General features: G+C 64.0%; 92 protein-coding genes, 4 long non-coding RNA genes and 12 other non-coding genes across 222 annotated transcripts; 55 read left to right on the plus strand and 53 right to left on the minus strand.

Annotated features, from left to right (window-relative positions):
- Nucleotides 1-2,851: 2,851 nt before the first annotated feature.
- On the minus strand, nt 2,852-8,291 carry SSR4 (signal sequence receptor subunit 4). The gene is made up of 6 exons (XM_077789740.2): nt 8,214-8,291; nt 5,906-6,024; nt 5,758-5,832; nt 4,846-4,935; nt 3,805-3,870; nt 2,852-3,090 (listed from the first exon to the last, which is right to left on the minus strand). Exons 1-6 carry the CDS (start codon nt 8,272-8,274, stop codon nt 2,986-2,988), a joined length of 516 nt encoding a protein of 171 aa, XP_077645866.1. The 5' UTR covers nt 8,275-8,291; the 3' UTR covers nt 2,852-2,985.
- Nucleotides 8,292-8,574: 283 nt separating this feature from the next.
- IDH3G (isocitrate dehydrogenase (NAD(+)) 3 non-catalytic subunit gamma) lies at nt 8,575-23,479 on the plus strand. Of its 3 annotated transcripts, XM_085563554.1 has the most exons (13): nt 8,842-9,000; nt 9,630-9,686; nt 10,037-10,048; nt 11,041-11,138; nt 12,285-12,397; nt 13,380-13,440; nt 14,178-14,310; nt 17,151-17,284; nt 18,897-18,999; nt 19,104-19,250; nt 19,890-19,984; nt 20,897-20,957; nt 21,061-23,479. In XM_085563554.1, exons 1-13 carry the CDS (start codon nt 8,938-8,940, stop codon nt 21,139-21,141), a joined length of 1,158 nt encoding a protein of 385 aa, XP_085419680.1. In that variant the 5' UTR covers nt 8,842-8,937; the 3' UTR covers nt 21,142-23,479. The 3 variants fall into 3 exon arrangements, with proteins under 3 accessions (XP_085419681.1, XP_085419682.1, XP_085419680.1); XM_085563555.1 differs by lacking the exon at nt 10,037-10,048 and having other exon boundaries at nt 8,575-9,000; XM_085563556.1 differs by lacking the exons at nt 12,285-12,397; nt 13,380-13,440 and having other exon boundaries at nt 8,823-9,000.
- Nucleotides 23,477-39,654, minus strand: SRPK3 (SRSF protein kinase 3). 5 transcript variants are annotated; one of them, XM_085563502.1, is made up of 16 exons: nt 39,177-39,654; nt 37,839-37,896; nt 36,833-36,951; nt 36,633-36,741; nt 36,438-36,525; nt 36,276-36,363; nt 36,071-36,177; nt 35,105-35,264; nt 33,225-33,250; nt 31,360-31,474; nt 29,382-29,621; nt 28,266-28,366; nt 27,345-27,452; nt 26,500-26,569; nt 25,986-26,078; nt 23,477-23,695 (listed from the first exon to the last, which is right to left on the minus strand). In XM_085563502.1, the coding sequence occupies exons 1-16, from the start codon at nt 39,196-39,198 to the stop codon at nt 23,511-23,513; spliced, it is 1,689 nt and encodes a 562-aa protein (XP_085419628.1). In that variant the 5' UTR covers nt 39,199-39,654; the 3' UTR covers nt 23,477-23,510. The 5 variants fall into 5 exon arrangements, with proteins under 5 accessions (XP_085419628.1, XP_085419629.1, XP_085419626.1 ...); XM_085563503.1 differs by lacking the exons at nt 37,839-37,896; nt 39,177-39,654 and adding an exon at nt 37,499-37,752 and having other exon boundaries at nt 36,833-36,965; XM_085563499.1 differs by lacking the exon at nt 23,477-23,695 and having other exon boundaries at nt 25,071-26,078; nt 27,345-27,425.
- A 135-nt stretch (nt 39,655-39,789) lies between these two features.
- OTUD5 (OTU deubiquitinase 5) lies at nt 39,790-52,452 on the minus strand. The gene is made up of 9 exons (XM_077789733.2): nt 51,874-52,452; nt 50,089-50,182; nt 49,482-49,546; nt 48,505-48,661; nt 45,958-46,106; nt 45,230-45,415; nt 43,825-44,026; nt 42,214-42,327; nt 39,790-40,585 (listed from the first exon to the last, which is right to left on the minus strand). Exons 1-9 carry the CDS (start codon nt 52,435-52,437, stop codon nt 40,467-40,469), a joined length of 1,650 nt encoding a protein of 549 aa, XP_077645859.2. The 5' UTR covers nt 52,438-52,452; the 3' UTR covers nt 39,790-40,466.
- Nucleotides 52,453-53,498: 1,046 nt separating this feature from the next.
- EBP (EBP cholestenol delta-isomerase) lies at nt 53,499-58,238 on the minus strand. Its single transcript, XM_085563582.1, has 5 exons — nt 58,108-58,238; nt 57,627-57,936; nt 55,872-55,908; nt 55,656-55,786; nt 53,499-54,468 (listed from the first exon to the last, which is right to left on the minus strand). Exons 2-5 carry the CDS (start codon nt 57,904-57,906, stop codon nt 54,260-54,262), a joined length of 657 nt encoding a protein of 218 aa, XP_085419708.1. The 5' UTR covers nt 57,907-57,936; nt 58,108-58,238; the 3' UTR covers nt 53,499-54,259.
- Nucleotides 58,239-61,345: 3,107 nt separating this feature from the next.
- LOC146764785 (coiled-coil domain-containing protein 120-like) lies at nt 61,346-74,454 on the minus strand. The gene is given in 9 exon segments (XM_085563601.1): nt 61,346-61,823; nt 61,826-61,940; nt 64,014-64,112; nt 65,515-65,668; nt 66,151-66,192; nt 66,992-67,175; nt 70,428-70,535; nt 71,391-71,494; nt 74,026-74,454. Coding segments are annotated over 9 exon segments (1,239 nt in total). The 5' UTR covers nt 74,075-74,454; the 3' UTR covers nt 61,346-61,439.
- Nucleotides 74,455-76,428: 1,974 nt separating this feature from the next.
- LOC144247928 (transcription factor E3-like) lies at nt 76,429-90,437 on the plus strand. Its single transcript, XM_085563520.1, has 10 exons — nt 76,429-76,550; nt 79,395-79,568; nt 80,087-80,300; nt 82,161-82,466; nt 83,748-83,837; nt 85,106-85,205; nt 86,124-86,180; nt 86,899-86,974; nt 88,328-88,475; nt 89,543-90,437. Exons 1-10 carry the CDS (start codon nt 76,444-76,446, stop codon nt 89,840-89,842), a joined length of 1,572 nt encoding a protein of 523 aa, XP_085419646.1. The 5' UTR covers nt 76,429-76,443; the 3' UTR covers nt 89,843-90,437.
- A 50-nt stretch (nt 90,438-90,487) lies between these two features.
- Nucleotides 90,488-100,710, minus strand: LOC144247951 (RNA-binding protein 3-like). 9 transcript variants are annotated; one of them, XM_085563533.1, is made up of 7 exons: nt 100,618-100,691; nt 100,403-100,419; nt 99,777-99,947; nt 96,642-96,748; nt 95,041-95,146; nt 93,097-93,158; nt 90,488-91,881 (listed from the first exon to the last, which is right to left on the minus strand). In XM_085563533.1, the coding sequence occupies exons 3-7, from the start codon at nt 99,877-99,879 to the stop codon at nt 90,997-90,999; spliced, it is 1,263 nt and encodes a 420-aa protein (XP_085419659.1). In that variant the 5' UTR covers nt 99,880-99,947; nt 100,403-100,419; nt 100,618-100,691; the 3' UTR covers nt 90,488-90,996. The 9 variants fall into 9 exon arrangements, with proteins under 9 accessions (XP_085419659.1, XP_085419663.1, XP_085419658.1 ...); XM_085563537.1 differs by lacking the exon at nt 100,403-100,419 and adding an exon at nt 100,480-100,518 and having other exon boundaries at nt 100,618-100,674; XM_085563539.1 differs by lacking the exon at nt 100,403-100,419 and adding an exon at nt 93,859-93,940 and having other exon boundaries at nt 91,722-91,881; nt 100,590-100,683.
- A 473-nt stretch (nt 100,711-101,183) lies between these two features.
- On the minus strand, nt 101,184-125,992 carry CDK16 (cyclin dependent kinase 16). Its single transcript, XM_085563548.1, has 17 exons — nt 125,838-125,992; nt 124,830-124,937; nt 122,171-122,295; nt 120,582-120,683; nt 118,932-118,988; nt 116,996-117,110; nt 115,220-115,314; nt 114,319-114,381; nt 112,421-112,544; nt 110,714-110,834; nt 109,192-109,289; nt 107,943-108,048; nt 106,763-106,805; nt 106,105-106,195; nt 104,968-105,045; nt 104,012-104,059; nt 101,184-103,634 (listed from the first exon to the last, which is right to left on the minus strand). Exons 2-16 carry the CDS (start codon nt 124,930-124,932, stop codon nt 104,022-104,024), a joined length of 1,359 nt encoding a protein of 452 aa, XP_085419674.1. The 5' UTR covers nt 124,933-124,937; nt 125,838-125,992; the 3' UTR covers nt 101,184-103,634; nt 104,012-104,021.
- Nucleotides 125,993-126,690: 698 nt separating this feature from the next.
- On the minus strand, nt 126,691-132,595 carry UXT (ubiquitously expressed prefoldin like chaperone). Its single transcript, XM_077789742.2, has 6 exons — nt 132,516-132,595; nt 130,843-130,924; nt 130,085-130,149; nt 129,132-129,239; nt 128,013-128,076; nt 126,691-127,141 (listed from the first exon to the last, which is right to left on the minus strand). Exons 1-6 carry the CDS (start codon nt 132,584-132,586, stop codon nt 127,088-127,090), a joined length of 444 nt encoding a protein of 147 aa, XP_077645868.2. The 5' UTR covers nt 132,587-132,595; the 3' UTR covers nt 126,691-127,087.
- Nucleotides 132,596-132,658: 63 nt separating this feature from the next.
- LOC146764786 (uncharacterized) lies at nt 132,659-134,324 on the plus strand. The gene is made up of 2 exons (XR_014950516.1): nt 132,659-133,794; nt 133,929-134,324. It is a non-coding gene; the product is annotated as an uncharacterized LOC146764786 (long non-coding RNA).
- A 439-nt stretch (nt 134,325-134,763) lies between these two features.
- On the plus strand, nt 134,764-135,194 carry LOC146764787 (uncharacterized). Its single transcript, XR_014950514.1, has 2 exons — nt 134,764-134,990; nt 135,033-135,194. It is a non-coding gene; the product is annotated as an uncharacterized LOC146764787 (long non-coding RNA).
- SYN1 (synapsin I) lies at nt 135,152-145,383 on the minus strand. Its single transcript, XM_085563514.1, has 13 exons — nt 145,180-145,383; nt 144,186-144,243; nt 143,328-143,410; nt 142,025-142,178; nt 141,329-141,418; nt 140,252-140,314; nt 139,678-139,820; nt 138,979-139,047; nt 137,947-138,049; nt 136,819-136,956; nt 136,674-136,737; nt 135,395-136,271; nt 135,152-135,315 (listed from the first exon to the last, which is right to left on the minus strand). Exons 1-13 carry the CDS (start codon nt 145,347-145,349, stop codon nt 135,243-135,245), a joined length of 2,085 nt encoding a protein of 694 aa, XP_085419640.1. The 5' UTR covers nt 145,350-145,383; the 3' UTR covers nt 135,152-135,242.
- A 1,174-nt stretch (nt 145,384-146,557) lies between these two features.
- On the minus strand, nt 146,558-155,961 carry CFP (complement factor properdin). Of its 2 annotated transcripts, XM_085563543.1 has the most exons (10): nt 155,842-155,961; nt 154,949-155,108; nt 153,607-153,764; nt 152,691-152,867; nt 151,822-152,007; nt 150,753-150,926; nt 149,702-149,899; nt 148,366-148,477; nt 147,197-147,348; nt 146,558-146,668 (listed from the first exon to the last, which is right to left on the minus strand). In XM_085563543.1, exons 1-10 carry the CDS (start codon nt 155,906-155,908, stop codon nt 146,649-146,651), a joined length of 1,404 nt encoding a protein of 467 aa, XP_085419669.1. In that variant the 5' UTR covers nt 155,909-155,961; the 3' UTR covers nt 146,558-146,648. The 2 variants fall into 2 exon arrangements, with proteins under 2 accessions (XP_085419669.1, XP_085419670.1); XM_085563544.1 differs by lacking the exon at nt 149,702-149,899.
- A 76-nt stretch (nt 155,962-156,037) lies between these two features.
- RBM10 (RNA binding motif protein 10) lies at nt 156,038-187,388 on the minus strand. Of its 2 annotated transcripts, XM_085563479.1 has the most exons (24): nt 187,296-187,388; nt 186,410-186,437; nt 185,036-185,192; nt 184,115-184,309; nt 183,123-183,192; nt 180,244-180,317; nt 177,368-177,454; nt 175,870-175,930; nt 174,078-174,236; nt 173,043-173,203; nt 172,148-172,245; nt 170,890-170,989; nt 169,399-169,594; nt 168,278-168,423; nt 167,654-167,750; nt 166,604-166,695; nt 164,518-164,685; nt 163,367-163,513; nt 162,575-162,640; nt 160,850-161,044; nt 159,434-159,502; nt 158,431-158,534; nt 157,176-157,263; nt 156,038-156,225 (listed from the first exon to the last, which is right to left on the minus strand). In XM_085563479.1, the coding sequence occupies exons 2-24, from the start codon at nt 186,424-186,426 to the stop codon at nt 156,172-156,174; spliced, it is 2,601 nt and encodes an 866-aa protein (XP_085419605.1). In that variant the 5' UTR covers nt 186,427-186,437; nt 187,296-187,388; the 3' UTR covers nt 156,038-156,171. The 2 variants fall into 2 exon arrangements, with proteins under 2 accessions (XP_085419605.1, XP_085419606.1); XM_085563480.1 differs by lacking the exons at nt 184,115-184,309; nt 185,036-185,192; nt 186,410-186,437; nt 187,296-187,388 and adding an exon at nt 183,264-184,082 and having other exon boundaries at nt 183,123-183,233.
- Nucleotides 177,489-179,826, minus strand: LOC146764788 (uncharacterized). Its single transcript, XM_085563565.1, has 2 exons — nt 178,217-179,826; nt 177,489-178,159 (listed from the first exon to the last, which is right to left on the minus strand). The coding sequence occupies exons 1-2, from the start codon at nt 179,181-179,183 to the stop codon at nt 178,083-178,085; spliced, it is 1,044 nt and encodes a 347-aa protein (XP_085419691.1). The 5' UTR covers nt 179,184-179,826; the 3' UTR covers nt 177,489-178,082.
- Nucleotides 187,389-187,597: 209 nt separating the features above from the next.
- On the plus strand, nt 187,598-189,300 carry NDUFB11 (NADH:ubiquinone oxidoreductase subunit B11). Its single transcript, XM_021550490.4, has 3 exons — nt 187,598-187,782; nt 188,479-188,609; nt 189,128-189,300. The coding sequence occupies exons 1-3, from the start codon at nt 187,630-187,632 to the stop codon at nt 189,249-189,251; spliced, it is 408 nt and encodes a 135-aa protein (XP_021406165.3). The 5' UTR covers nt 187,598-187,629; the 3' UTR covers nt 189,252-189,300.
- Nucleotides 189,301-190,321: 1,021 nt separating this feature from the next.
- UBA1 (ubiquitin like modifier activating enzyme 1) lies at nt 190,322-212,144 on the plus strand. Its single transcript, XM_077789724.2, has 26 exons — nt 190,322-190,382; nt 192,388-192,498; nt 192,956-193,014; nt 193,952-194,120; nt 194,697-194,831; nt 195,628-195,734; nt 196,472-196,562; nt 197,707-197,839; nt 198,097-198,194; nt 198,619-198,765; nt 199,584-199,739; nt 200,825-200,935; nt 201,227-201,307; nt 201,792-201,947; nt 202,755-202,920; nt 204,284-204,480; nt 205,155-205,219; nt 206,189-206,384; nt 207,295-207,369; nt 207,810-207,999; nt 209,107-209,195; nt 209,284-209,376; nt 209,837-210,028; nt 210,617-210,718; nt 210,968-211,068; nt 211,844-212,144. Exons 2-26 carry the CDS (start codon nt 192,388-192,390, stop codon nt 211,977-211,979), a joined length of 3,156 nt encoding a protein of 1,051 aa, XP_077645850.1. The 5' UTR covers nt 190,322-190,382; the 3' UTR covers nt 211,980-212,144.
- A 624-nt stretch (nt 212,145-212,768) lies between these two features.
- On the minus strand, nt 212,769-215,892 carry VMA22 (vacuolar ATPase assembly factor VMA22). Of its 6 annotated transcripts, none has more exons than XM_085563572.1 (7): nt 215,255-215,274; nt 214,790-214,890; nt 214,174-214,277; nt 213,797-213,888; nt 213,385-213,513; nt 212,994-213,201; nt 212,769-212,914 (listed from the first exon to the last, which is right to left on the minus strand). In XM_085563572.1, the coding sequence occupies exons 2-6, from the start codon at nt 214,847-214,849 to the stop codon at nt 213,023-213,025; spliced, it is 564 nt and encodes a 187-aa protein (XP_085419698.1). In that variant the 5' UTR covers nt 214,850-214,890; nt 215,255-215,274; the 3' UTR covers nt 212,769-212,914; nt 212,994-213,022. The 6 variants fall into 6 exon arrangements, with proteins under 6 accessions (XP_085419698.1, XP_077645732.2, XP_085419695.1 ...); XM_077789606.2 differs by having other exon boundaries at nt 215,236-215,261; XM_085563569.1 differs by having other exon boundaries at nt 215,227-215,261.
- On the plus strand, nt 215,496-219,701 carry IMP4 (IMP U3 small nucleolar ribonucleoprotein 4). Its single transcript, XM_077789605.2, has 9 exons — nt 215,496-215,538; nt 215,905-216,013; nt 216,358-216,441; nt 216,944-217,053; nt 217,793-217,925; nt 218,512-218,666; nt 219,099-219,193; nt 219,269-219,339; nt 219,427-219,701. Exons 1-9 carry the CDS (start codon nt 215,536-215,538, stop codon nt 219,537-219,539), a joined length of 873 nt encoding a protein of 290 aa, XP_077645731.1. The 5' UTR covers nt 215,496-215,535; the 3' UTR covers nt 219,540-219,701.
- On the minus strand, nt 219,652-221,470 carry PTPN18 (protein tyrosine phosphatase non-receptor type 18). The gene is made up of 5 exons (XM_085563592.1): nt 220,732-221,470; nt 220,421-220,476; nt 220,134-220,345; nt 219,970-220,044; nt 219,652-219,847 (listed from the first exon to the last, which is right to left on the minus strand). The coding sequence occupies exons 1-5, from the start codon at nt 220,780-220,782 to the stop codon at nt 219,780-219,782; spliced, it is 462 nt and encodes a 153-aa protein (XP_085419718.1). The 5' UTR covers nt 220,783-221,470; the 3' UTR covers nt 219,652-219,779.
- Nucleotides 221,387-225,183, plus strand: MON1B (MON1 vesicular trafficking associated B). Of its 3 annotated transcripts, none has more exons than XM_085563497.1 (5): nt 221,387-221,535; nt 221,908-222,861; nt 223,298-224,120; nt 224,233-224,380; nt 224,982-225,183. In XM_085563497.1, the coding sequence occupies exons 2-5, from the start codon at nt 222,018-222,020 to the stop codon at nt 225,162-225,164; spliced, it is 1,998 nt and encodes a 665-aa protein (XP_085419623.1). In that variant the 5' UTR covers nt 221,387-221,535; nt 221,908-222,017; the 3' UTR covers nt 225,165-225,183. The 3 variants fall into 3 exon arrangements, with proteins under 3 accessions (XP_085419623.1, XP_085419624.1, XP_021406164.3); XM_085563498.1 differs by having other exon boundaries at nt 221,410-221,535; nt 222,007-222,861; XM_021550489.3 differs by having other exon boundaries at nt 221,465-221,535; nt 221,915-222,861.
- Nucleotides 225,184-225,300: 117 nt separating this feature from the next.
- On the plus strand, nt 225,301-230,998 carry LOC146764789 (uncharacterized). The gene is made up of 10 exons (XM_085563566.1): nt 225,301-227,745; nt 227,874-227,948; nt 228,282-228,329; nt 228,540-228,594; nt 228,680-228,769; nt 229,021-229,084; nt 229,212-229,278; nt 229,482-229,536; nt 229,622-229,711; nt 230,459-230,998. Exons 1-10 carry the CDS (start codon nt 227,328-227,330, stop codon nt 230,511-230,513), a joined length of 1,017 nt encoding a protein of 338 aa, XP_085419692.1. The 5' UTR covers nt 225,301-227,327; the 3' UTR covers nt 230,514-230,998.
- Nucleotides 230,999-231,036: 38 nt separating this feature from the next.
- CXXC1 (CXXC finger protein 1) lies at nt 231,037-241,379 on the plus strand. The gene is made up of 15 exons (XM_085563494.1): nt 231,037-231,189; nt 231,282-231,379; nt 232,035-232,135; nt 232,677-232,780; nt 233,428-233,583; nt 234,439-234,465; nt 234,929-235,078; nt 236,155-236,262; nt 236,927-237,111; nt 238,353-238,560; nt 239,093-239,203; nt 239,706-239,755; nt 240,006-240,102; nt 240,405-240,557; nt 241,111-241,379. The coding sequence occupies exons 1-15, from the start codon at nt 231,052-231,054 to the stop codon at nt 241,249-241,251; spliced, it is 1,827 nt and encodes a 608-aa protein (XP_085419620.1). The 5' UTR covers nt 231,037-231,051; the 3' UTR covers nt 241,252-241,379.
- Nucleotides 241,380-241,963: 584 nt separating this feature from the next.
- Nucleotides 241,964-252,931, plus strand: LOC110481731 (methyl-CpG-binding domain protein 1). 7 transcript variants are annotated; one of them, XM_085563505.1, is made up of 17 exons: nt 241,964-242,117; nt 243,169-243,290; nt 243,754-243,868; nt 244,174-244,484; nt 244,723-244,808; nt 245,200-245,240; nt 245,344-245,493; nt 247,449-247,583; nt 247,706-247,753; nt 247,858-247,914; nt 247,993-248,061; nt 248,910-249,074; nt 250,114-250,233; nt 250,306-250,386; nt 250,467-250,553; nt 250,649-250,744; nt 251,293-252,931. In XM_085563505.1, exons 1-17 carry the CDS (start codon nt 242,109-242,111, stop codon nt 251,734-251,736), a joined length of 2,136 nt encoding a protein of 711 aa, XP_085419631.1. In that variant the 5' UTR covers nt 241,964-242,108; the 3' UTR covers nt 251,737-252,931. The 7 variants fall into 7 exon arrangements, with proteins under 7 accessions (XP_085419631.1, XP_085419632.1, XP_085419630.1 ...); XM_085563506.1 differs by having other exon boundaries at nt 250,661-250,744; XM_085563507.1 differs by having other exon boundaries at nt 242,023-242,185.
- On the minus strand, nt 252,887-254,728 carry ABT1 (activator of basal transcription 1). Its single transcript, XM_085563574.1, has 4 exons — nt 254,685-254,728; nt 254,236-254,580; nt 253,807-253,985; nt 252,887-253,276 (listed from the first exon to the last, which is right to left on the minus strand). The coding sequence occupies exons 2-4, from the start codon at nt 254,573-254,575 to the stop codon at nt 252,983-252,985; spliced, it is 813 nt and encodes a 270-aa protein (XP_085419700.1). The 5' UTR covers nt 254,576-254,580; nt 254,685-254,728; the 3' UTR covers nt 252,887-252,982.
- Nucleotides 254,729-255,397: 669 nt separating this feature from the next.
- On the plus strand, nt 255,398-264,294 carry LOC110480573 (metabotropic glutamate receptor 6). The gene is made up of 10 exons (XM_077789642.2): nt 255,398-257,274; nt 258,355-258,571; nt 258,779-258,914; nt 259,220-259,374; nt 259,794-259,955; nt 260,756-260,953; nt 261,302-261,438; nt 261,890-262,433; nt 263,198-263,589; nt 264,020-264,294. The coding sequence occupies exons 1-10, from the start codon at nt 256,780-256,782 to the stop codon at nt 264,167-264,169; spliced, it is 2,586 nt and encodes an 861-aa protein (XP_077645768.2). The 5' UTR covers nt 255,398-256,779; the 3' UTR covers nt 264,170-264,294.
- On the minus strand, nt 264,290-269,124 carry ZWINT (ZW10 interacting kinetochore protein). 2 transcript variants are annotated; one of them, XM_085563564.1, is made up of 10 exons: nt 269,073-269,124; nt 268,591-268,675; nt 268,103-268,208; nt 267,360-267,517; nt 266,582-266,632; nt 266,131-266,213; nt 265,660-265,828; nt 265,301-265,410; nt 264,893-265,049; nt 264,290-264,427 (listed from the first exon to the last, which is right to left on the minus strand). In XM_085563564.1, exons 1-10 carry the CDS (start codon nt 269,099-269,101, stop codon nt 264,332-264,334), a joined length of 1,044 nt encoding a protein of 347 aa, XP_085419690.1. In that variant the 5' UTR covers nt 269,102-269,124; the 3' UTR covers nt 264,290-264,331. The 2 variants fall into 2 exon arrangements, with proteins under 2 accessions (XP_085419690.1, XP_085419689.1); XM_085563563.1 differs by having other exon boundaries at nt 268,591-269,124.
- Nucleotides 269,125-269,290: 166 nt separating this feature from the next.
- Nucleotides 269,291-271,915, minus strand: TSR2 (TSR2 ribosome maturation factor). The gene is made up of 5 exons (XM_085563587.1): nt 271,757-271,915; nt 271,466-271,556; nt 271,277-271,368; nt 270,480-270,716; nt 269,291-270,055 (listed from the first exon to the last, which is right to left on the minus strand). The coding sequence occupies exons 1-5, from the start codon at nt 271,835-271,837 to the stop codon at nt 269,984-269,986; spliced, it is 573 nt and encodes a 190-aa protein (XP_085419713.1). The 5' UTR covers nt 271,838-271,915; the 3' UTR covers nt 269,291-269,983.
- A 1,324-nt stretch (nt 271,916-273,239) lies between these two features.
- On the plus strand, nt 273,240-286,745 carry WNK3 (WNK lysine deficient protein kinase 3). Of its 2 annotated transcripts, XM_085563458.1 has the most exons (21): nt 273,240-273,440; nt 273,670-273,906; nt 275,176-275,348; nt 275,412-275,632; nt 275,695-275,852; nt 275,946-276,034; nt 276,123-276,342; nt 276,895-277,105; nt 277,630-277,760; nt 277,832-279,211; nt 279,290-279,406; nt 279,703-279,813; nt 279,890-279,917; nt 279,985-280,065; nt 280,202-280,791; nt 282,312-282,465; nt 282,796-282,842; nt 283,276-283,478; nt 283,789-284,000; nt 284,507-284,625; nt 285,172-286,745. In XM_085563458.1, exons 2-21 carry the CDS (start codon nt 273,772-273,774, stop codon nt 285,295-285,297), a joined length of 4,506 nt encoding a protein of 1,501 aa, XP_085419584.1. In that variant the 5' UTR covers nt 273,240-273,440; nt 273,670-273,771; the 3' UTR covers nt 285,298-286,745. The 2 variants fall into 2 exon arrangements, with proteins under 2 accessions (XP_085419584.1, XP_085419583.1); XM_085563457.1 differs by lacking the exon at nt 273,240-273,440 and having other exon boundaries at nt 273,583-273,906.
- Nucleotides 286,746-286,886: 141 nt separating this feature from the next.
- PHF8 (PHD finger protein 8) lies at nt 286,887-305,142 on the plus strand. 2 transcript variants are annotated; one of them, XM_085563478.1, is made up of 21 exons: nt 286,887-288,029; nt 288,683-288,768; nt 289,128-289,236; nt 289,979-290,139; nt 290,640-290,781; nt 291,215-291,401; nt 291,851-292,013; nt 292,899-292,986; nt 293,327-293,433; nt 294,165-294,256; nt 294,746-294,835; nt 295,160-295,327; nt 295,514-295,599; nt 295,932-296,083; nt 297,313-297,398; nt 297,892-298,004; nt 298,732-298,982; nt 299,621-299,716; nt 301,094-301,203; nt 302,760-303,138; nt 304,386-305,142. In XM_085563478.1, exons 1-21 carry the CDS (start codon nt 287,932-287,934, stop codon nt 304,472-304,474), a joined length of 2,853 nt encoding a protein of 950 aa, XP_085419604.1. In that variant the 5' UTR covers nt 286,887-287,931; the 3' UTR covers nt 304,475-305,142. The 2 variants fall into 2 exon arrangements, with proteins under 2 accessions (XP_085419604.1, XP_077645851.2); XM_077789725.2 differs by having other exon boundaries at nt 286,889-288,029; nt 296,004-296,083.
- A 258-nt stretch (nt 305,143-305,400) lies between these two features.
- HUWE1 (HECT, UBA and WWE domain containing E3 ubiquitin protein ligase 1) lies at nt 305,401-379,776 on the plus strand. 10 transcript variants are annotated; one of them, XM_085563434.1, is made up of 85 exons: nt 305,421-305,439; nt 305,487-305,518; nt 306,771-306,836; nt 307,543-307,614; nt 308,177-308,275; nt 309,615-309,821; nt 309,899-310,051; nt 310,143-310,205; nt 310,774-310,851; nt 310,945-310,992; nt 311,330-311,398; nt 311,479-311,578; nt 311,678-311,778; nt 312,483-312,633; nt 312,706-312,833; nt 312,908-313,048; nt 313,126-313,237; nt 313,329-313,448; nt 314,023-314,124; nt 314,206-314,286; nt 314,394-314,500; nt 316,855-317,032; nt 318,365-318,456; nt 318,546-318,757; nt 319,662-319,719; nt 319,810-319,986; nt 321,374-321,619; nt 322,416-322,549; nt 322,959-323,059; nt 323,507-323,713; nt 324,636-324,852; nt 325,771-325,893; nt 327,044-327,275; nt 328,060-328,287; nt 329,175-329,297; nt 330,061-330,156; nt 330,772-331,041; nt 332,314-332,466; nt 333,554-333,681; nt 333,772-333,853; nt 334,640-334,816; nt 335,736-335,862; nt 336,602-337,056; nt 337,911-338,106; nt 339,336-339,503; nt 341,633-341,775; nt 342,295-342,361; nt 343,357-343,565; nt 344,394-344,605; nt 345,823-346,002; nt 346,624-346,790; nt 347,625-347,770; nt 347,851-347,926; nt 349,027-349,125; nt 349,370-349,503; nt 350,084-350,255; nt 351,078-351,306; nt 353,648-353,826; nt 355,391-355,480; nt 356,293-356,441; nt 356,534-356,582; nt 357,353-357,568; nt 357,684-357,900; nt 358,010-358,143; nt 359,262-359,473; nt 360,176-360,464; nt 361,841-361,943; nt 362,549-363,116; nt 364,571-365,204; nt 365,775-365,881; nt 365,962-366,118; nt 366,482-366,614; nt 367,538-367,740; nt 367,810-367,937; nt 369,241-369,328; nt 369,991-370,158; nt 371,602-371,847; nt 372,877-372,994; nt 373,082-373,222; nt 374,029-374,316; nt 375,928-376,033; nt 377,070-377,187; nt 377,258-377,439; nt 378,429-378,619; nt 379,376-379,776. In XM_085563434.1, exons 4-85 carry the CDS (start codon nt 307,570-307,572, stop codon nt 379,476-379,478), a joined length of 13,236 nt encoding a protein of 4,411 aa, XP_085419560.1. In that variant the 5' UTR covers nt 305,421-305,439; nt 305,487-305,518; nt 306,771-306,836; nt 307,543-307,569; the 3' UTR covers nt 379,479-379,776. The 10 variants fall into 10 exon arrangements, with proteins under 10 accessions (XP_085419565.1, XP_085419558.1, XP_085419564.1 ...); XM_085563432.1 differs by having other exon boundaries at nt 305,404-305,518; XM_085563438.1 differs by having other exon boundaries at nt 305,404-305,518; nt 367,810-367,892.
- Nucleotides 379,777-380,194: 418 nt separating this feature from the next.
- GNL3L (G protein nucleolar 3 like) lies at nt 380,195-385,351 on the plus strand. The gene is made up of 15 exons (XM_085563531.1): nt 380,195-380,296; nt 380,380-380,417; nt 380,866-380,946; nt 381,251-381,331; nt 381,667-381,747; nt 381,819-381,945; nt 382,056-382,159; nt 382,234-382,378; nt 382,645-382,732; nt 383,202-383,379; nt 383,633-383,775; nt 384,636-384,766; nt 384,837-384,922; nt 384,993-385,167; nt 385,261-385,351. The coding sequence occupies exons 1-15, from the start codon at nt 380,197-380,199 to the stop codon at nt 385,311-385,313; spliced, it is 1,611 nt and encodes a 536-aa protein (XP_085419657.1). The 5' UTR covers nt 380,195-380,196; the 3' UTR covers nt 385,314-385,351.
- A 543-nt stretch (nt 385,352-385,894) lies between these two features.
- On the minus strand, nt 385,895-392,427 carry SLC3A2 (solute carrier family 3 member 2). 4 transcript variants are annotated; one of them, XM_077789729.2, is made up of 10 exons: nt 392,402-392,427; nt 391,501-391,948; nt 390,190-390,366; nt 389,711-389,805; nt 389,559-389,627; nt 389,365-389,429; nt 388,515-388,704; nt 387,421-387,558; nt 386,970-387,029; nt 385,895-386,516 (listed from the first exon to the last, which is right to left on the minus strand). In XM_077789729.2, the coding sequence occupies exons 2-10, from the start codon at nt 391,946-391,948 to the stop codon at nt 386,175-386,177; spliced, it is 1,584 nt and encodes a 527-aa protein (XP_077645855.2). In that variant the 5' UTR covers nt 392,402-392,427; the 3' UTR covers nt 385,895-386,174. The 4 variants fall into 4 exon arrangements, with proteins under 4 accessions (XP_077645855.2, XP_085419647.1, XP_085419649.1 ...); XM_085563521.1 differs by having other exon boundaries at nt 386,970-387,099; XM_085563523.1 differs by having other exon boundaries at nt 392,262-392,427.
- A 673-nt stretch (nt 392,428-393,100) lies between these two features.
- SART1 (spliceosome associated factor 1, recruiter of U4/U6.U5 tri-snRNP) lies at nt 393,101-413,020 on the plus strand. 2 transcript variants are annotated; one of them, XM_085563487.1, is made up of 20 exons: nt 393,108-393,439; nt 393,903-393,954; nt 394,034-394,089; nt 394,702-394,828; nt 395,603-395,708; nt 396,445-396,522; nt 396,611-396,710; nt 398,758-398,897; nt 400,573-400,767; nt 402,348-402,469; nt 403,267-403,415; nt 404,289-404,419; nt 405,217-405,381; nt 406,673-406,786; nt 408,004-408,091; nt 408,791-408,881; nt 410,003-410,138; nt 411,238-411,327; nt 411,906-412,027; nt 412,782-413,020. In XM_085563487.1, the coding sequence occupies exons 1-20, from the start codon at nt 393,130-393,132 to the stop codon at nt 412,798-412,800; spliced, it is 2,391 nt and encodes a 796-aa protein (XP_085419613.1). In that variant the 5' UTR covers nt 393,108-393,129; the 3' UTR covers nt 412,801-413,020. The 2 variants fall into 2 exon arrangements, with proteins under 2 accessions (XP_085419614.1, XP_085419613.1); XM_085563488.1 differs by lacking the exons at nt 410,003-410,138; nt 411,238-411,327; nt 411,906-412,027; nt 412,782-413,020 and adding an exon at nt 409,413-409,582 and having other exon boundaries at nt 393,101-393,439.
- A 2-nt stretch (nt 413,021-413,022) lies between these two features.
- EIF1AD (eukaryotic translation initiation factor 1A domain containing) lies at nt 413,023-418,548 on the minus strand. The gene is made up of 6 exons (XM_085563581.1): nt 418,458-418,548; nt 418,237-418,330; nt 417,363-417,471; nt 416,279-416,387; nt 414,837-414,881; nt 413,023-413,419 (listed from the first exon to the last, which is right to left on the minus strand). The coding sequence occupies exons 2-6, from the start codon at nt 418,321-418,323 to the stop codon at nt 413,089-413,091; spliced, it is 681 nt and encodes a 226-aa protein (XP_085419707.1). The 5' UTR covers nt 418,324-418,330; nt 418,458-418,548; the 3' UTR covers nt 413,023-413,088.
- Nucleotides 418,549-419,050: 502 nt separating this feature from the next.
- Nucleotides 419,051-440,671, plus strand: SF3B2 (splicing factor 3b subunit 2). 3 transcript variants are annotated; one of them, XM_085563482.1, is made up of 22 exons: nt 419,051-419,223; nt 420,202-420,248; nt 420,837-420,902; nt 421,498-421,698; nt 422,417-422,476; nt 422,585-422,702; nt 422,807-422,889; nt 423,627-423,732; nt 424,874-424,956; nt 426,302-426,508; nt 427,130-427,267; nt 428,507-428,587; nt 429,608-429,835; nt 431,196-431,345; nt 432,408-432,497; nt 433,561-433,668; nt 434,485-434,592; nt 435,679-435,821; nt 436,847-436,948; nt 437,722-437,821; nt 439,268-439,453; nt 440,349-440,671. In XM_085563482.1, the coding sequence occupies exons 1-22, from the start codon at nt 419,079-419,081 to the stop codon at nt 440,415-440,417; spliced, it is 2,619 nt and encodes an 872-aa protein (XP_085419608.1). In that variant the 5' UTR covers nt 419,051-419,078; the 3' UTR covers nt 440,418-440,671. The 3 variants fall into 3 exon arrangements, with proteins under 3 accessions (XP_085419608.1, XP_085419607.1, XP_085419609.1); XM_085563481.1 differs by having other exon boundaries at nt 419,053-419,223; nt 440,346-440,671; XM_085563483.1 differs by lacking the exon at nt 421,498-421,698 and having other exon boundaries at nt 419,055-419,223; nt 440,346-440,671.
- A 956-nt stretch (nt 440,672-441,627) lies between these two features.
- PACS1 (phosphofurin acidic cluster sorting protein 1) lies at nt 441,628-466,606 on the plus strand. Of its 2 annotated transcripts, XM_085563485.1 has the most exons (24): nt 441,628-441,824; nt 442,872-442,959; nt 444,537-444,626; nt 445,596-445,721; nt 446,822-446,960; nt 448,089-448,180; nt 448,264-448,326; nt 448,946-449,005; nt 450,235-450,395; nt 451,103-451,169; nt 451,309-451,371; nt 452,114-452,214; nt 453,135-453,267; nt 454,799-454,903; nt 455,794-455,900; nt 457,418-457,593; nt 458,184-458,294; nt 459,293-459,395; nt 460,306-460,348; nt 461,239-461,281; nt 462,148-462,283; nt 464,052-464,221; nt 465,735-465,839; nt 466,088-466,606. In XM_085563485.1, exons 1-24 carry the CDS (start codon nt 441,643-441,645, stop codon nt 466,201-466,203), a joined length of 2,580 nt encoding a protein of 859 aa, XP_085419611.1. In that variant the 5' UTR covers nt 441,628-441,642; the 3' UTR covers nt 466,204-466,606. The 2 variants fall into 2 exon arrangements, with proteins under 2 accessions (XP_085419611.1, XP_085419612.1); XM_085563486.1 differs by lacking the exon at nt 465,735-465,839.
- A 2,279-nt stretch (nt 466,607-468,885) lies between these two features.
- On the plus strand, nt 468,886-476,322 carry CNIH2 (cornichon family AMPA receptor auxiliary protein 2). Its single transcript, XM_085563591.1, has 6 exons — nt 468,886-469,165; nt 470,743-470,811; nt 471,558-471,605; nt 473,092-473,204; nt 475,004-475,147; nt 476,064-476,322. The coding sequence occupies exons 1-6, from the start codon at nt 469,085-469,087 to the stop codon at nt 476,089-476,091; spliced, it is 483 nt and encodes a 160-aa protein (XP_085419717.1). The 5' UTR covers nt 468,886-469,084; the 3' UTR covers nt 476,092-476,322.
- Nucleotides 476,323-476,739: 417 nt separating this feature from the next.
- Nucleotides 476,740-491,741, minus strand: LOC146764793 (uncharacterized). Its single transcript, XM_085563640.1, has 17 exons — nt 491,722-491,741; nt 491,558-491,625; nt 489,668-489,961; nt 489,477-489,523; nt 488,896-488,934; nt 487,940-488,012; nt 487,020-487,148; nt 486,058-486,164; nt 484,178-484,298; nt 483,227-483,400; nt 482,618-482,687; nt 481,323-481,487; nt 480,206-480,333; nt 479,087-479,221; nt 478,242-478,319; nt 477,006-477,169; nt 476,740-476,953 (listed from the first exon to the last, which is right to left on the minus strand). Exons 1-17 carry the CDS (start codon nt 491,739-491,741, stop codon nt 476,756-476,758), a joined length of 2,010 nt encoding a protein of 669 aa, XP_085419766.1. The 3' UTR covers nt 476,740-476,755.
- A 66-nt stretch (nt 491,742-491,807) lies between these two features.
- On the plus strand, nt 491,808-493,242 carry LOC146764794 (ubiquitin-like FUBI-ribosomal protein eS30 fusion protein). Of its 2 annotated transcripts, none has more exons than XM_085563583.1 (5): nt 491,808-491,997; nt 492,535-492,617; nt 492,704-492,848; nt 492,935-492,990; nt 493,083-493,242. In XM_085563583.1, the coding sequence occupies exons 1-5, from the start codon at nt 491,823-491,825 to the stop codon at nt 493,206-493,208; spliced, it is 585 nt and encodes a 194-aa protein (XP_085419709.1). In that variant the 5' UTR covers nt 491,808-491,822; the 3' UTR covers nt 493,209-493,242. The 2 variants fall into 2 exon arrangements, with proteins under 2 accessions (XP_085419709.1, XP_085419710.1); XM_085563584.1 differs by having other exon boundaries at nt 491,952-491,978.
- A 669-nt stretch (nt 493,243-493,911) lies between these two features.
- LOC146764795 (U2 spliceosomal RNA) lies at nt 493,912-494,102 on the minus strand. Its single transcript, XR_014950604.1, has one exon. It is a non-coding gene; the product is annotated as a U2 spliceosomal RNA (small nuclear RNA).
- Nucleotides 494,103-495,280: 1,178 nt separating this feature from the next.
- On the plus strand, nt 495,281-498,347 carry LOC146764796 (uncharacterized). Its single transcript, XR_014950515.1, has 2 exons — nt 495,281-496,363; nt 496,448-498,347. It is a non-coding gene; the product is annotated as an uncharacterized LOC146764796 (long non-coding RNA).
- Nucleotides 495,548-495,738, minus strand: LOC146764797 (U2 spliceosomal RNA). Its single transcript, XR_014950591.1, has one exon. It is a non-coding gene; the product is annotated as a U2 spliceosomal RNA (small nuclear RNA).
- On the minus strand, nt 497,184-497,374 carry LOC146764798 (U2 spliceosomal RNA). The gene has a single exon (XR_014950593.1). It is a non-coding gene; the product is annotated as a U2 spliceosomal RNA (small nuclear RNA).
- A 449-nt stretch (nt 498,348-498,796) lies between the features above and the next one.
- LOC146764799 (U2 spliceosomal RNA) lies at nt 498,797-498,987 on the minus strand. The gene has a single exon (XR_014950594.1). It is a non-coding gene; the product is annotated as a U2 spliceosomal RNA (small nuclear RNA).
- A 1,987-nt stretch (nt 498,988-500,974) lies between these two features.
- Nucleotides 500,975-507,797, plus strand: LOC146764800 (ubiquitin thioesterase OTUB1-like). The gene is made up of 7 exons (XM_085563573.1): nt 500,975-501,058; nt 501,355-501,416; nt 501,542-501,640; nt 504,298-504,416; nt 505,277-505,361; nt 506,348-506,542; nt 507,494-507,797. Exons 1-7 carry the CDS (start codon nt 500,998-501,000, stop codon nt 507,689-507,691), a joined length of 819 nt encoding a protein of 272 aa, XP_085419699.1. The 5' UTR covers nt 500,975-500,997; the 3' UTR covers nt 507,692-507,797.
- A 1,967-nt stretch (nt 507,798-509,764) lies between these two features.
- LOC146764801 (leucine-rich repeat transmembrane protein FLRT1-like) lies at nt 509,765-513,920 on the plus strand. The gene is made up of 3 exons (XM_085563528.1): nt 509,765-509,842; nt 510,852-510,950; nt 511,923-513,920. The coding sequence occupies exon 3, from the start codon at nt 511,938-511,940 to the stop codon at nt 513,765-513,767; it is 1,830 nt and encodes a 609-aa protein (XP_085419654.1). The 5' UTR covers nt 509,765-509,842; nt 510,852-510,950; nt 511,923-511,937; the 3' UTR covers nt 513,768-513,920.
- A 95-nt stretch (nt 513,921-514,015) lies between these two features.
- LOC146764802 (stress-induced-phosphoprotein 1-like) lies at nt 514,016-528,210 on the plus strand. Its single transcript, XM_085563641.1, is given in 16 exon segments — nt 514,016-514,090; nt 514,567-515,208; nt 516,844-517,053; nt 518,310-518,451; nt 519,313-519,454; nt 520,668-520,761; nt 520,763-520,828; nt 521,545-521,671; nt 521,755-521,857; nt 521,956-522,076; nt 522,158-522,254; nt 522,336-522,460; nt 524,102-524,138; nt 524,956-525,059; nt 526,188-526,360; nt 527,990-528,210. Coding segments are annotated over 16 exon segments (2,331 nt in total). The 3' UTR covers nt 528,063-528,210.
- Nucleotides 528,211-528,879: 669 nt separating this feature from the next.
- LOC146764803 (fermitin family homolog 3-like) lies at nt 528,880-544,885 on the minus strand. Its single transcript, XM_085563642.1, has 13 exons — nt 543,657-544,885; nt 541,715-541,948; nt 540,643-540,741; nt 540,417-540,555; nt 539,240-539,678; nt 537,232-537,336; nt 536,011-536,235; nt 535,231-535,759; nt 534,251-534,357; nt 533,314-533,538; nt 531,890-532,014; nt 530,458-530,599; nt 528,880-529,790 (listed from the first exon to the last, which is right to left on the minus strand). The coding sequence occupies exons 1-13, from the start codon at nt 543,976-543,978 to the stop codon at nt 529,629-529,631; spliced, it is 2,853 nt and encodes a 950-aa protein (XP_085419768.1). The 5' UTR covers nt 543,979-544,885; the 3' UTR covers nt 528,880-529,628.
- Nucleotides 544,886-544,953: 68 nt separating this feature from the next.
- Nucleotides 544,954-559,630, minus strand: LOC146764804 (signal-induced proliferation-associated protein 1-like). 2 transcript variants are annotated; one of them, XM_085563472.1, is made up of 16 exons: nt 559,506-559,630; nt 557,363-558,463; nt 556,999-557,120; nt 556,172-556,357; nt 554,654-554,828; nt 553,598-553,701; nt 552,696-552,853; nt 551,326-552,076; nt 549,919-550,190; nt 548,972-549,226; nt 548,014-548,083; nt 547,544-547,631; nt 546,809-546,892; nt 546,251-546,308; nt 546,053-546,125; nt 544,954-545,247 (listed from the first exon to the last, which is right to left on the minus strand). In XM_085563472.1, exons 2-16 carry the CDS (start codon nt 558,060-558,062, stop codon nt 545,068-545,070), a joined length of 3,276 nt encoding a protein of 1,091 aa, XP_085419598.1. In that variant the 5' UTR covers nt 558,063-558,463; nt 559,506-559,630; the 3' UTR covers nt 544,954-545,067. The 2 variants fall into 2 exon arrangements, 1 of the variants encoding a protein (XP_085419598.1); XR_014950497.1 differs by having other exon boundaries at nt 545,180-545,247; nt 546,809-546,881.
- A 256-nt stretch (nt 559,631-559,886) lies between these two features.
- Nucleotides 559,887-562,456, minus strand: LOC146764805 (pecanex-like protein 3). Of its 3 annotated transcripts, none has more exons than XM_085563577.1 (5): nt 562,170-562,456; nt 561,020-561,213; nt 560,838-560,900; nt 560,681-560,757; nt 559,887-560,545 (listed from the first exon to the last, which is right to left on the minus strand). In XM_085563577.1, the coding sequence occupies exons 1-5, from the start codon at nt 562,323-562,325 to the stop codon at nt 560,307-560,309; spliced, it is 729 nt and encodes a 242-aa protein (XP_085419703.1). In that variant the 5' UTR covers nt 562,326-562,456; the 3' UTR covers nt 559,887-560,306. The 3 variants fall into 3 exon arrangements, with proteins under 3 accessions (XP_085419703.1, XP_085419704.1, XP_085419705.1); XM_085563578.1 differs by having other exon boundaries at nt 560,681-560,720; nt 560,838-560,922; XM_085563579.1 differs by having other exon boundaries at nt 560,371-560,545; nt 560,838-560,922.
- A 1,704-nt stretch (nt 562,457-564,160) lies between these two features.
- Nucleotides 564,161-571,501, plus strand: LOC146764806 (mitogen-activated protein kinase kinase kinase 11-like). The gene is made up of 10 exons (XM_085563484.1): nt 564,161-564,866; nt 565,882-566,062; nt 566,277-566,425; nt 567,092-567,261; nt 567,901-568,132; nt 568,877-568,990; nt 569,096-569,162; nt 569,266-569,342; nt 569,427-570,218; nt 570,970-571,501. The coding sequence occupies exons 1-10, from the start codon at nt 564,191-564,193 to the stop codon at nt 571,095-571,097; spliced, it is 2,586 nt and encodes an 861-aa protein (XP_085419610.1). The 5' UTR covers nt 564,161-564,190; the 3' UTR covers nt 571,098-571,501.
- Nucleotides 571,502-572,122: 621 nt separating this feature from the next.
- Nucleotides 572,123-597,323, plus strand: LOC146764807 (latent-transforming growth factor beta-binding protein 3-like). Of its 4 annotated transcripts, none has more exons than XM_085563466.1 (26): nt 572,551-572,848; nt 574,175-574,543; nt 575,152-575,369; nt 576,324-576,429; nt 576,967-577,050; nt 578,415-578,537; nt 579,761-579,919; nt 580,622-580,798; nt 581,498-581,517; nt 581,770-581,848; nt 583,080-583,175; nt 584,090-584,215; nt 585,295-585,426; nt 586,359-586,487; nt 586,638-586,757; nt 587,431-587,553; nt 587,749-587,868; nt 588,674-588,802; nt 589,908-590,120; nt 590,318-590,401; nt 591,017-591,145; nt 592,232-592,369; nt 593,617-593,799; nt 594,747-594,827; nt 595,843-595,980; nt 596,480-597,322. In XM_085563466.1, the coding sequence occupies exons 1-26, from the start codon at nt 572,611-572,613 to the stop codon at nt 596,623-596,625; spliced, it is 3,660 nt and encodes a 1,219-aa protein (XP_085419592.1). In that variant the 5' UTR covers nt 572,551-572,610; the 3' UTR covers nt 596,626-597,322. The 4 variants fall into 4 exon arrangements, with proteins under 4 accessions (XP_085419595.1, XP_085419592.1, XP_085419593.1 ...); XM_085563467.1 differs by having other exon boundaries at nt 572,558-572,848; nt 589,908-590,075; nt 596,480-597,321; XM_085563468.1 differs by lacking the exon at nt 572,551-572,848 and adding an exon at nt 573,410-573,699 and having other exon boundaries at nt 596,480-597,323.
- A 660-nt stretch (nt 597,324-597,983) lies between these two features.
- LOC146764808 (menin-like) lies at nt 597,984-607,090 on the plus strand. The gene is made up of 10 exons (XM_085563524.1): nt 597,984-598,072; nt 599,306-599,754; nt 600,668-600,876; nt 601,507-601,635; nt 601,742-601,782; nt 601,900-601,987; nt 602,081-602,217; nt 602,680-602,794; nt 603,005-603,169; nt 604,103-607,090. Exons 1-10 carry the CDS (start codon nt 597,999-598,001, stop codon nt 604,553-604,555), a joined length of 1,860 nt encoding a protein of 619 aa, XP_085419650.1. The 5' UTR covers nt 597,984-597,998; the 3' UTR covers nt 604,556-607,090.
- Nucleotides 607,091-607,678: 588 nt separating this feature from the next.
- SF1 (splicing factor 1) lies at nt 607,679-621,233 on the plus strand. 2 transcript variants are annotated; one of them, XM_085563495.1, is made up of 13 exons: nt 607,679-608,173; nt 609,328-609,453; nt 611,643-611,718; nt 613,521-613,673; nt 613,779-613,868; nt 614,284-614,467; nt 614,546-614,661; nt 614,742-614,849; nt 615,305-615,479; nt 616,334-616,577; nt 617,718-617,777; nt 619,090-619,239; nt 619,720-621,233. In XM_085563495.1, exons 1-13 carry the CDS (start codon nt 607,702-607,704, stop codon nt 620,067-620,069), a joined length of 2,304 nt encoding a protein of 767 aa, XP_085419621.1. In that variant the 5' UTR covers nt 607,679-607,701; the 3' UTR covers nt 620,070-621,233. The 2 variants fall into 2 exon arrangements, with proteins under 2 accessions (XP_085419621.1, XP_085419622.1); XM_085563496.1 differs by having other exon boundaries at nt 607,680-608,173; nt 617,723-617,777.
- A 579-nt stretch (nt 621,234-621,812) lies between these two features.
- LOC146764810 (glycogen phosphorylase, muscle form) lies at nt 621,813-636,115 on the plus strand. Its single transcript, XM_085563473.1, has 20 exons — nt 621,813-622,608; nt 623,564-623,665; nt 623,892-623,970; nt 624,693-624,796; nt 625,011-625,142; nt 625,796-625,907; nt 626,161-626,243; nt 626,587-626,730; nt 626,806-626,898; nt 627,050-627,196; nt 627,860-628,023; nt 628,835-628,949; nt 629,480-629,581; nt 629,679-629,826; nt 630,842-630,900; nt 631,571-631,712; nt 632,674-632,881; nt 634,059-634,193; nt 634,411-634,477; nt 635,520-636,115. The coding sequence occupies exons 1-20, from the start codon at nt 622,366-622,368 to the stop codon at nt 635,670-635,672; spliced, it is 2,532 nt and encodes an 843-aa protein (XP_085419599.1). The 5' UTR covers nt 621,813-622,365; the 3' UTR covers nt 635,673-636,115.
- Nucleotides 636,116-636,366: 251 nt separating this feature from the next.
- LOC146764811 (RAS guanyl-releasing protein 2-like) lies at nt 636,367-647,837 on the plus strand. Its single transcript, XM_085563600.1, has 17 exons — nt 636,367-636,438; nt 637,302-637,389; nt 637,741-637,843; nt 638,273-638,338; nt 638,813-638,932; nt 639,455-639,671; nt 640,454-640,627; nt 641,736-641,852; nt 642,501-642,785; nt 643,547-643,624; nt 644,508-644,621; nt 644,997-645,112; nt 645,753-645,888; nt 646,024-646,060; nt 646,513-646,686; nt 646,782-646,840; nt 647,313-647,837. Exons 2-16 carry the CDS (start codon nt 637,317-637,319, stop codon nt 646,835-646,837), a joined length of 1,866 nt encoding a protein of 621 aa, XP_085419726.1. The 5' UTR covers nt 636,367-636,438; nt 637,302-637,316; the 3' UTR covers nt 646,838-646,840; nt 647,313-647,837.
- Nucleotides 647,838-648,324: 487 nt separating this feature from the next.
- On the plus strand, nt 648,325-697,318 carry LOC110484524 (neurexin-2). Of its 10 annotated transcripts, none has more exons than XM_085563446.1 (23): nt 648,325-648,427; nt 650,872-652,727; nt 655,906-655,926; nt 657,811-657,840; nt 658,853-658,918; nt 660,256-660,557; nt 662,980-663,024; nt 666,310-666,471; nt 667,305-667,746; nt 668,714-669,097; nt 670,167-670,367; nt 671,937-671,963; nt 672,996-673,115; nt 673,735-674,116; nt 675,094-675,284; nt 676,556-676,729; nt 677,590-677,709; nt 684,191-684,372; nt 685,457-685,628; nt 688,627-688,716; nt 691,185-691,504; nt 692,327-692,405; nt 696,102-697,318. In XM_085563446.1, the coding sequence occupies exons 2-23, from the start codon at nt 651,002-651,004 to the stop codon at nt 696,833-696,835; spliced, it is 5,970 nt and encodes a 1,989-aa protein (XP_085419572.1). In that variant the 5' UTR covers nt 648,325-648,427; nt 650,872-651,001; the 3' UTR covers nt 696,836-697,318. The 10 variants fall into 10 exon arrangements, with proteins under 10 accessions (XP_085419572.1, XP_085419580.1, XP_085419573.1 ...); XM_085563454.1 differs by having other exon boundaries at nt 696,507-697,318; XM_085563447.1 differs by having other exon boundaries at nt 662,980-663,003.
- Nucleotides 697,319-697,480: 162 nt separating this feature from the next.
- LOC116184769 (FERM domain-containing protein 8) lies at nt 697,481-709,082 on the plus strand. 2 transcript variants are annotated; one of them, XM_085563542.1, is made up of 10 exons: nt 697,481-697,660; nt 698,750-698,908; nt 699,338-699,439; nt 699,522-699,580; nt 699,709-699,875; nt 700,592-700,780; nt 701,582-701,705; nt 701,776-701,958; nt 702,603-702,804; nt 703,679-709,082. In XM_085563542.1, exons 1-10 carry the CDS (start codon nt 697,600-697,602, stop codon nt 703,804-703,806), a joined length of 1,374 nt encoding a protein of 457 aa, XP_085419668.1. In that variant the 5' UTR covers nt 697,481-697,599; the 3' UTR covers nt 703,807-709,082. The 2 variants fall into 2 exon arrangements, with proteins under 2 accessions (XP_085419668.1, XP_085419666.1); XM_085563540.1 differs by having other exon boundaries at nt 703,684-709,082.
- Nucleotides 709,083-711,956: 2,874 nt separating this feature from the next.
- SCYL1 (SCY1 like pseudokinase 1) lies at nt 711,957-719,379 on the plus strand. The gene is made up of 16 exons (XM_077789603.2): nt 711,957-712,885; nt 713,086-713,229; nt 713,428-713,550; nt 713,825-714,039; nt 714,138-714,228; nt 714,412-714,567; nt 714,979-715,137; nt 715,408-715,515; nt 715,752-715,865; nt 715,991-716,146; nt 716,599-716,787; nt 717,273-717,345; nt 717,591-717,776; nt 717,885-717,952; nt 718,024-718,213; nt 719,156-719,379. Exons 1-16 carry the CDS (start codon nt 712,748-712,750, stop codon nt 719,266-719,268), a joined length of 2,223 nt encoding a protein of 740 aa, XP_077645729.2. The 5' UTR covers nt 711,957-712,747; the 3' UTR covers nt 719,269-719,379.
- Nucleotides 719,380-719,561: 182 nt separating this feature from the next.
- LOC146764812 (tRNA 2'-phosphotransferase 1-like) lies at nt 719,562-723,590 on the plus strand. 2 transcript variants are annotated; one of them, XM_085563575.1, is made up of 7 exons: nt 719,562-719,694; nt 720,271-720,352; nt 720,988-721,145; nt 721,710-721,884; nt 722,498-722,554; nt 722,663-722,751; nt 723,407-723,590. In XM_085563575.1, the coding sequence occupies exons 1-7, from the start codon at nt 719,638-719,640 to the stop codon at nt 723,527-723,529; spliced, it is 741 nt and encodes a 246-aa protein (XP_085419701.1). In that variant the 5' UTR covers nt 719,562-719,637; the 3' UTR covers nt 723,530-723,590. The 2 variants fall into 2 exon arrangements, with proteins under 2 accessions (XP_085419701.1, XP_085419702.1); XM_085563576.1 differs by having other exon boundaries at nt 719,563-719,694; nt 722,663-722,773.
- A 93-nt stretch (nt 723,591-723,683) lies between these two features.
- LOC144247925 (uncharacterized) lies at nt 723,684-735,248 on the minus strand. The gene is made up of 13 exons (XM_085563643.1): nt 735,029-735,248; nt 733,144-733,201; nt 732,673-732,768; nt 732,071-732,124; nt 731,146-731,318; nt 729,782-730,171; nt 728,649-728,697; nt 727,290-728,549; nt 726,689-726,794; nt 725,652-725,751; nt 725,294-725,367; nt 724,123-724,237; nt 723,684-723,901 (listed from the first exon to the last, which is right to left on the minus strand). The coding sequence occupies exons 1-13, from the start codon at nt 735,130-735,132 to the stop codon at nt 723,814-723,816; spliced, it is 2,667 nt and encodes an 888-aa protein (XP_085419769.1). The 5' UTR covers nt 735,133-735,248; the 3' UTR covers nt 723,684-723,813.
- Nucleotides 735,249-736,150: 902 nt separating this feature from the next.
- Nucleotides 736,151-739,245, minus strand: LOC146764813 (protein ZNRD2-like). Its single transcript, XM_085563580.1, has 4 exons — nt 738,916-739,245; nt 738,554-738,666; nt 738,021-738,090; nt 736,151-737,557 (listed from the first exon to the last, which is right to left on the minus strand). Exons 1-4 carry the CDS (start codon nt 738,929-738,931, stop codon nt 737,034-737,036), a joined length of 723 nt encoding a protein of 240 aa, XP_085419706.1. The 5' UTR covers nt 738,932-739,245; the 3' UTR covers nt 736,151-737,033.
- Nucleotides 739,246-739,298: 53 nt separating this feature from the next.
- LOC146764814 (RNA-binding protein 4-like) lies at nt 739,299-744,893 on the minus strand. Of its 4 annotated transcripts, none has more exons than XR_014950508.1 (4): nt 742,019-742,430; nt 739,765-740,460; nt 739,622-739,684; nt 739,299-739,422 (listed from the first exon to the last, which is right to left on the minus strand). XR_014950508.1 is itself a non-coding variant. In XM_085563558.1 (4 exons), exons 1-3 carry the CDS (start codon nt 744,891-744,893, stop codon nt 739,766-739,768), a joined length of 1,410 nt encoding a protein of 469 aa, XP_085419684.1. In that variant the 3' UTR covers nt 739,299-739,695; nt 739,765. The 4 variants fall into 4 exon arrangements, 2 of the variants coding, with proteins under 2 accessions (XP_085419684.1, XP_085419683.1); XR_014950507.1 differs by having other exon boundaries at nt 739,622-739,695; XM_085563558.1 differs by adding an exon at nt 744,601-744,893 and having other exon boundaries at nt 739,299-739,695; nt 742,019-742,440.
- Nucleotides 744,894-747,504: 2,611 nt separating this feature from the next.
- Nucleotides 747,505-750,534, plus strand: LOC144247948 (copper chaperone for superoxide dismutase). The gene is made up of 8 exons (XM_077789722.2): nt 747,505-747,722; nt 748,362-748,434; nt 748,519-748,656; nt 749,249-749,429; nt 749,522-749,582; nt 749,938-750,015; nt 750,154-750,257; nt 750,348-750,534. Exons 1-8 carry the CDS (start codon nt 747,537-747,539, stop codon nt 750,499-750,501), a joined length of 975 nt encoding a protein of 324 aa, XP_077645848.2. The 5' UTR covers nt 747,505-747,536; the 3' UTR covers nt 750,502-750,534.
- A 211-nt stretch (nt 750,535-750,745) lies between these two features.
- On the plus strand, nt 750,746-755,691 carry LOC110478824 (RNA-binding protein 14). Its single transcript, XM_085563511.1, has 3 exons — nt 750,746-751,172; nt 753,185-754,808; nt 755,176-755,691. The coding sequence occupies exons 1-3, from the start codon at nt 750,827-750,829 to the stop codon at nt 755,381-755,383; spliced, it is 2,178 nt and encodes a 725-aa protein (XP_085419637.1). The 5' UTR covers nt 750,746-750,826; the 3' UTR covers nt 755,384-755,691.
- A 961-nt stretch (nt 755,692-756,652) lies between these two features.
- LOC146764815 (RNA-binding protein 4-like) lies at nt 756,653-761,247 on the minus strand. Of its 2 annotated transcripts, XM_085563560.1 has the most exons (4): nt 761,200-761,247; nt 759,348-759,769; nt 757,619-758,320; nt 756,653-757,158 (listed from the first exon to the last, which is right to left on the minus strand). In XM_085563560.1, the coding sequence occupies exons 2-3, from the start codon at nt 759,757-759,759 to the stop codon at nt 757,626-757,628; spliced, it is 1,107 nt and encodes a 368-aa protein (XP_085419686.1). In that variant the 5' UTR covers nt 759,760-759,769; nt 761,200-761,247; the 3' UTR covers nt 756,653-757,158; nt 757,619-757,625. The 2 variants fall into 2 exon arrangements, with proteins under 2 accessions (XP_085419686.1, XP_085419685.1); XM_085563559.1 differs by having other exon boundaries at nt 756,653-758,320.
- An 830-nt stretch (nt 761,248-762,077) lies between these two features.
- LOC110478830 (spectrin beta chain, non-erythrocytic 2) lies at nt 762,078-792,866 on the minus strand. The gene is made up of 36 exons (XM_085563644.1): nt 792,745-792,866; nt 791,289-791,506; nt 789,851-789,999; nt 788,904-789,077; nt 788,314-788,405; nt 787,815-787,895; nt 787,256-787,371; nt 786,848-786,960; nt 786,096-786,283; nt 785,358-785,475; nt 784,524-784,682; nt 783,847-784,149; nt 783,619-783,772; nt 781,933-783,190; nt 781,291-781,428; nt 779,931-780,687; nt 779,650-779,852; nt 779,338-779,428; nt 779,047-779,193; nt 778,324-778,587; nt 776,907-777,131; nt 775,953-776,042; nt 775,097-775,363; nt 774,213-774,343; nt 773,349-773,553; nt 772,109-772,483; nt 770,547-770,791; nt 769,419-769,557; nt 768,794-768,878; nt 767,905-768,101; nt 766,263-766,423; nt 766,038-766,116; nt 765,805-765,953; nt 764,271-764,444; nt 762,836-762,878; nt 762,078-762,444 (listed from the first exon to the last, which is right to left on the minus strand). The coding sequence occupies exons 1-36, from the start codon at nt 792,864-792,866 to the stop codon at nt 762,223-762,225; spliced, it is 7,632 nt and encodes a 2,543-aa protein (XP_085419770.1). The 3' UTR covers nt 762,078-762,222.
- Nucleotides 792,865-797,542, plus strand: TOP6BL (TOP6B like initiator of meiotic double strand breaks). The gene is made up of 12 exons (XM_085563645.1): nt 792,865-792,964; nt 793,572-793,625; nt 793,968-794,137; nt 794,481-794,561; nt 794,637-794,692; nt 795,250-795,412; nt 795,932-796,376; nt 796,810-796,931; nt 797,002-797,112; nt 797,191-797,272; nt 797,349-797,431; nt 797,513-797,542. The coding sequence occupies exons 1-12, from the start codon at nt 792,865-792,867 to the stop codon at nt 797,540-797,542; spliced, it is 1,497 nt and encodes a 498-aa protein (XP_085419771.1).
- Nucleotides 797,543-798,187: 645 nt separating this feature from the next.
- RCE1 (Ras converting CAAX endopeptidase 1) lies at nt 798,188-802,509 on the plus strand. Its single transcript, XM_077789633.2, has 8 exons — nt 798,188-798,385; nt 798,938-799,040; nt 799,136-799,219; nt 799,745-799,823; nt 800,347-800,514; nt 800,987-801,058; nt 801,353-801,415; nt 802,190-802,509. The coding sequence occupies exons 1-8, from the start codon at nt 798,222-798,224 to the stop codon at nt 802,399-802,401; spliced, it is 945 nt and encodes a 314-aa protein (XP_077645759.1). The 5' UTR covers nt 798,188-798,221; the 3' UTR covers nt 802,402-802,509.
- Nucleotides 802,510-803,607: 1,098 nt separating this feature from the next.
- On the minus strand, nt 803,608-805,967 carry LOC110478832 (zinc finger and BTB domain-containing protein 3). Its single transcript, XM_085563553.1, has 2 exons — nt 805,891-805,967; nt 803,608-805,095 (listed from the first exon to the last, which is right to left on the minus strand). The coding sequence occupies exons 1-2, from the start codon at nt 805,965-805,967 to the stop codon at nt 803,982-803,984; spliced, it is 1,191 nt and encodes a 396-aa protein (XP_085419679.1). The 3' UTR covers nt 803,608-803,981.
- A 516-nt stretch (nt 805,968-806,483) lies between these two features.
- Nucleotides 806,484-820,449, plus strand: LOC146764817 (neutral alpha-glucosidase AB-like). 2 transcript variants are annotated; one of them, XM_085563476.1, is made up of 25 exons: nt 806,484-806,512; nt 807,644-807,733; nt 807,821-807,929; nt 808,572-808,699; nt 809,293-809,472; nt 810,222-810,275; nt 810,754-810,838; nt 810,936-811,020; nt 811,111-811,207; nt 811,637-811,817; nt 812,305-812,458; nt 813,049-813,284; nt 813,547-813,673; nt 813,931-814,010; nt 814,468-814,611; nt 815,226-815,322; nt 815,425-815,526; nt 815,939-816,182; nt 816,604-816,668; nt 816,772-816,848; nt 816,928-817,002; nt 817,498-817,611; nt 818,005-818,117; nt 819,006-819,106; nt 819,592-820,449. In XM_085563476.1, the coding sequence occupies exons 1-25, from the start codon at nt 806,493-806,495 to the stop codon at nt 819,699-819,701; spliced, it is 2,868 nt and encodes a 955-aa protein (XP_085419602.1). In that variant the 5' UTR covers nt 806,484-806,492; the 3' UTR covers nt 819,702-820,449. The 2 variants fall into 2 exon arrangements, with proteins under 2 accessions (XP_085419602.1, XP_085419603.1); XM_085563477.1 differs by lacking the exon at nt 810,222-810,275.
- Nucleotides 820,450-820,942: 493 nt separating this feature from the next.
- Nucleotides 820,943-826,242, plus strand: LOC144247908 (galactosylgalactosylxylosylprotein 3-beta-glucuronosyltransferase 3). Its single transcript, XM_085563646.1, has 5 exons — nt 820,943-821,024; nt 821,314-821,398; nt 821,914-822,244; nt 824,487-824,777; nt 826,005-826,242. The coding sequence occupies exons 1-5, from the start codon at nt 820,943-820,945 to the stop codon at nt 826,101-826,103; spliced, it is 888 nt and encodes a 295-aa protein (XP_085419772.1). The 3' UTR covers nt 826,104-826,242.
- Nucleotides 826,243-826,737: 495 nt separating this feature from the next.
- On the plus strand, nt 826,738-845,532 carry LOC110478833 (echinoderm microtubule-associated protein-like 3). Its single transcript, XM_085563647.1, has 23 exons — nt 826,738-826,759; nt 827,104-827,277; nt 827,826-828,069; nt 828,913-829,014; nt 829,621-829,649; nt 830,913-830,939; nt 831,013-831,127; nt 831,918-832,067; nt 833,653-833,722; nt 834,926-835,036; nt 835,523-835,618; nt 836,118-836,252; nt 837,106-837,226; nt 838,381-838,532; nt 839,540-839,665; nt 839,748-839,879; nt 840,552-840,619; nt 841,801-841,889; nt 842,956-843,053; nt 843,153-843,240; nt 843,708-843,806; nt 844,354-844,484; nt 845,214-845,532. The coding sequence occupies exons 1-23, from the start codon at nt 826,738-826,740 to the stop codon at nt 845,352-845,354; spliced, it is 2,520 nt and encodes an 839-aa protein (XP_085419773.1). The 3' UTR covers nt 845,355-845,532.
- A 199-nt stretch (nt 845,533-845,731) lies between these two features.
- On the plus strand, nt 845,732-856,127 carry LOC146764818 (metastasis-associated protein MTA2). Of its 5 annotated transcripts, none has more exons than XM_085563516.1 (18): nt 845,732-845,990; nt 846,983-847,050; nt 847,146-847,239; nt 847,798-847,915; nt 848,024-848,087; nt 848,180-848,297; nt 848,380-848,482; nt 848,563-848,662; nt 849,616-849,804; nt 849,887-849,961; nt 850,580-850,635; nt 850,740-850,837; nt 851,234-851,373; nt 852,389-852,617; nt 853,270-853,359; nt 853,822-853,973; nt 854,695-854,843; nt 855,712-856,127. In XM_085563516.1, the coding sequence occupies exons 1-18, from the start codon at nt 845,963-845,965 to the stop codon at nt 855,884-855,886; spliced, it is 2,046 nt and encodes a 681-aa protein (XP_085419642.1). In that variant the 5' UTR covers nt 845,732-845,962; the 3' UTR covers nt 855,887-856,127. The 5 variants fall into 5 exon arrangements, with proteins under 5 accessions (XP_085419642.1, XP_085419641.1, XP_085419643.1 ...); XM_085563515.1 differs by having other exon boundaries at nt 845,739-845,990; nt 850,577-850,635; XM_085563517.1 differs by lacking the exon at nt 854,695-854,843 and having other exon boundaries at nt 845,741-845,990; nt 850,577-850,635; nt 853,822-853,896; nt 855,856-856,127.
- Nucleotides 856,112-863,455, plus strand: LOC146764819 (speckle targeted PIP5K1A-regulated poly(A) polymerase-like). Its single transcript, XM_085563465.1, has 9 exons — nt 856,112-856,478; nt 857,263-857,453; nt 857,647-857,847; nt 858,741-858,855; nt 859,054-860,191; nt 860,779-860,888; nt 861,160-861,282; nt 861,364-861,456; nt 861,936-863,455. The coding sequence occupies exons 1-9, from the start codon at nt 856,112-856,114 to the stop codon at nt 863,405-863,407; spliced, it is 3,810 nt and encodes a 1,269-aa protein (XP_085419591.1). The 3' UTR covers nt 863,408-863,455.
- Nucleotides 863,456-863,489: 34 nt separating this feature from the next.
- LOC146764820 (TAF6-like RNA polymerase II p300/CBP-associated factor-associated factor 65 kDa subunit 6L) lies at nt 863,490-868,761 on the minus strand. The gene is made up of 10 exons (XM_085563527.1): nt 868,417-868,761; nt 867,690-867,776; nt 867,016-867,166; nt 866,643-866,693; nt 866,457-866,551; nt 866,285-866,359; nt 865,783-866,003; nt 865,571-865,703; nt 864,850-864,978; nt 863,490-864,769 (listed from the first exon to the last, which is right to left on the minus strand). The coding sequence occupies exons 1-10, from the start codon at nt 868,561-868,563 to the stop codon at nt 864,029-864,031; spliced, it is 1,830 nt and encodes a 609-aa protein (XP_085419653.1). The 5' UTR covers nt 868,564-868,761; the 3' UTR covers nt 863,490-864,028.
- Nucleotides 868,760-874,405, plus strand: LOC110478862 (WD repeat-containing protein 74). 3 transcript variants are annotated; one of them, XM_085563545.1, is made up of 11 exons: nt 868,760-868,839; nt 869,345-869,451; nt 869,530-869,651; nt 870,098-870,161; nt 870,613-870,762; nt 871,324-871,425; nt 871,955-872,055; nt 872,351-872,406; nt 873,068-873,154; nt 873,652-873,708; nt 873,789-874,405. In XM_085563545.1, exons 1-11 carry the CDS (start codon nt 868,779-868,781, stop codon nt 874,082-874,084), a joined length of 1,203 nt encoding a protein of 400 aa, XP_085419671.1. In that variant the 5' UTR covers nt 868,760-868,778; the 3' UTR covers nt 874,085-874,405. The 3 variants fall into 3 exon arrangements, with proteins under 3 accessions (XP_085419671.1, XP_085419673.1, XP_085419672.1); XM_085563547.1 differs by having other exon boundaries at nt 873,015-873,154; nt 873,789-874,003; XM_085563546.1 differs by lacking the exon at nt 871,955-872,055 and having other exon boundaries at nt 873,015-873,154.
- Nucleotides 874,342-874,532, minus strand: LOC144247966 (U2 spliceosomal RNA). Its single transcript, XR_013341401.1, has one exon. It is a non-coding gene; the product is annotated as a U2 spliceosomal RNA (small nuclear RNA).
- Nucleotides 874,533-876,249: 1,717 nt separating this feature from the next.
- On the minus strand, nt 876,250-876,440 carry LOC144247971 (U2 spliceosomal RNA). The gene has a single exon (XR_013341406.1). It is a non-coding gene; the product is annotated as a U2 spliceosomal RNA (small nuclear RNA).
- Nucleotides 876,441-878,157: 1,717 nt separating this feature from the next.
- LOC146764821 (U2 spliceosomal RNA) lies at nt 878,158-878,348 on the minus strand. The gene has a single exon (XR_014950595.1). It is a non-coding gene; the product is annotated as a U2 spliceosomal RNA (small nuclear RNA).
- Nucleotides 878,349-880,068: 1,720 nt separating this feature from the next.
- Nucleotides 880,069-880,259, minus strand: LOC144247968 (U2 spliceosomal RNA). Its single transcript, XR_013341403.1, has one exon. It is a non-coding gene; the product is annotated as a U2 spliceosomal RNA (small nuclear RNA).
- Nucleotides 880,260-880,935: 676 nt separating this feature from the next.
- Nucleotides 880,936-884,549, minus strand: LOC144247946 (uncharacterized). 9 transcript variants are annotated; one of them, XR_014950511.1, is made up of 9 exons: nt 884,522-884,549; nt 884,145-884,178; nt 883,774-883,795; nt 883,199-883,249; nt 882,499-882,527; nt 882,124-882,233; nt 881,813-881,842; nt 881,337-881,626; nt 880,936-880,994 (listed from the first exon to the last, which is right to left on the minus strand). XR_014950511.1 is itself a non-coding variant. In XM_085563595.1 (9 exons), exons 3-9 carry the CDS (start codon nt 883,783-883,785, stop codon nt 880,964-880,966), a joined length of 285 nt encoding a protein of 94 aa, XP_085419721.1. In that variant the 5' UTR covers nt 883,786-883,795; nt 884,145-884,178; nt 884,522-884,549; the 3' UTR covers nt 880,936-880,963. The 9 variants fall into 9 exon arrangements, 6 of the variants coding, with proteins under 6 accessions (XP_085419721.1, XP_085419722.1, XP_085419724.1 ...); XM_085563595.1 differs by having other exon boundaries at nt 881,605-881,626; XM_085563596.1 differs by lacking the exon at nt 881,337-881,626.
- Nucleotides 881,117-881,184, minus strand: LOC116184687 (small nucleolar RNA SNORD31). Its single transcript, XR_004149422.3, has one exon. It is a non-coding gene; the product is annotated as a small nucleolar RNA SNORD31 (small nucleolar RNA).
- On the minus strand, nt 882,311-882,437 carry LOC116184689 (small nucleolar RNA SNORD22). Its single transcript, XR_004149424.1, has one exon. It is a non-coding gene; the product is annotated as a small nucleolar RNA SNORD22 (small nucleolar RNA).
- Nucleotides 883,387-883,454, minus strand: LOC116184688 (small nucleolar RNA SNORD31). Its single transcript, XR_004149423.1, has one exon. It is a non-coding gene; the product is annotated as a small nucleolar RNA SNORD31 (small nucleolar RNA).
- On the minus strand, nt 884,017-884,090 carry LOC116184686 (small nucleolar RNA SNORD26). Its single transcript, XR_004149421.1, has one exon. It is a non-coding gene; the product is annotated as a small nucleolar RNA SNORD26 (small nucleolar RNA).
- Nucleotides 884,550-885,123: 574 nt separating the features above from the next.
- Nucleotides 885,124-887,305, minus strand: LOC144247947 (ubiquitin-like FUBI-ribosomal protein eS30 fusion protein). Its single transcript, XM_077789699.2, has 5 exons — nt 887,243-887,305; nt 885,762-885,844; nt 885,531-885,675; nt 885,389-885,444; nt 885,124-885,296 (listed from the first exon to the last, which is right to left on the minus strand). Exons 2-5 carry the CDS (start codon nt 885,834-885,836, stop codon nt 885,171-885,173), a joined length of 402 nt encoding a protein of 133 aa, XP_077645825.1. The 5' UTR covers nt 885,837-885,844; nt 887,243-887,305; the 3' UTR covers nt 885,124-885,170.
- A 45-nt stretch (nt 887,306-887,350) lies between these two features.
- On the plus strand, nt 887,351-889,924 carry LOC110478837 (large ribosomal subunit protein mL49). Its single transcript, XM_077789700.2, has 4 exons — nt 887,351-887,440; nt 888,106-888,244; nt 888,997-889,118; nt 889,192-889,924. The coding sequence occupies exons 1-4, from the start codon at nt 887,375-887,377 to the stop codon at nt 889,336-889,338; spliced, it is 474 nt and encodes a 157-aa protein (XP_077645826.2). The 5' UTR covers nt 887,351-887,374; the 3' UTR covers nt 889,339-889,924.
- A 747-nt stretch (nt 889,925-890,671) lies between these two features.
- Nucleotides 890,672-901,995, minus strand: LOC110478838 (E3 ubiquitin-protein ligase synoviolin). Of its 2 annotated transcripts, none has more exons than XM_085563529.1 (16): nt 901,906-901,995; nt 901,064-901,204; nt 900,759-900,851; nt 899,988-900,140; nt 899,452-899,500; nt 898,845-898,948; nt 898,639-898,765; nt 897,847-897,946; nt 897,378-897,443; nt 896,538-896,654; nt 895,630-895,760; nt 894,850-894,990; nt 894,123-894,239; nt 893,518-893,704; nt 892,903-892,997; nt 890,672-892,642 (listed from the first exon to the last, which is right to left on the minus strand). In XM_085563529.1, exons 2-16 carry the CDS (start codon nt 901,193-901,195, stop codon nt 892,506-892,508), a joined length of 1,749 nt encoding a protein of 582 aa, XP_085419655.1. In that variant the 5' UTR covers nt 901,196-901,204; nt 901,906-901,995; the 3' UTR covers nt 890,672-892,505. The 2 variants fall into 2 exon arrangements, with proteins under 2 accessions (XP_085419655.1, XP_085419656.1); XM_085563530.1 differs by having other exon boundaries at nt 901,064-901,226; nt 901,906-901,948.
- Nucleotides 901,996-902,131: 136 nt separating this feature from the next.
- LOC110478863 (uncharacterized) lies at nt 902,132-904,818 on the plus strand. Its single transcript, XR_002466828.3, has 3 exons — nt 902,132-902,907; nt 903,179-903,222; nt 903,326-904,818. It is a non-coding gene; the product is annotated as an uncharacterized LOC110478863 (long non-coding RNA).
- A 751-nt stretch (nt 904,819-905,569) lies between these two features.
- LOC110478839 (calpain-1 catalytic subunit) lies at nt 905,570-914,339 on the plus strand. Of its 2 annotated transcripts, XM_077789621.2 has the most exons (23): nt 905,632-905,846; nt 906,175-906,300; nt 908,357-908,624; nt 908,706-908,775; nt 908,861-908,979; nt 909,415-909,548; nt 909,623-909,791; nt 909,873-909,956; nt 910,030-910,115; nt 910,188-910,262; nt 910,341-910,501; nt 910,572-910,750; nt 910,845-910,856; nt 910,966-911,177; nt 911,251-911,290; nt 911,368-911,433; nt 911,966-912,023; nt 912,110-912,174; nt 912,251-912,319; nt 912,807-912,885; nt 912,962-913,078; nt 913,788-913,846; nt 913,983-914,339. In XM_077789621.2, exons 3-23 carry the CDS (start codon nt 908,358-908,360, stop codon nt 914,007-914,009), a joined length of 2,148 nt encoding a protein of 715 aa, XP_077645747.1. In that variant the 5' UTR covers nt 905,632-905,846; nt 906,175-906,300; nt 908,357; the 3' UTR covers nt 914,010-914,339. The 2 variants fall into 2 exon arrangements, with proteins under 2 accessions (XP_085419639.1, XP_077645747.1); XM_085563513.1 differs by lacking the exon at nt 910,845-910,856 and having other exon boundaries at nt 905,570-905,846; nt 910,945-911,177.
- A 1,164-nt stretch (nt 914,340-915,503) lies between these two features.
- On the plus strand, nt 915,504-924,493 carry LOC110467587 (DNA polymerase alpha subunit B). 2 transcript variants are annotated; one of them, XM_085563475.1, is made up of 18 exons: nt 915,505-915,673; nt 916,728-916,855; nt 916,951-917,036; nt 917,248-917,302; nt 917,382-917,488; nt 917,848-918,035; nt 918,383-918,471; nt 918,603-918,758; nt 919,056-919,118; nt 919,207-919,249; nt 919,830-919,948; nt 920,423-920,461; nt 920,571-920,644; nt 920,747-920,855; nt 921,372-921,478; nt 921,755-921,814; nt 921,927-922,053; nt 922,823-924,493. In XM_085563475.1, exons 1-18 carry the CDS (start codon nt 915,568-915,570, stop codon nt 923,699-923,701), a joined length of 2,535 nt encoding a protein of 844 aa, XP_085419601.1. In that variant the 5' UTR covers nt 915,505-915,567; the 3' UTR covers nt 923,702-924,493. The 2 variants fall into 2 exon arrangements, with proteins under 2 accessions (XP_085419600.1, XP_085419601.1); XM_085563474.1 differs by having other exon boundaries at nt 915,504-915,673; nt 918,603-919,118.
- Nucleotides 924,494-927,115: 2,622 nt separating this feature from the next.
- Nucleotides 927,116-934,010, plus strand: LOC110478861 (cdc42 effector protein 2). Of its 3 annotated transcripts, none has more exons than XM_085563588.1 (3): nt 927,116-927,255; nt 931,008-931,326; nt 932,078-934,010. In XM_085563588.1, the coding sequence occupies exon 3, from the start codon at nt 932,121-932,123 to the stop codon at nt 932,664-932,666; it is 546 nt and encodes a 181-aa protein (XP_085419714.1). In that variant the 5' UTR covers nt 927,116-927,255; nt 931,008-931,326; nt 932,078-932,120; the 3' UTR covers nt 932,667-934,010. The 3 variants fall into 3 exon arrangements, with proteins under 3 accessions (XP_085419714.1, XP_085419715.1, XP_077645829.2); XM_085563589.1 differs by having other exon boundaries at nt 931,008-931,143; XM_077789703.2 differs by lacking the exon at nt 931,008-931,326.
- A 2,707-nt stretch (nt 934,011-936,717) lies between these two features.
- Nucleotides 936,718-953,498, plus strand: LOC110478852 (zinc finger protein ubi-d4). 11 transcript variants are annotated; one of them, XR_014950502.1, is made up of 14 exons: nt 936,718-936,877; nt 939,318-939,478; nt 940,628-940,735; nt 942,166-942,329; nt 944,388-944,480; nt 944,769-944,847; nt 945,355-945,396; nt 947,742-947,879; nt 947,957-948,085; nt 948,709-948,821; nt 949,971-950,052; nt 950,966-951,110; nt 951,148-951,181; nt 951,283-953,498. XR_014950502.1 is itself a non-coding variant. In XM_085563550.1 (13 exons), the coding sequence occupies exons 1-12, from the start codon at nt 936,846-936,848 to the stop codon at nt 951,040-951,042; spliced, it is 1,218 nt and encodes a 405-aa protein (XP_085419676.1). In that variant the 5' UTR covers nt 936,718-936,845; the 3' UTR covers nt 951,043-951,082; nt 951,161-953,498. The 11 variants fall into 11 exon arrangements, 4 of the variants coding, with proteins under 4 accessions (XP_085419676.1, XP_085419677.1, XP_085419675.1 ...); XR_014950503.1 differs by having other exon boundaries at nt 950,966-951,102; nt 951,161-951,181; XR_014950504.1 differs by having other exon boundaries at nt 950,966-951,102; nt 951,161-951,181; nt 951,353-953,498.
- On the minus strand, nt 951,636-964,060 carry LOC146764822 (solute carrier family 22 member 6-like). 4 transcript variants are annotated; one of them, XM_085563492.1, is made up of 11 exons: nt 963,338-964,060; nt 961,376-961,804; nt 960,907-961,010; nt 960,215-960,369; nt 959,411-959,579; nt 958,739-958,862; nt 957,923-958,032; nt 957,108-957,322; nt 956,289-956,397; nt 955,079-955,282; nt 951,636-954,249 (listed from the first exon to the last, which is right to left on the minus strand). In XM_085563492.1, exons 2-11 carry the CDS (start codon nt 961,763-961,765, stop codon nt 954,180-954,182), a joined length of 1,650 nt encoding a protein of 549 aa, XP_085419618.1. In that variant the 5' UTR covers nt 961,766-961,804; nt 963,338-964,060; the 3' UTR covers nt 951,636-954,179. The 4 variants fall into 4 exon arrangements, with proteins under 4 accessions (XP_085419618.1, XP_085419617.1, XP_085419616.1 ...); XM_085563491.1 differs by lacking the exon at nt 963,338-964,060 and adding an exon at nt 962,223-962,415; XM_085563490.1 differs by lacking the exons at nt 951,636-954,249; nt 955,079-955,282; nt 956,289-956,397; nt 963,338-964,060 and adding an exon at nt 962,223-962,415 and having other exon boundaries at nt 956,404-957,322.
- Nucleotides 964,061-964,794: 734 nt separating this feature from the next.
- LOC146764823 (solute carrier family 22 member 6-B-like) lies at nt 964,795-970,295 on the minus strand. The gene is made up of 9 exons (XM_085563623.1): nt 968,968-970,295; nt 968,447-968,547; nt 968,008-968,162; nt 967,405-967,573; nt 967,031-967,154; nt 966,604-966,719; nt 966,264-966,478; nt 965,936-966,044; nt 964,795-965,821 (listed from the first exon to the last, which is right to left on the minus strand). The coding sequence occupies exons 1-9, from the start codon at nt 969,331-969,333 to the stop codon at nt 965,440-965,442; spliced, it is 1,737 nt and encodes a 578-aa protein (XP_085419749.1). The 5' UTR covers nt 969,334-970,295; the 3' UTR covers nt 964,795-965,439.
- A 118-nt stretch (nt 970,296-970,413) lies between these two features.
- On the minus strand, nt 970,414-975,424 carry LOC146764824 (solute carrier family 22 member 6-A-like). The gene is made up of 10 exons (XM_085563622.1): nt 974,818-975,424; nt 974,162-974,265; nt 973,925-974,079; nt 973,499-973,667; nt 973,294-973,417; nt 973,099-973,214; nt 972,027-972,241; nt 971,704-971,812; nt 971,396-971,599; nt 970,414-970,650 (listed from the first exon to the last, which is right to left on the minus strand). Exons 1-10 carry the CDS (start codon nt 975,409-975,411, stop codon nt 970,569-970,571), a joined length of 1,872 nt encoding a protein of 623 aa, XP_085419748.1. The 5' UTR covers nt 975,412-975,424; the 3' UTR covers nt 970,414-970,568.
- Nucleotides 975,425-979,545: 4,121 nt separating this feature from the next.
- LOC146764825 (uncharacterized) lies at nt 979,546-983,788 on the minus strand. Its single transcript, XM_085564002.1, has 7 exons — nt 983,592-983,788; nt 983,147-983,219; nt 982,558-982,651; nt 981,681-981,800; nt 980,867-980,954; nt 980,349-980,428; nt 979,546-980,003 (listed from the first exon to the last, which is right to left on the minus strand). Exons 1-7 carry the CDS (start codon nt 983,631-983,633, stop codon nt 979,874-979,876), a joined length of 627 nt encoding a protein of 208 aa, XP_085420128.1. The 5' UTR covers nt 983,634-983,788; the 3' UTR covers nt 979,546-979,873.
- A 139-nt stretch (nt 983,789-983,927) lies between these two features.
- LOC146764826 (transcription factor p65-like) lies at nt 983,928-991,599 on the minus strand. The gene is given in 12 exon segments (XM_085563997.1): nt 983,928-984,872; nt 984,875-985,041; nt 985,356-985,442; nt 985,880-985,960; nt 986,867-987,079; nt 988,014-988,118; nt 988,416-988,544; nt 989,115-989,206; nt 989,992-990,140; nt 990,503-990,651; nt 990,755-990,805; nt 991,477-991,599. Coding segments are annotated over 12 exon segments (1,590 nt in total). The 5' UTR covers nt 991,487-991,599; the 3' UTR covers nt 983,928-984,515.
- A 65-nt stretch (nt 991,600-991,664) lies between these two features.
- Nucleotides 991,665-1,001,335, plus strand: LOC146764827 (histone acetyltransferase KAT5). 4 transcript variants are annotated; one of them, XM_085563998.1, is made up of 14 exons: nt 991,666-991,752; nt 991,903-991,969; nt 992,535-992,603; nt 993,033-993,169; nt 994,242-994,418; nt 995,249-995,329; nt 995,873-995,947; nt 996,848-997,096; nt 997,902-997,991; nt 998,067-998,207; nt 998,496-998,589; nt 998,831-998,990; nt 999,564-999,645; nt 1,000,292-1,001,335. In XM_085563998.1, the coding sequence occupies exons 1-14, from the start codon at nt 991,744-991,746 to the stop codon at nt 1,000,424-1,000,426; spliced, it is 1,566 nt and encodes a 521-aa protein (XP_085420124.1). In that variant the 5' UTR covers nt 991,666-991,743; the 3' UTR covers nt 1,000,427-1,001,335. The 4 variants fall into 4 exon arrangements, with proteins under 4 accessions (XP_085420127.1, XP_085420124.1, XP_085420126.1 ...); XM_085564001.1 differs by lacking the exon at nt 999,564-999,645 and having other exon boundaries at nt 991,665-991,752; XM_085564000.1 differs by lacking the exon at nt 994,242-994,418 and having other exon boundaries at nt 991,667-991,752.
- LOC116184684 (ribonuclease H2 subunit C) lies at nt 1,001,336-1,002,697 on the minus strand. The gene is made up of 4 exons (XM_085564003.1): nt 1,002,512-1,002,697; nt 1,002,034-1,002,140; nt 1,001,787-1,001,906; nt 1,001,336-1,001,477 (listed from the first exon to the last, which is right to left on the minus strand). The coding sequence occupies exons 1-4, from the start codon at nt 1,002,663-1,002,665 to the stop codon at nt 1,001,433-1,001,435; spliced, it is 426 nt and encodes a 141-aa protein (XP_085420129.1). The 5' UTR covers nt 1,002,666-1,002,697; the 3' UTR covers nt 1,001,336-1,001,432.
- A 2,377-nt stretch (nt 1,002,698-1,005,074) lies between these two features.
- On the plus strand, nt 1,005,075-1,009,310 carry LOC110478847 (putative transcription factor Ovo-like 1). The gene is made up of 4 exons (XM_085563648.1): nt 1,005,075-1,005,221; nt 1,006,486-1,006,820; nt 1,006,934-1,007,198; nt 1,008,697-1,009,310. The coding sequence occupies exons 1-4, from the start codon at nt 1,005,122-1,005,124 to the stop codon at nt 1,008,981-1,008,983; spliced, it is 987 nt and encodes a 328-aa protein (XP_085419774.1). The 5' UTR covers nt 1,005,075-1,005,121; the 3' UTR covers nt 1,008,984-1,009,310.
- Nucleotides 1,009,311-1,010,078: 768 nt separating this feature from the next.
- On the minus strand, nt 1,010,079-1,032,568 carry LOC110478848 (pyruvate carboxylase, mitochondrial). 5 transcript variants are annotated; one of them, XM_085563975.1, is made up of 22 exons: nt 1,032,463-1,032,567; nt 1,030,346-1,030,472; nt 1,029,253-1,029,437; nt 1,027,807-1,027,972; nt 1,026,957-1,027,102; nt 1,025,686-1,025,803; nt 1,025,019-1,025,170; nt 1,024,432-1,024,550; nt 1,024,045-1,024,072; nt 1,023,704-1,023,838; nt 1,022,636-1,022,818; nt 1,021,713-1,021,857; nt 1,021,067-1,021,156; nt 1,019,575-1,019,796; nt 1,018,592-1,018,748; nt 1,017,550-1,017,790; nt 1,016,843-1,017,092; nt 1,015,843-1,016,087; nt 1,014,599-1,014,778; nt 1,013,583-1,013,831; nt 1,012,361-1,012,501; nt 1,010,079-1,011,221 (listed from the first exon to the last, which is right to left on the minus strand). In XM_085563975.1, exons 2-22 carry the CDS (start codon nt 1,030,470-1,030,472, stop codon nt 1,010,973-1,010,975), a joined length of 3,528 nt encoding a protein of 1,175 aa, XP_085420101.1. In that variant the 5' UTR covers nt 1,032,463-1,032,567; the 3' UTR covers nt 1,010,079-1,010,972. The 5 variants fall into 5 exon arrangements, with proteins under 5 accessions (XP_085420101.1, XP_085420099.1, XP_085420100.1 ...); XM_085563973.1 differs by lacking the exon at nt 1,032,463-1,032,567 and adding an exon at nt 1,031,758-1,031,807; XM_085563974.1 differs by lacking the exon at nt 1,032,463-1,032,567 and adding an exon at nt 1,030,958-1,031,022.
- Nucleotides 1,032,569-1,032,745: 177 nt separating this feature from the next.
- On the plus strand, nt 1,032,746-1,040,481 carry LOC110478827 (uncharacterized). Its single transcript, XM_085563978.1, has 9 exons — nt 1,032,746-1,032,926; nt 1,033,940-1,034,011; nt 1,035,368-1,036,390; nt 1,037,204-1,037,414; nt 1,039,245-1,039,383; nt 1,039,469-1,039,538; nt 1,039,665-1,039,711; nt 1,039,826-1,039,884; nt 1,039,995-1,040,481. The coding sequence occupies exons 1-9, from the start codon at nt 1,032,800-1,032,802 to the stop codon at nt 1,040,038-1,040,040; spliced, it is 1,794 nt and encodes a 597-aa protein (XP_085420104.1). The 5' UTR covers nt 1,032,746-1,032,799; the 3' UTR covers nt 1,040,041-1,040,481.
- Nucleotides 1,040,482-1,041,076: 595 nt separating this feature from the next.
- ZFTA (zinc finger translocation associated) lies at nt 1,041,077-1,043,867 on the minus strand. The gene is made up of 3 exons (XM_077789627.2): nt 1,042,702-1,043,867; nt 1,041,526-1,041,729; nt 1,041,077-1,041,171 (listed from the first exon to the last, which is right to left on the minus strand). The coding sequence occupies exons 1-3, from the start codon at nt 1,043,237-1,043,239 to the stop codon at nt 1,041,077-1,041,079; spliced, it is 837 nt and encodes a 278-aa protein (XP_077645753.2). The 5' UTR covers nt 1,043,240-1,043,867.
- A 1,064-nt stretch (nt 1,043,868-1,044,931) lies between these two features.
- On the plus strand, nt 1,044,932-1,057,533 carry LOC110478850 (serine/threonine-protein kinase MARK2). 4 transcript variants are annotated; one of them, XM_085564011.1, is made up of 18 exons: nt 1,044,932-1,045,238; nt 1,049,658-1,049,831; nt 1,050,701-1,050,754; nt 1,050,862-1,050,910; nt 1,051,021-1,051,086; nt 1,051,165-1,051,235; nt 1,051,372-1,051,428; nt 1,051,673-1,051,909; nt 1,052,226-1,052,345; nt 1,052,599-1,052,698; nt 1,052,779-1,052,891; nt 1,053,435-1,053,651; nt 1,054,281-1,054,498; nt 1,054,785-1,054,882; nt 1,055,373-1,055,642; nt 1,056,328-1,056,354; nt 1,056,632-1,056,676; nt 1,057,075-1,057,533. In XM_085564011.1, exons 1-18 carry the CDS (start codon nt 1,045,182-1,045,184, stop codon nt 1,057,424-1,057,426), a joined length of 2,325 nt encoding a protein of 774 aa, XP_085420137.1. In that variant the 5' UTR covers nt 1,044,932-1,045,181; the 3' UTR covers nt 1,057,427-1,057,533. The 4 variants fall into 4 exon arrangements, with proteins under 4 accessions (XP_085420137.1, XP_077645836.1, XP_077645837.1 ...); XM_077789710.2 differs by having other exon boundaries at nt 1,044,935-1,045,238; nt 1,053,525-1,053,651; nt 1,057,075-1,057,532; XM_077789711.2 differs by lacking the exon at nt 1,056,328-1,056,354 and having other exon boundaries at nt 1,044,936-1,045,238; nt 1,053,525-1,053,651; nt 1,057,075-1,057,531.
- Nucleotides 1,057,534-1,059,309: the final 1,776 nt, after the last annotated feature.

The raw sequence follows: 1,059,309 nt of genomic DNA on the forward strand, positions 1-1,059,309 counted from the left end.
TGATTTGGGGGTGAGACCCCCGATTTGGCGGTGAGACCCCCGATTTAGGGATGAGACCCCCCGATTTGGGGGGGAGACCCCCGATTTGGGGGTGAGACCCCCCGATCTGGGGGTGAGACCCCCGATTTGGGGGGGTTTGGGTCGAGATTTGGGGGTGAGACCCCCGATTTGGGGATGAGACCCCCCCGATTTGGGAGGGTTTGGGTCGCGATTTGGGGGAGAGACCCCCGATTTGGGGGGTTTGGGTCGCGATTTGGGGGTGAGACCCCCCGATTTGGGAGGGTTTGGGCTGTGATTTGGGGGTGAGACCCCCGATTTGGGGATGAGACCCCCCGATTTGGGGGGGTTTGGGCTGTGATTTGGGGGTGAGACCCCCGATTTGGGGGTGAGACCCCCGATTTGGGAGGGTTTGGGTCGCGATTTGGGGGTGAGACCCCCCGATTTGGGGGTGAGACCCCCGATTTGGGGGGGTTTGGGTTGTGATTTGGGGGTGAGACCCCCCGATTTGGGGTTGAGACCCCCCGATTTGGGGGGGTTCAGATCGCAATTTGGGGGTGAGACCCCCCGATTTGGGGTTGAGACCCCCCGATTTGGGGGGGTTCGGGTCGAGATTTGGGGGTAAGACCCCTGATTTGGGGGGTTCGAGTTGTGATTTGGGGCTGAGACCCCCGATTTGGGGGTGCAAAGACCCCCGAGGGGAGATTTGGTGTCTCGATTCTGGGTTGAGACCCCCGATTTGGGGGTGAGACCCCAATTTGGGGGGGAAGGGACCCCCAAGGGGGGGTTTTGGGGGGTCACTTGGGGGGTGAGACCCCCAATTTAGGGGGGAAAGACCCCCAAAGGTCCCCCCAGGGGTTTTGGGGTCCCCATTTTGGGGTGAGACCCCCTGGTTTAGGGGACCAAGGGACCCCCCCAAACCTCCCCCATGGGGTTTTGGGATCTGGATTTGGGGAGGGGGAGAGAAAACCCCAAATGTTTGAGGACCCCCCCCCAAATACCTGGGACCACCCCCCAAAATTTATTTGGGTCACCTTAGAGTGGAAAAACCCCCAAAAATTGGAGGAGGGAGGGGAAATGACCCCCAAAAATTGGGGGGGTAGAGGAATGACCCCCAAAATTTGGAGGGGGGGGGGAAGAAATGATCCCCAAAAATTGGGGGGGAGGGGAAATAATCCCCAAAATTTGGGGGGGAGGGGAAATGACCCCCAAAATTTGAGGGAGCAGAACCCCCCCTCCCCAAATTCTCAATGTAGGGGGAATGGGATCTCCCCTCACCCCAAATTTTTGGGGATTTTTGGGGGACCCCCCCCCCGGTGTTTGGGGGGAGGGGAGGGTGGGGGAGGGGCGGGGTTTGGAGCTCTGCCCCTCCCCCTCCTCCCATTCCCGGCAATCCCGGCCTTGGAATTCCGGGAAATTCCCAAAAGTTCCCCAAAATTCTTGGAAAATTCTCCCCCCCACCCCTTCCCAAGGGCCCCCCCCCCCAAAAAATCCCCCCGGGACCCCCCAAACCACACCCACCTCGCGGTGACGTCACCGAGGGGCGGCTCTGACGTCATCAGGGCAGAAAAGCTCCGAAGAAGAGGAAAATCCCCCAAAATTTGGGGGGAATTTGGGGACAGACGCCCCCTCCGGACCCCCAATTTGGGGGGACACTTTTATTGGGGTACGGGGGGGGGATTTGGGGACCCCCCCCAGAACAAATCAACCCCAAACCCCCAAAATTTGGGATTTTGGGGTCTCTGTTCTGGCCCCACCCCCAAATTTGGGATTTTGGGGTCTCTGTTCTTTCCCCACCACCAAATTTGGGATTTTGGGGTCTCTGCTCTTTCCCCATCTCCCAAATTTGGGATTTTGGGGTCTCTGCTCTTTCCCCATCCCCCAAATTTGGGATTTTGGGGTCTCTGCTCTTTCCCCATCCCCAAATTTGGGATTTTGGGGTCTCTGCTCTTGCCCCATCCCCCAAATTTGGGATTTTGGGGTCTCTGCTCTGGCCCCACTCCCAAATTTGGGATTTTGGGGTCTCTGTTCTTTCCCCAACCCCAAATTTGGGATTTTGGGGTCTCTGCTCTTTCCCCATCTCCCAAATTTGGGATTTTGGGGTCTCTGTTCTGGCCCCACTCCCCAGATTTGGGATTTTGGGGTCTCTGCTCTTGCCCCAACCCCAAATTTGGGATTTCGGGGTCTCTGCTCTTTCCCCATCTCCCAAATTTGGGATTTTGGGGTCTCTGCTCTTTCGCCATCCCCCAAATTTGGGATTTTGGGGTCTCTGCTCTTTCCCCACCCCCAAATTTGGGGGTCACCCCTGGATTCCCTTTTGGGGCGCGAGAATTTGGGGTGAGGGTGGATTTGAGGGGGGGGTTGGGTTTTTTGGGGGTTTTTATGGGGGGGTGGGGCTGGTTTTGGGGTTTTTTGGGGTGGTTTTGGGTTTTTTAGGGGGGTGGGGCTATTTTTGGGGTTTTTTTTTTGGGTGGGGTTTTTTTGGCGTGGTTTTTGGGGTTGTTTTGGGATGGGTTTTTTGGCTGTAGGACAGGAGGAGTTTGGGGGTGTTTTTTGGGATTTTTTTAGTGGTTTTTGGGGTTCTTTTGGGATAAGACAGGAAGAGTTTTTTTGGGATGTGTGGGTTTTTGGGGTTGTTTTGGGATGGGTTTTTTGGCTGTAGGACAGGAGGAGTTTGGAGATGGTTTTTGGGGTTTTTTTAGGGTTTTTTTGGGGAGATAAGTAGGTTTTTGGAATGAGTTGTTTTTGCTGTAGAACAGAAAGGTTTTGGGGTGTTTTTTGGGGTTTTTTTAGGGTTTTTTAGGGGATAGATTGGTTTTTGGGATGAGTTATTTTTGCCGTAGAACACAAGAACTTTGGGGTGTTTTTTGGATTTTTATTAGGGTTTATTGAGGTTATGGGTTGGTTTTTGGGGTTGTTTGGGGATGTATTATTTTTGTTGTAAAACACAAAATATTTGGGGTTTTTTGGGGGTATTTTTAGGGTTTTTTAGGCCTGGATGCTGCTCTTGGTGCTGAAGGCCAGGTAATAAACCACGAGCCCGATGGCAGCCGCCACCACCTCCGTGGACACCCAGGGCCCGTTCCAGGCCCCCTGTGAGGAATTTGGGGTCACCAGAGCACCCCAAAAACCCCCCCGGGACACCCCAAAACCCCCAAACCCCGCAGGGCTCCGGGGCTCCCCAAAATCCCACCCGGGGATGGGAAATTCCCAAATTTCACCCCAAAAAAAAGGAAATCCTAAAGGCTCGGGGATGGATTCGCAAGGTTTGGGACACCCCAAAAATCCTGGATCCCCCCCCAAAAATCCTAATGGGGTACCCTAAAAATCCTGGAATAACCCAAAATCCCAGAGGGACCCCCCAAAATCTCAATGGGATCCCCCAAAAATCCTGAAATCCCCCAAAATCCCAGAGGGACACCCCCCCAAAAATCCTGAAATAACCCAAAATTCCAGTGGGACACCCCCCAAATCCCAATGTGAGTCCCCAAAAATCCTGGAATAACCCAAAATTCCAGAGGGACACCCCAAAAATCCTAACGGGATCCCCTAAAAGTCCTGGAAAACCCCAAAATTCCAGTGGGACCCCCCCCAAAATCCCCCCCGTCCCCCCAAAAAATCCTTGAGTGACCCCAAACTCACCTCTCACCGCCACCACCCCCACCCAGGACCCTTCAACAGCCCCAAATCCCCTCAAATTCCCCCCAAAACCCCACAGGGCCCCTCCAGCCCCCCCAAAGTGGGTGGGGGATCCCCCAAACACCCCAAAATTTGGGGGGGTCCCCCCAAAATCCCCCCCAAACCCACCCTGTGGTCGACGTTGACGGTGAAGAGCGGCCGGATCCGCGAGACGTCCTCGTTGTTCCGCTGGGCCTGGGGGCAGGGATCAATTTGGGGTCCCCCTCGGTTTTGGGGCTCAATTTGGGGTCCCCCCTCCCTTTTGGGGCTCAATTTGGGGTCCCCCCTCCCTTTTGGGGCTCAATTTGGGGTCCCCCCTCCCTTTTGGGGCTCAATTTGGGGTCCCCCCCTCCCTTTTGGGGCTCAATTTGGGGCTCCCTTCAGTTTTGGGCTCAATTTTGGGGTCCCCCCCTCTTTTTGGGGCTCGAGTTTGGGGCCCCCTTCAGTTCTGAGGCTGAATTTGGGGTGCCCCCTCCTTTTTGGAACTAAATTTCGGGTGCCCTTCTCATTTTTGGGGCTCAATTTGGGGTCCCCCCTCCTTTTTGGGACTCAATTTGGGGTGCCCTTCTCATTTTTTCGGGTTGAATTTTGGGGTCACCTCCTTATTTTGGGGTGCTGGGTGTGCTCCCACTAAATTTTGGAGCTGAGTTTGGGTTTCCTCGATTTCAGGTCTAAATTTGAGTTTTCTCCTCAGTTTTCTGGCTAAATTTCAGTTTCTGTTTCAATTTTGGGACTGAATTTGTGTTTTCCTCAATTTTGGGTTTATTCAGTTTCCTCCCCAAGTTTGCAGCTTTGTTTGGGGTCTCTCCTCAATTTTGGGGTTCTCTCCTCAATTTTGGGACTAAATTTCAGGTTCTCCTCAAGTTTGGGACTGAATTTGGGTTTTCCTCCTCAACTTTGGGGCTAAATTTGGGCTCGCTCCTCACTTTTGGGGCTGAATTTGTGTTTTTCCCTTCAATTTTGGGGATGAATTTGTGTTTTTCTCCTCAATTTTGGGCTGAAATTTGGGGTTTCCTCCTCAATTTTGAAGCTGAATTTTGATTTTCTCCTCGATTTTGGGGCTGAATTTGGGGTGCTGGGTGTCTCCTGCTCAGCCTCAGGGGGGAGGGGAGATCAGGGTGGGTTTTGGGGGGTCCTGGGAGCCCCCCAGATTTGGGGAGGGGTCCCCACCTTGCGCAGGGCGCTGTAGGACTCCTCGTCGAAGAACTTCACCTCGTAGGTGCCCGAGTGGGCCTGGCGGTGCTCCAGGCTCCAGGACACCTGGGGGGGAATTTGGGGGGGCTTTGGGACCACCAGGACCCCCCCCAAATTCACCCCGGAGCCCCAGAGCCTCCCCAAACTCACCTGAGATCCCCCAAATTCATCTGACCTCCCCCAAACTCACCTGAGGTCCCACAAACTCTCACCTGAGCCTCCCCAAACTCACCTGAGGTCCCACAAACTCACTTGAGCCCCCCCAAACTCACCTGAGGTCCCACAAACTCTCACCTGAGCCTCCCCAAACTCACCTGAGATCCCCCAAATTCACCTGAGGCCCCCTAAACCCACCTGAGCCCCCAAAAACAACCCCCAAACCCTCCCAGCTCCCCAAAATCCCCCCTTAACCCCTTCTTGAGACCCCCCCCCACTCACCTGAGCCCCCCAAATACCCACCCAGGAATCCCCTCACTCACCTGAGCCACTTAAACCCCCCCCCAGGTCCTCCCCACTCACCTGAACCCCCCAAAACAACCCCCAAATGCACCTGAGACCCCCAAAATCCCCTCTTAACCCCTATTGAGACCCCCCACACACTCACCTGAACCCCCCAAATACCCCCCAGGCACCCCCCCCACTCACCTGAGCCCCCCAAATACCCACCCAGGAATCCCCTCACTCACCTGAGCCACTTAACCCCCCCCCAGGTCCTCCCCACTCACCTGAGCCCCCCCAAAACAACCCCCAAATTCACTTGAGCACCCCAAAGCCACCCCAAATTCATCTGACCCCCCCACAACAACCCCCAAATGCACCCAAGCCCCCCAAAACAATCCCCAAACGCACCTAAGCCCCCCAAAACCACCCCAAATCCCCCGGGCTCACCTGGTACCTGCCCACGTCCTGCCCCCGGGTCACCGGGAACTGCTTCCCGTTCACGTCCGCGTACAGAGCCACGTTCTGCGGGGGAAGGGGCGCTCAGGGGGGGATTTTGGGGGGTCCCTCACCCCCCCCCAGCCCGCGGGGGTCCCACCTGGGCGCCGTTCTTGCAGACCAGGGAGATCTCCACCACGAACACGCTCTCGGAGGCGATGACGGCGTCCGAGGTGGTGTAGTAGGAGGGGGCGATGGTGGGCTCGGGGCACGGCTCGCCTGGGGAGGGGGAGGCTCAAATGGGATGGGGGACCCCTGGGGAACCCCCCCCTCAGCACCCATGGACCTCCCACCCCACCCCAGGGACCCCACCCCAAAAACCTCCCACCCACCCTAGGGACCCCACCCCAAAACCCCCCACCCACCCCAGGGACCCCAGTGACCCCACCCCAAAACCCCCCACCCCACCCCAGGGACCCCACCCCAAAACCCCCCACCCACCCCAGGGACCCCAGTGACCCCACCCCAAAACCCCCCACCCCACCCCAGGGACCCCACCCCAAAAACCTCCCACCCACCCCAGGGACCCCACCCCAAAACCCCCCACCCACCCCAGGGACCCCAGTGACCCCACCCCAAAACCCCCCACCCACCCTAGGGACCCCAGTGACCCCACCCCAAAACCCCCCACCCACCCTAGGGACCCCAGGGACCCCACCCCAAGGACACCCCACCCACCCCAGGGACCCCACCCCAAAACCCCCCACCCACCCCAGGGACCCCACCCCAAAACCCCCCACCCACCCTAGGGACCCCAGTGACCCCACCCCAAGGACACCCCACCCACCCTAGGGACCCCACCCCAAAACCCCCCACCCACCCCAGGGACCCCCAGAGCCTCGGGACCCCCATTAAAACACCCCCCTAAAGCTGTCCCAGAGCACCCCAGGGACCCCCACTCGCTTGAGCCCCCCCGTGGGAGCCAGGCTCACCCAAGCTGCCCAAGCCCCTCCCCAAATGCACCAACAGACCCCCCCAAGGGCCCGGGACCCCCATTCTGGGGGACCCCTAAAGGCAGCCCAGAGCTCCGAGACCCTCAGGGACCCCAATCCTCTCATGGGACCCCCAATCCTCTCATGGGACCCCCGATCCTCTCATGGGACCCCTGATCCTTCCCCTCATGGGACCCCCGATCCCCCTCATGGGACCCCAATCCTCTCACGGGACCCCCAATTCTTCTCCTCATGGGACCCCAATCCTCTCATGGGACCCCCGATTCTTCCCCTCATGGGACCCCCGATCCTCTCACGGGACCCCCGATCCTTCCCTCCATGGGAACCCCAATTCTTCTCCTCATGGGACCCCCAATCCCCCTCATGGGACCCCAATCCTCTCATGGGACCCCCGATTCTTCCCCCCATGGGACCCCCAATCCTTTCCCCCATGGGATCCCCGATCCCCCTCATGGGACCCTCGATCCTCTCATGGGACCCCCGATTCTTCCCTCCATGGGAACCCCAATTCTTCTCCTCATGGGACCCCAATCCTCTCACGGGACCCCCGATTCTTCCCCCCATGGGACCCCCAATCCTTCCCCTCATGGGACCCCCAATTCTTCTCCTGATGGGACCCCCGATCCTCTCACGGGACCCCCGATTCTTCCCCCCATGGGACCCCCAATTCTTCTCCTCACGGGACCCCCAATCCTTCCCCCCATGGGATCCCCAATCCCCCCCATGGGACCCCGGATCCTTCCTCTCATGGGACCCCTGATCCTTCCTCTCATGGGACCCCAATCCTCTCATGGGACCCCAATCCTCTCATGGGACCCCCAATTCTTCCCCTCATGGGAACCCCCGATCCTTTCCCCCATAGAATTCCCGGTTCCTTCATGGGACCCCAATCCTCTCATGGGACCCCCAATTCTTCCCCTCATGGGAACCCCCGATCCTTTCCCCCATAGAATTCCCGGTTCCTTCATGGGACCCCAATCCTCTCATGGGACCCCCAATCCCTCCCCTCATGGAACCCCTGATCCTTCCCCTCATGCGATCCCCAATATCCCCTCATGGGACCCCAGATCCCCCCATGGCACCCCCAATCCTTCCCCTCATGAAATCCCCTCAGGGAATCCCCGATCCTTTCCCTCATGGAATTCCCGATCCTCTCATGGGACCCCCAATACTTCTCCTCATGGGACCCCCGATCCTCCCCCTTGTGGAATCCCCAGTCCCCTCATGGGACCCCCAAACCTTCCCCTCATGGAACCCCAATCGTCCTTCATGGAACCCTCAACCCCCTCACGGCACCCGCTCTCCCCTCCATCCCCTCACAGCCCCGCAGGACCCGAACGCGGCGGGACCCGCCGGGCGCTCACAGCCCCCAGGACCGCTCAGAGCCCTGAGCACGGCCGGGTTCCCCTCACAAGCTCCCGCTCCCCCTCAGGGCGCGGCGGTTTTTGCCCCTACCCGCGGCCCCGGCCGCCGCCAGCAGCAGCAGCAGCAGCGGGAGCGCCCCGGCGCCCGCCATGACCGCCCGCGCGCCCCGACCGCCGGCCCCGCCCCCGGGAGGAGCAGCCAATCACCGCCGGCAGCGCCTGCGCGCTCACCAATCAGAACGCGGCGGGCGGGCACCCGCGCGCCCTCTGACCAATGAGGAGCGAGCGCACCGCCCGGCCCGCGCGCGACGTGGCTCGCGGCGGAGGCGGGGGCGGGGCCAAGAGGGAGCGGAGGCGTGGCTAAGACAGAGCGGGGGTGTGGTCATAAGCTGCGCATGCGCAATGCGACGCACGTGTGAGTAAAATGGCGGCCGGCCCGCCTGTGGTGAGGAAGGCGGGGCGGCGGCCACGCCCCAGCGCATGCGCGGTCTCGGCGTCGCCATAGCGACGGCGGAGGGGCGGCGGCCGCGGCCGTCCCCGCCCGTTGTCAGTGGGCGTTTGGTTCTTTCGCCCTCAAACGGAAGCGCGGATCAGGACAGGGCTCCGCGCTCGGTGCCGCCGTTCCGGGACTCTCCGCCTTTCCCGCCGTGAGGCGTCACCCAGCGCCGCTCCCAGGCACAAAATGGCCGCCGCGGTGTGAGGGTGTGAGAGCGGGCGGGGCGGGAACTCTCGCGGGATTTCGAGCTTATCGCCCTATCTCCTGGCGTGGGCGGCGCCGAGATCTCGCGAGAGCTCGTGCCGCCCGGAGGAGCATCATGGCGGCGGCGTTGACGGCCGTGCAACGGAGGGTGATGCGGGCCGCGCTACGGCCGCGCGCGGTGAGTGACCAATCAGAACCCGATCCGCCGTCTACCGGGCCCCGCCCCCGCCGGTTCCCGCCCGTTCCCGCCGGTTCCCGCCGGTTCCCGCCGCACCGGCGGCTTCTGATTGGCTGGAGCGCCGGCGGGGCCGGGCGGCCGCCAGGAGGGGCGGGACCTGGAAGCGCGGACCGGATTCTGATTGGTTACCCTGGGGGTGTGGCGCTGCTTCGCGAGTGCTGATTGGTTGGGACTCGCAGGGCGGGTGGGAGGAGCAGCGCTCCGCGTTGTGATTGGCTGGTATTTCTGGGAGGGGCGGTGCTTGGGATTGAACCATTGCGGGGTGGTGAAAGGGGGGGACGGGCGTGGCCAAAGGGGGTCCCGTGGGGGGTTTTGGGGGGCTCTGGGGGGGTTTCGGGGGGTCCCGGGCTGGGAATTCCCTCAGGAAAATCCCCGGGACCCCCCAAACCTCCCCCATGCGAAGTTTAATTAGTATTCTTTTAATTAATGAGGCGTTTCTGGAGCGGTCCTGAACCATTGTGGGGCGGGGGGGGGTCTCTGGTGCTGTTTTGGGGAGGGGGCTCTGAACCCTTTTTGGGGGGTTTTGGGTCTTTTTGGGGTCCCCCAATTTCGGGACCCCTCCCTTGCAGGTGTGGCTGCCTCAGGCCGGGATTTCCCACGCGGCTGAAAGGCTCCACCTCCCCCCCGTGAGTGCCACGCCCCCCCAAAAAAATCTCACCCCCCAAAAAATCCCACCCCCCCAAAAATCCCACCCCCCAAAAAATCCCACCCCCCAAAAAATCCCACCCCCCAAAAAATCCCACCCCCCCAAAAATCCCACCCCCCCAAAAAAATCCCACCCCCCAAAAAATCCCACCCCCCAAAAACCTCCACCCCCAAAAAATCCCACCCCCCAAAATACCCCTCCCCAAAATCCCCCCCAAAAAAATCCTACCCCCCAAAAAATCCCACCCCCCAAAAAATCCCACCCCCCAAATTTTGGGGGGGGGGTCCCCATTTTGGTCACGAATTTTTCCATTTTCTCCCCCCCCCACAGCAACGCAGCATCGTGAGTACCCCAAAAATCCTCGGGGGGGCCCCAAAATCTCCTGGGGGGGTCCCAAAAATAATGGGGAGGGGGAAAAGCAGAATTTGGGGGGCCCAAAAAATTCCTGGGGGGCCCCAAAAATCACCTGGGGGTCCCCAAAAAATTCCTGGGGGGCCCCAAAAATCCCTTGGGGGGATTTAAAATCACTGAGGAGTCCCAAAATGAGGGGGGGTCCCCAAAATCCTCTGTGGGGACCCTAAAAAAGTTCTGGGGGGGCCCCAAAAATCCCTTGGGGGGGCCCCAAAAATTTTCTTGGGGGTCCCAAAAATCACTGGGGGACCCCAAATCACTGGGGGGGCTCCAAAAATCACCAGGGGGTTTCCCAAAATTCTCTGGGGGTTTCCCAAAGTTTCCTGGGGTTTCCCAAAAATCACCGGAGGGTCCCAAAAAGAAATGGGGACCCCAAAAAAGAGTTGGGGGGGTCCCAAAAATCACCTGGGTGGGTCCCAAAAATCAACTGGGGGGTCCCAAAAATCACTGCGGGGTCCCAAAAATGACCTGGGGGGGTCCCAAAAATCAACTGGGGGGTCCCAAAAATCACTGCGGGGTCCCAAAAATGACCTGGGGGGCTCCCAAAAATCAACTGGGGGGTCCCAAAAATCACTGCGGGGTCCCAAAAATGACCTGGGGGGCTCCCAAAAATCAACTGGGGGGTCCCAAAAATCAACTGGGGGGTCCCAAAAATCACTGCGGGGTCCCAAAAATGACCTGGGGGGGTCCCAAAAATCACTAGGGGTCCCTAAAAATCACTGGGAGGGTCCCAAAAATCACCGGGGGGGGTCCCAAAAGGAAATCGGGACCCCAAAAAAGAGTTGGGGGGGGGGGTCTGAAAAATCACCTGGGGGGTCCCAAAAATGACCTGGGGGGGTCCCAAAACCCATCGGGATTGGGGAGATGGGGAAGGGGGAGGGGCGGGGGGGGTCGGGACCCCCAAAATTCGGGTGCCCCCCCAGCCCCCCCCCGCCAAGTACGGCGGGCGGCACACGGTGACGCTGATCCCCGGCGACGGCATCGGGCCCGAGCTGATGCTGCACGTCAAGGAGGTGTTCCGGTGAGGCCCCGCATGCAAATGAGGCGGGAGGGGCCTAATTAGTTCGTCAAGTATGCAAATGAAGCGGTGGGGTTGGGAGTTAACGGCCGAAATTGGGATGGAGTCACAAAAATGGGAGTTAAATGCGGGGATGGAGCCCTGGGAATTGAGTCTAAAAGGGAGGAATTGATCCTAAAATATGCAAATGAGGCAAGGAAAGTGTAATTGGCTCGTTAAGTATGGAAATGAGGTGGTGGAGTTGGGAATTAACACCCGAAATTGGGATGGAGCCCAAAAAAATGGGAGTTAAATGTGGGGATGGAGCCCCGGGAATTGGGGAATCGGGGCTTGAAATGGAGGAGTTGACCCTAAAATATGCAAATTAGGTGGGAGGGTTTGTAATTAGTTCGTTAAGTGTGGAAATGAAGCGGTGGAGTTGGGAATTAACACCCGAAATTGAAACGGGGTCACAAAAATGGGAATCAAGCGTGGGGATGGAGCCTCTGGAATTGGGGAATGGAGCCCAAAATGGAGGAATCGATCCTAAAATATGCAAATGAGGCAAGGAAAAAGTAATTAAGGGTTAAAGTCTAGGAATTAATTAGTGGAATTGGAAATTAACACCTGAAATTGAAATGAATCCATTAAAAAAAAGGGAATTAAGGGTGGGGATGGAGCCCTGGGAATTGGGAAATGGAGCCCAAAATGGTGGAACTAATCCTAAAATATGCAAATGAGGAAAAAAAAGGCAATCAGGCCTTGCAGTATGTAAATGAGCACGCAAAATTGGGAATTCGGTGCCATTTGGTGCCATTTCTGCATTATTTGATGCCACTTTGGTGCCATTTGGTGCCACTTTTGTGCCATTTTGGAGCTTTTTGATGCCATTTTGTCCAATTTTGGCCCATTTTGGTGCCATTTGGTGCCATTTTGGCCCATTTTGGTGCTGTTTTGTCCCGTTTTGGTGCCATTTTGGCCCATTTTGTTCCATTTTGGCCCATTTTGGTGCCGTTTTGTCCCGTTTTGGTGCCATTTTGTACCGTTTTGTACCATTTTGGTGCTGTTTTGGCCCATTTTGGTGCCGTTTTGGCCCATTTTGTCCCGTTTTGTACCATTTTGTCCCGTTTTGTACCGTTTTGTCCCGTTTCGGTGCCGTCCGTGCCTCAGGCACGCCTGCGTCCCCGTGGATTTCGAGGAGGTTCGGGTGAGCTCGGAGGCGCCCGAGGAGGACGTGCAGAACGCGATCACGGCCATCCGGCGCAACGGCGTGGCGCTCAAGGGTGGGCGGCGCCCCGATCCCCGAAACCCACCCCGAAACCCGGCCCAAAACCCCAAAACCCGGCCCAAAACCCCGAAACCCGGCCCAAAACCCCAAAACCCGGCCCAAAATCCCAAAACCCAGCCCAAAATCCCAAAACCCGGCCCAAAACCCCAAAACCCAGCCCCGATCCCCGAAACCCGGCCCAAAATCCCAAAACCCAGCCCAAAACCCCAAAACCTGGCCCAAACTGAGCCGAAATCCCCAAAACCCGGCCCAAAACCCCGAAACCCGGCCCAAAACTCGGCCCGAAACCCCAAAACCCCAAAACCCGGCCCAAATCCCCAAAACCTGGCCCAGACTGAGCCCAAATCCCCAAAACCCGGCCCAAAACCCCGAAACCCGGCCCAAAACCCCAAAACCCAGCCCAAAACCTCGAAACCCAGCCCAAAACCCGGCCCAGACAGAGCCTGAATCCCCAAAACCCGGCCCAAAACCCCGAAACCTGTCCCAAAACCCCAAAACCCGGCCCAAAACCCCAAATCCCGGCCCAAAACCCCAAAACCCGGCCCAGACTGAGCCTAAATCCCCAAAACCTGGCCCAAAACCCGTCCCAAATCCCCAAAACCCGGCCCAAATCCCCAAAACCCGGCCCAAATCCCCAAAACCCGGCCCAAATCCCCAAAACCCGGCCCAAATCCCCAAAACCCGGCCCAAATCCCCAAAACTCCACCCAAACTGAGCCCAAATCCCCAAATCTGATCCCAAATCCCTGAAATCTGTTCAAAATCCCCAAAATCAGATCCAAAATCTCCCCCAAATCTCCTCCAAATTCCCCAAAATCTCCCCCAAAATCCCCCCAAATCCCCAAAATCTCCTCCCCAAATCCCCTAAAATCCCCCAAATCCCCAGAATCTCCCCCAAAATCTCCCCCAATTCCCAAAAATCCCTCCCAAAATCCCGAAATTCTCCCCGATCCCCGCCCTGACCCCGTTTTCCCCCAGGGAACATCGAGACCAACCACAACCTCCCCCCCAGCCACAAATCCCGCAACAACCTCATCAGGTGGGCTGATTTGGGGCTGATTTGCATATTTTGGGGTCTGATTTGCATAATCTGTGAGCCGATTTGCATGTCTTGGGGCTTCGTTTGCAAGTTTTGGGGGTTTTTTCCATGTCTTGGGGCTTCATTTGCATGTCTTGGGGGTTAAATTCCATTTTGAGGGACATTTGCATGTTTTGGGTGTTGATTTGCATGTTTTGGGATTCATTTGCATATTTGGGGTTTCAGTTTGCATATTTGGGGTTCATTTGCTTGGTTTGGCTGTTATTTTTCACATTTGGGGGTTCATTTGCATGTTTTGGGGTTAATTTGCATGCTTTGGCTTTGATTTGCATGTTGGGGGTTCATTTGCATAGTTGGCTGTTGATTTGCATGTTTGGGGGTTCTTTGCCCATTTTAGGGATTTATTTGCCTTTTTTGGGGTCCATTTTTATGTTTTGGGGTTGATCTGCCTGTTCGAGAGATTCATTTGCATGTTTTGGGGTTAATTCACATGCTTGGGTCTTAATTTGCATGGTTTGGGGGTTAATTTCCATATTTAGGGTTCATTTCCCTATTTGGGGGGTTAATTGAGACATTTTGGGGTTTAATTTGCATTTTTGGGAGTCCATTTGAATATTTTGGGGACCGATTGCACATTTTAAGATTTTATTTCCACCTCTGAAGGTTCGCTTGGATATTTTTGGGGGATGATTTGCATATTTTGGGAGCTCATTTGCATATTTTTGGGGGGCTGCCAGGACCAGCCTGGATCTCTACGCCAACGTGATTCACTGCCGGAGCCTGCCCGGGGTGGAGACGCGGCACCGGGACATCGACATCCTCATCGTCAGGGAGAACACCGAGGGCGAGTACAGCTCCCTGGAGCACGAGGTGTGCCCCAAAAACACCCAAAATCACCCCAAAAAATGCCCCAAAAATAGCCCCAAAACATCCCCAAAAACCCCGCAAAAATATCCCAAAATATGCCCCAAAAATCCCCAAAAACATCCTCATTGTCAGGGAGAACACCGAGGGCGAGTACAACTCCCTGGAGCACGAGGTGCACCCCAAAAACACCCAAAATCACCCCAAAAAACATCCCAAAATATCCCCAAAATCACCCCAAAAATAGCCCCAAAATATCCCCAAAAACCCGCAAAAATATCCCAAAATATGCCCCAAAAATCCCCCAAAACATCCTCATCGTCAGGGAGAACACCGAGGGCGAGTACAGCTCCCTGGAGCACGAGGTGCGCCCCAAAACCACCCAAAATCACCCCAAAAAACATCCCAAAATATCCCAAAAAACCCCGCAAAAATATCCCAAAATATGCCCCAAAAATCCCCCAAAACATCGTCATCGTCAGGGAGAACACCGAGGGCGAGTACAGCTCCCTGGAGCACGAGGTGCGCCCCAAAAACACCCAAAATCACCCCAAAAATATCCCCAAAAATAGCCCCAAAATATCCCAAAAAAACCCGCAAAAATATCCCAAAATATGCCCCAAAAATCCCCCAAAACATCCTCATCGTCAGGGAGAACACCGAGGGCGAGTACAGCTCCCTGGAGCACGAGGTGCGCCCCAAAAACACCCAAAATCACCCCAAAAAATACCCCAAAATATCCCCAAAAACCCCACAAAAATATCCCAAAATATCCCAAAAATCCCCAAAAACATCATCGTCAGGGAGAACACCGAGGGTGAGTACAGCTCCCTGGAGCACGAGGTGTGCCCCAAAAACACCCAAAATCACCCCAAAAAACATCCCAAAAATATCCCCAAAATCACCCCAAAAATATTCCCAAAATATCCCCAAAAACCCCGCAAAAATATCCCAAAATATGCCCCAAAAATCCCCAAAAACATCGTCATCGTCAGGGAGAACACCGAGGGTGAGTACAGCTCCCTGGAGCACGAGGTGTGCCCCAAAAACACTCAAAATCACCCCAAAAAATACCCCAAAATATCCCCAAAAACCCCACAAAAATATCCCAAAATATCCCAAAAATCCCCAAAAACATCATCGTCAGGGAGAACACCGAGGGTGAGTACAGCTCCCTGGAGCACGAGGTGTGCCCCAAAAACACTCAAAATCACCCCAAAAAACATCCCAAAATATCCCAAAAACACCCCAAAAATACCCCCAAAAATATCCCAAACCCATCCCAAAAAACCCTGCAAAAACACCCCCAAAAATACCCCAAAAACATCCCAAAAAACCCTACAAAAACACCCCTAAAATACAAAAAAAAAAATCAAAAAAAAATGTTCCGTAACCACCCCAAAAAAACCTCAAAGACGCCCAAAAAATACCCCAGAAATACCCCAAAACCACCCAAATACAGCCCAAAAAATACCCCAACCCCCCCAAAATATCCCAAATTCCCCAAAAACCAGCTTGGGTGTGACGCCACGCCTGTGCCACACCCTGTTGGTGACACCCTGAGTGTGCCATGCCCCGTTGGTGACGCCCCACCCCTGCCACACCCGTGCCACACCCCATGGGTGCCACCCCACCCGTGCCACGCCCTGGGGGTGATGCCACACCCGTGCCACACCCTCCTGGTGATGCCACACCCGTGCCATACTCCTACAATGCCCTATTGGTGCCACCCCACCCGTGCCACACCCGTGCCACACCCTGGGGGTGATGCCACACCCGTGCCATACTCCTACAATGCCCTATTGGTGCCACCCCACCCGTGCCACACCCGTGCCACACCCTGTTGGTGACACCCCACCCGTGCCACACCCGTGCCACACCCTGTTGGTGACACCCCACCCGTGCCACACCCGTGCCACACCCTGTTGGTGACACCCCACCCCTGCCACACCCGTGCCACGCCCTGTTGGTGACACCCCACCCGTGCCACACCCGTGCCACGCCCTGTTGGTGACACCCCACCCCTGCCACACCCGTGCCACGCCCTGTTGGTGACACCCCACCCCTGCCACGCCTGTGCTGCACCCTGGGGTTGATGCCACACCCGTGCCACACCCCAGGGCTGATGCCACACCCGTGCCATGCCCTGTTGGTGACGTGTCATCCCTGCCACGCCCATGCCACACCCTGGGGTTGATGCACACCCATGCCACGCCCTGTTGGTGACACCCCACCCGTGCCCCACCCATGCCCCACTCATGCCAGACCCGTGCCACACCTGTGCCCCGCCTGTGCCCCGCCTGTGCCACACCCTGGGGTTGATGCACACCCATGCCACGCCCTGTTGGTGACACCCCACCCGTGCCACACCCGTGCCCCAGCCAAGCCCCACCTGTGCCACACCCTGGGGGTGATGCCACACCCGTGCCACGCCCTGTTGGTGACACCCCACCCGTGCCCCACCCATGCCCCACTCATGCCAGACCCGTGCCACACCTGTGCCCCGCCTGTGCCCCGCCTGTGCCACACCCTGGGGTTGATGCACACCCATGCCAGACCCTGTTGGTGACACCCCACCTGTGCCCCACCCATGCCCCAGCCATGCCCCAGCCATGCCACACCCGTGCCACACCCGTGCCCAACCTGTGCCCCACCCGTGCCCCACTCATGCCCGACCCGTGCCCCGCCCGTGTCACACCTGTGCCCCGGCCATGCCACACCCTGGGGTTGATGCACACCCATGCCACACCCTCTTGGTGCCACCCCGCCTGTGCCCCACCTGTGCCACACCCGTTCCCCACCCGTGCCCCACCCGTGCCTGACCCGTGCCCGGGGGTTGCCCGCAGAGCGTGGCGGGGGTGGTGGAGAGCCTGAAGATCATCACGGCCGGGCGCTCGCGCCGCATCGCCCACTACGCCTTCGGGCTGGCACGCGCCGCCGCCCGGCGCAGCGTCACCGCCGTGCACAAAGCCAACATCATGTACGGCACGGGGGGCACTGGGGGGTCCTGGGGGGGTCCTGGGGGGCATTCGGGGGTCCTGGGGGGTTTTGAGGGGTCCTGGGGGGCATTGGGGGGGTCCTGGGGGGTTTTGAGGGGTCCTGGGGGGTCCTGGTGGGCATTGGGGGAGTCCTGGTGGGTCCTGGTGGGCATTGGGGGGGTCCTGGTGGGCATTGGGGGGGTTCTGGGGGGTATTGGAGGGGCTTGGGGGATCCTGGTGGGGGTTTGGGGGGTCCTGGTGGGCATTGGGGGGGTCCTGGTGGGCGATGGGGGGGTTCTGGGGGGTATTGGAGGGGCTTGGGGGATCCTGGTGGGGGTTTGGGGGGTCCTGGTGGGCATTGGGGGGGTCCTGGTGGGCGATGGGGGGGTTCTGGGGGGTATTGGGGGGGTTTGGGGGGTCCTGGGGGGCATTGGGGGAGTCCTGGTGGGCATTGGGGGGGTTCTGCGGGGTATTGGAGGGGTTTGGGGGGTCCTGGTGGGGGTTTGGGGGGTCCTGGGGGGTGTTTGGGGGGTCCTGGGGGGTTCTGGGGGGCATTGGGGGGGTCCTGGGGGGCATTGGGGGGGTTTCAGGGGTCTTGGTGGGGGTTTGGGGGAGTCCTGGTGGGCATTGGGGGGGTCCTGGTGGGCACTGGGGGGGTCCTGGTGGGCACTGGGGAGGTTCTGGGGGGCATTGGGGGGTTAGGGGGGGTATTGGGGGGGTTTGGGGGGTCCTGGTGGGCACTGGGGGGGTCCTGGTGGGCACTGGGGAGGTTCTGGGGGGCATTGGGGGGTTAGGGGGGGTATTGGGGGGGTTTGGGGGGTCCTGGTGGGCATTGGGGGGGCCCTGGGGGGTCCTGGTGGGCATTGGGGGCTCCTGGTGGGGGTTTGGGGGGTCCTGGGGATGTTTGGGGGGTCCTTGTAAGGATTTGAGGGGGTTCTAGGGGTCCTGGTGGGGGTTTGGTGGGTCCTGGTGGGCATTGGGGGGGTTCTGGGGGGCATTGGGGGGTTCTGGGGGTCCTGGTGGGGGTTTGGGGGGTCCTGGTGGGCATTGGGTGGTGTTTGGGGGATCCTTGTAGGGGTTTGGGGAGTCCTGGGGGGGCTTAGGGGGTTTCTGGTGGGCATTAGGGGGCTCTTGGTGGGCACTGGGGGGTCCCGGTGGGGGTTTGGGGGTCCTGGTGGGCATTGGGGGGGTCCGGGGGGCCATTGGGGGGGTTCTGGGGGGTCCTGGTGGGGGTTTGGGGGGTCCTGGTGGGCATTGAGGGGGTTCTGGGGTGTCCTTGTAGGGCTTTGGGGGATCCTGGGGGCGCTTGGGGGGTTCTGGGGGGTCTGGGGGGTCCTGGTGGTCCTTGAGGAGTTTTTTTGGGGGGGTCTCACCCCTTCTGCCCCCCAGGAAATTGGGGGACAGGCTGTTCCTGCAGTTTGGGGGTTACCCTGTAGTTTTTGGGGATTATTCTGTATTTTTTGGGGATTATTCCGTATTTCTGGGGGGGTCTCACCCCCTTTACCCCCCCAGGAAATTGGGGGACGGGCTGTTCCTGCATTTTTTGGGGATTATTCCGTATTTTTTGGGGATTATTTCGTATTTTTGGGGGTCTCACCCCCTTTACCCCCCCAGGAAATTGGGGGACGGGCTGTTCCTGCAGTGCTGCCAGGAAGTGGCGGCCGAGTACCCCGAGATCACCTTCCGCAGCATGATCGTGGACAACACCACCATGCAGGTGTGACGCCCCAAAACCCCCCAAAAACCCCCCAAAAACCCCCCAAAACCACCCCCCAGAGCCCCTCCCAGTGCTCCCAGTAACCCCAGCACGGCCCGGCCCAGCTGGTGTCCCGGCCCCAGCAGTTTGACGTGATGGTGATGCCCAACCTCTACGGGAACATCGTCAACAACGTCTGCGCCGGGCTGGTGGGCGGCCCGGGGCTCGTGCCCGGCGCCAACTACGGCCACGACTACGCCGTCTTCGAGACCGTGGGTCTGGGGGGGAAATCGGGGGGTCTGGGGGGGTCTGGGAGGGGTTTGGGGGTCCTGGGAGGGGTTTGGGATATGGGGATGGGCACCACGGGGTCACTGGGAGCACTGGGGACACCCTGAGCCAGCTATGGCCACGACTGCGCCGTCTTCGAGACCGTGGGTCTGGGGGGGAAATCGGGGGGTCCTGGGGGGGTTTGGGGGTCCTCGGGGGTCCTGGGGTGGTCTGGGATATGGGGATGGGCACCATGGGGTCACTGGGAGCACTGGGTGGGACTGGGAGCACTGGGATGTTAATGGGGGGCACTGGGATGTTACTGGGGGATACTGGGAGCACTGGGGGGCACTGGGCTGTCACTGGGCTGTCACTGGGATGTCACTGGGCTGTCACTGGGCTGTCACTGGGCTGTCACCGGTGGGTCACTGGGATGTCACCGGTGGGTCACTGGGCTGTCACCGGTGGGTCACTGGGTTGTCACTGGGTTGTCACTGGGTTGTCACTGGGCTGTCACTGGGCTGTCACTGGGCTGTCACCGGTGGGTCACTGGGCTGTCACCGGTGGGTCACTGGGATGTCACTGGGATGTCACTGGGGGCGCGGGGCCGTCGCCGGGGGTCTCAGAGGCAGCGCCCCCCTCAGGCCACGCGGAACACGGGCAAGAGCATCGCCAACCGCAACATCGCCAACCCCACGGCGGCGCTGCTGGCGGCCTGCATGATGCTGGACCACCTCCGGTGGGCGGGGCCACTTCCGGGGGGAGGGGCTTACCGGGAGGGGCGGGGCTTAACGGGAGGGGCGGGGTTTAACTGGAGGGGCGGGGCTTAACTGCATGATGCTGGACCACCTCCGGTGGGCGGGGCTTACCGGGGGCGGGGTTTACAGGGGGCGGGGCTTACCGGGAGGGGCGGGGCTTAACGGGAGGGGCGGGGCTTAACGGGAGGGGCGGGGCTTACCGGGAGGGGCGGGGCTAACCGGGGGCGGGGCTAACCGGGAGGGGCGGGGCTTACCGGGAGGGGCGGGGCTTAACGGGAGGGGCGGGGCTTACCTATGGGGGCGGGGCTTACCTGCATGATGCTGGACCACCTCCGGTGGGCGGGGCTAACCTGCCGGGGGGCAGGGACACCTGGGTGGGGGTGTGGTGCAACTGGGTGTGGCACACCTGGAGTGGGCGGGGCTTACCTGGGTGTGGCACACCTGGAGTGGACAGCACTTACCTGGGTGAGGCACACCTGGAGGGAGCCGGGCTAATCTGGGTGTGGCACACCTGGAGTGGGCGGGGCTTACCTGGGTGTGGCACACCTGGAGGGGGCGGGGCTTACCTGGGTGTGGCACACCTGGAGGGGCGGGGCTTACCTGGGTGTACACACCTGGAGTGGGCGGGGCTTACCTGGGTGTACACACCTGGAGTGGGCGGGGCTCACCTGGGTAGGGCACACCTGAGAGAGGGTGGGGAACACCGGGGTGGGGTCCCCAAAAAGAGGTGAAGACTTAAAAGTGGGTGTGGCTTCCCCAGTGGGAGGGGCTAAGGTGGGTGTGGCCGAGAAGGGGCGTGGCCTCATCCAGGTGTGGGGCGGGCGCTCACCTGGCGGGGCCGGGTGGGCGTGGCTCGCTGATGTGGGCGTGGCCCGCGCTCGCCCCGCCCCCAGGCTGCACGGCCACGCCTCCACCATCCGCCAGGCCGTGCTGGCCTCGCTGGACGACCCCCGGGTAAGCCCCGCCCCCTGCCCCGCCCGAGGGGCGTGGTCACATTTGCATGTGGGTGGCCACGCCCCCTCCCGAGGGCGTGGCGCTGACGTGGCCACGCCCCCAGACGCACACGCCGGACATCGGGGGCCAGGGCACGACGTCGGGCGCCGTGCAGAGCATCATCGGGCACCTGCCGCGGGGCTGAGGGGGAAACTGCCCCCGGGGACCCCCAAACTGCCCCCGGGACCCCAAAACTGCCCCTGGACCCCCCAAACTGCCCCCGGACCCAGAAACTGCCCCCAGGGCACCCCCAAACTGCCCCCGGGGACCCCCAAACTGCCCCGGGACCCCCAGACTGCCCCCGGGGACCCCCAAACTGCCCCGGGACCCCCAAACTGCCCCCGGACCCCAAAACTGCCCCCGGATCCCAAAACTGCCCCTGGGGCACCCCCAAACTGCCCCTGGGGCACCCCCAAACTGCCCCGGGACCCCCCAAACTGCCCCCAGGGACCCCCAAACTGCTCCCGGGGCACCCCCAAACTGCCCCGGGACCCCCAGACTGCCCCTGGACCCCCCAAACTGCCCCCAGGGACCCCCAAACTGCCCCTGGACCCCCCAAACTGGCACCGGACCCCAAACTGCCCCTGGACCCCCCAAACTGCCCCCAGGGCACCCCCAAACTGCCCCCGGACCCCCCAAACTGCCCCCGGACCCCGAAACTGCCCCCAGGGCACCCCCAAACTGCCCCCTGAACCCCCCAAACTGCCCCCGGGGCACCCCCAAACTGCCCCTGGACCCCCCAAACTGCCCCCAGGGCACCCCCAAACTGCCCCCCTGACCCCAAAACTGCCCCCTGGACCCCCCAAACTGCCCCCGGACCCCGAAACTGCCCCCGGACCCCGAAACTGCCCCCGGACCCCTAAAACTGCCCCCAAGGACCCCCAAAACTGCCCCCAGGGATCCCCAGGACCCCCAAAACAGCCCCGGGACCTTCGAAACAGCCCCCAGCACACCCCCGGGACCCCCCAAAACACCCCCAGGAACATCCCCGGGAACACCGAAACACCTCCAGGACCACACAGCTGACACCCCCGGGACCCCCCGAAACACTCCCCGGACCCCCTAAAACACCCCCAGGACCACACAACACCTCCAGGACCACGATGCACCCCAAGGGACCCCAAACCAGCTCTGGGACCCCCCCAGCACCCCTCAGGACCACCCTGGAGCCCCCCAGGACCACGGGACACTCCAGGGTCCCACCAGGAGCACCCCAAACCCCCCACAGGACCCCAATAAACACACCAGGACCACTGGGAGCACCCCCAGGACCACGAGCAGCCCCCCAAACCCCCCACAGGACCACGAGGAGCCCCCCAAACCCCCCACAGGACCACCAGGCACCCCCCAAATTCCCCCACAGGACCACCAGGACCACCCTAACCCCCCACAAGACCAAAATAAACATCCCAGGACCACCAGGAAACCCCCCAGATCCTCCACAGGACCACCAAGAACCCCCAAACCCCCCCAGAGAAGCTCAATAAACACCGCAGGACCACCAGGAGCCCCCAAAGCCGCCACAAAATCCCAAATAAACACCCCAGGACCCCAATAAACACCCCAGGACCCCCCACAGAACCCCAATAAACACACCGGGAGCCCCCCAAACCCTCCACAGGACCACCAGGACCCCCCAAACTCCTTCCCCCAGACCCCCAATAAACACACCAGGACCCCCCCACAGAACCCAAATAAACACCTCAAATCCCCCACTAAACACCCCAGGACCCCCCAAACCTCCCAATAAGCACCCCAGACCCCCAACAAACACCCCAGACCCCCCAAATAAACACCCCAGAGCCCCAACAAACACCCCTGACCCCCTAAATAAACACCCCAGACCCCCAACAAACACCCCAGACCCCCAAATAAACACCCCTGGACCCCTCAAACCCCCCAATAAACATCCCAGGACCACCCACAGAACCCCAATAAACACCCCAAGCCCCCAAAAAACACCCCTGGACCCCCCAGACCCCCCAAATAAACACCCCAGGCCCCCCAATAAACACCCCAGGACCACCGGGAGCCCCAATAAACACCCCAGACCCCCAATAAACACCCGAAGACCCCCCAGGACCCCCAATAGACCCCCCAGGCCCCCCAATAAACACCCCAGACCCCCCCAGATCTCCCAAATAAGCACCCCAGGCCCCCCAATAAACACCCCAGGACCCCCCAGACCCCCCACAGAATCCCAATAAACACCCCAGGACCACCGGGAACCCCAATAAACATCCCAGGACCCCCCAGACCCCCCAATAAACACCCCAGCAGACCCCCCAGACCCCCCACAGAATCCCAATAAACACCCCAGGACCACTGGGAGCCCCAATAAACACCCCAGGACCCCCCAGACCCCCCACAGAATCCCAATAAACACCTGACAACCCCCAATAAACACCCCTGGACCCCTGAAACCCCCCAATAAACACCCCAGTAGACCCCCCCAGGACCCCCAATAAACACCCAGGCCGGGCGGTACCGTGGTTTATTGGGCGGGGGGCGGGGCTAGGGGCGGAGCCAGGGGTGCTGCAGGCACTGGCGGGCGGTGGCGCGGCGCGCGGGCTCGAAGGCCAGCATGGGCCGCAGGAAGCGGGCGAAGGCGGCCGCCGGCCCCCGCGGCCACTCGTACTTCTCCTGCAGCACCGCCCGCAGCCCCCAGGGCCGCAGGTGCCGGATGTGCCGCAGCTCACCTGCGGGAGGGCGGGTCAGGGCCAGGGACACGCCCAATCCCAACATGGCCCCGCCCCTTGTGGGGGTGTGGCCAGGACACGCCCAGTTCCAAAATGGCCCCGCCCCTTGTGAGGGTGTGGCCAGGACACGCCCTAATCCCAACATGGCCCCGCCCCTTATTAGGGTGTGGCCAGGACACGCCCAGTCCCAAAATGGCCCCGCCCTTTGTGAGGGTGTGGCCAGGACACGCCCAATTTCAAAATGGCCCCGCCCCTTATTAGGGTGTGGCCAGGACACGCCCTAATCCCAACATGGCCCCGCCTTTTGTGAGGGTGTGGCCAGGACACGCCCAGTCCCAACGTGGCCCCGCCCTATATTAGGGTGTGGTCAAGACACGCCCTAATCCCAACATGGCCCTGCCCTTTGTGAGGGTGTGGTCAAGACACGCCCTAATCCCAACATGGCCCTGCCCTTTGTGAGGGTGTGGTCAAGACACGCCCTAATCCCAACATGGCCCTGCCCTTTGTGAGGGTGTGGTCAAGACACGCCCTAATCCCAACATGGCCCTGCCCTTTGTGAGGGTGTGGTCAAGACACGCCCTAATCCCAACATGGCCCTGCCCTTTGTGAGGGTGTGGTCAAGACACGCCCAATCCCAACATGGCCACGCCCCTTATTAGGGTGTGGCCAGGACACGCCCAATTCCAACGTGGCCACGCCCATTGTGGGGGTGTGGCCAGGACATTCCCTAATCCCAGTGTAGCCCCGCCCCTTATTAGGGTGTGGCAAGGACACGCCCAATCCCGATGTGGCCCCGCCCCAATTAAGGGTGGGACAAGCACAATTCCCAATCCCGAAGTGCCCCGCCCCAATTAAGGGTGGGGCAAGGACAATTCCCAATCCCAACATGGCCCCGCCCCTTATGAGGGTGTGGCCAGGACACGCCCAATTTCAAAATTGCCCCGCCCCATATTGGGGTGTGGTCAAGACACGCCCTAATCCCAACGTGGCCCCGCCTTTTGTGAGGGTGTGGCAAGGACACGCCCAATTCCAACATGGCCCCGCCCATTGTGGGGGTGTGGCCAGAGCATTCCCTAATCCCAGTGTAGCCCCGCCCCTTATTAGGGTGTGGTCAGGACACGCCCAATCCCGATGTGGCCCCGCCCCAATTAAGGGTGGGACAAGGACAATTCCCAATCCCGAAGTGCCCCGCCCCAATTAAGGGTGGGGCAAGGACAATTCCCAAGCCCAACGTGGCCCCGCCCCAATTAAGGGTGGGACAAGCACAATTCCCAATCCCGAAGTGGTCCCGCCCCTTATAAAGGAATACTCAGGCCACGCCCCTCCCCTTGTGGGCGGGGCTACGAGGGGACAAACCCCGCCCCCGCCCCAAATCCCCACCCTGCTGGGGTCAAGCCCCGCCCCTTCCCCATGACCACACCCCCACGGGTGTGACACCGCCCCCACGCCCTCATTTGCATAACCCCACCCTGGACCACACCCACCACTTAAGGCGGCCACACCCATCCATGGCCACGCCCACGGGCCACACCCATCCCTGGCCACGCCCATTGGCCACACCCATCCCTGGCCACACCCACGGGCCCCACCCATCCCTGGCCACGCCCATTGGCCACACCCAGCCCTGGCCACGCCCATTGGCCACACCCAGCCCTGGCCACGCCCACGGGCCCCACCCACCCCTGAACACGCCCACGTGCCCCACCCATCCTTGGCCACACCCACGGGCCCCACCCATCCATGGCCACGCCCACGGGCCCCACCCATCCATGGCCACACCCACGGGCCCCACCCACCCCTGAACACGCCCACGGGCCCCACCCACCCCTGAACACGCCCACGGGCCCCACACACCCCTGACCACGCCCACGGGCCCCGCCCATACCTGGCCACGCCCATTGGCCACACCCATCCCTGGCCACACCCATGGGCCCCACCTGTCCCTGGCCACGCCCACGTGCCCCACCCATCCTTGGCCACGCCCACGGGCCCCACCCATCCATGGCGACGCCCTCTGGACCGGCCCATCCATGGCCACACCCATGGGCCCCACCATCCATGGCCACACCCACGGGCCCCACCCATCCATTACCACGCCCATTGGCTCCGCCCATTTCCGGCCACACCCAAGGGCCCCACCTGTCCCTGGCCACGCCCACGGGCCCCACCCATCCCTGGACACGCCCTCTGGACACGCCCATCCCTGGCCATGCCCATAGGCCACACCCATTTATTGCCACGCCCACGTGCCACGCCCATCCCTGGCCACGCCCACGGGCCCCGCCCTCACCTCTCCTGTTGAAGAACTCGCGGGAGTAGCGCCCCCCGAGGGCCACGTGCCGCGGGATCTCCCCCAGCAGCTCGATCACGTGCGCAATGTGGTCTGAGGGGGCGGGGCGACTCAGACACGCCCACTCTGGCCACGCCCACCGCCTTGGCCACGCCCATTCCTAAGGCCACGCCCATCCCAGAGAACACGCCCATCCCATAAACCACACCCATTCCAAACCACACCCATCCCATAAACCACACCCATTCCAAACCACACCCATCCCAGAGACCACACCCATCCCAGACCACACCCATCCCAAGCCACACCCATCCCAGAGACCACACCCATCAGAGACCACACCCATCAGAGACCACACCCATCACAGACCACACCCATCCCAAGCCACACCCATCCCAGAGACCACACCCATCTCTTAGGGCAGACCCACCCCCAAACCACACCCACCCCAAACCACACCCATCCCAGAGGCCCCGCCCATCCTGAGACCACACCCTCCCGAGGCCCCGCCCACCCTCGTCGCGGCTGTACTCCTCCCCGGAGTGCGGCTCGAACAGGTAATCGCCCGTGGCCAGCTCGAACGCCTGCGGGACAGGGACGGGGGTCCGGGGGGGCAGGAGACCCCCCCCGGGCCATGGGAGACCCCCCCACCCTGGGGCCAGGAGACCCCCCACCCTGGGGTCATGGAGAACCCCCCCCCCTGGGGCCAGGAGACCCCCACCATGGGGTCATGGAGACCCCCCCCCCTGGGGCCAGGAGACCCCCACCATGGGGTCATGGAGACCCCCCCCCCTGGGGCCAGGAGACCCCCCCCCCGGGGCCATGGAGACCCCCCCCTGGGGCTATGGAGACCCCCCCTGGGGCCAGGAGACCCCCCACCCTGGGGTCATGGAGACCCCCCCCACCCTGGGGTCATGGAGACCCCCCCACCCTGGGGCCAGGAGACCCCCCACCCTGGGGCTATGGAGACCCCCCCACCCTAGGGTCCATCACAGCCCCCTCCCCACCCCGGGGTCCATCACAGCCCCCTCCCCACCCCGGGGTCCCCAGCAGCCCCCTCCCCACCCCGGGGTCCATCAGAGCCCCCTCCCCACCCCGGGGTCCATCACAGCCCCCTCCCCACCCCGGGGTCCATCAGAGCCCCCTCCCCACCCCGGGGTCCATCAGAGCCCCCTCCCCACCCCGGGGTCCATCAGAGCCCCCTCCCCACCCCGGGGTCCATCAGAAGCCCCCTCCCCACCCCGGGGTCCATCAGAGCCCCCTCCCCACCCCGGGGTCCATCAGAAGCCCCCCCCTCACCCCGGGGTCCATCAGAAGCCCCCTCCCCACCCCGGGGTCCATCAGAAGCCCCCCCCTCACCATGCAGGCCGTGCTCCAGATGTCGGCGGGGGGGCCGTACCCCGCCCCCAGCAGCACCTCCAGGGCCCGGTACTGCCGGGTCTGGATGTCCTCGGTGAAGTGTTTGTGCTGGGGGGCAGCGGGGGTCACCCCCAGACCCACAGGAACACCCCCGGAGCCCCAAAACCTCATCCCCAGTGACCCCCCAGTCCCTCCCAGTCCCTCCCAGTCCCTCCCAGTCCTCCCAGTCCCCCCAGTCCCTCCCAGTCCCTCCCAGTTCCATCCCAGTCCTTCCCAGTTCCCCCAGTCCCTCCCAGTCCTTCCCAGTTCCCCCAGTCCCTCCCAGTCCCTCCCAGTTCCATCCCAGTCCTTCCCAGTTCCCCCAGTCCCTCCCAGTCCCTCCCAGTCCCTCCCAGTCCCCCCAGTCCCTCCCAGTCCCTCCCAGTCCTCCCAGTCCCCCCCAGTCCCTCCCAATCCCCCCAGTCCCCCCCAGTCCCTCCGAGTCCCTCCCAGTTCCATCCCAGTCCTTCCCAGTTCCCCCAGTCCCTCCCAGTCCCTCCCAGTTCCCTTCCAGTCCCTCCCAGTTCCCCCCAGTCCTTCCCAATCCCCCCAGTTCCCCCAGTCCCTCCCAGTTCCCCCCAGTTCCCCCAGTCCCTCCCAGTCCCTCCCAGTTCCCCCCAGTCCCTCCCAGTCCCCCCCAGTCCCTCCCAGTCCCTCCCAGTCCCTCCCAGTCCCTCCCAGTTCCCCCCAGTCCCTCCCAGTCCCTCCCAGTCCCTCCCAGTCCCCCCCAGTCCCTCCCAGTTCCCCCCAGTTCCCCCAGTCCCTCCCAGTCCCTCCCAGTTCCATCCCAGTCCCCCCCAGTCCCTCCCAGTCCCCCCCAGTCCCTCCCAGTTCCCTCCCAGTCCCTCCCAGTTCCATCCCAGTTCCCCCAGTCCCTCTCACCACCCAGCAGCCGTTTCCCAGGTCGGCGATTTTGATCCGCAGCCGTGGGGCAGCGCGGGGGTCCAGGGGGTTCTCCTGCCCCCCCGGCAGCCCCCCCTCACCTGGAGGGGGCACTGGGGGCGTTGGGGGCGCACCTGGGCACCCCAGTGCCCCCCGGTACCCCCCTGTGCCCCCCAGTGCCCCCCAGTGCCCCCCAGTACCCCCCTGTACCCCCCAGTGCCCCCCGGTACCCCCCTGTGCCCCCCAGTGCCCCCCGGTACCCCCCTGTGCCCCCCAGTAACCCCCAGTACCCCCCTGTGCCCCCCAGTGCCCCCCTGTGCCCCCCAGTACCCCCCAGTGCCCCCCAGTGCCCCCAAACCCCCAGTGGAGCCCCTATTTCCACCCCAACCTCAAACGGACCCTCCAGACCCCCCCCAAAACCCAAATCCACCCCAAATTGTCCCCTAGACACCCCCAAACCCCAAATCCACCCCAAATTCCCCCTCTAGACCCCCTCCAACCCCAATCCCACCCCAAATTCCCCCTCTAGACCCCCCCCCCAACCCAAATACTCCCCAAATTCCCCCCGAAGTCTCCCCTAGACCTCCCCCCAATCCCAAATTTCCCCCGTGGACCCCACAAACTCCAAATCCATCCCAAATTTCCCCCCCAGACCCCCCCCAACCCCAAATCCACCCCAAATTCCCCCCTAGACTCCCCCAACCCCAATTTTCCCCCCTGGACCCCCCATCCCCAAATCCACCCCAAATTTCCCCCCTAGACCCCCCCAACCCCAAATCCACCCCAAATTCCCCCCAGACCCCCCCAAACTCCAAATCCACCCCAAATTTCCCCCCCAGATCCCCCCAAACCCCAAATCCACCCCAAATTCCCCCCTAGACTCCCCCAACCCCAATTTTCCCCCCTGGACCCCCCATCCCCAAATCCACCCCAAATTCCCCCCAGACCCCCCAAACTCCAAATCCACCCCAAATTTCCCCCCCAGGCCCCCCCAAACCCCAAATCCACCCCAAATTCCCCCCAGACCCCCCCAAACTCCAAATCCACCCCAAATTTCCCCCCCAGACTCCCCCAAACCCACCCCAAACTGCCCCCCCCGGACCCCTCCCAACTGACCCAGGGGGTTGGGGAGCCCCTCGGAGCCCCCCGAAATGAGGGAGCCCGAGGTGGGGGTGAAGAGCGAGTCCGAGGCCGAGCTGGGGCTGGGGGGGCGCCGGGGGGGTCCCCGGGAGGCGCAGGAGCCCCCCGAAAATCCATCGCTGGAGCCGCCCCCCGCCGGCAGCGTGTGCACCCCCGAGGACGAGGCGCCGCTCGGGGGGCTCCCCCCACACTCCTCCGGGGGGTCCGGGGGGGTTTCTGCAAGAGGAAACAGAGCCTGAGACCCCCTCCCCACATCCCCAAAAACTCCCAGGTGGTCCCCAAAACCTCTCCCCAAATATGGCTGGAGCCTCAAGGCCTCATGGGGCTCCCCGAAACAGGACAAGAGACCCCAAAACTGTCCGCAGAGACCCTCAAATTGTTCTCGGGGGTCCTGCTCACCCTGGGGACCCCAAACTTACCCTGGGGACCCCAAACACACCCTGGGGACCCCAAAATATCTTTGGGGCTCCCCCCACCCCACCCTGAGGACCCCAAACTCACCCTGGGGACCCCAAACCCACCCTGGGGACCCCAGATTGTCTCCTCCACCCCACCCTGGGGACCCCAAACCCACCCTGGGGACCCCAGCCCCACCTCTCCCATACTCCCCCCCTCCCCCCGGATGTCACAAGACCCTGCCCTGGGGTCCCCCTTCTTCCCTTCCCCATGTCCTGGGACCCCCAAATGTCCCCCGAGACCCCTGAGCGGTGTCCCCACCTGTCCCCGGTGTCCCCCCCGATGTCCCCTGCAGTGACCGGTGCCACTGCCTGTCCCCGGTGTCCCCGCTGTCCCCAGTGTCCCCCCGGTGTCCCTGTGTGTCCCCCCGGTGTCCCTGCCTGTCCCCGGTGTCCCCCCGGTGTCCCTTCTTGTCCCCGGTGTCCCCCCGGTGTCCCTGCCTGTCCCCGGTGTCCCCCCGGTCCTCCCGCACTGACCGGTGTCACTCCCCCTGGTGTCCCTGCCTGTCCCCGCTTGTCCCCGGAGTCCCCCCGGTGTCCCTCCGGAGTCCCCCCGGAGTCCCCCCGGTGTCCCTCCGGAGTCCCCCCGGTGTCCCCCCGGTGTCCCCCCGGTGTCCCCCCGGTCCTCCCGCACTGACCGGTGTCGCTCCCCCTGGTGTCTCTACCTATCCCCGTTGTCCCCCCGTTGTCCCCCCGGTGTCCCTGCTTGTCCCCGGTGTCCGCCCGGTGTCCCCCCGTTGTACCCCCGGTGTCTCCGCCTATCCCCGTTGTCCCCCCGGTGTCCCTGCCTGTCCCCGGTGTCCCCCCGTTGTCCCCCCGGTGTCCCCGCCTGTCCCCGGTGTCCCTCCGGAGTCCCCCCGGTGCCCCAGCACTGACCGGTGTCCCCGCCTGTCCCCGGTGTCCCCCCGTTGTCCCCCCGGTGTCCCGGCACTGACCGGTGTCGCTCCCCCTGGTGTCCCCGCCTGTCCCCGGTGTCCCTCCGGTGTCCCCGCTGTCCCCGGAGTCCCCCCGTTGTCCCCCCGGTGTCCCCGCCTGTCCCCGGTGTCCCCTCCTGTCCCCCCGGTGTCCCGGCACTGACCGGTGTCGCTCCCCCCGGTGTCCCTGCCTATCCCCGTTGTCCCCTCGGTGTCCCCGCCTGTCCCCGGTGTCCCGGCACTGACCGGTGTCGCTCCCCCTGGTGTCCCTGCCTATCCCCGTTGTCCCCCCGGTGTCCCCGCCTGTCCCCAGTGTCCCCCCGGTGTCCCCCCGGTGTCCCCGCCTGTCCCCGGTGTCCCCCCGTTGTCTCCCCGGTGTCCCCGCCTGTCCCCGTTGTCCCCCCGGTGTCCCCGCCTGTCCCCGGAGTCCCCCCGTTGTCCCCCCGTTGTCCCCCCGGTGTCCCCGCCTGTCCCCGGTGTCCCCCCGTTGTCTCCCCGGTGTCGCTGCCTATCCCCGTTGTCCCCCCGGTGTCCCCCCGGTGTCCCTGCCTGTCCCCGGTGTCCCCCCGGTGTCCCGGCACTGACCGGTGTCGCTCCCCGCCGTGTCCCGCTCCAGCTCCCGCAGCCGCTCCGCCAGGAGCTGCCGCTGCCGCCGCTGCCGCCGCCGCCGCCGCCGCCGCTGGGCCCGGGACAGCCGCTCCTGGGGGAGAGGGGACGGATTTTGGGGAGATTTCCCCGGTTTTGGGGAGTCCCGGGATTGGGGAGTCCCGGGACAGCCGCTCCTGGGGGAGAGGGGACGGATTTTGGGGAGATTTCCCCGGTTTTGGGGAGTCCCGGGACAGCCGCTCCTGGGGGAGAGGGGACGGATTTTGGGGAGATTTCCCCGGTTTTGGGGAGTCCCGGGATTGGGGAGTCCCGGGACAGCCGCTCCTGGGGGAGAGGGGACGGATTTTGGGGAGATTTCCCCGGTTTTGGGGAGATTTCCCCGGTTTTGGGGAGTCCCGGGACAGCCGCTCCTGGGGGAGAGGGGACGGATTTTGGGGAGATTTCCCCGGTTTTGGGGAGATTTCCCCGGTTTTGGGGAGTCCCGGGATTGGGGAGTCCCGGGACAGCCGTTCCCGGGTGGGGGGGACGGATTTTGGGGAGATTTCCCCGGTTTTGGGGAGTCCCGGGACAGCCGTTCCCGGGTGGAGGGGACGGATTTTGGGGAGATTTCCCCGGTTTTGAGGGAATTCCCTCGGTTTGGGGGGAATGGACGGGGGCGGGGCCTTGATTTTGGGGGGTAAAGGGGAGACAGGTGTGCAAAAGCATGCGGGGCACACAGGTGAGCACACACAGGTGAGCATGCGCACACAGGTGTGCAATGACACACAGGTGTGCAATGACACACAGGTGAGCACACACAGGTGAGCACACACAGGTGAGCACACACACACAGGTGAGCACACACAGGTGAGCATGCGCACACAGGTGTGCAATGACACACAGGTGAGCACACACAGGTGAGCACACACACACAGGTGAGCACACACAGGTGTGCAATCACACAGGTGACCACACACACAGGTGATCACACACAGGTGAGAGCACACACAAGTGTGCAGTGACACACACACAGGTGAGTGCACACAGAGGTGAACACACACAGGTGTGCAGTCACACACAGGTGAGCACACAGATATGCAATGACATACACAGGTGAGCGCACACAGGTGAGCACACGCACACAGGTGTGCAATGACACACAGGTGAGCACACACAGGTGAGCACACACAGGTGAGCACACACAGGTGTGCAATCACACACACAGGTGTACAATCACACACACAGGTGTGCACACACACACAGGTGTACAATCACACACACAGGTGAGCACACACAGGTGTGCACACACACACACACAGGTGTACAATCACACACACAGGTGTACAATCACACACACACACAGGTGTGCAGACACACACACACACAGGTGTGCACACACACACAGGTGTGCACACACACACAGGTGTGCAGACACACACACACAGGTGTACAATCACACACACAGGTGTGCACACACACACACACAGGTGTACAATCACACACACAGGTGCACACACACACACACACACAGGTGTGCAATCACACACACAGGTGTGCAGACACACACACACAGGTGTGCAGACACACACACACAGGTGTGCACACACACACACACACAGGTGTACAATCACACACACAGGTGTGCACACACACACACACACAGGTGTACAATCACACACACAGCTGTGCAGACACACACACACACAGGTGTGCACACACACACACACAGGTGTACAATCACACACACAGGTGTGCAGACACACACACACAGCTGTGCAGACACACACAGGTGTACAATCACACACACAGGTGTGCAGACACACACAGGTGTACAATCACACACGCAGGTGTGCAGTGACACTCACAGGTTCCTCCTGCGGTGCCGAGCTCACTGTGGACAGACAGGAGTGGGGGAGGGTCAGCCCAGGTGTGGGGGAATTTGGGGGTCCCCAAATTCCTGGGGCACCCCCAGAGCAGTGGGGGGTTGGGTACACCTGTTCTTTTGGGGGATCAACAGGTACCCGCACACAGCATGGATTTTGGGGGTTACCTGCGCTCCAGGAGGAATTTCTGGGGGTTACCTGACCCCCAGGGGATGGATTTTGGGGTACCCACCCCCAGGGGATGGATTTTCGGATACCCTACTCCCCGGGATGGATTTTGGGGTACCCTACTCCCCGGGATGGATTTTAGGGATCCTGCCCCCCTCAGATGTGCATTTTGGGCTACCCTCCCCACCCCAGGTGTGAACTTGGGGTACCCTCCACCCCAGGTGTGAACTTGGGGTACCTGCCATGCGGGGGGTGCATTTTGGGGTACCCACCCCCAGGTGTAAATTTGGGGTACCCTCCCCCCATGAATTTGGAGTACCTGCCCCACGGGGGATGGATTTTGGGGGACCCTCCCCATGTATTTTGGGGTACCCCCCCAGGTGTGAATTTGGGGTACCCTCCCCCCAGTTGTGAATTTGGGGTACCCCCCCCCAGGTGTGAATTTGGGGTACCCTCGCCCCACGATTTGGGGTACCCTCCACCCACAGGTGTGAATTTGGGGTACCTGCCCCAGGTGTGAATTTGGGGTACCCAGCCCCAGGTGTGATTTTGGGGTACCCTCCCAGGTTGAATTTGGAGTACCCTCCCCCCATGAATTTGGGGTACCCACCCCCAGGTGTGAATTTAGGGTACCCTCCCCCGGGTGTGAATTTGGGGTCCCCACCCCCCCAGGTGTGAATTGGGGTACCCACCCCCAGGTGTGAATTGGGGTCCCCACCCCAGGTGTGATTTGGGGTCCCCCCGGTGTGAATTTGGGGTCCCCCAGGTGTGAATTGGGGTCCCCCCGGTGTGAGTTGGGGTACCCTCCACCCCCCGGTGTGAGTTGGGGTCCCCACCCCCCCAGGTGTGAATTGGGGGTCCCCCAGGTGTGAATTGGGGGTCCCCCCAGGTGTGATTTGGGGTCCCCCCGGTGTGAGTTGGGGTACCCCCCCCAGGTGTGAATTGGGGGTCCCCCAGGTGTGAATTGGGGTACCCCCCCCAGGTGTGAATTTGGGGTCCCCCCGGTGTGAGTTGGGGTACCCTCTACCCCCAGGTGTGATTTTGGGGTCCCCCCGGTGTGAGTTGGGGTCCCCCCGGTGTGAGTTGGGGTACCCTCCACCCCCAGGTGTGAATTTGGGGTACCCTCCACCCCCAGGTGTGAATTGGGGTCCCCCCAGGTGTGATTTTGGGGTCCCCCAGGTGTGAGTTGGGGTACCTGCCCCAGGTACCCCAGGTGTGAATTCACACCCCAGGTGTGAATTGGGGTACCCCCCCCAGGTGTGAATTTGGGGTCCCCCAGGTGTGAATTTGGGGTACCCTCCACCCCCAGGTGTGAATTGGGGTCCCCCCAGGTGTGAATTTGGGTCCCCCCAGGTGTGAATTTGGGGTCCCCCAGGTGTGAATTGGGGTACCCAGCCCCAGGTGTGAATTGGGGTACCCCCCCAGGTGTGAATTGGGGGTCCCCCAGGTGTGAATTTGGGGTCCCCCCAGGTGTGAATTGGGGTACCTGCCCCAGGTGTGAATTGGGGGTCCCCCAGGTGTGAATTGGGGGTCCCCCCAGGTGTGAATTTGGGGTCCCCCCGGTGTGAGTTGGGGTACCCTCTACCCCCAGGTGTGAATTTGGGGTCCCCCCAGGTGTGAATTTGGGTCCCCCCAGGTGTGATTTGGGGTCCCCCCGGTGTGATTTGGGGTCCCCCCGGTGTAATTTGGGGTACCTGCCCCGCGGGGCGCGCCGCCGCCCCGAGCCCAGCGCGCCGCCTGCGCCGCCAGGTGCCGCAGGTAGGGCTGGGGCGCGCAGAGCAGCACGTTCTCGGGCTTGATGTCCGTGTGGATGATCTTGCACTTGGTGTGCAGGTAATCCAGCCCCTCCAGCACCTGCGGCACCCCAACATCCGGGGGGGATCCCCAAAATCCGGGGGGGATCCCCAAGAGCCGGGGAAACCCCAACAGCCGGGGGGCACCCCAGATTTTGGGGGGTATCTCAATCGGGGAGGGATAACCCAATTTGGGGAGGGGGCTCTAAGAGAACCTCCTGAGGGCTCTGAGGGGATTTTGGGGAGGTGGGCATGAGGGGGGGATATGAGGATCTGGGGGCACCCCAAAATTTGGGGGGCGTCCCAATCGGGGAGGGATAACCCAGTTCTGGGCAGGGGCTCTGAGGGGATTTTGGGGAGCTGGGGGTGGCTGAGGGGGCAGAACAAGAGGATTTGGGGGTCTCTGTGCAGCACATTTGGGGTCCCAGGAGGGATCCGGGGGGATTTGGGGGTCTCTGGGCAGCACATTTGGGGTCCCAGGAGGGATCCAGGGGGATTTGGGGGTCTCTGTGCAGCACATTTGGGGTCCCAGGAGGGATTTGGGGGTCTCTGGGCAGCACATTTGGGGTCCCAGGAGGGATTTGGGGGTCTCTGTGCAGCACATTTGGGGTCCCAGGAGGGATTTGGGGGTCTCTGTGCAGCACATTTGGGGTCCCAGGAGGGATCCGGGGGGATTTGGGGGTCTCTGTGCAGCCCATTTGGGGTCCCAGGAGGGATTTGGGGGTCCCTGTGCAGCACATTTGGGGTCCCAGGGATCCAGGGGGATTTGGGGGTCACTGTGCAGCACATTTGGGGTCCCAGGAGGGATTTGGGGGTCTCTGTGCAGCACATTTGGGGTCCCAGGAGGGATTTGGGGACCCCCCTGACCTGCCGGACGATGCTCTTGACGCAGGGCAGGGGCAGCCCCTGGTAGTTGGATTTGATGATCCAGCGCAGCAGTTGGTGCCCCAGCACCTCCAGCACCATGCAGACATCTGGGGGGGCAGTCAAGGAGCCCCCAGACCCCTGGGACCCCCCTCCAGGGGTGCGAAACTCGGGGTACCCCCCCTCAGATCCCCCCCAAAAAGGATACGGACACCGTTGACCCCCGAAATTTTGAAGTCGTCGATGAGCTGCACGATGTTCTCCCGGTTGGGGTCGCTGGGGTCTGAATCCCGCACCTGGGGGGGGCACGGGGGGGGTCACGGGGGTGGATTTGGGGGTCCCCGATTTTGGGGGGGCCGGGGGCACTCACACATTTCAGCAGCTTGATCTCATCCAGGGCCGTCTCCGTGTATTGGGGGGCGCTTTTCACCACCTTCAGCGCCACGAAACGTTTCCTCCTGCCCGGGGAGGCCAAGAAAAAAAGCAGGGGACCCCCCCCCCCCAAAATTTCAGGGGAGCCCCCCATGAACCCCCCGGGAGCCCCCCGCGGTGTCCCCGCACTCACCGGAGGTCCCAGCAGAGCCACACGGTGGAGAAATGTCCCCAGCCCAGCTTGCGAACGACGTGGTAGCGCCCGTGGAAAAGGTCCCCGATCCGAACCGGGTAATACCCGCCTGGGGAGGGGGCGCGGGGGGGGCGAAATGTCACCCTGGGGTTTGGGGACCCCCCCCCAGAACACCCCCAAAAGGAGCGGGGTGTCCCCACCTTTGCAGTAATCGCGGGGGTCCTCCTGCTCCCCCTCGTCGGAGCCCAGCAGCGGCTCCGAGAGCGATGGCGGCGCCGGGGGGGGGTCTGGGGACACCGGGCCGGGGGGGCTGGGGGTCCTGGGGGGGGACACAGCAAAGCTGGGACCCCCCCCGTGGGTGGGCACCAACCCCCAGCTCCCAGCAGAGCCCGCCTCGAACCCCTCCCCAAAATCTGGAACCTTCGGGGGTCTCCTCTCTGCCACCCCCTCCCCAAAATCTGGAATTTTCAGGGGTCTCCTCTCTGCCACCCCCTCCCCAAAATCTGGAATTTTCAGGGGTTTCCTTTCTGCCACCCCCTCCCCAAAATCTGGTCCCTTTGGGGGTCTCCTCACTGCCCCCCATACCTGGTCCCTTTGGGGGTCTCCTCTCTCCCCCCTCCCCAAAATCCAGTCCCTTTGGGGGTCTCCTCTCTGCCCCAACCCCAAAAATTTGGAATTTTCAAGGATCTCCTCTCTCCCCCCTCCCCAAAATCAGACCCCTTGGGGGTCTCCTCTCTGCCCCCCATACCTGGTCCCTTTGGGGGTCTCCTCTCTCCCCCCTCCCCAAAATCTGGTCCCTTTGGGGGTCTCCTCTCTGTCCGCCCCCCCCCAAAATCCGGCCCCTTGGGGGTCTCCTCTCTGCCCCCCATACCTGGTCCCTTCGGGGGTCTCCCCCATGCTGGGGGGGTCCCAGGGTGGTCCCACAGCGGCCGAGGAGCCGGGAATGGTCCCGGGGGAGCGCTGGGAGGTCCCCGAGGCCCCCCCGAGCTGGGGGGGGGCAGGTGCGGGGCATTCTGGGCCATCAGCCCCCCAAAATAGAAATGACCTCAATGACCCCCGGCCCCGCGGGGCTAAAAATAGCCCTGGAGGGGGAGGGGCGGCTCGGAATGTCCCCCCCCCCCACCCCTAAAAGGGGCTCTGCTCGTGTGTCACCCCCCCCACCCCAAAATCCCAAAGGGTCGTGACCCCGCTGAGCCCCCTCCTCACCTTGGGGGTGCTTTGGGTTTTTTGTCCTTTTTGCGCTTTTTCCTTCTCCTGCCGGGATCTGGGAAGGGATTTGGGGGGTCACGGGGGGTCCTTGTCCTCCCACCCCCAGGGACCCCAAAATCCACCGTCCCCCAACTCTGAAAGGTGCCCTCAGGGACCCCCAAAATGCCTCGGGACCCCAAATTCCCCTCAGGGACCCCAAATTCCCCTCAGGGACCCCAAATTCCCCCTCAGGGACCCAAATTTCCCCTCAGGGACCCCAATTTCCCCTCATGGACACAAATTTCCCCTCAGGGACCCAAATTTCCCCTCATGGACCCAAATTTCCCCTCATGGACCCAAATTTCCCCTCATGGACCCAAATTTCCCCTCATGGACCCAAATTTCCCCTCAGGGACCCAAATTTCCCCTCAGGGACACAAATTTCCCCTCAGGGATCCCAAATTTCCCCTCATGGACCCAAATTTCTCCTCATGGACCCAAATTTCCCCTCAGGGATCCCAAATTTCCCCTCATGGAACCCAAATTTCCCCTCAGGGACCCCAAATTTCTCCTCATGGACCCAAATTTCCCCTCATGGACCCAAATTTCCCCTCGTGGAACCCAAATTTCCCCTCACACTCCTGCTGACAGCACACAGGACCCCAAATTTCCCCTCAGGGACCCAAATTTCCCCTCATGGAACCCAAATTTCCCCTCATGGACACAATTTTCCCCTCAGGGACCCAAATTTCCCCTCATGGACCCAAATTTCCCCTCATGGACACAATTTTCCCCTCACACTGCTGCTGACAGCACACAGGACCCCATTTTCCCCTCAGGACATCCCTCACAATCCCCGTTTTTCTCTCAGAATCCCCATTTTCCCCTCAAACCACATTTTCCCTCTCACAATCCCATTTCCCCCTCACAATCCCCATTTCTCCCCCCACAAACCCCACTTTTCCCCTCACAAAAACCACTTTCCCCCCTCCCAATCCCCATTTCTCCCCTCACAATCCCCATTTTCCCTCTCACAATCCCATTTCTCCCCTCACAAACCACTTTCCCCCCTCCCAATCCCCATTTTCCCCTCCCAATCCCCATTTCCCCCCTCCCAATCCCCATTTCCCCCCTCCCAATCCCCATTTTCCCTCCCAATCCCCATTTTCCCCTCCCAATCCCCATTTCCCCCCTCCCAATCCCCATTTTCCCCTCCCAATCCCCATTTCCCCCCTCCCAATCCCCATTTCCCCCCTCCCAATCCCCATTTCTCCCCTCCCAATCCCCATTTCTCCCCTCCCAATCCCCATTTTCCCCTCCCAATCCCCATTTTCCCCTCACAATCCCCACTTTTACCGGGCCCCCCGCGCAGCTCCATTCCCCGCGCTCGCCCCGCTCCGCGCGTGGCGCCCCCTGGCGGGCGGGGAAACCCCGCTGGCCCCGCCCACCGACCAATGAGAACCCGCCGTGAGCCGCTGGCCACGCCCCCTGACCACGCCCCGGGGTCGCCATGGAAACGCGGCCTAGTGCGACGCCACCGGGAGTTCCCGCGCCGCTCTGTCGCGACAGAACGAGACCCGAGCGCCCCGCCGCGGTTATCACGACATTCCCGGTGTCGCGACAGCACCCGCAAAGCCCCGACACCCCTCAAACCCCCGCCGGTATCGCTCGGGGCAGGCAGCGCTGCCGTTCCCCCCTTCCCGGCGCGCCCGAAGTGACTCCGCCCCCTTTCCCGCCCTCAGCGCTGATTGGCTGCCGCCACCACGGCGACGCGTCACCATGGCAACCGCGGGTCAACGCGGCCGGCCCCCAAACCGGGCCCGGGGTCCCCAAAACCGCGGCGGGACGCCCCCCCCCCAAAAAAACCGCAAATCCCACCCCCCCTCTGCCTTTCGCAGGGCTCCCCGAAGGGTCCGGCCTGTCCGGGGGAGGGGGCCGAGCCCCCCACGAACAGACGGGGCCAGGGGGCTGCTGGGCATCAGTTTAATACCGGGGTGCGGGGGGTGTGGGGGGGCAGCACCCCCGGCCCCCCATTCCCCCCTCGCCCCCCAGGTGCTGGTGGGGGGGCTGGATACTCGGGGGGTGGGGGAGGGGCGGAGTGAGGACCCCCCCTTCCCCCCTTTTATCCCCCCCTCCCCCCCCATTTCCCATCCCCCACACAGCAAACTCCCACGGTGGGGGGAGGGGGAAGACAGAGGAGACCCTTCCAAAAACCCCTCCCCCACCATTCCCCCAGCTCTTCCTTCCAGCTGGAATTGTGAGGAGGGGTCTTCTCCTTCTTCTTCATCATCATCATCATCATCTTCTTCATCTTCTCTCCCCACCCCTCCCCAAAACAAGCCGAGGTTCCTCCGCGGCGTCCAGCGCTGTGTCCCCCTCCCCCATCTCGGCCGAGGGGGGGCTTTGGCGTCACCCCCAAATCGAGCCCCCCCTCGGTGGGCACCCAGAGTCCCTTCGGTGGATTTTTTTGGGGGTGTTGGGGGTGTTTTTGGGTGGGGGGGGGGGGGGGTCGGCCGTGGTTTGGTTTGTTGGTTTGTTTTTTTTGTTGTTGTTGTGGTTTTTTTGTTGGTTTTTTTTTGGGTGGGGGAGGGTCTCTGGAGGGGGGGGTGGGGGGGTTTCGGGGGGTCGCAGTCCGGGGGTTCAATATCAACTCTTGTCGGCGGCGGGGTCTCTGTGGCGCGAGGTTTTCATGGTCTCCAGGTACTCCTGCTGCGACACCGCCAGCACCGACGCCAGGATCTCGTCATCCTCCCAGTCGTTCAGGCCTGGCAAGGGGGAAAAACCCAAAATTAAATTTAATTTAAGTCTAAATAATCCCACAAAATGATCGTGAGCGCCTAAAATTGTTCTAAATCTCCCCAAACCCGTAAAAATGACTATTAAACAACATGAAAAACAACTTAAAGCTATAAAAATGAACCTAAAACAACACAAACACCACCTTAAAGTCACAAAAATGACCCTAAAATAGCCTAAAAACAACCTTAAACCCAAAAAAACTACCCTAAATCCCCCAAAAACTGCTCTAAACCTACTAAAATGACCCTAAATCCCCCTAAAAAACACCTAACTTGACCCTAAAACAACCTAAAAACAACCTTAAATCCACAAAACTACCCTAAATCCCCCAAAAACCACCCTAAACCCACTAAAATGACCCTAAATCCCCCTAAAAAACATCTTAAACCCATAAAAATTACCCTAAAGCAACCCAAAAACCATCCTAAACCCACTAAAATGACGCTAAACAACCCAAAAACCACCTTAAACCCCCAAAAATGACCCTAAATCCCCCCAAAATGTCCAAAAATCCCCCCAAAATGCCCCTAAATCCCCCCAAAACACCCCTAAATCCCCCCAAAATGCCCTTAAATCCCCCCAAAACACCCTTCAACCTCCCCAAATCCCCCCGAAACTCCCATAAATCCCAAAAAACAGAGACAAAATGCCCAAAACGCCCCTAAACCCTCCCCAAAAGGCCCCGAAATCCTCCCTAATCCCCCCAAATCCCCCAAAACTCCCCAAATCCCCCACAAATCCCCCCAAAGCCCCCCCAAAACTCCCCAAATCCCCCACAAATCCCCCCAAAGCCCCCCCAAAACTCCCCAAATCCCCCCAAAACTCCCCAATTCCCCCCCAAATCCCCCCAAAGCCCCCGGCCCGGCTGACCGAAGGCGGTCGGGGACATCTGCTGCATGATGGCACCCCCCAAAATCCCCCCAAATCCCCCCAAAACTCCCCAAATCACCCCAAAACTCCCCAAAGCCCCCCCAAAACTCCCCAATTCCCCCCCAAATCCCCCCAAACCCCCCCAGAGCCCCCGGCCCGGCTGACCGAAGGCGGTCGGGGACATCTGCTGCATGATGGCACCCCCCAAAATCCCCCCAAATCTCCCCAAAATCCCCCCAAATCCCCCCAATTCCCCCCCAAATCCCCCCAAACCCCCCCAGAGCCCCCGGCCCAGCTGACCAAAGGCGGTCGGGGACATCTGCTGCATGATGGCACCCCCCAAAACTCCCTAAATCCCCCCAAACCCCCCCAAATTCCCCCCAAAGCCCCCCAAAACTCCCCAAATCCCCCCCAAATCCCCCCCAAATCCCCCCAAAGCCCCCCAGAGCCCCCGGCCCGGCTGACCGAAGGCGGTCGGGGACATCTGCTGCATGATGGCACCCCCCAAAATCCCCCCAAATCTCCCCAAAATCCCCCCAAATCCCCCCAATTCCCCCCCAAATCCCCCCAAACCCCCCCAGAGCCCCCGGCCCGGCTGACCGAAGGCGGTCGGGGACATCTGCTGCATGATGGCACCCCCCAAAATCCCCCCAAACCCCCCCAAAATCCCCCCAATTCCCCCCCAAATCCCCCCAAACCCCCCCAAAGCCCCGGCCCGGCTGACCGAAGGCGGTCGGGGACATCTGCTGCATGATGGCGCGGCACTCGAGCGCGGGGTACAGCGACACCAGCGGCGGCGTGGCCCGGCCCGCGCCCGCCCCGAGCTGGCTGCTGGTGCCTGGGTGGGTACTGGGGTCAGGGACGCCCCAAAATCCCCAAACACCCCAAAAATCCCCAAACCCCCCGAACCGGGGTCAGCGACACCCCAACTCCCCCCACCCCGAGCTGGCTGCTGGTGCCTGGGTGGGTACTGGGGTCAGGGACACCCCAAAATCCCCAAACACCCCAAAATCCCCAAACACCCCAAAATCCCCAAACACCCCGAACCGGGGTCAGGGACACCCCAACTCCCACCGCCCCGAGCTGGCTGCTGGTGCCTGGGTGGGTACTGGGGTCAGGGACACCCCAAAATCCCCAAACACCCCAAAAATCCCCAAACCCCCCGAACCGGAGTCAGGGACACCCCAAAATCCCCAAACACCCCGGACTGGGGTCAGGGACACCCCAAAATCCCCAAACCCCCCGAACTGGGGTCAGCGACACCCCAAATCCCCAAACACCCCAAAATCCCCAAACCCCCTGAACCAGGGTCAGTGACACCCCAACTCCCACCGCCCCGAGCTGGCTGCTGGTGCCTGGGTGGGTACTGGGGTCAGGGACGCCCCAAAATCCCCAAACACCCCAAAATCCCCAAACACCCCAAAATCCCCAAACACCCTGAACCAGGGTCAGCGACACCCCAACTCCCCCCACCCCGAGCTGGCTGCTGGTGCCTGGGTGGGCGTTGGGGTCAGGGACACCCCAAAATCCCAAAAATTCCCAAACCCCCCCAAAATGGGGTCAGCGACACCCCAAAACCCCAAACCCCCCCAACCTGGGTCAGCGACACCCCAAAAACCCATCCCACCAGTTCTCCCAGTTTGTTCCCCCAGTCCCCCCAATTTGCTCCCCCAGTGCTCCCAGTTTGCTCCCCCAGCACTCCCAGCGCTCCCAGTTTGTTCCCCCAGCGCTCCCAGTTTGCTCCCCCAGCACTCCCAGCGCTCCCAGTTTGTTCCCCCAGTGCTCCCAGTTTGTTCCCCCAGCGCTCCCAGTTTGCTCCCCAATGCTCCCAGTTTGTTCCCCCAGTGCTCCCAGTTTGCTCCCCCAGCACTCCCAGCACTCCCAGTTTGTTCCCCCAGCGCTCCCAGTGCCCCCAGTTTGTCCCCCCAGTGCTCCCAGTTTGCTCCCCCAGTGCTCCCAGTCCCCCCAGTTTGCTTCCCCAATGCCCCCAGTGCTCCCAGTTTGTTCCCCCAGTTCTCCCAGTTTGTTCCCCCAGTGCTCCCAGTCCCCCCAGTTTGTTCCCCCAGTGCTCCCAGTTTGTTCCCCTAGTTCTCTCAGTTTGTTCCCCCAGTGCCCCCAGTCACCCCAGTTTGCTCCCCCAGTGCCCCCAGCTTGTTCCCCCAGTGCTCCCAGCACTCCCAGTTTGCTCCCCCAGTGCTCCCAGTTTGCACCCCTAGTGCTTCCAGTTTGTTCCCCAGTGCTCCCAGTTTGTTCCCCAGCGCTCCCAGCGCTCCCAATTTGCTCCCCCAGCGCTCCCAGTTTGCTCCCAGCGCTCCCAGTTTGGTCCCAGTCCCACCTGGGGCGCAGGGCGAGGGCGGCTTTCCGGCCGGGGGGGCTCCGGGCGAGGGGGGCTTGGGGCCGGGGGTCTCGGGGTGCAGCCCGGGGTGCTCGGGGGAGGGCGCGGCGCTGCGGGGCCGCGGCGAGCGGCCGCTCCGCTCCTCGGGGCCGCCGGCCGCCGCCGCCGTGGCCGAGCTGCACGTGGCGCTGGCCTTGCGCGGCTGCGGGGACACCGGGGGACACCGAGTGACCACAGTGACCAGAGTGACCACGGAGTGAGCATGGAGTGAGCACACAGTGACCACAGAGTGACCACAGTGACCAGAGTGACCGGAGTGACCAGAGTGACCAGAGTGACCACGGAGTGAGCACAGAGTGACCAGAGTGACCACAGAGTGACCAGAGTGACCACAGAGTGACCAGAGTGACCAGAGTGACCAGAGTGACCAGAGTGAGCACAGAGTGAGGACAGAGTGAGCACAGAGTGACCAGAGTGACCACGGAGTGAGCATGGAGTGAGCACGGAGTGACCACAGTGACCAGAGTGACCACGGAGTGAGCACAGAGTGACCAGAGTGACCAGAGTGAGCACAGAGTGAGCACAGAGTGAGCACAGAGTGACCAGAGTGACCAGAGTGAGCACAGAGTGACCAGAGTGACCGGAGTGAGCACAGAGTGAGCACAGAGTGACCAGAGTGACCGGAGTGAGCACAGAGTGAGCACAGAGTGACCAGAGTGAGCACAGAGTGAGCACAGAGTGAGCACAGAGTGACCAGAGTGACCGGAGTGAGCACAGAGTGACCACAGAGTGACCAGAGTGAGCACAGGGGACACAGAGTGAGGGGAAACTGAGGGGACACCAAGGGTGACAGTCATGATGACACCGAGGGGACACCAAGGGTGACCCGGGCAGTGAGGCGACACTCATGGTGACACCGAGGGTGACACGGGCGGTGAAGGGACACTGAAAGTGACACCAAGGTGACACCAAGGGTGACCCAGGCAGTGAGGGGACACCGAGGTGACACCGAGGGTGACACGGGTGGTGAGGGGACACTGAGGGTGACACCGCGGTGACACCGAGGGTGACCCAGGCGGTGAGGGGACACTCATGGTGACACCGAGAGTGACACGGGTGGTGAGGGGACACTGAGGGTGACACCGCGGTGACACAGAGGGTGACCCAGGCGGTGAGGGGACACTGAGGGTGACACCGCGGTGACACCGAGGGTGACGCGGGTGGTGAAGGGACACCAAGGTGACACTGAGGGTGACATGGGTGGTGAGGGGACACCGCGGTGACACCGAGGGTGACGCGGGCGGTGAGGGGACACCAAGGTGACACCAAGGGTGACGCGGGCGGTGAGGGGACACCGCGGTGACACCGCGGTGACACCGAGGGTGACGCGGGCAGCAGCACCCACCTGCCGCGCCTGCTTCTCCTGGTCGCGCAGCCACTGCAGGTAGGACTCGCGGGCCACCTGCTCCTCGATGGCCTCGTTGGTGGCCTCCCAGTCGGTGGCACGCTTCTTGTCCTCCAGCATCTGCTGCTCGATCCACGACTCCTCCGACGTCTTGATGGCGCTCTTCATCAGGGACTGCTCCGCCAGCTGCCGGGGACACGGCGGTGGGGACGTGGGGACGTGGGGACAGCGGGGACAGTGGGGACAGCAGGGGGGATTGGGGACATTGGAGACATTGGGGACATTGGGGACACTGGGGGGATTGGGGACACTGGGGACAATGGGGACAGCGGGGGATTGGGGACACTGGGGGGATTGGGGACATTGGGGACATTGGGGGGGATTGAGGACATTGGGGACACTGGGGGGATTGGGGACAGTGGGGGGATTGGGGACAATTGGGGACATTGGGGACATTGGAGACATTGGGGGGATTGGGGACATTTGGGGGATTGGGGACAATTGGGGACATTGGGGACATTGGGGACATTGGGGACAAACTCGAGGTCCCACCCATCAAAGTCAGGGTCCCACCCCTCGAACTCAGGGTCCCACCTCCAAAACTGGGGGTCCCACCCCCCAAAGTGGGGGTCCCACCCCCCAAACTCAGGGTCTCGCCCCCCCAAATTCAGGCTCCCACCCCCCAAATTTGGTGTCCCACCCCCGAACTCGGGGTCCCCCCGCCGTACCCCCGGTTTGAAGGAGGGCAGCCCCAGCCCCACGCCGATGGTGGCCTTGTTGGGGTTCACCACGGAGTTGTAGTGGATGTTGCGGTGGTAGCTGACCCGGATGGGCTCGTCCTCGTTGTGCTGGATCCCGTGGAACGTGTTGATGGGCTCTGGGGACCCCGAAAATCCAGGTGGGACCCCGAGATCCGCGTGGGACCCCGAGATCCGCGTGGGACCCCAAAAATCCAGGTGGGACCCCAAGATCCACGTGGGACCCCAAAAATCCAGGTGGGACCCCGAGATCCACGTGGGACCCCAAAAATCCAGGTGGGACCCCAAGATCCAGATGTAAACCCAAAATCCATTTAGGATCCCCAAATTACAGATGGGATCCCCAACGTGTTGATGGGCTCTGGAGGACCCCAAAAATCCAGGTGGGACCCCGAGATCCAGATGGGACCCCAGAAATCCAAATGAGATCCTCAAAAACTGACTGGGATCTCCAACGTGCTGACGGGCTCTGAGGGACCCCAAAAATCCAGGTGGGACCTCGAGATCCACGTGAGACCCCAAGATCCAGATGGGATCCCTGAAATCCAGATGGAACCCCAAAATCCATATAGGATCCCCAAAATACAGATGGGATCCCCAACGTGCTGATGGGCTCTGGGGACCCCAAAAATCCAGGTGGGACCCCAAAAACCCAGAGGGGATCCCTGAGAAACACCCGGGATCTCCGAAAATCTAAACAGGATCCTCAAAAAAACACCCGAGATCCCAAAAAAACCCTCCGAGACCTCCAAAAAAGCAGCTGTGACCCCCAAAACGGCACCTGAGACCCCTCCCAGTTCCTCAGAGCCCCCTCCCCAGTGCTCCCAGTGCCTCCCCAGTGCTTCCAGTGCCTCAGGGACCCCTCCCCATCACTCCCAGTTCCTCAGAGCCCCCTCCCCAGTGCTCCCAGTCCCTCCCCAGCACTCCCAGTTCCTCAGAGACCCCTCCCCATCACTCCCAGTCCCTCAGAGACCCCTCCCCATCGCTCCCCCTCCCTCAGGACCCCTCCCCATCACTCCCAGTCCCTCCCTATCGCTCCCCGTCCCTCAGAGCCCCCTCCCCACTGCTCCCTGTCCCTCAGGGACCCCTCCCCACTGCTCCCAATTCCTCAGGGACCCCTCCCCAGCACTCCCAGTCCCTCAGGACCCCTCCCCATCACTCCCCGTCCCTCAGAGCCCCCTCCCCATCGCTCCCAGTCCCTCCCCATCACTCCCAGTCCCTCCCCATCACTCCCAGTTCCTCAGAGCCCCCTCCCCATCACTCCCAGTCCCTCCCCATCACTCCCAGTCCCTCAGAGCCCCCTCCCCCTCACTCCCAGTCCCACAGAGCCCCCTCCCCATCACTCCCAGTCCCTCAGAGACCCCTCCCCATCACTCCCAGTCCCTCAGAGCCCCCTCCCCATCGCTCCCAGTCCCTCCCCATCACTCCCAGTCCCTCCCCATCACTCCCAGTTCCTCAGAGCCCCCTCCCCATCACTCCCAGTCCCTCCCCATCACTCCCAGTTCCTCAGAGCCCCCTCCCCATCACTCCCAGACCCTCAGGACCCCTCCCCATCACTCCCAGTCCCTCCCCATCACTCCCAGTTCCTCAGAGCCCCCTCCCCATCACTCCCAGACCCTCAGAGACCCCTCCCCATCACTCCCAGTCCCTCAGAGCCCCCTCCCCACTGCTCCCAGTCCCTCCCCATCACTCCCAGTCCCTCAGAGCCCCCTCCCCACTGCTCCCAGTCCCTCCCCATCACTCCCAGTTCCTCAGAGCCCCCTCCCCATCACTCCCAGTCCCTCCCCATCACTCCCAGTTCCTCAGAGCCCCCTCCCCATCACTCCCAGTCCCTCCCCATCACTCCCAGTTCCTCAGAGCCCCCTCCCCATCACTCCCAGTCCCTCCCCATCACTCCCAGTCCCTCAGAGCCCCCTCCCCACTGCTCCCAGTCCCTCCCCATCACTCCCAGTCCCTCAGAGCCCCCTCCCCATCACTCCCAGTCCCTCAGGACCCCTCCCCATCACTCCCAGTCCCTCAGGACCCCTCCCCATCACTCCCAGTCCCTCAGAGCCCCCTCCCCATCACTCCCAGACCCTCAGAGCCCCCTCCCCACTGCTCCCAGTCCCTCCCCATCACTCCCAGTTCCTCAGAGCCCCCTCCCCATCACTCCCAGTCCCTCAGAGACCCCTCCCCATCACTCCCAGTCCCCCCCCATCACTTCCAGTCCCTCAGAGACCCCTCCCCATCACTCCCAGTCCCCCCCCATCACTTCCAGTCCCTCAGAGACCCCTCCCCATCACTCCCAGTCCCTCCCCATCACTCCCAGTTCCTCAGAGCCCCCTCCCCATCACTCCCAGTCCCCCCCCATCACTCCCAGTCCCTCAGAGCCCCCTCCCCATCGCTCCCCGTCCCTCAGGACCCCTCCCCATCACTCCCAGTCCCCCAGAGCCCCCTCCCCACTGCTCCCAGTCCCTCCCCATGGCTCCCCGTCCCTCAGGACCCCTCCCCGCCGCTCGCAGTGCCCCCGGCACGCACCGGTGCCGTACTGGTAGACCTCGACGGGCCGGTTGTACATCTCGGCCATGGCCTGCATCTCGATGTGGTTCCCGTGGCACGTGCTCTTGCGCTTGCGGTTGATGTAGGTGGTGAAATCCTCCGTGACGTAGTTGGAGAAGTAATCGGCGTTCTTCATCTGGGGACACGGACACGGGGGGGACGTTGGGGACACTGGGGACAGGTTGGGGACAGTGGGGACATTGGGGACATGGGGACATTGGGGACAGTGGGGACAGGCTGGGGACAGTGGGGACATTGGGGATGGTGGGGACACAGGGACAGTGGGGACATTGGGGACATGGGGACAGTGGGGACACGGACACGGGGGGGACATTGGGGACACAGGACAGCTGGGGACACTGGGAACACAGGGATGTTGGGGACATTGGGGACATGGGGACAGGCTGGGGACACAGGACAGGCTGGGGACAGTGGGGACAGGCTGAAGACATTGGGGACATTGGGGACAGCTGGGGACATGGGGACACTGGGGACAGACTGGGGACAGTGGGGACATGGGGACACTGGGGACACTGGGGACACTGGGATGGTGGGGACAGGCTGGGGACAGTGGGGACATGGGGACACTGGGGACAGGCTGGGGACAGTGGGGACACAGACATGAGGGGGACATTGGGGACACAGGGACAGGCTGGGGACACGGGGACGTTGGGGACAGTGGAGACACGGACATTTGGGACAGGCTGAGGAGGGACACACTGGGACAGCCCTGGGGACACTGGGGGAGGGAACAGCAGCCTGCTCCCCCCAGGGCTCTGAGCACCCTCCCAGTCCATCCCAGTTCCTCCCAGTCCATCCCAATTCCCTCCCAGTGCCATCCAGTGCCCACCACTGCCCTCCCCAGTCCCTCCCAGTTCCATCCCAGTTTCCCCCAGTCGATCCCAGTCCCTCCCAGTCCCCTCCCAGTCCCCTCCCAGTCCATCCCAGTTCCTCACCAGGTAGTCCATGCAGTGCTTCCTCACCACCTCGTGCATGTCCTGGTCTCCGTACACCTGATCGGCTGGGGGGACACACAGGTGACATTGGGGGGACACAGGTGACATTGGGGGGACAGGCAGGTGACATTGGGGGGACACACAGGTGACATTGGGGGGACACAGGTGACATTGGGGGGGATGGACAGGTGACATTGGGGGGACACACAGGTGACATTGGGGGGACACAGGTGACATTGGGGGGGATGGACAGGTGACATTGGGGGGACACACAGGTGACATTGGGGGGACACAGGTGACATTGGGGGGGATGGACAGGTGACATTGGGAGGACACAGGTGACATTGGAGGGGACGGACAAGTGACATTGGGGGGGACAGGCAGGTGACACTGGGGGGACACAGGTAACATTGGGGGGGACGGGCAGGGGGCATTGAGGGGACATGCAGATGACAGTTGGGGGTCTGTGGGGGATTTTTGGGGGGGATTTTTGGGGGATTTTTGAGGGGATTTTTGGGGGGGATTTTTGGGGGGGATTTTTGGGGGGGGTCTGTGGGGGATTTTTTGGGGGATTTTTGGGGGGATTCGGGGTGGTTTCGGGGCTCACCCACGGCTCGGAACAGGCAGGCCCCATCCTCCTTCATGCGCTTGATGATGAAGCCTTTCTTCTCCCGCAGCGCCTTCTCGAACCGGTGCTCCTGCTGGAGACACAGCCGGGCTCGGGGAGGTCCCGGGGGGCCCTCGGGACATTCGGGGGTCCCTCGGGGCATTTGGGGGGTCCCTGGGGGTCCTTCAGGTCATTGGGGGGGGGCACAGGATGAGGGGAGCTGAGGGAGCCACAGGGGATGAGGGGTGGGGGTCACAATGAGGAGAAAAAGGGTGAGTCCAGGGGGGGTTCCTGGGAATGGGGGGGTCCTTCAAGGACTTGGGGGGTCTGGGGGGGTCCCCCAAATCACCTGGGTGGGGGTACGAGATGGGGGGAGCTGAGGGAGCCACAGGGGATGAGGGCTGGGGGCCAAAAACGGGGGGTTCAGGGGGGTTCTTGGGGATGGGGGGGTCCTTTAAGGATTTGGGGGGTCCCCCGGGTTATTTGGGGGGGTATGAGAGGGGGAAACTGAGGCAGCCACAGGGGATGAGGGGTGGGGGTGCAATGGGGGGGTCCCGGGGGTGTCACCGAGAGGGGACACTGGGAATGGGGGGGGTGGGGGGGAAAACTTTGGGGGACAGGGAAGGGTCCCAAAGCAGGGGATGGGGCACCCAAAGCGGGGACAATTTGGGGACAATTTGGGGACAAACTGCGGCAAAACGGGGACGGCGACAACCCCGCACGGGGGGGGGGGGGGGCGGCAACGTCGGGGACACCGAACCCCGGCAGGACCCCCGGTGTCCTCCCGGTGTCCCCCCGACATCCCCTGATGTCACCCAGTGTCCCCCAGTCCTCCCCAGTGTCCCCCCAGTGTCCCTCGCTGTCCCCCCGGTATCTCCCGGTGTCCCCCCCGGCCCTCCCCCGCGTCCCGGTGTCCCCGCGGTGTCCCCTCGCTACTCCCGGTATCCCCCCCGGTATCCCCAGATGCCCCCGCGCTGTCCCCGCCGGTGCTCCCCGATGTCTCCCGGTGTCTCCCGGTGCTCCCTCGTGTCCCCCCGGTATCCCCGGTCCCCTCCCGTGTCACCCCCGGTCCTCCCCGGTGTCCCCGGATGCCCCCGCGCTGTCCCCTCGCTAATCCCGGTGTCTCCCCGGTGTCTCCCGCTGTCCCCCGGTGTCACCCCAGTCTTCCCCAGTGTCCCCCCGGTGTCCCCGCCGGTGTTCCCCGATGTCTCCCGGTGCTCCCTGATGTCCCCCGGTATCTCCTGCTGTCCCCTCGCTATTCCCGGTGTCCCCCCCGGTGTCTCCCGCTGTCCCTCGGTGTCCCCCCAGTCCTCCCCGCTGTCCCCCCGCTATTCCCGGTGTCCCCCCCGGTATCCCCGGTCCCCTCCCCTGTAGCCCGGTCCCTCCCCGGTGTCCCCGGATGCCCCCGCGCTGTCCCCTCGCTAATCCCGGTGTCCCCCCGCTGTCCCCCCAGTCCTCCCCGGTGTCCCCCCGGTATCTCCCGCTGTCCCCGGTGTCCCCCCGGTATCTCCCGCTGTCCCCCCGGTATCTCCCGCTGTTCCCCTGGTATCTCCCGCTGTCCCCCCGGTATCTCCCGCTGTCCCCGGTGTCCCCCCGGTATCTCCCGCTGTCCCCCCGGTATCTCCCGCTGTCCCCGGTGTCCCCCCAGTCCTCCCCGCTGTCCCCCCGGTATCTCCCGCTATCCCCCCGGTATCTCCCGCTATCCCCCCGGTATCTCCCGCTGTCCCCCCGGTATCTCCCGCTGTCCCCCCGCTGTCCCCGGTGTCCCCGCCGCTCTCCCCGCACCTGCTCGGCCGTGGCCGGGTCCATCTCCACCCTGCCGGCCTCGTACTCGTCCTCGCTGTTGTAGCCGCCGCCCGCCTCGTCGGGCCCGGGGCTGCCGCAGCCGGGGCCCAGCCCCAGGCCGAGCGCGATGCCGCCGGGGCCCGGTCCCGCGGGGCCGCCGCCGCTGGGCCCGGCCCCGCCGCGCCGCCGCCGCTTGCTGTGCCCGGGGCCGCCGCCGCCGCCGCCGCAGCCGCCGGGCCCGCGGGGCTCGGGCAGCCCCAGCGCCGCCGCCTCCAGCCCCAGCAGCGCCGCGGGGCCGTCGGCCGAGCCGGGCCCGCCGCTACCGGCGCCGCCGGGCCCCGCGGGCGGGGGGGACCCGGCGGCCGCGGCCCAGCCCCGCAGCGGCGGCGGCGGCGAGGCGCGAGGCCGCGGCCCCCCCACGCCGCCCGGACCGCCGGCTTCGCCGACGCCTCCGGGGCCTCGCTCGGGCCCCGCGTCCGCTCCGCGCTCGGGCCCCGCGTCCGGGCCGGAGTCGCCGTCGCCGTCGGGAGCCGGTACCGGCTTCTTCTTGGGGAGGATCGTCATGGCGGGGCGCGCATGGGGCGGGGGCGGGGGGCGGGCCGGGGGCGCGCGGCGCGGCGCGGGGCGCGGCGGGGCCGGGGCGCGGCGGCGGCGGCGGCGGCGGCGGGGCCGGGGCCGCCCCGGCGCTGAGGGGCCGCGGGCGCTGCGGCCGCCGGGGCCGTGTCAACATCAACAGCCGCCACCTCCGACCCCGCGCGCGCTTCCGCCTCGCCCGCGGCGCGCCGCGCCATTGGCTGCCGCGGGAGAAGGAGCGCTCCGATTGGTCCGCAGCCGGGAGGAAGTCCCGCCTTTCTTCTCCTCCGCCTCCGTGAGGGGAGGCGGGATGGGCGTTGCCATGGGGATGGAAGGGGAGAGCGCGGATTGGGCGAGGCGGGGAGGGACGGGCGGTGATTGGTTGGTTTTGGGGGAGGGAGGGGAGGGGGGAGGGAGGTGATTGGTTGGTGGAGGTGCCGGTTGAGCGGAGAGGGGAGGGGTGGATCGGTGTAAACGTGAGCGCTGATTGGGTGGCGGCACGTCAATCATCGCTGGGCGGGAGCAGCGAGGAGACGCCGAGCGTTGATTGGCGCGGGCTTAAACCCCGCCCACGTCGCCACCTTATTGGCTACAGCGAACGACCTAATTTCCTATTGGCTCAGGCGCGGCAGGGGCGGAGCCCAGCTGGGATCCCGCCCCTTTGAGGACCCCACTCATCTGTCAATCACCCACAAGCCCCGCCTCTTCCCCGCCCTCCCACGTGGTCCAACCCCCCAGGACCCCCCCCAGGAACCCCAAAAACTCACCAGAAACCCCCAAAACTCACCAGGACCCCTCAAAAACCCCCCAGGACCCCCAAAACCCCCCCAGAAACCGCCCAGGAACCCCAAAAACTCACCAGAAACCCCCAAAACTCACCAGGACCACCCAAAACCCCCCCAGGACTCCCCAAAAATCCTCAGTACTACCCAAAATCCATCAAGAGACCCCAAAAACCCTCCAGGTACCCCAAAAATGTGCCAGAACCCCCCCAAAGCCCCCCAAAACCCATCAGAACCCCCCAAAAAACCCCCCAAAAGCAGAGCCCGAGCTCCATTTCCAGCTCCTTTATTCAAACCCATCCCTGCCCCCCAGGAACGAGGGACATTCCCACGGCAGACCCCCAAAAACGAGGTGGGGATGCCCCAAATTTAGGTGGGGACCCCGAGAACAAAGCTGAGACCCCCAAAAACGAGGGGGAGGTCCCCGTGGGGAACACGGGGGCTCCGACCGCTCTCCCTGAGCTTTTTTGGGGGGGTCCCAAAATTCATCTCCAGGACCCTCCCGGTGCTGAACCTTCCCACGGGGGGGGTTCCCCGATGCTGAGGGGGGGGTCCCTCAGTCTGGGGGGGGGGTCTCAGTCGAGGTCTTTCAGTCTGGGGGGGTCTTTGGGGAGGGTCCTTCAATCTGGGGTGGTCTCTGGGGTGTCCCTCGTCCCCAGGGGTCTCTGGGGGGGGGGTCTCTCACCCCATGGGGGGGGTCAGGGGTCTCAGTGGGCCTTGTGGTGGGGTCCCTCACCCCATGGAGGGTTCCCTCATCCCTGGGTGGGGGTCCCTCACCCCTGGTGGGGGTCTCAGTGGCCTTGTGGCGGGGCCTGTTGTGGGGGGGGTCCCTCACCCCATGGAGGGTCCCTCACCCCTGGGTGGGGGTCTCAGTGGGCCTTTGTGGCGGGGCCGGTCATGGGGAGGTCCCTCACCCCATGGGGGGGTCCCTCACGCCTGGGTGGGGGTCTCAGTGGCCTTGTGGCGGGGCCCCTCACCCCATGGGGGTCCCTCACCCCTGGGTGGGGGTCCCTCACCCCTGGGTGGGGGTCTCAGTGGGCCTTGTGGCGGGGCCGGTCGTGGCCGCGCTGGGCCCGGGCCAGCTGCCGCCCGGCGTCCACGAGCAGCAGGCCGGGCACCAGCAGCCAGAGCCCGTTGAGCCCCACGAAGTAGCCCCAGAAGTAGAGGGGCCGCGGGTCGCTGTGCGCCCAGCCCGCCCGCGCCTCCGTGGCGAAGTACAGCACGTCCCCGTAGAGCTGGCCTGCGGCGGGGACAGGCAGGACATGGGGACAGGGACAGGGACAGGCAGGACATGGGGATGGGGACAGGGACAGAGGGACAGGGACAGGCAGGACATGGGGACAGGGACAGGCAGGGCATGGGGACAGGCAGGACATGGGCACAGGGACAGGCAGGGCATGGGGACAGGCAGGGCATGGGGACAGGGACAGTCAGGGCACGGGGACAGGGACAGGCAGGACATGGGGACAGGGACAGGCAGGACATGGGGACAGGGACAGGCAGGGCATGGGGACAGGGACAGGCAGGGCATGGGGACAGGCAGGACATGGGCACAGGGACAGGCAGGGCATGGGGACAGGCAGGGCATGGGGACAGGGACAGGCAGGACATGGGGACAGGGACAGGCAGGGCATGGGGACAGGCAGGGCATGGGGACAGGGACAGGCAGGACATGGGGATGGGGACAGGCAGGGCATGGGGACAGGGACAGGGACAGGCAGGACATGGGGACAGGGACAGGCAGGGCATGGGGACAGGGACAGGGACAGGGACAGGGACAGGCAGGGCATGGGGACAGGGACAGGGACAGGGACAGGGACAGGCAGGGCATGGGGACAGGGACAGGGACAGGCAGGACATGGGGACAGGGACAGGCAGGGCATGGGGACAGGCAGGGCATGGGGACAGTCAGGGCATGGGGACAGGGACAGTCAGGGCATGGGAACAGGGACAGGCAGGGGATGGGGACAGGGACAGCCAGGACATGGGGACAGGGACAGGCAGGGCATGGGGACAGGGACAGGCAGGGCATGGGGACAGGGACAGGCAGGGCATGGGGACAGCTTGAGGGGGACAGGAACAGGGAACGTCTGGGGGGACAGGGACAGGAGTCAGGGGACAGGGACAGGAGACAGGGACAGTCTGGGGGGACAGGGACAGGAGACAGGGGACAGCCTGGGGGGGATAGGGACAGTCTGAGGGGGACAGGGACAGTCTGGGGGGACAGGGACAGCCTGGGGGGACAGGGACAGGAGACAGGAGACAGGGGACAGTCTGGGGGGGACAGGGACAGCCTGGGGGGGACAGGGACAGGAGACAGGGGACAGGGGACAGTCTGAGGGGGACAGGGACAGCCTGGGGGGGACAGGGACAGCCTGGGGGGGACAGGGACAGCCTGAGGGGGACAGGGACGTGACCGCGCCGTACCCAGGGACACGACGAGCTGCAGCACGAAGCGCGCCGGGTGCTGCCGCAGCAGCGCCAGGAAGGTGAGGAAGCTGAGGGGACCCCAGGCCCAGGCTGTCACCGTCTCCATGGCCACCGTGAAGTCATCGCTCCTGCGGGGACACCCCGGGGTGGCGGGTCACCCGGGGACACCGGGGACGGGCCACCCCTCCCCGTGTCCCCGCGTCCCCAACTCACGTCATGTAGCGGCTGTCGGCCTTGGCGTATTCCTTCCCTGCCGATTTGGGGAGGGGTCACCGGGGTGGGGGGGGAAGGGGACCCCCACAGCCCCCAGGGGACACCCAGGACCCGGCTGTGCCCTGCCACCAGCCCAGGGACCCCTCAGACACCCCAGGGACCCCTCCCCACATATCCAGGGACCCCCTCAGATGCCCCCAGGACCCCTCCCCACATATCCAGGGACCCCTCAGATGCCCCAGGGACCCTTCCTCATGTACCCAGTCTCCCGCCAGTGCCTCCTGATGCCATTGGGACCCCTCCCCATGTGCCCAGGGACACCTTAAACACCCCAGGGACCCCTTTGCACATGCCCAGCGACCCCTTAGATACCCCAAAGACCCCTCCCCACACACCCAATCCCCCTCCAGTGCCCCCTGATGCCCTTGGAACCCCTCCCCACGTGCCCAGCGACCCATTAGACACCCCAGGGACCCCTCCCCACATTCCCAGGGACCTGCCAGTGCCTCCTGATGCCATTGGGACCCCTCCCCACATTCCCAGGGACCCCTTAGACACCCCAGGGACCCCTCCCCACATTCCCAGGGACCCGCCAGTGCCTCCTGATGACATTGGGACCCCTCCCCACGTAACCAGCAACCCCTTAGACGCCCCAGAGACCCCTCCCCACATACCCAATCCCCCTCCGGTGCCCTCTGATGCCATTGGGACCCCTCCCCACATTCCCAGGGACCCCTTAGACGCCCCAGAGACCCCTCCCCACACATCCAATCCCCCTCCAGTGCCCTCTGATGCCATTGGGACCCCTCCCCACGTGCCCAGCGACCCCTTAGACACTCCAGGGACCCCTCCCCACATTCCCAGGGACCCGCCAATGCCTCCTGATGCCCTTGGGACCCCTTCCCACATTCCCAGCGACCCCTTAGACGCCCCAGAGACCCCTCCCCACATACCCAATCCCCCTCCGGTGCCCTCTGATGCCATTGGGCCCCCTCCCCACATTCCCAGCAACCCCTTAGACACTCCAGGGACCCCTCCCCACATTCCCAGGGACCCGCCAGTGCCCCCTGATGCCCTTGGAACCCCTCCCCACGTGCCCAGCGACCCCTTAGACACTCCAGGGACCCCTCCCCACATTCCCAGGGACCCGCCAATGCCTCCTGATGCCATTGGGACCCCTCCCCACATTCCCAGGGACCCCTTAGACGCCCCAGAGACCCCTCCCCACATACCCAATCCCCCTCCGGTGCCCTCTGATGCCATTGGGACCCCTCCCCACATTCCCAGGGACCCCTTAGACGCCCCAGAGACCCCTCCCCACACATCCAATCCCCCTCCAGTGCCCCCTGATGCCCTTGGAACCCCTCCCCACGTGCCCAGCGACCCCTTAGACGCCCCAGAGACCCCTCCCCACATTCCCAGGGACCCGCCAATGCCTCCTGATGACAATGGGACCCCTCCCCACATTCCCAGGGACCCCTTAGACACCCCAGGGACCCCTCCCCACATTCCCAGGGACCCGCCAATGCCTCCTGATGCCCTTGGGACCCCTCCCCACATTCCCAGGGACCCCTTAGACGCCCCAGAGACCCCTCCCCACATACCCAATCCCCCTCCGGTGCCCTCTGATGCCATTGGGACCCCTCCCCACATTCCCAGGGACCCCTTAGACGCCCCAGAGACCCCTCCCCACACCCCCAATCCCCCTCCAGCGCCTCCCGCGACCCCTCCCCGAACCCCCCCGGCGGTGCTCACAGACGTCGGCCAGCAGGCCGGTGTCGGCGGGCAGCTGGCGGTGCCGGAGGCTGAAGTAGCCCTCCAGGACGCCGTGGATGGCGGCGCAGAGCAGGAACCAGCCCAGCGCCAGGCGGCGGGCGGGGCTGCGCCGGGCCCCGCCCAGCGCCCAGCCCAGCGCCAGCAGCGCCGCCGCCGCCGCCGCCACCGCGCCTGCGCACTGCCAGCCGGGCCGCGCGCCCGCCACGTAGCCCGGCAGCGCCAGCGCGCGCGGCCAATAGGGGTGCGCGCTCGTCTCCATGGCAACCGCGCCGCCGCCCTGCGGGAGCGCCTGAGGGGAAAGGCGGAAGTCGGCGCGGCCGGGCAAGGCCCGGCGAATGGCGAGCGGGGAAATGAGGAACGGCGGCAACGCCCGCGCCTCCCCCGGCACCGCGCCGGGCTTTCCCCGGCAGCCCCTGATCCCGCCGAGCCCCGGCCCCGCCGCCGCTCCGGCCGCGCTCACCTCGGCCCCGCTCGGCTCGGCCGCGCTCACCTCAGCCGCTCCCGCCGCCGCGCGCCGCGCCTCGCGCCGCCCCCGCGGCCAATAGCAGCGCGGCCGCCTCCAGGCCGGCCAATAGGAGAGCGCCCCGCCCGACTCTGCCCGCCGCTGATTGGCCGCGCTCGCCGCTGGGGAGATGTGGGGCCAGGGGGCGTGGCTTGGCGTGGTGGGCGTGGCCACGCACGAAGTGGGCGTGGCTTGAGCGCGGTCTATTGGGGGGCGCTAAAGGGGGACCCCCCCGAAATTAATTAGGGACCCCAAACAAAATGAATTATCCCCCCCCAAATTAATTAGGTACCCCCAAAAAACCCCACCCAAAATTAATTAGGCCCCCAAAATTAATTAGACCCCAAAGACTCCCCCCCAAAATTCTACAGGGGCCCCAAGGACCCCCCCCAAATTAATTAGGGACCCCAAAGACCCCAACCAAAATTAATTACCCCCCCCCAAATTAATTAGGGACCCCAAAGACCCCAACCAAAATTAATTACCCCCCCCAAATTAATTAGGGACCCCAAAGACCCCCCCCCCCAAAATTCTATAGGGGCTCCAAGGATCCCCCCCCCACATAATTAGGGACACCAAGGACCCCCCCCAATTAAGTAGGGACCCCAAGGAGCCCCCCAAAATTCTATAGGGGCACTAATGACCCCCCCCAAATTAATTAGGGACCCCAAGGAGGCCCCCAAAATTCTATAGGGGCACTAATGACCCCCCCAAATTAATTAGGGACCCCAAAGACCCCCCCAAATTACGCCCCCCCCTCAGCTGTAGAGGAACCATACGAATCCCCCCCCCATTTTATACAAGAGCCCCCCCCCCCAAATTTTTCAGCTTTTGGGGCACCCAGGACCCCCAAAATCGCCGAAATTCCCCCCAAAAAAAGAGGCGGAGGCGGGGGTGGCAGCAGGTCCCTGTATTGACCCCCCCCAGCCCCCCAAAAACCCCCAAACCCCCCCGGGACCCCCAAAAGCGGCGGCTCGCCAGGAGCGGCCGGGGGGGCGGGATTTTGGGGACCCCCCCTCCCCTCCCCCACCCTGGAATTTGGGACCCCTCCCCCACCCCGAAATGAAGTTGGGGACCCCCCCCACCCCCCAAAAAGGGTTGGGGGGTTTTTTTGGGGGGTCACACGAGGGTCCCGGGGGGCTGCGGCTCGGGGGGGGGAGGGGGAGGGGGGGGGGTGGTCCCGGGGGGGTCCCTGGGAGGGGGAAATTCCCAAAAAATTCCGAAAAAAGGGAAAAAAAAAAGAGGAAATCAAGGAGGAAAAGGGGGAAAAGAAAAAAAAGGGGGGGGAAAGGAGAAAATAAAGAAAAAAAAGGAGAAAATAAAGAGAAAAAAGGGAAAAAGGAGAAAATAAAGGGAAAAAAGGAGAAAATAAAAGGGAAAAGGGGAAAAAAGGAGAAAATAAAGAGGAAAAAGGGAAAAAGGAGAAAATAAAGGGAAAAAAGGAGAAAATAAAAGGAAAAAGGGGAAAAAAGGAGAAAATAAAGAGGAAAAAGGGAAAAAGGAGAAAATAAAGGGAAAAAAGGGGGGAAAGAAAATAAAGGGAAAAAAGGAGAAAATAAAAGGGAAAAAAAGAGAAAATAAAGGGAAAAAAGGAGAAAAGGAGAAAAATTAAGGGAAAAGGGGGGAAAATGAGAAAATAAAGGGAAAAAGGGGAAAAAAGGAGAAAATAAAGAGGAAAAAGGGAAAAAGGAGAAAATAAAGGGGAAAAGGGGAGAAAGAAAATAAAGGGAAAAAAGGAGAAAATAAAAGGGAAAAAAAGTGAAAATAAAGGGAAAAAAGGAGGAGAAAATAAAAATAGAGGGAAAAGGAGAAAATAATGGGGAAAAAGGGTGGAAAAGAGAAAATAAAGTAAAAATGGGAAAAAAATGAGAAAAAAAAAGGGAAAAAGGGGGGGGAAGATTAGAAAATGAAGGGAAAAAAAGGGGGGAAAAGGAGAAAAAAAGGGAAAAAAGAAAAATAATGAAAAAAAAGGGGGAAAAGGAGAAAAAAAGGGAAAAAAGAGAAAAACAGAGAAAAAAGAGAAAAGAGAAGAAGAAAAGTTAGGACCCCCCGAAGTGACCCCCCCGCTCCGTCCCTCCCCCCACCCAAATTTGGGGACCCCCCCCCAGCCCCCCCAAACCCAGCCCGGAAGGGAGAAAGGAGCAGAGGGACCCCAAAAATGGGGGGGAGCCCCAAAATTGGGGGGAGGGGGGAGGGGGGACCCCAAATTTTGGGGTTTGGGGGTCCCTGAAGGATGGAGGGGGGGGGGGTCCCTAAAATTGGGGAGGGTCCCCAAAATGGGGGGGCTGTGTTTGGACATTCAGACATGGGGGGGGGTCCCCAAAATAGGGAGAGGGGACACCTGGACATGAGGGGGGGGTCCCCAAAAGGGGGAGGGTCCCCAAAATGGGGGTGGGTGCCTAAAATGGGGGGAGGGTCCCCAAAACGGGGTGGGGGAGGGGCAGATTCACACCCAGAGCTTCCCAATTAACCCAGGGGGGTCCCCAATTACCATGGGGGGGTCCCCAACACCCCCGGGGAGCCCCCAAAACCTCGAGATACCCCGGTGGGGTCCCCAGTTACCCTGGGGGGGGTCCCCAATACCCCGAGCGGGGGGTCCCCAATACCCCAATTACCCTGGGTGGGGGTCCCCAATACCCCGAGGTACGCTGGGGGGGTCCCCAACACCCGAGGGGTGGTCCCCAATACTCCCGGGGGGGTCCCCAATATCCCGAGATACCTCAGGGGGGGTCCCCAACACCCGAGGGGTGGTCTCTATACTCCCGGGGGGGGTCCCCAATATCCTGGGTGGGGGTCCCCAATATCCCGAGATACTTCAGGGGGGGTCCCCAATATCCCGAGGGGGGGGTCCCCAACACCCCTGGGGGGGGTCCCCAATTACCCTGGGGGGGTTAGGGGTCCCCAATACCCCTCCCCAACACCCCGGGGGGTGGTCCCAACACCGCGGGGGGGGGGTCCCCAATATCTCGAGGGGGGGGTCCCCAATACCCCGAGATACCCCAGAGGGGGTCCCCAATACTCCCGGGGGGGGTCCCCAATATCCCGAGGGGGGGGTCCCCAACACCCCTGGGGGGGGGTCCCCAATTACCCTGAGTGGGGTGGGGGTCCCCAACACCCCGGGGGGGTCCCCAATATCCCGAGATACCCCAGGGGGGGTCCCCAACCCCCCGGCGGGTGGTCCCAATACTCCCGGGGGGGGTCCCCAATATCCCGAGGGGGGGGTCCCCAACACCCCTGGGGGGGTCCCCAACACCCCTGGGGGGGGTCCCCCCCTCCCCCCTCCCCCCCCCTCAGCAGCGCGGGCCGCCCCTCCCCCCGCCGTACCTGGCCGCCAGGGCCCCGGCGTAGCTGAGCGAGTGGGGGAGGGCGGGGGGCGGGGCGGGGGGCGGCTCCCGGCGGCGCTGGGGGAGGGGCGGTGGGGGAGGGCCGCGGGCGGGGGTCGCGGCGTGCCGCAGGTACCAGTGGCGCAGCCCCTCCAGCGCCAGCCACTTCTGGCTGCGCCGCTGCTCCGGCCAGCGGCCCGGGGGAGGGGCTGCCGAGCCCCCCGGCCCTCCCCCACCCTCCCCCCGCCCCCCCGGGGGGGGCTCGGGGCTGCGGGACCCTCCCCCCCCCGCCGCCCCTCCCCCGTAATCGATCAGCGCCTCCGAGCTGTTGCTGCGGCGGCTGCGGGGGGGGAGGGGCAGCGGGGGGGGGGAGGGCCGGGGGGGGGAGCACCCCCGAGCCCCCTCCCCAATTGCGAGTCCTGGCTGCCGGACCAGGGCCGGGGGGGCAGCCCCCGGGGGGCGTCGGGGCTGCGGGGAAAGCAGAGTTTTAATTCCAAAAAATATAAAAAATTGGGGCTTTAGGACGGGGAAACGGAAGGGAAAAAATAAAAAGGTTGGCCCGTCCCGAAAAATTAATATCCGATCAGATTTTGTTCCCTCCCCCGAAAAAATCCACTTTTTCACCCGTAATAAAACACTTTCACCCCCCAAAAAACCCCTAAAAACCTCCTTGTCTGCAAAACCCCTCGTTTTCCCACATAAGAAAGCCTTTTTCCCCAAAATCCCGTTTTTTCCCCCCAAATTCCCATTTTTTTCCCCAAAATCCCAGTTTTTTCCCAAATTCCCGTGTTTTTTCCCCAGATTTCCATTTCTCCCCCCGAATTCCCGGTTTTTCCCGAATTCCCGTTTTTCCCCCCGAATTCCCGGGTTTTTCCCCCCAAATTCCCGTTTTTTTCCCTTTTTTTTCCCGGTTTTCCCCAGGTTTTTCCTGGTTTTTTCCCGTTGTTTCCCGTTTTTTTCCCGGTTTTCCCTGTTTTTTTCCTGAATTCCCGGTTTTTCCCTGTTTTTTCCCGTTTCTTTCCCGTTTTTTCCCCATTTTTTCCCTAATACCAGTTTTCCCCCGTTTCTTTCCCGTTTTCCCCAGTGGTTCCCGTTTTTCCTGTTTCCCTGTTTCTTTCCTGTTTTCCCCATTTCTTTCCCGTTTTTCCCCGGTGTTTTCCCATTTCTTTCCCGTTTTCCCCGTTTTTCCCCGTTTTTTCCTGTTTTCCCCATTTCTTTCCCATTTTTCCCGTTTCTTTCCTGTTTCTTTCCCCGTTTTCCCCGTTTCCCCTGTTTTTCCCCCATTTTTTTCCCGTTTTTTCCCCGAATTCCCATTTTTCCCCCCGAATTCCCGTTTCCCCGTTTCTTTCCCGTTTTCCCCCCATTTTTTCCCCGTTTTTTCCCCGAATTCCCATTTTTTTTCCCGAATTCCCATTTTCCCCCATTTTTTCCCCGAATTCCCGTTTTTTCCCTGAATTCCCGTTTCCCCGTTTCTTTCCCGTTTTTCCCCGTTTTCCCCCCATTTTTTCCCCGTTTTTTCCCCGAATTCCCATTTTCCCCCCCGAATTCCCATTTTTCCCCCCGAATTCCCATTTCCCCGTTTCTTTCCCGTTTTTCCCCCATTTTTTCCCCGTTTTTTCCCCGAATTCCCATTTTTTTTTCCCGAATTCCCATTTCCCCCTGTTTTCCCCCCGAATTCCCATTTTTCCCCCCGAATTCCCATTTTTCCCCCCGAATTCCCGTTTTTCCCCCCGAATTCCCGTTTTTCCCCCCGAATTCCCATTTTTCCCCCCGAATTCCCATTTTTTTTTCCTGAATTCCCATTTCCCCCCGTTTTCCCCCATTTTTTTCCCATTTTTCCCCCGAATTCCCATTTTCCCCCCGAATTCCCATTTTTCCCCCCGAATTCCCATTTTCCCCCCAAATTCCCGTTTCCCCGTTTCTTTCCCGTTTTTCCCCGTTTTCCCCCCATTTTTTCCCCGTTTTCCCCCCATTTTTTCCCCATTTTTCCCCCCGAATTCCCATTTTTCCCCCCGAATTCCCATTTTTCCCCCCGAATTCCCATTTTTCCCCCCGAATTCCCATTTTTCCCCCCGAATTCCCATTTTTCCCCCCGAATTCCCATTTTTCCCCCCGAATTCCCATTTTTCCCCCCGAATTCCCGTTTTTCCCCCCGAATTCCCATTTTTCCCCCCGAATTCCCATTTTTCCCCCCGAATTCCCATTTTTTTTTCCTGAATTCCCATTTCCCCCCGTTTTCCCCCATTTTTTTCCCATTTTTCCCCCGAATTCCCATTTTCCCCCCGAATTCCCATTTTTCCCCCCGAATTCCCATTTTCCCCCCAAATTCCCGTTTCCCCGTTTCTTTCCCGTTTTTCCCCGTTTTCCCCCCATTTCCCCCCGTTTTCCCCCATTTTTTCCCCATTTTTCCCCCCGAATTCCCATTTTTCCCCCCGAATTCCCATTTTTCCCCCCGAATTCCCATTTTTCCCCCCGAATTCCCATTTTTCCCCCCGAATTCCCGTTATTTTCCCCCCAATTCCCGCTCCCCGTGCCCCTCACCGCTCGCGGGCCCCGCGGGGGCTCCGGCCCAGCACGGGCGTGGCCGGGACGCTGCGGCCCTCGAGGCTGGACGCGCTGCGGGGCAGGGTCCGCGCCGGGCTGGCAACGGCAAAAACGGGGAAAATCGGGAATTTGGGAATTGGGGAAATTGGGGGAAAATCGGGGGAGGGGGTTGGGGCGAAAAATCGGGGGGGTTGGGGGGGGAAATTAGGGGGATTTAGGGGAAAAAAGGGGATTTTTTTGGGGAAAAGTGGATTTTTGGCAGAGAAAAAGGGATTATTTTGGGAACAAATAAGGGAGTTTTGGGGGAAAAAGGGATTTTTGGGGGAAATCAGGGGTTTGGGGGAAAAGCAGAGGATTTTAGGGGGAAAAGGAGATTTTTGGCCAAGAAAAAAGGGGTTTTTTTTGGAACAAATAAGGGAGTTTGGGGTTCAGAAGAGGTTTTTTGGGGGATATCCCAATCAGGATTTCGGGGTTCCGAGGCCGGTTTTTGGGGGACGTTCCCAATCAGGATTTCGGGGTTCCAAGGGGGATTTTTGGGGGACGCTCCCAATCAGGATTTCGGGGTTCCGAAGCGGATTTTTTGGGGGATATCCCATGCAGGTTTTTGGGGTTCCAAAGCAGATTTTGGGGCTCCCATGCAGGATTTCGGGGTTCCAAAGTGGATTTTTTGGGGACGCTCCCATGCAGGATTTTGGGGGATATCCCAATCAGGATTTCGGGGTTCTGAAGGGGATTTTGGGGCTCCCAATCAGGATTTGGGGGTTCCAAAGCAGATTTCGGGGCTCCCAATCAGGATTTCGTGGTTCAGAGGCGGGATTTTTGGGGATGCTCCCATGCAGGTTTCTGGGGGACGTTCCCAATCAGGATTTGGGGGTTCCAAAGTGGATTTTGGGGCTCCCAATCAGGATTTGGGGGTTCCAAAGCAGATTTCGGGGCTCCCAATCAGGATTTGGGGGTTCCAAAGCAGATTTCGGGGCTCCCAATCAGGATTTGGGGGTTCCAAAGCAGATTTCGGGGCTCCCAATCAGGATTTCGCGGTTCCAAAGCAGATTTCGGGGCTCCCCATCAGTATTTCGTGGTTCCGAGGTGGATTTTGGGGCTCCCAATCAGGATTTGGGGGTTCCAAAGCAGATTTCGGGGCTCCCAGTCAGGATTTGGGGGTTCCAAAGCGGATTTCGGGGCTCCCCATCAGGATTTTGGGGTTCCAAAGCAGATTTCGGGGCTCCCCATCAGTATTTCGGGGTTCCGAGGCAGATTTTGGGGCTCCCAATCAGGATTTGGGGGTTCCAAAGCAGATTTCGGGGCTCCCCATCAGTATTTCGGGGTTCCAAAGCAGATTTCGGGGCTCCCAATCAGGATTTCGTGGTTCAGAGGTGGATTTCGGGGCTCCCAATCAGGATTTCGGGGTTCTGAAGGGGATTTCGGGGCTCCCAATCAGGATTTGGGGGTTCCGAGGCAGATTTCGGGGCTCCCCATCAGGATTTGGGGTCCCGCTCACCTGGCGGGCCCGGCCAGCGAGCTGCGGCGCCCGGGGGTCCCGTCGGGGCTCCAGGGGGGGAGGGGCCGCGGCCGCTCGGGGCTGCCCGAGCCCCCCCGGGGGGGGGAGGGGCGGCCGGGCCCGCCCGGGGGGGGCTTGGGGGGGGGCGGGGCTCCTGCGGAGAGGGGGGGGTGAGGTTTGGGGGGGCTCGGTGGCCAGGTAGCCCCCAGGGAGCCCCCCAGGTGTTCAGGTAGCCCCCTCGGGTCCTTGGTAGCCCACCCAGGTCACACAGGTGCCCAAGTAGCCCCCCAGGCACTCCGGTAGCCCCCCAGGTACCCAGGTAGCCCCCCCAGATGGCCAGGTAGCCCCCCCAGGTACTCTGGTAGCCCACCCAGGGTCACACAGGTACTCTGGTAGCCCCCCCAAGATGCCCAGGTAGCCCCCCAGGTTCTCCGGTAGCCCCCCAGGCACTCTGGTAGCCCCCCAGGTTCTTTGGTAGCCCCCCCAGATGTCCAGGTAGCCCCCCCAAATGTCCAGGTAGCCCCCCAGGCTCCCCGGTAGCCCCCCAGGTTCTCTGGTAGCCCCCCAAGCACTCTGGTAGCCCCCCAGGTTCTCTGGTAGCCCCCCAGGCTCCCCGGTAGCCCCCCGCCCCCTCACCGTTCTCCAGCGCGGGGAGGTCGCCCAGGGACCCGTTCTCATCTGGGGGGGCACGGGGGGGTCAGAGCTGCTGGGACCCCCAAACCTGCCCCTCCCCCGTACCCCGACCCCCCGTACCCCAACCCCCCCAGACCCCCAAATCCCCCCCAATCCCCCTGTGCCCCCCCAATCCCCCCCGATTCCCCCGTGCCCCCCAATATCCCCCAGCCCCCCAAATCCTTCAGGCCCCCAAATTCCCCCCAATCCCCCCAGACCCCCAATCCTCCCCGTCCCCCAATTCCCCCATGCCCCCCAATCTCCCCCAATCCCCAAATTCCACCCAATTCCGCCATGCCCCCCAAATCCCCCCCAGCCCCCAATCTCCCCCTGCACCCCAATCCCCCCCAGACCCCCCGTGCCCCCCAATCCTCCTCACCCTCCAATCTCCCCCAATCCCCCCAAATCCCCCTGTGCCCCCTAATCCCCCCAATCTCCCCCTGCACCCCAATCCCCCCAGACCCCCAATCCTCCCCACCGCCAAATTTCCCCATGCCCCCCCAATCTCCCCCAATCCCCCCGTGCCCCCCAATCCCCCCAGCCCCCCAAATTCCCCCCAATCCCCCTGTGCCCCCCAATCCCCCAAATCCCTCCAATCCCCCCGTGCCCCCCAATCCCCCCAGCCCCAAATTCCCCCCAATCCCCCCCATGCCCCCCAATCCCTCCAATCCCCTCAATTCCCCCGTGCCCCCCCGTGCCCCCCAATCCCCCCAATCCCCCCGTGCCCCCCAATCCCCTCAATTCCCCCGTGCCCCCCCGTGCCCCCCAAATCCCCCCATGCCCCCCAATCCCCCCGTGCCCTGACCGTGCCCAGGGGTCCCGAGCTGCGCCCGCAGCTGCCGCAGCCTCTGGGCGGCCTCGGCCTGGAGCCGCTGCCGGCGGCGCCGCTGCTCGGGCGGCAGCCCCGGCACCGCTGCCAGGCGGCGCGCGGCCTCCAGCACCTGCGCCTGCACCTGCACCTGCGCATGGGCCTGCACCTGTGCATGGGCCTGGGCATGGGCATGCGGCTGGGCATGCGGCTCGCGCCGGGCACGGCTCACCTGGCGCAGAAATGGGGAGAAACGGGGGGAAAATGGGTAAAAATGGGTAAAAATGGGGTGGGGATAAATGGGAGAGAGCCGGGCGGCCTCCAGCACCTGCGCCTGCACCTGGCCTGCACCTGCGCATGGGCCTGGGCATGGGCATGCGGCTGGGCATGCGCCTCGTGCCGGGCACGGCTCACCTGACGCAGAAATGGGGAGAAACGGGGGGAAAATGGGTGAAAATGGGGTAAAAATGGGGATAAATGGGAGAGAGCCAGGCAGTCTGCAGTGCCTGCACCTGCACCTGCACCTGCACCTGCGCATGGGCCTGGGCATGCGGCTGGGCATGCGGCTCGCGCCGGGCACGGCTCACCTGGCGCAGAAATGGGTAAAAATGGGGGGAAAATGGGTAAAAATGGGGATAAATGGGAGAGAGCCGGGCAGTCTGCAGTGCCTGCACCTGTGCATGGACCTGGGCATGCGGCTGGGCATGCGGCTGGGCATGCGGCTCGTGCCGGGCACGGCTCACCTGACGCAGAAATGGGTAAAAATGGGGGGAAAATGGGTAAAAATGGGGTAAAAATGGGGATAAATGGGAGAGAGCCAGGCGGCCTGCAGTGCCTGCACCTGCACCTGCACCTGCGCATGGGCCTGGGCCTGGGCATGCGGCTGGGCATGCGGCTGGGCATGCGGCTGGGCATGCGGCTCGCGCCGGGCACGGCTCACCTGGCACAGAAATGGGGAGAAATGGGGGGAAAATGGGTAAAAATGGGGATAAATGGGAGAGAGCCGGGCAGTCTGCAGTGCCTGCACCTGTGCATGGGCCTGCGCATGCGGCTGCAGTTGCGCCTGCGCCTGCACCCAGCACACCTGGGCACAGGAATGGGGGAAAATGGGGGGAAATAGGGAAAATGGGGGGAAAAGGGGAAAATGGGGGGAAAAGGGGAAAAATGGAGATAAATGTGGGGAAAAATGGGGAAAAATGGGGGGAAATGGGGAAAAACTTGGGATAAATGGGGGGAAAAGGGGAAAAATGGGGATAAATGGGGGGAAAAGGGGGAAAATGAGAGAAAAATGGGGAAAAGGGGAAATGGGGAAGGGCCGGGCGCTCTCCAGCAGCTGGACCGGGGAGAAATGGGAAAAGTGGGAAAAGGAGAACGGCGGGAAAGAGAAGGAATGGGGAATTTGGGAATGAAAAAATGGGAATTTGGGAATGGGGGAATGGGAATTGGGGAATGGGGGAATGGGAATTGGGGAATGGGGGAATGGGAATTGGGGAATGGAGGAATGGGAATTTGGGAATGAAAAAATGGGAATTTGGGAATGAGAGAATGGGAATTGGGAATGGGGGAATGGGAATTGGGGAATGAAAAAATGGGAATTTGGGAACGAAAAAATGGGAATTTGGGAATGGGGGAATGGGAATTTGGGAATGAAAAAATGGGAATTTGGGGATGGGGGAAATTGTGGGAATTTGGGAATCGGGGAATGGGAATTTGGAAAATTGAGAATGGGGAAATTGGGGAAATGAGAATTTGGGATTTAGGAATTTGGGAATGGGGGAAATGGGAGGGAAGGATGAAAATGGCAGAAATTGGGAGGATGGGGATGAAGGAAAGGGGGAATGGGGACAGGGTGGGGACACCTCGGGGTGGGGGGACACCTCGGGGACACCTTTGGACCCAGGGGACACCCAGGGGACACCCAGGGGACACCCAGGGGACACCCAGGGGACACCTCGGGGACACCTCGGGGACACCTTTGGACCCAGGGGACACCCAGGGGACACCTCGGGGACACCCAGGGGACACCCAGGGGACACCCAGGGGACACCCAGGGGACACCTTTGGGACACCCAGGGGACACCCAGGGACGTACCAGAGCGTGAGGGGACCCGCAGGACTTGGGGGTCCCCAGGTGACACACGGGGGGACGGGAGCCACCGACGGGGTACAGGGGCCACTGCGGGGACACGCGGGGGTGGGGACAGTGGGGACACCCTGGGGACACCCAGGGGACACCCAGGGGACACCCTGGGGGGGCTGGGGACACCAGGGACCACCCAAGGGACACCGTGGGGACACTCAGGATCACCCAGGGGATACCCTGGGACCACCCTGGGGACACCAGGGACCACCCAAGGGACACCCTGGGGACACTCAGGATCACCCAGGGGATACCCTGGGGACACCCAGGGGACACACGGGGGGAGTGGGGACACCGTGGGGGGCTGGGGACACCAGGGACCACCCTGGGGACACCGTGGGGACACTCAGGATCACCCAGGGGATACCCTGGGACCACCCTGGGGACATCAGGGGTCACCCAGGGGACACATGGGGGGAGTGGGGACACCAGGGACCACCCAAGGGACACCATGGGGACACTCAGGATCACCCAGAGGACACCCTGGGGACACCCAGGGGACATCAGGGGTCACCCAAGGGACACCCTGGGGACACTGTGGGGACACATGGGGGGAGTGGGGACACCAGGGACCACCCAAGGGACACCCTGGGGACACCCAGGGTGTGGGGCCACCATGGGGGAGCCAGGGGCCACCAGGGATCACCCAGGGACCACCTTGGGGACACTCAGGGACCACCCAGGGGACAACAGGGGACACCCAAGGGACACCCTGGGGTGACCAGGGATCACCCAGGGGACATCAGGGGACACTCAGTGGCCACCACTGGACACACAAGGACCACCAAGGGGACACCGTGGGGGGGCCGGGGACACCAGGGACCACCCAAGGGACACCCTGGGGTCACCAGGGATCACCCAGGGGCCACCAGGGACCACCCTGGGGACACCGTGGGGACACTCAGGGACACATGGGGACCACCCAGGGGACACTCAAGGGACACCCTGGGGACACTCAGTGGCCCACCAGGGTGTGGGGCCACCACGGGGGATCCAGGGGCCACCCTGGGGACACCCAGGGGACACCCAGGGGACACCCAGGGGACACCCAGGGGACACCAGGGACCACCCTGGGGACACCCTGGGGACACCCAGGGGACACCCAGGGGACACCCAGGGGACACCAGCGACTGGCGGCCACCACGGGGGTCCGGGGGCACCCCGAGGTGGGATTTGGAATAGCGACCTCCCCCCCCCCACCCAAAACTGGACATTTCAGCCACCCCCAAACCCCCCCAGCCCCCCCCCCCCCCCCAAATGTCCCCAAATGTCCCCAAAGGTCCCCAGACCCACCTCGGGGGGGGGTCCCCGCGGGGGGGCCCCCGAGCGGCGCCGGGGGGGGGGCTGGGGTCTCTCTCCGGGCTCCAGGGGGTACTCGGGGGGCAACTGCCCCGTCAGCTCCTGGGGGGGAGGGCAGTGGGGAGGGGTCCGGGGGGCTTGGGGGGTTTGGGGAGGGGTCCTGGGGGTTTGGGGAAGGGTCCTGGGGGGCTTGGGGGGTTTGGGGAGGGGTCCGGGGGGCTTGGGGGGTCCTGGGAGTATTTGGGGAGGGGTCCTGGGGGTTTGGGGAAGGGTCCTGGGGGGCTTGGGGGGTTTGGGGAGGGGTCCTGGGGGGTTTGGGGGGGCTGGGGGGTTTGGGGAGGGGTCCTGGGGGGTGGGGAGGGGTCCTCAGGATGGGGACAAGCCCAGGGGTCACTCAGGGTGGCCTGGGGTCATTTAGGGGTCACCCAGGGGTCCTGGGGGGTCACTCGGGGGTCACTCGGGGTCACCCAGAGCTGGGGTCAGGGGTCAGAGGTCATTGTGGATGGCCGGTGGGTGAGGGTCAGGGTTTGGGGGTCACTCAGAGGTCACTCCGGGGTCACCCAGGGGTCACCGGGGGTCACTCGGGGGTCACTGGGGGTCACCCAGGGGTCACCGGGGGTCACTCGGGGGTCACCCAGGGGTCACCCGGGGGTCACTCAGGCCATCCGTGGTGGGCAGCAGTCCCAGGGGTCACTCAGGGAGGGGGAGCGGGGTTTGGGGGTCACCCAGGGGTCAGTCGGGGGTCACCCAGGGGTCACTGGGGGTCACCTGGGGGTCACTCAGGGGTCACACGGGGGTCACTCGGGCCACTCATGGTGAGCAGGAATCCCAGGGGTCACTCAGGGAGGGGGAGCGGGGTTTGGGGGTCACCCAGGGGTCACCGGGGGTCACTGGGGGTCACCCAGGGGTCACTCAGGGGTCACTCGGGGGTCACCCAGGGGTCACGGGGTCACTCACGGCCTCCTGCAGGCAGAGGCGCCGCAGCTCCCGCAGGCGCAGCCCCAGCGCCTGGCGCAGCCCCCGCTGCCGCTCCCGCAGCTCCTGCAGCCGCCCCGGCACCGCTGGGGACAGGGACGGGACAGTGAGGGACAGGGATGGGACAGTGAGGGACAGGGATGGGACAGTGAGGGACAGGGACAGGGATGGGACAGCAGGGACAGGGACAGGGATGGGACAGCAGGGACAGCAGGGACAGGGACAGGACAGTGAGGGACGGGAATTGGGGACAGCAGGGACAGGGACAGGGACAGGGACAGGGACAGGGACAGGGACAGTGAGGGACGGGGACAGGGACAGTGAGGGACGGGAATTGGGGACAGCAGGGACAGGGATGGGACAGCAGGGACAGCAGGGACAGGGACGGGACAGTGAGGGATGGGGACAGGGACAGTGAGGGACGGGGACAGGGATTGGGGACAGGGACAGGGACAGGGATGGGACAGGGACAGGACAGGGACAGGGATGGGACAGTGACAGGGATTGGGGACAGCAGGGACAGGGATTTGGGACAGGGACAGGGACAGTGAGGGACGGGGACAGGGATTGGGGACAGGGACAAGGACAGGGACAGGGAGGGACAGGAACAGAGGGACAGTGACAGTGAGGGACACGGGGACAGGGACTGGGGACAGGGACAGGGACACAGGACACAGGGACAGTGACAGGGACGGGGACAGGGACAGAGATGGGACAGGGATTGGGGATAGGGACAGTGAGGGACAGGAACAGGAATGGGACAGGGACAGGGACACGGACAGGGACAGGGAGAGGGACACGGACAGTGAGGGACAGGGATTGGGGACAGCAGGGACAGGGACAGGGACAGGGATGGGACAGGGACAGTGAGGGACAGGGATGGGACAGGGACAGTGAGGGACAGGAACAGGAATGGGACAGGGACAGGGACACGGACAGGGAGAGGGACAGGGATTGGGGACAGGGACCGTGAGGGACAGGGATTGGGGACAGCAGGGACAGGGACAGGGATTGGGAATGGCAACAGGAACAGGGACAGGGACAGGGGACAGTGAGGGATAGGGACAGGGACAGGGACAGGAACGGGGACTGGGGACAGCAGGGACGGGGACAGGGACAGTGATGGACAGGGGACACAGCGGGGACAGGGAGGGACACGGACAGGGGAGAGGGACAGGGATGGGGACAGGGGACAAGACACGGTGACAAGGGACGGGGACAGGGGAAAGGGACATGGGGACAAGGATGGGGACAGGGACAGGGACAGGACACAGGGACATGGGGACAGTGACAGGGATGGGGAACAGGGACAGGACATGGGGACAAGGATGAGGACAGGGGACAGTGACAATGACAGGGATGGGGACAGGGACAGGGGATAGGGACAGGATACAAGGACACGGGGACAGGGACAGGACAGAGAACATGGGGACAGCGACAAGGGACACAGGGTCACAGTGACAGGGACAGGGACAGGACATGGGGACACGGGGACAGGGACAGTGACAGGGACAGGACACGGGGACGGGGATGGGGACAGGGACAGGGGACAGGGACAGGGACGGGGACAGTGACAGGACAGAGAGACACGACATGGGGACAGTGACAAGAGACACAGGGTCACAGGGACAGTGACAAGGACAGGGACAGTGACAGGACATGGGGACATGGGGACACGGGGACAGGGACAGTGACAGGACACAGTGACAAGGGACAGGGGACGGGGATGGGGACAGGGGACAGTGACAGGACATGGAGACAAGGATGAGGACAAGGATGGGGACAGGGGACAGGGGACAGGGACAGGATACAGTGACAAGGGACAGGGAACAGGGACATGGGAACAGTGACAGGAACAGGGACAGGACATGGGGACACGGGGACAGGGACAGGGACAGTGACAGGGACAGTGACAGGGACAGTGACAGGGACAGGACACGGGGACACGGGGACAGGGACAGGGACAGTGACAGTGACAAGGACAGTGACAGTGACAGGGACAGTGACACGGTGACAGTGACAGGGACAGGACACGGTGACAGTGGCAGTGACAGTGACAGTGACACGGTGACAGGGACAGTGACAGGGTGACAGTGACACGGTGACAGTGACAGTGACAGTGACACGGTGACAGGGACAGTGACAGGGTGACAGTGACAGTGACGGTGACAGTGACACGGTGACAGGGACAGTGACAGGGACAGTGACACGGTGACAGTGACACGGTGACAGTGACAGTGACAGTGACACGGTGACAGTGACACGGTGACAGTGACACGGTGACAGTGACGGTGACAGTGACAGTGACAGTGACAGTGACAGTGACAGTGACAATGACACGGTGACAGGGACAGTGACAGTGACACGGTGACAGTGACAGTGACGGTGACAGTGACACGGTGACAGGGACAGTGACAGTGACACGGTGACAGGGACAGTGACAGTGACACGGTGACAGTGACAGTGACGGTGACAGTGACACGGTGACAGGGACAGTGACACGGTGACAGTGGCAGTGACAGTGACACGGTGACAGTGACAGTGACAGTGACACAGTGACAGTGACGGTGACGGTGACAGTGACAGTGACACGGTGACAGGGACAGGGTCGCGGTACCTGCGGGGCCGTAGGTGCCGGGGGGGAGGATGTGACCCCTCACCTCCATCGCGGGCCCATGGGGGGCTGCGGGAGGGAGGAAACCGGGGTCAAAGGTCACGATTTGGGGGGTCAAAGGTCAGGATTTGGGGGGTCAGAGGTCAGGATTTGGGGGGTCCCATTTGGGGTCAAAGGTCAGGATTTGGGGGGGTCAAAGGTCAGGATTTGGGGTGTCCCCACCCCCGCCCCTCCCCCCGCACCCGGAGCGGACCCTGAACCCCAAAAACCCGGGGGGGGTCCCCAAAATGGAGCGGGGGGGCCACGGGGTCACCCCCACCCCAAAAAGGAGCCAGGGAACGCCCCCCACCCAAAAGGGACCCCCAAATCCGCGGGATCCCCCAAAAAAGGACCCAGAGGGACCCAGGGGTGCCCCCCCACCCCCAAAATCCCACCCAGGGGTGCCCGCACCTCCAAAAAAGCCCCCAGGGATGCCCCCCACCCCAAAATCCCACCCAGGGCTCTCCCCCACCCCAAAATCCCACCCAGGGCTGCCCCCCACCCCAAAATCCCACCCAGGGCTCTCCCCCACCCCAAAATCCCACCCAGGGGTGCCCCCCACCCCCAAAATCCCACCCAGGGCTCTCCCCCACCCCAAAATCCCACCCAGGGGTGCCCCCCACCCCCCAAAAAGTCCCGAGGGGTTCCCCCACCCCTAAAAATGAACCCGGGGGGGGTCCCGGGGTCTCCCTCACCCCAAAATCCCACCCAAGGGTGCCCCCCACCCCCCAAAATCCACCCAGGGCTCTCCCCCACCCCCCAAATCCCACCCGGGGTGCCCTCATCCCCCAAAATCCACCCAGGACTGTCCCCCACCCCAAAATCCCACCCAAGGGTGCCCCCACCCCCAAAATCTACCCAGGGGTGCCCCCACCTCCAAAAAAGCCCCCAGGGGTGCCCCCCACCCCCCAAATCCCACCCAGGGCTCTCCCCACCCCCCAAATCCCACCCAGGGGTGCCCCCCACCCCCCAAAATCCACCCAGGGCTCTCCCCCACCCCCCAAAATCCACCCAGGGCTCTCCCCCACCCCAAAATCCCACCCAAGGGTGCCCCCACCCCCAAAATCTACCCAGGGGTGCCCCCACCTCCAAAAAAGCCCCCAGGGGTGCCCCCCACCCCCCAAATCCCACCCAGGGGTGCCCCCACCCCCCAAATCCCACCCAGGGCTCTCCCCCACCCCCCAAATCCCACCCAGGGCTCTCCCCCACCCCCCAAATCCCACCCCGGCGCGGCCCCTCCCCCTCAGGGCCGTGTCCCCATTTTTTGGGGGGGGGTCCCCAACCCCTCCCCCACCCTTTACCTGTTCCGGGGGGGGGTCGCGGCCGGGCGGGTTTTTTGGGGGGGGGGCTCAGCCCCGCGCCCCCCCCGGGGGTCCCCGGCGGCCCCGGGGGTCGCGGGCGGGTTTTTTGGGGGGGGGTCTCCGGCGGCGGGGCCCGGCGGGAGCGCGGCCGGGAGTCGGGGTCCCCCCTGCGCCCCCCCCGCCCCGTGACGTCACTTCCCGCCCCGCCCCTCCCCCCACCCCCTCCCCTCCCCCCCCCGCGCTTCCTGCCCGCGCCCCGCGGCCCCGCCGGGACCCCCCCCCAAAAAACGGGACCCCCACCCCAAAAACGGGACCCCCACCCCAGCCCGGATACTCTGGGGGGATTCCCAAGCGACCCCTCCCCTTTTGAACCCTCCCCCCCCCCTCCCCCCCCCGTCCCGGAACTCCGCGAGGTTTGGGGGGGTTCGGGCCGCCCCTCCCCCACCCCGAACTGACTTGGGGACCCCCCGACCCCATAGGGACCCCCCGGGACCCCCCCTCACCCCATAGAGACCCCCCGGGACCCCCCCTCACCCCATAGAGACCCCCCGACCCCATAGAGACCCCCCGGGACCCCCCCTCACCCCATAGGGACCCCCCGGGACCCCCCCTCATCCCATAGGGACCCCCCCCACCCTATAGGGACCCCCCGGGACCCCCCCCACCCCATAGAGACCCCCTGGGACCCCCCTCACCCCATAGAGACCCCCCCGGCCCCATAGGGACCCCCCCGGGACCCCCCCCACCCCATAGGGACCCCCCCCACCCTATAGGGACCCCCCCGATCTTATAGGGACCCCCCCCACCCTATAGGGACGCCCCCCACCCCATTAAATCCTACAGGGCCCCCCCCCACCCCATAGGGACCCCCCCGATCTTATAGGGACCCCCCCCCACCCCATAGGGACCCCCCCCACCCTATAGGGACCCCCCCCACCCCATACGGACCCCCCCCACCCTATAGGGACGCCCCCCACCCCATTAAATCCCACAGGGACCCCCCCGGCCCTATAGCGACCCCCCCCCATTAACCCCTTCGGGACCCCCCCAGCCCCCCCAGTGCCGCCGTGGGGGGGGGGCGATGTCCGAGGGGGTCCCCGCGCCCCCCCCCGGGCCCCCCCCGGGCCCCCCCGCGGTTCTGCTGCTGCTGGAGGGGCCCGGGAGCCCCCAGACCCTGCGGCTGCTCAGGTCGGGGGGCGAGGGGGTCCCAATGGGGTGAGGGGGGTCCCAAGGGGGTGAGGGGGGGTCCCATAGGGGTGAGGGGGGTCACAATGGGGTTTGGGGGGGTCCCAAGGGGGTGAGGGGGGGTCCCAAGGGGGTTTGGGGGGGTCCCAAAGGGGGCGAGGGGGGTCACAATGGGTTTGGGGGGGTCACAATGGGGTTTTGGGGGGGTCACAAGGGGTTTGGGGGGGTCACAATGGGGTTTGGGGGGGTCACAATGGGGTTTGGGGGGGTCCCAAGGGGTTTTGGGGGGGTCCCACGGGGGTTTGGGGGGTCCTAAAGGGGTTTGGGGGATCCTAAAGGGGTTTGGGGGGGTCCCAAGGGGGTGAGGGGGGGTCCCAAAGGGGGGTTTGGGGGGTCCTAAAGGGGTTTGGGGGGTCCCAAAGGGGTTTGGGGGGGTCCTAAAGGGGTTTGGGGGGTCCTAAAGGGGTTTGGGGGGTCCCACAGGGGTGAGGGGGGTCACAAAGGGGTTTGGGGGGGTCCCAAAGGGGTTTGGGGGGGTCCTAAAGGGGTGAGGGGGGTCACAATGGGGTTTGGGGGGGTCACAAAGGGGATGAGGGGGGTCCCAAAGGGGTTTTGGGGGGGTCACAAGGGGTTTGGGGGGGTCACAAAGGGGTTTGGGGGGTCCTAAAGGGGTTTTGGGGGGGTCCCACGGGGGTAAGGGAGGGTCACAAAGGGGTTTGGGGGGGTCCCAAAGGGGGCGAGGGGGTCCTAAAGGGGTTTGGGGGGGTCCCACGGGGGTTTTGGGGGTCCCAAAGGGGTTTTGGGGGGGTCCCACGGGGGTGAGGGGGGTAACAATGGGGTGAGGGGGGGTCACAAGGGGTTTGGGGGTGTCACAAGGGGTTTGGGGGTTCGAAAGGGGTTTTGGGGGGGTCCCACAGGGGTTTTGGGGGTCCTAAAGGGGTTTTGGGGGTCCTAAAGGGGTTTGGGGGGTCCTAAAGGGGTTTTGGGGGGGGTCCCAAGGGGGTGAGGGGGGTCCCAAAGGAGTTTTGGGGTTCCCAAGGGGGTTTGGGGGGTCCCACGGGGGTGAGGGGGGTAACAATGGGGTGAGGGGGGGTCACAAGGGGGTTTGGGGGTTCACAAGGGGGTTTGGGGGGGTCCCAAAGGGGTGAGGGGGTCCTAAAGGGGTTTGGGGGGGTCACAAGGGGTTTGGGGGGGTCCCAATGGGGTTTGGGGGGTCCTAAAGGGGTGAGGGGGGTAACAATGGGGTGAGGGGGGGTCACAAGGGGTTTGGGGGGTCACAAAGGGGTTTGGGGGGTCCCAAAGGGGGCGAGGGGGTCCTAAAGGGGTTTGGGGGGGTCCCACGGGGGTGAGGGGGGTAACAATGGGGTGAGGGGGGGTCACAAGGGGTTTGGGGGTTCGAAAGGGGGTGAGGGGGGCCCCAAGGGGTTTTGGGGGGTCCCACGGGGGTAAGGGGCGGTCACAAGGGGTTTGGGGGGTCCCAATGGGGTTTCGGGGGTCCCAAGGGGTTTGGGGGTTCGAAAGGGGTTTTGGGGGGGTCCCAAAGGGGTTTCGGGGGTCCCAAAGGGTTTTGGGGGGGTCACAAGGGGGTTTGGGGGGGTCCCAAGGGGGTTTGGGGCAGTTTAGGGGAGTTTTGGGGGGGTCCCAATGGGGTTTGGGGGGTCCCAAGGGGATTTAGGCAGGTCCCAAAGGGGTTTGGGGGGTCTCAGAGGGATTTGGGGGGTCCCAAGGGGGTTAGGAGGGGCTGGGGGGAATTTGGAGTTTTTGGGGGGGGTCCCACAGGGATTGCGGAAGGTTTTGGGGGGGTTCCGAGGGGGTTGGGAGGGGCTGACGGGAATTTGGGGGTCTCTGGGTGAATTTGGGGGCCTCTGGGTGAATTTTTGGGGATCTCTGGGTGAACATTGGCGGTCTCTGTGTGAATTTTGGGGTCTCTGGGTGAATTTTGGGGGTCTCTGTGTGAACTTTGGGGTCTCTGGGTGAATTTTGGGGGTCTCTCTGTGAACTTTGGGGGTCTCTGGATAATTTGGGGGTCTCTGTGTGAATTTTGGGGTCTCTGGGTGAATTCTGGGGGTCTCTGGGTGAATTCTGGGGGTCTCTGGATGAACTTTGGGGGTCTCTGTGTGAATTTTGGGGTCTCTGGGTGAATTTTGGGGCCTCTGGGTGAATTTTGGGGGTCTCTGTGTGAACTTTGGGGTCTCTGGATGAACTTTGGGGTCTCTGGGTGAATTTTGGGGGTCTCTGGGTGAACTTTGGGGGTCTCTGGATGAACTTTGGGGTCTCTGGGTGAATTTTGGGGGTCTCTGGATAATTTGGGGGTCTCTGTGTGAATGTTGGGGGTCTCTGGGTTAATTTTGGGGGTCTCTGGGTGAACTTTGGGGTCCCTGGGTTATTCTGGGGTCTCTGTGTGAATTTTGGGGTCTCTGGATGAACTTTGGGGATCTCTGGGTTAATTTTGGGGGTCTCTGGATGAACTTTGGGGGTCTCTGGGTGAACTTTGGGGTCTCTGGGTGAACTTTGGGGTCCCTGGGTTATTCTGGGGTCTCTGGGTGAACTTTGGGGGTCTCTGTGTGAATTTTGGGGGTCTCTGTGTGAATTCTGGGGGTCTCTGGATGAACTTTGGGGGTCTCTGGGTGAATTTTGGGGGTCTCTGGGTGAGTTTTGGGGTCTCTGTGTGAATTTTGGGGTCTCTGGATGAACTTTGGGGATCTCTGGGTTAATTTTGGGGATCTCTGGGTTAATTTTGGGGGTCTCTGGGTGAACTTTGGGGTCTCTGGGTGAACTTTGGGGTCTCTGGATATTTGGGGGGGCTCGGGGGGGTCCCTGAGGCCGCTGCCCCCCGTGCCCCCCCAGCTCGGGGCTCCCCGAGTCCGGGATCGTGGCCGACATCGAGTGGGACCCCCCCGGGGGGGGCACCCCCGGTGAGGCCCCCCCGGGGGACCCCAACCCCGGGGACCCCCCCGGGACCCCCGCGGAGCCCCCCGGGCCCTTCTACAGCCTGAAGAGCCAGCCCCTGCCCCCCCCGAGGTACGGCACCCCAAATTATCCCAAAATTATCCCAAAATCCACCCCAAATTCACCCCAAATCATCCCAGCCAGCCCCTGCCCCCCCCGAGGTACGGCACCCCAAATTCACCCCAAATTATCCCAAAATCCACCCCAAAATTATCCCAAATTAACCCCAAATTCACCCCAAATCATCCCAGCCAGCCCCTGCCCCCCCCCGAGGTACGGCACCCCAAATTACCCCAAATTATCCCAAATTACCCCCAAATTACCCCAAATTATCCCAAATCCACCCCAAATTCACCCCAAATTATCCCAAATCACCCCAAAACCCCTTCAGGTTCCCCTTTCCCCCCCGTCCCCCGTTAACCCTTTCCTCCCCCCAGCTCTGTAACCCCCCCTGGGGCCATAGGGACCCCGTAAATCCCCCCCAAATCCCCCCAAATCCCCTCTAAACCCCCCAAATCCCCCCCAAATCCCCCCAAAACCCCTTCAGGTTCCCCTTTCCCCCCGTCCCCCGTTAACCCTTTCCCCCCCAGCTGCGGGGCGCCCCCCGGGGCTGCGGCCCCCTCCTCGCGGGTGCTGCTGCGGCAGCAGCTGATGCGGGCGCAGGCGCAGGAGCAGGAGCAGCGCGAGCGCCGGGGACCCCCCGGGACCCCCCCGGGACCCCCCGGGCCCTCCCCCGCCATCGCCGTGGGGGCGCCCCCGGGACCCCCCCGGCCACCCCCCCGTGTGCCCCCCGAGGTGCTCAAGGTGAGGGGCAGGAGGGCGGGGGGGGAAATTTGGGGTTTTGGGGCTGGGGGATTCTGGGGGGGAAATTTGGGGTTTTGGGGCTGGGGGATTCTGGGGGGGAAATTTGGGGTTTTCGGGCTGGGGGATTTTGGGAGGGAAATTTGGGGTTTGGGGGCTGGGGGATTCTGCGGGGAAATTTGGGGTTTTGGGGCTGGGGGATTCTGGGGGGGGGATTTGGGGTTTGGGGCTGGGGGATTTTGGGGGGGAAATTTGGGGTTTGGGGGCTGGGGGATTCTGGGGGGAAATTTGGGGTTTTGGGGCTGGGGGATTTTGAGGGGGATTTGGGGTTTTGGGGCAGGGGGATTTTGGGGGGAAATTTGGGGTTTTGGGGCAGGGGGATTGTGGAGCGGGGGGATTCTGGGGGGAAAATTTGGGGTTTTGGGGGGGGGGATTTGGGGTTTGGGGGCTGGGGGATTCTGGGGGGAAATTTGGGGTTTTGGGGCTGGGGGATTCTGGGGGGGGAATTTGGGGTTTTGGGGCTGGGGGATTTTGGAGCTGGGGGATTCTGAGGGGGAAATTTGGGGTTTTGGGGCTGGGGGATTTTGGAGCTGGGGGATTCTGGGGGGAAATTTGGGGTTTTGGGGCTGGGGGATTTTGGAGCTGGGGGATTTTGGGGGGGAAATTTGGGGTTTTGGGGCTGGGGGATTCTGAGGGGGAAATTTGGGGTTTTGGGGCTGGGGGTTCCAGGGCAGAGAGATTTTGGGGGACTCTTGGAGGAAATTTGGGATTTTGGGGCTGGGGGATTTTGGGGGGTCCAAGGAATTGTGGGGTCCAGGGCAGGGGGATTTTAGGGGGCTCTGGGGGGGGGTTTGGAATTTTGGGGCTGGGGGATTTGGGGGGGGTCTGAGGATTTGGGGGGGCCAGGGCAGGGGGATGTGAGGAGTTTTGGGGGGAATATTTGGGCTATTGGGGGAAGGGGATTTGCGGGGAATGGGGGTTCAGGATAGGGGGATTTGGGGATTTTTTGGGGTGGAAATTTGGGATTTTTGGGCTGGTAGATTTTGGACGGAGGGGTCTGAGGATTTGGGGGGGCCAGGGCAGGGGGATTTGGGATAATGGGGGAGGGATTTGGGGTAATGGGAGTGGGGAAATTTGGGATAACGGGGGAGGGGACATTTGGGGGGATTTGGGGAATTCTGGATGAGAAAATTTGGGATAATGGGGGAGGGGGATTTGGGGGGATTTGGGGAATTCTGGATGAGAAAATTTGGGATAATGGGGGAGGGGGATTTGGGGGGATTTGGGATAATGAGGGAGGGGGATTTGGGATAATGAGGGAGGGGGATTTGGGATAATGGGGGAGGGGGATTTGGGGGGATTTGGGATAATGAGGGAGGGGAATTTGGGATAATGGGGGAGGGGGATTTGGGATAATGGGGGAGGGGGATTTGGGGGGATTTGGGATAATGGGGGAGGGGGATTTGGGATAATGGGGGAGGGGGATTTGGGATAATGGGGGATTGGGTTTTGGGGGAATTTGGGATAATGGGGGAGGGGGATTTGGGATAATGGGGGAGGGGGATTTGGGGGGATTTGGGATAATGGGGGAGGGGGATTTTGGATAATGGGGGAGGGGGATTTGGGGGGATTTGGGATAATGAGGGAGGGGGATTTGGGGAATTTTGGATAATGGGGGAGGGGGATCTGGGGGGATTTGGGATAATGGGGGAGGGGGATTTGGGATAATGGGGGAGGGGGACCTGGGGGGCTTTGGGATGTTCCGGCAATTCCCGGGTGGAATTCCCGGGGCCGGCCGAGCCCTGGGTGGGGGAGGGGATTTTGGGGAGGGGTCCCAGGCTGCGCCCCCCCCCCCCCCCGCAGGTGCAGACCCACCTGGAGAACCCCACCCGGTACCACCTGCGGGCGGCGCAGCGGCAGCAGCTGCGGCAGTACCTGAGCCACGCCCGCGGGCGCGGCCGGCCCGCGACCCCCCCGGGACCCCCGCCCGCGACCCCCCCGGGACCCCCGCCCGGGACCCCCCCGGGACCCCCGCCCGGGACCCCCCCGGGACCCCCGCCCGCGACCCCCCCGGGACCCCCGCCCGGGACCCCCCCGGGACCCCCGCCCGCGACCCCCCCGGGACCCCCGCCCGCGACCCCCCCGGGGCGGCTGCACCACGAGAAGGAGGTGAGGGGGGGAGGGGAGGGGTTTGTGATGTCATCAAGGGGTTTGTGACGTCATAAAGGGGATTTGTGATGTCATCAGGGGGGGTCTGTGGGGTCAGAAAGGGGATTTGTGATGTCATCAAGGGGGTTTGTGATGTCATCAAGGGGGTCTGTGATGTCATCAAGGGGTTTGTGACGTCATCAAGGGGGTCAGTGGGGTCAGAAATGGGTCTGTGACATCATCAAAGGGGTCTGTGACGTCATAAAGGGGTTTGTGACGTCATCAAGGGGGGTCTGTGGGGTCAGAAAGGGGTCTGTGATGTCATCAAGGGGGTCTGTGATGTCATAAAGGGGTTTGTGACGTCATCAAGGGGGTGTCTGTGACGTCATAAAGGGGTCTGTGGGGTCAGAAATGGGGTTTGTGACATCATGAACGGAGTCTGTGATGTCATCAAGGGGCTTGTGACATCATAAGGGGGTTTGTGACATCATAAAGTGGTTTGTGACGTCATCAAGGGGGGTCTGTGAGGCCATAAAGGGGTCTGTGACGTCATCGAGGGGATCTGTGATGTCATAAAAGGGGTCTGTGATGTCATAGCGGGGTCTGTGATGTCATCAAGGGAGTCCGTGACATCATTAAGGGAGCTGTGATGTCCTATGGGGTCCATGACGTGATCAAGGGGGAGTTATGATGTCATAGTGATGATCTGTGATGTCATAAAGGGGTCTGTGACATCATAAAGGTGTCTATGGTGTCATAAAGGGGTTCTGTGATGTCATCAAAGGGGTCTGTGATGTCATAAAGGGGGCTGTGATGTCATAGTGATGGTCTGTGATGTCATATACAGATCCATGACATCATCAAGGGGGTTTGTGACATCATCAAGGGGGGTCTGTGACATCATCAAGGGGGTTGTGATGTCATCAGGAGGATCATGAGGTGATAAGAGGAGGGGATGACATCACAGATAGAGCTGGTGACGTCACCAGGAGCGAGAACAGGGCTGGTGATGTCATAACGGGACCTGTGACGTCACAGAGGGCTCTGTGACGTCACAAAGGGGTTTGTGACGTCACAAAAGGGGTCTGTGACATCACAAAAGGGACCTGTGACGTCACGAGGAGTTGCCGGTGTGATAAGGGGAGGCGATGACGTCACGGGCAGGAACAGGGGAGGTGATGACGTCACAAGGGGGAGGGGGGTTCAGTGATGTCACAACGAGCGCCCGGCCGCGATGACGTCACCCGGGGCGGTGATGACGTCACGGGGGCGCCGCCCTGACGCCGCCGATTGGCCGCGCAGATCGATGACGTCATCGATGAGATCATCAGCCTGGAGTCGAGCTACGAGGACCTGCTGGGCCTGGAGGGGCCCCTCCCCCTCCCCAGCACGGTGCGGCCCCTTTAAGAGAGGGGGCGGGGCCTGGGCAGCCACGCCCACCCTCCGGGGGCGGGGCTTGTTGCCATATAAGGGAATGTGGGCGTGGCGTTTCCTTATAAGGGAATGTGGGAGTGGCTTGTCCTTATAAGGGAATGTGGGCGTGGCCTTTCCTTATAAGGGAATGTGGGCGTGGCCTTCCTTATAAGTGAATGTAGGCGTGGCCTTTCCTTATAAGGGAACGTGGGCGTGGCCTTTCCTTATAAGGGAATGTGGGCGTGGCCTTCCTTATAAGGGAATGTGGGCGTGGCCTTATAAGGGAACGTGGGCGTGACCTTTCCTTATAAGGGAATGTGGGCGTGGCCTTTCCTTATAGGGGAACGTGGGCGTGGCCTTTCCTTATAAGGGAATGTGGGCGTGGCTTCTCCACATAAGGGAATGTGGGCGTGGCTTTAGGCGGGGCTCATTACCATATAAGGAGATGGGGTATGGCTCATTACCATATAAGGGCATGGGCGGGGCTTTAGGACATGGCTAATTACCACATAAGGACAAGTGGGCATGGCTCATTACCATATAAGGGCATGGGCAGAGCTTTAGGGCGGGGCTCATTACCATATAAGGAGATGGGGTACTGCTCATTACCATATAAGGGTATGGGACATGCTCATTACCATATAAGGGCATGGGCGGGGCTTTAGGCGAGGCTCATTACCATATAAGGAGATGGGGTATGGCTCATTACCATATAAGGGTATGGGCGGGGCTTTAGGACATGGCTAATTACCATATAAGGACAAATGAGCATGGCTCATTACCATGAAAGGGTATGGGCGGGGCTTTAGGGCATGGCTCATTACCATATAAGGACAAATGGGCGTGGCTCATTACCATAAAAGGGTATGGGCGGGGCTTTAGGCGGGGTTCATTACCATATAAGGAGATGGGGCGTGGCTCATTACCATATAAGGGTATGGGCGGAGCTTTAGGGCGTGGCTAATTACCATATAATGACAAGTGGGCGTGGCTCATTACCATATAATCCCTGGGGGCGTGGCTTTCCCTATAAGGCAAATCTTTTGTTGCCATATAAGGGCACAAGTGGGGGCGTGGCCTGTGCATATTTAATGAGTGGGGCTGCTAAGGGGGCGTGGCTTGTGGATAAGGGGGCGTGGCTTTTCCCAAACACTCCCGGGGGGTTTCTGGGCCGGGTGGGCGTGGCTTGCATAAAAATGGGCGTGTCCTGGGTGGGCGTGGCCGGCCTGACCCCGCCCCCTCCGCAGCTCCCGGCCCCGGGGCCCCTCCTGGGGGGGCTCAGCCCCGCCCGGGGCGGGAGCAGCTCCTGCCCGGCCGAGCTGCCGCGGGTCAAGGCCGAGCTCTCAGGTCTGGGGGTCCCGGGGGTCCTGGGGGCTGGGGAGGGGTCCTGGGGGCTCCCTGGGGGTCTTTTGGGGGGTCCCTGGGGGGTCCTGGGGGCCTCTGGGGGGTCCCTAGGGTGTGGGGAGGGGTCCCTGGGGGTCTCTGGGGGGTTCCTGGGGGGTGGGGAAGGGCTCTGGGGGTCTTTCGGGGGGTCTCTGGGGAGTCCTGGGGGCTGGGGAGGGGTCCTGGGGGTGTCCTGGGGGGATCCCTGGGGGTATTTTGGGGGGTCTCTGGGGAGTCCTGGGGGGTGGGGAGGGGTCCTGGGGGGGTCCTGGGGGGTGGGGAGGGGTCCTGGGGGGCTCTGGGGGGTTCCTGGGGGGTGGGGAAGGGCTCTGGGGGGCTCTGGGGGTCTTTCAGGGTGTCTCTGGGGAGTCCTGGGGGGTGGGGAGGGGTCCTGGGGGATCCCTGGGGGTATTTTGGGGGGTGCCTGGGGGGTCTCTGGGGGGTGGGGAGGGGGATGAAGGCTCCCTGGTTTTGGGGGGGTGGTCCTTGAGGGGTGGGAAGAGGTTCGGGGAGGGGTGACCACGGTGGGGAGGGGTCCCTGGGGGAGTTTGTGGGGGGGTTCAGAAGGGTTTTTGGGGGTCCCCATGGTGAAGAGGGGTCCCTTGGGGGATAAAATGGTGGGGAGGGGTCTCTCAGGGGGGTTTTGGGGGGATTCAGAAGGGTTTTTGGGGGTCCCCATGGTGAGGAGGGGTCCCTGGGGGGGATTTTGGGGGTCCCTGTGGTGGGGAGGGGTCCCTGGAGGATTAAAGGGGTTTGGTGGGGGTCGCTCTGGTGGTCTCGGGGTCCATCTGGGGCCGATTTTGGGGGGTTTTTGGGGGGGTAGGGGTTTGGGGAGGGGTCGATCATTTGAGGGGGGGTCTCTGACTGTGCCCCCCCCCCCAGAATCGGAGGCCAAGGCGCTGCTGAAGGAGCGGCAGAAAAAAGACAACCACAACCTGAGTGAGCTGGGGGGGCTTGGGGGGTCCTGGGGGGGTTTGGGGGGTCCTGGGGGGGTTTGGGGGGTCCTGGGGGGGGGTTTAGAGTGTCTTGGGTAAGGTTTGGGGGGTCCTGATGGGGAATTTGGGGGATCCTGGGGGGGTTTGGAGGGTCTTGGGAAGGGTTTGGGGTATCCTGGGGAGGTTTGGGGGGTCCTGGGGGAGCTTGGAGGGGAATTTGGGGTATCCTGGGGAGGTTTGGGGGGTCCTGGAGGAGCTTGGAGGGTCCTGGGAGGTCCTGGGGGGGTTTGGAGGGTCCTGGGAGGTCCTGGGGGGGAATTTGGGGGATCCTGGGGGGGTTTGGGGGGTCCTGGGGGAATCCAGGGAGGCTCCTGGGGAGATCTGAGCGATCTTGAGGGGACCGGGGGGTCCTTGGGGGGGGTCTTGGGGAGTCCCGGTGGGTTTTGGGGGTCCCCTGAGGCCGGGGGAGGAGTTCCAGGTGGGTCTTGGGGGAGTTTTGGGGGGTCCCCAGGGATTGGGGTGGTCCTGGGGGTGGTCCCATGGGAGCTCTGGGGGGTTTTGGGGGGTCCTGGGGCTCCTTAGGGGGTCCTTGGGGTGTCCTGGGAGGTTCTGAGGGGGTTTGGGGGGTCCTGGGGGTCCTTGGGGAGTTTCTGGGGGTCCCCAGGGGCTGGGGGAGGGGTTTTGGGGGGGTCCCGGGGGTCTCACGTGTCTCCCCCCCCCAGTCGAGCGGCGCCGGCGCTTCAACATCAACGACCGGATCAAGGAATTGGGGACCCTGATCCCCAAAAACAGCGACCCGTGAGCGGGAGGGTCCTGGAAGGGGAATGGGGCAGCCTGAGACCCCCCAGGAGGGTCCTGGAAGGAGAATGGGGCAGTCAGAGACCCCCGGGAGGGTCCTGGAAGGGGAATGGGGCAGTCAGAGACCCTCAGGGAGGGTCCTGGAAGGGGAATGGGGCAGTCAGAGACCCCCAGGAGGGTCCTGGAAGGGGAATGGGGCAGCCAGAGACCCCCGGGAGGGTCCTGGAAGGGGAATGGGATCCCCAGAGACCCCCGGGAGGGTCCTGGAAGGGGAATGGGGCAGTCAGAGACCCCCAGGAGGGTCCTGGAAGGGGAATGGGGCAGTCAGAGACCCTCAGGGAGGGTCCTGGAAGGGGAATGGGGCAGTCAGAGACCCCCAGGAGGGTCCTGGAAGGGGAATGGGGCAGTCAGAGACCCCCAGGGAGGGTCCTGGAAGGGGAATGGGGCAGTCAGAGACCCCCGGGGAGGGTCCTGGAAGGGGAATGGGGCAGCCTGAGACCCCCAGGGAGGGTCCTGGAAGGGGAATTCCCCCACGGCAGGTCCTAGAAGGGAAAATTTGCTAGCTAAGGACTCCCAAACAAGGTTCTGGAAGGGAAATTTGACATTTAGGGACCCCCAGGGTGGGGTCTGGAGGGGCTCAGGTGTCCAAGGACCCCCATGGCAGGTCCTGGAAGGGAAATTGGGCCGTTAGGGACCCCCAGGGAGGGTCCTGGAAGGGGAATTCCTCCAGGGAGGGTCCTGGAAGGGATTCAGGAGTGATCCTGGGGCATTCTGGGGTGGTCCCAGGCTGATCCTGGGGGTGTTTTTGGGGGACAATCCAGGGTGATCCGGGGGTGATCCCTGGGGAATTTTGGGGGCTGATCCCAGGTGATCCCGGTGACCCTGGGGCTATTTTGGGGGGGCTGATCCTGGGGTGATCCCGGGGCGATCCTGGGATTATTTTGGGGCTCATCCGGGGCTGATCCCAGGGTAATCCCGGGGTTATTTTGGGACTGATCCCAGGGCTGATCCCGGGATTATTTCGGGGTGATCTCGGGGTTATTTCGGGGCTGATCCCGGGATTATTTTGGGGCTGATCCAAGGCTGATCCCAGGGTTATTTCGGGGTGATCCCAGGGCTGATCCTGGGATTATTTCAGGGCTGATCCCGGGATTATTTCGGGCTGATCCCGGGGTGATCCCAAGGTTATTTCGGGGTGATCCAGGGCTGATCCCGGGATTATTTCGGGGCTGATCCCAGGGTTATTTCGGGGCTGATCCCAGAGTGATCCCGGGGTTATTTCGGGGTGATCCCGGGGTTATTTCGGGGTGATCCCAGGATTATTTCGGGGTGATCCGGGGCTGATCCCGGCAGGGAGATGCGCTGGAACAAGGGCACGATCCTGAAGGCGTCCGTGGATTACATCCGCAAGCTGCAGAAGGAGACGCAGCGAGCGCGGGAGCTGGAGCTGCAGCAGCAGCGCCTGGAGCAGCAGAACCGCAGCCTGCAGCTGCGCCTGCAGGTACGGGAACGGGAATTTGGGATTGGGAATGGGAATTTGGGAATTTGGGAATGGGAATGGGAATTTGGGATTGGGAATTTGGGATTGGGAGCAGCAGAACCGCAGCCTGCAGCTGCGCCTGCAGGTACGGGAACGGGAACTTGGGAATTTGGGATTTGGGAATGGGAATGGGAATTTGGGAATGGGAATTTGGGATTGGGAATTTGGGATTGGGAGCGGCAGAACCGCAGCCTGCAGCTGCGCCTGCAGGTACGGGAACGGGAATTTGGGATTGGGAATTTGGGATTGGGAATTTGGGAATGGGAACAGGAGCAGCAGAACCGCAGCCTGCAGCTGCGCCTGCAGGTACGGGAACGGGAATTTGGGAATTTGGGATCGGGAATTTGGGATTGGGAATTTGGGATTTGGAATTCTGGATCGGGATCGGCAGAACCGCAGCCTGCAGTTGTGCGTGCAGGCACAGAATTGGGAATGGGATTGGAATTGGGAATGTGACGTGGAAAGGCTGGACCGGGACTGGGAATGGGCGGGATTGGGGTTGGGAATGCGGAATTGGGGCTGGAAATGCCGGGAACCGGGAGGGAACGGGCGGGGCTGGGAATGTGGGAATGTGGGATCGGGGATTGGGAATGCGGAATTGGGATTTGGAATGGGCGGGGGCGGGGTTGGGAATGCGGAATCGGGGCTGGGATCGGGATTGGGAATGAGGGATCGGGGTTTGGAATGTGGGATCAGGGCTGGGAATGTGGGATCGGGGCTGGGATCGGGGTTGGGAATGTGGGATCGGGGCTGGGATCGGGATTGGGAATGAGGGATCGGGGTTTGGAATGTGGGATCGGGGCTGGGATCACGGATCTGTGGGGCTGGGTCGGAGCTGGGAGCCTCCCTGGGGGCAGAGCAGAATTTTTGGGAACATTTTGGCTTCGGGATGAGCTCTGGAGCGGGGCAGCGGAGGGGAACGCACAGAACCGGGGCCAGCAGAATCCAGGGACCATCGTGGTCGGAATATTTGGGATATCCAGATCACCGAGCCCCACCCCCCCCCCCCCCCAAAATTCCACCTCCAGGAACTGGAGCTCCAGGCCCAAATCCACGGGCTGCCCCTGACCCCCGCCGTGGCCGAGGGGGGCTGCGAGGAGCCCTCGGGGGGGGGTCCCCCGTTCCCCCCCGGGGGTCCCCCCACCCCCCAGTGCCTCCTGGAGCTGCCGCTGGAGCTGGGGGGGCCCGAGGGGACCCTGGAGGACATCCTGATGGACGAGGGCGGGGGGCTGTCCCCGCTCGGCCCCCCCGGCGCCCTGCTGGCCTCGCCGGGCCCCTCGCGGGCCTCCAGCCCCCGCAGCAGCCTCAGCATGGAGGACGAGCCCTGAGGCCGCCCTGGAAGGAGCCCAGCCCTGAGGGGGGGTTTTTTTAGGGACCCCTCCCCATCTTTTGGGGACCCCCTCCACCCTGAGGTGTTCTGGGTGGGCCCCACCAGGCGCCGTTTCCGTTTGAAGAGTCTTAAAGCGGGCAGGCGCTTTGCAGTGGAGGCCCCGCCCCTTTCAGCGGTGTTGCCCTTTTAAGGCGCCCCGTGCGGGACCCCTCTCTTAAAGGGGCTCGGCCGGGCGTGGCTCCTTGGGAGGGGGGGGCGGCCCCTCGATGTGTGTGGCCCCTTTAAGGCGCTGGCGCCGGGCCCCACCTGGGCGTGGCCCTTTGAAGGTGCCGCAGGAAGCCCCGCCCCTCCGTGAGGCCACGCCCTTTCCCCGGCTCACCCAATCAGGAGGCTCCTGGGGGCTGGGCCCTCAGTGAAGCCACGCCCCTTTTGCTGTCACTCATTTCCCCGCCCGCTACTAACGCCCAGACCACGCCCCCTTTTAGAGGCCACGCCCACCGGCCCCACTTAAAGGGCCACACCCGCATTTAACCCTCCCCTTACCCCCGATTTTGTACTGGACCCTCACCTGGGAAATAAAAGTTTGGTAACGACGGTGGCGTCGTGTCCCCACCCTGTCCCCGTGTCCCCATCCTGTCCCTGTGTCCCCATCCTGTCCCCGTGTCCCCACCCTGTCCCCGTGTCCCCATCCTGTCCCCGTGTCCCCATCCTGTCCCCATGTCCCCACCCTGTCCCCGTGTCCCCATCCTGTCCATGTGTCCCAATCCTGTCCCCGTGTCCCCATCCTGTCCCTGTGTCCCCATCCTGTCCATGTGTCCCCATCCTGTCCATGTGTCCCCATCCTGTCCCCGTGTCCCCATCCCTGTCCTCATGTCCCCATCCTTGTCCCTGTCCCCACCTTTGTCCCCCCATCCCATGTTCCCATTCCCGTCCCCATGTCCCAGTCCTTGTCCCCTTGTCCCTGTCCCCACATTTTTCTGTGTCCCCTTCCCTGTCCCCATCTCCATTCCTGTCCCCACCCCGTCTCCATCCTCCCCATGTCCCTGTCCCCATTCCTGTCCCTCTGTCCCTGTCCTCCTGTCCGTGTCCCCGTCCCCATCCCTGTCCCCTTGTCCCATCTCTCCATCCCCCCCATGTCCCCACCGCCACATCTCAAACCCCCCCATTGTCCCCATGTCCCCATTCCCGTCCCCATCCCAATCCTTGTCCCCTTGTCCCATCTCTCCGTCCCCATGTCCCCATCCCTGTCGCCATCCCTGTCCCCTTGTCCCATCTCTCCGTCCCCATCCCTGTCCCCTTGTCCCCATCCCTGTCCCAATCCTTGTCCTTGTCCCATCTCTCCGTCCCCTCCATGTCCCCATCCCTGTCCCAATCCTTGTCCTTGTCCCATCTCTCCATGTCCCCATCCCTGTCCCAATCCTTGTCCCCTTGTCCCATCTCTCCGTCCCCATGTCCCCATCCCTGTCCCCATCCCTGTCCCCTTGTCCCCATCTCTCCATCCCCTCCATGTCCCCATCCCTGTCCCCATCCCTGTCCCCGTGTCCCATCTCTCCGTCCCCATCCCTGTCCCAATCCCTGTCCCCATGTCCCCATCCCTGTCCCCATTCCTGTCCCCGTGTCCCATCTCTCCATCCCCATCCCTGTCCCCGTGTCCCCACCCGTCTCCATCCCCCCCATGTCCCCGTCCCCATCCCCCATCCCCGTCCTTCTGTCCCCATTCCTGTCCCTTTGTCCCCATCCCCCATCCCCGTCCTTCTGTCCCCATTCCTGTCCCTTTGTCCCCATCCCCCATTCCCACCCCCCCCCAAAATCTCCCCCATTTTCCCCTCCCCCTCCCCCAGGACCCCCCCAAAATCCAGCCGGGGGGGGGGGTGGGGTGGGGGGGTGTCTCTGTCCTTTAATGTCACACCCGGGGCTACAAACTCGGGGTCCCCTCCCCCCTTCCCCTCCCCCCACCGCACCCCGACCCCCCCTCGGCGTCCATCCGCGGCCCGGGGGGGGGAGGGGCCCCCCCAAAATCCAGCACGAGGCTCCGAGCTGGGGACGAGAAGGAGATCAGCGGGGGAGGGGCGCGGGGAGACCCCTCCCCCACCCCGAAAAACGGGGGTTGGGCCATTCCGGGACCCCCAAAACCCCCCCCCGAAATGGGGGAACCCAAAAATATCCCCCCAACCCCCCAAAATTTATCTGGGAGCGTCCTGGAACCCCCCCAAAGCGGCTTTGGAAGGGTCGGGACCCCCAAAATTTTTTTTTTGGGGGGGTGGGGGGTTGTCAAAAGTCACCCAAAAAGGGACAATTCCCACAGAAAACCCCAAAATCATTGGGAGTTTCCAAATTGGGAATTTTGGGGACTTGACAACCCGTAAAACCTTTAAAATCTGATGGGGGACCCCAAAATTACTGGGGAGACACAAAACTCCCCAAAATCCGATTTTGGGGGGGCACTAAAATCCCCCAAAATCCACTTGGGAGAGCTCAGGGAATTCTGCAAACCCCAAAAACGCTTTGAGGGATTTTTGAGAGATTTTGGGGTGTCCCTGGTCGCTTTTGGGGTTCCCCAATCACTTCTGGGGTATCTCAGGTCACTTTTGGGGTGTCTCTGGTTACTTTTGGGGTACCCTGCTCACTTTTGGGACACGTCAATTTACTTTTGGGGTGTCCCTGAGCCTTTTTGGGGTGCCCCCAGTCACTTCTGGGATATCCCCAGGTCAGTTTTGGGGTTCCCCAGGTCAGTTTTGGGGTTCCCCAGGTCAGTTTTGGGGTGCCCCTCGTTTGGGGGTTACCTCTGATTTTAGGGTGCCCCTGATCTGCGGGTGCCCCTGATTTTGGGGTGCCCCAGGGTCTATTTCTGGGCCCCCTGTGGTTTGGGGGTGCCCCAATTTTGGAGTGCTCTAATACTGGGGTGCCCCGGTTTGGGGGTCCCCCAGTTTCAGGATCCCCAGTTTTGGGGAGCCCCTCGTTTTGGAGATCCCCCCATTTTTGGGGTGCCCAGATTTTGGGATGACCTAGTTTTGGGGTGCCCCCGATTTGGGGGTGCCCCAGTTTTGGGTGCCCTGGTTTTGGGTGTCCTGTTTTTGGGGTCCCCCGTTTGAGGGGTCTCCAGATTATGGGGTGCCCAATTTTGAGGTGCCCCAGTTTTGGGATGCCCCAGATTTTGGGGTGCCCCGTTTTTGGGGTGCCCCGTTTTTGGGGTCCCCAGATTTTGGGGTGCCCCGTTTTTGGGGTGCCCCGTTTTTGGGGTACCATCCCTACCTCAGTTGTCGTAGTTGTCCCGGTACGAGGCCGAGGGGAAGCGCTCGCCGTAACCACCCTGCCTGGGGGGGCTTCAGTCAAAACCCCCCCAAAATCCCCCCAGAGCCCCCCAAAATCCCCCCCAGGCACCCCAAATCCCCCCCAGCACCCCCAGACCCCTCCCAGCACCCCAATATTCCCTCCAGACCCCCCCAAATCCCCCCCAGCATCCCCCAAATCCCCCCAGAGCCCCCCAAAATCTCCCTTAAATCCCCCCCAGACCCCTTCCAGCACCCCCAAATCCCACCCAGAGCCCCCCAAAATCCCCCCCGAGCCCCCCAAAATCCCCTCCAGAGCCCCCAGACCCCTCCCAGCCCCCCCAAATCCCCCTAAATCCACCCAACCCCTCTAAATCCACCCCGAATTCCCCAAATCTCTCCCCAACTCCCTCAAATCGCCCACCCCAGACCCCCAAATCCCTCCCCAGCCCCCACAAATCCCTCCAGACCCCCCAAAATCCCCCTCAGACCCCCCCAAATCCCCCCCCAGACCCCCCTAAACCCACCCTAAACTCCCCAAATCTCTCCCCAACTCCCTCAAATCCCCCCCAGGACCCCCAAATCCCCCCTCGGACCACCTAAATCCCCCTCAGACCCCCCCAAATCCCCCCCAGACCCCCCTAAGCCCACCCCAAACTCCCCAAATCTCTCCCCAACTCCCTCAAATCCCCCACCCCAGACCCCCAAATCCCCCCCAAATCCCCCCAGCCCCCGCCCCCCTCACCGGCCGCCGTAGTCCCGGCCCCCCCCGTAGCCCCCCGCGCTGCGCCCGTCGTAGCGGCCGCCGTAGCTGCGGTCGCCTCCTCCTGCGGGGAACCCCAAATTTGGGGGGGGTTCAGGATAAAAACCCCGTTAAAGCCCCTCCTGACCCCCCCCCAAACCCTCCCTGAACCCTCGAAACCCCAATCCCAAAATGTTTTCGCCCACCCGAAATCCCATCCCGGAGTTCAGAGCCGACCCCAACCCAAAATCCGAAATGTCCCTGAAATTTTTGAAGCTTCTTCCCCGCTCCGAAATGCCCAAATCTCCCCCAAAATCCCCCCACAAGAGACCCCCAAATCTTCCCAGCATCGTAAAGCCCCAGAAGTGCCCCTGGACCCCCCCCTCAAACCCCCAAGGACCCCAAAATCCCCACCCCAAAGCCCTGAGAACCCCAAAATGCCCAAAAGCCTCCACCCCCCACCCCAAAAAACCCCCGAACCCCCTCCCTAAACCCCTCACGACCCCTGAAACTCCCCAAACCCCCTCCTTAAAGACCCCCTAAACCCCAAAATCCCCATCCCACCCTCCCAAAGAACCCAAAAGCCCCTAAACCCCAAAAACCCCCACCCCAAATCCCAAACTTCCCAAATCCCAGAGCCCCCAAACCCCAGACACCCCAAACTCCAAAGACCCCAAAATCCCAATCCCTACCCCCAAAACCCAACTCCAAAACAACCTCCAAACCAAAAAGACTCCAAAATCCCCATCCCAAACCCAAACCCCAAGACCCCAAGCCCCAAACCCCCCAAAATCCCCATTCCACCCCCCCAAATGCCCAAATCTGAAACCCAAAGATCCCAAATCCCCCTTACCAAAGCCCAAAACCGCAAACCCCCAAACCCCAAACCCAAACCCCAAAGACCCCAAACCCCAAAATCCCCCTCCACAAACCCCAAACCCCCAAACCCAAATCCCCCTCCCCAAACCCCCAAACCCCAAGCACCCCAAACCCCCTCCCCAAACCCCCAAATCCCACTCCACAAACCCCAAACCCCCAAACCCCCCTCCCCAAACCCTAAGACCCCAAACCCCCCTCCCCCCAAACCCCCAAATCCCCCTCCCCAAACCCCAAACCCCCAAATCCCCCTCCCCAAATCCCCCTCCCCAAACCCCCTCCCCAAACCCCAAGCCCCCGGCCCCTCACCCCGGCCGTAGCCCCTGGCCCGGCCGCGGCCGCCCCCGAAGCCCCCCCGGGCCCCCCGGGGCGATTTCCCGGCGTGATCGACGCGGATCTGCCGCCCGTCCAGGCACTGCGGGACAGAGGGGACAGCGGGGACATGGAGGGGATTGGGGACACCGAGGGGACACTGGGGACAATGAGGGGATTGCGGACATTGAGGGGATTGGGGACATTGAGGACACCGAGGGGACATTGGGGACACTGAGGGGATTGGGGACACCGAGAGGACACTGGGGACACCGAGGGGACACTGGGGACAACGAGGGGACACTGGGGACACCGAGGGGACACTGGGGACAACGAGGGGACACTGGGGACAATGAGGGGATTGGGGACATTGGGGACACAGAGAGGACATTGGGGACACTGGGACATTGGGGACACTGAGGGGATTGGGGACATTGAGGGGATTGGGGACATTGGGGACATTGGGGATACCGAGGGGATTGGGGACACCGAGGGGACACTGGGGACAACGAGGGGATTGGGGACATTGGGGACACCGAGGGGACATTGGGGACATTGGGACATTGGGGACACCGAGGGGATTGGGGACACTGAGGGGATTGGGGACATTGGGACATTGGGGATACCGAGGGGACACTGGGGATACTGAGGGGATTGGGGACATCAAGGGGACATTGGGGACATTGGGGACACCGAGGGGATTGGGGACATTGAGGGGACATTGCGACGTTGGGGACACCTTGGGACATTGGGGACATTGAGAACACTGGGGACATTGAGGGGATTGGGGACATTGAGATGTGGGGACATTGGGGACATCGAGGGGACATTGGGGACACAGACGGGACACTGGGAATGTCAAGGGGACATCAGGACGTTGGGGACATCGAGGGGACATTGGGGACGTCCCGGGGACATCGGGGACACTGGAGACATTTGGGACACTGAGACTTTGGGGACGACGGGGACATTGGGGACATCAGGACGTTGGGGACACTGGGGGATGGCGGGGGACACTTTGGGGTCTCCTCGGTCCCCTCTGGGATCCCCCAGCCCCCACCCAGTGCCCCAAAGCCCCTCAGGTGTGCCCAGGTGTGCCCAGGTGTCTCCAGCTGTGCCCAGCTGTGCCCCAGGTGTTCTCAGACGTCCCCAAGGTGTCCCCAGGTGTGTTCCAGGTGTGCCCAGCTGTGCCCCAAGTATGACTCCAGGTGCCCCGGCTGTGCCCAGTTGTGCTTAGGTGTGCCCAGGTGTGTCCCAGCCGTGCCCAGGTGTGTTCAGGTGTAACTCCAGCTGTGCCCAGGTGTGCCCAGGTATGCCCAGCCATGCCCAGGTGTGTCCCAGCCGTGCTCAGCCATGCCCAGGTGTGTCCCAGGTGTGCCCAGGTGTGTTCAGGTGTAACTCCAGCTGTGCCCAGGTGTCCCAGGTGTGTCCCAGGTGTGTCCCAGCCATGCCCAGGTGTGTTCAGGTGTAACTCCAGCCGTGCCCAGGTGTGTCCCAGGTATGCCCAGGTGTGCCCAGGTGTGCCCAGGTGTGTTCAGGTGTAACTCCAGCTGTGCCCAGGTGTGCCCAGGTGTGCCCAGCCGTGCCCAGGTGCCCACCTCGCCGTTCATGGCCTGCATGGCGTCGCTGGCGTGCTCGGGGTTGCTGAAGGTGACGAAGCCGAAGCCGCGCGAGCGCTGGGTCTCCCTGTCCTTCACCACCACCACTGCGGGGAGGGGTCAGCGCGGGCACGGCACCCCAAAAGAATCCCCAAAGCACCCCAAAAACAGCCCGAAAACACCCCAAAAACAGCCCCCAAAATATCCCCAAAGCACCCCAAAAACAGCCCCAGAACATTCCCAAAACAGCCCAAAAAATATCCCCAAAAGTATCCCCAAAGCACCCCAAAACCAGCCCCAGAGCACCCCAAAAACAGCCCCCAAAAGAATCCCCAAAGCACCCCAAAAACAGCCCCAGAACACCCCAAAAACAGCCCCAAAAATATCCCCAAAGCACCCCAAAAACAGCCCCAGAGCACCCCAAAAACAGCCCCCAAAATATCCCCAAAAGAATCCCCAAAGCACCCCAAAAACAGCCCGAAAACACCCCAAACAGCCCCAAAAATATCCCCAAAAGAATCCCCAAAGCACCCCAAAAATATCCCCAAACAGCCCCAAAAATATCCCCAAAAGTATCCCCAAAGCACCCCAAAAACAGCCCCAGAACACCCCAAAAACAGCCCCCAAAATATCCCCAAAGCACCCCAAAAACAGCCCCAGAGCACCCCAAAAACAGCCCCCAAAATATCCCCAAAAGTATCCCCAAAGCACCCCAAAAACAGCCCGAAAACACCCCAAAGAGCCCCAAAAATATCCCCAAAAGAATCCCCAAAGCACCCCAAAAATATCCCCAAACAGCCCCAAAAATATCCCCAAAAGTATCCCCAAAGCACCCTAAAAACAGCACCAGAACACCCCAAAAACAGCCCCCAAAATATCCCCAAAAGAATCCCCAAAGCACCCCAAAAACAGCCCCAGAGCACCCCAAAAATATCCCCAAAACACCCCAAAAACAGCCCCAAAAATATCCCCAAAAGAATCCCCAAAGCACCCCAAAAACAGCCCCAGAACACCCCAAAAACAGCCCCGAAAATATCCCAAAGACAGCCCAAAAACACCCCAAACAGCCCCAAAAATATCCCCAAAAATATCCCCGAAGGACCCCAAAAATAACCCAAAAACAGCCCAAAAATATCCCCAAAACACCCCAAACAGCCCCAAAAATATCCGCAAAGCACCCCAAAAATATCCCCAAAAACAGCCCCAAAAACATCCCCAGAACAACCTAAAACAGCCCAAAAATATCTCCAGAATGTCCCAAAAACTGCCCCAAAACATCCCAAAAAAACCCCTAAAAAACTCCCAAAGGAAACCCCAGAAATCCCCAAAATATCCCCAAAAAATTCCGGGTGGTTTTGGGGTATTTCAGGGCAATTTTTGGATACTTTGGGATTTTTCGGGGTATTTTTGGGGTATTTTAGTTCATTTTTGGGAATATTTTGGGGACATTTCTGGGATATTTCGGGGTATTTTTTTGGGATATTTTAGGGTACGTTTGGGATATTTTTGGGATATTTTGGAGCACATTTAGGATTTTTTTGGGATATTTTTGGGATATTTTGGGATATTATAAGGATATTTGGGGGGATATTTTTGGGATATGTTTGGGATATTTTAAGGATATTTGGGGGGATATTTTTGGGATATTTTGGGGCACATCTGGGATGTTTTAGGATATTTTGGGATATTTTTCGGATATTTTTGGGGTGATTTTGGTGTATTTTTGGTTCTCACCCTCGGGGATGGGCCCAGGGGATATTTTGGGGCACATTTGGGATATTTTGGAATATTTTGGGATACATTGGGCCATGTTTGGGATATTTTGGGATATTTTAAGGTACATTTGGGATATTCCAGAGTACATTTGGGATATTTTGGGGCACATTTAGGATATTTTGGGGCACTTTTGGGATATTTTTGGAATATTTTGGGATACATTGGACCATGTTTGGGATATTTTGGGATATTTTAGGATAGATTTGGGAGATTTTGGGATATTTCGGGGTACCTTTGGGATATTTTGGGTATATTTGGGATATTTCGGGGTACATTTGGGATATTTTAGAATATTTTGGGATATGTTTGGGATATTTTAAGGATATTTTGGGATATGTTTGGGATATTTTAAGGATATTTTGGGTACATTTGGGATACTTTGGGGCACGTTTGGGATATTTTGGGTACATTTGGGGTATTTTGGGATATTTTGGGGCACATTTGGGATATTTTGGGTACATTTGGGATACTTTGGGAATGTTTTCAGGGTATTATGGGATGGCTCACCCTCGGAGATGGGCCCGAAGGAGCTGAAGTGCTGCCCCAGGGGGTATTTTGGGTATATTTGGGATATTTTGGGTACATTCGGGATATTTTGGGTACATTTGGGATATTTTGGGTACATTTGGGATATTTTGGGGTACATTTGGAATATTTTGGGGTACATTTGGGATACTTTGGGAATGTTTTCAGGGTATTATGGGATGTCTCACCCTCGGAGATGGGCCCGAAGGAGCTGAAGTGCTGCCCCAGGGGGTATTTTGGGTATATTTGGGATATTTTGGGTACATTCGGGATATTTTGGGTACATTTGGGATACTCTGGGATATTTTGGGAATGTTTTCAGGGTATTATGGGATGTCTCTCACCCTCGGAGATGGGCCCGAAGGAGCTGAAGTGCTGCTCCGGGGGGTATTTTGGGTACATTTGGGATATTTTGGGTACATTTGGGATACTTTGGGGCACATTTGGGATATTTTGGGGTACATTTGGAATATTTTGGGTACATTTGGGATATTTTGGGAATGTTTTCAGGGTATTATGGGATGTCTCTCACCCTCGGAGATGGGCCCGAAGGAGCTGAAGTGCTGCTCCAGGGGATATTTTGGGTACATTTGGGGTATTTTGGGTACATTTTGGATACATTTGGAATATTTTGGGTACATTTGGGATATCTGGGGAATGTTTTCAGGGTATTATGGGATGGCTCACCCTCGGAGATGGGCCCGAAGGAGCTGAAGTGCTGCCCCAGGGGATATTTTGGGTACATTTGGGATATTTTGGGGTACATTTGGAATATTTTGGGTACATTTGGGATATCTGGGGAATGTTTTCAGGGTATTATGGGATGTCTCTCACCCTCGGAGATGGGCCCGAAGGAGCTGAAGTGCTGCTCCAGGCCCTGCTCGTCCGTGTCGTAGTTGAGGCCCCCCACGAACAACTTCCCCTCCTCCGCCGCCATGCGTGGGGGGGCGGGGCTGGCCGTGACGTCATAGGGCGGGGCCCGGCCCCCTGCGCTGACGCAATGACCTGCCCGCGGCGCGGCCGTGACGTCACCACCCCGCCCGGTGACGTCACGCCGCCCCCCCGTGACATCACCCACGCGCCCTCCAGTGACGTCACACCCCCCCAATCTTGGGAGACCCCAACCCCGTGACGTCACCAGCTGCCCGCTGGCGTCACGCGGCGCCCCCCGGTGACGTCACGGCTCACGTGGTTCCGTCTTTCCCCGCTCCCCCAGCCCGGCCACGTGCGCGCGCCCCCGGCAGCGCCGCTCCCGCCGCCCCCGCGCGCATGCGCAGAACCCCGCGCGGGCCTGAGGGCGGCGAGGCGGGAAAAGGAGAAGGGGAAGGGGAGAGGAGGGGGAGGGGAGGAGAGCGGGGGAGAGCCCCGGGGGCAGCAGCGAGCGCCGCCCTCATCGCGACAGGAGCGAGAGCGGCGCGGGGAGTCGCGACAGGAGCGGCCGAGCCTCCCCCGAGCCTCACCCGAGCCTCACCCGAGCCTCACCCGAGCCTCCCCCGAGCCTCCCCCGAGCCTCCCCCGAGCCTCCCCCGAGCCTCACCCGAGCCTCCCCCGAGCCTCACCCGAGCCTCACCCGAGCCTCCCCCGAGCCTCCCCCGAGCCTCCCCCGAGCCTCACCCGAGCCTCCCCCGAGCCTCCCCCGAGCCTCACCCGAGCCTCCCCCGAGCCTCCCCCGAGCGGCGCCGGACGGGCCCGGACTGAGGCCGAGCGCGCCCCGCCCCGCCGCTTTTAACCGGCTCCGCCCCCCACGTGACCGCCCGCGCCGCCACGCCATTGGCTGCCCGCTCGGGCCGCGCCCCCTGTGGCGCGTGGAAGAGACCATTGAGGCGAGGGAGGGGGGGGGAACGCGCGTGGGGGGTCCCGGGATAGTTGGGGGTTTTCGGGGGAGGGTCCCGGGGATGTCCAGGGATATTCTGGGGTCCCGGGAGGGTCCCGGGACAGTTTTGGGGTCCCCGGGAGGGTCCCGGGACAGTTTTGGGGTCCCGGGACAGTTTTTGGGCCCCGGGGATATTTTGGGGTCCCGGGACAGTTGTGGGGTCTCGGGAGGGTCCCGGGACAGTTTTGGGGTCCCGGGACAGTTTTGGGGCCCCGGGGATATTTTGGGGCCCCGGGACAGTTTTGGGGTCCCGGGGAGGGTCCCGGGGATATTTTGGGGTCCCGGGGATATTTTGGGGTCCCGGGCCAGTTTTGGGGTCCCGGGGCAGTTTTGGGGTGCCGGTGCCGCGGGGCTCGCACTCGCTCACGTCCCCGGGGGAGCCTTTAATGGTTCGGTCCCGTTACAGCCGAAACGCCGCGGCCCCGCCCTTTCCCGTGACGTCACAAGAGGGGGCGTGGCTTACACCGCCCGCGCCCCGAGGTGGGCGGGGCCAGAGACCACGCCCCCGAAGAGAAGCCACGCCCCCACTGAGCGAGGCCACGCCCCCTCGGGCGGGGGAGGGGCGGCCCTGAGTGAGGGGGGGAGGGGGAGGAACCTCGGAGTAAAAGCGGAGTAAGGGGGGCGTGACCCCGGAGTAAAACCCCGCCCCGGAGGAGCCAGAGCGGGGAGAAGCGTCCATCGTGGGCGGGCTGGGAGTAACCCCCGAGTAAACCGTGAGGAACCCCAGAGTAAACTGTGAGGAACCCCAGAGTAAACTGTGAGGAACCCCAGAGTAAACTGTGAGGAGCCGCAAAGTAAACCGTGAGGAACCCCCGAGTAAACTGTGAGGAACCCCAGAGTAAACCGTGAGGAACCCCCGAGTAAACCGTGAGGAACCCCAGAGTAAACTGTAAGGAGCCGCAGAATAAACTGTGAGAAACCCCCAAGCAAACCGTGAGGAACCCCCGAGTAAACTGTGAGGAGCCGCAAAGTAAACCGTGAGGAACCCCAGAGTAAACTGTGAGGAACCACCGAGTAAACCATGAGGAACCCCCGAGCAAACCGTGAGGAACCGCAGAGTAGAACACCCACTTGGAGTAAAACGTGAGTAACTCTGGAGTGAAACCACCCTGGAGCAGAGCGTGAGTAACTCTGGAGCAGCGTCCGCCCCGCCGTGGGGCCGGGTGGTGTCGGAGTAAGTCACGAGTAACCTCAGAGTGCCGCGCCGAGCCCGGAGTCCGCAGTGAGTAACTCCTGAGTACGGAGCGCTCCCCTCCCGGCCGTGACCCCGAGCAGGGCCTGAGGAACCTCTGAGTAGCGGCGGCGCAGCGACCCTTGAGTAACGCCAAGATCCTGGGCAGGGCTGAGTAACCTCGGAGTAGGAGCCGAGTGTGAGGGCGAGTATCGGCGGAGTATCCGTGGAGCATCCTCGGAGGAGAACAGAGAGCGGAGGCCGAGTAACGCGGGAGCAGCGACTGAGCAGCCTCTGAGTAGCACGAGGAGGGGCTGAGTAGCGGCTGAGTAAAGCTGGAGCAGCGAAGGCGGCGGAGGCCCCACCCACGGGGCGTGGGGCCCGGGAAGGCCGGAGCAACCTCGGAGTAAGCGTCGAGCAGGGTAAGGCCACCACGGGGCGAGCGCGAGGAACCTGCGAGTACGGCCGGAGCAACCTGCGAGTACGGCCGGAGCAACCTGCGAGTACGGCGGGGCAGGCCGAGAGCGGTGGGACACCGGAGGAGAGCCGGGGCTGAGTAAGCTCTGAGTAAACTCCAAGTCAAGGCTGAGTAAGCTCTGAGTAAGCTCCGAGCAGGGGCGTAGTAAGCGCCGAGCAAAGGCCAGGAGGATCGAAGCACCTGGAGGTGGGTGTGAGTAAGGAGTGAGTAGAGCCGGAGGAAGGGGGAGTGAGCACGGCTGGAGTACGGAGCCGCCGAAGCCCGGAGTACGTCTGGAGTAAGCTGTGAGCAACGACTGAGGAGCTGCGGAGCCCGCGCTGACCGTGAGTAACCCCGGAGTAAAGCCCGGGCAGGAAGCGAGTCCTGAGCAGCCTCGGTGTAAAAGCTGAGGAGGCTCCGAGGAAGAACCGGGAGTAACTCGGGAGTAGCCGAGAGCGAGGAGAGGCCGAGCAGCCGCGGAGTAAGGCTGGAGTAGGGCAGGGCTGGGCCGGAGCCGCCTCGGAGGAAAGTCGGAGTAACCCCGGAGTAAACCGGGCCCGGCCTGGCCGAGGAAGCTCCCGGGAGACGCCGCAGCCCCGAGCACGCCGGGAGTAAAGCAGGAGTAACCTCCGAGTAAGCTCCCCTCGCCCACCCCCCCAATATAGACTCTGCTTTACAATATTGCCTTGAAAAAATAAAACTCGACGTAAACCCGGAGGGGGGGGAACCCCCCAAAAAAATGGGGGGGGACCCCAAAAATGGGGAGAGACCCCAAAAATGGGAAGACCCCAAAAATGAGGAGAGACCCCAAAATGGGGAGACCCCAAAAATGGGGAGACCCCAAAATGGGGAAACCCCAAAAATGGGGAGAGACCCCAAAAATGGGGAGAGACCCCAAAATGGGGAGACCCCAAAATGGGGAAACCCCAGAAATGGGGAGACCCCAAAAATGGGGGGACCCCAAAATGGGGAGACCCCAACCCCCCCCAGAACGGGGGTCCCGCGTGAACCCCCCAAAATCCAGCAGCAATTCCTCAGGGGGGGATTTTTTTGGGGGGGGGTCACCAGTCCAAGGACCCCCCCCCTCCCCTCCCCCCCCGCAGTTTTTGGGGTGTCCCCAAAGGTTCGGAGGATTTTGGGGTGACCCCAGGCCGGATTTTGGGGTCCTGGGGTGCAGCTGCGATCCCGGGGCTGTGGGGAGAGGAAAGAGTTAAAAGGGGACCCCAAAATGATCAAATCCCCCAACTCCACCCCAAAATTTATCCCTCCCTTTTTTTGGGGTTCCTCCCATGAATTTTGGGGGGGTCCGAACCCCGAATTTCAGGGGGGGGTTCCCCGGGTTTGGGGGATCCCAATTCCAGGGGGTTCTCCCGGGTTTTTATCCTTTTAATTTTGGGATTTTTGGGGCGTCAGCTCATTTTTGGGGTTTTGGGGGTCATCCTCCCAATTTTGGGGGGCTAATCATGAATTTTGGGGGAGCTGATCCCGGATTTTGGGAGTTGATCCCGGATTTTGGGAGTTGATCCCAAATTTTGGGGGCTGATCCCAAATTTTGGGGGGGGCCTCACCTGCTCAACATCAGAACTCGGTGTCGAGCACCCGGAAGGCGGAAGAACCTGCGGGGAAAAAAGGGGTCAGGAAACACCCAAAAAAACCCCAAAAAACCACAGAATCACCTCAAAAAAACCCAAAACCACCCCAAAAAAACCCCAAAATCACACTGAAAAATCACCAAAACTACCTCAAAAAAAAACCCCAAAATCACCCCAGAAAAAAACAGAAAAATCACCCAAAAGAACCACACCAAAACCACCTCCAAAATAGCCCAAAAGCACCTCAAAGAAACCCCAAAATCACCCCCAAAAAAACCCCAAAATCACCCAAAAAAAACCCCCAAAAAACCCCCAAAATCACCCAGAAAAATCCCCCAGAATCACCCCAAAAAACCCCCCAAATCACCCAGAAAAATCACCAAATCCACATCCAAAAAAACCCCAAAAAACCCAAAATCACCCCCAAAAGACCCTAAAATCACCACACTAAAAAACCCCAGGGTTCAACGTATGGATTTGGGTTTTATGGGTTTTTTTGGGATTCAGGGGTTTTTGGGGTTCAGAGGATTTTGGGATTTGGGATTTTGGGGCTCAGGGATCTTGGGGTTCGGATTTTGGGGCTCAGGGATTTTGGAGTTCGGATTTTCGGGTTTGCATTCTGAGGCTCAGGGATTTTGAGGCTCAGGATTTTTGAGGTTCAGGGGTTTTTGGGGTTCGGATTTTGGGATTTTGGATTTCGGGGCTCAGGGATTTTGGGGCTCAGGGATTTTTGGGGTTCGGATTTTGGGATTTGGGATTTCGGGGCTCAGGGATTTCGGGGCTCAGGATTTTTGGGGCTCAGGGATTTCGGGGCTCAGGGATTTTTGAGGTTCAGGGATTTCGGGGCTCAGGGATTTTTGAGGTTCAGGGATTTTGGGACTCAGGGATTTCGGGGCTCAGGGATTTTTGGGGTTCGGATTTTGGGGTGCCACCTGTGGGGGGCAGGGCCGCCGAGCGCAGCCCCGGCTCCTTCTGCAGCTGGATCTCCTTCAGGGCGAAGATGGACGTGGCTGGGGGGAGCGGAACCAGATCAGGGGGCGGGGCCAGCCCAGGCCACACCCCTAAACCCGCACCCCTGATTTGCATAGCCACACCCACCCGAGGTTAAACCCCAGCCATTCAGCCCCGCCCACAGCACAGATCCACCAATGGGAAAGCCCCATTCTGAGCCACGCCCACACTAAGCCACGCCCATACAAAGCCACGCCCACTCAGAGCCACGCCCACACTAAACCACGCCCACTCAAAGCCACGCCCACTCAAAGCCACGCCCTCAAAACGTCATTTAAGGTTCCAAGTGAGGCCCCGCCCCATTGCCACGCCCATGGACGCTCCGCCCCATTGCCACGCCCACATGAAGCCCCGCCCACATTGCCACGCCCATGCCAAGCCCCGCCCCAAATTCCCCATTCATGCAAATCTCCGTCCTCAGTGCCCCACTCCGCCAAGCCCCGCCCCAAATTCCCCACCCATGTGAAGCCCCGCCCCCAGTGCCACACCCACCTGAGGCCCCACCCAAATGCCACACCCACACAAAGCCCCGCCCCCATGTGAAACCCCGCCCCAATTCCCCACCCATGCCAAGCCCCGCCCCCAGTGCCCCACCCACACCAAACCCCACCCCAGTGCCCCACCCACGCCAAGCCCCACCCCCTATTCCCCACCCACGTGAAACCCCGCCCCAATTCCCCATCCATGCAAATCTCCAGTGCCCCTCCCACAACAAGCCCCACCCCCAATTCCCCACCTATGCAAATCTCCGCCCCCAATGCCCCACCCACACCAAGCCCCGCCCCCAATGCCACACCCACGTGAAACCCCGCCCCAATTCCCCACCTATGCAAATCTCCACCCCCAGTGCCCCACCCACACCAAGCCCCACCCCCAGTGCCCCATCATGCAAATCCCCACCCCCAGTGCCCCACCCATCTGAAACCCCGCCCCAATTCCCCACCCATGCAAATCTCCAGTGCCCCACCCACACCAAGCCCCGCCCCAATTCCCCACCCATGCAAATCTCCAGTGCCCCACCCAGCCCGGCCCCGCCCCCGGCCCCGCCCCTCACTCACTGTCGGGCAGGGCGCTGACGCGCGGCCCCAGGCAGCTGAAGAAGGCGTGTCCCATGGCCTCGGCCGCCGGCAGCCGCCGCCGCCCCTCGAACTGCCCCGCCCGTCAGCCACGCCCACCGTGGGACACGCCCACCGAGGGGCGTGGCCGCGCACAAACCCCGCCCACTCCCAACAAGGGGGCGTGGTCACACCCAAACCCCGCCCACTCCCAACAAGGGGGCGTGGTCACACCCAAACCCCGCCCGCTCCCAACAAGGGGGCGTGGTCACGCCCAAATCCCGCCTATCAAAGAGGCGTGGCCACAACAAACCGCGCCCAGAAAAGGGGCGTGGTCATGCATAAACCCCGCCCACAAGAAAAGGGGCGTGGCCACACCCAAACCCTGCCCAGCAAAGGAGCGTGGCCAATCACAAACCCCACTCAGCAAAGGGGCGTGGCCACATACAAACCCCGCCCTCCAGCCATCAAAGGGGCGTGGCCACATCCAAACCCCGCCCAGCAAAGGGGCGTGGTCACAACAAACCCCGCCCAGAAAAGGGGCGTGGCCACCCCACCCCCTCCCTAGGAGCCACCCCCCGTGGGGGAAGCCCCGCCCCCTTGGGGTGGGGTTTGGGTGTGGCCAAAGGGGCGGGGCCGGCAGAGGCCACGCCCACCTCACCTGCAGCAGCTGCCCCAGGAGGTCGGCGCCATCTTGGTCCAACCTGGGGGGACAGAGGGGCTCAGGGACCCCGAGACACCCGGGCACGGTGACACCCACGGGGCGCCCACGGGGCGGTGACACCCACAGGGGACAGTGACACCCATGGGACAGTGACACCCACGGGGCAGTGACACCCACGGGGCAGTGACACCCACAGGGGACAGTGACACCCTCAGGGCGGTGACACCCATGGGACAGTGACACCCACGGGGGACAGTGACACCCTCAGGGCGGTGACACCCACAGGGGACAGTGACACCCATGGGGCAGTGACACCCATGGGACAGTGCCACCCACAGGGCGGTGACACCCACAGGGGACAGTGCCACCCATGGGGCGGTGACACCCATGGGACAGTGACACCCACGGGGGACAGTGACACCCTCAGGGCGGTGCCACCCTCAGGGGACAGTGCCACCCATGGGACAGCGCCACCCACGGGACAGTGCCACCCTCACAGGACAGGTGTCACCAGTACAGGACAGGTGCCACCCCACAGGACACGTACCACCCCCCTGTGTCACCCCCATGGCCCAGGTGCCACCCCAAAGGACAGGTGCCCTCCTACAGGACAGGTGTCACCCCATATGCCACTACTATGGGACAGGTGCCACCCTCAGGTGACAGATGCCACACATGGGACACCCCATGGCACAGGTGGCACCTTATGTGCCACCGCTACGGGACAGGAGCCGCTCCATGTGCCACCCTGTGGGACAAGTGCCATTTTTTGGGACAGGTGCCACCCCACGGCACAGGTGGCACCCTCAGGGGACAGGTGCCACCCTACGTTCCACAACTACAGGACAGGTGCCACTCCCATGGCACAGGTGCCACCCCCATGTGCCACCACTATGGGACAGGTGCCACCCTCACAGGACAGGTGCCACCCCAGGTGCCACCCCACGGCACAGGTGCCACCACAAAGGACAGCTGCCATTCTTTGGGACAGGTGCCACCCTCAGGTGACAGATGCCACCCCAGGTACCACCCCACGGCACAGGTACCACCCCACGGCACAGGTGCCACCCTCACAGGACAGGTGCCACCCCAAAGGACAGGTGGCATTTTTTGGGACAGGTGCCACCCTCACGGGACAGATGCCACCCCCGGTGCCACCGCGGCGCCGTGCCCTCACCGCGGCGCGTGCTGCCGCAGCCCCTCGGGCGGGTACAGCGGGTACTGGTGCGCCCGGAACTCGGCGTTGGCACCGATGCCCGGCCACGTCTCCTCCGTCGGGGTCCCTGGGGGCACGGGGGGTCAGGGCCCGCGCCCCGAGATGGCCCCAAAAACCCAGAACTGTCCCAAAAACCCCAAATTTTCCTGGGTTTGACCCAAAAAATACCCAGATTTGCCCCAAAAAACCCAGATTTACCCCAAAAACCCAGAATTGCCCCAAAAAACCCAGATTTACCCCAAAAAAACCCGAATTTTTCCTGGGTTTGCCCAAAAAAACCCCAGATTTGCCCCAAAAAACCCCCAGATATGCCCCAAAAAACCCAGATTTGCCCCAAAAAACCCCAAATTTTCCTGGGTTTGCCCCAAAACCCCCAGATTTGCCCCAAAAAAAACAGAATTGTCCCCAAAACCCCAGAATTGTCCCAAAAAAACCCAGAAATTGTCCCCAAAAAACCCCAAATTTTCCTGCGTTTGCCCCAAAAAACCCCCAGATTTGCCCCCAAAACCCCAGAATTGTCCCAAAACCCCCAGAATTGTCCCCAAAAAAACCCAGATTTGCCCCAAAAAACCCCAAATTTTCCTGGGTTTGCCCCAAAAACCCCCAGATTTGCCCCAAAAAACCCAGAACTGTCCCAAAAAATCCAGAAATTGCCCCAAAAAACCCCAAATTTTCCTGGGATTGCCCCCAAAAAACCCCAGATTTGCCCCCAAAAAAACCCAGAATTGTCCCAAAAACCCCAGATTTGCCCCAAAACCCTCCAAATTTTTCTGGGTTTGCCCCAAAAAAACCCCAGATTTGCCCAAATTTTCTTGGATTTGCCCAAAATCCTGCCCAGATTTGCCCAAATCCCCTCCGAGATTTTCCCAATCTCCACCTGAATTTGCCCAAATCCCTCAGGATTTGCCCCAAACCCTCCCAAATTACCCCCAAATCCCCCCAGATTTCCCAAAACTCCCTGAATTTCCCCCAATCCCCCCTAGATTTCCCCAACCCCCCCCTGAATTTTCCCAAATCCCCCAGATTTTCTCCCAAATTTCCCCCAAACCCCCCCTGGATTTGCCACAAATCCCCACAAATTTCCCCCAAAACCCCCCGGATTTGCCCCAAATTTCTCCCAAATCCACCTGAATTTCCCCCAAAGCTCCTGAATTTTCCTCAAACCCCCCAAATTTTCCCAAATCCCCCCGGATTTCCCCCAAATCCCCACCCAGCAGGCGGAAGATGAAGTGCAGCTGCTCCTCCACCGTGGCCCCGGGGAACAGCGGCCGCCCCGTCACCATCTCCGAGAAGATGCAGCCGACCCCCCTGGCAGGAGAGACCCAAAAAACCCCAAAATTACCCCAAAATTACCTCAAAATTACCTCAAAATTATCCCAAAATTATACCCAAAATTACCCCCAAAATTGCCACCAAATTACCCCAAAATTACCTCAAAATTACCTCAAAATTACCTCAAAATTACCCCCAAAATTGCCACCAAATTACCCCAAAATTACCTCAAAATTACCTCAAAATTATGCCAAAATTATACCCAAAATTACCCCCAAAATTGCCACCAAATTATCCCCAAAATTACCTCAAAATTACCTGACAATTACCCCAAACTGACCCCCAAAATTACCCCAAAATTACCCCAGACTGACACCCCTGGCAGGAGAGACCCAAAAACCCCAAAATTACCCCCAAAATTACCCCAAAATTACCACCAAATTACCCCCAAAATAACCCCAAACTGACACCCCTGGCAGGAGAGACCCAAAAACCCCAAAATTATCCCAAAGTTACGCCCAAAATTACCCCAAAAAACACAAACTGATCCCAAAAATCCCAAAATTATCCCAGTGCCCCCCAATCCTTCCCAGTGCCCGTCCCAGTAAATCCCAGTAAATCCCAGTGCCCATTCCAGTCCATCCCAGTGCCCCTGGCAGTGCCCCCAGTGCTCCCAGTCCCATCCCAATGAATCCCAGTAAATCCCAGTCCCTCCCAGTGCCCATCCCAGTCCATCCCAGTGCCCCCAGTGCCCATCCCAGTGCCACCAGTGCCCGTCCCAGTCCACCCCAGTCCCTCCCAGTGCCCACCACATGTCCATCTGGGTGCTGTACTCGGTGGAGCCCAGCAGGATGTGCCCGTCCCAGTAAATCCCATTGAATCCCAGTGCCCCCAGTGCCCATCCCAGTGCCCCCAGTGCCCATTCCAGTCCATCCCAGTGCCCCCAGTGCCCATCCCAGTAAATCCCAGTGCCCCCAGTGCCCATCCCAGTAAATCCCAATGAATCCCAGTAAATCCCAGTAAATCCCAGTGCCCGTCCCAGTAAATCCCAGTCCCTCCCAGTAAATCCCAGTAAATCCCAGTGCCCCCAGTGCCCATTCCAGTCCCTCCCAGTGCCCCCAGTGTCCATCCCAGTAAATCCCAGTGCCCCCAGTGCCCATCCCAGTAAATCCCAGTAAATCCCAGTGCCCCCAGTGCCCATCCCAGTCCATCCCAGTGCCCCCAGTGCCCATCCCAGTAAATCCCAGTCCATCCCAGTCCCTCCCAGTCCCTCCCAGTGCCCACCACATGTCGATCTGGGTGCTGTACTCGGTGGAGCCCAGCAGGATGTGCCCGTCCCAGTAAATCCCATTGAATCCCAGTGCCCCCAGTGCCCATCCCAGTGCCCCCAGTGCCCATCCCAGTCCCTCCCAGTGCCCCCAGTGCCCATCCCAGTCCCTCCCAGTACTCCCAGTGCCCACCACATGTCGATCTGGGTGCTGTACTCGGTGGAGCCCAGCAGGATGTCGGGCGGGCGGTACCACAGCGTCACCACCTCGCTCGAGAACGTCTTGGTGGGGATGGACTTGGCCCGGGCCAGGCCTGGGGGGCACAGCGGGGTCAGGGGGCACCAAATGGGGCACCAAATGGGGCTGGGGGGCACCAAAGGGGGCATGAAATGGGGCTGGGGGGGCACAGCGGGGTCAGGGGGCACCAAATGGGGCACGAAATGGGGCTTGGGGGGCACAGAGGGGTCAGGGGGCACCAGATGGGGCTGGGGGGGCACCAAATGGGGCACGAAATGGGGCTGGGGGGCACAGCGGGGTCAGGGGGCACCAAATGGGGCACGAAATGGGGCTTGGGGGGCATTAAATGGGGCTGGAGGGCACCAAAGGGGGCATGAAATGGGGCTGGGGGGCACCAAATGAGACTGGGGGACAAAAAATGGGGCACGAAATGGGGCTGGGGGGGCACCAAATGGGGCACGAAATGGGGCTGGGGGGCACCAAATGGGGCACGAAATGGGGCTTGGGGGGCACAGAGGGGTCAGGGGGCACCAAATGGGGCTGGGGTGGCACCAAATGGGGCTGAGGGGGCATGAAATGGGGCTGGGGGGCACCAAATGGGGCTGGGGGGGCACCAAATGGGGCTGGGGGGGCAAAAAATGGGTTGAGGGTGGCACAAAATGGAGTCCTGGAGAGTTTAGTGGAGTTCTGAGGGGGTTTTTGGGGTCCCAGATGAGTTTTTGGGGTCCCAGATGAAGATTTTGGGGTCCCAGGTCAGGTTTTTGGAGTCCCAGGTGAGTTTTTGGGTTCCTGAGTGAGTTTATGGGGTCCCAGGTCAGGTTTTTGGGTTCCCGGGTGAGTTTTTGGGTTCCTGAGTAAGTTTTTGGGGTCCCAGGTGAGATTTTGGGGTCCCAGATGAGTTTCTGGGTTCCTGGGTGAGTTTTTGGAGTCCCAGGTGAGTTTTCGGGTTGCCCTGACCAAAGTCTGCCAGCTTGAGGTCCCCCCGGCGGCTGAGCAGGTCCTGGCGAGGTTTATGGTTTTTTTGGGGGTTTTATGGGTTTTTTGGGGGGGGGTGGGGGTTTTTGGGGTCCCGGGTCAAGTTTTTGGTGTCCCAGGTCAGGTTTTTGGGGTCCCAGGTGAGTTTTCGGGGTGCCCTGACCAAAGTCTGCCAGCCTGAGGTCCCCCCCGGCGGCTGAGCAGGTCCTGGCGAGGTTTATGGTTTTTGGGGAGGTTTTGGGGGGTTTTTTTGGGGGGTTGGGGGTTTTTGGGGTCCCGGGTCAGGTTTTTGGTGTCCCGGGTGAGTTTTCGGCGTGCCCTGACCAAAGTCTGCCAGCCTGAGGTCCCCCCGGCGGCTGAGCAGGTCCTGGCGAGGTTTATGGTTTTTGGGGAGGTTTTGGGGGGTTTTTTGAGGGGGTTGGGGGTTTTTGGGGTCCCGGGTCAGGTTTTTGGGGTCCCAGGTGAGTTTTCGGGTTCCCCTGACCGAAGTCTGCCAGCTTGAGGTCCCCCCAGTGGCTGAGCAGATCCTGGCGAGGTTTATGGTTTTTTTGGGGGGTTTTATGGGTTTTTTTTGGGGGGTTGGGGGTTTTTGGGGTCCCGGGTCAGGTTTTTGGGGTCCCGGGTCAGGTTTTTGGGGTCCCAGGTGAGTTTTTGGGGTCCCGGGTCAGGTTTTTGGGGTGCCCTGACCGAAGTCTGCCAGCTTGAGGTCCCCCCGGCGGCTGAGCAGGAGGTTCTGGGGTTTGAGGTCGCGGTGCAGAACTTTGTGGCGGTGGCAGAAGGCGAGACCCCGCAGGAGCTGGAACAGGAACAGCTGCGCCCCAAAAACGGGCTGGGGACACTCGGGGACACTCGGGGACACTCGGGGGACAGAGAGGGACACCAAGGGGACACACAGGGACACACAGGGACAGACAGAGGGACACACAGGGGACACACACGGACAGAGAGAGGAGCCTTGGGGACACCTGGGGACACCCAGGGACACTCGGGGACAGACAGGGACACCCAGGGGAGCCTTGGGGGCACCCAGGGGACCCTCAAGGACATGTGGGGACAGGCAGGGACACACAGAGGACAAACAGGGGACACCTGGGGACACCCAGGGACACCTGGGGACAGACAGGGGACACCCAGGGGAGCCTTGGGGACACCCAGGGACACCCAGGGACAGACAGGGGACACCCAGGGGAGCCTTGGGGACACCCAGGGACACCCAGGGACACCCGGGGACAGACAGGGGACACCCAGGGGAGCCTTGGGGACACCCAGGGACACCCAGGGACAGACAGGGGACACTCGGGGACAGACAGGGGACACCCAGGGGAGCCTTGGGGACACCCAAGGGACCCTCAAGGACATGTGGGGACAGGCAGGGACACACAGGGGACCCTTGGAGACACCTGGCGACACCCAGGGACACCCAGGGACACTCGGGGACAGACAGGGGACACCCAGGGGAGCCTTGGGGACACCCAGGGACAGGCAGGGACAGGCAGGGGACACTTGGAGACAGACAGGGACACCCAGGGGAGCCTCGGGGACACCCAAGGGACCCTCAGGGACATGTGGGGACAGGCAGGGACACACAGAGGACAAACAGGGGACACCTGGGGACACACAGGGACACCTGGGGACAGACAGGGGACACCCAGGGGAGCCTTGGGGACACCCAGGGACACCCAGGGACACTCGGGGACAGGCAGGGGACACTCGAGGACAGACAGGGGACACCCAGGGGAGCCTCGGGGACACCCAGGGGACCCTCAGGGACATGTGGGGACAGGCAGGGACAGACAGAGGGACACCCGGGGACAGACAGGGGAGAGGCAGGGACACCCAGGGGATCTTTAGGGACAGACAGGGACACACAGGGACAGGCAAAATTCCCCCAAAATATCCCCAAATCCCCCCAAAATTCCCCCAACCTTCACCCTGACTTTGTGCGTGCTGATGGCTTCAAAATCCCCCCAAAAAAAAAACCCCAAACTCCCCCAAAACTCCTCCAAAATACCCCAAAACCACCCTAAATCCCCCCAAAATTCCCCCAAAAAACCCCAAATCCCCTCAAAATTTCCCAAAATCCCCCAAAATTCCCCCAACCCCTCACCCTGACGTTGTGTGTGCTGATGGCTTCAAAATCCCCCCCCCAAAAAAATCCCAAAACTCCTCCAAAATACCCCCAAAATACCCCAAAACCACCCTAAATCCCCCCCAAATCCCCTGAAATAACCCCAAAATCCCCCCAGCCCTCACCCTGACGTTGTGCATGCTGATACCCCCAAAACCCCCCAAATCCCCCCCAAAATTCCCCCAAATCCCCCCCAAAACCCCCCAAAATTTCCCAAATTCCCCCAAACACCCCAAAATCCCCCAAAATCTCCCCAAAATCCCCCCAGCCCTCACCCTGACGTTGTGCGTGCTGATACCCCCAAAACCCCCCAAATCCCCCCCAAAATCCCCCCAAATCCCCCCCAAACCCCCCCAAAATTTCCCAAATTCCCCCAAACACCCCAAAATCCCCCAAAATCCCCCCAAATCCCCCCAAAATCCCCCCAAATCCCCCCAAAATTCCCCCAACCCCTCACCCTGACGTTGTGCATGCTGATGACGTTCCCACAATCATCCAGGTACTGCTTGAGGTCCCGGTCCTGGGGGAAAAAGCAGAAAATCCCAAATTTTGGGGGATTTTGGGGCACCCTGGGGGGGTTTGAGAGTCTCCAGAGGGAATTTTGGGGTGAATTTCAAAGTGATTTTGGGGTGAATTCGGGTGGATTTTTGGGGTGGTTCTGGGGGGAGTTCAAGATGAATTTCGGGGTGAATTTGAGGTGATTTTAGGGGGATTTTGGGATGGTTTGGGGTGGATTTTGGGGTGGATTTTGGAGTAAATTTGGGTGAATTTGGGGTGATTTAGGGGAGATTTTGGGGTAAATTTTGGAGTGAATTTGGGTGGATTTTGGAGTGATTTGGGGGTGAATTTCAGGGTGATTTTGGGGTGGATTTTGGGGTAAATTTGGGTGAATTTTGGGGTGGATTTAGGGGTGAATTTGGGGTGATTTAGGGGTAATTTGGGGGTGAAATCTGGGGGATTTGCAGGGATTTGGGGTGAATTTTGGGGTGATTTAGGGGTAATTTGGGAGTGAATTTTGGAGGACTTGCACAGGCTTGGGGGAATTTTGGGTTGAATTTTGGGGTGATTTAGGGGAGATTTTGGGTTGAATTTTGGGGTGATTTAGGGGAGATTTTGGGTTGAATTTTGGGGTGATTTAGGGGAGATTTTGGGTTTAATTTTGGGGTGATTTAGGGGAGATTTTGGGGTGGATTTGGGGGTAATTTTGTGGCAAATTTGGGGGGATTTGCGGGGATTTAGGGTGAATTTTGGAATGATTTAGGGCTTATTTTGTTGTGAATTTTGGGGTGATTCAGGGGAGATTTGGGGGCGACGTTGGGGTGAATTTTGGGGTGAATCTGGGGGGATTTGGGGCTCACCAGGTACTCGAAGACCAGCGTCAGGCACTGCGGCGTGTGCACGATGTCGTGCAGCGTCACCACGTTGGCGTGCTTGAGGTCCCGCAGGAGCGACACTGCGGGGACACGGGGACATTGGGGACACGGGGACATTGGGGGGATTGGGGACATTGGGGGGATTGGGGACACTGGGGACATCGGGGACATTGGGGACATTGGGGACATTGGTGACATCAGGGACATTGGGGGGATTGGGGACATTGGGGACATTGGGGACACTGGGGACACTGGGGGGATTGGGGACATTGGGGACATTGGGGACACTGGGGACATTGGGGACATTGGGGACATTGGGGACATCAGGGACATTGGGGACATTGAGGACATTGGGGGAATTTGGGACATTGGGGGGACTGGGGACACTGGGGACACTGGGGACATTGGGGACACACAGGGGACATTGGGGGGGACACGGGGACACGGGGACATTGGGGGGATTGGGGACATTGGGGGGGCACAGGGGACACGGGGACATTGGGGACATTGGGGACATTGGGGGGACACGGGGACATTGAGGAAACACAGGGAACATTGGGGACACTGGGGACATTGGGGGGGCACAGGGGACATTGGGGACACTGGGGACATTGGGGGGATTGGGGACATCGGGGACATTGAGGACATTGGGGGCACAGGTGACATTGGGGACCACCCCGACCCCTCCCCACCACAGCGACCCCCAGTGTCCCCAATGTGTCCCCAGTGTCCCCAGGCTGTCTTGGGTGTCCCCAGGGTGTCCCCAATGCCCCCCATGTGTCCCCACCCTCGCGGATGGCCGTGCAGGCTGTGTCCCCAGGGTGTCCCCAGTGTCCCCAGGGTGTCCCCAATGTCCCCAGGGTGTCCCCAGTGTCTCGCCAGTGTCCCCGAGGTCCCCCCCAATGTCTCCTCAATGTCCCAAATGTCCCCCCAAAGTCTCCAGGGTGTCCCGGGTGTCCCCAGGGTGTCCCACCCTCGCGGATGGCCGTGCAGGCTGTGTCCCCAGGGTGTCCCCAGGGTGTCCCCAAGGTGTCCCCAATGTCCCCAGGGTGTCCCTGTGTCCCACCCTCGCGGATGGCCGTGCAGGCTGTGTCCCCAGGGTGTCCCCAGGGTGTCCCCAAGGTGTCCCCAATGTCCCCAGGGTGTCCCTGTGTCCCACCCTCGCGGATGGCCGTGCAGGCTGTGTCCCCAGGGTGTCCCCAGGGTGTCCCCAAGGTGTCCCCAATGTCCCCAGGGTGTCCCCGTGTCCCACCCTCGCGGATGGCCGTGCAGGCTGTGTCCCCAGGGTGTCCCCAATGTCCCCAATGTCCCCAGGGTGTCCCACCCTCGCGGATGGCCGTGCAGGCTGTGTCCCCAGGGTGTCCCCAGTGTCCCCAGGGTGTCCCCAATGTCCCCAGGGTGTCCCACCCTCGCGGATGGCTGTGCAGGCTGTGTCCCCAGGGTGTCCCCAGGGTGTCCCCAGTGTCCCCAGGGTGTCCCCAATGTCCCCAGGGTGTCCCACCCTCGCGGATGGCCGTGCAGGCTGTGTCCCCAGGGTGTCCCCAGTGTCCCCAGGGTGTCCCCAATGTCCCCAGGGTGTCCCACCCTCGCGGATGGCTGTGCAGGCTGTGTCCCCAGGGTGTCCCCAGGGTGTCCCCAGTGTCCCCAGGGTGTCCCCAATGTCCCCAGGGTGTCCCACCCTCGCGGATGGCCGTGCAGGCTGTGTCCCCAGGGTGTCCCCAGTGTCCCCAAGGTGTCCCCAATGTCCCCAGGGTGTCCCACCCTCGCGGATGGCCGTGCAGGGCGCGCCCTCCTCGTGCTCCAGCCGGATTTCCTTCAGCGCCACCAGGTTCTCGGTCAGCTTGCTGCGGCCCTTGTACACCGTGGCGTACGTGCCCTGGGGACACAGTGGGGACATGGGGACATCAGCAGGGACATTGAGGACATGGGGACATCAGCAGGGACACTGTACACCGTGGCGTACGTGCCCTGGGGACAGGGGACATGGGGACATCATCAGGGACATGGGGACATCAGCAGGGACACTGTACACCGTGGCGTACGTGCCCTGGGGACAGGGGACATGGGGACATCAGCAGGGGACAGGGGACATGGGGACATCAGGGACACTGCACACCGTGGCGTACGTGCCCTGGGGACACATTGGGGACATTGGGGACATCAGCAGGGACATTGGGACATCAAAGACACTGTACACTGTGGCGTACGTGCCCTGGGGACAGGGGACATGGGGACATCAGCAGGGACATCGGGGACATGGGGACATCAGGGACACTGTACACCGTGGCGTACGTGCCCTGGGACATGGGGACATCATCAGGGGACGGGACATCAGGGACACTGTACACCATGGCACACGTGCCCTGGGGACACAGTGGGGACATTGGGGACATGGGGACACCAGCAGGGACATGGAGACATCAGCAGGGACATCGGGGACATGGGGACATCAGCAGGGACACTGTACACCATGGCATATGTGCCCTGGGGACACATTGGGGACATCAGCAGGGACATTGGGGACATGGGGACATCAGCAGGGACATGGGGACATGGGGACATCAGCAGGGACATCAGGGACACTGCACACTGTGGCGTACGTGCCCTGGGGACACAGTGGGGACACTGGGGACATGGGGACATCAGCAGGGGACATGGGGACATGAGGGACACTGCACACCATGGCATACGTGCCCTGGGGACACATTGGGGACATGGGGACATCAGCAGGGACATCGGGGACATGGGGACATCAGGGACACTGTACACCGTGGCATACGTGCCCTGGGGACACGATGGGGACATTGGGGACATCATCAGGGGACATTGGGGACATCAGCAGGGACACTGGGGACACTGCAGACGGTGGCGTACGTGCCCTGAGGACAGAGGGGACACGTTGGGGACATTGGGGACATCAGCAGGGACGTTATCAGGGACACCTGCACACCGTGGTGTAGTGCCCTGGGGGACACGGAGATAACACAGGTGACACGGGTGACACGGGTGACACGGGTGACACACAGGTGACACACGGGTGGCACACAGGTGACACAGGTGACACGGGTGACACAGATGACACAGGTGACACACAGGTGACACAGGTGGCACACAGGTGGCACACAGGTGGCACACAGGTGACACACAGGTGACACAGGTGACACACAGGTGACACACAGATGACACGGATGGCACACGGGTGACACACGGGTGACACAGGTGACACAGGCGGCACACAGGTGACACAGGTGGCACACAGGTGGCACACAGGTGACACAGGTGGCACACAGGTGACACAGGTGACACACAGATGACACGGATGGCACACAGGTGACACAGGTGACACAGGTGACACAGAGGTGACACAGGTGACACAGGTGACACGGGTGACACAGGTGGCACACGGGTGACACACGGGTGACACAGGTGACACACAGGTGACACAGGTGACACGGGTGACACAGGTGACACACAGGTGACACAGGTGACACACAGGTGACACAGGTGACACAGGTGGCACACAGGTGACACGGGTGACACACAGGTGGCACACAGGTGACACGGGTGACACAGGTGACACAGGTGACACACAGGTGACACAGGTGACACGGGTGACACACGGGTGACACACAGGTGACACACAGGTGACACAGGTGACACAGGTGACACAGGTGACACAGGTGGCCCCGGCCCTCACCTCTCCCAGTTTGTCCAGTTTCACGTAGGTCTCCAGTTTCCCGAAGCCGATCTCCGACTGCCGGGAGGGAGCGCGCTCAGGGGGGCTGGGACAGCCCCGCCCCCCTGTGCTGGCCTGGACTGGGCTGGACTGGTTTATACTGGGCTGTACTGGGCTGTGCTGGGCTGTACTGGTTTGTACTGGGCTGGACTGGGCTGTACTGCTTTATACTGGGCTGGACTGGGCTGTGCTGGGCTGTACTGGTTTGTACTGGTCTGTACTGGTTTATACTGGGCTAGACTGGTCTGTACTGGGCTGTGCTGGGCTGTACTGGGCTGTACTGGTTTATACTGGGCTGTGCTGGTCTGTACTGGGCTGCACTGGTTTATACTGGGCTGGACTGGGCTGTACTGGTTTATACTGCTCTGTACTGGGCTGTGCTGGGCTGTACTGGTTTATACTGGTCTGTACTGGGCTGTGCTGGGCTGGACTGGTCTGTACTGGTCTGTACTGGTTTATACTGGGCTGTACTGGGCTGTGCTGGGCTGTACTGGTTTATACTGCTCTGTACTGGGCTGTGCTGGGCTGTACTGGTTTGTACTGGTCTGTACTGGTTTATACTGGGCTGGACTGGTCTGTACTGGTCTGTACTGGTTTATACTGGGCTGTGCTGGTCTGTACTGGGCTGTACTGGTTTATACTGGTCTGGACTGGGCTGTGCTGGGCTGTACTGGTCTGTATTGGGCTGTACTGGTCTGTACTGGGCTGTGCTGGGGTGTACTGGTCTGTACTGGTTTATACTGGCCTGTACTGGTCCGTACTGGGCTGTGCTGGGCTGTACTGGGCTGTGCTGGCCTGTGCTGGTCTGTACTGGGCTGTACAGGTCTATACTGGTTTATACTGGTCTGTACTGTGCTGTACTGGTTTATACTGTGCTGTGCTGGGCTGTACTGGTTTATACTGGTCTGTACTGGTTTGTGCTGGTCTGTACTGTGCTGTGCTGGCCTGTGCTGGTTTATACTGGTCTGTAATGGTCTGCACTTGTCTATACTGGTCCCTACAGGCCTGTACCAGCCCATACTGGCCCACACTGTCCCATACAGTCCCACACTGTCCCATACTGGTCTATACTGGCCCATACTGGTCTATACTGGTCCATACTGGTCTATGCTGTCCCACACTGTCCCATACTGGTCTATACTGGTCCATACTGGTCTATGCTGTCCCACACTGTCCCATACTGGTCTATACTGGTCCATACTGGTCTATGCTGTCCCACACTGGCCCATACTGGTCTATACCAGCCCATACTGGTCTATACCGGCCCATACTGGTCTATACAGTCCCACACTGTCCCGCACCGGCCCATACTGGCCCATACTGGTCCGTACTGGTCCGTACTGGTCTATGCTGTCCCGCACCAGCCCATACTGGTCTATACCGGCCCATACTGGTCTATACTGGCCCATACTGGTCTATACTGGCCCATACTGGTCTATGCTGTCCCACACTGTCCCATACTGGTCTATACCGGCCCATACTGGTCTATGCTGTCCCACACCGGCCCATACTGGCCCATACTGGTCTATACAGTCCCACACTGTCCCACACCGGCCCACACCGGCCCATACTGGCCCCTACTGGTCCGTACTGGTCCGTACTGGTCCGTACCAGGGAGACGCGGCGCAGGCGGCGGCTCAGCGCCCCGGGCAGCCCCAGCGCCCCCTCGGGCAGGCGCGTGTCGGCCGGCAGGGACAGGCGCTTGGTGACGTCCTGGGGGCACAGGGCACCGCGGCGTCCCAGTGCTCCCAGTGCCCTCCCAGTGCTCCCAGTGCCCTCCCAGTTCAACCCAGTGCCATCCCAGTCCAGCCCTGTGCCCTCCCAGTGCCCTCCCAGTGCTCCCAGTGCCCTCCCAGTGCTCTCAGTGCCCTCCCAGTTCACACCAGTGCCCTCCCAGTGCCCTTCCAGTTCAGCCCTGTGCCCTCCCAGTGCTCCCAGTTCCTCCCAGTGACCTCCCAGTGCCCCCACTCCCCCCAAGTCTCCCCACTCCCCCCAGTGTGCCCAGTCCCCCAAGTCCCCCCCAGTCCCCCCCAGTCCCTCCCAGTCCCCCCAGTCCCCCCAGTTCCCCAGTCCCCCCAGTCCCCCCAGTCTCCCCCAGTCCCCCCAGTCTCCCCCAATCCTCCCAGTCCCTCCCAGTCCCCCAGTCTCCCCAGTTCCCCCCAGTCCCTCCCAGTCCCTCCCAGTCCCTCCCAGTCCCCCCAGTCCCCCCAGTTTGCCCAGTCCCCCCACTCCCCCAGTTCCCCCAGTTCCCCCAGTTCCCCCAGTCCCTCCCAGTCCCCCCAGTCCCCCCACTCCCCCAGTCTCCCCCAGTCCCCCCAGTCTCCCCCAATCCTCCCAGTCCCTCCCAGTCCCCCCAGTCCCCCCACTCCCCCCAGTCCCCCCAGTCCCCCCCAGTCCCTCCCAGTCCCCCCAGTCCCCCCCAGTCCCCCCAGTCCCTCCCAGTCCCTCCCAGTCCTCCCAGTCCCCCAGTCCCTCCCAGTCCCTCCCAGTCCCCCCAGTCCCCCCAGTTTGCCCAGTCCCCCCACTCCCCCAGTTCCCCCAGTCCCCCCAGTCCCTCCCAGTCCCCCCGTCCCCCCAGTCCTTCCCAGTCCTCCCAGTCCCCCAGTCCCCCCCAGTCCCTCCCAGTCCCCCCCAGTCCCTCCCAGTTCCCCCCAGTCCCCCCAGTTCCCCCCAGTCCCTCCCAGCCCCCCCAGTCCTTCCCAGTCCTCCCAGTTCCCCCAGTCCCCCCCAGTCCCTCCCAGTCCCCCCCAGTCCCTCCCAGTCCCTCCCAGTCCTCCCAGTCCCCCCCAGTCCCTCCCAGTCCCCCCCACTCCCCCCAGTTCCCCCAGTTCCCCCAGTCCCCCCAGTCCCCCCAGTTCCCCCCAGTCCCTCCCAGCCCCCCCAGTCCTTCCCAGTCCTCCCAGTCCCCCCAGTCCCTCCCAGTCCCCCCAGTCCCCCCCAGTCCCCCAAGTCCCCCCCAGTCCCTCCCAGTCCCCCCCAGTCCCTCCCAGTCCCTCCCAGTCCCTCCCAGTTCCCCCCAGTCCCCCCAGTTCCCCCCAGTCCCTCCCAGCCCCCCCAGTCCTTCCCAGTCCTCCCAGTTCCCCCAGTCCCTCCCAGTCCCTCCCAGTCCCCCCGTCCCCCCAGTCCCCCCAGTCCCTCCCAGTCCCCCCGTCCCCCCAGTCCCTCCCAGTGCCCCCAGTTTGCCCAGTCTGCGCTCCCACCTCGCAGGCGCCGTGCCGCGGGTGCTGCCGCAGCCTCACGGGTGACGCCACCTCCTCCGAGGACGTCCCCGAGGGGGGGTCGCTCTCCCCGTCCGACCCCATCCGGGCCTCGTCCCCCCCCGGCTCTGGGGGCACGGGGGGGTCAGGGGCCCCGACGCACCCAAAATGTCCCAAAAAACCGTGAAATAATCCAAAATATCCCAAAAGGACCCAAAAGAATCCAAAATACCCCAAAATAACCCAAAACGACGCAAAACAACCCAAAAGAATCCGTAATACCCCAAAATACCCCGAAATAATCCAAAATACCCCAAATGAATCCAAAATACCCCAAATGAATCCAAAATGTCCCAAAATAATCTGTAATACCCCAAAATACCCCAAAACCACCCCAAAACATCCCAAAATAACCTAAACCACCCCAAACACCCAAAACATCCCAAAATAACCCAAAACACCCCCAAAACTTCCCAAACCACCCCCAAAAATCCCCACAAACCCCCCCCCCAAAATCAAAGGACCCCCCCCCCCATGTCCCCAGTGTCCCCCCAAACCCCAGGGACCCCCCCAATGTCCCCAAATGTCCCCCCAAACCCCAGGGACGTCCCCAATGTTCCAAATGTCCCCCCCCGATGTCCCCAGTGTCCCCCCAAACCCCAGGGACCCCCCCAATGTCCCCAAATGTCCCTCCCAAAGTTCCCAAATGTCCCCCCCAAACTCCAGGGACCCCCCCAATGTCCCAAATGTCCCCCCCAATGTCCCCAAATGTCCTCCCTGATGTCCCCAAATGTCCCCCCCAAAGCCCAGGGACCCCCCCAATGTCCCAAATGTCCCCCCCCCGATGTCCCCAGTGTCCCCCCAAACCCCAGGGACCCCCCCAATGTCCCAAATGTCCCTCCCAAAGTTCCCAAATGTCCCCCCCAAACTCCAGGGACCCCCCCAATGTCCCCAAATGTCCTCCCTGATGTCCCCAGTGTCCCCCCAAACCCCAGGGACCCCCCCAATGTCCCCAAATGTCCCCCCCAAACTCCAGGGACCCCCCCAATGTCCCCAAATGTCCCCCCCGATGTCCCCAGTGTCCCCCCAAACCCCAGGGACCCCCCCACTGTCCCCAAATGTCCTCCCTGATGTCCCCAGTGTCCCCCCAAACCCCAGGGACCCCCCCAATGTCCCCAGTGTCCCCCCCAATGTCCCCAAATGTCCCTCCCAATGTCCCCAGTGTCCCCCCAAACCCCAGGGACCCCCCCAATGTCCCCAAATGTCCCCCCCAATGTCCCCAAATGTCCCCCCCAATGTCCCCAGTGTCCCCCCAAACCCCAGGGACCCCTCCCCACTGTCCCCCCGGTGTCCCCACACCGTGCCACCCCCCCCCAGTTTGGGGACACGGAGGTGACGCGGGGACAGCGCCCGGTTGGTGGCACCGGGGCCAGGTGGTGGCACCTGGGGGGGCAGCGGGGACAGGACACGGGGACAGATGGACGGACACGGGGGGGGGACAGGGACAGATGGACGGACACGGGGGGGGGACAGGAGGGGACCCCCGGGTCTTAAAGGGGCCGTGTCCTGCTGGGGGGGGTCTTAAAGGGACAGGCACCCCAAAATGTGCCCCCCCGACAGCCTCTTAAAGGGACAGGCACCCTCTTAAAGGGACAGGCACCCTCTTAAAGGGACAGGAGCCCTCTTAAAGGGACAGGAACCCTCTTAAAGGGACAGGAGCCCTCTTAAAGGGACAGGCACCCTCTTAAAGGGACAGGAGCCCTCTTAAAGGAACAAGAACCCCCTTAAAGGGACAGGCACCCTCTTAAAGGGACAGGAACCCCCTTAAAGGGACAGGCATCCTCTTATAGGGACAGGAACCCTCTTAAAGGGACAGGAACCCCAAAGTTGTCCCCCCCACACACACCTTCTTAAAGGGACAAGCACCCTCTTAAAGACACAGGCACCCTCTTAAAGGGCCAGGCACACTTTTAAAGACACAAGTACCCTCTTAAAGGGACAGGCACCCCAAAATGTACCCCCCTGCCAGTTTCTTAAAGGGACAGGCATCGTCTTAAAGGGACAGGCACCCCAAAATGTGCCAATCCTCCCAGCTTCTTAAAGGGACAGGCACACTCTTAAAGGGACAGGCAACCTCTTAAAAGGCCAGGCTCTCTGTAAGACAGCCAGGTACCTTCTTAAAGGGCCAGGCACCCTCTTAAAGGACCAGGTACCTTCTTAAAGGGCCAGGCACCTTCTAAAGGACCAGGTATCTTCTTAAAGGGACAGGCACACTTAATTTCCCTTTTGCTCCCCACCCCCAAGGCTCTTTCTTAAAGGGCCAGGCACCCTCTTAAAGGACCAGGTACCTTCTTAAAGGGCCAGGCACCCTCTTAAAGGACCAGGTACCTTCTTAAAGGGCCAGGCACCCTCTAAAGGACCAGGTATCTTCTTAAAGGGACAGGCACCCTCTTAAAGGACCAGGTACCTTCTTAAAGGGACAGGCACCCTTAATTTCTCTTTTCCTCCCCACCCCCAAGGCTCTTTCTTAAAGGGCCAGGCACCCTCTTAAAGGGCCAGGCACCCTCTTAAAGGGCCAGGCACCTCTCAATCTCCTTCCCATCCCTCCCAAAGCTTTTAAAGGGCCAGGCACCCCCAACCCTCTTAAAGGGCCAGCGCTCACCGCTGTCGCTGCCGTCGCGGGGCTCCCCCAGGCCCTTGTCGGGGGCGCGGCCGCCCCGCAGCGTCATGGACAGCTGCCGCTTGATCTTCTTCATCCGGTCCATGGCACCTGCGGGCACCGGGCACGGCTGGGCACGGCTGGGCACGGCCTGAACACCCGGGCACGGCCTGGATACCGGGGCACGGCTGGGCACAGCCTGAACACCTGGGCATGGCTGGGCACCTGGGCACAGCCTGAACACCTGGGCACGGCCTGGATACCGGGGCACGGCTGGGCACGGCTGGGCACGGCCTGAACACCCAGACATGGCTGGGCACAGCCTGAACACCTGGGCATGGCTCGGCACCTGGGCACAGCCTGAACACCCGAGCACAGCTGGGCACAGCCTGAACACCCGAGCACAACTGGGCACACCTGGGCACAGCCTGATTACCTAGGCACAGCTGGGCACGGCCTGAACACCTGGGCATGGCTGGGCACCTGGGGTCACTGCACACCTGAGTGCCCCGCACACCTGGGCACAGCCCAAACACAGCTGGGCACAGCCTGAACACCCAGGCAGGGCTGGGGAACTGGGCACAGACTGAACACCTGGACACAGCTGGGCACCTGGGCACAGCCTGAACACCTGGGCACGGCTGGGCACCTGGGCACAGCTGGGAACAGCCAGCACACCTGGATTTACCCTGAACACCTGGCACCCACCCTGCACACCCGGGCACACCTGGCACCCACCCTGCACACCTGGGCACAGCTGGGCACCCCCTCACACCTGGGCACAGCTGGGCACACCTGGAGCTACCCTGCACACCTGGGCACACCTGGGGCACCCCCTCACACCTGGGCACACCTGGGCACACCTGGGCACCCCCTCACACCTGGGCACACCTGGGCACACCTGGGCACCCCCCCCCCCCCCGCTGCCCTCCCGTCAGCCGCGGCCTCCGCGGGGGGATCCCGGGGGGTTCCCGGGGGCTCCCGGCCGCTCCCGGGGCTGGTTCCCGTTACCGGCTCAGCGGCGCGGAGCCTCCCAGAAATCCTCGGCCATGGCGGGGCCGGGCCCGACCCCGCGGGCGGCTCCGGTGGGGCCGGGCCGGGCCGGGCCGGGCGGGAGCGGCGGCGGCGGCGGCGGCGCAAGATGGCGGCGGGGGCGGCGCGGCGGTGACGTCACGCGAGGGGCGGGGCTAAGAGCGCGGTAACCACAGCGCGAGGGGCGGGGCTGCGCGCTGGGGGCGGGGCTAAGAACGCCGTGACGTCAGCGCGAGGGGCGGGGCTCCGCGCTGGGGGCGTGGCTAATGGCGCAGTGACGTCAGCGCAAAGGGCGGGAAAGGAGCGGTGGTGGCGGGGAGGGGTTAAAAAGGGGGCGGGGCTTACGAGGACACGCCCCCTAAGGGGCGGGGCTGTTCGGGACCCTCCCCCCCGCTGACCCTCCCGGATCACTCAGGAATTACTCCGGGGTTACTCCCAGTTCACTCATTACTCTGGGGTTACTCCCAGTTCACTCATTAATTACTCAGGTTACTCCCAGTTCACTCAGGAATTACTCTGGGGTTACTCTCAGTTCACTCATTACTCTGGGGTTACTCCCAGATCACTCATTAATTACTCCAGGGTTACTCCCAGCTCCCTCCTGTGCACCGCACATCCCCCACTGCAGCTGTACACACAGGTGTAAAAACCCTGCTTTACTCCAGCTTTACACACACGTCACTCCCAGGTGTAAAACCCTGATTTATTCCACCTTTACGCACAGGTTACTCCACGGTGTAAAAACTCCATTCGATTTGTGTTTTGCACACAATTCACTCCCAGGTGTACTAACTCCATTTTACTCCTGTTTCACACACACATCACTCCACGGTGTAAAAAACTCCATTTTATTCCGGTTTTACACATGTGTCACTCCCAGGTGTAAAAAGTCCGTTTTACTCCTGTTCTACACACAAGTCACTCCCTAGTGCAAAAATTCCATTTTACTCCCGTTTTACACACCCAGGTCACTCCCAGGTGTACAAACTCCGTTTTACTCCCATTTTACACCCAGGTCACTCCCGGTGTACAAACTCCGTTTTACTCCCGTTTTACACCCAGGTCACTCCACGGTGTAAATAACTCAATTTCACTCCCTTTTTACACACACAGGTCACTCCAAGGTGTACAAACTCCGTTTTACTCCCGTTTTACACCCAAGTTACTCCACGGTGTAAATAACTCCGTTTTACTCCGGTTTTACACCCCGGTCCCTCCCGGCGTCGCGCTCAGGGCTCCGAGGTCCCGGGGGGCTCCTGCAGCCCCTGCAGCTCCCGCAGGCCCTGGGGGAGGGGCAGAGCTGGGGGCGGGGCCTGGAGAGGGGGCGGGGCCTGGAGAGGGGGCGGGGCCTGGAGAAGGTGAGGGGGCTGGAGAGGGGCGGGGCCTGGAGAGGGGGCGGGGCCTGGAAAAGGGGAGGGGCCTGGAGAGGGGGCGGGGCCTAGGGAGGGGAGAGTGGCCCACAGGAGAGGGCGTGGCCATACAGGGAGGGGGTGTGGCCCGCGGGGAGGGGCGTGGCCAGTCAGGGGATGTGGTCGGTCAGGGGGCGTGGCCATGCAGGGAGGGGCGTGGCCTGAAAGAGAGGGGGCGTGACCCACAGGATGAGGTGTGGCCCACAGGAGGGGGCGGGGCCATACAGAAAGGGGGCGTGGCCATTCAGGGGCGTGGCCCACAGGAGGGGGAGTGGCCCACAGGAGGGGGAGTGGCCCACAGTGGGGGGCGTGGCCATACAGGAAGGGGCGTGGCTTACAGGAGGGGCGGGGCCATGGCGAGAGGGGGCGTGGCCCACAGTGGGGGCGTGGCCATACAGGAAGGGGCGTGTCTTACAGGAGGGGCAGGCCATGCAGGGAGGGAGCGTGGCCCACAGTGGGGGGCGTGGCCATACGGGAAGGGGCGTGGCCTATATGAGGGGGCGTGGCCCACCGGGAAGAGGCGTGGCCATGAGGTAGGGGGCGTGGCTTGCAAGAGGGGGCGTGGCCGTGCAGGGAAGGGGCGTGGCCATGCAGGGAGGGGCATGGCCATGAAGTAGGGGGTGTGGGTTGCAGGAGGGGGCATGGTCCGCAGAGAGGGGGCGTGGCCATACAGGAGGGGGCGTGGTTTGCAGGAGGGGGCGCGGCTTGCAGGAGGGGGCGTGGCCATTCAGGGGGGCGTGGTTACCTCCAGCACCAGGCGGATGTGGGCGCGGATCTTGGCCCCGTCGCGCGTCAGGGATTCGCTGAGCCTGCGGGGGGCGGGGCTTAGGTGGGAGGGGCTTGGGAAGGGTGGGGTCGCCCGAGTGGGTGTGGCCTGATGATTGACATGGCAAAACCACGCCCTTTCTATCATCAGGATGGGGACGTGCCTTCCTGTTGTGGGGTGGGCGTGGCCTGGGTGGCGTGGGCGTGTCCTGCGGGAGGCCACGCCTTTTTTGGCCACGGGGCGGGGAGGTGATTACCTTTTATAGTGTGGGCGTGGCCTAAGGGGGCGTGGTTTGCCCATCTGGGGCCACCTGTGAGCACAGGTGAGCGTAAGAGGGCGTGGCCTGGGTGGGCGTGGCCTAAGGGGGCGTGGGCATCTCCTCCCACCCCAAAATCCATGGGAATGGGGGGCGTGGCCTAAGTGGGCATGGTCAAAATGGGCGTGGGCCCCTTCCAACCCAAATACAACGGGATTGGGGCGTGGCGCTGGGTGGGCGTGGCCTCAATGGGTGTGGTCTCGATGGGCGTGGCCTAAAAAGGGGCGTGACCAAGGCGGAGTGACCAAGGCCCAACACCCAGCACCACGGGGCGTGGCCGGGGGCGTGGCCAAGGTCAGTGGGTGTGCCAGGGGGCGTGACCAGGGTCTGGGGGCGTGACCAGTGTCTGGGGGCGTGGCCAGGGTCTGGGGGCGTGGCCAGTGTCTGGGGGCGTGACCAGGGTCTGGGGGCGTGACCAGTGTCTGGGGGCGTGGCCAGGGTCTGGGGGCGTGGCCAGTGTCTGGGGGCGTGGCCAGGGTCTGGGGGCGTGACCAGTGTCTGGGGGCGTGGCCAGGGTCTGGGGGCGTGGCCAGTGTCTGGGGGCGTGGCCAGGGTCTGGGGGCGTGGCCAGGGTCTGGGGGCGTGGCCAGGGTCTGGGGGCGTGGCCAGGGTCTGGGGGTGTGGTCGGGGGCGTGGCCAGGGTCTGTGGGTGTGGCAGGGGGGCGTGACCAGGGTATGGGGGCGTGTCCAGGGTCTGGGGGCGTGGCCGGGGGCGTGTCCAGGGTCTGGGGGCGTGTCCAGGGTCTGGGGGCGTGGCCGGGGGCGTGGCCGGGCCGCCTCACCTCTGCAGGAGCGAGCTGCGGCGCTCCAGGTGCCGCAGGGCCTCGGGCAGCGTCAGCTCCACGAAGAAGCCGAAGCCCAGAGCCACGAAAACGCGCCGGGGGTCCGGGCTGGGGGGAAAAGGGGTCAGGGGGGCACCCCGAGGGGTTTTGGGGGGGTCCCAGGGGTGGTGGAGGCTCAAAGGAATCCAATTTTGGGGATTTAGGGGCTCCCTGGGGAGGGTTTGGGATCTCAGGGGGAACTCCGGGGGGAATTGGGAGTTTTCTTTAAAGGGGATCGGGGTCTCAAAGGTGCCCAGGTTGGGCCTGGGGAGTTCTGGGGGGACTCAGGGGAGTTTTGGGGTTCCTGCAGTGGATTTTGGGGGTCAGAGATGGTTTTCGGGGGTTCTGAGGAGGTTTTTGGGGGTCTGAAAAGGTTTTTGGGGGGGTCTGAAAAGGTTTTTGGGGGTCTGAGGAGACTTTTGGAGAGTCTGAGGAGACTTTTGGGGTGTCTGAGGAGGTTTTTGGGGGGTCTGAGGAGGTTTAGGGGGTCTGAGGAGGTTTTTTGCGCTCTGAAAAGGTTTTTGGGGGGGCTGAGGAGGTTTTTCAGTGTCTGAGGAAGTTTTCGGAGGGTCTGAGGAGGTTTTTGGGGGGGTCTGAGAAGGTTTTTTGGGAGTCTGAGAAGGTTTTTGGGGTTCTGAGGAGGTTTTTCGGGTTCTGAGCAGGTTTTTGGAGGGTCTGAGGTGTTTTTTTGGGGTTCTCAGGAGGTTTTTGGGAGTCTGAGGAGACTTTTGGGGTGTCTGAGGAAGTTTTTGGGGGGTCTGAGGAGGGTTTTGGGGGGTCTTAGAAGGTTTTTGGGGGTCTGAGGAGGTTTTCGGGGGTTCTGAGGATGTTTTTGGGGGTCTGAGGAGGTTTTTGGGGGTCTGAGGAGGTTTTTGGGGGTCCGAGGAGGTTTTCGGGGTGCCAGCCCCACTCACACTTCAGCACTGACGAAGAAATTGCAGCCGAGATCCACCTGGGTGTGCAGGGGGGCGTCAACGTCCTGGGGACCCCAAAACCCCCCGGGACCCCCGGGGTCACACAGAGAGCCCCAAACACGCCTGGAGAACCCCAAACACCCCCAGGGACCCCAAATCCCAACCCCCAAACACCACTGGGGACCCCAAATCTCCCCAGAGACCCCCAGTCCCTCCCTCACAAGACCCTCAATGACCCCTAAATCCCCCTGATACCGCCCTCAAGATCCCCCAATTCCCCCACAGGACCCCCAATAACCCCTAAATCCCCCCGATATTCCCCAATTCCCCCCAAGACCCCCAATAACCCCTAAATCCCCCCGATATTCCCCAATTCCCTCACAGGACCCCCCATAACCCCTAAATCCCCCCGATATCCCCCAATTCCCTCACAGGACCCTCAATAACCCCTAAATCCCCCCGATATTCCCGAATTCCCACACAGGACCCCCAATAACCCCTAAATCCCCCCGATATTCCCCAATTCCCCCAGAGGACCCCCCATAACCCCTAAATCCCCCCGATATTCCTCAATTCCCCCACAGGACCCCCAATAACCCCTAAATCCCCCCGATATTCCCCAGTTCCCCCCAAAACTCCCCACGAGGCTCCCAGAAATCCCCCGCACCCTCCCGGAAACACCCCGGTACCCCCCTAAAACCCCCTCCAAGCCCCCCAAATTCCCATCCAGGCCCCTCCCCAGGCCACGCCCCCCGCACCTGCAGGCGGGCGAGGGCGGCGCGCAGCTGCAGCACCTGCGCCTGCTGCTCGAAGACGGCGTCGCGCTGCTCCTGCACCCGCCTGCGGGGGGCGCTGCTCAGGGGGCGGGGCCTCGCCCGGGGGGCGGGGCCTCGCCGGGAGGAGGGGGCGTGGCCTCGCGGTGGGTGGGCGTGGCCGCGCCGCGAGGTTAATGGTGGGCGGGGGAGTGGGCGTGGTTTTTGTGAATGGGCGTGGTCATCATGTGGAGGGGTGTGGTCATGAATGGGCGTGGCTTCGTGGTGAATGGGTGGGGTTGATGGGGGTGTGGCCAAAAATGGGCGTGGCCTCAAAGCGAAAGGCAAAATTTATGCAAAGGCATGGCCATAAAATGGGCGTGGCCTCAAGCTGAATGGAAATTATTTATGCAAGGGCGTGATCGTAAAATGGTCGTGGCATAATTGTGAATGGGTAGGGCTGATGAGGGCGTGGCCCCAAAATGGGCGTGGCCTGGAGGTGAATGGCTGGGGTTGATGTGGGGGCATGGCCAAAAAATGGGCGTGGCCACAAAGCGAAAGACAAAATTTATGCCAAGGCGTGGTTATGAAATGGGCGGAGCCTCAAGGTGACTGATTGGGGTTGGTGTGGGGGCGTGGCCATAAAATGGGCGTGGCCTCAAGCTGAATGGAAATTATTCATGCAAGGGTGTGGCCATTAAATGGGCGTGGCATCATTGTGAATGGGTGGGGCTGATGAGGGCGTGGCCACAAAATGGGTGTGGCCTCAAGGTGACTGATTGGGGTTGATGTGAGGGCGTGGTCAAAAAATGGGCGTGGCCTAGAGGTGAATAGGTGGGGTTTATGCGGGGTGTGGATGTGAAATAGGCGTGGCCTCAAAAAAGGCGAGGATTTATGCAAGGGCGTGGCCATAAAATGGGCGTGGCCTCAAGCAGAATGGAAATTATTTATGCAAGGGCGTGGCCATAAAATGGGCGTGGCCTCAAGCTGAATTGAAATTATTTATGCAAGGGCGTGGCCATAAAATGGGCGTGGCCTCAAGCTGAGTGGAAATTATTTATGCAAGGGCGTGGCCATAAAGTGGGCGTGGCCTCAAGCTGAATTGAAATTATTTATGCAAGGGCGTGGCCATAAAATGGGCGTGGCCTCAAGCTGAATGGAAAATATTTATGCAAGGGCGTGGCCATAAAATGGGCGTGGCATCATCATGAATGGGTGGGGCTGATGAGGGTGTGGCCACGAAATGGGCGTGGCCTCACGGTGAATAAGTGGGGTTGACTTGCGGGCGTGGCTTCAGAATGGGCGTGGCCTCGAGGCGAAACGAAATCCCGCCCTGACCCTTAGATGGGCGTGGCCAGGGCGCGCGTGGGCGTGGCCAGGGCGCGCGCGGGCGTGGCCAGGGCGCGCGGGAAATCCGCAGTGCGGCGTTAATGGGGAGGGGGCGTGGCCAGGGCGCCGACCCCGCGGGGGGCGTGGCCGCGGAATGGGCGTGGCCGCGGAATGGGCGTGGCCGCGGCGCGCGGGTTTGATGAATGAGCGGGGTCGGGGCGGGGGGGGCGCGGCCGCAGCCCCGCGGTGATGTCGCGGTGATGTCGCGGTGATGTCGCGGCGATGTCGCGGCGATGTCGCGGCGGTGTCGCGGTGATGTCGCGGTGATGTCGCGACACGCCGCCTCCCACCTGAGGTCCCGCTGCAGGACGTCGCTGACGAACGCCTCGTAGCGCTGCGCCTTCCCCGCCGCCGCCGCCATGCCGCCTCTGACGGCGGCGCCGGAACTGCGTCACCGCCGCGCGCCGCCGGGCGCCCCCTGGCGGCCGGGAGGACCCGGGCTCCCCCCCGCCACCTACCCCAACCCCGCCCCTATGTCGCGACATGGCCGCCGCGCAATCGGCGGGAGAGCAGCCGGAGCGCCGCGACCTGTGCCCCCCACCCCAGCCCGAGCCTGCCCCGGGTGTGCCCCAGGTGTGCCCCGAGCCTGCCCCAGGTGTGCCCAGGTGTCCCCAGGTGTGCCCCAGGTGTGGCCCAGGTGTGCCCAAGTGTGGCCCAGGTGTGCCCCATGTGTGCTCAAGTGTGGCCCAGGTGTGCCCCAGGTGTGCCCAGCTGTCCTCAAGGGCACCCAGGTGAGCCCGGGTACCCCCAGGTGTGTCCAGGTGTGCCCCAGCTGTGCCCAGGTGTCCCAAAGTGTGCCCAGCTGTGTCCTCAGGCACCCACAGCTATGCCCCAGGTGTGCCCCACGTGTGCCCGGGTGTCCCCAGGTGTCCCCAGGTGTGCCCAGGTGTGCTCCAGGTGTGCCCAAGTGTGCCCCAGGTGTGCCCAGCACTCCCCAGGTGTCCCTGAGTGTCCCCAGATGTGCCCGGGTACCTCCAGGTGTGCCCAGGTGTGCCCCGGCACTCTCCAGGTGTGCCCAGCTATGTCTGAGGTGTCCCCAGGTGTGCCCAAGTGTGCCCAGGTGTGCCCCATTTGTGCCCCAAGTGTGACCCATGTGTGCCCAGGTGTGCCCCATATGTGTCCAAGTGTGCCCAGGTGTGTCCAGCTGTGCTCAGGTGTCCCGAAGTGTGCCCAGCTGTGTCCTCAGGCACCCACAGCTATGCCCCAGGTGTGCCCCACGTGTGCCCGGGTGTCCCCAGGTGTCCCCAGGTGTGCCCAGGTGTGCTCCAGGTGTGCCCAGCACTCCCCAGGTGTCCCCGAGTGTCCCCAGATGTGCCCGGGTACCCCCAGGTGTGCCCAGGTGTGCCCCAGCACTCTCCAGCTGTGCCCTCAGGTACCCCCAGGTGTGCCCAGGGTCGCCCTCAGGTGTGCCCGGGTGTCCCCAGGTGTGCCCAGGTGTGCTCCAGGTGTGCCCAGCACTCCCCAGGTGTCCCCGAGTGTCCCCAGATGTGCCCGGGTACCTCCAGGTGTGCCCAGGTGTGCCCCGGCACTCTCCAGGTGTGCCCCAGCTGTGCCCTCAGGCACCCCCAGGTGTGCCCAGGTGTGCCCCAGGTGTGCCCAGCACTCCCCAGGTGTCCCTGAGCGTCCCCAGATGTGCCCGGGTACCTCCAGGTGTGCCCAGGTGTGCCCCAGCACTCTCCAGCTGTGCCCTCAGGCATCCCCAGGTGTGCCCAGGGTTGCCCTCAGGTGTGTCTGAGGTATGCCCAGGTGTCCCCGAGTGTTCCCCAGCTGTGCCCCAGGTGTGCCCAGCACTCTCCAGATGTGCCCCAGGTGTGCCCAGCTATGTCTGAGGTGTCCCCAGGTGTGCCCAAGTGTGCCCAGCTGTGCCCCAGTGTGCCCAGGTGTGCCCAGGTGTGCCCCAGGGGCCTCCCCCACCCCATCTCCCCAAATTTTGGGGTCCCCCGGTCCCCCCCCACCGGAGCCACCCAGCGCCAGCAGCTCGGGGATTTATTGGCCCCGCCCACGCGGGCGGAAAGGGGCGGGGCTAAGCGGGGCGTGGCCTAGGGGGCGTGGCCAAGCGGGGGGCGGGGCTTACACACTCACGAGCACGCGCGGAGAGACCCCCCCTCAATTTGGGGGGGCGGGGGCAGGGGATTGGCAAACACAGAGCGGGGGGGGAGGGGATCCCCGGGGGATTTTGGGGGGTCCCCAGGGGGATTTGGGGGGTCCTGGGGGATTTCGGGGGGTCCTGGGGGGGATTTGGGGATCCCCAGGAGATTTTGGGGATCCCCGGGGGGATTTTGGGGATCCCCAGGGGGATTTTGGGGGATCCTGAGGGGATTTGGGGGGGTCCTGGGGGGGATTTTGGTATCCTGGGGGAATTTTGCGGGGTCCCTGGGGGATTTTGGGGGGTGCTGAGGGGATTTGAGGGGTCCCGGGGGGGATTTTGGGATCCTGGGTTGATTTGGGGGGGTCCCCGGGGGGATTTTGGGATCCTGGGTGGATTTGGGGGGGTCCTGAAAGGGATTTTGGGATCCTGGGTGGATTTGGGGGGGTTCCCGCGCGGATTTTGAGATCCTGGGTGGATTTGGGGGGTCCCGGGGGGATTTTGGGGGGTCCTGGGGGGATTTGGGGGGGGTGCTGAAGTCCTGGCACCCCCGGGAGGACTTTGAAGATCCCTGGGGGGATTTTGGGGGATCCTGGGCAGATTCTGAGGGATCCTGGGGGGAATTTGGGGATCCCTGGGGGGATTTTGGGGGGTCCTGAACACCAGGGGGTCCCCCCAGGTATTTTTGGGGTCCCCCGGGTGGGATTTTTGGGTTCCCAAGGTATTTTTGGGGTCCCCCCGGGTATTTCTGCAGTCCCCCCCAGGTATTATTGGGGTCCCCCCCGGTATTTTTGGGGTCCCCCCGGGTATTTTGGGGTCCCCCCGGTATTTTTGGGGTACCCCCCGGGTATTTCTGGTTCCCCCCGGGTATTTCTGGTTCCCCCCGGGTATTTTGGGGTCCCCCCGGTATTTTGGGGTCCCGGTGTCGGGGTCACTCGAAGAGGCTGGCGAAGCTCTGCCGCAGCGCCCGCAGGCTCTCGGGGGGGCCCTGCTCGGGGGCGGGGCTGCGGAATTTGGGGGTTCAGGGGGGGGAGGGGGCGTGGCCTCGCCCCTCGCCCCTCCCCCCCAGCCCCACCCACTTACCTGGGGGGAGGGGCCCCGCCCGGTTTGGGGGCCAGCGCCGGTTTGGGGGCGAGGGGCGGGGCCTGGGGGCGGGGCTGGCGGGTGGTGGGCGGGGCCTGGGGGCCGGGGGGGCGGGGCGAGGCGGGAGTGGGCGGGGCCTGGGGTCCGGGGGGGCGGGGCTGAGGAACTGAGGGGGAGCGCTGGAGGCGGGGATGGGGCGAGGTGGGCGGGGCTTGGGGGCGTGGCTGAGAGGAGGTGGGCGTGGCTTGAGGGCGGGGCTGCGAAGTGGGCGGGGCTTGTGGGCGGGGCTGAGGTGATGGCGGTCCTTGTGGGCGTGGCTGAGGGGAGGTGGGCGGGGCTTGGGGGCGGGGCTGGGGTGACGTCGCCATGCCCGGGGGGCGGGGCTGAGGGGCAGAGGTGGGCGGGGCTTGTGGGCGGGGCTGAGGGGACGCGGCTGGGCCGGGTGGGCGTGGCTGTGCGGTGGGCGGGGCTTGAGGGCGGGGCTGAGACGTGGGCGAGGTCGGTGGGCGGGGCTGCGGGCTGGGTGGGCGGGGCTGAGCTGCCGAGGCAGCCAGGGGTGGGCGTGGCTGGGCGGTGGGCGTGGCTTGTGGGCGTGGCTGAGAGGTGGGCGGGGCTTGTGGGCGGGGCTGCGCGGTGGGCGTGGCTTGTGGGCGTGGCTGCGCAGTGGGCGTGGCTTGTGGGCGTGGCTGCGCGGTGGGCGGGGCTTGCGGGTGTGGCTGTGGCGAGCCGGGCGGGGTTAGTGGGCGGGGCTGAGCAGGGCTGGGCGGGGTTTGTGGGCGGGGCTGGGCGGGGCGGGCCGAAGCTCCTCCCATTTGTGGGCGGGGCTGCCCCTGCGGCTGGGGGCGGGGCTGGGCGGGGCCGGACGGGGGCGGCGCACCTGGAAGGGAGAGAAACACCTGAGGGGGCGGGGCCTGAGGCAGGGACAGCCCCAATTTGGGGCAAAACCCCCAAATTTGGGGCGGGGCAGCCCTGGAAGGGCATCCCCGGGGAGGGAGGAGCTCCCCAAAATTTGCACGTCTGGGAGAATTTTTAGGAATGATTTTGACTTTTAGGATTTGGGGCAAACCTGGGGAGGATTTTTGGGGAACCCCCGATTTTCCCCCTTTTTAGTGGAAATTGTCACATTTTGAGCAAAAACAAATCCTGAACAATTCCAGGACGCAAATCCCCGAATTCTGGAGGCTCCCCCGGGTTTTTGACAGCTCCGAGGATTTTTTGGGGCGGGGGAGGGGAAGGAGGCCCCGCCCCTTTTTTTGGGGTGGGGGGCGGGGTCACTCACCCTGGGGCTGGGGTCTCTGCTGGGGGGGGGTCCCCGGCCGGGGGGTCCCCGATGTCGCCGACACCTGCAGGAAGGAGGGCGGGGCTCAATTTTGGGGAGGGGTCCGGGGGGCACGTGGAGGGGGGGGTGGGGGAGGGGCGGGTACCTGTGGGCGTGGCCGGGCGGGGGAGGGGCTGCGGGGGCGGGGCAGCTCCTCCCGCATCCGCTCCAGCACCAGCTCCACGATCTGCGCCTGGTCCTCGGCCGCGCCCGGGCCCAGCAGTGGCAGCCACGAGCCCAGCACCTGCGGGGGGCACGGCCGGGCGGGGCTCAGGTGTGCCACAGGTGCCCCAGGTGTGCCCCAGGTGAGCCCCAGGTGCCCGAAGTGTGCCACAGGTGAGCCCCAGGTGCGCCCCAGGTGTGCCCCAGGTGCCCAAAGTGTGCCCCAGGTGCCCGAAGTGTGCCACAGGTGAGCCCCAAGTGTGCCACAGGTGCCCCATGTGAGCCCCAGGTGAGCCCCAGGTGTGCCCCAGGTGCCCGAATTGTGCCCCTGGTGAGCCCCAGGTGTGCCCCAGGTGCCCAAAGTGTGCCGCAGGTGAGCCCCAGGTGCCCAAAGAGTGCCCCAGGTGAGCCCCAGGTGTGCCCCATGTGAGCCCCAGGTGCCCAAAGAGAGTGCCCCAGGTGTGCCCCAGGTGTGCCCCAGGTGCCCAAAGTGTGCCCCAGGTGTGCCCCAGGTGCCCAAAGTGTGCCCCAGATGTGCCCCAGGTGAGCCCCAGATGTGCCCCAGGTGCCCAAAGTGTGCCCCAGATGTGCCCCAGGTGCCCAATGTGTGCCCCAGGTGTGCCCCAGGTGAGCCCCAGATTGTGGCCAGATGCGCCCAGGTGTACCCAGGTGTGCCCCAGGTGTGTTCAAGCTGTGCCCAGGTGTGCCCAGGCATGCCCACGTGGCCCCCAGCTGTTCCCAGGTGTGTCCCCAGGTGTGCCCAGGTGAGCCCCAGCCGTGCCCAAATTTTCTCAGGGGTCCCCAGGTGTCCCCAGGTGAGCCCAGCTGCCCACAGGTGTGCCCCCGGTGAGCCCAGGTATGCCCCAGCTACACCTGGGCGCCCTCACCTGTCCCCAGGTGTGCCCAGGTGTTCTCCAGGTGCCCCCCAGCTGTGCCCAGGTGTGCCCAGAACACCCCAGGGGTGTCCCAGCTATACCCGGGTGTACCCAGGGGTGCTCCAGGTGTACCCAGCTCTGCCCCCAGCTGTGCCCAGGTGTGCCAGCTGTGCCCAGCTGTGCCCAGCTGTGCTCACCTGCACGATGTGCTCCTGCCCGTCGGGCTCCCGCAGCGCCTCCACCCCGCAGATGTCGACGCCCCCGAAGAGGCCGGCGCAGGCGTCCACCCACGCCCGGTGCCTGCGAAGGGAAGGGGCTTAGGCCACGCCCACCGCCAGGGCCACGCCCACCGCCAGGGCCACGCCCATCGCCAGGGCCACGCCCACCGCCAGGGCCACGCCCACCACCCTGGACACGCCCACCACCCTGGACACGCCCATCGACATGGCCACGCCCACCGACATGGCCACGCCCACCGACATGGTCACGCCCCGACATGGCCACGCCCCTCCCGTGGACACGCCCACCACCCTGGACACGCCCGTCACCCTGGACACGCCCACCACACTGGACACGCCAACCACCCTGGACACGCCCACCGACATGGCCACGCCCACCATCGTGGCCACGCCCATTCAACGGCCACGCCCATCTCCATAGCCACCCCCTCGTCGTGGCCACGCCCACCGCCCTGGCCACGCCCCTTTTCACCGGCTCCACCCTGTGCAAAGCCACGCCCCTTTCTAGATGGCCACGCCCACTAAAGCCCTGCTCCAACCACAAGGGGATCTCAGGGCCACGCCCCTTTTTGATGACCACGCCCCTTTTAGTGGCCAATCACCGTTTGTGGCCACGCCCCCTTTGATGGCCACGCCTTTTTGGTGGTCACGCCCCCTTTTGATGGCCACGCCCCTTTGATGGCCACGCCCCTTTTAGTGGCCAATCACCGTTTGTGGCCACGCCCCCTTTGATAGCCACGCCTTTTGGTGGTCACGCCCCCTTTTGATGGCCACGCCCCTTTTAGTGTCCAATCACCGTTTGCGGTCATGCCCCTTTGGTGGCCACGCCCCTTTTAGTGGCCAATCAACGTTTGCGGTCACGCCCCTTTGGTGGTCACGCCCCTTTTAGTGGCCAATCAACGTTTGCGGTCACGCCCCCTTTGGTGGCCACGCCCCTTTCCATGTAGCCCCGCCCCCGAGCCCCTCCCGGCCCCGCCCCCTCGCACTCACCTGGGGCTGAGCGCCACCGGCTCCACCTGCGGCCCCTCCCCCGCCGCGGCCCCGCCCCCCAGGGACCACCTGGGGGGAGCCGGGGTCAGCGGGGACCCCCAACCCCCCCGGGCCCCCCATGGCCCCGCCCCCCGCGCTGAGACCCCGCCCCAAAACGCGCCAGGCCCCTCCCCCAAACCCCGCCCAGGCCACGCCCACAGGTCCAAGCCCCGCCCCCAGAATGAATGCCACCAGTGCTCCCAGTGCCCCCGAATCCCTTCCCAGTTTGGCCCAGTTCCCTCCAACCACCTCCCAGTTCTTCCCAGTCCACCCCAGTTCCCCCCAATCCCTTCCCAGTCCGTCCCAGTTTGTACCAGTTCCCTCCCAGTCCCTCCCAGTTCGTCCCAGTCCTCTCAGTCCCTTCCCAGTCCACCCCAGTTCCCCCCAGTGACCCCCAATCCCTTCCCAGTCCGTCCCAGTTTGTACCAGTTCCCTCCCAGTCCCTCCCAGTTCGTCCCAGTCCTCTCAATCCCTTCCCAGTCCCCCCCAGTTCCCTCCCAGTGACCCCCAATCCCTTCCCAGTCCCCCATAATCCCTCCCCAGTCCCTCCCAGTTTGTCCCAGTTCCCTCCCAGTCCCCCCAATCTCCACCCAGTCCCTCCCAGTGACCCCCAATCCCCTCCCAGTCCCTCCCAGTCCCTCCCAGTGCCCCCAGTCTCACCGCAGGGCCCTGTACTGGTCCCCGATCCTCTGCACCCGCAGCCGCTCGGTGCCCACGGGGTCCCCGCCCAGCAGCGCCCCCGCCCGGGCCCCGCCCATGGCGGCCGCCACCGCGCCCAGCGCCTGCGGGGAGCCCACGCGCACCTGGACGGGGGCACAGGTGAGATTGAGGGGACAGGTGAGATTGAGGGGACAGGTGGGGACAGGTGAGATTGAGGGGACAGGTGAGATTGAGGGGACAGGTGAGATTGAGGGGACAGGTGAGATTGAGGGGACAGGTGAGAGACAGGTGAGAGACAGGCGAGATTGAGGGGACAGGTGGGGATAGGTGAGATTGAGGGGACAGGTGGGGACAGGAGATTGTGGGGACAGGTGGGGACAGGTGGGGACAGGTGAGATTGAGGGGACAGGTGAGGGACAGGTGAGATGGGGACAGGTGAGGGACAGGTGAGATTGAGGGGACAGGTGACATGAGGACAGGTGAGATGGGGACAGGTGAGGGACAGGTGAGACACATTGACCACACCCACTGAGCCACGCACCGAGCCACGCCCACAGAGGCCCCGCCCCCTCACCTGTCCCACCCCGGCGGGGGCGGGGCTGAGCGTCACCGTCATGGGGAAGGTGGGGGCGGTCAGCTGGGAACACCAGTGACACCAGTTAGGGACCAGTTAGAGACCAGTGACACCAGTTAGAGACCAGTGACACCAGTTAGGGACCAGTTAGAGACCAGTGACACCAGTTAGAGACCAGTTAGACACCAGTGACACCAGTTAGACACCAGTGACACCAGTTAGAGACCAGTGACACCAGTTAGAGACCAGTTAGGGACCAGTGACACCAGTTAGAGACCAGTGACACCAGTTAGAGACCAGTGACACCAGTTAGGGACCAGTTAGAGACCAGTGACACCAGTTAGAAACCAGTTAGAAACCAGTGACACCAGTTAGAGACCAGTTAGGGACCAGTGACACCGGTTAGAAACCAGTGACACCAGTTAGAAACCAGTTAGACACCAGTGACACCAGTTAGAGACCAGTGACACCAGTTAGAGACCAGTTAGACACCAGTGACACCAGTTAGAGACCAGTGACACCAGTTAGAGACCAGTTAGAGACCAGTGACACCAGTTAGAGACCAGTTAGGGACCAGTGACACCGGTTAGAAACCAGTGACACCAGTTAGAAACCAGTTAGACACCAGTGACACCAGTTAGAGACCAGTTAGAGACCAGTGACACCAGTTAGAGACCAGTGACACCAGTTAGAGACCAGTTAGAGACCAGTGACACCAGTTAGAGACCAGTGACACCAGTTAGAAACCAGTTAGACACCAGTGACACCAGTTAGAGACCAGTGACACCAGTTAGAGACCAGTGACACCAGTTAGAAACCAGTTAGACACCAGTGACACCAGTTAGAGACCAGTGACACCAGTTAGAGACCAGTTAGACACCAGTGACAACATTCCCAGTTCCCTCCCAGTCCCCCCCAGTCCCTCCCAGTCCCTCCCAGTTCCCCCCAGTCCCTCCCAGTTCCCTCCCAGTCCCTCCCAGTCCCTCCCAGTCCCTCCCAGTTCCCTCCCAGTCCCTCCCAGTCCCTCCCAGTCCCTCCCAGTTCCCCCCAGTCCCCCCAGTCCCCCCCAGTGCTCACCAGTCCCCGGGGCCGGTTGCAGAAGCGCTGGGGCACCAGTGGAAAGGCCTCATGGCCCAGTTCCCTCTGCAGCCGAGCCAACTGGGCAAACTGGGAGCACTGGGAAGGTCAAGGGTCGGCCAAGCGCCCTGCCCAGTGCTCCCAGTGCTCCCCAGTATCGCTCCCAGTCCCTCCCAGTCCCCCCAAATCCCCTCCCAGTCCCCCCCAGTCCCTCCCAGTCCCCCCCAAATCCCCTCCCAGTCCCCCCCAGTCCCTTCCAGTCCCCCCAAATCCCCTCCCAGTCCCCCCCAGTCCCTCCCAGTCCCCCCCAAATCCCCTCCCAGTCCCTCCCAGTCCCCCCCAAATCCCCTCCCAGTTCCCCCCAGTCCCTCCCAGTCCCCCCAAATCCCCTCCCAGTCCCCCCAAATCCCCTCCCAGTCCCCCCCAAATCCTCTCCCAGTCCCTCCCAGTCCCCCCCAAATCCCCTCCCAGTCCCCCCCAGTCCCTCCCAGTCCCCCCCAGTCCCTCCCAGTCCCTCCCAGTCCCCCCCAATCCCCTCCCAGTCCCTCCCAGTCCCCCCAAATCCTCTCCCAGTCCCCCCAAATCCCCTCCCAGTCCCCCCCAGTTCCCCCAAATCCCCTCCCAGTCCCTCCCAGTCCCCCCAAATCCCCTCCCAGTCCCTCCCAGTCCCTCCCAGTGCCCCCAGTGCCCCCGCACCAGGCAGGGCCCGTGGCTGAAGCCGTAGGCCGTGGGGAGGGGGTCGCTGCCCGGGACCCCCCCCAGGTGCAATCCCACCAGCAGCCGCCGGGGGGCGCCGCCCGCGCCGCCCTCGGGCTCCTCCCGCAGCAGCACAAAATCGGGGCGCACCTTCCTGGGGGGGGCCGGGGGGTCAGGGGGTCCCCAAAATTCCCCCGACACCCCCCCCGAAACCCCCACCTCAAAATTCAGCCCCTAAAGTTTAAATAATGATTAAAAATCCGTGCGAAAAATGAGGTTTTACCCCCAAAGTTTGGGTTTTTCAGCTTGGATTTGGGGGGTGAAATCATCTCCCACCGCACCCCAAAAATTCGGAATTTGTGCCCCCCAAAACCGACCCCACCCCCCCCCCAAAATTCCGCCCGCCTCCCCCACCTCAAAATCCAATCCCTAAAGTTGAAATAATGATTAAAAATCCGTGCGAAAAATGAGATTTTTTTTTTTCCCAAAAAATTTTGGTTTGTCAGCCTGAATTTAGGGGTGAAGTCCGTCCGCCCCCCCCCCCCAAAATTTGTGCCCCAAACCCCCAAATCTCTTCCTGCACCCCCAAAATGTGAGGCTGGCCCTGCTCCAAACGCCCCAAAATCCTCCTCAAGCCCCCCCAAATCTCCCTTTGAACCCCCAAAGTCACACCCCAGAACCCCAAAATTGAGCAGGGAACCCCAAAAACGAGAGGACAAGACCCAGCACCCCAAAATTAGGAGGGAACCCCAAATTCCGGCCCAAAAAGGAGGGGGAACCCCAAATTTCACCCCAAAATTCAGGAGGGGACCCCAAATTCTGCCCCAAAATAAAGAGGTAACCCCAAATTCTGCCCTAAATTGAGGAGCGAACCCCAAATTTCACCCCAAAATTCAGGAGGGGACCCCAAATTCCACCCCAAAAGGGAGAGAACCCCAAATTCAGCCCCAAATTGAGGGGGGAAGACCCAGCACCCCAATTTTACCCCCCCAAAATCAAGGAAATTACCCCAAATTCCACCCCAAAATAAGGGAGGAGACCCCAAAAAAAGGCGGAGGAACCCCAAATTCAATCCTAAATTGAGGAGAGGACCCCAAATTCTGCCCAAAAATTGAGGGGGGAACCCCAAAATTAACGAGGGAACCCCAAATTCCACCCCAAAAGAAAGGAGGAGACCCCAAATTCCACCCCAAAAGAAAGGAAAGGACCCCAAATTCAGCCCCAAAATTGAGAGGGGGCGCACCCAGCACCCCAAAATTCGGGAGGGGACCCCAAAAAAAGGGGGGGGACCCCAAAATCGTACCTGGAGCCCCCCCGGGGGGGGGCGATGGTGACGCTGAGGGCGCCGTGGGTGGAGGCGGCCAAGGAGAGCTCCGAGAACTGGGCCTGGGGGACCCCAAAATCCAGGGGGGGACACCCCAAAAACCGCCCGGGGCCCCCCAAAACCTCCCCGGGACCCCTCAGCCCCGCCCCAAAGCTGGAGCCCCGAGTCGGGTGGAAAAAAGAGATTTTTAGTCAAAATTCAAACGCGAGGAGGGAGGTTCAGAATTCCCTAAAATTTAAGAGGGCACCCCCAAAATTTTGGCTGTTCACCCCCAAAAATTTGTCCTGAACCTCCCGGATTGGTTGGAAGAGTTTGGGGGTTTAGGAAATCAAACCCCAAAAATCTCCAATGGACCCCAAAAATCTTTGAATTGAGGCCAGAAATGATTTTTTGGGGCAGCTCAAAGTTTCCCTCAAAGGACCCCAAAATTTCTCTCAGGGGACCCCAAAATTTCCCTCAGGGGACCCCAAATCCTCCCTAAACTTGAACCCCAAAACTGGGGAGGAGCAGGAGGTTCAGAGCACCCCAAAATTCGGGCCAGGCCCCAAAATCCAGGGAAATCCCAAATCCAGAACCCCCAAAATCTCCCAAAATCCCCCCAAAACCAACCCGAACCCCGAAACCGAGGGGGAACCCCAAAACCTGGGATGGACCCAAAGACCCCAAATTTTAGGGGTGACCCCAAAATTCGCACATCAAAATCAGTAGGAACCCCAAAATATTGAGAGACCCCAAATTTTTTATTTTTTGGGGGGTGTGGTCCCAATATTAGAGAGGGGAGGCCCCGAATTTTTAGGGGGGACCCCAAAATTCAAGGGGGGGGTCCCCAAAACTCACCTGCTCCACCCTCAGCTCCACGTCCCCGTGCACGGATTTGCCCTTGAAGGGTTTCACCCTGGGGGGGGGGACCCCAAAATTGGAGAGACCCCCCCAAAAAAAATTTCCATCCCCCACCCAAATTAAAGCTCCACATGTGGCCCCAAAAATCTGAGACCCCCCCCAAAAAATCTGACACCTCCCCTGCCCAAATATCTGAGACCCCCCCCAAAATTCGCCCCCTCCCCAGAGCCGGGGGGTCCCAAAGAAGATTTGGGGGTCCCAGGGTTGGGGGGGGGGAAATTTGGGGGGGGTCCCAGGATCGAAATTTGGGGGGGGGTCCCCATTATTGGGAATTAGAAGGGGGGGGGCCATGAGGATTTTGGGGAGTCCCATGAGGATTATGGGGGGGCCCATGATGGGGATTTGGGGGGGTCCCGAGGGGGATTTTGGGGGGGGGTCCCATAAGAATTTTGGGGGGAGTCCCACGAGGGGGATTTCGGGGGGTCCCAAGGTGAAGAGAATTTGGAGGGGGTCCCAGGATGGGATTTTGGGGGGGGTCCGGAGGGAGTTTTGGGGGGGGGGGTCCCACAAAGAGGATTTTGGGGGGGGGGGTCCCATGATTTTGGGGGGGATCCCACGAGGGTTTTTTTGGGGGGGGTCCCACGATGGGGGTTTTGGGGGGTCCCATAAGGATTTTGGGGGGGGTCCCACGAGGGTTTTTTTGGGGGGAGTCCCACGAGGGGGATTTTGGGGGGTCCCATAAGGATTTTGGGGGGGTCCCACGAGGGGGATTTTGGGGAGGGTCCCATGAGGATTTGGGGGGGTCCCATGATGGGGTTTTGGGGGGGGTCCATGAGGATTTGGGGGGGGTCCCACAAGGGGGATTTTGGGGGGGTCCCACGAGGGGGATTTTGGGGGGGGTCCCACGAGGGGAATTTTGGGGAGGGTCCCATGAGGATTTGAGGGGTCCCACGAGGGGGTTTGTGATTTTGGGGGGGGTCCCCGTACCTACCAGTCCGTGCCGGGGGGGGCGATCACGAGCAGCAGCGGCGCCGTGGGGGGAGGGGTCCGGGGGGGTCTCCCCGCCCCTCCCCCCACTGAGGGGGGGTCCCCCCCCATCCCCCCCATCCCCCCCCCCGCCAGGAAATTCCCGTCCGAGAGGCGGCGCCGCAGGAATTCCATCCCAAAATTTGGGGGGGGGGGCACCTGGGGGGGTCCTGAGGTCACCTGGGGGTCACTTTGGGGGTCCTGGGGGAATTTGGGGGGTCCTGAGGGGGGAGGGGGGGGTTCAGGGGCTGGGGAGGGGGGGCAGCGCTATGGGGGGGGGTGGGGAAAATCCCACAGGTGGGGGAGGGGGCTTGGGGGGGAGGGGTTTTTTGGGGAGGGGGTTTTTGGGGAGGGGGTTTTTGGGGGGAGGGGGTTTTTGGGGGGAGGGGGTTTTTGGGGAGGGGGTTTTTGGGGAGGGGGTTTTTGGGGGAGGGTTTTTTGGGGAGGGGATTTTTGGGGAGGGGGTTTTTGGGGAGGGGGTTTTTGGGGGGAGGGGGGTTTTGGGGAGGGGTTTTTTGGGGGGAGGGGGTTTTTGGGGGAAGGGGGTTTTTGGGGGGGAGGGGGTTTTTGGGGGGAGGGGGCCCCGGGAAACGCTGCTCTAATGGGGGGGGAGGCCCGGCCTTATAGGGGAGGGGGCTATAGGGGAAGGGGCTATAGGGGAGGGGACTCTGGGGAGGGGTCTGCCGGGGATGGGGAGGGGTCTCTGGGCTCTGGGGCTATAGGGGAAGGGTCTATAGGGGATGAAAATATAGGGGAGGGGTCTATAGGGGATGCGGATATAGGGGAGGGGTCTCTAAGGGATGGAGCTATAGGGGAGGGGTCTATGGGGATGCGGATATAGGGGAGGGGTCCCTGGGGAGGGGTCTCTGGGGTCTGGGGCTATAGGGGAGGGGTCCCTGGGGGATGCGGATATAGGGGAGGGGTCCCTGGGGAGGGGGCTCGGGCCGGAGCCGCTGCCGGGGGGTTCCCGGGGGGGGTCCCTGGGGACCCCTCCGGGCTGAGCCTCCCGGGGGATGCGCCCCAAAAAATCCTCCCCCAAAAAAATCCCCCCCGCCGGCTCCGGCCCCCCGAAACCCTCCCCCAAATGCCCCAAATGCCCAAAATGCCCAAAATGCCCCAAATCCTCCCCAAAATCCTCACCCGGGTGGCCCCGCCCCTCCCCCCGTCACCTCCGGCCCCGCCCCGCGGGGGGGCGTGGCTTGTGTGTGACGTCACCGCGGCCCCGCCCCCGGCTCTGCAGAAAGGGGCGGGGCCTGGAGGGGCGTGGCCCGTGACGTCATCGCGCTCCCCCCTCCCCCCGCGGGGTCCCCTCCCCTCCCCTCCCCCCCCACGCGCCGCAGCCGTTTCCATGCTGGGGTTTTATTGGGGGGAGGGGCCGGGGGGGTTTTGGGGTAAATCCGGGCGGGTTTGGGGTCCCGGGGGGGTCCCACGAGGTCACCGCGGGTCTCCTTCCCCTGGGGGGGGGAGGGGAGGTCACAAAGCGACCCCGCCCCTCCCCCAGCGTGGAACTCATCCTGCCCCTCCCCCCACCCGGGGTATCCCCCGCCCCTCCCCCCACGGCGGATTCCCTGCCCCTCCCCCACCCGGGGTATTCCCTTCCCCTCCCCCAGGGATTCCCTGCCCCTCCCCCTTCTGAGGGATTCCCTCTCCCCCTCTGGGGATTCCCTCTGCCCCTCCCCCCACCTGTGGTATTCCATGCCCCTCCCCCTTCTGAGGGATTCCCTCTCCCCCCAGGATTCCCCCTGCCCCTCCTCCCACAGGGGATTCCCTCTACCCCTCCCCCAGGGTATTCCCCGCCCCTCCCCCCCAGGGGATTCCCTCTGCCCCTCCCCCACCGTGGAACTCATCCTGCCCCTCCCCCCAGGGGATTCCCTCTGCCCCTCCCGCCCCTCCCCCCCAGGGGATTCCCCGCCCCTCCCCCACCCGGGGTATCCCCGCCCCTCCCCCACCCGGGGTATCCCCGCCCCTCCCCCTCCCCTCACCGTCCGGGGGGGGGCAGGGCCGGACGTTGCTGCAGTTCCGCGTCTCCTCCAGCAGGAGGCGCTGTCCCTGCAGGGGGGCGCAGAGCGGCCGCGCCGCCCCCCAGAACCAGACCCGGGAGCGGCCGGGGGAGCCCACGGTGGGCACGGTGGGGCTGGGGGCGGCACGGGGGTCCGGGCTGGCCGGCAGAGACCCCACAGACCCCACAGACCCCCCAGACCCCACAGAGACCCCACAGACCCCACGGAGACCCCCCAGACCCCACGGAGACCCCAGACCCCATAGAGACCCCCCAGAGACCCCACAGACCCCACAGACCCCACTGACCCCACTGAGACCCCACTGAGACCCCGCAGATCCCACAGACCCCATAGAGAGCCCCCAGACCCCACAGACCCCACGGAGACCCCCCAGACCCCACGGAGACCCCACGGAGACCCCTCAGACCCCACGGAGACCCCACGGAGACCCCAGAGAGACCCCCCAGACCCCACAGACCCCACGGAGACCCCCCAGACCCCCCAGACCCCACTGAGACCCCACGGAGACCCCAGACCCCACAGAGACCCCACAGACCCCACGGAGACCCCCCAGACCCCACGGAGACCCCAGAGACCCCACAGACCCCATAGAGACCCCACAGACCCCATAGAGACCCCACTGACCCCACTGAGACCCCACGGAGACCCCAGAGACCCCACAGAAACCCCACGGAGACCCCACAGAGACCCCACAGACCCCACGGAGACCCCACGGAGACCCCATAGAGCCACAGAGTCCCCCCAAATCCCATAGAGACCCCCCAGCCCCATAAACTCCCCCAGCCCCATAACCCTCCCAGCCCCACAGATCCCCCCCAGCCCCACAAGTGCCCCATAACCCTCCCCGGCCCCATAGATCCCTCAGCCCCACAGCTTCCCCAGCCCCACAGATCCCCCCCAGCCCCACAGATCCCCCCCAGACCCACAGATCCCCCCCAGCCCCATAACCCTCCCAGCCCCATAGATTCCCCCCGGCCCCATAGATCCCCCAGCCCCACAACTGCCCCATAACCCCCTGGCCCCATAGATCCCCCAGCCCCACAAGTGCCCCATAACCCCCTGGCCCCACAGATCCCCCCCAGCCCCACAAGTGCCCCATAACCCCCGGCCCCATAACCCGCGGCCCTCACGGGTACGGCGGCAGCTCGGGCCGGCACTCGCGGCTGCGGCTCCGTGTGGGGCTGGCCCCACAGGGGGGGGTGCAGAGCCCCCAGGGGCTCCAGTCCGACCAGTTCCCGGGCACTGGGGGGGCAGGGCAGCGTCACCCCCGCCCCACAGCGCCCCGAGGGGCTGGGGTGCCCCGGCGGGGTCTGTGGGGCAGCTGTGGGGCTTCAAACGGGATTTATGGGGCAGCTGTGGGGCTTCAAATGGGATCTATGGGGCAGCTGTGGGGCAGCTGTGGGGCTTCAAATGGGATCTATGGGCCAGCTGTGGGGCTTCAAGTGGGATTTATGGGGCAGCTGTGGGGCTTCAAGTGGGATTTATGGGGCAGCCGTGGGGAGGATGTGGGGACACTGTGGGACCCATGGAGAGGCTGTGGAGCCCATGGGGAGGATGTGGGGCCCGTGGGGCAGCTGTGGGGCAGGCGTGGGTGGCTCTGGGGCCCGTGGGGAGGATGTGGGGCAGACATGGGGCTCAGTGGGGCAGGCGTGAGTCCTATGGGGAGGCTGTGGGGTCAATAGGGAGGTTGTGGGTCCTGTGGGGCAGCCGTGGGGCCCGTGGGGAGGCTGTGGGGCAGCTGTGGGTCCCGCGGGGAGATTGTGGGTCCCGTGGGTGCCGTGGGGAGGCTGTGGGGTCAATGGGGCAGCCGTGGGTCCCATGGGGAGGTTGTGGGTGCCATGGGTGCCATGGGTCCCGTGGGTCCCATGGGGAGGTTGTGTGTCCCGTGGGTGCCGCGGGTCCCATGGGGAGGTTGTGGGGTCAATGGGGCAGCTGTGGGTCCCGTGGGGAGGTTTTGGGGCAGCTGTGGGTCCCGTGGGTCCCGTGGGTCCCGTGGGGCGGCCGTGGGTCCCGTGGGTCCCGTGGGTCCCATGGGTGCCGTGGGTGCCGCGGGTCCCATGGGGAGGTTGTGGGGCAGCTGTGGGTCCCGTGGGGAGGTTGTGGGTCCCATGGGTCCCGTGGGTCCCATGGGTCCCGTGGGTGCCGTGGGTCCCGTGGGGAGGTTGTGGGTCCCATGGGGAGGTTGTGGGTCCCGTGGGTCCCGTGGGTCCCGTGGGGAGGTTGTGGGTCCCATAGGGAGGTTGTGGGTGCCGTGGGTCCCGTGGGTGCCGTGGGTCCCATGGGTCCCGTGGGTCCCGTGGGGAGGTTGTGGGGCAGATGTGGGTCCCGTGGGGAGGTTGTGGGGTCAATGGGTCAGCTGTGGGTCCCGTGGGTCCCGTGGGTGCCGTGGGTCCCGTGGGGAGGTTGTGGGGTCAATGGGGCAGCTGTGGGTCCCGTGGGTCCCGTGGGTCCCGTGGGTGCACTCACGGGCGCAGTCCTGCACGCTGTAGCACGCGCGCAGCTCGATGCCGCCGCCCTGCGCCGTGGGGCAGGGGGGGCGCCCCGCGCCGCGCCCCACGCAGTCCCGCGTGCGCCGCTGCTGCCCCACGGCGCCGCGGCAGCGGATGTCGCCCCACGGCCGCGCGCAGCCGCTCCAGGGGCTCCAGGGACCCCAGAGCACCGGGGCTGCCGAGAGAGGAGCCCCGGGGTGGGGACACCGCGGACACCCCGGGACACCGGGGACAGCCAGGGGAGACCCGGGGAGACCCGGGGGAGACCCGGGGATAGCCAGGGGAGACCCAAGGGAGACCCAGGGGCCACCCAGGGGACACCCAGGGGAGACCCGGGGGAGACCCAGGGGAGCCTCGGGGACACCGGGGGACACTGGGGGACACCCAGGGGAGACCCAAGGGACACCGGGGACACCCCGGGGACACTCGGGGGACACTGGGGACACCGGGGAACACCAGGGACAGCCGGGGGACACTGGGGACAGCCAGGGAGACCCAAGGGAGACCCAGGGGACACCCAGGGGACACCCAGGGGAGACCCGGGGACAGCGAGGGGAGACCCAGGGGAGACCCGGGGAAGACCCGGGGGAGACCCGGGGGAGACCCGGGGGACACCCAGGGGACACCCAGGGGACACCAGGGACAGCCAGGGCAGACCCGGGGGAGACCCGGGGACACCCAGAGACACCGGGGACACCGGGGGACACCCAGGGGAGACCCAAGGGACACCGGGGACAGCCGGGGGACACCGGGGACAGCCAGAGACACCCAGGGGATACCCAGGGGAAACCCAAGGGCCCAAGGGACACCCAGGGGACACCCAGGGACAGACAGGGGATGCCCGGGGACACCGGGTACACCCAGGGGAGACCCAGGGGAGCCTTGGGGACACCCAGGGGACACCCAGGGGACACCCAAGAGACACCCAGGGGAGACCCAGGGGACACCCAGCCCACGCCCCTTTAAACCCCGCCCACATCCTCTTAAGCCCCTCCCCATCCCCACCCTTTAAGCCCCGCCCCCCTCACCTGGGCAGGGGTCCCGGGGCCCGCAGACCCCCCTGCGGCTCTCGGGCCCCTCGCAGCCCCTGCCCCCGAATTTTGGGGAGGGGGCGTCGCAGGCGCGGCGCTGCACGACCCCGCCCAGGCCGCAGGTGACCGCGCAGGGCGTGGCCGCCGACCACGCCCCCCACGCGCCGTCCACTGGGGGGGGAGGGGAGGGGAGGGGTCAGCGCGACCACCCCCCACCCCCCCAGGATGGGAATTGGGGGGTCCCGGCAGGGGTCTGGGGGGGCCTGGGGGGGTCCTGGGGGGGTCCCGAAGAGTCTCAGGGTTAGGGGAGTTCTGGGGGGGGGTCCCAGGGGGTTTTGGGGGGTCCTGGGTGGATCTGGGGGGGGGGGTCTGGAGGAGTTCTTGGGGGTCTCAGGGAGCTCTGGGGGTCTGGGGGAGTCCTGGGTGGGGGTCCCGGGGGTCTCGGGGGTGTCCCGGGGGGTTCCCGGGGGGGATCGCGGGGGTCTGGGGGAGTTTCTGGGGGGTCGCGGGGGGGTCGCGGGGGTCTCACGGAGTTCGGGGGGGTCCTAGGGGGGTCCCGGGGAGTTCCCAGGGGGTCTCAGGGGGATCCCGGGGGGGTTCCCGGGGGTCCCGGGGGGGTCCCGGGGGGTCCCAGGGGGTCTCAGAGGGGTCCCAGGGGGTTCCCAGGGGGTCCCGGGGGGTTCCGGGGGGTCTCAGGGAGTTCCGGGGGGGGGTCCCAGGGGGGTCTCAGGGGGTTCCCGGGGGTCTCAGGGAGTTCCGGGGAGGTTCCCGGGGGGTCCCGGGGGGGTTCCCGGGGGGGTCCCGGGGGGTCCCGGGGGTTCCCGGGGGTCCCAGGGAGTTCCCAGGGGGTCTCAGAGGGGTCCCGGGGGGGTCCCGGGGAGTCCCGGGGGTCCCGGGGGTCTCAGGGAGTTCCATGGGGGTTCCCGGGGGGGTCCCGGGGGATCGCGGGGAGTTCCCGGGGGTCTCAGGGAGTTCCGGGGAGGTTCCCGGGGTTCCCGGGGGTCCCGGGGGTCCCGGGAGTCTCAGGGAGTTCCGGGGGGGTTCCCGGGGGTGCCGGGGGTCTCACCGGGGCACGGCGGCAGCCCCGGGCAGGGCTGGCTCTCGGTGCCGCTGCCGGGGCACGGCGCCCCGGGCGGGTCCCGCGATGGCTCCGGGGAGTCGCAGAAGCGGCGGCGGCTCCGGCCCGGGCCCGACCCCCGGCAGGAGCTCGGGCAGGGCCCCCACGGCCCCCACGGGCCCCACGCGCCCGGCACTGCGGGGGGAGGGGGCAATGGCAGCCCTCCCCCACCGCCACCCCTCCCCCCTCCCCGGGACCCCCGGGCTCCCCTTCCGCCCCTCCCCCAAATCTCTCTTCACCCCCCCCCCCGCCCCTCCCCCACCTTGCCCCCTCCCAAATCTCTCATGGGGGGTCTTGGGGCTCCACCCCTCCCCCACCTCCACCCCTCCCCAGGACCCCCCAGGCTCCCCTTCCGCCCCTCCCCCACCTTATCCTACTCCACTCCCCCCCCTCCCCAAAATCTCCCTCTTCCCCCTCCCCTCCCCCCTCTCATCCACCCCTCCCTCACCTCCCACTGCCCCTCACCGGGACACGTCCCCGGTGTCCCCTCCCCCTCCCTCACCGGGTCCCCTCCCCCTCCCTCACCGGTGTCCCCTCCCCTCCCCGGGAGTGTCCCCGGTGTCCCCTCCCCTCCCCGGGACCCGTCCCCGGTGTCCCCTCCCCTCCCCGGGAGTATCCCCGGTGTCCCCTCCCCTCCCCGAGAGTGTCCCCGGTGTCCCCTCCCCCTCCCTCACCGGTGTCCCCTCCCCTCCCCGGGAGTGTCCCCGGTGTCCCCTCCCCTCCCCGGGACACGTCCCCGGTGTCCCTCCCCTCCCCGGGAGTGTCCCCGGTGTCCCTCCCCCTCCCCGGGACACGTCCCCGGTGTCCCCTCCCCTCACCGGGACACGTCGCGGGTGTCCCGCGGCACTCGCGGCTTTCCTCGCCGGCCCCGGGCCCGCAGGAGCCGCCGCACCGGGGGGCGGGGCTGGAGCAGCTCCGGTGGCGCCGCTGGGACCCCCCCCCGCAGGTGACCGAGCAGGGACCCCAGGGCGCCCAGGGGCTCCACCCGCCCGGGACTGCGGGGACAGCGCGGGGACACGTGTGTGACACGCGTGGCCCCAGACACCCTGCGGGGTCACCCCCGTGTCCTCAAACACCCCTGTGTCCCCAAATCCCCCTCTGTCCCCAAGTCCACAATGTCACCTCCTCGTCCCCAAAACCTCACCTTGTCCCCAAATCCCCCAGTGTCACCCTCTGTCCTCAATCCCACAGTGGCACTGTGTGTCCCCAATCCACAGTGTCCCCTCAATGTCCCCCCCATATCTCAATGTCCCTTCGATGTGCCCCAGTGTCCGTCTCATGTCCCCATGTCCCCTCAATGTCCCCACCATGTCCCAATGTCCCCTCCTTGTGTCCCCATGTCCCAATGTCCTCACCACGTGCCCCAATGTCCCTCTCACGTCCCCATGTCCCTGTGTCTCTTTGTCCCCATGTCCCCATGTCCCTGTGTCACCCACGTGTCCCAATGTCCCGCCCTTGTATCCCCACATCCCCCAATGTCTCCATGTCCCCCATGTCTCCTCGTGTCTCAATGTCCCCACCACGTGTCCCAATGTCCCTCTCATGTCCCCATGTCTCATGTCCCCGTGTCCCTGTCGTGTCCCCTCTGTGTCCCCTCTGTGTCCCCGTGTCCCCTCTGTGTCCCCCCTGTGTCCCCTCTGTGTCCCCGCCGTGTCCCCTCTGTGTCCCCCCTGTGTCCCCATGTCCCTGTGTCCCCGTGTCCCCGTGTCCCCGCCGTGTCCCGGTGTCACACACCGGGGCAGCAGCCGGTGTCGCAGGCCCGCAGCTGCCACTCGGAGCCGTCCCCGGGCTGTCCCCCGCCGAGGCGGCGGCTCCGTCCCCGCCGCTGCGTCCCCTCCCCGCACGTCACCGAGCAGCCGCCCCACGGCTCCCACGGGCCCCAGGCGCCCGCGCTGGGACAGGACAGGGACAGCGGCGTCACCGGGGTCACCCGGGGTCACCTGGGGTCACCAGGGTCACCAGGGTAACTCAGTGTCACCTGGGGTCACCCGGGTCACCCGGGTCACCTGGGGTCACTCAGTGTCACCTGGGGGTCACCTGGGTCACCTGGGGTCACTCAGTGTCACCTGGGGTCACTGGGGTCACCTGGGGTCACCCGGATCACCTGGGATCACTGGGGTCACCAGGGTAACTCAGTGTCACCTGGGGTCACTGGGGTCACCTGGGGTCACCTGGGGTCACTGGGGTCACCTGGGGTCACCTGGGGTCACCGGGGGGTCACCAGGGTCACCTGGGGTCACTGGGGCCACCCGGGATCACCCGGATCACCTGGAATCACCAGGGTCACCCGGGTCACTCAGTGTCACCTGGGGTCACTGGGGCCACCCAGGGTCACCCAGGGTCACCTGGGGTTACTCAGTGTCACCTGGGGTCACTAAAGCCACCTGGGGTTACCCGGATCACCTGGGGTCACTGGGGTCACCTGGGGTCACCCGGGGTCACCAGGGTCACTCAGTGTCACTTGGGGTCACTAAAGCCACCTGGGGTTACCCGGATCACCTGGGGTCACCTGGGGTCACAGGGGTCACCTGGGGTCACCCGGGTCACCTGGGGTCACTCAGTGTCACCTGGGGTCACTAAGTGTCACCTGGGGTCACCTGGGTCACCTGGTTCTCCCCTCCCAGTGCCCGCAGTTCCCCAGGGGTCACCGGGGTCACCTGAGGTCACTCAGTGTCACCAGGGTCAGCTGAGGTCACCTGGGGTCACTCGATGTCCCCCAGCCCCTCCCGGTGTCCCCAGGAGTGGGCGGGGCTAAAGAGGGCGGGGCAGGAGTGGGCGGGGCTTGTCGGGATGGGCGTGGCCACCGGGTTGGGCAAAGTGGGCGTGGCCTATTGTGGGCGTGGCTTAGCAGGTGGAGCGGGGCCTTGGGGGCGTGGCCGCAGGTGGGCGTGGCTTATCGTGGGCGTGGCTCATTGTGGGCGTGGGCGTGGCTTAGTGCAGGTGGGTGTGGCCATGGGGCAGGTGGGCGTGGCTTAGGTGAAGCTGACAATGGGTGTGACCAGGAGTGGGCGTGGCTTGGGTGGGCGTGGCTTGAGTGGGCGTGGCTTGAGTGGGCGTGGCAAGGGGCGTGTCTGACCGGCAGCTGCGGCAGTGGCCGTGTGGGCGGAGCCTGTAGCCGTAGGCGGGGTTTAGGCAGCAATCGGCCAATGGGAGCTGCTCCTCGCCCAGCGGCTCCGTGCAGGCCCCGCCCTCTTCGTTCTCCTCCAATCGCATGAAGCACCAGACGGGCGTGGCCGCTGGGGGCGGGGCCAGGGGTCACCAGTGCTCCCAGTATGGCCCGGTCCCCCCCAGTTCCCTCCCAGTCCCTCCCAGTCCCTCCCAGTCCCCCCCAGTCCCTGCCAGTCCCCTCCAGTCCCTCCCAGTTCCCTCCCAGTCCTCCCAGTCCCTCCCAGTTGCCTCCCAGTCCCTCCCAGTGCCCCCCAGTCCCCCCCAGTTCCTCCCAGTGCTCCCAGTTCCTCTTCCCCCAGTGGTCCCAGTGACCTTTAAGCCTCACTTTCCCCTCCCCCTCCCCGCTCCCAGTGCTCTCCCAGTTCCCCCAGTATCCCCAGCTCCACCCTCCCAGTATCCCCAGTATCCCCAGCTCCACCCTCCCAGCATCCCCAGTTCCTCCTGGCACCCTCCCAGTCCACCCAGTTCCCCCCTCCCAGTGCTCCCAGTTCCCTCCAGTGTCCCCTCCCAATTCCCCCCCCACTTGTCCCAGTACCCCACTCCCAGCGCCCCCAGTTCCCCCCCTCCCAGTTCCCCCCAGTTTCCCTCCCAGTGCTCCCAGTTCCCCCCAGCTCCCCTCCCAGTGCTCCCAGTTCCCCCCAGCTCCCCTCCCAGTGCTCCCAGTTCCCCTCCCAGTTCCCCCCAGTTCCCCTCCCAGTGTTCCCAGTTCCCCCCAGCTCCCCTCCCAGTGCTCCCAGTTTCCCTCCCAGTGCTCCCAGTTCCCCCCAGCTCCCCTCCCAGTGCTCCCAGTGCTCCCAGTACCGTCGTGTCCCGTCCCAGCGCCGAGCAGGGCCAGGCCCAGGCCCAGGAGCAGCCCCGGGGGCGCCATGGGGGAAGTGGGGGAGGGGCGGTGGGGGAGGGGCAGCCGGGGGGGGGTTCCCCACCCACAGGAAGGCCCGGGCGGCCCCTCCCCCCCCTCCCCTCCCCTCCCCCCCCTTCCCCAAGCCCAAATTCCGCTTTTTTCACCCATTTATTACAAAACCCGAATTCCAACAGCAAAACCGAGCGCTGGGGGGGGGTGGGGGGGTGGGGGAGGGGTTCCGGCCGCGGTGGGCGTGGCCTGGAGGGGCGTGGCCGGCGGTGGGCGTGGCCTCAGGGTCCCTCGCTGAACCGGGTCACGCCCCCGGGGCGGGGCCGGGCCGGGGCCTGCGGGGACAGTGATGACGTCACCGAGGGTCCCCAATGACGTCACCGAGGGCCACCGGGTGTCCCCAATGTCCCCCCCAGGTCTCCCCCTCTGCGTCACCTCAGCCCCGTTCCCTGGGACCCCCGCGATGTCCCCGTGTCCCCCCCGATGTCCCCAATCCCCCCGCGATGTCCCCTCGTGTCCCTGCTGTCCCCCACCCCCTGATGTCCCCTGGTGTCCCCGCCCCAGTCCTGGCTGTCCCCAGTGTCCCCCTGTCCCCTGGTTGTCCCCCTGTCCCTCGGCCTGTGCCCCTCTCCCCAGGGATGTCACCCCTGTCCCCGGAGATGTTCTCCTGCCCCATGACTGTCCCCCTGTCCCCTCTGTCCCCTCCATCTCCCCCTTCCCTCTCTGTCCCCCATCCCCCACTGTCCCTCTGTCCCCGTGTCACCACTGTCCCTGCTGTCCCCCCCGTCCCCCGTCCCCCTCAGTCCCCTCCCGTCCCCTGTCCCCTCTGCCCCTCTGTCCCCACGATGTCCCTCTGTCCCCCTGTCCCCCATCCCCCTGTCCCTCTGTCCCCCTGTCCCCCATCCCCCTGTCCCCCTGTCCCTCTGTCCCCGTCCCTCTGTCCCCCTGTCCCCGTCCCCCCGTCCCTCTGTCCCCTGTCCCTCTGTCCCCCTGTCCCTCTGTCCCCCTGTCCCTCTGTCCCCATGATGTCCTCTGTCCCCTGTCCCTCTGTCCCTGTCCCTCTGTCCCCTGTCCCCGTCCCCCCATCCCCCTGTCCCTCTGTCCCCTGTCCCTCTGTCCCTCTGTCCCCTCTGTCCCTCTGTTCCCTCTGTCCCCATGATGTCCCCCTGTCCCTCTGTCCCCTGTCCCCGTCCCCCCATCCCCCTGTCCCTCTGTCCCTCTGTCCCCTGTCCCTCTGTCCCTCTGTCCTCTGTCCCCTGTCCCCGTCCCCCCGTCCCTGTGTCACCTCTGGCCGCCGCCGGCCCAGCCCGCTGCCCTCCTTCCAGCCCATGGCCTGCAGCATGCGGCAGCCCAGGGCCGGCGCTTCGGCGTCCCTGCCACGGCACAGGGACAGGGGTCACGGGGGTCACGGGGTCACGGGGTCACGGGGTCACGGGGGGACAAGGGACAGGGACAGGGGTCACGGGGGGCACGGGGTCACGGGGGGACAGGGGTCACAGGGGTCACGGGAGTCACGGGGTCACGGGGGTCACGGGGGTCATAGGGGTCAGAGGGGACACGGGGTCACGGGGGGCACGGGGGTCACGGGGGGCACGGGGTCACGGGGTCACAGGGGTCACGGGGGGCACGGGGTCACGGGGGGCACGGGGTCACGGGGTCACAGGGGTCACGGGGGTCATGGGGTCATGGGGGTCACGGGGGTCATGGGGATCACAGGGGGACAGGGGACAGAGGGGTCACAGGGGGACAGGGGTCACAGGGGGACAGGGGTCACAGGGGTCAGAGCGGTCACAGGGGGTCACAGGGGTGACACGGGGTCACTCAGGGTCACTCGGGGTCACCCAGTGTCACACCCAGGGGGTGTCACCCACCGGGGTCACCATCACCCCCAGGTGTCACCCCCAGCCCCAAAGACCCCAACTCCAAACAGAGCCCCCCCGAACCCGGGTTCGAGGTGTCCCCCACCCCTTTTGGGGTCCCCATCCCCCATTTTTGGGGTCTCCATCCTGGATTTTGGGGTCCCCATCCACATTTTTGGATTTTCATCCCCATTTTTGGGGTCTCTGTCCCAGATTTTGGGGTCCCCATCCCCCATTTTTGGGGTCTCCATCCGGGATTTTGGGGTCCCCATCCCCATTTTTGGGTTTCCATCCCCATTTTTGGGGTCTCCATCCTGGATTTTGGGGTCCCCATCCCCATTTTTGGGGTCCCCATCCCCATTTTTGGGTTTCCATCCCCATTTTTGGGGTCTCCATCCTGGATTTTGGGGTCCCCATCCCCCATTTTTGGGGTCTCCATCCTGGATTTTGGAGTCCCAATCCCCATTTTTGGGTTTCCATCCCCATTTTTGGGGTCTCCATCCTGGATTTTGGGGTCCCCATCCCCATTTTTGGGGTCCCCATCCCCATTTTTGGGGTGTCCATCCTGGATTTTGGGGTCCCCATCCCCATTTTTGGGGTCCCCATCCCCATTTTTGGGGTGTCCACCCCCATTTTCGGGGTCCCCCCATATCCCCCCACTGCCGTTTTTGGGGTGCTCACCCGGGGGTCGCGGGGGGTCCCCCGAATTTGCGCCGTTTGGGCTCGGGGGGGTCGGGCCCCCCCTGCTTCTCGCGGCGCTCGGCGGCGCGGTCCCGGTACTTCATCTGGGGGGGCAGCGGGGTGACCCCCGGGGACCCCCCAAACCACAGGGACCCCCCAGGGACCCCCCAAACCACAGAGACACCCCCGGGACCCCCCAAACCACAGGGACTCCCCAGGGACCCCCCGGGACCCCCCAAACCACAGGGACACCCCCAGGGACCCCCCAAACCACAGGGACACCCCCAGGGACCCCCCGGGACCCCCCAAACCACAGGGACTCCCCAGGGACCCCCCCCGGGACCCCCCAAACCACAGGGACCCCCCAGGGACCCCCACCCAACCTCAGGGACCCCACCCCCAGCACCCAAGGGTGCCCCCCCAGCCCTCCCCCACCCCACGGGTGCACGGGGAACCCCCCTCCCCAGAAATGTCCCCCCACCAATGTCCCCTCACCCCTGGGTGTCCCCAACATCCCCAGTGTCCCCAGTGTCCCCTGGGTGTCCTTCAGGTGTCCTTGCTGTCCCCAGGGTGTCCCCAGTGTCCTCAGGGTGTCCCCAATGTCCCCAGTGTCCCCTGGGTGTCCCCAATGTCCCCTCAGCGGTTGTCCCCAAAGTCCCCAATGTCCCCAGTGTCCCCTCACCCCTGGGTGTCCCCAGTGTCCCCTGGGTGTCCCCAGTGTCCCCTCACCCCTGGGTGTCCCCAGTGTCCTCAGGGTGTCCCCAATGTCCCCAGTGTCCCCTGGGTGTCCCCAGTGTCCCCTCACCTCACTGTCCCCTCTCCCCTGGGTGTCCCCAGTGTCCCCAGTGTCCCCTGGATGTCCCCAGTGTCCCCTCACCCCTGGGTGTCCCCAATGTCCCCAGTGTCTCCTCACCTCACTGTCCCCTCACCCCTGGGTGTCCCCAGTGTCCCCTCACCCCTGGGTGTCCCCAGTGTCCCCTGGGTGTCCCCAGTGTCCCCTCACCTCGCTGTCCCCTCGCTCTCCTCCCTCGGTGGGGCCCAGGTGGCTCCGGCGCTGCAGCTCCAGGTTTTGCTGGGGACATTGGGGACATTGGGGACATTGGGGACATCATTGGGGACATTGGGGACATTTGGGACATTGGGGGACATTGGGGGACATTGGAGATATCGGGGTTTTGGGGACATTGGGGACATTGGGGACACTGGGGGTTTTGGGGACATTGTTGGGGACATTGGGGGACATTGGGGACATCACTGGGGACATTGGGGACATTGGGGGGACATCCTTGGGGACATTGGGGGACATTGGGGATATCGGGGTCTTGGGGACATTGGGGACATTGGGGACATCATTGGGGACATCATTGGGGACATTGGGGGTTTTGGGACATTGGGGACATTGGGGTGACCCCCCCGGTTTAGGGGACCCCAAAATCCCAGCGGGGTCACAGGGGAGGCGCCGGAGATTCGGGGAAGTTTTGGGGTCTGGGGCTGGTTTTGGGGCGTTTTTGGGATGAGTTTTGGGGTGTTTTTGGGATGGGTTTTGGGGTGTTTTTGGGCTGGTTTTGGGGTGTTTTTGGGATGGGTTTTGGGGTGTTTTTTGGGCCGGTTTCGGGGTGTTTTCATGGCTGGTTTCCTGTCGGTTTGGGGCTGTTTCTGGCCCGTTTTGGGGTGGTTTTGGGGTGTTTTAGTGGTTGGTTTCCTGTCGGTTTGGGGCTGTTTCTGGCCCATTATGGGGTGTTTTTGGGGTGTTTTTTGGGCCAGTTTCAGGGTGTTTTCATGGCTGGTTTCCTGTTGGTTTGGGGCTGTTTCTGGCCCATTTTGGGGTGTTTTTGGGGTGTTTTTTGGGCTGGTTTTGGGGTGTTTTCGTGGCTGGTTTCCCGTTGGTTTTGGGCTGTTTCTGGCCCGTTTTGGGGTGTTTTTGGGGTGTTTTAGTGGTTGGTTTCCCATCGGTTTGGGGCTGTTTCTGGCCCCTTTTGGGGGTGTTTTTTGGGCCGGTTTCAGGGTGTTTTGGTGGCTGATTTCCCGTCGGTTTGGGGCTGTTTCTGGCCCGTTTTGGGGTGTTTTTGGGGTGTTTTTTGGGCCGGTTTCGGGGTGTTTTGGTGGTTGGTTTCCCGCCGGTTTTGGGCTGTTTCTGGCCCGTTTTGGGGTGTTTTTGGGGTGTTTTTTGGGCTGGTTTCAGGGTGTTTTGGTGGCTGATTTCCCGTCGGTTTTGGGCTGTTTCTGGCCCGTTTTGGGGTGGTTTTGGGGTGTTTTAGTGGTTGGTTTCCTGTCGGTTTGGGGCTGTTTCTGGCCCGTTTTGGGGTGTTTTTGGGGTGTTTTTTGGGCCAGTTTCAGGGTGTTTTCATGGCTGGTTTCCCGTCGGTTTTGGGCTGTTTCTGGCCCGTTTTGGGGTGTTTTTGGGCCGGTTTTGGGGTACCTTGTGCAGCCCCGAGAGCTGCTGGTGGCGCAGCAGGGCCTCCCGGCTGGGGAACTGCCGCCGGCACAGCAGGCACGCCAGCTTGGCCCAGTCGGTCAGCGGCTCCTCGGGGACCCCCGGGGCGCCCCCGCGCTCCCCCTCCTCCTCACTCTCGCTCTCCCCGCTGTAGGCGGCCACCAAGCCCCGGGGGGGGCTCTGGGGGGAAAAAATGGGGAAAAAATGGGGGTTAGGGGGGGAAAATGGGGGGAAAATGGGGGTATTGGGGGAAAAAATGGGGAAAAATGGGGAAAAAATGGGGAAAAAAGGGGGTATTGGGGGGAAAAATAGGGAAAAAATGGGGGTATTGGGGGAAAAAATGGGGAAAAATGGGGTTTATGGGGGAAAATGGGGGGGAAATGGGTGTATTGGGGGGAAAAATGGGGGAAAAATGGGGGTTGGGGGGAAAATAGGGGGGAAAATGGGAGTATTGGGGGAAAAAATAGGGGTTTACAGGGAAGAAATGGAGGTTGGGGGAAAATGGGGGAAAAATGGGGGTATTGGGGGGGAAAATGGGAGTATTGGGGGAAAAAATGGGGGAAAAATGGGGGTTGGGGGGGAAAATGGGGGTTGGGGGGGGAAATGGGGGAAAAATGGGAGTATTGGGGGAAAAAATGGGGGTTTACAGGGAAAAAGTGGGCGTTGGGGGGGGAAAATGGGGAAAAAATGGGGGTTGGGGGGGAAATGAGGGAAAAATGGGGGTTAGGGGGGGAAAATAGGGGGGAAATGGGGGTATTGGGGGAAAAAATGGGGGAAAAATGGGGAAAAAATGGGGAAAAATGGGGGTATTGGGGGGAAAAATAGGGAAAAAATGGGGGTTGGGGGGAAAATAGGGGGGAAAATGGGAGTATTGGGGGAAAAAATAGGGGTTTACAGGGAAGAAATGGAGGTTGGGGGAAAATGGGGGGAAAAATGGGGGTATGGGGGGAAAAATGGGGGAAAAATGGGGGTTTATGGGGGAAAATGGGGGAAAAATAGGGGTATTGGGGGGAAATGGGGGGGAAATGGGGGTATTGGGGGGAAAAATGGGAGTAAAATGGGGGTTTATGGGGGAAAATGGGGGAAAAATAGGGGTATTGGGGGAAAAAATGGGTGTTGGAGGGGGTTTGGGGGGAAAAAATGGGGTTTGGAGGGGGGATTGAGGGGGAAAAATGGGGTTTGGGGGGAAAATGGGGTTTGGGGAAAAAATGGGGGTTGGGGGGATTGGGGGGGAAAATGGGGGTCAGGGGGAGTTTGGGGGGATTTGGGGATGGGAGTTGGGGGGCAGGGGAGATTTCAGGGGTTTGAGGGGGTCTCAGGTGTGTTTTTGGGGGGATCCCAGGTGTGTTTTGGGGTCCCAGGTGTGTTTTTGGGGTCTCAGGTGTGTTTTTGGGGGGTCCCAGGTGTGTTTTTGAGGTCTCAGGTGTATTTTTGGGGTCCCAGGTGTGTTTTTGGGGTCCCAGGTATGTTTTGGGGTCCCAGGTGTGTTTTTGGGGGGGTCCCAGGTGTGTTTTGGGGTCCCAGGTGTGTTTTTGGGGGGGTCCCAGGTGTGTTTTGGGGTCCCAGGTGTGTTTTTGGGGTCCCAGGTGTGTTTTTGGGGGGATCCCAGGTGTGTTTTGGGGTCCCAGGTGTGTTTTTGGGGTCCCAGGTGTGTTTTGGGGGGTCCCAGGTGTGTTTTGGGGTCCCAGGTGTGTTTTTGGGGGGTCTCACCAGCCTCTCGTCGCCCCCCAGCCGGGGCAGCTCCAGGGGGAGGTGCTGCCGCTCAGCCAAAGCGCCCTGGGGGGGTCAGGGGGGGTCACAGGGGGTCCCCAAAATCCTCAATGTCCCCCTCCCACATTGCCACCCCCCCCCCAGGCTCTCAGAACCCCCAAACCCCCCTGGACCCCCCAAATCCTCTCAAAACTCCCCAAAATGCCCCAAATTCACCTTTTTCTCAAAGATGGTGTAACTCTGACCACCCAAGCCCCCCCAAATTCCCCCAAATTCCCCCAAACCCCCCCACAAATTCACTTTTTTCTCCAGGATGGCGTTGCCAGCATCAGCTGTGACCACCCAAATCCCCCCAAACCCTCCCCAAATCCCCCCAATTCCCCCCCAGACCCCCCAAATTCACCTTTTTCTCCAGGACGGCGTAGTTCTGACCACCCAAACCCCCCCAAATTCCTCCCCAAACCCCCCCAGACCCCCCAAACTCACCCTTTTCTCCAGGATGGTGTAGCTCTGACCATCCAAACCCCCCCAAACCCCCCCAAATTCCCCCAAACCCCCCAAAACCCCCCAAACTCACCTTTTTCTCCAGGATGGAGTAGCTCTGACCACCCAAAACCCCCAAATTCCCCCAAAACCCCCCAAATTCACCTTTTTCTCCAGGATGGCGTAGCTCTGACCACCCAAACCCCCCCAAATTCCCCCAAATTCCCCCAAATTCACCTTTTTCTCCAGGATGGCGTAGCTCTGACCATACAAACCCCCCAAATTCCCCCCAAATTCCCCCAAATTCACCTTTTTCTCCAGGATGGCGTAGCCGGCGTCGGCCGCCGCCGCCTCGCGGCGCTCGTCCTCGCGGGGGGCCGGGGGGGGCCCGGCGCTGCGCCCGCTCTCGCGCTGCTTGTTGAGGCTGCGCGCCCAGCGCTCCATGTCCTTGGCAATCTGGGGGGCACGGCGGGCACGGGCTGGGGGCGCCCCGGGACGCCCAGGGACCCCCACGGGCACCCTAGGGATACCCAGGGACACCCCAGGGACACCCAGGGATCCCCACGGGCACCCTAGGGATACCCAGGGACCCCCCAGGGATGCCCAGGGACCCCCATGAGACACCCAGGGATCCCCAAGGGCACCCTAGGGATACCCAGGGACACCCCAGGGACACCCAGGGACCCCCCAAGGGCACCCTAGGGATACCCAGGGATCACCCCAGGTAACCTGGGACCCCCCCCGGAGCACCCAGGGACCCTCAAGGGCATCCCAGGGACACCCAGGGACCCCCCTGGGCACCCTAGGGATACCCAGGGATCCCCAGGGGAAACCAGGAACCCCCCCGGGAGCACCCAGAGGTACCCCGGGGTACCCCAGGGAGACCCTGGGACCTCCACGGGTAACCTGGGACCCCCTCAGGAGCACCCAGGGACCCCCCAAGGGCACCCCAGGGACACCCAGGGACCCCCACAGGTAACCTGGGACACCCAGGGATCCCCACGGGGGCACCCAGGGACCCCCAAGGGCATCCCAAGGACACCCAGGGACCCCTGGGGGTAACCAGGAACCCCCCCAGGAGCACCCAGGGAGCCCCAAGGGCACCCAGGGACCCCCGGAGACCCCCAGGAGCACCCAGAGCCCCCCCAGAACCCTGGGAGAAAACAGGGATGGGAGAAATGGGAGTTTTGGGGGAATTCTGGGGGTGTTTAGGAGATTTTGGGGGGGCTTTGAGGACTGTCTGTGGGGATTTGGGGGGGTGCAGAGCACCCAGAGACCCTCCAGACCCCCCAAAATGACCAGAGCACCCCCAGACCCCCACAAAGCACCCCCAGACCCCCCCCCCCTCATTTCTCAAGATTTCTCCCCCCCTAATTTTAGAACCCCCCCTCCATTTTTAGGATTCTCCCTCTGATTTTTTAGGGTTCCCCTCCCATTTTTTGGGGTCACCCCCCCCTCACCTGCTGGGCCGTTTTGGTTTTGTGCTTCTCCTTTTTGTCCTTGGGCTCTTTCGGGGTGCCGGGGGCGCCCGGGGGTCCCGGGGGGGGCTCGGCGGGGGGCGCGGCCACGTAGGTGCGGCGGTCGCCGTCCCAGTACAGGTACTGCCCCGCCCCGGCGTCGTAGTAGTACTGGGGGGGTTCGGGGGGTCAGCACCCCGAAAACCGCCCCAGGGAACCCCAAAAACCGCCCCAGGGAACCCCAAAAATCAACCCAGGGAACCCCAAAAGCCGCCCCAGGGAAACCCAAAAACCGCCCCAGGGAACCCCAAAAATCAACCCAGGGAACCCGAAAAACCGCCCCAGGGAAACCCAAAAACCGCCCCAGGGAACCCCAAAAATAAACCCAAGGAACCCCAAAAACCGCCCCAGGGAAATCCAAAAATCAACCCAAGGAACACCAAAAACCGCCCCAGGGAACCCCAAAAATCAACCCAGGGAACCCGAAAAACCGCCCCAGGGAACCCCAAAAATCAACCCAAGGAACACCAAAAACCGCCCCAGGGAACCCCAAAAACCGCCCCAGGGAAACCCAAAAACCGCCCCAGGGAACCCCAAAAACTGCCCCAGGGAACCCCAAAAATCAACCCAAGGAACACCAAAAATCAACCCATAGAACCCCAAAAACAGCCCCAGGGAAACCCAAAAACCGCCCCAGGGAACCCCAAAAATCAACCCAAGGAACCCCAAAAACCGCCCCAGGGAACCCCAAAAACCGCCCCAGGGAACCCCAAAAACCAGCAAAAGGAACACCAAAAATCAACCCAAGGAACCCCAAAAACCAACCCAAGGAACACCAAAAACCACCCCAGGGAACCCCAAAAATCAACCCTTGGAACCCCAAAAATCAACCCAAAGAACTCCAAAAATCAACCCACAGAACCCCAAAAATCAACCCAAAGAACTCCAAAAATCAACCCACAGAACCCCAAAAATCAACCCAGGGAACCCCAAAAACCGCCCCAGGGAACCCCAAAAACTGCCCCAGGGAACACCAAAAACCGCCCCAGGGAACCCCAAAAATCAACCCAAGGAACACCAGAAATCAACCCAAGGAACCCCAAAAACAGCCCCAGGTAACCCCAAAAACCGCCCCAGGGAACCCCAAAAATCAACCCAAGGAACCCCAAAAACCGCCCCAGGGAACCCCAAAAATCAACCCAAGGAACCCCAAAAAGCAACCCAAGGAACACCAAAATCTCCCCTTGGAATCCCAAAACCACCCCACGGAACCCCAAAATCGCTCCCCAAAAATTCCTCTTAAAACCCCAAAACTCATCCATTTGTACCCCAAAAATCACCCCTTGGAACCCCCAAAATCTCCCTTTTCTACCCCAAAAATCACCCCTCAGAACCCCCAAAATTGTCTCTTTCAAGCCCAAAAATCAACCTGTGGAACCCCCAAAATCAGCCCCTGGAACCCCAAAATTCCCAATTTGGAACCCCAAAAATCATCCCTTTGTACCCCAAAAATTCCCCCTCGGAACCCCCAAAATCTTCCCTTTTCACCTCAAAAAATCACCGTTTTTAACCCGTTTTTTTACAGTTTAAATCGGGATTTTTAAGGTTAAAATTTGACTGGAAAAGCTTAAAAACCTCTTGTGCACCCCAAAATTTCTCTTCGCACCCCAAAACCTCCCACTGACCCCACCCGAACCCCAAATCTGCTTTTTTACCCCCAAAACCTCCCACCCTTCAAACAGCATTTCCAGCCTTAGAATTCTATTTTTTTTTGCCCAAAATTCTCATTTTTTTGCCCAAAATTCCCATTTTTTCGCCCAAAATCCCCATTTTTTTCCCACCAAAACTTCACTTAAATCCCCCCAAATTTCACCCCGAGATTTTGGGGGACCCCAAATTCCTCCCCTCAATCCCACCAGACCCCCGCCCTAAATCTGGGCTTTTAACCCCTAAAACAGCATTTTTAGGTCGAAAAATCTCCATTTTTTCCCCCAAAATTTCCGTTTTTTCGACCGAAACTTGGCTTTTTTCACCCCAAATTTTTTGGGGGACCCCGAATTCCTCCCCCCAGCACCCCAAAACCCCAAACCTGGGAGTGGGGGTCGTAGTAGAGCCCCGTGAGGGGGTCGTAGTAGTACCCCGAGGTCTCGTCGTACTGGTACGTGGAGACGTCAGGCACGGCTGCAGGGGGCAAAGGAGAATTTTTGGGGTCCCCCCAAAATTTTTGGGCGTCCCCAAAATTTTTGGGGTCTCCGCTAGCATCTCCCGATCCCGGGGAATTCCAGGATACCCCAAAAATGCCCCAAGGGTTGGGGGGATTTGGGGTTCGGAGGGGTGGGATTGGCACGGGAAATGCCAAAATTCCCCCAAAATCCTCCCAAAATTCCTTTGGAACCCCCCAAATACACCGAGACCCCCCAAAATCCTCCCCAGGACCCCCCAAAATTCCCCCAAACCTCCCCAAAATGTCCTCCAGACCCCCAGGACCCCCCCAGGACCTCCCAAAATCCCCTCAAATCCCCCCAAAAACCCCCAGGAACCCCCCAAACCTCCCAGGACCCCCAAAATCCCCCAAATCTCCCCCAGGACCCCCCAAGCCCCCCCAGGACCCCCCAAATTCCCCCCTAGATCCCCCCAAAATCCCCCAAATTCCACCCCAGGACCCCCAAGCCCTGCCAGGACGCCCCAAAATCCCCCAAAATCCCCCAAATCCCCCCAGGACCCCCCAAAATCCCCCAAATCCCCCCAGGACCCCCCAAATTCCCCCCCAGAACCCTCCAAGCCCCTCCAGAGCCCCCCAAAATCCCCCCCAGGACCCCCAAGCCCTGCCAGGACCCCCCAAAATCCCCCAAAATCCCCCCCAGGACCCCCCAAAATCCCCCAAATTCCGCCCCAGAACCTCCCAAGCCCCTCCAGAGCCCCCCAAAATCCCCCCCAGGACCCCCAAGCCCTGCCAGGACCCCCCAAAATCCCCCAAATCCCCCCCAGGATCCCCCAAATCCCCCCAGGACCCCCCAAGCCCCCCCCCAGGACCCCCCAAATCCACCCCAGAACGCCCCAAGCACCTCCAGAACCACCCAAAATCCCCCCAAATCCCCCCCAGGACCCCCCAAATCCCCCCAGGACCCCCCAAACTCACGGTACTGCCCGTAGCTGTCCCCGCTGGGGGGGGCGGCCGGGGGGGGTCCCGCGGGGGCCGAATTTGGGGTCTCGGCCTTGAGGGGCCCCGGGTAGGTCTGGGGGAGGGGAGCACCCCAAAATCAACCCCCAGCCCCAAAACCCCCCCAACCCCCCCCCCCTTTTTTATGGGGTCCCCTTCTCATTTCAAGCTCCACCCCCCTCCAATTCACAGCCCCTCCCCCCCCTTCCCCCAATTTTGGGGTCTCCCCCCCCCTTAGGACCCCCCCATTGCCCACCCCAAATTTTGGGGTCCCCCCTCTCAATTTTATGATCCCTTTCCCTCCATTTTTTGGGGTCTTCTCCTCAGTTTTAGGACCCCTTCCCCAATTTTGTCTCTTTTTTCTTCCCCTCCTCCCAACCCAAAATTTTTGGGGTGCCCCCCCTCGCTTTTAGAACTCCACCCACCCTGATTTTTGGGGTCGCCCCTCAATTTTACGACCCCTCCCCTTAATTTTTTGGGGTGTTCCCCTTCGTTTTAAGACCCTTCCCCCAATTTTTTCTTCTTTTCCTTTCCCCCCCTCCCCCCAGTTTTTGGGGTCCCCCCCCAGTTTTTGGGGTCCCCCCCCAGTTTTTGGGGTCCCACCTGGCCGGGGGGTCCCGGGGGTGTCGCCGCGGGGGTCTCGGCGGTGGGGGAGGGGTAGGGGGCGGCGCCGGGGGGGGCGCGGGGGGGGAAGGGCCCCCCCCCTGCTGCCCCTCCCCCCGCGGGGTCCTGCGCCGGCTCCTCCGGGCCTGCAGGGGGCGCCCAACGTCACCGGGGGGGGACACACCTGGGGACACACCTGGGGACACACCTGGGGACACACCTGGGGACAGCTGGGACACCTGGGACACACCTGGGGACACACCTGGGGACAGCTGGGGACAGCTGGGACACACCTGGGGACAGCTGGGACACCTGGGGATACCTGGGACACACCTGGGGACAGCTGGGGACACCTGGGGACACCTGGGGACAGCTGGGACACACCTGGGGACACACCTGGGGACAGCTGGGGACACCTGGGGACACACCTGGGGACAGCTGGGACACACCTGGGGACAGCTGGGACACACCTGGGGACAGCTGGGGACAGCTGGGACACACCTGGGGACAGCTGGGGACACACCTGGGGACACACCTGGGGACAGCTGGGGACAGCTGGGGACACCTGGGGACACACCTGGGGACACACCTGGGGACAGCTGGGGACACCTGGGGACAGCTGGGACACCTGGGATGGGGGGGACACACCTGGGGACAGCTGGGGAGGGGAGGGTCACATCTGGGGAAAGGAGGGCCACAGTTGGGGGTGGAGAGGGTCACACCTGTCACACCTGAGGAGGGGAGAGTCACACCTGGGGAGGGGAGGGTCACACCTGGGGAGGGCGGGGTCACACCTGGGGAGGGCGGGGTCAAACCTGGGGAGGGCGGGATCACACCTGGGGAGGGCGGGGTCCCACCTGGGGAGGGTCCCACCTGGGGAGGGGGGGTCCCACCTGGGGAGGGCGGGGTCCCACCTGGGGAGGGGAGGGTCACACCTGGGGAGGGCGGGGTCACACCTGGGGAGGGGAGGGTCACACCTGGGGAGGGCGGGGTCACACCTGGGGAGGGGAGGGTCACACCTGGGGAGGGCGGGGTCCCACCTGGGATGGAGGGCGGGGTCCCACCTGTCCCACCTGGGGAGGGCGGGGTCCCACCTGGGATGGAGGGGGGGTCCCACTCACCGGGGGCGGGGCCGTCGGGCTTGGCGGGGGCGGGGCCGGGCGGGCCGGGGGGCGTGGCCGCGGCGCCCCGCAGGTGGGCGGGGCCGTAGGGGGCGGGGCCGGCCCCGGGGAACGGCTCCTCTGATTGGTAGAAGCCGCTGAAGTCGGCGCCGGGCTCCTCCCCCCCGGCCCAGGGCGGGTCCGCACCGGGTGCCGCCTGCGGGACGGAATGTTGCATTTAAATTGTCACAAAAAATTAAATTTTCTACGCTGAAATCTATAGAAACTCAATAAAATATTGCCTCTTTGCGAAATAATTACGTGCAACGTAAAAACGTACATTCTCATTTACATATGTATGCGTTTATACTGTTAAAAGTGAAGCGATTTTTACGCTTAATTTAAATTAAATTCAAGCAATCGAAATAATTTAAATAATTTAAAAGCTTCCCGTGAGATAGGAAAGATTAGCAATAAAGTTTGCGAGGTGTGCCCCTCACCTGTGACAGTGCCCACGTGTGCCCTCACCTGCATAGGAGTGCCCCTCCCCTGCCCAGGTGTGTCTTTCATCTCCCCAGGTGTGCCCCTCACCTGTGACAGTGCCCTCCCCCACCCAGGTGTGCCCTCACCTGCCCAGGTGTGCCCTCACCTGTGACAGTGCCCTCCCCCACCCAGGTGTGCCCTCACCCACCCAGGTGCGTCCGTCCCCTCACCAGGTGTGTCCTCCCCTGCCCAGGTGTGCCCTCACCTGTGACAGTGCCCAGGTGCCCAGCTGTGCCCTCACCTGTGACAGTGCCCGTGTTCCCAGCTGTGCCCTCACCTGTGACAGTGCCCGTGTTCCCAGCTGTGCCCTCCCATTCCCAGGTGTGCCCTGCCCTGCCCAGCTGTGCCCTGCCCCGCCCAGGTGTGCCCTCACCTGTGACAGTGCCCGTGTTCCCAGCTGTGCCCTCACCTGTGACAGTGACCGTGTTCCCAGGTGTGCCCTCACCTGTGACAGTGCCCGTGTTCCCAGGTGTGCCCTCACCTGTGACAGTGCCCATGTTCCCAGGTGTGCCCTCACCTGTGACAGTGCCCAGGTGCCCAGGTGTGCCCTCACCTGTGACAGTGCCCGTGTGCCCAGGTGTGCCCTCACCTGTGACAGTGCCCAGGTGCCCAGGTGTGCCCTCACCTGTGACAGTGCCCAGGTGTGCCCTCACCTGTGACAGTGCCCGTGTTCCCAGCTGTGCCCTCACCTGTGACAGTGCCCAGGTGTGCCCTCACCTGTGACAGTGCCCATGTTCCCAGGTGTGCCCTCACCTGTGACAGTGCCCAGGTGCCCAGGTGTGCCCTCACCTGTGACAGTGCCCGTGTGCCCAGGTGTGCCCTCACCTGTGACAGTGCCCGTGTGCCCAGGTGTGCCCTCACCTGTGACAGTGCCCAGGTGCCCAGCTGTGCCCTCACCTGTGACAGTGCCCGTGTTCCCAGGTGTGCCCTCACCTGTGACAGTGCCCAGGTGCCCAGGTGTGCCCTCACCTGTGACAGTGCCCACTGTGCCGCTGCGATGGCCGTGGAGGCGACGGAGGCGGCGCTGGCGCGGGGGGGCCCCTCCCCAGGCCCCGCCCCCTGCACGTCCCTGGGGGCGGAGCCTCGGCTCAGGGGCGGGGCCAAAGGGCAGCGGGGGTGGGGATTGGCCGGTAAGGGGGGGGCGGGGCTTGCGAGGGGGCGGGGCCTGTGGTGGGTGTGGCCCGTTGTGGGCGGGGCTTAAGGAACTGGGCGTGGCTTGAGTGAGCAGGAGCAGCCACAGGGCTGGGCTGGGGGCGGGGCCCGGGCCAGGGGGCGGGGCCATGTGTGGGGGCGGGGCCTGGGCCGGGGGGCGGGGCCATGTGTGTGGGCGGGGCCTGGGCCGGGGGGCGGGGCCTGTGCCAGGGGGCGGGGCTAAGGGGCGGGGCTTGTGCCAGGTGAGTGACTGTGCCAGGTCAAGGGTGAGGACAAGGGTGGGGACACACCTGGAGGGGGGTGGGGACTTTGCCCAGGTGTGGTGCCGCAGCTGGGTGTGATGCCCACCCCCAGGTGCGATGCCCACGCTCAGGTGAGGTGCCCACGCCCAGGTGAGGTGACCAGGTGCAGTGCCATGCCCAGATGCAATGCCCGCGCCCAGGTGCAATGACCACCCCCAGGTGCGGTGCCCACCCCCAGGTGCGATGCCCGTGCCCAGGTGCGATGCCCATGCCCAGGTGAGGTGCCATGCGCAGGTGAGGTGCCACGCCCAGGTGCGATGCCCATGCCCAGGTGAGGTGCCACGCGCAGGTGAGGTGCCACGCCCAGGTGAGGTGCCACCCCCAGGTGCAATGCCCATGCCCAGGTGAGGTGCCACGCGCAGGTGAGGTGCCACGCCCAGGTGAGGTGCCACCCCCAGGTGCAATGCCCACGCCCAGGTGCGATGCCCACCCCCAGGTGTGATGCCCACACCCAGGTGCAATGCCCATATGCAATGCCCACGCCCAGGTGCGCTGCCCACCCCCAGTTGAGGTGCCACGCCCAGGTGAGGTGCCACCCCCAGGTGCGATGCCCACGCCCAGGTGCGCTGCCCACACCCAGGTGTGGTGCCCATGCCCAGGTGCGATGCCCACCCCCAGGTGCAATACCCATGCCCAGGTGTGGTGCCCATGCCCAGGTGCGCTGCCCACCCCCAGGTGCGCTGCCCACGCCCAGGTGCAATGCCCACGCCCAGGTGCGATGCCCATGCCCAGGTGCGATCCCCACGCCCAGGTGCGCTGCCCACGCCCCTCACCTCTTGGAGCCCTTGGCGAACTCCACGTTGATGCTCTTGCCGTCGATGTGCAGCGGCGGGTGCAGCGCCTGCAGCATCTGCAGCAGCTGCGCCGCTTCCTGCGGGGGCACGGCAGCGGGGCGTGGCCGGGGCACCGGGCTCCAGGGGCTCCCAGTCCCTCCCAGTCCATCCCAGTTCCCCCCAGTCCCTCCCAGTCCATTCCCAGTTCCCTCCCAGTCCTTCCCAGTGCCCCCCCCAGTAATTCCCAGTCCCTCCCAGTCCATCCCAGTCCCCCCCAGTCCCTCCCAGTCCCCCCCAGTCCCTCCCAGTCCCTCCCAGTCCCCCCAGTTCCCCCCAGTCCCCCCCAGTGTCTCCCAGTCCCTCCCAGTCCCTCCCAGTCCTTCCCAGTCCCCCCAGTCCCTCCCCATCCCCCCCAGTCCCTCCCAGTCCCTCCCAGTCCATCCCAATCCATCCCAGTCCCTCCCAGTCCCTCCCAGTCCCCCCCAGTGCCCCCCAGTAATTCCCAGTCCCCCCCAGTCCTTCCCAGTTCCCTCCCAGTCCCCCCCAGTTCCCCCCCAGTCCCTCCCAGTCCCCCCAGTCCCCCCCAGTGCCCCCAGTCCCCCCCAGTCCCCCCCAGTAATTCCCAGTCCCCTCCCAGTCCCTCCCAGTCCCTCCCAGTCCCCCCCAGTCCCTCCCAGTTCCCTCCCAGTCCCCCCCAGTCCCTCCCAGTTCCCTCCCAGTCCCTCCCAGTCCCTCCCAGTCCCCCCAGTTCCCCCCCAGTTCCCCCCCAGTCCTTCCCAGTCCCTCCCAGTCCCCCCCAGTCCCTCCCAGTTCCCTCCCAGTCCCCCCAGTCCCCCCAGTCCCCCCAGTCCCCCCCAGTGCCCCCAGTGCCCCCAGTGCCCCCAGTGCCCCGTACCACGATGGTGCTGAGCTGCACGAAGGCGAAGCCGCGGTTCAGCTGCGTCTGCCGGTCTTTGATCACGCGCACGTTGGCGGCCGAGAGCGCCGCGAAGGGAGCGAGCGCCGCCAGGATGGACTCCAGGCTGCTCTGGGGGTGCAGGTTCCGCAGGATGATGGCTGGGGGCACAGCACGGGCACCTGGGCGCACCTGGGCGCACCTGGGCGCACCTGGGAGCACACCTGGGGGCACCTGGGAGCACCTGGGAGCACCTGGGCACACCTGGGGGCACCTGGGGGCACCTGGGCACACCTGGAGGCACCTGATGATACCTGGGAGCACACCTGGGCGCACCTGGGCACACCTGGGGGCACCTGGGGATACCTGGGGATACCTGGGGGCACACCTGGGCGCACCTGGGCACACCTGGGGATACCTGGGAGCACCTGGGAGCACACCTGGGGGCACCTGGGGGCACCTGGGAGCACCTGGGGATACCTGGGGATACCTGGGGACACCTGGGGATACCTGGCAGCACACCTGGGCACACCTGGGCACACCTGGGCACACCTGGGGGCACCTGGGGATACCTGGGAGCACACCTGGGAGCACACCTGGGAGCACCTGGGCACACCTGGGGATACCTCGGGATACCTGGGGGCACCTGGGGACACCTGGGCACACCTGGGGGCACCTGGGGATCTCTCAGGATATCTGGGGGCACACCTGGGGACACCTGGGCACACCTAGTGGCATCTCAGGATACCTGTGGGGCACCTAGGGGCACTTGGGCATACCTGGGGGTACATGGAAATACCTGGGGGCACCTGGGCACACCTGGGGGCACACCTGGGCACACCTGGAACTACCTGGGGGCACACCTGGGCACACCTGAATCCCTCCAAGTCCTCCCACAAGATCCTCTTCAGCCCCTCCCCCAACAACCCCCCCCCAGGACCCCCCAAATGCACCTCAAAATCTCCTAAAAAAAAAAATCCCCAAAATCCCCAAATCCACCCCAAAATGCCCCAAATTTCCCCCGGCCTCACTCACTGTCGTTGGCGTTGTCAGCTCCGGGCTCGGCGCCCCCCTGGGACCCCCCGGGGGGACCCCCAAGGGTGGGCCCGTAGGGTTGGGGGAGGGGCAGGAGCCCCCCTCCCCCCCCCGGCACCAGCTCCGGCCGGGGACCCCCCGGACCCCTCTGCTCGGCCTCTGCACCCCAAAAAACCCCAAAATTAGGGATTGAACCCAAAAAAACCCCTCTAAAATTAGAAATTTAACTCCCCAAAAAACCCTCCAAAATCGGGGATTGAACCCACAAAAAAACCTCTAAAATTAGAAATTGAGCTACCCAAAAAAAACCCCAAAATCGGGGATTGAACCCACAAAAAAACTCTAAAATTAGAAATTGAGCTACCCAAAAAAAACTCCAAAATCAGAGATTGAACCCACAAAAAAACCCTAAAATTAGAAATTGAGCTACCCAAAAAAACCCCAAAATCGGGGATTGAACCCACAAAAAAACCCTAAAATTAGAAATTTAACCCCCCAAAAAAACCCCAAAATTAGGGGTTGAACCCAAAAAAACCCTCTAAAATTAGAAATTGAGCTACCCAAAAAAACCTCCAAAATCGGGGATTGAACCCACAAAAAACCTCTAAAATTAGAAATTTAACTCCCCAAAAAACCCTCCAAAATCGGGGATTGAACCCACAAAAAAACTCTAAAATTAGAAATTGAGCTACCCAAAAAAAACCCCAAAATCGGGGATTGAACCCACAAAAAAACTCTAAAATTAGAAATTGAGCTACCCAAAAAAACCCAAAATCGGGGATTGAACCCACCAAAAAACCCTAAAATTAGAAATCTAACTCCCCAAAGAAAAACCCCAAAATCAGTGATTGAACCCAAAAAAACCCTCTAAAATAATAAATTGAGCTACCCAAAAAAAACTCCAAAATCAGGGATTGAACCCACAAAAAAACCTCTAAAATCATGAATTGAACCCCCCAAAAAACCCCTCCGAAATCGGGGATTGAACCCACAAAAAAACCCTAAAATTAGAAATTTAACCCCCCAAAAAAAAACCCCAAAATTAGGGATTGAACCCACAAAAAAATCCTAAAATCATAAATTGAGCTACCCCAAAAAAAACCAAAATCAGGGATGGAACCCCCAAATAACCCCAAAAAAACCCAAAAAACCCCAAAATCAGGGATGGAACCCCAAAAAAACCCAGAAAAATAAACCAAAAAAAACGAAGTCAGGGATTGAACCTAAAAAAAAACCCAGAAAAAAACCCAAAACACCCCCAAAATCAGGGATGGAACCCCCAAATAACCCAAAAAAACCCCAAAAAACCCCAAAATCAGGGATGGAACCCCCAAATAACCCAAAAAAATCCCCAAAAAACCCCAAAATCAGGGATGGAACCCCCAAATAACCCAAAAAAATCCCCAAAAAACCCCAAAATCAGGGATGGAACCCCCAAATAACCCAAAAAAATCCCCAAAAAACCCCAAAATCAGGGACGGAACCCCCAAATAACCCAAAAAAAACCCAAAAAACCCCAAAATCAGGGATGGAACCCCCAAATAACCCAAAAAAATCCCCAAAAAACCCCAAAATCAGGGATGGAACCCCCAAATAACCCAAAAAAATCCCCAAAAAACCCCAAAATCAGGGATTGAACCCCAAAACCAGGGGTACAGCCCCACATTCAGGGGATCCCCTGCGTATTAGAGAGCACCCCAATAATTTTGGGGAGTTTTGGGGCAGTGTAAGATGTTTCGGGGGGTTCCGCTCAAGTTTTTGGGGTAAAACCCCCGAATTTGGGGTCACTCACCGGCTTTGGGGACGCCACACTTGAAACATTTCTCCCGGCGCTTGAAGTTCTGCACCCCGCACTGGGAACCCCGAAATGTCACACCCCAAAATGTCACACCCCAAAATCTCAAACCCCAAAATCTTAAACCCCCAAACCATCACATCCCAAAATGTCACACCCCAAAAAGTCACACCCCAAAATGTCACACCCCAAAACTGCTGCACCCCAAAATGTCACACCCCAAAAAGTCACACCCCAAAATTGTCACACCCCAAAATGTCACACCCCAAAATTGTCACACCCCGAAATTGTCACACCCCAAAATGTCACACCCCGAAATTGTCACACCCCAAAATCTCAAACCCCAAAACTGCTGCACCCCAAAATCTCAAACCCCAAAATGTCACACCCCAAAATGTCACACCCCAAAACTGTCACATCCCAAAATGTCACACCCCAAAATGTCACACCCCAAAATGTCACACCCCAAAACTGCTGCACCCCAAAATCTCAAACCCCAAAATGTCACACCCCAAAATGTCACACCCCAAAATGTCACACCCCAAAATCTTAAACCCCCAAACCATCACATCCCAAAATGTCACACCCCAAAAACTGCTGCACCCCAAAATGTCACACCCCAAAAAGTCACAGCCCAAAATCTCAAACCCCAAAATCTCAAACCCCAAAATGTCACACCCCAAAATCTCACACCCCAAAATGCCACACCCCAAAACCACAGCACCCCCAAACCATCACACCCCCAAACCGCTCTGCACCCCACAAATCACAGCCCCCCAAAACTGCCCCACCCCAAACCCACCCCAGAGCCCCAAACCCACCCCAGAGCCCCTAAAGAACCTCTCAACCCCCCAAAACTCACCCCAAACTCCCCAGGATCCCCCCAAAATCCTTCCAGGACAACCCAAATTACCCCAGTGCCCCCCAGTGCCCCCCAGTACCCTCCCAGTGCCCCCCAGTACCCTCCCAGTGCCCCCCAGTGCCATCCCAGTGCCCTCCCAGTGCCTCCCAGTGCCCCCCAGTCCCTCCCAGTGCCCTCCCAGTGCCCTCCCAGTGCCCCCCCAGTGCCATCCCAGTCCCTCCCAGTGCCCCCCAGTCCCTTCCAGTACCCCCCCAGTGCCCTCCCTGTGCCCCCCAGTCCCTTCCAGTGCCCTCCCAGTGCCCTCCAGTGCCCTCCCAGTCCCTCCCATTGCCATCCCAGTCCCTCCCAGTACCCCCCCAGTGCCCTCCAGTGCCCTCCCAGTCCCTCCCAGTGCCCCCCAGTCCCTTCCAGTACCCCCCCAGTGCCCTCCCTGTGCCCCCCAGTGCCCCCCAGTCCCTTCCAGTGCCCTCCCAGTGCCCTCCCAGTGCCCCCCAGTCCCTCCCATTGCCATCCCAGTCCCTCCCAGTACCACCCCAGTATACCCTTCCAGTGCCCTCGAGTCCCTCCCAGTCCCTCCCAGTTCCCTCCCAGTGCCCCCCAGTGCCCCCCCCAGTGCCCCCCAGTGCCCCCCACCTTGGCACAGAGCCAGTCCTCGTTGATTTTGGGTTTGGGGTCGCTGTAGTGCAGGGACACGCGGTGCCCCAGCAGGGTCAGCCCGGCCTGGGGGGCACAGGGGGGGCACAGGGGGGTCAGGGGGGCCTTGGGGGGGGGCACAGGTGCCCCCCAGCCTGGCCCAGGGGGGCACGAGGGGGGGGCACCAGGCCTGGAATTGGGGGGCACCAAGGTTTGAGGTGGGGATGTCAGAGCTTGTCCTGGAGGGCATCGGGGCTGGAATTTGGGGGGCACCTGGGGGGCACCAGGATGGGAATTTGGGGGGCACTGGGACATGAATTTGGGGGGCACTTGGGGAGCACCAGGATGTGAATTTGGGGGGCACCTGGGGGGCACCAGGATGGGAATTTGGGGGGCACTGGGACGTGAATTTGGGGGGCACTTAGGGGGCACCAGGATGTGAATTTGGGGGGCACTGGGACGTGAATTTGGGGGGCACTTAGGGGGCACCAGGATGGGAATTTGGGGGGCACTGGGACGTGAATTTGGGGGGCACTTGGGGGGCACCAGGATGTGAATTTGGGGGGCACCTGGGGGGCACCAGGACGTGAACCAGGGTGGTACTAAGGCTGGAATTTGGGGGGCACCTGGGGGGCACCAGGATGCGAATTTGGGAGGCACTTGGGGGGCACCAGGATGGGAATCCGGGGGGCACCAGGGCTGGAATTTGGGAACATCAGGACTTGTTTTGAGGGGCACCAGGGGGGCACCAAAACATAAACTGGGGGCACCGGCGCTGGAATTTGGGGACACCTGGGGGGCACCAGGACAAGAATCTGGGGGGCACCAGGATGTGAATTTGGGGGGCACCTGGGGGGCACCAGGACAAGAATCTGGGGGGCACCAGGATGTGAATTTGGGGGGCACCTGGGGGGCACCAGGACAAGAATCTGGGGGGCACCAGGGCTGGAACTGGGGGGGCACCAAGGTTTGAGTTGGGGAGACCAGAGCTTGTCTCGAGGGGCACCAGGGTGGGAATTTGGGGACACCGGGACTCGTTCTGAGGGGCACCAGGGGGGCACAAACCCATAAATCTGTGGGGTACCGAGCTGGGCACCAGGACATGAAATGGGGGTACCAGGGCTGGAACCGGGGGGCACCAGGACATGAACCAGGGGGCACCAGGGGGGCACCAGAATGTGAATTTGGGGGGCACCAGGACATGAACCAGGGGGCACCAGGAGATGAATCTGGGGAGCACCAGGGTGGGAATTTGGGGGGCACCAGGCGGGCACCAGGGTGTGAATTTGGGGGGCACCAGGCGGGCACCAGGATGTGAATTTGGGGGGCACCAGGCGGGCACCAGGGTGTGAATTTGGGGGGCACCAGGATGTGAATTTGGGGGGCACCAGGCGGGCACCAGGATGTGAATTTGGGGGGCACCAGGCGGGCACCAGGATGTGAATTTGGGAGGCACCAGGGGGACACCAGGACTGGGATGAAGAGGGCACCGAGACGTGACTTTGGGGGGCACCAGGGTGTGAACCAGGGGGGCACCAGGGCTGGAACTGGGGGGCACCAGGAGGGCACCAGGAGGTGAATCTGGGGGGCACCAGGGTGGGAATTTGGGGGGCACCAGGACATGAACCAGGGGGGCACCAACACATGAACCGGGGGGCACCAGGATGTGAATTTGGGGGGCACCAGGGGGGCACCAGGACTGGGATGAAGAGGGCACCAAGACGTGACTTTGGGGGGCACCAGGGTGGGAATCTGGGGGGCACCAGGGGGGCACCAGGACATGAATTTGGGAGGAACCAGGGGGGCACCAAGACATGAACCAGGGGGGCACCAGGGGGGCACCGGGATGTGAATTTGGGGGTACCAGGGTATGAAATGGGGGGCACCAGGGGGGCACCAGGACTGGGATTTAGGGGGCACCAGGGTGGGAATTTGGGGGGCACCAGGACGTGAATTTGGGAGGAACCAGGGGGGCACCAGGGCGGCACCAAGACATGAACCAGGGGGGCACCAGGGGGGCACCGGGATGTGGATTTGGGGGCACCAGGGTGGGAATCTGGGGGGCACCAGAGCTCATCCCAGATGGCACCAGCAGCTCGTACTGGGAACACTGGGACACGCACCGGACCCCTGTGCCCATCCCCCAGTGCAGGGACATGGCCGCCACCAGTACGGACCAGTACGGACCAGTACAGACCAGTACAGACCAGTACGGACCAGTACGGACCGGTACAGCCCGGTACGGACCAGTACGGACCAGTACAGACCAGTACGGACCAGTACGGACCAGTACAGCCCGGTACGGACCAGTACGGACCAGTACGGACCAGTACAGCATAGTACAGACCAGTACAGCCCAGTACGGACCAGTACACACCAGTATACACCAAAAACCCCCTATAGCTCCTGCCCCTCCCCCACCCTTTGGCCCCTCCCCCACCCTCTGGCCCCTCCCCCTTTTCCTTTGCCCCTCCCCCACTTTCTGGCCCCTCCCCCTTTTCCTTTCCCCCCTGCCTGTAGCCCCTCCCCCTTTTTATTTGCCCCTCCCCATTTTCCTTTGCTCCTCCCCCACCTTTGGCCCCTCCCCCTTTTCACTTGCCCCTCCCCTTTCCCCTGGCCCCTCCCCCACCTGCTGGCCCCTCCCCCTTTTCCTTTGCCCCTCCCCCACCCCTGGCCCTTCCCCCTTTTCCTTTGCCCCTCCCCCACCCCTGGCCCCTCCCCCACGTGCTGGCCCCTCCCCCTTTTCCTTTGCCCCTCCCCCACGTGCTGGCCCCTCCCCTTTTTCCTTTGCCCCTCCCCCACCCCTGGCCCCTCCCCCACCCCTGGCCCCTCCCCCACCCCTGGCCCCTCCCCCTTTCCCCCGGCCCCTCCCCCACCTGGTTGGCCTCCATCCACCTGGCCGCCTCCTGCACGTGATGGAATTCCACGAAGGCGAATCCGCGGCTCTGACCTGGAACGGGCCACGGGGAGGGGGGGGGCACCCATGGGTGCTCTGGGACCTCCCCTGGGGTGGGCAGAATACCTGGGGACGCGCTGGGGTGGGGGCAGGACACCCATGGGTGGCGCTGGAACCCCCGGGGGACCCCCCAAGGTGAAGCCTATGGGTGCTCCTGGTGCCCCCTCTGGAGTCTGGGTGCCCCTCGAGGTGGGCGCAGCACCCCTGGGTGCTCCTGGGGACGGGTCTGGGGAAGGGTCTGGCACCCCTGGGTGCCCCCAAAGCTGGGCTCAGCACCCCTGGGTGCTCCTGGGGATGGGTCTGGCACCTCTGGGTGCCCCTTAGGCTGAAGATGGGGACAGGTCTGGTGTCCTTGGCTTTGGATCTGGCACCCCTGGGTGCCCCCAAAGCCAGGCTCAGCACCCCTGGGTGCTCCTAAAAAAAAGGACAAGCACCCCTGGGTGCTCCTGAGGAGATAAAAAAGCACCTCTGGGTGATGCCTAAGGACAAGAGTGGCACCCCTGGGTGCCCCTAAAATGGGATGAACAGCCCTGGGTGCCCCCTGAGTCTGGTGCAGCACCCCTGGGTGCTCCTGAGAAGGGGACAAGCACCCCTGGGTGCCCCTAAAGAGGAAACTGACACCCCTGGGTGCCCCTAGGGAGGGGATCAGCACCCCTGGGTGCTCCTGAGGAAGAGACAAACACCTCTGGGTGCCCTTAATGATGACATTGGCACCCCCGGGTGCCCCAAGGAAGGGCATGAGCACCCCTGGGTGCCCCCCAAGTCTGGTGCAGCACCCCTGGGTGCCCCTAGAGATGAGACTGGCACCCCTGGGTGCCCCTAGGGAGGGGACAAGAAGCCCTGGGTGTTCCTAAAGACACGATGAGCACCCCTGGGTGCTCCCTAAAGATGAACCTGGCACCCCTGGGTGCCCCTGGGGAAATGATGAGCACCCCTGGGTGCTCCTGCGGGGGGAACAGACACTCCTGGGTGCTCCTGGAGAGGGGACAGACACCCCTGGGTGTCCCTAGGGAGGGGACAGGCACCCCTGGGTGCCCCTGGGGAATGGTACCAGCACCCCTGGGTGCCCCTGGCAATGGGACCAGCACCCCTGGGTGCCCCCTAAGCCTGGCAGATACATCCCTGCCTGCCCCAGTGGAGGGGACCAGCACCCCTGGGTGCCCCCAGTTCCAGCACAGCACCCCTGGGTGCTCCTCGGAAGGGACTGGCACCTCTGGGTGCCCCTAAGGGTCGCATCAGCACCCCTGGGTGTCTTCAGGAAGAGAACAGACACCCCTGGCTGTCTCTGAGGAATGTGAGCAGCACCCCTGGGTGCTCCTAGAGATGACACTGGCACCCCTGGGTGCCCCTCGGGAGAGGATCAGCACCCCTGGGTGCTCCTAGAAAGGGGACAGGCACCCCTGGGTGCCCCTGGGGATGGGACCAGCACCCCTGGGTGCTCCTAGCGAGGGGACAGGCACCCCTGGGTGCCCCTGGGGATGGGACCAGCACCCCTGGGTGCTCCTGAGAAGAAGACAGGCACCCCTGGGTGCCCCTAAAAAGAATATCAGCACCCCTGGGTGCCCCTAGAAATGGGGCCAGCAGCCCTGGTACCCTCTGAGGTCCAGCACAGCACCTCTGGGTGCCCCCTAAACCTGCCAAAAGCACCCCTGGGTGCTCCTAAAGATGAGACGGACACCCCTGGGTGCCCCTAAAGATGGAACCAGAACCTGTGTGAGGTCATTGGAAGGGACAGACACCCCCAGGGAGGGGACAGGCACCCCTGGGTGCCCCTAGGGAGGGGACAGGCACCCCTGGGAGCCCCCTAAGCCTGGCAAAAGCACCCCTGGGTGCCCCTAGAACTGGGACCAGCACCCCTGGGTGCCCCCTGGCATGGGCAGGGATCCTCCCCCTCCAAGGGACCCGGATGTCAGGGTGCCCCCACCCTAAAGAGAGCCCAGGTGTGAGCAGGGGGGGCTCAGGTGAGCGAGGGGGGCTCAGGTGAGTGGGGGGGGGGGGCCCAGGTGAGCAGGGGGGCTCAGGTGAGCAGGGGGGGCTCAGGTGAGTGGGGGGGGCCCAGGTGAATAGGGGGGGCTCAGGTGAGCAAGGGGGGCTCAGGTGAGCAGGGGGGGGCCCAGGTGAGTGGGGGGAGCTCAGGTGAGCAGGGGGGGCTCAGGTGAGCAGGGGGGGCTCAGGTGAGCAGGGGGGGCTCAGGTGAGCAGGGGGGGCTCAGGTGAGCGGGGGGGGCTCAGGTGAGCGGGGGGGGCTCAGGTGAGCAGGGGGGCTCAGGTGAGCAAGGGAGGGGCTCAGGTGAGCAGGGGGGGCTCAGGTGAGCGGGGGGGGCTCAGGTGAGCGGGGGGGGCTCAGGTGAGCGGGGGGGGCTCAGGTGAGCAGGAGGGGCTCAGGTGAGCGGGGGGGGCTCAGGTGAGCGGGGGGGGCTCAGGTGAGCGGGGGGGGCTCAGGTGAGCAGGGGGGGCTCAGGTGAGCGGGGGGGGCTCAGGTGAGCGGGGGGGGCTCAGGTGAGCAGGAGGGGCTCAGGTGAGCGGGGGGGGCTCAGGTGAGCGAGGGGGGCCCAGGTGAGCAGGGGGGTCTCAGGTGAGCAAGGGGGGGGCTCAGGTGAGTGGGGGGGGGGCTCAGGTGAGCAGGAGGGGCTCAGGTGAGCAGGGGGGGCTCAGGTGAGCGAGGGGGGCCCAGGTGAGCAGGGGGGGCTCAGGTGAGTGGGGGGGGCTCAGGTGAGTGGGGGGGGCTCAGGTGAGCAGGGGGGGCTCAGGTGAGCAGGGGGGGCCCAGGTGAGCAGGGGGGGGCTCAGGTGAGACTCACCTGAGGATTTGTTGCGCATCAGCCGCACCTCACGGGGCTGCACCCCCTGCGCCTGCAGCTGTGCCCGGATCTGGGGGGACACGGGGACATGGGGACAAGGTGACACGTCACCTGGGACACGGGGACACGGGGACACGTCACCTGGGACACGGGGACACGGGGACACGGGGACGAGGTGACACATCACCTGGGACATGGGGACACAGAAACACGGGGACACGGGGACAAGGTGACACGTCACCTGGGACATGGGGACATGGGGACACGGGGACATGGGGACGAGGTGACACGTCACCTGGGACATGGGGACACGGGGACACGTCACCTGGGACACAAGGACATGGGGACACAGGGACATGGGGACACAGGGACAAAGTGACACGTCACCGTCACCTGGGACATGGGACAGTGCCTGGGGGGGACATGGGGCAATCATGGCAGGGGGCGGGGCCACAGGAAAGAGGGGTGGAGCCTGGTGAAAGGGGCGTGGCCAGCCCAGAGGGGCGTGGCCATTATGGCAGAGGGCGGGGCCAGCATGGAGGGGCGTGGCCTGGTGAATGGGGCGGGGCCAGGCAGGAGGGGCGTGGCCATCACAGCAGGGGCGTGGTTTGCCAAAAGGGGCGTGGCCAGCATGGAGGGGCGGGGCAATAACGGCAGGGGGCGGGGTCTATCAAAAGGGGCGTGGCCAGCCCGAAGGGGCGTGGCCTGGTAAAAGGGGCATATCCAATCCTGAGGGGCGGGGGGCTGGCAAAAGGGGCGGGGCCTGGGGAATGGGGCGTGGCCAGCCCCGAGGGGCGGGGCCTGGCGAAAGGGGCGTGTCCAGCCCGAGGGGCGGGGCCTGTCGAAAGGGGCGTGTCCAGCCCCGAGGGGCGGGGCCTGTCGAAAGGGGCGTGTCCAGCCCCGAGGGGCGGGGCCTGGCGAAAGGGGCGTGTCCAGCCCCGAGGGCGGGGCCTGGCGAAAGGGGCGGGGCCAGCCCCAGGGGCGGGGCTCACGTCGTTCTCGGTGGCCGCCTGCGGCAGCATGCGCAGCATGACGATGGTGCTGGCCCGCGGCTCCTCCTCGGCGCCCTCCCGGTAATCCTGGTCCCGGTAATCGCCGTCGGCGCCGAACGGCAGCGCCGGCGGCTCCCGGGGAGGCTCCCGCGCCGGCTCCCGCTTCCGCGGCGGCTCCGTGGTCTCGTAGGACGCCTGGCACAGGGGAGGGAGGGCGATGGTGAGAGCCCTGCTCACTGGAAATTTCGCTTTTTCTGTACTAATAAATACTTAGTTAAAGCTCCTTTCACTGAATGCTTCACTTTTTTTGTATTAACAAATACTAACTCCCAAAAACACAGTGTCTAATCTAAACCTGTAAAACAAACTACCACTATTAAATAGTAAAGTTAAAATTATATACGTAAAACTTAAATAAAACTCTGCAATATAGCACCGCAAAAACCTTTACCTTAACTGTTTTAAAATACAGTAATAAACGAGTAACTTTTAAAACAAAAGCTAATTTTTCTTCATCTTTTTGGCTCTTAAATAATGTTTTAATGTCAAACAAAAAAGTGCACATTGTAAACTACAATTAGCTAATTAAGGAGTTGAAATTTAAAAATTCAAGCATTCTTCCTTAATTACAAAGCTTATCTTAAAAACACCTTATGAAAATTCCTTTTATTACATTATGCTAGAATTACACGCGTTTTTGTGTATTTTATTATTTTAATCTTATTATTTTTGATTTGCTATGTGTTATATTTATGCACTTATTATGTTTTCCGTTCAATTCAGTAAAACATCGTTACGGTTACAAAACTATAACATAAGTAAACGCCAAGAAACATTTAAATCCCAACAAAAAGCGCCATCCCACGCATTTAACCGAAACTCTAACGCTAAAATAAAGCTCAGCAGGGTCCCAGCACCCACCTGGGGGGGGGTCCCGGCGGCGGGCGGCCCCTCGGGGGGTCCCCCGTAGCCACGGTAATCCATGTCGCGATAGTCGTGGTCCCGCTGGGCGCGGGAGCCGTCCTCGGAGGGGGCCGGGGCGCCCCCGTAACGCCCCGTGCGGTCCCCGCGGCCGCCCCTGCGAGGGGCGAGGTCAGCGCTGCTGCCCAGACCTCGGAGGGACCCCCCGAAGCCGCACCCCGAATCCTGGACGGCAAATCTGGACCCCAAATCCTGGACACCAAATCTGGACCCCAAATCCTGGACAGCAAATCTGAACCCTGAATCCTGGACAGCAAATCCTGACCCCGAATCCTGGACAGCAAATCTGAACCCCGAATCCTGGACGGCAAATCTGGACCCTGAATCCGCACCCCAAATCCTGGACAGCAAATCTGGACCCCAAATCGGCACCCTGAATCCTGGACACCAAATCTGAACCCCAAATCCTGGACAGCAAATCCTGACCCCGAATCCGCACCCCAAATCCTGGACATCAGATCTAGACCCCGAATCTGCACCCCGAATCCTGGACAGCAAATCTGGACCCCGAATCCTGGACAGCAAATCTGAACCCCAAATCCTGGACAGCAAATCTGGACCCCAAATCCTGGACAGCAAATCCTGACCCCAAATCCGCACCCCAAATCCTGGACACCAAATCTGGACCCCGAAGCTGCACCCCAAATCCTGAACACCAAATCTGGACCCCAAATCCTGGACAGCAAATCTGAACCCCGAAGCTGCACCCTAAATCCTGAGCAGCAAATCCGGACCCCAAATCCTGGACAGCAAATCCTGACCCCCGAATCCGCACCCCAAATCCTGGACCCCAAATCTGCAGAACAAATCGTGGACACCAAATCTGCACCTCAAATCTGGACCCCAAATCTCCAGAAAAAATCTTGAACCTCAAATTCTGGACCCCAAATCCTGGACCCCAAATCCTGGACACCAAATTCTGACCCCAAATATGTATAACAAATCCTGGATCCTAAATCTGGACACCAAATCCTGCACTCCAAATCCTGGACACCAAATCCTGCACCCCAAATCTGGACCCCTAATCCAGACCCCAAATACTGACCCAAATCTGCACAATGAATCCTGGACCCCCAATGGTTCCTTCCACCCTCTGGGGTCCCCAAAGTCCCCTCTGCCCTCAGGGGTCCCCAAATGTCCCCTCACCCCCCCCAGGGCATCCCCAAATACCCCCTGAGGTGCCCCCAAATGTCCCCTCCCTCCCCAGTGTCACCTCCCCAAAATATTCCATTTAATTTCCTTGGGAGTCCTCAAGAGCTGCCCAATGTTCCCCCCAGATCCCGAATTTTGGGGATCCCCAGGTTCCCCCCTCACCTGCGCTCGTACTCCATGGTGCCAGCACCTGGGAGGGCAGAAACTGGTTGGACTGGGAGGAACTGGGCGGTTACTGGGATGGACTGGGTTCAGTGGGAACAGAATGGAATGAACTGGGATGGACTGGGAGGAACTGGGCGGTTACTGGGATGGACTGGGATCAATGGGAACAGAACAGAATGAACTGGGATGGACTGGGAGGAACTGGGCGGTTACTGGGATGGACTGGGATCAATGGGAGCAGAATGGAATGAACTGGGATGGACTGGGAGGAACTGGGCGGTTACTGGGATGGACTGGGATCAATGGGAACAGAACAGAATGAACTGGGATGGACTGGGAGGAACTGGGCGGTTACTGGGATGGACTGGGATCAATGGGAACAGAACGGAATGAACTGGGATGGACTGGGAGGAACTGGGATGGACTGGGAGGAACGACTGGAAAATTTTGTGGCAAACTGGAAAGGCCAGAAGGGGAACAAGGGGGAAATGGAGATTGAACTGGGATGAACTGGGAGCCACTGGGACCTGTGCAGGGGAGCAGGAGCAGACACGACCACCCTCACACCCCGCCCTAATTAGCATAAAGCCACACCTAATTAAAACACAACCCACCACCCCTAATTAGCATGCAAACACTCCCTAATTAACATACAACGCGCCACCCCTAATTAGCATATAAATATACCCCTCAATTAACATGCAACGCACCACCCCCTAATTAGCATTAAAATACCAGCCCCGGGTCCCGCTCTCACACCCCCCTCCCTCACAAACGGCACCGGGAGTCCCGGTCAGCCCCGCCCCTCCCGGTCAGCCCCGCCCCTCCCCGCAGGCCCCTCCCGTCCCGGCCGGGCCCGTCCCGCCCCTCACGCCGTCCCGACCTTCCCGGGCGCCGCCACCGCCGCCGCTGCCCAGCGCCAAAATGGCGGCGCCGCTCCCGCTCGGCCGGGCCCGTCCCGCGCGCCCGCCCTCGCCGCGCTCCCATTGGTCGGTGCTCCCGCCACTCCGAAAACGCCGCGTTTTTATTGGTCCGCGCTGTAGAGGGGGCGGTGCAGCGCTACGACTGGCGCGGCCACGGCGAGGAAGTAGGCGGGCCAAAGGAGGTGCAGCGCTGTGATTGGCTGCGCCGCGCGGGGGCGGGACGGAGCGCCAATGCGAGGCGGCGATTGGCCGGATTGAGGGGGAGGAAGGGGCGAGGCGGAGCGGCGGGGGAAGATGGCGGCGCTGTGGCGGGCGCTGCGGGCGCTGCGGGCGCTGCCCGCCGGGGCTCGGGGCCGCTCGGCGGGATCGCCCGGGGCTGTGGCGCTGCCGCGGCCGCTCGGGGCCGAGGCGCACGAGGAGGAGCCGATGCTGGTGGCGCAGAGGAAGGTGAGAGGCCAAGGGCAAAGCGACAGCGGCGGGGCGGGGGTTGTGTGGGGACGGTGGGGGCGTGGTCAGGGGCGGGGCTTCTGTAAAGGAAAAATGGCGGATTTTGGAGAAGGCGTGGTTTAAAGGTTGTGGGCGGGACTTCGGTGGGCGGGGTGGTGTTGGGCGGGGCTTTGTGGGCGGAGCCTGTTTTGGGGCGGGGCTTCAGCGTGCTCAGGTGAATGCAGGGCTGTAAAGGGGCGTGGTCAGGGCTGTGGTGTGGGAGGGGGACACACCTGGGGGTCCAGGGGGAGGAGGTGGGACACACCATGGGGTGGGGTTTGGGTTCAGGTGGCTCCTCTGGCCCTGAGGAGGGGGTGGAACACACCTGGGGGTCCAGGGGGAGGAGGTGGGACACACCTTGGGGTCCAAGGGGAGGGGGTGGGACACACCTTGGGGTGGGGTTTGGGTTCAGGTGGCTCCTCTGGCCCTGAGGAGGGGGTGGAACACACCTGGGGGTCCAGGGGGAGGGGGTGGGACACACCTTGGGGTCCAAGGGGAGGGGGTGGGACACACCTTGGGGTGGGGTTTGGGTTCAGGTGGCTCCTCTGGCCCTGCGGAGGGGGTGGAACACACCTGGGGGTCCAGGGGGAGGGGGTGGGACACACCTGGGGGTGCCTGGGTGGGGCAGGGGGCTCACAGGACCCTCCCCCCACACAGAACCCCGACTATCATGGCTTCTCGGCCGACCCCGATGCCGACGTGCTGAACATGCGCGCCGCCTTCGTGGCCGGCATCTCCATCGCCATCGTCCTGGGCTCCGTCTTCGTGCATTACCTGCCCGACTATGGGTCTGTGATCGGGGGGTTCTCACCTGGGAAACCCCCCCACGGTGAAGAGGGGGAGAGGGGCAGCCCCAAGGGGAGATTGTGGGGAAGCTGTGGAGGGGCTCTTAACTAAATTTTTGGGGTTTTTTGGGGTGTCTTTGGGTGCTGGAGGGTCTCCTGAGAGTTCTGTAGGAGCTCGCAAGGGAATTTGGGGGCCCACAAGACCCCCCCTGTGCATCCTATGGGGATCTCCATTAATTTTTTGGGGGTCTGTAGGGCCCTGGGCAGCTCTGAGGGTGTGTATAGGAGCCCATGGTGGATCTGGGAGAGGATTTAGGGGGCTACAGAGCCCTGGGGGGGCTATAGGAGGCTGAGGGGGCTTAGTGTGGACTCTGGGGGGTCGTATGGGATCTATAGGGGTATCCCAGGGTCCATCCCAGGCCCCTTGAGGAGGGAGGAATTTGGACACCTGGCAGGGGCTTTGGGATGTCCCCATGGATCCCCAAGGTGTGGGGCTCACCTGTCCACCCCCTCCCCCACAGGCTGCAGAAGTGGGCGCGGCGCGAGGCCGAGATCCAGGTGCGGGAGCGGGAGCGCCGGGGGCTGCCCCTGCTCACCTCCAACTACTACGACCCCAAGCGCCTCCCCCTGCCCCCCCCGGAGTGACCCCAGACCCCGGTGTTGGTTTGTGAATAAAGTTCTGGATCCCCCCCGACTCCTGCGCCTTTTATTTTGGGGGGAAGAACAAGAAACTACATCTCCCATCGGCCCCTGCGGCCCAGTGACGTCACCAGGCAGCGACACCGCGGGATTTGTGCTCTGGTCCCGCGGCCATTTCCGCGTGCTCATCACACTGCATTTCCCAGAGGCCCTTTCGGCTCTCTGACGTCACCAGGCCGCGACACCATGCGGAAATGGCGCCCTGATCCCCATGGCCCCTCCCATGAGCCCCTGGAGCTCCCCACAGCCCCTGTGAGCCCCCCATGGCCCCCTACAGCCACCAAGCCCCGCATAAGCGGCCAGTGAGCCCCTCTGGGGCCCTGGAGACCCCCGAGGCTCCCCACGCTCCCCCTGGGCTGCACTAGACCCCCTTTGGTGCCCCATAGCCCGCTCAAATCCTCCCCAAGCCCCTGTGTGTAGCCGCCTGTGGCTCTGAGGGCCCCCGTTAGGTTTCTATAGGTTCCTGCGTTACCTCGGAGACCTTGATTTAAATTTTTTGCATACGGTTCCCCATAGTTGTGCAATTCGGCATGACACTACGTAAAGTCTTCCGCGGTTTCCTGTGGGCTCTTCAAGCGCTCCTACAAGCCTCTGATAGGCCCCTATAAGCCCCCACAAACCCCCTTTGTGTCCCTATAGCCCCCCACGGGCTCCTATGGCTCCCAGACCCCCCCGTACCCCCCATAGCCCCCCCCCACTCCGCCTTTCCAGCCCCTTGTCCCCTCTCGGCCGCCGTCGGGGCGGCGTGCGCCGCGCCGGGTCACGAGGCCCAGCAGGGGGCGTGGCCTTCCCCATCCGGGGCTCTGCGGCAGGAAAAGGGGCGTGGCCAGCCGGGGCGCGCCCGCCCAATCCTCGCGTCGGCTGAGGCGGGGAGGGAGGGGGCGGGCGGTGGCGGGAGGAGACAGCCAATGAGAGCGCGGCGCCGGGCGGCGCTGACCAATGGGAGAGCGCGGCGGGCGGGGCCTCTCGCGCGCAGGGAGGGGGCGGCGGGTGGCAGCGGCCGCGGCCGCCATCTTGTCGCGGAGGAGCCGAGCGGAGCGGGCGGGACCCGGCGGCGGGGCCTGGACAGCGACATTGGTGCGGGGCCGGCGGCGAGCCCGGGGCTCCTTGGGGGCTTCTCCGGCCTGGAGGGGTGCGGGGAGGCGGCCCCGGGGCCGGCCAGTGCGGCCCCGCCTTGGGGGAAGCCGCGCCGGGCCTGAGGGGGCCGTGGGGGGAGCTGTGAGGGGGAACCGCCCCCCCCACACACACACCGGGACCCTCAGGATGGGGAGCGCGGGCCGGGGCTGCGAGCCCCGCTCGGGGACCGCCGGGAATGGGGAACCCCCCCCGGGTGGGACCCCGGGGATGGGGAACCCCCCAGGAATGGGGAACCCCCGCAAGGGAGGCCCCGAGGGATCGCCCCGGGATGGGACCCCCGGGACCCCCGCGGGCTCCCCGGTGCTGGGAGCGCTCTCAGGTGGGGGGGGGCGGTGCTGTGCCTGGGTCTGGGGGGTGCTGGGGTGGTCTGATGTCCCCTAGTGCCACCTCGCTGTCCCCAAGTGTCCCTCCCCACCCTTCCGTGTGTCCCTCCATCCCTGCGTGTCGCCCTGTCCGTCCCAGGTGTCGCCGGGGCGGTGACAGCCAATGGGACAGCGCGGGGGTGTCGCACCTGGTGGCCCCGCCCTGACCCCATTCACCTGGTGTCACCCTCTGTGTCCCCACTGTCACCTGGTGTCACCCTCGGTGTCCCTGCTGTCACCTGGTGTCACCCTCTGTGTCCCCACTGTCACCTGGTGTCACCCTCTGTGTCCCCATTCTCACCTGGTGTCACTCTCTGTGTCCCCACTGTCACCTGGTGTCACCCTCGGTGTCCCCATTCTCACCTGGTGTCACCCTCGGTGTCCCTGCTGTCACCTGGTGTCACCCTCTGTGTCCCCACTGTCACCTGGTGTCACCCTCGGTGTCCCCGCTGTCACCTGGTGTCACCCTTGGTGTCCCTGCTGTCACCTGGTGTCACCCTCTGTGTCCCTGGTGTCACTCTCTGTGTCCCCATTGTCACCTGGTGTCACCCTGCATCACTCTCTCCATCCCTTCGTGTCCCTCAGTGCCACCTCCAGTGTCACCTGGTATCACTTCCACATCATCCCCTGTGCCTGGTGTCACCTCTTGTCACCAGTGTGTCACTGTGTCCTGCTCAGTGCCACCCTCTGTGTCACCCCGGCTGTCGGTGACCTCAGGTCACCACAGATGTCACCTCTCGCCCCCAGCATCACCCCATGTCTCTCCCAGTGTCCCAGCACTGTCCCCGTGTGACTGCCTGTCCCTTGTCCCTGTCCCTAAATGTCCAGCTGGCAGTCCCCAAATGTCCAGTTCCTTGCTGTCCCTGTCCCCAACTGTCCCCTGACCTGTCCCTGTCCCCAGCTGTCCCCTGACCTGTCCTTGTCCCCAGATGTCCAGCTTCCCTTTGCCCATGGATGTCCCTGTGTGTCCCCTGACCTGTCCTTGTCTCCTGGTGTCCTCAGCTGTCCCTTGACCTGTCCCTGTCCCCGTGCATCCCCTGACTGTCCCTGTCCCCAGCTGTCCCCTGACTGTCCCTGTCCCCAGATGTCCCCAGCTGTCCCCTGACCTGTCCGTGTCCCCAGCTGTCCCCTGACTGTCCCTGTCCCCAACTGTCCCCTGACCTGTCCGTATCCCCAGCTGTCCCCTGGCTGTCCCTGTCCCCAGCTGTCCCCTGACTGTCCCTGTCCCCAGCTGTCCCCTGACCTGTCCGTGTCCCCAGATGTCCCCTGACTGTCCCTGTCCCCAGATGTCCCCTGGCTGTCCCTGTCCCCAGATGTCCCCAGCTGTCCCCTGACTGTCCCTGTCCCTGTCCCCAGCTGTCCCCTGACTGTCCGTGTCCCCAGCTGTCCTCTGACTGTCCCTGTCCCCAGCTGTCCCCTGACTGTCCCTGTCCCCAGATGTCCCCAGCTGTCCCCTGGCTGTCCCTGTCCCCAGCTGTCCCTTGACCTGTCCGTGTCCCCAGCTGTCCCCTGACTGTCCCTGTCCCCAGCTGTCCCCTGACTGTCCCTGTCCCCAGCTGTCCCCTGACTGTCCCTGTCCCCAGATGTCCAGCTCCCCGCTGTCGAAGAAGCGCCGCGTCTCTGGGTCAGAGCCACCGACGGGCTCCAGCCGCGCCCCTGCCCCCGCCGTGTCCCCGAGCGTCACCCCCGCCAACGTGAGTGCCACCACCCCCTCCTGAGTGCCACCACCCCCTCGGGGACCCTGAGTGCCCATGGGGGCTTTGTCACCCTCTGGGGAGCCCGTGGTGTCATTGTCACCTCTGTGGTGCTCAGAGCTGCTGCTGGGGATGTGGTGTCTCCTGGGGGTGCCGTGTGTTTCTCGATGTCCCCTAACTCTGCTCAGAGTCATTTATTGTCCCTCTTGGCTTGTTTCTTTGTCCTGAGGGTGACATTTGTCCCCCAGGTCCCCAATGTCCCTTCAACAATGGGCAGTGTCACCCACAAGGTGTCACCTGCCCAATGTTGTCACCACAGAGTGACACCACAGCCCTGCCATCCCTGCTGTCACCCCCTGCCACCCCTTGGGGGTCCTGCTCGCTGTCCCAGGGTGTCACAGCACCGTTGTCACCCTCAGTGTCCCCGTGGTGACACCGCTGTCCCCTCTGTCCCCAGGGAATGGCGAAGAACGGGGCCGAGGCCGAGATCGATGAGGGGCTCTACTCCCGCCAGCTGTGAGTGATGGGGACACGGGGGGGACATTTTGGGGTCCCCAAGGGGGTTTGGGGTCCCCACGGACATGGGGGGCTCCCTGTGGAGTGGGGGAGTCCCCCATAGTTTGGGGGTTCCCCATGGATTTGGGGTTTTCTCATAGTTTGGGGTGTGCTCTGTGAGTTGTGGGGTCCCCATGGATTTGGGGTTTCCCCGTGGATTTGGGGTTTCTCCATAGTTTGGGGGGTCCCCATGGTTTTGGGGTTTCCCCGTGGATTTGGGGTTTCTCCATAGTTTCGGGGGTCCCCATGGTTTTGGGGTTTCCCCGTGGATTTGGGGTTTCTCCATAGTTTCGGGGGTCCCCATGGATTTGGGGTTTCCCCGTGGATTTGGGGTTTCTCCATAGTTTGGGGGGTCCCCATGGGTTTGGGGATGTGGCGTAATTAGGGTTTCCTTATACATTTGGGAATTTTATAAGTATGGGGATGCACTTGAATTCGGGGGGTTCTACAGCCTTGAGGGGGTTCCAATCGAAATTTTTGGGTTCCCATTCTTTGGGATCTCATGGAGATTTTTGAGTTTTCATTGAGGTCTTTGGGTTCCCGTTGAGATATTTGACTTTTCATTGATGTCTTTGGGATCCCATTGAGATTTTTGGGTTCCTGTTGAGTTCTTTAGCACTTCATTGAGGTTCTTTGGGCTTCCATTGGGTTTTTGGGGTCCCCATAAACTGAGGTTCCTTATGGATTTGGGGTTTTCCCATAAACTTGGGCTTCTTTATGGGTGTGATCTCATGGATTGAGATTTCCCCATAAATTCAGGATTTTTTATTATTTTAAGCAATTAAGCAGCACGTACTTAAACTGTGGGGGCATCTTACAACCTTTACAAGTTTCCCCTGCGAGCTTTGAGTTTTTTGGGGTTTCCCCTGATTTTTTTGGGGGGTTTTCTCCCTCCCAGGTACGTGCTGGGCCACGAGGCCATGAAGCGCATGCAGACCTCCAACGTGCTGGTGTCGGGGCTGCGGGGGCTGGGCGTGGAGGTGGCCAAGAACCTGGTGCTGGGGGGGGTCAAATCCGTCACGCTGCACGACCCCCACCCCGCAGCCTGGGCCGACCTGGCCTCCCAGGTGGGTCCTTGTGGGCTTTTTTGGGGTTTTTTTACCCCAAAATGTCGTTAATTGCCGCGTTCGGGGGCTTGAGTTTCTTCTGGGTGCGAGGGGATTTTGGAGGGAGGTTTATTTTGGGGTGATTTTGGGGTGTTTTGGAGGTGTTTGGGGTTGGTTTTGGAGGTGTTGGGAGTGTGTTGTGGGGAATTTGGGGTGTTTTGGGGATGTTTCTGGGGTCTTAGGGGGTTTTTTGAAGGGTGTTTTGGGATTTTTTAGAGGTTCCAGCCCCACCCCGAGCCCTCATTCCTCCCCTGTTCTGCTTGGGGGAAGAGGATGTGGGGTATTTGGGGATGTTTGGGGGAAGTTTTTGGGGGGTTTTTGGGATGTTTGGGGGATGTTTTTGGGGTTTTTTTTTTTGATATTGTGGGGCTGTTTTGGGGATGATTTGGGGTTGCTTTGGGGATGTTTTGGGGTTGCTTTGGAGTTGTTTATGGGGATGTTTTGGGGTTGCTTTGGGGTTGTTCATGGGGCTGCTTTGGGGGTGTTTTGGGGTTGTTTTGGGGTATTTTAGGGTTTCCTGACTCTCGTTCCCCCCAGTTCTACCTGCGGGAGGAGGACGTGGGGCGCAGCCGGGCCGAGGCCACACTGCCGCGCTTGGCCGAGCTCAACTCCTACGTGGCCGTGAGCAGCACCCGGGAGCCGCTGTCCCAGGAGCTGCTGGGCACATTCCAGGTAACCTGGCACAGGTGTGCCCACCTGGGCACAGGTGTAACCCCCTCAGACAGGTGTAACCCACTCAGGTGTGCCCACCTGGGCACGGGTGTAACCCCCTCAGACAGGTGTAAACCCCTCAGGTGTGCCCACCTGGGCACAGGTGTAACCCCCTCAGGCAGGTGTAACCCCCTCAGACAGGTGTGCCCGCCTGGGCACAGGTGTAACCCCCTCAGACAGGTGTAACCCCCTCAGGTGTGCCCACCTGGGCACAGGTGTAACCCCCTCAGACAGGTGTAACCCCCTCAGGTGTGCCCACCTGGGTACAGGTGTAACCCTCTCAGGCAGGTGTAACTCCCTCAGGTGTGCCTATCTAGGGACAGGTGTAACCTCAGACAGGTGTAACCCCCTCAGACAGGTGTGCCCGCCTGGGCACAGGTGTAACCCCCTCAGACAGGTGTGCCCACCTGGGGACTGCTGTAAACCTCAGGTGTGCCCCCTCAGGTGTAACCCACTCAGGTGTGCCCGCCTGGGCACAGGTGTAACCCCCTCAGACAGTTGTGCCCACCTGGGGACTGCTGTAACCCCCAGGTGTGCCCCCTCAGACAGGTTTAACCCCCTCAGGTGTGCCCCCTCAGACAGGTGTGCCCACCTGGGGGGGGTCAGATGTCCCAGGTAATCCAGGTAGGTGACCCAGCTGAGCCAAGGCGGGTGGCCCAGGTAGGTGGCCAAGCTGCCCTAGCTCAGGTGGCCTGGGTGACTCAGGTGGGTGCCCAGGTGAGTGCCCAGGTGAGTGCCCAGCTGCCCTGTCCCACAGGTGGTGGTGCTGACCAACTCCCCGCTGGAGGAGCAGCTCTGGGTGGGCGATTTCTGCCACAGCCACGGCATCAAGCTGGTGGTGGCCGACACACGCGGGCTCTTCGGGTGAGGGGCACCCCCAAACGGGGCCCTTTTGGGGTCCCTTTTGGGGTGGGATTTTTGGGGTGGATCCCTTTTGGGGTGGGTCCCATTTGGGAAGGGTCCTTTGGGGTGGGATTTTTGGGGTGGATCTCTTTTGGGGTGGATCCCTTTTGGGGTGGGTCCTTTTTGGGGTAGATCCCTTTTGGGGTGGATCCCTTTTGGGGTCCCTTTTGGGGTGGGATTTTTGGGATGCATCTCTTTTGGGGTGGGTCCCATTTGGGAAAGGTCCTTTGGGGTTGGATTTTTGGGGTAGGATTTTTGGGGTGGATCCCTTTTGGGGTGGGTCCCTTTTGGGGTGGGTCCTTTTTGGGGTTGGATTTTTGGGGTGGATCCCTTTTGGGAAGGGCCTTTTAGGGGGGAAATTTTGCCAGGATGGGTCCCTTTTGGGGTGGGATTTTTAGGAAGTTCCTTTTTGGCGTGGAGATTTTAGGGTGAATCCCTTTTGGGGTGGGGATTTTGTGGTGGATAACTTGGGATGGGGATTTTAGGGGAAACGTTTTATGGTAGATCACTTTTGAGGCAGGATTGTTAGGAGTTTCTTTTCAGGGGTGGAGTTTTAGAGTGGGAATTTTTGCATATATCCCTTTTAGAGAGGATTTTTAGGAAATTCTTTTCTGGGGTGGGACTTTTGGAGTGGGATTGTAGGGTGGGATTTTAGGCTGGACCCCTTTTGGGGTTCCATGCTGATCCCCCTCTCGCAGGCAGCTGTTCTGTGACTTTGGGGACGACATGGTGGTGACAGACCCCAACGGGGAGCAGCCCCTCAGTGCCATGGTGTCCATGGTCACCAAGGTACGGGGAGGGGACAGCCCCGAGCTGTCCCCTCATGGGTGTCCAGGGGGGTTTTGGGGTGTCCTGGGCCCCTCAGCAGCCCCTGTGTCCCTCTGGGGGGGGTTTCCTGTGTGCCCATGTCCCCAGGGCTGTCCTGGGGAGGTTCCTGTGTCCCTTCTGTGTCCCCCGGGCTGTCCTGGGGAGGTTCCTGTGTCCCCTCTCTGTCCCCTGACCATGCCCCGTGTCCCCAGGGCTGTCCTGGGAAGGTTCCTGTGTCCCCCCTGTGTCCCCTGACCATGCCCCGTGTCCCCAGGGCTGTCCTGGGGAGGTTCCTGTGTCCCACCCATGTTCCCTGACCATGGCCTTTGTCCCCAGGGCTGTCCTGGGGAGGTTCCTGTGTCCCCCCCGTGTCCCCTGACCGTGCCCCCTGTCCCCAGGGCTGTCCTGGGAAGGTTCCTGTGTCCCTTCTGTGTCCCCCGGGCTGTCCTGGGAAGGTTCCTGTGTCCCCCCCGTGTCCCCTGACCATACCCCGTGTCCCCAGGGCTGTCCTGGGAAGGTTCCTGTGTCCCCCCCATGTTCCCTGACCATGGCCTTTGTCCCTAGGGCTGACCTAGGGAGGTTCCTGTGTCCCACCCCATGTTCCCTGACCATGGCCTTTGTCCCTAGGGCTGTCCTGGGGAGGTTCCTGTGTCCCCTCTCTGTCCCCTGACCATGCCCCGTGTCCCCAGGGCTGTCCTGGGGAGGTTCCTGTGTCCCTTCTCTGTCCCCAGGGCTGTCCTGGGAAGGTTCCTGTGTCCCACCCCATGTCCCCTGACCATGCCCCGTGTCCCCAGGGCTGTCCTGGGAAGGTTCCTGTGTCCCTTCTGTGTCCCCAGGGCTGTCCTGGGAAGGTTCCTGTGTCCCCTCTCTGTCCCCTGACCATGCCCCCTGTCCCCAGGGCTGTGCTGGGGAGGTTCCTGTGTCCCCCCCATGTTCCCTGACCATGGCCTTTGTCCCTAGGGCTGTCCTGGGGAGGTTCCTGTGTCCCTTCTGTGTCCCCCGGGCTGTCCTGGGAAGGTTCCTGTGTCCCCCCCGTGTCCCCTGACCATGCCCCGTGTCCCCAGGGCTGTCCTGGGAAGGTTCCTGTGTCCCCTTTCTGTCCCCTGACCGTGCCCCCTGTCCCCAGGGCTGTCCTGGGGAGGTGACCTGCCTGGACGAGGCGCGCCATGGCTTCGAGACGGGCGACTTTGTCACCTTCACGGAGGTGGAGGGGATGGAGGAGCTGAACCGCTGCGGGCCGGTGGAAATCCGCGTGCTGGGTGAGCCCTGGCTTTGGGGGGCCCTCACCTGGGGCACTTTTGGGGTCTCTGAGGCACCTGGGGCTGCTCTGAGGGGTCTGTGAGGCACCTGGGGCCATTCCTGGGGTACCCCCCTCACTTGGGGCTGTTCCAGGGTGGTCTCTGAGGCACCTGGGGCCCTTTTTGGGCTGTTCCACACACCTGGGTCCCTTTTCTGGGCTCTCCCACACACCTGGGGCCCTTTTTGGGGTGCCCTGGTGACACCCCTGTGTCCCCAGGGCCCTACACGTTCAGCATCGGGGACACCAGTGGCTACGGGGACTACGTGCGGGGTGGCATCGTCACCCAGGTCAAGATGCCCAAGCACATCCACTTCGTGAGTGGCACTGGGACGGACTGGGGGGCACTGGGAGGGCACTGGGAGGGGCTTGGGCGTCACTGGGTTATACTGGGCTACACTGGGTTATACTGGTCTCTATTGAGTTATTCTGGGTTATAGTGGATTATACCAGGTTGTATTGGGTTATGTTAGTTTATGTGGGTTTATACTGGGTTATAGTAGGCTATACTGGGTTATACTGGGCTGTACTGGTTTGTTCTGGGTTGTACTAGTTTATGTTAGTTTATGCTAGGGTGTACTGGGTTATATGGAGCTGTACTGGTTTATACTGGGCTGTACAGGTTTATGCTGATTTGCACTGGGGTGCCCCCTCCAGAAATGGTTGTGGGACGTGCTTAGGGGGTGGTACTGGGCTGTACTGGTTTACACTGGGATGTCACCTGTCCCCATCCTGTCCCAGAAACGGTTGCGGGACGCGCTGGCCGAGCCCGAGATGATGGTGACGGATTTTGGGAAGGCCGAGAGGCCCTCGATGCTGCACTGGGCGTGGCAGGGCCTGCACCGCTTCCTGCGGCAGCACGGCCGCGCCCCGCGGCCCCGCCACCAGGTAGGGACAGCGGGGACACCGCGGGGACACCGCGGGGACAGCGGGGTACCGGGATGTTGGGGGTGTTGGAGGCCACCATGATCTGCCCCATCTTGGCCGCTCCCGTTGCCAGGTGGTGACGCTGGGGACATGGAGGGTGTTGGGGATGTGGAGACCACCATGACCTGTCCCAACACAATGTTTCTGGGGTCCTGGTGACACTGGGGACATGGAGGCCACCATGACCTGCCCCAGCATGATGTTCCCATGTCCTGGTCACACTGGGGACATGGAGGGTGTTGGGGACATGGAGGCCACCATGACCTGTCCCAACACAATGTTTCTGGGGTCCTGGTGACACTGGGGACATGGAGGGTGTTGGGGACATGGAGGCCACCATGACCTGCCCCATCGTGGCCACCCCTGGGTGGTGACACTGGGGACATGGAGGGTGTTGGGGACATGGAGGCCACCATGACCTGTCCCAACACAATGTTTCTGGGGTCCTGGTGACGCTGGGGACATGGAGGGTGTTGGGGACAGGGAGGTCACCACGGCCTCACAAGAATTTGGGGACATCAAAGGGGTTGGGGGTGGCTGGGGCTTGGAGGGACATGGGGGACATGGAGACACTGGGTCCTGCACCAGGAGGGACCCACCCCCACCATGGTCCCATTGTCTCTTAGGGACACTGGTGACATCATTTGGGGGTGTCAGAGACTCTGGAGTGGCTTTTGGGGATTCTGAGGCCATGGAGGCCACCAGGCCCTGCTCGTGGCCCCTCCCCACTGTCTCCAGCGCTGTCCCCAGCGCCGTGTCCCTGTCCTTGTCCCCGACAGGGTGACGCGGCCGAGGTGGTGGCCCTGACCAAGGAGGTGGCCGCGGGGGCCGAGCTGGACGAGGAGCTGGTGCGGGAATTGGCCTTCCAGGCCACCGGCGACCTGGCCCCGGTCAACGCCTTCATCGGCGGCCTGGCCGCGCAGGAGGTCATGAAGGTACCGTGTCCCCAAGGCCAGCTGGGGCCGCTGTCCCTGTGTGTCACAGCTGGAGTTGCTCATCTGGCCAGACTCGGTGTCTGTGTCCCCTGGTGGTGTCCCCTGGGGTCACTGCAGTGTCCTTGAGGTGGTCACTGGGGTTCCCCCGATGTCACTGCCTTGTCCTTGTCCTGTCCCTGGGTCCTTGTCCCTGACGTATTTCCAGGTTCCTGTCCCTCATGTCCCTGGGATGTCCCCAGCGTGTCTCCCACTGTCCTGTCCCTGATCCATCCCTTGGGATGTCCCTGACGTGTCCCTCAGGATTTCCATGTCCCTATCCCTGTCCCCAGGCTGTCCCTGTCCCTAGCTGTCCCTGACTGTCCCCATCCCTGACTGTCCCCAGGCTGTTTCTGGCTGTCCCTGACTGTCCCTGACTGTCCCCGGGCTGTCCCTGACTGTCCCCGTCCCTGGCTGTCCCCAGGCTGTCCCTGACTGTCCTCGGGCTGTCCCTGACTGTCCCCAGGCTGTCCCTGACTGTCCTCGGGCTGTCCCTGACTGTCCCCAGGCTGTCCCTAACTGTCCCCGGGTGTCCCCGTCCCTGACTATCCCTGGGCTGTCCCTGACTGTCCCCATCCCTGGCTGTCCCCAGGCTGTCCCTGACTGTCCCCAGGCTGTCCCTGTCCCTGACTGTCCCCAGGCTGTCTCTGACTGTCCCTGGGCTGTCCCTGACTGTTCCTGTTCCTGACTGTCCCCAGGCTGTCCCTGACTGTCCCTGGCTGTCCCTGACTGTCCCCATCCCTGACTGTCCCCATCCCTGACTGTCCCTGTCCCTGACTGTCCCTGTCCCTGACTGTCCCTGGCTGTCCCCATCCCTGACTGTCCCTGTCCCTGACTGTCCCTGTCCCTGACTGTCCCCAGGCTGTCCCTGACTGTCCCTGGCTGTCCCTGGCTGTCCCCATCCCTGACTGTCCCTGTCCCTGACTGTCCCTGTCCCTGACTGTCCCTGGGTGTCCCTGACTGTCCCCAGGCTGTCCCTGACTGTCCCCGGGCTGTCCCTGACTGTCCCCGGGTGTCCCTGACTGTCCCCGGGTGTCCCTGTCCCCCAGGCTGTGTCGGGGAAGTTCACGCCCATCACGCAGTGGCTTTACTTCGACGCGCTCGAGTGTCTGCCCGAGGAGAACCGCGACACGCTGCTGACCGAGGAGCAGTGCCGGCCGGTGAGGGGACACGGGGACACCTGGGGGGCTGGGGGACACCCCTGGGCGGTGTCACTTTGGGGGGTCATCAGTTGGAGGACACTGGTTAGGGGATCCCCACTGGTCACCCCGCTGCGGACAGCAGGTGCCTCACGGGGTGAGGGTGGCCACCAAGCACCCATGGGTGGTCATTCCATGAGGACACAGCCACGGCTGCTGTCACCCCTGAGTCCCCGTGGTGGCTCTGCAGCCCCGGGGGTGTCCCCTGGCAGGTGACACAGCCAGGTGACGCCGGTGTCGCATCGTCCCCAGCGCAACAGCCGCTACGACGGGCAGATCGCGGTGTTCGGGGCCGAGCTGCAGGCCAAGCTGGGCGCCCAGAAGTACTTCGTGGTCAGTGTCCCCATGTCCCCAGTGTCCTCACGCGTGGTCTCCATCATCCATGAGTTTCTTGTGTTGTCACCTGTTCCTCAAACGTCACCAAATTTCCCTTCAGAGATTTACAAGCGTCACCTCTCCCACCCGCACGTCCCCAACCATCCTGGGCCACCCTAAGTGTCCCCATGTGTCCCTTCTGTGTTCCCTGGTGTCCTCACACGTTTCACAATTGTTCCTTCAAGTCATCCGCATGTCCTCGATGTCCCTCGTGTCCCCAACACTGATCGAGTGTCCTCAGAGTGTCCCAAAGTCTCCCTTCACCCCAGTTCCTTGCCCACCACGTGTCCCCAACCCTCCTGGGGCCACCTCGTGCTGGGTCCCCACACATCCCCACGTGTCCCCAGCCCCACAGGCCACCTCGTGCTCTGTCCCCACGTGTCCCCACCCCTGTGAGCCACCTCGTGCTCTGTCCCCACGTGTCCCCACGTGTCCCCGGCAGGTGGGGGCGGGGGCCATTGGCTGCGAGCTGCTCAAGAACTTTGCGATGGTGGGACTGGGCTGCGGCCCCGAGGGCAGCGTCACCGTCACCGACATGGACACCATCGAGAAGTCCAACCTCAACCGCCAGTTCCTCTTCCGGCCGTGGGACGTCACGGTGAGGGCTCGGAGTGTCTGGAGCGTTGGCCAACGTTGGGTTGGCTACGCCAAGCTGGAGTGGGTGAAGTTGGGGGGACAATGAGGGGCAGAGCCAGTGGAGGTTGGGCAGCCACCCTTAAGATGCTGCCATTGAGTTGGCCAACGTCAAGGATTGAGCTTTGTGCTCACCATCAGCGGTTGAGTGTCATGCTCAACGTCGACACTTAAGTTTCTTGACCACTGTCAATGGTTGAGTTTCTTGCCCACCATCAGCGGTTGAATTTCATTCTCAACATCAACAGTTGAGTTTTTTGGCCAATGTCACCATTAGAGTTTCTCGGTCAACGTCAAGTTCTTGGCCAATGTTTCAGGTTGAGTTTTGTGCTCGTTAGCTTCTTGGCCAGCATCAACAATCAAGTTTCATGCTCGATATCAACTGTTGAGTTTCTTTGCCAGTGTCAGTGGTAGAATTTTTGGCTAACGTCAATGATTGAGTTTTGTGCTCAACAGTAACGATTGAGTTTCTTGGCCAACATCAACAATTGAGTTCTGTGCTCAACAGTAATGGTTAACTTTCTTGGCCAACACCAACAATTGAGTTCTGTGCTAAATGTCAGTGGTTGAGTTTCTTGGCCAATGCCAATGACTGGTTTTCCTGGTTCATATCAACGGTTGGCTTTTGCGCTCAGCGTCAACAGTTGAGTTTCTTGGCCAACACCCATGGTTGAGTTTTTGGGATGTGTCGCCGCATTAGGAAAGGGGCGTGGCCTCCAAGGGCGTGTCCCAAGGGGCGGGGCTCACAGCCCAGCTCTTCCCCCACCCACAGAAGCTGAAGTCGGAGCGGGCGGCGGCGGCGGCGCGGGAGATGAACCCGGCGCTGCGCGTCAGCAGCCGCACCGACCGCGTGGGCCCCGACACCGAGCGCGTCTACGACGACGACTTCTTCGAGGGGCTGGACGGCGTGGCCAACGCGCTGGACAACGTGGATGCGCGTGAGCACGGGGGGCTGGGGGCTGCAGGGACCTCGGGGGGCGCAGGAGTGACCCTTGGGGGGCTGTGGGGACCCTTCAGGGGCTGTGGGGACCCTTGGGGGGCTATGGGGACCCTTGGGGGGCTATGGGGACCCTTGGGGGGCTATGGGGACCCTTGGGGGGCTATAGGGACCCTTGCGGGGCTATGGGGACCCTTGGAGGGCTATGGAGATCCTTGGAGGGCTATGGGGATCCTTGGGGGCTATGGAGACCCTTGGGAGCTATAGGGACCCTTGGGGGGACATGGGGACCCTTGGGGGGCCATGGGGACCTTTGGGGGGCTATGGGGACCCTTGGGGGGCTATGGGGACCCTTCAGGGGCTGTGGGGACCCTTGGGGGGCTATAGGGACCCTTGGGGGGCCGTGGGGACCCTTGGGGGGCTATGGAGACCCTTGGGAGCTATGGGGACCCTTGGGGGGCTATGGGGACCCTTGGGGGGCTATGGGGACCCTTGGGAGCTATGGGGACCCTTGGGGGGCTATGGGGACCCTTGGGGGGCCATAGGGACCCTTGGGGGGCTATGGGGACCCTTGGGGGGCTATGGGGACCCTTGGGGGGCCGTGGGGACCCTTGGGGGGCTATGGGGACCCTTGGAGGGCTATGGGGACCCTTGGGGGGCCGTGGGGACCCTTGGGGGGCTATAGGGACCCTTGGGGGGCTATGGGGACCCTTGGGGGGCTGTGGGGACCCTTCGGGGGCTGTGGGGACCCTTGGGGGGCTATGGGGACCCTTGGGGGGCTATTGGGACCCTTGGGAGCTATGGGGACCCTTGGGGGGCTATGGGGACCCTTGGGGGGCTATTGGGACCCTTGGAGGGCTATGGAGACCCTTGGGGGGCTATAGGGACCCTTGGGGGGCTATGGGGACCCTTGGGGGGCTGTGGGGACCCTTGGCAGGGGCTGTGGGGATCCTTGGAGAGCTGCCCCATAGCCCCTGCTTGTGCCCCATATCTGTGGGTTCCACACAGCCCCTGGGGGTGCCCCATATTTGAGGGTACCCCATATCTGGGTTCCCCACAACCCCTGGGGTGCCCTCTATTCATAGGGTGCCCCATAACCCCCAAAGATCTTAGGCAGTGTGTACTGTGGGGTGTCCCATATCTGGGGGTGCCCCATCTGTACCCCCTGGGGTGCCCCACACCCCCTGGCCTGCCCCATAACTGCCCCCCACCCCCGGGCAGGGCTGTACACAGATGGGCACTGAGTTTATTCTAGGATTCCCTATATCCACTGCTCATGCTCCATATCTAGGGGTGCCCTACAGCCCTTGGGGGTGCCCCACACCCCCTGGCCTGCCCCATAACTGCCCCCCACCCCCGGGCAGGGCTGTACATGGACCGGCGCTGCGTTTATTACCGGAAGCCGCTGCTGGAGTCGGGCACGCTGGGCACCAAGGGCAACGTGCAGGTGGTGATCCCGTTCCTGAGTGAGTCCTACAGCTCCAGCCAGGACCCCCCCGAGAAGGCCATTCCCATCTGCACCCTCAAGAACTTCCCCAACGCCATCGAGCACACGCTGCAGGTGCGTCCAGGTGTGCCCAGGGGCACCTGGCGGGCATGGGGGGCACCCGGGGTGTCCGGCTGGAGCGTGCCCAGCTGGTGTTTTTGGGGGGTTCCAGATGGCTGGGTGGCACTTGAGGGGTCCTGGAGAGCACAGGGGTCCCGTTCGGAGGTATCTCAGACTCTGGGTTCCCTGCTTTGGGGGGTCCTGGATTTGGAGTTGTGGTCTGGGGGGTCCTGGACACCGGAGTCATTCTTTTGGGGGTCCTGGGTTCTGGTTTGGGGGTTCTGAACATTGGGGTTGTGATTTAGGGGGTGTTCTGGACACTGGGGTTCCATTTTGGGAGATCCCAGACTCTGTTCCCTGGTTTTGGGGGTCCTGCACACTAAAGTGCCCATTTTGGGGGGTCCTGGATACCAGGCTTTTGGTTTGGTGGGTCCTGGACATCAGGGTTCCATTTTGGGGAATCCCAGACACCAAGTTCCCTGTTTTGGGGTGTCCTGGGCACCGCAGTCCCTGTTTTGGGGTGTCCTGGGCACTGCAGTCCCTGTTCCGGGGTGTCCTGGGCACTGCAGTCCCTGTTCCGGGGTGTCCTGGGCACCGCAGTCCCTGTTTCGGGGTGTCCTGGGCACTGCAGTCCCTGTTTCGGGGTGCCCCTGGTGCCAGAACCCCCCAGTGACACCCCCTTGTCGCAGTGGGCGCGTGACGAGTTCGAGGGGCTCTTCAAGCAGCCGGCCGAGAACGTGAACCAGTACCTGATGTGAGTGTGGGGGACGGGAACCCCAAATCCCACTGGATACCCCCCCAGAGACCCCAAATTCCTAGAAAACACCCTACACCCTGTGAGCCTCCCATAACCCCTGTACCCCCCTAACCCCTGCACCCCGTTTCCCCCAGGGACCCCAAGTTCCTGGAGCACACCCTGCACCCTGTGATGCCCTATAACCCCTGTGACCCCCCTAACCCCCTGCACCCCATTTTCCCCCAGGGACCCCAAGTTCCTGGAGCGCACCCTGCACCCTGTGACCCCCCTAACCCCTGTGACCCCCATTTTCCCCCAGGCACCCCAAGTTCCTGTAGCACACCCTGCACCCTGTGACCCCCCTAACCCAGGCCTGCACCCCATTTTCCCCCAGGGACCCCAAGTTCCTGGAGCGCACCCTGCACCCTGTGACCCCCTCAAACCCCTGTGACCCCCCTAACCCCCTGCACCCCATTTTCCCCAGGGACCCCAAGTTCCTGGAGCGCACCCTGCGCCTGGCGGGCACCCCTGTGACCCCCCTAACCCCCTGCACCCCCTTTTCCCCCAGGGACCCCAAGTTCCTGGAGCACACCCTGCACCCTGTGACCCCCTCAAACCCCTGTGACCCCCCTAACCCAGGCCTGCACCCCGTTTCCCCCAGGGACCCCAAGTTCCTGGAGCACACCCTGCACCCTGTGACCCCCCCTAACCCCTGTGACCCCCCCTAACCCCTGTGACCCCCCTAAACCCCTGCACCCCATTTCCCCCAGGGACCCCAAGTTCCTGGAGCGCACCCTGTGACCCCCCTAACCCCTGCACCCTTTTCCCCCAGGGACCCCAAGTTCCTGGAGCGCACCCTGCACCCTGTGACCCCCCCTTAACCCCTGCACCCCGTTTCCCCCAGGGACCCCAAGTTCCTGGAGCGCACCCTGCGCCTGGCGGGCACCCCTGTGACCCCCCTAACCCCCTGCACCCCATTTTCCCCAGGGACCCCAAGTTCCTGGAGCGCACCCTGCGCCTGGCGGGCACGCAGCCGCTGGAGGTGCTGGAGGCCGTGCAGCGCAGCCTGGTCAGCGACCGGCCCCGCGCCTGGCCCGACTGCGTGGCCTGGGCCTGCCGGCACTGGCACCGCCAGTACAGCAACAACATCCGCCAGCTGCTGCACAACTTCCCCCCGGGACAGGTGGGAGACATTAATTAACACCCTATTTAATTAGTTAGCCCTGATTAATTATCCTATTAACACCATTAGTTACCTTATTTGCCCCCATTGCTTCATTTATCCCAACCTCGTTTACCCCAGCATCCACCAGCTGCTGCACAACTTCCCCCCAGGACAGGTGGGAGAGCTTAATTAACATGTTATTTAATTAATTATCTTCTTAGCCCTGATTTATTATCCTATTAACACCATTAGTTACTTTATTGGCCCTCATTGCTTTGTTTACCCCAAACTCATTTACCTCAATATCCAGCAGCTGCTGCACAACTTACCCCTGGGACAGATGGAAGAGCTTAATTAATTTGTTACTTAATTTGTTAGCCCTGATTAATTATCCTATTAACACCATTAGTTACTTTATTTGCCCTCATTACTTTATTTACCCCAACCAATATCTGCCAGCTGCTGCACAACTTACCCCTGGGACAGGTGGGCACCTGTTAATTACCTTGTTAACCTGGTTAATTACATTGTTAGCCCCAATTAATTGCTCCACTAACCCTGTTAGTTATCTAATTTACCCCAATCAATTACCTCATTTACCCCAACATCTGCCAGCTGCTGCACAACTTCTCCCCAGGAGAGGTGGGCACCACTATTAATTATCTCCTCAACACTCATTAATTATCTCCTTAACTCTCATTAATTACCTCCTAAACCCAAATTAATTGCCTTGTTAACACACATTACCTTGTTAACCCTATTATTTCATTTACCCCAACATTTGCCAAGACAGGTGGGCACCCCTTGATTATCTTGTTAATCTAATTAATACGTTGTCGACTTAAACAATTGGCTCAGTAACTCAAATTAATTACTCATTAAGCTCAATTAATGACCTTGCTAACCTGATTTTCTCTCTTCCCGCCAGAAAACAAACTCGGGGACCCTGTTCTGGTCGGGGCCCAAGCGCTGCCCCCACCCCCTCGTGTTCGACCCCGACAACGTGAGTGGGGTCACCTGGGGAGGGACATCACCTGTGTCACCTGGGGAGGGGACAGCACCTGTGTCACCTGGGGGCGGGACAGCACCTGTGTCACCTGGGGAGGGGACAGCACCTGGGGGAGGGACATCACCTGGGGAGGGGACAGCACTTGGGTCACCTGGGGCTGGGGGCATCACCTGTGTCACCTGGGATGGGGACAGCACTTGGGTCACCTGGGGAGGGGACAGCACTTGGGTCACCTGGGGAGGGGACAGCACCTGGGGGAGGGACATCACCTGGGTCACCTGAGGGAGGGGCTGTGCCCTGTAGGTGCCACCCCTGTCTCTCTGAGTGCCAACCCTCCCCCCGTGGGTGCCACCTGCCCCCCTTTGGGTGCCACCTGCCCCCCGTGGGTGCCACCCCCGCCCCTCTGAGTGCCACCTGCCCCCCGTGTCCCCCAGCCCCTGCACCTGGACTACGTGGTGGCGGCGGCGAACCTGTTTGCGCAGAGCTACGGCATCGCGGGCTCGCGGGACCGGGCGGCCGTGGCCGAGCTGCTGCGGCACGTGCGCGTGCCGCCCTTCGCGCCCAAGGCCGGCGTGCGCATCCACGTGTCCGACCAGGAGCTGCAGAGCGCCAGCGCCGCGCTGGGTACGGCACGGCGGGCACGGGAGAGGGGCTGGGGCACGGGGAGAGGGGCTGGGGAGACTGGGAGAGGGGCTGGGGCACTGGGAGAGGGGCTGGGGGTATTGGGAGAGGGGCTGGAAATTATTGTGGGGACTGGGAACACTGGGAGAGGGGCTGGGGACACTGGGAGAGGGGCTGGGGTATTGGGAGAGGGGCTGGGGGCACTGGGAGAGGGGCTGGGGCACTGGGAGAGGGGCTGGGGGCACTGGGAGAGGGGCTGGGGCATTGGGAGAGGGGCTGGGGGCACTGGGAGAGGGGCTGGGGGTATTGGGAGAGGGGCTGGGGTATTGGGAGAGGGGCTGGGGTATTGGGAGAGGGGCTGGGGGCACTGGGACAGGGGCTGGGGCACTGGGACAGGGGCTGGGGGCACTGGGAGAGGGGCTGGGGGCACTGGGAGAGGGGCTGGGGGCACGGGGAGAGGAGCTGGGGCACTGGGAGAGGGGCTGGGGCACTGGGAGAGGGGCTGGGGCACTGGGAGAGGGGCTGGGGTATTGGGAGAGGGGCTGGGGTATTGGGAGAGGGGCTGGGGACACTGGGAGAGGGGCTGGGGTATTGGGAGAGGGGCTGGGGGCACTGGGAGAGGGGCTGGGGGCACTGGGAGAGGGGCTGGGGCACTGGGAGAGGGGCTGGGGCACTGGGAGAGGGGCTGGGGTATTGGGAGAGGGGCTGGGAATTATTGTGGGGACTGGGAACACTGGGAGAGGGGCTGGGGACACTGGGAGAGGGGCTGGGGCACTGGGAGAGGGGCTGGGGTATTGGGAGAGGGGCTGGGGTATTGGGAGAGGGGCTGGGGACACTGGGAGAGGGGCTGGGGTATTGGGAGAGGGGCTGGGGGCACTGGGAGAGGGGCTGGGGGCACGGGGAGAGGAGCTGGGGCACTGGGAACACTGGGGGGCACTGGGAGAGGGGCTGAAATGCCACCCTGGGCACAGAGGGAGCACTGGGTGGGCTTTGAATGCCACTTTGGGTGAGGGGCTGGGGGTCCCACGGGTGCCAGGGGAGTCCCACGGGTGCCAGGGGGTGCAGGGGGGCGCGGGGGTCCCACGTGTGCCCCTCTCTCCCTCCCCACAGACGACGGGCGCCTGGAGGAGCTGAAGGCGTCGCTGCCCAGCCCCGAGGAGCTCCCGGGGTTCCGGATGTTCCCCATCGACTTCGAGAAGGTGGGTGCTGCTCTCTGCCCTCCTGGGTAACCCCCTGGGTGCCCCCAGCCCTCCTGGGTGCCCCCCATCCACCCCTGGCTGTCCCCAGGACGATGACACCAATTTCCACATGGATTTCATCGTGGCCGCCTCCAACCTGCGGGCGGAGAACTACGACATCCCCCCGGCCGACCGCCACAAGGTGGGCACCGGGCTGGGTGAGGGTCTGGGGGGACCTATGGGGTGTCAAGGGTGCTAATGGGATTTTGGGGCTGCTGGGAGAGGTTCTATGGGGTTTTTATGGGTGCTGGAGGTTGCTTGGGGTATTTCCGGGGTTATTGTGGGGTGCTATGGGGTTTTTATGGGTGTTGGGGGGTGTTTTGGGGTATTTCAGGGGTTATTGTGGGGTGCTATGGGGTTTTTATGGGTGTTGGGGGGTGTTTTGGGGTATTTCAGGGGTTATTGTGGGGTGCTATGGGGTTTTTATGGGTGTTGGGGGGTGTTTTGGGGTATTTCAGGGGTTATTCTGGGATGTGTGGGGCACACACAGAGCCCATATGGACCCCACAGTGGCCGTGGGGTTCTGGGGTGGGCTGTGAATCCCTCAGGCTGGTTCTTGGGGCCATCCCCCAAACCCTAAATCCCTTTTTTCTGTCCCCCAGAGCAAACTGATCGCGGGGAAGATCATCCCGGCCATCGCCACCACCACGGCGGCCGTGGTGGGCCTGGCGTGCCTGGAGCTCTTCAAGCTGGTGCAGGGGCACCGCCGGCTGAGCTCCTACAAAAACGCCTTCCTCAACCTGGCCCTGCCCTTCGTGGGCTTCTCCGAGCCCCTCGCGTGCCCCCGCAACAAGGTGGGCACCGCCAGGGCCGGGCGGGGTCACTGCGGGGTGGCCGGAGGGGGTTTGGGGTCATGGTGGGGCTGGGGGTCACTTCCAGAGGGGATTTGGGGTCACAGTGGGGCTGGGCTCTGTTCCCAGTGGGGATTTGGGGTCACAGTGGGACCAACCTTTGCTCCCAGCAGGGATTTGGGGTCACAGTGGGGCTGGGCTCTGTTCCCAGTGGGGATTTGGGGTCACAGTGGGGCTGGGCTCTGTTCCCAGTGAGGATTTGGGGTCGCAGTGAGGCTGGGCTCTGTTCCCAGTGAGGATTTGGGGTCACAGTGAGACCAGGCTTTGCTCCCAGAGGGAATTTGGGGTCACAGTGGGGCTGGGCTCTGTTCCCAGTGGGGATTTGGGGTCACAGTGGGGCTGGGCTCTGTTCCCAGTGAGGATTTGGGGTCACAGTGGGGCTGGGCTCTGTTCCCAGTGAGGATTTGGGGTCGCAGTGAGGCTGGGCTCTGTTCCCAGTGGGGATTTGGGGTCGCAGTGGGGCTGGGGGTCGCTCCCAAAGGGGATTTGGGATCCCCCCCCCAGCTCTGACCGTCCCCACCGTGTCCCCAGTACTACGAGGTGGAGTGGACGCTGTGGGACCGGTTCGAGGTGCAGGGGCTGCAGCCCGACGGGCAGGAGATGACCCTGCGCCAGTTCCTCGCCTACTTCAAGGTACTGGGAGGGACTGGGAGGGGAGCAGGGGACAACTGAGGCACCCCAACCAAGAGGAGAGTGCTGGGAACGGGGGAAAGGTCCAGCCCCTGTGGTGGCCGATGTCCCCAAACCCCACTGACCCCTGTGGTGGCCGATGTCCCCAAACCCCGCTGACCCCTGTGGTGGCTGATGTCCCCAAACCCCACTGACCCCTGTGGTGGCCGATGTCCCCCAGTCCCACTGACCCCTGTCCCCATGTCCCCACAGAAGGAGCACCGGCTGGAGATCACCATGCTGTCCCAGGGCGTGTCCATGCTCTACTCCTTCTTCATGCCGGCCGCCAAGCTGCGCGAGCGCCACGACCAACCGTAGGGACACAGGGGACACGGGGGACACGGGTGGGCTCCAGGGCAGGGACAGGACAGCAGGGTTGGAGGAAGGCACAGGGTCATGTCCTGGGGACAAGAACACGGCCCTGTGGTGGGAGGACGTGTTTCAGGGGTGGGGACAGGGTGTGGCTGTGTCCCCTTGTCCCTCAAGGATGACCTCTGCCACATGTCCCTGCCATGTCACCCTCTGATGACACAGACCATGCCACGTCTCCCTCCATGCACCCAGGATGACCCATGCCACATGTCCCTGCCGTGTCCCCTCTAAGAATGACCCATGCCACATGTCCCTGCCATGTCCCTCTATGTCCCCCTGTCCCCACAGGATGACAGAAATCACAGCTCATGTCCTGCCATGTCCCCCACTGTCCAAGATGACAGACTGTGCCCTATGCCCCTGCCATGTCCCCTATCCACACAGGATGACCATGTCCCTGCCACATTCCCTGTCCCCACACCATGACCATGTCCCTGCCACGTTCCCCATCCCCACAAGATGACCACGTCCCTGCCATGTCTCCCATCCCCACAAGATGACCATGTCCCTGCCATGTCTCCCATCCTCACAACATGACCATGTCCCTGCCATGTTCCCCGTCCCCACACGATGACCACATCCCTGCCATGTTCCCCATCCCCACAAGATGACCACGTCCCTGCCATGTTCCCCATCCCCACAAGATGACCACGTCCCTGCCATGTTCCCCATCCCCACAACATGACCACGTCCCTGCCATGTCCCCTGTCCCCCCAGGATGACAGAGATCGTGACGCGGGTGTCCAAGAAGAAGCTGGGCCGCCACGTCAAGGCGCTGGTGTTCGAGCTGTGCTGCAACGACGACAGCGACGCCGACATCGAGGTGCCCTACGTGCGCTACACCATCCGCTAGGGGGCGCCCGGCCCCGCCCCGCCCGGCCCCGCCCCCACGGGCCACGCCCCCCCACGCCCCGCCCCCTCCCATAGTCGTTGTTGTGTCGGCCCCGCCCCCTGGGTGGGGGCGGGGCCTGGGGGCGGGGCGAGGGCCCCGCCCAATAAATATAGACCTTGGCAAAAAGGGGGCGTGTCCGAGTCACGGGTGACAGCGGTGACAGCGGTGACAGTGCTCCCTGTGGTGGCAATGCTGTGGCTGGCATGTGACAGCGGTGACAATGTTCCCTATGGTGGCAATGACATGGCTGGCACATGACAGCGGTGACAGTGCTCCCTGTGGTGGCAATGACATGGCTGGCACGTGACAGCGGTGACAGTGCTCACTGTGGTGGCAATGACATGGCTGGCACGTGACAGCGGTGACAGTGCTCCCTGTGGTGGCACCAAGGTGGCACCAACTCCTGTGGTGGCAATGTCATGGCTGGCATATGACAGAGGTGACAGTGCTCCCTGTGGTGGCAATGGCATGGCTGGCACGTGACAGCGGTGACAGTGCTCCCTATGGTGGCACCAACTCCTGTGGTGGCAATGCCGTGGTTGGCATGTGACAGCGGTGACAGTGTTCCCTGTGGTGGCACCAAGGTGGCACCAACTCCTGTGGTGGCAATGCTGTGGCTGGCATGTGACAGCAGTGACAATGTTCCCTATGGTGGCAATGACATGGCTGGTATGTGGCAGTGGTGACAAATGAGCCCATGGTGGCACTGGCACAGCTGGCACCTGACAGCAGTGACAAATGACCCTGTGGTGGCACCAGGGTGGCTTTATTGGAGGTGGGGACATGGGGGGACCCCTCTTAGTCACGTGAGGGGCTCGGTGTCACCTGCAGAGTCCTCAGTGTCACCCACAGGCAGGTGCTGCTGTCCTCTGTGTCCCTGGTGGCAGCTGTGTCACCTGTAAAGGGTCAGCACAGCCCCGTGTCACCTGTGTCCCCATGGTGTCACCTGTGCTCCCGTGTGTCCCCGTGTGTCACCTGCAGATACGTCCTCGTTGTTCTCGGTGTCACGCAGTCACTGAGGTCACTGTGTCACCCTCGGTGTCCTTGCTGTCCCCAGGGGTTCCCGTGGGGCTCTGGCTGTCCCCGGCCAGGTGACGTTTCTGCCGCAGGAGTTGCCGGTACCGGGCGGCTGCAGCTTCCACGGTGGCCTGGAGCTCGGCCACCTCCACGGCCAGCGTCACCCCTGGGGACAGGGGGACATTGGGGGGACCGAGGAGGTCATGGGGGCTGTGACCTTTAGACCTCCCCAGTTTTGGGGACACTCCAGATTTGGGGTGTTCCCCCAATTCTTGGGCCACTCTGGGTTTGGGGACCTTTGGTGCTTTCTGGGGATCCCCCAGTTCCCCCCAGTCCCCCCCATCCTCACCCCTCTGGAAGCTGCCCTGGGCCTGCCGCAGAGTGGGGGGCACCAGGACCCCAAACCAGCCCAGGGGGTCTGTGGGGGGCCGGCTGGGGGCCCCCCCTTTCTCAGGGGCTCCCCGACGCTGACGCAGCCCTGGGGGAGAGACAAAGGTCAGAGGAACCCCCCACCAAAAACAACTGAGTAACCCCCACCAAACACCCACAGGACCCCTCAGAACTCCCCAGCACCCACAGGACCCCTCAGAACCGCACCCCCCCAGCACCCCAAATTCTCCCCCCAGCCCCCATGGGTGACATCCCCAGGACCTCCAATCTGTCCCCAGCACCCACTGGGGACCTGGGGACCCCAACACCCACAGGACCCCTCCCCAAGGGACCCCAGAACCCCCCCAGGGACCACCCAGCCCCCCTCTCACCGTCACCCCCCCCCTGCTGGGGGTCGGGGTCCTCGGGGTCCCCCCCTGTTCCTGGCACCTCCTCAAAGTGGGGGCGTCCCTCTGGGTCCTGCCTGGGGGTGACACAGTGGGGACAGTGTCACCACCGTGCCCTGGTGTCCCTTGGCCACCACAGGGACATCCCAAGCATCCCCAGTCACCCCCCACACTGGGGACATCAGTGTCACCCCTGTGTCACCTCCCCAAACTGGGGACACCCCAATGTCCTCATGTCCCTCCCTGTGTCTCTGTCCCCTCCCTGAATGTCCCCAATGTCCTCATATCCCTCCCTGTGTCCCTGCCACCCCCCACTGAGTGTCCCCCAATGTCCCAGTGTCCCTGTCCCCTCTGTCCCCCACCTGTGGCACACACGGACTCGGGGCACCATGGTGGCCCCATACTGCAGGGACGAGACGCGGTGACAGCCCAGGGAGTAACGGGCCTGAGCCAGGGACAGCCACCCCTGCGGGGACATCGGGGACATTGGGGACACAGCGGGGGGACATTCACCCCTGTGGGGTCATCGGGGACATTGGGGACACAGCGGGGGGACATTCACCCCTGTGGGGTCATCGGGGACGCTGGGGACACAGCGGGGGCACAGCCACCCCTGTGGGAACATCAGGGACATCGGGGTCACAGCAGGGGGACAGCCACCCCTTGAAGGGGACACAGGGACATGGCACTAGGGACAGTCACCCGGGGGGACACAGGTGCCACCCTGGCATGTCCCTTTGTGTCCCCACAGTGGGTGACATGTCCCCCACAGGATGTCCCAGGACGGGTGGTGTGTCCCCAGGCACGTCCCCACAGCAGGGAAGTGTCCCCAGCTGTGTCCCCATGGGGCTGGCACACCCCTGTGGCAGGTGGCACCTGCCCGGTGTGTCCCTGTGGCAGGTGGCACCTCCTCGCACGTGTCCCCACGAGGGGTGGCGTGTCCCCCTGTGTCCCTGCCGTGTTCCCGTGTCCCCTCACCTGCCGCAGGTGCTGCTCCAGCTGCTCCCGCCGCTGCTGCAGCAGCTCCAGCGCCTCCATCACCTCCAGCGCGGCCTCGTCCAGCGACAGCGACAGCGACCCTGCGGTTGTGGGGGGGGACACGGCTCAGGACCCCAACCAACACCCGGGGGGATACCTGCGGCTCCCCCAGACCCACCAGAACCGCTCCCCCCCGCCCGGGGACCGGCCCGGAGTCCCCGCGGTGCCACCCGCGTCCCCGGGACCCCCCAGGCCCTCACAGACCCCACCAAAACTCCCCCAGGGCCCCGGAAACCCGCTCACAAAACCCTCGGGATCCCTGAGACCCCCCCCAAAACGTTCCCGGTCTCCTGGAGACCCCCAGAAAAGCCCCCGAGACCCCCACCGAACATCCCCGGGACCCCCAGAGATCCCCAAACCCCGCGGAGCCCCCAGACCTCCCTCACCGTCCATCGCCGCCTTCACCGCGGCCTCAGGCCTGGCCCCGCCTCGTCCAATCGCAGCCCGCCCCGACACTTCTCGACCAATCAGCGAGCGCAGCACGCCGGAGGGCGGGGCCTGCGTGAGGCCCGGCACAGCAGCGGGGTGAAGCCCACCCGGCCGCCATCTCGAGTGAGGGCGCGGCGTTTTCCGCCCCTTTCCGGCAGCACCGCGCGCTCCCATTGGACCAGCAGCGCTCGACCAATGGGAAGCGGTGGTACTGGGAGGTGCCGGCGTGTGAGGAGCGGCGCGGAGCCATCGCGACCATGGTGAGGGGCGCGGGGTTGGGTCGGTGGTCCCGTGTCCCCCCATGTCCCCGCCTGTACCCCACCCTCATGGTGCCTCTGGCCTCCCTCCGTGTCCCCCATGCTCTCATTTCCATGCCCCTCACAACGAGCCCTCCCCCCTGCCCAGTGTCCCCATGTCCCCCCTCACGCGTCCCTCACTCCGTGTCCGCTGTCCCCTGATTCCCCCTGATGATGTCCCCGCTGTCCCCCGCTGTCCCCCATCCCTCGGTGCCGCCCCTCGGCTCCCCCGCCGTGCCCCCCACCCTCTCATGTCCCCCTCACCGGGCCCGTCCCCGCACCCCGCCGGTGTCCCCGCCGGTGTCACCTCCGCCTGTCCCCGCGTGGCAGCTGCGGCGCCAGGCCCGGGAGCGCCGGGAGTACCTGCAGCGCCGGGCCAGGGAGCAGCAGCAGCAGCGGCAGCGGGAGCGCAGGGAGAGCCTGCGGCGGGCGCTCGACGGTACCGGGGCACGGGGAGGGGGAACAGAGGGGCTGGGAGGGGGGCAAAGGGACCGGGGAGAATTTGGGGGGCTTACAGGGGGCTGGGGGGGAGTTAAGAAGAGATCCCGGGTGTGTGAAAAGGGGGCTGGGGGCGGCAGAGGAGATTTGGAGGAGGTGAGGAGAGTTTAGGGGGGATACAGAGGACTTTAAGGGGATTGGGGGATGTTTGGGGTTGTTAAAGAGGAGCTAAGAGGGGACATGGGGGTGCTGCAGGCCCGGGGGGTTATGTGGGGCTGGGGTATTGGAATGGGGAGGGTTGGGGGTCCTGTCTGAGCCCCCCCCGTTTCTCTCCCCCCTCCCCAGAGAATCGGCTGCTGCCCACAGAGCTGCGGCGCGAGGCGCTGGCCCTGCAGAAGGAGCTCGAGTTCGACTTCCAGGCACCGGGGGGTGAGAGGGACCCCCAAACTGGGGGAGAGGGACCCCCAAACTGGGGGAGAGGGACCCCCAAATCAGGATGGGAGGGTGGAGGGTGGGGACCCCCAAGTTGGAGGTGATTGGAATTTCCAAATGCAGGGGTGGGGGACAGGCAAGATTCTTAAATGGTGATCTAGACCCCAAAATGGGGAGAAGGGAATCTTGAGGCAGGAGGGAGGCAGCCCCAAAAAATACCTAAAAAAAGAGACTGATCTCATTTTTAGAAGTTTCCCCAAATTCCCTGTGGGTTTCTAAGTTTCCCACATAAGATTAAATTCACCGCCAAATGAGTGTGAGGTTGCACCAACACCCACAGTCTGGGCTGCACCCCAAATCTGAGCCTCGTTTTCCCAAAATGGCAATTAACCCCATGTCCCCCCAAAATCCCCCCGGAACCCCGACTCTGAACTGACCCCGATGACCCTGGGGTGGGTGTGGCCGCAGGGGGTGTGGCCTGACAAAGCCCCGCCCCCAGAGACAGGTGACAGCCAGGATGATGAGTACAGGTGGGCGGGGCTGGAGCCCCCCAAGGTGATGGTGACCACCTCCCGAGACCCCAGCGCCCGCCTGCGGCTCTTCGCCAAGGTGGGCATGGCCGGGTTTGGGTGTGGTCTGGGGGGGTGGGACTGGGTTTGGGTGTGGTCTGGGGTGGGTGGGGCTCTGTGGTGGGTGGGACTGGGTTTGGGTGGGGCTCTGTGGTGGGTGGAGCCAGGTTTGGGTGTGGTCTGGGGTGGGTGGGGCTCTGGGGTGGGTGGGGCCAGGTTTAGGTGTGGTCTGGGTGGGCGTGGTCATGTTTGGGTGTGGTCTGAGGTGGGTGGAGCTGGTTTTGGGTGTGGTCTGGGGTGGGTGGGGCCATGTTTGGGTGTTGTCTGGGGTGGGTGGGGCCAGGTTTGGGTGTGGTCTGGGGTGGGTGAGGCCAGGTTTGCGGTGAGTGGGGCTTTGGGCTGAGTTTGGGTGTGGCTCTGAGGTGGGCCAGGGGATGGGTGTGTCATTGTCACCCTGTGCTAGGGTGACAGACTTGGGGACATGTGAGGGTGATCTGGGGGACATGGGGGAGGTGATGTGGGGGACACTGGGATGTGATTTGGGGGGTACAGGGGGCAATGATTTTGGGGACATGGGGGAGGTGATGTGGGGGACACTGGGACGTGATTTGGGGGATACAGGGAGTAATGATTTGGGGGATTTGGGGGGTTATCTGGGGGACATGGGGGCAGTGATTTGGGGGACACATGGACGCTGTAATGGCACAAGCGGGGGGACGCTGGGTGAAGGGGTGACACGGGCAGGGCGTGGCTCAGTGTCCCCGTGTCCCCGTCCCCAGGAGCTGTGCCTGCTGCTGCCGGGGGCTCGCCGCATGAACCGGGGCCGTGCCGAGCTGGGCGCTCTGGTGGGCGCGTGCCGGGCCGCGGGGGTCACCGACCTGCTGGTGCTGCACGAGACCCGCGGGCGGCCCGGTCAGTGCCAGGCGGGGCTGCTGGAGGGGCTGGGGTCACCTTTTGGGGTTTCTGCTTGGAGGGGAGGGGCTGAGGGTGATGCCCTGGGAAGGCTGAGCTAGAGCAGAGTTAGACAAAATTAATTAATAAAGCAGGGATTTATTAAAAGGATCTCCGCAATGGATCCACCTTGGGCTGCACCCAAATGAACCAAAATGGTCACGAAATGGATAACCATTCACAGGGTCTTACACTTTTATTAGTTTTGGTCTATTTGTATATTTGCGCTAATTGTCCAATTTTAGCTTTAACCCATTAAGTCCCATCCTTCTTTTCCTCTCTCCAGCCCACATTGTTTATATTTTGGTACTGAGATTTGGATCATTGTCCTTGGTGCCCAGCTGGAGAAGGAATTGTTTTGTCTCCCTGCTCTGTGCAGAGAGCTCACCACCCCATAATACGCAGCCCAAACCCACACACTAAAGCAGCACAAAATGTGAAAAATAGAAAATCCAAAACCTGAGGTGTCAGGGGGGTGGGTGGGGCTAATCCCAAGGGGGTGTGGCCTGTTTTTGGGTGTGTCCTGACCAAGCCCCACACCCCCTAGACGGGCTGACCGTGTCCCACCTGCCCCACGGCCCCACTGCCCACTTCACCCTGAGCGGGGCCGTGCTGCGCCAGGAGGTCGGGGGGCTCGGGGGGGCCCCGCTGGCCGCCCCCCACCTGCTGCTGCTGCGCCTGGATTCCACCCTGGGAAAAAGGGTACGGCCGGGGGGGCGTGGGGAACGTGGGGGGGACAGGAGGGGACATGGGGGGCACACACCTGGGGGGATGGGAGGCATGGAGAATATGGGGGGACATGGGGGGCACACGCCTGGGGGGATGGGAGGCATGGAGAATACGGGGGACACACGCCTGGGGGGATGGGAGGCATGGAGAATATGGGGGGACATGGGGGGCACACACCTGGGGGGATGGGAGGCATGGAGAATATGGGGGGACATGGGGGGCACACGCCTGGGGGGATGGGAGGCATGGAGAATATGGGGGGGACATGGGGGGCACACACCTGGGGGGATGTGAGGGGATACAGAGGGGAATTTGGGGTACATGGGGGAGGAAATGGGGACACTGGGGAGGAGCACGGGAGGTCCCAGGGCTGGGGTGACCCCGTCCCTGTCCCCATCCCATTAGGTCGGGACCATCCTGAAGCACCTGTTCCCTGTTCCCCGTCCCGACAGCCGCCGCGTGGTGACCTTTGCCAACGAGGATGACGTCATTTTAGTGCGGTGGGTGACACGTGGGGACACGGGGACATGGACAGACCCCACCTCCGAGCCCCTCTGACCCCCCACTCCCCACAGGAACCACGTGTACCGGCGCCGGGGACGGACGGTGGAGCTGGAGGAGGTGGGACCCCGCTTCCAGCTGAGGCGTGAGTGTCCCCTGCTGTCCCCAACAGCCCTAAAAGTCCCCCTGGTGTCCCCAAATGTCCCAACAAACCCCCCTGTGTCCCCCCCAGCCTACCTGATCCGCCTGGGCACCCTGGAGCAGGGGGACGCAGCCGATGTGGAGTGGCGCTGGCACCCGTACACGGCCACGGCCCCCAAGCGCCGCCTGCTCAGCGCCACCTGAGCCCCCCAGCACCCCCCGACCACCGGGAGAGCCCCCCAGGTGGGGCCCACCTGCACACCTGAGACCACCTTGGCAGCTGGGACCCCTCTGGACTCCCCCAGGCACAGCCGGGTCTCTCACAATCACTTTTTATTTGTTATAATAAATGATTTTTTTTCTATATTGGGCTCGGTAAGGATCAGCTGGGTTCTGCTGCAGCCCCTCCTCTGTGGGAGGGGGCCCAGGGATCCGGACCCCCCCTCACACCCGGGACCACTCGGCCGGGGGGTCCCGCGGGCCCTTGGGCTTCCCAATGCGGAAGTTAAACCCTGGGGGGAGGAGCAGGAGGTCAGTAACGGGGGGCCTGGACATTGATGCCCCCCCGAACCCCCAAACCCTTTCCAGACACCGAGACCCCCCCCAGGACACCAGGGACCCCCCCCATTCTCACCCAGGCAGGGGCCGCTGCCAGTGTCCGTGGGGGGGGTCACAACCTCATAGGCGCCATCCGTGGGTCTGGGGGAGCCTGAGGGGGGGACCAGGGTCCGAATTATCGGTCCTGGGCACCCCTGAGCCCCCCAAAACATGGGGGACCCCCCAAACCCCCCCACTCACCTGCCGGGCTGGGGGAGGGGCGGCGCACGGGGCTGCCCGGCAGCGAGCACGTGCCCGAGGGGGCGGAGTCTCGGCCGAAGGGGGCGTGGTCTCTGCCCAAGGGGGAGGGGCCTCTCCCCGCGGCCCCGCCCCCTCGGCGGGGCTTGTTGACCACGGCGTAGGTGACATCCATGGCGGGGGGCGCGGGGGGCTCGGCCGGCACCGAGACGCTCCTGGGGGGGCAGGGGAAGGGGCGGCGAGGGAGGGGACACCTGGCCGGGTCACCTGTCCCCGCTGGGAGCACTCACCTGAGCAGCGTGGGCCGCAGAGCCCGGCGGGCGACGGCGTCCTGGTACAGGGGGGGCTGGGGAGGCAGAGGGTCACCTGCGACCCCCAAACGGGGGCTGCCGGAGCTCCCGTGTCCCCCCAAACCTCTGGGGGCCCCCTGAGCTCTTGGGGTCCCCCCCGACCGGCCGGGTCCCTCCTTTCACTTCCCCTTTCCGGGGGCAGGAAGTGCTGAGCCGCCTTCGTGCCCCCACCCCGCCCCGGATGCCCGCGGCCCCCCGAGCTCGGGGCTGGCCCCCCCCCACCCACAACAGGACCGGGGTCCCCCTCTCACCTGGACCCCGCGGGCCAGGCTGAGGTGGCCGGGGGGCGGTGGAGGCGCCATGGGGGTCCAGGTGGGTCTCAGGTGTGAGGGGCACGGAGGGGACCTGGGGGGTTTTCAGTGCCCCGGGCCCCGCCCCCGGCTGGAGCCCAGCCCCTGGGCTGGAGCCTAAAGCTGCCCTGGGAATTCCCTGTGGCGCTCTGGGGGGGCTCCTGTGGGACCCTATGGACACTGCAGCGTCTGCAGGGGCTGTTCTGGGGCTCTCTGTGACTTCTTAGAGAACCTATAACCCCTGCAGCGAGTCTGGGGGGGCTCAGTAAACCCTACAGAGCCTCTGTAGAGAATTTGGGTGCTCTTATGGACCCTAAAGGGTCCCCTAAAGCTCTTGGGGTGCCTACAGAGCTCCTGGGGTCCCCTGAAGCCGCCCTGGCGCTCCTGTGGCTCCCGGAGCCCGCCCGGGAGGCGCTGAAGGCGCCGGGGGCCGGGCAGGAGGGGTCACACGGAGCCTGGGGAGCCCCCAAACCTTGAGGGGTCCCCGATGGCCCCGAGGGGGCGGGGCCGGGCCCCGCCGGGATCGCGCCGGCCCCGCCCCGCGCCACGAGCTGCGCCCCGCCCCGCGTGACGTCATGAAAGGGGTGGAGCGGGAGAACCCGCCAAAAAAGGCGTCGCCCCTTAGGCCCCGCCCCGCGCCCGCTGATTGGTGGCAGCGCGGCGGCCGCGCGGCGATTGGTGGAGGCGGCGGCGCGGTGACGTCACGGGGCGCGCGGCGCGGCGGCCCCGGAAGCGGCGGTGGCGGCGGGAGCGGGAGCGCGGCCGGTGAGCGCGCGCGGGGCGGGGACAGCGCGGGGGCGGGGCCAGGGGGCGGGGCCCGGTGGGGAGGGGGCGGCCCGGGGGCGATCGCCGGAGGGTGGGACTTAGTGAGGGGGCGGGGCGGCCCCGGGGCGCGGTTGATGTGATTTGGGGCGGGGCTACCGTTTTGGGGGCGTGGTTTAACTGTGGGGGCGTGGCCAGAGAGGCACGCGTGGGGTGTTCCGGGGTGAGGGTCGGTGGGGGCGTGGCCTATAAAACCACCAGGGCTGGGGCGTACCGAGTGGGACTGGAGGTGTGGCCGCAAGGTGTGGATTGGGGTGGGTGTGGCTTGTGGAGCCACGCCCCTGGTGACCCCACCCCACCTCCCCCACCTGCCAGCACCCAGGACCCCTGACCCCGCCCTTGGACAGGGCAGGGTGGGGCAGGGCGGGGCAGGAACAGCACAGGCACCGCCCCGGCGCCCCCTGCTGGTCACAGGTGAGGCAGAGATGGAGCCAGGGAGGACAGTGGACACGGCGTCCCCGAGCTGCCACCACAGCGGTGAGGATGAGGAGGAAGATGTGACAGCAGTGGCAGCCATGGCATCATCCGTGTGTCACCCTGCTGGGAATGAGGAGGAGGAGGACAAGGAGGTGGCAGCAGTGGTGACAGCCACAGTGTCCCTGGGGTGCCACTCCAGTGAGGAGGAGGAGGAGGAGGAGGTGGCAGTGGCCATGACACCCCAGGGTGGGCCATGTGGCAGGGATGAGGATGTGGTGACAGCAGTGACAGCGGAAGCAGCCACAACGTCCCAGGACTGTCATCCCGGTGAGGAGGAGGAGGTGACCACAGCAGGGACATCCCTGGGGTGTCCCCCACTTGGGGATGAGGAGGAGGAGGAGGTGACCACAGCAGTGACATCCCCGGGTGTTCAACCCAGTGAGGAGGAGATGACCATGGCAGCAACGTCCCCAGCACGGCCTCCTGTAGGGGATGAAGAGGAGGTGACAGCAGCAGTGACATCCCCAGAGAGTCACCCCAGTGAGGAGCAGGTGATGGCAGCAGTGACATCCCCAGTGTGTCACCCGGGCGAGGAAGAGGAGGAGGTGACGGCGGCGGTGACGGCAGCGGCGGCCACGTCGGCCCTGGGCGGGCGGCGTGGCGCAGACGAGGACGTGGCGGCCGCGGGCTGGCGAGCGCGGCGCAAACACGTGTTCGTGCTCAGCGAGGCCGGGAAGCCGATCTACTCCCGGCACGGCAACGAGGAGGCGCTGGCGGCCACCATGGGTGTCATGATGGCCCTCGTGTCCTTCATCCAGAGCGGCGGCAACGCCATCCGCGCCATCTGCTCCGGTACGGGACCAGCGGGGGGTGGAGAAGGAACCCCTACATTTAGACAGACACACCTGTGGGTAACCCCAAATCTGCACAGCCCCGCCCCCAGGTAGCCCTGAAACAGCCCCCACAGGTACAGCCATCCCTGCTCCAAACAGCCCCCTCCAAACACAACATCCCACCCCCAAAAGCACCTCTCCCAGGTACAGCTGAATCTACCAAATCAGCCTGCCCAGGTGCAACCAGCCCCCCTAAACTCTCTTCCCACCTAAACCCCTTCCTGGGTCCTACCACCCCGCTAAAAACCTTCCTGGTACAGCCACTCTCCAAAAACAACACACCCCAAAACAACACCCCTCCAGGTACATCTGTCTGCCCGAAAACCGACTTCCCCCCGCCTCCCTCCGTGTCCCCCCGCCCCGTGTGACCGCCGTGTCCCCTCTCTCCCCCGCAGAGGACCGCACGCTGGTGTTCGAGCAGCGGGGCCCGCTGCTGCTGGTGTCGGTGTCCCGCACGCGGCAGTCGGCGGCGCAGCTGCGGCGGGAGCTGGCCTTCGTGCACGAGCAGATCCTGTCGCTGCTGACCCGCGGGGGCATCGCCCGCGTCTTCGCTCGACGCCGCGGCTTCGACCTGCGCCGGCTGCTGGCGGGCGCCGAGGCCGTGCTGGACCGGCTGCTCTGCGGGGCCGCGGCCGACGGGCGGCTGCTGCTGGGGGCCGCTCGCTGCCTGCCCCTGCCCGGGGGGCTCCGCCGCGCCGTGTCCGGGGCGCTCCGCCGCGCCGCCGCCGCCGCCCGCCCCGCGCCCGCCCTGGCCGTGCTGGCGGCTCGGGGCCGCCTGGTGACGGCGGCGCGGCAGCGGGCGCTGGCCGAGGGCGGGCGGCTGTGCGCCAGCGACCTCCACCTGCTGCTCAACCTGCTGGGCGGCGGGGCGGGCGCGGGGGCGGGCGAGGTGTGGACCCCCGTGTGCTTGCCCCGTTTCAACCCCGACGGGTACTTCTACGCGTACGCGGCGCGGCTGGGCGAGGAGGAGGAGGAGGAGGAGGGCGTGACGCTGATCCTGCTGTCCACGGAGCGAGAGGGGTTCTACGCGGCGGCGGCGTGCCGGCGGCAGCTGGAGGACACGCTGCGGGCGCAGGGCTGGCTGGCCGAGCTGGCGGCGGCCGTGCGAGGGGGAGCGGGGTACGGCCCGTCCCGCCCCGGCGCCCCCGAGCTCCGGCACTTCCTCTACAAACCCTTGGAGGGGCCGGAGGAGATGCAGCAGCTGCCGCAGTTCACCAGGTGGGCGGGGATGGGGGGGACACGCCAGAATTGAGGGGGTTGGGGGTGTCCCTGACCTTCACCTGACCTCCGTGTCCCACTTCCCTCACCTGGGGGACTTCCCTGGCTGCAGCCCGGAGCTGGAGGAGCCCTACACCAGCGAGGAGGAGCAGCACCGGCTCTTCGACCTGTACCACTACCTGCACAGCCGTGTGCACAGCCCACACCGGCCCCTGCGCCTGCTCTACCACGTAGCTGAGAAGGAAACGCTGCTGGCCTGGGTGAGCCGTGGGCAAGGAGCCGTCAGCAGGGCCCAGAGCCAGCAGCACGGGGTTTGTGCTGTCCTGAGAAGATTCCAGAGTTAGCGGGGGCCTCTGGCTGGTGGTGCTGTCAGTAGATCCCACGATTAAGAGGGTGCTCGGTGTCAGTGGGGTCAGTAAATCTCACGATTAATGGGGTTCTCACTGGCAGTGCCGTCAGTAAATCCCACAGTTAATGGGATGCTCAGTGTCAGTGCCATCAGTAAATCCCACAGTTAACAGGATGTTCACTGGCAGTGCTGTCAGTAAATCCCACAATTAATGGGATGCTCGTTATCAGTGCTGTCAGTAAATCCCACAATTTTAACGGGATGCTCGGTGTCAGTGCCATCCCACAATTAATGGGATGCTCAGTGTCAGTGCTGTCAGTAAATCCCACAATGGGATGCTCCCTGGCAGTGCTGTCAGTAGATCCCAGTTAATGGGATGCTCGGTGTCAGTGCTATCAGTAAATCCCACAATTAACGGGATGCTCGGTGTCAGTGCCATCCCACAATTAATGGGATGCTCATTGGCAGTGCTGTCAGTAAATCCCACAGTTAACAGGCACGGATTCCCACAGGTGACCAGCAAGTTCGAACTGTACAGCTGCTTCAGCCCGCTGGTGACGAAGGCGGGCGCCATCGCCGTGCTGACCAAGCTGCTGCGCTGGCTCAAGAAGGAGGAGGACTGGCTGTTCATCCGCTACCCGGCACCGTTCTGCGCCGCGCCCGCGCGCCCCGAGGGGCCCGAGCCCGAGGGCTGACAATAAACACTGAGACCAAGGGGAGAGTCCTGAGTCTGGGGGGACTGGGGGGTGAGGGGACACGGCCTGAAGGGTGAAGGGTTGGGGGGACATCCTGAGGGATGTGGGGACAAGGGACATCCTGAGGGGTGAAGGGATGGGGGACATCCTGAGGGATGTGGGGACAAGGGACATCCTGAGGGGTGAAGGGACGGGGGGACATCCTGAGGGATGTGGGGACAAGGGACATCCTGAGGGGTGAAGGGACGGGGGGACATCCTGAGGGATGTGGGGACAAGGGACATCCTGAGGGGTGAAGGGATGGGGGACATCCTGAGGGATGTGGGGACAAGGGACATCCTGAGGGATGTGGGGACGGGGGACATCCTGAGGGATGAAGGGATGGGGGGACATCCTGAGGGGTGAAGGGACAGGGGGACGTCCTGAGGGATGTGGGGACAAGGGACATCCTGAGGGGTGAAGGGATGGGGGACATCCTGAGGGGTGATGGGACATCTTGAGTTATGTAGGGACAAGGGAATCCTGAGGGGTGGGGGAATGTGGGGACATCCTGAGGGATGAAGGGATGGGAGGACATCTTGAGTGATGTGGGGACAAGGGACATCCTGAAGGGTGAAGGGATGGGGGAATATCCTGAGGGGTGAGGGGATGAAGGAAACAGGGAGAGGAGATGAGAACCGCAACAGAGTAGGGAGAAAAGGGAACCAAAAATGACAGGAATGAGGGAGAGAAAATGGGGAGAAAACCTGAAAGAAAAGGTGGGTAAGAGCAGACAGTAAAGAGCAGACAGCAAAGAGAGGGATGAGAGGACAGAAATCAGTGGGAAAACATGTGAGGAAACGGTGGGAAAATGTGACAGGAAGGGCTGGAAGAAGTGACAAGAAACGGAGGGCAAAAATAGACGGGAAAGGGAGCAGAAAAGAGGGAAGAGAATATGATGGAAGAAGTGACAGATTGGGGGTGAAAAGGGCACAGAAAATGACATCAGGAAGGGAGAGAAGCAGCTGGAAAAGGGGACAAAAAATAAGGCAAAATGTGGATGGAAAATGGTGGGAGGATGTGATGGGGAAAGGTAGAAAAATGTGAGAAAAAAAGGGTGGGAAAACATGAGGGGAAAAGGTGGGGAAATGTGAGGCAAAAAAGTAGGAAATTAGAAGGGAAATGGTGTGAAAATGAGGGGGGAAGGCAGGGAAACATGAGGGGGAAGGGTGGGAAAAATTAGGGAAAAAGCAGGAAAATGTTAGTGGGAAAGGGCGGGAAAAGGGTGGGAAAACGTGAGGGGAAAAAGGCAAAAAAACATGAGGGGAGGAAAAAAGGCAGGAAAACGTGAGGGGAGAAAAAAGGCGGGAAAACGTGAGGGGAGGAAAAAAAGCGGGAAAACGTGAGGGGAGAAAAAAAGGCGGGAAAACGTGAGGGGAGGAAAAAAAGCGGGAAAACGTGAGGGGAGAAAAAAAGGCGGGAAAACGTGAGGGGAGGAAAAAGACAGGAGAACGTGTGGGGGAAAAGGGTGGGAAAACCTGAGAAAATAGGAAGGATAGCAGCTGAGAAAGCTGCAGAAAGAAGGTGAGGGCAAATGGGGGATGAAAAGGGACAAAATGTAAGGACACAAGACAGAAGGGTGTGAAAAGAGGACTGGAAAGAGGGTGTGGGTGACAGAAAATGGAGCAAGAGGGAAATGAGGGACAGAAATGAAAGGGACAGAGGCGGCAGGAACTGGAGGAAAGAGGTGACAGGAATGGGAGAAACCCTGGAGAAAAGAGATAAGGAGGGAGGAAATGGTGAAGCGTGACAGAAAATGTGGGGCTGAGGGCTGGAAAAGGGGAACTAAGAAGATGACAAAGGTGACAGGAGGGGACAAACCAGTGCCCACCATCATCATCTGCTGTGTCCCCTCCATGTACCCCTGTGTCCCCTCCGTGTACCCCTGTGTCCCCTCCGTGTACCCCTGTGTCTCCACTGTGTACCCTTGTGTCCCCTCCATGTACCTCTGTGTCCCCTCCATGTACCCTCTGTCCCCTCCATGTACCCCTGTGTCCCCTCCATGTACCCGTGTCCCCTCCATGTACCCCTGTGTCCCCTCCATGTACCCTGTGTCCCCTCCGTGTACCCCTGTGTCCCCTCCATGTACCCCTGTGTCCCCTCCATGTACCCTCCGTCCCCTCCATGTACCCCTGTGTCCCCTCCATGTACCTCTCTGTCCCCTCCATGTACTCTGTGTCCCCTCCATGTACCCTCTGTCCCCTCCATGTACCCTTCTGTCCCCTCCATGTACCTCTCTGTCCCCTCCGTGTACCCCTGTGTCCCCTCCATGTACCCTGTGTCCCCTCCATGTACCCTGTGTCCCCACATGTTCCTGCAGGCTCAGTGATGGACCTGAACCCACGCAGTGAGAGGCTCTACAGCCAGGACCCCCCAAGACCGCCCTGTGTCCCAGTGTCCCCCCGCCCCAGGGGCCAGGCGGTCTCGGGTGTCCCCAGGAGGGGCAATGTCCCTGTGTCCTGCCCAGTTCCCCCCTCAGGTCCCCCTGGGGGGATCCCACAGCTGGAGGTGCTGCTGAGGCAGATGCACAGCCTGCAGAAAGGTGAGTGTGAGGAGCCCTGTGCTCCCCCATATTCCCATGTCCCACATGCCCTCCTGTGCTCCCTCATGTGCCTGCCACGTCCCCCTGTGTCCCATGCGTCCCTCTCTCTGTCCCACCGTGTCCCACAGTCCGAGAGACCACGGCACAGGAGCTGGTGAAGGCACAAGACTGCAGTGAGGGGTTGCGGCAGCACCTGGAGCAGCGTGAGTCACCTGGGGGGACACTGAGGGGTCCAGAGGGGGACACTGAGGGGTTTGGGGGATCCCTTAGGGGTCTGGAGGGGGACACTGAGAGGTTTGGGGGATCCCTTAGGGGTCTGGAGGGGGACACTGAGAGGTTTGGGGGATCTCTGAGGGGTCTGGAGGGGGATATAGAGAGGAGTTCTGGTGGGGGACACTGAGAGAGGGTCTGGAGGGGGACGCTGAGGGGTCTGGGGACACACAGAGAGGGGTCTGTAGGGTCCTTGGGTGGTGTGTAGGGATCCTGAGGGGTTTTTGGGGACAGAGGGCTCTGAGCTCATTGCCCCCTCCCCACAGTGGAGCAGCGCAAGGAGGCACTGGAGAGGTCCTGGCAGCAGGTGCAGGGTGAGCCCAGGGGCCTTGGGGTCTTTGGGGCCCCCCCAAAACCTCCCCTGATGCCCCCTGAACCTCTGGCCCCCTTGACCCCCATGATTCCCTGACCCTTGTGGCCCCTCCTGACTCCCCCACACAGAGGGACCCCCTTGGCCCCTGTGACCCCCTGACCCCTCTGACCTCAACCCCTGTGACCCCCTGTGACCCCCTGTGACCCCCCAGAGTCACTGCAGAGAGCGCAGCTGCAAGGGAAGGAGGTGGAGGCCAAAGGCCAGAGGTGAGTGGGAACACCTGTGACCCTCCTCAACCTCACCTGTGCCCCCCCCCCCAAAACACACGTGGTGCCCCCTGACCCCCCACAGGCGCTGCGGGCTCTGCCTGGAGCAGCAGCAGGACATGGAAGGGACAAAGCAGCACTGGAAGCAGCTGAAAGACCTGCGCCGGGGACACAGGTGAGGCTGGGGGACACAGCCTGAGGGACACAGGTGGGGCTGGGGGACACAGGTGGGGCTGGGGACACAGGTAGGGCTGGGGGACACAGCCTGAGGGACACAGGTAGGGCTGGGGGACACAGGTAGGGCTGGGGGACACAGCCTGGGGGATACAGGTGGGGCTGGGGGACACAAGTGGGCTGGGGGTGGCACCAGGTGACCCACACAGGTCATGTGGCCACCGTGTCACCCCTGTGTCCCCTCACCCTCAGGTGGCAGCACTGCCAGCAGCTCGAGTCCATCATGGAGGAGCTCAAGCACCTGCGTGTCACACACGTAAGCCCGGGGCTGGGGTCCCTCACACACCTGGGGGTACTGGCACACCTGGGTGTCCTGGCACACCCTGGGATCACACACCCTGTCCCCTGCTTCGTGTCCCCCTCCCACCACTGTCCCCCCACAGGCTCCGGCCCACCTGGAGGCTGAACTGGTGCAGCTGGAGAAGATGGAGGAGAAGTGGCTGAGCTGGGGTGAGCCCCTGACACCTGAGTGACCCCCCAGGACCCCCTTCAGACACCCCAGTGACCCCTGCCAACACCTGAGTGATCTCCTGACCGGCCCTGGGCCACCTGAGCCCCTCTCCCACAAGCCCCTGAGTGACCCCCTGGACACCTGAGCCCCCCCAAACCCAGGTGTGCCCCCTTGGGCTGACCGGTGTCCCCCCCTTGCCCAGAGCGCCGTGTGATGGACACGGAGGAGCAGCTGGGCCCACAGGCACCTGTGCTCAGGTGAGTGCCCAGCTCTGGCCCCGCCCCGCCAAGGTGGCCCCGCCCACTCAGGCCTGGCCCCGCCCCCTAACCCCCATTCTCGCAGGCGATTGGTGCAGCAGGACCAGGAGGGGGCGGAGCGACAGCTGGAGGTGGAGCTGGGCCGGCAGCAGCTGAGCCGGCAGCGCCGTGACAGGTGTGTGACCTCTGGGACAGGTGTGGGACAGGTGTGGGACACCTGGGACAGGTGTGGGACAGGTGTGGGACACCTGGGACAGGTGTGTGACCTCTGGGACAGGTGTGGGACAGGTGTGGGACACCTGGGACAGCTGTGTGACCTCTGGGACAGGTGTGGGACCCCTGGGACAGGTGTGTGACACCTGTGACAGGTGTGGGACAGGTGTGGGACCCCTGGGACAGGTGTGTGACCTCTGGGACAGGTGTGGGACAGATGTGGGACCCCTGGGACAGGTGTGTGACCTCTGGGACAGGTGTGGGACAGATGTGGGACACCTGGGACAGCTGTGTGACCTCTGGGACAGGTGTGGGACACCTGGGACAGGTGTGGGACAGGTGTGGGACCCCTGGGACAGGTGTGTGACACCTGTGACAGGTGTGGGACAGGTGTGTGACAGGTGTGTGACACCTGGTACAGGTGTATGACCTCTGGGACAGGTGTGTGACACCTGGGACAGGTGTGTGACAGGTGTGGGACACCTGGGACAAGTGTGTGACCTCTGGGACAGGTGTGGGACACCTGGGACAGGTGTGGAACAGGTGTGGGACAGGTGTGGGACCCCTGGGACAGGTGTGTGGGACAGGTGTGGGACACCTGGGACAGGTGTGGAACAGGTGTGTGACAAGTGTGGGACCCCTGGGACAGGTGTGTGGGACAGGTGTGGCCCTGTCACCTGGCCCCACCCACCTCTGGCCCCGCCCCCAGGTTGGCCGAGGAGCTGCAGCAGCTGCAGCGCCCCCTGGAGGCTCAGCCAGAGTGATGGGGACAAGATGGACACACCCCACGGGACACCTGTGCCACACCTCTGCGTGTTACCTGCGCGCCACCTGTGCCTGCCGTGTTCTCATGTCCCCCATTGTCCCCCTCTGGTCCCCAAAGCTCCCCCATGTCCCCCATTGTCCCTCAAGTTCCCCCCATCCTCCCCACATTCCCCAATTGTCCCTCATGTCCCCATTTTCCCCCATGTCCCCAGTTTCTCTCCAGTGTCCCCCATGTGCCCCCAGGTCCTCATGTGCCCCAAAATGTCCCGCATGTGCCCTCATGTCCCCGATGTCCCTCATGTCCCCAGTTTCTCCCCAATGTCCCCCATGTCCCCAGTGTCCCCTTATGTCCCCATTTTCCCCATGTGCCCCCAACGTCCCCTCAGGTCCCTGATGTCCCCCATGTCCCCTAAAATCCCCAATGTACCCCACGTCCCGCTGTCCCCCACGTCCCCAATAAACGCCCTGCCACCACTGCTCTCTCCGGCGTCTTTTTTGCTACCGCGGGTGGCAATCCCCCCAAACACGGCGGCCCTCATGGCCGCCATCGCTCTCCTGGCCGCCGCCATGCTGTACGTCGTTCTCCCGTACCGGAAGCGGAAGTTGGTTCCGCCCCCGCTTCCGGCCGCTGCTGGGCCTAGCCCGGAGCGTCCCTCGGAGGCGGCGGCAGCGATGGTGAGGGGGGGACCGGGGGTGTGGGGGAGCTCGGGGGGTCTGCGGTGTCCGGGGCACCCCCGGGCCTGACACCCCCGCCGGTACCCCCTCAGGACAGCGAATTCTCGGACGCGGAGGCGGCCCCGGGAGGGGAGGAGAACGCGCCGGTTTATTGCGTGTGCCGCAAGCCGGACATCAACTGCTTCATGATGTGAGGGGAAATAGGGGTCCTGAAGTGCTTCGTGGTGTGAGGGGGAATTGGGGGGGTCCTGAAGTGCTTCGTGGTGTGAGGGGGAATTGGGGGGGTCCTGAACTGCTTCGTGGTGTGAGGGGAAATGGGGGGGTCCTGAAGTGCTTCGTGGTGTGAGGGGGAATTGGGGGGGTCCTGAAGTGCTTCGTGGTGTGAGGGGGAATTGGGGGGGTCCTGAACTGCTTCGTGGTGTGAGGGGAAATGGGGTCCTGAACTGCTTCATGATGTGAGGGGAAATGGGGTCCTGAACTGCTTCATAGTGTGAGGGGAAATTGGGGGGGTCCTGAACTGCTTCATGGGGTGAGGGGGAATGGGGTCCTGAACTGCTTCGTGGTGTGAGGGGAAATGGGGGTCCTGAAGTGCTTCATGATGTGAGGGGGTCTGGGGGTCCCCAAGTGCTTCATGATGTGAGGGGGGGTCTGAGGGGTCGCAGCAGATCTGAGGGGCCAGCTGGGGGTCCTGGGTGCTTTTCAGGGTGGGAGTTGGGGGGATCCCAGCTTGTCTTGGCCCCTGGGGCTGTTGAGGGGGTGCCTTGAAGCAGGGAGGGGTGCAGAGTCCCCCTGGGGGGCTTCGGGGGTCCCTGGCTGAGGGTCTCGGTGTCTCCCCCATCCCGCAGCGGCTGCGACAACTGCAACGAGTGGTTCCATGGGGACTGCATCAACATCACCGAGCGCATGGCCAAGGCCATCCGCGAGTGGTACTGCGGGCAGTGCCGCGGTGAGAGGGGCTGGGGGCTCTGGGGGGCTTTGGGGGGGTTCTGGGGGGTCACTGGGGAGTGGCAGTGCTGCAGTGAGAGGGGCTGGGGTCTCTGGGGGGCTCTGGGGGGCTTTGGGGGGGTTCTGGGGGGTCATTGGGGAGTGGCAGTGCTGCAGTGAGAGGGGCTGGGGGCTCTGGGGGGCTTTGGGGGGGTTCTGGGGGGTCATTGGGGAGTGGCAGTGCTGCAGTGAGAGGGGCTGGGGGCTCAGGGGTGCTTTGAGGGACTCTGGGGGGCCATTGGGGAGTGTTGGGCTGAAGTTAGAGGGGTGGGGGGTTCTGATTTGGGGGGGGTTCCAGGGACACTTGGGGTCTGGGTGGTTTCTGGGGTGCCTGATCCCAGATCAAGTGCTCGGCCCTTACGCAAGGCGGGGGTGTCCTGGTGGGGTTTGAGGGGTTGCTGGTGGGATTCGGGATGCCTGACCTCGTTTTTGGGGTGCCTGACCCCGTTTTTGGGGTGTCCCCGGTGGTGGACCCCCTGACCCCTCTGTGACCCCCCTCCCAGAGAAGGATCCGTCCCTGGAGATCCGGTACCGGCACAAGAAGTGGCGGGAGAAGGAGCATGAGGGGGCCAAAGGGCAGGAGATGGAGCAGGGCCGGGCTGCCAAGGTGGGCTCAGGGGGTGGGGACCCCACTAAGGGGGACACCCCAATGCTGGGGGGAGGCTGGGAGGTGCCTGAGTCCATTGGGATGAGGATTTGGGGGACAGCAGGAAGCTGGGGGGTGCTTTGAGGGAGATTTGGGAGACCCCTGACCTTCTCTGGGTGCCTGAGATCCCTTCTGGATTGGGTTTTGGGGTGTCCCGGGTGGGTTTTTGGGGTGCCTGACTCAATTTTTTAGTCTCCTGACCCTATTTTTGGGGTGTTTGACCCCAGATCAAGCACTCAGCCTGCATTTGGAGATTGCGAGGTGGGGGTGTCCCTGGTGGGATTTAGGATGTCCCTAATGGAATTTGGACTGTTCCTGATGGATTTTGGTGTGTCTAACCCAATTTATGAGGTGCCTGACCCCATTTTCGGGGTGCCTGACCCCGATTTTGGGGTGTCTGACCCCATTTTTGTTTGCCTGACCCCAGATCAAGCGCTCAGCCCGTGTGTGTGGGGAGTGCAAGGCGGAGGTGACCCTGGTGGGATTTGGGGTGTTCCTGGTGGCTTTTGGGGTGCCTGAATCCATTTTAGGGGTGCCTGACCCCATTTTTGGAGTTCCTGACCCCATTTTCGGGGTGCCTGACCCCGTTTTTGGGTGCCCGACCCCAGATCAAGCGCTCAGCCCGCATGTGCGGGGAGTGCGAGGCGTGCCGGCGCCCCGAGGACTGCGGGCAGTGCGACTTCTGCCGGGACATGAAGAAATTCGGGGGCCCCAACAAGATCCGCCAGAAGTGCCGCCTGCGGCAGTGCCAGCTGCGGGCGCGGGTGAGCGGGCACCCAGCGTGTCCCCAACGTGTCCCCAGTGTGTCCCCAGCGTGTCCTTGGTGTGTGTTGGCAGTGGGGTTTGTCCCCTGTGTGGCGTGGCCTCAGTGCCTGCCAGGGCTGGGGGTGTTGGGGTGACCTTGGTGTGTCCCCGCTGTGTCCCCAGTGTGGCTCTTTGTCACAGTGTCCCTGTCGTGTGGCCTCTGTCACCACCTCGTGTCCCTTTGTCACCCTGTCCCGTGTCCCTTTGTCACTGTCTCACTGTGTCCTCGTGTCTCTTTGTCACCTCATGCCACATCCCTGATGTGTCACGCTCGTGGCACGTCCCCGTGTCCCCCGCTGCTCACGTGCTCTATGTCCCCAAAAACTGCTGCCTGTCCCTGTGTCACCCTGAGGTGTCCCCAAGTGTCCCCATGTCTGTGTGTCACTGTCCACAGTGTCCCTGACATGTTCCCAACATCTGTTATGTCCCTGTGTCACCCTGTCTCACTGTCCTCACGTTCCATGTCTGTGTCACTCTTATCAGCGTGTCCCCGATGTGTCCCCAACGTGTCTTGTGTACCCAAGTGTCCCGTGTCCCTGTGTGTTCTTGTTCTCTGTCTCTGTGTCTCCATGTTCCTGTGTCCCCATGTCCTATGTCACACTGTGTACCCATGTCTGTGTGTCCCCACATCCCTGTATCCCCATGTCCTGTGTCCCCATGTCCTATGTCACTGTGTCCCCATGTCCTATGTCACACTGTGTCCCCATGTCCTATGTCACACTGTGTCCCTATGTCCTATGTCACACTGTGTCCCCATGTTCCACGTCCCCATGTCACCGCCCTGTCCCTGACGTGTCCCCTCCGTGTCCCCACAGGAGTCCTACAAGTACTTCCCCACCTCGGTGAGTCCCTGGGGCCCTGGGGGGAGGGGAGGGAGGGGAAAGGGGGACCCCAGACCCCCCCTGTCCCCGTGAGAAGGGCGTGGGGGAGGGCCCAAGCCTGGCCTGGGTGGGGAAGGGGCACCCCAAAATCCTCATTGCCCTTGGGGTGACGGGGGGCTCACAGCTACAGGGGCTGGGGGTGCCCAGGAAGGTGCTGACCCCCCCCCCCCCAGTTGGTGCAGGGGGGTCCCAGGGGTGCCATGAGAGGGTCCTGGGGGTGCCAAGGAGGTCCTGGGGGTGCCTGGTGGGTCCCAGGGGGTCCCTGGTGGGTGCTGACCACCTGCCAACTGATAGGGGTGTCCTGGGGGTGCCATGGGGGGGTCCCAGGGGTGCCATGGGGGGGTCCCAGGGGTGCCATGGGGAGGTCCCAGGGGTGCCATGGGGGGTTCCCGGGGGTCCCTGGCGGTGCTGACCCCCCCCCCAGCTGGCCCGGGGGCGTGAGGGGGACCTGGAGCTGCTGAAGGCGCAGCTGGGGGGGCCGGGGCCCCCCGAGAGCCTCTCGGATGAGGAGCTGCCCCTCGACCCCCGGCTCTACCAGGAGCTCTGCGCCGGCGCCTTCGACGAGCACGGCCTGGTGAGCCCCCCAAAAACTGCCCCAGGCACTCCAAAAAACAGCAACCCCCCCCCACTCCGGGACCCCCAAAACTGGCACCTGGCACCCCAGAACTGCCCCCCCCCCGACCCCAAAAACTGCCCCCCCAGCACTCCAGAACTGCCCCTCTGGGACCCCAAAAACTGCCCCCTCCCCCAGGACCCCAAAAACTGCCCCTCTGGGACCCCAAAAACTGCCTCCCTGGCACCCCAGAACTGCCCCTCCGGGACCCCAAGAACTGTCCCTGGGACCCCAAAATCTGCCCCCCTGGGACCCCAAACACTGCCCCCGCCCTGGGACCCCAAAACTGCCCTCCTGGCAACCCAGAACTGCCCAGGGACCCCAGAACTGCCCCCACCAGCACCCCAAAACCCACCAGGCACCCCAAAACCCACCAAGTACCCGCCCAGATACCACAGGAGCAGCTGTGAAGGAGGTTTTTCACATCAGGGCCTGGTTGAGTGAATTTAGGGCTGCTTTGTGTGTCAGGGCCTGGTTTAGGCTGTTTGGGGGTGGTTTTGTGTGTCAAGGTGAGCTTTGGGTCTATCAGGACGTGTCCTTGGTCCCCAAATGTCCCTCACGTGGGACCGTGGCATGTCCCCACGCTGGACTGTGCCCTGAGGCATTGTCCCCAAATGTCCCCAGCGTGTCCTGGCACATCAGGACATGTCCCCATGGCACTCTGAGGTGTGTCAAGCATATCTCTGCATGTCCCCAGTGTGTTCTGGCACGGCTTCACACCAGGCCATGCCCCGAGGTGTGTCCCCAAATGTCCCCAAGTGTGTCCTGGCGTAGCTCCGTACCAGGCCATGCCCTGTGGCATGTCCCCAAATGTCCCCAGGCATGTCCTGGCATGGCTCCACACCAGGCCATGCCCTGTGGCGTGTCCCCAGCATGTCCTGGCATGTCCCCACACCAGGCCACATGCCTCAGGCACCTCAGGCCACATTGTCCCCTCGTGTCCCTTCACGGGCCACACTCTGAGACGCATCAAGTTTGTCACCCCACGTGTCCCCACGTGTCCCCGACATGTCCCCACGTGTCCTCGGTCCTGCCAGCCCTGGCTCAGTGACGCCGAGGACGCGCCGTTCCTGGACCCTGTCCTGCGCAAGCGCGCCGTGAAGGTCAAACACGTCAAACGCCGCGAGAAGAAGTCAGACAAAAAGGTGAGGGGGCACTGGGAGCTACTGGGAAGGCCACTGGGAGCTACTGGGGGTTACTGGGATGCTCCAGGGGTTGCTGGGAGGGCTCTGGGTGGTTGCTGGGTTACGAGCAGTGGTTACTGGTTGGTGACGGGTGGTTACTGGTGCTCACTGGTGTGGAAGGAGGAATGGCGGAATGAGCACTGGGAGGATGCTGGGAGGTAACTGGTGCTAACTGGTGTGGAATGAGGAGCACTACTAGTGGCACCGGCAGCGGGCACAGCACTGGGAGGGCTCTGGTGGTTACTGGGAGGTTACTGGTGCTAACTGGGGGTTACCGGTGGAGAAGGAAGAGAACTACAAGCAGCGCTGACTTTGTTGGGCTATGACTGGTGGTGACTGGGAGGTTACTGGGCTATGAGTGGTGGAGACTGGGTGATTACTGGGAGGTTACTGGGAGGTTATTGGTGCTAACTGGGGGTTACTGGTGCAGAAGGAAGAGCGCTACAAGCAGCACTGACAGTGTTGGGCTATGACTGGTGATTACTGGGAGGTTACTGGTGCAGAAGGAGGAGCGCTACAAGCGGCACCGGCAGCGGGCACAGCATTGGCAGTGCTGGGCTATGACTGGTGGTTACTGGGAGCTTACTGGGAGGTTACTGGCGCTCACTGGGGGTTACTGGTGCAGAAGGAGGAGCGCTACAAGCGGCACCGGCAGCGGGCGCGGCACCGCGAGCGCCGCGGGCACCCCGAGCGCGCCGACGCCCGCGACCCCGCGGGGCTGGGCCAGTGCCTGGGCCCCGGCTGCACCCGCCCTGCACGCCCGCCCTCCAAGTACTGCAGCGAGGCCTGCGGCATCAAACTGGCTGCCAAGTGAGTACCCACCAGTACGGACCAGTATAAACCAGTGCGGGACACGACAGGCTGGTATAGACTGGTATAAACTGGTACAGAATGGTACTGGCTGGTATAGAGCAGTACAGAACAGGACAGGCTGCTGTAGACCAGTATAAACCAGTACAGGATAGTATAGGCTGGTGTAGACCAATATAAACTAGTACCCAATGGCACAAACCAGTATAAACCAGTACAGAATGGTACAGGTTGGTATAGACCAGTATAAACCAGTACAGAATGGCGCAGAGCAGTATAAACCAGCAATGATCTGTAGAGTGATGCAAACCAGTATAGACCAGTATAAACCAGTAAAGGATAGTACAGGCTGGTGTAGACCAGTATAAACTAGTATCCAATGGCACAAACCAGTATAAACCAGTACAGAATGGTACAGGTTGGTATAGACCAGTATAAACCAGTACAGAATGGCGCAGAGCAGTATAAACCAGCAATGATCTGTACAGAGCGGTGCAAACCAGTATAGACCAGTGTAAACCAGTACAGAATGGTAAACCATTCTACAGTATAGACCAATATAAACCAGTACAGACCAGTATAAACCACTTACACTCCCCATTAACCCTTTCCTCACCTGGATCCCAGCCGGATCTATGAGATCCTGCCATAGCAGATCCAGCAGTGGATCCGCCAGTGGATCCCAGTGATCCCACAGCCCCCATTAACCATTTCCTCACCCCAATCCCAGCTGGATCTACGAGATCCTGCAGCAGCGGATCCCAGGGATCCCGGAGCCCCCATTTTAACCCTTTCCTCACCCCGATCCCAGCCGGATTGATGAGATCCTGTCATAGCAGATCCCAGGGATCCTGCACTCCCCATTAACTGTTAGCTCGATCCCAGCTGGATCTACAAGATTCTGCCATAACCAATCCAGCAGTGGATCCCAGGGGTCCCAGAGCACCCATTAACTCTTTCCTCACCCCGATCCCAGCTGGATCTGCAGGATCTTGCCACAGCGGATCTCCAGCTGTGTATCCCAGGGATCCCACAGCCCCCGTTAACTCTTTCCTCACCTCAATCCCAGCTGGATCTACGAGATCCTGCCGCAGTGGATGCCAGGGATCCTGGAGCTCCCATTTTAACCCTTTCCTCACCCTGATCCCAGCCAGATCTACAAGATCCTGCCGCAGCGGATCCAGCAATGGATCCCTGTGATCCCACAGCCCCCGTTAACCCTTTCCTCACCCCGATCCCAGCCGGATCTACGAGATCCTGCCGCAGCGGATCCAGCAGTGGCAGCAGAGCCCGTGCGTGGCAGAGGAGCACGGCAAGCGGCTGCTGGAGCGCATCCGGCGCGAGCAGCACCAGGCGCGGCTGCGGCTGCAGGAGATGGAGCGGCGCTTCCACGAGCTCGAGGGGCTCATCGCCCGCGCCAAGGGGCACCCGCCCCGCGAGGACGAGGAGGTGGGCACCCCCCGGGGCTGCCAGAGGGCTGGGGACCCCAAAAATGCTTTCATTCTACCCGTTTTGCATCCCTCTTGTGATCGCACTTGGTTATTTATGGATACATGGTTGCCCCCACATCTTTTAATTTTCCCTGTTCTGGGTCCCTCTTGAGATCCCCCTTAGTCCTTCGTGGATATCTGGGTGCCCCCAAATGTTTTCATTCTCCCCGTTCTGGCTTCCTCTTGAGACCCCTCTGCTCTCCTGGTACCCACACTCAGCTCCTGCAGGGCTGGGCCCCCCAAAAACCCTTTAGTTCTGGGTCCCTCTTGGGATGCCCCCAAACCCCTTTATTTTTCCCCATTCTGGGTGCCCCCTGGGCATCCCCCAAATCTCTGAGTCTCTCCTGAGCCCTGTCCTGGGTCCCCCATGGATACCTGGGTCCCCCCAAACCTCTCCCTGGAGCATCTGCGTGTCCCTGGAGACCCCTAATCTTGTGTCCCCCCAATGCCTGGGTCCCCCCTTGGACCCCCTGACCCCGCTGTCCCCCCAGAGCACGGAGGGGGACAGTGAGGACACGGACCTGCAGATCTTCTGCGTGTCCTGCGGCCACCCCATCAACCCCAAGGTGGCCCTGCGGCACATGGAGCGCTGCTACGCCAAGGTGATCCCGGGATTTGGGGGGGTCTGGGGGCACCTCTGGATTCCTGGGGTCTTTGGGGTCATCCATGGCATTCCAGGCTGCTGTGGGATCATCCATGGGGTCTGTGGGATCATCCACAGGACTCTCTGGGCTCCTGTGGGATCCTTTTAGGGGAACTTTGGGAGCCCCCTGAGCTGGGCACCCCTCCTAGATCCTGCAGTGGCCACGGGGATCCCTTCCCTCAGCTTGGGGGGACTGGGGGAGGTTCCTAGGGGGCTGGGGGGACGCTGTGAAGGAACTTTGGGGGTTTCTATAGGGGCTGGGGGGGCTGTAGGACCTGCTGGGAGCTCTGTAGGGACTGGGGGTTCTGTGGGGAGGGTCTCTATAGGGGCTGGGAGGCCATTAGGACCCTATGGGAGGGCTCAGGGGGGGCTCTATAGGGGTTGGGGGTCCATAGGGCCAAGGGTGGGCTCAGGGGTCCCATCCCTGCCCCCTTTTTGACCCCCCCCCCACCCCATTGCAGTACGAGAGCCAAACGTCCTTCGGGTCCATGTACCCCACCCGCATCGAGGGGTGAGTGGGGAGGGGGCTCTGGGGAGGGGGGGCACCCTGGGGGGCTTTCTGGGGTAGGGGGGTCCTCCCACCCCCCTTAATCCTCCTGGGAAGGGGGAGGGCAGCACCCAAGGGAGACTTTTTGGGGTGGGGGTGTCATCCCCCCCAGGGGAGCACCCAAGGGGGAGTTTGATTGTGGCTGTGGGGTGGGGCGGGGAGTCCTTCAGCACCCTGTCCCCCCCACCCAGGACACCCCTTGTGTCCCCTCCAGGGCCACTCGGCTGTTCTGTGACGTTTACAACCCCCAGAGCAAAACCTACTGCAAGAGGCTGCAGGTGCTGTGCCCCGAGCACTCCCGGGACCCCAAGGTGGGCACAGATTGAGATTTTGGGGTGGAATTTAGGGGATCTGTGCCCCGAGTGCTCCTGGGACCCCAAAGTGGGCACAGATTGAGATTTTGGGGTGGAATGTAGGGCATCTGTGCCCCGAGCGCTCCCTGGACCCCAAAGTGGGCACAGGGAGGGCCAGGACAATCCCAGGACACAAAGTGGACGTGAGGGGACAGGACAGGGGCAGTGCCCAGGACACTGGCAGGACCCCAGGGTGGCCATGGAGGTGGCGGAGGGGCTCTGGGTGTCCCCAGCCCGGCGCTGACCCCACGCCCACCCAGGTGCCCGCGGATGAGGTGTGCGGGTGCCCGCTGGTGCGCGACGTCTTCGAGCTGACCGGGGACTTCTGCCGCGTCCCCAAGCGCAAGTGCCACCGTCACTACTGCTGGGAGAAGCTGCGCCGCGCCGAGGTGGACCTGGAGCGCGTCCGCGTGGTGGGTGCCACCGCCCGGTGTCCCCAGGGTGTCCCCACATTGTCTGTGTCACTGTTCCCACGCCGTCCCCACACTGTCACTGTCCTTGTCCCCACAGTCTCCACGCTGTCCCTGTCCCCACACTGTCCCCACACTATCCCTGTCCCCTGCAGTGGCACAAGCTGGATGAGCTGTTCGAGCAGGATAGTGTCCCTGTCCCCATGCTGTCCCGGAACTGTCCCCATGCTGTCCCTGTCTCCACACTGTCCCCACACTATCCCTGTCCCCCGCAGTGGCACAAGCTGGATGAGCTGTTCGAGCAGGATAGTGTCCCTGTCCCCACACTGTCCATGTCCCTGTCCCCATGCTGTCCCCACACTGTCCCTGTCCCCACACTGTCGCTGTCCCCCACAGTGGTACAAGCTGGACGAGCTGTTCGAGCAGGACAGTGTCCCTGTCCCCACACTGTCCATGTCCCTTCCCCATGCTGTCCCCACACTGTCCCTGTCCCCACACTGTCCATGTGTCTGTCCCCACACTGTCCCTGTCCCCACACTATCCCTGTCCCCCGCAGTGGTACAAGCTGGACGAGCTGTTCGAGCAGGAGCGCAACGTGCGGGCGGCCATGACCAACCGGGCGGGGCTGCTGGCGCTGATGCTGCACCAAACCATCCAGCACGACCCGCTGACCACGGACCTGCGCTCAGACCGCTGACCACGGGCCTGGCTCGGACCGCTGACCGCCCCCAGAGCCCCAAAACCCCCCCGACCCCTCCCCACATCCCCCCACCCCTGATTCCTGGGTGCTCCCCCATCCCCAAATAAACCGGGTGTGCAAAACGAGTCTGGGGGTGTCCCTGTGCTGTTGTTGGGATTTAGGGGGGCTCCTGTGGGGTCTCTGGGATTCTGGGGGTCCCTTTTGGGGGAATTTTGGGAGGCCCTGGGTTCTGGTACCACCCCAGACCCTGCAGAGGCCATGGGGATCCCTTTGCTGGCCCTGGTGCAGCTTGGGGGGGTCCTGAGGAGACTAGGGGGTCCTTAGGGGGTGGGAGAGGTGGAAATGGGAGCAGCATCTATGGGGAGATTGGGGGGTCCCTGGCGGCTTCTGGGGGTCCTTTGGGGGGGGTCCTGGGGGGATATGAGAGCAGCATCCGTGGGGAGGGTGGGGAGGGGTCCCTGGTGGTGTTTGGGGGTCCTTTGGGGGGGTCCAGGGGGTCCTGGGCAGGGGAAAGGGCCCCAATGAGCCCGAGGGGACTGTTCCGGACTCATTAGCATAGCCACGCCCATACATCGCCTCATTAACATATCCCCGCCCTCCTGGCGTCACGTGCCGCGCGGTCACGTGCCTCCCCCGCTCCACGGGGCGCGTATCGCCCCGCCCCTCCCTGGCTCTGCCTTTTCTCATTGGTTTACTCCGCCTCACGTGACCCGCACCCCTCGCCCCTCGCTTTTCCCGCCCGGCGTTTCCGCTTCCGGCGCGGGGCCCCGCCCCCTCCGCCCCCCGCGGCCTCGCCGGAGGAGGAGGAGGAAGAGGAGGAGGAAGAGGAAGAGCTGCGCCACAGGCGGGGGCGGATGGGAACGGTGAGAGCCCGGCGGGCTGCGGGACCGCAGCGGGGAGCGAGAGGGAAGCGAGCGGGGAGACGCGGCCGGTGGGGAAGGGCGGCCCTGAGGGGGAAGGGGCGGGGGGGGGGGGGGCGTTCGTGTGGGGGAAGGGGCGTGAGGGAGGGGGCTGGGAAGGGGAGTTTGGGGGCGGCTTGCCAGGGGAAGGGGCAGTTTGTGACGGGGAGGGGCAGCTTGGTGTCAATTTCTGAGGGGAAGGGGCAGTTTGGGGGTTGTTTGGGAAGGGGAGGGGCAGTTTGCGAGGGGGAGGGGCAGTTTGGTGTTAATTTGTGAGGGGAAGGGGCAGTTTGTGACGGGGAGGGGCAGTTCAGGGGCTGTTTGGGAAGGGGAGGGGCAGTTTGGTGGCAGTTTGTGAGGGGGAGGGGCAGTTTGGTGTTAATTTGTGAGGGGGAGGGGCAGTTTGTGACGGGGAGGGGCAGTTCAGGGGTTGTTTGGGAAGGGGAGGGGCAGTTTGTGAGGGGGAGGGGCAGTTTGGTGTTAATTTGTGAGGGGAAGGGGCAGTTTGTGACGGGGAGGGGCAGTTCAGGGGCTGTTTGAAAAGGGGAGGGGCAGTTTGTGACGGGGAGGGGCAGTTTGGTGTTAATTTGTGAGGGGAAGGGGCAGTTTGTGACGGGGAGGGGCAGTTCAGGGGTTGTTTGGGAAGGGGAGGGGCAGTTTGTGAGGGGGAGGGGCAGTTTGTGAGGGGGAGGGGCAGTTTGGTGGCAGTTTGTGAGGGGGAGGGGCAGTTCGAGGGTTGTTGGCGAGGGGGAGGGGCAGCCTGGGGTTGTTTGTGAGGGGGAGGGCCGGTTCAGGGCTGTTTGGGGAGGGGCAGTTCGGGCTGCGGGGCAGTTTTGGGGTGTCCCTGCGGGCTCGGGGCTGTGTTTGTGTGGGGGAGGGGGTGGCCCTGGCGGTGGGGGAGGGGAGGACGGAGTCACGTGGGGAGGGGGCGCGGCCCGGCTGTGTTTGGGGGAGGGGTCCGGGGGTGTTCGGGGCCGGTCGTGACCCCCTCCCCACCCCCTCCCGGGGGTCCCAGCCCCCCCGCAGGATGGCGGAGGGCTGGGCCGAGTGCCCGGCGCTGGGCCCGGGCTGGCAGCGCCGCGAAGCTTTTCGGAAATCCGGGGCCACCAGCGGCCGCAGCGACACCTACTACAGGAGGTACCCCTCCCCAAAAACCCCCGGCGCCCCCCGCCCATCCCTACGGGACTGCCCCTTCTCCCTCCTCCCATCCTAGACCCCATCCCGTGTCCGTTTGGCCCCAAAACGAGCCCCCAAACCCTCTAATTTTAAGGAATCCCACACCCCCCCACCCCTGCTGGTGTTTCATGGGGGATTTCAGAGCCCCTCTCCCATCTCCCCCTCCAGGAGCTCCCCGCAGCCACTTCAATTCCCCTTTCCCCAAATATTCCCAGTCCCCTCCAAGTTTTCCAGGCTATTCTGGGGCTCGGGAGAGCCTTTTTGAGATCGCAGGGGAACTTTGGGGTACCCTGAGCTCTGTCCCGTCCCCGTTTCCCATTCTCCCTTTGGCATTTGGGGGCTCCCCCAGGCTCAGCGACCCCCCTGGGGTTTTGGGGCCGTTCCTGGGGGTTTTGGGGCCCGTCTGACCCGAGCCCCCTGGCAGCCCCACAGGGCAGAAGTTCCGCAGTAAGATCGAGCTGCGGCGGTTCCTGGGCCCCGGGCACGACCTGAGCAACTTCGACTTCAAATCGGGGCTGGAGCGGCCCGGCCCCACACGGGTATGGGACCCTAAAAACCACGGGAGGGGGCACAAAAATCCCAAAAAACCTTGGGGAGGAAAACCTGGGGCTCTCCTGAGAGGGGAGCCTCGTAACAGGAAAAGAATGGGGGTGGAATAAAGAGATAGGATAAAAGGGGCTCCTCAAAACGAGGGGAATGAGGTTAAGGTGAATCAAAATTGGGGGGTGGGTGGGAAAAAAAGGGTCCTTAAATTGGGGAGGAGCTGTAATGGGGGTTTGGAAGGGGGGAGGGCTCACAAGGGGATCTCCCTCCATCTTGTGACCCCCCCTTTTGTGCCTTTCAGCCCAGGAAGAGCCCCAAATGGCACCTGCCCGCCGGGCCCCTCCCAGAGCCCCCCAAAATCTTCAAAAAGGAGGAGGAAGAGGAGGTGGAGGTGGAGGTGGAGGTGGACGGGGCTGAGACAGAGAAGGCCCCGCCCTCATCAGTTCTGGCCCCGCCCATCGTCGTACAGGCCACGCCCCCTGCTCTCCAGGCCACGCCCCCTCTGGTCGAGACCACTCCCCCTTCGGCCGTGGCCACGCCCCCACCGGAGCCCCCCCACCGCAGGAGCCGGAAGCGGCCGCCCCTGGAGCCCCCCCAGGATGGGGTGGTGGCGTGAGTGGGGCAGGGGGGTGGTCCCTGGGGGGCTGTGGGGGTCCCCAGGTGGGAGGGGGTCCCAGGAGCAGGGGGTGACCCCAGGAGGGAGGGATTGGAATCCCTGGGGGGATTTGGGGGGTTCCTGGGGGGAAATTCAGAGTAGGGGGGTTCTCTCGGGGCTGTGGGATCCTGGGGGGCAGTGGGGGTGTTGGGGTTCCCTTGCCCCCCCCCCAAAATGCCACCTCCTCCTCCACAGGCTTTGTGCTGGCTGCCAGAGCCTCTTCCCGGGGGTGTCACTGCCCCCCCAGCGCCGCTGCCGCTGGCTCTGCCCCGACTGCCGTGGTGAGCTTCGGCCTCAGCGCCCTCCTCCTCATCCTCTGCATGCTCCTCCTCGTTCTCTTTCTCCCATCTTCCTCAGCTCTCTCAGAGCTTTTTGTGTTTTATTCTCTTCCTCATCTTCCTGTTGTTCCTGTCCTTCATTCCCTGGGCTTTTCCCTCTCCGTCATCATCATCATCATCATTCCTTGAATTGCTCCAACCCCATAATTGTAATTTTTTTCCTCGGGAACTTCCCGTTGCTCCTCCTCCTCCTCCCTGATTCTTCCCTGCCTCCCTTTCTCTCTCTTTTGGACCATTCTGGGGGGGAAGGGAGCTCAAAGAAATTTGGGAGTGGGGTCAGGGGGGATCCCAAGAAAGTTGGGGTGACCCTGACCCCCTTCCTCCACCTCCCCAGCCCGGAGACGAGACTTCAACAGGGAGCAGCGATTCTACAAGGTACCCCCAATTCTCAGGGGGGAAAAGGTGCCCCTGGGCGTTCCCCAGATCCCTCAGGGGGTTTGGGGGACCCCCCCAGAGCCCTGACACCCCCTCCCCACAGCGGGTGGGCTGCGGCACGTGCCAGGCCTGTCGCATCCCTGAGGACTGCGGGATCTGCAGCGCCTGCGCCCGCAACCCCCCCGGGGGTCCCTCCGGGCCCGGCCGGACCCCCAAGTGCCTCCTGCGCCGCTGCCTGCGCATCGTCAAGAAGGTACCGGCACCCCCTTGTCACTGTCACCCCCCTGGGTGTCACCAGCAACCCCCCAGTGTCACCAGCACCCCTGCATGTCACTGTCAACCCCCCAGTGTCACCAGCATCCCCCCAGTGTCACCAGCACCCCCTTTTCACTGTCACCCCCTCCAGTGTCACCAGCACCCCTGCATGTCACTGTCACCCCCCTGGGTGTCACCAGCATCCCCCCAGTGTCACCAGCACCCCCTTTTCACTGTCACCCCCTCCAGTGTCACCAGCACCCCTTTGTCACTGCCACCCCTCAATGTCACCGCAATCCTCCCTCTCCCCATGTCGCTGTCACCTCCTATGTCACCTCTTTGTCACCTCCTTGTCCTCTCTGTTGTCTGGGGACACGTGTGGTGGTGCGCCTTAACCTGTGTTAATCAACATTAATCTGTGTTAATTAACGTTATCAGTGTTACTCTGTGTTACTGATAGCCCACGTTATGTGTTTTCCTTCTTTTCTCTCATTATTTTACGTTATTCCACTCTATTCCCTGTCATCCACGTTATTCCATGTCCCCTGGAGGGCTCCTGGCCTGTCCCCCTGTCCCTGATCTGTGCTGGCACATCCACCCATGTCCTGTATTCTCCCGTGCTAGCCCATATTATCCCAAATTTTCCCAGTATTTTCTGTGTTATTCCATGTTCTGCCCATGTCCCCACAGAGGCTACAGCTCCTGCCTTGTCCCCGGTCCCCCTGTCCCTCTGTCCTTTGTGGCTGCACATTCATCCATGTTCTCCTGTATCCCCCCATGTTTATCCCATATTATCCCATATTTTCCTATTTTCCCATATTTTCCTACATTATTCCATATTATTACATGTTTACTGTGTTTTCCTGTGTTTTTTGCCTGTATTTTCTCATGTTTGTTATCCCATATTTCTCTGAGGTTTTTCCCCTGTGTTTGTTCCCCCATGTTTTTGTCTTTGTGTTTTTTCCCCCTATTTTCTCATGTTTGTTATCCCCTATTTTCCTGTATTTTCTCCATGTTTTTTCACCCATGTTTTTTCACCCATGTTTTTTTCCCCATGTTTTTTTCTCCATGTTTTTTCCCTGTGCTTTCCCCCAATATTTTCCCCATCTTTTCCTCTGTGTTCTTTTCCATGTGTTTTTTCCCTGTGTTTTTTTCCCGTGTTTTTTTCCCCCATGATTTTTTTCTTCATGTTTTTTCCCTGTGTTTTCCTCCTGTCTTGTCCCATATTTTCCCGTTTCCCTGCGTTGTTTCCCCCGTTTCCCTGCATTGTTTTCCCCTGTTTCCCCTTGTTGTTTTCCCCCGTTTCTGTGCATTGTTTTCCCCTGTTTCCCCTTGTTATTCCCCCGTTTCCCTGCATTGTTTTCCCCCGTTTCTCCTTGTTGTTTTCCCCCGTTTCCCTGCGTTGTTTCCCCCGTTTCCCCGCGTTGTTTTCTCCTGTTTCCCTGCCTGGTTTCCCCCATTTCCCCGTGTTGTTTCCCCCATTTCCCTGCATTGTTTTCCCCATTTCCCCGTGTTGTTTCCCCCGTTTCCCTGCGTTGTTTCCCCCGTTTCCCTGCGTTGTTTTCCCCTGTTTCCCCGTGTTGTTTCCCCCGTTTCACCGTGTTGTTTTCCCATTTCCCCTTGTTGTTTCCCCCGTTTCCCTGCGTTGTTTCCCTGCGTTGTTTCCCCCGTTTCCCTGTGTTGTTTCCCCCGTTTCCCTGCATTGTTTTCTCCTGTTTCCCTGTGTTGTTTCCCCCGTTTCTCCTTGTTGTTTTCCCCCATTTCCCTGCGTTGTTTCCCCCGTTTCCCTGCGTTGTTTCCCCCGTTTCCCTGCATTGTTTTCTCCTGTTTCCCTGCCTTGTTTCCCTCATTTCCCCGTGTTGTTTCCCCCATTTCCTTGCGTTGTTTTCCCCCGTTTCCCCACGTTATCCCGTGTTTTCCCTGCTCTCCCGGGTAACCCCGGTGTCCCCGCAGGGCCTGGGCTGCGGCTCCTGCTCCGGCTGCCTGAGCACCGAGGACTGCGGCAGCTGCTGCATCTGCCTGCGGCGCCTGCAGCCCGGCCTCAAGCGCCAGTGGCGCTGCCTGCGGCGCCGCTGCCTGCGCCCCAAGGTGGGACTGTCCCCTCGGTGTCACCCTGCCATCCCCGGCACCTCCCCGCTCTCGGGGTGTCACCCTGCCCTGTCCCCCCACGCCGTTGTCCCCTGCTGACCCCCCACCCTGTGTCCCCCCAGAAAGCCAGGGTGGCCAAGAAGCCGCAGAGCCCCCGGCCCCTGACGGAGGTGAGTGCGGGACCCCCGGGCGGTGTCACAGCGCGGACCCCCCAGCTGTTCTGGGGGAAGGGGCACCCCAAGGTGCCCCCCCTCAGCCCCATTTCTCCCCCCAGAAGTGGAAGCCCCTGGTGGAGCAGGAGCCCAGTGACGCCTCCAGCGCCAGGCACAGAGTGAGTGGGGCACACCTGGGCACACCTGGGCACACCTGGAACCCCCAGCCCCCCCCGCAAACCCCCCCTCCCTCCCAGAAGCCGCTGACCAAGGGCAAGGAGAAGAAGAAGCTGGGGCGACCCCCGAAGGCCCCTGGGCCCCGCGGGGTGAGTGACAGGCCTTGGCCCCGCCCCCTGTCCCTTAGCCCCGCCCACCCGCAGTGGCCACGCCCCTCCCAGAGCAGCTATTGGGGCAGGGGAAGCCGTAATGTTGTTAATATAGCGGCCTGTAAAAGGGGGCAGTATTGGGGTGCAGATACCGTAATGATCCTAGTGGCTGTTCCAGCCCCTAATGCTGATGTTCAGGACCCAGAATAATGGGGTGCAGATATCGTAATTATCCTAAAGGCTGTGCCAGCCAATAATACCAGGGCTCAGGCTCTGCAATAATGGGGTGCAGGTACCGTAATGTTCCTATGAGCCATTCCAAGGCTGAATATTGGGGTTCAGCACATTTGATACTGGTGTGGCAGAGCCATAATACCCTTAATGCTGGGGCCAGGTCACTGTGACACCTCAGAAACTGTACATAGCTAATGGCGGCATCTGAGCAACCCCAGCTGTGGGCTTGGGGCACCGTAATGCCCCAAATAATGGGGTTCGGGTACCCCAAAACCCCTCAGAGCAGGGTTTGGTTACCATAATCCTCCTAATAACCGCTCCAGCTGTAATGGCAGGAACCAAGGTATCAATAGCAGTGTGCAGATACCGTAATGCCCCAAATAGCTGGGCTCAGTACCATAATGCCTCTAATAGCTGCTCCTACCGGAATGTCTGCTAACCCACTGCTGCTGCCTGGCTGCCGTAATACCCCTAATACCGCCGCATCTACCGCAACGCTCCTAATAGCTGCTCCCACACTAACACCAGGCCACCGGGCGGGCCCTGGGGACGCCCCCGCGGCGGGTCCCGGGGACAGCCGGGGAGCCGGGGGTGACGCCGCTCTCTGCCGGCAGCGGGGGGCGCGGAGCCGGGCCAGCCGGCGCTGCGGGGTGTGCACAGCCTGCCGGCGCCCGGCCGACTGCGGCCGCTGCGACTTCTGCCGGGACAAGCCCAAATTCGGGGGGCAGAACCTCAAGCGCCAGAAGTGCCGCTGGAGGCAGTGCCTGCGCTGTGCCATGGTGGGTGCCCCCCCCAGTGCTTCCTCCCAGTGCCTCCCAGTAACCTCCCAGCGAGCCCCAGCCGTCCCCTCTGCCCCCTTTCCTCAGCAACCCGACTTCCTTCGGCTGGGGAAACTGAGGCACGCGCAAGGTTCAGGCTCCCCCGGCCGCCCCGGTGCTGGGTGCAGCCCAGTTTGGACCAGTATGGACAAGTTTGGGGTGGGAGGGGGGCATTGGTCGGCGCTCAGGTGGCACCTGGACGTCTCGGTCCTGTTTCTGGGGGGGGGTTGTGTGGACGCCTGGGTCCTTCCTGCATTGCTTGGCTTTGGGGGGGCTCGCCCTGGGTCCCTTTAGACGGGGGTTGTGGGGGTCCCTCGGCCAGCCGGGCCCACCTGGGGGGGTTCTCCCTGCATTTGTTCCCCTTCCAAATCCCCCTCCCCTTGGAACTGCCCCACCCGCTCTGAGGTCTCTCTCCTGGCGCAGAGGCGGCTGCTGCCGGTGGGGGGGGGTCGCTGGGGGTCCCCCTGGAGCGGCCGCCCCCTCCCCCCGTCCAGGCCCCGCCGCCGGCCCCCCCGGCCCCCCCGCGCCGCCGCCCGGAGCCGCCGCCGCCTGCCCCGCCCCCCCCGCAAGGTAACGGGACCCCCCCTCTGCTCAGGGGGGACCCCAAAATGCTCCTCCCACCCCCACGGGACCCTCACCCCGACCCCCCCCCAGGAAATAACCCCCCCTACCCCTTCGCTGTGCTTGCTTTGCCGCTTTGCTCTGCACGGACCCTCCCCCCTCGGGGGGACCCAGGCGTCGGGGAGGGGACCAAGGTGTCCCCGTCCTCCCCCCACAGGAGGGGCTTTGGGGAGTTTTGGGGAACCCCCGGATGCCTCGGTCCCCTCACCTGTGACCCCAAGGCTTGTGTGTGCCTCAGTTTCCCCACAGGGGATGAGGTGGGGGGGGTCCTCCGCAGACACTGGGTTCCTTTTTGGGGGGTGGAGGGGGTCCCTCCTGGATACCTGGGGGGGATTCGGGGGGTCTCACCTGGCTGCCCTGACCTTCCCCTCCCCCACAGGAAAAGGAGGAGCCGCTGGGGGGGGCTGAGAACAGCCCCGGGCCCATCCCAGGCCCCCCCCTGCGCCTCTGCCCCATCAAGGAGGAGAAGGAGGAGGCAGGACCCCTCCCCCGCCTCGAGGTGAGACCCCCCGGCTGCCTGGGACCCTCCCTGGACCCCTGGGACCCCCCTGTGACCCCCCCTGCCCCCCAGGACCCTCGCCTGGGGCTCCTCATCGCCTCGGCCCCCCGCCTCAAAGGGGCCCCCCCGGAGCCCAGCGTCGCCCCCCAAAGGGTGAGTGGGACCCCAAACACCCCCTGAGCCTCCTCGGGGTGTTTGGGACCCCCATAACGCCCCTGCCCCCCCTTTTCCAGCCCCCCCCGGGCGATTTGGGGGTCCTGATCGCCGCCACCCCCCGCGTGAAGCAGGAGCAGCCCCAGCCCAGCGCGTCCCTGGTGCCGGTAAGGGGGGGACCCTTGGGTTTGGGGGGTCCCTGGGGTTTGGTGGGGGTCCCTGGGGTTTGGGGGGGGTCCTGAGCCGCTGCCTTCACCCCCAGGTGCCCCCCCAGCCCCCCCCTGCCCAGCTGGTGGTGCTGGATGAGAGCGAGGAGGAGGAAGAGGAGGAAGAGGAGGAGGAGGGCGGCAGCCGAGTGGTGAGGAAGAGGGGGGGGGTCAGAGGATTTGTGGGGGATCCTGAGGAACTTGGGGGGGTTTTGAGGGGGTCTTGCAAAGGTTTGGGGGTGTCCTGGGGGCCTCTAGAGGGAATTTGGGGGGAGGGTTCTGAGAAATGGGAACTTCAGAGGGGGTTTGGGGTCCTGGTGGTTTGGGAAGGGACTTAGAGAGGGGGAGAATTTTGGGGTTCTGGGAATTTGGAGAAGGGACTTTTGGGAGGGGGAGGTTTTTGGGGTCCTAGTAATTTGGAGAAGAGACTTTTGGGAGGGGGAGGTTTTTGGGGTCCTGGTAATTTGGAGAAGAGACTTTTGGGAGGGGGAGGTTTTTGGGGTCCTGTAATTTGGGGATTTTCAGGAGTGGGGGAGTTTTTTGGGGTGCTGGTGATCTGGGGAAGGGAATCTGGAGATGACCCTTGGGATTTTTGGGAGCCAGGAGGGTTTGGGAGGAGGAGCTTCCTCCTGGCTGGGGTGGGGTTCTTAGTGGGGCTCTAAGGGTGCCCCCCACCCCATTAACCCCTTCTCTCCCGCAGCCCTTCCCGCTGCCCCCCGCTCCACAGCTCTGGCCCGGCTCCTTCCTGGAGGAACTGGCCGAGATCCCGCTCCCGGCTCACTGGGGCGTGGTTGGGGCAGACGGCGGCCCCGGGCCGTGCCCGGCGCGGGGGCTGAGGCTGGTGCAGCGCTGCCCGCGCTCCTCCATGGCCGCGGCCGCCGTGCTGCTCAACCCGGGCTTGGCTTTCCGCGTCTTGGTGGCCCGCGGCCGCCCGGTGCCCCCCGGGCACGAGGTGCTGGCCCGGCGCCCCCCCCTGCGCTCCGTGCTGGACCTGGTGGAGCTGCTCTGTGATCTCGAGGCCTACGGGCCCTGCCCGGGACCCCCGGGACCCCCGGGCCGGCCCCCCGCCCCCCGATGCCATGTCCTGGTGAGGGGGGGGCGCTGCTGCCGGCCCTGCCAGATGCTGGCTGGGGAGGGGCATTGAGGGAGGGAGGGGGGAGGATTTTGGGGAGGTGGGGGGGGGGGAGCAAATGGAGGGGATGGATCAGGGGGGACGGGAGTGAAAAATGTGGGGAGGGGGATGTTGGTGGGAGGGAAATAGGGAGGGGGAAGGGAAATGGAAAAGGAACCAAAACTTGGGGGGAGGGAGGTTGGGAAGTGATGGTTGAACTGGAATTGGGGTGGAGGAAATGGGGGGGAAGAAAAGTGGGAGGGGAAGAGGAAAATGAGGAACTTAAAAGGTGGAGGGGCACTAAAATTGGGGGATGTGGGGGTGGGGAGGAGGGATGGGGTGTTGCACCTTTGGGGTGGGGAGTGGATTTGGGGATGGAGCCTTGGGTGTGCTGGGGGAGGGGCACTGGTGAGTCCCATGGGTGGGACTGGCACCCCTGGACCCCCAGAGAGTCACGGGGAGATTCTGGGGTGCCCCACAGGTTTGGGGGCTCCAGGACCCTCCTGTGGAGCTTCAGGGGGACCCCAGGGTGACACCCCGATTTTGGGCACCCCGGGTCCCCCCCACAGTGTCAGGTCGCCCCTTCCCCAGTGACACAGCAAGGCTGAGGGACCCCAGTAGTGGCATTTTGAGGGGGGGGAGTCCCCAGTTTGGTACCACTCCCCCCGTTTGGTTTCCCAGGGATATTGGGGTGTTCTCAGCACCCGTTTTTGGGGGGGTTTGCCCCCCACCCCCCAGGTTTATGGGGACATCAGGTTTATGGGGCCCCGAGTTCGTTCATTCTCCCATTTCCCCAGTGCCATACTGGGGCCCCTCCCCCACCCCCCAGAGCTTCTATTTTTGACACTGGAACCGCCCGCCCCCCCCCCCCGAAATGGGGGCGCGGCCCCTTTAAGAGCCCTGCCCTCCCCTTTGTAGAGATTTAAATGATGTTTGAGGCGGGAGGGGCGTGGCTTCCTCTGGCCCCGCCCCCTGATTAGGCCCCGCCCACGCGCACCTTTCACCCGCTGTCGCTTCCTTGGGCCGCTTCCTTTTATGGCAAAAGGGGCGTGGCCTAAGCTGCTCAAGCCACGCCCACTCCCCGCCCCCTGCGCTGCCTTCAGGGAGTTTCGCGCCAAGCCATAACCCCGCCCCCTCCCTTTGGCCCCGCCCCCTCGGCAGAATTTAAAGAGACCGCGAGGAATTATTTTTGTTAAAAGTAATAAAAGTTTTAAGGAGAAAAAGAAAACACTTTGAGATCGTTGCGAAAGGGATCGGTGTCCAAACTCGAGGGAGGGTCTCACCTCCCTGCCCCGAACACCTTCTCCAGCAGCCGCATGGGGGGCGCGGCCGGCGGGGGCCGAGCTTTGCGCCGCCAAATCTCCTCCTCGGTGGGCCTTTGGGTGAAGCCCCAGGTCGGCAGAGGGGCGGCGGGGTCTCCCGAGGTTTTTGGGGGGGCTTTGGAGGCCTGGCGAGCGTAGAACCCCCCCTCCCGCTTGGCCTGGGCCACCTCGGCCCGCAGGCGCTGCGCCCGCACCTGGCGCTCGTAGCTGAGCCGCTCGCTCAGGTGAGGCCACCGGAACCCGGGCAGGTACTGGGGGGGTGGGCACAGGTCAGGGGACCCCCAAACAACCTCTGACCGCCCCGCCCAATAAGGTTTTGGGGTGCTCAAACCCCCCCCCAGCTGCTGGCCCAGGGTGTGGGAGGGGTCCCCCAACACAGCCCAACCCCTCCCCATGGACCACCCCTCCCCCAGTGCTGGGGACCCCCCTGAAACCTAAAACAGGAACCCCCAGTGGGCCAAAACCATCTGAGACCCCCAAAAATGGGACCCAGGTGCTCCCTATAAACCTGGGAGCCCCAAAAAAGGGACCCAGGTGCCCCCTACAAATGACCCAAGTTTGGAGATCCCCAAAAAGGGACCCAGGGCTACCCCAGCCCCTCACCCATAAAGGGTCCCAACTACCCAGCAACCCACAGGTGCCACCCCTGCTCTCCCCCAGGGCATCCAAAGGTCTGAGAACCCCTAAAAAGCAATCCAGGCCCCCCCAAAAAGGCATCCAAGTGCCCCTAAAGCTGTTCTGGACCAGCCAGGACCCCTCCCCAGGAGCCCCCGGGCCCCACCTTGATGCTCCAGCAGTGATGGCGGAAGGGGCTGCGGGGCCGGGGGGCCATGGGGGCCCCGTGCAGGAGTTTGGCCGCGCGTTTGGCCGCGCGCTTGTCCCGAAATTCCACCCAGCCCTCGGCGAAGGCCACGGCCGGGGGTCCCCCCGGGCGCTGCCGCCGCCGCCGCACGGAGCCTCCTGCGGGAACGGGGAGGGGGCGCTGAGAAAGGGGTGGGGAGGACCCCCCCGGGATGGCTGAGCCCCCCCACCCAAGGGTGCTGAACCCCTCCCCGCCCGCTCTGTGGGTGTCAGCGGGGCTGGGAGGGGCCCTGACCCCCCCAATTCTGCACCTGCAGGGAGTCTATGGGCACACCCCCCATTCCCCCATTGCTGGGGCTCTGTGGGGCGCCCTGACCCCCCCCAGACCCCCCGGGACCCCCGGACTCACCGCGGGGCTGGAAGAAGACCCTGCCCAGCTCCCCGTGCGGCCGCAGCAGCGCCCGGGCCTGGCGGGGCCCGAAGCCCGGGGGGAGGAAGGACAAATAAAGGACCCCCGGTACCACCGGCTTTGGGGCGGGGCCGGAGGGGGCTGCGGCGGCGGGGGAGCCCTCGGGACCCTCCTCTTCCTCCTCCTTTTCTTCCTCCTCCTTTTCTTCCTCCTCCTTTTCTTCCTCCTCCTCCTCCTGTTCTCCCTTTTCTTCTTTCTCCTCCTCCTCCTCCTTTTCTTCCTCTTCTTCCTCCTCCTCCTCCTCGCCGCTCCTGTGCGGGTCCCGCTCGGCCCCAGCCATGGCCCCTGCGATGGGCAGAAGGGAGTTCAAGGAAGGCGACCACCCCCAGGCCCCCCCACCCCCGAATTCCCCCCGGGACCCCAAAATCGCCCCCCGGGACCCCCCGCACCCGCACAACGCGGCCGGCCGCGGTCGTAAAACACCAACACAGCCGTAAAGCACCGCCAGCAGGGGACGGGGGAGTCGCGAAAAAGCCGCAAAGCGCGGAGGAGAGGCGTGGCTTTAGGGGGCGGGGTTTACGCGACGGGGCGTGGTTAACCGCGGAGGGGGCGTGGCCAAACGCGGGGCGGGGTCGACGTGGGGGCGTGGCCTGGCGGCGGCGCGAAGCCCGCGCCGCGGTTTGCGCGGGAACGGCTGAGGCGGAGTTTTGGCGGGAAAGGCCCCGCCCGCTCTGGGGCTCCTCAAACCCCCCCAGTGCCCCCCGCCCCAGGTCCCGGGGGTCCCCGAAACCCCCCCGGGACCCACTGAAACCCCCCCGGGACCCACTGGCCACTCTGGGACCCACTGACCCCACCCAGGGACCCACTGACCCCTCCCAGACCCACTGACCCCTCCCCAGACCCACAGACCCCCCCCAGTGTCCCCCCCCTTGTCCCCTCAGAGCTCTCCTGGGTCACCCCCTCCATGTTCCCCACAGAACCCCCCCCGTGACTCTCCATGGCCCCCTCAGCCCCCCAAATGTCCCCACAGCCCCCCAGGATCCCCCTCACCCTCCCAGAGTCCCCCTCAGGTCCCCAGAGCCCCCCCCAAAGTCCCCATCAGCCCCCCCGTGTCCCCCCTCCCTCATCTGGTCTGGGGGGGTCCTGGCTGCAGATGAGCAGTGGATTATCCACCCTCCCCCCGTAATCCGACAGCTGGGGGGGATTAGGGCCCTCCCGGCCCCCCCAAACCCCCCGAGGGGTCAGCCCCACCTTGGGACCCCCTGGGGATGTGTTTGGGGAGGGGGGCACCCCTAATTCCCCTCAACCCCCCAGTAATTATCATCTGGTTTAATTGGGGGGGCTCGGCAGGTTGTGGGAGTTCAGCCAAGCTGGGATGGCAGGGGGGGCCCTCCCCTCCCCCTCCCTTTCCCATCAGCATCTGGAGGGACCCCGAGGGGGGATTTGGGGGGGAACTGGGAGGGATTTGGGGGGGACCAGGACAGGGGTGGCCCCAGTCCCCAGCGGCTGCACAGGGACAGGAGCACCCACGGCCCAGGTGAGTGGGGTGGGGGGCACCAGGACCCCAAACTGGGGGGAGCTGGGGACCCCCAAACCTCCCTCTGGGGTGGGGACAGATCCCTCTGCCCCATGGGGGGTTGCCCCCCACACTGGGGGTGTCCCTGCCTCATGGGGTGTCATTATCCCCGTCTCCACCCCCCAAAGGGTGTCCCCCCACCCCAATGGGTGCCATCCCCTACCCCTCACCCCTGGGTGCCCCCCCTGTAACCCCTCTCCGTCCCCTCCTGCCCACCCTGTCCCTGGGGTCCCACCCCACAGCGAGTGACCCCTGCCCCATGGGATGCCACCCCACTGCCCACTTTGCTGACCCCCGCCGGTGACCCTGCTGTCCCTGTGCCCCCCTGGCACCCACCCTGCCCCACGGAGAGCCCCATGGTGTTCCACCCCTCCTCACTGTGCCACCACTGACCCCCCCTGGTGTCCCTGTGCTCCCCTGCCCCACAGAGATTCACCTCTGCCCCCTAACCCCCCTCTTTGCCCCCAGATCACCCCACTGGGGGCCCCACTGGTGGCCCTGCTGTCCCTGTGCCCCCCTGGCACCCACCCTGCCCCACAGGGAGCCATGTCTGCCCCATGAGGTTCTACCCCCCCTCACTGTGCCACCACTGCCCACCCTGGTGTCCCTGTGCCCCCCTGCCCCACAGAGATTCACCTCTGCCCCCTAACCCCCCTCTTTGCCCCCAGCCCACCCCACTCCACTGGTGACCCAGCTGGTGGCCCTGCTGGTGGCCCTGCTGTCGCTCTGCCCCCCTGCCCCACAGAGAGCCATTTCTGCCCCATATTACCCCCTAACCCTCCTCTTTGCCCCCAGCCCACCATGCCCACCCCACAGTTGACCCTGCTGGTGACCCCACAGCTGACCCCACTGGTGGCCCCACTGGTGGCCCTGCTGGTGGCCCTGCTGTCGCTGTGCCCCCCTGCCCCACAGAGAACCACTTCTACCCCCTGTTACCCCCTAACCGCGCTCTCTGCCCTCAGCGCACCATGCCCACCCCCCTGGTGACCCCGCTGGTGGCCCTGCTGGTGGCCCTGCTGTCGCTGTGCCCGCCGTGCCGCTGCCCCCCGGCGCCCACCCAGCCCCACGCCATCCGGCTGGAGGGCGACCTGACGCTGGGGGGGCTGTTCCCGGTGCACGCCCGCGGCCCCGCCGGGGTGCCCTGCGGGCCGGTCAAGAAGGAGAAGGGCATCCACCGTCTGGAGGCCATGCTGTACGCGCTGGACCGCGTCAACGGCGACCCGCGCGTGCTGCCCAACCTGACGCTGGGCGCCCGCATCCTGGACACCTGCTCCAGGGACACCTACGCCCTGGAGCAGGCGCTGAGCTTCGTGCGCAGCCTCCTGCCCCCCGAGGGGGGCGAGGGCAGCTGCCCCGACGGGTCGGCCCCGCGCCGGCCCCCGCCCGAGCGCCTGGTCGGGGTCATTGGGGCGTCCGCCAGCTCCGTGTCCATCATGGTGGCCAACGTGCTGCGGCTGTTTGCGGTGAGATGGGGGATTTGGGGTGTTGGGGACATGGAGGGGCACTGGGGTCATGGAGGGAGATTGGTGTCTCTGCCAGCTCCGTGTCCATCATGGTGACCAAAGTGCTGCGGCTGTTTGCGGTGAGATGGGGGGATTTGGGGGCGTTGGGGACGTGAAGGGGCACTGGGGACACGCAGGGACGCTGGGGACATGGAGGGACATTGGTGTCTCTGCCAGCTCCGTGTCCATCATGGTGGCCAACGTGCTGTGGCTGTTCGCGGTGAGATGGGGGGATTTGGGGTGTTTGGGGACATGGAGGGATGTCGGGGATATGAAGGAGATCCCCCCTTGGGGACATTGAGGGACACTGGGGACATGGAGGGACATTGGTGTCTCTGCCAGCTCCATGTCCATCATGGTGACCAAAGTGCTGCGGCTGTTTGTGGTGAGATGGGGGGATTTGGGGGCGCTGGGGACATGGAGGGGCAGCAGTGGTGCCTCTGCCATCTCCGTGGCCATCATGGTCACCAATATCCAGGTGCTCTTTGTGATCACTGGGGATGTTGGGGACACTGGGGATGTTTGAGGGAATGTGGGGGTGACATGGGACAGCGCTGTCCCCACAGCGTCCTCATGGTGTCCTCTCCCTGTGAGGGGGGGTCTGGCCACCTGCTCCCCCTCTGTGCCCCCCCTCCCTTCCAGAACCTTCCCCTCCTCCCCCAGGGGTGTTACCCACAATCCCCAGGGACGGCAGCAAATGGCCCAGGGGGATTAGGGGGGATTAGGGACAGGGACAGGGAGGGGGGGTCCCACAGTGCCAGGTCTCCTGGGTGTCCCCCGGGTCCCCCCCTGCTTGTCCCTGATGTCCCCCTTGTCCCCAGCCCCAGGGCTGAGCCCCCTGTGCCCCCTGACACCCCTCTGCCCTCCATGTCCCCTCACCTCACTCGATGTCCCCGATGTCCCGTGTCCCCCCAGACCCTTCCTACATCAACGGCTCCACACCGACACCCCCATGGCCCCTCACCGCCATCTCCCCATGGCCCCACGATGCCCCCAAACCCCCCAATGTCCCTGATGTCCCCAATATCCTCATGTCCCCAGATCCCCCAGATCAGCTACGCCTCCACGGCCCCCGAGCTGTCGGACCCCGGGCGTTACGAGTTCTTCTCGCGGGTGGTGCCGCCGGACTCGTACCAGGCTCAGGCCATGGTGGCCGTGGTGCGGGCGCTGGGCTGGAGCTACGTCAGCACGCTGGCCTCCGAGGGCAACTACGGCGAGAGCGGCGTCGAGGCCTTCGTGCAGAGCTCCCGCGAGGCCGGTGGGCTGTACTGGGTTATACTGGGTTGTACTGGGAGGGGCATTTGGAATGCTGGGAGGGGCACTGGGCCATACTGGGATGTACTGGGAGGGTGAGCTCTGCAGGGAAGGGGGAGGTTCTGAGGCCTGGACAGGGAAGGTGATCGATCCCCATCCACACTGGTCCGCACCGGTCCGTACTGGTTTATACTGGTCTGTACTGGAGCAGGGGGCCTGTGCATTGCCCAGTCCATCAAGATCCCGCGGGAGCCGAAGCCGGGGGAGTTTGCCAAGGTCATCGGGCGCCTGATGGAGACGTCGACCGCGCGCGGGGTCGTGCTCTTCGCCAACGAGGACGACATCCGGTGAGACCAGTGCACCCCGGTGCACACCAGTGTGCCCCAGTACACACCAGTCCTGCCCCAGTCCCTCCCCAGTGCTCCTCAGCCTGCTGGAGTTCATCCCAGCCTAGTCAGGTCCCCTCAGTCCAACTCAGTGGCCTCCCAGTCCTTTCAGTCCGTCCATGTTCCCTCCCAGTCCTTCACAGTCCATCCCAGCAGCCTCCACTGTTCATCCCAGTAGCCACCCAACCCGTTCCAGTCCCTCCCAGTTACCTCCCAGTGCCCCCAGTCCCTCCCAGTTTGCCCAGTAGCCGTGCCTGTCCCCGCAGGCGGGTGCTGGAGGCCGCCACGCTGGCCAACCTCTCGGGCCACTTCTCGTGGGTGGGCTCGGACAGCTGGGGGGCCAAGATGGCACCGGTGCAGGGCCTGGAGGAGGCGGCGCACGGGGCCATCACCATCCTGCCCAAACGGGCCTCGGTGCCCGGTGAGCGCTGGGGGCACTGGGAGGGACTGGGAGGGACTGGGGGGAACTGGGGGAACTGGGAGGGACTGGGGGGAGTGGGGGGAGTGGGGGAACTGGGAGGGACTGGGGGGAGTGGGAGGGACTGGGGGCACTGGAATGGACTGGGAGTTTATTGGGAGGGACTGGGGCAAACTGGGATGGGCTGGGGGAGACTGAAGAATCCTGGGGGGGGCTCTGGGGGGACCCAGGGTGGTTTTGGGGGTTCCAGGGAGGCTCTTAGGGGGCTCTAGGGAGACCTGAGGAGGTTTGGGGGTGCTCTGGGAGGAGTCTGGGGGGCTTGTGGGACACTCCAGGATTCTGTGGGTCACCCATGGCTCTGGGAGGTCCCCTGTGACCCTGAGGGGGCCCCCCCGACCCCCGGTGGCCCCGTGTCCCCCCAGGCTTTGACGAGTACTTCACGTCGCGCTCGCTGGAGAACAACCGCCGCAACCTCTGGTTCCACGAGTTCTGGGAGGACGACTTCAACTGCCGGCTGCCCCACGGCACCGCGCCCCACGGAGACCCCGCGGGGGCACCCGGAGCGCCCGTGCGCAAGTGCACAGGTACCCTGCCCCATGGAGACCCCACAGGGACCCCACAGGGACCCCACAGGGACCCCACAGGGATCCCACAGGTACCCTGCCCCATGGAGACCCCACAGGGACCCCATAGGGACCCCACAGGGATCCCACAGGTACCCTGCCCCATGGAGACCCCACAGGGACCCCACAGGTACCCCATAGGGACCCCACAGGGACCCCACAGGGATCCCACAGGTACCCTGCCTCATGGGGACCCCACAGGGACCCCACAGGGACCCCACAGGTACCCTGCCCCATAGAGACCCCACAGGGACCCCACAGGTACCCCATAGGGACCCCACAGGTACCCTGCCCCACAGGGACCCTATAGAAACCTCACAGGTACCCCATAGGGACCCCACAGGTACCCTGCCCCACAGGGACCCTATAGAAACCTCACAGGGACCCCATAGGGACCCCACAGGTAAGTTTAGGGTGTCCATGGCGGGTTTGGGGTGCCCACGGCAGGTTTAGGGTGCCTATAGCAGGTTTAGGGTGCTGTTGCAGGTTTGGGATACCTATGGCAGGTTTGGGGTGCCCAGGGTAGGTTTGGGGTGTCCACAGTGGGTTTGAGGTGCCCACGGCGGGTTTGGGATACCCATGGCAGGTTTAGGGTGCCTATGGCAGGTTTGAGGTGCCCAGGGCAGGTTTGGGGTGTCCACAGTGGGTTTGGGGTGCCCATGGCGAGTTTGGGATACCCATGGCAGTTTTGGGGTGCCCACGGCAGGTTTGGGGTGCCCAGGGCAGGTTTGGGGTGCCCATTGGGATCTCAAACCCCGCAGGCCGGGAGCGCATCGGGCGGGACTCGCCCTACGAGCAGGAGGGGAAGGTGCAGTTCGTCATCGACGCCGTGCTGGCCATGGCCCACGGGCTGCACTCGCTGCTGGGCGAGGCCTGCCCGGGCGGGGGGCTCTGTGCCCACATGGACCCCCCCGACGGGCGCCGCCTGCTCACCCACATCCGCAGGGTGGCCTTCAACGGTACTGTGGCACTGTGGGAACTACTGGGAGACACTGGGATATACTAGGGTGGCACTGGGAGGGAGATGGTGGCACTGGAGACCATCCTGGGAAGCTCTGGGATTTACTGGGGGGAACACGGAGAGGGATGGGAGCACTTGAGACCATACTGGGATGTACTGGGAGCTACTGTGGGGCAGTGGGAAGGGGTTGGGTGCACTGGTAACCATACTGGGAGCACTGGTTTACCCTGTACCGGGGGCACACTGGGGCTAGGGGTGAATCACTGACCTTTCCTGTGGGGTGGCAGGGGTGTCTCTGACCTATACTGGTGGTTACTGGTTTATACTGGTCCATACTGGTGCACAGGCAGCGCAGGGACACCGGTGTCCTTCAACGAGAACGGGGACGCCCCCGGGCGCTACGACATCTTCCAGTTCCAGGGGGGCAATGGCACCGGGGCCTACCGGGCTGTGGGGCAGTGGGTGCAGGGGCTGCACCTGCAGGTGGGTCTGGGACCCTCAAGGACCCCGGGGTGCCCCCTCTGCCCCCCAGGGTCAGCTGGGGGCATCCCAGTGGCCAAATGGGGGCACTGGGTGGGGGATGTCCTGTTCCCCCTGGGTGGGTGTCCATGGAGGGCTTGGGGGAACCGTGGGGTGCCTGTGGGGGGCGTTTGGGGAGGTCTCTGAGGAGGTTTGGGGTGTTCATGGATGGTTTGGGTTGTCTGTGGTGGGTCTGGGTTTTTCATAGGGGGTTTGAGATGTCCATGTGGGTTTGTGGTGTCCACGGGGGTTTTGGGAGGGTCCATGAAGAGGTTTGGGGTGTCCATGGAGGGTTTGGGGGATCCATGAGGTGCCCATGAGGGGTTGGGATGTCTATAGGGTGTTCAAGATGTCCCTAGGGTATTAGGGGTGTCCCTGGGGAGGTTTGGGGTCTCCCTGACCGTCCCCCCACCAGGAGGACGCCATGGCCTGGGGCTCCAACTCGTCATCGCCGCCGCCCTCGGTGTGCAGCCTGCCGTGCGGCCCCGGCGAGCGCAAGAAGCCGGTGAAGGGGGTTCCGTGCTGCTGGCACTGTGAGCTCTGCGGGGGCTACCAGTACCGGGCCGACCTGCTCACCTGCCTGCCCTGTGCCCCCCACCTGCGCCCCACACCCAACCGCACCGCCTGCCGCCCCACGCCCGTGCTGCGCCTGAGCTGGGGCGACCCCTGCGCCGCCGTCCCGCTGGCCCTGGCCACGCTGGGGCTGATGGCCACCGCCTTCGTGCTGGCCACCTTCGTGCGGCACCACGAGACGCCGATCGTCAAAGCGTCGGGGCGCGAGCTGAGCTACGTCCTGCTGGCCGGCATCGCCCTGGTCTACGCCATCACCTTCCTCATGGTGGCCGAGCCCGGCGTGGGGGTCTGCGCCCTGCGGCGACTCTTCCTGGGCATGGGCATGAGCCTGACCTACGCCGCGCTGCTGACCAAGACCAACCGCATCTACCGCATCTTCGAGCAGGGTGAGGGGCTGGGGGGCAGGGGGTGAGGGGCTGGGGTCTCACCTGTGCCATGCTCTCACCAAGACCAACCACATTTCCACGTCTTTGAGCAGGCTGAGGGGCTGGGGGGCAGGGGGGCACAGGCTGAGGGGCTGGGGGGCAGGAGGGGCTGTGGGGCACGGGGTGAGGGGTTGGGGTCTCACCTGTGCCATGCTCTCACTAAGACCAACTGCGTTGCCACGTCTTTGAGCAGGGTGAGGGGCTGGGGGGCAGGGGGTGAGGGGCTGGGGGGCAGGGGGTGAGGGGCTGGGGGGCAGGAGGGGCTGGGGGGCACGGGGTGAGGGGTTGGGGTCTCACCTGTGCCATGCTCTCACCAAGACCAACTGCGTTGCCACGTCTTTGAGCAGGGTGAGGGGCTGGGGGGCAGGGGGGGAGGGGTTGGGGTCTCACCTGTGCCATGTTCTCACCAAGACCAACCACATTTCCACGTCTTTGAGCAGGGTGAGGGGCATAGGGTGAGGTCGAGGGGCTCTGGGCAGGGCTGAGGGGCTCTGGGGGGCAGAGCCTGGGGTGAGAGGCTGCACGAGGGACATGGGACAGGGTCCCCAGTCTGTGCTCCTCACCAAGACCAGCCCCATCCCCAAGAGAGGTGGCTTCCAAGGCCTCCAAAAGTTTTGGAGTCCCAGATCAGGCTGAGGGACACGGGGTACCCCAACCCTCTCCCCTTCAGGCCTGGCGAGCTCTGGGGGTGCCAGCAGCCCCCCATGACCCGCCGTACCCCGCAGGGAAGCGCTCGGTGACGCCGCCGCGCTTCATCAGCCCCACCTCGCAGCTGGTCATCACCTTCACGCTCAGCGGGCTGCAGCTGGTGGCCGCGGCCACCTGGCTGCTGGTCCGGCCACCCCACGCCCTCATCGACTACGAGATGGGCCGGACCCCCGACCCCGAGGCGGCACGGGGGGTCCTGCGCTGCGACATGGCCGAGGGGGCCACGCTGGCCTGCCTGGCCTACGCCCTGCTGCTGATGCTCACCTGCACCGTGTACGCCGTCAAAGCGCGCGGCGTCCCCGAGAACTTCAACGAGGCCAAGCCCATCGGCTTCGCCATGTACACCACCTGCGTGGTGTGGCTCGCCTTCGGGCCCATCTTCTTCGGAGCCGCCCAGTCGGCAGAGAGGGTGAGGAGGGGGGTTTGGGCTCCCTGGGGGTATCTGGGGGTCCCTGGGGGTATCTGGGGGATCGCTGTGGGCACACATGGTCTGGTTCACCTTCAAGCCCATCTTCAGCACCGCCCAGCTGGCTGAGAAGGTGAGGAGGGGGATTTGGGGGATCCCTAGGGGTATTTCGAGGTCTGCTGGGGGGGTCCATTTTGGGATCAATGGCCTTTAGCCATTTGGGCATCTGGGATTTGAGATTTCCTGCTTTTGGGGTCTGCAGGATTCTGGGATACTGTTTTTGGGGTGCAGGTGCACATACAGATGGCCACAGTGACCATGGGCCCTTGGGACAGCTGGGTTGGGGATTGGCCAGGTTTGGGGGGGTCAGAGGGATTTGGGATGGAGGATTTTGGGGTCAGTAGGATTTTAGGGTACCATTTTCGGGGTGCAGGTGCACGTGCAGACGGCCACGCTGACGGTGTCCATGTCGCTGTCGGCCTCGGTGCCGCTGGGGCTCCTCTACGCCCCCAAGGTCTACGTGATCCTGCTGCACCCCGAGCGCAACCAGCCCAAGCGGCGCGGTGCCGACCCGCCCCCATAGGGACCCCTAGATTGGGGGACCCCCAGCACCCCAAAACCCCCGGCCCCCAGAACCCCCTCCCCACAATAAAGCTGCTCCTGCAAACCCCCAGAAATGTTTTTTTAAGTGAGACAGAGCTGGTGAAGGGGTGGCCGTGAGTTTATTGGGGTGCAGTGGGGTTTTTTATGGGGGGGGGATAGAGGGGGATCCCTCATTTTCAGGGACCTCCCCCACCAGCAGCTCCAGCCAACTTGTCAGAGTGGGGGGGTCTGGGGGTGCCTGTGGAGGAAAAGGGGGTTTGGGGGGGTCACTCTCAGGACCCCCCCAGTGCCCCTCCAAACCCACCAAGAACCCTAAAACCACGCCTGGGATGCCCAAGTGCCTCTGGGTCCCCCCCCAAATTGCCCTCAGACCCACCCAGGGACCCCAAAACCACCCCCAGGAACCCCCATTGTCTCAGGGACCCCTAAAAATTGCCCTCAGTGACCTCCAAGTGATCCCCCCCAGGACCCCAAAACCACCCCCAGGATCTCCAAGTGTCTCTGGGACCCCCAAAGTTGCCCTCAGTGACCTCCGACATGACCCCCCAGGATCTCTCAGTGTCCCTGGGACCCCCAAAATTGCCCTTAGACTCCCCCCAGCACCCTCCAAATTGCCCCTGGATCCTTAAACCTGTCCCACAGACCCCCCTAATCCCCTCTGAAGGACCCCCAAACTCCCCCAGGACACCCCCAAAGGACTCACAGGGAGGGGGGGGCCCCCCTTGGTGGGGGGCAGCAGTCGCACCCCCCCGCTCTGGGGGTACCCCGGCTCCAGCTGCAGCGTCCAGAGGGTCTGGGAACCCCGGGGGCCCCCCAGGACCTGCAGGAGCCCCAACTCCGGCTGCCAGTCCAGGGCGAACCTGGGGGGTCACCAGGGGCTTGGGGTGAGCCCCCCAATTAACCCCCAGCCCCCCCACCCTGGCAATTACCCTAAAGCCCCCCAGAACTGCTCCAAAGACCCCAACCTCTCCCACAGCCCCCCCAATTAACCTCCCAAATGCCCCTAGTCCTCTCAATTACCCCCTAGACCCTTCAGACCTACCTCAAAGACCCCCCCCAACTCCCCCCCAGGCCCCCAACCTCCCTCAAAGACCCCCCCAGCCCCCCTCACCTGTTCCTCAGGTGTGTCACCTCTGCCCAGAGGCTCCAGCTCTCCCAGCAGCGCTGCTGCAGCTCCAGCAGCCCCGGGCCCAGGGGAGGGAGCAGCCCCAGGGGGGGTTCCTGGGGGGAAAAGGAGGAGATGGGGAGACCCCAAAATCACCCAGAACCCCCCCGACACCTCCAGAGCAGTCCCCAGCCCCCAAGTGCACCCCCACAGCCTTCCTGACCCCCAAAAATTCCCCCTCCCAGCTGTCCAAGTGCTACCCTAAATCCCCTCCAAGCCCTCTCAGTGCCCCCTCAGCCCCCCAATCCCCCTCCCCAAGCCCCCAAATCCTCCCCAGCCCCCAAAATCTCCCCGAAGCCACTCACCTGCAGTTGGACCTCCCCACTGCGGGTGAGGGACAGGTGAAGGGGGGGCAGGGAATGGGAGGAGTCGGGAGGGGGTCCCAGCTCCAGCTCCAGCTCGGGGGTCCCTGGGGAGGGGGGCAGCACCTGGACCCCTGCCAGGGCCTGGTACAGGTGGCACGAGGCCCCCACCCTGTGGGAAACAACAGCCCATGGGTGGGTGGGGAGGACACGACCACCCCCCCAAATTCCCTGGATCCTCCCCACTATCCCAGCAGCCCCACCTGGACCCCCACTGGGTCCCTTCCAGGGCTCTCCCCCACCCTGAGGACCCCTCCCCCACATTGGAAATCCACCTCTCCAAACTCCTAGGTCCCTCTCAGGACCCCTAGACCACCCCCCAAAATCCCCGAGGCCCCCAGCTCCACACCCTACCCTCCTCACCTGTGCCCCCCAACGACCCCCTCACCTGTCCCACCCTCTCCTGTCCCTCACCTGGCCGCTGTCTCCCGCAGTCCCTGCAGAGTCTCCCGCCGGCTGAGCCGCTGCCGGCGCCGCTCCTGAACCCGCTGGAGCAGCTGGAGGGGGAGAAAGAGACCCAAAATTGGGGGGATAAAACCCCAAATTAGAGGGAAAGAGACCCCAAATTTGGGGGAAAAAATACTTCAGACTGGGGGAGAACGAGACCCCAATTCAGAGGAAAAGAGATGCCAAACTAGGTGAGACTGGCTCCAATTTGGAAGGGAAAAGACCCCGAATTTGGGGAGAAAAAGTCTCCAGACTGCAGAGGAAAGAGAACCCAAATTGGGGGTAAACACCAAAAGTGGAAGAAGGAGGTAAGAAGTGGAAAGGAACTCCAGAATTGACTCTTCTGTGGGCAGGGGCACCCCAAGGTAAGTGGGACCACGTGGCAGGGGGACCCCAAAGGGTCTCCCCCCAGTCTCACCTGGTCCCGTCTCTCTGTGGCCTCACGCACCTTCACCTTCAGCTCTTCTTGCTGGGTGGGAGGGAGAGACAGCACCCATGGGAGCCCCCAGACCCACACGGTGCCCCCAACCCCCATGGGAGCCCCCAGACCCCACACTGTGCACCCAACTTCCCCCCATGGGAGCCCCCAGACCCACTGTGCCCCCAACCCCCCTGCACCCATGGGAGCCCCCAGACCCACACTGTGCCCCCAACCCCCACGGGAGCCCCCAGACCCCACACTGTGCACCCAACTTCCCCCCATGGGAGCCCCCAGACCCACTGTGCCCCCAACCCCCCTGCACCCATGGGAGCCCCCAGACCCACACTGTGCCCCCAACCCCCACGGGAGCCCCCAGACCCCACACTGTGCACCCAACTTCCCCCCATGGGAGCCCCCAGACCCACTGTGCCCCCAACCCCCCTGCACCCATGGGAGCCCCCAGACCCACTGTGCCCCCAACCCCCCTGCACCCATGGGAGCCCCCAGACCCACTGTGCCCCCAACCCCCCTGCACCCATGGGAGCCCCCAGACCCACACTGTGCCCCCAACCCCCACGGGAGCCCCCAGACCCCACACTGTGCACCCAACTTCCCCCCATGGGAGCCCCCAGACCCACACTGTGCCTCCCCAGCACCCATGGGACCCTCAAGCCCCACATTGTGCCCCCAGGGACCCCCACCCCCCTAGCACCCCTGGAAGCCCCAGCCCCCCTGAACCCACAGGACCCCCCCAGCCCCCCTGGACCCCCCGTACCTGTTCCAGCCGTGCCCCCAGGGCCGCCCTCCCGCGCTGCAGCAGCTGCTGGCCCCGGTGCAGCTGGGCCAGGGCGTGGGGCACAGCCTCCCCCAGGGCCCCCCCGTACCTCGCCTTCAGCTCCTGCCAGCGTCTCCGCGCCTGCGCCGCCGCCTCGCCTGGGGGGAGCCCCACATCAGCCCCCACAAAACAGGGGAGACCCCAAAAGGGACCTGGGAATCACCAATCCCTTCCAAAGGGGTGCCAGGAACTCCCCAAGCAGGACACAGATGTATGGGAATCCCCAAATATCCCCTGAGCTCCCTCCCCAAGGGGACCCAGGAAACCCCCAAAGGGGACCCAGGGCCCTCCAAACCCCTGCCCCAAAGGGGGACTCAGGAATCCCCAAAGGGGGACCCAGGAATCCCCAAGCTGGTCACAGGAACCCCCAAACCCCTGCCCCAAAGGGGGACCCAGGAATCCCCAAACTGGTCAGAGGAACCCCCAAACCCCTGACTCAAAGCAGACCCCAGAACCCCCAAACCCCTGACTCAAAGCAGACCCCAGAACCCCCAAACCCCTACCCCAAAGGGGATGCAGGAACCCCCAAAGTGGACAAGGAGGGTCAAGAGGTTTTGGGGTTCAGGGTCAACCCAGGAGTTTGGGATGGCTCATACAGGCTGAGGGCAGCTCTGGGTTCAGTTTGGAGGCTCTGGGGATTTCGGGGTTCAGTTTAGGGGGTCAGGGGGGCTTGGGGGGCTCACGCAGGTTGGTGGTGGCCGGGGGCAGCCCCGGGTTCTCGATGACCCCCAGGAGCAGCTTCAGCACCCGGAGCTGGGACAGGAGCAGCTTCTGCTTCCGCCGGGTGTCCTGGGGGACAGGTTTGGGGTGTCAGGGGTGATTTGGGGTGCAAAGAGAATCGGGGAAGGCCACAGAACAGGTGTTAAGAGGTGTGGGGAAAAATAGGGTGTGGAGGGGCAAACTAGGGGGGAAATTTTTTTGAGGAAAACATGGGGGCAGAGAGGATGACAGAAAATAGGGCAGTTGGGAAGGTTTAGGGGATAAATATGGGAGTCATTAGAAGAATAAAGGCCCGATAGGGGGTTTGTGAGAAATTTGGGGGGGTCACAAGTAATTTTAGAGCAGATATGCGGGTGTTAGGGAGCAAATGGGGAGGTCAAGGACAGCTGTGGGACAGACGTGGGTGCTGCAGGTCTATTCTGAGGTGCTGTGGGCAGCTCTGGGGTCTCACCATTTGATGTTCCACCAGGACCCTTGTGGGGATATCACCTTCCTCCTCCTCCAAGGCCAGGGCAGCCTCGAGCGCTGCCAGCGCCCTGGGGACACGGGACACGGGCGGGGATGGGGGGGACATCCCCCAGACAGCTCCAGGAACGAGGAGATCCCCCTGGCACCCCGCAATGACACGAGTGGAAACAACCAGGACCCCTCCTCGGACACGCGTGGGCTCCCAGGGACCCCCGTGGGGATGAGGAGACCCCTCGGAGACCCCCCGGGATAGGTGTGAGGGCACGGAGACACTGCAGCGCTCCCTGCGGGGCTGGACGTCACCCCAGGGAGCCCGTAAGGACCCGGTGACACTTCAGGGACCCCAATGGCACCCAGTGAACCCCCCGGGGCCCACGCAGGGTGGTGGGGGCCGCGCCCGGCCCAAGATGGCGGCGGGGCAGCCCTCAGGGGTTCCCGCCCCGGGGGGGGGGGTCGCGCGCTCACCCCCTCGCGCGCTCCAGCCGCGCCGCCATCGCCGCCGCGGCTTCCCGCCCTCCCGCCGCGCTCCGCCCACCCGAGCGCAGGCGGCCAATCAGCGCCCGCGCCCACCCGGTTTAAGTCTAGCTGGCTAATCGCCGCTCGCCTCCGCTCTCGCCAACCAATCACCGCGTGAGAAAGGAGAAGGGCGGTCCCACGCGTGCGGAAGACAACCAATCACAACGCGCGGTGAGAAAGCCACGCCCCTCACTAGCCTGGAGGCCTCAGAGCGGTCGCCATGGTGGGCGGGGTTGGGCGAGGGGCGGAGCACTGGGAGGGACTGGGTTAAACTGGGAGGGACTGGGTTATACTGGGAGGGACTGGGTTATACTGGGAGGGACTGGGTTATACTGGGAGGGACTGGGTTAAACTGGGAGGGACTGGGTTATAGGACAGGGTTATACTGGGAAGGACTGGGTTACACTGGAAGGGACTGGGTTAAACTGGGAGGGACTGGGTTATAGGACAGGGTTATACTGGGAAGGACTGGGTTACACTGGGAGGACTGGGTTAAACTGGGAGGGACTGGGTTATAGGACAGGGTTAAACAGGGAGGGACTGGTTAAACTGGGAGGGACTGGGTTATAGGACAGGGTTATACCGGGAAGGACTGGGTTAAACTGGAAGGGACTGGGTTAAACTGGGAGGGACTGGGTTATGGGACAGGGTTATACTGGGAGGGTTGGCTGGAGTCGCAGAGGGATCCGCAGTGGGGCCAGGGGCTCTCTAAGCGGCCTCTCCCTCCGATAATCACACAGCTCCTCTTCCCACACCCCCGTGGGGGGAGGGGCCTTTATTCCCCCCCAGTTTGGGGAGCAGGGTGGGGGAGGGGTGTCCCCCAAGCTGGGGGGGGGACACACAGGACACCCCTCCCCCCATCATCGCCGCCGCCGCCGCTGCACCACGGTCCAGCCGTCCGAGGGGGGCGGGGGCGTCCCGCACTCCATGGCCTGGGGGGGACAATGACGTCATCAGTGTCACACACCCCCTTGGTGACATCAGCAGTGCCCCTCCCCTTCCGCCACAGGGGTCCTGGGGGTCCCTCTCCCTAAATTTGGTGACACCATCACTGCCCCCACCCCTATTCCAGCTTCCCCCCGTTTCCCCTATTTGATGACATCATCAGGACTGAGTGACATCATCAGGAATGACATCATCACCCCCAGCCCCTCCTCATTTGGGGGTCCTGGGGAGTCACCCCCCCCTCAATTTCATGATGTCATCAGTATCACACTCAGAGTAACAACCCATGATGTCATCACCACATCCCCACCCCCTTTGATGACATCATCAGCACCCTCCCGATCTGATTGGCTCCCAAGCAAAGACATCATCAGCTCCCCATGACATCATCACAGTGATGTCACCCCTCACCTCCTCCTCTTCCTCGCCGCTCTCCTCCTCCTCCTCCTCCTCCCCTGGCTCCGGGGGGCTCTGGGGGGCCGTGGGGGGGGTCCCGGGGGGGCTCTGGGGGTCTCCCCCGGGGCGGGCGGTGGCCAGGGCAGCAGCCAGGGCGGGGCCACGGCGGGCCAGAGCCCCCAGAGCCGCCCCCACGCCCCCCACGTCCCCACCCCGCGCCCGGGCAAAAAGGGTCACCAGCTCCCGGCTCACCTGCAGGGGACACTGGGATGGACTGGGATCCACTGGGGAGGGCACTGGGATGGACTGGGATGGGTGTGGGGGGTGCTGAGGGGTGATATGTGGGACTGGGATGAACTGGGATGTACTGGGATGGGTGTGGGGGATGCTGAAGGGTGATATGTGGGACTGGGATGACCTGGGATGGACTGGGATGTACTGGGATGGATGTGGGGGATGCTGAAGGGCGATGTGTGGGACTGGGATGGACTGGGAGGAAGTAAAAGAGCACTGAAAACAAACTGGTCTATAGTGGGAGGCTCTGAGAGCACTGAAGGATGGTAGCAACAGTCTGGGGATGGAACGGGATGAACTGGGAGTGCCTACTGGGAACATCCTTGTCCATACTGGTTTATACTGGGAGCAGCTGGGAAGGCACCAAGGGTACCAGGAAGGGCCAAAGGCCACTGAAAGATGCTGAGAGCAGCCCCAGGACAAACTGGGCTGTACTGGGAGTGCCTGGGGGAGGCTGGCCAGCTGCTGGTAGCACACTGGTCCGTACTGGTCCATACTGGTCCGTACTGGGAGCCCACCTGCTGCAGGCTGCCGTCCTCCACCACCGTGTCGAACTCGTTGTCCATCACCTCGGCCAGGAAATCCTCCACCTCCTCCTGCTCCAGGTCAGCTGGGGGGGGGATGGGGGGGATTGAGGGGGATTGTCACCTCTGTCCCTCCCCACCCCCGACCCTCCCTTCCCCGGGGTGGGGAGGGGCAGCACGCACCGTTCTGCGTGAAGAAGTCGAGCAGCGCCGAGCTGAGCCACGCGGCCTTTTCGGGACCCTGCGGCCCCCCGAAGCCCTGCGCCACCGCCAGCTGCGGGGACAGCCCGGGGGGGACATGGGGACACCCGGCGCTGGCCCCGGGGTGCCCCCTCCGTGTCCCCAAGTGCCCCCCGGAGCTCTCGCACGCTGTCCCCCCTCATCTGCAGCGCCGCCCACGCCCCCAGCACAGCTCGCAGATTCCCCAGTGCCCCCCGCAAGGTGTGCCCAGGTGTGCCCAGGTGCGTCCCTCACCTGCAGCGCCGCCCACCCCCCCAGCACGGCGCGGACCCCCTCCGCGAACAGCGCCCGCGCCTCCACCCCGGGGGCCGCCATGACGGCGCTGCGCAGGCCGCGCGGCCGAGCGCCGAACCCGCGAGCGGGCGAGGCACGGAGCGATCCCCGAATCACCCATGGGCGCCTGGGGGCGTGGCGGGCAGGCGGGGCAGAGCGTGGGCTGGGGGCGAGGGGCGTGGCCTCGGCGCAGAACGGGACTACAGCTCCCGACAGCCCCCGCGCGGCGGTGGTCACGTGACGTGGGTGAGAGGGTGGGGGGCTAGGGCCTGTGAGGGGGCTGTGGGGGGATATGGGGCACGGGGGGTTATGGGGCACAGGAGGGATATGGGGGGATATGGGGCACAGGAGGGATATGGGGCATAGGGGGATATGGGGCACGGGGGATTATGGGGGCACAGGGGGATATGGGGCACGGGGGGATATGGGGGCACGGGGGGATATGGGGCACGGGGGATTATGGGGGCACAGGGGGATATGGGGCACAGGGGGGATATGGGACACGGGGGGATATGGGGGCACAGGTAGCTCTGGGGGGATATGGGGGCACAGGGGGGATATGGGACACAGGTGGCTCTGGGGGGATATGGGGGCACAGGGGGATATGGGGCACAGGGGGGATATGGGGGCACAGGGGGATATGGGGCACAGGAGGGATATGGGGCACAGGGGGGATATGGGGCACGGGGGAATATGGGGGCACAGGGGGATATGGGGCACAGGTGGCTCTGGGGGAATATGGGAGCACAGGGGGATATGGGAGCACAGGGGGATATGGGGGCACGGGGAGATATGTGGGCACAGGAGGGATATGGGGGCATGGGGAGATATGGGGCACGGGGGGATATGGGGGTACTATAGAGGGTGGGGGGCACACAGGGGCTGGAGGGATGTGGGGGGCTATAGGGGCTGGGGGACTCTATAGGGTAGGGGGGCTTTAGGGGCTGGGGGGCTCTGTGGGGTCTAGGGGGGCACAGGGGTTGTAGGGGTGGGGAGATCAATGGGGAATATCGGGGCTGTAGGGGTGGGGGGGCTCTATGGGGGGGTAGAGGGGCTTTAGGAGCTGGGGGGCTCTATGGGGGCTCTATAGGGGACACACAGGAACTGGCGGGGGGGGCTATAGGGGGTGGGCTAGGGTGGTCCCAAGCGGCTACAGGGGTCACAACTGGGCACGCCCCACTCCTATAGGATACATAGGGGAGACCCCCACAGCGGGGTAGGCTGAGGTACCTGTGGCACCCGGGGGGGCCCGAGGGTCCCTATAGGATCCTTGGGGGGTCCCTACAGCGTCCTTGGGGGGTACCCAGAGCACCCGAGGGCATCCCGAGGGTACCTATGGCATCCTTGGGGGCGGGCGTACCTGTAGCATCCTTTTGGGGGGGGGGCTGCCCCCGGAAGTTCTTCCTCCGCAGGAAGAGCAGCCGCTGTGCGGGGGGGGGGCGGGGGGATGCTTCCACCCCCCCCAGATTTCGGGGACCCCCCCAATTAACACCGCTGCCCTTATTAATTACACCCTCCCACCCCCTGATTCCCGCCTCACCGAATCCTCTTTGTCTCCCCCGCAGGTCCCCCCCCCCCCGCGGGGGAGGGGGTGACGCGGCCACCGCCGGTGCCACCCGAGGGGGGGGACACCCCTAAAATCGAGGTGACCCCCCCAGACCCCCTAAACCACCCCCGGACACGCGGCCCCCTCCCCCCCCATCCATAGGGGCAGGTGGGCTGGCAAGGGGGCGGCGGAGGTGGGGGGGGTCACCCCCTAAAATTTTTGGGGTGGGTGGGTGGGGGGGGGAGTGGGGACAACCATGGCGGCCGATCTGGGGGACCCCAAAACTCCCGCGTCCCCCCCCGCCCCCCCAAAACGCTTCTTCCGCAAGAGCGTGGAGGTGCTGGAGGAGGAGGAGCGGGGCGAGCGCGGCGGCGACCCCGGCCCGCGGGGCGACCCCCGGCTCGGGGGGGGCGAGGAGGAGGAGGCGGAGATGAAGGCCGTGGCCACCTCGCCCGGTGGCCGCTTCCTCAAGTTCGACATCGAGCTGGGGCGCGGCGCCTTCAAGACGGTCTTCAAGGGATTCGACACCGACACCTGGGTGGAGGTGGCCTGGTGTGAGCTGCAGGTGAGCCCCGAGCTGGATGGGGGTGAGGGGTGAGTTTTTGGGGGGCTGGGGGTCGTGAGTTGGTGGGTGGGAGGTGTAATTTGGCTTCTTTTGGGACATCGGATGGAGTGGTTGTGTAGGGAGGTCTTGGAGGGGGTTTGAGGCTCTTTGGAAGATGGGGACACCCCAAAATTTGTCATGGTGGGTGCTTGGAGGGGGTTTGAGGCTCTTTGGAAGATGGGGACTCCCCAAAATTTGTCATGAAGCACCTAATTGGCCTCTCAAGTTGGCGTTGAACTTCTTCCAAAGCTGTGAGTGGCTCCTCAAAACTCCGCTTGAGGCTCTTTTGATATCAGTGATGCCCAAAAGCCACCCTTGAATCCCACGGTTGGTCCTTTGAGCTCACCCTGAACCCCTCCCAAACTCAGACACCCCAAAATTCAACATGAACCCCTTGATTGGCTCCTCAAATTGATGTTGAAACCCTTTCAAAGCTGTGATTGGTTCCTCAAATTTGTCTTGAGGTTCTTCTGATATTGGTGATCTCCAAAATTCACCCATGAGCCTTTCAGCTCACCTTGAGCCCCTCCCAAAGATAGGGACACCCCAAAATGCATCATGAGCCCCCTGACTGGCCCCTCAAATTGAGACCCCAAATTCACCACGACCCCCACAGTTCACCCCCCTCCCACCTCTGCCACCCACAGCCACCCCAAATCCCATCAATTCCCCCCAAATTGAGCCACTTGTCCCCCAAAGTGCTTTGCTACCCCCCGAAACTGCGGGTGAGGATGATGATGATGGAGTTTGAGGGTGAGGATGATGACCCTGGAGTTGGGGAGGATGATGATGATGGTGATGCTGACAACGATCCTGAGGTTTAGGGATGATGGTGATACTGGGATTGGAGAATAACGATGATGGTGATGACAACAACCGTGGAGTTTGAGGATGGGGATGATGATAACCCTGGAATTTGGGGTTGATGATGATGATGATGCTAACACCAACCCTGGAATTTGGGATTGATGGTGATGATGATGATAACACCAACCCTGGAATTTGGGGTTGATGGTGCTGCTGCTGATGATGATACTGGAGTTGGAGAATGATGATGATGGTACTGTCAATGGCCCTGAGGTTTAGGCATGATGGTGATGATGATCCTGGGGCTGGAGAATGATGATGAAGGCAATCATGACCATCCTGGGGCTGGGGGCTGCTAGCGCTGACCCTGGAGCCCGGAGCCAACGCCGCTGCCGGACTTTGGGGTGTGTCTGTGCCCCCCAGGACCGCAAGCTGACCAAGGCGGAGCAGCAGCGCTTCAAGGAGGAGGCCGAGATGCTCAAGGGGCTGCAGCACCCCAACATCGTCCGCTTCTACGACTCCTGGGAGTCCTCGCTCCGCGGCAAGAAGTGCATCGTCCTCGTCACCGAGCTCATGACCTCGGGCACCCTCAAGACGTGAGTTGGGGGCGCGAGGGAACGCCGTGGGGGGGTCTGGGCGTGGCTGATGGGACCCCACAGGTACCTCAAGAGGTTCAAGGTGATGAAGCCGAAGGTGCTGCGGAGCTGGTGCCGGCAGATCCTGAAGGGGCTGCAGTTCCTGCACACGAGGACGCCGCCCATCATCCACCGCGACCTCAAGTGCGACAACATCTTCATCACCGGCCCCACCGGCTCCGTCAAGATCGGCGACCTGGGGCTGGCCACGCTCATGCGCACGTCCTTCGCCAAGAGCGTCATCGGTGAGCGCCGCGGGGACCTCGGGGACGCCCCTGAGGGCCCCCCCTGACCGCCCGCCCCACAGGGACCCCCGAGTTCATGGCCCCCGAGATGTACGAGGAGCGCTACGACGAGTCCGTGGACGTCTACGCCTTCGGGATGTGCATGCTGGAGATGGGCACGTCCGAGTACCCCTACTCCGAGTGCCAGAACGCCGCCCAGATCTACCGCAAAGTCACCAGCGTGGGTGTCCCACCAACCCCTGAGACCCCCAAACCTCCCCAGAGCCCCCCAAACCCCCCTCAGAGCCCCCCAAGTCACCGTGTTCCCCCACAGGGCATCAAGCCGGCGAGTTTCCACAAGGTGACGGACCCCGAGGTGAAGGAGATCATCGAGGGCTGCATCCGGCAGAACAAGGCTGAGAGGTGGGTGGGGTGGTGGTCTGGGGGCCCGTGGCCACCCAGGACTGACCACACTGACCACACTGACCACACTCCTGTCCCCCCACGCAAGGCTGTCCATCCGGGACCTGCTGGACCACGCGTTCTTCGCCGAAGACACGGGGCTGCGCGTGGAGCTGGCCGAGGAGGACGCGGGGCTGGACCCGGCGCTGGCGCTGCGGCTCTGGGTGGAGGACCCCAAAAAGCTCAAGGGCAAGCACAAGGACAACGAGGCCATCGAGTTCAGCTTCAACCTGGAGGCCGATGTCCCTGAGGAGGTGGCCTATGAGATGGTGAGGGAGTGACCCCAAAACCCCTCAGGGTTAGGTGCAAATTGGTCTCGATTCTCCCTAAATGCAATGAGCCTCCAAAATTGTGGCTCAAGCTCATCTTGAACACCCCCAAAGGCAGTGACATCCCAAAATCCACCCGGGAACCCGAGTTGGTTCCACCAACTTTTCTTGAGCCCCTTCCAGAGCAAAAGTCACCCCAAAATTAATCTATCAGCCTCATCTTGAACCTCTCCCAAAACCAACAATGTCCCAAAACTCATCCTTTAACCTCATCTGGAACCTCTCCCCCAAAACTGATCCCTAAAGCTCACCTTGAACCTCTCCCAAAACTGACACCCCAAAAATTCATCCCTGAACCTCTCCCAAAACCAACACTCCCCAAAATTCATCCTTGAACCTCACCTTGAACCTCTCACAAAACTGACACCCCAAAAATTCATCCCTGAACTTCTCCCAAAACCAACACCCCCCAAAAATTCCCTCTGGAACCAACCCTGAGCCCCCCCCCCAGCTCTTGCTGCCCCCCTGGACACCCCAAATTCCCCTCCTCAGGTGAAATCTGGGTTCTTCCACGAGAGCGACTCCAAGGCCGTGGCCAAATCCATCCGGGACCGGCTGGCGCTGGTGAGGAAGACTCGGGAGAAGAAGCAGGCGGAGGGCCGGGGGGGCCCCGAGAGCCGGGGGGCCCCCGAGAGCGAGGACACCGAGGTCGATCAGCACGTGCGGCAGCAGCTGCTGCGGGAGCAACCCCCGCCCGGCCCTGGTGAGACCCCAAAACTGCCCCCAGACCCTGAAACTGTACCCTAAAACTGCCCCCAGAACTGCCCCTGGACACCCAGAACTGTCCCCAGACCCTCAAACTGCCCCTGGACACCCAGAACTGTCCCCAGACCCTCAAACTACCCCCTAAAACTGCCCCCAGTGCCCCCAGAACTGCCCCTGGACACCCAGAACTGTCCCCAGACCCTCAAACTACCCCCTAAAACTGTCCTCAACCCCTCAAAACTGCCCCCAGACTCCTGGGCTTCCCCCAGCCCCTCCAAACTATCCCCACTGCCCCCAAAACTGCCCCTGGTCCCCCAGAACTGCCCCTCTGCCTGTCACTGGTGTGACCCCTGGGCTTCCCCCACCCCCTCCAAACTGCCCCTGGACCCCCAGGCTGCTGCCAGCCCCCCCAAAATTGCCCCTTTTTGTGCCCCCAAACTGCCCTCAGCCCCTCAAAGTGCCCCCTGCCCCCAGTGAGACCCCCCAGCAGTGACCCCCCCCCCCCTTGCTCCCTCCCCACAGCTGAGGGGCTCCTGGACAACGCCCCCCCCACAGATGTCCCCGGTCCCTGCGGTGTCACCGGGGCACCTGAGCAGCTCTGGGGGTACCCACAGGGACCCCAGGATGGGGTGTCCCCCCCTGTGCCACCACTGGTAAGTGCCCGTCACACTGGGGGGGTCCTGGAGGGGTCCAGACCCCCCTGGCACTGCCCCGTGTCCTGCAGGTGACGCAGGGGACCGAGGGGACAGCAGAGGATGGCACCGGAGGAGCCGCCATGGAGCCACCTGGGCCTGAGGGGGACCCCTGTGGCTGTGGCGGGGGGTCGGTGACAGTGGGGGCACAGCCACAGGTGGCACCTGGGGCACCGGGGCCGGGGATGGCACCAAGAGTGGCAGCAGGGGTGGCACTGGCAGCTGCGGGGGTGACAGCGGCTCCTGGAGTGTCACCAGCGCAAGGAGTGCCACCAGCCTCAGGGGGGACAGCAGCTCTGGGGGTGCCACCAGCTCTGGGGGTGCCACCTCCAGCCGGAATGCCACCAGCTCCGGGGGTTACACCAGCCCAGGGGATGGCATCAGTGCCAGGGGTGACACCAGCCCAAGGGGTGCCACCCCTGGCTGGGGTGCCACCACAGTTGGTCCCCATGGTGCAGCTGCAGCCAGGCCTTGGAATGCCACCAAAAACCCCTGGGATGCCGCCAGGTCCAGGAATGCCACCAGCCCAGGGGATGCTGCCAGGTCCAGGAATGCCACCACCATCTGGGATGCCACCAGCCCAGGGAATGCCCCTAGCCCAGGGGGTGCCACCAGCCCAGGGGATGCCACCACAGCCAGTCCCCGCCATGCAGCCGCAGCTGGTGCCAGGGATGTCACCAGCTCCAGGGATGCCAGCAGTGGTGGGGATGTCACCAGCTCTGGGGGTTCCACCACTGTCCATCATGACATCAGTCATGGGGATGTCATCAGCCCCGGAGATGCCAACTCCATCCATGATGCCACCAGCACAAGGGATGCCACCTCCGTCTGTGATGCCACCAGTCATGGGGGTGTCACCAGCCCCAGGGGTGCCACCTGCCCAAGGGATGCCACCATCATCCATGATGCCACCAGCCTCAGAGATGCCACCGTCATCCATGGTGCCACCAGCCATGGTGATGCCACCAGCACAAGGGATGCCACCAGCACAAGGGATGCCAGCTCCACCCATGATGCCACCAGCCCAAGGGATGCCAACTTCATCTGTGCTGCCACCAGCCCCAGGGGTGCCACCTCCAACTGTGCTGCCACAAGCCCCGGGGATGTCACAAGCTCTAGAGATGCCACCATCATCCATGATGCCACCAGCCGTGGGGATGCCACAAGCTCCAGAGATGCCACCACCATCCATGATGCCACCAGCCATGGGAATGCCACCAGCCCCAGAGATGCCACCACCATCCCCAGTGCCACAACCCCCAGTGCTCCCTGGCCCCGAGGACCCCTCGGTGCCCGCCGAGGCCGCGTCCCTGCTGCGCGTCCCTGATGTCCCCGAGGTCCCCGGGCCGCGTGCCCGGCAGCGCCGTGCGTCGTGCCAGCGCCCCGCCCGCTTCCAGCTCACCGTGCTGCAGGTCAGAGCGGGGCTGGGGGGCTGTGGGGGGCTGCGTGGGGACATCCCAGCACGGTCACAGAGTGTCACCACCCCCCAGGTGTCCTCAGCTGGGGACAACACGGTGGAGTGCCAGCTGGAGACCCACGACAGCAAGATGGTCACCTTCAGGTTTGACGTGGACGGGGACGCGCCTGAGGACATCGCCTGCTACATGGTGACCCCCAAGTCCCGAGCTGTCCCCGTGTCCCCTTCCCCAGTCTCTGTCCCCTGTCCCTGTCCCCTCCTCAACCTATGTCCACCTCTGAAACAAGTCCCTTGCCTCCAGTCCGTGTCCCCCTCCCTCAATCTGTGCCCCCCCAAACCACGTCCTCTTCCCCAGTCTGTGTCCCCCTCCCCAACCCACATCCCCCCTCAATCCGAGTCCCCCTCCCCACTCTGTGTCCCCATGTCCCCAGTCCATGTCCCCTTCCCCAGTCTCTGTCCCCTCCTCAACCCGTGTCCCCCCTGCAGGTCGAGGACAACTTCGTCCTGGAGGGGGAGCGGGACAAGTTCGTGGAGGAGCTCAAGGCCATCGTGACGCAGGCGCGGGAGCTCCTCGGGACCCCCGCCCCAGACCCCCAGGTGCTCCCCCTGCCCCCACCTCCCCCCTCCCCCCACCCAGACCCCCCTCTGACCCCCCAAATGTGTCTCCCCCCAGGTGGGACCCCTGGAGCCGCCAGCAGGTGGTGAGTAGTGGAGAAGGGGAGGGGGCTGGGGTCACCCCCCACCCGCTGACCCCTCGCCCCCCACCAGGGGAAGGCCCCCCCCAGTCATCGCCCGTGGGGCGCTGGAGGTTCTGCATCAACCAAACCATCCGGAACCGCGAGGCCACCGGTGCGTCCCCAGGGGCTGGGAGGGGACACGGCCCTGCCACCACCCCCCAGGGCTGGGGGGTGTCACCCACACCCCTGTCCCTGACGGGGTGTCACCCCTTCCTCCCATCCCTGACGGGGGTGTCCCCTCCCCACAGGCCCCGGGGGACCCCCTCCCACCCGGAGAGCCCTGGGGACATCCCAGGGGGGTCCCCAAGGACAGGGGACAAACAAGAGCGGAGCGTCGGAGCAGGACGGGCCGGGGGGGCCGGAGACAGGGGTCCCCAACGCCCAGGACCTGGATGTCCCCAAAGCGGAGGAGCTGGGTGTCCCCCAGGCTTTGGGGACAGCTGTCACTGGTCCCCAGGAGGTCGCACCAGAGAGGATCAACCCCGAACCCCAAGATCTGGGGGCTCCCCAATGCCTGGGGCGGAGTGACCCCAGCTCTGGACATCTGGACGTGGCTGTCCCCAAACCTCTGGAGCTCGATGACCACCAAGAGCCCCTCGTCTCTGGGGACACAGAGCTGGGTGTCCCCCAGGAACAGGGGACAGCCACTGCCCCGTGGGAGCAGGAGAGACCCGGGGAACCGCCCGACCCCCCAGAGCCAGATGTGTCCCAAGAGCCAGGTGACCCCCAAGGACTGGGGACATTCGTCACTGGGCCCCCAGAGCCACCAGGTGACCCCCAAGGACTGGGGACATTCGTCACCGGTGCTTGGGGACAGGAGGGACCCCTGGGACCAGAGGTGAGTGTTCCCCACCCCAAGAGCTGGATGCCTCCGAGCCCCAGGTGTCCTCCAGTCCCCAAGGTCTCAGTGTCCCTCAAGGACCAGAGGCCCCTGTCCTTATCCCCAGAATTTTGGTGTCCCCCAAACCCAAACCCCAAGACCTTGGTGTTCCCCAAAGACCAGGAATGATTGTAACCAACCCCAAACTCCCTGTCGCCCAAATTCTGAGTCCTTGGTGTCCCTGAACCCCAAACCCCAATGACCCCAGAACCTCAGCCCCAAGGCCTTGATGACCCCCAACTCCAAGACCCTAATGACCCTAAACCCAAACCCCCATGCTCCTGATGCCCCTTTAACTTCAAGATGTCAGTATCCCCGAAACCCAAAATCCCAAGAGCCCGATGACCCCAAATCCCCAACCTCAAGACCTTGATGTCTCCCAAAACCTCAAGACCGTGATGACCCCAGGCCCCAGTGTCCCCTCAACCCCAGCCTGTGCTGTTCCCCCAATCCCAAAACCTGAGTGTCCCCAAACCCTCAACCCCAAGATCCCGCTGACCCTGGTGTACCCTGGCTGTGCTGACGCCCTGTTCCCATTCCATCCCCATCCCCAATCCTGATCCCATTCCCATCCCCATTCCCACCCCTATTCCCATCCCAATTCCCATTCCCGTTCCCATATTCCCATCCTCATTCCCAATCCCATCCCCATTCTCATATTCCAATTCCCATTCCTGTTGCCAATCCCGTTCCCATTCTGTTTCCTGTTCCCATTCCCATATTCCCATCCCCATTCCCATATTTCCATTCCTGATTCCATTCCCATATTCCTGTTCCCAATCCTGTTCCCAATCCCGTTCCCATTCTGCAGGCCGTGCCCCCAGTCCTGTTCCCATTTCCATTCTGAGGGCTGTGCCTCCAGACCCGTTCCCCTTCCCAATCCCATTCCCATTCCGCAGGTCGTGCCCCCAATCCTGTTTCCGTTCCCATTCCCAATCCCAATCCCGTTCCGCAGGCCGTGCCCCCAGTACCGTTCCCAGTCCCGTTCCCGTTCCCGATCCCGTTCTGCAGGCAGTGCCATTCCCGTTCCCATTCCCGTTCCCAATCCCATTCCCGTTCCGCAGGCTGTGTCCCCAGTCCCATTCCCATTCCCAGTCCCGTTCCCATTCCCAATCCCATTCCCATTCTGCAGGCCGTGCCCCCAGTCCCGTTCCCAGTCCTGTTCCCATTCCCAATCCCATTCCCGTTCTGCAGGCCGTGCCCCCAGTCCCATTCCCAGTCCTGTTCCCATTCCCAATCCCATTCCTGTTCTGCAGGCCGTGCCCCCAGTCCTGTTCCCGTTCCCAGTCCTGTTCCCGTTCCGCAGGCCGTGTCCCCAGTCCCATTCCCATTCCCAGTCCCATTCCCGTTCCCAATCCCGTTCCTGTTCCGCAGGCCGTGTTCCCAGTCCCATTCCCATTCCCAGTCCCGTTCCCATTCCCAATCCCGTTCCCGTTCCCAGTCCCATTCCCGTTCCCAATCCCGTTCCCGTTCCGCAGGCCGTGCCCCCCGCCCGCCCCCCGCCCGGGGGTGCCTCCTTCCCGCTGGGGCTGTGCCCCCGCCTGCGCAGCCCCCGCAAGGGCTGGGGGCGCCGCATCAAGAGCTGGGCCCGGCGCCTGCGCCCCCCCTCCGTGGGGGGAGACCCCCACACAGGTACGGGGGGGACCCCAAAACCCCTGGGGAGCCCCACACCCCATCTGTGCCCCCTCTGTACCCCTAAACCCCATCTGTCCCCCCATGGGTACCCCTAAACCCCATCTGTCCCCCCATGGGTACCCCTAAACCCCAATCTGTGCCCCCCTGTACCCCTAAACCCCAATCTGTGCCCCCCATTCATAGCCCTTCATGTACCCCACCATGGTACCCCCATGTGCCCCACCCGTACCCACATTTGCACTGCCTGTACCCCCATTTATACCCCCGTGTGCCCCCCTGTACCCCCATTTACCCCTGTGACCCCCCCACTGACCTCCTGTCCCACAGAGGAGCCAGAGGAACTCGGGGACCCCCCAAGGCAAGGGCACTGCCAGGTGGGTGTTGGGGACCCCAAAGGGCACCAAGAACCCTAAAACTGCCACATGGACACCCCCAAAACTGCCCCAGAGACCTCAGAACTACCCCAAGAGACTCCAGAGTTATCCCAGGGACCCCCAAACCACCCCAGAGACCCCCCAAATTTGCCCCAGGGATCCCCCCTAAACTGGCCAAAGGAATCCCCAAACTGCCCCAGGGACCCCAGAACTATCTCAGAAACCCCCAAACTGCCCTGGGGACCCCCTAGACTGTTCCAAAGGACCTCCAAACTGCCCCAGGGACCCCCCAAACTGCCTCGGAGATCCCCAAAACTACCCCAGAGACCCCCAAATCTGTCCCAGGGACTCCCAAAACTGCCCCAGGGATCCCAAATCTCCCCCTCTTCACCCCCATCTCCTGTCACCCCTCTCTCCCCCTGTCCCTCCCTAGCCACCTCCTGAGCCCGCCGACCCCGAGGGCGACTGGGGGGGTCCCAGCTCAGGCAGTGAGAGTGGGGGGCTGGGGGGACCCCCACACCCCCCCGGGGCCCCCCTGCTCCCCCCGGGGTCCCCCGAGACCCCCCTGAGCAGCGACGGGGACTCGGAGCCCGAGGACGAGGCGCTGCGGGAGCAGCTGCGGCGGCTGCGGGAAAAGTGAGTGAGGGGCTTTGGGGGGATTTGGGGGGTCCTGAGGAGGTTTTGGGGGTCCCAAGGGGGCTTGGAGAGGTTTAGGGACACCCCCTGACCCCACCTGAGCTTATCCAGGAGGTGCTGGAGCTGTGAGTGTGGCAGGACTGGGACCCCGGTGGACCCCTCCAAGCACGTCCAGGAGGTCCCAGGAGCTGCCAGTGCAGCCCCCCGAGAGAGTTTGGGGGCCCAGGGGAGATTTTGGGGGTCTTGGGGAGGTTTTGGGGGCCCTGGGAGGGTTTTGGGGACCCCCGTGACCCCCCCCTGGTTCCCCCAGGCACATCCAGGAGGTTCTGGAGCTGCGGGCGCGGCAGGACCGGGAACTGCGGGAGCTGCACCGGCGGCTCCGGGCCCTCAAAGAGGCCCGGGGGGACCCCCCAAAATGGGGAGGGGGCGGTGGGACCCCCCCCCAGCGCGGCCACGGGGGGTCCCCGAGGCGGCCTCGGGGGGCCCGGGCACGAGGGAGGGGCCGGGGAGTGGCCCTGACAGGTTTGGGGGGAAAAGAGGGGATTTTGGGGGGAAAAGAGGGGATTTGGGGGGACAAAGAGTGGATTTTGGGGTGGGGGAAGGAGGTTGGGGTAAAAAGGGGAGGTTTTGGGGTGCAGGGAAGGGGGTTTGGGGCAAAAAGAGGAGGTTTTGGTGTGCAGGGGGAGGGGGTTTTGGGGTATGAAAGGTTTGGGGTGTTGGGAGGTTGAGGCTAAGAGGGGTTTGGGGTGCAAAGGAGATGCTGGGGAGCAAGGAGGGGATTTTGGGGTGCAGGGGGAGGTTTTGGGGTACAAAGAGGGGATTTTGTGCGTGAAGGGGGAGGTTTAGAGATAAAAAGGGGAATTTTTAGAGTGCAGAAAGGGATTTTGGGATTTTGAGGGTGCACAGTTTGGGGTAAAAAGAGGTTTTGCCGTGCAGGGAGGGGTTTTGGGGTGCAGGAGGAGGTTTTTGGGTGCAGGTGGACCCTGGGGCGCTCCCCTGTTTTCCAAACTCCCCTCCCTCACCCACAGAAACCTCAGCTCCCTCCCCGGGCCCCCCGATCCCCCCAGCCCCCCCAAAAAAGGGGCTCTTCACCGACGACCTGCACCGGCTGGTGGACGAGTGGGTCCAGGACACGGCCAGGGCCCAGGTGGGGGGCTGGGGGGGACTTTTGGGGGGGTCTGGGATGCCTGCACCCCTTTTTTGGGGGATTAGAAGGGTCCTGTATCCCATTTTTAGGGGTCGGGAGGGCTTTTTGGGAGTCTGGGGGGATTTTTTTGGGGGGTCTGAGATGGTTATTGGGGGGCTGCATCCCATTTTTGGGGTGCTCAGGGGATTTTGGGGGTCTACAGGGGCCATGCATCCCATTTTTGGGAGTCTCGGGGCGGGTGGGAAAGCTGTGAGGGTTTTTTGGGGAGGGGTTGAGATTGCTTTTATGGAGCTGAACCCTCTTTTTGGGGGTATGAGGGGATCTATTGGGGGGGGCTGCACCCCATTTTTGGGGGGCTGGGGGCATCTTGGGGGGCTGGCATGGCTTGAGGGGGACCCTGAACTTCCTTTTTTGGTGTCTGGGGGATCCCCACAGTCGTTTTTGGAGGGTTTGGGGGCTTGGGGGTGCACTTCACCCCCTTTTTGGGGGTCTGGGGGGGATCCCCAAAACCTGAACACCACTTTTTTTGCCCCCCCCTCCCTCCAGGCCACCTCCTCCTGGGTCTCCACCCTGCGCGGCACTCGTGGGACCCCCCGAAAATGGGGGGAGCTGCCCCCCCCAAAACCTGCCCTGCGTAGGGGGGGCAGCCCCCTCCCCCCGGGGGCAGAGTGAGGGGGGCCCCAGACCCTGACCCCTCCAACACCCAGATTTTGGGTCAAACTTCCAATTTTCAGCCCCGAAATTGCTTTGTTTCACCCCAAAACCCCCTTGTTTTACCCCCCTCCCCGCATTTGGTGACCCCAAATTTCCAGCCCTAAAATGACCTCGTTTCACCTCAAACTTCCCCTTATTTTGGGTCCTGTGCTGTGACCCCTATTTCTGGCCCCAAAATTGCCTTATTTTGCCCTAAAATTTCCCCTTTTTTGCTGCCCATGTGGGCTGAACCCACTTTTTGGCCTCAATTCACCCCCAAAATCCCCTTTTTAGGATACTCAAGCGCCCCGAACCCCAATTTCTGGCCCCAAAACCACCTCATTTTGACCCCAAATCCCCCCTTTTTGGCCCCAAAATCTCTCTATTGTATCCCAACCCCACCTTTTTTTGGGTCATTCCCCCTTTGCAAGGTGACCGCACTTCCTGGTGCCCCAAATCCCCTTGTTTCACTCCAAAACTCCCCTTTTTTGTGCCCTGCCCACGCCAATTTTCTGCCCTAAATCCCTCATTCTACCCCAAAATCCCCTTTTTTGGGCCTTTCCCTCTCTGCATGAGGTGTCCCCATTTTTTAGCCCCCAAATCACCTCATTTCACCCCAAAAAATCTCATTTTTTGTGGCCTTTCCACTACTCTTTTTCACCTCCCCAAATGTGATGCCACTTGTTGGCCCCAAAATTGCCTTGTTTCACCCCAAAACCCCTTTTTTGGGCCTATCTCCCCTTTTTTTACCCCTCCCACAACATTACCCCTGGTTTTGCTCCCCAAATCGCATAATTTCATCCGAAAAAGTCTCTTTTAGGGCCTGCCCTTCCCCCACAGGGTATCATCCCTATTTTCATCCCCAAAATCTCCTCATTTCACACAAAAATCCCTTTTTTTGGGCCTTGTCACTCTTCTTTCCCCACATGAAGCAACCCAAATTTTTAGCCCCTAAATGGCCTTGTTTTGCCCTAAAACTCAAACAGTTGAACCCCAACCTTTCATTTATCTAAAAATTCTTTTTTTTCCCCCTCAAAACACTCCAGAGCCCCCAAAATTCTCATTTTTCACCCAAAGCCCCTCACAGGCCTGGAATTTCTCCCAATGTGACCACAGCGGAGGCAGGTGGGCTGTACTGGGTTTACTGGTGACCCACCCCGCCCATACTGGTCATACTGGTGCAACAACCCCCTCTCATTCCTGTACCCCTCCCTCAGCCCATTTTTGGGTCATTTTGTCGTGTTTTCCTCTCATCTACCTCACCCCTTCACCAAGCCAGCGAGGTTTTGGGATGAATTCTCGAGTGTTCTGGTTCGAGAGGGTGGGGAAGGCGTTTGTTTTGTGAGGAAATTGTTAAAAAGCGCGGGAAAAAAAAAAAATCCTAAAATGTGAGAAATAAAAGCGTGGCTGGTGCGCGCCACTCCCAACATGGCGGCCGGACCGCGACACTCGAGCTGGCGAAGGCGCCGCCGCGCCCAAGATGGCGGCCCCGCCCCCCGCCCACCCAATGGGGGCGCCCTCGCCCTTCCCAAGATGGCGGCGCGACGCGGCCAAAATGGCGGCCGGGCCCCGCCCTCTCCCTCCCCGTTTCCGCGTTTGAATAAAACTTTCCCGGGCGGCCCGGAGCGCGCAGAGGCCGCGGCGGCGGCGGCAGCACCGGGCCCGGGGCCGGCAGCGGCGGTAGCGACCGGGCGGCGGCGGAGGAGCGGCCGCGAGAAGCGCTGGGCCTTGCCGGGGCGGGCTGCGGCCTAGTCGGGAGGTGGCGGTGGGGGGGGGCGCAGGCCTCGCGGCGGCCCGCAGGCCTCGGGGGGTCCCGCCGGCTTTGTGGGGGTGTCGGCGGCTATTTGGGGATCCCCAAAGCTTTTAGGGGGGTCCCGCGGGTCTTTGAGGGGGTCTCGGGGACTCCACAGCGCGGGAGGAGGGGGAGGCCGGGGCCCCGCGGGCGCTGTGAGGGGACCCCGGGCCCGGCGGCGCTTTTGGGGGTCCCCACATGCAATAGGAGTAGGGGGCACCCTGCGGGCGCATTTTTGGGGGGCTCTGGGCCTCGGGGAGGGGGTCACAGTGCCTCGGTGACCCTTGGAGGGGTCTCCCTACATCTGTGTAATTTTGGGGGAGGTTTAAGGCTCTCATCAATACCTGAGGGGGATCCCAATCTCCGCAGGCCCTTTTGGGGTGCCCCCGACTCATATCGGTTTTTTTAGGGGTTGTGCTCCCCAATTCCCCTCAGGGCCCTCCGCTGGCCGCGATCTGGGGGGGCTTTGGGGGTGTTTATATGGGAGCAGCCTAGGGGTTGATTTTGTGTTTTTTTTTTTTTTGAGCTTTTTCTTTTTGAGGGAGTTGTTTCAGGGGTGTTTTTGGGGCGCTTTTCGAGGCTGTTCTTGTGGTTTTGCTGAGGTTGTTCTGGGGGGATTCTGAGGCTGGTTTTGGGGTTTTTTTAGGCTGTTTTGGAGATCTTTTTGAGGCTGCCTTTGGAGTGATTTTGAGGGTGTTTTTTGGTTTATTTTTTTTTTTTTGAGGGGATTTTCGGGGGTCTGGCGGGCAGCGCGCGGATGTCCCGGGCCGGGGGGGGTCGCGGGGGTCCGTAGGGTCGGGGGTCGCCCCGGGGGCCCGGCCATGGCCTCGGTGCCCGTGTACTGCCTGTGCCGCCTGCCCTACGACGTGACCCGCTTCATGATCGAGTGCGATGGCTGCCAGGACTGGTTCCACGGCAGGTGGGACTGGGAGCACTGGGGGGGACTGGGACTGGGACTGGGGGTACTGGGAGGCATCCAGAGGGTGCTGGAGGGGACTGGGAGGCACTGGGGGGGGGCATAGGAGACGTCTGGGAGGGACTAGGGGTACTGGGAGGCACTGGGAAAGACTGGGACAAGTCTGGGAGGTACTGGGAGGCATCTGGAGGGTGCTGGAGGGGACTGGGAGGCATCTGGAGGGTGCTGGAGGGGACTGGGAGGCACTGGGGGGAACTGGGAGAAGACTCGGAGGCACTGTGGGGAGACTGGGAGATGTCTGGGAAGGACTGGGGGTACTGGGATGCACTGGGAAGGACTGGGACAAGTCTGGGAGGTACTGGGAGGCATCTGGAGGGTGCTGGAGGGGACTGGGAGACACTGGGAAGGACTGGGAGAAGACTGGGAGGTATCTGGAGGGTGCTGGAGGTGACTGGGAGAAGTTCAGGGGTACTGGAAGGGATTTGAGGGGGAACTGGGAAGGATTGGGAGAAGCCTGGGTGGTACTAGAGGGCACTGGGAGAAGTCTGGGGGGGTCTTCAGAATACTGGGAGGGACTGGGAGGTACAAAGAGAGTTCTGGGGTGTGATGGGGGGTTACTGGGGAGGTGCCTGGTGGTTACTGGGGTGTCCCCACAGCTGCGTGGGGGTGGAGGAGGAGGCGGCGGCGGAGATCGACCTGTACCACTGCCCCCAGTGCGCTGTGCTCAGGGGGCCTTCCGTCAGTGAGTGGGACTGGGAGGACTGGGAGGGACTGGGGTGGGGGGACAGAGGCTCTCTGTCAGTGGCTGGCACTGGGAGGGACTGGGATGCACTGGGATGGGGGCGGGGGAGATGCTCTGGGCTCTGTGTGGATCCCTCCCTGTTCCTCTGTCCCTGCTTCCCTGTGTGTCCCCACCCGTGTCCCCATGTGTCCTCACTCTGTTCTTTTGTCCTTGTGTGTCCCCACCTGTGTCTTTCTGTCCTTGCCCTGTCCTTCTGTCCCCACTGTCTCCACCGTGTCTCTGTCCCTGTGTGTCCCCACCGTGTCCCTGTGTGTCCCCACCGTGTCCCCCTGTCCCCACCGTGTCCCCCTGTCCCGCAGTGAAGCGGCGCCGTGGCCCGGCCAAGGCCCCGGAGCAGGACCCCGGCCGTCCAGCCCGCACGGGCAGTGCCCAGTTCATCCGGGAGCTGCGGGGCCGCACCTTCCCCAGGTAAGGGCAGGGCCAGGTGTGGGGCAGTGCCAGGTGTGGGGCAGTGCCAGGTGTGTGTCAATGTGGCTGTACCACTTGCACAGGTGAGGGTCAATCCCAGTGAGGGTCAGCCCTGGGTGCTGTTGGTCAGTCCAGGGGGAGTTGGTTGGTCACTCTTGGGGGTCTCACCCACCTGCTCTGTCCCCCAGCATGGACCAGGTTCTGCTGTGGCCCAACAAATGCTGAGGGGTTGGGGGTCCCTTTAGGAACTGGGGTTCCCTGTGAGGGTCTGGGGTCACTCTTGGGGGTCTCACCCCCCTGCTCCGCCCCCCCAGCATGGACCAGGTTCTGCTGTGGCCCTGCAAATGTTCAGGGGTTGGGGGTCCCTTTAGGAACTGGGGTCCCCCATGGGGGTCTGGGGTCACTCTTGGGGGTCTCACCCCCCTGCTCTGCCCCCCAGCACGGACCGGGTTCTGCTGTGGCCCAACAAATGCTGAGGGGTTGGGGGTCCCTTTAGGAACTGGGGTTCCCTGTGAGGGTCTGGGGTCACTCTTGGGGGTCTCACCCCCCTGCTCTGCCCCCCAGCACGGACCAGGTTCTGCTGTGGCCCAACAAATGCTGAGGGGTTGGGTGATCCCTGTGGGGGTTGAGGGGGTCCCTGTAGGAACTGGGGGTCCCTGTGGGGGTTGAGGGGGTCCCTGTAGGAACTGGGGGTCCCTGAGGGGGTCCCTGGGGGTCTCACCCCCCTGCCCTGCCCCCCCAGTGCTGACGAGGTGCTGCTGCGGCCCAGCGGGGCCCAGCTGACGGTGGAGTACCTGGAGGAGAACAGCTTCAGCGTGCCCATCCTGGTGGCACGGCACGAGGGGCTGGGCATGACCCTGCCCCCGCCGTCCTTCACCCCCCGCGACGTCCTGCACCACGTCGGTCAGTCTGGGGGGCTTTTCGGGGGCTTTTGGGGGGGCTGGGGGCATCGGGGGGGTCCCCAGGACCCCACAATAGGGGCAGGGTCCCCCCATAACTTCATCTCCTTGTTTCCATCTTACACTGTGTTGGGGGGTCCTGGGGGGACGGGTGAGGGTCCAGAGGGTTCCTGTTCAGGGTTTGGGGTGCACAGGAAGGTTTGGGGGTGTTTTTGGGGTCCCCCAGCCGGTTTTGGGGTGCTCAGGGAGGTTTTGGGATGCACAGAGAGGTTTTTGGTGTCTCCCTGTTGGTTTTGGGGTGTGCAGGGAGGTTTTGGGGGATTACTGGGGTCCCCTAGCCGTGTCTCCCATCTGGTTTTGGGGAGTTCAGGGAGGTTTTGTGATGCATAAGGAGGTTCGGGGAGGTTTTTGGTGTTTCCCAGCTGGTTTTGCGGCATGCAGGGAGGTTTTACTGGGGTCCCCGTAGCTGTTTTTGGGGTGCTCAGGCAGTTTTGGGGTGCACAGGGGCTGACAAGGTGGTGGCTGTGCTGGACGTGGGGCGCCAGGCCGAGCTGCGCATGCGCCTCGGGGACTTCGTGGCCTACCTGGGGGGACCCCGGCGCGAGCGCGTCCTCAGCGTCACTGGCCTGGAGTTCTCGGACACGCGGTGGGTCCCGGTGGCTCCCAGTTCTCCCAGTCCTTCCCAGTGCCACCCAGTCCCTCCTATCGCCTCCCAGTCCCACGTGGTCCTTCCAGGTCCTTCCCAGTATTCCCAGTCCCTCATTTTGCCTCCCAGTAGTGCCCAGTCCCTGCTGGTGTTGTCAGTGCCTCCCAGTCACTCTCAGTGCTCCGAGTCTTTCCCAGTGCCTCCCCTCCTGCACCCTCCAATCAGAGAGACCCCCAAAATCCCAAATCCTCCCCATCCCCTCCTCCTCCAACCACAGGTACCCCCAAAATCCCGGATCATCCCCTGCAATGACCCCCAAAATCCCAGATCCTGCCCCTCCTTGGCATCCCCCACTGCATCCTCTCCCTGCTGGGGTACCCCATGCCCATGGGAGGTTCCCCAGCCCCTGATCCCCGTTTTTGGGGTGCCCCAGGCTGTCGAACCTGGTGCAGACCCCACGGATCGTGCGGAAGCTCTCGTGGGTGGAGAACCTGTGGCCGGGGGAGTCGGCGCGGGAGCGGCCGAGCGTGCAGAAATTGTGCCTGATGGGAGCCAAGGACAGCTACAGCGACTTCCACATCGACTGCGGGGGCACCTCGGCCTGGTACCACGTGCTCAGGGTACGAGGGGGGGTCCTCCAGGGGCCTGGGGGGGTGCAGGGGGTTGTAGAGGGGATTTTTGGGGGAATTGGGGCTGGGGGTGTTGGGCTGCACTGACTTCCACCTCGACTGTGGGGCTGTCTCAGCCTTGTACCTCATACTCAGGGTATGAGGGGGAGTTTGTAGGGGATTTGGGGAGGGTTATAGGGGATTTGGGGGGGATTATAGGGGTTTGGGGGGAGTTACAGGGAATTTGGGGGTACTGGGGCTGGCAGTGTTGGGCTGCACTGATTTCCACCTCGATTGCAGGAGCACCTTGGCCTTGTACCTCGTGCTCGGGGTACGAGGAGGAGTTTGTAGGGGATTTGGGGGGGGGTTTAGGGGGTTGTAGAGGGGGTTTGGGGGATTTTTGGGAGAATGAAACCTGGCATTCTTACCTGTCCCATGCGTTCCCCTCTCCTGTGCCCCAGGGCGAGCAGATCTTTTACCTGGCGCGCCCCTCGGCCGCCAACCTGGCGCTGTTCGAGGCCTGGAGCAGCTCCCGGAACCAGCCCGAGCTCTTCTTCGGGGACCAGGTGGATCGGTGCTTCCGGTGCCACCTGCGCCAGGGCCAGACCCTCTTCATCCCCACAGGTGAGGGGGGGCTTGGGGACACCTGGGCACAACCTCCGTGCCACCTCTGCCAGACCCCAAACACACCCCCAGTGTCACCTGTGCCAAGGACAGACCCCAAACATACCCCCAGTGTCACCTGTACCAGGGATAGACACTCCCAGTGTCACCTGTGCCACCTGTGCCAGACCCCAAACACACCCCCAGTGTCACCTGTGCCAAGGACAGACCCCAAATGTACCCCCAGTGTCACCTGTGCCACCTGTGCCAGACCCCAAACACACCCCCAGTGTCACCTGTGCCAGGGACAGACCCCAAACATACCCCCAGTGTCACCTGTGCCAGGGATAGACACTCGCAGTGTCACCTGTGCCACCTCTGCCAGACCCCAAACACACCCCCAATGTCACCTGTGTCACCTGTGCCAAGGACAGACCCCAAATGTACCCCCAGTGTCACCTGTGCCAGGGATAGACACTCCCAGTGTCACCTGTGCCACCTGTGCCAGACCCCAAACACACCCCCAATGTCACCTGTGTCACCTGTGGAAGGGACAGACCCCAAACACACCCCCAGTGTCACCTGTGCCAAGGACAGATGCCACCAGTGTCACTTGTGTCATCTGTGCAAGGGACAGAGACCCTCGGTGTCACCTGTGCCACCTCTGTCAGACCCCAAACGCACCCCCAATGTCACCTGTGTCACCAGGTGAGGGTTTGGTGGCCTCGGGTTCCCCCCCCAGTGTCTCCTGGTGAGGATGGGGGTCAGACAAGGGCTCCCAGTAACTCCCAGTAGCTCCCAGTAATGCCAAAACTCCCTTTTCCAATGGATCCCAGTGGATCCCAGTTCCCCCAGTGGCCCCTCCCAGTGCTCCCAGTCCCCCCAGTTCCCTGTGCCTGTCCCCAGGCTGGATCCACGCCGTGCTGACCCCCGTGGACTCGCTGGCCTTTGGGGGGCATTTCCTGCACAGCCTCAACATTGGCATGCAGCTCAGGTGGGCTGGGGGGGTTCTGGGGGTTTTGAACAGGTTTTGGGGGGCTTTGGGGGCGTTTTTGGGGAGAGTTTGGGGGATTGGATCAGAGTTTGAGGGGGTTTTTAAAAAGTTTGGGGGTCAAGGAGGGGCTTTGGGGATTTTGGAAGGGTTTTAGGGGTGTTTTGAGGGGATTTGGAGGGGGGCTTTGGGGGTGTCTTTGGGGGAGCTGGGGGAGGGCTTGGGGGAAATTGAGGGGGGGTGAGGGAGGGATTGGGGGGCTGGATGAGAGCTTTGGGGTGCTGTTTTGGGGTGTCTGTGACCCCCCAAATCCCCCCATGACCCCCCAAAATCCCCTCACCAGGGCGTACGAGCTGCAGCGCCGCCTCAACACCCCCGACCTGGCCAAGTTCCCCAATTTTGAGACCATCTGCTGGTACGTGGGGAGGCACCTGCTGGACACCTTCCGAGGTGGGTGCCCCTCCTGGGGGGCTTAAAACCCACCCAGGGGGGCTTAAAACCTCTTGGGGGGGGTGGGAACCCACTTGAGGGGCTTAAAACCCACTTTGGGGGGGTTTAAACCTTTCTGGGGGAGTTGGGAATCCACTTGGGGGGATTTAAATCCACATGGGGTGGTTAAACTCATCTGGGGGGGGTTTAAACATGTCTGAGGTGGATCTAAACCCATCCTGGAGCCTTTAAACCCAACTTAGGGGGCTTTGAACCCATCTGGGGGGGCTTTAAACCCAACTTAGGGGGCTTTGAACCCAACTGGGTGGGCTTTAAACCCAACTTAGGGGGCTTTAAACCCAACTTAGGGGGCTTTGAACCCAACTTAGGGGGCTTCAAACCCAACTTAGGGGGCTTTGAACCCATCTGGGTGGGCTTTAAACCCAACTTAGGGGGCTTTGAGCCCAACTGGGGAGGCTTTAAACCCAACTGAGGGGTTTTGGGGGGGCTGCAAACCCACCTGGGGGCGCTTGAAACTCATCTAGGGGGGTTTAAACCTATCTGAGGGGGCTCTAAACCTATCCAGGGGGGTTTGGGGAATTCCCAAACTCCCCCCAAGAGTGGTCTGGGGGAGGTCTCATCCCCAAATTTTTGGGATGTTCCTGAGTTTCTCATCCTGATTTTGGGGTGTCCCTGTGGTTCCCATGCTGGTTTGGTGTTTCCCATCCCAACCTGGGGATTTTGGGGTGCAGGGCTGCGGGAGAACCGCCGGCACCCCGCGGCCTATTTGGTGCTGGGAGCCCGAGCCCTGACCGGAGCCTTCCGAGCCTGGACCCGCCGAGAGGTTTGGGGGGGTCCCGAGGGGTTTTGGGGTGGTTCAAAGGGATTTTGGGAGGGTCCCCAGAGGTTTTGGGGGGATCTCAAGAGATTTTGAGGAGTTTCAAAGGGATTTTGGGAGGGTCCTGTGGGATTTTGGGTGGCTCCAAAGGGATTTTGGGGTGGTCCAGAGGGATTTGGGTGGAATCCAAAGGGATTTTGGGAGAGTCCTGAGGGATTTGGGTGGCTCCAAAGGGATTTTGGGGTGGCTCCAAAGGGATTTTGGATGGGGGTCCGTGGGGATTTTGGGGGGGGGGGTCCAAAGGAATTTTGGGAGGGTCTCGAGGGGTTTTGGGGGCGCTCAAAGCTATTTTTGGGGGGTTCTGAGGAATTTTGGGGGGCTCTGTGGGGTCTCAGGGGTGGGAGGTTTTAGGGGGGAGGTTTTGGGGTTCCCCGGGTTTGGGGTCCCCTCTCATTTTAACCCTTTCCCCCCCATTTTAACCCTTTCCCCCCTCAGGTCCTGGCAGAGCACGAGCAGGAGATCCCCGAGACCGTCCGGCCGGGGCAGCTGGTCAAGGAACTGGGCAGGGAGATCCGGCTGGCAGAGGTGAACTGGGAGCACTGGGAGGGACTGGGGAGGACTGGAGGGGCACTGGGAACAACTGGGGGGACACTGAGATGGAATGGGGGGGCACTGGGAGTGACTGTGGGGGGACTGGGGAGAACTGGGATGGAATGGGGGGTACTTGGAGGGATTTGAAGCACACTGGGAAGGGACTGGGAGGGACTGGGAGCAACTGGGGGAACTGGGCAGCCACTGGGTGCAAGGCTAGGAGGGGTACTGGGAGGGGTTCTGAGAAGGTTTTGGGGTTACTGGGAGGAACTGGGCCATACTGGGACATACTGGGAGCTCTGTATCCCTTCCCTACAGGAGCTGTTCCAGCAGAGCACGGGAATGTCGGGGACCCCCTTTGGACCCCCCTGGGGGGTCCCAGCCCCCAAAAAAGGGGGACCTCGTAAGCCTCCCCCCAACTCTCGCACCTCCAACGAGGGGGGAACCCCAAATCCCCCCCCGGCCCCCCCTGAGGAGGATGAGGAGGTGAGAGGAGACTGGGAGGAACTGGGGGGGCACTGGGAGGAACTGGGGAGGGACTGGGAAGAACTGGGGGGCACTGAGGGAGGGGTGGATTTGGGGGAGGGCTGGGTGTGGGGGAGGGGTGTATTTGGGGGTGTGGGGGGGTGTATTTGGGGTCCCCTCCCCCCAAATCTCAGGGTTCCCCCCCAGGTTGATCCCCCCAGCTCCAGCCCGGAGGAGACGGACCCCGACTCCGAGGGGGACCCCCAGATCCTGCTGGCCAACGGGGGGACTCGGTGAGGAATGGGGGGCACTGGGGGGTTTGGGGGGCCCAAGAGAGAATTTGGGGGGTCCCAGGGGGTTTTTGGGGGCTGGAGGAACTTGGGTGGGGATCCAAAGGGTTTGGGGGCGGGCACTGGGAGGTCCCAAAGGGAATGTGGGGGGCCTGGGGGTGTTCTGAGGTGATTTTGGGGGGTCCTGGAAAGGTTTGGGGGATGGATTTTGGGGCTCGTGGGGATCCCAGAGGAGTTTGCTGGGGGGGCTGGAGGGGTTCTGGGATGGTTTTGGTGGGTCAGGAAGGGGGTCCCAGAGGGGTTTGGGGGGTCCCCCTGACGCCCCTCCCCCTCAGGCCCCGCCGCAGCCGGCCCGGGGGGCTCTGGGGGTCCCGGCCCCCCCCATCCCCCCCCTGCTCCCCCCCCAGCTCCCCCCTGGACCTGGACTCGGAGGAGGAGCTGCAGATCGACGAGACCCCCCCGCGGCGGGGCCCGCGCCGCCTGCCCCGTGGGTACCCCAAAACATCCCCAAAACACCTCAAAAACACCCCCAAACATCCCAAAAACATCCCCCAAAACTCTCCAGAAACATCCCCCAAACATCCCCAAAACACCCCAAAAACATCCCCCAAAACTCTCCAGAAACATCCCCAAAACACCCCAAAACCACCCCCAAACATCCCAAAAACATCCCCCAAAACTCTCCAAAAACATGACCCAAACATCCCCAAAACACCCCAAAACCATCCCCAAAAACATCCCCCAAAACATCCCAAAAAACATCCCAAAAACATCCCCAAAACACCCCAAAACCACCCCCCAACATCCCAAAAACATCCCCCAAAACTCTCCAAAAACATCCCCCAAACATCCCCAAAACACCCCAAAACCATCCCCAAAACATCCCCCAAAACATCCCCCAAAACATCCCCAAAACATCCCCAAAACATCCCAAAAACATCCCCCAAAACTCTCCAAAAACATCCCCCAAACATCCCCCAAACATCCCAAAAACATCCCAAAAACATCCCCAAAACATCCCCAAAAACATCCCCAAAAACATCCCAAAAACATCCCCAAAAATATCCCCAAAACATCCCAAAAACATCCCCCTAAACACCCCCAAAACATCTCCAAAACCGGCCCCAGACCTGCCCCCAGAACCACCCCAAACCTGACACTAAAACACCCCCAAACCCCCCCAAAACCTAGCCCCAAACCTGACCCAAAACATCCCCAAAATGCCCCCAATCCCCCCTAAACCCTCATTTTTGGGGTCTGACCCCAACCCCCATTTCTGAGGTGTTCCCCCAATCCCCATTTTGGGGCTGTGACCCTAGTCCCTGTTTTTTAGGGTGACCCTAATCCCAGTTTTTGGGCTGATCCGAATCCCATTTTTGGAGTGACCCCAATCCCCATTTTCGGGCTGTGACCCCAATCCTGTTTTTTGGGGTGACCCCAATACCGTTTTTGGGGTGACCCCAATCCTGGTTTTTGGAGTGACCCCAGTCCCGTTTTTGGAGTAACCCTGATCCCATTTTTGGGGTGTCCCCAATCCCTTTTTGGAGTGACCCCAATCCCATTTTTGGAGTGTCCCCAGTCCCATTTTTGGGCTGACCCCAATCCCTTTTTGGGGTGACCCCAATCCTGGTTTTTGGAGTGACCCCAATCCCTTTTTGGGGTGTCCCCAATCCCATTTTTGGGGTGACCCCAATCCCGTTTTTGGGGTGTCCCCAGGGCTCCCCCGGAAGCTGCCCCGGGCCAAGCCCTGCTCGGATCCCAACCGGGTGCGGGAGCCAGGAGAGGTCGACTTCGACATCGAGGTGGGTCTGGGGGTGACCCCGGGGGGTTTTGGGGGGCTCTGGGGGGTTTTGGGGTGGTTAAGGGAGCTGAGAGGATCCTGGGGGGCTCTTAGGGGGGTTTTGGGGGGATTTTGGGGGAGTCTCGGGGGGTTTAAGGGAACTGGGGATGTCCTTGGGGGGGTTTTGGGGGGCACCCTGAAAATGGAGATTGGAGGGCACCCGAAAAATGGGGGTTTGGGGGGATGTCTCTGACTTTTCCCCCCCAGGAGGAGTACACCACAAACTGGGGTTGTTTTTTGTATTTCTGAGGTGGTTTTGGGTATTTTTGGATATTTCTGATGCCTTGCTCCCCAGGAGGGTTACACCACAGACTAAGGTGTTTTTTGGGGTATTTTATGTGTTTTTGGGATGTTTCTGACTCCCTGCCCCCCCAGGAGAATTACACCACAGACTGGGGTGGTTTTTGGGGTATTTTGGGGTGTTTTTGGGCTGTTTCTGACCCCCTGATCCCCAGGAGGATTACACCACGGACGAGGAGGATGAAGGGGGCGCTGGGGGCAGCGCCGGGATCCTGGACCTGCTCAAGGCCAGCCGGCAAGTGGGGGGCTCCGAGTACCCCCAGCTCAGGTTTGGGGGGGTCTGGGGGGGTTGGACTGGGTTTTGAGGGGTCTGGGAGGGATCCCAGGGGGATTTTGGGGGGCACCTGTGGGGCTAGGGTTTGGTTTTGGGGGTCCCTGGGGGTTATTTGGGATCATTGGGGGCCCCTGGGGGACTTGGAGTGGGAGCTGGGCTGGATTTGGGGGTTCCCAGGGCTGGGGGAAGGATTTGAGGGGGGTTTTGGGGGCTCCCCAAATGTTTTGGGAGGGCTGGGGTTGGGTTTTGGGGTCCCCCGGGGAGCTTTAAGGGGGTACTGGGCTGATTTTGGGGGTCCACAGATATCTGGGGGGGCTTGGGTGGGGGGCACCAGGTGCTTTTGGGGGGGCTGGGGTTTGGCTTTTGAGGGTTCCTGGGGGTTATTTGGGGTCAGGAGTTGGGGTTTTGGGTTATTTGGAGTCCTGGCTTGGGTTTTGGGGTTCCCGGGGGTTATTTGAGGTCAGGAGTTGGGGTTTAGGGTTTTTTGGAGTCCCAGGTTGGGTTTTGGGGTTCCCGGGGGTTATTTGGGGTGAGGAGTTGGAGTTTTGGGGCTATTTGAGGTTCCTGGGGAGTTCTGGGGGGCATTTCTGTGGCAGGGCTCACTTTGCCCCTCTCCATCTCCTTTTGGGGCTGTCTCTCCTCAATTTGAGGGTCCCAACTGTGCCGTGACCCCCCCCCAAACCCCCATTTTTCCCTTTTTTTCCCCTTTTTTCCCCCCCAGCGAGGCCCCCGCCTCCCCCAGCACGCGCGAGGCCATCCAGGGCATGCTCTGCATGGCCAACCTGCCCGCGGGGACCCCCCTGGGACCCCCAAACTGGTGGGGAGGGGGCGGGGGGACCGAAAGGGGGGGTCCTGGGGGGTCTGGGGGGCCCCGAAGAGCCCCCCCAGCCCCCCGGAGCACCGACAGCGAGGCCGAGGGGAGCCTGGACGAGCAGGACAGCCTGGGGGCCTGCTTCAAGGACGCTGAGTACAGTGAGTGTGACCCCAAAAACCACCCCAAAAACCACCCCAAAAACACCCCAAAACCACCCCAAAACCACCCTGCTTCAAGGATGCTGAGCACAGTGAGTGTGACCCCAAAAACCACTCTGAAAATATCCCAAAACCACCCCAAAACCACCCTGCTTCAAGGATGCTGAGCACAGTGAGCGTGACCCCAAAAACCACCCCAAAAACACCCCAAAAACCACCCCAAAACCACCCTGCTTCAAGGATGCTGAGTACAGTGAGTGTGACCCCAAAAACCACTCCAAAAGCACCCCAAAAACCACCCCAAAACACCCCAAAACCACCCCAAAACCACCCTGCTTCAAGGACGCTGAGTACAGTGAGTGTGACCCCAAAACCCACCCCAAAACCACCCTGCTTCAAGGACATTGAGTACAGTGAGTGTGACCCCAAAAACATCCTAAAAATATTCCCAAAAGCACCCCAAAGCATACAAAATACCCAAGAAATACCCCAAAACACCCTAAAAACCCCAAAAATTACCTCAGAACAGCCCCAAAACACTCCCAGGCCGTGGTGGAATCGTCCTGAACTCCCCTTTTCCTGCCCCCAGGACCCCCCAGGATCACCCTGAACCCCATTTTTTCTATCCCCCACCCCAGTTTACCCCTCGCTGGAGTCGGACGAGGATGACCCCGCCCTAAAATCGCTCCCCAAAAAGAAGAAAGTGACGGACGACGCCCCCTGGAGCCCCAAAGGTTTGGGGGGGTCCATGGAGGGGGGGGGTTTGGGAGGAAATTTGGGGATTTTGGGGGTCCCTGGGGCAAGGCTGGGTGGTTTGGGGTGAATTTTGGGAAGTTTTTAGGAAGTGCGGGGGATTGAGGGGCCCTGGGGTGGGATTTGGGGTCCCTGGGATGGAATTTGGGGTCCCTGGGGATCCCCAGCCCCTCCTCCTTTGGGGCAGGGGCTGATTTGGGGTTCCTCCTACCTTGTTCCCTGTCTGATTTTGGGGTGTCCCCCTTTATTTGAGCTCTGATTTTGAGGTGTCCCCCATTTGTTCCATGCTCTGATTTCGGGTTGTGACCCTTTATTTGTACGCTGATTTTGGGGTGTCCCCCTTTGCCATGTCTGATTTTGGGCTGTCCCCCTTTATTCCATGTTTGACTTTGGGGTGTTTCCCTTTATTCCATGCCTGATTTTGGGGTGCTCCCCCTGTTCGGTGTCTGATTTTGGGGTGTTTCCCTTTATTCCATGTCTGATTTTGGGGTGTTTCCCTTTATTCCATGTTTGACTTTGGGGTGTCTCCCTTTATTCCATACCTGATTTTGGGGTGTTTCCCTTTATTCCATGTCTGACTTTGGGGTGTCCACCCTGTTGCGTGTCTGATTTTGGGGTGTCCCCCTTTATTCCATGTCTGATTTTGGGTTATCTCCCTTTATTCCATGCCTGACTTTGGGGTGTCTCCCTTGTTCCGTGTCTGATTTTGGGGTGTTTCCCTTTATTCCATGCCTGATTTTGGGGTGTCTCCCTTTGATCAATTTCTGATTTTGGGGTGTCCCCCTTTATTCCATGCCTGATTTTGGGGTGTTTCCCTTTATTCCATGCCTGATTTTGGGGTGTCTCCCTTTATCCCATGTTTGACTTTGAGGTGTCTCCCTTTATTCCATGCCTGATTTTGGGGTGCTCCCCCTGTTCGGTGTCTGATTTTGGGCTGTCCCCCTGTATTCAATGTCTGATTTTGGGGTGTCTGCCTTTATTCCATACCTGACTTTGGGGTGTCTCCCTTGTTCCGTGTCTGATTTTGGGGTGTTTCCCTTTATTCCATGTCTGATTTTGGGGTGTCTCCCTTTGATCAATTTCTGATTTTGGGGTGTCTCCCTTTATTCCATACCTGATTTTGGGCTGTCCCCCTTTATTCCATGTTTGACTTTGGGGTGTTTCCCTTTATTCCATGCCTGATTTTGGGGTGTTTCCCTTTATTCCATGCCTGATTTTGGGGTGTTTCCCTTTATTCCATGCCTGATTTTGGGGTGTCTCCCTTTATTCCATGCCTGACTTTGGGGTGTCCCCCCTGTTCCGTGTCTGATTTTGGGGTGTTTCCCTTTATTCCATGTCTGATTTTGGGGTGTCCCCAGCCCGGGTGACGCCGTCGCTGCCCCGGCAGAGCCGCCCGGTGCGGGAGGGGACGCGCGTGGCCTCGGTGGAGACCGGGCTGGCGGCAGCCGCTGCCAAGCTGGCCCAGCAGGTGAACTGGGAGCACTGGGAGGAACTGGGAGCACTGGGAGGAACTGGGAGCGATGCTTTGGGGTCTTGGGGGGGACATTCAGGGGCTCCAGGGAGGGTTTGAGGGGAGTTCAGGAGGTTTTGAGGGTGATTTTGGGGGTGGTTGGGATCGTCAGGGGGGATTTGGGGATTCCAAGCTGGCCCAGCAGGTGAACTGGGAGCGCTGGGAGGAACTGGGAGCACTGGGGGAGAACTGCAGGGTGGGGTTTGAGGTTTGTTGGGGGGAGGGAATTTAGGGGGTCTGGGGGGATTGGAGTGGTGGGATCCCCTCAAACCCCTCTAGACCTACAGCACCCCCCAAATGCCCCCATAAATCCCCCCCTGAACCCCCCCAAACCCCTCCATAAATCCCTCCGACCCCTCAAAATCCCCCATAAATCCCTCTCAGACCCCCCCAAAACACCTGTGACCATCTTAAACCCCCATAAATCCCCCTCCAACCCCCCATAAACCCCCCTGACCTCCCAAACACCCCCATAAGTCCCCACCTGACCCCCCAAACCGCCCCATAAATCCTCCCATTACCCCCCAAACCCCCAGAAATCCCCCTCAAACCCCCAAACTCCTCCATAAATCCCCCCCTGACCCCCACAAACACCCACAAAGCCCCCCTGATGCTCCCAAACCCCATAAATCCCCCTCAGACCCCCCCCAAAAACCCCATAAATCCCCCATGACCCCCCAAACCTCCCAAAATCCCCCTCAGACCCTCCAAAGTCTCCCATAAATCTCCCCCAAACCCCCATAAATCCTCCTCAGACCCCTGAAACTCCGCCATAAATTCTTCCTGACCCCCAAAACCCCCATAAATCCTCCTCAGACCCCCCCAAACCCCCATAAATCCCCCTCAGACCCCCCCGAAACCCCCATAAATCCCCCTCAGACCCCCCAAACTCCCCCATAAATCCCCCTCAGACCCCTAAAACTCCCCCATAAATCCCCCCCTGACCCCCAAATCCCCGTAAATCCCCCTCAGACCCCCCAAAACCCCCATAAATCCCCCTCAGACCCTCCAAACTCCCCCATAAATCCCCCTCAGACCCCCCAAATCCCCGTAAATCCCCCATAAATCCCCCTCAGACCCCCCAAACCCCCATAAATCCCCCTCAGACCCTCCAAACTCCCCCATAAATCCCCTCCTGACCCCCAAATCTCCGTAAATCCCCCTCAGACCCTCCAAACTCCCCCATAAATCCTCCGCAGACCCCCCAAACCCCCATAAATCCCCCTCAGACCCCCCAAACCCCCATAAATCCCCCTCAGACCCTCCAAACTCCCCCATAAATCCCCCGCAGACCCCTGAAACCCCATAAATCCCCCTCAGACCCCCCAAACTCCCCCATAAATCCCCCTCAGACCCCTAAAACTCCCCCATAAATCCCCCCCTGACCCCCAAATCCCCGTAAATCCCCCTCAGACCCCCCAAAACCCCCATAAATCCCCCTCAGACCCCCCAAACCCCCATAAATCCCCCTCAGACCCCCCCAAACCCCCATAAATCCCCCCCTGTCCCCCCAGGAGCACCGAAAGCTGCAGCGCAGGAAGGGCCCTGCCAAGCGCCGCCCCCCCTCGCCCCCCTCCCCGGAGGAAGAAGAGGAGGAGGAAGAAGAGGAGGAAGAGGAAGACGAGGAAGACGAAGACCCCGAAGCCGAGCCCGAGGGGGACGCGGAGCCCGAGGCGGAGCTGGGGGGGGGCGAAGCCGAGGCCGAGCCGCCCCCGGAGCCGCCGCCGGAGCCGCCGTACCCCCCCAGCCTGGCTGACCACGAGTACACGGCGCGGCCGGGGGGGCCGGGACCCCTCCCCGGGGCTCAGCCCGGCCGCGCCCCCACCCCCATGGCCCCGGGGGTGTTCCTGAGCCAGCGCCGGGGCCCCCCCGGAACGGCGCCCCCCAGCCACGGTGAGGGGTTCGGGGGGGCTTCGGGGAGGGTCTGAGGGGGTTTTGGGGGGTTTTTTGGGGGTTGTGGGGTGCCTTTGGGGGGGGTCTTGGTGCTGTAGGGGTGTTACGGGAAGGGTCTGAGGGGATTTTGGGGAGGGTCTGAGGGGGTCTTGGGGATTTCTGAGATTTTTGGGGATATCTGAGGGGATTTGGGGTGGCTGTCGGGGGGTTTTGGGGAGGGTCTGAGGGGTTTTGGGAGGGCTTTCTTTGGGTCTTGGGGAGTTTTTAGGGGGTTCTTGGGTGGCTTTGGGGGTCTCGGTGCTGTAGGGGGATTTTGGGAGGGGATTTTGGGGATTTCTCAGGGGATTTGAGGAGGCTGCCCGGGGCTTTCAAGGAGGGTCTGAGGAGTCTTGGGGGATTTTTAGGGGTATCTGGGGTGGCTTTGGGGGGTTTCAAGGCTGTAGGGAGGTTTTCAGCAGGGTCTGAGGGGATTTGTTGGGGTTTTAGGGGGGGCTGAGGGGTTTTGAGGGGGGTTTGGGGTGGTCTGAGGGGTTTTGTGGGGGTTTTCTGCCAGTCTGGGGAGGTCTGGGGTGGTTTCAGAGGGTCTGGGGTGGATTTGGGGGGGGTCTGGTGTGGTTTTGGAGGGTCTGATGGGGTTCTGGGGTGGTTTCAGAGGGTCTGGGGTGGTTTTGGGGGGTTCTGGGTTGGTTTCGGGGGATTCCGGAGTGGTTTCGGAGGGTCTGATGGGGTTCTGGGGTGGTTTCGGAAGGTCTGGGGTGGTTCTGGGGTGGTTTCAGAAGGCCTGGGGTGGTTCTGGGGTGGTTTTGGAGGGTCTGGGGTGGTTATGGGGGGCTCTGGGGTGGTTTCGGAGGGTTCTGGGGTGGTTTCGGAGGGTTCTGGGGTGTTTTTGGAGGGTTCTGGGGTGGTTTCGGAAGGCCTGGGGTGGTTCTGGGGTGGTTTCGGAAGGCCTGGGGTGGTTTCGGAGGGTTCTGGGGTGTTTTTGGAGGGTTCTGGGGTGTTTTCGGACGGCCTGGGGTGGTTCTGGGGTGGTTTTGGAGGGTCTGGGGTGCTTATGGGGGGCTCTGGGGTGGTTTCGGAGGGTTCTGGGGTGGTTTTTGAGGGTTCTGGGGTGGTTTCGGAGGGTCTGGGGTGGTTTCGGAGGGTTCTGGGGTGTTTTCGGAGGGTTCTGGGGTGGTTTTGGAAGGCCTGGGGTGGCTCTGGAGGTCTGTGTCCCCCCAATCCCGGTGACATTCCGCCCCTGCCCGCAGGGAAGCGCCCGCGGAAGGGTTTGGCCACGGCCAAGCAGCGCCTGGGCCGGATCCTCAAAATCCACCGCAACGGGAAGCTGCTGCTCTGAGGGCGGGGCGGCCACGCCCTGCCAGGCCCCGCCCACCGCCGGCTGAACAATGAACTATGGGCGGGGCTGCTGCAGAAAGGGGCGGGGCCAGGCAGGACCAACCTATCAGAACAACGTGCTTGCTAAAAGGGGCGTGGCTTGTTATAGGCACCGCCCATTCAGGTGCTGCCCCACCTGTCCTCCCTGAGGCCACGCCCACAATGCAGATTCAGCTGAGACCACGCCCTCTCACCGCCCAAGCCACGCCCATTGGTCATGTAGGGTAAAACGGGCGAGGCAACATCAAACCACGCCCACTTAGATCCAAACCACGCCCACACAGGGTGGAGCCGAATCCTGGCTCCGCCCACCACGGTTCCTGCCTTCCCATTGGCCGTGGATGGAATAGGGGCGGGGCTTTCGCATTTCCCGCCTCCAGGAGCTCAGGCGATTGGACAAGCCCCGCCCCACAGCTGCGGGAGGGGCGGAGCCATCTTTGATTGGTCCCCGCTAGGTTTTTTTTTTTTTGCCCCTCCCCTAAGTGTTTTCAGGTTGATTGATGGGGCGGGGCCGCTTCCCATTGGCTGCCCCTGTTTTGTAGGCGTGTCCGGAGGCCGCGGCCCCGCCCCTCTCCTTTTGTATTTGTAGAATAAAAAAGAAAGAAAAAAAACAAACAAAAAATCCCGAAATTGGTGAAAAATGCCCCGGGCCGGGTCACGTGCTCCCCCATAGCGCGCGCTCTGCCGGGTAGCTCTCGCGAGAGCAGCAGCGCTCCTCCGAGATCTTGTCCCTTTAGCCGAGGAGGGCCGAGCTCCGGTCTCGCGAGATTTGGAGCCGCTCTCCCGGCGCTCTCGCGAGATCGGCGCGCGCGCCGCCGCCGTTCCCGCCGCTGAGGCCGCGGCCGCGCTCCCCCCGCCCTCCCCCGCCCGCGCCGGGGCCGCTCCCGCTGCCGCTCCCGCTCCTTTCTTTCTCTGTCTCTCTCTTTCCGCGCGCCTTCTCGCGAGGCTACGGGGCCGCGCTGCCGCCAGCGCCTCGCGAGATCTCGCTCTCCTCATCAGCGTGCCGGTGAGTGCCGGTGCTTGAGGGAACAGCGTGGGGCCCGCGGCCTGCGAGGGGAGCGGGGGGGTTGAGCCGCTGTGTGGCGGGCAGGCCTTCCACCCGTTCACCGTCAGCCCCACCCCTCCCCCTCCTCCCGGTACGAGGCGGGATCCGTGAGGGGCCGCCTGCCCTCCCCCACAGTCCTCACGAAATCTCGCGAGGCTTCTCCAAACTCCCTCCCCACTGCTAGGCGCGTTCTCGCGACATTTGGGCGCCGCGCCTCTCGCGTTTCCATTGGCTGACCGCGGCGTTGCCCCGCCCCCACGCTTTCCCCCGCGGCACCGCCTCCTCCCGTCCCGCCGGCCGCTCTCGCGGGATTTGCGGCGGCTCTCGCGGGATCTCGGGCCACGGCCGGGGCTCAGTGTAAGATGGCGGCGGCGGCAGCGGCGGGACGGGCCCGGGCCGGGCTCTGACCCCCCCCCTTCCCTCCCCCCCCCGCTCTCCCCGCCCGCTCAAGGTACCGGGGCCGGCGGGGCGGGGGGCTCGGCCCGGTGCTGCTACGGGGCCCGCGGCATAGGGGGGGATGGCGCCCGGCTCCGTCATGAGGGGCCCGCCCCCCCCTCCCACCGCCCCCCCCACTCCCCGGCGGCCTCCCGTGATTTGGGGGCCGCTTTCCTCTTCTCACGGCTCCCCTTCCCCCGACCCTTGCGGTTTTCCCCCGTGCAGGTGCCCCTTGCGGGGACTCAGGCCCTCCCCTCCCGAGATTTGGGGTGTTTGGTCGCTCCTCCACCTCAATTTAGCTTTCTCACGTCTTTACAGTTCCCCTGTATTTTAGGGGTACTTTCTGTGGTGCTCATAATTTAGGAGCCCCAGCCTCATTTCCACTTCCCCGCAATCCCCTCCCATCACTCAGGGTCCCCCTCATCGGTTTCCCGACATTTGGGGGACCCCTTTACCGGCCCCCCCTTCCCCATCCTCTAGGCCGTGCTTCCCGCAGCTTCCCGGGATTTACAATCCCCCCCACTTCAGATCCTTTAGGATTTGGGGATCTCCTCATTGCCTCTTTAGCATTTTTTATCTATTCGTATTATTTTCGTATTTTGTAGTGATTCTGGGTTGTCGCTTCCCACCCTCAGGGTCCCCCGCGCTGCGGTTTGGGGGATCCCTTCTTGGGATTCATTTTTGGGATCTGCTCCCCCCATCATCCGGCCGCTCACAAGGGACCCCCCCCCCTAAACCCCCCAGTATTTCACACCCCCTCCCCAATTCCCCCCCGCAGCAGCTCCCGGCTCCCTCCCCCTCGCAGCGACCGGCCGGGCCGAGGATGGACTGGGAGTGATTCCCGGTAAGGGAACCGGGCTGGGGGGCGGCTTCAGACCCTCCCGGGGGGGCGGCGCGAGAGAATTTTGGGGGGGCTGGGGGGGGGGGGTCTCACTTCGGGAAGGTTTTCTTGGGGGGGAAAACGGGCTGGAAGCTTCAAGCTTATTTTTGATACCTGCCCCCGGGCGGGGGGGGGACACCCCAAAAACGGCTCCCCCCCCCCAAAATGATGCGTCACTGTCACCGAACCGGCCGGGCCGGCGGGGGCGGGGGGGGGCACCGGGAGGGGGGTGGGGGAGCCCCGGCACGCGGCAGCCTCAGCCCTTAATTACCGGCCGTAATTATAGCCCTTAATTACAGCTCCTCGTCATTCCCCCGAGGAGTTAATTGGGGGTGGGGGGGCTCTCGGCGACCCCCCCCCGGGTACGGCGGGGTTTTGCACATTCATTGTTCAGCCGGTGCCGCGACGTCATCGGGCCGCGGCCGCCGCGGCGCCTGTCGGGACAACGAGGCCCTGTCGGGACACCGGGGCCCTGTCGGGACGCGGGACACCCCGAGGCGGCGGGGGTTTGGGGGGTTTGGCCCGTGGCGGGGGGGGCACGTCAGTCCCGGTGCCTTGTCGGGACAGGGAGCCCCTCTCGGGACAGGCGGGGGTGGGGTTTGACCCGTTTTGGGGGGGCAGCCCTGGTGTGACCCCCCCCACCCCTTCCCCCCACCACGTGTGGCCGCAGGCAGAGCACGAGGACCGGAACCCCAAAATGAAAGTGGATCGGACGAAACTGAAGAAAACCCCCACGGAGGCGGTGAGGGGCTGGGGACACTCGGGAAGGGGTTGGGGACAGTCAGGGAGGGACTGGGGACAGTCAGGGAGGGGTTGAGGACAGTCAGGGATGGATTGGGGACACTCGGGAAGGGGTTGGGGACAGTCAGGGAGGAGCTGGGGACAGTCAGGGATGGGTTGGGGACACTCAGGAAGGGGTTGGGGACAGTCAGGGATGGGTTGGGGACAGTCAGGGGTTGGGGACAGTCAGGGAGGGGTTGGGGACAGTCAGGGATGGGTTGGGGACAGTCAGGGAGGGGTTGGGGACACTCAGGGATGGGTTGGGGACACTCAGGGAGGGGTTGGGGACAGTCAGGGAGGGGTTGGGGACACTCAGGGATGGGTTGGGGACACTCAGGGAGGGGTTGGGGACAGTCAGGGAGGAGCTGGGGACATTCAGTGAGGGGTTGGGGACACCATGTCAGGGGAATTGGGGATGTTGGGAGGAAGTGGGGACATTGGGAAGGGAATGGAGGGTTTTGGGGACATTGGGAGGTGTTGGGGACACCATGAGGGGACAGTGCTGAGTTCCCTGTGCCCCCCAGCCCGCTGACTGCCGGGCCCTCATCGAGAAGCTGAAAGCTTGCAGTGATGAGCAGCTGGTGACGGAACTGCAGCAGATCAAGACATGGAACATTGGGAAGGTGGGAGGGGTCCCCAAAACCTGGGGGGGGTTCTCCAAAACCTGGGGGGTCCCAAGACACGAGGGAATTTCCCAAGGGATTGTCAGGGTGGTGCTGAGCTTGTCCCCAAACTGGTCACTGCCACTGGTGGGGTGTCACCCTGGAGCACCTCGAAATCACAGGGAGCAACCCTAGAATGGGAGGGGATACCCCAGAACGGTCCTGGAATGAGGGGGGTGCCTGGTTTCAGCTGGACCCCTTGAGCCCTCAGCCCTTGGGTGGGGCAGATCTGGAGATTTCTGGAGGTTTAGGAATGTGGGGGGGGTTTCTACATTTCCTGCAGTGCACCCCAATGATAGCTGCCTCCTCCACTACTTTTTTCCAAATTGGGGGGGGGGGGGCTCACCAGCATCCTCACAGCCCCCCTAGGAGCCCCCATTTCCTCCCCATCCTGGAGCTGTTTGGGTGCAAATTTTCTTTCACAGACTCCTAAAACTCCAAGGAGGGAACCCCAATATGCCTAAAAACAGTGTGGGGAGCACATTATAAACCCAAAATATGTGGGGAGTACCTCAATTTTTCCCCAAAACTAGGGGAGAGCTCAAATTCTTTCTCAAGTCTCTGAAACTCCATTTTTTTGCCTTGTATTGGGGAGGGGGCTCAGCTGCTATCTGGGCAGGCTGGGCTGGGATATTGGGGTTTCTCCTTGGGAGTTCTGAGGGTCCCCCCTGGGATATGGGGGTTTTGGGGGGGGCTGGGCTGGGGTCCAGCCCCACATCCCCCTTAATCCCCTCAGTGTGAGCTGGACCCCTGGGTGGATGTGGGGGGTTCCTGGGGGGCTCAGGGGTTCCCAGGCTGTGTCCCCAGCCCCACATTCCCCCCATAACCCCCCCCAGTGCGAGCTGTACCCCTGGGTGGATGTGGGGGGCTCAGGGGGTCCCAAGCTGTGCCCCCAGCCCCACATCTCCCCCATAACCTCCCCCTCAGTGCGAGCTGTACCCCTGGGTGGATGTGGGGGGCTCAGGGGGTCCCAAGCTGTGCCCCCAGCCCCACATCTCCCCCATAACCTCCCCCTCAGTGCGAGCTGGACCCCTGGGTGGATGTGGGGGGCTCAGGGGGTCCCAGGCTGTGCCCCCAGCCCCACATCTCCCCCATAACCTCCCCCTCAGTGCGAGCTGGACCCCTGGGTGGATGTGGGGGGCTCAGGGGGTCCCAGGCTGTGCCCCCAGCCCCACATCTCCCCCATAACCTCCCCCTCAGTGCGAGCTGGACCCCTGGGTGGATGTGGGGGGTTCCTGGGGGGCTCATGGGGTCCCAAGCTGTGCCCCCAGCCTCACATCTCCCCCATAACCCCCCCCAGTGCGAGCTGTACCACTGGGTGGACCTGCTGGACCGCTTCGACGCGCTGCTGGCCGAGGCGGGCCGGCCGGTGGAGGCCATGAGCTGGATGCTGGCCTGCGACCGGCCCGAGCGCCAGCCCCTCAAGGCCCTGCTGCTGGCCCTGCTCAACTTCACGGCCCTGCTCATCGAGTACAGCTTCTCCCGCCACCTCTACAGCTCCATCGAGGTGGGCACACCCCCAGACCCGCCCTCCGCGTGTCCCCAGGCGTGTGACACGCTGACACGCCTGTCCTGTCCCCGCAGCACCTGACCACGCTGCTGGCCTCCTCGGACATGCACGTGGTGCTGGCCGTGCTCAACCTGCTCTACGTGTTCAGCAAACGCTCCAACTACATCACCCGCCTGGGCTCCGAGCGCCGCGGGCCCCTGCTGGCCCGCCTGCAGCACCTGGCCGAGGTGGGTGGGGTTTTTTGGGGGGTTTTTGGGAGGGTTTTGAGGGATTTGGGGCTCAGCAGGGCGGGGCTGAGCTGGGCTGGTCTCCCTGCAGAGCTGGGGTGGAAAGGAGAATGGATTCGGGCTGGCTGAGTGCTGTCGGGACTTGCACATGATGGTGAGTGGCACCTGTGGGTCACCGTGAGCTCGTCTGGGTCACCTTGTTCTGTCCTGGGTGTCGCCAGAGCTCATGTGTGTCACCTGTGTTCTGTCCTGGGTGGTCTTAGAAGTCACCTTTGTCAACTTGTCCTGTTCTGAGAGTCCCCAGAACTCACCTGCGTCACTTTGTCCTGTTCTGAGGGTCTTCAGAACTCACCTGTGTCACCTTGTCCTGTTCTGAGGGTCTCCAGAACTCACCTGTGTCACTTTGTCCTGTCTTGGGGGGTCCCCAGAACTCACCTGTGTCCTCCTGTCCTGTCCTGGGGCACACACATGACGCTGTGTGCCTTTGTCACATCCTGAGGCCCCTTGATGCCATCCTGGGGTTCCCAGTGCTCTCTGTTGTCCCCTCAGGGTGTCCTCAGCATTGTCTTATCCCTCTGTGTCACCTCCCATGTCCCCCAGCACCGCTTTGTCACTCCTGTTGCATCCCCCCACCCCTTTCCCTGTGTCCCCCAGTCTGGTTGTGTCCCCCCAGGGGAGGGGACCCTGCTCTCCCCATCTCACCCCTGTATCCCCCTCCCCAGAAATACCCCCCCAGTGCCACCACCCTGCACTTTGAGTTCTACGCCGAGCCAGGCGTCGAGGTGAAGGTGGACAAGAGGGTGAGTGACACTGGGGACATTTGGGACATTTGGGGTCACGAGGAGGCCCCCAAAGCACCGGGGCCACCCCTTGACCTCCTGTGACCCCCGCAGGCCACCAGCACCACCTTGCACTACATCCACATCGAGCAGCTGGACAAGGTGAGCGTGGGGGCACCTTGATTTGGGGGGGGGGGTCTCTGCTTGGGCCAGGGCTCCCCCACGCCCTAACCCTGCACCTTTTGTTCCCTGCTCCCCAGTTTTGTCCTCTGCCCCCCGATTTTGTTCTCTGCACTCAATCTTGACCCTCCGCACCCCAGTTTTGTCCTCTGTTCCTCAGTTTTGTCCCCTGAACCCCATTTTGTCCCCTGCACCCCAGGTTGTTCTCTTCCCCCCAGTCTTGTCTGTCCACACCCCAGTTTTGTCCCCTCCCAGTTTTGTTTCCTGCACCCCAATTCTGCTTCTGCCCCTCCCTATTTCTCTTTTTCTTCTCCCCCAGATTTCAGAGAGCCCCTCGGAGATCATGGAGTCCCTGACCAAGATGTACAGCATCCCCAAGGACAAACAGGTGCGTGGGGTGACATCGAGGGTTGTGGGGTGACCCCCAGACCCTCCCTGACCCCCCCAAATTCTCTGTCCCCCTTTCAGATGCTGCTGTTCACCCACATCCGCCTGGCCCACGGCTTCTCCAACCACAAGAAGCGGCTGCAGGCGGTGCAGGCGCGGCTCCACGCCATCTCCATCCTGGGTGGGCCTTCGTTAGGGCTTGTTTTAATTGGGGGGTGGCTTTGGGGGGCCGTTCTGTGGGGGTCCTGGGGCAGTTGGGGTGACCCCCCTGTCTCCGCAGTGTACTCCAACGCGCTGCAGGAGTCGGCCAACAGCATCCTGTACAACGGGCTGATCGAGGAGCTGGTGGACGTGCTGCAGATCACCGACAAGCAGCTGATGGTGAGACCTGGGAGCCCTGTCCCCTCAGCTGTCCCTCTGTATGTCCCTCTGTGTCCCCTCAGCTGTTCCTGCATCTGTCCCGTTACCTGTTCTCTCACCTGTCCCTTTAGCTGTTGTTTCATCTGTCTTTTTATCTGTCCCCTTCACCTGTTTCCTCAGCTGTCCCCTTGTGACTCCTTTCATCTGTCCCCTTGTGTGTCCCCTCAGCTGTCCCTTCAGCTGTCCCTTTGTGTGTACCCCTTACCTGTCTCCCTGTGTGTCCCCTCACCTGTCCCTTTGTGTGTTCCCTCACTGATGTGGTGCTGCATGTGCTGCTCACCAAGGATCTGAATGTGGCTCACCTGTCCTGCAGCTGTCACCTCACTTGTTCTGCATGTGTCACCTCACTTGTCCCACATCTGTCACCTAACCCGTCCTGTACGTTCCTACACCTCTTGTGCTCCTGTCGTTTCACGTGTGTTGTGTCTGTATCTTCATCTGTGCCTTCACCTGTCACATCACCCGTGCCCTTGTGTATCTCCTGACCAGCATCACGCTGCACATGCTGCTTATCAAGGACATGAGTGTCCCTCACCTGTCCCACACCTGTTCCTCACCTGTCACACCACCTGTCCCCAGTGTATCCCCTCACTGATGTCACGCTGCACCTGTTGCTCATCAAGGACACGTGTGTCCCTCACGTGTCCCTCATCTGTCCCTGCCAGGACATCAAGGCAGCCTCCCTGCGGACGCTGACGTCCATCGTGCACCTGGAGCGCACGCCGAAGCTCAGCAGCATCATCGACTGCACCGGCACCGCCTCCTACCACGGCTTCCTGCCCGTGCTGGTGCGCAACTGCATCCAGGCCATGATCGGTGCGTGCCGGGGGGCTGGGGGGGGTCACCTGGGGGGTGTGACCCGCCCTAACCACACCTGTACACCCCCAGACCCTTCCATGGAGCCCTACCCCCACCAGTTCGCCACGGCGCTCTTCTCCTTCCTGTACCACCTGGCCAGCTACGACGCGGGCGGCGAGGCGCTGGTGTCGTGCGGCATGATGGAGGCGCTGCTCAAGGTGAGCTCTTGTCACCTGTGGGCAACTCTCAGGTGCCTCGGGGATTGCCTCACCTGCGTCTGTCCCCTCGCCAGGTGATCAAGTTCCTGGGGGACGAGCAGGACCAGATCACGTTCGTCACACGGGCGGTGCGGGTGGTGGATCTCATCACCAACCTGGACATGGCCGCCTTCCAGTCGCACAGCGGGCTGTCCATCTTCATCTACCGCCTCGAGGTGCTGCCCCCCTTCCCCTGCCCTGCTTTTGGGGTCCCTCAGGGTGATTTGGGGTGCTGAGGCTCTGTCTCCCCCAGCACGAGGTGGACCTGTGCCGTCGCGAGTGTCCCTTTGTCATCAAGCCCAAAGTGCAGCGCCCGCCTGCTGCCACCCTGCCCGAGGGCGAGGACATGGAGACGGACATGGAGGGTGAGCAGCGGGGTGGGAGCAGCGGTGGGAACAGCAGTGTCCCCGCTGTGGTGTCACCTGTTCCCCCTGCAATGTCACCGTCCCCCCGCAGTGACCGATGTGGCCATGGAGAGCAGCCCCGGCCCCTCGGCCGAGGCCCGGCCAGACCCGGTGCCACCAGCCCCGCCAGCCGTGCCCAGCACCAGCGCTGCCACCCCCTCCCCGCGCGGCGGTAGGTGCCTCCCGGGGCTGGGGACACGGTGGGGACAGCGGGGACTTTGCTGGACCCCAGTTCCTTCCTTATGTGGATGCTCCAGTTCCTCTGATATGAACATCCGAATTCCTCCTATACAGACACTCAAATTTTTCCTATGTGGACACCCCAATTCTTGCTATGCAGGCACACAAATTTCTCTTGTATGGACACCCCAAATCCTCCTATACGACACCCAAATTCCTCCTACATGGATACTCCCAATTCCCTCCCTAAATGGACATCCTAATTCCTGTTTTATGGACACCTCAATTCCTTTCCTGTGTGGATACCCCAATTATCTCTACATGGACACCCCAATCCCTTCCTTGTATGGACACCCGAATTCTGTCCCTATGCGGATACCCCAATTCTCCCTACACGGACACCCTAATTCCATCCCTATATGGACACCCCAGTTCCTTCCCCATGTGAACACTCCAATTCCCCCCTCCATGAAGACCCCAAATCCTTTTTCACATCTGGTTTGCTCCCTGGGGACACCCCAATTTCCTCATGTGCCCCACAATCCTCTCCCCGTGTCCCCCCCTAGGAGTGCAGTGCATCCCCCAGCGCGCCGCTTTGCTCAAATCCATGCTGAACTTCCTCAAAAAAGCCATCCAAGACCCCGCCTTCTCCGACGGCATCCGGCACGGTGGGTGGTCCCCGATGTCCCCAGACCCCCGCCGGGGTGGGGTGGCAGGGGTGGTGGCACTGACCACGCGTGTCCCCGCAGTGATGGACGGCTCGCTGCCCACCTCGCTGAAGCACATCATCAGCAACGCCGAGTACTACGGCCCCTCGCTGTTCCTGCTGGGTGAGCCACGCCCCGGCCCCACCTGGGCAGCGCGGGGCGGGCACGGAGCGGGGACCCCGCCAGGTGCTCTACCTGCCCTCAGTGCCCCCCTCTCTCCTCCGCCGCAGCGACCGAGGTGGTGACGGTCTTCGTGTTCCAGGAGCCCTCGCTGCTGTCCTCGCTGCAGGACAACGGCCTCACCGACGTCATGCTGCACGCTCTGCTCATCAAGGACGTGAGTGGGGCTCACCTGTGCTGGGCTGCACCTGTCACCTGTCCTGAACCTGTCCTGTCCTGAACCTGTCACCTGTCCTGTCATGAACCTGTTATTTGTCCTGTCCTGCACCTGTCACCTGTCCTGTCCTGAACCTGTCACTTGTATTGTCCTGAACCTGTCACCTGTCCTGTCCTGAACCTGTTATTTGTCCTGTCCTGCACCTGTCACCTGTCCTGTCGTGAACCTGTCACTTGTATTGTCCTAAACCTGTCACCTGTCCTGTCGTGAACCTGTCACTTGTATTGTCCTGAACCTGTCACCTGTCCTGTCCTGAACCTGTTATTTGTCTTGTCCTGCACCTGTCACCTGTCCTGTCCTGAACCTGTCACTTGTATTGTCCTGAAGCTGTCACCTGTCCTGTCGTGAACCTGTCACTTGTATTGTCCTGCACCTGTCACCTGTCCTGAACCTGTCCTGTCCTGAACCTGTCACCTGTCCTGTCCTGAACCTGTCACTTGTATTGTCCTGAACCTGTCACCTGTCCTGTCGTGAACCTGTCACTTGTCCTGTCCTGCACCTGTCACCTGTCTCTGTGTGTATCCCTTTTTCTGCCCTCTCGCTTCTCCTCCTGTGTATTCCCTCACTGCACACTCTGCTCATCGAGGATGTGAGTAGGGCTTACCTGTGTTGTCACCTGTCCTACACTTGTCACCTGTCTCCTTGTCTATCTCTTTATGTGCTCCCTCACCTGTTTCTTTGTGTATCTCCTCGCCAACATCACGCTGCACGTGCTGCTCATGGAGGCCATGAGTGAGGTCCCTCACCTGTCCAGCACCTGTCCTCACCTCTGTCACCTCACTTGTCCTCTGGCTGTCCCATCAGCTGTGTCTGTGCTGCTCCCACACCTGCCCTGCACCACCTGTGTTTGTTCCGTTTCCTGTTCATGCACCTGTTCCATTTCCTGTCTCTGTTCCTGCCCCTTTACTTGTCTCCTCACCTGTTCCCTTATTTCTGTCCTTGTGTGTTCCCTCACCTGTCTTCACATCTGTTCCACTCTCTGCCCTGCACTTGTTCTGTGTCCCCGTTTCACTTCGTGCCCTGCACCTGTTCCACCACCTGCTGCCACATCTGCCCCTCGCTTGTCCCCACACCTGCTTTGTACCTGTCCACTTTCCTCTCCTACACCTGCTCCAGGTCTGCCTCTGTCCCCACACCTGTCCTGTGACTGCCACCTGTGCTGGTGCCACACCTGCCCCAGCTCCACCCCGACCTGCCTCCCTGGCTGCTGCTCACCTGCCCATGCTGGTGCCACACCTGCCCAGTGTGTCCCAGCTTTGCCCCACGCCTGCCCAGTGTCTGCCCCACCACCTGCCCCACACCAGCTGTGCCCCCAGCCCCATAGCCCCTGACCTGGCCCAGGTGTGCCCCTAGCCCCTGCCCCACATCAGGTGTGCCCTGAGCCCCTGACCTGGCCCAGGTGTGCCCCTAGCCCCTGCCCCACATCAGGTGTGCCCTGGGCCCCTGACCCACACCAGGTGTGCCCCCAGCTCCTGCCCCACATCAGGTGTGCCCTGAGCCCCTGACCCACACCAGGTGTGCCCCAGCCCCTAATCTGCCCCGTGTATGCCCCACACCTGCCCCAGGTGTGCCCCACACCTGCCCCAGGTCTGGTACAGCCCCTCACCTGCCCCGTGTGTCCCCCACACCTGCCCCAGGTGTGCCGCAGCCCCTCACCTGCCCCGTGTGTGCCCCACACCTGCCCCAGGTGTGCCCCAGCCCCACACCTGCCCCGTGTGTGCCCCACACCTGCCCCAGGTGTGCCATAACCCCACACCTGCCCCGTGTGTGCCCCACACCTGCCCCAGGTCTGGTACAGCCCCTCACCTGCCCCGTGTGTGCCCCACACCTGCCCCAGGTGTGCCATAACCCCTCACCCTGCCCCGTGTGTGCCCCACACCTGCCCCAGGTGTGCCATGGCCCCTCACCTGCCCCGTGTGTGCCCCACACCTGCCCCAGGTGTGCCATAACCCCACACCTGCCCCGTGTGTGCCCCACACCTGCCCCGTGTGTGCCGCAGCCCCTCACCTGCCCCGCGTGTCCCCCACACCTGCCCCAGGTGTGCCATAACCCCACACCTGCCCCGTGTGTGCCCCAGCCCCACACCTGCCCCGTGTGTGCCCCACACCTGCCCCAGGTGTGCCCCAGCCCCTCACCCTGCCCCGTGTGTGCCCCACACCTGCCCCAGGTGTGCCCCAGCCCCACACCTGCCCCGTGTGTGCCCCACACCTGCCCCAGGTCTGGTACAGCCCCTCACCTGCCCCATGTGTGCCCCACACCTGCCCCAGGTGTGCCATGGCCCCTCACCTGCGCAGGTGCCGGCGACGCGGGAGGTGCTGGGCTCGCTGCCCAACGTGTTCAGCGCGCTGTGCCTGAACGCGCGGGGGCTGCAGAGCTTCGTGCAGTGCCAGCCCTTCGAGCGCCTCTTCAAGGTGCTGCTGTCCCCCGACTACCTGCCCGCCATGCGGCGCCGCCGCAGCTCCGACCCCCTCGGTGAGCGGGGCACTGCGGGGGGACACTGGGGGATACTGGGAATGCTGGGGATACTGGAGGTACTAGGGACACTGGGGGACTGAGGACACTGGGGATACTTGGGGTACTGGGAATACTGGGGACACTGGGATACTGGGGATACTGGGAATGCTGGGGGACTGAGGACACTGGGGATGCTGGGGATACCGGGGGTACTGGGAATACTGGGGATACTGGGAATGCTGGGGATACTGGGAATGCTGGGGATACTGGGGATGCCCCTGCCTGCCATGCACTGACACCGCAGCTCCGACCCCCTCGGTGAGCGGGGCACTGCGGGGGGACACTGGGGGATACTGGGGATACTGGGAATGCTGGGGATACTGGGAATGCTGGGAATGCTGGGGATGCTGGGAATGCTGGGAATGCTGGGGATGCTGGGAATGCTGGGAATGCTGGGAATGCTGGGGATACTGGGGATGCTGGGGATACTGGGGATGCCCCTGCCTGCCATGCACTGACACTGCAGCTCCGACCCCCTCGGTGAGCGGGGCACTGCGGGGGGATACTGGGAATGCTGGGGATACCGGAGGTACTAGGGACACTGGAGGACTGAGGACACTGGGGATACTTGGGGTACTGGGAATACTGGGGACACTGGGGGATACTGGGGATACTGGGAATGCTGGGGGACTGAGGACGCTGGGGATACCGGGGGTACTGGGAATACTGGGGATACTGGATACTGGGGCTACTGGGAATACTAGGGGTACCAGGGATACTGGGGGTACTGGGAATACTGGGGATACCAGGGGTACTGGGAATACTGGGAATACTGGATACTGGGGGTATTGGGAATACTGGGGGTACTGGGAATACTAGGGGTACCAGGGATACTGGGGGTACTGGGAATACTGGGGATACCGGGGGTACTGGGAATACTGGGGATACCAGGGGTACTGGGAATACTGGGGATACTGGATACTGGGGGTATTGGGAATACTGGGGGTACTGGGAATATTAGGGGTACCAGGGGTACTGGGAATACTGGGGATACCAGGGGTACTGGGGGTACTGGGGATAATGGCGGATACTGGGAATGCTGGGGGATACTGGGGACACTGGGGGACTGAGGACACTGGGGATATTGGGGTACTGGGGATACTGGGGATCCCACCAACTTTTTATCAAAATATCATCTTAGCATTTAAACAGGTCTCTCATTTTTTGGAGGCATTTGGAGGCATCATCCCCTATTTGTTTAACTCCCAAAAGCATTTCTGCTCCCCTCAAAACCTGCTCTGCACCCCCAAAACCTGTTCTGCCCCCCCAAAACACTCTCTGTCCCCCCAGGCGACACAGCCTCCAACCTGGGCAGCGCCGTGGACGAGCTGATGCGGCACCAGCCCACACTCAAGACCGACGCCACCACCGCCATCATCAAGGTGACAACTTGGGGACACTTGTGGGACTCCAGGGACCCCCAAAAATCTGGCCAGGCCCCCCCCACCCCTAAATGCCATCCCCTCTGCAGCTGCTGGAGGAGATCTGCAGCCTGGGCCGGGACCCCAAGTACATCTGCCAGAAGCCGTCGATGCAGAAGGCGGACGGGACGGCGGCCGCGCCGCCCCCGCGCTCGCCCCACGCCGCCGAGGAGGCCTCGAGCGAGGATGAGGAGGAGGAGGAGGTGCAGGCCATGCAGAGCTTCGGGGCTGCCCAGCAGAGCGAGGCAGAGCCCAGCCAGACGTGAGCAGGACAGGGCGGGCTGGGGGCGTCTGGGGTGTCCCTAAAGATCTGGAGTGTCCCCAGGTCACTTCAGTGTCCCCAGGGGTCTCTGTTCAGTGCTGGTTTATGGATGGTCTGGGGTGGAGAGGATCCTGGGGGAGCTGAGGAAGGGTCTGGGAGATCCTGGGGAAGAGTCTGGGGGAGCTGGGGAAGGGTCTGGATGATCCTGGGGCAGCTGAGCAGGGGTCTGGGGGATCCTGGGGGAGCTGGGAAAGGGATCTGGAGGGTTCTGAGGGAGCTGGGAAAAGGTCTAGAGGATCCTGGGGAAGCTGGGGAAGGGTCTGGGGGAGCTGGGGAAGGGTCTGGATTATCCTGGGGCAGCTGAGCAGGGGTCTGGGGAATCCTGGGGGAGCTGGGAAGGGGTCTGGAGGGTTCTGAGGGAGCTGGGAAAGGGTCTAGAGGATCCTGGGGAAGCTGGGGAAGGGTCTGGGGGAGCTGGGGAAGGGTCTGGATGATCCTGGGGCAGCTGAGCAGGGGTCTGGGGGATCCTGGGGGAGCTGGGAAGGGGTCTGGAGGGTTCTGAGGGAGCTGGGAAAGGGTCTAGAGGATCCTGGGGGAGCTGGAAAGGGGTCTAGAGGATCCTGGGGGAGCTGGGGAAGGGTCTGGGGGAGCTGGGAAGGGTCTAGAGGATCCTGGGGGAGCTGGGGAAGGGGTTCAGCCTGGAGAAAAGGGACCAGGGGAAAATTTAGGATGGAAATAGGCAAAAAATTCCCAGGAAGGTCTGGCAGAGAGGAGTTAAAGCCAAGCCTGAACGTGACACTTGATGGTGATGGGATGGTCTCAGAGATCTCTCCCAGCCTCATTAACTCTGATTTTATGTCCTGGGGGGATCGCACTCCCCTCACCATCCCCTCTGTGCTTGCAGCGTGGTGGGCACGGAGGAGCGCATCCCCATCCCGCTCATGGACTACATCCTCAACGTGGTGAGGCCCAGCACCGTCCCTGTGGGGTCCCCCTAGTCCTGACCCCCCTCTGAGGGGGTTCAGAGCCCCCCTGACCCCCTTTTGTCCCAGATGAAGTTCGTGGAGTCCATCCTGAGCAACAACACCACGGACGATCACTGCCAGGAGTTCGTGGCCCAGCGGGGGCTGCGGCCGCTCGTCACCATCCTGGGGCTGCCCAACCTGCCCGTGGACTTCCCCACCTCTGCAGCCTGCCAGGCCGTGGCTGGGGTCTGCAAATCCATCCTGGTACGGCTGGGGGGCTGCAAATCCTTCCTGGGGGGCTGAAAATCCATTTTGGGGGGTCTGCAAATCCATCCTGGTATGGCTGGGGGGCTGCAAATCCTTCCTGGGGGGCTGAAAATCCATCCTGGTATGGCTGGGAGGCTGCAAATCCTACCTGGGGGGGCTGAAAATCCATTTTAGGGGCTGCAAGTCCTTCCTGGGGGGCTGAAAATCCATATTGGGGGTCTGCAAATCCATCCTGGTACGGCTGGGGGGCTGCAAATCCTTCCTGGGGAACTGAAAATCTGTCCTGGAGGGTTGCAAATCTATCCTGGTATGGGCTGGGGGCACTGTGGGGGCTGAAAATCCATCCTGAGGGTCTCGGGGGTCTGCAAATTCATCCTGGTATGGACCCTGATGACACTGTCTTTGTGCCCCCTGTGTCCTCAGTTGCTGTCCTGCAAGCCCAAGGTGCTGCAGGAGGTTCAGTGACCCCCATGAGAGTTCAGTGACCCTGATGTCCCCCTCTCTGTCCCCCCAGAGTTTCTCCCACGAGCCCAAGGTGCTCCAGGAAGTTCAGTGACCCTCAGGAGGGTTCAATGACACCCATAGTGACCCCGATGTCCCCTCTCTGTCCCCCCAGACTCTCTCCCACGAGCCCAAGGTGCTCCTGGAGGGTTCAGTGACCCCCATGAGAGTTCAGTGACCCTGATATCCCCCTGTCTGTCCCCCCAGACTCTCTCCCACGAGCCCAAGGTGCTCCAGGAGGGTTCAGTGACCCTCAGGAGGGTTCAGTGACACCCACAGTGACCCTGATGTCCCCTCTCTGTTCCCCAGACTCTCTCCCCCGAGCCCAAGGTGCTCCAGGAGGGTTCAGTGACCCCCATGAGAGTTCAGTGACCCTGATATCCCCCTGTCTGTCCCCCCAGACTCTCTCCCACAAGCCCAAGGTGCTGCAGGAGGGTTCAGTGACCCTCAGGAGGGTTCAGTGACCCCCATGAGGGTTCAGTGACCCTGATATCCCCCTCTCTGTCCCCCCAGACTCTCTCCCACGAGCCCAAGGTGCTCCAGGAAGGTTCAGTGACACCCATAGTGACCCCGATGTCCCCTCTCTGTCCCCCCAGATTCTCTCCCACGAGCCCAGGGTGCTCCAGGAGGGTTCAGTGACCCTCAGGAGGGTTCAGTGACACCCATAGTGACCCCGATGTCCCCTCTCTGTCCCCCCAGACTCTCTCCCACGAGCCCAAGGTGCTCCAGGAAGGTTCAGTGACACCCATAGTGACCCCGATGTCCCCTCTCTGTCCCCCCAGACTCTCCCACGAGCCCAAGGTGCTCCAGGAGGGTTCACTGACCCTCAGGAGGGTTCAGTGACACCCATAGTGACCCCGATGTCCCCTGTCTGTCCCCCCAGACTCTCTCCCACGAGCCCAAGGTGCTGCAGGAGGGGCTGGTGCAGCTGGAGGCCGTGCTGTCGGCGCTGGAGCCGCTGCACCGGCCCATCGAGGCCCCGGGGGGCTCGGTGCTGCTGCGGGAGCTGGCCGGGGCCGGGGCCGTGCCCGACGCCACGCTCTCGGCCCAGGCCACCCCCCTGCTGCACGCGCTGACCGCCGCCCACGCCTTCATCATGATGTTCGTGCACACCTGCAGGGTGGGACAGGTAACGGGAGAGGGGGTTTGGGGGGTTTGAGTCGGGTTTGGGGGGTTTGAGTGGGGTTTGGGGGGGTTTGAGTGGGGTTTGGGGGGGTTTGAGTCGGGTTTGGGGGGGTTTGAGTCGGGTTTGGGGGGGTTTGAGTGGGGTTTGGGGGGGGTTGAATGGGGTTTGGGAAGGTTTGAGGGGTTTGGGGGGGGGTTGAATGGGGTTTGGAGGGTTTGAGTGGGGTTTGGGGGGGTTGAGTGGGGGTGTGGGAAGGTTTGAGTGGGGTTTGGGGGGGTTGAATGGGGTTTGGTGGTGGGACAGGTAATGGGGGAGAGACTTGGAGGGGTTGTGGTGAGGTTTGAGTGGGGTTTGAGGGGGTTTTAAAAGGGGTTTGGGGGGATTGGGGTGGGGTTTCGGGGGTTTGAATGGGGTTTGGGGGGTTTGAGTGGGGTTTGGGGGGTTTGAGTGGGGTTTGGGGGATTTTAAAAAGGGTTTGGAAGGGGTTTGGGGGCTTGAATGGGGTTTGGGTGTGGGACAGGTAGTGGGGGACAGGCTTGGGGGAGTTGGGGTGGGGTTTGGGGAGGGTTGAGTGGAGTTTGGGGAGGGTTGAGTGGGGTTTGGGGGGTTTTAAAAGGGGTTGAGAAGGGGTTTGGGGGGATTGAGTGGGGTTTGGGGAGGTTTGAGTGGGGTTTGGGGGGGTTTAAAAGGGGTTTGGAAGGGGGTTGGGGTGTTGAATGGGGTTTGGGGGGTTTTGAAAGGGGTTTGGGAAGGTTTTTGGGTCTCAGGGGGTTTTGGGGGGTCCTGCTGTCCCCCCCAGAGCGAGATCAGGGCCATCTCGGTGAACCAGTGGGGGTCCCAGCTGGGGCTGAGCGTGCTGGGCAAGCTGAGCCAGCTCTACTGCTCCCTGGTGTGGGAGAGCACCGTGCTGCTGTCCCTCTGCACCCCCAACAGGTACTGGGGACACTGGGAGGGACTGGTGACGCTTTGGGAGGGCACTGATGAGGGTTTGGGAGGCACTGGGGGCACTGGGAGGGCACTGGAGGCACTGGGAGGGCACTGATGAGGGTTTAGGGGGCACTGGGAGGGCACTGGAGGCACTGGGAGGGCACTGGGGGTACTGGGAGGGCACTGGAGGCACTGGGAGGGCACTGGTGAGGGTTTAGGGGGCACTGGGAGGGCACTGGAGGCACTGGGAGGGCACTGGTGAGGGTTTGGGGGGGACACCAGGCTGAGCCAGCTGTGCTGCTCCCTGTGCCTGTACCCCCCTAACAGGTTACTGGGGAGAACTGGGGGGCACTGGGGGGGCTCTGCGGTGCCCGGGAGGTGCCCCCAGCCCTGTGACCCCCCCGTACCCCCCCAGCCTCCCCCCAGGCTGTGAGTTTGGCCAGGCTGACATGCAGAAACTGGTGCCCAAGGAGGAGAAAATGGCCCCCAGCCCCCCTCAGGGCGGCCGCAGGGCAGGTGGGGCTGGGGGGCGTGTTTTGGGGGGGATTTATGGGGGTTTGGGGGGCTTTATGTGGATTTTGGGGGTATTTATGGGGATTTGATGGGGATTTTGGGCGGTTTGGGGGGATTTATGGGGGGTTTGGGGGGATTTTTGGGGGTTTTGGGAGGCTTCATTGGGGGTTGGAGGAGCTTCACGTGGATTTTGGGCGATTAATGGGAGTTTGTGGGGGATTGGGGAGGGTCTCTGGGGCTGGCTGGATTTGGGGGAGTCTTGGAAAGATTTTGGGGGGGCTCTCTGTGGGGACAAAGGTCTCTGTGGGGCAGGTCAGTTTTGGGGGGGTCTCTGTGGGGCAGGTCAGTTTTGGGGGGGTCTCTATGGGGCAGGTCAGTTTTGGGGGGAGTTTCTGTAGGAAAGGTGACTTTTGGGGGTCTCTGTGGATCTCTCATGTCTGTCCCCCACAGAGGGCGAGGCGGAGGGCCCGGGCCCCACGGGGGGCGTGGGCAGTGACCCCCCCCCAGCCCAGGGGCTGCTGGAGGGGATGGGGCTGGAGGGGGAGCCCCTGGCCCCCATGGAGACAGACGAGCCGAGCGCCAGCGACCCCAAAGCCAAGGCCAAGATCACCCCAGCCATGGCCGCCCGCATCAAACAGATCAAACCCCTGCTCTCCGGTGAGGGGGGCCCAAAAACGGGGTGGGGGGCTCAAAACTGGGGTGGGGGGGCTCCAGGAATAGGTCGTGGGCTCTAGGAATGGGTCAGGGGGCTCCAGGAATAGCCTGGAAGACCCTAAAACTGTGTTAGAGGGGTCTCTAAAACAGCTCAGGGGATCTGTGGGGGGTCTCACCTGTGTCCTCCCCCGGGTCTCACCCCTGTGTCCCCTTGGGGGTCTCACCCCTGAGCTCTCCCTGTCCCCTCGGGGGTCTCACCCCTGAGGTCTCCTGTGTCCCCCTTGAGGGTCTCACCCCTGAGCTCTCCCGTGTTCCCTGTCCCCCCTGAGGGTCTCACCCCATGTCCCCCTGTCTCCTGTGTCCCCTCGCGGGTCTCACCCCATGTTCCCCATGTCCTTCTGTCTCCTGTGTCCCCCTGAGGGTCTCACCCCTGAGCTCTCCCGTGTCCCCTTGAGGGTCTCACCCCTGAGCTCTCCTGTGTCCGCTGTCCCCCTTGAGGGTCTCACCCCTGAGCTCTCCCGTGTCCCCCTTGAGGGTCTCACCCCTGAGCTCTCCTGTGTCCGCTGTCCCCCTTGAGGGTCTCACCCCTGAGCTCTCCTGTGTCCGCTGTCCCCCTTGAGGGTCTCACCCCTGAGCTCTCCCGTGTCCCCCTTGAGGGTCTCACCCCTGAGCTCTCCCGTGTCCCCTTGAGGGTCTCACCCCTGAGCTCTCCAGTGTCCCCCTGAGGGTCTCACTCCTGAGTTCTCCTGTGTCCCCCCTGTGTCCCCCCGAGGGTCTCACCCCATGTTCCCCATGTCCCTCTGTCCCCTGTGTCCCCTCGGGGGTCTCACCCCTGAGCTCTCCCTGTCCCCTCGCGGGTCTCACCCCACGTTCCCCGTGTCCCTCTGTCCCCGCCCGGGCTCTCACTGTCCCCCTGTCCCCGCAGCCTCGTCGCGGCTGGGCCGGGCGCTGGCCGAGCTCTTCGGGCTGCTGGTCAAGCTGTGCGTGGGCTCCCCGGTGCGGCAGCGCCGCAGCCACCACGCGGCCGCCGCCGCCCCCGCGCCCACCGCGGCCGCCCGCGCCACGGCCTCGGCGCTGACCCGCCTGCTGACCAAGGGGCTGAGCTGGCAGCCGCCCCCCTACACCCCCACGCCACGCTTCCGGTCAGTGACCATGGACAGGGGATGGGAACGGTGGGAATGGTGGGATGGGAATGGTGGGAATGATGGGATGGGAATGGTGGGAATGACGGGATGGGAATGGTGGGAATGATGGGATGGGAATGGTGGGAATGATGGGATGGGAACAATGGGATGGGATGGGGAAGGGCACGGCCTCAGCGCTGACCAAGGGGCTGAGCTGGCAGCCGCCCCCCTACACCCCCACGCCGCGCTTCCGGTCAGTGACCATGGACAGGGGATGGGAATGGTGGGGTGGGATGGGGATGGGAACGGGACTGGGAGCAGGGGAGGGAGAGGGAATGGGAACAGGGATGGGAATTGGAACTGGGATGGGAATGGGAATAGAGATGTGCGTAGGAATGGGAATGGGAGCATGATTGGAAATGGGAATGGAAATAGGAACAGGGATGGGAATGAGGATGGGGATGGGGATGGGAACAGAATTGGGAATAGGGGAGAGAGAGGGAATGGGAATGGGAACAGGGATGGGAATAAGGGAGAGAGAGGCAAAGGGAATGGGAACACGGATGGGAATGGGAGTAGGGACATGCATAGGAACAGGATTGGAAACGGGAGAGGAAATAGGAACAGGGCTGGGAATAGGGCAGGAGTGAGGCTGGGACAGGAGGGGCTGGGAATGGGAATGGGGCAGGGTACGGGAGAGGGGTGAGGTTGGGAATGGGGCGGGCTTGGAAAAAAGGGGGGGAGCTGGGGAGAGGGGCAGGGCTGGGGTGACAGGGACAGACCAGGGACAGGGACGGGTCTGCCACCTCCAGGGGCCGGAGCTTGGGCAGTGCCCGTGGGCAGTGCCCGTGGTCAGTGGCCGTGGGCAGTGCCCAGTGCTGTGCCCGTGGGCAGTGCCCGGTGCCGTGCCCAGCACTGACCACCCCGTGCCCCCAGGCTGACGTTCTTCATCTGCTCGGTGGGGTTCACGTCGCCCATGCTGTTCGACGAGCGCAAGTTCCCCTATCACCTCATGCTGCAGAAATTCCTCTGCTCCGGCGGCCACAACGCCCTCTTCGAGTGAGCTGGACACTGACCCCGGACACTGACCGGGCAGTGATCCTGGGCACTGACCGGGCACTGACTGGGCACTGACCGGGCACTGACCACAGACACTGACCCTGGACACTGACCGGACACTGAGCCCGGACACTGACTGGACACTGACCATGGACACTGACCCTGGACACTGACCGGACACTGAGCCCGGACACTGACTCTGGACACTGACCATGGACACTGACCATGGACACTGACCCTGGACACTGACTGGACACTGACCCTGGACACTGACCCTGGACACTGACCATGGACACTGACCACAGACACTGACCCCGGACACTGACCGGACACTGAGCCCGGACACTGACTGGACACTGACCATGGACACTGCCTGGACACTGACCGGACACTGAGCCCGGACACTGACCATGGACACTGCCTGGACATTGCACACTGACCAAAGACACCACACACTGACCACATACCCTGGACACTGACTGGACACTGACTGGGCACTGGATACTGACCATGGACACAGACCAATGCCCCTGGACACTGATGCTGGGACACGGACCCTGGCCCTGGTCAGTGACCCTGGCCCTGGTCAGTGACCCTGGCCCTGGACACGGACACTGCCCCTGGACAGTGACCCTGCCCCTGGACACGGACACTGCCCCTGGACACGGACACTGCCCCTGGACAGTGACCCTGCCCCTGGACACGGACACTGCCCCTGGACACGGACACTGCCCCTGGACACGGACACTGCCCCTGGACAGTGACCCTGCCCCTGGACACAGACACTGCCCCTGGACACGGACACTGCCCCTGGACACAGACACTGCCCCTGGACACGGACACTGCCCCTGGACACGGACACTGCCCCTGGACACGGACACTGCCCCTGGACAGTGACCCTGCCCCTGGACATGGACACTGCCCCTGGACATGGACACTGCCCCTGGACAGTGACCCTGCCCCTGGACACGGACACTGCCCCTGGACAGTGACCCTGCCCCTGGACACTGACCCCTCCAACTCCCTTCCTGTGGGTGGGGGGATGCTCCCATGACCTCAGGGTCTCTCCCAACACCCCCAGGACCTTTAACTGGTCCCTCCCATGACCTCGGGGTCCTTCCCAACACCCCAAATCCCTTTTTCCCCCCAGGACCTTTAACTGGGCGCTGTCCATGGGGGGCAAGGTGCCGGTGGGGGAGGGTCTGGAGCACCCCGACCTGCCGGACGGCACCGGCGAGTTCCTGGACGCGTGGCTGATGCTGGTGGAGAAGATGGTGAACCCCAGCACGGTGCTGGAGTCCCCCCACGCGCTGCCCGCCAAGGCCCCCCCACACGGACACCCCCCCTTCAGCGCCCTGCGCTTCCTCGTGGTCACCCAGAAGGTGGGCAGGGGGAAAAATGGGGTTTGGGGGGGGAAAATGGGGTTTGGTGGGGGAAAAATGGGGTTTTGCAGGGGAAATAGGGTTTGGGATGGGGGAGTTTGGGGGGGAAAATGGGGTTTGGGGGGGGAAATGGGGTTTGGGGGGGAAATGGGTTTGGGATGGGGGAAGTGGAGTTGTGGGGGAAAATTTGGTTTGGGATGGGAGGAATGAGATTTAGGAGGGAGGAAATGGGGTTTGGGGGAGGAAAAATGGGGTTTGGGGGGGAAATGGGATTTGGGATGGGGGAATGGGGTCTGGGGGAGGAGAAATGGGGTTTGGGAGGGGAAATGGGATTTGGGATGGGGGAAGTGGAGTTGTGGGGAAAATTTGGTTTGGGATGGGAGGAATGAGATTTAGGAGGGAGGAAATGGGGTTTGGGGGAGGAAAAATGGGGTTTGGGGGGGAAATGGGATTTGGGATGGGGGGAATGGGGTCTGGGGGAGGAGAAATGGGGTTTGGGAGGGGAAATGGGATTTGGGATGGGGGGAATGGGGTTTGGGAGAGGTAAAATGGGGTTTGGGAGGGGAATGGGGTTTGGGATGTGGGAATGGAGTTTGGGAGAGGTAAAATGGGGTTTGGGAGGGGAAATGGTGTTTGGGATGCGGGATAGGGGATTTGGGGAAGGGAATGGGATTTGGTGGGAGGGAATTGGGTTTGGTGGGGGGGATACCACATTTCCCCCCCGCCAAAATTCACGTCCCCACCCTCTCCCCATGGTGTCCCCACCTCCCTGCCGTGTCCCCAGGCCGCCTTCGCCTGCATCAAGCAGCTGTGGCAGCGGCGGCCGCTGAAGGTGTACGGCGGCCGCATGGCCGAGTCCATGCTGGCCATCCTGTGCCACATCCTGCGGGCCGAGCCGCTGCTGCGCGAGCGCCTGGGCCGCGAGCGAGAGGGGCCCGCGCCCGACGAGCCCGGGGGCGACGAGGGGGGGACCCGCAGGGAGCCCCACGTCAACCAGCAGCAGCTGCAGCAGGTACGGGGCCGGGACGTGGCCGTGGAGCTCGAAAAATGAGGGGTGGGGTGAAAAAATGGGGGTGGGAGGGAAAAAACTGGGGGGTGGGACAAAGAAAATGGGAGTGGGAGGTCAAAAACTGGGGAGTGGGATGAAAATATGGGGGTGGGAGGTCAAAAACTGGGGGGTGGGAGGTCAAAAACTGGGGGGTGGGATGAAAATATGGGGGTGGGAGGTCAAAAACTGGGCGGTGGGACAAAGAAAATGGGGGTGGGAGGTCAAAAACTGGGGGGTGGGAGGGAAAAAATGGGGGTGGGAGGGAAAAAACTGAGAGGTGGGATGAAAAAATGAGGGTGGGAGGTCAAAAACTGGGGGGTGGGAGGGAAAAAATGGTGGGAGGTCAAAAACTGAGGGGTGGGACAAAGAAAATGGGGGTGGGAGGTCAAAAACTGGGGGGTGGGATGAAAATATGGGGGTGGGAGGTCAAAAACTGGGGGGTGGAAGGGAAAAAAAGTGGGAGGTCAAAAACTTGGGTGGGATGAAAATACGGGGGTTGGAGGTCAAAAACTGAGGGGTGGGATATCAAAAACTGAGAGGTGGGATGAAAAAATGGGGGTGGGAGGCCAAAAACTGAGGGGTGGGAGGTCAAAAACTGAGAGGTGGGACAAAAAAAATGCAGGTGGGAGATCAAAAACGGGGATTGGGAAGGAAAAATGAGGGGGGAGGCAAAAATAGGGGTTGGGAGGTCCCTCCAAATCTTCAAACCCCTTTCTGTGCCCCCAAATCCCTCGCCGTGTCCCGCAAACCCATCCCTGACTCTGAGCCCCCCCTCAACCCCTCCTTGTGCCACCTTACCATCCTCCTCGTGCCCCCGAAATCCCCTCAAACCCCTCGGTGTGCCCCCCCAGCTGATGGACATGGGTTTCTCGCGGGAGCACGCCATGGAGGCTCTGCTCAACACCAACACCATGGAGCAGGCCACGGAGTACCTGCTCACCCACCCGCCCCCGCTCATAGGGGGCTCAGCACGGGTCAGTGGGGCTGGGGGGGCTGGAGCAGGGGGCAAGGGCAAATGGGGGGTTTGGGGGGCACAGGGAGGGGTTTGGGGGGCACAGGGAGGGGTTTGGGGGGGTTCTGCAGTGGGGAAAGGGGAAATGGGGGAGTTTGAGGGGCACAGGGAGGGGTTTGGGGGGGTTCTGCAGTGGGGAGAGGGGAAATGGGGGGGTTTGGGGGGCACAGGGAGGGGTTTGGGTGGCACAGGGAGGGGTTTGGGGGGGGCTCTGCACTGGGGAAAGGGCAAATGGGGGAGTTTGGGGGGCACAGGGAGGGGTTTGGGGGGCACAGGGAGGGGTTTGGGGGGGCTCTGCAGTGGGGAAAGGGGAAATGGGGGAATTTGGGGGGCACAGGGAGGGGTTTGGGGGGCACAGGGAGGGGTTTGGGGGGCACAGGGAGGGGTTTAGGGGGGGCTCCGTGCAGGTCAGTGGTGGGGCTGGGGGGTTCTGGAGCAGGGCAAGGAGAAATGGGGGGGATTTCAGAGGTTTTGGGGTGGTTTTGGAGTGATTCTGAAAGTCCTGAGTGGTTCAGGCTGGGTTCTGGGGAATTTCGGGTGGTTGGGGGTTTTTGTGGGTCCAGAATGTTTCGGTGGCAGGGTTCCTGGGGGGTTTTGGGGTGTTTTTGAGGGGTGGTTCTCAGAGATTTTCAGGGGTTTTGGGGGTTCTGGTGGATTTTGGGGTGTTCTGGGGGGGATTTTGGGGTGCTCTGGGGGTCGCCGCAGCCCCTGACGCTGCCCCCCAGGACCTGAGCATGTCGGAGGAGGATCAGATGATGAGAGCCATCGCCATGTCCCTGGGCCAGGACATCCCCATGGAGCAGCGTGCCGAGTCCCCCGAGGTGGGACCTCCCAAAAACCCCATTTCCTATCCCAAATCCTTGTTTCCTATCCCAAAACCTCAATTTCTCTCCCATTTCCCTGCTCCAAACCCCCATTTCTCTGCCCCAAACCCTCTTTTCTCCCCCATTTCCCTGTCCCAAACCCCCTTTTCTTCCCCAAAGAAAAAGGGGTTTGATTTCCCTGTCCCAAACCCCAATTTCTCCCCCATTTCCCTGCCCCAAGCCCCCTTTTCTCCCCCATTTCCCTGCCCCAAACCGCCATTTCCCTGCCCCAAACCTCCTATTCTCCCCCATTTCTGTGCCATAAACCCCCATTTCCCTGCCCCAAGCCCCCATTTCTCCCCCAAACCCCCATTTCTCCCTGATTTTCCTGCCCCAAACCCCAATTTCTCCAGCATTTCCCTATCCCAAATCCCAATTTCTCCACCCAGACTCCCTTTTCTCCCTGATTTCCCTGTCCCAAACCCCAATTTCCGCCCCAAACTCCCATTTCTCCCTGATTTCCCTGTCCCAAACCCCAATTTCTCCTCCCAAACCCCCATTTCTCCCCCATTTCTCCCCCCAAACCCCCATTTCTCCCCCAAATCCCCCTCCTCACCCCATTTCCCCCCCCAGGAGGCCGCGTGCCGCAAGGAGGAGGAGGAGCGGCGGGCGCGGGAGCGGCAGGAGGAGGAGGAGGCCAAGTGCCTGGAGAAGTTCGAGGGGGCCGAGCCGCTGGAGGCGGCCGAGCTCGGCGCCTTCACGGACTCGATGCTGCCCGGCTGCTCGCAGCTGCTGGACGAGCTGCCGGACACCGTGTACCGCGTCTGCGACCTGCTGATGACGGCCGTGCGCCGCAACGGCCCGGCCTACCGGGACAGCGTGCTCAAGCAGGTGGTGCAGCAGGTATGGAGGCCTGAACCCGGCCTAAACCCAGCCTAAATTCAGCCTAAACCTGCCCCAAACCTGTCCCAAACCCACCCTGAGACCCCCAAACCAGTCCTGAGACCCCTGACTGCCTGGCCTGCCAGGGCTTAGTGCTCAAATGGGGTGCAGCAGGTATGGAGGCCTGAACCCGGCCTAAATTCAGCCTAAACTCAGCCTAAACCTGCCCCAAACCCACCCTGAGACCCCCAGACCAGTCCTGAGACCCCTGACTGCCTGGCCTGCCAGGGCTTAGTGCTCAAATGGGGTGCAGCAGGTATGGAGGCCTGAACCCGGCCTAAATTCAGCCTAAACTCAGCCTAAACCTGCCCCAAACCCACCCTGAGACCCCCAAACCAGCCCTGAGACCCCTGACTGCCTGGTCTGCCAGGGCTTAGTGCTCAAGCAGGTGGTGCAGCAGGTATGGAGGCCTGAACCCGGCCTAAATTCAGCCTAAACCTGCCCCAAACCTGTCCCAAACCCACCCTGAGACCCCCAAACCAGCCTTGAGACCCCTGACTGCCTGGCCTGCCAGGGCTCAGTGCTCAAGCAGGTGGTGCAGCAGGTATGGAGGCCTGAACCCGGCCTAAACCCAGCCTAAACTCAGCCTAAACTCTGCCTAAACCTGCCCCAAACCCACCCTGAGACCCCCAAACCAGCCCTGAGACCCCTGACTGCCTGGTCTGCCAGGGCTTAGTGCTCAAGCAGGTGGTGCAGCAGGTATGGAGGCCTGAACCCGGCCTAAACTCAGCCTAAACCTGCCCCAAAGCTACCCTGAGACCTCTAAACGTGCCCTAAACCCACCCTGAACCAGCCCTGAGACCCCCCTGAACCCCCAGGTGTGCCAGGTGCCCCACTGACCCCTGACCACTCTTACCCTACTGACCACCCTGACCCTCACTGACCCCCTAAATCCCACTGACCCCCTAAATCCCACTGACCAACTGACCCCACTGAGCCCCAGTGATCCCTGAGCCCCGCTGACCCCGCTGACCCTCACTGACCCCCTAAATCCCACTGACCCCCTGAGCCCCAGTGACCCCTGAGCCCCGCTGACCCTCACTGACCCCCTAAATCCCACTGACCCCACTGAGCCCCAGTGACCCCTGAGCCCCACTGACCCCGCTGACCCTCACTGACCTCCTAAATCTCACTGACCCCCTGAGCCCCAGTGACCCCTGAGCCCCGCTGACCCTCACTGACCCCCTAAATCCCACTGAGCCCCTGACCCCGCTGACCCTCACTGACCCCCAGGTGTGGGAGGCGGCCGATGTCCTGATCAAGGCGGCCGTGCCACTGACCACCAGCGACACCAAGACGGTGTCAGAGTGGATCAGCCAAATGGCCACCCTGCCCCAGGCCTCCAACCTGGCCACGCGCATCCTGCTGCTCACCCTGCTCTTCGAGGTACCCCAAAACCTGGGGAGTGACCACAAAACCTGAGGGGGGTAACCCAAAACCTGGGGAGTGACCCCAAAACCTGGGGAGTGACTCCAAAACCTGAGGGGGTAACCCAAAACCTGGGGAGTGACCACAAAACCTGAGGGGGATAACCCAAAACCTGGGGAGTGACCCCAAAACCTGGGGAGTGACCCCAAAACCTGAGAGGGATAACCCAAAACCTGGGGTGTGACCCCAAAACCTGGGGAGTGACCCCAAAACCTGAGAGGGGTAATGCAAAACCTGGGGAGTGACCCCAAAACCTGGGGAGTGACCCGAAAACCTGAGGGGGGGTAACCCAAAACCTGGGGAGTGACCCCAAAACCTGAGAGGGGTAATGCAAAACCTGGGGAGTGACCCCAAAACCTGGGGAGTGACACCAAAACCTGGGAGTGACCCCAAAACCTGAGGGGGGGGTAACCCAAAACCTGGGAAGTGACCCCAAAACCTGAGGGGGGTAACCCAAAACATGGGGAGTGACCCCAAAACCTGAGAGGGGTAATGCAAAACCTGGGGAGTGACCCCAAAACCTGAGAGGGGTAATGCAAAACCTGGGGAGTGACCCCAAAACCTGAGGGGGGTAACCTAAAACCTGGGGAGTGACCCCAAAAAATGGGGTGGGGGGTGGGGGGGGAATGAGCTAAAGTTTTAGGTGGGATCTAAAAACCTGTGAGAACCCCAAAACTTGGGGCAGTAACCCCAAAACCTGGGGGAGGCACCCAAAAAATTGTGGGGAGCATCCCAGGGTCCCTGGGCCTCACAAAACATGCTGTCTGTTTTCTAGAGGTGGCTCATTTTTCCAAAAATCCTGAGGTTTGGGGTGGTTTTGGGGAGTTTTGAGGGTATTTTGGGAGTGTTTGGGATGTTTTTGGGGGATGCTGATGTTTTTGGATCTGAAACACCCCATGGTGGGGTCCAGCTCGTGTGCTGGTTTGGGGCTGTTTCTGTGGCTATTTCGGGGCTGTTTCTGGGTATTTTGCTCAGGATTTTGGGGGTGTTTTGGTGGATATTTCGGGGTGCTGATGTTTTTTGGGGTGCCCCCGACCCTCCCCAGGAGCTGAAGCTGCCCTGTGCCCGTGTGGTGGAGTCCAGCTGCGTGCTGGACGTGCTGATCAAGCTGCTGGAGGTGGTGCAGCCCTGCCTGCAGGCTGCCAAGGAGCACAAGGAGGTGCAGACCCCCAAGTAAGGAGTGACCCCTCGCAGAGCCCCCCAGAACCACCCCAAAACTCCCCCCAGGATGCTCTCACGGCTCTTTTGCCCCCCCAAAAAAAGGTGGATCACCCCTGTGCTGCTGCTGATTGATTTCTACGAGAAGACGGCCGTGTCCTCCAAGCGCCGCGCGCAGATGAACAAGGTGGGGGGCTGGGGGAAATTTGGGGGGTCCTGGGGGGTTTGGGGGGGCTGGGATGGGACATGGGGGGGATTCTGGGGACACACAGTGGGGCTGGGTGGGGTTGGAGCAGCCAGGGTGACACTGGGGGGGGCACAGGAGGTGACACAGGGGCTGATGCACAGAGCCTGGGGTGACAAAGGGGTGACACACAGGGTGCTGGGGTGGGGCCTCGGGGTCCTGGGGGACACAAGGGGTGACACGCAGGGTCTGGGGGACACGGGGGTGACACACAGGGTCCTGGGGGACACAGGGGGTGACACAGGGTCCTGGGGGACACGGGGGTGACGCACAGGGTCCTGGGGGACACAAGGGGTGACACAGGGGTGACACAGGGTCCTGGGGGACACAGGGGGTGACACACAGGGTCCTGGGGGACACAGGGGGGGACACAGGGGGGACACACAGGGTCCTGGGGGACACAAGGGGTGACACAGGGTCCTGGGGGACACGGGGTGACACACAGGGTCCTGGGGAGGGGCCTCAGGGTGCTGGGGGACACAGGTGGTGATGCACAGGGTCCTGGGGGACACAAGGGGTGACACAAGGGGGACACAGAGGTCCTGGGGGACACAGGGGGTGACACACAGGGTCTGGGGTGACACACGGGGTCCTGGGGAACACAGCATCCCTGCGATGGGGACGGTGACCTCACCACCCCACCACACCCGGTGCCACCCCGAGCGGGGTTTGGGGGGCACACGAGGAGCTCCAGGCTGCTGAACCCCCTTTCCCCACGTGCCCCCCCAGTACCTGCAGGCCACTGGGAACAACTGGCGCTGGTTCGACGACCGCTCGGGCCGCTGGTGCAGCTACAGCGCCAGCAACAACAGCACCATCGACGCGGCGTGGCGCGCCGGAGAGCCCAGCGTGCGCTTCACGGCCGGCCGGCGGCGCTACACCGTGCAGTTCACCACCATGGTGCAGGTGAAGGGCTGGCACGGGCTGGGGGGCGTGGGGACACGGCCCAGGGGCATGGAGACACAGCCCTGGGGTGTGGGGACACAACCCTGGGTCATGGGGACACGGCCCTGGGGTGTGGGGACACAGCCCTGGGGTGTGGGGACACGGTTCAGGGTCATGGGGACACAGCCCTGAGGTGTGGGGACACAGCCCTGGGGTGTGGGGACATGGCACTATGCCATCCAGTTTACCACCATGGTGCAGGTGAAGGGCTGGCACGGGCTGGGGGGCGTGGGGACACGGCTCAAAGTCATGGGGACACAGCCCTGGGGGCGTGGGGACACAGCCCTGGGGTGTGGGGACACAGCCCTGGGGCATGGGGACACGGTCCTTGGGCGTGGGGGCACGGCCCAGGGGCATGGAGACACGGCCCAGGGTCATGGGGACACAACCCTGGGTCATGGGGACACGGCCCCGGGGCATGGGGACACGGCCCCGGGGCATGGGGACACAGCCCTGGGGAGTGGGGACATGGCACTATGCCATCCAGTTTACCACCATGGTGCAGGTGAGGGGCTGGGGGCGTGGGGACACAGCCCCGGGGCATGGGGACACGGCCCCGGGGCATGGGGACACAGCCCTGGGGAGTGGGGACATGGCACTATGCCATCCAGTTCACCACCACGGTGCAGGTGAGTGGCAGGGCATGGGCTGGGGGTCATGGGGGCACCCAGGGCATGGGGACAAAGCCCTGAAGGTAGGGGACAGTCCCCTGGGGCCATCCAGGACAGGGGAACACAGCTCCAGTGTCACCCACTGCAGGGGACACCCCACTGGTGTCACCTCGTGGGATGGGGAATCCCCCCATGGCAGAGGGACACCCCTGGTGTCACCCCGTGGGGAGGGGCCCCAGTGTCACCCCGGTCCCCTCTGGTGTCCCCAGGTGAACGAGGAGACCGGGAACCGGCGCCCGGTGATGCTGACGCTGCTGAGACCCCCCCGGGCCGGGAAGGGCCGCGACGAGGGGGGGACCGAGGACCCCGAGGGGAAGGGCAAGGACGAGACCCCCGGTATGGGGCTGGGGGGGGGCTGAGGGGTTTTGGGGAGTCTGAGAGGTTTTGGGGAGGGTCTGAGGGGTCATGGGCAGGTTGGAGGAGTTTTGCAGGGAGTCTGAGGAGTTATGGGAGGGGTCTGAGGGGTTTTGGGGGGTCATGAAGGGGTCACAATGGTCATGGCAGGTCATGGAGGCTATGGGGGGGGTCACAGAGGTCACAGTGGGGTCAGAATGGCCATGAGGGGGGTCACAGGGGTCATGGGGGGATCAGAATGGTCACTGGGGGTCAGAATGGTCACTGGGGGTCAGAATGGTCATGGTGGGATCAGAATGGCCACGGGGGGGTCATGGGGGGGATCAGAATGGTCATTGGGGGTCAGCATTGCCATGGGGGGGTCATGGTGGGATCAGAATGGTCACTGGGGGTCAGAATGGTCATTGGGGGTCAGAATGGCCATGAGGGGGGTCACAGGGGTCATGGGGGGATCAGAATGGTCACTGGGGGTCAGAATGGTCACTGGGGGTCAGAATGGCCATTAGGGGGTCAGAATGGCCATTAGGGGGTCATGGTGGGATCAGAATGGTCATTGGGGGTCAGCATGGTCACTGGGGGTCAGAATGGCCATTAGGGGGTCAGAATGGCCATTAGGGGGTCATGGGGGGGATCAGAATGGTCATTGGGGGGGGTCACAGGGACCACAAGTGAGTGCCACCCCCCAAAACCACCCTCCTCCCCCCTTTCCCCATCCCCACAGCTCCAGACCCCCCTTCTACAGAGGAAGACCCCCCCTCCACCCCTACCACCACCACCACCACCACCACCACCACCACCACCAGCAGCAGCACCGCCGCCGCCCCCTGCCCGTCCCCTCCGTGCCCCACGCCGACCCCCGAGGAGCCGCGGGAGGAGGCGGACGCCGAGGCTCCGGTGCGGGGCCTGGCGGAGGAGGCGGTGCCGGCCGTGCTGCGGGCGTGCGTCAGCATGCTGGGGGTACCCGTGGACCCCGACACGCTGCACGCCACGCTGCGCCTGTGCCTGCGCCTGACGCGGCAGCACAAGCACGCGCTGCTCTTCGCCGAGCTGCGCTCCACCCGCACCATCCTGGCGCTGACGCAGAGCTCCGGCTTCACCGGCTTCACGCCGCTCGTCACCCTGCTCTTCCGGCACATCATCGAGGACCCCTGCACGCTGCGGCACACCATGGAGAAGGTGAGGGGGAGAGGGGACTGGGGGGCTGGGGAGAGGGGTGAGGGGATTGGGGGGCTGGGGGAGAGGGGATTGAGGGGATTGGGGGGTTGCGGGAGAGGGGATTGGGGGGCTGGGGAGATGGGAGAGGGGATTGGGGGGCTGGGGAGAGGGGATTGGGGGGCTGGGGGAGAGGGGATAAAGGGAGAGGGGATTGGGGGGCTGAGGGATAGGGGGTTGGGGGGCTGGGGAGAGGGGAGAGGGGATTGAGGGGCTCGGGGAGAGGGGATTGGGGGATTGAGGGGCTAGGGGAGAGGGGAGAGGGGATTGAGGGGCTGGGGGACAGGGGATAAAGGGAGAGGGGATTGGGGGGCTAGGGGAGAGGAGATTGGGGGTTGGGGGGCTGGGGGACAGGGGAGAAGGGAATTGGGGCTGCAGGGGACAAGGGGAACAGGGAATTGGGGTCCAGGGGACACTGGTGACAAGAGGAACAGGAAATTGGGGGTTGTGGGTACAAGGGCATCAGGGAATTGGGGGTTGTGGGCACAGGGGCATCAGGGAATTGGGGTTGTGGGCACAGGGGCATCAGGGAATTGGGGGTTGTGGGTACAAGGGCATCAGGGAATTGGGGTTGTGGGCACAGGGGCATCAGGGAATTGGGGTTGTGGGCACAGGGGCATCAGGGAATTGGGGTTGTGGGCACGGGGGCATCAGGGAATTGGGGTTGTGGGCACAGGGGCATCAGGGAGTTGGCGCTCTGGGGCCAGCGGGGCCGCGGGCTCTGCAGCTCCGGGGCTCTGGGCTCCCTCGGGAAGCTCTCCCGGGGGTGCCCCTCTGGCCCCGTGCCCACGGTGTCCCCGCCGTGTCCCCGTGCCCAGGTGGTGCGCTCAGCGGCCACGAGCGGGGCGGGCAGCACCACCTCGGGGGTGGTGTCGGGCAGCCTGGGCTCGCGGGAGGTGAATTACATCCTGAGGGTGCTGGGCCCCGCCGCCTGCCGCAGCCCCCACGTCTTCACCGAGGTGGCCACGGGCTGCATCCGCATCGCCCTGCCCGCGCCGCGCGGCTCCGGCACCGGTGAGGGGCACGGAGGATCCTGGGGAGGGTCTTGGTGCCTGGAACAAACCCCTAGAGTGGGGCCTGGGATGTGGGGAGGATCCTGGGGAGGGTCTTGGTACCTGAACAAGCCCCTAGAGTGGAGCCTGGGATGTGGGGAGGATCCTGGGGAGGGTCTTGGTACCTGGACAAGCCCCTAGAGTGGAGCCTGGGATGTGGGGAGGATCCTGGCGAGGGTCTTGGTGCCTGGAACAAGCTCCTAGAAAGGGGCCTGGGATGTGGGGAGGATCCTGGGGAGGGTCTTGGTGCCTGGAACAAGCTCCTAGAAAGGGGCCTGGGATGTGGGGAGGATCCTGGGGAGGGTCTTGGTACTTGGAACAAGCTCCTAGAAAGGGCCTGGGATGTGGGGAGGATCCTGGGGAGGGTCTTGGTACTTGGAACAAGCCCCTAGAGTGGAGCCTGGGATGTGGGGAGGATCCTGAGGAGGGTCTTGGTGCCTGGAACAAGCCCCTAGAGTGGAGCCTGGGATGTGGGGAGGATCCTGGGGAGGGTCTTGGTACCTGGACAAGCCCCTAGAGTGGGGCCTGGGATGTGGGGAGGATCCTGGGGAGGGTCTTGGTACCTGGACAAGCCCCTAGAGTGGAGTCTGAGCCTGGTGGGTCCTGGAGAGGACTTGGGGGTGGTCCTGGATGGGGGCCTGGCAGCTGGGGGGGTTCTTGGAGGGGGAAATGGGGGCATGGGAGGGATCCTGGGGATCCCTGGCACCTCTGAGGAATCCTAGGAGGATTCCCGGAGAGGATCCCAGGCTGCCTCTATCCCCACAAAACGGGGTCCCAGGGGTCTCTCAGAGCAGGGGTTCTAGGGGTGCCTCTATCCCCAAAAATGGGGTCCCACAGGTGCCTCTGTGCCCAAAAATGGGGTCCCAGGATCCGTTTATCCTCAGAGAAGAAGTCCCCAGGGGTCCCCCTGTCCCCAGAACATGGGATCCTGGGAGAGGTTCCTGAAGAGGACTCAGGGGTGCCTCTGTTCCCAAAAATGGGGTCCTGGGGGTCCCTTTAGCCTCAGAGCAGGGGGCCCAGCAGTCTCTCAGACAGAATGGTGGTCCCAGAGGTGCCTCCACATCCCAAAAACCAGAGTCCCACCTCATCCTCATCTTCACCACGTGACTCCCACAACTCCTCCCCAACCTGACACTGCTGAGGATCCCCCCAAATCCCTGACCCCCCCCATTTCCCCCCCAAATTTCCCAGCCTCCGACGACGAGTTCGAGAACCTGCGGATCAAGGGGCCCAACGCGGTGCAGCTGGTGAAGACCACGCCGGCCAAGGCGGCCGCGCTGCCGCCCATCCCCGAGCCCATCCGCGACGTCATCTACGACATGCTCAACGCCCTGGCCGCCTACCACGCCCCCGACGAGGGTACGGGGGGCTCGGGGGGCTGGGGAGAGCAGAGGGAGGAGTGGGGTGCATGTGGAACGGGAATTGGGGTGTCCTGTGTGATGTCCTGGGTGCTTACCATACCCCCAGTGAGGGTATGGGAGGGCTCAGGGGGGCAGAGGGAGGAGTGGGGTGCACATTGAACGGGATTTGGGGTGTCCTGTTCAATGCCATGTGTGCCCACTGTGCCCCTGTGGGTGTCCTGTGTGATGTTTGGGGGAACCCCCACAATGGGGGCAAACACCCCCAGTGAGGTTTGGGGTACAGAGGGAGGAGTGAGGTGCACGTGGAACAGGAATTGGGGTGTCCTGTGCGATGTCCTGGGTGCCCACCACATCCCTGATGAGGGCATGGTGGTCTCGGGCCCCTCCTGGGGAGTTGGGGGACAGAGGGAGGAGTGGGGTGCATGTGGAACGGGATTTGGGGTGTCCTGTTCAATGCCATGTGTGCCCACTGTGCCCCTGGGGGTGTCCTGGGTGATGTCCTGGGTCTTTGGCAGGGGTTTGGGGGACTTGGGGAGCCCCCACAATGGGAGCAAACACCCCCAGTGAGGTTTGGGGTGCAGAGGGAGGAGTGGGGTGCACGTAGAACGGGATTTGGGGTGTCCTGTTCAATGCCATGCATGCCCACTGTGCCCCTGGGGGTGTCCTGGGTGATGTCCTGGGCTCCTGGCAAGGATCTGGGGGACTTGGGGAACCCCCACAATGGGGACAAACACCCCCAGTGAGGTTTGGGGTGCAGAGGGAGGAGTGGGGTGCACGTGGAACAGGAATTGGGGTGTCCTGTGCACTGTCCTGGGCCTCTGACAAGGGTTTGGGGGGCTCGGGTCCCCCACAATGGGGGCACACACCCCCAGGGAGGTTTGGGGGTTATGGAGGGAGGGGGGGAGCGCAGGGAGCAAGGATTGGGGGGCACACGAGGAAATTGGGGTGTTCCCAAGGAGCGAGGTAGATGTGGAAAAGGATTTGGGGGTTTTCATGTGCGGGGAATTGGGGTGTTCATATATGGATGGAATTGGTGTGTTCATGTAGGGATGGAATTGGGGTGTCCAAATAGGGACAGAATTGGGGTGTCCACGTAGAGAATGAATTGGGGTGTCCATGTAGGAACGGAACTGGGGTGTTCCTGTAGAGAAGGAATTGAGGTGTCCATATAGGAACAGAACGGGGGTGTCCATATAGGAACAGAATTGGGGTGTCTCTGTAGGAACAGAACTGGGGTGTCCATGTAGGGAGAGAATTGGGGTGTCCATGTAGGGAGAGAAAGAATTGGGGTGTCCATGTAGGAACAGAATTGGGGTGTCCAAAAAGGGACAGAATTGGGGTGTCCATACAGGAACAGAACTGGGGTGTCCATGTAGGAGCAGAATTGGGGTGTCCATATGGGAACAGAATTGGGGTGTCCATATAGGGAGAGAATTGGGGTGTCCATATAGGAACAAAATTTGGGTGTCCATGTAGAGACAGAATTGGGGTGTCCATGTAGGAACAGAATTGGGGTGTCCAAATAGGGACAGAATTGGGGTGTCCATGTAGGGAGAGAAAGAATTGGGGTGTCCATGTAGGAACAGAATTGGGGTGTCCAAAAAGGGACAGAATTGGGGTGTCCATACAGGAACAGAACTGGGGTGTCCATGTAGGAGCAGAATTGGGGTGTCCATACAGGAACAGAACTGGGGTGTCCATGTAGGAGCAGAATTGGGGTGTCCATACAGGAACAGAACTGGGGTGTCCATATAGGAACAGAATTTGGGTGTCCATGTAGAGACAGAATTGGGGTGTCCGTGTAGGAGCAGAATTGGGGTGTCCCTGTAGGGACAGAATTAGGGTGTCCATATAGGAACAAAACTGGGGTGTCCATGTAGGGAGAGAAGGAATTGGGGTGTCCATATAGGGAGAGAACTGGGGTGTCCATATAGGAACAGAATTTGGGTGTCCACGTAGGAAGAGAACTGGGGTGTCCATGTAGGGAGAGAAGGAATCGGGGTGTCCACGCAGGAAGGAACTGGGGTGTCTGTACTGGGCGGCAATCAGGCTGCCCCATCCCCCAGGCATCCTCAGCCCCTCTGGGGGGGTCTCCTGTCCCCCCCTGAGCGCCGTGTCCCCACTCAGGTGACAAGGGGGACCCCAAGAGCGCGGCGCCCAGCGAGGTGAGCCAGCTGCTGTCGGACATCGGGGACGACATGTACCAGCAGTACCGCAGCCTGACCCGCCCGCCCGCCGACTTCGACCCCCCCGCCGGCTTCGCCATCAACGTAGGGGGCTGGGGGGGTCCTGGGGGGCGGTTTGGGGGGGATGGGGGGCGGTTTGGGGGAGCTGAGGGGTGATTCGGGGGAGTTGAGGGGTGATTTGGGGGAGCTGACGGGTGTTTCGGGGGAGCTGAGGGGTGGCTGGGGGGGTCTGGCAGGGCTGCAGTTTGGTTTTGGGGCCTGCGGGCAGTTTGGGAGGGTGGGGGGTGGTTTTTGGGGGGGGCTGAGGGGTGATTTGGGGGGGTCTGGCAGGGCTGCAGTTTGGTTTTGGGGCCTGGGAGCAGTTTGGGAGGGTGGGGGGTGGTTTTTGTGGGGGGCTGAGGGGTGATTTGGGGGGGTCTGGCAGGGCTGGGGTGTGGTTTCGGGGCCTGGGGGGTGGTTTTGGGGGGCTGAGTGTTGGTTTGGGGGATTTGGAGGGCCCAGTGTTCCCAGGGATATTTGAGGGAGGGGGTAATGGGGGACTTTGTGGGTCTGTGGGGTTTTGGGGGGCTCCCCCACGCTCTGACCCCCCCCCTGCTCCCCCAGGCCCAGGTTTTTGCTGCTGATGGAGCCACGGCCGAGACACCACCCTCGGGAACCCCCCAGGGAGAAGGTGGCACTGTCCCCCCGAGTCCTCTGGTGTCCCCTGCTTGTCCCTGATGTCCCCTCCCATCCCTGTGACACCGATACTCCCAACCTCCCCAACATCTTCTCTCTACCCCCACACATCCCAATGTCCCCTCTGTGTCCCCTCCACGTCCCCTGAGGTCCTCTCTGTGTCTTTGAGACTTTCACCATCCCCTCTGCACCCCTCAATGGTGCCCCCTGTGCTCCCTGGTGTCCCCTAAGGATGCTCTCCTGTGCCCCCCTGCTCCCCTGTGTCCCCTGACACTGTCCCTGTGTCCCCTGACTGTCCCCTGACACTGTCCCCTTGTCCCCTGACACTGTCCCCGTGTTCCCTGACACTGTCCCAATGTCCCCTGACTGTCCCCTGGCACTGTCCCCGTGTCCCCTGACGCTGTCCCCATGTCCCCTGACTGTCCCCTGATGCTGTCCCCGTGTCCCCTGACGCTGTCCCCGTGTCTCCTGACTGTCCCCTGGCACTGTCCCCGTGTCCCCTGACACTGTCCCCGTGTCCCCTGACTGTCCCCTGACACTGTCCCCGTGTCCCCTGACGCTGTCCCCGTGTCCCCTGGCACTGTCCCCGTGTCCCCTGACGCTGTCCCCATGTCCCCTGACTGTCCCCTGACGCTGTCCCCGTCTCCCCTGGCACTGTCCCCGTGTCCCCTGACTGTCCCCTGACACTGTCCCCGTGTCCCCTGACACTGTCCCCGTGTCCCCTGACACTGTCCCTGTGTCCCCTGACTGTCCCCTGACACTGTCCCCGTGTCCCCTGACACTGTCCCCGTGTCCCCTGACACTGTCCCTGTGTCCCCTGACTGTCCCCTGACACTGTCCCCGTGTCCCCTGGCGCTGTCCCCGTGTCCCCTGATGCTGTCCCTGTGTCCCCTGACGCTGTCCCCGTGTCCCCTGACTGTCCCCTGACACTGTCTCTGTGTCCCCTGACTGTCCCCTGACTGTCCCCTGACTGTCCCCATGTCCCCACAGCGTCCAGCCCCGAGGAGGGCCGCGAGGGCCGCAAGGAGAAGGAAGGGGAGCGTGGCGAGGAGCGGGGCCGGGCGCGGGGCTCCAAGCCCCTGATGCCCACCTCGACCATCCTGCGGCTGCTGGCCGAGCTGGTGCGCTCCTACGTGGGCATCGCCGCCCTGATCGCCAACTACAGCTACAGCGTGGGGCAGTCCGAGCTCATCAAGGAGGTGACACCGCGGGGACACGGCCGCCAGAGGGGCAGGGCACAGGGACAGCCGTGTGTGTCTGTCAGGGTGTGCAGTGAGGGGAGGTGACACGGTGGGGACAGGGCCAGCAGAGACAGCTGTGTCCCTGTCCGGGTGTGCATGAGGGGGTTCTGTCAGCTCCCTGTGCTTTGGGGTCTGTTGTCACCTCGGGGAGGGGCGTCACTTGTCACCCCTTGTCACCTTGATTGTGAGGGTCCCCTGTACCCCCAGACACCTCAGTCCCACCTCCTGTGCTCAGGGTCACCCAACTGATTGGGGTCCCCTGTCCCCCCAGACACCCCAATCCTGTCCCCTGTGCTCGAGGGTCCCCTGTCACCCCACTGATTGGGGTCCCCTGTCCCCCCAGACACCCCAATCCTGTCCCCTGTGCTTGGGGGCCCCTGTCACCCCAAGCACCTCAATCCTGTCCCCTGTGCTTGGGGGCCCCTGTCACCCCACTGATTGGGGTCCCCTGTCCCCCCAGACACCCCAATCCTGTCCCCTGTGCTCGAGGGTCCCCTGTCACCCCACTGATTGGGGTCCCCTGTCCCCCCAAGCACCTCAGTCCTGTCCCCTGTGCTCGAGGGTCCCCTGTCACCCCACTGATTGGGGTCCCCTGTCCCCCCAGACACCCCAATCCTGTCCCCTGTGCTCGAGGGTCCCCTGTCACCCCACTGACTGGGGTCCCCTGTCCCCCCAGACACCCCAGTCCTGTCCCCTGTGCTCGAGGGTCCCCTGTCCCCTTACCCTGAGGGTCCCCTGGGTCCCCCCGGCCGTGGGTCCGGGCGTGTGACCCCTGTGTCCCCCCAGGACTGCAGCGTGCTGGCCTTTGTCCTGGACCACCTGCTGCCCCACCAGCAGAACGCCGAGGACAAGGACACGCCGGCGCTGGCGCGGCTCTTCCTGGCCAGCCTGGCCGCGGCCGGCAGCGGCACCGATGCCCAGGTGGCCCTGGTCAACGAGGTCAAGGCCGCCCTCGGCCGCGCCCTGGCCATGGCCGAGAGCACCGAGAAACACGCCAGGTGTGGGGACAGCGTGGGGACAGCGTGGGGACAATGTGGGGACAGTGTGGGGACAGTGTGGGGACAGCTGGGGACAGTGTGGGGACAGCTGGGGACAGTGTGGGGACAGCGTGGGGACAGTGTGGGGACAGCTGGGGACAGTGTGGGGACAGCGTGGGGACAGTGTGGGGACAGTGTGGGGACAGCTGGGGACAGTGTGGGGACAGCGTGGGGACAGCGTGGGGACAGCTGGGGACAGTGTGGGGACAGCGTGGGGACAGCATGGGGACAGCTGGGGACAGTGTGGGGACAGCTGGAGACAGTGTGGGGACAATGGACAGCGTGGGGACAGCGTGGGGACAATGTGGGGACAGCTGGGGACAGCGTGGGGACAGCTGGGGACAGTGTGGGGACAGTGTGGGGACAGCTGGAGACAGTGTGGGGACAATGGACAGCGTGGGGACAATGTGGGGACAGCTGGGGACAGTGTGGGGACAGCGTGGGGACAGCTGGAGACAGTGTGGGGACAGTGTGGGGACAGTGTGGGGACAATGTGGGGACAGCTGGGGACAGCGTGGGGACAGTGTGGGGACAGTGTGGGGACAGCTGGGGACAGTGTGGGGACAGCGTGGGGACAGCGTGGGGGCAACGTGCAGGTACCATGGGGACAATGTGGGGACAGCATGTGGGTACCGTGGGGACAGTGTGGGGATAGTGTGGGGACAGCTGGGAGCTGGGGACAATGTTGGGGACAGCTGGGGACAATGCGAGGGACAGCAGAGACAGCCCCGAGGTGACCGATGTCTCCCATCCTCTGTCCCCCACAACGTGACCAGTGTCCCTTTATCCCCCTGGAGTGAACAGTGTCAGTGTCCACCCGGAATGACCAGTGTCCCCATGGCGTGACCGGTGTCCCCCAGAGTGTCCATTGTCACTTGAGAGTGTGGCCTGTCCCCTCGAGTGACTGCTGTCCTCCAGAGTGACCGCTGTCCCCTGGAGTGACCACTGTCCTCCAGACTGTCCGCCATTCCTCCTGAATGACCACTGTCCTCCTAGAGGGACCGCTGTCCCTCAGAGCATCCCTTGTCCCCCATCCCCCCCGAGTGACCACTGTCCCCTGGAGTGACCGCTGTCCCTGGAGTGACCGCTGTCCCTGGAGTGACCACTGTCCCCTGGAGTGACCGCTGTCCCTGGAGTGACCGCTGTCCCCCCGAGTGACTGCTGCGCTGTCCCCGCAGGCTCCAGGCCGTCATGTGCATCATCAGCACCATCATGGAGTCGTGCCCGTCCACCTCGAGCTTCTACAGCAGCGCGGCCAAGCCGCCCCACAACGGCATGAACAACATCATCCGCCTGTTCCTCAAGAAGGGGCTGGTCAACGACCTGGCCCGTGTGCCCCACAGCCTCGACCTGTCCAGGTGAGGGGCTGGGGGGGTGCCCTGAGGGCCTGGGGGGTGTTAAGGGGGTTTGAGGGGGTCTCGAGGGGTTTTCAGTGGTCTTTGGGGAGCTTGGTTGGGGTCTCGAGAGGTTTTCAGTGGTCTTTGGGGGAGCTTGGTTGGGGTCTGGAGGGGTTTTCAGTGGTCTTTGGGGGAGCTTGGTTGGGGTCTCAAGGGGTTTTCAGTGGTCTTTGGGGAGCTTGCTTGGGGTCTGGAGGGGTTTTCAGTGGTCTTTGGGGAGCTTGCTTGGGGTCTCAAGGGGTTTTCAGTGGTCTTTGGGGAGCTTGCTTGGGGTCTCAAGGGGTTTTCAGTGGTCTTTGGGGAGCTTGGTTGGGGTCTCAAGAGGTTTTCAGTGGTCTTTGGGGGAGCTTGGTTGGGGTCTGGAGGGGTTTTCAGGGATCTTGAGGGGGTTTGAGGGAGCTTCATTGGGGTTTTGGGGTGTCTTGAGGAGGACCGTGGTGGATTTGGGGGTCCATGCTGGGTTTGCGGGTTCCTGCTGGGTTTTGGGGTCCCTGCTGGGTTCAGGGGGGTTCCCTGCCAGTTCAGGGGTCCCCTCTGGCGTGGGGGTCCGTGCCGGTTGGGGTGCCAGCGCTGCCCCCCCAGCCCCAACATGGCCAACACGGTGAACGCGGCGCTGAAGCCGCTGGAGACGCTGTCGCGCATCGTGAACCAGCCCAGCGGGCTCTTCGGGGCCAAGGGCTCCTCCAGCAAGAGCAAGGCCGAGGGCAACGGCGGCGCCCGCGAGGCGGGGGCCGCGCCCCCCGACGGAGGTACCGCCCCACTCCGGGACCCCCGGGTCACCCCAAGGCCCCCCGGGTCACCCCACAGCCCCCCGGTGTCACCCACTGCCCCGGTGTCACCCCACGGCCCCCCGGTGTCACCCACTGCCCCAGGGTCAGTCACAACTGCCCCTGATGGAGGTGTCACCCCTGGGACCCCCGGGTCACCCCATGGCCCCCTGGTATCACCCACTGCCCTGGTGTCACCCCATGTCTCCCCGGTGTCACCCACTGCCCCGGTGTCACCCACTGCCCCAGGGTCAGTCACAGCTGCCCCTGATGGAGGTGCCAGCCCTGGGACCCCCAGGTCACCCCATGGCCCCCCGGTGTCACCCACTGCCCCGGTGTCACCCACTGCCCCGGTGTCACCCACTGCCCCAGTGTCACCCCACAGCCACACCCCCAGTGTCACCCCACAGCTACCTGGTGTCACTCCACAGCCCCGGTGTCACCCCATGTCCCCCCAGTGTCACCCACTGCCCCAGGGTCAGTCACAGCTGCCCCTGATGGAGATGCCACCCCTGGGACCCCCAGGTCACCCCATGGCCCCCCGGTGTCACCCCACACCCCCACCCCCAGTGTCACCCACTGCCCCGGTGTCACCCCATGTCCCCCCAGTGTCACCCACTGCCCCAGGGTCAGTCACAGCTGCCCCTGATGGAGGTGCTACCCTTGGGACCCCCGGGTCACCCCATGGCCACACCACCAGTGGTGCCCCCACACCCCATGACCCCCAGGGGACCCTCCTGTCCCCCCCACAACCCCTCTGCCCCCCAGGGGACCCTCCTGTCCCCCATGACACCCCACGACCCCTGTGCCCCCCAGGGGACCCCGGGGACCCCGAGCCCCCCGAGGAGGACGCGGAGGCAGCGCAGGCCGAGGCGGCCGACGGGGACATGGACGGCGAGGCCGAGGGGGACACGGTGGTGCTGGCCGGGCAGCCCGAGGGGCTCACCACCCAGGAGATGCAGGTCAGGGACCCCTCCCCAATTCCCCCGAGACCCCCAAGTCCCCCCCAGCACCCCCAAACCCCTCCTGTGCCCCCCTCCAGGTGGAGAACGAGCTGGAGGATCTCATTGACGAGCTGCTGGAGCGGGACGGCGCCGACGGCAACAGCACCATCATCGGTGAGGGACAGAGTGACCACTGGGCAGCAGGGTGACCACTGGGCAGCAGGGTGACCACTGGGCAGCAGGGTGACCGCTGGGCAGCAGGGTGACCACTGGGCAGCAGAGTGACCACTGGGCAGCAGGGTGACCGCTGGGCAGCTGGGTGACCGCTGGGCAGCAGAGTGACCACTGGGCAGCAGGGTGACAGCTGGGCAGCAGGGTGACCAGTGGGCAGCAGAGTCACAGCTGGGCAGCAGAGTGACCACTGGGCAGCAGAGTGACCACTGGGCAGCAGGGTGACCAGTGGGCAGCAGAGTGACCACTGGGCAGCAGGGTGACCGCTGGGCAGCAGAGTGACCACTGGGCAGCAGGGTGACCATTGGGCAGCAGGGTGACCATTGGGCAGCTGGGTGACCACTGGGCAGCAGAGTGACCGCTGGGCAGCAGGGTGACCACTGGGCAGCAGAGTGACCACTGGGCAGCAGAGTGACCTCTGGGCAGCAGAGTGACCACTGGGCAGCAGGGTGACCACTGGGCAGCAGAGTGACCACTGGGCAGCAGGGTGACCACTGGGCAGCAGAGTGACCGCTGGGCAGCAGGGTGACCACTGGGCAGCAGGGTGACCCCTGGGCAGCAGGGTGACCGCTGGGCAGCTGGGTGATCGCTGGCCATCAGGGTGACTCCCTGGACATCAGAGTGACTCCCTGGCCATCAGGGTGACCCCTTGGCCATCAGGGTGACCCCTGAATATCAGGATGACCCCTTGGCCATCAGGGTGACCCCTGGCCATCAGGGTGACTCTCAGGACATCAGAGTGACACCCTTGGCCATCAGAGTGACTCCCTGGCCATCAGAGTGACTCCCTGGCCATCAGGGTGACCCCTGGCCATCAGGCTGACCCCTTGGCCATCAGGCTGTCCCCTGGCCATCAGGGTGACTCCCTGGCCATCAGGGTGACCCCTGGCCATCAGGCTGACCCCCTGGCCATCAGGGTGACCCCTGGCCATCAGGGTGACCCCTGGCCATCAGGCTGACCCCTTGGCCATCAGGGTGACCCCTGGCCATCAGGGTGACCCCTGGCCATCAGGCTGACCCCTGGCCGTGTCCCCTGTCCCCAGTGAGCCGCTCGGCCGAGGACGAGTCGCAGGAGGACGTCCTGATGGACGAGGCTCCGTCCAACCTCAGCCAGGCCTCCACGCTGCAGGCCAACCGCGAAGGTGGGCGCGGGCCTTTGGGCCTTTGGGCTTTTGGGCTTTTGGGCCTTTGGGCTTTTGGGCTTTTGGGCTTTTGGGGTTTGGGAGGAACTGGAAGCACCCCAGGGCTCGGGGAGGGCTGCCAGGCTGGAGCAGCCTGGGCGTGTTGGGCTCCCTGTGAGATCATGGGGGAAATTTGGATCGGGGATTTGGGGGTGTCCCTGGGGGGTCTCGGAGTTTTACAGACCCCCCTGACCCCTCCCCACAGATTCCATGAACATCCTGGACCCCGAGGATGAGGAGGAGCACACGCAGGAGGAGGACAGCAGCGGCAGCAACGAGGATGAGGATGACAGCCAGGACGAGGAGGAGGAGGAGGAAGAAGAGGATGAGGATGATCAGGTGGGGTTAAAGCGCTGAGGGGCCTCCCAAAACTCAGGGGTGCCCCCAAAACATTGGGATCACCCTCAAGGGTCCCCCCTAAATAACAGAGTCTTCTCTGTAGCTGTGCCCCTGTTTTGGGGTGGGATGCTCTGTTTTGGGTCAAAGTGCCCCCAGGTTTTGGTCTGGGGGGTCCTTTGGGCCATTTGGGGTCGGGGTCCTCCAATATTGGGGGTCATGAGCCCTGTTTTGGGTCAAAGTGCCCCCAGGTCTGGGTCAAGGCTTGCTGTTTTGGTCAGGGGGTGATATTTTGGGTCAGGGTGCCCTGTTTTGGGTCAGGACGTGTCTTTTTGGGTCATTTAGGGTCAGGGAACCCCCACTTTGAGGGTCAGGGGGTGTCATTTGGGGTTTGGTGCCCTGTTTTGGGTCAAGATGCCCCCAGTTTAGGATCAGGGGGTGCTGTTTTGAGTCAGGGTACCCCCAATTTTGGGTCAGGATTGCTGTTTTGGGGCAAAATGCCCTAGTTTTGGATCAGGGTGGGCTGTTTTGGGCCAAAACTCCCCAATCTGGGGCCTGCTGACCCCCTGTCGGACCCTGCCAGGACGATGAGGAGGGTGAGGAAGGTGAGGAGGAGGAGGATGACGATGATGGCTCGGAGATGGAGCTGGACGAGGATTACCCCGACATGAACGCCTCGCCCCTCGTGCGCTTCGAGCGCTTTGACCGCGACGACGACCTCATCATCGAGTTCGACAACATGTTCTCCAGCCCCAGTATGGCACTGGGGGGCACTGGGAGGGACTGGGGGGGACTGGGAGAGACTGGGAGGGGACTGGGAGAGACTGGGAGGGGACTGGGGGGGACTGGGAGAGACTGGGAGGGGACTGGGGTGCACTGGGAGGGACTGGGAGAGACCGGGAGGGGACTGGGGGGTGCTGGGAGAGACTGTGAGGGGACTGGGGGGCACTGGGAGGGAACTGGGAGGGGACTGGGAGAGACTGGGAGGGACTGGGGGGCACTGGGAGAGACTGTGAGGGGACTGGGGGGCACTGGGAGGGAACTGGGAGGGGACTGGGGTGCACTGGGAGGGACTGGGAGGGAACTGGGATAGACCAGGAGGGGACTGGGGGGCACTGGGAGATAAAAAAATGGGGTGTCTTCACCCCGTTTGTCACCTTGGGGGGGTCAGGAAAGGGTCACAGCCTCCCCCCAGCCCCCCAGTTGTGTCTCCCGGTGGTTTTTGGGGTGTTTTCACCCCCTGACCCCCAGTTCCTCTCTGTGGTTTTTGGGGTGTTTTCCCAATTCCTCCCTGTGGTTTTTGGGGTGTCTGACCCTCCTTGACTCTTAATTTCTCCCTGTGGTTTTTGAGGTGTTTCCCAATTCCTCCTCTGTGGTTTTTGGGTGTCTGACTCCCCGTTTTCCCCCTCCCCGTGATTTTTGGGTGTCTGACCCCTCGTTTTTCCCCTCCCCGTGGTTTTTGGGGTATCTGACTCCCCATTTTCCCCCTCCCTGTTGTTTTTGGAATATCTGACCCCTCATTTTCCCCCTCCCCGTGGTTTTTGGGGTGTCTGACTCCCCATTTTTCCCCTTCCCAGCTGACATCCCGCCGTCCCCCGGGAACATCCCTGCCAGCCACCCTCTGCTGGTGCGGCACGCGGAGCACGGGGGGCTGGGGCTGGGGGCCGGCCCGGGGGGCGCCCGCCTGGCCCAGGGGCTGGGCCGGAGCCAGCGCACGCTGCGGCAGCTCACGGCCAACGCCGGCCACACCATCCACGTCCACTACCCGGGGGCACGGCAGCCGAACCCCCCCCTGATCCTGCAGCGGTGAGTGACCGCTGCTGGGAATGTCCAGAGACCCCTTGGGGTCACCCAAACCCCCCTGGGAACACCCAAACCCCCCTGGGAACACCCCCAAACCCCCCCCTGATCCTGCAGCGGTGAGTGACCGCTGCTGGGAATGTCCAGAGACCCCTGGGGGTCACCCAAACCCCCTGGGAACACCCAAATCCCATTGGGAACACCCCTAAACCTCCCCTGATCCTGCAGCGGTGAGTGACCGCTGCTGGCAGTGTCCAGAGACCCCTTGGGGTCACCCAAACCCCCTGGGAACACCCAAACTCCTTTGGGAACACCCCCAAACTCCCCCCTGATCCTGCAGCAATGAGTGACCACTGCTGGGAATGTCCAGAGAATCCTTGGGGTCACCCAAACCCCCCTGGGAACACCCAAACCTTCCCTGGGAACACCCAAACCTTCCCTGGGAACACCCAAACCCCATTGGGAACACCCAAACCTCCCCTGGGAACACCCAAACCCCATTGGGAACACCCCCAAACTCCCCCCTGATCCTGCAGCGGTGAGTGACCACTGCTGGGAATGTCCAGAGACCCCTTGGGGTCACCCAAACCCCCTGGGAACACCCAAACCCCATTGGGAACACCCCCAGACCCCCTTGGGGTCACCCAAACACCTGGGAACACCCAAACCCCCCTGGGAACACCCAAACCCCATTGGGAACACCCAAACCTCCCCTGGGAACACCCAAACCCCATTGGGAACACCCCCAAACTCCCCCCTGATCCTGCAGCGGTGAGTGACCACTGCTGGGAATGTCCAGAGACCCCTTGGGGTCACCCAAACCCCCTGGGAACACCCAAACCCCATTGGGAACACCCCCAGACCCCCTTGGGGTCACCCAAACACCTGGGAACACCCAAACCCCATTGGGAATACCCAAACCCCCCTGGGAACACCCAAACCCCATTGGGAACACCCAAACTCCTTTGGGAACACCCCTAAACCTCCCCCCTGATCCTGCAGCGATGAGTGACCACTGCTGGCAGTGTCCAGAGACCCCTGGGGGTCACCCAAACCCCCTGGGAACACCCAAACCCCATTGGGAACACCCAAACTCCTTTGGGAACACCCCCAAACTCCCCCCTGATCCTGCAGCAATGAGTGACCACTGCTGGGAATGTCCAGAGCCCCCTGGGGGTCACCCAAACCCCCCTGGGAACACCCAAACCCCATTGGGAACACCCCCAGACCCCCTTGGGGTCACCCAAACCCCTGGGAACACCCAAACCCCATTGGGAACACCCCCAGACCCCCTTGGGAACAACCCCAAATCCCCTTGGGGTCACTCAAACCCCCCCATCCACTACCTGGGCTTGTGCCACAGCCCCTCCCTGGCTTCCTACAGCCCCAACTGGGGGTCTCACAACCCCAGTCTGGGGTCTGACACCCCCCTGAGCTCCCCAACACCCCCATTGACACCCCTGAACCCCCTGTGCCCCCTCCCCACTCTCCAGGACCCCTCAGCAGCCACAGACATCCTGGAGCTGGGCAGCAGCCAGGCCCAGACCGGGGGTCTCACAGCCCCAACCGGGGGTCCCACACCCCCTTGAGCCCCCAAACCGGGGGTCTCACAGCCCCCACCAGGGGTCTCACACCCCCTCGAGCCCCCAAACCGGGGGTCTCACACCCCCTCGGGCCCCCAAACCGGGGGTCTCAGAGCGCCAGCCAGGGGTCTCGCACCCCCTTGAGCCCCAAACCAGGTGTCCCACACCCCCTCGAGCCCCCAAAACAGGGGTCTCGCACCCCCTTGAGCCCCCAAAACAGGTGTCCCACACCCCCTTGAGCCCCCAAACCGGGGGTCTCACAGCCCCAACCAGGTGTCTCACACTCCCTCGAGCCCCCAAACTGGGGGTCTCACACCCTCTCGAGCCTCAAACCAGGTGTCCCACACCCCCTCGAGCCCCCAAACCGGGGGTCTCACAGCCCCAACCAGGGGTCCCACAACCCCTCGAGCCCCAAACCAGGTGTCCCACACCCCCTCGAGCCCCCAAACCGGGGGTCCCACAGCCCCAACCAGGGGTCCCACAACCCCTCGAGCCCCAAACCAGGTGTCCCACACCCCCTCAAGCCCCCAAACCGGGGGTCTCACAGCCCCAGCCAGGGGTCCCACACCCCCTCGAGCCCCCAAACCGGGGGTCCCACACCCCCTTGAGCCCCCAAACCGGGGGTCCCACAACCCCAACCAGGGGTCCCACACCCCCTCGAGCCCCCAAACCGGGGGTCTCACAGTCCCAATCAGGGGTCCCACACCCCCTTGAGCCCCCCAGCTCCCCGCTGCGTGCCCCCTGACCCCTGTGCCCCCTGGCAGGCTCCTGGGCCCCTCGGCGGCCGCAGACATCCTGCAGCTGAGCAGCAGCCTCCCGCTGCAGAGCCGGGGCCGGGCGCGGCTGCTGGTGGGCAACGAGGACGTGCACATCATCGCCCGCTCCGACGACGAGCTGCTGGACGACTTCTTCCACGAGCAGGGCAGCGCGGGCAGCCAGGCAGGCGAGTGGGCACCCGGGGGACACCCGGGGCACCCGGGGACACCTGGGGCACCTGGGGACACCTGGGGACACCTGGGGACATGGGACACCTGGGACACCTGGGGACACCTGGGGACATGGGACACCTGGGACACCTGGGGACACCCGGGGACACCTGGGGACATCCGGGGCACCTGGGGACATGGGGACATGGGACACCTGGGGACACCTGGGGCACCTGGGGACATGGGACACCTGGGGACATGATGGGGGATACCCACAGCCAGGCAGGCGAGTGGGCACACAGGGACACCCGGGGGCATGGGGGGGCACCTGGGGGCACGGGGGACGCCTGGGGACACCCGGGGCACCTGGGGACACCCGGGGACACCTCAGGACATCCGGGGCACCTGGGGACATGGGACACCCAGGGCACCTGGGGGTGTGGAGGAGGGACACCCACAGCTAGGCAGCTGAGTGGGCGCACCTGGGGGCATGGGGGACACCTGGGGACACCCGGGGCACCTGGGGACACCTGGGGCACCTGGGGACATGGGACACCCAGGGCACCTGGGGGTGTGGAGGAGGGATACCCACAGCCAGGCAGGCGAGTGGGCGCACCCGAGGGCATGGGGGACACCTGGGGACACCCGGGGACATGGGGGGACACCTGAGGACATGGCACACCTGGGGACATGGGAGGACCTGGGGACATGGGGGGGACACCTGGAGTACACAGGGGGACAGGGAGAGACCCCCAAAACACAGCACGGACACAGGGACACAGCAGGGGTGGGGCCGGAAGAGGGGGTGGGGTTTAAGGGGTGGGGGTCTTTGGAAGGGGGTGGGGTTTAATGGGGTGGGGTCTGTGGAAGGGGTAGGGTTTAATGGGGTGGGGTCTGTGGAAGGGTGGGGTTTAATGGGGTGGGGTCTGTGGAGAAGGGGATGGGGTTTAATGGGGTGGGGTCTGTGGAGAAGGGGGTGGGGTTTAATGGGGTGGGGTCTGTGGAGAAGGGGGTGGGGTTTAATGGGGTGGGGTCTGTGGAAGGGGTAGGGTTTAATGGGGTGGGGTCTGTGCAAGGGGGTGGGGTTTAAGGGGTGGGGGTCTTTGGAAGGGGTGGGGTTTAATGGGGTGGGGTCTGTGGAAGGGGGTGGGGTTTAATGGGGTGGGGTCTGTGGAAGGGGGTGGGGTTTAATGGGGTGGGGTCTGTGGAAGGGGGTGGGGTTTAATGGGGTGGGGGTCTTTGGAAGGGGTGGGGTTTAATGGGGTGGGGTCTGTGGAGGGGGTGGGGTTTAATGGGGTGGGGTCTGTGGAAGGGGGTGGGGTTTAATGGGGTGGGGTCTGTGGAAGGGTGGGGTTTAATGGGGTGGGGTCTGTGGAAGGGTGGGGTTTAATGGGGTGGGGTCTGGAAGGGGTGGGGTTTAAGGGGTGGGGTCTGTGGGTTTTAGGGGCACGGTCCTGTGGGTTTAAGGGGGTGTGGTCTGGGGGATTGACAGCCTTGGGGCGGGTGGGTGGGCTGGGATGGGTGTGGTCCCACTTTGGGGGGTGGTCTCTGCAGCCTCCAAAGCTCCCATCCCCCCCCCAGGGACCCTGTCCAGCATCCCCACGGCCCTGACGCGCTGGACCGAGGAGTGCAAGGTCCTGGACGCCGAGAGCATGCACGACTGCGTGTCCGGTGAGACCCCCGGGACCCCCCAGACCCCCGAGCCTCACCCTGCCTTCCCCTCCAGTGGTCACTGCGCCCATCCTGGGGTCCCACACCCCTCCAATGACCTCCCCAGTGGTCAAGGTGCCCATCCTGGGGTCCCACACCCCTCCAGTGACCTCCCCAGTGGTCACTGTGCCCATCCTGGGGTCCCACACCCCTCCAATGACCTCCCCAGTGGTCAAGGTGCCCATCCTGGGGTCCCACACCCCTCCAATGACCTCCCCAGTGGTCAAGGTGCCCATCCTGGGGGTCCAACACCCCTCCAATGACCTCCCCAGTGGTCACTGCGCCCATCCTGGGGGTCCCACACCCCTCCAGTGACCTCCCCAGTGGTCAAGGTGCCCATCCTGGGGTCCCACACCCCTCCAATGACCTCCCCAGTGGTCACTGTGCCCATCCTGGGGGTCCCACACCCCTCCAATGACCTCCCCAGTGGTCAAGGTGCCCATCCTGGGAGACCCAAGCTCCCCCATTTCCCCATCAGTGGTCAAGGCGCCCATCCTGGGGGTCCCACACACGCCAAACCCCCCGATTTGCCCCCCCAGTGGTCAAGGTGCCCCTCCTGGGGGTCCCACACACCCCAAACCCCCCCATTTCCACCCCAGTGGTCAAGGTGCCCATCCTGGGGGGACCCAAGCTCCCCCATTTCCCCTCCAGTGGTCAAGGTGCCCCTCCTGGGGGTCCCACACACCCCAAACCCCCCGATTTGCCCCCCCAGTGGTCAAGGTGCCCATCCTGGGGGTCCCACACACCCCAAACCCCCCGATTTGCCCCCCCAGTGGTCAAGGTGCCCATCCTGGCCCGGCTGGAGGCGCTGCGGGACGAGGAGCTGGACGAGCGGCGCGAGAAGCGCCGGCGCCAGGCGGCCGAGGACGAGGCCAAAGGCGCCGAGCGCGGCCCCGAGGACAAGGACGGGGCGGAGACCCAGGTGAGAGACCCCCAAAAAAAAAACCCCCCAAAACCTCCCCGGGACGTGGGGAAGAGTCCCTCCTTCATTCCCCACCTTCCCGTCTCCCGCAGGACGTGGCGTCCAAAGCCGGCCCCGCTTCGGCCGACGTCACCCCCCCAGGTAAATCCCCCCAGCTCACCTGGACCCCTCAAACCTTTCAGCGGCCGGACCCCCCCCCCAAAAAAAAACCCCCGAATCCCCCCCTGGAGCTGGCGCCGCGCGGGCTGAGGTAGTAGATTGTATAGTTGGAGGGTCACACCCCCGTCTCGGAGATAACTATACATTCTACTGTCTTCCTCGCGCGGCGCGCGCCGCCGGAGCCGGGGGGTCCCGGGGGGCTGCAGCGGCGGGGAGGGGGCTTAGAGATCCCCCCACCCCACCAGCACATCCGGGGTAGGGGCGGAGTGGGGTTAAAATGGGGAAATCGGGTGGTTTTGGGGGGTTTAAAGTGGTTTTTTTGGGTTTTTGGGGAGGGGTTTAATGGGGAGTTTTAGGGGGTTTGGAGGGGGTTGGTGGAATTTGGGGGGTGGTTTAGTTTTAGGGGTGGGATGTTCCCTGCCCTAAATTGTTTCCTCCCCCTCCCTCAAAATTGTCTCTACCCCTAAATTTTTTCTCCCCCTAAATTGTCTCCTCAAAATTTTCTCCTCTCCCTAAATTGTTTCCTCCCAGCCCAGATTGTCTCCTCACCTCCTAAAATTGTCTCCCTCCCCCCAAACCCCCTCCTATCCCCACTGGGATCCCCTCTCATTTTAGGGCACAGCTGAATGTCTGGGATTCCCCAAAATGGGGAAGAAAAGGAGGTTTTTGGGGTGCAGGGTTGGGGGGGGCTCCCAAATTTCTGTGTCCCCCTCAATATTGATCACTGCATGTGTCCCACCCCCCCACCCCAGAACACAGCGGGACCCCGGGAGAGACCCCCCCTCCCGGTCCCCACCGGACACTGGTGATGCTGGAACCGACGCCGACTCCCCCAGACCCCCCCCTAGGAGCCCCCCAAATCCCCGCTCGCCCCCCTCAGCCCCCCGAACACGAAGAGGGGGGTCCTGGACGACCCCCCCAAGACGCCGAAGCCACTCAGATGGAGCTGTCACCCGCCCCCACCATCAGTAAGTGCTCGGTTTTTTGGGGGGATCCCCTGGATTTTTGGGGGTTTTCTCCTTTTTGGGGTGGGGGGAAGTCTGCCAAGATTTGGGGGGGCTCCAGTGTCGTGTCCCCCCGCAGCGTCGCTGTCCCCAGAGCGGGCGGAGGACTCGGACGCGCTGACGGCCGTGAGCAGCCAGCTGGAGGGGTCCCCCATGGACACCTCCAGTTTGGCCTCCTGCACCCTGGAAGAATCGGGGGGGGCTCCCCCTGCTCCCACAGCCCCCCAAAGCCCCCCTGGAACCCCCCAGGGACCCCCTCCCGCCCCCCCCGACACCGCTCAGCCTCCGGACGATAGGTGAGAGCCTCCCCTTCCCCCTCTCTCAGTGGGAAACGGGGGGGGGTTGTGGTTTTGGGGTGGGGCATCGTGGTTTTGGGGTGTTCCCCCTCACTGATGTCCCCCCCAGCTCCCCCCCGGCCTCATCCTCGGAGAGTTCGTCCACCCGGGACTCGGCCGGGGCCATTTCCGGGGCCGACTCGCGGGGGATCCTGGAGGAGCCGCTGCCGTCCACCAGCAGCGAGGAGGAGGATCCGCTGGCCGGTCAGTGGCACCCCTGTGTCCCTGTCACTGGTCAGTGACACCCCTGTGTCCCCTCTGGCCGGTCAGTGACACCCCTATGTCCCTGTCACTGGTCAGTGGCACCCCTGTGTCCCTGTCACTGGTCAGTGACGCCCCTGTGTCCCCTCTGGCTGGTCAGTGACACCCCTGTGTCCCCTGTCACTGGTCAGTGACACTCCTGTCACCGGTCAGTGACACCCCTGTGTCCCTGTCACTGGTCAGTGACACCCCTGTGTCCCCTGTCACTGGTCAGTGACACCCCTGTGTCCCTGTCACTGGTCAGTGACGCCCCTGTGTCCCTGTCACTGGTCAGTGGCACCCCTGTGTCCCTGTCACTGGTCAGTGACACTCCTGTCACTGGTCAGTGACACCCCTGTGTCCCCTCTGGCCGGTCAGCGACACCCCTGTGTCCCCTGTCACTGGTCAGTGACACCCCTGTCACCAGTTAGTGACACCCCTGTGCCCCCTGTCACCAGTCAGTGACACCCCAGTGTCCCCTCTGGCCGGTCAGTGACCCCTCTGGCCGGTCAGTGCCACTTCCCTTTGCCCCTCTGTGTCCCCTTTGTCACCTTCCAGAATCCCCTGTCACCCTCTGAGGGTTTTTAGGGGTGTCCCTGATGGTTTCGGGCTGCCCCTGAGGGATTTCAGGGTGTCCCCAAAGGTTTTTAGGGACATCCTTGAGAGTCCCAGGGATCTTCAGGCCATCCCTGGTGGTTCCAGTCCATTCCCTGGGGTGTCCCCAAAGGTTTTTAGGGACATCCCTGGGAGTCCCAGGGATTTTCGGGCCATCCCTGGTGGTTCCAATCCATTCCCCGGGGTGTCCCCAAAGGTTTTTAGGGACATCCTTGAGAGTCCCAGGGATTTTCAGGCCATCCCTGGTGGATCCAGTCCATTCCCTGGGGTGTCCCCAAAGGTTTTTAGGGACATCCTTGAGAGTTCCAGGGATTTTCAGGCCATCCCTGGTGGATCCAGTCCATTCCCCAAGGTGTCCCCAAAGGTTTTTAGGGACATCCCTGGGAGTCCCAGGGATTTTCAGGCCATCCCTGGTGGATCCAGTCCATTCCCCGGGCTGTCCCCAACGTGTCCCCGCCGTGTCACAGGGATCAGCCTCCCCGAGGGCGTGGACCCGTCGTTCCTGGCGGCGCTGCCGGACGACATCCGTCGGGAGGTGCTGCAGAACCAGCTGGGGATCCGCCCGCCCGCGCGGGCGCCGCCCGCCGCCAGCCCCGCGCCGCCCGTGGTGGCCAACCCCGGCCTCACCGAGGTCAGCCCCGAGTTCCTGGCGGCGCTGCCCCCGGCCATCCAGGAGGAGGTGGGTGTGGCGCCGTGGGCGGGGTGACAGGTTGGGTGTGGTTTTGGGGTGTGGCCTCTTCGGGTGTGTCCACATGGGGGTGTGGCATTTTTGGGTGTGTCCACATGGGGGTGTGGCATTTTTGGGGTGTATCAATGGCGTGTGGGCTCTTTGGGGCATGTCCCCTTAGGGCTGTGGCCTCTTTGGGGTGTGGTTCCTGAGGGTGTGGCCTCTTTGGGTGTGTCCACATGGGGGTGTGGTATTTTTAGGGTGGATCAATGAGGTGTAGCCTCTTTAGGGTGTGGTCTCTCAGGGTGTGGCCTCTTGGGGTGTGGTCCATGAGGGTGTGGCCTCTTTGGGGTGTGTCCCCATAGGGGTGTGGCATCTCAGGGCATGTCCACTGGGGTGTGTCCCCATAGGGGTGTAGCCTCTTTTGGGTGTGTCCCCATATGGGTGTAGCCTCTTTTGTGTCCCGATATGGGTGTGTCCTCTGGGGTGTGTCCCCATATGGGTGTAGCCTCTTTTGGGTGTGTCCCCATATGGATGTGTCCTCTGGGGCATGTCCCCATAGGGGTGTAGCCTCTTTTGGGTGTGTCCCCATATGGCTGTAGCCTCTTTTGGGTGTGTCCCCATATGGGTGTAGCCTCTTTTGGGTGTCCCCACGCGGTCGTGCTGTCTCGGGCCGTGTCCTCTCGGGCCGTGTCCCAGCGCTGTCCCCCACAGGTGCTGGCGCAGCAGCGGGCGGAGCAGCAGCGGCGGGAGCTGGCTCAGGCCACGGGCTCGGACGCGCCCATGGACCCGGTGACGTTCATCCAGACGCTGCCGTCCGAGCTGCGGCGCTCGGTGCTGGAGGACATGGAGGACTCGGTGCTGGCCGTGATGCCGCCGGACATCGCGGCCGAGGCGCAGGCGCTGCGGCGCGAGCAGGAGGCGCGGCAGCGGCAGCTCATGCACGAGCGCCTCTTCGGCCACTCCAGCACCTCGGCGCTCTCGGCCATCCTGCGCAGTCCCGGTGAGGGGGGGCCTGTCCTGCTGCCCCCCGAATCCCTCTGTGTGCCCCCCAAATCCCTCTGTGTGCCCCCCAAATCCCTGTGTGTCCCCCAAATCCCTGTGTGCCCCCCGAATCCCTGTGTGCCGCCCGAATCCCTGTGTGTACCCCCCAAATCCCTCTGCCCCCAGAATCCCTGTGTGCCGCCCAAATCCCTCTGTGTGCCCCCCGAATCTCTGTGTGCCCCCCAAATCTCTGTGTGTGCCTCCCGAATCCCTGTGTGCCCCCCGAATCCCTGTGTGCCCCCCGAATCCCTCTGTGTGCCCCCAAATCCCTCTGTGTGCCGCCCGAATCCTTCTGTGTGCCCCCCGAATCCCTCTGTGTGCCCCCCAAATCCCTCTGTGTGCCCCCCGAATCCCTGTGTGCCCGCTGAATCCCTCTGTGTGCCCCTCGAATCCCTCTGTGTGCCCCCCGAATCCCTCTGTGTGCCCCCCAAATCCCTCTGTGTGCCCATTGAATCCCTCTGTGTGCCCCCCGAATCCCTCTGTGTCCTCTCCACTTCCCTCTGTCCCCCAACAATTCTCTCTGTCCCCTCCCCAGTTCCCTCTGTGTTCCAAATTCTTTCTGCCCCTCCCAATTCCTTCAGGCCCCCTCCAGTTCTCTCTGCCCCCCATTCCCTGTGTCCCCACTCTGATTCTCTCAGTCTCCCCCTGTCCCCACTGTGTGACATCCCTGGCGTCCCCGGTGTGTGACACATCCGTGGTGTCCCTGCTGTGTGACGTGTTCTCAGCGCGTGACACATCCCCGGCGTTGCCAGTGTGTGGCACATCCCCAGCGTGCGAAAAATTGCTGTTGTCTTTGTCGTGTGACAAATCCCCGGTGTCCCCTGTCCATGACAAATCCCTGAAGTCCCTGCTGCGTGTCACATCCCCGGTGTCCCCCGTCCATTCCATGTCCCTGCTGTGTGACACATCCCCAGTGTCCCCAGTCCATTCCATGTCCCTGCTGTGTGACACATCCCAACGTGTCCCCCGTCCATTCCATGTCCCTGCTGTGTGACACATCCCCAGTGTCCCCCGTCCATTCCATGTCCCTGCTGTGTGACACATCCCCGGTGTCCCCAGTCCATTCCATGTCCCTGCTGTGTGACACATCCCCGGTGTCCCCCGTCCATTCCATGTCCCTGCTGTGTGACACATCCCCAGTGTCCCCAGTCCGTGCCATGTCCCTGCTGTGTGACACATCCCGTGTCCCCCGTCCATTCCATGTCCCTGCTGTATGACACATCCCCGGTGTCCCCCGTCCATTCCATGTCCCTGCTGTATGACACATCCCCGATGTCCCCCGTCCATTCCATGTCCCTGCTGTGTGACACCGCTGTCCTGTCCCTGTCCCCGCAGCGTTCACCAGCCGGCTCAGCGGGAACCGCGGCGTTCAGTACACGCGGCTGGCGGTGCAGAGGGGCGGCACCTTCCACATGGGGGGCACCGGCACCCACAGCAGGTCAGCGGTCATTCGGTCATTTTGGGGTCAGTCCCCCCAGGCCAGTGGGCAGCAGCAGGGACAGGGAAGTTTGGGGTCAGTCTGGGGCTGGTGTGGCTCTCAGTTTTGGATCAGTCTGGGGCTGGTTTAGTGCTCTGGTTTGGGTCACTTTGGGTCACTCCTGGCTGTCCCACGTCCCCAGGGTGGTGGACAGGGCTGTTCGGGGTCTCTTTTGGGTCACTCTAAGGTCTGTTTTGGGTCACTCTGGGGTCTCTTTTGGGTCACTCTGGGGTCTGTTTTGGGTCACTCTAAGGTCTGATTTGGGTCACTCTGGGGTCTGTTCTGGGTCACTCTAAGGTCTGATTTGGGTCACTCTGGAGTCTGTTTTGGGTCACTCTAAGGTCTGTTTTGGGTCACTCTAAGGTCTGATTTGGGTCACTCTGGGGTCTGTTCTGGGTCACTCTGGAGTCTCTTTTGGGTCACTCTGGGGTCTGATTTGGGTCACTCTGGGGTCTGATTTGGGTCACTCCGGGGTCTGTTTTGGGTCACTCTGGGGTCTGTTTTGGGTCACTCTGGGGTCTGTTCTGGGTCCCTCCGGCTCACTCCTGGCTGTCCCACGTCCCCAGGCCGGCGGGCAGCAGCGTGGACAGCCTGCTGCGCCTGCGCGGGCGGCTGCTGCTGGACCACGAGGCTCTGTCCTGCCTGCTGGTGCTGCTCTTCGTGGACGAGCCCAAGCTGAACACGAGCCGCCTGCACCGCGTCCTGCGCAACCTCTGCTACCACGCTCCCACGCGGGGCTGGGTGGTCCGCAGCCTGCTGTCCATCCTGCAGCGCAGCAGCGAGAGCGAGCTGTGCCTCGAGACCCCCCGCGGGACCCCCGCGCCGGGCGCCGAGGAGCGGCCGCGCGGCCGCGCCGGCGGCAGCCGCGCCGGGCCCGGCTCGGCCGCGGAGCCGCGCGGGCTGGACCTGCTGCACCGCATGGAGTCGCGCAGCTCCGGGCAGCTCTCCTGGCTCTCCGTGTCCATGGACGCCGCCCTGGGCTGCAGGACCAACATCTTCCAGATCCAGCGCGTGCCCGGCCGCAAGCACACCGAGAAGCACGCGGCGGCCGCCGGCTCCGCCGTGCACATCCACCCCCAGGCCGCGCCCGTGGTGTGCCGGCACGTGCTGGACACCCTCATCCAGCTGGCCAAGGTGGGGACGCTGCTGGGGGTGTTCGGGGGGTGCTGGAGCACGTTTGGGGTTCTTTGGGGGGAACTGGGGAACGTTACTGGGCTTTTGGGATGTTCCTTGGGGGTTTTTTGGCACGTTAAGGGGTGGTTTGGGCATCTCCAGGGGAAATTTGGAATATTGGGGAAGGTTACCGGGTTTTTGGGATGTTCCTTGAAGGTTTTTAGGCACATTAAGGGGTGGTTTGGGGATCTCCAGGGGAAATTTGGGAAACTGGGGAAGGTTATTGGGTTTCTGAGATGTTCCTTGAAGGTTCTTTGGCACGTTAAGGGGTGGTTTGGGGATCTCCAGGGGAAATTTGGGAAATTGGGGAATGTTACCGGGTTTTTGGGATGTTCCTTGGGGGCTTTTTGGCACGTTAAGGGGCGGTTTGGGGATCTCCAGGGGAAATTTGGAATATTGGGGAACGTTACCGGGTTTTTGGGATGTTCCTTGGAGGTTTTTTGGCACGTTAAGGGGCGGTTTGGGGATCTCCAGGGGAAATTTGGAATATTGGGGAACGTTACCGGGTTTTTGGGATGTTCCTTGGGGGCTTTTTGGCACGTTAAGGGGCGGTTTGGGGATCTCCAGGGGAAATTTGGGAAATTGGGGAATGTTACCGGGTTTTTGGGATGTTCCTTGGGGGTTTTTTGGCACGTTAAGGGGTGGTTTGGGCATCTCCAGGGGAAATTTGGAATATTGGGGAATGTTATTTGGTATCTGAGATGTTCCTTGAAGGTTTTTTGGCACGTTAAGGGGTGGTTTGGGGATCTCCAGGGGAAATTTGGGAAACTGGGGAACGTTACCAGGTTTTTGGGATGTTTCTTGAAGGTTTTTAGGCACATTAAGGGGTGGTTTGGGGATCTCCAGGGGAAATTTGGGAAACTGGGGAACGTTACCAGGTTTTTGGGATGTTCCTTGAAGGTTTTTAGGCACATTAAGGGGTGGTTTGGGGATCTCCAGGGGAAATTTGGGAAATTGGGGAATGTTACCGGGTTTTTGGGAGATTTCTTGGGGGTTTTTTGGCACGTTAAGGGGTGGTTTTGGGATTTTTGGGTAAATTGGGGAACATTAGAGCTTGGTATTGAGTTTCTGGGAGGTTCCTTAAGTGTTTTTTGGGGGCACTGGGACATTTTGGGGTGCACCAGGGCACGTTAAGGGGTAGCTGGGGGCCTCTGGGGGTCACTTGAGAAAGCTGTGGGGGGCACTGGAACATTCCATAGAAAAGCTGAGGCCCCCCAACACCTGGGGGGCACAACTGGGGGTTCTCTCCCCAAATTTGGGGTCCCTCCCAGTGGCACAGGGAGCATCATCTGACAGGGGGGATCCCCAAAACCTGTGTGGGGCCTGGGGGTGACTGAGGCCCGCTGGGGTGGGGGGCTCTGGGGTGGTTTTGGGGGTGGTCTTGGTGTCTTCAGCACCCCCCCGTTCCCCCCCAGGTCTTCCCCAGCCACTTCACCCAACAACGAGGCCGAGACCCCGCCGCCGACCCGGAGCGCGACCGCGGCCCCCCCAAATCCGGGGGCAGCCCTTGCCCTCCCCCACCCCCCCAAACCCCACCGGCACCCCCACCCCCTCCCCCCCCCACCGGCGCCCCCTCCCCAGCCCTGCCCCCCCAGTCCCAATCCGGCTCGCTGTCCACCGATTTTTGGGACCTGCTGGTCAAGCTGGACAACATGAACGTGAGCCGGAAGGGGAAGGGGTCAGCGCGGGCGGGGGGCGGCGGGGGCGGCCCCGAGCCCGAGGCGGCCGGGGGGGGCCTGGAGGCGTCGCCGCTGGGGCAGCTGATGAACATGCTGTCCCACGGCGTCATCCGCCGCAGCCCCCTCCTCACCGAGAAGCTGCTGCGCCTCCTCTCCCTCATCTCCATCGCCCTCCCCGAGGGGGGCAAGGCCGGCGAGGGGGGGGCAGCGCCCCAAAACGGAGCCCCCGCACCCCCCGCGCCCGCCCCGCCCGCGGGAGGGGGTGGGACGGGGACGGGGGCGGCCGCAGCGCCCGGGAGCCCCCCGGGACAGGGGGGCAACGGAGGAGGAGGAGGAGGAGGAGGAGCGGCCACGGCTGGAGGAGCAGCGGGTGAGTGTGGGGATGGGGATGGGGATGGGGATGGGGATGGGGGGACAAGGGGATGGGGATGGGGCTGGGGACGGGGGGACAAGGGGATGGCGATGGAACAGGAATGGGGACATGGAGATGGGGATGGGGATGGAACAGGGATGGGGACATGGAGATGGGGATGTGGACAGGGGTACAAATGGATGGGGATGAGGACAGGGGGACAAGGGGATGGGGATGGAACAGGGATGGGGACATGGAGATGGGGACAGGGGGCTGGGATGGGGACGGGGTGGGAATGTGGGGACATGGGGACAGAGATGAGGGCATTGTGATGGGGTCAGGGACATGGGGAAGGGGATGGGGGGATGAGGATGGGAATGGGATGGGGGAGACAGGGGTGGGAGGATGGGGATGGGGGCAGGGATAGGACACGGATGAGATGCGGTGACAGAGATGGGACGTGGGGACAGGGACGCACGGGGACACGACAGGCACGGGGAGCAGCCTGGGCAGGGTGGGTGAGGTGAGGTCAGTGGCATCTCCCTCCCACTGCCACCGCCCCCACCGCCGTGTCCCCGCTGTCCCCAGCCCCTGCCAAGAGCTCCAAGTCCCCTGCCAAGGTCCCCGAGGGTGGCCCCGACCCCCGGCTGGCGGCCACGGGCCTGACCGAGAGCCAGCTCCAACTCTCCGTGGAGGTACCAGGGGGGCCGGGCTGGGCTGGGGGGGGTGTCCTGCTGTCCCCAGGTGTCCCCAACTCCCCCTGTGCCACCCCCAGGTGCTGACGTCGCACTCATGCTCGGAGGAGGGGCTGGAGGACGCGGCCAATGTCCTGCTGCAGCTGTCGCGGGGGGACGCGGGGACAAGGGACACGGTGCTGCGGCTGCTGCTCAGCGGGGCCCGGCAGCTGGGGGGGTCCCTGTGCCGCCAGATCGGTGAGGAGGGGTCCTGGGGGGGGGCTCTGTGCCACCAGATCAGTGAGGAGGGGTCCTGGGGGGGGGGGGAGGGCCCTGTGAGAGGAGGGGTCTTGAAGAGGGTCTGGGCCACCAGATGAGTGGGAGGTCTTAAGTGGGTGAGCTGGGGGTGCCCTGTGGTCAGTGGGGTGGTCACTGGTCAATGGGGGGTGCCCTGTGGTCAGTGGGGTGGTCACTGGTCAATGGGGGTGCCCTGTGGTCAGTGGGGTGGTCACTGGTCAATGGGGGGTGCCCTGTGGTCAGTGGGGTGGTCACTGGTCAATGGGGGGTGCCCTGTGGTCAGTGGGGTGGTCAGAGGGGTCCCAGCCCGTGCCACCCCCCCAGGGACGTTGCTGGCCGAGCTCCGTGAGTACAACCTGGAGCAGCAGCGGCGGGCGCAGCTCGAGGCGCCGTCCCCCGAGGGGCTCCCCGAGGAGCAGCCCCCCAGCGCCAAGCTCAAGGGCAAAATGCAGAGCCGGTGAGTGCCCACACCCCTGGGGCCTGGCATGGCTGCTGTGCCTGTCCTGGGCACCGCTGACCACTCCTGTCCCTGTCCTGGGCACCGCTGACCACTCCTGTCCCTGTCCTGGGCACCGCTGACCCTTCCTGTCCCTGTCCTGGGCACCGCTGACCCTTCCTGTCCCTGTCCTGGGCACCGCTGACCACTCCTGTCCCTGCCCTGGGCACCGCTGACCACTCCTGTCCCTGCCCTGGGCACCGCTGACCACTCCTGTCCCTGTCCTGGGCACCGCTGACCACTCCTGTCCCTGTCCTGGGCACCGCTGACCACTCCTGTCCCTGCCCTGGGCACCACTGACCACTCCTGTCCCTGCCCTGGACACCGCTGACCACTCCTGTCCCTGTCCTGGGCACCGCTGACCCCTCCTGTCCCTGTCCTGGGCATCACTGACCACTCCTGTCCCTGTCCTGGGCACCGCTGACCACTCCTGTCCCTGTCTGGTGTCCCTGGTGATGACCACTGTCCCTGCCATTCCCCCTTGTCCCCACTGCTGACCACTGTCCTACAATTCATCTTGGTCCCACTGATGACCACTTCCCTCCTGTCCCTGCTGATGACCACTGACCACTCCCCCTTGTCCCTACAGATGACCACTGCCCATTCCCCTCAGTCCCACTGATGACCACTCCCCGTTGTCCCTGCTGATGACCACTGCCCATTCCCCTCTGTCCCACCGATGACCGCTCCCATTGTCCCTGCTGATGACCACTGCCCACTCCCTGTTGCCCCACCAATGACCACTCCCCGTTGTCCCTGCTGATGACCACTGCCCACTCCCCGTTGTCCCACTGATGACCACTGCTCATCCCCCACGTCCCCGCTGCTGACCGCTGTCCCCGCCATTCCTCTGCTCTCCGCTGACCCCTGTCCCGTCCCCCCAGCTTCGACACGGCCGAGAGCGTGGTCATCGTGGCGTCTCAGAAGCGCGCTCTGGGCGGCCGGGAGCTGCAGCTGCCCTCCATGTCCGTGCTGACCTCCAAGACGTCCACGCAGCGCTTCTTCCTGCGCGTGCTGCAGGTCATCATCCAGCTGCGCGACGACACGCGCCGGGCGCACCGCAAGGCCAAGCAGCCCGGCCGGCTGGGTAAGGGCCGCTCCGGCCAACCCCGCTGCCCGCTGCCCGCTGCCCGCGCTGACCGCGCTGTGCCCGCAGGCGCCGCGGGGCTGGGGGCGGCCGGCAGCATCCAGGCCGCCGTCCGGCAGCTGGAGGCCGAGGCCGACGCCATCATACAAATGGTACGTGAGGGCCAGAGGGCCCGGAGGCGGCAGCAGGGAGACACGGTTAGCACGGCCGCCTTCCTCCACCCTGCCCTGCCCTGCTCTTCCTCCCGCTCCTGCGCGCTCTGTCCTGGCCTCCTCGGCCTCCTCCTGGTCATCCTCGGCCTCCTCGGCACTCCCCTCCTCGTCATCCTCCTCCTCCTCCTCATCATCCTCACCTCCTTCTCATCATCCTCACCTCCTCCTCATCATCCTCACCTCCTTCTCCTCATCTTCTGCCTCCCCAGCCTTCCCCTCCTCGTCATCCTCCTCCTCCTCATCATCCTCACCTCCTTCTCATCATCCTCACCTCCTTCTCCTCATCCTCAGCCTCCCCGGCCCTCCCCTCCTCGTCATCCTCCTCCTCATCATCATCATCCTCACCTCCTCCTCATCATCATCCTCACCTCCTTCTCCTCATCATCCTCACCTCATCATCCTCACCTCCTCCTCATCATCCTCACCTCGTCCTCCTCATCATCCTTACCTCCTCCTCATCATCCTCACCTCCTTCTCATCCTCTGCCTTCCCGGCCTTTCCCTCCTCGTCATCCTCATCTTCCTCATCATTCTCACCCCCTCCACCTCACCTTCTTGTTATCCTCACCCTCCCCAACCCTCTCCTCCTTGTCATCCTTGGCCTTCCTGGCCCTCCCCTTCTCATCATCCTCACCTCCTCCTTATCATCCTCACCTCCTTCTCCTCATCATCCTCACCTCCTCCTTCTCCTCATCCTCACCTCCTTCTCCTCATCCTCTGCCTCCCCGGCCTTCCCCTCCTCGTCATTCTCATCATCCTCACCCCCTCCACCTCACCTTCTTGTTACCCTCACCCTCCCCAACCCTCTCCTCCTTGTCATCCTCATCATTCTCACCCCTTCCTCCTTATCCTTGCCTTCCCCAGCCCTCCTCCTCATCATCCTCATCATCCTCACCCCCTCATCATCCTCGTCCTGCCCCTTCCTCCTCCCCTGCTCTTCCTCCTGTGCCTGTGTCTCCTCATCCTCCCATCCCTGACCCTCAGCATCCTCATCCTCATTCTCCCTCCCCTCCTAATCTTCCCCTCCCCTCCTGCCCCACTCCCCCACAGCCTTCCTCCCTCTATGTCCTGCTTGTCCCCATCCTCATCCTCCTCCTCCTTCATCCTTTCCCATCTTCATCATCCTCCTCCTCTTCTTCCCTCTCCCCATCCCCCTCCCGCTTCTCCCCCCTCCCCCCGCGGCTCCCAGCCCCCTCCCCCCCCAGTTTCGGGGTCCCCCCAGCCCGGGGGGGCTCTGGGGGATCCCCTGGGGGGTTCCAGGCCCCCTAAAGCCGCCGCCGTCCCCCCAGTCGGAGGCCGGGCCCGCGGACGCCGTCCCCCGGCGCGAGGAGTCGCCCATGGACGTGGACCAGCCCTCGCCCGCCCCGCAGGACGTGGGTGAGAACCCCCCCGGTCACCCTCCAGTACGGCCCAGTGCAGCCCAGTAACCTCCCAGTGCCACCCAGTCACCCTCCAGCACGGCCCAGTGCAGCCCAGTAACCTCCCAGTGCCACCCAGTCACCCTCCAGTACGGCCCAGTGCCACCCAGTGTCACCCAGTCACGCTCCAGTACGACCCAGTGTCACCCAGTCATCCCCAGTGCCACCACTGGGGTCATCCCCCCTCCCGGGCTGGTGCAGGGTCATCCCAGTATCAGAGCAGGGGGTGGCACTGGTGGGGTTGGGTGGCACTGGTGGGGTGACACTGGCCAGGATGTGTGGCACTTGGTTGGGTGTCCCTGGTGGGGTGGCACTGGTGGGGTTGGGTGGCACTGGTGGGGTGGCCCTGGTTGTTGTCCCTGGTGGGGTAGCACTGGTGGGGTGGCACTGGTGGGGCTGGGTGTCACTGGGGGGGTTTCAGTGGTGGGGTGGCCCTGGTTGGTGTCCCTGCTTGGTGTCCCTGGTGGGGTGGCACTGGTTGGGCAGGTGGCACTGGTTGGATGTCACTGGTGGGGTTGGGTGTCACTGGGGGGGTTTCAGTGGTGGGGTGGCCCTGCTTGGTGTCCCTGGTGGGGTGGCACTGGTCACACGGGGGTGTCCTGACCGTGTCCCCCCCTCCAGGCCCCGAGGCGGCGCAGGGCGGGGACCGGGACCGGGACCGGGACCGGGAGGAGCGGCCCCCGGAGCTGCCCCTGCTGAGCGAGCAGCTGAGCCTGGACGAGCTGTGGGACATGCTGGGAGAGTGCCTCAAGGAGCTCGAGGAGTCCCACGACCAGCACGCCGTGCTCGGTGCGTCACCCCGAATCCCGGGGAGGGACCCCAAAAACACAGAGCTGACCCTAAATCCCAGGGCGGTGGGCTAGAGTCTCTAGAGGGGCCCCAAAACCACACGGGTGACACTGAATCCCCATGGTGGGGGTCCTGGACCCCAAAACCACATGGGTGACCCTAAATCCTCATGGGAGGGGGCTGGAGCCTCTGTTCCAGGCTGTTCTCCCCCATCAAGGGGTGTTCCCACCTCCACCCCATAGCGTTCCCCCCATCCCTGGCTGTCCCCCCAGTTCTGGGATGTTCCCTTCCCCTATTCCGGTGTGTCCCCCTCCCCGTCCCAGGGTGTTCCCCTCCACCTCCATCCCATCGTGTCGCCCTGTTCCATTCCCACCCCGCTCGCCCCGCACTGTCCTCGTCCCACACCACCCACTGACCCTGCCTTGACCCCACCCTGTCCCCCTGCCCCACACTGCCCGCTGACCCCACCCTGTCCCCCTGCCCCACACTGCCCGCTGTCCCCATGCTGTCCCCCTGTCCCCATCCTGTTCCCGCTAACCCCACCCTGTCCCCATCCCATTCCCACCCCACTGACCCCACACTCTGCATTGTCCCGTGCCCCCTGCTTTGTGCTGTCCCAATCCCACGCTGCCTGCTGACCCCACCCTGTCTCCATGCTGTCCCCGTGCCATCCGCCTGCCCCACACCACCCTGTCCCTGTGCTGTCCCCCTGCCTTCCCCTGCCCCACTGACCCACCCTGTCCCCACCCTTGTCCCCATGCTGTCCCTGTGCTGTCCCCCTGACCCAACCTTGTCCCCACCCTGTCAGCACCCCATCCCCATGCTGTCCCTGTGCCATCCCCCTGCCCCACCCCGTCCCCATGCTGTCCCCGTGCCATCCCCCTGCCCCACACCACCCTGTCCCCCTGCTGTCCCCCTGACCCAACCTTGTCCCCACCCCGTCACCACCCTATCCCCATGCTGTCCCCGTGCCATCCCCCTGCCCCACCCCATCCCCGTGCTGTCCCCGTGCCATCCCCCTGCCCCACCCCGTCCCCGTGCCATCCCCCTGCCCCACCCCGTCCCCGTGCCATCCCCCTGCCCCACCCCGTCCCCGTGCCATCCCCCCGCCCCACACCACCCTGTCCCCCTGCTGTCCCCCTGACCCAACCTTGTCCCCACCCCGTCACCACCCTGTCCCCGTGCTGTCCCTGTGCTGTCCCTGTCCCACCCTGTCCCCCACCCTGTCCCCATGCCATCCCCCTGCCCCACACCACCCTATCCCCCTGCTGTCCCCCTGACCCAACCTTGTCCCCACCCTGTCACCACCCCATCCCCATGCTGTCCCCGTGCCATCCCCCTGCCCCACACCACCCTGTCCCCGTGCTGTCCCCGTGCCATCCCCCTGCCCCACACCACCCCGTCCCCGTGCCGCCCCACGCCGCCCTGACCCCCGTCCCGCAGTGCTGCAGCCGGCCGTCGAGGCGTTTTTCCTGGTGCACGCCACGGAGCGCGAGAGCCGCCCGCCGGTGCGGGACACGCGGGAGAGCCAGCTGGCACACATCAAGGACGAGCCGCCGCCGCTGTCCCCCGCGCCCCTCACCCCCGCCACCCCCTCCGCCCTGGACCCCTTCTTCTCCCGGGAGCCCTCGGCCATGCACATCTCGGCCAGCCTGCCCCCGGACACGCAGAAATTCCTGCGCTTCGCCGGTGAGCCGCCGCTCCGGGCGCTGGGAAAGCTGGGGAGGGCTTTGGGGGTGTGGGGAGGGCGTTGGGAAGGGTTTTGGGGGAGCTGAAGGCAGCTTGGAGGGTGTTTAGGGGGAGGTTAGGGAGTTGGGAAGGAGTTTGGAAGTTCTGGGAAGGGTTTTGGGGGAGCTGAAGGCAGCTTGGAGGGTGTTTAAGGTTTTGTGGGGAGCTTAGGGGGTTGGGAAGTTTGGAGAAGGGTTTTGGGGGGCTGAAGGCAGCTTGGAGGGTGTTTAGGGGGTTTGGGGTTAGGGAGTTGGGAAGTTTGGAGAAGGGTTTTGGAAGGCTGAAGGCATCTTGGAGGGTGTTTTGGGGGAGGTTACGGGGTTTGGGAAGGAGTTTGGAAGTTCTGAGAAGGGTTTTGGGGGAGGTGAAGGCAGTTTGGAGGGTGTTTAGGGGCTTTGGGTGGAGTTTTGGGGCAGTTTAGGATTTGGGGAATGGGATTGGGATGTTGTGGAGGTGGTTTTGGGGGGCTGAAGGCAGCTTGGAGGGTGTTTGGTGGCTTTAGTGGGGCACCAGAGGGGGTTTGGGAATTGGGAAGGTGGGGAAGGGGTTAGGAAGGCTTTTGGGGGGCAGAGGCAGCTTGGAGGGTGTTTGGGGGCTTTGGGGGAGCTGAGGCTGTGGGGAAGGGGATTGGGAGTGTGGGGAGGGAGTTTGGGGGGATTTGAGAGGGGTTTTGGGGACATCGGGAAGCGGTTTGGGGAAACCCCAAGGCTTTGGGAGGATGAATATGGGGGAACCTCAAGGCTTTGGAAAGGGGAAATTTGGGGGAACCCCAAGTCTTTGAGGGAGAGAAAATTCAGGGGATTTTTGGGCTCCTTAAGTCTTTAGCAGAGGGAAATTTGGAGGATTTTTGACCCCCTCAACATTTTGAGGTCGGTGCGTGCCAAGAGCGGGGCCGCCAACAGCTCATTCCGAGACCACAACCGTAGGGAGTTCCACCAGGGGGGTTCCTCTGTTTGGGGACACCCCCAAACCCCTTTTCCCTCCCTCCAGAGACCCACCGGACGGTGCTGAACCAGATCCTGCGGCAGTCCACCACGCACCTGGCCGACGGCCCCTTCGCCGTGCTGGTCGACTACATCCGCGTGCTGGACTTCGACGTCAAGCGCAAGTGCGTGGCCTTGGGGGGTGGTCCAGGATGGGGGGGTGTCCCGGGGGGTCCCACAGCTCCTGACCACCCCCTTTTTGCCCTGGCCAGGTATTTCAGGCAGGAGCTGGAGCGCCTGGACGAGGGGCTGCGCAAGGAGGACATGGCCGTGCACGTCCGGCGCGACCACGTCTTCGAGGACTCGTACCGGGAGCTGCACCGCAAATCCCCCGAGGAGATGAAGAACCGCCTGTGAGAACCCCGGGGACACCTCCTGGGAACCCCAAAATATCCCCATGGCGCCTTAAAATGTCATCTGGGAACCTCAAAATGTCCCCCGGGCGATCCAGAATATCCCCTGGACACTCAAAATTCATCTGGGATACCCAAAGCACCCCTTGGGATACCTGAAACACCCTCAGGACACCCAGAACGCCTCTCCAGCCCCACAAACACCCCCTGACCCACCCAAAATGCCCTCCACCATCCTCCCATGCCTCCGAACGCCCCAATTCCCCCCAAAACCACCTCCAAATCCCCCTGTTCCCCCCCAGATCTCCCCAAAACCACCTCCAAACCCCCCAATTCCCCCCAAAACCACCTCCAAATCCCCGTTCCCCCCCAGATCTCCCCCAAAACGCCTCCAAACGCCCCAATCCCCCCCAAATCTCCCCCAAACCGCCTCCAAACCCCCCAAATCTCCCCAAAACCACCTCCAAACCCCCCAATTCCCCCCAAAACCACCACCAAATCCCCATTCGCCCCCCAATTCCCCCCAAAACCACCTCCAAACCCCCAAGTTCCCCCCCAGATCTCCCCCAAAACGCCTCCAAACTCCCCAATTCCCCCCAAAACCACCTCCAAACCCCCCCAGTTCCCCCCCCGATCTCCCCCAAACCACCTCCAAACCCCCCAGTTCCCCCCAAAACCACCACCAAATCCCCATTCGCCCCCCAATTCCCCCCAAAACACCTCCAAACCCCCCGATCCCCCCCAACACCACCTCCACCCTCCCCAAAGCCCCTCTCCCACCCCCCGTGACCCCCGTGGCCCCGCAGGTACATCGTGTTCGAGGGCGAGGAGGGCCAGGACGCCGGCGGGCTGCTGCGGGAGTGGTACATGATCATCTCCCGCGAGATGTTCAACCCCATGTACGCCCTGTTCCGCACCTCGCCCGGCGACCGCGTCACCTACACCATCAACCCCTCGTCCCACTGCAACCCCAACCACCTGAGCTACTTCAAGTTCGTGGGCAGGATCGTGGCCAAGGCCGTCTACGACAACCGGCTGCTGGAGTGCTACTTCACCCGCTCCTTCTACAAACACATCCTGGGCAAGTCCGTGCGGTAAGGGGCGAGCCACGGCGGCCCAGCGGGGCTGGGAGGCTCGGGGAGGGCGGCTGGAGGGGTGTTAGTGGGGTGGGAGTGTGTTTGTGGGGTGTAGGAGTGTGTTTGTGGGGTGTAGGAGTGTGTTTGTGGGGTTGGGAGTGTGTTTGTGGGTGTGGGAGTGTGTTTGTGGGGTGTAGGAGCTGTTTGTGGGGTTGGGAGTGTGTTTGTGGGGTGTGGGAGTGTGTTTGTGGGGTGTGGGAGTGTGTTTGTGGGGTGTAGGAGTGTGTTTGTGGGGTGTGGGAGTGTGTTTGTGGGGGTGGGAGTGTGTTTATGGGTGTAGGAGTGTGTTTGTGGGGTGTGGGAGCTGTTTGTGGGGTGTGGGAGCTGTTTGTGGGGATGTGGGAGCTGTTTGTGGGGTTGGGAGTGTGTTTGTGGGGTGTAGGAGTGTGTTTGTGGGGTGGGAGTGTGTTTGTGGGGTGTAGGAGTGTGTTTGTGGGGTTGGGAGTGTGTTTGTGGGGTGTAGGAGTGTGTTTGTGGGGTTGGGAGTGTGTTTGTGGGTGTAGGAGTGTGTTTGTGGGGTGTGGGAGCTGTTTGTGGCGTGTAGGAGTGTGTTTGTGGGGTGTGGGAGCTGTTTGTGGGGTGTGGGAGCTGTTTGTGGGGTGTGGGAGCTGTTTGTGGGGTGTGGGAGCTGTTTGTGGCGTGTAGGAGTGTGTTTGTGGCGTGTAGGAGTGTGTTTGTGGGGTGTGGGAGCTGTTTGTGGGGTGTGGGAGCTGTTTGTGGGGTGTGGGAGCTGTTTGTGGGGTGTAGGAGTGTGTTTGTGGGTGTAGGAGTGTGTGTGTGGGTGTGGGAGTGTGTTTGTGGGGTGTAGGAGTGTGTTTGTGGGGTGTGGGAGTGTGTTTGTGGGGGTGGGAGTGTGTTTATGGGTGTAGGAGTGTGTTTGTGGGGTGTGGGAGCTGTTTGTGGGGTGTGGGAGCTGTTTGTGGGGTGTGGGAGCTGTTTGTGGGGTGTAGGAGTGTGTTTGTGGGTGTAGGAGTGTGTTTGTGGGTGTAGGAGTGTGTTTGTGGGGTGTAGGAGTGTGTTTGCGGGGTGTAGGAGTGTGTTTGTGGGGATGTGGGAGCTGTTTGTGGGGTGTAGGAGTGTGTTTGTGGGGTGTGGGAGTGTGTTTGTGGGGTGTAGGAGTGTGTTTGTGGGGTGTAGGAGTGTGTTTGTGGGGTGTAGGAGCTGTTTTTGGGGCTGGGAGCTGTTTTTGGGGTGCTGGAGCCCCTCAGGGAGGGCTGGGACTGTGTTCATGGGGTGTGGCACTGCATTTGTGGGGTGCTGGACACCCTTCAAAAGTCACTTGGAGCCATTTATGGGGGTGCTGGACACCCTTAGAGGGCTGTGGGACAACATTTATGGGGTGCTGGAGCCATTTATGGGGTGCTGGATTCCCTTGGAGAAAATTGGAGCCTTTTTTGGGGTGCTGGACCCCCTCAGAGGGGCGTGAGACTGCATTTATGGGGTTCTGGAGCCCTGGCAGGGTCTGACCCCATTTTTGGGGCTCCCAGCAGGGTCTGACCCCATTTTTGGGGCTCCCCGTGGTTCCTGACCCCATTTCTGGGGCGCTGCCCCCCGTTTTTGGCCCCCCAGGTACACGGACATGGAGAGCGAGGACTATCACTTCTACCAGGGCCTCGTGTACCTGCTGGAGAACGACGTCTCCACGCTGGGCTACGACCTCACCTTCAGCACCGAGGTGGGGACCCCCAGGACCCCTCTGGGACCCCCAAAACCAGCACCGGGGCCCCAAAACCAGCACTGGGACCCTCCCAAGACCCCCAAACCAGCACCAGGACCCCCATAGGACCCCCAAAACCAGCACTGGGACCCCCAGGACCCCCAAAACCAGCACTGTGACCCTCCCAAGACCCCCAAAACCAGCACTGGGACCCCCATAGGACCACAAAACCAGCACTGGGACCCTCCCAAGACCCCGAAACCAGCACCAGGACCTCCCCCCCCCCCCAGGAACTCCTGAGGGCACTGGGACCCCCCAAAACCAGCAGCAGGACCTCCCTGGGACCCCCTGAGAGCACCCAGACCTTTCCAGGACCACAGGGGTGTGCGAGGTTCAGGGTTGTCTCCTCTGTGCCCCCACACCTGCTGACCCCCTGTACCCCCGGAGGTGCAGGAATTTGGGGTGCTTGAGGTTCAGAAATGTGGAAATTTGGGTTGTTTGAGGTTCAGGGATGTCCCCACACCCTGCTGACCCCCCATGCCCCCCCAGGTGCAGGAATTTGGGGTGTTCAAGGCTCGGGGATGTCTCCCCTGTGCCCCCACACCCTGCTGACCCCCCGTGCCCCCCCAGGGGCAGGAATTTGGGGTGCTTGAGGTTCAGAAATGTGGAAATTTGGGTTGTTTGAGGCTCAGGGATGTCCCCACACCCTGCTGACCCCCCATGCCCCCCCAGGTGCAGGAATTTGGGGTGTTCAAGGCTCGGGGATGTCTCCCCTGTGCCCCCACACCCTGCTGACCCCCCGTGCCCCCCCAGGGGCAGGAATTTGGGGTGCTTGAGGTTCAGAAATGTGGAAATTTGGGTTGTTTGAGGCTCAGGGATGTCCCCACACCCTGCTGACCCCCCGTGCCCCCCAGGTGCAGGAATTTGGGGTGTTCAATGCTCAGGGATGTCCCCAGACCCTGCTGACCCCCTGTACCCCCCTAGGGGCAGGAATTTGGGGTGTTCAATGCTCAGGGATGTCCCCACTCCCTGCTGACCCCCCGTGCCCCCCCAGGTGCAGGAATTTGGGGTGTGTGAGGTGCGGGACCTGAAGCCCAACGGGGCCAACGTGCTGGTGACGGAGGAGAACAAGAAGGAGTACGTGCACCTCGTGTGCCAGATGCGCATGACCGGTGAGCGTCGGGGCCGGGGGGGCTCCGGGGGTGCTCCCGGGACCCCCCTGACCCCCCCAAAATCCCGCAGGCGCCATCCGGAAGCAGCTGGCGGCGTTCCTGGAAGGGTTCTACGAGATCATCCCCAAGCGCCTCATCTCCATCTTCACGGAGCAGGAGCTGGAGCTGCTCATCTCGGGGCTGCCCACCATCGACATCGACGACCTCAAGGCCAACACCGAGTACCACAAGTACCAGGGCAACTCCATCCAGGTGGGGCTGGTGCCTGGGGGGTCCTGGGGGCATTTGGGGGGGTCCTGGGGACATTCCAGGGGGTTCTGGGGGGGACTCTGGGCAGCAGAGCAACTCCATCCAGGTGGGGCTGGCGCCTGGGGGGTCCTGGGGGCATTTCAGGGGGGGATTTCAGGGGGTTCTGGTGGGATTTCAGGGGGTTCTGGGCTTATTTTGGGTACCAGGGTGACTCCATCCAGGTGGGGCTGGCACCTGAGGGGTCCTGGGGGCATTTCAGGGGGATCTCAGGGGGTTTTGGGAGGATCTCAGGGGGTTCTGGGAGGATCTCAGGGGGTTCTGGGGCAATTTCAGGGGGTTCTGGGGGGATTTCAGGGGGATCTTGGGGGGTTTTGGGAGGATCTCAGGGGGTTCTGGGAGGATCTCAGGGGGTTCTGGGGGGGATTTCAGGGGGTTCTGGGGGTGTTTCTGGAGGTTCTGGGGTTATTTTGGGTACCAGGGCAACTCCATCCAGGTGGGGCTGGCACCTGGGGGGGTCCTTGGGGCATTTCAGGGGGTTCTGGGGTGATTTCAGAGGGTTCTGGGGGATTTCAGGGGGTTCTGGGGGATTTCTGGGGGGGATTTCAGGGGGTTCTGGGGGGATTTCAGGGGGTTCTGGGCTTATTTTGGGTACCAGGGTGACTCCATCCTGGTGGGGCTGGCACCTGGGGGGGTCCTTGGGGCATTTCAGGGGGTTCTGGGGTGATTTCAGAGGGTTCTGGGGGTGTTTCTGGAGGTTCTGGGGCAATTTCAGAGGGTTCTGGGGGGATTTCAGGGGGTTCTGGGGTTATTTTGGGTACCAGGGTGACTCCATCCAGGTGGGGCTGGCACCTGGGAGGTTCTGGGGACATTTCAGGAGTTTCTGGAGGGATCTCGGGGGATTCCAGGATTCTGGGTGATTCTGGGGTCCTGGGGGGATTCCGGTGGGTCCCAGTGGCTGACTGTCCCCGTCCTGTCCCTGTCCCCGTGCCCAGATCCAGTGGTTCTGGCGCGCCCTGCGCTCCTTCGACCAGGCCGACCGCGCCAAGTTCCTGCAGTTCGTGACGGGCACGTCCAAGGTGCCCCTGCAGGGATTCGCCGCCCTCGAGGGCATGAACGGCATCCAGAAATTCCAGATCCACCGCGACGACCGCTCCACCGACCGGCTGCCCTCGGCCCACACCTGGTGAGGGACACGGGGGGACGTGGGGACATGGGGGGACACAGGAACATGGCAGGACACGGGGACACCGAGCACCTGGTGAGGGACACGGGGACATGGGACACAGGAACATGGCAGGACACGGGGACACCGAGCACCTGATGAAGGACACGGGGGGACACGGGGACATGGCAGGACACGGGGACACTGAGCACCTGGTGAGGGACACGGGGGTGGGGGGACACCAAGCACTGCCCTGGGCTCACAGCTGGTGAGGGACACGGGGGGAACACGGAGACACAGGAGGGACACAGGGACACAGGAGGGACATGGGGACACAGGAGGGACACAGGGACAGGAGGACATGAGGGGACACTGAGCACAGCGTCCCAGCACACACCTGGAATGGGGACAGAGGAGGGGACCTGGGGGGACACTGAACACCTGCCCTGGCACACACCTGGTGAGGGCACACCTGGGGACATCGGGGGCCACGCGGCCTCTGCCGCCATCTGCCCACACCTGGCACAGGGGGACACGGGAGGGTGGCAGGGGACACGGGAGGACGTGGGGACACGCAGGGGAGGTGGCACTGGGGGGGTCAGCTGAGGACCCTGGCACGGGGGACACGCCCGAGGAGCAGGACCGGGGCCGGGATGGTGACACCAGCTCGGAGCAGGGGGACGAAGCTGGGTCAGGAACACGGCGACAGCGGGACGTGGGTGGGGTGGCACTGGGGGTCTCTCGGGGGGGGTGACAGTGACACGGGTGTGTCCCCAGCTTCAACCAGCTGGACCTGCCGGCCTACGAGAGCTACGAGAAGCTGCGGCACATGCTGCTGCTTGCCATCCAGGAGTGCTCCGAGGGCTTCGGGCTGGCCTAGGGGGGCCGCGCCGGCCCCCCTGCTGGGGCTCTATAAATATATATATATTTTTTGGTTCCATTGGCTTTTTTTGGTTTGTTTTGGTTTTTTTTTTTGTTTTTTGTTTTTTGTTTTTTTTTCGGGGTTTATTATTTTTTTTTTTTCCTCCGGTCCCGGTTTGGGGGAGGGGTTTTTGCTCTGTTGGAGGGTTGGGGTTCCCTCCTTGCCCCCCTCACCCCCTTCCCCCGTGTTGGGGGCTGGGGGGGGGCGGGGATGGTGAAAGGGGGGAACCCGTGAAATTATAAATAAGAAGTTCAGCCCCACCCCCCACCCCAAAACTGAGAGAAAAAGTTTAAAAAAAAAAAAAGGAATAAAAAAATGCACTCTTGGTAAGGGCAGTCCCGGTCGTTCTTGGGGGAGGGGTGGGGGGTGGGCTTCGCCGCCATCTTGGGCGTGGCAGGCTGAGGGGCCGCCATGTTGGACGTGGCCCTCAAAGCGGCTTCGGCCGCGCGCCAGCGGGAGCGCGGCCGTGTCGCTGCCGCCGCTGTGGCGAGGGCGGCTCCTTGGCCGCACTGAGGGGAGGCTCGGGGGACGCCATCGTGGGTGTGGTATCGGTGTGGAGGGCGCCAGCTTGGGTGTGGGCGTTGCCATAAGGGGGGCGCCATTTTGGGTGTGGTATTGGCGCGGGGGGGGGCGCCATCTTGAGTGTTGCTGGTGGCCGCCATGTTAGGGCGTGGCAATGGAGGGGGCTGAGTCTCCTTTCCGCCGCGCCGGAAGTGACGTCACGCGGTCGCGCCGCGGATCGCGGGCGGCGTGGGGCGCAGGCATGACGCGGTCCCGTGAGTTGGGGCAGCACCGGGGGGCTCGGGGGGGCTCGGGGGGGCTCGGGGACCCCCCGCGCTCACCCCGCCCCTCCCCGCAGGGCGGCAGCTGGAGGCGGCCCGCAAGAAGCGCGGCCAGGTGAGCGCAGCCCGGCCCGGGGTGTCCCCGTGTCACCCACCCCGTGTGTGACCCCCCCCACCCCACCCCGGGGTGTCCCCGTGTGACCCCCCCACCGTGTGTGACCCCCCCGTGTGTGACCCCCCGCCGTTTGTGACCCCCCCACCCCCACCCCGGGGTGCCCCCTGTGACCACCCCCCGTGTGTGACCCCCCACCCCGGTTTGTGACCCCCCCCCCCACACCCCCTGTGACCCCCCGTGTGTGACCCCCCCCCCCCACCCCGGGGTGCCCTCTGTGACCCCCCGTGTGTGACCCCCACCCCGGTTTGTGACCCCCCCCCCACACCCCGTGTCACCCCCCCGTGTGTGACCCCCCCCCCCGCCCCCCCCACCCTGGGGTGCCCTCTGTGACCCCCCGTGTGTGACCCCCACCCCGGGGTGTCCCCGTTCCCCCCCTCGCTGTCCCCAGGCCCGTGGTGGGCTCAGGAAGGACCCGGGGGTGCCGCGGCTCGGCCGCCTCGCGCAGCGGCAGCAGCGGAGCCGGAGCCGGGTGAGGAACCCCGGGGGGATTTCGGGGTGACCCTGGGGGGATTTTGGGGTCAGATCCCGGGCAGTTTGGGGTGTCACCCCGGTGGGGTTTTGGGGTGTGATCCTGAGAGATATGGGGTCTGACACCAGGGAGATTTTGGGGTCTGACCCCAGGGGGTTTTGGGGTGTGACCTCAGGTGAGGTTTGGGGTGTGACCCTGGGGAGATTTTGGGGTGTGATCCCAGGGGGTTTTGGGATCTCATCCCAGGGAGATTTTGGGGTGTGACCCCGGGAAATTTGGGGTGTGACCCCTCGGTGTCCCGCAGGCGGGGGAGCTGCAGCAGCGCTCACATCTGGCCGCACAGCTGGAGGAGGCTCTGCAGCGACAGCAGCGCTTCCAGAGCCAGGTGGGGCTGGGGACACCCGGGGGGCTCCCCAAAGACTGGGGGGCTTCCCAAAGATTGGGGGCTCCCCAAAGGCTGGGGACTCCCCAAAGCGTGGGGGTTCCCCAAAGATTGGGGGACTTCCCAAAGATTGGGGGACTCCCGATAGATTGGGGGCTCCCCAAAGAGTGGGGAGCTCTCCAAAGTGGGGAGAATCCCAAGGAGGGGCTCCCCCTGCAAGAGAAGTGGGGACCCTTCTCCAGGCCAGGGGGCTCCCCAGAGGTCAGGGGGTTCCCCACACAGGGGGGATCCCCCAGAAGTCGGGGGGCTCCCCGTGGCTGTAACCCAGGTGCCCCCAGGAGCAGGAGGAGGAGGAGGAGCCCCCCCAGCCCCCCCAGGACGAGGCGTCGCTGCGCCACTTCGGGCGGGAGCTGCGCAAGGTCGGTGCCGCGGGGCTGGGGGGATTTTTGGGGGGGGGGTCTCTCGCCCGGCTGAACCCCGACTGCGGCAGGTGCTGGCGGCGTCCGACGTGGTGCTGGAGGTGCTGGACGCCCGCGACCCCCAGGGCTGCCGCAGCCCCCGGCTGGAGGCGGCCCTGCGGCCGCAGCAGCGCCTCGTGCTCGTCCTCAACAAGATCGGTGAGGGAGGGCGGCAGCAGCCGCGGGAGGGGAGGGGTCCCGGCGTGGGTTTGGGGGTTCTCCCGTCCCCGCGCCCTGGGGACACCCCCGTGTGCGTCCCCCCACCCCAGACCTGGTGCCGCGGGACGTGGTGGCCGCGTGGCTGAAGCACCTGCGGGCCGAGTTCCCCACCGTGGCCTTCAAGGCGTGCACGCAGCAGCAGAGCCGGAATCTGGTGGGTGCTGGGGGGCCTGGGGGTGGGGGGCTCAGGTGAGGGGGTGCCCCTGACACCCCCCTGTGCCCCCACAGAAGCAGGTCCGGGTGCCGGTGGCCACGGCCCCCGAGGAGGTGCTGGCCACGGGGGCCTGCGTGGGGGCCGAGAGCCTCCTGAACATCCTGAGCAACTACGGCCGCTGCGGGGAGGGCAGGAGCTGCATCACCGTGGGGGTCGTGGGTGAGGGGCTGGGGGGGGCTCGAGGAGGTGGGGTTGGGGTGTGGGGGGGGGTGGGGCTGGGGGCTGGGAGGGTTTGGGGAGCTGGGGTTGAGTGGGGGGCTCTGAAATGGGGGATGGGGGGCTGGGGAGGGATTTTGGGGGGCTGGGGTTGAGTGGGGGCTGTGAAATAGGTGTGGTGAGTGAGTGGGGTGGGGGCTTTGGGGGGTGGTTGGGGGGTGTGGGGGCTGGGTTTTGGGCCCCCCCCCCAACCCGAACCCCTTCCCCAGGGTACCCCAACGTGGGCAAGAGCAGCCTCATCAACAGCCTCAAGCGCAGCCGCGCCTGCGGGGTGGGGGCCGTGCCCGGGGTCACCAGGTGAGCCCACCTGGGGGGGGTGGGGTCACCTGCTCGGGGCGGGGGGGCTGTGGGTGGAGCCTGGGTTGACCCCGCCCAGATGTGGGCGTGGCACGGACCCCACCCAGGTGTGGGTGTGCCACTGATCCCACCCAGGTGTGAGCATGGCCCTGACCCCGCCCAGGTGTGGGCGTGGCACTGACCCCGCCCAGAATTTGGTGTGGCCCTGACCCCGCCCAGGTGTGGCACTGACCCCGCCCAGGTGTGGGCGTGGCACTGACCCCACCCAGAATTGGGTGTGGCCCTGACCCCACCCAGAATTGGGCGTGGCCCTGACCCCGCCCAGAATTGGGCGTGGCCCTGACCCCACCCAGAATTGGGCGTGGCCCTGACCCCGCCCAGAATTGGGCGTGGCCCTGACCCCACCCAGAATTGGGTGTGGCCCTGACCCCGCCCAGAATTGGGCGTGGCACTCAGACCCCGCCCCCAGGTGCCTGCAGGCCGTGCAGCTGGACCGGCACATTCGGCTCCTGGACTGTCCGGGGGTGGTGCTGGATTTGGGGGACCCCTCGGCCGCCGCGCCCCTGCGGGGGGCCCTGGCCCCCCAGCGCCTGCGGGACCCCCTGAGCCCCGCCTGCGCCGTCCTGCGCCGCTGCCCCGCCCAGCAGGTCTGTGGGACCCCCGGGGGAGCCCCCACCCCAATAGCAACGCTCCCAATTTGGGGGGACCCCTTTTCCCCAGCTCAGCCCTTTGGGGGGATTCAGTGACCCCCCAAAATCGGGATTAAGGTGGGGCTCAACACTGGGGGAGGGGAGGTTCCCACTGGGGGCGTTTTCAGCCCGTTTTGGCCCCGGGGGGGGTGGCGGGGTGGTACCCCCCGGTGTGTCCGTGCCCCCCAAACCCCTCTGTGTCCCCCCGCAGCTGAGCGAGGTTTACGGGGTGCCCCCCTGCAGTGACCCCCTGCAGTTCCTGGCCCACCTGGCCCGGCGGCAGGGCCGGCTGCGGCCCGGGGGGCTGCCGGACCCCCGCGCCGCCGCCGTGGCCCTGCTGCGCGACTGGACCAGGTACCGGGGGGACGGGGACGGTTTGGGGGTGTCCCCACGCTCTGACCCCAGTCCTGGGGTGCTGGGTGGGGTTTCTTCACCCTGATCCCCTTGTTTGGGTGGGTGGAGGGGGTCTTCCCACACCCTCACCCCATTTTTGGGGGGCTGGGGAGGGTCCCCGCACACCCTTACCCCATTTTGGGGTGCTGGGGAGTGTCCCCGTACACCCTTACCCCATTTTGGGGTGCTGGGGAGGGTCCCCGTACACCCTTACCCCATTTTGGGGTGCTGGGGAGGGTCCCCACACACCCTGACCCCATTTTGGGGTGCTGGGGAGGGTCCCCGCACACCCTGACCCCATTTTGGGGTGCTGGGGAGGGTCCCCGCACACCCTGACCCCATTTTGGGGTGCTGGGGAGGGTCCCCGCACACCCTGACCCCATTTTGGGGTGCTGGGGAGGGTCCCCGCACACCCTGACCCCATTTTTTGGCACAGGAGGGGTCTTTCCACACTGCCTAACCCCATTTTTTAGTGGGGGGGCTACAAGGTCTCCCTATGCCCTGGCCCCTTTTTGGGGAGAGGAGGGGTCTTCCCCCACTTTTGAGCCCCTGGTGAACCAAAGGGGTCTTTTCCAACCCTGGGACCCCTTTTTGGGGGGGCTGTGGGGTCTCCCACACACCTTGACTCCCCTTTTCCAGGCTTCGGAGCTGGTTTTTCATACCCTGCGATTCCCTTTTTGGGGCCTGGAGGCATCCTTCCACCCCGGCACCCCACTCGGGAGGGGCCGCAGGGTCCCCCCACAACCTGAGCCGTGTTTTTGGGGGGGGGGGTCTCCCCACACCCTGACCCACCCCCTCAAATTTTATTTTTTTTCCCACAGCGGGAAGATCTCCTACTACACCCACCCCCCCAAATCCCAGGGGGTGCAGCTCCAAGCCCAAATCCTGCCGGCGCTGGGGCCGGCGCTGGACCTGGAGGCTCTGGAGCGGGGCGATGCCGAGGCCCTGGCAGGTGAGCAGCACCCGAGCCCCCCTCCCTGCCCCCTCGGGGACCCCCAAAATCTCACCCTGGACCCCCGCAGCGGTCCCAGTGACGGTGACGGGGCTGGGGCTGGAGGAGGAGCAGGGCCGAGGAGAGGCCATGGAGGACGACAGCGCTGACCTGGAGGTGGGAAGGGATTTTGGGGGTTTTTGGGGGGTTTTTGGGGGGCGCTAGGTTAATGTTTGACCCCCCCCAGCTCGGCAGGATGACGGTGGAGCTGAAGCCCCCCCGGGTGAAGTCGGGGGGCGCCGGGGGGGAGCCGCTGCCCCGAGCCCCCGGCCTGGAGGGGGTGGCTGCGCTGCCCCCCCTGTTCCAGGGCCAGGGGCTGCGGGCGGCTGCGAAAAGGAGGAAAAAGCTGCAAAAAAGAGCAGGTGGGTGAGGACACCCCCTTGTCCTGAAACCCCCCCCCCCCAAAATCTCCCTGACCCCCTCCCTTCACATTCCTGACCGCCCCCATCCCGCAGGGAAAATCGGCGCGAAGCTGTCGCAGGCGCTGGAGGCGGCCATGCAGTTCTGAGGCAAATTAAGTAAAATTAAATATATTTTAAAAAATGCTGTGGACGGTGGGGTGTGGCCTACCCAGAAATGGGTGGGGTCTTCTGAAAGGGGCAGGGCTAAAAAAAATCCCACACCCTGTCCCCCCCACAACCTCCAAACCATCCCCGAGACCCCTCCCCAAATCCTTCAGGTACCTCCCAGAAGCTCCTCACAGCCTTTGAGACCCCCAAAATCTCCCCAGCCCCCCCTCACAGTCTGGACCCCCAGGGTGACCCCACCCCTTTATTTTGGGAGTCCCCATTTCTTAGGACCACCCCTGAGGCCCCACTGGGAATCCCAATCCCCATTTTGGGCTGGATTTCCCCATTTTTGGGGTCTTGGTTACCCCTGCAACAGCCCCAGGACCCTTCTTGAGGCCCCCACATCCAACCCCCCTCATTTTGGGGTGTCACGGACCCCTCGTTGGGTTCCCCTGGGAGCCCAAATCCTTCCTCATTCCCCTCTCCCCCTATTTTGGGGCGCTCCCAGGGTTCTGTGATTCCCCCAAATCCTGGGGGGGGACCCTCAGACCCCCCCCAAAAACAGACAAAAGCAAGGACACAAATGCAATTCATTTATTCAGTATTTGGTGAGGGGACCCCAGAAAATAAAGAAAAACCCCAAAATGGAATCAGGAACAGAAGAAAAACCCCCCCAAAAAAAGGACTTTGAGATGAGGGGAGCAGGATGAGAACCCAAAAGTGAGTGAAGGGAGTTGAGTGTGGGACCCCACCCGGAATGAGGGGGTGCAAGGCTGGTGGGGGAGGGAGATCAGTGCAGGTTTGGGTGCAGGTTTGGGGTGCTGGGGGGGGGTCAATGCAGGTTTGGGGTGCTGGGGGTGTCACTGGGGGCTGTAGGGGAAGCCCAGCAGGATCCCCTCGTAGGGTCGCACCTGGAGCTCCTCCAGCCGCAGCTGCTGCTCCCCGGGCTCCTTCGAGCCGGTGCTGAAGCGCACGGTGGCCGAGGGGGGCAGGAGGGGTTCCCCGGGCTCCCTTTTGACCGAGAAGGGTTTGAGGGAGCTGCCGTGGGGGTTGAGCACCAGCAGGAATCGCTCGCTCTGGTCCCAGCGCCGCAGCACGGCCACGCTGCCGTTGGCGCCCACCGCCCACGCCTCGCCCAGCAGCAGCGAGCGCTCGTGGGCCCGCAGCGAGGCCAGGGCCGTGCACAGCTCCAGCTCGGGGGCCTGCGGGTGAGGAGGGGGCTGGGGTTACACTGGGGGCTGGGATACCCCCAAACCCAGCCCCAGGGCAGGGAATGAGGCGCTGGCCCTTTAAGGAGCCAGCAGGTGGTGTTGCCCTTTTAAGGCAGCGTTGCCCTTTTAAGAACCGGTGGTGCTGCCGCGTTGTGGGGCCCACCTTAGAGAAAGCCCCGCCCACATATGGGCGTGGCCAACGAAACCGCGCCCAATCATAAATTAACATTATTGGTCCTCCCCCAGGGGAGGGGCGACTCTAAACCACGCCCACATAAAAGCCCCACCCACCCGTCAATCACCGCCCCAAGCCCCGCCCACCCGTCAATCACCTCAAGCCCCGCCCATCCCTGTCAATCACCGCCCCAAGCCCCGCCCACCCCTGTCAATCACCACCACAAGCCCCGCCCACCCCTGTCAATCACCGCCCCAAGCCCCGCCCACCTCGGAGCTGTTCCCGGCTGGTTTCGACTCGTCGGTGGAGTCCCACTGCATCGGCTCCAACTGGGGCAAAAAACGGTGAAATTGGGGTAAAATTGGGATAAAAACCAGTGAAATTCGAGTAAAAAAAAACCTGGTGAAATTGGGGTAAAAAACAGTGAATTTCAGAGGAAAAAACGGTGAAAACTGGGGCAAAACGCGGTGAAATTTGGGTAAACGCTGGTGAAATTCAGGTAAAAAACAGTGAAATTGGGGCAAAAAGCTGTGAAATCGGAGTAAAAAATGACAAAACTGGGTCAAAACCCAGCAAAATTTGGGTCAGGGAGTCACCCCGACCCACCCCTGCAAACCCCAAATCTCTCCCTAAAACCCCCAGAGCTTCCCTGCAGCCCCCCAAATCCCACCTGCAGCACCCCAAAAAGCCCCACGCACCCTCCTAACCCCCCCCGGGTACCTGCTGGTTTTCGGGGGGCCGCTGCATCCCCAGCTCGTCGCCGTAGCTCAGCACGGGGGTCCCGGGGAGCCCCCAGATCAGCAGCAGCTGCTGCAGCCTCAGGTTGGGGCTCACCCAGGCCTCCCAGGGGGACCCCACCTGCGGGACAGGCACCCGTCACCCCCCGCACCCCAAAATCGGCGGGGGGACCCCCAAAAATGGGAGGGGGCAGCAGGAGCAGGAAAGGCGGCGTTGGGAAATTTTGGGGTCCCAGCGGGGGGAGGTTTTGGGGGTCCCGAGGGAGGTGGGGGCAGCGAGGGTCGCGCAGTTCCAGGATTGGGGTCCCAGGGAGGTTTCGGGGTGCAGGAGGGTCCCGCAGGGGGAATTCGGGGGTTCCAGGGGTGCAGGATTGGGAGGATCTGGGGGTCCTGAAGGGATTTTGGGGGGGGTCCCATTTGGGAATCCCAGGGGGAGAGGATTATTTTGGGGCTCCTGAAGAGATTTTGAGGGATCCCAGGGAGGTTTTTGGGGTCTCACAGAATGGAGGGATTTTGGGGGGTCCCAAGGAGGTTTTGAGGTTCGATTTAGGAGTCCCAGGCGATAGGTTTTAGGGGCTCCTGAAGGGATTTTGGGGGTTCCAGCGAAGTTTTGGGGTCCCATTTGAGAGTCTCACAGAATTGAGAGATTTTGGGGGGTCCCAGAGAGGTTTTGGGGCTCCTGAAGGCATTTTGGGAGTTGTGGGGAGGTTTTGGGGTCCCATTTGGGAATCCAAAGAGGGAGGATGGGATTTGGAGCTCCTGAAGAGATCCTGGGGAGTTTCTGGGGCTCCTGGAGGGATCTGGGGGGTCCCGGGGAGGTTTTGGGGCTCCTGAAGGGATTTAGGGGGGTTCCGGGGACATTCTGGAGCTCCTGGAGGGATCTGGGGGTGCCAGGGAGGTTTTGGGGCTCCTGGAGGGATCTGGGGGTGCCGGGGAGGTTTTGGGGCTCCTGAAGGGATCTGGGGGTGCCGGGGAGGTTTTGGGGCTCCTGAAGGGATTTGGGGGGTCCTGGGGAGGTTTTGGGGCTCCTGGAGGGATCTGGGGGGTCCCAGGGAGGTTTTGGGGGGCAGCACTCACACTCCAGCCCAGCCCCACGGAGGAGTTGGAGCTGAGGAAGTTGAGGAGGTTCCTCACAACGTCCTCGGGGGCCTTGGAGTCGCCCTTGGGCTCCAGGGGCTGCAGGAAGGGTCCCAGCAGCAGCTGCGGCATCCCCGGGCCCCGCGGCACCTCCCAGGGGTCCTGCAGGCGTGTGCCCCCCACCAGCACCCTAAAAACAGACAGGGGCACCCCAAAAATGGGGGGGATGAGTCAGGGGAGAGCCCCGAAAATCAGGGGGAAAAGTCAGGGGAGAACCCTGAAAATGAGGAGCAAAAGATCAGAGGAGACGCCAAAAAATGAAGAGGAAACAGGTAAGTACCCCAAAAATCAGGGGGGAAAAGGCAGGGGAGCACCCCAAAAATGAATAGGAAAAAGTCAGGTGAGTACCCCTAAAAATCAGGGGGGAAAAGTCAGGGGAGCACCCCAAAAATGAGGAGGAAAAGAGCAGGGGGACACCTGGAAAACAGGGAGGATGAATCACAGGAGAACCCCAAAAATGTGGGGGGAAGGTCAAGGGAGCACCTCAAAAATGAAGATCAGAGCAACAACCAAAAAACAACCTTTTCCTGACCTAGAAAAGGCCAGGGAAGCACCCCAAAAATAGGGGCAAAAGGACAGAAAAACACCCCAAAAATGGGGGTGGGAAGGTCAGGGGAGCACTCCCAGCACCCCAAAATACAAGGAAGAAACCCATGAGGCAAAGAGTGAGAGGAGGAGAGGTTTGGGGGGGAGTCAGTGAGTTTGGGGGTGACACAGGAGACACATTTTGGGGTCAGTGAGTTTGGGGGGACATTGGGGTGACACAGGGACGTTTTTTGGGGGGTCGCACCTGTCCACACCGCTGGGGCTCGGCTGCTGCTCCGTCAGGTTCCTCCACTGGGCCACCACCAAGTTCTGGGGGGACACAGCGGGGTCACCCAGAGATCCTAAAGACCCCCCAATCCTGCCCCAAAACCCCAAAATTCTGCCCCAAACCCCCAATTCTACCCCAAACCCCCCCAAATCCCCCCCCAGCCCCCTCACCGGGAGCTCCTCGATGCCATCCAGGAAGATCCCAGCAATGTCCTCCTTCAGCCAATGGCTCAGGGCGGCCTGGGGGGGCACAGGGGGGGTTCAGGGGGGTCCCCCACACCCCCAAGCCCCCCACCCCCACCCCACAGCCCCCCCAGACCCACCTGGACCTGCTGGTGCACCTCAGAGTCTTGGGCTGCATCCCCCCACACCGGATTCCCGGCGGGGTTTGGGGTCAGGTCCAGGATCACCTTCACCCCTGGGTGAAAATGGGGGGGTCAGGGCACCCCAAAACCCCCCCAGCATCACAGACCCCCCCCCCCAGTATGGGGGATCCCCCTTTTTTGGGGGCTCCTTCTGCCTTGTTAAACACCCAACCATGGGAACCCCCAAACTGAGGCTCCCACTGCATTCCCCCCTCCCACCCCCCAATTTTGGGGGTGTCCCCCCCATCAATTTTGTGCCCCTCAAATTTTGGGGGTCTTCCCCTTCAATTCTCTGCTGCCCCTCCCCCAAATTCAAGCTCTCCATTTTTCCCTGCCCCGTATCCAACATTTCCCCCAAATTCTGGGGTTCCTCCCAGTGTCCCCCCGCCCCCAATTTTGGGGTCATCCCCCCCAATTTTGGGGTGCCCCCAGCCCACCTTTGTCCTTGGCTGCATGCACCAGGGCGCTGAAGTCCTGCATGGTGCCCAGGGTGGGGTCCAGCTCCTTCAGGGGGGGGATTTTGGCCTCGGGGGATTTTTGGGGGTACACGGGGCCCAGCACCAGCCCCCCCACCTGCAGCTTCTCCTTCAGGTACCCCAAACGTTTCTCCACACCTGGAGAGGAGGAAAAAGGGGTGAACCCCAAATCTGACCCGACAACACAACCCCAAAATCCCACCGAGACCCCAAAACCAGCCCCTGGGTCCCAAAACGTCCTCCCAGGATCCCAAGATCACCCCAAAATTGGAGAAAACTCCAAAATCCCCAAAATTTGGGGGCCCGCTCAGGCTTTGAGCAATTCCCAGAGATCGTGGGACTCCCCTAAAGTGGAGGGACCCCCCAAGTTGCTGAGTCACTTCTCCCCAGGCTCTTTTATGGGTGGGGGGTCCTGAAATGGGGGTCCCCAATCTGATCCTGTGGGTTCTTTTTGGTAATTCACCCCGACACATGCTGGGGGGGCACTGAAACGACTCCCCCCACCAAATATTCTTTAATTCATTTTAGGGGTTTATTAAATGGGGTGTTCCCCCCCCCTCACAGGCTCCCAGGAGACCCCCAAACCTTCCTGGGGATGCCCCCAACCCTCCGAACCTCCCTAAAACCAGGCTGGAGACTCCCTAAACACCCCCAACTCACCTCTAGGGACCCCCCAAACTTCCTAAGCCCCCCAGAGAACACCCCCCAAATTCCTTCTGCCATCCCCTAGGACCCTTTGACCTCCTGCCACTCCCCAAAAGGACTTTCTTAACCCCCAAAACCCCCCAGGGGACTGCCCAAATTCTTCCAGCCATCCTCTGGGACCCTCCCACCCCCCAAAATTACTCTCTAAACCCCCCCAAATCCCTCATGGGACCCCCCCCAAATTCCCCCAGCCATCCTCTGGGACCCTCCCACCCCCAAAATTACTCTCTAACCCCCCCCAAACCCCCCATGGGATCCCCCCATATTTCCCTAGCCATCCTCTGGGACCCTCCCACCCCCGAAAAGGACCCCGACCCCCCCCAAATTCCTCCAGCCATCCTCTGGGACCCTCCCACCCCCAAAATTACTCTCTAAACCCCCCAAACCTCTCATGGGACCCCCCCCCAAATTCCCCCAGCCATCCTCTGGGACCCTCCCACCCCCAAAATTACTCTCTAAACCCCCCCCAAACCCCTCATGGGACCCCCCCAAATTCCCCCAGCCATCCTGTGGGACCCTCCCACCCCCCCAAACTCCCAGGAGACCTCCCCAAAACCCCCCCCTCACCTTTCAGATCACCTCCAAAAGCCTTGGGGGGAGCCCTGTAGAGCGCCCCGAGCTCCCACCAGGCTTTGGTGGGCAGGGGCTGGCAGCGGGGCGCTTGCGCCACGATGGCAGCGGCGGCCCCCAACATCCCGATCCAGCCCCCCCAGAAGAGCACGAGCAGCACCAGGCGGGCCCGGGCCCAGAGCGGCGTCCCCGCTTCCCTCAGCAGCTCCTCCTTGCCCAGCCCCGTGAATTTGGGGCTCCCCGAAGGCGCCGAGCCCCCTAAAGGAGCCTCTTCTTCCTCCTCGGGGGGGATCTTCATCTTCAGGCCGTTCTTCTCCACGCCCGGCAGCTGCTCCGGGGCTGGGGGAGGCTGCGCGGGGGTCCCGGGCTCGGCCGCCGCCATCGGCTCCGTCTCGGCCTCCAGCGCCGACAGCTCCAGCTCGCGGGGTGCCGCCTCGGGCTCCATCTGGGGGGGAAATAAAACACCCCGAAATGTTCAGAAAAACCCCGAGCCCCAAAAGGCTTCGGGGCGGGGTTGAACTCTCACCCCACGAACGGCCTCTGAACCCCGACTTTATACCCCCGCTGTGGGGAAAGCGTCTTAAAGATATCCAAAGGTGCTCCCCGCACCCCAAAACCTCCTCGGTAGCACCCTAAAATCTTCTTAGCGCGGGTTTCAAGCTCCTCTTGAGTATCTAACACCCCTCACCCCAGGGACCTCAAAAGCCTCACAGAGGCCCCAGAACGCCCCAAGATCTTTCCAGGCCTCGCGGCCGCACCTCAACGAGTCCCTGAACGAGCAAATCCGCCCTTGGAGGGGATCTCGAGCCCTTCCCGCACACCCCAAAACCCTCAAAGAGGCTTTTGCGCCCCCCAGAAGCGCCCCGCGGAGCTCGAGCCCCCTCAGAGCAGGCGGCACCTTCGCCGATGCCTCGTGACGGGGCTGAGGGGGGAGGCTCGGCGCAGCCTTTTATACCCCGGCAAACCACGCCCACTTTCACTGACCACGCCCCCTGGCGCCGCCGCGGCGCCCGGCCCGGGCGGATCAAAGAGCACGAGGCGGGGGGGGCCGGACACGCCCCGGGGCGAACGGGGCGGGACAGAGCCCCGGAGGGCGCGTTTTGGAGTCTCTGGTTTGCGCCACCGCTCAGCGGGACGCCACTTATGGGGCTCGTGCCTTTTTCTTCTCCCGGAGGGTTCTCTACGCCCCCGTCCTTTTCGGGGTACCCCCCATGCGCCGCCATTTTGCCACACCCCAAGCAGCCGCCATTTTGCTGTTGTCAAAGTCTCTATTCAGCGCTGCTAGGCGCAGCCATTTTGCTGTGCCCCGGGGGTGCGCTATTTACGGAGCCCCCTCATCGGGCAGACCGCACGGGGTCTCCTCACTGGGAACCGAGTCGGGAGATCCTCGGTGCCTCTTACGGAGATCTCCAGCCCTTTGTGGGGGGACAGGACGGCGTCACAACCATCCTGCTCATTCTGCCCACCCCTCCGCGCGCATAATGGTTCATCCCACAGCGCCCCCTCAAGTCCCGCCTAAACCTCGGCCAATCAGCACCGCGCTCCGCAGGAAGTAGCCAAACACCGGAAGCGTCTCCATGGCAACCACCGGAAGTGCCGCTGTCTCCCGGAAGTGGCGGCGCGGCCATGGGCGCCTCGAAGAAGCACCGGGAGCGCGGCGGGGCCGAGGCGGCCGAGGAGGCCCCGGGAGCGGCCGGGACGGGCGGCGGCGGCAGCGCGGGGCGGCCCCGCGAGCACCGCAAGCACCGGCACCGCGGCGGGGAGCGGCGCGGGAAGCGCAGCCGCTCCCGGGGCGAGCGCGGGGGCTCCGGGGGAGGCTCCGGTTCCTCCCGGCGCGGAGGGACCGAGGAGAGCGGGAGGAGCGGCCATGGCCGGGGCGGCTCCGAGAGCGAGCGGAGAGCGAAGAGGGAGAGGAAGGAGGAGCGGGAGGAGCCCGGTGAGGGCGGGGGGAAAGGTTGGGGGGGGCTGGGAAGTTTTGGGGAGGAATTTGGGGTTTGGGGAGGGATTTGAGGGGGAGTTTGGGGGGATTTTGGGGTATCGGGAGGGGCTCGGGGGTGCTGGAGGTGATTTTGGGGGGGGTTTCAGGGGCACAGCAAAGATTTGGGGTGCTGGAGGATTTGCGGGGGTTGGAGGAGGTTTTGGGGTGCAATTAGTGGGATTTTGAGGGGGGGTTGTTGCAGCTGGGGGTGATTTTGGGGGTTTGGGGGGGGCAGCTTTGGATGAGGGAGACCCCAGAGGGATTTTGGGGGGTTAAAGGTGAAATTTGGGGCGTCAAAGGGGAATTTGGAGAGATTAAAGAGAACTTTGGGGTATTCAGTGGGAATTTTGGGGTTTTGAGTGTTACAACAGCTCCCCTAATTCTAATTAATTACTAATAATTTATTAATTATCCCCTCCAGCCCCTCCTAAATCCGCAGCAGGCGAATCCTCCCTGAGCGTGGAAGAAACCAAGTGAGGACCCCACCCCAAATCCCCCAAAATTGGGGTCCCCCCACCCCAAACCTCCCCTGAGCCCTTTCCCTGTTCCCAGTAAGCTCCGGGCCAAACTGGGACTGAAACCGCTGGAGACCGGCCCGGCCAAGAAAGGTGAGGGGATTTTGGGGAAATTTGGGGGATTTTTGGGGTGCTTGGGGCTGGTTTTGGGGCCGATTTCACTGATTTTGGGGCGCTGCCCGGAGGTGATTTTGGGGTGATTGTGGAGTGCCCCGGGGACGATTTGGGGCTGATTTTGGGGCTGATTCTGAGGTGCTGCTGGGGGGTGATTTGGGATGGATTTTGGGGTGCCCCAGGGCTGGTTTTGAGGTTGATTTTGGGGTTGATTTCCTTGGTTTTGGGGTGGATTATGGGGCTGATTTTGGGGTGGATTGTGAAGTGCCTGGGACTGATTTTGGGGCGCTGCCCGGGGCTGATTTTGGGGCCAATTTCACCGATTTTGGGGCTGATTTCACCGATTTTTGGGTGGATTACGGGGCTGATTTTGGGGTGGATTGTGGGGTGCCCTGGGGCTGATTTTGTGGCCGATTTCGCTGATTTTGGGGCCGATTTCACTGATGTTTGGGGCTGATTTTGGGGCTGATTTTGGGGCCGATTTCACTGATGTTTGGGGCTGATTTTGGGGCTGATTTCACCGATTTTGGGGCTGGTTTTGGGGCTGATTTCACTGATTTTGGGGCCGGTTTTGGGGCGCTGCCCGCGCAGAGGCGGGCACCAAGGAGGAGCCGGTGGCAGCCGAGCTGATCAATCCCCTGGCGCTGCGGCAGCGCGAGGAGATCCGCGAGAAGCTGGCGGCGGCCAAGGAGAAACGGCTGCTGAACCAGAAACTGGGGTACGGGGGGGATTGGGGAGGAATTGGGGGGGTTTAGGGGGCATTTGGGGTGGAATTGGGGGGATTTGGGGGTGTTTGGGGTGGAACTGGGGGGGCTGAAGGGCATTTGAGGAGGAACTGGGAGGATTTGGGGGTTTTTGGGGTGATGAGAGGAATTTGGGAGGGTTTGAGAAAGAATTGGGGGGTGTAAGGGGGGCCTGGGAGAGCGTATGAAGGGATTTTGGGGGGAATTTAGGAGGAATTGGGGGTGTTATTGGGGATTTTGGCAGGGCTGAGAGGAATTTGGGAGGAATTTGGGTGTTTTGGGGGGATTTGGGAGTGTTTAGGGAGGATTTGGGGGTGTTTGTGGGTTTTGGGGGGGGGATGAGAGGAATTTGGGAGGAATTGGGGGGTTTGGGAGGTGTTTAGGAGAGTTTTGGGGGAGCTGGGAGGGGATTTGGGGGGTTTGGGGAGGAACTGGGGAATTCCCGGGAGGGTTTGGGGGGATTTGGGATTTTCAGGGGGAATTTTGGGGGGCCAGGATGGGATTTTGGGGCATATGAAGAATTTGGAAAGCATCTGGGAGGAGATTTTAGGGGCACAGGGAATATTTTAGGAGATTGTGAGGAGCACGAAAAAGAATTTGGGGTAGAATTTTTAGATGCAAGAAAAGGTTTTTAGGAGTATTGAGAAAAATCTGGAATCGCTGGGATGCAGAGAAGAGATCCAGGAGGATTTTTGGGGGTTCAGGCCGTTTTGGGAACCCCAAAATATCCCTTTTTTGCCCCAAAAAAGGAAGGTGAAGACGCTGGGGGAGGAGGAACCCTGGCTGGACGACGCGGCTGCATGGATCGAGCGCAGCCGGGCGCTCCAGAGGGAGAAGGAGCTGGCAGAAAAAAGGGTGGGAAGGGACCCCAAAATCCCAGGAAAACCCCCAAATCCCAGAAAAAAACCCAAATCCCCCTGATTTCAGTCCAAAAACTGTGTGTTTACCTCATTTTTTAGCTGTTTTACGGCAGAAATTGGGATTTTTATGGGATTTTTGGTGGGGTTTGCTTACCTAAAATCCTGATTTTGCCCTGGATTTCAGAAATTGTGGAGCTGCCAAAGTTTTTAGTCAGAAATTCCCTAAAAACTAAAGAATTTGCGGGTTAAATGTTTTTTTTATAATGTGTTTTGGGGCTAAAATTCAGATTCTATCTCAATTTGTAGGAATATTCAAGGTGATTTTTAGGAATATTCTCTCAAAACTCCGTTAAAGATGATGCTTTTAGGCCTTACATTTTTGCTTTTTGCAGTAAATCTTTCCAAGTGTGGTGCTAAAATCACGGATTTTAACCCCAAAATTCTGCTTCCATCTCAATTTTTTGGGATTTTGGTACCACTCGAAGATCAAATCCAAGTTTTAGGAGCATCCCCAAAAAACCTCAACAATTTGAGAGCATCGTTGCCGTTTTTTGAGCCAAAAATGGGAATTTTGAGCTCGTTTTTGCCCTAATGAGAAGATCCCAGGTTCCCGTTCTCCCGGGAGCGGGCTGGGGGTGTCCCCCGGTGTCCCCCGGTGTCCCCCAGTGTCCCCCGGTGTCCCCCAGTGTCCCCCGGTGTCCCCAAACTGGTGTGACTGGTGGGGTTTGCAGGCCAAGCTGCTGGAGGAGATGGACCAGGAGTTCGGGGTCAGCCCCTTGGTGGAGGAGGAGTTCCAGCGGCGCCGGAGGGTGAGGGACATTGGGGACGGCTTGGGGACCTTGGGGACAGTTTGGGGACAGTTTGGGGACAGGCTGTGACCCCCCCGTGCCCCCCCAGGAGCGGTACAGTGCCCGGGACCTGCAGGGGCTGACGGTGGAGCACGACCCGGCCTCGATCCCCGAGGGACAAACGCTGGTGCTGACCCTCAAGGACAGGGGTCAGTGGGGACATGGGGACACTGGGGACACGGGTGGCACAGGGACACTGGGGTCAGTGGGGACATGGGGACACTGGGGACACTGGGGTGACACAGGGACACTGGGGTCGGTGGGGACATGGGGACACTGGGGTGGCACAGGGACACTGGGGTCAGTGGGGACATGGGGACACTGGGGTGGCACTGGGGTCAGTGGGGACATGGGGACACTGGGGACATTGGGGACATGGGTGGCACAGGGACGGGGTCAGTGGGGACATGGGGACACTGGGGACATCAGGGACACTGGGGTGGCACAAGGACACTGGGGTCAGTGGGGACATGGGGACACTGGGGTGGCACAGGGGACAATGGGGACATGGGGACATCGGGGACACTGGGGTGGCACAGGGGACAGGGTCAGTAGGGACATGGGGACACTGGGGACATCAGGGTGGCACAGGGGCAGGGGTCGGTGGGGACATGGGGACACTGGGGACATCAGGGTGGCACAGGGACACTGGGGTCGGTGGGGACATGGGGAAACTGGGGACATCAGGGACACTGGGGTGGCACAGGGGACAGTGGGGACACTGGGGACATCAGGGACACTGGGGTGGCACAGGGGACAATGGGGACATGGGGACACTGGGGACATCGGGGTGGCACAGGGACACTGGGGTGACACAGGGACACTGGGGTCAGTGGGGACATGGGGACACTGGGGTGGCACAGGGACACTGGGGTGGCACAGGGACACTGGGGTGGCACAGGGACGGGGTCAGTGGGGACATGGGGACAGTGTGGTGGCACAGGGACAGATCCTGGTGCTGATCCTCAAGGACAGGGGACAGTGGGGTGACACAGGGGTCAGTAGGGACATCAGGGACATTGGGGTGGCACAGGGACAGGGCTCAGTGGGGACACAGGTGACACGGTGGGGACAGTGCTGTCCCCAGGGGCCATGGGGAGGTCACTTTGGGTATGGAGCGTCTTGTCCTTGTCCAAGATGTCCTCTCACTGTCCCCTTTGTCCCCTCTCTGTCCCCTCCCTGTCTCCTGGCTGTGTCCCTGTGCTGTCCCTTGGCTGTCCATGTGTCCCCTGTCCCTGTGTCCCCGTGTCCCCATGTCCCCTGTCTGTCCCGTCTGTCCCCCGTGTCCCCTGGCTGTCCCTGTGTTCTCTGGCTGTCCCCTGGCTGTCCCCGTGTCCCCCGTCTGTCCCCATATCCCCGTGTCCTCTGGCTGTCTCCATGTCCCCTGGCTGTCCCCGTGTCCCCTGTTTGTCCCCATGTCCCCGTGTCCCCTGGCTGTCCCTGTGTTCTCTGTCTGTCCCCTGTCTGTCCCCATGTCCCCCGTCTGTCCCCATGTTCCCCGTCTGTCCCGTGTCCCTTGTCTGTCCCGTGTCCCCCGTCTGTCCCCGTGTCCCCCGTCTGTCCCGTGTCCCCCGTCTGTCCCGTGTCCCCTGTCTGTCCCGTGTCACCCGTCTGTCCCCGTGTCCCCCGTCTGTCCCGTGTCCCCCGGCTGTCCCCGTGTCCCCCGTCTGTCCCGTGTCCCCCGTCTGTCCCCGTGTCCCCGGTCTGTCCCGTGTCCCCCGTTTGTCCCGTGTCCCCGTGTCCCCCGTCTGTCCCCGTGTCCCCCGTCTGTCCCCGTGTCCCCCGTCTGTCCCGTGTCCCCCGTCTGTCCCCGTGTCCCCCGTCTGTCCCGTGTCCCCCGTCTGTCCCCTGTCTGTCCCGTGTCCCCCGTATCCCCGTGTCCCCCGTATCCCCGTGTCCCCCGTCTGTCCCGTGTCCCCCGTCTGTCCCGTGTCCCCCATCTGTCCCGTGTCCCCCGTCTGTCCCGTGTCCCCCGTCTGTCCCTTGTCCCCTGGCTGTCCCCGTGTCCCCGTCTGTCCCGTGTCCCCCGTCTGTCCCGTGTCCCCGTCTGTCCCCGTGTCCCCGGTCTGTCCCGTGTCCCCTGTCTGTCCCCGTGTCCCCGTCTGTCCCGTGTCCCCGTGTCCCCCGTCTGTCCCGTGTCCCCATGTCCCCGGTCTGTCCCGTGTCCCCGTGTGTCCCGTGTCCCGTGGCTGGCAGGGGTGCTGGAGGCCGGTGAGGACGTGCTGGAGCAGGTGGCGCTGGCGGCGGCGGCGCGGGCGCAGGAGGAGCAGGAGCAGCGGCGGCGCCGCCCCAACTACGACCCCTACGGAGAGCAGGAGCCCGCGCCCGGCTCCCAGGTACCCGGCGCGGGGTATCGCGACATGCCAATCGCGATATATCGGTCGATACTGCGCCATGCGGCTCGATATCGCGGTTTGTCGCTCGATATCACGATATATCGTTCGGTAGGACGATACGTCGTTGGGTATCGCGATGTATCAGTCGGCGTCACAGTACGCGGCCCGGTATCGCGACACGTCACTTGATATCGCGACATATCACTAGATATTGCGACACGTCACTCGATATCGTGACACGTCACTCGATGTCGCGACACATCACTCGATATCGTGACACGTCACTCGATGTCGCGATACATCACTCGATATCGTGACACGTCACTTGGTATCACAACGCGTCCCTTGACATTGCGATGCGTCACTCGCTATCGTGATGCGTTGCTCAATATCACAACACGTCACTCAATGTCACGATACATCGCTTGATATCGCAACACGTCACTCGATATCGCGTCGCGTCACTCGATATCACATGTCACTCGATATCGTGAGGTATCACTCGATACCGCAGCATGTCGCTTGATATCACAACACGTCACTTGATATGACAACGTGTCACTCAATACCGCGTCGCGTCGCTCAATATCACAACGTGTCACACGATATTGTGAGGTGTCATTCAATATCGCGACGTGTCACTCGATACCTCGACATGTCATTTGATATCGCGACACGTCACTCGATATCATGCGGTATCACTCGATATCACATGTCATTTGTTATCACAACACGTCACTCGATATCACGACACATCACTCGATACCTCGACGTGTCATTCGATATCACGACACGTCACTCGATATCACAACACATCACTCGATCCCTTGACATATCACCCAGTACCGCGATGCGTCGCCTGCTATCGTGACGTGTCACTCCATATTGCAATACGTCACTCGATTTCGCGTCGCGTCACTCGATATCACGACACGTCACTCGATACCGTGACACATCACCCGGTGCCGCGACGCGTGGCCCGTTATCATGACGTGTCACCCGGTACCATGACGCGTGGCCCGCTGTCGTGACGTGTCGCTCCATATCGCAATACGTCACTTGATTTCGCGTCGTGTCACCCGGTCCCGCGCTGTGTGGCCTGTTATCGTGACGTGTCACCCGGTACCATGACGCGTGGCCCGCTGTTGTGACGTGTCACCCGGTCCCGCGCTGCGTGCCCACTGTCGTGACGTGTCACCCGATACCGCGACATGTCACCCACTGTCGTGCCGTGTCACCCGGTCCCGCGCCGCGTCACCCGCTGTCATGACGTGTCACCCGGTCCCGTGACGTGTCACCCGCTGTCGTGCCGCGTCACCCAGTCCCGCACCACGTGGCCTGTTGTCGTGACGTGTCACCCGTTGTCGTGACGTGTCACCCGGTCCCGTGCCGCGTCACCCGGTCCCGCGTCGTGTCACCCGCTGTCGTGACGTGTCACCCGATACCGCGACGTGTCACCCGCTGTCGTGATGTGTCACCCAGTCCTGCGCCGCGTCACCCGCTGTCGTGCCGTGTCACCCGCTGCCGTGACGCGTCACCCGCGCCGCACGGCCGCTGTCGTGCCGTGTCACCCGCTGTCGTGACGTGTCACCCGATACCGCGATGTGTCACCCGCTGTCGCGTCGCGTCACCCGCGCCGCGCGGCCGCTGTCGTGACGCGGCGATTCCCGCGCAGGCCGCGCCGCCGGCGCTGCTGCCGCAGTACGACGAGCCGGCGCCGCGCCCCTCGTTCCGCCTGGGCCCGGGGGGGACGCAGGACGCGGGGGGGGACCCCCGGCCCGGACCCCTCCCCCCGGCCGGCCCCGCCCCCCAGAGCCTGCAGCTGCCCCTCCCCCGCCTGGCCAGCGAGTACCTGAGCGCCGAGGAGATGGTCAGGGGGCTTGGGGGGGTTTGGGGGGGTTTGGGGGGGTTTGGGGTCACTGGGGGGGATTTGGGGGGATTTGGGGTCACTGGGGGGGATTTGGGGTCATTGCGGGGATTTGGGGTCACTGGGGGGGATTTGGGGGGGCTTTGGGGTCGTTGGAGGGGATTTGGGGGATTTGAGAGGATTTGGGGTCATTGGGGGGATTTGGGGGGATTTGGGGTCACTGGGGGGGGATTTGGGGGGATTTGGGGTCACTGGGGGGGGATTTGGGGGGGCTTTGGGGTCGTTGGAGGGGATTTGGGGAATTTGAGGGGATTTGGGGTCCTTGGGGGGATTTGGGGGGATTTGGGGTCACTGGGGGGGATTTGGGGTCATTGTGGGGATTTGGGGTCACTGGGGGGGGATTTGGGGTCACTGGGGGGGGATTTGGGGTCACTGGGGGGGGATTTGGGGGGATTTGGGGTCACTGAGGGGGGATTTGGGGGGATTTGGGGTCACTGGGGGGGGATTTAGGGGGATTTGGGGTCACTGGGGGGGGATTTGGGGGGGATTTGGGGTCACTGGGGGGGATTTGGGGGATTTGAGAGGATTTGGGGTCATTGGGGGGGTTTGGGGTCGTTGGAGGGGATTTGGGGTCACTGGGAGGGATTTTGGGGGGCATTTGGGGGGGTTTTGGAGTCTTTGGGGGGATTTGGGGTCACTGGGGGGGATTTGGGGGATTTGAGGGGGTCTGGGGTCCTTGGGGGGATTTGGGATCATTGGGGGTATTTGGGGGCGTTTTGGGGTCTTTGGGGGGATTTGGGGTCATTGAGGGGATCTGGGGGGGGGCTTTGGGGTCGTTGGAGGGGATTTGGGGGATTTGAGGGGGTCTGGGGTCATTGGGGTGATTTGGGGGAATTTGGGGTCATTGGGGGGATTTGGGGATATGGGGGGGACTATGGGGTCGTTGGAGGGGATTTGGGGTCCTCGGGGGGGATTTGGGGGCGTTTTGGGGTCATTGCGGGGGTTTTGGGGTCTTTGGAGGGGATTTGGGGTCCTTGGGGGGATTTGGGGGGGCTTTGGGGTCGTTGGAGAGGATTTGGGGGATTTGAGGGGATTTGGGGGGGTTTTGGGGTCTTTGGGATAATTTGGGGTCACTGGTGGGGATTTGAGGTCCTGGGAGGGATTTGGGGTCTTTGGGGGGATTTGGGGGGGCTTGGGGGTCATTGGGGGGATTTGGGGGGGGCATTTGGGGTAATTTGGGGTCATTGGGAGGGATATGGGAGATATGAGGGGATTTGGGGTCATTGGGGGGGATTTGGGGGCGTTTTGGGGTCACTGGGGTGGATTTGAGGTCCTGAGAGGGATTTGGGGTAATTTGGGATCATTGGGGGGGTTTGGGTGGGATTTGAGGTCATTGGGGGGGGGGGATTTGGGAAGGGATTCGGGGGTAATTTTGGGGCGATTCGGGGTAACTTGGTAGGGATTTGAAGTCTGTGGCGAGGATTTTGAGGTAATTCACGGGGGGATTTGGAATCCTGGGGAGGATTTTGGGGTCCCGGGGAGGATTTAGGGTTGATTTTTGGGGGTGATCCGGGGCTCCCCAGGCGGTGACGTTCCGCAAGACGCGGCGCCGGGTGCGGAAACTGCGCAAGAAGGAGAAACCCCTGAGGGCCGACGACCTCCTGGCCACGGCCCCGGGGGACACCCAGGGCGACTTCGGCTCCAGGTGGGGCCGGGGGGCAAATTTGGGGGGTCCTGGGGGTGGGGGGAGGGTCCTAAAAGGGCTGGAGGGGGATTTTGGGGGGGTCCTGAGGGGATTTTGGGGTGTTCTGGGGGGGGATTTTAGGGTTCCTGGAGGGAGTTGGAGGCATCCTGGGGAGGATTTGGAAAGTCCCTGGGGGGATTTTGGGGGGGGGTCCTGGGGATTTTGGGGGTCCTGGGGAATTTGGGGTGTTCTGGGAGGGTTTAGGGGGTTCTTGGAGGGATTTGGGGGTACCTGGAGGGGTTTGGGGGATCCTGGGGAGGATTGGGAAGGTCCTTGGGGAGGGATTTTGGGGTGTTCTGGGGAGGATTTGGGGGATCCTGGGGAGGATTTTGGGGTGTTCTGGGGGGGATTTGGGGGAGTTCTGGGGAGGATTTTGGGGTGTTCTGGGGGGGATTTGGGGGATCCTGGGGAGGATTTTGGGGTGTTCTGGGGGGGATTTGGGGGAGTTCTGGGGAGGATTTTGGGGGCTTCCTGGTGAGGATTTTGGGGTGTTCTGGGGAGGATTTGAGAGGTCCTGGGGAGGATTTTGGGGGGGTCCTGGGGAGGATTTTGGGCTATTCTGGGCAGGATTTTGGGGTGTTGTTGGGGGGGATTTGAGAGGTCCTGGGGAGGATTTTGGGGGCTTCCTGGGGAGGATTTTGGGGGGGTCCTGGGGAGGATTTTGGGGTATTCTGGGCAGGATTTGAGGGTTCCTGGGGGGATTTGGGAGGGATCCTGGGTATCATTTTTGGGGTTCAGTTCCCCCAAACCCCCCCCAGGTCGCGGGGCCGAGGCCGGCGGGTGCAGGAGGATGAGGAGGGGGCCGGGGGGGACCCCGAAAACGCCCCCGAGCCCCCCGAGGGGACCCCCCAGGCCCCGCTGCCCTCGGACGACACCCGCACGGAGAACATGGACATCAGCAGCGACGGTGGGAGCGGGATTTGGGGGATTTTTGGGGATTTGGGGGGGGATTTAGGAGATTTAGGGGATCTGGGGGGGGGATTTAGGAGATTTGGGGGATTTGGGGTGGATTTTAGAGGATTTTAGGGGGATTGGAAGGGATTTTGGGGGCCTTTTAGAGGAGATTTTGAGGGATTATGGGGATTTGGGGGGGGATTTAGGAGATTTGGGGGATTTGGGGTGGATTTTAGAGGATTTTAGGGGGATTGGAAGGGATTTTGGGGGCCTTTTAGAGGAGATTTTGAGGGATTTAGGGAGATTTGGGTGGGGAGTTAGAGTGGATTTTGAGGGATTTAGGGGAATTTTGGGAGATTTTAGGGGATTTTAGGGTTTTTATGGAATTTGGTTCCCCTGTGCCCATCCCAAGGAGCCGGGATCCCCCTGGCCCTGCAGGAGGATGAGGTTGAGCAGGAGCCAGGGTTATTTGTGGGTGGTTTTAGGGATTTTTGGGGTCGTTTTCTGGGATTTTGGGGTCCCCTGACCCTGATTGTCCCCCCAGATGAGGCTGCCCCCCCAGGACCCCCCTGGCCCTGGAGGAGGATGAGGCCAAGCAGGAGCTTGGGGGATTTGGGAGTGTTTTTAGGGATTTTGTGGGCAAATTTGGGGTGGTTTTAGGGATTTTTTGGGGGGATTTTCTGGGATTTTGGGGTCTCCTGACCTTGATTGTCCCCCCAGACGAGGCCACCCCCACCAGAACCCCCCCAGCCCTGTAGGACGACGAGGCTAAGCAGGAACTTGGGGAACTTGGGAGCGTTTTTCGGGATTTTGCGCAGGATTTGGGGATTTTTTGGGGGGGTTTTCTGGGATTTTGGGGTTCCCCTGACCCCGATTGTCCCCCCAGATGAGGTTGCCCCCCCTGGGACCCCCCCAGCCCTGGAGGAGGATGAGGCTGAGCAGGAGCTGCAGCAGCAGCTGGAGCGGGGCCGGCGCCTGCGGCAGCTGCGGGAGCTGCGCGAGGGAGGGGGAGAGAAGGTAAGAACCCCCCCAAAAAATCCCTCAAAATCCCCCTGAGAAACTCCCAGAAACCCCTCAAAAAACACCCCAAAACCTCACCAAAATCCCCCCACAAAAAACCTCCAGAAGTCTCACAAAACCCCCTCAAAATCCCCCCGAAAACCTCCCAGAAACTCCCCCAGAAGCTCCCTAAAATCCTACCAAAAAACCCCTAAAAGCCCCCTCAAAAACCCCTCAAAACCCCCTCTCCACAACACCGTAAAAAGCTCCCATTTAACACCCCAAAAACTGTTTATGGTGACCCTAAAATCTCTCTGAGGATCTCCGAACTTGCCCTCTCCAGCAACCCTAAAATCCCCCCAAAATCTTCTGCAAACTGCCCCAAAACTCTCCCAAACTGCCCCAAATCCCCTCCAACCCCCCCTTAAATCCCTCCAGACTTCTCGGGGCGCCTCCAAAACCTCCTTGTGGAACCCCAAATCCCAAAACCTCTCCCAAAGACCCCCAAAACCACCCCAAATTCCCTTAAGTCCCCCCCAAGATCCCTAAATCCCCTCTCAAATCAGCCCCAGATCCCCCCAAATTCCTCCATATCTCCACTAATTCCTCCATTAATCACCCCAAAACTACCCGTGGCACCCCCAAAACCTCCTTGTGGGACCCCCAATCCCAAAATCTCCCCCAAGGAACCCCCGAAACCTCCTCAAATCCCAACGCCCTCCCCCAAAACCCTACGGAGACCCCCGCTCAAAAGGCGGTGGGGGGGGGAATAACCCCCAATTTGGGGGTCCCCGCTGACCCCCCACTTTTGGCAGGTGCTGGAGCTGCTCCGGGGGGGCTCCGGGGGGGTCCCGGGGGGGCCGGACCCCCGGGGGGGGGGCAGCATCGTCTTCAACGCCACCTCGGAGTTCTGCCGGACGCTGGGCGAGATCCCCACCTACGGCCTGGCCGGGAACCGCGAGGAGCACGACGAGCTCATGGTCGGGCCCGGGGGGGCTCTGGGGGGGATTTGGGGGGATTGGGGGAGGATTTGGGGGGGATTTGGGGAGGTTTGGGGGGATTTGGGGGGGATTGGGGGCGGTTTGGGGGGGATTGGGGGCAGTTGGGGGGGGTTTGGGGCAGTTTGGGGGGGATTGGGGGGGATTTGGGGAGGTTGGAGGGGGGTTTGGGGGGGACTTGGGGCAGTTTGGGGGGGATTTGGGGAGGTTTGGGGGGGATTTGGGGCAGTTTGGGGGGGATTTGGGGCAGTTTGGGGGGGATTTGGGGAGGTTGGAGGGCATTTGGGGGGATTTGGGGGGATTTCTGGGGGGATTTGGGGAGTTGGAGGGTGTTTGGGGGGGGTTGGAGGGGGTTTGGGGCAGTTTTGGGGGGATTTGGGGCAGTTTATGGGGGACTTGGGGCAGTTTTGGGGGCTCTGGGGATGTTTTGGGGGGATTTGGGGCAGTTTTGGGGGGATTTGGGGAGGTTTGGGGGGGATTTGGGGAATTGGAGGGTGTTTGGGGGGTTGGAGGGGGATTTGGGGCAGTTTTAGGGGAATTTGGGGCAGTTTTAGGGGAATTTGGGGAGGATTGGAGGGCATGGAGGGGGTTTGGGGCAGTTTTAGGGGGATTTGGGGCAGTTTTGAGGGGATTTGGTGGAGTTTGGGAGGGATTTGGGGGTGGTTTGGATGGGATTTGTTCTCCCCATATTTGTCCTCTCCATGTCCCCTGCTGTCCCCAATGTCCCCAATCCCCCCTGATGTCCCCAACGTCCCCATGTCCCCCAATGTCCCCAACATCCCCAATGTCCCCTGTGTCCCCTGATGTCCCCAATGTCCCTGCTGTCCCCAACATCCCCTGGTGCCTCTGCTGTCCCCAACGTCCGTGTCCCCTGCTGTCCTCATGTCCCCAATGTCCCTGCTGTCCCCAATGTCCCAAATGTCCCTGCTGTCCCTGCTGTCCCCAATGTCCCCATGTCCCCCAACATCCCCAATGTCCCCAATGTCCCTGGTGTCCCTGCTGTCCCCAATGTCCCCTGATGTCCCTGCTGTCCCCAATGTCCCCAATGTCCCCTGCTGTCCCCAGTGTCCCTGATGTCCCCAATGTCCCCAATGTCCCTGCTGTCCCCAATGTCCCAAATGTCCCTGATGTCCCCAATGTCCCCTGATGTCCCCAATGTCCCCTGATGTCCCCAATGTCCCTGCTGTCCCCAATGTCCCCAATGTCCCTGCTGTCCCCAATGTCCCCAATGTCCCCAATGTCCCTGCTGTCCCCAACGTCCCCGTGTCCCCAGGCCCTGGAGCGGGCTGGCCGCCCGGCGTCGCCCCCGGAGCCGCCGGACTCGGAGGGGGAGGAGAACGTGGGGTGGAGCAGCGTGAACCTGGCAGAGGAGCGGCAGCACCAGGACGTGAGGGGCTGGAAACGGGGCAGACACCCCGAAAATGGGCTGGGGGACCCCAAAAATGGGGAGTAACACCTCAAAAATGGGCTGGGGGACCCCGAAAATGGGGAGAAACATCTCAAAAATGGGCTGGGAGACCCCAAAAATTGAGAGAAACACCTCAAAAATGGGCTGGGGGACCCCGAAAATGGAGAGAAACAACTCAAAAATGGGCTGGGGGATCCCGAAAATGGGGAGAAACACCTCAAAAATGGGCTGGGAGACGCGGAAAATGGGGAGAAACACCTCAAAAATGGGCTGGGAGACCCGAAAATGGAGAGAAACACCTCAAAAATGGGCTGGGGGACCCCGAAAATGGGGAAAAACACCTCAAAAATGGGATGAGGGACCCCAAATGGGGAGAAATACCCCAAAAAAGGGATGGGAGACCCCAAAAATGGGAAGAAACACCCCGAAAACGGGCTGGGGGACACCAGAAATGGGGCAAAACACCCCAAAAATGGAGAGAAACACCTCAAAAATGGAGGGAAACAACCCGAAAACGGGTTGGGGGACCCCAAAAACAGGCTGGGGGACCCAGAAATGGGACAGGAGACACTAAAAATGGGATAGGAACCCCAAAAATGGGATAGGAACCCCAAAAATGGGATGGGGGAGCCCAGAAACAGAGAGAAACACCCTTAAATGGGCTAGGGGTCCCCAAAAATGGGGAGAAACACCCTAAAATGGGCTGGTGGACCCCAAAAACAGGATGGGGAACCCTGAAAATGGGATGGGCACCCCAAAAATGGGCTGGGTGACCTCAGAAATGGGGGAAGCACCCTGAGAATGGGTTTGGGGACCCTGAAAATAGGATAAGGGACCCCAAAAATGGGAGAGAGCTTAAGATTTGGGGAAAAAAATGGAATCTTTTAAAACAAGGAGAGGAGGATAAAAATGGGATCCCAAAATGGGGAAAACTCATAAATGAGGGATCCCAAAGTGTGGGGGAAAACCCCAAAATCAGGGAAAAACCCCAAAATTTAGGGGCCACAAACCCCTAAAAAAAAAACCCAAGGAGCCCCAAAAAGTGAGACCCGAAAATTGGGAGATCCCATAAAAGAGGCACCCCAAAACTGGCTCACCCCAAACCCAACCACCCCAAACTCCCATTTAGGGACCCTGGGGGGTTGTTTTGGGGCTCCCCGATTTTGGGGTGCCCCCTGACCCCCCTTTTTTTTTAGTTTTCAGCCTCGTCCACCACGATCCTGGACGAGGAGCCCATCGTGAACCGGGGCCTGGCGGCGGCGCTGCTGCTGTGCCAGAACAAAGGTCAGGATTTGGGGGAAATTTGGGGCTTTTGGGGTCCTTCCGGTGGGGTTTGGGGTCCCTATGAGGGTTTTGGGGTCCCTATGGGGGGTTTGGGGTCTGTCTGAGGGGGCTTGGAGGGGTTTGGGGTCATTATGGGGGTTTTGGGGTACTCCCAGTAGGGTTTGGGGTCCGTTGGGGGAGTTTGGGGTTCTTACAGCGGGGTTTGGGGTCCTCAGGAGGGTTTTGGGGGGGTTTGGGGATTCTTTTGGGGGGTTTGGACTCTTTGAAAGGGGGTTTGGGGTCCTTTTTGAGGGGTTTGGGGTCTGTGGGGGGTTTGAGGGGTTTGGGGTTTTTTGGGGGGGGGGGTTGGGATCCTCTTTGTGGGATTAGGGTTTGTACGGGGGATTTGGGGTCATGATGGGGGTTTGGGGTCTGTTGGAGGGGGTTTTGGGGGTCACTGTGGGGTTTTGGGGATCACTGTGGGGTTTTGGGGGTCACTATGAAGTTTTGGGGGTTGCTGTGAGGTTTTGGGGGTTGCTGTGAGGTTTTGGGGATCACTGTGAGGTTTCGGGGGTCGCTGTGAGGTTTTGGGGGTCGCTGTGAAGTTTTGGGGGTTGCTGTGAAGTTTTGGGGATTGCTGTGAGGTTTTGGGGTTCCCTGTGAGGTTTGGGGGTCGCTGTGGGGTCTCACATCCCCCCCGTGTCCCCCCGGTGTCCCCAGGGCTGTTGGAGACCACGGTGCAGAAAGTGGCGCGAGTGAAAGCCCCGAACAAATCCCTGCCCTCGGCCGTGTACTGCATCGAGGACAAGATGTGAGTGTCCCCTGTGTCACCTCAGTGTCCCCTCGGTGTCACCTGTGGCACCTGTGTCACCTCAGTGTCACCTGTGGCACCTGTGTCACCTCGGTGTCCCCTCGGTGTCACCCCCACAAACCTCCATCCCCCCCATCCCTGCCCTCGGCCGTGTGCTGCATCGAGGACAAGATGTGAGTGTCCCCTGTGTCACCTCGGTGTCCCCTCGGTGTCACCTCGGTGTCACTATGTCCCCTGTGTCACCTCGGTGTCCCCTCGGTGTCACCCCCACAAACCTCCATCCCCCCCATCCCTGCCCTCGGCCGTGTGCTGCATCGAGGACAAGATGTGAGTGTCCCCTCGGTGTCACCTCAGTGTCACCTCAATGTCACCTGGGTGTCACCTGTGTCATCCCTCGTGTCACCTGCTCTGTCACCCTGAGCCCCCCAATGTCCCCGTTATCCCCAGTGTCCCCAGGGCCATCAATGACCAGTACAGCCACCAGGAGCTGTACCCCAGTGATGTCCCCAATTGTGTCCCCAGTGTCCCCAGGGCCATCGATGACAAGTCCAGCTGCCAGGAGCAGGTCCCCAGTGTCCCCAATGATATCCCCAATGTCCCCAACAATGTCCCCGTGTCCCCAGGGCCATCAATGACCAGTACAGCCACCAGGAGCTGTACCCAGTGATGTCCCCAATGTCCCCAGTGATGTCCCCAATGTCCCCAGTTGTGTCCCCAGTGTCCCCAGGGCCATCCATGACCAGTCCAGCTGCCAGGAGCTGTACCCCAGTGATGTCCCCAATGTCCCAACGATGTCCCCAACAATGTCCCGTGTCCCCAAGGCCATCGATGACCAGTCCAGCCGCCAGGAGCTGTACCCCAGTGATGTCCCCAATGTCCCCAATGATGTCCCCAATGTCCCCAGCACTGTCCCCATGTCCTCAGGGCCATCGATGACAAGTACAGCCGCCAGGAGCTGTACCCCAGTGATGTCCCCAATGATGTCCCCAATGTCCCCAGCACTGTCCCCATGTCCTCAGGGCCATCGATGACAAGTACAGCCGCCAGGAGCTGTACCCAGTGATGTCCCCAATGTCCCCAATGATGTCCCCAATGTCCCCAACACTGTCCCGTGTCCCCAGGGCCATCGATGACAAGTACAGCCGCCGGGAGGAGTTCCGGGGCTTCACGCAGGATTTCAAGGAGAAGGACGGCTACCGGCCCGACGTCAAGATCGAGTACGTGGACGAGACCGGCCGCAAGCTCACCCCCAAAGAGGTGGCGTGTCCCCAAAACTCCCAGAGTGTCCCCAAAACTCCCAGAGTGTCCCCAGAACACCCCAGAGTGTCCCCAAAACTTCTCAGTGTCCCCAAAACTCCCCAGAGTGTCCCGAACACCTCCAGAGTGTCCCCAGCACCCCGAGTGTCCCCAAAACTCCCAGAGTGTCCCCAGAACACCCCAGAGTGTCCCCAACACCTCCAGAGTGTCCCAAACACCTCCAGTGTCCCCAAAACCCCCCAGAGTGTCCCCAAAACACCCCAGTGTCCCCAAAACTCCCCAGAGTGTCCCGAACACCTCCAGAGTGTCCCCAGCACCCCCAGAGTGTCCCCAAAACCCCCCAGAGTGTTCCCAAAACTCCCCACGGTGTCCCAAACACCTCCACAGTGTCCCCAGCATCCCCATGGTGTCCCCAAAACACCCCATGGTGTCCCCAACACTCCTCAGAGTGTCCCTACCACCCCACAGTGTCCCCTGCTGTCCCCTGACCCCAAAATGTCCCCAAACCTCCTGGTTACCCCAAAGTCTCCCACATCACCCCTGGTGTCCCCAAACCCCCTCCAGTGTCCCTTAATGTGCCCTAACGTCCTCAGTGTCCCCCAAATGTCCCCAATGTCCCCAAGCCCTCAATGCCCCCAAGTGTCCCCAATGTCCCCAATGCCCCCAGTGTCCCCTCAATGTCCCCAGTGTCCCCTCAATGTCCCCGATGTCCCCGATGTCCTCAATGTCCCCAGTGTCCCCGATGTCCCCTCAATGTCCCCAATGTCCCCAGTGTCCCCAATGTCCCCAATGCCCCCAGTGTCCCCTCAATGTCCCCGATGTCCCCTCAATGTCCCCGATGTCCCCGGTGTCCCCAGTGTCCCCAGTGTCCCCAATGTCCCCAATGTCCCTGATGTCCCCAGTGTCCCCTCAATGCCCCCAGTGTCCCCAATGTCCCCGATGCCCCCAATGTCCCCAATGCCCCCAATGTCCCCGATGTCCCCTCAATGTCCCCGATGTCCCCGATGTCCCCTCAATGTCCCCAATGTCCCCAGTATCCCCGATGTCCCCGATGTCCCCTCAATGTCCCCAATGTCCCTGATGTCCCCGATGTCCCCAGGCCTTCCGGCAGCTCTCCCATCGCTTCCACGGGAAGGGCTCGGGGAAGATGAAGACGGAGAGGAGGATGAAGAAGTTGGATGAGGAGGCGGTGAGGGGGATTTTGGGGGGATTTGGGGCAGTTTTGGGGGATTTTTGGGACCGTCCCTCTCCTCCCATTGGGGTCTCCACTCCAATTTTGGGGTCTGGTGGTGCTGCTGAAGGTTTTGACCCCGATTTTGGAGTTCCGGGGATGTTTTTGAGGTCGTTGGCCCAAATTTTGGGATCCTCCAGCCTGATTTTGGGGTCCCCTGGAGGCTTTTGGGGTCCCCCCAGCTCCACTGGAGAATTCCAGCCCAATCTGGGGACCTCGAACCCCAATTTTGGGGTCTCCCCGTGGTTTTGGGGCGATACCCTGGGAATGCGATCAAGGGGGTTCCCTTGGGATTTTGGGATTTTTTTCCCCAAGATTTTTTTTGGGAATTCCCAAAGTTTTTGGGGTCCTCCTAATTTTTGGGGTGCAGCCACCAAAGAAGGGGAACCCCAGTGTCCCCCTGGGGATGGCAGCCCCGAAAACCCGGGGGGGTTCCCTTTGCGATTTGGGGAATTCTTGCGGGTTTTTTTGGGGGCATTCCCGGGGATTTTGGGGTGGCCCTGATTTGGGGGTTCCCCCCCGTTTTTGGGGTGCAGCTGCTGAAGAAGATGAGCTCCAGCGACACCCCCCTGGGCACGGTGGCGCTGCTGCAGGAGAAGCAGCGGGCGCAGAAGACGCCGTACATCGTCCTGAGCGGCTCCGGCAAGAGCATGAACGCGTGAGCGCCAAACTGGGAGCACTGGGAGGGACTGGGGGGCACTGGGATGGAACTGGGGGGACTGGGAGGGACTGGGATGGAACTGGGGGGGATTGGGATGGAACTGGGGGCACTGGGATGGAACTGGGGAGGGGCTGGGAGGGAACTGGGAGAGATTGGGATGGGACTGGGGGGGACTGGGATGGAACTGGGAGGGACTGGGAGCACTGGGAGGGACTGGGGGGCACTGGGATGGAACTGGGGGAACTGGGATGGAACTGGGGGGGACTGGGATGGAACTGGGGGAACTGGGATGGAACTGGGGGGGATTGGGATGGAACTGGGGGCACTGGGATGGAACTGGGGAGGGGCTGGGAGGGAACTGGGATGGACTGGAACAGAACTGGGAGGGACTGGGGGGCACTGGGATGGAACTGGGGGGGCTGGGAGAGGATTGGGAGGGAACTGGAGGAACTGGGATGGACTGGGGAGGGGCTGGGAGGGAACTGGGATGGACTGGGACGGACTGGGGGGATTGGGGTAGACTGAAAGGGGACTGGGAGGAACTGGGAGGGGATTGGGAGGGAACTGGGGAGGGGCTGGGAGGGAACTGGGAGGAATTGGGAGGAACTGGGATGGACTGGGGAAGGACTGGGAAGAACTGAGAGGGAACTGGGATGGACTGGGAGGAACTGGGATGGATTGGGGAAGGACTGGGATGGACTGGGAGCACTGGGATGGAGCACTGGGTCACTGACCCCTCTTTTCCTTCCAGGAACACCATCACCAAGTGAGGGGCACGGGGGACACTTGGGGACAACCTGTGACATCCCGGGGACACCTTCGGGCCATTGCCGGACACCCTGGGGACACTTTGGGGACACTTCAGGACACCCCTGGAGCCCTGGGGACACTCTGGGGACACCTCTGGAACTGGGACAGCCCTGGGGACACCCCTGGGGACAGCCCTGTCCCCCCTCCCCGCCCCTGGGGACAATAAACCTCCGGGAGTCACCTTGTGTCACCGCGTGTCACTGGCGGGGAGGGGACACACCGAGCCACCCCAGTGCCACCAGCGTCCTTTATTGGGGCGCGTCCCCCTGCCCCGTGTCCCCCCTGTCCCCGCTGTCCTTGTCCCCATTGTCCTTTGGCTGCGGGGTCCCCGCCTTGTCCCCGGTGTCACTCGTGTCCTCTGTGTCCCCCGTGTGTCCCCGGCTGCCGTGCTCCGAGCTGTCCCCGGTGTCCTCGTTGTCCCCGTCGCTGTCCCCGGTGTCCTCCTCGTTGTCCTCGCTGTCCCCGGTGTCCTCCTCGTCCTCGCTGTCCCCCGTGTCCTCCTCGCTGTCCCCAGAGCTGTCCCCGGTGTCCCCAGGGGTCCCCCCCCGGTTGGTGTTGACAAAGAGCCCCTGGTTGTCACTGGGGGGGGGGACACGGGGGTGTCACCGTGTCCCCAAGTGTGTCACCGTGTCCCCAAGTGTGTCACCGTGTCCCCAATGTGTCACCATGTCCCCAAGTGTGTCAGCATGTCCCCAATGTGTCACCGTGTCCCCAATGTGTCACCGTGTCCTCAAAGTGCCACCATGTCCCCAAGTGTGCCACTGTGTCCCCAATGTGTCACCATGTCCCTCAGTGTGTCACCATGTCCCCAAGTGTATCACCGTGTCCCCAAATGTGTCACCGTGTCCCCAATGTGTCACCATGTCCCCAGTGTGTCACCATGTCCCCAAATGTGTCACCGTGTCCCCAAATGTGTCACCGTGTCCCCAAGTGTGCCACCGTGTCCCCAAGTGTGTCACCGTGTCCCCAATGTGTCACCATGTCCCCAAGTGTGTCACCGTGTCCCCAGTGTGTCACCGTGTCCCCAATGTGTCACCATGTCCCCAAATGTGTCACCGTGTCCCCAAGTGTGTCACCGTGTCCCCAAAGTGCTACCGTGTCCCCAGTGTGTCACCGTGTCCCCAAGTGTGTCACCGTGTCCCCAAATGTGTCACCATGTCCCCAAGTGTGTCACTGTGTCCCCAATGTGTCACCATGTCCCCAATGTGTCACCGTGTCCCCAGTGTGTCACCGTGTCCCCAGTGTGTCACCGTGTCCCCAATGTGTCACCGTGTCCCCAAGGTGTCACCGTGTCCCCAAATGTGTCACCGTGTCCCCAAGTGTGTCACCGTGTCCCCAAGTGTGTCACCGTGTCCCCAAATGTGTCACCGTGTCCCCAATGTGTCACCGTGTCCCCAAATGTGTCACCATGTCCCCAGTGTGTCACCGTGTCCCCAAGTGTGTCACCGTGTCCCCAAGTGTCCCCTTGACCCCATTCTGACCCCTCCTCCTCTTTACTGTCCCCGTTAATGACCCCCAATTAACCCCCTTAATTATCACCCCCCCAATTAAACCCCCTAATTAGCATCCCCCAATTAACCCCCTTAGTTATCACCCCCCAATCATCACCCTCCAATTAACCCCCCTAATTATTACCCCCCACAATTAACCCCCCCTAATTAATCCACCATTATCACCCCCTCAATTAAGGTCCCATTATTGCCCTCACTAACAATCCCCAATTAACACTATTGCTCCCAATTAACACCTCCGTTGTTCTTCGTTAATTCCCATTATTACCCCCCAATTAATATCTCCATTAACCCAAATTAATTAACATCCCATTACTGCCCCAAATTAATCGCCGTTATCACCCCCCAATTAACGCCACCTTATTACCCCTCAATTATCCAATTAAAACAAATCCCAATTAAAACCCCATTACTGCCCCCAATTAACACCCCCACGGCCGGTCCCCAGTTAATTAACACCTCGTTATCCCCCCTAATTAACTCACCCGTCCCGGGGGTTTTTCCTCTCCAGGGGTGCGAAGGCCTCGGGCCTGCGGGGGGGAGGGCACAGGGAGGATTTTGGGGTGAATTTTGGGGAGATTTGGGAATTTTGGGGTGTTTTGGTGGAGTTTGGGGGTTTTCTTGGGATGGTTTTGATGTTTTTTGAGGAGGTTTGGGGGGTTTGGGGTATTTAGGGGAATTTTGGCGTATTGGGGGGTGGCGATTTGGGATATTTTAGGGTGGTTTGGGGTATTGTGAGGTGAGTTGAGCTGTTTTGGTTTTGTCGTATTTTGGGGAAATTTGGGGAAATTTGGGGAGTTTGGGTGAATTTGGGGTTTTTTGGGGGGGTTTCTTTGGGTATTTTGGGGCAGTTATGGGGTATTTCGGGTTTGGGGGGATATTTTGTGTTTGGGTGGCTATTTTTGGGGCAGTTATGGTGTATTTTTTGGTTTTGGGGGGTATTTTGGGGTATTTTTGGGTTTGGGTGGCTATTTTTGGGTTTTGGGGGGTTTTTTGGGGCAGTTTAGGGGTATTTTGGGGGTATTATTGGGGTATTTTGGGGGTATTTTTGGGTTTGGGGGTATTCTGGGTTTGGGTGGCTATTTTGGGGCAATATGGTGTATCTTTGGGTTTTGGGAGATACTTTGGGGTATTTTTGAGTTTGGGTGGCTATTTTTAGGTTTGGGTGGTATCTTAGGATATTTTTGGGTTTTGGGGGTGTTTTTTGGGGCAGTTTAGGGGTATTTTGGGGGTATTATTGGGGTATTTTGGGGGTATTTTTGGGTTTGGGTGTATTTTGGGTTTGGGTGGCTATTTTTGGGGCAGTTATGGTGTATTTTTGGGTGGATTTTGGGGTATTTTTGGGTTTGGGTGGCTATTTTTGGGTTTTGGGGGGTATCTTAGGGTATGTTTGAGTTTTGGGGGGGTTTTGGGGGCAGTTTAGGGATATTTTGGGGGTATTATTGGGGTATTTTTGGGTTTGGGTGTATTTTGGGTTTGGGTGGCTATTTTTGGGGCAGTTATGGTGTATTTTTGGGTGTATTTTTGGTTTGGGTGGCTATTTTTGGGTTTTGGGGGGTATCTTAGGGTACGTTTGGGTTTTGGGGGGGTTTTTTGGGTTTTGGGGGGTACCTTAGGGTACGTTTGGGTTTGGGGGGGGTTTTGGGGGCAGTTTAGGGATATTTTGGGGGTATTATTGGGGTATTTTTGGGTTTGGGTGTATTTTGGGTTTGGGTGGCTATTTTTGGGTTTTGGGGGGTATCTCAGGGTACGTTTGGGTTTTGGGGGGGTTTTTTGGGTTTTGGGGGGTATCTCAGGGTACGTTTGGGTTTTGGGGGTTTTTTTTGGGTTTTGGGGGGGTACCTTAGGGTACGTTTGGGTTTGGGGGGGGTTTTTTGGGTTTTGGGGGGGTTTTTTGGGGTAGTTTTGGGGTATTTCGGGGCCGTACCAGAGCCCCTGGCGCTGCAGCGAGCGCACGTGGGCCGGGAGCAGCACCAGGGAAATCTCGGCTTTGACCTTGGAGCCCTCCAGGATGGGATCCACGAGCAGGAAATCGCCTGGGGGGACACGGGGGTCACCCGGGGGTCACCCGGGGGTCACCCAGGGGTCACCCGGGGGTCACGGGGTCACAGGAGTGGCCTGGGGACAGACACAGGGACAGCGCCCGGGGTGGGGAGGGGCAGCAGGGGACAGTGGGGGAGGGCGGGTGACGGTGACAAAGTGACAATGAGCCGGCGGCAGCGCCCTGGTGACGATGGCGCGGTGACACAGAACAGCCTGGGGACAGTGACAGGGAGGCAGTGCCAGTGCCCCGGTGACAGTGACAAAGTGACAGTGACACGAGACAGCGGCAGGGTGACAATGGCACAGTGACAATGGCAGGGTGACAGTGGCAAGGTGACAATGGCAGGGTGACAATGGCAGGGTGACAATGGCAGGGTGACACAGTGACACTGACAGGGTGACAATGGCAGGGTGACAGCGACAGGGTGACAATGGCAGGGTGACAATGGCAGGGTTACACAGTGATGCTGACAGGGTGACAGTGATAGGGTGACACAGTGACACTGACAGGGTGACAATAGCACAGTGACAATGACAGGGTGACAGCGACAGGGTGACAATGGCAGGGTGACAATGGCAGGGTTACACAGTGATGCTGACAGGGTGACAGTGATAGGGTGACACAGTGACACTGACAGGGTGACAATAGCACAGTGACAATGACAGGGTGACACACTGACAGTGACACGGAGGCAGTGCCAGTGCCCTGGTGACAGTGACAAAGTGACAGTGACACGAGACAGCGACAGGGTGACAATGGCAGGGTGACACAGTGATGCTGACAGGGTGACGACAACACAGTGACACTGACAGAGTGACAATGACAGGGTGACAGTGACGGGTGACAATGGCAGGGTGACAATGATAGGGTGACACAGTGACAATGACAGGATGGGAGAAACGGTGACACAGTCACAGTGACAGGGTGACAATGGCAGGGTGACACAGTGACAAGGTGGCGGTGTCACCTCTCTTGATCCAGATGTGCCGCCGGAAGCGCGGTGGCATGCTGGCCAGGAACCGCGTCCCCTCCGCCGTCTCCACCTCGTGCAGGTTGTTCCCCGGTGTCCCCAACACCTGCGGGGACACTCAGTGTCCCCTCCATGTCCCCAACGTCCCTCAATGTCCCTGATGTCCCAAATGTCCCCCCAAATCCCCCCGATGTCCCCGTGGTGTCCCCAACACCCCCGGTGTCCCCAGTGTTCCCAATGCCCCCGCAATGTCCCCAGTGTCCCGCCGGTGTCCCCAGTGTCCCCAGTCCCCCCCGATGTCCCTGCAGTGTCCCCATGTCCCCGGTGTCCCCATGTCCCCGGTGTCCCCATGTCCCCGCTGTCCCCGGTGTCCCCCATGTCCCCGGTGTCCCCATGTCCCCCATGTCCCCGGTGTCCCCATGTCCCCGCTGTCCCCGGTGTCCCCATGTCCCCGCTGTCCCCATGTCCCCGCTGTCCCCATGTCCCCGGTGTCCCCCATGTCCCCGGTGTCCCCATGTCCCCCATGTCCCCGGTGTCCCCATGTCCCCGCTGTCCCCGGTGTCCCCATGTCCCCGCTGTCCCCGGTGTCTCCCATGTCCCCGCTGTCCCCATGTCCCCGCAGTGTCCCCGCTGTCCCCGCTGTCCCCGCAGTGTCCCCGCTGTCCCCGCAGTGTCCCCGCTGTCCCCGCAGTGTCCCCGCTGTCCCCGCTGTCCCCGGTGTCCCCGCTGTCCCCAGTGTCCCCATGTCCCCGCAGTGTCCCCATGTCCCCGCTGTCCCCGCTGTCCCCGCAGTGTCCCCGGTGTCCCCGCAGTGTCCCCGCTGTCCCCGGTGTCCCCGCTGTCCCCATGTCCCCGCTGTCCCCGCTCTCACCCTGACCACGCTCTGGCCCTCCGCGGGCTGCACGCGCTCCTCCAGCAGCTCCCGCACCACGTGCTTCCGCTTGGTGGCGCGCGACATCGCGGGGCTGGGGGGACACGGGGGGGGCTCAGGGACCCCCGGCGGGGGGGGAGGGGCGGGGGGGGAGCCCCGGGACCCCCCGGGACCCCCCGGAACCCGCCCGGCCCCGCCCCCACCGAGCGGCGCCCGCTCACCTGCGGCGGCACTTCCGGGTAGAGCGGCGGTGGTGACGTCACTTCCGGGAAGGAAGGCGGAAGCTGAGGCGGCCACGCCCCTCTAGAGGCGGGGTCGAATACGGAGCCCGCCCGAAAGGGGGCGGGGCCTAAACGGAACCACGCGGTGATAAATTAATGGCCGCGTTTGGGGCGTGGCCAGGCCAGAGGGCGGGGCTTCATCTGCATAATGAGCGCGGTTATGCAAATGATGGGCTGGATCACCGAGGGGCTCACGCAAACCAGCTGAAATCCTGGCGTGATGCAAATGAGCGCGGGTTGGGGGCGGTGCTATGCAAATAGGTGTGAACGAATGCATGTGGTGTGGGCGGAGCTATGCAAATGAGGGTCTGGGATGTGGGGCAGGGGCTTGGCGGGGCCATGCTAATGAGCAGGGCTAGCGAATCCTGTGACGTCACTCCAGCAGCGCTCATGCCAGCACCGTTTCCGTGACGTCACCCTCGCCGCCGTGACGTCACCCTCCCCGTTACCCCAATACCCGCGCACGCCCCGCCCTTTTCACCCCGTGACGTCATCACGCGCGGCGCGGCGCCGCGCTCTCTGATTGGCTGCGACGCTCGCGGCGGCGGCGGCGGGGCCAAGATGGCGGCGGAGCGCGCGGAGGCGGCGGCGGCCGGGCCCGGGGAGCCCCTCAGGGACCCCCGAGCCCCCGAGCGCTCCCCCTACGCCGGATGGGCCCACCCCGAGCTCCAGGCCACGCTCGCCGGCATCGGAGCCCCCGCGCAGGGTGCGGGGAGCGCGGGCGAGCCGTGAGGGGAACGGGGGGGCGAGCCGTGAGGGGAGCGGGAGCCGTGAGGGGAACGGGAGCCGTGAGGGGAGCGGGAGCCGTGAGGGGAGCGGGAGGAGCCGTGAGGGGAACGGGAGCCGTGAGGGGAGCGGGAGCCGTGAGGGGAGCGGGAGGAGCCGTGAGGGGAACGGGAGCCGTGAGGGGAACGGGAGCCGTGAGGGGAGCGGGAGGATTCGTGAGGGGAGCGGGATCCCTGAGGGGAGCGGGAGGAGCCGTGAGGGGATTTGGGGGAGAAGATCTGAATGGGAAACTGAGCGGGTGTCGGAGTCACCTGAGGGGATTTGGGAGAGATGTGAAGGGAAGGGGAAAATTTGGGGGTTAGTTGAGGGGAGATCTGAGGGGGAGCAGGGAAATTTGGGGGTTTCAGGGTTCACCTGAGGGGATTTGGGGGAGGTGTGAGGGGAAGGGGAAAATTTGGGGGTTACTTGAGGGGAGGTCAGTGGGGTAGGAGGAAAAATTTTGGGGGTTTTGGGGTCATTTGAGGGAAGTTCAGAGGGGTAGGAGGGACATTTTTGGGGTTTTGAGGTTACTTGAGGGGAGATCTGAGGGGAAATTGGCTGGGTCGGGGTCACCTGAGGGGATTTGGGAGAGGTGTGAGGGGATGGGGAAAATTTAGGGGCACTTGAGGGGACATTTGTGGGGTAGGAGGGAAATTTGGGGGTTTTGGGGTCACTTGAGGGGAGATCTGAGGGGAAGGGGGAAGATTTTGGGGTCACCTGTGGGGATTTGGGGGATTTTTGGGGTTCCCTGGGGGGATCTGAGAGTCTTGAGAGAGGTCAGGAGTCCCTGGGGGAATTTTGGGGGTCCCTGGGGTGGGAAATTCTTGGGGTTCCTTGGGGGGACAGACGAATGTGGGGGGGGGGTTGGGGTTTGTGGGGCAGAATTTGGGGATCCCTGAACCCCCCCATTCCCCCCCAGGGACCCGGGAGGAGCTGCTGGAGCGGCTCCAGGCCTACACCCTGCAGGTGAGACCCCCAAAACGGTGGGACCCCAAATTCTCCCCCCTCCTTGTGTCCCTTAGAGGAGGGGGACTCGTTTTTGGGGGGTCTGTTGTGATTTTGAGGGGATTTCATGGGATTATGGAGGGATTTATTGTGATTTTGGGGGGGCTTAATTGGATTTTGGGGGAATTTAATGGAATTTTGAGGGGGCTCATGGCAGTTTTGGAGGATGTAATGTGATATTTGGGGGGTTTAATGTGATTTTGAGGGGGTGGGAGGGGTTTTTTGGTGGATTTAATGTGATTTTAGAGTTGTTTATTTTGATTTTGGGGTGGTATAATGTGATTTTTTAGGTGTCCTAATGGGACTTTGGGGAGCTTAATAGGATTTTGGGGGAGTTTAATGAGATTTTGAGTGGGTTTACTCTGATTTTGGGTGGGTTTACTCTGATTTTGGGGGGTTTAATGAGATTTTGGGGGCATTTATTACATTTTTTGGGGGGTGAGAGAGCTCCTGCTGCCCCTGCCCTCCCAGAGGGGGGGTCCCCATGTCCTCTCGAGTGTGGGGGCTCATGGGGACCCCCCCAAAATTTGTGCTCCCCCCCCACCCCAGACTGGGATCGTGCTGAGCCGCCCTGCCCTGCGCCCCGAGGAGGGGGACAAGGCCCCGCCCCCCCAGGTGGGATTTTGGGGGATCTGGGGGGGGTTTGGTGGGGGCAGGAACCCCCCAGGGTCTGGTTTGGGGGGAGGGGGGGTTGGGGGCACCCCCAGGACCCCCAATTTGGGGTGGGGGGGGGCAATCCATGGGTTATTTTGGGGGGGTTTAAGATCCATCAGAGCTCCACATTTTTGGGATGGGGGGGATCAATGACATTCAATTTTGGGGTGGAGGGGCTCAAAATCTTCCAGACCCCCCAAATTTGAGGTGGGGGGGGAGCAATAACACCCAGTTTTGGGGTGGAGGGGGGGTTAAAACCCACCCAGACCCCCCAAATTTAGGAGGGGGAGCAATAACACCCAGTTTTGGGGTGGAGGGAGGGTTAAAACCCACCCAGACCCCCCAAATTTAGGAGGGGGAGCAATAACACCCAGTTTTGGGGTGGAGGGGGGGTTAAAACCCACCCAAACCCCCCAAATTTGAGGCATTTGTGGTTTTAAATTTCGGGGTGGGGGTGATCAGGGGATTCAGACCCCTCCCACCACTGAATCCCGGGGGATGAAATTTTGGGGTGGGGGTGTCCCAGGTGACCCTGACCCCTCCTCCCCCTCCCCAGCTGCCCCCAGCGCTGCCCCTGCAGCACCCCCTGGTGCCGCCCCCTCCCCCCCCGGGCCTGGGGCTCACTTTCGGTCTGGGGGGGCCCGTGGGGGGGGTCCCGGTGCCGCCCCCGCCCCCCCCCGGGGGGCTCTCCGAGGAGGAGCGGCTGACGCTGGCCCAGCAGCAGGCGGCCCTGCTGCTGCAGGAGGAGAGGGCACAGGTCTGGGGGGAATTTTGGGGGGTGGGGGGCATGGGGGTGTGGGTTTGGGGGGGGTTCAGGGGGTCTGGGGGGGTTAAAGGGACCCTGCTGCTGCAGGAGGAGCGGGCTCAGGTCTGGGGGGCATGGGGGTGTGGGGTTTCGGGGGGATTTTGGGGGTTTGGGGGGGTTAAAGGGGCCCTGCTGCTGCAGGAGGAGCGGGCACAGGTCTGGAGGGAATTTTGGGGGGTGGGGGGCACGGGGGTGTGGGGTTTGGGGGGGTTAAAGGGGCCCTGCTGCTGCAGGAGGAGAGGGCACAGGTCCGGGGTGGGGGTGTTTTGTGGTGGGGGTCACCTTTTGGGGGGTGGGGGGCACCCTTGGGTAGGGGGGGAATGGAGGGTGTGGAGTTTCGGGGGTATTTCGGGGGGGTTTGGAGGATGACTGTGTCTCTGCTGCTGCAGGAGGGGCAGGGACAGGTCCAGGGAGGGCATTTTGGGGTGAGGGGCACCCTTGGGTGGGTGGGGAGCACGATGGGACTCGGGGGTGTGGGGTTTGGGGGGGGTTGGGGGGTTTAAAGGCGTTCAGGGGGTGTTGGAGAGGTTGGGGCACCTATAGAGGGGATGAGCTGAGGGGTGGTTTTGGGGTGGGATTTGGTGTTTTTGGGGGTGTTGAAGAGTGGGTGACCCCTTGTGGGCGCACCCTTGGGTGCTGGGGGGGTGTCCTGACTGTGCTCCCCCGACAGGGCCAGCACCCATTCGGGGACAAGGCCAAGGAGCAGGAGCTGCTGGAGCAGCAGAAACGGGTGAGGTGGGAGGGGGGGGGCACCCCTGGGTTTTGGGGGGCACCTCGGGGTGGGGGGGCCGAGCCCAGGCCCCCCTGACCCCCCGTGCCCCCCCCCCGTGCCCCCCAGGCCGCGGTGCTGCTGGAGCAGGAGCGGCAGCAGGAGATGGCCAAGCTGACCCCCCCCGCCCCCCGTGCGCCCCCCGAGGGGGCTCCCATGGCTGCCAGGACCCCCCTGGCCCCCCGAGGTGAGGGGGACCCCGGGGTAGGGGGGGGGGACACACCTTTGTCCCCTGTGCCCACCCCCTCCCGGGCTGATGTCACCTTTGTGTCCCCCCCTCCCCTCCCTCAGGCAGCCCCATGGGAGCCCCCCTGGCCATGGGAGCCCCCCGGCCCCGCGGGCCCCCCCCGCCCCCCGGCGACGACAGCAGAGAGGTGGGGCTGGGGGCTTGGGGGGTCTGTGGGGCTGGGGGATTGGGGGGTCTGTGGGGCTGGGGGCTTGGGGTCTCTGTGGGGCTGGGGGCTTGGGGGTCTGTGGGGCTGGGGGCTTGGGGTCTCTGTGGGGCTGGGGGATTGGGGGGTCTGTGGGGCTGGGGGCTTGGGGTCTCTGTGGGGCTGGGGGCTTGGGGGTCTGTGGGGCTGGGGGCTTGGGGGTCTGTGGGGCTGGGGGCTTGGGGGGGTTCTCTGGGGCTGGGGGCTTGGGGGTCTGTGGGGCTGGGGGCTTGGGGGTCTGTGGGGCTGGGGGGGCTGTATTGGGGGGGTCTGTGGGGCTGGGGGTCTGTATTAGGGGGGTCTCTGTGGGGCTGGGGCTCTATTGGGAGCTCTGTGGGGCTGGGGGTCTGCACGGGGGGTCTCTTGAGTCTGGGGTCTCTGTTGTGGGGAGGGGTCTCTGTGGGTTTGTGGTGTCTGTTGGGGAGGGGCTGGGGGCTCTGTTTGGGGTCTCTGAGTCTGGGGTTCCTTTATTGTGGGGAGGGGTCTCTGTGGGTCTGGGGTCTCTTTGGGGGCAGACCCAGGAGTCTCCCCTTTTTTGGAGTCTCCTTAATTTCAGGAGGGTCGTCCTGATTTTGAGGGAGTCCCGGGGGTCTTCCTCATTCCAGGGGGTCCTTGGGGGGTCTCTCTGATTTTGGGGGTGGTCCCGGGGGTCCCGCTGACCCCCCCATGGTGCCCCCCAGGCCGAGGACTCCGGGGTGGGCCCCAAGATCCCGCAGGCGCTGGAGAAGATCCTGCAGCTCAAGGAGAGCCGGCAGGAGGAGCTGGTGACGGTGCCGGGGGTCTCGGGTGAGCCCTGCCACCCCCAGGGCCACCCCCATGTCCCCTGCCACCCCCCGTGCCACCCCCAGTGCCACCCCCAGTGTCCCTTAATCCCCTGCCACCCCCAGGGTCACCCCCAGTGTCCCTGCCACCCCCAGGGCCACCCCCAGTGTCCCCTGCCACCCCCAAGGCCACCCCCGTGTCCCCTGCCACCCCCAGTGCCACCCCCAGTGTCCCTCAATCCCCTGCCACCCCCAGTGCCACCATGATGTCCCCTGCCACCCCCAGTGCCACCCCCAGTGTCCCCTGCCACCCCCAATGTCCCTCAGTGTGCCCTGCCACCCCCAGGGCCACCCCCAATGTCCCTCAGTGTCCCCTGCCACCCCCAGGGCCACCCCGGTGTCCCCTGCTACCCCCAGTGTCCCTCAATCCCCTGCCACCCCCAGTGCCACCACGGTGTCCCCTGCCACCCCCAATGTCCCTCAGTGTGCCCTGCCACCCCCAGTGCCACCACACTGAGCCCTGCCACCCCCAGGGCCACCCCCGTGTCCCCTGCCACCCCCAGTGCCACCCCCAGTGCCACCCCCAGTGTCCCTCAATCCCCTGCCACCCCCAATGTCCCTCAGTGTCCCCTGCCACCCCCAGTGTCCCTCAATCCCCTGCCACCCCCAGGGCCACCCCCATGTCCCCTGCCACCCCCAGTACCACCCACAGTGTCCCTGCCACCCCCAATGTCCCTCAGTGTCCCCTGCCACCCTGTGTCACCACGCTGTCCCCTGCCACCCCTCCAGTGTCCCCCGGTCCCCTCTGGGTGCTCCCCACCACAGGAAACGCCTTTAAAGCATCAAAATCAGCCCAAAAAACGGGAATTTTCCTCTTCACAAATGGAAAATTCCGCTAAAAAGTGAGATTTGTCACCTGTGGGTGCTGCCGGGTGACGCCCAGGGACACCCCAAAGTGGTGTCACCACCCCCAGCGTCACCCAGTGCCCACCGGGTGCCACCCACCCTCCCAAAATCTTCTCAAAATTCCTCTAAAATTTGGGGTTTGTGCTCTGGGGGGGTGACACCAAAGGTGGGGGTGGCACCCAAATGTGGGGTGGTGACACCCAGAGGTGGGGGGTGACACCCAAAGGCTGGGGACAGCCCTGACCCCCCGTGTCCCCCAGCCGAGGACGAGATGGAGACGGAGCTGCGAGCGTCGGCGTCGGCCTCCGAGGCTGAGGAGGACACGGGGACATCCAAAAAGGAGGTGACAGAGGGGACAGTGGGGGACAGGCCACCCCCCACCCAAACTGGCACCCCTGGGCGAGTGGGGGGGTCCTCAGGGTGCCCCAAATTTTGCCATGGTGGGGGCAGGGGGGTGGTCTGAGATGGGTTTATTTTGGGAAGGGGGTTTGGATGGCTCTGGGGTCGCCTGTGTCACCGGGGTGTCACTGTTGTCCCCTCTCGGGGCCTGTGGCGGGGTTTGGGTCACTTTGGTGCCACCCCAATGTCCCTTTTTTGTCCCCTAAATGGGGGGATCTGTGCCCTCTTGGTGCCACCCCAATGTCCCTTTTTTGTCCCCCTTACTGGGGGGATCTGTGCCCTCTTGGTGCCACCCCAATGTCCCTTTTTTGTCCCCATACTGAGGGGATCTGTTTCTCTTTGGTGCCACCTCAATGTCCCTTTTTTGTCCCCTTACTAGGGGGGATCTGTGCCCTCTTGGTGCCACCTCAATGTCCCTTTTTTGTCCCTTTACTGGGGGGATCTGTTTCTCTTTGGTGCCACCCCAATGTCCCTTTTTTGTCCCCTTACTGGGGGGGATCTGTCCCCTCTTGGTGCCACCTCAATGTCCCTTTTTTGTCCCCATACTGGGGGGATCTGTTTCTCTTTGGTGCCACCCCAATGTCCCTTTTTTGTCCCCTTACTGGGGGTATCTGTCCCCTCTTGGTGCCACCCCAATGTCCCTTTTTTGTCCCCTTACTGGGGGGGATCTGTCCCCTCTTGGTGCCACCCCAATGTCCCTTTTTTGTCCCTTTACTGGGGGGATCTGTTTCTCTTTGGTGCCACCCCAATGTCCCTTTTTTGTCCCCTTACTGGGGGGGATCTGTGCCCTCTTGGTGCCACCCCAATGTCCCTTTTTTGTCCCCATACTGGGGGGATCTGTTTCTCTTTGGTGCCACCCCAATGTCCCTTTTTTGTCCCCATACTGGGGGGATCTGTCCCCTCTTGGTGCCACCCCAATGTCCCTTTTTTGTCCCCATACTGGGGGGATCTGTTTCTCTTTGGTGCCACCTCAACGTCCCTTTTTTGTCCCCTTACTGGGGGGATCTGTCCCCTCTTGGTGCCACCCCAATGTCCCTTTTTGTGCCCTTACTGGGGGGATCTGTTTCTCTTTGGTGCCACCTCAACGTCCCTTTTTTGTCCCCACCAAGTGCAGGGAGTGTGGCCCACTCTGGGGTCCCCTGTGTCACCCTTGTGTCACCTTTGTCCCCTCTTCTGCTGTCCCATTGGGGGTCCCCCCAATTAAAGGGGCCTGTCCCACCTCGCTGTCCCCTCCTGTCCCCTCACTGTCCCCTCCTGTCCCCTCACTGTCCCCTCCTGTCCCCTCCCAGCGGAACCGGAAGCGCCGCAACCGCAAGAAGAAGAAGCGGGGCAGGGGCGGGGCCCGGGAGGGACCCCCGACCCCGACCCCCACCCGGGGGGACCCCGAGACCCCCGCTGGGGACACCCCCGAGGTGGAGATCGAGTACGTGAGCGAGGAGCCCGAGATCTACGACCCCAACTTCGTCTTCTTCAAGAGGATCTTCGAGGCCTTCAAGGTGACGCTTCAAGGGGGGTGGTGGCACCTTTGGGTGCCAGGGGTCACCCCTGGGAGGTGAGGGTCAGTGCTGGGTGCCAAGGGTCACTGCTGGGGGACCCCTGGGTGCCAAGGGTCACTCCTGGGTCACCTCTGGGTGACAAGGGTCAGTGCTGGGTGCTCGGGGTCATCCCTGGGAGGTGAGGGTCACTGCTGGGTGCCAAGGGTCACTGCTGGGTGACCCCTGGGTGCCAGGGTCACTCCTGGATGCCAAGGGTCATTCCTGGGTGATCTCTGGGTCCCAGGATCACTCGTGGGTCACCCCTGAGTGCCAGGGTCACTCCTGGGTCACCCCTGAGTGCCAGGGCCACTCCTGGATGCCAAGGGTCATTCCTGGGTCACCCCTGGGTGCCAGGGTCACTCCTGGATGCCAAGGGTCACTCCTGGGTCACCCCTGGGTGGTGAGGGTCACTGCTGGGTGCCAAGGGTCACTCCTGGGTCACTCCTGGATGCCAAGGGTCACCCCTGGATGCTGAGGGTCACTCCAGTGTCACCCCTGGGTGCTGCTGAGCCATGTCTCCTGATCCCTGACTCTGTCCCCATGTCCTTGTTCCCTGTCCCTGTCCCCTGTCCCCGTCCCCAGCTGACGGACGAGGTGAAGAAGGACAAGGAGAAGGAGCCGGAGCGGGCGGAGCGAGCCGAGAGCGCCGGGGTGCCCCGGAAAAAGGGACCCGAGGATGGCACCAGGGGCAGCGAGGGGGACAGCTCCGAGGACGAGCAGGTGGCACTGGGGACATGGGGACACTGGGGACATTGAGGACATGGGGACATTGGGGGACAGCTCCAAGGACGAGCAGGTGGCACTGGGGACATGGGGACACTGGGGACATTGAGGACGTGGGGACATTGGGGGACAGTTCCAAGGATGAGCAGGTGGCACTGGGGACATGGGGACAATGAGGACATGGGGACACTGGAGACATTGAGGATATGGGGATGTTGGGGAACAGCTCCAAGGAGGAGCAGGTGGCACTGGGGACATGGGGACACTGGGGGACAGGGGCAGCGAGGGGGACAGCTCCGAGGACGAGCAGGTGGCACTGGGGACATGGGGACACTGGGGACATTGAGGACATGGGGACACTGGGGGACAGTTCCAAGGAGGAGCAGGTGTCACTTGGGACATGGGGACATTGAGGACATGGGGACATGTAGGGCAGGGGGACGTTGGGGGACAGCTCCGAGGACGAGCAGGTGGCACTGGGGACATGGGGACACTGGGGGACAGCTCCGAGGAGGAGCAGGTGGCACTGGGGACATGGGGACATTGAGGACATGGGGACACTGGGGGACATGGGGCAGCGAGGGGGACAGCTCCGAGGACAAGCAGGTGGCACTGGGGACATGGGGACACTGGAGACATTGAGGACATGGGGACATTGGGGGACAGCTCCAAGGACGAGCAGGTGGCACTGGGGACATGGGGACACTGGGGACATTGAGGACGTGGGGACATTGGGGGACAGTTCCAAGGATGAGCAGGTGGCACTGGGGACATGGGGACAATGAGGACATGGGGACACTGGAGACATTGAGGACATGGGGATGTTGGGGAACAGCTCCAAGGAGGAACAGGTGGCACTGGGGACATGGGGACACTGGGGACATTGAGGACGTGGGGACATTGGGGGACAGGGGCAGTGATGGGGACAGCTCCAAGGAGGAGCAGGTGGCACTGGGGACACGGGTACAGGGGCAGTGATGGGGTGAGTAGGTGGCACTGGGGACATTGAGGGTGGCAGGGGGTGGCACCTGGAGGTGGTACCGAGCTGGGGACAACGCGGGGGTGTTTGGGGACACTGGGGGTGGTGACAGCAGGGACTGGGAAGGAGCTGAGGTGGCCCTGGGTGGGACAGAGGGGACAGGGATGGCTCAGGGGTGGGGACAGCGGGTGGCGTCATCCGGTGCCACCCGGGGCGTCCCTCCCGGTGTCACTTACGCTGTCCCCACGTGTCCCCAGGAGAAGAAGCAGGAGGTCCCCAAGCTGTCCAAGAAGAAGCTGCGGCGCATGAACAGGTTCACGGTGGCCGAGCTGAAGCAGGTGACACTTGGGGACACGGTCCCTGTCCCCTCCCCCGTGGGTGTGGGTGGCACTCGGAGCTGGGGACAGCCCTGAGGTGACACCTCAGGAACCCCGGTGGGGACACCAGAGCCACCCTGGGCGCTGCAATGCGCCCCTTGTCACCTTTCTGGGGACACTGGTCCCAGTTGCCCACCCAGGGGTCAACTTGGGACCTCAATCTTCTCCTTGTCACCCCACCAGTGCCACCATGGGGTCCCATGTCTCCACCTGGGGTCACTTTGATGTCCCCAGCACCATTCTGGCCCTCTCTTTCCTTTGTCCATTGATGTCCCTTTGCTGTCCCCAGCTGGTGGCACACCTGGACATGGCGGAGATGGACAGTGTGACCACCAGGGTCACCCTGGGGACTCCAGTGCCACCATGGGGTCCCATGTCCCCACCTGGGGTCACTTTGATGTCCCCAGCACCATTCTGGCCCTCTCATTCCCTCACTTTCCTTTGTCCCTTGATGTCCCTTTGCTGTCCCCTGCCATTTCTGCTGTCCCCGACTGTCCCCACAGCTGGTGGCACACCCTGACATGGTGGAGATGGACAGTGTGACCACCCAGAGGTCACTTGGATGATCACCCAGAGGTCACTTGGGGTCCCACAGAGCCACCCTGGTGTTCCACCACTCTAACTCCCCTCTGTCCCCAGATGTCCCTTTGCTGTCCCCAGTGTCCCCACATCTTGTGTCCCACCCTGACATGGTGGAGATGGACAACGTGACCACCCAGAGGTCACTTGGGGTCACACAGAGCCACCCTGGGGTTCCACCACTCTGAGTCCCCTCTGCCACCCCCTGATGTCCCTTTGCTGTCCCCGCTGTCCCCACATCGGGTGTCCCACCCTGACATGGTGGAGATGGACAACGTGACCACCCAGAGGTCACTTGGATGATCACCCAGAGGTCACTTGGGGTCCCACAGAGCCACCCTGGGGTTCCACCACTCTGACTCCCCTCTGCCACCCCCTGACGTCCCTTTGCTGTCCCCACAGCTGGTGGCCCGCCCGGACGTGGTGGAGATGCACGACGTGACGGCGCAGGACCCCAAGCTGCTGGTGCACCTGAAGGCCACGCGGAACTCGGTGCCGGTGCCGCGGCACTGGTGCTTCAAGAGGAAATACCTGCAGGGCAAGAGGGGCATCGAGAAGCCGCCCTTCGAGCTGCCCGAGTTCATCAAGCGCACCGGCATCCAGGAGATGCGCGAGGCCCTGCAGGAGAAGGTGGGGACACCTCGGGGACACCTCGGGGACACCTTGGGGACACCTCCAGGAATGCCTGAGGGGCGGCTGTGAGGGTGGGAGGGGGTTTGGGGAAAGGTCTTGGGGGTTTGGGAAGGTTGTGGCATCCAGGAGATGCAGAAGGCCCTGCAGGAGAAGGTGGGGACACCTCGGGGACACTTTGGGGACACTTCCAGGAATGCCTGAGGGGTGGCTGTGAGGGTGGGAGGGGGTTTGGGGAGGTGCTTGGTGGTCACCAGCATCCAGGAGATGCACGAGGCCCTGCAGGAGAAGGTGGGGACACCTCGGGGACACCTTGGGGACAACCTGGAGACACTTCAGGAATGCCTGAGGGGTGGCTGTGAGGGTGGGAGGGGGTTTGGGGAGGGGTATCAGAGGTTTGGGGAAGTGCTTGGTGGTCACCAGCATCCAGGAGATGCGCGAGGCCCTGCAGGAGAAGGTGGGGACACCTCGGGGACACCTCGGGGACACTTTGGGGACACTTCCAGGAATGCCTGAGGGGCGGCTGTGAGGGTGGGAGGGGGTCTGGGGAAAGGTCTTGGGGGTTTGGGAAGGTTGTGGCATCCAGGAGATGCAGGAGGCCCTGCAGGAGAAGGTGGGGACACCTCGGGGACAACCTGGAGACACCTCCAGGAATGCCTGAGGGGTGGCTGTGAGGGTGGGAGGGGGTTTGGGGAGGTGCTTGGTGGTCACCAGCATCCAGGAGATGCGCGAGGCCCTGCAGGAGAAGGTGGGGACACCTCGGGGACACATTGGGGACATCTCGGGGAATGCCTGAGGGGCGGCTGTGGGGCAGCCAGGGGGTGGGAGAGGAGCATGGAAGGGGTCTGGGGAGGTTCTTGGTGGTCACCAGCATCCAGGAGATGCACAAGGCCCTGCAGGAGAAGGTGGGGACACCTCAGGGACAACCTGGAGACACCTCCAGGAATGCCTGAGGGCAGCTGTGGGGCAGCCAGGGGATGGGAGGGTTTTGGAGGTTTGGGGACATCCTGGTTGGAGTTTTGGAGGTTTGGGAGCATCCTGGTTGGATTTTGGGACATCCTCATTGGATTTTATGATTTTGGGGACATCCTGGTTAGATGCGGGAACATCCTGGATGGATTTTGGGACACGCTGGTTGGGTTTTGGGACATCCAGGTTGGGTTTTGTGACTTTGGGGACATCCTGGTTGGAGTTTTGGAGGCCTGGGGACCTCCTGGTTGGATTTTGGGACCTTGTGGCCATCGTGGTCACACCTGTGTGTCCTGGTGGCTGCCGTAGCTGCCCCCAAGGCTCCCTGGGGCCACCCCCGTGTCCCCACGGCCCCGGGGCGTGTCCCCACTGTCCCCTGCCGTGTCCCCAGGAGGAGCAGAAGACCATGAAGTCCAAGATGAGGGAGAAGGTGCGGCCCAAGATGGGCAAGATCGACATCGACTACCAGAAGCTGCACGATGCCTTCTTCAAGTGGCAGACCAAGCCCAAGCTGACCATCCACGGGGACCTCTACTACGAGGTGGGGACACCTGGGGCTTCAGGGCTGTCCTGGGGGACGTTTGGGGACATCTTGGTTGGATGTTTTGGGGTTTGGAGATGTCCTGGTTGAATTTTGGGGACATCCTGGTTGGATTTTGGAGTTTTGGGGACATCCTGGTTGGATTTTAGAGGTTTGGGGACATCCTGGTTGGATTTTGTGACTTTGGGGACATTGTGGTTGGATTCTGGGGGGTTTAGGGACATTGTGGGGGCACACCTGGGGCTTTAGGACTATCCTCGGGGACGTTTGGGGACATCTTGGTTGGACGTTTTGGGGTTTGGAGATGTCCTGGTTGAATTTTGGGGACATCCTGGTTGGATTTTATGATTTTGGGGACATTGTGGTTGGATTTTAGAGGTTTGGGGACATCCTGGTTGGAGTTTTGGGGGTTTGGGGACATTGTGGGGGGACATCTGGGGCTTTAGGGCTGTCCTGGGGGACGTTTGGGGACATCTTGGTTGGACGTTTTGGGGTTTGGAGATGTCCTGGTTAAATTTTGGGGACATCCTGGTTGGATTTTGGGGGTTTGGGGACATTGTGGGGGGACATTTGTGGGGTTTTGGGCTGTCCTGGGGGGACATTCAGGGATTTGAGGACATCTTGGTTGGACAATTTGGGATTTGGAGATGTCCTGGTTGAAAATTTGGGGACATCCTGGTTGGATTTTGGAGGTTTGGGGACATCCTGGTTGGATTTTGGAGGTTTGGGGACATCCTGGTTGGATTTTGGGGGTTTGGGAACATTGTGGGGGGATATTTGGGGGTTTGGGATCATTGTGGTTGGATTTTAGGGGGTTTGGGGATATCCTGGTTGAACATTTTGGGGTTTGGGGACACTGGGGGATTTGAGGACATCCTGAGGGTGGCACTGGTGCCTTTGGAGACATTTTGGCTGGACCTTGGTGGCTTTTGGGACATCCTTGTGGGACTTTGGGGCTTTGGTGACAGCCTGGCTGGATTTTTGGGGCTGTCACTGCCCCCGTGACCCCGCTGTCCCCTGGGTGACCCCATTGTCCCCTTGGTGTCCCCTTGGTGTCCCCAGGGGAAGGAGTTTGAGACGCGGCTCAAGGAGAAGAAGCCGGGCGATCTCTCGGACGAGCTGCGGATCGCGCTGGGCATGCCCGTGGGGCCGGTATGGGCACCCCAAAACCACCCCAAAACCATCCCAAATCCACCCCAAATCCACCCCAAAACCACCCCAAAACCACCCCAAAACCATCCCAAATGCACCCCAAAACCACCCCAAATCCACCCCAAAACCACCCCAAAACCACCCCAAACCCCAAATCCCCATGGGGCCGGTATGGGCACCCCAAAACCATCCCAAATCCACCCCAAAACCATCCCAAACCCCAAATCCCCGTGGGGCCGGTATGGGCACCCCAAAACCTCCCTAAAACCATCCCAAATCCACCCCAAAAACACACCAAAACCATCCCAAATCCACCCCAAAACCATCCCAAAACCACCCCAAAACCACCCCAAATCCACCCCAAATCCAGCCTAAAACCATCCCAAACCCCAAATCCCCTTGGGGCCGGTATGGGCACCCCAAAACCACCCCACAACCATCCCAAATCCAGCCCAAACCCCAAATCCCCGTGGGGCCGGTATGGGCACCCCAAAACCATCCCACAACCATCCCAAATCCACCCCAAAACCATCCCAAACCCCAAATCCCTGGGCATGCCCGTGGGGCCGGTATGGGCACCCCAAAACCATCCTAAATCCACCCCAAAACTGTCCCAGATCCACCCCAAAACCATCCTAAAACCTCCCTAAAACCATCCCAAACCCCAAATCCCTGGGCATGCCCGTGGGGCCGGTATGGGCACCCCAAATGCACCCCAAAACCATCCTAAAACCACGCCAAATCTACCCCAAAACCATCCCAAATCCACCCCAAAACCATCCCAAACTCCAAATCCCTGGGAATGCCCCAAATCCACCCCAAATCCTTGGGAATGCCCCAAACCCCTGGGAATGCCCCAAACCCCTGGGAATGCCCCAAATCCCACCCCAAACCCCTGGCAGTGGGCAGGGGTCTCTGCCCCCCCACCCCTTCCATTTGAGCCCCCCCAATTCCTGCTGTGACTTTGGGGGAGGGGGGATTTCGGGGTGCTGGGGCAGATTTGGGGTTTTTGGGGTGCTGGGGGGGATTTTAGGGGTGCTGACCCCTCCCCGTGCCCCCCCAGAATGCCCACAAGGTGCCCCCCCCGTGGCTGATCGCCATGCAGCGCTACGGACCCCCCCCCTCGTACCCCAACCTCAAAATCCCGGGGCTCAACTCCCCCATCCCCGAGGTGAGCACGTTTTGGGGGTTTTGGGGTTTTTTTTGGGGGGATTTGAGGTTTATTGGATGGTTTTTGGGGTCCTGGGTGCTGCAGGGTGGAGGTATTTGGGTGTTTTTAGGGGGGTTTTGGGTTTTTTTGGGTGGGTCGGGATGATTTGGGGGGTGGCTCAGGATGATTTTGGGGGTATCAGGGTCATTTCGGGGGTGGTTCAGGGTGATTTTGGGGGTATCAGGGTCATTTCGGGGGTGGTTCAGGGTGATTTTGGGGGTATCAGGGTGATTTCAAGGGTGGCTCAGGATGATTTTGGGGGTGTATCGGTGATTTTGGGGGTGACTCAGAGTGATTTTTGGGGTGTCAGGATGATTTCAGGGGTGGCTCAGGCTGATTTTGGGGTGGCTCAGGCTGATTTTGGGGTGTCAGGGTGATTTTGGGGGTGACTCAGGCTGATTTTGGGGTGGCTCAGGCTGATTTTGGGGTGTCAGGGTCATTTTGGGGGTGGCTCAGGCTGATTTTGGGGTGGCTCAGGCTGATTTTGGGGGTGGCTCAGGCTGATTTTGGGGTGTCAGGATCATTTTGGGCTGGCTCAGGCTGATTTTGGGGTGACTCAGGCTGATTTTGGGCTGGCTCAGGCTGATTTTGGGGGTGACTCAGGCTGATTTTGGGGGTGGCTCAGGCTGATTTTGGGGTGTCAGGATCATTTTGGGGTGGCTCAGGCTGATTTTGGGGTGACTCAGGCTGATTTTGGGGTGTCAGGGTGATTTCGGGCTGGCTCAGGCTGATTTTGGGGGTGACTCCGGCTGATTTTGGGGTGCCCCCCTGCCCCAGGGCTGCTCCTTCGGGTACCACGCCGGGGGCTGGGGGAAGCCGCCCGTGGACGAGACGGGGAAGCCGCTCTACGGCGACGTCTTCGGCACCAACGCCGCCGAGTTCCAGGTGTGGGGACCCCCAAAAACCGCGGGGACCCCCCCCCGGGACCCCCAAACACCCCCGGGACCCCCAAACACCCCCGGGACCCCCAAACCATGATAGACCCCCCTAAACCCTGATGGACCCCCAAGCCCTGATGGACACACCTGGGACCCCCCCCAAAACCCTGAGGGACCCCCCCCCCCTCCACCCCAGGATCCCCAAAACCCCCTGGGACCCCCAAAATCCTGCTGGACCCCCCAGGTTTGGGGTCTCAATAGCCCCACACTCAAATCCCCTTTAAAAGTGTTAAAAAAAACCCAAAAAAACCCACCAAAAATCTCACAAAAAAAGCCCAAATCCACCCCCCCCCCAAAATCCCCCTGCCTGACCCCTGGGACCCCCCAAATCTCCAAGTGCCCCCCCCCAGACCCCCAGGTTTGGGGTCTCAATAACCCCACACTCAAATCCCCTTTAAAAGCATTTAAAAAACCCAAAAATCTCCAAAAATAACCCAAATCCCCCTGCCTGACCCCTCCAAGCCCTCTGGGACCCCCCAGATCTCTGAGTGGCCCCCCAGGTTTGGGGTCTCCATAACCCCACACCCAAATCCCCTTTCCAAGGATTAAAAATCCCCAAAAAAACCCCAAAATTCCCCAAAAAATCCCAAATCCTCCCCCAAAATCCCCCTGCCCGACCCTCCCCAAGCCCCCCTGGGACCCCCCAAATCCCCAAGTGAAGCCCCCCAGGTTTGGGGGCTCCATAAAACCCCACACACAAATCCTCTTTCCAAGCATCAAAAATCCCCTACAAATCCCAAAAAAAAACCCCAAATCCCCCCAAAAAACCCAAATCCTACCCAAAATCCCCCTGTCTGACCCCTCCAAGCCCCCTGGGACCCCCCAAATCCTCGGGGACCCCCCCAGGCCCCCCAGGTTTGGGGTCTCCATAACCCCACACCCAAATCCCCTTTCCAAGGATTAAAAATCCCCAAAAAAACCCCAAAATTCCCCAAAAAATCCCAAATCCTCCCCCAAAATCCCCCTGCCCGACCCTCCCCAAGCCCCCCCGGGACCCCCCAAATCCCCGGGTGACCCCCCCGGGCCCCCCCAGACCAAGGAGGAGGAGGAGGAGATCGACCGCACGCCCTGGGGGGAGCTGGAGCCCTCGGACGAGGAATCCTCGGAGGAGGAGGAGGAGGAGGAGAGCGACGAGGAAAAACCCGACGAGACCGGCTTCATCACCCCCGCCGACAGGTGGGCACCCCAAAAACCTCGGGGGCACCCCAAAAAACTCGGGGGGTACCCCAAAAAAATCTCCCAGGTGTCCCCTAAACCTCCCCAGATTCCCCCATAAATGAGCGACCTCTCCTGGGTTTGATTTGGGGTGAGGTGTGGAGGGGGGCAGCTGTGGGGCACCCCAAAATCTCAGGGGCACCCCAAAAACTCACAGGGAGCCCCAAAAAAACTCAGGTGTACCCCAAAAATATCCCAGGGGTCCCCTAAACAACCCCCCCCCCAAAATTCCCCCATAAAGGAATGATAAATTTGGGGTGAGGAGTGGGGTTCAACCCCCATGGACAGCTGGGGAGCAACCCAAAAATCTCAGGGGTACCCCAAAAACTCGGGGGTGCCCCAAAAAAATCTCCCAGGTATCCCCTAAACCCCCCCTAAATTCCTCCACAAAGGAAAACTAAATTTGGGGTAAGGAATGGGGTTCACCCACCCCAAGAAACTGAGGGGCACCCCAAAAAATTTAGCTGCACCCCAAAAAGACTCTCAAATGTCCCCTAAACTCACCCAAATTCCCCCATAAAGCAATGATAAATTTGGGGTGAGGAGTGTGGGGTTCATCCACCGCATGGACAGGGGTTGGGGCACCCCAAAAACTCTTGGGGACCCCCCCCCAGCACTCAGGGAACCCCAAAAACTGATTGGGACCCACAGGGACCCCCAAATCCCCCCATAAAGGGGAAATCCTGTGGGGGATTTTTTTGGGATGGGGAGTGGGGTTCATAATTCTTTGAGGCAAATTGGGGGGACCCCCCGCCCCCGGCATTCGGGGTACCCCAAGAACTCGGGGGGGACCCCAAAAACTCGTGAGGACCCCCCCAGTGACCCCCACACCCCCTGAACCCCCAAATCCCCCCACAAAGGGGGAACCCTGTGGGGTTTTTTTGGGATGGGGAACGGGGTTGGTTCAGTCCTCTCTGAGACAAACTGGGTGGGGGAGCTCCCCAAAATTTTGGGGTGCCCCCTGACCCCCCAATCCCCCCCCCCAGCGGGTTGATCACCCCGGGGGGCTTCTCCTCGGTGCCGGCCGGGATGGAGACCCCGGAGCTGATCGAGCTCCGCAAGAAGAAAATCGAGGAGGCCATGGACGGGTGAGGGGGTCTGGGGGGATTTTGGGGAAATTTGGGGAAATTTGGGGTTTTGGAGAGGTTTTTGGGAGGGTTTTTTGTGGATTTTGGGGGGACGTTGGGGTTTTGGAGAGGTTTTTGGGAGGGTTTTTTTGTGGATTTTGGGGCGACGTTGGGGTTTTGGAGAGGTTTTTGGGAGGGTTTTTTTGTGGATTTTGGGAGGGCGTTGGGGTTTTGGAGAGGTTTTTTGTTGTGGGGGTTTTGCAGATTTGGGGGGATTTTTGGGGGGTTTGAGGAGCTCAGGGGTTTTGGGGGACTGGGGGAGTTTGGGGTTGAGAGAGGAATTTTGGAGGGCCAGGGGGTTTTGGGGGAATTTGAGGTTTTGGAGAGGTTTTTGGGAGGGTTTTTTGGGGATTTTGGGGGGTTTGAGGAGCTCAGGGGTGTTGGTGGACTGGGGGAGTTTGGAGTTGAGAGAGGAATTTTGGAGGGCCAAGGAGTTTTGGGGGGGTTTGGGGAGATTTTTTGGGGGGTTTGGGAGATTTTGGGGGGCTCAGGGGTGTGGGGGGACTGGGGGAGTTTGGGGTTCAGAGGTAAATTTTGGGAGGCTTGGGGTTTTGGGGAGGATTTTAGGGGGGGCTGGGGGTTTTTGGGGGGGTTTGGGAGGCTCAAAGGAGTTTTGGGGGAATCAAGTGGGATTTGGGGTTTGGGAGGGTCAGGGTTTAGGGGGAATTTTGGGGTGCTGGGGGAATATTGGGGTGACCAGGAGTCCCCCCACCCATCCTGACCCCCCCAAAAAGGAGCGAGACCCCCCAGCTGTTCACGGTGGTCCCCGAGAAGCGCACGGCGACCGTGGGCACGGCCATGATGGGCTCCACCCACATCTACGACATGTCTGCGGTGAGACCCCCCCCCAAAATCCCCCTGGGACCCCCCCAAACCCCCAACCCACATCTACGACATGTCTGCGGTGAGACCCCCCCCAAAAAATAACCCTGGGACCCCCCCAAACCCCCAACCCACATCTACGACATGTCTGCGGTGAGACCCCCCCCAAAATCCCCCTGGGACCCCCCCCAAACCCCCAACCCACATAGACGACATGTCTGCGGTGAGACCACCCCCAAAATCCCCCTGGGACCCCCAAAACCCCCAACCCACATCTAGGACATGTCTGCGGTGAGACCCCCCCCCCAAAACCCCACCGGGACCCCCCAAAATCCACCCTAAAACCCCAAAATATCCCTGAGGACCCCAAAACCACCCCTAAGCCCCCCTGGGACCCCAAAACCCACGGGACCGGTGTCCCCACAGGTGGCAGAGGCCCAGGGGGTGACATTGCCCGTGTCCCCATGGTGTCACCACGGGTGATGGGACACAAGGGGCTGGGCACAGAGCCCAGGGGGTGACAGTGTCCATGTCCCATGGTGTCCCCGTGGTGTCACCATGTCCCTGACAGGTCACAGAGGTTTAGGAGGTGGCAGTGTCCATGTCCCCATGGTGTCCCCATGTCCCCGACAGGTCACAGATGTTTAGGAGGTGGCAGTGTCCATGTCCCATGGTGTCCCCATGTCCTGACAGGTCACAGATGTTTAGGAGGTGACAGTGTCCATGTCCCGTGGTGTCCCCGTGTCCCTGGCAGGTCACAGAGGTTTGGGGGGGTGACAGTGTCCATGTCCCGTGGTGTCACCATGTCCCTGACAGGTGACAGGAGCCCAGGGGGTGACATTGCCCGTGTCCCTGTGGTGTCACCACGGGTGATGGGACACAAGGGGCTGGGCACAGAGGTTTAGGAGGTGACAGTGTCCATGTCCCCATGGTGTCCCCGGGGTGTCCCCATGTCCTGACAGGTCACAGATGTTTAGGAGGTGGCAGTGTCCATGTCCCCATGGTGTCCCCATGTCCCTGGGAGGTCACAGAGGTTTAGGGGGGTGACATTGCCCGTGTCCCCGTGGTGTCACCACGGGTGATGGGACACAAGGGGCTGGGCACAGAGGTTTAGGAGGTGGCAGTGTCCGTGTCCCCATGGTGTCCTCATGTCCCTGACAGGTCACAGAGGTTTGGCGGGGGTGACAGTGTCCATGTCCCCATGGTGTCCCCATGTCCCTGGCAGGTCACAGAGCCCAGGGGGTGACATTGCCCGTGTCCCATGGTGTCCCCATGTCCCTGGCAGGTCACAGATGTTTAGGAGGTGGCAGTGTCCATGTCCCATGGTGTCCCCATGTCCTGACAGGTCACAGATGTTTAGGAGGTGGCAGTGTCCATGTCCCATGGTGTCCCCGTGTCCCTGGCAGGTCACAGAGCCCAGGGGGTGACATTGCCCGTGTCCCCTCGTTGTCCCCGCAGGTGATGGGCCGCAAGGGCCCGGTGGCCGAGGCTCAGGGCGTGGAGGTGGCGCTGGCCCCCGAGGAGCTGGAGCTGGACCCCACGGCCATGACGCAGAAGTACGAGGAGCACGTGCGGGAGCAGCAGGCGCAGGTGGAGAAGGAGGACTTCAGCGACATGGTGGCCGAGCACGCCGCCAAGCAGAAGGTGGGGGTGGCACCTGTGTCCCCTCCCTGTCCCCTGTGTCCTCTCTGTCCCCTCCCTGTCCCCTCAGGGCTGTCCCATGCAGGTGGGATGAATCACAAGGGGTTCCCCTTGTGGGACATCCCTGTCCTCTCCCTGTCCTCCCCCATGTCCCCGGGACTCTGTTGTCACCTCCCTGTCCCCTCCCTGTCACCTCCTGCTCCCCCAGCCCCCCCGTTGTCCCCAGGATGTCCCATGGGGGTGGGATGAAGCACAAGGGGTTCCCAGTGTGGGAATATCCTTGTCCCCTCCCTGTCCCCATGTCCCCTGACCTCCTGTGACACTGTGTCCCCTCCCTGTCCCCTCTCTGTCCCCTCCCTGTCCCCTGCGTGTCCCCTCCGTGTCCCCTCCCTGTCCCCTCACTGTCCCCTCCATGTCCCCTCCCTGTCCCCTGCGTGTCCCCTGCGTGTCCCCTCCCTGTCCCCTCCCTGTCCCCTCCGTGTCCCCTCTCTGTCCCCTCCCTGTCCTCTTCCTGTCCTCTCCCTGTCCCCTCTCTGTCCCCTCCCTGTCCCCTCCCTGTCCCCTCCCTGTCCCCTCCCTGTCCCCTCCGTGTCCCCTCCGTGTCCCCTCTCTGTCCCCTCCCTGTCCCCTCCGTGTCCCCATGTCCCCTGACCTCCTGTGACACTGTGTCCCCTCCGTGTCCCCTCCCTGTCCCCTGCGTGTCCCCTGCGTGTCCCCTGCGTGTCCCCTGCGTGTCCCCTCCCTGTCCCCTCTCTGTCCCCTCACTGTCCCCTCCGTGTCCCCTGCGTGTCCCCTGGGTGTCCCCTGCGTGTCCCCTCCCTGTCCCCTCCGTGTCCCTTCACTGTCCCCTCCCTGTCCCCTCCGTGTCCCCTCACTGTCCCCTCTGTCCCCGCAGCAGAAGAAGCGGAAGGCGCAGCCCCAGGACGCCCGCGGAGGAGGCAAGAAGTACAAGGAGTTCAAGTTTTAGATGTCCCCTCGCTGTCCCCTCGCTGTCCCCTCGGTGTCACCCCCCTGGCACCGCCCTCTGCCACCCCGCAGGGCGCTGGTGCCACCCCGGGACCGGGGGATGTCACCCCCGCTGTCACCCGGGGCCGCGGTCCGGGTGTTGGGGACAGTGTGGTGGCACTGTCCTTGTCCTTGTCCCCTGTCCTTGTCCCCAGCGTTGTCCCCACCTTGTCCCCGTTGTTTTGTAAATAAAAGGTGGCGTTGCCACCCAACCCCGCGGCTCTGCCTGGTGGCACCGAGGTCACCGTGACAGAGAGGTCACCATGTCACCGGGATGTGGCACTGAGGTCACCAAGGTCACCGAGGTCACCATGTCACCGGGATGTGGCACTGAGGTCACCAAGGTCACCGAGTCACTGGGACCTGGCACTGAGGTCACCAAGGTCACCAAGTCACTGGGACGTGTGCCCGATGTCACCGTGACAAGGTCACCGTGTCACTGGGATGTGGCACCGAGGTCAACATGTCACCGAGGTCACCATGTCACTGGGACGTGGCACTGAGGTCACCGAGGTCACTGTGTCACTGGGACATGTCCCCAGTGTCACCATGTCACCGAGGTCACCGTGTCACTGGGACATGGCCCCGAGGTCACCATGTCACTGGGACATGGCCCCAGTGTCACCGTGTCACCGTGTCACCGGGACATGGCCCCCGTGTCACCGAGGTCACCGTGTCACTGGGACATGGCCCTGAGGTCACCATGTCACCATGTCACCGTGTCACTGGGACGTGGCCCCGAGGTCACCGTGTCCCCCTCAGCTGTCCCTGTGTCCCCAAACCTTGTCCCCTCCTTGTCCCTGTCCCCAGCCCGTGTCGGGGGTGGCTCCCAGGGGGGTGGGGACAGGGGACAGTGACAAAGGACAGAGGGACAGAGGGACGGGGACAGGACATGGGGACAGTGGCAAGGGACCCCTCGGTGACCCCGCAATGTCCCCAATGGGGCGTGGCCTCCTCCCGCTCACCCAATCAGCGCCCAGGATTCCCCCTGTGGGCGTGGCCTCCGCAGTGCTGGGCGTGGCCTCTCCTGACAGGAGGGCGTGGCCGCCGTTCCGCAGCGGGGTGGGCGGCGACCAATCAGCGCCGCGCGTGGGCGGGGAAGTGGCTGGTGTTACCCAATCGGATCCCGCGGTGCGTCGCGGCAGCCAATCAGGCGCGGGGGGGGCGTGGCCGGCGCGGCGGCGGCGATGGCGGAACGCGGCGCCCCCCGCGCCCCCCCCGGGCCCGGAGCCCCCCCGGGACCCCCCCCGGGACCCCCCGCGCCCCCCCCCGGGCCCGGGGCCCCCCCGGGACCCCCGCCCGGCCCGGTGCACATGAACCTGTTCGCCACCTGGGAGGTGGATCGCAGCTCGCCCAGCTGCGTGCCCAGGTGAGGGGGGGGCAGGGACCACCCCCCGGGACCCCCCAATCATCGGGACCCCCCCCAGGACCCCAATTCCCGGGACCCCCAGGGACCACCCCCAGGGACCCCCCAGGACCCCCAATCCCCGGGACCCCCAGGGACCACCCCCGGGGACCCCCCCAATCATCGGGACCCCCCCCCAGGACCCCCAATTCCCGGGACCCCCAGGGACCACCCCCAGGGACCCCCCAGGACCCCCAATCCCCGGGACCCCCAGGGACCACCCCCGGGGACCCCCCAATCATCGGGACCCCCCCCCCAGGACCCCCAATTCCCGGGACCCCCAGGGACCACCCCCGGGACCCCCCCTCAGGACCCCCCAATCATCGGGACCCCCCCCCCAGGACCCCAAATTCCCGGAACCCCCAGGGACCACCCCCGGGACCCCCCCCAGGACCCCAATTCCCGGGACCCCCAGGGACCACCCCCGGGACCCCCCCCAGGACCCCAATTCCCGGGACCCCCAGGGACCACCCCCGGGACCACCCCCGGGGACCCCCCAATTATCGGGACCCCCCCAGGACCCCCAATTCCCGGAACCCCTCTGGGACCCCCCGGGACCACCCCAGGACCCCTCAATCCCCGGGATCCCTCCCCAGGATCCCAAATTCCCGGGACCCCCAGGGACCCCCCAGAATCCCCCGGGACCCCCCCAGGACCCCCAATTCCCGGGATCCCTCCCACCGGGACCACTCCAATCTCCGGGACCCCCCCAGAATCCCCCAGGGCCCCCCAATCCCCGGGAATTCCCCAGGATCCATTTTGGGGAGGGGGCTGCGGGGTCCCGTGGGCTTCCCTGAGGGGTTGGGAGCGTTTTGGGGGGTCCCAGGGGGGTTCCGGGGGTCCAACCCTTGGGCTGCACCTTTTTGGGGGGTGGGGGGGTTCAGATCTCGGGGTTGGGGGTTTTTTGGGGGTTCCTTTGGGGGTCTCGAGGGGTTTCATCCCTTGCGGTTTGGGACCCGTTAATTTGGGGGGGGTCTCTGGGGTGAGACCCCCACCCCGGACCCCCCCCAGGCTGTTCAGCCTCACCCTGCGGCGCCTGGTGCTGGTCCGGGAGGTGGCCAAAGACCTGGGCTCGGTGGTCATCGCGGTCAAGCTGCAGGTGGGGGGGTCCGGGGGGTCCTGGGGGGGTCTGGAGGGGTTTGGGGGGGTTTGGGGGGTCCTGGGGGGGGATCTGGAGGGGTCTGGGGGGGGCTTTGGGGGGTCCTGGGGGGGTCTGGAGGGTCCTGGAGGGGTTTGGGGGGTCCTGGGGGGGGATCTGGAGGGGTTTGGGGGGTCCTGGGGGGGTCTGGAGGGTCCTGGAGGGGTTTGGGGGGTCCTGGGGGGGGATCTGGAGGGGTCCTGGGGGAGGCTTTGGGGGGTCCTGGAGGGGTCTGGGGGGTCCGGGGGGGGTCTGGAGGGTCCTGGAGGGGTTTGGGGGGTCCTGGGGGGGGATCTGGAGGGGTCTGGGGGGGGCTTTGGGGGGTCCTGGGGGGGTCTGGAGAGTCCTGGAGGGGTTTGGGGGGGTCCTGGAGGGATTTGGGGGGTCCTGGGGGGGGATCTGGAGGGGTCTGGGGGGTCCTGGGGGAGTCTGGAGGGTCCTGGAGGGGTTTGGGGAGTCTTGGGGGGGATCTGGAGGGGTCTGGGGGGGTCCTGGGGGAGGCTTTGGGGGGTCCTGGAGGAGTTTGGGGAGGTCCTGGAGGGGTTTGGGGGGTCCTGGAGGGGTTTGGGCGGTCTTGGAGGGGTCCTGGAGGGGTCTGGGGGGTCCTGGGGGGGGGATCTGGAGGGGTTTGGGGGGGGTCTGGAGGGTCCTGGAGGGGTTTGGGGGGTCCTGGAGAGGTCTGGAGGGTCCTGGGGGGGGGATCTGGAGGGGTCCGGGGGGGGTCTGGAGGGTCCTGGGGGGATTTGGGGAGTCTTGGGGGGGATCTTGAGGGGTCTGGGGGGGTCCTGGGGGAGGCTTTGGGGGGTCCTGGAGGGCTTTGGGGGGTCCTGGAGGGTTTGGGCGGTCTTGGAGGGATCCTGGAGGGATCTGGGGGGGTCCTGGAGGGGTTTGGGGAGTCCTGGGGGGGTCCTGGAGGGGTCTGGGGGGGATCCTGGGGGGGATCTTGAGGGTCCTGGAGGGGTCTGGGGGGTCCTGGGGGGGGATCTGGAGGGGGTCTGGGGGGTCCTGGGGGGGGCTTTGGGGGGTCCTGGAGGAGTTTGGGGGGGTCCTGGAGGGGTTTGGGGGGTCCTGGAGGGTTTGGGCGGTCTTGGAGGGGTCCTGGAGGGATCTGGGGGGGTCCGGGGGGGTTTGGGGGGATCCTGGGGGATCCTGGGGGGGATCTGGGGAGTTCCTCTGGGGGTCTGGGGGGGTCCGGGGGGGATCTGGGGGTTTCTTCAGGGGTCTGGAGGAGTTCTGGGGGATCCTGGGTGGTTCTGGGGGCGTTCTGGGGGTCTTGTAGGGGTCTGGGGGGGATCCCGGGGGGGTCTGGGGGGGTTGGGGTGTCCTGGAGGGGTCTGGGGGGGTCCTGGAGGGGTCTGGGGGGTCCTGGGGGTCCCCAAGTCTCTGGACTGGGCAGTGAAAATTCGAGGGGGGGCGCGGGGGGATCCCTGGAGGAGCTGGGGTGGGGAGACCCTTGGGCGGGGGGGTGCAAAGTTCCTTTTTTGGGGAGGGGTCCCAGCGAGTTGCGGGTTTTGGGGTCCCCGTGGGGGTCCCCCCAGGGCTCCAAGCGGATCCTGCGCTCCAACGAGATCCCGCTGCCCCCCGGGGGCCCCCCCGAGACCGAGCTGCAGCTCACCTTCTCCCTGCAGGTAACGGGGACCCCCCCCCACTCTGGGGACCCCCCATGGGGGCAGAGACACCCCCAGACCCCCCAAAAACTGCCCCCACTCCCTGCACCTGCCCCGGGTGATGCTGTGACCCCAAAATCCCCCTTTTCACCCCAAAATTCACCCCCCGGGGTCAAAATCCCCTTTCTAGGAGTCAGTGACCCCCCCCAAAAGATCAATGCCCCCCTCCCCAGGATCGGTGACCCCCCCCAGGATCAATGACCCCCCTACCATGTCCATGACCCCCCCAGGATCAATGACCCCCCCAAACCCCCCTCCCCAAACCTGCCCCGGGTGTTGCTGTGATCCCCAAAATCCCCCTTTTCACCCCAAAATTCACCCCCCCCCGGGGTCAAAAGCCCCTTTCTAGGGGTCAGTGACCCCCCCAAAAGATCAATGCCCCCCTCCCCAGGATCGGTGACCCCCCCAGGATCAATGACCCCCAAAAACCCCCTCCCCAAACCTGTGCCGGGTGATGCTGTGACCCCAAAATCCCCCTTTTCACCCCAAAATTCAGCCCCCCCCGGGGTCAAAACCCCCTTTCTAGGGGTCAGTGACCCCCCCCAGAAGATCAATGACCCCCCCCCGGGAATCGGTGACCCCCCCCAGGATCAATGACCCCCAAAAAACCCCTCCCCAAACCTGCCCCGGGTGTTTCTGTGACCCCCAAAATCCCCCTTTTCACCCCAAAATTCACCCCCCGGGGTCAAAATCCCCTTTCTAGGGGTCAGTGACCCCCCCAAAAGATCAGTGACCCCCCCCCGGGATCGGTGACCCCCAAACCCCCTCCCCAAACCTGCCCCGGGTGATGCTGTGACCCCCAAACCCCATTTCCCCCCCCCAAAACTCGCCCTTCTCGGGGTTCCCTCGCCCTCCCCGCGGGTCCGTGCCCCCCCCCGGGATTCCGTGCCCCCCCACGCGTGTCCGTGACCCCCCGTGCCCCCCCCGCAGTACGGGCACTTCCTGAAGCGCGACACGAACCGGCTGCAGGTGATGCTGCAGCGCCGCAAGCGCTCCAAGCACCGCCCGTTCCTGGGCTACAAAACGCTCGCGGTGGGGCTCATCAACCTGGCCGAGGTGGGGGGCACTGGGGGGGCGTTTTTGGGGGGTCCTGGAGGGGGTTTTGGGGGGTCCTGAGGGGGTCCCGGGGGGTTTGGGGGGGTCGTAGAACCCCAGGAGAGGCTCAGGGGGGAACCCCGGGGGATGTGAGTGTGGGGCAGAGAGGGGTGGGGGGGCTTGGGGGGATTTTGGGGAGTTTAGGGGGATTTGGGGGGGGTCTCAGGGGGTTTGGAGGGGTCCTGGAGGGGTTTTGGGGGGGTCCCAGGGGGTTTGGAGGGGTCCTGGAGGGGTTTTGGGGGGGTCCTGGGGGGTCCCGGGGGGTTCCAGAATCCCGGGAGAGCCCCAGGAGGGAACCCTGGGGGATTTCAGTGTGGGGCAGAGAGGGGTGGGGGGGTTTGGGGATTTTGGGGGGTTATGAGGGGGTCTCAGGGGGCTGGGAGGGGTCCTGGAGGGGTTTTGGGGGGGTCCCAGGGGGTTTGGAGGGGTCCTGGAGGGGTTTTGGGGGGTCCTGAGGGGGTCCCGGGGGGGTTCCAGAATCCCGGGAGAGGCTCAGGAGGGAACCACGGGGGATGCGAGTGTGGGGCAGAGAGGGGTGGAGGGGATTTGGGGGGGTCTTGGATGGGTCTGAGGGGGTCCTGGGGGTCTCAGGGTGCCCCCCCCCCCAATTTTGGGTGCCCCCCCAGGTCCTCCTACCCCCAGCGAGGGGGGGCTGGGTGGATTTGGGTGCCCCAGGAAAGTATCAGGGTGCCCCATAGGAGGGTTTGGGTGCCCGGTTTGGGGCTTTAGGTGCCCATGGGTGTCTCAGGGTGCCCGGGGGTGTCTCAGGGTGCCCAGGGGGTCTCAGGGTGCCCATGGGTGTCTCAGGGTGCCCATGGGGGGGGTCTCAGGGTGCCCAGGGGGGTCTCAGGGTGCCCACCCACCCAAATTCCGGGCCCCCCCAGGTGCTGCAGCTGCCCAGCGAGGGGGGTCTGGGTGGATTGTAATGCCCCATAGGAGGGTTTGGGTGCCCGGTTTGGGGGTCTGGGCGCCCCAGGGGGTTCTCAGGGTGCCCAGGGGGTTCTCAGGGCGCCCAGGGGGTTCTCAGGGTGCCCACCCACCCAAATTCCGGGCCCCCCCAGGTGCTGCAGCTGCCCAGCGAGGCCGGCCAGGCGCTGGTGCTGCACCGGGCGCTGACGGAGCCGCTGCCGGTGGCCGAGGTCGGGGTGGTCGCGCTCTCCAGCCAGCCCGTGGAGCCCGAGGGCAAAGCCAAGGGCGCGGGTGGGCACCGGGGGCACCGGGGGGCACCGGGGGGGCACCGGGGGTTGGGGGGCACGGGGGGCTGGGGGCACCGGGGACACCGGGAGGGCACCGAGGGGCACCGGGGGTTGGGGGGCACCGGGGAGTTGGGGGGCACCGGGGGCACCGGAGGGGCACGGGGGGCTGGGGGGCACCGGGGGTTGGGGGGCACCGGGGGCACCGGAGGGGCACGGGGGGTTGGGGGGCACCGGAGCACCGGGGACACTGGGGGGCACCGGGGTCTGGGGGGCACCGGGGGGCTGGGGGCACCGGGGACACCAGGAGGGCACCGAGGGGCACCGGGGGTTGGGGGGCACCGGGGGTTGGGGGGCACCGGGGGGGCACCGGAGCACCGGGGACACTGGGGGGCACCGGAGGGGCACGGGGGGCTGGGGGGCACCGGGGGTTGGGGGGCACCGGGGGGCACGGGGGGCGAGTGGGCACCGGGGGCACCGGGGGGCACGGGGGGATGGGGGCACCGGGGGGGCACCGGGGGTTGGGGGGCACCGGGGACACCGGGAGGGCACCGGGGGGCACCGGGGGTTGGGGGGCACCGGGGGTTGGGGGGCACCGGAGGGGCACGGGGGGCTGGGGGGCACCAGGAGGGCACCGGGGGGCACCGGGGTCTGGGGGTGTTATGGGGCATGGGGGGCACGGGGTGGGCATGGGGTGAGTGGGACACGAGGGGCTGGGGGGGCACCCAGGGTGGGTGGGGAGGGGTCCCCAGTGGGTGCTGGGTGGGGGCACGGGGTGTGCCCGGGGGGGGCTGGGGGGGGTATCGGGGCACCCGGGGGGGTTATTGGGTGCTGCGGGGGCACCCAGGGGGGCTGGGATGGGCATGGGGGGCTGGGGAGGGGTCCCCAGTGGGTGCTGGGGGGGGGCACGGGGTGTACCCAGCAGGCTGGGGGGGCACTGGGAGCCCTAGGTGCTCCCCCCCACCCATGGGTGCTGCCCCTCATTCATCCCCACCCGCCCCCCGCCCACAATTTTTCCCTTTTCTTCTCATTTTTTCTGCTTTTTTCTGGCCCTTCCCGGTGTTTCCCCCCCCCATTTTTTTTTGCGCCCCCTCCCCGTTTTCCCACCCCACCTTTGGGTGCCCCCCACCCCCAGACCGCTCCCCGGACCTGGACCAGGACTCGGAGGAGGATGAGGAGAGTTTCTCCTCGGAGCCCGAGGGCAGCGACGACGCTCTGCCGGGCCAGGTGCGACCCCCCCCCAAATTCCAGACACCCCCCCCAGCACCCAAGGGTGCTCCCCACCCTCCTGACCCCCTCTGCCCCCCCAGGACCTGTTCGATGAGGAGGAGGAGCTGCCCAAGGGGAAGAAGCCGCGGAGGAAGGGCCCGGGGGTGAGGGGGGGGCGTGAGGGGGGGGTCGGGGGAATTTGGGGGGGTCCCTGTGAGGTCTGAGGGGTCCCCCATGGGTGGGGGAGGGGATTTGGTGCGGGAGGGAGGGGTCCCATGGGTGGGGGAGGGGTTCCGGTGGATCTGGGGGTATCTGGGGGGGGTGGGGCAGGGGCTCCAAGGGGTGTTTGGGGGTCCCAGGTGATTTTGGGGGGTCTTGGGGGGTTTTTAGGGGGGTCCCGGGGGGTTGTGGGGAGTCTAAGGGGGCTCCCGGGGAATTTTGGGGGGTCCCGGGGGGTTTTGGGGGGTTTTTAGGGGGGGTCTGAGGTGATTTTGGGGGGTCCCAGGTGGTTTCGGGGGTCCTGGGGGAGTTTTGGGGATTTTTGGGGGGTCCCGAAGTGTTTTTAGGGGGGTCACTGATGGGGGCGGTCCCAAGAGGGTTTGGGAGGTCCCAGGGGGCTCCCAGGAAATTTTGGGGGTTCCGGGAGGTTTTGGGGGGTTTTGGGGGGTTTTGGGTTGCCCTTGGGGATTTTGGGGGGTCCCAGGAGGGTTTTGGGGGTCCTGGGGGATTTGGGGGGGTCTGGGGGGGGTTTGGGTGGTCCTGACCCCCCCTGCCCCCCCCCAGCACCCCAACATCAAACAGAAATTTGTGGCGCTGCTGAAACGATTCCGCGTGTCCGAGGAGGTACCGGGGACAGGGACAGAGGGACAGAGGGACAGAGGGACAGAGGGACAGGGACAGGGGACAGGGGGACAGGGGGACAGGGACAGAGGGACAGGGGGACAGAGGGACAGAGGGACAGGGGGACAGGGGGACAGAGGGACAGAGGGACAGGGACAGAGGGACAGAGGGACAGGGACAGGGGCACAGAGGGACAGGGACAGAGGGACAGAGGGACAGAGGGACAGGGGGACAGGGACAGGGGACAGGGGGACAGGGGGACAGGGACAGAGGGACAGGGGGACAGAGGGACAGAGGGACAGGGGGACAGGGGGACAGAGGGACAGAGGGACAGGGACAGAGGGACAGAGGGACAGAGGGACAGAGGGACAGGGACAGGGGACAGGGGGACAGGGACAGAGGGACAGAGGGACAGGGGGACAGAGGGACAGAGGGACAGAGGGACAGGGACAGAGGGACAGGGGGACAGAGGGACAGAGGGACAGGGGGGGACACGGTGACAATGCCAGGGGGGTCCCACAGGGCTGGGGGGGGCTGGCACGGGGACCCAGGGGTGGCCCTGGGGGTGACAGCGGTGCGCCAGTGTCCCCAGGGGGGTGACAGGAGGTGACAGTGCCACTGGGGAGGTGACAATGACATCAGGGTGTCTCTGGGGGGGTGACAATGACACCAGGGTGTCTCTGGGGAGGTGACAGTGACCCAGGGGGGGTGACAATGACACCAGGGTGTCCCCAGGGTGGCTTCGGCTTGGAGCACGTGTCCCCAGGGTTGGTGACAATGACACTGGGGGTGTCCCTGGGGGGGTGACAGTGACACTGGGGGGGGGTGACAGTGCCACCAAGGTGTCCCCAAGGGGGTGCCAGTGCCAGCGGGTGTCCCCAGGGTGGCTTCGGCCTGGAGCACGTGTCCCCAGGGTGGGTGACAATGACACTGGGGGTGTCCCCAAGGGGGTGCCAGTGCCACCAGGGGGGTGCCAGTGCCAGCGGGTGTCCCCAGGGGTGGTGACACTGACACTGGGGGGGTGACAGTGCCACCAAGGTGTCCCCAAGGGGGTGACAGTGCCACCGGGGGGGTGCCAGTGCCACCGGGTGTCCCCAGGGTGGCTTCGGCCTGGAGCACGTGTCCCCAGGGGTGGTGACAGTGACACTGGGGGTGGTGACAGTGCCACCGGGTGGGTGACAGTGCCACCAGGGTGTCCCCAAGGGGGTGCCAGTGCCAGCGGGTGTCCCCAGGGTGGCTTCGGCCTGGAGCACGTGTCCCCGGCGCGGATGCGGGCGGTGGCCGAGGACCTGGACGAGCTCTACGACTCCCTGGAGATTTTCAACCCCAGCGACAGCGGCGCCGACCTGGACGACACCGACAGCGTCCTGAGCACCCCGAAACCGCGGCTCAGGTCAGGGGCACCCCGAAACCGGCCTGGGGACCCCAAAAACCGGCCTGGGGACCCCAAAAACCGGCCTGGGCACCCCGAAACCGCGGCTCAGGTCAGGGGCACCCCGAAACCGGCCTGGGGACCCCAAAAACCCCCTGAGCACCCCGAAACCGCGGCTCAGGTCAGGGGCACCCCGAAACCGGCCTGGGCACCCCAAAAACCGGCCTGGGGACCCCAAAAACCCCCTGAGCACCCCAAAAACCGGCCTGGGCACCCCAAAAACCCCCTGAGCACCCCAAAAACCGGCCTGGGGACCCCAAAAACCCCCTGAGCACCCCGAAACCGCGGCTCAGGTCAGGGGCGCCCCGAAACCGGCCTGGGGACCCCAAAAACCGGCCTGGGGACCCCAAAAACCGGCCTGGGCACCCCAAAACCACGGCTCAGGTCAGGGGCACCCCAAAACCGGCCTGGGGACCCCAAAAACCGGCCTGGGGACCCCAAAACCGGCCTGGGGACCCCAAAACCGGCCTGGGGACCCCAAAAACCGGCCTGGGGACCCCAAAACCGGCCTGGGGACCCCAAAAACCGGCCTGGGCACCCCAAAAACCGGCCTGGGGACCCCAAAACTGGCCTGGGGACCCCAAAAACCCCCTGAGCACCCCAAAAACCGGCCTGGGGACCCCAAAAACCCCCTGAGCACCCCGAAACCTCCCCCCCGTCCCCCCCAGGCCGTTCTTTGAGGGTCTCTCCCAGTCGAGCTCCCAGACCGAGATGGGCAGCGAGGGACCCGCCCCGGTCAGTGCCGGACTGGGGGGAACTGGGATGGAACTGGGAGGGAACTGGGAGGGACTGGGAGGAACTGGGAGCACTGGGAGGGGTCACTGAGGTTTTCAGGGGGTCCCAGACATTTTTGGGGTCTCTTCCCCCCCCCCAGGCAGAGCCGGGGCCCCGCGGCGGCCGCAGAGCCCCCGAGGAGGGGCAGGACCCCGAGGGGCTGGTGAGACCCCCACCCCAAAACTGCCCCTAAACCCCCCCCAGGATTCCCCAAAACTGCCCCCCAAACCCCCAAAAAATCCCCCCAAAATCCCCCCTAATATCCCCCAAAACTGCCCCGAAAATCCCCCAAAATCTTTCCAAAATTCCCAGAAAACTGCCCCTAAAAATGGCCCCGAAATCCCCCCCGAAAATCTCCCAAAATCTTTCCAAAATCCTCAAAACTGCCCCCAGAATCCCCCAAAACTACCCCAAAAACTGCTCCCAAAAATGACCCCAAAACCCCCCAAACTGCCCCCAAAATCCCTGAAACTGCCCCTAAAATCCCCCAATATCCCCCAAAAGTGCTCCCCAAACTCCCAAAAATCCCCCCAAAATCCCCCCTAATATCCCCCTAAAACTGCCCCGAAAATCCCCCAAACTCTTTCCAAAAATCGCCCAAAACCACCCCAAAAACTGCTCCCAAAAATGACCCCCAAACTTCCCCCAAAATCCCCACCCCAAACCCCCCAAAATCTCCACCCCCGCCCCAAAACCCCAGAACCCCGAACCCCAAAAAGTGTCCCCAAAATTTACCCCCCCCCCAAAATCCCCGTGTCCTCCTCCCCCGATTTTGGGGGATTTTGGGGTTTTCCCCCAAATAATCCCAAACATTTTTGGCCCTGCCCTGGTTTTTGGGGTTCCCCCCGGATTTTGGGGTTCCCCCCGGATTTTGGGGTGCCCCCAGCCCCTCTTTGCCCCCCCAGGACCCCCGGGGGGACCCCGAACCCCCGGCAGAGCCCGGGGGGGTCCCCGAGAAGTTGAAGACCCCCCTGAAGGGGAGCAAGGGGGAGGCGGCGTCCCCCCGGTGAGGAACCCCAAAATTGGGGACACCCCGAAATTGGGGACCCCGAAATTGGGGACACCCCAAAATCGGCGACCCCGAAATTGGGGTCCCAGAGGGGGATTTAGGACCCCTGGGGGGGATTTTTGGGGTCCCAAAGGAGGGGATTTGGGGTGTGGGGGTGGATTTTGGGGTCCCCCAGGGTTTTTTGGGGTCCCGGGTGGATCTTTGGGGGTCCTTGGGGTTATTTTGGGGTCCGGGTTGGTTTTTGGGGTCCAGTGTGTTATTTTGGGGTCCGGGTTGGTTTTTGGGGTCCAGTGTGTTATTTTGGGGTCTGGGTGGGGTTTTTTGGGGTCCTTGTTGGTTTTTGGGATCCCAGGTGGGTTTTTTGGGGGGTTCTGGGATTATTTTGGAGTCCGTGTTTGTTTTTGGGGTCCTGGGTGGGTTTTTTGGGGTCCCTGGGGGTTTTTTTGGGGGTCCGTGTTGGTTTTTGGGGTCCCCGGTGGGTTTTTGGGGGGGGTTCTGTGGTTATTTTGGGGTCCGTGCTGGTTTTTGGGGTCCGTGTTGGTTTTTGGGGTGCGTGGTGGGTTTTTTGGGGGGTTCTGGGGTTATTTTGGATTCCGTGTCGGTTTTGGGGATCCGTGTTGGTTTTTGGGATCCCAGGTGGGTTTTTTGGGGGGTTCTGGGATTATTTTGGAGTCCGTGCTGGTTTTTGGGGTCCGTGCTGGTTTTTGGGGGGCTCTGGGGTTATTTTGGGGTCCGTGCTGGTTTTTGGGGTCCGTACTGGTTTTTGGGGGGCTCTGGGGTTATTTTGGGGTCCGTGCTGGTTGTTGGGGTCCCAGGTGGGTTGTTGGGGTCCCGGGTAGGTTTTTGGGGTCCCGGGTGGGTTTTTGGGGTCCCGGGTGGGTTTTTGGGGGGCTCTGGGTGCAGCTCCGTCCCCCCAGGCCGGACGGGGGAGCCCCCCCGGGCCGGGGGCGCAGGGGGACCCCCCTGAGGGAGCGGGGGCCGCCCCGGGGGGGCCCCGGAGAGAGGAGCCCCGAGGGAGAGAGACCCCCCGAGGGACCCCCCCCGGCACAGGTGACAGGGACAGTGGGGACAGGGACAGTGGGGACAATGGGAATGGGGACAGGGACAATGGGAATGGGGACAATGGGGACAGTGGGAATGGGGACAGGGACAATGGGAATGGGGACAATGGGGACAGTGGGAATGGGGACAGGGACAATGGGAATGGGGACAATGGGGACAGGGACAATGGGGACAGTGGGAATGGGGACTGTGGGAATGGGGACAGGGGACAGTGAGGACAATTCGGACAATGGGAATGGGGACAGTGGGAATGGACACAGGGACAATGGGGACAGGGACAGTGGGAACGGGGACAATGGGAACGGAGACAGGGGACAGAGAGGGGGACAATGGGAATGGGGACAATGGGGACACGGGACAGGGACAATGGGAATGGGGACAATGGGGACAGTGGGAATGGGGACATTGGGAATGGGGACAATGGGGACAGTGGGACAATGGGGGACACAGGACAGGAACATTGGGGACAGGAACAAGGGAATTGGGACAGGGGGGACACTGTGGGACACTGGGGACAGGAACAATGGGGACAGTGGGACAGTGGGAACGGGGGGACAATGAGGGGACAATGGGGACAGGAACAATGGGGACAGTGGGAATGGGGACAGGCGACAGTGAGGACAATGGGAATGGGGACAATGGGAATGGGGACAATGGGAATGGGGACAACGGGGACAGTGAGGACAATGTGGACAATGGGAATGGGGACAGTGAGGACAATGGGGACAATGGGGACAATGGGGACAGTGAGAATGGGAACAATGGGGACAGGAACAATGGGGACGGGGGGGGAATGGGGACAGTGCGGACAGTGAGGACAATGGGGACAATGGGAATGGGGACAATGGGGACAATGGGGACAATGGGGACAATGGGAATGGGGACAATGGGGACAGTGAGGACAATGGGGACAATGGGGACAGTGGGGACAATGGGAATGGGGACAGTGGGGACAATGGGGACAGTGGGAATGGGGACAATGGGGACAATGGGGACAGTGGGGACAATGGGAATGGGGACAGTGGGGACAATGGGGACAGTGGGAATGGGGACAATGGGGACAATGGGAATGGGGACAATGTGGACAATGTGGACAATGGGAATGGGGACAATGGGGACAGTGAGGACAATGTGGACAGTGAGGACAATGGGGACAATGGGAATGGGGACAATGGGGACAGTGGGGACAGTGGGGACAATGGGGACATTGGGGACACCGTCGGGCGCACAGGGACACCGGGGCGGTGCCGACAAGGGCGTCACAGGGGTTGGGGACTGGGGGACACTGGTGACACCAGAATGTCATGGGGGGTGGCCAGGGGACACCATGGGGACACTGGGGTGGGGACATCGGGGTGGCCCCATTTTGGGGGGGGGGGGAGGCAACAGCAGAGCTCTGAGCCCACCCAGGAGGGGGGGGGGTCCCCAAACCCCCATTGCTCCCCAAACCGGGGGCTTTGGGGGTGACCCCTCGTTCTGGGGGTGTCCCCACGGTGTCCCCGCGGTGTCCCCACCCCAGGGCCCCCGGCGGGCACTGTGGGAGCAGCTGGGGGGGGCGCTGGGCCCCGAGCCGGGGCTCCCCGAAAGCGTCGTCCTGGTCAGCACCGGGGACTGGCAGGGACAGGTGAGGGGGCGCCCCGAAATATGGGGGGCACCCCGAAATATGGGGGGTCACCCCGAAAAAATGGGGGGACACCGAAATATTGGGGGGACACCGAAATATTGGGGGGACACCGAAATATGGGGGGGACACCGAAATAATGGTGGGGGGGACACAAAAATATGGAGGGCGGGATCCCAAAATATTTGGGGTACCCCAAAATACTGGGGGCACCCCGAAATATGGGGGGGAACCCCGAAATATGGGGGGGCACCCCAAAAAAATGGGGGGCACCCCGAAATAAGGGGGGGACACTGAAATATTGGGGGGGGACACAAAAATATGGATGGTGGGATCCCAGAATATTTGGGGTACCCCAAAATATTGGGGGCACCCCGAAATATGGGGGGCACCCCGAAATATGGGGGGGTTCCCCAAAATATGGGTGGGGCGCCTCAAAATAGGGGAAAGAACCCAATGTATGGGGGGGCACCCCAAAATATGAAGAGGGGATCCCAAAATAAGGGATGGACCCCAAAATAAGGGGGGGGCACCCCGAAATACGGGGGGCACCCCGAAATATGGGGGGGCATAACAGAATATTGCGGGCGGGTACCCAAAAATAACGGGGGGGCACCCAGAATTATGGGAGCGGGCACCCAAGGGTGGGGGGGCACCCCAAAATGGGTGAGGATGTGAATAAAGGGTGGGGGACGCCCCAAATTTGGGGGGGGGTCACCTCAATGTAAAGGGGGGGTGGGGGCCCTGAAATGGGGGGGTGCCCCAAAATGGGGGGGCGGCCTAAATGGGGGTGGGGGGGACCCAGGGGTGGAGGGAACCCCAAAATAGGGAGGGGGCGGTTTTGGGGGGCTGGGCACCCCCCGGGGGTCTCTGACCCGGTGCCCCCCACCCAGTGGGTGTCCGAGCTGCTCCTGGCCCAGGGGGTGCCCGTGGTGGCCACGGCGGGGGCAGGGGAGCTCCAGGTCGCCCTCGGGGCCATCCTGACCCGGATCCAGCGGCTGTGAGTGACCCGCGACCCCCCCCCAAAATATGGGACCCCCCCCAAAAAAATATGGGACCACCCAAAAAAAATATGGGACTACCCAAAAGAATCTGGGACCACCCAAAAAACTATGGGACCTCCCAAAAGAATCTGGGACCACCCCCAAAAAAATATGGGACCACCCAAAAAAAATATGGGACCACCCACAAAAAAATATGGGACCTCCCAAAAAAATATGGGACCACCCCAAAAAAATATGGGACCACCCAAAAAAATATGGGACCACCAAAAAAATATGGGACCACCCAAAAAAATATGGGACCTCCCAAAAAAATATGGGACCTCCCAAAAAAAATATGGGACCACCCAAAAGAATATGGGACCACCCAAAAAAATATGGGACCACCCAAAAAAAATATGGGATTACCCCAAAAAAATATGGGACCACCCAAAAAAAATATGGGACCTCCCCCTCAAAATCTGGGACCACCCAAAAAAAATATGGGACCTCCCAAAAAAATATGGGACCACCCAAAAAAAATATGGGACCTCCCAGAAGAATCTGGGACCACCCCCAAAAAAATATGGGACCACCCCAAAAATATATGGGGCCACCCAAAAGAATCTGGGACCACCCCCAAAAAAATATGGGACCACCCAAACAAATATGGGACCTCCCAAAAAATTATGGGACCACCCAAAAAAATATGGGACCACCAAAAAAAATATGGGACCCCCCCAAAAAAATATGGGACCTCCCAAAAAAATATGGGACCACCCCAAAAAAATATGGGACCACCAAAAAAATATGGGACCACCCAAAAAAATATGGGACCACCCAAAAAAAATATGGGACCACCCAAAAAAAATATGGGACCTCCCAAAAAAATATGGGACCACCCAAAAGAATCTGGGACCACCCAAAAGAATATGGGACCACCCCCAAAAAAATATGGGACCACCTCAAAAAAAATATGGGACCACCCACAAAAAAATATGGGACCTCCCAAAAAAAATATGGGACTTCCCAGAAAAATATGGGACCACCCAAAAGAATGTGGGACCACCCAAAAAAAATATGGGACCACCCAAAAAAATATGGGACCACCCCAAAAAAATATGGGACCACCCAAAAAAATATGGGACCACCAAAAAAATATGGGACCACCCAAAAAAATATGGGACCCCCCCAAAAAAATATGGGACCACCCAAAAGAATCTGGGACTCCCCCCAAAAATCTGGAAACCCCCAAATCTGGAAACCCCCCCCCTCTACCACCACCAAATCTGGAACCCTCCCAAAATCTGGGACCCCTCCCCAAATCTGGAAACCCCCGAAAATCTGGGACCCTTCCCCAGTCCTGGAATCCCCCAGTGGAACCTTCTCCACCTGTCCTCACCTGTCCCCAGGTGTCCCCCTGATCCCTCACCTGTCCCCACCTGTCCCCACCTGTCCCCAGGTGTCCCATGTCCTCACCTGTCCCCAGGTGTCCCATGTCCCCACCTGTCCCTCACCTGTCCCCACCTGTCCCCAGGTGTCACTGCTCTCCGCTGCCGCCCCGCGTGCTGAAGGTGGCGGCCGTGGGCGGGCCCGGGTACCACGGGAGCCTCCTGAGGGGCTTCGTGCGGCACCTGGGCACACCTGGGGCACCCCTGGGCCCCCGCGGGCCCGACTGGCTCGGCCTGCTGCGCTTCCTCATCGTGCCCCTGGGTACCTGGGCACACCTGGGCACACCTGGGGGGGTGGGGGCACACCTGGGCACACCTGGGAGGGTGGGGGGCACACCTGGGCACACCTGGGAGGGTGGGGGGAACACCTGGGGGTGTGGGGGGGCACACCTGGGCACAGCTGGGCACACCTGGGGGGGTGGGGGCACACCTGGGCACACCTGGGCACAGCTGGGAGTGTGGGGGGCACACCTGGGCACAGCTGGGATTGTGGGGGAACACTTGGGAGTGTGGGGGGGGCACACCTGGGGGTGTGGGGGGCACACCTGGGCACACCTGGAGGACATGGGGGACACCTGGGCACAATCTGGGGGCATGGGGGGCACCTGAAGGGCATGGGGGACACACCTGGGGGACACCTGCGGACATTGGGGGGGGTATCTGGGCACACCTGGGGGTACCTGGGCACACCTGGGGGGCATCTGGGGCACACCTGGGCACACCTTGGGGGTTTCTGGGCACACCTGGAGGTACCTGGGGGGTATCTGGGCATACCTGGGGCACACCTGGGGGTACCTGGGGCACACCTGGGGGGTCTCTGTGCCCACCTGGGCGCTGTGCCCGTGTCGCCAGGCCCCCACCCTGTGGCGCAGCACCTGGGCACCCTCGATGGCCGCTACGGCGCCGCCTTCCTGGACCCGCCCTGGCGGGAGCTGTTCGCCCGCAGCGAGCCCCCCGCCAGCGGTACGGCACCCCTGGGTGCACCTGGGCACACCTGGGCACCCCTGGGCACAGCTGGGTGCACCTGGGCACACCTGGGCGCACCTGGGCGCACCTGGGCACCCCTGGGCGCACCTGGGTGCACCTGGGCACAGCTGGGCGCACCTGGGCACAGCTGGGCGCACCTGGGCACGGGGTCACCTCCGGTGCCACCTCCTGTCCCCCAGAGCCACCCTGAGGTGTCCTGGGTTGGGGGGCGGTCCCCTGGTGTCCCCTGGGTGTCCCCTGGGGTGTCCTGGGGTTTTGGGGTGTCCCTGGGCTGTCCCTGACGTGTCCCCTGGGTGTCCTGATATTTTGGGGTGTCCCTGCATGTCCCTGAGATGTCCCTGAGTTTCCCCTGGGTGTCCCCTGGGTGTCCCCTGGGTGCGCTGATGTCCCGGGCTGTCCCCTGGGTGTCCCCTGGGTGTCCCCTGGGTGTCCCCTGGGTGCGCTGATGTCCCCGCTGTCCCTGGGTGTCCCCTGGGTGCGCTGATGTCCCGGGCTGTCCCCTGGGTGTCCCCTGGGTGTCCTGATGTCCCCGCTGTCCCGGGCTGTCCCCTGGGTGTCCCGGGGTGTCCCCTGGGTGTCCTGATGTCCCGGGCTGTCCCGGGCTGTCCCTGGGTGTCCCCTGGGTGTCCTGATGTCCCGGGGGTGTCCCCTGGGTGTCCTGATGTCCCCGCTGTCCCCAGGCTGTCCCGGGGTGTCCCCTGGGTGTCCCCTGGGTGTCCTGATGTCCCCGCTGTCCCGGGCTGTCCCGGGGGTGTCCCCTGGGTGTCCCCTGGGTGTCCCCTGGGTGTCCTGATGTCCCCGCTGTCCCCAGGCTGTCCCGGGGGTGTCCCCTGGGTGTCCCCTGGGTGTCCTGATGTCCCCTGGGTGTCCCGGGGTGTCCCCTGGGTGTCCTGATGTCCCCGCTGTCCCGGGGGTGTCCCCTGGGTGTCCCGGGGGTGTCCCGGGGGTGTCCTGATGTCCCCGCTGTCCCCCAGAGCCGTTCAGTGTCGCCGGGCGCATCCTGGCTTACGTGGCGGGCGCGGGGGTGACGCTGGCGCTGCCGGTGGCCGAGGCCATGCTGACCTGCAGGGACAAGTTGTGAGTGTGACACCGGGACACCGGGGGGACACCGGGGGGACACCGGGACATCACTGGGGGATTGGGGACACCGGGGGGATTGGGGACATTGAGGGGATTGGGGACACCAGGGGGATTGGGGACACTGGGGGGACACCGGGACACTGAGGGGATTGGGGACATTGAGGGGATTGGGGACACCGGGGACACCGGGGACACCAGGGGGACACCGGGACATCACTGGGGGGATTGGGGACACCGGGACACTGGGGGGACATTGGGACACCGGGACATCACTGGGGGATTGGGGACATGAGGGGGATTGGGGACACCGGGGGGACACCGGGGGGACACCGGGACACGGGGGGGATTGGGGACAACGGGGGGATTGGGGACATTGAGGGGATTGGGGACACCGGGGGGACATCGGGACACGGGGGGGATTGGGGACATCACTGGGGGATTGGGGACACCGGGGGGATTGGGGATATTGAGGGGATTGGGGACACCAGGACATCGGGGGGGACACTGGGGGGACACCGGGGGATTGGGGACACCGGGGGGACACCGGGGGATTGGGGACACCGGGGGGACACCGGGACACCGGGGGGATTGGGGACATCACTGGAAGATTGGGGACATTGTGGGGACTGGGGGGACATGGGGACATTGGGGACATCATTGTGGGATTGGGGACATCGTGGGGATTGAGGGGACACTGGGGACATTGTGGGGACACAGGGATATTGGGGACACCATCTTGGGGGGACATCAGGGACATTCTGAGATTGGGGACATGGAGGGGACATTGGGGACATCAGGGACACTGTGGGGACATTGGGGACATTCTGAGATTGGGGACATGGCGGCGGGTGACACCTGGGGACCGGCCCCACCGTTGATGTCCCCAACTGTCCCCACCTGTCCCCAGCCCCGACGAGGACTCGTGCCAGAAGTTCGTGCCCTTCGTGGGGGTGAGACCGGGAGGGGACACCGGGATGGACACGGGGAGGGGACACCGGGAGGGACACCGGGATGGACACCGGGGAGGGGACACTGGGAGGGGACACGGGGAGGGGACACGGGGAGGGGACATGGGGAGGGGACACCGGGAGGGACACGGGGAGGGACACCGGGAGGGGACATGGGGAGGGGACACCGGGAGGGGACACCGGGAGGGGACACCGGGAGGGGACACCGGGAGGGGACACGGGGAGGGGACACCGGGGAGGGGACACCGGGATGGACACCGGGAGGGGACACGGGGATGGACACCGGGAGGGGACACGGGGAGGGGACACGGGGAGGGGACATGGGGAGGGGACACCGGGAGGGACACGGGGATGGACACCGGGAGGGGACACGGGGAGGGGACACCGGGAGGGGACACGGGGATGGGACACCGGGAGGGGACACCGGGATGGACACCGGGAGGGGACACGGGGAGGGGACACCGGGAGGGACACCGGGAGGGGACACGGGGAGGGGACACCGGGAGGGGACACCGGGATGGACACCGGGAGGGGACACGGGGAGGGGACACCGCGCGTGGCACTGGGAGGGGCACCCTGGCTGTCCCCAGGTGGCACCTGGGTGACACTGGAGGGGGGGACACGGTCCTTGGGGACACAGGGTGACACTGGAGGGGGGGACACGGTCCTTGGGGACACAGGGTGACACTGGAGGGGGGACACGGTCCTTGGGGACACAGGGTGACACTGGAGGGGGGGGGGACACCCGGTCCCTGTCTCGGTGGGGCACGGGGGGTGCGGGTGGCACCGGGGGTGACACCGCGGCGAGGACACGGCCCCTGGGGACACAGGGTGGCCCTGAGGGTCCCCAAGGTGTCCCCCCCCCCCCGCAGGTGGTGAAGGTGGGACTGGCCGAGGATCCCCCCCCCGCGCCGGGTGAGTGGCTCTGTCCCCCCAATCGTGTCCCTTTGTCACCCATGGGTGTCCCCACCCCCCCCAGTGTCCCCTTTGTCACCCATGGGTGTCCCCACCCCCCCCAGTGTCCCCATTGTCACCCATGGGTGTCCCCAACCCCCCCCGTGTCCCCTTTGTCACCCATGGGTGCCCCCACCCTCCCCCGTGTCCCCATTGTCACCCATGGGTGTCCCCAACCCCCCCGTGTCCCCATTGTCACCCATGGGTGTCCCCAACCCCCCCTCGTGTCCCTTTGTCACCCATGGGTGTCCCCAGCCCCCCCCCCCGTGTCCCCATTGTCACCCATGGGTGTCCCCAACCCCCCCTCGTGTCCCTTTGTCACCCATGGGTGTCCCCAGCCCCCCCCCCCGTGTCCCCATTGTCACCCATGGGTGTCCCCACCCCCCCCAGTGTCCCCATTGTCACCCATGGGTGTCCCCAAACTCCCCCCGTGTCCCTTTGTCACCCGTGGGTGTCCCAAGCCCCCCGCCCCAGTGTCCCTTTGTCACCCATGGGTGTCCCCAACCCCCCCCCGTGTCCCCATTGTCACCCGTGGGTGTCCCCACCCCCCCCCGTGTCCCCTTTGTCACCCATGGGTGTCGCCCCCCCCCCCGTGTCCTCATTGTCACCTGTGGGTGTCCCAAGCCCCCCCCCAGTGTCCCTTTGTCACCCATGGGTGTCCCCAACTCCCCCCCCTGTGTCCCTTTGTCACCCGTGGGTGTCCCCAAACCCCCTTTGTCCCCTTTTGTCACCCGTGGGTGTCCCCAACCCCCCCCCCGTGTCCCTTTGTCACCCATGGGTGTCCCCACCCCCCCCTCCCCATTGTCACCCATGGGTGCCCCCCGCAGGTGACGGGGACACCGAGGGGACCCCCCCGAGTCTCGCTGTCCCCTCCACGTCCCCCCCCGCGGGGGGAGGGCTCGGGGGGCCCCGCGAGGCCGCGACCCCCCCCGCGTCCCCCTCCATGGCCGGGGGCACCCCAGGGTGAGACCCCGACCCCCCCGCCATGGGGGGGCACCCATGGGTGCGGGAGGGGCGCTGGATTTGGGGGGTGGGGGGGAGTCTCTGGATTTTTGGGGGGGTCCCCCGAGGGAGGCTCTGGGTATTTTGGGGAGGGGTCTCTGGGATTTTGGGGGTGTCTCTAATCCCGGGGGGGGGGGTGGTCTGTGCCCCCCTCTCTAATTTGGGGGGGTCCCTGCCCCCCCGCTCTAATTTTGGGGGGTGGTCCCTGCCCCCTATCTCTAATTTGGGGGGGTCCCTGCCCCCCCCCTCTAATTTTGGGGGGGTCCCTGCCCCCCTGTCTCTAATTTGGGGTGTCCGGGGGGGGTCCCTGCCCCCCTGTCTCTAATTTGGGGGGTCCCTGCCCCCCTCTCTCTAATTTGGGGGTGGTCCCTGCCCCCTCTCTCTAATTTGGGGGGGTCCCTGCCCCCTGTCTCTAATTTGGGGGGTGGTCCCTGCCCCCTATCTCTAATTTGGGGGGGTCCCTGCCCCTGTCTCTTAATTTGGGGGTGGTCCCTCCCCTCCCCCTCCCTAATTTGGGGTGTCCGGGGGGGGTCCCTGCCCCCCTGTCTCTAATTTTGGGGGGTCCCTGCCCCTGTCTCTAATTTGGGGGGGGGTCCCTGCCCCTGTCTCTAATTTGGGGAGGGTCCCTGCCCCCCTGTCTCTAATTTGGGGAGGGTCCCTGCCCCCCTGTCTCTAATTTGGGGTGTCCGGGGGGGGTCCCTGCCCCTGTCTCTAATTTGGGGGGGGGTCCCTGCCCCTGTCTCTAATTTGGGGGGGGGTCCCTGCCCCTGTCTCTAATTTGGGGAGGGTCCCTGCCCCCCTGTCTCTAATTTGGGGTGTCCGGGGGGGGTCCCTGCCCCCTGTCTCTAATTTGGGGTGTCCGCGGGGGGTCCCTGCCCCCTCTCTCTAATTTTGGGTGGTCCCTGCCCCTGTCTCTAATTTGGGGGGTGGTCCCTGCCCCCTGTCTCTAATTTTGGGTGGTCCCTGCCCCCTATCTCTAATTTGGGGGTGGTCCCTGCCCCCCTGTCTCTAATTTTGGGGGGTCCCTGCCCCCCCTCTCTATTTTGGGGGGGTCTCTGCCCCCTGTCTCTAATTTGGGGGGTGGTCCCTGCCCCTGTCTCTAATTTGGGGGTGGTCCCTACCCCCTGTCTCTAATTTGGGGGGTGGTCCCTGCCCCCATCTCTAATTTTGGGGGGTCCCTGCCCCCTGTCTCTAATTTGGGGGGGTCCCTGCCCCCCTGTCTCTAATTTGGGGTGTCCGGGGGGGGTCCCCGCCCCCTCTCTCTAATTTGGGGGGGTCCCCGCCCCCTCTCTCTAATTTGGGGGTGGTCCCTGCCCCCTGTCTCTAATTTGGGGGTGTTCCCTGCCCCCTCTCTCTAATTTAGGGTGTCCGGGGGGGGTCCCTCCTCCCCCATCTCTAATTTGGGGTGTCCGGGGGGGTCCCTGCCCCCTATCTCTAATTTGGGGGGTGGTCCCTGCCCCCTGTCTCTAATTTGGGGGGGTCCCTGCCCCCTCTCTCTAATTTGGGGGGGTCCCTGCCCCTGTCTCTAATTTGGGGGGGGGTCCCTGCCCCCTGTCTCTAATTTGGGGGTGGTCCCTGCCCCCTGTCTCTAATTTGGGGTGTCTTGGGGGGGGTCCCCGCCCCCTCTCTCTATTTTGCGGGGGTCCCTGCCCCCTGTCTCTAATTTGGGGGGGGTCCCTCCCCTCCCCCTCCCCTCCCCCCCCTAATTTGGGGTGTCCCCCCCCCGCAGCCCCTCGGGGGAGGCGCTGGGGCTGCAGGTGGATTATTGGGGGGGGGGTCCCAAGAGCAGCTTCAGGGGCACCTTCCGCTCGCTGCTGGTGACGCGGCTGCCGCCCCCCGGGGACCCCCCCGGGACCACCCTGGCCATGACCCTGGTCAGCCGCGAGAAGAACAAGAAGGGTGAGGGGGACCCCAAATTTGGGATTGGGGATTTGGGGTTTGGGATTTTGGGGGTTTGGGGCTGGACCCTCGTCAGCCACGAGGAGAACAAGAAGGGTGAGGGGGACCCAAAATTTGGGGGTTTGGGATTTTGGGGGTTTGGGATTTTGGGGGTTTGGGGGTTTGGGGCTGGACCCAAAATTCGGGAATTCGGGGGTTGGGGATTTGGGGTTTGGGATTTTGGGGTTTGGGGCTGGACCCTCATCAGCCACGAGAAGAACAAGAAGGGTGAGGGGGACCCAAAATTTGGGGGTTTGGGATTTTGGGGGATTTGGGATTTTGGGGGTTTGGGGCTGGACCCTCGTGAGCTGCGAGAAGAACAAGAAGGGTGAGGGGGGACCCAAATTCGGGGATTTGGGTGTTTGGGATTTTGGGGGATTTGGGATTTTGGGGTTTGGGGCTGGATCCTCATCAGCCGCGAGAACAAGAAGGGTGAGGGGGGACCCGAATTTGGGGGTTTGGGGGATTTGGGGGGTTTGGGGCTGGACCCGAAATTCGGGAATTTGGGGGTTTGGGATTTGTGGGATTTGGGATTTTGGGGACTTGGGGGGGGTTGGGGCTGGATCCTCGTCAGCTGCGAGAAGAAGGGTGAGGGGGGAACTGAAATTTAGGAATTTGGGGGTTTGGGATTTGGGGGGTTTGGGGCTGGACCCAAAATTTGGGAATTTGAGGGTTTGGGGGTTAGGGGATTTGGGGTTTGGGGGATTTGGGGTTTGGGATTTTGGGGATTTGGGATTTTGGGGATTTGGGATCCAGGAGGGGCACCCGGGGGCTGCAGTCGGGCTGGATTTGAGTTGGATTTTTGGGGAGGTTTTCGGCTGATCTCGGAGCGGTTTTGGGGGTGAATTTGGGGTGGGTTTGGGCTGTTTTGGGGTTGGTTTTTGGGCTGGTTTTGGGACTATTTTGGGATGTTTTTGGGCAGGTTTTGGGGCTGTTGAGGGGCTATTTTGGAGCTCGTTTGGGGCTATTTTAGGGCGGGTTTGGGATATTTTTGGGCAGGTTTTGGGGCTATTTTAGGGCGGGTTTGGGGTAATTTTGGGAAGGTTTTGGGGTTATTTTAGGGCAGGTTTTGGGGCTATTTTGGGGCATATTTGGGGTATTTTTGGGGCGGGTTTTGGGGTTATTTTGGGGCGGGTTTTGGGTACTTTTGGGGCTATTTTGGGGCGGGTTTTGGGGTACTTTAGGGTTGGTTTTGGGGCGGATTTTGGGTACTTTTGGGGCTATTTTGGGGCGGGTTTTGGGGTACTTTTGGGTTGGTTTTGGAGTAATTTTGGGCAGATTTTGGGGCACTTTTGGGTTGGTTTTGGGGCCATTTTGGGGCGGATTTTGGGTACTTTTGGGGCGGATTTTGGGGTACTTTTGGGTTAGTTTTGGGGTAATTTGGGGCAGATTTTGGGGCACTTTGGGGTTGGATTTGGGGCCGTTTCTGAGCGGTTTTTTGGGGCGGATCCGGCCCCTTTTGGACCCTCCCCAGTGCCCGCCCTGTTCAAGCGGCCCCGCGAGCCCGACAAGAGCCGGGGGGTCGAGGGGATCACGCGGCTGATCTGCGCCCCCCGCCCCCCCCCGGCGCTGCTCAGCGGTGGGTGGGGCACCCAAGGGTGGGGGGGGGGGGTGACACCTTCGGGGGGAATCCCCAAAATTTTGGGGGGAGGGGTTAGGGGTGATTTGGATGGTGTGGGGGGGGGTTCCCCTCCCTCTCCCCTCCCCCTCCCCTCCCCCATTCCCTGGCTGGGGTTTCATTGAGAGGGGTGGGGGAGGGGCGGGGGTTTCGGGGGTGGTTTTTGGGTGCCGGCGGGGGTCCCATGGGTGTCGCCCCCACCCCCGCAGTGACCGTGGATGGCACCCAGTGGGACGACATCAAGTTCTTCCAGCTGGCGGCGCAGTGGCCGTCCCACGTCAAGCACTTCCCCGTCGGCCTCTTCGGGGGGGGCAAAGGCCCCTGAACCCCCCCCGGACCCCAAAATCCCCCCCCGGACCCCAAAATCCCCCCCCGGACCCCAAAATCCCCCCCAGACCCCCCCCCGAACCCCAAAATCCCCCCCCGGACCCCAAAATCCCCCCCAGACCCCCCCCCGAACCCCCAAACCCGCGGGGGGAGGGGTCCCCCATCGCTTCTGCAGCGTCGTTGTGCCGCCCCCCCTCCCCTCCCCCCACCGCCAAAAATGGGTGCTGGGACCGCCCCACCCCCCCCAAAAAAAAAAAAAAAAAAGTGCCACCGACCCCCCCAAAAGTGCCACCGACCCCCCCAAAAGTGTCACCGACCCCCCCAAAAGTGTCACCGACCCCCCCAAAAGTGTCACCGACCCCCCCAAAAGTGCCACCGACCCCCCCCCACCCCCCCACAAAGCGCCCGTGGCTCCCACGCCCCTCCCCCCCCCCCATCCCCAGTGCCAAAATTGGGGGGGGAGGGGATTTGGGGATTGGGGGGGGGGGGGGGGGGCTCAGCCCCTCCCCCCCGCTCCCCTCCCCCACCCCGCACGCGCACAGCCCCTCCCCCCCCCCGGCCCCTCCCCTCCCCCCCTCGTGCTGGTGCCAAAGGGGGGGGGGAGGGGAGCAAAGACCCCCCACCCCCGGCCCCTCCCCCACCCCCAGCTTGGGCTTGGAGCCCCTCCCCCCCCGGGGCGCGGTGGGGGAGGGGTCGCGCGGGGGGGTCTCAATAAAGGCTCCGGGAGCCGCGAGCGCCTGGTGACAGCGCCCCTCCCCCACCCTGGGGTCCCCTCCCCCACCCTGGGGTGTCACCCAGCCCCTCCCCCACCCGGGGTGTCCCCGAGCCCCTCCCCCACCCCGGGGTCCCCTCCCCCACCCCGGGGTGTCCCCCAGCCCCTCCCCCACCCCGGGGTGTCCCCCAGCCCCTCCCCCACCCCGGGGTGTCCCCGAGCCCCTCCCCCACCCCGGGGTCCCCTCCCCCACCCAGGGGTGTCCCCCAGCCCCTCCCCCACCCCGGGGTGTCACCGAGCTCCTCCCCCACCCTGGGGTGTCACCGAGCCCCTCCCCCACCTTGGGGTGTCCCCCAGCCCCTCCCCCACCCCGGGGTGTCACCCAGCCCCTCCCCCACCCGGGGTGTCCCCCAGCCCCTCCCCCACCCAGGGGTGTCCCCGAGCCCCTCCCCCACCCAGGGGTCCCCTCCCCCCATCGGGATTTTCCCACGCGCGGAGGGTGGGGGAGGGGCGGGGGGGGGTGACGCCGAGGGCCCCTCCCCTTTGTCACCGTGTCCCCTGTGCTGGTGTCCCCAGTGGGGTGACAGGGGTGGCACGGGGGTTGGGGACACCTGGCGGCCTGGGGACAGTGGCAGAGGTGGTGGCACGGGGGGGACGGGGACATTGTGGCCGTGGTGGCACTGAGGGGACACGGTGCCACCTGGGCTGGGGACACTTGGGGCACTCCCGGGTGGCCTGTCCCAGGTGCCACCCCCAGCGTCCCCTGGGGGCACTCGGGTGTCACACTCAGGTGTCACATGGGTGTCACTTGGGTGTCACTCTGGTGTCACTCAGGTGTCACAGTGTCACACTCGGTGTCACAGTTTCACACTCAGTGTCACACTCAGTGTCACTCGGGTGTCACACGGATGTCACTCAGGTGTCAGGTGTCACTCAGGTGTCACTCAGGTGCCACATGCCTGTCACACAGGTGTCACAGTGTCACTCGCAGTGTCACTCAGTGTCACTCAGGTGTCACTCAGGTGTCACACAGATGTCACTCAGGTGTCAGGTGTCACATGGATGTCACTCAGGTGTCACTCAGGTGCCACGTGCCTGTCACACAGGTGTCACAGTGTCACACTCAGGTGTCACACTCAGTGTCACACTCAGGTGTCAGGTGTCACAGGGATGTCAGAGGTGTCACAGTGTCACTCAGGTGTCACTCAGGTGTCACTCAGGTGTCACTCAGGTGTCACGTGCCTGTCACACAGGTGTCACAGTGTCACTCGCAGTGTCACTCAGGTGTCACACAGATGTCACTCAGGTGTCAGGTGTCACATGGATGTCACTCAGGTGTCACACTCAGGTGTCACGGTGTCACTCACGTGTTACTCAGGTGTCACTCAGGTGTCACACGGATGTCAGAGGTGTCAGTCACGTGTCAGTCACGTGTCACTCACGTGTCACTCAGGTGCTCTCACCTGTCCGTCACCTGCCCTCAAGCCCCGCCCCTCCAAACCCCGCCCATTAACCAACTCAAGCTCCGCCCCCTTTAGGCTCCGCCCATCATCTCCCTCCGGCCCCGCCCCCTCGAGTCCCGCCCACCAATCCCCTCCGGCCCCGCCCCCTCAAGTCCCGCCCACCAATCCCCTCCGGCCCCGCACCTCCAAGCCCCGCCCCCTCAAGCCCCGCCCACCAATCCCCCTCAGGCTCCGCCCCTCAAGCCCCGCCCACCAATCCCCTCAGGCTCCGCCCATTCCCAAGCCCCGCCCCTCCGGTACCGCCCCCAATCCCCTCCGGCCCCGCCCCTCAAGCCCCGCCCACCAATCCCCTCCGGCCCCGCCCCTCCAGCCCCGCCCACCAATCCCCTCAAGCCCCGCCCCTCAAGCCCCGCCCACCAATCCCCTCCGGCCCCGCCCCTCAAGCCCCGCCCACCAATCCGCTCCGGCCCCGCCCCTCAAGCCCCGCCCACCAATCCGCTCCGGCCCCGCCCCTCCGGCCCCGCCCCCTCGCGGCCATGCCGCCCGCCGCCCGCCGCTCCCGGTAACGTTGTTCGGCTCCCCCTCCCCCTTTTTCTGCCCCCCCTCCCCCCCCATGGCCGAGGCCGGACCCCGGGGCTGAGCCCCCCTCCCCCCCCGCCCCTCCCCCACCCTCGGAGCCCCCCCCGCGCCCCTCCCCCCCCATCATGGCGTTCACCTTCGCCGCCTTCTGCTACATGCTGACCCTCGTGCTCTGCGCCTCCCTCATCTTCTTCGTCATCTGGCACGTGAGTGGCGGGGGGGGGCCAATTTTGGGGGGGGGGCTCCAATTTTGGGGGGGGGACCCCCGGGAATTGTCCCCAACACCCCCTCCCTAAATTGTCCCCAACCCCCACCCAGGGGTGCTCCGGGATGGGCGGGGGGGATGGGGGGTATTGGGGGGTTGTGATTTTGGGGGGGGGTCCCTGGAATTGTCCCCACCCCCCCCCAGGGGGGCTCCGGGATGGGCAAGGGGGGAGGGGAAATGGGGGAGGGGGTATTGGGGGGGGGTCTGTGATTTTGGGGGGGGGTCCCCGGAATTGTTCCCGACCCCCGCTGGATGGGGGCGGGGGGAGGGGAAATGGAAATTGGGGGGGGGGTCGCAAGTGGCACCTGAACTCCCCCCCTGAGGTGAGGGGGGAGGGCGGCGATCCCCAAAATTTGGGGAGGGGGGGGGGAGAATTTGGGGAGTCCCGAGGATTTTGGGGGGGGAGGGGCGTTGCCAGGCAACGCCGTGGGGGGGGAGGGGAGGCAGAGATGATTTTGGGGGGGGGGAGGGGGCGTTGCCAGGCAACGGCGGGGGCGGGTTGCCATGGCAACGGTGAGGGGGGGTGGGGAGGAATTTGGGGGGACCCCCGGGGGGGTTTTGGGGGGTCCAGCGCCCCCCCCCATCGCCGTTTCCAAGGCCGTTGCTACGCGGCGGCGTTGCCATGGCAACAGATGCAGCGGCTCCGCGGATGCCTTTTTTGGGGGGGGGGGGGGGTTTGGGGGGTTTTGAGGGGGTCTGGGGGGGGTTTTGGGGGGTTTTGGGGGGCTTTAAGGGGGTCTGGGGGGGGTTTTGGGGGGCTTTGAGGGGGTCTGGGGGGGGTTTTGGGGGGTTTTGGGGGGCTTTGAGGGGGTCTGGGGGGGTTTGAGGGGATTTGGGGGGGTCTGGGGGGGGTTTTGGGGGGTTTTGGGGGGTTTTGAGGGGGTCTGGGGGGGTTTGAGGGGATTTGGGGGGGTCTGGGGGGGGTTTTGGGGGGTTTTGGGGGGTTTTGAGGGGGTCTGGGGGGGTTTGAGGGGATTTGGGGGGGTCTGGGGGGGCTTTGAGGGGTTTTGGGGGGCTTTGAGGGGGTCTGGGGGGGGTTTTGGGGGGCTTTGAGGGGGTCTGGGGGGGGTTTTGGGGGGCTTTGAGGGGGTCTGGGGGGCTTTGAGGGGTTTTGGGGGGCTTTGAGGGGGTCTGGGGGGGGTTTTGGGGGGCTTTGAGGGGGTCTGGGGGGGGTTTTGGGGGGTTTTGGGGGGCTTTGAGGGGTTTTGGGGGGGTCTGGGTGCCCACCCTGCCCCCCCCCCCCCCGCCCCTCCCCGCTGGGTTATCCCAAATATCAGGGGGAGGTTTGGGGGGGTCCAGGAGGGAATTTTGGGGAGGTTTTGGGGGGTCTGGGGTGGGGGAGGCCCTGGGGGGTTTTGGGGTGCTCAGGGCCGTTCGGACTCCCCCTTTTGCCTCGCCCACCTGAGTGTGGAGCTCGTTTTGGGGGGATTTGGGGGGGGGGGGTCTGAGGAGGCGTTTGGATTTCGGGGGTCCCCTCAGAACCCCTCCCCCACCCCAATTTCCCCTCCCCCCCCCCAGATCATCGCCTTTGACGAGCTCCGCACGGACTTCAAGAACCCGATCGACCAGGGGAACCCCGCGCGGGCGGTGAGGGACCCCTGGGACCCCCCAGGACCCCCGGGACCCCCCGGACCCCCGGGACCCCCAGGACACCCCCGGGACCCCCCCAGGACCCCCCGGGACCCCCCAGGACCCCCCGGGACCCCCCCAAGACCCCCCGGGACACCCCCGGGACCCCCTAGGACACCCCCGGGACCCCCCGGGACACCCCGGGACCCCCCGGGACCCCCTCGGGACCCACCAGGACACCCGGGACACCCCAGGACACCCCCGGGACCCCCGGGACGCCCCATGCCCCCCTGGGACCCCCCCAAGACCCCCCGGGACACCCCGGGACCCCCAGGACACCCCCGGGACCCCAGGACCCCCCTCAGACCCCCCCCAATTTCCCCTGGAACCCCCAGACCTCCAGGACCCCCCCCCAAAACCTCCCCAAAATCCCCCAGACCCCCCTCAAAACACCCCCAAAACCCCCCCCCGGGACCCCCCGCGTTGGATTCAGGACCCCCCAAAATTCCCCGAGGGGTGGGGGAGGGGCAGAGGGGGTGGGGGGGTTCTGGGTCAAGGTGGGGGGGGGGGAGGAATCGAGGTCAGGTTCTATTTTTAGCCCCCCCAAAACCGGGACGGGCCCGGCCCCTCCCCCCTCCCCCCCCCAAACTCCTCTGGGGGGTGGGGGAGGGGCACCCAGAGCCCCCCCAAACCCAGGGAGGGACTCGGGGGGGTCCCCAAGGTTTGGGGACCCCCCCCCCGACCCCCAATTTCCCCCCCCCCAGCGCGAACGGTTGAAAAACATCGAGAGGATTTGCTGCCTCCTGCGCAAGGTGGGGACCCCCACCCCAAAAAAAACCCACCTCGACACCCCCAAAACCCCAAAACCGACCCCTGCCAGGAGCTGACCCCCCCCAATTTGGGAACCCCCAAAAACTGAACCCCCCCCAAACTGAAATCCCCAAAAACGGAACTTGTCCCGAATTGAGAATTCCCAAAAACGGAACCCCACAAAATGAGACCCCAAATCCCACCCCCCATGTCCCCCCAAATTCCTTTTTAGTCTTCGGCCCCCCAAACTCTCCTCAAGCCCCCCCAAAAATCCCCCTAAAGACCCTTTAATTCCCCTCATCCCCCGCCCAGAGAAACCCTCCAAGTTTCCCCAAACGACCCCAAAATCCTCTCAAAAAACCCCAAAACCTCCTCCAAAACCCTAAAACCCCCTCAGAAACCCCAAATCCCCTCAAAAAACACCAAAATCCCCTCAAAAAACCCCAAAATCCCCTCAAAAAACCTCTTAAAACCCCCGAAATCTCAAAAAACCCAAAACCTCCTCAAAAAAATCCAAAACCTCAAAAAACCCAAAACCACCTCAAAAAATCCCAAAAGCCCCTCAAAAAAACCTCTCGAAATACCCCAAAACTGGCACAGAAAACCAAAAATCCCCTAAAAAACCCAACACCTCCTCAAACAGTCCCTCAAAAAAACCCAAAACCGCCTCAAAAATGCCAAAATCCCCTAAAAAAACCCAAAACCTTCTCAAAAACCCAAAATCCCTCAAAAAAACCCCAAAACCGCCTCAAAAACGCCAAAATCCCCTAAAAAACCCCCGAAATGTCCACAAAAAACCCAAAATTCCCTCAAAAAAACCCAAATCCCCGACCCAACCCCGGCCCCGCCCCCCAAGCCCCCAATCCCTTTACCCCCCCAAAGGTCAATTCTGCCTTGGGGACATCGGGGTGGCCTTTGGGGACACTTGGGGTGGCCCTGGTGACAATGGGGTGGCTCTGGTGACAACGGGGTGATGGCTTTTGGGGACAGTTGGGGTGGCTCTGGTGACATCGGGGTGGCCTTTGGGGACACTTGGGGTGTCCCCCGTGACATTGGAGTGGCCTTTGGGGACATCGGGGTGTCCCCGGTGATATTGGGGTGGCTCTGGTGACAATGGGGTGGCCCTGGTGACATCAGGGTGGCCTTTGGTGACATCGGGGTGTCCCCGGTGACTCTGGGGTGGTTTTTGGTGACACTGGGGTGTCCCCGGTGACACTGGGGTGGTTTTTGGTGACACTGGGGTGGTTTTTGGGGACACTGGGGTGGTTTTTGGTGACACTGGGGTGTCCCCGGTGACATCGGGGTGGTTTTTGGGGACACTGGGGTGCCCCCGGTGACACTGGGGTGGTTTTTGGTGACACTGGGGTGTCCCCGGTGACACTGGGGTGGTTTTTGGGGACACTGGGGTGGTTTTTGGTGACACTGGGGTGTCCCCGGTGACATCGGGGTGCCCCCGGGCGCGGCGGGCGGTGACGCTGTCGCCCCCAGCTGGTGGTGCCCGAGTACTGCATCCACGGGCTCTTCTGCCTCATGTTCCTGTGCGCCGCCGAGTGGGTGACGCTGGGGCTGAACCTGCCCCTGCTGCTCTACCACCTCTGGAGGTACCGGGGGCACCGGGGGCATGGGGGGCATGGGGGGCACCGGGGCACAGGGGGACATGGGTGGCACTGGGGGACATGGCACCGTGGGGTCCCTATGGCACCCTGGGGTGCCCACGGTTCAGGGTGACGCTGGGGCTGAACCTGCCCCTGCTGCTCTACCACCTCTGGAGGTACCGGGGGGCACGGGGGGTACCGGGGGGCACGGGGGGCATGGGGGGCACCGGGGGGCATGGGGGGCACCGGGGGGCATGGGGGGCACCGGGGCACAGGGGGACATGGGGGGCACAGAGGACAATGGCACCCTGGGGTCCCCACGGTTCCGGGTGACGCTGGGGCTGAACCTGCCCCTGCTGCTCTACCACCTCTGGAGGTACCGGGGGCACGGGGGGCACCGGGGGCACGGGGGCACCAGGGGCATGGGGGGCACCGGGGGCACAGGGGGACATGGCACCGTGGGGTTCCCATGGCACCCTGGGGTCCCCACGGCTCAGGGTGACGCTGGGGCTGAACCTGCCCCTGCTGCTCTACCACCTCTGGAGGTACCGGGGGCACGGGGGGCACGGGGGCACCAGGGGCATGGGGGGCACCGGGGGCACAGGGGGACATGGGGGGCACAGAGGACAATGGCACCCTGGGGTGCCCACGGTTCAGGGTGACACTGGGGCTGAACCTGCCCCTGCTGCTCTACCACCTCTGGAGGTACCGGGAGGCACCAGGGGCACCAGGGGGGTCTGGGGGATTTGGGGGTGCCAGGGCTGGGGGTCCCCAGGTTCTGGGTGATGCTGAAGCTGAACCTGCCCCTGCTGCTCTGCCACCTCTGGGTGGCATGGGGGGCATGGGGGACACAGGGGACAATGGCACCCTGGGGTCCCCAAGTCTCCGGGTGACGCTGGGGCTGAACCTGCCCCTGCTGCTCTGCCACCTCTGGGTGGCATGGGGTGGTCAGGGGGCACGGGGGGCACAGGGTGCACGGGGGGCATGGGGTGGTCAGGGGGCACTGGGGGGGGCACGGGGGGCTCTGCAGAGCTTGGGGGTCTGGGGGTGCCAGGGCTGGGGGTCCCCGGGGGTCCCCGGGGCTCCGGGTGACGCTGGCGCCGTTCCTGCCCCCCCAGCCCCAGCAGGGCCGGGGTAGCCCAGGGGGGTCTCGGGGGGTCACCAGGGGGTGCAGGGGCGGTGGGGATGTCCCCAAAGTGTCCCCAAAGTGTCCCCAGGTACTTCCACCACCCATCCACAGCTCTGAGCCACCCATGGGCTCCGTGTCCCTGTGTCCCCACCATGTCCTTCATGTGTCCCCAAGTGTCCCCACAATGTCCCCTTGGTGTCCCCAATGTCTCCTGGGTGTCCCAGGTACTTCCACCACCCATCCACAGCTCTGAGCCACCCTTGGGCTCCGTGTCCCCACGGTGTCCCTGATGTCCCCAGAGTGTCCTTGATGTGTCCCCAATGTCCCCTTGGTGTCCCCTTGGTGTCCCCAGGTACTTCCACCACCCATCCACAGCTCTGAGCCACCCATGGGCTCCGTGTCCCAGTGTCCCCACCATGTCCCCACAGTGTCCCCACCATGTCCCCAAGGTGTCCCCAGTGTCCCCACAGTGTCCCTGGTGTCCTCAGAGTGTCCCTGATGTGTCCTCACAATGTCCCACTGTCCCCAAAGTGTCCCCAATGTCTCCTGGGTGTCCCAGGTACTTCCACCACCCACCCCACGGCTCTGAGCCACCCTTGGGCTCCGTGTCCCCGTGTCCCCACGGTGTCCCCACGGTGTCCCCAGTGTCCCCTGGGTGTCCCCCGGGTGTCCCCAGGTACTTCCACCGCCCGGCCGACGGCTCCGAGGGTCTCTTTGACGCCGTGTCCATCATGGACGCCGACATCCTGGGCTACTGCCAGAAGGAGGCCTGGTGCAAACTCGCCTTCTACCTGCTCTCCTTCTTCTACTACCTGTACAGGTGGGCACGGGGGCACTGGGGGGACTGGGGGGGACTGGGGGGGACTGGGAGGGACTGGGAATGGACTGGGAGGGACTGGGATGAACTGGGAGGGACTGGGAATGGACTGGGGGGGACTGGGAGGGACTGGAAGGGGAATGGGAGGGACTGGGGGGGACTGGGAATGGACTGGGAGGGACTGGGAATGGACTGGGGGGAACTGGGAGGAACTGGGGGGGAACTGGGAGGGACTGGGAATGGACTGGGGGGGACTGGGAGGGACTGGGGGGGAACTGGGAGGGACTGGGAATGGACTGGGGGAGACTGGGGGGGAACTGGGAGGGACTGGGAATGGACTGGGGGGAACTGGGAGGGACTGGGAGGGACTGGGGGGGACTGGGAATGGACTGTGGGGGGACTGGGAGGGACTGGGAGGGAAATGGGAGGGACTGGGAGGGACTGGTGGGGACTGGGGGGACTGGGAGGGACTGGGGGGGACTGGGGGGGACTGGTGGGGACTGGGGGGACTGGGAGGGAACCGGGACGGACTGGGGGAGACTGGGAGGGACTGTGAGGGAAATGGGAGGGACTGGGAGGGAACTAGGAATGGACTGGGGGGGACTGGGATGGACTGGGAGGGACTGGGGGGACTGGGAGGGGACTGGGATGGACTGGGAGGGAACTGGGAGGGACTGGGGAGACTGGGAGGGAACTGGGAGGAACTGGGAGACCACTGGAGGGGAGCTGGGAAGAACTGGGAGGGACTGGGAGGCACTGGGACAGCACTGGGGGGCACTGGGACAGCACTGGGAGGCACTGGGATGTGATACTGGGAGGAACTGGGCAGGAACTGGGGGGCCCTGGGAGGAGTTGGGGGGGCACACTGGGTTGAACTGGGCCATACTGGGAGCCCCAGCGTGCCCCTCCCCCCCCCCAGTATGGTGTACACACTGGTGAGCTTCTGAGGGGGGGCACCCCCGGGACCCCCCCACGCTGGACCGGGACCCCCCCGGGATTTTGGGGACCCCCCCCAGGATTTTGGGGACCCCCCGCCCCGCCCCTCCCCCCCGAGCTGCCGCAATGACCCCAATTTGGGGAGCGGGGGGGGGGGAGGGGGGGGGCACCTCCCAGTTTGTCCCAGTTCAGCCCCCGCTGGGTTTGTGTCGTGGCTCAATAAAGACAAATGGCACCAGTGACTTACTGGGAGCACTGGGGGGTACTGGGAGGGCACTGGGAGATACTGGGAGGGACTGGGAGGGCACTGGAGGGTTACTGGGAGGGCACTGGGGGGTACTGGGAGGGACTGGGAGGGCACTGGGGGGTTACTGGGAGCACTGGGAGGGCACTGGGGGGTTACTGGGAGCACTGGGAGGGACTGGGGGGTACTGGGAGGGGACTGGGGGATACTGGGGGGTACTGGGAGGGACTGGGGGAGCACTGGGAGGGGACTGGGGGGTACTGGGAGCACTGGGAGGGGACTGGGAGGGCACTGGGGGGTACTGGGAGGGACTGGGGGGTGCTGGGAGGGCACTGGGGGGTTACTGGGAGGGACTGGGAGGTACTGGGAGGGAACTGGGAGCACTGGGGCTGCCCCTCCCCCAAGGAGCCGGGGCTGCGGCACCGGGAGCTTTATTGGGGACGGGGGAGGGGACAGGTGTGACACGGGTGTGGCACGGGTGTGGCACGGGTGTGACACGGGTGTGGCACAGGTGTGACACGGGTGTGGCACAGATGAGGGGACAGGTGAGGGCCAGCACGGTGCCAGGTGCCGGTGCCACGGGGCAGGGGTGACACGGGTGACACCAGTGCCAGGGGCAGGTGCCACAGGTGTGCCACAGGTGTCCCCAGGTGTGCCACAGGTGTGTCCCAGGTGTCCCAGGTGTGCCACAGGTGTCCCCAGGTGTCCCCAGGTGTGTCCCAGGTGTGCCACAGGTGTGTCACAGGTGTCCCAGGTGTCCCAGGTGTCCCTCAGGTGGCCACCGGGGGCAGCCCCACCTGAGCCGTCAGCAGAGGCCCCTCCCGGCCCGGGCACAGCACCAGCACCTGGGGGGGGGAGGGCACCTGGTGACACCCCTGGGTGTGCCTGACCCCCCAGGTGTCCCAGGTGTGTCCCAGGTGTGTCTGACCCCCCCCCAGCTGTCCCCAGGTGTGTCCCCAGGTGTGCCTGACCCCCCAGGTGTGTCCCAGGTATGTCCGACCCCCCCAGGTGTCCCCAGCTGTCCCCAGGTGTCCCCCCAAGTGTCCCCCCAGCTGTTCCCAGCTGTCCCCAGGTGTCCCCCCAGGTGTCCCCAGCTGTCCCCAGCTGTCCCCAGCTGTCCCAGGTGTGTCCCAGGTGTGTCCCAGGTGTCCCAGGTGTGTCCCAGGTGTCCCCAGGTGTCCCAGGTGTGTCCCCAGGTGTCCCAGGTGTCCCCCAGGTGTGTCCCAGCTGTCCCCAGGTGTCCCCAGGTGTCCTAGGTGTGCCCCAGGTGTGTCCCAGGTGTGTCCCAGGTGTGTCCCCAGGTGTCCCAGGTGTGTCCCAGGTGTGTCCCAGGTGTGTCCCAGCTGTCCCCAGGTGTCCCAGCTGTCCCAGGTGTGTCCCAGGTGTCCCCAGGTGTCCCAGGTGTGTCCCAGGTGTCCCAGGTGTGTCCCAGGTGTCCCCAGGTGTCCCAGGTGTGTCCCAGGTGTCCCAGGTGTGTCCCAGGTGTGTCCCAGGTGTGTCCCAGGTGTCCCAGGTGTCCCAGGTGTGTCCCAGGTGTGTCCCAGCTGTCCCCAGCTGTCCCAGGTGTGTCCCAGGTGTGTCCCAGCTGTCCCAGGTGTCCCCAGCTGTCCCCAGCTGTCCCCAGGTGTGTCCCAGGTGTCCCAGGTGTGTCCCAGGTGTCCCAGGTGTCCCAGGTGTCCCCAGATGTGTCCCAGGTGTCCCCAGCTGTCCCCAGCTGTCCCCAGCTGTCCCAGGTGTCCCAGGTGTGTCCCAGCTGTCCCCAGGTGTGTCCCAGGTGTTCCCAGGTGTGTCCCAGCTGTCCCAGGTGTGTCCCAGGTGTCCCAGCTGTCCCCAGCTGTCCCAGGTGTGTCCCAGCTGTCCCAGGTGTGTCCCAGCTGTCCCAGGTGTCCCAGGTGTGATCCAGGTGTGTCCCCTCACCTGCAGCCGGGCCGGGCCCTGCCCGGGTTCCAGCCAGGTCCCGAGGCAGCAGCGCAGCCCCGGCAGCAGCAGCGGCACCTGGGGGGGCAGAAATTGGGGATTTGGGGGATTTGGGGCATTTTGGGGGCTTTGGGGCATTCTGGGGGGTTTGGGGCATTTTGGGGGGTTTGGGGAATTTTTTAGGTTATTTTGGGGGTATTTGGGGGGATTTTGGGGTATTTTGGGTTATTTTTGCAGGGATTTTTGCGGGGATTTTGGGGTATTTTGGGTTATTTTTGGAGGGATTTTTGGGGGGATTTTGGGGTATTTCGGGTTATTTTTGCAGGGATTTTTGGGGGGATTTTGGGGTATTTTGGGGGGATTTTGGGGTATTTTTGGAGGGATTTTGGGGCATTCTGGGGGGTTTGGAGCATTTCTTAAGATTGTTTTGGGATGATTTGGGGGGATTTTGGGGTTATTTGGGGTATGTCGGGGTAATTTTGGGTGGTTTTAGGGTATTTTGGGGTGGTTTCAGGGTATTTTTGGGGGTTTTTGGGGTACCTTGAGGCAGGGGGGCTGAGGCCGTTTTGGGGTGGTTTTGGGGGTATTTTTGGGTGGTTTCAGGGTATTTTTGGGTTTTTTGGGGTACCTTGAGGCAGGGGGGCTGCAGCCGTTTTGGGGGGATTTTGGGTGTATTTTTGGGTGGTTTTGGGGGTATTTTTGGGTGGTTTCAGGGTATTTTTGGGTGGTTTTAGGGTATTTTTGGGTGGTTTCAGGGTATTTTTGGGTGGTTTCAGGGTATTTTTGGGGGTTTTTGGGTGTATTTTTGGGTGGTTTCAGGGTATTTTTGGGGGTTTTTGGGGTACCTTGAGGCAGGGGGGCTGCAGCCGTTTTGGGGGGGGGTGGCAGCGCAGCAGCAGCACCAGGTTGGGGGTCGGGGGGGCCCCCCCGGGCAGCAGCACCCCCAAAGTCAGGCGCAGGCGGGGCCCCAGCCCCTGCACCTGGGGGGAGAAAACTGGGGGGTCAGGGACCCCAAAAACCCTCCCGGGGACCCCAAAATCCCCCCGAGAAATCCCAAAAATCCCCCCAGAAATCCCAAAACCCTCCCAGGGACCCCAAAACCCTCCCAGGGACCCCAAAACCCTTCCGGGGACCCCAAAAAACCCCAGAAATCCCGAAAATCCCCCCAGAAATCCCAAAATCCCCCCAGAAATCCCCAAACCCTCCCGGGGACCCCAAAACCCTCCCGGGGACCCCAAAAAAACCCCAGAAATCCCAAAAATCCCCCCAGAAATCCCAAAACCCTCCCGGGGACCCCAAAACCCTCCCGGGGACCCCAAAACCCTCCCGGGGACCCCAAAAAAACCCCAGAAATCCCAAAACCCTCCCGGGGACCCCAAATCCCTCCCGGGGACCCCAAAACCCTCCCAGGGACCCCAAAATCCCCCCAGAAATCCCAAAATCCCCAAGGGACCCCAAAATTTCCTCACGGACATCCCCAAACCTCCCCCCCACCCCAAGAGACCCCAAAATTCTCCTCACGGAGGGACCCCCAAAACCCACCCCGAGAACCCCAAAAGTCTCACAAAGAAACCAAATTCCTCCCTGGGGACCCCCAGATTCCTCCCTGGGGACCCCAAATCCCGCGGGGACCCCCAGTTTCACCCCAGGGACCCCAAAATTCCTCCCTGGGGACCCCAAATCCCGCAAGGACCCCCAGGTTTCACCCCAGGGACCCCCAAAATCCTCCCTGGGGACCCCCAAATTTCCCCCCGGGACCCCAAATCCCGCAAGGACCCCCAGGTTTCACCCCAGGGACCCCAAAATTCCGCACAGAGACCCCCCAAATTTCCCCCCGGGACCCCTAAATCCCAGGGGACCCCCAAATTCCCCCTAAAGGAACCTTTAACCTCCCCCAGCCCCCCCAATTTTAGGCTCCCCCCCCCCCAGCACCCCCATTTTTTTGGGGTGCCCCCCAGACTCACGGTGGCCGTCAGGGTGAGGGGGGGGTCCCCCACTTTGGGGGCGGCGCCCCCCCCCAGGGCTCGGGCCAGGCCCCGGGCGGCCCCCAGGCGCAGCCCCCCCAAATCCTGCTGGAAGCGCCCGTGCATGCCTGGGGGGGTGGGGGGCACCCATGGGTGCTGCGGAACACCCCCCACCCAAAATTCGGGGATTCCTCCTCCCCCCCCCACCAAGCACCCCAAACCCCCTCCCCGAGGGTGCCCCCCCCACCCCAAATCCCCCCCCCACAAAGACCCCAGACCCCAAATTCCCCCCAAAAGGACCCCAGACCCAAATCCCCCCCCATGGGTGCCCCCCCACCCCATAACCCCCACCATGAAGACCCCAGACCCCAAATCCCCCCCAAAAGGACCCCAGACCCCAAATCCCCCCCAAAGGACCCCAGACCCAAATCCCCCCCAAAGGACCCCAGACCCAAATCCCCCCCCATGAAGACCCCAGACCCCAAATCCCCCCCATGAAGACCCCAAACCCCAAATCCCCCCCAAAAAGGACCCCAGACCCAAATCCCCCCCATGAAGCCCCCAGACCCAAATCCCCCCCCATGAAGACCCCAGACCCCAAATTCCCCCCAAAAGGACCCCAAACCCCAAATTCCCCCCAAAAGGACCCCAGACCCAAATCCCCCCCATGAAGCCCCCAGACCCAAATCCCCCCCCATGAAGACCCCAGACCCCAAATTCCCCCCAAAAGGACCCCAGACCCAAATCCCCCCCATGAAGACCCCAAACCCCAAATCCCCCCCAAAAAGGACCCCAGACCCAAATCCCCCCCATGAAGACCCCAGACCCCAAATCCCCCCCATGGGTGCCCCCCCACCCCAAAAGGACCCCAGACCCAAATCCCCCCCATGAAGACCCCAGACCCCAAATCCCCCCCAAAAAGGACCCCAGACCCCAGACCCCAAATCCCCCCCATGGGTGCCCCCCCACCCCAAAAGGACCCCAGACCCCAAATCCCCCCCATGAAGACCCCAGACCCCAAATCCCCCCCCATGAAGTCCCCAGACCCAAATCCCCCCCATGAAGCCCCCAGACCCAAATCCCCCCCCATGAAGCCCCCAGACCCTCCCCCACTCACGGGGGGCGTCCTCGCGCTCCCTCAGGGCCCGATCCACGAAGAGGCGCGTGCGGGGGGGGAGGGGCAGGCGGGGGAGGGGCGCGGGGGGGGTCTCGCCCCCCCCAGCCCCGCGACCCCCCCCCAAATCCGCGCGGCGCCGCAGCATCCGGATCGACAGGGCGCCCCCTGCCGGCGCGGAGGACTCAGCGACCACCAGCCCCCCCCCCAAATTTGGGATTCCCCCCCCCCCCCATAAGTGCCCCACCCTTCCCCTAATTTGGGACCCTCTCACCCATGGGACCCCCCCCTCATTTTGGCATTTTGGGACCCCTCCCCAATTTGGGATCTCCTCCCAATTTGACACCTCCCCCCTCAATTTGGGACCCCCCCCCCATCCTCCTCATTCGGGGACCCCTCCCCATTTTGGGACCCCCCATTTTGGGACCCCCCCCTCACTATGGGACCCCCCCCCCCATCCTCCTCATTCGGGGACCCCTCCCCATTTTGGGACCCCTCCTTATTTTGGACACCCCTCCACACACCTTTTGGGACCCCCCATTTTTGGGACCCCCCCCCCCATTTTGGGACCCCCCCCCTTCCCTCCACGCCCCGTTTGGGACCACCCCCAACCCTCCGACTCCTCCCCACCCCTGGGTGCCCCCCCCACCCCTCCGTGCCCCCCCCCGGTACCCCTCCCGGTACCCCCCAAACCTGGGACCCCTCCCGGTTCCCCCCCGGTTCCCCCCCCCCGTTCCCCCCCGGTTCTCCCGGTGCCTCCCGTTCGCCCCCCCGGTGTCCCCCCTCCGTCCCCCGGTTCCCCGTTCCCCCCCCCGGTGCCCCGGTGCCCCCGTTCCCACCCCGGTGTCCTCCCTCCCTCCCCCGGTTCCCCTGGCTTTCCCCCGGTGCCTCCCGGTGCCCTCCGTTCCCACTCCGGTTCCCCCCCCGGTTTCCCCCGTTCCCCCCCGGTTCTCCTTCCCGGTGCCCCCGGTGCCACCGTGCCCACCCTGGTGTCCCCCCCCGCCGCGTTCCCCCTCCCGGTGCCGCCCCGTTCCCCCCGGTTCTCCCGTTCACCCCCCCGATGTCCTCCCTCCCTCCCCCGGTTCCCCCGGGTTTCCCCCGGTGTCCCCGGTGCCCCCGTGCCCACCCCAGTGCCCCCGGTGTTCTCCCTCCCGTTCCCCCCCGGTTTCCCCGCTTTCCCCCCCGGTTTCCCCCGGTTCCCCCTCCCGGTGTCCCCGTTCCCCCTCCCGGTGCTTCCCGGTTCCCTCCCGGTTCCCTCCCGGTTCCCTCCCGGTTCCCTCCGGTGCCCCGGTGCCCACCGCGGCCGGTGCACAGCAGCGTGTTCTCCTCCCGCCCGTAGCGCCCGAAGCACAGCCCGGTCACCACCTCCTGGGGGGGCACCCAGGGGTGGGTGGGGGGCACCCAAATATTGATGGGGGCACCCAGGGGTGGGTGGGGGGCACCCAAATATGGGGGGGCACCCTGGGGTGGGTGGGGGGCACCCAAATATACGGGGGTGGCACCCAGGTGTATGAGGGGGGCACCCAGGGGTGGGTGGGGGGCACCCAAGTATTGAGGGGGGGCACCTAAATATGAGGGGGGGGCACCCAGGGGTGAGGGGAGCACCCAAATATGGGGGGGGGGCACCCAGGGGTGAGGGCGGAATTAGGGGATATTTTGGGTATTTTTGGAGTGTTTTGGGGGGGGGTTGGGGGGTCCCAGGAGATTTGAGGCTCCCGGGGAAGAATTTTGGGATATTTGAGGAGGATTTGGGGGGATTTTTGGGGGTCCCAGGAGATTTGAGGCTCTGGAGTGCAATTTTGGGACATTTGAGGAGGATTTTTGGGGGTCCCAGGAGATTTGAGGCTACTGGGGAGGAATTTTGGGATATTTGAGGAGGATTTTGGGGGGTTTTTGGGGGTCCCCACCTGCGTTTTGAGGGTGCACAGCAGGGTCCTGCCCCGGTAGAGCCGCAGCTCCCCCGAGGGGCCCGGGGGGGTCCCCAGGGCCACCAGGGCAGCCCCCAGACCCCTCCCGGGCAGCGCCGCCCCCGCCAGCCCCGAGACCGGCCCCGGCAGCCGCAGCGCCCAGAGCCGGCGGCCCTGGGGGGAAACGGGGGTCAGGAGGGGTTTGGGGGGTCCCTGAGGGGTTTGGGGAGGGTCCCTGAGGGGTTTGGGGGGGAGTTTGGGGGTCCCTGGGGGGTTTGGGGGGGGGTCAGGAGGGCTTTGGGAGGGTCCCTGGGGGGTTTAGGGGGGAGTTTTGGGGTCCCAGAGGGGTTTAGGGGGGAGTTTGGGGGTCCCAGAGGGGTTTGGGGAGGAATCTGGGGGTTCCTGAGGGGTTTGGGGGGTCCCAGGGGGGTTTGGGGGGTCCCTGGGGAGTTTAGGAGGGAGTTTGGGGGTCCCTGAGGGGTTTGGGGGGGAGTTTGGGGGTCCCTGGGGGTTTTGGGAGGGAGTTTGGGGGTCCCTGAGGGGTTTGGGGGACTCCTAGAGGGGTTTGGGGGGGAGTTTGGGGGTCCCTGGGGGGTTTGGGGGGGAGTTTGGGGGTCCCAGAGGGGTTTAGGGGGGAGTTTGGGGGTCCCAGAGAGGTTTGAGGGGGTCCCTGAAGGGTTTGGGGGGGATTTGTGGAATCTCAGAAGGGTTTGGGGGAGAGTTTGGGGGTCCCAGAGGGGTTTGGGGGAGTCCCTGAGGGGTTTAGGGGGGTCCCAGAGGGGTTTAGGGGGGAGTTTGGGGGTCCCAGAGGGAACTGGGGAGTCTTGGGGTGGGATGAGAGAAGGTTTGAAGGGATTTGGGGGGATTTGGGGTCACCTGGGGCAGTCTGAGGGCAGGTTTGGGGGGATTTGGGGGGGATTTTGGGGTGAATTTGGGGGGTTTTGGGGTCACCTGGGCGCTGAAGGCCTGCAGGGTCCCGTCGGCCGTGGCAGCCAGGAGCCCCCCGTCCTGTGGGATCAGCCCCGCGGGGCGCGACCCCAGCACCCCCAAAACCCGGCCGTGCTCCCGGGACCTGGGACCCCAAAACCTCCATGAACCACCCCAAAATAACCCCAAAATAACCCCAAAATAACCCCAAAATAACCCCAAAATAACCCCAAAACCCGGCCCTGATCCCGGGACCTGGGACCCCAAAACCTCCAAAAACTACCCCAAAATAACCCCAAAATAACCCCAAAATAACCCCAAAATAACCCCAAAATAACCCCAAAACCCGGCTGTGCTCCCGGGACCTGGGGACCCCCAAAATCTCCAAAAACTACCCCAAAATAACCCCAAAATAACCCCAAAACCCGGCCGTGCTCCCGGGACCTGGGACCCCAAAACCTCCAAAAACTACCCCAAAATAACCCCAAAATAACCCCAAAATAACACCAAAATAACCCCAAAATAACCCCAAAACCCTGCCCTGCTCCCGGGACCTGGGACCCCAAAACCTCCATAAACTACCCCAAAATAACCCCAAAAAACCTCTATGAACCACCCCAAAATAACCCCAAAATAACCCCAAAATAACCCCAAAACCCGTCTGTGCTCCCGGGACCTGGGGACCCCAAAACCTCCAAAAACTACCCCAAAATAACCCCAAAATAACCCCAAAATAACCCCAAAATAACCCCAAAATAACCCCAAAACCCGGCCCTGCTCCCGGGACCTGGGACCCCAAAACCTCCATGAACCACCCCAAAATAACCCCAAAATAACCCCAAAATAACCCCAAAATAACCCCAAAATAACCCCAAAACCCGGCCGTGCTCCCGGGACCTGGGGACCCCAAAACCTCCAAAAACTACCCCAAAATAACCCGAAAAAAACTCCATGACCCACCCCAAAAAAACCCAAAAATAACCCCCAAACCCCCCCCAAAAAAAACCCCAAAACAACCCCCAAAAACCTCCAACCCCCCCACCCTAAAATAACCCCAAAACAGCCCCAAAATAACTCCCAAAAGCCCCAAAATAACCCCCAAATCCCCCCAAATTCCCTCAGTCCCCCCCAAACTTCCCCTTTTCCCCTCCCCATGTCCCATCCCTGTACCCCAAATCCCCCCAGACCCCTCCCAGGACCCCCCAAACCCTCCCAGGACCCCCCAAACCTTCCCAGGACCCCCCAAATCCCCCCAGACCCCCTCAAAAGCCTCCCAAACCCCCCCAGGACCCCCCAAACCCCCCCAGACCCCTCCCACACCCCCCCAGACCCCCTCAAAAGCCCCCCAAACCCCCCCAGGACCCCCCAAAACCCCCCCAAACCCCCCCAGGACCCCCCAATCACCCTCAGGACCCCCCCAAACCCTCCCAGGCCCCCCCAAATCCCCCCCAAACCCCCCCCAGGACCCCCCAATCACCCCCAGGACCCCCCAATCCCACCCAGGACCCCCAAACTCACCGGCTCAGCCCCCGCAGGGTCCCGTCCCTGCACCCCAGACCCCCTAAAACCCCCCCAGGACACCCCCAAAACCCCCCAAAACCCCCTCCAAACCTTCCCAGGACCCCCCAAATCCCACCCAGGACCCCCCAGGACACCCCCAAACCCCCCCAAACGTACCCCAAACCCTCCCAAGACCCCCCAGGACCCCCCAACTCACCGGCTCAGCCCCTGCAGGGTCCCGTCCCTGCACCCCAGACCCCCCAGGACCACCCCAAAACCCCCCCAAACCCCCCCAGGACACCCCAAAACCCCCCCAAAACCCCCTCCAAACCCTCCCAGGACCCCCCAAACCCCCCCAGGACCCCCCAGGACCCCCCAATCACCCCCAGGACCCCCCAACTCACCGGCTCAGCCCCCGCAGGGTCCCGTCCCTGCAGGCCACCCCCAGGCGGCACCGCCCGTCCCCGGGGCCGCGGGGCACCACGAACGCGGGGGGGGACGGCACCCAGCCCTGGGGGCACCCCAAAGGGTCAGGGGGCACCCAAAAGGGTCAGGGGGCACCCCAAAAGGGTCAGGGGGCACCCCAAAAGGTTTAGGGGGCACCCAAAAGGGTCAGGGGGCACCCAGAGGGGTCAGGGGGCACCCCAAAAGGGTCAGGGGGCACCCAGAGGGGTTCCAAGAAGGTCCTGGGAAGGTCAGGATGGGTCTGGGAGCATCCAAAGTGGTTTGGGGGTATCCCAGGTGGGATTTGGGGTGTCCTGGGTGAGTTTTGGGGTGTCCCAGGTGGATTTTGGGTTATCCCATTTGTATGTGGTGTTCCCCAGGTGTATTTTGGGGTTCTCCAGGTGTATTTTGGGATGTCCCAGGTACATTTTGGGGTGTCCCAGGTGTATTTTGGTGTTCCCCAGGTACATTTCGGGGTGCCACGGGTGGTTTTGGGTTCCCCAGGTACTTTTTGGGGTGTCCCAGGTACATTTTGGGGTTCCCCGGGTACATTTCGGGGTGTCCCAGCTGTATTTTGGGGTGTCCCAGGTACATTTTGGGGTGTCCCAGGTACATTTTGGGATTCCCCAGGTGTATTTTGGGGTTTCCCAGGTACATTTTGGGGTTCCCCGGGTACATTTCGGGGTGTCCCAGGTACATTTCAGGGTGTCCCAGCTGTATTTTGGTGTTCCCCAGGGGTATTTCGGGGTTCCCCGGGTACATTTTGGGGTTCCCCAGGTACATTTCGGGATTCCCCAGGTGTATTTTGGGGTGTCCCAGGTACATTTCGGGGTTCCCCAGGTACATTTCGGGATTCCCCAGGTCCATTTTGGGGTTCCCCGGGTACATTTTGGGGTGTCCCAGGTCCATTTTGGGGTCCCACCTTGCAGATGACGGTGAAGGCCTCGGGGTCCAGCACCAGCACGTCCCCGGCCTCGGTGCCCAGCACGGGACACTCGGGGGTCCCCTCGGGGCCCCCCCGCGGCAGCGCCCCCAGACACGTCACCACGGTCTGGGGACACGGGACACCGGGTCAGGGACACCGGGGACACCGGGGACACCGGGACAGGGACACCGGGGACACCGGGGACACCGGGACAGGGTCAGGGACAACGGGGACAGGGTCAGGGACACCGGGGACACCAGGGACACCGGGACAGGGTCAGGGACACCGGGGACACCAGGGACACCGGGACAGGGTCAGGGACAACGGGGACAGGGTCAGGGACACCGGGGACACCGGGGACAGGGGACACCGGGGACACCGGGACAGGGTCAGGGACACCGGGGACACCGGGGACACCAGGGACAGGGTCAGGGACACCGGGGACACGGGACAGGGTCAGGGACACCGGGGATGACAGGGAGAGGACACGGGGACACCGGGGACACACAGGGGACAGGGGACACTGGGGGACAAACAGGGGACACGGGGGTCAGAGAGGACAGGTGACACACAGGGGACACAGAAGGGACACAGAGGGACACCAGGTCAGGGACACAGGAGACACTGGGGGGGACAAACAGGGGACAAACAGGGGGACACAGGGGTCAGGGGGGACACTGGGGACACACAGGAGGTGACACAGGTGACACACAGGTGACACACAGGTGACAAACGTGACACAGGAGGTGGCACAGGTGACACAGGAGGTGACACAGGTGACACACAGGTTACACAGGTGACACAGGTGACAAAGGTGACACAGGAGGTGACACAGGTGACACACAGGTGACACACAGGTGATACACAGGTGATACACAGGTGACACAGGTGACACAGGTGACACAGGTGACACCCACCTGTCTCTGCAGGGGCCGCCCCTTGTGCAGCGCCACGAAGGGGCCGAGCTCGTGGGGGGGCAGTGCCAGCAGCCTGGGGGGGCAGGGGGGGCACCCATGGCACCCCTGGGACCCCCCCAAACCCCATGGAGACCCCCAAACCCCCCTGGGACCCCCCAAACCTCACAGGGACCCCCCCAAACCCCATGGAGACCCCCAAACCCCCCTGGGACCCCCCAAACCTCACAGGGACCCCCCCAAACCCCATGGAGACCTCCAAAACCCCACAGGGACCCCCCCCAAACCCCCCTGGGACCCCCCAAAACCCCATGGAGACCCCCCAAACCCCACAGGGATTCCCCCCAGACCCCCCCAAACCTCCTCATACCCCCCCAAACCCCCATGGAGACCCCCCAAACACCCCTGGGACCCCCCAAACACCCCTGGGACCCCCCAAACCCCCCTGGGACCTTCTCAAACCCCATGGGGACCCCCCAGGAGCTCCCCCAGACCCCCCCAAACCCCACAGGGACCCCCCAAAACCCCATGGAGACCCTCCAGACACCCCTGGGACCCCCCCGGACCCCACAAGGACCCCCCAAAACTCCCCCTGGGACCTTCTCAAACCCCATGGAGACCCCCCAAACACCCCTGGGACCCCCCAAAACCCCTCTGGGACCCCCCAAAACCCCATGGAGACCCCCCAAACCCCACAGGGATTCCCCCCAGACCCCCCCAAACCTCCTCATACCCCCCCAAAGCCCCATGGGACCCTCCCAAACACCCCTGGGACCCCCCAAAACCCCCCTGGGACCTTCTCAAACCCCATGGGGACCCTCCCAGGAGCTCCCCCAGACCCCCCCAAACCCCACAAGGACCCCCCAAAACCCCCCTGGGACCTTCTCAAACCCCATGGGGACCCCCCAGGAGCCCCCCCAGACCCCAGGCCCCCCCAAACCCTGGAGCCCCCCACTCACCGCAGCGACTGCGCCGTCAGGGGCACCTCGGCCTTGTCCCTGGGACCCCCCAAAATCTGCTCAGGGGGGGCTCAGGGTGCCCCCCGCACCCCAAAAACACCCCAGCTTTTGGGGACGCCCCCGAAAGGACCCCCAGTCACCCCCCCCAAAGTCACACAGAATTTTTTGGGCCCCCCCCCAAAGTGATTCAGATTTTTGGGTGCCCCCCAGGGACCCAAAATTCCCTCCCAGGACCCAAAATTCCCCCCCAAGGACCCAAAAATTCCCCCCCAAGGACACAAAAGTTCCCCTAAAAGACCCAAAAATTCCCCTCAGGGACTCAAAAGTCACCCCAAGGACCCAAAAATCCCCCAGAAGGACCCAAAATTCCCTCAAAAAACCCAAAATTCCCACCATGGACACAAAATTCTCCCCTAGGGACCCAAAAATTCCACCCCAAAGACCCAAAATTCCCCCCCCCAGAGACCCCACATACCCCCTGTAAAAAAAAAAAAAACCCAAATATTTTTGGGGTGCCCTGCTGAACCCCACCTATTTGAATCCGCCCCCCTCCCCAAAATTAAAATTCCAGCACCCCCCACCTCAAATCCTCCAACATCTCCTTCAGCGTCAGGGGGTCGATCTGATCCTACAGACCCCCCCAAAAAAAAAACCAAAAAAACACCAAAAAAACTTCAGGGTGTCTAAAACACCCCAAAACCCCCCCGGGAAGAGTGGGGGGGGTGTGAATTTGAGGAGGGGTCCCCCCAAATCCCCCCAGATCCCCCCAAACCTGCTCGGCCTGCAGCCACAGGTCCCTCTCGAGGGGCTCGGGGGGCCGGGGGGGCAGCGAGAATTTGAAGAAGGGCCGAAGGTTCCTGTAGACGTAGAGGGCGGGGCCGGCGGCCACGACCACCGCGGGACCCCCGCCGGGACCCCCGCCGGGACCCCCCGAACCCCCAAAGCTGGGCCCGAACGCCCCCAGCCCCGCGGGGGCTTCGGGCAGGGCCAGACTGGAGATGGAGCCCGCGCCCCTCACCACGGCCAGGCGGGGCCCCCCCGGCTCGCGGGGCACCCCCACCAGCAGCTGGGGGGAAATTTGGGGAGGGGTCAGCGTGGGGAGACCCCCGGGGTATCCCAGGGACCCCCCCACCAGCAGCTGGGGGGAAATTTGGGGAGGGGTCAGCGTGGGGAGACCCCCGGGGTATACCAGGGATCCCCCACCATCATCTGGGGGGAAATTTGGGGAGGGGTCAAGGTGGGGAGACCCCTGGGGTATCCCAGGGACCCCCCCCAGGGTATCCCAGGGACCCCCAGAGCTCCCCAAAACACCCAGAGACCCCCCCCCCAGAACACCCCAGGGACCCCCAGAACACCCCAGAGACCCCCAGGATGCCCCTGGGACCCCCACCACCAGCTGGGGGGGAAATTTGGGGAGGGGTCAGCGTGGGGAGACCCCCGGAGTATCCCAGGGACCCCCCAAGAACACCCCAGGGACCCCCTACCACCAATTGGGGGGGATCAGGGTGGGGAGACCCCCGGGGACCCCCCCAGAGTATCCCGGGGACCCCCCAAGAGCACCCCAAGGACCCCCACCATCAGCTGGGGGGGCTGGGGAGACCCCCGGAACAATCTGGGGACACCCCAGAGCCCCCCAGGGACCCCCAGGGACCCCCCCCAAATCAGAATCACCTTGTGGTCGCCGTCCCCATGGAGATCAACCAGCGCTGAAATTGGGGGGGGGGCTCAGGGGGGACCCCGGGGGGCTGCGACCCCCCCCTCAGGCAGTGACCCCCACCCGGAGACCCTCCCCCGTCTGAGACCCCCCCCAAACCCACAGCCCCCCCCCCAAAACACCCCAAAACCCCCAAACCCCCATTCCGAGACCCCCCCTCACCCCAAACCCCCCCAAGCTCCCACCCCCCCTCACGCCGCCCCCCCTTACCCAAAGACGCCCCCCCAAAATCCCCCTCACCCCAACCCCTGACACTCCGAGACCCCCCAAAACCCCCAGACCCCAAAAACCCCTCACCCCAACCCCCGACACTCCAAGACCCCCCAAAACCCCCAAATCCCCCCTCACCCCCAAACCCCCAGACCCCAAAACCCCCTCACCCCCAAATCCCCCCTCACCCCCCCAAACCCCCAGACCCCCCTCACGACCCCCCCCTCATTCACAGACCCCCCAAAACCCCCCCAAATCCCCCCTCACCCCCAAACCCCCAGACCCCAAATCCCCAGACCCCAAAATCCTCCCACAGCTTCCCCAAACCCCCAGACCCCAAACCCCCCCAAAAACCCCCTCACCCCCACATCCCCCCACCCCCAAACCCCCAAACCCCCCTCATGAAGCCCCCCTCTCACTTAGAGACCCCCCAAAACCCCCCTCACCCCAACCCCCGACACTCCGAGACCCCCCAAAACCCCCAGACCCCCCTCGGCCCCCCCAAACCCCCAGACCCCAAAAAACCCCCTCACCCCAAACCCCCCATTCCGAGACCCCCCTCACCCCCAGCCCCCCCAAAACCCCCAGACCCCAAAACCCCCCAAACCCCCTCACCCCCAAATCCCCCATTCCAATACCCCCCTCACCCCAGACCCCCCTCACCCAGAGACCCCCCAAAATCCCGCTCACCCCAAACCCCCCCAAGCCCCCCCCTCACCCCTCACGCCCCCCCCTCACCCATGCACCCCGGGAAGCTGCACAGCCCGGCCAGGGGGTCCTCGTGAGCCTCCAGCCATAACGAAGAGCTGCGGGGGGACCCAAGCGTTGAGTGGGGGGCGAACCCCGACACCGGGACCCCCCAAAACCCCCCAAAAAACCCCCAAAATCCGCCCCTCCCCCACCTCTCCTCAGCCGCCGCCATCGCGTTGCCACGGCAACGCGGGGATTTGCCGCCCGGAAGTGACGTTCTCCTTGCAGCTCCGCCCACCGGCGCTGCAGACCAATGAGCTTTGAGGTTTGTGTGGCCACGCCCCCCGCGCCACAACGCCGCCATCTTTGTAGTTCCGAGGTTGGCGGCGTCGGCACGTACGCCTCACGTGCGGGTGACGTCACCGCGCCGCGCCTGCGCGCTGCCCTTTTCCGCTTTGGAGACGCCGCGGTGCGGCCGCGCTCGGGGGGTTCGGGGGAATTTGGGGTTTTTTGGGGGGGATTTGGGTTTTTTGGGGACTTTTTGGGGGGATTTGGGGCTTTCTGAGGGGTCAGAAGGGCGGGGATGGGCTGCGGGAGGGAGATGAGGCGGTTGGAGGAGGTTTGGACGAGCCTGGGGGGTGTTTGTGGGGATTTTGGGGGGCTTGGGGGGGGTCCAGGGGTTTTTTGGGGTCAGAGGGGGCTGAGGCGCTATTGGGGGGTCCTGAGGGGGCTGTGAGGCCTTGAGGCGGTCGGGGTTTTTTGAGGGGGTTCCACGAGGCTTTGGGAAGGATTTGGGGGGGCTCAGGTAGGCCCAGGGGTCTTTGGGGGGACCCTCGGGGAGGGGGAGGAGGAAATTCTGGGGGGTTTTCCCTCCAAAAATAAAACCAGGAGACCCCCAAATTCCTCCCCCATATTCTTATTGCGGGGGGAGCAGCACCACCCCCTCCCCCCACAACCGCCTGAGGGTCCCCCCTTTATTTTTGGGCTTTGGGGACCCCCCTTAACCCCCCAAATCCCCTCCCCAGCCGCCACCATGCAGCTCTTCATCCGCGGCCAGACCCTCCTCACCCTCGAGCTCTCCGGCTCCGAGACCCTCGCCCAGATCAAGGTGAGCCCCCAAATTCGGGCTGTCCCATTCCCCAATCCCACCCTGATTTTGGGGTGCTGACCCCCTCTCTCTGCCCCCCTCCCCAGGACAGGGTGGCCGAGCTTTCGGGGATCCCCGCCGAGGAGCAGCTGCTGCTGCACGCCGGGACCCCCCTGGACGATGAGGCCGTGCTGGGGCAGAGCCCCCTCCCCGAATTCACCACCCTGGACCTGTCCACGCGCCTGCTGGGCGGTAATTCCGGGGGGGGCCGCTAATTACCGGGGTGTTAATTAACAAAACGACCCCCCTCAACACCCCCATTTCCTTCCTCCCCCCAGGTAAGGTGCACGGCTCGCTCGCCCGCGCCGGCAAAGTGAGGGGCCAGACCCCCAAGGTGAGCGCTGAGGGGGCTCCCCCCAGCTTGAGGGGGTTTGGGGACCCCGCCAGGGGTTTGGGGACCCCCCTGACCCCCCCGTATTTAACCAGGTGGCCAAGCAGGAGAAGAAGAAGAAGAAGACGGGGCGGGCCAAGCGGCGCATGCAGTACAACCGGCGCTTCGTCAACGTCGTGCCCACCTTCGGCAAGAAGAAGGGTCCCAACGCCAACTCCTGAGGCCAATAAAGGAATTTGGGATCAATTCCCAGCATTTTGGGGCTTTACGAGATTTTTGTGTGTTTTACTGGGGTTTTTGAACTTTGTTTTAAAGTCGGTTGTGAAGCGTTCCGCGTGGTTTGGGAGTGAAGCTGGCCTAGAAGGGGTTCATAGGGGTTCCCGAGCAGCTGATAGGGCTGGTAATTAGTGGGAGGAGCTTAATGAGCGTTAATTTGGAGGAGACGCAGTGATGGAAATCCTGAGTGATCCCGAATTTGAGGGAGCCGAGCGGTGCCAAGTTTTCCCAGCGCTGCCTCCTGTCCCCCCAAAATCCCCCTGGGAGGGAAGGAGAGACCCCCAAATCCTCCCCAATTCCCTTAGACCGGTTCCCCCCCAGCCCCAGAGCCGCCGGGTGAGGAAAGGGGCGGGGCAAATCCGTCCCGAGGTATGAATATGCAAATATACAAGGCTATTATGCTAATAGACCGAACGACGCAAAACTTCCCGCGCTGCCGGGGCGAGAGGCGGGGTTATGCAAAACAGGTGCGCGCAGTGGGATGGTTTTTTGGGGAGATTTTTGGGATTTTAGGGGTCGCGGGAGGGAGGCGCGGGATGAGACCGGGAACGGGCGGGAGTGCCGCGATCCCGGGACGCTGCGGCTGCTGCCGCCGCAGAGCCGCGCCCGAACCATCTCCTCATCTGCTGTTCACCGGCACAGGTCCCCGAGGGGTGCACCGTTCCCGGAGGCACTGCAATACCGGCACGATGCGCGGAGCGGAGAGAGCAAGCTCCGGGTCCAACTCCCGAGCCCAAAAATCCGTTTAATATGAAGTCCTCTCATCGAGGACGTATCAGATATTAAACTGATAAGAACAGATACTACACTTGATCTTAGCCAAAAGGCCGAGAAGCGATACCGGACCCCGCCCCGGCCCCGCCCGGCCCCGCACCGGCCCCGCCCGCACCTCACGGACACCCCCGCGCCGCCGCCGCCCCGCCCGGCCCCGCTCCCGGCCGCCTTCCCCGCCCCGTCCCGCGCTTCCCTCCCGCGCTTCTCACACACGGACCCCAAAAATCCCGAAAATGTCCCAAAAAATCCTCCCAGAATGCACTGCGCGGGTGGCGGCTCGATAAATGTGCATAGCCACGCCCCTTTATTCAAATAGACACTCGGTTTTGCTTCATAGCCGCCCACATCGCTTTTTTTCCCGCCTCGCTTTGTGATTGGCCGCCCGCGCCGCTTTATTTGCATTCGCCCTGCCTCGTTCCCCACTGGCTGGTGATTAGCATAACCCCGCCTCTCGTCTCTAATAGGGTAATTCCGCCCGCTCATTTGCATTCGCCCCGCCCCCGCCGCTGCCGCCATTGGGGTCCCGCCTTCCCCTCAAGGCGCTCGGGGCTGGGCGGCAGCGGGACCCCAAAAGCCCCAAATCGGCCCCTCCTGACCCAAATCCCGAACCCCGAACCCCGAAACGGCTCCGAGCGCCCCAAAACCTGTCCCGGGTGTGAGAAACTACATTGACTTGTTTGTTCATCGAAAGTATGAAATTAGGATAAAAGGGGGGGAAGTCGGGACATGGAATTTGCAGGCTTGACTGGTAACCACAAAGAAAGATTGTGAAAGATTTTGCAGGACTGGCTGGAACTGATAATCGCAGTGGAAACCCATTGTTGCTGAAAACTGATAAACCGCAGTGGAAGGAGACCCACCACCCCACTTGTGAAATCCATTGTTTTTGGGACTGATAACCACGGTGGAACGAGACTCATCACCCCCACTCATGCAAGATAAAAAGGGACTGAAGAGAAGGAAAGGGTGTCAGCTTTTGGCGGAGCCAGGCTCCCAGCTGAACCCAGCGCTGTTTTGCTTGCTATCGCTTGCTGTAATTAATAACATTATTAATTGATCTTAACAGGCTGAATCTAATTATTCGCCTCAACTTATAACACCGGGTGTGTGTGGGGGGGTCGGGGACCCCTCCCAGATCCGGGGGGACCCCGAATCCCCCCGGGGCACCGGGGTGTCCCCGGGCTCACCGGGAGGGTGACAGGGGGTGACACCCGCGGGGTCCCGACGGGGCTGGGGGGGATCCCCCAAATTCCATCCCTGCCCAAAACACGCGGGGGTCCCGGGGTCTGCGGGGTGCCGCCCCCTCGGTTCCCCGGGATGTCCCCGTCGGCTGGGGGTGACACCAAGGGACAATCGCGATGGAATCACGATCGTGAGTTTGCACCGTGTGACGCTCCCGGCGGGCGCGCCGCTCTCGGAGGCGCCGCAATCCCGGGACGCTGCGGCTGCTGCCGCCGCAGAGCCGCGCCCGAACCATCTCCTCATCTGCTGTTCACCGACACAGGTCCCCGAGGGGTGCACCGTTCCCGGAGGCACTGCAATACCGGCACGATGCGCGGAGCGGAGGGAGCAAGCTCCGGGTCCAACTCCCGAGCCCAAAAATCCGTTTAATATCAAGTCCTCTCATCGAGGACGTATCAGATATTAAACTGATAAGAACAGATACTACACTTGATCTTAGCCAAAAGGCCGAGAAGCGATACCGGACCCCGCCCCGGCCCCGCGCCGGCCCCGCACCGGCCCCGCCCGCACCTCACGGACACCCCCGCGCCGCCGCCGCCCCGCCCGGCCCCGCTCCCGGCCGCCTTCCCCGCCCCGTCCCGCGCTTCCCTCCCGCGCTTCTCACACACCGACCCCAAAAATCCCGAAAATGTCCCCAAAAAGTCCTCCCAGATTGCACTGCGCGCGTGGCGGCTCGATAAATGTGCATATCCACGCCCCTTTATTCAAATAGACACGCGGTGTGGCTTCATAGCCCGTTCATCTCTTTTTTCCCGCCTCGCATCGTGATTGGCCGCCCGCGCCGCTTTATTTGCATTCGCCCCGCCTTCTTTCCAACCGGCTGGTGATTATCATAACCCCGCCTCTCGTCTCTAATAGGGTAATTTCGCCCGCTCATTTGCATTCGCCCCGCCCCCGCCGCTGCCGCCATTGGGGTCCCGCGTTCCCCTCAAGGCGCTCGGGGCTGGGCGGCAGCGGGACCCCAAAAGCCCCAAATCGGCCCCTCCTGACCCAAATCCCGAACCCCGAACCCCGAAACGGCTCCGAGCGCCCCAAAACCTGTCCCGGGTGTGAGAAACTACATTGACTTGTTTGTTCATCGAAAGTATGAAATTAGGATAAAAGGGGGGGAAGTCGGGACATGGAATTTGCAGGCTTCACTGGTAACCACAAACAAAGATTGTGAAAGATTTTGCAGGACTGGCTGGAACTGATAACCGCAGTGGAAACCCATTGTTGCTGAAAACTGATAAACCGCAGTGGAAGGAGACCCACCACCCCACTTGTGAAATCCATTGTTTTTGGGACTGATAACCACGGTGGAACGAGACCCATCACCCCCACTCATGCAAGATAAAAAGGGACGGAAGAGAAGGAAAGGTTGTCAGCTTTTGGCGGAGCCAGGCTCCCAGCTGAACCCAGCGCTGTTTTGCTTGCTATCGCTTGCTGTAATTAATAACATTATTAATTGATCTTAACAGGCTGAATCTAATTATTCGCCTCAACTTATAACACCGTGTGTGTGGGGGGGGGTCGGGGACCCCTCCCAGATCCGGGGGGAGCCCGAATCCCCCCCGGGGCACCGGGGTGTCCCCGGGCTCACCGGGAGGGTGACAGGGGGTGACACCCGCGGGGTCCCGACGGGGCCGGGGGGGATCCCCCAAATTCCATCCCTGCCCAAAACACGCGGGGGTCCCGGGGTCAGTGGGGTGCCGCCCCTCGGTTCCCCGGGCTGTCCCCGTCGGCTGGGGGTGACACCAAGGGACAATCGCGATGGAATCGCGATCGTGAGTTTGCACCGTGTGACGCTCCCGGCGGGCGCGCCGCTCCCGGGGGCGCCGCGATCCCGGGACGCTGCGGCTGCTGCCGCCGCAGAGCCGCGCCCGAACCATCTCCTCATCTGCTGTTCACCGACACAGGTCCCCGAGGGGTGCACCGTTCCCGGAGGCACTGCAATACCGGCACGATGCGCGGAGCGGAGGGAGCAAGCTCCGGGTCCAACTCCCGAGCCCAAAAATCCGTTTAATATGAAGTCCTCTCATCGAGGACGTATCAGATATTAAACTGATAAGAACAGATACTACACTTGATCTTAGCCAAAAGGCCGAGAAGCGATACCGGACCCCGCTCCGGCCCCGCCCCGGCCCCGCCCGGCCCCGCACCGGCCCCGCCCGCACCTCACGGACACCCCCGCGCCGCCGCCGCCCCGCCCGGCCCCGCTCCCGGCCGCCTTCCCGGCCACGTCCCGCGCTTCTCTCCCGCGCTTCTCACACACCGACCCCAAAAATCCCGAAAATCCCCCCAAAAAATCCTCCCAGCATGCACTGCGCGCGTGTCGGCTCGATGAATGTGCATAGCCACGCCCCTTTATTCAAATAGACACGCGGTGTGGCTTCATAGCCGTCCACATCGCTTTTTTTCCCGCCTCGCATCGTGATTGGCCGCCCGCGCCGCTTTATTTGCATTCGCCCCGCCTCGTTTGCAGCCGGCGAGTGATTAGCATAACCCCGCCTCTCGTCTCTAATAGGGTAATTTCGCCCGCTCATTTGCATTCTCCCCGCCCCCGCCGCTGCCGCCATTGGGGTCCCGCCTTCCCCTCAAGGCGCTCGGGGCTGGGCGGCAGCGGGACCCCAAAAGCCCCAAATCGGCCCCTCCTGACCCAAATCCCGAACCCCGAACCCCGAAACGGCTCCGAGCGCCCCAAAACCTGTCCCGGGTGTGAGAAACTACATTGACTTGTTTGTTCATCAAAAGTATGAAATTAGGATAAAAGGGGGGGAAGTCGGGACATTGAATTTGCAGGCTTCACTGGTAACCACAAAGAAAGATTGTGAAAGATTTTGCAGGACTGGCTGGAACTGATAACCGCAGAGGAAGGACACCCACCACCCCACTTGTGAAATCCATTGTTTTTGGGACTGATAACCACGGTGGAACGAGACTCATCACCCCCACTCATGCAAGATAAAAAGGGACTGAAGAGAAGGAAAGGTTGTCAGCTTTTGGCGGAGCCAGGCTCCCAGCTGAACCCAGCGCTGTTTTGCTTGCTATCGCTTGCTGTAATTAATAACATTATTAATTGATCTTAACAGGCTGAATCTAATTATTCGCCTCAACTTATAACACCGGGTGTGTGTGGGGGGGGCTCGGGGACCCCTCCCAGATCCGGGGGGAGCCCGAATCCCCCCGGGGCACCGGGGTGTCCCCGGGCTCACGGGGAGGGTGACAGGGGGTGACACCCGCGGGGTCCCGACGGGGCCGGGGGGGATCCCCCAAATTCCACCCCTGCCCCAAACACACGGGGGTCCCGGGGTCTGTGGGGTGCCGCCCCCTCGGTTCCCCGGGATGTCCCCGTCGGCTGGGGGTGACACCAAGGGACAATCGCGATGGAATCGCGATCGTGAGTTTGCACCGTGTGACGCTCCCGGCGGGCGCGCCGCTCCCGGAGGCGCCGCGATCCCGGGACGCTGCGGCTGCTGCCGCCGCAGAGCCGCGCCCGAACCATCTCCTCATCTGCTGTTCACCGGCACAGGTCCCCGAGGGGTGCACCGTTCCCGGAGGCACTGCAATACCGGCACGATGCGCGGAGCGGAGGGAGCAAGCTCCGGGTCCAACTCCCGAGCCCAAAAATCCGTTTAATATGAAGTCCTCTCATCGAGGACGTATCAGATATTAAACTGATAAGAACAGATACTACACTTGATCTTAGCCAAAAGGCCGAGAAGCGATACCGGACCCCGCTCCGGCCCCGCGCCGGCCCCGCACCGGCCCCGCCCGCACCTCACGGACACCCCCGCGCCGCCGCCGCCCCGCCCGGCCCCGCTCCCGGCCGCCTTCCCCGCCCCATCCCGCGCTTCCCTCCCGGGTTCCGCGCGTACTGACCCTAAAAATCCCGAAAATCCCCCCAAAAAATCCTCCCAGAATGCACCGCGCGCGTCTGTTTTGCGTAACCCCGCCTCTCGCCCCGGCAGCGCGGGAGTTTTGAAGCGGGCTGGCGGAGAACGGGGAAAATCGGCGCTTTTGGGAGTTCTGGCTGCTCCCGGTGCGAGCAGCGAGGTGAGGGAGGAGGGAAGGCTCCTGCCAGGGGTCGCTTTCGGAGGTGTTCCCTGTGCACACCTGCCCAGGTGCGTCCTGGGGTCAGGGTGGGGAGCTGGGGGAGCTCCTGGGCGCACCTGGGGGCACCTGGGCACATCTGGGGACACCTGGGCACACCTGGGCACATCTGGACACACCTGGGGGCACCCGGGTACACCTGGGGGCACCTGGGGACATCTGGGGACACTTGGGCACACAGCGGGGCCAAAGAAGGTGCTGAGGGGGCAATCCCGGGGCCATCCCGGTGACATCCCGGAGGCTCCCGTGACAATCCCAGAGGTTCTCGAGACCATCCCGTGACAATCCCGGGGCCATCCCGGAGGTTCCCGGGACCTTCCCGGGGCCATCCCGGGACCACCCTGGGACCATCCCGGAGGTTCCCAGGACCATCCCGGGGCCATCTCGGAGGCTCCCGGGACCGTCCCGGGGTTCCCGGAGCCATCCCGGAGCTCCCGGGACCTTCCCGGGGCTCCCGGGACCATCCCAGTGACATCCCGTAGCCATCCCGGAGGCTCCCGGGACCATCCCGGAGGTTCCCGGTGCCATCCCGGGGCTCCCGGGACCATCCCGGGGCTCCCGGGACCATCCCGGTGCCATCCCGGAGCCATCCCGGAGGCTCCCGTGACAATCCCGGAGGTTCCCGGAGCCATCCCGGGGCTCCCAGGACCATCCCGGGACCACCCTGGGACCATCCCGGAGGTTCCCAGGACCATCCCGGAACCATCCCGGGGCCATCTCGGAGGCTCCCGGGACCATCCCGGGGTTCCCGGAGCCATCCCGGAGCTCCCGGGACCTTCCCGGGGCTCCCGGGACCATCCCGGTGACATCCCGTAGCCATCCCGGAGGCTCCCGGGACCATCCCGGAGGTTCCCGGTGCCATCCCGGGGCTCCCGGGACCATCCCGGGGCTCCCGGGACCATCCCGGTGCCATCCCGGAGCCATCCCGGAGGCTCCCGTGACAATCCCGGAGGTTCCCGGAGCCATCCCGGGGCTCCCAGGACCATCCCGGGACCACCCTGGGACCATCCCGGAGGTTCCCGGGACCATCCCGGTGCCATCCCGGAGGCTCCCGTGACAATCCCGGAGGTTCCCGGAGCCATCCCGGGGCTCCCGGGACCATCCCGGGACCATCCCGGGGCCATCTCGGAGGTTCCCGGTGCCATCTCGGAGGCTCCCGGGACCATCCTGGGGTTCCCGGAGACATCCCGGAGGTTCCCGCGACCGTCCCGGTGCCATCCCGGGGCTCCCGGAGCCATCCCGGGGCTCCTGGGACCATCCCGGGGCTCCCGGGACCATCCCGGTGACATCCCGGAGCCATCCCGGAGGCTCCCGGGACCATCCCGGGGTTCCCGGTGCCATCCCGGGGCTTCCAGGACCATCCCGGGACCCTCCCGGGGCCATCTCGGAGGCTCCCGGTGCCATCCCGGGGCTCCCGGTCCTTCCCCGCCGCCGCCGCCGCGACGGAAGAGGGGCGTGGCCAGCGGCCTGGCCACGCCCACGATGGGCGGAGCCTCCCGCGCTCCCCGCGGCGGTCCCGCCGTGCGGAAGGGGCGTGGCCACGCCAAGCCCCGCCCCGGGGCGGGGCCGGTCCCGGAAGCGGCGGCGCTGCCCCGGAAGCGGCGGCGCGGGGCGGGCGGGGCGGCGATGGCGGCGGAGGAGCCTCGGCAGCCGCAGCCGGAGCCGCTGGGCGGCAGCGATGCCGACGGTACCGGCCGAGCCCCCCTGGCCTCACCCCGCCCGCCCCGCGGCCGCCGCCCTCGCCGGGCCGTGCCCCCGGTTCTCCCCTCGGCGGCGGCCTCGTTAGTCCCGGGAGGGCCTCCAGCGCCCAGCCCCCGGTTCTCCCGGTTCTCCCGGAACCCAAACCCGCCACGATCCCCTCGCTTTCCCCCCCTCAGGACCCTCCCGGGGGTACCCCACACCCTCCCGGTGGGGCCGGGCAGCCGCTCGGGACCCCCGGGACCCCCTCCGGTAACCCCCGGTGACCCCCCCGGTGTCCCCCAGGTGTGAACTGCCTGGCCTACGACGAGGCGATCATGGCGCAGCAGGACCGGATCCAGCAGGAGGTGCGGACCCCTCCCCAAACCCCGCCCTGCCCCCCCGGGGGGTCTCCCCGGGCCCCCGGGGGTCTCCCCGGTTGGCGGGGCCGTGACCCCCGGTTGGCGGGGCCGTGACCCCCGGCTGGCCGCAGATCGCCGTGCAGAACCCGCTGGTGTCCGAGCGCCTGGAGCTGGCCGAGCTCTACAAGGAGTACGCGGAGGATGACCACGTGTACCAGGAGAAGATCAAGGTGCGGACTGGGGGGACTGGGAGGCACTGGGAGGGGAAATGGGGACACTGGGACAGACTGGGAGGGACTGGGAGAGAAACTGGGGGGACTGGGAGAGAAACTGAGGGGACTGGGACAGGGGCTGGGATGGATTGGAACAAACTGGGAGAGACTGGGAGAGAAACTGGGGGGACTGAGAGGGGAAATGGGGACACTGGGACAGACTGGGAGGGACTGGGAGAGAAACTGGGGGGACTGGGAGGGGGAATGGGGACACTGAGACAGACTGGGAGGGACTGGGAGAGAAACTGGGGGGACTGGGAGGGGAAATGGGGACACTGGGATAGACTGGGAGGGACTGGGAGAGAAACTGGGGGGACTGGGAGGGGAAATGGGGACACTGGGACAGACTGGGAGGAACTGGGAGAGAAACTGGGGGGACTGGGAGGGGAAATGGGGACACTGGGACAGACTGGGAGGGACTGGGAGAGAAACTGGGGGGACTGGGAGAGAAACTGAGGGGACTGGGACAGGGGCTGGGATGGATTGGAACAAACTGGGAGAGACTGGGAGAGAAATTGGAGGGACTGGGAGCACTGGGAGGGGAAATGGGGACACTGGGACAGACTGGGAGGGACTGGGAGAGAAACTGGGGGGACTGAGAGGGGAAATGGGGACACTGGGACAGACTGGGAGAGAAACTAGGGGGACTGGGAGGCACTGGGAGGGGAAATGGGGACACTGGGACAGACTGGGAGGGACTGGGAGAGAAACTGGGGGGACTGGGACAGGGGCTGGGATGGATTGGAACAAACTGGGAGAGAAATTGGAGGGACTGGGAGCACTGGGAGGGGAAATGGGGACACTGGGACAGACTGGGAGGTACTGGGAGAACTGGGAGACCAGGATGAGGCTGCAGACAGCACTGGGAGAGACTGGGGGGCACTGGGAGGGAACTGGGGGGACTGGGACAGGGCTGGGATGGACTGGAACAGACTAGGAGAGAAACTGGGGGGAACTGGGAGGCACTGGGAGACCAGGATGAGGCTGCAGACAGCGCTGGGAGAGAAACTTGGAGGGAACTGGGGGGACTGGGACAGACTGGGAAGGACTGGGAGAGGATTGGGGGGTACTGGGAGACAGTGGGAGGAGAACTGGAGGGACTGGGAGAGAAACTGGGGGGACTGGGACAGGGGCTGGGATAGACTGGGAGAGAAACTGGGGGGAATTGTGAGGGGGACAGGGAGGAGAACTGGGGTGACTGGGAGGGGAACTGGGAGGACTGGGACAAACTGGGGGAACTGGGAGAGACTGGAATGGACTAGGAGGGACTGGGGGGCACTGGGAGACTGGGATGAGGCTGCAGACGGCACTGGGAGATACTGGGAGGAACTGGGATACCAGTATGGAACTGGTAGGTAGCACTGGGAGGGACTGGGACAGACTGGGAGGGGAACTGGGGGCACTGGGAGGAACTGGGGAACACTGGGAGGGCTTGGGACACCAGGCTGGGCTTGGCTGCAGCCTGGCTGTCCCCAGGGGTGTCCCTGTCCCCCCCGGTGTCCCCATGGTGTCCCCACAGCCCCAGTCCTGGCTGTCCTGGGGCTGTCCCCAGTGTCCCCACGGTGTCCCCACGGTGTCCCCACGGTGTCCCTGCTGTCCCCAGTGTCCCCACAGTGTCCCCATGCTGTCCCTGCTGTCCCCACAGTGTCCCCACAGTGTCCCCACGGTGTCCCCACGGTATCCTTGCTGTCCCCAGTGTCCCCATGCTGTCCCTGCTGTCCCCCTGGCATCCCTGATGTCCCCATGATGTCCGTATGTCCGTGATGTCCCCCTGGTGTGCCCCTGTCCCCCCGATGTCCCAACCGTGTCCCCCATGGTGTCCCTGGTGTCCCCTCAGTGTCCCTGGTGTCCCCCAATGCCCCTGGTGTCCCCATCATGTCCCTGATGTCCTTTTGGTGTCCCGTGATGTTCCCACAGTTTTCCCTGTCCCCCTGGTGTCCCGTGATGTCCCCACCATGACCCTGCTGTCCCCCCACTGTCCCCAATGTCCTTCAGTGTCCCTGCTGTCCCCTGGTGTCCCCACTGTCCCCTCAGTGTCCCCCACGTCCCCGCTGTCCCCCATGTCCCTGATGTCCCCCCGATGTCCCCGCTGTCCCCGCTGTCCCCTGACGTCCTCGCTGTCCCCAATGTCCCCTCTCTGTCCCCTGTCCCCCATGTCCCTGATGTCCCCCATCCCCCTGATGTCCCTGATGTCCCCGCTGTCCCCCATCCCCCTGATGTCCCTGATGTCCCCTCTCTGTCCTCGCTGTCCCCTGTCCCCTGATGTCCCCTGTGTCCCCCTGATGTCCCCGCTGTCCCCTGATGTCCCCTCTCTGTCCCCTGTCCCCCTGATGTCCCCACTGTCCGCTGTCCCCCACATCCCCCATGTCCCCGATGTCCCCCGTCCCCCCGCTGTCCCCTGCTGTCCCTGATGTCCCCGCTGTCCCCCTGATGTCCCCTGCTGTCCCTGATGTCCCCTGATGTCCCCTGCTGTCCCTGATGTCCCCTGATGTCCCCGCTGTCCCTGATGTCCCCTGATGTCCCCTGCTGTCCCCGCTGTCCCCTGTCCCCTGCTGTCCCTGATGTCCCCGCTGTCCCTGATGTCCCCTGCTGTCCCCGCTGTCCCCGCTGTCCAGGACCTGCTGCAGAAGTACTCGTACATCCGCAAGACGCGGCCGGACGGGAACTGCTTCTACCGCGCCTTCGGCTTCGCGCACCTGGAGGCGCTGCTGGAGGACGGCCAGGAGCTGCAGCGGTGAGAGCACCCCAAAATGACCGCCTGGAAGTACCCCAAAACCGCCTGAAAATACCCCAAAATAACCGCCTGAAAATACCCCAAAATGACCGCCTGGAAGTACCCCAAAACCGCCCCAAAACCGCCTGAAAATACCCCAAAATAACCGCCTGAAAGTACCCCAAAAACACCCCAAAATGACCGCCTGAAAATACCCCAAAATAACTGCCTGAAAGTACCCCAAAACCGCCTGAAAATACCCCAAAATAACCGCCTGAAAATACCCCAAAAAAACTGCCTGAAAGTACCCCAAAACCGCCCCAAAACCGCCTGAAAATACCCCAAAATAACCGCCTGAAAGTACCCCAAAAACACCCCAAAATGACCGCCTGAAAATACCCCAAAATAACTGCCTGAAAGTGCCCCAAAACCGCCCCAAAACTGCCTGAAAATACCCCAAAATAACCGCCTGAAAATACCCCAAAATAACTGCCTGAAAGTACCCCAAAAACACCCCAAAACTACATGAAAACACCCCAAAAACACCCAATACCAACCTGAAAGTACCCCAAAATAACCACCTGAAAATACCCCAAAATAACCGCCTGAAAGTACCCCAAAACCACCCCAAAACCGCCTGAAAATACCCCAAAAACACCCCGAAAACAACCTGGAAATAACCAAAAAATAGCCCAAAACCAGTTGAGGACCCCGAAAATACTCCAAAATGGCCCAAAACCAGCCCCAAACCAGCCGGAAAATGGCCCAAAAGCAGCCCAGAAGAGCCCTGGGAACCCCCAAATCCCCCCGAGCTGCCCCGGGGACCCCCCAGGCCGGGGACCCCCCAGGCCGGGGTCCCCCTGAGCCCCCCGCGCCCCCAGGTTCAAGGAGGTGTCGGCGCGGAGCAAGGAGGAGCTGGTGGCCCAGGGCTTCACCGAGTTCACCATCGAGGACTTCCACAACACGGTGGGCCGGGGGGCTCGGGGGGTCTGGGGGGCTCTGGGGAGGGTTTAGGGGGGGCTTTGGGGTGATTTGGGGGGCTTTGGGGGGGCTCTAAGGGGGTTCTGGGGGGGCTTTGGGGTGATTTGGGGGGCTCTGGGGGGTTCTGGGGGGGCTTGGGGGTGATTTGGGGGGCTTTGGGGGGATTTGGGGGGGCTTTGGGTTGATTTGGGGGGCTCTGGGGGGTCTGGGGGGCTTTGGGGAGGGTTTGGATTCGGGCTTTGGGGTGATTTGGGGGGGCTCTAAGGGGGTTCTTGGGGGGCTTTGGGGTGATTTGGGGGGCTTTGGGGTGATTTGGGGGGTTCTGGGGGGCTTTGGGGGGTCTCTAAGGGGGTTCTGGGGGGGCTTTGGGGGGATTTGGGGGGCTCTGGGGGGTCTCTAAGGGGGTTCAGGGGGGGTTTTTGGGGGCTTGGGGAGGGTCTGGGGGGCTTGGGAGGGTTCAGGGAGCCGTGGAGGGGACACAGGGAGTGTGAGAGGTGTGACACAGGTGTGCCAGGTGTGTCCCAGGTGTGCCAGGTGTGACACAGGTGTGCCAGGTGTGACCCAGGTGTGACCCAGGTGTGACCCAGGTGTGACCCAGGTGTGCCAGGTGTGTCCCAGGTGTGACCCAGGTGTCTCTCCCAGCTGACGGAGCTGATCGAGCGCGTGGAGCGCCGCGTGTGTGTGACACAGGTGTGACCCAGGTGTGCCAGGTGTGACCCAGGTGTGCCAGGTGTGTCCCAGGTGTGACCCAGGTGTGACCCAGGTGTGTCCCACAGCTGATGGAGCTGATCGAGTGCGTGGAGCGCCGCGTGTGTGTGACCCAGGTGTGCCAGGTGTGACCCAGGTGTGACCCAGGTGTCTCTCCCAGCTGATGGAGCTGATCGAGCGCGTGGAGCGCCGCGTGTGTGTGACCCAGGTGTGACACAGGTGTGCCAGGTGTGACACAGGTGTGACCCAGGTGTCTCTCCCAGCTGATGGAGCTGATCGAGCGCGTAGAGCGCCGTGTGCCGCTGCCGGAGCTGCTGGCGGCCTTCAACGAGCCGGCCACCTCGGATTACCTGGTGGTTTACCTGCGCCTGCTCACCTCGGGCTGCCTCCAGCGCCACCGGCGCTTCTTCGAGCAGTTCCTGGAGGGCGGCCGCAGCATCAAGGAGTTCTGCCAGCAGGTACGGGCACCCGGGGCACCGTGGGAGGGGCACCTGGGCACGGTGTGAGAGGTGTCTGGGGCACCTGGGGCACCTGAGAACCGTGGGAGGGCCACCTCTGTCATTGTGTGAGGGGCACCTGGCAGCTCTGCCAGCAGGTATGGCCACCCGGGCACCTGGGGCACCTGGGCACCGTGGGAGGGGCACCTGGGCACCCTGTGAGGAGTACCTGGGGCACCTGGGCATCTCTGACATCGTGTGAGGGGCACCTGGGCACCGAGAGAGGAGCACCTGGGGCACCTGGCAGCTCTGTCCCCGTGTCTGGAGCACCTGCAGCACCTCTGGCATCGTGTGAAGGGTACCTGGGGCACCTGGGCATCTCTGGCATCGTGTGAGGGGCACTTGGGCAAGTGCCCATGTGGAAGGAGAGCGACCACGTCAACGTCATCGCTGACCGCTGTCCCTGCCCTGTGTCCACTCTGTGTCCCCACGCTCCACTGACCACTGCCACCACTGACCGCTCTGTCCTTGTGTCCCCTCTGTCCCCTGTGTCCCCTCTGTCCCCTGTGTCCCCTCTGTCCCCTGTGTCCTCTCTGTCCCTCTATCTGGCAGGAGGTGGAGCCCATGTCCAAGGAGAGCGACCACACCTCACTGACCATTTCACTGACCACTGTCCCTCTGTCCCCTCAGGAGGTCACTGACCACTGTCCCCTGTGTCCCCACAGGAGGTGGAGCCCATGTCCAAGGAGAGCGACTACATCCACACCATTTCACTGACCACCTCACTGACCATTTCACTGACCACTGTCCCCTCTCTGTCCCCTCAGGAGGTGGAGCCCATGTCCAAGGAGAGCAACCACACCTCACTGACCATTTCACTGACCACCTCACTGACCATTTCACTGACCACTGTCCCTCTGTCCCCTCAGGAGGTCACTGACCAGTGTCCCTCTGTCCCCTGTGTCCCCTCAGGAGGTGGAGCCCATGTCCAAGGAGAGCGACCACATCCACATCATCGCGCTGGCGCGGGCGCTGCACGTCTCCATCCTGGTGGAGTACATGGACCGGGGCGAGGGCGGCGCCACCAACCCGCACGTGTTCCCCGAGGGTTCCCAGCCCCGCGTCTGCCTCCTCTACCGCCCGGGCCACTACGACATCCTCTACAAGTGACCCCCGCCCCAAAACCCCCGCCCCGCACCCCCCAGAGCCCCCCCGGCCCTGCCGCCCCCCGCCCCGCTGCCCCCGCCCGCCCCAATAAAGATGCGGCCCCAAACCACCCCCCAAAAAACTGAGCGTGGTGATTTGGGGAGGGGGAGATCGGGGAGGGGGGGTTGGGGGGCTGGGGAGGGGGGATGTGGGGTGCGGAGGGGGGATTTGGGGTGGAGGAAGGGGATTTTGGGGTGGAGGAGGGGGAATTTGGGGTGGGGCAGTTTGGGAGAGGATGGGGCAGTTTGATGGGGAGGGGGGATTTGGGGTGGGGAGGGGGAATTTGGGGTGGGGAGGGGGAATTTGGGGTGGGAAAGGGGCAGTTTGGGGTGGGAAGGGGGAATTTGGGGTGGGGCAGTTTGGGTGAGGATGGGGCAGTTTGATGGGGAGGGGGAATTTGGGGTGGGGAGGGGGAATTTGGGGTGGGGAGGGGGGGGTTGGGATGGGGGGAGAGGATTTGGGGTGCAGAAGGGGCAGTTTGGGGTAGGGAGGGGGAATTTGGGGTGGGAAGGGAGAATTTGGGGAAGTGGGAATATGGGGTGGGAAAGGGGCAGTTTGGGGTGGGAAAGGGGGAGGTTGAAGTAGGGAGTGGGATTTTGGGGTGGGGAGAGGAAATTCGGGGTGGGAAGGGAGAATTTGGGGTGCAGAAGGGCAGTTTGGGGTGGGAAGGGAGAATTTGGGGCGCAGAGGGGCAGTTTGGGGTGGGGAGGGAGAATTTGGGGCAGTCGAGGGTGTAGGAGGAGGTTGGGGACCACCCCCCCCCGTTTTGGGGGCAATTGAGGGGTCGGGGACCCCCTTTTGGGGCAGTTTTGGGGGTTGAAGCGGAGGAAGGGAATTTGGGGACCCTTTTGGGTGACACTTGGGGGTCCCTGAGGTTTGGGGGGGCCCTTGGGGCGCTCCCCCCTGCCCTGGGGGGTAAATGGGGCTGGGGGCAGGGGGAAATCTGGGGTCTGGGGTGACAATTTTGGGGAGGGGGGGTCCCAAATCTTGTCCAGCCCAGGGGCAGGACCCTCCCCCTCCCCACTGCGGGGGGACACAGAACCCCCAGAACCCCCCAACACCCTCCAGGACCCCCAAATCCGCCCCAGGGGACGGTCCCGGTCCGGTTTGGTCCATCCCACCCCCCAAATCCCCCGGTACCGGGGGGGCGGTCCCGGTCCGATCCATCCCACCCCCCAAATCCCCCGGTACCGGGGGGCGGTCCCGGCCCGGTTTGGTCCATCCCACCCTCCAAATCCCCCGGTACCGGGGGGCGGTCCCGGCCCGGTTTGGTCCATCCCACCCTCCAAATCCCCCGGTACCGGGGGGGCGGTCCCGGTTCGGTTTGGTCCATCCCACCCCCCAAATCCCCCGGTACCGGGGGACGGTCCCGGTCCGATCCATCCCACCCCCCAAATCCCCCGGTACCGGGGGACGGTCCCGGTCCGATCCATCCCACCCCCCAAATCCCCCGGTACCGGGGGGCAGTCCCGGTCCGATCCATCCCACCCCCCAAATCCCCCGGTACCGGGGGGGCGGTCCCGGTCCGGTTTGGTCCATCCCACCCCCCAAATCCCCCGGTACCGGGGGGACGGTCCCGGTCCGGTTTGGTCCATCCCACCCCCAAATCCCCCGGTACCGGGGGGCGGTCCCGGTCCGGTTTGGTCCATCCCACCCCCCAAATCCCCCGGTACCGGGGGGGCGGTCCCGGCCCGGTTTGGTCCATCCCACCCCCCAAATCCCCCGGTACCGGGGGGCGGTCCCGGCCCGGTTTGGTCCATCCCACCCCCCAAATCCCCCGGTACCGGGGGGCGGTCCCGGTCCGATCCATCCCACCCCCAAATCCCCCGGTACCGGGGGGCGGTCCCGGTTCGGTTTGGTCCATCCCACCCCCAAATCCCCCGGTACCGGTGGGCGGTCCCGGTCCGGTTTGGTCCATCCCACCCCCCAAATCCCCCGGTACCGGGGGGCGGTCCCGGCCCGGTTTGGTCCATCCCACCCCCCAAATCCCCCCGCACCGGGGGGCGGTCCCGGTCCGGCCCCCCTCCCCAGGCCCCCCCCCTTTGCCGCCGCCTTCCCACGCCCGCAGCCTCCGCCGCCGCCGCCGGGCCCGCACCGCCGGCCGGTAGCCACCCGGTAAGGACCCCCGGGACCCCCCCCGGGACCCCCAGCCCCTCCGCCATCCCCTCCCCCTCCCGCCCCGCTACCCGCGGATGCTCCGGCCCGGGTGGGGGGGGGGAGGGTCCGTTCGACCGGAGCGGGGCCCGTTCCCTCCCGCCGCCCCTCGGAGCGACCCCCCCCACACACACACCAGGGACCCCCCCCCAACCCCTCCCGACCCCCCCCCAGCCCCCCAAATCCGCCGTGTCCCCGCCCCCACTGCCCAGGGATGCTCCAGCCAGCCCGGGGGGAGGGGCCCAGGCGTCCGGGAGAGGAGGGGGACACTGAGGCGCAGCCCTCCCCCACCCTGAGCCCCCCCCCAAATCCCACCGGGACCCCCCCAAACCCTCCCGGTACCCCGGGATGCTCCAGCGGTGGGGGGGGGGAGGGACCGTCCGGGCGGGCTGCGGGGGGAGGGGAGGGAAGAGGGCCCCGAGCGTCCCGGGGGCCTGACCCCCCCCCAAAAAACACCCCCCCCCTCCCAGCAGCACCCCCGGAACCCCCAAACCCCCCCCGAGAACCCCCAAAAACCCCCCGGGACCCCCGAGAGTGGAGGATGCTCCAGGATGGGGGGGGGGGGGGGTGGTGGCAGGATCAGGGTTTAAGGCAGCGACCCCCCCCCCCCATTTCCATGGGACCCCAAAACCCCCCCCGACCCCCCCAGGGCTCACGGGGGGGGTCACTGGGGAGGGGTGGGGGGTGTCACCTGTGTCCCCACCTGGGGGTGGCACCTGACCCCCCCCCCCGCGAGGCCGGGGCTGACGCAAGGGGGTCCCTGGGGCACCAAGGTCCCGGAGGGGGGGGGTCCCTAACGAGGTGCTGCTAATGAGTGGGGGTTCATTAGCCACGCTGCTAATTGGCCCCCGGGGGGGGTGTGGGGGAAAGGCCCGGACACCTGGGTGCTGGCGGGTGTCACAGCAAGGGGGGTGGGGGGCTGTCGCATGAGGACCCCCCCCCCACGGCTGATGCCCCCTCCCCACCCCAGCGGCCCCCCCGGCGGGGCGGGGGGGCCATGGAGCACCGGCGCCGGTAGCCGCGGTAGCCACGGCCTCGCACCAGGACCCCGAGGACCGAGAGGAGCCAGGTAGGGCCCCACCCCCGGCACACCTGGGTGGCCGGGACGGGACCCCCCTGGATTTTGGGGTGGGGTTTGGGGTGTCCCTGCCTTGGATGTGGGGTGGGGGGGGTCTCCTACAAGGCGGACTTAAGGTGGAATTCGGGGGGTGCCCTATAATGGGGGGAGAGGGGTCCCTGCCCCTTCTATGGGGTCAGGCTGGGGGTCCTGATCCCCCTTTAATGGGGGGTGCAAAGAGGGGGGGTCCTGCCTTACATTTGGAGCCAGGTGGGGGGTCCTGGGCCCCCTTTAATGAGGGGTGCTGGTGGGGGGGTGTTCCTGAATTATATTTGGGCCAGGCTGGGGGTCCTGGGCCACATTTAATGGAGGGTTCAGAGGGGGGGTCCTGCCTTACATTTGGGGTCAGACTGGGGGTCCTGGTCCCCCGTTAATGGGGGGTTCAGAGGGGGGGTCCCGCCTTACATTTGGGGCCAGGTGGGGGGTCCTGGGCCCCCTTTAATGGGGGGTGCTGGTGGGGGGGTGTTCCTGAATTATATTTGGGCCAGGCTGGGGGTCCTGGGCCACATTTAATGGAGGGTTCAGAGGGGGGGTCCTGCGTTACATTTGGGGCCAGACTGGGGGTCCTGGTCCCCCTTTAATGGAGGGTTCAGAGGGGGGGTCCTGCCTTACATTTGGGGTCAGACTGGGGGTCCTGGGCCCCGTTTAATGGGGGGTGCTGGTGGGGGTCCTGCCTTACATTTGGGGCCAGGTAGGGGGTCCTGATCCCCCTTTAATGGGGGGTTCAGAGGGGGGGTCCTGCCTTACATTTAGGGCCAGGCTGGGGGTCCTGGGCCCCCTTTAATGGGGGGTTCAGAGGGGGGGTCCTGCCTAAGACTTGTGGCCAGGCTGGGGAGGGGGCTCATCCCCCGGGGAGGGGAGGGGTCTCCAGGCCATCCCCCACCCCCCCACCCCCCTGACACCTCCCCCACCCCCCTCCCACAGGCCACCCATCCACCCATGGCCCCCCCTCCCCGTCCCCTCCCCGTCCCTCCGGTAGCCCGGGCAGCGCGGGGGGGGCCGCCCCGGCTGCCGCTGGCCACCGTGGCCGCCACCATCGCCCTGCTGAGCGCCGCCACCGGGGCCTGCCCGGCCGTGTGCCGCTGCTCCGGCGGCCGCGTCTACTGCAACGACCGCGGGCTGACGGCCGTGCCCGAGGGGCTCCCGCCCGGGGCCACCACGCTGTTCCTGCAGAACAACCGCATCGGCGACGCCGGCATCCCGGCGCGGCTGGGCCGGCTGCCGGCGCTGCGGGTGCTGTACCTGTACGCCAACGCGCTGGAGCAGCTGCCGGCTCACCTGCCGCCGGCGCTGCGGGAGCTGCACCTGCAGGAGAACAACGTGCGCGGGCTGTGCCGCCGGGCGCTGGCGCGGGCGCCGCTGCTCGAGCGCCTGCACCTGGACGACAACTCGGTGTCGGCGGCCGGCATCGAGGAGGACGCGTTCGCCGAGAACCGCCGGCTGCGCCTGCTCTTCCTCTCGCGCAACCACCTGAGCAGCGTCCCCGCGGGGCTGCCGCCGGCGCTGGAGGAGCTGCGGCTGGACGACAACCGCATCCACACCATCCCGCTGCGCGCCTTCGAGGGGCTGCCGGCGCTGCGGCGCCTGGTGCTGGACGGGAACCTGCTGGCCAACCAGCGCATGGCCGACGACACTTTCAGCCGCCTGGGCAACCTCAGCGAGCTCTCGCTGGGCCGCAACGCGCTGGCGGCGCCGCCGGCCAACCTGCCCCGGGCTCGGCTGCGCCGCCTCTCGCTGGCCGCCAACGCCATCAGCCACGTGCCGGCCGGAGCCCTGGCCAGGATGAGGGCGCTGGAGCGGCTGGACCTGTCGGACAACAACCTGACCACGCTGCCGCGGGGGCTCTTCGACGACCTGGGCAGCCTGAGCCACCTGGGGCTGCGCAACAACCCCTGGTTCTGCGGCTGCAACCTGGCCTGGCTGCGGGACTGGCTGCGCCGCCGCGCCCCGCCGCGCCTGGAGGTGCGGGGGCTGCTGTGCCAGGCGCCGGCGCGGCTGCGGGGGCTGCCGGTGGGCGAGCTGCGGGGCGAGATGGACGCGTGCGAGAGCCCGGCCGCGGGGCCGGCGGGAGGCCCGGGCGGGGGGACGTCCCCCGGGGCCGCCGCCGCCGCCGCCGCCGCGTCCCCCGCCGCCTCGCCGGGAGCCGCGGCGGCCGCGCCGGGGCTGTGGGTGCAGGCGGCGCCCGGCGGGGCGCTGCGGGTGCGGTGGCCCCCGGCCCCTCCCGGGGCGTCGCTGCGGTTGAGCTGGCTGCGGCCCGGGGGGGGAGCCGTGACCGAGACCTTGGTGCGGGGGGAGCGCGGCGAGTACGTGGTGCGGGCGCTGCAGCCCCGAGCCCCGTACCGCGTCTGCCTGGCCGCCCTGGAGCCCCCCGCCGCCCCTCCGCTCTGCGCCCAGGCCCGGGCGGGCGCCGGGGACCCCCCCCAGCCCGGTTCTCCCGGAGCCCCCTCCGGGGACGCCCCCCCGGCGCTGCCGCCGGCCGCGGCTCTGGGGGCGGCGGCGGCGGCGGCGGCCGGGGTGGTGCTGGGGGTGCTGGGGGGGTGCTGGAGGAGGAGGAGGAGGAGGAGGATGGGGATGGGGGCGCCGCCGCTGCCGCCCCCCAAAAGCGGCGGCGGGGGGCGGCTGGCGCTGCGGCCGCTGCGGCCCCCGGAGGAGGGGGGGATCCGCACCGTGTACCCCCCGCCGCCGCCGCCGCCGCCGCTGCCCCACCCCGGTGTCCGGGGGTACCGGGGGGGGCAGGTGCCCCGTGGGGGGGGAGGAGGGGGGTCCTGATGGGGGAGGGGGCGGCCTCTTTCCCGGGACACCCCCCCTGCCCGTTTTGGGGGGCCCCTCCCGGGCCGCGGCGCCGTGCCCCGGCTCTGAGGACATTTCGGGGGACCCATTGAGGGGCGTTTTGGGGTTTTTTAAGGTGGTTTTTTCTCGGCACCGCGGCTTTTTTTTTTTTGGGGGGGGGGGAGGAACGGCAGATTTGGTGCAGGAATGGGATTTGGGGGGGTGGGGGTGGACGGACCCCGACAGCCATGACCCCCCTTGGGACCTCCGGGAGGACCCCAGGCCCCGACAGGGGTGGGGGTGGGGAGCACCCAGGGGTCGGGGTGAGTCCCCCCTCCCCCCACGCGCCTTCGGGGCGGGTCTGTGCCCCCCCTTCCCCTCCCCCCCCCCCGCGAGGTGCCTTCACCCCTCCCCCCGCCCCTGCCGTTGGATTTGGGGAAAAAGGACCAAAATCAGGACAAACCGACCCAAGAGGGCCGAGGGGGACCCAAAATCCCCCCTCTGCGCCCCCCCCCCAATAAACCCAGCGGCTCCTTTTCCTGCCGGCGCCTCTTTCCCGTGGGACGGGGGGGTCCGGGAGGGAAAATTTGGGGTGGGGGTGACATGGGGGGTGGCACGGGAGGGGTGGGGGTGGCACGGGAGGTCCCGGGGGTGGTGTCACGGGGACCCCTCGGGGCAGGACGAGCTTGGGGGGGGGGGGTTGGAGTGGGACACGAGGGGAAGGGGAGTGGGGGGGGGGTCACAGCAGGGCCCTGCCAAGGTCACGCGTGTGTCACTCTCCACCGCCACTCCCCCGAAGGGACATCCCGGGTTCACCTCCGTGACTCCCACCGGCCACGGGCGAGTGTCCCCCGTGCAAGCCACGCCCCTTTTGTGCAAACCACGCCCCTTTGTGCAAACCACGCCCATTTCACGGAAGCCACGCCCCTCGCTCCTCTCCCAGCCAGACCTCCGCGCCGCCAGGGGGCGCTCCCCGCCCCGTGCGCTCTGCGCTCCGCGCCGCCCCGCAGCCAATGGGAGAAGAGGAAAATTCCAGAAGTCCCCTAGGCGCTCAACCAATGGGCGCCCAGCGCCGGGCAGCCGCGTCCAATGGGAGCGCGCGGAGGGAAGGTCCCTGACGCGGATCTGGAAGTGGGACGCGCCCCGCTGCCAGGCGGCGGCCAATGGGAAGGCGGCGGTGCGGCCGGCAGCCAATGGGAGCGCGCGCGGGGGCGGCGCGGCCAATGGGGCGCGGGGGGCGTGGCCGCGGGGTTCTAGCAGCTTCCAGAGGGCGGCGCGGGAGCGGCGCGAGCGGAGCCGCGGCCATGGAGGAGGTGAGGGGGGGGCGGCCCTGAGGGGTCCCGGGACGGGCGGCGGCTCCGGGGCGGCTCCGGGGCTGGATGCGGCTCCCAGCCGCTCCCACGGGGGTCCCGAGCGGGGCTCGGGGGGCTCCGAGGGGATGGCGGGGCCCTGAGGGGGCTCGGGGCGGGTTGGCTGAGGGGGGCTGAGGGGCGCTCAGGCTCCGTGAGGGGTTTGGGTTCTCTGGGGAGCGCGTCTTTCCTCACGTTCTTGTTCTTTCTTTTTTTCTGTTTTTTCTCTTGGTCTCTGCTTCATCTTCACCTGCCTCATCTTCATCCCTCCGGCCTTGCTCACGTCGTTCTTCTTCCTCGCCCCTCTTGTTGCTCTTTTCTCTCTGCCTGCCACTTGCGCTCCATTGCTTCTTCATCTTCCTCGCCCCTTCTTTATCTTCATCTTCCTCGTACCTTCCTCCTTTCCGTTTTTCTCTCTTCTTCGTTATCTTCATCTTCCTCATACCTGCATCCTTTCTGTCTGTTTCTCGCCCCTTCCTTATCTTCATCTTCCTCTCGCTTTCGTCCTCATCTCCCTCTCGCCTTCATCCTCCTCGTCCTCCTGACACCTTCATCCTCCTCATCCTCCTCGCACCCTGCTGCTCCCGACCCTTCGCTCGTCTCCCTCCGTGCCTTTCCCTTCCTCTCGTTCCTCATCCTCCTTTCCCGTTCCCGTGCCTCCTCTCCCCATTCCCATTCTTCCTCTCCTCCTCTTCCTCTCCCCATTCCCATTCTTCCTCTCCCCATTTTCTTTCCTCCTCTCTCCATTTCCGTTCCTCCTCTCCCCATTCCCGTTCCTGCTTTCTCCCTCTCCCCGTTCCTCCTCTTCCTCTCCCCATTTCCGTTCTTCCTCTCTTCCTCTTCCTTTCCCCATTCCCGTTCCCCCTCTCCCCATTCCCATGTCTCCTCTCCCCATTCCCGTGTCTTTTCTCCCTCTCCCCATTCCCGTGTCTCCTCTCCCCATTCCCATGTCTCCTCTCCCCATTCCCATGTCTCCTCTCCCCATTCCCGTTCCTCCTCTCCCCGTTCCCATTCCTCCTCTCTCTCCCCATTCCCATTCCCATTCCTCCTCTCTCTCCCCGTTCCCGTTCCTCCTCCCTCTCCCCATTCCCGTGTCTCCTCTCCCCATTCCCGTTCCTCCTCTCCCCATTCCCGTGTCTCCTCTCCCCATTCCCGTTCCTCCTCTCCCCATTCCCGTTCCTCCTCTCCCCATTCCCATGTCTCCTCTCCCCATTCTCGTTCCTCCTCCCTCTCCCCATTCCCGTTCCTCCTCCCTCTCCCCATTCCCGTTCCTCCTCCCTCTCCCCATTCCCATGTCTCCTCTCCCCATTCCCGTTCCTCCTCTCCCCATTCCCATTCCTCTCCCTCTCCCCATTCCCGTGTCTCCTCTCCCCATTCCCGTGTCTCCTCTCCCCATTCCCATTCCTCCTCCCTCTCCCCATTCCCGTGTCTCCTCTCCCCATTCCCGTTCCTCCTCCCTCTCCCCATTCCCGTTCCTCCTCTCCCCATTCCCATGTCTCCTCTCCCCATTCCCGTGTCTCCTCTCCCCATTCCCGTGTCTCCTCTCCCCATTCCCGTGTCTCCTCTCCCCATTCCCGTGTCTCCTCTCCCCATTCCCATTCCTCTCCCTCTCCCCATTCCCGTGTCTCCTCTCCCCATTCCCGTTCCTCCTCTTCCCATTCCCGTTCCTCCTCTCCCCATTCCCGTTCCTCCTCTCCCCGTCCCCGTCCCCGTTCCCTCTCCCGCAGGCCCAGGAGCTGAAGGAGCGGGGGAACCGGGCGCTGGCGGCGGGGGACGTGGGGGCGGCCGTGGGGCACTACTCGGCCGCCATCGCCCGGGACCCCAACAACCACGTCCTGTTCAGCAACCGCTCTGCCGCCTACGCGCGCCTGGGCGACTACAGCCGGGCGCTGGCGGACGCGTGCCGCACGCTGGAGCTGCGGCCCGACTGGGCCAAGGTGCCGCGGCCGGCCGGCGGGGCGTGGGGGGACGGGGGTACAGGGGGTGTGGGGATGGGGTACAGGGGGTGTGGGGGGCTTCTAGGGGATGGGGGTACAGGGGGTGTGTGGGGGGATGGGGGTACAGGGGGTGTGGGGGGCTTCTAGGGGATGGGGGTACAGGGGGTGTTCGGGGGGATGGGGTACAGGGGGTGTGGGGGGCTCCTGGGGGTACAGGGGGTGTGGGGATGGGGTACAGGGGGTGTATGGGGGGATGGAGGGATAGGGGAACAGGGGGTATATGGGGGGATGGGGGTACAGGGGGTGTGGGGGGGGATGGGGGTACAGGGGGTGTGGGGAGGGATGGGGTACAGGGGGTGTGGGGGGCTCCTGGGGGATGGGGGGATGGGGTACAGGGGGTGTGGGGGGCTTCTAGGGGATGGGGGTACAGGGGGTGTATGGGGGGATGGGGGTACAGGGGGTGTGGGGGGCTTCTAGGGGATGGAGGGATGGGGGTACAGGGGGTGTGTGCAGGACTCCTGGGGGAATGGGGGTACAGGGGGTGTGGGGGGCTTCTAGGGGATGGGGGTACAGGGGGCTGCTAGGGGATGGGGGTACAGGGGGTGTATGGGGGGATGGGGGTACAGGGGGTGTGGGGGGGGCTCCTGGGGGTACAGGGGGTGTGCGGGGCTTCTAGGGGACGGGGGTATACAGGGGGTGTGGGGGGCTCCTGGGGGACGGGGGTACAGGGGGTCTGGGGGGGGCTCCTGGGGGTACAGGGGTTGTGGGGGGCTTCTAGGGGATGGGGGTACAGGGGGTGTGCAGGACTCCCAAGGGGGATGGAGGGATGAGGGTCAGGGGGGTACAGGGGTGTGGGGGGCTCCTGGGGGGATGGGGGTCAGGGGGTGTGTAGGGCTTGTGGGGGGTGATCTGGGGAGCACAGCCCTATTGGGGTTGTGGGGGGGCTGATCTGGGAGGTCTGTCTAACCCCTCTGGGATCATTTAGGGGACACAATGGGGGGCTGATTTGGGGTCTTTGTCCAGCCCCTATGGGGTCAGACCCTATGGGGTCACAGGGGGCTGATCTGGGGAGTACAGCCCTATTGGGGTTATGGGGGGGCTGATTTGGGGTGTTTGTCCAGCCCCTATGGGGTCAGGCAGGGCCAGGACCGGGGGGTCTCGGGGGGATCTGACCGTGGGGGATCCCTGGGGGGCCGGGCTGGGGGTCCCAGGGTGTGCAGGGTCAGGGTGGGGTGTGACCCCGCCCGTGTCCCCAGGGGTACTCGCGGAAGGCGGCGGCTCTGGAGTTCCTGCAGCGCCTGGAGGAGGCCAAGGCCACCTACGAGGAGGGGCTGGCCCGGGAGCCAGGCAACGAGCAGCTCCTGCAGGGCCTGCGCGGGGTGGAGGCCAGGCTGGCGGGTACGGGGGGCTGGAAGGGCTGGGGGTGCTCCTGGGATGGGTTTTGGGGGGCCCTGGAAGGTTTCGAGTGGCCAGGAGAGGTTTTGGGTGGCTATGGAAGGCTTTGGGTGGCCCTGAAGGATTTTGAGTGGCCTTGAAAAGTTTTGTGTGGCCTGGGGAGGTTTTGGGTGGGCCTGAAAGGTTTTGAGCGGCCTTGAAAAGTTTTGAGTGGTCCAGGGAAGTTTTGGGTAGCCCTGGAGGGGTTTTGAGTGGCCTGGGGAGGTTCTGGGTAGCTCTGAAAGGTTTTGGGTGGCTCTGAAAAGTTTTGAGTGGTCCGGGGAGGTTTTGGGTGGCCTTGAAATGTTTTTGGGTGGCCCTGGAGAGGTTTCGAGTGGCCAAGAGAGGTTTAGGTTGGCCCTGGAGAGGTTTAGGTTGGCCCTGGAGAGGTTTTGGGTGGCCCTGGAGAGGTTTTGGGTGGCCCTGAAAAATTTTAAGTGGCCTGGAGAGGTTTTGGGTGGCCCTGAAAAATTTTAAGTGCCCTGGAGAGGTTTTGGGTGACCTTGAAATGTTTTGGGTGGCCCTGGAGAGGTTTCAAGTAGCCGGGAAAGGTTTAGGTTGACCCTTGAAATGTTTTGGGTGGCCCTGAAATTTTTGAGTGGCCTGGGTAGGATTTGGATGGCCCTGGGAATGTTTTGGGTGGCCCTGGGAATGTTTTGGGTGGCCCTGGGAATGTTTTGGGTGGCCCTGGAAGATTTTGAGTGGCCCGGAGAGTTTCAGGGTCCCGGGGAGGTGCAGAGATTTGACTTTGGGGTGTTGAGAGCAGGATTTGGGAACCCCTGGGAGGGTTTTTGGGGTGCCTGACCCTCTGTGCCCCCGTTGCAGAGCGGAAGCTGCTGAACCCCTTCAGTGCCCCCGACCTGCTGGCGCGGCTCGAGGCCGACCCCCGGACCCGGGGGCTGCTGCGGGACCCCGAGTACCGGCGGCTGCTGGAGACGCTGCGCAGCGACCCCGGGCAGCTGGGGGCGTCAGTGCGGGGCTGGGGGGCTGGGGAGGGGGCTTGGGGGGCTGGGAGGGGTTTTGAGGGGCTGGGGAAGGGGTTTGAGGGGGCTGGGAGGGGGTTTGGGTGGACTGGGAGGGGTTTTGGGGGGCTGGGGAGGGCTTTTGGGGGGCTGGAGAGGGGTTTTGAGGGGCTGGGGAAGGAGTTTGAGGAGGCTGGGAGGGGGTTTGGGTGGACTGGGAGGGGTTTGGGGGGGCTGAGAAGGAGTTTTGGGGGGCTGGGAGGGGGTTTGCATAGACTGAGAGGGGTTTTGGGGGGCTGGGGAAGGAGTTTTGGGGGGCTGGGAAGGAGTTTTGCGGGGCTGGGAGAGGTTTGAGAGGGGTTTTGAGGGGCTGGGAAGGCATTTGGGTAGACTGGGAGGGCTTTTGAGGGGCTGGGGAAGGGGTTTGAGGGGGCTGGGAGGGGGTTTGGGTGGACTGAGAGGGGTTTTGGGGGGCTGGGAGGGGGTTTGAGAGGGGTTTTGGGGGGCTGGGAAGGCTTTTGGGGGGCTTGGAGAGGTTTGAGAGTGGTTTTGAGGGGCTGGGAGGGGGTTTGGGTGGACTGGGAGGGGTTTGGGGGGGCTGAGAAGGAGTTTTGGGGGGCTTGGAGAGGTTTGAGAGGGGTTTTGAGGGGCTGAGAAAAGCCTTGGGGGGACTGGGAAGGAATTTTGTGGGGACTGGGAAGGAGTTTTGGGGTGCTGGGAGGGGGGTTTGAGAGGGATTTTGAGAGGCTGGGAAAGGCCCTGGGGGGGACTGGGCTGGGGATTTTGGGGTGCAGCCCCCTCAGGGGAGTTTTGGGCTGGGGATTTTGAGCTGCAGCCCCTCGGGGGGAATTTTGGGCTGGGGAGTTTGGGGTGCAGCCCCTTTGGGATGGGGATTTTGGGCTGCAGCCCCCTCAGGGGAGATTCAGGATGGGGATTTTGGGGTGCAGCCCCTTGGGGGGAATTTTGGGATGAGGATTTTGGGCTGCAGCCCCTCAGGGGAGTTTTGAGCAGGGGATTTTGGGGTGCAGCCCCTCGGGGGAATTTTGAGCAGGGGATTTTGGGGTGCAGCCCCTCGGGGGAATTTTGAGCAGGGGATTTTGGGGCGCAGCCTCCTCGGGGGAATTTTGGGCAGGGGATTTTGGGGCGCAGCCCCCTCAGGGGACTTTTGGGCTGGGGATTTTGGGCTGCAGCCCCCCCAAGACCCCCGTTGCCCCTCAGGAAGCTGCAGGACCCGCGGGTGATGACGACGCTGAGTGTGCTGCTGGGGGTGGAGCTGAGCGGCGCCGAGGAGGAGGAGGAGGCCCCTTCCCCTCCCCCCTCCCCCACCACCCCCCTCCCAGCCCCCCCCCACCGAGGAGCTCCCCCAGAACAAGCAGGAGGTGAGGGGGGGGGTCCCCAAAATTGGTTTGGGGATGGTCCCACGCAGCTGAGGAGCAGGAGGCAGCAGGAGGAGACCCCCGCGGGGGTTGGGGGGAGTTTTGGGGGCGTTGAGGGGAATTTGAGGGGGGCTGTGGGGCAGGAAATTGGGGTGATTCCAGCTGGTTTTGGGGTTCCCCCTCAGGCACAGCGGGAGAAGGAGCTGGGTGATGAGGGGAAGGTCTGGGTGTGAAATTTGGGGTGATTCCAGCCATTTTTGGGGTTCCCCCTCAGGCACAGCGGGAGAAGGAGCTGGGTGATGAGGGGAAGGTTTGGGTGTGAAATTTGGGGTGATTCCAGCCGTTTTTGGGGTTCCCCCTCAGGCACAGCGGGAGAAGGAGCTGGGTGATGAGGGGAAGGTCTGGGTGTGAAATTTGGGGTGATTCCAGCCCTTTTTGGGGTTCCCCCTCAGGCACAGCGGGAGAAGGAGCTGGGTGATGAGGGGAAGGTTTGGGTGTGAAATTTGGGGTGATTCCAGCCCTTTTTGGGGTTCCCCCTCAGGCACAGCGGGAGAAGGAGCTGGGTGATGAGGGGAAGGTTTGGGTGTGAAATTTGGGGTGATTCCAGCCGTTTTTGGGGTTCCCCCTCAGGCACAGCGGGCGAAGGAGCTGGGTGATGAGGGGAAGGTTTGGGTGTGAAATTTGGGGTGATTCCAGCCGTTTTTGGGGTTCCCCCTCAGGCACAGCGGGAGAAGGAGCTGGGCAACGCCGCCTACAAGCGCAAGGAGTTCCCCGCAGCTCTGGAGCACTACACCCGCGCCGAGCAGCTGGACCCCACCAACATGACCTATGTCACCAACCAAGCAGGTCTGTCACCCTAAACCCCCCCAAAACCACCTCCCGAACCCCAAAACCCCCCCCCTGAACCCCGAATTTCCCTCCCCTGGCAGCCGTGTACTTCGAGACGGGCGAGTACGAGCGCTGCCGGGCGCTGTGCGAGCGCGCCATCGAGGTGGGCCGGGAGAACCGCGAGGATTACAGGCAGATTGCCAAGTGAGTCTGGGGGTGGGGGGGGGTTTGAGGGTTTGGGGGGGTCCTCGCTGTGCCCCCAAACCGTCCCTGTCCCCCCCAAAACTCCGCCGTGCCCCCAGGGCGTACGCGCGGATCGGGAACTCGTATTTCCGCGAGGAGCGCTACAAGGATGCCGTGCACTTCTACAACAAATCCCTGGCCGAGCACCGCACGCCCGACGTGCTCAAGAAGTGTCAGCAGGTGACGTGGGGGGACATTGTGGGGGTTCCCAATCCCCCCTGAGCCCCTCCCCGAACCCCCAAATCGCTGCTGCTGCTGCAGGCTGAGAAGATCCTGAAGGAGCAGGAGCGCTTGGCCTACATCGACCCAGACCTGGCGCTGGAGGAGAAGAACAAAGGCAACGAGTGCTTCCAGCGAGGTGTGAGGGGGTTTTGGGGGGTCTGGGGGGGCTCTGGGGTGGTCGGGGCACCCCCTGAGAGCGAGGAGGGCTCTGTTTTAGGGGATTACCCCCAGGCCATGAAGCACTACAGCGAGGCCATCCGGCGCAACCCGCACGAGGCGCGGCTCTACAGCAACCGCGCCGCCTGCTACACCAAACTGCTCGAGTTCCCGCTGGCCCTCAAGGTCTGGGAGGGGCTGGGGGTGTGGGACTGGGTTTGGGGGTCCTGGGGCTGGGGCTGGGGGTGTGGGACTGGGTTTGGGGGTCCTGGGGCTGGGGCTGGGGGGTTTGGGGCTGGGTTTGAGGGTCCTGGGGTCGGGGCTGGGGGGTTTGGGGCTGGGTTTGAGGGTACTTGGGGGTTTGGGGCTGGGTTTGAGGGTCCTGGGGTCGGGGCTGGGGGTTTGGGACTCGGTTTGGGGGTCCTGGGGGGTTTGGGGCTGAGTTTGGGGGTCCTGGGGCTGGGGCTGGGGGATTTGGGGCTGGGTTTGGGGGTCCTGGGGAGTTTGGGACTGGGTTTGAGGGTCCTGGGGCTGGGGCTGGGGGGTTTGGGACTGGGTTTGAGGGTCCTGGGGGGTTTGGGGCTGGGTTTGAGGGTCCTGGGGCTGGGGCTGGGGGGTTTGGGACTCGGTTTGGGGGTCCTGGGGTCGGGGCTGGGGGGTTTGGGGCTGGGTTTGGGGGTCCTGGGGGGTTTGGGACTGGGTTTGGGGGTCCTGGGGCTAGGGATGGGGGTGTGGGACTGGGTTTGGGGGTCCTGGGGTCGGGGCTGGGGGTTTGGGACTCGGTTTGGGGATCCTGGGGTCAGGGCTGGGGGTTTGGGACTCGGTTTGGGGGTCCTGGGGCTGGGGCTGGGGGGTTTGGGGCTGGGTTTGAGGGTCCTGGGGGGTTTGGGGCTGGGTTTGAGGGTCCTGGGGTCAGGGCTGGGGGGTTTGGGACTGGGTTTGAGGGTACTGGGGGGTTTGGGGCTGGGTTTGAGGGTCCTGGGGTCGGGGCTGGGGGTTTGGGACTCGGTTTGGGGGTCCTGGGGGGTTTGGGGCTGAGTTTGGGGGTCCTGGGGCTGGGGGATTTGGGGCTGGGTTTGGGGGTCCTGGGGGGTGTGGGACTGGGTTTGGGGGTCCTGGGGTCGGGGCTGGGGGGTTTGGGACTGGGTTTGAGGGTCCTGGGGGGTTTGGGGCTGGGTTTGAGGGTCCTGGGGCTGGGGCTGGGGGGTTTGGGACTGGGTTTGAGGGTCCTGGGGTCGGGGCTGGGGGGTTTGGGGCTGGGTTTGGGGGTCCTGGGGGGTTTGGGACTGGGTTTGGGGGTCCTGGGGCTAGGGATGGGGGTGTGGGACTGGGTTTGGGGGTCCTGGGGTCGGGGCTGGGGGGTTTGGGACTGGGTTTGAGTGTCCCAGGGGTTGGTTTGAGACTGGTTTGAGGGTCTTGGGGGTTGGTTTGGAGGGTCTGGGAGTGATTAGAGGGTCCTGGTGTGATTTTCGGGGTGTAAGAGGGTCCTGGGGGCTAATTTGGAGATCTGGGGGCTGATTTGGGGGGTTTGTGACTGTTTTTAAAGGTCCTGGCGGGGGGTTTGAGTCGTGGGGGCCAGTTGGGGAAGGACTTAGGGTTGGTTTGAGAGTCCTGGGGTGGATTTTGGGGACAAAGGAGCCAGAGGTGCTGGATTTTGGGGACAGAGGGCCCAGGGGTGCTGGATTTTGGGGACAGAGGAGCCAGAGGTGCTGGATTTTGGGGACGAAGGCCACTTGGGGGCACGGAGGAAGCGCTGGGGTTGTTTGCAGGGGGCAGGGCTCAATTTGGGGTTCCTGGGAGCTTCCTGACCCCCCTTTTCCCCCCCAGGACTGTGAGGAGTGCATCCGGCTGGAGCCCACCTTCAGTGAGTGGGGGACACGGGGGGACAGGCGGGGACAGGCCCTGCCCTTCCTCTGCTCATCCTCATCATCCTCACCCGCCCCCTGCTCTGCCTGTCCCCCGTGTCCCTCCCCGTGTCCCTGTTGTTGTCCCTGTGTCCCCACCTGTCCCCATGCCCCTCCTGTCCCTGCATCCCTCCATGTGTCCCCGCTGTCCCCCCATGTCCCCCCATGTCCCTGCTGTCCCCATGTCCCCCGTCCCTGCTGTCTCCATGTCCCTCTGATCCCCCCATGTCCCCCTGTCCCTGTGATCCCCCCATGTCCCCCTGTCCCTGCTGTCCCCATGTCCCTGCTGTCCCCATGTCCCCCCATGTCCCTGCTGTCCTCCTGTCCCCCTGTCCCTGTGATCCCCCCATGTCCCCCTGTCCCTGCTGTCCTCCTGTCCCTGCTGTCCCCCTGTCCCCCCATGTCCCTGCTGTCACCCCGTGTCCCTGCTGTCCTCCCATCCCTGCTGTCCCTGTGGTCCCCCCATGTCCCCATGTTCCTGTGATCCCCCAATGTCCCCCTGTCCCTGCTGTCCTCCTGTCCCTGCTGTCTCCATGTCCCTCTGATCCCCCCATGTCCCCCCATGTCCTCCTGTCCCTGCTGTCCCCCTGTCCCTGTGATCCCCCCATGTCCCCCTGTCCCTGCTGTCCCCATGTCCCCCTGTCCCTGTGATCCCCCCATGTCCCCCTGTCCCTGCTGTCCCCCTGTCCCTGTGATCCCCCCCTGTCCCTGTGATCCCCCCCTGTCCCTGCTGTCCCCCTGTCCCTGCTGTCCCCCTGTCCCCGTCCCTGTCCCCAGTCAAGGGCTACACGCGGAAGGCGGCGGCGCTCGAGGCCATGCGCGATTACACCAAGGCCATGGAGGTTTATCAGCGCGCCCTGGACCTCGACCCCTCCTGCAAGGTGACCTTGGCACCCCTGGGACCCCCTGTGACCTCCCTGTGCCCCCCTGTGACACCCCTGGGTACCTGTGACCCCCTGTGTGCCCCTCTGACCCATTTCTGACCCTCTGTGACCCCCCCTGTGCCCCCCAGGAGACCGCAGAGGGGCAGCAGCACTCAGAGACCCCCTGATCCCTCTGGCACCCCCCAGACCCCTGTGCCCCCCGTGCCCCCTATGCCCCCCATGACCCGTTTCTGACCCCCCCGTGCCCCCCAGGAGACCGCAGAGGGGCAGCGGTGCTCAGACCCCCCGATCTCTGTGACACCCCCAGACCCCTGTCACACCCCCAGACCCCTGTCACACCCCCAGACCCCGACCCCCCCATTCCCCTCTCTGACCCCCCATGCCCCCCATGCCCCCAGGAGGCTGCAGAGGGGCAGCAGTGCTCAGACCCCCCGAGACCCCCCGATCTCTATGACACCCCCAGACCCCTGACCCCCCCCGACACCCCCATGCCCCTCTCTGACCCGCCTGTGCCCCCCATGCCCCTCTCTGACCTGCCATGCCCCCCGTGCCCCCAGGAGACCGCAGAGGGGCAGCGGTGCTCAGACCCCCCGAGACCCCTGATCTCTATGACACCCCCAGACCCCCGACCCCCCCATGCCCCTCTCTGACCCCCCCGTGCCCCCCATGCCCCTCTCTGACCCCCCGTGCCCCCCGTGTCCCCAGGAGGCGGCGGAGGGGCAGCGGTGCTCAGACCCCCCAATCTCTGTGACACCCCCAGACCCCTGTCACACCCCCAGACTCCCGACCCCCCCATGCCCCTCTCTGACCCCCCATGCCCCCTGTGCCCCCAGGAGACTGCAGAGGGGCAGCAGCACTCAGAGACCCCCTGATCCCTCTGGCACCCCCCAGACTCCCGACCCCCCCATGCCCCTCTCTGACCCCCCCATGCCCCCCATGCCCCTCTCTGACCCCCCCGTGCCCCCCATGCCCCTCTCCGACCCCCCCGTGCCCCCCATGCCCCTCTCCGACCCCCCCGTGCCCCCCATGCCCCTCTCTGACCCCCCCGTGCCCCCCATGCCCCTCTCTGACCCCCCCGTGCCCCCCATGCCCCTCTCTGACCCCCCGTGCCCCCCGTGCCCCCAGGAGGCAGCGGAGGGGCAGCGGCGCTGCCTGCGGGCGCAGCAGCAGCGCTCGGAGCCCCCCGAGGAGCTGCGGCGCCGCGCCCTGGCCGACCCCGAGGTGCAGCAGATCATGGGGGACCCGGCCATGCGCCTCATCCTGGAGCAGATGCAGAAGGACCCCCAGGCCCTCAGCGAGTCAGTGCCCGGGCAGGGGGGGCACGGGGGGTGGCACCGGGGGTCCCCAAGGGCTGGGGGGGGGTGGCACTGAGGGACCCGAGGGTCTCTGGGGTCAGGGAGTGGCCATGGGGGTCCCCGGGGCTGGGGGGTGGCACTGAAGGTCCCCAAGGTGGTTGGGGGTGGTACTGAAGGGTCCATGAGGGTCCCCAGGGTCAGGGAGTGGCCATGGGGGTCCCCGGGGCTGGGGGGTGGCACTGAGGGTCCCCAAGGGCTGGGGGGGGTGGCACTGAGGGACCCGAGGGTCTCTGGGGTCAGGGAGTGGCCATGGGGGTCCCCAGGGCTGGGGGGTGGCACCGGGGGTCCCCAAGGGCTGGGGGGGGTGGCACTGCGGGACCCGAGGGTCTCCAGGGGTTCCCTGAAGGTCCCCGAGGCACTGGGGGGTGGCACTGAGGGTCCCCAAGGGCTGGGGGGGGTGGCACTGAGGGACCCGAGGGTCTCCAGGGTCAGGGAGTGGCCATGGGGGTCCCCAAGGGTCCCCAAGGTGGTGAGGTGACACTGGGGGTCCCCGAAGGTCCCCGAGGCACTGGGGGGTGGCACTGAGGGTCCCCAAGGCGGTTCGGGGTGGTACTGAAGGGTCCATGAGGGTCCCCAGGGTCAGGGAGTGGCACTGGGGGTCCCCAAGGTGGTGTGGTGGCACTGGGGGTCCCCAGGGCTGGTGGGTGGCACTGAGAGACCCGAGGTGGTTGGGGGTGGCACTGAGGGTCCCCGAGGGTCTCCAGGGCCGGGGGGTGGCACCGAGGGTCCCTGAGAGTTCCCAAGGGTCCCCAAGGTGGGGGCAGTGGCACTGAAGGGTCCCTGAGGGTCTCTGAGGTGGTGGCAGGGTGACACTGAGGGTCCCCAAAGCACTGGGGGGTGGCACTGAGGGTCCCCAAGGCGGTGGCAGGGTGGCATTGGCCAGCTGGAGCAGCTCGTGAGTCCCAAAGTGTCCCCAGGGTGTCCCCAGCTGTCCCCAGAGTGTCTGCAAGTGTCCCTAAAGTGTCCCCAACTGTCCCGAAAAGGTCCCAAAATGTCCCCAGAGTGTCCCAAAATGTCCCCAGAGTGTCCCAAACTGTCCCCACCTGTCCCAGGGTGTCCCCAAGTGTTCCTGGCAGTGCCCAAGGAGTGCCAGCGTGACTCTGAGCCCAGGCAGAGCCACCAGTGGGGAAGGGGAGATGTCCCTGAGATGTCCCTGAGGTGTCCCTGAGGTGTCCCCAGGGTGTCCCGAGGTGTCCCAGGGGTGTCCCTGAGGTGTCCCCAGGTGTCCTGGGGTGTCCCCAGGTGTCCCTGAGGTGTCCCAAGGTGTCCTGAGGTGCCCCAAGGGTGTCCCCAGGGTGTCCCGAGGTGTCCCCAGGATGTCCCAAGGTGTCCTGAGATGTCCCTGAGGTGTCCCCAGGTGTCCCGAGGTCTCCCCAGGGTGTCCTGAGGTGCCCCAAAGGTGTCCCCAAGGTCTCCCCAGGGTGTCTGAAGGTGTCCCGAGGAGTTCCAAGGTGTCCCCAGGGTGTCCCCGAGGTCTCCCCAGGTGTCCCCAGGGTCTCCCCAGGGTGTCCCCAGGTGCCACCAGCTGTCCCCCCCCCGTCCCCTGGGTGACACCCCCGTGTCCCCCCCCAGGCACCTCAAGAACCCCCTGATAGCCCAGAAGATCCAGAAGCTGATGGACGTGGGGCTCATCGCCATCCGGTGACCCCCCCAAAAACCCCGGGGACCCCCCTGGGCCCCCCCCGGGGACACCCCCACCCCTCGGGGGGGGTCTGGGGGCGCTGCCCCTCCCCCCCCCGCCCCTCCTGTCGGTTTTGGGGCGCTGCCACCCCCAATAAAGAGCGGAGCAGTGACCCCGGTCTGGGCGTTGGGGGTCCGGGGGGGCAGTGGGGTCCCACTCTGGGGGAGCCCCTCACCCCTGGGGGGGTGGGACCCCCTGGGTGGGACCCCCTGGGTGGGACTGAGCCCCTCCCAGGAGGATTTTGGGGGGTCCAAACCCCTCCCACAAAGATTCGGGCATTCAAAACCCCTCCCACAAGGATTTTGGGGGGGGTCCACACCCATCTCACAAAGATTTGGGGATTCCAGGCCCCTCCCACGAGAATTTTGGGGGATCCACACCCATCCCACAAAGATTTGGGGGTTCCAAGCCCCTCCCACAAGGATTTTGGGGGGGTCCACACCCATCCCACAAAGATTTGGGGGTTCCAGGCCCCTCCCACAATGATTTTGGGGAGGGGTCCACATCCCTCCCACAAAGATTTGGGGGTTCCAAGCCCCTCCCACAAGGATTTTGGGGAGGGGTCCACACCCATCTCACAAAGATTTGGGGGTTCCAAGCCCCTCCCACGAGAATTTTGGGGGGGTCCACACCCATCTCACAAAGATTTGGGGATTCCAGGCCCCTCCCACAATGATTTTGGGGAGGGGTCCGATCCCCTCCCACAAAGATTTGGGGGTTCCAAGCCCCTCCCACGAGAATTTTGGGGGGTCCACACCCCTCCCACAAAGATTTGGGGGTTCCAAGCCCCTCCCACAATGATTTTGGGGAGGGGTCCACATCCCTCCCACAAAGATTTGGGGGTTCCAAGCCCCTCCCACAAGGATTTTGGGGAGGGGTCCACACCCATCCCACAAAGATTTGGGGATTCCAAGCCCCTCCCACAAGGATTTTGGGGAGGGGTCTGATCCCCTCCCACAAAGATTTTGGGGCTCCAAGCCTCTCCCACAAGGATTTGGGGGGGTCCAAACCCCTCCCGTAAGGATTTGGGAGCTCCAAACCCTTCCCATAAGGATTTTTTGGGGCTCTGACCCCTTCCCACAAATATTTGGGGGGATTCCAAACCCCTCCCAGAAGGATTTGGGGGGTCCAAGCCCCCTCCCCACAAAGATTTGGGAGTCCAAGCCCCCTCCCCATAAAGATTTGGGGGGTCCAAGACCCTCCCCATAAAGATTTGGGGAGTCCGAGACCCTCCCCATAAAGATTTGGGGGATCAAAGCCCCCTCCCCACAAAGATTTGGGAGTCCAAGCCCCCTCCCCATAAAGATTTGGGGGTTCCGAGACCCTCCCCATAAGGATTTGGGGGGTCCAAGCCCCTCCCAGAAGGATTTGGGGGGTCCAAGCCCCCTCCCCACAAAGATTTGGGGGGTCCAAGCCCCCTCCCCACAACCCCGAGGTCTGGTTGAGCACCGGGAGCGTGTTGATGATTTTGGGGGGGTTTGGGGGTGACACTGTGGGGACAGGGACAATGTTGGGGTGCCGGGGGGGGTCTCAGGGGTCGAGCCCCCCCTCCATGAGGCGCCGCAGCTCGTGGGGGTCGCGGGGGGGCCCCCCCAGGACCAGGTACCCCCCCAAAAACTGGTGCAGGGCGCGGGGGGGGGCCGAGCGCACGCGCAGCGCCAGCGTCACGTCCCCGCGGAGCCAGAGGCGCACCTGGGGGCACGGGTGAGACCCCTCCCCAAATCCCCTCCCCAAATCCCCTCCCCAAATCCCCTCCCCAAATCCCCTCCCCAAAATCCCCTCCCCAAAATCCCCTCCCCAAATCCCCTCCCCAGAATCCCCTCCCCAGAATCCCCTCCCCAAAATCCCCTCCCCAAAATCCCCTCCCCAAAATCCCCTCCCCGAATCCCACCGGGGAGAGACCCCCCCCCCAAAATCCCACTGGGGCAAACCAGGGCTGACCAGGGCAAACCAGTGCTCCCAGTCCATCCCAGTCCATCCCAGTCCATCCCAGTGTTCCCAGTCTATTCCCAGTGCCCCCAGTACCTGCCTGCTGTCCCAGTTCCCATCCCAGTCCATCCCAGTCCCTCCCAGTGCTCCCATCCCATTCCCAGTCCCTCCCATCCCATTCCCAGTCCCTCCCAGTGCTCCCAGTCCCTCCCAGTCCCCCCAGTACCTGTCCGCTGTCCCAGTTCCATTCCCAGTTCCATTCCCAGTCCTTCCCAGTCCATTCCCTGTCCCTCCCAGTCCATTCCCAGTACCTGCCCGCTGTCCCAGTTCCATTCCCAGTCCCTCCCAGTCCATTCCCAATGCTCCCAGTCCCTCCCAGTCCCTCCCAGTCCCTCCCAGTCCCTCCCAGTGCTCCCAGTCCCCCCAGTACCTGCCCGCTGTCCCAGTTCACGTCCCAGCGCTCCAGCTCTCCGTAGCTCCAGCCGCGCCCGGCGCCGCCCGCGCCCAGCGGGAGCCGCAGGAGCCGCGAGGGGCCCACGGCCAGGAGCTCGTCCCGGGGGGCGCCCCGGAACCTGCGGACCCCGAAAACTGCTGGGAACCCCCAAAATCCACCTGAGAGCCCCCCAGAACCTGGGGGACCCCAAAACACTGCTGGGAACCCCCCAGAATACAGCTGGGAACCCCCAAAACTGCTGGGAACCCCCAAAATCCACCTGAGAGCCCCCCAGAACCTGGGGGACCCCCAAAACACTGCTGGGAACCCCCCAAACACAGCTGGGAACCCCCAGACACAGCTGGGAATCCCCAAAATCCACCTGAGAGCCCCCCAGAACCTGGGGGACCCCAAAACACTGCTGGGAACCCCCCAGAATACAGCTGGGAACCCCCAAAACACTGCTGGGAACCCCCAGAATACAGCTGGAGACCCCCAAAAACCCACCTGAGAGCCCCCCGTAACCTGCGGGACCCCAAAATACAGCTGGGAATCCCCAAAATACAGCTGGGGACCCCCCAAAACCCACCTGAGAGCCCCCCAGAACCTGCGGGACCCCAAAACCGCAGCTGGGGACCCCCAAAATACAGCTGGGGACCCCCAAAATACAGCTGGGAATCCCCAAAACTGCTGGGAACCCCAAAACACTGTTGGGAACCCCCAAAACACTGCTGGCAACTCCCAAAATCCAACTGAGAGCCCCCTGGAACCTGGGGGACCCCCAAAACACAGCTGAGAACCCCCAAAACACAGCTGGGAACCCCAAAAACGCAGCTGGGAATCCCCAAAACATTGATCAGGACCCCCGAAACCAGCTGGGAACTCCCCAAAAATCACCTGAGACCACCTGGAACCTGCGGGACCCTCCCAGAACACCTGGGACCCTTCTACCAGTGCCCCCAGTCCCTCCCAGTCCCTCCCAGTCCCTCCCAGTGCCCCCCAGTGCCCCCCATTTCCCTCCCAGTCCCCTCCCAGTCCCTCCCAGTTCCCTCCCAGTCCCCTCCCAGTCCCTCCCAGTGCCCCCCAGTGCCCCCCAGTTCCCTCCCAGTCCCCTCCCAGTTCCCTCCCAGTCCCTCCCAGTCCCTCCCAGTCCCCCCCAGTTCCATCCCAGTCCCTCCCAGTTCCTCCCAGTCCCTCCCAGTCCCCTCCCAGTTCCCTCCCAGTCCGCCCCAGTCCCCCCCAGTCCCTCCCAGTGCCTCCCAGTCCCCCCCAGTCCCCCCCAGTCCCTCCCAGTTCCCCCCCTCAGTCCCTCCCAGTCCCTCCCAGTCCCCTCCCAGTCCCTCCCAGTCCCTCCCAGTGCCCCCCAGTCCCTCCCAGTTCCCTCCCAGTCCCTCCCAGTCCCTCCCAGTGCTCCCAGTGCTCCCAGTACCTGACCACGAAGAGCCCCCGGCCGAAGCCGGGCAGGGCCCTCCAGGCCTCCAGGAAGCGCAGCCGGGCCTGGGGGGGGCTCAGGGGCCCCTCCCGGAGCAAAACCTGCAGGAGGCGCTGGGGGAACTGGGGGAGAAATGGGGGAAAAATGGGGAAAATGGGGGGAAAATGGGGGAAAATGGGGGGAAATGGGGGGAAATGGGGGGAAATGGGGGAAAAATGGGGGGAAATGGGGGAAAATGGGGGAAATGGGGGGAAATGGGGGAAAATGGGGGAAAATGGGGGAAATGGGGGGAAATGGGGGGAAAAATGGGGGGAAATGGGTGAAAATGGGGGAAATGGGGGGAAATGGGGGAAAAATGGGGGGAAATGGGTGAAAATGGGGGAAAATGGGGGAAATGGGGGGAAAATGGGGGAAAAATGTGGAGAAATTGGTGAAAAATGGGGGAAAAATGGGGAGATTAAAATGGGGGAAAATGGGGGGCACTGGGTGACCTGGTGGGATTAAAACTGGGGGAACTGGGGGAGAAATGGGGGGAAAATGGGGGAAAAATAGGGAGGAAATGGGGGGAAAATAGGGGGCACTGGGTGAACTGGGGGCGAAATGGCGAAAATTGGGGGGAAAATGGGGGGGCACTGGGGGAACTGGGGAGATTAAAATGGGGGGAACTGGGGGAGAAATGGGGGGAAAATGGGGGCGAAAATTGGGGGAAAATGGGGGGGCACTGGGTGAACTGGGGGGGAATGGGGGCAACGGGTAAATTGGGGGGTTAAAATTGGGGGGTTAAAATGGGGGGTTAAAATTGGGGGGTTAAAATGGGGGGAAATGGAGGGGGTGGGTCACGAGAGGGTTAAAATGGGGGGGCTGTGGATAAACTGGGGAGGGTGAAAAAAATGTGGGGAGGGGTCTCGGGGGGGTTAAAATGGGGGGGGTCTTTGGGGGTTTAAAATGTGGGGGGATATCCGGGAGGGTTAAAATGGGGGGGGGTCTCGGGGGTTAAAATATGAGGAGGGGTCTCGGGGGGGGTTAGGTTAAAATGGGGGGGGTCTCAGGGGGGGTTAGGTTAAAATGGGGGGGTCTCAGGGGGATTAGGTTAAAATTGGGGGGGTCTCGGTGGGGGTCTCTGGGGTCAAAATGTGGGGAGGGGTCTCCGGGGGGATCTCAGGGGGGGTTAGGATAAAATGGGGGGGGTCTCGGGGGGGTTATGTTAAAATGGGGGGTCTCAGGCGGGGTCTCTGGGGGGGGGTTAGGTTAAAATGAGGAGGGGTCTCGGGGGGGTTATGTCAAAATGGGGGGGTCTCGGGGGGGGGTTAGGTTAAAATGAGGAGGGGTCTCGGGGGGGTTATGTCAAAATGGGGGGGTCTCGGGGGGGTCTCGGGGGGGGTTAGGTTAAAATGAGGAGGGGTCTCGGGGGGGGTCCGTACCTGCTTCCCTTTCAGCCGGCGCTGCAGGCGGGGGGGCAGCAGCCGCCGCGGGTCCGGGGGGTCCCGGGGGGAGGTCCCGGGGGGGTCCGGCCGCGCCCCCGGGACCCCCGGGACCCCCAGGACCCCCAGGACCCCCCGGACCTGCGCCCGCAGCGCCGCGGCCGGAGGCGACCCCCCCCCCGCGGCCGCGCGGCAGCCGCAGAGCCAGCGGGAGAACTGGGGGGCCTGGGGGGCGGGGGGCGCGGTGGGAACCCCAAAATTCACCCCGAACCCCCCCCCGGATCCCCGGGACCCCCCAGCACCCCCAAATTACCATGGGACCCCCACCCCCGTCCCCAATTCCCATTTCCTTTCCAGCCCAGAACCCCCCGAGACCCCCCGAGACCCCCCAAATCCCCTCTGGGACACCCCAAAGTCCCCCCAGGACCCCCCAAGAACTCCCCAGGACCCCCCAAGAACTCCCCAGGACTCCTCGAGATCCCCCCAGGACCCCCCGAGACCCCCTAAGAACTCCCCAGGACCCCTCGAGATCCCCCCAGGACCCCCCAAAAACTCCCCAGACACCCCGAGAACCCCCCAGGACCCCCCAAATCCCCACTGGGACACCCCAAAATCCCACCCAGGACCCCCCAAGAACTCCCCAGGACTCCTCGAGATTCCCCCAGGACCCCCCGAGACCCCCCAAGAACTCCCCAGGACCCCCCGGGATCCCCAAAATCCCCCCCAGGACCCCGCAGGTGCATCCGGGACCCCCGAAGGATCCCCCAAGACCCTCCAGGACCCCCTGGGACCACCCCAGGACCCCCCAAATCCCCTCTCAGACACCCCCAAGACCCCCCGGGACCCCCCAGGACCCCCCAAATCCCGTCTGAGACACGCCCAGGACCCCCCAAGGACCCCCCAAATCCCCCCCGGCCCCCCCGGGACCCCCACCCACATCGCGGCACCGCAGGAGGGTCTCGCTGGAGCCCCCCGGGCTCGGCAGCCGGAGTTTGATGCCGAATTTCTGCGCCCCCAAATCCACCTGGGGGGTCACCTCACAGCCTGGGGGGGATTTGGGGGGTCAGGGGGGTCCCAGAGGGGGCTGGGGTGGATCTCAGAGGGGATTTGGGGGACCCTGGTGGGGTCCCGGGGGGGATTTAGGGGGTCCCAGAGGGGTCTGGGGGGGGGGGGGTTGGGGACCTTGGGGGGGTTCCAGATGGGATTTGGGGGTCCCAGAGGGGTCTGGGGGGGATTGGGGGGCACTGGGGGGGGGGGTCCCAGGGTGATTTGGGGGTCCTGGGGGGTGGGTTGGGGTGATTTTGGGGTCCCGGGGGGTTTTGGGGTGATTTGGGGGTCCGGGGGGTGTTGGGGTGATTCGGGGATCCCTGGGGTGCGGTTTGAGGTGATTCGGGGCTCTGGGAGGTTTTTGGGGGTCCCTGGGGGGCGTTTTGGGGTGATTCGGGGCTCTGGGAGGTTTTTGGGGGTCCCTGGGGGGGGGGGTTTGGGGTGATTCGGGGGTCCCGGGGGGTGTTGGGGTGATTTGGGGCTCTGGGAGGTTTTTGGGGGTCCCTGGGGGGCGGTTTGGGGTGATTCGGGGGTCCCGGGGGGTGTTGGGGTGATTTGGGGCTCTGGGAGGTTTTTGGGGGTCCCTGAGGGGCAGTTTGGGGTTTTTGGGGGTCCCTGGGGGGCGGATTGGGGTGATTTGGGGCTCTGGGAGGTTTTTGGGGGTCCCTGGGGGGCGTTTTGGGGTGATTTGGGGCTCTGGGAGGTTTTTGGGGGTCCCTGGGGGGGGGTTTGGGGTGATTTGGGGCTCTGGGAGGTTTTTGGGGGTCCCTGGGGGGGTTTTGGGGTGATTTGGGGCTCTGGGAGGTTTTCGGGGGTCCCTGGGGGGGGGTTTGGGGTGATTCGGGGGCCCGGGGGGTTTTGGGGTCTCACCTCGGAGGTTCAGCTGCTGTTGGGGTCCCCCCGAGCCCGGGGGGCTCCAGAGCGACAGCGACGCCCCCGAGAGCGCGGCCCGGGCGGGGGCGGGCCGGGACCCCCGGAACGGCCACGGCGACGGGCTGGGGACCCCAAATTGGGGGGGGGTCAGGGGGACCCCAAAGTGGGGGGATTTGGGGTTAAAGGGACCCCAAAATGGGCACAGGGAGGGTCGGGGGGACCCCAAATTTGGGGATTGGGGGGAGCAGGGGGGTACCTGCAGATCTCCAGCTCCTCCTCCAGCTCGAGGGGGGCTCCGAGCTCCTCCTGGGGACCCCCCGGACCCTCCGTGAGCCCCCCCAGTCCTTCCCAGTCCTTCCCAGTCCTTCCCAGTGCTCCCAGTGCTCCCAGTGCTCCCAGTGCCCCCCCCCAGTGCCCCCCAGTGCTCCCAGTGCTCCCAGTATCCCCCCAGTGCCCCCCAGTGCTCCCAGTGCTCCCAGTGCTCCCAGTACCCCCCCAGTGCCCCCCAGTGCTCCCAGTGCCCCCCCCCAGTGCTCCCAGTGCTCCCAGTGCCCCCCAGTGCTCCCAGTGCCCCCCCCCAGTGCCCCCCCAGTGCCCCCCCAGTGCCCCCCCAATGCTCCCAGTCCCCCCCAGTCCCCCCCAGTCTCCCCCAATCCCCTCCCAGTCCCCCCCAATCCCCCCCAGTTCCCTCCCAATCCCTCCCAGTCCCTCCCAGTCCCTCCCAGTGCTCCCAGTGCCCCCCCCAGTGCCCCCCCAGTGCCCCCCCAGTGCCCCCCCAATGCTCCCAGTGCCCCCCAGTCCCTCCCAGTCCTCCCAGTCCCTCCCAGTCCTCCCCAGTCCCTCCCAGTCCCTCCCAGTCCCCCCAGTCCCTCTCACGGCCGCCGCGGGGGTCCCGCCGCCCCCCAGGCTCCGCTCCAGCCGCTCCAGGGCCGTGTCCAGGTCTCGGGGCTCGGGGGGGGCCGGGGGGTCCCCCCAATCCTCCCCCTCCCCCTCGATCAGGTACTGGGGGCGACAGGGGATTTGGGGAGGGGTCCCGGGGGGTTTGGGGGGTCTCAGGGACTCCGGGGGAGGATTTTGGGGAGGGGTCCCGGGGGGTTTGGGGGGTCTCAGGGGGTCCGGGGGAGGATTTGGGGAGGGGTCCCGGGGGGTTTGGGGCGCAGGGGGATTTCGGGGGGCTCCCAGGGGATTTTTGGGGGGGGTCCCAGGGGATTTTTTGGGGGGGTCCCAGAGCTGTTTTTGGGGTACCTCGGGGCTGTTTTTGGGGCGCACACAGGGCTGGTTTTGGGGTGTTTTGGGGGGTATTTTTGGCGTGTTTTGGGGGTGGTTTTGGGGCAGTTTTGGGGTATTTTTGGGGTGGTTTTGGGGTATTTTTGGGGGTGTTTTTGAGGGTGTTTTTGGCGGTATTTTGGGGTGGTTTTGTGGGTGCTTTTGGGGTGCTTCTGGGGTGTTTTGGGGGAGTTTCTGGCGGTATTTTTGGGGTGTTTTTGGGGTGTTTTTGGGGTGTTTTTGATGTGTTCTTGGGGGTGGTTTTGGGGTAGTTTTGGGGTGTTTTTGGCGGTATTTTTGGGGGTGTTTTTGGTGTATTTTTGGGATATTTTTGGGGGTGGTTTTGGGTATTTTTGGGGGTGTTTTTGGGATGCTTTTGAGGCGGTTTTGGGGTATTTTGGGGGTGTTTTTGGTGTGTTTTTGGGGTGTTTTTGGGGTGTTTTTGGCGGTATTTTTGGGGTGTTTTTGGTGTGGTTTTGGGGTATTTTTGGGGTGTTTTTGGCGGTATTTTTGGGGTGTTTTTGGGGGTGTTTTTGGGGCGGTTTTGGGGTATTTTGGGGGTGTTTTTGGGGGTGGTTTTGGCGGTATTTTTGGGGTGGTTTTGGGGTGGTTTTGGGGTATTTTTGGGGTATTTTTGGCGGTATTTTTGGGGTGTTTTTGGGGTGTTTTTGGGGGTGTTTTTGGGGTGGTTTTGGGGTGTTTTTGGGGTATTTTTGGAGCGTTTCAGGGTACCTGCAGCGCGGCGAAGCGCAGCCCCTGCTCCTCGCTGCACTCGATCTCCTCGGCCAGGATCGCCGCCAGCGCCTCCTCCTGCAGCAGCGCCACGCGCGGCCCATCCTGGGGAGGGATTTGGGGGGGCTGCGACCCCCGGGACCCCCAAAACCCCTCCCGGGACCCCCAGGGACCCCTCCCAGGGACCGCACAGTGTCTGGGAGGCTGTGATCCCCGGACACCCCAAAAATCCCTCCTGAGACCCCCAAAATCCCTCCCAGGTTCCCCAGGGACCCCTCCCAGGGACCCCAAAGTGTCTGGGGGGGATGCGACCCCCGGGACCCCCAAAACCCCTCCCGGGACCCCCAGGGACCCCTCCCAGGTAACCGGGGGGGGGCGGGGTTTGGGGTATCTGGGTGTATTATGGGGTACCCGGGGATATTCTGGGGTCCCCAGGTGGATTTTGGGGTACCGAGGTGTGTTTGGGGTCCGGGGGTGTATTTTGGGGTGTCCAGGTGTATTTTGGGGTCCCCGGGTAGGGATTTTGGGGGTACCGAGGTGTGTTTGGGGTCCCCGGGTGGGTTTCGGGATGCCTGCCGGGTTTCGGGGTCCCCGGGCGGGTTTTGGGGTGCCCCGGTGTATTTTGGGGTCCCTGGATAGGGATTTTGGGGTGCCCCGGCGGGTTTCGGGGTCCCCGGGGTGTGTTTCGGGGTGCCTGGGTAGGGATTTTGGGGGTCCCGAGGTGTGTTTGGGGTCCGGGGGTGTATTTTGGAGTGTCCCGGTGTGTTTTGGTGTGTCCCGGTGTATTTTAGGGTGTCCCGGTGTATTTTGGGGTGTCCCGGTGTGTTTTGGTGTGTCCAGGTGTATTTTGGGGTGTCCCGGTGTATTTCGGGGTGTCCCGGTGTATTTCGGGGTGTTCCGGTGTATTTTGGGGTACCCGGGTAGGGATTGTGGGGGTCCCGAGGTGTGTTCGGGGTCCGGGGGTGTATTTTGGGGTGTCCCGCTGTGTTTCGGGGTGTCCCGCTGTGTTTCGGGGTCCCTGGGTAGGGATTGTGGGGTGTCCCGGTGTATTTGGGGGTCCCCGGGTGTATTTTGGGGTGTCCCGCTGTGTTTCGGGGTGTCCCGGTGTGTTTCGGGGTGTCCCGCTGTGTTTCGGGGTGTCCCGGTGTGTTTCGGTGTGTCCCGGTGTATTTTGGGGTGTCCCACTGTGTTTCGGGGTGTCCCGCTGTGTTTCGGGGTGTCCCGCTGTGTTTCGGGGTGTCCCGCTGTGTTTCGGGGTCCCTGGGTAGGGATTGTGGGGTGTCCCGCTGTGTTTCGGTGTGTCCCGGTGTATTTGGGGGTGTCCCGCTGTGTTTCGGGGTGTCCCGGTGTATTTTGGTGTGTCCCGCTGTGTTTCGGGGTGTCCCGCTGTGTTTCGGGGTGTCCCGGTGTGTTTCGGGGTCCCTGGGTAGGGATTGTGGGGTGTCCCGGTGTATTTTGGTGTGTCCCGCTGTGTTTCGGGGTGTCCCGCTGTGTTTCGGGGGGTCCCGCTGTGTTTCGGGGTGTCCCGCTGTGTTTCGGGGGGTCCCGCTGTGTTTCGGGGGGTCCCGCTGTGTTTCGGGGTCCCTGGGTAGGGATTGTGGGGTGTCCCGGTGTGTTTCGGGGTGTCCCGGTGTGTTTCGGGGTGTCCCGGTGTATTTCGGGGTGTCCCGGTGTATTTTAGGGTGTCCCGGTGTGTTTCGGGGTGTCCCGGTGTGTTTCGGGGTGTCCCGCTGTGTTTCGGGGTGTCCCGGTGTGTTTTGGGGTGTCCCGCTGTGTTTCGGGGTGTCCCGCTGTGTTTCGGGGGGTCCCGCTGTGTTTCGGGGTCCCTGGGTAGGGATTGTGGGGTGTCCCGGTGTATTTGGGGGTGTCCCGGTGTGTTTCGGGGTGTCCCGGTGTGTTTCGGGGTGTCCCGCTGTGTTTCGGGGGGTCCCGGTGTATTTTGGGGTGTCCCGCTGTGTTTCGGGGTGTCCCGGTGTATTTTGGGGTCCCCGGGTGTGTTTCGGGGTACCTGCGGGTCCAGCCCCCGCACGCACGGGTATTTGAAGCGCAGCTGCAGCTCCTCATCCTCGGCCACGTCCTGCTCCAGCAGCGCCCGGCCCGCGTCCAGCCAGCTGCGGGCGGGGTCAGCGGGGCCACGCCCACGCGGGACACGCCCACGGACCACACCCACACCAAACCACGCCCAAAACCACACCCAGAACACAAACCACGCCCACAAACCCCGCCCAGAACATAAACCACGCCCACAAACCACACCCAAAACACAAACCACGCCCACAAACCACACCCAGAACACAAAACACGCCCACGGACCACACCCACACCAAACCACGCCCAAAACCACACCCACACCAAACCACGCCCACAAACCACACCCAGAGCACAAACCACGCCCACAAACCACACCCAGAACACAAACCACGCCCACAAACCACACCCAAAACACAAATCACGGCCGCAAACCACACCCTGACCCCACCCAAAACATAAATCACACCCACAAACAACACCCAAAACACAAACCACGCCCAAAAACCCCACCCTAACCCCAAGCCACGACCCGAACCCCCGCCCAAAACTCAAACCACGCCCCCGAACCCCCCCAACCACAAACCACGCCCCCAAACCACAAAATACGCCCCCAAACCCCACCCAAACCCCACCCAAACCCCAAGCCACGCCCCCAAACCCCACCCTAACCCCACCCAAACCCCAAACCACGCCCCCAAACCCCACCCAAACCCTAAGCCACGCCCCCAAACCCCACCCAAACCCCACCCAAACCCCACCCAAACCCCACCCAAACCCCCAAACCCCACCCAAACCCCACCCAAACCCCACCCAAACCCCCAAACCCCACCCAAACCCCACCCAAACCCCACCCAAACCCCACCCAAACCCCCAAACCCCACCCAAACACCAAACCCCACCCAAACCCCACCCAAACCCCACCCAAACCCCACCCAAACCCCACCCAAACCCCCAAACCCCACCCAAACACCAAACCCCACCCAAACCCCACCCAAACCCCACCCAAACCCCACCCAAACCCCACCCAAACCCCCAAACCCCACCCAAACCCCACCCAAACCCCCAAACCCCACCCAAACCCCACCCAAACCCCACCCAAACCCCACCCAAACCCCACCCAAGCCCCCCACCCGCCCCGCCCGCCCTGCGCTCACCGCCCGTCCAGCCGCGCCCGCCGGCTCTGGGCGCTCCCGGGGGGGCTCCGGGGGGGTCCCGGGGGCGCCCCCCCCCACCTTTGGGGGCTGCGCAGGGCCCGGAGCAGCTCGGGGGGCAGCGGGGGGGGCGGGGCCTCCTCTGGGGGGGGAGGGGCGGGCTGGGGGAGGGGCAGGGCCGGGGGGGGGTCCAGGGACCCCTGCCCACCCCGGCCCGCCCCCCCCTCACCTGCCCAGGCCCGCAGGTGCGTCAGGTCCAGCGCGGGGGGGCCGCGCCCCGCCCCCCGCTCCGGCCGCAGCAGCGACAGCTCCTCGGGGTGGGAGACCCCTGGGGCGCCCCCAGACCCAATTCACACCCGGGACAGCCCCGGGACAGCCCCAGACCCCCCGGGATACCCCCAGACCCCCCCGAGCAGACCCAGACCCCCCAGTAACACCCCCAGAGCCCCCAGTTACCCCCCCAGACCCCCCAGTAACACCCCCAGACCCCCCAGTTACCCCCCCCAGACCCCCCAGTAACACCCCCAGACCCCCCGGGAAGCCCCCAGACCCACCGAGCAGCCCTCAGACCCCCCAGTAACCCCCCCCAGACCCCCAGTTACCCCCCCAGACCCCCCCGAGCAGCGCAAAGACCCCCCCAGTAACACCCCCAGACCCCCCCGAGCAGCCCCCAGAACCCCCCGGGAAGCCCCCAGACCCCCCAGTAACCCCCCCAGACCCCCCAGTAACCCCCCCAGACCCCCAGTAACCCCCCCAGACCCCCCCGGGAAGCCCCCAGCCCCCCAGTAACCCCCCCAGACCCCCCAGTAACCCCCCCAGACCCCCAGTAACCCCCCCAGACCCCCCCGGGAAGCCCCCAGCCCCCCAGTAACACCCCCAGACTCCCCAGTAACCCCCCCAGACCCCTCGGGAGGCCCCCAGACCCCCCAGTAACACCCCCAGATCCCCCTGAGAAGCCCCCAGACCCACCGAGCAACCCCCAGACCCCCCAGTAACCCCCCCAGACCCCCAGTAACCCCCCCAGACCCCCAGTTATCCCCCCAGACCCCCCCGAGCAGCGCAAAGACCCCCCCAGTAACACCCCCAGACCCCTCGGGAAGCCCCCAGACCCCCCAGTAACCCCCCCCCAGATCCCTCGGGAAGCCCCCAGACCCCCAGTAACCCCCCCAGACCCCCTCGGGAAGCCCCCAGACCCCCCGGGAAGCCCCCAGACCCCCAGTTACCCCCCCATACCCCCCCCGGAAAGCCCCCAGACCCCCCAGTAACCCCCCCAGCCCCCCCCGGCAAGCCCCCAGACCCACCGAGCAGCGCGCAGACCGCGGCCACCGCCCGGCCGGGGGTCGCGGCGAAGTCGAGGCGCAGCCTGAGGACCCCCGCCCGGGGCAGGCGCAGCCGCAGGGGGCGGTGCCGGGGGGCGAAGCGCAGCCGGGACCCCCCCCCGACCCCCAGCGCGTCCAGCGGGGCCGAGGGGCCCAGCAGCCACCGCCGCCGCTGCGCCCACCAGAGAGCGTGGCCGGCCCAGCGCGGGGGGTCCCCTGCGGGCACGGGGCTGGGGTCCCCAAGGTGCACGGGGGGTGGGGGACCCCCAAAGTGCAATGGGGGACCCCCAAAGTGCATTGGGGGGGTGGGGGACCCCCAAAGTGCATTGGGGGACCCCCAAAGTGCATTGGGAGACCCCCAAAGTGCGCTGGGGGACCCCCAAAGTGCGTCTGGGGGGTGGGGGACCCCCAAAGTGCGCTGGGGGACCCCCAAAGTACATTGGGGGGGGTGGGGGACCCCCAAAGTGCACTGGGGGGTGGGGGACCCCCAAAAAGTGCACTGGGGGGCTGGGGGACCCCCAAAGTGCACTGGGGGACCCCCAAAGTGCAATGGGGGACCCCCAAAGTGCAATGGGGGGGGTGGGGGACCCCCAAAAAGTGCACTGGGGGGGTGGGGGACCCCCAAAGTGCGCTGGGGGGGGTGGGGGACCCCTAAAGTGCATTGGGAGACCCCCAAAGTGCACTGGGGGACCCCCAAAGTGCACTGGGGGCGTGGGGGACTCCTAACGTGCACTGGGGGGGGTGGGGGACCCCCAAAGTGCAATGGGGGACCCCCAAAGTGCATTGGGGGGGTGGGGGACCCCCAAAGTGCGTCTGGGGGACCCCTAAAGTGCGTTGGGGGGGTGGGGGACCCCCAAAAAGTGCACTGGGGGACCCCCAAAAAGTGCACGGGGAGGGTGGGGGACCCCCAAAGTGCATTGGGAGACCCCCAAAGTGCACTGGGGTACCCCCAAAGTGCATTGGGGGGGGTGGGGGACCCCCAAAGTGCATTGGGGGACCCCCAAAGTGCACTGGGGGACACCCAAAGTGCACTGGGGGGGGTGGGGGCCCCCCAAAGTGCACTGGGGGACCCCCAAAGTGCGTATGGGGGGGCTGGGGGACCCCTAAAGTGCGTCTAGGGGGCTGGAATGGGGTTTGGGAGGGTTTGGGGGGGCTGCAATGGGGGCTGGGGGTCCCCAAAGTGCATCGGGGGGGCTGGAAGGGGGTTTGGGGGGGGGGGCTTTAATGGGGTTCTGGGGGTTGGGGGGGCTGGGGAGGTTTTTGGGGTCCCGGGGGGGCTCTGGGGGTGCCACAGGGGTCCCCCCGCCCCCCAAACCACATCCGGGGGTTCGGGGGGGGAGGGGCGCTCCCGGAGCTATTTATAGCCCGCGGGGCCCTTATCAGCGGGGGGGGCGGGAAGTGGGGGGGCCCGGGACCCCCCGATAAGAGCGGAGCCCTCCCCCACCCCGGCCGGATTTCCCCTCCCCCCAAAACCCCAAAAAGTGTCCCGAGGGGGGGATGGGGGCTGGCCGGGGGTCCGGCCATGGGGCAGAGCTGTTGGTCACTCCGTGGGTCAGTCCGTGGGTCAGTCCGTGGGTCACTCCATGGGTCACTCCGTGGGTCAGTCCGTGGTCAGTCCGTGGGTCACTCGGTGGGTCACTCCGTGGGTCAGTCCGTGGGTCAGACCGTGGGTCAGTCCGTGGGTCAGTCCGTGGTCACTCGTGGTCAGTCCATGGGTCACTCCGTGGGTCACTCCATGGGTCAGTCCATGGTCAGTCCGTGGTCACTCGTGGTCAGTCCATGGTCACTCCGTGGGTCACTCCGTGGGTCAGTCCATGGTCACTCGTGGTCACTCCATGGGTCAGTCCGTGGGTCAGTCCGTGGGTCACTCCATGGTCAGTCCATGGTCACTCGTGGTCACTCGTGGTCACTCGTGGTCACTCACCCAGCGTTTCCAGGATGCGCCGCACGAGCCCCGCGATGGGCAGGTCCCCGGTGACACAGAGGGTGAGGACGCGGGGCTGGCCCTGGCCCCGTTCCTGTCCCCGTTCCTGTCCCTGTCCCCGTTCCTGTCCTTGTCCCCACTCCTGTCCTTGTCCCCACTCCTGTCCCTGTCCCTGTCCCTGTCCCCATTCCTGTCCCTGTCCCCACTCCTGTCCCCACTCCTGTCCCCGTTCCTGTCCCCAGTCCCGTCCCTCCTCCACCTCCACGCGCAGCTCGAAGGATCCATCGATCTCCTCGCCCGTGGCCGTTTTCAGCCCCGCCATGGCCCGGAGTGTCCCCAAAGTGTCCCCAAAGTGTCCCCAAAGTGTCCCTGGAGTGTCCTGGAGTGTCCTGGAGTGTCCCCGAGTGTCCTCGAGTGTCCCCAAGTGTCCCTCGAGTGTCCTGGAGTGTCTTCAGGTGTCCCCAAATGTCCCTCGAGTGTCCCCAAGTGTCCCCAAGTGTCCCCCGAGTGTCCCTGGAATGTCTTCAGTTGTCCCCGAGTGTCCCTGGACTATCCTCGAGTGTCCCCGAGTGTCCCCAAGTGTCCCCCGAGTGTCCCTGGAGTGTCCCCGAGTGTCCCCCGAGTGTCCTGGAGTGTCCCTCGAGTGTCCCTCGAGTGTCCCCAAGTGTCCCCCGAGTGTCCCCCGAGTGTCCTGGAGTGTCCTGGAGTGTCCTGGAGTGTCCTCAGGTGTCCCCGAGTGTCCCGAGTGTCCCGAAGTGGCCCCGGAGCGTCCCCGGAATGTCTCCGAGTGTCCCCGAGTGTCCCCAGGGCCACCCCCGGGGTGTCACCCGTGGGGAGGAGCCCCCGGGGGCGGAGGGGGGGCTGGAAATTTGGGGTCCCGCCCATGGGAGACTCCCCGGGACAGCCCCGGGACTGGGAGCACTGGGAGGAACTGGGAGCACTGGGATGAACTGGGAGCACTGGGATGAACTGGGAGCACTGGGATGAACTGGGAGCAGCCTCTCTCTCTCTCACAGGGTTTTTATTGCTGGGGGGGTCCCGGCGCCGCCCCCGCGGGGGGTTCCAGTGTCACTTTTGGGGTGGGGGGACACGGGGGGGTTCCAGTGTCACTTTTGGGGGGACACGGGGGGGTTCCAGTGTCACTTTTGGGGGGGGGGGACACGGGGGGGGTGTCACAGCTTCAGTTTCACAGTTGGGGGTCCCCGGGGGAGGCTCAGGGGGTCCCGGGGGGGGCTCCGGGGGTCCCGGGGGGGGCTCAGGGGGTCCCGGGGGGGCTCAGGGGGTCCCGGGGGGGGCTCAGGGGGTCCCCGGGGGGGGCTCAGGGTGTCCCGGGGGTCCCGGGGGAGGCTCAGGGGGTCCCGGGTGGGGCTCAGGGTGTCCCGGGGGAGGCTCAGGGGGTCCCGGGGGAGACTCAGGGGGTCCCGGGGGTCCCCGGGGGAGGCTCAGGGGGTCCCCGGGGGGGTCCCGGGGGTCCCGGGGGTCCCGGGGGTCGCAGCAGCCTCGTGACGCGGCTCAGCCGCTCCTCGGCGTCCTCCTGGCCCTGCTGCAGCCGCCGCAGCTCAGCCCGGAGCTGCTGCTGCGCCTGGTGACCCTGCCCCCACAGAGACCCCCGGGACCCCCGTGAGACCCCCGGGACACCCTGAGACCCCCGGGACCCCCGTGAGACCCACAGAGACCCACAGAGACCCCCGTGAGACCCCCGGGACCCCCAGAGACCCACAGAGACCCCCGGGACCCCCGTGAGACCCCCGGGACACCCCCGGGACCCCCGTGAGACCCCCGGGACACCCCCGGGACCCCCAGAGACCCACAGAGACCCCCGGGACCCCCTTGAGACCCTCGGGACCCCCGGGAGAGCCCCGGGACCCCCGTGAGACCCCCAGAGACCCCTTGAGATCCCCGGGACCCCCGTGAGACCCTCGGGGACCCCTCAGATTCATCCTCACCCCATAGAGACGCCCAGTTCCCCCCAGTCCCTCCCAGTTCCCCCCAGTCCCCTCCCAGTCCCTCCCAGTCCCCCCCAGTTCCCTCCCAGTCCCTCCCAGTCCCCCCCAGTTCCCTCCCAGTCCCTCCCAGTCCCCCCCAGTCCCCTCCCAGTCCATCCCAGTTCCCCCCAGTCCTCTCCCAGTTCCCTCCCAGTCCCCCCCAGTCCCTCCCAGTTCCCTCCCAGTCCTTCCCAGTCCCTCCCAGTCCCTCCCAGTCCCCTCCCAGTCCCCCTCAGTCCCCTCCCAGTCCCTCCCAGTCCCCTCCCAGTCCCTCCCAGTCCCCTCCCAGTCCCTCCCAGTCCCCTCCCAGTCCCTCCCAGTCCCTCCCAGTCCCCCCCAGTCCCTCCCAGTCCCTCCCAGTTCCCTCCCAGTCCCTCCCAGTCCCTCCCAGTTCCCCCCAGTTCCCCCCACCTCCTGCAGATCCTCCTGCAGCCGCCTCAGCGCCGCCTCCAGCTGCGCCACCTTCTCCGAGAGCCGCTGGGAGCTGCGGGGGCGGCGGGGCTGGGACCCTCATGGGGACCCCCCAGACCCCCCCAAATCCCCCAGACCCCCCCCAGACCCCCCAAATCCCCCCCAGACCCCCCAAATCCCTTCCCCCCTCCTCCGTACTCATCCTCGGGCGCTGCCGGGCTCGGGCTGGGCTGGGGGAGCTCCCGGAGCTGCTGCCCTGGGGGGGGAATTTGGGGAGGGGGTCTCGAATGAGGGGGTCCCACCAGCCCCAAAATCCTTTAAATCCCTTTGATCCCCCCAGTCCCTCCCCGATCAATCCCGCAAAACCGCCCCGAATCCTCCAAATCCCACCCAAAATTCCCCCAAATCCCCTCCCAGCCCCCAAATTCCCCCAAATCCCTTCAAGCGCCTTCGAAGCCCCCCGAAATCACCCTCAAATCCCACCCAAAACCCCCCCAGATCCCCCCGAACCCCCGCGGGCGATGGTCTCCAGGACCCCCAAATCCCCCCCAGACCCCCCCAAATCCCCCCCAAACCCCCCAAATCCCCTCACCCCCCCGGGCGAGGGCCTCCAGGAGCCCCAAAATCCCCCCAAAGCCCCCCCAAATCCCCCAAAACTTCCCCAAAACCCACCCAAATCTCCCCAAATCTCCCCAAATCCCCCCAAAGCCCCCCCAAAGCCCCCAAATCCCCCCCAAACCCCCCAAACCCCCTCACCCCCCCGGGCGATGGCCTCCAGGAGCCCGCTGCAGGCCGTGGCCAGGCGGGCGATCACCTCCCACTCCTCCTCCTGGGGGTCCCCTGGGGGGAGGGGACAGCGCTGGGGGGATTTGGGGACATCTGAGGGGGTTTGGGGACAGCGCTGGGGGGATTTGGGGACACCCTGAGGTGATCTGGAGACATCTGAAGGGTCTGGGGACATCTGAGAGGGTTTGGGGACACCCTGAGGTGGTCTGGGGACATCTGAGGGGGTTTGGGGACAGCGCTGGGGGGATTTGGGGACACCCCGAGGGGGTCTGGGGACATCTGAGGGGGTTTGGGGACATCTGAGGGGGTTTGGGGACACCCCAAGGGGATGGAAGATGGAGGGAGGGGGTGACACAGGGGTGACACAGGTGACACGGGTGACACGGTGACACGGGTGACACTCAGGTGACACGGGTGACACGGGTGACACGGTGACACTCAGGTGACACTCGGGTGACACGGTGACACTCAGGTGACACGGGTGACAGAGGTGACACTCAGGTGACACGGTGACACGGGTGACACTCAGGTGACACGGGTGACACTCAGGTGACACGGGTGACACGGGGGACACGGTGACACGGGGGACACGGTGACACTCAGGTGACACTCAGGTGACACTCAGGTGACACGGTGACACTCAGGTGACACGGGGGACACTCAGGTGACACTCAGGTGACACTCAGGTGACACGGTGACACTCACGCCTGCCCAGGGAATGTCGCAGCGAGGGGCCCGAGGCGGGGCCGGGCTCGGGGGGGGCCGCGGGAGCTCCGGGATCCGGGGGGGGACCCTGGGGACACCGGGGGGTCAGCGGGGACACCGGGGGGACACGGACACGGGGGGGACACCGGGGACACCGGGGGGACACGGACACGGGGGGGACACCGGGGGGACACCGGGGGGGACACGGACACACAGTGGGATGGAAGGACACGGGGGGGACACCGAGGGGACATTGGGGGGGCACTGGGGGGACATTTGGGGACACCTGGGGACACATGGGGGACACGGGTGGGGCACTGGGGGGACATTGGGGGACACCTGGGGACACTTGGGGACACAGAGGGGACATTGGGGACACGGGGGGGGGACACGGAGGGGACATTGGGGACATTGGGGACACCGGGGGACATTGGGGATATTGGGGACACCGGGGGACACGGGGCGCTCACCGCGGCGCCGGCCGGGCCGGGGCTGTGGTGGGGCAGCAGCAGGTCCGGAGTGGGGTCAGCCAGGGGGGACCTGGGACATCGGGGGGTGACAATTCTGGGGGTTCCCGGGTGGGATCTGGGGGTTCCCGGGGGGATTTTGGGGTTCCCGGGTGGGATCTGGGGGTTCCCGGGTGGGATTTGGGGGTTCCCGGGGGGATTTGGGGATTCCCGGGTGGGATTTGGGGATTCCCCAGGGGGGATCTGGGGGTTCCCCACGGGGGATTTGGGGGTTCCCGGGTGGGATTTGGGGATTCCCGGTGGGATTTTGGGGTTCCCGGGTGGGATTTGGGGGTTCCCGGGTGGGATTTGGGGGTTCCCGGGGGGATTTGGGGGTTCCTGGTAGGAATTGGGGACTCCCAGAGGGATTTAGGGGTTCCCCAGGGGGGAGATTTGGGGATTTCTGGGAGGATTTGGGGGTTCCAGGGGAGATTTGGCGATTCCTCAGGGGGGATTTGGGTGTTCCCCAAGAGATTTGGGGGTTCCAGGGGAGATTTGGGGATTCCTCAGGGGGGATTTGGGTGTTCCCCAAGAGATTTGGGGGTTCCAGGGGGGATTTGGGGGATTCCCGGGGATATTTTGGGGTTCCTGGGTAGATTTGGGTGTTCCAGGGGATATTTTGGGGTTCCAGGGGGCGTTTTGGTGATCCAGAGGATATTTTGGGGTTCCTGGGTAGATTTTGGTGTTCCAGGGGATATTTCGGGGTTCCAGGGGGAATTTGAGGGTTCCCGGGGATATTTCGGGGTTCCAGGGGATATTTCGGGGTTCCAGGGGGGATTTGGGTGTTCCAGGGGATATTTTGGGGTTCCTGGGTAGATTTTGGTGTTCCAGGGGATATTTCGGGGTTCCAGGGGATATTTGGGGGTTCCCGGGGACATTTTGGGGCTCCCCAGGAGCTCTGGGGGTGTCCGGGCTCACTCACGGGCTGGGGCTGCCCCCGCTGGGGATTTTGGGGCTGGGGGCGAAGGGGGGGAAGGGGGTGCTCTCCTCATCCAGCGCCCGCAGCAGCCGCAGGGTTTTGGGGGGCAGCCCCCGCGGGTCCCCCCCGGCCTCCCCCGAGTCGCTGTCCCCCCCCGAGTCGCTGCTGGTGTCGCCGATGTCCCCGCGGGGGTCCCCGGGGTCGCCCCCCGAGCCCCGGCCCTGCTCCAGGGCGCGGGCGTAGAGCTCCGAGAAACTCCTGGGGGGGCGGCGGGCGCTCAGGGGGGACCCCTCCTGTGTCCCCCCAAATCCCCCTCGCACCCAGCGCCCCCTTCGCCCCCCCAAACCCCTCCTGATCCCCCCATTTCCCCCCCAGGTTCAACCACCCCCCCCCCAGACCCTCCCGCACCCCCCAAATTTCCCCTACTCCACCCCAGACCCCCTAAATTCCCTCCAACCCCTGCAGACCCCCCCAAACCTCCCCAAATTCCCCGCGACCCCCCCCAAACCTCCCCAAATTCCCCCCAAACCCTTCCAAATTCCCCCTACTCCCCCACCGACCCCCCTCCCCAAATTCTCCCCCCACTCCCCCCCCCCCAAACCCCTCTGGACCTTACAAATTCCCCCCCAAACCCCTCCAGAACCCCCAAATTCCCCCTAAATCCCCCCAAACCCCTGCAGATCCTCCCGAATTCCCTCTAAATCCCCCCCCAATTCCAATCCAAACCCTTCCAGACCCCCCAAATTCCCTCTAAATCCCTCCCAAATTCCCCCCCAAACCCCTCCAGATCCCCCCAAATTCCCTCCAGATCCCCCCAAACCCCTCCGGATCCCCCCAAATTCCCTCTAAATCCCCCCCAAAGCCCCCCACATTCCCCCCAAACCCCTCCAGATCCCCCCCAACCCCCTCCGGATCCCCCCAAATTCCCTCCAGCCCCCCAGCCCGCTGACCGGCGGGGCCGCCCGTCGCGGTCGGGGGGCAGCAGGGTCAGGGGTCCCGAGGGTCTCCGCAGCAGCGCCCGCAGCTGCCGGGGGTCGCCGCGGGGCAGGGGGCGGCGGCCCAGGCGCAGCAGCCGCGCCCCCGGGCGCAGCCCCGCGGTCTCGGCGAACGAGAAGCGGGTCACGGCCGTCACCACCCCCGAGGGGTCCACGCGGAACCCGCGGCGACCCCCGGCCCCCCGCGGCAGCGCCAGCTCCTGCGCCTCGCAGCCGCGGGTCACGGCCTGGGCGGGGAGAGGGTGAGGGGTGGGGAGACCCCCAGGGAGACCCCCACGGAGACACCCATTGAGAAACCCATGGAGACCCCCAGGGAGACCCCCATAGAGACACCCATGGGGAACCGCATGGAGACCCCCATGGAGACCCCCATGGGGAACCCCATGGGAAACCCCATAGAGACCCCTATGGAGACCCCCTTGCACACCCCCATGGAGACCCCCATTGAGAAACCCCATGGGGAACCGCATGGAGACCCCTATGGAGACCCCCATGGAGAACCCCATGGAGACCCCCACGGAGACACCCATTGAGAAACCCCATAGAGACCCCCATGGAGACCCCCATGGGGAACCCCATAGAGACCCTAATGGGGAACCCCATGGAGACCCCCTTGGACACCCCCATGGAGACACCCATTGAGAAACCCCATAGAGACCCCCATGGAGACCCCCATTGAGACACCCCATAGAGACCCCCATGGGGAACCCCATAGAGACCCCTATGGAGACCCCGATGGGGAACTCCATTGAGAAACCCCATAGAGACCCCCACGGAGACCCCCGTGGAGAACCCCATGGGGAACCCCATTGAGAAACCCATGGAGACCCCCATAGAGACCCCCATGGGGAACCCCATGGAGACCCCCCAGAGCCCCCCGTGTCAGGGATCAGGGACAGTGAGAAATCCCCCTCAAATCCCCCCCAAAACCCCCCCGGGGCCGCTCCCAGTCCCCCCCATTCTCCCCCAGCCCCCTCCCAGTCCCCCCCATTCCCCTCCCATTCCCCTCCCAGTCCCTCCCATTCCCCTCCCAGTCCCCCCCAGTCCCCTCCCAGTCCCCCCCATTCCCTTCCCATTCCCCTCCCAGTCCCCCCATTCTCCTCCCAGTCCCCCCCATTCCCCTCCCAGTCCCACCCATTCCCTTCCCAGTCCCCCCCATTCCCTTCCCATTCGCCCCCAGTTCCCCCCATTCCCCTCCCAGTCCCTCCCAGTCCCTCCCATCCCCTCCCAGTCCCTCCCAGTCCCCCCCATTCCCTTCCCAGTCCCTCCCAGTCCCTCCCAGTCCCCCCCATTCCCCTCCCAGTCCCTCCCAGTCCCTCCCATTCCCCTCCCAGTCCCTCCCAGTCCCTCCCAGTGCCTCACCTGCAGCCTGGCCACCACCTGCGGGGCGGCTCCGCGGGGCAGGCGCAGCCCGAGCCACTCGCCCGCGCCGTGGAAAATCTCCAGGCGCCCCTCGGAGAATCCCCAGCCCAGCACGTCGCGGCAGGCGCAGCTGAACAGGGTCCGCCCGCCCGGCCCCGCCGGCCCGGGGGGCTCCGCCGGGCTTTGGGGGGTCCCCTCGGGGTGGGGGCATTGATTTTGGGGGGGTTTCGCCGAGTCCGCGGCAACCGCCGCCCCCCCATCGCAACGATCGGCGGCGACCGCCCCCGCGGGCGCGGCGACCACCACGAGGCGTTCGGCGGCGACCCCGAGCAGGCAGGGCAGCCCGGGACCCCCCCCGGGACCCTCCCCGGGACCCCCCCCGGGACCCCCCAGCTCGGCTCGGGCCCCCCAAACCAGCGCCCCCGCCACCACGGCCGCCGCCGCCGCCCCTCCCGGCGGGGGTACCCCCGAGGCGGAGCCCCCCCGGAGGAGCCCCCCGAGCGTGGGGAGCCCCCGGGGGGGCGCGGGCAGCGGGGGTCCCCCCGGGTGGGCTCGCAGCAGCTCCTGCAGGTACTGGCGGCGGGTCCGGGCCGCCATGGCCCCCAGGCGCCCCCCCCGCGCCGCCGCGTTCTCGCCGTTGATGGCCTTGGCCAGCAGGAAGGGGCGCAGCCCCGAGCCCCCCAAAAAGCGCTGCCCCTCCGCCAGAGCCGGCCCGAACGGCGGGGTGTCCTCCGGCCGCACCACGGCCACGCTGCGGCGGGGAGGGAGGGGGAAAGGGGGGGTTAAGGGACCCCCAAAATGTGTGCGAGGCTCATGGGAAGCAGCAGAGGCACCCCCGGGGTTGGGGGAGATCCCCCAGGAATGCTGAGAACCCCAGGATTGGGGAGGACCCCCCGGGAATGCTGAGACCCCCCCAGGAATGCTGAGACCCCCCGGGAATGCTGAGAACCCCAGGAATGGGGAGGACCCCCCGGGAATGCTGAGACCCCCCCCAGGAATGCTGAGACCCCCCCAGGAATGCTGAGAACCCCCAGGAATGGGGAGGACCCCCCGGGAATGCTGAGAACCCCCCCTAGCAATGCTGAGACCCCCAGAGAAGCCCGGGAAGACCCCAAGAGTCCCAGAACTCCTCGTGTCACCCTCCCCACCCCTGTTTGAGACCCTCGGGGACCCCCGGGGACCCCCAGAACCCCTCGTGTGAGTCCCCCCACCTCCATTTGAGACCCTCGGGGACCCCCAGAACCCCTCGTGTGAGCCCCCCCCGCCGTGTTTGAGACTCTCGGGGACCCCCGGGGACACCCAGAACCCCTCGTGTCACCCCCCGCCCCGTGTTTGAGACCCTCCAGACGCCCCCGGGACCCCCGGCCCACCTGTAGGAGGTTTTGGGGGTGCAGGGCTCGTGCACCCGCACCACGATGAAGACGTGCTGGAAGTGGCTGCGGAGGGCGCGGGGGGAGAAGGGCCGCGCCCCCGGCTCCTGGAACACGATTGTCACGATGTCGTTGCCGATGTGGCGCTTCCGCAGCAGCTGAGGGGGGGGGGCAGAGGGGTCAGAGCCCCCAAAATTATCGGGAGGGGTCCAGAGCCCCAAAACTGTCACGGGGGGGGTCTCCGGAGAAGGATCAGAGGCCCCAAAATTGGCCCGGGGTGGGGGGTCCAGAGCCCCAAAAATGTCACGGGGTTCCTCAGAGGGGGATCAGAGCCCTCAGAATTATCGGGGTGTCTCCAGAGGGGGATTAGAGCCCCCAAATTTGGCCGGGGGTGTCCAGAGCACCAAAATTGTCATGGAGGGGTTCAGAGTGGGATCAGAGCCCCCAAACCATCACGGGGGGGGGTCTCCAGAGGGGGATCAGAGCCCCCAAACCATCACGGGGGGGTCTCCAGAGGGGGATCAGAGTCCCCAAACCATCACGGGGGGGTCTCCAGAGGGGGATCAGAACCCCAAAACTGTCATGGTGGGTTCAGAGGGGGTCCAGAACCCCAAAACTGTCACGGGGGGGGGGTCAGAGTGGGATCACAGCCCCCAAACCATCACGGGGGAGTCTCCAGAGTGGGATCAGAGCTCCCAAACCATCACGGGGGGGTCTCCAGAGGGGGATCACAGCCCCCAAACCATCACGGGGGGGGGGTCTCCAGAGGGACCCCCAGCTCCCACGACCTCCCCGAGCTCCTGCTGGGGGTGAAGAGCAGCACTGGGGGGACCCCTACGGACCCCATCCCCCTCTGTGAGCCTCCCACGACCCCGGGACCCCCCCGGGACCCCCCCCGGTACCTGCTGGGGGTTGCGGGGGGTGAAGGGCAGCATGGTGCTGACGTGGAACATCACCTCGTAGCCGTGGTACGTGGTGTACAGCGAGTGCGTGCCCGTGGAGTCGGCTGGGGGGGCACGGCCTGAGCCCCCCGCCCAACAGGGACCCCCCCAGTGTCCCCGTGCCCCCCACGTCCCCCCCCCGTGTCCCCCATGTCCCTCCTGCGCTTCCCACGTCCCCCCATTCACGTTTCTCATCCCCTGCCCCCCCATGTCCCCCCATATCCTGGTGTCCCCCCCGTGTCCCGTTGTCCCCCATGTTCCGGTGTCCCGGTGCCCTCTCATGTCCCGGTGTCCCCCATGTCCCGGTGCTCCGGTGTCCCCCCATGTCCCGGTATCCTCCCATATCCCCGTGCCCCGCTGTCCCGGTGTCCCCCCATGTCTCGGTGTCTCGGTGTCCCGGTTTCCCGGCATCCCCTCGGTGTCCCGTGTCCCGGTTTCCCGGTATCCCCCCGGTGCCCCGTGTCCCGTGTCCCATGTCCCGGTGCCCCGTGTCCCGGTGTCCCGGTGCCCCGTGTCCCGTGCCCCGTGTCCCGGTATCCCCCCGGTGCCCCGTGTCCCGGTGTCCCGGTATCCCCCTGCTGCCCCGTGCCCCGTGTCCCGGTGTCCCGTGCCCCGTGTCCCGGTTTCCCGGTATCCCCCCGGTATCCCCCCGGTGCCCCGTGCCCCGGTGTCCCGGTTTCCCGGTGTCCCCCGGTGCCCCGTGCCCCGTGCCCGTGTCCCGGTATCCCCCCGGTGCCCCATGTCTTGGTGTCCCGTGTCCCGTGCCCCGTGTCCCGTGTCCCGTGTCCCGTGCCCCGTGTCCCGGTATCCCCCCGGTGCCCCGTGTCCCGGTGTCCCAGTATCCCCCCGGTGCCCCATGTCTTGGTGTCCCGTGCCCCGTGTCCCGTGTCCCGTGTCCCGTGCCCCGTGTCCCGGTGTCCCGGTTTCCCGGTGTCCCGGTGCCCCGTGCCCCGTGCCCCGTGTCCCGGTATCCCCCCGGTATCCCCCCGGTGCCCCGTGCCCCGCTCCCGCGCTCACTGCGCGTGTCCAGCTGTGCCCGGTATCCGCCGAAGCCGCGCAGGCGGACGCGGGTGCCGAGCAGCGCCAGGAACTGCTCGAAGGCGGGCCCGGGCCGCTCGTTGTTGTACATCTCCTCCTCGGAGCCCTGCCCCGCCCGGCAGTACAGCACGCCCACCTTGCGCTGCCGGCTCACCTGGGGGATCCCATCGATCCCATCGATCCCGGGATCCCATCGATCCCATCGATCCCATCGATCCCGCCCCACCCCTGGATCCCATCGATCCCATCGATCCCATCGATCCCATCGATCCCGGGATCCTGCCCCGCCCGGCAGTACAGCACCCCCACCTTGCGCTGCCGGCTCACCTGGGGGATCCCATCGATCCCGGGATCCCATCGATCCCATCGATCCCGCCCCGCCCCTGGATCCCATCGATCCCATCGATCCTGCCCCACCCCTGTATCCCATCGATCCCATCGATCCCATCGATCCCGCCCCACCCCTGGATCCCATCGATCCCATCGATCCCAGGATCCTGCCCCACCCCTGGATCCCATTGATCCCATCGATCCCGCCCCACCCCTGGATCCCATCGATCCCATCGATCCCATCGATCCCGCCCCACCCCTGGATCCCATCGATCCCATCGATCCCATCGATCCCGGGATCCTGCCCCGCCCGGCAGTACAGCACCCCCACCTTGCGCTGCCGGCTCACCTGGGGGATCCTGTCGATCCCATCGATCCCATCGATCCCGCCCCACCCCTGGATCCCATTGATCCCATTGATCCCATTGATCCCATCGATCCCGCCCCACCCCTGGATCCCATCGATCCCATCGATCCCATCGATCCCGCCCCACCCCTGGATCCCATTGATCCCGGGATCCCGCCCCACCCGGCAGTACAGCACGCCCACCTTGCGCTGCCGGCTCACCTGGGGGATCCCATCGATCCCAGGATCCCACCCCACCCCCGGATCCCAGTATCCCATTATCCCAGTATTCTATCCCATCCCATCCCATGGATCCCAACCCATTGATCCTATGGATCCCACTGATCCCATGGATCCCATCCCGCTTATCCCACTGCTCCCATGGATCCCATGGATCCCATCCCAATCCCATGGATCCAATCCCATGGATCCCACTGATCCTGTGGATCCCATCTCATCCCACAGATCCAACTGATCCCATGGATCCCATCCCAATCCATGGATCCCACGGATCCCATGGATCCCATCCCATCCCACAGATCCCATAGATCCCATCCCAATCCCACGGATCCCATCCCACTGTTCCCACGGCTCCCGTGGATCCCATCCCATCCCATCCCATCCCATCCCATCCCATCCCATCCCATCCCATCCCATCCCATCCCATCCCAATCCCACGGATCCCACGGCTCCCGTGGACCCCATCCCAATCCCACGGATCCCACGGATCCCGCGGCTCCCGTGGATCCCATCCCAATCCCACGGATCCCACGGCTCCCGTGGATCCCATCCCAATCCCGATGCCCGCTCCGGGGCCTCACCCCCTGCTCGTCCAGCTTGAGGAGGGTCTCCTGCACGGCGGGGCCGGGGGCGAGGCGCAGCCCCCCGAGCGCCAGCCCGGGCAGCAGCAGCTCCAGCAGCTTCCGGGGGGGCGCCGCCCGTGCCCCGGGGGGGCGGCAGCCGGGGGGCAGCGCCTCCTCCAGCACCGACCCCCGCAGCGCCCGCAGCTGGGGAGGGGGCACCCATGGGACCCCCACGCCCCGAGCCGCCCGCTGGGGGGGACGGGGGTGGGGGGTCCTTGGGGGGCTTTTCTCTAGTTTCGTCTCTCCCAGCCCCGCCGACCCCTGAGGCTCCCCCCCATCGCAGGACCCCCAACCCCCTGATTGCCCCCTCCCCAGGAGGTTCCTGCACCCCCCCGAGGTTCCAGCCCCCTCCCCAGGAGGTTCCTGCACCCCCCCGAGGTTCCAGCCCCCTCCCCAGGAGGTTCCTGCCCCACCCCAAAGATTCCTGCCCCCCCCAGGTTCCAGACCCCCCCCAGGTTCCTGACCCCTGCCCAGATTCCAGCCCCCCCCCAAAGATTCCAGCCCCCCCCAGGTTCCAGCCCCCCAGATTCCTACCCCCCAGATTCCAGCCCCCCCCAGATTCCAGCCCCCCCCAGGTTCCAGCCCCCTGCCCAGGTTCCAGCCCCCCAGATTCCAGCCCCCCAGATTCCAGCCCCCCCCAGATTCCAGCCCCCCCCAAGGTTCCAGCCCCCTGCCCAGATTCCAGCCCCCCCCAGGTTCCAGCCCCCCCCAGGTTCCTGCCCCCCCCAGGTTCCTGCCCCCCAGGTTCCAGCCCCCCCCGGTTCCTGCCCCCCAGCCCCGCTCACCTGGCAGGTGCGCAGGATGATCCTGTGCAGCACCTGCGGCCGCGCCCCCTCCTTCTCCTCCCGCCGCAGGGACACGGCCACGGGCCCCAGCCGGGGGTCCTCGCCCAGCAGGTTGTGGTGCTCTTGGGGAGGGGGGGTCGGATTGGAGGGGGTCTGGACCCCCACGGCCCCCCCAGACCCCTCCCCAAACCCCCCCCAGCCCCCCCAGCTCTGGGCGCTCTCACCTCCGGCTCTGGGAGGGTCAGGCGGGGTCGGGACCCTCACAAAACGCCCCCTCCCCACCTGTCCCTTGGGATATCAGTTGGGTGCCCCCCTCCCGCGCCCCCCGACCCCCATTTTCCCCCCTCCCCGCCCCCCCGCTCACCTTTCCCGTAGAAGTACTTGCGGTAATACTCAGCGCCCTCATCGCTGTGCTCGATGGGGTGCGGGGGTCGCGCCCCCGCCGGGGGCTCCTCCAGCACCGCCACCGCCGCGTTCGGGAGCTGCCCCGGCCCGGGGGGGCCCCGGGGCGACCCCAGCCCCGGCTCCTGCTCGCCGCCGGTCTCGCAGCAGAAGCGGGGGCAGCTCAGCACCAGCGCCTCGGGGTCGGGGGCGCCGCGGGGGGACCCGGGGGGCTCCTCGGGCTCCAGGTGAGCGGCCGAAGCCCCCGAGATCAGGCCGGGGGGGCCCGGGGGGGGCTCGGTGGGATCGAAGAGGATGCTCTGAACGTCGTAATGGGCGAGGAGGGGGCTCCAGGGAGGGCGGGGGAAGAAGTCGGGGTCCCCCCCGCCCTCCGCCAGCCCCAGCAGCAGCAGAGGGTCGCGGAAGCGGGGGGACGTGGGGCTGCCCCCCCCCGCCGCCTCCTCGTGGCTTTGGGTGCGGCTGCGGAGGGACACCCCCGCCGGGGACCCCCCCCCGTCCTCCGGGGGTCTCCCCAGGGCCGCCTCGCTGCTGCTGCGCTGCCGGGGGGGGGCGGCTCCCCCCGGGGAGGGGGGCGGAGAGGGGACCCCCGCAGCCGCCACGGAGGGGGGCGGCCGGGACAAGGGGCTCCGCATTTTGCGGAGGAAGAGGTCATCGGACTGCATGGCCCCCCCCCCCAAAAAAAAACCAAACCGAGAATCCCTAACACCCCTCAATCACTCCCTGAGACCCCCGAGGACTTCTTTGAGACCCTTCGGGACCCCCAGGGACTCCCCAGGACCCCCCCGGATCCTCAGGGAACCCCAAGAGACCCTCAGGGTCCCCCCCCAGGGGGTCTCCGCCCTCCCGGGCGCCCCCCCCCCGCCCCGGTTGTAACGGGGATCCCGCAGGCAGAGATTTATCAATGGGAACGTGGGAACGGGCCCCGCGCCGCGATTGGCTGCGCGCGAATTCCCGCGTGCGGGAGGCCCCGCCCCTTTTCCCACGCGCCCCTCTCCGCTCCTCTCAATGGGGGGACCCGGGGGGCTCCGGCCGGCGGTCGCTGGGGAGGGGGCGCCGCTGACACCTGGGGAGGGACACGGGGGTCGGGGGGGGGGCTCCTCACCCCTCCGTGTCCCTCCGTCCCTCCGTGTCCGTCCCTCCATCCCCACACACCCCAAGACCCCTCCCCACCTGCGCCCCCCCCCCCCGCGCGGACCCCAAAACGGTGCTGGGGGGGTTGGGGGGCGCAATGGGGGTGCTGGGACCCCCCCCCAGGACACGCGGCTGCCTCCTTGGCCTGGCTCCCGGCCTGGACAGCGCTGTCCCAGGCTGCCCGCGGGGGTGCGGGGGTCTCTGGGGGTCTCTGGGGGTCTCTGGGGGGCTCCGGGGGAAGCCGCGGGCCCGGGGGATGTTTGGGGGGGGCCCGGACGCGCCGCCGCCAGCGGTTTCCTGCCATCCAGGAAGTGTCGGCAGCCGACGGCCCCCAAAATGCTGCCCCCCAGGAGCTCCCCAAAGCCCCCCCGCACTGACCCCCACCACCCGGGGGTCCCCATCACCTGCAGAGACCCCCTCCCCAAATCCCCCCACCCCGCCGAGCCCCCGCTCCTGACCTTGCCCCCGGCGTGAACTCGGGCGTCCGGCCCCCCCCCCCCAACTTCCCTTCTCCGGCTGCGGGACGCGGCCTCCGGCCCCCCCAAAAAGGAAGCGGCGTCCGCCCCCCCCCCCAAAATCCCCCCGGTCCTCCTGCACCCCCCAGCCCCCTCCCCATCTCTTTACACCCCGTTAATGCGGGGTGGGGGGCAGGATGGGTGACCCCCCCCCCCCCAGGTACAGGTGGCTCAGGGTGGGCAGGAATTTGGGGAGGGGGGCGGGAGGGGTGGGGGGGTACCTGCAGGTCCCCAAATCCCCTGGGGGACCCCCCCCCAATGAAAAGCGGCGGCCCTGGGGAAAGGCCGGGGGGGGGGCACGGGGGTCGGGGGGGTCAGCTGGGGGGGTGGGGACAAAATTTTGGGGTTGGGGTCACAAGAGACCCTCGAGTCACGCCCCCCACCCCCAGGGGGGGGTGAGACCCTTCCCATGGGACCCCCCCCCATACACACACCCCCCTCCCCCCCGCCAGTTCGTACCTATCCTGTCCCTGTCCCCGTCCCGGGGGGGGTCTGGGGGGTGTCACCCCCACCCGGGGGGGGGTCCCGGCGGTCCGCGGGGGGGTGGGGGGGGGTCCCAGCCGTGCCGGACCCCCCGTTCCGAGCGGCTGCGGCGGCTCCGGCGGCCGCGCCCCCCCCGCCCCCGCCCTTCCCTTCTGCCGCTTCCTCCCAGCGCGGGGGGGGGGGCCCGGGGGGGTCCCACGGCCCCCGGGACCCCAAAACGCCCCCGCGCCCCCTCCTCAATTCGGGGGTCAGGTGTTTGTGTGACCCCCCCCCCCCACATCGCGCTCTGAGCGCGGCGGGAAAACAAAAAAAAAAAAAAAAAAAAATTAAATAAAAATGACAGCGAAAAACGCCGAGTTTGGAACCGTTAGGGGCTTTATTTATTTATTAATTTATTAATTTATTAATTTCTCGTTGTCGCCGCCCAAACCGACAGAAACGGCCGAAAGCGAGGCGGGGAACCCCATCAGAGAGTGTGGGGGGGGTCACCCCAAATGTCACCGTGGGGGTGACAGAGCCCCCCCAAAACCCTCCCCAGATTTAGGGCAGCCCCCCCCAGCCCCAGCGACCCCCCCCAGGGCCCAGCCCTCCTCAGTTCTGGGGCAGCAGCCCCCCCCCCAATGTGGAGCTGGACCCCCCCAAAATATCCCAGTGACCCCCCCCCATTATGGGGCTGGACCCCCCCCTCATTTTTGGGGTCTCCCCACTCACATCCCACCGTGGGGGGGGTCTCACCTGCCTCACCCTCAGAGCCCCCCCCCCAAATCCTCCCCGGCTTCAAGGGGGGGTCTGCGGAGGGGTGGGGCAGGCGCTGTGGGGACCCCCACCCATGGGAGGCGGTGGTGGGGGGCTGCCGGGTGGGACCCCCGGCCCTGCAGGGGCTGGGCGAGGGGGGAGGAGGCTCAGGGGGGTCCTGGCATCACCCCCCGCCCCATCGGGGACCCCCGCCCGAGCCCCCTCCCCACCCACCGAGCGCAGCCGGTCCCGGTCAGCGGCCGTGAGGATGCCCCGGAGCTCTGGGGGGACACGAGAGGGGCTTTAGGGGGGGGTCCCAAGGGCCCGGGGGGGGTCCCAAGGGCCCGGGGGGGTCCCAAGGGTCCGGTTTGGGGGGGTCCCAAGGCCCCGGTTTGGGGGGTCCCGGCGCTGCTCACCCCCAGCCCCGGTGGCGCTGTCCAGGTGTGGCAGCAGCTCCTGGGGACAGGTGACACCGGGTGGGTGATGGGGGGCACTGGGGGGGGTCTCATGGTCGGGGGGGGGGGTCTCAGGGCCGGGGGGGGGTCTCAGGCCCATCCCCCCCTCCCCACTCACCGAGAGTTGGTTGAAGCCGCAGAGTTGAGGGGGGGTCGCGCTCGGCCACCGCAGCACCGAGAGCTGCAGACCCCCCCCGGGGGGGCTGGGTGGGGACACAGGTGAGGGGGGGGGGCACACGAGGAGACCCCCAAAATCCCTGCAGACCCCCCCCCCCAAAAAAAACCCGCCCCCAGCCTCACCCGGGGGTCCCGTCCCGCCGCTCGGGGCTGGGGGGGGGCAGCAGCGCCGCCGCCCCCCCCTCGGGGTCCCGCTCGGGGTCGCCCCCCCGGTCCAGGCGGGCGTGCAGCCGGAACGTCACGGCCTTGACGGCCCCGAAAAACGCGGCCACGAGCCCGCAGTACAGAGCGGCCACGGCCGGGGACGGGGGCAGCGCCTGCACGCCGGGACACAGCGGGACACAGCGGGACGGGGGGTCAGCACCCCGGAAAGACCCCCAGAGACCCCGGAAAAACCCCAGAGACCCCGGAAAAACCCCAGAGACCCCCAGAGACCCCGGAAAGACCCCCAGAGACCACGGAAAAACCCCAGAGACCACGGAAAAACCCCAGAGACCCCGGAAAGACCCCCAGAGACCCCGGAAAGACCCCCAGAGACCCCCAGAGACCCCGGAAAGACCCCCAGAGACCCCCAGAGACCCCGGAAAGAACCCCAGAGACCCCGGAAAAACCCCAGAGACCACGGAAAAACCCCCAGAGACCCCCAGAGACCCCGGAAAGACCCCCAGAGACCCCCAGAGACCCCGGAAAGAACCCCAGAGACCCCGGAAAGACCCCCAGAGACCCCCAGAGACCCCGGAAAGAACCCTAGAGATCCCAAGAGACCCCGGAAAGAACCCCAGAGAACCCCAGAGACCCCGGAAAGAACCCCAGAGACCCCGTAAACAATTCCCAGAGACACCATAAAGACCCCCAGAGACCCCTTAAAAACCCCATAAAGACCCCCCCAGAGACCCCATAGAGAACCACCAGAGACCCCTTAAAAGCCGCGTAAAGAATCCCCAGAAATCTCCCCTAAAGACATCCCCAGACCCCCTAAATACCCCCCAAAGACAACCCGAAAGACCCTCTAAAGACCTCACAAAGACCCCTCTAAAGTCCCTCCTGAAGACCCCCAAAAATCCCCATAGACCCCCGCCCCAAAAACCCCTAAAGACCCCTCTAAAGACCCCCAAAGACTCCCTGAACACCCCCAAAACCACTCAAAGACCCCCAAACCCCCCCCATCTCCACACAACCTCCCCTTCAACGCCTCCCCCACCCCTCAGAGCAGCCCGAGGACCCCCGGAGCCCCCCCGGGGGAGCCCCCCCGGAGCCCCCGGCCCCGGTGCACCGAGTAGAGGCCGAGCGGCAGCCCGAGCAGGAAGAGCCACACGTAGAGCCGCACGCAGTTGGCGAAGGCGCCCAGCCGCGGCTCCAGGAAGCAGCCGCCGGTCAGCGAGGCCCACACGCCCTGCCGGAGCACCTGCAGCACCGCCGCCCCCGCCATGGCGGCGCCGGGACCCCCCGAGCTCTGCCCGGGACCCCCGAGCCCCGCCCGGGACCCCCGAGCTCTGCCCGGGATCCCTGAGCCCTGCCCGGGACCCCCCGAGCCCCGCCCGGGATCCCTGAGCACCCCCCGGGACCCCCGAGCTCTGCCCGGGACCCCCCGAGCCCCGCCCGGGATCCCTGAGCCCCGCCCGGGACCCCCCGAGCTCTGCCCGGGACCCCCCGAGCCCCGCCCGGGATCCCTGAGCCCCGCCCGGGACCCCCCGAGCTCTGCCCGGGATCCCTGAGCCCTCCCCGGGACCCCCGAGTCCCGCCCGGGACCCCCGAGCTCTGCCCGGGACCCCCGAGCCCCGCCCGGGACCCCCGAGTCCCGCCCGGGACCCCCGAGCCCCGCCCGGGACCCCCGAGCCCTCCCCGGGACCCCCCGGGATCCCTGAGCCCTCCCCGGGACCCCCGAGCCCCGCCCGGGACCCCCGAGCCCCGCCCGGGACCCCCGAGCCCTCCCCCGGTCCCGGCGCCGCTCCCGGTTCCCGCGAGAATGACGTCACAGCGCTCAGGACACGCCCCTCCCGTTGCCCCGCCCACCCCGCGCTAAGCCACGCCCCTTCCCGGTGTGGGCGTGGCTGCGCCCGCCGTGCCCCCGCGCCGAGCGCGCCCCCCAGCGGCACCGGGTGCCCCCGCACCCCGGCCTGGGGACCCCGCGGGAGCGGGGAGGGGGGGGGGCGCACACGCGACCCCTCCCCAGGCCGGTATCCGGTACCGGGCCCGCCCCGCCGCCCCTCCGGGCTCCGCTCACGGGGTTCCGTGAGGCCCCCGGGGCGGAGGCGCCGCCCGCAGCCCGGTGCGGGGGTCCCGGGGGGCGCGCCGGGCTCAGGGCCGCTCCCCCTCCCCGCGCCGGCCTCTCGTCCGGTCCAACCCCCCCCACCCACGGCGTCCGGTGCCCCCGGCCCGCCCCGTCCGGCGCTGGTTCCTTTTCCTTTGTCCCGGTGACAATGTCCCGGCTCCGCCTTCCCGGGGCCGCCTCAGCCAGCGCGGGGATCCGCCGGACCCCCGGGAGCCCAGAGCGGCCGGGCCGCCCCCTGCCCCCCCCCGGGGACGCCGCCGGACGCCGCTTCCTCCCCCCTGCGGGCCGCGGGGGCTCCGGCGGGACCAGGCGGGGACGGGACGGGGCGCGGGGGGCCCCGGGGGACGGGACGGGGAGGAGGGGACCGAGCACGGGCCGGGAGGGGAGCGGCCCGGGGGGCGGAGGGACTCCGGGGCCCGCAGGGGGTCGCGGCGGCCGGGGAGGGGGCGCGGGGACCCCCGGGGAGCTGCAGGGACCCATCGGAGCCACGGGGATCGCGGGGATCCCCCGGGAGCTACCGAGACTCTGAGGAGCGACAGGGACCAGAGGGACCCCGGGGACCCGTAGGGACCCCCAGGGATCCATCGGGACCCCCAGGGATCCATCGGGACCCCCAGGACAGTTCAGGTCCCCGCAGGGACCCCCGGCAGCTGAAGGGACCAATACGGGACCTATAGGGGCTATAAGGGACCGCAGGGACTGACAGAGGAGTGGGGCACCCCACAGGCACCCCCTGACCCCCAAAACTCCCCCGGGGGCCGCACTGGGACCCCCAGAGCTGTCAGACCTCGCAGGCAGCACCTGTAGGGCTCAGGTGACCCCAGTGACCCCCAGGACATAAAGGGACCCCCCCATGGGGTCCCTCGGGCACCTATAGACCCCACCCCGGGCACCCACAGACCCCCCCCCGGGGCACCCACAGACCCCCCGAGGAACCCCCGAGCAGCTACAGGACCCCCCAGCCCCCCACAGGACCCCCAAGCCCCCCCCCCCGGGGCCGGGGCTGGGGGGGGGAGCACCCCATGGAGTGGGGCCGGGCATCCCCCTCCCCATCCCCCCCGGCGGGGTCCCACTCCCCCTCGCCCCCCCTTTCCCCATCGCCCCCCCTGTCCCCCCTCTTCCCCCGGGGGTCCCGCTCCCCTTTCCCCCCCTCCCCCCGGGGGTCCCGCTCCCCTTCCCCATCCCCGGGGGGCTCCCGTTCCCCGTCCCCGCCATCCCCGGGCGGGTCCCGCTCTCCTTCCCCTCCATCCCCGGCGGGTTCCCGTTCCCCATCCCCACCGGGGGGTTGCGAACCGGCCCGGGCGGCTTTCGGGGAGCTGCGTCTGGAGGAGGTGATCGGGGCCGGGGGCTTCGGGCGCGTTTTCCGGGGGACGTGGCGGGGCCAGGTGGTGGCGGTGAAGGCGGCGCGGGGGGACGCGGGCGCGGCGGGCGCGGCCAGCCTGCGGCGGGAGGCGCGGCTCTACGCCCGCCTGCGGCACCCCAACGTGGTGGCGCTGCGGGCCGTGTGCCTGGAGCCCCCGCACCTGTGCCTGGTGATGGAGTTCGCGGCCGGGGGGCCGCTCTCCAGGGCTCTGGCCGGCCGCAGGGTCCCCCCGGCCGTGCTGCTGGACTGGGCGCGGCAGGTGGCGCGGGGGATGCGGTACCTGCACGCCGGGACCCCCGTGCCCCTCATCCACCGCGACCTCAAGTCCAGCAACGGTGAGGTTTTGGGGGGGGGGGGTTCTAAACGGGGAGGTTGTGCAGGGGAGGGGGGTAGCAGGGTTGGGGGGGGCCAGTCGGCAGGGTCCCCAAGGGTGGGGGATTCCAAATATTGGGGTCCCTAAAGTGAGGAATCCCAGATATTGGCATCTCCAGCATCCCCAGGGGTGGGGGATCCCAGATATTGGGGTCCCTAAAGTGAGGAATCCCAGATATTGGCGTCTCCAGCATCCCCAGGGGTGGAGAATCCCAGATATTGGGGTCCCCAAGGGTGGGGGTCCCAGATATTGGGGTCCCTAAAGTGAGAAAACCCAGATATTGGGGTCCCTAGATTGGGGGATCCCAGATATTTGGGCCCCTAAAGTGAGGAATCCCAGATATTGGCATCTCCAGCATCCCCAGGGGTGCAGAATCCCAGATATTGGGGTCCCCAAGGATGGGGGATCCCAGATATTGGGGTCCCCAAGGATGGGCGATCCCAGATATTGGGGTCCCTAGATTGGGGGATCCCAGATATTGGGGTCCCCAGCGTCCTTAAGGGTGGGGAAATCACAGGTATTGGGGTCCCTAGAGTGAGGAATTGCAGATACTGGGGTCCCCGGTGTCCCCAGGGTGCTGAATCCCAGATATTGGGGCCCCTAGAATGGGGGATCCCAGATATTGGAATCCCCAGGGTGAGGGTCCCGGCTGTCCCCAGTGTCCCCAGGGTGGGGGTCCCGGCTGTCCCCAGTATCCCCAGGGTGGGGGTCCCGGCTGTCCCCAGTGTCCCCAGGGTGAGGGTCCCGGCTGTCCCCAGTGTCCCCAGGGTGGGGGTCCCGGCTGTCCCCAGTGTCCCCAGGGTGAGGGTCCCGGCTGTCCCCAGTGTCCCCAGGGTGGGGGTCCCGGCTGTCCCCAGTATCCCCAGGGTGGGGGTCCCGGCTGTCCCCTGCGGGACCCCGAGTTTTCCAGGGGGGAGGAGACCCCATCTGTTGGGGGGTCGCTGTTTGGGGGGGTCGCTGAGCCCGTGCCCCCGCAGTGCTGCTGGCCCAGCCCGTGGTGGGGGACGATGTGAGCGGGAAAACGCTGAAAATCACGGATTTCGGGCTGGCCCGCGAGTGGCAGCGGACCACCAAGATGAGCGCGGCCGGCACCTACGCCTGGATGGCCCCCGAGGTCATCCGGGCCTCCACCTTCTCCAAGGGCAGCGACGTCTGGAGGTGGGGAGGGGTCCTGGGGGTCCTGGCGGGGAGGAAACTCCGGGCCGGGGTGGGATTTGGGGTGCCCGAACCCCCTCCCCGGTGTGGGGGATTTGGGGCTCCTTGCGGGGTCACGGGAGGTGCCCGGGTGACTTACGGGGCACCTGGAGAGTTGCGGGGTGTTTTTTTGGGGGTGTGAGGGGGTCTGACCCCCCTCTCCTCGTGCCCCCCAAAGTTACGGGGTGCTGCTGTGGGAGCTGCTGACTGGGGAGGTGCCGTACCGGGGCATCGACGGGCTGGCCGTGGCCTACGGGGTGGCCGTGAACAAACTGACCCTGCCCATCCCCTCCACCTGCCCGCCGCCCTTCGCCCAGCTCATGGCAGGTACGGGGGGTCGGGGGGTCGGGGGGATCGGGGGGTGGGGGGCGATCAGGGGATTGGGGAGGATCAGGGGGGATCGGGGGAATGGGGAGGATCAGGGGGGATCGGGGGAATGGGGAGGATCAGGGGGTCGGGGGGGATTGGGGGGATCAGGGGGGATCAGGGGGTCGGGGGGGATTGGGGGGATCGGGGGGGATGGGGGGATCAGGGAGGATCAGGGGACTCAGGGAGGGTCAGGGGGATTGGGGGATCGGGGGAATGGGGGGACTGGGGAATCGGGGGAGATCGGCGGGATTGGGGGATTGGGGGGATCAGGAAGGATCGGGGGGTCAGGGGGGTCGGGGGGGATCGGGGGGTCAGGGGATTGGGGGGGATTGAGGGACTGGGGGGATCGGGGGGGACAGGGGGATCGGGGGGATCGGGGATCGGGGATGTCGGGGGATCGGGGGATCGTGGGGATCGGGGGAGATCAGTGGGATTGGGGCGATCGGGGGATTGGGGGGATCGGGGGAGATCGGAGGGGGTCGGGGGAGATCAGTGGGATTGGGGGTTCGGGGGGTCGGGGGGATCGGGGGATCGGGGGATTGGGGGTTCGGGGGGTCCCGGGACGCCCGTGGGATGTGGGGGTTGCGCAGGACCCCCGCCCCAGCGCCGCGGTTGCCCCCGCAGCGTGCTGGGAGCAGGACCCCCACCGGCGGCCGGGCTTCGGGACCATCCTGCGGCGCCTGGGGGGGCTGGAGCCGGGGGGGCTGGGGCCCCCCGAGTCCTTCCACTCCCTGCAGGAGTCCTGGCGCCGCGAGATCCAGGGGCTCTTCGACGAGCTGAGGGCAAGGGAGAAGGTGGGACCCCCCCCGAAACTCCTGGGGCACCCCTCTGAGCACCTGGGACCCCTTGGCCCTGAGACCCCCGAGCCTCCCGAGCCCCCCTTGGCCCCAAGCCCCCCTTGGCCCCCAGCCCCCCAAGCCCCCCAAACCCCCAGAGCCCCCTGGGCCCACCTTGGCTCCCAGTCCCCCCGAGCCCCCCAAGCCCCCCTTGGTCCCAAGCCCCCCGGTTCCCCCGAGCCCCCAAAGCCCCCTTGGCCCTGAGCCCCCCGAGCCCCCTGAGACCCCCTTGGCCCTGAGCCCCCCGAGCCCCCCAAGCCCTCCGAGCCCCCTGTGACCCCCTTGGCCCCAAGGCCCCTGAGCCCCCTGAACCCCCCGATCCCCCCAAACCCCCTCGGCCCCAATCCCCCCGAGCCTCCCAATCCCCTCGAGCCCCCCAAGCCCCCCGATCCCCCCTAGCCCCCTTGGCCCCGAGCCCCCCGAGCCCCCCAAGCCCCCCGAGCCCCCTCGGCCCCAATGCCCCCGAGCCCCCCGAGCCCCCTTGGCCCCCAGCCCCCAAAGAACCCTGAGCCCCCCTATCCCCCCGAGCCCCCCAAGCCCCCCGAGCCCCCCGAGCCCCCTCGGCCCCAATCCCCCCCGAGCCCCCTTGCCCCCCAGGAGCTGCGCAGCCGGGAGGAGGCCGTGGCGCGGGCGTCGCGGGCGCAGCGCTCGCAGGCCGAGGCGCTGCGGCAGCGCGAGGCGGCCGTGGCGCGCCGGGAGCTGGAGGTGCTGGAGCGGGAGCTCAGCCTCCTGCTCCGGGGGCCCCCCCGGCCCCCCCCGGCCCCCAAGCGACGCCGACCCCCCTTTCGGAGGCCACGGAAACCCGCCGACCTCATTGGCATGCCCCAGGGTGGGCAGTGGGGCTGGGGGCTTCGGGGGGATGATTGAGGTTTTGGGGGGTTCTGGGGGGTCTTAGGGGAGCAGGGTGTTTTGGGGGTGCTGAGAGAAGCAGGGGGCTTGGGGAGCTTTGGGGGGACCCCCAAAGTCCCAAACACCATCCTCGGGGGATGTTGGGTTGGGGGTCCAGGGGATTTGGGGGTGCTGAGGGAGCCAGGGGGCTTGAGGAGTTTTGGGGGGTTGGGGACTTTGGGGGTTCAGGGAATTTTGGGGCGCTGAGGGAGCCAGGGAGCTTTGGGGAGCTTTGGGGGGCTGGGGATTTTGGGGGTCCAGGAGATTTGGGGGTGCTGAGGGAGCCAGGGGGCTTGAGGAACTTTGGGGGCCTGGGGATTTTGGGGGTTCAGGGGATTTTGGGGTGCTGAGGGAGCAGAAGGTGTTGGGGACTTTGTGGGTCCAGGGGCTTTGGGGGTGCTGAGGGAGCCAGGGGGCTTGGGGAGCTTTGGGGGGCTGGGGATTTTGGGGGTCCAGGGGATTTTGGGGTGCTGAGGGAGCAGAAGGTGTTGGGGACTTTGGGGGTCCAGGGGGTTTGGGGGTGCTGAGGGAGCCAGGGAACTGGGAGCGCTTTGGGGCTCTGGGGATTTTGAGGCGCTCTGGTGATTTTGGGGTGCCCACCCATCTGGAGTGTGCCTGGGTGCCCATGGGGGGTTTTGGGGGGGGTTTTGGGGGCTCTCCTGACCCCGGTGCTCCCCCCCCCCAGATTTCAAGCACCGCCTGACGGTCCAGGCGTCCCCCGGGGGGGACCCCCGGAGCCACGACCCCGAGGATGGCCCGGGGGAATCCCCGCCCTTCCCCCGCCTGCGCGCCATCCAGCGTGAGTGACGTCACCCCCGGGGGGGCGGGGACCCCGGGGACACCCCCGGGGACCCCCGGGGACCCCCGGTGACCCCGTGTCCCCCTGCCCGCTCTGTGTCCGCAGTGGAGCCCGAGGAGGAGGAGGAGCCGCCGCGGGGCCGCGGGGGCCGGGCCGGAGCCCCCAATGGCAGGTGGGTGTCCCACCCCCACTGAGGGGTCCGGGGGGGTCCCAGGGGTCGACCCCCCCAATCCCCGGACACCGGAGCCCCCCCGGACCCTCCGGTGTCCCCGCAGGCGGCGCCTCCGCCCCGACGAGACCACCTGGTACCTGGACACGGAGGAGCTGAGCCCGGCGGACGCGGCCCCCAACGGTGGGTCCGGGTGGGCTGCGGGCTCGGGGGTCCCGTCCCGCCGCCCCCCTCCCCGCGCTGACCCCCCCACCCGGTGTCCCGCAGGCGAGGCCGGGCCCCCGGAGGCCGAGGAGGGCCGGGGGTCTCGGGGAGGGACCCCCCGGCTGCTGCGGCGGGCGCTGCTGAAGGGCTCGGCCCTGCTGGCGTCGCTGGGGCTGGGCCGGGACCTGGCGCCCCCCGAGTCCCCCCGCAGCCCCCCGCCCTCCCCCGGCCTCCTGCGCCTCTCCCCGCGCCGCTGGGAGCGCGCCCTGGGCTCCCCCGAGTCCCCCGGGACCCCCGGGACCCCCGAGGCGGGTCGCGCCTGGAGCCCCGGGACCCCTGAGCCGAGCCAAGCCCGGAGCCCCGCGTCCCCCGAGCCCAGCGGAGCCCGGACCCCCGGGACCCCCAGGACCCCTGAGCCAAGCCGAGCACGGAGCCCCGGGTCCCCCGATCCCAGCGGCGTCCGGACCCCCGGGACCCCCGGGACCCCCGAGCAGGGGCGAGCCCGGATCCCCGGGTCCCCCGATCCCAGCGGAGCCCGGACCCCCGGGACCCCCGGGACCCCCGGGACCCCTGAGCAGAGGCCAGCCCGGACCCCCAGGACCCTGGAGCTGAATTGGTCCTGGCCCCCCGAGCAAGGGGGAGCCAGGACCCCCGGGACCCCCGGGACCCCCGAGCAGGGGCGAGCCCGGATCCCCGGGACCCTCGAGCTGGGTCAGCCCCGGACCCCCGGGACCCCCGGGACCCCTGAGCCACGTCGTGCCCGGACCCCCGGGACCCCCGAGCTGGGGCTGCAGCCGTCACCGCGGGGGCCCCGGAGACCCCGAGAGCTGAGCCCGGCTGGGACCCCCGAGTGGGGTGAGTGGGGCTGGGGGACAGATGGGGGGTGGGGGCAGTTCTGGGGGGTCGCGGGGCAGTTCTGGGGGGGTCGCAGGGCAGTTATGGGGGGGTCGCGGGGCAGTTCTGTGGTTCGGGCGGGGGTCAGGGGCAGTTTTCGGGTTCGGGCGGGGGTCAGGGGCAGTTTTGGGGTTCCGGGGGGGGGTTTCGGGGCGGTTTTGGTGTTCGGGGGGTCGCGGGCCGGTTCAGGGGGGGTCGTGGGGCGGTTTTGGGGTTCGGGGGGGGGGGTTTCGGGGCGGTTTTGGGGTTCGGAGGGGGTTTCGGGCCGGTTCAGGGGGGGTCGCGGGGCGGTTTTGGGGTTCGGGGGGTCGCGGGCCGGTTCAGCGGGGGTCGCGGGGCGGTTTTGGGGTTCGGGGGGGTTTCGGGGCGGTTTAGGGGGGTCGCGGGGCGGTTTTGGGGTTCGGGGGGGGGTTTCGGGGCGGTTTAGGGGGGTCGCGGGGCGGTTTTGGGGTTCGGGGGGGGTTTCGGGCCGGTTCAGGGGGGGTCGTGGGGCGGTTTTGGGGTTCGGGGGGGGGTTTCGGGGCGGTTTAGGGGGGTCGCGGGGCGGTTTTGGGGTTCGGGGGGGGGTTTCGGGGCGGTTTAGGGGGGTCGCGGGGCGGTTTTGGGGTTCGGGGGGGGGTTTCGGGGCGGTTTTGGGGTTCGGGGGGGGGTTTCGGGGCGGTTTTGGTGCTCGGGGGGGTCGCACCGCCCCCAGCCCCGCCTTTCCCCGCAGGCCCCGCCCGGCCCCGCCCGTCCCCGCTCCGCCCCCGCATCGACCCCTGGAGCTTCGTGTCCGCGGGGCCGCGCCGGGCCCCGCCCCCCGCCGAGCCCCGCCCCCGAGACCCCTTCACCGACCAATGAGAGCGCTCGCCTCGCCTTCGACCCGCCCCCGCCACCCTCCGGCGACCAATGAGCGGCCGCGCTGGACGGACGGACAGCAGGAAGCCCCGCCCGCCTCGCGGGCCACGCCCCACTCGGCCGTGATTGACAGCTGAGGAGGCGGAAGCCCCGCCCACGCCGGCGCACCATTGGTCAAAGCAAAGGGCATTACCAAAGCCCCGCCCCCTCCTGGGCGGGGCTCTACGGCAGGAAACCACGCCCCCTTCCCGGGGCAAACCAGGAAGCTCCGCCCTGATTGGTGGGCGCGCCGAGGCCCCGCCCCCTCCGCGGAAGCCCCGCCCCCGGGCGGTCCCGACACTGGATGGGGGTCCCGGGAAATTTGGGGGGGCGACCGTGACCAAATAAAACTCCCGAGACCCCAAAAACCGCCGCGTGCGCCTCGTCCTGCCTGGGGGGGGCGGGAGGGGGGTGTCCCGTGTGTTTGGGGGTCCCACCCCCCTTGGAGGAAGGCTCTGGGGGTGGGGGGGTCCCATTCAGCCCCACCGCCCATCCCGGGGGTCCCAGCGCTTTTGGGGGGGTCCTTTCCACCCTCTGGGGGTCCCAGCGTTTGGGGGGTCCCATGTCCCCGCCCACCCTGTGCGGGGTTTTTGGGGTTTGGGGGGGGGATTCCGGGGTTTGGGGGGGCGGGGGGCTCCATCTCCCCACGGTGGGGTCCCAGGAGTTTGGGGGATCCCCGTTTCCATGGGGGGGGGTCTCAGGGGTTCCAGAGGGCCGCAGCCCCCCAAGGCTGCTCTCAGGAGTTTGGGGGAGCCCCAGCACCCCCATACCCCCCCCCGGGGGTCTCCAGGCCCCCAGGGAATTCCCACGGGACAAATCCCAAGAGTTTTGGGGGTCCCGCCCCTCCCGTCCCGCCGTGCCCGCCGCTGGAACCGGCCCGGCCATCCGGGCTCCTCCCCTCCCCCACCCCCCGCCCCCCCCTCCCCAATTCCTGGAGCGGCCCCAGGGCCCGGCCCCCGCCCCCCTCCCCCGCCCGGGCCCCCCCGTCGCTCCCCCCGTTCCAGCGCCATCCCGGGATCCGCGGGAGCGGCGAGTCCGCCGGGATCCCCCCGCCCCCGTGCCCGGGACACCCCCGAGGGGCGCCCGCGTCCGCCGAGGGCACCCCGGAGCCCGGGACACCCCTGGGGGGACACCCCAGCACCCGCCGGGGGGGCTCCGGCCTCCGGGACACCCTCCCGAGGGGACCCCGCGCCCGCCGCGGGGACCCCGGAGCGCGGAGACCCCCGAAAGGAGACCCCCGGCCTCGGGGCTGGGCGCCGCTCTCGGGGGGCAGCGTCTTGAGAGGGGGGCGACACCGGGGACCCCCCCCGAGGGGACCCCGGCCTCCGGGACCCTTCCGGGGCTCCGGGACCCCCCCCCCGAGGGCCCCCAGAGTCCGGGACACCCCCCCCCCCCCCGAGGGGTCGGCCGGGCCGGAGCCCCCGTTCGGGCCGGGGGTCGCGGGGGTCGCGGGGGTCGCGGGGGTCCCGCGGCCGCCATGTGGCGCTGGGGGGGGCTCTGGGCGGCGCTGGCGGCGCTGGCGGCGCTCGGGGGGTGCGGGGGGGGCGCGGCCGTGGCCCGGGAGCGCTTCAAGGTGGTCTTCGCCCCCCTGATCTGCCGGAGGACGTGTCTGAAGGGGCTGTGCCGGGACTCGTGCCAGCCCGGCTCCAACATGACCCTGATCGGCGAGAACGGCCACGCCGCCGACACCCTGACCGGCTCCGGCTTCCGCGTGGGTGAGTGGCACGGGGGGCAGGGATGGGGACACGGGGACAGACGTGGGGACATGGGGACAGCCGTGGGGACAGGGACACCCTGACCGGCTCCGGCTTCCGCGTGGGTGAGTGGCACGGGGGGCAGCCGTGGGGACAGCCACGGGGACATGGGGACAGCCGTGGGGACACGGGGACAGCCGTGGGGACAGGGATGGGGACATGGGGACAGCCGTGGGGACACGGGGACAGCCGTGGGGACAGCCACGGGGACAGCCGTGGGGACAGGGACACCCTGACCGGCTGTGGGTGAGTGGCACGGGGGGCAGCCGTGGGGACACGGGGACAGCCGTGGGGACAGGGATGGGGACAGACATGGGGACACGGGGACAGCCGTGGGGACAGGGACACCCTGACCGGTTCCACCTTCCGCGTGGGTGAGTGGCACGGGGGACAGGGATGGGGACATGGGGACAGCCGTGGGGACAGGGACACGGGGACAGCCGTGGGGACAGCCACGGGGACACGGGGACAGCCGTGGGGACAGGGATGGGGACATGGGGACAGCCGTGGGGACAGGGACACCCTGACCGGCTCCGGCTTCCGCGTGGGTGAGTGGCACGGGGGACAGGGATGGGGACACGGGGACAGTGACACGGGGACAACCATGGAGACACCTTGACTGGTTCCACCTTCCGCGTGGGTGAGTGGTGCGGGGGACAGGGATGGGGACATGGGGACAGCTGTGGGGACACGGGGACAGCCGTGGGGACACGGGGACAGGGATGGGGACACGGGGACAGATGTGGGGACACGGGGACACGGGGACAGCCGTGGGGACAGGGACACCCTGACCGGCTCCGGCTTCCGCGTGGGTGAGTGGCACGGGGGGCAGCCGTGGGGACACGGGGACAGCCGTGGGGACAGGGATGGGGACACGGGGACAGCCGTGGGGACACCCACGGGGACAGGGATGGGGACAGACATGGGGACACGGGGACAGCCGTGGGGACAGGGGTGGCTCAGGTGTGGGGACAGCGCTGGGACAGCACCGGGACGGTGATGAGGATGGACAGGGATGGGGACAGGGACAGGAACGGGGACAGGAACGGGCACGGCGGGGACGGGGCTGTGATGGCACCGGGAGCGGGGTGGGACAGAGGGGACATCGGGATCTGGGGGGGCTCGGGGGGTCTGGGGGCGCTCCGGAGTATTTGGGGGCGCTCCGGTGGTCCCGGGGGATCTGGGGGCGCTCCGGTGGTCCCGGGGGCGCTCGGGGGGTCTGGGGGCGCTCGGGGGGTCTGGGGGCGCTCCGGGGGTCTGGGGGCTCAGGGCTCTCTCCCCCCGCAGTGGTGTGCCCCCTGCCCTGCATGAACGGCGGCCAGTGCAGCTCCCGCTCGCACTGCCTGTGCCCCCCCAACTTCACCGGCCGCTTCTGCCAGGTGCCGGCGGGCGGGGGGCGCGCCGGGGGACCCCCGCCCCCGCCGCCGCCCGCGCCCCCCGACGCCCCCCCCGAGCCCGCCCCCGCCTCCAAGGTCGCCGTTTACGCCGTCCAGGTCATCGCCGACGGGCCCGGGGCGGCGGCGGCGCCCCCCGAGCCCCCCCCCGGGGCTGCCCACGGCGGGGGGCACGGCGGGGGGCACGGGGGGCACGGGGGGGGGCACGTCAGCCACGCCACCTTCGTCGTGCCCCTGGGGCCCGGGCACCACTCGGCTGAAGGTACCGCGGGTCTGGGGGCTCGGGGGTCTGGGGGGCTCGGGGGTCTGGGGGGGTTGGGGGGATCAGGGGTTTGGGGGGCTCGGGGGTCTGGGGGGCTCGGGGGGTTGGGGGGGGTCAGGGGTTTGGGGGGGATCAGGAATTTGGGGGGGATCAGGGGTTTGGGGGAGTCAGGGGTCTGGAGAGCTCAGGGGTCGGGGGGGCTCGGGGGTTTGGGGGGGCTCAGGGGTTTTGGGGGGCATGGGGGGCAGGGGGATCTGCATGGGGGTGCCCCCATGGGGGGGTCCCAGGGGGTCCTACTGGGGTTGGGAGGGGGGGGGTCTCACATTTCCATGCTGCATTTGGGGGGTCCCAGGTGCCGGGTTTTGGGGGGTGCCAGGTTTGGGGCTCGGGGGGTCCCAGGTGCCGGGTTTTGAGGTTCGGGGGGCTCCGGGGGTGCCGGGTTTTGGGGGGTGCCGGGTTTTGGGGGGTGCCGGGTTTTGGGGGGTGCCGGTTTGGGGTTTGGGGGGTCCCAGGTGCCGGGTTTTGGGGGGTGCCGGGTTTTGGGGGGTTCCAGGTTTTGGGGGCTGCCGGTTTGGGGCTCGGGGGGTCCCAGGTGCCGCTGCCCCCAGCGCAGGTGCCCCCTCCCCTGGTGAACGTGCGGGTCCATCACCCCCCCGAGGCCTCGGTGCAGGTGCACCGGATCGAGCCGCGCCCCCCCGAGGGGGGTCCCCGGGCCGGGGGGGGGCTCCTGGCGCACCCCGCGGGCAGCAAGCCCCCCGCGCCCCCCCGGCCCCACACCCACAAACCGCTGGGCCGCTGCTTCCAGGAGACGCTGCCCAAGCACTCGGTGAGGGGGCGGCGGAATTTGGGGGTGCCCGGGACCTTTGTGGGGTCGAAGCTGGGAGTTTTGGGGGGGTTTTAGGGGTTCAGGGGGTGTTTTGGGGTGCTGACCGCCCCCCAAAATGCTGCAGCACCCCCTCCCCAGGCTCAGAGAGCTCCGGGACTGCTGCCGGGGGTCCCTGGGGGTCCCTGGGGGTGGGACTTGGGGTCTCGGGGGTGGAATTTGGGGTCCCTGGGGGTCCCTGGGGGTGGGATTTGGGGTCCGTGGGCATTTTGGGGTGGGGTTTGGGGTCCGGGGGGTGTTTTGGGGTGGGATTGTGGCCCCGGGGGGTGGGTTTTGGGGTCTTGGGGGGTGCGGGGGTTGGGGTTTGTGATCCCTGGGCGTGTGGGGGTGGAATTTCAGGTCCAGGGGGGTGGGATTTGGGGTCGGGGGGTGTTTTGGGATGGGGTTTGGGGTCCCGGGGGTGTTTTGGGGTGGGATTTGGGGTCCCAGGAGATGTTTTGGGGTGGGATTTGGGGCCCGGAGATGTTTTGGGGGTGGGATTTTGGGTCCCTGGGGGTGTTTTGGGGTGGGATTTGGTGGTCCCAGGGGTGTTTTGGGGTGGGATTTTGGGCCCGGGGCTGTTTTGGGGTGGGATTTGGGGTCCGGGGCTGTTTTGGGGTGGGATTTAGGGTCCGGGGGTGTTTTGGGGTGGGACTTGCGGTGGGATTTGAGGTCCCGGAGGTGTTTTGGGGTGAGGTTTGGGGTCCAGGGGTGTTTTAGGGTGGGATTTGGGGTGGGATTTTGGGCCCGGGGCTGTTTTGGGGTGGGATTTGGGGTGGGGTTTGGGGTCCGGGGGTGTTTTGGGGTGGGATTTAGGGTCCGGGGCTGTTTTAGGGTGGGATTTTGGGCCCGGGGCTGTTTTGGGGTGGGGTTTGAGGCCCGGGGCCGTTTTGGGGCGCTGACCCCCCGCGCCCCCAGTGCGGCAGTAACCCCCTGCCCGGGCTGACCAAGCTCGAGGATTGCTGCGGCAGCATCGGCAGCGCCTGGGGACAGAGCAAGTGCCACAAGTGTCCCCACGCTCAGGGTGAGCCGGGACCCCCCCGAGACCCCCCCAGACCCCCCAGGTGTGGGGGACCCCCCACCCCCCCTCCTGGGACCCCCCACCCCACACAAACCCCGCTGGCCGAGACCCCCTACCCACGGGACCCTGCCTCACCTCCCCCCGGGGGGGGACCCAGACCCCCAACCCCCCCCCAGAATCCCCCTGGAATCCCCCCCAGGAACCCTGAGAACCCCCCCAGGACCCCCCAGAACCACCCAGAACCCCTAGAATCCCCCAGGAACCCCCCAAGACTCCCCAGAATCCCCCTGGAACTCCCCAGGGACCCCTAAGACCCCCAAGAACCCCCCCAGAACTCCCCCAGGACCCCCAGAAACCCCCCCAGGATCCTTCAGAACCCCCCAGGGACCCCTAAGACCCCCCAAGAACCCCCCCAGGACCCCCCAGAAACCCCCCAAGGACCCCCCCCAGCCTAAAACCAGGACCCCCCAATGGTGCCCTCACCTGAGGGACCCCCTGACGTTTGCCCCCCCCCGTTCTGGGGGTCCGGGGCTGTTGCAGGGCCGGGGTCCCCAAAGGCGCGGGGGGAGCGCGGGGGGGACTGTCCCCAGGGCTACAAACGCCTCAACAGCTCCCACTGCCAGGGTAGGCATGGGGGGCACGGGGGGCATTGGGGGTATGGGGGGCACGGGGGGTATGGGGGGTATGGGGGGCTCGGGGGGGTGTGGGGGGCACGGGGGGTATGGGGGGTATGGGGGGCATTGGGGGTGTGGGGGGCTCGGGGGGCTCGGGGGGGTGTGGGGGGCACGGGGGGTATGGGGGGTATGGGGGGCATTGGGGGTGTGGGGGGCACGGGGGGCATGGGGGGCATGGGGGGCATTGGGGGTATGGGGGGTATGGGGGGTATGGGGGGCACGGGGGGCACAGGGGGCATGGGGGGCATTGGGGGTGTGGGGGGCACGGGGGGCATGGGGGGCACGGGGGGCATGGGGGGCATGGGGGGCATTGGGGGTGTGGGGTCATGGGGGGCATTGGGGGTGTGGGGGGCACGGGGGGGCACCCGTGGGGAAGTGTGGGGGGTGGGAGGGACACGTGTGAGTGTGCAAGAGGTGTGGGAGGGGTCAGGTGTGTTCACACCTGTGTGACACCTGTGTGTGCCACCTGTGTGCCACCTGTGCCAGGCGTGTTTTACCCGTGTGACACCTGTATCACACCCGTGTCACACCCATGTCACACCTGTGTCACACCTATACACCTGTGCCAGGTGTGTTGTGTCTGTACACCCATCCCAGGTGTGCCACGCCCAGCCCAGGTGTGCAATACCCGGCTCAGGTGTGCCACACCCGGCCCAGGTGTGCCATACCCAGCCCAGGTGTGCCATGCCCAGCCCAGGTGTGCCATACCTAGCCCAGGTGTGCCACACCCAGCCCAGGTGTGCCATACCTAGCCCAGGTGTGCCATCCCTGGCTCAGGTGTGCCATACCCAGCCCAGGTGTGCCATACCTGGCTCAGGTGTGCCAGCCTGGCTCAGGTGTGCCACGCCCGGCCCAGGTGTGCCATACCTGGCTCAGGTGTGCCACGCCCAGCCCAGGTGTGCCACGCCCGGCCCAGGTGTGCCAGCCTGGCTCAGGTGTGCCATACCTGGCTCAGGTGTGCCATACCCAGCCCAGGTGTGCCACACCCAGCCCAGGTGTGCCATACCTGGCTCAGGTGTGCCACGCCCAGCCCAGGTGTGCCACACCCAGCCCAGGTGTGCCATACCTGGCTCAGGTGTGCCACACCCAGCTCAGGTGTGCCATACCCAGCCCAGGTGTGCCATACCTGGCTCAGGTGTGCCACACCCAGCCCAGGTGTGCCATACCCAGCCCAGGTGTGCCACACCCAGCCCAGGTGTGCCAGCCTGGCTCAGGTGTGCCATACCCAGCCCAGGTGTGCCATGCCCAGCCCAGGTGTGCCATACCCAGCCCAGGTGTGCCATACCTGGCTCAGGTGTGCCCTCCCTGCCGCAGACATTAACGAGTGTGCCCTGCCCGGCGTGTGCCAGCCCGGCGAGTGCCGCAACACCCAGGGCAGCTTCCGCTGCTCCTGCTCGGCCGGGCACGTCCTGGGACCCTCGCGGAGCCAGTGCCTGCGTAGGGGCACGGGGGCACGGGGGCACGGGGGGCTCGGGGGGCTCAGGGGGCGCGGGGGGCACGGGGGGCACGGGGGGCACGGGGGGCACGGGGGGCACGGGGGGCTCGGGGGGCATGGGGAGCTCGTGGGGTTTGGGGGGCACGGGGGGCACGGGGGGCTCAGGGGGTTTGGGGGGCACGGGGGGCGCGGGGGGCACCAGGGGGCACGGGGTCATGGGGGGCTCGGGGGGCACGGGCGACACCAGGGGGCACGGGCGGTTTGGGGGGTACGGGGGGCTCGGGGGGCATGGGGAGCTCAGGGGGCACGGGGGGCTTGGGGGGCTCGTGGGGTTTGGGGGGCACGGGGGGTCCTGGGGGGTTTGGGGGTCTTGGGGGGTCCTGGAGATTCTGGGGGCTTGGAGGTCCTGGGGGGTCTCGGGGGTCTTTTGGGGTCCTGGGGTCCCTGGGGGTTTGGGGGTCTTGGGGGTGTCCCAGAGCCAGCGCCTGCATATGGGGGCGGCTGAATTGGGGGGGTCCTCTGGGGTTTTGGGGTGTCTGGGGGGGTTCTCTGGGGGATTTTGGGGTTTGGGGAGGGGTCTCTGGGGTTGTTTGGGTTTTGGGGAGGGGTCCCTGGGGGTGTTTGGGTTTTGGGGGTGCTCTCTGTGGTTTTTTGGGGGTTGAGAGGGTTCCCTGGGGGTGTTTGGGGGTGCTGTTTGGGGTTGGGGGGTCTGGGGCTGCTCTCCGGGGTTTTTTGGGATTTGGGGAGGGGTCTCTGGGATTTGGGGGTGTTTGGGGCTGCTCTCCGGGGTTTTTTAGGATTTGGGGAGGGGTCTCTGGGATTTGGGGGTGTTTGGGGCTGCTCTCCGGGGTTTTTTAGGATTTGGGGAGGGGTCTCTGGGGTTTGGGGCTGTTTGGGGCTGCTCTCCGGGGTTTTTTAGGATTTGGGGAGGGGTCTCTGGGGTGTTTGGGTTTGGGGGTGCTCTCTGGGGTTTGGGGCTGTTCTCTGGGGTATTTTGGGGTCCGGGGAGGGGTCCCTGGCGGTGTTTGGGTTTTGGGGGCGCTCTCTGGCGGTTTTCCGGGATTTGGGGAGGGGTCTCTGGGATTTGGGGGTGTTTGGGGCTGTTCTCTGGGGTATTTTGGGGTCCGGGGAGGGGTCCCTGGCAGTGTTCGGGTTTTGGGGGTGCTCTCTGGGGGTTTTCCGGGATTTGGGGAGGGGTCCCTGAGGCGCCGCCCCCCGCCCGCAGCCGAGCCGGCCGAGGAGCGGGGTCTGTGCTTCCGGCTGGTGTCGGGCTCGCAGCAGTGCCAGCACCCGCTGCCCACCCGCCTGACCCGCCGCACCTGCTGCTGCAGCGTGGGCAAGGCCTGGGGCGGGCGCTGCCAGCGCTGCCCCCCGGACGGCACCGGTACGGGGGCTGGGGGGGGGATTTGGGGGGCTCTGGGGGGCTGGGGGGGGCTGAGGGGGAGATTTGGGGGGCTGGGAGGGGTTTGAGGGGGCTGGGGTCAGTGATGACCCACGGGTGGAACCGGTACGGGGGCTGGGGGGGGATTTGGGGGGCTCTGGGGGGCTGAGGGAGAGATTTGGGGGGCTTTGAGGGGCTGGAGGGGGTTTGGGGGGGAGTTTTGGGGGGCTTTGGGGGGCTGGGGGGGTTTGGAGGGGAGTTTTGGGGGGCTGGGGGGTGTTTGGGGGGGAGTTTTGGGGGGCTTTGGGGGGCTGGGAGGGGTTTGGGGGAGCTGGGGTCAGTGATGACCCATGGGTGGAACCGATATGGGGGGCTGGGGGGGCCTGGGGGAGGATTTGGGGAGCTTTGGTGAGTCTGGGGTCGTTTGGGGGTCGCTGCTTTATGAGTCTGGGGAATTTTGGGGGGGTCTGCTTCCTGAGTCTGGGGGTGTTTTGGGGGGGTGTTTTGGGGTCGCTGCCACCCCGACCGCGCCCTTTTTTGGGGGGGCTGGGGCAATTTTGGAACCCCCCCCGTGCCCCCCAGATCCCCGTGGTGTGAACGGGGTCTCTGAGCCCCCCACCGCGCTGGGGGCGGGGGGCGCTGGGGGGGTCCCCGCGGGTTTTGGGGCGCCCCCGGCCCGCTGAGCCCCCCGTGCCCCCTCCCCAGCCGCGTTCAAGGCCATCTGCCCGGCCGGGAAGGGTTACCACGTGCTGACCTCGCACCAGACCCTCACCATCCAGGGCGAGAGCGACTTCACGCTGCACATCCACCCCGACGGGACCCCCGAGAGACCCCCGCGGCCGCCCCCCAGCCCCGCGCCGCCCGCCGCGCCCGCGCCGCCAGGTCCGGACCCCCGGACACCCCCCGAACCTCCCGGAACCCCAAATGTACCCCCAGACACCCCCCGAACCTCCCTGAACCCCAAATCTCCCCCCAAACACCCCCCGAACCTCCCTGAACCCCAAATGTACCCCCCAGACACCCCCCGAACCTCCCTGAACCCCAAATGTCCCCCCAGACACCCCCCGAACCTCCCGGAACCCCAAATGTCCCCCCCAGACACCCCCCGAACCTCCCTGAACCCCAAATGTCCCCCCAGACACCCCCCGAACCTCTCCGGGCCCCAAATGTCCCCCCAGACACCCCCCGAACCTCCCTGAACCCCAAATGTCCCCCCCAGACACCCCCTGAACATCCTCGCCCCCCCCCAGCCCCGCCAGGTCTGGACCCCCCCAAACATCCCCCGCCCCCCCCCCGGTCCCCATGTCCCCCTCCCCACCTCACCAGGTTCTTGTCCCCTCTTGCCCTGGCCCTGTGACCCCCCAATGTCCCTGTGACCCCCCCCATGTCCCTGTGACCCCCCCAATGTCCCTGTGACCCCCCCAATGTCCCTGTGACCCCCCAATGTCCCTGTGACCCCCCCCATGTCCCTGTGACCCCCCCCATGTCCCCGTGCCCCCCCTGACCCCCCTGTTTTGTGTCCCCCCCCCACCCCACGGTGGGGGGGTCAGTTTGGGGTCTCAGCGCCCCCTCCCCCCGCAGCTGTGACCCCCCCGGCCATGGTGAGTGGGGGGGGACATTTTGGGGGGGGGGACATGGGAGGGACGATGGGGAGGGGCTGGGGGGGCTCGGGGGGCTGGGGGGACGTGGGGGACAGGGGGACGGGGGGGGACAGGGGGACAGAGGGACAGGGGGACGGGGGGGACAGGGGGGGACAGAGGGACAGGGGGGACAGGGGGGACAGAGGGGACAGGGGGACAGGGACAGGGGGGACAGGGGGACAGGGGGACACGGGGACACCGCTGCCCCCCCAGCTGCCGGTGTTCTGGAGCCCCTCGGAGGAGCAGGGGCTGGAGCAGCCCCCCGGGAGCAGCGACCCCCCCCGGTACCCCGGTAAGGGGCAGGGGCGGGGACGGGGGGACACGGGGTAGGGGGGGGTGGCGGTGGGGACACTTTGGGGACAGTTCGGGGACACTTTGGGGAGAGTTTGGGGACACTTCGGGGACAGTTCAGGGACACTTTGGGGACAGGGACACTTCGGGGACAGTTTGGGGACACTTTGGGGAGAGTTTGGGGACACTTTGGGGACAGGGACAGTTTGGGGATATTTTGGGGACACTCTGGGGACATTTTGGGGACACTCTGGGGACACTTTGGGGACACGCACCAGGATGAAGAGGGCGCCGTGCCCCTGGTGACCAGAAGGGCTTGGGGACAGTTTGGGGACAAGAAGGAGACGAGGCCGGGCTGGGCTGCGGGCCGGGCGTGGGGTGGGGGGGGACGGGGCGCTGGCCCCGTGTGTCACACCGTGTGTCACACCGTGTGTCACACCGTGTGTCACACCGTGTGTCCCCGTGTCCCATGCCGTGTCCATGTGTGTCACTCCATGTCCCCGTGTGTCCCACGCCGTGTCCCGTGTCCCCCCATGTCCCCTTGTGTTCCCGTCCCCCCGTGTCCCACGCCGTGTCCCCGCCTGTCCCCATGTCTCCCCATGTCCCATATTCCACGCCGTGTCCCGTGTCCCACCCATGTCCCATGTCCCACCCATGTCCTGTGTCCCCCCTGTGTCCCATGTCCCATGCCGTGTCCTGTGTCCCACACCATGTCCCCATGTCCCCTCCGTGTCCCTGTGTGTCCCCGTGTCCCCCCCATGTCCCCGTGTGTCCCCCCCGTGTCCTGTGTCCCCGTGTGCCCCCCGTGTCCCCGTGTCCCCCCCATGTCCCGTGTCCCCCCCGTGTCCTGTGTCCCTGTGTCCCCCCCGTGTCCCCGTGTGTCCCCCCCGTGTCCCGTGTCCCACGCCGTGTCCCGTGTCCCACACCATGTCCCCGTGTGTCCCCCCCGTGTCCCCGTGTGTCCCCCCCGTGTCCCGTGTCCCCCCCGTGTCCCCCCCGTGTCCCCCCATGTCCCGTGTCCCACGCCGTGTCCCGTGTCTCCCCCGTGTCCCGTGTCCCCCCATGTCCCCGTGTGTCCCCCCCGTGTCCCGTGTCCCCCCCGTGTCCCCCCCGTGTCCCCCCGTGTCCCGTGTCCCCCCCGTGTCCCCATGTCCCCCCATGTCCCGTGTCCCCCCCGTGTCCCGTGTCCCCCCGTGTCCCGTGTCCCACGCCGTGTCCCCGCCTGTCCCCAGCGCTGCTGGCCCGGCCCACGCCGGCCCCGCTCTGGCGGCTGCCCCCGGAGCAGCTGACGCGCAGCGCGGCCGAGATCGCGCCCACCCAGGTCACCGGTGAGCGACCGGGACCCCCTGGAACACCCCAACACCCCCCGGGACCCCCCAACACCCCCCGGGACCCCCCGGAACCCCCCAACACCCCCCGGGACCCCCGGGACCTCCCAAAACCCCCCGGGACCCCCCGGAACTCCCAAAACCCCCCAGGACCCCCCAACACCCTCCTGGACACCCCAACATCCCCCGGGACCCCCAACACCCCCCGGGACCCCCAACACCCCCCGGGACCCCCCCAGTGCCCCTGGGACCCCCAACACCCCCCGGGACCCCCCCAGTGCCCCCGGGACCCCCAACACCCCCCGGGACCCCCCCAGTGCCCCTGGGACCCCCAACACCCCTCGGGACCCCCCAGCACCCTCCGGCACCCCGGGAACCCCAACGCCCCCAGGAACCCCCAACAGCCCCAGGACCCCCAAACATCCCCCAGGACCCTCCCAATGCCCCTGGGACCCCCAATTCCCCCCGGGACCCCCCAACAGCCCCCCAAGGGTCCCTCGGGATCCCCCCAATGCCCCTGGGACCTCCAGACTCCCTCAAGTCCCTCTGAGACCCCCCCGGGATGTCCTGGAACCCCCCCAAGACCCCCAAACTCCACTGGGACCCACCCAACACCCCCCAATCCCACCCCACACCCCCAAACCCCGCTGGGAGCCCCCCAAGACCCCCAAATCCCACCCAACACCCCCAAATCCTCCTGGGATCTACCCAACACCCCCAAATCCCCCTGGGATCTACCCAACATCCCCAAATCCCACCCCACACCCCCAAATCCTCCTGGGATCTACCCAACACCCCCAAATCCCACCCCACACCCCCAAATCCCCCTGGGATCTACCCAACACCCCCAAATCCCACCCCACGCCCCCAAACCCCGCCGGGAGCCCCCCAAGACCCCCAAACCGGCGCTGCAGAGACGGACGAGTGCCGCCTGAACCGGAACATCTGCGGCCCCGGCGAGTGCGTGGCGGCCCCGGGCGGCTACAGCTGCCTCTGCTTCCCCGGCTACCGCTGGCACCCCCAGCGCCGCTACTGCACCGGTACCGGCACCGCGGCGCCGCGCCGGGACACCGGGACACCGGGCTGGGGGACGTGGAGACACAGGGACACCGGGACACCGGGCTGGGGGACACCGGGACACTGACACCGGGCTGGGGGACATGGGGGCATCGGGACAGACACCAGGGCACCGGGACACCGGGACACCAGGACACCAACACTGGGACACTGACACCGGGCTGGGGGACATGGGGACACCGGGACACCGACACCGGGCTGGGGGACATGGGGACACCGACACCAGGACACCGGGCTGGGGGACATGGGGACACCGGGACACCGACACCGGGCTGGGGGACGTGGGGACACCGACACCGGGACACCGGGCTGGGGGGTGTGGGGACACCGACAACAGGACACCGGGACACCGGGCTGGGGGACACCGGGACACCGGGACACCGACACCGGGCTGGGGGATGTGGGGACACCGACACCAGGACACCGGGACACCGGGCTGGGGGACACCGGGACACCAACACCGGGCTGGGGGACGTGGGGACACCGGGACACTGGCACCGGGCTGGGGGACGTGGGGGCATCGGGACAGACACCAGGGCACCGGGACACCGGGACACCAGGACACCGACACTGGGACACTGACACCGGGCTGGGGGACATGGGGACACCGACACCGGGACACCGGGCTGGGGGACATGGGGACACCGGGACATGGGCTGGGACACCGGGACACGGGGACACCGACACCAGGCTGGGGGACATGGAGACACCGGGGCACCAACACCGGGCTGGGGGTCATGGGGACACTGGGACATGGGCTGGGACACTGGGACACCGATACCGGGACACCAGGCTGGGGGACACCGGGACACCGGGGCATGGGGACACCGGGACACCGGGGCCTGGGGACACCGGGGCATGGGGACACCGGGGCATGGGGACACGGGGACATTGGGACATGAAGGACATGGGGACACCGGAATGTCCTGACACGAGTGCGAGGTGGAGCTGTGTGGGGCTGGGGCATGGCCACACACCTGGTGGCACACCTGTGACACACCTGTGGCACACCTGGTGACACGTGTGTGACACGCCTGTCCAGACGTGAACGAGTGCGAGGCGGAGCCGTGCGGGGCCGGGCGCGGGGTCTGCATGAACACCGGCGGCTCCTACACCTGCCACTGCCACCGCGGCTTCCAGCTGCGCCTGCACAAGGGGCTGCGCACCTGCGCAGGTACCGGCACCGGCACCGGCACCGGCACCGGGACCAGGACCGGGACTGGGACCGGGACACTGGCACCGGGGCACTGGGGCACTGGGACACTGGGACACTGGGACACCAGCACCGGGACACCGGCACCAGGATACCGGCCCCGGGACCGGGACACCGGCACTGGAACACCGGGACATGGCGGGGAGGGGACACGGCGGGGAGGGACACCGGGACACCGGGGCACCAGGACACCGGCACCGGGGCACTGGGGCACTGGCACACCGGCACCGGGACCGGGACTGGCACCGGGACACGGGACACGGCGGGTGGGGGCCGTGAGCCACAGGGGACGGGGGGACACGCGAAGCGTGGGGAGGAGGTGGGGACAAGGGACACGGCACGGGGGTGGGGACAGGGGACAGGGTTGGGGACGGGTTGGGGACATGGGACAGGGTTGGGGACAGGTTTGGGGATATTGCCCGGGGCTGGGGACATTGCCCGGGGCTGGGGACATTGTCCGGGGTTGGGGACATTGCACGGGGCTGGGGACAGGGTTGGGGACATTGTCCGGGCTTGGGGACAGGGTTGGGGACACTGCTCGGGGCTGGGGACGCTGCCCGGGTTGGGGATACTGCCCGGGGTTGGGGACAGGGTTGGGGACATTGCCGGGGCTGGGGACAGGGTTGGGGACAGATTGGGGACAGGGTTGGGGACAGATTGGGGACAGGTTTGTGGACGCTGCCCGGGTTGGGGACATTGCCCGGGGCTGGGGACAGGGTTGGGGACATTGCCCGGGGCTTGGGGACAGGGTTGGGGACATTGTCCGGGGTTGGGGACATTGCCCGGGGCTGGGGACATTGCCGGGGCTGGGGACAGGGTTGGGGACATTGTCTGGGGTTGGGGACATTGCCCGGGGCTGGGGACAGCGCAAAGGACCCCGCGTGTCCCCGCAGACATCGACGAGTGTGCCAAGGGGGACGTGTGCGGGGACGGTGGCACCTGCTCCAACGTGCCCGGCCACTACAAGTGCGAGTGCCACCCGGGCTACCGGCGCAAGGGCTCGCGGCCGCCGCTCTGCGAAGGTGACACCGGGGAGGGACACCGGGGACACCGGGGACACCGGGGAGGGGACACCGGCGCGGGCTGGGGACACCTCGGAGGGACCCACCCGCACCACGGGACGCGGTGGGGTCCCCCCCGATGTCCCCGATGTCCCCCTGCCACCCCCCCAGACATCAACGAGTGCCTGGACGCGGGGACGTGCCCCGACTCCAAGTGTGAGAACCAGCCCGGGGGCTTCGTGTGCACCCCCTGCCCCCCCGGCTTCCGCGGCCTCAACGGCGCCTGCCTGGGTCAGCACCCCCGGGACCACCCGGGACCCCCCAAAACCCCCCCGGGAACCCCCCGGGATCCCCAAAACCCCCCCAAAACCCCCGGGACCCCCCAAAACCCCCCCCAAAACCCCCGGGACTCCCCAAAACCCCCCCCAAAACCCCCGGGACCCCCCTGGGACCCCCCAAAATCCCCCCCAAAACCCCCGGGACCCCCCAAAACCCCCCCAAAACCCCCGGGACCACCCGGGACCCCCCCAAAACCCCCCCAAAACCCCCCAAAACCCCCGGGACCCCCCCAAACCCCCCCAAAACCCCCGGGACTCCCCAAACCCCCCCCTAAAACCCCCGGGACCCCCCCGAGACCCCCCAAAACCCCCGGGACTCCCCAACCCCCCCCCCAAAACCCCCGGGACCCCCCCGAGACCCCCCAAAACCCCCGGGACCCTCCCAAGCCCCCCGGGATCCCCTTGGGGTCACACAGGAGCCCCCCAGGACTCCCCCCCAAACCCTCTCGGGACCCCTTTATCTACGACCCCCCTCTTGGAGACCCCCTCCCTTCGAACCCCCTCCCCAATATCCACACGGCCCCACCCCGGGCACCCCCCAAAACTCCCCCCCAGTGCCCCCCCCCTGCCCCAGCCCCCCTCGGGACCCCCGCCCAGGCCCGGGGGCTCACGGGGGTCTCCCCCAGACGTGAACGAGTGCGAGGCCGGGGGGCTCTGCCCCGGGGGGAGCTGCGTCAACACCCCCGGATCCTACAAGTGCCAGTGCCCCCCCGGGCTGCAGCCGGCGCGGGACCCCCCCCGCTGCCAAGGTACCCCCAAATCTGGGGGGGCTCGGGGGGGCTCGGGGGGATGGGGGGAATCCGGGGGGTTCGGGGTCTGCGGGTGGATTTGGGGGCGGTGTTGGGATTTGGGGGCGTTGTTGGGATTTGGGGGGGCTCCGGGGGTGTTGTGAGGTTTGGGGGGGTCCCACACACGGGGGTCTCGTTGTTCCACCCCCCCCCCAGATATCGACGAGTGCGAGTTCGCGGCCGCGTGCGTGGGCGGGGACTGCGTGAACACGGCGGGGTCCTACCGGTGCCTGTGCCCGCCCGGGTACGCGCTGCAGCACGGCCGGCGCTGCCAGGGTGAGGGCGAGACCCCCGCCCCAAATAAACCCCAAAATATCCCCCCCAAACCGCCCTCCCACCCGGGACCCCCCCAAAACTGCCCCCTGCCCCATAACCCCCACCTCGGGTATGCACCAGGGTGAGAGCGAGACCCCCGCCCCAAATAAACCCCAAAATACTTCCCCTAAACAGCCCTCCCACCCGGGACCCCCCCAAAACTGCCCCCTGCCCCATAACCCCCACCCCGGGTATGCACCGGCGCTGCGAGGGTGAGGGCGAGACCCCCGCCCCAAATAAACCCCAAAATATCCCCCCTAAACAGCCCTCCCACCCGGGACCCCCCCAAAACCCACCCCCGCTCCATAACCCTCACCTCGGGTACACACCAGGGTGAGAGCGAGACCCCCGCCCCAAATAAACCCCAAAACAGCCCCCCCCCCCCGGGTATGCACTGCCAGGCTGAGTGGAGAGAGACCCTCCCCAAAATAATCCCCCCTAAAACAGCCCCCAAAAAGCCCCAAAAAAGCCCCAAAACAGCCCCCAAAAGAGCCCCAAAACAGCCCCAAAAGAGCCCCCAAAAAAGCCCCAAAAAGCCCTAAAACAGCCCCAAAAAGAGTCCCAAAAAGCCCTAAAATAGCCCCAAAAAAGCCCCAAAACAGCTCCACACCCCCCCGGGATCCGCGCGGCTGCCGCAGCCGGGCTGGGAGTGGGGAGACCCCTCCCCACGGCGCCCGGGGGGTCTCCGGGGGTCTCCGGGAGGGTCCCGGGAGGGTCCCGGGGGGTCTCCGGGGGTGTCCCCGCGTGTCTCAAGCCCCCTCCCCAGACATCGACGAGTGCGCGCTGGAGCCGGGGCTGTGCCCCCCGCCCGGCGCCTGCACCAACCTCGAGGGCTCCTTCAGCTGCCGCTGCCCCCCCGGGCTCGCCCCCGGCCCCGACGGCCGCCGCTGCCTCCGTGAGGGGGGCGGGGGGCGCGGGGGGTCCGCGGGAGCCTCAGGAGGATCCCTGGGAAAAATGGGGGGGGGAGACCTGAGGGGTTTGGGGGCGTCCTTGGGGGTTTGGGGGGGTTTTCGGGGGGGTTCTGGGGCATTTCTGGGGTTTTGGGGGGTCCTGGGGGGGTTCTGGATCATCCCTGGGGTTTTGGGGGGGGGTTTGGGGCGGATTCTGGGGCATTTCTGGGGTTTTGGGGGGTTCTGGGGGGGTTCTGGGGAATCCCTGGGGTTTTGGGGGGGTTTTGGGGGGGGTTCTGGGGCATCTCTGGGGTTTTGGGGAAGGGTCCTGGGGGGGTTCTGGAGCATCCTTGGGGTTTTGGGGGGGTCATGGGACATCTCTGAGATTTTGGGGGGCGTGGTCCTGGGGGTTTCTGTGGCATCCCTGGGGTTTTGGGGGAGGGTCCTGGGGGGGTTCTGGAGCATCCTTGGGGTTTTGGGGGGGTCATGGGACATCTCTGAGATTTTGGGGGGCGTGGTCCTGGGGGTTTCTGTGGCATCTCTGGGGTTTTGGGAGGGTCCTGGGGAGGGGTCTTGGGGCATCCCTGGGGTTCTGGGGGGGCTTTGGGGCATCCTGGGGCATCCCTGGGGTTTTGGGGGAGGGTCCTGGGGGGGTTCTGGAGCATCCTTGGGGTTTTGGGGGGGTCATGGGACATCTCTGAGATTTTGGGGGGCGGTCCTGGGGGTTTCTGTGGCATCCCTGGGGTTTTGGGGGAGGGTCCTGGGGGGGTCCTGGGGCATCCCTGGGGTTTGGGGGCGTTTCCCGTGGGTCTGGGGGATCCCGAGGAAGACTCACAGGGACGTTTTTAGGGGGTCCCCGGGACAAGAGCTGTTTGTGGGTGCCCTTGGGGGTCTGGGGGTTCCCGGGGCTGCTCCTGAGGGTCCCAGGGAGGTCCGGGGGTCTCTGGAGCTCAAGGGGGGCGGTTCCAGGAGGGTCTTTGGGGTGGGGGATCCCTGGAACTCTGAGGAGTCTTAGCGGCACCTTTGGGTTTTGGGGGATCGCTGCCGCTCCGAGGGGGCTCTGAGGAGTTTCGGGGGGTCCCTGCTGAACCCCTGTCCCCCCCCCCTCAGCTCGGGAGCCCCCCGCCCCACGCAAGGAGTGCTACCTGAGCCTGGAGCTGCCCGTGTTCTGCGACGCCGTCCTGGGCACCAACGTCACGCGTGGGGAGTGCTGCTGCTCCGTGGGGGCGGGCTGGGGGGACCTGTGCGAGGTGTACCCCTGCCCCCTCCCCTCCTCGGGTACGTGGGACCCCTGCCCACCCCCCTGCCCCCTCCCCTCCTCGGGTACGGGGGACCCCTGCCCACCCCCCCCGGCCAAACGGGACCCCCTTCCCACCCGGATCTGGGGGGCTTTGGGAGCTGCACCCCCCAACTCCATCCAGCAGAGTCCCCTGGTCACAGAGGGGTCCCCGGGGGTGGTCTGGGGGTGGTTTGGGGGTTCAGGACCCCCCCCCTTTTTGAGGGTTTCTCTGCCCCCCCAGCCGAGTTCGTGGCGCTCTGTCCCGACGGGAGGGGCTTCATCCAGGACAACAACGGCCTCGACTACGGGGTCCCGGCACACCGCGGTGAGACCCCCCGTGTGCCCCCCATGTGCCCCCCGTGTCCCCCCCTGTGTCCCCCCGTGTCCCCCGTTTTCCCCATTTCCCCCCATTTTCCCCCGTTTTTCCCATTTCCCCCCCGTTTTTTTCCATTTCCCCCCATTTTTCCCCGTTTTCCCCATTTTCCCCCATTTCCCCCATTTTTCTCCATTTCCCCCATTTTTCCTCGTTCTCCCCATTTTCCCGTTTTCCTCCATTTCCCCCCCATTTCCCCCTATTTGCCCCAATTTTTCCCCATTTCCCCCCGTTTTTCTCCATTTCCCCCTTTCCCCCCCGTTTTTCCCCCATTTCCCCCAATTTTTCCCCATTTCCCCCCATTTTTCCCCATTTCCCCCTTTCCCCCCCATTTCCCCCCATTTTTCCCCCACTTCCCCCCAGTTTTTCCCCATTTTCGCACATTTTCCTCCATTTCCCCCCCATTTCCCCCCAGTTTTTCCCCGTTTTCCCTTGTCCCCTGCCACCCTCTGTCCCCAGGGGGGTTTCCCTATCCCCAGAGGGGGTTCCCTATCCCCAGGGGGGTTTCCCTGTCCCCAGGGGGGGGTCCCCGAGCCTGACCCCCCCCGGGACGCCCCCGGCCCGCAGACATCGATGAGTGCGGCCTCTTCGGGGCCGAGATCTGCAAGGGCGGCAAGTGCGTGAACACCCAGCCCGGCTACGAGTGCTACTGCAAGGCGGGCTTCGACTACGACAGCGCCCTGCGGCAGTGCCTGGGTCAGCGCGGGGGGCTGGGGGTCCCGGGGGTCCCGGGGGTCCCGGGGGTCCAGGGGATCCTGGGGAGTCCCGGGGGTCCCAGAGGGGCTGGAGCCAGGGGGGGCCCGGGGGTCCAGGGGATCCTGGGGAGTCCCGGGGGTCCCAGAGGGGCTGGAGCCAGGGGGGGCCCGGGGATCCTGGGGAGTCCCCGGGGTCCCGGGGGTCCCGGGGGGTCCCGTGGGAGCTGGAGCCAAGGGGGGCCCGGGGGTCCCGGGGGTCCCGGGGGTCCTGGGGAGTCCCGGGGGTCCCGGGGGTTCCGGGGGTCCCAGAGGGGCTGGAGCCAGGGGGGGCCCGGGGGTCCCGGGGGTCCTGGGGAGTCTCGGGGGGTCCCGGGGGGTCCCGTGGGAGCTGGAGCGAGGGGGGTCCGGGGGTCCCGGGGGTCTCGGGGGTTGGAGCCAGGGGGGGCCCGGGGGGTCCCGGGGGTCTCGGGGGTTGGAGCCGTGGGGGGCACGGGGAGCGAGCGGCGGGGGCCAGAAGCAGCCTGGGGTGTTCGGGGGTGTTGGAGGGTTTGGGGATTCTGGGGGGCTCAGGGGTCTCTGGGGTTCTGGGAGGGGGGGCTCTGGAGTATTTGGGGGGTTTCTGGAGTATTTGGGGGTCCCTTTTTGTGTCTTTGGTGGTCCCTTTGTATCTTTAGGGGTCCCTTTCTCTGTTTGGGGGTCCCTTTGTGTGTCTTTGGGGGTCCCCGGGGTCTTTGGGGGTCTCTGTGACTGTTTGGGGGTCCCTGTGCGTGTTTGGGGGTCCCGGGGGTATTTGGGGGTCCCTGGGGTATTTGGGGGTCCCTTTTTGTGTCTTTGGGGGTCCCCGGGGTATTTGGGGACCCCTGGGGTATTTGGGGGTCCCTTTGTGTGTCTTTGGGGGTCTCTGTGACAGTTTGGGGGGGTCCCTGTGCGTGTTTGGGGGTCCCGGGGGTATTTGGGGGTCCCGAGGGAATCCCGGCAGTCCCTGCAGCCCCGGTCGGTGTCGGGGCATCCCGGGGGGATTTTGGGGGGGTTTTGGGGGGTCCCCAGCCGGCCGGGACCCCCAGCACGCCCCCCTGCCCCTCCCCAGACGTGGACGAGTGCCTGGACGAGTCCAACTGCGTGGACGGAGCCTGCGAGAACACGCGCGGCTCCTTCCGCTGCACCTGCGGCCCGGGGGCGCGGTACCACCCGGGGCTGCGGCGCTGCCTGCCCGCCCCCGAGCACGGTGAGACCCCCGGGGCGGGGAGAGACCCCCGGGAACGGGGAGAGACCGCCGGGAACGGGGAGAGACCCCCGGGAGTGGGGAGAGACCCCCGGGATTGGGGAGAGACCGCCGGGAACGGGAGAGACCGCCGGGAACGGGAGAGACCGCCGGGATTGGGGAGAGACCCCCGGGATTGGGGAGAGTGCCGAGATTGGGGAGAGACCCCCGAGATTGGGGAGAGACCCCCGGGAATGGGAGAGACCGCCGGGATTGGGGAGAGACCCCCGGGAATGGGGAGAGACCCCCGGGAGTGGGGAGGGACCGCCGGGAACGGGAGAGACCCCCGGGAACGGGGAGAGACCCCCGGGATTGGGGAGAGACCCCCGGGATTGGGGAGAGACCCCCGGGAATGGGGAGAGACCGCCGGGAACGGGAGAGACCCCCGAGATTGGGGAGAGACCCCCGGGAATGGGGAGAGACCCCCGGGATTGGGGAGAGACCCCCGGGGCGGGGAGAGAGACCCCCGGGAATGGGGAGAGACCGCCGGGATTGGGGAGAGACCCCCGGGACCGGGGAGAGACCCCCGGGAATGGGGAGAGACCCCCGGGATTGGGGAGGGACTCCCGGGAATGGGGAGAGACCCCCGGGATTGGGGAGAGACCCCCGGGAACGGGGAGAGACCCCCGGGAACGGGGAGAGACCCCCGGGATTGGGGAGAGACCGCCGGGAACGGGAGAGACCGCCGGGAACGGGAGAGACCCCCGGGAACGGGAGAGACCGCCGGGATTGGGGAGAGACCCCCGGGAATGGGGAGAGAGACCCCCGGGAACGGGGAGAGACCCCCGGGAATGGGGAGAGACCCCCGGGGCACACTGAGACCCCCCCGGGGCACCGGGAGACCCCCGGGGCACACTGAGACCCCCCCGGGAATGGGGAGAGACCCCCGGGGCGGGGAGAGACCCCCGGGAATGGGGAGGGACCCCCGGGAATGGGAGAGACCCCCGGGAATGGGGAGAGACCCCCCGGGGCACCGGGAGACCCCCGGGGCACACTGAGACCCTCCCGGGGCACCGGGAGACCCCCGGGGCACACTGAGACCCCCCCGGGGCACCGGGAGACCCCCGGTGGGGCCGCAGGGGTGCGGGGGGGGGGTGCGGGGTGATCACGGGGAGCCCCCCCCCCATCGCTGTTTTTTGGGGGGGGGTTTGGGGGGATTATCTGGAGGTTCCTGACCCGCCCCGGTGCCGGTGCCGGTGCCGGTCCCGCAGAGCGCCCCCCGGCGGCGGAGCGGCCCCCCCCGGAGCGGCGGGACGTGTGCTGGCAGCGGCGGGGGGACGAGGGGGTCTGCGGGGCGCCCCTCGGGGGGGGGCCCCTGGCGCTGGACGAGTGCTGCTGCCGGGGGGGCGCGGGCTGGGGACCCCACTGCCGGCCCTGCCCCCCCCGGGCCGCGGGTGAGCGGGAGAGGGGCTGGGGAGGGGGTTTGGGGGGTCCTGGGGGGGGATTTGGGGGGCTATGAGGGATTTGGGGGGGATTTGGGGGGATTTGGAGAGGCTATGGGGAGGATTTGGGGGGGCTATGGGGGATTTGGGGGGGATTTGGGGGGATTTGGAGGGGCTATGGGGGATTTGGGGGGAATTTGGGGGGATTTGGAGAGGCTATGGGGGATTTGGAGGGGATTTGGAGGGGCTATGGGGAGGATTTGGGGGGGCTACGGGGGATTTGGGGGGGCTATGGGGGATTTGGAGGGGATTTGGAGGGGCTATGGGGGATTTGGGGGGATTTGGGGGGATTTGGAGAGGCTATGGGGGATTTGGAGGGGATTTGGAGGGGATTTGGAGGGGATTTGGGGGGGCTATGGGGGATTTGGGGGGGATTTGGAGGGGATTTGGAGGGGCTACGGGGGATTTGGGGGGAATTTGGGGGTATTTGGAGGGGCTATGGGGAGGATTTGGAGGGGCTACGGGGGATTTGGAGGGGATTTGGGGGATTTGGGGGGGCTATGGGGGATTTGGGGGGGATTTGGAGGAGATTTGGGGGGGCTATGAGGGGCCTATGGGGAATTTGGGGAGGATTTGGGGAATCTATGGGGGATTTGGGGGAGATTTGGGGAGAATTTGGAGGGGCTATGGGGGATTTTGGGGGGCTATGGGGAGGATTTCGGGGGGATTTGGGGAGGATTTGGGGGGTCTCTAGGGTCCTAGGGGGGATTTGGGGTCTCCGGGAGGATCAGTGGGATTGGGAGGAGCTCTGGGGGGGGTTGAAGGGAGTCCTGGGTGGGATTGGGGGGAGTCTGGGGGGGTCCCTATGGGGCCTGGGGGGTCCCTATGGGGTCTGGGGTCCCTATGGGGCCTGGGGGGGCTCTGGGGGTCCCGGGGTGCTGATTTTGGGGGTCCCCCAGGCCTGCCGTGCCCCCCCGCGCAGAGCGAGAGCAATTCCTTCTGGGACGTCAGCCCCCTGGGCCTGGGGGGGCCCCGCAGAGGTGGGACCCCAAAACCCCCACCCCGACCCCTCCCCAGGGCTGCCACAGCCCCCAGACCCAAATCCGGAACTGGGACCCCGAACCCTGACCCTGCCCCCCCCCCCAAGCCGTGGGAACCCCCCAATTTGAGACCCCAGCCCCTGAATTGGGGTCCCCCCCCACTTTGGGACCCCAGCCCTGAATTGGGGTCCCCTAGTTTGGGACCCCACCCCTAAATTGGGGTCCCCTAGTTTGGGACCCCACCCCTGAATTGGGGTCCCCCCCCACTTTGGGACCCCAGCCCTGAATTGGGGTCCCCTAGTTTGGGACCCCACCCCTAAATTGGGGTCCCCCCCCACTTTGGGACCCCAGCCCTGAATTGGGGTCCCCTAGTTTGGGACCCCACCCCTAAATTGGGGTCCCCCCCACATTTTGGGACCCCACCCCTGAATTGGGGTCCCCTAGTTTGGGACCCCACCCCTGAATTGGGGTCCCCCCCCACTTTGGGACCCCACCCCTGAATTGGGGTCCCCCCCCACTTTGGGACCCCACCCCTGAATTGGGGTCCCCCCCACGTTTTGGGACCCCACCCCTAAATTGGGGTCCCCCCCCACTTTGGGACCCCACCCCTAAATTGGGGTCCCCCCCCACTTTGGGACCCCACCCCTGAATTGGGGTCCCCCCCACATTTTGGGACCCCACCCCTGAATTGGGGTCCCCTAGTTTGGGACCCCACCCCTAAATTGGGGTCCCCCCCACACTTTGGGACCCCACCCCTGAATTGGGGTCCCCCCCACATTTTGGGACCCCACCCCTAAATTGGGGTCCCCCCCCCACTTTGGGACCCCACCCCTGAATTGGGGTCCCCCCCACACTTTGGGACCCCACCCCTGAATTGGGGTCCCCCACTTTGAGTCTCCAGCCCTGAATTGGGGTCCCCCCCCCACTTTGGGACCCCACCCCTGAATTGGGGTCCCCCCCCACTTTGGGACCCCACCCCTGAATTGGGGTCCCCCCCACTTTGGGATCCCCCCAGGCGAGGACAGCTCCGAGGAGGACTCGGCCGAGTGTCCGTGTCCCGGGGGGGTCCCCGGCCGCTGCCTCCGCTCCCCCCGGGGGGGCTGCGAGTGTCCCCCCGGCTTCCAGCCGGACCCCACCCGCACCCGCTGCCTCGGTGAGACCCCCCCCCGGGAAATGGGGACCCCCAAATCCCCCTGGGACCCCCAAACACCCCTGGGACCCCCAAATCCCCCTGGGACCCCCCCGAGTGACACCAACCTCCCCCAAACACCCCTGGGACCCCCAAACCACCCTGGGCCCCCCCGAGTGACCCCAACCTCTCCCAAACCCCCCCTGGGACCCCCAAACACCCCTGGGACACCTCGAGTGACACCAACCTCCCCCAAACACCCCTGGGACCCCCAAACCACCCTGGGACCTTCCCCCCGAGTGACCCCAACCTCTCCCAAACCCCCCCTGGGACCCCCAAACACCCCTGGGACCCCCCCGAGTGACACCAATCCTCCCCCAGACCCCCCTGGGACACCCCAAACCCTCCTGGGACCCCTCAGACCCCCGTGGGGGAGGTGAAGTTTGGGGGCTCCGTTAGGGAGTGCTGGGGGTTATTTTGGGGGTCCCTGACCCGTGTGCGACCCCCCCCCGCCCCTCCCCAGATATCGACGAGTGCCGGGACCCCCGGGGGGGGCCGCGCTGCCCCCGCGAGCGCTGCGTCAACACCAGCGGCTCCTTCCGCTGCGCCTGCAAGGCCGGTACCGGGCGGGCCCGGCCCGGGGGGCTCTGCCTGCCCCAGCGCCGCTGAGCCCCCCGGGACCCCCGGCACCGGCCGGGATCACCCGGGACCCACCGGGACCGGCCGGGATCACCCGGGACCGGCCGGGATCACCCGGGACCCACCGGGACCGGCCGGGATCACCCGGGACCCACCGAGACCCACCGGGACCGGCCGGGATCCCTGGGACCCACCGGGACCGGCCGGGACCCACCGGGACCCCCGGGAGCCCCGGGACCGGCCGGGATCACCCGGGACCCACCGGGACCGGCCGGGACCCCTGGGACCCACCGAGACCCACCGGGACCCCTGGCACCGGTCGGGATCCCTGGGACCCACCGGGATCCCCTGGGACCCCCGGCACCGGCCCAGACCCACCGAGACCCCCGGGACCGGCCGGGATCCCCCGGGACCCACCGGGACCAGACGGGAACCACCGAGACCCACCGGGACCGGCCGGGATCACCCAAAACCCACCGGGACCGGCCAGGACCCCCGGGATCCACCGGGACCGGCCAGGACCCCCGGGACTCCCCAGAACCGAACCGGGACCACCCCGGCCCGCCCCCCGCTCCGCTGAAACCCCCCGGGACCGTCTGGGACCACCCGGGACCGCCCCCAGCGCCGCCGAAACACTCCCGGGACCCCCGGGACCCCCCAAAACCCCCCGGGACCCCCCGGAGCCCAATAAAGGACGTGGGGGAACGGCCCCAGCGGCGCCGCCTGCGTGCTGGGGGCTGGAGAGGATTTTGGGGCGGGATTTGGGAGATTTGGGCACCCGGGGGGATTTGGGGGAAACTGGGGAGGGGAGATTGGGGTCAGAGGAGGGATTTGGGGGTGGAATTGAGGGGATTTGGGGGGGAATCGGGGGGATTTGGGGTGAAATCAGGGGGGATTTGGGGTGAAATCAGGGGGGATTTGGGGTGAAATCGAGGGGAATTTGGGGTGAAATGGGGGTGATTTTGGGATGAAATCGAGAGAGATTCTGGGGTGAAATTGGGGGGGATTTTGGGGTGAAATAAGGGGGATTCTGGGGTGACAGCGGGGGGAATTTGGGGCGAAATTGGAGAGATTTGGGGGTGAAATTGAGACGATTTGGTGTAAAATCGGGAAATTTTGGTTGAAATCGGGGTGACATTGGAAGTGCAGTCGAGGGGAATTTGGGGTGAAATCGGCGGGATTTTGGAGATGCAAACGAGGGGAAATGGGATGAAATCGGGGGAATTTGGGATGAAATCGGGGGAATTTGGGGTGAAATCGGCGGGATTTTGGCGAAATTGGCGCGACCAGAGAGCAACTCGTGGCCACGCCCACCACGCAAACCACGCCCACCACCAGACCACGCCCCTCGCCGCCACAACCACTTAACCCCGCCCCAGGCCACGCCCCCCCGCGCTCAGCCAATGGCGGCGCGCGGCGCGCGCAGGCCCCGCCCCTCCCGCCGTGCCCCGCGCCGCCCGCGCCGGCGGCGGCCGCGGTGAGTGGGGGGGCGGCACCGGGACCGGCACCGGGACCGGGACCGGCACCGGCACCGGGGCGGGTCTGGGGGGAGTCCGGGGGTCCCGGGTGGGCTCCGGCACGGGGGCAGCTCTGTGGGGAGGGTCCCGGGTGGTCCCGGAGCGTTTCCGCTGTTTGGGGGTGCCGGGAAGGGGCGGGTCCGTGCCGGGGCTTTCCCCAGTTCTCCTCCGAGCGCCCCCGGTTTGACCCACCCCCCCCAGGACCCCCAACCCCTCATTTCCCCCCCAGTTGTTCCCCCCCACCCCTCGCTCTGTCCCGGCTGTGCTGCACTGGGAGCCCCCCCCCAATAAAATCTCATTTTCCCCCGTAAATCCCCCCAGAGCCCCCTCCCCATCTCCCCGGGACCCCGCCACTCTTTCCCCCATTTCCCCACGAGGGGCTGAAACCGCTGCTCCCGCTCCGCTCGGTGGGCAGCTCCCCCAGACCCCCCCCCCAGAACTGCGCCCAAACCCCCCCAGATCTGCCCCAAGCCCTCCAGACCCCCCAGAACTGCCCCAAGACCCCCAGAACTGTCCCCAGCCCTCCAGAACTGCCCCAGAACTGCCCCCAAACCCCCCAGAACTGCCCCCAAACCCCTCAGAACTCCCCCCAACCCCCCAGAACTGCCCTGAGCCCTCCAGAACCCCCCCAGAACTGCCCCAAACCCCCTCAGAACTGCCCCAAACCCCCACAGAACTGCCCCGAGCCCCCCAGAACTCCCCCCAGCCCCCCAGAACTGCCCCAAACCCCCCCCAGAACTGCCCCAAACCCCCCAGAACTGCCCCAAACCCCCCCCAGAACTGCCCCCAGAACTGCCCCAAGCCCCCCAGAACTGCCCCAAACCCCCCCAGAACTGCCCCAAACCCCCCCCAGAACTGCCCAAACCCCCCCAGAACTGCCCCCAGAACTGCCCCAAACCCCCCCCAGAACTGCCCCAAACCCCCCCCAGAACTGCCCCAAACCCCCCCAGAACTGCCCCAGAACTGCCCCAAACCCCCTCAGAACTGCCCAAACCCCCCCAGAACTGCCCCAAACCCCCCCCAGAACTGCCCCAAACCCCCCAGAACTGCCCCAAGTCCCCAGAACTGCCCCAAACCCCCTCAGAACTGCCCTCAGAACTGCCCCAAACCCCCCCAGAACTGCCCTAAACCCCCTCAGAACTGCCCCAAACCCCCCAGAGCCGCCCCCCGCCGCACTCCCCGGCTCCCCGCAGGCGCAGCATGGGGCTGAAGGCCTGGCAGAAGGCTCTGTTCCCGCTGCGCTCCGTGGCCGCCGTGGTGCGGCTCTTCGAGGCCGAGCTGCGGCAGCCCGAGCCCGACCTGGTGCTGCTCTCGTTGGTGCTGGGCTTCGTGGAGCATTTCCTGGCCGTCAACCGCGTGCTGCCCACCAACGTGCCGGGGCTCACCTTCGAGTCGCGGCCCGGGCCGGACCCCCAGACCCGTTTGTACTTCCCGGTGGCCGAGCTGTCCATCGTGGCCGCGCTCTACGCGCGCTTCACGGCGCAGATCCGCGGCGCCGTGGACCTGTCGCTGTACCCGCGGCCCGACGGCTGCTCCTCGCGGGAGCTGGTGAGGAAAGTGTCCGACGTCATCTGGAACAGCCTCAGCCGCTCCTACTTCAAGGACCGGGCTCACATCCAGTCCCTCTTCAGCTTCATCACGGGTGAGGAGGGGTCCTGGGGGGGTTGCTGGGGCCGGGGTCTCACCTGGAGAGGCCTCAGCTGCTCCTGCTCCAAGGGGTTGGTGGGGGTTGTGTCCTTCTTCAGCTCTGTCACTGCTCCGGGGGTCCCTCAGGGCGGGGTGACCTCCCCTGGGGACAGCTCGGGGTGGGGATGGGGGGTTTGGGGGGCTCTGTGCGTCCCTGAGCCCACCCTGTGTGTCCCTGAGCCACTCCAGTGAGAGTTTGGGGGAGCTCTGTGTGTCCCTGTGTCCCCTCTGTGTGTTCCTGAGCCCCCTGTGTCCCCTCAGGGGTGGGGATGGGGTTTGGGGGGCTCTGTGTGTCCCTGTGACCCCTCAGGGTGGGTTTGGGGGGCTCTGTGTGTCCCTGAGCCCACCCTGTGTGTCCCTGAGCCCCTCCAGTGAGAGTTTGGGGGGCTTTGCGTGTCCCTGTGACCCCTCAGGGTGGGTTTGGGGGGCTCTGTGTGTCCCTGTGTCCCCTCAGGGGGCTCTGGGGGGCTCTGTGTGTCCCTGTGACCCCTCAGGGGGACTCTGGGTGTCCCTGTGTCCCTTCTGTGTGTCCCTGAGCTCCCCTGTGTCCCCTCAGGGGTGGGGATGGGGTCTGGGGGGCTCTGTGTGTCCCTGTGACCCCTCAGGGTGGGTTTGGGGGGCTCTGTGTGTCCCTGTGTCCCCTCAGGGGGCTCTGGGGGGCTCTGTGTGTCCCTGTGTCCCCTCAGGGGGGGCTCTGTGTGTCCCTTTACCCCTCTGGGGGGGGTTTGGAGGACTCTGTGTGTCCCTGTGACCCCTCAGGAGGGTTTGGGGGGCTCTGTGTGTCCCTGTGACCCCTCTGGGGGGCTCTGTGTGTCCCTGTGACCCCTCAGGGGGGCTCTGGGTGTCCCTTCACCCCCGTGCCCCCCCAGGAACGAAGCTGGACAGCTCAGGTGTGGCCTTCGCCGTGGTGGGCGCCTGCCAGGTGCTGGGGCTGCCGGACGTGCACCTGGCCCTGAGCGAGGACCACGCCTGGGTGGCCTTCGGGGCCGGCGGCGCCCAGACCGCCGAGGTCACCTGGCACGGGAAGGGCAACGAGGACAGGAGGGGACAGCCCGTGCAGGCCGGGGTGGCCGAGAGGGTACGGGGGATGTGGGGTGGGGGGTCAGGGGGGCACTGGGGACCTGGGAGGGGTCTGGGGACAGTGGGGACATGGGAGGGGTCAGGGGGGCAATGGGGACATGGGAGTGGTCAAGGGGGGGTCAGGGGGACAGTGGGGACATGGGAGGGGTGAGGGGGGCACTGTGGGGACATGGGAGGGGTCAAGGGGGGACAGGGGGACAATGGGGACATGGGGACAGTGGGAACATGGAGGACATGGGAGGGGCCATGGGGACAGTGGGGACATGGGGGTGGGGGGTCAGGGGGACACAGGAGGGGTCAGGGGGACAGTGGGGACATGGGAGTGGGAGGGTCAGGGGGACACAGGAGGGGTCAGGGGGACAGTGGGGACATGGGGGTGGGGGGTCAGGGGGACAGTGGGCACACGGGAGGGGTGAGAGGGTGCAGGAATGGGGGGACAGGGGTACGAGGGCAGGGGGTCCGCATTGGGACAAGGATGGGGACAAGGGGGGTTCCAGGGGGTGCTGGGCAGGTGGGGACATTGAGGAGCCCCTGGGACAGGCAGTGCGGGCAGTGCAGAGAGGGGACACAGGGGGATGTGTCACCTGTGTCCCTGTGTCACCTGTGTCCCTGTGTCACCTGTCCCCAGAGCTGGCTGTACCTGAAGGGCTCCTACCTGCGCTGCACGCGGCACATGGAGGTGGCGTTCATGGTGTGCGCCATCAACCCGTCCATCGACGGCCACACCGACAGCCTGGAGCTGCTGCAGCTGCAGCAGGTGTGGGGCAGCTGTGGGGCAGGGCTGGCTCAGGTGTGGCTCAGGTGTGGGGCAGTGCCAGCTCAGCTGTGGGGCACCCCCACATCTCTCCTTCCTCTCCCCGCAGCGCCTGCTCTGGCTGCTCTACGACATGGGGCACCTGGACAGGTGAGAGGAGCCCCCGCCCCACCACGGGGCTGCCCCCCAGGCTGCCCTGGGACCCCCCGACCTGCCCCCCGCCCGCCCCACAGGTACCCCCCAAACCGCCCCCCACCTGCCCCACAGGTACCCCATGGCGCTGGGGAACTTGGCCGACCTGGAGGAGCTGGAGCCCACCCCCGGCCGACCCGACCCCCTCACCCTGTACCACCAGGTGACCTGGGGGGGGGGGGTTTTTGGTTTTTGGGGGGCTCGGGGGCGTGGCCAGGTGAGCTCAGGTGTTGCTGACCCCGCCCTGCCGCCCCAGGGCATCCACTCTGCCCGCACCTACTACAACAACGAGCACATCTACCCTTACCTGTACCTGGCCGGCTTCCACTGCCGCAACAAGAACGTCAAGGAGGCGCTGCAGGCCTGGGCCGACACGGCCACCGTCATCCAGGAGTGAGTGGGGGGCTCGGGGGGCGGCGTTTGGGGTCTTGGGGGGACCCTTGGAGGTACCTAGGGGGGTCTCGGGGTACCTCTGGGGTCTCGCTCCTCCCCCTGGGCTGGGGGAGCTCCCTCTCTCCTGTGGGGCTGGGGGGGGTTCTTGGGGGGTGACCAGCCCCCCGTTTTTGGAGGGGTCCATGTCCCCCTGTGCCCCCCACCCAGGGTTGGGTTCTTGGGGTCCCCTTGTCCTTTGTGGGCTCTGGGTTCACTTTAGGGGTCTCCACATCTGTGGGGCAGCCCCCCAAGCTCCGTGTGCACCCAAACCTGTGGGGCAGCCCCCAAACTCTGTGTGCCCCCAACCCCTGGGGTCCCACCTGGAGATCCCTGTGGGGCAGCCCCCCCAGCCCCGTGTGCCCCCCAGCCCCGTGTGCCCCCCAACCCCGTGGGGCAGCCCCCCAAGCCCCCCTGCCCCCCCAGCTACAATTACTGCCGTGAGGACGAGGAGATCTACAAGGAATTCTTCGACGTGGCCAACGATGTCATCCCCAACCTGCTCAAGGAGGCGGCGGCCGAGCCCCCCCCGGGGGCTGAGGTGGGACCTGGAGCCGGGGACCCCCAGATTTGGGGACCCCCGGGTGGCTTTGTGTGGAGGAGAGGCTGCGTGGGGTGGGTCCTGCCCGTGGGGGGGTTGGAATTTGGGGGGGGTCCCTGCTGGTTCTCAGTGTGGTGGGGTGGGGGTGTCCCTGCCCTCCCCCCCCACCCCACAGCTTTGGGGGTCCCCTCTGACTCGGGGGGTCCTCAGGGGGCCCCCGGGGGTCTCCCAGCCCTGCAGGACCCCGAGTGCTTCGCTCACCTGCTGCGCTTCTACGACGGCATCTGCCGCTGGGAGGAGGGGAGCCCCACGCCGGTGCTGCACGTGGGCTGGGCCACCTTCCTGGTGCAGTCCCTGGGCCGCTTCGACGGCCAGGTCAGGATTTTGGGGGTCCCCGGGGAGTCTGGGGGGACCCCGGGGGCGGGGAGCCCCTCCGTGTGCTGGGCCACCTTCCCTGGCCACTTCCCTGCTGGTTTGGTGGCTCGGTGAGGGGTCCTGAGTAGGGTCTGGGGTCCCCAAGTCCTCCTTGGAGGGTCCTGAGTGGGTTTTGGGGGGTCCTCAGCTCATCTTTGGGGCGTCCCTGGGGGTTTGGGAGGGTCCTGAGTGGGGTCTGGGGTTCCCATCTCTTTTTTGGGGCATCCCTGGGGGTTTTGGGGGAGTTTCTGAGCAGGTTCTGGGTTCTCCGTCTCTTTTTTGGGACATCCCACGAGATTTGGGAGGGTCCTGAGCAGGTTCTGGGTTCCCTATCTCTTTTTTGGGACATCCCACAAGATTTGGAAGGGTCCTGAGTGTGCTCTGGGGTTCCCATCTCTTTTTTGGGGCATTCCTGGGGGTTTGGGAGGGTCCTGAGTGGGTTCTGGGGTCCCTCCTTTCTTTTTTGGGGCATTCCTGGGGGTTTTGGGGGAGGTCCTGAGCAGGTTCTGGGTTCCCCATCTCTTTTTTGGGACATCCCACGAGATTTGGGAGGGTCCTGAGTGTGCTCTGGGGTTCCCATCTCTTTTTTGGGGCATTCCTGGGGGTTTTGGGGGGCTCCTGAGTGGGTTCTGGGGTTCCCATCTCTTTTTTGGGGCATTCCTGGGGGTTTTGGGGGGCTCCTGAGTGGGTTCTGGGGTTCCCATCTCTTTTTTGGGGCATTCCTGGGGGTTTTGGGGGGGGTCCTGAGCAGGTTCTGGGTTCCCCATCTCCCCCTTGGGCCATCCCCAGAGATTTGGGGGGATCCCGAGTGTGCTCTGGGGTCCCCTAAAAACCTCTGCTGAGGCGCTGCGGGGGTCTCCACCCCCTCCCTGAGCCCCCCCGTGTCCCCCCCAGGTGCGCCAGCAGGTGACCCTGCTCTCCGAGGACCCCACCCCCCCCGAGGCAGATTTGGGGGGTCCCGAAGACCCCCGCGATTGCCGCCGCCGGGGTCCCCGCCGCGAATCCAAACCCGAGGAGCCGCCCACCCCCAAGAAACCCCCCGAGCGCCGTCCCCCTCCCCGCGCCCCCCGCCCCGAGGAGACCCCGGCCGCCCCTCCCCAGCCCTCCCCCGCGCCCCCCGCACCGGGCCCGGCCGCGCCGCCGCCGCCGCCGCCACCGGGGCCGGTGCTGCGGTTCCGCTCGCAGAAGATGCGGGGGATGAAGGAGCTGCTGAGGGCGGCCAAGGTCAACTCCAGCGCCATCAAACTGCAGCTGACGGCGCAGAGTCAGGTGCAGCCGCGCCGGCCCCGCGCCCCGCCGGGCGCCTACCCCCTGCCCTTCCTCAAGAGACCGAGGAAGGGCTCCTAGGGATCCCAAAAATCCCAAAATGGAGCCCCAAAAAATCCCCAGATCCCTGGGAGATTCAGTGTCCCCCTGCCCTTCTTCAAGAGACCGAGGAAGGGCTCCTAGGGATCCCAAAAATCCCAAAATGGAGCCCAAAAAAATCCCCAAATCCCTGGGAGATTCAGTGTCCTGCTGCCCTTCCTCAAGAGACCCCAAAAGGGCTCCTAGGGACCCTGAAAATCCCTAAAGGGAGCCCCAAAAAATCCCCAAATCCCTGGGAGATGCAGTGTCCCCCTGCCCTTCCTCAAGAGACCCCAAAAGGGCTCCTAGGGATCCCAAAAAATCCCTAAAGGGAGCCCCAAAAAAATCCCCAAATCCCTGGGAGATGCAGTGTCCCCCTGCCCTTCCTCAAGAGACCGAGGAAAGGCTCCTAGGGATCCCAAAAATCCCAAAATGGAGCCCAAAAAAATCCACAAATCCCTGGGAGATTCAGTGTCCTGCTGCCCTTCCTCAAGAGACCCCAAAAGGGCTCCTAGGGACCCTGAAAATCCCTAAAGGGAGCCCCAAAAAATCCCCAAATCCCTGGGAGATGCAGTGTCCCCCTGCCCTTCTTCAAGAGACCCCAAAAGGGCTCCTAGGGACCCTGAAAATCCCTAAAGGGAGCCCAAAAAAAAATCCCCAAATCCCTGGGAGATGCAGTGTCCCCCTGCCCTTCCTCAAGAGACCGAGGAAGGGCTCCTAGGGATCCCAAAAATCCCAAAATGGAACCCAAAAAAATCCCCAAATCCCTGGGAGATTTCGTGTCCTGCTGCCCTTCCTCAAGAGACCGAGGAAGGGCTCCTAGGGATCCCAAAAATCCCAAAATGGAGCCCCAAAAAATCCCCAAATCCCTGGGAGATGCAGTGTCCCCCTGCCCTTCCTCAAGAGACCGAGGAAGGGCTCCTAGGGACCCTGAAAATCCCTAAAGGGAGCCCCAAAAAATCCCCAGATCCCTGGGAGATGCAGTGTCCCTCTGCCCTTCCTCAAGAGCCCCCAAAAGGGCTCCTAGGGACCCTGAAAATCCCTAAAGGGAGCCCCAAATAATCCCCAGATCCCTGGGAGATGCAGTGTCCCTCTGCCCTTCCTCAAGAGACCCCAAAAGGGCTCCTAGGGACCCCGAAAAATCCCTAAAGGGAGCCCAAAAAAATCCCAAAAAGGATCCCCAAAAAATCCCAAAATCCCTGGGAGATTCAGTGTCCCCCTGCCCTTCCTCAAGAGACCCCAAAAGGGTTCCTAGGGACCCTGAAAATCCCTAAAGGGAGCCCCAAAAAAATCTCAAAATCCCTGGGAGATTCAGTGTCCCCCTGCCCTTCCTCAAGAGACCAAGGAAGGGCTCCTAGGGACCCTGAAAATCCCAAAATGGAGCCCCAAAAAATCCCCAGATCCCTGGGAGATGCAGTGTTCCCCTGCCCTTCTTCAAGAGACCGAGGAAGGGCTCCTAGGGATCCCAAAAATCCCAAAATGGAGCCCCAAAAAATCCCAAAATCCCTGGGAGATGCAGTGTCCCCCTGCCCTTCCTCAAGAGACCCCAAAAGGGCTCCTAGGGATCCCAAAATGGAGCCCCAAAAAATCCCCAAATCCCTGGGAGATGCAGTGTCCCCCTGCCCTTCTTCAAGAGACCGAGGAAGGGCTCCTAGGGACCCCGAAAAATCCCTAAAGGGAGCCCAAAAAAATCCCAAAAAGGATCCCCAAAAAATCCCAAAATCCCTGGGAGATTCAGTGTCCCCCTGCCCTTCCTCAAGAGACCCCAAAAGGGTTCCTAGGGACCCTGAAAATCCCTAAAGGGAGCCCCAAAAAATCCCAAAATCCCTGGGAGATGCGGCATCCCGCTGCCCTTCCTCAAGAGACTGTGAAAGGGCTCCTAGGGACCTCAAAAAATCCCAAAAGGGAACCCCAAAAAACCCCAAAATCCCTGGGAGATTCCGTGTCCTGCTGCCCTTCCTCAAGAGGCCACGGAAAGGCTCCTAGGGATCCCAAAAATCCCAAAATGGAGCCCAAAAAAAATCCAAAATCCCAGGGAGACGCAGTGTCCCCCTGCCCTTCCTCAGGAAATCCCAAAAAGGTTCATAGGGATCCTCAAAAACCTCAAAATTCCAGCTTGGCCCTGCCCCAGGTGCAGCTCCCCCAACCCTTTCTCAACAGGTTCCAGACAAAATTCTCTCCCCAAAATGGGAGGGGAGGAACTTGGGGGAAAATTTGGGCAGGAATTTGGGGGGAATCTGGGTAAGGATGAGGGGCTGGCAGATTTTGGGGGACTTTTGGACTTGGGGGTTCAGAGACTTTACCAGGGGGGTTTGGGGAGCAGAGGTGGCGTAAGGAATAGGATTTTTTTGGGGGGGCACAGCTCAGTTTTGGGGTGCCCAACACGAGACCTTTGGGGAGACCCTCAGAACGGACTTTGGGGGGGGGGGGCCCGGATTTGAGGGGGGGGAGAACCGAGATGGGGGAAGTTCCAGGAGCCCGGGTGAGGGGGAGGCCGTGGAATGATGGATAATAAAATAAAATTGCCGCTGGTTTCACCGGGCGCCTCCTGCTGCGTTTTTGGGGGGCGCGGACCCCTCATGAGGGGGCGGCTCCCATGATGCTCCGCGCGCGGGCAGCTCCCGCCATGCTTCGCCAGAGGTTTTGGCGGGCCCCTCTCCCGCCCGCCCTCCGCCGCCGTCTCCGCCAATCAGCGCGCGGCTTTCCTGAGCGACACATGAGCCAACCAATCCGCTGCGCCCGGCCAAAGTCTGCTGCTAACGTCACTCCGGCCCGCCACGGGGTCTCCGGCTGTCCCCGTCCGCGGGCGCGGGGCGGGGCGGGGTGCTGCCAATGGTGGTGGAGGCTCCGCGGTGTGTTCCGCCCTCCGCGCTACAGCCAATCACTGCTCGCCGTTCTGGCCCCCCTTCCCCCGCTTTCCGCTTGAGCGACAGCCCCGTCGACCAATCCCCGCCGCCAGCGCCTCAGCGTCCACCTCCGCCCTCCCGCCCGCTCTCCGGCCAATCCCCGCGGCCGCCGCGCTGACGGACAGCCCCCTCAACCAATCGCGGTGTGCTCTCCCGTTGATCGACGGGCGGCGCGGCCAATCAGCGCGGCGCGCGCGGCGCGGCGGCGTGGAAGGTTCGCGAAGGCCGCGCGGGGGCCGTTCTATGGCGACCGGGGCGAGCGCGGCCCAGCCCGGCCCCGCTCCCGGCCCCGCCGCCTCCCGCGCCCCCATGGCCGCCGCCGCTTTCCCCTTCGCGGCTCTGCCGCCTCCGCCGCCTCCTCCGCCGCCTCCTCCGCCGCCTCCGCAGCCGCAGCCGCCGGCGCAGCCGCCGCCGCCGCCTCCTCCGCCTTCGCAGGCGCCGGGCGGCCCCGCGGCCCCGCAGCCGCCGGGCGGCCCCGCGGCCCCGCAGCCGCCGCCCGCCGCTCCCTACGGGCAGTTCCGCTTTCCCTCGCCGCCGCCCGGCCATGACCCGCCCGCGGCTCCCGCGGGGGCTCCGCCGGCCGCCCCCGCCGCCCCCCCCCAGCCCGCGGGGGCGCCGCAGCAGCCGCGGCCCGAGGAGGGCGCGGGGGGCGCGGGCGCCGGGCCCGGGGACGCGGGGGGACGGGCGGGCGCCGCGCACAAGCCCCGGAGGGCAGGTACGGCCCGGGGCGGGGGTACCGGGGGGTCCGCGGGGTGGGGTGGGGGGCGAGCATCGGGGGGGGGTCGTGGGGAGGGGCTGGGGGGCGTCCCCGGGTTATTCCCCCCCAGTTTGGGGGTCCCCGGGACTTTAATCCTCCTGACTTGTGCGTACCCGGACTGTGGTCCCCCGGTTTGGGGGTACTCGGGCACTGATCCCCGCGATTAGGGGGGCTCTAGCTCTGATTCCCCCAATCTGGGGAGTCCCTGGGCTGTTATCCCCCCAATTCGGGGGTCCCCGGACTGTGATCCCCCCCAGTTCGGGGGTCCCTAGGCTCTGATCCCCCCAATTCTGGGGTCCCTGGGCTGTGATCCCCCCAATGCGGGGGTTCCTAGGCTGTGATTCCCTCAATTTGGGGGTCCCCGGGCTCTGATCCCCCCAACTTGGGGATCCCCGGGCTCTGATCCCCCCCGGTCTGGGGTCCCCGGGCTCTGATCCCCCCCGGTCTGGGGTCCCCGGGCTCTGATCCCCCCCGGTCTGGGGTCCCCGGGCTCTGATCCCCCCTAATTTGGGGATCCCCGTGCTCTGATCCCCCCAATTCTGGGGTACCCGGGCTGTGATCCCCCCAGTTCGGGGATCCCCGGGCTCTGATCCCCCCCAATTTGGGGGTCCCCGGGCTTTGATCCCCCCCGATTCTGGGGTCCCCGGGCTCTGATCCCCCCCAATCTGGGGTCCCCGGGCTTTGATCCCCCCCAATTCTGGGGTCCCCGGTCTGGGATCCCCCTGATTTTGGGGCGTCCCGCTCCCCCCACACCGCCTTGTCCCCCCCCGCCGCCGGGACACGCGTCAGGACACGGGCGGCCAAGGTGGAACCCTCGGAACGGGACCCCCGAACCCCCCCGGGGGACAGAGCTTCACCTCTTAACCCCCCCAAAACACCCCCAAATCCCCTGTCGGGGCCAGCGACCCCCACAATGTCCCCACTGTGGGCACGGGACTTTTTTGGGAACCCCCCGAACAAATCCCCGGTGCCCCTCGGGGAGGGTCAGCGCTGCCGGGTTTGCCCAAATCGCTGCCGGGTTTGCCCAAATCGCTTCTGGATTTGCCCAAATCGCTTCTGCATTTGCCCAAATCGCTGCCGGACCTGCCCGAATCGCGGCGCTTTCCCCGCAGACTTCCCGCGGAAGCGGAAGCGCAGCCGCTGGAACCAGGACTCGCTGGAGCAGAAGACGGTGATCCCGGGGATGCCCACGGTGATCCCGCCCGGGCTGACGCGCGAGCAGGAGCGCGCCTACATCGGTAACGGCTCGGGGGGACAACCGCGGCTGCGGGGGCACCGGCCCCGGGAACGGGCTCGGAGCTCGGGGTTTGGGGTGAAAACTCGGGGTTTAGGGTCAGAGCTTGGGGTGTGGGCTCAGTTTGGGGTTTAGGGTCAGAGCTCAGGGTTTGGGGTCAGAGCTCGGGATTTAGGGTCAGAGTTCGGAGTTTAGTGTTAAAACTCGGGGCTTATTGTCAAAGCTTGAAGTTTAGGGTCAGAGCTCAAGGGTTTAGGGTGAGAACTCGGGGTTTAGGGTCAGAGCTCAGGGTTTAGGATCAGAGCTCGGGGTTTAGGGTGAGAACACGGGGTTTAGGGTCAGAGCTCAGGGTTTAGGGTCAGAGCTCGGGGTTTAGGGTCAGAACTCGGGGTTTAGGGTCAGAGCTCGGGGTTTAGGGTCAGAGCTCAGGGTTTAGGGTCAGAGCTCAAGGGTTTAGGGTCAGAGCTCTGGGTTAGGGCTCAGAGCTCAGGGTTAGGGCTCAGAGCTCAGGGGTTTAGGGTGAGAACTCGGGGTTTAGGGTCAGAACTCGTAGTTTAGGGTCAGAACTCGGGATTTAGGGTCAGAACTCGGGGTTTAGGGTCAGAACTTGGGGTTTAGGGTGAGAACTCGGAGTTTAGGGTGAGAACTCAGGCTTTAGGGTCAGAGCTCAGGGTTTAGGGTCAGAACTCGGAGTTTAGGGTGAGAACTCAGGGTTTAGGGTCAGAACTTGGAGTTTAGGGTGAGAACTCAGGGTTTAGGGTCAGAACTCGGAGTTTAGGGTCAGAGCTCAGGGTTTAGGGTGAGAACTCGGGGTTTAGGGTCAGAGCTCAGGGTTTAGGGTGAGAACTCGGGGTTTAGGGTCAGAGCTCAGGGTTTAGGGTCAGAACTCGGAGTTTGGGCTCGGATTTCTTTGCCCACCCCCCAAAGCTGAGGTGCAAGCAGGAGCACACCCACATTGGAAAATTTTGGAGAGGAAAATGGGATTTTAGGGTCAGAACCAACAGGTTTTTGGGTTAAAGTCCCTGTGGAATTGGGGTTAGAACCCCCTGAGATTCTGGGGCTAAACCTCAAGGATTTGGGATTAGATCCCCCGTGTTCGCATCAGTAACAGCCCCAAATTTTGGAGTAGATCTGGGAAATTTGGGGGCAGCATCCCAGCAGAACTTGGGGTCACAACTCCCCTGGGGTTCAGGATCAGAACCCCTGTGGGACTTAGGGAAAGTAAATTAAGCCAAAACTTGCAATTTTGGGTAATAATGTGCAGATTTAGGTGAAAATGTATCCTATTAATGCAACAATCTCTTGGTTAACAACGTTCATTTTTTGGTAATGATGTATTTTTAGATGTTATTGTGTGTTTTAAGGTACCAATCTTATTCTGATAACCTTCATTTTTAGTAATATTCAGGTGGTTTAGGTAATAATGACTATGTTTAATTACATCTCCTGTTCTAGGTAATAACAGTTGCTTTTTTTAGTAGTAGTCATGTGTTTTGGGTAATAATGTGGTTATTTTAGGCAATGTCTATTTTTTTAGGAATAATCTCTCATTTTAGGTAAAATTGTGGTTGTCTTAGACAAAAGTGTGGTTGTTTTAGGTAATAACGTTTACCTTCTGTAGTAAATAATCTCACATTTTAGGTAACAGTGTGGTATTCTAGGAAATAATGTCTTTTTTTGACTGATAATCTTCTATTTTAGGTAATAATGTCTGGTTTTATGATAACAATCTCTAGATTTTCCATAAGAATGCCAGGCGGTTTGGTAATAATGTGCTTTTTTGGGTAATCCTGTGATTTTTTTTATAACAATGTGACTTTTTTTCTTACGTGATAACCTGCTTTTTTTGGTAATAACATGTTTTTTGGGGTAACAATGTGTTTTTTGAGGTAATAACCTGCTGTTATTGCTAAGAAGGTGTATTTTACTGCTAATAATGTCAATTTTAGGTAACAACACCTGCTTTTTCTCACCGTAACCGTTTGGTTTTAGGGCAGTAATGCCTGGTTTTGGTGCCATGGAGCCGGTGTAGGTAGAGAAAAAAAAAAACAACAAAACAAAAACAAAACAAAAAGAGTGTTAACCTGGGGTAAGGAGTATTTTGGGGGAGGAATGGGGTTTTTTTTTTGGGGTGAAATGTGGGTGTTTTGTAACTGTGTCTCTCTCACCTCTCCGGGACCGGGTTCCTTCCAGTGCAACTGCAGATCGAAGACCTGACCCGCAAACTGCGCACGGGAGACCTGGGCATCCCCCCTAACCCCGAGGACAGGTCGGGACCTCCCCCCCCTGCCCCCCCGGGCACCCCCGGGGCCCCCCCAGACCTGGGCACCCCCCGGGACCCCCGGCAGCCGCAAGCAGCGCACGGGAGACCCCCGGCAGTGCCCCCAGCCCGGGACAGCTCGGGGACCCCCTCCCGCATAATTCCCCCCCTCTGGATTTGGGGGTGCTGCTCTGGACACCCCCCTGCTAAACCAGGGCCTCCCCCCACCCGATTTTGGGGTGTTCCCCCCTGAGTTTGGGGGTGCTGCTCTCCGCGCCCGGCCTGGGCGTCGTTAGGTGCGGATTAACGACCCGCAGCGGTGGCTTAATGAGCTCTGGGGGCTTAACGAGCACCCAGGGCCCCACTGCACCCCCTTTTCCCTCTCCTTTCCCCCCTTTTCACCCCAATTTGTCTCTGGGGGGGGGCAGAGCTGCCGCTGCCCCTGCAAAGGGCCAAATTCCCCCCTCCGCTCCCTCTCTTCACCTTTTCCTCCTGTTTTGGCCCCGTTTTTCTGTGCCAGGGCAGGGCAGGGTCCCTCCAACCCGCAAGGGGGGGACCCTCACCCCTCAGGGACCCCTACTCTGGGGGGGTCCCCATCTCTGGGGGGGTCCCCAACCCCGGGGGGGTCCCTGTGTCCTCAGGGATCCCTCCCCTTCCGGGGGTCCCTCACCCCGGGGGGGCCCTCCCGAGTCCCAGGACCGGGGGCAGGGGGGCACCCTCCGGCCCCCCAGGTTTTGGGGGTCACACCTCCGCCCTCCCCACACACACAGCCCCAGGTTTTGGGGGTCTCCCAGGTTTGGGGGGGGCGCAGGCCCCCCGCGCTAACCCAGCCTTGCTCCTGCAGCGCCCCGGGCCGAGGCCGCTCCCCCGCTGCGGCGTCGTTAGCGCTGGTTTGGGGGGGAATTAATTAATGAATTAACGATTAATCACGAGCGGGGACAGTGACGTCGCAGTTCCACCGAGGACCCGGCTGCTGCCAACCCCGAAAAGTCGCTTTTTCCCCCCAAACCGGGGGCAGGTTCGACTGTCGCCCGCGCCGGCTGTTTTTGGAGGATCCGCCTTAATCTCTTCCCTTCTTGCAGCCGCTGCCAAAATTCGCTATTTTGGGGGGGGAGGGGAGCCAAGGGCCGATTTAACCAAACCCGAGCGATTCTGACTCTTTTTTTTTTTTTTCCTTCCTCGCTGATAATTCTGATTTTTAATCATAATCTGATTTTCTCACCCCGACACGGCTCAGCTCAAGCGACCTTGACTCTTCCCTCCGGGGCTGCCAAAGCCGCGCGGCCCCCCCAGACAGGGACCTTTTCCTCCTAGAAACCGGGAAATTGGGCAAAACCGGGGAGAACCGGGCACAACCTGGGAGAAAAGGAGCAGGAACGGGGCAGAGCCAGGGAGAAACAACAAAACCGGGGACAAAGGGGCCAAACCCTGACCCAGCAAAGGCCAAATGGCAGAGAGGGAGGGGGAGGGGAGGGCTGTGCTCTGCTGGCCTTAATTGGGCACTAATTAATGCTCCCCCCCCCCAGTTATCCCCTCCTGGGGGTGGTGGGGGCAGTGGCACGGGCAGGCGATGGGGGCAGGGTTGTGGTGGTTTGGGGAGGGGGGCTCTGGGGGGTGCAAACCCCCCCCCACCCAGAGGGGTCCTGACCCCTCCCCACCCCTCCACATCCCCCTCCCCATCGCCAACAGCAAGGGGAGGGAAGACCCCCCCACACCCGGGGGCTGGGAGGGTCGGGGAGGGGGTTCTGGGGGCACAGCCCCCCCCGAGGGGTCTGGGGGCCCCCCGGTGACCCCCCCACCCCCCGGAGCAGGTCCCCCTCCCCGGAGCCCATCTACAACAGCGAGGGGAAGCGCCTGAACACGCGGGAGTTCCGCACGCGCAAGAAGCTGGAGGAGGAGAGGCACAACCTCATCACCGAGATGGTGGCCCTGAACCCCGACTTCAAGCCCCCAGCTGACTACAAGTGAGGAGAGACCCCCCCCCCCACCCAGCTCCCTGATTTGGGGCTGGTTCTGCCCGATTCGGGGCTCCCCCAAGCGTTTGAGCCCCGATTTTTGTCCTTCCCCAGGCCACCGGCGACGCGGGTGAGCGACAAGGTGATGATCCCGCAGGATGAGTACCCCGAGATCAACTTCGTGGGGCTCCTCATTGGGCCCAGGTGGGCACCCCCAGATCCTGGGGGGTGGCAGGGCTCTGGGGCTGGGAGGGATCCCCTCAGCTTCACCCCAGGGATGTGCTGGGTCCGCGTGCCAACACCTGTAGGGTCCTAGTGGGTGTCCCTTTGCCCCCTTGTCCTCTCAATCCCCCCTAATTAACACAGGGCTGTTAATGACGCACCCCTATCCATAACGAGCCTGAGCTCCTGATGAACCAGGTCCCCACTCCCCCCAGTGTGGGTGCCCCGATGGACCTGTGGGATCCATCCCCCCAATCTGGGAGGTGGGACCCCCCAAAATTCCCGAGCAGAACACGGAAGAGGAGCACGAACCCCAGGGCAAGGAGGGGGAAGGAGGCGAGGAGGGCTCTGTGGGAGCTCCGAGGGCCCCCCAGCAATCCCCGGTGCCCCGCTGCAGGGGGAACACGCTGAAGAACATCGAGAAGGAGTGCAACGCCAAGATCATGATCAGGGGCAAGGGCTCGGTGAAGGAGGGCAAGGTGGGCCGCAAGGACGGGCAGATGCTGCCCGGCGAGGATGAGCCCCTGCACGCCCTCGTCACCGCCAACACCATGGAGAACGTCAAGAAAGCCGTGGAGCAGGTTCGGGGCTGTCCCCGAGGGGTTTGGGGGGGTCTGGAGGTGCAGCCCACCCCGTCTGACACCCGCTGTGCCCCCCAGATCAGGAACATCCTGAAGCAGGGCATCGAGACCCCCGAGGACCAGAACGACCTGCGCAAAATGCAGCTGCGGGAGCTGGCGCGGCTCAACGGGACCCTGCGGGAGGATGACAACCGGTCAGAGGGGTCCCACCCCCCCTAATTAATGTTTAAATAACCCCCCAGAAACCCTAAATAACCCTGATCCCCCTCGGCAGCATCCTGAGGCCGTGGCAGAGCACTGAGACGCGCAGCATCACCAACACCACGGTGTGCACCAAGTGCGGCGGGGCCGGGCACATCGCCTCCGACTGCAAGTTTGCCAGGTGACCCCCAAAATAAACCCCCAGATCCTCCTTTGGGGATTCCCTAAATGTCCCACAAAAACACACCAGATCCTCCTGAGATCCTCCCAAAACTCTTGAGATCTCTGCCTGAACTCCCTACAAATGCTCCTTAAATCCCTGAGATCTCAAGTGTTCCCAAACCTTGAGATTCCCTAAATCAGCCCAGAGATTTCCCCAAACCTTCCCCAGATCCCTCAAAATCCACTCTGAACTTCCCTGGGATTCCACCACGTCCTCAAAACCCCCTTGGAGGTCTCCCTGAGACATCCCCAAAACCCCACCAAATACCCTTAAATCCTCTCAAGCCCCTCTGAAACCCCCCCTGAGCTTTTCCTGAGCCATGCACGGGAACCACCCCTGTGGCCAGAGGTGGGGTGGGGGATTTGGGGGTGCAGCCCCCCCTCCCCAAGCTCACCATCCCGCCGGGTTGCCAGGCCTGGGGACCCGCAGTCGGCGCAGGACAAGGCCCGGATGGACAAGGAGTACCTGTCCCTGATGGCCGAGCTGGGCGAGGCCCCGGTGTCCGTGAGCTCCAACGCCGCCCACAACAACAGCCCCTTGTCCAGCAGCCACCGTGCCGCCAGCCAGGCTGGGGGACAGCCCCCCCCGGTGAGTGACCCCCAAAAAACCCCTCTGGGCACCCCCAGAATTCACACAACTCACCCCAAAAAACAACCCATTGGGAGGTGTGGGGACAGCTCCTCTCCCCAGTGAGTGACGCCCCCAAAAAACACTTCTGGGAAGACCCAGAATTCACACAACTCCCCCAAAAAACAACACATTGTGAGGTGTGGGGACAGCTCCTCTCCCCAGTGAGTGACCCCCCAAAAAACACCTCTGGGAAGACCCAGAATTCACACAACTCACCCCAAAAAACAACCCATTGGGAGGTGTGGGGACAGCTCCTCTCCCCAGTGAGTGACCCCCCATAAAACACCTCCAGGAACCCCCAGAATTCACATACCTACAGAACCACCCCCAAAAAACAACCCATTGTGAGGTGTGGGGACAGCTCCCCTCGTCAGTGAGTGACCCCCCAAAAAACACCTCTGGGAAGACCCAGAATTCACACAACTGCCCCCAAAAAACAACCCATTGGGAGGTGTAGGAACAGTTCTCTCCAGTGAGTGACCCCAGGATCCACACATCCATCCCTGACCCCACAAAACCACCCCAAAACCAGCCCTGATCACCTGGCAGGGGGGTCATCATCCCCTGGGGAGTGACCCCCACCCCAAAAAACACCTCTGGGCACCCCCAGAACCCTCACATCTACCCCAGAACCAGCCAGGTGGGAGTGGGGAGCAGTGACCCCTCCTGTGACCCCCAGCCCCCCCCAAATGACCCACAGACCCTCCTGACCCCCCAATTTCCTCCCCCCACCGCATGAGCTCCATCCCCTCAGAACCCCTGTAACCCTGCGACCCCCCAAACCCCCCTGACCCCCTTTTTCACCCCCCCAGAGCCGCCCCCCCTGGATGAGCTCGGCGCCCTCGGAGAACCGCCCCTACCACGGGCTGCACGGGGGGCCCGGGGGTCCCGGGGGTCCCCACAGCTTCCCCCACCCCATGGCTGGCATGGGGGGCGGGCATGGGGGGCACCCCATGCAGCACACCCCCAACGGGCCCCCCCCCTGGATGCAGCCCCACCACCCCCCCATGGGCGGGGGGCCGCACCCCCCGGGCCACCCCGGCCCCCACCACATGGGTACGGACGATCCTGCCTGGGGAGGGGGCTCGGGGGGGGAAAGGGGTTTTTTTGGGGTGAAAAGGGGGTTTTTTGGGGTGAAAAGGGTTTTTTTGGTGAAAAAGTGTTTTCTCTTGGGGTGAAAAAGGGGTTTTTTTGGGGGTGAAAAGGGGTTTTGGGGGTGAAAAAGGGTTTTTTCTTGGGGTGAAAAGGATTTTTTTGGGGGTGAAAAGTGTTTTTTTTGGGGGGGTGAAAAGGTTTTTTTTTGGGGGGTGAAAAAGGGGTTTTTTTGGGGGTGAAAAGGGGTTGTTTTGGGGGTGAAAAAGGGTTTTTTCTTGGGGTTAGAAGGATTTTTTTGGGGGTGAAAAGGATTTTTTGGGGGGGTGAAAAAGGGGTTTTTTTGGGAGTGAAAAGGGTTTTTTCTTGAGGTGAAAAAGGGGTTTTTATGGGATAAAAAGGGTTTTTTCTTGGGTGGAAAAGGGTTTTTTTGGGGGTGGAAAGGGTGGATTTTTTGGGGGGTGAAAAGGGGTTTATTAGGGTGAAAAGGGTTTTTTGGGGGTGAAAAGGGGTTTTCTTGGGGTGAAAAGGGTTTTTTTGAGGGTGAAAAAGGGGTTTTTAGGTTTTTTTCTTGTGTTGAAAAGGTTTTTTTTGGGGGTGAAAAGGGGTTTTTTTGGGGGGATGAAAAAGGGTTTTTTTGGGTTGAAAAAGAGGGTTTTTTTGGGGGTGAAAGGGGGGCCGTTGGGCACTCCCACCTTTTTTCTAAGTGGGGAGCTGGGGAGATTCCATGGGAAATTGGGGCAGAGGGAGGAATTTGGGATTTTTGGGGTGGGGAGGAGTGCTCGGGGGATTTTGGGGGTGAAAAGGGGGATTTGGCCACATTTGTTCATCTTTAACATCGACCTGGGAAGTTTTTTGGTTTGGGGGGGCGGAGGATTTTTGGGGGTGAGGAGTGGGAATTTGGGGGGGGGGGAAACTGTGGATTTGGGGATGGGAGGATTTTGGGGGTTTTTTAACCCTTATTTTCCCAAGCAATGGTTTTGGATGTGAAGCTGAGGAGGGAAGGGGATTTTTGGGGCTGGGTTTTTGGGGGTGGGGGGTGTTTTTGGGGGGTGGGGGGGGGTCCCCCCCATCCCTAAGGCCACGGTCTCTCATTCCCTCAAGATCAGTACCTGGGAAATGCGCCGGTGGGCTCTGGGGTCTATCGCCTGCACCAGGGAAAAGGTGAGACCCTCCCCCCAAAAAAAAACCCCAAAACCCCCTCCCCAAACTGCCTGAACCCCAAATTCCCCCTGACCCCCCAATTCCCTGCTCCCCTCAGTGCAGTACTGCTGGCACTGGGTGTCTGGTACCCCCAAATCCTCCTGACCCCCCCAATTTCCCCCTCCCCAATATCCCTGACTGTCCTGACACCCCCTGACCCCCCCCAATATCCCAATTTCCCCCTCCCCAATATAATCCAAATACCCTTGGCTGTTCTGACACCCCCAAATTCCCCTGACCCCCCCAGTTTCCCCCTCCCGAATATGATCCCGATATCCCTGGCTGTCCTGACACCCCAAATTCCCCTTGACACCCCCAATTTCCCCCTCACCAATACGATATCTCTGTCACTGACTGTCCTGGCACCCCAAACTCCCCCTGACCCCCAAAATTTCCCCCTCCCCAATACCCGTGGCTGTCCTGATACCCCCAATTTCCCCCTCCCCAATATGATCCCACTACCCCTGACTGTCCTGACACCCCAAACTCCCCCCGACCCCCCCAATTTCCCCCTCCCCAATATGGTCCCACTACCCCTGACTGTCCTGGCACCCCAAACTCCCCCTGACCCCCCTGATTTCCCTCTCCCCAATACCCGTGACTGTCCTGACACCCCAAACTCCCCCTGACCCCCCCGATTTCCCCCTCCCCAATATGATCCCACTACCTCTGACTGTCCTGGCACCCCAGACTCCCCCTGACACCCCCAATTTCCCCTTCCCCAATACTCTCGGCTGTCCTGATACCCCCAATTTCCCCCTCCCCAATATGATCCCACTACCCCTGACTGTCCTGGCACCCCAAACTCCCCCTGAACCCCCAATTTCCCCCTCACCAATATGATATCTCTGTCACTGGCTGTCCTGACACCCCCAGACTTCCCCTGACCCCCCCGATTTCCCCCTCCCCAATATGGTATCCCTATTACTGACTGTCCTGACACCCCTAAACCTTCCTGACCCCCCCCAGTTTCCCCTTCCCCAATACCCCTGACTGTCCTGGCACCCCAAACTCCCCCTGACCCCCAAAATTTCCCCCTCCCCAATACCCGTGGCTGTCCTGATACCCCCAATTTCCCCCTCCCCAATATGATCCCACTACCCCTGATTGTCCTGGCGCCCCAAACTCCCCCTGACCCCCCCCTGATTTCCCCCTCCCCAATACCCGTGACTGTCCTGACACCCCAAACTCCCCCTGACCCCCCCGATTTCCCCCTCCCCAGTGCCCCCGGCTGTCCCGGCCCCCCCTGACCCCCCAGATTTTGCCCCCCCAGGTATGATGCCGCCGCCGCTGGGTATGCTGCCCCCGCCGCCCCCCCCGCCCGGTGGGCAGCCGCCCCCCCCCTCCGGCCCCCTCCCTCCCTGGCAGCAGCAGCCGCCGCCGCCCCCCAGCAGCAGCAGCACCCCCTTGCCCTGGCAGCAAAGTGAGTCTGGGGGTGTCCCCGGGGCGGTGGGGGGTGGGGGGGTGGGTGGCAGGAGGGATTTTTTGGGGTTATTTCACGGGTTTGGGTCATTTTTCCCAGTTCCCCTAAGAGGGGGGGGCGGGGGTGGTTTGATCCCTCTTGGGAAAGGAAAGGGGGGGGGGTGTTCCCTTGTAAATGGGAGTTTTCTCTTTAATTAACACCCCACTAATTAACCCAAATCCCAGATGAACTGCTCTGGGGGTGGGCAGTGGTGGGGGGGGGTGTCTTGTTCCTTTTTGGGGATTCCCTGCACAAAGGTGGGAGGGGGCTTCCCTGTCCCCAATTAACCCCCGCCATTAATCACCCCGCACCACTACTGGGCTGGGCTGCTCTCCCCCTTCCTCAGACTCCCTTAGCATGAATTCCCCCTCTCTCCAATTAACCCCAGTGCTAATTACCCCCTTCTTTTCCCTCTCTCCCCCCCCCCCCCAAAAACCACAGATACGACGACCACCACGAGCGCTGGCAGCGCCTCCCTCCCTCCCTGGCAGCAGCAGGCGGGGGGGGGTGCGGCGGGGGGGGGGGGGGCTTCTTCGGGGGCCCCCCCACTCCCCGGCAGCCCCTCCATGGTGCCTTTGCCCCCCGGGGTCCAGCCCCCGCTGCCCCCCGGGGCCCCCCCGCCCCCCCCGCCGCCGCCTGGCTCCGGGGGTCTGATGTACGCGCCCCCCCCGCCCCCGCCGCCCCCCCCCATGGACCCTTCTAATTTCGTCACCATGATGGGCATGGGGGTGCCCGCCCTGCCCCCCTTCGGCATGCCCCCCGCGCCCCCACCGCCGCCCCCCCAGAACTGAGCCTCGGGCACTGCCGCTGCGGGGACCCCCCCCCCAAAAAAACAAAAAAAAAAAACAACAACAATGGGGAAAAAAATGACAGCGGGGGATTACCCCCCACCCCCCTCCCCTCGGGGACTGGATCAGTGTGGGGACCCCCCCTCAAAAACATCATGGGGATCCCCCCTTCAAGGACTGATCCATTGTGGGGACCCCACCTCAAAAACATCATGGGGACCCCCCCTCGAAAACATCTCATGGGGATCCCCCCTCAAAAACATCATGGGGATCCCCCCTTCAAGGACTGACCCATTGTGGGGACCCCCCCTCAAAAACATCATGGGGATCCCCCCTTCAAGGACTGACCCATTGTGGGGACCCCCCCTCAAAAACATCATGGGGATCCCCCCTTCAAGGACTGATCCATTGTGGGGACCCCACCTCAAAAACATGGGGACCCCCCCTCGAAAACACCATGGGGATCCCCCCTTCAAAGACTGATCCATTGTGGGGACCCCCCCTCAAAAACATCATGGGGACCCCCCCTCAAAAACATCATGGGGATCCCCCCTTCAAGGACTGATCCATTGTTGGGACCCCCCATCGAGGACTGATTAATTGTGGGGACCCCCCCTCAAAAACACCATGGGGACCCCCTCAGGATTGGTGGATTGTGGGGACCCCCCTCCCCAATAAAATCAGGGAGCCCCCCCCCCCAGACTGATCCATTTTGGGGAGACCCCCTGCCCCCCCATGGGCTGTTCCATCACATGGAGCCCCCCCCATCTTCTACCATGGGCTGTTCCACAATGGGGAGCTCCCCCCTCCATGAACTGATGGATTTTGGGGTTCCCCCACCCAAAACCCCCCCGGGACCACCTTGTGAACTGGTTTACCTCCCACCCCTCCCAAAAATCCCCAACTCAGGGGCGGCCCTGAATTGAGGAGGGGGCGGGGGGCAGAAATGGGGGGGAGTTGGGGGGGGGTGCAGCGACACAAACCTGAGCCCTCCCCCCCCCAAAATCTCGGGGTCCCCCTCTCCTGTGTTACTCCCTCTTCGTTCTGGGCCCCCCCCTCCCCAAAAAATAAAACTCCCCTCCCCTTGTAGAGCCCCCCGCGCCCCCTCCCCCCGCGCTTTTTTTGTGTATGAATAAAGGAGCGGGACCCCCGTTGGGCCCCCCCTCATTTCGTGTCCCGTGTCCCCCCCCCGCGTCACCGGGGTCGGGTTTCACCGTGTCCCTTCCCCCCCGCCGTGAAACCGGAGCCGGTGCGGCGGGGGTCGCGCCCCCCACCCCCTGCGGCCGTCACTCAGCGCCGAGGTCACCGCGAATGTCGCGACCTCGGCCGCGATCCGGTTACCGGGGCGGGGGGGAGGTGGCTGGGGAGGGGGGGGACAGCACACACGGACCCCCAGGACCCCCCCCCTCAACCCAGCGAGGGTGAGGGGACACCCAGAGACCCCCCCGACCTTCCCCCGGGGCATTCGGGACCCCCCGGTTTTGGGGAGGGGTCTCAGGGGTGTGTGGGACCCCTCAAGCGCCGCCTCCTCATGAATAATTAACGAGCAGTGGGCGCTGTCCGCCCCGAGCTCCGCCCCTTGATGAATAATTACCGAATAATTACCCTGCACGTCGTGTTAGGGGCGTGGCTCCGCTCAGGCTCCGCCCCCCTCATGAATATTGAAGCAGCCGCGCGCTCAAAGCGGCCGGGGCGCCGCTGCCGCCGCCCCCGGCCCGGAGCCCCCCAAGTCCTAAACCCCCAAAATCGGGAGACCCCCCCCCTAAAATCCGGAGCCCCCCGGACCACCCCAAAACCCGGAATCCCTCTCGGCCTCCCCAAAAACCCGGAGCCCCCCGGACCCCTCCAAAACCGGACCCCCGGAGCTCTCCCAGCCCGGATCCCTGCGGACCCCCAAACCCGGAGCCCCCCAGCCCGGATCCCTGCGGACCCCCAAACCCGGACCCCCGGAGCCCCCCAGCCCGGATCCCTGCGGACCCCCAAACCCGGACCCCCGGAGCCCCCCAGCCCGGATCCCTGCGGACCCCCAAACCGGAGCTCGGAGCCCCCCAGCCCGGATCCCTGCGGACCCCCAAACCGGAGCTCAGACCCCCGGAGCCCCCCAGCCCGGATCCCTGCGGACCCCCAAACCCGAGCTCGGAGCCCCCCAGCCCGGATCCCTGCGGACCCCCAAACCCGGAGCTCGGAGCCCCCCAGCCCGGATCCCTGCGGACCCCCAAACCCGAGCTCGGAGCCCCGGAGCCCCCCAGCCCCTAGAGCCCCCCTGCCTCTCCAGAGCCCCCCTGCCATCCCTGTCGCCATGTCGCGGCCGCTGACGGACGCGGAGCGGCGGCGGCAGATCAGCGTGCGGGGGCTGGCGGGGCCCGAGAACGTGGGGGAGCTGAAGCGCAACTTCAACCGGCACCTGCACTTCACCCTGGTCAAGGATCGCAATGTCGCGACATCGCGCGACTACTACATGGCGCTGGCACACACCGTGCGCGACCACCTGGTGGGGCGCTGGCTGCGGACACAGCAGTACTACTACGAGAAAGACCCCAAGGTGGGGTTTGGGGGGTCCTGGGGGGTCCTCAGAGGGTCTGGGGGCTGCACAGTCGGTGGTGCTGCCGTGGGAAAGACCCCAAGGTGGGGTTTGGGGGGTTCTGGGGGTCCTCAGAGGGTCTGGGGGCTGCACAGTCAGCGGTGCTGTCATGGGAATGACCCCAAGGTGGGGTTTGGGGGGGGTTCTGGGGGTCCTCAGAGGGTCTGGGGGCTGCACAGACAGCGGTGTCACCATGGGAAAGACCCCAAGGTGGGGTTTGGGGGGGGGTCTGGGGGTCCTTAGAGGGTCTGGGGGCTGCACAGACAGCAGAGCTATAAAGAGAAGAACCCCAAAGTGGGGAGAAAGGGGATTTTGGGGGGTCCTCAGAGGGTCTGGGGGCTTCACAAACAGTGGTGTCACCATGGGTAAGACCCCAAGGTGGGGTTTGGGGGGGGTTCTGGGGGGGTCCTAGAGGGGTCCTAGAGGGGTCTGGGGGCTGCAGACCCAGCAGTGAATAAAGAGAAGAAACTCAAAGTGGGGGGAAAGGGGATTTTGGGGGGGGGTCTAGAGAGGTCCTGGGGGTTCCTGGAGGGATTTGGGGGGCTCCTGGGGGGCTCCATGCCCAACAATGCTACCGTGGGAATGACCCCGATGGGGGGGGGGGGTCACCAGGAATCGTGGGGTGGGGGGCTGTGGGTTTGTGGGGGTCTCATGTCTGGGAGGGGGAGATTTTGGGAGTGCGAGTTTGGGGGTGCATTTGTTGGGAGGGGGGTCAGGACTGGGGGGGTCCTTCCCCCCCCATCCCCAGTTAAATTTATCCTGACCTTTCCCGCTGCCCCGGCCGCTGCCATTTAATCCCGACACCGGATAGCGGGGGGGCGGCGGGGCCGGGAGGGGGGCCCGGGGGCACGGGGGTGGCCGTGACCCCCGGTGACCCCCCCCCGACCCCCCCGCGACCCCCTGCCCCCCCTTTTAGCGCATCTATTACCTGTCCCTGGAGTTCTACATGGGGCGCACCCTGACCAACACCATGGTGAACCTGGGGCTGCAGAGCGGCTGCGATGAGGCGCTCTACCAGGTTTGGGGGGGCACGGGGTTCTGGGGGGCTCTGAGCGGTTTGGGGGGCTGGGGAGGGGTCGTGGGGCGCTGCAGAGGGGCTGCGATGTGGGGCTGCCCCTGGGGGTGGGGTTGGGATGGAATGGGGGTGACACGGGGGGACAGAGAGGGGACGGGGGGGAGGGAGGGGATGGGGACGTTTTGGGGTCCCCCCCACCCAAGCCCCGCTCTGTTGTCGCCATCCCCAGCTCGGGCTGGACATGGAGGAGCTGCAGGAGATCGAGGAGGACGCGGGGCTGGGCAATGGTGGCCTGGGGCGGCTGGCAGGTGACAGCAGGGGGGTCCCCAGGGGGCTGGAGGGGACCCCGCGATGGCCACGGCCCCCCCAATGTCCCCACGATGTCCTCCCCTCTCAGTGACCCCCCGATCCCCGGGATTGTCCCCAGGATGTCCCCGGTGTCCCCCTCCCCACTCGGTGACAGCCCCGGCCCCAGGATGGGCTCGGCCCCGGGATTCCCCCGCCATGCTCCTGTCCCCCCGTGTCCCCACGGTGTCCCCACGGTGTCCCCACGGTGTCCCCACGGTGTCCCCGATGTGCCCGGTGACATCTCCCTGCCACCAGCCTGTTTCCTGTCCTCGCGTGTCCCCCCGTGTCCCTTGTGTCCCCCACTGTCCCGTGTCTCTGATCCCAGTGTCCCCAGAGTCCTCACCCTGTCCCAGTGTTCCCAGTCTCCCTGATCCCAGTGTCCCTGACCCTGTCCCAGTGTCCCCAGTGTCCCTGATCCTGTCCCAGTGTCCCTGATCCCAGTGTCCCTGACCCTGTCCCTGTGTCCTCAATGTCCCTGACCCTCTCCCAGTGTTCCCAGTGTCCCTGACCTGTGCCCCCAGTGTCCCTGACCCTGTTCCTGTGTTCCCCCTCAATGTCCCTGACGGTGTCCCCCATGTCCCCAATGTCCCCGTGTCCCTGGCGGTGTCCCCCGTGTCCCTGACGGTGTCCCGGTGTCCCTGACGGTGTCCCGGTGTCCCTGACGCTGTCCCCGTGTCCCCAGCCTGTTTCCTGGACTCCATGGCCACCCTGGGGCTCGCTGCCTACGGTTACGGGATCCGCTACGAGTTCGGGATCTTCAACCAGCGAATCGCGGGGGGCTGGCAGGTACGGGGGGTCCCGGTACCGGGGGTCCCGGGGGGGGGGGGCGCAGGTACCGGGGGTCTGGGGGGGCAGGTACGGGGGGTCCCGGGAGGGGCGGGTATGGGGGTCTGTGGGTGGGTTTTGGGGGTCTGTGGGTGGATTTGGGAGTCTGTGGGTGGATTTTGGGGGGGGTCTCTGGGTGGGTTTTGGGGGGGGTCTCAGGTGTCCGGCCCCCCAGGTGGAGGAGGCCGACGACTGGCTGCGCTACGGGAACCCCTGGGAGAAGGCCCGGCCCGAGTACACGATCCCCGTGCACTTCTACGGGCGCGTGGAGCACGGGCCCAGCGGCGCCAGGTGGCTGGACACGCAGGTGGGCACCGCTGGGCACAGCTGGGCACAGCTGGGCACCGCTGGACACAGCTGGGCACCGCTGGGGACAGCTGGGGACAGGGGACAGTGAGATGTGTGTGAGGGCACAGCTGGGCACCGCTGGGCACAGCTGGTGAGAGCGATGTGGGGGTACCGAGGTGACAGGGGGAACACAGTGTCACACACACACAGGTGTCACACACACAGAGTGTCACACACAGGTGTCACACACACACACAGGTGTCACACACACACACACAGTGTCACACACACAGGTGTCACACAGGTGTCACACACACAGTGTCACACACAGGTGTCACACAGTGTCACACAGGTATCACACACACACAGTGTCACACACACACACTGGTGTCAGACACACACACAGGTGTCACACACACACAGTGTCACACACACACACAGTGTCACACACAGGTGTCACACACACACAGTGTCACACACACACACAGTGTCACACACAGGTGTCACACACACACACAGTGTCACACACACACACAGTGTCACACACAGGTGTCACACACACACAGTGTCACACACACACACAGTGTCACACACAGGTGTCACACACACACAGGTGTCACACAGGTGTCACACAGGTGTCACACAGGTGTCACACACGCGTGTCACACGCAGGTGGTGCTGGCCCTGCCCTACGACACGCCCGTCCCCGGCTACCGCAACAACACCGTCAACACGCTGCGGCTGTGGTCAGCGCGCGCCCCCAACGACTTCAACCTCAAGGACTGTGAGTGCCCCGAACCCCAAAACCCTGAACCCCAAATCCCCCCGAACCCCAAATCCCCACTCTGCTCCCCCAAATCCCCTCCCTGCTCCCCCAAATCCACCCCCAGCATCCCAAATCCCCTCCCAAACCCCAAATCCACCCTCGGCACCCCAAACCTGAACCCTAAATCCACCCTGCTCCCCCAGATCCCCCCCGGGACCCCCCCACGCTCGGGGGTCCCCTGGGCCCCCCCTGATCTCTCTGCCCCCCCCAGTCAATGTCGGGGGGTACGTCCAGGCCGTGCTGGACCGAAACCTGGCCGAGAACATCTCCCGGGTGCTGTACCCCAATGACAACGTGAGAAACGGGGGGCTGGGGGTCCTGGGGGGGGCTGGGGGGCTCTGGGAACACCGGGGGAGCAGGGGCACCCCCAAACCTGCCGGGGAGCATCAAAAATATCCCACAAATAATGGGGAGGGGTCCTGGGAATCCCTAGTTGGGGGGGGGGGTCACCCCCAGTTTTCCAAAGGGAAGGAGTTTTGGGGGCTGTTTTGGGGTCTCACGGGGGGGCACCCCCAGTTTTCCAAAGGGAAGGAGTTCTGGGGGCTGTTTTGGGGTCTCACGGGGGGCCACCCCCAGTTTTTTGAAGGGAATGAGTTTTGGGGGGTTGTTTTGGGGTCTCACGGGGGGCCACCCCCAGTTTTTCGAGGGCAAGGAGCTGCGGCTGAAGCAGGAATATTTCGTGGTGGCGGCCACGCTCCACGACATCGTCCGGCGCTTCAAATCCGCCAAGTTCGGCAGCCGCGACCCCGTGCGGAAATCCTTCGAGAGCTTCCCCGACAAGGTGAACCCCGAAAGCTCCGGGGACCCCCCCCCAAAAATCGGCCCCGGCCCCGCTGAGCCCTCCCGCCCGCCGCAGGTGGCGATCCAGCTGAACGACACCCACCCCTCGCTGGCCATCCCGGAGCTGATGCGGATCCTGGTGGACGAGGAGCACCTGGGGTGGGACCAGGTGGGTGGGGGGGACACGCCCGGACCCCCACGCCCCTCCCCAAATCACGGGGGAGGGTCCCTCAAAACCCGCGGGCCACGTTCCGCATCCCCCCCCTGGGTGGGGGGCACCGGGGGTCACTCCGGGGGTGTCCACGCGTGTCCCCCCGCAGGCGTGGGACATCACGGTGCGCACCTGCGCCTACACCAACCACACGGTGCTGCCCGAGGCGCTGGAGCGCTGGCCCGTGCACCTGCTGGAGTCGCTGCTGCCGCGGCACCTGCAGCTCATCTACGAGATCAACCAGCGCTTCCTCGACGTGAGCGAATTGGGGGGGGTCCCGGGGGTCGTGGGGTGTTGGGGCACCCCGGGGGTTTGGGGATCCGGGGGTCGTGGGGTGTGGGGGGACCCCGGGGTCATGGGGTCCCGGGGGTCGTGGGGTGTGGGGGGAACCCCGGGGGTTTGGGGATCCGGGGGTCGTGACGTGTGGGGGTCTCTGTGGGTCCATTATCCCTGGGGGTTTCAGGAGGTCTCAGGGGGTCTCTGTGGGTGGGGTGTCCCTGGTGGGGTACCTGGGGGTGTCTCAGGGGGTCTCCGTGGGTCCCTTGTCCCCGGGGGTGTCCCGGGGGGTCTCTGTGGGTATCTCAGGGGGTCTCCGTGGGTCCCTTGTCCCCGGGGGTGTCCCGGGGGGTCTCTGTGGGTATCTCAGGGGGTCTCCGTGGGTCCCTTGTCTCAGGGGGTCTCTGTGGGTGGGGTGTCTCAGGGGGTCTCTGTGGGTCCCTTGTCTCAGGGGGTCTCTGTGGGTCCGTTGCCCCTGGGGCTGTCTCAGGGGGTCTCTGTGGGTGGGGTGTCCCTGGGGGTGTCTCAGGGGGTCTCTGTGGGTCCGTTGCCCCTGGGGCTGTCTCAGGGGGTCTCTGTGGGTCCCTTGTCCCCGGGGGTGTCCCGGGGGGTCGCGGGGGTCCTGACGCGCCCCCCACCCCAGCGCGTGTACGCGCTGTTCCCGGGGGACCTGGAGCGGCTGCGGCGGATGTCGCTGGTGGAGGAGGGCGCGGTCAAGCGCGTGAACATGGCTCACCTGTGCATCGTGGGCGCGCACGCCGTCAACGGCGTGGCCGAGATCCACTCGCAGATCCTCAAGGACAGCGTGTACGACCCCACCCGGGCACCCCAAATCCCACCCGGGCGCCCCAAATCCCCCCCGATCCCCCCTCCCCAACCCGCGTTCTGCCGCGATAGCGGCACCTGGATCTGCTCCCGGATCCCGGGACAGCTCCGGCCCCGGGACCCCAAACCTGTCCCTGTCCCCCAAATCCCCCCTGTCCCCCCAGACCCCAAACCTGTCCCTGTCCCCCCAGACCCCAAACCTCTCCCTGTCCCTCCAGAACCCCAAATCCCCCAGACCCCAAACCTGTCCCTGTCCCCCCAGACCCCAAACCTCTCCCTGTCCCCCCCAGACCCCAAACCCGTCCCTGTCCCCAAAACCCCCCTTGTCCCCCCAGACCCCAAACCTGTCCCTGTCCCCCCAGACCCCAAACCTGTCCCTGTCCCCCCAGACCCCAAACCTCTCCCTGTCCCTCCAGAACCCCAAATCCCCCAGACCCCAAACCCGTCCCTGTCCCCCCCAGACCCCAAACCCGTCCCTGTCCCCCCAAACCTGTCCCTGTCCCCCAGAACCCCAAATCCATCCCATTCCCCCAGAACCCCAAGTTCCCCCCCAGACCCCAAACCTATTCCAATCCCCAAATTCACCCCCCCCGTCCCCCAAGGACCCCAAATCCATCCCTGTCCCCCAGAACCCCAAATCCCCCGTCCCCCCAAATCCATCCCATTCCCCCAGAACCCCAAATCCCCCAGCCCCCCGGGTGTCTCCACGTCCCCCCAGCCCCCCGGGTGTCTCCACGTCCCCCCAGCCCCCCGGGTGTCCCCACGCCCCCCCACGCCCCCCGTGTCCCCCCAGCTTTAAGGATTTCTATGAGCTGGAGCCCCACAAGTTCCAGAACAAAACCAACGGCATCACCCCGAGGCGCTGGCTGGTGATGTGCAACCCCGGCCTGGCCGAGGTCATCGCGCAGGTGAGGGCACCTGGGGCTCACCTGGGATCACCTGGGGGCACCCAGGGGCACCTGGGGCTCACCTGAGCTCACCTGGGGGCTCACCTGGGGGCTCACCTGGGGGCTCACCTGGGGGCTCACCTGGGGCTCACCTGGGGCTCACCTGGGATCACCTGGGAATCACTTGGGGGCACCCAGGGGCACCTGGGGCTCACCTGGGATCACCTGGGAATCACCTGGGATCACCTGGGAATCACCTGGGATGATCTGGGAATCACCTGGGGGCACCTGGGAAAAGCTGGGATCACCTGAGGCTCACCTGAAGCTTACGTGGGCTTATCTGGGGTTCACTGGGAATCACCTGGGGCTCACCTGGCCTCACCTGAGCTCACCTGGGGCTCACCTGGGATCACCTGAGCTCACCTGAGCTCACCTGGGGCTCACCTGGGATCACCTGAGATCACCTGAGCTCACCTGGGGCTCACCTGGGCTCACCTGGGAATCACCTGGGGCTCACCTGGCCTCACCTGGGGCTCCCCCCACCTCTGCAGCGCATCGGGGAGGATTTCGTGTCCGACCTGGACCAGCTGCGGCGGCTCCGGGACTTCGTGGACGACGAGAGCTTCATCCGGGACGTGGCCACGGTCAAGCAGGTACGGGGGGCCGGGGGGTCCCGGGGGGGCTCCGGGGGTGCCGTGGGGGTCCCGGCCGCGCCCCCAGCCCCCCTTTTTTTGCCCCCCCAAACCCCAGGAGAACAAGGCCAAGTTCGCGGCGTACCTGGAGAAGGTGTCGGGGGTGCGGGTGAACCCCGCCTCGCTCTTCGACGTGCAGGTGAAGCGCATCCACGAGTACAAGCGGCAGCTGCTGAACTGCCTGCACGTCATCACCCTCTACAACCGTGAGTGGGGGTCCCCGAAACCCCCCCGGGACCCCCCGACTCGGGGAGACCCCCCCCAAATCCCCCAAAATCCCCCAATCCCCCCAAAATCCCCCAAAATCCCCCAATCCCCCCAAAATCCCCCAAATCCCCTGAGAAACCCCGCCCTGGGTCCCCCCGAACCCCCAATTCCTGCACGTCATCACCCTCTACAACCGTGAGTGGGGGTCCCCGAAACCCCCCGGGACCCCCCGACACGGGGAGACCCCCCCAAAATCCCCCAATCCCCCCCAAATCCCCTGAGAAACCCCGCCCTGGGTCCCCCCGAACCCCCAATTCCTGCACGTCATCACCCTCTACAACCGTGAGTGGGGGTCCCCGAAACCCCCCCGGGACCGCCCGACTCGGGGAGACCCCCCCCCAAATCCCCCAAAATCCCCCAATCCTCCCAAAATCCCCCAAATCCCCTGAGAAACCCCGCCCTGGGACCCCCCCGAACCCCCAATTCCTGCACCTCATCACCCCCTACAACCCTGAGGGGGGTCCCCAAAATCCCCCGGACCCCTCCCCACTCGTGGAGACCCCCCCCAAACTCCCCAATTCTGGACCCAGCCCCAGAAACCCCCCCGGACCCCTCCCCACTGCCCCCACCGGAGCGGGGACCCCCCAAAATCCCCCAAGATCCTCCCGGGACCCCCCAAAATCCCCCAAGATCCTCCCGGGATCCCCCAGAATCCCCCCAAATCCTCCTGGGAGCCCCCAAAATCCTCTTGGGACCCCCCAAAAAAACCCTGGATCACCCTGGGACCCCCCCAAAATCCCCCAAATCCTCCTGGGACCCCCTCAAAATCCCCCTGGGACCCCCTCAAAATCCCCCAAATACTCCTAGGACCCCCCAAAATCCCCCCGACCCCCCCGGTACAACCCCCCTGGACCCCCCCAAACTTCCCCCAAACCCCTCGGGGACCCTCTCTGATTTTGGGGGGGGTCTCCCTTGACTCGTGCCCCCCCATTTTGGGGTCTCCCCCAATTTCAGGGATCAAGAAGGACCCTGGGAAACCGTTCGTGCCCCGAACCATCATGATCGGGGGCAAGGTGGGGGTTTGGGATTTTGGGATTTGGGGATTTTTTGGGATTTTGGGATTTTGATATTTGGGGGTTTTTTGAGGGTTTTGGGATTTGGGTGTTTTTATTTTGGGGATTTGGTGTTTTGGGATTTTGGGGTTTGGAGGTTTTGGGATTTTGAGATTTGGGGGTTTTTTTTGGGGTTTTGGAGTTTTGGGATTTTGAAGTTTTGGGATTCTGGAGTTTTGGGATTTTGGAATTTTGGGAGTTCGGGGTTTTGACGTTTTGGAGTTTTGGGATTTGAGATTTGGGGGGAGTTGAGTTTTGGGGTTTTTTTGGGGTTTTGGGGTGGGGGTTTTTTTTGGGTTTGGGGTTGTTTTTTTGGGGTTGGGTTTTTTTTTGGGTTTTGGGTTTTTTTTGGGATTCTGGAGTTTTGGGATTTGGGGTTGTTTGGAGTTTTGGGATTTGGGGGTTTTGGGGATTTGGGGGTTTTAGGATTTTGGGATTAGGGGGTTGTTTGGAATTTTGGGTTTTGGGGATTTGGGGTTTTTGGGATTTTGAGTTTTTTGTGTTTCAGAGAGGTGTCAGGGGCTCCATTTTGGTTTGGGTCGGGGGTCCATGGTGGGTGCAGGATCTCTCTGTGGGTGGGGCGGGGGTCCCCGAGGGTTTTCGGGGTCGCTGAGTTTTGGGGTGCCCCCAGGCTGCCCCCGGGTACCACATGGCCAAGATGATCATCCGGCTGGTGACGGCCATCGGCGACGTGGTCAACCAGGACCCGGCCGTGGGCGACCGCCTGCGGGTGTTGTTCCTGGAGAACTACCGCGTGTCGCTGGCCGAGAAGGGTGGGCACCCCAAAAACCCCCCTGAACCCCAAAAACCTCCTGAACAACCCCAAAATCCTCCCTGAACCCCAAAACCCCCCTGAACCCACCCCAAAATCCCCAACCTGCCTGCGGGTGCTGTTCCTGGAGAACTACCGCATGTCGCTGGCCGAGAAGGGTGGGCACCCCAAAAACCTCCTGAACCCCAAAAACCTCCTGAACAACCCCAAAATCCTCCCTGAACAACTCCAAAAACCCCCTGAACCCACCCCAAAATCCTCCCTGAACCCACTCCAAAACCCCCCTGAACCCACCCCAAAATCCCCAACCCGCCTGCGGGTGCTGTTCCTGGAGAACTACCGCGTGTTGCTGGCCGAGAAGGGTGGGCACCCCAAAAACCCCCCTGAACCCCAAAAACCTCCTGAACCCACCCCAAAATCCCCTGAACCCCAAAATCCTCCCTGAACGAACCCCAAAATCCCCCTGAACCCACCCCAAAAACCTCCTGAACCCCAAAATCCTCCCGAATCCACCCCAAAATCCCCCTGAACCCCGAAAACCTCTCTGAACCCACCCCAAAATCCCCTGAACCCCAAAATCTTCCCTGAACCCACCCCAAAAACCTCCTGAACCCACCCCAAAAACCTCCTGAACCACCCCAAAATCCCCCAATATAACCCAAATACACCCCAATACATCCTGATATCCCCCGATATAACCCCGATACACCCCAATATAACCCCGATACACCCCGATATAACCCAAAACCACCCTGATATAACTCCTATATAACCCTGATATCACCTGATATCCCCCAATAGAACTCAAATACACCCCGATATCTCCCGATACACCCTGATATAACTCCTATATAACCCTGATACACCCCGATATCCCCAATATAACCCAAATACACCCCAATACATCCTGATATCCCCCGATATAACCCCGATGCTCACCGCGCTGCCCGCGCTGCCCGCAGTGATCCCGGCCGCGGACCTGTCGGAGCAGATCTCCACGGCGGGCACCGAGGCCTCGGGCACCGGGAACATGAAGTTCATGCTGAACGGGGCGCTGACCATCGGCACCATGGATGGTGCCAACGTGGAGATGGCCGAGGAGGCGGGCGAGGAGAACCTCTTCATCTTCGGCATGAGGGTGCCCGACGTGGAGGAGCTCGACAGGAAGGGGTGGGGGTCTGGGGCTGGGGGTGTGAATATCACAGGGGGGTCTGGGGGCTGTGGGTCTGGGGTCTGGAGTCTGGGGCTGGGCTGGGGGTGTGAAAACCACAGGGGGGTCTGGGGGCTGTGGGTCTGGGGTCTGGAGTCTGGGGCTGGGCTGGGGGTGTGAAAACCACAGGGGGGTCTGGGGTCTGGGGGTGTGAATACCACAGGGGGGTCTGGGGTCTGGGGGTGTGAATACCACAGGGGGGTCTGGGGGCTGTGGGTCTGGGGTCTGGGGCTGGGGGTGTGAATATCACAGGGGGGTCTGGGGTCTGTGGGTCTGAGGTCTGTAGGTTTGGGGGTCTGGGGTCTGGGCATGTAAATACAACATGGGGGTCTGGGGTCTGCAGATCTGGGGTCAGGGTCTGCGGGTCTGGGGTCTGTGGGTGTGAAAACCACAGGTGGGGCTGGGGTCTGGGATCAGGGCCTGAGGTCTGTGGGTCTGGGGTCTGTAGGTTTGGGGGTCTGGGGTCTGGGCATGTGAATACCACATGGGGGTCTGCAGATCTGGGATTTGGGGTCTGGGGTCTGTGGCTTTGGGGGTCTGGGGGTGTCAATACCACACGGGCACAAAACTGAGCAGGGGGGGAAGCCCAGAGGATTTTGGGGGGGGACCCCCTGAACCCCCGAAAACGCCCCAAAAACCCCCCAGGACCCCCCCCAGAACCCCTCAGGACCCCCCCAGGAATCCCCAAACCCCCCGGGGCCCCCCCCAAACCTCCCCAAAAACCCCCAGGACACCTCCCAAAAACCCCTCAGGACCCCCCAGGAATCCCCAAAACTCCCCAGAACCCCTCAGGAGCCCCCCAGGACCCCCCCAGGAATCCCCAAACCCCCCGGGGCCCCCCAAACCTCCCCCAAAACCCCCCAGGACCCCCCCCAAACCCCCCAGGACCCCCCCCAAACCTCCCCAAAAACCCCCAGGACCCCTCCCTAAAACCCCTCAGGACCCCCCAGGAATCCCCAAACCCCCCCAGGACCCCCCTCAAAACCCTTCAGGACCCCCCCAGGAATCCCCAAAACCCCTCAGGACCCCCCCAGGACCCCCCCAGAACCCCCCCAGGAATCCCCAAACCCCCCCAGGACCCCCCTAGAACCCCTCAGGACCCCCCCAGGAACCCCCAAACCCCCCCGAACCCCCCAGGTACCGGGCCCAGGAGTTCTACGAGCGCCTGCCCGAGCTCCGCCAGGCCGTGGACCAGCTCAGCTCCGGCTTCTTCAGCCCGCGCCAGCCCGACCTGTTCCGCGACATCGTCAACATGCTGATGAACCACGACAGGTCGCGACAGGAGCCCTGGGGGGGGGGGGATATCGCGATAGGGGCGCGGTCCGCAGGGTGGGGGGTGGTTGGGGGTCCCGCAGGGATGGAGGAATGGGCTGGGCTGGGCTGGGGGGGGGTGATGAGGGATGTCGGGGTTCATATCGCGATAGGGGGGGGTCCGGATAGATGGATGGTGGTCCCACCACCCAATTTTCCGTCCTGCCCCCCCCCCCAGGTTTAAGGTGTTCGCGGATTATGAAGCCTACGTGAAGTGCCAGGAGAAAGTCAGCGCGCTCTACAAGGTGGGGACCCCTCCCCAAAAATGACCCCCCCACTCAAAAAACACCCCCTGAGTGACCCCCAAAGCGGGATCCTCCAAAGGACCCCCCAAAAATGACCCCCCCTGAAAAAACACCCCCTGAGTGACCCCCAAAGCGGGATCCCACAAAGAGCCCCCCCAAAATGACCCCCCCCTCAAAAAACACCCCCTGAGTGACCCCCAAAGCGGGATCCCACAAAGGGCCCGCCAAAAATGAACCCCCCACTCAAAAAACACCCCCTGAGTGACCCCCAAAGCGGGATCCTCCAAAGGGCCCCCCAAAAATGACCCCTCCCTCAAAAAACACCCCCTGAGTGACCCCCAAAGCGGGATCCCACAAAGGGACACCCCCCAAAGCGGGATCCTCCAAAGGGCCCCCCAAAAATGACCCCCCCCACTCAAAAAACACCCCCAAAGGGACACCCCCAAAACGAGATCCCCCAAAGGACCTCCCCAGAAGGGACCCCTCCCAAAAAACACCCCCTGAGTGACCCCCAAAGAGACGACCCCCCAAAAAGGGACCCCTCTCTAAAAACACCCCCTGAGTGACCCCCAAAACGGGATCCCCCTAAGGGCCCCCCAAAAATGACCCCCCCCTCAAAAAGCACCCCGAGTGACCCCCAAAGAGACACCCCTCCAAAGGGGCACCCCCAAAACGGGACCCCCCCAGGAGACCCCCCAAAAAGGGACCCCCGAAGTGACAACACCCAAAGGGTCCCTCCCCAAAACCCCCGCGAGGTTTGGGGGGGGAGTCCCCAAAACCCTGCAGGGGGCACGGAGGGGTTGTGGGGGGGGTCGCTAAACCCAAGGGAGGACCCGGGGGGGGTCCCCAAAACCCCGTGAGGATGAAAATGGGGGGGGGGCACCCAGGGGTTCCCCAGGTGCGGGGCACCCCAAAACCCCGTGGGGACACACGGGGGTGGGGGCGGTACGGGGGTCTGGGGGTGTCTGGGGCGGAGCGGGCGGGGGTGTGGGGGTGGGTTTGGGGGTCCCCCCGCTGTGAGCCCCCCCGGGACCCCCCCCAGAACCCGCGGGAGTGGACCCGGACCGTGATCCGGAACGTGGCGGCCGCGGGGAAGTTCTCCAGCGACCGGACGATCGCGCAGTACGCGCGGGAGATTTGGGGCTGCGAGCCCAGCCGGCAGCGCATCCCCGCCCCCGACGACCCCCGCGAGTAACGGGGACCCCCCCCCACCACCACCGGGGGAACCCCCCCGGAATTCCCCCGGACCGGGCACCGCTGAACCCCGCACCCCAAATCCCCCAAATTCACCCCAGAGCATCCCCGGCAATTGTGGGGAACCCCAAAACGCGGACCCCCCCCCCATCCCACCCTGTGCCTTCATTCCCCCACAAATTGGGGGGGGGTCCCCAACTGTCCCGCCCACCTGGGACCCCCCAGCACGCGCCCCGCACCCCCAAATCTCTCCCCGGGGGGGGGGGTTCAGGAGACCCCCGAGTTTTGGGGCAGTTTTGGGGCTCCCTTGGTTGGTTTGATTTGATTTGGGGCGGGGGTCTCCCCGGCGCTGCGGGAATTGGGGGGGGGGAAGTGGGAAACAGGGGGGTCCCCCCCAAAAAGGAAGAAAAAAAAGGAATTAAAGGAAGGGAAAAGAAAAGGCAACGAGAGAAATGCGGTGTTTGTTTCTCGCGGGCGATTTTGGGGTGCCCGGGGGGGTGAGGAGGAGTTTGGGGTGCTCGGGGTGGGGGCGCTTGGGGGGTCCGGGGGGCTCTGGGGCCTCGCCCCCTCCCCAGGGCGGTGCCGCCGCCGTTCTGTTGAACCACAAACCACTTCCCCCCCACCCAGGAACCCCCAAAACCGCCCGGAGCCGCCCCAAACCCGGCTCCGCCCCCCCCATCCCCCGGGGCACCCCAAAACCCCCCCCGGACCCCCAAATTCCGGGCCCGCCCCTCGCCGCGTCCAACCCGCCGCGGCCGCCGGAGCAGGTGGGGCTGGAGCGGGGGTCCCGGGGGGTTTTGGGGGGGTCCCGGGGGGTTTGGGGGGGTCTTGGGCGGTCCAGGGGGGTTTTGCGGCGTCCCGGGGGTTCTTGGGGGGGTCCCGAGAGGTCTCGGGGGGTCTTGGAGGGGTCTCGGGGATTCTTGGGGGGGTTTTGGGGGGTCCCGGGGTGGGGGGGGGATCAGAGAAACGCGTGGGAGAAGCCGGGACCCCCCCCCGAGTGTCTCCCCAGACCCCTTCCCAGTCCCTCCCAGTGCTCCCAGTTTCCCGGGATTTCCCCATCCCAGTTGCTCCCAGTTGCTCCCAGTTGCTCCAGCACCCCGCATTCCAACGCTCCCAGTTCCCCTCGTGCCGGGGGTAGCGAGCTCCCAGTATCCCCCAGTCCCTCCCAGTATCCCCCAGTCCCCCCCAGTCCCCCCCAGTCCCCCCCCAGTCCCTCCCAGTATCCCCCAGTATCCCCCAGTTCCCTCCCAGTATCCCCCAGTTCCCTCCCAGTATCCCCCAGTCCCCCCCAGTCCCTCCCAGTATCCCCCAGTTCCCTCCCAGTATCCCCCAGTCCCCCCAGTCCCCCCAGTCCCCCCACCCTGGGGTGCTCCGGAACCGGGGCTCAGGAAGCGCCGCCTTATCGGGGTGCAGCACCCGGCGAGGGAAAATTTGGGGGGGGTCGGGGCCCCCAACCCCCCCAAATTACCCTGAAGGAGACCCCAGGACCCGCCACTCCCCCAAACTGGGACCCCCAGACCCCTCCCAGCCCCCCCAAGGGACCCTCAGGACTTGGGGACCCCCAGCTGCGGTTTGGGGGGTCCCGGCCGGTCTCTGGTGCTGACCCCACCCCCAAATCCCTCCCCCCCAGTTTTGGGGTCCCACCATGAGCAGCTCCCTGGACCTGGACCGAGCCCCCACCCTGGACGAGCTTCTGAGGGGCTGCGTCGATGCCTTCGGTGGGGGGGACCCCGATTTTGGGGGGTCCGGGGGGGGGTCCGGGGGTTTCGGGGAGTCCTTGAGCTCTGGGGGGGCTCCGGGGTTTGGGGACCCCTCGGATTTGGGGGGTCCTGAAGTTTTGGGGGTTCCTGAGTTTGCGGGGGGAAGGTTTGGGGGATCTGGGGGGGATTTGGGGGATCCTGGGGGGGATTTGGGTTTTGGGGGGGTTCTGACCTCTGAGGTGTCCCTGAAGCCTGGGGAGCCCTGGGGGGGCGGGGTTGGTGTTTTGGGGGGTGCGGGGTGGAGTTGGGGGTCCCAGGGAGGGTCTCTGGGGTCTCTGTGGTTTTGGGGTGACCCCCCCGCCCCCCCAGACGCGCAGGGGAAGGTTCGGGACCCCCAACTCGTCCGACTCTTCCTGGCCACGCACCCCTGGTACCTGCCCCAGGCCGAGGTGGCCGCCAAGCTGCTGACCCTGTATCCTTGGGGACCCCCCCGCGACCCCCCAAAACCCCCCGCGACCCCCCGGGACCCCCAAATCCCGCGGGTCCCCCCCAAACTTCCTGGGATTTCCCCCAAAAATCGAGTACCCCTCGTACCTGCCCCAGGTCAGGGGGGGCTGGCAGCTGCTGAGGTTTTCTCCTTGGGGATCCCCCCGCGACCCCCAAAACCCCCCGAGACCCCCTGGGACACCCCCAAATCCCCCAGGACCCCCCCGACCTCCCTGAAATCCCTTTCATTGACCCCTTGGGACCCCCTTGAATTTTGGGGATCCCCCACAAAATCTCCCTGGAACGCCCCCCACACTCCAGACCCTCCCTGCCCCGAGCCCCCCCAAACCCCAGGACCCCCCCAAACCCCAGGACCCCCCCAAACCCCCGCGCAGGCTCCTTGACCCCCCCGCAGGGTGCAGGATTCGGGGGGCTCGGCCGAGGGTCCCTCCCTGCGCCTCAAGATCGGCCACTTGGTCCGGTGAGTGACCCCAAAACCTCCACGGGACCCCAAAAACTCCTGGGACCCCAAACCCCCCCGGGACCCCAAACCCCCCGGGACCCCAAAAACTCCTGGGACCCCAAAACCCCCTGGGACCCCAAAACCCCCGGGACCCCAAAAACTTCCGGGACCCCAAAACCCCCCGGGACCCCAAAACCCCCTGGGACCCCAAAACCCCCCGGGACCCCAAAACCCCCCCGGATCCCCCTGGGGACCCCCAGATCTCCTTGAGGACCCCCAGATACTTTCTGGGGACCCCCGGATCCCTCTGGGGACCCCAACATTTCCTTCCTGGAGACCCCCAGATCCTTTCTGGGGACCCCCGGATCCCCCTGGGGACCCCCCCAATTTCCAGGGACCCTCCAAACCCTTCCTGGGGACCCCTCGGGGCCCCCCCGATCCCTTCTGGGGACCCCCGAGTTGTGGGGTCCCCCTGACCCCCCCTTTTCCCAGGTACTGGGTCCGGGCGTTCCCGCGGGAGCTCTCGGGGGACCCCCAGGTTTTGGGGCGGCTGCGGGAATTGGGGGCGGCGCTGGGGGGGGACCCCGAAACCCCCCTGGGCCTCGAGAGCCTGTAGGTGAAAAAGGGGGGGGGCTCGGGGATTTGGGGGGGTCCGGAGGGGTCACGGGGTGATGGGGGGGCACAGGGAGGGAAATTTGGGGTACAGGGGGGACACGGGGGGGGGCACAGGGGGGACACGGGTTTGGGGGGGCACAGGGAGGGAAATTTGGGGTACAGGGGTCACGGGGTTTGGGGGGGCTGGGGGGGCACAGGGAGGGAAATTTGGGGTGGAGGAGGCACAGGGACGGGGGGGGACATGGGTGGGGGGCACGGGGGGGACACGGGTGGACACGGTGGGGACACGGGGGGTCAGGGGGGGACACGGGTGGACACGGTGGGGACACGGGGGGACACGGTGGGGACACGGGGGGTCACGGGTGGACACGGTGGGGACACGGGGGGACACGGGGCACACGGGGGACACGGGGCACACGGGGGACACGGGGGGACACGGAGGGGACATGGGGCACACGGGGGACACCGCGGGACGGGCACATCGCGTCCCCCGGCACTCGCGCGTGTCCCCGTGCGCAGCCCCGAGGAAGGTGACGATGCCGAAGGTGACGATGGCGGGGGTGACAGTGGCGGGGGTGACAGTGGCGGTGGCACCGGAGCTGTCCCCGGGGGGGGTCCCGCGGGGGTCCCGGCGCCCCCCCGCGCGCGGTTCTCGATGCTGCTGGAGCCGCTGGAGCCGCCCGAGCTGGCGCTGCTGCTGACGCACCTGGAGCACCGCGGCTTCGGCCGCCTGCGCGTGAGTGGCCTGCGGCACCTGGGCACACCTGGGGGCACACCTGGGGGCACCTGGGCATGCCTGGGGCACCTGGGCACACCTGGGGCACCTGGGCACACATGGGGCACCTGGGCACACCTGGGGCACCTGGGCACACCTGGGGGCACACCTGGCGGCACACCTGGGGCACCCGGGGGCACCTGGGCACACCTGGGGCACCTGGGCACACCTGGGGCACCTGGGCATGCATGGGGCACCTACGAGCACACCTGGGCACGCCTGTGGGACGTCTGGGCACGCCTGGCACACCTGGGGCACACCTGGGGGACACCTGTGTGCGACACACCTGTGCAAAACACACTCGTGTGACACCCGCCCCCTGCCCCGCCACATCCCCTGAACCCCGATGTCCCCGATGTCCCCCCGTGTCCCCAGTGTCCCCAATGCCCCCCGTGTCCCCAGTGTCCCCCCGTGTCCCCCGTGTCCCCAATGCCCCTGATGTCCCCAATGTCCCCCGTGTCCCCAGTGTCCCCCCGTGTCCCCAGTGTCCCCAATGTCCCCAATGTCCCCAGTGTCCCCAATGTCCCCAATGTCCCCAATGCCCCCCGTGTCCCCAGTGTCCCCAGTGTCCCCCCGTTTCCCCAGTGTCCCCCCGTGTCCCCAGTGTCCCCAATGTCCCCAATGTCCCCAGTGCCCCCAATGTCCCCAATGTCCCCAATGCCCCCCGTGTCCCCAATGCCCCCAGTGTCCCCCAATGTCCCCACTGTCCCCAGTGTCCCCAGTGTCCCCCCGTGTCCCCCCAGCTCCGGGACATCCGCGCCTTCGCGCGCTCCGCGGGCACCTCGAGCTCTCCCGCGCTGCGCCGCTTGGTGGCGCTGTCCAACGGCCTCTCGCGCTGGGTGCAGCTGCGCGTGCTGCGCCCCCTGGCGGCCCCGCAGCGCGCGGCGGCGCTGGGGCAGTGCCTGCAGCTGGCGCAGGTGAGACCCCCGAGGGACCCCCGAGAGAACCCCGAGGGACCCCCGAGAGACCCCCGAGGGACCCCCGAGGGACCCCCGAGAGAACCCCGAGGGACCCCCGAGAGACCCCCGAGAGAACCCCGAGGGACCCCCGAGGGACCCCCGAGAGAACCCCGAGAGAACCCCGAGGGACCCCCGAGGGACCCCCGAGTGACCCCCGAGAGACCCCGAAGTGACCCCCAGAGTGACCCCCGAGAGAACCCCGAGTGACCCCCGAGGGACCCCCGAGTGACATCCGGGAATGACCCCCGAGGGACCCCCGAGTGACCCCCGAGGGACCCCCCGAGGGACCCCCGAGTGACCCCCGAGGGACCCCCGAGTGACCCCCGAGAGAACCCCGAGTGACCCCCGAGTGACCCCCGAGAGAACCCCGAGTGACCCCCGAGTGACCCCCGAGAGACCCCGGAGTGACCCCCGAGAGAACCCCCGAGTGACCCCCGAGGGACCCCCGAGTGACCCCCGAGGGACCCCCGAGGGACCCCCGAGAGAACCCCGAGGGACCCCCGAGGGACCCCCGAGAGACCCCGGAGTGACCCCCAGAGTGACCCCCGAGAGAACCCCGAGTGACCCCCGAGGGACCCCCGAGTGACCCCCGAGAGAACCCCGAGGGACCCCCGAGGGACCCCCGGAGTGACCCCCGAGGGACCCCCGAGGGACCCCTGAGGGACCCCCGAGGGACCCCTCGAGTGACCCCCGAGTGACGTCCGGGAATGACCCCTGACCCCCGGGAATGACCCTTTACCCCCGGAGTGACCCCCGGAGTGACCCCTGGGAGTGACCCCCGGAGTGACCCCTGGGAATGACCCCTGACCCCCATAACTGACCCCCTGACCCACCGCCCAGGGGCAGCGCCTGCACCTGGCCCAGGCGAGACCCCCAACCCATCACCCCAAACCGACCCCCAGCACTGAGCGACATTCCCACAAAACTGTTCCACAGCCCCCAGCCCTGCCCTAAGACCCCCAAGCCCTGCCCCACAGACCCCCCCAGACCCCCCCAGCCCTGCCCCATGGTCCCGACCCTCAGCAAGGCCCCCCTGCCCCCCCACATCTGCCCCCCACCTCCCCAGAGCCTCCTGGAGCTCCGCAACTTCAACTCCCTGCTGGCCGTGGTCGGGGGGCTCGGCCACGGCTCCATCGCGCGGCTGCGCCGGACCCTGACGCTGCTGACCCCCCCCCTTATCCAGGTGGGGGTCCTGGGGGCACCGGGGGGGTCCCCGAGGGGGCACACGGGGGGGGCGAAGGGGTTGTGGGGCACCTGTGGGTTCTGGGATGCCCCGGTGGAGGCTTTGGGGGTGTCCTGGGGGTGGTCCTGGGGGTGTTGAGGAGCATTTGGGGGTACTGGGGGGTCCTGGAAGGCACATGGGGGTCCTGGGGGTGTTGAGGGGCATTTGAGGGTACTGGGGGGTCCTGGAAGGCACATGGGGGTCCTGGGGGTTTTGAGGGGCATTTGGGGGTACTGGGGGGTCCTGGAAGGCACATGGGGGTCCTGGGGGTGTTGAGGGGCATTTGAGGGTACTGGGGGGTCCTGGAAGGCACATGGGGGTCCTGGGGGTTTTGAGGGGCATTTGGGGGTACTGGGGGGTCCTGGAAGGCACATGGGGGTCCTGGGAGGATCCTGGGGGAGTCGCAGGGGGCGCGGGAAGGTCCGGGAGGGTCCTCGTGGGGTTTTGGGGGAGGCACGAGGGGGATGTGCCCCCCCGGCTCTGCTCAGTTCTAAAATGTCCCCCCCGTGTCTCTCCCTGTCCCCGTGTCCCCGCTCTGTCCCTGTGTCCTCTGTGCCCTCCTGCGACCCCCCCCCGCACCCCAATTCCCCCCACCCGGTGCCCCCCCAGCTGTGGGCACAGCTGGCCGAGGCCGTGGGCTCGGGGGGGAACTACCGGGGCTACCGGGCGCTGCTGGAGGGCGCGGGGGGCGCGGGGGGGTTCCGGGTGCCGGCGCTGGGGGTGCACCTGCGGGACCTGGTGTCGCTGGAGGCGGCGCTGCCGGACTGGGGGGGCCCGGGACGCCCCCACCCCAATAAACTGCGGGCCCGCTTCGCCCTGCAAGGGGCGCTGCTGGCGGGGCGCGAGCAGGGACCCCCCGGGACCCCCCACCCCGACCTGCTGCGGCTGCTGGAGGTGAGACCCCGCTGCGGCCCCCAAAAACACCCCCAAACCCCTCCCGGGACCCCCAAACTCCCTCCTGGGACCCCCCGGGATCCCCCACTCTGATCTGCCCCACTCCACCCCCTCCAAACTCCCCTCTACCCCTCCTGTCCCCCCCCAAAACCCCCAGAATGCCAAAACCTTCCTGAACTCCCCCTCCCAAACCTGCCCTGCCCCCCCTCAGATCTCCCAAGCTTCCCAGCCCCCCAAAAGGCCGCGACCCCCCGAACCGCCGCACCCCCAAAACCCCCGAATCCCCGCAGTCCCAAACCCCCGAACCCCCCAAATCCCCCGATCCCAAACCCCCCGAACCCCCGGATCCCCAGATCCCCGAACCTCCGCACCCCCAAAGCCCCCCCCCCAAACCCCCGAACCCCTGAACCCCCGAACCCCTGCACCCTCCGCAACCCCCAATTCCCGGAGCCCCCCGAACCGCCGCACCCCCAAACCCCCGAACCCCCGAACCCCCAAACCCCGGAACCCCCGGATCCCCAGATCCCCGAACCTCCGCACCCCCAAAGCCCCCCCCCAAACCCCCGAACCCCCGAATCCCCGAACCCCAAACCCCCGAACCCCGAAACCCCCAAACCCCCCCGAACCCCCGAACCCCCGAACCCCCGAACCCCCGAACCCCCCCAAACCCCCGAACCCCCCCCAAACCCCCGAACCCCCAAACCCCCCCGCACCCCGCCCCGCCGCCCCCGCGCCCCTGCAGTTCCCGCCGTGTCCCGCAGGTGTCGCTGGCGCTCGGGCCCAGCGAGGAGCAGCTCCACCAGATGTCGCTGCAGCGCGAGCCCCGCGAGAGCGCCCCCGTGAGGCCGGGCGGGGAACGGCAGCGGGGAGCGGGGGCACGGGGGCGAGGGAGGGGAACGGGGGGCGAGGGAGGGGAGGGGGCGAGGGAAAATGGGGGAGAATCAAAATGGGGGAGAGTGGGGAACGGGGGGCGAGGGAAATGGGGGAGAATCAAAATGGGGAGAGTGGGGAACGGGGGGCGAGGGAAATGGGGGAGAATCAAAATGGGGGGAGTGGGGAACGGGGGGCGAGGGAGGGGGGGAGCGAGTGAAAATGGGGGAGAGGGGGAAATGGGGGTGAGTGTGGGGAGGGGGGCGAGTGGGGGAGAGGCGAGTGAAAATGGGGGAGAGTGAGGGGAACGGGGGGGCAAGTGAGGGAAAATGGGGGCGAGTGAAAATGGGGGAGAATCAAAATGGGGGCGAGTGAAAATGGGGGAGAATCAAAATGGGGAGAGTGGGGAACGGGGGGCGAGGGAAAATGGGGGAGAATCAAAATGGGGGAGAGTGGGGAAATGGGGGTGAGTGTGGGGAGGGGGGCGAGTGGGGGAGAGGCGAGTGAAAATGGGGGAGAGTGAGGGGAACGGGGGCGCAAGTGAGGGAAAATGGGGGCGAGTGAAAATGGGGGAGAATCAAAATGGGGGCGAGTGAGGGGAAATGGGGGCGAGTGGGAAAGGGGGGACGAATGTGGGGAAGGGGCGAGTGTAAAAAAGGGGGGCGAGTGTGGGGCAGGGGGGGATGAGCGAGGGAAATGGGGGCGAGTGAAAATGGGGAGAGTGTGGGAAAGGGGGCGGGTGTGAAAATGGGGGGGACGAGTGTGAAAAGGGGAACGGGCGTGCAATGGGGGGTGAGTGTGCAATGGGGGCAGGGGGCTGTGACCCCCTGACGCCCCCTCCCCTCCCCACAGGCCGGGCCCCCCCCGGAGCTGCCCCCCGCCCTCCCCCCCGAGCGCTGGGTCCTGCCCGAGCCCCCCCGGCCCGACCCCGCGGGGCTGCGGCCCCGCCTCGAGCAGCTCGTGGAGGTGCGGGGGCTGGGGGGCTGGGGGGGCTGGGGTGAATTTTGGGGGTTGGGGTGAATTTGGGGGGTGGCTGGGGTGAATTTTGGGGGGCTGGGGTGAATTTTGGGGGGGCTGGGGTGAATTTTGGGGGGGCTGGGGTGAATTTGGGGGGCTAGGGGGGGTTAGGGAGGATTTGGGGAGGGGGGCTCGGAGGAATTGAGGGGCGAGGGGGGGCTGGGGGGTGAGGGGAGGGGTCCTTAGGGAGAGTTTAGGGGTTCAAGGGGTCCCGAGGGATTTGGGGGGCGGGGGGGGGGCTGCGGTGATATTTTGGGGGTCTCGGGGGGGGTCTCGCAGAGGATCCGAGGTGACTTTTTTTTTTTTTTTGGGGGGGGGTCTCAGTCCATTTTCCGGAACTTCGACGTGGACGGGGACGGGCGGATCTCGGTGGAGGAATTTGGGATCGTGCGGGAAAACTTCCCCCACCTGCCCCCCTTGGGGGAGCTGGACACCGACATGTGAGACCCCCCCCCCCCCCGGGACCCCCAAACCCCCCAGAGCCCCCCCGGGACCCCCAAACCCCCCAGAGACATCCCGGGACCCCCAGAGCCCCCCCAGGACCCCGAAACCCCCCCGGGACCCCCAAAACCCCTCCGGGGACACCCCCAACCCCGCCGGGACCCCCAAAACCCCTAGAGCCCCCCCGGGACCCCCAGAGCCCTCCCAGGACCCCCAAACCCCCCAGAGTCCCCCCGGGACCCCCAACTCTCCCAGAGACATCCCGGGACCCCCAGAGCCCCCCCAGGACCCCGAAACCCCCCCGGGACACCCAAAAACCCTCCGGGGACACCCCCAACCCCGCCGGGACCCCCAAAACCCCCCCAGGACCCCCAAAACCCCTCCGGGGACACCCCCAACCCCGCCGGGACCCCCGAAACCCCCCCGGGACCCCCAAAACCCCTCCGGGGACACGCCCAACCCCGCCAGGACCCCCAAAACCCCTCAGTGACCCCCAAACCCCCACCAGAATCCCCAAATCCCTCCTGAGCCCCCACCTGCCCCCCCCCGGGGATGAGCTGAGCCCCCCCCCCGGGGACCCCCAAAACCGGGACCCCCTCCCCACCCGGAGCCTGCTGTGACCCCCCCGTGTCCCCCCAGGGACGGGGGGCTCAGCCGGGGGGAGGTTCTGGATTATTTCCTGCGCTGCAGCCAGGGACCCCCCCCGGGACCCCCCCACAATTTCCGGGGGCTGCGGGGGCTCCGCGCGGGGCCCTGCGAGACCTGCGGGAAACTGGTGAGCGCGGGGGGGCCGCGACCCCCCAAAAATCCACCCAAATCCCCCCCCCGAGCACGGCTGGGGAATGGGGACCCCCCCCCCGGAATGGGGGCGACCCTCCCTGACCCTTCCCTCCCTGATCCCCCCCCCCAGATTTGGGGTCTGCACAAGGATGGGATGGAGTGCAGCGGTGAGTGGGGGGCTGGGGGTCCTGGGGGGCTCTGGGGGGGGTCTGGGGGTCCTGGGGGGGGTCTGGGGGTTCTGGGGGGGGTCTGGGGGTTGAGGGGGTCTCGGTGCAATGGGGATTTTGGGGGGGCTTTGGGTGTGACGGGGGTTTTGGGGGGTTTTGGGGGGGTTCTGGATGTCGTGGGGGTCTCTGGGTGTGAGGGGGGTTTTGGGTGGGGGCTGGGGGGTTTTGGGGGGGCTCGGTTTTGGGGGTCTCTGGGTGTGAGGGCGGTTTTTGGGGGGTCTCTGAGTGCGATGGGGGTTTTGGGGGCGGTTTTTGGGGGTCTCTGGGTGCGATGGGGGTTTTGGGGGCGGTTTGGGGGGGCTCTGGGGGTCTCTGGGTGCAATGGGGGTTTTGGGGGTGGTTTTTGGGGGTCTCTGGGGGTCTCTGGGTGCCAGGGGTCCCGGTGCCCCCAGGCTGCGGGCTGCGCTGTCACATCGGCTGCCGGGAGCGGCTCCGCCCCGAGTGCCGCCGCCGCGCCCGGAGCGTCGCCGCTGCCCCCCCGGGCCCCCCCGGGCCCCCCAAATCCCGGCCCCGCTCCCTCAGCCTCTCCCTGCCCTGGCCCCGCCGGGCCTCGCTGCGCCCCCCAGGTGGGACCCCAAAACTCGCCCCCCCCCTCGGGACCCCCATTGAGGGGACCCTGAGGTGGCCGGGACCCCAAAAATGACCCCCCCGACCCCCCCAGAGCCCCCCGAGGAGGCGCAGGGGGACGAGGACGGAGTTTTTGACACCCACCTGTGACAGGTACCGGGGTGGGGGGCCGGGACCCCCAAATTGGGGTCCTGGGGTCGGGGTCCCTCCAAATCGGGGGGTCAGACACCTGGGACCCCCCCCAAATTGGGGTCCTGGGGTCGGGGTCCCTCCAAATCGGGGGCTCAGACACCTGGGACCCCCCCCCAAATTGGGGTCCTGGGGTCGGGGTCCCTCCAAATCGGGGGCTCAGACACCTGGGACCCCCCCCCAAATTGGGGTCCTGGGGTCGGGGTCCCTCCAAATCAGGGGGTCAGACACCTGGGACCCCCCCCCCAAATTGGGGTCCTGGGGTCGGGGTCCCTCCAAATCGGGGGGTCAGACACCTGGGACCCCCCCCAAATTGGGGTCCTGGGGTCGGGGTCCCTCCAAATCGGGGGGTCAGACTCCTGGGACCCCCCCCCCCAAATCGGGGTCCTGGATGTTGGGGTCTAATACTGACACCCCCCCCCCCAAATTTCCACAGGGTCCCGAAGGCTCCAACCCCCCCCGACCCCGGCTGACCCCGGACCCCCCCTCACCCCTTGGATTTGGGGGGGTCCCAGCCCCCCTCCACGATTTGGGGGTGGGTTTGGGGGTCTCTGCGTGTCCCGTGGGAATAAACTCCGTGTCCGTGTGTCCGGCTGGGGGTCCCTGCGTGGGGGGTTCCTGTGGGGCAGCGTGAGACCCCCGCCCCCGGGGAGACCTGGGGGGGATTTGGGGGGGATTTGGGGGGGTCCCTGGGGGTCTCTGGGGGTCTCTGTGGGGCAGCCTGGGGGTCGCGATGCCCGTGGTGGGGGGGGGGAGGTTTGGGGTGATGTTTTTGGGGTGATGTTTTTGGGGGGGTTTGGGGAGATGTTTTTGGGGGTGTTTGGGGTGATGATTTTGGGGTGATGATTCTGGGGGGTTTTAGGGTGATGTTTTTGGGGGGGTTTGGGGAGATGATTTTGGGGTGATGATTTTGGGGGTGTTTGGGGCGATGTTTTTGGGGTGATGATTTTGGGGGTGTTTGGGGTGATGATTTTGGGGGGGTTTGGGGTGATGATTTTGGGGGGGTTTGAGGGTGATGATTTTGGGGTGATGATTTTGGAGGGGCTTTGGGGGTGATGTTTTTGGGGGGATTTGGGGTGATGTTTTTGGGGCGATGATTTTGGGGTGATGATTTTGGGGGGGTTTGAGGATGATGATTTTGGAGGGGCTTTGGGGGTGATGATTTTGGGGGTGTTTGGGGCGATGTTTTTGGGGTGATGATTTTGGGGTGATGTTTTTGGGGGTGTTTGGGGTGATGTTTTTGGGGGTGTTTGGGGTGATGATTTTGGGGCGATGTTTTTGGGGTGATGATTTTGAGGGGATGTTTTTGGGGTGATGATTTTGGGGCGATGATTTTGGGCTGATTTCTTTCGTGGGGAGGGATTTGCGGCCGGTACCGGGGGGGGTTTTAGGGGGGCGCTGCGGGGCCGGGGGGGTTGCGGGGAGGGGGTGGGGGCGGGGGGCCGCGGGCGCGCGCCGCTCCGGAGCCGTGCGCGTGCCCGGGGCGGGCGGGGGCTGCGGGAGCGGCGGGAGCGGCGGGAGCGGGGCCGCGGCCGGGACCGCCCGGGGCAGGTACCGGAGAGGGGCGGGGGGCACACGGAGGGGACCCCGGGGGTGGTGGGGGGGCGATGGGGGGCGCGGGGAGGGGAGGGATGCGCCGAGATGGGGGTGCGGGGTTTTGGGGGGGGGGGGGATTTGGGGGGCTGAGGATGGAGGGGGAGGTTTGGGGGGAGGGGGAGGATGATGAGGGTCCGGAGGGGGGGGAGGGTTAGGAATGGTGGGTGGGTGGGGGGGGGGATTTTGGGGGGGCTCAGGGAGGGATTGGGGGGGGGGTTGGGGGTCACATCCCCCCTCCCCCCATCGCCAGGCGGGGTCTGGGGGGGCTCTGGAGAAATGGGGGGGGGGAAGGGCCGGGGCTCCCCCACCCCGGGGAGGGGCCGCATCGCCCCCTCCCCCACTGCGGGGTCTGGGGGCCGCATCCCCCCCTCCCCCCCCCGCCCTGCGCGGCCCCCGAGCCCCCCGCGGAATTCGGGGCGCTCATCCCGCCCCCCCCCACTGCGGGGGGCTCACCCAGCCCCCCAAACCCCCCCAAAATCCCCCCCCCCGGGCCCCCCCCCGGCCGCGGGGCCTGCGCTGGGTGTGCAGCACACGCGTGTGCGCCGGGCCGGCCCCACGGGCGGCGTCACGCGGGGCACACGCGTGTGAGCGGGGGGTGCGGGGGGGCCCCGCGTGTGCAGGGGGTGCGGGTGAGGGTGAGAGCGGGGGGCGCTGGGGGGCTTTGGGGGTGTGCAAGGGCTGCGTGGGCGCGGTTTTGGGGGTGCAGGGGAGCCCGCAGGCGGTTTTGGGGTGCAGGAGAGCCCGCAGGCGGTTTTGGGGTGTACGAGAGCCCGCAGGGGTTTGCGGGCGGTTTTTGGGGTGTCAGGGGTGTGGGAGGGAGCCGTGCCCGGTTCTGGGGTGCACACGAGTGTGCAAGGGCTGTGTCGGTGCAGTTTTGGGGTGCACGTGGAGGGAGGGGTGTTGAACTGGGGAGCCACGAGCGTGCAAAGGGTGTGTGTGTGCAGATTTGGGGTGCACACGAGCGTGCAAAGGGTGTGTGTGCAGATTTGGGGTGCACATGAGCGTGCAAAGGGTGTGTGTGCAGATTTGGGGTGCACATGAGCATGCAGGGGATGTGTGTGCAGATTTGGGGTGTACACGAGTGTACAAGGTGTGTGTGTTTGGTTTTGGGGTGTCCACGAGTGTGCAGGGTGTGTGTGTTCAGTTTTGGGGTGCACACGAGCGTTCAGGGGATGTGTGTTCGGTTTTGGGGTGCACACGAGCGTACAAGGTGTGTGTGTTTGGTTTTGGGGCACACACCAGCGTGCAGGGTGATCGTGTGAGGTTTTGGGGCACACACGAGCGTGCAGGGGGTGCGTGTGTTCAATTTTGGGGTGCACTCGAGCCTGGGCGTGTTTTGGGGCGCACGTGTGCAAACCCGGGGTGCACACGCATGTGCAAGGGGGGGTTCAGGCCAGGCCGGGGGGCACACGCGGGTGTTTTGGGGTGGGGGGGGGTCTCAGGAGCCCGGGGGGCACCTGAGCGTGTGCAGGGGTGGGGGTGAGTGTGCAAGGGGTGCACACCTGGGGGGGGGGCGTGGCCAGGTGCGTGTGAGCGCGTGTGCGAGGCGGGGTCGCTCGCACCGGGGGGGGGGGGCACACGCGTGTGCAAGGGCGCGTCCGTCACCGCGGGGGTTTGAGGGGGTCCCCGCACCCCGGGGTGCCCCCCCGGGGCCGTCTCCTCCCCGTGACCTTCAGGGGGACACGGGTGGTCGTGTGCCCCTCCCCCACCCACAGCCCCCCCCAAAGCCCCCCCGGGGGGGCTCAGAGGGCTGAGGGGGGGTTCCCCCTATGGACCCCCCCCATAGACCCCCCTGACCCCCCCCGGGGTGTCCCCCGCCTCTGGGGGTTCCTCCATTCCCCCACAGCCCCCCCCAAGCCCCCCTGACCCCTCCGAGGGGGCCCGGGGGTCCGCGCGCCCCCTCCCCCCTTTATCAGCCATCAGTGATCGATAATTAATTAATTAATGACCCCCCCGGGGGGGTGCGGACACCCATGGAGGGGGAGGGGCGCACCCAGGCCCGGGTCCCTCCCCCCGAGGGTCCCTGGGGGTCTCTGGGGGTTCCCCCCCAGCCTGAGCCCCCCCCCATGGGGTGGGGGTGGGGGGGGCCAAGGTGGGGGTCGCTGTCATCCCCCCTCCCCGCCCCCCCCCCCAGGTGCAGCAGTTAATGTGATTGGCTAATTATGCGCTGCATGTTAACGAGCCCCATTAGCCAACGTGGGGGGGTTATAAATAACCTGGGGGCTCATTTGCATAATGCCAGGGCCCAGGTTGCCGCGGTGACCGACCCCCCCCCTCATCACGGGGTTAATTAACGCGCTGATAACGAAGGTGGGGGGGCCCCGTTGCCCATCCCCCCATCCCCGGCTGTCACCCCCCCCCCCCCCCGGAGCCCCCCCTGACTGTGTCTCCCCCCCCAGGTGCCTCCGGACCCCCGGCCAGGCTGTCGCCGCCCGCTGGGGCCACCCATGTGGCTGTGAGAGGACGGGGGTGGCCGGGCCCCCCAGGGCCCCCCCAGGGCCCCCCAACCCCGCAGCCAGCCCAGGCGCCATGACCTGCCCGGTCGCTGAGGGACACCCGGCGCCCGGGGGCCACCAAGAGACCAAAGCCCACCCGGGCCCCAGGGCCCAGCACGGCCCCAAGGGCCCTCAAGGCTCTGAGGGCCACCAAGAGACCAAAGCCCACCCGGGCTCTGTGGCCACCAGGGCATCCATGGCCAGCTGGACCCCCGCGCTCAGCCAGGACCACCGAGAGACTAAGGCCCACCCGGGCTCCGTGCCCCACCCGGGCTCCCACGTGGAGACCGAGGTCCACCTGGGCTCTGTGGGCTACCAGGACCACCCCGAGCCCGGTGCTGGCGGTGGCTCTGCGGCGCTGTTGGACTCCAAGATCTCCCAAGGCTCTGAGGAGCCCCTGGGGACTCGGGTCAGCCGGGTCCCTGCGACCCGCCTGGTGTCTGTGGCCAGCCAGGACCACCTGGAGATGAAGGCGCGTCAGGAGCCCGTGGCCAGCCGAGCTTCTGTGGGCACCCAGGACCACCCCGAGCCCGACATCGACGTCCCGCTGGACTCCAAGGTCAACCAGGGCTCCGTGGCTCGCGTAGACCCGAAAGACCACCAAGAACCCGCCCCCTCCCAGGCCTCTGAGGACCCCCAAGAGCCCAAGGTCACCCAGGGTCCCGTGGCCAGCCAAAAGACCAAGGTCAACCAAAGCCCCACGGCCCCTGTAGAGGCCAAGGTCAACGAAGACCCCGTGGTGTGTTTAGACTTGAGGGTCCACCAAGCCCCCGTGGCCGACCGAGCCCCCGAGGACCCCCGAGCCCCCAAGGCCAACCGAGACCCCCTGGACCACCAGGACAGCCAGGCTGACCAAGCCCCGGTGGCTCTTAGAGACCGGAATGTCCACCGAGCCCCCGTGGGCGAGCACAGCCCCGCGGACGCCCAAAACACCGAGGCCGAGCCCGTCCCTCTGGAGCCGAGGGTCCCCCCGGGCACCACGGCCAGGGGAGGCTGCCCGGGGACCGAGTGCCACCAACCGCCCGTGCCCACCTGGGCCACCCCGGCCCCCCGCCCGGGCGCCCGCCTGGGCCTGGTGCTGCTGACGCTGGGCTCCCTCCTGCTGCCCGGCGCCCGGGGCTCGGCGCTGGAGTTCGGGGGCGCGCCGGGGCAGTGGGCGCGCTACGGGCGGTGGGCGCCGGGCGCGGGGGGCCAGCTCAGCTTCCGCCTCAAGACCAACGTGACGCGGGCGCTGCTGCTCTACCTGGACGACGGCGGCAACTGTGACTTCCTGGAGCTGCTGGTGGCCGAGGGGCGGCTGCGGCTGCGCTTCGCCATCGCCTGCGCCGAGCCCGCCACGCTGGAGCCGCCGGCGTCGGTCAGCGACGGCCGCTGGCACGCGGTGCTGCTGACGCGGCAGGCGCGGCACGCGGCGCTGGCCGTGGACGGGGAGGCGCGGGCGGCCGCCGTGCGCTCCAAGCGCCCCGACATGGCCGTGGCCAGCGACCTGTTCGTCGGGGGCATCCCGCCCGACGTGCGGCTCTCGGCGCTGACGCTCAGCACCGTCAAGTACGAGCCGCCCTTCCGCGGGTGGGTGGCCGACCTGCGGGTGGGCGACGCGCCGGCCGCGCTGCTGGGCGCCCAGGGGGTCCGGGGTGACGGGGACGAGCGCTGCGCCCACCACCCGCCCTGCGCCCACGGCGGCCGCTGCACCCTGCGCCGTGGGGAGCCCCGCTGCGACTGCGCCGGCACCGGCCACCGCGGGCCCTTCTGCGAGGAAGGTGAGGGCGCAGCGGGGTCGGGAGGGGTGGGGTGGGCGCAGGATCAGCTCGGGAGCCCCATCTCCTTGTGGTTCTCCACGGCTTCGTGGCGCTCCTCGGTGTCATGGTGTCCTTGAGGCCCTCCCCATCTCCTGGCATCGCGTGTCCTCCTGTCGTCACCTCCTTGCGTTTCTCCACGGCTCCGTGCAGTGTCCATCTTCACGGCCGTGTTTGTCCTGTCCTCGTGTCCTCCTTCACGGCCTTGGGTGGCTCTTTGTTTCTCCATCCCTGGTTTTGGGTGTCCTTGTGCTTCTCTGCGTCCTCTTGTCACTGTGTCCTCCAGAGCCCCACGTCCTCGTGGCGCTGGGCCTTGGGTGCTCCTCGTGTCCTCCGTGACTTCCTGGTGTCCTCGTGTCATCTTGTCCTTGAGGCTTTGTGTCCTCGTGGTGTTTGTTGTGTGTCCTTGTGTCCTTCCTGTCCTCGTGGCACTGGACACACCCACGGCATCAAACAGCTGGTGCTGGTCATTGTCACGCTGTCCTTGTGTCACGCTGTCCCCGTGTCACGCTGTCCTTGTGTCACGCTGTCCCCCTGTCACATTGTCCTTGTGTCACGCTGTCCTTGTGTCACGCTGTCCCCCTGTCATGTTGTCCCCATGTCACGCTGTCCTTGTATCACGTTGTCCCCGTGTCACGTTGTCCCCATGTCACACTGTCCCTGTGTCATGCTGTTCCTGTGTCACGCTGTCCTTGTATCACGTTGTCCCCGTGTCACGTTGTCCCCGTGTCACGTTGTCCCCATGTCACGCTGTCCCCGTGTCACGGCACTCCCGTGTTCTTCCACCCTCGTGGGGTTCTGTGTCTCCTCTGTGTCCTCCTGGCGTTGTGTCCTTGAGTTGCTCCATGTCCTTATGTCCTCCTGGTGTCACCCATCCTCGTGTCACCCATCCTCATGTCACCCAGTGTCCTTGTGTCACCCACCTTTGTGTCACCCACTCTTGTGTCACCCATCCTCGTGTCCTCCTGGTGTCACTCATCCTCATGTCATCTATCCTTGTGTCCTGGTGTCACCTATCCTTGTGTCACCCATCCTGTGTCCTTCTTGTGTCACCCATCCTTGTGTCACCTGCCCTCGTGTCCTCCCTGTGTCACCCATCCTCGTGTCACCCATCCTCATATCCTCCTGGTGTCACCTATCCTTGTGCCACCTGTCCTTGTGTGCTCTGGTGTCACCCATCCTCATGTCACCCAGTGTTCTTGTGTCCTCCTGGTGTCACCCATCTTCGTGTCACCCACCATCCTGGTGTCACCCATCCTGGTGTCACCCACCCTTGTGTCACCCACCATCCTCGTGTCACCCATCTTTATGTCACCCATCCTTGTGTCCTCCTGGTGTCACCCACCCTGGTGTCACCCACCCTGGTGTCACCCATCCTGGTGTCACCCACCATCCTCGTGTCACCCATATTTGTGTCACCCATCCTGGTGCCACCCGTTGTCCTCCTGCCATTCCTCGTGTCCTGGTGTCTCCTCACCCTCGAGATGTTGTCCATCCACACGTGACCTGGGGGTCCCCTTGTCCCCCTGCTGTCCCCCCATCCTCACCCCCTCGGTGTCCCCACCCACCCCGGCTTTGCACGCCCCTGTGCCCGTGTGTGCCCCCGTGTGCCCCCGTGACCCTGCTGGGGGGGATTTGGGGACCCCCCAGCCCCACCCACGGCGTCACCCCCCCGGCGTTGACTCCTCCCGGTGTCCCCACGCGCCCTCGTGTCCCCGCCTGTCCCCGCGCCCCGCCGTGGGCCGGGTGTCCCCGCGGTGCCGGTGCCAGCCGGGCGTGGCCCGGGGGGTTTCTCGTGCCACTTCGCCCTCGTGCCACCGCGCCCTCGCACACCTTCCCGGGGACAACCGCCGGTGTCACCGTGGCGACAGCAGCCGCCGGGCGCGCCGCCAGGCCGGTTGCCATGGCGCCGCCGGCGCTGGGTACCCGTTGCCACAGAGACGCCCGGGCCCGTCTCCCGGCGACGGTTGTCACGGCACTGCCGGATGCTCCCGTCACGTCCTTGAGGGGGGACAGGAATGGGGAGGGCTGGGAGGGCCCTGGGGTGCTGTGGGGTGCCCTGTGGGGTGTGGGGTCCTTATAGAGCACCCTGTGGGGTGCAGGGTCCCCATAGGGCACCCTGTGGGGTGCAGGGTCCCTATAGGGCACCCTTTGGGGTGCAGGGTCCCTATAGAGCACCCTGTGGGGTGCAGGGTCCCTATAGAGCACCCTGTGGGGTGCAGGGTCCTTATAGGGCGCCCTGTGGGGTGCGGGGTCCCTATAGGGCACCCTGTGGGGTGCGGGGTCCCTATAGAGCGCCCTGTGGGGTGTGGGATTCCTATAGGGCGCCCTGTGGGGTGTGGGGTCCCTATAGAGCGCCTGTGGGGTGCGGGGTCCCTATAGGGTGCCCTGTGGGGTGTGGGGTTCCTATAGAGCACCCTGTGGGGTGCGGGGTCCCTATAGGGTGCCCTGTGGGGTGTGGGGTTCCTATAGAGCACCCTGTGGGGTGCGGGGTCCCTATAGAGCACCCTGTGGGGTGTGGGGTCCCTATAGAGCGCCCTGTGGGGTGTGGGGTTCCTATAGGGCACCTTGTGGGGTCCATGGTGCCCATGGGGTGCAGGCACAGCTCTACCGGGTGTGCCATGGGGTGCTGGGCCCCTATGGGGTGCTATGGGGTGCCCTATAGGGTGCTGGGCCCCTGTGGGTTGCCCTATAGGGTGCTGAGCTCCTGTGGGTGCCCTATAGGGTACAGGGTCCCTATGGGGTGCTCTATAAGATGCTGGGCACCTGTGGGGTGCTCTGGGGTGCCCCATAGGGTGCGGGGTCCCTGTGGGGTGCTATGGGGTGCCCTATAGGGTGCTGGGCCCCTGTGGGTTGCCCTATAGGGTGCTGAGCTCCTGTGGGGTGCTCTGGGGTGCCCCATAGGGTGCGGGGTCCCTGTGGGGTGCTATGGGGTGCCCTATAGCGATGTGGGGTGTGCAAATCTCACCGGGGCATGCAAACCCCTCCCCCCCATGGTGCCCCGCCCCCAAGGTCACTCCCAGGTCACGGGGTGGGGTCACGGGGACACGGGGGGGGGGATGGGGGGGTTGGGGACACGCGTGGGGGTCCCGGCACTAATTGCTCTGCCCCTCCCCCCCCCGCTGCCGCCCGGGACCCCCAGAGGAAGAACCCGCGGTGGAAGGTGAGTGCGGGGGGGGCAAGGGGCTGGGGGGGGATTTGGGGGGAATTTTGGGGGATTTTGGGGATTTCTGGGGGGGGTTTTGGGCTGTGGGCGTGCAAAGCCCCGTGTCACACCTGGGGCTGGGCGGGGTCTCGCCCAGGTGTGTGCAAGGGGCTCCAGGTGTGCAAATCCCGGGGCTGGGGGGGGGTCCCGAGGGGCGTGGCCTGCGGAAGGGGGTGTGGCTTATGCAAAACAGCTCTGAGGGGCGGGGCTTGGCGCTCGTGCCGAGCACGTGGCTCCCGTGACGCTGGCGCAGGGGGCGGAGCCACGGGTGGGGCGTCACCTGCAGCTCCCCGCCATTACGTCACTGCCCTGCGGGCCCAATAGGGTGGCGATATGCAAATGAAACCGGCACGGCCGAGCCAATTAAGATCGCGCGGCGGGGTGGGGGCGGAGATATGCAAATCACAGCAGCGCCCGCAGCCAATGGGAGGAGGCAGCCATGAGGCTGCTCTGGATTGGCTGAGCCCAGCCCCAAGGGGCGGGGCTCGGGGGGTGGGGGAGGGTCCCCGCGCCAGGGGCGGCCCCGCCCCCCCCCGTGTCTCATCCCCTCCCCCACCCCGGCTTTTCCCCGAAAAACTTCGGAAAAAGGGGAAAAACCCGCGGGAAGGCGGCGGGGGGGGGGGGGGGGGGGGGGGAAGGGGAGGGGCGGCGCTTCCCGCGTGGCCCCGCCCCCCCGCGCTTGTCCCCGCCCCTCCCCCCTCCCCTCCCCCCCCCGGCATCGCCCGATGCCGTCACAAGTTAAAGGAGGTTTAAGTTGTGACGGGGCCCCTCCCCCACCCGGGGCCCCTCCCCCACCCCCCACCCACCCCCCCACCCCGGGGCCGCTCGGGCCTTTCGGTCATTTTGGGTTTTTTGGTTAATTTTTAATTCTTTTAATTCTGATTTTTTTGGTTACGTTTCTATTTTTAAATTAATTTCTCTTTCATTCCCATTTCCCCCTATTTTTCCCATGTCGCCGCTTTTCCTTTACTATTTCCTTTTTTCCCCCCCTTTTTTTTCTTTTACATTTCCCGTTATTTTGGCTTTTTCATTATTTTTCGTTGTTTTAGATTATTTTCTCCTTTTTATTAATAGTTTTTCTTTTACTATTTTTCCTTCTCTCGTGATTTTCCCTTTATTTTGATTATTTCCCTTTTTTATGGATTTGATACTCTTGAAGATATTTCCCCTTTTAAAGTTATTTTCCAGTTCATTATTTTTCCTTTTTTTTTAATTCTTCTCCATTGTTAATTAATCGCTTTCCACTTTTTAAACATTATCTCCTTATACCATTGTTTTTCCTTTTGAAATTATTTTCCCTCTTTCAATAAATACTTTGAATATTCCCATTTTTATATCAGAGTTCTTTTTTTCGCCTTCATTTTTTCCCCTTCCCTTTGTTACTCTTTTTCTTCATTTTCCCTCTTCGATAATTTTCCCTTTTAGAATTACTTTAATTTCCCCCACTTTTTTTCCTTTTTTTTTCCCCTTTTCTCCTCTCCCTTGTGTTGCTGACTTCCCCTTTTTATCAATTTCCTCCTTTCCCTTGCTTTGACCCTTTTCACTTTTTTCCTCTTTTTCCTCCCTTTCCCTCCTTCCTTTTCCTTTCTTCCTTTTTTTTCTATTTTTGCCTTTTTCCCCCCCATTTCCCCCTTTTCTCTCATTTCCCTCCCTTTCATTTCCTCCCATTATTTTTATTTCCTCCCCCATTTCCTCCCTCCATTTCCCCTCCCCCCCCGAGTTTAACCACTTTCCCGTCTTTTCCCCCCAAAACTTTCCCTTTTCCCGCCACTTTTGCTTTCGTTCTCCCGCCCCTCCCCCCCTCCCCCACGCCCCTCCCCCTCCCCTCCCCTCCCCCCCCAGGTCCCGCCCACCTGCGAGTCACCGGCCAAGGTAAAGACGCGCCCTCGGGCCCCTCCCCCACCCTCATCACCCTCCTCATCCTCGCCCCTCCCCCACCCCTCCCCCACCCCCCATCGTGTCTGTGGCTCGTGCGACACGGGGGGGGAGGGGCGGCCGCCTCGCGCGGGGACGGGGGGGGGAGGGGAGGGGGGGAGGGGAGGGGGCGCCCCTCGTGCAAGGGGGGGGATGGGGGGGCTGTGACCCCTTGCACGAGGGGGTCCGGACCCCTCCCCCCACAGGAGGAGGGGCTTGGGGGGGGGTCCGAACCCCCCACTCGAGGAGGGGGAGGGGGGTCCCTGCACGGGGTGGGGGAGGGGTCCTTGCACGAGGACCGAGGGTCCCCTTGCACCAACAGGTTGGGGGGGGGGTGGGGTGCGAGTGCCTCCCCCTCAGGGCACACCTGGGCACACCTGGGATACACCTGGGCACGCCTGGGCACACCTGGGCACGCCTGGGATACACCTGGGCACACCTGGGCACACCTGGGCACGCCTGGGATACACCTGGGATACACGTCGGCACACCTGGGCACACCTGGGCACACCTGGGATACACCTGGGCACACCTGGGCACACCTGGGATACACCTCGGCACACCTGGGCACACCTGGGATACACCTGGGCACACCTGGGATATGCCTTGGCACACCTGGGATATACCCAGGATACACCTGGGCACACCTGGGATACACCTGGGCATGCCTGGGATGCACCTGGGCACACCTGGGCACACCTGGGATACACCCGGGCACACCTGGGCACACCTGGGCACATCTGGGATACACCCAGGCACGCCTGGGATGCACCTGGGCACACCTGGAATACACCTGGGCACACCTGGGCACACCTGGGATACACCTGGGCACGCCTGGGATGCACCTGGGCACACCTGGGATACACCTGGGCACACCTGGGCACACCTGGGATACACCTGGGCACGCCTGGGATGCACCTGGGCACACCTGGGCACACCTGGGCCCCACCCTGACGCGCCACTCCCCCAGGGCCCGCCGAGGTCGCCGAGGGGGGGCCCGGCCGCGGCGCCGGCGAGATCCAGCAAGCGGCCAAAGGTCAGTGAGGGTCAGCGGGACCCCCCAGCACCCCTGGGACACCCCAGGAACTCCCAGGACCCCCAAAACCCCCCACGGATCCCTGGGACACCCCAGAACCTCCCAGGACCCCCAAAACCCACCCCTGTGCACCCCTGGGACACCCCAGGACCCCCAAAACTCTCCACACTCACCTGGGACCCCACAACAATGTCCCTGTGGTGACGTCACCGTTGCGATGTCCCCATCACAACATCCCCATGGACATGTCCCGACGTCCCCATGGTGATGTCCCAATGTCCCCATGGCCATGTCCAGATGTCCCCACACGAGGTCCTTGGGGCCGTGTCCCCCTCCCTGCTCAATGTCCCCACCGGCAGCTCCCCCATGCGAGGTCCCCGCTGGTGGGTTCCCATCACGACGTCCCCACCACGAGGTCCCCACGTAAGGTCTGGTACAAGACCCCACAGCATTGTCCCCACAGCGATGTCCCCATGGAGATCTCCCCATGGCGACAGCAGGTCCCTTGTGCAAGGTCCCCATCACAGTGTCCTCATGCCGATGTCCCCACGACAAGGTCCTCGTGGCAAAGTCCCCTTCGCCGTGTCCCCAGTGACAATGTCCCCATCACAACGTCCCTGAGCAAGTCCCCGTTGTGACGTCCCCATGACAAGGTCCTCGTTGGAGAGTCCCCATTGCCACGTCCCTGGTGCCAGGTCTCCTCCGGGATGTCCCCATCGCAATGTCCCCATGTCGTTTTTGCTCTGTCCCCATGATGACGTCCTCATTGGAAGGTCCCCATTGCCACATCCCTGGTTCACTGTCCCCATGACAATGTCCCCATGACAACATTCCCATCACAGCGTCACCATCACAATGTCACCATGACAATGTTCCCATGACAATGTCTCCATCACAACGTCCACCTGACAACGTCCCCATCACAGCATTCCCATGACAATGTCCCCATCACAACGTCCCCATCACAATGTCCCCATCACAGCGTCCCCCTGAGGACGTCCCCATCACAATGTCCTCATGACAACGTCACCATCACAACGTCCCCATCACAACATCCCCATGATACTGTCCCCCTGATGACGTCCCCATGACAATGTCCCCACGACAACGCCCCCATCACACCGTCCCCCCGATGACGTCCCCATGACAATGTCCCCATGACAACGTCCCCATCACAACGTCCCCATCACACCATCCCCCGATGACGTCCCCATGACGCCTCCTGGTCACAACCTCCCCATCTCCTGGCGCCAGCACCCACCGACACCCCTCCATGGCGCACCCCCCTCGCCAACCTCCCCGTTCAACGTCCCCACGCCGCGTCCCCCCCCCGCCAGGCCGCGCCGAGTACGTGGCCACGTTCCGGGGCAGCGAGTTCTTCTGCTACGACGTGTCGCGGTCGCCGGTGCAGAGCAGCGCGGACGAGCTGGCGCTGGCGTTCCGCACGCGGCAGCGCCACGGGCTCCTGCTGCACACCGGCCGCGCCGCCGACTTCCTGAACCTGTCGCTCAAGGCCGGCGCCGTGTGGCTCGTCATCAACCTGGGCGCCGGCGCCTTCGAGGCGCTGGTGGAGCCCGTCAACGGCAAGTTCCACGACGGCGGCTGGCACCACGTGCGCGTCACGCGCAACCTGCGGCAGGTACGGCGGGGAGGGGCGGGGCGAGGGCTGGAGGGGCGGTGGGGGGCGCGGGGTGGTGCTCGAGGGGTCGCCTCGGGCAGCTCCTCAACTGGGAGCCTTGGGCTGCTCCCCAACTGGGAGCACTGGGAGCAATTGTTGGTTTGATCAGCTCTCCAACTGGGAGCACTGGGAGCCTTGGGCTGCTCCCCAACTGGGAGCACTGGGAGCAATTGTTGGTTTGATCAGCTCCCCAACTGGGAGCACTGGGAGCGATGGTTGGTTTGATCAGCTCCTCAACTGGGAGCACTGGGAGCACTGGGAGCAATTGTTGGTTTGATCAGCTCCCCAACTGGGAGCACTGGGAGCGATGGTTGGTTTGATCAGCTCCTCAACTGGGAGCACTGGGAGCACTGGGAGCAATTGTTGGTTTGATCAGCTCCCCAACTGGGAGCACTGGGAGCGATGGTTGGTTTGATCAGCTCCTCAACTGGGAGCACTGGGAGCACTGGGAGCAATTGTTGGTTTGATCAGCTCCCCAACTGGGAGCACTGGGAGTGATGGTTGGTTTGATCAGCTCCTCAACTGGGAGCACTGGGAGCCTTGGGCTGCTCCCCAACTGGGAGCACTGGGAGCACTGGTTGGTTTGATCAGCTCCCCAACTGGGAGCACTGGGAGCACTGGTTGGTTTGATCAGCTCCCCAACTGGGAGCACTGGGAGCGATGGTTGGTTTGATCAGCTCCCCAACTGGGAGCACTGGGAGCACTGGTTGGTTTGATCAGCTCCTCAACTGGGAGCACTGGGAGCACTGGGCAGCTCTCCAACTGGGAGCACTGGGAGCAATGGTTGGCTTGGGCAGCTCCCCAACTGGGAGCACTGGGAGCGATGGTTGGTTTGATCAGCTCCTCAACTGAGAGCACTGGGAGCCTTGGGCAGCTCCCCAACTGGGAGCACTGGGAGCACTGGGAGAGATGGTTGGCTTGGGGCAGCTCCCCAACTGGGAGCACTGGTTGCCCTGACCAGTTCCCAATTGGGAGCACTGGGAGCAATGAATGGTGTGATCAGCTCCCCAACTGGGAGCACTGGGAGCACTGGGCAGCTCCCCAACTGGGAGCACTGAGAGCAATGGAAGTGATGGTTGGTTTGATCAGCACCCCAACTGGGAGCACTGGGATGGGACTCTTGGCCAACCACCCCAACTGGTATCACTGACCATTTTGCTGAGCTCCCAAACTGGGAGCACTGGGAGCGATGGGCATCTTGACCAGCTCCCCAACTGGGAGCACTGGGAGCGATGGGTGTCTTTATCAAGCACCCAACTGGGAGCTCCAGTACCTTGATCAGCTCCCCAAGTGGGAGCTCTGGGTGTTTGGTTAAACTAGAGAACTGGGCAAACTGGGAGCAATGGTTTCCTCAATCTGCTCCCCAACTGGGAGCACTGGTTGTGCTGGTCAGCCACCCAACTGGGAGTGATGGACACGCTGGCCAGCCACCCAACTGGGAGCACTGGGAGCACTGGGTGTCATTCTCGAGCACCCAACTGGGAGCACTGGAAGCACAGGGAATCTTGCTCGAGCACCCAACTGGGAGCACTGGGAGCACTGGGTGTCACTCTTGAGCACCCAACTGGGAGCACTGGGTGTCATTCTCGAGCACCCAACTGGGAGCACTGGGAGCACTGGGAATCTTGCTCGAGCACCCAACTGGGAGCACTGGGAGCACGGGGTGTCATTCTCGAGCACCCAACTGGGAGCACTGGGTGTCACTCTTGAGCACCCAACTGGGAGCACTGGGAGCACTGGGAATCTTGCTCGAGCACCCAACTGGGAGCACTGGGAGCACTGGGTGTCATTCTCGAGCACCCAACTGGGAGCACTGGGAGCACTGGACATGCTGCTCAACCACCCCGCCGGCCGCACCGACCACAGGACCTCCCTCTCCCCAACTGGGAGCACTGGTTCCATGGACCCTCCCAAACTGGGAGCACTGGACACACGAGGAGGGGGAGGGGTGGGGGAGGGCTTCTCTGCCCAACCCCCACGGGGGGGGGAGGGGGTGTGACCGGTGGAGTTCGGGGGGTTTCCCCCCCCCCAATTTTCTGACAACTCTCTGCTTCTCTCCCCTCTCCCCCACAAGGTGGGCGCCGCCCCTCCCCCTCCGTGCAACGCCCCTCCCCCACCCCTCCTCGTGCCACGCCCCTCCCCCCTGTGTGTGCGCGTGCCACTAACACGCTTCCCCTCCCCCCCCCGCGGGGCCCCCCCCCACTAACCTCCCGTCCCCCACTAATCCTGGGGGGGCCCCCCCTTAACAAAAACAACCCCAAATCCCTCCCCGACCCCCCCCAAAATAATAAAAAAACCACCAACCCCCAAAACCCCGCGCCCCCACCCCAAAAAAGCGCCCCCCAAAGGTCACGTTTGTGTTTTGTCCTTCTCTCGCCGCCAGCACGCAGGGATCGGACACGCTATGGTAAACAAACTGCATTACCTGGTAGTTATCACTCTATTGTTACTCCTTGGCTTCGCCGTGGCCCCGCTCCCGACCTTTTGGGGCCGATCCGGGGGATTTTGGGCAAAAAATTGTCACCCATCCGCCATCTTCGCAGGCCGAGCTTCGGCTCATCCCAACCCCGACCCCGCTCGTGGCAAAATAAAGCAGAGCTGGTTCTGCCCCCCACCCTCCTCTTCCTCGCACCCCACCCGAAATCCTCCCCGAGCGGGCGGGTGTCACTCCATGGGGGTGAGGTGGCGCCTCAACCCATCTGCGACCCCGTTTTTGGGGTGAGGTTTAGCGGTTTTGGGCAATTTTCACCCGTCTGCCGTCTTGCGGCGGAGCTGCGGCTCCCTCGTGCCAAAACGAGCTGTTTTCCCCCCAAAAAAACCCTTATCTGCGCTCAGGACGGTGATATTTTTTCTCAAGAGAGTTCGACTCCCGCTGTTTTGGGATGAATTTGACGGATTTAGGGCAATTTTCACCCATCCACCATCTTGTGGCGGAGCATCACCTCCCCAGTGCCAAAAATAGCTGGTTTGGCCAAAAAAATCCTTTTCCAGGGTGTGGTTTTCTCGATGGGGTCCCACACCCCCCCACGTCCCCAACTCGTTTTGGTGTGAATTAGGGAATTTTTTGGATTTTGGGGGATTGGATAAACCCAACACCTGCAGATCCCCGATGCTAAAAATGACTGATTTCCACCCAAAAAGGTCAGGCCGGGCTCAGAAGTTGCCGATTTTCCCCAAGGGGATGATGTGGGCTCCCACTCCCCCATTTTGGGATGAATTTTAGAAATTTTGGACAATATTTCCCCCCACCACCACCATCCAGGGCATAGCTGCAGCTCCCTGGTCCCCAAACCAGCCGATTTCACCCCAAAATCCAGCCCGGGCTGGGCTCCTTTTCCCCTGGGAAATTTGTGGAGTCCCAGATCCAATTTTTGAGGTGATTTTTTGGGATTTGGAGCAATCTGATACCAATCCTACCCCCCGGAGCAGCCAAGGCTCCGATTCTCCTTAATTTCCCCCAAAAACGCGTTGCGGATCGGGGGCAGGATGGAGACTCCCAAACGCCTCATTTTGGGGCGAATTCCCGGAATTTCGGACAATTTCCTCCCATCCTCTCCCTCGCGGCTCCGCAAGCCCCAAAACCACCCCAAAATTTGGGTTCCTGCCCCAAACCCAGCTGCCACTCACAGAGGGGACGTGGGACCCCACCCCGCTCCCCTTTTTGGGGCGATTCCTTTGGATTTTGCCCCGTTTTACCAAAACCAGCCGCTTTCACCCCAAACCCCGCCCGCGGGGGTGTCAGGACCCAACGTGGGGGTTGGGGGAGGGGTGGGGGATGGGTGATTTTTTAAATTTTTTTTTTTTTTCCGGGGGCTACACCCCCCCCTCCCCCCAAATCGAGGATGGAAACGGCGTTTTCAGGACAAGCTGCCGCCCCTCCCCCATCCCCCCCCCAACCTGCCGCCCCTCCCCCACCCCGCGCAGGCAGCGGGGCCGCCCCTCCCCCCCCCCCAAAAAAAGCCCCCCCCGGGCGGGGGTCGGGCCCCGCTGGCTGCGCCCCTCCCCCACCGCACGCGCCCCCCGCACGGCCTGACTAACACCGCCCCTCCCCCACCCCGACCCCTCCCCACCCTCCCTTCCCCTCCCCCAACCCCCCCCACCCCCACCCGGGGGGGCACCGGGGCCGCCCCCCCGCGGGGGGAGGGGCTGGGGGGCGTCAGAAGGTGTGAGGGGCATGCAAAGTTGTGCAAAGGTGTGTGCACAGGTGTGCGCAGGTGTGTACAGGTGTGTAAAAGTGTGTAAAGGTGTGTGCACAGGTGTGTAAAGATGTGCATGTGCACAGGTGTGCGTGTGCAGGTGTGCACAGGTCTGTGCACAGGTGTGTAAAGGTGTGCGCACAGGTGTGCGCAGGTGTGTGTGATCACATGTGTGTAATGGTGTGCATGTGTACAGGTGTCTGTGCACAGGTGTGTAAAGGTGTGCACAGGTGTATGTACAGGTGTGTGTGTGCACGTGTGTGTATGCAGGTGCGTACAGGTGCGCGTGCACAGGTGTGTGTAAAGCTGTGTATGTGTACAGGTGTGCGTGCACCAGTGTATGTACAGGTGTGTGTGCACAGGTGTGAAAAGGTGTGCATATGTACAGGTGTGTGTGCACAGGCGTGCGTACAGCTGTGTCCGTGCACAGGTGCGTACGTTTGCAGGTGTGCCTGCACAGGTGTACACAGATGTGTACAGGTGTGTACAGGTGTGTGAGTACAGGTGTGTGCAGGTGTGTGTGGGCAGAGGCCTATGTACAGGTGTGTGAGAGCACAGGTGTGTAAAGGTGTGTACGTGTACAGGTGTGTGTGTGCGCGCAGGTGCGCGTATGCACAGGTGTGTGCGCGCGTGTGTTCGGGTGTGCAAGTGTCACTACAGGTGTGTGTTCAGGTGTGTGTGCAGGTGTATGAGGGTCACACCAGGTGTGTGTACAGGTGTGTGCAGGTGTGTACAGGTGTGTGTACAGGTGTGTGTGCAGGTGTGTACAGGTGTGTGTGCAGGTGTATGAGGGTCACACCAGGTGTGTGTGCAGGTGTGTGTGCAGGTGTATGAGGGTCACACCAGGTGTGTGTACAGGTGTGTACAGGTGTGTGTACAGGTAAAGCAACTGTGGGGCTGCCCCCATGCCCCTGGGGTCCCCCCACCCCCCTGCACGCCCCCACCCTCCCTTTGCACGTGCTTGCACACCTGTGCACGCCCCCTACACACCTGTGCATGCCCCCTGCACACCTGTGCACACCCCCTGCACACCTGTGCACGCCCCTGGCACACCTGTGCACGCCCCCTACCCCCGCGCTGCCCCCACTAACGACCGCGTTGGTGTCTGAGCTTTCTTCTGCCCCGGGACCCCCCAAAACTCGATACTAACCCCCCTCCCCCCCTGTGTCACCCCCCCCATGTCACCCCCCATGTCACCCCGTGTCACCCCCCCATGTCACCCCCTCCCCCACCCCCTGTCACCCCCTCCCCCCGTCATCCCCCACCCCTTCTCACCTGGGGGGGCTCCTTGGGGGGCTCCTCCGGAGACATGGGGGGGTTTCAACCCCCCCACCCCACCCCCTTGTGACCCCCCCAGGTGACCCCAACCCCCCCCACCCCTCGCCCTCATTGTCCCCGTCACCCCCACGCCCATCGCCCCCCCCATCCCCCCGTTGTCCCCCCCTCCCGTGTCCCCCCTCCCCGGTTTTGGGGTGCCCCGGCGCGGGGTCCCCGCTGAGCCGGCGCTCGTGCCGCAGGTGACGATCTCGGTGGACGGCATCCTGACCACCACGGGCTACACGCAGGAGGACTTCACCATGCTGGGCTCCGACGACTTCTTCTATGTGGGGGGGTCCCCCAACACCGCCGACCTGCCGGGGTCCCCCGTCAGCAACAACTTCATGGGCTGCCTCAAGGACGTGAGTCTGGGGGCTCGGGGACCCCCCCCCCACCCTCACCTGGGGAGGGGGGCTCGGGTTGGGGGGATCCAGAGCCCCCCGACTCACCTGTGTGCGTCCTGGGGGCAGGGGTCACATTTTGGGGACCCTCGACTCACCTGTGCGTGTCCCTGGTGGCTCTGGGTCACATTTTGGTGACCCCGACTCACCTGTGCGTGTCACTGAGGACCTTGGGCCACAATTTGGGGACCCCGACTCACCTGTGCATGTCCTCGGGGACAGGGCTCACATTTTGGGGATGTCCATGAGTCCCCACCTCACCTGTGTGTGTCCCCAGGAACTGTGGGTGCCATTTTGGGGGCCCCACCTCACCTGCGTGTGTCCCACGATCTCTGGGTCACATTTTGGTGACCCCGACTCACCTGTGCGTGTCCCCAGGATCTCGGGGTCACATTTGGTGACCCCGACTCACCTGCATGTGTCCCCAGGGGCTGTGAGTCACATTTGGTGACCCCGACTCACCTGTGCGTGTCCCCAGGGGCTGTGGGTCATATTTTGGTGACCCCGACTCACCTGTGCGTGTCCCCAGGATCTGTGAGTCACATTTGGTGACCCCGACTCACCTGTGCGTGTCCCCAGGATCTGTGGGTCACATTTTGGTGACCCCGACTCACCTGTGCGTGTCCCCAGGATCTGTGGGTCACATTTTGGGGACCCCGACTCACCTGTGCGTGTCCCCAGGGGCGTTCCAGGTGACACCTCAGGCCAGCAGCATTGGGGGTCACTCCGCGGTGCAGGGCACCCCCAAACCCCCTCCCCACAGCCTCACCTGTGTCCCCCCCCAACCCCCCCAGGTGGTTTACAAGAACAACGACTTCAAGCTGGAGCTGTCGCGGCTGGCGCAGGAGGGCGACGCGCGGGTGACGCTGCACGGGGCGCTGCTCTTCCACTGCGACCCCCCCCCAGCGCTGGACCCCGTCACCTTCGCCACCCCCCAGGCTCACCTGGCGCTGCCCACCTGGCGCCCGGCCCGCGCCGGCTCCGTCTCCTTCGACTTCCGCACCACGGAGCCCAACGGGGTGCTGCTCTTCGGGCAGGGCCCCCCCCGCGACCCCCCGGCCGCGCCCCGCGGGCCACCCCCGCCGCCCCCCGACTTCCTGGCGCTGGAGCTGCTGGACGGGCACCTGTACCTGCTGCTGGGCATGGGCGCGGCCGGGCTGCGGCTCCGCGCCAGCGCCCGCAAGGTCACGGACGGCGAGTGGTGCCACGTGGACGTGCAGCGCGATGGGCGCAAAGGTGGGCGGGCCGGGCGGGCAGGTGTGCAAAGAGGGGTGGGCAGGTGTGCAAAGAGGGGTGGGTAGGTGTGCAAAGAGGGGTGGGCAGGTGTGTAGGTGTGCAAAGAGGGGCAGGCAGGTGTGCAAAGGGTGTGCAGGTGTGCATGGGGTGTGCAGGTGTGCAAAGAGGGGCAGGCAGGTGTGCAAAGAGGGGTGTGCAGGTGTGCACAGGGTGTGCAGGTGTGCAAAATGGGGCAGGCAGGTGTGCAAAGGGTGTGCAGGTGTGCAAAGAGGGGCAGGCAGGTGTGCAAAGGGTGTGCAGGTGTGCAAAATGGGGCAGGCAGGTGTGCAAAGGGTGTGCAGGTGTGCAAAGAGGGGCAGGCAGGTGTGCAAAGGGTGTGCAGGTGTGCATGGGGTGTGCAGGTGTGCAAAGAGGGGCGGGCAGGTGTGCAAAGAGGGGCGGGCAGGTGTGCATGGGGTGTGCAGGTGTCCCCTTGCTGTCCATTTTCTGTCCCCTGCTGTCCCCCCACTCTCCCCCCTCTGTGTCCCCTCTGTCCCTGCTGTCTCCGCTGTCCCCCCCCATTCCCCCTCTGTCCCTGATGTCCCCTCTGTCCCCCCATTCCTCCTCTGTCCTCTGTCCTCACTGTCCTCTCTCTGTCCCCCTGTCCCCTCTTTCCTGCTGTCTCCTCTGTGTCCCCGCTGTCCCCCCCGTCCCCCCTGTCCCCTCTGTGTCCCCGCTGTCCCCCCTGTCCCCTCTCTATCCCCGCTGTCCCCCCCGTCCCCCCAGTCCCCTCTGTGTCCCCGCTGTCCCCTCCCTGTCCCCCCGTCCCCTCTTTCCTGCTGTCTCCTCTGTGTCCCCGCTGTCCCCCCCGTCCCCCCGTCCCCTCTGTGTCCCCGCTGTCCCCTCTGTGTCCCCGCTGTCCCCTCCCTGTCCCCGCTGTCCCCCTGTCCCCCTGTCCCCGCCGTCCCCTGACGCCCGCTCTCCGCAGGCTCGGTCTCGGTGAACAGCCGCAGCACGCCCTTCCTGGCCAGCGGGGACCGGGATGTGCTGGACGTGGGGGCCGAGCTGTACCTGGGGGGGCTCCCCGAGGGCCGGCCCGGGCCCCCCGCGCCCCCCGAGCTGTGGGCGGCGGGGCTGCGCCTGGGCTTCGTGGGCTGCGTGCGGGACCTGTTCGTGGACGGGCGCAGCCGCGACGTGCGGGCGCTGCTGCCCGCCGGGGGCGCGGCCGGGGTCGCCCCGCTCTGCGCCCGGGACCCGCCGCGGCTCTGCGCCAGCGGCCCCTGCCGCAACGGCGGCGCCTGCCGCGAGGGCTGGAACCGCTTCGTGTGCGACTGCCGCGGCACCGGCTACCTGGGGCCGCGCTGCGAGACGGGTGAGGGACACCGCGACCGCGGGGACAGCGGGGACAGCGCGGGGACACGGGACACAGGGGACAGCGGGGACATGGGATAGAGGGGACAGCAGGGACACCGGGACCACGGGGACAGCACGGGGACACGGGACACAGGGGACAGCGGGGACACCGGGACTGCGGGGACAGTGCAGGGACACAGGATAGAGGGGACAGCGGGGACACCGGGACAGTGCAGGGACACGGGATAGAGGGGACAGCAGGGACACCGGGACAGTGCAGGGACAGCGCGGGGACAACGGGGGGACACGGGACAGAGGGGACAGCGGGGACACCGGGACAGTGTGGGGACAGAGCAGGGACACGGGATAGAGGGGACAGCAGGGACACTGGGACAGTGCAGGGACACAGGATAGAGGGGACAGCGGGGACACGGGATAGAGGGGACAGCAGGGACACCGGGACACTGTGGTGACACGGGATAGAGGGGACAGCAGGGACACTGGGACAGTGCAGGGACAGAGCGGGGACACGGGATAGAGGGGACAGCAGGGACACGGGGACAGTGCAGGGACACAGGATAGAGGGGACAGCAGGGACACCGGGACACTGCGGGGACAGAGCAGGGACACCAGGACCACGGGGACAGCGCGGGGACACGGGATAGAGGGGACAGCAGGGACACGGGGACAGTGCAGGGACACCGCGACCGCGGGGACAACGGGGGGACACGGGACAGAGGGGACAGCGGGGACACCGGGACAGTGGGGACACCGGGACCGCGGGGACAGCACGGGGACACAGGGACAGAGGGGACAAACGGGGACATGGGGACAGTGGGGACACCGGGACAGCAGGACACCGGACACCGGAACCGCAGGGACAGCAGGAACAGCGCGGGGAAACGGGACAGAGGGGACAGAGGGGACAGCACGGGGACAGCGGGGACAAACAGGGACATGGGACAGCGGGGACACGGGGACACTGCGGGGACATGGGACAGAGGGGACAGCACGGGGGCACCGCGGGGACCCCCGGGGCACAGCGGGGGTGGCCGTGCCGGGGCTGACGGGGGTCCCTGTCCCCGCAGAGGCGGCGGTGCTGAGCTATGACGGCAGCATGTACCTGAAGGTGCAGGTGCCGGGCGAGCAGACGGAGGCCGAGGACGTGTCCCTGCGCTTCATGTCCCCCCGCGCCTTCGGCCTCGTCCTGGCCACCACCTCGCGCCACTCGGCCGACACCCTGCGCCTCGAGCTGGACGGGGGGCGCATGAAGCTCACCCTCAACCTGGGTGAGCCCCCCGAGACCCCCGGAGAACCCCCGGAGAACCCCCGACACGTCCCTGAAATGTCCCTGAGACCTCCCCGAAATCCTCCCCAAAACGGGGCCCGAGGCGGTTCTGGTCATCCCAGGGTAGCCAAAATAGGGCCAGGGAACCCAAAAGAGGGGCTGGGACCCTAAAATAGGGTCTGGGATCCCAAAATAGGGGCTGGGACCCCAAAATAGGGCCTGGGACCCTAAAAGAGGGCCCAGGACCTTAAAATAGGGCCTGAGACTCCAGAATAGGAGCTGGGATCCTAAAATAGGGCCCGGGACCCCAGAATAGTGTCTGGGAGCCAAAAATTATGTATAGGACCCTAAAATGGTGTTTGGGATCCTAAAATAGGGCCTGGGACCCTTAAATGTTGTCTAGGACCTGAAAATGGTGCTTGGGACCCCAAAATAGTGTCTAGGACCCTAAAATGGTGTCTGAAAAACTAAAATGGTTCCTGGGACCCTAAAATGGTGCCTGGTATCCCCCCAAAATTCATGTTGGTGCCTGGGACCCCAAAACTTCCCCCAAAGGTGCTCAGGCAGCTCATGACCCCAAAAATGGTGCCCAGGCACCCCCAGAATCGCCCCTGTGCCCCCAGACTGGCCCCGGAGGGTCACCAGAGGCGCCTCGGTGTCCCCGTCCCCCCCCCCCACCGGGATTGGGGCCTTCGTGACCCCCCCGCTGCCACTCGGGGCACAGCGCCGGGACCCCCCCGAGGGGGCGAGGGTCCCCCCAGAGGATTGGGGACCCCCCCAGGGTGGGGGACCCCTCCTGCAGCCCCTTCCATTGGGGGGGACCCCCGTGGGGCTGCAGGTCCTCTGTGGGGTGCGGACCCCCCCCCACAGGATTGGGAACCCCCCCCACGGGATTGGGGACCCCCCATGGGATTGGGGACCCCCCCAAGGGGTTGGGGACCCCCTCGTGGAATTGGGGACCCCCCCCCCGGGTCCCGGCGTTTGCCCCCCCCGCCCCGCAGCGGTTGATGGGGGGGGCCCAGCCCTGGGTGGGATCCCCCCGGATCCCCCCGGATCCCCCCGGATCCCCCGGGCTGGGCCCTCAGGGCGGCCGTGCCCCCCCGCGAGGTGCCAGAGACCCCCTGAACCAGTAACCAGTCCCTCCCAGTTCCCTCCCAGTTCCTCCCAGTCCATTCCCAGTTCCCTCCCAGTCCCTCCCAGTGTCTCCCATCCCATTCCCAGTCCCTCCCAGTCCATTCCCAGCTCCTCCCAGTGCCCCCCAGTCCCCCCAGTGCCTCCCATCCCATTCCCAGTCCCCCCCCCAGTCCCTCCCAGTTCCTCCCAGTCTCTCCCATCCCATTCCCAGTCCCTCCCAGTCCCTCCCAGTCCATTCCCAGTCCCCCCCAGTCCCTCCCAGTCTTTCCCAGTCTCTCCCATCCCATTCCCAATCCCCCCAGTTCATTCCCAGTTCAATCCCAGTCCCTCCCAGTGCCCCCCTCTGGCACCTCGCCCCCCCGGCCGCCCCCCCCCGTCCCCGGGGCGCCCCCTGGCGGCGGCTGCGAAGGGCCTGACCGGTGTCTTCTCTCCCCAGACTGTGTCCGCGTGGGCTGTCACCCCAGTAAGTGCCACCCCCGGGGCACCCCGGGCACCCCTGGGACACCCGGGACACCCCCAAACCCCCCTGGGACACCCGGCCCCAAAACCCTCCATGAACACCCCCAAAATCCCCCCATGAACACCCCCAAAATCCCCCCATGAACACCCCCAGAACCCCCCATGAGCACCCCCAGAACCCCCCATGAACACCCCCAAAATCCCCCCATGAGCACCCCCAAAACCCCACCAAACCCCCTGGGGACACCCCTGGGGACACCCCCAGACCCTCTGGATCACCCCAAAACCTCCACAGGGACCCCCAAACCCCCCCCAGTGTGGGTTCAGGGGTTCACACCCGGGCGGTGCCCCCGGCTTCTCTCCTGGGCCGTGTCCAGCTGTGAACATCTGGTGCCACCCAGTGCCACCCATTGCCACGGTGCCACCCAGTGCCACCAACTGCTACAATGTCACCCATACTGGTGGCACACTGTCCCCAGTACAGTGCTGTCCCCAGGGTCACTGCTGTCACCTCGTGTCCCCCAGTGTCACTGGTGTCCCCCAGTGCCGTGGTGTCACCAGTACAGGGGTGTCCCCGGTGTCCCCGGTGTCCCCAATGTCACCGGTGTCCCCAATGTCACCGGTGTTCCCGATGTCCCTGCTGCCCCGATGTCCCCGGTGTCACCAGTGTCCCCACTGTCCCTGCTGTCCCCTCTGTCCCTTGTGTCCCTGCTGTCCCTGATGTCCCCACTGTCCCCGCTGTCCCCGGTGTCCCTGCTGTCCCCGCTGTCCCTGCTGTCCCCGCTGTCCCTGGTGTCCCCACTGTCCCCGCTGTCCCCACTGTCCCTGGTGTCCCCGCTGTCCCTGCTGTCCCCACTGTCCCCGCTGTCCCTGGTGTCCCCGCTGTCCCTGCTGTCCCCACTGTCCCCGGTGTCCCCGGTGTCACCGGTGTCCGCGCTGTCCCCACTGTCCCTGGTGTCCCCGCTGTCCCCGCTGTCCCCACTGTCCCCGCTGTCCCCGGTGTCACCGGTGTCCCCGCTGTCCCCGCTGCCCCCAGGCAAGGGCCCCGAGACGCTGTTCGCGGGGCAGCGGCTGGATGACAACGAGTGGCACTCGGTGCGGGTGGCCCGGCGCGGGCGCAGCCTCCAGCTCGCCGTCGACAACGTCACCGTCGAAGGTGACACCGCGGGGACGGCCGGGGGGACCTGGGCCTGGGGGCACCGGGGGGCTCAGCCCCATGGGGACGTGGTCAGTGGGGCTGCAGGTCCATAGGGACAGGGATGGAGGTCCATGGGACAGGGATGGAGGTCCATGGGAGAGGGATCCATGAGGACAGGGATGAAGGTTTGTGGGAACATGGATGAAGGTCCATGGGATGGGGATGAAGGTCCATGGGACAGAGATGGATGAAGGTCCATGGACAAGGATGAAGGTCCATGGACAGGGATGAAGGTCCTTGGGACAAGGATGAAGGTCCTTGGGATGGAGATGAAGGTCTGTGAGAACGGGGATGAAGGTCCATGGATATGGATGAAGGTCCATGGGACAGGGATGAAGGCCCATGGACAAGGTTGAAGGTCCATGGTAAGGGATGAAGGTCCATGAGAACAGGGTTGAAAGTTCATGGGACAGGGATGAAGGTCCTTGGGGACACGGGTGCGCGGGGACAAGCTGACCAGCCCTGCGATGACCCCGCACCCAGCCCAGAGGTCCAGGAGACCACGGGCGCACGGCGCGGTGGCGCGGGCCAGCGCCGGGGCTCCCGGTGCCACCCCCGTGCCCCCCGCGCCCCCCAGGGCAGCTGTCGGGCTCGCACACCCGCCTGGAGTTCCACAACATCGAGACCGGCATCGTCACCGAGCGCCGCTTCCTGGCCGTGGTCCCGTCCAACTTCCTGGGCCACCTCAGCGGGCTGGTGTTCAACGGGCTGCCCTACCTGGACCTGTGCCGCGACGGCGACATCAGCTCCTGCGAGCTCAACGCCCGCTTCGGCCGCCGCGCCATCGTGGCCGACCCGGTGGCCTTCGGTGGCCGCGGCTCCTACGTGGCGCTGGCCACGCTCCAGGCCTTCGCCTCCTTCCACCTCTTCTTCCAGTTCAAGACCACGGCGCCCGACGGCCTCATCCTCTTCAACGGCGGCAGCGGCTCCGACTTCCTGGTGGTGGAGCTGGTCAAGGGGTGAGGGGGACACCGGGGGGGACGTCCTGGGCACCTCGGGGGTCCTGGGGACACCAAGGCCGGGCAGGGCAGCTCGGGGATCTTCACGGGTCGTGGGGACGCCTGTGGGGTCCTTGGGGATCTCGGGGAGCACCTGGGGAGCTCAGAGAGCACCTGGGACATGCTGGGGGTCCTGGGGACATCCTGGGGACCTCCAGGGGATGTCTGAGACCTCCTGGGACATGCTGGGGGTCCTGAGGACATCCTGGGGACCTTGGGGACCTCCGGGGGATGTCCGAGACCTCCTGGGACATGCTGGAGGTCCTGGGGACCTTGGGGACCTCCAGGGGATGTCTGAGACCTCCTGGGACATGCTGGAGGTCCTGGGGACATCCTGGGGACCTCCAGGGGATGTCTGAGACCTCCTGGGACATGCTGGGGGTCCTGGGGACATCCTGGGGACCTTGGGGACCTCCAGGAGATGTCCCAGACCTCCTGGGACATGCTGGAGGTCCTGGGGACATCCTGGGGACCTCCAGGGGATGTCCAAGACCTCCTGGGACATGCTGGGGGTCCTGGGGACCTTGGGGACCTCCAGGGGATGTCCAAAACCACCTGAGACATGTGGGAGCTCCTGGGGACTGTAGGGACATCCTGGGGACCTTGGGAACCACCCAGGGACCTCCTGAACCTCCCAGGGACCTCCTGGGTGCCCTGGGGGGGCCCTGGAGACCCCCCTGGGGACCTCCTGAACCTCTTTGAGCCTTGGGACCCCCTCAGCCCTCAGGGACCCCCCCCACCCCAGCCTTAGGCTCCGCCCCCATGGCTCAAGCCACGCCCACAACGACCACACCCAACTGTGGCCCCACCTCCACCTTTGGCCACGCCCCCGGCCCCGTTACCCTCCCTGAATTTGGGTGGGGGGGGGGTCCCTGGTGAGCCCCCGGCCTCAGGTGAGCCCCCCCGGCCACGCCCCACGAGGCCACGCCCCCTTCCAGGTACATCCACTACGTGTTCGACCTGGGCGAGGGCCCCTCGCTCATGAAGGGCAACTCGGAGCAGCCGCTGCACGACGGGCGCTGGCACGAGGTGGCCGTGGCACGGGAGGGGGGGGCCCTGCACGCGCTGCGCGTGGACGGGAGACCCGTGACCCAGCACGGGCAGGGCGCCCGCGGGCTGCAGCTCAAGGGTGAGACCCGGGGGACACCTGGGGGACACCTGGGCACACCTGGGCACACCTGGGCACACCTGGGGCAGCTGAGACACACCTGGGCACACCTGGGATACACCTGGGACACACCTGGGCACACCTGGGGGATGGTACCGGTGTGTGGGTACCCCGTGACCCAGCACGGGCAGGGCGCCCGCGGGCTGCAGCTCAAGGGTGAGACCCGGGGGACACCTGGGGGACACCTGGGCACACCTGGGATACACCTGGGCACACCTGGGACACACCTGGGATACACCCGGGGCATACCTGGGGCACCTGGGACACACCTGGACACACCTGGGACACACCTGGGGGACAGCTGAGAACACCTGGAACGCACCTGAAACACACCTGTGCACACCTGGGATACACCTGGGGGACACCTGGGATACACCTGGGCACACCTGGGACACACCTGGCACACACCTGGGATACACCCGGGGCATACCTGGGGCACCTGGGACACACCTGGACACACCTGGGACACACCTGGGGCACCTGGGACACACCTGGATTACACCTGGGGTACACCTGGGGACACCTGGGCACACCTGGGGCATCTGGGACACACCTGGGGGACAGCTGGGCACACCTGGAACGCACCTGAAACACACCTGGGACACACCTGGACACACCTGGGCACATCTGGGATACACCCGGGGCATACCTGGGGCACCTGGGACACACCTGGGACACACCTGGGGCAGCTGGGACACACCTGGATCACACCTGGGGTACACCTGGGGACACCTGGGACACATCTGGGCACACCTGGGCACACCTGGAACACACCTGGGATACACCTGGGGCACCTGGGACACACCTGGGCACACCTGGGACACACCTGGGATACACCTGGGGCACCTGGGACACACCTGGGGCAGCTGGGACACACCTGGGATACACCTGGGACACACCTGGGGCAGCTGGGGCATACCTGGATGACACCTGGGTGACACCTGGGGGAGGGCACAGCTGTGGGGATCATCCTGGGCTGGATGGGAGGGGTCACCCCAGTGGGGTACCCACGGGGGGGGGGTCTCCCCTCACCTATCGAGTGACACCCCCCCCCAGGTGCCCCCCAGGTGTGTCCCAGGTGTACCCGGGGTGCACCTGGACATCACAGGGGTGGGGGGGGAACAATGGGACACAGAGGGAGCCCCCCATGGGTGACCCCCCCCCCGAGGCTGTTTTGGGGCGCACAGAGCGGTGGGTGCCCCCCCCAGGTGACCCTCCCCGTGCCCCCCCAGGTGAGCTGTACGTCGGGGGGGTCAGCCCGGGGCTCCTGGGCCGCCTCCCGCGCCTCGTGGCCTCCCGGGGGGGCTTCCGGGGCTGCCTGGCCTCGCTGGACCTCAACGGGCGCCTGCCCGACCTGCTGGGGGACGCCCTGAGGCGCGTGGGGGACGTGCGGAGGGGCTGCGACGGTGAGAACGGGGGGCACGGGGGGTCTGGGGGCTGCAGGGTATGGGGGACATGCCAGGGGGGACTGGGACTGTGAGAATTGGGGGGCACTGGTGGGGTCTGGGGGCTGCAGGGTGTGGGGGACATGCTGGGGGGGGCTGGGACTGTGAGAATTGGGGGGCACTGGTGGGGTCTGGGGGCTGCAGGATGTTGGGGGTGTGCAGGGGGGTGAGAATTCGGGGGGTCTCGGGGGGTCTGGGGGCTTTGGGATGTGGGGGACGGGATGTGCGGAGGGGCTGCGACGGTGAGAGCGGGGGGCACTGGGGGGGGCTGGGGGCTGCAGGATGTTGGGGGTGTGCAGGGGGGGCGAGAATTGGGGGGGTCTGGGGGCTGCAGAATGTGGGGGACATGCTGGGGGGGGCTGGGATGGTGAGAATTGGGGGGTCTGGGGGCTTTGGGATGTGGGGGGTGGGCAGGAAGGGTCGGGACTGTGAGAATTGGGGGGTCTGGGGGCTGCAGAATGTGGGGGCGTGGGCAGGATGGGCTGGGATGGCAAGAATTGGGGGGCACTGGGGGGGTCTGGGGGGGCACAGGGGTCTGGGGGGTACAGGAATATGGGGGGGGCACAGGGGTCCGGGGGTATTTGGGGCTTTTTTTGGGGGTGTCCAGGAGTTTCCCAAAGGCTTGTGGGGGGCACACGGGTGGGCAGGGGGCTCGGGGTGGGCGAGGGGCACAAGGAGGTGTTTGGGGGTACCCAGCCCCCGGGGGGGGGGTGGGGAGGAGGGGATTTAAGGCCCCAAAACCCCACGGAGAGCCCCCCCCCGGGTTTGGGGCCGGGTCTGGGGGAGCCGGGGGGGTCCCCACGAGCCCGGTGCCCCCCCAGGCCCCAGCACGACGTGCGCCGAGGACTCGTGTGCCCACGGGGGCGTCTGCCTGCAGCAGTGGGACGGCTTCACCTGCGACTGCAGCATGACGGCCTTCGGGGGGGCCGGCTGCGCCGAGCGTGAGTGGGGGGCCAGGGGGTTTGGGGGGCCTGGGGGGCTCGGGCAGCTCGGGGCAACCCAGAGGGGCTGGCTGCGCCGAGCGTGAGTGGGGGGCTCGGGGGTTTGGGGGGCTTGGGGGGTTTGGGGGTCCTGGGGGGCTTGGGGGACTCAGAGACACCCAGGGGTCCGGCTGCGCCGAGCATGAGTGGGGGGCTCGGGGGGCTTGGGGGGTTTGGGGGGCTTGGGGGACTCAGGGACACCCAGGGGTCTGGCTGCGCCAAGCGCGAGCGGGGGACGGGAAGGATTTGGGGGGGGGGGGGCTGGTGGGGTTTGGGGGGCCTGGGAGGCTTGGGGCAAGGCAGGGGGGCCACTGCACTGAGTGTGAGTGGGGGGCCGGGGGGATTTGGGGGGTTTTGGGGGCCCGGGGGGCTCAGGAAGGCTGTGGGGAGCAGCTGTGCCCAGATTGAGTGGGGGGGCTCGGGGGGATTTGGGGGCACAGAGGAGATTTGGGGGGCTCAGAGGGGCAGCTGTGCCCAGTGTGAGTGGGGGGCACGAGGTGATTCGGGGGCACAGGGGGCACAGGGGTCCCGGGGGGGGACACCCCACGAGGGGGGAGCCCAGGACCCCCCGGGGCGAGCAGAGGGGGCCGGTGGCCCGTGTCCCTGGGAGCGGACACGCGTGTCCCTCGCTCGGGGGTGGGGCTGTGTGACCCCCCCCACGCGGGACAAGTGTCCCGAGCTGAGGTGGCTCCGTCACCTCCTTCGTGTCCCCATGGCGCTGAAGGAGGGCAGGTGGCAGCGCGGGTGTCACCCGTGTCACCCGTGTCACCCGTGTTACCTGTGCCACCTGGGCCTGGCACGAGGGCTCCATGTCCCCCCAGGGCTCCCACACAGGGGACACAAGGGACACGGGGGACACGAGGGACACGTGTGTCCCTGGCCAGGGGTGGCTCTGTCCCCTGCCCGAGGGCTCCGTGTCCCCACGGCCCCACGCGTGGGGCAGGGGGCAGCACGTGGGACACCTGTGTCCCACGGGGGGGCCGTGTCCCCCCCTGTCCCCAGTGTCCCCAATGTCCCCCCACCCTCCAGGTGAGTCCAGCCCCTGCCCCACCCCTGCCCGCGGACACGGGGGGGCCGGGGCGCGGCTGGCGGCGTCCCCGTGGGGCAGGACACGCTGTGGGGACAGCCGGGGGTGGCGGCACCGCCGAGGCGCGGCCCACGGGGACAACCCCGCGTGGGGCTCCGCGGGGCGGACGGGTCCCGGTGGGGCCGGGGGCAGCCCCGCGTGGGGCTCCGTGGGGCGGACGGGTCCCGGTGGGGCCGGGGGCAGCCCCGCGTGGGGCTCCGCGGGGCGGACGGGTCCCGGTGGGGCCGGGGGCAGCCCCGCGTGGGGCTCCGTGGGGCGGACGGGTCCCGGTGGGGCCGGGGGCCGCCCCGCGTGGGGCTCCGTGGGGCGGACGGGTCCCGGTGGGGCCGGGGGCAGCCCCGCGCCTCCCCGTGGGGCGGCCCCGCGGCTCCGTGGGGCTCCCCCGCCCCTCGCCGGGGGGGTCCGTGGGTTCCCCCTCGTGGGTCGCGCGTGGCCCCTCCCCCCCGGCCCCTCCCCCCGCCCCTCCCCCGCCCCCGCCCCTCCCGCTGCAGCAGCCGCCGCCGCCGCCGCCGCCGCCGCCGCCCCACGGCCGCCCGCGCCCACCGCCCCACGGCCCCGCCGCCCCACGGCCCCGCCGGCCCCACCGACCCTCCGGCCCCACCGCGCCGCCGCCGCCGCCCAGGCCAGAGCCCCCCGGCCCAGCCCCCGCTTCATCCCCATCGCCATCCTCATCCTCATCCCCATCCTCATCCTCATCCTCCCGCAGCCCCCGCCCCACACCGCCCATCCCCCCCCGCCCCACATCGCCCCCCCCGCTCCATCTCCCCCCTCCCCCCATTTCCCAGCCCCCCCCCCGCATCTCTCCTGCCCCACATCCCGCACCCCCATCCCCCCCCCCGCCCATCCCGCAGCCCCCCCCCCATTTCCCAGCCCCACATCCCCCCCCCGAGCCCCCCCCCGGACCATGCTCGACCCCCTCTGAGCGCCCCCCGCGCCCCCCCCGCCCTGGCCCCCCCCGCCCCGGGGCCCCCCCGCGCCCCCCCCCCTAATGCGCTGAGCCCCGGGGGGGGGATCCAGACCCCCCGCGGGGGGGGCGCTCGGGACCCCCCGGCCCCGCAGCCCAGGGGGGGTCGGGACCCCCGGGGCCCTTTGGGGGCGCCGCCGCTTTTTTAGGGGGGGGAGCCGCCCGCCCCCAGACCCATTTTGGGGACATTCGGGCCCCCCCAGCCCCGATCGAGGGGGAGATTCGGGTGATCCCCCCCCCCAGCCCCATTTGGGGGGATTCGGGCCCCCCCCCCAGCCCCATTTGGGGGGATTCGGGCCCCCCCCCCAGCCCCATTTGGGGGGATTCGGGCCCCCCCCGGCCTCATTTTAGGGGATTCAGCCCCCCCCCCCCCACCCCTCTTGGGGTGACCGGGCCCCCCCGGTTCTATTTTAGGGGATTTGCCGCCCCCAGCCCCATTGAGGGGGGGGATTGCCCCCCCACCCCGGCCCTATTTTGGGGGGTTGGGGTTTCTCAGGGCCGCCCCCAGCCCCATTTTCGGGGTGAGCCGGGGCCCCTCCCCAGCCCCGTGGGTGGATTTTGGGCTCGTTGAGCCCCACGGGGGGGGAGATTCGGGGACCCCCCCCGGCCCTTCTGGGGGGGATTTGGGGTTCCCCAACTTCAGGTTGGGTTGAGCCGGGACTGCCCCCCCCTCCCCATTTTTGAGCCGATTTGAAGCCCCCCCGCCCCAATTTTGGGCTCACGACCCCCCCCAGCCCCATTTCGGGGTTCAGCACCCCCCTAGACCCTCTTTTGGGGCACACCCCCCCCTCAAACCCCATTTTAGGGTTGAGGAACCCCCTCCGGGCCTCATTTTGGGGCACAACCCCTCCCCTCACCACCTCCCCCCATTTTGGGGCTCAGTCCTTTCCAGACCCCCCTTTTGGGGCTCCCCCTCTCCCTTTCCCCCCCGTTTTGGGGTCTCGCCCTCCTCCCTCCCCCCTTTTGGGGACGCCCACCTCCCTTCACCCCCAGCCCCACATTTTGGGGTCTCCCCCTGCTCTCACCCCCCTCTTTAACTGGGGGCTGCCCCTCTCCTTCTCCCACCCCCCGATTTGGGAGCCCCCCACCTCCTCCCCCCCCCATTTTGGGGTTCAATCCCTCCTAGACCCCATTTGGGGGTTCTGACCCTCTCCCTTCACCCCCCTCCCCTCATTTGGAGTCTCCCCCTCTCCTTCCGCCCTCCCCCCCCATTTTGGGGGTCTTCCTCCCCCCCCACCTCCACCCCCTCATTTGGGGACCACCCCCTTCATTTGGGGGCTCCCCCGCTCATCTGGGGACTCCCCCACCCCCTTTTCCATCCATTTCGGGGGTCCCCTGTCCCTCCCCACCCTCACCTCCAGTTTGGGGGCTCCCCCTTCTCCTCCCACCCCCTCAATTTGGGGGCTCACCCCTCTTTGTTCACCCCCCCCGATTTGGGGGCTCCCTCCTCTCCTTCCACCCCCCCAATTTGGGGGTTCCCTCCCCCCCCCAAACCCGGGGGCTGCCCCATCTCTCCCCCCTCCCTCCATCTCCATCCGGGGGCTCCTCCCCCCATTTGGGGTCCCCCTCGCGGGGTCCCCCCGGCGCCGCCGGATGGGGGGGGGTCGCTGAGGGGCCGATGGGGGGCCGGGGGGGCCCCGGGGCGCTGGGGGTGCTGGCGCTGGGGGCGCTGGGGGTGCTGGGGGTGCTGGTGCCCCCCGCCCGCCCCGCCCGCGTCTCCTCCAGCCTCTCGACCACCCACCACGTGCACCACTTCCACGGGCGGCACGGCACGGCGCCCATCGCCATCAACCGCGCGCCCTTCCTCACCCGCGGCCACCACGGTGAGCCCTCCTCATCCTCACCCTCACCATCATCACCCTCATCCTCATCCTCATCCTCATCCTCATCATCCTCCCCATCGCCATCAACCGCGCGCCCTTCCTCACCCGCGGCCACCATGGTGAGCCCTCCTCATCCTCACCCTCACCATCATCATCTTCATCCTCATCCTCACCATCATCACCTTCCTCATCCTCCCCATCGCCATCAACCGCGCGCCCTTCCTCACCCGCGGCCACCACGGTGAGCCCTCCTCATCCTCATCCTCGCCTTCCTCATCCTCACCCTCATCATCATCATCTTCATCCTCATCCTCATCCTCCTCCTCATCCTCATCATCCTCCCCATCGCCATCAACCGCGCACCCTTCCTCACCCGCGGCCACCACGGTGAGCCCTCCTCATCCTCATCATCCTCATCCTCATCATCATCATCTTCCTCATCCTCATCCTCACCATCATCATCATCCTCACCTTCCTCATCCTCCCCATCGCCATCAACCGCGCGCCCTTCCTCACCCGCGGCCACCACGGTGAGCCCTCCTCATCCTCATCCTCGCCTTCCTCATCCTCATCATCATCATCTTCATCCTCATCATCATCATCCCCATCTTCTTCCTCATCCTCATCCTCACCATCATCATCATCCTCACCTTCCTCATCCTCCCCATCGCCATCAACCGCGCGCCCTTCCTCACCCGCGCCCACCATGGTGAGCCCTCCTCATCCTCACCATCCTCATCCTCATCCTCATCCTCGCCTTCCTCATCCTCATCATCATCATCCACACCTTCCTCATCATCATCATCCTCATCCTCATCCTCTTCCTCATCCTCATCCTCTTCCTCATCCTCATCCTCACCATCATCCTCATCCTCACCTTCCTCATCCTCTTCATCCTCGCCATCAACTGCATACCCTTCCTCACCCACGGGCACCACGGTGAGCCCTCCTCATCCTCACCCTCATCCTCGCCTTCCTCACCATCATCATCATCATCCTCCCCATCGCCATCAACCGCGCGCCCTTCCTCACTGGCGGCCACCATGGTGAGCCCTCCTCATCTTCATCCTCGCCTTCATCATCCTCACCTTCCTCATCATCCTCATCCTCCTCATCTCCATCCTCCTCATCCTCCCCATCGCCATCAACCACGTGCGCCCTGGTGAGCCTTCATCATCACCCGCACCATTGTCATCCTCCTCATCCTCCTCATCTTTATCCTCATCCCACTCATCACCTTCCTCATCCTCATCCTCATCCTCATCCTTCCTATCGCCTTCCTCACCAATGGGTGCCACGATGAGCCTTCATCACCCTCAGCATCATCACCTTCATCCTCCTCCTCCTCCTCCATCCACCAGCCTTTCCTCACCCACAGCCAGCTCAGTGAGCCTTCATCACCTTCCTCATCAACCTTCCCTCTCCTCCTCCTCCTCACAGGGACCCCTAAACCCCCATCATCATCATCATCCTCAGCCTCAGACTCCCTCAACCTCCCCTTCACGAGGACAGGGACACAGATGGCCTTCCTCCCCCTCTTCCTCTTCCTCCCCCTCCTCCTCCTCACTGCCTTGAGAACCTGGGACAACCTTCCTCCTCCCCCTCTTCCTCTTCCTCCTCCTCCTCCTCCTCCTCCTGCTCACAGACACCCAACCCCCTCCTCCTCCTCCTCCTCCTCCTCCTCCTCCTCCTCCCAGGAACTCCAGCCAGCCTTCCTCCTCCTTCTCCTCCTCCTCTTCCTCCTTCTTCTCACCCTCCTCCTCCTCCCCAGCTGCTCGCGGGAGCTTCAGCCTGGCCTTCCTCCCCCTGTCACCTCCTCTTCCTCCTTCTCCTCCTCCTCACTGCCTCGGGAACCTGGAACAACCTTCCTCCCCCTCTTCCTCTTCCTCCCCCTCCTCCTCCTCCTCCTCCTCCTCCTCCTCCTCCTCCTCGCGTGCCGGGGCCGGGCGGGGTTTGGGGGGGCCCTGTGGCACGCGAGTGTGATTTGGGCTGGTTTTGGGGTGCTTTGCGATGGTTTTGGGGTGCTTTGCGATGGTCTTGGGGTGCTTTGCGATGGTTTTGGGTGTGTTTGAGGTTTTTTGGGGTGTTTTGGGGTTTTTTGGGGTGTCTTCGGCTGTTTTGGGTGTTTTTTGGGTGTCTTTTCGATCGGTTTGTGCATCCTGAGCCCTCGGGCAAGGCCGTGCTGGGAAGGGGACAAAAGGAACCCCCCAGACATTGGGGGTCCCACAGCCCCTCCCCAAAATCCAGAGGTGCCCCCCAAGTCTCGCAGCCCCCCCCCCCGTTCCTCGGGGTCCCCCACGGATGCCGTGAGCCCCCCCCAAGTTCGGGGGTCCCCATGAACGCTGGGCTTCCCCCACCCCCAGACTCGGGGTCACCCCCAAACTCCGGGGTCCCTCCTGGACCGCCCCCCGTGCACTCAGGGTCCCCCCATAAACCCCAGGACCCCCAAATTCAGTTCCACAGCCCCCGTACCCCCTGAGCCCCCCTGCCCTGAGCTCCCCCCAGACCCGGCTCCCCCAGCCCCCTCCGCTTGCCCCCCTGAACCCCGTTTTTCTGTCCCCCCCCCAGCGGGCACCACGTACATTTTCGGCAAGGGGGGGGCCCTGATCACCTACACGTGGCCCCCCAATGACCGGCCCAGCACCCGCGCCGACCGCCTGGCCCTGGGCTTCAGCACCCGGCAGCGCGACGCCGTGCTGCTGCGCGTGGAGAGCGCCGCCGGGCTCGGAGACTTCCTCCAGCTCCACATTGTAAGGAGGGCAAAAAATGGGCAAAAAATTGGGGTACGGGGGTGCTGGGGGGCTGGGAGGGATTGGGGGTACAGGGGGGTCTGGGGGTTTTGGGGGTGCTGCTGCGCGTGGAGAGCGCCGCCGGGCTTGGAGAATTCCTGCAGCTCCATGTTGTAAGGGGGGCAATAAAATTGGGGTACGGGGGTGCTGGGGGGGGCTGGGGGTGCTGGGGGGGTTTAGGGGGGTCTGGGGGTGCTGCTGTGTGTGGAGAGCGCTGCCGGGCTCAGGGACTTCCTGCAGCTCCACGTTGTAAGGGGGGCAAAAAAATTGGGGTACGGGGGTGCTGGGGGGAGCTGGGGATCTTCAGCTCTCCGGGGATTCCTGCAGCTCCACATCAGAAATTCGGGGTTTGGGGGGGTTCATGGGGGTCCTGGGGGGTCCTAGGGGGATTTGGGGGCTCCTGGTCCAAGCCCGGTTCGGTGACTTCCGCAGCTCCACGGCAGAAGAGGGGACAAAATTGGGGTTCGGGGGTTTAATGGGGGTGCTGGGGGGGCTCCAGGGCTCCCTGCTAAAGGCTGGATTTGGTGACGTCCTGAAGCTCTGCAGGAGGGGAAAGAATTGGGGTGCAGGGGGGATTTGGGGTACAGGTTTGGGGAGCTCTGTGGCTTCCTGTGAACAGCCAGGTTTGGGGATTTCCTGCACCGTGAGAGGAGCCAGAATTGGGGTGCAGGGGGTATTTGGGGGTACAGGTTTGGGGGGCTCTGTGGCTTCCTGTGAACGGCCAGATTTGGGAATTTCCTGCACCGTGAGAGGAGCCAGAATTGGGGTGCAGGGGGATTTGGGGGTACAGGTTTGGGGGAGCTCTGTGGCTTCCTGTGAACAGCCAGGTTTGAGGATTTCCTGCACCGTGAGAGGAGCCAGAATTGGGGTGCAGGGGGATTTGGGGGTACAGGTTTGGGGGGTCTCTGTGGCTTCCTGTGAACGGCCAGGTTTGGGGATTTCCTGCACCGTGAGAGGAGCCAGAATTGGGGTGCAGGGGGATTTGGGGGTCGTTCCCTGGGGGAAGGGGACAGGAACCCAGCGGTGCCCCCCGCCCGCCCCGCAGGTTCAGGGGGCCGTGGGGGTCCTGTTCAACGTGGGCACCGAGGACATCGCGCTGGAGGAGCGGGGGGCGGCCGTAAGCGACGGGCGCTTCCACGTCGTCCGCTTCACGCGCAGCGGCGGCAACGCCACGCTCCAGGTGGACGGCGGCCCCCTGCACGAGCGCTACCCGCCAGGTACCCCCCGCCGCGCCCCGGGCACCCCAGGGCCCCTAGAGACACCCCCAGGTACCCCCAGGTGTTCCCCGGGTTCCTTAGGTGTTCCTCAGGTACCCCCAGGTGTTCCCCAGGTGTTCCCAGGGTTCCTCAGGTGTTCCCCAGGTACCCCCAGGTGTTCCCCAGGTACCCCCAGGGCTCTTACAGGTGTTCCCCAGGTGTTCCCAGGGTTCCTACAGACCCTGCAGGTGTTCCCCAGGTACCCCCAGGTGTTCCCAGGGTTCCTCAGGTGTTCCCCAGGTACCCCCAGGGCTCTTACAGGTGTTCCCCAGGTGTTCCCAGGGTTCCTACAGACCCTGCAGGTGTTCCCCAGGTACCCCCAGGTGTTCCCCAGGTGTTCCCAGGGTTCCTTAGGTGTTCCCCAGGTACCCCCAGGTGTTTCCCAGGTGTTCCCAGCGTTCCTCAGGTGTTCCCCAGGTACCCTCAAGGTTCCTACAGACCCCGCAGGTGTTCTCCAGGTGCCTCCAGGGCTCCTACAGGTGTTCCTCAGGTACCCCCAAGGTTCCTACAGACCCCACAGGTGTTCCTCAGGTACCCCCAGGGTTCCTACAGACCCCACAGGTGTTCCTCAGGTACCCCCAGGGTTCCTACAGACCCCACAGGTGTTCCTCAGGTGTTCCCCAGGGCTCTTACAGACCCCCCAGGTACCCCCAGGTACCCCCAAGTCTCTTACAGACCCCCCCAGGTACCCCCAGGTACCACTCAGGGCTCCCCCAGACACCCAAGGGACACCCCAGGTGCTTGGGGACACCCCTATGGCACCTTGAGACACCGCAGGGACACCCCTGGGACACCCTGAGGCACCTCAGGGTGCTCAGGGACACCCTGGGACACCCCAAGGCACCTGTAGGGACCCCAGAGCACCCAGAGCCCCCCTGAGCCCCCCACGGCACCTTTGGACACCCCGGGGTCACCCCGGGTGCTTGGGGACACCCCCAGGACCCCCCTAACGAGGGCACTAACGAGGCAGCGCTAACGAGGGGTCCCACGGCCACCCCCCTCCCCTCCCCCGCTAATGCCCCCCTAAAGGCCACATAAACCCCCCGAGGGCCACCCCCACCCCCTCCCCGGTGACACCATGGCCAGGGCTGGGGACATCAGCAGGGGCGTCACGGCTGTGGGGACACCGATGGTCACACCGTGGTCACGGCGTGGTGGCACCAGCGGTGACACGATGGTGGCACCGGTGGTGGCACCGGTGGTGACACTGCGGCCACGTCAACGTGATGCCGATGGTGACACCCACGGGCTCACAGCCCGATGGCGCTGACAGTGATGCCACCGTCCCACCATGGTGACATTGATGGTGACACCAACGGCCAGACCATGGTCCCACCGTGGTGACATTGATGGTGACACCAATGGTGCTACTAATGATGATACCATGGTGCCACCATGGTGACATTGATGGTGACACCAATAGCAAGGTCACAGTCCCACCATGGTGACAGTGACACCACTGGTACCAGACCATGGTCCCATCATGGTGACATTGATGGTGACACCAATAGCAAGGCCACAGTCTCACCCTGGTGACATTGGTGACATTGATGGTGACACCAGACCATGGTCCCATCATGGTGACATTGATGGTGACACCAATAGCAAGGCCACAGTCTCACCCTGGTGACATTGGTGACATTGATGGTGACACCAATGGCCAGACCATGGTCCCACCATGGTGACATTGATGGTGACACCAAGAGTGCCACTAATGATGACACCATGCTCCCATCTTGGTGACACTAATGATGCCACTAATGATGAGGCCACAGTCCCACCATGGTGACGCTGATGGTGACACCAATGGCAAAGCCACGATCCCACAGCAGTGACACCAACAATGCCACTGAGACCATGGTCCCATCTTGGTGACACACATGGTGCTATTGAGACCATGGTCCCAACTTGGTGACATTGATAATGCCGTTGAGACCACAGTCCCATCTTGGTGACACCGATGGTGCTGTTGAGACCAGGTCTCATCTTGGTGTCACTGATGAGGCCACTGAAATCACGATTCCATCTTGGTGTCACCAACGGTGCCGCTGAAACCATGGTCCCATCGGTGACACCGATGAAGCCGCTGAGACCACGGTCCCATCTTGGTGTCACTGGTGATGCCATTGAGACCATGGTCCCATCTTGGTGTCACTGACGACGCCATTGAAACCACAGTCCCATCATGGTGACACTAACAATGCCACTGAGACCACGGTCCCATCATGGTGACATCAATGGTACCATTCAGACCATGGTCCCATCTTGGTAACACCAACGATGCCATTGAGACCACGGTCCCATCTTGGTGAGACCGATGACACCGCCAAGACCACGGTCCCATCTTGGTGTCACTGACGATGCCATTGAGACCAGGTCCCATCATGGTGACATCAATGGTGCCATTGAGACCAGGTCCCATCATGGTGACATCAATGGTGCCATTGAGGCCAGGTTCCATCTTGGTGACACCGCTGAGACCATGGTCCCATCTTGGTGTCACTGACGATGCCATTGAGACCACGGTCCCATCATGGTGACATCAATGGTACCATTCAGACCATGGTCCCATCTTGGTAACACCAATGATGCCATTGAGACCATGGTCCCATCTTGGTGACACCAATGATGCCATTGAGACCACGGTCCCATCTTGGTGTCACTGATGATGCCATTGAGACCACGGTCCCATCTTGGTGAGACCGATGACACCGCCGAGACAACGGTCCCATCTTGGTGTCACTGACGATGCCATTGAGACCATGGTCCCATCTTGGTGACACCAATGATGCCATTGAGACCACGGTCCCATCTTGGTGAGACCGATGACGCCGCCGAGACCACGGTCCCACCGCGTCGCCGCCGCCGCGCCGCCGCCGCCGATGGCCCCGTGCCGGTCCCGGCGGTGTCCCCGTGCCCGGCCCCGTGTCCCCGTAACGCTCTTCTCCTCCCTCCGAAGGCAGCGGGGACAGCGAGCGGCTGGCGCTGGCGCGGCAGCGCATCCCCTTCCGCCTGGGGCGGGTGGTCGATGAGTGGCTGCTCGACAAAGGTAACGGCAGCGAGCGCCCCCCACACCTGGGCACCCCCACACCTGGGCACCCCCACACCTGGGCACCCCCACACCTGGGCGCCCCGCTGCGGCCGGGACCCAGAGATTTTGGGGTCCCAGGTGTCTGGAACCCACTGATCTGGGGGAGTGTTGGGGATCCCCCGACACCTGGAGGCTCCCACACCCGGGCACCCCGGAGCGGGGGGGCTCAGGTGTGCGGGACCCGCCTGTTTGGGGTCCCAGGTGTTCGGGGATCCCGGCCTTTGGGACCCCGATATTTGGGGGTTGCAGCACCTGGGCCCCGCAGGTGTCCAGGAGCCGCGTCCCGGAGGACCCCGTTGTCCAGGGACCCCCCCCAGGTGTCCGGGCAGGGAGCCCAGGTGTTGGGGGAGGGGCCAGCCCCTGCCCCGCCCCCTCATTACCTGGTTAAAGGGATGCTAACGCACCTAACGGCCCCCCTAAACCGCGCTGAGCCCAGAGCCCCCCTAAAGCCGCATAAACCCGCTAAACCCCCTAACCCGCCCCTGCCAGACTGCCCGGGGCCGGGGCTGCGCCAGGTGTGCCAGCACAGGTGTGCACCAGGCTGGGGCGTGCGCCAGGTGTGCCAGCACAGGTGTGCACCAGGTGTGCCAGGACAGGTGTGCACCAGGTGTGCCAGGACAGGTGTGCACCGTGGCTGGGGCGTGCGCCAGGTGTGCCAGCACAGGCGTGCACCAGGTGTGCCAGGACAGGTGTATGCCAGGTGTGTGCCATGGCTGGACTGTGCACCAGGTGTGCGCCTTAGCACCGGGCGTGCACAGGACAGGTGTGCACCGTGGCTGGGGCGTGTGCCAGGTGTGCACAGGACAGGTGCACACCAGGTGTGCCAGGACAGGTGTGCGCCATGGCTGGAATGCGCACCAGGCGTGCGCCTTAGCACCGGGCGTGCACAGGACAGGTGTGCACCAAGGCTGGGGTGTGTGCCAGGTGCGCACCAGGGCCAGGTGCGCACCAGGGCCAGGTGTGCACCAGGTGTGCCAGGACAGGTGTGCACCATGGCTGGGGTGTGTGCCAGGTGCGCACCAGGGCCAGGTGTGCAGCAGGTGTCCATGAGGACAGGTGTGCCCCAGGTGTGCAGCAGGGCCAGGTGTGCGCGAGGAAGGTGCCCCTCTGCCCTGCAGGTGTGCACAGGAGCCGCCCCAGCCTCGCACGCCCCTCGCACGCCCCGGCCCCGCCCAGGCCGGGCCCCTGCCCCTCCCCCCCGCCCCAAATGACCCAAAATTGGCCGAATTGAGCCCGAGCGGAGCCGGGGGCCGGGGGGGCGTTGGGGTCCCTTTAACTGCCCGGGGGGGGAGGGGGGCGGGGGGAGGGGGGCAGGGCTGCTCCTCCTGCGAGGCACACCCAGGTGTGCCCCAGGTGTGCCCCAGGTGTGCGGTGAGGGTGGGGGACGGTGGGGTGGGCGTGGCAGGGTGAGGCAGGTGGGGCAGTGTGGGGGCGTGCCAGGTGTGCCAGGTGTGGGGATAAAGCTGTTCCAGGTGTGGGGGCGTGACAGGTGTGCCAGGTGTGGGGATAAGGTTGTGCCAGGTGTGCCAGGAGTGGGGAAAAAGCTGTTCCAGGTGTGGGGCTGTGCCAGGTGTGCCAGGTGTGGGGCTAAGGCCATGCCAGGTGTGGGGGTGTGCCAGGTGTGGGGCTGTGCCAGGTGTGCAGCCGCCCTGCCCATCCATGAGGCTGTGTCAGGGTGACAGTGTCAGGATGAGCCAGGTGAGCCAGTGCCAGGTGTGCCAGGTGTGCCAGTTCCAGGTGTGCCAGGTATGCCAGACCCCCCTCATCCCCCCAGTTGCCCCTCTCCACCAGCCAGGGCGATGTGTAGGGATGAGGTGATGATGTCGGGGTAGCACAGGTGACACAGGTGGCACAGGTGACACAGGTGGCACAGGTGAGCGGGCTCCAGCTGTGCCAGGTGTGCGAGCCACCCCTCTCCTGCCCCTCTCCACCAGCCAGGGCGATGTGTAGGGATGAGGTGATGATGTCGGGGTAGCACAAGTGAGACAGGTGACACAGGTGGCACAGGTGGCACAGGTGACACAGGTGGCACAGGTGACCCAGGTGACACAGGTGACCCAGGTGGCACAGGTGAGCGGGCTCCAGCTGTGCCAGGTGTGCGAGCCACCCCTCTCCTGCCCCTCTCCACCAGCCAGGGCGATGTGTAGGGATGAGGTGATGATGTCGGGGTAGCACAGGTGACCCGGGTGGCACAGGTGACCCGGGTGGCACAGGTGACATAGGTGGCACAGGTGAGACAGGTGACCCAGGTGAGCGGGCTCCAGCTGTGCCAGGTGTGCGAGCCGCCCCTCTCCTGCCCCTCTCCACCAGCCAGGGCGATGTGTAGGGATGAGGTGATGATGTCGGGGTAGCACAGGTGAGACAGGTGACCCAGGTGAGCGGGTTCCAGCTGTGCCAGGTGTGCGAGCCGCCCCTCTCCCCCCCAGGCCGGCAGCTGACCATCTTCAACAGCCAGGCGCGCGTGCGGGTGGGGGGCCGGGACCGCGGCCGCCCCTTCCAGGGGCAGCTCTCGGGGCTCTACTACAACGGGCTGAAGCTGCTGGCGCTGGCGGCCGAGGGACACCCCCGCGTGCGGCTCGAGGGGGACCTGCGGCTCGTGGGGGACCCCCCGCCGCCCCCCGCGCCCCCCGGCGCCACCCCCGCGCCCCCCGACATGGCCACCACCATCATGGAGACCACCACCACCATGGCCACCACCACCACCCGCCGCGGGCGCTCGCCCACCCTGCGCGACACCGTCGCCCAGGTAAGGCGGGGAGGGGGCACGGGGGGGTCTTGGGTGGGGGGGGGAATTGGGGGAGGGGGCTCTGGGATGGGTAAATGGGGAGGGGGGAATGGGGGGGTGCGGATTGAGGGAGGGGCCTCCTAAGGACAGGGAATGGGGGAGGGGGTAAAAGGGGGGGTCTGCAGGGAATTTGGGGGAGAACGGGGGGGTCTCAAGGGCCAGATATGGGGGGAGGAGGATACAAAGGGGGGAAGGTCTGTAGTGAATTTGGGGGAGAACAGGGGGGTCCCAAGGGCCAGATATGGGGGGAGGAGGATACAAAGGGGGGAAGGTCTGTAGTGAATTTGGGGGTGAACGGAGGGGGTCCCAAGGGCTGGATATGGGGGGAGGGTCTGCAGGGAATTTGGGGGAGAACGGGGGGGTCCCAAGGTCTGGATACAGGGGGAGGGTCTGCAGGGAATTTGGGGGAGAACAGGGGGGTCTCAAGGGCCAGATATGGGGGGAGGGTCTGCAGAGAATTTGGGGGAGAACGGGGGGTCCCAAGGGCTGGATACAGGGGGAGGGTCTGCAGGGAATTTGGGGGAGAACGGGGGGGTCCCAAGGTCTGGATACAGGGGGAGGGTCTGCAGGGAATTTGGGGGAGAACGGGGGGGTCCCAAGGGCTGGATACAGGGGGAGGGCAGGTATGGGGGGACCCCAGCGAGGGGCTGCAGGGTCCATCCCGAACCCCTGGGTGCTCTCAGGTGACCCCAAACCCCCTCCCCGGGCCCTGGGGGGCTCTGGGGGGGCTCGGGGGGTTTGGGGGTCCCCACGCTGACCCCCCGGTCCCCGGTGTCCCCCCAGAACACGGACGATCTGCTGGTGGCCTCGGCCGAGTGTCCGAGCGATGACGAGGACCTGGAGGAGTGTGAGCCGGGCACAGGTGGGTGCTGCTCCGGGGCCCCGGGCACGCGTGTGTGGCACGGCCTCGCACACGCGTGTGGCACGGCCTCGCACACGCGTGTGGCACGGCCGCAGAGCCCGGGGCTCTCCCCCACCCCCCCGGCGGGGCTGAGACCCCCGCACAGGTGTGGCGGTGTGCACACGCACAGGTGTTGGGGCCGAGGGTGTTGCACACGCGTGTGAGCAGGGAACGTGCCAGGCTGCTCACGGCAGGGGGACACGCGGGGATGGGAGCTGCTCACACACCTGGACAGGTGCACAAACACATACCTGGACAGGTGTGCACACACAGACACACACACACACCTGGACAGGTGCACACACACACACACATACACACCTGGACAGGTGTGCACACACGCCTGTACTGTTCACACACACCTGCACAGGTGTGGACAAACACACACACACACACACACCTGAACTGTTCCCCCACACACACTTGTATAGGTGTGCACACACAGACACACACACACACACCTGAACTGTTCACAAACACACCTGTATAGGTGTGCACATACACACACAGACACACCTGCACAGGTGTGCACACACACCTGTATAGGTGTGCACATCTGAACTGTGCACACACAACACCTGGACAGGAGCTGCTCACACAGGCACAGGTGTGCACACACGCCTGAACTCACACTCACACTCACACCTGCCCCACAAATGCAGCCGCCCCGCACACCCAGGTGCCCCCCCTGCACGCCCAGGTGCCCCTTTTTGCACACCCAGGTGCCCCCCTTGCACACACACTCCCACCTGTGGCCCCGCCCCCCACCTGCACAGGTGTTCCCGCCCATTCCGAGCACACACCTGAGCCCGGGGCCATGCAAGCCCCGCCCCCATCCCTCCTTCCCCTGACGGACGGACACTCGGACATTCGGACACTCGGACGGACAGGGAGGACCCCCCGGTCTGGGGTCACCCCGTGTGACACCGTCACACCTGCGCTGTCACACCTGCGCTGCCACCTGGACCTCAGCAAGGAGCCTCCCCCACCCCAGTGTCACACGGTGACACCCCCCAGACACCCCGGGTGTCACCTGGACGCTGGAGAACCCCCAGACACCTGGGGCCTCACCTGGCACCGACAGGTGTCACCTGCACACCCAGGGGTGTCCCGCACTGGCTCCCACAGGTGTCACCCGGGGGTGTCCCCCACAGGTGTCCCCAGGACACTCTGGTCCCCCAGGACCCCACCTGTGGGGGAGGGGGCAGCAGCGGTCAGGGGAAGGGGGGAGGAGCGGGGGACGGACAGACGGACGGAGGACGGACACTGGATGGACACTGGATGGACACTGGATGGACAATGGACTCTGGATGGATGATGGACAGTGGTTTGTGGATGATGGATGGATGGATGGATGGGTGGATGGATGGAGAATGGATGGATGATGGATGGATGATGGATGGATGATGGATGGGTGGATGATGGATGGATGGATGGATGGATGGATGGATGGATGGATGGATGGATGGATGGATGATGAATGATGGATGGATGATGGATGGATGGATGGATGGATGGATGGATGGATGGATGGATGGAAGATGGATGGATGATGGATGGATGGATGGATGGATGGATGATGGATGGATGGGTGGATGGATGGATGGATGGATGGATGGATGGATGGATGGATGGAAGATGGATGGATGATGGATGGATGGAAGATGGATGGATGGATGGATGATGGATGGATGGATGGATGGATGGAAGATGGATGGATGGATGGATGGATGATGGATGGATGGATGGATGGATGGATGGATGGAAGATGGATGGATGGATGGATGGATGGAAGATGGATGGATGGATGATGGATGGATGGATGGATGGATGGATGGATGGATGGATGGATGGAAGATGGATGGATGGATGGATGGATGGATGGAAGATGGATGGATGGATGGATGGATGGAAGATGGATGGATGGATGATGGATGGATGGAGAATGGATGGATGATGGATGGATGATGGATGGATGATGGGTGGATGGATGGATGGATGGATGGATGGATGGATGGGTGGATGGATGGAGAATGGATGGATGATGGATGGATGGATGGATGGATGGATGGATGGATGGATGATGGATGGATGGATGATGGATGATGGATGATGGATGGATGGATGCATGGATGCATGGATGATGGATGGATGGATGGATGGATGGATGGATGGATGGATGGATGGAAGATGGATGGATGATGGATGATGGATGATGGATGGATGGATGGATGCATGGATGCATGGATGCATGGATGATGGATGGATGGATGGATGGATGGATGATGGATGGATGGATGATGGATGGATGATGGATGGATGGATGGATGGATGGATGGATGGATGGATGGATGGATGGATGATGGATGGATGGATGATGGATGATGGATGATGGATGGATGGATGCATGGATGGATGCATGGATGGATGGATGATGGATGGATGATGGATGGATGGATGGATGGATGATGGATGGATGAATGGATGGATGGATGGATGCATGGATGGATGGATGGATGGATGGATGGATGGATGGATGGATGATGGATGGATGGATGGATGGATGGATGGATGATGGATGATGGATGGATGATGGATGGATGGATGGATGCATGGATGGATGGATGGATGGATGGATGGATGGATGGATGGATGGATGATGGATGGATAGATGGATTTCAGGCCGGCAGGATGGACACAGGGATGGCCGGTTGGCCGCATGGATGGCCAGCTGAAGGCAGGGCAGAGGGACAGATGGACGGACAGGTGGATGGACGAACAGATGGATCAGTGAACACACAGATTCAAGGACGGATGGGATCAAGGACAGACTGACACATGGATCAGGATTGGATGGACACAGCTGGGTTTAGGGATGGATGGATGGATGGACTCGGGGATGGATGGACAGATGATGGATGGATGGATGGATGGATTCAAGGATCCATGGATGGATTTAGCGATGGACAGATGGATGGACAGGTGGATGGACAGATGGATGCGTGATGGATGGATGGATGGATGGATGGATGGATGGAGGATAGATGGATGGATGGATGGATGGATGGATGGATGGAGGATAGATGGATGGATGGATGGATGGATGGATGGATGGATGGACAGATGATGGATGGACGGATGGATCCAAGGCTGATGGCCAATGGCCGGTGGCTGATGGCCGGGGGCCGGTGGCCGGTGGTGGCCGGCGGTGGCCGGGGCCGGCCGGGGCCGGGCGCTGGCGCCGCAGGGGTGGCCGCGGCACCTTCTCACCGAGTGTCTCTTCTCTTCTTTTCTTTTTGTTCTTTTTTTCTCTTTTTTCTCTTTCTCTCGTTTTTTGTGTGCTTTCCCTTCCTTCCTGCAATTTCTTTTTCCTCCACGCTAAAATCACCCGGCCCCATCCCGCGATGTAAGTTGACGGCAGCGCCGCGGTTTGCTCTTAAAAACAAAAAAAAAAAAAACCGAGAAAAAAAAAAAAAAAAAGTAGCGGAATTAGCTAAAAATGCAGAGAGAGGAAAAAAAAAAAAAAAAAAAAAAAGATAACCTAGAGCGGAGCTGGCGCGGAGGCGGCCGGAGGCGGCGGGGGGGGGTCGGGGGGCGCAGCGGGGCGCGGCGGCGGGGGCTGACGGGGGTCCCCCCGTCCCCTTTCTGTCTCCGCAGGCGGGGAGCTGGTGCTGCCGGCGTCCCCGGGCCCCCCCGCGCCCCCCGCCGCCCCCCGCGCCCCTCCGGGCTGCGGCCCCGACTGCGACGAGCCCTCGGGCTTCGCCTCGGGGGAGGCGGCGGACCCCGAGCCCGAGCCCGGCCACGCTCCCGGCCCCGAGCAGCCGCCGGCCGACGACGAGGACTTCGCGGGGTTGGGGGGCGGGGGGAGCCCCGAGGCCGCCGCCCCCCCGGCGGCCACGGCCGCGCCGCGCGGCGCCGGGACCGAGCCCACGGTGGCGGGCGCGGCTCCGCCCGGGCTGGTGCCGGCGGGCGAGCGGCACCCGCGGGAGGGCGCGGGCGGGGGGCGGCGCGGGGGGGGCTCGGCGCCTCCCGTGACCCGGCGCCCCCCCGTGCCGCCCACAGCCGCGCCCGGAGCGGTGGAGGTGGTGCGGGAGGCGGGCGGCACCACCGGCATGGTGGTGGGCATCGTGGCGGCCGCCGCGCTCTGCATCCTCATCCTGCTCTACGCCATGTACAAGTACCGCAACCGCGACGAGGGCTCCTACCAGGTGGACCAGAGCCGCCACTACATCGGGGCCGCCCCCGCCGCGCCCGGGGGGGGCCCGGGAGGGGCTCCCGGTGCCGCGTCCCCGACCCCGCCCGCCGGGACCCCCAAGGAGAAGGCGGCGGCCGCGCCCCCCAAGGCGCCGGGCAAAGCGCGGCGCAACAAGGACAAGGAGTATTACGTGTGAGGGGGGGGGGTCTCCACGCGTGTCCCCCGACCCCACTCCCCGCCGCCGCCACCCCCGGGGGGATGTCACCTGCCCGCCCCCCGACCCCGCCGCAGCGGGGGCGCCTCTGTGGTCTCTCTCTTTTTCTCTCTGTGTGTGTGTGTGTCCCCCCACCCGGGGGGCGGCGCGCGGGGGGCGCGCGGGACCCCCCCGCGTGGGCTGTGGGACCACCCCCCCCCCCATCGAGAGGGGCGCGGGACTCCCCCCCCCCATCAACCTCCCCCCTGCCCAACCTCGGATCGGTTTTTTACCGCCCCCCCCCCCCCTCCCCGGGTATTTCTTTGGGTTTATTTTTTAATTTCGAGAGCCCCGATTGGCGTCGGGACCCCCCGGGGGCTCCTTCCGGGACCCCCCCCCTCAAAAGCCGCCCCGAATCCCTCCGAGCCCCCCCCGCCGGGCCGCCCCCCGCCGCGCACAGAGGAATACACGATTCTATACTTCGTACAGCGGCTCCGCCTCTTCCTGCGCCGCCGCCGGGACCCCACCGGGACCCCCCGAACCCCCCGGGACCCCCCGACCTCCCCCCGGGGGATCCCGGCCCTCCCCTCCGCCAGGGGGCGCCGCCCCCCCCGCCTGGGCCCCGCCCCCGCGGTGACGTCACCGCTGAGGCCACGCCCCCTCCGCCCACCCGTGGCGCTTCCGCCCCGCGCGCGGCACCGGCGCGAGGAGCGCGCGGAGCCGTGACCCCGCCGTGACCCCACGGTGACCCCGCCGTGACCCCGCCGATGGACGGGGAGGGGGAGGCGGAGGGGGAGGGGGGCGCGTCCGCCCCGCCGGGCGCTGCCGGTGAGGGGGCGGGGCCACGGGAGGGGGCGGCGCCGTGGGTCCGGGTGTGGGCGTGGCACCCCCGTGGGTGGGGGGCGTGGGGCGCTTTGGAAGCCTTAAGACCCCCGGGGGGGGCGTGGGACCCTTTGGGGGATGGTCTGGGGGAGGGCGTGGCCGTGGGACCCCCGTGCGTCCTTTGGGTGTGTCCCGGGGGTGTGTCGGTCTGGGGGTGGGGGGTCCCGCGGGAGTTTTGGGGGTCCCGAGTGGGTTTGGTGGGGGTCTTCCCCCGTGCCCCCAGCCCTGCTGTACCTGCCGGACGGGTCGGGGCTGTGTCAGTGCGGGGGTGGCTGTGGGGCGGTGCGGGGGTCCCGGGGGATGTTTGGGGGTCTCGGGGGGGTGTGCGGGGGTCCCGGGGGTCTCACGGCCCCGTGCCCCAGCCCTGCTGTACCTGCCGGACGGGTCGGGGCTGTGTCAGTGTGGGGCGGTGCGGGGGTCCCGGGGGATGTGCGGGGGTCTCGGGGGGGTGTGCGGGGGTCCCGGGGGGTGTGCGGGGGTCCCGGGGGTCTCACGGCCCCGTGCCCCAGCCCTGCTGTACCTGCCGGACGGGTCGGGGCTGTGTCAGTGTGGGGCGGTGCGGGGGTCCCGGGGGATGTGCGGGGGTCCCGGGGGGTATGCGGGGGTCCCGGGGGTCTCACGGCCCCGTGCCCCCAGCCCTGCTGTACCTGCCGGACGGGTCGGGGCTGTGTCAGTGTGGGGCGGTGCGGGGGTCCCGGGGGATGTGCGGGGGTCTCGGGGGGGTGTGCGGGGGTCCCGGGGGGTGTGCGGGGGTCCCGGGGGTCTCACGGCCCCGTGCCCCAGCCCTGCTGTACCTGCCGGACGGGTCGGGGCTGTGTCAGTGTGGGGCGGTGCGGGGGTCCCGGGGGATGTTTGGGGGTCCCGGGGGGTGTTCGGGGGTCCCGGGGGTCTCACGGCCCCGTGCCCCAGCCCTGCTGTACCTGCCGGACGGGTCGGGGCTGTGTCAGTGTGGGGCGGTGCGGGGTTCCCGGGGGGTGTGCGGGGGTCCCGGGGAGTGTTCGGGGGTCCCGGGGGTCTCACGGCCCCGTGCCCCAGCCCTGCTGTACCTGCCCGACGGGTCGGCGCTGCCGCTGCCGCTGGAGCCGCCCCCGGGCCCCACGGCCGCGGAGCTGCTGCGCCGCCTGCAGGGGGCGCTGCGCCTCCCGCCCGCCGCCGGCGACGCCCTCGCGCTGTGGTTGGGGTCGGAGCTGCTCGGTGAGGGGGGCACGGGGGGACATGGGGGACATGGGGGGACATGGGGGGACATGGGGGACATGGACATAGGGGGGACATGGACATGGCGGGGTCGCAGCTCACGCTGTTGTTGGGGTTGGAGCTGCTGTGGTTGGAGGAAGGGGGGGACATGGGGGGACACATGGGGACATGGGGGGACAGGGATATGGGGGGACATGGGGGGCACGGGGGGGGACATGGGGGGGACAGGGGGACATGGGAACACGGGGATATGGGGGGTCGTGGGGTGGCAGCTCGGTTGTGAGTGGAGCTGCTCGCTGAGGAGGGGACATTGGAGGGTCCCATGAGGGACAGGGAGACGGGAGGATCCCCCTGGAGGATGGAATGGGGGGGGTCCCTGTGCCCGTGGGGGTCCCCGAGTGGGTGCCAGCCCTGTGTCCCCCACTCCAGAGGTGCAGCTGAAGCCGCGGCACCGACCCCTGCGCCTGGTCCGGCACTGGCCGGAGCTGCTGCTGCGCTTCAGCCTCGGCTCGCCCGCGGCCATCGCCCAAGGTGAGGGGTGGGGGGTCCGGGGGGGTCCTGTTGGGGACAGGAGGGTCCCCTCGAGGGTCCCACTGACCCCCTGCCCCCCCAGATGAGCCGTGCCTGCAGCTGCGCAGGAACGTGTTCTTCCCTAAGAGCCGCGAGCTGGAGGTGAGGGGGGACACGAGGGTCGCCAGCGTGGGGGGATGGATGGGAGGGGGGCACGGGGGGATGCAGGGTGGGGTCTGCCGTGGTTTTGGGGTCTCTCCGTGTGACCTGGGGGTGTCTGCGGGTCCCAGCTGCAGGAGGAGGAGCTGCTCCGGTTGCTCTATGAGGAGGCGCGGGAGCAGCTGAGGGGGGGGCGCTACCCCGTGGACCCCCCCGAGGCGGCCGAGCTCGGGGGGCTCAGCTGCCGCCTGCGCCTGGGGCCCTTCGAGCCCGGCCGGCACACGGAGCTCAGCCTCCGGTCAGCACCGGGACCCCCGCCCGTGGGACCCCCGCCCGTGGGACCCCCGCCCGTGGGACCCCCGCCCGTGGGAACCCCGTCCAAGGGAACCCCGCCCGTGAGACCCCCGCCCGTGGGACCCCTGCCCGTGGGACCCCTGCCCGTGGGAACCCCGCCCGTGGGACCCCTGCCCGTGGGACCCCCGCCCGAAGGAACCCCGCCCGTGAGACCCCCGCCCGTGGGACCCCTGCCCGTGGGACCCCTGCCCGTGGGACCCCTGCCCGTGGGACCCCCGCCCGTGGGAACCCCGCCCGTGGGACCCCTGCCCGTGGGACCCCCACCCATGGGAACCCCTGGGATTCCCTTTGGGACCCCACCCAAAGGACCACCCTCTGGCATCCCCCGCGACCACCCACGGGATCCCCTCCACCTTGGAGCCCCACCTGGGACCCACCCACGGGATCCCCCCTCACCTGGGACCCACCCACGGGATCCTCTCCACCTGGGAGCCACACCTGGGACCCACCCATGGGATCCCCTCCACCTGGGAGCCATCCCTGGGGGATCCCCCCTCACCTGGGACCCACCCACGGGATCCCCTCCGGGACCGCCCCGTCCCACGGGACCCCCACCCCCTGGCCACACGGTACCCCCTGACCTCCATGTTTTTCCCGTGCCCCTCCCGGTCCCCCCAGACCCCCCCGTGACCCCCCCCTGACCCCCGGTGTCCCCCCCAGGCCGCTGCTGGGGGAGCTGCTGCCGCCGGGTCCTCCGGCCCGCTGGGGGGCGCTGTTCCGGCGCTCGCGCGAGCCGGGCCCCGCCCAGCGGCTGCTCGAGGCCTTCGCGCATGCGCCGGGCCCCGAGGCGCCCCCTGCCGGACTGTACCGGGACTTCCTGCGCCGCTGCCACGCCCTGCCCGGCTACGGGTGAGGGGGGAGCCGGGTGGAGACCCCCGAAAGGGGCACCCCAATGGGGCACCCCCCAGCTAGAGACCCCCGGGGACCCCCGAAAGGGGCACCTCAATGGGATACCCCCCATTGGACACCCCCCGGTTAGGGACCCCCGAAATGGGCACCTCAGTGGGACACGCCCTGGTTAGAGACCCCCGGGGACCCCCGAAAGAGGCACCTCAGTGGGGCACCCCCCGGTTAGAGACCCCCGGGGACCCCCGAAAGAGGCACCTCAGTGGGACACGCCCTGGTTAGAGACCCCCGGGGACCCCCAAAAGGGACACCTCAGTGGGATACCTCCCGTGGGACACCCCCAATGGTACAATCCCCCTGGGACACCTCAATGGGACTTCCCAAATGGGACACCCCCCAATTAGAGACCCCCAGGGAAACCCCAAAAGGGACACCTCAATGGGACACCCCCCATTGGACACCCCCAGTTAAGAGACCACCCAGAAATCCCCAGATTGACAGGGAGCCCCCCAGATCACCAGAGAACCCCAAAAGAACCCCCCGTGCCCCCAGCCTGACCCCCAGAAACATCAAATGAGCCCCCCGGGGGCCCTCCCAGGCACCCCCCAATATCTGAGCCCCACAGACTCCCCCAGACCCACAGTGACCCCCCCAGGATTCCTTCTAGACCCCCAAGTTTCCCAGTGTCCGAGTCCCAAGGGATCCCCCGCAAGTGACCCCACACTGCACCTGGGGACCCAGGAATTTGGGGGGAGCCAGAATTGGGGTTTGGGGGTGACCCAGGTGTGTCCCACCCCCCTCCAGGTGTGCCTTCTTCCCGGGAGCCATTGAGCGGCCGTCGGGGGGGCTGCTGGGCCGGGGGGGGCTGCGCCCCGTCAGCGTGGCCGTGGGGCTCGAGGGGGTCACCATCATCGACCCCCGCCAGAAGGTACTGGGGGGGTCCGGGGGGCAGGGTGGGGGGCAGGGGGGCACTGTGGGTGACCCCCCGTGCCCCCCAGCACGTGCTGCTGTCGCTGACGTACCCTGAGCTGTGCTGGGAGCTGGTGGGGGCCGTGGGGCAGGACGGGGACCCCGCGGGGCAGGACGGGGACCCCGCGGAGCCCCCCCAGCTCTGGCTGGAGTTCGACGGGGACCACGAGGGAGCCCCCGTGAACCGACTGCTGCGGGTGTTCTCCCCTCAGGTGCGACCACGGGGCAGGTGGGGGGTCCTGGGGGCGGAATCTGGGGGGAGCAGGGGGACGGTTTGGGAGCGCTTTGGGGGGCAGCTGGGTGGGGTCCCTGGGGGATCCTTTTGGGGGTGTTTGGGGCTGGTTTGGGAATCCTGGGGTGTTGGGGGACAGTTTGGAGGTGCCAGGTTTGGGTTTGGGGGTCCTGGGATGACCCCAGGGGTGTTGGTTTGGGTATCCCTAGGGTATGCCAGGGGGTCGGTTGGAGGGTCTCTGGGGTGGATTTGGGGGTCCCTGGGGGGAGTCCTAGAGGGGTTTGGGGGTGCCTGGGGTGGGTTTTTGAGTACAGGGGGGGTCTCCAAGGGAGCGTCCTGGTGAGTGGGGGGTGTGAGGGTTCCCGGGAGGATCCCGGGGCTTTTGGGAGATTTTGGGAGTCCCTGGGGGGGTCCCAGAGGGGTTTGGGGGCCTCCAGTGTGGATTTGGGGGTCCCTGGGAGTTGTCCCAGAGGGGTTTGGGGGTGCCTGGGGTGGGTTTTTGAGTACAGGGGGGATCTCCAAGGGAGCGTCCTGGGGAGGGGGCTGTGTGAGGGTTCCCGAGGAGGGTCCCGGGGGTTCTGGGGGTCCCTGGGGGGGTCCCGGCCGCGCTGACAGCGCCCCCAGGCGGAGCTGATGAGCGCCCTCATCGAGTGCTGCATCGAGCTGGGCGGGGCGGCCCCGCCCCCCGAGGAGCAGGCCACGCCCCCCGCCGCCGAGGCCACGCCCCCCGAGCTGGCCGGCGCGCGCGGCGCCCCCTTGCGGCGGCAGCAGAGCGTGACCCGGCCCCGCCTGCAGCGCCTGGCGACCATCGACTACGTGCGGGACGGTGCGACAGGACAGCGGGGACATGGGGGGACAGAGGGGACATGGGGGACATCCGGGACATGGGGGACATCCGGGACATGGGGGACATGGGGGAGATCCGGGACAGCGGGGACACTGGGGACATGGGGGAGATCGGGGACATGGGGACATCCGGGACATCCAGGACATGGGGAGACACGGGGGACAGCAGGGACATGGGGGAGATCTGGGACGTGGGGGGACATCCAAGACATGGGGGAGATCCAGGACATCAGGGACAGCAGGGACATGGGGGAGATCCGAGACATGGGGAGACATCCAGAACATAGGGGACATCTGGGACATGGGGGGACAGACGGGACATGGGACATGAGGGACATGGGGGACGTGGGGGGACATCCGGGACATGGGGGACATCAGGGACATGGGGGAGATCTGGGACATGGGGAGACATCCAGAACATAGGGGACATCTGGGACATGGGGGGACAGACGGGACATGGGGGGACATGAAGGACATGGGGGGACATCTGGGACATGGGGGAGATCCGGGACATCAGGGACATGGGGGGACACGAGGGACATCAAGGACTGTGGGGTCACAGGGAGACAGGGGGACATGGGGGACACTGGGGACATCAGGGACATCGGGGAGGTGGGGGACACTGGGGACAGGGGGCCATGGAGACACACACACAGAGCTCCTGGAGGGGGATGGGGGCATGGGGTCGAGGAAGGGGACACAAAAGCTTCCAGGGGACAGGGAGGGCGGTCACAGGGACGTGGGGGACAGGGTCCTTGGGGGGGGGATATGACGAGCAGGGGACACCGCGGGGTGGTGGCACAGGGGAACGCGAGGCGGTTCCTGCCCTAAACCCCAGCCCGGTGTCCCCCCAGGGCAGGAGCTGCGGCGGGTGAAGCCCCCCCGGCGCTCGGTGTCCTTCTTCAGCCGGGGAGGGGCCGGGGGCGGCTCCTACAGCCCCGTGGCGGGGGGCACGGGGGGCACCGGCTCCGAGCAGGGCTGAGCCCCCCTGAGCCCCCCAACCCCTCCCAGCTCCCACTGGGAGCCCCCGGGATTTCCCCCTCTTTGTACTCACACCCCCAATAAACTGCACTGCCCCCCCAACCCTCTCCCCAGGATGGGTTTGATGGAATTTGGGGCCTTCTGGGGTAAATTTGGGTCGGTTTGGGGCTAATCCAGAGTAGTTGGAGGCAGTTTGGTACCAGTTTGGGGATGATCCAGGGTGGTTTGGGGCGGATCAAAGCTGATTCAGGGTGGTTTGTGACTTTTTTGGGGCTAATTCGTGGCAGTTTTGAACTAGTTTGGGATATTTGGGGCTGATTTTGGATAATGCAGGGCATTTTCCAGCATGTTCCTGGAGGCCTGAAGCCACTTTAGTGGAGTTGGGACATTTTGGGGCCAGTTTGGGGGGTTTGGAGCCTCTTCCAAGCAGCTTTTGGGGCCTGTTCAGGGGGGTTTGGGACAAGCTGATGCAGTTTGGGGCCAGTTTTAGGAGTTTTGGGGCCAATTTTGGGGGGTTTGTAGCCAAATGGCGGCACCACATGATAGCAGCCATTTCGGGCTGGGGCCTCAGGGCCACGTGTGTGTCACACATGTCACATGTGTCACACGTGTCCCCTCTGTCAGGGGCTCCGAGACCTTTGGGACAAATTCCCCCATTTTTGGGCCAAGTCCTGCTGATTTTGGGGCATCGCTCGTTGTCCATTTGGGACCTTCACAAACCCACCCCAAATCCCCCTATTTCACTATTTAACCCCATTTCCCTCCCCTTCCCCACCCAGCAGGGCTGCGTTTATCCAGAATATCACATTTTCTACCCATAAAACCCACACGCCTCCACTCTGCGGCAAAAGTGCCTCAGTCCCGAATAATTTCATTTTCTTAAGGTGCTCTGCAGAAATCAAATGATTATTTAAGGCAGAACGTGTGAGAGTTGGGTGCTGTGGGAAGGGTCGGTGTCACCGGGGCCCTAAAGACACAGAGGAACTGCTCTGAAATCCAACATTTACAGATGAAAAACATGAAGAAAATATCAATGTTTGATAGGATAAAGAAATGTTTTGGAATCAATGTTCCTGTGGGGAGGGGCCATTTCGGAGGGAGCGGGTTATGGCCGAATAAAAGGAGATTTTCTGAGGGAAATAAGATATTTCTGAGGCAAAACTTGCCATTTCAGAGGCAAATTGGGAACTTTCTGAGGGAAATGAAGCCTTTTTGATACAAATTGGACATTCCTGAGGGAAGTAAGACATTTTCGAGGCAAACAGGTTATTTCTGAGGCAAATCGGACACTTCTTGAGGGAAATCAAACATTTTTTGAGACAAGCCAGACGTCTCAGAGGGCAATGACGAGGTAAAACCAGACGTTTCTGAGGGAAATGGGTCATTTTCTGACGGAATTCAGCCATTTCAGAGGCACACATTCCCTGAAGGAGCTCGAGAGATTTTCCGGAAGGAACTCGAGCTTTTCTGAGGTAAAACCAAGGAGAAAAGGGTGAGTTTTTTGTTTTTTTTTTTTTGAACTTTTTCCTCTCTCCGGACGCTTTTCCCCGCCCAATGCGGAGCGGCCGCAGCAGTGGCGCCGCCCCCACGGCGGCTGCGCAGAGAAGGGGGCGTGGCCAAATCAGGGGCGGGGCCAGGGATTGGCGGAGCCAGTGAGGGGCGGGGTCAGGGATTGGCGGAGCCAGGGAGGGGCGGGGTCAGGGATTGGTGGAGCCAGGGAGGGCGGGAACAGGAAGGGGCGGGGCCTCCGCGTGGCCCCGCCCATTAACGCATCACTCTCAGATCCCTCCGCTTTCCACTCGCTTCACCCTGGATCCCTCCGCGGCCGCTCCCGCCCCCAAAATCTTTTTTTTTTTTTTTTTTATTGCCTGTAAATGGGCGTGGGGGAGGGGCGGAATGAAAGTCGGGGCTGTGGGGGAGGGGAACGAGATGGGGGAGGGGGTCTGTGCCCGTTTAGCGGCGGTTTGGGGGGAGCCGATGAAATAAAGTCCCCCCGTTCTTCCCCCCCCCCCCCCCCCAGCACGGGCCCCTTCTCGCGGGGTGATTTTTGTGTGAAAAGTCGCTAAAAAAGTGTCGGGTTTCAAAAATCTCAAAGAAATTGTGGGCTTAGAGTGAAGAATTCAGGTGGTTTTAGCTCAAAAACCCACGGGGAGAGCTGGGGGCCAGCCTCCCACTTTGGGTTAAAAAAGCGGCCATTTGGGTTTAAAAAGTACCTGGAAAAGCTTCGTGGTGATTTTTAAGGGCAAAACCTCTGCCCTGTGCCTCAAAAATGGCTTAAAGTCAGCTTAAAGTGGTGTTAAGGCTATTTGGAAGTTTTAGGGTTATCCTAGCTTTAAAAAAAAAAAAAAAATCTAAAACTGATTTTTTATTCTGTTTTTTTTTCCTAAGAAAAACCTAAGATTTGGTAAAGAGCATCTTTCCATAGAAAAATGCTTTAAAATGGCCTCTCCAGGCTCAGCTCCTGAGGAAAAAGCAGCTTTTGGAGTATTTTCGTGCAGAAAACACGAACTTTGGACATGTCAGAGTTGCTAATTTCGATTTTAAATTAGGGCTTAAAGCGGCTGCAAATGGATGAATTATCAAAAATTATCATTGAGACAAACTTCCATAAATCAGGGTATTTTTGGGGGAGGCTTTTTCCAGCACTTGAAATGGAGGGGGGGAAAAAATTACATTTGAGAGCTTTAATGGTGGAATCATCCAGAAAATAATGAATAACAATAAGGAAATATTTTCTCCTGCAGGAAACGCCCCAAAAATGTCGGAACAGCTCCTCCCACAGACCCAAATGCCTCATCGCTTTAATCAGCAACTTTAATTAGCCCCAGAGCAGCTTTAATGAATCATAATTAAAGGGTTGGGAAGGGGGGGGTTGTCCCCTCCCTGCCAGCACTTTTGGGGTGTTATTTCCTGCCCGGAAACGCTTCCAAAATGCTGAAAAAAGCATCTTAAAACAGCTAAAAAATGCCTTAAAATGCCTCAGAATAGTGGGTTTTATTCCCCTGATTGAAAACAAGGACTTCCATGACTTGGCCTGGCCTGAAACGGGGTGAAACGCAGAGATTTTGATGCATTTTTGTTGTAAAAATGGAATAAAAATGGTGGTTAGGACTGTGCTGGATCAGGGTGAAAAAAGGGTTTTAAAAAAGGGTTGTTCGGGGCTTTTTGGGGTGAACAAAAATTGGGGGAAATTGGGGGTTTGGGGTCTGTGTTCCCTCAAGAATTCTGTTTTTTTTTCCCCTTTTTTGAGCCTTTTGAGGAGCCACGGCGCCTCCTTGGCAGCGGCCCAGCCCCGTGACGCAGCAAAAGCAAAAACCGGAATAAAATGAATGAATAATCATTAAAAAAAATAATAAAAGCAACTCTAAAACCACCCGGGAAGGTCGCAGCGAGAGATTTTTAGGGCAGAATTGGCCAAAGCGAACAAAAAAATCGCTGTTAAATTTAACCAGTTTCGCGCTGGCCTGGGGGGGGGGGGGGGACGACGCGGTTTGTGAGGGGGAAAAAAAAATCAAAGAAAAGGGTAAAAAATGAGAAATAATGAAAAAAGAGGCTTTTTCACGCTGGGGGGCGGCGGGTTTGGGGGGCGGTTTTGGGGGATGTTGCCCTTTTTTGGCCATTTTAGGGACTATTTTGTCGCCCCCGCGGGGCCCTTTATAAGGACGGGGCAGCGCCGGCAGCGCCCGGCCGGAGCCAGCCCCGCCACGGCCCGGAGCTGCTGGATTTTATCCAAAAACCTCCGAAAAACGGCTTTATTTCCTGCCGAGAGCTCGAAAAATGCCTTTATTTCTTACCCAGAGCTCAAAAATTGGCTTTATTTCCTACCCAGAGCTCAAAAAATGGCTTTATTTCTTACCCAGAGCTCAAAAAAATGGCTTTATTTCTTACCCAGAGCTCAAAAAATGGCTTTATTGCCGGCAAAAAGCTCTTAAAGCTGCGATATTTTCTATAGAAAGAGCTCCCAAGAGTGCTTTTTTTTTTTTTTTTCCATAAAAGCGGCTCCTAAATCTTTATTTAAAAAGAGATGAAAGCGGTTTCCTTTAAGGAAAACGGAGCTCTTAAAGCTGCTTGCTTTCAATTTAAAAAAAAAAAAAAAATCCTTAAATTGCGGCGATTCCAGTAATGGGAAAAGCCGGGGCGAGCTGGGGCATTTTAACTGAAAAAAAAAAAAGAATGAAAACCCTTCCAAAAAGCTCTTAAAGCTGGTTTTTATTGAAACCGAAGCTTCTAATGATGGTTTGGAAGAAATCGCTGCTTTCAAAGCAGATTTCTGGGAGAGGAGGCAGCTCTCGCAGCTCTTTAATTCTTAATATATTTTAATATGATACTTGAAAAAAGCCGGAGCGAGCTGGGGCGGTTTTAATTTCTTTAATAAGAGCTTTTTAAGTTGCTTTAATTTAAAGAAAGAAAAAGCGCTCGATACGCTGTTTTCTGCTAAAAAAGCTCCTAAATTTATTATTTTTTTAATAAGAAAAAGCTCTTAAAGCTTAAAATAATGGAATTTAGTCCCCACGTGGGGCCGGGCCGGGCAGCGCAGGCGGGGGCGGCCGGTTTGGGGTGAAATGCGGCATTTTCAGACGCAGGATGGATTGAGAGGAGCCAATTTTGAGGGAAGAGCAGGAAAACTGAAGAGTGAAGATGGAATCGGCAGGGAAAGGAAAGTTTTTCTTCGCAGTGGCCCCATCTGGGGGGAAAAAAGGACTTTTTGGTAAAATGGCGGCAGTTGGGCAGGGGAGGAGCAGAGAGAAGAGAGGAAAAAAGGAGAGAAAGACAGAAAATAGAACAAAACAAAAAAGAAAATAGAAGAAAATCAGAAAAAAATTAGAAAAAAATAGAAAAAAGAAAACGAAATTGAAAAAATAGAAATTGGAAAAGCGAAAACTGAAAAAGCATAGAAAAAATGGAAAAATAGAAAATAGAAAAAAGAGAAGAAAGTTGGAGAATAGAAGAAACTAGGAAAACTAGAAAATTTGAGAAAATAGAAGAAATTAGAAAAAAAGAAAATCGAACAAATAGAAAATAGAAGAATCTAGAAAAATAATAGAAAAAATGAAAATAGACTGTAAATAAATAGAAAAATTGCAATTGGGAAAAATGAAACTAGAAAAAAGAAAATAGAAAATTATAGAAAAAAAAAGACCCAAGTGCTGAAAACTTGAGAAGATGGAAGTGAAAGAAAACAGGGAAAAAGCAGAAGAGAGAAAATAGAAGAGAATAGAAGAGAGGAAAAATGAGAGAAAATCAAAGAGGATTTAGAGGAGAAAATAGAAGCGAAAATTAATGAAAAAAAGAAGGATAAAGGGAGAAAAAGGAAGAAAAATCCCGATTTGGGTCCCGGAGCCAGGAAAATTGAGGAATTTGAGGAAAATGCCCCAAATGGAGCCGGAGGCAGCGGCCGGGTGAGGCCCCACCCCCCCGGGGGTTTGGGAATTTTGGGGGGATTTGGGGGGTTTTGGGGTTCTGTCGTTTCAGGCGCCGCCGCCGTCGCCCCTTCCCCTTCCCTCTTTCTATTAAACTCCCCAAAAATGGGGAAAACCCCCCAAATTCCTCCAGCGCCCTCCGGCTCCGCCGCTCCCGCCGGCGCCGCTCAGTAAGTGTCCAAAATCTTTTGTTTTTAACCCAAAGGCGTCGCGCGGGAGGGGCCGGTGATCAAAAAAAAAAGGGAGAGAAATGCTCAAAGAAATGTTTTGTATTTTTTTGGGGTGGGGGGTGGGGAAAGGGGGAGGGGGTGTCTCGAGTGTTTTTCCCCTTCAGGGAAGCAGCAAAACGCAGGGAAAAAAGGCCAAAAAAAAAAAACCCAAAACGGTGAGAAAAAGCCGAGGAAAGGGAAAAAAAAGAGAGGATTTAACCAAAAAAGGCCAGTCTGCACTCAAAACGCGCTCAGGAGATTCCGGCAGGGATTTGAGGAGAAAACCCCCAGAGCTGGGGAATGCAGAGAAGTAAGAGTCGATTTTCTTTCTTTTCATTTTTTGGGGAGGTCGGTTTTTGGTGGGTAGGGGGCGGTTTTGGGGTGTTTTCCGCCCTTTCCGCAGCCGCAAGTGAGAGGAGGCAGCAGCAGCAGCAAAAAGAAGCTTTTTTTGCCCCAAAGTGAAGCTGGAAGAGCAGGAATTTGGCTCCAGGAGCTTTCCTTAGGAAAGAAAAAAAAACCGTAAACCCCCACCCCAAAACCCCGTGGAGGGAGGGGCTGGAGCAGGCGTGGGGGGAGGGGACAATAATCATGTTTCCAGGTTTTTTTCTCCCGAAACCAGCAGCAGGAATGCTTAAATTTAGACTTTTGTCCCCAAAACGAGTAAGTGTAGGAGCGAGCAAGGGGCGGGAGCCTCGAATTTGAGGCAAAACCCCCCAAATCGGCGGTGGCAGGTACCGGGTGCGCCCCCCCCCCACCCTGAGCCCCCCCCCGGGACCCGCGCGGGGTGGGGGGGGGAGGGCGGCAGATTTGGGGCGATTTCGGCCGGTTTGGGGCGGGGGGAGCGCGGGGACCCCCCCGGACGTGGCATGCGGGCACCTCCCGACCCCAAATCCCCCCAAAACCGGCGGAAAAGCGCGACCCGCGGGCGGTTTGACCGATTCGGCCGCTTTTCCCCCCAGAATCAGTTGTGCTGACAGGGTGTGTGTGTGTGGGGGGGTCTCGTGGGTGTTTTTTGCAGCCCCGCCGGCCCTGCCCCCGCCAGAGGAGCCTCCAAGAGCCAGACTGGGGCAAAAAAACCCCCAAATCAGGGTCTGCAGGAACAGTAGGGAGCCAGAAATTGGTATTTGTGCCGCTTTCACCCCAAAATGGGCCACTCCAGGGATGGAAGGGGAGGGGGAGCTTTGGGTTTGGCTGCTTTCCCCCCCACCCACTTAAAAAAACCCTAAAAATTGCTAAAATTGCTTCAGAATGCGCTGCTCGTTGGGCCCGCCCCCAAGCTGGGAATTGAAACAAAAAAAAGGGTGTTTTCCACCCCAAAAAAGTGCTTAGTCAGCGCTTTCGCCTGGTGCCTGGGGAGGGGGAGGAGCTTTTGTACCGTTTCCCCCGGATTTTCCCCCAAAGCAAAGGGATGGAGGAGCCAGGTGTGCGGGATGGGGGGCTGGCTGTTGTCTCTCTCCCCTCCCCACAGTGACAGTGCCAAAACCGCCTTGATTCGCCCCAAAATGGACAATTTGCTCCAAAAAAAAAAAACCAAAAAGGCTTAAAAAACTAGAAATTCCCCCCAAAATAAGACAGGTGAGCCAGCAGAGTAAGTACCGGCGGGGCCCCGGGACGCGCCGAGCCCCAAAATCGCCCGTTCTCGGCCCGAGCCGCGAGGGGGGCGCGCGATGGACCCCAAACCCCGTTTCGGAGCCGATCCCGTGCCGGGGGCGCGCGGCCGACCCCAAATCCTCCTTTCGGACCTCGCTGTGCTCCGGGGGCGCGGGATTAACCCCAAATCCGCCGGTCTGAGCCCATTTTGCGCCCTCATTTCCTCCTCCCGGCCCCGTTTTGCGACCGGGACGCGCCCGTGACCCCAAATCCGTTTCTGAGTCTTGTTTTGCGCCTGGGCCGTGACTCGGACCCAAAATTCCCGTTTCTCCGCCCAAATTGCGCCGGGGGCGCGTGGTGGGTCCCAAACCCCCCAAACCGCCCGTTTTCGGGTGCGCTCCGGCCCCAAATTCCCCACATTTTGCCCCAAGTCGCTTGGGGCGGGGCCGGACCCGTTTTGGGGAGGTTTTTTTTGCTTTTTTTTTTTCCCCGTTTCGGGAGGTTTTTTCTTTTCCTGAGAAAACTTTACCCCGTTTTCTCAGGTTTTGCTTTTTCTCCTCTGGACCCAAAAAGGCCGAAAAAAAAGCAAAAGGCGCCGGTGGTGGCACCCCCGGGACCCCCCGGGGCGGGGTTCGACTCCCCGCGGCGCCGCTGCTGCTGGCCTGGGGTCCTGTCCCGACACAGACCCCCCATATCACGACAGGGAGCCCCATGTTGTGGTGGAGAACCCCCCCCGTTTCTCCTCCTTGACTTGGGGATCTGGAAATCCAGAGGAAAGGGAGACCCCTGTATCCCGACAGGGACCTCATATCGCGATAGGAGCCCCCGTATTGTGATAAGGACCCATTATCACGACAGGAATCCCCCCACGTGTTCACATGGTTTTGGGGGACCCATGGTACGAGGGCGGGGGCGATTCCATGTTGTGACAGGGACCCCTTTTGGTAATAGGGCCCCACATGTCGTGACAGGGACCCCCCCCATTGTCCCAGAGCCCCACACCGGGTGACCCACAGTACCAGGATGGGGGTGCCCCGTGTCACGACAGGGATGGTCTATCGCGACAAGAACGTCTGTCCACGCTCTGCAAGGGCTCCGATCCTGGCAGGACCCTGGATGAAGATGAAGATGGACGCTCCTGTCGCGACAGTGCCCCTGTATCGCGACAGGAGCGGGACCACGAGTGGGCGCCGCATCGCTGTGAGCCCCCCCTGTCGCGACAGGGACCCCCAGTGACCAATAAACGGCAGAGCCCCGACCGCGCCTGTGTCGTCATTGGGGCTGGGGGGGGGGTGCCCTTGGTGCATATGACGTCACTGGCTGCTCCCTCTGACGTCATCGCAGCGCGGGCTGGGCCCGCTTGGTGACGTCACCGCCGCTTCCTGCCGCGTGTCCTGTACAAGCCCCGCCCCGTCCCGGCGGGTTTGGCCTCGCCCCCTTTCTAGCCCCGCCCCTTCCTCATTGCTGGCCGCTCATTGGTTCTTTCAGGCCCCTCCCCTGTCCCTTATTGGCTCTCCCGAGTCCCGCCCTTCGCTCCTCCCATTCCCCACCCCCGCGCTCTCATTGGCTCCCCCAGGCCCCACCCTTCGCCCCTCATTGGCTCGCCGGGGCCCCGCCCCCCCGGCCCGTCACCGGATCCTCCCGCCCGGCGCCGCCGCCGCTTCCTCCGGGCCCGCTGCGGCCCCGGGAGCCGCCGGGAGCCCCGGGGAGCCGCGGCCCCGCCATGTGGCTCTTCTCCCGGGACCCGGTGCGGGACTTCCCCTTCGAGCTGGGCCCGCCCGACGCGGAGCCCGACGCGGAGCCGCAGCCGGACCCCGCGGCGCCGGCCCCGCTCTGGCGGCTGCTGCGGGGCCGCCGCAAGGTGCGGGGGGGGGGGGGGGTCCGTGTCCCCTCGGTGTCCCCGTCCCCGCACCCTGCATGGCCACGGCCCCGCCATCCCTGCCCCGAGTCCCCCCCGGTGTCCCCTCGGTGTCCCCAGCCCTCATCCCCCCGGCCCGGCTGTCTCCTGCCTCCCGCCCCGCTGGCCCCAGCCCCGTGTCACCGCCGTCCCCGTGTCCCCAGGCCGATGGCGCTCCGGTGTCGGTGTTCGCTCACAGCCTGGCCCCGGGGGGCGACCCCGGTGCCACCGGCCTGGCCCGGGCGGGGCTGAAGCGGCTCCGCAGCCTCCGGCACCCCAACATCCTGGGCTACCTGGACAGCCTGGAGGTGACGGCAGCGGGGACAGCGGGGGGACAGCGGGGACATGGGGGTGGCTGGGGGGACATGGGGACAATGGTGACAGGGGGAGCGGGCAGTCATGCTGGGACAGGGGGACACTGGGGGGACAGGGCCGGTGGTGACAGCGAGGGGATGAAGGAGGGACACAATGGGGGGACACGGGGGTGACCCCGAGTGTCCCCCCAGACGGAGCAGTGCCTGTACCTGGTGACCGAGGCCGTGACCCCCCTGCGGCGGCACCTGCGGCTGCACCCCCCGAGCGGGGACGCGGGCGAGCAGGAGGTGGCCTGGGGGCTGCAGCGGCTGCTGGTGAGGGGGGGATCCCTGAGGGGAGACCTGAGACCATTGGGGGGACCCCAAGATCCGGAGAGTGGGGGGGATCCCCAGGGTCTTGGGTGGAGGGATCCCCAGGGTCTTGGGTGGGGGGGATCCCCAGGGTCTTGGGTGGGGGGGATCCCCAGGGTCTTGGGTGGAGGGATCTCCAGGGTCTTGGGGGGGGGGTCTCCAGGATCTGGGGGGGTTCTGGGATCCAGGGGGGGTTTCTGAGAGGTTTTTGGCTATCGGGGGGTTTTTGCCCCCCCAGACGGCGCTGGCGTTCCTGGGGGCCTCGGGGCTCGTTCACCACGCGCTGGGGCTCGACGCCGTCTTCGTGGACCCCGGCGGCGAGTGGAAGCTGGGGGGGCTGGAGCGGGTGGCGGCCACCAGCGAGGGGACCCCCACACGCCCCCCCAGCGACCCCCCTCGGCCACAGGACCCCCCCGAGCTCAGCGACCCCTCCCGAGGCCAGGGGGACCCCTGGTGAGTTGGGGAGGGCACCTGAAAAAGGGGGTGGGGGGGGGTTCAGGGGACCACGGGGGTCTCCTGTGCCCCCTCCCCACTGTCACGGCCCCCCCCAGGGCAGGGGACATGTGGCGCCTGGGCTGCCTCATCTGGGAGGTCTTCAATGGACCCCTCCCCCGGCCGGGGGCTCTGCGCAGCTTCGGCAAGGTCAGGGACCCCCCCCAAAATCCTGGGGACCCCCTGAACACCCGGGATCCCCCAGTTTGACTCCCCCCAGACTTGGATCCCCAGATTTCTGCTCACCCCCCAGATCCCCCCCCAGGCTCGGGGGTCCCCCTGTCCCCCCAGCCCCTGGGGTGCCCCTGACCCTGTGTCCCCCCTGTCCCCCAGCTGCCCCCCGGGCTCATCCCGCCCTTCTCGGAGCTGGTGGCGGCGGATCCGGGGGCCCGGCCGGGCCCGGGGCCGCTCCTGGAGCGGCTGCAGCGCCCTGGAGCCTTCCTGGCCTGCGCCCTGGTGCGCACCGGGCTCTTCCTCGAGCACTTCCAGGTCTGGCTTCAGCCTCGCCTCGTCCCTGTTCCCTCTGTTATTTTTCATTCAGAACACCTCATCCTCATCCTCGCGTTCATTCCTGTTTTATTCTCATTCCCATCCCTGTCTCCTCATCTTTGTGCTTGTTGTTGTTCCTCATCCCCATCATCATCCTCATCCCCATCGCTGTCTCCTGATCGTCCCTCAATCCTCATGCTTGTCCCATTCCCGTGTTCATTTATGTTCCTTTTGTCTCATTTTCATTCCTGTTCCTTCATCCCTGCTCTTCCATCCTCATCTCGTTCCCATCCCTGTCCCCTCATCATCCTCACCATCATCATTGTTTTCACTCCTATTCCTTCATTCTCTTCCTCACCTTCATCCCCATCATCCTCCCCATCCCCTGATGTCCCCCCCGACCCCCGGCAGGTCCGGGACCCCTCGGAGCGCCGGACGTTCCTGCAGGAGCTGCCCCCTCTCCTGGAGTCCCTCCCGGGGCCCTTCCGCAGGCACAAGCTGCTCCCGAGGCTGCTCGAGGCCCTGGAGCTGGGCAGCGCCGACGCCAGCGCCCTGCCCCCGCTGCTGCAGGTGAGACCCCCCCCAAAATACCCCCCAAAACCTCCCTGACCCCCAAAATCCCACCCACAACCTCCCTGCTCCCGCTGCTGCAGGTGAGACCCCCCCCAAAATACCCCCCCCAAACCTCCCTGACCCCCAAAATACCCCCCAAAACCTCCCTGACCCCCAAAATCCCCCCCAAAATCTCCCTGACCCCCAAAATCCCCCCTAAAACCTCCCTGGCCCCCAAAATCCCCCCAGTAACCCCCATAGCCCCCTGGTCTCCCCCCGCTCCCCCAGGTGGCGAAGGTGCTGGACCCCCCCGAGTACCAGGAGCGAATTGTCCCCGTCCTCGTCCGGCTCTTCTCGTCCCCTGAGCGGGGCCTGCGCCTGCGCCTGCTGCAGCTGGTGACTGGGAGCACTGGGAGGGGGCTGGGATGGGACTGGGAGCACTGGGATGGGACTGGGAAGGGATTGGGAGGCAGTGGGAAGGACTGGGAGAGATGGTGGGGTTATCCATGGGGTTTAGGGGGTCACTAGGAGGGGTCTATGAGTTCAGAGGAGGCCTGGGGGGGGGTCTATGGGGGGCGATCTGTGGTTTTTGGGGGTCCCTGGGGGTGTTCAGGGGTCTCACGCCCCCCCAGCTCGAGGAGTTCATCGAGTTCCTGCCTGACTCCACGGTGGACTCCCAAATTTTCCCCCACGTCGCCCACGGCTTCCTAGACTCCAACCCAGCCATCCGCGAGCAGACGGTCAAGGTGGGCCCCCAAAACCACCCGGGACCCGCCCCCAACCAGCTGCGCACCCCCAAATGGGCTGGATGCCCCCAAAATCCCATCTGGGGGTGCCCCCTGACCCCTCCCTGTGTGTTCCCCCCCTCCAGTCCATGGTGCTGCTGGCACCCAAGCTGGGGGAGGGGCGCAGGGGGGGGGAGCTGCCCCGGCTGCTGCTGAGGGTGCAGGGGGGGGACGCGCTGGGACCCCTGCGCTGCAACGCCACGCTGTGCCTGGGGCGCCTGGCCCCCCACCTGCCCCCCCAGGTGAGTTCAGAGACCCCCCCATAACCCCCTCATAACCCCTTGTTGTGCGTGGCCCCCCACCTGACCCCCCAGGTGAGCTCAGAGACCCCCTGAACCCCCCCAAAACCCCCTTGTTGTGCGTGGCCCCCCACCTGCCCCCCCAGGTGAGCTCGGAGACCCCCTGAACCCCCCCTACACCGGCCCAGTACCTGTGACCTCCCCCCCCCCAGACCCCCCACCCTGGCTTGGGCCATCCGGAACCCCTTTCCCCTCTCCTCACTTTGTCTCCCCTGTCCCCACACGGTGTCCCCCGTTCCCCCTCACTGTCTCTGTCCCCCCTCCCTGTCCCCCGTCCCCCCTCCCTGTCCCTGTCCCCCCTCACTGTCCCTGTCACCCCTCACTGTCCTGTTCCCCCTCCCTGTCCTCTTCCCCCCTCACTGTCCCTGTCCCCCCTCCCTGTCCTGTCCCCCCAGACCCGCCGGCGGGTCCTGGCCCCCGCCCTGGCCAGGGCCACCCGGGACCCGTTTCCCCCGGCCCGGGCCGCGGCCGTCGCCGCCTTCGCGGCCACCCACGGCTGCTACTCGCCCCCCGAGGTGGCCGGGCGGGTGCTGCCCCCCCTCTGCGCCCTCACCGTGGACCCCCACCCCGGCGTCCGGCAGCAGGTCAGGGCGGGGAGGGGGCTGCAGGAATTTGGGGAGGGGTCTGGGTGCTGCGGGAGGGACCCAGAGGAGTTGGGGAGGGGGTTTTTGGGGGTGGGAGGGACCAAAAGGAATTGGGGAGGGGGTTTTGGTTTTGGGGTGGTGGGAGACACAAAGAGAAACTGGGGAGGGGGTTCCGAGGGGAGGGAGGGACCCAGAGGAATTGGGGAGAGGGTCTGGGTGCTGTGGGTCCTGATGAAATGGGGGGTGTCTCAAAATTGGGGGGGTCCCACTGAGTGGGGGGGGTCTTTCAGAGCAGGGGGTGCTGGGGAGGGTCCCAGAGCAATTGTTGGGGGGCTCAGGGTGCTGCGGGGGGGGGGTCCCACAGTGGGGGGTCTTGGTGAAATTGGGGGGGTCAGTGTGCATGGGGAGGGTCCCAGAATAGTTGGGGGTGGGCTATGGAGGGGTGGGGGTCCCGGGGGGTCTCTCACTGTTGGGGTCCCTCTCAGGCGTTCCGGGCCATTCGGAGCTTCCTGGAGCAGCTGGAGGCAGCGGCTGAGGCCGGCGGGGAGCAGGAGGGGGGTGAGACCTGCGGGGGGGGCAAAAATTGGGGGGAAGGGGCCAAAAATTGGGGTGGGGCAAAAACTGGGGTGAGGGGGCCAAAAATTGAGAGGAGGGGGTCAAAAATTGGGAGGAGGGGGAGAAATTATCTGCGGGGAAGGGAGGGAATTGGGGTGGGGGGACAGGGGGTGACATCGCGACTCAGGGGGGGACACGGGGGGGCTTTGGGGGTGTCCCCCCCCCGTGACCCCCTCCCCCGTCCCCAGACGCCCCCAGCGCCGCCGCCGTGCCGGGGGGGGGCGCGGGGGGGCTGGGGGCGGCCGTGTCCTGGGCTGTCACCGGTGTCACCTCCCTGACGGCGCGGCTGATGGGCGGCGAGGGGGGGGCGGCCCCCGCACAGCCCCCCCCCACGCAGGGACCCCCGGCTGAAAACCCCACGGCCCCCCCAAAAGGTGAGTGACCCTTCCCCCTTCAAAACCCCCCCACCCCAAATTCCTGACCCCCCCCAGCCCCCAAGCCTTGGGGACCCCCCCCCCCCAAACCTCATTGTGCCCCCCCAGAGCCCCCCGGTGAGGAGCCCCCCCCGGAGGACGCCGATGGGTGGGATGAGGACTGGGGGAGTCTGGAGGTGAGTTTTGGGGAGGGGGGGGCACAGTGGGACCCCCTCCCCATCCCCTCACCTGTGTGTCCCCTCCCCAGGACATGGAGCTGCCCCGGAGCCCCCCCGCCGGCAGCCCCGAGGAAATGGGGACCCCCCCGGAGCCCCCCAGCCCCACAGAGCCCCCCCCCAGCGCCCCTCCCCCAGCCGGGGGGGGTGACGAGGGGGGCTGGGGGGTGGGGGGCGAGTGGGGCACTGAGGACGCCTGGGAGGCGCTGCCCAGCCAGCACGGTGAGACCCCCCCCCAAAACACCCCCAGACCCACCCACGACACCCTCGGGACCCCCCAGACCTACCCCAGACCACCCAGGACATCCCCAGACCCATCCAGAACCCCCCTAGGACACCCCCAGACGCCCCCCGGGATCACCTAGACCCCTCTGGACCCCAGACTCTCCCTGGGACACCCCCAGACCCATCCTGGGACCCCCCAAGCCCCCCCCCTCCCCACCAAGGCCTGCCTGGGGTTCCTCCCCCCACCCCCCAATAAACTTGGGATCCCTCCCCACCCAGGACCCCCCTCAATGCCCCTGAGGGACTCCCCCAGTCTCCTGGGACCCCTCCTCAATATCCTTGGGACCCCAGACCCCCCCCCTCCCCAGTGATCCCCCAACACCCCTGAACCCCCAGACCCCTCCATCCTCCATCCACCCCCCTGAACCCCCATTCCCCCCTCCCTGAGACCCCCCCAGGGCCTCATCCCCCCGAAACCGCCCTCTCGTGTCTCCCCCCCCATTCCCCCCTGTCCCTCCCCCGACCCCCATTTTCCCTGTCCCCCCTCTGACTCCCCCGACCCCCATTTCCCCATCACCCCCGTTCCCCCCTGTGCCCCCGTGACCCCCATTTTATCTCCCTCTGATCCCCCTGACCCCCATTTTCCCTGACCCCCATTTCCCCATCCCCTCCGTTCCCCCCTGTCCCCCCATTTTTCCCCCGTCCCCCCCTGAACCCCCATTTTCCCCATTTTGTCTCCCCATTTTCCCCCCTGTCCCCCCATTTTCCCCATTTTCCCCCCTGTCCCCCATTTTCCCCATTTCCCCCATTTTCCCCCCTGTCCCCCATTTTCCCCATTCCCCCGGTGACCCCCCTGTTCCCCCATTTTCCCCATTTCCCCCATTTTCCCCCCTGTCCCCCATTTTCCCCATTCCCCCGGTGACCCCGCTGTCCCCTCAGGGCCGCCCCCGGGCCGGCGGCAGCGGGAGCAGCAGCGGCGCCGCCAGCTCGAGGCCAAGCGCCGGGCGGCTCCCCGGGGCCCCCAGAAACTGGGGGCGCGGAAACTCGACTGAGGGCCGGGGAGGGGCTCCGGGAGGAGGGGAATCGGGGCTGGTGAAACCCCGGTGGTGGTTGGTGTTGTTTTGTGCCGAGGGGATCGCTAATAAAAACCCGCAGAGCCGCGAGGGCGCCGTGAGGCGGCGGCGGGAGCCGTGAGGGGGACACGTGACCGGGCGGGCGCGGGGCGGGGTCACGCGGCGGGGCGGGGTCACGCGGCGGGGCGGGGTCACGCGGCGGGGCGGGGTCACGCGGCGGGGCGGGGTCACGCGGCGGGGCGGGGTCACGCGGCGGGGCGGGGTCACGCGGCGGGGCGGGGTCACGCGGCGGGGCGGGGTCACGCGGCGGGGCGGGGTCACGCGGCGCGCGGGGTCACGTGTCCCGGCATGGCCGGCGGGGAGGGCGCGGGCGCCGCCCAGCGGCGGCGGCGGCGGAAGGAGGAGGTGGTGGGGGGAGACCCCAAAATTGGGGTGGGGGGAGACCCCAAAATCGGGGTGGGGGGGAGCCCAGGTTTGGGTGGGGACGCGGTGGGGGGAGGCGGGGATAGGGGGGTACTTGGGGGAGGGGTGGCAAGGACGGCTGAGATCGTGGGGACACCCCAAGTCGGGGGGGGATACCCCAAAAAGGGGGGCGGGCATGGGAGGGGGAGGGGGGAAGAACCCCAAAAATTCGGGGGGGACACGAATTCCGGGAGGGGAGAGGACAAGGACATCGAGCGGGAGGGGGGGGCCCAAGGGGGGGACCCCAGGGATGGGGGGGACACAAAGGGGGGACATCAAAGTTGGGGGGGGGGACAGGTGGAGGGCACAGAAATGGGCTGGGGGGGCTTTGGGGGGTCCAGGTATTGGGGGGGTGCTGAAGGGGGGGGCAATTGGAGCTTAATTTGGGGAGGGGGGCTAAGATTGGGGGTTGCCTGTGGGGGTAGGGGGCTGTGGGTGGTGCCCGGGGGGGGGTTTGGGGTCACCTGGGGGGGGTTGGGGTCTTCCAGGGGGGTTTGGGGTCACCCTTGGGCCCTCCAGGACCCCGGGGTGCGGCTCTCCAAGGCTCTGAGCTACGTTCTGCGCCACGGGGCCGTGGCCGAGGGGCTGCCCATGGGCCCGGGTGCGTGAGACCCCCAAAAACCCCCCCAAAACCCACCCCAAATCCCTCCCAAACCCATCCCAAAATCACACAAGATTCCCTCAAAACCCACCCCAAATCCCCACAAAACCTGCCCCCAAACCCCCCCCAACTCCCTCCAAAAAGTCCCCAAATCCCCGATAACCCCCCACAAAATCCTCCCCAAAATCCCCGCAAAACCCACCCCAAATCTCCCCCTAAACCCACCCCAAAATCAACCAAAATTCCCCCCCAAACCCACCCGAAAATTTCTCTCCAAAATCCACCCAGAAATCCCCCCCAGCATCCCCCAGATATCTTTTGGGACCCCCGAAATGTCTCCTGGCACACCTCAAATACCTTTTGGGACCCCTCAGACTTCCCTAAATGCCTTTTGGGATCCCCAAAATGTTCCTTGGGACATCCCAAATACCTTTTGGGACCCCTGGGACACCCCAAATACTTTTTGGGACCTCCTAAAGTCTCCCAGATGTCTTTTGGTACCCCCAGAGTGTCCCCTGGGACGCCCCAAATACCTTTTGGGACGCCTCCAAATGTCTTTTGGGACCCCCAAAAGGTCCCCCGGGACCCCCCGGAGGTGCTGACGGGGGTCTGGGGGGTTTTTTTTTGGGGGGCAGACGGTTTTGTCGAGGTGGGGGCTCTGCTGCGGCTGCGGCGCTTCGCGGGGGTCTCGGAGGGGGACGTGCGCCGGGTGGTCGCCGCTGACCCCAAGGGTCGCTTCGCCCTCCGGCCGGACCCCCTGAGGGTCAGAGCCAACCAGGGCCACTCCCTGCCGGTGAGGGGGGTCCCGGGGGGGTCTGGGGGGTCCCTGAGGGGTTTGGGGGGGTCCCTGAGGGGTTTGGGGGCATCCCAGAGGGGTTTGGGAGGATCTCCGAGGAGTTTTGGGGGGTCCTAGAGGAGTTTGGGGGGTCCCTGAGGGGTTTGGGGGGATCCTCGAGGGGTTTGGGGAGGAGTTTGGGGAGGTCCCCAGGGGTCTGGGGGGATTCTGGGGGTCCGGAGTGGGATTTTAGAGATCCAGGAGCAGATTCTGGGGGTCCAAGCTGGGATTCTGGGGGTCCGGGCTGGGATTCTGGGGGTCCGGGCTGGGATTTTGGGGGTCCGGGCTGGGATTTTGGGGTCCGGGCTGGGATTTTGGAGATCCAGGAGCAGATTCTGGGGGTCCGGGGTGGGATTTTGGGGTCCGGGCTGGGGTTTTGGGGGGCCGGGCTGGGATTTTGGGGTCCGGGCTGGGATTCTGGGGCTTTGGGCTGCGCTTTCGGGGTCCGGGCTGGGATTTCGGGGTCCGGGCTGGGGTTTTGGGGGTGGCGGCTGCTGCAGGGGCTGTGTCCGGGGGTCGCAGGTGCCCGAGCTGGAGCTGACCCCCCTGCGCAGCCCCGGGGCGCTGCCCCCCACCCTCGCCCACGGCACCCGGCGCCGCCTGTGGGGCGCGATCCGGGCGGGGGGGCTGCGCCCCATGGGCCGCCAGCACCTGCACCTGGCGGGGGGGCTGCCGGGGGACCCCGGCCTGCGCAGCGGTGAGTGACCCCAAAAAAATCCCACCTGGAGACCCCAAAATCCCACCCGGGAGACCCAAAAAAACCCGCCCGGGAGACCTCAAAATCCCACCCGGGACACCCCAAAAAAACCCACTCGGGACACCCCAAAATCCCACCTGGGAGACCCCAAAAACCCCCCCCGGGAGACCCAAAAAACCCACCCGGGACACCCCAAAATCCCACCTGGGACACCCAAAAACCCACCCGGGAGACAAAAAAACCCACCCAGGACACCCCAAAAACCCCCCGAGCACCCAGAACCCCCCCGGACACCCCAAAACCCCACAGACACCCCACTCTCACCTGGTGGGGTGTGACCCCTCCCCAAAACCAACCCGGGGCACCCCCAAAAACTCCCCAGACTCAGCAGGGACCCCCCTAAACCCCCCCAGTGACCCCCCCAAAGCTCAGGGACCCTTTTGGCACCCCCAAATCCTCCCAGCCCCCCAAATCCCTTTCTAGGACCCCTCAAACACCTCAAATCCTCCTCGAGGCCCCCCCAGCCTCCCTCCTGCAGCCCCCCAGACCCTCCCAAAACCCCTCGGGACTCCCCAAAATCCCCCAGGACCCCCCAAAATCCCCCTCCCCGCAGGGATGAGGTCGGACTCGGAGATCGCCATCATCATCGACGGCCCCCGAGCGCTGGCGGGTGAGGGGGGGGTCCCGATTTTTGGGGGGGTTCCCCGATGTTTGGGGGGGTCCCCGCTGTTCGGGGGTCCCCCCCGATGCCCGTGTGACCCCCCAGCCCTCCCCCCAGACGGGATCCCCTTTTTCCGCTCGGCCAACGGGGTGATCCTGACGCCGGGGGACGCCCAGGGCCGCGTCCCCCCCAAATATTTCCTGCGGGTGCTGCAGCTGCGGCCGCGCCGTGAGCGGGGGGACCCCAAAACTGGGGGTGGGAGACCCCAAAACTGGGCGGGGGACCCCAAAACTGGGGGTGGGAGACCCCAAAACTGGGCGGGGGACCCCAAAACTGGGGGGCTGGAGCAGTTGTTTAGGGGCTTTGGGAGGAGCCTTGAAATTTGGGGGGGGGGGTCTCTGGGGTGGTCCAGGAGTTTGGGAGGGACCCCAAAATTATTGGGGGGGGGTTGAGGGGGGTGGGAGGGGCTCGAGGATTTGAGGGGGACCCCAAAACTGGGGGGATTCATGAACTGGGGGGGGTGGAGCAGTTGTTTAGGGGGTTTGGGAGGAGCCTTGAAATTTGGGGGGGGGGGTCAAAGAGTTTTGGGGGATTATTCAGGAATTTGGGGAGGAATCCCCGAAATTGGAAGTCTGGGGAGGTTCAGGAGTTTGGGAGGGACCCCAAAATTATTGTGGGGGGGTTGAGGGGGGTGGGGGGGACTCGAGGATTTGAGGGGGACCCCAAACCTGGGGGGGGCTGAGGGAGTTTGGGGTGGACTCGGGGTTTGGGGGGTGCGGGGCTGGGAGTTGGGGGGGGGGGTCAGGATTTTGGGGAGGGGTCCTGTTGCCATGGCAACAACTCCTCTATTCCCCCCCCCAGGGTGTGAACTGCCCCTGGACGGGCCCTGGGACGAGGAGAGGGGAGAGACCCCCAAATGAGGATGGGGGGGGGGGTCTGAACCCCCCCCACAAGGATTTGGGGGTCCAACCTCTCCCCCCATAAAGATTCGGGGGGGCCCTGAGCCCCCCAGACCCCAATAAAGCCCCCCTGAGCACCACGAGCATCACATGGTGGGGTCAGACCTCAAACCCCCCTCCCCAAATAACACCCGGGGGTCCCAGGACCCCCCCCCCCAGTCCCTCCCAGTTTCCCCAAATTTGGTTTCACACAGAAATTCTCTTTTATTGCTGCATCCACCGGGATCTGGGGGGTCCTGGGGGGGGGTTGGGGGTCCCAGGGTTTGTCCCGGGAGGGTTTTGGGGGTCCCGGGGAGTTTTGGGGGTCCCTCAGCAGATCCCACATGTTTCCCTGCGGCCGCAGCGGCGCCGCCGCAGCTCGAGGCTCCGCCGCAGCTCCTCATCCTCCTCCTGCGCCCTGCGGGGGTCGGGGGGCGTCGGGCAGGGCTGGACCCCCCAAAAAATCCCCCCGACCCCTGCCCATGCACCCCAAAACCCCCCCGAACCTCCCCGTGCCAACCCTGCAGTCCCTCCTGACCCCCGAAACGCCTCCCGGGACCCCCTGAGACCCCCCGGGACCCCTCCCCGCTGTCCCCCCGGTGTCCCGGTGTCCCCCCGGTGTCCCCCCGGTGTCCCCACCTGGACTCGCGGCGGTGCCGGTCCCGCACCAGCCGGTCCCGCCGGTTCACCAGTGCCACCAGTTCCTCCAGTAAGAGCTGCTCGCGCTGCCGCTGCGCCGGGGGCTTCTGCCACTCTGGGGGGGGGTCCCCAAATGTCCCCCAAAATGTCCCCAAAGCCCTTTGTCCCCCCCACCCTCCACCCGGTGGCTCCTTCTGTGCCCGGCACCGTCCGTGTCCCCAAATGTCCCCAAATGTCCCCCCGACCCCGCCATGTCCTCCCCATCCCCCGTGTCCCCGTCCCACCCTTTGTCCCCAATGTCCCCTCGTCCTCCCCTGCCCCCCGATGTGTCCCCAGTGTCCCCTGGATGTCCCCAGTGTCCCCTCGATGTCCCAATATCCCCATTCCCAATGTCCCCAGTGTCCCCTCGATGTCTCTGTGTCCCCCCAATGTCACCCACTGTCCCCCCCCCATTCCCAGTGTCACATCCTCCGTCCCCAGTGTCCCCCTGATGTCCCCAGAGTCCCCTCTGTCCCCAGTGTCCCCTCGATGTCCCAATGTCCCCCCGATGTCCCCTGTGTCACACCCTCTGTCCCCAGTGTCCCTTGGATGTCCCCGTGTCCCCCCGATGTCCCCAGTGTCCCCTCTGTCCCCTCGATGTCCTTCTGTCCCCAGTGTCACACCCTCTGACCCCAGTGTCCCCAGTGTCCCCCTGATGTCCCCAGAGTCCCCTCTGTCCCCAGTGTCACCTCGATGTCCCAATGTCCCCCCGATGTCCCCAGTGTCACACCCTCTGTCCCCAGTGTCCCCTCAATGTCCCCAGTGTCCCGGCTGTCCTCAGTGTCACACCCTCTGACCCCAGTGTCCCCCCGTGTCACCCCTGATGTCCCCAGAGTCCCCTCTGTCCCCAGTGTCCCCTCGATGTCCTCCTGTCTCCAGTGTCCCCCTGTCCCCAGGATGTCCCCAGTGTCCCTTGGATGTCCCTGTGTCCCCTCGATGTCCCAATGTCCCCCCTGATGTCCCCAGTGTCCCGGCTGTCCCCAGTGTCACACCCTCTGTCCCCAGTGTCCCCCCTGATGTCCCCAGAGTCCCCTCTGTCCCCAGTGTCCCCTCGATGTCCTCCTGTCCCCATGATGTCCCCAGTGTCACACCCTCTGTCCCCCGTGTCCCCCCGATGTCCCCCGTGTCGCACCCTCCGTCCCCAGCAGCCCCCGCAGCTCCCGGCTCAGCAGCTCAAAGCGCCGCTCCAGGTCCCGCTCCTGCGCCCTGGGGTGACAGAGGGACAGAGGGACAAGGGGACAGAGGGACAAAGGGACAGGGGGACAAAGGGACAAGGGGACAGAGGGACAAGGGGACAGAGGGACAAAGGGACAAGGGGACAGAGGGACAAGGGGACAGAGGGACAGGGGGGACAAGGGGACAGGGGTGTCACCGGGGCTGGCAGAGCCCCCCCGCAGTCCCCTCGCGGACGGGGGGGGACACAGGGAGGGGACAGAGAGAGGGGACACGGGGGCGGCGATGTCGCCGCGGTGTCGCCGCTGTCCCCTCACAGCAGCTGCAGCTCGTCCTGGCGCCGCACCAGCAAATTCCGCTGCTGCACCAGCGAGAACCAGTCCCGGAGCAGCCGCTCCTCGCGGGCCGGGTCCGCGCCTGGGGACACGGGGACGTTGGGGACATCGGGGAGAGTGGGGACATCAGGACACACTGGGGACATCGGGGACGTTGGGGACAGCGGGGGATATTGGGGACACGGGGATGTTGGGGACAGCGGGGAGAGTGGGGACATCGGGGACGTTGGGGACAGCGGGGAATATTGGGGACATCGGGGACATCAGGGACATCGGGGAGAGTGGGGACATCGGGGACGTTGGGGACATCAGGGGGATGCTGGGGACACGGGGACGTTGGGGACATCGGGGACATTGGGGACATCAGGACACACTGGGGATTGAGGGGACGTTGGGGAGAGTGGGGATATCGGGGACATTGGGGACGTTGGGGACATCGGGGAGAGTGGGGACATCGGGGACGTTGGGGACATCAGGGGGATATTGGGGACATCGCGGGGATACTGGGGACATGGGAATGTTGGGGACGTTGGGACACACTGGGGACATTGGGGACATCAGGGGGACATCAGGGATGTTGGGGACATCAAGGGGATACTGGGGACACTGGGTATATTGGGGACATCAGGACAAACTGGGGACATGGGGACAGCAGGGACATTGAGGACATTTGGGACATTGGGGGGCATTGGGGACATCGTGGGGACACCAGGAGGACGGGGGGATATTGTGGGTTTTGTGCCCCCGGTGTCCCCATGTCCCCACGCTGTCCCCAATTCCCAAATGTCCCCAGACTGTCCCCAATGTCCCCGTGTCCCCGTGTCCCCAATGTCCCCGTGTCCCCAGTGTCCCCCGTGTCCCCGTGTCCCCAGTGTCCCCAGTGTCCCCAGTGTCCCCAGTGTCCCCGTGTCCCCAGTGTCCCCGTGTCCCCAATGTCCCCGTGTCCCCAGTGTCCCCGTGTCCCCGTGTCCCCAGTGTCCCCATGTCCCCGTGTCCCCAGTGTCCCCGTGTCCCCTCACCGCTGTCCATCAGCGCCCGCAGTTCCCGCTCCAGCGCCGGGGCCTGAGCGTCCAACCGGGCCTGGTCCTGCTCCAGGGCCACCAGCTCGGCCACCACCCACTGTCCCTGTCACCCGTGGGGACACTGGGGTCACCCAGGGCCACCCACTGTCCCTGTCACCCGTGGGGACACTGGGGTCACCCAGGGCCACCCACTGTCCCTGTCACCCGTGGGGACATTGGGGTCACCAAGAGCCACCCCAGGGCCACCCACTGTCCCTGTCACCCGTGGGGACACTGGGGTCACCCAGGGCCACCCTTGTGCCACCCACTGTCCCTGTCACCCACAGGGACACCAGGGACACCCTGGGGCCACCAGCTTGGCCACCACCCACTGTCCCTGTCACCCGTGGGGACACTGGGGTCACCCACTGTCCGTCACCGCGGGGACACCGGGGTCACCCCAGGGTCACCCTTGTGTCACCCACTGTCCCTGTCACCCGTGGGGACATTGGGGTCACCCAGGGCCACCCCAGGGTCACCCACTGTCCCTGTCACCCATGGGTGTCCCTGCCCCCCCCGTGTCCCCCATTGTCCCCAGGGTCCCCCCCGTGTCCCCTACCCCGCTCTCCTCCTCGGGGGGCTCCGGGGGCTCTCTCGGGGTCTCTGGGGGGGGCCACGGGGGTGACCCCGGATCCCCCCGGGGGGGTCCCACGGCCGCGCCCCCCCCGCGCTGACCGGCGGGGGGAGGGGCGGGGGGGGTCCCGGCGTCACCCTGGGGACAAAGGGGGGGTGGGTCAGGGGGGGCCACCCTGGGGTGCTCAGGGGGGCTCTGGGGGGGGATCCTCACCTTCGGGGGGGGGTCCCGCAGGCGGGGGAGGCTCCTGGAGCGGGGGGGGGGCGTGGGGAGACCCCTCCCCACCCCCACGGGCCGGGTGGGGGGCCCGGGCCCGGCCGCCCCCTCCCCAAAGGCTGGGGGGGGGTCCTGGAGGGGCTGGGGGGAGCCCCCCCCCTTCCCAGCCGCATTTTGGGGGTCCCGGGGGGGGCTGGGCGGGGGCCCCCCCTCGGCTGGGTCAGTCTGGGGGTCCGGGGGGGGCTCCCCCTCCACGGGGGGGTCTGGGGGCGCCCCCCCCTCGGTGGGGCCGAGCTGGGGGGGGTCCCTGGGGGTCTCCTGGGACCCCCCCTCGGTGACGCTGATTTGGGGTCCCGGGGGGGTCCCGGTTTTTGTCTCTGCGGGGGTCTGGGGGTCCTGGGGGGGCTCTTGAGACCCCCCCTCGCCGTCGCTGATTTGGGGGTCCGGGGGGGTCCTGGGAGGGGTAATTTGGGGCCCCCCCTCGCTGACGTCACTCCGGGGGTCCAGGGGGGTCCCGGTTTGGGTTTCTGGGGGGGTCTGGGGGTCCTGGGGGGGCTCTTGGGACCCCCCCTCGCCGTCGCTGATTTGGGGTTCTGGGGGGGTCCCCGGGGGGGTCGTTTGTGGCCCCCCCTCACTGTCGCTGATTTGGGGTCCCGGGGGGGTCCCGGTTTTTGTCTCTGGGGGGGTCTGGGGGTCCTGGGGGGGCTCTTGGGGCCCCCCCTCGCTGAAGCCGCTCTGGGGGTCTGGGGGGGTCCCCGGGGGGGTCGTTTGGGGCCCCCCCTCGGCGATGTCACTCCGGGGGTCCGGGGGGGTCCCCTCCTCCACGGAGCCGCTCCGGGGGTCCTGGGGGGTCTCTCGGGGCCCCCCCTGGCCGGAGCCGCTGCGGGGGTCCGGGGGGGTCCCCGGGGGGGTCCCCAGGATCGCTCGGACCTGGCTGAGGAAGGTCATGACCCCCAGGGGGTCGGGGGTCTCCATGTCCGAGGGGTCCAGGAGCCGCGGGACCCCCAGGGCCGCGAAGGCGTCGAAGGCCTGGGGGGGGGGACACGGATTTGGGGGGGGGGGGGCGGTCAGTGGGGGGGGGTCTCCAGCCCTGGAGCCCCCCCGCGCCCCCCAGCCCCCCCCACGCACCCGTTTGTTGTTGCCCCGGTGGTCCCGGGGGTCCAGAGCCTCGAAGTCACTGCGGGGTTTTGGGGGGGGGGGACATTGGGGGGAGGTCTTTGGTCACTGGGGGGGGTCCCCAAGTGGCACAAACCCCCCCCCAATGTCCTCCCGCATTCCCAAGGGGTCCCCCCAACATCCCCGGGGTGCCCTGACCCCCCTCACCCATGGGTGCTCCCCCCCGAATTGCTGCTGAACCCCCCTCAAGGACCCCCCCCGGGTGTCCCCTCTGTCCCCTGTGACCCCCCCCAAACCCCCAGGACCCCCCGTGTCCCCCCCAAATCCCCCATGTCCCCCCCAAACCCCCAGGACCCCTCCCAAGACCCCCCGGACCCCCCCAAATCCCCTCATGTCCCCCCCAAATCCCCTCCCCGCCCCCCCAGCCCCTCCCCCGCCCCCCTCCCCCCCCCGCGCCCCCCCCTCACATCTCTCGGGGTCTCAGCCGGTGCAGGAGGGCGCAGAACCCCAACCCGCTGCTCCAGGACCCCCCGAAATCGGTGACGGCGACCCCCCGGTACCCGGCCGTGACCCCCCGGCACCAGGCCAGGAGCGCCCCGCGACCCCCGGGGGGGTCCTGGGGGGGCACGGCGGGGGGGGGTCAGCTCAGAGAGACCCCCCCCAACACCCTGAGACCCCCCAACACCCTGAGACCCTCCCCAAAACACAGAGACCCCCCCAACACCCTGAGACCCTCCCCAAAACCCAGAGACCCCCCCAACACTCTGAGACCCCCCAACACCCTGAGACCCTCCCCAAAACCTAGAGACCCCCCAAAACACAGAGACCCCACCTCAACACCCTGAGACCCCCCCAAACACCCTGAGACCCCCCCAAAACACAGAGACCCCCCCAAACACCCTGAGACCCCCCCAAAACACAGAGACCCCCCCAGACCCAAAATGGGGGAGGGGCAACAGCCCCAACCCACCCCCATGGGACCTCCCCCCCCCTTTTTGGAGACCCCGGAGGGGGGGCACAGCACCCCCAAAGCTCTGAGACCCCCCCCGACCCAAAATGAGGGGGGGGTCCGCCAGAACACCCCCCCCACCCCCATGGGACACCCCCCCCCCCAATTCGGGGGTCCCCGAGCCCCCCCCACTCACCGCGCTGATTTTGGGGGGGGTCTCTGGGTCCCCCCCCGGCTCCGGGGGGTCCCTCCGGGTCCCCAAATTGGGGGGGTCCCCGCTGGGGGGGGGCGCTGGGGGAGAGGAGGGTCAGGGACCCCCGTGGGGGGGTGGGCTCGTGTCACTCCCCCCCCCCCCAGAGCCACCCCCGGCATTGAGGGGACACCGGGGGGGCTTGGGGACACCTTGGGGACACCTTGGGGACATTGGGGACACCTTGGGGACATTGGGGACCCACCTCGGGGCGCGGGGGGGGTGCCCCCCGCCCTGTGCGCCCCCCCCTCATCCTCGGGGTCGCTCTCGAAGTCCCCCAGGTCGGCCACGTCCCCGGGGGGGCTCAGGCTGGTGACACTGCGCATGTCCTCGTCCCTGGGGGGGGGACAGTGTCCCCAATGTCCCCAGGGCTGCCCGAGGGGTCCCCGAGACCCCCCCCCAGTGTCCCCAAAGTCACTGTGTCCCCTCAGTGTCCCCAATGTCCCCATTCCCCCAATGTCCCCAAGCCCCCTCACCCAACCACGGCCCCAGTGTGCCCCCAGTGTCCCCTCAATGTCCTCCCTGTCCCCAGTGTCCCCTCACTGTCCACTCGATGTCCTCCAGTGTCCCCAACGCTCCTTTAATGTCCCCCACTATCCCCAATGTCCCCCCTGTCCCTTCGATGTCCCCAGTGTCCCCCTTGTCCCCAATTTCCCTGCAATGTCCCCCCATCCCAAATGTCCCCACAATGTCCCCGATGTTCCCACTGTCCCTTCGATGTCCCCAGTGTCCCCACAATGTCCCCAATGTCCCCGATCCCCCAATGTCTCCCCCGTCCTCAATGTCCCCCCTGTCCCCGGTGTCCCTTCCATGTCCCTGATGTCCCCAATGTCCCTTTGAAGTCCCCCCTGTCCCCAATCCCCCAATGTCCCTGCAATGTCCCCTTGTCCCCAACGTCCCCCCGGTGTCCCCAGTGTTCCCAGTGTCCCCAGTATCCCCCCTGTTCCCCCTGTCCCCGATGTCCCCAAGGTCTCCCCAATGTTCCCAATCCCCCAATGTCCCTGCAATGTCCCCAGTGTCCCCCTGTCCCCAATGTCCACAACATCCCCCCGGTGTCCCCAAGGTCCCCCTGGTGTCCCCAATGTCCCCCTGGTGTTCCCAGTGTCCACCCAATGTCCCCAGTCCCCCAATGTCCCTGCAATGTCCCCAGTGTCCCCCTGTCCCCAGTGTCCCCGGTGTCCCCCTGTCCCCAGTGTCCCCCTGTCCCCAGTGTCCCCAATCCCCCAATGTCCCTGCAATGTCCCCAGTGTCCCCCTGTCCCCAGTGTCCCCCTGTCCCCCCAGTGTCCCCCCGGTGTCCCCGGTGCGTACGTGGGGTGTCCCTCCATCAGGACGAGCCCGCGCAGCCGCAGCCGCAGCGTGGCCGTTGTCACCTTGCGGCTGCGGGGGCGCAGGGACAGGGACACCGGCGTGTCCCCGAGCCCCGCCAGGCGCCCCAGCTCCAGCGGGGCCGCGGCCACCACCGAGCGCCGGCCCCGCGACTCCTGCGGGGACAGGGGGGACGGGGGGACAGCTGGGGACACCCAGGGACACCCAGGGGACATTTGGGGACACCGGGGACACCCAGGGGACACCCAGGGACACCCAGGGGACATTTGGGGACACCCAGGGGATACCCAGGGGACACCCAGGGACACCCAGGGGACATTTGGGGACACCGGGGACATCCGGGGACACCCAGGGGACATTTGGGGACACCCAGGGGATACCCAGGGGACACCCAGGGACACCCAGGGGACATTTGGGGACACCAGGAGACACCCAGGGACTCCCAGGGAACACCCAGGGGACTCCCAGGGAACACCCAGGGGACATTTGGGGACACCCAGGGGACACCCAGGGACACCCAGGGACACCCAGGGGACACCCAGGGGACTCCCAGGGAACACCCAGGGGACATCTGGGGACACCCAGGGGATACCCAGGGACACTCAAGGGGCACCCAAGGACAGCAGGGGACACTTGGGGATACCCAGGGGATGTCCAGGGACACCCATGGGACACTTTGGGACACTCAGGGACATCCAAGGGACACCCGGGGGATACCCAAGGACACTTGGGGACACCCAGGGGACACCCAGGGGATGCCCAGAGACCCCAGAGACATCCGGTGACTCCGGTGTCACCCCAATGTCACCCCGGGGACCCCCTGGCTTCCCCCCCATTGTTTCTGTTGCCCCCCCCCTCCCATTTTTGGGTGCCTCCCCCGTTTTTGGGGTGCCCCCGCCCCCCTCACGTTGACCACGAGGAAGTTCCAGGTTTTGTCATCGAAGGCGGCGGCCTGGGGGTCCTGGGGGGGCACAGGGGGGGTCAGGGGGGGTCAGGGGGGGTCAGGGGGTCCTGGGGGGGCACAGGGGTGGTCAGGGGGGGTCCTGGGGGGGCACAGGGGGGGTCAGGGGGGTCCTGGGGGGGCAGGGGGGGTCCTGGGGGGGCACAGGGGGGGTCAGGGGGTCCTGGGGGTCAGGGAAGGGGAGGTCACAGGGGAGGGGGGGTCCGGGTTGGGGGGGGTCTGTGTTTTGGGGGGGGTCCAGGTTTTGGGGGGTCCGGGTTTTGGGAGGGGTCTGGGTTTGGGGGGGGTCTGTGTTTTGGGGGGAGTCCAGGTTTTGGGGGGTCCGGGTTTTGGGAGGGGTCCGGGTTTGGGGGGGGTCTGTGTTTTGGGGGGGGTCCAGGTTTTGGGGGGTCTGGGTTTTGGGGGGGGGGGGTCCGGGTTTGGGGCGGGTCCAGGTTTTGGGGGGGGGTCCGAGTTGGGGGGGGGTCCGTGTTTTGGCGGGGGTCCAGGTTTTGGGGGGGGTCCGGGTTTTGGGGGGGGGGGCCGTGTTTTGGGGGGGTCGCACGTACCCGGTACAGGGTCACGACCACCTCGAGGGTCTCGGGCACCACCCAGACCACCATGCCCCGCTGCGGGTTCTGGATGCCCGGCTGCCACCTGCGGGGCTGCACCCCCCGTCAGGGACCCCCAAACCACCCCTGAGCCCCCCAAAACATCCCTGAGCCCCCCGGAACCCCCAAAACATCCCTGAGCCCCCCAAAACATCCCTGAGCCCCCCAAACCACCCCTGAGCCCCCCAAACCACCCCTGAGCCCCCCGGAACCCCCAAAACATCCCTGAGCCCCCCAAAACATCCCTGAGCCCCCCAAACCACCCCTGAGACCCCCAATTCACCCCTGAGCCCCCCTAAACCACCCCTGAGCCCCCCAAACCTCCCCTGAGCCCCCCAAAACATCCCTGAGCCCCCCCCAAACCTCCCCTGAGCCCCCCAATTCACCCCTGAGCCCCCCTGGACCCCCCAAACCCCCTGGGCCCCCCACCTTGGAGCAGACCCTGCGCTGCCGCCGGCTCCACACCACGGTCAGTCTGTCGGGGGTCCTGGGGGGGCGGGGGGGTCAGGACCCCCGGGACCCCCAAATTCACCCCCCCAAACCCCCCGGGACCCCCAAATTCACCCCTCCACCCAAAAATCCCCCCCCGGGACCCCCAAATTCACACCCCCCCCAAAAATCCCCCCCGGGACCCCCAAATTCACCCCCCCCACCCAAATCCCTCCCCCGGGACCCCCAAATTCACCCTCCCAAACCCCCCGGGACCCCCAAATTCACCCCCCACCCAAAAATCCCCCCCCGGGACCCCCAAATTCACACCCCCCCCCACCCAAATCCCCCCCCGGGACCCCCAAACTGAGCCCCCTCCCCTCCCCCACCCTCGGAGGGGGGGTCGCGGCTAAATTTGGGGCCGGGGGGGGAAACCGGACACCCCCGGGGGGGAGGGGAGGGGGGGTTCGCCCCCCCCCCCCGGGGTTATTTTTAGCCCGACCCCATTTATGGAGATTTTTAACTCAAAATGAACCCGGGGGGGAACTTTTGGGGTGTCCTGGGGGGGTCCCCAAGGATTTTAGGGGTGTGGGGAGGGGGGGGCGCTGATTTGAGGGGTCCCTGGGGAGTTTGGGGGGGTCCCGGGGGGGTTTTGGGGGGTCCGAGGGTCTCAGAGGTTTTTTGGGGGGGGTGTCTCAAAGATTTGGGGGTTCCCGGGGGGGTTTTGGGGTCTCTCCCCCACTTTTGGGGGGGGTCTCAGAAAATTGGGGGGGGTCCCGTGGGGTTTTTTTTAGGGGGGTGGGGAGATCCCATGAATTTGGGGGGAACCCTGAATTTGGGGGGAATCCTGGAAGAATTTGGGGGCTCCCACGGATTTTAGGGGGGGTCGCGGGGATTTGGGGGTGGTCCCGGGGGATCTCTTGGATTTGGGGGTGCCCGGGGGGGGTCACTGGGATTTGGGGATGCCCGGGGGGGTCTCTGGGATTTGGGGTGTCAGGGGGGGTCCCGGGGATTTGGGGGGGTGGTCTCTGGGATTTGGGGTGTCGGGGGGGGTCTCCGGGATTTGGGGGTGCCCTCTGGGATTTGGGGGTCCCGGGGGGGGTCTCAGGGATTTGGGGGTGCCTGGGGGGGTCTCAGGGATTTGGGGGTGCCCTCCGGGATTTGGGGGTCCCGGGGGGGGTCTCAGGGATTTGGGGGTGCCCGGGGGGGTCTCTGGGATTTGGGGTGTCGGGGGGGGTCTCAGGGATTTGGGGGTGCCCTCCTGGATTTGGGGGTGTCCGGGGGGGTCTCTGGGATTTGGAGGGGGTCCCGGGGGGGTCTCTGGGATTTGGGGGTGCCCGGGGGGGGTCTCAGGGATTTGGGGTGTCGGGGGGGGGTCTCCGGGATTTGGGGGTCCTCTCCGGGATTTGGGGTGTCCGGGGGGGTCTCTGGGATTTGGGGGTGCCCGGGGGGGGTCTCAGGGATTTGGGGGTGCCCGGGGGGGGTCCCGGGGGTTTGGGGGTGGTCTCTGGGATTTGGGGTGCCCGGGGGGGTCTCTGGGATTTGGGGGTGCCCGGGGGGGGTCTCAGGGGTTTGGGGTGTCGGGGGGGGGTCTCTGGGATTTGGGGGTGCCCGGGGGGGGTCTCAGGGATTTGGGGGTGCCCTCCGGGGTTTGGGGGTGTCCGGGGGGGTCTCTGGGATTTGGGGGTGGTCTCAGGGATTTGGGGGTGCCCTCCGGGGTTTGGGGGTGCCCGGGGGGGGTCCCGGGAATTTGGGGGTGCCCGGGGGGGGTCTCAGGGATTTGGGGGTGGTCTCTGGGATTTGGGGGTGCCCGGGGGGGGTCTCAGGGATTTGGGGGTGCCCCGGGGGGGTCTCCGGGGTTTGGGGGTGCCCGGGGGTCACTCACCAGCCGCCCCCCCCCTCGAGCAGCAGCTCCTCCAGGCGCGCCTGGAAGCGAACCTTGGCCGCGCGCTTCCCCGCGCGCTGCAGCCGCTTCCAGACGCTCCCCATGGACCCCCAAAAAATCCCCAAATTCCCCCCGGGGGTCCCCAAAATCCGCCCCGCACCCCCCTCCCCTCCCCCACTCCCGCCACCGCCCGATCGCGACTGTCGCGACAGCTCCGCCCCTCCCCCCCCGTGGGAAATCCGAGAGGGGGGAGGGGCCGCCCCTCCCCCACCCCCCACCCCGGCCCCTCCCCCCCCCGGGAGAATTTGGGGGCGATTTTGGGGTGAAATCCGCGGGTTTGAGGTTTTGGTTCCCATTTCGTCACCGAGTCGAGGATTTTATCCCAAATCCGTTTTATAGAAAATCCCTTTTGCGCCAAATTTTATAGCAAATCCCCTTTTATCCCAAATTTATATCAAATATTATTTTTTTTATCCCGAATTTATTTTATATCAAACCGTTTTATACCAGATTTTATATCAAATCCCCTTTATCCCAAATTTATTTTATATCAATTTATATGCACTTTATCCCAAATTTATTGTATCCAATCTTTTTATCCCAAATTTTGTATCAAATCCTTTTATCCCAAATTTTGTATAAAATCCTTTTATCCCAAATTTTGTATAAAATCATTTTATCCCAAATTTTATATCAAATCCTTTTAACCCAAATTTATTTTATATACAATCCTTTTATCCCAAATTTTATATGAAACCCTTTTAACCCAAATTTATTTTATATAAAATCCTTTTATCCCAAATTTATTTTATATCAAATACTTTTTATCCCAAGAATCATTTTATATCAAATCCTTTTCTATAAAATCCCTTTTATATCAAACCTTTTAATATCAAATCCCTTTTATACCGAATTCTTTAATATAAAATCCCTTTTATACCGATTTTTTCTCTATAAAATCCCTTTTATACCGATTTTTTCTCTATAAAATCCCTTTTATACCGAATTCTTTAATATAAAATCCCTTTTATACCGATTTTTTCTCTATAAAATCCCTTTTATACCGATTTTTTCTCTATAAAATCCAATTTTTACCAACTCTTTACCCCAATTCACACCAAATCCACTTTGTGCCGATTTATTTCCTACAAAAATCCCATTTTTTGCCCCATTTTCAGCCCAGCTTTCACCGGTATTTAACCCTTTACACCCCCCGAACCCGTTTCACACCGGAGCCTCTGTCCCGGTGGCACCGGGGGGGGCCCGGGGGGGCCCGGGATGTCCCGGGAGGGTCCCAGGGGGGCTCGGGGTGTCCCGGGGGGGTGCCCGGTGTTACCGGGGGGGGCCCGGGGCGTCCCGGGAGGTCCCGAGGTGTCCCGGGGAGCTCAGGGATGTTACCGGGGGGGGTCCGGTGTCACCGGGAAGCCTCAGGACGTCCCGGGGGTGTCCCGGGGGTGACCGGGGGGATCCCGGGGTGTCCCAGGAGGGCTCGGGGGTGACCAGGGGGGGTGCCCGGTGTTACCGGGGGGTGGTCCGGGATGTCCCGGGGGGGTCCCAGGGGGTGCCCAGTGTCACTGAGGGGGGCTCGGATTATCCCGGGGTGTCACCGTGAAGGTCCGGTGTCACCGGGGGGGCTCAGGGTGTCACCGGGAGCACTCGGAGCATCCCGGGGAGGGGTCCGGTGTCACCGGGGCCACTCAGGGTGTCCTGGGGAGGGGTCCGGTGTCACCGGGGGGTGCCCGGTGTCACTGGGGGGGGGCTCGGATTATCCCGGGGTGTCACCGGGAGCACTCGGAGCATCCCGGGGAGGGGTCCGGTGTCACCGGGGGCACTCAGGGTGTCCCGGGGAGGGGTCCGGTGTCACCGGGGCCACTCAGGGTGTCCCGGGGAGGGGTCCGGTGTCACCGGGGCCACTCAGGGTGTCACCGGGGGGGGCTCAGGGTGTCCCGGGGAGGGGTCCGGTGTCACCAGGAGCACTCGGGGTGTCCCGGGGAGGGGTCCGGTGTCACCGGGGCCACTCAGGGTGTCCCAGGGAGGGGTCCGGTGTCACCGGGAGCACTCGGGGCGTCCCGGGGGTGCAGCCGGGGGGCTCCAGGTCCCGCAGGCCGCGCAGGGCGTGGGCGCAGTCCCGCACCAGGCGGCAGAGCCGCGCGCTGCCGTCCACGGAGCCGGTGCGGGGCAGCTCCCGGGAGGCCCAGAGCAGCTTCTGCAGCAGCGCCGCCCGCGCCGCCGCCACCGCCGCCGCACCGGGGCCGCCGGGGCACGCGGCACAACCGGGACAGGCGGGGAACGCGGCCCCGGAACCGGCGGAACCGGGACAAACGGCCCCGGCACCGGCAGAACCGGGACACGCGGCCCTGGCACCGGCAGAACCGGGACAAACGGCCCCGGCACCGGCAGAACCGGGACAAACGGCCCCGGCGCCGGCAGAACCGGGACACGCGGCCCCGGCGCCGTCGCCCTCAGCCCCGGTGGCCCCGGGAGCCGCTCCCCGCCCCGCCGCCGCCTCGCCGCGCCGGGGCCGCGGAGCTGCGGGGGAGGGGAGGGAGGGGGTGAGGGGGGGGAGCCCCTCCCCAACTCCGGCAGGGTTTGAGGGGGGGGTGCAGATTTTGGGGTTCTCCCCCTCCCACCCCCTACCCCAAAATGGGTTTGGGGCCAAAACTCCCAAATATTTGCAGCCCCCCCCACCCCCCCCGAAATTGCCGCCCTCGGCATCTTCTGTTCCGGGTTTGTCCCTTCCCCCACCCCCAAAATCCACAATTCCCCCCCAAATTCCCCTCCCCCACCCCCCAATTGTTGTTTCCTCCCCCCAAAATCCTCATTTCCCACCCCAGCTCCTCCCCCACCCCCCAAATTCCCCATTCCCGACCCTCCCCGTCCCTCCCCCACCCCCCAAATTCCTCTTTCCCCCCCAAAATCCTCAATTCCCCTCCCCCACCCCCAAATTCCCCAATTTCCCCCGAATTTCCCCCAAATCCCCAACCCCCCGTACCGTTCCCCTCCTCGGGCTCCTGGCAGCTCACGCACAGCAGCCGCTGCTCCTTGTCCTGCAGCAGAATCGTCTGCGGGGGGCACCGGGGGCGTCACGGGGCACCGGGACCCCTCCGGTACCCCCCAAATACCGGGGGGGGTCCCAGTCCCTCCCCCTCCCTCCGTTCCCAATCCCAGGAGGGTCCCCGGTGCTGTCCCGAGGGGTTCCCGGTGCTGTCCGGGGGGGTTCCCGGTGTTCCCCCGGGGGGTTCCCGGTGCTGTCCCGGGGGGTTCCCGGTGTTCCCCCGGGGCGTTCCCGGTGCTCCCCCGGGGGGTTCCCGGTGCTGTCCCGGGGAGTTCCCGGTGTTCCCCCGGGGGGGTTCCCGGTGTTCCCCCGGGGAGTTCCCGGTGCTGTCCGGGGGGGGTCCCGGTGTTCCCCCGGGGGGTTCCCGGTGTTCCCCCGGAGGGTTCCCGGTGCTGTCCCGAGGGGCTCCCGGTGCTGTCCCGGGGGGTTCCCGGTGCTGCCCCGGGGGGTTCCCGGTGCTCGCCGCTCACCCCGCACTCCGGGCAGCAGCTCCCCAGCATTCGGTACCCCCGCAGCAGCAGCGCCCCCATGGCCCGGCTCGCCCGGTCCAGCCGCTCCCGCCGCGCCTCGGCCTCGTCCGCGCCTGGGGGGAAACCGGGGGGGGGCTCGGTTACCGGGGGGCGGTCACGGTTACCGGGGGGCGGTCACGGTTACCGGGGGGGATCCCAAACCACGGGGAGGGCGGGTTAAGGGGGCTGGGATGAGCTGAGGGGGACTCGGAGGGGCGGGAAGGGGCACGGGGGGGTTCCCGGGAAGGTCCCGGTGGCGGGGGGGGGTCCGGGGTGAGTCCCGGTGCTGAGGGGGGATCCCGGGGGTCCCGCCGGTGCCTCACCGCCGTTCAGCGCCATGGCCGCTGCGGAGACGGCGTCGCGCAGGAAATGACGTCACAAAACCACTCGAGACCGGGCAAACAGCGACGCGGGATTGCGAAATGAGCTCCGGGTGCCAAAATCAGCCCCACGGTCCGCCGGTGAAACGGGGCCCGGGCCCCCTTGCGGCGTACATTTGCATAACCCCGCCCCTCCTTTCTCGAAATCGGATTGGCCGCTGGCGCTCTCTATTTGCATTCGCTCCGCCCACCAGTTCATTTGCATATCCCGCGCTAGATTTAAAACCCGCCGCAAACGCTGCGCTCTGATTGGCCAGCCCCGGCCCCGCCCCCCCGCAGACCCCGCCCCCCGCGGCGGGCCCGGCACAGAGACGCGGGGACGGAAATTGGTGAAAATTTTTATTTTGCTGGAAAAGGGGCGGGTGAGGCCGGGGGGGACTCTGGGGAAGCTCCGTACAAAAAGGGGCGGCCCAGGCGGGGGGGACACGGCTCCATCCGAGGCCGCCGCACCTGGAAGAGAGCAGAGACGTGAGGGGACGTGGGGGGCACGGGGACACTCGGGGACACCCGGGGACACTCGGGGACACCCGGCCACGGGGACACGCGGGCGCTGGGACGCGGCGGCTCCGGCGGCTCCGACGGGGACGGGGGGTCCCGGTGACGGGGAGGGGACGCGGCGGCGGCGGCGGCGACCCGGGGCACGTCTGACCTGACGCGGCGGCGACATCCGGGGGCTGCGGAGCCACGGCGATGGCGGCGAGTCCCGGGGGGTCTGCGGCGACCCTGGGCGGGGAAAGATGTTACCGGGCGCCGGCGGCTCGGACACGCCCGGGCCGATGCGCCGGCGCTCACCTCAAAAGGCGGAGTATCGCGCCCGGTCCCCGTAGGGATCCCGCTCGAAGCGTTGCAGGTCATAGAGGGACGCCCGGGCCACCGAGGAGACGGGCGACAGCTGCCCACGCTCATACGTGTACGCCTCTCCGACGGTGCCGGCCGCGGCGGCCGTGCGGCGCAGGGGGCTCCTGTCCCGGGTGTAATATGTGGAGGACGCGGCGGCGGCCGCGGCGGTGGCGGCGGCGGCGGCGACGGCGGCCGCCGCGCCCGGGGTGGGCAGCAGCGCTCGGTCGTACGCGTCTAAGGTGGTGGGGATGCGGCCGGCCATGGCCGTGGTGGCGGCCATGGCGGAGGACTGGACCTGGGAGTACTGGGCATACTGGGAGTACTGGGCCATGGTCTGCTCCGCGTAGGCGTCGTACGCCGAGGCCGTGGCGTAGGAGCGGACGCGGTAGCGCTTGTAGTAGTCGGCCATCCCGCCGTAGGCCTCATCGTAATACACGGTCTCCCCATAGCCCGCGGTGTAGGGAGTGCGCACGGCTCCGTACTGCTCGTTATAGGCCTCGGCAAAGTCCGCCACTTGCCCCGGGCGATCCACCGGGCACTCCTTAGACCAGTGCCCCTCCTTCCCGCAGCGGTAGCAGCTGCTCTTGTCTCCCATCCCGGGCACCGTCCGCAGGCGGCTGGTGGACAGCTGCACGCGCATCCGCTTGCCTTGGGGAGAGGGAGACCCGGCGTCACCCGACTGGCATCGGGCAAGGGCATCCCCCGGAGCCATGGGCATCAGGTCACAGGGTCCCCCAGAGCCACCCCAACACTGAGATCGGGTCATGGGATCCCCCAGAGCCACCCCAACATCCACATCGGGCCGTGGGATCCCCATGGCCGATCCTGGCACTGGCACAAAGCCATGGGATCCCCAGAGCTGATCCTGGCACTGGCACAAAGCCATGGGATCCCCAGAGCTGATCCTGGCACTGGCACAAAGCCATGGGATCCCCATGGCCGATCCCGGCACTGGCACAAAGCCATGGGATCCCCATGGCCGATCCCGGCACTGGCACAAAGCCATGGGATCCCCATGGCCGATCCCGGCACTGGCACAAAGCCATGGGATCCCCATGGCCGATCCCGGCACTGGCACAAAGCCATGGGATCCCCAGAGCTGATCCCGGCACTCCGGCACTGGCACAAGGCCGTGGGATCACCAGAGCCACACTCCACACCGGCATCAGGCACTGTGGGGTTCCCCAGTGCCAGCATCGCACCATGGGGTGCCCTAGAGCTGCCACCACTCCTTGGGGACCCCCAGTGCCACCCCGGCACTGCCAAGAGTCACCTTTGGCACCGTGGATGTTCCCTGGGAAGAGACCAGAAACCAAGGTACAACAAAGGGCCTGGGCACCTGTAGCCCAGCAAGGTGAGGGATGTTTGGGGATACAGCAGGAGGTGACAACCCCCAGACTTTGTACCTGAGGGACATTTGGGGACACGGCAGGAGGTGACAACCCCCAGACCTTCCTGCACACACCAACGGGATGAAAGCCTAGGGGCTGCTTTGTTTGGGGTCCCTGTCAGAGGCACAAACTCCAGCCATTGCTTTGTATTTTAGTTATTTAAGTATTGCACCAAGATTAAATTATGTCAAAGATCAGAATGTCTGAGACCGTGGTGGCAAAGCTGGGTTGGGGCTGGTGGTCCATGGGACCTCCAAGAGATGGCAGCAGCCATGGGGACCCCCCAAGAGCTCCCCAGGGCACCGTGGGTCCCCTGAAAGCCACCCCTGGCACTGCTGAGGGTGGGGGGTGACAGGAGCCACCAGGGTGGGCACGCAGATAAGGAGGGTCCCTGCGCTCCCAGGCAGGACTTGGGGACAACGGGAGCGAAGGGGACATGGCGCTGCCTCCCAGGCCTGTTCTCCCCTAAATTCCAGCAGCACAGGGACAACCCAGTCCCGTGAGGCAGCCCCAGAGGTGGAACTCATCCTGAACAAAGAGTTTGGGGTAAATCCAGCAGAATTCCTACAAACTCCACTCTGCCCCCACACGGAGCCATCACGGTGCCCCAACCCTGACACCGGACAAGGGCATGGGGACGGCACCTGGCACCATCCCCAGAGCCAAATTCTGGTGCTGCGGGACAAGAAGAGGCCCCGAACACAGCACCAGCCACAGAGTGGGGCTGGTAACACCCAAAATCAGCCAAAATCCTCCCAGATGGGAACCTCCCCGTGCCTCATCCCAGCCTGGTACTCCCCAAATCCGTGCCTCACCTTGGAACTCGGTGTTGTCCAGCCCCCGGATGGCCTCTACGGCGTCCTCGGCCCGCTCCATGTGCACAAAGGCGTAGTCCTTGACGATGTCGCACTCGATGACGGGGCCATACTCCTCGAACTTGGCGCGCAGCTCCAGGTTGGTGCAGGCGGGGCTGATGTTGCCCACGTGCAGCTTGGTGGAGGCCTTGCTCTTGTTCTTGCTGGCCTCCACGTTGATGCAGACGCCGTGCAGCTTGTGGTGGTGCAGGTTGCGGATGGCGTCCTCGGCCGCCGTCTTGTCCTCGATGTGCACGAAGCCGTAGTTCTTGATGATGTCGCACTCCAGCACCTTCCCGTACTGCTCGAACAGGGAGCGGATCTCCTGCTCCGTCGCCTCCCGCGGCAGGTTCCCGATGAACAGCTTCACCATCGCGACCCGCCTGCGGGTGGCAGGGAAGGGGGGGCCTGGGTGAGACCCTCCCCGCTCAAACCCCGCTCCGGGCAGGGGGAAGGGGATGGGGAAGGATCCCCCCGCCTTTCACAGATCCTGCTCAGGCTGATTCCCGATGGCGCCCCCTGAAGCAGAGACCCCCTCAGGAGAGACCCCCCAGGCCCGGCTCCGTCAGGGTCCCGAGCGGAGCCCCAGCCCCGGTTGTGCTCCGTGAGCCCCCAGCCCACGGAGGGACACCCAACTCTCCCCCAGCCCCATCCCGGGTCTGAGCCCCCTCCCAGGCGCCTCCCCGAGACCGCGGGACCCCGCGCAGCCCTGCCCCACACCGGCCGGGTCCCGGCTCCCTCCCGGTGCTTCCCGGGACCCCGCGCAGCCCCGCCCCACACCAGCGGGGTCCCGGCTCCCTCCCGGTGCCTCCCGGTCCCCCGATTCTCACCGCGCCCCCCCCGCCCGGTGCTCGATGACGGCAACAAAATGGCGGCGGCCGCCTCGCTCGGGGCCACGCCCTCCGCGCGCGCTGATTGGCCGGGAGAGGCGGAACGGCGCGACGCGATTGGTCGCGGCGCTGCGAAGCCCCGCCCAGCGGCGGCTCGGACGGCGCAGGGCACAAAGCGCTCCCCCCGCGCGGCGGCGCGCCGGAAGTGAGGAGAGGGGCGGGGCTTTTAGAGCACGTGACAGAAGCGCTGGCCAATCAGCGCGCGTGGGAGGGGCGTGGCCCGGCGGAGCGGCGGAGCCGGGAGAATCCGAGGCGGCGGAACCGGGACCGGCAGCGACGGGGGGCGGCACCGGGACACGGAGAGAGCGGCCCCACCGGCACCGGGACACAGAGAGAGCGGCCCCACCGGCACCGGGACAGAGCGGGACCGGCAGCGACGGGGGGCGGCACCGGGACACGGAGAGAGCGGCCCCACCGGCACCGGGACACAGAGAGAGCGGCCCCACCGGCACCGGGACAGAGCGGGACCGGCAGCGACGGGGGTCGGCACCGGGACACGGACACAGCGACCCGACCGGCACCGGGACACGGAGAGAGCGGCCCTACCAGCACCGGGACACGGACAGACCGGCCCGACCGGCACCGGGACACGGACACAGCGGGACCGGCAGTGACGAGGAGCGACACCGGGACACGGACAGACCGGCCCGACCGGCACCGGGACAGAGCGGGACCGGCAGCGACGGGGAGCGGCACCGGTACACGGATAGACCGGCCCGACCGGCACCGGGACAGAGCGGGACCGGCAGCGACGGGGAGCGGCACCGGGACACGGAGAGAGCGGCCCCATCGGCACCGGGACACGGAGAGAGCGGCCCTACCAGCACCGGGACACGGACAGACCGGCCCGACCGGCACCGGGACACGGACACAGCGGGACCGGCAGTGACGAGGAGCGACACCGGGACACGGACAGACCGGCCCGACCGGCACCGGGACACGGACAGACCGGCCCGACCGGCACCGGGACAGAGCGGGACCGGCAGCGACGGGGAGCGGCACCGGTACACGGATAGACCGGCCCGACCGGCACCGGGACACGGAGAGAGCGGCCCTACGGGCACCGGTACACGGAGAGACCGGCCCGACCGGCATCGGGATCGGTACAGGGACAGCGACCAGCTGCCCCCACCGGCACCGGAATAGACCGGGACCAACTATTCCCATCGGGATCGATCGGCACCGGGACCGGGGCTGACCGCCCCAAGTGGCACCGACCCGGTCCGAAACCGGCGCATCGCGGCCCCCGGGACCGGCGGCTCTGGCCCCGCCCCTGCAGCATTAGCCTCACCCCGTGCCGTTTTGCCCCGCCCCGCCATGTCCCACGCGGTTCTGCTGCTGCGGCGGCTCCGGGAGCGGCACCGGCAGCGGGAACAGGACCGGGACAGCGACGAGGAACACGACTGGGAGCAGCACCGGGACCATGCCAGGGACCGGGAGCGACACGGGCAGCGGGCGCGGGATCAGGACTGTGACAGGGACCGGGAGCAGCACCGGGGTGAAGCCCACGAACGGGACGGGGGTGAAGCCCACGAACGGGACCGTCAGCCCGCACCCCCCGCGCCCTCCGGTGCACCCTCCGCCGCATCCCCATCGCCGAGCCCCCGCCGCGGCCGCCGCCGCCGCCGCCCGTACCCGGCGCAGCGCGTTTACCGGGTGCGCTGCTCCTTCCTGGAGCTGAGCGACGAGCAGGCGCTGCGGCGCTGCCGCCTGGACCGGGCGGCCATCGCGGCGCTGTGCCGGGAGCTCGGCGCCGACCTGCAGAGCCTCACGGGCCGCAGCCACGCGCTGCCGGTGGCCGTGAAGGTCACCTCGGCCTTGGCCTTCCTGGCCTCGGGCTCCTTCCAGACGGCGTCGCGCCTCAGCACGGGCATCAGCCAGTCGGCCATGTCCAACTGCCTGGCGCAGTTCCTGGCGGCCCTGCAGCGCCGGGCCGCCCGGTACATCGCCTTCCCGCCGGCGCCCGTTCCGCCCCGGGACCCGGCGGCGCTGCCCGGGGTGCTGGGGCTGGTGGGCGCCATGCACGTGGCGCTGCGGGCGCCGGCGGACAACGAGCCGCTGTTCCGCAACGCCGCCGACTTCCACTCCATCAACATGCAGGTGGTGTGCGACCGCCGCGGCCACATCACCAACGTGGTGGCCAAATTCCCCGGCTCGTGCGCCAACGCCACCGTGCTCGAGAACTCGGCCCTGGCGCGCCTCATGGAGGGCAGCAGGCCCGAGGGGGTCTGGCTGCTGGGTGAGGGGCTTTGGGGGGCTTTGGGGGGTGATGGGATCCCAAAGATCATGGCTTATCGAAGGATAGGGTCTGGGTGTTGGGTGAGGGGGGTTTGGGGGGCTTTGGGGGGTGATGGGATCCCAAAGATCATGGCTTATCGAAGGATAGGGTCTGGGTGTTGGGTGATGGGGTCCCAAAGATGATGGTTTATCAAAGGATAGGGTCTGGCTGCTGGGTGAGGGGCTTTGGGGGGGTTTGGGGTGATGCGGGATGCCAGAGGTCATGGCTTATCGAAGGATAGGGTCTGGCTGCTGGGTGAGGGGCTTTGGGGGGTGATGGGGTCCCAAAGATGATGGTTTATCAAAGGATAGGGTCTGGGTGTTGGGTGAGGGGGGTTTGGGGTGATGGGGGATCCCAAAGATGATGGCTTATCGAAGGATAGGGTCTGGGTGTTGGGTGAGGGGGGTCTAGGATGGAAGGAGGGGGTCTGGCTGCTGGGGGAGGTGGGTTTGGGGGGTGGGGGGATCCCAAAGATGATGGCTTATCGAAGGATAGGGTCTGGGTGTTGGGGGAGGTGGGTTTGGGGGTCAGGGGGTCCCTGGGGGTCTCGGGAATACGGGGGTGACCTAGGGGTGGTCTGGGGGGTCTCTGCACACACCCACTGACGGCTGGGGTTAGCCTGGGGGTGACCCTGGTGAGCTGGGGGTGCTCCAGGTGTGTCCCTGCCACCCCAGGTGTAACTCAGGTGTGCCCCTGCTGCTCTGGGTGTAACTCAGGTGTGCCCCTGCTGCTCTGGGTGTAACTCAGGTGTACCCCTGCCACCCCAGGTGTAACTCAGGTGTGTCCCTGGTGCACCAGGTGTAACTCAGGTGTGCCCCTGCCACTCTCAGGTGTGTCCCTGCCACCCCAGGTGTAACTCAGGCGCATCCCCACCACTCCAGGTGTAACTCAGGTGTGTTCCCCCGCAGGTGACCGCTCGTACCCGCTGAAGCCGTGGCTGCTGACGCCGATCTCGGGCCCGCGGGGCGCGGCCGAGCTGCGCTACAACGCGCTGCACGCGCGCAGCCTGGCCCCGCTGCGCCGCACCCTGGGGCTGCTGCGCCGCCGCTTCCGCTGCCTGGCGGGCGGGGGGCTCCAGTACAGCCCCCCCAAGGTCTGCCAGATCTTCCTGGCCTGCTGCATCCTGCACAACATCGCCCTGCGCCGCCGCGTCCCCCTGGAGCCCCCCGAGGGGCTCCCGCCCGCCCCCGCCCACCCCGAGCCCCCCCCGCAGCCGCCGCCGCCCCCCGGGCCGGGGGCGCGGGAGGGACGCGCCGTGAGGGCCCGGCTGGTGCAGCAGGTCCGGGAGGGGCTGGGCTGAGCGCTGGGGGGCTCTGAGCCCTCATCTTGGGGGGCTCTGAGCACGTTGGTGGGTGCTGAACCTGACTTGGGGGTCCTGAACCCTGATTTGGGGGGACTGAGCCCTCATGTGGGGGGCTCTGAGCACTTCAGGGATGCTGAGCCCTGATCTGGGGGGGCTGAGCCCTCATTTGGGGGGGCTGAGCCCTCATTTGGGGGTCCTGAACCCTCATTTGGGGGGGCTGAGCCCTCATTTGGGGGGCTCTGAGCACGTTGGTGTGTGCTGAACCTGACTTGGGGGTCCTGAACCCTGATTTGGGGGTCCTGAACCCTGATTTGGGGGGGCTGAGCCCTCATTTGGGGGCCCTCTGAGCACTTTGGGGGTGCTAAACCCTGATTTGAGAAGCTCTGAGCCCTCTGGGGGGTCCTGACCCTTGATTTGGGGGTTCCTGGTCCCTGATTTGGGGACTCTGAGCACTTTAGGGGGTGCTGAGCCTGATTTGAGGGGCCTGAATCCTGATTTGGGGGGTGCTGAGTCCTCTTTTGGGGGAGCTAAGCTTTGATTTAGTGGGCTGAGCCCTGATTTGGGGGGCTCTGGGTCCTTGGCGGGGGGCTGGTATCTGGTTTTGGGGGGCTCTGAGCCTCTGGACGGGCTCTCACCCCCGGTAGGGGGTTCATAATTTTTGGGGTGTCCTATTCCCACCCCGGTGATCCCCACATTTCCTCCCTCAGCCGTGTCCGTGCTCATTTTGGGGCAAATAAATGTTTTGGGGTTTTTTCAACTATTGCCCCACGGAATTGAGGGGGGATCGAAGGGGGAAGTGCTGATCATTTTGGGGGACACACTCCAAGGGGATTTTGGGGGGTCCTTGCTTTGTCCCTATGGGCGGGATGAACCCCCTGACCCCTGCAGCCCCCCAAAACCCCACTGCGTCCCACAGGACGCCGCCATTCCCACTGCGGCATTCCCAGAACCCCCCCTAAGCCACCAAAACCCTTCGGGACCCCCAAAATCCCCCTCAAAACTCCCTGAATGCCCGTTCCGGACCCCGCGCCGTTGCCATGGCGACAGGACGCCGGAAGTGGTGCGACCGCCAAACCCTTCCCCCCCCCCAGTGCGGCCGTATCCGGTCCGGCGGCAGAGCGGGCGCGCGAGAGACGTTCCGGGTCAGAGTCCGCGGCCATGGCGGCGCCGGCGGCCGCCGGGAGCAGCTGCCGGGTCGGGACCCCCGGGACGGGACCGGGCGGGCGGAGGGACTCGAGGGCTCGGGGAGCGGAGGACGGGCGGCTCGGGGGTGAAACGCTCGGCTTTGGGGAGGTTTGGGGGTGCAGAATTCCGCCCGCGGCGCTTTTGGGGTGCGGGAGCCTTCGCGAGGGGGGTTTGGGGGTCCGGGGACGCGCGAGAAGCACTTTTAGGGGTGCAGGACCCCCTCGCCGGCGGGATTTGGGGGTTCAGAGCCTCATCCCTGGCAGTTTTGGAGGTACAGGACCCCTCCAGGGGGGGTTTGGGGGTTCAGAGCCTCATCCCTGGCAGTTTTGGAGGTACAGGACCCCTCCGGGGGGGTTTGGGGGGTCAGGACCCCCCGAGAAGCACTTTCAGGGGTGCTGTACCCCTGTAGAGGGGTGCAGGACACCCTGGCCGGGCGGGTTTGGGGGTTCAGAGCCCCAAGAACAACTTTTGGGGGTGCAGAATCCCTTCCTGGCAGCTCTGCGGGTTCTGGGCTCCTTCCCCTCCACTTTTGGGGCTCCCCTTTCACCCCCCATTTTTCGAGCTGCCGACATTCCCCCTCTCATTTCTGCCCCGTTTTCCCCTCTTCCCCCCCAATTTCGGGGCGCGAACCCCCCCTTTTCCCCCCAGCTGGAGTTCTCGGTGGAGATGAGCTGCCAGGGCTGTGCCGATGCCGTGCGGGCAGCGCTGGACGCGGCTCCCGGTGAGACCCCCGAGCCCTCCCCCAGACCCCGGGGACCCCCCCAGGGTTTGGGGGACCCCCTAGAGCCCCGCTGTGCCCCCCCAGAGGTGAAGCTGCTGGAGCTGCGGCCCCAGGAGCAGTCGGTGCTGGTGGAGACCACGGCAGCGGCCGAGCGAGTGCAGGAGCTGCTGGAGAATTCGGGGTGCAGGGCCGTGCTCAAGGGCATGGGGGGCTCCGCCGAGGGTCAGTGGGGGTTTGGGGGGGTCCTGGAAGGGTTTGGGGGTGTCCCAGTGGGGTTTGGGTGCTGCTGTGGCTCAGCACAATCAGGGATTTGGGGGGTTGGGGTTTTGGGGGTTGTGCTCAAGGGCTTGGGGGGCTCCCCTGAGGGTGAGAGGGGTTTTTGGGGGGGTTTGGGGGGGTCACAGAGGGGGTTTGAGTGGGTCACAGAAGATTTTGGGGGGTTATAGTGGGGTTTTTGGGGGGTCACAGTGGGTTTTGGGGGGATCCTGGGAGGGTCTGGGGGTCACAGAAGGTTTCTGGGGGGTCACAGAAGGTTTTGGGGGGGATCCTGGGAAGGTTTGAGGGTCACAGAAGGTTTTGGGGGGATCCTGGGAAGGTTTGGGGGGGTCACAGAAGGTTTTGGGGGGATCCTGGGAGGATTTGGGGGTCACAGAAGGTTTTGGGGGGATCCTGAGCAGCGCTGGGTGCTCCTGGGGAGGTTCTGGGGTCCCTGCCTGGGCTCTGGGCTCAGTTTTGGGGGACATTTTGGGCTCCCTGAGGTTGTTTTTGTCCGGGGGGGGGTTCGGGGGTACCGGAGCCTGACGTGCCCCCCCAGCTCCCCCCGGGGGAGCGGCGGTGGCGGCGCTGGGGGGTCCCGGGGGGGTCCGGGGGCTGCTCCGGTTCCTGCAGCTCTCCCCCGGCCGCTGCCTCGTGGACGGCGCCGTGGCCGGGCTCCCCCCCGGCCCCCACGGGCTCCACATCCACGAATTCGGGGACCTCTCGGACCCCTGTGACAGGTGAGAGGGGTAGGGGGGCCGCGGGGAGGGGGTACAGGAGGTGGGGACCCCCAATTTCACCCCCATATCCCATCCTGTCCCCCCAAAAACAGCTGCGGGGGCCACTTCAACCCCGACGGGGAGACCCACGGGGGACCCCGGGACGAGCACAGGGTGAGCTGGGGCTGGGGGGGTATTTGGGGGGGGTCTTGGAGGGGTTTGGGGGGGCAGTGAGGGGATTTGGGAGGTCTCTGGAGGGTTTAGGGTGGCCTTGGAGGGGATTTGGGGGAGCAATGAAAGAATTTGGGGGGTCTCTGGGAGGTCTCTGGAGGATTTGGGGTGGTCTTGGAGGAGTTTGGGGGGACAATGATGGGTCGGGGGGTGCTCTGTGGGATTTTTGGTGCAGTGAGGGGATTTGGAGGGGGGTCTCTGGAGTGTTTGGGGGAGTCTCTGTGGGTTTCAGGGGGTCTCTGTGGGGCTGGGGGTGCTCTGTGAGTTTTGGGGGGCTCCTGACCCCCCTCCCCCCCAGCACGCCGGGGACCTGGGGAACATCTGGGCAGATGCTGAGGGCCATGCCCGGTTCCGAATTGAGGACTCGAAGCTGAAGGTGGGAATTGGGGGCTGGGGGGGGGGAGTCTGACCCCGGCTGGGGGGTCCAGGCTGTGCCCCATCACCGGGGAACGTCTGTCCCCAATTTGGGGGGGGGTCTCTATGGGGTTGTGACCCCCCAAGTCCCCCTCTCCAGGTCTGGGACATCATCGGCCGCTCCGTGGTGGTGGCCGAGGGCGAGGACGACCTGGGCCGGGGGTCCCACCCGCTGTCCCGCGTCACCGGCAACTCGGGCCGGGGGTGAGCGCTGCGGGGGCTCCAGGGGGGTTTTTTTTTTGGGGGGGGGGGGTCTTTGTGGGGTCACCCCCTCTGACCCTCCCGTGTCCCCAGGCTGGCTTGTGGCGTGGTGGCCCGGGCGGCCGGGCTCTTCCAGAACCCCAAACGCGTCTGTTCCTGCGACGGCGTCACCCTCTGGGAGGAGCGCGAGCGCAGCCGTGGGGCTGCCCCGGGGACCCCCATGGAGACCCCCAGCCCGCACCTGTAGGAGCCCCCCTCCAATAAACCCCCCTCGCTCCGAGCGGCTGCGGCTCCTTTAAGGGGGGCGTGGCCAGAGCGGGCGGGGGCGGGGATTAAGGAGATGTGGGCGGGGCTAACGCGGCGGGAAAAGGGAGGGCGGTGCACACGGCACGCAGAGGCAGGGCGGTGCGCACGGCACGCAGGCGCGCTGCGGCGGGGCGGTGCGCACGGCACGCAGGCGCGCTGCGCGCGGCGCCGCCCCCGCCGCCCCCAGGAACCGCCGCCATTTTGAAGCCGCCGCCGCCGCCGCCTGTCCCGTCCCCGCCGCTCTCCCCGCCGCCATCCCCGCCGCGATGCGTCCCGGCATCAAACTCTTCGTGGGCAACGTCCCCGAGGAGGCGACGGCGGAGGAGCTGAGCGAGCTGTTCGCGGGCGCCGCGGGGCCGGTGCTGGGCGTCGCCCTGATGAAGCAGTTCGCCTTCGTGCACCTGCGGGACGAGGCGGCGGCCGCGCGCGCCATCGCGCAGCTCAACGGGCACCAGCTGCACGGCCGCCGCATCGTGGTGGAGCCGTCCCGCCCGCGCCCCACCAACACCTGCAAGATCTTCGTGGGGAACGTGTCGGCCGCGTGCACGAGCGGCGAGCTGCGCTCGCTCTTCCAGCAGTACGGCCCCGTGGTGGAGTGCGACGTGGTGAAAGGTACCGGAGCCGCCGCCGCCGCCCGGCTCGGCCCGCGCCGCCGGGAGAGCCGCGGCTCCCGAGTTCCGGGGACCCGCGGCTCCCGAGTTCCGTCCGCCTGCGGCGCCGCCGCCGCCCGCAGCCCGGCGCGGGGCTGGGGGATTCCTGCCGCCTCCCCCCTGCCCCCAGCGGGGCCGTGCGAGCCGAGTGAGCTCCCGTAACCCCCCCCGTGCCAGCCACGTCCTCCCGCAGCGCCTCCGCCCGCCCGTGTGGGCGGTACAGACCCCTTAACCCACCCCCCCTATGGCAGCCACGTGTGTTCGATCGCCTCTCCCGGGCTCGGCTGGGACTGTGCCAGCCCCTGTGGGTGCCCCGGGCCCGGGACTGCCCCGGGAACCCTCCTGCAGCCGGCCTCGTGCTCTGCAAGCGCCTCCCCACACCCCAGCTGGGGCCGTACCCTCAAATCTCCACACTGTTCCTTTTCTGGCTAACCTCCTCACCCTCTCTCAAGTGGCCCGGGTGGGCTCCCCACGCTCCTGAACACCCCCATTTCCCCCTTCCTGGCAGCTTTGTTCTGTGCCATCACCACTCCCTGCCCACTGCTGCCACCTGTGTGACCAAACCATCCCCAGGCCATGGCCTGGCCTCCGCAGACACGCTCGGACACAGAGCTGGGAGTGCACTGAGCACCCCGTGAAACCCCCGAGGGGTTCGATGGCTTCACACTGCGGACCCCCAACACAGCCTGGTGGGGTCACCCACCTCCCCCAGCTCAGGCGTCACCCGTGTCGCACTGATGGACTGACAGCTGTCACTCCACTTCCCTCCCCCTGGCCCTGCTGTCGTCTCATCCCTTCTCAGCCCACCCTGGAGTCCCAGTGATGTCCCCGCGGTGCCCGCGTGCCCCTGCCCACGGGAGGGGGACATTGTTCCTCTGCTCTCGTCCCAGGTCACAGCCACCAGCACAGCCCAGCAGAACCTGCCCGGCCTCCCCTCGGGTTTGGGGGTGCCACGGCCACCCCCAGCTGGTGGCAGCAGGGCTGGGGTGACATGGAGGGCACGTCCCCTCTTTGGGCTTCCAGAGTGGGACATGTGGATGTGGGACAGGAACTAGGGGGCTGGGATGGCACCGGGGGGACAAAGGAGAGGGGGATATGGTACTGGTGCTCAGGGGTCTGGGATGGGTTTGCTTGGCCAGTGATGCTCCCAGCACACCACACACCCTTGGGTGGGTTGTCAGTGTTCGGTGGTCTTGGTCTGTGACTGCAGGGGAACGCCACGGGGTCGCTGCCCGCCTGCCCTGTGCCGGCCCCGGACCCGTCGTGCCACGGGGGTGACCCCCTGACCACCATGGGGGCATCCAGCCCCCAAACCTGCTGGGCCAAGTGCCACAGGCAGCCACCAGAGCTGCCACCAGGTCCTGCTTCCCTGCCCCTCGCTGTCCTCAGACGCCGCTGCGCTGCCAAGCCGCGGTTGTGCCGTGTGGGGCTGGCTCCTCGCCATGGCCGGGCGCTCACCGGGGGTGCTCAGGCCCTTCCTTCCCTCCCTCCTCCCCTCTTCTCCCTCATCTTCTTCTCTGTCTTAAGTCCCTGTTGCCGTCTCTGTCCTTGTCTTTTTCTGTCCCCGCTTTCTCCCCCTTCCTGTCCCACTCTCTGTGCTGGCGCCGGTTCTCTCAGCTTTGCTCCGCTCACTGCCAGGACGTCCCCTGAGCCCAGCTGCTGGCACTGCCAGCCCAGCCCGGGCCCTTGGTCCCCATGTGCCAGGGAGGGCTGGGAGGGGGCACGGAGGGAGCCAGGCGGGCTGGGGGAGGCTGTGAGCTGGGGGACGCCGGGGGGGACCGCGACCAAACGAGCGTGGGGCAGAGCCGATGGTGGGGGTCGTGTCTTCTCCGGCGAGCGGGGCCGGCAGCGCCGTCCCGGGGCCGGCAGCGCCCGTCCTGCGCCCGTCCCGCTGCCGCCGCACGGCTCGTTAGCGCTGGCTCCTGTAACGAGTTGTGTTTTCTCCCCTCACTGCTCTCTCTGCTGCTTTGTCAGACTATGCCTTTGTGCACATGGAGAACGAAGCCGATGCTAAAGTTGCCATCGAAAACCTAAATGGGAAGGAGGTGAAGGGGCGCCGGGTGAACGTGGAGCTCTCCACCAACGTGCAGAAGAAGGGCACGGGCCAGGCGCCGCCGCCCGCCCTCAGCGTCGACAAGACCAAACGCATCGGCCTCGAGTACCGCGAGAAGTTCCAGCCCAAGATCGAGGGCTTCGACCAGCAGCGCCGGGCGGCCGACGCCGCCTTCCCCTCGGCCACGGGCGCCGGCTACGCCGCCACCCCTTCCCTGTACGATTACCAGCAGCGCTTCGGCGCCAAGTACGACGCCTTCGACACGCAGCCCCGGCCCTCATCCCCCTCCTACTTTGGCAGGGACCGCAGCCCGCTGCGGCGCTCGCCCACCCGCGCCGGCTACGCGGCGGTGCCGCTCCCCATGACGGCGCAGCCGGCCGCCTACCGCGCCCAGCCCTCGGCCTCGCTGGGGGCCACGTACCGAGCCCAGCCCTCGGCCTCCCTGGGCGTGGCGTACCGCCCGCAGCCCACCACGGGCCAGGCCGCCGCGTACCGAGCGCAGCCCTCGGCCTCGCTGGGCAGCGCCTACCGCTCCCAGCCCTCGGTCGGCTCCCTGGGCGCCGCGGGCACTCAGCCCGCTGCCGCCAACTCCCTCGGCTCCTACGGCGCCCAGCCCGCCGCTGCCGCATCGTACGGCGCGCAGCCCGCGGCCGCCAACTCCCTCAGCTCCTACGGCGTCCAGTCCGCTGCCCTGGCCTCCTCCTACAGCGCCCAGCCCGCCTCAGGCTACTCAGCCGGCTACAGCGCCCAGCCCGCCATCGCCGCCTACGGCGCCCAGCCCGCTGCCGGCTCCGCCGGCTCCTACAGCACCCAGGCCGTGGCTGTGCACGTGGCATCCTACGGCACCCAGCTGGCCGCAGGCTCCTACGGCGCCCAGCCCATGGATGGCCACGCCGGCTCCTACGGCGCCCAGCCCGGCACTGTGCTGTCTGCCGGGTACAGCGCCCAGGCCGTGGCGGTGCACGCCAGCTCTTACAGCACCCAGGCCGTGGCAGGTCACGCCGCCGCTGCCTACCAGCCCGTGGCCGGCCACTCTGCCTCCTACGGTGCCCAACCTGCGCTGTCCACCTCGTACGGCGCCCAGCCCGCCGTGGGCCACTCAGCCTCGTACGGCGCCCAGCCCGCCACGGGCCTGCCCGCGTCCTACGGCAGCCAGCCCGCGGCTGCCGCGCTCCCCGCCGGCTACGGCGCGCAGACGGGCTCCTCGCTGGCCGCGTCCTACGGCAGCCAGGCCGCCGTCGCCGCCGCCTCCTACAAGGCGCAGGCCTCTGCCCCGCTGACGGCCGCGTATCGGGCGCAGGCCTCCGGCGCCATGGCGGCCTCCTACCCAGCGCAGCAGCCGTCCTCCGCCGCGCTGGCGGCCGCGTACCGAGCCCAGCCGGGCAGTGCCTACGACGGGCCGAGCCAGCTGGGGCAGCCGGCGGGCTCCTACCTGGGCCTGGCACAGGCCGCCGCTGCACCGCCGTACGAGCGCACCCGCCTCTCCCCGCCTCGCAGCGCCGCCTACGACGACCCGTACAAAAAATCGTCCTCTCTGGCTAAAAGGTACGGTGCCGGGCGGGGCACCGACCCCCGCCCCTGCCTCCCGCTGCTCGCCGGCTTGCCGGGCTCCGGCACACCGCTCGCGGCTTGACCGGCGCCACGTGGCACCGGCGCGGTTCGCTATCGCCCGGCGCGGTGGGCGCCATGGCTCCGCTCGCGCCGCGCAGATCCCGGGGAGGGGACGGTGGCTTGGTGTGGGTGAGGGGAGGCGGTGGCACAACAGCGGGGCCTCCGCGGCATCCGGTGTCCGATCCTGTCCTGCGCCGGCTTTGCCCATCGCGGTGCGTCCCCGGGCGGGACGCGGTGTCGCCGCCGCGGGCAGATCTGGGCGCCATCCCCCCGGCTGATCCCGCTCTCTTCTCTCGCCCAGGTACGGCTCCGAGCGCCGTCTGTCCGAGCTGGCCGATTACCGGCGCTTAGCGGACTCGCCGCTGGCGTACCGCCGCTCGCCCACCAAGTCCCCGCTGGACTACCGCCGCCTGCCAGACGCGCACAGCGAGTACGCCCGCTACTCGGGTGGCTACAGTGACTACCTGCCCCCTGCCCGCATCCACTCGGGCTACCAGCGCCGCCTCTGAGCCGGCCGCGGCCCCGCTCGCCGCCCCGCTGGGGCACGGACGGTTCTTTTTCAGCCGATTCTTTCTGGTTTTACTGTTGGAATTTTTTAGAAGGTTCCGCGGTTATGGTTGGCAGTGGCTGCACGGTTCATCCCCTGCAGGCGCTCGGTGCCAGTTCATAACCCGCAATGGTTGCAGGCTCAGAATCTTTTATACCATGAGTTGTCCCATTTTTTGGGTGAATTCCCCGTTTCCAGCGTCAGGCCCGGCAGGATGACGGGGGTTTTTTATGACTGTAAATAAACACTGAGGTCTGCTCCGGTGCCCGATGCCTCCCGCCTGGTTCTTTCCCAGTCCTGGGGTCCACTCCCACCCCTGGGGGCACCTCCCAGTGCCACCATCATCACCCAGCCCTGGTTGATGGTGCTCCCGGTGATGGGGCTGCTTTCCCACCATGGAGGAGTGGATTTGGAAACGAGCAGCATTCAGAGCCGGCAGCAGAAGTGCCAGACGCTGCCCTGCCACAACACCAGAGCACCAGCACCAACCTTTGCCAGGGCTCATTTTGGGTGAGGAAAGCTAGTTTTGAGGGGTGGTGCATGCCGTGCCAGGTACCAGCGTCACCACCACATGCAGATTCTTCCTGTCCCCATCTCTCCCCAGGGACCAGTCACGGCCCAGTCCGGCTGTGCCACCACAGGAGGGATGGATGAGGCTCATTAACCACCGCGGTAAACAGCCAGGCAGGAGGATCTGACGCTTCTCCCCTGATTTCCAGGGTGGCCACACACCCCTGGGACTGGCCCCAAGTGTGGCGATGGCAGCACCCGCGGGTGACCACGGCACCTATCAGCGCTGGTGAGGCAGAAATGGCAGCATCACCAAAGGCATGTCCTGGGCTTAATGGCCTTAATTGCTGAACACCAAGAGGCAGGAACAGTCTGGGGACAAACGAGCCACTTTGGGGACAATATGAAGCAGTTTGGTTCAAACAAGGCAGTTTGCAGACTAATTAGCCCTGGTCAGGTTAAGTGGCAGCTCCTGCCACTCACCCATGAAAGGAGGAAGAGCTGGGGGTTAAAACCCCTCTGTCACCCCTGGGTGCCCCTTTGGGGGACCCCAGGACCGTTTTGGGGGTGTTCCCATTTGCAGCAGCCCCTCCCCGGGGGCTCTGGTGTGCATAGGAGAGCCAGGCAGGGCACAGACAACACCAGGGAGTCCAGAAGGTTCCGTGCCGTGTTCTGGGGGGACATGAGTGCAGAGGAAGAACCGGGGGCGGAGCCAGCGCCGTTTGTGAAAAATTTTGAGTTTTATTTTACCGGAAAGTGGGGTCAGGGGACTCTAAATCACTCGGGGGGTTCCACCCCCACCGGCGCGGCGGCCTCTGGTCAGCTACAGCGTTGGGCTAAGAACCTACCACTGGATTATTCACCCTCTTAAAAAATAAAGGAAAAAAAAAAAAGACAAAACGACGACTCGGGAAAAGCTCCGGGGGAGCGAGGGGGCGGCGAAGCAAAGCAAAGCTGGCGCTGGGGGACGGCTGCGGCTGCGCGCTCACGCCTGAGCCTGGGGTGGGGACCCAAAACTACCTGGAAAAGCAAAATCCTGCCCAGGGGGGCGGGGGAAGCTAGGGGAGGGGCTGAGCTAATCCTGCCCAGGCTGAGGAAGAGCCGCGTGTCCGTAAGGAACGGGCCCGGGAGCGGCACGCGGCGGCGGTGGCACCCGGCGCGGCCCGAGACGCGCGGCGCCGAGTCGGCGTGCGACGGGACCCCGACGTCCAGCCGCACAAATCTTACCTGTAAGAGAAAAGAGGAGTTGGCGCAGGTGCTCCCGGGGCCGATCCGGAACTGTGCCGAGCCCCGGTGCCCTGGGGAGCTGCGGCTTCCTGGGAGCAAGAGAGTCCTGACGTGGAGCAGCGGCGGGGCTCCGGCCCCTCGGACCCTGGGCCCGCCGGGACCCGGGCATAGCCCGTGCGAGCAGGAGCTGCCCCCGGGCCGGGGGCTCTGTGGGAACCCCCCACCCCGCGGGGACTGCGCCGGGACGGCGCCCAGCCCAGCAGGAACGTGAGTTACATCCGTGAGAGTGACACCAGCACCGCTCTCCTCACCACGGCACCTCCTCGCCACGGCTGGGCTTTAACGCCCATGGGGCCCGTCCGTGTCAGCGTGACCCGTCACCCGCCTCAAACGACTGGCACAACCGGGAACACCGGCGGCGGGGCCCCCCCGCAGTGCCAAGAGCCACCAACGCGCTCACCTCCGGCTCAAAAGGCGGAGTATCGCGCCCGGTCCGCGTACGGGTCCCGCCCGAAGCGCTGCATGTCGTAGAGGGACGCCCGGGCCACCGAGGAGACGGGCGACAGCTGCCCACGCTCGTACGTGTACGCCTCTCCGACGGTGCCGGCCGCGGCGGCCGTGCGGCGCAGGGGGCTCCTGTCCCGGGTGTAATATGTGGAGGACGCGGCGGCGGCCGCGGCGGTGGCGGCGGCGGCGGCGACGGCGGCCGCCGCGCCCGGGGTGGGCAGCAGCGCTCGGTCGTACGCGTCTAAGGTGGTGGGGATGCGGCCGGCCATGGCCGTGGTGGCGGCCATGGCGGAGGACTGGACCTGGGAGTACTGGGCATACTGGGAGTACTGGGCCATGGTCTGCTCCGCGTAGGCGTCGTACGCCGAGGCCGTGGCGTAGGAGCGGACGCGGTAGCGCTTGTAGTAGTCGGCCATCCCGCCGTAGGCCTCATCGTAATACACGGTCTCCCCATAGCCCGCGGTGTAGGGAGTGCGCACGGCTCCGTACTGCTCGTTATAGGCCTCGGCAAAGTCCGCCACTTGCCCCGGGCGATCCACCGGGCACTCCTTAGACCAGTGCCCCTCCTTCCCGCAGCGGTAGCAGCCGCTCTTGTCTCCCATCCCGGGCGCCGTCCGCAGGCGGCTGGTGGACAGCTGCACGCGCATCCGCTTGCCTTGGGGAGAGACGCGAGAGGCAGGGTCAGTGTGGCCGTGCCGGGGCACCGCTGGGACAGGACGGGACCGGCTGCCACCCCCCCAAGCCCTCCGCAGCCACCGGCGCGGGAAGAGCCGCTGCGGGACCGAGCGTGAGCCACCAGATGGACGCTGGACAGCGGCTGACCGGAACGTGCTGCCACAGCCGAGCGCGGCCACACCGGCCAGCCCGGCAAAGCTCCGGCAGCCCGGGGTCAGACCCGGCACTGCCGGCCCCATGTGACGGCAAAGGTTCGCGCTGGAAAACGCCGGAGCGGCAGCGAGAGGGATGCGACACCGGGAAGCACCCCGGAGCGAACGGGGCCTGGCCCGAGCGCGGCACGAGGCAAAGCCAAGCGCGGACGCGGCCGGGACAGCTCTGGGTGCAGCTGCGCCAGCCCGGCTGGGTCGCTGTTTTTTGGGGAAGGCCCGGAATGGGGGCAGCAGCACGTGTGGAGCCCCGGCAGCGCCGGGAGCGCCCGGTCCGGCCCCGCCGCCGCGTGGGTGAAGCTCCGGACGCCGCCCTGAGCACCCGGCCGGGAGACGCGCTCGCCATCACCGCCGCCAGCGCCGCGGCTCGAGTCCGGCCGCTCGGCCCCGTCAAGCGCCCGAGCGACGCCGGGCGCGGGGTCGGGCGCCTCCGTCACCCTCTTACCAGGCTGGGCAAGGCTACAAGGGCGGGAGGCAGCCTGGCGTCACCCGCTGCTCCGGCCCGGCACAGGACGTCACCGTCGGGGTCCTCCTGCGGGGCGGCCGTGCTGGTTAATCAGAGATGGGTCAGTCCCGTCCTCCCCGGCCCAGAGCCCCCAAGCCCTTGCCCTCGTTCCAGCCGCAACGCGAGGGCGGCCCTGGAACTGCGGCGGGGCGGGCACCAACCGACACCAACCCCAGAGCCCCGAGGGCGCTTTACGGCACACGGAGCCGGCCGTGGTCACATCCAGGATCGACCCCGGAACGGGGCCGGTGGGAACGTCCAGAGCCCTCCCGCCGCCCAGCCCCGTGCCTCACCTTGGAACTCGGTGTTGTCCAGCCCCCGGATGGCCTCTACGGCGTCCTCGGCCCGCTCCATGTGCACAAAGGCGTAGTCCTTGACGATGTCGCACTCGATGACGGGGCCATACTCCTCGAACTTGGCGCGCAGCTCCAGGTTGGTGCAGGCGGGGCTGATGTTGCCCACGTGCAGCTTGGTGGAGGCCTTGCTCTTGTTCTTGCTGGCCTCCACGTTGATGCAGACGCCGTGCAGCTTGTGGTGGTGCAGGTTGCGGATGGCGTCCTCGGCCGCCGTCTTGTCCTCGATGTGCACGAAGCCGTAGTTCTTGATGATGTCGCACTCCAGCACCTTCCCGTACTGCTCGAACAGGGAGCGGATCTCCTGCTCCGTCGCCTCCCGCGGCAGGTTCCCGATGAACAGCTTCACCATCGCGACCCGCCTGCGCCGGACAGCGCCGCCGTGAGCCCCGAGCGGCCCCGAAACCCCCCGAGGAACAGCCCACACACAGCCCTGAAACCCCTGAGGAACAGCCCAAGCCCAGGGCTGCACCCTAAAACCCCCTAAATCACCCCAAACCTCTCTCTGTGTGCCCAGGGCTGTGCCCCCTGAAACCCCGCAAGAAACAGCCCAAGCCTCTGTGTGAGGCTGTGCCCAAAAGCAGCCCCAAAATCCCCCAAGAAACAGCCTGAGACGCTCTGTGTGTGCCCAGGGCTGTGCCCAAAAACTCCCTAAATCCTCCTCAAACACCTCAAACCTCAGGGGCTGTGCCCCCCAAAACACCAAATAAAACGCCCTGAATCTCCATGTGTGTGCCCAGGGTTGTGCCCCCAAATCCCTTGTAACACCCCAAATCTCTGTGTGTCCCTGGGGCTGTGCCCCAAAACATCCTAAAACCTCCTCAAATACCCCAAATCTCTGTGCTCAGGGCTGGACTCCAAACACCCCTCAAATAAAGCCCCCAAACATCTGTGTGTGTCCCTGGGCCTGTGGTCCCAAAGACCCCAAATCTCCTCAAACAAACACCCCAAAACTCTTCCCCTGCTCATTCAGGGCACAGCCCCAAACACCCCAAATCCCCTCAGAAACCCCCAAACCCCAAGGTAGACCCCCAGGGCTGAGGCCCTCTCACAGGACACAGCCTCAAACACCCCAAAATCCCCCCCATATTTTGCTTCTGCTCCTTCAGGGCGGAGCCTCAAACACCTCCAATCCCCCCCAAAATAAACACCCCAAACCTCTGCTGTTCTCCTAAACTGTGCCCACATACACCTCAAAAAAAAAACCACCTTAAACCTCCGACACCCCAAAAAAAACCACCTTAAACCTCTGAAACCCTGAAAACCCACCTAAGTGTGTGACCCCTTTTCCTGCAGGACTGGTCCCCAGTCACCCCAAAATCTCCGCACCCCCCGCAGGGCAGAGCCGCGCCCCGAACCCCAAAACCCCCCAGGTCTGAGACCCCTCAGACCCCCCCAAACCCGTTCTGTCCCCTTGAGGCTGAGACCCCTCAGACCCCCCCAAACCCCTCCTGTCCCCTCAGGTCTGAGACCCCCCCCAAACCCCTCCTGTCCCCCGGGGCTGAGACCCCTCAGACCCTCCCAAACCCCTCCTGTCCCCCGGGGCTGAGACCCCTCAGACCCCCCCAAACCCGTTCTGTCCCCTCCTGTCTGAGTCCCCTCAGACCTGAGGACCCCCCCCCCAAACCCCTCCCCTCCACAGGCCCAACACCCCCCCCCCCAAACCGTCCCGGGTCGCATCCCCCGCGGCCGGCGGGCGCCCCGGCGGGGCCTGGCCCGTCTGTCCCCCCGGTCCCGGCCCGGTCCCGGCCCGGTCCCGGTCCCGAACCCCCCCGGGCCCCCCCGCCCCCACCTGCCCCGTCCGCCGCGCGCTGCTCACAAAATGGCGGCGGCGTCTCCCGGCCCCGCCCCGCCTCCCGCGCGCTCATTGGCTGCCGGTGCTGTCCGTCAAACGCCGCAGCGTGAGGTCATCGAGCCGCCGGTTGAGCCCGCCCATGAGGCGGAGGCAGCCAATCACAGCAAGGAGGGGGCGGGGCGAGGGAGGAGCGGTCTATGAGGCTGCTGCGGGGGGGGCGGGAGCGGTCCATTCATGGGGTGGGGGGGCGTTGTGTGCTGGGAGCCGTACTGGGAGCACTGGGAGCCAAACTGGGAGAGCTGGGAGCCGTACTGGGAGCACTGGGAGCCAAACTGGGAGAGCTGAGAGCCAAACTGGGAGCACTGGGAGCCAAACTGGGAGAGCTGGGGGTATTGGAAGCGCTAGGAATACTGGGGGCGCTGGGGGTACTGGGAGCACTGTCAGCGCTGGAGGTACTGGGGGCATTGGGGTCCGTACTGGGAGCACTGGGAGCGCGGAGGTTCCTACTGGGAGCACTGGGAGCTCTGGAGTGCCCCACGCCGGTTGTTGCTGAAACCCCCTTCCATTCCTAAACCGGCTCATCCCATCCCATCCCATCCCATCCCATCCCATCCCATCCCATCCCATCCCATCCCATCCCATCCCATCCCATCCCATCCCATCCCATCCCATCCCATCCCATCCCAATCTCATCCCAATCTCCACCCGCACCCCAACTCCAGTCTGCATCCCAAAGCCCCCCACTCAAATCCCATCTCTCCCAGTCCCTCCCAGTCCCATCCCAGTTCCATCCCAATCCCTCCCAGTCCATCCCAGTTCCCCCCAGTCCCTCCCAGTTCCCCCCCACCTCTCCCCAGCACACTCGGACCCCCCAGTCTCAGTCTCAGTCACTTTATTGGGGTGGGGGCTGCGCGGGGACATCACCGGGACGGGACGGGGGAGATTTGGGGGGCACACTGAGCCCCCCCCGCGGGGTCCCCCCGTGTCCCTCCGTGGCTGTGGGACCCCCCCCCAAAATCTCTACTTGTTCTTCTTGAAGAAGCTGAAGCGTTTCTCCCTCTCCTTGGGCTCGCGGGCCCGGGGGGCTCCCTCGGCCGGGGGGGGCACCGGGGGGAGGCTCAGGGCCCGCGACATCCCCTTGGGGGGACCCCCGGGGACCCCCGGACCCTCCCGGGGCCCCCCCGGACCCAGCGCGGCCCCGGCGGCGGCTTCGATCCCCCGGAGCCACAGGGCCATGTCGGCCTGGGGGGGACACGGGGACAGTGGGGACACGGGGGGGGCGGGGGACACCCAGGGACACCCGGGTACACTTGGGGACACCCAGGGGACACCCGGGGACACCCAGGGACACCCGGGAACACCCGGGGACACTTGGGGACACCCAGGGACACCCAGGGGACACCCAGGGACACTCAGGGGACACCCAGGGGACACCTGGAGGACACCCAGGGACACTCAGGGGACACCCGGGGACACCCAGGGGACACCCAGGGGACACCCAGGGACACCCAGGGGACACTTGGGAACTCCCAGGGGACACCCAGGGACACCCAGGGGACATCCAGGGGACTCCTAGGGAACACCCAGGGGACACCCAGGGACACCCGAGGAATGGGGGGGATGGGGGTCTCACCTCATCCTTAGCCTGGAACAGGAATTCCTTCCCATCGCTCAGCCTGGGGGGGGCTGGGATCAGCCTGAGGGGGGCCGGGACCCCCCCCAGCCCCTTTGAGACCCCCTTGTGTCCCCCCATTTTCCCCATCTCCCCCCTCCCCATCTTCCCCCATTTCCCCAATTTTTTACACATTTCCCTGCAAGTCTGTCCCATTATTTCTGTATTTTTTTCTCCCTTTCTCCCCATTTTTCATCCCATGCTCCCCCCATTTTTACCCCATTTTCCTCCGCAATTTTCCATCTCCTCCACATTTCTGCCTCATTTTTCTCCCCATTTTCTCCCCATTTCCCCCCATGTCTCCCCAATCTTCCCCCACATTTCCCCCCCTTCCCCTATTTCCCCCAATTTTCCCCCATTTCCCCCCTCAATTCCCCCCAATTACCTCCCATTTCCCCTCCCACTTTCCCCATCTCCTCCCCATTTTTCCCCTAATTTCCCCCAATTTCCCCCCATATTCTCTCCATTTTCCCCTCAATTTTTCCCCCATTCTCCCCCCATTAATCCCAAATTTTCCCACTTCCCCCATTCACCCCCCATTCTCCCCCAATTTCCCCCTATTCTCCCCCCATTTCTCCCCCCATTCTCTCCCCAATTTCCCCCCATTCTCCACCCATTTCCCCACATTTATCCCCTATTTTCCCCCCATTTTCCCCCAATTTCCCCCCCATTCTTCCCCCATTTATTCCCAAATTTCCTCCCATTCTTCCCGCAATTCCCCCCATTTTCCCCCATTCTCCCCCAATTTTCCCCTAATTTCCCCCATTTCCCCCCATTCTCTCCCCATTTCCCCCCATTTTCCCCCATTCTCCCCCAATTTTCCCCTAATTTCCCCCATTTTCCCCCATTCTCTCCCCATTTTCCTCCATTCTCCCCCAATTTCTCCCCATATATCCCCCATTCCCCCCCAATATCCCCCCTATTCTCCCCCCAATTTCCCCCCATTTTCCCCCCAGTTCTCCCCCCATTTTCCCCCAATTTCCCCCCATTCTTCCCCCATTTATTCCCCAATTTCCCCCATTCCCCCCCATTCTCCCCCCATTTATCCCCCATTCTCCCCCAATTTTCCCCCAATTTCCCCCCATTTCCCCCCCATTCTCCCCCCTCAATTCCCCCCATTCTCCCCCCATTTTCCCCCCCATTTCCCCACATTTATCCCCAATTTCCCCCCATTCTCCCCCCTCAATTCCCCCCATTCTCCCCCCATTTCCCCCCATTCTCCCCCCTCAATTCCCCCCATTCTCCCCCCATTTCCCCCCATTTCTCCCCACATTCTCCCCCAATTTCCCCCCCATTCTCCCCCCTCAATTCCCCCCATTCCCCCCCCATTTCCCCACATTGATCCCCAATTCCCCCATTTCCCCCACTCTCCCCCGTGCCCCCCAGTCCCCCGTACCCCAGCCTGAAGACGTGTTTGCGTTTGCGGTAGGCGGTGGCCGGCTGGCAGCGGGCGCCGCGCAGGGGGGCGGGGGGCTCGCCGTGCCACGGGACCCCCGCGCCCGCCCCCCGCGCGTCCTTGAACACGCTCAGGACCCCCCCCCGCAGCACGCAGTACAGGCTCTGCCAGGACCTGGGGGGCAGGGGGGGTTCAGGGGACCCCCACCCCCCCAGCGCACAGCCCCCATCCCCCAGAAACTCATTTGGGGCGGGGGTCCCCAAAATGCTGCAGGGGGGCAATGAAAATGTGGATTTTTGGTAGAAAAATGAGGTTTTTGGGTTTGTTTGGCAGAGATTGACTCAAGGGACCCCCCCCCACCCCAGATTAATGGGAGTGATCCCCAAAATCGGGGAGGGGGTGTTGAAATGAGATCCCACCCCCAAAAAGGAAAAGGGGAACAAAAAGAGGAGGAATCTGCCCAAAGTTAAAGAAAATCTTCCATAATGAGAGAAAATCCTCCAAAATGACAGAAAAACCACCCAAAATCCAAGGGAGCCACCTCCAAATTAAACCTGAACCCCGCCCAAAATGGTGGGGGGGGTCCCAAAAAAGGCCCCCAGACTAAAGGAGAAGAGGGAAAGCCCCCAAAATGGGGGGGGAGGAGGGACGGGATGAATTTGGGTGCCCCCTCCCCAAATCTTGGGGCATGCTGGGCCGTGTCCCCAGGGTATCCCCAAGGTGTCCCCAAGGCCAGGCCATGTCCCCAGGCTGTCCCCAGGTGTCCCCAGGATATCCCCAGGTGTGTCCCCAAGGCCAGGCCGTGTCCCCAGGTGTCCCTAGGCTGTCCCAGGTGTGTCCCCAGCTGTCCCCAGGTGTGTCCCCAAGGCCAGGCCATGTCCCCAGGTGTCCCTAGGCTGTCCCAGGTGTGTCCCCAGGTGTGTCCTCAAGTCCAGGCCGTGTCCCTAGGCTGTCCCAGGTGTGTCCCCAGCTGTTCCCAGGTGTGTCCCCAGGTGTCCCCAGGTGTGTCCCCAGCTGTCCCCAGGCTGTCCCCAAGGCCAGGCTGTGTCCCCAGGTGTCCCCAGCTGTCCCAGGTGTGTCCCCAGCTGTTCCCAGGTGTCCCCAGCTGTCCCAGGTGTGTCCCCAGGTGTCCCCAGGTGTCCCCAGGTGTCCCCAGGCTGTCCCCAAGGCCAGGCTGTGTCCCCAGGTGTTCCTAGGCTGTCCCCAGGCTGTCCCCAGGCTGTACCCAGGCTATCCCCAGGTGTGTCCCCAAGGCCAGGCCGTGTCCCTAGGCTGTCCCAGGTGTGTCCCCAGCTGTTCCCAGGTGTGTCCCCAGCTGTCCCAGGTGTCCCCAGGCTGTCCCAGGTGTGTCCCCAGCTGTTCCCAGGTGTGTCCCCAGCTGTCCCAGGTGTCCCCAGCTGTCCCAGGTGTGTCCCCAGGTGTCCCCAGAGCTGTCCCCAGGTGTCCCCAGGCTGTCCCCAAGGCCAGGCTGTGTCCCCAGGTGTCCCCAGCTGTCCCAGGTGTGTCCCCAGGTGTGTCCCCGCTGTCCCCTGACCTGTTGGCCGCTCTCTTCCCGGCCGCCTCCAGCTCCTGTTTCCGGCTCAGGGTCCCCTCGAGGGTCTCGGGCTGGGGGGGGGCGCGGGGGGGCAGCGTGGCCGCCCCTCCCCCCGGGCCGGGCCCCCCCTCCTGCGCCCCTCTGGGGACCTGGGGAGGGGGACGGGGCTGAGGGGGGTCCCGCCGAGGGGCCCGGGGGTGTCCCCCCGGATCTGGGGGGTCGGGGGGGGTTACCTGGCCCGCGGCGCCGTCGGGGCGGATCCCGTTGAGGGCGGGGGGCTCCGGCGGGCGGCTCTGGGGGGTGGGGGAGGCCCTGGGGGGGTGGGGACACAGGGGACACCCCCCGGTCACCCCCAGACCCCCCCCATATCCCCCCTGACGAGGGTGTCCCCCCAACGCCCCCAAACCTGGGGGTCTCCCAACCCCTCTATGCCCCCCCAAAATCCCCCCCCCCCTCACCTCTGCCCCTCCCCGCCCCCTCCCCCATCCTGGCTCTGGGGGGGCACCACCGGGGGGGTCCCCCCGACTTCGGCCTGCGCCGGGGGGGGCTCGGGGGGCTGCAGCTTCCTCGCCTCCTCCTCCTCCTCCTCCTGCCGCCGCCGCCGCTCCTTCTCCTCCAGCTGGGGGGGTCGGGGGGTCAGGGACACCCCGGTGATGGGGGGGGACACAGGGAGCCCGTGGGGACCCCCCGAGGGCAGGGGGGTCACACAGGGACCCTCAGCCCCCCACACACGCTGGGGGGGGTGTCCCCCCTCCCCTTGTCCTTGCCACGTCCCCTGTGCCCCCATTTCTCCTCCCCATGTCCCCCCATTGCTCCCCCCCCATTTCCCCCCCATAGCCTCATCCCCACATCCCCCCGCGTCCCCCCGATGTCCCCATGTCCCTCTCCCCATTTCTCCCCATGTCCCCCCATCCCTCCATGTCCCTATGTCCCCCCTGTCCCCGCATTTCTCCTGTGTCCCCCCCATGTCCCCATGTCCCCCCCTTATTCCCATGTTCCCCTGTCCCCCTGCGTCCCCCATGTCCCCATTTTCCTCTACATCCCCCCATGTCCCCCCGTCCCTCCGTGTCCCCGCATTTCCTCCGTGTCCCCCTGTCCCCCCATTTCCCCACATCCCCCCACATCCCCCCCACATCCCCCCATGTCCCCATTTCCCCCCACGTCCCCCCACATCCCCCCAATGTCCCCATGTCCCCATCCCCCCGTGTCCCCCCATGTCCCCCTGTGTCCCCCAGTGTCCCTATGTCCCCATTTCCCCCCTGTCCCCCATGTCCCCCCATTTCCCCCTGTCCCCCTGTCCCCCCATTTCCCCATTTCTCCCCATCCCCCCCATGTCCCCCCATGTCCCCCCGTGTTCTCCATGTCCCCCAGTGTCCCAATGTCCCCATTTCCCCCACGTCCCCCCATGTCCCCCCATTTCCCCATGTCCCCCCATTTCCCCATTTCTCCCCATGTCCCCCAATGTCCCCATGTCCCCCCATGTCCCCCCGTGTCCTCCATGTCCCCCAATGTCCCCATGTCCCCCCGTGTTCCCCAGTGTCCCTATGTCCCCATTTCCCCCCCGTCCCCCATGTCCCCCAATGTCCCCATTTCCCCCCTGTCCCCCCACATCCCCCCATGTCCCCATCTCCCCATCCCCCCGTGTCCCCCCATGTCCCCCCATGTCCCCCAGTGTCCCCATGTCCCCTACATCCCCCCATGTCCCCATTTCCCCCTGTCCCCCTGTCCCCCCATTTCCCCATTTCTCCCCATGTCCTCCATGTCCCCCAATGTCCCCATGTCCGCTACGTCCCCCCATGTCCCCATTTCCCCCACGTCCCCCCTGTCCCCCCACATCCCCCCCATGTCCCCATCTCCCCATCCCCCCATGTCCCCCCATGTCCCCATTTCCCCCTGTCCCCCTGTCCCCCCACATCCCCCCATGTCCCCATCTCCCCATCCCCCCGTGTACCCCCGTGTTCCCCAGTGTCCCTATGTCCCCATTTCCCCCCCGTCCCCCATGTCCCGCAATGTCCCCATGTCCCCCACGTCCCCCCACATCCCCCCATGTCCCCACCTCCCCATCCCCCCGTGTCCCCCCCCGTCCCCCCGTGTCCCCACCGTGGTCAGCCGGCCCAGGGCAGCGAATCTCTCGTCCCAGGCGGCCGCGGCCTTCTGGAAGCTCTGGTGCCGCTTGAGGAGGGTCTCGGCCTCGGCCAGGCTGGAGCCCAGCTCGGGGGCGCGGGCCAGCGGCTCCCGGCTGGCCAGCCACGCCTCGGCCGTGGCCGCGTCGCGCCCGAACACCAGCACCTCCAGCACTGGGGCACGGGGGCTGTCAGCGGGGGCACGGGGACACCCCTGGGACACCCCTGGGCCACTCCTGGGACACCCCTGGGACACCCATGGGACACCCCTGGGCACTGAGAGGGGACACGGGGCACCTCCAGCACTGGGGCATGGGGACTGTCACTGGGGGCACGGGGACACCCCTGGGGCACCCTTGGGCACTGAGAGGGGACACAGGGTACAGGGACACCCCCGGGGCACCCCTGAGCCACCCCTGGGACACCCCAGAGCCACCCTGGGGCCACTCCAGGCACTGAGAGGGGACACAGGGTACAGGGACACCCCTGGGATACCCCTGGGACACCCCTGGGACACCCCTGGGCACTGAGAGGGGACACGGGGTACAGGGACACCCCTGGGACACCCCTGGGTCACCCCAGAGCCACCCTGGGGCCACTCCTGGGCACTGAGAGGGGACATGGGGCACCTCCAGCACTGGGGCATGGGGACTGTCACCGGGGGCACGGGGACACCCCTGGGGCATCCCTGGGGCAGCCTTGGGCACTGAGAGGGGACACAGGGTACAGGGACACCCCCGGGGCACCCCTGAGCCACCCCTGGGACACCCCTGGGACACCCCAGAGCCACCCTGGGGCCACTCCTGGGCACTGAGAGGGGACACGGGGGACACAGAGGGGACACGGGGGACCCTCCCAGTCCTCACCAGTCTGCAGCCACTCCAGCTTGTCCTGCCAGCGCTCCCCGATGTCCCTGCGGCGCTCCTGGAGCTCGGCCAGCTCCTGGGACAGCTGGGGGGACAGGGATGGGGACAGGGGACAGGGGTGGGGACAAAGATGGGGACACGCTGATTGAGGCAGGGACAAGAACAAGGGGACAAGCTCGGGGACAGGATGGGGACAAGGACACGGGGACAGAGATACAGGGGTGGGATCGGGACACAGGGACGGTGACAGGGACACGAGGGGACAAGGGATGGGGACAGCACCGTGGAGATGGGGATTTGGACGAGGGATGTGGGGCTGGGGACTTGGGGACAGTGACAAGGCTGGAGAGGCGGGGATGAGGAGGCAGGGACAGGGTGACACAGGGACAGGGTGACACAGGGACAGGGTGACAGGGTGACACAGGGACAGGGTGACACAGGGACAGGGTGACACGGTGACAAGGTGACAGAGTGACACGGTGACACAGTGACAGGGTGACAGGGTGACAGGGCGACACGGTGACAGGGTGACAGGGTGACAGGGTGACAGGGCGACACGGTGACACAGTGACAAGGTGACAGGGTGACACGGTGACAGGGTGACAGGGTGACAGCCGCGTCCCACCTTGTCGGCCTCGTGGTGGCCGCGCTGCAGCAGCGCCGTGGCCGCGGCCACGCAGGCCCCGAAGGAGCCCTCGCGCGCCTCCAGCTCCGCCCGCAGCCCCTGGTGCTGCTGGATCAGCAGCTCGGCCGCGGTGACATCCCTGCCAGGGGACAGGGACACCGGTGTCACCGCGGGGACACCGGCGTCACCGCGGGGACACCCCGGCTCAGCCTGGGCACAGCGGGCAGGGCTGGGCCACCAGGGTGGCCGCGGTCACAGCCCCGTGCTGGGATCACTGCAGTGTCCCCAGGGCTGTCCTTGTGTCCCCAGGGCTGTCCCCATGTCCCCGGGGCTGTCCCCATGTGTGTCCTCATGTCCCTGCATGTCCCCGTGTCCCCACAGTGTCCCTGCAGTGTCCCTGTGTCCCCAGAGTGTCCCCGTGATGTCCTCATGTCCCTCCCTGTCCCCACAGTGTCCCCCCATCCCCAGGGTGTCCCCACGGTGTCCCCACGGTGTCCCCAGGGCATCCCTGGTGTCCCCAGGGTGTCCCCAGGGCGTCCCTGGTGTCCCTAGGGTGTCCCCATGGTGTCCCCCTGTCCCCACGGTGTCCCCAGGGTGTCCCCAGGGTGTCCCTGGTGTCCCCACAGTGTCCCTGGTGTCCCCAGGGTGTCCCCACAGTGTCCCTGGTGTCCCCACGATGTTCCCAGGGCGTCCCCATGGTGTCCCCAGGGTGTCCCTGGTGTCCCCACAGTGTCCCTGGTGTCCCCAGGGTGTCCCCAGGGTGTCCCCACAGTGTCCCTGGTGTCCCCAGGGTGTCCCTGGTGTCCCCAGGGTGTCCCCACAGTGTCCCTGGTGTCCCCACAGTGTCCCTGGTGTCCCCAGGGTGTCCCCACAGTGTCCCCACAGTGTCCCTGGTGTCCCCAGGGTGTCCCCAGGGTGTCCCTGGTGTCTCCACAGTGTCCCTGGTGTCCCCACGGTATCCCCAGGGTGTCCCCAGGGTGTCCCTGGTGTCCCCAGGGTGTCCCCACAGTGTCCCTGGTGTCCCCAGGGTGTCCCTGGTGTCCCCACGGTGTCCCCAGAGTGTCCCCAGGGTGTCCCCACAGTGTCCCCAGGGTGTCCCTGGTGTCCCCAGGCTGTCCCCGGTGCCACCTGGGCCTCTCGCGGGCCTGCAGCTGCAGGTGCACGCCGTCCATCCAGAGGCGCAGGTCGCGGGCGGCGCGCAGGAACCGGAACTGCTCCACGCTGTCCCCGAGCAGGCGGCGCCGGCGCTGGCAGCGCCCGCGGAGCTCGGCCCAGGCCGCGGCCACCGCGCCCTCCTGCGCCCGCAGCTCCTCGGCCCGCGGGCCCGCGTACGCCGCGGCCAGCCGGCCCGCGGCCTCCTGCACGGCCGTCACCTGGGGACAGGTGGGACATGGCACAGGTGGGACATGGGACATGGGACAGGTGTGACATGGCACAGGTGTGACAGCCGGCCCGCGGCCTCCTGCACGGCCGTCACCTGGGGACAGGTGGGACATGGCACAGGTGTGACAGGTGTGACATGGCACAGGTGTGACATGGCACAGGTGTGACAGCCGGCCCGCGGCCTCCTGCACAGCCGTCACCTGGGGACAGGTGGGACATGGCACAGGTGTGACAGGTGTGACATGGCACAGGTGGGACATGGGACAGGTGTGACATGGGACATGGGACAGGTGTGACAGGTGTGACATGGCACAGGTGTGACAGCCGGCCCGCAGCCTCCTGCACGGCCGTCACCTGGGGACAGGTGGGACATGAAACAGGTGGGACATGGCATAGGTGTGACATGGGACAGGTGGGACATGGCACAGGTGGGACATGGCACAGGTGTGACAGCCGGCCCGCAGCCTCCTGTACGGCCATCACCTGGGGACAGGTGGGACATGAAACAGGTGTGACAGGTGTGACATGGCACAGGTGTGACAGCCGGCCCGCGGCCTCCTGCACGGCCGTCACCTGGGGGGGACATGGCACAGGTGGGACATGGGACAGGTGTGACAGGTGTGACATGGCACAGGTGTGACAGGTGTGACATGGCACAGGTGTGACATGGCACAGGTGTGACAGCTGGCCCGCGGCCTCCTGCACGGCCGTCACCTGGGGACAGGTGGGACATGAGACAGGTGTGACATGGCATAGGTGTGACAGGTGGCCTGCAGCCTCCTGCACGGCCGTCACCTGGGGACAGGTGGGACATGAAACAGGTGTGACAGGTGTGACATGGCACAGGTGTGACAGCCGGCCCGCAGCCTCCTGCACGGCCGTCACCTGGGGACAGGTGGGACATGAAACAGGTGTGACAGGTGTGACATGGCACAGGTGTGACAGCCGGCCCGCGGCCTCCTGCACGGCCGTCACCTGGGGACAGGTGTGACATGGCACAGGTGTGACAGGTGTGACATGGCACAGGTGGGACATGGGACAGGTGTGACATGGGACATGGGACAGGTGTGACAGGTGTGACATGGCACAGGTGTGACAGCCGGCCCGCGGCCTCCTGCACGGCCGTCACCTGGGGACAGGTGGGACATGAAACAGGTGTGACATGGCATAGGTGTGACATGGCACAGGTGTGACAGGTGTGACACGGGACAGCTGTGACACGGGACAGGTGACATACCCCACTCCCAGCCACCTCCTGCAGCACAGCGTGCCCCTCACGTGCCCCTCGCCCGTCCCCGTGCCCTCACCTGCGCGCTCAGGGCCTGCACGTCGTGCTCGAAGGCGCGGTGCTGCCTCTCCAGCCCCTCGGCCGCGCGCAGGTCGCGCCCCAGCTCCTCGGGCAGCTGCCGGGCCTTGGCGCGGAGCTGCGCCAGCACCTGGCGCGCGTCGCGGCGGAAGCGCTGCAGGTCGTGCGCGGCCGCCAGCTCCTGCGCCCGCGTGGCCACCAGCTCCAGCAGCTCGGCCCAGGCCTCGTTCAGCGCCGCCTGCCACTGCGCCACGGCCGCGCGCTCGGGGTGGCCCCCGGAGATCAGCGCCGCCGCCGCCGCGTTGGCCGCGTCCACCCGCTCCTGGCCCAGCCCGCCCGTGTCCCGGGAGAACTCGCGGAACTTGTCCCGGAGCAGCTGCGGGGACGCGGGGAGGGTCAGGGGCACGGGGGACAGGGGGACAGGGGGACAGGGGGACAGAGGGACAGGGACAGAGGGACACAGGACAGGGTCAGGGGGACGGGGGACAGGGGGACAGAGGGACAGGGGGACAGAGGGACAGGGACAGAGGGACACAGGACAGGGTCAGGGGGATGGGGGACAGGGGGACAGAGGGACAGGGGGACACGGGGACAGGGGACAGGGACAGGGGGACACGGGACAGGGAGACACCGGGACAGGGGACAGGGGGACAGGGACAGGGGGACACGGGACAGGGACAGGGACAGGGGGACACGGGATGGGGTCAGGGGAACAGGGGGACATGGGACAAGGACAGGGGGAAATGGGACAGGGGGACAGGGGGACATTGGACAGGGACAGGGGGACACGGGATGGGGTCAGGGGGACAGAGGGACAGGGGACAGGGACGGGGGAAATGGGACAGGGGGACATGGGACAGGGTCAGGGGACAGGGGTCACGGGGACAGAGGACAGGGGGACACGGGACGGGGTCAGGGGGATACAGGACAGGGGGACAGGGACATGGGACAGGGGTCAGCAGGACAGGGGGACACGGGAAGGGTCAGGGGGACAGGGGACAGGGGACATGGGACAGGGGGACAGGGGTCGGGGGTCAGCAGGGTCACCTGGCACTGAGGTGACACAGGGAATCCTCAGTGTCACAGTGCCCGTGTCCCCCCGTGTCCCCTCAGTGTCACAGTGCCTGTGTCCCCCCGTGTCCCCTCAGTGTCCCCTCAGTGTCACAGTGCCTGTGTCCCCCCGTGTCCCCTCAGTGTCCCCTCAGTGTCACAGTGCCCGTGTCCCCACCGTGTCCCCTCACCGTGACGTGCTCGAAGTCCTGCCCCAGCTCCCGGGACGCCGCCACCACCTCTCGCTCCGAGATCCACTGCTCCAGGTCGTCGAGGTCGCGGCGCAGCTGGCACAGCCGGTGGTGGCCCTGCAGGGTGGCCCTGCGCTCCTCGGCCAGGTGGCACAGCCCCGCGTAGAGACGCTGCAGCTGCGCGGCGCGGGCACGGAGCCGCTCGCTGCACGGGGGACAGCGGTGTCACCCAGGGGACAGGGGTGTCACCCAGGGGACAGGGGACAGTGATGTCACCCGGGGTCTGCGGTGTCACCCAAGGGACAGGGGACAGCGGTGTCACCCAAGGGACAGCGGTGTCACCCAAGGGACAGTGGTGTCACCCAAGGGACATGGGGACAGCAGTGTCACCCAAGGGACAGGGGTGTCACCCAAGGGACAGGGGTGTCACCCAGGGAGCTGTGGTGTCACCCAAGGGACAGGGGACAGCGGTGTCACCCAGGGGACAGGGGTGTCACCCAGGGGACAGGGGTGTCACCCGGGGTCTGCGGTGTCACCCAAGGGACAGGGGTGTCACCCAGAGAGCTGTGGTGTCACCCAAGGGACATGGGGACAGTGATGTCACCCAAGGGACAGCAGTGTCACCCGGGAGCTGCGGTGTCACCCAAGGGACACGGGGACAGAGGTGTCAGGGGTCATGGGGACATTGGGGACATTGGAGGACCTGGCAATGGGACACAGGGACCTCAGGGGACACAGGGACCTCAGGGCACAGCGAGCACTGGGACAGAGCTGACAGGGGACATGCTGGCCGTGCACGCAGCGGCTAGGGTGTCCCCAGGGTGTCCCCAGGGTGTCCCCAGCGTGTCCCCAGCGTGTCCCCACCCGTCGGGGTGGCCGCTGGCCGCCATGGCCCGGCCCTGCTCGGCCAGCAGCTCCACGGTGCCGCCGTAGTCGCGCAGCTCCTGCTCCAGCCCCAGGTGCCGGCTCAGCATGGCCTGGGCGCCCGGCTCGTCCTGGGGACACCGCGGCCGTCACGGGGGTGTCCCCACCCCCAGAGACCCCCCAGTTGCTCCTTTGGGTGCTCCAGAGCCCCACAGACCCCCCCACAAATCCCCTCTGACCCTCCCTGGCCCCCAGAGATCCCCTATAGCCCCCCAGAGACCCCACAGATCCCCCAGACCCCCAGAGACCCCATAAAGAACCCACAGAGACCCCTCACAGACCACTCAGCTCCCCCTCTGACCCCCACAGACCCCTCCCCACATCCCCCCTGCCCCCCTCTCACACTCCCTGTCACCCCATGGACCCCCCCAGACCTCCCAAACGCCCCAAAAACCCTTCCCAATCCCCCTGAACCCATCACAGACCCCCCATAGACCCCTCCCCACATCCCCCCTGCCCCCCTCTCACACTCCTTATCCCCCCATGGACCCCCCCAGACTCCAAAACCCCTTCCCAATCCCCCTGAACCCATCACAGACGCCCCATAGACCCCCCAAACCCCTCCCCACATCCCCCCTGCCCCCTCTCATATTCCCTGCCCCCCCTCTGACCCCCCCATGGACCCCCCCAGACCCCCCAAAGACTCCAAAACCCCTTCCCAATCCCCCTGAACCCATCACAGACCCCCCATAGACCCCTCCCCACATCCCCCCTGCCCCCCTCTCACGCTCCCTGCCCCCCTGGAACCCCTCCCTCCCCTCCCCCCCACCGAAGCGGGGGTGACTCTGCTGTCCCCGGGGCGGGGGTCCCGGCCCTGTGCCCACCTTGGCCTTGTCCTGGGCCAGCATGTGCAGCTCGCGCTCGCCCAGCCAGGCCTCGGCGGCCGCGGCGTCGCGCAGGAAGCGCTGGGCGGCCAGGGCGGCCTCCAGGCGCCGCTGCCTCCGCGCCGCCTGCGCCCGCAGCTCCCGCCAGGCCTCCCGCAGCACCGGGACCCCCCCGGGGACCCCCCCGGGCACCCCCGGCCCGGGCAGCCCCCGCTCCAGCAGCTCCATCACCCGGCGCTCGCGGCCCTGCAGCTCCTTCTGCAGCGTCTGCGGGGTCGGGGGGAGTCAGGGGGGGCTCTGGGGGGGGAACTGGGGGGGTTTATCAGTCCGGGGGGGGGTCTATGGGGGAAATTGTGGGGTCTGGGGGCGTTTATGGGTCCATGGAGGGATTTGTGGGGAAAATCGGGGGGTCTGGGGGAGTTTATTGGTCCATCGGGGGGTCTATAAGAGAAGTTAAGGGGGTCTAGTGGGTCTGTTGGGGGGTTTATGGGGAAAATTGAGGGGTCTGGGGGGGCTTATGGGGGTTTATGGGTCCATGGAGGGGTTTATGGGGGAAATTAGGGGGGGTCTAGTGGGTCTGCATGGGGGTTTATGGGGAAAATTGGGGGGCCTGGGGTCTATGGGGGAGTTTATGGGTTCATGGTGGGGTCAAGGGGGGGTTTAAGGGGCTCTAGGGGTCAATGGGGGAATCTGAGGAGGCAGTGGGGATCTATGGGGGTGCTGGGGGTTGAGCCAGAAAACTTGGAGGGGGGAATCTATGGGATCTCGCAGGTGGGGAGGGGTCTGTGGGGGTCATGGAGTAAGTGCTGGGGGTCCCAGGGGACACAGGGGGACACCTGGGGACCCTCTGACCCACCTCGTTCTTCTGCAGCAGCAGCTGCACCGAGGGCAGGTCCTTGCCGTGGTCCGTGGACATGGCCAGGGCCTGGCGCTCCTGCACCCACAGCTGGGGACACGGGGGGACATGGGGGACACAGGGGGACATCGGGGTCATTGAGGACATCATGGACATTGGGGACATGGGGGACACTGGGGACATCGGGGTCACTGGGGGTCACCGGGGGCCGGGTCACTGCGGGGACAGGGATGGGGAGGACTCAAGGACTGGGGGTCGGGAAGAGCCATGGGGGGCAGAATTTGGGGTTCAGAGACCCTGGGAGGGGTCGGGGCTGGTGGAGACTGACCAGGATTTGGGTGGGGGGGTCCAGGATTCAGGATGAGGAATGGGGTGGGGGTCAGAGATTTGGGGCCAGGTATTTGGGATCAGGAACTGGGGTGGTCAGAGATTCGGGGTCAGGAATTGGGGGAGTCAGAGATTTGGGATTAAGGATTTGGGATCGGGAATGGGGACGGGTCAGAGATTTGGGGTCAGAGATTCAGGGTCAGGAATGGGTGAGGTCAGAGATTTGGGGTCAGGGATTTGGGATCAGGAATGGGGAGGGGGGTCAGAGATTCGGGGTCAGGAATTGGGGGAGTCAGAGATTTGGGATTAAGGATTTGGGATCGGGAATGGGGACGGGTCAGAGATTTGGGGTCAGAGATTCAGGGTCAGGAATGGGTGGGGTCAGAGATTTGGGGTCAGAGATTTGGGATCAGGAATGGGGTGTGGGTCAGAGATTTGGGGTCTGGGATTCGGGATCAGGAATGGGGTGTGGGTCAGAGATTTGGGGTCCGGGATTCGGGATCAGGAATGGGGTGTGGGTCAGAGATTTGGGGTCTGGGATTCAGGATCAGAAATGGGGTGTCAGGCACGGGGGGACCCAGGGACCCCAGGGGTCAGTGGCAGCCCCGGGGGGCTCCCCCCACTCACGAGCTCGTCCTCCAGGTCCCTGCGGAACTGGTGCAGCTCCCTGGCGGCCGCGAGGCTCCGGCCGCGCTCCCGCAGCGGCTCCCGCAGCTCCCGGAACTGCTGCTCCAGCTCCCGCACCTGCTCCTGCACCCCCGCGCTCCGGGGGTGCCCCGGGCTGAGCCCCCCGGCCTGCGCCCGCAGAGCCCCCACCTCCTGCTCCCGCAGCGCCGCCTGCGTCTCCAGCAGCTGCGGGGGTGCGGGGGGTCAGGGACCCCAAAATCTGCACCCCAAAGGGCCCCCACCTCCTGCTCCCGCAGCGCCGCCTGCGTCTCCAGCAGCTGCAGGGGTGTGGGGGGTCAGGGACCCCAAAATCTGCACCCCAAAGGGCCCCCACCTCCTGCTCCCGCAGCGCCGCCTGCGTCTCCAGCAGCTGCAGGGGTGTGGGGGGTCAGGGACCCCAAAATCTGCACCCCAAAGGGCCCCCACCTCCTGCTCCCGCAGCGCCGCCTGCGTCTCCAGCAGCTGCGGGGGTGTGGGGGGTCAGGGACCCCCAGGGACCCCCCCCAAAATCTGCATCCCAAAACATGAACCCTAAAACTCACGCCCCCAAAACCTGAACCCTAAAACCCGCAGCCAAATCCTGCGTGGCAGACACGCACCCTCAAAACCTGAACCCCAGAACCTGCACTCAAAGCCTGTACCCCCAAATCTGCATCCCAAAACCTGCATCCAAAATCCCCAGCCCCAAAACCCGCAGCCAAATCCTGCATCACAAACCTGCACCCAAAAATCCAAACCCCAAAACCAGAACCTAAATCCTGCATCACAAACCTGCACCCAAAAATCCAAACCCCAAAACCAGAACCTAAATCCTGCATCACAAACCTGCACCCAAAAACCCAAACCCCAAAACCCAAACGGAAATCCTGCATCCCAAAACCTGCACCCAAAAACCTGAACGCCATAACTCAAACCCAAATCCTGCATCACAAACCTGCACTCAAAAACCCCAACCCCAAAATCCAAACGGAAATCCTGCATCACAAACCTGCACTCAAAAACCCAAACCCCAAAACCCAAACGGAAATCCTGCATCCCAAAACCTGCACCCAAAAACCCAAATCCCAAAACCCAAACGGAAATCCTGCATCCCAAAACCTGCACCCAAAAACCTGAACCCCAAAACTCAAACCCAAATCCTGCATCACAAACCTGCACCCAAAAATCCAAACCCCAAAACCCAAACCCAAATCCTGCACCCAAAACCTGAACACCCCAAACTCTACACCCTAAACCTTCACCCCAAAACCTGGTCATCCCAAACCCTCATCCCAGACCCACCCAAAACCCACCCCCCAAACCCGTACCTGAACCCCTCACCCCAAACCTTCACCCCAAACCTTCCCCCCGTTGCCATTTCCCAGCCCCCAGCCCTGACCTGGTGCCGGGTCAGCAGGACCCCGACGCTGGTCAGGTCCTGGCCGCAGTGGCCGGAGCGGAGCTGGGCGCGGACTCCGGCCAGCCAGGAGCGCAGTCCGGCGCAGGCCTGGGCGCAGCTCTCGGCGCGCGCGGCCTCGGCCAAGCCCCGGCCCTTGGCGGCCGCCGCCGCCTCCACCTGCGCCCACAGCGCCCGCAGCTCCTGCCGGGGCGCCGTCACTTGCCCGGCCAGCGCCGGCCGCGCCCGCGCCAGCTGCTCGCCGTCCTGCGGGACCCAAAAAATCACGGAGTGGGCAATGTCGAGGTTGGAATTGCGGAGTTGTTGAGGTCGGACCCGTTTAGTTGTGGGGTTATGGAGATTGGGCACGTGGGGTGGTGGGATCGTTGAGACTGGACTCGTGGATCCATCATGGCTGGACCCGAAAAATCATGGACTTGTTGATGGTATGTGGGATCCTTGAGGCTGACCCACTAAATTGTGGATTGTGAAGATTGGACCCATGGAATGGCAAGGTCATTGAAACCGGACCCATGGAATCGTGGAATTATTAAGGGCTGGACCCACAGAACCGTGGAATCACTGAGGCTGGACCCATGGAATCACAGAATTGCTGAGGTTGAACCCATGGAATTTTGTGACTCAACCCCCCCTCCCATATCCCACCTTTCCCAAGGGCCGCCCCTTCCCAGATCCCATTTTCCCCCCGTTTTCCCCCGTTCCCACCTTCTCCAGCGCCTCCAGCCAGCCCCGGTTGGCCGCGAGCTCGGCGGCGAAGGCCTGGTGCTTCTGCCACTTGCCCTGCAGGTCCCGTGTGCCCTCGTAGGACACGTCCCGAGCCACCGGCAGCTTCTCGTTCAGCCACAGCGTCAGCTGGGAACGGGAACGGGAGCGGGACACAGCTGGGGATCCCTTCCCACAGTCCCAGCCCAGCCCAGTTCTCATCTCCGCCCCATCCATCCCTCATCTCCATCCTAATCCCATCCCAATCCCATCCCAATCCCCACCCGGCCTCACCTCCTGCCCATCCTGCAGGAACTTCTGCAGCTCCCAGTTATCCCGCAGCCGCCCCAGCAGCTCCTGGGCCGATTCCCGGATCTTCTGGTGCCTGTGCCAGGGCCGGGGTGGTGAGAGACCCCATTCCCAGGAGATGGGATGGACTGGGATGGGATGGGATGGGATGGGATGGGATGGGATGGGATGGGACGGGACGGGACGGGATGGGATGGGATGGGATGGGATGGGACGGGACGGGACGGGACGGGACGGGATGGGATGGGATGGGATGGGATGGGATGGGATGGGATGGGACGGGATGGTCTCCCTCACCTGCTTTCCACCGACTCCACTGTCTCCCGCACCTTTTCTGCGTGGACGCCGCCCTCCTCCAGCAGCTTCCGCCCGGTGTCCGTGAGCGCCCGGACGCGCTCGGTGCCGGTGTCCAGCGCGGCCAGGAACTCCTCCAGCCTCCTCACGGCCGCCTCCGCGCCCGGCACCGTGCCCGGCATCTCTGTGTGGGCCAGCGTGTGCTCCTGCGGGTCAGGACGGGGATTGGCACCGGGACGGTACCGGAGCCCCGGGATTCAGCAGAACACCCCGGATCCCCTCACCTGCTTCCCCAGCGTCCCCTCCACCTGCTTGGCGTCCCGCAGGAACACGTGGAAGGCGACAGCCTGGGCCAGGAGCCGCTGCCGCTTCTCCCACACCCGGCCCAGCTCTTCCCAGTCCGCATCCAGCGCCTCCAGGCGCTGCAGCAGGGACAGGCTCTGCGGGTCCGCCTGTCCCCGCGTCACCTCCCGGCCGGCGGCGCGGGCGCTCCGGTAATCGGCGCCGTAGTGCGAGATCTCGGTGCGGAGGCTCTCGTGCTGCCGCAGGGAGCCCTCGGCCTCGGCCAGGGACGCGGGGACATCCTCGGAGCCCGCGGCCGCGCGGGTGCGGGACAGCCAGGCCTGGAGCGCCGCCAGGTCCCGCAGGAAGCCCTGGAGCCGCCGCGCCTGCCCCAGGGACTCCTCGCGGCTCCGGTGGCACCGGCGCAGCGCGTCCCACTCGGCCTCCAGCCCCGCCAGCCCCTCGCGGATCTCGGGCGCTCGCTCCGGCTGCTCCCCCTGCAGCTTCTCGGCCTCGGCCCGCAGCTCCCGCAGCTTTCCCTGGATGGCGTCCAGGTCGCGCCCCATCCCCGACAGCTTCCCCTGCAGCGCCGTGATCCCCGCCAGGTCCCGGCCCAGCGCCCGCGTGGCCTCGATCGCTGCTGTCTTCTCCCGCATCCAGCCCCGCGTCTCGTGGCATTCCAGGCGGAAATTGTGGATGTTCAGCGCCGCGGTCAGCGCCACCTTCTTGCGCTCGGCCAGCGCCCGGAACCGCTCCCACCTGGCACGGGCGGGATCGGGGCGCGGTGGGACAGAGCCCGGGGAGAGAATCTGGCCCAAAGAATTCATCCCTGGAGTGTCCCAGCCCGGGGAATCCATCCCCGGAGTGTCCCAGTCTGGGGAATCCATCCCCGGAGTGTCCCAGTCTGGGGAATCCATCCCTGGAGCGTCCCAGCCCGGAGAATCCATCCCCGGAATGTCCCAGCCCGGGGAATCCATCCCTGGAGTGTCCCAGCCGGGGGAATCCATCCCTGGAGTGTCCCAGCCCCGAAAATCCATCCATGGAGTGTCCCAGCCCGGAGAATCCACCCCTGGAGCGTCCCAGCCCAGAGAATCCGTCCCTGGAGTGTCCCAGTCTGGGGAATCCATCCCTGGAGTGTCCCAGCCCGGAGAATCCATCCCCGGAGTGTCCCAGCCCAGAGAATCCAACCCTTCCAAGAGCATCCCGGCGGGGAAAACCCCTCCCTGCGTCCCTGGAGCATCCCTGACTGCCCGGAGAACCCATCCCTGCCTGGAACACTTCCCTGGGCGCCTGGAAAATCCATCCCTGCCCGGACCCACCCCCAATCCCTGCCCGGAATGGCCCCGCCGGGGCCGCCCCCACCTGTCCCGGAGCTGCTCCCAGGTCTCCCGGGCGCTCTCCCGGTTCCTGTCCCCGGATCCCTGCAGCTCCTGCGTGACGCGGCCCACGGAGGCCACGCGCGCCGCCAGCGCCGCCAGCTCCGGCTCCAGCGTCTCGAACCTGCGGGAGCGCCGGGAATGACCGAGAATTCCAGGAATGCTGAGCCGGAGCTGGGAATTCAGGGAAAACCTCAGCAACACCCCAGAGGTGGCAAGCCACAAATCCTGGGAATGCCACAAATCCTGGGAATACTGCCCTGGAGGTGGGAATTTAGGGGATTTTGTGAGTGCTGGGAATATCTCAGGACAAGGTGAGAATTCAGAGAGTACAGGGAATGCTGTGTTGGAAGTGAAAATTCTGGGAAAATGGGAACACCTAGAGCACTGGGAATGTTGTGGCGGAGGTAGGAACTCAGGGAACACTGGGAATAGCGGGAATAATGGGAATACTGGAGACATCCTGAGGAAAAATGGGAATAACAGGGCGATCCTGTGTATTCTTGGGAGAATTCCTGTGGGAATCCCAGCGGGGTCGACCGCGGGCACTCCGAGATTTCCCGGGAATAACTCTGGGAATAACTCTGGGATTTCCACTGCGCAGCACGGAGGAGCCCCGGGCGCTCACCGCTGCTGCACCACCTCCAGGTCCTCGATCCGCTCGGGAATCTCCATGGAGAGCAGCCACTGCTCCCTCTCGCCCACCCAGAGCGCGCAGGCATCGGCCTCGCTGCGCGCCGCGAACAGCCCCAGCGCGTCCCGCAGCTCCAGGCGCCGCAGCTCCGCCCGCTCCTCCAGCTCCCGGTGCCGCCGCTCCAGCTCCGCCAGCCGCTCCGCCAGCCCCGGCACCGCGTCGGGAACGTCGGCGGCACCGCCGGGCAGCGCCTGCTCCCGCAGCGCCGCCAGCGCCGGCCCGCGCCGCCGCAGCTCGTCCTGCAGCTCCCGCAGCCGCCGCTCCAGCATCCCCGCCGATCTCTCGTCGTGGCCGAGCTCCGGCGCCGCCACTCGCCGGGCGGCGGCCGCCAGCCACGCCTCGGCCTCGGCCGCCTCCGCCTCCAGCTGGAATCGCCCCGCGGCCGCGCGGAGCCGCCGCTCCCGGGCCCCGGCCAGCGCCGGCAGCGCCGCCCAGAGCGACTCCAGCTCCCGGATCCGCCGGGACACGGCGGCCGCGGGGTCCGGGGAGCCGGGAGCGGCGCCCGGGCGTCCCTCGGGGGGTTCCGTGGATCCGTCGGCGGGTGCCGAGAGTCCCTCGGTGGATCCAGGGGTGGATTCCGGGGGTCCAGCAGCGCGTCCCAGGGACGCGTTCTTGGATTCCGGGGGTCCCGTGGGGGGTCCCGGGGATCTGGCCGTGGATCCGGCAGCAGATTCCGCGGGTTTTGCGCTTCCCATTGATCCGGCAGCGGATCCCGTCGAGCCAGCGGCGGCTTCCACTGATCCAGGGGTGGCTTCCACTGATCCAGGGGCGGCTCCCACTGATCCAGGGGTGGCTTCCACTGATCCAGGGGTGGCTCCCACTGATCCAGGGGCGGCTCCCGTGCATCCCGCGGCTCCGTCGGGGGCTCCCTGTGCCAGCAGCTCCCGGCCCCGCTCCAGCAGCTGCTGCAGCGGCCCCGCGCGTCCCCCCAGCGCCCCTCGGATGGCTTCGAGCTGGCTCAGCATCCGCAGGGCCCCCGGCAGGTCCCGGCCCAGCTCCGGGCAGCGCAGGAGCCGCTCCTGCTCCCGCATCCAGGCCTCCTCCTCGCCCGCGTCCCACAGGAACTTCCAGAGGCGCCGGGAGCGCTCCAGCCGCAGCCGCCGCTGCTCCGACAGCGCCGACAGCCCCCGGTAACGGAGCTCCAGAGCCGCCACGCGGGCCCGCAGCTGCTCCGGGGGGCACGGGCGGTACCCTGGGGGGCACGGGCGGGGGTCAGCGGGGCTGGGGGGTCTGGGGGTCGCACGGCTTGGGGGTCCTGGGGTCTGGAATCCACAGGGTTTAGGGGTACGGTGTTTAGGGATCCAAATTTTTGTGGGTCCCAGGGTCTGAGATTGAGGGATGTCAAGGATTTGGGAGACGCAGCGTTTTGGGAGGGCTGTGGGTCTGGGATTTGGAGGTCCCGGTGTTCAGGGATTCGGTGTTTGGCGGGGGGGGGGGGGTGTCTCGGTTTTTGGGGCTCCCAGTTTATGGGAGTCTGTTTTGGGGTTTTGCTAGGTCCCAGTTTTGGGGGTCTCAGGTGAGTGGGGGTCCTGGCATTCAGGTATCTCTGGGTTTGGGGATTCCAGGGCATCCCGGGGATCCCAATTTTGGGGGTCTCAATTTTGGGGAGGGGTCACTCACCGCCCCCCTCCCCGAGGAAGCGCTCGGCCGCCGCCCCCACACTCCGGACCCTCTCAGCCTGGGCCGCCACGTCCCCCTCGACCAGGGCGTGGATCTGCAGCAGATCGTCCACCTGGCTCAGGTGCTGCCCGAAATCCCGCGACTGCAGCCGCACCTGGGGACACCGGGGGGGTCACGACGGGGGGGGATCCCATCGTGGGACCCCCCCCCCCAAATTCCCTTCCCCACCTCCATCTCCTCCATCCAGCCCATCAGGTGCTCCAGGTCGCGCAGGAGCCGCTGCAGCTCCAGGTGCGCCCGCAGCCGCTCCCGCCGCGCCGCCACCTGCGCCCGCAGCGCTTCCCAAAGCGACACGACGTGGTCGCGCCGCGTCGCGATGCCGCCCATGTCGTGATAGCGCTCGGCCTCCAGCTCGGCGGCCACGGCGGTGACGGCGCGGACGCGGCTGCCGTAGGCGGCGATGTCGCTCTCGATGGCCTCGTGCTTGCGCAGCGCGGCCTCGACCCCCGCCAGGGACCCCCCGAAATTGTCCTGGGGGGTGGGAAAGGGGGGTGAGGGAGGGGAGACTCCCGGGACCCCCCCCGAAATTGTTCTGGGTGGGTGAGGGAGGGGCCACTCCCGGGACTCCCCCCCCCAAATCATTCTGGGGTGGGAGAGGAGGGAGAAGGGGTAAAAGGTGGGTGGGACACCCCGGGGACACCCCGAATTGTCCTGGTGGAGAAAAAAAGGGGCTGAGGGGTGACAAAGAGGGGTGGGGACACATCCTGAAATTGTCCTGGTGGGGACAGGGGGAAGTCCCCTGGGGTGGGGGCAGTTCCAGGGTCACCTGTGCCACCAGGTTGTCCCTGACTGGGGGTTGGTTGGGGGGGGTCTCAGGGGTCCCTGGGTGGGGGTCCCGGTGTCACCTGTGCCACCAGGCGCTGGTTGTCCCCCAGCCAGGTCTCCCTGAGGGCGGCCTTGCGGTGGAACCGGGCTGCCAGCTGCTCCAGGTGCTGCTGCCGGAGCAGCTCCGAGCGCAGCGCCAGCTCCCGGCCGTGCTCCGCCTTCTCCAGCCGCTCCCACGCCTGCGGGGACGGCTCGGTCACCTGGGGCACCTGGCACCTGTGTCACCTGCACACCTGGCATCGTGTCACCTGGGGCACCTGGCACCTGTGTCACCTGCACACCTGGCATCATGACACCTGGGGCACCTGTGTCACCTGCACACCTGGCATCGTGTCACCTGGGGCACCTGTGTCACCTGCACACCTGGCATCATGACACCTGGGGCACCTGTGTCACCTGCACACCTGGCATCGTGTCACCTGGGGCACCTGTGTGACCTGCACACCTGGCATCATGACACCTGGGGCACCTGGCACCTGTGTCACCTGCACACCTGGCATCGTGTCACCTGGGGCACCTGGCACCTGTGTCACCTGCACACCTCGCATCGTGTCACCTGGGGCAACTGTGTCACCTGCACACCTGGCATCATGACACCTGGGGCACCTGTGTCACCTGCACACCTGGCACTTGTATTGCTGTGTCCTCTCCCATATCCCTGTGTCCCCCTTGTCCCCTGTCGCTGTCACCCTGTTGATGTCGGCGCTGTGGAGACCCCACCATGTCCCCAGTGTCCCCCTGTCCCTGTCACTCCCCATGTCCCCAACGTCCCCAGTGTCCCTCCATCCCTGTCACCCCCAAAGTCCCCAGTGTCCCCCTGTCCCTGTCACCCCCATGTCCCCTGTGGCTGTCACCCTGTTGATGTCGGCGCTGTGGGTCCCCTCCCGGGGCACGAACTGCCGCTGGTTGTTGGCACGGAGGCGACTCCGGAGCGAGAACAGCAGCACCTCCAGGGAGCCCTTGTCCTCGAACCTGCCGGGGGGGACCCCAAAATTCACCGAGGGGACCCCAGAATACAGCGGGGGGACCCGAAACCCACTCTGAGCCTCTGGGCAGCCCCAAAACCCCTCAGAGGAAACCTGAAACCCACTGGGGGGGACCCCAAACCCGACTGGACAGCCCCCAAACCCCTCAGGGCAGCCCCCAGACCCCTCAGGGCAGCCTCCAAACCCCTCAGGGCAGCCCCCAGACCCCTCAGGGCAGCCTCCAAACCCCTCAGGGCAGCCTCCAAACCCCTCAGGGCAGCCCCCAGACCCTTCAGGGCAGCCTCCAGACCCTTCAGGGCAGCCCCCAGACCCTTCAGGGCAGCCCCCAGACCCCTCTGGACAGCCCCCAGACCCCTCTGGACAGCCCCCAGACCCTTCAGGGCAGCCTCCAAATCCCTCAGGGCAGCCCCCAGACCCCTCAGGGCAGCCTCCAAACCCCTCATGACAGCCCCCAGACCCTTCAGGGCAGCCCCCAGACCCCTCTGGACAGCCCCCAGACCCCTCTGGACAGCCCCCAGACCCTTCAGGGCAGCCTCCAAATCCCTCAGGGCAGCCTCCAAACCCCTCAGGGCAGCCCCCCGAGCCCGGCCCCGTCGGGGGTCTCACCGGGGGGGTTTCTCGGTGGTGCGGTAGGCGCTGAAGGCCTGGAGCTGCCCCTGCAGGCCGGGGATGCCGCGGGGCAGGCGCCGGTCCGTGAGGAGCAGCAGCGAGCGCTGGATCCAGCCCAGCAGCTCGGCCGCCTGCGCCTCGTAGCGGCCGGCCAGGCCCTCGGCCTCGCGCGCCGCCTCCAGCACCTGCGGACGGACGGGGGAACGGCTGTTTGTCCGTCTGTCTGTCCTCACGTCCGTTTTACATCCATCCTTTTATCCATCCATCCATCATCCATCCATTCGTTGTCCATCTGTCCATCCATCCCCACACCCCTCTGCCCATTTTCGCCCCGTCCATCCACCCACCTCCTTCTCTGTCTCTTTCTGATCAATCCATCGCTCTGTCCATCCCCCACCCGTCCCTCTGTCCATCCCCCACCCGTCCCTCTGTCCATCCCATCTGTCCCCCCCCTCCCCCCGCCCATTCCCGCGGATTCTGCCCAGTCCCCACCCCCCAACGCCATCTCTCCATCATCTGCCTGTCCATCTGGTCCATCTGTCCATCATCTGTCTGTCCATCTGTCCATCGTCTGTCCGGCCATCCACTCTCCATCTGTCCATCCCTTCCTCCTCCTGTCCCCCTTTCCATCCACCTGTGTGTCCATCCCTGTGTCCCCCCGTCCTGTGTCCACCCCTGTGTCCATCTGTCCATCCCATGTCCATCTGTCCATCCCGTGTCCATCTGTCCACCCTGTGTCCACCCCGGACCTTCCCGACACGTTTTCCCTCCACGGCCAGCGCCTTCATCCTGGAGAAGTGATGGTAGAGCGCGGCCACGTAGGTCAGCACTGACCGCTCGTCCGGCTGCTCCACGGCCACATCTGTGGGGCAGGGAGGGTCAGACCCCCAAATCCCTCCCGGGGACCCCAAAGTTCCCCCAGAGACCCCCAAATCCATCCCCAAATCCATCCCCAGACCCCCTGACCCCTCACAGCCCCCCAGCACTGACCGCTCAGCCCCCCAGCACTGACCGCTCGTCCGGCTGCTCCACAGCCACATCTAGGGCGCGGGGGGGGGGGGGGGGGGGGTCAGACCCCCAAATCCACCCCCAAATCCACCCCCAAATCCACCCCTAAATCCACTCAGGGACCCCCCGTTCTTCCCCCGGCCCCTCACCCTCGGGGTCCAGCAGCCGAGTGACCCCCAGCTCGCGCTCGGCCACGGCAAAGGCGCTCTGCAGGTTGTGGAGGGCGTTGGCTCCGCGCAGCGACTCCACGTCCAGCAGCTCCGGCCTGGGGGTGACCGCACCGCTGACCACTGACCGCTGACCACTGACCCACAGCCACTGACCCACAGCCACTGACCACTGACCACTGACCCACAGCCACTGACCACTGACCCACAGCACCCCACAGCCACTGACCGCTGACCACTGACCCACAGCCACTGACCCACAGCCACTGACCACTGACCCACAGCCACTGACCACTGACCCACAGCCACTGACCCACAGCCACTGACCCACAGCCACTGACCACTGACCCACAGCCACTGACCACTGACCCACAGCACCCCACAGCCACTGACTGATGACCAGTGACCTGAGCACTGATCACTGACCCACAGCCACTGACCAATAACCCACAGCCACTGACCCACAGCACCCCATAACTCCTGACCCCTGACCCTGCCCTGTAACCCCCACATCCCCCCCAGCCCCCTCCCCAGCCCGCACCGGTGCCGGTGGATGAGGGCGCAGAAGGCCAGCCCGTCCCTCCAACTCGTGGTGAAGTTCTGCACGTTCACATTGGGGTACCTGGGGGGGCCGGGGAGGGGTGTCAGAGACCCCCAAAACCCCCAGGAACCCCCCCAGACCATGCAGGTCCCTTCTGAGTCCCCTCAGGGACCACTCAGAGCCCCCAGGAACCTCCCGAGCCACATGGAGACCCCCCCAAACCCCTCACCCCACAGTCCTAATCTGGCACCAGCCCCACAGAGCCCCCCAGGACCCTCCAAACCCCTCATGGAACCCCCCTGGACCCTCTAAATCCCCCCAGGATTCCCCCAGACCCCCCCAGGACCCCTCACCCCACGGTTTTCATCTGGCACCAGCCCTACAGAGCCCCCCAGGACCTCCCAGGACCCCCCCCAGGACTCCCTAAACCCCCCCAGAATCCACCTTGAGCCCTTCTAGGACCCCCCAAACCCCCCAAGACCCCCCCAGGACCCCTCACCCCGCGGTTTTCATCTGGCACCAGGCCAGCAGCGCGTCCTTGGCCGATTTCCGCTCCCGCGTGTCCCCGGTCTCCACGCTGATGTCCTGGATCTGGGGTGGGGGGCACAAAAACGGGGGCAGGGACCCCCAGATTAGGGTCAAGAACCCCCTCCCAAAGCGGGTCTGGAACCCCCAAAATGGGTGCAAGCATCCCGTGGTGGGGTCAGGATTCCTAAAAATGGGTGTGAGACACCCCTGCAAAAGGAGCCTGGGGAAGGTCTGGGGACTTCTGTGACCAAACTGAGACCCCAGGGTGGGTCCAGGACCCCCCAAAATGACCCCAAACCCCCTAGGGCAGGTTGAGGACGCCCCTAAATGACCCCAAACTCCTCAGGGTGCATCCAGGAGCCCCCTAAATGACCCAAAACCCCCCTAGGGTGGGTCCAGGACCCCCCTAAATGACCCCAAACCCTCCCAGATGGGATCAGATCCCCCCCTAAATGACCCCAAACCCCCCGGGGCAGCTCCAGGACCCCCCTAAATGACCCCAAACCCCGCAGGGCAGCTCCAGGATGGGCACAGCCCCCCGCCCCATTTCCCCCTGGCCACCTGGAAGCGCAGGATGATGGTCCAGACCAGGCCGAGGGTCAGGCGGGGGTTGCCATCCACGATGTCGTGCGAGCCCACGTTCTCCAGGTGCACGCGCTGCTCCCGCAGGAAGCGCAGCGCCTTCTCCACGTTCTCCAGGCAGTGGATCCGCATCCGGCCCCGCGTGGGGCGCGGCTGGGCGGGGGCACCGTCAGGGACCCCCCCAGGACCGGGGGGCACCGTCAGGGACCCCCCCAGGACCGGGGGGCACCGTCAGAGACCCCCCCAGGCCAGGCAGGGGGAGAGGGGGGCAAGGGGGGTGAGGAAAATGGGTTTGGGGGGCAAGCAGAGGGGGTGGGGGTTGTGGGAATTGGGATTTTGGGGAGTCCAGGGGTGACAGAAAGAGGGGTTGGGGGTTTAGGGAGGGTGGGGGTCTTGGGGAGGGGTTTTGGGGGGGCTGCAGGTCATAGAAAGGGGGTGGGGAAGGCCTTGGAGAGGGTTAGAAGAGGGTGGGAGGCACAGAAAGGGATTTGGGGGGTCTGGGGGGGTCCAGAGGGGACTTGGGGTGGTCCAAGAGGGTCTGGCGGTCCCCGTGAGGGGCGTCCCCAATTTGGAAAGGGGTCGCACTCACCAGGAACCCCCTCAAGCAGCTGGGGGTCCCTTTTTGGGGGTCCCCGCAGGGATTTCCGTATTTTGGGGAGGGTCCCCATTGGAGGGGTCGCCGTTTTTGGGGGCGTTGCTGTTTTTGGGGGTTTCCCTCTTGAGGGGGGTGTCCCCGATTTGGGGAAGGGTCACACTCACCAGGGAACCCCCTCTGAGACCCCCCTCAAGCAGCCGGGGGTCCCTTTTTGGGGGTCCCCGCAGGGATTTCCATATTTTGGGGAGGGTTCCCATTGGAGGGGTCGCTGTTTTTGGGGAGGTTCCCCCTTGAGGGGGGTGTCCCCGATTTGGGGAGGGGTCGCACTCACCAGGGTCTCCCCCGAGAGCCCCTCGAGCAGGCGCAGCAGGAGCCGCCCGTCCCGCAGGTCGCTGTAAAGGTCGCCCAGGTGCGACCCCTGCGCCAGGTGGGAATTCACCCACTTGGTGAAGGTTTTCTTCTGCACGGCCTCGCGCTCGTCTGGGGGGGCACGGGGGGGTCAGGGACCCCCAAAATCCCCCCTAAACCCCACCCAGAGCCCCCAAACCCCACCCAGAGCCCCCAAACCCCACCCAAATCCTTCAAACCTCATCCAGAGACCCCAAATCCCACCCGAGACCCCCCCTTCTCCTTCTGCGCGGCCTCATGCTCGTCTGGGGGGGCACGGGGGGGGGTCCAGGACCCCCAAAACCCCCCCCCAAAATCCCCTAAAGATCTCCCTATACCACCCCAGACTACCCAAACCCCATCCAGAACCCCCAAACCCCACCCAGAGCCCCCCAGAACCCCCAAACCCCACCCAGAGCCCCCCAAATCCCCCTTCTGCGCATCCTGATCGAGGGTGAGGGGGGAACAGGGGGGTCAGAGAACCCCAAAATTGCCCCCAAAGCCCCCCAGGGGTTGCAGCCCCCTGGGGGGGTCCCAGGTGGGATCCCCCCGCGCCAGCCGGTGCTGGATTAATGCTAAGAGGATTTGGGGGGGGGTCCCTGAGGGGGCTCCTGAGGGGGGTCCTGGGGGTTTGGGGGAGTTTTGGGGGAGCTGAGGACGACTAGGGGGGTTTTGGGGGTGTCCTGGGGGGGTTTTGGGGTGATTGAAGGGGTTTGGGAGGGGAAATTTGGGGTGTTCCCCCCATTTTTCCACAGTGTGCCCCCATTTTCTGGGGTCTTACCCCATTCTTTGATTTTTCTCCTGATTTTTTAGGGATCATTCCCACATTTTGGGGTTCCCCCATCTCCATTTTTGGATTCTCTCCCTAATTCTTGGGTGTTTCCCTATTTTTTCTGGACTTTTCCTCCTGCTTTGGCTTTTTTCCTGCATTTTTTTCCACTTTCCCCACAGTACTTAAACTTTCCTCCTCACTTTTTATGCATTTTGCCCCTGTTTTTACACTTTTACCCTACTTTCCTCACAAATCCCCTTTTTTTTACTTTTCCCTCTATTTTTGTGCGTATTTCCACATTTTTTCCACTTTCCCCCCCACTTTTTTCCACTTTTTCTCCCTTTTCTCCTACTTTTTTTCCCACTTTTCCCCCACCTTTTTTCACTTTCTCCCTTTTTCCCACTTTCCCCCCACTTTTTCTCCCTATTTCCACATATTTTCCCACTTTCCCCCCACTTTTTTCTACTTTTTCTCCCTTTTCCCGCACTTTTTTTTCCACTTTTTCCCCATTTTTTTCCACTTTTCCCCACTTTCCCCACCCCCATTTCCCCCCCCCCCATTTTTTTCCCTTTTCCCCCCATTTTTGGGGTGTCCCCCCCCCATCCCGTACCTGCCAGGGCTTTGATGCGGGAGCGCTCGAAGCGCCGGGCGGAGCCTTCATCCTCCTCCTCCTCCTCCTCCTCGGGCCCCCCCGCGCCCCCCTCCCCGTCCCAGCGGGGGTCGCTGAACCGCGGCAGCTCCAGGGGGTCGTAGGGGGGGGGGACAGCATGGTGGCCTTTGGGGACCCCCAAATTTGGGGGGGGGGCGCTGGGAGAGCTCAGGGGGGAGCTGGGAAAAGTGGGGGGGGGGTTTGGTCACTTTTGGGGGGGGACAAATGGGGTGACCCCCACCCAAAGTGACCCGCAGGGAGCCCAAATTAACGGGGACCTCCCCCCAAATTAACGGAGACCCCCAAATTAAGGGAGATCCCCGCGAAAATTAATTAAAATGCTCCTCGAATTCAACACTTTTCCCTAAATTAATGAAGAAAACCCCCCCCCCCCAAAATTAAGGAAAAGCGGTCCAGATTAATGAAGAACCTATGAAATTAAGACAGACCCCTCCCCAAATTAATAAGCCCCCCGCCCAAGTTAATGAAGACACCACCAATTAACAGGAATTTCTGCAAATTAATTTGAGATCCCCTTCTAACCGTTAATCAAACTTCAGTGGCGACCCCCCCCCCTCAGATCCCCCCGCAGAGGAATTGGGGGACCCCCAAATTCCTCTGCGGGACCCCCAAAACTCCTCCAAGTTCCCCTCCCTCCTCCCGAGACCCCTCCCCAAAACTCTCAGGGTCACCCCGCGCCCCCCCGGGACCCCCAAATTGCACCGAGTCCCCCCCAACCTCCCCCGAGACCCCCTCGAGCCCCCCCAAATTCCTCCCGGGACCCCCAAAACTCCTCCAAGCCCCCTCCCATCATTAGAGCCCCCCCCAAAAAAACTCTCCGGGTCACCCTGAACGCCCCCAAATCCTCTCAAACAAACCCCGAGCGCCCCAAATTCCTCCCCGGGACCCCCAGAACTCCCCCGAGCCCCCTCCCATCATTAGAGCCCCCCCCAAAAAAACTCTCCGGGTCACCCTGAACGCCCCCAAATCCTCTCAAACAAACCCCGAGCGCCCCAAATTCCTCCCCGGGACCCCCAGAACTCCCCCGAGCCCCCTCCCCCGGCTCCCCAGAGCCCCCCCAGAGCCCCCCGCTCCCCCCTCACGCCCCCCCGTTAATGCTCTTAACGGGGATCAACGCCCGCAGCGCCGGGGGGGTCTGGGGGGGGGGGTCGGGGACACAAACACGCGAATTTTGGGGTGGGGGGTCCCCAAAACCCCCTCAGGACAACGCGTGTGAGTGGGGGCTCTGCCCGGGGATGCGGAGCCGCTGCCGCAGTGCCCGGGGGGGGGGGGGATCAGCGGGGCCGGGGGGGTGGTTGCGGGACCCCTGGGGGGGTTTTTGGGGTGGGTTTGGGGTGTTTTGGGGGGGGTCTCCCCCTGTCTGACCCCCCCTCAGGTGAGTCCCCCCCGCCCTTACCTGCGCTGCGGCCGCGGCGCGCGCTGAGCCCGCGGCAGCTCATCACACCCCGGGGGGCGGGGCCTGCTGGCCACGCCCACCGCGCCGGCACAGCGGCCACGCCCACACCGGGCTGTTACCATGGCAACGGCACAAAAGGCCACGCCCCCCTCCGGGGGTTTTCCCGCCATCCGCCAGGGGGCGCTGAGGGGAGAGCGGGGCAAAGATGGCGGCGGAGGCCGTGAGGGGGCCAGGGGGGTTTTTAGTGGATTTTTGTGTTTTTTTGTGTTTTTTTGTGTTTTTTTGTGGTTTTTTGTGGTTTTTTGTGGTTTTTTTGTGTTTTTTTGGGCTCAGGGATCACTAGAGAGGGTTGTGGGAGCTTTAGAGGTGGTTTTGAGGGTTCTGAGGGGGCACTATGAGGGTTATAGGGCTTGGCAGGTGTTGGGGGGACACTGTGAGGGGTCAGTGGTCACTAAAGTGGGCTGGGGGCCCCCCAGGAGTCTCTATGAGGGGTGGAGGGTCCGAGGGAAGTTTTTGAGGGGATTTGGGGGGTGTTGGAGGGGCTTTGGGGAGGGTCTCTGGGCTCCTTTGGAAGGAGGGGGGGCTTGGGGGATTTTTTTGGGGGAAGTTTTGGGGGTCTCACCACCTCTCCCGGCCCTGCAGCTCCTGGAGCAGCTCCTGGTGGCCCTGGGGACCCCCAAAAACGGGGAGCCCCGAAGGGGAGCTCTGCTGGTGGCCCTGGGGGAGCCCCTCTGCACCCTCACAGGTGGGTGGGGGGTCCTGAGGGATCCTGGGGGGTCCTGGGGGGTCCAGACCCCCCTGATCCCCCCCCCCCCCCCAATTTCCAGTGACAGCCACAGGACCCCTCAGCCATGACCTCGACCCTGAAGTGCTGATGGGGGGTAAGAGACCCCCAAAACCCCTCAGAGACCCCCCCAAAACCCTCAGGGACCCTCTGACCCCCCCCAGGGACACCCCCAACTCCTGTAGGATCCCCCCAAAACCTCTCAGGGACCCCCTGACCCCCCCAGGGACACCCCCAACTCCTGTAGGAACCCCCCAAAACCTCTCAGGGACCCCCTGACCCCCCCAGGGACACCCCCAACTCCTGTAAGAGCCCCCCAAAACCTCTCAGGGACCCCCTAAATCCTCTCAATCTCCTCCCCAGCCCCACTGGGGGTTCCCATAAACCTCTAACCCCCCCCTCCAAGAATCCCCCTAAACCCCCCCAAAATCCCTCCCAGCCCCCCGGGGGGTGCAGGAGCTGCCGGGGGCCCCCCCAAATCCCCGTCCCTGCTGCGGGCGGATCCTGGCCCGGGCTCAGGTGCAAAGGAGCTTCCAGGTGAGGTTTGGGGGGGCTGGGGGGGATTTTGGGGTCCCCCCTCTCTCTGTGCTCTTTCCCAGGCCCCCCAAAGTCACCTTGTGGGGGGGGAATTGGGGTCGGGGGGGCCCCGGGAGACCCCCGGGAGCAGGAATTGGGGCAGGAGGATAAAAATAGTCGGGGTGGCCTGGATTTGGGGGATGGGGGGGAAATAATGGGGTCACGGGGGGTGGGGAGGGGAAATGGGGTCATGGGGGGGTCTGGGACCCCCAAAACACACGGGGGGAGTGGGGGGGGATGGAGTGGGGACCCCCCCAAACTGGGCCCAGCTCCTTGGGGGGGATATTGGGGTGCCCCCAGGACCCCCAGATCTGTCCCTCCCCCCCATCCCCCGGGGGTCGTGGGGGATTTTGGGGTCTCCCCTGTGCCCCCCCAGCTCTGTCACCCCCCCTCGCTGAGCCCCTCCCAGGGGTCCCTGTGGCAGCTCCTGCACCGGACCAGCCTCGTGCACCCCGAGGTACTGGGGGGGAGTTTGGGGGGTCCCCAAAAAGGGGAGGGGGCTCCACAGTGACCCCCCCGCCCCCCCCCCCAGGTGGAGTTCCACTTCTGTGTCAGCGTCGATGGGAACGTCACGTCCCGAACCCTGAGGTGGGACCCCCAAACTGGGGCCACCCTAATTGGGATCCCCCAGCCCTAACTGGGGTCACCCCACGCCTGGGGACCCCCTAATTGGGGTGTCACCTCTCCCCCAGCCCAGAGAAACCCTGGGCACAGGCGGGAATGAGGCTGAGGGTGCAGAGCCGGCACTTCACTGGGTAAACTGGGAGGGACTGGGAGGGTCTGGGATGGGATGGGATGGGATGGGATGGGATGGGATGGGATGGGATGGGATGGGATGGGATGGGATGGGATGGGATGGGATGGGATGGGACGAACTGAGGGGACTGGGATGGATTGGGCGCACTCAGGACTGGGATGCACTGGGATATGAACTGGGAAGGACTGGGAGGGACTGGGATGCAATGAGGTGATCCTGGGAGAGACTGGGATGGACTGGGATAGGTCGGAACAGAGAGATAAACTGGGGAGCAGCACAGGGTCAAACTGGGATGAACTGGGATGAGGCAGGGGGTAGGTCTGGGATAGACTGATCCAAACTGGTCCGTACTGATCCAAACTGGTCCGGACTGGTCCGTTCCCCACAGGCCGCCCTGCAGCCGCCTCTGCCCGTGCCCGGGGCCGCCGCTGCCGCTGCCGGTGCCGCCCCCGCTGGCGGCCGCGGGCTTCGGGGGGGACCTGGAGCTGCTCCCGGTCAGCGCCCTCGGCCCCCCCGGGACCCCCCCCGGGCACGGACCCCCCCTCTGCCGAGTGCAAATATCCGGGCGGGGGTCCCGGGGGGTTTGGGGTGGGATTTGGGGTGTTCAGATGGGGTTCGGGGAGGGATTTGGGTTGTTCAGGGGGGGATTTGGGCTCCTGGGGGGGATTTGGGGTATTCAGGGAGGAGATTTGGGGTGGTTTGGGGAAGATTTGTAGTCCTGGGGTGGGATTTGGGATGGTTTGGGATGTTTGTGGTGGTTTTGGGACACCTGAGTGATTTTGGGGTGCCCAGGGTGGGATTTGGGCTGGTTTGGGGGGGATTTGGAGTGTTTGGGGGGATTTGGGGTGCCCAGGGTGGGATTTGGGCTGGTTTGAGGGGGATTTGGAGTGTTTGGGGGGATTTGGGGTGCCCAGGGTGGGATTTGGGGTGTCCAGGGTGGGTCTCAGGGTGCTGGGGTAAGGGGGAAATTTGGGTTCCCTGGGGGATCTCGGGATGCCCAGGTGGGATTTGGGGTTCTGGAGGATTTTGGGGGGCCCCATCCCCCCCGTTGTTCTCCTTGACCGTCCCACCTTTACCTGTTCGACCCCGCGGGGGTCCCCGTGCCCCCCCCGGCCCCCCCAACCCTGCAGGACCCCTCTCTGCTGGGGGACTGGGGGGGCTTCGGCCTGGCTGCAACCCCCCTGAACCCCCGAAACCCCCTGGACCCCAAAACCCCCCTGAACCCCAAAAACCCCCCGGACCCCAAAAACCTGCCAGACCCCCGAGGCTCCAGTGAGGATGAGGAAGGTCCGTGGAGTTCCGGGGGATTTTGGGAAGAATTTCGGGGCTCTCCCCTCCCTCAGCCCCCCCGTGTTGTCCCCACAGAGCCGGTGCCCCCCGATGTCACCTTTGGGGTGCGCTGGGAGCCCCTTGAGGGGGACGGGGACCCCCAAACCTCCCCCGAGGGGGACCCCAAAACCCTCCTGGTTTTCCTCTTCCTGCGACACCGGGACCCCTTTGGGGAGTACGATGCAGGTAAGGGGGGGGACCCCGATTTTGGGGTGTCCCCAAGTTCTGGGGGTGTCACCAAGTTTTGGGGGTGTCCCCGTGGCTCAAGGGCATCCCCAAACTTTAGGGTTGTCCCTGGGGTCTTGGGCTGTCCCCAGTTTCTGTGAGGTCTCCTCATCTTGGGGGTGTGCCTGTGCTTTCGGGTTGTCCCTCTGGGCTGTCTCCTTGTTTCAGGGGTGTCCCCAAGATTTTGGGAGTGTCCCCAAGATCTTGGGGGTGCCCCCCCACCCCTCCTTCCCAGACTCCCCATTCCAGCTCATCCATCGAACTGGGTTGACCCCAAAGTTTGGGGGTTTCCCGTTGGTTTTGGGGTTATCCCCGTGGTTCAGGGGTGTCCCCTCTCTCCGGGGGGGTCCCCCACGGTTCGAGGCCCCCCCCCAAAATCCGGGGTCCCCCCCAGGGATGCGCCGGCTGCTCCTGGCCCAGCTGGAGCCCACGCTGCGCCTCGGCCGCCCCGCGCTGGCCCGGGGGCTCTGGGCCCTCCTGCACCCCATCCTGGGGGGGCTGCGCCGCCAGCACCAGGTGGGTGCGGGGTTTGGGGGTCCCCCCGACCCCCCAAATCCTCCGTGACCCCCCAAATCCCCCCTTGCAGGCCCAGCAGCTCGTGGCCCAAGCCCAGGCCCTGGCGGTGGCCGCGGTGACGGCTGTGGTGGCCGCCAGCTCCAGCGGCCGCTTCCGCAGCGCCTGCCTGGGCGCCCTGCAGGTTTGGGGGTTCGGGGGGTCCCCCCGGGTTGGGGGGGGGTTTTGGGGGTGTCCCCGGTGTCACCGTGTCCCCCCGCAGGTGCAGGACACGCCGGCGCTGGCGGCGGCCGCGCGCCGCAGATGGGCCGAGGTCTCGCGCCGGCCGGGGCTGCCCCGCGGGGGTGAGGGGGAAACGGGGGATTTTGGGGGGTCCCCAAAACCCACCCCGGGCACTGAACCCCCCCCTGTGCCCCCCAGGGACCCCCCAAAAGCAGCGCCGGGGGCAGAGGGAGGAGGAGGAGGAGGAGGAGGAGGAAGGGTCCTGGAGCAACCAGAGCCAGGTGGGGTTTGGGGGTCCCTCCCTCCTCTGGGGACTCCCAGTAACCCCCAGGACCCTCCCAGTAACCCCCAGGACCCCCCAGGTGCAGGACCCTGACGAGTGGACGATCTGAGGGACAGGACAGAGCCCCCTCCCAGTGCTCCCAGTTCCTCCAGTCCTGGCTCCTCCCAGTTACACCAGTTGCTCCCAGTTCCTTCTATGGGTTTCATTTTCCAGTTATCCCCAGAGACTTCTCACAGTCCCAGTTCTCCCAGCCAGTCCCAGTTCATGTTGACTCTCCCCAGTGCTTCCAGTTCCCCCCACCAGTCCCAGTTCTCCCAGTTCTCCCAGTTTCCCATGGTCAATCGCAGTTGTCTCAGTAATTTCTGGTTCTTAGTCGGTCTCTCTTGTTGATCCCAGTCCCTCCCAGTTTCTCCCACTCCTTCCCAGTTGCCCCCAGTCCCCCCCCAGTTTCTCCCAGTCCGCCCCGGTTTCCCAACCCCTCCCAGTTTCTCCCAGTTCCCCCAGTCCATCCCAGTTTCCCACTTTCTCCCAGTTCTCCCAGTCCCCCCACCGCCCATCCTCATTTCCATAACCCCGCCCCACAACACACAAACCCCGCCCATTACGGCCACATCCTCATTTCCATAACCACGCCCCCATCGAACACAAACCCCGCCCATTGCTGCCCCATCCTCATTTCCATAACCCCGCCCCACAAGCCACAAACCCCGCCAATCACGTCCCACCTCATTTCCATAACCACGCCCCGTCGCGCACAAGCCCCGCCCCCCCGCAGGCCCCGCCCCGCCATGGCGGCCCCGCAGCCCCCCGGTTCCCCCTGGGCCGGGCCGGGGTCGGCAGCGGCGCCCGGAGCCGCCCGGGCCGGGCCGTGCTGGGCCGCGCTGCTCGGCTGCCTCAGCCTGGCCTGCTCCTACGTGGGCAGCCTGTACGTGTGGGGCAGCCCCCTGCCCAGGTACGGCCGCGAGCCGGGGGGCTCGGGGGGGATTTGGGGGGTCTGGGGAGGGATTCGGGGGGTTTGGGAGAGAGCAGGGGGGATTTGGGGGGGTCTGGGGAGGGATGCGGGTGGCTTGGGGAGGATTTGGGGGGTCTGGAGAGGGATCCAAGGGGTTTGAAGGAGAGCCGGGGGGATTTGGGGGAGGTTTGAGGGGTGTGGGGGGATTTGGGGGGTCTGAGGAGGGATGTGGGTTGGTCTGGGGGGGATTTCGGGGGAGATTTGAGAGGTCTGGGGGGGATTTGGGATCCCTTGGGGGGGATTTGGGGTTGCTGGGGGAGGATTTGGGGTCCCTGGGGGGATTTGGGGTCCCTGGGGTGTCCATAGGGTTGGGAGGGGCCCTTGGGAGTTTTGGGGGTGCACAAAAAGGGATTGAGGGAGGGGTCTTATCAGTGCCTGGGGGTGTCGGGGGGACACTGGGGGGGGTTTTGGGGTGCCTGGGGGTGTCAGGGGGACACCAGGGGGATTTTTGGGGTGCAAACCCCCCTGCCCAGCCCCCCAGCCCCTCCGCAGGGACCACCCGGCGGTGATCAAACGCCGCTTCACCAGCGTCCTGGTGGTGTCGGGGCTGGCCCCGGCCCTGGTCTGGCTCTGGAAGGAGCTCACAGGGGTTAAGGTGAGCTCGGAGGGGTCCCCAAAAACCGAGGGGGGGTCCCAGTGCCCCCCAAAACCTCGCTGACCCCCCCCCCCTCCATTGCTGCCCCCACCCAGGCCGACACCCCCCTGCCCGCGCTGCTGGGGCTGCGCCTCGAGGGGCTGCTCCCGGCCACGCTGCTGCCGCTGCTGCTCACCATGGTGGGTCTGGGGGGGCTGCAACCCCCCAAAAACCTTCCCCAAATACCCCTGACCCCCAGGACCCCCCCCAGAATTTACTGAGCCCCCTCTCAAAATGCTCTGCCTGGGCCTTTCATGTGTGGTGGGTGTGAGACCCCCGTAGGACTCCCAAAACCCACTCGAGGGACCCCCAAAATATCTCTGATCTCCCCCAGGACCCTCCCCAAATTCACTGACCCCCCCCAGACCCTCTGGCAGGGTTCCAGATCTGGTTCACCAGGGTGGGTGTGAGAGGGGCTGGGACCCCCAAAACCCCTCTGGGACCCCCCAGAACTCTCCCTGAGCCCCCCAAAACCCTTCTGAGACCCTCAAATCTCATTAGACCCCCTCCAAATCCCCCCAAAACCCAAACCCTGCCCACTGCCCAGGGTGGGTATGGGGTGGAAAACAGGGAAAACCCCCCCAGATCCCCTCCCTTGACCTCCCAGGGGATGGAAAAGGGGGGTGCGACCCCCCTGACCCCCCCCAAATCCCCCCAACCCCCAGATCCTGTTCCTGGGACCCCTGATCCAGCTGTCCATGGACTGTCCCTGGCGGTGGCTCGATGGCATCAGGGTGGCCCTGGGTAAGGGGGGGTGCAATTTGGGGGAGGGGGCGTGATTTTGGGGGGCTCAGGAATTGGGGTTTGGGGGGGGCTGGGGGTCCCCAACACAGGGAATGGAATGGGGGAGGTTTTGGGGGGGGTTGAGTGGGTGAAATGGGGGAGTTTGGGATAGTTTTGGATTTTTATTGGCTTTGGGGAACCTGTGAGATCTGGGATTTGTGGATCAGTTTTATGGGATTTGGGGGATCAGTTTTATGGGATTTGGGGGATCAGTTCTGTGGGATTTTGGGGTTCAGTTCTGCAGGATTTTGGGATCACTTCTCTGGGATTTGGGGATCAGTCCTGTGGGATTTGCGGGCCAGTTCTATGGGATTTTGGGGGTCCTTCAGACTCGGTGTGGGCACTGTGCTGGGGGGAACATGTTGTGGGTACGGAACCAGGGCTGGGTTTTTTTGGGTTTTGGGGATTTTTTGGGGGGTTTTTTTGGGTTTGTCATGTTTGGGATTTCGGGGCTCAGCTCTCTGGGGGTTTTGGGGTCCCCCAGACCCGCGGGTGTGGGCGCTGTGCCTGGGGGACGTGCGCTGGCTGCGGAACCAGGTGGTGGCCCCGCTGACGGAGGAGTTGGTGTTCAGGGCCTGCATGCTGCCCATGCTGGTGCCCTGCACGGGGCCCGGCCCCGCCGTGCTGGCCTGCCCCCTGTTCTTTGGGGTCGGTGAGTGGAGCCCTAAAACATCCCAAAAATAACCTAAAATATCCCAAAAATACCCTAAAATATCTCTAAAATACCAGCCCTGTGTTGGCCTGCCTCCTCTTCTTTGGGGCAGTGAGTGGAAACCTAAAATATCCCAAAACTACCCTAAAATACCATCCCTGTGCTGACCTGGGCTCTCGTCTTTGGGGTCAGTGAGTGGAACCCTAAAAACACCCCAAAACACTTCCCAGTCTGGTCTGTTCTTTGTTCTTTAGGCTTGGTGACTGAAACCCCCAAAACCCACCCCAAAACCCACCCCAAAACCCTTCCATATTGGCATGGCCCCTGTTCTTTAGGGTCAATGAGTGGGACCACAAAATAACTCCAAAATGCCCCAAAACTCCCCCTGACTCCCCTCTCCTGCACCCCTGAATGTTCCCCGACCCCCCAAAAAGCCCAAACCCCCCAAAAAGCCCAAACCCTGCTCCCTCAGCCCATTTCCACCACGTGATCGAGCAGCTCCGCTTCCGCCACGGCTCCGTCGGCAGCATCTTCATGGCAGCAGGTGAGGGGGGTTTTGGGGAGTCTGGGGGGAATTTGGGGGGTTCCAGGGGTGTCCTGACGGAGTCTGGGGTCTCCAGGGTGAAGATTTGGGGTGTCTGGGGGGAATTTGAGGTTCTCACGGGTGTCCAGGAGGAATTTGGGGTATCCAGGGGAAGGGTTTGGGGTGTCCTGAGGGAATTTCGGGTGTCCAGGTGAGGATTTGGGGAGTCTGGGGGGTTTTCATGGTGGCCTGTGGGGGTTTGGGGGTCTCCATGGGGGTTTTGGGGTGTCCCTGACCCCCCTTTTTCCCTCCTAGCATTCCAGTTCTCCTACACAGCCGTGTTTGGGGCCTACACGGCCTTCCTCTTCCTCAGGACCGGTGGGTTTGGGGGCCTGGGGGGGTTGTGGGGTCCCTAATCCCCCTTTCCCTGTCCCCAGGTGTGTTTGGGGTCCCCAATCCCCGTTTCCCTGTCCCCAGGTGTGTCTGGGGTGGGTTTTGGGGTCCCCAATCCCTGTTTTGCTGTCCCCAGGTGTGTTTGGGGGTCCCCAGTCCCCCTTTCCCTGTCCCCAGCTGTGTTTGGGGTGGGTTTTTGGGGTCCCCAATCCCCCTTTCCCTGTCCCCAGGTGTGTTTGGGGTGGGTTTTTGGGGTCCTCAGTCCCATTTCCCTGTCCCCAGCTGTGTTTGGGGTGGGTTTTTGGGGTCCTCAGTCCCCTTTCCCTGTCCTTAGCTGTGTTTGGGGTGGGTTTTTGGGATCCTCAGTCCCCTTTCCCTGTCCCCAGCTGTGTTTGGGGTGGGTTTTTGGGATCCTCAGTCCCCTTTCCCTGTCCCCAGCTGTGTTTGGGGTGGGTTTTTGGGGTCCTCAGTCCCCTTTCCCTGTCCCCAGCTGTGTTTGGGGTGGGTTTTTGGGGTCCCCAATCCCCCTTTTCCCATCCCCAGCTGTGTTTGGGGTGGGTTTTTGGGGTCCCCAATCCCCCTTTTCCCATCCCCAGCTCACCTGGCAGTGCCGGGACCGTTCCCCTCCTCCCGTAACTCCCTGAGGATGATTTGGGGGTGGGCGGATGCTGTGCCCCCAGCACTGGGGGGGTGGATATCGATGACCCCGGGGTGCTGTCTGTGTTTTCGGGGTGCCACCCTCGCTGTCCCTGTCCCCAGGTCACCTGGCGGGGCCGGTGCTGTGCCACTCCTTCTGTAACTCCATGGGCTTCCCGGCGCTGGGCGCGGCGCTGGGGCACCCGCGGCGCCGGGCGCTGCTGCCCGCGTACCTGCTGGGCGTGCTGGGCTTCCTGCTGCTGCTGCACCCCCTGACCGAGCCCGCCTTCTTCGGGGCGCGCCCCCCGTGCCGCGAGCCCCCCGCCTGCTCCTGACACGGGCGGGGGGCGCCCGCCCCTCCCCCGGACCGACCCCCCCCCCCCCACTTTTTATAGGAGCCGCCGCACAGAGTCTATTTTTGTGATTAAAGTGGTTTAAGGCTTTGTGGGGCGTGCTGGGATGGACTGGGATGGGAGTTGGGGGGACTGGGATGGACTGGGATGGGGAGTGGGATGGCTTTAGGGGGACTGGGATGGACTGGGATGGGGACTGGGATGGCTTTAGGGGGACTGGGATGGATTGGGGGGACTGGGATGGGGAGTGGGATGGCTTTAGGGGGACTGGGATGGACTGGGGGGACTGGGATTGGAATAGGAGAAAATGGGAGAGACTGGGATGGGAGTTGGGGGGACTGGGGTGGGTTATGAGAGGGTTCGGAGGGACTGGAATGGCCTTAGGGGAACTGGGGTGGGAGTGGGAGAGACTGGGAGGGACTGGGTTGGATTTAGGGAATTGGGAGGAACTGGGATGGATTTAGGGGGAGCTGGGAGGGACTGGGCTGGGTTTAGGGGAACTGGGAGTGGGAGACTGGGATGGACTGGGATGGGAGTTGGGGGGACTGGGATGGACTGGGGGGTACTGGGATAGACTGGGGGGGACTGGGATGGGGAGTGGGATGGCTTTAGGGGGACTGGGATGGACTGGGGGACTGGGATGGGAGTTGGGGGGACTGGGGTGGGTTATGAGAGGGTTCAGAGGGACTGGAATGGGCTTAGGGGAACTGGGATGGGAGTGGGAGAGACTGGGAGGGACTGGGTTGGATTTAGGGAATTGGGAGGAACTGGGATGGATTTAGGGGGAGCTGGGAGGGACTGGGCTGGGTTTAGGGGAACTGGGATGGGAGTGGGAGAGACTGGGAGGGATTGGGATGGATTTAGGGGAATTGGGGGGGACTGGGATGGGAGTGGGGGGGACTAGGATGGATTTAGGGGAGCTGGGAGGGACTGGGATGGATTTAGGTGCAACTGGGATGGGAGTGGGAGAGACTGGGAGGGATTGGGATGGATTTAGGGGAATTGGGGGGGACTGGGATGAGTTTAGGCGAACTGGGAGAGAATGGAAGGGTCCTGGGAATAACCGTGATGGACTGGAAGTGACTGGGATGGGAGTGGGGGGGACTGGGATGGACTGGGATAACTCCCGGGGGCGCTGCCGGTGGGCGGGGCCTAGCGGTGCCACGCCCCCTCAGTCTCCGCCCACCGCCGTGTCCAGCGTCGCTTTATTCGCGCGTGACCCCCGTACACCCGCCAGAGGCCACGCCCCTCCGGTTCCCCCCGGGCGGGGTCGCGGTCCCGGGGGTCCCGGGGGTCCCGGGGAGCGCTGCCACCCTCCCGGGCGGTCCCGCTCCCCGCAGGTGTCACCACCCCGGGGGTCCCGGCCGTGCAGGCGCTGCCGCCCCGGGGGTCCCGCTCAGGGCGCGTGTCCCAGTCCCGGTGTCCCAGCACGGTGGCCGCAGGCATCCCCGTCCCGGTGTCCCCGGTCAGAGCAGTTGTCCCCATGCCGGTGTCCCCGTCCGAGCCCCGCCGCCGGCTCGGCTCGGCTCGGTCCATCCCGGTTCCCCGGGCGGCCGCGGCGGTCAGGGCGGGTTGTCGCCGTCGCGGGCGGGGTCGCGGGGCCCGCGGGCGGCCCCGCCGTGGCTGTGGGCCTTGCGGACGTGCCGGTACAGGTCCCCGGACTGCGTGTAGGAGCGCAGGCAGTGGCGGCACTCGTAGGGCCGCTCGCGGGTGTGCACGGTGGCGTGGCGCCGCAGCGTGTACGAGCACGAGAACGTCTTCCCGCAGGTCGGGCACGTCGGGGCCTCCTCGGCGAACAGCCCGAAACCCCCGCGGGGCTCCAGCGGCGCCAGGAACAGCGGCTCCCGCAGCCCCCCCAGCGCCGGGCCCAGCGCCGCCCCCTCCCCAAATCCCGCCGCTCGGCCCGGGGCAGGCGGCGGCGGCGGCGGCGGCGGCGGCGGCGGAGGAGCAGGAGGGGGCGCGGCGGGGCGGCGGGCGCCGTCGGGCTCCTCGTCCGAGATCACGATGGCCTCGGCCTTGATGACAGCGGCGGGGCCGGGGGGCGCGGCCCAGGGACCCCCGCCCGCGGACGGGGCGGCGGCTCCGGGTCCCGGCGCGGCCTCGCAGGAGCTGCTGGGGCTGGGCGGGGGTCGCTCGCCGCCCACCCCGGGCTGGGTCGTGTCGGCCGCGTCCACCAGCGGCGGCTCCGGCGGCGTCCCCGCGTCGCCCGGCGGGGGCTGCAGCGGCGGCTGCGGCGGCGGCTGCGGCGGGGCCGGGCTGGCGGCGTCCTCCTCCCGCTTGGTGCTGTCGGCCTCGGCCGGGCCCCGCGCCTGCAGCTTCTTCTTGCACAGCTTGACCACGTCGTTCATGTGCAGGTAGCTGGCGGCGGCCAGCACGTCCTCCAGCGGGGCGGCCAGCGCCAGCCGCCCCTCGTACATGAACTCCAGCAGCAGCGCGAAGGCGGGCGCCGTGACGATGTCGCTGTTGAGGGCCACCACGGCGCCCCGCGCCCCGCCCGCGCCGCCCGGCTCGGCGTAGCACAGGTGGAAGAAGGAGCTGCAGGCGGCCAGCACGGCCCGGTGCGCCGGGAAGGGCGCGGTGCCCACCAGCACCGTGCAGTCGCACAGGATCCCCCGGGAGCGCTGCTCCCGCAGCCCCCGCAGCAGCTGCCGGCTGTGCTCGGGGAACTCCATCGGGCTGGGGAAAAACGGGGAAATAAACGGGGGGAAACAGGGAAAATGGGCAATCAGTGCTGGGGGAACTCCATCGGGCTGCGGGGAATGGAGGAAACGGGGAAATAAATGGGGAAAAATGGGGAAATGAACAGGGAGAACGGGGGGAAAATGGGGAAATTAACAGGGGAAATGGGCAATCAGTGCTGGGGGAACTCCATCGGGCTGCGGGGAATGGAGGAAACGGGGAAATAAACGGGGAAAAATGGGGAAATGAACAGGGAGAACGGGGGGAAAATGGGGAAATTAACAGGGGAAATGGGCAATCAGTGCTGGGGGAACTCCATCGGGCTGCGAAAAATGGGAAAACCCAGGGAAAACGGGTGCTCAGTGCTCCGGGAACTCCATCGGGATTGGGGGGTTCGGAAATGGGGGGAAATGGGGAAAAACGGGGATCAGAGCGGGATCAAAGCGCAGGGAACCCCATCGGGGTGGGGGTGCTGGAACTGGGGGGGGGTCACACGGGCAGGAGCTGGGCCAGCCGGGCAATCCCAGTGCGGCTCAGCCCATCCCAGTATGGCCCAGTTCCAGCCCAGTCCATCCCAGTCCCATCCCAGTTCCTCCCAGTCCATCCCAGTTTGGCCCTGTGACCCATTGGGTCCCAGTCAATCCCACAGGGGCCCATCCCAGTCAATCCCAGCCCGGCCCCACGAGTCCTGCTCGGCCTCAGTCCAGCCGGGTCGGCCCCGGTCGGTCCCAGTCCGTCCCAGTTTGTCCCAGTTTGTCCCGGTTCCCCCCCAGCGCCCCCGGCCCCGCTCACCACAAAGCCGCGGCCTGTCTACGCCTCGCCCCCCCGCGCTGATTGGCGGCCCCGGCGTGCCGCCACTCCGCTCTCATTGGTTAGTCAACCTGTCACTCAATATGACCGGGCCAAGCTGTGTCAGAAGCGTTTGTTGATTGGACGCGGTTGCCGGCACTCAGGAATCCGCGCTGCTGATTGGCTCTCCGGAAAAGGACGGGCCGCGGTCGCCAGGGCGGTGGTTTCCATGAGCGCGGAGGCGGGGCGTTGCCACGGAAGCCCTCGTGGGCGGGGCACCGGCTGAAAGCAGCATTCTGATTGGACAAGACAGCGTGTCACTCAGCGTTCCCGCGCTTTCATTGGGTTTCCCTCCTGCCCTCACGCTGCGCTCTCGCCTCTTCCCCGAGCCGCGCTCTGATTGAGTTGTGCTGCCGTCGCTCCAGCCTCGACCGCGAATCACAACACGGGGAGGGCGGGGCCTCGGTCTCCCCGGCAACCAGGTAAGGCGGGAACCCCGCGGGAGGGCGTGGCCGGGGCGGGGAGGAGGGCGTGGCCACTCGCAGCCAATAGGAGGCGGCGGCGTCGGGCCGGGGGGCGGGGTCAAGGGTCAGGCCGGATCCAAGATGGCGGCGGCGCTGGGGCGGTGAGCGCGCGCCAGGGGCCCGACCCCCCCCCACCCCCCACGGGACCCCCAAAGTCACCCCCGACCCCCCCACGGGACCCCCCGCCCCAAAAACCCCCCCGGGCCCCCCCGGCCGGGCCTTGAGTGCCCGGGACCCCCCCCAAATCCTCGAGCCCGGGCTGCGGCCCAGCCCCCCACACACCCCCGACCCCCCCCCAGCCCCTGTGGGACCCCCCCCCCCAGATTCCCCCGGGACCCCCCCGAAATCTGCTCTGTGACCACCCCCATGTCCCCCCTGCTGCCTCTGGGTGCCGGTCGGGGTGTCCCTGTGGGTTTGGGGGGAGTCCCTGTGCCCCCCGCGGGTTTGGGGGGGGTCCCTACCCCAGCTCTTACCCTCCCAATGCCCCCCCCCGTGTCCCCCCCGCTGGTTTTTGGGGTCTATGCCCCCACAGATGCCATTTGGGGGATCTGGACCGCCCCGTTCTCACCTGAGGTGTTTTTTGGGGGGGGGTCCCTGTGCCCCCCCGTCTCCATGTTCGGGGGTCCCTGCTGCCCCCCCCAATGATTTTGGGGCTCTCTGACCCACCCCCTTGCCCACCTGAGGGGGGATTTGGGGTGTCCCGGTGTCCCCCCGTGGGTTTGGGGGGGGTCTCCCGCTGGTTTTGGGGTTCCCCGGTGGGTTTGGGGGAGGTCTCTGGGTGGTTTCAGGGTTCTGACCCCCTCAGGTGGGATTTGGGGGGCCGTCTCCCCCAGTTTCGGGGCACTGAGCCCCCCGTGCCCCAGGTTTGTTTTGGGGGTCTCTCTCCCCGTTTTTGGGGTGCTGACCCCCTCAGGTTTGTTTTGGGGGTCTCTCTCTCCCCGTTTTTGGGGTGCTGACCCCCTCAGGTTTGTTTTGGGGGTCTCTCTCCCTGTTTTTGGGGTGCTGACCCCCCATGCCCCAGGTTTGTTTTGGGGGTCCCTCTCCCCGTTTTCGGGGTGCTGACCCCCTCAGGTTTGTTTTGGGGGTCTCTCCCTGTTTTTGGGGTGCTGACCCCCCATGCCCCAGGTTTGTTTTGGGGGTCCCTCTCCCCGTTTTCGGGGTGCTGACCCCCTTAGGTTTGTTTTGGGGGTCTCTCTCCCTGTTTTTGGGGTGCTGACCCCCCGTGCCCCCAGGTGGCCGCTCTGGCTGACCCTGTGCCTCGGGGCCTCGCTCGCCGTCGACCGCGGCAACTTCAAGAGCTGCGAGCAGAGCGGCTTCTGCAGGTGTGGGGCTGGGGGGGCACGGCTGGGGGAATCTGGGGGGCTCAGCCCGGGGGGTCACTCAGGGCCCCCCTCCCTGTGCCCCCCCAGGCGGCAGCGGCGGATCCAGCCCGGGAACTCCCCGTACCGGGCGCTGCTGGAGTCGCTGCAGCTCGGCCCCGACGTGGCCACCATCCAGCTGGTCAACGAGGCCACCCAGGTGAGGGGACACGGGGACACTGGGGGGTCACAGGGCTCACAGGATCCAGGTGGTCACCGAGGCCACCCAGGTGAGGGGACACGGGGACACTGGGGGGTCCCAGGTGTCTCTGTGCCTAGCTGGCCTTGTCCCTGTCCCCGCCGTTCAGGTGTCACTGCTGTGGGAGGTGTGGGGGCCCCCAGGTGCCACTGTCCCTGTGTCCTCTGCCTCAGGTGCCACTGTCCTCATGTCCCCAGCCCCACGTGCCAATTCCCAGCCCCAGGTGCCAGTTCCCAGCCCCAGGTGCCAATTCCCAGCCCCAGGTGACAATTCCCATCCCCAGGTGCCAGTTCCCAGCCCAGGTGCCAATCCCCAGCCCCAGGTGCCAGTTCCCATCCCCAGGTGCCAGTTCCCAGCCCCAGATGACAATTCCCATGCCCAGGTGCCAATCCCCATGCCCAGGTGCCAGTTCCCATCCCCAGGTGCCAATTCCCAGCCCCAAGTGCCAATTCCCAGCCCCAGGTGCCAATCCCCATCCCCAGGTGCCAATTCCCATCCCCAGGTGCCAATCCCCATCCCCAGGTGCCAATCCCCAGCCCCAGGTGCCAGTTCCCAGCCCCAGGTGACAATCCCCAGCCCCAGGTGCCACCGCTGTCCCCGCAGGTGCCGCTGCTGCTGGAGCTGTGGGGGCTCACCGGGAACGTGACGCGCCTGCGCATCCAGGAGCTGGCCCCGCTGCGGCCCCGCTACCACGTGCCCGACGTGCTGCTGGGGGAGCCGCCTGCCGAGAGGTGAGGGGACATGGGGACACATGGGGACACTGCCACCCATCCCCAATGGCTGCTGGGGGAGCCGCCTGCCGAGAGGTGAGGGGACATGGGGACACATGGGGACACTGCCACCCATCCCCAATGGCTGCTGGGGGAGCCGCCTGCCGAGAGGTGAGGGGACATGGGGACACATGGGGACACTGCCACCCATCCCCAATGGCTGCTGGGGGAGCCGCCTGCCGAGAGGTGAGGGGACATGGGGACACATGGGGACACTGCCACCCATCCCCAATGGCTGCTGGGGGAGCCGCCTGCCGAGAGGTGAGGGGACATGGGGACACATGGGGACACAGGAGGAGGTCAGAGCCAACCCCTGAGGGACAGGGGACACTGCCACCCCTGATGGCCGCTGTCCCCAGGCCGTGATCAGGACACCCCAGAGCTGCCCCGGGGTGGCAGTTGTGGTGCTCTGGGGTGCTCTGGGGTGCCCTGGGACGGTGACAAAGCCTGGAGTGCCCTGGGGTGGTGACAAAGCCCTGGGATGGTGACAAAGCCCGGGGTGCCCTGGGGTGGTGACAAAGCCCTGGGGTGGTGACAAACACCACTGTCCCCAGGCTGGAGGTGACAGGCCGTGACGAGGGGACCCTGGAGCTGTCCCTGGGCCCCGGGGGCCACCGGCTGCTGGTGACGGAGCGGCCGTTCCGCCTGGACCTGCTGCGGCAGCGGGAGCTGCTCTGCAGCGTCAACGCCCGCGGCCTCCTCGTCTTCGAGCACCAGCGGCGCCGCCGGGACTCGTGAGTGACCCCAAACCCTGAAAAACCCTCAGAAAACCTTCAAACTCCTAAAAATAGCCCTCAGAAAACCTTCAAATTCCTAGAAAAAAACTCAAAAAAATGCTCAAAAACCTTCAAAATCCCCAAAAAAAAACACTCTCAAAAAATCTTCAAAATCCTAAAAAAAAAAAAACTTTCAAAAAGCTCTCAAAAAACCTTTAAAATCACCAAAAAGACCTTAAAAAAACTTCCAAAAATCTTCTAAATCCTAAAAATAATCCCTCAAAAACCTTCCAAAAAATTCCTAAAAAAGCCTCAAAAATCTTCAAAATTCCACAAAAATAATCAAAAAATACTCAAAACCCTTCAAAACCACCCCCAAAAACCCTTTAAAAAATGCTCAAAAACCTTCAAACCCCCCCAAAAAATTCCTAAAAAACTCAGAAACTTTCAAAACCCCCCAAAAATCCTCCTAAAAAACCCTCAAATACCTTCAAAACTCCCAGAAAAGCTCCTAAAAAAAATCTTAAAAACTTTCAAAATCCTAAAAAAAAAAAAAAGAAGGAAGAAACCCTCAAAAAAGGCTCAAAAACCCTTTGAAAAACCCTAAAAAAAACCCCAAATCCCCCCGCAGGGCTCAGGGTGGGGTGGGGGGTGTCCCCCGAAGCGCAGAGGGGGTCGGGGTGGCCCCCCCAGCCCAGGGGGTCCCCGCGGGCCGGGGGGGCCGCGCTGACTCTCTGTGTTTCTGTTTTGGTGCCCCCCACCCCCAGTCTGGCGGATAAAGTTAGTTCTGTGTGGGATAGGATCAAGAGCCTTTTCCGTAGGTAAATCCATGGAATCGCCGCCGTCCCTGTGCCCCCAAACTCCCCCGGACCCCCCCTCAAAAAGGGATCCCCCCCTCAGCACGGTGGGAGGGGGTAGGAGGAACTGGGGGACTTCAAATCCCCCCCAAAACGGGGAGTAGGAGCAGCTTGGGGGGGGTTGTTGTGGCCCCCAAAATTGGGGAGGGGGCTGGAGTAGTCAGGGAGGGGGTCTGTGCCCCCCTACCCAAATTGAAGGGTCAGGTGTAGCTAAGGGGGGTCTGTGCACCCCCAAATTGAAGGGTTAGGTGTAGCTGGCGGGGGTCTGTGCACCCCAAAAATGAGGAGATTTCCCCCCCCCCCACCCCCCCACCCAGAGTGGGCAGGAGCAGCTGAGGGGGGTCCTGGTCCCCCCAAAATTCGGGGTCTTGGGGATGCCCCTTGTCCCTGTCGCCCCCCTGCTCCCCCCTTTGGGGCACCCCAGGACCCCAAATTCCCACAGGGACCCCCCCAAGGACCCCCCGGGCGAGGAGGGGGCGGCGCAGGAGGGGCCCGAGGACGGCGCTGGCAGCACCCAGAGCGACAAGGTGACAAGGACTGGGGGGGGACACCCCAGAGTAAACCCTCCCCCCATTTTTTTGGGGGAGGGGTCCCCCCATTCCTGACAGGATTTGTCCCCCCCAGCCCGCGGAGCCACCGGCAGAGCCCGAGGAGGAGCCGGGGGCGTGGGAGGAGACGTTCAAGACGCACACGGACAGCAAACCCTATGGTGGGGACAGCTGGGGACGCTTGGGGACACTTGGGGACACGGGAAGGGGGCATGGGGGACCCCTGTGACCCCCCCAACCCCTCCCTGCAGGACCCACCTCGGTGGGGTTGGATTTCTCCCTGCCCGGATTCGAGCACGTGTACGGCATCCCCGAGCACGCCGAGAGCCTGCGGCTGCGCCCCACCGAGTGAGCGGGGACACCGGGGACACCACGGGGACACTGGGGACACCACGGGGACATTGGGGACACCACAGGGATGTTGGGGACACCACAGGGATATTGGGGTGACACAGAGATGGGGACAACATGGGGATGTGGGGGTACAGGAGTGAGATGAGGGGGATGGTGGCACTGAGGGGGTGGTGTCACCGTGGGAGGACAGGAACACTGGGGTGACAGTGACAGTGACAGCAGCAGGGTGTCAGTGACAGCGATGCTGTGTGGGGATGGCAGTGATGGTGGCTTCATGGGGTGACAGTGACATCGTGGGGGTGTCCCTGAGCCTGCCCCCATATCCCAGATGTCCCCTGGGGGAGGTGACCCATAGAGCCTGTACAGCCCTGGGGTGTGTCCCTGACCCCCTGGCAGTGTCCCTGACTGTCCCCGTGTCCCCAGGGGGGGTGACCCGTACCGCCTGTACAACCTGGACGTGTTCCAGTACGAGGTGTTCACGCCCATGGCTCTGTACGGCTCGGTGCCGCTGCTGCTCGCCCACCGGCCCCGCCTCAGCCTCGGCATCTTCTGGCTCAACGCCGCCGAGACCTGGGTGGACATCGGCTCCAACACGGCCGGGAAGGTCTGGCAGGGGGGTCTGGGGAGGTTTGGGGAGGGTTCTGGGTGGGTTTGAGGGGTCCTGCGTGGACATCAGCTCCAACACGGCTGGGAAGGTCCGGCAGAGGGGTCTGAGGGGGTTTCGGGAGGGTTCTGGGTGGGTTTGTAGGTCCTGGGTGGACATCAGCTCCAACACAGTTGGGAATGTCCAGCAGGGAGGTCTCGGGGGGTTTGGGGGAGGTTTGAGGAGGTTTGGGGGAGGTTTGGGGGTCCTGGGTAGGTTTTGGGGTTCTTGGGGGGCTCCAACACTGCTAGAAAGATCCAGGAGGGGGATTTAGGGTGTTCTGGAGGGGATTTAGGGGATCTGGGGTCCCTGAGGGGCCAAGACCAGGGTGGACATCAGCTCTAACACGTCTGGGAAAGTCCGAGAGGGGGACTTTGGGGTGGTTTGCGGGGGTGTCTGGTTACCTCAGTGGGAATTTGGGGTTGCTGACCCCCTGTCCCACCCCCAGACCCTTTTTGGGAAGCTCCTGGATTACATGCAGGGGGGAGGTGAGACCCCCCAGACTGAGGTGCGCTGGATGTCCGAGAGCGGCGTCATCGACGTCTTCCTGCTGCTGGGGCCGCGGCCCGCCGACGTCACTGCCCAGTACGGGAGACTGACTGGTACGGGCCGCTGGGGACACTGGGATGGGGACAGGGACACCAGAACAGAGCCCTGACCAGTATGGGACACTGGGGACACTGGGATGGGGACAGGGACACCAGAATAGAGCCCCGACTGGTACAGGACAGTGGGGACACTGTGAATTTTTCTCTTTCAACCCCATTTCCATTCTCACGGGGGTTTTTGGGGGATTTCTCAACTTTGATGTTGTCCAGTTTCTGTTTCTAGAGTTATTTGCAGAAAATTTCTGCTCCGTTCCGAGTTTCAGGGGATTCCCACCTTATTCCCACTTTTAGGGTTTTCAGGGGTTTCTCACCCTGTTCCCACTTTTAGGGTTATTTTCAGGGGATTCCCACCCTATTCCCACTTTTAGAGTTATTTTCAGAACATTCCCACCCCATTCCCATTTTTAGGATTATTTTCAGGGGATTCCCACCCTATCTCCACTTTTAGGGTTATTTTCAAGGCATTTTCACCGTGCCCCCATTTTTAGGATTATTTTAGGGGATCTCTCCCATCTGGCTGTGCCCCATGCCCGTTTTTAGGGCTGTTTTGGGGGATTTCACCCTTGTTCCCACCCCTTGCCCAGGCACACAGGCGCTGCCCCCGCTCTTCTCCCTGGGCTACCACCAGAGCCGCTGGAATTACCAGGACGAGGCGGACGTGGAGGCTGTGGAGAGGGGATTCGAGGAGCACGAGCTGCCCCTGGACGTGCTCTGGCTGGACATCGAGCACGCCGACGGCAAGCGCTACTTCACCTGGGACCCTGCCAAATTCCCCAACCCTCGGGGCATGCTGGAGCGCCTGGCGGCCCGGAAACGCAGGGTGGGACGGGAACGGGGTTGGGATGGGATTGGGGTGGGAGCAGGATTGGGAATGGGATTGGGGTGGGAGCAGGATTGGAAATGGGATCCTGCCAAATCCTGCCAAATTCCCCAACCCCCGGGGCATGCTGGAGCGCTTGGTGGGCTGGAAATGCAGGGAGGGGATTGGGAATGGGGTGGGATTGGGATTGGGAACGTTCCCTTGGTTACTGCCTCCCTGGCCACTGCCCGGTGGTCACTCACCCCTGGCCACTGCCCCACAGATGGTCAGCATCGTGGACCCGCACATCAAGGTGGACGGGGGGTACCGGGTGCACACGGAGCTGCGGGCGCGAGGCCTCTTCGTCAAAACCAAGGACGGCAACGACTACGAGGGCTGGTGCTGGCCCGGTCAGTGGGGCTGGGGGGGGATCTGGGAGGTCCTCGAGGGGTTTTAGGGGATTTTCTGGGGGTTTTGAGAGCTCCTGAAGGGATTTTGGGGTGGTCTCAGGGTGCTCAGGGAGTTCCACATCAATACTGAGGATGGCAGTGGCTACAAAGGCTGCTGTTGGTCCAGTCAGTGGGGCTGGGGGGATTTTGGGGTGGTTTTGGGGTGGTTTTGGGGAGTCCAGGGGGGGTCACAAGCCCCCCCCCCCCGTGCCCCCCAGGCTCTTCGGCGTACCCCGACTTCACGAACCCCGAGATGCGCGAGTGGTGGGCGAACATGTTTGCCTTCGACCAGTATGAGGTGGGGACCCCCCAAAATCTCTGTCCAACCCCCCCAGATTTCTGTCAGACCCTCCAGAGCCTCCCCTCAAAGCATTCCCAAAACCCTGGAGACCCCCCCCTCACAAATTCCTCTCTTCACCCTTTTCCCCCTTGCACCATCCTCCCCTTGGAGAATCCCTCCATCTTTTAGGGGGGATTTTGGGGAACCGCCTGGCACTTGCAGAATCCCCCCCATATTTTTGGGGTTTCCCTGCTGATTTTTTGGGCTTTCCTGAGCTTGAAGCCCTCTCTAGTTTTAGAGAATCCCCACAAACCTCTCCTCACCCCTTTCTCCCACGCACCCTTTCCCCTCAGTGCCTTTTTGGAGACCCCATCTTGGCTTTCCGCCCCGATTTTGGGGATCCCCTGGGAGGGTTTCAGAACCCCCCCCCTCCCCATATTTTTGGGGTCCTCCCACTGATCTGGGGCTCCCCCAGGGCTCCACGGAGGCGCTGTACACGTGGAATGACATGAACGAGCCGTCGGTGTTCAGCGGCCCCGAGGTGACGATGCACAAGGACGCGCGGCACTTTGGGGGCTGGGAGCACCGTGAGCTGCACAACATCTACGGGCTCTACGTGGTGAGACCCCCCCCCCAAAACCCCACAGGGACAACCCCAAAATCCCACAGAGACCCAAAAAAAAATCCCAATCTCCCAGAGCCACCCAAACCCCTCAGGGACCCTCCCTAAACCTTGGGCAGTTTGGGGGCTGGGAGCATCTGTGGGCTCTGTATGGTGAGACGACCCCCCCCCCCCAAATCTTCTGGGACCCCCCCCCCCCCCCAAATCCTCTGAGATGCCCTTAAATCCTCACAGGGGCATCCCCAAAACTTCTGAAGGAGCCCCAAAAAAATTCCAACCTCCCAAAGCCCCCCAGACCTCTTTAGGACTCTCTCCTTTTGGGCCCCTCCAGTTCTCCATTAATTTCCCCCCCAAATCCCTTCAGGATCCCCCAAACCCCTTCAGGCTCCTCCAAACCCTTTTTAGGCCCCCCCAAACACCCATTTAGGACCCCTCAAACCCCTTTAGGAGCCCCCAAACTGTTCTAAACCCCCACAAACTCCGTTTAGGCCCCTCAAACACCCTTTAGGTCCCCCCAAACCCTCTCAATTCTGGCTTCATTTCCCCCAAACCCCTTTAGCCCCCTTTGGGGTCGGGTTTGGGGTGGCTGACCCCCTTTTCCCCGTTCCCAGCACAAGGCCACGGCCGAGGGGCTGATCCGGCGCTCGGGGGGGCGGCTCCGGCCCTTCGTGCTCAGCCGCGCCTTCTTCGCCGGCTCCCAGCGCTACGGTGAGGCCTGGGGGGAAATCCTGGGATTTTGGGCAAATCCTGGAATTTGTGGGGGGGTTCAGGATTGAGGGGAACCCCCCCTGACCCCCCCAAACTCCCCAGGTGCGGTTTGGACCGGGGACAACACGGCTGACTGGGAGCACCTGCGGATCTCCATTCCCATGTGCCTGAGCTTCGGGCTGGCCGGGCTGGCCTTCTGCGGGGGTGAGCCAAACTGGGAGTACTGGGAATGCTGGGATTGGGATATGGGATAAAGAATGGGGTCAGGGATTGGGATATGGGATAAAGAATGGGGTCATGGGTAGGATTGGAGCTGGGATCTGGAATGGGAATGGAACAAGGGCTGGCTGGGATCAGGAGGGGTTTGAGACCAGGACCAGGATTGGGATCTGGGTCAGGTCCAGGATCTAGGATCAGAGCTGGGACAGGGATTAGGAATGGGATCAGGACTGGGGGCAGGATTGGGATCAGGACCAGGATTGAGACCAGGATTGGGATCAGGGCCAGGGCCAGGACCAGGATTGAGACCAGGATTGGGATCAGGGCCAGCACCGGGATGTGGGACTGGGAGCAGGCTCAGGACCAGGGCTCACTGCCACCCCTGCCCCGTTGGCAGCGGACGTGGGCGGCTTCTTCCAGAACCCGGGCCCGGAGCTGCAGGTGCGCTGGTACCAGGCCGGGGCGTTCCAGCCCTTCTTCCGCGCCCACGCCCACCTGGACACGGCGCGGCGCGAGCCGTGGCTGCTGAGCCCCGAGCACCTGGCGCTGGTCAGGGCCGCGCTGCGGCGCCGCTACGCCCTGCTCCCGACGTGGTACACGGCCTTCTACCACTGCCACCGCCAGGGCATCCCCGTCATGAGGTGTGCCGCCCCAAAAACCCCAAATCCACCCCAAAAACCCACCCAAGATAACCCCAAAATCCCCTGTTCCCGACGTGGTACATGGCCTTGTACCACTGCCACTGCCAGGGCATCCCTGTCATGAGGTGTGCCACCCCAAAAACCCCAAATCCACCCCAAAACCCCCAAATTCATCCCTAAAATCTACCTGGGTAACCCCCAGTCCATCCAGGATAACCCCAAATCCCCTGAACCCAAACCTCTGACCCCAAACCGCCCCGTCCTAGACGCCTGCTCCCAAACCCTGATGACTCCAAATTCCTGGCCTCAGACCCCCTGACCCCAAAACATCCCCAAACCCTCTGACCCCAAATCCCCCTAATCCGAAACCCCCAAAATGCCCCCAGATCCCCCTGACCCCAAACCCCACTGTCCCCCCCAGGCCCCTGTGGATGGAATTCCCGGATGACCCCCACACCTTCGCCATGGATGACCAGTACATGATCGGTGAGGGGGAGTCCCTGACTCCCTTTCTGGGGTCCTTGACCCCTTTTAGGATCCCTTTTGGGGTCATTTTTGGGGTTTCCCCTTGCTGACCCCTGTCCCCCAGACCGGGTGCTCCTGGTGCACCCCGTGACAGAGTCGGGCGCCCGCGGGGTCAACGTGTACCTGCCTGGGGAAGGAGAGGTGAGTGAGCCCTTTTGGGGTGATTTTTAGGGTTTTTTTGGGGCGCAGGACCCCCCTGAACCCTAAATTTCACCCCCAGGTCTGGTACAATGAAGAGACCCACGAGCAGCACCGGGCGCCCCAGACCCTCTATGTGCCCGTCACCCTCAGCACCGTGGGTTTCTGGGGGGGCTCAAGGGGTTTGGGGGGATGCTGGGACCCCAAAACCCCCATGAGACCCTAAAACTGCCCTTGGAACCCCCAAAATTCCCCCTGGACACCCCAAAATCCTCCCCTGATCTCCCTCTTCCCCCATGGGGAGTGTGGTGCCCGTCACCCTCAGCACCATGGGTTGTTTTGGGGGAGCTCAAGGGGTGTGTGGAGGGGTTTGGGACCCCAAAAACCTCCCTGGAGACCCCAGAACTTCCATGGCGACCCCAAAATCCCCCTGGAGACTCCAAAAATCTGAATCCCCCCAGATCCTTGTGTTCCAGTGCGGGTGGGGATAGTGGTCAAAATCATCTCAAGCACTGGGAGTGACCTGGGGGATTTGGGTTTTTTTTGGGCAGGGTTTGGGGAGATTTGGGTTTTTTTAAATGGGGTTTTTGGGGGGATTTGGGTTTTTTTAATGGGGTTTTTGGGGTGCTGACCCCCCCCCATGCTCCACCAGATCCCGGTGTTCCAGCGAGGGGGGACGGTGATCCCACGCCAGGACCGGCCTCGCCGCTCCACTGAGGCCATGAAGGGCGACCCCTTCACCCTCTATGTGGCCCTGAGCCCCCAGGTGAGTGTAGGGACCCCAAAACCCCCACCAGGAACCCCAAAACCTCTCCAGACCTCTCCCAGGTGAGTGTAGGGACCCCAAAACCCCCACCAGGAACCCCAAAACCTCTCCAGACCCCTCCCAGGTGAGTGCAGGGACCCCAAATCCCCCTCAGGGTCCACAAAACACCCCCAGACACTTCCCAGGTGAGTGTGGGAACCCCAAAACCCCCACCAGGAACCCTGAAACCCCCCCCAGATCCCTCCCAGGTGAATGCAGGAACCCTGAATCTCCCTTCAGGGACCCCAAAAACTCTCCCTGGGACCCTCAAAAACCCTCTGAGATACCTCCAGACCCCTCATTTGCCCCCAAAACCCCTCTTGGGATCCCCCCAAACCCCCTTTTATCCCCCAGGGCACGGCGCAAGGGGATCTGTATGTGGATGATGGAATCAGCTTCGACTATGCCACCAAAAATGCATTCCTGCACCGGCACTTCCACTTTGCCAATGGCACTCTCACCTCCAGGTACCCAAAATATCCCAAAACCAGCCTAAAATACCCTAAAGTATTCCAGAAATCCCACCTGAAGCAGCCCCAGGGTAACCTGACTGCCAGCTATCCAAAAAATCCCCTAAAGTAGCCCCAAAACTGCCCCAAAAAAACCTCCCAGGCAGGTACACAAAAATCCCATAAACAAAGGGGAAAAAAAGGGCAGGAAATGTAAGGGGAAAAATGGAAACATGAGGGGACAAAAAGGGCAGGAAAACGTGAGGGGAGAAAAAGGGCGGGAAAACGTGAGGGGACAAAAAGGGCGGGAAAACGTGAGGGGACAAAAAGGGCGGGAAAACGTGAGGGGACAAAAAGGGCGGGAAAACGTGAGGGGACAAAAAGGGCGGGAAAACGTGAGGGGACAAAAAGGGCGGGAAAATGTGAGGGGACAAAAAGGGCGGGAAAACGTGAGGGGACAAAAAGGGCGGGAAAACGTGAGGAGAGAAAAAGTGTGGGAAACAGGAGTGAAAAAAGCAGCCCAAAAATACCCCCAAATACTGAAAAATATCCCTCAAATCCACCCCGAAACAACCCCTAAGAGCCTTCACAATCATGTACCCAAAATACTCCAAACATGGTCCTAAAATATCCCCAAAACAACCCAAAAATACCCCCCAAACAGCTCCAGGCACCCTCACAGCTGTGTGTACAAAAATACCCTAAACATACCCCTGAACTCACCCCAAACACCTCCTAGGAACCTTTATGGACAGGTACCCAAAACAGCCCCAAAATATCCCAAAAATACCTCTAGGGTGTCCCCAAACCCCCGTTTCTCGTGGGCCCTGTCTGTGATGGGGGTGAGGGATCAGGGGTGATTTTTGGGGGGCTGTGACCCTCCTTGTGACCCCTCTGTCCCCCCAGCTCTGCTGACCCCCGCGGGTCCATGTCCAGCCCAGCCTGGCTGGAGCGAGTGGTCATCCTGGGGGTGGGGCGGCCGGAGAGCGCCCTGCTGACCACCCAAGGTGAGGGGGGTTTTGGGGGAGTTTTGGGGTTTTAGGGTGGGTTTTGGGGGTTTTAGGGTAGGTTTTGGGGGGTTTTGGAGGGGTCATCCTGGGGGTGGAGTGGCTGGAGAGCGCCTGGCTCAGGATGGACATTGAGGGGTTTGGGGGAGGAGGGTGGATTTTGGAAGATCCTGAGGAGACTTTGGAGTTTCTGAGGGGTTTTTGGGGTCCTTGAGGGAGAATTTGGGATCCTTGAGAGAAATTTTGTTGTCCTTGAGGGAATTTTATGGTTTCTGAGGGGAATTGGGGTCCCAGAGGGGAATTCAAGGTCCCTCACGAAGAATTTGGGGTTTCTGAGGAGCATTTTGTGTTCTTGATGGGTTCTCGGGGTCAGTGAGCTGGAGTTTTATGATTCCTCTGAGTTTTTTACATTCCTGATGAATTTTTGGGGTCCCTGACCCCGAATTTGGGATCCCTGACCCCGAATTTTGTGTCTCCATCTGCAGACGGTTCCCAGAGCTCGCTGCATTTCCAGCACGACCCCGAGCGCTCGGTGCTGACCCTGCGGCGCCCTGGGGTCCCCATTGGGGCCGACTGGAGCATCTCCCTGCGATAATGGACGGGGGGGGGGGCCCTGGACCACCCCCCAAAATTCCCTGAACCCCCTGGGCCCCCCCAGAGCCCCCCAAAAAACCTCAAATCCCCCCCAAAAAAAACCCCAGCGGCCGCCGCTGTTTGAGGAGCCCAGAATTGGGGGTGGGGGGGGGTTGAGTCCCCCAGGATGAGGGGTGAGCCCCTCCCCAAAATGAGGATGGAACCCCTCCAAATTAGGGGTTGTGACCCCCCCCAAAATGAGGGGTCAGTCCCCCCCAAAATGAGGATTGAGCCCCCCCAAATGGGGGGTCAGACCCTGCCCAAATGAGGGGTGAGACTACCCCCAAATCACAGGTTGAGCCCCTCCCCCCCAATTTTACCCCAAATTTGGGGTCTCTGAGCCCCCAAATTCAAGGTTTGGGTGTGACTCTGCTCCCCCCCCCCAGATTAGGGGGGTTAAGAGGGGTCTGAAACCCCCTAAATTGGGGTTTCCCCCCCAAATTTGGGTGGGGGTCGTGTCGAGGAGGGGTTGGGGACCAAAGCTCTGTGTGCGCCCCCCCCCCACGCCCCCTCCCCTTTTTGCCCGCCCCTCCCCCAGCCCGGGAGGGTCTCGGGGGGGGTTTGGGGACCCCTCCCCTCTCTTTGGTGGGGGGGAGGCAGAGCCGGGTCCCCCCCCCCGCTGCACAGGGGGGTTGGGGGGGGGGGAAAGAGGCGCGGCGCCGCGCGGAGTTTTGATAAAACACGAAATAAAACCAAATAAAAAACGGGAATTTGGGGAATGTTGGGAATCTCGATCAGCGTGGGGGGGGGGGGTCGGGGGGAGGCCGGAACCTTTCTTGCGACCCCCCACCGGAACTTTTTCATCCGCGTGAGGCGGGGCGGGGGGGAAGCATTGTGAGGAAGCTGCCGTCAGACCGGAAGTGCTGCTCCACCGGAGCCTCCGCGCCCCCGAAAGCGGCACCGGCCCCGCCCCCCTCACACCGAGACCCCCATCCCCCGACCCCTCCTCAGGGACCCCCGGCAAGGCTAGAAACCCCCCGGATACCCCCCGGGGCCGGGCCGGCCGCAGCGCCACGTCCGCACTGGGAGTGAACGGGGACTGGGAATGAACTGGGACTGGCGGGGGGCAACTGGGAGCACTGGGAAGAGCCGCTGAAGACCCCCGGGGGAGGGGAAGATGTGAAAGCGGGATCCCCTGAAGGCGCCCAGAACCCCCCGGGACCCCCTGAGAGCCCCCCCAGCACCCCCCGGCCCCCCTCCGCGATGCGGCTGCGGCTCAGGAACGTTTTCCTCGTTTATTTCGTGGTGTCGCTCGTGGGGCTCTTCTGCGCCCTGCGGGAGCTCGGTGAGGGCCGGGGGGGGGCTGGGGGCGATTTTGGGAGGATTTGGGGAGGTCTGAGGGGATTTGGGAGGGATCTGAGGAGGCTTGAGAGGATTTGGGGGGTCTGGGGGAGATTTTAGGGAGGTCTGTGGGTTTGGGGGCCCCTGGGCTTATTTGGGGTGGTGGGTTTGGGGTGGATTTTGGGGGGTCCCTGGGTTTATCTGGGGAGGGTTTTGGGGGTCCCTGGGTGGGTTTGGGGGTCCCTGACGCCCCCTCCCCCCCAGGCCGGCCCTGTCCCTGCCCCCACCCTGAGCCCGAACGTCGCCGGGGCCGCTCCGGGGGGGTCCCGGGGGGGAGGGGCTGCCCCCGATCTACGTGGTGACCCCGACCTACGCCAGGTGAGCCCCCAGACCCATTGCACCCCCCCAAGTGGCCCTGAGCTCCCTGCCCCACTGCCCCCAACCCCCGGGACCCCCAGACCCATTTTAACCCCCCTAGACCCATTTTAACCCCTCCATTGCGCCCCCGACCCATTTTAGTCCCCCAGGCCACTCCCAGACCCATTTTAACCCCCCCCAGACCCATTTTAACCCCCCCAGGCTGCCCCCAGACCCATTTTACCTCTCCCATTGTCCCCCCAGCCCCATTTTAACCCCCCATTGCCCCCTAGGCTGCCTCCAGCCCCATTTTAACCCCCAATTTTCCCCAGCCCCATTTTAACCCCCCATTGCCCCCAGCCCCATTTTAACCCCCCCCATTGCCCCCAGACCGCTGCAGAAGGCAGAACTGCCACAACCCCCAGCCCCTTTTACCCCCCTTAACCCAACCTGAGCCCCCTCCCCTGAACCCCCCCGACCCCCCGGGACCTCCGGGCCGCCCCCAGCCCCATTTGAACCCCCCCGTGCCCCCCCAGGCCGGTGCAGAAGGCGGAGCTGGTGCGCCTGTCCCAGACTCTGCTCCACGTCCCCGCCCTGCACTGGGTGGTGGTGGAGGACGCCGCCGCCCCCTCGGCGCTGGTCGGGGGGGTCCTGGCGGCCTCGGGGGTCTCCTTCACCCACCTGAGCGCCGAGACCCCCCCCGAGCTGCGGGCGGGCCCCGGGGCCCCGTCCTGGCTGTTCCCGCGCGGGGCCGAGCAGCGGAACCGGGCGCTGCGCTGGCTGCGGGACACGCGCCGCGCCGACGAGCCCGGCGTCGTCTACTTCGCCGACGACGACAACACCTACAGCCTGCGGCTCTTCGAGGAGGTGGGAGGAATCCCCGGGAAAATCCCGAAAAAAACGCAAAAATCCCCCCCAAAAATCCCAAAATCCTCAAAAAAATCGCACCCGAGAAAGCCCAAACTCACCCAGAATGGTTCAAATCCCCCTCAACACTCACAGCCAGGAAATCCCCGGGAAAATCCCGAAGATTCTGAAAAAAACCTGAAAATCCCAAAAAAAATCCCACTGGAATTCCCCTATAAACCCCTCTAAATCCCCCACAAACCCCATTTTTTCCCATTTCTCCCTCTAGATGCGCAACACCTGTGGTGTGTTTGTCTGGCCCGTGGGGCTGGTGGGGGGCTGGAATTCTCCTATAAATCCCCTATAAAACCCCATTTTTTCCCGTTTTTGCCCCCCAGTTGCGCAGCATGTGCGGCGTGTCGGTCTGGCCCGTGGGGCTGGTGGGGGGCTGGAATTCTATAAATCCCCTATAAAACCCCATTTTTTCCCCATTTTTCCCTGTTTTACTCCCATTTTTTCCCCACAGATGCACAGCACCTGCAGCATGTCAGTCTGGCCCGTGGGGCTGGTGGAGGGCTGGAATTCCCCTATAAATCCCCTATAAATCCCCTATAAAACCCCATTTATTCCCCATTTTTCCCTGTTTTTCCCCCATTTCTCACCCCCCAGATGCGCAGCACGCGCGGCGTGTCGGTCTGGCCCGTGGGGCTGGTGGGGGGCTGGAATTCCCCTATAAATCCCCTATAAATCCCCTATAAAACCCCATTTTTTCCCCATTTTTCCCTGTTTTACTCCCATTTTTTCCCCACAGATGCACAGCACCTGCAGCATGTCAGTCTGGCCCATGGGGCTGGTGGAGGGCTGGAATTCCCCTATAAATCCCCTATAAATCCCCTATAAAACCCCATTTTTCCCTGTTTTTCCCCCATTTCTCACGCCCCAGTTGCGCAGCACCTGCAGCATGTCAGTCTGGCCCATGGGGCTGGTGGGGGGCTGGAATTCCCCTATAAATCCCCTATAAATCCCCTATAAAACCCCATTTTTCCCCATTTTTCCCTGTTTTACTCCCATTTTTGCCCCCCAGATGCGCAGCACGCGCGGCGTGTCGGTCTGGCCCGTGGGGCTGGTGGGGGGCTGGAATTCCCCTATAAATCCCTTATAAATCCCCTATAAAACCCCATTTATTCCCCATTTTTCCCTGTTTTTCCCCCATTTCTCACCCCCCCAGATGCGCAGCACGCGCGGCGTGTCGGTCTGGCTGGTGGGAGGCTGGAATTCCCCTATAAATCCCCTATAAAACCCCATTTTTTCCCCATTTTTCCCTGTTTTTCCCCCATTTCTCACCCCCCAGATGCGCAGCACGCGCGGCGTGTCGGTCTGGCCTGTGGGGCTGGTGGGGGGCTGGAATTCCCCTATAAATCCCCTATAAAACCCCTATAAATCCCCTATAAATCCCCTATAAATCCCCTATAAAACCCCATTTTTTCCCATTTTTTCCCTGTTTTACTCCCATTTTTGCCCCCCAGATGCGCAGCACGCGCGGCGTGTCGGTCTGGCCCGTGGGGCTGGTGGGGGGCTGGAATTCCCCTATAAATCCCCTATAAAACCCCTATAAATCCCCTATAAATCCCCTATAAATCCCCTATAAATCCCCTATAAAACCCCATTTTTTCCCCATTTTTCCCTGTTTTACTCCCATTTTTTCCCCACAGATGCACAGCACCTGCAGCATGTCAGTCTGGCCCGTGGGGCTGGTGGAGGGCTGGAATTCCCCTATAAATCCCCTATAAATCCCCTATAAAACCCCATTTTTTCCCCATTTTTCCCTGTTTTTCCCCCATTTCTCACCCCCCAGATGCGCAGCAAGCGCGGCGTGTCGGTCTGGCCCGTGGGGCTGGTGGGGGGCTGGAATTCCCCTATAAATCCCCTATAAAACCCCATTTTTTCCCCATTTCTCACCCCCCAGATGCGCAGCACGCGCGGCGTGTCGGTCTGGCCCGTGGGGCTGGTGGGGGGCTGGAATTCCCCTATAAATCCCCTATAAAACCCCATTTATTCCCCATTTTTCCCTGTTTTTCCCCCATTTCTCACCCCCCAGATGCGCAGCACGCGCGGCGTGTCGGTCTGGCCCGTGGGGCTGGTGGGGGGCTGGAATTCCCCTATAAATCCCCTATAAATCCCCTATAAATCCCCTATAAATCCCCTATAAAACCCCATTTTTTCCCCATTTTTCCCTGTTTTTCCCCCATTTCTCACCCCCCAGATGCGCAGCACGCGCGGCGTGTCGGTCTGGCCCGTGGGGCTGGTGGGGGGCCTGCGGCTGGAGCGGCCGCTGGTGGCCGGGGGCCGCGTGGTCGGCTTCCACACGGGCTGGCGGCCGGAGCGGCCGTTCCCGCTGGACATGGCCGGCTTCGCCGTGGGGCTGCGCCTGCTGCTCGCCCACCCCCGCGCCCGCTTCGACCCCCGCGCCGAGAGGGGATTCCTGGAGAGCTCCTTCCTGGGGGGGCTGGTGACCCCCGGGCAGCTGGAGCCGCGGGCCGACAACTGCACCCAGGTGGGGGTCTGGGGGGTTTGGGGGGTTTTGAGGGAGTTTGGGGGGGTTTTGGGGGGTTTGAGGGGGTTTCAGGGCTGGTGACCCCCGGGCAGCTGGAGCCACGGGCTGACAACTGCACCCAGGTGAGGTTTTGGGGGATTTTGGGGGGTTTGGGAGGTTTTGGGGGCTGGTGACCCCCAGGCAGCTGGAGCCCCAGGTTGATAACTGTAGCCAGGTGGGGGTCTGGGGGCTTTTTGGGGGGGGGGTGGGGGGTTTTGGGGGGTTTTGGGGCTGGTGACCCCCGGGCAGCTGGAGCCGCGGGCCAATAACTGCACCCAGGTGAGGGTTTGGGGGGTTTTGGGGGGTTTGAGGGGGTTTCAGGGCTGGTGACCCCCAGGCAGGTTGAGCCCCAAGTTGATAACTGCAGCCAGGTGGGGTCTGGGGGGTTTTGGGGGGGTCTGGGGGGGTTTGGGGGAGTTTGGGGGGGTTTTGGGGGGTTTGAGGGGGTTTCAGGGCTGGTGACCCCCGGGTAGCTGGAGCCCCAGGTTGATAACTGCACCCAGGTGAGGTTTTGGGGGATTTTGGGGGGTTTGGGAGGTTTTGGGGGCTGGTGACCCCCAGGAAGCTGGAGCCCCAAGTTGATAACTGCACCCAGGTGGGGATCTGGGGGGTTTTGGGGGGAGTTTGGGGGGGTTTGGGGGGTTTTGGGGCTGGTGACCCCCGGGCAGCTGGAGCTGCAGGCCAATAACTGCACCCAGGTGGGGATCTGGGGGGGTTTGGGGGGTTTTGGGGAAGTTTGGGAGATTTTGGGGAGGTTTGAGGGGGTTTCAGGGCTGGTGACCCCCGGGCAGCTGGAGCCACGGGCCGACAACTGCACCCAGGTGAGGTTTTGGGGGATTTTGGGGGTGTCCTGAGGGATTTTGGGGGGTCTGGGGGCTCATGACCCCTGCCCAGCTGGAGAAAGAGGTGTGTGACTGCACCTGGGGGAGGGTTTGGGGGGTTTCAGGGTGATTTAGGGCCGATTTCGGGGTAGTTTTGGGGTGTTTTGGGGCGCAGGTGCTGGTGTGGCCCACGGGATGATTTCAGGGCGTTTTAGGTCCCATTTTGGGGTGATTTAGGGCTGATTTTGGTGTGGTTGTCAACTGCTTTTGGGGTGTTTGGGGCGCAGGTGCTGGTGTGGCACACGGGATGATTTTGGGGTGATTTCAGGGTGATTTAGGGCCGATTTTGGGGTGTTTTGGGGCGCAGGTGCTGGTGTGGCACACGCGCACCGAGAAGCCGAAGCTGCGCCAGGAGGAGCAGCTGCAGCGCCAGGGCCGGGGCTCCGACCCCGACATCGAGGTTTAGGGGGGCCCCAAACGCCCAGGGACCCCCCAAAACCCCCCCCGGGACCCCCACAGAACTTTATTTATCGCCAGGACCCCCCCGTTTTTTGGGGGACCCCCCCTGGTTCCCTTCTGTGCAATAAACCACCCTCCCAGCCTCATCTGTGCTTTTTAAGGGGGGGGTCTCGATTTGGGGGGGTCACCCCGAATTTTGGGAGACCCCAACACGGTGGGGGAGAGTGTGGGGGGGTTGAGTCTCGATTTGGGGGGGGTCACCCCGAATTTTGAGGGACCCCAACACGGCGGGGTGGAGTAGGGGGGCTTGTGGTCGCCCCCCGATTTTGGGTGGGCGGGGGGGGCACTGAGGACCCCGGTGGGATTTTGGGGAGGGGTCCCACAAGAGTTTGGGGGAACAGGAACGCCCCAAATGTTTGGGGTGGGGGGGGATCACACCTTCTCTCATTCCAGGGGGGGCCCTGTTTTGGGGTGTCCCCGTTGTATTGGGGGGGCTCTGCAGCCCCCTCCCACCACCCCGATTTTGGGGGTCTCGCCCCCCAATTCGGGGTGTCCGGGGCCCCCCCGGCCGCCCCCCCCGCCGGGGGAAGTGACTCGGCCGCGCTTCCTGGGGCGGTGTCGGAGCGGCCGCGGGCCCGGCCATGGAGCCCCCCCCGGAGCGCGGTGAGACCCCCGGGGGGGCGAGGGGACCCCCGGGACCCCCCCCACCCGGGACCCCCCCCGGGACCCCCCCGGGGCGGGGCGGGGGCGGCGGCGGAGCCGGGAATGGGACGGGGAAGGGGGGGAGACACGTGGGGAACCGGGGGGGCACCAGGGGGGTCCCCGAATGTCACGGGGGGGGGGCGCCAGAACCGGGGGGGAGACACGGGGGGGTCGCGGTCACACCTGAGGGGGTCCCCAAAGGGGAGGGGGCAGGGCTGGGGGTGCCCCCCCCCCCCCGATGTCCCTGTGCCCCCCCCCCGATGTCCCGGTGCCCCCCCCCCCAGATGACCGTGCCCCCCCCCCAGGTGAGGCGGGACCCCCCCCCGGTGAGGCGGGACCCCCCCCCGGTGAGGCCGAGCCCCCCCCGGGGCCGCTGGAGCTGCGGCTGCGGACGGTGGAGCGGGAGCTGGCGCTGGTCAAGGCGGCGCTGGGGGAGACCCTGCGCAGGTTGGGGGGCTGCGACCCCCCCGGGGGGCTCGGTGAGAGCGGGGATCCCCCCCCCAGGGGGAGGCGGGACCCTCAAAGGGGGCTGGGACCCCCTGGATGGGACTGGGACTCCCCCAAATAGGGCTGGGACTCCCTGGATGCGGCTGAGACCCCCCCGAAATGGGGCTGGGACCCCCCGAAATGGGGCTGGGACCCCCCCAAATGGGGTTGGGACTCCCTGGATGCGGCTGAGACCCCCCGAAATGGGGCTGGGACACCCTCAAATGGGACTGGGACCCCCCTAAATGGGGCTGGGAGCCCCTGGATGGAGCTGAGACCCCCCGAAATGGGGCTGGGATCCCCCCAAATGGGGCTGGGACCCCCTGGATGGGGCTGGGACCTCCCCAAATGGGGCTGGGACCCCCCGAAATGGGACTGGGATCCCCCCCTAAATGGGGTTGGGGTCTCCATCTCGGAGTCCCTCACCCTGTTTGGGGTCCCCGTTTCTTCCCTCCCCCCCCAAGCTGGGGGTCCTGAGGGAGGGTCTCGGGGTTCCGGGGGGGCTTTTTGGGGTCCTGAGCTCCCCCTCTTCCCCCCCCAGCCCCCAGCGGAGCCCCCCCGGAGCCCCCCCGGAGCATCAGCGTGGGGACGCAGACGGAGGAGCCCCCCCCGCGCCCCCCGAGCCCCCCCCAGGAGCCCCCCGGGACCGGCGGGGCCCCCCCGGAGCCACCCCCGCCGGGGTCCCCCCCGTGCCCCCCCGCCCCGGGATCCCCGGAGCCCCCCCCGAGCCCCGAGACCCCCCCGGCGCCCCCCAGCCCGGCCCCGCGGGGACCCCGCAAAGAGCTGTGAGGAGGGGGGCACCCCAAATTGGGGAGGGGGCGGGCGGGGTGGGGAGGGGGCTGGGGTGAGCGGGACAGACCCCTGAGAGCCCCGGGAGGGCCGCGTGGACCCCCAAAACCCCTCAGGACCCCCCCCCAGAACCCCCCAGAACCTCTTGGGACCCCCAAAACCCCTCAGGACCCCCCCCAAAACCCCCCAAAACCCCCAGGATCCCCCCAGAACCCCCCAAAACCCCTCAGGACCCCCCCCAGAACCCCCCAAAACCCCTCAGGACCCCCCCAGAACCCCCCAAAACCCCTCGGGACCCCCCCCAGAACCCCCCAAAACCCCTCGGGACCCCCCCAGAACCCCCCAAAACCCCTTGGGATCTTCCCAGAACCCCCCAGAACCTCTTGGGACCCCCAAAACCCCTCAGGACGCCCCCCCAGAATCCCCCAAAACCCTCGGGACTCCCCCAGGTCACCCCAAAACCTTTTGGGACCCCCCCAGGTCACCCTGCCCCCCCTGAACCCCCCAGTGGGAAATTGGGGCGTTATGGGGGAGGGGGCTGGGAGGGTTTGGGGGTGCACGGGTGGGATTTTGGGGGGGCTGGGGGAGGTCGGGGGTGCCGCCCCTTCACTGACGGTGTCCCCCCCATCCCCTGTCCCCCCCTGGACCCCCCAAACTCTCCCCCCACCAAATCCCCCCACCTCCAAATTTCCTCATTCCTGCCCCCAACCTCTCAACACCCCTCAAAACCCCCCAAACCTCAAAACCTCCCCAAACCCCAAAATCCCCTCAAACCCCCCAAACCCCTCCCGGACCCCCAAATCTCCCTCTGCCCCCCAAATCCCCCCCGTGCCCCCCAGGCTGCGCCGCCACAGCTCCTCCTCGGGCCCCCCCAGCCCCCGGCAGCGCCTGAGCCGCAAAGCAGCATCGTCAGCGAACCTGCTGCAGGGCAGCCCCGAGAGGTGGGACCCCAAAACATCCCCCAAATACCCCTGAAATATCCCCAAAACATCCCCCAAAATATCCCCAAAACATCCCCCAAATACCCCTGAAATATCCCCAAAACATCCCCCAGAATATCCCCCTAAATATCCCCAAAATATCCCCAAAACATCCCCCAAATACCCCTGAAATATCCCCAAAACATCCCCCAAAATATCCCCAAAACATCCCTCAAATACCCCTCAAATATCCCCAAAACATCCCCTAAATATCCCCAAAACATCCCCCAAATACCCCTCAAATATATCCCAAATACCCCCAAAATATCCCTGAAATATCCCCAGAATATTCCCAAAATACTGCCAAATTATCTCCCAAATATCCCCAAATTATCCCTGAAATATCCCTGAAATAGCCCCAAAATATCCCAAATATCCCTCAGATACCCCAAATTATCTGTGAAATATCTTCTGAACATCCCCCAAATACCCCCAAAATATCCCTGAAATATCCCCCAAAATATTCCTCAAATATCCCAAAAATATCCCCAGAATACCCGTAAAATACCCCCCAAATTTCCCCAAAATCCCCCAACCCCCCCCCAATCTCTGCCTCCTCCCCTGCAGCCGCCCGAAGGAGCCGACCCTGAGCCCAGGTGGGGAAATTTTGGGGTTTAGGGGGAAATTTGGGGTTCAGGGAGTTCATTTTGGGGGTTCGGGGCCTTCCTTTGGAGGGGACGTTTTGGGGTTTCATTGAGGGGTTTTGGGGGTTCAGTGGGTTCATTTTGTTTTTTTTTTTTTTTGTGGGGGGTCAGTGAATTATTTTGGGGGTGCGGAGGGTTTATTTTGGGTGGTTTATTTTGAGGATTTATTTGGGGTTCATTCTGGGGCTGTAACCCATTTTCCCTCTGTTTTTCCTCCTTTTCTCCCCATTTCCCCCCCATTTCCCCCTCAATTTCCCCCCAATTTTCCCCATTTCTCCCCATTCCCCCCGAATTTTTCTCCCAATTTTCCCCTTTTACCCACATTTTCCCCCATTTCCACCCTATTTTCCCCATTTTTTCCCCATTTCCCCCCATTTCATCCCAATTTCCCCCTTTCCTCCCATTTCTCCCCATTCCCCACCCGTTTCTCCCTTTTCCCTCCTTTTTATCCCCATTTCCCCCATTTTTTCCCTTTCCCCCATTTTTCCCCATTTTCCCCCAATTTTCCCCCCATTTTTCCCCATTTTCCCCCCATTTCCCTCCCATTTTCCCTATTTCCCTCCCTTTTCTCCTTCCCCCCCTTGTAATCCCCATTTCCCCCCCCATTTTTTCCCCATTTCCCCCCATTTCCCCCCATTTTTCCCCATTTCCCCCCATTTCCCCCCATTTTTCCCCATTTCCTTCCCTTTTCTCCTTTTCCCCCCCTTTTATCCCCATTTTCCCCTCATTTTCCCCCCAATTCCCCCAATTTTTCCCCCATTTCTCCCCATTTCCCTCCCTTTTCTCCTTCCCCCCCTTGTAATCGCCATTTTCCCCCATTTTCCCCCATTTTCCCCCCATTTTCCCCCATTTCCCCCCCATTTTCCCCCATTTTTCCCAATTTTCCCCGATTTCCCCCCCATTTTTCCCCATTTTTCCTCCAATTCCCCCCCATTTTCCCTATTTCCCTCCCTTTTCTCCTTCCCCCCCCTTGTAATCCCCATTTCCCCCCATTTTTCCCCATTTTCCCCCCATTTTCCTCCCATTTTCCCCCATTTCCCCCATTTTCCCCCATTTCCCCCATTTCCCCCATTTCCCCCATTTCCCCCATTTCCCCCCATTTCCCCATTTTCCCCCCATTCCCCCCATTTCCCCCCATTTCCCTCCCTTTTCTCCTTTTCCCCCCTCTTTTAATCCCCATTCCCCCCAATTTTCCCCGTTTTTCCCCGTTTCCAGCCTCCCGCCGTGGCAATTACAACCTGGGTGAGGCGCGGGGGGAGCGGGGGGTGGCCGGGGGGTGCCGGGGGTTTTGGGGTGACCCCCGGGCCCCCCGCAGAGGGGGTGTCGGTGAAGATGTTCCTGCGGGGCCGCCCCATCACCATGTACGTGCCCTCGGGGCTGGGCCCCCTGCGCGCCGAGCTGCCCCCGGAGCGCCTGCAGCTCGACTGGGTGTATCCTGAACGCACGCAACGGCCCCAAAACCGCCCCAGAGTAACCCCGGAAATCCCCCCAAAATCCCAAAAAACTGCCCCAAAAATAGCCCAAAAAACTACCCCAAATAACCCCAAAAAACTGCCCCAAAAATCCCAAAAAACTACCCAAAATAACCCCAACAATCTCCAAAAAACTACCCAAAATAACCCCAACAATCTCCAAAAAACTACCCCAAATAACCCCAAAAATCTCCAAAAAATCCCAAAAAACTACCCCAAAAATCCCAAAAAACTACCCCAAAAAATCCCAAAAAACTGCCCCAAAATAGCCCCAAAAATATCCCAAAAAACTACTCCAAAAATCCCAAAAAACTTCCCCAAAAATCCCAAAAAACTACCCCAAAAAATCCCAAAAAACTGCCCCCAAAATCCCAAAAATCCAGGGGATTCAGGAACAGGGTGTATCCTGACCCCAAAAATCCCAGGAAATGGCTCAAAATTCCCAGCTCCCCCAGTTTGCTCCCAGTTTGATCCCAGTGCTCCCAGTTTGCTCCCAGTGCTCCCAGTTTGGCTCCCAGTGTTCCCAGTTTGATCCCAGTGCTCGCAGTTTGCTCCCAGTCCCTCCCAGTGCTCCCAGTTTGCTCCCAGTATCCCTCCCAGTGCTCCCAGTATCACTCCCAGTCCCTCCCAGTGCTCCCAGTTTGCTCCCAGTCCCTCCCAGTGCTCCCAGTATCACTCCCAGTCCCTCCCAGTGCTCCCAGTTTGCTCCCAGTCCCTCCCAGTGCTCCCAGTTTCCTTGACGCCGCAGTTACGGGTACCGGGGCCGGGACTCGCGCTCCAACCTGCACGTGCTGGGCTCGGGGGAGCTCGTCTACTTCATCGCCTGCGTGGTGGTGCTGCTGCAGCTGCCGGCGCGGCGCCAGCGCCACTACCTGCGCCACAGCGACTGCGTGCGCTGGTGAGGGCCCTGAATATCCCTAAATATCCCTAAATATCCCTAAATAACCCCAAAATATCCCAAATCCCAAAAAAAACCCCGTTAGAAACACCCCTGTACTGCCTTGTGCCCCTCAAACCGCCACTACCTGCGCCACAGCGACTGAATGCGCTGGGGAGGGCCCTGAATATCCCAAAATATCCCAAAATATCCCAAAATATCCCTAAATATCCCTAAATAACCCCAAAATATCCCAAATCCCAAAAAAACCCCGTTAGAAACGCCCCTGTACTGCCTTGTGCCCCTCAAACCGCCACTACCTGCGCCACAGCGACTGCGTGCGCTGGGGAGGGCCCTGAATATCCAAAAATATCCCTAAATAACCCCAAAATATCCCAAAATATCCCTAACTAACCCCAAAATATCCCAAAATATCCCAAATCCCAAAAAAACCCCGTTAGAAACACCCCTGTACTGCCTTGTGTCCCTCAAACCACCACTACCTGCGCCACAGCGACTGCGTCCGGTGGTGAGCATCCTAAATATCCCTAAATAACCCCAAAATATCCCTAAATATCCCTAAATAACCCCAAAATATCCCTAAGTAACCCCAAAATATCCCAAAATATCCCTAAATAACCCCAAAATATCCCAAATCCCAAAAAAAACCCCGTTAGAAACACCCCTGTACTGCCTTGTGCCCCTCAAACCGCCACTACCTGCGCCACAGCGACTGAATGCGCTGGGGAGGGCCCTGAATATCCCAAAATATCCCAAAATAACCCCAAAATATCCCTAAATATCCCAAATCCCAAAAAAAACCCCGTTAGAAACACCCCTGTACTGCCTTGTGTCCCTCAAACCGCCACTACCTGCGCCACAGTGACTGCGTGCGCTGGTGAGGGCCCTGAATATCCCAAAATATCCTTAAGTAACCCCAAAATATCCCTAAATATCCCTAAATAACCCCAAAATATCCCTAAGTAACCCCAAAATATCCCAAAATATCCCTAAATAACCCCAAAATATCCCAAATCCCAAAAAAAACCCCGTTAGAAACACCCCTGTACTGCCTTGTGCCCCTCAAACCGCCACCACCTGCGCCACAGCGACTGCATGTGCTGGGGAGGGCCCTGAATATCCCAAAATATCCCAAAATATCCCTAAATAACCCCAAAATATCCCTAAATATCCCAAATCCCAAAAAAAAACCCCAAAAAACCCCATCAGAAACACCCCTGTACCTCCCTGTGCCACTGCCTGTACCCCTCAAACTGCCATTGCCCTGCGCCTCAGCGACTGCATGCACTGGTGAGCATCCTAAATATCCCAAATATCCCAAAATAACCCCTAAAAATCCCCAAAATATCCCAAAATAACCCTTAAATATCCCTAATCCCCAAAAAAACCCCATTAGGAACACCCCTGTACCCCTCAAACCTCCACTATTTGCGCCACAGCGACTGCGTCAGGTGGTGAGGGATCCTAAATATCCCAAATAACCCCAAATAAACCTAAAATCAACCAAAATAACTCCAAATAAACACAAACAAGCCCAAATTGCCCCCAACCCCCCCAAACCGGGGTCACCTCCCTGTCCCCCCAGCCTGGCCGTGCACCCCGACCGGCTCCGCGTGGCCACCGGGCAGGCGGCCGGAGTGGACAAGGACGGCAAGGTGGGACCTTGGGGACCTTGGGGACACCCTGGGGACACCTTGGGGACATTGGGGACATTGGGGACACCTTGGGGACATTGGGGACACCCCTGGGACACCTTGGGGACACCTGGGGACATTGGGGACACCTTGGGGACATTGGGGACACCTTGGGGACACCTTGGGGACATTGGGGACACCCCTGGGACACCTTGGGGACACCTGGGGACACTCTGGGGGCAGCCCTGGGGGCACCTTGGGGACATCTTGGGGGCATCTTGGGACATTGGGGACACCTTGGGGACACCTGGGGATACCTTGGGGGCATCTGGGGACACCCTGGGGACATTGGAGACATCCCTGGGACACCTTGGGGACACCTGGGGATACCTTGGGGGCATCTGGGGACACCCTGGGGACATTGGAGACATCCCTGGGACACCTTGGGGACACCTGGGGACATTGGGGACACCCCTGGGACACATTGGGGACACCTTGGGGACACCTTGGGGACACCTGGGGACATTGGGGACACCCCTGGGACACCTTGGGGACATTGGGGACACCTTGGGGACACCTGGGGACATTGGGGACACCTTGGGGACACCTTGGGGACACCTGGGGACACTCTGGGGGCAGCCCTGGGGGCACCTTGGGTGCATCTGGGGACACCCTGGGGACATTGGGGACACCTTGGGGACACCTGGGGACATTGGGGACACCCCTGGGACACATTGGGGACACCTTGGGGGCACCTTCAGGGCATCTGGGGACATCTCTGCGACCTTGGGGACACCCCTGGGACACCTTGGGGACATGGGAGACACATCGGGAGCAGCCCTGTGGGCAGTCCTGGGTGCCCTGGGACACCTTGGGGACATTGGGGACACGTTTGGGACACCTTGAGGGCATCTGGGGACACCCTGGGGACATCCGTGGGACCTTGGGGACACCCCTGGGACACCTTGGGGACATCCTGGGGACATGGGGGATTCCTTGGGGACATCCTGAGGACACCTTGGGAACACCCCTGGGAACAGGGACGGGGCCCCAAACTGCCTCACCCATGGTGTGAAACCCCAAAATCTCCTAAAATCCCTCCCAGAATCCTCCCAAAACCCCCCCAAAATCCCCCCAAAATCCCCCCAAAATCCCCCCAAAATCCCCCAAAATTCCCCAAAAATCCCCCAAAATCCCCCAAAATCCCCCAATCCCCGCCCGCAGCCCCTGCAGCCCATCGTGCACATCTGGGACTCGGCCACGCTCCAGACCCTGCAGCAGATCGGCCTCGGCTCCTTCGAGCGCGGCGTGGGCTCGCTGGCCTTCTCCACGGCTGTGAGTGCCCCAAGACTGCCCCAAACACCCCAAAAACACCCCAAATATCCCAAAACACTCCAAGCCCCCAAAATACCCCCCAAATCCCCTCAAAACCCACCAAAATCCCTCCAAAAATACCCCAAAACCTGCCTCAAATACCCCCAAAAACACCCCAAACGCTCCAAAATAACCCAAAACCACCCCAAACCCCCCAGATCCCTCCAAGAACCACCAAAATACCTCCAAAAACACCCCAAATACCCCAAACACCCCAAAACCACCCCAAATACCCTAAACACCTCAAAAACTGCCCCAAAATATCCCAAAACCCACCTCAAGTACCCCAAACACCCCAAACCCCCAAAATACCCCAGAAAACACCAAAATATCCCCAAAAACTGAGGGAATTGGGGGTTTTTTTTGGGGTGCCCCCATCTCCCTGAGCCCTGTGGGGGCTGCTGAGGGGATTTGGGGTTTTTGGGGGGGTTTTTTTGGGGTGCCCAGGACCAGGGCGCGTTCCTGTGCGTGGTCGATGACTCCAACGAGCACATGATGTCGGTGTGGGACTGCGCCCGCGGCACCAAGCTGGCCGAGGTCAAGGTGGGACCCCAAACCCAACCCCAAATCCACCCCAAATCCCACATTCACACCCCAGATCCCCTAAACCCGCCCCAAAAAACCTCAAATCCCACCCCAAACCCCTAAAATCCCCCAAATCCCACCCCAAACCCCTTCAAAACCCCAAATCCCATTTCAATTCCTAAAAATTCCCCAAAATCCCCAAACCCAACCCCAAACCCACCTCAAATCCCACCTCAAACCCCACCCCAAATCCCCCAATCCCACCCAAAACCCCAAATCCCACTCCGAACCCTCGAAACACCCCAAAACCCCACCCTAAAAACCCCAAATCCCACCCTAAATCCCAAACCCCACCTCAAATCCCACCCCAAAGCCCCCAAACCCCACCCTAACTCCCCCAAAAACCCCAAAACCTCGCCCTAAATCCCCCAAATCTCACCCTAAACCCCCCAAAAGAACCCCCAAAGCCCCAAATCCCACCCCAAAGCCCCCAAAAACCCCAAACCCCACCCCGCAGAGCACCAACGAGTCGGTGCTGACGGTGGAGTTCAACCCCCGCGACAGCAGCAGCATCGTCAGCAGCGGCAAATCCCACGTGTTCTTCTGGAGCTGGAGCGGCGGCGCGCTCACCAAGAAACACGGCATCTTCGGGGTTAATGGGGTTTGGGGTTGGGTTTGGGGTTGGGGTTGGGATTGGGGGATCTGGAGCTGGAGCGGCGGCGCGCTCACCAAGAAACACGGCATCTTCGGGGTTAATGGGGTTTGGGGTTGGGTTTGGGGTTGGGGTTTGGGGTTTGGGGTTGGGGTTTGGGGTTTGGGGTTCAGGGTTTGGGGTTCAGGGTTTGGGGTTTGGGGTTTGGGGTTGGGATTGGGGGATCTGGAGCTGGAGCGGCGGCACGCTCACCAAGAAACACGGCATCTTCGGGGTTAATGGGACTGGGGTTTGGGGTTGGGGTTGGGGTTTGGGGTTTGGCATCTTCGGGGTTAATGGGACTGGGGTTTGGGGTTTGGGGTTCGGCATCTTCGGGGTTAATGGGACTGGGGTTTAGGGTTTGGGGTTCGGCATCTTCGGGGTTAACGGGTTTGAGTTTGGGGCAGGTTTTGGGGCGGCTTTGTGGGGATTTGGGGTTTTTGGGGCAGTTTTGTGGGGATTTGGGTGTTTTGGGGCAGTTTTGGGGGGATTTGAGTGTTTTGGGGCGGCTCTGTGGGGATTTGGGGTTTTTGGGGCAGTTTTGGGGGGATTTGGGTGTTTTGGGGTGGCTCTGTGGGGATTTGGGGTTTTTGGGGCGGCTCTGTGGGGATTTGGGGTTTTTGGGGCAGTTTTGTGGGGATTTGGGGTTTTTGGGGCGGCTCTGTGGGGATTTGGGGTTTTCAGGGCGGCTCTGTGGGGATTTGGGGTTTTTGGGGTGGCTCTGTGGGGATTTGGGGTTTTTGGGGCAGCTCTGTGAGGATTTGGGGTTTTCGGGGCGGTTTTGGGGTCGCTGAGCCCCTTGCCCCCACTTTAGAAGTACAAGAAGCCCAAGTTCATCCAGTGCTTCATCTTCGACGCCGCCGGGGCGCTGCTGACCGGGGACTCGGAGGGGAACATCCTCACCTGGACCCGCACCCCGGGCAAGGGGGGCAAAGGTGGGGCTGGGATTTGGGGGATTTGGGGGGATTTTGGGGTATTTGGGGGGTTTTGGGGGAGTTTGGGATGGGGTTTGCAGACAGAACATCCTCACCTGGACCCGCACCCCGGGCAAGGGGGGCAAAGGTGGGGCTGGGGTTTGGCGTGGGTCTGAGGTGAGATTTGGGGGAATTTGGGGTGATTTTAGGGGAATTTAGGGTGGGTTTGGGGGATGGTTTTTAGGTAGGTGTCAGGGGTTGATTTGGGATCATTTTTGTGGTGTTTTGGGGCTCGTTTTGGGGTGTTTCGGAGTTGGTTTTAGAGCTGGTTTTGGGGGATCGCCTTGGTCTGTTTTTAGGGCTGGTTTTGGGGTGGATTTGGGGTATTTTGGGGCTGGTTTTAGGAGGCGGTTTATGGCTGTGTTTGGGGTTGGTTTTAGGGTGTTTTGGGTCTGGTTTTAGGGCTGGTTTTGGGGTGGATTTGGGGCTGGTTTTAGGGGATGACTGGGCTGGTTTTGGGGTGGATTTGGGCTGTTTTGGGGCTGGTTTTGGGGGATGGCTTTGTGCTGGTTTTGGGGCTGGTTTTGGGGTGGATTTGGGCTGTTTGGGGCTGTTTTTGGGGTGGATTTGGGCTGTTTTAGGGCTGGTTTTGGGGGATGGCTTTGGGCTGTGTTCAGGTCTGTTTTTGGGGCTGGTTTTGGGGTGGATTTGGGGCTGGTTTTAGGTGATGACTTTGGCCTGGTTTTGGGGTGGGTTTGGGGCTGATTTTGGGCGATGGCTTTGGGCTGGTTTTGGGGTGGATTTGGGCTGTTTTAGGGCTGGTTTTGGGGTGGATTTGGGCTGTTTTAGGGCTGTTTTGGGGGGATGGCTTTGGGCTGGTTTTGGGGCTGTTTTTGGGGTGGATTTGGGCTGTTTGGGGCTGGTTTTGGGGGATGGCTTTGGGCTGTGTTCAGGTCTGTTTTTGGGGCTGGTTTTGGGGTGGATTTGGGGTATTTTGGGGCTGGGTTTGGGGCTGCTTATAGGGTGTTTTGGGGCTGGTTTCTGGGCTGGTTTTGGGGTATTTTGGGGCTGGATTTAGGGCTGGGTTTGGGGCTGCTTATAGGGTGTTTTGGGGCTGGTTTTCGGGCTGGTTTTGGGGTGGGTTTGGGGAATTTGGGGCTGAGCCACGCCCCCAGAGATGTACCAGATCGGGCAGCAGACGCGGGCCCACGAGGGCAGCGTGTTCGCGCTCTGCCGCCGCCGCGACGGGACCGTGCTCAGCGGGGGCGGGAAGGACCGCAGGGTGCTCAGCTGGAGCCCCACGCTGGAGCTGCTGCACGAGGTCGAGGTGGGCAGAGCCCCAGAACCCCAAAAACCCTAAAAAAAATCTCCCTTAGTGCTTTAAAAATTTCTTAGTGCCGCAAAAACCTCCCTTAGTGCCTCAAAAAATCTCCCTTGGTGCCTTAAAAATCTCCCTCGCTGCCTCAAAAAACATCCCTGGAAACCCCAAAAAGTTCCTTTAGTGCCCCAAAAATCTCCCTTAGTGCCTCAAAAACCAGCCCTTGGAACCCGAAAAATCTCCCTTAGTGCCCTAAAAATCCTCCTGGATTGCCAAAAATCTTCCGTAGTGCCCCCAAAACTGCCTGGGTACCCCAAAACTCTCCCTGGCTACCCCAAAATCCTCCCTAGATCCCAAATCCCAAAGGGCTATGGGATGGGGGAAGTTTGTGGGGGAAGATTTGGGGGTTTTTGGGGTCCCCCCATTCCCTGAGCCCTTCAGATGGTTCTGATGGGTATTTGGGGTTTTTTTGGGGGTTCCCCATCTCCCCAAGTGTTGTCAGGGGTATTTGGGGTTGTTTTGGGGTGACCCCCAGTTCCTCGAGAGCTTTGGGTGTTTCTAATGGTGTATTTGGGGTTGTTTTTGGGGTCCCCCAGATCCCTGAACCCTTCAGGGGGTTCTGACAGGGTATTTGGGGTTGTTTTTGAGGTCTCCTGGTTCCCTGAGCCCTTTGGGTGTTTCCAACAGGGTATTTGGGGTTGTTTTTGGGGTCCCCAGCTCCCCGAGAGCTTTGCGTGTTTCTAGAGGGGTATTTGGGGTTGTTTTTGGGGTCCCCAGCTCCCCGAGAGCTTTGCGTGTTTCTAGAGGGGTATTTGGGGTTGTTTTTGGGGTCCCCACCTCCCCGAGAGCTTTGGGTGTTTCTAACGGGGTATTTGGGGTTGTTTTTGGGGTCCCCAGCTCCCCGAGAGCTTTGGGCGTTTCTAACGGGGTATTTGGGGTTGTTTTTGGGGTCCCCAGCTCCCCGAGAGCTTTGGGTGTTTCTAACGGGGTATTTGGGGTTGTTTTGGGGTCCCCAGCTCCCCGAGAGCTTCGGCGCCGTCCGCACGATCGCGGAGGGTCCCGGGGAGGAGCTGCTGGTCGGGACCACGCGGAACGCGCTGCTCCAGGGCACGCTGGGCTCCGGCTTCACCCCCATCGTCCAGGTGGGCTTTTTTTGGGGGGTGGTCCCTCGGGGGTGTCCGGGGTGGGCACGGGGCGCTGACCCCTGCCCGGACCCCCCCCCAGGGTCACACGGACGAGGTTTGGGGTCTGGCCACGCACCCCAACTGCTGCCGCTTCCTCACCTGCGGCCACGACCGCCAGCTCTGCCTGTGGGACGGCCACGAGCACGCGCTGGCCTGGAGCCTGGCGCTGGAGGTGGGGGGGACCCCAAAATTGGGGAGGGGGACATCCCAGGGGGGTCTGGAGTGAGGTTTGGGGGGGTTTAGGGGGAATTAGGGGAGGTTTGGCGTCTGTAATGGGGGTGCAGAAGGGCTGGGGAGGGACCAGGAGCATGCCCTGGCTGGAGCCTGGCGCTGGAGGTGGGGGGGACCCCAAAATTGGGGAGGGGGACATCCCAGGGGGGTCTGGAGTGAGGTTTGGGGGGGTTTAGGGGGGGTTTAGGGTCTGTAATATGGGTGCAGGGTTCTGGGGACAAGGGACAGGAACTGGAGCCTGGAGCTGGAGGTGGGCGGCAACCCCCAAAACTGGGGAGGGGGACACCCCGGAGGGGTCAGGATTGAGGTTTCGGGGGGTTTCGGGTCTGTAATGGGGGTACAGAAGGGCTGGGGAGGGACCAGGAGCACGCCCTGGCTGGAGCTGGGGCTGGGTGAAGACCCCTGAAAGTGGGGAGGGGGCGTTTGGGGATGGGTCAGGAGCACGGTTTGTGGGGTCAGGGGGTGCTCTGGGGACAAGGGACGAGGAGCACACCCGGGCTGGGGACCCCCGAATTGGGGCTGGGGGTGGTTTGGGGTGCGGGGGGTGGCGGCAGCCCCGGTTTGGGGCTCTGGGGGGTCCCGGGGACCCCCCGTGACCCCTCCCCACCCCCAGGACACCGGGCTCTGCGCCGACTTCCACCCCGGGGGACACGTGGTGGCCGTGGGGCTGCTGAGCGGGCGGTGAGCGACCGGGACACCGGGGGACACCGGGGGACACCGGGGGACACGGGGGGACACAGGGACAGGAGGGGACACGGGGGGACATGGGGTCATGGGGGGACACGGGGGGACATGGAAGGACAGAAGGACATGGGGGGACAAGGGGACACGGGGGGACATGGGGACACAGGGGAACAGTGCCCATGGTCCCCCTGTCACCCCCATGTCCCGTGTCCCCCCATGTCCCGTGTCCCCCCATGTCCCCCTGTCACCCCATGTCCCCGTATGTCCCCATGTCCCCCATGTCCCCCTGTCCCCCCCATGTCCCCGTGTCCCCCCCATGTCCCCGTGTCCCCCCATGTCCCCCTGTCACCCCCATGTCCCGTGTCCCCCCCATGTCCCGTGTCCCCCCCATGTCCCCGTGTCCCCCCATGTCCCCGTGTTTCCCCCATATCCCGTGTCCCCCCATGTCCCCGTGTCCCCCCCATGTCCCCCTGTCACCCCCATGTCCCCGTGTCCCCCCATGTCCCGTGTCCCCCCATGTCCCCCTGTCACCCCATGTCCCCGTATGTCCCCATGTCCCCCATGTCCCCCTGTCCCCCCCATGTCCCCCTGTCCCCCCCATGTCCCCGTGTCCCCCCCATGTCCCCGTGTCCCCCCATGTCCCCCTGTCACCCCCATATCCCGTGTCCCCCCATGTCCCCGTGTCCCCCCCATGTCCCCCTGTCACCCCCATGTCCCCGTGTCCCCCCATGTCCCGTGTCCCCCCCATGTCCCGTGTCCCCCCATGTCCCCGTGTCCCCCCATGTCCCCGTGTCCCCCCATGTCCCGTGTCCCCCCATGTCCCCGTGTCCCCCCATGTCCCGTGTCCCCCCATGTCCCCGTGTCCCCCCCATGTCCCCGTGTCCCCCCATGTCCCCGTGTCCCCCCATGTCCCGTGTCCCCCCCATGTCCCGTGTCCCCCCATGTCCCGTGTCCCCTCATGTCCCGTGTCCCCCCATGTCCCCGTGTCCCCCCCATGTCCCGTGTCCCCCCATGTCCCCGTGTCCCTCCATGTCCCCGTTTCCCCCCCATGTCCCCGTGTCCCCCTATGTCCCCGTGTCTCCCCGTGTCCCCCCATGTCCCGTGTCCCCCCCGTGTCCCCCCATGTCCCCGTGTCCCCCCATGTCCCCGTGTCCCCGTCCCGTGTCCCCGTCCCGCAGGTGGCTGGTGCTGGACACGGGCACGCGGCAGCTCCTGGCCGGGGGCTCGGACGGGAACGAGCAGCTCTCGGTGGTTCGCTTCTCACCGGGTGAGCCCCGCGTCCCCTGCCAGCCCAAACTGTCCCCAAAATGTCCCCAAACTGTCCTTGGCCTGTCCCTGATCCCAAACTGTCCCCAGACTGTCCCCAGATTGTCCCTGACCCCTCCCTGTCCCAAAATTGTCCTAAAACTGTCTCTGGCCTGTCCCTGATCCCTCCCTGTCCCCAAAATGTCCCCAAACTGTCCCCAAACTGTCCCCAAACTGTCCCTGATCTCTCCCTGTCCCCAAACTATCCCAAATCCCCCCCCAGTGTGTGGAACCCCCCCCCAAACCCTCCCAGGTCATGGGGCCCCCCCAGACTTGTGTTCCCCCAAACCCCCCAAATCCGTGTCCCCCCAAACTCCCCCAAATCCATGTTCCCCCCAAACCCGTGTCCCCCCAAATCCCCCCAAATCCGTGTCCCCCCCAAACCCCGTGTCCCCCCCAAACCCGTGCCCCCCCAAGCCCCCCCAAACCCTGTGTCCCCCCCAAACCCCGTGTCCCCCCAAAGCCCATGTCCCCCCCAAACCCCGTGTCCCCCCAAAGCCCATGTTCCCCCCAAACCCTGTGTCCCCCCAAACCCCGTGTCCCCCCCAAACCCCATGCCCCCCCAAACCCCGTGTCCCCCCAAACCCCGTGTCCCCCCAGACCCCCCCAAACCCCGTGTCCCCCCAAACCCCATGCCCCCCAAAACCCCGTGTCCCCCCAAACCCCGTGTCCCCCCCCAAACCCCATGCCCCCCAAAACCCCGTGTCCCCCCAAACCCCGTGTCCCCCCCCAAAGCCCATGTCCCCCCCAAACCCCGTGTCCCCCCCAAACCCCGTGTCCCTCCAGACCCCCCCAAACCCCGTGTCCCCCCAAACCCCATGCCCCCCCAAACCCCGTGTCCCCCCAAACCCCATGCCCCCCCAAACCCCATGCCCCCCCAAACCCCGTGTCCCCCCAAACCCCGTGTCCCCCCCCAAAGCCCATGCCCCCCCAAACCCCGTGTCCCCCCCAAACCCCGTGTCCCCCCCCAAAGCCCATGCCCCCCCAAACCCCATGTCCCCCCCAAACCCGCGTCCCCCCCGTTGCAGACGGGACCTTCCTGGCCATCGGCTCCCACGACAATTTCATCTACATCTACAGCGTGGCCGAGGGCGGCCGCAAGTTCAGCCGCTTCGGCCGCTGCACCGTGAGCTGGGGGGGCTGGCGGGGGCTGGGGGGGGGTCCCGGGGGTCCCCAAACCCCCCCGGACCCCCAGCGACCCCCCCCCACCCCCCACTGCCCCCAGGGTCACTCGAGTTTCATCACCCACCTGGACTGGTCCAAGGACGGGCGGTTCATCATGTCCAACTCGGGGGATTATGAGATCCTCTACTGTGAGTCTGGGGGCTTGGGGGGCTCCCCCTGGGGCTGACGAGACCCCCATGACCCTGACAGGACCCTCCTGACCCTGCCGGGACCCCCAGAGCTGGGGGGAACCCCCTGGCCCTGCCAGGACCTTCCTGAACCTTCCTGGCCCTTCCAGATCTTTCCAGGACCCTCCTGCCCCTGCCAGGACCTCCAAAGCTGGGGGGAACCCCCTGACCCCACCGGGACCCCCCAGACTTTGGGGTCTCACTGTCCCCCTCCCCTGGTTCTTTTTGGGGGGGTGTCATTTTCCCTCCCCAGATTTTGGGGGTCTCTTTTCCCTTCCCCTCTGCAGTTTTTGGGGGGGCTTTCCCTTTTCCCTCCCTCCTCCTCCTCCCAAATTTTGGGTGCCTTTCACTACCCCCCACCCCAAATTTCGGGGTGAACTCTCCCAGCCCCCCCCAGCCCAGATTTTAGGGGTCTCTCCCCCCTCCAGGGGACGTGGCCGGGGGCTGCAAATTGCTGCGGAACCGCTTCGAGAGCCGGGACCGGGAATGGGCCTCCTACACCTGCGTGCTGGGCTTCCATGTCTTCGGTGGGTCTGGGGGCTCGGGGGGTCCCAGGGGGGGTTTGGGGGGGTTCCCCATCTCCCCAAGTGGTTCAGGGGGTGCTGTCAGGGGTATTTGAGTTTGTTTTGGGGTCCCCCAGCTCTCTGAACCCTCGGGGTGGTTCTGGCAGAGTATTTGGGGTTGTTTTGGGGTGATCCCCAGTTCCCCGAGAGCTTTGGGTGTTTCTGACAGGGTGTTTGGGGTTTTTTTGGAGTCCCCCAGCTCCCTGAGAGCTTCAGAAGGTTCTAATGGTTTTTTTTTTTGGGGTCCCCCAGTTCCCTGAGCCCTTTGGGTAGTTCTAACGGGATATTTGGGGGTTTTTTTTGGGTCGCCCAGCTCCCCAAGCCCTTGTGGTGTTTCTAGCGGGGTATTTGTGGATGTTTTTGGGGTCCCTAGTTCCCCAAGAGCTTTGCGTGTTTCTAGCGGGGTATTTGTGGATGTTTTTGGGGTCCCCAGCTCCCCGAGAGCTTTGCGTGTTTCTAGAGGGGTATTTGGGGGTTTTTGGGGTCCCCCTGACCCCCGACATCGGCGCAGGGGTGTGGCCGGACGGCTCGGACGGCACCGACATCAACTCGCTGTGCCGCTCGCACCACGAGCGCGTGGTGGCCGTGGCCGACGACTTCTGCAAGGTTCACCTGTTCCAGTACCCCTGTGCCCGGGCCAAGGTGGGCACCGGGCTCTGGGGGGGTTTCGGGGGGGCTGGGGAAGGGTCCCAGAGTCCAGTTTGGGGGTCCCAGACCCCAGTTTGGGGGCTCAGGAGGGTCCAGACTCACTGCCGGTGGGTTGGGGATCCCAACCCCTGGACTGGCTGTTCTGGGGGGATTTGGGGGGGGGTCCAGATCCCAGATTTTTGGGCTCGGGAGAGTCCCAGACCCCAATTTGAGAGGCTGGGGGGGGTCCAGACCACGAATTTTTGGGCTCAGGAAGATCCCATACCCCAAATTTGGGGGCTCCAAACCCACTGGGTGTTTTGGGGGGTCCCACACCCCAATTTAGGGGTATGGGGGGTGTCCAGACCCCAATGTGAGGGGTCGTGGGGTGGTTCCAGACCCCAAATTTTTGGGCCCGGGAGGGTTCCAGACCCCAATTTGAGGGCATGAGGGGATCGGGGATCGGGGTGGGGGTCCCACACCCCAATATAGGGGTATGGGGGGGGTCCAGACCCCAGTGTGAGGGGTCGTGGGGTGGTTCCAGACCCCAAATTTTTGGGCTCGGGAGGGTCCCAGACCCCACTTTGAGGGGATCGGGGTGGGGGGTCCCACACCCCAATTTAGGGGTATTGGGGGGGGGGGGGGTCAGACCCAAATTTCGGGGGGTCCCCCCCCCGTTTGCGGTGGGGGGGGGGGGCTGTATCCACGTGACCCCGCAGTCACGTGTCGCCCCCTCCCTCACAGGCTCCCAGTCACGTGTACGGCGGGCACGGCAGCCACGTGACCAACGTGCGCTTCACGCACGACGACGGACACCTGGTGTCGCTGGGCGGGAAGGACACCAGCGTCTTCCAGTGGCGGGTGCTGCCCGGGGACAGCGCCTGAGCCCCGCGCCTTCCTCCTCCTCCTCCTCGCTGCTTCCTCTTCCCCCTTTTCCCCCCTTCCTGGGACCAAAGAGCGGCTCGGGGTTTGGTGGAAAGCTTTCCCCCCCGCCGCGTTTTCGCGCTGCACTGTGAGAGGCGTCAATAAAAGCCTTGGGGTCAGGGTAGGGCCCCGCCGTTTCCTCCGGGATCTCCGCCGCTTCCCGGAAGCGCCGCGGGTTCTTCCTCCGTGCCCGCCCTCGGCGCCTTTCCGGTTCTGGCGGAACTCGCCGAGCGCGTTACGGAAAGAGCCGAGGTTGAGGCGAGGAGTGCCGGAGAGAGCCGAGGCCAAGCCGAGGCTTTCCCGAAAAGCGCCGAGGTCTCTCCGGAAGCGCCCGAGGCGGCGCCGAACCCGTGCCGGAGGTGCCCGAACGAATCCGGCAATACCCGAGTCTCTCCGGAGTTGCCCAAACCCTCTCCGGAGGTGCCCGAGAGGTCTTGCCGGAGGTTGCCGAACGTCTCCGGAGGTGCCCGAAGGGCTCCGAACCGGCCGTGCCGGCGCGGAGGCGGCGGGAGCGGCGATGAAGCGCGGCCGGGGCCGGGCCCGGGGGTAGCGCGGCCGAGCGAGCGGCCATGGCGGCCAACATGTACCGCGTCGGCGGTGAGCGGGCCGGGGGCCGCGGGCAGGGACCTCCAGGAGGGGCTCTGGGGGGGGCCCTGAGGGGATTTGGGGGTCCCGGAAAGCGGAGTGTGGGGGGGGGTTGGGGGGGTCCGTGAGGGGATTTTGGGGGGGGGGGTCCGTGAGGTAAGGGGGAGGCGTGAGGGGAGTGGGAAAAGGGCGGGGGGGTTGTCTGTGAGGGGATTTGGGGGTTCCGTGAGGCGCGGGAAGGGTCGTGAGGGGAATTGTGGGGGGGGGTCGTCCGTGAGGGGTCCTGGAAAGGGGCAAGCGTGAGGGGAGTGGGGGGTGGTCAGTGAGGGGATTTGGGGGTTCCGGAAAGGGGGAGAGGGTCTTGTGAGGAAATTTGGGGGTCCCGGAAACAGCGGGGGTGTCTTGTGAGGCAATAGGCGGTGGGGGGGGAGGTCCCGTGCGGGAATTTGGAGGGAGAGGATTTAGGGGCGGGGGGGGTCCTGAAGAGGAAAGGGTCCCGTGAGGGGGTTAAGGAGGTCCCTGAGGGGATTTGGGGTGTTCGTGAGGGAACTTGGGGGTCTGTGAGGAAAAGGAGGTGCCAGAAATGGGGAGGGTTCCTTAAGGGGTGTGCTCCTTTGGGACCCCAAATTCTGAGGCGTGGAGGTGGGAGACGCCCCCCCCCCAAAAAAAAAAAAAAAATCTAAAGAAAAAAGGGGGGTGGTCTCTGATGAGAAGGGAACCCGAAATTTTTTTGGGGGGTGTCCTCCACCCTCATTTGTGAGGGAAGGTCTGTGCCAGGGGGAGACCTCTGGTCTGTAGTGGGGGGCTGGGGGGGGGAATGAGGGGGGGTCCTGTGGGGTAACAAACCCCGTTCCCATGAGGGGAACATCTGGCTGCAAAAACCCCCTGGATTTTGGGGATTTGGGTGGAACTAAGAACAATCCTGACAAGTTCGAGAAAAAGGATTTTTGGGGGGTGGGGCTGCCCTCGTGACCCCCCAATTTTTGCTCCCTATTTTTCCCCAGATTACGTCTACTTCGAGAACTCCTCCAGCAACCCCTACCTGGTGCGGCGCATCGAGGAGCTCAACAAGGTGAGACCCCTGCCCTGTTCCTCAGGGGGGTCTCCAAGCCTGGGGAGGGGGTCCCCAAGCCCAGGGGACCCCACTGACCCCCTGTGCCCCCCCAGACGGCCAATGGCAACGTGGAGGCCAAGGTGGTTTGTCTGTTCCGACGGCGTGACATCTCCAGCAGCCTCAACAGCCTGGCTGACAGCAATGCCCGTGAGTACGGGGCTTTTGGGGAGGGTTTTGGGGAGGTTTTGGGGATTTGGGGGGCAGCCTTAAAGGACAGGCCAAGGGTAATGCTGGTGGGTGGGGGATTTGGGGGGTTTTTAGGGGGTTTATAGGGCGGTCTGTGGCTCATATCACAATGGGGTGCTCCCAGAATTTGGGGAGAACTGGTTTGACATTATTGGGGTAATTTAGGGGTGCTGCAGAGGGGTCTGTGACCTCTCCCAAAGGGGCGCCCCAAATTTGAGGGGGGGTTGGAGCTGCTCGGTCTCTCTCCACCTCTCTTGGGCTGAATTTTGGGGGGGTTTTGCCAATTTTGGGGCGGGGAATTACAGGTAAAGGACTGACCCCTTTGAACCATCAAACTGGGGGGGTCCTGCCCTTCCTGGGGGGGGTCTCTCCCCTCCCACGGCCCCTCCCCCTCCCTCCCCTCCCCCTCCTCGGGGCTGTTGCCAAAAGCCCAGAGGGGGTTTAAGGAGAACAATGGGCCCTCCCAGCTGGATTTTGGGGGGGGAACACCCCGGTGTGACCCCCCCGCGGCCCCCCCAGGCGAGTTTGAGGAGGAGTCGAAGCAGCCGCCGATGACGGAGCAGCAGCGGCACCAGCTCAAGCACCGGGAGCTGTTCCTGTCCCGCCAGTTCGAGTCCCTCCCGGCCACCCACATCCGGTACCGGGGGCAGAAACGGCTCTGGGGGGGTGGGAAAACCCTCTGGGGGGTCTTCCCCTGCGTGGGGAGGGGTTTTGGGGTGACCCTCTCCCCAAATTTCCCCTACAGGGGGAAGTGCAGCGTGACGCTGCTGAACGAGACCGACATCCTGGGGCAGTACCTGGAGAAGGAGGTGAGTTCTGTGTGCCCCAAAATGGGTCTGGGGGGGGATTTTGGGGGTCTCCCCACCCTGCTGAGCCCCCCCAATGTGCCCCCTCCCCACAGGATTGCTTCTTCTACTCGCTGGTCTTCGACCCCGTGCAGAAAACGCTGCTGGCAGACCAGGGCGAGATCAGGGTGGGCTGCAAGTACCAGGCTGAGATCCCCGAGCGTCTGGCCGAAGGTTTGGGGGGTTCGGGGGGGCTCTGGGGGGTGCAGGATGGGGGGGGGGGGTCATCCTGACAGCCCCCCCAAACCTCCCCCAGGTGAGTCGGACAACCGGAACCAGCAGAAGATGGAGATGAAGGTGTGGGACCCCGACAACCCCCTGACGGACCGGCAGATCGACCAGTTCCTGGTGGTGGCTCGGTGAGGGGGGATCGGGGGGGGTCGGTGGGGGGGTCAGGGGGATTGGGGGGACCCTGCTGACCCCCCCATGTCCCCCCCAGGGCCGTGGGGACGTTTGCCCGGGCGCTGGACTGCAGCAGCTCCATCCGCCAGCCCAGCCTGCACATGAGCGCGGCCGCAGCCTCCCGGGACATCACCCTGGTGAGGGGGGACCCCAGCCCCCTGGGCACCCCATAACCTCCCTCAGAACACTCAGTTCCCACTGGGAGACCCCCAAACCTCTCTAGAACCTCCTCATTTCTCACTGGGAGACCCCAAAACTTCTTCTGAACTCCTCATGTCCTGTTGGGACATCCAAAGATTTTTTTATATCTCACATATCTCAACTGAGACACCCTAAAACCCCTTAGAACTCCTTATTTTTTACTGGGACACTTTTTCAAACCTTTTCATTTTAAATTGGAGCAGCCCAAAATATTCTTTAGAACTTCCCATTTCCCACTGGGACACCCCAAAACCTCCTTAGAACCTCCCCAAAATTTCCCATACACCCCTTAGGTGACCCCAATGCTTTCCTGGGATACCCCAAATCCCCTTCAGAGCCCCCAGAGCCCCCCAAACCTGCCCCAAACCCCCTGTTAGAGCCCTCCCAGTGCTCCCAGTTCCACACCATGGACACGCTGCAGAGGAACGGCTACGACCTGGCGCGGGCCATGGCCACGCTGGTGCCACAGGGGGACCCAAAACCCCCCAAACCTCCCCGAAAAACTCCAAATCCCCTCTTAGAGCCCTCCCAGTATATCCCAGTACACCCCATTTCCCCCAGTTCCACGCCATGGACACGCTGCAGAGGAACGGCTACGACCTGGCGCGGGCCATGGCCACGCTGGTGCCACAGGGGGACCCAAAACCCCCCAAACCTCCCCGAAAAACTCCAAATCCCCTCTTAGAGCCCTCCCAGTATATCCCAGTACACCCCATTTCCCCCAGTTCCACGCCATGGACACGCTGCAGAGGAACGGCTACAACCTGGCGCGGGCCATGGCCACGCTGGTGCCACAGGGGGACCCAAAACCCCCCAAACCTCCCCGAGAAGCCCCAAAACCCCTCTTAGAGCCCTCCCAGTATATCCCAGTACACCCCATTTCCCCCAGTTCCACGCCATGGACACGCTGCAGAGGAACGGCTACGACCTGGCGCGGGCCATGGCCACGCTGGTGCCGCAGGGGGGGCCGGTGCTGTGCCGGGATGAGATGGAGGAGTGGTCGGCCTCCGAGGCCATGCTCTTCGAGGAGGCCCTGGAGAAGTACGGCAAGGACTTCAACGACATCCGGCAGGATTTTGTGAGTGGGGGAGAGCAGCCCCTTTTTGGGGGTCCTGAGGGGGCTGAGGGACCCCCCCGAGCTCAGAGTTTGGTTCCCACAGCTGCCCTGGAAGTCGCTGGCCAGCATTGTCCAGTTCTACTACATGTGGAAAACCACTGACCGCTACATCCAGCAGGTATGGGGCTGGGCTGGGGGCTGGGGGGGCTAAAATGGGGGTTTGGGGGGCTGCAGTAATGATTTGGGGGGCTGAACTGGGGGTTTGGGGAGCTGGGGTGGGAGCTTGGGGGTCTGGGCTGGGGGTTTCGGGGACTGAAATGGGCGTTTGGGAGGCTGGGCTGGGGGTTTGGGGGGCTGAAATGGTTTGGGGGGCTGATAATGGGGTTTAAGGGCTGAAATTGGCATTTTGGAGGTCTGATATGGGGTTTTGAGGCTGATAATGGGGTTTGGGGAGCTGATTTTGGGGTTCTGGGGGGCTGATTAAGGGATTTGAGGGACTGATATGGGGTGTTGGGGGCCTGAAATGGAGGTTTTGGGGGTTGATATGGGGTTTTGGGGGGCTGAAATGGGGGGTTTGGGGGCTGATAATGGGGTTGGGGGCCTGATTTTGGGGTTCTGGGGGGCTGATTCAGGGTCAGTTCAGGTACCTGTGGGGTTTTTGATGGGCTCTGGGGGTTTTGTGGAGGTGATTTGGGGGTTCCATGTGGCTGTGGGGTTCAGGGGGGCTCCGGGGGGCTGATTTGGGGGGTTTGGGGGGGCTCAGAGCCCCCTGTGACCCCCTCCCTGCTCGCAGAAGAGGCTGAAGGCAGCGGAGGCCGACAGCAAACTGAAGCAAGTCTACATCCCCACCTAGTGAGTGGGGGGCTTTGGGGACCCCTGCCAGGCCTGGGGGGGCACAAGAGACCCCCCTGGGACCCCCCCAAAATCCTCTGACCCCCTCCCCCCTTTTCCCACAGCACTAAACCCAACCCCAACCAGATCATCTCGGTGGGCTCCAAACCTGGCGTCAACGGGGCCGGCTTCCAGAAAGGGCTGAGCTGCGAGAGCTGCCACAGTCAGTGCGGGCTGGGGGCATTTGGGGGGGTCCCAAAGGGTTTGGGGGTTCCCAGGGGTTTGGGGGGGTCCTGAGGCTGTGAGGGGTTTCTGGGGTTTGGGGGTTCCAGAAAGGGCTGAGCTGCAAGAGCTGCCACAGTCAGTGCGGGCTGGGGGCATTTGGGGGGGGTCCCAAAGGGTTTGGGAGGGAGGTCCCAAAGGGTTTGGGGGGGTCCTGAGGTCGTACGGGGGGGTCTCTGGGGTTTGTGGAACAGGAATTTGGGGGTTCCAGAAGGGGCTCCCTGGCATTTGAGGGGATCCTGGGGTGGGGTTTGGGGGCTTTTGCAGAGATTCTGAGTTTGGGTGGGATCTCTGGGTCCCCCCTCAGCATCCCAGTAACCCCCAGTTGCCCCCGCAGCGTCCCAGTCCCCCCAGTGGTACGCCTGGGGGCCCCCCAACATGCAGTGCCGCCTCTGTGCCTCCTGTTGGATCTACTGGAAGAAATACGGGGGGCTCAAGACCCCCACCCAGCTGGAGGGGGTGACCCGCAGCGCCTCGGTGAGCCCCCAGACCCCAAACCCCACTGAGGGACCCCCAAAACCTCTTGGGACCCTCAAAACCTCCTGGGAGCCCCAGATTGCCCTCAGGAACACCCAGTTTCTCTCAGAACACCCCAAACTCCCTTTTGAGCCCCCAAACCCCTCTCAGAGTCCCTAAATCCCCTTTAGAGCTCCTTAAATCCCATTTTTAGACCCCAAACCCCCCTCAGAGTCCCTAAATCCTCTTTAGAACTTTCTAAATCGCCTTTGGAGCCCCCCAAACTCCCTTCATCCTCTTTCCAAACCCCACTAAGAGCCCCTGAATTTCTTCTGGGACCTCCTTAAGCCCCCCAAATTCCACAGTAACCCCATTCCTGGGGTCATCTTTCCCCATACACCACCATGGGTGGTTTTAGGGTGGATTTTGGGGTCACCCAACCCTTTCTCACCCCACAGGAGCCCCACTTCTGGGGTTACCTGTCCTTGTACATCACCATGGGTTGATTTAGGGGGGATTTTGGGGTTGTCCAACTCTCCTGACCCCATCTAAATCCCTATAAACCCCACAGGAGCCCAACTCATGGGATCACCTGTCCCCATACACCACTGTGGGTGGATTTAGGGTGGATTTTGGGGTTGCCCAACACTGTCTCCCCCCACAGGAGCCCCACTCATGGGGTCACCTGTCCCCATACACCACTGTGGGTGGATTTGGGGTGGATTTTGGGGTCACCCAACCCTTTCTCCCCCCCACAGGAGCCCCACTCATGGGGTCACCTGTCCCCATACCCCACCATGGGTGGTTTTGGGGTGGATTTTGGGGTCACCCAACCCTTTCTAACCCCACAGGAGCCCCACTTCTGGGGTCACCTGTCCTTGTATACCACCAGGGGTGGATTTAGGGTGGATTTTGGGGTTGCCCAACCCAGTCTTACCTCACAAGAGCCCCATTCTGGGGTCACCTGTCCCTGTACCCCACCAAGGGTGGTTTTGGGGTGGATTTTGGGGTCCCCCAACCCTGTCTCCCCCCGCAGGAGCCCCATTCCCGAGGTCACCTGTCGCGGCCCGAGGCGCAGTCGCTGTCGCCGTACACGACGAGCGCCAGCCGTGCCAAGCTGCTGGCCAAGAACCGGCAGACGTTCCTGCTGCAGACCACGCGGCTGACGCGGCTCTCGCGCCGCCTGTGCCGCGACGTGCTGCAGCCGCGGCGGGCGGCGCGCCGGCCCTACGCCCCCATCAACGCCAACGCCATCAAGGCCGAGTGTGAGCAGGGAAAAAAGGGGAAAAAACGGGGGTTTGGGGGAAAAAAATGGAGGTTTGGGGGTGGTTGGGGTCCCCTCAGGGGGTATCAGAGTATATGGGATTCCTACGCCCCCATCAACGCCAATGCCATCAAGGCCGAGTGTGAGCAGGGAAACTGGGGGGAAAATGGGGGTTTGGGGGAAAAAATGGGGGATTTGAGATCCCCATCAATGCCAATGCCATCAAGGCCAAGTGTGAGCAGGGAAACGGGGAGAAATGGGGGTTTGGGGGGAAAAATGGGGTTTGGGGGGATTTGAGATCCCCATCAACACCAACGCCATCAAGGCAGAGCGTGAGTGAGGGAAATGGGGAAAAATGGGAGTTTGGGGGCAAAAAATGGGGGCTTGGGGGAAAAAAATACAGGTTTGGGGGGAAAAGAATGGGTGTTTGGGATACCCATCAACGCCAATGCCATCAAGGCTGAGTGTGAGAAATGGGAGGGAAAAACGGGGAGAAAAAGGGGATTTGGGACCCCCACCCAGGGGGATTTAGAACCCCCATCAAGGCCACGTGTGGGTGTTGGGACTGGGCGGGGGGAAGGGGGGTTTGGGACCCTTCTGTGGGACTGAAGGGGGGGTCTCATCCCCCCCTGAGCCCCCTGTGGTCCCCCCAGGCTCCATCCGGCTGCCCAAGGCCGCCAAGGCCCCCATGAAGATTCACCCGCTGACCCGGCTGCCCCTGGCTGCCATCGTCAAGGAGCTGGGTGAGGGGCTGGGGGGCGTCCTGGGGCTGGGGAGGGGTTTGGGGGGCTGGGGAGGGGGTTGGGGGGGATGCCTGGGGGTGGGGGATACAAGAGGGGGTGGTCCAGGTGGATCTGGGGGGGTCCCAAGGATGAGAGGGGAGATTTGGGGGTGTCCCGGTGGGGTGGAGGAGGGATTCAGAGTGGTCCAGATGAATTTTGGGGGTCCCAAGAATGAGGGGTGGGATTTGGGGTGTCCTGGTGGGCTGGGGGGGGGGAAATTTGAGGGGGTCTAGGTGGGCTGGGGGAGAGATTTGGGAGGGTCCAGGTGAGTCTGGGGGTGTCTGAAGGTGCTGGACCCCAACTGGGGGTCCCCAGGAGTGGTGGGGGGGTGACACCGGGGTGTGGGGGGGGCTCAGGGCCGGATTTGGGGATTTTTGGGGTCGGGGGGACACCCCCTGACCCCCCTGCCTCCCCCCCTCCCAGCGGCCCAAGCCCCCCTGAAGCCGAAGACCCCCCGAGGCACCAAGACCCCGATCAACCGGAACCAGCTGAGCCAGAGCCGGGGGCTGGCGGGGCTGGGGGGCAAGCGGGGCTACGAGGCGGGGGGAGATGGCCACCGGCCCCCCCGCATGAGGGTACGGGGCAGGGGGGATTGACAGGGGAGTGGGGTGATTGACAGGGGAGTGGGGTGATTGACAGGGGAATGGGGTGATTGACAGGGGCATGGGGTGATTGACAGGGGAATGGGGTGATTGACAGGGGAGTGGGGTGATTGACAGGGGAGTGGGGTGATTGACAGGGGAATGGGGTGATTGACAGGGGCATGGGGTGATTGATGGGGAAATTGGGGGTGATTGACAGGGGAAAGGGGTGATTGACATGGGTGGCAGTGATTGACAGGGGAATGGGGTGATTGACAGGGAGCATTGGGGTGATTGATATGGGTGGGGGTGATTGATGGGGAAATTGGGGGTGATTGACAGGGGAAAGGGGTGATTGACAGGGAGCATTGGAGTGATTGACAGGGGAATGGGGTGATTGACAGGGGGTGGAGTTTGGGAGGTGATTGACAGGGGTGAAACATGCGGGGGTGGGGCTTGGAGTGATTGACAGTGGGCGGGGCCGTTGGAACTGGGAGCTGATTGGAGCAATGAGGGTTTGTGGGCGGTGACTTGGGTTGATTGACATGCACGTTGAGGGGCTTGGGGCGTGGTTATGGGGTGACCGACGGCCTCACGGCGCGCCGTGATTGGCCGGGTGAAACGCGCGCCCTGGCGGGGGCGGGCTGTGATTGGGCGGCGGGCTGGCGCGGCGCGCTGTGATTGGCCGGAGGGCGGGGCTGACGCTGCCGCGCAGGTCGGAACGGCGGCGCTGCCGTTCTCGGCCAACGGGCGCCCCCTGGCGGCCGCGCTGCGCCCCGCGCCCCCCCCGGGCACCAAACGGCAGAAACTGAACCCGGCGGACGCCCCAAACCCCGTGGTGTTCGTGGCCACCAAGGACACCCGGTACGGGGCCTGAGCGGTGGGGGGGAGGGGTCCTCAGGGGCTTTTGGGGGTTCTGAGGAGATTTAAGGGGATCCTGAGGGGGTTTGGAGAGCCCTGAAAAGATCTTGGGTGTCCCAAGGGGTTTGGGGGGGTCCTGAGGGTATCTTGGGGGGTTCTGAAAGGATGTGAGAGGGTCCTGAGGGGACTTCAGGGGATCCTCAAGGGATTTGGAGGGGTTCCTGAGAGGGTCTGGGGAGTCTTGAGGGGATCTGGGGTGTATTGAGCAGGTTTGGGGGGGTCCTGAGGGGACTTGGGGAGTTCGGAAGGGGTTTGAGGGATCCTGAGGGGATTTGGGGGTTTCTGAAGGGGTTTTGGAAGTCCTCAGGGACTTTTGGGAGGGTTGTAACAGGGTTTGACAGATCCTGAGGGGTTCTGGGAGGGTCCTGAGGGGCTTTGGGATGTCCTGGGGGGGTTTAGCAGGATCTTGACGGGGTTTGAGAGATCTTGAGGGAATCGTGGGGGGGGTTCCGGGGGGGTTTGAGGGATCCTGAGCAGATTTGGGAGGTCTGGGAGGGTCCTGAGGAGCCCTGGGGGTCCTGAGGGGGTTTGGCAGGATCCTAACAGGATTTGAGGGATCCTGAGGGGATTTGGGAGGTCTGGGAAGGTCCTGAGGAGCTTTGGGCTCCCCTGGCAGGGTCTGACCTGCCCTGGCACAGTCAATACCCCCCCAGATCACCCAGAATGGGAATGTTGGGATTATTCCTTTGGGGGAACCACACAGAACGTGTCCCCCCGCCCCAGCTCACGGAGGTGGGGTGGGGGGGGGGGTGTCACGGGGAGTTTTTTGGGGTTCCCCGCCGTGACCCCCCCCCCCCACCACGATCCGCAGGGCTCTGCGGAAGGCGCTGACGCACCTGGAGCTGCGCCGCGCCGCCCGGCGCCCCAACCTCCCGCTGAAGGTGAAACCGGGGCTCCCCCCGCTGCGCCCGGGGGGGGCCCTGCCGCCCCCCGCCGCCGCCCCGCACCCCGCCAGCACCTCGGAGCCCATCGTCCTCGAGGACTGACCCCCGCCCTGCCCTGCCCCTTTTGTATTTTTTTTATTTCCATAGAAAAAATAAACCTCGCGGGGGGGGGGGTTGGGGGTTGGGGGGGGTGTCGGGTGCCCCTCCCCCCGCTCTCCGTTCTGCCCCTCCCCCCCCCCCCCCGCGGGCCCCTTTTGTACGTGGAGCGACGCCCCCGGTTTTGTATCTCGGGCTGTCCCGGTTCTGTAGCGACAGGAAATAAACGCGATGAGTTTTTTCTTCAGCGGGAGGCACAAAACGGCGGCGGGGGGAAACGGGGGAGCACCGGGAGGAATGTTTGTGTTGGGGCGCGTTGCCGGGGGGAAAAGCGTGGGGGACGGACCGCGCGTGGGGGAGCGGGAAGGGACGGACACTTCCGGCGGAAGTAGCGGAGGGACGGGCGCGGGAACCGGGCCCGCCATGGAACCGGAGCCGGGCCCTGATCCCGCCCCGGGGCTCGATCGCGACATGGAGCCGGGCCGCGACCCGGTAACGGGCCCGGTGCCGGTAACCGACCCGGCCGCCGATCCCGACGTGGAGCCGCTGCACCGGGGCGGTTTCCGCTGCCGCCTGTGCCAGATCACCGCGGCCAACCGTGAGTGCTGCCGGGGCTCCGGGACCCTGCACGCGCGGGCCGGTGGTTACCGGCACCGGGGGCGGTAGGCTCCCGGTTAACGGGACCGGCGGCTCCGGGACCCTCCCGTGACTCCCCGGTTCCCGTGCCCGGGCCGGGCTCCGGGACCCTGTTCACCAGAACAGCGAGGGCTCTAAGCTCCGTTTTAACCGGGACCGGGGATCTCCGGGACCCCAATTCCCGGTCTGGGGGGGTTTCCATGACTCCAGTTCCCGTTCCCGTGGGTCCCTCCCTGTCCCGGTGCCCCCAGCTCCTGCTCCCGGTGTCCCCAGTTCCCGTTGCTATTCCCGTTCCCGGTGTCCCCACTCCCATTCCCGGTGTCCCGTTCCCGGTGTCCCATTCCCATCCTCAGTGTCTCGTTCCCATTCCCGGTGTTCCCGTTCCAATTCCTATTCCCGTTCCCGGTGTCCCGTTCCCATTCCCGGTGTCCCGTTCCCATTCCCGGTGTCCCGTTCCCATTTCTATTCCCGTTCCCGGTGTCCCTTTCCCGCTGTCCCGTTCCCATTCCCGGTGTTCCCGTTCCCATTTCTATTCCCGTTCCCGGTATCCCGTTCCCGGTGTCCCGTTCCCATTCCCGCTGTCCCATTCCCGGTGTCCCGTTCCCATTCCCGGTGTTCCCGTCCCCATTCACAGTGTCCCGTTTCCATTTCTATTCCCGTTCCCGGTATCCCGTTCCCGCTGTCCCGTTCCCGGTGTTCCCATTCCCATTTCTATTCCCATTCCCGCTGTCCCGTTCCCCCGGCAGTTCCCAGCCTGCGCTCGCACCTGGCCGGGCGGCGGCACCGGCGGCTCCGGTGGCTCCGGTTCGAGCGGCGCGCGCAGGAGCAGCGGAGCCTCTTCGTCAGCGGCTTCTCCCGCGGCACCGCGCCCGAGCAGCTGCGGCGCCACTTCCGCGCCTTCGGGCCGGTCGCGACAGTCGTCATGGACAAGGAGAAGGTGCGGGCGGCCTCGGCCGTGTCGCGACAGGCGGGGAGGGAGGTCGGCACCCCGCGGCTCCCGCCCCCGCGGGACCTCGGGTGGAAATTTTGGGGCTCTCGGGGCGTGCCGCGATCGTCGCGATAGTCAAGGACGAAGTGTGGGGGGGGGGATTGGGTGGCCCCCTCCCCATGGCGCTCGCCTGTCGCGACAGGGGCTGTTCGCCATCGTGGAGCTGCAGGACGCCGCGGGGCGGCAGCGGGCGCTGGATGAGCCCCGCCACGTCCTGGAGGGGCGGCGGCTGCGGGTGCGGCCCCGGGAGCACCGGGACTTCCCCCGGGCCCCGCCCCGGGACCCTCCCGGGACCCCCCCGGGACCCCCGGGGCTGCTGCAGGCGCTGGGCCGGGCCCAGGATGTGAGTGGGGGGCTCGGCCGGGGGGTGTGGGGGGCTTGAGGGGTTTTTGGGGGGGTTTCGGGGGGGTCCTGAGAACCCTCCTGGGGATTTGGGGGGCTCGAGGGGTTTTTGGGGGGGTCCCGAAGCACTCCCTGTTGGGTTTGGGGGTGTCCTGGGGGGCTTGAGGGGTTTTTGGGGGGGTTTAGGGAGGGTCCCAAAGCTCTCCCAGGGCTTTAGGGGGCTCCCAGTTTGCCCAGTGCAGATGTGGAGGGGCTCCCAGTTTGGCCAGTAGGGATGGGGGGGGATTCCCAGTTTGCCCAGTAAGGATGGGGGGGTTCCCAGTTTGCCCAGTAAGGATGGGGGGGTTCTCCCAGTGCTCCCAGTCTGCCCAGTAAGGATGGGGGGGGTTCCCAGTTTGCCCAGTAAGGATGGGGGGGTTCCCAGTGCTCCCAGTCTGCCCAGTAAGGATGTGGGGGGTTCCCAGTTTGCCCAGTAAGGATGGGGGGGGTTCCCAGTTTGCCCAGTAAGGATGAGGGGGGGTTCCCAGTTTGCCCAGTAAGGATGGGGGGGTTCCCAGTGCTCCCAGTTTGCCCAGTAAGGATGGGGTGTTCCCAGTGCTCCCAGTCTGCCCAGTAAGGATGGGGGGGGTTCCCAGTTTGCCCAGTAAGGATGGGGGGGTTCTCCCAGTGCTCCCAGTCTGCCCAGTAAGGATGGGGGGGTTCCCAGTTTGCCCAGTAAGGATGGGGGGGGTTCCCAGTTTGCCCAGTAAGGATGGGGGGGTTCCCAGTTTGCCCAGTAAGGATGGGGGGGGGTTCCCAGTGCTCCCAGTCTGCCCAGTAAGGATGGGGGGGGTTCCCAGTTTGCCCAGTAAGGATGGGGGGGTTCTCCCAGTGCTCCCAGTCTGCCTCGCGCAGGTGGAGGCGCAGCTGCAGCTGCTGGTGCAGGCGCTGGAGCTGAGCGCGGCCGAGCGGCGCCTGCGGCGGCTCCTGGTGGCCCTGATCCAGGAGGTGTTCGGCGAGTTCTTCCCAGGTGGGCACAGCTGGCACAGCTGGGGACACCTGGCACAGCTGGGCACAGCTGGGGACACCTGGCACAGCTGGGCACAGCTGGCACGGTCACATGGGGGTGGCAGGGGGTGGGACAGGGCTGTGACATGTCCCAGGTGTGTGCCAGGTGTGTGATGCTTCCCAAGCGTGTCCCTCACCTGTCCCCACCCGTGTCCCCCAGGCTGCTCCGTTGTCCCCTACGGCTCCTCCGTCAACGGCTTCGACGTCCACGGCTGCGACCTCGACCTGCACCTGGAGCTGGGGGACCCCCAGAGCCCGGAGACCCCCAAAATCCCTGACCTTAACCCAAACGGGGACCCCCAGAGCCCGGAGACCCCCAAAATCCCTGACCTTAACCCAAACGGGGACCCCCAGAGCCCGGAGACCCCCAAAGTCCTTGATCTTAACCTAAACGGGGACCCCCAGAGCCCAGAGACCCCCAAAATCCCTGATCTTAACCCAAACGGGAACCCCCAGAGCCCAGAGACCCCCAAAATCCCTGATCTTAACCCAAACGGGAACCCCCAGAGCCCAGAGACCCCCAAAATCCCTGATCTTACCACAAACGGGGATCCCCAGAGCCCGGAGACCCCCAAAATCCCTGATCTTACCACAAACGGGGATCCCCAGAGCCCGGAGACCCCCAAAATCCCTGATCTTACCACAAATGGGGACCCCCAGAGCCCAGAGACCCCCAAAATCCCTGACCTTAACCCAAACGGGAACCTCCAGAGCCCAGAGACCCCCAAAATCCCTGATCTTACCACAAATCGGGACCCCCAGAGCCCAGAGACCCCCAGAATCCCTGACCTTAACCTAAACGGGAACCCCCAGAGCCAGGGGGGGACACTGCTGGGAGATGGGGACCCCCCTCCCAATGGGTCCCTTTTGGGGGACAAGGACCCCCACCTCAAGGGGTCCCTTTTGGGGGACAAAGGGTCTCTTTTGGGGTCCATTTTGGGTGACAGAGACCCCTCCTCTGAGGGGTCCCTTCTGGGGTCCGAGGGGTCCCTTCTGGGGTCCCTTTCGGGTGACCGAGACCCCTCCCGGGCCGCCTCTCCCACGGGGTGCGGCTCTGAGTGGGGGTCCCTGTCAGGGGATGAGTCCCCCGAGGCCGAGGGGTCCCCTTTGGGGTGCGGGGGGTCCCTTTTGGGGCGCGGGGCCCCCCCGGAGCAGGTGCTGGCGCTGGTGGGGGCGGTGCTGCGGCGCTGCGTGCCGGGGGTCCGGGGGGTCCGCGCCGTGCCCGGCGCTCGGCGCCCCGTGGTCAAATTCAGCCACAAACAGTCCGGGCTGGCCGGGGACGTGTGCCTGGACAACCGGTACGGACTGGGGGCAACTGGGGGGGACTGGGAGGGACTGGGAGCGGGGATGGGGACGTTGGGGGGGACTGGGAGCCACTGGGAGGGACTGGGGGCAACTGGGAGGGACTAGGATGGACTGGAAGCAGGGGATGGGGACACGAGGGGGGCATTGGGAGGGACTGGAAGAGGACTGGGAGCGGGGATGGGGGTGTTGGGAGGGACTGGGAGCCACTGGGAGAGACTGGGGGCAACTGGGAGGGACTGGGAGCAAGGAATGGGGATGTTGGGAGGGACTGGGGGCAACTGGGAGGCACTGGGAGCATGGGATGGGGGCATGACGGGGGCGTTGGGAGTGAGTGAAGGGCACTCGGGGAAACTGGGAGGGAACGGGGGGGCACCTTCTAATTCCGTTCTTTTCTTTCTCCCACTTTCCCTACTCCTCCTCCTCCTTTTTTCCCTTTTGTCCCTTTTCCCTGTTCTTTTTATCCCTTTTCCCCACTCTTTTTTCCCCATTCCCCCTTTTCCCTGCCCCATTTTCCCCTTTCGCCCCTTTTCCCTGCCCTTTTTCCCCGTTTTTCCCGTTTTTTGCCCCAAACCTGCCCCAGCCTGGCCCTGTTCAACACGCAGTTCCTGCGCCTCTGCGCCGACGCCGACCCGCGGGTGCGGCCCCTGGGCTACGCCGTGCGCCTCTGGGCGGGGGGGCAGCGCCTGGCAGGTGAGGGGGGCCGGGACCCCTCCCCAAAATGGGCTGGGACCCCTCAAAGGGGGCTGGAACCCCCCAAAAACAGGCTGGAACTCCCAAAAAGAGGCAGAGACCCCCTAAAGTAGGAAGAGAACCCTGAACATCACTGAGCGAGGAGGGGGCTCAGAGCCCCCACCCCACCACCAAACTCCTCCAAGCAGCAAGGGGGGGTCGTGGCCAATTGAGGGGGGGTCACAGCTCACTGGGGACCCTCGGCACGACCCCCCCCCCATTATTCCCGCAGGGAACCGGGCCGGGGGCGGCCCCCTCCTCACCAACTACGCGCTGACGCTGCTGCTGGTGCTGTTCCTGCAGAGCCGCAGCCCCCCGGTGCTGCCCTCGGTGCGGCGCCTCCGCCTCCTGGCAGGTGCCCACACCCCCCCTTCCCCTTTTTGGGGGTCCCCGCCCCATTTTGGGGGTCCCTGACCCCCCCCGGTGTCGGTTGCAGGGCCCCAGGACCGTGCCCAGGTTGGGGGGTGGGATTGCAGCTTCCCCCGGGACGCGGCGGCGCTGGAGCCCAGCGGGAACGACCAGAGCGCCGGTGAGGGGGAACCGGGGGTCCCCAAATCCGGGAGGGGCTCCTGACCCACTGGGGGGGGTCCCCAAATCCGGGGGTGGGATCCTGACCCTCTGGGAGGGGGTCCCTAAATCGGGAAGGGGCTCCTGATCCACTGTGGGGCCTCAAATCCCACTGGGTTTTGGGGGGATTCTGGGTGATTTTGAAGGTATTTTTGGGGTTGGCTCTGGTTGGTTTTTGGGTATTTTTGGGTGTGATTTGGAGGGATTCTGGGTGGTTTTAGGGCAGTTTCTGGGTGTTTTTAGGAGAGTTTTTGTGTGATTTTGAGGGTATTTTTGGGGCTGTTTCTGGGTGGTTTTGGTGGTATTTTTTTGGCTGTTTCTGGTTGGTTTTAGGGCAGTTTCTGGATGTTTTCGTGGGTGTTTTTTCTTGATTTTGGGGGTGTCCTGGGTATTTTCGGGAGTGTCTCCACGGCTCTCTGACCACCCCCTCCCTCCCCCCAGCCTCCCTCCTGGCCGAATTCTTCTCCTATTTCGGTAGCCTGAATTTGGGGGAGCTCCTCCTGTCCCCCCTGGAGGGCCGAGCTCTGCCTCGCCCCCCTCCCGAGACCCTCGGGGGTCTCCGCCCGGGCCCCCTGACCCTGCAGGACCCCTTCGAGCTGAGCCACAACGTGGCCGCCAATGTCACGGCGCGCACGGTGTCGCGATTCGTGCGCTGCTGTCGCGACGCCGCCCGGCTCTGTCGCGGCCCCGAGTTCCTCCAAAAATCACGCAGGGGCCGGCCCTGGGGCGTGATGCGGCTGCTCCAGCCCGGCCCCGGCGGCGATCGCGGCGCTTTTGGGGATTCCGAGGGGAAATTCCTCATCCCGGTCCCGCTGCCACCCCCGGCGGGGCGCGGGCGGGTCCCGCAGCGCGAGGTTTGTGCGGCCGTGGGCTTCGTGCTGCGGGAGCTGCTGGGCTGCGGCTGCGAGCCCCGGGGCGAGCTGGGCCACCTGGAGCGGGCGACGGGCCATTCCCGAGGGGAATTTGGGGATTTGGGGACACCACCGGGAGCTCAGTGCCACCTGGAGCGGGCGGCGGGCCATTCCCGAGGGGAATTTGGGGATTTGGGGACACCACCGGGAGCTCAGTGCCACCTGGAGCGGGCGACGGGCGATTCCCGAGGGGAATTTGGGGATTTGGGGACACCACCGGGAGCCCAGTGTCACCTGGAGGGGGTGACGGGCGATTCCCAGCGGGAATTTGGGGATTTGGGGACACCACCGGGAGCCCAGTGCCACCTGGAGGAGGCGACAGGCGATTCCCAGTGGGAATTTGGGGACGCGGGGACACCGGGACCGGGCTCCAAGCGTCGCCTCCCCGAGGGGGTCCCGTCCGGGGCGGGGGTCCCGCCCGCAAAGCGGCCCCGGGGCCCCGCGGGCTCGTCCCGGTGGAGCTGCTGCGTCTGGTACCGGGTGTGGCGGGGCCGCCGCCGCCTCCGCCGCCGCCTCCGGCCCCGGGCGGGCTCCGGGGGGGCTCCGGGCACCGAGGGGAACCGGGGGGATCAAAGTCTTGAGGGTCCCGAGGGTCCTGGAGGGGCTCAGAATGCCGGGGGGGCTGGGGGTCCCGGGGATGTTCAGGATCCTCTGGGGGTTGGGGGTCCCGGTGGTCTCGGGGGTCCCGGGAGCTGCCCCCTGGCCCTGGAGCGAGCCGTAACCGAGGCCATTGTCCGAGGGGACACCGGGACCCCCCCCGGGCCGCCCCCGGAGCCGCTGCTGCGTTTCCAGCTCAGCGCCCGCCCGGGGGGGTCGCGCCGGGACCCCCAAATGCTGCTGCACCTCCAGCCCGAGCCCCCCTCGCCGCTTTTCCACGAGTTTTTCCACTTTTTGCGGAGTTTTCTGCCCGAAATGGTGCGGCAGCGCCTGGGCTGGGGGGCGGGGGGCCCGGAGACCCCCGGGGGGGTGGGGGTCGGGGGCAGTCAGGGGGGAATTTTGTAAATTCTGAGGTTTTCCAGTAAAATCCGTTCTGCAGCGTGGCCGGGGCCGTTACTGGGGGGGAAGAGGGAACTGGGGGAGAAAATGGAAAAATGAGATTTTATTGAGCAGGCGGCACTCAGTGACCGCTGGAGCCGCTTACTGACCCCACTCCGGCCACTGACCACTGACCGCTGGAGCTGCTTACTGACCCCCCACACCATCCACTGACCACTGACAACACTGACTGACCACTGGATCCACCTACTGACCCCCCACACCATCCACTGACCACTCACAACACTGACTGACCACTGGATCCACCTACTGACCCCCCACACCATCCACTGACCACTCACAACACTGACCGACCACTGGATCCACCTACTGACCCCCCACACCATCCACTGCCCACCACACCCTCTACTGACCACTGGACACCCTTTAATGACCACTCCATGCCCCTTATTGACATTTCACATCATCCACTCACCAACACTCCCTCCACTGACCACTCCACGCCATCCACTGCCCACACACCCTCTCTACTGACCACTGGACACCCTTTATTGCCCACTGACCAGCACTCACTGACCACCAGGCACCCTTTAATGACCGCCCCGCGCCTGCCGGTGCCCGCGGGGCTCAGAGCAGCAGCAGCAGCGAGTACTCGGCGCGGGGCCAGCGGCGCGGGGCCCGCCCGGTCCGGCCGATCATCGGCAGCCGCTGCGCGTACCGGGAGCCGAGCGCGGCCGCGGGCGGCTGCGGGAAGCTGGTCTGGAAGCGGCGCCCGGGGCAGCGCCGCCCGGTCTGGCGGCCCGCGATCACGAAGCTGAAGCGGGGAGGGCCCCGCGGGGCGAAGCGGCACTTGTGGAACACGTCCCGAGCGCCGGGCCGGTGCCCGGCGGGGGCGCGGGGGGCGCCGCGGGGCCGGGGCGGCGGGCCCGGGGCTCGGTGCAGCGCGGGGCGCTCCGGGCGCGGCGGGGCCGGCTCCTCGTCCCACGGGCTCACCGTGGCGTTGGTCAGCTGCGGCATTTTGCGGGCGGCTCCTTCGGCCGGCGGCTCCTTGCGGGCGCCCTCGGCCGCGCCCGGGGGGCTCGGGGGGTCGGCGGGGGCGCCGGTGCCGAAGCGGGCGGCGAGGCTGTCCCCGAAGAAGTCGTAGAGCTCGCGGTACATGTCCCGCAGCGACGGCGACGACGAGGAGGAGGAGGAGGAGGAGGAGGAAGAGGAGGATGCGGCGGCGGCGCCCCCCGGTAACAACGGGCGGCCCAAGCCCAGCTCGGGGAGGGGGTCAAGGCCGGGGGGGCTGTGCCGGGGGGACCCCTCGGGACCCCCAAATCCCGGGGCTTGCTGAGCCTTGGCCTTCAGCAGCCGCTCCACGGCGACCTGGGGGGGTCAGAGGGATCTAAGGGGGGTTAAGGGGTACGGGACCCCCCCACCCCCCAAAAACGACCCCCCGGCCTCACCAGGATGGCGCCGTAGACTTTGTGGCCATCAGCCTTGACCTGGGCGTTGGACACGGAGTAATCGTCCAGCACGGCCTGGAGGTTCGGCCAGTACGTGGGGAGGTGGGGGTACAGCACCCGCTCCACCGCCTGCGGGATGGGGGCACGGTCTGGGACCCCCCCGAACCCAAAATCCTGACCAGGAACCCCCCCTGACCCCACAAACCACCCCATGGAACTCCCCAAACCAGTACAGGGGGAGGTGGGGGTACAGCAACTGCTCCACCACCTGCGGGATGGGGGGCACGGTCTGGGACCCTCCCCTGAACCCTAAATTCCCCCTGGACCCCCAAAACCCCCCATAGCACCCTCACAGACCCCCCCAAACCCCCTTTAGACCCCTCCATGGACACCTCTGAGCCCTCCGAAACTCCCTTGAGACCCCCCCAGGACTCCCTTAGGCACCTTTCAGACCCCTCAAAACCTCCTTGAGAGCTCCCCAAACTATTCTGCGATCCTCCAAAACCCTCTCTCACCCCCTAGAACCCCCTCAAGACCCCCAAACCCCCTCAGGACCCCCCTAAACCCCCTTTAGACTCCTCTTGGCCCCCCCAAATCCCCCTTAGACACCCCTAGACACCTTTTGGACCCCCCCAAACCCCCTTGAAACCCCCCCAAAAAACCCCTCAGGAGCCTCCAAACCCTCTCTCACCCCCCAAAACCCCCTCAAGACCCCCCAAACCTTCCAGCCCAGCGCGTGCAGCCCCACCACGGCGCCGTAGTGGGAGCAGAGCGGCCGCACGGGATCGGCCAGAACCTTCTGCAGCGAGAGCAGGATCTGCTGGTAGAGCCCCCGCACCAGCTCCCCGTGGCTCCTGCGGGCACAGGCGGGCACTGAGCCCCCGGGGCACCCCCGGGACACCCCCAAACCCCCCCCGGGAGCCCCCCGCCCACCAGAAGATGCGGCCCAGCAGCATGGCGGCGTAGTCGCGCAGCGTCCAGTGGTCGTTGAGGGGGTTGATGGAGGCGGCCAGCGGCTCCAGCACGCAGTAGAGCACCGAGGCCACCAGGCTGCCCACGTAGGAGCCCAGGCTCAGGAACGGGTTCTGCAGGAGGCTCCGCGCCAGCTGCAGCAGCCGGCTCAGCTGCTCCAGGTCGTGGCTCACGGATTTCACCTGGAGCAGGTGGGGGAAGGTGGCAGGGAGAGTTTGGGGAGGGGCTCCAGGGATAGCCTGGCTTAGTTCAGCTCAGCTCAGCAACTTTCAGCAGCCTCTGGAGACCCCCAGGACCACCAAACTCACCCCAGACCACCTTGGGACCCCCCAAATCCCTTGGGAACCCTCAGGGACCCCCCCCAAACTCACCCCAAACACCCCCAGGACCCCCCAAACTCACCCGATCCCCCCCAGGACCCCCCAAACTCACCCCAAACCCCCCCAGGACCCCCCAGACTGACCCCGCTGACCACGTAGACGAAGTAGGGCAGCAGCGCGGCGATTTTGGGGTTGCTCTGGAGGTCCTGCAGAGCCACCTGAGGGGGGAGGGGGGACACGGGGGGTGGGGGGGTCAGGCCGGCTTGGGGGGAGGGGCAGCCGCCCCCCCAGGGGGTCCCCAGCCCCCCCACCCACCTTCATGAGCTGGGGGTCGTCGCCCAGCACGGCGCGGGTGACGTGCTGGTAGTACTTGAGGAGGTCATCGCTGAGCGAGGAGACGGCGCTGGGCACTGCGGGGGGGTACCCCAAAAAATAAACCCCACTGGGGGGCTTAGGGGGTCTGGGGAGGGGTCTTGGGGATCTCAGGGGGTCGTTCCTGACCTGTTCCCTGCGGCTCCAGGTTCCCTTTGCCATCCAGGTAGGAGACGTGCACTGTAGGAGAGAGGGGTGAGACCCCCGCCCCACCGGGGAGGGCTGGGCAGGTCCCAGGGGGAAATTCGGGGATCCCAGGGGGAGATTCGGGGGTCCAGAGAACATTTTGGGGTCCCAGGATGATTTGGAGCCCCAGGATATTTTGGGTTCCCAGGAGGATTTGGGGTGCCAAGAGGATTTGGGGTCCCAGGAGAATCTGGGGTGCCAGGATGATTCTGGGGTTCCCAGGATGATTTTGGGTCCTGGGATGATTTCGGGGTCCCAGGATGATTTTGGGGGTCCCAGAGGATATTTTGGGGTCCCGGGGGATTTGGGGTGCCACCTCGGACAGCGGTCTCAGCGCAGCCCTTGGGGATGTTGGTGGCCAGCGCCAGCTCCAGCAGATTCACCTCGCGGTCCTCGGGGAAGAACAAATCCCCCTCACGGAGCGGCCGGAACGGCAGCGAGTCCTGGGAGCCACAGCCACACACGGCCTGGGGACAGTGAGGGGACATTGGGACATTGGGGACAGTGAGGGGACATTGGGGACAGTGAGGGGACATTGGGGACAGTGAGGGGACATTGGGGACATTGGGGACAGTGAGGGGACATTGGGGACAGGCCTGGGAGCCACAGCCACACACAGCCTGGGGACAGTGAGGGGACATTGGGGACAATGAGGGGACATTGGGGACATTGGGGACAGAGTCCTGGGAGCCACAGCCACACACGGCCTGGGGACAGGGGACATTGGGGACAGTGAGGGGACATTGGGGACAGTGAGGGGACATTGGGGACAGTGGGAGCACTCCTGAGAATTTGAGGACACTGCAGGGATTTGGCACAGCCCCGATGCTCCCAGTGCCACCAGTGTCCCCCCAGTGTCCCAAATATCCCCAGTGTCCCCAGTCCCCCCCAGTGTCCCCAGTGTCCCCAGTGTCCCCAAAGTCCCCAGTGTCCCCAAAGTCCCCAGTGTCCCCAGTCCCCCCCAGTGTCCCCAGTGTCCCCAGTCCTCACCTCGACGTTGCTCCAGCGCAGGGCTCGGTTGAAATCCTCCACGGTGAGGCGGCGCCGCCGCGTGTGCTTGAGGAACTGCGAGCTGTTCTGGGAGCGGGGACGGGACAACGGGAACGAGGAAAAGGAAACGGGAACGGAACCGTCACCAAGAGCGAGACCGGCATGGGGAACCGCTCCCGGGATGGCACCGGAACCGCTGGGCGGGACCGGGAGCATCAGCGGCAGCGGGGCCGGGATTGCCCGCGAGTCTCCCCGGTAACCCCGGTACTCCCGGTACTCCCGGTACCTGCGTGGCCTCCCGCAGCCGGTAGCCCCGGTACCCCCGGTACTCCCGGTACCTGCGTGGCCTCCCGCAGCCGGTAGCCCCGGTACCCCCGGTACCTGCGTGGCCTCCCGCAGCCGGTAGCCCCGGTACTCCCGGTACTCCCGGTACCTGCGTGGCCTCCCGCAGCCGGTAGCCCCGGTACTCCCGGTACCTGCGTGGCCTCCCGCAGCCGGTACCCCCGGTACTCCCGGTACCTGCGTGGCCTCCCGCAGCCGGTACCCCCGGTACTCCCGGTACTCCCGGTACCTGCGTGGCCTCCCGCAGCCGGTAGCCCCGGTACTCCCGGTACCCCCGGTACCTGCGTGGCCTCCCGCAGCCGGTACCCCCGGTACCCCCGGTACTCCCGGTACCTGCGTGGCCTCCCGCAGCCGGTAGCCCCGGTACTCCCGGTACCCCCGGTACCTGCGTGGCCTCCCGCAGCCGGTAGCACACGTCCTCGGCCAGCAGCGCCGCCACCTCGTCGCTGAGCTCGAGGCCGGCGCTCTCGGCCATGAGCCGCACCGAGTCCCGGGGCAGCTCCACGAAGCGCCGCTCCTCCCGCTCCGCCATGGCGGGGCCGGCCACGCCCACGGGGGCGGGGCATGCAAATCAGCCCGCCTGAAGCGCGCCGGGAACGTCGCGGAATGGGCGTGGTTATGCAAATGAGAACCGCGCGGGGCGTGCCGGGAGCAGCACCCCTCAACCCCCGGAACTTTTGTGCCCGGAACGGTCCCGCCGCGCTCGCGGTTCCCGCGCCGGAAGGGCCGGGGGGGGGGGCTGCCAAGATGGCGGCGCCCACGCGGTTGTGCCACGTCTGGGTGGGGGCCGAGACCGGAGCCCTGAAAGGTGGGGGGGGCCCGGGGGGGGTCCTGGGGGGCTCGGGGGGATCAGGGGGAGCCCTCAGGGGGGATCTCGGGGAACCGGGAGGGACCTTCGGGGGTCCCGGGGCTGGCCGGGAAGGTCCCGGGGGTTTGGGGGGGGGGGACACGGGGGGGTTTGGAGGGGATTTTGGGGGTCCCGGGGGTTTAGGGTGGGGTCGGGAGGGTTTTGGGGGCCGCGGGGGGGGGTCCCGGGACGATCCTGAGGGTCTGGGGGGGGGTCCTGGCAGTTTGGGGGAGGGGAACGCGGGTTTGGGGGAGTCGCGGGGGTTGTGGGGGGACTTTGGGGGTCCCGGGGGGGGTCTTGGGACTTTCGGGGTGACTCTGGAAGTCTTGGGGGGGGCGGTCCTGGTTGTTTGGGGGGATCCCGGGGCGGTTCCTGATGTTCCGGGGGTTTCTGGGGGTCCCGGGGGGGGCTCCTGGCGGTTTTGGGGGGTCCCGCGGGGGTCTCCAAGCCCCCCGTGCCCCCCCAGGGGTGAACCTGCAGCGCAGAGAGGCCTGGAACCACGCGGGGGGGGAGGGGCTGAGCCGGGCCCGGGGGGTCTCAGCGCTGGCCTGGGGGGACCCGGCCCAGAGCGAGGTGAGTCGGGGGTCCCGGGGGCAGGGGGGGGTCTGGGGAGGGGTCTGGGGGTGTCCTGAACCCCCCGAACCCCCCCAGGTGCTGGTGGGGGCCCTGGATCGCTCCGTCAGCGTTTTCAGCACCGAGAAGGGAAAATTCACCGGGGGGCGGCTCTGCCCGGGGGGGGGCGGCGCCTTCTGCGGCCTCGGGGTGCTCGGCAGGTACGGGGGGTTTGGGGGGGTCTGGGGGTGCTCAGCAGGTACGGGGGGTTTGGGGGGGATCCTGGGGGGGTTTGGGGGGATCCTGGGGGGTTTGGGGGGATCCTGGGGGGGGTTTGGGGGGTCTGGGGGGTTTGAGGGGATCCTGGGGGGGGTTTGGGGGGGTCTGGGGGTGCTCAGCAGGTACCAGGGGTTTGGGGGGGGTTGGGAGAGATTTGGGGGAGTCTGGGGGGGGGTCTGGGGGCTTTGAGGGGGGGTCTGGGGGCACCCAGGGGATCCCTGAAGGGTCTTTGGGGCATCTTGGGGAGGGTTCAGGGGTTCTGGGGGGGTTCCAGAGGGGTTTTGGGGTGTCCAGGGATTCCCTGAAGGGTTTTTGGGGGGTGGGGGATGGGCCAGAGGTGCTAGGGGGGGGTCCCCAAGACCCCCTGAGCCCCCCAAAATCCCCCCAGCTCCGTGGTCACGGCGGTGGAGTCGGGGCTGGTCCGGGTCTGGGGGGAGCAGGAGACTGAGGAGGTGAGTGAGGGGGTCTGGGGGGGATTTTGGGGTCACCCCAAGACCCCTCCTCAATCCCAGCCCCTTTTGGGACCTGGGGGTGGGGTCGGATGTGCCAAAAATGGGTGTTTTGGGGGGTTTTGGGGTGGTTTTAGGAGGGTTTGGGGGTTCCTGGAGGGTTTTGGGGTGACCCCTCCCCGTTCCCAGCCCCTGTGGAAGCTGCAGGTGGAGCTGTGCCAGAATTGGGGATTTTGGGGCAATTTGGGGTGGGGTTTTAGGGTTTTTTAAGAGGGTTTCGGGTGGTTTTTTGGGATTTTAGGAAAGTTTGGGGTGTTTTTGTTGGGCATTTTTGGGTTTTTAGGAGGGTTTGGGGTGGTTTTTTGGGGGTTTTTGTCGGGATTTGAGCAGGGTTTGGGGTGTGGGTATTTTGGGGGTCCCTGGGGGATTTTGGGGTGACCCCGGTGCCCCCCAGCCCCTGCAGGAGCTGCAGGCGGGGCCGGGGCTGTGCCGGATGCGCCAGGACCCGGCGCGGCCGCACGTGGTGGCCACGGGGGGGAAGGAGAACGGGCTCAAGGTGTGGGACCTGCAGCGGCCCCAGGAGCCCCTGTTCCGTGCCAAGAACGTGAGTCAGCCCCAAAAACAACCCCAAAATACCCCCAAAATACCCCAGAAACAATCCCAGAACCGCCCCAAGAACACCCCAAAAACAACCCCAAAAACGCACCAGGGCCACATTGAAAGCAACCCAAAAAATACCCCAAAACCACTACAAAAATAACCCCAAAAACAACCCCAAAATACCCCAGAACCACCCCAAAAACGCCCCCAAAACAGCCCAAAAACAATCCCAAAAAACCCCCCCAAAACAACCCCAGAAACACCCCAGAACTGCTCCAAAAATAACCTCAAAAACAACCCCAAAACCAACTCCACAACCACCTTGGAACCACCCGAATTGCCCCCAAATGTCCCAAATTGTTCCAAGTTTTCCCCAGATTTCCCAGATTACCCCCAAATGTCCAAGATTGTCCTCATATTGTCCCAGATTGTCCCTAAAGGTCCGAAATTGCCCCCAAATTGTCCTCAAAGGTCCCAAATTGTCCCCAAACATCCTCAAACTGTCCCTAAATGTCCCCAAAATTCCGGAATTGTCCCCAAAATTCCGGAATTGTCCCCACACCAGGTGAGGAACGATTGGCTGGATTTGCGCGTCCCCGTCTGGGACCGGGACCTGCAGTTCCTGCCCGGGTCCCAGCGGATCGTCACCTGCACCGGGCACGGCCAGGTGAGGACACCTGGGGGGCACCTGGGGGGGCACGGCCAGGTGAGGACACCTGGGGTCATCTGGGGGGGCACGGCCAGGTGAGGACACCTGGGGGCACCTGGGGTCACCTGGGGGGGCACGAACAGGTGAGGACACCTGGGGTCACCTGCACCGGGCACGGCCAGGTGAGGACACCTGGGGTCACCTGGGGGTCACCTGGGGGGGCACGGCCAGGTGAGGACACCTGGGGTCACCTGCACCGGGCACGGCCAGGTGAGGACACCTGGGGGCACCTGGGGTCACCTGGGGGGGCACGAACAGGTGAGGACACCTGGGGTCACCTGCACCGGGCACGGCCAGGTGAGGACACCTGGGGTCACCTGGGGTCACCTGGGGGGGCACGGCCAGGTGAGGGCACCTGGGGGGCACCTGGGGTTATTTGGGGGGGCACGGCCAGGTGAGGACACCTGGGGTCATCTGGGGTCACCTGGGGGGGCACGGCCAGGTGAGGACACCTGGCCTCACCCGCTGCCCCCCTCACCTGTGCCAGGTGCGTCTCTACGACCCCTCCTCGCCCCGGCGCCGCCCGGTGCTCGATGCCACCTTCGGGGAGGCGCCGCTGACGGCGCTGGCGCTGCCCGCCGGGGACACGTCAGTGCCGGGGGGCCTGGGGGGGTTTTTGGGGGGGTTTTTAGGGGATTTTGGGGGGTCCTGGGGGATTCTGGGGGAATTTTGGGGGGGTTTGTGGGGCGTCCTGAGGGAATTTTTGAGGGTCCTAAGAGGATTTAGGGTGGCTTTGGGAGGCCTTGGGCGGGATTTAGATATTCACTAAGTGACCTGGGGAGGGGGATTTGGGTGCCCAAGGTGAATTCAGGGTGCTGGGGATGAATTTGGGGTGCCTGGGGGGGTCCTGCTGCCCCCCCAGCCCCATTTCCCCCCTCCCCAGCTCGGTGGTCGTGGGCAGCGCCCGGGGGGACGTGGCCGTGATCGACCTGCGCAAAGGTGAGGGGGGTTTGGGGGTCCGGGGGAGATTTTTGGGGGGTCCCGGGAGGATCTGGGAGTCCTGGTTGGATTTGAGGGGGTCTTGGTGGGGATTTTGGGGAATCCCAGGGGGATTTTGGGGAATCCCAGGGGTTGGTGACCCCGTGACCCCCCCGTGCCTGCAGGGCGGGTGCTGCGGGCACTGAAGGGGATTTGGGGGGGTCCTGGTGGGATTTTTGGGGGTCCTGGCAGGATTTTGGGGGGGTCCTGGGGCTCTCTGACCCCCGTGCCCGCAGGGCGGGTGCTGCGGGCACTGAAGGGGATTTGGGGGGGTCCTGGTGGGATTTTTGGGGGTCCTGGCAGGATTTTGGGGGGGTCCTGGGGCTCTCTGACCCCCGTGCCCGCAGGGCGGGTGCTGCGGGCACTGAAGGGGATTTGGGGGGGTCCTGGTGGGATTTTTGGGGGTCCTGGCAGGATTTTGGGGGGGTCCTGGGGCTCTCTGACCCCCGTGCCCGCAGGGCAGGTGCTGCGGGCACTGAAGGGGATTTGGGGGGGTCCTGGTGGGATTTTTGGGGGTCCTGGCAGGATTTTGGGGGGGTCCTGGGGCTCTCTGACCCCCGTGCCCGCAGGGCGGGTGCTGCGGGCACTGAAGGGTTTCGCGGGGGGGGTCCGGGGGCTGCAGTGCCACCCCCACCTGCCCCTGGTGGCCTCGGTGGGCCTCGATCGCTTCCTGCGCCTGCACGGCCTCGACGGGCGCCTGCAGCACAAGGTGGGCACCCCCAAACTGCCAGACCCCCCCTAAAACACCCCAAAACTCCTGGGAACCCCTAAACCCCTCCCCAATCCCCTCAACCACCTCCAAACCCCCTTGAAACTCTGGAGACCTCCCCCTAAACCACCCCGAAACTCCTGGGACCCCCCCCAAAACCCCCCTGAGCCACCCCCAAACTACTTGGGAACCCCAGAGTCCCCCAAAATCTCCTGAGACCCACTCAAAACACCCCTGGGACCACCCCAACCCTTCCCAGGACACCCTGAGACCCCCGAAACACCCCCCAAAATCCCCTGGGACCTCCCCCAAACCTCCCCCCAAAACTCCTCCAGGACCTGCCCAAACTCCTGAGATTGACCCCAAAACCTTCCAACACCCCCCCAAAAAAATCTCAGAAAAAAACCCCCAAAAAAACCAAAATAAAACCCAAAAAAACCCCCACAAAACCCAAAACCTTTTCCAAAAATCCCTTGTGGCTCCTCAAACACCCCCAGGTGTACCTGAAGTCGCGCCTCACCTGCCTTCTGCTGAACTCCCACCTGGACTGGGAGGTGAGACCCCCACCCCGGGCGGGTTTTGGGGGGCTGGGGGTGCCCCCCACCTCTGTAACCCCCCGTTTATCCCTCCCCAGGCACAGGAGGAGCCCCCTCCCCAAAAAGGGGTGAAGGACGAGGAGGGGGACGAGCTCTGGGACGCTCTGGAGTCCATCCCCACCCCCAGGAAGGGCAAGAAAAGGAAAATTTCGGGGGTTTGAGGGGTCCTGGGACCCCCCAAAAACCTCCCCCCACTGTAAATAACGTCCAAAATGGGAGAAATAAACGGAATTTTGGAGCTTTTGCAAAAAAATATATGGAATTTTGTGAGAAGTTTGGGCTGGGGTGGGTGGGGAGAGCGCAAAAGAATTTGGGGAGTGTCCGAATTTTTTAACGCCACTCCTCAAAAGTTTAGCCTCGCCCCTTGGGGCTGAATAATTTGGTTAAGTAGCACCGCAGTAATTAGGAGGATTTCATCTGGGTTTGATGGAATTGGGAGTGATTAATTAAGCTGTGGTAATTCATTAAATCTGGGTGCGCTGTTTCAGCACGGTTTCAGAAGTTCTGGATCTGCTTGTGAACGTGCTAAAGGCAACGCCACAGACCCGCGGTTGTGATCATCTCATCTGCTGTTCACCGACACAGGACCCCGAGGGGTGCACCGTTCCCGGAGGCACTGCAATACCGGCACGATGCGCGGAGCGGAGGGAGCAAGCTCCGGGTCCAACTCCCGAGCCCAAAAATCCGTTTAATATGAAGTCCTCTCATCGAGGACGTATCAGATATTAAACTGATAAGAACAGATACTACACTTGATCTTAGCCAAAAGGCCGAGAAGCGATACCGGACCCCGCACCGGCACCGCGCCGGCCCCGCACCGGCCCCGCCCGCACCTCACGGACACCCCCGCGCCGCCGCCGCCCCGCCCGGCCCCGCTCCCGGCCGCCTTCCCCGCCCCGTCCCGCGCTTCCCTCCCGGGTTCCGCACGCACCGGCCCCAAAAATCCCGAAAATGTCCCAAAAAATCCTCCCAGAATGCACTGCGCGGGTGGCGACTCAGGAAATGTGCATAACCGCGCCTCTTTATTCAAATAGCATCGCATTGTGGGTTTATAGCCCCGCCCATCGCGGTTTTTCCCGCCTCGCATCGTGATTGGTCGCCCGCGCCGGTTTATTTGCATTCGCCGCGCCTCCTTTCCAGCCGGCGGGTGATTAGCATAACCCCGCCTCCCGTCTCTAATAGGGTAATTCCGCCCGCTCATTTGCATTCGCCCCGCCCCCGCCGCTGCCGCCATTGCGGTCCCGCGTTCCCCTCAAGGCGCTCGGGGCTGGGCGGCAGCGGGACCCCAAAAGCCCCAAATCGGCCCCTCCTGACCCAAATCCCGAACCCCGAACCCCGAAACGGCTCCGAGCGCCCCAAAACCTGTCCCGGGTGCGTGTGGGGGGGTCGGGGACCCCTTCCAGATCCGGGGGGAGTCCGAATCCCCCCCGGGGCAGCGGGGTGTCCCCGGGCTCACCGGGAGGGTGACAGGGGGTGACACCCGCGGGGTCCCGACGGGGCTGGGGGGGATCCCCCAAATTCCACCCCTGCCCCAAAACGCGGGGGTCCCGGGGTTTTCGGGGTGCCACCCACTCGGTTCCCCCGGGATGCGCCGCTCCCGGCCGCCTTCCCCGCCCCATCCCGCGCTTCCCTCCCGGGTCCGGCACCCTACGACCCCTAAAATCCCAAAAATCTCCCAAAAAATGCTCCCAACATGCATTGGGCGGCTGTGAGGGAGTTCAGTGAATGTGCATAGCCTCGCCCCTTTATGCAAATAAACACGCAGTGTTGTTTTATAGCCCCGCCCACCCCATTTTTCCCTCCTCGCATGGTGATTGGCCGATTGCGCCTCTTTATTTGCATTGGCCCCGCCTCGTTTCCAGCCGGCTGGTGATTAGCATAACCCCGCCTCTCGTCTCTAATAGGGAAATTCCGCCCGCTCATTTGCATTCGCCCCACCGCCGCCGCTGCCGCCATTGGGGTCCCGCGTTCCCCTCAAGGCGCTCGGGGCTGGGCGGCAGCGGGACCCCAAAAGCCCCAAATCGGCCCCTCCTGACCCAAATCGCGAACTCCGAACCCCGAAACGGCTCCGAGCGCCCCAAAACCGGTCCCGGGTGCGTGTGGGGGGGTCGGGGACCCCTTCCAGATCCGGGGGGAGCTCGAATCCCCCCCGGGGCACCGGGGTGTCCCCGGGCTCACCGGGAGGGTGACAGGGGGTGACACCCGCGGGGTCCCGACGGGGCTGGGGGGATCCCCCAATTTCCATCCCTGCCCCAAACACGCGGGGGTCCCGGGGTCTGTGGGGTGCCGTCCCTCGGTTCCCCGGGATGTCCCCGTCGGCTGGGGGTGACACCAAGGGACAATCGCGATGGAATCACGATCGTGAGTTTGCACCGTGTGACGCTCCCGGCGGGCGCGCCGCTCCCGGAGGCGCCGCGATCCCGGGACGCTGCGGCTGCTGCCGCCGCAGAGCCGCGCCCGAACCATCTCCTCATCTGCTGTTCACCGGCACAGGTCCCCGAGGGGTGCACCGTTCCCGGAGGCACTGCAATACCGGCACGATGCGCGGAGCGGAGGGAGCAAGCTCCGGGTCCAACTCCCGAGCCCAAAAATCCGTTTAATATGAAGTCCTCTCATCGAGGACGTATCAGATATTAAACTGATAAGAACAGATACTACACTTGATCTTAGCCAAAAGGCCGAGAAGCGATACCGGGCCCCGCACCGGCCCCGCGCCGGCCCCGCACCGGCCCCGCCCGCACCTCACAGACACCCCCGCGCCGCCGCCGCCCCGCCCGGCCCCGCTCCCGGCCGCCTTCCCGGCTCCGTCCCGCGCTTCCCTCCCGCGCTTCTCACACACCGACCCCAAAAATCCCGAAAATGTCCCAAAAAATCCTCCCAGAATGCACTGCGCGGGTGGCGACTCAGGAAATGTGCATAACCGCGCCTCTTTATTCAAATAGCATCGCATAGTGGGTTTATAGCCCCGCCCATCGCGGTTTTTCCCGCCTCGCATCGTGATTGGCCGACCGCGCCGCTTTATTTGCATTCGCCCCGCCTCGTTTCCAGCCGGCTGGTGATTAGCATAACCCCGCCTCTCGTCTCTAATAGGGTAATTTCGCCCGCTCATTTGCATTCGCCCCGCCGCCGCCGCTGCCGCCATTGGGGTCCCGCGTTCCCCTCAAGGCGCTCGGGGCTGGGCGGCAGCGGGACCCCAAAAGCCCCAAATCGGCTCCTCCTGACCCAAATCGCGAACCCCGAACCCCGAAACGGCTCCGAGCGCCCCAAAACCGGTCCCGGGTGCGTGGGGGGGGGTCGGGGACCCCTTCCAGATCCGGGGGGAGCCCGAATCCCCCCCGGGCACCGGCGTGTCCCCGGGCTCACCGGGAGGTTGACAGGGGGTGACACCCGCGGGGTCCCGACGGGGCTGGGGGGGATCCCCCAAATTCCACCCCTGCCGCAAAACGCGGGGGTCCCGGGGTTTTCGGGGTGCCACCCACTCGGTTCCCCCGGGATGCGCCGCTCCCGGCCGCCTTCCCCGCCCCATCCCGCGCTTCCCTCCCGGGTCCGGGACACTACGACCCCTAAAATCCCAAAAATCTCCCAAAAAATGCTCCCAACATGCATTGCGCGGCTGTGAGGGTATTCAGTGAATGTGCATAGCCTCGCCCCTTTATGCAAATAAACACGCAGTGTTGTTTTATAGCCCCGCCCACCCCATTTTTCCCTCCTCGCATGGTGATTGGCCGATTGCGCCCCTTTATTTGCATTGGCCCCGCCTCGTTTCCAGCCGGCGGATGATTATCATAACCCCGCCTCTCGTCTCTAATAGGGAAATTCCGCCCGCTCATTTGCATTCGCCCCCCCCCCGCCGCTGCCGCCATTGGGGTCCCGCGTTCCCCTCAAGGCGCTCGGGGCTGGGGGGCAGCGGGACCCCAAAAGCCCCAAATCGGCCCCTCCTGACCCAAATCCCGAACCCCGAACCCCGAAACGGCTCCGAGCGCCCCAAAACCTGTCCCGGGTGCGTGTGGGGGGGTCGGGGACCCCTTCCAGATCCGGGGGGAGCCCGAATCCCCCCCGGGGCAGCGGGGTGTCCCCGGGCTCACCGGGAGGGTGACAGGGGGTGACACCCGCGGGGTCCCGACGGGGCTGGGGGGGATCCCCCAAATTCCACCGCTGCCCAAAACACGCGGGGGTCCCGGGGTCTGTGGGGTGCGGCCCCTCGGTTCCCCGGGATGTCCCCGTCGGCTGGGGGTGACACCAAGGGACAATCGCGATGGAATCGCGACCGTGAGTTTGCACCGTGTGACGCTCCCGGCGGGCGCGCCGCTCCCGGAGGCGCCGCGATCCCGGGACGCTGCGGCTGCCGCCGCCGCAGAGCCCCGCCCGAACCATCTCCTCATCTGCTGTTCACCGGCACAGGTCCCCGAGGGGTGCACCGTTCCCGGAGGCACTGCAATACCGGCACGATGCGCGGAGCGGAGGGAGCAAGCTCCGGGTCCAACTCCCGAGCCCAAAAATCCGTTTAATATGAAGTCCTCTCATCGAGGACGTATCAGATATTAAACTGATAAGAACAGATACTACACTTGATCTTAGCCAAAAGGCCGAGAAGCGATACCGGACCCCGCTCCGGCCCCGCCCGGCCCCGCACCGGCCCCGCCCGCACCTCACGGACACCCCCGCGCCGCCGCCGCCCCGCCCGGCCCCGCTCCCGGCCGCCTTCCCCGCCCCGTCCCGCGCTTCCCTCCCGGGTTCCGCACGCACCGGCCCCGAAAATCCCGAAAATGTCCCCAAAAAATCCTCCCAGCATGCACTGCGCGGGTGGAGTCTCAGGAAATGTGCATAACCGCGCCTCTTTATTCAAATAGCATCGCATAGTGGGTTTATAGCCCCGCCCATCGCGGTTTTTCCCGCCTCGCATCGTGATTGGCCGACCGCGCCGCTTTATTTGCATTCGCCCCGCCTCGTTTCCAGCCGGCGGATGATTAGCATAACCCCGCCTCTCGTCTCTAATAGGGTAATTTCGCCCGCTCATTTGCATTCTCCCCGCCGCCGCCGCTGCCGCCATTGGGGTCCCGCGTTCCCCTCAAGGCGCTCGGGGCTGGGCGGCAGCGGGACCCCAAAAGCCCCAAATCGGCCCCTCCTGACCCAAATCCCGAACCCCGAACCCCGAAACGGCTCCGAGCGCCCCAAAACCTGTCCCGGGTGCGTGTGGGGGGGTCGGGGACCCCTTCCAGATCCGGGGGGACCCCGAATCCCCCCCGGGGCACCGGGGTGTCCTCCAGCTCACCGGGAGGGTGACAGGGGGTGACACCCGCGGGGTCCCGACGGGGCTGGGGGGGATCCCCCAAATTCCATCCCTGCCCCAAAACGCGGGGGTCCCGGGGTCTGTGGGGTGCCGCCCCTCGGTTCCCCCGCGCCCGCCCCGCTCCCGGCCGCCTTCCCCGTCCCATCCCGCGCTTCCCTCCCGGGTCCGGCACCTTGCGACCCCTAAAATCCCAAAAATCTCCCAAAAAATGCTCCCAATATGCATTGCGCGGCTGTGCGGAAGTTCAGTGAATGTGCATAGCCCCGCCCCTTTATGCAAATAAACTTGCAGTCTTGTTTTATAGCCCCGCCCACACCATTATTCCCGCCTCGCATGGTGATTGGCCGATTGCGCCCCTTTATTTGCATTGGCCCCGCCTCGTTTCCAGCCGGCTGGTGATTAGCATAACCCCGCCTCTCGTCTCTAATAGGGTAATTCCGCCCGCTCATTTGCATTCTCCCCGCCTCGCCGCTGCCGCCATTGGGGTCCCGCGTTCCCCTCAAGGCGCTCGGGGCTGGGCGGCAGCGGGACCCCAAAAGCCCCAAATCGGCCCCTCCTGACCCAAATCCCGAACCCCGAAACCCGAAACGGCTCCGAGCGCCCCAAAACCTGTCCCGGGTGCGTGTGGGGGGGGTCGGGGATCCCTCCAAGATCCGGGGGGAGCCCGAATCCCCCCCGGGGCAGCGGGGTGTCCCCGGGCTCACCGGGAGGGTGACAGGGGGTGACACCCGCGGGGTCCCGACGGGGCTGGGGGGGATCCCCCAAATTCCATCCCTGCCCGAAACACGCGGGGGTCCCGGGGTCTGTGGGGTGCCGCCCCCTCGGTTCCCCCGGGATGTCCCCGTCGGCTGGGGGTGACACCAAGGGACAATCGCGATGGAATCACGATCGTGAGTTTCCACCGTGTGACGCTCCCGGCGGGCGCGCCGCTCCCGGAGGTGCCGCGATCCCGGGACGCGGCGGCTGCTGCCGCCGCAGAGCCGCGCCCGAACCATCTCCTCATCTGCTGTTCACCGACACAGGTCCCCGAGGGGTGCACCGTTCCCGGAGGCACTGCAATACCGGCACGATGCGCGGAGCGGAGGGAGCAAGCTCCGGGTCCAACTCCCGAGCCCAAAAATCCGTTTAATATGAAGTCCTCTCATCGAGGACGTATCAGATATTAAACTGATAAGAACAGATACTACACTTGATCTTAGCCAAAAGGCCGAGAAGCGATACCGGACCCCGCCCCGGCCCCGCGCCGGCCCCGCACCGGCCCCGCCCGCACCTCACGGACACCCCCGCGCCGCCGCCGCCCCGCCCGGCCCCGCTCCCGGCCGCCTTACCCGCCCCGTCCCGCGCTTCCCTCCCGCGCTTCTCACACACCGACCCCAAAAATCCCGAAAATCTCCCCAAATTTATGCTCCCATGATGCTCTTGGCTGAACATTGTGATTTAATTTGCATTGTCCCGCCTTGTTAATTTACATAACACCGCCTTTCACCTGCGCTTAGAAGCCCCGCCCCACCGCGTTCCACTGGTGATGTGATTGGACGATCGAGCACCTCGATTTGCATGCCCTGCCCCTTATTTGCCATGACGCCAACGCAATTAGCATATAATCATTCTCATTTGCATAGAACACCCCCCAGCAGGCCCCCACGGTGACGCCGCGGGTTTGGGGGAGCTTTGGGAGGCTCCCCTCCATGCCCGGGGGGTTTTGGGGCACAGGAGACCTGGAAATTATCAAAATCATCTAAATCACCCAAAAAATGAGTTTAAATTCGGAATTTTGGCTTCCTGAGATGTTTTTGTAGCCTTTAAAAGCATAGAGGGGCTCAGGTGCGACCCCCCTCCGCAATTCCCTCACCCTCAGTCCCTCCTCCCCAAATAAGAAACAAGCACAAATTCAATGTTTTTAACAAAAACAGCAGTTTTTATTTATGTTGGTAGAACTTCCACGATCCAAGAACTGCAGGAAGAAATTCAAGTGTTACAAGGTTTCAAACTCCTCAAAAATCACCCAAAATCTGTTCCGAACCCAGGAGACCCCCAAGCCCCCATTGGGACCCCCCAAAACCCCCGGGGTCCCCCAGAGCCTCAGGGGGAACCACTCAGTCACAGGGCTCAGTCTGGGGCGGTATCGCCTCATCCTTGGCAGGGAGACCCCAAAAACACCCCAAATCTCCCCTAAATCCCAAAATCCTGTCCCCCAAATCCCTCCTGCCAAACCCCCAGAGGCCCCTCACCATCCCAAAATCCTTTCCTCAAAAATCCCCCCAAAATCTTCTCCCCAAACCTCAAAGTTCCTCACCACAAAGTCTTCTCTTCACAGCCCCAAATCCTTTCTCCACTCTCGAAAATCCCTCTCCACACCCTAAATCCCGAAATCAACTCTCAAAATCCCAAATCTCCTCCCCAAACCTCAAAATGGTTTTGTAAATCCCAAATCCCTTCTCCACAAAATAGAATTTGAAACCCACACCCCAAATCCGCTCTCCAAAGCTCAAAATCTGAAATCCCAAATCCCTCCCAACACCCCAAATCTCCTCCCCGCTCCCCAAAATCCCCCCCAGGCTCACCTGAGCCCCGCTCCTGCCGCACCTGTGGGACAGCAGGGGGGGAGGGGCTTTAGGGCGCCCCCTCCCCCCCAGGACCCCCCCGGGGACCCCCACCCCAATTTTTCAGGTGTTCAGGTGTTTTCAGGGGAGTCAAAGTGAGCTAGTGACATCATCACCAAAACTGGGGCTGTGATGTCATGGGTCAGGCCACACCCCCTCATTTACATACCTGGCTCCAGGTGTGTCCTGGGATTGTCACCTGCAGGGAGGGGACACAAGGGGGGTCAGGGGGGTTCTCGGGGAATTTGGGGACCCCATAAGGGGGAAAAGCCCCCCCGGGTCAGGCCTGGGGTTGTCAGCAGCAGCTTCAGCCGAACGAGATTCATGAGGTCATCACCCCTGGGGGGCTTCCACACCCCAAAATCACCAGGAAAGCCCCAAATTTACCCCAAATCGTCCCTGCAGGGGTCACCCCAATGGGGGTCCCAGCCCAGGGACCCCCACCCCAGTGAACAATTCCCCCTCCAGGTGAGGATTTACTTGGGATCTTCTCAGGATTCACAGACTGGCTCCAAAACCCCCCAAATTCCCCTCTGGGGGTTGGGGTCCCCCAACTATGGACCCCCGAGGGGGCAGGACTGGGTTGGACCCTGGAACGGAAACAGGGGAGGGTCAGTGTGAGTTCTGACACCCAAAATCCCACAGAATCCCCCCAAATCCCTGCAGGCCCCCTCAGACCGTCCCTGCTGGGACTCTCTGTCCTCCTCTCCCCCCGGGGGCTCCAGGGGGTTCCACCTTTGCAGGTCCTGGGCCCAGCCGGGGGGGTCAGACACGTGGGGGTTTCCTCATGGGGGGCCTGGGACCCCCAAACCCACCCAGGACCCCCCAAACCCACCCTGGACCCCCAGCTCTCACCTGCCCACAGGGATCCGCAGCTCCCGAGGCTGTGGAGGAAATTGGGGGGCTCAGGGGGGGTCGGAGCCCCGCAGGGGGGTGCAGCCCCCTCCCCAAATCCGATCAGGGCTTTGGTAACTCAGAGCTGCCATCGGACTCAGCCTCCAGCTCAGGGTCTCATCGCTTCGGACTGGGGGGTCGGGGGATTCTGGGGGGGCTTGGGGGGGCTCTGACCTGAGGGGGGGCTCTTTGTGGTCACTTCATGGTGGCCCAAGACCTATCCCACTGTAAAATACAAATTAATTATGTTTATTTAATTAAATTTCTATTATTTAGGTAATTCGGGGGGGGGGCTCAGTGTGATGGTTTTGAAATTGGGGAGGGATTTTGGGGGGGCTCTGACCTGAGGTGGGCTCGTGGTGGTCACTTCATGGTGGCCCCAGGGTCACCTCTGCTGCTCTCCCACTGCGAAACATCAATGGACGGTGGTGATTAATTAATTAAATCGAATTAAACAATTAATTAGTTAGTTGCGGGGCCCGGCCCAGCTGCTCTCAGCGCTCACGTGGCATCAGGGCCCCTCAGCCATATGCTTGTCATTGTCACTCCTCACAGAACAGCCAAAAATGTGGGGGACCCCAAAATCTGCACCCCAAAATCGGGGGGCTCTGAGGGAGATAGAAATTCTTCATTTCCCCCCCGTAAAAAAAGGGGGGCTCACCTGGGGAGGGGCCATGGGGAACCCATGCATGAGCATTCCAAAATCGAAGAGCTACAAGAAAAAATTCAAGGGTTAAAAATCCTCACACTCCTTTAGATCCCCCCAAAAATCCTTCCATGACCCAAAACTCACACAAAGACCCCCAGACCCCCATTGGTGACCCCCCCAAAACTCCCCTGGGGTCACCCAGAGCCTCAGGGGGAACCACTCAGTCACAGGGCTCAGTCTGGGGCGGTATCGCCTCATCCTCGGCAGGGGAGACCCCAAAAAAACCCCAAAATCCCCTCGCCAAAACCCCAATGGCCCCTCCAGCATCCGAAAATCCCCTCCTCAAAACCCCCTAAAATCTCATCCCCAAACCCCAAAAACCCCCTAAAATCTCCACCCCAAATCCCCAAAACCCAAAAATTCCAAACCCCAAAATCCCCTTAAATATCAAAATCTTCTCTCAAAATCCCAAATCTCCTCCCCAAATCCCCCAATACTGTCTTTTAAAATCCCAAATCGTCTCCCAAAACTCTACCCCACAAACCAAAATTTGAAACCCCACATCCCCTCTGCAAATCCCCACTCACCTGCGCCCCCATGGCTCATGCCCTGAGAACAAGGAAAAATCCATTAAAATACTAATTTTAACCAAGCAGGTTCTTATATCGAGTTGAAATTTAAAGCCCAGGCTGAGGATCTAGAGTGGATCTAAACTTCTACACGTGGTTTTAACTCTTGGAAAGGGTTAAACACCCCCAATGTGGGTCCGATCCCCTCCAGAAGGGTTTTAAACCTCCCCACAAGAGATCTGACTCCTTTTTTCGGTCAGTGCCACTCAGAATGTTCCAGAAGCTTCTCCACTGCCCCATCAGCAAGAGAGAGTTCATGGGGATCATCCCCGCAGCACTGCTGCCCGCTCTGCCCCGAAACCTGATTTATTAAACACTAAATTACTCACCTCAGGCACAAGCTCCATTTCATGGGTAACAACACTAGAATGGAAACAAAAAAATAAAGCGTTAGAAACAAAATATATTACAATGATAGGGCAGCCAACCCCCAGGCAGGACGAGCCCTCAGAGAATTCGAAATTCTTCACCGCGCCATCAGCACAGGTCTGTGACAGGCTCATCCCCGAGCAGGCCCTGGGGCAGGCGCGGGGCCCTCATGGAGCCCCTCAGGGACGGACACAGCGGCTGAAGCGTGAGGGGATCAGCGCCGGGGGAGCTCCAGGCTGCTCCCCACCAGCCAGGGGAGAGGGAGCGGATTATGGAAGCCGCCACACCCCCCTGCTAGCCCCTCACAACCCCTCAGCGCGATGAAATCACAACGCACCCCAGCCCACCGCTGCCAGGACAAAATGGCCGCGGCGCCGCCTGGCGGGCGCTTAAATAGCGCGCGGGGCATGCCGGGAAAGGGGGCGGGGCGGGAGCGCGGCGCGGCGGAAAAGGCGCGAAAAGGCGCGAGGGGCGCCCCCTGGCGGCTGAGGCCGGGGGAGGTTTGGTTCGGCCGGAATCCGTTCGGTAATTTCCGGCAGCGCTCCGAAGGGTTCGGAGCCATCAATTAATTCTCATGGCGGCTTTTCTGCTCCGCGCTCCTCCAATCGGGTGTTTCCGGCTGGTTTCGTGGATCCCTCGGGTGTTTCCGTCGCCGCTCGGCTCCTCAGCCCCGCCCACCGCCGCGCTCGGGTGTTTCCGGCACCGCTCGGCTCTCTCCGCCTCCCCAGTAGAGAATCATTCCCCAGATAGAGTCTTCTCATTAGCAGCCTCCAAATTAAGGCTCATTAAGCTCCTCTCTCTAATTACCAGCCCCATCAGCTGCTCGGGAACCCCTATGAACCCCTTCTAGGCCAGCTTCACTCCCAAACCACGCGGAACGCTTCACAACCAACTTTAAAACAAAGTTCAAAAACCCCAGTAAAACACACAAAAATCTCGTAAAGCCCCAAAATGCTGGGAATTGATCCCAAATTCCTTTATTGGCCTCAGGAGTTGGCGTTGGGACCCTTCTTCTTGCCGAAGGTGGGCACGACATTGACGAAGCGCCGGTTGTACTGCATGCGCCGCTTGGCCCGCCCTGTCTTCTTCTTCTTCTTCTCCTGCTTGGCCACCTGGTTAAATACGGGGGGGTCAGGGGGGTCCCCAAACCCCTGGCGGGATCCCCAAACCCCCTCAAGCCGGGGGGAGCCCCCTCAGCGCTCACCTTGGGGGTCTGGCCCCTCACTTTGCCGGCGCGGGCGAGCGAGCCGTGCACCTTACCTGGGGGAAGGAAGAAAATGGGGGTGTTGGGGGGGGTCGTTTTGTTAATTAACACCCCGGTAATTAGCGGCCCCCCCCGGAATTACCTCCCAGCAGGCGCGTGGAGAGGTCCAGGGTGGTGAATTCGGGGAGGGGGCTCTGCCCCAGCACGGCCTCATCGTCCAGGGGGGTCCCGGCGTGCAGCAGCAGCTGCTCCTCGGCGGGGATCCCCGAAAGCTCGGCCACCCTCTCCTGGGGAGGGGGGCAGAGAGAGGGGGTCAGCACCCCAAAATCAGGGTGGGATTGGGGAATGGGACAGCCCGAATTTGGGGGCTCACCTTGATCTGGGCGAGGGTCTCGGAGCCGGAGAGCTCGAGGGTGAGGAGGGTCTGGCCGCGGATGAAGAGCTGCATGGTGGCGGCTGGGGAGGGGGGGATTAGGCGGTGAGGGGGGTCCCCAAAACCCAAAAATGGGGGGGAACCCCCTGGGAATGGGGGCAGATCAGGGGAAGGGAGGGAGCTGAGGGAGGAGTGGTTTGGGGGTGATTCGAGGGTTATTTTTTGGGAGGTGAGTGGTGGCTTTTGGGGGTGACAGGAGTAGATATTGGGGGCTGTGGCAGTTTTGAGGTGTTTCTGGGGGGCTGTGGCTGTTTTGGATGGGATTGTGGCAGTTTTGGGGTGTTTCTGGGGGATTATGGCTGTTTTGGGGTGTGTTCTGGGGTACTTCTGGCTGGTTTGGGTGGGATCATGGCAGTTTTGGGTGTTTCTGGCTATTTTGGGTTGTTTCTGGGGGGCTGTGGCAGTTCTGGGGTGTTTCTGGGGGACTATGGCTGTTTTGGGGTGTGTTCTGGGGTACTTCTGGCTGGTTTGGGTGGGATCATGGCAGTTTTGGGGTGTTTCTGGGGGGCTGTGGCAGTTTTGGGGTGTTTTTGGCAGTTTTGGGGTGTGTCCTGGGGTGTTTCTGGTTCTTTTGGGTGGAATCCTGTCACTTTTGGGAGCGTTTTCCAGTACTTCTCCCACCCCCCGGACTTTGTCACCTGGCCGGGGGCCATGGGGACAAAGGGCCGTGCCGGGGGTGGGGACACACTGGGGGTCACCGGCAGCACCCTTGGGTGCCCCCCACCCTCAGAGCTGCCCCCCAACGACCCCTCAAGGCCTCGAGGGCCCGCCCTTCACCCCCAAACCTTTGCAGCCCCCTCAGAACCCCCCCAAACCCCCTCCAGAGCCTTCCCAGCTGCTCCTGCAGCCCCCCCAAATCCCCAATAACCCTCCAGACCCCCCCACACCTGAATCCCCCTCAGAGCTCCCCAAACACCTCCCCAGACCCCCAAACACCCCCCAATCCCACAAAAGATGCCCCCAAACTCCTCCAGAAAGCCTCTCCACCACAAACCCCCTCAGGATCCTTCCCTGAACCCCTCCCGCCCCCAGCAACGCCCCCGTGAGCCCCTCCAGAACCTCCACAACGCTGCCCCCCACCTCAAACCCCCTCAGAGCCGCCACAAGCCCTCCCCGGAGCCCCCAGAGCCCTGAGATCCCCCCGAATTCCCGGCCCGGAGCCCCCAGAGCCCTGAGATCCCCCCCAGAGCCCTGAGATCCCCCCCAGAGCCCTGAGATCCCCCCGAATTCCCGGCCCGGAGCCCCCAGAGCCCTGAGATCCCCCCGAATTCCCGGCCCGGAGCCCCCAGAGCCCTGAGATCCCCCCCAGAGCCCTGAGATCCCCCCCAGAGCCCTGAGATCCCCCCGAATTCCCGGCCCGGAGCCCCCAGAGCCCTGAGATCCCCCCCAGTTCCCGCCCGGCGCCCCCGGCCCGGCCCCACCTCAGCGGCTCCCTCAGGGCAGCGAGCGCGTGCGCGGGGAGCGCGCTGACGTCACGTGCGCGCGCTGACGTCACGTACGTGCGCGCTGACGTCACGCGGCGGGAAGGCGGAGGGGAAGAAGGAGGAGCCAAGATGGCGGCGCTGGCGGCGCTGGGCCGGAGGCTGCGGGCGCTGGGCCGGGGGCTCAGGGGGGTGCAGGTACCCTGGGGCGGGGGTTTGGGGTGGGAGGGGTTCGCTGGGGAGGTGTGAGGGGGGAATTGGAGTGCGGGGTTTGAGGGGTGAAGGGGGATTGGAGCCTGAGGGGAAACTGGGGAGGGAGGCAGGGTTTGGGGAAAGAAACTGAGGGGGGGAATGCAGAGGGGAGATTTGGGGGGTTCCTAAAAAGGGAGAGGGGAACTGGGGGTTTCGAGGTGGAGAAATGGGGGAGGGCGATTTGGGGGTCTCAGGGATTTTCGGGGGAGGTCTCTCAGGGATTTTTGGGGGGTCTCTCAGGGATTTTTGGGGGTCCCTCAGGGATTTTTGGGGGTCTCTCAGGGATTTTGGGGGGTCTCTCAGGGATTTTTCGGGGAGGTCTCTCAGGGATTTTGGGGGGTCTCTCAGGGATTTTGGGGGTCTTTCAGGGATTTTTGGGGGGTCTCTCAGGGATTTTTGGGGGGTCTCTCAGGGATTTTTGGGGGAGGTCTCTCAGGGATTTTTGGGGGGGTCTCTCAGGGATTTTTGGGGGTCTTTCAGGGATTTTTGGGGGAGGTCTCAGGGATTTTTGGGGGTCTCTCAGGGATTTTTCGGGGAGGTCTCTCAGGGATTTTTGGGGGGGTCTCTCAGGGATTTTTGGGGGGTCTCTCAGGGATTTTTGGGTCCCACAGACCCCGGCCAGGCCCCCCAGCTATCAGGAGTCCACGGCTGAATTTGGGTTCGTGGAGCGGCTGCTGCCCCCCAGCCGCGTCCCTGAGCCCCCCCCGCACCCCAAATACCCGACCCCGTCCGGCTGGAGCCCCCCCGCAGGTCGGTAATTACCCGGGCTCATTAGCTGGGGGTAATTAGCGCTGGGGGTAATTAGAGGGGGTGATTTACCCCGAAGCAAGAGTCACCGGGGTTCTTTATCAGTTAATTTATCCTGGGGGAGCTTCATGACTTTGTGGGAGGTGTTTAATTACCTTGGGGGGCTTAATTACCTTGGGAGCTTGTTAATTACCCCCGTGTGGTGTTAATTACCCTGGGGTTAATTACCCAAAACACTCTCTTCAAGAGGGAATCATCTCAGCCCAAAGAGCAAAGAAGATTTATTTACCCCAAAGTGAATTGGGCCGGGGTGGGTTGCATTTCTTTGGGGGGGGGGGGGGGGGGGGGTGTTAATTACCCCCAGACAGTGTTAATTATTCCTTGGTGGGTATTAATCACCCCAGGGAGGGCTCCAAAATATTTCCTTGAAGGAGAAATTAGTGAATACCAAACTACGCAGAGAAGTGAATTTAGGCGTGGTGGCTGTTAATTCACTTGGAGGGGTGTTAATTACCCCCAGATGCTGTTAATTACTCTAGGGGGATGTTAATTACCCCTTGTCGAGTGTTAATTACCCCTTGGTGAGTATTAATTACCCCGGGGAGGGCTCCAAAATACTTCCTTGAAGGAGAAATTAGTGAATACCAAACTGTGCAGTGAAGCGAATTTAGGCGCAGTGAAATGAATTTAGGCGGGGTGGCTGTTAATTACCCCCGGGGGATGTTAATTACCCCCGGGGGTGTTAATTGCTGCAGGGCCCCCCCCAGAGCTGCCCTATTTCGTGCGGCGCTCGCGCCTGCACAACCTGCCCGTGTACGAGGGGCAGCGGCAGGGCCGGCGCCTGACGGAGCTGCGCCACATCCACGGCGACATCTGGGTGAGTCGGGGGAGGTTTTGGGGGTCCCCGGGGGTCCTGGGGGGCTCCCCCTGACCCCCGCGACGCCCCCCAGGCGCTGCAGCGGGACCTGAGCGCGTTCCTGGGCTCCCTGGGGGTCCCCGAGGTGCCGGCGCAGGTGAACGAGGTGACGGCGACGCTGCGGCTCCGCGGGCACTGGGGGCCGCAGGTGCGGCAGTGGCTGCTCCAGACGGGCTTCTAGAGACCCCAAAATCTGCCCGGGGGACCCCAAAACTGCTGCAGGACTCCAAAATCTGCCCAGGGGATCCCAAAGCCTGCCCGGGATCTGCTGGGATTCGGCTGGAGCATCCCGAAATGGAGCCTGGGCAGCGCAACAGCTCCTGGGGGCACCTTCAGATCCACCTGGAGCACCCCAAAATCAGCTTGGGGCACCTCCAGATCCACCTTGGCACCCTAAGATCTGTTTGGGGCATCCCCAGATCCACCTGGAGCACCCCAAAATCAGTTTGGGGCACCTCCAGATCCACCTAGAGCAGCCCAAAATCTCTTGGGAGCAGCTCAAAATTCACAGGGAGCCTTGGAATCCACCTGGGCACCTCCAAATTCACCTGGAGCACCCCAAAATCTGCCTGAAGCTGCTGGGGACAGCCACAAATCCCTCTGGAGCACCCCAAAACCTGCTGGGGGTACCTCAAAATCCACACTGGGGTTCCAAAATCCACCTGGGCCACCCCAAAACCCACAGAGAGGATCTCAAAATCCACCTTGGGGTAGCCCAAAATCTGCTGGAAGCTGCCCCAAAACAGAATAAAGGCCTCATAAATGAGGGTAACTCCTCACAGCCTCTTTATTTACAATGCCCACCCCCCAAATTTTGGGGAGGGGTCCCCCAGTCTGTGCAGGGGCGTGGGGAGTGGCTGCAGCACCAGGGGCTCTGGTGGCCACCGGGGCTGGAGCTGTGCTGGGGAGGGATAAAAGGGGAGGGGGATCAGCCTGGGGACCCCCCTGGAGACCCCAAAATCCCCCCCCAAAAACCCCACCTGGTACCAGTACTTGTAGGAAGGGTTGGGGTCACCTCCTGAAAAGTTGAGGGGTCCCAGGAGCCCCAAGGGGTCGTCGGGTTTTCTGAGCTGGGGGGGAAATGGGGAAAATTTGGCAGAAATGTGGGGGAAAAGGGGAAAAAATGGGAAAATGAGGGAAAATGCGGAGGGAGCTGAGATAAGAGCAGGGGCCAATTTTGGGATTGATTTTGGGGCTGATTTGGGGCTGACTGGTGCCAATTTTGGTGCTGATTTGAGGCCAATTTTGGGCTGGTTTCGGGCTGCTTTGGGCCTGATTTTGGACTGGTTTGGGTCCAATTTTGGGACCGATTTGGGGCCGATTTCAGGGTCCCGCGGGGAGCCCCCAGCCCCATTTCAGGGTCCCCTCAGAGCCCCCAAATCCCCCCCAGACCTCTCCAAGCCCCCTCAGATCTCGCCCAGCCCAGCCCCTCCCTCACCCCAAATCCCCTCAAACGCCCCAAATTCCCTCAAATCCTCCCCAAATCCCCAAATGGCCGGCGGGAGGAGCCGAGCTTTACTGCAACCTTTATTGTATTTACACCGGAGCTGGTAAAAATTTGTACATTATTTACAAATTAAATAATTCCGCCACCGCTTTGGGGGGAAAAGGAGAGATTTTGGGGTCCAGCACCCCCCGGAACCATCCCTCCCCCTCCCCGTGGCTTCACCCCGAAACGAGGCGATTTTTTAAGGAATCCACCCAAAAAAACCCTCAAACAGACCCAAAAGAAATGATGATTTTGGCTCAAAATGGGGAAAAAAACAGCATGGAAGGGTTCAAAATCAACTCCCCAAAGCGGCGCCGTTTCGTTATTGCCAAATTCCTCACAAGCCACTCAAACTGGGGCCAAAAGTGCCCAAAAAATTAAAGGAAGAAAGGAAAAGAATCCGCCTCAAACCCGAAAATCCCAATTTGGCTCCTTTTTGCCCCAAGTCTCCCCCCCAGCCCGTTTTGGTGCAAAAGCGCCGTTTTCCATCGATTCCGGCCGCGGGGTTGTGGATTTTTGGTTTTTCCCTGAGAATTTGGGGTTCCAGAGGCACTGGGGGCGCGGCCGGCCCGGAATCGCGGCGGGATTTGGGCCAAAAGCGCCCGGAATTGGGCAAAAGTCAGCGAGAAACTGCAACCCCGGCCGTGGCCAACCAGTCCAAACCAGTTTGGGACTGGGGGGGTGTGGGGCGAGGGGTTAATACTGTTAATGGGGGGGCAGAATTCCCAAAATTCCAGGGGGAACCCAGAAATTCCATGGGGGGGACCCAAAATTCCCAAATTCCTGGGAAAATCCCGAAATTCCCATGGGCAGGACCCAAACCCGGGGGGGGGGGGGGGGCCTAAAATTCCATCTGGGGACCCCCGAAATCCCAAGGAATGTCCCCAAAATCCTCAGGATAGCCCCACCATTCCCATGGGAGGGGACCCCAAAATCCCAGGGGGGTCCCGAATTCCCCGGGCCGGGTGAGGTCAGAGGTCAAAGCCCCCCCAGCGTGGGTTTGGGGAGGGGGGGACACCCTGAAACCCCCAGGGAACAACGGGGACCCGACCCTGGCTCAGGGGAGAGGGAGAATTGGGGGAAAACGGGGAGAAATCGGGAAAAAATGGGGAAAATGCAGGGAAATAGGGAAAAAATTGGAAAAATGGGGAGAAACTGGGAAAAAATAGGGGGAAATTGAGAAGAAGTGCGGGAAAATTGGGAAAAAATGGGGGAAAAGAGAGGGAAAAGGGGTCAGGGGCTGGGGAAATGGGGCTGGGGTCACCAAGGGGACTGGGATTCGCTTCCAGCCGGGAATTTCCATGGAAAATGGGGAGGGGGGAGGTCTTGGAGGTGAGGGAGGGTCCTGGGGAGGATCTCATGTTGGTCTGGGGGGTCCTGGGGGGTTCCCGGGGGGATTTCAGGTCGGTCTGGGGGGTCCCAGTCAGGGTGGGGGGTCCTGGTCAGTTTGGGGGGGTCCCGGTCAGTGGGGGAGGTCCCGGTCAGTCTGGGGGGGGGTCCTGGTCAGTTTGGGGGGGTCCCGGTCAGTGGGGGGGGTCCCGGTCAGTTTGGGGGGGTCCCGGTCAGTGGGGGGGGTCCCGGTCAGTTTGGGGGGGTCCCGGTCAGTTTTGGGGGGTCCCGGTCAGTTTGGGGGGGTCCCGGTCAGTGGGGGGGGTCCCGGTCAGTTTGGGGGGGTCCCGGTCAGTTTTGGGGGGTCCCGGTCAGTGGGGGGGTCCCGGTCAGTTTGGGGGGGGTCCCGGTCAGTGGGGGGGGTCCCGGTCAGTTTGGGGGGGTCCCGGTCAGTTTTGGGGGGTCCCGGTCAGTGGGGGGGGGTCCCAGTCGGTTTGGGGGGGTCCCGGTCAGTTTGGGGGGGGTCCCGGTCAGTGGGGGGGGGTCCCCAGCCTCTGCAGCCGCCGCCGCCGCAGCTCGGCCGTGTCGGGGCCCTCGGGGGGCTCGGGGCCCTCCCGGGGCTCGGAGCCTTCGGCCGCGTCCTCCTCATCCTCGGCGGGGGCCGGCTCTGCGGGAGAGCAGGGCAGAACCGGTTTGTACCAGTTTAACCCAGTGCAGAACCAGTTTAACCCAGTTCAGCACAGTTCAGCCCAGTTCAGCACCAGTTTAACCCATTTAAGCCCAATTTAGCCTAGTTCATCACCAGTTCAGCCTGGTTCAGCACCAGTTCAGCCCAGTTCAGCACCAGTTTAACCCAGTCCAGCCCAGTTCAGCCCGGTCCAGCCCAGTTCAGCCCGGTCCAGCCCGCTTTTGGGGCTCCTCACACACCGGCAGCTCCGGCGGCTCCCGAGGGTCCCGGCGCCGGGGGCTCCTCCGGGGGGGCCTCGCGGTCGGGGGGCGGCCGGGGGGCGGCTCGGGGGGTCCTGGGGGGATCCCAGAGTGACCCCAGAGTTATCCCAAATTCCCGGAGTGGGGAAGCGGGGGGTGGTCAGCACTGAGCCCTCCCAGTGCCCCCCAGTCCCTCCCAGTGCCTCCCAGTCCTTCCCAGTACCCGTGGGAGGCCAGCACCCCCAGGTACTGGTTGATCTGTCCCCCCCGGTCCATTCCCAGTCCCTCCCAGTCCATCCCAGTCTATTCCCAGTCCCCCCAGTCCCATCCCAGTTCCTCCCAGTCCATCCCAGTCTATTCCCAGTCCCATCCCAGTCCCCCCCAGTCCACCCCAGTCCCCCCCAGTCCCATCCCAGTCCCCCCCAGTCCATCCCAGTCCCCCCCGGTCCATTCCCAGTCCCCCCCGGTCCATTCCCAGTCCCTCCCAGTCCCATCCCAGTCCCCCCCAGTCCATCCCAGTCCCCCCCGGTCCATTCCCAGTCCCCCCTGGTCCATTCCCAGTCCCTCCCAGTCCCATCCCAGTCCCCCCCAGTCCCCCCCAGCCCATCCCAGTACCCGTGGGAGGCCAGCACGCCCAGGTACTGGTTGATCTGCAGCATGGCAGCGTCCAGCAGCGTGTGGATGTTGTGCAGGCACTGCAGCCGCGCCTCCAGGTGCTGCCGCTCGTGGCCCTCCATGGCGCGCAGCTCCTCCTCCGTCAGCCCCGCGAAGCCGGCCGGCGGCACCGGCATGGGCGGCACGCCTGCGGGAGAGCCGTGCACCCCGGGATCCCTGAACCCCCAATTCCCAAATCCCCAAATCCCCCAATTCCCCAAATCCCCCAATTCCCAAATCCCCAAATACCTGAATTCCCAAATCCCCAAATCCCCGGCATAGGCGGCATGCCTGCGGGAGAGCGGTGCACCCCAGGATCCCTGAACCCCCAATTCCCAAATCCCCAAATCCCCGAATTCCCAAATCCCCAAATTCCCAAATCCCCGAATTCCCAAATCCCCAAATTCCCAAATCCCCAAATCCCCAATCCCTGGCATGGGCGGCACCCCTGCAGGGAGGGGCGGGGATGCATCCTGGGATCCCCAAATATCCAAATTCCCCAATCCCCAATTCCCAAATCCCCAATCCCTAATTCCCAATTCCCAAATCCCCAATCCCAATCCTACCGAAGAGGGGTGGCCACGGCATCCCCACCCAGGGCGGCGGCAGCGGCAGCCCCGGCACGGCCCCGGCACCGCCCGGCTCCGGCCCGGCAGCGCCGGCACCGGCACCGGGACGGGCACCTGGGGGCACAGAGGGGTCAGGGGGAGAAGGGTTTGGGGTGGGACAGGGGGTTTTTGGGGTGGGAAAGGGGCGGAGTTGGGTACGGGGAGGTTTAGGGTGGAAAAAGGGAGCGGGAATGGATTTGGGGAGGATTTGGGTTCGGGAGGTATTTGGTGGGAAAAGTGAGGGGAGTGGGGTTTGTGGGATTTGGGTTTGGGGGATTTGGGGTGGGACAAGGGGCAGGGGATAGGATTTGGGGTGGGATTTTGGGTGGGATTTGGGGCAGGATGGGATTCAGGATGGGATTCAGGGCACGATGGGATTCAGGGTGGGACAAGGGGCAGGAGATGGGATTCGGGGTGGGATTCAGGGTGGGATTTGGGGCAGGATGGGATTCGGGGCGGGATTTGGGGTGGGATTCGGGGTGGGATTTGGGGCAGGATGGGATTCAGGGTGGGATTCGGGGTGGGATTCGGGGTGGGATTCAGGGTGGGATTCAGGGCACGATGGGATTCGGGGTGGGATTCGGGGCAGGATGGGGTTCAGGGTGGGATTCGGGGTGGGATTCAGGGTGGGATTCAGGGTGGGATTCCGGGTGGGATTCGGGGTGGGATTCGGGGTGGGACTCACCGGGAGCGGCGCCGGCGGCCGCGGCTGTGCCGTCAGTGCCGGCCGGGGCCTGGACGCCGCCGGGGCCGGGCGGGAAGGGCCCCACAGGCGGCCAGAACGGGAACATTCCCGGCGGGAAGGGAGGCAGCATCCCCTGGGGAACTGCGGGGACAGGGCAGCGCTGCGGCCACGACTCCAGCCCCTCCTGCCCGACCCCGAAGGCAACGGGGGCGGCACAGCGGGAACGTCCCGGGCTGGGGTGTCACTGTTGGGGTGTCACTGTCATGGTGTCACTATCGGGGTGTCCCGGGCTGGGGTGTCACTGTCAGGGTGTCACTATCGGGGTGTCCCTGTTGGGGTGTTACTGTCGGGGTGTCACTGTCAGGGGCTGCCCACAGGGCCTCTCCCTCCTTTTGTCCCCACAGCAATGGTCACTCACAGCTGGGTGTCCCTGTCCCCCCTCTGTCCCGTGCTCACTCACACCTGGGTGTCCCTGTGGTCACCCACACCGGGGTGTCCCTGTGGTCACTCACAGGTGGGTGTCCCTGTGGTCACCCACACCTGGGTGTCCCGTGGTCACTCACAGGTGGGTGTCCCGTGGTCACCCACACCTGGGTGTCCCGTGGTCACTCACAGCTGGGTGTCCCGTGGTCACTCACAGGTGGGTGTCCCGTGGTCACTCACACCTGGGTGTCCCTGTGGTCACCCACAGCTGGGTGTCCCGTGGTCACTCACAGCTGGGTGTCCTGTGGTCACCCACACCGGGGTGTCCCGTCCCTCCTCCGTCCCGTGCTCACTCACAGTTGTTGGGCTGCGCCGCCGGTGCCGGTGCCGGCGGCTCCGGGGGTGGCTGCGGCGGCAGCGAGGCGCGGAGCACGTCCATGCGGCACGTGGGGCACGTCTGCTGCCGCTGGAACCAGGAGCGCAGGCAGCTGCGGGGTTCGTTAGCGCCCTCGTTAATTAACGCAGTAGTGCCACCCCCGCTGGTTTAATTAACCCCTAAATTAACTCCCCTCCTGTCAGCTGTTGGCCCCCGAGACCCCTCCGTGTCCCTCTGACCCCCCACAAAAGAATTCAACCCTTTTCCCGCTAATGAACCCCTAATTAATTAATCACGAATTAACTAATGACCTCATTAACCTGCACTGTGATGCCGGGGATTGGGATTGGGATGGAATCAGGATTGGGATCAGGATTGGGATCGGGATCAGGACTGGGATGGGGATGGGATTGGGACAGAATCAAGATTGGGATCGGGACTGGGATCAAGATTGGATTGGGATGGGATTGGGATCAGGATCGGGATCAGGACTGGGACTGGGATGGAATCGGGATTGGGATCAGGATCAGGGTTGAGATCAGGATCAGGACTGGGGGGATAGTGATGGGATTGGGATCAGGATTGGATTGGGATGGGATTGGGATCAGGACTGGGATAGGGATGTAATCAGGACTGGGATCAGGACTGGGACTGGGTTGGAATCGGGATTGGGATCAGGATCAGGATTGAGATCAGGATCAGGATTGGGGGGACAGTGATGGGATTTGGATCAGGATTGGATTGGGATGGAATCAGGATTGGGATTGGGATTGGATTGCCGTTGCAGGCTGGCAGACCTGCAGTGGTGACACCCCCCAAAACCACCCCCAAAACCACCCCCAAACCACTCCCAAAATGCCCGAATTCCCGGAATCCCCGGGCAGCAGACCTGGTGTGGAAGATGTGGTTGCAGGGCAGGCGCTTGGCGCCCGTCACCATCTCCTCACGGCAGATGATGCAGACGTTGTCCACGGCCTGCAGCTCCTCGGCCGTGGCGTCGGGATAGCTGTGGGGAAAACATCCCCCAGCTGCCCCAAAAACCCACAGCTGCCCCAAAAACCCCACAGCTGCCCCAAAAACCTCACAGCTGCCCCAAAAACCCCACAGCTGGCCCCAAAAACCCCACAGCTGCCCCAAAAACCCACAGCTGCCCCAAAAACCCCACAGGTGCCCCAAAAACCTCACAGCTGACCTAAAAACCTCACAGCTGCCCCAAAAACCCACAGCTGCCCCAAAAACCCCACAGGTGCCCCAAAAACCCACAGCTGCCCCAAAAACCCCACAGGTGCCCCAAAAACCTCACAGCTGCCCCAAAAACCCCACAGCTGCCCCAAAAACCCCACAGCTGGCCCCAAAAACCCCACAGCTGCCCCAAAAACCCCACAGCTGGCCCCAAAAACCCCACAGCTGCCCCAAAAACCCCACAGGTGCCCCAAAAACCTCACAGCTGCCCCAAAAACCTCACAGCTGCCCCAAAAACCCCACAGCTGGTCCCACCCCACAGCTGGGGGCAATTTAGGGGGAAAAGGGACTTTGGAATTTGGGATTTTGGGGTTTTTGTGGTGGCTGGATGCAGGGTTTTCCCGGGATTTGTGGTTTCGGGGTGGATGGGTGCAGGGTTTTCCCGGGATTTGTGGTTTCTGAGTGGATGTAGGGTTTTCCCAGGATTTGAGGTTTCTGGGGTGGATGTAGGGATTTTCCTGGGATTTGGGGTTTCTGGGGCACTCACAGCGTGTTCATGTTGCGGATGGCCCGGCGGGACATGATGGCGTCGGTGACGGCCTTCTTGAACTGCCTGGAGCAGAGCGGGATTGGGATCGGGATTGAAACGGGAGTGGGGTGAGATCAGGATAGGATCAGCATGGGATCAGGATTGGGATTGGGATAGGATCAGGACTGGGATGGGATTGGGATCAGGATGGGATCAGGATTGGGGCTGAGATGGGATCAGGATTGGGATCAGGATTGTAATTGGGATGGGATCAAGACTGGGATTGGGATGGAATCAGAATGGGATCAGGATCAGGACTGGGATCGTGATCAGGATCAGGACAGGGTCATGATCGGGATGGGGATCAGGACCAGGATCAGGATCGGGACCAGGACCAGGATGGGGATCCAGATGGGATCAGGACAGGATCAGGCCGGGAGCAGGCCCGGGATCACACCAGGACGCCCCCGGGGCCGCGGGGCCTCACCTCATGGCCAGGTACATGGGGCGGATGGCGAAGAGCGGGAAGGTGTGCACCTTGATCATGATGGTCATGAAGGCCATGTAGAGCAGCACCTTGATCAGCCCTGGGGAGAGCACAGCGGGACACGCTGGGACCGCCCGCGGCGGGCTGGGGCCCCACGGCCACCCGGGCCCGTGGGACACCTGAGGTGACCAGCTGAGCAACCAAAGCCAGCTGAGCACCAATGCCACCGTGTCCAAGCCTCCATTAATGACCCAAACCCAGCTGAGCGCCAAAACTTTGAGTCACCACTGACCAACCAAGCACCAAAACTTTGAGTCTTCACTGACCCACCAAGGCCAGCCAAACACCACCAACATTTTGAGTTTTGGTTGACCACCAAGACCACTTAACACCGGGACTTTGAGTTTTTGTTGACCAATGAAGAGCAGTTGAGCCTCACCAAGACTCTGGATCTTCATTGACCAACCAAGACCAGCCAAGCACCACCAACATGAAAAGTTTTGGCTGACCACCAGGACCAGTAGAACACCAACGCTTTGGATCATCGCTAATGAACAAAAACCCTAATGAACCTTCCAACCCTTCTCGGAAACCGAGACTTCCAGTCTTTGTTGACCAACCAAGCTGAACGCCAAGGCGCCAACTCTTCGTTGACCGATGAAGACCAACCGAGCACCACCAAGACTTTGACTCTTCGCTGACCAACCAAACCCACCCCAACTCCCCCAACACTTCATCTCTTCGTTAACCAACGCCTAATTGAGCCCCCCCACCCGCGAGCGGCCGCGGTACCGGTGAAGAGCTCGGTGTAGAGCATGAACACGGCCTTGTTGTCCCAGGGGTTCTCGTTCTGCAGGTCCACGGAGTGCAGCACGTACTTGATGAAGATGGTCAGCACCATGGTCATCAGGATGGCGTACTGGGGGTGGCACAGGAGCCAGGTGGGACGTCCCGCCCCGGGAGCGGCCCCGGGGACCCCCGGGACCCCCCGCACCCACCTCGAAGCCGAAGACCAGCTGGACGGAGGCGCCACGGGTCAGGATGCTGTGGTAGGCGTGGCTGACAAAGAGGAAGTCCAGGATTCCCAGCAGGAACATCAGGGCTGGGAAAAGAGGCCGGGAGACCCAAAAACTGAACGGGATCCACCCTTGGGAGCAGCTTTTGGGGGGGTTCCTACACCCCCCCGCTAACGAGGAGCTTAATTAACAGGTAATTAATTAGGTATCTCCACTGCCAGCCACACCTTGCAGCCTCCTGCCCACCAACACCCCAAAATTCCTTCCAAAACTGCTTTCTACACCCCTAAATCCTGTTGTTCTGATTTTGGGAAGTGCACCCCTAAATCCCATTTTTATGATTTTTGGGGAGTACATCCCTAAATCCCATTTTTCTGATTTTGGGAAGTACATCCCTAAATCCCATTTTCCCATCCCGTTTTGCCGTGGATCCAGATCCTTGTTTTCCTTCCACGGAGCTCGTTAACCCCCCCCAGGAACCCCCTCATTAACGAGTTGCTGCTGATTAGGGTGTTTCGGGTTATCAGGCCTCAGCACGCTTGGCTGCCCTGGGTTCTTCCCCAAAAATATGCAAATGAGGAGCACTCACAGACGATTCGGAAGTGGAAGAGCCACGAGATGTTGGGGCTCCTCTCCATCTGTGCAGGGGAGGAAAATCCAGTTTTTTCCACAGAAAAATGGGATTAGGGCTCATTTCCAGCTGTTTTGGGGTGGCTTTGGCTGGCTTGGGGTTAGTTTTGGGGTGAATTTGAGATATTTTTGGGGTTGATTGTTGATTGGGTTAGGGTTCATTTCAGGTTGGTTTGGGCTGGTTTTTGGGTTATTTTTGGGTTGGTTTTGGGCTGGTTTAGGCTGATTGATTTGGGGTTATTTTTGGGCTGGTTTCAAGCTGGTTTGGGGTTATTTTTGGGTTGGTTTCAGACTGTTTTAGGGTTAATTTTGGGCTAGTTTCAGGCCGATTTGGGGTTATTTTTGGGCTGGTTTTTGGGTTGATTTCAGGTTATTTTTGGGCTGGTTTCTGGCAAGTTCTGGGTTGATTCTGGCTTATTTTTGGAGTGGTTTAAGGCTGGATTTGGGGTTTTTTGGGGCGTTTTTTGAGCTGTTTTCCCTGCTGCCAACACTCACAAAATCCACACGGTCCTCGGCCAGCCAGTGGAAGCACTTGAGGAAGAGGAGGAGGGTGAAGAGGGCGACGAAGCGCGGGCTGAAGTCGTCCCTGAAGACGGTGAAGGCCAGGCAGGTCTCGGTCACCGCGTACCACGAGCGCTCCAGGAGGTGCTGAGGGACAGATTCAGGGGCAGCCCCCCGGGGTGAACCCCAAAACGGGGCCCAAAAACCCTGGGGGCTCAAAATTCACCCCAAAACGGGGCCCAAAACCCCTGGGGGCTCAAAATTCACCCCAAAATGGGCCCAAAAACCCTGGGGGCTCAAAATTCACCCCAAAACGGGGCCCAAAAACCCTGGGGGCTCAAAATTCACCCCAAAACGGGGCCCAAAAACCCTGGGGGCTCAAAATTCACCCCAAAACGGGGCCAAAAACCCTGGGTGTTTAAAATTCACCCCAAAATGGGCCCAAAAACCCTGGGTGTTTAAAATTCACCCCAAAATGGGCCCAAAAACCCAGAGAGTTCAAAATTCACCCCAGAACGGGGCCCAAAGCCTATGGGGGACCAAAATTTGCACCAAAGATCGTTTGGGGTTCAAAATCCCCACCCAAACTGGCTCAAAATCCTGCTCCAAAATGCATCAATTCTTCCCTAAATCAGCACCAAAGACCCTCTGGGGTGACAAATTCTCCCCTAAAACAGCACCAAAGACCCTCTGGGGTGACAAATACCCCCCTAAAACAGCACCAAGGACCCTCTGGGCTCCAAAACTCCCCCTCCAAAGGCTCACCTCCATCTCGGCCGCGCGCAGCTGCCCGAAGAACACCTTGCCCATGAACTTGCCCAGCAGGAAGACCAGCACGAAGGCCTGGATGTACAACACCTGTAGAGCCAGCAGCCCCCAAAGGGCATTTTGGAGCCAGCCCAGGGGTGTTTGGCACCCCAAACCCGGGGCTGGATGGGCGGAACCAGCCCCGCTGCCGTCCCCATGGGGGAGCCCCTCAGCCCCCAAAAGCAGAAGTGAGGCAGCGTGGGCAGGCCCTGAGCCTGGCCCCGGGGTAATTAGGGGTGATTAACGAGGAACGAAGCACTCACGGCCATGCTGGGGCTGGATTTGGTCAGGTACACCACGGTGGGGTAGAACTGGTGCTTCAGGTAGTAGGCGTGGGCCACCACGGCCGTGGTGAGCGCCAGGCTGCCGGCCATGACCAGCGCCGTGCACAGCATGGCCTCGGCCTGCAACAGCCAAAAAAGGGGGCTTTAACCCCAAAAATAACCCCCAAAACAGCTGTCAGGCTCCTGCCATGACCAGCGCCGTGCACAGCATGGCCTCGGCCTGGAATCCACAAAAAACCAGGGGTTTAACCCCAAAAAGAATGGATTTAACCCCAAAAAAGAATGGATTTAACCCCAAGAATAACCCACATTTAACTCAAAAAATCAGCAGTCAGGCTCCTCCTGTCACACAGAGCATGGCCTCAGCCTGGAACCGCCAGAAACAGGGACTGCACCCCAAAAAGAATGGATGTCAGCCAAAAAAAGAATGGATTTCACCCCAAAAACAATCCACAGAATGAGGGATCGGACTCCTGCTGTCACACAAGGCGCAGCCTCAGCCTGGAAACCCCAAAATCTGGGGCTTAACCCCGAAAATAACTGACATTATTTTATTATTATATAAATAACCCACACATATCCCTCTGTCCCCCTCCCTGTCCCTCTGTCCCCCTCAATGTCCCCCTGTCCCTCTGTCCCCCCCAATGTCCCCAAACCCCCCGGGTCCCCTCACGTCCCTCTGCCCCCCCCCCACATCCGCGTCCCCTCCTCCACAGGGAACCCGCAACTGTCACGGCTCCCTCAGCTTCCCGCGAGTCCACCGGTGCCTCCGGCCGCCCCCGCCGTGCCCTGCCCGCCCCCCGGGACCCGCCGGGACTCACCGGGCCCGACCCCGCCTCAGCCCCGGCCGCTCCCACACCGGAACCGCCGCAGCGCGCGACACCTCACTTCCGCCCGGACCGCACCACGCGCTGCACGGGGGGAGGGGAAGCCCGGGGAGAGGAGGGGCTCACTCCCAGTTTGCTGCCCTCACCTCGCCCCCCAGACCCGCTCCTCCCTGCAGAGATCCCAATGAGCCCCGTCTCCTCCCGCTGCACGGGAGTGTGCGGCCGTGGCTCCCCTAAACACTGAACCGCTGTGCTCACCCCCCCCGCGCGCCCGCGCTTGGTACGCTCCGAGCGGCCCCGCCGCCGGCGCGGGGGTGGGCGGGGACGCGCAGGGTCCCGTGGCTCGCGCTCATTGGCCAGGCGCGGCGGAGCTCGGCCAATCAGAAAAAAACCTCCCCCGCGCGACGCCGCTCGGCCGGCGGCTGTTGCTAAGGGAGGGGCGGCGCGGGCGAGGGCAGCGCCCTCCTGAGCGCCGTGGGTGCGCCCCGCACCAGCCGGACTTGTCGCCTTTCCCCGCTTCTCTCGTTCCGCGCGCCTCACCCGATCCTTTGCGTCTGCATCGCCTTCCGCCATCCCCTTCCCCCTCACAAACCTCCCCCCCGAGCTGCCCCTCCCTTCACACTTCTCCCTCATGGCGCCCAGCCAATCAGCGACGCCTCCTTTGCGCGCCTCATCTCTGATTGGCTGATACCATCATTAAAATGCAGCAGCTCGTGAGAGAGAGGCGTGGCTTAGTCAATCTCTGCCTTCTGATTGGCTGTAGGTGCGGCCTCACGGCCTATAGGATGCGGCTCCCGGAAAGGGGCGGGGCTACGGCCGCTGAGGCGAAGGAAAAAGGCGGGAAGGTGCCGGAGCCCCTGAGGGGATTTTGGCGCTTTTTCCTTTTTGGCAGCAGAAAATCCACTCAGCACCTTCACTCGTACTAAAACATAGCTGAAAGGGAAAGATTAAACTTCAGAGAGTCCTTTAATCCTGCAGTATGGGTGAGGCAGAGAGGTACGAGACCGATTAAAACCTGTGCTTGACCTGAGCTTTAGGGAATTAAGCGCTTGGTCTGGTTTTGGGGGGATTTGGGGATTTTTGGGCATTACAAGGGTTGGGTTTGGGGTCACTTGAAGCTTTAAAGGGGTTGAATGCTAATTCTTGTTCTGGGGGTTTTTGAGCTCCCCTCCAAACCGGGCAAAATCCGCCCCTCACATTCCAGGCCCTCCAAACCTGGCGGTTTTACCTAAAAATTGATTTTCTCGTTGTTTTTCTCTTCCCCAAGAAGACACCATTGGGCAGGCATCCCTTTCCAGGGTCTCTGACAAGGTAAGTCCAACCAAAACCACTTTTTTGTTTTGTTTTCTTTAAGAATTTGCCCGAATTGAGTTGTTTTTTGCCTCAATCAGCTGTTTTTTACCTTTTTTTGCAGGACCTGCTGGCCATGGCACTGATGGCTGCCCACGAGAGGTGCAACCCCCTGCCCTGTCAGTCCTTAATTAGAGCCCTGCCTTAATTAACGCCCTAACACCCTCCCAGCCAAGTGGGGGTCCTAATGATGCCCCTAGTAATTAAGTGGGGGTCCCTAATGAAGCCCCTCTAATGAACCAGGAGATTCTCTGGATATTCTTGCTAATGAAGTCAGTGTCTCTAATTAAGCAAGAAATTCTAATGATGCCTCGATTAATGAAGTAGGGAATCCTAATGACGCCCCACTAATGAAGTGAGAGGTGTTAATGATGCTCCTGCTAATTAAGTGGGGGCTCTAATGATGTTCCTAATAATGAAGTGGGGGCCCTAATGATACTCCCCCCAATCAAGCAGGGCCTTAGTGATGCCCCTGTTAATAAAGCAGGACCCTAATTAACCTCAGAGGTGCTCAAACCTCAGAGTCCTGCTCCCAGACTGCTGTAAATCCCATCACCCAAAATCCCTAAATGCCATTGCCCAAAATCCCTGATTCCCACCCTAAATCCCACCCAAAATCCCTGATTCCCACCCAAAAGCAGCCCTGGGCAGCCTGGGGTAACCCTGAAGGCCCAAACAGGGCCAGGGCAAAAAAATCCTCAAAACTGGGGATTTTACAGCGAGTTTGGACCCAATTTACCTTTAATTTTGTGAGGAATTTGGGCCCTTTTCTGTGTGGAAATTTGCTCTTTTTTGGTTTGACCCCAAATTGAGCCCCTTTTTTCTAATTTTTTAGTTCTAAAATTGGCCCCTTTTTGCTTTTGACATAGAACTGGGCTTTTCTTTTTTAATTTTTGCCCCAGATTTGGCCCTTTTTTGATTTTGTCCCAAAACTGCCCTTTTTTTTTTTTTTTTTTTTTTTTTTTGCTTTTGACCCAAAACTCCCCGGAATTTGGGCTGCTCCACACCTGATTTGGGGAAAAACCTGCTGGAACTGGAGCTGTGCCACACCCTCAATGCCCTTTCTTTGGTTTTTACCCGACCAATTTTGGGTTTTTTTAACCCAACCCCTATTTTTGCTCACAAGTGTCTCTTTCCTGCCATCCCAGCTGGTGGTTTGGGGTGATATCTTCTTAAGTTTTTATTTTTCCATTTCCTTCTTATTTCTCACCCAAACCCTCCAAAATTGCCCAGAATTGCTCCTTTTCTCCCCTCCTACCTCCCCATTTTTGGGGGAGAAACTCATAAAATGAGGGGGGGGGGAAAAACACAGAACATGGGCAACACATATTCAAAAATCCTTAATTTTGATTTTTTTTTCTGTGGGGAAAAAATGGTGAAAAATTAAAAAGGGGGAGCAGCATCTGACTTGGGGGGGGGAGTCTGTGGTGAGTGTGTCACCCGTGTCACACACACCCCACAGACGTCCACCCCCCGTGTCCCACCAGTGTCCATCCCTGCGTGTCCCAGTGTCCATCCCCCCAGTGTCCATCCCTGTCCATCCCCCCAGTGTCCATCCCCCCAGTGTCCATCCCTGTCCATCCCCCCAGTGTCCATCCCTGTCCATCCCCCCAGTGTCCATCCCTGTCCATCCCCCCAGTGTCCATCCCCCCAGTGTCCCACCCTGTCCATCCCCTCCAGTGTCCATCTCTGTCCATCCCTGCGTGTCCCAGTGTCCATCCCTGTCCACCCCTCCTGTGTCCATCCCTGCCCATCCCTCCAGTGTCCATCCCTGCGTGTCCCACCCTGTCCATCCCCTCCAGTGTCCATCTCTGTCCATCCCTGAGTGTCCCAGTGTCCCCCCAGTGTCCATCCTTGTCCACCCCCAGTGTCCATCCCTGTCCACCCCCCCAGTGTCCATCCCTGTCCACCCCCCAGTGTCCATCCCCCCAGTGTCCATCCCTGCAACTCCACACATCCCCCCAGTGTCCATCCCTGCGTGTCCCACCCCCCAGTGTCCATCCCTGCGTGTCCCAGTGTCCATCCCCCCAGTGTCCATCCCTGCCCACCCCCAGTGTCCATCCCTGCGTGTCCCACCCCCCAGTGTCCATCCCTGTCCACCCCCCCAGTGTCCACCCCCCCAGTGTCCATCCCTGCGTGTCCCACCCCCCAGTGTCCATCCCCCTGCCCACCCCCAGTGTCCATCCCTGTCCATCCCCCCAGTGTCCATCCCTGCGTGTCCCAGTGTCCATCCCCCCAGTGTCCATCCCTGTCCATCCCCCCAGTGTCCATCCCCTGCCCACCCCCAGTGTCCCACCCCCCAGTGTCCATCCCCTGCCCACCCCCAGTGCCCCCGCCGTGCCCAGCCCACCCCGCCCCTCCCCGCTCCAATGCGGTGAAATTCCCGCAGGATTTTCCCCAAACCCACCCCGGTTCCCCCAGAGCCGCTCCCCGCGGGGGGAGGGAGCGGCGCAGGGAGGAGTCTCGGGGTGGGGGCGGCCTCGCCTTGCCGCTCCAGGAAGTTTGGGGTGACAAATTCGCTTTTGCCCCGTTTGCTCCCCCAAAACAGCGGCGAGACCGGGAGCGCCGCCCCCGCCGGCAGAGAGGTACGGAGCGGGCCCGGGCGGGGACGGCCGGTGACACAGCGGGAGCGCCTCCGGACCCGCTTACACAACTCCGGAACGGGGCAAAAACCCGCCGGAACGGGCAAAAACCGCCCCCGGCACTGCTCCCGTCCCTGCCCGCAGCCGGGAACGGGCTGCGAGCTCTGGGGGCTCCCGCACCCCGCCCCCCGAGCCGTGCTTTTGCCAAAAAAGGGGATTTTGGGGTGTCGGAGCCGCCTCGGCAGGGGGAACGGGGGTTGTTGCTGCTTTGGCTGGAGCTGTGCTGGTTTGCACTTGGGGTTTTGGTTCTTTTCCGGTGCTTCCTCCCCAGCGCCGGGGCAGAAGTGGCAGCGGAGCTGCAGCCGGGCCCGGCCCTCGCCCCGCGGCACCTGCCGGGGCTCCAGGCCCCCGAAACGGGGTGAAAAGAGGCTGTTTCTGTGAACTTCACCCCAAAAACGTACGTGGGCAGGGGGGCAGGGGGACCTGGCGCTGTCAGGGAGGGGGGACACAGGGAACTGGGGGGACCCCTGGGCAGGAGGGTGGGTTGGACTCCCCCTCACCTCCATTTTGGGGTTGATTTGTGCATTTTTGGGGCACAATCCCTGAGTTTGGGGTGTCCCTGACCCTTGGGGAGACAGAAAACCCCGAGTTTAGCCTCATTTTGGGAGGGGGACTGCTGTGCCCCCACCCCTGTCACGGCTCTGTCGTTCCTCGGTGGCTCTGATTAGCATTTAATTAACATGCCTAGTGCTTAATTAACCACCCCAAAGCTTAACGAACCTCCCTCAGGGCTTGAGGAAGGCCCTTGGGGTTGGGCCCCTGGCCACACCTCAACCTGCACGACCAGTTTGGGGCACTTTCCCCATTTCCTCAGCTTTGGGGCTATCCCGTGTGGGGAATGTCAGGAGTTCACTCTGACAGGGCCATTTTGGGGTGAAACCCCAGGATTTGGGATCTGTGTGACCTTCCCTGCCCCTGGAATTCTCGCTTTTTCCCCCAGAACAGCATCGCTCTCAACTCACCAAAATCGCCCCAATTTCCTCCCACACAACACGGGCAGGACTTCAAATCTGGGGGAAAATTCCAAATTCCTCCCCAAAACCCCCAAATTCTCCCCCAAAAAACCCCAAACCCCCCCATCCCCATGCAGACCACCCATCTCACCGCCGTTTTTCCCTGAATCCAGATTTTTTTCCTGTTTTCACCCCCAAAAGCCCCAAATCCCCCCCAAAAACCCCAAAGTCCCCCTTCCCTTGCAGACCACCCGTCTCACCCTTGTTTTTCCCCAAATCCCGAGCACGCTTTTCCTGTTTCACCCCCCAAAACCCCAAATCTCCCCCAAATCCCCCCCCAAAAAACCCCAAATCCCCCCCAAACCGCCCTCCCCATGCAGACCACCTGTCTCATCCCCGTTTTTCCCTGAATCCCGAGTGTGTTTTTCCTGTTCCACACCCAAAAGCCCAAATCCCCCCAAATACCCCAAATCCCCCCCAAATCTCTCCCAAAAACCCCAAACTCCCCCTCCCCATGCAGACTGCCCGTCTCAGCCCCATTTTTCCCTGAATCCTGAGTGTGTTTTTCCTGTTCTACACCCAAAACCCCAAATCCCCCCCCCAAAAACCCCAAACTCCCCCTCCCCGTGCAGACCGCCCGTCTCAGCCCCGTTTTTCCCTGAATCTCGAGCACACTTTTCCTGTTTCACCCACCAAAACCCCAAATCCCCCCCCAAAAAACCCCAAATCCCCCCCAAACCGCCCTCCCCATGCAGAGCACCTGTCTCATCCCCATTTTTCCCTGAATCCCGAGTGTGGTTTTCCTGTTCTACACCCAAAACCCCAAATCCCCCCCCCAAAAACCCCAAACTCCCCGTCCCCGTGCAGACCGCCCGTCTCACCCCCGTTTTTCCCTGAATCCCGAGTGTGGTTTTCCTGTTCCATACCCAAAACCCCAAATCTCTCCCAAATCCCCCCCCCAAAATCTCCAAACTCCCCCTCCCCATGCAGACCGCCCGTCTCATCCCCATTTTTCCCTGAATCCCGAGTGTGTTTTTCCTGTTCTACACCCAAAACCCCAAATCCCCCCCAAATCCCTCCCAAAAACCCCAAACTCCCCCTCCCCATGCAGACCGCCCATCTCAGCCCCGTTTTTCCCCAAATCCCGAGCACACTTTTCCTGTTTCACCCCCCCAAAACCCCAAATCCCCCCCCAAAAAACCCCAAATCCCCCCAAACCGCCCTCCCCATGCAGACCGCCCGTCTCATCCCCATTTTTCCCTGAATCCCGAGTGTGTGTTTCCTGTTCCACACCCAAAACCCCAAATCCCCCCCCAAAAACCCCAACCTCCCCGTCCCCATGCAGACCGCCCATCTCAGCCCTGTTTTTCCCTGAATCCCGAGTGTGTTTTTCCTGTTCCACACCCAAAACCCCAAATCCCCCCCCCAAAAACCCCAACCTCCCCGTCCCCGTGCAGACCGCCCGTCTCAGCCCCGTTTTTTGCCCCTGCGGTCCCTCAGGATGGCGGAGCCGCCCGTGGTGCCGGTGTTCTGCACCGGCGTCTCGGCGCAGGTGCGGCGGCAGCGGGCCAAGGAGCTGGGGCTGGGCCGGCACGACAACGCCGTGCGCTACCTGGGCCAGGATTTCGGGCAGCTGGCCGAGGAGTGCCGGCGCTCCGGGACCCTGTTCCGGGACCCCTCCTTCCCCCCGGCCGCCGCCTCCCTCGGCTTCCGCGAGCTGGGCCCCGGCTCCTCCAAAACGCGCGGCGTGCAGTGGAAGAGGCCCACGGTGAGCCCGGCTCCGTCCCCGCGCCCCCCGAAAAGTCGCGTGGGAGCGCGGGAGCATTCCCTGATTTCGGCTTTCCCGCAGGAGCTGTGCCCGCGCCCGCAGTTCATCGTGGACGGCGCCACGCGCACCGACATCTGCCAGGGAGCGCTGGGTGAGGGATCCTCGCTCTCCGCCCCGGCTCTGGGCGGTTTGGGGGGCGGCTCGGCCAACGGTTTGGCGTTTTTGGCTCTGTCCAGGTGACTGTTGGCTGCTGGCGGCCATCGCCTCGCTGACGCTCAACGAGACCCTCCTGCACCGCGTGGTGCCGCACGGGCAGAGCTTCCAGCAGGGCTACGCCGGCATCTTCCACTTCCAGGTCAGCAAAGCCCGGGCTCGGGGCTCCCTTCTGCCGTTCTGAGTGCAAATCCCAACGTTTTGGGGGCTCCCACCATCACTTCAGGTCTCCTCTTGTCATTCTGAGGTTCCCACGCCATTTTAGGGCTTCCTTCACCTTTTTAGGCCTCCCCTTGACTATTTCGAGGGGAATTCCCACAGTTTTGGGGCTCCACTCTGCAAATTTGGGGTGACCCCCCAGCGTTTTGAGGATTACCTCCACCATTCTGGTCACACCCCTAATTTTGGGAGGGTCCCCCAGTACTTTGTGTCCTTTCCCCACCCAGTTCCTCGTGTCCACTTCCATGATGGCAACTCCACTTCCCCGCTGCCTTGTGGGACCCCAAACTGGGCGTTTTCCCCCCAAAATCTCCTTCCCTGGATGAAGCAGGGGGCTCCCTCCTCCTTGTGCCCCCAGATCTGGCAGTTTGGCGAGTGGCTGGACGTGGTGGTGGACGATTTCCTGCCCACCAAGGACGGGAAGCTGCTCTTCGTGCACTCGGCCGAGGGCTCCGAGTTCTGGAGCGCGCTGCTGGAAAAGGCCTATGCCAAGTACGGCCCCTCCCCGCTCCCCGCGCCCCTTTTTGGGGCAGAACCCCCCAAAAACCACCCCGGCTGCCGCGCAGGGTGAACGGCTGCTACGAGGCGCTGTCGGGCGGCAGCACCTCCGAGGGCTTCGAGGACTTCACGGGCGGCGTCACCGAGTGGTTCGACCTGCGCCGGCCCCCGGCCGACCTCTACCAGATCATCCTCAAGGCGCTGGAGCGCGGCTCCCTGCTCGGCTGCTCCATCGACGTGAGTCACCCCCGGCGTTTCGGGGCAAAACCGGCGGGATTTGGGGCGCTCCCTGCCTAACGCTGCGCTGGCTCCCTGCAGATAACCAGCGCCTTCGACATGGAGGCGGTGACCTTCAAGAAGCTGGTGAAGGGCCACGCCTACTCGGTGACTGGCGCCAAGCAGGTGAGGGCGGACGGCGGTTTGGGGGAAAAAGGGTGGATTTTGGGTGGTGGAGCCCTGACGGCGCCGTCGGCAGATCCCGTACCGCGGGCAGGCCCTGGAGCTGATCCGGATGCGCAATCCCTGGGGAGAGGTGGAGTGGACGGGCGCCTGGAGCGACGGGTGAGGCTTCGTTAGCGCCGAGCTCATTAGCGCTAATGAGCCAGCGCCCCGCTGACCCCGCTGTCCCCGCAGCTCGGCCGAGTGGCACGCGGTGGAGCCAGCGCTGCGCCAGCAGCTCATGGTCAAGATGGAGGATGGGGAATTCTGGTAGGAGAAGTTCAACTCAAACCCCTTTTCCCGGCCCTTTCGAGCCCCGAAATGAGGGCAAACAAACTCTTCCTGCAGGATGTCCTTCCGGGATTTCCTGCGGGAATTCACCCGCCTGGAGATCTGCAACCTCACCCCGGACGCGCTGCAGTCCCGCAAGTTCCGCAAGTGGAACACGCGGCTCTACGACGGGACGTGGCGGCGCGGCAGCACCGCCGGCGGCTGCCGCAACTACCCCGGTACGCGCCGGGGCCGGCCCCGGGCCCGCCGGGCCGGGCGCCCGCTGAGCCCCCTGTGCCCCCTTTGCAGCCACGTTCTGGATCAACCCCCAGTTCAAGATCCAGCTGGAGGAGGTGGACGATGACCGGGACGAGGACGGCGGGCGGGAGCCGGGCTGCAGCTTCCTGCTGGCGCTGATGCAGAAGCACCGGCGCCGCGAGCGCCGCTACGGCAAGGACATGGAGACCATTGGCTTCGCTGTCTATGAGGTAGCGGGGCCAGCTGGGCTCAGTCAGGGCCAGCTGTGGTTGCCTGGTGTCAGCTGTCACCGACCGCGGTGCCCGGTGTCCCGTCTCTCCGCAGGTCCCTCCCGAGGTGGGTGCCACGCGCCGGCGGCGCCGGTCCGGCGCGGCGCCGGTCGGGGCAGGCCGCCCCCGCGGGTGTTTTTGGGGCGGCTCTGGAGCGTTTCCCCCGGTGCCCGCAGTACGTGGGGAGGTCGGGCGTGCACCTGAAGCGGGAGTTCTTCCTGGCCAACGCCTCGCGCGCGCGCTCCGAGCAGTTCATCAACCTGCGCGAGGTGAGCACGCGCTTCCGGCTGCCGCCCGGCGAGTACATCGTGGTGCCCTCCACCTTCGAGCCCAACAAGGAGGGCGACTTCGTGCTCCGCGTCTTCTCCGAGAAGAGAGCCGGCACCGAGTAAGCGTCGCTGCGGCAGCGCCGGCCAGCCCGCGCCGCGCCCGCGCTCAGCCCGCGCTGTGTCTGTCCGCAGGGAGATGGACGACAAGATCCAGGCCACGCTGCCGGACGAGGTCAGCCGGGGCCGCGGGGACGGGCCGGCGGGGCGCCGGGGCGGGGCGGTTACCAAAACCTCCGCTTTTCCCCCCAGAAAGTGCTGGGCGAGAGCGAAATCGATGAGAACTTCAAGCAGCTCTTCAGGCAGCTGGCGGGGCCGGTAAGGGAGCGGTGAGGGCTGGTGGCGATGTCACTGGTTGGCAATTCCATGGCTGGTTGGCCGTGATGTCGTTGGGTAGCGATGGCATCGTCGTTGGTGATGGTGTAGTTGGTTGGCAATTCCATCATTGGTTGGCAATTCCATAATTGGTTGGCAATTCCATAATTGGTTGGCAATTCCATAATTGGCTGGCAATTCCATCATTGGTTGGCTATTACATCATTTGTTGGCCATGACGTTTTTGGTTGGCAGTGACATCATTGGTTGTAGATTATGTTATTGGTTGGCCATGACGTCAATGGTTGGCTACGACGTCCTTGTTTGGCAGTGATGTCAGTGGTTGGTGGTGACGTCACTGCTCGGCCGTGACATCACTGGTTACCGATGACGTCACTGCTCGGCCGTGACATCACTGGTTACCGATGACATCACTGGTTGCCGATGACATCACTGCTCGGCCGTGACGTCACTGCTCGGCCGTGACGTCATTGCTCGGCAGTGACACCGGGGCCGCCCCCTGTCCCCTCCCCAGGACCTGGAGATCAGCGTCACCGAGCTGCAGACCATCCTCAACCGCATCATCGCCAAACGTGAGCCGGGATTCCTTCCCCCAATTAACACCCTGTCCCTCATTAACACCCCAACCCTCGTTAACCCCCGAAATTCCCCATGGCAGACAAAGACCTGCGCACCAAGGGCTTCAGCATCGAGTCCTGCCGCAGCATGGTGAACCTGATGGACGTATCCTGTGCCTGTGGGCCGGGGGGGCTCTGGGGGGACCCCTGGAGCCCCCCTTTCCTTAACCCCCCTCCCCCAGAAAGACGGGAACGGGAAACTGGGCCTGGTGGAGTTCAACGTCCTCTGGAACCGGATCCGCAACTACCTGGTGGGTCTGGGGGCTCTCCTGGTGGGTCTGGGGGATCTCCTGGTGGGTCTGGGGGCTCTCCCGGCTCCTGGTGGGTCTGGGGGCTCTCCTGTTCCTGGTGGGTCTGGGGGCTCTCCCGGCTCCTGGGGGGTCTGCAGATTCTCCTGGTGGGTCTGGGGGCTCTCCTGTTCCTGGTGGGTCTGGGGGCTCTCCTCGCTTCTGGGCAATTTGGGGTCTCCCTCCTGATTTGAGACCCCCCCCTCACACTCTTTTCCCTACTTTTTTGAGGGTGCTGGGGTGTGCGGTGAAGGTTTTGGCATCTTTTTTTGTGGGTGGTCTCCACTTGGGGGGGATTTTGGGGTACAGGGAGGTGTTTTGGGTGACCCCTGCTCCTTTGAGGGGAGAATTTTGGGGCACATGGGGGTGTTTTGGGTGACCTCTGTTCTTTTGGGGGGGATTTTGGGGTGTTTTGGGTGACCCCTGCCCCTTGGGGGGCTGTTCCTGCCAGAGCATCTTCCGCAAGTTTGACCTGGACAAGTCAGGCTCCATCAGTGCCTACGAGCTGCGCCTGGCGCTGGAGGCTGCAGGTGACCCCCAGGGACCCCCGGGACCCTCCCCTGCCCCGGGACCCCCGGGTGACCCCCGGGCTGTACCCTGGCCCAGGCTACCGGCTGAGCAAGAGGCTGCACGAGCTGCTCATCACCCGCTACGCCGAGCCCGACCTGGCCCTGGACTTCGACAGCTTCGTCTGCTGCCTCGTGCGCCTGGAGACCATGTTCCGTGAGAGCCCCGTGACCCCCGAGCACCCCAATGACCCCAGAGCGTCCCAGAGCGTCCCAAACCATCCCTCCCACAGTCCTGAGTGATCCCAAACCATCCCTCCCACAGTCCTGAGTGATCCCAAACCATCCCAAACCATCCCTCCCACAGTCCTGAGTGATCCCAAACCATCCCAAACCATCCCTCCCACAGTCCTGAGTGATCCCAAACCATCCCAAACCATCCCTCCCACAGTCCTGAGTGATCCCAAACCACCCCAAACCATCCCTCCCACAGTCCTGAGTGATCCCAAACCATCCCTCCCACAGTCCTGAGTGATCCCAAACCATCCCTCCCACAGTCCTGAGTGATCTCAAACCATCCTTCCCACAGTTCTCAGTGATTCCAAAGTGTCCCAAAGCATCCCAGACCATCCCAAACCATTCCCTCCCACAGTCCTGAGTGATCCCAAAGCACCCCAAAGCGTCCCAGACCATCCCAAACTGTCCCAAACCATCCCAAATCATTCTTCCCTCAGTCCTGAGTGATCCCCCATGATCCCAAACCATCCCTCCCACTCCGATCCCCAATGATCCCAACTGATCCCTCTTACCCCATCCCAAATGATCCCACTCAATCCCTCCCAGATCCCAAATGATCCTTCCCAACCACGCTTTTCCCTCAGGAATGGAACCCCCCCCCAGATCCCAATGCCTTTCCCTCCCCTCAGGGTTTTTCCAGGCCATGGACGTGGACAAGGACGGCGTCGTCACCTTCGACCTGCTGCAGGTACCGGGGGCAGCTCGAGGCCTTCCTCCTGCCCTTCCTCACCCTCCTCCTCTCCCTCCTTCTCCTGCTTTTCCCACGCTTCCTTCCCCCTCTCCTGCTCCCCTTCCTCCCTCACCCTCCTCCTCCTCCTCCCCAGTGGCTCCAGCTCACCATGTTCGCCTGACCAGACTCTCCAAGTGCCTTCCACCACCCCGCGCCGGTTTTTTCCCTTTTTTTGGCTTTTTTCAGCAGAAAAGGCTGGATGAGGGGGTGGGGTGGGGGTCACACAGGACCCCCACCGAGCTTTGCCGAAGCCCCCCATCCGTCCCTCACCTCACGCTTGCCCTTTTGGGGCAAATCCTCCGGATTTTGGTGCCTCTTTGCTGACGGAGTCCCGGCCGTCGCCATTCGCTTCAGGGATCTGCTGCCCCTGGGTGCCATAAAGTGATTTTTTTATTGTATAAATTAAAAATGAGGTAAAAACCAAAGAAAAAAAATGTTATTTAAGTCAAAACTCCTTTTTCTGGCAGTTCTTTTTTCCTCTCAAGGTGGGGGATGAGGGCATTTCAAAGTGCTGCAAAATAACAGGTTTAGGGGTTGCCTTGGGGTTACAGATCATATATTTGGGGTTATATTCATGTGGTTTTGAGATGTTTTGGTGCTTGTGACTTAAAATCTGCTCGTGACTCCTGGGACGAGGCTCGGAGGGGATGAGGGGACCCCGGACCCGGGGCAGAATTCCTGGGGCAGGTGTGACCCTGAGCAGGACCCCCAGACCCGGTACCACCCATGGCCATGTTAGAAATTAAAATTTATTCAGCCAAATTAAAAATAAAAATAGTTTTATTAGCGGTCAAATTCTGTCTAGCCAGCCACGGAAAAAAACCCAGAGCCGAGCCCGGGAATCGACCCTGGGTGTGCAACAAGGAGTCAGCCTCAGCAGAGGTTTTCTCTATGCCCACACCTCCAGCCTGGCACGAGCGGTTTTTATAGGGAAAATTCCACCTGAGGCCAGGATTTCAGCAATCGGTCTTTTCTTCCATTCAGAGTCCATAGGTTAATAAGATTTTCTGTTTTGGTGATGAGGAGGAACAATTCAGTGTCCGGAGTTGGTGAATCCCTTGATGAAATTTATGGGAACGCTGCATTCACATGGATCTGCCCGAGGATTTCCATCTCTGGTAGTTTATGTGATGATCATGCAGACATGTCCCATCTCCTGGCCGAGCCACATCCTTTTGCTTGTAAATTGTGTTTCAACACACACCAGGTTTTGCCTGGAAGGGTGTGGGGGACTCCTAATACAAACGTGTATACTCCAACAAATGTTCAATATCACATATATCATACTAAAAATGACGCAAATTGTATCTACCGCACATAACACGTGTATACTCCAACAAATATTGAATATCACACTAGAAATAGCGTGAATTATATCCACCACTCATCAGGCCCGGTCGCGCCCCGGGTTCCCTCAGAGCCGCCTCAGCCCCGCCCCCTCGGCGCTCTGAGGGCGCGAACTTTCCCGCCCTTTTTCCCTCCCGCCCTTTTCCCCTCCCACCCCAATGGGCAGCACCTGGCCACGCCCCTTTCCCGCCCATCGCGCTCCTATTGGTCCGTTCCGTCTAATTATGAATGGGCACGCCCCTTTCCTCGCCGTGGCCACGCCCTTTTCTCCTTATTTGGTGTGGCCGCGCCCTCCCCTCACGGAGCGGCGCCCGCGCGGTTCGAGCGCGGCCATGGCGGAGCCGGAGCGGGGCCCGGAGCCGGTGACGGCCGAGGCGGTGCTGAGGGAGCTGCGGCTCTTCGAGCTGCGCTGCGACGGCGAGGAAGTGCCCGACAAGCGTGAGGGCTACGGGAGGGGCGCGGCCTGGGGGGAGGAGGAGATGGGGGGACTTGGGAAGGAGGAAGGGGGTGTTGGGGGCCTGTCAGAGGAGATTGGGGGTGTAAGAGGGGCTGTGAGGGGAGTGGGGGTCTGTCAGAGGAGGTTTGGGGGTGTGGGGGGAGCTGTGAGGGGTGTTGGGGGCTGTCAGGAGGTCTGGGGGTGTCAGAGGGGAGTGGGGGGCTGTCAGAGGAGGTTTGGGGGTGTCAGAGGGGAGTGGGGGGCTGTCAGAGGAGGTTTGGGGGTGTCAGAGGGGCTGTGAGGGGAGTGGGGGTCTGTCTGGAGGTTTGGGGGTGTCAGAAGGGCTGTGAGGGATGTTGGGGTCTGTCTGGAGGTTTGGGGGTGTCAGAGGGGCTGTGAGGGGTGTTGGGGTCTGTCAGGAGGTTTGGGGGTGTCAGAGGGGAGTTGGGGTCTGTCTGGAGGTTTGGGGGTTTGGGGGGAGCTGTGAGGGCAGTGGGGGTCTGTCTGGAGGTTTGGGGGTGTCAGAGGGGCTGTGAGGGGAGTGGGGGGCTGTCAGAGGAGGTTTGGGGGTGTCAGAGGGGCTGTGAGGGGTGTTGGGGTCTGTCTGGAGGTTTGGGGGTGTCAGAAGGGCTGTGAGGGGAGTGGGGGTCTGTCAGAGGAGGTTTGGGGGTGTCAGAGGGGCTGTGAGGGGTGTTGGGGTCTGTCAGGAGGTTTGGGGGTGTCAGAGGGGCTGTGAGGGGTGTTGGGGTCTGTCTGGAGGTTTGGGGGTGTCAGAGGGGCTGTGAGGGGTGTTGGGGTCTGTCTGGAGGTTTGGGGGTGTCAGAGGGGCTGTGAGGGGAGTTGGGGTCTGTCAGGAGGTTTGGGGGTGCGCTGAGGGGGAGTTTGGGGGTCTGGGGGTGTGGGGGGAGCTGTGAGGGATTATTTGGTTTATGTGGGTCACCGAGGGCTGTTGTGGGGGGTTTTGGGGGGCACAAAGGCTTGAGGGGGTGATTCGGAGGTACCCAAACGTTTTCTGGGGGGGTCTGGCTGGGATTTGGGACCCCTCTGTCCCCGCAGTGGTGGAGCTGTGCCTGAGCCACAGGCTGGACCCGGTGGCCTTGGCCAACGAGCTGCTGGCCTTCGTCACCAGCAAAGACCTGGACCTGCAGCTCACCCCCGAGGGCCTGGACGCCTTCGAGCACGAGGTGGGGGTCCCCAGTTCCCAGCTCCTGGTTTCCCCAGAGCCCCCGGGATGGCGGGGAGCACTCGCCATCCCCCCAACCCTGTCCTGCCGCCCCAGGTGCTGGCCAAGCGCGGCAGCCGCGGCCGGCGCGGGCGGGACGAGCGCCGCGGGCTCCTCCACGACATCCACTCGCTCCAGGAGCTGTATCCCTCATCCCGAGGTGATCCCGAGGACATCCCGACATTCCCCGGAGATCCCGAGCCCTTTGGGGGGGGTCTGGCAGAAAGTGGGGTGCCGTGAGCTGTCACAGATCCCCCGCAGGGGGCTGGGAATGGGAGGAATTCTTGGATTTGGGGCTCCTGGGGGGGGTTTCACCCCAAACCTGCAGCGTTGGTGCCCCTTAACGCGCACCAGCCTCGACGAGGAGCAGGAGGACGAGCTGCTGGACGCCTACACCACCCCGTCCAAGGTGGGCACCGCCCCAAAGCCGCGGGGCTTGCCTCCAGAGCAGCCTGGGAATGTCCTTTTGCTGCGCCTGTTCCCTGCAGGGCTCCCAGAAACGCAGCAACTCCACCCCGGAGACGCCGCGGCCCAAGCGAGCGGCGCCGTCCCGCAGCCCCTACGGGCTCTTCTCCCCCAGCAGCTTCTCCCCGAGGTGGGTGAGGGGCCTGGGGGGCTTCCCTGAATCCCTTTTCCCTCTTTTCTTCCTTCCTTCCCCTTAAAATCACACCATTATGGAAGATGGAGCCTTTTGAAGCTCTGTAAATTTAGGGGGGGGCATGGTTAAATTCCCACTGACCTCCTTGCAATCACAAAGTCTTTAAAGTTACAAACACTTGTGTTTAAACCTCGTTAACCTGTTAAAACGCCCTGCTCACAGATCAGGGAATTCATCCCTCTAAGCTCCAATTTATCATTTCGTGCTCAGAACAGGAGATTAACCCAAAACCTCACCGAGTTTCAGGGTGGGACAAGCGCAGGCCTGAACCAGCCCTGTTTTTCGTGTCCCCACAGTGTCACCCCCTCCCAGAAATACTCGTCCCGTGGGGGCCGGGGCGAGGTCGTGGCCTCGCTCGGCTCCGGCCAGGGCCTGGCCTGGCGCGGCCGCGGCGGCTGCGGCGTCACCATCTTCGGCCACCCCGAGCAGAGCCTCAGCAAACCCTACAAGAGCATGTTCCAGAAGGCGCTGGACGTGCGGGAAGGTGGCACCGGCACCCCGGGGTGGGGTCGGGGGGTGTTGGCGACATCGGGGTCACCTTGGTGGGGTCAGGGTCAGGGGTCAGGGGGTGTTGGTGACACCAGGGTCACCCTGTTGGGGTCAGGGGGTGTTGGTGACATCGGGGTCACCTTGGTGGGGTCAGGGGGTGTTTGTGACACCGGGGTCACCCTGGTGGGGTCAGGGGGTGTTTGTGACACCAGGGTCACCTTGGTGGGGTCAGGGGGTGTTGGTGATATCGGGGTCACCCTGTTGGGGTCAGGGGGTGTTGGTGACATCGTGGTCACCCTGTTGGGGTCAGGGGGTGTTTGTGACACCGGGGTCCCCTCCCAGCGCTGGCCGGGCGGGTGGAGGAGCTCGGGGAGGTCCTGCAGAGGCACCACGGCCTGGACAGCTTCAGCTCCGCTGTGCTCCCGGCTCAGGTGAGACCCCAGCCCCTGTTATGGGGTGAAACCCCCTCATTTTGGGGTGAAACCCCCCCATTTTGGGGTGAAACCCCCCCGTTTTGGGTTAATCCCCCCGTTTGGGGTTAACCCCCCGTTCGGGTCCCTAGGAGCCGGTGACGGTGCTGGGGCAGATCGGCTGTGACGGGAACGGGAAGCTCAACACCAAATCCGTGCTGCTGGTGGGGGACCGGGAGCACTCGGGGGGAGCCGAGGTCCCTCTGGACCTCTCGGAGCTTCTGGAATATTCCCTGTTCCCGGGACAGGTGCGGCTTTGGGGATCCCCCTTCCCTCCCTGCCCTCCCCAATTCCTGCTCCTTTTCCTTCATTCTTGCTTCTTTCCCCCTTTCCTGTCTTTTTTTCCCCAATCCCTGCCCTTTTTCCCAGTTCCTGCCCTTTTCCCCAATTCCTGCCCCTTTTTCCTCAATTCCTGCCCTTTTCCCCAATCCCTGCCCCTTTTCCCCAATCCCTGCCACATTTTCCCCCAGTTCCCATCCTTTTCCTTGGTTCCCACGCTTTTTCCCGATTTCCCGCGGTTTTCCCCCAATCCCGGTGTCCCACAGGTGGTGGCCCTGGAAGGCACCAACAGCACGGGCAGGAGGATGGTGGTGACCAAGCTCTACGAGGTGACCCCACTCCCGGGGGGATTTGGGGTGGGATTGGGACATTTGGGGTGGGATTGGGGCATTTCTGGACCCTCCTGGTTTCCCACAGGGGGTCCCTCTGCCCTTCCACACCCCCACGGAGCCGATGGCAGGTGAGCCCTGGGGCCTTCACTTTTTGTCCCCAAATCCTCATTTTTTGTCCCCAAATCCCCTTTTTTTTCCCCCAAAGTGCCCTTTGGATTCTCCATCTCCCCCTTTTCCTTCCCCAGTCTCCCTTTCTGTCCCCAAAACTCCCTTTATTACCCCCAAATCCCTCTTTTTTCCCCTCTCAAACTCATTTTTCATCCCCAAACCCCCATTTTGGGATCCCAAATCTCCTTTTTTGTCCCTAAATCCCCCTTTTTTATTCTCCCCAAGCCACTTTTTCTCCTCATCCCTCCTTTTTTCCTCCCCACATTCCCATTTCCATCTCCCAAACCCTCCTTTTTGTCTCCAAACCGCCCCATTTTCCATCCCTGTTCATTCCTAAACGTCCCCCTTTTCTCCTAAACCCCCTTTTCTCCCCAAAAAAACCCTTTCTCCTAAAAAACTCCTTTTTTCTCCCTAAAACCCCCTTTTTTCTCCCCAAAAAACCCATTTTTTCTCCCCAAAAACCCCTTTTTTCTCAAAAATAATCCCATTTTTTCTCCCAAAAACTCCGTTTTTTTCCCCAAAACCCTCTTTTTTCCCCAGAGCAGAGGATGGTGCTGGTGGCCTGTGGCCCCTTCACGCCCTCGGACAGCATCACCTTCGAGCCCCTCAGTGACCTCCTGGAGGTTGTGGCCCGTGACCGCCCCGACGTTTGTATCCTGGTGAGGACAATTAACCTCATTAACCATGAATATTTAATTACCTCCATCGTTATTAACCCAATCCTGCACCCCTCACCCCAACCCCGCAGCCTCGAGACGCTTGGGAGGCTCCAAACCCTGGAAAATTCACAATAAAATCCCATCTCTGAGCCCCAAAACACCCATTTTTCACCCTGGGAGTGCCCAAAACCCCTCACTTTTCACCCAGCAATCCCCAAAATCCCCATTTTTCACCCCAAAGTGACAGAAAAGCTCAATTTTAAGAGCAAATGCTGCCCTCGGAGTCAAATCCTGATTCCCTGCCTGGGCACAATGCATCCGTTTCAGCAATTTCCACTTTTTGGTCTCATTTTGTCCTAAAATTTTAGGGGTGTGGGCTAAAATTGGGGTTCATCGATGAGAATTATTAAAAATTATCCTTTCTGGGCGGTGATTTGAAGTGACTCTTTGCTGCTTTTCCCCATTTCTCCGCAGTTTGGGCCGTTCCTGGACGCCAAGCACGAGCAGGTGGAGGTGAGGAGGGGTCCCCCCAAAACCCCCTCAATCCCTGCGGATCTGGGGCAGCAGCAGATCCCCAAAATCAGGGGAATTGTGCCAATCCCGCTGTTTTCCCCCAATTCAGAGCTGCCAGCTCCTGAGCCCCTTCTCCGACGTGTTCCGCCTCTGCCTCGGGACCATCATCGAGGGCACCAGGAGGTGGCCACGGAAACAGCCCCAAATTCCCCATCCCCACGGGGCTCTTTTTCCCCAAAAGTGCTGCTTTTCACCCCAAAATTCTCTCCTTTTTCCCTCCCGCAGTGCTGGCTCCCAGCTGGTGCTGGTGCCCTCGCTCCGGGACGTGTCCCACGACTTCGTGTATCCGCAGCCGCCCTTCTCCTTCCCCAACCTGCCCAAGGAGGACAAAGCGGTACCTGCCCCAAAATTCCGCTTTTCCCCCCCAAAAAATCCATTCCCAGCAGCTCCCCACCCCTCCTGGCAAACCCCAGCTGGGATTTGGGCTGAAATTCCCCTTTTTCTGCTGCTGCTGCTGCAGCTTCCAGGGGGACAAAGGATTTGGGATTGGAATTCCAGAGCTCCCAACGCCCCTCCCAGCCCTTTTTGGGTTCAAATTACTTCATTTAATGATTCTTTGTCCCTCAGGAGCAGATCTGACGTTCCTGCAGAAAATCTAGCTCGGCCCTGGGGATTTTGGGGAACATTTTGGGGGTTTAAGGGAAACTTGGTGGGATTGGGGCAGTTTTGAGGTGATTTAGGGCCAATTTGGGGCATTCCAGGGCAGATTTGGGGCATTCCAGGGTGGGGTTTGAGCATTTTAGGAGGTTTGGGGCATTCTGGGCTGGGTTTGGGGTGTCCTGGCTGGGTTTGGGGTGTCCTGGCTGGGTTTGGGGTGTCCGTGTGTCCAGCCCCGTGTCCGTGTGTCCAGCGCGTGCTCCTGGTGCCCGAGCCCTGCACCCTGGACATCGACGGCGTCATCTTCGGCCTCACCTCCACCGACCTCCTCTTCCACATGGGGGCTGAGGAGATCAGCAGGTGCCTCTTTTTTAACCTTTTCCCCCTTTTTTGGACCTTTTCTCCTTTTTGTTTAACCTTTCCCCTTCCTTTCTTTAATCTTTCCCCCAATTTTTTAGCATTTTCCCCATTTTTTCCCCATTTTTTCCCCTTTTCTCCTCTGCCTTTTCTCTCTTCCCTTCCCCCCCCAATCCCCTCTTTCCCCCTGTTTTCCTTTCCCATTTTCCCCTTTTTCCCCATCCTTTTTTTCCTGTTTCCTCCCTTTTCTCACCCATTTCCCTCCCCTTTCTCCCACAGCTCCTCCGGCGTCTCCGACCGCTTCACGCGGATCCTGCGGCACATCCTGACCCAGCGCAGGTGAGGACCTCCCAAAAACCCTCTTTCCTCCCCAAAAACCCCCTCTGCCTTCCCAAAAACTCCTCCGTCCTCCCCAAAACCCCCTTTTTTCTCCCCAAAACCCCCCCTGCAGTTTCTACCCCCTGTACCCGCCCTCCGAGGAGCTCAACGTGGACTTCGAGGCGCTGGCGGCGTTCGCGGCGCTGCCGGTGACCCCCGACGTCCTGGTGACGCCGTCCGAGCTGCGCTTCTTCGTCAAGGTCAGGAATCCAGCCCTGTCCCTGTGCCCGTCCCCTGTCCTTGTCCCTGTCCCTGTCCCCTGTGCCTGTCCCTGTCCCCTGTCCGTGTCCCCTGTCCATGTCCCCAATCTTGTCCCTGTCCCTGTCCCATCCCTCTCCTGTCCCTGTCCCCATCCCCGTCCCTGTTCCCTGTCCTGTTCCCCCATCCTTGTCCGTGTCCCAATCCTTGTCCCTTATCCCTGTCCCCATCCCTGTCCCATGTCCTTGTCCCTGTCCCCATCCTTGTCCCCCATTGCCTGTCCCTGTCCCCTGTCCTCTGTCCCTGTCCGTGTCCCCATCCGTGTCCATGTCCCCATCCCTGTCCCCATCCCTGTCCCTGTCCGCTGTCCCTGTCCCTGTTCCCTGTCCATGTCCCCATCCCTGTCCTCTGTCCCTGTCCGTGTCCCTGTCCGTGTCCGTGTCCCCATCCCTGTCCCCATCCCTGTCCATGTCCCCATCCCTGTCCGTGTCCGTGTCCCCGTCCGTGTCCCCTGTCCTCTGTCCGTGTCCCCGTCCGTGTCCGTGTCCCCGTCCGTGTCCGTGTCCCCATCCGTGTCCGTGTCCGTGTCCCCGTCCGTGTCCGTGTCCCCATCCGTGTCCGTGTCCGTGTCCCCATCCGTGTCCGTGTCCCCATCCGTGTCCGTGTCCCCGTCCGTGTCCGTGTCCCCGTCCGTGTCCGTGTCCCCATCCGTGTCCGTGTCCCCATCCGTGTCCGTGTCCGTGTCCCCATCCGTGTCCGTGTCCCCCGCAGGACGTCCTGGGCTGTGTCTGCATCAACCCCGGGCGCTTGACCAAGGGCCAGGCCGGGGGCACCTACGGGCGGCTGCTGCTGCGGAGAGAGCGGCCAGGGGACAGAAACGGGGACAGGGATGGGGACAGCAACGGGGACAGGGATGGGGACAGAAATAGGGACAAAACCGGGGACAAAACTGGGGACAACGGGGACAAAACCGGGGACAGGGATGGGGACAGAAATAGGGACAAAACCGGGGACAGAAACGGGGACAGGGATGGGGACAGGGATGGGGACAGGGATGGGGACAAAACCGGGGACAGAAATGGGGACAGAACTGGGGACAACAACAGGGACAGAACTGGGGACAAAACCAGGGACAGAAACGAGGACAGAACAGGGGACAGGGATGGGGACAAAACCGGGGACAGAAACGAGGACAGGGATGGGGACAGGGATGGGGACAAAACCGGGGACAGAAATGGGGACAGAACTGGGGACAGCGACGGGGACAGGGACGGGGACAGGGATGGGGACAAAACCAGGGACAGAAACGAGGACAGAACAGGGGACAGGGATGGGGACAAAACCGGGGACAGAAACGGGGACAGAACTGGGGACAGAACTGGGGACAGCGACGGGAAGAGGGATGGGGACAGAAACATGGACAGGGATGGGGACAAAACTGGGGACAGAAATGGGGACAACAACGGGGACAAAACCAGGGACAGAAACGAGGACAGAACCGGGGACAGGGATGGGGACAGAACCGGGGACAATCCTGCAGAGAATGCCGGGGACATTCCCAGGGACATTCCCAGGGACATTCCCAGGGACATTCCCAGGGACGCCCCCCGGAGCAGCCCCTGCGTGGCCGCCCAGGTCGTGAGGATTTGAGCTCCCAGCTCTGCCCGTTCCCACCCAGGGCTGCAGGGGAAGGAATTGGGGTCAAAACTCCTGGAATTCTGGTTAAAACTCTGGGAATTCTGGTTAAAACTCCTGGAATTCTGGTTAAAACTCTGGGAATTCTGGTTAAAACTCCTGGAATTACAGTTAAAACTGCTGGAATTCCGGTTTAAAAGCCCCAGAACCGTTTGGCACGTGGAGGATTTCCCCAGGAGGATTCAGGATTCACCTCCAGTAAAACAGAATTTGGGAAGCGGAATCCGGGCGTGGGATCCTCCCTGTCCTGGCGTCACCCTTTGCCTTCGGTGACCTCATTAGGGAACTTGGAGTTTAATTAGTCCAGAACCAATTAATTGTGGAATCCTGGCGCTGCTTCCTGCTGCTTCCCAGGAAAAAACAGCTGCGGGTCTGGCTTTGACCCTTTTCCCAAAATTTTTGCCCCAAATAGATGATGATGATGATGATGATGATGATGAAGGTGAAAATTAATTAAAGTTTCTGCCTGTCCCGGTGTCATTTCCTATGGGAAAAGATAAATCCAAGGGGTGGATTTTGGGGGAAAACCAGAGAAAATTGGGGCTGGGAAGGGAAACTCACAACTCTGCCGTGTGGCCGGAATTTTCCCAAAAATCTCCTTTTTCTCCCTAAATATCTGCATGGAGCAGTTGGGAAGTGCCAAGGTCACCTCCCGGTTCCTCCTCTGCTCTTTGCCCAATTCCAGCACTTCTCACCCCAAATCAAATACAGTTTTTCCAACATCCATAAAATCTTACTTTCCTCTCATTTCCAGCTTTATTTTCGGGTTTTTTTTGCACCTGAGGGGAGGGGAGCAGAATCCCATTCCCTCCCAGGTTTCCCCTTGGGTTCTCCTCCCCCTGCCTCGGTTTCCCTTGGAAAAACTCCGATTTTGGTTAAAACAGCAGCAGGAAGAGCCAGAGCCGGGTCCTGGGGGGATTTGGGGAATTTCGACTCTTCCCCCCCACAGAGCCCCCACCGTACGATCCATCCCTAATTCGGGATTTAATTCGGGAATTCCGAGGGTTTTGGGAGGGAGCCGGTCCCGCTGGGGTTTTTCCAGATTTATTTTCGGGGCTCCTTCCCAGAGGAGAGGCCGAGGGAGCTCCGGGAATTCCCGGGAAGGGAATCGAGGCCGGGATGGGGGCCTGGGATCCGCTCGGGAGCGGCCGCGCCGGGACCGATCCCGAATCCTGATCCCAAATCCCGGCCCCTGATCCCGAATCCTGATCCCAAATCCCGGCCCCGATCCCAAATCCTGATCCCAAATCCTGATCCCAAATCCCGGCCCCGATCCCGAATCCTGATCCCAAATCCCGATCCCGAATCCTGATCCCAAATCCCGATCCCGAATCCTGATCCCAAATCCCGGCCCCGATCCCAAATCCTGATCCCAAATCCCGGCCCCGATCCCGAATCCTGATCCCAAATCCCGATCCCGATCCCAAATCCTGATCCCAAATCCCGGCCCCGATCCCAAATCCTGATCCCAAATCCCGGCCCCGATCCCGAATCCTGATCCCAAATCCCGGCCCCGATCCCAATCCCGAGGTCCGCAGGTGACACCGCCGGGAATTCGGGAAAAGGGAAGGGAAGGGAAGGGAAGGGAAGGGGAGGGGAGGGGAGGGGAGGGAAGGGAAGGGAAGGGAAGGGAGGGAGGGGAGGGAAGGGAGGGGAGGGGAAGGGAGGGGAAGGGGAGGGAAGGGAAGGGAAGGGAAGGGAAGGGAAGGGAAGGGAAGGGAAGGGAAGGGAAGGGAAGGGAAGGGAAGGGAAGGGAGGGGAAGGGAAGGGAGGGAGGGGAGGGAAGGGAAGGGAGGGGAGGGGAAGGGGAGGGAAGGGAAGGGAAGGGAAGGGAAGGGAGGGGAAGGGAAGGGAGGGAGGGGAGGGAAGGGAAGGGAGGGGAGGGGAAGGGGAGGGAAGGGAAGGGAAGGGAAGGGAAGGGAAGGGAAGGGAAGGGAAGGGAAGGGAAGGGAAGGGAAGGGAAGGGAAGGGAAGGGAAGGGAAGGGAAGGGAGGGGAAGGGAAGGGAGGGGAAGGGAAGGAAGGGAGGGGAGGGAAGGGAAGGGAAGGGAAGGGAAGGGAAGGGAACGGAAGGGAAGGGAAGGGAAGGGAAGGAAGGAAGGGAAGGGAAGGGAAGGGAAGGAAGGGGGGAAGGATCCGCTCGGATTCCCGGGATGCTGCGGGGAGCGCGGGCGCAGCCCCTCCTGCCCCCGGCCGCGTCCGCGGCGCTGTCGCGTCCCGGATTTAAAGGGAAAGCGGCGATTCCTTCCTTGGATCAGGAAAAAGGAGCGGATCCCTCCCCCACCTCCTCCCCGCTTCCCGGCTTAATTAAACCAGCGCTTAATTGGAGCTCCCCGGCTCCGCCTGCTCCCGGCTTAGAGCAGCGGAACGGCCGCGGAACGGCCCCTGGATCCCTGGAACGGCCCCTGGATCCCTGGAACAGCCCCTGGATCCCTGGAATAGCCCCTGGATCCCTGGAACAGCCCCTGGATCCCTGGAACGGCCCCTGGATCCCTGGAACGGCTCCTGGATCCCTGGAACGGCTCCTGGATCCCTGGAACGGCTCCTGGATCCCTGGAATAGCTCCTGGATCCATGGAATAGCTCCCGGAACAGCCCCTGGATCCCTGGAACGGCCCCTGGATCCCTGGAACAGCTCCTGGATCCATGGAATAGCCACTGGAACAGCCCCTGGATCCCCGGAACGGCCCCTGGATCCCTGGAACGGCCCCTGGATCCCTGGAACGGCTCCTGGATCCCCGGAACGGCTCCTGGATCCCTGGAATAACTCCTGGATCCATGGAACAGCTCCTGGATCCATAGAATAGCCACTGGAACAGCCCCTGGATCCCCGGAACGGCCCCTGGATCCCCGGAACAGCCCCTGGATCCATGGAATAGCTCCTGGATCCCTGGAACAGCTCCTGGATCCCTGGAATAGTTCCTGGATCCCTGGAATAGCCACTGGAACAGCCCCGGAACAGCCCCTGGATCCCTGCCCGGCGCTTTCCGGGCGTTTTTTCCTGCGAGCAGGAGAATCCCCGGATTCCCAAACCCCCGGATTCCCGAACCTCTGGATTCCCGAGCCCCGGATTCCCGAACCTCTGGATTCCCGAGCCCCGGATTCCCGAACCTCTGGATTCCCGAACCTCTGGATTCCCGAACCTCTGGATTTCCGAGCCCCGGATTCCCGAGGCGCCGCTCCGGAGTGTCCCGGCCGGGCTCCGATCCCTTTCCCAGCCGCGGCCGCTCCCAGCGCCGCTTCCCGGGAATCCCGGCCCGGGAGGAGCCGCCCGACGCAGCCGCCGCTGCTTTCCCTGGATTTCGGTTTTCTCCCTGGATTTTTTGGCACCGCGGACACCGGGGTGTGGCCGAGGCCGAGACTTCTTCCTTCCTTCCTCATCGTCCGGCTTTTCCTGGGATTGTCCCGAGGGTTTTCCTGGGAAAAGGGAGGACCCGGCAGGTCCCGCAGTCCCCATGGAATTGTCAGCGCCGCGCTGCCCCCGCGCCGGACCCTCCGCTGGATCCCCGAGGTGGGGCGGGAGCAGGGAATTCTTTCCCGGATTTAACCGATTTTAACCAATTCCAGCTTTTCCCGTGGCCAGCGCGGGGCCGGATCCCACGGACGGGTCCTGGCGCCGCTCCCAAAATCCCCGTTCCCCAAAAAAACCCAGGACCTTCATCCCAAAGGGCTCTTCTTCCTCTGGGCCGCTCGGGACCGCAGGACAATGGGGCATTTCCATCTTTTTTCGGGAAAATCCAGCCCGCGGCACGACCCCGGGGCAAATCCGGAGGCGGGGATTTAAAATCGGGCACCAAAAAAAGGCTGGAACGGGTCAGGAGGGGAGGAATGGGAGGAACCCCAGGAGATCTTGGAGGCTGCTCCTCCCTCGGGCCATTCCCATGGGAAAAGGAATTTCATTCCATCCCCGAATCCCCGCTTGGGGAAAAATGTGGATGGGATTTCTCGTGGGGACACCGGAGTGGGGAAGAGCTGCTCAGACAGTGCCAAAATGCCTGAAAATTGGCTAAAAACCCCCCAAATTTCTGTGTGGCGGGGCCCAAAATGCTGGAAATGGGCAGGAAGTGAGGATTTTTTACGGAAAAACGGTGGGAAATGTAAAAATGTTGAGGTCCTGAAGCTCAAGGGGCTGAAAATGGGCAGAAAATTTCACATTGAGGTAGAAATTTCCAAAACCAGGTGGAAAAGGAACGGAATGTCCAGGTTGTGAGAGGTAAATTTGTGGCAAGAGGCAAAAAAAATCCCAAATGTTTCCTGAGCTGAAGCCTGAATTTCCAAGAACAGGTGGAAAGTGAAAAACCTGGATGGGCTGAAGCCCAAAGTGCTGAAAAAGGACCAAAATTTTCCTGTAATTTCAGAGAAAGAGCCCAAATTCCTCCCAATCCAAACCCTAAATCACCAAAAATGGGTGGAAAAGGAACAGGATAGCCTCCATTGGAGCCGGAATTGATGGAAACAGGGGAAAATTCCTCAAATTTTCCTCCGTGGGAATCGAATCTGCTGATTCAGGCGATTCCAAGGGTCGGAGTCCTGGAAACACCTCCTGGAGCTCCTCCCACTCAGATCCTGGGGAAAACATCCCTTTTTTCCCCTGTTTTTTGCTCTTTTTCCCTGTTTTCCTCGTTCCTGACTCTTCCTTCTGGGGTGTCCTGGGTTCTCCTGGGATTTCAGGGGTGGAAACTCCCAGAAATTGGGGTTTTTTTGGAGCTTTCTTCACGGTTTTCCTCCTTTTCCAGCCCATTTTTCACCTGTTCCGGATCTCCCTACAGGATTTGCCTGGGGGAGGAAAAAAAAAAATAAAATCCTAAAGAATTCCAGAGGAGGGGATTCTGGGGCTGGAGTCGCCCGTTGCAGGGGTTTCCCTCTGGCAGCACAAAGGGAACGGAGCTCCCGGAGCTCCGGGAACGTTCCGGGGCTTTGTCCCGGCGCAGCCGCGCGGGAGCGGCCCAGGGGAGGGACCGGGGCCTTGTTCGGGCTGCCGGAGATTTCCAGGAGGCAAAAATCCCGGAGCACCGGGACAGGCATCCCCGTCAGCCCCAGGCACACCTGGGGATCCACATTTCACAGCCTTCTTTCCCTCCAAATCCACCTTATTCCCTCCAAATCCACTTCTTTCCCCCACAAACCCATTTTCCCTCCTAGAATTCCATTTTTTTTCCCCTACAGCCCAGTTTTTTTCCCTACAATTTCACTTTTTTTTCTCCACTTCAATCCTACTTTTTGCCCTACGTTCCCCTTTTTCCAATGGCCGCGGTGCTTCCCCGCGGCACCGGTGTGGATGTGATTCCAGAGGAAGATTCCCTGTCCCCGTCCCTGTCCCTGTCCCCAATCTTGTCCCTGTCCCTTTGTCCCCATCCCCGTCCCATCCCTGTCCCTGTCCCATCCCCATCCCCATCCCTGTCCCCATCCCTGTCCCATCCCTGTCCCATCCCCATCCCCATCCCTGTCCCATCCCTATCCCTATCCCATCCCCATCCCTGTCCCATCCCCATCCCTGTCCCATCCCCATCCCCATCCCTGTCCCATCCCTGTCCCCATCCCTGTCCCATCCCTGTCCCATCCCTATCCCTATCCCATCCCCATCCCTGTCCCATCCCCATCCCTGTCCCATCCCCATCCCCATCCCTGTCCCATCCCTGTCCCCATCCCTGTCCCATCCCTGTCCCATCCCTGTCCCCATCCCTGTCCCATCCCTGTCCCATCCCCATCCCCATCCCCATCCCTATCCCATCCCCATCCCTATCCCATCCCCATCCCTGTCCCATCCCCATCCCCATCCCTGTCCCATCCCTGTCCCCGCCCCTCCCGCCCGTCCCGCACTAATCCCGGGATTAGCGGCGCCGCTTCTGCACCGTCAGGATTCTCCTGCCCGGAGCCGCCGGACAGGGCCGGGGCCGGGCCCCGATCCCCGGGACCGCCCGGGACCCTCTCCCCTCCCGGACCCTCTCCCCTCCCGGACCCTCTCCCCTCCCTCCCCTCCGGGACCCTCTCCCCTCCCGGACCCTCTCCCCTCCCTCCCCTCCGGGACCCTCTCCCCTCCCCTCCCTCCCCTCCCCTCCCTCCCCTCGCGGCCTCGGGAGCGGCGCCAGCGCCGGTCGGTAACGGGGTCTGGGCGGATGGGGGAAAACGGGGCAGAATTCCATGAAAACGGGGGATAACGGGAGAGAATTCCATGGAAACGGGGGATAACGGGAGAGAATTCCATGGAAACGGGGGATAACGGGGGAGAACTCTATGAAAATGGGGGAGAATTCCATGAAAACGGGATAATGGGGAGAACTCCATGAAAACAGGGGAGAATTCTGTGAAAACAGGGAAGAACTCCATGGAAACGGGGGATTATGGGGGAGAATTCCATGGAAACGGGAGAGGAGGGAGGGAATTCCATGAAAACAGGATAAATGTCTTAAAAACGGGATGATAAGGGAATATTCCCTAAAAACAGGGAATTATAAGGGAATAGTCCCTAAAATGGGATAATAAGGGAGTATTCCTCCAAAGCAGGGAATTATAAGGGAATATTCCCTAAAAACAGGGAATTATAAGGGAATAGTCCCTAAAATGGGATAATAAGGGAGTATTCCTCCAAAGCAGGGAATTATAAGGGAATATTCCCTAAAAACGGGGAAATATAAGGGAATATTCCCTAAAAACAGGGAATTATAAGGGAATAGTCCCTAAAAACGGGGGATGATAAGGGAATATTCCCTAAAAACAGGGAATTATAAGGGAATAGTCCCTAAAAACAGGGAATTATAAGGGAATATTCCCTAAAAACGGGGGATGATAAGGGAATATTCCCTAAAAATGGGGGATGATAAGGGAATATTCCCTAAAAACAAGGAATGATGAGGGAACATTCCCCAAAGCAGGGACAGGCGGGCAGCAGTCGGCCGGGGGAGGTTTGGAGCGGTGAAGGGGAAATGGGATTTTCCATCCCTCGGGCCCTCGGTGGTGTTGTTGTTTTTAGGGATAAATCCTCCCGGGGCTTTTCTGGGTCGAATTCCGGGAGGGGCCCCTCAGGGTGTCCCTAAATCCCTCACTGCTGCTCCCTTACAAAAACAAGGAAGGATGGAATTCTTTTCCCCTGAAAATTCCTGATAAGGGTGAAAACCTCCGGAACTCCCCACTTGCTGATTTAACAGGGAACCTTCTGGCGGCCCCAAACTCCTTCCATCCCTTTTCCCTCCCACTGAGGCAATTCCCAAAGCTGGACACATTCACGGCACCGCAAATTCCCATTTTTGCCTCATTTCTCCCCAGAGCTGGAAAATGCGGCCCAGATCCGATGGCTGAGCTCAGAGCTGACGACTGAAACGGGAAAACCCCAACTTCCTTCCCCTTGTGGCCCCAGATCCCCGAAATCTCTGGTTTTTACTGGGTGGGGCCGAGAGACGGGGTGAGAAAATCCCTTTTGGGTTAAAAACGCCTCTTCCCAGCACTCTGCTCTCCCGACCTCCAAGTGCACAGCCCGGCTCCTCCCCAAAATCACAAATCCTCTGGATTTCCCTGCTTCCCTCCCTCCCACCCGCGCCTGGCTTCCACCTGCGCCTCTGGGGGAAGGTCTGGGATTGTCTGGAGGGTGAGGAAGATCCAGGGGAAGGTCTGGGATTGTCTGGAGGGTGAGGATGCCCCCAGAAAAGATCTGGGATTGTTTGAAGTGTGAGGATGGTCCTGGGACTGGTTTGGAGGGTGAGGATGTTCCAGAGGAAGGTCTGGGGTTGTCTGGAGGGTGAGGATGATCCAGGGGAAGGTCTGGGATGGTCTGGAGGGTGAGGATGTTCCAGAGGAAGGTCTGGGATTGTCTGGAGGGTGAGGATGTTCCAGAGGAAGGTCTGGGATTGTCTGGAGGGTGAGGATGTTCCAGAGGAAGGTCTGGGGTTGTCTGGAGGGTGAGGATGCCCCAAGGGAAGGTCTGGAATTGTTTGGAGGGTGAGGAAGATCCAGAGGAAGGTCTGGGATTGGTTTGGAGGCTGAGGATGCCCCAAGGGAAGGTCTGGGATTCATTTGGAGGGTGAGGAAGATCCAGAGGAAGGTCTGGGATTGGTTTGGAGGGTGAGGATGCCCCAAGGGAAGGTCTGGGGTTGTCTGGAGGGTGAGGATGTTCCAGAGGAAGGTCTGGGATTGTGTGGAGGGTGAGGACACCCCAAGGGAAGGTCTGGGATTGGTTTGGAGGGTGAGGACACCCCAAGGGAAGGTCTGGGATTGTCTGGAGGGTGAGGACACCCCAAGGGAAGGTCTGGGGTTGGTTTGGAGGGTGAGGATGCCCCAAGGGAAGGTCTGGGATTGGTTTGGAGGGTGAGGAACTGAGCCTTTCCCCCACTCCTCCGCAGGCTGTCCTGAGCCGGCCAGCTGGGCCGCGTGCCGGCGGCCGCCATGTCCACCAAGGTGCCGATCTACCTGAAGCGGGGCAGCCGCAAGGGCAAGAAGGAGAAGCTGCGCGACATCCTGTCCTCGGACATGATCAGCCCGCCGCTGGGCGACTTCCGCCACACCATCCACGTGGGCAGCGGCGGCCAGAGCGACGCGTTCGGGGACATCTCCTTCCTGCAGGGCAACTTGCACCTGCTGCCCGGCGGCCGCGACGCCGAGCGCGGCGGGGCGGCGGCGCCGTTGGAGTCCTCGCGCGCGGCGCCGCCGCTCCAGAACGCCGTTTCGCTGCCGGCGCTCGGCGCCGCCCGGGCGCTGAGCCTGCCCGCGGCGCGGGCCCCGCCGAAACCCCCGCGGCTGCGCCCGGACGAGGCCCCGGCGCCGCCGTCGTCCCCGCGGCCCGGCGCCGGCGAGGCCGAGCCCTTCCCGGCGCACGCCGGCTCGCTGCTGTCCCTGCACGTGGACCTGGGGCCGTCCATCCTGGAGGACGTGCTGCGGGTCATGGACCGGCACCGGGCCGAGCGCGGCGCCCGCCCGGAGATCCGGACGTGACGGCGCGGGGAGGCGGACGGCGAGGATGAGGATGGCGAGCAGGATGCGGGGCGGTTTTCGGATACGGCGCTCGGATTCCGGCTCAGATCCCAGCTCTGATTACAGCTCATATTCCAGCTTGGATTCCAACTCAGATCCCAGCTCGGATTCCGGCTCAGATCCCAGCTCAGATCCCAGCTCAGATCCCAGTTCTGATTCCAGCTCAGATTCCAGCTCAGATCCCACCTCGGATTCCAGCTCGGATTCTGGCTCAGATCCCAGCTCAGATCCCAGCTCAGATCCCAGCTCGGATCCCAGCTCGGATCCCAGCTCAGATCCCAGCTCGGATTCCAGCTCTGATTACAGCTCAGATTCCGGCTTGGATTCCAGCTCAGATCCCAACTCAGATCCCAGTTCTGATCCCAGCTCAGATCCCAGTTCTGATCCCAGCTCAGATCCCAGCTCAGATCCCAGCTCAGATTCCAGCTCAGATCCCAACTCAGATCCCAGTTCTGATCCCAGCTCAGATCCCAGTTCTGATCCCAGCTCAGATCCCAGCTCAGATCCCAGTTCTGATCCCAGCTCAGATCCCAGCTCAGATCCCAACTCAGATCCCAGCTCGGATCCCAGCTCATTTTCCGCCTTTCCTCTCGCCGGGTGAGGGTTCACCCTCAGGGCAGAACCCCCGAGCTCTCCTCAGTGCCAGAGCTGACCACGGGAAACGCGACCCCGTGTCTGTCGGACCCCGCGGGATGAATTCCTCTTTTGGGATGAATTCCCAAAGATTCCGGCCAGGAGGATTTGGGGGCGCAGCGGGGTTTGTTCTGAACCGTCACGGCGCCGTCACTTCAACTCCTGCTCCGTGAAATCCTTTGGAAATCCCAGACAGGGCAATCTCCCCCGGGAGATCTCGCCAAAACTCCCCGTGGAGAAGCCAAAAGTCCCCGTGGAGGAGCAGGGCTCTTGTTTTAGGAACTCAATCCACGGAGGGGCCAAAAAACCCCTCTGGGGCCGGCAGGAGCAGGGCTGGGCTGGGAATCCTCGAGGAGACGCAAAACCAACCCAAAATCCCGATCCGGGCCGACGGATCCGCCGCCGACTGTTTGGGAGCGGCGGGAACGGGGAATTCCAGCTGGATTTTGGGGAACGGGACAAAAACCCAGCTGGACACGCTGCCGGTGACGGGGGGGATTCGCGGGGCCTCCTTGCCCAGGCTCCTGTCACAAATTCCATCTTTTCCCGATTCCGGGGAGTTTGAGCCCAGAATGAGGCCGGGATCCCCCCAGGGCAGAGTCGGGCCCCTCCTGACCAGCGAGTCTAATTTAGATTATCTGACTAATGACTCATTAGATTCTCCTTAACGAACCCTTGTCCCGCCTCTTCCTTCCCCTCCCCCTCTGCGTCGGTAAACCCGAACCGCTTTTGGTGCAAACACCCAGAATTTGGGGATAAACCCATTTCCCAACGTTTTCGTCTGTAAAATAATTAGCAGACCGAGGTTGATTGGGCTCGATCAGGTTTAATTTCTATTTGGTCCAACTCTTCCCTGCTCTGAACTCTTTTCTCCCCCCACACTCTGTCCACATTTTATTTATTTTGGGATTTTTCCTCGCCAAATCAATTCCAGCCGTTTCAGAGCCTCGTTTGCGATTAATTAACCCCCGGGACGTTTGTGATTAATTAAGCCCAGAGATTGGGATGGGAAGGTGGCTCCAGACACGCCACAGCTGCCACTCGGACCAACGTGAAGGGAAGCCAGCCCAGCACGGCTCATTTTGGGTGGATTTCTGTGCTTTGGGGGTTTTCCAACGCGAGCTGGGCTGGGACAATGTGGATGGACTTTTTTTCCTGGATTTCACCCCAGTTTTCCTGGCTTCCACCTTAATCAGTGATTTGAAGATGGAGCTGTTTGTGCCCCACCTCGGCCCAGGAATTGCGAAACCGTCGCTGCCGGAGCGGTTTCGAAATAATCAAAATCAGCCAAAATCCCCTTTTTTTCCTGTTTTGTCCCTTTTGTGTCCCGGTTTTTTCCCTTCCACAACCCAGGGCTGACTTTTGGGGTGCTCCAGCTTTAATCTGGGATCTCGTTCACTCGTTTCTGTTCTCTCTGCTCCAGTCCTGGAAAAGCTCCTTTAATTTATCAAATTTGGGGTTTTTTTAACCTTGAAAAGGTGATTTTTCTTTTCTCCCCCCCTCCCCTCCTTTCTCTCTTCCCTCCCTCCCACACCCCCCAGACCAACTTGCTATAAACCCCTGAAATTATCCCCAAAATTAGTGTTATTATCCCTGAAATGTTTTTTTTTCCCTCAATCTCATCTCCTGCAAAAAAAAAAAAAAACCAAATTCCTTAATTAACTTTTAATTAATGAATAAATCATTTGGGATCCCTTTCCACAGGACTGGAGCCTCCTTCACTTCTCCCCTAATTAATCACTCCCCGAATTAATGATTTATGCAAACCACAGCTGCTGATTTGCTCCCAATTCCAAGAATTTGAGTCATCCGGAGCAGCCCTGACTCAGCTTCCCCTCCCTTTTTGGAGAATAACTCCGGATTCAATCAAGGATGGAATCGTTCATTAACCCCAGCAGGGGCACAGGCCTCCCTCCCAATTTCCTCGTTATCCCGGGATTTCCGCTGGATTAACGCCGCCCACGCCAGCGGTCAGTGCCTGACCCCCGGCGTGGCCGGAGCCGGGAACGGAGCCGGAGCAACAGCCGGCCTGGGATTACCAGGAGGAGGAGGAGGAGGAGGAGGAGGAGGAAGGTTTGACCAGGGGGTGACCTTGGGGGAGAAATGCAAATTCCCAGCAAACAGGGAAAAAAAAACCCAGGTAGGATGTGGAAATAAGGAGGAAAAAGAGAGAGGAATTCATCTGGAAATAAATGGGGAATTCACCTGGAAGTGAGGCACTCACTTGGAATGTGGAATTCACCTGGAAATAAATGAGGAATTCACCTGGAAAGGAAAACTCACCTGGAAGCTGCCGTCAAACCACGCTCGCCGTGGGGTCTGTGGGTGACCTCGGTCCTGAGGGATGAATTTGGGGACACTTGGTTAATTCAGGTTGGAGAAAAAGGGAAAAGAGCTCAACAATGGGAACTTTTGGCAGGAGTTTTTGGGGATGAGAAGCCGTAAGGAATCTGGGGGGGATCTGAGGGATCCATCCTCACTTATCCCTCATTTCCCCTCTCCCAGCTGTTCATCCCTCATTTCATTCCCCCATCCCCAATTTATCCCTCATTTCCCCTCTCCCAGCTGTTCATCCCTCATTTCATTCCCCCATCCCCAATTTATCCCTCATTTCCCTCCCAACCCTCACCCCTCTTTCCATGTTATCCCTTCCTTCCTCCATCCCTCCCCATCCTCCCTCTTCTCACCCCATTCCATGGAAAAGCTGAGAAAACCTTTGGGATCATCAAAATCCAACCCGGCCACCCCTGAACAGCGTCCCCATGTGCCACATCCCAGCTTTTTTTGGGATAACCCCAGGGTGGGACAACCCTTTCCAGGGACTTTCCTGAATAAACCTCCCCTGACACAACTCGGGGCTGTTCCTTTTGTTTGATCCATGGGGAGAAGGGATCTCACCCCCAGCCCCATTCCAGGGAATCTAGGGAGCAGTGCGGTCTCTCAAATCTCCTTTTTCCACGATAAACCCCCTCATCCTCTGCCATCATTTCCGCCCTCACTTTCTGTCCATTTTTGCCTCACTCTCGTGCTTTGTTCTCTCCCATTTTTCCCCTCAGTCTCCCCCCGTATCCCCACTCTGCCTCCCGCCCCCATCCCCACGCCCTCCCTTCCTCCCCGTACCTTCAGCCGCCCCTTTTTCCCGGATTTTCTCCTTTTTTGTGCATTTTCCCCCTCAGATCCTTTTCCCGCCATTTTTCCCCTCAGGCTTTCGCCCCTCCCCCACTCCCCCTTTTCCCGCCTTTTCTCGCGCCCCCCCCCCCCGCGCACGCGCGCGGCGCACAGCGCCCCCCAGCGGCCGGGAGGACTCCGCGCTCCCCTCCCCCGGCCCTCCCTCTCCCTCCCTCCGCCTCCCCTTTCCCCACCCTCCCTCTCCCCGCTCCTCCTCCTCCTCCCTCCATCCCTCTCCTTCCTCCTCCTCCTCCTCCTCCTCCTCCATCATCCCCCTCCCCGCCCTCCCGCCCCTCCCTCCGCGCACGCGCCCCGCGGCGCCCCGGCGGCGGAGCCAAGATGGCGGCGGTGGTTCAGAATGTGGTCAAGCTGTGAGTGCGGCTCCCCCCCCTCCCCGCACACCGCCGGTCTCCCCCCCCGCGGCGCGGGAATGGTGCGGCCCGGCCGGGCGCGGGAAGCGGGGCCCCCCCTTGGCCCCGCGCGCGCCGGACGGGACCAAGCGGGCGGGCAGGGGGGTGGGGAGGAAGCGACACGCGCGCATTGTTCGCCGTGAACTTTGCTGAGGGGGACGTTGAGGACACCCCAAAATCCTCCCCCGGCACCGGGAGGGCCGCAGAGGTGTGAGGGGAGAGCAGAGCCTGCGAGGGTCCCGAGGGGCCGGGGGGGTCCCGCAGGTCTGGCCCTGAGGGGGTCCTGGAGAGGGCAAAGGCGGGGGTTCGCCCCTGGAAAATTCCCTGGATCGTATCCCTGTGCTTCCCTGTGCTCCCTCGTGTGGCCCTAAACTCCGTCTGCGAGCGTCCTGGAGAGGCCAAGGACGGGGGAGTCATCCCAGCGCATCCCTGGAGAGTCCCTGTGCCTCCTTCAATATCCCCGAATATCCCTGAATATCCCTAAATGTCCCTGTACCTTCCTGCTTTTTCCTGCACTGCTTCCCTGTGCATCCCTGGAGAGTCCCTGTGCCTCCTTCAATATCCCTGAATATCCCTGAATGTCCCTGTACCTTCCTGCTTATTCCTGCACTGCTTCCCTGTGCATCCCTGGAGAGTCCCTGTGCCTCCTTCAATATCCCTGAATATCCCTGAATATTCCTGTACCTTCCTGCTTTTTCCTGCACTGCTTCCCTGTGCATCCCTGGAGAGTCCCTGTGCCTCCTTCAGTATCCCCGAATATCCCTGAATATCCCCGAATATCCCTGAATATCCCTGTACCTTCCTGCTTTTTCCTGCACTGCTTCCCAGCGCATCCCTGGAGAGTCCCTGTGCCTCCTTCAATATCCCCGAATATCCCTGAATATCCCTGAATATCCCTGTACCTTCCTGCTTTTTCCTGCACTGCTTCCCTGTGCATCCCAGCCAGAGGGTCCTGTGGAGGCCGAGCTGGGGGGAGCTTCCCTGTACTTCCCTCGAAATCCTTGTATTTCCCTCAAAATCCCTGTATCTCCCTCGAAATCCCTGCATTTCCCTGTATATTCCTGTGCTTCCTTCTAATTCCCTGTATTGCTCTCTAAATCCCTGTATTTCCCTGTGTATTGCTGTATTTACCTTTAAATCCCCGTATTTCCTGTAAATCCCTGTGTTTTCCTGTCCATCCCTTGGCTCCATCTCTTCCCGCCCCTGTGAGAGTGTCCTGAAGAAGCCAAGGAATGGGAAATTGGAAACTTTATTCCGGAGGATTTCCACGTTTATTCCTGATATTCTCCAGGATTTTGTCCCTGAGGGTTTCTAGGTTTATCCCTGATATTCTCCAGGATTTTATCCCCGAGTCTCTCCGTTTGTATCCCTGACACTCCCCTGGTATCCCTGACATCCCTGAGAGGTTCCCCATTCCCTGTACCCGTCCCTGCCAATCCCGGTGCCAATCCCTGCCATTCCTTGTGCCAATCCTTCCCATTCCCTGCGCCATTCCCTGTACCCATCCCTGCCATTCCTTGTGCCAATCCTTCCCATTCCCTGCGCCATTCCCTGTACCCATCCCTGCCATTCCCTGTCCCATTCCCTGCGCCGTTCCCCGTGCCCATGCCGCCTTTCCCGGTGCCGATCCCGGCGTTCCCAGCACTGATCCCTACCAATCCCTGTGCCATTGCCTTTGCCAATCCCTCCCATTCCCTGTGCCATTCCCTGTGCCCATCCCTGCCATTCCCACCACCAATCCCGCTGTTCCCTGTGCCCATCCCGCCGTTCCCGGCGCCCATCCCGCCGTTCCCCGTGCCCATCCCGCTGTTCCCAGCGCCAATCCCTCCGTTCCCTGTGCCCATCCCTGCCATTCCCAGCGCCCATCCCTGCCATTCCCAGCGCCAATCCCGCCGTTCCCAGCGCCAATCCCGCCGTTCCCAGCGCCCATCCCGCCGTTCCTGGTGCCCATCCCTGCCATTCCCAGCGCCCATCCCGCCGTTCCCCGTGCCCATCCCTGCCATTCCCACCACCAATCCCGCCGTTCCCTGTGCCCATCCCACTGTTCCCAGCGCCCATCCTGCCCTTCCCAGCGCCAATCCCGCTGTTCCCAGCGCCCATCCTGCCCTTCCCAGCGCCAATCCCGCTGTTCCCTGTGCCCATCCTGCCCTTCCCAGCGCCAATCCCGCTGTTCCCGGTGCCCATCCCGCTGTTCCCTGTGCCCATCCCGCCGTTCCCCATGCCTGTCCCTGCTGTTCCTGGTGCCCATCCCGCCGTTCCCGGCGCCCATCCCTGCCATTCCCAGCGCCCATCCCGCCGTTCCCTGTGCCCATCCCGCCGTTCCCGGCGCCCATCCCGCCATTCCCGGCGCCCATCCCGCCGTTCCCGGCGCCAACGCCGCCGTGCCGCGGTGCCGTTGCAGGCTGGGCGAGCAGTACTACCGGGACGCCATGGAGCAGTGCCACAGCTACAACGCGCGGCTCTGCGCCGAGCGCAGCGTGCGCCTGCCCTTCCTGGACTCGCAGACCGGCGTGGCCCAGAGCAACTGCTACATCTGGATGGAGAAACGGCACCGCGGGCCCGGTACGGCGGGGAAACGGCGGGGAAACGGTGATGGGAAATGGCGGGGAAGTGATGGGGAACGGAGGGGAAGTGATGGGAAACAGAGGGGAAGTGATGGGAAACAGTGATGGGAAATGGCGGGGAAACGGCGGGGAAACGGTGATGGGAAACGGTGATGGGAAATGGCGGGGAAGTGATGGGAAACGGTGATGGGAAACAGTGGGGAAGTGATGGGAAACAGTGGGGAAGTGATGGGAAACAGTGGGGAAGTGATGGGGAACAGTGGGGAAGTGATGGGAGAATGGTGGGGAAGTGATGGGAAACGGAGGGGAAGTGATGGGAAACAGTGATGGGGAACGGCGGGGAAGTGATGGGAAACGGAGGGGAAGTGATGGGAAACAGTGACGGGAAATGGCGGGGAAGTGATGGGGAACAGTGGGGAAGTGATGGGAAACGGTGATGGGAAACGGCGGGGAAGTGATGGGAGAATGGTGGGGAAGTGATGGGAAACAGTGGGGAAGTGATGGGAAACAGCAGGGAAGTGATGGGAAACAGTGGGGAAGTGATGGGAAACAGTGGGGAAGTGATGGGGAACAGCGGGGAAGTGATGGGAAATGGCAGGGAAATGATAGAGAACAATGGGGAAATGATGGGGAACAATGGTGAAATGATGGGGAAACAACAGGGAAATTATGGGGAAATGATGGGGACACAAAGGGGAAGTGATGGGGAACAGCAGGAAAATGATGGGGAACAACAGGAAAATGATGGGGAACAGTGGGGAAATGATGGGGAATAATGGGGAAATGATGGGGAAACAACAGGGAAATTATGGGGAAATGATGGGGACACAAAGGGGAAATGCTAGGGAACAGCAGGAAAATGATGGGGAACAATTGGGAAATGATGGGGAACAATTGGGAAATGATGGGGAACAATTGGGAAATGATGGGGAACAATTGGGAAATGATGGGGAACAGCAGGAAAATGATGGGGAACAACAGGAAAATGATGGGGAACAGTGGGGAAATGATGGGGAATAATGGGGAAATGAAGGGGAACAACGGGAAAATGATGGGGAACAATTGGGAAATGATGGGGAACAATTGGGAAATGATGGGGAACAATTGGGAAATGATGGGGAACAATTGGGAAATGATTTCTCCGCAGGTTTGGCGGCCGGGCAGCTCTACTCGTACCCGGCGCGGCGCTGGCGCAAGAAACGCCGCGCCCACCCCCCGGAGGACCCCCGCCTCTCCTTCCCTTCCATCAAACCCGGTAATTCCCTGAATTCCTGCTGGATCCCTGGGAATTCCACCCCGGATCCGCCAGCATCCCTCACCCACCCTCCTTTTTCCCAGTTTTTCACCATTTTTCTCTATTTTTCTCTGTTTTTTCCCCATTTCCCCCCCCATTTTTCCCATTTTTACCCCCATTTATCCTCCATTTTCTACCCCATTTTTACCCCATCTATCTCCCATTTTCCCCCTCGTTTTTCCTGTTTCCCCATTTTCCCCCTTGTTTTTCCCATTTTTACCCCGTTTTTCCCGTTCTCCCTCTGTTTTTCCTGTTTCCCCTCCGTTTTTCTCGTTCCCCCCCCTTTTTGCCCGTTTCCCTCCCGTTTCCCCGTTCTTCCTGTTTTCCCCGTTGTTCCCGTTTCCCGTTGTTCCTGTTTTCCCCATTGTTCCCGTTTCCCATTGTTCCCGTTTCCCCCCCGTTGTTCCCGTTTTCCCCGTTGTTCCCGTTTCCCCGTTTTACCCGTTGTTCCCGTTTTTCCCGTTGTTCCCGTTGTTCCCGTTGTCCCCGTTGTTCCCTTTTTCCCCGTTTTCCCCGTTGTTCCCGTTGTTCCTGTTTCCCGTTTTCCCCGCTGTTCCCGTTTCCTGTTTCCCGTTTCCCCGCTGTCCCCGTTCCCCGTTTCCCGTGTCCCGTTCCCCATTCCCCGTTTCCCGTGTCCCATTCCCCGTTCCCCGTTCCCTGCTGTCCCGTTCCCCGTTCCCCGTTTCCCGTTTCCCACTGTCCCCGTTTCCCGTTTCCCCGTGTCCCCATTTCCCGTTTCCCATTTCCCCACTGTCCCCGTTTCCCGTTTCCCCGCTGTCCCCGTTGTTCCCGTTTTCCCCATTGTTCCCATTTCCCCGCTGTCCCGTTCCCCGTTCCCTGTTCCCCACTGTCCCCGTTCCCCGTTCCCGTTCCCTGTTCCCCGTTCCCGTTCCCGTTCCCCGTTCCCCGTTCCCCGTTCCCCGTTCCCGTTCCCCGTTCCCGTTCCCGTTCCCCGTTTCCCGTTCCCGTTTCCCGTTCCCCGTTTCCCGTTCCCCGTTCCCCGTTCCCCGTTTCCCGCTGTCCTGTTCCCTGTTCCCATTCCCCGTTCCCCGTCCCCGTTCCCCGTTCCCGTTCCCCGTTCCCGTTCCCCGTTCCCCGTTCCCGTTCCCCGTTCCCGTTCCCCGTTCCCCGTTCCCGTTCCCCGTTCCCCGTTCCCGTTCCCCGTTCCCCGTTCCCGTTCCCGTTCCCCGGTTCCCGGTTCCCGTTTTCCCCGTTGTCCCCGTTGTCCCCGCTGTCCCGTTGTTCCCGTTCCCCGTTTCCCGTTTCCCCGCTGTCCCCGTCCCCGTTCCCCGTGTCCCGTTCCCGTTCCCCGTTCCCGTTCCCCGTTCCCCGTTCCCCGTTTTCCCCGCTGTCCCCGTCCCCGTTCCCCGTGTCCCGTCCCCGGTTCCCAGAGGCGGAGCAGGCTCTGAAGAAGGAGGCGCTGCTGGCGGCGGACGGCAGCAGCCTGGAGGCGCTGCTGCGCACGGAGCCGCCGGAGAAGCGCGCGCTGCCGGAGCCGCGCGGCGACGACGACGGCCTGGCCGACTTCCCCGGCGCCAACAGCCGCGCCCGCAAGGTGCCCCGGGAGAGCGGGAATGCGGGAATGACGGGAATGCGGGAATGATGGGAATGATGGGAATGATGGAGAGCAGGAGCGATGGAATGACGGGAATGACGGGAATGATGGGAATGCGGGAATGACGGGAATGCGGGAATGATGGAATGATGGGAATGCGGGAATGACGGGAATGACGGGGATGACAGGGAGCAGGAATGACGGAATGACGGGAATGCGGGAATGATGGGAATGATGGGAATGATGGGAATGATGGGAATGACGGGAATGCGGGAATGACGGGAATGATGGGAATGCGGGAATGACGGGAATGATGGGAATGATGGGAATGACGGGAATGATGGGAATGACGGAATGACGGGAATGATGGAGAGCAGGAATGACGGGAATGACAGGGAGCGGGAATGACGGGAATGTGGGAATGATGGAGAGCGGGAATGACGGGAATGATGGGAATGCGGGAATGACGGGAATGACGGGAATGACAGGGACCGGGAATGACGGGAATGATGGGAATGATGGGAATGATGGAGAGCGGGAATGACGGAGACCAGGAATGCAGGAATTCCAGACGGGAATGTGGGAATTCCGGAGAGCGGGAAGGCGGGAATGACGGAGAGCGGGAATGCAGGATAGCAGGAATTCTGGATAGTGAGAATGCAGGAATTCCAGACGGGAATGCAGGAATTCCGGATAGTGGGAAGGCGGGAATTCCAGATAGTGGGAATGCAGGAATTCTGGAGAGCGGGAATGCGGGAATTCCGGGAATTCCGGATGGGATAGCGGGAATTCTGGCTGGGAATGTGGGAATTCCAGGCGGGAATACGGGAATTCCAGGCGGGATAGTGGGAATTCTGACCGGAATAGCGGGAATTCTGCTGGGATAGCAGGAATTCCAGACGGGAATGTGGGAATTCTGGACGGGAATGCAGGAATTCCGGGCAGGATAGCAAGAATTCCAGCTGGGAACTGGGAATTCCAGCCAGGAACCAGGAATTCGGGATACCGGGAATTTGGGATGGGAATTCAGGATATCAGGAACTCCAACCAGAAAAGTGGGAATTCGGGATGGGATCTAGGAATTCAGGATACCAGGAATTCTGGGATGGGGACCAGGAATTCTGGGATGGGGACCAGAAATTCCAACCAGGAATTGGGAATTTGGGAAGGAGGAAGATGCTGGTCCCAAAATTCTGGGAAAAAAAAGATTCTGCTCCCAAAAATCAACGGGAGGGAAATTCCAGCCCAGAAATTCAGGGAACTTTCCGATCCTGTCATTCAGGGAGAGGGGAGTTTTGGGGTCATTTTCCCAGAATTCCGCATTTTTCCCTTCCTGGGGCTTTCCCACAGGATTTTTTAGCCGGGAAATCTTTCCCCAGCCTCCTTTTCCTTTTCCTTTTTCTCTTTTCCTTTTTTTCTTTTCCTTTTCCTTTTCCTTTTCCTTTTCCTTTTCCTTTTTCTTTTCCTTTTCCTTTTCCTTTTCCTTTTCCTTTTTCTTTTCCTTTTCCTTTTCCTTTTCCTTTTCCTTTTCCTTTTCCTTTTCCTTTTCCTTTTCCTTTTCCTTTTTCTTTTCCTTTTCCTTTTCCTTTTCCTTTTCCTTTTCCTTTTCCTTTTCCTTTTCCTTTTTCTTTTCCTTTTCCTTTTCCTTTTTCTTTTCCTTTTCCTTTTCCTTTTTTTCCTTTTCCTTTTCCTTTTCCTTTTCCTTTTCCTTTTCCTTTTCCTTTTCCTTTTCCTTTTCCTTTTCCTTTTCCTTTTCCTTTTTTTCCTTTTCCTTTTCCTTTTCCTTTTCCTTTTCCTTTTCCTTTTCCTTTTCGCTTAATTCCTTCTCCAAGCGCTTTCCCACCAAATCAGGCCCTTCCAGGACATTTTTTTGGGGATAAAACACCTGAAATTCCCTCTCCATTCACAAAAACCTTTTGGTGCCTCCTCTGGGATGGATCCAGCTGTGGCTCCTCCTGCATCCCTTCCCATTTTTCCTATTTTTCCCCATTTTTCCCGGTTTTTCCTATTTTCCCCCATTTTTCCCTGCTCTGACCCCTCTGCTCCGCTCGTTCCCAGCGGATCCTGGAGCCCGACGATTTCCTGGACGATTTGGACGATGAGGATTACGAGGAGGACACGCCCAAGCGGAGAGGGAAGGGCAAGGCCAAGGTGAGGCCATTCCAGGCAGTAATTCCAGGCAGTAATTCCAGGCAGTAATTCCAGGCAGTAATTCCAGGCAGTAATTCCAGGCAGTAATTCCAGGCAGTAATTCCAGGCAGTAATTCCAGGCCATTCCTGGGACGCGGCCGGGAAAACCGGGCTCCGCGCCGAGATTTTTCCCCAATTCCCAAGGATCCGCGGTCGCTTCCGGGCCGTTCCCACCGCGGGGCGCTGTCGGGTCGCTCCTTTCCCCGCTCCCCATCCCGGTTTTTTCCCGAAATCCCGGTTTTTCCGCAGGGAAAAGGCGTGGGCGGGGCTCGCAAGAAGCTGGACGCCGCCATCCTGGAGGACCGGGACAAGCCCTACGCGTGTGACAGTGAGTGCCGGGACAGCCCCGGGTCCCTTCCCACCCTCCTCCCGGGGCCTTTTCCCACCGGGAATACTGGCAGGCAGCAGGATACGAGCCAGGATCGGAGCAGCTTGCAGCCAGGATGAAAAGCAGGATCAAAAACCAGGGTGAACTTCCCCAGCAACCCCCCAAAAGGCCGGGAAGGCCCCTCCCCTTCATCCCAGTGGTTTTCCAGTGGGATCCCAGTCCCCGGGAGCCCTTCCCAGCCCTCCCTAAGGATCTGGGAGCCGTGAATTCCAGCAAAACCCTCGGAGTGGGGGCTCTGTCCCTCCCGGCCCACGAATCCAGGGATAGCGGGATGGGGAAGGCGAGGGAGGCTTTGCCAGCTCCTTTTTCTCTCTTCTTCCTCCTGTCCTGCCGCTTCCCAGCACTAATTCTCCCCCTGGCTCCCTGAGGTTGTGTTTTTCCTGCCCTTTTTTCCCGGTTTTCCGTGTGTGTCCGTGTCCTCTCACGACTTCTCTTTCTGTGTTTCAGACAGTTACAAACAAAAGCATTCCTTGAAACCTCCCGACCGAGGTAGTTCCGCTCTCTCTCTGCTCGTTTTTCCTGCTTTTCCTCCTTTTTTTCCCCCTTTTTTCCACCCAAAAAAAACCCCAAAAAAACAACAAAACAACCAAAAAAAAAAACCCCAATCCCCCTGCGGAGCCCCGGGGTGGGCAGGAGGAGGGGAGGGAGAAGCCAAAGGCCACGGGAGCGACGTCAGCGCCGGCCCCGCTCGGGCCCCCTGACCCTTTTCCAGCAGGGAACGGGGCCGGGAAAACAAAGATTAACCCCCCTGCGGAGCCAGCAATGGGAAAAACACGGAGTTCCGCCCAAATCCCGGAGTTTGTACCCAAAATCCCGGAGTTTGCACCCAGAATCCCGGAGTTTGCACCCAAATCCCAGAGTTTGCACCCAAATCTTGGAGTTTGCACCCAAATCCCGGAGTTTGCACCCAAATCTTGGAGTTTGCACCCAAATCTTGGAGTTTGTACCCAGAATCCCAGAGTTTGTACCCAAAATCCCGGAGTTTGTACCCAAATCCCGGAGTTTGTACCCAAATCCCAGAGTTTGCACCCAAATCTTGGAGTTTGCACCCAAAATACTGGAGTTTGCACCCAAATCCCAGAGTTTGCACCCAAATCTTGGAGTTTGTACCCAAAATCCCGGAGTTTGTACCCAAAATCCCGGAGTTTGTACCCAAAATCCCGGAGTTTGTACCCAAAATCCCGGAGTTTGCACCCAAATCCCGGAGTTTGCACCCAAATCCCGGAGTTTGCACCCAAATCTTGGAGTTTGCACCCAAAATACTGGAGTTTGCACCCAGATCCCAGAGTTTGCACCCAAATCCCAGAATTTTCACCCAAAATCCTGGAGTTTGCACGTAGATCCTGGAGTTTGCACCCAAATCCCCGAGTTCCCACCCCAATCCCAGAGTTCCCACCCCAATCCCAAATCCCGGGATGTGCCGCTGCCTCCAAAGCCCCCCCGTTGTTTTCCCGCTCCGAATCCGCGGAATTTTGCCTCCAAAAAGCCCCAAAAAACGGGGATGGGCCGCAGGTGGGGAGGGGGATTTGGGATATTCCCGGGATGTTCCTGAGGCTCCTCTTCCTCCCCTCGGGAGGAGAATTCCAGAGTGGAGTCTGGAGATTGTCCTGGAGGTTTTGGGGGGAGCAAAGGTGACTTTGGAGCCCCGTGGATCGGGAGGGAAGCGGGAATTTCCTGGGAATCACATTGGGATTGCTGCCTCTTGCTCGCTGCTGCTCCAATCCCGTTTTCCCCTGGAAGCCCACCGATCCCGGGGCGATTCCTGTGGTTTTCATCCCAAAATATCCAGCGTGGCTGCAGGAGCCAGCCTCCCTCTGGAAGTTCAGCTCCCATTTTCCCCGATCCAGCTGGTTTTTTTCCTGATTTTTCCACGGTCTGGGGAGATCCTGAGGTGGAAGCGGATCCAGAAACTCCCGTGGTGTTCTGGAAAAGCTCCGAAATCAGGAAATCTCATCCCAAAGCAGCTCATTCCCAGTTTTTGGAAAAATGCAGGGGAAACTTGGGAAACATCTGCATCGAGCCCTGGAATTCCCGCTCCGGTGCTGCTTTTTTGGGATTTTATCCCAATTCCTCGGGCTCGTCCTTCCCACACCAAAACGGGGCTGGAAAGGGATTTTGGGGTGTCCTTGGATAAGGAAAAACCCAAAAATCCCTGGAAAAGGAGCGCTGGGGACCTGGAGCTGATCCCTGATCCACGAGGAGCCGGATCCAGGCAGAAATCTCCCAAATTCTGGGGTGGGGAACAGGAAGAGCGATGGATTTTGGAGTTCCAAGGAGCTGGGATGGATCCATGGCCGCTGCCAAATCCTTCCTTGGAACCCCAGAATTCCCAAATTCCCCCTTCCCTCGGTCTTTAACCTAAGGATGGGAATTTGTGGGGTGGGAATTTCCTTTCCACGACACATTCCCAATGAGGATTTTGCCATTGGATTGATCCTGGGGAATTTACCTGGAATTCCTTTGGGATCTCCTGGGGAATTCACCTGGAATTCCTTTGGGATCCCAGGGAATTCACCTGCAATTCCTTTGGGATCCCAGGGTGTTCACCTGGAATTCCTTCTGGATCTCCTGGGGAATTCACCTGCAATTCCTTTGGGATCCCAGGGAATTCACCTGCAATTCCTTTGGGATCCCAGGGAATTCACCTGGAATTCCATTCCTTAGCAATTCCGGGTGCTTTCACCCAGTTCCAGCCTCTTTCCTCTCCCAGCCCGGCGCTGGGATCGGCCAGGAGGGTTCAGGATTTGGGATTTCCCTCCCCTGGCCGCCCCTAACCGGGCTCTCCCGGGGTTTTTCCCGGATTTCCCGGGGTTTTTCCCGGATTTCCCCGGCAGTCTGCGGGAAGCGCTACAAGAACCGCCCGGGGCTCAGCTACCACTACGCCCACTCCCACCTGGCCGAGGAGGAGGGCGACGACAAGGACGACTCGCAGCCGCCCACGCCGGTGTCCCAGCGCTCCGAGGAGCAGAAATGTGAGGGGAGAACCCCAGAGCACCCGGGGAGAAGTGGGCAATTCCCGGCCCTGATCCCCAGCGATTCCCTTTTCCAGCCAAGAAGGGTCCCGACGGATTGGCGCTTCCCAACAATTACTGCGACTTCTGCCTGGGGGACTCCAAGATCAACAAGAAGACGGGACAGCCCGAGGAGCTCGTGTCCTGCTCCGACTGCGGCCGCTCCGGTGGGCACGGCTGGGGGACATTCGGGATCCGAGGGTTTCCCCTGGATCGGGGCCCAGATGGGGCTGGGGGGACGTTCGGGATCGGGATCCGAGGGTTTCCCCTGGATCGGGGCCCAGATGGGGCTGGGGGACGTTCGGGATCGGGATGGGGCTGGGGGGATGTTTGGGATCAGGATGGGGCTGGGGGGATGTTTGGGATCAGGGATGGGGCTGGGGGGACGTTCGGGATCGGGGATCCGAGGGTTTCCTCCTCCTGGATTGGGGCCCAGATGGGGCTGGGGGGATGTTTGGGATCGGGATCCGAGGGTTTCCTCCTGGATCGGGGTTGGGGAAGATCTTTGGGATCGGAGATCTGAGGGTTTCCTTCCGGATTGGTCCTGCTGTGTCCCTGCTGTGTCCCTGCCATGTCCCTGACGTGTCCCTGACGTGTCCCCGTGTCCCTGCCGTGTCCCTGACATGTCCCTGACATGTCCCTGCTGTGTCCCTGACATCCCCATGTCCCTGCCGTGTCCCTGCCGTGTCCTTGCCGTGTCCCTGCCGTGTCCCTGCCGTGTCCCTGCCGTGTCCCTGCCATGTCCTTGCCGTGTCCCTGACGTGTCCCTGCCGTGTCCCCGTGTCCCCAGGTCACCCGTCGTGCCTGCAGTTCACGCCGGTGATGATGGCGGCGGTGAAGACGTACCGCTGGCAGTGCATCGAGTGCAAGTGCTGCAACATCTGCGGCACCTCCGAGAACGACGTGGGTGCCCAGAATCTCCTGGGGTGCCCAAAATCTGGGGTGCCAAAAATCTCCTGGGGGTGCCAAAAATCACCTGTGGTGCCAAAAATCTCCTGGGGTGCCCAGAATCTCCTGGGGTGCCCAGAATCTCCTGGGGTGCCCAGAATCTGGGGTGCCCAAAATCTCCTGGGGTGCCCAAAATCTCCTGGGGCTGCCCAAATCACCTGGGGATGCCCAAAAATCATCACCAGGGAATGCCCCAAAGTCACCTGGGAGTGCCAAAAAAACACCTGGGAATAGCCCAAAGTCACCTGGGAATGGCCCAAAGCACCTGGGAATGTCAACAATCACCTGGGAGCGCCAAAAATCACCTGGGAGTGCCAAAAAAATCCACCTAAAAGTGCCCCAAAATCTCCTGGGAATATCCAGAATTATCTGGGAATGCCCCAGAACTCACCTGGAACCCGGGAATGCCCCCAGACCATCTGGGAATGGCCCGAAATTCCCATTGGAGGCTCTTTAGTGGGGGAAATCCTTGGGCTTTAGGAGTCCATGTGACCCAGGAAAGGCTTTTTTGGGGGAAAAAAAATGGATTTTGGTAATCTGCAGGATCCCAGAGCCATTCTGGGAGAAATCCTGGGCTTTTCATCATCCCTGGGAATCTTCCTGCAGGAAACTTCTGCCTTTGCAGAACTTTGTGGATACGGGGGAGGACAGTGTTGGGGTGGGGAAAATCCTTTAGGGAGCTGTGGGGGAGGATTTTTTGGGGGGAAGAGGGGGAATTTGGGCAGTGGGATGATGGGAATCCTTTAGGGAGCTGCGGGGGAGGATTTTTTGGGGGGAAAAGGGGGAATTTGGGCAGTGGGATGATGGGAATCCTTTAGGGAGCTGTGGGGGAGGATTTTTGGGGGGAAAAGGGGGAATTTGGGCAGTGGGATGATGGGAATCCTTTAGGGAGCTGTGGGGGAGGATTTTTTGGGGGGAAAAGGGGGAATTTGGGCAGTGGGATGATGGGAATCCTTTAGGGAGCTGTGGGGGAGGATTTTTGGGGGGAAAAGGGGGAATTTGGGCAGTGGGATGATGGGAATCCTTTAGGGAGCTGTGGGGGAGGATTTTTTGGGGGAAAAGGGGGAATTTGGGCCGTGGGATGATGGGGTGTCCCCGGGCCAGGACCAGCTGCTGTTCTGCGACGACTGCGACCGCGGGTACCACATGTACTGCCTGACCCCACCCATGTCCGAGCCCCCCGAGGGTGAGTCCGGCCGCGGGGGCTGATCCTGGGATCCCATCCCAGATCCTTCCCTGGGATCCTGATCCCCGGGATTCCACCCCAAATCCTTCCCTGGGATCCTGATCCCCGGGATCCTGATCCCCTCCCAAAACCTTCCCTGGGATTCTGTCCCAAAACCTCCCCCAGGATCCTCTCCCAGATCCTTCCCTGGGATCCTGATCCCCTCCCAAAACCTCCCCTGGGATCCTGCCCCAAAATCTCCCCCGAAATTCCTGATCCCCCGGGATCCCACCCCAAAACCTCCCCTGGGATCCCCCATCCCCCCGGGTTCTCCCTGGGCTTCCCCCTGGGATGTGGGGAGGGTTTTATTGTCCCAAATCCTCCTCTTCTTCCTCCTCTTCTTCCTCTTTTTCCTCCTCTTCCTCCTCTTCTTCCTCTTCCTCCTCTTCTTCCTCCTCTTCTTCCTCTTCCTCCTCTTCCTCCTCTTCTTCCTCTTCCTTCATTCTCCTTTTCCTCCTCCTTCCTTTCTTCTCCTTCTCCCTCCTCTTCCTCTTCCTCCTCCTGTCCATCCTCTCCCTCCCTTCCTTTTCTCTTCCTCTTTTCCTCCTCTTCTTCCTCCTCCTCTTCCTCCTCCTCTTCCTCCTCCTCTTCCTCCTCCTCTTCCTCCTCCTCTTCCTCCTCCTCTTCCTCCTCCTCTTCCTCCCTCCCCTTTCTTTGGTCTCTTCCTTCCTCCTCCTCTCCTTTCCCTCCTCCTCCTCCTTCCTCTTCCTCCTTTCTGCTTCTCCCTCTCCCTCCCGCCCTCACTGGTTAATTGGTTGATGGGTTAATTGGTTGATGGGTTAACTGGGTGATGGGTTAACTGGCCGGTTAACTGGCTGGTTAGTGGCCCCTGGGGAGGAGGGGGGCCGAGGCCGAAGGCTGCTCCGTTCCGCAGGGAGCTGGAGCTGCCACCTCTGCCTGGACCTGCTCAAGGAGAAGGCGTCGATCTACCAGAACCAGAACAGCTCCTGATCCGCTCTTCCTCCCGTGCCCACGGCCTCCTCATCCTCACCTTGCCCTCCTCATCCTCACCTTGCCCTCCTCATCCTCCTCATCCTCACCTTGCCCTCCTCATCCTCCTCATCCTCACCTTGCCCTTCCTCATCCTCACCTTGCCCTTCCTCATCCTCCCCAGCCCCTCCTCATCCTCCCCATCCCTTCCTCATCCTCCCCCGGCCTTCCTCATCCTCCCCATCCCCTCCTCATCCTCACCTTGCCCTTCCTCATCCTCCTCATCCTCCCCCGGCCCTCCTCATCCTCACCCGGCCCTCCTCATCCTCACCTTGCCCTTCCTCATCCTCACCTTGCCCTCCTCATCCTCACCTTGCCCTCCTCATCCTCCTCATCCTCACCTTGCCCTTCCTCATCCTCACCTTGCCCTTCCTCATCCTCCCCCGCCCTTCCTCATCCTCCCCATCCCCTCCTCATCCTCACCTTGCCCTTCCTCATCCTCACCCGGCCCTCCTCATCCTCCTCATCCTCACCCGGCCCTCCTCATCCTCCTCATCCTCCCCCGCCCTTCCTCATCCTCCCCCAGCCCTCCTCATCCTCCCCCGCCCTTCCTCATCCTCCTCATCCTCACCCCTCGCCTTTGGGGCCTTTCATTTCCCTTTTCTTTTGGCTCCTTTTCCCTTTTTTCCCCGGTTTTTTCCCCTCTTTTTTCCCCCTTTTTTTTATTTTTCTTTTTTTCCCTCCCATCCCCTTTTCCCCCCTCTGTTTCCCCTTTTCCCCTTCTTTTTTTCACATTTTTTCATCCTTTTTTTTGGTTTGTTTTAACCCTTCCCTTCATTCCACCTCTTTTTTTCCTCCCTTTTCCCAATTTTGGCTCCTTTTTTCCCCGATTTTTTCCCCTCCTGACATTTTTTGGGGTGACACCCCCCCCATCCAGGGTGACATTTTTGGGGTGACTTTCATCCCTTTCTCCTCCCCAATTCCCAGGATTTCACCCCAAAACTCACCCCCCTCCCCCTCCTGGCTTCCCCTTTTCCCCCTTTTTTCTTTTTGGGAATTCCGGAGCTATTTTGGGATTTTTTTTTTTTTTTTTTCATTTTTGAGGGATTTTTCCCACTTTGATTTTTATTCATTTTCCCCCCATTTTTATCCCCCCCAAAGGATGCTCCCGGCCCCTCCCCCACCCCCACGAGGCCTTACCCCTCCCCCACCTCAAAATGGGGCAGAATTCCTGGATTTGGGGATTCCCCCCCACCCCTCCCCTGCTGACACAAAATGGGGCAAAACCCCCCAATTTTGGGGTTTTCCCCTGGCTCCCACCCCCCCCCCAGGGCTGGTTTGGGGTTGGGGGTGGGGGGGGGTTGAGGTTGGATTTTTTTGGGGGAAAAAGCCCCTTTTGGCCCCAAAACGCCACTGGGGGGGAGGGGAGGTGTTTGGGGCTGGGGGAACCCCCCCAAAATTCCCCCAATCCCCCCAAATCCCAAATTTTCCCCTCCCCGGCTCCCGTGGACTGAATGTGCCTGTTTTTCTAAAAAAAAAAAACAAAAATAAATGGACTTTAAAGCACCTACCTCCGACTGCCCCTCCCCCCTGCACCCCCAACTCCCCCCCGGACCCCCGAGAGGACCCGCTGGGATGGGCCCCAAAAACGGCCAAAATAGCCCCAAAAATGGGCAAAACAATCCCGAAAATGACCAAAATCCCTGAAACAGCCCAAAGTTTAACCAAAATAGCACCAAAATGACCAAAGCAGCTCCAAACTCACTGAAATGATGAAACCACCCCAAATAGCCCCCAGAATAACCCCAAAATTACTGAAATAACCCCAAAATGACTGAAGTTGTCCAAAATTATTCTGATAACCAAAAAAAAGGACAAAAACAGCCCTAAAAGCACTAAAATACCCCAAAATAACCTCCAAGTGACTCAAACAGCCCCAAACCTGACCCAAATAACCCCAAAATGACTCAAATAGCCCTAAAATAACCAAATAATCCCAAAGTGATGATGCACCCCCCAAAAATATTTTTAAAACCCAAAAGATTCCGAAATAAAACTAAAAATTGACCAAAATGGCCCCAAAAAGTCTTGGAAATGACCCCAAAATGACTGCAATACCCCAAAATTGGCCAAAATAACCCCAAAAATGACTGAAGAATGGCCCCAGAGGGCTCCAAATTGACCCAAATCCCTGAAATCCCCCCCAAAATTCCGGATCCGAGGCCTCATCCCGGTGGTTTCTCTCCTCCCTGTCCTGAGCACGATTTTGGGGGGAATCGACGGCGTTTTGGGTCAAAATGGGATTTTTTCCCCCGTTTTCATGCCCTGCTGGGGGTGGGGACGTGGAAATGTCCCAAAACCAGGGAGATTCACCCCAAAGTCCCCTCGGCGAAGCTTCACGGTTGTGTCTTATCCGGGAAAGAGCAAAACGACACCAAAACGGCTCATTTTTCGTAATAAAAGCGGCAAAAAATGGAGTGCGTGGGGTTTTTTGGGAAAAAATGACATCGGGGGGGAAATTTGGGGGGCAAAAATTGAGCAGCTTTGCAGGAATTGAGGATTTTGGGGCAAAAAATGGGGATTTCAGGGTAAAAATGGGGATTTGAGAGCACAGTGTGGATTTGGGGCAAAACTGGAGGGTTTTGGGGCTGATAGGTGCCTGGATTTGGGGTAAAAAAGCCCAATTTAGGGGCTGGGATTGAGTTGGTGCTGCCTGGTTTTTGGGCTGAAAATTCCCAGTTTTGGGACTGGGCCGTGGCTTCTCCCAGAGCCCATGCTGAGGTTGTTCCACCCTTTTTTTGGGGTTAAATCTGCCCCGTTTGGGGTTTTTTTTCCCGCCTGGAAATGCGAATTAATCCCATTCCCAGATTTATTTTGCAGCCAAATCGCCGGAACTGGGGCAAAGGCCGGCGAGCTCCGGGAATTCCAATTAATCCTCGCTAACGAGCTCCCGGGGGGTCCCCTGATGTCGGAGCCCCCTTTGGGGGTGGGGACGTCCCCAAATCCTTCTCCCCCCCCCAGAACGGCCGCGGGCGGAGCCGGATCCCGAAATTCCCACGAGATTTTATTGGGATTGAATAAATAACGTGGGGGGGAGGGGCTGGGGGGCTCCAGGGGGGTCCCGGCCCCAAAATCCCCCCGGGGGTCCCAAACCCCCCTCAGGCGCCGTCCTTGCTCTTGGTGCTGCTCAGGGGGACGGCGACGTCGTCGTCCTCGAGGTGACCCGCCCTGGAGGGACCCCGAAAGCTCCCAGCCGATCCCAAAATTCCCAAAATTTCCATTCTTCCCAATCCCAGAACCTCCAAGCCTTCCCAAAACCTTCGACGTTCTCCCCAAAATGCTCAGGTCTTCCCAAAACTCTCAACCCTACCTGACCCCAAAACCTCCATCCTCACCTCAAAACCTCCATCCCAACCCCAGAACCTCCATCCCAACCCCAGAACTTCCATCCTCACCCCAAAACCTCCATCCCAACCCCAAAACCTCCATCCCAACCCTAAAACCTCCATCCCAAACCCAGAACTTCCATCCCAACCCCAGAACATCCATCCTCACCCCAAAACCTTCATCCCAACCCCAAAACCTCCATCCCAACCCCAGAACTTCCATCCCAACCCCAAAACCTCCATCCCAACCCCAGAACTTCCATCCCAACCCCAGAACTTCCATCCTCACCCCAAAACCTCCATCCTCACCCCAAAACCTTCATCCCAACCCCAAAACCTCCATCCCAACCCCAGAACTTCCATCCTCACCCCAGAACTTCCATCCCAACCCCAGAACTTCCATCCTCACCCCAAAACCTCCATCCCAACCCCAAAACCTCCAACCCAACTCCAAAACCTTCATCATAATCCCAAAACCTTCACCCCAAACCCAAAACTTCCATCCAAACCTCCAACCCAACCCAGAACCTCCATCCCAACCCCAAACTTTCTCCATCCCTTTCCAACCCCAAAGCTCCTGGGTTCCTCCAAGAACCGATCGCGTCCCAGAACAGGGACGTTGCCCCCTGGGCAGGGTTGGGGGATCTCGGGGGGGTTTGGGGGGTCCTCACCGCCTCTCCACGTCCTTGACGGTCTCGGGCAGGGGCGCGTTGCGGGTCTCGGGCAGGAAGCAGGTGGCGATGGCCGAGATGACGGGCGCGGCGCCGTAGATGACGAGCGGCAGTGCCGGGCTGACGTCGGCCATCATGCGCACCAGGGGCGCCACCATGCTGCCCACGCGGGCCATGGTGCCCCCCAGGCCCATCCCCGTCTGCCTGTGCCGGGAGAGCCGCGTGCGGGAGGGGCGGACGGACACGGGGACGGGACGGGGACGGACACGGGGATGGACAGAGGGATGGGACGGGGATGGACACAAGGACGGACACGGGGATGGACAGACGGATGGACACGGGGATGGATGGATGATGGATGATGGATGGATGGATGGATGGATGGATGGATGATGGATGATGGATGGATGGATGGATGGATGATGGATGATGGATGGATGGATAATGGATGGATGGATGGATGATGGATGGATGATGGATGGATGATGGATGGATGATGCATGGATGGATGGATGGATGGATGGATGGATGATGGATGGATGGATGATGGATGGATGGATGATGGATGATGGATGGATGGATGGATGATGGATGGATGATGGATGGATGGATGGATGGATGGATGATGGATGGATGATGGATGGATGGATGATGGATAGATAATGGATGGATGGATGGATGATGGATGGATGATGGATGGATGATGGATGGATGGATGGATGGATGGATGGATGGATGATGGATGGGTGGATGGATGGATGGATGATGGATGGATGATGGATGGATGATGGATGGATGATGGATGGATGGATGGATGGATGATGGATGGATGGATGATGGATGGATGGATGATGGATGATGGATGGATGGATGGATGATGGATGGATGATGGATGGATGATGGATGGATGATGGATGGATGGATGGATGGATGGATGGATGGATGATGGATGGATGGATGATGGATGGATGGATGATGGATGATGGATGGATGGATGGATGATGGATGGATGATGGATGGATGGATGGATGGATGGATAATGGATGGATGGATGAAGTGGTCAGTGGTTGGCTTGATGGATGGTTGGGTTAATGAGTGGTTGGGCTGATGACTTGGTTGGGTTCATGGAGGGTCGGGCTGATGGAAGGTGGGGTTGGCACGTGGACAGTGACTGGATGGGTGGGGGCAGGGCTGGGGTGACCCCACCCACCTGATGATGGTGGGGAAGAGCTCCCCAGTGAAGATGTAGGCGCAGTTGAAGGAGGCGGCCAAGGCGCCCTTCCCAACCACGGCGAAGGCCATGCGCAGCGTCGGCAGCTCTGGGGACCACCCAACCGTCACCCCGGCCCCGCAGCTCCTCGGGTCCGGCCACCGGTCACCCTTCACCCCTGCGGTGACCCTGCACCCTCCTGCTGCATCCCTCCCTCCCTCCCTGCCTTCCTCCTTCCCTCCATCCCCGCTCCACCTCACTGTTCATCATCCATCCCTCCATTCCATTCCATTCTCCTCCAATCCATTGTCCTCCATCCCATTCTCCTCCATCCCATTCTCCATCCCATTCTCCTCCATCCCATTCTCCTCCATCCCATTCTCCTCCATCCCATTCTCCTCCATCCCATTCTCCATCCCATTCTCCTCCAATCCATTGTCCCCCATCCCATTCTCCTCCAACTCATTCTCCTCCATCCCATTCTCCCCCATCCCATTCTCCATCCCATTCTTCTCCAACTCATTGTCCTCCATCCCATTTTCCTCCAACTCATTGTCCTCCATCCCATTCTCCTCCATCCCATTCTCCATCCCATTCTCCTCCATCCCATTCTCCATCCCACTGTTCCCCATCCCATTCTCCATCCCATTCTCCATCCCATTCTCCATCCCATTCTCCTCCATCCCATTCTCCATCCCATTCTCCATCCCATTCTCCATCCCATTCTCCATCCCATTCTCCATCCCTTTCTCCTCCACCCCATTCCCCTCATCCCTGCCCGTCCCCTCCCGGTCCCTCCGTCCCCGTGGCCGCTCCCACCGCTGGGCACGAAGATGTTGGCCAGGATGCAGAGGCCGGCGAGCACCAGGGCGCCGCCCTGGGCCGGGCGCCGGCCGAGGCAGGAGATGACCAGCACGGACAGGAGCTTGGCCGGGATGTCCACGGCGCCGAACACCAGCTGGCTCACGTAGACGTTGAAGCCGAAGCCCTGCAGGTCCATGGCCAGCCCGTAGTAGGCGAAGCTGGTGGAGAACCTGCGCCAAAATCCGACAAATCAGCACCAAAACCACCCAAAACTGAACGGATGGCCTCCAAAAGATGGAGATTGTCCAAAAGATGGAGGTTGTCCCAAAAGATGAAGGTTTGCCCTGAAAATGGGGCTTGGTCCCAAGAGAGGATTTTTTTTGCTCCAGAAGTTGTGTGTTTCTCCCAAAAAGTGGGGGTTTTCCCCCGAAAATATGGGAAATTTACCCCAAAAGGTGTTTTCCCCCTCCAAAACAAGTGGGTTGTTTCCCCCAAAGTTGTTTCTTGCCCAAAATATGAGGGTTTTTTTCTCAATGAAGGTCTGGATTTATTTTACCCAAAGATGTTCTTCCCCCAAAAGATGTTTTTTCCCTAACAAGTGAAAAACTTTCCCCAAAAACCTGAGGTCTGCCTCAAAAGTTGGGGGGATTCTATCTCTCAAAAAGTGTTTCTTTTGCACCCAAAATCAGGGCTTTTTACCCACAAATTGATGGGTTATTTCCCCGAAATGTGGTTTTTTTTTCTCCTCAATTGGGTTTTGTTCCTAAATAGTGCTTTTTTTCCAACCCAAAAAAAAACCAAACGCAGAAGTGCTTTTGGCCAGGACGCACCAGACGAAGGAGACCCCGCACGACACCGTCCTCATGCCGGGGGTCCGGGCGAGCGCGGCCACGGCCCCGCCGGGCAGCGGCGGCTCCCGGCGCACCAGAGCCCGCAGCGCCTGCGGAGATCGCCGCGATCTGCGGGATCCGCCGGGATCCGCCCGCGGAGGGCTCCGGGGGGCTGCGGAGGGGGACCCGGGGGGCTTCGGGGGACCCGAGGGGTCCCAGGGGGATTGGGGGGGTCGAGGAAGGACCTGGAGGGTCTGGGGGCATCCGGGGATCGGAGGGATTGGGGAGATCCGAGGGGTCTGGGGGGGATCCGAGGGACTGGGGGGGATCAGAGGGATTGGGGGGATCCGAGGGATTGGGGGGATCCGAGGGTCTGGGGGCAACCTGAGGGGTCTGGGGGGGATCCGAGGGATTGGGGGGATCCGAGGGGACTGGGGGGATCCGAGGGATTGGGGGGGATCCGAGGGGTCTGGGGGGATCCGAGGGGTCTGGGGGGATCCGAGGGACTGGGGGGGATCAGAGGGATTGGGGGGATCCGAGGGTCTGGGGGGATCCGAGGAATTGGGGGGATCCGAGGGTCTGGGGGGGATCCGAGGGTCTGGGGGCAACCCGAGGGGTCTGCCGGGGGTTGGGGGAATCGCGCCGATCCCACCGAGGGGATCTGGGGGGATCGAGGCCGTGGAGAGAGGGACTGGGGGAGGATTTGGGAGATCCCCCAAGATCGGGGCGGGTCAGGGACGGAGGGCGAACTGGGGGGGATTTCGAGGCAGCTCGAGGGGATTTTGGGGTTCAGAGGGGCCCCAGACCCCTCCCCACCTCCTCGCTGAGCTTGTCCCCCTCCTCCTTCCTGCCGTTGATCCGCGCGACCTTGCGGAGCCCCCGCAGGGCCAGGTCGGCTCGGCCCGAGCTCACCTGCCAGCGCGCCGACTCCACGTACAGCCTGGGCAGGGGGCGGCTGGCAGCGGGTCCCACCCCGGCTCCCAGCGCCCCCAGAGCAGCCCGAACTGGGGGGCCGGGGGTTCCCATCACCTCCCACCCTCCGCAAGGATCCCGGAATGGGCGTGGGGATCTGGGGGTCCCTGCACCCCAAAGATCCCAGACTGGGCGGGGGGATCTGGGGGTCTCTGCACCCCAAAGATCCCAGATAGGGAGGGGGGATCTGGGGGTCTCTGCACCCCAAATGACCCCGGACTGGGAGGGGGATCTGGGGGTCTCTGCACCCCAAAAATCCCAGACTGGGATGGTGGGGGAAGGCCTGGGGGTCCCTGCATCCCCCCCCCACCCCAAAGGACCCTGGACAGAGGGGTCAGGGGAAGGTCAGTGGCAACCTCAACACTTGAGGGGGGGCCTTTCCCAATCTTTAAAGACCCCAGACTCCCAATATCCCCTTTTCTCCCCCAAAATCAGGACAGGGGTGGGCACCAGGGATGGACACGGGGGTGGACATCGGGGGTGGACACCGGGGGTGGGCACTGGGGGGTCCTGTACCATGAGTAGAAGAAGAAGACGAAGAAGGGCAGGGACACGGCGAGCTGGAGCTGCCGCCAGCGCGGGAGCCCAAAGGCCACGGCCGCCAGCACGAACTGGCCAAGGGTGTAGCAGTAGCCATTGATGGTCCCCACCACGGCCCGCGCCTCCGTCGGGATCCACTCCATGCCTGCGGCACCACCGCGGGGTCAGGGGCTGTCCCAGGGGGCCCTGGGGTGGGCCTGGGGGTTGGGTTCCTCACGTGGGAGGTTGGGTCAGTGGGGTGGGGTCAGTGGGGATGGGTTGGGTCAATGGGGATGGGTTGGGTCAATGGGGTTGGGTTGGGTCAATGGGGTTGGGTCAATGGGGTTGGGTCAATGGGTTGGGTCAATGGGGTTGGGTTGGGTCAATGGGGTTGGGTCAATGGGGTTGGGTTGGGTCAATGGGGTGGGGTCAATGGGGTGGGGTCAATGGGGTTGGGTTGGGTCAATGGGGTTGAGTTGGGTCAATGGGGTTGGGTCAATGGGGTGGGGTCAATGGGGTTGGGTCAATGGGATTGGGTTGGGTCAATGGGGTTGGGTCAATGGGGTGGGGTCAATGGGGTTGGGTTGGGTCAATGGGGTTGGGTTGGGTCAATGGGGTTGGGTTGAGTCAATGGGGTTGGGTCAATGGGGTGGGGTCAATGGGGTTGGGTTGGATCAATGGGGTGGGGATGGGGTTGGGTCAATGGGGTGGGGTCAGTGGGGTGGGGTGGGGACCCTCCCATAGATCATTGGGTTTGGGGCGGGTGTGTGGGTCCCCGCGGGGTCCTGGGCGGTGGCTCACAGAGCGAGGCGGAGTTGAGGGACACGCCGGCCATGGCCAGCCCGGTCAGGAAGCGGCACACGCAGTAGATCAGCAGGGACGGGGCAGCCGCCGTGCCCACCCCCGTCGCCCCCAGCTGCAGGTAACACCAGGTGAGCAGCACCCGGCGCCCGAACCTGCGGGGACACGCACGGGAGGGACTGGGAGCACTGGGAGCACTGGGAGGGACTGGGAGCACTGGGAGGGACTGGGAGCACTGGGAGGAACTGGGAACACTGGGAGGGACTGGGAGCACTGGGAGGGACTGGGAGGGACTGGGAGCTCTGGGAGCACTGGGAGCACTGGGAGCACTGGGAGGAACTGGGAGCACTGGGAGGGACTGGGAGCACTGGGAGGGACTGGGAGGGACTGGGAGCTCTGGGAGCACTGGGAGGGACTGGGAGCACTGGGAGGAACTGGGAGCACTGGGAGGGACTGGGAGGGACTGGGAGCTCTGGGAGCACTGGGAGCACTGGGGTGCTCTGGGGACACTGGGAGTGATGTGGGGACAGAGGGGGACAACCCACGCTGGGACAGACCCACCCTGGGGACACTGGGACAGCGGGGGCCAGAGGGAGCAGAGAGCACGCCACCCCTCTCCCCCTTCCCAGCACCTCCCAGTTCCTCCCAGTTCCTCCCAGTTCCTCCCAGTCCAGCGCCGGGGGAGCACGCACTTGTCGGAGAGGACCCCGAAGAGGCAGGAGCCCAGCAGGATCCCGGCCATGTAGATGGACTGGGCCACCTGCTTCAGCTTCTTGGAGTCACACACCAGGTCCCACTGCCACGGGAGGGGACACGGGGTCACCACGAGGGTCACCACGGGGGTCACCACGGGGGTCACCACGGGGGTCACCACAGGGGTCACCATGAGGACACCACAAAGATCACCACAGGGGACACCATGGGGGTCACCACGGGGACACCATGGGGGTCACCATGAGGACACCACAAAGATCACCGCAGGGGTCACCATGGGGACACCATGGGGACACCACGGGGGTCACCATGGGGGTCACCATGGGGACACCACAAAGATCACCGCAGGGGTCACCACGGGGACACCATGGGGACACCACGAGGCCACCGCAGGGACACCGGCATCCCCCCACCCTGGGCGACCCCGGGGCGTCGGCCCTGCCTCACCTCAGTGACGATGGTGTCGGTGAAGATGCCATCCAGGTACGTCCAGCCGTCGCGGCACGGCTCGGTGGCCGCCCCGGCGGCCGTGCCGTTGGCCGCGGCGTCGGCCGAGCCGTTGACGTCCAAGAGGTGCCACTGGAGCTCCACGTAGCGGCGGCAGCTCTGGGGCCGGCGGTGGCCGTCCAGGGGGATGGACACGACCGGGGGGACGCCGGCCGCGGTGGCGTTGGCCGCGGGCCGGGCCCGGCAGTGGTGCGCGGGGGTGCCGGCGGTGAAGTTCTGCAGGAGGTTGTGGCTGGCCAGCATGAGCAGTGGCGTGGCCAGCGCGGCCACGTAGGTCACCTGGAAGCGGCCCATGCCACCCAGGCGGGCCAGCAGCTCCACGAAGGACATGGCCGGAGAGGGCACGGAGCTGGACACGGCCCAGGTCAGCTGCGGGTGGGGAGAGGAGGGAAGGGTGAGGGATCGATCGATCGATAGATCAATCAATCAATTGGTCTATCAGATGGGCCAACTGATCTGTTGATTGATCCATCCCTTGATCAATGGACTTGTCTGTCTGACTGATCAATCTGCTGACCAGTCTATCAATCTATCAATCTCTATTGATCCATTAATCTGTCTCTCTGATCTATCAATATATTGATCTCTTATCTATCAATCAATCCACCTATCACCATCACGCTCACTCTATTCATCAATCAATCAGTCACTGATTATTTCTTGTTCTCAGCTCCCCCCAGCCCTTCCCAATTAATCAGTCTATCAAGCAATCAATCGATCAATCAATCAATCTTCTGTCCCCGGTCCCACCAATCCCCCAGATCCCTCACGATCAATCGATCCCCACCTGCTCTCCTCCTCCTCCTCCTCCCCGGCCGCTCCCGGCTCCGGCTCTCGGGACCGGCCGTCCCTCTGTCCGGCCGGCCGTCCCTCTGTCCGGCTCTCGGGACCGTCCGTCCCTCTGTCCGGCCGGCCGTCCCTCTGTCCGGCTCTCGGGACCGTCCGTCCCTCTGTCCGGCCGGCCGTCCCTCTGTCCGGCTCTCCGGCCGTCCCTCTGTCCGGCTCTCGGGACCGTCCGTCCCTCTGTCCGGCTCTCCGGCCGTCCCTCTGTCCCTCCGGCCGTCCCTCCCTCGGCCCCGCCCCCGGCCCCTCCTTCACCCCTCGGTCAATCCATTGATCCATGGATCAATGGATTGCTTCACTCTCTCTGCCCATTTATTGATCCTTAGCCTGTCAGCAAATGGATTTCCTGCTGATAATAACCTATTGATCGATCTATTGATCCCCCTGCCAATCAATACAGTGAGTTCTTCCTCTATTGATAGATTATTGATTACTAGACTCCCTTTAGCTATAATAGGTTGATCATAATTAGTCCATGATCTCTTTTTGTATTAGTTTATTGATCTATATGTTTTTGTTATTGATCTATTGACCTATTGACTGATCTATTAATCTATTGATGGCTTGGTCAATCAATCTATTAACCTAGAGGGATCTCAATTGATCCATCTGTTAGTCTGTGTATCTCTAGTATCAATAAATTGATCTCTCATCTGTTGATCCAATTAGTCTCTATTTTTCTATTGATGAATCTATTGAACCACGATCAACAAATCAGAATAATGATCTACTTCTCCACCAATCATTCAGTTATTGAGTTATAATCTATTTATCAATGTTTTCATATTAACATCTCTATTGATCCGTCCCTTGGCCTGTAATCTTCCTATTGATTGATTTATTGATCTTTAATTGCTCTCTTAATTGATATATTGACCTTTAATCCCTCTATTTGTTGACTTATTCATTTCAATCTCTCTATCGATCAACCTCCTGACCTATAATCTCTCTATTGATCAGCCCTTTCCTCCATCAATCGATCTGTTGAGCTTTGATCTCTGTCCTGCCCTCGCTGGGCTCTCGGTGACCCACCCATCGATGTCTCTATTGATCACTCACCTGTCTGTCGGTCCCGGCGGCTCCCGGCCTCTCCCAGCACCAGGTCCCGGAGCCCTCGGCCGGCCGCTGCCACCCCCCGGCCCCGTGGCTGCCCACGGCCCTGCCCTGCCCCCGGCCTGGCCCCGCTCCTATTTAAGGCCGCCCCGGTCCCGGTTAACGTTTGACTCTGCCATGGATCGGTGGAGACGCTCCCGGGGCGGAATCGCCGGTGCCAGGCCCACCCGGGACACCCGACGGCTGCCCCTCCATCCCACCCAAGCCATCCTCTTCCTCACCCTGGAAGCCCCCCGGCCCCGGCAGCTGGGGACCCCCGGCCCCCTCTGGCCCGTTCTGCTACTCCAGCGTGGATCATGGATGAGGCAAAGTCCCGGGAGCCCTGAACCGCATCCCTGGGAGCCCCTTGGACCCCGGGCAGGAGGGCACCGGGGGCAGCGGAGCATGGGGGGACGTGGGGGGGGACGGGGGGGCTGGACACCCGGATCGGCGCCGGCCGGAATGGCGTGGGCCGGGTGTGGGCACGTGGATCCTCAGGATCCCTGGGTCTGTGACATCCCCACGCCCTCAGAATGTCAGGATCCCAGGGGTGCCTGGGCGGTCTGGATCCCCGGGATCCCGGATCCCCGCACATTCAGGCACCGGAGTCTCTGGTCCTTGGGATCCCTGGGTCTTTGGGATCCTCGGGATCCCTGAGGCCTCGAGATCCCTGAGCTCTTGGGATGTCTGGGCACCTTGGGGCCTGGATATTGTGTCCCTGGGATCCCTGGACACCCTAACACCCGAATCCTGGGGATCTGGGTCTTTGGGGTGTCCAGGATCAGGGTGTGTGGGTCCTTGGGATCTCCAGGCACCCGGACATGGGGATTCTTGGGGTCCCCTATCCTCGGGATTCCAAATTCTGGGGATCCCCAGTCCCTGGGGTCCCCAGTCCTCGGGATCCCCAACCCCCAAATCCCAAATCCTTGGGATCCCTGATCCTCAGGGTCCCCAGTGCCTGGGATCCCCAATGCCCAGACCCCCAATCCCCAGACCCCCAATCCTCAGGGTCCCCAATCCCCAGACCCCCAATCCTCGGGGTCCCCAATCCCTGGGATCCCCAATGCCCAGACCCCCAATCCTCGGGGTCCCCAATCCCTAGACCCCCAATCCTCGGGGTCCCCAATCCCCAGACCCCCAATCCCCAGATCCCCAATCCTCGGGGTCCCCAGTCCCTGGGATCCCCAATCCCCAGACCCCCAGTCCTCGGGGTCCCCAATCCCCAGACCCCCAATCCTCGGGGTCCCGGCTCCTTCCCACACTCTCTCCCGGCATTGTCCATCCCCGGCAGCTCCGGCCGAGGTCCCGCGGTGCCGAGGCCCCGGTGTCCCGCTGGCTCCCGTGTTTTCCTTCGGGGCGGGACGGGCCCGGCTGCGCGGGACCCCCCGCGGCCGTGGGAAAACAACCCCCACCCCCACACCAGCTTTGCTTTTATTGTTTTTTATTCCAGCGCGGCCCGACAGTCCTCGACACGGAAATCTGGGGGGGCCCCACTCTGTGGTCGCTGCTGCCCCTTTGCTCTTCACGGGTGGTTGGAACCCCCTCCACACCCCAGTCCTGCTCATTCATCTGGCAGGAGCATCGAGGGCTGAGGATTTTGGGGGTCCCCTGGTGGGGGGTGGCACTAATGGGGCCCTGTGGAGTTGCTGGATGGGGTGGGCTGGAGAGGGACCTGGAGATGTCGGGCTTCGTCCTTCTGGGATTGCGTCCTGGTGGGGAGGGAGGGATGAGGAGGTTTGTGGTGCTGGGATGGGTGTCTGTCCATCCATCCATCATCCATCCATCCATCCATCCATCCATCCATCCATCCATCCATCCTTCCATCCATCCATCATCCATCCATCCCTCCATCCATCCATCCATCCATCCATCCTTCCATCCATCATCCATCCATCCATCCATCATCCATCCATCCATCCATCCATCCATCATCCATCCATCCATCATCCATCCATCCATCATCCATCCATCATCCATACATCCATCCATCCATCCATCATCCATCCATCATCCATCCATCCATCCATCCATCCATCCATCCATCCATCCATCCATCCATCATCCATCCATCATCCATCATCCATCCATCCCTCCCAACCAACTTCCATCCCTCCACCCCCCCCTTCAACCAACCCTTCTCTCCCTCTGTCCCACCCCCTGTCCCTCCCCATCCTCCATCCCATCCCAGCACCATCCCCGATCCACCATCCATCCCCTCCCCTCATCCCTGATCCTCTCCAGCCCCACCTTCCCTCCACCTCCTCCACAGTCTCGGGCAGCGCCATGTTCCGTGTCTCGGGCAGGAAGGCGGCCACCAGCCCCGACACCACGGGCGCGGCGCCGTAGATGACGAAGGGCAGCGCCGGGAAGAGCTCGCCCGCCATCTTCACCAGGGGGGCCATGATGCTGCCCAGCCGCGACATGGTGTTGGCCAAGCCCATGCCCGTCTGCCTGTGGGACACACGGAGCTCCCGAGGGCACCTGAGGGACCTGAGGGACCTGAGGGACCTGAGGGACCTGAGGGACCACCCCGGCACAGCCGCCCCGGCCACGCCCCAGCCTTACCGGATCACGGTGGGGTAGAGCTCGCCCGTGTAGAGGAAGACGCAGTTGAAGGACGCGGCCAAACAACCTTTCCCAAAAACGGCCAGGGCTGTCCGGACTGTCCGGAGCTCTGAGGGGACAGCGGGACACCTGGGAGTCACCTCAGTGTCCCTACCTGCGCTGAGTTCACTTGACAAGAGGAGACCCCAAACACCGGGATTGGGGCAAATCCCCCATAAAAAGGTAAAATTACCGAACCTGGGGGTTCCATCAACGGGCTGAGCTCATCCGGGCCCTCCCAGGAAGGTTGGAGATGAGGGGACACCACTGCCACCACCCCCGGCCTCACCTCGTGGCACCAAGACGTTGGCCAGGATGGCCAAGCCGGCCAGGATGAGGGTGATGGCCTGGGTGAAGCGGCGCCCCACGTAGGTGATGGTGAGGATGGACATCAGCTTGGCCGGGATGTCCACGGCGCCGAAGATCAGCTGGATCACGTAGATGTTGACCTCAAAGTTCTGCAGGTCCATGGCCAACCCGTAGTAGGCAAAGCTGGTGGAGAACCTGGGCCACGAGATGGGAGGGGGGATAAAATATCACCTGTGGGGAGGTGTGGGGTGGCATGGGGGGTCAAGGACGTAGAGGGGGATGGACAACCACCCACTGGTGTCCTCCACCGCCGGCCATACCACACGAAGCAGAGGCAGAAGGAGATGCGGCGCAGGACCGGCGTCCGGACCAGGTCAACCAGGGTGTGGCGGGTCTTTGACGACGTCATCTCCTTCTCCATGTGGGACCTCAGGGTCTGGAGGGACAGGGAGGGCTCTGGGATGGGCGGGGGGCACTGGGGACCCTCCAGGTCTGGGCAGGACGGGTGGAAAAGGGGAAGGGGGGTCATGGGTGGATGGTGGGATGGAGATGGTGGGTTCATGGATGGGTGGGTGGAGATGGAGGAGATGGAGGTGATGGATGCTGTTGAGGTGATGAAGATGAGTGGGTGGATGGACAGGATGCACAAGGGATGATGGATGGACAGCTGTCCATGGGGTAGATATTCAAGGGACCCCCTATAAAACACCCCAGGGACACCCTGGGGGACCCGATGGAGTCTTTTACTTCTATGTCGAGCTTGTCCCCTTCTTCCTTCTTCCCATTGATCCTGGCCACCTTCTGGAGCTCCTGCAGGGCCTGGTGGGACTTCCCCACCATGACGAGCCACCGTGCTGACTCCGTCAGCCACCTGCATGGGAGGGGACATCCCTCCATCAGTCATCCATGCATCATCCATGCATCATCCATCATCCATCATCCATCATCCATCCATCATCCATCATCCATCCACCCATCATCCATCCATCATCCATCCATCATCCATCCATCATCCATCATCCATCCATCATCCATCCATCCATCCATCCATCCATCCATCCATCCATCCATCCATCCATCATCCATCCATCCATCCATCCCTGTCCCTTCCTCCTCCTCACCAGGAGTAGAGGAAGAAGCCGAAGAAGGGCAGGGACACCACGAGCTGCAGCCGGCGCCAGTCAGGGACGGCGAAGGCGACGCCGGCCAGCAGGAACTGCCCGGTGGTGTAGCAGTACCCCATGAAGGTGCCCACCAGCGCCCGCATGTGTGTTGGCATCCACTCCAGTGCTGTGGGAAACGGCACGTGGGGACCAGCTGGGAGTGCCCACCACCACCCCAGGAGACACGGAGACCACCAGGATGGTACCCGGGGGACACGGACACCACTGGAATGGTGCCCAAGGGCCATGGAGACCATTGGGATAGTGCCCAACGGACATGGAGACCAGTAGGATGGTGCCCACAGGTATCCTAGGGGAACATGGAGCCCAGGGCAGGTTCTGGGGTGACATGGACCCACAGGTGCCAGGGGACATGGAGACCACCAGGACGGTGCCCAGGGGACATGGAGACCACCAGGATGGTTCCTGGAGGGCATGGAGACCACCAGGACAGTTCCTGGAGGGCATGGAGACCACCGGGATGGCTCCCAGAGGTTCAGGGGGTCACGGAGCCCACCCAGGTCGCAGCCAGGGCGGGTACCGGGCGCGGGGGTGACGTACAGAGGGAGACGCTGTTGAGGACGATGCCCGAGAAGGCCATGCCCGTCAGGAAGCGGAACAGGCAGTACACGGTGAAGGTGGGCGCGAAGGACGAGCAGGTGCCCATGGCGGCCATCTGCAGGTAGCACCAGGTGAGCACCGAGCGGCGGCCGAACCTGGGCAGGGAGGAGGAGGAGGAGGAGCAGGGGGTGAGGATGAAGAAATGGGGGCGGAGGAGGAGGGGGAAGAGGAAGAGGAGGGGAGGAAGACAGAGGAGGCGAGGAGAAAAAGGAGTTGAGGAGGAAAAAGAGGATGAGCAGAAGAAAGAAAGAGGAGGAGGAGGAGGGAATGAGGAGGAGGCAGAGAGGGTGAGAAGGTGAGAGGGTGAGAAGGTGAGAGGGTGAGAAGGTGAGAGGACCTCCCGGTGCCACCCCGCCCACCTGCAGGAGCTCCCCCTCACCTGTCTGAGAGCCCCCCGAAGAAGCCGCCCACCAGGACTCCGGCCATGTAGAGCGACTGCGCCAGCTGCTTGAGCCCGCGGGAGCTGCACACCAGGTCCCACTGCCGAGGGACGAGGACGTGGGGTGGGACAGAGATCAGGGTCCCCTCTGGCCTCCCAAACCCCAAACCCACCCGCGGTGGCCGGTAAGGTCAATGCATGGCCAGTGGAGAGGTGACACTTAATTCTCGGCCACCCTTGATGGCATTGCTGTGGTTGGAAGGTCCATCCAAGGCTCCTGTGACCCCCTGGTGACCCTCTTGTTGATGGCCACCAACTCCCCATCCCTCCCTTCTTCTCCTGGGGCTTCCTGGTGTTGAGCGTCTCCACCAAAGGTTGAGCCGGGAAGATGCTCCAGTTGGGAGAGGTCAATGCTGTGTTGGCAGCAGAGCCTTTGTTGGTGCCTCCAGGTGGGACCCACCCACGGGATTGGGTGAAAAGCCCACCAGAACCCCCCCAAAACCCCTCCACCACCGTCCCACCTCAGTGACGATGGTGCTGGTGAAGACGCTGCGGTCGTAGGTCCAACCGTCGCCGCATGGCTCCGTCTCCGGCCAAGAGCTGTTGGGCTCCGAACCATTGGCCTCCAAAAGCCACCACTGGGGCGTCACGAAGCGCCGGCACCGCTCCCCGCGGGGCACCCACACCCTCAGCAGGACCTCGGGGTCGAGGCCGCTGGCGTTGGCCTCCGGGCGCGGGCGGCACTGGTGGGCGCTGGTGGCGGCGGTGAAGTTCTGCAGGAGGTTGTGGCTGGCCATCATCAGCACGGGCAGGGACAGGAGCAGCACCGAGACCACCTGGAAGCGCCCCATGCCCCCCACGTGCTCCAGGAGGCTGCCGAAAGCCATCCTGCCACCACCGGGGCCCGGGAACGCCCCACAGCCATGCAGAACCCCGGATTTCGGGGGTTTCGCCCCAAAAACGCCTCCTTGTCCCACACGGCGCCTTCCCTCCACAGCACCCAGGGGTGGTCTCCTATATAACCCAGCCCAAGGGTGGTTTGGGTTAATGTTTGACTTCTCCGGGGGGTTTTTGGTGGGTTTCCAGCAGAAGAAGGCAAAAGTGCAGCGCAAAGGTGCCCAGGAGTGAAAAAAAAGGTGATTTAGGCGCAGAAGTCCCCTAAAATGGGGCAAAACTGGAGCGATTTGGGGCAGGAAGATGAGGAATATGGAATTCTTTTGAATTGTTATTTCATAGCGATGCCTTTTTGAGGGGAAAAGTCAGATTTTGGAGAGGGGGCGTCCAGGAGGTTGGGTGGGCACCGCAAGGAGAGGAGGTCTCCTGGCATGGACCAATGCCCGGCCCTCGGTGGCGCCTTTGGGTTAAATTTTAGTGATTTCGGTGGTCAAAAGGCGAGCGGAAGGTGCTGACGGAGGTGGCCCTGCCTGGGTCAGCGCATTCCCCGCCGGGGTTAATTTTTGATGGGGACTTGATGGGGCCAAGGGACACGTCCGAAACGGGAGCAAGGGCCAAGGTGGCTTCGGGGGACAGGAATCGGGGAAGGGGCGTCGCGGCGGCGCCGGGATGGGGCCGGGCAGGATTCGGGAGCTCCTGGAGCTTCTCTGGGATTTGAGGGATTGGAGTTTGGAGTTCTTGAGGATTGGCTTGTTGGAGGTGACATCCAGCGTGGTGCTCTTGGTGCCACCTTATCTGAGGTGACTTTGGGGACACAGTTCTTGGGCACCATCCTACTGGAGAAGGTGACGAGGTGTCATTAAAAACGGGGGTTTTGGGTGCCACCTCATTGACGGACAAGGTTGTGGGGTGTCCTCCTGTGGAGATGACCTCCAAAAAACGGGGTCCTTGGTCATCTCCTTATTGGAAGTGACCTCAGGGACACAATTCGTGGGCACTGTCCCATGGGAGGTGACCTCGGACGTGGCTGTCAGGGGTGACCTGGGGGGGCACAGAGAAGACCCCGAGACATGTCCCCACCAGAGCTGTTTTATTCCCACCCGGATGTCCCTGCCCCAACAGGAGGTCACCAGTCACGACCGAGGTCTCCCCCTCAAGCTGTGGGGACCCCTGCGGTGGTGGCCGCTGGTGGCCGGGGCTGGGGCGCTGCGTCCACCCCCAGGGTCCCTCAGGCCTCCTTCAGGGGGGACCTGTCCTGGGGCTGGAGCGCGATCTTCTCCTTGGGGTCACCTGCTGGCTTCTGCTTGGTCCTGGAGGGAGGAGGAGGAGGAGGAGGAGGAGGAGGAGGAGGAGGAGGAGGAGGAGGAGGGTCATGGCAAAGGGAGAGTGGCCCAGGCTGAGCATTCAGCCAATCACAGAGCTCGTTCTTCTGCCAAAATCCCCATCCACCTGTCCCTCAATGCAGCCAAGGGTCCCTTGACCCTGAACCTCTTTGTGGCTGGGGTTGTCCATCATTGTCCATCATCCATCCATTGCCAATCATCCAACCATCCGTTGTCCATCCATTGTCCATCATTGGCCATCATCATCCATCACTGTCCATCACCCATCCATTGTCCATGTAACCATCCATGCATCATCCATCACTCAACCATACACTGTCCATCATCCAACCATCATTCAATCATCATCCATCCATCCAAAATCCATCCATCCATCATCCATCCATCCATCCATCCATCCATCATCCATCCATCCATCCGTCATCCATCATCCATCATCCATCCATCCATCCATCCATCCATCCATCTTCCATCCATCCATTCATCCATCCATCCATCCATCATCCATCCATCCATCCATCATCCATCCATCTTCCATCCATCCATCCATTCATCCATCCATCCATTCATCCATCCATCCATCATCCATCCATCCATCATCCATCCATCCATCCATCCATCCATCCATCCATCCATCCATCCATCATCCATCCAAAATCCATCCATCCATCATCCATCCATCCATCCATCCCCCACCCTCCCTGCCACCCACCTGTTCTCCACCTCCTCGATGGTGTCGGGCAGCGGCGTGTTGAGTGTCTCGGGCAGGAACGCGGCCGCCACGGCGGCCACCACAGGGGCCACCCCGTAGACGGCGGGGGGCAGGAAGGGGTAGTACTCGTCCATCATCTTCACCAGCGGCGCCACGATGCCGCCCACGCGCGCCATGGTGCTGCCGAAGCCCAGCCCCGTCTGCCTGCGGCGCCGGGAGGGTCATGGGCGGCACGGAGCACCCTGGGGTGCCCGGGGAGGCGTCCCCAGGACCCGCCCCACCGCAGGGACCTGGGGCCGGGGCGATACCTGATGGGCGTGGGGTAGAGCTCGGTGGTGTAGAGGAAGACGCAGTTGAAGGAGGCGGACAGGCAGCCCTTGCCGATGACGGCCAGCGCCGTGCGCACCGTCTGCAGCTCTGCGGGGACACCGCGGCTCGGCCACCGAGCGGGGGGACATGGGGACACCAGGGCTTGACCACCGTGCGGGGCCACCTCGGGCAGGTGGGGATGGGGCAGGGAGGGAGGATGGAGGGATGGGGAAGTCAGTGGTCACACAGGGATGGAAACATGGAGAAAGACGATCTGGGGACATTGATGACCCAGGTGTTGGAGAACCCCCTCCACACCCACCTGTGGGCACAAAGATGTTGGCCACGATGACCAGTCCCGCGAAGAACAAGGCCACCATGAGCGAGAGCCGCCGGCCGACGTAGCTCAGGGACACGGTCACCACCACCTTGGCCGGAAAGTCAACGGCGCCGAAAATCACCTGGATGAGGTAAATGCTGACCCCGAAGTTCTGCAGGTCCATGGCCAAGCCGTAGTAGGAGAAACTGATGGAGAACCTGGAGCGAGGTGGGAGTGGGGGGACCTTGAGGTGACATCACCCTCCTGGGATGGGCAGGTGGGAGAGGAGAGGACTGGGAGGCAGTTGGATGGGTGGGGTCACTGGTTGGGTGTCCAGGTGTCCATCCTTCCCTTCATCCATCTGTGAGCCTGACCAGCCATCTGTCCATCCATCCATCCATCCATCCATCCATCCATCCATCATCCATCCATCCATCCATCCATCCATCCATCATCCATCCATCCATCCATCCATCATCCATCCATCCATCATCCATCCATCTATCCATCCATCCATCCATCCATCCATCCATCCATCCATCCATCATTCATCCGTCATCCATCATCCATCCGTCATCCATCATCCATCCATCCATCATCCATCCATCCATCCATCCATCCATCATCCATCCATCCATCATCCATCCATCCATCATCCATCCATCATCCATCCATCCATCCATCCATCATCCATCCGTCATCCATCATCCATCCGTCATCCATCATCCATCCATCCATCATCCATCCATCCATCCATCCATCATCCATCATCCATCCATCCATCCATCCATCATCCATCCGTCATCCATCATCCATCCGTCATCCATCATCCATCCATCCATCATCCATCCATCCATCATCCATCCATCATCCATCCATCCATCCATCCATCATCCATCCGTCATCCATCATCCATCCGTCATCCATCATCCATCCATCCATCATCCATCCATCCATCATCCATCCATCCATCCATCCATCATCCATCATCCATCCATCCATCCATCCATCCATCCATCCATCCATCCATCATCCATCTCTCCCTCTCTCCGTCCCTCCTCGCCCCCAGCCCCACCAGACGATGGAGAGGCAGAAGAAGATGTGGCGGATCACGGGGGTCTGGACCAGGTCGGAGATGGTGTAGGAGGATTTCAGAGCTGCCAACTCCTCCTTCATGTTGGACTTCAACATCTGGGAGAGGGGAAAGGGAAGAGGTGGGGGGGCTGGAACCCCCACCCCACCCTCCACGCCCACCATGGGGCCACCAGACCTCCACCGTGATCTTCTCCCCCTCCTCCTTCCGGTTGTTGAAGGTGGCCACGCGCTGCAGGACCTTCACCGCCCGGTCAGCTTTGCCCGAGAGCACCAACCACCGCGCCGACTCCGCCAACCACCTGCCGCCGGCGAGGGGAAACTGAGGCACAGCCATCACCCCCCGCGCCCCCACGGCCTCCCCGAGGGGCCCAACGTCCTACCAGGAGTAGAGGAGGAAGACGAAGAAGGGCAGGGACACGGAGAGCTGGAGCCAGCGCCAGTGGGGGACGGCGTAGGCCACCCCGGCCAGGATGATCTGGCCCAGGGTGTAGGCGAAGCCGGTGATGGCCACGGTGATGGCGCGGTAGGGCGTGGGGATCCACTCCACCACTGCCAGGGACACGGGGACATGGCTCGCTCCGCGTGTCCCCGGAGCGCCGGGACCCTCGTGGGCGGAGCGGCCGCCCCAGCGCGGTCACACGTGGCCGTGCCCCCGGCGTGGCCGCAGCCATGTCCTCGCCCACGGACACGGGGACGTCCCCTCCTTGACCGCTGGGTTGTCCCCACCCAGGACCATTGGGGTGTCCACCTCCATGGCCATGGCTATGCCCCACCCCTGAGCACGGGCTGTCCCTGTGTCCCCTCACCCAGGCAGGCGATGCTGAGGCCGAAGCCGGACAGCGCCATCCCGCCGGCGAAGCGGAAGACGCAGTAGGAGGCGTAGGTGGGCGCGAAGGCCGTGCACGTCCCCATCACCCCCAGCTGCAGGTAGGACCACATCAACATGGCCTTGCGCCCAAACCTGCAACAGGAGCCACTGGGAGCCACTGGGAGCCACCAGGGAAACTGAGGCACAGAGGCGGGGGGGTCTCTGCTGCCTTTACCTGTCTGAGAGGCCCCCCAGGACCAGGGCGCCCACCAGGACCCCGGCCATGTAGATGGACTGGGCCATCTGCCGCAGCTGCCGGTAGGCACAGACCAGGTCCCACTGCCGGGACAGGGGGACATCTGCCAGTGTCAGTCCCTCCTTCTTCCTCTGATCCATCATCCATCCATCATCCATCCTCCATCATCCATCCATCATCCATCATCCATCCATCCATCCATCCATCATCCATCCATCCATCATCCATCCATCTTCCATCCATCCATCATCCATCCATCCATCATCCATCATCCATCCATCATCCATCCATCCATCATCCATCCTCCATCATCCATCCATCATCCATCCATCATCCATCCTCCATCATCCATCATCCATCCATCATCCATCCATCATCCATCCATCCATCATCCATCCATCCATCCATCCATCCATCATCCATCCATCCATCCATCCATCCATCCATCCATCCATCCATCCATCCATCATCCATCCATCCATCCATCATCCATCCATCATCCACCCATCCATCCCTTGTCTGTCCCTCCCTCCCACCTCCCCCAAGATCCCACCCCCTCCCCACAGAGCTGTTGTCTCCCCATGGACACCGTGGTCACCTCCCCACCCTCCCCGTCCCCGCGTCCCCGTCCCCACCTCGGTGACGATGGTGGACACGTAGATGCTGCGGTCGTAGTCCCAGCCGTCACGGCACGGCTCGGTGGCCCGGGCACCGCCGGTGGCATTGGCCACGTAGCGCCGGCAGGACCCCAGGGTGACATCAGGGGACCCTGGGGTGACATTGGACCACCCCATCGCGGCACCAGTGGGCCCCAGGCTGCCATTGGAGGACCCCCAGGTGGCATCAGGCCGGACATGGGTGTCACTGGGTGTCCCTGCGGTGCCATCGAGCGTGACGTGGGTGGCACCGGGGCTGGGGACGCCACTGGGGGACCTCAGGGTGGCACCAGGTGACCCCGAGGTGCCACCAGGAGACCCGAGGACGGCGTCGGAGGCCCTCGAGGTGTCCCGAGGATGGGCTGAGGTGGCATCGGGGGTGGCTCCGAGCGGCGCGGGCGCGACGCTGGGGACAGCGGGGACGCGGCAGCGGTGCGGGGGCACGGCGGCGGTGAAGTTCTGCAGCAGGTTGTGGCTGGCCATGAGCAGGATGGGCACCGCCAGCAGCGCCGTCTGCAGCACCTGGAAGCGGCCCAGGCCCCCGACCTGCGCCAGCAGCGCCGCGAACGGCATGGCGGGGACACCGCTGGCTTGGGGACACCGCTGGAGATGGGGACACCGCCGGCTTGGGGACACCGTGGGACACGGGGACACCGCTGGAGATGGGGACACTGCTGGACACAGGGACACCACTGGAGATGGGGACACCGCTGGACACGGGGACACTGCTGGACACGGGGACACTGCCAGACACAGGGACACTACGGGACATGGGGACACTGATGGACACGGGGACACTGCTGGAGATGGGGACACTGCTGGAGATGGGGACACTGCCAGACACGGGGACACCGCTGGAGATGGGGACACTGCCAGACACGGGGACACTGCTGGACACGGGGACACTGATGGACACAGGGACACCGCTGGACACGGGGACACCGCTGGACACAGGGACACCGCTGGAGATGGGCACACTGCCAGACACGGGGACACTGCTGGACACAGGGACACTGCCAGCCTGGGGGACGGTGCCACCCAGGGGGATGGCAGCACTCATGGGGACACCGCAATCCATGGGGACACCACAATCCCTGGGGACACCAGTGGACACAGGGACACAGGGCCCTGGGGACACCCAAGACATGGGGACGTCACCTGTGGGGACACCACCACCCCCACTGGGGCTTCATCAACTGAGGGGACACCATGAAACACGGGGACCTGGGGCGTGGGGACATCTTCAGCCATGGGGATGGCAGGACATGGAGACACGGGGACAGAGGGACACCATCCCAGGGGACACAGCCACCCCAGGGCCATGGGGACACGGGACGGGGTGGGCACCGCTGGGAGTGCTGAGCTGGGGCCACCAGGATGTGGGGACAGGGGACACCACGGGGACCCAGAGATGGGGAGGGGACACGGGGCAGGGGTGTGGTGACCACTGGGGACGGTGTCACCGCTTGCGTCACGCGTCCCCAACCCCTCTGATGTCCCCAGCATGTCCCTGTCCCTGCTCCACCTCGGCGCAGCTCCCCAGGGATGGGGACATCCGGCCAGCTGTGACTCCGTGTCCCCAAGGTGAAGGGTGCCCCCTGTGGTGTCCCCAAACCCTCCCTGATGTCCCCACCGTTCTCCTCCATGTCCCCAAGCTGTCCCGTGTCCCCTCTGTGATTTCCCCAGCCCAAGCCATGGCCCCACCACACCCCCAATGCTCCCAGTGTCCCCCCACGATGTCCCCAACCTGCCCAATGTCCCCTCCCCTCCCTAAGAGAGTGTCCCCAACCCCCCCACGATGTCCCCAACCCCTCGCTGGTGCCCCAAGCTGTTCCCATGTCCCCCCACAGTGTCCCCACCCCATCCTGTAACCCCCCGATGTCCCCCCCCTCCATCCCCGCCTCGTTGTGCCCCCCAGTCCTGTCCCAGGAATGTCCCCAAGTGTCCCCAGGTGTCCCCAGGTGTCCTCCAGGTGCCGCCCCCATCCCGAGGTCCCCCCACTGTCCCCATCTGTTGTCCCCTCCCAGTTTGCTCCCCCCGACCCCACCGGACCCCCTGTCCCGGGGGTCCCCCCAATTGTCCCTGTCCCCTGTGCCAGGGGTCCTCCCCGCTGTCCTCCCGTGTCCCCACCTGTGCTGTCCCTGTCCCTGTCCCCCTGTCCCTGTCCCTCTGTCCCTGTCCCTGTCCCTGTCCCTGTCCCTGTCCCCCTGTCCCTGTCCCTGTCCCTGTCCCTTTGTCCCTGTCCCCCTGTCCCAATCCCTGTCCCCCTGTCCCTGTCCCCCTGTCCCTGTCCCTGTCCCTTTGTCCCTCTGTCCCTGTCCCCCTGTCCCAATCCCTGTCCCCCTGTCCCTGTCCCTGTCCCTGTCCCTCTGTCCCTGTCCCCCTGTCCCTGTCCCTGTCCCCCTGTCCCTCTGTCCCTGTCCCCCTGTCCCTGTCCCTCTGTCCCTGTCCCCCTGTCCCTCTGTCCCTGTCCCTCTGTCCCTGTCCCTGTCCCAATCCCTGTCCCAATCCCTGTCCCTGTCCCCCTGTCCCCCTGTCCCAATCCCTGTCCCCCTGTCCCAATCCCTGTCCCTGTCCCCCTGTCCCAATCCCTGTCCCCCTGTCCCTGTCCCCCTGTCCCAATCCCTGTCCCCCTGTCCCCCTGTCCCTGTCCCGGCTCCCCCCGTGTCCCACCTGCGCTGCCGCCGCTGTCCCTGTCCCTCTCCCCGGTCCCGGTTCCCGTCCCGGTCCCGGTCGCGGTCCCTGCTCGCTCCGTTACACAACGAGGCCAAAAGCGCCGCTTTTGGTGCCCCCGGGATTAACGGGGGGGGGCGAATTCCAGCGCCGCGGGGGGGTCCGGACGCCTCCGGGTCCCCCCGCCCGCCCGCCCGGGGTCTCTGCGGCCCCACGGGGACACCCCCCTAGACCAGCACCCCCTCCCCACACTTAGGGACCCCCACCCCCTGTTGGTGCCCCCCCCGGACCCCAAAGAGCCCCCAGGAGCCCCTCTGGACCCCACAGAGCCCCCCGAGATCCCCCAAACCCCTCTAGACCCCCCCAGCCCCCTCTAGACCACCCCCAAGCCCCTACAGACCACCCCCAAACCCCTACAGACCCCCCCAGCCCCTCTAGACCACCCCCAAACCCCTACAGACCACCCCCAAACCCTCTAGACCACCACCAAACCCCTCTAGACCCCCCCAGCCCCTCTAGACCACCCCCAAACCCCTCTAGACCACCCCCAAACCCCTCTAGACCCCCCCAGCCCCTCTAGACCACCCCCAAACCCCTACAGACCACCCCCAAACCCTCTAGACCACCCCCAAACCCCTACAGACCACCCCCAAACCCCTACAGACACCCCCCAGCACCTACAGACCACCTCCAGCCCCTATAGACCACCCCCAAACCCCTCTAGACCACCCCCAAATCCCTATAGACCACCCCCAAACCCCACAGACCCCCCCAAACCCCACAGACCCCCCCTAAAGAGCCCCTAAAATCCTTTTAAATCTCCTTCCGGGCCCTGGCAGCCCTGCAGAGGCCTGGAGCAGCTCACTGACCCCCCTCCAGCACCCCTTTAGGGTCCTACACCCTTGAACCCCTTTTTTAGGGTCCTACACCCTTGAAACCCCCCCATTTAGGGTCCTCCAACCTTTAATCTCCCCCTTTTAGGTTTCTACAACCTTTAATCTCCCCCTTTTAGGGTCTTACAACCTCTCACCCCCCCTTTTAGGGTCCTAGAACCTTTAAACCCTTTTTTAGGGTCCTACCCCCCCGGCAGGTCCCTCGAGATCCTACAAGTCCCCTGCAGGTCCCAAACCCCCCCAGACACCCCGAGAATCCCCCCGCCGGTGCCTGCAGCCCCCCAGAATTCCCCGATAGCCCCCCCACCCCCCACAGCTGCACCTCCCCCATGGGTCCCTAGAGATCCCCCAAAACCCCCCGAGACCCCCCAAAACCCCCCCAAAACCCCCCGAGACCCCCCAAAACCCCCCGAGACCCCCCAAAACCCCCCGAGACCCCCCAAACCCCCCCCAAAATCCCCCGAGACCCCCCAAAACCCCCCCAAAACCCCCCAAACCCCCCCGAGACCCCCCAAAATCCCCCACGGACCCCACAGCGCCCCGGGGGCTCCGCCGCCCCCTGGCGGCCGAGAAAGGAAACGCGCATTGGGGGGGGTCCCGGGAATTTGGGGGGGTCCTGAAAATTTGGGGAGGGGGTTCAGAGGTTTGAGATGCCCGGATCTTGGGGCGGGGGCGTCCCGGACTTTGGAGGGGGGTCCCAGGGTTTTTGGGGGAGGGGTCCCAAGGTTTTTTTGGGGGGGTCCCAGTGTTTTAAGGGAGGAATTCAGGGTTTGGGGGGGAGTCCCAGGGTTTTTGGGAGGGGGTCCTAGGGTTCTTTGGGGGGGTCCCAGTGATTTTAGGGGAGGAATTCAGGGTTTGGGGAGAGATCCCAGTGTTTTTGGGGGGGTCCCAGTGTTTTTGGGGGGGTCCCAGGGTTTTTGGAGGGGGGGGGTCCCAGTGTTTTAAGGGAGGAATTCAGGGTTTGGGGGGGGGTCCCAGTGTTTTTGGGGGGGTCCCAGTGTTTTTGGGAGGGTCCCAGTGTTTTTGGGGGAGGTCCCAGTGATTTTAGGGAAGGAATTCAGGGTTGGGGGGAGGGGTCCCAGCGTTTTTGGGGGGTCCCAGGATTTGGGGTCTCCCAGGGTTGTGTTTTTGGGGGGGTCCATATGGAAACAGGAATTTATTGAGCCGATACAAAACCCCCGACTCAGCAAACGCCCCCCAAAGTGCCCCAAAATCAACCCCCGGCCCCCCCCACCCCCAAAAAGGGGTCCCAGGTGTGTCCGGGGGGGTCCCGGGAGCCCGGGCTGAGCCCCCCCCAGAATTCCTGACACCAGTGGGGCAGGGAGGGGGTCCCAGTGCTCCCAGCACCCCCCAGCCCCCCCAAACTGGTGCCAGGCCCAGCCCCCAGCAAGGCCCAACTGGGAGGCGCCGCCCGGCCCCGGAATGGGGGAAAACTCTGGAGAAACGGGTAAAAATTGTGGGGGGGGTCGCTAGGAATCGTAATCTTCATCCTCCTCCTCTTCCTCGCGGGCGCGGGGGGGGCCGGGGGCCGGGGGGAGCCCCCCCGGGAGCCCCCCCGGGAGGCTGGGGGGGCCCAGGGGGGCGAAGGGGACCCCGGGGCTGCGGGAAGAGGCGTCAGTGAAGGGGGGAAACCCCCCAAAAAAACCCCAAATCCCCCCAAATCCCCCCCAAAGACACGGGGGGGGGCAACCCCGATCCACCCAACCCCCCCCCAGGGACTCAGGGAGGGGGGAACACCCCAAAGCCCCCCAAAAAAAACCAAAAACGCCCCCAAAAAACCCCCAGAGACACGGGGGGGGCAACCCCGATCCACCCAACCCCCCCACAGGGACTCAGGGAGGGGGGAACACCCCAAAACCCCCCGAAACAACCCCAAAAACGGCCCAGGTGTTGTCGGGACCACCCCAAAAACGCCCCCGGTGCTCTCTGCCCCCCCGGCCCCACCTGGCGAAGGGGAGCGGGGCCGGGGGGGGCTGAGGGGGGGTCTCCTCGTCCCCGTCGCTGTCGCTGTCCTCAGACTCCTCCTGGGGGGACACGGGGGGACAATGTGGGGACCCCAAACCCACCCCGGGGACCCCAAACCCTCCCCGGGGACCCCAAACCCTCCCCACGCCCAGGGACCCCCAAAACCCCTCCCCAGAGGGGTCCCGGAAACCCCAAACCCACCCGGGACCCCCCAAATCCCCCCCCACCAGCAGTGACCCCACAACCAGGAACGGCCAATCCCCTTCAGGGGGGACCCCCAAAATCCCCCAGGGTCCCCCCAAAGGAAACTCAAGGGTCCAGGTGCCCCCAAAACCCCTCAAACCCCGCCCCACCTCCAGCTCTGGGTTGGTTCCCAAATGTCCCTTGGCCCCGGGACCCACCAAAACACCCCCGGGACCCCCCAAAATCCACCCGGGACCCCCAAAATCCCCCCGGGACCCCCAAAACCCCTCTGGGACCCCCCAAAACCCCCCCACCTCCTGCTCCGAGTCTGTCCCCGACTGTTTTGGGGTCCCCTTGGCCCCGGGACCCCCGTTCTTGCGGCCACTGCCTGGGCGGCGCCCCCTGAAAGAGACCCCCCCCCAATTAGAGACCCCCCAAAATTAGAGACCCCTGCCCCCAAAACTGCCCCAAATCCCAGCCTGCACCCCAAAATCCCTCCTAACGCCCCCGTCAGGGACCTCAGGTGTGCCAAGGTGCCCCCAGGTACCCCAGGACCCCCCCCAGGTGTCCAGGGGTGTCCCCAAGATATCCAGGGGTGTCCCCCAGGTGTCCAGGGGTGTCCCCGGGGTGTCCAGGGGTGTCCCCAGGTGTCCCCCAGGTATCTAGGGGTGTCCCCAAGGTGTCCAGGGGTGTCCCCAGGTGTCCAGGGGTGTCCCCGGGGTGTCCCCCAGGTATCTAGGGGTGTCCCCAAGGTGTCCAGGGGTGTCCCCGGGGTGTCCAGGGGTGTCCCCAGGTGTCCCCCAGGTATCTAGGGGTGTCCCCAAGGTGTCCAGGGGTGTCCCCCAGATATCCAGGGGTGTCCCCAAGGTGTCCAGGGGTGTCCCCCAGATATCCAGGGGTGCCCCCAAGGTGTCCAGGGGTGTCCCCCAGATATCCAGGGGTGTCCCCAAGATATCCAGGGGTGTCCCCAGGTGTCCCCGAGGTGTCCCCAGGTGTTCCCAAGGTGTCCCCGAGGTGTTCAGGGGTGTCCCCAGATATCCCTCAGGTTTCCCAGGGCTGTCCCCAGGTGTCCCCCAGGTGTCCCCGGGTGCCCCCCAGGTATCGGAGCGTGTCCCAGGTGTGCCCCACCTGCGGGGTCCCCGCTCGCCGTCGCCGTGGGGGTCGTCGCCGTCCCCCTGCATGTCGGGCACGGCGGCCACCAGGTCCTTGAGGAAGTCGAACTGCTGCTCCAGCTCGATGCACTGCTTCCTGTGGGCGGGGCCTCAGACCACGCCCACCCGCCCTGCCACGCCCACCCCACCTGGGACAGACCACACCCACCTGGCCACACCCACCGCACCTGGGACAGGCCACACCCAGCCCCAAAAGGGGCCTCAGGTGTGTCAGGGACCCTTCCCCACCTCCCAGAGGTGTCCCAGGCAGGTGGAGACAGGTGGGACATTGGGGACAGGTGGGACAGGAAGGACAGGTGGGGACACGTGAGACAGGTGGGGACAGGTGGGAGAGGGGGGACATTGAGGACAGGTGGGAGAGGAGGGACAGGTAGGACAGGTGGGACAGGTGGGACAGGTGGAGACAGGTGGGACGGGGGGACAGGTGTGACACTGGGCACTCACAGGTGGGACAGGTGTGACACTGGGCACTCACAGGTGGGACACTGGAGACACTGGGGACAGGTAGGATGGGGGGACAGGTGTGACACTGGGCACTCACAGGTGGGACACTGGGGACACTGGGGACAGGTGGGACGGGGGACAGGTGTGGCACTGGGCACTCACAGGTGGGACAGGTGTGGCACTGGGCACTCACAGGTGGGACACTGGGGACATTGGGGACAGGTGGGACGGGGGACAGGTGTGGCACTGGGCACTCACAGGTGGGACACTGGGGACATTGGGGACAGGTGGGACGGGGGACAGGTGTGACACTGGGCACTCACAGGTGGGACACTGGAGACACTGGGGACAGGTGGGACGGGGGGACAGGTGTGACACTGGGCACTCACAGGTGGGACGTCGTCATGGTCTTGGCGTTGCGGGACTGCGTGACGTGGCACGCCTTGCGCAGCAGCGACTCCAGGAACAGCTCCAGCGCCCGCGCTGCCACGCTAAGGACGGCCAGGTACGCAGGTGGCACCCGCGGGTGCAGGTGAACCCTCCCAGCGCCCCCCAGCACGGGCAGCCTCAGCTGGCACAGGTAGGGGCACCTGGGGGGCCGGGCTGTGCAAGGCGGGGGAGCCCAGGTGAGCAGGGCGGGGTCCCAGAGGTGCCCAGGTACACAGGGTGGGGTCCCTGAGGTGCCCAGGTGAGCAGGGAGGGGTCCCAGAGGTGCCCAGGTGAGCAGGGAGGGGTCCTGGGGCGGGGCCCAGGTGAGCAGGGCGGGGTCCAAGATGTGCCCAGGTGGGGTCCCAGGGTGCCCAGGTGTGCAGGGCAGGGTCCCAGGGTGCCCAGGTGAGCAGGGCAGGGTCCCAGAGGTGCCCAGGTGAGCAGGGAGGGGTCCTGGGGCGGGGCCCAGGTGAGCAGGGTGGGGTCCCAGAGGTGCCCAGGTGAGCAGGGCGGGGTCCCAGGGCGGGGCCCAGGTGTGCCAGAGGATACAGATGATGACGGGCACAGCGGCCGCCACCTTCCCGATCTCCTCGTCCGTCTGCATGATCTTCTTGATCCGCGCCTGCCACAGAGCCCCGCCCTCACCTGAGCCCCGCCCTCACCTGAACAACCCCCCCTCACCTGAACCCCCTCACCTGCACAGCCCCACCCTCACCTGCACAGCCCCCCCTCACCTGAACCCCCTCACCTGCAGGACCCCATCCTCACCTGAGCCCCGCCCACCCCAGGCCCCGCCCCTCACGCGCGGCCCCGCCCGCCCAAGCCCCGCCCCCTCCCCGTTCCCACGGCGCCCCCGTGGCCCCGCCCCCGTTGCCATGGCGCCGAGACCCCGCCCGTTGCCGCGGTAACCCCCGCGCGCCCCCCCCGCCCCCGTTGCCATGGTAACCGCCCCCTCCCCGTTGCCATGGCGCCCCCGTCCCCCCTCAGCCGGTACCGGCGGGAAGCGCGCGTTGTATTTCTTCTTCTTGCTCGGCATGGCCGCCTCGCTGGCCCCGGCGGGATCGCGGAGGCTCCGGCCCGGCCCCGCTGCCGCCGCTCCCGGCCCGGCCCCGGCCCCGGCCCCGGCCCCGCTCGGCTCCGCCGCGGCCTCCCCGCCCCGCCCCTTCCGGGACGAGGCCACGCCTCTTCCCGCAAGAAAAGCGCGCCCCGCCCCGCCGGCGGCCGCGCCAGTTTGGCCACGCCCCCTGGAGGCGAAACCACGCCCCCCCGGATGGGAAACCACGCCCCCAGCCGCCATGACCACGCCCCCAGCTGTCAATCAAACCACGCGGGCCTTGGACCGTTTATTGGGGTAACCCCGGGGGGGGGAGGGGGAGGGGCGGGGCTTTCCCCTCCCCCCCAGGCACTTCGATGGGGGCGGGGTTAATGCCGGGGGAGGGGCAAAGGGGGCACCCCCCAAAAAGGCACCCAGTGACCCCGGCAAGAGTGTCCCAGTAGCTCCCAGTGACCCCCAGCAGGCACTTGGCGTCCTCCCAGTAACCGCAGAGATTCCCCAGTGACTCCCAGTTGCGTCCCAGTAACCGCAGAGAACTCCCAGTGACTCCCAGTAAGCCCCAGCACCCCCTAGAAACCTCTCCGTGCCCCCCAGTAACCTCCCAGTCACCCCTAACAGCCTCCCAGTGACTCCCAGTAAGCCCTAAAAGCCTCCCAGTAAACACTAGAAACCTCCCAGTAACTCCCAGTCAGCCCCTGCAACCCTCAGATGCCTCCCAGTAAGCCCTAGAAGCATCCCAGTGCCTCCCAGTAAGCCCTAGAAGCCTCCCAGTAAACCCTAGAAGCCTCCCAGTAAGTACAAATAAACGCTGGACCCCTCCCAGTAACACCCAGTAAAGCCTCAAGCCCTCCCAGTGGCTCCCAGTCAGGAGGAGGGGAACTGGCTGAGGAAGGTGCTCAAGTCCAGCTCCCCCAGCGAGGGCAGCGACTCCTCGGGCCCCCCCAGCCCCCCCAGCTCGGGACCCCCGGCCAGCTCGGCCCCCAGCCCCATTTCGGGGGGCGCCCCCGGGGGCTGGCTCTGCACCAGGCGGGCGATGGCCTCGGGGTACGACATCAACATGGGGGGGCCCCCGAAATCCGGGGGGGGCGGGGGCGGCTCGGGAACCCCCGCCCCGAAATCCGGGGAGGGGTCCCCAAAGCTCGGGGGGGGCTCGGGGGGGCCCAGCAGGCGCTGGACCTCGCAGGCGTTGAGGGGGTCCAGGGCGGGGAAGGGGGAGTCCCCCCCCCCAGAAGCGCCCCCAAATCCAGCGGGGGGGCCGTGCCGCTCCCCCCGAGCTGGGGGGACCCCTCCTCAAATTGCAGCTGCAGCAGCGCCTCGGCCAAAGGCTCCGGCTCGGGGGGGGCCGGGCCCCCCAGGAGCCCCCCGGGACCCCCGAAGGAGAAGGAGGGAGCTGGGGGGGAGGGGAAGGGGTGAGGGAGGGGCTCGACCCCCCCCAGTTCCCGCCATCTTCCCCCCAAAATTGCCCCTGGCCCCATTCACTCCCCTCCCCCACTTCCCCCTCCCCAATTCCCTCCTTGCCCCCCACCCTCCCCAATTCCCCCCCAATGTTTTCCCCTTTTGCCCCACCCCAGTTCCTCCCAGTTCCATCCCAGTTCCCCCAATCCCTCCCAGTCCCTCCCATTCCCCTCCCAGTCCCTCCCAGTCCCCTCCCAGTCCCTCCCAGTTCCATCCCAATCCCCCCCAGTCCCTCCCAGTCCCCCTCACCTGCACTGGGGGGGTTCTGGGGGGCCGGGGGGGGTCTCGAGGGCACCGCCAGGCGCCGGGGGGGCCGCGACTCGCCGGACGCCGGAGCTGGGGGGGAAAATGGGGGTCCCACTGTCAGGGACCCCCCCCAGGGACCCCAAATCCCCCCTGGACCCTCCCCCAGGACCCCAAATGATCCCCCCAGGACCCCAAAATCCCCCCCAACATCCCCACGGGACCCCCATTTCCCCCTCGAGACCCCCCCAGGACCCCAAAACTTCCTCAGAGACCCCCCCCCCAAGGACCCCAAATCCCCCCAGGGTCCCCAAATCCCCCCAAGGCCCCCCCAAGACCCCCAGTTCCTCCTCTACACCCCCCCGGAGACCCCAAGCCTCCCTCCAGGGTCCCCCAAATCTCCCCACCAGACTCCCCCAGGGGCCCCAAACCCCCCCAGATTCCCCCCAAGGACCCCCAATTTCCCCTTTAGACCCCCCCAGGGACCCCAACAATCCCCCCAAAGCCCCCCAAAGCCCCCCAAGCCCCACCGGGCAGGGGGCTGCGCTGGATGAAGGAGCGGAAGGTTTCCCGCGTCCGCTTGCGCTTCTCCTCGATGCACTGCAGGTCCCCTGCACCAGTGACACCAGTGACACCAGTGAGCTCCCAGGGAGCTCCCAGTCACACCAGTGACCCCCCAGTCTCCTCCCAGTCACACCAGTGACCTCCCAGTAACAACCAGTGACCCCCCAGTGACTTCCTTGTCACCTTCCAGTTAATCCCAGTCACTCAGAGTCACCTCCCAGTGACCCCCAGTCCCCTCCCAGTCACACCAGTGACCTCAGGAGACCCCACAGCGTCCCAGGGTGACAAGAAGGAACCAAAAAGAACCAGAACGGGACCTGGGAGTGACCCAAAAGGGACCCCAGATCACCCCCAGCCCCCCAAAAAGACCCCGCAGCACCCCATAGACCCCCCCCAGGGTCACCCTGGTGGGGCAGGAATAGAAATCAATGGGATTCAGGGATCTGAGAATGCCCCAAAGGGACCCCAGCCCCCCAAAACCACCCCGCAGCCCCCCGAAGCCCACCCTGGTGGGGCAGGCAGTGGAACTCCACCGGGGTGCTGCAGCTCCAGGGATCCGGGAATGTCCCAAAGGGATCCAGGAGTGCCCCAGAGGAACCCTGGATCACCCCCAGCCCCCCAGAACCACCCCATAGCCCCCCGCAGCCCACCCTGGTGGGGCAGGAACAGGAAATCAATGGGAACTGAAGCTCCAGGGACCCCAGATCACCCCCAGCCCCCCAAAACCACCCCGCAGCCCCCCGAAGCCCACCCTGGTGGGGCAGGAACAGGAAATCAATGGGAACTGAAGCTCCAGGGACCCCAGATCACCCCCAGGCCCCCAAAACCACCCCGCAGCCCCCCAAATCCCACCCTGGTGGGGCAGGAACAGGAAATCAATGGGAACTGAAGCTCCAGGGACCCCAGATCACCCCCAGCCCCCCAGAACCACCCCATAGCCCCCCGCAGCCCACCCTGGTGGGGCAGGTAGCGGAAGTCGAGCGGCGCGCTGCGCTGCCGGTCCGAGGGCCGCTGCAGCTCCATGCGCACGGTGACGGGCGCGCGCAGCGCGGGGTCCCGGAACGGCGGCGTGCGGAACACGATGGCGACCTGGCGGTGAACGTCGGCCTGCGCGAAGGAGCCCTTGGCCTCCCAGCCCTCGGCCGAGAAACGCACCTCGATGTCCTCTGCGGGCACGGGGACACAGTGGGGACACGCGGGGACACGGACACGGACACGGGGACATGGGCATGGACATGGGGACAGAGACACGGGGACGCTGCAGGGACAGGGACACGGGGACAGGGATGGGGACATGGACACAGGAACATGGGCATGGACATGGACATGGGGATGGGGACATGCTGGGGACACCCCGGGGACACCACAGGGACACGGGGACACGCACATGGGGACATGGGCATGGACATGGGGATGGGGACACGGACATAGGGACAGGGACACGGGGACACGCGGGGACACGGCGGGGACACGGACACGGACACGGACACAGGCATGGACACGGGGACACAGGCATGGACATGGGGACACCCGCATGGACATGGGGATGGGGACACGGACATAGGGACAGGGACACGGGGACACGCTGGGGTGCCGCGGGGACAGGGACACACGGACATGGACATGGGGACGGGGACACGGGGACACTGCAGGGACAGGGACACAGGGACAGGGATGGGGACATGGACACAGGAACATGGGCATGGACATGGACATGGGGATGGGGACATACTGGGGACACCCCGGGGACACCACAGGGACACGGGGACACGGACATGGGGACAGGGACATGGACACGGGGACACGGACATGGGGGCAGAGACACAGGGATGGGGACAGGGACACGGGGACAGGGACACGGGGACAGGGACACGGGGACAGGGACAGGTGACAGCGACAGGAACAAAGCCGGGGGACACAGACACCGATATCGCCCTGTTTGGGACATCCCAGCTTTGGGGTGTCCCAGGTTTTGGGGTGTCCCAGGTTTGGGGTGTCCCGGGTTTGGGGTGTCCCGTTTTTCGGCTGTCCCGTTTTCGGGGTGCCCCGTTTTTGGGGTGCCCCGTTTCGGGCTGTCCCCATCCCGGGGTGCCCCCTGACCTTTCTGGACCTTGTCACACAGCAGGAAGATCTCGTCCCCGCCCCGGCAGCTCCCGGAGTTGCGGTTCACGCGGCAGATCCGGAGCTCGGCCGTGCTGGGGGCACCTGGGGACAGCGCGGGGCCGCCGTGGGTCCCGGGCCACCCTCGGGTGTCCCCAGGTGTCCCTTGGGTGTCCCAGGGATGTCCCAGGGATGTCCCACATGGGTCTCAGGGATGTCCCCCAGGTGTCCCCAGTGTCCCCAGCTGTCCCCTGGTGTCCCTCAGCTGTCCCCAATGTCCCCCCGGTGTCCCCAATGTGCCCCCGGTGTCCCAGGTGTCACTCAGGTGTCCCCAGGTGTGCCCAGGTGTCCCAGGTGTCCCCGTTGTCCCCAGCTGTCCCCGTGTCCCCGTGTCCCACTCACGGTTGTCGTAGATGGGCTGGGACAGGACGGGGGGGAGGGGCTGCAGCCCCCCCGGGCCCCTCACCCACACCTGGAAGCAGAGCCGGACGGCGGCCAGGTCGTACTCGCCCCCGCGCTGCTCCGCCGGCACTGCCCGGTGCAGACCAGTGAGAACCGGTATAAACCAGTACAGACCAGTATAAACCAGTACAGACCAGTACAGACCAGTATAAACCAGTACAGACCAGTGTAAACCAGTATAGACCAGTATATACCAGTACAAAGCACTAACATCCCCAGGTACCCCCAGTGACACCCCCAGGTCATACTCGCCCCCGCGCTGCTCCCCTGGCACTGCCCAGTACAGACCAGTACAGACCAGTGACGCCCCCAGCAGCCCCAGGACCGTCCTCAGTGACCTCCCAGTAATACCCAGTCACTCCCAGTTCCCTCCCAGTAACTCCCAGTCCCTCCCAGTTCCCTCCCAGTCCCTCCCAGTCACTCCCAGTTCCCTCCCAGTCCCTCCCAGTTCCCCCCCAGTTCCCTCCCAGTCCCTCCCAGTTCCCCCCAGTTCCCTCCCAGTCCCTCCCAGTTCCCCCCCAGTTCCCTCCCAGTCCCTCCCAGTCCCTCCCAGTTCCCCCCCAGTTCCCTCCCAGTTCCCTCCCAGTTCCCCCCAGTTCCCTCCCAGTCCCTCCCAGTCTCTCCCAGTGCTCCCAGTACCGTTGAAGGGGTTGTTGTTGGTGCGGATCCGCTCGGCCACGGCCGCCTCCAGCTCCCGCTTCTTCACGCACTGGATCCCCAAATTCTGGAAACTGCCCCCAAAACTGGGCTGGCTCAGGGCTCCACCTGGATTTCGGGATCCCCCCGAACATTCCGGGGCAGGGATCCCGAATTTTGGGGGTTCCCAGGACTCCTGGCAGGGTCCCGTATTTTGGGCGTCCCCCCCCGTTTTTGGGTGGTCCCACCCGCCCCGGAGGGAGATCCCCAGTATTTTGGGAGATACCACCTGCTCTTCTGGGGGGGTTCCCAAATCTTGGGTGCTCCCACCGCCCCGTGGGGGTGTCTCCCGGTTTTGGGGGTGTCCCTGATTTTGGGGGACATCCCAGTTTTGGGGTGTGCCCCCAGCCTGAGGGATGTCCACAGTTTTTGGGGGATGTCCCCGGTTTTTGGGGGGCTGACCCGGGTTTTGCGGCTGTCCCAGTTTTTGGGAGGGGGGATATCCCGTTTTTTTGGGGGATATCCCAGTTTTTGGGGGATGTCCTGGATTTCGGGGCTGTCCCCGGATTTTGGGGTTCTCCCCGGTTTTTGGGGATGTCCCAGTTTTTGGGGGAGGATATCCCGGATTTCGGAGTTGTCCCGGATTTTGGGGTTGTCCCAGATTTCGGGGCTGTCCCAAATTTCAGGGTTGTCCCTGGTTTTAGGGATATCCCAGTTTTTGGCGGGGAATGTCCCAGTTTTTGGGTGATATCCCGATTTCGGGGTCCCGTCCCGGTCTGGGTTCCCATCCCGGATTTCGGGGCTGTCCCGATTTTGGGGTCCCATCCCGATTTCGGGGCTGTCCCGGTTTTTGCGGGGGACATCCGGGTTGGGGTCCCACCTGTGCACGCTGCGCTCGGGGCTCAGCTCGGCCTCGTAGAAGCCGTCCCGGCAGTCCTTGCCCACCAGCTCGTGGGGGTGCGGGCGGTGCGGGGGGTCCTTGGTCACCAGCGACACCCGCACGCGCCCCGGGCCCCGGTAGTTGTTCACCTGCGGGACCGGTTTGCACTGGTCAGCACTGGTTTGGACTGGTCAGCACTGGTCTGAGCTGGGGGGCTCACGGGGATGCTGCAGTGGGGCTGGGGGAGAGGGTGCTGAGCCCCCCCGGCCAGGGATGGGAGAGCCGGGGAGATCAGAGGGGGTCCCAGGCTGTTACTGGTCCATACTGGTTTGTACTGGGACACTCACGCAGATGGTGGGGGGCACTGGAGGGGCTCAGGGGGGCACTGGGTGGTTACTGGTCATTACTGGTTTATACTGGGACGCTCACGCGGATGGTGGGGCGCACTGGAGGGGCTCAGGGGGGCACTGGGTGGTTACTGGTCTATACTGGTCCATAATGGGACACTCACGCGGATGGTGGGGTGCGTCCGGGTGCTCTCGCTGCTGTGCTCCCCGGGGATGCTCCCGGCCGAGCGCCCCTCGCACTTGTAGCGGAACCTCATCCCGCGCTGCCGCGGCTGCTCCAGGATCTCCACGAACGGCGCCGCCCCCCCCGCCTCTGGGGGGGCACGGGGGTCCCGGGGGGTCCCGTCAGCCCCTCCGCACCCCCCCCACCCCCGGGACCCCCGGGGGACCCCCCCCGCCCACCCGGCCCCACTCACCTGGAGCGCCCCAGTCCTGCAGCAGGAAGGGCAGGAGGTCCGGGGGGGTCACTGGGGGGCAAAGGGGAGGGGGTCGATTTAATGGGGGGGGTCGCATTAATGGGGGGTCGCATTAATTGGGGGGATCGCATTAATGGGGGTGACATTAATGGGGGGATTCACATTAATGGGGGGTGGCATTAATGAGGGGGGTGGCATTAATGGGGGTCGCATTAATGGGGGGATTCACATTAATGGGGCGTGGCATTAATGGGGGTCGCATTAATGGGGGGTCACGTTAATGAGGGGGGTCGCATTAATAGGGGGGTGGCATTAATGGGGGGGGTCGCATTAAGGGGGGGGTCACCTAAAGGGGGTGTCACATTAAAGGGAGTCACATAAAGGGGGGGGGTCACATTAAGGGGGGTCACATTAAGTGGGGGTCACAATAAGGGGGATCACATAAAGGGGGGGTCACATAAGGAGGTGTCACATTAAGGGGGGGGGGTCGCATTAACGGGAGGGGTCACATTAACGGGGGGGGGGTCTCTTCACGGCGCTGTCACAACACCGGGGGTTACTTCACGGGGCTCACTTTAACGGGGGCGGGGGTCTTCCCCCAAAACCCCCTCCCCCTTTAAACCCGCCCCCCCCCCTTAAAGGGCCCGCACCCTCCGCTCACCCCGCGACGTCACTCGGGGCGGAACGGTCCCAAAACCGCCGCGGGGGGGGTCAGCACTCACCGTCCTCCATGGCGGGGGTCGGGGGGTCCCGGGGGTCCCGGGGGGGTCCCGGGGGGGTCCCGGGGGCAGCGGGAAGGGCGGGGGGGGGGCCCCGCTCGCGCCGCCGCTGGCGGAAGCGCCGCGCCCCACGTGACGCGGCTGCCGGGAAAGCCCCGCCCCCTCCCGCGAGCGCTCCCGCCAACCGGGGGGCGGGGCGCAGGCGCGGAGGGGGCGGGGCCGCGTCCCGGAAGCGCGTCGGGCCGGCCGGAAGCGGAGGCCGGGAGGAGAATGGCGGAGGTGGGGAGCGGGCGGGGGGGGGCAGCGCGGAGGGGGCTCGGGGAGCCGCCCGAGGGGCTCCGGGAGCCTCCGGACGGGTTCGGGGACCCCCCGAACCCCCCGCGGGGGTTTTGGGGCCCCGCCGGCCCTGACGAGGCCCCGCCCCCGCAGGGGGAGGTGTCCGAGGGCTGCCGCCTGCCCGTGCTGCGCCGGAACCAGGACAACGAGGATGAGTGGCGTGAGCGGGGCGGGGCTCAGCGCGGGGGCAGCCAATCAGGGCGCGGGGGCGGGGCTAAGGGAAAGGGCGGGAAGCGGCGGGGGCGGGGCCTCCTGAGGGGGCGGGGCCTGGCCCGGGGGGGGTCGGGGGTCCTGGGGGGTTTGGGGTTCATGAGGGGGTCCTGGGGGGTTTGGGGTTCATGAGGGGGTCCCGGGGGAATTTGGGATCCCTGAGGGGGTCACTGGGTGGGTTGGGGTCCCTGAGGGGATCCCTGGGTGGGTTAGGGGGTCCCAGGCCGGTTTGGGGGTCCCTGGGTGGGTTTAGGGTCCCTGAGGGGGTCCCTGGGGGGTTTGGGGGTCCCAGGGGGGTTTGGGGGTCCCAGGAGGGTTTGGCAGTCCTAAGTGGGTTTGGGGGTCCCTGGGTGGGTCTGGGGTCCCAGGGGGGTTTGGGGGTCCCTGAAGGGATCCCTGGGTGGGTTTGGAGTGCCTGGGTGGATGTTGGGGGTCCCTGGGGGGTTTGGGGGTCCCTGGGGGGTTTGGGGGTTCCAAGAGGGGCTGTGTGGTGACCCCCCCTCCCCTGGTTTCAGCGCTGGCCGAGATCCTGAGCGTGAAGGACATCAGCGGCAGGAAACTCTTCTACGTGCACTACATCGACTGTGAGCGCGACACGGACACGGGACAGGGGGACAGGGACACAGACACGGGACAGGGACACAGGACACGGGACACGGGGACAGGGACACGGGGGGACACGGGGACGGGGACACAGACACGGGACAGGGACACAGGACACGGGACACGGGGACAGGGACACGGGGGGACACGGGGACGGGGACACAGGGACATGGGGGACGCTGGGATGGACACTGGGGTGGCACTGGGATGGACACTGGGATGGGCACTGAGGTGGTCACTGGGGTGGCATTCTGGTGGACACTGGGATGGGCATTGGGGTGGACACTGGGATGGGCACTGGGGTGGACGCTGGGATGGGCACTGGGGTGGACGCTGGGCTGGCAATGGGCTGGCACTGGCCTGGCACTGCCACCCCCCGTGCCAGCCCGCCATGTCCCCGCTGTCCCCAGTTAACAAGCGCCTGGACGAGTGGGTGACCCACGACCGGCTGGACCTCAAGAGGGTCCAGGTGCCCCGCAAGGAGGCCAAGACGCCCACCAAGAACGGCCTGCCCGGCTCCCGGCCCGGCTCCCCCGACAGGGACCCGGTGAGCCCCGGGACACGGGGACACGGGGGGACCTGGGGGGGACACCTGGAGGGGACACAGAGACCTGGTGATGGATACGGGGACATGGAGGGACACCTGGGGACATGGGGGGACACTGGGGACATGGGGGGGACACCTGGAGGGGACACCTGGAGGGGACACAGAGACCTGGTGATGGATACGGGGACATGGGGGGACACTGGGGACACTAGGTGACACGGGGAGGGGATGGGGGGAAACGGGGGATGAGGAACAACGGGAGGTCAGGTGACACTGAGGGGACACCGGACGGACAGAGGGGTCTGGGGACAGGGGACACGGAAGGGACAGGGCTGAGGAGGGGGTGGGACAGGGACAGTTTGGGGACACGGGCGAGGGACACCAAGGGACAGGGCAAGGACAGGGGCCAGCCTCGGGGACCGAGCGCTGAGGGGACACATGGGGGGGACACGGGACAGGGGACACGTGGAGCCGCTGGGGACAGACCTGGAGTCCCCAAACCCCCTGGTGACAGGAGGACACTCGCCCCCCACAGCAGGGACGTCCCCTGGGGGGTGGTGACATCCCCAGGACACACCCAGGGGCCACCCCGGACCCTTGGGGACATCCCCAGCCCCTTTAGGGGACTCTGGGGACATTTCCGACCCCTTTAAGGGACCTTGGGGACACCCTCGACCCCTTGGGGACACCTGCAGCTCCTGTAGGGGACCTTGGGGACATCCCCAGGCACTCTCTGGGGACCTTGGGGACATTCTGACCCCTTGGGGACAACCCCAACCCCTTTAAGGGACCCTGGGGACAGTTCTGACCCCTTGGGGACACCCTTGACCCCTCTAAGGGGACCCCTGACCCCTTGGGGACACCCCCGACCCCTCTAAGGGGACCCTGGGGCCACCCCTGACCCCTGGGGCCACCCCCGACCCCTGGATGCCACCCTGTCCCCCTTCAGGAGCCCTTGGGGCCACCAAGGGCCGTCCCCGGGAGGGGTCCCGGGGTGGCGGGAGGGTCCCCGAGCCGCGGTGGCTCCGTCCCCTGCGCGTGCCCCTAAACCCTCCTCTTCCTCCCGGCGCAGAGGAAGAGCCTGGAGCTGGCGCTGCCGGTGGCCCCCGCCAGCGGGAAGAGTTTGCCGGGGCCACCGGGGCCAGCGGCGGGGCCAGCGGGGCCAGCGGGGCCAGCGGGGCCGGGGCCCATCACGCTCCGCTTGCACCTGCCCAAGGAGAGCGAGGCCGAGCCCCCCCAGCGCCCCACGGTAACCCCCGATGGCCCCGGCGGCCCCAGGGTCCCCAAATGTCACCAGGGTCCCCAAATGTCCCCAAACGGCCCCAGGGTCCCCAAATGTCACCAGGGTCCCCAAATGTCACCAGGGTCACCAAATGTCACCATGGTCCCCAAATGTCACCAGGGTCCCCAAATGTCCCCAAACGGCCCCAGGGTCCCCAAATGTCACCAGGGTCACCAAATGTCACCAGGGTCCCCAAATGTCCCCAAACGGCCCCAGGGTCCCCAAATGTCACCAGGGTCCCCAAATGTCACCAGGGTCTCCAATGGCACCAAATGTCCCCAGGGTCCCCAGATGTCACCCAGGTCCCTGAACGTCCCCAAGATCCCCAATGGCCCCAAATTTCACCAAATGTCCTCAATGGCCCCAAATGTCCCCAAATATCCCAAATGGCCTCAAATGTCCCCAGGGTCCCCAATGTCCCCAAATGTCCCCAGGGTCCCCAGCTGGCACCAAAAGTGGCCCCGGAGGTGGTCCCTGGCAGGTCCCGGTTTTGTCACCCTGTCCCTGTCCCCGGGGTGTCCCCTGAGCCTCCCCTTCCTCGGGCCTACTGGGATGGACTGGGATGGACTGGGAGGGACTGGGATGGACTGGGGGGGACTGGGATGAACTGGGATGTTCTGGGGGGGGACTGGGATGAACTGGGGGGGACTGGGATGGACTGGGGGGGACAGGGATGAACTGGGATGGACTGGGAGGGACTGGGATGGACTGGGGGGGACTGGGATGGACTGGGATGTTCTGGGGGGGTCTGGGGGGACTGGGAGGGTCCGGTTTGAACTGGTTTGAACTGGTCCCAGAAGCGCAAGGTCGAGGTGGTGTCACCGGCCACGCCCGTCCCCGCCCCCACCGAGACCTCGCAGGCGTCCGTGTTCCCCCAGGTGAGCCCAGCAACACCAGTATGGACCAGTATGGCCCAGTATAGACCAGTAACACCAGTATGGACCAGTATGGCCCAGTATCAATACCAGTATGGCCCAGTATGGACCAGTAACACCAGTATTGACTAGTATGGCCCAGTATCAACACCAGTATGGCCCAGTATATGACACCAGTGTGGGCCAGTAACACCAGTATGGGCCAGTAACAATACCAGTAACACCAGTCTGGGTGGGTTTGGGGTGTCTGCGTCGGTTTTGGGGGAGATTTTGGGGGGCTTTGGGCTGAATTTTGGGGTTTTGAGGTGGTTTCGGGCAGTTCTGGGGTGGATTTGGGGATTTTGGGTGAATTTGGGGATTTTGGGTGGTTTTGGGCAGTTTTGGGGTGGTTTTGGGGTGGTTTTGGGCAGTTTTGGGGTGGATTTGGGGATTTTGGGTGATTTGGGGCAGTTTTGGGTGGTTTTGGGCAATTCTGGGGTGAATTTGTGGGATTTTGGGGTGGTTTTGGGGATTTTGGGGGGCAGACACTGACCCCCTCTCCCCCAGAACGGCTCCGCGCGCCGGGCAGTGGCGGCTCAGCCGGGCCGCAAGAGGAAGTCGGCCTGCCTGGGGACGGACGAGGTGGGGACACCGGGGGGACACTGGGGGGACATTGGAGACACCGGGGGGACACGGGGACACCGGGGGGGAGGGGCTGCCCTGCCCTGGGGGGGAGGGGAGGAGAGAAACGGGCTCTGGGGCTGGGGAAACTGAGGCACGGGAGGGGAAAATGGCCTGGAAATGAGGAAACGTCAGCTGGAAGTGGGGAAACTGAGGCAGGGATGGGGGGTGGCCTAAAAACGGGGAAACTGAGGCAGGGATGAGGAAAAGTAACCTAAAAATGGGGAAACTGAGGCAGAGTTGGGGAAAAGCAACCTAGGAATGGGGAAATTGAGGCAAAGTTGGAGAAGAGCAATCTAAAAACAGGGAAACTGAGGCAGGAAAGACACAAACCAGCTGGAAATAGAGAAACTGAGGCAGGGAAGCCACAAACCAGCCGGAATGGGGAAACTGAGGCAGGGAAGGCACAATCCAGCCGGAATTGGGAAACTGAGGCAGGGAAGGCACAATCCAGCCGGAATGGGGAAACTGAGGCAGGGAAGGCATAAACTGAGGCAGGGAAGGCACAGAGCAGCCGGAATGGGGAAACTGAGGCAGGAAAGCCACAATCCAGCTGGAAATGGGGAAACTGAGGCAGGGAAGGCACAAACTGAGGCAGGGAAGGCACAGAGCAGCCGGAATGGGGAAACTGAGGCAGGGAAGGCACAGAGCAGCCGGAATGGGGAAACTGAGGCAGGAAAGCCACAATCCAGCTGGAAATGGGGAAACTGAGGCAGGGAAGGCACAAACTGAGGCAGGGAAGGCACAGAGCAGCCGGAATGGGGAAACTGAGGCAGGGAAGGCACAGAGCAGCCGGAACGGGGAGCGCCAGGAGGCGGGCGGGGAGCCCCCCGGGCCCTGAGCGCGCTGCCCCCCGCCCAGGACTCGCAGGACTCGTCGGACGGGGCCCCGTCGGCGCCGCGCATGACCGGGAGCCTGGTGTCGGACCGCAGCCACGACGACATCGTGACGCGCATGAAGAACATCGAGTGCATCGAGCTGGGCCGGCACCGCCTCAAGCCCTGGTACTTCTCGCCGTACCCGCAGGAGCTGACGGGGCTGCCCGTGCTCTACCTGTGCGAGTTCTGCCTCAAGTACGGGCACAGCCTGCGCTGCCTGCAGCGCCACCTGGTACGGCCGGGCGGGGGGATTTTGGGGGGTTTGGGGGAGTTTTAGGGGGGATTTGGGGGAGTTTTAGGAGGTTTGGGGGGTGTTTAGGGGAGTTTTAGGGGGTTTGAGTGGGTTGGGAGAGTTTTAGGGGTGTTTGGGGGAGTTTTAGGAGGGTTTAGGGGGGTTTTGGGGAGTTTTAGGGGGGATTGGGGGGATTTTGGGGGGGATTTAGGGGTGTTTCGGGGAGTTTTAGGGGGGATTTAGGGGGATTTGGGGGAGTATTGGGGCGATTCAGAAGAGTTTTACAGGGTTTCTGGGAGTTCTAGGGGGGTTTGGGGGAGCATTAGGTGGGTTTGGTGGGTTTTAGGGGGATTTGGGGGAGTTTTAGGGGGGTTTGGGGGAGTTTTAGGAGGGTTTTAGGGGGATTTGGGGAAGTATTAGGGGGATTTGGGGGAGTTTTAGGAGGTTTGGGGGGTGTTTGGGGGAGCTTTAGGGGGATTTGGGGAAGTATTAGGGGGGTTTAGGGGAATTTTAGGGGGTTTGAGGGGGTTGGGAGAGTTTTAGGGGGGTTTGGGGCAGTTTTAGGGGGTTTTAGGGGGATTTGGGAGAGTTTTAGGGGGGTGTAAGGGGGATTTGGGGGAGTTTTAGGAGACTTTTGAGGGATTTGGGGATTTGGACACCCCCTTACCCCAAACTTCCTCCCCCTAAATTTTTCCCTTTTTCTCCCCTCTTCCCTCCTCGTTTTCCTCCTGATCTTCCCCTTCCACCCTCAAACTTTCTCAAACCCCCCAAAACCCCCTCAAACCCCCCAAAATCCCCTCCCCAGACCAAGTGTGACCTGCGGCACCCCCCTGGCAATGAGATTTACCGCAAGGGCACCATCTCCTTCTTCGAGATCGACGGCCGCAAGAACAAGGTGAGGGGCTCGGGGGGTCCCGGGGGGGTCCCTTGGGGGTCTCCCCCACCTGACCCCCCTGGGACCCCTCCCCAGAGCTATTCCCAGAACCTCTGCCTGCTGGCCAAGTGCTTCCTGGACCACAAAACCCTTTACTACGACACCGACCCCTTCCTCTTCTACGTCATGACCGAGTACGACTGCAAAGGCTTCCACATCGTGGGCTACTTCTCCAAGGTGGGGGGCCCGGGGGGGATTTGGGGGGGTCCAGGGGGCATTTGGGGGGTCTAGAGGGGATTTTGGGGGGATTTGAGGGGTTCTGGGAGGATTTGGGGGGGATTTGGGGGGGAACTGGGGAGTCTGGGAGGGATTTGGGAGGAATTTGAGGGGGTGTGGGGGAGATTTGGGGGGTCTGGGGGGATTCAGGGGGGTTTTGGGGCGGTCCCAGGGGTTTTTGGGGAGGTCCCAGGGGGTTTTGGGGTGGTCCCAGGGTGTTTTTGGGATCTGATCCCGGGTTCCCTGCAGGAGAAGGAGTCGACTGAGGATTACAACGTGGCCTGCATCCTCACCCTGCCCCCGTACCAGCGCCGCGGCTACGGCAAGCTGCTCATCGAGTTCAGTCAGTGCCAAATCCACCCAGACCCACCCAAACCTACCCCAAACCCACCCAATCCCCCCCAAACACACCCAAACTCACTCCAAATCCACCCAAACCCACCCAAACTCACCCCAATGCCCCCTGTCCCCCCCCATCCCCCCTGTCCCCCGTGTCCCCCTGTCCCCCGTGTTCCCCCTGTCCCCCGTGTCCCCCTGTCCCCCGTCCCCGTCCCGTCGCCCTCAGCTCGCGCTGCTCCGTGCAGGTTACGAGCTCTCCAAGGTGGAGGGCAAGACGGGCACCCCCGAGAAGCCGCTCTCGGACCTGGGGCTGCTCTCCTACCGCAGTTACTGGTCCCAGACCATCCTGGAGATCCTCATGGGGCTCAAGGCCGAGGCGGGCGAGCGGCCCCAGATCACCATCAAGTGAGACACGCCCCCTTCCCGAGACCACGCCCCCTTCGTGAGACCACACCCATTTGTAAAACCTTGCCCCTCTGTGAAGCCACGCCCCTTTTCCTGAGGCTCCACCCACCACAGCGATACCCAATATGGGTGGCTCATGCAGGCCACGCCCACTTGCAGAAGACACGCCCCCTGGGCCACACCCTTACCAGGATCCACCCCCTAAAGCCCCGCCCACCGCCAAGCCCCGCCCACAACGGAGGGCGTGGCAGATCAGGCCACGCCCACCCCAAGCCACGCCCCCGATGCTCCGCCCCAGCTGCCAATCAATGCTCAGCATTGACGGACAGCTGCTCCAGGCCACGCCCACAAGGCCACGCCCACCCACTGCAGGCTCCGCCCCTTCACTTCCCAACCTCGGGGGGGTTCTGTGGGGTTCCAGGGATTTTTGGGGGATTCTGGGGGATTTGGGGGGATTCTGGGGGGCTCCAGGGATTTCTGGGGGTTCCAGGGATTTTTGCGGGATTCTGGGGGATTTTGGGGGGTGCTGGGGGGTTCAGGGGGTGCAGCCCCCCCTCACTGCCCCTCCCGCAGCGAGATCAGCGAGATCACGAGCATCAAGAAGGAGGACGTGATCTCCACGCTGCAGTACCTGAACCTCATCAACTACTACAAGGTGGGGCTGGCACACCTGGGGGGGCGGGGCCTCGCACACCTGACACACCTGGGTGGGGTCTGACACACCGGGGGGTCCTGACACACCTGGAGGAGGTCCTGACACGCGTGTACGGGGCCAGTACACCCTGACACACCTGTACCTGTGCACACCTGACACACCCATCCCTGCAGGGCCAGTACACCCTGACACACCTGTATGAATCTGTACACCTGACACACCTGTGCACACCTGTACAGACTCAGTACACCCTGATACACCTGTGCACACCTGACACACGTGTGCACACCTGACACACGTGTTCCCACCTGACACACGTGTTGCCACCCGTCCCCGCGTGCAGGGCCAGTACATCCTGACACACCTGACACACGTGTGCACACCTGACACACGTGTTCCCGTCCCTGCGTGCAGGGCCAGTACATCCTGACACACCTGACACACGTGTGCACACCTGACACACGTGTTCCCGTCCCTGCGTGCAGGGCCAGTACATCCTGACACACCTGACACACGTGTGCACACCTGACACACGTGTTCCCGTCCCTGCGTGCAGGGCCAGTACATCCTGACACACCTGACACACGTGTGCACACCTGACACACGTGTGCACACCTGACACACGTGTTCCCGTCCCCGCGTGCAGGGCCAGTACATCCTGACGCTGTCTGAGGACATCGTGGAGGGCCACGAGCGCGCCATGCTGAAGCGGCTGCTGCGCATCGACGCCAAGTGCCTGCACTTCACCCCCAAGGACTGGAGCAAGCGCGGCAAGTGGTGAGGCCACGGACACGCCACGGACACGGCGTGGACACGGACACGGACACGGCGTGGACATGGACACGGACACGCCACGGACACAGCGTGGACATGGACACGGACATGCCACGGACACGGCACGGACACAGCAGGGACACGGACACCGGGACACAGCACAGACATGCCACAGACACCAGGACAGAGACATGGACACGGACACGGCATGGACATGGACATGGCACGGACATGGACATGTACACGGACATGGCATGGACACGGCCATGGTACGGACACAGCACGGACATGGGCACGGCACGGACATGGCATAGACACCAGGACAGGGACATGGACATGGACACGGACACGGCATGGACACAGGGACACGGACATGGACACACGGACAGGGACACGGACACGGCACAGACACTGCGACACAGACATGGACATGGACACAAGGACATGGACACGGACACGAGGACCGGGACACGAACACGGACACGGACATGGACACGGACACGGCATGGACACAGGGACACGGACACGGCACAGACACTGCGACACAGACATGGACACGGGACATGGACATGGACACGAGGACAGGGACACGGACACCTGGACACGCCCTGGATATGCCCATGGAAACGCCCACCTGAACACACCCATGGACACAGAAACGCCCACCCGGCCCCGCCCCCGGCGCTGCTCATTAATCACACCTGGCCCCGCCCACACCTGGCGCTGCAATTCCTTTAGTGGCCGAGAAAGGGGCGGGGCTCTGCTGGGCCACGCCCACGGGGCGTGACTCGGAGGCTCCGCCCACTGTGGGCGTGGCTGCGTATGTGGGCGGGGCCTCCTCTGGACAGTGATTGGTGTGTTGGGTTTTTTTTAAATAAAGTGGGCGGGGCTTCCACAGGCTCCACTCACACTGGGAGGGGCTGCAGGCACTTTTATTTAAATGAGCCCTGCCCAGTGGGTGTGGCTGGAAATGCTAATGAGGTGGGTGTGGCTCCGGTTGTGGGCGTGGCCTGTCACGGCTCCGCCTCCTCGTCGCTGTCACTCACGGGGGCATGGAGCTGGGGGAGGGGCAGGGTGAGGGGGGCTGGGGGAGCCCCAAATGAGACCCCAGACCCCAAATGTGACCCCAAAACCCCCCAAATGTGCCCCCCAGATCCCCCAAATGTGCCCCCAGAGCCCAAATGAGACCCCAGCCCCCCAAATATGCCCCCAGATCCCCCAAATGTGCCCCCAGCCCCCCAAATGTGCCCCCAGACCCCCTAAATGTGCACCCAGACCCCCCAGATATGCTCCCAGCCCCCCCAATGTGCCCCCAGCCCCCCCAGATGTGCCCCCAGCCCCCCAAAATTGCCCCCAGCCCCACTCACGGCCCGGGCGAGGGGCGCCCACTGCAGGGCCCGGGCCAGGCCCCGGTCGGGGGCGGGGGCGGCGTCGCCCCCCCAGTCCGTGATGGCGCCGAAGGCCCCGGCCGGGGTCACCCAGCCAGCCTGGGCAGAGGGCAAAGGTCAAAGGTCAGGGGCAGAGGGAAAAGGTCAGGGGGGCCGGGACCCCCCGGGGATGGGGAAAGGGGGGGCTGAGCCCCGGGGGGGGGTTGGGGGGGGGTCTCTGCCTCACCTCGGGGTCCCCGGGCTCCCCCCCCCGCAGCACGACCCCCGAGTAGCCGGGGGGCAGCGGCAGCTCCCGGCCCCCCAAGCGGCGCCCACGGAACGAGGCCCAGAGCTCTGGGGGGAGAGTGAGATGGGGGACCCCAAAACCCGCTCGGGACCCCCAAAACCTCATCCCGGGACCCCCAAAACCCACCTGAGACCCCCAAAACCGGCCCTGGACCACCAAAACCTCATCCCGGGACCCCCAGAACCCGCCCGGGAGCCCCAAAACCCCCCCGGGACCCCCAGGACCCCCTGGGCATCCCTAAACCGCCACGCGACCCCCAAAGCCAGCCGGGACCCCCAGACTTTCCCGAGATCCCCGACCCCCCCGAGCCCACAGACCCCCCCTCCGCCCCCCGGACTCGGCGGGATCTCTCCTCAGGACCCCCCAGATCCCCCCAGGGCTCCCCCCAGGGCTCCCCCCGGGCCGCCTCGGGCCGCACCGCCGCCGGGGCCGGGCCGGGCCCGCAGGAACGCGGCCACGGGCGCGGGCCCGTCGTGCCGGACGCGGCAGGGCAGGAGCTGCACCGGGAGCGGCTCCGGAGCGGCGCCGGGCGGGACCCGGACCCGGACCCGGTCCCAGCCCCGCGCCGCCATCGCTGATCGGCTCGGGGAGGGCGGAAGTGACGTCACCGCGCGCCGGAAGCGGCGCGGAGGCGCCCAGGAACGGAGCCAAGATGGCGGCGCCCAGTTTGGAACAAAGATGGCGGCGCCGTACGGAAAGGGCGGGGAATGATGGGAGATGTAGTTCGGGGCCGGGGGGCGTTCTGAGCACCCCCCCCCCAGCGTCTGTTGGGACCCCCCCCCAAACCTTCAGGGACACCCCCAGCCCTATGGGGACCCCTAGCCTCCAGAGCCCCCCCCGAGCCCCCCCCGGAGCCCCCAGCCCCACAGGGAACCCCCTAGAAGCAGACACGGATTTTGCAATTTCCAGTTTGGTTTTTTTTTTTTGGGGGGGGGGCCATGTCCCGCCATGTCGCGACAGCTCAGGCCCCTCCCCCCCCAGCAGCAGCTGCAGCGCCAGTGCGGGGGGGGGCGGCGCCCCGGTTTGGGGAGGGGTCCCCCGGATTTGGGGACTCTGACGCCCTTGGGGACACCCTGACCCCCCCTTGGGACACCCTGACCTCCCTGGGACACCCTGACCCCCCCCCAGGGACACCCTGACCACCCCCTGGGGACACCCTGACCCCCCCTTGGGACACCCTGACCCCCCCCAGGGACACCCTGACCCCCCCCCAGGGACACCCTGACCACCCCCTGGGGACACCCTGACGCCCCTGGGACACCCTGACCCCCCCCAGGGACACCCTGACCCCCCCTTGGGGACACCCTGACCCTCTTTGGGGACACCCTGACCCCCCGGGGACACCTCCGGTGGCTGTCCCCAGTGTCCCCGTGTCCCCGGTGTCCCCATCCCCAGTGTCCCCAATGTCCCGGTGTCCTCGATGTCCCCAGATACCCCCAATGTCCCCAGTTTCCCAAAATCCCGGTGTCCCCCAATGTCCCCCCGTGTCCCGGTGTCCCCGTGTCCCCCCGTGTCCCGATGTCCCCCCCGTGTCCCGGTGTCCCCCATATCCCGGTGTCCCGGTGTCCCCCATGCCCGGTGTCCCCCAATGTCCCGGTGTCCCCCATGCCCGGTGTCCCCCCATGTCCCCCAATGTCCCCGTGTCCCCCCGTGTCCCGATGTCCCCCCCGTGTCCCGGTGTCCCCCATGCCCGGTGTCCCCCAATGTCCCCAATGTCCCCGTGTCCCCCCGTGTCCCGGTGCCCCACGGCCGCTGTCCCCGCCCCGTGGCCGTCCCCGCGTCCCGCGGTGTCCCCGGGCCGGGGCGGGGGCTCCCCGTTATTTCCCAAGCGGCGCCCGCCCGACCGGCTCCGGCTGCGGCGCGGCCCGGCCCGACCGGCGGAACCGGTCCGGGGCACCGCGGGGCGGGACGGGGACGCGCGGCGGGGCGGCACCGCCGGGACCGGCACGGCACGGCCGCGACGGCAGCGGGACAGCAGCACCGGGAGCGGGACCGGGACAGCAGCACCGGGAACGGGACGGAACCGGGACAGCAGCACCGGGACCGGGACAGCAGCACCGGGAGCGGGACCGGGACAGCAGCACCGGGAACGGGACGGAACCGGGACAGCAGCACCGGGAACGGGACAGCAGCACCGGGAACGGGACGGAACCGGGACAGCAGCACCGGGAACGGGACAGCAGCACCGGGAACGGGACGGAACCGGGACAGCAGCACCGGGACCGGGACAGCAGCTCCGGGAGCGGGACGGAACCGGGACAGCACTAACGGGACCGGGACGGGACAGGGACGGGACCGGGACAGCATCTCCGGGACCGGGACAGCACCGGGACAGCACTAACGGGACCGGGACAAGACCAGGACAGCACCGGGACAGCACTAACGGGACCGGCACGGCACCGCCAGGACCGGGATAGCACCAGGACAGCATCTCTGGCACCGGGACAAGACCGGGACAGCACAACCGGAATAACAGAGCCAGGACCGGGATAACAGAGCCGGGAGCAGCACAACCGGGATAACGCAGCCGGGACAGCACCGGGACAATCGGGATAACAGAGCCGGGACCGGGATAACACCGCCGGGACCGGCAGCAGCACAGCACAACCGGGACAGGAGAGCCGGGACAGCTCCGGGACAGCCCCGGGACAGCGCCGCTGAGGGGGCGGCGCGGGGGGATCCGGCGGGATCGGGGATCCGGCACCAGAACCGGGCGAGGATTTGGGATCCGGCACCAGAACCGGGCGAGGATTTGGGATCGGCACCAGAACCGGGCGAGGATTTGGGATCGGCGGGAGCCGCTGACCGAATATTTGAGTTCTGTGATCAAAAGTCCCCAAGGATTTGGGATCGGCTGCGGGTCTTGGCCAAACTCTCCGGATTGGGATCAAATCCAACTGGGGAACCGGGACCCAGCCCCGCCGGGAGCCGGGGATCGGCACCGCAGCCGCCGGGGATCGGAGCAGGGATCCACCGGGATCCATCGGGACCGGGGGATCCATCGGGATCCAGCGGGATCCATCCGGCCATGCCGCGCGCCTTCCTGGTGAAGAAGCCGGTGGTGGCCACGGCCAAGCGCAACTGGAGCGAGCTCCCGGACGAGCAGCGGGCGGAGATCTACGTGCCCAGTACGGGGCAGGGATCTGGGGGGGCAGGATCCCTCGGGAGATGGGATCTGGGGGGATCCAGGGATTTGGGGGGGCAGGATCCCTCGGGAGATGGGATCTGGGGGGGCACGGGGATCTGGGGGGGCAGGATCCATCGGGAAATGGGATCTGGGGGGGCCAGGATCCGTCGGGAAATGGGATCTGGGGGGATCCAGGGGGGCAGGATCCATCGGGAAATGGGATCTGGGGGGGCAGGATCCCTCGGGAAATGGGATTTGGGGGGATCCAGGGATTTGGGGGGGGCCAGGATCCGTCGGGAGATGGGATTAGGGGGGGACTCAGGAATTTGGGAGGACCCAGTAATTGGGGGGGACTCAGGCATTTGGGTGGACTCAGGAATTTGGGGGACCCCGGGATTTGGGGGGGTTTCAGGTGTCCGTTGGGATTCAGCTGCTGGGGGTCCCCAGAAGTCTGGGGGGCTGTGTCAGGAATTTGGGGGTTCCGGGTGTTTGAGGGGGATCCAGGAATTTTGGGGGGTCCCAGGTGTTCTGGAAGTGTGCAGGACGACCAAAGAATGTAGGGGGAAACCGGAATTTTGGGGATAGGGGGTTCCAGGGGCCCCGATTTTGGAGGGATCCCAGTTTTGGGGTGACCTCCTTCCCCCCCAGGGGTGTCCCCTGAGGGGCAGAGTTGGGGTTCAGCCCCAAAATCCCACCCAAACTCTGGGATGTGGGGGGGGGGGTTGGGGAGGATTTTGGGGGGCACCCCCGGACCCTTTTGGGGGGTGCGGGTTTGGGGTGCCCGGAGGGTTTGGGGAGGATTTTGGGGTGCCTGGGGGCGATTTTAGGGGGGTTCGGGCTGCCCGGCCGTGTCCCTGGGTGGGGGAGGGGATTTTTGGGTGTCGCCGGTGTCCCCCCGGGGGGGGTGGGTGGCGTCCCCCCCCCGGGGCCCACGCGGGCGCCACCCGCCGGAAACCCCTAATTAGGGGCGTCATTGGGGCGGTAATTTGGGGTGTCGCGGCCCGAGCCGTCCGACCGGTCGGGGGAACCCCGAAGGGCGGGGGAGGGGAGCGGGGGAGGGGCCCCCCAAATCCTCCTCCTGCCATGGGGGGGGGGCACATTTGGGGCGTCCCCAGGGTGGGCTCCGATTTGGGGAGGGGTGGGGGGGTCACGTTTGGGGCGTCCCGATTTTTTTGGGGGGAGTTTTTTTGGGGGGGATGCAATTTTGGGGGGGCGGTTCGGGGGTTCATGACCCCCCCTAAAACCGTGCCCCCCACCCCCCCCAGTCTGCCTGGGGGGCTGCCCCCTGCGCAGGGACCCCGAGCCGGCCGTGGGCGAGGCCCCCGCGTCCCCCCTGGACATGACGCTGCCCCCCCGCGCCCCCCCCGGCCCCTTCCTGCACCCCAAGGGCAAGGTAAGGGGCACCCCAAATTTGGGGAGGGGGCTTGGAAGGATGGGGGGGGAGAAAAGTCAGCTGGGGGTGCCCAAATTGGGGAGGGGGGGGCCTGAGACTGGGGGAGCACGGAGGTCCCCAAATTGGGGTGGGGGGAGTCTCCAAATTTGGGGGGGTCACCAAGGTGGGTTGGGGGCTCCCCAAAATCAGAGGTGCCCCAGGGGGGCTGTCCGTCACGACCGGGGGTCCCCAAAATCACCGCTCTCCCCGTAACTGGGGGGTCCCGAGGGGGGTCCCCACCATGCCCCCCCATTTAACCCCTTCCTCCCCTCCCTCCGCAGGTCCCGTCCGGCCCTTTGGGCGCCCCCCTCCCCCCGGGGCTGCCCCTGGCCGGGGGGGTCCCCGTGGGGGTCCCGGTGGCCGGGGGGGTCCCGGGGGGCTCCGAGCTCTTCTCGTGCCCCGTGTGCCACAAGAGCTTCGGGTTCCAGCGGATGCTGAACCGGCACCTCAAGTGCCACAGCGAAGTGAAGCGGCACCGGTGCCCCTACTGCGGGAAGGGCTTCAACGACACCTTCGACCTCAAGCGCCACGTCCGCACCCACACCGGTAACGGGAGCGGGAGCGGAACGGGAACGGGGCAGGGATGGGATTGGGAACGGGATTGGGAACGGGAATGGGAATGGGCTGGGAAATGGTTCAACGACACCTTTGACCTCAAGCGCCACGTCCGCACCCACACCGGTAACGGGAGCGGGAGCGGAACGGGAACGGGGCAGGAATGGGATTGGGAACGGGAATGGGATTGGGAATGGGCTGGGAAATGGTTCAGGGATACCTTCGACCTCAAGCGCCACGTCCGCACCCACACCGGTAACGGGAGCGGGACCGGAACGGGATTGGGAATGGGATTGGGAATGGGAATGGGGTGGGATTGGGAATGGGATTGGGAATGGGCTGGGAAATGGTTCAACGACACCTTCGACCTCAAGCGCCACGTCCGCACCAACACCGGTAACGGGAGCGGGACCGGAACGGGGCAGGGATGGGATTGGGAATGGGATTGGGAACGGGAATGGGAATGGGCTGGGAAATGGTTCCGTGATATCTTCGACCTCAAGCGCCACGTCCGCACCCACACCGGTAACGGGAGCGGGACCGGAAAGGGAACGGGGCAGGAATGGGATTGGGAATGGGAATGGGGCAGGAATGGGAACAGGACAGGAATGGGAATGGGAATGGGCTGGGAAATGGTTCAACGACACCTTCGACCTCAAGCGCCACGTCCACACCAACACCGGTAACGGGAGCGGGACCGGAACGGGATTGGGAACTAGATCGGGAATGGGGTGGGAATGGGAACGGGAACGGGAATGCGAATGGGATTGGGATCAGGAACGGGGTGGGAACGGGGCGGGAACAGCAGCAGGGACAAGGATGGCCCAGGGGTGGGAAGAGGGCTGGGCACGGGGACGGAGCTGGGAACGGGGAGGGGGTGAGGGGGGGACGGGAACGGGACGGAGCCAGAGTGGGACTGGGGCAGGACAGGGACAGCCACGAGGCGGCCCAACCCCGAACCCCGAACCCCAAACCCCGAACCCCGAACCCCAAACCCCGAACCCCGAACCCCGCCAGGCGGCCGTCCCAAAGGTGTGACAGGGCCGTGTCCCCAAGTGTCCCCTCCTGTCCCCTGGCCAGGTGTCCTCTCCTGTCCCCTCCTATCCCCTCATGTCCCCCCGTCTCCTGTCCAGGTGTCCGTCCCTACAAGTGCTGTTGGTGTGACAAGGCCGTGTCCCCTCATGTCCCCTTCTGTTCCCACCTGTCCCGTCCAGGTGTCCGTCCCTACAAGTGTTCGCTCTGTGACAAGGCCGTGTCCCTCATGTCCCCACCTGTCCCCTCCTGTCCCTGTGTCCCGTCCAGGTGTCCGTCCCTACAAGTGCTCACTCTGTGACAAGGCCATGACCCCTGGCCAGGTGTCCCCTAATGTCCCCTCATGTCCCCACCTGTCCCCTCATGTCCCCCTGTCCAGGTGTCCATCCCTACAAGTGCTCGCTCTGTGACAAGGCCGTGTCCCTCATGTCCCCACCTGTCCCCCTGTCCCGTCCAGGTGTCCGTCCCTACAAGTGCTCGCTCTGTGACAAGGCCTTCACGCAGCGCTGCTCGCTGGAGTCGCACCTGCGCAAGATCCACGGCGTGGCGCAGCGCTACGGCTACAAGGAGCGCCGGGCCAAGCTCTACGTGTGCGAGGAGTGCGGCGGCACGGCCGAGAGCCAGGACGCGCACCTGGCGCACCTGCGCCAGCGCCACCCCCACAGCCCCCTCCTGGCCAAGCTGGCCCGCAAGGCCGCGCCCGCGCCGCGCCCCGGCCCGCCCCGCGCCGCCCCGGCACCCTAGGGACCCCGAACGGGGATGGGGCGGGGGGCACGCCCGGGGGGGGGGACACACCCATTTTGGGCAGGGACACGCCCACCTGGGGACACACCCACCTGGGGACACACCCACCTGGGGACACGCCCACCTGGGGACACACCCACCTGGGGACACACCCACCTGGGGACACACCCACCTGGGGACACGCCCACCTGGGGACACGCCCACCTGGGGACACACCCACCTGGGGACACACCCACCTGGGGACACACCCACTTAGGGACACGCCCACTTAGGGACACACCCACCTAGGACACACCCATATGGGGACACACCCACCTGGGGACACGCCCACTTAGGGACACGCCCACTTAGGCACACACCCACCTGAGGACACGCCCAATTAGGTACACACCCACCTAGGACACACCCACCTGGGGACACACCCACCAGGGCCCACGCCCATTTAGGCAGGGACACACCCACCTGGGGACACACCCACTTAGGGACACGCCCACTTAGGCACACACCCACCTGGGGACACAGCCACCTGGGGACACACCCATTTAGGCAGGGACACCCTTTTAGGGAAGGGACACACCCACCTGGGGACACACCCACTTAGGGACACACTCATTTAGGCAGGGACACACCCACCTAGGGGACACGCCCCCTTAGGGACACACCCACCTGGGGACACACCCACCGGGGCCCACGCCCATTTAGGCAGGGACACACCCACCTGGGGACACACCCACCTGGGGACACACCCATTTAGGCAGGGACACACCCTTTTAGGGAAGGGACACACCCACCTGGGGACACGCCCACTTAGGGACACACCCAAACTTGGGTGCGGGAAGAATCGCTCTTAGGCCACACCCACCAGGGAACGAAGACCACGCCCACCGGGTTGGGACACGCCCCTTTTGGGGCGAGGTGGGCGGGGCTTTGGGGTCGAAGCCACGCCCACTTTCCCCCATTTGGGAATTAAAGCCCCTCTGAGCTCGCTGACCACGCCCACTCGTGCTCAGGCCACGCCCACTCGTGCTCAGGCCACGCCCCCTCCCCTCGGGGGTCGCCCGGGGGTCCCGGCAGCCCCTCCCCCACACCACCGGCGCCGTTAGTCCAGTTTTTATTGCCCGGGACCCCCCAAAATGGGGGGTGGGGGAGGGGGCGCGTGGGGGAGGGGCGGCCCCTCCCTCTCCAGTTCGAGTCCCCGCGGGGAGGGGGGAGGGGCGGCCCCTCCCCCCCAGTCCAGTTCAAGCCCCTCCTTTGGTCACAGGCTCCGCCCCCTCCCCTCCCCCACCCCCGGGGGCGTTTGGCAAAAGCGGGGGGGGGGTGGGGGGGGATGGGGGAGGGGCGGCCACACCCACCCCTCCCCTCCCCCCCCCCAAAAATCTTCCAGATCCCCCTAAGGCAGCTTGGCAGGGATGGGGGGAGGGCGGGGGGCTCCCCCCAGAGTGCGAGGGGACCCCCAAAAATGGGGGGGGGGATTGGCCGGCTCAAAATCTGTGGGGGGACAAAATCGGGGGGGGGTCCGCAGGAAATGAAGCCCCTAAAAATGGGGTGACCCCCCCAAACTCTGCTTCAACCCCCCCACCAAAGAAGTTTCAGCCCCCAAAATGGGGTGAAATGCCCAAAAAATGGGGGGGGCACCCCAATTATTGGGTGTGTCTCCCCCCCCCAAAATGGATCGTACCAACCTAAAAAAGGAGCCACCCCCACTTAATGAGCCCCCCCCAAAATTGGGGCTGCCCCCTCCCCAAAAATGAGGCGTCCCCCCGGAGCGGGACCCCCCCTTCACGGGGCACCTCTTAATTAAGACGTGGCCCCCCCTAATTAAGACACGCCCCCCCCATTAAGGCCTTGTTGTACCGCCCAGCCCCCACCAGGGGGCGCCACCCACCGGGGGGGCTCTTAAAGGGGCCACGCCCCATTTCCACGAGGTTGTTTCCGGGGGGGTTTCGGGGTTCCTTGGGGGGATTTTTTGGGGGGGAACCCCCCCAACATCTACTCGATGACGGCGATGAGGTCGTCGCCCTCGAGGCTGAGCCCGGGGCGCACGTGGATCTTGGTGACCTTGCCCGCCACGGGCGCCGTCACCACGGTCTCCATCTTCATGGCGCTGAGCACGCACAGCGGGTCGCCCTTGGCCACCGCCGCCCCCTCCTGCACCCGGACCTCGACCACCTCCCCGGGCATCGGGGCGCCCACCTGGCCCTTGGCGCCCTTCTCGGCCTTGGGGTGCACGTGCATCTCCTGGGGGGGGGGATGGGAGGGGGCAGGGGTCAGCTGGGACTCTCGGGGGTCACCTCGGGCCACCCCGGGCGCCCCAAAGTCACCAGTGTGCCCCAAAGTCACCCCTGTGTGCCCCAAAGTCACCTCTGTGTGCCCCAAAGTCATCCCTGTGTGCCCCAAAGTCACCCTTGTGTGCCCCAAAGTCACTCCTGTGTCACCCAAAGTCACCTCTGTGTGCCCCAAAGTCACTCCTGTGTCACCCAAAGTCACCCCTGTGTGCCCCAAAGTCACCAGTGTGCCCCAAAGTCACCCCTGTGTGCCCCAAAGTCACCTCTGTGTGCCCCAAAGTCATCCCTGTGTGCCCCAAAGTCACCCCTGTGTGCCCCAAAGTCACCCTTGTGTGCCCCAAAGTCACTCCTGTGTCACCCAAAGTCACCCCTGTGTGCCCCAAAGTCATCCCTGTGTGCCCCAAAGTCACCTCTGTGTGCCCCAAAGTCACCAGTGTGCCCCGAAGTCACCCCTGTGTGCCCCAAAGTCACCTCTGTGTGCCCCAAAGTCACCAGTGTGCCCCGAAGTCACCCCTGTGTGCCCCAAAGTCACCTCTGTGTGCCCCAAAGTCACCAGTGTGCCCCAAAGTCACCCGTGTGCCCCAAAGTCACCTCTGTGTGCCCCAAAGTCATCCCTGTGTGCCCCAAAGTCACCCCTGTGTGCCCCAAAGTCACTCCTGTGTGCCCCAAAGTCACCCCTGTGTCACCCAATGTCAACCTTGTGTGCCCCAAAGTCACCCTTGTGTGCCCCAAAGTCACCCACGTGTCACCCAAAGTCATCCCTGTGTCACCCAAAGTCACCCCTGTGTCACCCAATGTCAACCTTGTGTGCCCCAAAGTCACCCCTGTGTCACCCGAAGTCACCTCCGTGTGCCCCAAAGTCACCTCTGTGTGCCCCAGATCCCCCCACAGCCCCTAAATTCCTCTCAAACCCCCTCTAGACCCTCCCAAATCCTCCCAAACTCCTCCGAAATCCCCCCAAACTGCCCCGAAATCCCCCCAAACTGCCCCAAACTCCCCCCAAACTGTCCCAAAATCCCCCCAAACTGTCCCAAACTCCCCCCAAACTGTCCCAAACTCCCCCAACTGCGCCGAGCCCCGGCCCGGCCGCACCTTGAGCGCCTGCGTGTCCCGGACCAGGATGGATCTGAGCTGCCCGTTGAGCTCAAAGAAAACCTCGCGCTGCCCGGCCGCGTTCAGGTCCCCGAGCGCCAGCGCCTTGATGTGCAGCGTCTTGCCCCGCTCCAGCTCCACCTGCGAGTAAACCATGAGTAACTGCTGTGTAACTGCGTGTAACTGTGTGTAACTGCGTGTAACTGGGTGTAACTGGTGTGTAACTGCTGTGTGTGTAAGGGATGTGCAGCGTCTTGCCCCGCTCCAGCTCCACCTGCGAGTAAACCATGAGTAACTGCTGTGTAACTGCGTGTAACTGCGTGTAACTGTGTGTAACTGTGTGTAACTGCGTGTAACTGTGTGTAACTGTGTGTAACTGTGTGTAACTGTGTGTAACTGCTGTGTGTGTAAGGGATGTGCAGCGTCTTGCCCCGCTCCAGCTCCACCTGCAAGTAAACTTGGTGTAAACTGGGTGTAACTGTGTGTAACTGTGTGTAACTGTGTGTGACTGTGTGTGACTGTGTGTAACTGTGTGTAACTGTGTGTAACTGTGTGTAACTGTGTGTGACTGCGTGTAACCGTGTGTAACTGGTGTGTAACTGTGTGTAACTGCTGTGTAAGGCATGTGCAGGGTCTCACCACGCTTGCTCAGGGCTGGGCAAGGAGCTCCAGGCGTGCACAGGTCCCACTCCCCTCCCAGTGCTCCCAAATCCCCTCCCAGTCCCTCCCAGTCTCTCCCCAGTCCCCCCCAGTCCATCCTAGTCCCCTCTCAGCACCCCCAAATCCCCTCCCAGTGTCCTCAAATCCCTCCCTAGTCCCCCCAGTCCCCCCCAGTCCCTCCCAGCACCCCCAAATCCCCTCCCAGTCCCCCCCAGTCCATCCCAGTGCTCCCAAATCCCCTCCCAGTACCCCCCACTCCCCTCCCAGTCCCTACAGTCCCCCCAAATCCCCTCCCAGTGCCCCCAAATCCCCTCCCAGTCCCCCCCAGTCCATCCCAGTGCCCCCAAATCCCCTCCCAGTCTCCCCCAGTCCATCCCAGTGCTCCCAAATCCCCTCCCAGTACCCCCCACTCCCCTCCCAGTCCCTACAGTCCCCCCAAATCCCCTCCCAGTGTCCTCAAATCCCCCCCCAGTCCCCCCAGTACCCCCCACTCCCCTCCCAGTCCCTCCCAGCACCCCCAAGTCCCCCCCCAGTCCCCCCAGTCCCCCCAGTCCCCCAGCACCTCGAACTCCTCGGCGATGGCGGGCCCCTCGAGGAAGAGGCGGGTGCCCAGGCAGGCCACGGGCCCGAAGGTGCTGCGGAAGGCGTGGAACTCCTCGTACACCTTGGGGTAGAGCGCGGCCGAGAGCAGCTCCTCGGGGCTGGGGGGCGCCCCGTGCCGCGCCCCCAGCTCCCGGCCCAGCGCCTCGAAGTCCAGGGGGGGCAGCGACGCCCCCGGGCGCCCCTCGACCCGCGGGAGATCCTTCAGCACCTGCGGGGCGGGGGCGTGAAATGGGGCGGGGGGCTCGGGATGGGGCGGGGGCGTGAAATGGGGCGGGGGGCTCGGGATGGGGTGGGGGGATTGGAGTGGGGCGGGGGGCGTGAAATGGGGCGGGGGGCTCGGGGTGGGGCGGGGGCGTGAAATGGGGCGGGGGGCTCGGGATGGGGCGGGGGGATTGAAATGGGGCGGGGGGCTCGGGAATGGGGCAGGGACACCATGGAAATGGGACAGTCCCCCCCAGTCCCTCTCCATTCCCCTCCCAGTCCCCCCCAGTCCCATCCCAGTCCCATCCCTGTCCCAGTCCCTCCCAGTCCCCCCATTCCCTCTCCCAGTCCCCCCCATTCCCCCCCATTCCCCTCCCAGTCCCCCCAGTCCCTCCCAGTCCCATCCCAGTCCCTCCCAGTCCCTCCCAATCCCCTCCCAGTTCCCTCCCAGTCCCTCCATTCCCCTCCCAGTCCCTCCCAGTCCCCCCATTCCCCTCCCAGTCCCCCCAGTCCCATCCCAGTCCCTCCCAGTTCCCTCCCAGTCCCTCCCAGTCCCCCCATTCCCCTCCCAGTCCCCCCAGTCCCATCCCAGTCCCATCCCAGTCCCCCCCAGTCCCTCCCAGTCCCTCCCAGTCCCCCCAGTCCCCTCCCAGTCCCTCCCAGTCCCTCCCAATCCCATCGCAGTCTGTCCCAGTCTGTCCCAGTCCCCCCATTCCCCTCCCAGTCCCCCCAGTCCCCCCAGTCCCCCAGTCCCCCCGTCCGTCCCCCACGCACGCGGGAGCGCAGGGGCTCGGGGAAGCCGCCCGGGGGCTCCCCGATGTGGCCCTGCAGGAACTCCACCACGCTGCGGGGGAAGGAGAGCTCGTCCGCCCGCGCCTCGGCCTCGGCGCGCGACAGCGCGTTCTGCACCAGGAACTGCGCCAGGTCCCCCACCACCTTGGAGGTGGGCGTCACCTGCGGGCACCGGGGTCACCCAGGGGTCACCCAGGGGTCACCCAGGGGTCACCCAGGGGTCACCCCATGCTCAACTCATGGCGCAACTTGGGGTCACCTTGTGGTCAACTCAAGGATCAGCTCTTGGGTCAGTGAGGGGAACCTCTTGGGTGAAGTCTGAGGGGTCATCTCGGGGGTCATCTTATCTCAGGGGTCATCTCAGGGGTCATCTCATCTCATGGGTCATCTCACAGGTCATCTCGGGGGTCACCTCACCTCATCCCAGGGGTCATCTCAGGGGTCAATGTGGGGGCAACCTCTTGGGGACACCTCATGGGTGACCTCATGGGTCAGCTCATCTCATCTCAGGGGTCACCTCAGAGGTCACCTCATCTTGGGTTCATCTCAGGGGTCAGCTCAAGGGTCAGTGTGGAGAGAAGCTCATGGGTGAACTCTCAGGGTCATCTCATCTCATCTTAGGGGTCATTTCATCTCAGGGGTCACCTCGTCGGTCATCTCATGGGTCAGTGTGGGGGGAACCTCTTGGGGTCATCTCAGGGGTCATTTCATTTTAGTGGTCATCTCATGGGTCATCTCATGGGTCAGCTTGGGGGGACCCTCCTGGCTCACCCCGGGGGTCACCACATGACCACCCCGGGTGGGACACCCACCCATGGAGACCACCCACCCCACAGAGATCCTCCACGCCACGGACAGCACCTGCCCCAGGGAGACCTTCTCTTGGAGACCACCCACCCCATGGCCACACCACCCCACGGCCACCACACACCCATGGCCACCACCCACCCATGGCCACACCACCCACCCATGGCCACCACCCACTCATGGCCATCACCCACCCATGGCCACCACCCACTCATGGCCACCACCCACCCATGGCCACACCACCCACCCCATGGCCACACCACCCCACGGCCACCACCCACCCCATGGCCACACCACCCCACGGCCACCACCCACCCATGGCCACACCACCCACTCATGGCCACCACCCACCCATGGCCACCACCCACCCAGGGCCACCCTCCTGTGGAGACCCCCCGGAGCCCCCAGGGCCACCCCACCTTGATGAGGTCCCCGAGCATCTTGTTGGCCTCGGTGTAGGCCTTCTTGACCTCCTTGAACTTGTGTCCCAGCCCCATGGCGTGGGCCTGGAAGTGCAGGTTGGTGTACTGCCCGCCCGGGATCTCGTTCTCGTAGACGTCGGCGTTGCCGGACTTCATGGTGGCCGTGCAGTCGAAGGCAGCGTAGAGGCCCCGCGCCGCCTCCCAGTACTCGCTGTACTCGAAGACGCGCTCCAGGTCGATGCCTGGGGACGGGGGACATGTGGGGACACGTGGGGACACGCGGGGACACGTGGGGACACGCGGGGACACGTGAGGACACGTGGGGACACCACGGGTGTGGAGGCACCACGGATTGGGAATGAAGTTCTGGCTCCGGTGGCGCCTGCACGACCACTGTGGCTCCTCAAAGCCTTGGTGACACCTCCAGACCTTTGGTGGCCACTCAAATTCTTGTTGTCCCGCCAGGTCTCGATGTCCCCTCCATCCCCTGCTGTCCCCCAAAGCTCGGTGGTCCCTTCAGAGCCTTGGAGGCCCCTCCCAGCCCCGTCTTCCCTCCAGCTCTCGGTGACATCTCAAGCCCTCATTGTCCCCCCAGTTTCTGGCATCTCCTCCAGTTCTTGGTGTCCCTCCAGCCCTCGTTGTCCCTTCAATCCTTGGTGACATCTCAAACCCTTGGTGTCCCTCAAACCCTTGGTGTCCCTCCAACCCTCACTGTCCCCTTCAGCCCCTGGGGACTTCTCAACCTCTTGGTGGCACCTTGAACCCTCATTGTCCCTTTCAAGCCTTGGTGACATCTCAAACCCTTGGGGACATCTCAAACTCTTGCTGTGCCTCCAAACCCCCGGTGTCCCCCCAATCCCTGGTGTCACCCCAACCCCTGGTGTCACCCCAACCCCTGGTGTCCCCCCAACCCCTGGTGTCACCCCAAACCCCTGGTGTCCCCCCAACCCCCGGTGTCACCCCAAGCCCTGGTGTCCCTCCAAGCCCCCGTCCCCACCTGTGTCCAGCGGGGTCCCGCGGGTGCAGGCCACCACGGCGCCCATGCTGGGCTGGGAGGTCATGCCGGACATGGCGTCCACGGCCACGTCCACCACGTCGGCGCCGGCCTGGGCGGCCGCCAGCATGGACGCCACGCCGGCGCCGGCCGTGTCGTGGGTGTGCACGTGCAGGGGCACCTCGGGGTGCTGCTCCCGCAGGGCCCCCACCAGCAGCCGGGCGGCCGCGGGCGTCAGCAGCCCCGCCATGTCCTGGGGAGGCCACGGGGGTCATGGGGGACACGGGGGACCCCCAAACCCCCCCTAAATTCCACCAGGACTCCCTAAACTCCCCCAGGACCACCAAATCCGCCCAGGACCCCAAAACACCCCCAAGACCCCTCAGACCCTCTCAGGACCCCCCAAAACCCCCCAGGAACCCCAAACCCCCCCAGGACCCCCAAACTCCCCCCAAATCACCCCAGGACTCCCAAACTCCCCCAGGACCCCCCAAACTCCCCCAAACCTCCCCAGGACCCACAAACTCCCCCCAAACTCCCCCAAACCCCCCAGACCTTGATGCAGAGCACGTGTGTCCCCGCTGCCACCAGCTCCAGGCCAACCCCATCCCATTGCCCCCAAACTCCCTTTCTCAAACTCCCCCCAAACCCGCCCCAGGACCCCCAAACTCCCCTGAAATCCCCCCAGGACCCCCCAAACTCCCCCAGACCTTGATGCAGAGCACGTGTGTCCCCGCTGCCACCAGCTCGCGGGCCAGCCCCAGGTAGTAGTCCAGGCTGTACTTGGTGCGCGTGGGGTCGGCCACGTCGCCGGTGTAGGAGAGCGCGGCCTCCACCACGGCGCCGGCGCTGCCCGCCGCCTCCACGCCCAGCAGCAGGTTGGGCACGTAGTTGAGGGCGTCGAAGACGCGGAAGATGTCCATGCCGTTGGCCACGGCCACCTCGCAGAACCTGCGCGCGCAGGCGGCCGTCACGGCCACGGCCCGCGGGGACGTTCGGGTGCTCGGGCGGAGAGTCCCCGGGGTCCCCTTTGTGTGTCCCCAGGGTGCCCTTTGTGTCCTCAGGGTCCCTTTGTGTCCCCAGGGTCCCCTTTGTGTCCCCAGTGTCCCGCAGTCCCCTGTCCCATCATGTCCCCAGGGTCCCCTTTGTGTGTCCCCGTGTCCCCTTTGTGTCCCCAGGATCCCCTTTCTGTGTCCCCAATGTCCCCTGTCCCCCTGTCCCCCATGTCCCCAACGCCCCCATGTCCCTCCCTGCCTCTCCATGTCCCCCGGTGTTCCCGCGGTGTCCCCAATTCCCTGTAGTGTCCCCATGGTGTCCCCACGTCCCCGTGTCCCTGCAGTGTCCCTGTGATGTCCCCGCGATGTCCCTCTGGTGTCCCTGTGGTGTCTCCACAGGGTCCCCGTGTCCCCAGGTCTCCCTCTGGTGTCCCTGTAGTGTCCCCACAGGGTCCCCGTGTCCCCCCGTGTCCCCACAGTGTCCCGCGGTGTCCCCAGTTCCCTGCAGTGTCCCCATGGTGTTCCCCCGTGTCCCCACAGTGTCCCCCCATGTCCCTGGGCGTCCCCGTGGTGTCCCCAATTCCCTGTAGCATCCCCACAGTGTCCCCCCCGTGTCCCTGATGTCCCCCCGTGTCCCCCTGGTGTCCCCATGGTGTCCCTGGTGTCCCCCCATGTCCCCATGGTGTCCCTGGTGTCCCCCCGGTGTCCACGGTGTCCCCCCATGTCCCCCCGGTGTCCGGTGCCCCCGCGCCCGCACCGCTGCACGACGTTGTCGGGGTAGTTGGTGTAGCCCACGGCGTTGGCGCCGCGCAGCAGCATCTGGAAGGGGATGTTGGGCACGAGGCGCCGCAGCTCCCGCAGCCGCTCCCAGGGGCACTCGTGCAGGAAGCGCATGGCCACGTCGAAGGTGGCGCCTGCGGGCGCGCCCGGCTCGCTGACACGCCCACAGGAGCCACGCCCACGCGAGACACGCCCACGCGAGACACGCCCACAGGAGCCACGCCCACACGAGCCACGCCCCCCTCGAGCCACACCCACGTGAGACACGCCCCTCGAGAGCCACGCCCACTGTGAGCCACGCCCACGCGAGACACGCCCATCACAAAAACCACACCCCTCACAAGCCACGCCCCTTGAGAGCCACGCCCACTGTGATCCACGCCCCCACAAAGCCACGCCCATCGCATGACGGCCACACCCATCACATGACAGCCATGCCCATAACATGACAGCCACGCCCATAACATGACGGCCACACCTATCACATGACAGCCACGCCCATCGCATGACAGCCACGCCCATCGCATGACAGCCACGCCCATCGCATGACGGCCACGCCCCATCAGTCAAGCCCTGCCCTCACCCCTTGGCCACACCCCATCAAGCCCCTCCCCACCAAGCCCCTCCCATGTCGGCCACACCCCGTTAAGCCCCTCCCCTTAATTTGACACCGTTACACCCCTCCCCTCCCTGCCCCACCCTCCAAAGCCCCTCCCCTCGCCGCCACGCCCCTTTAAGCCCCTCCCCTGCTTGCCACACCCCATCAAGCCCCTCCCACACCTGCTACATCCCAACTAAGCCCCTCCCCTCACTTCCCCACCCCGTTAAGCCCCTCCCCTCCCTGTCCCACCCTCCAAAACCCCTCCCTAGCACACCCCATTAAACCCCTCCCAATCTGCCACACCCCCTTAAGCCCCTCCCCTCCCCTCAATTGCCCTCCCCTCCCCTGCCCTCCCTCACCGCCCCAGGTCTCCATGCTGCACAGGGGGCTGAGCGCGTGGGCCGCGAAGGGCGCGACGCGGGCGAGGTCGCGGGTGCGGACGCGCGTGGCCAGCAGGGACTGGTGGGCGTCGCGGAAGGTGGTGTCGGTCAGCAGCAGCCCCCGGTGCCGCCGCAGCGCCCGCGCGAAGCCCGCGGGGCCCTCGCGCTGCAGCACGGCCCGCAGCCCCGGCGGCGGCGCGCCTGCGGCACCGGGACAGGGCGTGAGGGGTGAGGGGTGAGGGGGGGTCAGTGAGGGGGGTGAGGGGTCAGTGTGGGGGGTGAGGGGTCAGTGTGGGGGTGAGTGGTCAGTGTGGGGGGTGAGGGGTCAGTGAGGGGGGTGAGGGGTCAGTGAGGGGTGAGGGGTCAGTGAGGGGGTGAGGGGTCAGTGAGGGGGGTGAGGGGTCAGTGTGGGGGTGAGTGGTCAGTGTGGGGGGTGAGGGGTCAGTGAGGGGGTGAGGGGTCAGTGTGGGGGTGAGGGGTCAGTGAGGGGGTGAGGGGTCAGTGTGGGGGTGAGTGGTCAGTGTGGGGGTGAGGGGTCAGTGAGGGGGGTGAGGGGTCAGTGTGGGGGTGAGGGGTCAGTGAGGGGGGTGAGGGGTCAGTGTGGGGGTGAGGGGTCAGTGAGGGGGTGAGGGGTCAGTGAGGGGCACGGAGGGGTCAGTGTGGGGGTGAGGGGTCAGTGTGGGGGGTGAGGGGTCAGTGTGGGGGTGAGGGGTCAGTGAGGGGGTGAGGGGTCAGTGAGGGGGTGAGGGGTCAGTGTGGGGGGTGAGGGGTCAGTGTGGGGGTGAGGGGTCAGTGAGGGGGTGAGGGGTCAGTGTGGGGGTGAGGGGTCAGTGAGGGGGTGAGGGGTCAGTGTGGGGCACGGAGGGGTCAGTGAGGGGGTGAGGGGTCAGTGAGGGGGTGAGGGGTCAGTGAGGGGGGTGAGGGGTCAGTGTGGGGGTGAGGGGTCAGTGTGGGGCACGGAGGGGTCAGTGAGGGGGTGAGGGGTCAGTGAGGGGGTGAGGGGTCAGTGTGGGGGTGAGGGGTCAGTGTGGGGGTGAGGGGTCAGTGAGGGGTGAGGGGTCAGTGTGGGGGTGAGGGGTCAGTGTGGGGCAGAGAGGGGTAGAGAGGGGGGTGAGGGGGGTCAGTGAGGGGCACGGAGGGGCAGGAGTGGCACAGAGGGGGCACAGAGGGGGCAGGGGGCTGTGTGGGGCAGGGATTGGGGGTCAGCGAGGGGGCAGTGAGGGGTCACCAAAGGGGACAGGGTCAGTGTGGGGCAGGGGGCACCCTGGGGACACCCAGGGACACCCTGGGGACACCGTGGGATACCCTGGGACACCCTGGGGACACCCTGGGACACCCAGGGACACCCTGGGACACCCTGGGGACACCGTGGGATACCCTGGGACACCCTGGGGACACCCTGGGACACCCTGGGGACACCGTGGGATACCCTGGGACACCCCGGGGACCCCCGGGCCGTGCCCCCACTCACCCATGGGCACCGGGGGCGGGGTCGGCTCCACCAGCGCCGCCTTGGCCTTCACGGGCAGGGGGGTGCTGGGCCCGTTCACCATCACGTGGCCTGGGGGGGGGACGGGTGTGACAGGGGGTGGCAGCCCCGGGGACCCCCCAAAATCCCCCCCGAGCCCCCCAGAGCCTGCCCGGCCTCGGCCAGGCTCCCCTGAGAGCCACAGGAGAGGGGGTTCGGGGGCTCCTCACACCTGGGGGGACAAACCCCACTCCTGGGGGGACAAACCCCACACCTGGGGGGACAAACCCCCACCTGCGGGGACAAACTCCCACCTGGGGGGACAAACCCCCCACCTGGGCACACCTGGGGGGGACAAACCCCCACACCTGGGGGGGATAAACGCCACACCTGGAGGGACAAACCCCCACCTGCGGGGACAAACTCCCACCTGGGGGGACAAACCCCCACACCTGGGGGGGATAAACCCCACACCTGGGGGGACAAACCCCACACCTGGGCACACCTGAGGACCCTTGGACACCCCTGGGCACACCTGCAGGTACCAGGGCCGGGTCCCTCCGCCCCTTGGGGGCCCAGGCGTGCGCACAGACCCCCCCCAAACCCCCCGGGTGCCCCCCAGGTGCCCCCCAGGTGCCCCCCGGCGCACCCAGGTAGTGCAGCAGCTTCTGGGCGCGGTTCTGGCTGGGCCGCAGGTGGAAGAGCTCGGGGTTCTCGTCGATGAACTGCGTGTCGGCCTCGCCCGCCAGGAACTGCGGGTGAGCCAGCACGTTCTGCAGGAACGGGATGTTGGTCTGCGGGGACACGGCGGTCAGGGGCGCCCCGAGACCCCCACAGAGGGCTGGGGGCACCCCGAGACCCCTGGGAGAGATGGGGGCGCCCCGGGACCCCTGAGAGGGGTGGGGGTGCCCTGAGACCCCTGGGAGAGATGGGGCCTCCCTGAGACCCCCGAGGGGGCTGGGGGCACCCCAAGACAGCCAGAGAAGGCTGGGGGCACCCCGAGACCCTTGAGAGGGCTGGGGGCACCCCGAGACCCTTGAGAGGGCTGGGGGGTGCCCCGAGACCCCTGAGAGAGATGGGGGCACCCCAAGACCTCCGGGGTCAGGGGCACCCCGAGACCCCCGGGAGGGATGGGGGCTCCCCAAGACCCCACCCCAAAACCTCCCCCACCCCCTAATGTCACCCCAGGGATCCCCAAACCCCACATCAGCCCCCCGAGACCCCCCCCCAAAACCTCCTCCACCCCCTAATGTCACCCCGGGGCGCCCCAAATCCCTTCCCACAGCATTTCCCTGCCCCGAGCCCCTCGGGGTCCCCTCAAACCCCCCTGGAGCCCCTTGAGGACTCCCCCAAAGCCCCCCGGAGCCCCCTGGGACCCTCCAAAGCCCCTCGGGGACCCTCCAAAGCCCCTCGGGGTCCCCCCAAAGCCCCCCGGGACCCCCCCCAAAGCCCCCCGGGACCCCCCCGGACCCTCCAAAGCCCCTCGGGGTCCCCCCAAAGCCCCCCGGGACCCCCCAGGAAACCCCCGGAGCCCCCCGGAGCCCCCCGGAGCCCCCCGGGACCCCCGGCCACCTTGACCCCGCGGATGCGGAACTCGGCCAGCGCCCGGCTCATCTTGGCGGCGGCCGCCGGCTGGTCGGGGCCGTGCGCCACCACCTTGACCAGCAGCGAGTCGTAGTGCGGCGAGATGAGCGCGCCCTGGAACGCCGAGGCGCCGTCCAGGCGGATGCCCATCCCCTCCCCGGAGCGGAACACCTGCGGGCGGGCACCCCGACATCAGCGGGGCACCCCGAGATCAGCAGGGCACCCCGAGATCAGCAGGGCACCCCGAGATCAGCGGGGCACCCTGAGATCCAGCGGGGGCACCCCGAGATCAGCGGGGCACCTCGAGATCCAATGTGGGCACCCTGAGATCCAGCGAGAGCACCCCGACATCAGTGGGGCACCCCGAGATCCAATGGGGGCACCCCGAGATCCAGGGGGAGCACCCCCAGAGCATGGAAAGACCCCAAAATCCAGGGGGAGCAGCCTGAGATCCAGCAGGAGCACCCCAAATCCAACGGGAGCACCCCCAAATCCAGGGGGAGCACCCCCAAATCCTGCGGGAGCAGTCCAAGATCCAGTGGGAGCACCCCCAGAGCATGGGAACACCCCAAATCCAGGCGGAGCACCCCAAATCCAACGGGAGCACCCCAAGATCCAACGGGAACACCCCAAAATCCAAAGAACAATCCACAGATCCCTCCAAAGCTACAGACACAGCACGGGAAGTCCCAAGGGGATTCCACCGGTGGGGGTCCCGGGGCCGTTCCTGTCCTGGTGTCCCGGTGTCCTGGTGGTCCCGGGGGTCCTGGGGCTGTCCCCATCCCGGGGCTGTCCCTGTCCTGGTGCTGTCCCCATCCCGGTGGTCCCGGGGCTGTCCCTGTGTCCTCGGTGTCCTGGTGTCCCCATGTCCTGTGTCTCCCGTGTCCCATGTCCCCATGTCCCGTGTCCCCATGCCCCATGTCCCTGTCTCCCGTATCGCCATGTCCCTGTGTCCCGTGTCCCGTGTCCCGTGTCCCGTGTCCCCCATGTCCCTGTGTCCCGTGTCCCGTGTCCCGTGTCCCGTGTCCCGTGTCCCGTGTCCCGTGTCCGTGTCACCTCGATGCGGCCGGTGTCGGGCTGGAAGCCGCGCGCGGGGTCCTCGGTGGTGACGCGGCACTGGATGGCGCAGCCGTTGATGCGGATCCGCTCCTGCTGCAGCCCCAGCTCGGGCAGCGAGCGGCCCGCGGCCACCTGCAGCTGTGCATGCACCAGGTCCACGCTGGGGACACGGGACACGGGTCAGGGGACACGGGGGGACACGGGGACATGGGGACATGGGGGGACACAGGGGACACGGGGGGACACGGGTCAGGGGACACGGGACACGGGTCAGGGGACATGGGACAGGGGACACGGGGGGACACGGGGACATAGGGACAGGAGCAGCCTGTGGCCACCTGCAGCTGCGCGTGCACCAGGTCCACGCTGGGGACACGGGACAGGGGTCAGGGGACACGTGGGGACATGTGGGGACAATGGGGGACACGGGGAACAGCAGGGTCACGGGGTCAGGGGACAATGGGGGGACACGGGGGGACACGGTGTCAGGGGACAGGGACATGGGGGGACAGCAGGGACATGGGGACAATGGTGGGACAATGGGGGACACAGCGTCAGGGGGCACGGGGAACACGGGGACATGGGGACACACCGGTTCCTCCACCATTTTTAGGGTCCCCCCCACTCATTTTGGGTGCCCCTGCTGGTTTTGGGGTCCCCTGTTGGTTTTGGGATCCCCCCACTATTTCTGGGATCCCCCCTGCCGTTTTTGGGGCCCGGCTCACTCGGTGATCTCCTCGGTGACCGTGTGCTCCACCTGCAGCCGCGAGTTGACCTCGATGAAGTAATACTCCCCGCTCTGGTCCACCAGGAACTCCACGGTGCCGGCGCTCTCGTAGCCCACCTGGGACCCCCGGGCCTGTCAGGGGGTCCGGGCGCCCCCTGCCCCGGCCGGGGTCCCCCAATGTCCTCCTGAGCCCCCCAGTGTCCACCTGAACCCCCCTGATGTCCCCCTGGGGTCCCCAATGTCCTCCTGAAACCCCCCGATGTCCTCCTGGGGTGCTGCCCTTGTTCTGCCGCTCACTCGATGTTCTCCAGATCCTCCAGTGTCCTCCTGAACCCCCCAATGTCCACCTGAGCCCCCCAATGTCCACCTGGGTGCCCCAATGTCCACCTGAGCCCCCCAATGTCCACCTGGGTGCCCCAATGTCCTCCCAGGATCCCACCCCATTCTCCCAGGGTGTCCCTGCTGTCCCCAAGGGTGTCCCCACGGTTTCCCCGCCGTCCCTGGTGCATCCCTGGGGTGTCCCATGGTGTCCCTGCAGTGTCCCCAGGGTGTCCCCACTGTCCCCCCGCTGTCCCCGGGTGTCACCTGCCGGGCCAGGCGCACGGCGTCGTCGGCCAGGCGGGCGCGGAGCTCGGGCGGCAGCCGCGCGGCCGGGGCGATCTCCACGACCTTCTGGTGCCGGCGCTGCACCGAGCAGTCGCGCTCGTAGAGGTGGACCACGTTCCCGTGGGCGTCACCTGGGGACCAGGAACCCCAGAAATGGAACTGGGAACCCCAGAAATGGAGCTGGGAACCCCAAAAATGGAACTGGGAACCCCAGAAATGGAGCTGGGAACCCCAGAAATGGAACTGGGAACCCCAAAAATGGAGCTGGGAACCCCAAAAATGGAGATGGGAACCCCAAAAATGGAATAACAGACCCAAAAATGGACCTGCACCGAGCAGTCGCGCTCGTAGAGGTGGACCACGTTCCCGTGGGCATCACCTGGGGACCAGGAACCCCAAAAATGGAATAACAGACCCCAAAAATGGAGCTGGGAACCCCAAAAATGGAGCTGGGAACCCAAAAACGGAGCTGGGAACCCCAGAAAGGGAACTGGGAACCCCAAAGATGGACCCTTGAAAGGACCACGGTTGTCCGGGTGCCCTCAACGCCCCCCGAGACCTCCCCGAAGCCCCCGAGGGCCTCTCAGAGTCTCGGGGACCCCCAAAATTGGGGTCCCTGGAGTTTGGGGGCCCCGAGGCGCCGTACCCAGGATCTGGACCTCGATGTGCCGCGGGCGCTCGATGAATTTCTCCACGAACAGGTCCCCGTTGCCAAAGGCGGCCAAAGCCTCCGAGGTGGCGCGGGAGAAGTTCTCCTCCAGCTCCTGCGGGACCCCCGAAAGTGGCTCCCCAAATTCCAGAGACCCCCAAATTCCAGGGACCCCAAATTTCAGCGACCCCAAAACCCAGAGACCCCAAATTCCAGGGATTGCCAAATTCCAGGGACCCAAAAATTCAGCAAGCCTAAATTTCTGTGACCCCAAATTCCAGGGATCCCCAAATTTCAGGGACCCCAAAACCCAGCAAACCCAAAACCCAGGACATCCCTGGCTGGAGTTCCCCCCAAACGCAGGAACCCCAAATCTTGGCAATCCTAAATCCAGGAATCCCAAATCCCAGGATAGCCCTGAACCCAAATCCAGGGTCCCCAAAATTCCGGGCTCTTCCCAGATCTGGGATTCGCCCCTAGCCCATCACATTACCCCAAATCTGGTACCCCAAAACCTGGGGTACCTCAAACACCGGGGTCCCCCCAAATCCAGGCTCCCCCCACTCCAGTTTTGGGGTCCCCCCAGATCCAGGATTTGGGGTTCCTGAGGGTTGGGATGGCTGCGGGTTTGGGGGTCTGGGGACATGACAGCTCCTGGAATTTTGGGGTCCTGGGATTTGGGGCGCGGGGATTTGGGGTTTTGGGATTTGATGTTGCTGGGGAATTTCATTTCCCAGCAATTTGGGCCTCTGAGGATTTGGCATTCCTGGGGGATTTGGGATCTTGAGGGATTTGTTCTCCTCTGGATTTCCCCCAAATCCTGGGGGATTTGGGCTCCGGGACATTTGGGTTCTGGGCACTGGAATTCCAGGGGGTTTGGGTTCTGGGGGATTTGGGGTTCTGGGAGATTTGGGTTCTGGTGGATTCGGGTTCCTGGGCACAGGAATTCCAGGGGATTTGGGTTCTGGGGGATTTTGGATCTCTGGTGGGGGAATTTGTGGGGGATTTGGGTTCTGAGGGATTTGGGGTTCTGGGAGATTTGGGTTCTGGTGGATTTGGGGTTCTGAGGGATTTGGGTTCTGAGGGATTTGGGTTCTGGTGGATTTGGGTTCCTGGGCACAGGAATTCCAGGGGATTTGGGTTCTGAGGGATTTGGGTTCTGAGGGATTCGGGTTCCGGGGGATTCGGGAGGGGTGGGTTCGGGTGGATTTGGGGTTTTGGGGATTTCGGGGGGGGTGGGTTGGGGTCCTGCTGCCCGGGCTCGGTACCTGGGGCGCTCGCACCACCCTCATGCCGCGGCCGCCGCCGCCGTGCGCGGCCTTGAGGATGACGGGGAAGCCGACGCGGGAGGCGAAGTCCCGAGCCTCGGCCAGCGCCGACACCGGCGACGGCGTCCCCGGCACCACCGGCACCCCTGCGGGCAGGGTTGGAGACCCGGATCCCCCAAAATCCCGGATCCCCCCAAAATCCCAGACCCCCCAAAATCCCGGATCCCCCCAAAATCATCCCAGATCCCCCCAAAAACTTCCTGAAACCCCCCAAAAAACCCCCAAACCCCCTCAGATCCCCCAAAACCCCAGATCCCCCCAAAATCCCCTCAAAATCCCCCCTGAAACCCCAAAATCCTCCAGATCCCAAAAGACCACCCTGAAACCCCCAAAAAAACCCCTGAAACCCCAAAAAATCCCCCTTTAACCCACCCAAACTCCCCATAACCCCCCCAAATCCCCTTTGAAACCCCCAAATCCCCCTCAAATCCCCTCCAGCTGCCCATAACCCCCCAAATCCTCCTTTAACCCCCCCCATAACCTCCCCAAACTCCCCATAACCCCCCAACCCCCCTCTCAAATCCCCCCAAATCCCCCCGTAAGCCCCCCCAAATCCCCATCAAACTCCCCATTATCCCCCCAAATCCCCCCTGAACTCCCCATAAGCCCCCTAAACTCCCCTCAAATCCCCAATAACCCCCCCAAACTCCCCATTACCCCCCCAAATCCCCCCCAAATCCCCCTCAAACCCCTCCAAATCCCCTTTTAAACCCCCCAACCCCCCGCTCAAATCCCCCCAGATCCCCCCGATAACCCCCCCACCCCCTCTGCCCCCCCCCGGGACCCCCACCCGCGGCGATGGCGATGGCCCGGGCCTCCACTTTGTCTCCCATCTGCCGCACGACCTCGGGCCGCGGCCCCACGAAGCGAACGCCGGCGTCCAGGCAGGCCTGGGCGAAATCCGCCCGCTCCGACAGGAACCCGTAGCCGGGGTGGATGGCGTCCACCTCGTTCTCCTGGGCGAGTGGGTCAGGGGCAAATGGGGCACCCAGGGGGCACCCAGAGCATCCCCAGGGCATCCTCAGGGCACCCAGGGGCAACAAGGGCACCCCCGGGGCACCCCCGGGGCAACCAGGACACCCTTGGGGGCAACCAAGGCACCCTTGGGGTAACCACGGTACCCCCCGGGGCAACCAGGGCATCCCCAAGGCACCCCCAGGGCTCCCAGGGGGCACCCAGGGCATCCCCAGGGCACCCAGGGTCAACAAGAGCACCCCCAGGGCACCCTCGGGGCAGCCAGGGCACCCCTGGGGCATTGAGGGGGTCACGGGGCCACCCCAAATTCCCCAGATCCCCCCAGGAAGGGGCACAGGGGGCCATGAGAGCGCCCCCCTACGGGGCCAGGGCGCAGCCCCGATGTCCCCGGGTGCGGCACCGTGCCCGATGTCCCCTCCCTGCTGTCCCCAGGGGTGCCCAGGGGTGTCCCAGGTGTGTCCCCCATACCCCCAGGGGTGCCCAGGGGTGTCCCAATGTCCCCAGGTGTATCCAGGGGTGCCCAGGTGTGTCCCCCATACCCCCAGGTGTCCCCAGCTGTTCCCCGGTGTGTCCCAGATGTGTCTGAAGCTGTCCCCAGCTATTCCAGCTGTGTCCCAGGTGTGTCCCTGCTGTCCCCAGGTGCGTCCCAGGTGTGTCCCCATATCCCCAGGTGTCCCCAAGTGTGTCTCAGGTGTGTCTGAGGCTGTCCCCACTGTCCCCAGCCATGTCCCCACCTACCCCAGGTGTGTTCCAGCTATTCCAGCTGTGTCCCAGGTGTGTCCCAGATGTGTCTGAGGCTGTCCCCAGCTATTCCAGCTGTCCCAGCCGTGTCCCAGCCATGTCCCCACTCTCCCAGCCGTGTCCCAGCCATGTCCCCAGCTGTCCCAGGTGTGTCCCCACTCTCCCAGCCATGTCCCAGGTGTGTCCCCGCTGTCCCCGCCGTGTCCCAGCCGTGTCCCCAGCTGTCCCAGGCGTGTCCCCACTCTCCCAGCCGTGTCCCCGCCGTGTCCCCAGCTGTCCCAGGTGTGTCCCCGCCGTGTCCCAGCCGTGTCCCCAGCTATCCCAGGCGTGTCCCCACTCTCCCAGCCGTGTCCCAGCCATGTCCCCAGCTGTCCCAGGTGTGTCCCTGCTGTCCCAGCCGTGTCCCCGCCGTGTCCCAGCTGTGTCCCCAGCTGTCCCAGGTGTGTCCCCGCTGTCCCAGCCGTGTCCCCGCCGTGTCCCAGCCGTGTCCCCAGCTGTCCCAGCCGTGTCCCCGCCGCACCTGCGCCACGCGGATGATGTCGGGGATGTGCAGGTAGGCCTGCACGGGGGGCAGCCCCCGGCCCACCAGGTACGCCTCGTCCGCCTTCTGCCGGTGCATCTGGCCCGTGTCCTGCTCCGAGTACACGGCCACCGTGCGGATGCCCAGCTCCGTGCAGGCCCGGAACACGCGGATGGCGATCTCACCTGGGCCACGGGGACACGGGGACGTTGGGGACATGGGGACACCCTGGGGACACGGGACACGGGACAGGGACACGGCCACCATGCAGATCCGTGTGCATGCCCAGGACACGTGGATGGTGACTTCACCTTGGGACGTGGGGACACTGGGGACATTGGGGACACCCTGGGGACACGGCACACGGGACAGGGACACGGCCACCGTGCGGATCCCCAGCTCCGTGTGCATGCCCAGGACACGTGGACAGTGACTTCACCTCGGGGACAGGCACCCTGGGGACACTCTGGGGACATTGGGGACACCCTGGGGACACTCTGGGGACATTGGGGACACCTTGGGGATATTGGGGACACTGCTTGTGACCTCACCTGGGGCCACCCAGGCTCAGGGGGGGTTAAAGGGACATTGGGGGATGCAGAGGACACGGGGGGGGCTCAGGGGGGCTCAGGCGGTTTGGGGGTCCCGGGGGGGTCCCAGGTGGTTCCCAGGGGGGTGTCCCAGGGGGGTTTCCCGTGGGTTCCCAGGGGGTGTCCCGGGGGTTCCTGGATGGGTCCTGGGTGGGTTCCGAGGGTTCCTGGGGGGTCCCGGGGGCTGTCCCGGGGGGGTGTCCTGGGGGTATCCCGAGTGGTCCTGGGGGTGTCCCGGGATTCCCGGGGGGGTCCCGGGGGGGTTCCCAGGTGGGTCCCGGGAGTGTCCCGGGATTCCCGGGGGGGTCCCAGGTGGGTCCCGGGAGTGTCCCGGGATTCCCGGGGTGGTTCCCAGGTGGGTCCCGGGGGTGTCCCGGGATTCCCGGGGTGGTTCCCAGGTGGGTCCCAGGGGTGTCCCGGGTGGTCCCGGGATTCCCGGGGGGGTTCCCAGGTGGGTCCCGGGGGTGTCCCGGGATTCCCGGGGGGTCCCCGCCGCGGCTCACCCCGGTTGGCCACCAGGACCTTGCGCAGGGGCCGGTAGCTGAGGGGCCGGGCGGGCCCGGGGGGGCCCCGGAGCAGCCGCAGCCCCAGGAGGGCGCGGCCCCCGCGGGGGCGGCACAGCTGGAACATCTGGGGGGCAAAATGAGGGAAAAGGGGGGGTCAGTGCGACCCCCACCCCCCCCAGGTGAATCCCCCTCCCCTCCCCCCGCTGCCCTCTGCCCCACTGACCTTTGACCCCTCCGATTAAAAAAAGCCCCTGGGGCTCCCCCCCTCCCCTCCCCCACTCCCCTCTGCCCCACTGACCTTTGACCCCTCCCCCCCCGCTTTGATCTCCCCTCGCACGGGGGTCTCCCCCAAAAATCCCCCCCAAAATCCCCCCCGATCTCCTTCCCCCCTTTGCACGAGGCTTTTTACACAATTCCCTCCCCCCCCCCGCCCCCTTTTGCACACTCAGGGTCCTGCCCGGGCTTGTCCCCCCCTTGCACAACCCCCCAAACTTTGCACAACCCCCCAAACTTTGCACAACCCCCCCCCAACATTTCCACACCCCCATTTGCACAGGACCCCCTCTCGCACCCCCCAATTCCCCCGGGACCCCCCCCCAGCCCCGGTACCGTCCCGCGCTGTCCCCTGGCCGTGTCCTGTCCCCGCTGCCCTCTCCGCTGTCCCCTCCCTCCCTCCCGAGCCCCTCGCCGGTCCCGACCCCCCCGACCCCCCCACCCCTCCCCGGGGCTCCCCCCGCCCCCTCCCGCAGCCCCCGCCCCCAATTCCCCCTCCCCCGGTAAATCATTAACCGGGGCTGGGGGGGCAAAGTCCGGCCCGGGGGGGCACCGGGGGCCGAACTGGGAGCACTGGGAGCACTGGGGCTGCACGGGGAGGGCTCGGAGCCTATGGGGGGGTCACGGGGGGTGTAGGGCCGTATAGGGGATCCCAAAGGGGGGTCCCGGGCCCCACAGGGGGTCACGGGCCCCATAGGGGATCCTATGGGGGATCCCACAGGGGGGTCTCGGGCACTATAGGGGATCTTATAGGGGGTCACGGGCCCCATAGGGACCCATAGGCGATCCTATGGGGGGTCCCACAGGGGGTCCAGTGGGGGGTCCCGGGACCCACGGGGACCCATAGGCGATCCTATGGGGGGGTCCCACAGGGGGGTCCCGGGACCCACGGGGACCTATAGGGGGTCCCAGGCCCTATGGGGGGGTCCCACAGGGGGGTCCCGGGACCCACGGGGACCCATAGGCGATCCTGTGCGGGGTCCCACGGGGGCTCCCCAGCTCCGGGGCTCGCGGGGGTCGCAGCCCCCGCGGCGGGCAGGCGGCCCGGCCCCTCCGTTCCCCCGGGGCTGCCCTGCATGGCGGGGGCCATGTCGCGATAGTCGGGCGATACCGGAGGTCACGTGGTGCCCACTCACCGCTCCGCGACCGCCGCTGCGCCCCGCGTCCCGGCGGCCCCGCTGGCCCCGCCCCCTCTCCCCCCATTGGCCGCCCGCCAGCGGGCACGCCCCCTGTCAGCGGGGCCACACCCCCTTCCCCCAGGCCTGGCTTCTCATTGGCCCGGCCGCCTCCGCCCTCGCCTCGCTATTGGCTCAATCAAATGTCACGCATTCCCGAGGCCACGCCCCCTCCCTCCTCGCATGAGGAGGCGTGGCCGTCTGACGTCACGGCCGAGCCTCCCGCTGCCATTGGCGGCTCCGCGGGCGCTGACGGGGCGGGGGCGGAGCCAAGGAGAGGGGCGGGGTCGGGTGATCTCACGTGACGTTCGCTGGCCCCGCCCCGTTCCGGCGGCGCGGGGCGCGGTCCTCCCGCCCGGCAGGGGGCGCGCTTTGCCCGCCATGACGGCGCTCTCTGGGCCTCCAGAGCGCTCTATGGCCCCCGCCCCGCCGGGGTCCCCCCACTCCGCGGGCGGGCGCTCTGCGGCCCCTTCGCCCCCCTCAGGGGAAGGAGCTGGAACCTCCCTGCCCTTCAGGAGGGTGCGGGCGCCTACCCCCGCCCTCTAAGAAGCGTCCTACGGCCTCTCAGCGCCTTTAGGAGGACATTCCCCCCTGACACTGGAGTGCGGGCGTGCGGAGCCCCCGAAACGCTCCTCCCTCACAGGAAGTCCCCCCAAAACCCCTTACCCTTGTGCGGGGCGCTCCTGAGACTACAACTCCCGTCGTTCATCGCGCCGCTGCGCAGGCGCAGCTTCTCCCCCCAACCTCGAGCTGCTGCCATGGCAACTGCAGAAGAGCCCCTTCGTTCTGCGCATGCGCACCAGCGCCGAGCTGCGGCGGAGAGGGCGGCGCGCGGCCATTGCGAGGCGCTGATTGGTTCAAACTCGCAGGCCCCGCCCAGCTGCAGCAGGTGCGGCGCGCTGATTGGCGCGCTGGCTCTGGCCACGCCCCCGGCGGCACCGCCCCCCCCGCAGTCGGGGCGCGGCCGCCGCCCCGCACGGACGGGCTCGCTCCGCGCTCCGCCATGGCCGACTCCGCCGCGCAGTCCTCGCTCGTCTCCTCCAGCTCCTCTGCCGCCTCCCTCGCCTCCTCCTCCTCCTCCTCCACGCGGGCCGGGGGCTGCGTGGGCGGCAGCTCCATGTCGTGCGCCGGTAAGGGCCGGGCGGGGCCTGAGGGGGTGAGGCCCCGGCGGGGGCGTGAGGGGAAGGAGCCCTGGGGCGCTGGGTGTGAGGCAGGAACGGGGCGGGAGGGGCAGGACGGGGGGGAAAGGCCTCGGGGGGCGGTTACTGGGGGCAGGAGGCGTTTGGGGGGCAGGTGTGGGGGGAAAAGCCTTTGAGAGGGGGTCAGGAATGGCGGGGGGAGAAATGAGGGAGAAAAGGCCCTGGAGGAGCAGATTTTGGGGAGCAGAGACTCGCGGGGGGGTTGGGGATGGGGGCGAGGTTGGGAGGCTTGGGGGCAGAAACGGGAGGTTGAAGAAGTTTTAGGGTAAAACAGAGGGGAAGCGGCTTTTGGGGGAGCGCGTTTTGGGGGGAAAGATGCTTTTAGGGGGGTTTTAAGGGGGAAAGAAGTTTTTAGGGGGATTTTAGAGGACAAAGAGGCTTCGAAGTGGAGATGTGGTTGGTGGAGGAGCTTTTTAGGGGCCGGTTTTGATGGGCAGCGACACCTCCAGCCCCACATCTCTCAGGAAAATGGGGGGAAATGCCCAGGAAAAGGAACCGTGGATGTTTTTGGGGTCGTTGGGGACCTGCTGCTCCGTCCGTCCTTCCCGGGAATTTTGGGGAGGGGGAATTTCACCCCCCCCCCTCATTCCAGCGCTCATTCCAGAGCATCCTGACTCGGCAATTCCCAGGATTTCCCCCCCAAAGTTCCCACCTGGACACCCCAAAACTCCGCGGTTTCACCCCAAACCTCGCCCTGGGGGGGTTGCAGCGCCGAGAAGGGCGGGTGGGATTTTCGGGGTGACCCCCGGGACCCCCCCCTGCGCCGTTCCCCACCCCCAAAGCCGGGAAATCGAGGTGAAACCCCCCAAAATCGGGTCCGGGCTGGAATTTTCCCGGTGGTTTTTGCGTCACCCTGAAGCTGCTCCGCACCGGCCCCGCCTTCTGGGGGGGGTTTGGGGGATTTTGGGGGGTGCTGAGCTCTCACCCTCTGTGTTCTCTTGCAGATCCCCCCAATTCTTCCTCTTCCTCCTCCTCTTCCTCCTCCCAGCCCGTTTCTCTCTTTGCGGCTTCACCAGGCAAGTCTCCCCCTCCCTCTTTTCTCTTTTTTTCCTGCACCCCCAGGAAGAAAAATGTCTGAGGGGGGCGGGGGGGTAAAGCCCAGACCCTAAAAAATCCCCCTGGATTTTGGGGAAGGGTCCCCAGAGCCACTCTGGGGACACCCAGAGCCATTTCGGGGCTCCCCAAGGTCACTTTGGGGTCTCGGTGTCACAGCAAAGGGGGGATTTCTCCCCAAAATAACCCCTGGATTTTGGGGGTCTCACCCGTTTCTTGAGGGGGGGGAAGCACAAACACTGCTGAGCCCCCCCATAATGACAACAAAGGGTTAAACTCCCCCAAAATAGACATTTTTCTTTTTCTCTCTTTTCCTGCTCTTTCACTCGGTTTCTTCTCCCTTTTTCGGGGTGAGCCCCCCCAGCTTTGCCCCCCACCCCCTCCTGCACCCCAAAACTGCTGCTTCCCCCCCAGCTTTGCACGGCCCCCCCCCCCGCTGCTGCTGAAGGTGAAATTCGTCGTTTTTTGTGGTTTGGCCTCAAAATTCCTGCGCCCCCCACCCCCGACCCGCCTGCGCCGTGTCCCACCCGTCGCCGGGGGGGCTTCGTGTGCCCCCCCGGGCTGAACCTGGGGGGAGAGACCCCAAAATCCCCCCCAGATCGAGGAGGGGCTGAGCGGCACCCCCAGCCTCGCTCCAGACCCAAAACTGGGGGGTTTAGCCCCAAAAATAAGAGGGTTTCGCCCCGGATGGGAGGTTCTTGGTGGGGGCACCCCCAGTTTTGGCGGGTTTGGGGTGTCCTGCACCCCCACATCGTTCTGATCCCAAAGCGAGGGGTTTTAACCCCAAAATGGAATTTGGGTTTGTCCCAAAATGGGCTTTTTTAGCCCCAAACTGGGGTCTCTCCTCCCCAGATTTTGGGGTGTTTTTGGGGGGGTTGGGGGAGCCTCTGTGCCGCCGCTTCACCCCCACCTGCATGGGGGGACCCCCAAAATTCAGTGGGGGACCCCAAACCCGTCCCCACGCATGGCTGAGATTGGGGGAACCCCTGAATTTTGGGGAGGGGCTTTCCCCAGCATGGCTGGAAGGGGGGTGGGAGGGGGGAACCCCAAAACTCTGCGTGGGGACCCCAAAACCGCCCCCTCCCCCTGGCATGGCTGACCCCAAAATTTCCTGTGGGGGAGGGGACACCCAGGGCACCCCCAAAGGGGGGGAGGGGAATGTGTGGGGGACCCCCAAACCCGCCCCCCCAGCATGGCGGGGATGGGGGGGACCCCAAAACCCCCACGGGGGTGTGGGGGGGGGGCAGGAGGCCACGGGAGAGTGGGACGGAGCTGGGGGGGACCCGACCCCCCTGACCGTGCCCCCCCCTCCCCCTCAGCGGCACCGGGCGGGCGCGACCGGGGGGCGGCCCCGGGCGGGGGGATCCCCCCGAGCCCCCCGGAGTCGCCGGAGTCGCCGTTCGAGGTGGTCCCGGACCGAGCCGCCTTCGACCGCGAGTTCGGCCCCGCGCTCGGCCAGATCCCCGAGGGCCGCGTCTGCCACTTTCCGTCCAAGCCCCGCGGCGGCCCCGGTGTGCCCGGTGTGCCCGGTGTGCCCGGTGTGCCCGGCGGCGGCCCCGGGGTCCCGGGGCGCGGGCTGGCCCGGCCGCCCCCCGGCTCGGCGGCGGCGCTGGAGGAGGTGTCGCGGTGCGTGCGGGAGATGCACAGCTTCACCAGCGAGCTGCTCTCCTGGGACCTGGTGGAGCGCGGCACCGGCGGCACCGGGGACGGCCACGGCGGCGGCGGCACCGGGGACGGCGTGAACGGCGTTGGCAATGGCGGCACCGGGGTCACCGGCGCTGGGAATGGCATCGCTGGCATGGGGAGCGGTGGCACCGGTGTCACCGGTATCGGGAGTGGTGGCACCGGCACCGGGAGCGGCGTCACCGCCGTGGGGAATGGCATCGCTGGCATTGGCAATGGCATCGGGAGCGGCCCCGGTGGCATCGGGAGCGGTGTCACCTGTACCGGGAGCGGTGTCACCGCTGTCACTGGCAGCAAGAGTGACGTCGTCACCGCCGCTGGGAACGGCCTTGCTGGCACCGGGGGTGTCCCCGGCGGTGTCCCCGGCGTAGGGGGTGGCCCCGCCGTCTCCACCGACGCCGACAGCTCCGGTGACTCTGACGACACCGTCATCGAGGAGGCGCCGGGCGAGGCCCCCGGGGCTGTCCCCAGGGACGTCCCCGGTGTCCCCGGGGCTGTCCCCGCCGTCCCCGGGGCTGTCCCCGCCGTCCCCGGGGCTGTCCCCGCTGTCCCCGGGGCCGTCCCCGGGGCTGTCCCCGTCCCCTCCCAGGACCGGAGCCTGCGGGAGCTCGGGGAGCCCCCCCGGCCCCTCCCGGCCGCGCCCCTTCCCCACCTGGCAGGTAAAGCCCCAACCGGGGGGAGGGGCTGGGAACGGGCCCGAGACGGGGAAAGGGGCGGAGGAACGGGGAGACCCCCGCCCCACGCGCTGCTGGAGGGGGGGCTCAGGAGCGCCTCGGTTTGGGGTGAAATTTGGGGATTTGGGGCCAAACCCGCTGGCACTCTGCAGGGGGGGGGTTAATTAGCGCCTGTTCTAACTAGGGGGGTGTAATTAGGGGTTGTGCATAACGAAGGGGCTGTTTTAATGAGCTTTAGTGAGCGAGGGTAATTAGTGGATTGGGAGGAAGAGGGAAGGTGGCATCGAGCTCAGTTTGGGCTAAATTGGGGTGGGGATGACACAGGGACCCCCCGTGTCCCCTCATTGTCCTTCCTGGTGTCCCCTCACTGTCCTCGTGGGACCTGGCCTTGTCACCCCGTGTCCTCCTTGTTCCCCTCGGTGTCCCCTCCATCGCTCCTCACGTCCTCCTTTGTGTCCCCCTCCTGTCCCCTCCTTGTCTCCCCGTATCTCCCCCTTGTCCCCCGTGTGACATGTCCCCGTGTGACGTGTCCCCGTGTGATGTGTCCCCATGTGACGCGTCCTCCCGTGTCACCGTGTCCCCCGTGTCCCCGTGTGACATGTACCTGTGTGACGGTGTCCCCCTGTGTCCTCGTGTCACCGTGTCCCCCGTGTCCCTGTGTGACGGTGTCCCCGTGTGATGTGTCCCCGTGTGACGGTGTCCCCCCGTGTCAATGTGTCCCCCGTGTCCCCGTGTGACGTGTCCTCCCGTGTCACCGTGTCCCCCGTGTCCCCGTGTGACGTGTCCCCGCTGTCGCAGCGCTGCAGGAGCTGCTGTTCTGGCGGGACGTGAGGAAGAGCGCGGTGGCCTTCGGCGCCAGCCTGGTGCTGCTGCTGTCGCTGGCCACGCTCAGCGCCGTCACCGTGGTGGCCCACGTGGCGCTGGCCCTGCTCTCGGTCACCATCAGCCTCCGCGTCTACAAGGCCGTGGTGCAGGCGCTGCAGAAATCCGAGGAGGGGCACCCCTTCAAGTGAGCGCCCTGGGGACCCCCGGCGGGGTTTGGGGGCGGGGGGCTCGGGGACACGGCCAGCCCGGGCTCGGGGACATGGCCAGCCCCACTTGGGGACATGGCCAGCCCCGCTTGGAGACACGGCCAGCCCCGCTTGGGGACACGGCCAGCTCGGCTCGGGGACACGGCCAGCCCGGGCTCGGGGACACGGCCAGCCCTGCTTGGGGACACGGCCAGCCCGGGCTCGGGGACACGGCCAGCCCCGCTTGGGGACACGGCCAGCTCGGCTCGGGGACACGGCCAGCCCCGCTTGGGGACACGGCCAGCCCCGCTTGGGGACACGGCCAGCCCGGGCTCGGGGACACGGCCAGCCCTGCTTGGGGACACGGCCAGCCCGGGCTCGGGGACACGGCCAGCCCGGGCTCGGGGACACGGCCAGCCCTGCTTGGGGACACGGCCAGCCCGGGCTCGGGGACACGGCCAGCCCTGCTTGGGGACACGGCCAGCCCCGCTTGGGGACACGGCCAGCCCCGCTTGGGGACACGGCCAGCCCGGGCTTGGGGACACGGCCAGCTCGGCTTGGGGACACGGCCAGCCCCGCTTGGGGACACGGCCAGCCCGGGCTTGGGGACACGGCCAGCTCGGCTTGGGGACACGGCCAGCCCCGCTTGGGGACACGGCCAGCCCCGCTTGGGGACACGGCCAGCCCAGGCTCGGGGACACAGCCAGCCCCGCTTGGGGACACAGCCAGCCCCGCTTGGGGACACGGCCAGCCCAGGCTCGGGGACACAGCCAGCCCCACTTGGGGACACGGCCAGCCCAGGCTTGGGGACACAGCCAGCCCCGCTTGGGGACACGGCCAGCCCAGGCTTGGGGACACGGCCAGCCCGGGCTCGGGGACACGGCCAGCCCCACTTGGGGACACGGCCAGCCCGGGCTTGGGGACACGGCCAGCCTGGGCTCGGGGACACGGCCAGCCCCGCTTGGGGACACGGCCAGCCCGGGCTCGGGGACACGGCCAGCTCGGCTTGGGGACACGGCCAGCTCGGCTTGGGGACACGGCCAGCCTGGGCTCGGGGACACGGCCAGCCCCACTTGGGGACACGGCCAGCTCGGCTCGGGGACACGGCCAGCCCGGCTTGGGGACACAGCCAGCCCGGGCTCGGGGACACGGCCAGCCCCGCTTGGGGACACGGCCAGCCCGGCTTGGGGACACAGCCAGCCCGGGCTCGGGGACACGGCCAGCCCCGCTTGGGGACACGGCCAGCCCCACTTGGGGACACGGCCAGCTCGGCTCGGGGACACGGCCAGCCCGGCTTGGGGACACGGCCAGCCCCTCTTGGGGACACGGCCAGCCCCTCTTGGGGACACGGCCAGCCCTGCTTGGGGACACGGCCAGCTCGGCTTGGGGACACGGCCAGCCCCGCTTGGGGACACGGCCAGCCCGGCTCGGGGACACGGCCAGCTCGGCTTGGGGACAGCGCTGTCACCGCAGGGGGACACTTGGGCTGGCCTGGCTGCTCTGGGTGGGGACAGGGTTGGGGTGCAGGGGGGTTTGGGGTGGGGATTTTGGGGTCCTGAGGGGTGTGAAGAAGGATTTTGGGGGTGTGGATGGGGATTTTGGGGTCCAGAGGGGTGTGAGGGAGGATTTTGGGGTGTGAGGAAGGATTTTGGGGTGTCCCCACTCCAATTTCTGACCCAGACCTGACCCTATGTCCTGAGACCTTCCGGGGCATGGAGGGGTGAAGATGGATTTTCATGTTTAGACACAAAGTTAGGGGCGCAGACACAGATTTTGGGGTTCAGGGCGGGGATTTTGGGGCTCCCCTCACCTGTCCCCCCCCTCCCCAGAACTTACCTGGACCTGGACGTGACCTTGTCCCCCGAGACCTTCCAGGCGCACGCGGCCGTGGTGGCCCGGCGCCTCAACCGGGGCCTGCAGCTGCTCATCCGCCTCTTCCTGGTGGAGGATCTGGTGGATTCCCTGGAGGTTCGGAGCCTTCCTCCCCCTCCTCCTCCTCCCCCACCCCAAAACCCCCCCGGGACCCCCCAAAACCTCTCCTGTGCCCCCCCAGCTCGCCCTGACCATGTGGTTGATGACCTACGTGGGAGCCGTTTTCAACGGCATCACCCTCCTCATCCTCGGTGAGACCCGCCCCTTCTCCCCCTGAAATGACCCCCAGAAGTGTGATTTTGGGGGTGGTGACCCCCAAAATTAGCGCTGAGGGGGGGGTTCCCCCCAAATAACCCCCTCCCCCTGTTTTTCCCCAGCCGACATCTTGGCCTTCACCCTCCCGCCCCTCTACGAGAAATACCAGGTGAGCCCGAACTGAGCAGACCCCCCCCAAAATCAAGGGGGACACCCCAAAATCAAGGGGACACCCCCAGAAACGGGGGGGCACCCCTGAAAACCCCATTTCCCCCCACTCCAGGTGCAGATCAATCACTACATGGGCCTCATCCGCCAGCAGACCAAGGACCTCATGGCCAAGTAGGCGCTCAGAGGGGACCCCAAAATCCTGGGGACCCCTCCCCAAAATCCTGGGGACCCCCCCAAATCCCTGTGACCTCCCCAGATCATCTCTCCCCCTCTCTCTGTAGGATCCAGGCGAAGCTCCCGGGTCTGGTCAAGAAGAAGCCGGAATAAACCCCAGGGTGGGGGAGGGGAAATTTGGGGGTACCCACAGCGGTGCCCCCCCCACTCCAAGCTTGTCTTTCCCCACCCCCCCAAACTCCACCCACCCCCTCAAATTCGTTCCCTTCCCCCAGTCTCACAGTGACGTCCGTCTGTGCCCCCCCCTCTTGAAACTGGGGGGGCTGAACCCCAAAATCGCCTCCCCTGGGTTGGGTCCCCCCGGGGGGGCCCCCCAAGCTCGTTCCTGTCCCCCCCGTTTTATTTTTTTAACGTTAATTGAGGTGAAATGTCTGTAACTGCTGTAAATGGGGGAGGGGGGGCTCAGCCCTCCCCACAGCCCCCCCAAACTGCGCCCCCCGAGCCCCCCCTCGCTGAGAGGGGGGTGGGAAATGGGGGAGACCCCCCCCCAAATCCACCCGCGGGGCTGCGGCTACAATAAAACACCGCCACAAGGCTGGGCCCCTCTGTGCTGGTGACACCCCCGGAATGTCCTCGGGACCCCCCAGAATGTCCCCGGGACCCCCGAAATGTCCCCGGGACCCCCCAAAATGTCCCCGGGACCCCCAAAAGGTTCCTGTGATCCCACCCCCAGAATGTCCCTGGGACCCCCCCCAAAAAGGTTCCTGTTACCCCCCCCAAAAACGTCCTCCCCGAGTTGTCCTTGTGTCCCCTCAGATGTCCCCCTTCTCCCACCCCAAAATGTCCCTGGGACCCCCCCGATGTCCCCATGTTCCTCTCCGATGTCCCCAAATGTCCCCATGGCCCGGGGGGGTCTCTGGGGGGTTTATTGGGGGGTCGTGTACAAGGTGGGAGGGGTGTAAGAAAACGGGGTGGGGGGACACGCAGACATAAATAAGGGGACACCGGGGGGTGGGGGTGACACTGGGGGGTGACACCGGGGGGTGACACCGGGGGGTACAGGAGTGGCTGTGTTGTGGTGGGGGGGAACTGGGGACACTGATGGGGGGGGTCTCTGGTGTCCGCGCTGCCCCCCTGGGGTGTCCCCTGTTGTCCCCACCCCCTCCCAGTGTCCCCATCCCGGGGGGGCTCAGGCGGGGGGGGCTCCTGTGGCCCCCTCCCCCCCTGCGGCCTCTTCCTCCTCCTCCTCCTCCTCCTCCTCGGCAGGACCGGGGGCTGGCAGGGCTGGGGGGACAGTGCTGTCACCTCCCTGTCCCCCACAGTGTCCCCTGCGTCTGTCCCCACCCGCTCCCAGTGTCCCCAAAGCTTCCAGCACCCCCCCGGTGTCCCCAGTGCCACCCACCCCGGTGTCCCCAGTGTCCCCAGTGCCACCCACCCCAGTGTCCCCAGTGTCCCCAGCTCCCCCCCACAGCCACCACTGTCCCCATATCCCAAACCCTCCTTGATCCCGCTCACTGGGGCTTTTCCTGGGGGTGGCACTTTGTCCCCAGTGTCCCCCTGTCCCCTCTCACCGGGGCTGCCCCCCCCAGTGTCCCCGCTCACCAGGGCTGTCCCTGTCCCCCCCGTGTCCCCTCTCACCATCCCCGTCCCTGCCATGTCCCCGGTGTCCCCGCAGGCTGCCGGGGTGCGCGGCCAGCGCGTGCCGCCGGATGTCCCCGAGGTGCAGCGAGGGCAGGGCGCGGGCGCACAGGAGGCAGCGCAGCCGCAGCCCCCCGGCCTCCAGGTCCAGGCGCAGCTCGGCCCGCAGCCAGCGCCGCAGCGGGGACAGCGGGGGACGGGGTCCTGCGGCGGGGACGGGCTGTCACCCAGGGGGACAGAGGGGGACGGGGTCCTGCGGCGGGGACAGCGCTGTCACCCAGGGGGGACAGAGGGGGACGGGGCCCTGCGGTGGGGACGGGCTGTCACCCAGGGGAGACAGAGGGGACGGGGTCCTGCGGTGGGGACGGGCTGGGGGGATGTGCTGGGGACGCTGGGGACAGGCCCAGGGCCACTGGGGACACTTTGAGGACCTTGGGGACCCCTCGGGGACAGGCCCAGGGCCTTTGGTGACAATTTGGGGACTCCTGGGGACAGGCCAAGGGACACTGGGGACACCTTGGGGACACTTTGGGGACCCGGGGCTGGCACTGCGGTCATGGGAGGAGCCCCAGAGAGGGGCGGGGCTGAGGGACTGGGCGTGGTCAGGGTGGGGCTTGTCTTAAAGGGACAGTGTCCCTTTAAAGGGCGTGGCTTAGCAAAGGGTGTGGTCAGATAATGGGCGTGGTGTGTAAAGAGGGCGGGGCTTTAACGGAAAGGGGCGTGGCTACGGTAAAAGTGGGTGTGGTCAGTGTGGATGAGGGCGTGACCTGAAATTAAATGGGGCGTGGCCACATTTAAAGGGACAGAGCTGCTCCTAAAGGGGCGTGGCCACATTTAAAGGGACAGTGCCGCTCCAAAGGGGCGTGGCCACATTTAAAGGGACAGAGCTGCTCCAAAGGGGCGTGGCCACATTTAAAGGGACAGAGCTGCTCCTAAAGGGGCGTGGCCACATTTAAAGGGACAGTGCTGCTCCAAAGGGGCGTGGCCACATTTAAAGGGACAGAGCTGCTCCTAAAGGGGCGTGGCCACATTTAAAGGGACAGAGCTGCTCCAAAGGGGCGTGGCCACATTTAAAGGGACAGTGCCGCTCCAAAGGGGCGTGGCCACATTTAAAGCGACCCCACTCCTCTTAAAGGTGCCGCGCCCCACCTTCCCCACCCCCAGCCCGGCCCGTACCTGTCCCGTGGGTGCCGCCGGGGGGTCCCTCGGGCCGGGGGGTCCGTCCCGGGTGGGCGTCCCAGGAGCGCAGCGCCAGCTGCTTCTCGCGGGGCCCCCAGGCTCCGGAGTAGGGGTGCTTCTGGCGGATGTGGCGCTTGATGGTGCTGAGCTTGAGCGTGGCCAGGGCGCTGCCGCACACCAGGCAGCGCATGCCGCGCCGCGCCGCGTTGAACTCCATCAGGTACTCGGCGCGCCAGCGCTCGTGGTAGTACCGGCGGTGGTCCCGGCCCGGCACCCGGCTCCGGCCCGGCCGCGACGCCCGCCGCTCCCGGGGCTGCTCCCGGGGCTGCTCCCAGAGCTTGTCCTGGGGTTTCTCCTGGGGCTTCTCCTGGGATTTCTCCTGGAGCTTCTGGGGCTGCTTCTGGAGTTTCTCCCGGGGTTTCCCCTGGGGTTTCTCTCGGGGTTTCTGGAGTTTCTCCTGGGGTTTCTCCCGGGGTTTCTGGGGCTGCTCCTGGAGTTTCTCCTGGGGTTTCTCCCGGGATTTCTGCGGCTCCATGCTCCGGTGCAGCCCCCGCGGGGAAGGGGCTGCAGGGAAAGCCGGGGAGGGAGGTCCAGGAATCGGGGGAGGTTCAGGGGGGATTTGAGGGGTCCAAGGGATGGAGGGGACACCGAGGATTAGGGGTGAGATGTGGGGCAAGGCCGGGGGGTTTTAAAGGGACAGAGCAGCAAAAAGGAGATCTTAAAAGGGGTAGGGGGTTCTTAAAGGGGCAGCGCGCTTCAAGGGGCAGGGTCCGTAAATGAGGAGGGGGCGGGGAAGGGAGGGGCGCATCCTCCAGGGACAGGGACATCCGAAATTCCTGTGGGCATCCGAAAGGGACGGGGATCCTTTAAGGGGACAGGGACACCTTAAAGGCTCAGGGACATCCCGAATTGGATGGGCACATCCTGAAGTCCTGCGGACCTTTTAAAGGGACCGGGATAATTTAGAGGGATGGAGGCATCTTCACGGGACACCCTAAATTGAATCGGGTCATCTTAAAGGGCCAGGAACCCGTTAAAGAATCCGGGGCCTCCCAGCCCATGACAGGGAACGGCAAAGGGCTGGGGGGGGGGGTCGGGGGGCTTCTTAAAGCGCCAGCGCCGCTCCCATTGTGCGCCCCCCGCTCCCCCGCCGCCCTCTCGGTGCTCACCTGGGCCGGCCGGGGCCGGGAGCGGGCCGGGGGCGGGGCGGGGGCCCGGGGGCTCCACGGCGGGGCCCGGGGCGGCGGCGGCGGCGGGCGGGGGCCGACCGGGCTGGGGACGCCGCCGTGGGGCCCCTGGGGCTCCTTTAAGGGCTCCTGGGTAAATTTAAAGGGGCCGCACGCCTTTCCCATCCCCCCCCCCGCCCCTCCCCGCTAAGGGGGGCTACGGGGAGGGGGCGATGAGTTGCCGGCAGGTCGCAGCCCACCCCCCGCTCCAGAGGAGCCACAGCGGTGATTTTAAGGGGGGGTCCCCCTGGATGCTCCCCCGCCCCCACCCCGCAGCAGCGCCCTGGGGTGCCCCGAGCGATGGGGCACCCATGGACCCCCGACCCATCCCGGCCCCGCCCCTTTGGTCCAAAGGGGGCGTGGCGGGGTGAGGACACGCCCCCTCCCCGTGCTCCCAGTGCAGACAAGGCGCGCCTTGCCCCAAAATCGGGGAGAACCCAGCCCCAAAATCTGGGCGCGTCCAGGTGTCCGGGAGAACCCCCAAAAATCGGGGAGGGTCCTGCGGTCCGGGAGAGTCCCCCAAATTCGGGGAGGGTCCTGCGGCCATGAGAAGCTCCCAATTTCTGGGGGCCTCCTGCGGTCCATGAAAGTCTCCCAAACTCGGGGAGGGTCCTGCGGTCCGAGCCGCCCCCCGCCCCATCCTTGGGTCCCCATCGGGGCTGGGGAGGGGCATTCGGCTCCGCTCGGGTGTTTCCGGCACGGGCGGAAGCGCCCGAAGGCTGCCAAGAGGTGTTCGGGCATTTCCGCATCCACTCGGGAGTTTCGGTCCCACTCGGGTATTTCCGGCTCCGCTCGGAGCCGCGGCGGCGCGGGCGGCGCTCGGCCGCTCCCGCTGCGCTCGGCGGAAAGAGCCGAAGGACGCTTCGTGTAGCTCCGCGGCGGAGGCGGAAACACTCGAAGTCCGTGAGGGCCGCGCCCCGAAGCGCTCCGGGAAGAGCCGAAGCGGCGCGGGGAGGCGTGTCGGCTGTTTCCGGCGCGGCGGCGGAAATGGCCGAGGGCCGGCGGCGGCCGCCATGTTGGGAGCCGCGGGGCGCTGAGGCGGCGTGAGGCGGCGGCGGCGGCGGCCGGGCCGGGCCGGGCGGACCCCGCCCGCTCCCCCTGCTCCTCTGCCGGCCCCCCCAATGCCGCTGGCCTGGCCCCCCCCCGCCCCCTGAGCTCCGCCGCCTCCCCTTCCCCCTCCCCGCACGCCTCCTGCCTGCCGCGGCTTCCCCCTATCGCGATAGTCGCCGGCGGCGCGGGGGGGGGGCCGCCATGTCGAGCAGCGCTCGCAGCCCTTTGCCGACCGTCAACGAGAGGGACGCGGAGCAGGTGAGGGAGGGACGGCGGGGGTGGGGGAGAGCCGGCTCCAGCGTGAGGGGAGAGGGGCGGCCGGGGGAAAAAGGGCGTTTTGTGAGGGGAAAAGGGAGCCTGGGGGGTTTTTGTGAGGGGAAAAGGGAGACTGAGGGATTTCTGTGAGGGGAAAAGGGGGATCCGAGGGAGCCTGGGGGTTTTTGTGAGGGGAAAAGGGAGCCTGGGGGGTTTTTGTGAGGGGAAAAGGGGGATCTGAGGAAAGAAAAAAGGGGCTTGAGGGGATGGCGAGATGGTTTGTGAGGGGAAATGGGGAGTTTAGGGTCGGTTTGTGAGGGGAAAAAGGGGATCTGAGGGGGCAAAAAGAAGAATTTGGGGGGTTCTGGTCCCGTCCGTGTGGGAAAAAAAGGGGGACTGAGTGGGTCTGAGGCGTTTGTGTCCGGGAAAAGGGTCCTGGAGGGGCCTGAGTAATTCTGTGAGGTAAAAAGGTGTTTTGAGGGGGATCTCGGCTGGGTTTTGAGGGAGATCCGAGGGGAAAAGGGGGCTGAGGGTCTGGGGCTGTTTGTGAGGGAAAAGGGGGACAAAAAGGGTCTGGGGGCTCTTTGTGAGGGGCAAGGGAGGCCTGGAAGGGGTGTGAGAAATCCTGTGGGGTAAAAAGAGCGTTTGATGGCAACCTGGGTCGGCTTTTGAGCGATAGAGAAAATAAAGAAGTCTGAGGGGGTCTGGGGGCATTTTTGGGAGTGAAAAGGGAGATCCTGGGGTATTTTACGTGGAGAAAGGAGAGGATCTGGGGGGATCTGATCTCTCTGTGAATGGAAAAGAGGGACTGAAGGGGTTTGGGATTGTTTTGTGAGGGAAGAGGGGGCTCTGAGGGGCTTCGGGCCCCTCTGTGAGGTGGAAAAGGGGGGTCTGGGTGTCCCCCAGTTCCTCTCTTGCGCCCTGTGAAGGAGCCTGGGGTCTCCCACAGCCCGGACCCTCCTGTGGGGTGGGGGGTCCTGAGCCATGTCCCCCTTCGGGCCTGGATTTGCTGTAGGGAGAGTGTTCTGGGATGAGCCCCTCCCCAGATTTTGGGGTCCCATTTCGGGGTTCCCTGCGGGGCAGCAGCGGGGGTTTGTGTGCATGACCCCCGGTTTTGGGTGAGGGGGTCACGCCTTGCACCCCAAAGCGAGAGGGGCAAGCAAAGGGGGAGTGCCAGACACCCCCACATTGACCCCCCCAGGCTCTGGGATCCGCCGTGGGGGGCAAGTTTGGGGTGTCACGTCCCCCCCCAGCCCGGTGGCTGCGCGCTCGGGGTGTGGGGGCGTCAGCCCACCCCCTCCCCACCCCCTTCCCTGCTGCAGCCCCCCGGCCGGGGGGGCTGTGGGGGCGGCGGCAGCGCTGCACGGGCTCGGCGCCCTCCCCGCGCTTTGGGGGGGCTCTGAGGGGCGAGCCCCCCCAAATCCCTCCCGTTCCGACCCCTGCGAGCGGGGACCAGCCCCCCACCCCGGGTGGGGAACGGGGGGCGCGCCCCCCTGTCTGTCTGAGGGGTGGGGGGGATTTCCTCCGGGGGCAGCTGGGACGGGGGTTCCCCGTTTTAGGGGGCGGATTTGGGGGGCTCTTGGGGTCCCTCTCTGCCCCCAGCTTTTCTGTGGCTGCTGGGAGACCCCCGCTGCTGGCTCAGCCGTTTTGGGGAGCACCTGGGGGTCTCCTCAGCTCCCCCCGCTGGGTGACACCCCCGTTTTGGGCGGTGTTTTGGGGGGCTTCCCCCTTCTGTGACCCCAAGTGCTGGGGGTGGCCCCAGCAGGGCGCGTGGGGGCACAGGTGGCGTCGTGTCGGTGTCCCCAAGCCCGAGGACAAGGCGATGCCACCTGTTCTGTGGCCGTGGCATCGGGCCCCCTCCTCGTTTTGGGTGGTTTTCCTCTTATTTATCCGCTGTTATGTAACGCCAGAGGAGAATTATTCCTGGCGGGGAAGATTTGGGGAGGGGGCGGCAGCGCCGTGTGGGGGGGGCTGTGCACCCTCCCCAGCCCCAGCAGCTGAATTTGGGGGGTCTTTCCCTGCCCCCCCAGCCCCCAATTCCTCCCTCACACAGAACCCGATCCGGTGGGGTCGGAGATAAAAAAAACCCATCAAAAATACCTAAATTTGGCTGACATTTGAGCGGCGCCGCACGAAGCAGCGCTGCCTCCCCGGCTGCCGCCGCCGCGCCGTGCCCGGGGGTCCCGGTCACACCGGGGACACCGGCACCGCTCCCGTTGCCACCGGTTTGGTGCCGCTGGCGTGGGCGGCTGCTGGCGGCATCGACGCCTCCCGGCACCGGGATCCTCACACCTGCCTGGTGACGTCATGGCGGGGCCGGTGACGTCACTGCTGGGCTGTGACGTCACTGCGGGGCTGCTGATGTCACACCGTACCTGGTGACATCACACCGTACCCAGTGATGTCCCTGCAGCCTCAGCGCTGTCACTGCTGCCGCCATTCCGGTGCCATCCCGGTGCCCGTTCCAATGCCCATTCCAATGCCAATTCCGGTGCCATTCCCATTCCAATGGCCATTCCGGTGCCCATTCCAATGGCCATTCTGGTGCCCATTCCAATGGCCATTCCGGTGCCCATTCTGGTGTCCACTCTAATGCCCATTCCAATGCCCATTCCCGTGCCATTCCCATTCCAATGGCCATTCCGGTGCCCACTCTAATGCCCATTCCAATGCCAATTCCAGTACCATTCCCATTCCTGTGCCCATTCCGGTGTCCATTCCAGCACCCATTCCAATGGCCATCCCGGTGCCCATTCCCGTGCCATTCCCATTCCAATGGCCATTCCTGTGCCCATCCTGGTGCACATCCCGGTGCCCATTCCAATGCCCATTCCCGTGCCATTCCCATTCCAATGCCCATCCCAGTGCCCATCCCGGTGCCCATCCCGGTGCCCATTCCAATGCCCATCCCGGTGCCCATCCCGGTGCCCATTCCAATGCCCATTCCCGTACCATTCCCATCCCGGTGCCCATCCCGGTGCCCATCCCGGTGCCCATTCCAATGCCCATCCCGGTGCCCATCCCGGTGCCCATCCCGGTGCCCATTCCCAGCCTTCTGGCTCTGTCCCCGGCCGGACAGCCCCCGCCCAGTGCCGGTTTTCCCCTTTCCTGCCCCGTTTTCCCCGCCCCGGCGCTCCAGGTGTTCCCGGGCCCCACCCCGGTCCCGCTGCGGCCTCAGCCCCGACCGGTCGAGCCGGTCCCCGCTCGCTCCCTCCCGGCGTCCCGCGGGGCTCCCGCCGCTCCCGGCGCTTCGGGGTGCCCAGGGTGAGTCCCCCTATGGCGGGCGGGCTGGGGAAACTGAGGCACGAGCGGCTCCGCGGCCTCACCGAGCGCCGCGGCCACCGGGGAACGCCGCGGCCTTCCCAGCGCCCGTGCCCGGTGCCGGTGGCGTTCCCCCGGTGTGACCGGGGCCGGGCGGCGCCTCCTTTGCCGTGCTTGCCGTGGTTTCGGCCAGGCGGGCCGCGGCGATAAGAGGCGCCGGGAGCGCCGCCACCGGACCCCGGGGGGTTCGGGGGGCTCCGGTGCCGGGGGGGGGGGGCTCCGGTGTCGGTGCCGCCTCAGAGCCCGGCCGAATGCCGGCAGCGCGGCCAGATGGCTCCGCACGCTCCCGCCCCGTTGCCACGGCAGTTTTTTGGCAGAAAGTCCCGTTTTCCTTCACTTTTCCCACAGCACCGCGCTGGGCTTTGGGGGAGGGGGAAGCTCCGGTCCCCCCCGGCCCCAAAACAGCGCGTTCTCCCCCCAAATCTGGGGGTTCGCTTGCGCCATCGCCGGCGCCTCCCCCGTGGCTTCCGCCAGCGGTTTCCTTCCCACGGAGGGGGAGGGGACACCCCGAGATGCGCCCCCACGAAAATAAAACCCGGCGGGGATTTGGGGGCCCCCAAACCCCCCGGGGGAAGGGGGGGCTTGGCTCGGCTTCCCCGCCCGCTCACGCGCTCCCGTTATCTCCGGTGTCACCGGAGCGCTGACAGCCCCGGGGGCCGATCGCTCCCCGTGAGGGAACACCCCGAAAGCGTCCCCGGGGCCCGGGTCACCTCCGGGGGGTGTCCGGGCGGGTTTTGGGGCGCGGGCAGAGGGGCTTTGTGCCCACGCCGTTCTGGGGGGCTGGGCCGGCAGCTCCGGCCAGGCGGTCGCGTTTGGGTCAAACCGGGCTTTTGGGCGCTGAATCCCCGGGAGAGGAGCCGGGGCGGGGCGGGGGTGGCCGTGTCCCCTCCCGGGGACGGGGTGACACGGCGCTGTCCCCTTCCCACCCTGCCGGCCCAGCCCGAAACCGCGGCGCTTGCGTCAGGTATCAGGGGCGGCTCCCGGCCGGGCCGGGCGCGGCTCCGCCGCTCCGGACTTCGCTCCCGGCTCCTCCCGGAGCCCGCTGGGATCCGCGGGATCCGCGGCCGGGCCCGGCTGAGCGTCGCCTCGCTGTCCCCGCAGCCGGGCGCCGTGGAGGGCAAGGGCGGCGGCAAGGCCAGCATGCTGCGGGGCCGCAACGCCGGCACGGCCGCCGAGGAGCAGCCCCACATCGGCAACTACCGGCTGCTCAAAACCATCGGCAAGGGCAACTTCGCCAAGGTCAAGCTGGCCCGGCACGTCCTGACCGGCAAGGAGGTGAGTGGCACCCCCCCGGCGAGGGGACGGCGCTCGGCGGGGCCTGGGTGACGCCGCGGGGACGGCGGCAGCCCGTGGGTGACACCGCGTGCTGTGGGTGTCACCGTGGTGCGGGGACAGTTCTGGCTTCTGGTGCTGCTTCTGGAAGTGCCACCACAGTGTGGGGACAGGTCTGGGTCCTGGTCCTTGCCCTGAGAGTGCCGCCACGGTGTGGGGACAGCCCTTGTTATCAGAGTGCCACCATGGTGTGGGGACAGCTCTGTGTCCCAGTCCTTGCCCTGAGAGTGCCACCACAGTGTGGGGACAGCCCTTGTCAGAGTGCCACCATGGTTTGGGGACAGCTGTGTGTCCTGGTCCTTGCTCTGGGAGTGCCACCACGGCCCAGGGATGGGTTTCCTGTCCCCAGCCACAAGTGCCACCACAGTGTGGGGACAGGTCTGGGCTCCTGGTCCAGGTCCTGTGGGTGTCCCCGCAGGGACCGACCCGTTGTCCTCATCCCATGGGTGGCACCGCGGTGTGGGGACAGCTCTGGCCTCTGGTCCCTGCCCTGGGAGTGCCACCTGGCACAGGAAGGAGTTTCCTGGTCCTCAGCTGTGATTGTCACCGTGGTGTGGGGACGGTTCTAGCTCCTGGTCCTTGTCCTGTGGGTGCCACCACGGCGTGGGGACACTTCTGGGTCCTGCTCCGTGCCCTGGGAGTGCCACTGTGGCACAGGGATGGTCCCAAGCTCTCGGTCCTCATCCCATGGGCGCCACCACGGTGTGGGGACAGCCCTGGGGCTGCTCCTGTCACCTTCCCCCTCATCCCATGGGCGCCACCACGTTTGGGGACAGCCTTGGGGACCCTCTGACCCCCCTCTCCCCTCGCAGGTGGCCGTGAAAATCATTGACAAGACGCAGCTCAACTCCTCCAGCCTGCAGAAGGTGAGGGGTGTCCCTGAGGGGTGGGGGGCAGCTGATTTTGGGGTGACAAATGGGAGATCATTCCCTCTGACACCCCCCAAAATCCCCCCTCCCCCTGTGCCTCGCAGCTCTTCCGGGAAGTGCGAATAATGAAGGTTCTGAACCACCCCAACATAGGTGAGACCCCCCCAAAACCCCCTCATCTGCACCCCCACCCCTCCCCGGGGGTGTCCCCCACCCTTGGGGGGGTCCCAGGGGTGTCTCCAACCCCCCTCCCCCCCTTGCAGTGAAGCTCTTCGAGGTGATTGAGACAGAGAAGACACTTTACTTGGTGATGGAATACGCCAGCGGGGGTGAGTGGGGGTCTGGGGGGCCCCGGGGGGTTTGGGGGCCACAGGGCTGCCCCTCACCCCCCACCCTGTGCCCCCCAGGCGAGGTCTTCGATTACCTGGTGGCCCACGGGCGCATGAAGGAGAAGGAGGCCCGGGCGAAGTTCCGACAGGTCTGGGGGGGGTGGTGCTGTTGGGCCCCCCCTGCAGGGGTTGGGGACCCCCCCAGCGTGCCCCCAAGGGGGCTGGGGGTGTCCCTGTGCCCCCCAGCTGGGCTGGGCCCCCCTCTGACACCCCCCTGTCCTGCAGATAGTGTCGGCCGTGCAGTACTGCCACCAGAAATTCATCGTGCACAGGGACCTGAAGGTGAGGGACCCCCACCTGGGACCCCCAGAGCGGACCCCTGACACCCTGGGACCCCCTGGCACCCCTGGCACCCCCAGAGTGGCACCCTGACACCCCTGGGATCCCCAGGACCAAACTCCCAATATCTCTGAGACCCCCAGGGAGGTGCCAGGACCCCCCAGCCCAGTCCCAGCTGCACCCCCTGCCCCCAAACCCCCCAGACCCCCCGTAACCCCCGCTGGGGCGCTCTCCCTCCCCGGGCCAGGCCGAGAACCTGCTGCTGGACGCCGACATGAACATCAAAATCGCCGATTTTGGCTTCAGCAACGAGTTCACCTTCGGGAACAAGCTGGACACGTTCTGCGGCTCGCCCCCCTACGCCGCCCCCGAGCTCTTCCAGGGCAAGAAGTACGACGGGCCCGAGGTGGACGTCTGGAGCCTGGGCGTCATCCTCTACACGCTGGTCAGCGGCTCGCTGCCCTTCGACGGGCAGAACCTCAAGGTGTGGCCGTGGTTTGGGGGTCCGGGGGTGGTTTGGAGTCACCCTAGTGTGTTTTGGGGGTCCCCGTGGGTGGTTTGGGAGCCATCCTGGATGATTTTGAGGTGCCCATGGGTGATTTATTGGTCCCCATGGGTGGTTAGGGGTCCCCGTGGGTGGTTTGAGGGTGCAGGGGTTGGCTTTGGAGTCACCCTGGATTGTTTTGGGGTCCCCGTGGGTGGTTTGGGGGTCCAGGGGGTGGTTTGGTATCCCCGTGGATGGTTTGAGGGTGCCCACGGGCGATTTTGGGGTGCTCACGCGTGGTTTTGGGGTCCCCCAGGAGCTGCGGGAGCGGGTGCTGCGGGGGAAGTACCGCATCCCCTTCTACATGTCCACGGATTGTGAGAACCTCCTCAAGAAGTTCCTCATCCTCAACCCCACCAAGAGGGGCACACTGGAGGTGAGGGGACCCCCAGACATCATCCTGGGACCTCCCCAACATTCCTGGGACCCCCCAGCATCATCCTGGGACCCCCCAGCATGGTCTTGGGACTCTCAGGTGGTTCTGGGAACTCCTGAGACCCTCCCGAGCAGCCCCCAGAGCACCCCAAGACCTCCTGGGGACCCTCCCTGTGCCCCCCGGGACCCCTGGGATCCTTTCGTGCCCCCAAAGTGTCCCCAGAGGTGGCCCCTGAGCCCCTGTGTGTCCCCAGCAAATCATGAAGGACCGCTGGATGAACGTGGGCCACGAGGACGACGAGCTCAAGCCCTACATGGAGCCCGTGCCCGACTACAAGGACCCCCGCAGGACAGGTGGGACCCCGGGGCCACCCCTGGGGACACGGGTGACCCTCGGGGACACGGGGACCCCGCTGAGGGCCGTGTCCCCCCAGAGCTGATGGTGTCCATGGGCTACACGCGGGAGGAGATCCAGGAGTCGCTGGTGGGGCAGAAGTACAACGAGGTGATGGCCACCTACCTGCTGCTGGACCACAAGAGCTCCGAGGTGGGGACACGGGGACACTGGGGGGGCAGGGACACTGTGGGGACACTGTGGGGACACTGTGGGGACACTGCAGGGACATTGGGGACACTGCAGGGACATTGGGGGACACTGGGGTGGCAGGGGACACCAGGGGACAACGAAAACACGAGAACAAAGAGGGGACATGGGGACAAGAGGGGACACGGGGAGGGACAGGTGACAAAGTGATACCGGGAGGGTCACTGGGATGAAGAGGGGACAGGAACGGGAGGGGACACGGTGACCAGGGGAGATTGCAACGGTGCGAGGGGACGTGGGGACACGGAGGTGGCACGGAGGTGACACGGGGACACAGGAGCACAGAGGGAGTGAGGGGATGTGGGCACATGGAGGTGGCACGGAGGTGACACGGAGGTGACACGGAGGTGACACGGGGACACTGGAGCACAGAGGGAGTGAGGGGATGTGGGGACACGGAGGTGGCACGGAGGTGACACAGGGACACCAGCCTGGCCCCACGCTGTCCTGCCCCCCGTCCCCACCGTGCCGGTGTGTCCTCCCCAGCTGTGCCGTGGTGGCACATCCCCGTCCCTGTCCCTGCCCGGCGGGTGTCCCCCGTGTCCTGCCCTGTCCCCACGTGTCCCCTGTCCCCAGCTGGAGGAGAACCTGTCCCTGAAGCCGCGGGTGGCCCCGGAGGTGGCCAACAGCTCGGGGCCCTCCCCCGCGCACAAGGTCCAGCGCAGCGTCTCGGCCAACCCCAAACGGCGCGTCAGCGACCAGGGTGAGAGCCCGGGGGGACAGGGACCCCAAACGGGGGGACAGGGACCCCAAACGGGGACAGGGACCCCAAACGGGGACAGGGACCCCAGACGGGGACAGGGACCCCCAAATGGGGACAGGGACCCCAAACGGGGACAGGGACCCCAGACGGGGGGACAGGGACCCCAAACTGGGACAGGGACCCCAAACTGGGACAGGGACCCCAAACGGGGGGACAGGGACCCCAAACTGGGACAGGGACCCCAAAGAGGGACAGGGACCCCAAACTGGGACAGGGACCCCAAACGGGGGGACAGGGACCCCAAATGGGAACCCAGGGGGTCAGTGACCAGGGTGAGACCCCCAAATGTTGTGGGGCTGGGGCGGTGTGTCCCTCAGGAGTGGGGTGCTCTGGGTGCTGGGGGGTCGCGGGGACAGGATCCCGTTGTGGGGGGTTGGTGGGCAGCTGGGGCCCCCTCGGGGTGCAGGAATGGGCGTGGGGGTCCCTGGGGGAGGCCCGGGTGGGTGGGATCGGGGGTGCCCAGCCCCTCGTGGGGTGCTGTGTGAGCCGGATCCCCCAGCGAGGCGGGGTGAAGGGGAAGGGAGGGGTCCCCGTGGGACCCCCACCCCTGACAGCCCCTCCCGCCCCAGCCGGGCTCTCCATCCCCACCTCGGCCTCGTACTCCAAGAAAACGCAGGCGGCCAACGCGGAGAACAAGCGAGGGGGAGCGGCAGGAGCAGGAGGAGGAGGAGGAGGAGGAGCAGGGGAGGAAGAGGTCGGGGGGCGCCGGGCCGGCAGCACGGCCAAGGTGCCCCCCAGCCCCCTGCCCGGCCTGGAGCGATCCAAGGGCACCCCCTCCCCGTCCACGGTCAGTGCAGGGTGGGGGACACCCGGGGGGGCCATGGATTGGGGGGAATTGGGGTGCTGAGGTGGGAGGGGGGTCCCCAACACCTGGAACCCCAGATTTGGGGTCAGTATCTGCTGATTCGTGGTGGGGATGGGGGTCGGCTGTCCCTGGGTCCCCCAGGGTGCGTGGGGGTCGCTGGTGGGGCTTGGTGTCCCCTGGAGGGTCCGCACGTCCCGTGTCTGCAGTTTGGGGGTTTTGGGGCACCTGTGTGTCCCCCCCAGCCCCCCGTGTCCCTGTCCCCCCACAGAACAGCGTCCTGTCCACGGGCACCACGCGCAGCCGGAACTCGCCGCTGCTGGACCGGGCCAGCCTGGGCCAGAGCTCGCTGCAGAACGGCAAGGACAGGTGGGGACCCACGGGGGGACACCCCAGCTTCCCCTAGGGGGGCTCCCGAGGGTGCTGGGATGGAGATGGGGGTGGGCGATCCCCCCCCAGCCCCCCATTCCTGCATTCACTGGGTGCTGGGGAGCGCCCCAGCTTCCCACGGGGGTCTGGGGGTGTCCCTGGGTGCTGGGGGGGCTCAGGGGGCAGCAGTGTCCCCCCCTTCAGGACTCTGGGGGTGTCTCTGGGGGCAGCAATGTCGCCCTTCAGGGGTCTGGGGGTGTCCCTGGGTACTGGGGGAGGATCAGGGGTGTCCCTGGGGGCAGCCGTGTCCCCCCTTCAGGGCTCTGGGGGTGTCCCTGGGTGCCGGGGGGGGCTCAGGGGGCAGCAATGTCCCCATTCAGGGGTCTGGGGGTGTCTCTGGGGGCAGCCGTGTCCCCCCTTCAGGGCTCTGGGGGTGTCCCCAGGTCCCGGGGGGCTCAGGGGTGCCCCCTAACCCCGTGTCCCCCCGCAGCGGGGCTCCCCCCCGGGTGCCTGCAGCGTCCCCCTCTGCCCACAACGTGAGCCAGGGCCCGGGCGAGCGGCCGAGCTTCCCGCGGGGGGTCTCGAGCCGCAGCACCTTCCACGCCGGGCAGCTGCGCGCCCCCCGGGATCCCCGGGACCCCCTGCCCTACGCGCTGCCCCCCGGGCTGCCCCCGCCCGCCTCGCCCTCGGGCGCCAGCCAGGGCCGGCGCGGCCCCTCCGCCAGCCTCTTCAGCAAGTTCACCTCCAAGTTCGTGCGCAGGTGAGCCGCAGGGCCGGGCCTGCTGCCCCGTGCCCCTGGACGTGCCCCTGGACGTGCCCCTGGATGTGTCCCCCTGGTGTGTTCTGGGCTCTCGCTGTCCCCTCGCTGTGCCCTTCCCTCTGTGTGTCCTGGGCTGTCCCCTCGGTGTCCCCTCGGTGTCCCCTCGGCGCTCCAGGGATTCTCTGTCCCCTGTTTGTCCCCTCTGAGGGCTCCTCGGTGTCCCCTCGGTGTCCCCCAGATCCCTGCCGTGTTTCTCTGTCCCCTCAGGGTGTCCCCTCGGTGCTCTCGAGGCTTCTCTGTTCTTCTCCTCCCTCTGTGTCCCCTCCTGTCCCTGCCACTGTCCCCTCAGGCACCCGCATGGCCCTTCCTGTCCTCCCCGGCCTCCCACTAATCCTCCTGGGGTCCCCCATGTCCCTGAATGTCCCTGCATGTCCCCTCAGGGACCCCCCATGTCCCTGCATGTCCCCTCCTGTCCGCCCCCATGTCCCCTCAGGGACCCCCCTGTCCCCTCCTGTCCCTCTGTCCCCACAGAGCCGGGGCGGGGGGTGGGGGTGCTGCTTTTCCCCGGACCCCACTGACCCCAGCCCCGCTCGGGGGGGGCTGTGGGGGTCTCAGGGGAGGGGGTGGCTCTGTCCCGGCCCCCTCCCCCTCCCAACATCCCCTTCTCTTCTGTTTGTCTTTGTAGAAATCTGTCTTTCAGGTTTGCCAGAAGGTAGGGCCGCGCCGGACGCTGGGTCCCCCCGCATGGCACCCCTAAAATTCCCACAAACCCCCCCAAAAATCCCCCCGACCCCCCCCCGGACCCCTCCCCAGTGCTGCACGGCCCCGCATGGTCCCCCTGGCCCCGCCCGTCCGTCTGTCCTCGTCCCCCCCCGTGTGTCTGTCTGTCCCCCGCCCCCGGTGCTGTCTGTGCCCCCGGGTCCCCTCGGGGGGGTGGGCTGTGCCCCCCCAGCCCCCCCGGCTGAGCTCGGCCCCTTTTGTCTCCCGAGGAACCCCCACGAGCCCGAGAGCAAGGAGCGGGTGGAGACCCTCAGGTGAGTCGGGGACACCCTGGGGACACCCCCGGGGTCCCTGTGACACTCCTGGGGACACCCCGGGGACACCCCTGGCATCCTTGTGACACTCCTGGGGTCGTTTTGACACTCCTGGGGACAGCCCCAGGGTCCCTGTGACAACCCCAGGGGTGACCAACTCCCCTTGGTGACCCCTGGTGCTCCCCCAGATCTGCAGTGGGCCCTGAGAATTACCCCCAGGACCCCCCAGTTCCCCCCAGACTTGCCATGGGCCCCAAGAAGGACTCCCAGCACCCCCTAACCCCCAATTTCCCACAGTGGGCCCTGAGAAGGACCCCCAGCACCCCCTAACCCCCCAATTCCCCCCGGTGGGCCCCGAGCAGGACCCCCAGCACCCCCTAACCCCCGGTTCCCCCCAGACCCGCGGTGGGCCCCGAGAAGGAGCCGCGCGAGGCCGGGCGCGACGCCAAGCCGCGCTCGCTGCGCTTCACGTGGAGCATGAAGACCACGAGCTCGCTGGAGCCCGGGGAGATGCTGCGCGAGATCCGCAAGGTGCTGGACGCCAACAGCTGCCGCTGCGAGCCGCAGGAGCGCTTCGTGCTGCTCTGCGCCCACGGCGCGCCCGGCCACGACTCCTTCGTGCAGTGGGAGATGGAGGTGTGCAAGCTGCCCCGGCTCTCGCTCAACGGCGTCCGCTTCAAGCGCATCGCCGGCACCTCCATGGCCTTCAAGAACATCGCCTCCAAGGTGGCCAACGAGCTCAAGCTCTGAGCCGCGGCCCGGCACCGCGGCACGGCCGGGCAGCGCGGCTCTGGGGACACGGACACGGCTCCGGGGACACGGACACGGCCCAGGCACCGCGGCACGGCCGGGCAGCGCGGCTCTGGGGACACGGACACGGCTCTGGGGACACGGACACGGCCCAGGCACCGTGGCTCCGGGGACACGGACACGACTCCGGGGACACGGACACGGCTCCAGGGACACGGTCACGGCTCCGGGGACACGGACACGGCCTGGGCACCGTGGCTCCAGGGACACGGACACAGCCCAGGGACACGGACACGGCCCAGGCACCGTGGCTCCAGGGACACGGACACGGCTCCAGGGGCACGGTCACGGCTCCGGGGACACGGACACAGCCCAGGGACACGGACACGGCCCAGGGACACGGACACGGCGGCTCCGAGGTGGCCGAGGAGCCTCCGCTTTGAGCCACGGACACGGCGAGCCCGGAGCGCCTCTGAGGTGGCCCTGGAGCTCCGGCTCCGAGCCACGGCCGCGGCGGGGACGCCCACGGGGGGACACGGGAGCGCCGGGATGGACCTCGGGCACCTCGGGGGCTCCTGGATGGATCTGGGGATGGCCTGGATGGACCTCGAGGGCGCTCCGGGACTTGGTGGGCACGGCCTGGGTGCGGCCAGGAGCTCCTGGGTGGATCCGGCATGTCCTGGATGGACCTGAGATGGACCTGGCATGTTCAGGATGGACCTGAGAGCCTGGGATAGGCCTGGGATGTCCAGGAAGAACCCGGGAGCTCCTGGATGGATCTGGGAGGTCCAGGATTGGCCCGGGATGTCCAGGACGGACCTGGGATGTGCAGGAGGGACCTTCTGCAGAGTCCAGGAAGATCGTGGCTGGACCTGGGACCTCCAGAGGTCCCCTGGCTGGACCAAGGTCCAGGTGTCCATGGGGACACCCTGGATGGACCCAGGGCCACCTGGATGGACCCAGGACCTCTGGAGCTCACCTGGCTGGGCCCGGGACCCCCGGGACACACCTGGGGCCGTTCTGTGGCCTCCAGGGCCCCGTGAGGATGTGGGGACATCCCGGGTGGGCCTCTGGGGACAGGGCCAGGGTGTCACGGGACCCTGGGAGCTGCTGGGGACATCCCGGTGGCCCAGGGACCCGGGGGCATCTCCTGGGACGGGGGAGCAAGGCTGGCCCGAGGACAGGGACACGGCCGGGGTGGCCCGGGGGCCTCCGGGGACGTCCCGGGTGGCTCGGGAGCAGCCGGGGGTGGCCCAGGGCCGCGTGGGGACATCCCGGGTCACCCGGGGACATCCCCGGTGAACCGGAGCCTTACCGGGGGGGGGGGACACGGGACAGTCCGGGGGTGGCCTTAGGTGGGTGGGGCTGTCCCCTCCCCCCCGTGGGGATGGCCCCTGCCCCTCCCCCCCTTGGGACAGGGCTGTCCCCTCCCCCCCCACTCAGGAAGGCCGGGGGGGGGGGGGGGGGGGGGAGGGGCGGGGGCGCTGCTGCTGCCGGGGTGGGGGCGGGGCGGCCCCTCCCCCCTCCCCTCCCCCACTTTTGTCCTGCTGTAGCCCCGCCCCGGGGGAGGGGCCAGGCCCGGGCCACGCCCCCTCTGCGGTGGATTTTCCAGGTTCTAATTAAAAACTTTCCAGAAAGATCCGCGGGCTCCAAGTGGTGCTGGAGGGTGAGACAGGGTCCTGCTGCAGAGCCCGGTCCGGACCAGTGCTCCCAGTCTGGACTAGTGCTCCCAGTCTGGACCAGTGCTCCCAGTCTGGACTAGTGCTCCCAGTCTGGACCAGTGCTCCCAGTCTGGACCAGTGCTCCCAGTCTGGACTAGTGCTCCCAGTCTGGACCAGTGCTCCCAGTCTGGACCAGTGCTCCCAGTCCAGACCTGTGCTTCC

Source organism: Lonchura striata, chromosome 31 (genome assembly GCF_050655825.1).
Source record: "Lonchura striata isolate lonStrDom1 chromosome 31, ASM5065582v1, whole genome shotgun sequence".
In the NCBI taxonomy this organism is placed as follows: Eukaryota; Metazoa; Chordata; class Aves; order Passeriformes; family Estrildidae; genus Lonchura; species Lonchura striata.

Excerpts from the sequence above, each read along its gene's own strand:
- SSR4 (XM_077789740.2), bottom strand. The coding sequence starts at position 8,274 with ATGGCGGGCGCCGGGGCGCTCCCGCTGCTGCTGCTGCTGCTGGCGGCG. Across the intron at positions 6,025-8,213 it reads GGCGGCGGCCGGGGCCGCGG|GCGAGCCGTGCCCCGAGCCC; the intron begins GTAGGGGCAAAA and ends CCCCCTCCCCAG. Across the intron at positions 3,091-3,804 it reads CCGTCAACGTCGACCACAGG|GGGGCCTGGAACGGGCCCTG; the intron begins GTGGGTTTGGGG and ends AATTCCTCACAG.
- IDH3G (XM_085563554.1), top strand. The coding sequence starts at position 8,938 with ATGGCGGCGGCGTTGACGGCCGTGCAACGGAGGGTGATGCGGGCCGCG. Across the intron at positions 11,139-12,284 it reads CACGTCAAGGAGGTGTTCCG|GCACGCCTGCGTCCCCGTGG; the intron begins GTGAGGCCCCGC and ends TCCGTGCCTCAG. Across the intron at positions 20,958-21,060 it reads CCTCGCTGGACGACCCCCGG|ACGCACACGCCGGACATCGG; the intron begins GTAAGCCCCGCC and ends CCACGCCCCCAG.
- SRPK3 (XM_085563499.1), bottom strand. The coding sequence starts at position 39,198 with ATGGAGCTGCGCGGGGGGCCCG. Across the intron at positions 36,364-36,437 it reads AGATCAAGCTGCTGAAATGT|GTGCGGGATTCAGACCCCAG; the intron begins GTGAGTGCCCCC and ends TGCCCCCCCCAG. Across the intron at positions 26,570-27,344 it reads TCTGGAGCACGGCCTGCATG|GCGTTCGAGCTGGCCACGGG; the intron begins GTGAGGGGGGGG and ends CCTGTCCCGCAG.
- OTUD5 (XM_077789733.2), bottom strand. The coding sequence starts at position 52,437 with ATGACGATCCTCCCCAAGAAGAAGCCGGTACCGGCTCCCGACGGCGAC. Across the intron at positions 50,183-51,873 it reads ACCCGGCCACGGCCGAGCAG|CAGGAGCACCGGTTCGAGAA; the intron begins GTGCGGGGAGAG and ends CTGTGTCTCCAG. Across the intron at positions 44,027-45,229 it reads AGGAGAAGCAGGCGCGGCAG|CCGCGCAAGGCCAGCGCCAC; the intron begins GTGGGTGCTGCT and ends GTGTCCCCGCAG.
- EBP (XM_085563582.1), bottom strand. The coding sequence starts at position 57,906 with ATGGAGACGAGCGCGCACCCCTATTGGCCGCGCGCGCTGGCGCTGCCG. Across the intron at positions 55,787-55,871 it reads GCCGACAGCCGCTACATGAC|GAGCGATGACTTCACGGTGG; the intron begins GTGAGTTGGGGA and ends GTGTCCCCGCAG. Across the intron at positions 54,469-55,655 it reads GCAGCTCGTCGTGTCCCTGG|GCCAGCTCTACGGGGACGTG; the intron begins GTACGGCGCGGT and ends TCCCCGCCGCAG.
- LOC144247928 (XM_085563520.1), top strand. The coding sequence starts at position 76,444 with ATGTCCGAGGGGGTCCCCGCGCCCCCCCCCGGGCCCCCCCCGGGCCCC. Across the intron at positions 82,467-83,747 it reads GGCTGCACCACGAGAAGGAG|ATCGATGACGTCATCGATGA; the intron begins GTGAGGGGGGGA and ends TTGGCCGCGCAG. Across the intron at positions 88,476-89,542 it reads GCCTGCAGCTGCGCCTGCAG|GAACTGGAGCTCCAGGCCCA; the intron begins GTACGGGAACGG and ends TTCCACCTCCAG.
- LOC144247951 (XM_085563532.1), bottom strand. The coding sequence starts at position 99,879 with ATGGCGGCGGAGGAGGGGAAGTTGTTCGTGGGGGGCCTCAACTACGAC. Across the intron at positions 96,749-99,776 it reads CTTCGGGCCCATCTCCGAGG|TGGTGGTGGTGAAGGACAGG; the intron begins GTGAGAGACATC and ends CCCTCCCCGCAG. Across the intron at positions 91,882-93,096 it reads GGACAACTACGACAACTGAG|CTCGGAGCCTCGTGCTGGAT; the intron begins GTAGGGATGGTA and ends TCTCGTCCCCAG.
- CDK16 (XM_085563548.1), bottom strand. The coding sequence starts at position 124,932 with ATGGACCGGATGAAGAAGATCAAGCGGCAGCTGTCCATGACGCTGCGG. Across the intron at positions 110,835-112,420 it reads CCTCAAGCTGGCAGACTTCG|GCCTGGCCCGGGCCAAGTCC; the intron begins GTCAGGGCACCC and ends TGTGCCCCCCAG. Across the intron at positions 109,290-110,713 it reads AGCACCCAGATCGACATGTG|GGGGGTCGGCTGCATCTTCT; the intron begins GTGGGCACTGGG and ends CTCTCCTGCCAG.
- UXT (XM_077789742.2), bottom strand. The coding sequence starts at position 132,586 with ATGGCGGCGGCGGCGGGGAAGGCGCAGCGCTACGAGGCGTTCGTCAGC. Across the intron at positions 130,925-132,515 it reads GTCCTGCAGCGGGACCTCAG|GCGGGTGCAGGAGCAGCGCG; the intron begins GTGGGAGGCGGC and ends CGCCCCCCGCAG. Across the intron at positions 127,142-128,012 it reads ACATCCGCCTGGTGCTGGAG|GGCCTGCGGGAGCTGCAGGG; the intron begins GTAACCACGCCC and ends CCCCTCCCCCAG.
- SYN1 (XM_085563514.1), bottom strand. The coding sequence starts at position 145,349 with ATGGAATTCCTGCGGCGCCGCCTCTCGGACGGGAATTTCCTGGCGGGG. Across the intron at positions 136,738-136,818 it reads CCGCCCGGCCACGCCCACAG|GTGTCGGCGACATCGGGGAC; the intron begins GTACCCGCCCCT and ends TCCTTCCTGCAG. Across the intron at positions 136,272-136,673 it reads GCAGAGACCCCAGCCCCAGG|GTGCGCCGCCCCCGTCCGGC; the intron begins GTGAGTGACCCC and ends TCTCCCTTCCAG.
- CFP (XM_085563543.1), bottom strand. The coding sequence starts at position 155,908 with ATGGCGCCCCCGGGGCTGCTCCTGGGCCTGGGCCTGGCCCTGCTCGGC. Across the intron at positions 155,109-155,841 it reads CGCTGGGACGGGACACGACG|CGGCCACGCCCGTCTGGTGC; the intron begins GTACTGGGAGCA and ends CCCCGCCCCCAG. Across the intron at positions 146,669-147,196 it reads GCCCTGCCCCCCCCCGGACG|GGGAAGGAGACCCGCGGTGA; the intron begins GTGAGGGGAGGG and ends TCCCCCCCCCAG.
- LOC146764788 (XM_085563565.1), bottom strand. The coding sequence starts at position 179,183 with ATGTCTTGGTGCCCCCCTGGTTCCTCCCAAATTCATGTCCTGGTGCCC. Across the intron at positions 178,160-178,216 it reads CTTGTCCTGGTGCCCCCCAG|GTGTCCCCAAATTCCAGCGC; the intron begins GTGCCCCCCAAA and ends GGTGCCCCCCAG.
- RBM10 (XM_085563479.1), bottom strand. Across the intron at positions 175,931-177,367 it reads AGGACTGGCTCTGTGCCAAG|TGCGGGGTGCAGAACTTCAA; the intron begins GTGGGGGGCACT and ends CGGGGTTCCCAG. Across the intron at positions 163,514-164,517 it reads AAACCAAAACGGCCCAGCAG|ATTGCCAAGGACATGGAGCG; the intron begins GTGAGGGGGGGG and ends CGTGCCCCCCAG.
- NDUFB11 (XM_021550490.4), top strand. The coding sequence starts at position 187,630 with ATGGCGGCGCTGTGGCGGGCGCTGCGGGCGCTGCGGGCGCTGCCCGCC. Across the intron at positions 187,783-188,478 it reads TGCTGGTGGCGCAGAGGAAG|AACCCCGACTATCATGGCTT; the intron begins GTGAGAGGCCAA and ends CCCCCCACACAG. Across the intron at positions 188,610-189,127 it reads CATTACCTGCCCGACTATGG|GCTGCAGAAGTGGGCGCGGC; the intron begins GTCTGTGATCGG and ends CCTCCCCCACAG.
- UBA1 (XM_077789724.2), top strand. The coding sequence starts at position 192,388 with ATGTCCAGCTCCCCGCTGTCGAAGAAGCGCCGCGTCTCTGGGTCAGAG. Across the intron at positions 209,377-209,836 it reads CCCCGGCCGACCGCCACAAG|AGCAAACTGATCGCGGGGAA; the intron begins GTGGGCACCGGG and ends TCTGTCCCCCAG. Across the intron at positions 210,719-210,967 it reads AGTTCCTCGCCTACTTCAAG|AAGGAGCACCGGCTGGAGAT; the intron begins GTACTGGGAGGG and ends ATGTCCCCACAG.
- IMP4 (XM_077789605.2), top strand. Across the intron at positions 216,014-216,357 it reads CCTGCGGCGGGCGCTCGACG|AGAATCGGCTGCTGCCCACA; the intron begins GTACCGGGGCAC and ends CCCCCTCCCCAG. Across the intron at positions 217,054-217,792 it reads GCCTGCGGCTCTTCGCCAAG|GAGCTGTGCCTGCTGCTGCC; the intron begins GTGGGCATGGCC and ends CCCCGTCCCCAG.
- VMA22 (XM_077789607.2), bottom strand. The coding sequence starts at position 215,581 with ATGGGGGGACACGGGACCACCGACCCAACCCCGCGCCCCTCACCATGG. Across the intron at positions 214,891-215,226 it reads GGCGATGGACGGTGAGGGAG|GGTCGCTGTCGCTGTCGCTG; the intron begins GTCTGGGGGCTC and ends CCACAACCGCAG. Across the intron at positions 214,278-214,789 it reads TGGAGCAGCACCTGCGGCAG|GGGTGGCTGTCCCTGGCTCA; the intron begins GTGAGGGGACAC and ends ATGTCCCCGCAG.
- PTPN18 (XM_085563592.1), bottom strand. The coding sequence starts at position 220,782 with ATGGCGCCTCCACCGCCCCCCGGCCACCTCAGCCTGGCCCGCGGGGTC. Across the intron at positions 220,346-220,420 it reads CTGCGGCCCACGCTGCTCAG|GAGCGTCTCGGTGCCGGCCG; the intron begins GTGAGTGCTCCC and ends CTGCCCCCCCAG. Across the intron at positions 219,848-219,969 it reads TGGCAGCGGCCCCTGCCTGG|GGTTTAACTTCCGCATTGGG; the intron begins GTGAGAATGGGG and ends TCCTCCCCCCAG.
- MON1B (XM_085563497.1), top strand. The coding sequence starts at position 222,018 with ATGGAGCCAGGGAGGACAGTGGACACGGCGTCCCCGAGCTGCCACCAC. Across the intron at positions 222,862-223,297 it reads CATCCGCGCCATCTGCTCCG|AGGACCGCACGCTGGTGTTC; the intron begins GTACGGGACCAG and ends TCTCCCCCGCAG. Across the intron at positions 224,381-224,981 it reads AGGAAACGCTGCTGGCCTGG|GTGACCAGCAAGTTCGAACT; the intron begins GTGAGCCGTGGG and ends GGATTCCCACAG.
- LOC146764789 (XM_085563566.1), top strand. The coding sequence starts at position 227,328 with ATGTACCCCTGTGTCCCCTCCATGTACCTCTCTGTCCCCTCCATGTAC. Across the intron at positions 229,085-229,211 it reads AGCACCTGCGTGTCACACAC|GCTCCGGCCCACCTGGAGGC; the intron begins GTAAGCCCGGGG and ends GTCCCCCCACAG. Across the intron at positions 229,712-230,458 it reads AGCCGGCAGCGCCGTGACAG|GTTGGCCGAGGAGCTGCAGC; the intron begins GTGTGTGACCTC and ends CCCCGCCCCCAG.
- CXXC1 (XM_085563494.1), top strand. The coding sequence starts at position 231,052 with ATGGCCGCCATCGCTCTCCTGGCCGCCGCCATGCTGTACGTCGTTCTC. Across the intron at positions 234,466-234,928 it reads ACAAGTACTTCCCCACCTCG|CTGGCCCGGGGGCGTGAGGG; the intron begins GTGAGTCCCTGG and ends CCCCCCCCCCAG. Across the intron at positions 240,103-240,404 it reads AGCACTCCCGGGACCCCAAG|GTGCCCGCGGATGAGGTGTG; the intron begins GTGGGCACAGAT and ends ACGCCCACCCAG.
- LOC110481731 (XM_085563504.1), top strand. Across the intron at positions 245,241-245,343 it reads GGGAGCAGCGATTCTACAAG|CGGGTGGGCTGCGGCACGTG; the intron begins GTACCCCCAATT and ends CCCTCCCCACAG. Across the intron at positions 245,494-247,448 it reads GCCTGCGCATCGTCAAGAAG|GGCCTGGGCTGCGGCTCCTG; the intron begins GTACCGGCACCC and ends GTGTCCCCGCAG.
- ABT1 (XM_085563574.1), bottom strand. The coding sequence starts at position 254,575 with ATGGCTGGGGCCGAGCGGGACCCGCACAGGAGCGGCGAGGAGGAGGAG. Across the intron at positions 253,986-254,235 it reads GGTCTTCTTCCAGCCCCGCG|GAGGCTCCGTGCGGCGGCGG; the intron begins GTGAGTCCGGGG and ends CCGTTCCCGCAG. Across the intron at positions 253,277-253,806 it reads ATCACTGCTGGAGCATCAAG|TACCTGCCCGGGTTCCGGTG; the intron begins GTGGGGCCCGGG and ends CCACCCCCCCAG.
- LOC110480573 (XM_077789642.2), top strand. The coding sequence starts at position 256,780 with ATGCCCACCCCCCTGGTGACCCCGCTGGTGGCCCTGCTGGTGGCCCTG. Across the intron at positions 259,375-259,793 it reads CAAACGGGCCTCGGTGCCCG|GCTTTGACGAGTACTTCACG; the intron begins GTGAGCGCTGGG and ends GTGTCCCCCCAG. Across the intron at positions 259,956-260,755 it reads GCCCGTGCGCAAGTGCACAG|GCCGGGAGCGCATCGGGCGG; the intron begins GTACCCTGCCCC and ends CAAACCCCGCAG.
- ZWINT (XM_085563563.1), bottom strand. The coding sequence starts at position 268,713 with ATGTCCCCCCCATCCCCGCCCGTGTCCCGTGTCCCCAGGGCGCTGGCA. Across the intron at positions 268,209-268,590 it reads TCCTGGTGGAACATCAAATG|GACACCCGGCGGAAGCAGAA; the intron begins GTGAGACCCCAG and ends CCTGTCCCCCAG. Across the intron at positions 266,214-266,581 it reads CCACAGAGAGACGGGACCAG|CTGCTCCAGCGGGTTCAGGA; the intron begins GTGAGACTGGGG and ends CTCCCCCTCCAG.
- TSR2 (XM_085563587.1), bottom strand. The coding sequence starts at position 271,837 with ATGGCGGCCCCCGGGGTGGAGGCGCGGGCGCTGTTCGCGGAGGGGGTC. Across the intron at positions 271,557-271,756 it reads GGGGGTGGGCGGCGCTGCAG|CTGGCGGTGGCGCAGGGCTT; the intron begins GTGAGGGACGCA and ends CTGTCCCCGCAG. Across the intron at positions 271,369-271,465 it reads CGACTTCTTCACGCAGAACG|CTGACCTGGAGCAGGAGGAG; the intron begins GTGCGTGCTGCC and ends TCCCCCCCCCAG.
- WNK3 (XM_085563457.1), top strand. The coding sequence starts at position 273,598 with ATGGCGGCCGATCTGGGGGACCCCAAAACTCCCGCGTCCCCCCCCGCC. Across the intron at positions 276,035-276,122 it reads CGGCAGAACAAGGCTGAGAG|GCTGTCCATCCGGGACCTGC; the intron begins GTGGGTGGGGTG and ends CCCCCACGCAAG. Across the intron at positions 284,001-284,506 it reads CCGGGGAGTGGCCCTGACAG|AAACCTCAGCTCCCTCCCCG; the intron begins GTTTGGGGGGAA and ends CCTCACCCACAG.
- PHF8 (XM_085563478.1), top strand. The coding sequence starts at position 287,932 with ATGGCCTCGGTGCCCGTGTACTGCCTGTGCCGCCTGCCCTACGACGTG. Across the intron at positions 288,030-288,682 it reads CAGGACTGGTTCCACGGCAG|CTGCGTGGGGGTGGAGGAGG; the intron begins GTGGGACTGGGA and ends GTGTCCCCACAG. Across the intron at positions 289,237-289,978 it reads CGGGGCCGCACCTTCCCCAG|TGCTGACGAGGTGCTGCTGC; the intron begins GTAAGGGCAGGG and ends CTGCCCCCCCAG.
- HUWE1 (XM_085563432.1), top strand. The coding sequence starts at position 307,570 with ATGAAAGTGGATCGGACGAAACTGAAGAAAACCCCCACGGAGGCG. Across the intron at positions 319,987-321,373 it reads GGGTCTGCAAATCCATCCTG|ACTCTCTCCCACGAGCCCAA; the intron begins GTACGGCTGGGG and ends CTGTCCCCCCAG. Across the intron at positions 347,771-347,850 it reads TCACCACCCAGGAGATGCAG|GTGGAGAACGAGCTGGAGGA; the intron begins GTCAGGGACCCC and ends GCCCCCCTCCAG.
- GNL3L (XM_085563531.1), top strand. The coding sequence starts at position 380,197 with ATGGAGGGGGCTGAGTCTCCTTTCCGCCGCGCCGGAAGTGACGTCACG. Across the intron at positions 382,160-382,233 it reads AGCAGCAGAGCCGGAATCTG|AAGCAGGTCCGGGTGCCGGT; the intron begins GTGGGTGCTGGG and ends GTGCCCCCACAG. Across the intron at positions 382,379-382,644 it reads CATCACCGTGGGGGTCGTGG|GGTACCCCAACGTGGGCAAG; the intron begins GTGAGGGGCTGG and ends CCCCTTCCCCAG.
- SLC3A2 (XM_085563521.1), bottom strand. The coding sequence starts at position 391,948 with ATGGAGCCCGAGGCGGCACCCCGCGAGCTGGAGCTGTCGGCGCTGGAG. Across the intron at positions 387,559-388,514 it reads CCGTGGGGCTGGGCTGGAGT|GTGGGGTCCCCCTGGGAGGC; the intron begins GTGAGTGCTGCC and ends CCTGTCCCGCAG. Across the intron at positions 387,100-387,420 it reads GGCCCCCCGAAAACCAGCAG|GTTTTTTTTTACTCGAATTT; the intron begins GTACCCGGGGGG and ends CAATTTCACCAG.
- SART1 (XM_085563487.1), top strand. The coding sequence starts at position 393,130 with ATGGGCGCCTCGAAGAAGCACCGGGAGCGCGGCGGGGCCGAGGCGGCC. Across the intron at positions 395,709-396,444 it reads AGGAGCTGGCAGAAAAAAGG|GCCAAGCTGCTGGAGGAGAT; the intron begins GTGGGAAGGGAC and ends TGGGGTTTGCAG. Across the intron at positions 402,470-403,266 it reads CAGGGCGACTTCGGCTCCAG|GTCGCGGGGCCGAGGCCGGC; the intron begins GTGGGGCCGGGG and ends AACCCCCCCCAG.
- EIF1AD (XM_085563581.1), bottom strand. The coding sequence starts at position 418,323 with ATGTCGCGCGCCACCAAGCGGAAGCACGTGGTGCGGGAGCTGCTGGAG. Across the intron at positions 416,388-417,362 it reads GCACATCTGGATCAAGAGAG|GCGATTTCCTGCTCGTGGAT; the intron begins GTGACACCGCCA and ends GTGTCCCCCCAG. Across the intron at positions 414,882-416,278 it reads CTGCAGCGCCAGGGGCTCTG|GCCCGAGGCCTTCGCACCCC; the intron begins GTACGGCCCCGA and ends TCCCCCCCGCAG.
- SF3B2 (XM_085563481.1), top strand. The coding sequence starts at position 419,079 with ATGGCGGCGGAGCGCGCGGAGGCGGCGGCGGCCGGGCCCGGGGAGCCC. Across the intron at positions 419,224-420,201 it reads CATCGGAGCCCCCGCGCAGG|GGACCCGGGAGGAGCTGCTG; the intron begins GTGCGGGGAGCG and ends ATTCCCCCCCAG. Across the intron at positions 439,454-440,345 it reads AGCACGCCGCCAAGCAGAAG|CAGAAGAAGCGGAAGGCGCA; the intron begins GTGGGGGTGGCA and ends CTGTCCCCGCAG.
- PACS1 (XM_085563485.1), top strand. The coding sequence starts at position 441,643 with ATGGCGGAACGCGGCGCCCCCCGCGCCCCCCCCGGGCCCGGAGCCCCC. Across the intron at positions 458,295-459,292 it reads CAGCGAGCCCCCCGCCAGCG|AGCCGTTCAGTGTCGCCGGG; the intron begins GTACGGCACCCC and ends GCTGTCCCCCAG. Across the intron at positions 461,282-462,147 it reads GGATCCCCCCCCCGCGCCGG|GTGACGGGGACACCGAGGGG; the intron begins GTGAGTGGCTCT and ends TGCCCCCCGCAG.
- CNIH2 (XM_085563591.1), top strand. The coding sequence starts at position 469,085 with ATGGCGTTCACCTTCGCCGCCTTCTGCTACATGCTGACCCTCGTGCTC. Across the intron at positions 470,812-471,557 it reads AGGGGAACCCCGCGCGGGCG|CGCGAACGGTTGAAAAACAT; the intron begins GTGAGGGACCCC and ends CCCCCCCCCCAG. Across the intron at positions 475,148-476,063 it reads TTCTTCTACTACCTGTACAG|TATGGTGTACACACTGGTGA; the intron begins GTGGGCACGGGG and ends CCCCCCCCCCAG.
- LOC146764793 (XM_085563640.1), bottom strand. The coding sequence starts at position 491,741 with ATGGCGGCGGCTGAGGAGAG. Across the intron at positions 491,626-491,721 it reads ATGGCGGCGGCTGAGGAGAG|CTCTTCGTTATGGCTGGAGG; the intron begins GTGGGGGAGGGG and ends GTCCCCCCGCAG. Across the intron at positions 482,688-483,226 it reads TGTGCACCCTCAAAACGCAG|GAGGTGGTGACCGGGCTGTG; the intron begins GTGGGGACCCCC and ends GTGCCCCCCCAG.
- LOC146764794 (XM_085563583.1), top strand. The coding sequence starts at position 491,823 with ATGAGCTTTGAGGTTTGTGTGGCCACGCCCCCCGCGCCACAACGCCGC. Across the intron at positions 491,998-492,534 it reads GGTGCGGCCGCGCTCGGGGG|CCGCCACCATGCAGCTCTTC; the intron begins GTTCGGGGGAAT and ends TCCCCTCCCCAG. Across the intron at positions 492,849-492,934 it reads GTCCACGCGCCTGCTGGGCG|GTAAGGTGCACGGCTCGCTC; the intron begins GTAATTCCGGGG and ends TCCTCCCCCCAG.
- LOC146764800 (XM_085563573.1), top strand. The coding sequence starts at position 500,998 with ATGGCGGCGGAGGAGCCTCGGCAGCCGCAGCCGGAGCCGCTGGGCGGC. Across the intron at positions 504,417-505,276 it reads GACGGCCAGGAGCTGCAGCG|GTTCAAGGAGGTGTCGGCGC; the intron begins GTGAGAGCACCC and ends CCGCGCCCCCAG. Across the intron at positions 505,362-506,347 it reads TCGAGGACTTCCACAACACG|CTGATGGAGCTGATCGAGCG; the intron begins GTGGGCCGGGGG and ends TGTCTCTCCCAG.
- LOC146764801 (XM_085563528.1), top strand. The coding sequence starts at position 511,938 with ATGGCCCCCCCTCCCCGTCCCCTCCCCGTCCCTCCGGTAGCCCGGGCA.
- LOC146764803 (XM_085563642.1), bottom strand. The coding sequence starts at position 543,978 with ATGGCGGGGCTGAAAACGGCCACGGGCGAGGAGATCGATGGATCCTTC. Across the intron at positions 535,760-536,010 it reads TGGGGGGCACTGGGAGCATT|GGGGGGCACTGGGAGCACTG; the intron begins GGGGGGGCACTG and ends GGGAGCACTGGG. Across the intron at positions 534,358-535,230 it reads ACAGCAGCTGAACCTCCGAG|GCTGTGAGGTGACCCCCCAG; the intron begins GTGAGACCCCAA and ends AATCCCCCCCAG.
- LOC146764804 (XM_085563472.1), bottom strand. The coding sequence starts at position 558,062 with ATGCAGTCCGATGACCTCTTCCTCCGCAAAATGCGGAGCCCCTTGTCC. Across the intron at positions 556,358-556,998 it reads TCATCCTGCGCACCTGCCAG|CTGCGGGCGCTGCGGGGGTC; the intron begins GTGAGCGGGGCT and ends CCCCCTCCCCAG. Across the intron at positions 546,893-547,543 it reads GCGACATTCCCTGGGCAGGC|GGGACCCCCAGGAGGAGGAG; the intron begins GTGAGTGTCACC and ends CCCTCCCCCCAG.
- LOC146764805 (XM_085563577.1), bottom strand. The coding sequence starts at position 562,325 with ATGGCGGGGGCGGCGGTGCTGCAGGTGCTCCGGCAGGGCGTGTGGGCC. Across the intron at positions 561,214-562,169 it reads TGCCGCTCGGCCTCTACTCG|GCGCTGCCCCCGTCCCCGGC; the intron begins GTGCACCGGGGC and ends CCCGGCGTGCAG. Across the intron at positions 560,758-560,837 it reads GCGGCTTCAACCAACTCTCG|TGCCCCCCATCACCCACCCG; the intron begins GTGAGTGGGGAG and ends GACCCCCCCCAG.
- LOC146764806 (XM_085563484.1), top strand. The coding sequence starts at position 564,191 with ATGGAGTGGGGCCGGGCATCCCCCTCCCCATCCCCCCCGGCGGGGTCC. Across the intron at positions 564,867-565,881 it reads CGACCTCAAGTCCAGCAACG|TGCTGCTGGCCCAGCCCGTG; the intron begins GTGAGGTTTTGG and ends GTGCCCCCGCAG. Across the intron at positions 569,343-569,426 it reads GGCGGACGCGGCCCCCAACG|GCGAGGCCGGGCCCCCGGAG; the intron begins GTGGGTCCGGGT and ends GGTGTCCCGCAG.
- LOC146764807 (XM_085563466.1), top strand. The coding sequence starts at position 572,611 with ATGTGGCGCTGGGGGGGGCTCTGGGCGGCGCTGGCGGCGCTGGCGGCG. Across the intron at positions 587,869-588,673 it reads GCACGGCCGGCGCTGCCAGG|ACATCGACGAGTGCGCGCTG; the intron begins GTGAGGGCGAGA and ends CCCCCTCCCCAG. Across the intron at positions 590,121-590,317 it reads CTGCCCCCTCCCCTCCTCGG|CCGAGTTCGTGGCGCTCTGT; the intron begins GTACGGGGGACC and ends CTGCCCCCCCAG.
- LOC146764808 (XM_085563524.1), top strand. The coding sequence starts at position 597,999 with ATGGCGGCGCGCGGCGCGCGCAGGCCCCGCCCCTCCCGCCGTGCCCCG. Across the intron at positions 600,877-601,506 it reads AGGCCGGGGTGGCCGAGAGG|AGCTGGCTGTACCTGAAGGG; the intron begins GTACGGGGGATG and ends ACCTGTCCCCAG. Across the intron at positions 601,783-601,899 it reads GACATGGGGCACCTGGACAG|GTACCCCATGGCGCTGGGGA; the intron begins GTGAGAGGAGCC and ends CCTGCCCCACAG.
- SF1 (XM_085563495.1), top strand. The coding sequence starts at position 607,702 with ATGGCGACCGGGGCGAGCGCGGCCCAGCCCGGCCCCGCTCCCGGCCCC. Across the intron at positions 608,174-609,327 it reads GCACAAGCCCCGGAGGGCAG|ACTTCCCGCGGAAGCGGAAG; the intron begins GTACGGCCCGGG and ends CTTTCCCCGCAG. Across the intron at positions 611,719-613,520 it reads CCCCCTAACCCCGAGGACAG|GTCCCCCTCCCCGGAGCCCA; the intron begins GTCGGGACCTCC and ends CCCCCGGAGCAG.
- LOC146764810 (XM_085563473.1), top strand. The coding sequence starts at position 622,366 with ATGTCGCGGCCGCTGACGGACGCGGAGCGGCGGCGGCAGATCAGCGTG. Across the intron at positions 625,143-625,795 it reads CCAGGTGGCTGGACACGCAG|GTGGTGCTGGCCCTGCCCTA; the intron begins GTGGGCACCGCT and ends TGTCACACGCAG. Across the intron at positions 627,197-627,859 it reads TCAACCAGCGCTTCCTCGAC|CGCGTGTACGCGCTGTTCCC; the intron begins GTGAGCGAATTG and ends CCCCCACCCCAG.
- LOC146764811 (XM_085563600.1), top strand. The coding sequence starts at position 637,317 with ATGAGCAGCTCCCTGGACCTGGACCGAGCCCCCACCCTGGACGAGCTT. Across the intron at positions 637,390-637,740 it reads GGGCTGCGTCGATGCCTTCG|ACGCGCAGGGGAAGGTTCGG; the intron begins GTGGGGGGGACC and ends CCGCCCCCCCAG. Across the intron at positions 640,628-641,735 it reads AGTGCCTGCAGCTGGCGCAG|AGCCTCCTGGAGCTCCGCAA; the intron begins GTGAGACCCCCG and ends CCACCTCCCCAG.
- LOC110484524 (XM_085563446.1), top strand. The coding sequence starts at position 651,002 with ATGACCTGCCCGGTCGCTGAGGGACACCCGGCGCCCGGGGGCCACCAA. Across the intron at positions 674,117-675,093 it reads GTGGTGGAGCTGGTCAAGGG|GTACATCCACTACGTGTTCG; the intron begins GTGAGGGGGACA and ends GCCCCCTTCCAG. Across the intron at positions 688,717-691,184 it reads TGAGTGGCTGCTCGACAAAG|GCCGGCAGCTGACCATCTTC; the intron begins GTAACGGCAGCG and ends TCTCCCCCCCAG.
- LOC116184769 (XM_085563540.1), top strand. The coding sequence starts at position 697,600 with ATGGACGGGGAGGGGGAGGCGGAGGGGGAGGGGGGCGCGTCCGCCCCG. Across the intron at positions 697,661-698,749 it reads CGCCCCGCCGGGCGCTGCCG|CCCTGCTGTACCTGCCCGAC; the intron begins GTGAGGGGGCGG and ends CCCGTGCCCCAG. Across the intron at positions 699,581-699,708 it reads CTAAGAGCCGCGAGCTGGAG|CTGCAGGAGGAGGAGCTGCT; the intron begins GTGAGGGGGGAC and ends TGCGGGTCCCAG.
- SCYL1 (XM_077789603.2), top strand. The coding sequence starts at position 712,748 with ATGTGGCTCTTCTCCCGGGACCCGGTGCGGGACTTCCCCTTCGAGCTG. Across the intron at positions 716,147-716,598 it reads CCCCCCACCTGCCCCCCCAG|ACCCGCCGGCGGGTCCTGGC; the intron begins GTGAGTTCAGAG and ends CTGTCCCCCCAG. Across the intron at positions 717,346-717,590 it reads CGGCGGGGAGCAGGAGGGGG|ACGCCCCCAGCGCCGCCGCC; the intron begins GTGAGACCTGCG and ends CCCCGTCCCCAG.
- LOC146764812 (XM_085563575.1), top strand. The coding sequence starts at position 719,638 with ATGGCCGGCGGGGAGGGCGCGGGCGCCGCCCAGCGGCGGCGGCGGCGG. Across the intron at positions 721,146-721,709 it reads ACCAGGGCCACTCCCTGCCG|GTGCCCGAGCTGGAGCTGAC; the intron begins GTGAGGGGGGTC and ends CGGGGGTCGCAG. Across the intron at positions 722,555-722,662 it reads CGGCCCCCGAGCGCTGGCGG|ACGGGATCCCCTTTTTCCGC; the intron begins GTGAGGGGGGGG and ends CCCTCCCCCCAG.
- LOC144247925 (XM_085563643.1), bottom strand. The coding sequence starts at position 735,132 with ATGGGGAGCGTCTGGAAGCGGCTGCAGCGCGCGGGGAAGCGCGCGGCC. Across the intron at positions 726,795-727,289 it reads CCCCCGAGGAGGAGAGCGGG|GGACAGTGGGTGGTGGCCGA; the intron begins GTAGGGGACACG and ends CACGGGTGACAG. Across the intron at positions 723,902-724,122 it reads CGGCACCGCCGCGAGTCCAG|GGCGCAGGAGGAGGATGAGG; the intron begins GTGGGGACACCG and ends CGACCCCCGCAG.
- LOC146764813 (XM_085563580.1), bottom strand. Across the intron at positions 738,091-738,553 it reads GCTGCTGCCCGGAGTGCGGG|ACGATTCTGCTGCAGGACAA; the intron begins GTGAGCGGCGAG and ends TGCCCCCCGCAG. Across the intron at positions 737,558-738,020 it reads GGAGCCCGAGGAGGGGAACG|CTCCGCGGCCCCGGCGCGGC; the intron begins GTACGGGGGGTT and ends CCTCCCCCGCAG.
- LOC146764814 (XM_085563558.1), bottom strand. The coding sequence starts at position 744,893 with ATGTACCGGGCGGCCCGGCGCTGCAGGGCCGCCAGGAACTGCGCCAGG. Across the intron at positions 742,441-744,600 it reads AGGAAGGAGCAGCGCACCCG|GCGGGTCGCGATGGTGAAGC; the intron begins GTAAACGCGCTG and ends TGCCACCCGCAG. Across the intron at positions 740,461-742,018 it reads GGACAACACCGAGTTCCAAG|GCAAGCGGATGCGCGTGCAG; the intron begins GTGAGGCACGGA and ends CCTCTCCCCAAG.
- LOC144247948 (XM_077789722.2), top strand. The coding sequence starts at position 747,537 with ATGCCCGTTCCGGACCCCGCGCCGTTGCCATGGCGACAGGACGCCGGA. Across the intron at positions 748,657-749,248 it reads CATGGGGGGCTCCGCCGAGG|CTCCCCCCGGGGGAGCGGCG; the intron begins GTCAGTGGGGGT and ends GTGCCCCCCCAG. Across the intron at positions 750,258-750,347 it reads ACCGGCAACTCGGGCCGGGG|GCTGGCTTGTGGCGTGGTGG; the intron begins GTGAGCGCTGCG and ends CCGTGTCCCCAG.
- LOC110478824 (XM_085563511.1), top strand. The coding sequence starts at position 750,827 with ATGCGTCCCGGCATCAAACTCTTCGTGGGCAACGTCCCCGAGGAGGCG. Across the intron at positions 751,173-753,184 it reads GGAGTGCGACGTGGTGAAAG|ACTATGCCTTTGTGCACATG; the intron begins GTACCGGAGCCG and ends CTGCTTTGTCAG. Across the intron at positions 754,809-755,175 it reads TCGTCCTCTCTGGCTAAAAG|GTACGGCTCCGAGCGCCGTC; the intron begins GTACGGTGCCGG and ends TCTCTCGCCCAG.
- LOC146764815 (XM_085563560.1), bottom strand. The coding sequence starts at position 759,759 with ATGGTGAAGCTGTTCATCGGGAACCTGCCGCGGGAGGCGACGGAGCAG. Across the intron at positions 758,321-759,347 it reads GGACAACACCGAGTTCCAAG|GCAAGCGGATGCGCGTGCAG; the intron begins GTGAGGCACGGG and ends TCTCTCCCCAAG.
- TOP6BL (XM_085563645.1), top strand. The coding sequence starts at position 792,865 with ATGGCAACGGCACAAAAGGCCACGCCCCCCTCCGGGGGTTTTCCCGCC. Across the intron at positions 795,413-795,931 it reads ACGGACCCCCCCTCTGCCGA|CTTTACCTGTTCGACCCCGC; the intron begins GTGCAAATATCC and ends TGACCGTCCCAC. Across the intron at positions 796,932-797,001 it reads GGCTGCGCCGCCAGCACCAG|GCCCAGCAGCTCGTGGCCCA; the intron begins GTGGGTGCGGGG and ends CCCCCCTTGCAG.
- LOC110478830 (XM_085563644.1), bottom strand. The coding sequence starts at position 792,866 with ATGGTAACAGCCCGGTGTGGGCGTGGCCGCTGTGCCGGCGCGGTGGGC. Across the intron at positions 789,078-789,850 it reads GGCTCTCGGGGGAGACCCTG|CCGCGCCCCACGCGGGGCCG; the intron begins GTGAGTGCGACC and ends GCCCCCGCCCAG. Across the intron at positions 784,150-784,523 it reads ACCAGCGCCTGGTGGCACAG|GACAATTTCGGGGGGTCCCT; the intron begins GTGACACCGGGA and ends CCCACCCCCCAG.
- RCE1 (XM_077789633.2), top strand. The coding sequence starts at position 798,222 with ATGGCGGCCCCGCAGCCCCCCGGTTCCCCCTGGGCCGGGCCGGGGTCG. Across the intron at positions 799,220-799,744 it reads TGCCGCTGCTGCTCACCATG|ATCCTGTTCCTGGGACCCCT; the intron begins GTGGGTCTGGGG and ends CCCAACCCCCAG. Across the intron at positions 799,824-800,346 it reads TGGCATCAGGGTGGCCCTGG|ACCCGCGGGTGTGGGCGCTG; the intron begins GTAAGGGGGGGT and ends GGGGTCCCCCAG.
- LOC110478832 (XM_085563553.1), bottom strand. The coding sequence starts at position 805,967 with ATGAGAGCGGAGTGGCGGCACGCCGGGGCCGCCAATCAGCGCGGGGGG. Across the intron at positions 805,096-805,890 it reads AGACAGGCCGCGGCTTTGTG|CCCGATGGAGTTCCCCGAGC; the intron begins GTGAGCGGGGCC and ends GTTTTTCCCCAG.
- LOC146764817 (XM_085563476.1), top strand. The coding sequence starts at position 806,493 with ATGGCGGCGGCGCTGGGGCG. Across the intron at positions 814,612-815,225 it reads ACATCTACGGGCTCTACGTG|CACAAGGCCACGGCCGAGGG; the intron begins GTGAGACCCCCC and ends CCCCGTTCCCAG. Across the intron at positions 816,849-816,927 it reads ACCTGCCTGGGGAAGGAGAG|GTCTGGTACAATGAAGAGAC; the intron begins GTGAGTGAGCCC and ends TTTCACCCCCAG.
- LOC144247908 (XM_085563646.1), top strand. The coding sequence starts at position 820,943 with ATGCGGCTGCGGCTCAGGAACGTTTTCCTCGTTTATTTCGTGGTGTCG. Across the intron at positions 821,025-821,313 it reads CTGCGCCCTGCGGGAGCTCG|CCCGAACGTCGCCGGGGCCG; the intron begins GTGAGGGCCGGG and ends CCCCACCCTGAG. Across the intron at positions 822,245-824,486 it reads GCCTGCGGCTCTTCGAGGAG|ATGCGCAGCACGCGCGGCGT; the intron begins GTGGGAGGAATC and ends CTCACCCCCCAG.
- LOC110478833 (XM_085563647.1), top strand. The coding sequence starts at position 826,738 with ATGGAGCCCCCCCCGGAGCGCG. Across the intron at positions 827,278-827,825 it reads CGACCCCCCCGGGGGGCTCG|CCCCCAGCGGAGCCCCCCCG; the intron begins GTGAGAGCGGGG and ends TTCCCCCCCCAG. Across the intron at positions 832,068-833,652 it reads CACAGCGACTGCGTGCGCTG|CCTGGCCGTGCACCCCGACC; the intron begins GTGAGGGCCCTG and ends CTGTCCCCCCAG.
- LOC146764818 (XM_085563515.1), top strand. The coding sequence starts at position 845,963 with ATGGCGGCCAACATGTACCGCGTCGGCG. Across the intron at positions 848,483-848,562 it reads CAGTTCCTGGTGGTGGCTCG|GGCCGTGGGGACGTTTGCCC; the intron begins GTGAGGGGGGAT and ends TGTCCCCCCCAG. Across the intron at positions 848,663-849,615 it reads CCTCCCGGGACATCACCCTG|TTCCACGCCATGGACACGCT; the intron begins GTGAGGGGGGAC and ends CATTTCCCCCAG.
- LOC146764819 (XM_085563465.1), top strand. The coding sequence starts at position 856,112 with ATGAGTTTTTTCTTCAGCGGGAGGCACAAAACGGCGGCGGGGGGAAAC. Across the intron at positions 856,479-857,262 it reads CCAGATCACCGCGGCCAACC|TTCCCAGCCTGCGCTCGCAC; the intron begins GTGAGTGCTGCC and ends TTCCCCCGGCAG. Across the intron at positions 857,454-857,646 it reads TCGTCATGGACAAGGAGAAG|GGGCTGTTCGCCATCGTGGA; the intron begins GTGCGGGCGGCC and ends CTGTCGCGACAG.
- LOC146764820 (XM_085563527.1), bottom strand. The coding sequence starts at position 868,563 with ATGGCGGAGCGGGAGGAGCGGCGCTTCGTGGAGCTGCCCCGGGACTCG. Across the intron at positions 866,004-866,284 it reads TCGTCTACGTGGTCAGCGGG|GTGAAATCCGTGAGCCACGA; the intron begins GTCAGTCTGGGG and ends CACCTGCTCCAG. Across the intron at positions 865,704-865,782 it reads CTGCTGGGCCGCATCTTCTG|GAGCCACGGGGAGCTGGTGC; the intron begins GTGGGCGGGGGG and ends CTGTGCCCGCAG.
- LOC110478862 (XM_085563545.1), top strand. The coding sequence starts at position 868,779 with ATGGCGGCGCCCACGCGGTTGTGCCACGTCTGGGTGGGGGCCGAGACC. Across the intron at positions 868,840-869,344 it reads CGAGACCGGAGCCCTGAAAG|GGGTGAACCTGCAGCGCAGA; the intron begins GTGGGGGGGGCC and ends GTGCCCCCCCAG. Across the intron at positions 870,763-871,323 it reads CCCTGTTCCGTGCCAAGAAC|GTGAGGAACGATTGGCTGGA; the intron begins GTGAGTCAGCCC and ends TCCCCACACCAG.
- LOC144247946 (XM_085563593.1), bottom strand. Across the intron at positions 882,528-883,198 it reads TCCCCATGGCCCCTCCCCAG|CCTCGGGAGCTGCGGATCCC; the intron begins GTGAGCCCCCCT and ends TTTCCTCCACAG. Across the intron at positions 882,234-882,498 it reads CTGCGGATCCCTGTGGGCAG|GGTCCAACCCAGTCCTGCCC; the intron begins GTGAGAGCTGGG and ends TTTCCGTTCCAG.
- LOC144247947 (XM_077789699.2), bottom strand. The coding sequence starts at position 885,836 with ATGCAGCTCTTCATCCGCGGCCAGACCCTCCTCACCCTCGAGCTCTCC. Across the intron at positions 885,445-885,530 it reads CTCCACGCGCCTGCTGGGAG|GTAAGGTGCACGGCTCGCTC; the intron begins GTAATTCCGGGG and ends TCCTTCCCCCAG. Across the intron at positions 885,297-885,388 it reads TGAGGGGCCAGACCCCCAAG|GTGGCCAAGCAGGAGAAGAA; the intron begins GTGAGCGCTGAG and ends GTATTTAACCAG.
- LOC110478837 (XM_077789700.2), top strand. The coding sequence starts at position 887,375 with ATGGCGGCGCTGGCGGCGCTGGGCCGGAGGCTGCGGGCGCTGGGCCGG. Across the intron at positions 887,441-888,105 it reads GGGGGCTCAGGGGGGTGCAG|ACCCCGGCCAGGCCCCCCAG; the intron begins GTACCCTGGGGC and ends TGGGTCCCACAG. Across the intron at positions 889,119-889,191 it reads ACATCCACGGCGACATCTGG|GCGCTGCAGCGGGACCTGAG; the intron begins GTGAGTCGGGGG and ends GACGCCCCCCAG.
- LOC110478838 (XM_085563529.1), bottom strand. The coding sequence starts at position 901,195 with ATGCTGTGCACGGCGCTGGTCATGGCCGGCAGCCTGGCGCTCACCACG. Across the intron at positions 900,852-901,063 it reads AATCCAGCCCCAGCATGGCC|GTGTTGTACATCCAGGCCTT; the intron begins GTGAGTGCTTCG and ends CTGGCTCTACAG. Across the intron at positions 896,655-897,377 it reads ATCCGCAACATGAACACGCT|CTATCCCGACGCCACGGCCG; the intron begins GTGAGTGCCCCA and ends TTTTCCCCACAG.
- LOC110478839 (XM_085563513.1), top strand. The coding sequence starts at position 908,358 with ATGGCGGAGCCGCCCGTGGTGCCGGTGTTCTGCACCGGCGTCTCGGCG. Across the intron at positions 913,079-913,787 it reads GCGCCTGGAGACCATGTTCC|GGTTTTTCCAGGCCATGGAC; the intron begins GTGAGAGCCCCG and ends CCCTCCCCTCAG. Across the intron at positions 913,847-913,982 it reads TCACCTTCGACCTGCTGCAG|TGGCTCCAGCTCACCATGTT; the intron begins GTACCGGGGGCA and ends CCTCCTCCCCAG.
- LOC110467587 (XM_085563474.1), top strand. The coding sequence starts at position 915,568 with ATGGCGGAGCCGGAGCGGGGCCCGGAGCCGGTGACGGCCGAGGCGGTG. Across the intron at positions 918,472-918,602 it reads CCGCTGTGCTCCCGGCTCAG|GAGCCGGTGACGGTGCTGGG; the intron begins GTGAGACCCCAG and ends TCGGGTCCCTAG. Across the intron at positions 921,479-921,754 it reads GGGGCTGAGGAGATCAGCAG|CTCCTCCGGCGTCTCCGACC; the intron begins GTGCCTCTTTTT and ends TTTCTCCCACAG.
- LOC110478861 (XM_085563588.1), top strand. The coding sequence starts at position 932,121 with ATGTCCACCAAGGTGCCGATCTACCTGAAGCGGGGCAGCCGCAAGGGC.
- LOC110478852 (XM_085563549.1), top strand. The coding sequence starts at position 936,846 with ATGGCGGCGGTGGTTCAGAATGTGGTCAAGCT. Across the intron at positions 939,479-940,627 it reads GAAACGGCACCGCGGGCCCG|GTTTGGCGGCCGGGCAGCTC; the intron begins GTACGGCGGGGA and ends ATTTCTCCGCAG. Across the intron at positions 942,330-944,387 it reads CCAACAGCCGCGCCCGCAAG|CGGATCCTGGAGCCCGACGA; the intron begins GTGCCCCGGGAG and ends GCTCGTTCCCAG.
- LOC146764822 (XM_085563489.1), bottom strand. The coding sequence starts at position 961,765 with ATGTCCTTCGTGGAGCTGCTGGCCCGCCTGGGTGGCATGGGCCGCTTC. Across the intron at positions 961,011-961,375 it reads CCGACACCATCGTCACTGAG|TGGGACCTGGTGTGTGACTC; the intron begins GTGAGGCAGGGC and ends CTCCCGTGGCAG. Across the intron at positions 958,863-959,410 it reads GTCTTCTTCTTCTACTCATG|GCTGTACGTGGAGTCGGCGC; the intron begins GTACAGGACCCC and ends CCCCCTGCCCAG.
- LOC146764823 (XM_085563623.1), bottom strand. The coding sequence starts at position 969,333 with ATGGCTTTCGGCAGCCTCCTGGAGCACGTGGGGGGCATGGGGCGCTTC. Across the intron at positions 968,548-968,967 it reads CCAGCACCATCGTCACTGAG|TGGGACCTGGTGTGCAGCTC; the intron begins GTGGGACGGTGG and ends GTCCCTCGGCAG. Across the intron at positions 968,163-968,446 it reads TTCGGGGGGCTCTCAGACAG|GTTCGGCCGCCGCTCGGTGC; the intron begins GTGAGGGGGAGC and ends CTCCCTGCCCAG.
- LOC146764824 (XM_085563622.1), bottom strand. The coding sequence starts at position 975,411 with ATGCCGTTCGCGGCGCTGCTGGCGCAGGTCGGGGGCCTGGGCCGCTTC. Across the intron at positions 974,080-974,161 it reads CTGGGGGGCCTCTCAGACAG|GTTTGGGCGCAAGGCCATGT; the intron begins GTAAAGGCAGCA and ends CTCCTGTTGCAG. Across the intron at positions 972,242-973,098 it reads TTCTGCCTCTCCATCGTCTG|GTTCTCCATCAGTTTCTCCT; the intron begins GTGGGGCTGGGG and ends ACCTCGCTCCAG.
- LOC146764825 (XM_085564002.1), bottom strand. The coding sequence starts at position 983,633 with ATGCCGAGCAAGAAGAAGAAATACAACGCGCGCTTCCCGCCG. Across the intron at positions 981,801-982,557 it reads ACCATGACGACGTCCCACCT|GAAGCAGTGCATCGAGCTGG; the intron begins GTGAGTGCCCAG and ends CCCCGCCCACAG. Across the intron at positions 980,955-981,680 it reads GGCGAGCGGGGACCCCGCAG|GGGGCGCCGCCCAGGCAGTG; the intron begins GTGGGGCACACC and ends GGTCTCTTTCAG.
- LOC146764827 (XM_085563998.1), top strand. Across the intron at positions 995,948-996,847 it reads CCTGCCTGGGGACGGACGAG|GACTCGCAGGACTCGTCGGA; the intron begins GTGGGGACACCG and ends CCCCCCGCCCAG. Across the intron at positions 997,097-997,901 it reads GCTGCCTGCAGCGCCACCTG|ACCAAGTGTGACCTGCGGCA; the intron begins GTACGGCCGGGC and ends TCCCCTCCCCAG.
- LOC116184684 (XM_085564003.1), bottom strand. The coding sequence starts at position 1,002,665 with ATGGCGGCGCGGGGCTGGGACCGGGTCCGGGTCCGGGTCCCGCCCGGC. Across the intron at positions 1,002,141-1,002,511 it reads CCGGCCCGGCCCCGGCGGCG|AGCTCTGGGCCTCGTTCCGT; the intron begins GTGCGGCCCGAG and ends CTCTCCCCCCAG. Across the intron at positions 1,001,907-1,002,033 it reads GGGAGCCCGGGGACCCCGAG|GCTGGCTGGGTGACCCCGGC; the intron begins GTGAGGCAGAGA and ends CCCTCTGCCCAG.
- LOC110478847 (XM_085563648.1), top strand. The coding sequence starts at position 1,005,122 with ATGCCGCGCGCCTTCCTGGTGAAGAAGCCGGTGGTGGCCACGGCCAAG. Across the intron at positions 1,006,821-1,006,933 it reads AGAGGTGCCCCAGGGGGGCT|GTCCCGTCCGGCCCTTTGGG; the intron begins GTCCGTCACGAC and ends CTCCCTCCGCAG. Across the intron at positions 1,007,199-1,008,696 it reads CCACGTCCGCACCCACACCG|GTGTCCGTCCCTACAAGTGC; the intron begins GTAACGGGAGCG and ends TGTCCCGTCCAG.
- LOC110478848 (XM_085563977.1), bottom strand. The coding sequence starts at position 1,030,472 with ATGTTCCAGCTGTGCCGCCCCCGCGGGGGCCGCGCCCTCCTGGGGCTG. Across the intron at positions 1,024,551-1,025,018 it reads CCGTGCGCCTGGCCCGGCAG|GTGGGCTACGAGAGCGCCGG; the intron begins GTGACACCCGGG and ends CGGGGGTCCCAG. Across the intron at positions 1,017,791-1,018,591 it reads CCCGACAACGTCGTGCAGCG|GTTCTGCGAGGTGGCCGTGG; the intron begins GTGCGGGCGCGG and ends CTGCGCGCGCAG.
- LOC110478827 (XM_085563978.1), top strand. The coding sequence starts at position 1,032,800 with ATGGCCGACTCCGCCGCGCAGTCCTCGCTCGTCTCCTCCAGCTCCTCT. Across the intron at positions 1,037,415-1,039,244 it reads GAGGAGGGGCACCCCTTCAA|AACTTACCTGGACCTGGACG; the intron begins GTGAGCGCCCTG and ends CCCCCTCCCCAG. Across the intron at positions 1,039,384-1,039,468 it reads ATCTGGTGGATTCCCTGGAG|CTCGCCCTGACCATGTGGTT; the intron begins GTTCGGAGCCTT and ends GTGCCCCCCCAG.
- ZFTA (XM_077789627.2), bottom strand. The coding sequence starts at position 1,043,239 with ATGGAGCCGCAGAAATCCCGGGAGAAACCCCAGGAGAAACTCCAGGAG. Across the intron at positions 1,041,730-1,042,701 it reads CGGCGGCACCCACGGGACAG|GACCCCGTCCCCCGCTGTCC; the intron begins GTACGGGCCGGG and ends TCCCCGCCGCAG. Across the intron at positions 1,041,172-1,041,525 it reads ACATGGCAGGGACGGGGATG|CCCTGCCAGCCCCCGGTCCT; the intron begins GTGAGAGGGGAC and ends CTGTCCCCCCAG.
- LOC110478850 (XM_085564011.1), top strand. The coding sequence starts at position 1,045,182 with ATGTCGAGCAGCGCTCGCAGCCCTTTGCCGACCGTCAACGAGAGGGAC. Across the intron at positions 1,050,755-1,050,861 it reads ACTCCTCCAGCCTGCAGAAG|CTCTTCCGGGAAGTGCGAAT; the intron begins GTGAGGGGTGTC and ends TGTGCCTCGCAG. Across the intron at positions 1,056,355-1,056,631 it reads TCTTTCAGGTTTGCCAGAAG|GAACCCCCACGAGCCCGAGA; the intron begins GTAGGGCCGCGC and ends TTGTCTCCCGAG.